Source organism: Macaca fascicularis, chromosome 10 (genome assembly GCF_037993035.2).
Source record: "Macaca fascicularis isolate 582-1 chromosome 10, T2T-MFA8v1.1".
Taxonomy (NCBI): Eukaryota; Metazoa; Chordata; class Mammalia; order Primates; family Cercopithecidae; genus Macaca; species Macaca fascicularis.
Window position 1 is genome coordinate 78,271,509 of NC_088384.1, and position 1,153,433 is coordinate 79,424,941.

Genomic DNA, 1,153,433 nt, shown 5'->3' on the forward strand with positions numbered 1-1,153,433 from the left:
GGCACCACAGTACTTTTTCAGTGAGCCAGGCCCAACTGATTATGGGCATTAAGGCTGGGCTGACTCAGCCTTTGGGCTAAATTTAGAAAAATAAAAATAAGTAGAAGCCGAAATGAGTTAAGTGGAATTAAGTGTAGATCCAGATGAGGAACTGACTAGTGCAATGGAGTTTTCCAGGTGCAGTTTTGGTGAATCTAGATAAGGATCGTCAAGGTGGCTTCTCTCACTCCAGTCTCTCCATAATTGTGTCAATATCAGGAAAAATATTGTCAGTCTACTATTGATTCCAATGTTAATCTCATCCAGAAATACCCTCACAGACATATCCAGAATAATGTTTGGCCAAATGTCTAGACACCCCATGGCCCAGTCAAATAGCCACATAAAACTTACAATCACAAGTCGTTAGTACAGTATCTGGCACCTACAAAAATTCAGTGAAAGCTAGCTCAGGAATCTTTCAGACTACTTCTAGAACTCATTAATCTCTTTCTTTCTCTGAACTTCTATAATGGTTTAGTGGTAGTACTATAAAGGAATGACTTTAGATAGCACTATGTATTATTGTAATGCATTTTTTGATTGTTTATGTATATTATGTTTTCCCAAAGAGATTAAGGAGATAAAAAGAGAAAATCACTGGCATCTTCAGCTGCTGAATAGTAAGGAGAACCATGGATTTTCCCTTTTTCTCCGTGAGAGAAAGGAGAGGGGTTCTTCTCCCACACTACACCAAAGAAAGAGAGATGCCCTGAATAAACCATTTCTAAAGATTTTTGTTTTGCCCCTTAGAAAGGAAGATGGGCATCTCATGGGGCATGTAGTTGGGCAACATCTGGTCTACAAAACCTATTAGCCCACTTTGTGCTATTATAGCTAACTGGAGCTTGAATGAGGGAGCAGGGGAAGGAAGTTCTTGGGAGAGCTTGAGATGTAGCTGCAGAGTTACTGACTGGACATGAAGTGTAATGCTTGCTTCTCACGTGGAGATCATTATCAATGACAGGAACTTGAGGTGGGTTGGGGAGAGGAGCCAGGCAGCAAGGGACTGTGGTGTGGCAATGCTGGTAAGAAGATGTGGGCAATCTTCACTCTATCTCAGTGCTCTGAGACCCTTAGAGGGAACACAAAAGGGCTTCAGCAATTTCCATGCATGAAGAAACGCAAAGGATAGAGAAGGAAGAAAACCCAGTAGCTGCTTCGGGCTATATGATGCCCAACTCAGAGATGGGGCTGAGGACAAAGGGAGACTTGGTTGCTGCTCTTCACAAGGTCCTCGGTGGGGCAGAGGCAAAACTATGCTGGACATCACCGCAATAAACAATGCATCACCATCCTAAGGGAAATCACCTTGAAATAGGCCATCAGCCGCATACCCAGCCAGAGGAAGACTGGGACATGTTACTCCACCAACAGTCATTTCTATTTCCATTTTTCCTATTTCCTCACCATCTCTATAAAACAAAGGATTACAACCTGGAAGGAGAGGAAAGAAATGTTCCCATAAAAGATAACAAACTTCCAGGCCGGGCGCGGTGGCTCACGCCTGTAATCCCAGCACTTTGGGAGGCCGAGGTGGGCAGATCACGAGGTCAGGAGATCGATACCATCCTGGCTAACACGGTGAAACCCCGTCTCTACTAAAAATACAAAAAATTAGCCGGGCGTGGTGGCGGGCGCCTGTAGTCCCAGCTACTCGGGAGGCTGAGGCAGGAGAATGGCTTGAACCCGGGAGGCGGAGCTTGCAGTGAGCCGAGATCGCGCCACTGCACTCCAGCCCGGGCAACACAGCAAGACTCCGTCTCAAAAAAAAAAAAAAAAAAAGACAACGAATTTCCTTTCTTGCATGGGAGAAGAATTGATAATGCTGCCCACACTGCTTCTCTCCCTGAAATTTCTAAGTTTCCAAGTCAGGAGGTAAGAAGATCTCTAAAAGGTCTAAATTAAAACTAATTTAAACTGGATATTTAAATTGGACCAATCTGAGTGCACTGGTGCATGTGATCAAGGCTTACTGCCTCTTCGACCTGCCGTGCTTAGGCATTCCTCCTGCCTCAGCCTCTGGAGTAATGGGGACTACAGATATGTGCTACCACACCTGGCTATTTTTTGTTTGTTTGTTAATAGAGATGGGGTCTTATTATATCGTCCAGACTGGTCTTAAACTCCTGGGCTCAAGGGATCCTCCTGCATCAGCCTCCCAAAGCACTGGGATTACAGTCATGCATCATAACACCCAGCCTGATTTTTTTTTTTTTAAATAACAAAGTATAGAAAGGTATCACTAGTTACCACCAATACTGAGTTCTTTACATAAAAAAAAAAAAAACCCTTACATTTCTCGTCCTTCTTGGAGTTAGGCAGAGCTGTGTTTTATTTGTGGCCAATGGACTGTGAGCAAAAGTGAGAAGTGATTTTTTTCATCTGAGAAAGTAAAAATCCTCCAGGGTTTTCTTTTCCTGCTGTGCCCCCTGAAAATATACATATTAGATTAAACTGAGTCATGAGATATAAGCAGGCTGGATCTCTGAGTCACCTCTTGGAAGGGAGGTGTCCTGGAGTTCTGCTGGGCCCATAGCAGATTTTCTATGAGTAATAAACCTTTGTGAAATCACTGGGATTCCTAGTTAATTTGTAATGACAGGATAGTTTAAGCTATCCTGACTCATGTAGGAATTGAAACTGGAAGTAGGGGGCTGTCATAACACAAACCTAAAATGTTTGGTAGAGACTTGTCAGTTAGGTGGTGAACAACTGGGTAATGTGTATCCAAATCTGGAAAAACAGTGACGCATGTATTACAGGAGCAAAATATTTCTTGAAATGGTGGTCAATGATACCTTGGGACATGTATTAGATTTTGATTATTGCTGTAATGAATTACTACAAATTTAGGCTGAAAGCAACACAAACTTATTATCTTAAAGATCTGTAGTGCAGGAGTCCTATGTGAGTCTCACCAGGCTGAAATCAAGGTGTCGGCAGGCTGCATTTCTTTCTTCAGGCTCCAAGGGAGAATCTGGTTTTTTGCACAGTTGGGTTGTTGGCAAAATCAGTTCCTTGCAGTTGTAGCATTCAGATTTATATTTCCTTGCTGACTATAAACTGAGGGCTGTTCCAACTTCTAGAGGCCTTCACATTCCTTGACTTGTTATCCCCTTCCTACTCCACCAAAGCCAGCAAGGGCAGATACAGGCATACCTTGTTTTATTTCACTTTATTGCGCTTTGCAGATATTGGTTTGGTTTTTTTTTAAATAAATTGAAAATTTGTGACAACCCTGCATCAAGCACATCTGTTGGCTCCATTTTTCCAATACTGTGTTCTCATTGTGTGCCTTTGTGTCACATTTTAGCAATTCTCACAATATTGTAAACTCTTTCATTATTATTAGGATGATCTGCGATCAGTGATCTGCGATGTTACTATTCTAATTGTTTTGAGGTGCTACAAACTGAGCCCATATAAAGTGATGAATGTAATTAATGAATGTTGTGTGTATTCTGACTGCTTTATCAACTACCCTATCTCTCTTCCTTCCCTCTGGCCTCCCTATTCCCTGAGACAACAATATTGAGATTGGGCCAATTACTAATCTAACAATGGCCTCTAAGTGTTCAAAGTGAAAGGAAGGGTCAGGTGTCTGTCACATTTAATAAAAAACTAAAAATGATTAAGCTGAGTGAGGAACGCATGTCAAAAGCAGAGACAAGCGGAAGGCGAGGCCTTTTGCACCAAATAGTTAGCTAAGTTGTTTGGTAAACAAAGGAAAGGAAAGGAAAAGGAAAAGTTCTTGAAATTTAAAATGGTATTCCAGTGAACACACAAATGTTAAGAAACCAAAACAGCCTTATTGCCGATAGGGAGAAAGTTTGTGTGGTCTGGACAGATCAAACCAGCCCAAATATTCCCCTTAAGCCAAAACCTAACCCGGAGCAGGGCCCTAATTCTCTTCATCATATGACAGAGAGGTGAAGAAGCTGCAGAAGTTGGAAGTTAAGGCAGCAGGTGACATTAAGTTGAAGCCAATGTTCATTTACCATTTCAAAAATCCTAGGGCTAGGCCAGGCGTGGTGGCTCAGTGCTGTAATCCCAGCACTTTGGGAAGCTAAAGTGGGTGGATCTGAAGGCGGAGGCTGCAGTGAGCTGAAGTCACACCACTGTACTCCAGCCTGGGTGACAGAGCGAGACTTCATCTCAAAAAAAAAAAAAAAAATTATGTTAAATCTCTCCCTGTGCTCTGTAAATGAAATAACAAAGCCTAGACAGCAGCACATCTGTTTGCAGCATAGTGTACTGAATATTTTAAGCCCACTGTTGAGACCTACTGTTTAGAAAATAAGATTCCTCTCAAAATATTACTACTCATTGACAATGCACCTGGTCACCCAAGAGCTCTCATGGGGATATGCAAAGAGATTAATGTCATTTTCATGCCTGCTAATACAACATCTAATCTGCAGCCCAGGGATCAAGGAGTCATTTCAACTTTCATGTCTTATTATTTAAGAAATACATTTTGTAAGACTACAGCTGCCATAATTAGTGATTCCACTGATGAATGTGGGTAAAGTAAATCGAAAACCTTTTGGAAAGGATTTGCCATTCTAGATGCCATTAAGAACATCTGTGATTCATGGGAAGAGGTAAAAATATCAACATTCACGGGAATTTGGAAGAAGTTCATTCCAACCTTTACAAATGACTTTGAGGGGTTTAAGACTTCAGTGCAATAAGTCCCTGCAGATCTGATGGAAACAGCAAGAAAGCTGGAATTAGAAGTGGTGGCCAAAGATGTGACTGAATTGCTGCAATCTCATGATGAAACTTGAACAGATAAGGAGTTGCTTCTTACGAATGAGCACAAAAAGTATTTTCTTGAGATGAAATCTACAGCAGATGAAGATGCTGTGAACATTGTTCGAATGATGACAAAAGATTTAGAATATTCCATAAAGTTAGTCGATAAAGCAGTGGCAGGGTTGAGAGGATTGACTGTAGCTTTTTTTTTAATTTAATTTTAAGTTCTGGGATACATGTGCAGAATATGCAGGTTTGCCACATACGTAAATGTGTGCCATAATAGTTTGCCGTACCTATCAACCCATCACCTGGGTATCAAGCCCTACATGCATTAACTATTTATCGTAATGCTCTCACTCCCACTGGCCCCTTGACAGTCCCCAGTGTGTGTTGTTTCTCTCCCTGTGTCTGTGTGTTTTCACTGTTCAGCTCCTACTTATAAGTGGAAACATGTGGTGTTTGGTTTTCTGCTTCTGTGTTAGTTTGCTGAGGATTTTTTCTTCTAGCCCCATCCATGCCCCTGCAAAGGACATGACCTCATTCATTTTTATGGCTGCATAGTATTCCATGGTGTGTATGTACCACGTTTTCTTTATCCAGTCTATCACTGATGAGCATTTGGGTTGATTCCATGTCTTTGCTATTGTGGAATGGTGCTGCAGTGAACATGTGTGTGTGTGTGTCTTTACAATAGAATGATTTATGTTCCTTTGGATATATACTCAGTAATGGGATTTCTGGGTCAAATGGTATTTCTGGTTCTAGATATTTGAGGAATTGCCACACTGTCTTCCACAATGGTTGAACTAATTTACATTCCCACCAACAGTGTGAAAGCATTCCTATTTCTCCACAGCCTCACCAGCCTCTGTTGTTCCTTGACTTTTTAGTAATTGCCATTCTTACTGACAATTATGAAAATCTCATTGTGGCTTTGATTTGCATTTCTCTAATGATCAGTGATGTTAAGCTTTTTTTCATATGTTTGTTGGCCACATAAATCACATAAATATCTTCTTTTGAGAAGTGTCTGTTCTTGTCCTTTGCCCACTTTTTAATGGGGTTGTTTTTTTCTTGTAAATTTGTTTAAGTTCCTTGTAGATTCTGCATATTAGACCTTTGGATTGACTCCATTTTTTTTTTTTTTTTTTTGAGATGGAGTCTCGCTCTGTCACCCAGGCTGGAGTGCAGTGGCATGATCTTGGCTCACTGCAAGCTCCACCTCCCAGGTTCACGCCATTCTCCTGTCTCAGCCTCCCAAGTAGCTGGGACTACAGCACCCGCCACCATGCCCGGCTAATTGTGTTTTGTATTTTTAGTAGAGACGGGGTTTCACCATGTTAGCCAGGATGGTCTCAATCTCCTGACCTCGTAATCCGCCTGCCTTGGCCTCCCAAAGTTCTGGGATTACAGGCATGAGCCACTGCGCCTGGCTGGACTGACTTCAATTTTTAAAGGAAGTTCTCCTGTGGGTAAAATGCTAACAAATAGCATTGCATCCTCAGAGAAAACATTTGTGAGAGGAAGAATCAATGAGGCAAAATCCATTGTTGTCTTATGTTTTAAAATTGCCACAGTCACCCCAACCTTCCTTCAGCAAGTACCAACCTGATCAATCAGCAGCCATGAACATTGAGGCAAGACTCTCCACCAGCAAAAAGATTATGGGTCTCTGAAGATTCTGAAAATCATTAGCATTTTTACCAATAAAGTATTTTAAATTAAAGTATGTACATTTTTTGGACATAAATATTTTGTGAACTTAATAGACTACAGTGTTGTGTACAAACTTTTATATGCACTGGGAAACTTTAAAATGTGCGTGACTCACTTTATTGTGATTTTTTTTTTTTTTTTTACTGTGGTGATCTAGAGCAGGGGTCCCGAACCTCAGGAGCCACCAACTGGTACCTTAAGAACTGTTAGAAACCAGGCTGCACAGCAGGAGGTGAGCTGCGGGCAAAGGAGCATCACTGCCTGAGCTCCACCTCTTGTCAGATCAGCCACAGCATTAGATTTTCATAGGAGTGCGAATCCTATTGTGAACTGCTCATGGGAGGAATCTAGGTTGTGTGATCCTTATGAGAATCTAATGCCTGATGATCTGTCACTGTCTCCCATTGCCCCCAGATGGGACTGTCTAGTTGTAGGAAAACAAGTTCAGGGCTCCCACTTATTCTACATGATGGTGAGTTGCATAATTATTTCATTATATATTACAATGTAATAATAACAGAAATAAAGTACACAATAAATGTTACGTGCTTGAATCATCCGCAAACCATCCCAGCTCTTCCACTGCCCGGGTCTGAGGAAAAACTGTCTTCCACAAAACCGGTCCCTGGTGCCAAAAAGATTGGGGACTGCTGGTCTAGAGTCAAACCTGCAATATCTTTGAGGTGTGTCTGTGTATTCTTTCTATGTTGTTTTCTCTGACTTACCCTTTCTGTGTGGAATTCCTCTGACTTTTATGCCTCTGCTCTTAAATAACTCATATCATTAGATTGGGACCACCTAGATAATTTCCCTATTTTAAGGTTAGCTGATTAGACACCTTAATCTGTCCACAGCCTTAATTCCCCCTGACCACCCTTTTTTTTTTCTTTTGAGATGGAGTCTTGCTCTGTTGCCCAGGTTGGAGTACAGTAGCACAATCTTGGCTCACTGCAACGTCTGCCTCGCAAGTTCAAGCGATTCTGCCTCAGCCTCCTGAGTAGCTGAAACTACAAGTGTGTACCACCATGCCCAGTTAATTTTCTTTTGTATTTTTAGTAGAGACGGGGGTCTTGCCACATTGGCCAGGATGATCTCGAACTCCTGACCTCAGATGATCCGCCTGCCTCTTCCTCCAAGAGTGCTGGGATTACAGGCATGAACTACCGCACCCAGTCTTAATTCCCTTTTTTCATGTAAAATAACATATTCACAGGTTTCAGGGATTAGGATGGGAATATCTTTCACATCCATTGTCTCTGTGTAACACAAGAGTCATATGAGCCTAATAAACTGGTAGCTCTGGGGGAAAAGGATGAAAACTTCAGGAGTTGATTGCAATTGGCTACATTTGGCACAGGTGCTACAAGAAAGCAATGAGCTCAGAAAACAATTGCCAACTTGCAAGTAAAAATGAGAGGAAACAGAGATTCTAGAAATTCAGGACCTCGTAATTTTGGTAAAGCCCTCTGCTTCTAGTTCCTAAAGGAAGAGATGGAATTAAAAAAAAGTTTGATGTAACAAAATAGCAGGATAAACTTTCAGTTGATTGAAAAACCTCAAGGCAAAGAAAAGACTAAGGTTATGTTTTTTTGCTTGTTTGTTTTGTTTCTTGTTTGTTTTTTCAAAAGAAGTTTCACTCTGTCACCCAGACTGGAGTGCATTGGTGCGATGATCTCAGCTCACTGCAACTTCCACCTCCAGGTTCAAGCAACTGTCATGTCTCAGCCTCCTGAGTAACTAAGATTACAGACGTGCTACCTCGCCCAGCTAATTTTTGTATTTTTAGTAGAGACGGTGTTTCACCATGTTGCACAGGCTGGTCTTGAATTCCTGACCTCAGGTGATCCACCCACCTCAGCCTCCCAAAGTGCTGGGATTACAGGCACAAGCCACCGCGCCTGGCCTAGGGGTATGGTTTTGAGTAAAATTTTTCAGTTGGATAAAATGATTCAAGGCAAAGATGAGAGTAAGTGGGTAGCCTTTTTACTGAAACCCTATACCCATAAAGTAAGCCCCATTAAGTTGAAAATGAGACATGGTATCTGAGTCAGTGAAGAAAATAGGGCTTCAGAATCATAATCAAGACTTTGATTTTGGTCATTGGTCGCATGGAACGGATTGCAGGCAATTAGGTCATAAGTCTGCTAGGTTTGGGGGAAGAATTGCTAAGAAAAGGTAAACTTGTGACTATTTCATGTATAAAACAACCTGAGGAGAGTCTTTTCCCAAATGTCAATTTCAAATGTGGCTGAAAAGGCTGGTGGAATAGGAAGAAGCTTCAGAGGTCAGGGTTCACAGATCCCATGGACAGGTTTCTGATCAAGGAATGTTTCCCACCCAGGGAATGGCCAGAACTAGGGCAAGTGAGGCATTTGCCTGAGACACAAAATTTATGGAGCTGCCAAAACACTCGGTAATCAAAATGACTGCTTTAATGCAATATAGTAGTCCCCGCTACAAGACTCCCAATGAATACCTGAAACCGCAGATAGTACTGAACCCTATATATGCTATAGTTTTATTCTAGACATACATATGAAAAAGTTTACTTTATAAATTAGGCACAGATTGTTGTTAAGAGATTAACAACAACAATAATAAAATAGAACAATTGTAAAAATATACTGCAATATAAGTTATGTGAATGTGCTCTCTTTCTGTCCCTCTGTCTCTTTCTCTCTCCAAAATAATGTAATATTTTCAAATTGTGGTTGACCAAGGGTAACTGAAACCAAGGAAAGTAAAATTGCTGATAAAAGGAGACTGCTGTAATTAAAAAATAAAAATTAGTGCAGAGAAACTCATGATAAATGAAATAAAATTTAAACAAAGATAGAATTTATTCTTTTTTTTTTTTTTTGATACAAGTCTCACTCTGTTACCTAGGCTGGAGTGCAGTGGTGAGATCTCAGCTCACTGCAACCTCTGCCCCCCAGGTTCAAGTGATTCTCCTACCTCAGCCTCCTGAGTAGCTTGAGTAGCTGGAATTACAGGTGCGCACCACCATACCTGGCTAATTTTGTATTATTAGTAGAAGCAGGGTTTCTCCGTGCTGGCCAGGCTGGTCTCAAAATCCTGACTCCAGGTGATCTGCCCACCTTGGTCTCCAAAAGTGCTGGAATTACAGGTGTGAGCCACTGCTCCTGGCCAGACAGCATTTATTCCTTAAAAAAAAAAAAGTTTGAGCAAGGTGATGACCAGTGGTGCCCACCTAATACTTCATGTTGATTATGATTGAGAAGCAAACAGAAAAAGACTAACTTTTCCAGTTTCTCATCGCTTTTCATTTTACAGATAATGATTACTTAGCATTCACTAGTTAGCTCTTAACCCCACACCCATCATCATCATCAAATTTCAATGCATAGGTCTAACTCAGTGATATATTTCTGACATTTTATAAAATTTGAATTTCTGTTTACTGTCAACTCATATTTATGCTTTAGAGCTGTTTTATCTTTTGCCTTACTCATCTTCAAGTGGCAGCATCTTTTAAGCTACTAAATTTCTCTGTCCCCAGGTTAATCTGCTAAGGAGTTAAGGATCTAAATACACATTTAATTGTGAGAGGAAAATAAAAACTTGGGACCTCAATTCACTATACCAAAAGGAAAAAATTAAACTGAAAGTTGAGTCATGCAAGAACCTGCCTTTCCTTTTGTTCTTAAGCAGTTAGCTACAGGTAAAATATCTCCACAGCTAGCTGCTCTGTTCACCTTATCTTACGTAAAGTGCCCATTCACTGAGCACAAGACAAATGCGTAATTGACAATACCCCTACCTGCTCCTTTTCTCTTGAAATATGTGAATGATTTGATACCTTTCCTCCTTCCCTTCCAGCATACTTTTCCCCTTTATATATTGAAGCCCTCAAAGTCATCTTTGGAGAAAGGCACGGACCATAGACAGTTTCTGGGTCTCCCTGTTTTGTTGTTGTTGTTTGTTTGTTTTTCTCTCAGGCATTGTCCTTAACCTTGGCAAAATAAACTTCTGAACTGACTGAGACCTATCTGAAATACTTCTTGGGTTACAAAATAGACTAAGATAGTTTATTTAATTTTTAAAAAATTTTTATTTCAATAGTTTTGGGGGGTAAAAGTGGTTTTTGGTTATGTGGATAAGTTCTTTAGTGGTAATTTCTGGGCTTTTAGTGCACCTGTTACCCAAGCAGTGTACACTGTACCCAATACGTAGTCTTTTATCCCTCCCCCTACTCCCAGCCTTTCCCCGACCCTGAGTCTCCAAAGTCCGTTAAATCATTCTTATGCCTTCGTATCCTCCTAGCTTAGCTCTCACTTATAAGTGAGAACATACCATATTTGGTTTTCCATTCCTGAGTTACTTTACTTAGTATAATGGCCTCCAGATCCATCCAAGTTGCTGCAAAAGACATTATTTTGTTCCTTTTTATGAGTAGTATTGAGTACTATTCCATGGTGTATATGTACCACATTTTCTTTATCCACTCATTGGTTGATGGGCATTTAGGTTGGTTCCATATCGTTGCAATTGCAAATCGTGCTGCTATAAACACGCATGTACATGTTTTTTCCATATAATGACTTCTTTTCCTTTAAGTAGATACCCAGTAGTGGGAATGCTGGATGGAATGGTAGTTCAGTTTTTAGATCTTTAAGGAATCTCCATACTGTTTTCCATAGTGGTTGTACCGCTATGGAAACCCTAATTTGCTTTCCCACCAGCAGTGTAAAAGTGTAGGGTAGCTCATTTTTAATCATGATGTCATGGAATCACTGATCATTAATTTATGATTATTATTTGGTTTTCATTTTGTGTACCCACAAGTTTCTTAATAACTTCCTTGCTCTTAGAAGCTTAGGAATAGTAAAATTGTTGATGGTTCCTACACATTTGGGCAGCTGGCCATGCAACTTTCCAAAGTGACTCCTTTTAAAAGGTTATTCCTCTGAATTCAAGAAGGAAACAGCCTAAGGAGAGGTCTGATTTATCCCAAATACACTTTTCTGACAGTTTGTAGCTTTTGAAGGTCTATAATCCATCTAGGAAGCCTCAGTGGGAAAAAATGTTATGGTCTCAAAAAAGGTCAGGAACAGCTAATTTAGAGAAGAAATAAGAGAAAAATGTCCAACCTCACTTATGGTAATAAATATAAAAATGTAAAACAAGATATCTTTCACTGACTGAATTAGCAAAGGCCTCCTTAAATGACCGCACTTACAGCAAATGAAACAAATGCTCTAGCCTGGCTAAGGAAAGTGTAAATATTCCTGAAAATAATTTGTAATACTTATATACTCTGTCACTGTAAATTTGCTTAGAGTAGTCTCTTCAAAACATATAATTTATTGCAGAGACAATGACTTATATACTAAAATATTCATTTCAGTGAAAGATGAGTTCTGAAAAATAAACTGAAATGAACCTAAATGTCCAGCTGTAGACACATGGTTACACGCATTATGAAGCAGCCCAGATTCTTTGAAAAAGTTGAGATTTCGGTGTCTCTGACCTAGATTCTTCTCCCAGCTGTAAAACCTTGGGCAAATCAATTATTCTCTCTGAATATCAGTGCTCTCATCTGAAAAGTGGGGATGATAATACTTAAGATTCATGGATGTTGTATGAAAAAGACTTCTTAATAAAAAAAAAAAATCTCTCTTCACTTTTGGATTTCTCTAAACAGGCATCTGGAGGTATCCTGTCCAATGCAGAAGTCACTAGCTATAGATAACTATTTAAATTAAATGTATTAGAAATAAATACAACTTGAGCTTTAGTTTTTTAGTCATACTAGCCATGTTTCAAGTGCCCAGGAGCCACATGGTGATAATGGCTATCTCCTTCAGTTCTTCCATGTAGCCAAAGACTACATAGTTTTGTTTTACTGACTCACTTATCTGGGTCTGAATCCAGCTCAGGTTCTTTCTAACCTGATGACTTGGGGTAAACACATAAATTCTTGGAGCCTCATTTACCCATCTGTAACAGGGAGATAACGAAAATACCTAGTTTGTGGATTGTTTTGAGAATGAGAAATAAAGTGGTTCCTGGCACTTAATAACTCAATTGTAGGTAAGGATAAGCCTTTCTCTACACTCATTTCCAACAGGCTGCCATCTTGCTACTGAGTTGGCTTCTCAATGATCCTGATACAAGGAGAAGGTGCACTGACAATGTATAAAATAATATTATGCAGGCTAGAAAAGTCTCTCATCATACTCTTGTGAGCTTGAGAGCTACGAGTCAATCCTTTGAGGCTGATGTATTTGCATGTGCCAGCAAAACTGAGTTTCTGAAAATGCACACTTAGGGCACTGTCATATCACAGCAGAGAGATCAGTCTCCTTAGAGAAATCTACTTTCTTGGGTTGCTTTAGCTACAGCCTACACAATAGTCAGACAGTTTTGTGATTCATTTATATCCATCATCCTGTTATTCTTCCCTATGCAGACTGATTTTCATTTTAAGGGCACATTTATATTTACCATTAATCCTTTTGCTTTGCATCACTCTGTATAGAAATAATGCAAAAAGAATTAAATTTCAAACAAGACAAAGCAAAACAAAACAAAACCCTTACCCATCAAGATCAAAAGAAGCATCTGGAACAATTTTCCACACTGAATGCCTTACAAAAAGCCATGAACCCAAATTTCCTCTTTTGTTTCCTTTCCCTGTCTCTGTAGCCATTTTTTAATCATTATCTGATGATCATGGCTTCTCTATTTTTCCCCTACCTCCATCAAGGATTGCTTTAAGAGGGGGAAAAAAATCCAGTAACCTCATTCACATTAAGATGTAAATTAGCAATTCCCTGCAAGGCTTAATAGGGTCTCTCCCACAGGGAATTTATATTTTAATGTGAACCAAAGGACCATATCTATAAAAGTATAATTTCAGGGATCAGAAAGTTAAGTAAAGAAGGTCACTCAAGGAGGCTATAAGCATTTCTTAAGCCTACATGTGTGCCAGACCCTGGGCAGTGGAGCACAGCAAGACCTGGGAGGAACAGTCAGAAACCAAGGAACAGGCTGACCATTGTGGATGCTCCTGGGTGAACCACAGCAAAGTGGGAGGTGGAACATGGGACGGGAAGGCTTGGTGGCGGGTAGAAGTCAGGGGCCTAGCTCCTCCAAAGGTGAGTGTAGGGGAGGCCCAGCAAGAGGAAGTCACTGGGAGTCCTGGCAAACAGGAGAGAAATCTGGTAACAGGCAACATGCAGACATCTAGACAAGCAGACAGCAGTACCAGGAACCATGGACTCCACTGTGATTTTGAGGCTTAAGGCAGGCTTAGTTCTTCAGAGAACCAGGTTGAGAAATTCCAAAACTGAGTCCCAGAGGCATGGGGGTAGCAGCCAGAAAAGCAGAGTGAAGAGTCTCATTGTCCTGTGACACCTGGGACACTAACGATCCATCCACCCAATTTCTTGACTCCAGCGCTTACTCAAAAGTAGGTTTTATCCAGCCCCAATGCCTTAGAACAAATGGGTCATGGCTTTGACTCTGACAAATGCTTGTTTTTGTTGTTGTTGTTGTTGTTTGGTTTTATTTGTTTGTTTTGTTTCTGCCGCACTCCCTGCCTTACCTATTTTCCAGTACCTCCACTCAGTACTCAGCTCTAGATTTTTTCCAATGTGCAATTATGGAACATCTGGCTGCTTGCTCTTCTGACTTTCTCACGATTTGTAGATTTGGTTCTTGTTGTCCTAGTCTCCCATTCCTGTTTCTCACCAGTTGACTTCCTTCTATCCTCTGCACTGGCTCTAGTTCCAGTTTCTTAGACTCACTTCCCTTCAAGTAATTTATGTTCTACACGGCTTAATCAAAAGATGCCTCTGACGGTGTCCAAACTATTCCCCTCCTCCCAAGCCAATCTTAGCCAACTGTGTCTCAATTACCATTAGTGGGAGCCCTGAAGAAACGTGAAGTAGGAAGAATCTGGCCCATACATGTCAGTTAAACGATGCAAAGAGGAGCTCTCTTTAGTAGCCTGAGCCTTTCACCTCTTAGAAGATCATCAGCAGGGCCCAAAATCCACTGGTCCGATCAGCTCTTCTACTGTTTTAGGAACTATCCCAGATGTCACAAGTCTGCCTGGACGAAGCAATAAATTTGGGGAAGACTCTGAAGTTCTATTTGTATTTTCTCTTTTTTTGGCTGTATTAGTCAAGTTTTTTTTGTTTGTTTTTTGTTTTTTTCATGGCAATAATAGCTGTACAACAAACAGTTCCCAAATCTCAGTCACTCAAAGAAATATTTGTTTCTATCGAGATTCCTTTCCCACAGCAGCTTCCTGGACCATCAACTGTACGTTGGCTGAGCCAGCTCTTCTTCAGGCTACAGGTTGGGTTTAGATCTTCTCCATATGTCTCTCATTCAAGGACCCAGGATAAAGAAATAGAGACTACTTGGGACATGTTCTCCTCAAAGAAAATGGCAGAAATACAAGAGAGCAAGCAGAACTATATGAGCACATTCAAAAACTTTGTACAGATATGGTATAGATTATATCTTCTCACATTCCATTGACCAAAGCAAGACACATGGCCAAGCCCAAAGTCAGTAGGTTGTAGAATAGTATATTCTGTTAAAAGTGAACCATGACATGACCTCAGAGCAAAGATAGGGTTGTGAAAAAATAATACAATCCACAACATTGTCCTAAATAGTGGCACTATAACAACAAAATAATAATAGGAGGAAAAGCTACACTTCATTAAATGCTTTCTTTGGGCTAGTCAATGGACTAAGCTTTCTATATGCATTATCTCATCCATCCCACTGACAATTTTCAAAAGCAAATATCTTTTTATTCCCCATGTGTTAGATGAGGAAACTTAGGAACAGATGGTAAAGTAAGCACTAACAACAGTAGCAGAAATAGTTATGAGCTCATAGCCACTAAACACTGCATCAATTTCAAGTCTTTTTTGCTACAAATAATAGAAAATTCAATTGAAGTTGCTTTAATGATGTCTTTAATTACTTATTGTGCAAGAAGTCTAGAGGAAGGGGATTACAGGTGCGGTTCTCAGTGGTTCATTAGTATCTCCCAAGAATCCAAGGGTGTCCTTGTTTCTGTTCTGTCATAATGGTGGTGTTGCACCTTCATAAAACCAAGATGGCAATCCTATGCAGATGACAACTTCCAAAATATTCCCATGATGCATCCCTTTGTTAAAGTCCTCACAGGACACTTCCCGTCATATCCCATTGGCCAGAATTACATCACACACTAATGTCTAAACCAATTACTTGACAAGAGATAAACAACTCTGATTGGCTTAGACAAATTATGATTTCTCCCTCTGTGTTTAGGAGAATCCTGGACTTTTTAACAGGCTGTTCCTCTGAGGCAGGTAAATAACATTGGCATTCTGTTAATGAGGAAGAGAGAAAAGAAAGGCTGTTGGATTGGCAACCAAAATGTCTTCACCCTCTCTTACTATGTGCCGCCATCCACTATGGTGAATGTCCTGTCTGTATCGACTCATCCAATACTCTCAATGGCCCTGTGATTTTAAAGGCTCACAATTTTCTATTTCATTCTGAAAAATGAGGTAAACTTTGCAAGATCACTCAACTAAAAATGGCAGAGCCAAAATCTGAACCTTGAATCAAAATTAGTTTCCAAAGCCAGAGTTCTTAATAAAAGTCTAGATATTTCTGCATTATATTGGTTGCAAGATGTATAGTCACATTTTAATAGCTATGAAATCAGAATGCACTAACAACCAATGACATCTTAAAATCTCACTGCCCACATTTCCTTTCCCTTAAGGATATAGTAGTTACTGCTTATCCACAGGGGATATGTTCCAGGACCCCTGAAGTCATGGATAATACTGAATTCTGTATATAGTATGTTGTTTTCTAAACATACATACCTATGATAAAGTTTAATTTATAAATCAGGCACAGTAAGAGATGAAAAACAATAGTAATAAAATATAACAATTATAATAATATGTCAGTGTCACTACTCTTGTGCTTTCAGGTTGTTATTAAGTAAAATAAGGGTGATTTGAACAAAAGCACTGTGATACCTCCACAGTTGATGTGATAATTGAGAGGGCTTCTAAGTGACTAATGGGCAGGTAGCATGTACAGTGTGGATACACTGGACAAAGGAATGATTCATGTCTTGGGCATGACGGAGTGGGATAGGCAGAAATTTCATCACACTACTCAAAATGGTGTGAAATTTAAAACTTATACATTTTTATTTCTGGAACTTTTCCTTTAATATTTTTAGACCATGGTTTAACATAGGTAACTGAAATTGAAACCATGAATAAGGGAGTTACTATACATAAAATAATGTAATGATGTAACTTACAATCAAAGGCATAGCTGTGAAGAAATATACTTCGAAGTCAAGAAAGGATTTTAAAAAGTGGGCTGGGCATGGTGACTCATACCTGTAATCCCAGCACTGTGGGAGGCCAAGGCAGGCAGATCACCTGAAGTTGGGAGTTCAAGACCAGCCTGACCAACACGGTGAAACCCCGTCTCTACTAAAAATACAAAATTAGCTGGGTGTGGTGGTACATGCCTATAATCTCAGCTACTTGGGAGGCTGTGGCAGGAGAATCGCTTGAACCCAGGAGGTGGAGGTTGCAGTGAGCTGAGATTGCACCATTCCAGCCTGGGTAACAAGAGTGAAACGCTGTCTCAAAAAAGTGATGCCAAATTGCCCAGTCCAAGCGTCCAAAATGCCAGTGCTCTGATTAATCACTACTAGAAATATGCGGAAGGGACCTCTTGCCCCTGGTTGTTGGGAAAAGGGGAAGTTCAGACACAGGTAAAAGTTTTACACGACACACTAATGGCACATTCTTCTTTTTACAAGTTACAACCCAGAATAACATCCTCTAATGGACAGTTGTCTCCCACCTTGTATTGACCTTGAAAACTCATGGAAAAATAAGATAGGGAGCCATGCCAGTGCCTCTTGTCTCCAGCTGGCCCCACCTGCCTTGAGATCATAGTGCCTTTTATCTCGAACCTTACCCTGACTGGGACCTTAGTGCATTCTGACTATATAATGAGTACACCAGTAGCTATACCTACCACCACCACATTCCCAGTCTCTGATTGGCCCAGGAAAAGACCTGCCTCCCCTCTTCCCATACAACTAAAGTCTTCTCTGTTCACGAACATATTGTTACACTCATACAAATCTGGGCTTCCCTCTAATTTACTCCTTTCCTTTGTCGCCTTTGTTTCCACGATCTCCATAGTCAATTGGGATGAATTAATCTCTCCTCATCCTTCTGTTCTGCTCTGGGCCCTTGTGCCAGCCCTGCTATGCACCAGGGAGATTTGCTTATTTATTTATTTATATTTATATTTTTATTTTTAGAGACAGTGTCTTACTCTGATGTCCAGGCTGGAGTGCAGCGGTGCGATCTGCAGCCTCAAACTCCTGGGCTCAAGTGGTCCTCCTGCTTCAGCCTCCCAAGTAGCTAGCTGGGACTATAGGTATATGTCACCATGCCTGACTGATTTTGAAATTTTTTGTAGAGACAGCATCTTGTTATGTTTCCCGGGCTCGTCTCCAACTCCTGGCCTGAAGTAATTCTCCCCAGAGGGCTAGGATTATAGGCATGAGTCACCAAGCCCAGCCAAGCAGGGGGCATTTAACGGGCTCTAAGGCTGTACTAAGGTATTCTCACCAGTGCATTTATTGGTGTGCATCCTGAAGGGAAAATTTTGTAAAATGCTTTAGGGACACATGGATGAAAGATACAGACTCTTCTCAAATAAGACAGGCTTGCAAAAGGCTAACTACTATAAAGCAGAACGTTGTGAGGGTCAAAGCAGAATGCTTAAAAAACTGGGGGTGTGTGGGAGATAGAAGTGAGTATTCAGGAGGGTTTTACAGAAACCTTTAAGCAGAGCCAAGTTTGTTTTTTGTTGTTGTTGGTTGTTTTTTTTTTTTGGAGACAGCCTATGTGGCACAGGCTGACATAATCATGGCTCACTGTAGCTTTGACCTCCTGAGCTCAACTGATCCTCCCACCTTAGCGTCCTGACTAGCTGGGACTACAGGTGCACACCACCATGCCTGGCTAATTTTTGCATTTTTTTGTAGAGATGGGGTTTTGACATGTTGGCCAGGTTGGTCTCAAACTCCTGGGCTCAAAGTGATCCACCCACCTCAGCCTCCCAAAGTGTTGGGATTACAGCCATAAGCCACCATGCTCAGCCACCAAGTTCATCAAAAGCATTTTTAGTAGGGATGTAAATGCTAAAACTGACTATTCTATACAGGAAAGGCTAGCGCTAACTCTAACTCTCACCGTGAGAGATAGAATGCTGAGAGTAGTTTCAGTAGGAATAAAAATGAAAAGATGAATATGGAGTATGAAGGCGCTAATGATGATGCCTTAGCTAGGATTCTGCAGAGGCAAAATCTGAAATGTTCTCAGGAACAACTGAGATAGCACCAGAAAGAAACTAGATAGGATCACTTTCAGCTAAAGGATAACCTCAGCCTGTTCCTGCAAGGAGCTCTGGAGCAAGAGCAGCACCACAGAACTGTTTTCCCTTAAAGCAAAGGGGCTGGGCTTTTAAAAAAATCACCATATTGGCCACTAACTGGGGGCTCTTTCTAGGAGAAGCCACCATTTCCTGGGGCATTCCAGGTGAGGCGGCTCCCACAGCCAAGGACAGCTCTCCAGAGAAGGGTACATCTATGAACTGTGAGCGGCCAACATTTACATCAACTGGGTGGCTGGGTGAGACACCAAAATTATCAATGGCAGAAAAATTTTTATAAAACGTAATGACACAGTAGATGGTGATTTCTTAAAACCGAGTTTCTTATGTTTCCATTTTCTATTTTGATTTATCTGTACTTCAAATGCATGTGTTTTTAAACCACAAAGCAATGTACAAAAAAGAGACAGTGAGAAAGACTTACTTGCTTCATACTGAAAGCAATCTGTCTTCCCTCTCTCTTTCCACTCTAGCAGAGATATAGAAGAATGTCTAGGAATTAATGCTAAGCTGCATCAGGAAATAAGTCAAGCAGTTGACAAAGGCTATCTGTGTCAGGACTCAACTCAAACTTGTTTGAGCAAAGAGGGACCTTATTGGCTTGGTTCACTACAAAGGGTGAATTTGGACCTAATCTGTGAGATGGTTGATGCAGGACTCAAAATGAGGTGAATCTGACTCACTCAGTACTTTGGCACTGCTTCTCTCTGTCTTGGGCTCCTTCTCCTAATCTGTGGATGGAGTGGAAGGGAATAGTGTTGGACAGACAACTTCAGGCTGATGCTAGCTAATAACTTTAGAACTATGACAGGACTTCGGCCGGGTACAGTGGCTCATGCCTGTAATCTCAGCACTTTGGGAGGCGGAGGTGGGCAGATCATGAAGTCAGGAGATTGAGACCATCCTGGCTAACACGGTGAAACCCCATCTTTACTAAAAATACCAAAAATTAAGCCAGGCGTGGTGGTGGGCGCCTGTAGTCCCAGCTACTCTGGAGGCTGAGGCAAGAGAATGGTGTGAACCTGGGAGGCGGAGCTTGCAGTGAGCCAAGATCGCACCACTGCACACCAGCCTGGGCAACAGAGTGAGACTCCGTCTCAAAAAAAAAAAAAACAAAAAAACAATGACAGGACTTCTTCATTTTAGCAAAGGTAAATCCCAGGGAAGAACTCTGATTGTCTGCCTTAGATCACACGTCCACTACTGGGACCAATCACTATGAGTGGCATATATTTCACAGACTGTTATGGGTTAATAAATATCTTTTTCTTTTGCCTCCTGGCACATATTCAGACCTCTTTCCCAGCCTCTCTTGCAGTCTGATGTAACCATGTGACTGTGTTCTGGACAATGGAATGTAGATAGAAGTGATGTGTGTCACTTCAAGGTCTTGCCCACAAACACTTCCCATTCACATGCTCCCTCCCTCTCTCTTTCCCTGGGTGCTGACAAATGTAGGGGATCAAGCTGAAAACTGAGGCTGAGGAGATATTGAAGGCATAAGATGGAAGGAGCCTAGGTCCCTGAATGACTGTGTGGAAGACTGCCTGCTGTCCAGAAACATCCACCTGGGCTCTTACATGGGGTTTTGTATGTTATAACTTTTTTTTTTTTTTTTTTTTTTTGAGATGGAGTTTCACTCTTGTTGCCCAGGTTGGAGTGCAATGGCACCATCTTGGCTCACCACAACCTCCACCTCCTGGGTTCAAGTGATTCTCCTGCCTCAGTCTCCCAAGTAGCTGGGATTACAGGCAGAAGCCACTACGCATGGCTAATTTTGTATTTTTAGTAGAGACGGGGTTTCTCCATGTTGGTCAGGCTGGTCTTGAACTCCCGACCTCAGGTGATCCACCCGCCTCGGCGTGAGCCACCGTGCCCAACCAATAACAGTCAATTTTTCTTTCCCTGGATAATGCAGGGTACTATGAAGAGCCAGGCTGGCCTTGTGCTCAGCCTGTGGACAGGTGAGTGGACAACTGTGGCCTTTGTTGCCAAGGTCATTCGTATTCATTGTCCCAATTGGATTCTAATTGACTGTATTTGAGTCACATGTCCTTGCCCATCATAACTGCTAATGTCTCAGACAGATTACCAGATTTAACTGGGTCTGAGTCATGCTCCTTCTCTTGAAACAAAGGCCTGGAACTCTGTGATTGACAGTACACCTGGGACCTCATAGAATTAAGAAGGAAATGATCTCCAAAGGCAGTCGGAGTCCTCTGTAGATAAGGACAACAATGGAACAACATCATCTAAGGTGACAACATTGATGACAACTGTATGCACAACAACCATAGAAAAAATAGGGTTATCAGGCAATACCATTCAGGACATGGGCATGGTCAAAGATTTCATGATAAGGATGCCAAAAGCAATTTCAATGGAAGCAAAAATTGACAAATGGGATCTAATTAAACTTAAGACCTTCTGCACAACAAAAGAAACTATCAACAGAGTAAACATTCAGCCTACAGAACGAGAGAAAATTTTTGCAAACTATTCATCCAATAAAGGTCTAATATCAAGCATCTACAAGGAACTTAAACAAATTTACAAGAAAAAAAACATTGAAAAGTGGGCAATGGACATAAATAGACACTTTTCAAAAGAAGACATACATGTGGCCAAAAATCATAGTAGAAAAGACTCAACATCATTGATCATTAGAAAAATGCAGTCCGGACACAGTGGCTCATGCCTATAATCCCTGCACTTTGGGAAGCTGAAGCAGGGGGATCGCCTTGACGTCAGGAGTTTGAGATCAGCCTGGCCAACATGGTGAAGCCTCACCTCTACTAAAAATACAAAAATTAGCCAGGCATGGTGGCGCATGCCTGTAATCCAGCTACTCGGGAGGCTGAGGCAAGAGAATTGCTTCAACTCGAGAGGCGAGGGTTGCATTGAGCCAAGATCATCACACCACTGTACACAGGCTGGGTGACAGAGCAAGATTCCATCTCAAAAGAGAGAGAGAGATGCAAATCAAAATCACAGTGAGATACCATCTCACACCAGTCAGAATGGCTACTAATACAAAGACAAAAAATAACAGATGCTGGTGAGGTTGTGGAGAGAAAGGAATGCTTATACATTATCAATGAGAGTGTAAATTAGTTCAATCATTGTGGAAGACAGGGTGGTGATTCCTCAAAATTCTAAAGACAGAGCTATCATTCTACACAGCAATCCCATTACTGTGTATATACCAAAAGGAATATAAATTGTTCCATTATAAAGACACACGCATGCATATATTCATTGAAGCACTGTTCACAATAGCAAAGACATGGAATCAACCTAAATGCCCATCAATGACAGACTAGATAAAGAAAATGTAGTACATATAAACCATAGAATATTGTGCAGCCATAAAAAAGAATGAGGTCATGTCCTTTGCAGGGACGTGGATGGTGCTAGAGGCCATTATCCTTAGCAAACTAACACAGGAGCAGAAAACCAAATACTGCCACTTACAAGTAGGAGGTAAATGATGAGAACACACAAACACATAGAAAGTAACAACACACCCTGGGGCCTATCAGAGAGTGCAAGGAAGGAAGAGGGAGAGGATCAGGAAAAATAACTAATTGGTGTTAGGCTTAATACCTGGGTGATGAAATAATCTGTACCACAAATCCCCATGACACAAGTTTACCTATGTAACAAACCTGCACATGTACCCCAGAACTTAAAAGTTAAAAAGAAAGAAAAATAGGGTTATCCTTAAAGGGCCTATAATCGTTTCCTTCAAGGGCCTATAATCGTTACCTAAAAGTTTGTTCAGGGGAAAAACCATACTGACTTTCTCAATGTCTGAAAATATCCTGATATTTAATCACTTTAACCTAATGGTTGGTTGCCCCGCTTTCTCTGTATGTTTTTGTTTTATTCTACCCACAAACATATACTCCCTGCTCTGGAGCAATGGTTCTTAGCACTAGTATGCATGAGACTCATCTGGAAGGCTTATAAATACACAAATTCCTGGGCACCACACCCTGAGTGTCTGACTCAATAGGTCTGGACTGTGGATTTCCATTTCTCTCTTTTTTTGTTTTCCTTTTCACTCCCATCACCCAGGCTGGAATGCAATGGTGTGATCTCGGCTCACTGCAACCTCCGCCTCTCTGGTTCCAGCGATTCTCCTGCCTCAGCCTCCCAGGTACCTGAGACTACAGGCGTGTGCCACTGTACCTGGCTAGTTTTTGTATTTGTTTTGTAGAGATGGGGGATCTCACTATGTTGTCCACGCTGGTCTCAAACTCTTGAGCTCAAGTGTTACACCCACCTTGGCCTCCCAAAGTGTTGGGAGGCCACCACACCCAGCTGGATTTTCATTTCTAACAGCTTTCCAGGTGATACAGACACTGTTGGTCTGGGGACCTAATTCTGAGAACCACTGCTCAGGGAAAAGTGGATGGAAAAGAGCATTTTGGCCTCTACAGATGGCGTTTAGCAAGATATTAGAAGATCACAATAGGCTTAGACAAGAAATGGCTGGTTTTCAAGTCAATATGAAAAGAAATCAAAAGGATCCCTATTATGGGGTTGGACTCTCACATAGTTGCAGACGAAACTGAAAGAATTTTGACTGACAATGTTCCAGGAAATTTCCATAATTGAACAAAGTTACTCAGCCAGATACAAAGATCAGATAAACTGCCTTGACTTTCTTACTACCTGAGTCTGTTCCATAAGTCCTCAAAGCAGTTGTCCTTAGCTAAAAAGAAAGATGTTGGGCCTAGAACACAAACTAACAAAAAACAGATTTGAGAACTATGTTTAGGATCAAAACTATGTAATGACGTGAGTGTACTACATTTTTGAAGCCCTTGCATTGCCAAAGAAACTGTGAGCCAGGACTGAAAACGTTTGGATCGTTCGAACTTTAAAACAACTTCCAGTCTGTTCCCTTATCTAGAATGTGAGATACATGAAAAAAGGGACTTTGTTTGTCTTCTTAAACCACTGTACCCAGTTCCTAGATGGAGCTTCACACAAAATATATGCCTAATAAATGTATTAAGAATGAATGAAACCAAAACACCACAATACAACCGTCAGAGATCTGAAATTTGCAGCTAGAATCTGGCTGTGAAAACTGTATCGTCCAAGGAAGGTATAGTCTCCCCAGATATGGCCTTAGTGGTTTATGGACAAGAAGGAGACTCCTTGAATGCAGATCTGGAGCATGAGGAAAATGAAGAAGGAAGTTGCTTCTTGCTAGAATCAGGGTCTAGCAAGGAAGTCCCCACAACCCCAAGGGTACTCATGGGGGAAGTTGTTCACAATGTGTGTGTAGCAGGATTTCAAATTTGCTAGTTGTGCATCTTGCAGTATTCCCTTTTATGAATGGGAGGTTTCTTTGGTCTCTGCTGGATCGCAGTGTATTGTGTATTGTGAGGGTTTGCAGATAATTTATCTTTTTAAATTATAGGTCTTTGGACTATCATGAGCCACATGAGGATGGAGTGGTCTCTCCCATCACCTGTGATCTTGTAATTGAGCTGAGCATAGTGACTGGGTAAAGCTTTGAGTTGTCTCCCTTGGGGAGGGAGCATGAGAAAAAGAACAAATGTTTGAAAACCAAAGGAGACGGCTAAATATTCAGCAATCCATTTCCTCTTTCTTGTGGGCTACAGATGGCCTATGTTTTCCCAGGCTCCTTTAAAGTTATGTGCAGTCACCTGAGTGAAATGTAGCCAATGGAATGTTCACAAAAGTCATGTGGCCCATTTTCAGGCCTTGTCCATACTGATTTCCCATGTATGATTCTCCACACTCTTTCTTTCTGCACCATCTATATGTCAACATCCTGGGCAACCTCCAAAGCCACCTATCGGAAATGGCAGAGCCTCCATCAGCATGAGCCCCTGAATGACTGTGTGGGGCTCCCATAGTCATAGACACTTACACTGGACTTTGCACAAGAGCTAATAAACTTTTACAGTGTTAAGTTACTGAAATGTTGGGTTTACTTGTTATAGCAGCTGGCATTACTATAATTTATATAAGTAGTGTTTCTCTATATATACACACGTATTACATATAATACGTGTGTGTATATTTTTTTTGTGTGTGTGTGTATATATATATATAATCCATCTATCTGTAGGTTTTTGCTCAGGGTTCCTGACTTATATTAATCTTTATCTCAAAAGCCAAGGTGGAGTTGGGGGTGGTTGAGCTCTTAAGGATTTTAAACTGAGTATTACACTATCAGATTGGAGCTTTGGAAAAATCACTGTGGTGTGATTTAGAAGATGGATTGCATTTAGGCTGGCATGGTTTTGAGAAGAGCAGTAAGTAGGTACCAGCAATGGTCCAGGAAAGACATGTTGGTGGTGAGGTGGTGAGAAGTGGGATTCAGTAACAATTTATCCTTCCCTTCCAGCATCTTCTCTCCAGATACCCTCTGCAATGTTCAATGTACTGATAAACATAGAATAAGTACTCAATACAATTTTGTTCAATGGAATTATTGTAACCGCTCAAAATCTTTCAAATTCTAGGACAAATTTAGCCCATTCAGCAGTAATCCTACATAGACACAATAATTCCGTGTATGAACTCACTCAAGATGCTATTCAAGATGGATTAGCAGAAGTACCTTGTTATACCAAGCTATAACAAAAAACTCTAAAATCTCAATATCTTAACCTAATAGAGATTTATTTCTTAAGAGAGAGAACCACCATTCCCTAGGGTCTTGCAGTCCTCCACTAGATCCTTTGCATTTGGTTGGCAGATAGAGAAGCAAGACGATACGAATGATATTCACAGTTCTTCTCTACCTTAGCCTGGAAATGACCTACATCACTGCTCACATCCCATTGGGAGAACTTTTCACATGGCTCCACCAAATTGCAAGAGGGCTGGGAAGGGTAGTTAAGGTGTGTGCCCAAGAAAAAGAGGAGAACAAGCAGTTTTAGGTGTAACATGTTTCCTTCCACAGCTCCTAAAATGACACTTGTTTAATAATATAAAATTTAATTAAAACACACTTTTCTTCTATATTGAATGTTTCTCGTTGAGGCAGTTGCAGGAAAGGGGGAAGAGATCTTTGTTTTCTAAATATTAATGATTCATCTGCCTACTGTTACAGAGGTCATTATGAGCATATATAAAATTAATTTGAAATCATCTGATGGATGACATTTAATAGTATAATGTAAATATATTACAAACAATTGCCAAAGAAGATTATACATTTTCTTTTTTTTTATTTTTGAGATGGAGTCTTGCTCTGTTGCCCAGGCTGGAGCGCAATGGTGTGATCTCCACTCACTGCAACTTCTGCCTCCTGGGTTCAAGCAATTCTCCTGTTTCAGCCTCCCAAGTAGCTGGGATTACAGGCACGCACCACCAGGCCTGGCTAATTTTTGTATTTTTAGTAGAGATGGGGTTTTTCCATGTTGGCCAGGCTGGTGTCGAATTCCTGACCTCAGGTGATCCACCCGCCTCAGCCTCCCAAAGTGCTGGGGTTACAGGCGTGAGCTACCATGCCTGGCCAGAAAATTATACATATTATAAAAGATGCTAGATTTTATGCTGTTAATAAACATGAAATTGGTGAATTTTTGAACTGTACTTCCCAACGCTCCCCCAAAATCTGATGAAAACAAAGTTGAAAGGATTAGCAAGTGAAGAAGAAAAGTGAGACCAGAATTTTGATCAAATATGTACTTTAGAGTTAAATAAATATCAAAAGTTAAGAGGAGCCACTGGGAAAGCTAGCAAAGCCTTCAAATTTATTTTTAAAAATTTGCCCTTTTTATGATCATGCTACAGAAATCATTTGTGACTTGAAAAACATTATATCACCTGTATATGTTAACAATTCCACGTATACAACTTATACACAAAAGCCAGCATTTGATTTACTCGCTGTTTGGTCTAGCAACTAGTGTAAAACTATTATTTTAACCCAATTTTTTAAAATGTATATAAAATAAAATAAACTTAAATTCATAATTTTTTTCTGTTTCATATATCAGGTTTATTTCAATATTAAACCATTTTTTCACTACTTCCTATGAAATTTTGGTCACTACTTTAAGTGGAATTAAATTTCATAGTACAAAATGTGTTCAAATAGCAAGGTTTTCCTGTCATGAAGAAGCAGTGGACTTGCACTGAGATGGCCTGGATGTGTGCTAGCCTATTTACTGAGGAGGAGAGGGTAGGGATAGCTAACCTTGGTTTAAACTATTCAACACCTAGGTAGACATACAAGTTCATGCACAAATGTTCTTGAATATTATTATGCATTGCAAGAAAAGTAACAGAACGGGCTCAGGCACAGAAAGGGGGAGGACCGATAGAGGGAGAGCATGGGGCAAGGCTGGAAGCCAGGGTAGAAGGGCAAGATCATGCTCCCAGAGGATTGACCAGCAGCCTGACAGGCCTCTTAGTCATTCCTTAAAAGTGTAGAGATGTTTAATGTACTGCTTTGGACTGGAGTGACATCCACGTATATTATCATCTCTACAGTGGTTGTTAAGATAAAATGTCAGAATATATGTAAACTGTAAAGTGCTATGATAATCTTAGGTATATTTTAATCATTGTTATTATCTTGAGATATGATGTTAGAAAATTCTTCCACTTGAATTCCTTTCGTTTATTTTTATCATTCTGTTAGAAATATTTTTAAATGCCCTCTGCGATATTAAAACCCATGAGCCATGGGTTATTTATAAGTGTGTTAATTTCCAAAGATTTGAAGTTTTCCACCATATGTTATTAATCTAACTCCATCATGGGCAGGGAACATACCCGGTAGGATTCCAGCCAGTTGAAATGAGAGGTTTTCTATGCCCCAGTACTTGGTCTATACCTGGGAACCTGCTGCTCCCACTGCTTGCACTTGAAAAGAATGTGTGTTTTGCAGTTATTGGGTAAGACGGTCTATAAATATCAATTGGGTCAAGGTGGTTAATACAGTTTTAGAAAAAACTTTAAAAATGTCTCTTTAGTTTTAGAAAAAAATTAAATACCTAATCATTTTGGGAATAGAAATTAAATTTGGTAAATTCATGTACTAGACTATTTTATTGCTAAGCACTCATGAACAATTTTACTTTGTTGACATTCTCAAAACTTGGAAAATTCTCTCACTAGCTCAACATGGCTCACTGCTTTTTCCTTTCAGACAAATTTCCTGAGTGGATGAGAATGACTAAACACAGTTACTGATGTCTAACTTTATACAGATCACAAAAAAAATATTTATCATCGGAACTTCAGAAGTATCACAGCACTTTAAGCCTCAGTTTTCCAAGCATTTTTTTTTTCAAGGGTTTTACAAGCTAGAGTGACCACAAATCTGAAAATGTTTACGTTTTGCTCTTCTTAATCACTGAATGCACGATCAATCGAATCAGCTAATTCTGCTAAATAACTGAGAAGCTCAAGGCTTCAAGCAATCTATCTTCTACTGGTGGTGTTCGGTTATGAATTATATTTTCCATGTAAGCCAGAATGATGGCCTGATGTTCAAGGTTCGATATAAACACAAACACCAGGAAACATTCATTTGAAATTGAAAGGTATCGGAATATGCCACCCCAAAATATGCCACTTTGGCATAAGGATTATTTTGAACCGAAGGCAATTGAGAAACAGCAGATAGAAGAAATGATCTGCCCTTCCCCTATTTGCAGGACACTAATTTTTAAAGGCATATCCCCTCCCATCTCTACCAGGAAGAGCTGAAGTTCTTCTGACACCTTAGATAGTGCCAGAGAAATACAGGTAATGAACGCTGCTAAAACTAACTCTTATCTACCATTAGTTTCCCCATAAATTTGCCCTTCTATGATTTACCACCCCTAGAAATTCCTTTGTCTTATCACTTCTCTATAAATTTATTGTTCTAATCACCTCGAGTTGCTGAGTGCTCCCATGTGTATGTGTGATGCACATGTTAATAACCTTCTGCTTGTTTTTCTTCTGTTAATCTGACTTTTGTCAGTCTAATTAATAGAGCCCCAGCCAGAAAACCTAGGAGGGGCGAAGGAAAAAGATGAGTTTTCTTCCCTCCAAAATCAAATGCATGTTAGCCCTTGCTTCCTCTCTCTCTGTACCCACCAGCTCCCCTTCACCTTCCATGAAGAGTGGAAACAGCCTGAGGCCCTCACCAGATGCAAATGACCGATCTTGAACATTCCAAATATCAGAATCATGAACCAAATAAACCTTTTTTTATATAAATTACATAAAAATCAAATGCATTTTAATTTGATTGGTACACTGTTATCAGTCAGGGACTTGAGCTGCAGGCAACCGAATTGAACACTGGCTGATTTGAGCTGAAAAAAACATTTAGGAATAGCAGATAGCTCACACAAATGATAGGCAGGATAGATAGCTGAGATTTGAAAATGGACAGGAAACAAGGCGAATCTGAGCCTGTGCCCTGTTCACCGTATGCAGTTGCAGTCACCTGAGAACCTAAGCGGCTGCTACATTCCTTTTTTTTTTTTTTTGTCTCCGTAGCTTCCCATGAAAAGTACTGTAACTGCCCAATGGGTTCACCTTGCCTGCTGCCTAGACAGAGAAGATTTATCAAGACAGGGGAATTGCAATAGAAAAAGAGTAATTCGTGGGGAGCCGAGGTGGGTGGATCACTTGAGGTCAGGAGTTCAAGACTAGCCTGACCAGCATGGCAAAAACTCTTCTCTACTTAAACATACAAAAATCAGCCTGGCATGGTTGTGCACATGCCTGTAATCCCAGCTACTGGGGAGGCTGAGGCAAAAGAATCGCTGGAACCTGGGAGGCAGAGGTTGAAGTGAGCTGAGATCACTGCACTCCAGCCTGGGTGACAGAGCGAGACTCTGTCTCAAAAATAAATAAAATAAAATAACCTCCAGCTGCATGACTCCTAAACCGTAATTTCTAATCTTGTGGCTAATTTGTTAGTCCTACAAAGACAGTCTAGTCTCTAGGCCAGAAGGAGGTTTGTTTTGGGAAAGGGCTGTTATTGTCTTTGTTTCAAATTACAAACTAAGTTCCTCCCAGCGTTAGTTCAGCCTACGCCCAGGAACAAACAAGGACAGCTTGGAGGTTAGAAGGAAGATGGAGTTGGTTTGGTCAGATCTGTTTCACTGTCTCAGTTATAATTTTGCAATGGTGGCTTCAGTTCCAAGTACAGCATCTGATTAACCAAGCCTATTCACCATGACTCAGCCACCACATAAGGAGGGAAAGTTATTCTTTTTTTTTTTTTTTTTTCCAGCATCTAAAAAGGAGTTAAGCTCTATATTTTACGAAGCCTCACACAGCAGGAAATATCTCCCAAATAAGAAGAGTTCAGACACTAGCAGGGAAAAAGAGAGAATACCCACTAAATACATTCTTCCTTTCTGTTTGTGTAGTTGAATATATTCACTCCAATAAGGCAAAAGGAGGGCTTTTTGTTTCTTTGTTTGTTTTATTTACTTGTTTCATATTTTGATTTGTCTTGAAGAAGTAGATAGCACTTCAGCATGTGTTTATCCACACATTGGTCTATGGAATCAGAAGAATTGGGTTTCATACTAGACTTGTTATTGACTAGTTGTGTGATCTTAGTCAAGTCACTATTTCCTTGAGCCTTGGTTTCCTCACCTGTAAATGAGGGAATTGGAGTAGATGAACCCTCCATGTCTGTCAGCACTATCCAACAGAACTGCCTGTGATGTTGGAAATGCTCTGCTCCTGGGCTGTCCATCATGGAAGCCAGTTGCCAATGAGACTATTGAAATGTGGTCTGTGTGACTGGAAAATGGTATCTGGGCAGGGCCCGGTGGCTCACGCCTATACTCCCAGCACTTTGGGAGGCCAAGGCAGGCGGATCACTTGAGGTCTACAGTTTGACCTCTAGACCTCATAGTGACCAACATGGTGAAACCCCACCTCTACTGAAAGTATAAAAATTAGCCAGGCATGGTGGTGCACGCCTGTAATCCCAGCTACTCAAGAGGCTGAGGCAGGAGAATCACTTGAACCCAGGAGGCAGAGGTTGCAGTGAGCCAAGATCACGTCACTGCATTCCAACCTGGGTGACAGAGCAAGACTCTGTCTCAAATAAAAAAGAAAAAAAGCAAAACAGTATTTCAATTCTACTTAATTTTAACTAATTTAAGTTTAAGTAGTCATATGTGACTAGTACTACTGATTTGGGCAGTATAACTGTAGATTTTAAGCCCTGTAAAAACAAGAAGCCCTGTCTGTTTTGCTAATTATCTAGTTGCAGGGTCAAAGTCTAGACAGTGACTGGTGGAGTGTTTCACACATTGCAAGATTCCATTACATATTCCTCTGGCCACTAATATGCCAGAAACTGTCCTAGGCACTGGGCGTCAACTTGCAAACACAACAGGTGCAAACTACTGTTCTCACGGTACTTACCTTCTACTGGGGAAAATACACAATTAAAACATATCAGTAAAATATTCAGTACTGTATACTGAATGGTGATAAGAATTAAAGGAGAAAAATATCTAACGCGGGGGTTATTATTTAGATAGATCAGGCAATGAGAAGGTGACATTCCAGTAAAGACTTGCCTGAGGCATGGGAGTTAGCCATGCTGGGAGGAAATATTGTTCCAGGCAAAGGTCCCAAAGTGAGATTATGCCTGGAGTGTTCCAGAAACAACAAGAGGCCAGTGTTGGAGGGAATAAGGGGAGTTATGTTAGGTGAAGAGTTTTAAAAGGGGGGCTCGTGTGGTGGCTCATGCCTGTAATCCCAGCACTTTGGAAGGTTGAGCTGAGCAGATCACGTGAGGTCATGGGTTTGAGACCAGCCTGGCCAACACGGTGAAACCTCATCTCTACTAAAAATACAAAAATTAGCCAGGTATGGTGGTGTGCCCCTGTAATCCCAGCTACTAGGGAGGCTGAGGCATGAGAATCCCTTGAACCCAGGAGGTGGAGGTTGCAATGAGCCGAGGTAGTGCCATTGCATTCCAGCCTGGGAAACAGAGTGAGACTCTGTCTCAAAAAAAAAAAAAAAAAAAAAAAAAGGGTAATGCAGTATACCGGTGTTGAGGAGGGAAGGGGGGCATGTAGGGCTTGGGAAGCTTTTGTTTTTTTAAAGCCTCTGGCTTTACTTTGAGTAAAATGGGATTCACTGGAGGGTTTTGGACAGAGGACTGTCATATATCTGATTTGTGTTTTCTTTTTAAATTTTTTTTTTTTTTTTTTGAGATGGTGTCACCCAGGCTAGAGTGCAGTGGCGCGATCTCGGCTTACTGCAAACTCCACCTCCCGGGTTCAAGCGATTCTCCTACCTCAGCCTCCCGAGTAGCTCAGATTACAGGCACCTGCCACCGCGCCCAGCTAATTTTTGTATTTTTAGTAGAGACAGGGTTTCCCCATCTTGGCCAGGCTGGTCTCGAACTCCTGACCTCGTGATCCACCTGCCTCAACTTCCCAAAGTGCTGGGATTACAGGTGTGAGCTACAGCGCCCAGCACTCCCCATCCTTTTTTTTTTTTTTTTTTTTTTAAAGAGACAGGGTCTCACACTGTCACCCTGGCTGGAGTGCAGTGGTGTGATGTTGACTGCACCCTTGAACTCCCAAGCTCAAGTGATCCTCCTGCCTCAGCCTCCCAAGTAAATGGGACCTCAGGTGTGCACCACCACACCCATAAAGTTTTTTATTTTTTTGTATTGATGGGGTCTCCCCGTGTTGCTACACAGAGAGTAAGTAACTCCTAGGCTCAAGCAATCCTCCTGACTCTGCCTCCTAAAGTGCTGGGATTATAGGTGTGAGCCACCACACTTGGCCTGATTTGTGTTTTCAAGGGATCACTCTTGCCGCCCTCTTCGAATGTTGTTGATCAAGGGTGCATATAGTAGCGCCATGTAGGGAGATATTCTAACAGTGCAGGCAAGACATGGTGCTGTCTGGGACCATGAGAGCAGTGAAGGTGGTGAGAATGATGAAGTTCTGGTTTTAAAGGGAATGTCAACAACATTAGCTAACAGATTGGCCATGGACTGTGAGGTAAAGAGATCAGGCAAAGATGACCACAGTTACTTTGGCCAGGGCAACTAGATGAATGGAGTTGCCATTCACTAGGGTGGACAGGACTGTGGATGGAGCAGGTTCAGGGAGCAGACCAAGAATTTCATTCAGCATTTATTATGTCCAAATCTGGAATGAAGAATGAACATGCTCTCTGGAGCTTCCAGCTCCACTGATATAGGAGTCTGCCATTGTAGCAGCCTGTACTGGCTGCCCACCCTAGAGGATCCTTAATGGGATCTTAATGGGACCCCGGAGAAGCATGATGCTCTGAACTTGCTCTACTGCTCTGTCAAGATCTGGAGAGTCTCCTTAGTTACCTCCTTTCCTTCCTGAACCCTCAGCTGTCTATGACTGCCCGTATCCCAAAGGGCAGAACATCTAGCTGCACTGGCTGCTATTCATTCTGCCTAAAGGAAGCTGTCTAGACAATGTCTTTCACTCCTTGCTAATACAGTTTTTCTTTTAAATTTAATTTTAAGGTGGTGAATAGATAGACAATATTGTGTTTGTTCCCAAAGGTACTTACCTTCCACAACTAGAAAGCATTATTCAATTTTATCACAAAGAAATGATTAGAATGTTTATCCTGGGGACAAAATATTGCCTATTAGGACATTTAAAACTAGATTTGTCTTTGTTTTACATAACTTTGTTTAAAACCAGAAAGATATGATATAGAAAATAAATGCAATTAACCTTGAAATGCACAGACATTGGGGTATAGAAATAACTGAAAGCTTTTATATGTGTATATATATATATACACACATATATATTCCCATCAGCCCTGGAAAGGATTTTATAGGTTTTGGAATCTTTCATTTATGAAAATCTAGAAGTCTGGCATTTGCTTATTCTTGGAGAGGTGCCAAGAAAGCGAGATGTTTGTCATCTGATAGGACAGAAGGCCTCTTTGATTTCTTGAGAGAGCACAAACTTGGAGAATGTGAAGCCTGCGGAAAGGTAACTGGAAAAGAAAGCCCCATAGAATGCATACAGGTCTGCCAAGCTTTCTCTTGGGGAAGGATTTGCAGAACAGAAACTGCATTGTTAGTCCACAGGTTACCCAAGATATCTCTCTATTCCTCCCTGTTGAGTTTCTGACTAGGACCCAATTTAACACCCAGAGATTTGTTTCTGGGTCCTAAATGTGCCCATGTTTCTTCCGTCATGAGCAAGGACTCAGGCTAGCTGTTTGCTTCTCTCACGTGGCCTCTCTGTATCCGTACTAGTCCCTAACTCCCATATCTCTCCTAAAGGCCTCGTTTGGAGAAAGCGTTTGTTTATCCGCCCATGAAGAGGAGCCCTCAGTTTAAGCAATCTGTGTCCACTGGTGTATCCATTTTCACTCCCAATGGTCACTGTTGGTTCTCCACTCATATCCTGTTTACTGTTCTGCACCCTCATCCCTCAGCTGCCACCAGAGCTGCAGCTAATGGCTCACAGTTGCACCCTTCCCTGGAGAGTTGCCCTTGACTGATGGGAGTCACCTGGTCTGGAGATGCCTGGCAGGTTAACTCTCCCATGACCAAGTGGCCATGACTAATAAGTAAGAGGGCACAAAAGCCTGGTCTTTTTGACCCAGTACCAGACAACTTTGCTTTGCAATTTGTGCCCCAGAGCACCCCCACACTGATCAGGTTGAGGTTACCATTCTTGAGGCCTCATCCTTGCTTGGTTCCTTCTGCTTCTCTGTTCTACTTCCTTCTCTCTCCCATAGGTCTTCTGAAAGTACCTCTTTTATAAATTATGTGCACACACATCCCTGGTTCAGGCTCTGCTTCTAGGAAACCCAAGACAATGGCCTCCTGATCCCAGAGTGAGGAGCACATAGTATACTGTTTTATCTTGAGAGAGAGAGAGAGAGAAAAAAAAAAAAAAGCCCTGCTATTTTTGGTGCTGTCAAACAGATTTCCTTGATGTGTACAAACGCAATACGTAGTGAGCCTGTAGAAGACCATTGACAACTGTCTGTTGTCCCTCAAAGAGATGCTTGCTGGTGTTTGGCATTCACCTGACAGATAGCTGCAAGGGTGAATTTGTGTATAAATACTACCTAATTACGACTACAACTTGAGTGAGTAATATACATGGCAATCACAAGGATTTCATAAACGATTATTTTAACCTGCAGAAGTGTCAGTTGTTTTGAGTGTCTACTGAGTTTCTTCATGATGCTCTATTTTTTAACTAAGTCAAAAATTAGTTTGGATGGAGTTCTCCAAAGACAACCTAATACCTTTTTTCCCTCAAAGTATGGTTCATGGACCAGAAGCATCAGCATCACCTGGGAGCTCATTAGAATTGCAGAATCTTGGCTGCTTGGCTCACACATGTAATCCCAACACTTTGGGATCCCAAGTCAGGCAGATCAGTTGAGATCAGAAGATTGAGACCAGCCTGGCCAACATGGTGAAACCCCGTCTCTACTAAAAATACAAAAATTAGCTGGGCGTGGTGGTGCATGCCTATAATCCCAGTTTCTCAGGAGGCTGAGACAGGGAGAATTGTTTGAACCTGGGAGGCTGAGGTTGTGGTGAACCAAGATCCAGCCACTGCACTCCAGCCTGGCGACAGAGCGAAAGACTGTCTCAACAAAAGAAAAAAAAAATTGTAGAATCTTGTGGACCCCAACCCAGACTGGCTGAATTAGAATTTGTAACAAGATCTCCTAGGAGATTCTTACGCATGTGAAAGTTTGAGAACACTAGCTCAAAGACGTCTGTTAGAGAGTTCTTCTTGGTTGTAATAACTGTGCAAAAATTAGAAAGTGATAGAATTCACAACAACTATAACTCATGGTAGAATAACAACTCAGTCATCTAGAGATCAATGATTCTGTAACTTCAACCACCCAGGACACAGGCTAGCACTGAGGGTGTTATGCAAAGATCTCTGAGAAACCAAAATAGATGTCACAAAGACCACAAACCAAAACTCACTTGTCTTAGAGGAAATCTCCTTAGACTCTCTCTTAGCTGACATTTATTTTTAGCTGTGTGTTCAAGTCTAATAAGATTAGTTATCTGGTTTGAAAGCCTTCTGGAAATTTGAAAGAGCAATTAAAAGGGGAAAAGTGATCTCCTGGAGTTCTCAAAATATAATCTTGGGACCAGGGGCATCAGCATGCCCTGAGGACTTGCTAGAAATGCAAAGATTGGGTCTACCCCCGACCTAGTGAAATAGAAATGTGGGGATGTGGTCTAGTGGCTTGTGGTTCAATAAGCCTCTTGGGTGATTCTGATGCCTGCTCAAATTTCGCTTCCATTGTCCTGGAGGAAGCGAAGAGTGAAAGTGATGACAAGGGAAGAGACAGGGAAAACAAATAAACAGAGGAACCAAACAGGCTGAGAAGTCTTAGGGTCATTTTGGTTTGGTTAAGGGAGTGAGTTGGGGTAGATTTTGGTAAGCAGAGGGTCATGAAACAATTGCATGGCTGGGGCATATATTTTTGAAGTAAGAGAAGATGCTAGAAATGCTGTGAGGAAGTCATTGCAGGCTATTCGAGGAGTTTGGCTTTTGTATTCCCAAGTACTGTGGAGTCTTAATCTTTAAGCGGTAGAGTAACCTGATAAAAAAAAAGAAAAAAAAATGTTTTGTAGCTTACAGGAAGAGGATTTCATTATCTAAAGGTTATCCAGTGATGCTGAATAAATGTAGCACTATTATCTTCAGTTAAACCAGGAACAATGTCACGTAGATAACCCTGAAGTCATTGACACAAGGCTTTACTGTAATAGGATCTAGTTGTACCCGTTGTGATGTACTTGAGACTTTGAGATACAAATCTTCACAGAAAATGAACAGTTATGTTAACATTTCAGGGCACCTTTCCGTGTTATATAATATAACTGTATCTCTCTTCAAAACACTTTCTTTCCATATTGTTCTAACAATATTTCCATATGTCAATTTTGGTTTCCCATTTTCCCTTCATATCTTTGTGCTTTTAGCCAGTTACATAAGCCACAGTCAGCTTCTAGTTCGCAACTGATTTTTGAGTACGTAGAAAAATTTTTAAAAATACGAAACCACGATTTTAATATTTGTACAAACCATAGTGAAATTCAGCCTATGTTATATACTGACTCATTACTAGTTACAATTTTCTTTCACTTTCTTAAATTTTTCTTGTTTATTTTTTGATGAATTATGCAGACTGACACAAAAGTGAGCACCATGTTGCTCTGCCAAGTCTGTAGGTGGGTGATAATGCTAAACAAAAGGTCTAAAATGTCCTTTAGAGTGAAGAAATACAGAGGGTACATTAAAATGCATTATTCTATGAGCATTATTCAGTAGCAGCACTGCTTGGTGCTTTGTTTAAATTATCAAAGAGTAAAAGAAAGCACAACTAGATGATGTCTTGGTGGCTTCAGGAAGTTCGTGTGTCTCCTTTAAACGCCAGCATCAGAAGAAATAACATTATGTTAAGACACATGTTAATTCAAGGTAGACTGCTTCCAGGATAAAGGAACACTTACACTGCCTGAATGGAAGAGCCTGTACTTTTACACTTATTAAATACAGCTCTTGGGGTGCCTAAGTACCTCGATACTGCTAACCTAATACAGAGAGATGCCAGCTCCAATGACTAGCACGGTTCCAATGTATTTTACTTCTCTCTGGTATAGATCTTCTTGCAATAGAAAAGAAAGACAAAGGTTGCTTCAAAAAGCATTCCTTAAATGTTCACAAAATGTTCTCTGCAGTTTTCCTATCAATGGTGGTCTTTTGTTTATTGCAAAATAAGACACCTACTTATGTAACTGAAACAAATGAAAAACACATTACTGGAATCTTTTTTTTTCCGTTTGTTTAGTGGTTATATAACCTTTCAGGGATAAGTAAACTGTACTTTTTATATGAGGATACATAGAGACATGATGGATGTTCCTTTCATAATGATGTAAAAAAGAATATTTATATGAGCGATATCAGGGTAGAATAGCTTTGTAGGGAAAATATATATACATTTTTATATAGTACCTGGGTTTTGGCCTTATGGGTTGATATGATGTTAAAATTCCCAAAGATTTTGAATACCTCTCTTGTGGGCATAACACACACATGTACACATTCCTAGATGAATTATACATCTTAAAGTGCTATGTTCTAAAAATAAGGAGGAGGCTGGGTGCAGTGGCTCACTTCTGTGATCCCAGCACTTTGAGAGGCCCAAGCAGGTGGATCACTTGAGGTCAGGAGTTTGAGACCAGCTTGGTCAACATGGTGAAACCCCATCTTTAGTACAAATACAAAAACTGGCCAGGCAAGTTTGTGGGTACCTGTAATCCCAGCCACTTGGGAGGCTGAGGCAGGAGAACTGCTTGAATCTGGGAGGAGGATGTTGCAGTGAGCCGAGATCGTGCCACTTCACTCCAGTTTGGGTGACAGAGTAAGAATCTGTCTCAAAAAAATATAAAAATAAAAATAAAGAGGAGAAAAAGGTATAGTCATTTTATAATCTTTACTATTCCTATACTCCTCCAAAATGAGAAAATAATAGCTGCTAATTTTATTAAATCCAATTTAAAGTATTATTATTAATTATAGACTATTTTAATAATAGGCACATATACTCAAGGTGGTTTTAAAATTTAAACTCTTTTTTGTTTTGTTTTGTTTTTAATTGGAAGAGAAGTGCCTCATTCATATGTTGCTTTCTTTATCTGGACTCTTTCACTTCTCCAAAACCTGCAACCCCTTAGTTTTGCTTCAACAAGTTAGTCTTACTTTACCAGGATCTCTGATTGGAAGTCACCACCTTCAAAAAGTTTTCCGTGATTTCCTTCCACCAAAAAGTCTGAATCAGTAGCTTCTTTTTTGTATGCCCATGATGCCTCCCCATCTTAACACTTATAACTGTATTTAAATTCCCAGCTTTCCTGTCTCCTTGGAAGACTGAATCCCTTTAAAAGTTGGAAGGAAGGCTTGTTCACTGCGACGTCCTTAGGGCTGAGAACAGTTGTTGAAGAAGGATTTAATTGTCAAATGAGTAGATGCCTATATTTTCAGAACTTTTTATCCTCTGGTTAGTATGTCCAGCCATCAAAAAAGATCTATAATCCAAAAAAGTCCATAATGCCATTGAATGTGGCAGTTCATAACATTTGACTCATCTTTTTCACAGATTTACAATTAAAAGTTTGGCCATACACATGTAGTGGTTAACAGACTCTGGAGCCAGAATGCTGGGGTTCAAACCACAGTTCTGTGAGACATTGGAAAATTTGCTTAAACTCTCCATGACTTGTTTTCTCATTAGTAGATAATTTAATTAATTCATATGTATTTATCAATTTGAACAGCGCCTGGCAGATAGTAAGGGCTGCCTAAGTTTGTTGTTATTTTTACTATTAGCATTTTATTAATGTTTATAAAATAACCCAGTGACTAATACGACATCTGGCTATATTTTGACCAACCAGTTCTCTAAATATATACATTTATTTTCTTGCCCATTTTTATCTATCAATTGGGATGAAAAATACAGACACTGAAGTCAAATAAAGATATGATAGTATTTCCATTTTCTCTCTTCCAAAAGTATTTTTTCTTAATTTTCCACAACCGTAAAATGTAAGCCCTCCCTTGCAATCCTCTTTGCACTGAAAAATATCTCATGCTTTGACATAATTTGAGATTCAAACTCGACAAGGGTTCCACTTTCATTTTCTTGAGCCAGAGTACTGTGGGCTCTGATGAAAGAAGGCATTCCATGTGCCAGATCCTCAAACCAAATATATGTGTCCTCTGAGTTCAGTATTGTGAGAATGAGGCCTGTTATTGTTAGACTGATAAAGTAACAAGAGTATTTTGCACACAGGTGGTATCTGCTCAATGCACGTGTCAATGCAGTGTCACTTCTGCCACATTCTATTCATGAGAACAGAGTCACTGAGGCCAGCCCATTCTCAGGGAGGACATTCCTTATGGGTAAGACACTCCTTACCAGTTTACTTATGGGTGAGACATTCCTGTGCACGCTCTTTGGCTTAATATTTATATGAGGAGGGCTGAGATGGTTCAATTGCCAAAAATATCCTTCTTTTCAGTGTGCCAAAATCTCAGAAATCACCACTAAAGAACTTATTCATAACCAAACACCACCTGTTCCCCGAAAACATATGGAAATAAAAAATATTTTTTTAAAAAAGGGCAGAATAAACCCCCATGATAAAAAAAAATCTCTAAAATTTCCGTATGTATACCTACCCTGAAAAACTTAGACACCTCAATAGCTTTGACTTTAAGCTTTTATTTTATTCATCATTTACATATTACCCATTGACAAGCAATCAAAAAACTGTCTCCTGAAACAGGTGAATATAAAACAGCTACTCTCCTGTACCCTTTCATAGACAAAATATTGTTCCTGCAGTAAGGAACAGGCATATATCTATGCATATTGTCCACAAAATAATTGCAGAAACATCCACCTTTCTAAAGCTTTCACCCCAGTGTATCAGTGTTTATCCACTCACTATGAAGAAACCATTGTTCTCATTTGATACATCAAGGAAAAAGAAAAAGGCAGCAAAACCAGGATGGAGGGTTATTTTTTTAAAGCCACAGAAAGACTTGGAGAGAACAGGAGGGAAGTTTCTGGGGCTTCCCTTTGTTAATAACCTCCTTTGTTCATCTATTTTGTCAGTTTTCAATAGTAGTATTATTTTTGTCTGTACAACCAGAACAGATCCTCAGCCAAAAAGAAAGAAGAGGCAAACCTTCAACATTGACTTTTTAAGAAATCACTTAGGGAGGGGGGAGGGATTGCATTGGGAGTTATACCTGATGTAAATGACGAGTTGATGGGTGCAGCACACCAACATGGCACAAGTATACATATGTAACAAACCTGCACGTTATGCACATGTACCCTACAACTTAAAGTATAATAATAATAAATAAATTTTAAAAAAAAGAAATCACTTAAAAATGGATTCCACTTAGAGATATGAAGCTCTAACCTTACCAATTTTAGTCCCGGGGCAAAACCTTGAATGAACATCCAGCAGTTGCAGCATTAATATGCCTATGCTCCTCTCTTCCACCATAAATGTATAAGAAAACTTATTAACAACATATAACAGAATGCTACTTAAAATTTTAACCTCACTTGAGTAGACAAGGCTTAATAATCTGTGCTTGCGGTACAGAATCCTAAAAAATTAATGTGCTACTGCCCTGATTTCACTAATTTAAGTGAAAGAATTTTACCATGGGCATACATTCTGTTCTAGGAAAATGAAAATTTTAATGTAATTCTCAAAGAGTTTATGAAGTGTAGGGAGAGAATTTACTACCAGAAGAATGTGGCACAATGAGATTTCCAACCTGGGCAACAACAATATTACCTAATAAAAAGCATAATGAATACACGCTACAGAATGTTAATTATTACCCTAGGATAATTTAGGCATCTTCAGATGGCATCTGCGGGCTATTCTGTCAAGCATGCATTTTATGTGTGGACTGTTGTCTCTGTGTCAGACTTTCTGAATTAATTCAATGGCTCCTTAATGCCCCTATCTCATGGTTTGGAAGTGCATAACTATTTGGCTCAGTAGCTTGCATTTGCTTGGGTGCAGATCCCCAATATAACAATCACTATCATTTATCAGGCACTGTTTTCTAACCACTGGTCTACATTCATATGAATTATTCCATTTATGCTTATTACAAAATATTTGTTTTATGAAAAAACTGAAGATTACAGAGGACAAGAAACTTGTTGGATATCTTACACTTAGGAAATAACCGACTAAGTTTTGAAACTAAGTGGTTTGTCTCCAAAACTGATGACTTTAGCCACTGGGCTATATTGTCTCACACATTATTTTTTAAATCAAATATGCAGCGTACTGAGTCAGTTCTAGTTTATTTACCATAATTAAGATTATTACAAATGACAGCTAGTCCTAACATCATTTACCTCATTTGTTTGTTTGATACGTGATACATCCTGTACTCTGAGCTGGTAGTTTGTGGTTTAAAGTTTATGCTTTAAAATTACCATTTACTGACCATCTACCATGTAACTCATTATTATGATTATTTGCAAATAGCTCTATATCAAACCAATTCGACCTTAGTATCACAAAACACAACCATTTATTATCATTACCTCTCATGGTTCTGGAAGTCGAATGGGCTCTATTGGGAGGCTCTTGGTTGCAGCTTCTCCGGCAGTTCCAGCTTGATCGTGGCTGTGTACTTAGGCACAGGACAGAGCTGGGTCATCTTGGAAACTTCTTCACTTTCATGCCTGGTGCCTGGGCTAGGAAGACACAAGCAGCTGTGGGCTGGAGCAGCGGAGGCTCTGTATCTATGTGATCTCTCTAGGATGGCAGCTTCAGGTAGCCAGGTTTCTTACATGGTAGCCCAGAACTCCAAAGGCATGTGCCCTGAGAGAGACTTGAAAGTCATGCATTGTCACCTCTGCCACATTCTGTTCATGAGGACAGAGTCACTGAGGCCAGCGCATCCTCAGGGAGGAGAATTATTCTCTATCTAGTGATAGCACGACAAAGAATTTGCAGGCATGTTTAACGCCACTATAGGCACAATCATAAGCACATTGCATACATTATCTCAGTTAATTATCAAATTAGCGTTGCAAAGCAGGCATCTTCATAGGACAGTGAAGTAAGTCGACTTTCAGGTAGGAAGTGACAGAACTTGGATTTAAACTCATATCTGCCTGATTTCATGATGAAATCCCATTCTCTTTGCTACTGAACTCTAAGTACCCGTGTTCAAAAAAATACGAAGTTTCCAGCGGAATTAAAATAGGAAATTTAAAGATAAAGAAGACCGTTTCAGAGGAGTACAGTAAGTCAATAATACTGATTAGTCGTTCACTCAACAAATATGTTTTAAGAGCCTACTATGTGCCAGGCAATATGGATACAGGGGTATACAAATAGGATGCAAGCAGAATAAGCTTCTGGGTGGATACCAGTATCACAGTATTTTTCACAGTCCCAATTCTTATGGACATTAGCGTCTAGAGAAGCTCACATTTAACAGATAACAAAGGTTTAATAGTATTTTTACAAATTATGATAAGTGCTCGGAAGGGGAGTAAAGGATGCTGATGAAATTTGTGATGGAGGATCCTCATTCTAGGTGGTTTCTTGGAATGGACAATCATGTTACCTTACCTATCCTCACCCAGAAAATAATATAGCCCAGGCCAGGCCAAAAATAGTGTCCTATTGCACTGGTCACAGGAATTCATTTAAGAAAGGCCCATTAGAATCCTTCCTGGAATTCATATATGCACAGAGGAAAAAGTTTTCTGCCAGGGTTTCCATGCTGGGAGAATATGCATAGGGGTCAGTTGGTAACCATAGTGAGGAGGCATGTCTCGCCAAAGATAAATGATGCTGACACATAGAGAAGGGAGAAAGCCATGTGGGGTGGGGGAGAGGAGAGCAGAAGACAGGAGAAGAGAGTAGAAGGGGAAAGGAGAGAAAGAGAGCTGGTGGCACCCACTGAGCTTAGGCTGGATTACACGGTATCATTGAATTGTCTAGAGCACTCTGTACTTACCAACATTGGCTTGTACTGCAACTGCCTGTTGCCTTTTCTGTAAAACCCACTCAAATGTGAAGTTGGGACAGGGCCACCCTTGCCCACTAGTTTATCCCTATCCTGTAATAAAACATCGGGACATATCTGGTGCCTAGTGAGTATTTAGCTAATGAAAGGATGGGTAGAAGAGTGAGTGAGTGACCTTGGAAGAATAAAGAAAAAGAACAGCAGAGGAAATTTGCTTTCCTTTTTTAAGCACAAGAGAACAATGTTCAACTAAGCTGAGGAGTCGGGGAACATTTTGGCATTTTCATATGTAAAAATACACTAATTTAAAAAACCATATAGTATTGATTCAAATACTACATTATCAATAAACAGTTGTCAATTAATAACATAGAGCATTCAATCATAAAAGAAGCTGTAATTTCTCATTCAAGTGAACATAAATGCAACTTAGCTAATATAATCAAATATCTCAAACTCTTAAATTACATACAGGTTTCAGAGTCAGCTTAGTTTAAGGAAACTCAATAGTGACAGGTAGAACTCAAAGTCATGAGAAAATTGAGAGGTAATTAAAACCTTCACCTTCGCTAGCTTTCCACTGTAACAGGCTTCAAGCCTATAAAAATAATGGTACTCCCAAATCAAACAACTACTGGAGTTAGTATGATTAGAGAAGAATCCGGAAGCCAGGGCCCTAGGACCAAAACATAACCAGACTGGATGCATCTTCATGAAGCCCCAGAGGTATAATTTAAAAATTACTGGGTTAATTTGCTTTTCTACAGCAAATGGTCCCTGAAAATGATAGTGTAATTTATCACCCAGGCATGTGGATGAAAAGTTCCTGGTGGGTAGCCAGGCCCTGCCTGATCTCATAAATTCTGGTGCTGTGAGATTTCCTCCATCCTTATAGTGCGTTTAATGACACAGTAGATTTCCATGTTACCACTTTTCATTTCCAGTTCTGGAGACCCAAGCCTTTCTATTAAAAAAAATTAAAAACAAACATAAAAGCCCATAAACATTCAGCAATGAAGAATCCAGACATAGGGGAAGTTAGATTCTGTTGTTGCTAGTCTTTCTTCTTCTCTAACTGTATTAGTCTGTTTTCATGCTGCTGCTAAAGACATACCTGAGATTGAGCAATTTAGAAAAGAAAGAGGTTTAGTGGACTTACAGTTCCACGTGGCTGGGGGAGGCCTCACAATCATGGCGCAAGGCAAGGAAGGGCAAGTCACATGTCACATGGATGGTAGCGTGCAAAGAGAGAGCCTGTGCAGGGAAACTCCCATTTTTAAAACCACCAGATCTCGTGAGACTCATTCACTATCACGAGAACAGTGCAGGAAAGACCTGTCACCATAATTCAATCCTCTCCCACCAGGTTCCTCCCATGACATGTGGGAATCGTGGGAATTACAATTCAACATGAGATTTGGGTGAGGACACAGCCGAACCATATCACCACCCAACTTAGAAGACCACAGCTCTCATGATGCTTCCCACCCCAACTCCACCCATCCTAACCTCATTCGTCCACACTAAAGAACACATGACAGTGATAACCAAAAGTATTTGTCTTCTAAAGTGCATTGCTAACTTAGGAGAGCAAAGCTTCAAGAGAGGGCAATGGGTTCTGATGGTGAAATCTCTGGCATTAGTGAAAAGATAAAGCACATGTTTTGGGGTCCAGTGGATTTTTCTAGATATCTCTCTGGCATTGTGGTAGAGTATGTTCTGCAAATGAGCCCAGATGAGAGGCTTACTAGATATTCATAAAATAGAGAATAATCTCTATTTATCAACTCATTCACCTTTTCTTATTTCTTTCATCTGTTAGTGAATATCTGGGATCTATTTTTAAGTCTGTCCCTTCCTAGTTGAATAAATTTGTTAATTATGTAACCACTTAATGCCTCAATTTCCTCCTCTGTAAAGAGCAGGTAATAGTACTTACCACATAGGGCTACAATGAAGATGAATTAAGTCAAACTTCTCCAACCCACGGTCCATGGGCTGCATGTGGCCCAGGACAGCTTTGAACGAGGCCCAACACAAATTTGTAAACTTCCTTAAAACATTATGAGATTTTTTGGTGACTTTTTTTTTTTTAGCTCATCGGCTATTATTAATGTTAGTGTATTTTAAGTGTGGCCCAAGACAATTATTCTTCTAATGTGGCCCAGGGAAGCCAAAAGACTGGACACCTCTGAATTACATGAGCACGCATAGAGCCCTGATACCTGCTCATAAGTGTTTCAGATTCTTATTAATTATTTAGTAACTGCTATTTACCAGTGACTCTGCTAAGCACTAGGTATGTAAAGAAAAACAAATGTATTATCCTCAAATGTCTTCTAGTCTAATGGGGAAACAGTCATGCCAAAAAAGACAAGAAGTCCTTTCATATGATAAAGGTGAGACTGGAGATGTCTATTGCAGGAGTCAAAAAGGGCACTGCCACGGGTCTGAACTAAAGCAGTGGATAAGAAAGTGAAGGCTTAGTGGGGGTAGAGAAGAGGAAAGATTCATGGTCCTTTTAGGAAGCAGAACAATGAGACATGGAAATCAAATGGATGTGGAAGGCAAAAGCATTGAAAGCCTATAAGATGGTTTTAAGTTGCTGTGTTGGGCAACTAAATTGATGGTGATTGTTCCCCTTAGATACAATTAAAGGAAGAAGAATGGAGAAAGTTCAGTTGTGGACACTTTGATTCTGAGGTAGAGATGTTCCTAAGGAATTGGATACATGGGTCTGGAAAGGTTTAGGCTGATGATTAAGATTTGGGAATTAGCTGATAGGCAGTAAAAGAAAAAGAAACCATTGTGTCAGATGAGTTTTGTTCCTCCTTTACTAGTCATGCTACCTGTGTTACTTTAATTAATACTTGTAACAATCCTTAAGTTAAAGATATTAGAATATGGTTTCAGCCATGTGTGACTGAGACCAAAAATAACACTGGCTTAAAAAGATTCACATTTTCTCTTTTTAGATGTATTCTTGCTAATATATTCTTACTAACAAATGAAGAAGAAATAAAAGAATCAGAATGTTTCCATTTTGCAACCCCTAAAAATGACTGAGAGATAGATTGATTGTTCTAGGTACTGATCTGCAATACCTGCTGACATCATAACAAAAGCAGAACATATGTGCTTCCAAATTAAAGTAGATACCACCATTGTGAAGTAATTTTCCTAAAAGATATCTTATTTGTATTAAGCTTATAGATCTAACTACCAACTTATGAGAAAACACAATGAACAAAGGAACACTTTAAATAACACCTAGGTGATGCTAATTATCAAATCAAGACTGTGGGAAACAAAACAGGACAAAATAAATGGTTTATTGGCCAGTCGCAGTGGCTCATGCCTGTAATCCCAGCACTTTGGGAGGCCAAGGTAGATGGATCACCTGAGGTCAGGAGTTTGAGACCAGCCTGGCAAATTGGTAAAACCATCTCTACTAAAAATACAAAAATTAGCCAGGCGTGGTAACATATACCTATAGTCCCAGCTACTCGGGAGGCTGAGTCAGGAAAATAGGTTGAACCCAAGAGGTAGAGGTTGCAGTGAGCTGAGATGGCACCACTGCACTCCAGCCTGGGCAACAGAGCGAGACTCCATCTTAAGAAAGAAAAAAGGAAAAGAAAAAGAAATGGTTTATTCTACAAAAATATTCAAGGTGTAGATTTTGTCAGCCAAATATAGTATACAAACCTTACTTAGATCTTGATTTAAACAAAGTTAGAAAACATTGTGAGAAAATCAAACATGGATAGAGTATTAGATGATATTATCAACTTTTAAGTGTGATAGATTGGAGAAAACTCCTTATCTTTTAGAAAAATATACTAATATATTGATGAATAAAATGATATAATGTCTGATGTCTCTGGGATTGGCTTCAAAATAATAATGGTGAGGTTGGGATGAGGGATACAGATGAAACCAGATTTGTCACAAATTGATAATGGTTAATATTGTGTGATAGGTACATAGGGGACATTATACTAACTTCTATTTTTTAGTATATGTGTAAAGTTTTTAATATTAAAAAAATTAATTGATTTCTATGGAAGATAGAAAGAATGAATATTGGTGGAAACTAGCAATTTTCTACCACAGTATGTGTAAACATTTATATCCATTTTATAGATGAAAAACTGTGACTTAGTAAAAGGAAATGGATGGAATCTTAGGGAACACCAGCCTGTAATGGGAAGACTTAGGAAAAGGAACAAAGAAGGAGGCAGAGAAGATAAGGGACTAGCAGGAAGATCAGGAGTCTGATCAGGCAGAGTCTCACTCTGCCGCCCAGGTTGGAGTGCAGTGGGGCGATCTTGGCTCACTGCAACCTCTGCCTCCTGGATTCTAGAGATTCTCCTGCCCTAGCCTCTTGGGTAGCTGGGACTACCAAGCCTGCTAATTTTTGCATTTTTAGTAGAGATGGGGTTTCTCCACATTGGGCAGGCTGGTCTTGAACTCCTGGCCTCAGTTGATCCACCTGCCTTGGCTTCCTGAAGTGCTGGGATTACAGGTATGAGCCACCGCGCCTGGCCTGAGATTTCAAATGGTGAAGCTCCATATAAACGTGACTTATTGTCCCTTCCCCCATACGTTTGCAATCTCAGAACCATTTCTTTTACTAATTGCTATAATTAATAAGTAGAAATTTTCTGTGTTACTTGAGCAAAAGGATTGGAGAAACTGTTCTTCAAGAAAAATGAAGATACTTAGCTTTAATGTTTGGCTATGTTGGCAAAAAGCCAAATGACTTTGGGAAACCCCTATGACCTTGGGAAACCCATATGACTTTGAGAAAGCCTGTAACGCTTGACCCTTAAATTCTTTGAAGGGAAAAATCACAGTCCCAGATTTTATTATTTCTGAGGTTACTTCTATCACTCAGATTCTAAATGAACTGAGCTTTTATTGCAACAAGTTAAAATCTACTATGTTTATGTTAGTAGAGTTAAAAGCAAAGGAGATAGAATTAACTGACCCAGGCATTCTGGTGGATTAGAAGGAATAAGAGAATATTCTTAATTACTGTGAACTTTTGTAAACGAGAGAAAAGAGAGAGCAACAAAAAAGGAAACAAGATTTGTGGGGGACAATAAGGAGAAAGAGTACTGAAGAGCAAGAATGACAGAAATAGGCTTAGATTACGGCATTAACACAGGTCTTAAACTAAAGTTCTATCAGCTGGAACCCAGAGGGTGTTGAAAAATCAAGTACAGGGCTTTTACAAAGTGGAATGCTTTTAGTTGGGGCAAACATATTCCATTTGGCCATAGCTCCCAACACTCAACCCAAATCATACCTTCATGTTACCTGCTTGCTTCCTTTTAGGAATCTGATTTTGCAATCCCTGGTTGTTATTGAGCAGTAATTAAACATGGCTCCCCATTCCAGCAGCTCCAGTTATATACTGGATGGAAAAATTACCCTATGTCTCTATTTTCTCTAAACTGTAAGCAGTAACATCTAATTTAGGGGGTTTTGTGGGAATAAAGGGGATAAGCAAATCTAAAGAGCCTAGCAAAGTGGCTGGCACATACAAGGTACCCACTCAATCTTCATTCCTTTTTTCCTTTCTTTCTTTCTTTCTTTTTTTTTTTTTTTTTTTTTTGAGATGGAATCTCCCTCTATTGCCCAGGCTGGAGTACAGCGGCCAGATCTCTGCCCACTGCAAACTCCGCCTCACAGGTTCAAGTGATTCTCTTGTCTCAGCCTCCCAAGTAGCTGGGATTACAGTCTTGTGCCACCAAGCCCAGTTAATTTTTGTGCTTTTAGTAGAGACAGGGTTTCACCATGTTGGCCAGGCTGGTCTCAAACTCCTGACCTCAAGTGATCCACCCACCTCAGCCTCCCAAAGTGTTGAGATTACAGGTGTGAGCCAGGGCACCCGGCCTTCATTCCTTCTTTCTATCTGTCTCTCTTGTTTCTCCCTCTTCCATTCATTTCTCTTCTGCGTATTTTCTTCCTTTTTCTGCCCTTTTTCTTTCTTCCAGTCTTTCTCCTCTCTTCTCTCCTGCCTCTGACTCAGGGGCTCACACCTCAGGGACCTCTGAGCTCAGCTCCTCCTCTCAGAAAGGGCAGTACTTCCTCCAAGATTAGAATCAGCTCCCGACCCATCCCTACCTTTAGCAGAATTTTACTGTAAGACTCATGCCACAGTGACAAGAGGAGAATGAGGGTGTCTCAGAATACCTTCGATTGGATGGCTTATAAACAACAGAAGTTTATTTTTTACAGCTCTGCAGGCTGGGAAGTCCAAGATCAAGGCGCTGGCCAGTTCTGTCTGGTGAGGGTCTGCTCTCTGGTTTAGAGATGGCACCTTCTCACTTTCCTCGCATAGTGGAATGGACAAGGAAGCTCTCTGGGCATCTTTCACAAGGGCGATAATCCCGTTCATGAGAATTCCACCTTCATGACCCAATCATCCGCTAAAGGCTGCACCTCTTAATAGCATCACCTTAGAGACTAGGGTTTTCAACATATCAATTGTGGAGCGACACGAACATTCAGACAATAGCAGAGGAGGCTTCCTTTTCTGAACTTGGAGCTTCTAGAATCAGGTTCACAACCATGGACAAAAGTTGCATCAGAAAATCAGAATTCCAAGTACCAAAAGTAGAGAACAAAAAGTGATTTGGAAAAAAAAAAAAAAAAGGCCAACAAGTGCACCCACTTACCTCCCATATCAAAGGAAGTTAGTTTAGTTACTTTACTCTTTTCTTCTTTTAGCTGAAATTGTTTGACATGGCCAATACTGAAATACAAATGGAAAAACACCAGGGTTTTTGTTTTTAAATGGCGATTTTCTTAATTCTGCACTCAATGCCAGTTGAATTGTTTCATTTATTTCTTCATTGTGCTGCTCTTTATGTAAAGTTAATGGTGTGAAATGCACTAAAGAAATATAACTTGGATTTCTGTTAATAGTTTCTGAAACAATCTAGAAGATGGTTGTAACCATTACTGAGATTCCTTTTAATTTTTTATTGTAATGGGTTATTTATTCTCTCTACATGGAATTTTGCTGGGTAATAGATTGTGTTAGTTTCATTCCATTTTGCAACTGTGAGGTGTTTTTTTTTTGTTTTGTTTTTTTGTTTTTTTTGGCAGAGTCTTGCTTTGTCTCCCAGGCTGGAGTGCAATGGCTCAATCTCGGCTCACTGCAACCTCTGCCTCCTGGGTTGAAGCAATTTTCCTGCCTCAGCCTCCCGAGTAGCTGGGATTACAAGTGCCTGCCACTGCGCCCAGCTGATTTTTGTATTTTTTAGTAGAGATGGAGTTTTGCCATGTTGGACAGGCTGGTCTCGAATTCCTGACCTCAGGTGATCCACCCGCCTTGGACTCCCAAAGTGCTGGGATTACAGGCGTGTGCCACCACACCCGGCCTGCAACTGTGAGATTTATGTGTGTTCACACTATTGGAGAACGATTTATGTCTCTGAAATTTCCCTTTTCTCATTTTAGATGCTTATATGTGTTCTTCTTAAAGAAAAGAAAGTTTACCCAAAGTGTTAGGTGCTAAGATGTCTTCCCTAAACTCCATCTGATTGGCCTTCAAACCACGAGCTAACTTTGATGTTTTAGGGGTTAGAGCCTCTGCTACCCAGGGCTGCAACCTTAGTATAAAACTCCTCAGAGTGTATAAGATGGTGAAAAGTGACTTTCCTGACAACTAGGCCATGGTGTTCCTTACTGAACATAAATAATGCTCACAGCTCAAACAAGATGGGGTAAGACCACTTGGCACCCAGGAGAAATGATTAACCATGGCCTTCTATTGGTTATCAAGCGACAGATGATTCTTTATGAAATGTACATCCAGCCCTGCTTTAACCTTCCTGCATCCTAGAGAAAATTATTCAGATACCCCAGCTTCTAGACAACGTCCAATCCAGCATGGCCCCTGTTTCATTAAGCCCTCCCTAGAGTAATCTGCTATGGGCTGAATGTTTGTGTCCCTTTGAAATTTATATGTTGAATCCTAGCCCCCAAGAAGGTAGCATTAGGAGGTGGGGCCTTTTGGAAAGTAATTGGGTCATGAGAGCAAATGCTCATGAATGAGATTAGTGCCTGATAAAAGAGGCCCACGGGAGCTCTGTTACCCTTCTACCACGTGAGGACACTGCCAGAAGGTGCTGGCTACAAGGAACGACCCTCACCAGACACCGAATCCATCAGTGCTTTAATCTTGGTCTTCCTGGCCTCTTTAGTACTGTGAGAAATACATTTCAGTGGTTTATAAGCTACCTAGGCTATATAGTATTTCGTTATAGCAGCCCAAACAGATTAAGACATCATCCAACATAAATCCAAATTCTGTAAGAAGGATTTTCAACCCCATTACCAAGAACCCCTACCAAGAACCCCCCAACTCCTCAGGGAGGGGTTCCTCCATTGCTGTAGCAAGTTAAATAAATCTCACTTTGGGCCAGACATGGTGGCTTACACCTGTACTCTCAGCACTTTAGGAGGCCAAAGCAGGAGGATTGCTTAAGCTCAGAAGTTCAAGACCAGCCTGAGCAACACAGCATTATAAGACCCCATCTCTACAGAGCATTTAACAAAAAATGGGGAAAGGATTCCCTAGTTAACAAATGGTTCTGGGAAAACTGGCTAGCCATAAGTAGAAAGCTGAAACTGGATCCCTTCCTTACACCTTATACAAATATTAATTCAAGATGGATTACAGACTTAAATGTTAGACCTAAAACCATAAAAACCCTAGAAGAAAACCTAGGTAATACCATTCAGGACATAGGCATGGGCAAGGACTTCATGTCTAAAACACCAAAAGCAATGGCAACAAAAGCCAAAATTGACAAATGAGATCTAATTAAACTAAAGAGCTTCTGCACAGCAAAAGAAACTACCATCAGAGTGAACAGGCAACCTACAGAATGGGAGAAAATTTTTGTAATCTACTCATCTGACAAAGGGCTAATATCCAGAACCTATAAAGAACTCAGTCAAATTTACGAGAAAAAAACAAACAACCCCATCAAAAAGTGGGCAAAGAATATGAACAGACACTTCTCAAAAGAAGACATTCATACAGCCAACAGAGACATGAAAACATGCTCATCATCACTCGCCATCAGAGAAATGCAAATCAAAACCAGAATGACATACCATCTCACACCAGTTAGAATGGCAATCATTAAAAAATCAGGAAACAACAGGTGCTGGAGAGGATGTGGAGAAACAGGAACACTTTTACACTGTTGGTGGGACTGTAAACTAGTTCAACCATTGTGGAAAACAGTGTGGCGATTCCTCAAGGATCTAGAACTAGAAATACCATTTGACCCAGCCATCCCATTACTGGGGATATACCCAAAGGATTATAAATCGTGCTGCTATAAAGACACATGCACACGTATGTTTAATGTGGCACTATTCACAATAGCAAAGACTTCGAATCAACCCAAATGTCCATCAGTGACAGACTGCATTAAGAAAATGTGGCATATATACACCATGGAATACTATGCAGCCATAAAAAAGAATGAGTTCGTGTCCTTTGTAGGGACATGGATGCAGCTGGAAACCATCATTCTCAGCAAACTATCGCAAGAACAGAAAACCAAATACCGCATGTTCTCACTCATAGGTGGGAATTGAACAATGACATCACTTGGACACAGGAAGGGGAGCATCACACACCGGGTCCTATTGTGGGGAGGTGGTGGGGGGAAGGATAGCATTAGGACATAACTAATGTAAATGACGAGTTAATGGGTGCAGCACACCAACATAGCACATGTATACATATGTAACAAACCTGCATGTTGTGCACATGTACCCTAGAACTTGCTCATCAGAACAAGCTTTGGAGATGGGAAGAAAAGATATAACATTTTACAGGTGGGGAAATGGAGACTGAAAAAGCATGAGTTATTTGTTTACAGTTACATCCTAGGAAAGTCAGAATAAGAAATCCAGCCTCTGGCCATTACTTTAATTCCCTTTCCATTATGCCACTCTGTTTCTCTTTTTCATAAGGAAATCAGTACTTACGGGCATCAGTGCTGTGTGTTTGTTTATTTTATTTGTGATTTACTAATTTATCTTACAATCATAAAAGCTACTTAATTTACCTAGTGTAGTGTCCACTCTCTCTTTGGACCCCATGCTACCAAGCCCAGGCTAGCTTTCTGGAAGAAGAGAGGCCACATGGAGGGGAGCCCAACTGTAACAGCTGAAGCTTTCCTAGACCAGCCTTTAGCCAGCTAACCTCCAAACATATGAGAGAGCCTAGCCAAGAAGTGCAGAGCTGCCTCTTCAAAATTGAATATGGAGGCATGAATGGCCCAGTCAAGACCACAAGTATATGCAGCTGACCTGGAGACATGTGAGCAATAATACGTTTTTATTACTTTAAGGTATTGAGTTTTGGGATGTGTTGTTATGCAGCAGTAGCTAACTGATACAATGCCTTATTTTAGGGGCCTGTGTCACAGATTTGACATAGACTAACCACCATAGTTTCTACCAATTGCTCAGTTGGTTTTAAAGGATTATAAATTTGGAATCTATGTATTAAAAACCCTCTAAATTGATTTTTAAAAGTTGCTAGACTGCTTGCCTGATTGACTGATGGACTGCGTAGCTTTGTATGGTGATAATATGGAGAAGTATTGGTTGCTAGGGCAGGGTGTGTGAATGGGCTATTATGAGACATAAAACTTTACCTGGCTGCTAAAATGTTAATTCATAGCAGTGAAATGTTTAAAAATACTTGGTCATTTTATTAAAACAATTTTTAATTTCTTCCTGGGTCATGAGTTTTAGTTCTCCTTATGAGGAATTGAAGGAATCCAAAAGGCCTGAAGAAATGGACCCAGAATATAGAGTATTTGTTACTGTCTTAAGCCATGCATTCTCAATCAATAAGGGCAATATTGCTTCCAAAAGAAGTAAAATTGGTTTTTGGTGTGTGTGTGCTGTTGTGGGTGGGGTGGGGGCGGGCAGGATTTTAGATGTCACAATGGTCTTTGGCCCACCAAAGGACCAGAGTAACATAAACAGATATATAAGATATCATCGTGTTAGGATTTTATCAATTGGGTGTAGAGTGGGAAGGAGATTAGTATAAAAACATCTAAAAAGTTTCTTTAAGGGGGGCACTAATAAAGAAAAGTTTGAGGAACACTGTTCTAAACAGAGGCTAACACCAAATTGTCATGGCTAATAACTTATTCATCATATCCCTCTCACATTATTTATTTTTATCTTAATTTATATCCTTTAAGGCTCCTGGTTTCTATTTTCCATTTTTCACTCAAAATAAAACCCATCTCTCTTCATTTCTGGAGTAACTTCCAGAGCAGAATTGTTACTAATATTGTCATCATCATCACCATCATTATTTACTCTTTGGAAGGTGCCACTAGCAAATACTCTCTCTGGATAAACATGTCCCATCTGCCACAGGTTCTCTATCCTTGTTGCCATGGCATCTCTTAAGTTACAAGTCCCTTAAACCTTGCTAGTTTAGCAGCAAGTGCTAAGAAAACAGTTTATCAGTGTACTTAGAGAAGAAGGTAAGAAGGCATTTTCATACTGTTGTCTGCTGGGCTTGGAGTCTCCCTTCCCTGATTTCATGTTGCCATATAAAGGGATTTCTACTAGAGTACCACTTCTGGTCTTTTTCCATTCCCTTACCCAGTCCTCTGAAGTACAAGAGAAAAGACTCAATCGATAGGTGAGTTCAGAAGAAGCTCAATTCGAAGCTGGTGTCAAGTTGCCCTGTGGTACCAGCTTTCTAGCAAAGATCATTCATTCTCATTCCTTTCATTACGTAAGTTTTTCAGGAACAGGCCCCCATGGGGCAACTGGTGTTTTCCCAAGGACCTGTAATTCATTCAGTTCCACTCAGGAAGTCATATTGGAGAGCAGATAGAAAGCACTTTCCTACATTTCGCATTTTTCAGACATAAAAGTTATACTTTGAATTCTGATTGATGTCTGCATCCATCTCCTTGTTGGTTCCAAATTTGGATGGGTTAAAAAATGGGTGCTAGACATTAACTTCCTTAAATTCCCACATGAATTTTCCTTAGAAAAAATTTTTCTAAAGTTGAAATAACCTTTTCCAGTTCAACCTCTATACATAGCCTCTCTATTAGACTATAGAATGGCTGGAATGCATAATTTATGCCACCTACATGGCTCACCCAATGTCCTGCAAAAAGTTAAATGCACAAATCCTTAGATTTTATTAAAGTTGCCACCAGTGAGTCAGGTGTGACAACCTTCTGCCTAATATCACTATCCTGTAGCGTTCATGACGTGAGAGTCAAGAACTCTTAAAGGACTCTTAAAATTCAGTATTATCTGCCCTTATCTGCAATGCAATTTCTTCATATGGTTATTCAACAAATATGCATGTGTTATTGGCAGCAAATCCATACAGGTCTGCAGCAACCTCAATTCTTGCCTCCTCAGAAGAAAGAATTTGACTGAGGAGGCATAAGGCAGAAGGAGAGACTGAGGCAAGTTTTAGACCAGGAGTGGTCTAAAGTTCAATTTAAAGTTTATTAAAAACCTTTAGAGCAGGAATGAAAGGAGGTAAGTACACTTGCAAGAGGGTCAAGAGAGTGACTTGAAAGATCAAGTCCATGGTTTGACCTTTTGATTTGAAGTTTTATATGTTGGCATGTTTCTGGGGTCCTGGGGTCCTTCTCCCCTGATTCTTCTGTGGGGCGGGCTGTGTACATGTGCAGTGGCCTGCTAGCGCTTGGGAGGGGGGCATGCGCAGTGTGTTTACTGGAGCTGTATGTATGCTCACTTGAGGTATTCTTTCCTTACCAGTCAAATATTCCTAGAAGGTTATATACCAGTTAAACTCTGCCACTTGGCCTCTTAATGCACATACGTAAGCCCATTTGCCCAGCTCCTGAGATCTTCCTGGGAAGCTGCTGATCGATCACCAGTTTCAGGTGTTTCTGTTTATTGAGAAACTGCCTTTCCCTGGTGCTGGCTATGACCAATTATTACTTTAGAGAGACAGTTAACAACTGCCTGACCATCACCCAATGGTCGCCTAACATTCCCTGTGTGTGTGTGTGTGTGTGTGTGTTTGTGTGTGTGTTCATGAGCACGGGGGGCCCTTTCCTGCTCTGCTCATGTCTGACTAGCTACTTACTGTAACACATGCAGCACACATAAATACTCTGCTTTTACTTGCTATTCTAGACTCTCCTGTGGCAATGGAAGTCCATAAGACACATTTGTAAATTATGAAACCTAAATAGGCCTCTGCTGTGCAACTTCCAGGAAAACTTTTGCTTTCATGGAAAAACGGGTAAACCTGGCTGGTGTTTCCATTTCCTGACTTGATTGTAAGCATGGTACCCGGAAGCACAGTAGCCATCTTGCGCCTATGAGGTTATTAATAGTAATAAAGATGAAATAAAATCAGTCATGACCTCAGGATGTAGAAGCAGAAAGGCAGAAAGGGCTAGAATTCCTATTTACAATTTAAACTGTATGAATCACAGCCACCAACTGCCTACCTCCAGATTCCTTTTTACTTTGAGCAGGCAGAGAAATAAACCTTTCTTTGTTAAGTCTGTGTTAGTCAGGTTTTTGTCACTTGTAGTCAAAAGTTTTTCTAATAGAAAACATGCAACAATGGGTAAGATATTGATTCTACTCTGAAGTTACCCAGCGTCTACAGTCACCTCAATATAGGTGACAGCATTATGATAAAAGTAAATACAGGAAGAATGAATATGGAAAACAGACCAATAACTTAGTCTAGACTGGGCCTTTTGCAAGAGTTAAATTCAAGATAAAATCTGGAAGTAAGAAGGAGTAAATTAGAGCTGGGTGCAGTGGCTCATGCCTGTAATTTTGGGAGGCCAAAGCAAGAGGATTACTCGAGGCCAGGAGTTTGAGACCAGCCTCGGCAACATAGCAAGATCCAGTCTCTACAAAAAAATTAAAAAGTTAGCTGGGTGTGGTGGCATGGCCCTGTAGTTTTAGCTACTAGGAACGCTGAGGCAGGAGGATCCCTTGAGGCCAGGAATTTGAGGTTGCAGTGAGCTATAATAATCATGCTACTGCCCTCCAGCCTGAGTGATAGATCAGGACCTTGTATTTTATTTATTTATTTATTTATTTAATACAGAATCTTGCTCTGTCACTCAGACTGGTGTGCAGTTCATTGCAACCTCCGCCTCCCAGGTTTAAGTGATTCTCCTGCCTCAGCTCCCGAGCAGCTGGGATTACAGGCACCCACCACCACGTCCGGCTAATTTTTGTATTTTTAGTAGAGATGGGGTTTCACCACGTTGGCCTGGCTGGTCTAGAACTCCTGAACTGAAATAATCTGTCTGCCTCAGCCTCCCAAAGTCCTGGGATTACAGGCGTGAGTGACCATGCCCAGCCGACCCTGTCTTTTAAAATAATAAAAATTTAAAACATTGTAAAAGAAGGAATAGGTTAGGTAAAGGGTTAAGGAAACTAGATAGAGGCCCAGCTAGAAAAGATAGCAATAAGAAAATAGAGTTAGAAGAGGGGAGGGGAGTAAAGCCAAATGAGGATGGAGAGATGAGACATAACCAAGGACCAGAGATGAGTCAAATCAAACCTACCCCCTAGTGAAAATATCATCCTGCTTATCATACCTTGAGTGGCAGAAGGATATTGGAACCACCATACATTATGAGTAAAGGATTATGTTTAATTATTATTTCTACTGGTTTCCTTTCTATTAAGAAATACATCTCCTTATACATACTGAAAAATTTTTGTGATGATTTAATATACAAATCTCATAAGCTTTCTGTAATCCCTGCTGGGGATAATCCAGAAACAAAGCTGTCTCAGATGCTTAACAATGAATACTCTATTCCGTCTTCTCCTGTAAAAGCATATTTTGGACTCAAATCTGTGTTATATCTTCTTTGAAGCTCTCCAGAGTCTTTAGGCTTTTATGATCCAGTTCTCCTTTTGCCTTTAGTGATGGCTGAGTGAATCAGAAGACTCATGGAATCTACTGGTTATTGGGTATTCTTGCCTGAAAGGAGGGAATGTGGAGGCTCAGAGTTGCCTCGTGGGCTGAACCAAGCAATCCTAAAGAGAGGGGTGTTTGGAATGACCTTGGCTTGATGATTCTCCTTTCAGCTCCTTTTACCATTTCATTGACAGCAAGCATTAACTTCCACCTGCCCATGATTGCTTAATGAACATCCCCCAAATTTAGTGGCTTAAAACAACTACTATTTATTTAGCTCATAATATGGTGGTTCAGTTCTTGGTTCATGTTTGGCTTATCTTGGTTGGGCTTGCTTATACATTTGTTGTCAGCAAGTAAGTTGGAGCTGTCTGCATTTGTGATGTTTGGGGTTGTGACAGATGGGCTAACTGGGGTTTTTTCTGTATGGTCTCTCAACCTCCAAGCTTTTCATATACTAGTTTCAGGCTCCAAAAGCAATAAATGAGCAAGCTCCAATGTGTAAGTACCTTCCAAGTGTTTTAGTCAATTTAGTGTTGCTATAAAGAAATATCCGAGGCTGGGTAATTTATTTTAAAAAGAGGTTTATTTGACTCAGAGTTCTGCATGCTATACAAGGAGCATGGCACCAGCATTTGCTTCTGGTGAGGGCCTCAGGAAGCTTCCGCTCATGGTGGAAGGCAAAGCAGAGCCAGCATGTGTGAAAATCACATGGCAAGAGAGGAAGCCAGAGAGAGAGGAGGTACCAAGCTCTTTTTCACAATCAACTTGGGAACTAATAGAGTGAGAACTCATCCTCTCCCCCAGGGAGGGCATTAATCTATTCATGAGGAATCTGCTCCCATGACCCAAATACTTCCCATTAGGCTCCACTCAAATTTCAGCATGAGATTTGGAGGGGGCAAACATCCAACTTACAGCACCATGTTTCTGCTTATATTATGTTTGCTACTGTCCCATTGGCTAAAGCAAGTCATTTGGCGAACATTACCTTCAAGAGAGTGGAGAAACAGGTTTCTCTTAATAGGAGAAATGCCAAAGGCACCTTGCTGAGAGTATGGATGCTAGAAGGGGCATAACATGTGGTCACTTTTGGCAATCAGCCAACCATAGTGGCCTGTTGAAATCAACTGTGGATAATGCTTGAGGCTTAGGCAGCACACCACACCAATTGCATCAGAATTCCTGAATGTTGGAGTTGGTGAATTTATTTTTTATTTATTTATTTTTGCTAATTGTCTAGAGTGCTTCCTCTAGCCTGGGGCACCAGTTTATTGAGTTAGGCCCTTTGAGAAACTTAGTTTACAGTTGGTAAATTTTTCCATAGTTCAGGACTTCTTGATATGCCAACATGATTTTGGTCTAGCTGACTTGTCAGGTCAGTTCTGATAAAACAGTCAAGACTTGTTGGTCTCTGTAGACCAGGTTTCTTCAACCTTTAGTGTGCATCAGAATTTCCTGGAGGTCTTTTAAAAACAGACTGCTGGACCCCATCTTCAGAGATTCTGATTGAGTAGCTCTGGGGTAAAGCCCAAGAATATGCATTTCTGACAAGCACTCAGGTGATGCAGCTTCTGCTGACTGGGGATGATATTTTGAGAAAGTACTCATGCATATACTGCCTCGATTAAGTATGATGCATAACCAGCTTAGTCTCATTGCCCTGTAGAAGTGCTGTGGCTAAAGTGACCTTTGCAGTAGTTTTCAAAACCTTTAATGCCAGGGCATTAAGTATTTCTAAGGAGTAAGTAATCACTACTACAGGGGAAGGAGCCTCCTCTGGGACCAGAGATGGTTCCAATTGCCTGAGACCATTACAAACCTCAATAGGACTCCCACTTGGCTAACCATTCCATGCTTTGCCTTCCCTTACAACTTCTATTAAATTATCAGAAAAGATGAGGATTTGAAGTAGCTGCAGCAAAGAAGCCTGAAGTCTTCAGTCTCCAACAATAAAAGTCAGAGCTATTACAGTGAACTTAGTCATCCAGTTAACAATACCATCCAGAACGCACGAAATAGTTCAGATGTATCCCTGGGGAGTCTATGAACCTGACCTTCCACAATTTGGGAGCTAGTAAGAATAGCGACAAACCACTTGCTCTTTTTGAGAAAAGAGCAAATGCTTTTTAAGTGCAATATTTGCAGCTCATGCCTTGATCATAATGAACAAAAAACTCTGGTTTATCCTGATAATTGCAATGGAGAATGAAGGGGCTCTTATCAGTACTGGCCAGAAAATTATTTTATATTCTTTAATGTAATCAGGAATCTATTTATAAAATATGTACTCCATCTAAGTATTCCCACTTATTAGGTAACAGGACTTCAATAGTCTGCTAGACCAGCAGCTCACTCTCTATGGGAACTTCCAAAGGAGATAAGGATGGCTTTATGTAACATGTGTGCCATTGGCTGATACTCTGATTTTCTGTTCAAAGTGACATTGCCAGCTTTGCCAGAGCTTGCTACCTTAACCCTAACCCCAATTAATTTAATCGGTGCTCAGCTTGAGCTACTGAGATGATGCTGATCTGCCCTTGACCTCTAATTATTTCTTCTCCTTGAGGGCTTCTGTCTTTCCTTATTTCATGTGCCCCTGAATCTTCAATGTTTGTGTCCCAGTTAAGAACAACTTTATCCCTCTAAACTTCATATCTTTTGAAAATAAGTTCCTGTAGCAGAGATGTTTGGGCCTCAATTAATATAGCTATTTCTGTTTTATCATATAACCCTTTCCTTCCATGTGCATATAGGAATGACCTGGGGACATTGGTTCAAGTACACATTAATGTGATAATAATAATTATGATATCACAATAATAAAAGTAACTATTATTAGGGAACACTGTAATGAATTCTTACTGGTTATCATGTTTTATAATGAATTAATTTGTTTAGTCTGATAGTAAGAAATTATGTTGCCCATTTTATGGATGAGGAAACAAGCACAGAGAAATGCCAAGTTTTCCAAATTTCCGTCTCACAGAATCTGCAGGCATAACCACTAAACTCAGACCCATTGCCATTTTCAATATGCAGGCTCTGTTGAGTGTAGGCTATGGTCTCAGATTCTTCCTCAATTCAGGAAACCTTTATCTCAAGATCCCTGGTTGGTATCATGATGGAATGGTGGTATAATTTATGGACAGCTGCCAAGAAGCTCAATTAAAAGATGAAACATTTCTTTAAAGCCAAAGGATATGGAAATCCATGAAGATAGTGACGCAAGGCAGGAGAGCCCTTCAGTGTGCTCCTAACCTGAAGTGCAGACTTCTAAAATCCCCAAGTAGCCACCGGGACAATCAGCTGCTACACTGATCCCCAAAAAGAGAGGGTTCTAGCAGCACTGAGAAGTCTACCTTTCCTCTTCCACAAAGCATTTTAATACACTCCTGCATTCCACACTTCGCCATCCCACCTGTCTTTTCGGGAGACTATTTATCAGGTATAGTACCTGGAACAAAATAACATCAGCTCATTTTGAGGTATTTAAGGTTATTAGCCTGAAATGATTAAAGATCAAGTTCCCAGGCATAGGATCCCTCAGCATGGCCAGGTTTAGCCCAATTTAGGTCAATTTCTGCAGTACTGTTGCCCTCCCCACCAATGGTCTCCCTTCTTCCCCTCTAAAAGACTCTCAAATATTTGCATATGTCTCATTTATGAAGTTTTAGTCTGGAATTATTTTCTTCCTGGTCATCCTGAGTCATATACATATTAGGGGATGTGGCTAGACGCAGGATAGTCATGGGGGTAGAGTGGAGGGTGAGGGGAAGTATACTGTTTACTTCTTATTGTCACACCTAAGCTTCTGCTCTGACATGGCCACAAACCTCGTGGTATTTTGCTTAAGAGAATATCAGTTCAAATTAGCCAGGCATGGTGGCTGGTGCCTATCATCCTCGCTGCTCAGGAGGCTGAAATGGGAGAATTGCTTGAGGTCAGGAGTTCAAGACTAGTCTGGGCAACATAGTGAGATCCTATCTCTACAAAAACAATTTTATTTAAATCAGCTGGGTGTGGAGGATTGCTTGAGCCCCAGGCTTCGAGGATGCAGTGAACTATGATCATGCCACTACACTCCAGCCTGGGTGACAGAGAACTTGTCTTAAAAAAAGAAGAAACAAATCATCAAAAAAAAAAAAAAACAGAAAGAAAGAAAATGTCAGTCCAATAAGCCAATGGAGTGTGGGTAACCCAGGAATCTCAGGAATTAGGCCAAACAATTAATAATGTTAACATTATTTACTACACACACTCACCGGGTAAATGACTATTTGTGTGGAATGAAGAGATGGATGACCACTTGTAAGGGGGCCTTGGGTCAATGGGAGCCCCAGTAACATGTTTATCTCAAGCCAGTCAACTTGGAGCTATTTTAATATTTGAGTTTCATAGAAACTACACTGCATAGAACAAAAACATTGAGATTGAAAAAATTGTTTCAAATGGGCTTTCTAGCTTCAAATTTACTCAATTTCTCAAAAGAAAAAAACAAATTAAATATAATTCGCAAGATCTGACTTTACCACTCTTTTCTTTCTAAAATTGCTGATTCCATATTTCTTTTGTTTGTGTAAAGGCAAACTCAGACGTGACCAATTTGAATATTTGATTGACAAAATTGGTAGTATTTTAAAATAAGTTTAGCCTGACAATCTTTGTTATCTAGAGACTTCATTTATATTTATTTATTTATTTGTTATCTAGAGACTTCATTTATATTTATTTTGATTACTGGTATATCTCAATCAACTTCTGCCATGTTAGTTCTCACTTTCTATTTGACCTATTTTAAAAGACCTTTTTTTTGTTTTCTTTTCTTACTTTGCTTTTAACGAATTTTCACCTCATTCTAACTTTTTCTCCCTACTATTAGTGTCTATTCTTTAGAAAATCCCATTTTTTCAGCAAATATCCTGGAAATATTAATATCACTACTTAATTGAAGAGTTCAAAATGAGTATCAATGTGTTTATCTGCTCCTGCACAATAATAAAGTATTTGAAACTACTTTAAGTTGAATCATTCCCCAAGTTATGTGTTTTGTTGCTCTATCTTGAATTTTGCACTTTTCTATTGTTTACACTGTGAATATTTGCTTGGCCCTTTGTATATTTTATCCATTTTTCTTGCTCAAAATCCCTTCTTGCATCTCATATCTATGTTTCTGGAATCACTTTTTTGCCCAGACCAATATCCTGAGTTTCTCCAATGTTGTCTTGTAATAGTGTCATAGTTTCAGGTCTTAGATTTAAGTCTTTAATCTATTTCGATTTTATTTTTGTATATGGTGAGAGATAGGGGTCTAGATTCATTCTTCTGCATATGAATATCCAGTTTTCTTAGCACCCTTTATTGAAGAGACTGTCTTTTCCCCAGCGTATATGTTCTTGGTACCTTTGTTGAAAATGAGTCTACTGTGGGTGTGTGGATTTTTTTCTAGGTTCTGTATTATGTTCCATTGTTCTATGTGTCTGTTTGTATGCCAGTATCATGCTGTTTTGGTTACTATAACTCTGTAGTACAATTTAAAGACAGGTAATGTGATTTTTCCAGTTTTATTTTTTTGTTCAGGATAGCTTTGGCTATCCTGGGTCTTTTGTGGTTCCATATACATTTTAGAATTATATTTTCTGTTTCTGTGAAGAATATCATTGGTATTTTGACAGATCATTGAATCTGTAGATTGCTTTGGGTGGTATGGACATATTAACTACACTGATTCTTCTAATCCGTGAACACAGAATATCTTTCCATTTTACAAATTTTAATTTAATTTAATTTGTGCTATTATAAATGAGATTACTTTCTTGATTTCTTTTTCAGATTGTTCACTGTTGGCATATAGAAATGCTACTGATTTTGGATGTTGATTTTTGATCCTGCAACTTTACTGAATTTGTTTTTCAATTCTCATCGCTTTTTGGTGGAGTCTTTAGGTTTTTCCAAATATAAGATCATATCATCTGCAAACAAAGATAATTGGGTTCTTCCTTTCCAATGTGAATGTCCTTTACTTCTTTCTCTTGTCTGATTGCTGTAGCTAGGACTTCCTGTAGTATGCTGAATAATAGTGGGGAAAGTGGGCCTTCTTGTTGCCTAAACACATTCCTTAGATGATCTTTTAGAATAAAATTGTTGCCAATAAACTGATTCACTATTTTTTCTCTCTCACAAAGTATGACATAAGCGTGCATAGAATATATATGTGTATAAAATTAATAAGGTTATTTCAGTTTTACTATATGGCTCTCTCCTATATTATTTAAACAAACACCACCCAGTTTATGCTTCCTCAGTTTTTATTTGTCTGAAAATATCTATATTTAACATTTGCTCTCAAAAGATATTTTTACTGAGTATAGAATTCAGGGTTGAAAAATATAGACATACCCTCATTTTATTTCACTTCATTTTATTGAGCTCTGCAGATATTGAGTTTTTTTTACAAATTATAGATTTGTGGCAACCCTAGTCAAGCAAACGCATCAGTGCTATTGTTCCAACAGCATGTGATCACTTCATATCTCTGTGTCATATTCGGTAATCCTCGCAATATTTCAAATTTTAAAATTATTACATTGTTATGGTTATCTGTGATCAACAATCTTTGATGTTACCATTGGAATCATTTGGGGGCACCAAGAACCATGCCTATAAAAGACAGTGAAGTTAATTGAGAAATGTGTATATTCTAACTGCTCCACAGACCGGCCATTCCCTCATCTCGCTCCCTGTCCCCAGGGTCTCTCTATTCCCCAAGGCACAACAATATTGAAAATAGACCAGTTAATGATCCTACAATGGCCTCTAAGTGTTCAACTGAAAAGAAGAGCTGCACATCTCTTACATTAAACCAAAAGCTAGAAATGATTAGACTTAGTGAGAAATGTATGTTGAAAGCAAAGATAGACCTAAAAGTAGGCCTCTTGCACCAAACAGCCAAATTGTAAGGGTAAAGGAAAAGTTATTGAAGGAAATTAAAACTGCTAATCCAGTGAACACACAAATGATAAGAAAGCAAAAGAGCATTATTGCTGATGTGGAGAAAGTTTGAGTGGTCTGGATAGAAGACCAAACCAGCTACAACATTCCCTTGAGCCAAAGCTTAGTCCAGAGCAAGGCTCTGATTTTTTTCAGTTCTAGGAAGATCAAAAGAGGTGATGAAGCTACGGAAGAAAAGTTTGAAACTGGCAGAGGTTGGTTCCTGAGGTTTAAGGAAAGAAACCATCTCCATAACACAAAAGTGCGAGGTGAAGCAGCAAATGCTGATGGTGAGGGAGGCTGCTGCAAGTTATCCATAAGAATTTTTGTTTTGTTTTCTTTTCTTTTCTCTTTTCTTTTTTCTTTTCTTCTTTTCCTTCCTTTCTCCTTCCTTCCTTCCTTCCTTCTCTCTCCCTTTCCTTTCCTTTCCTTTCCTTTCCTTTCCTTTCCTTTCCTTTCTTTTTAGAGATAGGGTCTTGCTCAGTCACCCAGGCTGGAGTGTACAATCATAGCTCACTGTAGCCTTGAACCCCTGGGGTCAAGGAATCCTCCCACCCCAGCCTCCCTGGTAGCTAGGACTACCGGTGCACCTTTGCACCCAGCTGATTTCAAACAAAAAAAATGTTTTGTAGAGATGAGGCCTTGCTACATTGCCCAAGCTGTTCTTAAGCAATCCTCCTGCTTCAGCCTCCCAAAGTGCTGATACTACAGGTATGAGCCACTATGTCGGGCCGACAGGTTTTCAATGTAGACAAAACATCCTTGTATTGGATGAAAGCCATCTAGGACTTTCATAGCTAGACAGAAGTCAAGGCCTGAGTTCAGAGATTCAAAGGACAGGCTGACTCTTTTGTTGGGAGTGAATGCAACTGGCAACTTTAAGTTGAAGCCAATGCTAATTGACCATTCTGAAAATCGTAGGGCCCCTAAGAGTTAGGCTTAATATACTCTGCCTGTGCTCTGTGAACTAAAAAATACAAAGCCTGGATGATGGCAAATCTGTTTTCAGTGTGGTTTACTAAATATTTTAAGTCCACTGTTGAGAATTACTGCTCAGAAAAAAGGATTTCTTTCACAATGCATCTAGTCACCCAAGAGCTCTGATGGACATGTATAAAGAGAGTAATGTTGTTTTCATGCCTGTTAACACAGTATGCATTTTGTAGCCCATGGATCAAGGAGTCATTTCGACACTCATGTCTTGTTATTTAAGAAATACATTTCATAAGGCTACAGCTGTTATAAATAATGATACTTCTGATGGATATGGGCAAAGTAAATTGAAAACCTTCTGGAAAGAATTTACTATTCTGGATGCCATTAAGAACAGTCACGATTCACAGAAGAAGGAGAAAATATCGACATTAACAAGAGTTTGGAAGGAGTTACTTTCAACCCTCATGTATGACTTTGAAGGATTCAAGATTTTAGAGGATGAAGTCACTGCAGATGTCGTAGAAATAGCAAGAGAACTAGAATTAGAAGTGGATCCTGAAGACGTGACCGAATTGCTGCAATCTCATGAGAAAAGGTGAACGGATGAGGAGTTGCCTCTTCTGGATGAGCAAAGAAAGTGGTTTCTGAAGATGGAGTCTGCTCCTGGAGAAGATGCTGTGAACGTTGTTGAAATCACACTAAAAGATTTAGAATATTTCATAAAGTTGGTTGATAAAGCATGGCAGGTTTGAGAAGATTGACTCCAATTTCCAAAGAAGTTCTGCTGCGGGTAAAATGCTATCAAACAGCATCAAATGCTACAGAGATATCTTTCATGAAAGAAAGAGTCCATCAATGTGGCAAACTTCATTGTTGTCTTATTTTTTTTCAATTGCCATAGCCACTCCAACCTTCAGCAACCACCACCCTGATCAGTTTGCAGCCATCAACACTTAAGTGAGAACTTCCACTAGCAAAAAGATTACAACTTGCTAAAGGCTTAGATGATCGCTAGCAATTTTTAGCAATCAAGCATTTTTTAAATTAAGGTATGTACATATTTTTAGACATAATGCTATTACATACTTAATAGACTATAAAATAGCATAGTCTATTAAGCATATAACTCAGAATAAGTTTTCTATACACTGAGAAACCAAAAAATTTGTTTGACTTGCTTTACTGAAGTGGTCTGGAAGTTGACATGCAATATATCTGAGGTGTGTATTTTCTCTTTGAAGACATCATTCTACTTGTTTCTCTCTTCCATTGTTTTTAGAAGAAATAAGCTATCACTCTAAATTTTACTACTTTGTATGTAATATATCTTTTCTCCCTGACTGCTTTTAAGACCTTCTGTTTTTTGGTTACTAAAATATGTTTAGGTGCAGTTTTCTCTTTATTTATGCTGCTAACATTTTATTGTACTTTATGAAATTTGCCCAATTCTGGAAAATGATAGCAATTATCTCCCATATATTGCCACTCCCCCATTCATTTGGTTTTCTCCTTCTGATACTGAATAGATATATGCTAGAACTTTTCACTCTACCATCCACGTCTGTTAACTTCTCTCTTGTAATTTCCATTGTTTGCTCTATAGGTTGCACTCTTTTGATACTTTCTTGGTATCTATCTTATCCTTCAGCAGTGTCTAATCTACTATTTAATCCACTTGATTTCTCACTTAGCTGTTATATTTTTCACCTTTAAAACATCTGTGTGATTGTTTTTCAAATCTGCTTGATAAATATTAATAGTCCCTTGTTTCTTTGTCATTATTTCAGTATCCTTTGAGCTTAAAGTCAAAACAACTAAACAAACTTATTTCCCGTTCCACATCTGTTAAGTTAAACACCTGCTCTTTGAATAGGTCTTATTCTGGTGACCTGTCTCTTCATTTGTCCTTTGCCCACCCATTAAAACCAAAGATCTCAGATTCTGCTCATTTCCACTAAATTAAAAACACCTTTGTCTATGGTAAAGCTCTACCTGGTTAACCTTACACTTTGGCAGAACAGAGAGAAAGTTTGGAAAGTCTCTTCAGGTAGACCTTGCCAAGTGTCTCTGCCAATTGCAGACAGAAAGCTGCAAAGTGAAAAAGCAGGTAAGAGGGCGAGCTGTGCCTGAGTTTATGTGGTTAAAGAGAGAATATATTGATGAGGTGTCTGCTTTTGAGATGCAGCAACTTAGCCCGCTAGTGAAACAGGGCCCAATAAAGATCACCATTTCCCCAGTTGGATCAATCAATCTTCCTCCTTTTTGTGGGGGAGAGGGAGCAAATGAGTAGAGGTGGGTGGGGAGCAGTGAAGTATTGGCAGAAGTCTCCTGAAAGCAGCCTATAGACACTTTTGGTTTCCCACATCACAATCTCTTGGCTCACCTGATTTCAGCTGCAGCTGCTGTGGATCGTTTGTGTGAGCTCAGCTCCATTGCTGGCAGCATTGCATCTGAAGAAAGTTCTATTTTTCAGCTCTCTGCCTTGGAGATTTATCTAGAGCCTTGGGAAGCCATTCAGCCTTCCAGCAAGATGGCGATGTTCAACCAATGTGGAGAGAAGCTGGTGGATATTATGGCTGCGTCTTTGGGTAACTTCCATTGACAGTACCTTTGGTTTTTTCTCCGGGGCTGCTAACATTCCCTAAAGACTATCTGCTTCTCTTATGCCATCTGGTAGCTGAAGTGGGAAGAAGGAAAATTTCTCCATATTTTATGTAATTTCCTGTTCTCAACTGGGGAATCAGTCACAGTGATTCCAAAAATCTTTCATGTCCTAAACAATGTTCCCTAAAACGACATGGCCTTAACAAGCAACTGTTGGATATTCTGTAGGTGGAAGTTACAGTGTTAATCTGTGTTTCTGTGCATAACACCAAGATGTGGGCCCTGACTTTGCATTATTGACTGTGTCTTTTGACGGGAAAAATGCATCACATTTATTATAAACATGAAAATGATAGTTTAAATTTAAACATAGATATATGTGAAAACATCTTGATAACATTGTTCTAACATCAGAATTGGCTATCAATTGTACTGACATTTAAAATACTTTTTTTTATTTTGAAAAATTCAATGTGCTAAGAATAGCACAATGAATGCTCTTACATCATTCACCTAGATTCACCAATTGTTCTTTTTGGCCCATTTTCTTCACCTCTCTGTCTCTCTCTGTATTTCCCCTTATCTGTGTCTGTCCTTCACATGTGTATATATATATATATGTGTGTGTATACATATACACACAGACATGTGCACATGTATTTGCTGAATCATTTGAGAGTAAGCCATGACGTCACCTTTTGCATTCATCTACACAGACAAATGTATATTTTTAAATATAACTACAGTACAATGATCAAAATCAGGAAATTTAACATGGATGCAATGGTCTTACCCAGAATACATACCCAAATTTTGCTAATTTCTTCAATAATGTCTTGCATAGCAATATTCTTCCCCATCCAGTATCCACTATAGGAGTAGGTGTTTTATTTAATTAAAAACAATTTTGCCAGGTGCAGCGGCTCACACCTGTAATCCCAGCACTTTGGGAGGCCCAGGTGGGTGAATCACTTGAGGTTAGGAGTTTGAGACCAGCCTGGCCAACATGGTGAAACCCTGTTTCTACTAAAAATACAAAAATTAGCCAGGTATGGTGGTGCATGTTTGTAATCCTAGCTACTTGAGAGGCTGAGGTGGGAAGATTGCTTGAACCCAGGAGGCGGAAATTGCAATGAACTGAGATTGTGCCACTGTGCTCCAGCCTGGGTGACAGAGCAAGACTGTGTCTCAAAAAAAAAAAAAAAAAATTTTTTTCTTGTCTCACTCCCACCTTCATCCCAGTTCCAAGGTCCCTTGTTTAATTTTTAATCCTTTTAGTCTGCTTTAATCTGGAAAATTTCATCAACCTGTCCTTTTTTGGTCTTTCATGACATTGATATTTTTGAAGAATACAGGCCAAGTGTTTATATAATCTGACACTTGTAAAAAGAAGTTTTAAAATAGCAAAACTGAGAATGAGTATACTGTTGGCCCTCTGTATTTATGGGTTCTGTATCCTCAGATTCAACCAACTGTGGATGGAAAATGTTTGGGAGAAAAAATTCAATTGAAATAAGACAAATTCAAAAAAATATAGTTTAATAACTATTTATATAGCATTTACATTGTATTAGATATTATAAGTAATCTAGAGATGATTTAAAGTATATGGGAGGATGTGCGTAGGCTATATGCAAATTCTATGCCATTTTATATAAGGGACTTGAGCATTTGAGAATTTTGGTACCAATCCCTTGTGGATGCCAAGAGATGACTGTACTTCATATCTATAGACATGATTGTAGTTTCTTTAGATTGTGTCAGTTTGTGGCTTGAATTTTACAAACATCCCTTTGTCTTCAAAGTACTCTGTGCTTCATGTATATGTGTGTGTGTGTGTGTGTGTGTGTGTGTGTGTGTGTGTATATATTTAAATTAAGAGGAAATAATTGAATTTAGGGCTTTGAGACACTCCCTGATATAATTAGGGTCAATCATGCAATTAGGAATCAATTGTCTATTTTGAAATGCAGACCACATAGATTTTAACACTTTGGCAGATTAATTAATTCAACAACCTATGTTAAGAAAACACACCTAAAAACAAAACATATGGCAACATATAAAATTAAAATTGTATCAAGAAAGTGATTTTTGAATACTAAAATTAAAAAAATTTGATTGCATATTTAGAGAATAAGATTGGTGATTCTATACAGTCTGCACGAACAAAAATATATGGTAACCTACTTTTTATGTGATTTCCCCTTAGAACTAAAATCCCAGTTATAATGAAGAAAAAGGATATTACTCATTAAAAAAAAAATGTTCCAATATCCAAAGCACAGAAGGTAAGCTACGTTTATATATAGCAGTGCAGTTCCCTGAGCTTTGCCATTGAGCATATTCCAGTTGAACCAAAGCTCAAATGTTGTAATGTCATTGAGGAACAATCTACAGAAGTTTCCCCTTAAGAATTTGGATTTTCAGAACAAAATGAAAGACAAACATGAGACCAAAATGGATAAGCAAGACAAAGAGCTGTCAGAGGTGCTTAATCTCTGGACTCCTACAAGTTAATAGACCCGGAACCAGGAATTACTGCTATTGAGGACAACAGATAAGTTATATTTATTCCATAAGACTTGAAGTGTGGAATTTCCTTATTTGTTCTGTAATTGTTGTGTGTAAGTCTAGTATGATGGGATTAGAGAGACTTAAGCATGCATTCATTCCTGCCTTTGAATGTTATTGAGCTCCAAATTGTTTCCCATGTACTTTTTCAGACACAGGTGATATATGAACATTCAAAAATATTTCTACCTTACTCCTCAGCCTGTTATACTATCTTAATTACATTATAATAAGTGCATTATAATTATGGCTAATTTCACAAAGTTTCTGCTTTGTTTTAAAACTGTATTGCTTTCTCAAGGCTCTACATTGAATGCCTCAGTATTTGTTGCAATTGTTGGTACTAACGTCAGGAACTGAATTATCAAAGTGTCTGCCTGATTCAGAGAAACAGAAACCCTCTCGATAATCAGTGCAGCGTTCCAGATCAAAGGAGGGATAGAAACTGCTGTTCACAGTTGTTGCTCAGGGAACACTATTATTCATTTTGAACTGAAACTACGGGAAGATACTGTGTAACATATGTTCGTAGAATGTGTAATTTAACATGAGATAGTATTATCAAAAGGGAAATGATAGAGTTCCAATTAGCTCCAGGTATTATTATTAATCTTTTTGACCCTTTCTTATACTGCTGAGTTGACTTTCTAACAGGAAGATAACATTGGTCATTTTTTTATTTAAATGAAAAGTAGTGAAACAATTCACAACAATTTAACATTTTTAATGTGTGACACTTAATTACGGAGCTAGTGCAAGTATGAAAGTGACTCTGTGATCACATACGTGAATAATTCACCCAATTACCTCATTCTTGTTCTTCCCTGTATTAGTCTAATAGAACTGTAGAAACTGAAATATGATTTTTTATTCAGTGTAAATTAGTATCTTCGAGTGAACTAAAAATACAAGTTGTCTATAATATATTTTTGGTTTGTCTGTTTGAATGGAAGGATAAAGACAAGGGAGGAACTGAAATCACCTTTTTCTTGAGAGGTCAGAGATGAAACTCAGACACATTGAAGGGCTTCAGATATATCACAAAGATAACATCAGTAACATAAAGTCCACAGCCTCTCTTCATTTCCCATTAAATGTTCTTCTTGTTTTACTTTTTAGTCTCTCTCTCTTTTTTTTTTTTTTTTCTGTGATAGCAGCAGCATATACCTCAGAATACACTTTTCCACGATATTTGAGAACTGAAGTTTTAGGAAAGTGTTCAGTGAAGTAAAACCCAAAAGAAGTCTTTACTGGAAAGAGTGTCTGATTTCTGAATTAGTAGTAGGAAAAGGAGTTGGAGGATGGAGGGAATATTTAAAAGATGTTTTTAAATGTTTTGAGTTTGCGATCACTTCAGCAAGTTAAAATACTTTCTTCCTTGCTAATTCTTTTAATTTACTTTTCTTATTAACTTTTCCTGTTTTCCCTTCCTGCCACATGCCACATGATATTATGTTGACTCTATCAGCAAGATTACACACACACTCTGGTGAAAGAGATGGGCATGGCTGGCATTGCATGAAGACTGTTGTGGCTACAGTCCAGCGTAGAATGACACGGGAAAACAAGATGAAGGATCCCACCTGAGGACCCTCTATCCCATAGGCCAGGGGTTGGCAAATTAGAGTCTACTGGCTAAATCCCACCCTCACCTTTCTGTGTGTGTGTATGAGCAAAGATTTATTGGAACACAGCCATACCCATCTATTTACATATTATCTGTGGCTGTTTTCAGAGCAATAGCAGAATTGAGCAGCTGTAACAGAGACCATATTGCCTGCAAAGCATGGAATTTTTATTTTAATTTTTTGAACTTAAGACATGTTTTTAATTGGAGTAAGAATACTTAACATGAGATCTACGGTGTTGTTATCTATAGGCACAATATTGTCCAGCAGATCTCTAGAACTTATTCATGGGCTAAGAATATTTAACAAGAATGTTTAACAAAAGCTACCCTCTTAATAAATTTCTAAGTGTACTGTTGACTCTAGATACAATGTTGCACAACAGATTTCTTCTAGAACTTATTCATCCTGCTTGACTGAAACTTTATGCCCATTGATTAGTTACTCCCCATTTCCCCTGACCCCGTCCCCAGCCCCTGGCAACAGCCATTCCACTCTTTGATTCTATGAATTTGCTATTTTAGATACTTCATGTAAGTGGAATCATGCAGTTTATTTAGCTCCCTATGATTGGCGTATTTCCAGATGTTGCTCATAGATTGTAGGTGTGTCAAAGATACTGGTCTATAGGCCATGGCTGGCCTCTTATAGGATCATAAGAGGTCACAGTCTGGCACAGGACATAATTTGAGTTATATTTTAAGAGATTATTTTGACAGATTAATGATGATTTTAATACAGAATGAATTTCCTGTCAATCTCAGAGACTACTTTGTAATCACAAAAATGACAATTTTGATCACACTTCATAGTTTACAATGTATTCAGGGTGGTCTCAAAAGGCATTTCCAGCTGGAAAATGTTACTTTAGGAGACACAGTACCTCTGAATAAAAGGCATATGTCTAAGTATATGTGTTTATATGTATTTAGTATGCTTTTCTTCAAGTAACTAAATATCTAGTTTCACTAAGGGGATTTAAAAATGTATTTTTAAAATATCCTTTAGGCAACCCTATTGTATCATGCTTAAACAAACATTATATATAAAAATCTAAACCAGATAAATTAGTACAGGGGCCCAAGATATTCAACAAGTAGTTGATTCGAGATATTGATCTTCCCTCTTGCACCTAAATAGGATCCCACTGACAATTCATCGCAAGTCGTGTTTTCAGAACATTTCTGCTGCTTTCAGCAAGGCATGCCTGCAGGCTAGCCGGTTCATAATTGGCAAGTGCATGCTTCAATGTAAACTAGAAGTAATAAACAGTGGCCCACTGCCCATCTCTCATAGGGATAGAGAGTGTTGACTCGTTAGTGGTATGTAGAACAGAGCCAAACAGAACACTGTTCTTGGGAATTGGGCCCATGGCTAGGTCTTTGGAATCCTTTCTGCAAATGTTTGCCCTGGAACTTAGACCCATAACAGGATCCCCAGAACTATTTTAGGAGAAGCCCAGAGCCATATCATTGGGGCCCAGGATGCACTGAAAATCCCCTGTGTTTTTTAGATATCTGGGGATTTCTGCAGACTTGAGTCTTACCTGATAACTCTGGATTGCTATTAATCCAATTTGATTGAGACAGTATTTGGGCTGACATGATGTCCTAACCCAGTTCTCACCCATAAAATACACACATATACACACATCAGTGTGGAAGCACTTGGGCATTTGGAACTTGAAGAGACTGTTGACCACCATGTTGGGGCTCCCAAAACCTGTGGGGAAGTAAGCTGGTGCTGTAGTCCCTCCATAGGATAAATTGATCAGGCCCACTTCAGACAATTGTGTGGTTGGGCCAATTTTACAAAAGGAGCTTGAGAACCACTCCATCCCTAATGTTCCCACTACTGTGAGGGACTTTGTGTACATGTATCCTCTCCCCAGCTGGCATGTAACTTCTTGGGCATAAGCGTACAATAGAGGTCTTCCCTAGGAAAGGCAGATGCAGGAAGAGGCCCACACAAGCCCTGCTCAGGATTTCTGGGCTTCTGGGTACCCACAATGTGGTCTACAAGAGGAGATGTGGGCTCTGGGTGGACCTGTCCTCTTGGCCTACAGACTACTTGCTCCATGGGGAGCCACATAATTAGAGGAGGTCTAGAGCTCTCTGAAGCTTGGGACCCAGGAGAGGGGTCAGGGGTGACTAAGTTCAAGAGTGGTTAAGGACAATATTTCTTAATTGACATTTGGGGTTAGATACTGCTTTGTTGTGAGAGCTGTCCTGTGCATTGTAGAATGTTTAGCAGCATTCCTGACCTCTACCCACTAGCTGCCAGTAGCATCCCCCTAGTTGTGATAGTCAAAAGTATCTGTAGACAATGTTTGGCAAACATGGCCAAATGTGCCCTGGAGGGCAAAACCACCCCTGGTTGAGAAACACTGTTCTATACTGGATATCACTTAGTCCCAGCATATGTCAGTCTCACCTGTTGACCCAGAACTGAATCATCCCTCACTGGGCTTTTAAAACAAGAATGAAATGCAAAGTGAGGCAGCTCCTTTATATTATACACCATATCATAATTGTGCATAATGGTGGTTCTAGCCTTGCAAGAGTTTGTCACAATCACAATGGGAGGTAAAATCAGAAATCTGTGTTCTCATATTGTATCAGACTAATATTAGGGAAGAATTCATTATGCAGGTGACCAGTATCTTAGAATCAAATAGCCAAGAAAAATTGTCATCTTATACACTGATTCTATAAAATGCATTCAATGAAACCATAGACTTTGATTCCATTAACTCATAAGAAAAGCTATTTGCTGTTATCAATCCAAAGTTGTGAACAGGATGCAAACGTTAAGAATATAAAGAAATGCAGCCATAAAAAACAATGAGTTCATGTCCTTTGGAGGGACATGGATGAACCTAGAAGCCATCATTCTCAGCAAACTGACACAGAAACAGAAAACCAAACACCACATGTTCTCACTCATAAATGGGAGTTGAACCATGAGAACACATGAACACAGGGAGGGGAACATCATACACTGGGGCCTGTTGGGAGTTGGAGGCAAGGGGAAGGAGAGCATTAGGATGAATAGCTAATGCATGCAGGGCATAAAACCTAGATGGTAGGTTGATGGGTGCAGCAAACTACCATGGCACATGTATACCTATGTAATAAACCTGCACATTCTGCACATGTATCCCAGAACTTAAAGTAAAAAAAAAAAAATAATAAGAATAGAAAGAAATGCTTCCCACCAAAATCAAGAATAATGAATGTTACATTTAATCCCAATTTCAGCATGTGGCTAACTCCTAGAAACTAGAGTCCACTTGAAATCATGTTTTTATGATCCCCTCAATAAAATAATATAAAAATAATTAACAAAGTACCCACTTGCCCCAAATGAATCAAATTTACATTATTGAGTTTTGCTTGTCTTTTTTCCTTTTATTCTTCTTGTGTGAAACTACATATTAAAGAAGAAATTTCATTTCAATTAGTCAGGAAAATATAGACAGTGGTTAACCAACTATGGTCCATGGGCCAAATCCGGCCAGCCCCGTGCTGTGTAAATAAAGTTTATTAGAACACAGTCATGTACATTCATTTACATATTTTCTATGACTTGAATAGTTGTGATCAACTGAGACTGAATGGCCTATAAAGCTAAAAATATTTACTATCTGCCCTTTACTTGAAATGTTTTTGACCCCTGATATAGGAGATTCAGGGATGTAGGGTGTCACTTCAGAGGGTTTTCAAATATTTAAATTCATAGTTACATCAAGCTGCAGACCCTCTTAGCAACTATATACTCAAGTTCTTATTTCATGTTCGTGAGGGCTGTAGTAGTTATTTTGGTAATTTTCTGAACATGCCATAGATCAAGTGATCTGATTTTTGTGTTAGCTACTTGGGCACCAACCCATTGGTTGAGGTGTAGGGTGTTGTGTTTCTCAACGGATGAATCCACGTTACTTATGTACTAGATGATTGTCACAGGGGGATCTTGGTTAAACATACCATTGCATTCTGATAAAATTATCTCGCATCCAATTATACCTTTTTAAATGACGTGTCAATAAAATGTATCAAGCATTGAAATGGATGATGGAATAAGCAATTCTCTCTTTTTCTTAAAAACTCTTGATATTTGAACACTGCTTGTATTTTCTTAATACCAAGAAATAATTTCAGATTGATTCTTTAGTGTATTCATATGGAAGGAGGGCAGGCAGCTGTTTTGAGGTCTACCATTTGTCACTAAGATGATTGTCCTGTTATTTCATAGCATTTTTAAATTCTGATTTTTCTTTTCTGATTCGGGGAAAATCAGTGATAGAATTCTATTATGATGCTTCTGTGCATTTATGTTGTCTCAAGTTATCTATAGTTGCTTTGAATATTGTGCTTGAGAGGATTAAGAACTGTAGAAAACATAATTTTAAAAAATTTTAGGGCCCCAGTCTTCTTTAACAAATGTGCTATATTGTACTTATATATCATAGCCATATGGCTCTAGTATACTTAATAGTTTATCACACCATTAGTATTATCATGTGTAATATAACATTAGGTATCCTTAATATAAATGTGCATGTATGTGAGGTATACATTGGTCCAGAAAAGTGGGACAACTTGAAGGAGGGAGACAACTTGAAGGGAGGGGAGTTCTGATTGGCAATTCATTAGTTGAAATAATTAAGTTATTATCTAAAGAGACCTGAAATCAATAGAAAGGAGTGTCTTGGTAAGGATAAGGGATTGTGGAGACTGAGGTTATTATTATGTGATGAAGTCTCATAGGTGGCTGCCCTTAGAGACAAAAGATGGGGCAAATATGTCCTATTTGGATCTTTAAGAGGTGCTAGAATCTCCGTTACTCTCTACTAAAAATACAAAATTAGCCAGGCATGGTGGTGCGTGCCTGTAATCTCAGCTACTTGGGAGGCTGTGGCAGGAGAATAGCTTGAACCTGGGAGGCAGAGGTTGCAATGAGCTGAGATCATGCCATTGCACTCCAGCCTGGGAAACCAGAGTGAAACTCTGTCGGGGAAAAAAAAAAAAAAAAGCTATACTAGAGGTCTGAGGGAGGTGTGGTTTTTTTTGTTGTTGTTGTTGTTTTTATTTGTTTTATTTGTTTGTTTGCTTTTTGAGACAGGGTCTTACTCTGTCACCTAGGCTGGAATGCATTGACTCGATCTCGGCTCACTACAACCTCTACCTCCCAGGTTTAAGCCATTCTTGTGCCTCAGCCTCCAGAGCAGTTGGGATTACAGATGTGTGTGCCACCACGCCCGGCTAATTTTTGTATTTTTAGTAGAGACAGGGTTTCGCCATGTTGGCCAGGCTGGTCTCGAACTCCTGACCTCAAGTGATCCACCCACCTCGGCCTCCCAAAGTGCTGGGATTACAAGCATGAGCCTCTGCGCCCAGCCTAGTATAGCTTCTTTATCTTGTATGTTCATTTGCTCCCCTACTTCCAGACTGTGAGCTGACTGAGTGGAAGAACTATGTCTCAATTATCTTTATGTGCCCCCAGGGGGATGTCTCTACACACAGTTGGGGACAAGTGAACATTTGTTTAATGAAAAAATAATTTAAAATAACTTTTAAGCCCCTTATATTGGAAAGAAAGTGTAAGCAGTGGATTTTCTTCCATGCCAATTTAACTGACCCAGTCCCTGATGCTAAAATTTAGCAGAGATCATGGCATTTCCTAGCTGGAGAGGAATTTTAGGCCATGTGCTCTAATCATTTCAGTTAACCATCAAGAAATGTGAGACTAAGAGAGGAAAAGAAAAATAAACGTTTATACAGTACCAACAGTATACTAGATCAGTGCTTTGCAAATGTCAAATCTTCATGGTAACCTCTCGCATACTCACCACTTGCTATGAAGAATAGAAGCATAAAGTGAGAAATCAGGGCATGGTTGACTTCAAGTGGCAGGTGGAGTCTAAGTTACAGAGCTGAGCAGAGTGGGTTCTGTGGAGCCTCAAAGCCATGCTCACTTACTTGCATCCTTCCCAGGCAGCCCCTGTCTTGTCTTAGTTCGGGCTGCTATAACAAAGTACCACCTACTGGGTGGCTTATGAACAACAGAAATTTATTTCTCATGGTTCTGGAAACTGGGTGCCTCATGAACAAAAGAAATTTATTTCTCATGGTTCTGGATATTGGAAGTCTGAGAGCAGAGTGCCCACGTGTTAGGGTTCTGGTGGGAGCCCTCTTCTGGGACTACTGACTTCTCTTTGTGTCCTAAAGTACCAGAGAGAGGATGAGGCGACTCTTTGGTGTCTCTTTTATATAGGCACTAGTCAATTAATGAGGGCTGGGTCCTCATGACCCAAACACCTCCCAAAGGCACTACCATCTAATACCACCACATTGGGGGTTAGGATTTCAACATACGAATTTGATGGGATTAGCAGGGATAAAAACTTTCAGTTCATAGTAGCCCATAAGTATAAGAACTTTGTGTTACCTGATATTAACTTAAAAATTACATAATATCTAACTAACCATTTATGAGAAATACAGAAATAGAGAAGTATGTTACAACATATGACAAGGAAATCATCAGCCATATCCAGAATTAGGGAAATCCTATAGGGCAAATGGCCTTATTTCTTCAACATATAAATGGCGTTTAAAAATGGATAGGGGCTGGGTGTGGTGGCTCATGCCTGTAATCCAGCATTTTTGGAGGCCAAGGTGGGTGGATCGCATGAGGCCAGGAGTTCAAGACCAGCCTGGCCAACATGGAGAAACCCCGTCTCTACTAAAAACGCAAAAATTAGCCGGGCTTGGTGGTGCATATCTGTAATCCCAGCTACTTGGAAGGCTGAGGCATGAAAATCGCTTGAGCCTGGGAGGCAGAGGTTGCAGTGAGTGTTACTGCACTCCAGCCTGGGCAATGAAGTAAGACTGTCTAAAAAAAAAAAAAAAAAATAGAGACCATTATATAATACATGACTTATAACTCGTGAACCAACTGTAAAAACAAAATAATTTGAGAAAACTGGGGAAGTTGAACATGAACTGGTACTGAATAGTAAGAATTGTTGTGAATTCTTTTTGGTATAAAACTATTATTTTGGTTATGTTTAAAAAATAATGTGTTATAGATATATATTTAGATATTGTAGGTGGAAATATATAGTGTCTGTGACTTACTTAAAAACACTCAGATGTGTTCTTCTCTTTGTGCAATTAAAAGCATTTGTTGTTGCTGCTGTTGGTATTTGGTGGTGGTGGTGGTTGTTGTTTTTGTTTGTTTGGTTTTTAGCCACCATACTCAGAGCCATTAATTTGGTCTGACTTTAAGTTCAGATATCAACTCTACCCTGGATTCTGAGGGAAGATGAAAATTCCTCATATGTGTTTAATATGACTGCATGTTACTACAAAATGGAATTTCTCTGAAATCAAAAGTGTTTGTGGACTGATATGTTCAGGTGTAATGGAAACACTCCACTCCTCTCCTGGGAGGCAGCTGTCATTTTGGGGTCACAATGGTCCATGCTCACTGCAAACCTTCCAAGGTTACCTGAGATGTCCCATTTGTAAGCATCTCTTTAACCCAAAGCAAGAATGTCTCCCTTCTCTAGTGTGGTCATAAGTGTCAATGAAAAAAGCCAAACTCTTAATCTGAGCCAAATATGATAACCAGGGCCCAAGGCATAGTCTCAGGAGGTCCTGAGAAAATGTGCCCAAGGTGTTTGGGTTACAGCTTGGTTTTATATGCTTTAGGGAGACATAAGCTATCAGTTGATACTTGTGAGGTATACATTGGTCCAGAAAGGTGGGACAACTTGAAGGAGGGAGACAACTTGAAGGGAGGGGAGTTCTGATTGGCAATTCATTAGTTGAAAGAATTAAGTTATTATCTAAAGAGGCCTGAAATCAATAGAAAGGAGTGTCTTGGTAAGGATAAGGGATTGTGGAGACTGAGGTTATTATTATGTGATGAAGTCTCATAGGTGGCTGCCCTTAGAGACAAGAGATGGGGCAAATGTTTCCTATTTGGATCTTTAAGAGGTGCTAGAATCTCCGTTACTCTCTTTAGGATTCGGAGGGATCTGGAAAGGGAAAAGTCTCCTTATTTTAATGGAGATTCTTTACAGATGCAAATTTTCCCCCACAAAAGGTGGTTTTGCAAGGCTATTTCAAAATATGGCAAAAAAACATGGTTTGATTTCCTTCTTTATCTGTCATATGATATTATACTAGAGTCAGGTTGGAATTTGGTCTCTTATTGCTAATAGAGTCTGTTTTGGCCAGGTGCAGTGGCTCACACACTTTGGGAGGCCAAGGAGGGAATATTGTTTAAGCCCAAGGAGTTAGCCCTGGCATTGTAGTGAGATCCTGTCTCTACAAAAAATTAAAAATTAGCCAGTTGTGGTGGCACATGCCCATGGTCCCAGCTACTTGGCAGGCTGAGGTGGGAGGATTGCTTGAGCCCAGGAGGTCAAGGCTGCAGTGAACTGTGGTTGTGCCAGTGCACTACAACCTGGGCAACAGAGCAAGACCCTGTCTCAAAAAAAAAAAAAAGTGGGGGAGAGTCTGTTTTGTCAGTCTTAACATCTGTTTTAATGTTAAAGCTGGTGAATTGTGCCTGAACTCCAAAAGGGAGAGGGCACAATGAAACATGTCTGAGTCTCCCTTCCCATCATGGCCTGCATTAGTTTTTCAGGTTTCTTTGGAATCCCCCTTGGCTGAGAAGGGGGTCCATTCAGTGAGTTGGGCGGCTTAGAATTTTATTTTTGGTTTACAGAAGCTTGGAAGTGAGTAAAACTTACAGGCAAAATGACAGCTATCTTCAAGGATGTTTGAAAGACCTTTCTTGTATATACAGCTGAGGAATGTGCAAATTCATGTCTCATTTACCCAAATGCTGCCTAAGAAACCCTAAGAAATCCTATCTCTTTCTCAATACTTTTTCTGAGGAGTTGTTACTGGAAAAGGGTCTGGATCCACACGCCAAGAAAGGGTTCTTGCCCATTTTATGGTTGTTTCTTGATTATGCTAAACAAAGAGTAGATTCTTCATGCCTCTTCTTTTTAGACCATATAGGATAACTTCCTGACATTGCCATGGCATTTGTAAGCTGTCATGATGCTGGTGGGAGTGTAGCAGTGAGGACAACCAGAGGTCACCCTCATGGCCATCTTGGCTTTGGTGGGTTTTAGCCGGCTTCTTTACTGCAACCTTTTATCAGCAAGGTCTTTATGACCTGTATCTTTTGCTGACCTCCTATGTCATCCTGTGACTTAGAATGCCTAACCATCTGGAAATGCAGCCCAATAGGTGTCAGCCTTATTTTACCCAGCTCCTATTCAAGATGGAGTTGCTCTTGTTCAAACGCCTCTGACAGAGTCAGTGGAGAAAGAAAGGAAAGAAGTGATTCACTTCCTGCTGCCCTTTTCCCATAGAAGTACAAAGGTCCAGCTCCTTGTTGGAATGTGGAGAGACAGAAATTGAGGGCAGGGAGACAAGATTTTCTATGGCTACCAGGGTTTGAAAGTAGACCAGAATCTTCTCTCCTGGGGTGAAGGAGGAGAATCCCCAATTTCTAAACTAAAACCCACATTTGAGTGCTCTAAAGACCAGTGTTTCTCAATCTATAATATGCACCCAAATATCCTGGAAAATCTTGTGAAAATGCATATTCTGATTCACCACTTCTGGCAAGGGGCCCAAGATGTACATTTCTAACAAACTTCCAGAGGATGAGCGGTTGCTTATCCACAGACCACACTTTAGGTAGAGGGTTTACATGGTCACTTGTAGAGGTTGGATATAATTTTATTTGTCTATTTCTAGAATCAGATCTTTATTATCTATCATTTGTGAAAACTTATCTGCTAGCCTTAGTGAGTGTTCTCTGCAAATGAGTCTGCTGATAACTTTGTGTTAAATAAATGGTGACTATTCAAAACCGAATACATTACAAGCCTGCAGAAAGGATTGGAGGATGAAGTGCTGAATAGGGGGCTGGAGATGAACATTTACTAAACACTAGACCTTTATTTTTCATACATTTTCTCATGTAAGCCTTATAAAAGCTCTCTTAGCTATGAGTGTTATTGTCCCCATTTCATATAATAAAACTCTGAACCACAAGCTTACAACCATCCAGAGCAAAATGTGGGAAATTCTACAGGAAAAATGACCTAGTTTCTTTAAAAAAAAAAAAAAAAAAAAAAAGAACAGCATGAAAAAAAGAGGAGGGGCAGAAACTTACAGATGAAGAGACTTAAGGGACATATCAAACTACAATATCAGGATTTTGTTTAAAATCTGACTTAACCAAAAAACCCATCAATAGACATTGTTGAGACATTTGGTAAAATGGAACATAAACTGAGTATTAGGTATTAAGGAACTGTTGCCCATTTTGTTAGGTGTGGTCCTGTTGCTAAACTATAAAACACAGTCCTTATCAGTCAGAGAACAAATGGTGAAATTGTATCCTGTCTGGATTTGCTTTAAAATACTTGAGAAAAGAAATAAAAAAGAGAGTGGGAGGAGCAGATGAAACAAGAATGGCAGAAAGTTGATAAATATTATTTTAAAAGCTTTATATTTTGAAACTTTGAAACACTTTTAGAAATACAGAAAAGTTGTACTTTTTTTAAGCACAGAGGGCCCAAGTACATACTGCCTAGTTTCCCCTAATGTGATGTCTTACATAACCATGGTAAAATGATCAAAACCAGGAAATTAACAAGGTAGCACTATTAACTGGCCTGGAGATGTTATCTAATTTCACCTTTTCTTCCTACGAATGTCATTTTTCTTTTCAGAATCCAACCCATGGTCCTCCCACATTGCGTTTACTTGTCTTGTCTCCTTGGGCTACTCTGATCTGTGACAGTCCCTTGGCCTTTCCTGACTTTTGTGTCCCTGACACTTTTGAAGAGCACTCATTAGTTGTTTGGTAGACTGTCCCTCAATTTGTGCTTGCTTGATGTTTTTTTTTCATGATTACATTGAGATTATGCTAATAATTATTATGGATGGGTGATGTATATCTAGGTTTTTATTATATTATTCTCTTTACTTTTGGGTATTTTTGAAATTTTCCATAGCAGAAGTAACATTTTTTTTTTAAATAAAGCTGGGTGAGGTTATGTAACTTTCTAAAATTGACTTAGTTACTAACTAAGCACAGCTGGAATTATAACCCAGATTAGTTTGACAAAAAAAAAAATGGTGACCTTTACATTGCAAACAATATGATGCAGAATAAATGATCTTTAATTAAGGGTTTATTCATGAGCAGCCCTTGCAGAAAGAATTTCTACTGCTCTGAACATAATTAATCAAGCCCCGATTTATGGGTATATACCAATAATGAATATATTAGGTCAAGCTTAAATGCTATCTTTTACAATGCCTTAGTTAGGAATAATTTAGTTTATATGGGAAACTAAGACCCATGTAAACAAGCTAAAATAAATATTGAATATATGGTGGAAGGGAGTAATATGGATTTCAATGTTATGGGAATAACTGGCTTCCTATTGGACAATACTTGAGAAAAATAAAACTCTGGGTATTCCCTTCTCTCTATCTCTCTCTCTTTCTGTCTGTATTTCTCTGGAGACACATGGAGCAGACAATTTTCTGCTTCTCTCTATGTGACAGCTTTATCATCCCAGTTATCTCTGTAATCATCCTTCATCCTTTGTGGCCATAAAAGAATAAATGGCTGCTTCATCTTGAGGCTACACGACCAATTTGTAGGCTTCTTCATTCAAAATCCTGAATTATATAATCAAATTTTCTCTATCTTGTGGGTTAAATGACCATGCTAGTCCGATGAGCTATGATCACTGACAGGTGAGCCTACCTGTTACCTGTTGGCTATGGGGTAGGGGGTCTGGGGAAAGGGTGAGGTTAGGCTAGGCTAAGAAGAAGCAAGTAAACTAGTAACCTCAGTTCCATAGAATCAGCCATTGATTAATTTTATCTATATTTTCTTGATTTTAAATCTTTAGAAGAGATTACAGTTGCTGATTCCCAGTTTTCACTGTTGCAAAAGGAAAAAGAAATCTACTACACTAGGTGATATGAGTTGCTTGAACACCCCAGGATTTTATACTAAGCAATAGGCATGATGCTAAGTTCTTTGAGCAGGTTGGCATTGTCCTTACTGTCAAGGAGATCAGAGCCTAGTAGAAGAGACAATCGTATACATGAAAAATGACTGTGCTGTGTGATTAGTGCTGCAACAGGAACATATGCAAGGTTCATAGATCCAACGTAAGAGGGAAAGTCTTCAGAAAGAAGGGGATGTCTGGGTTGGAATGTGAAGGCCAAGTATGGAGTGAAATACTCTTCTAAGATGATTCTCCTTACAAAGTTGACCCTCAGTCCACCATCTTGAATCTGTAAGGAAAGCTAAGAGATGACCCTCCCCTGCTGGAGCAGAAGGCTCGGTTATGCAGGCTCTCCTGTTTTCTGCCATCTTACCTCCAGATTTAAGTTGTGGGCATTTGTATGTGTCCTGCTTTTCTGATGGTGGACATATTTGAAGTTCATTCTTATTGATTAGGCTTTTTCCTTGACTACTTAAAAATATAAGTCTGTTCAGATATGAGGCTCTCTTGGATGACATCGCTGTGTTGTCCAGTTTGGGGCAGGCTGTCTGAGTAATCCCCACATTTGCAGTGACAACATGAGTTGAAGACTCACTGGTGATTTTACCTCTTTCTTGTTTATATTTTGAAATTGAAATGTGTAGGGTGAGAAGAGCTCTTTCACAATAAATAGTTTGATCAATTGTCCTGGTCTTAGAAAAGCACATATAAAAAGAGAGATGGATGTAGAAAAGTAAAATGTATCCCAGCTTATGAATTCTTAGAACAAGAGTGGTAGACATAAGTCTTTCATTGTGCCTCAAAGAATTCATTTTAACTACCAGGTTGTTGAATTGCAGGGTGGAGGATGGATTTGGTTACTTACCAGGAGTGCTGGGTGGATGGGGGATGTATGTATACATACACCATGCTCTTATTGTCAACTTGTGCATAACCAGAAGTCATAATGTTTAGAGTAGAAATATGGGTAAAACACAGCTGGATTTATTATAGAACAATGCAATAGCCACACCTTTCTTCCTATAATGTGCACAAGTGATGCCAGGAAAGTACTAAACAAATGAAGTCAGAGTTTAAAGTGAGCATGTTGATTTACTAGCCTAGGATCCATTGGCCATCTGGCACAGACAATAAAAGGAAACCCATTAGAAAGAAACTTCTGAAACATTCAAACATTGTAACTTGGCTTGAAAGAAGAGGACAGCAGAACCAGTTCCTACTTGGACTGCAGTTTGTTTATTTTGCTGATTTGAAATAAGAGCCAGTGCGCCAAATGGTTTTGATTGGCTGTAGCATTTCTTTGTTACTGTACACTTGGGCTGGGCCAGTTTCTGCAAATGAGCCTTTGCGGATATCACAGGACTCTCTTCTTTAGTTTTAAGGACTTTCAAAATTTCTGGGAAATCATTCCTGAAATCATGTCTTCTCCAAAAAGCTACATAGGGTCATGGAAAAGAAAACATATTATTTAATTTATAACCATTTACAGAATCTCTGCTGCTGTGAAGATAGGATGGTCGTTGTGCTGTGGAGGTGGAATGAGGTGTGAGGTGTAGGCGTGGGAAGAAATAAATATGACTCTTTATCCTCCAAAAAGCCTGTGCTCCACTGGGGAGATAGCTGTATACTCGAGTCACGCATAGGGTTGTCAAAGCACGGGAGAGAGAACAGCAAGGAAGGAAACTCAATAGTGTAGCAGTATTTTAAATAGAGTCACCACCAGGAACAGTGTACTTTTCCATCTCATCCCATGGACACGGTGGAGCAAAGAGCGTCTCTCTCATTCTGAGTACAGCTCACACTAGTGGAAGGCCTACTCATACATTTCATCCCTTCAGTGTGGTTAGCAACTGGAGAGCCCTAGGACTTAGGGCACTGGACAGACCCTTGCCTGTGATGATGAAAGGACAGTGAAAATACCCAAAGTGTCTCTGCTAAAACATGGTAGAGCTAGGATTAAAAATCCAGATTTGGTTGACTTCAAATCTCATAGCCCTGGTCCTGAGACAGATGTAATCAGCAAGGCATTTACCCTTTGACCCCAGATTCTTCACTGGCAAAATAAGTGACTTTTAAACAGTGGTTTTCAGACTTTTTTTTTTTTTTTTTTTTGATAAACAATTTAACACTTCTTTCAAATAAAATATTATTCAAGTCCAAGAGAGAAAACAGGTCAAAGTCACATTGCTTTGGTTGAAGAGTGGGTGGGAGCCAGAGCTTTGATCTCCCTCTCACCCCAGACAAGTCTTATGCTATCTTGCATTATTGTTCAGTAAATACTCGTGCTCCCCTCCTCCTTCCATTGGAGAGTGTGCTTTAGCACCCCACTGATGTTGGGCTTGCCTATATGACTTGCTTTGGTCAATGAAATAGAAGCAGACATGACATTGTTTACATTCAAAATGGGACTGCATAATCAAGATGACTTGGTGTTTTTCACTTCTGGCCTCTGAGTTTAACCTTGCTTTATATTTGGAATTATGTGTCTTTATATGGAAGAGGGTCTAGAATTGTGGTAGCAAAGAAAGTGAGTTACCTATCAATAATCACAATTTTAATTTAAGATAAAAGACTGTATTTCTAAGCTTATCTTAAGAACTACAGGTGGCCAAAAATATAAATGGAATTGTTAGGTGAGACTGTTGAGAAAATTCCTGAGAGGGATACAAACAGCTGGAGTAGACCCTACTTGCTTGCTCTATCCCCCAACTTCTGCTTTCTGCCTGGAACAGAGATGTAATGGTTGGTGCTCCCGCAGTCATTTTGAACCATGAAGCCAGCTTGAAATAAAAAACCATACATAAAGGATGTCAGAGCAGAAAAACAGAAAAAACTTAGGTTTCCTCTGTCACCATGGAGCCTTCATATTAGCCCTGAACATTTACCTTTGGACTTCTTTTATGTGTTAGAGAAATGAGCTTCTACCTTGTTTAAGTCACTATTATTTTGAAAGTTTTTAATCAAAGCTGAATTCAATCCTGAACTGAGAGAGCCTAGCCTGCTTTGGTTCTTCAAAGCAGCATTTCCCAAACTGCGTTAGAGAACTTGCTAAAACATAGATTGCTGGGCACACCCCTAGGGTTTTTGATTATGTATGTCTAGGCTGGAGTCAGAGGATTTTCTTTTCTTTTCTTTTCTTTTTTTTCTTTTTGAGACAGGGTCTGGCTATGCTGTGTGTCATTGCCCTGACTGAGAATTTGCACTTCTAACAAGTTCCCTGATGATGCTGATGCTGCTGGTCCAGGGACCACATTTCAAGAACCACTGACTTAGAACATCTCCAATTCATTTGAAAAGGAGGGAACAAACCTTTGCCTCTCGACAAAGCAGTGTCAGAAACCAGATTGTAGGGTGTTGGCAAAATACTCCTTATGAAACATGTTTAAATTCCAGACTCAAGATGAATGGCATCTTGGGAATTTTTCATTTAAATGCATGGAAATGGATAGTTCCTGAATTTTTTTCCCTGAGAACAAAGTGACCAGAAGCTGGAGCTGACAAGCCATTCAGCCTGGAAGTACAGAGGCAGAGAAATGACCATATGGAAGGTTGTGTGTATTGCCATTTTCAATAGTGACATGATTTTCTGTTCTCCCAAACAAATCTCCATCAGTGTTTTTAATAATGTCAAATGCTCTTTTATTGATATCAAAGGACAGATGGACATTTTTCTTTTCTAAAGCAAGCTGAAGAAAATAAACAATCAGGCCAATTTAACCCAGTGTTTTGGAAAGTCACCTCGGGATGTCCTCGGCCCTGCGGAAATGTCACTTTCCCAAGTCTCCTCAGGGCAGCCCTTTTGTCCCTTGTTTCCTGAAGGGAACAGTGTGTCTGAAGAGTTTCCTTCTCCCTCCACTCCAGTTCACCAGTGACAACTGGGAAACTCAGTGACCTGAGCACAGTATCTGCAGAAATCTGTCAGAATGATTAGGCAATGCATGGTTGTGGGGGCTCAGAACAGCCCATGTCCCTGTAAATTGTTTCCTGGGCTTCATGGTGTCATCAGTATTAGCCACAAATACCTTTCACAGAGATTGCAGCAGCTGAGTCCCCAGCTGTAAGATTACCTTGCTGTGTCTGATTCTCAAGAAGAAAAGTAAGTGCAAGGTGAATTCAGATCTCAGAGAATCCCCGTCCCTCCAGCCCTCATGACCCTTTCTCTCCCCTTTAAATCTTTCTGAGAGCTTGTCTCCTTCACCCTTGGGTCCAGGTCTGAGTGCTGTATGCTTACCTGCTTGTTTCCATATTTTTTCTCTCTGGCCACTTGGCACAGACTAGATGCTTGGCACAACCTCTCACAAAGTAGGTGCTTATTTTGTGGAACAAAATAAGGAACAAACAAGTGGAAAGTATAATGGGTGACAGCCTGGGATCTGCAAAACGTGCACCTTTATTTCCTTCTCCTTTCCTGCCTTCATTCCTGTTTCTCCCTCCCTCCCTCCCTCCCTCCCTTCCTTCCTTCCTTCCTTCTTTCCATGCCACAGGAGATTCAAGTCAATACTTTATAGTGGCAAAATTTACGGACAGTGAAATTGACAAATCTTAAGTGTATAGTTTGGTAGTGACATTTAGCTCAAGACCTGAAAGCTTCATGTGGATCAAGAGAATGACATTTCTATCACGCCTGAAGTTTCCTCACGCCCCTACCAGTCACTTGCCCCTCACCTCAACCCCCAGAAGAAACTATTGTTCTGATTTTTATCATCATAGGTTAGTTTTTCCTGTTTCTGAATTTCATTTAAGTGTCTGGCTTCTTTCGCTAAACACAGTGTTTCTGAGATGTAGAGGGCAGCTTTCTTAATTTTCTTAAAAATCAAATTACTTGACCTTGAGCCTCATGGCATTGGGCTCCTGGACATTCTTTTGAGTCAGAATTGGGGCTCTGAGCCCCAGCCTCAGCTACAAGGTCATGGCAACTCTGGCTATGGAGGAGGGGAGGTCTCAGGCACAGAAATATTTGGCAAGGCCTCTCCATTCCTTATTCCACACTGGTTGAATCACCAAACCCCAGCCACTGCTGAGATTACTGTGGATAATATCAATCAAATAAGATGGTGCACATTGGCTTCCCTAGTATGCCCATTGTCTGAGCCAGAGTCATGATGAATGGCATCTTGGGAAGTTTCCATGGTGCTTAGAAACTGAGACCATGGAGGCTTCCTGCAATTCTTAGACAAAGTAAACCTGTCAAGGCCAGGGCTGCAGTGCCTAGAGAAGGTATCGTAGGTGTCCTTGCAGGAGCCCCAGGAGTTCCTGTCCCTCCTGGAGGCTCCGTCTTGGCCCCTTCAGAAGGGGCAGGACTTCAGACCTCCCTTTGCTGCCAGTCTAGGGGAATCTTCTCCCTCTTCCCCTCCTTCCCATTCTCCCATCCCCAGGAATCTGCCTCTGTGTCCCCTCCTGTTCCTTTTACAGGAGCCAGGAATGGGATTGTTTTCTTCCAACAATGTCTCTTTTGCTTCTCTGTTATTGCTGTTTGTGCTCTGACCTAGGGCTGAGACAAAAGACATCAAATGCCATCTCTGGGGGGAATGCAAAGGCCATCTATGGTGGGTACATAAAGGCTATCTCTGGTGGGTACTCTAATCTCCTTATTTGGTTTACAAACCTTATGTAATCTGGCCTGTCTTCCTCTCTGATCTTATCCTGTCTTCCTCTATGGTCTTATCTTGTACTGCTCCTCTTTCCCTCACTCCCTATACCACAAGCCTAGAGGCTTTCTCTGTTTTATAATTCTCCAAGTTCATTCCCTTTTTAGGACCTTGGCACTAGCTAGTACTTTTGTCTAGATTGCTACTTTCACTGGTCTTTGCCTGGCTGACCCTTTTCATTCAGATCTTAAGCTAATTAAGATCATCCTTCAATATCAAAAGTAAAGCCACTGTGTAGGCCCTAATTCCACCACCCCTCCCCTGTTCTGATGTAATTCTGTGATATCACTTACCACTAGCTAGTTTTTCTAGTTCATTTGTTCCTTTGTTTATTTGTTCATTTATTATCTTGTTTCCCCATTAAAATGTAAGCCTGGGAGAACAGAGATCTTATCTGTCATGTTCACCACATATATCAGTATCAGTTATCTACTGCCACAATAAAGCTGTGTAACAAATAACCAAGAAAACCTCAATGTCATAAACAAGTAGCACTTACTATGCATTTGCATGTTAGCAATTTAGACTATGTTTGGTGGGATGGTTCTTCTGATCTTGGTTGGGTTCATGTGTCTGGCTGTTTGTTAGCTGGCTGTCAGCTGGAGCGACGTGAATAACTGGGATGCAACAGTGAGAACAAGCCCCAATAAGCAGGCAACTTTATAAGCCTTGGGTTATGTCATGGTTCCTAATATCCCATTGACCAAAGCAAGTCACATTGGCCAACCCCAAGAGAGAGCATAAGGACACTAGAAAGTTACACAGCCAAGGGGGAACATGAGAAGGTGTAGTATTAAGGCCAGTGATGTTATGAATCTCCCACAATATGTATTCCTAGGCTTTTCTACATAGAAGGCACTAAGTTCACTTTTTGTTTAATTAATGGGTGAGTTATTCTTTCAGAAAGAACATAAGAAAAATCAATTAATATTAGCAAACAAACAAAAAAGCCCTGGTGCAAAAGTTATAATACTGTTACCCAAACACAGGGAGTTTCTGGATGGATTTCAGAAGTTGGAGAACCCCTGAAATGAGATATAAAATAAGAAAAGATTATCCTTCTGGGCAGACGGCAGCCCATGTTAAAGCTGTGGCCACATCCACTTTCTTGGCTGAGTACAACTATGCAGTACACAAACCGCGCAACCGCATGCAGCATCCCTAGGTACTCACATGTTAGAACAACTTTGAGTCTTTCTCCTCTGTCTTTAGTGTAATTTATTGCCTTGACTAGGGCTGTGTCTAGTTGTTCAGATGCCATCATTTTTCCAGCTTCAATATTGATTCTCACAAGCCAATTATTTCTTGCCATGACTGTTAGAGAAAGAAAGTGAAGGTTCATTCTGTCTGAAAAAACACTCAGCCTCCCAATATCTCCTGGGGTGACTTCTTCCCAACTTCTACCTGGAAATTCAGGTGCCTTTTATTGAGATCCTTAGGGAAAATTATTCTTTATTTTATTTTATTTTATTTTTTTTTTTTCAGACAGAGTTTCGCTCTGTCGCCCAGGCTGGAGTGCAGTGACGTGATCTCGGCTCACTGCAAGCTCCGCCTCCTGGGTTCACACCATTCTCCTGCCTCAGCCTCCCCAGTAGCTGAGACTACAGGCACCCGCCACCACGCCTGGCTAATTTTTGTATTTTTTTTTCTTAGTAGAGACAGGGTTTCACCATGTTAGCCAGGATGGTCTCGATCTCCTGACCTTGTGATCCACCTGCCTCGGCTTTCCAAAGTACTGGGATTACAGGCGTGAGCCACCATGCCTGGCCAATTTTTCTTCAAGCCCTAGACATACATCAACTTGCTTCATTGTCAAGAGGCATCTCAGGACCAACACCAATCTCAAATGAATCACCAAATGCCAGACACTGCCGAGGTTACTGTGGATAACATCAATCAAATAAGATAGTGCACACTGGCTTCCCTAACCACCCATTTTTTACACATTCGAAAAGTCTCTAATATGACTGATTGATCCTTGTTTGCACCAAAGAGATGTCTCATTTCTAAGGAGTTGGTTTCTAATGTTAATATAGTTTGGATACGTGTGCCTTCCAAATCTCATGTTGAAATTTGGTCTTCCGTGTTGGAGGTGGGGCCTGGTAGGAGGTGTTTGGGTCACGGGAGCAGATCCGTCTTGAATGGTTTGGTGATTTCCCAGAGGTAATAAGTGAGTTTTCACTCCATTAGTTCACGTGGAAGCTGGTTGTTTAAAATAGCATGGCATCCTTGTCCCTCTCTCTTGCTCCCTCTCTTACCATGGGACACATTTGCTCCCGCTTCGCCTTCTGCCATGACTGTAAGCCTCTCACTGTACACAGATGCCAGTGCCATGATTCTTGTACAGCCTGCAAGAACCATGAGCCAAATAAACCTTTTTGCTTATGAATTACCCAACCTCAGGTATTCTCTTAGAGCGATGCAAACCAGACTAAGACCAACATGTTTCTGTTATCATAGATATCATAAATGATGTAGACATTATAAATGATGTAAAGGGATTGTCTCGTCACTTATAATAAATATGTTTTTGAAACATACGATTAATGTGGCTCTTCGGTTTCCAGGGAAAAAATCTGAACCGTGATAATCATGGAAAAGGTGAGATTTCTATGATATGATTGTATGCCTGTTTTTTCAAGTGGTTCTTTAAATTATGTCATAACATCTTTCGTTTAAAACATGTTTTTAATTTTGTGGACACTCTAAATTTTTAAAAATCATACATGATCCACATCACAAGAAAGTGTAAATAAGAAAAATGCAAGAAATTATAATATTACTGATATGCGTACCAGCTAGATTGACAGTGTGATTTTTATAGTGCTAAGTATGTAGAGCTCAACTTTCAGAGAGGAACATTTTTCTAAGTGGTTTTACTCTCCTGAGTCTTTCATGGCCCTGGAAGAATTATGACTATTGGTGATTCAGGAAGAATCTGGGAGCTAAATAAAATAACTGCTTAAAATGCAAAATGAGGCAGCAATAATGAACTGATTCTCCAGGGTCAAGAGGTGGATAATGTGTTTATGGACAACTTTCCACGAAGGAAGACTAAGGTGTCACTAAGATATGACTTCAAAGACACAGCAGTTCTGTTAAAGTTTCCAGGGCTGATTTTGGGATTATCAACCTAAACCGCTATAGAGTATTATAAGAGTCCAATGGTCTTAAATGCCTTGTCTGGAATTCTAATGTTGCAGACCATTGTAACTTAAGAGAACTGACAAGAGAGTGATGTGGAAATAGGGAAGAAATTGTCGGGTTTCTGCTTCAAGGTTCACTTTTGAAAAGAGTCGTCATCGGTGCAGAAAAATATTGATGGACTTTGTCTCAGTAGAAGCTTCATGTCGTTTTCATCTCTCCAGAATTAAAGATCATTACCAGCAACAACCCATGTGACTGAATCTTCAATAAGAACACTTTGTCTGGATAACTCGGCTATTTTATAAGACAATTTTTCCAAGTGGCATAAAGTAGTTAAAAGTGACCACAGAAAATCGATCTGCCCAGTTAATCTCCTCTTTTAAACTTAAAAAAAAAAATTCTTCATGACAGCTTGTTTCTAAGCCATTCTTTCAGCAATCAGAAGCAGATGCATATGGATTAGGAGTTGACAGACTATTTTTTTGTAAATAATATAGAAAATATTTATTGGCATTCTGGGCCACGTGGTCTCTGTTACAACTATTCAGCTCAGCCCTGCAATGTGTAAACAGCAAGAGTTAACATGTAAATTAATGGACAATGCCAATACAGTTTTATTTACAAAAACAGAGTAAGCCTGTAGGCCACTGGTCAGAGTTTGCAAACCTCTCTTTGAGGGTCCTCCAAGCAAATGAGCCAGTCTTAGGGAATTCTTTAGGGAGAGAGAAAGTTAGAAAATATCAGATTTGGAAAAGACAAAGGCACAATTTTGGGGGAAAAATGCCCCAAACAAAAAACAAAACATCCAGAAGTTACGTTAATTTTACTTGAAAAACAGTAGTTTTGCACATTTATTTTTTAAAGTCAAAGAAATATTTTTCTCAAGTGAATATTCATAGCAAATCTCAGTGTATAAAAAGAGATTATAAAGGAGATGCTATATTTGTAAGGGAGAATCTTAATGTTGATCTTCTCTTTTGCCCTCTCAACAATTTCCTAATGTATCTCTTGAAAATTCCAGACTCTCTTGAGCAATTTAAAACTCACTGCTCCAGTATAATTTTAAAAAGTACCTTACCTCTAACTTAGGGTTACAAGACTTAGAAAGTAAAAATACAGCATGTTCAGTTAAATTTGAATTTTAACAACTTATACTTTTTTTTAGCATAGACATATCATATATTTGGAATGTACACATACTAAAAACTTACTCATTATTGATCTGAAATCTAAATTTAGCTGGGCATCCTAATTTAACTGGTTACTCCATCTCTACTTCTCCTGTTTTTGTTTGTTTGTTTGTTTGTTTGTTTTGAGATGAGAGGCTTGCTCTGTCACCCAGGCTGGAGTGCAGTGGTTCAATCTTGGCTCACTGCAACCTCTGCCTCCTGGGTTCAAGTAATTCTCCTGCCTCAGCCTCCCGAGTAGCTGGAACCACAGGTGCGTGCTACCACGCCTAGCTAATTTTTGTATTTTTAATGGAGATGGAGTTTCACCCTATTGGTCAGGCTGGTCTTGAACTCCTGACCTCATGATCCACCCGCTTTGGCCTCCCAAAGTGCTGGGATTACAGGAGTGAGCCTCTGTGCCCAGCCTGCACTTAGCCTACTTCTTTAACTTCTCCAAGCCTCGGTTTTCTCATCTGTGAGGTGGGGGAAATGATAATACCAACATGATAGCATTGTTTTAAGTTTTAAAGCAGTGGATATTTGTAAAGCACGTAGAAGGGATCCTAGCACATAGTGAGTGCTATCTTATGGTTTGTTGTTAGCTAATTAACTATTTTTAGTATTGGTATCAGTTGTAAGAGGTTGTAATAATACTTACTGGTTGATAGAATTGTTATGGAACGAACTGTGTCCCTACCAAATTTACACGTTGGCACTAGCACCCCCAATATGAATGTAAAGAGGTAATAGGGTTAAATGAGGTCATAAGACTGAGGCCCTAATTTATATGACTCGTGTTCTTATAAGAAAAAAGAGACACCAGCGATGCAAGAGAACAGAGAAAAGGTCATATGAGGACACAAGGAGACGGCAACCATCTACAAGCCAATGAAAGAGGCCTCGTAAGAAACCAAACCTGCTGACCACCTGGTTTCGACTTTTAGCCTCCAGAACTGTGAGAAAATAAGCTTTTGTTGTTTAAGCCACACATTCTGTGGTATTTTGTTATGGCAGTACTAGCAACTTAATACAGAAATCATGCATATGACTTTAAAAATGGATTTCTGACCAGGCGCAGTGGCTCACACCTGTAATCCCAGCACTTTGGGAGGCCAAGGCAGCTGGATCACTTGAAATGAGGAGTTGGAGACTAGCCTGGCCAACATGGTGAAATCCTGTCTCTACTAAAATACCAAAATCAGCCAAGTGTGGTGGTGCACGTCTGTAATCCCAGCTACTCAGGAGACTGAGGTGGGAGAATCACTTGAACCTGGGAGGTGGAGGAGGTTGCAGTGAGCCGAGATCACGCCACTGCATTCCAGCCTGGGTGACAAGAGTGAGGCTCTGTCTCAAAAAAAAAAAAAAAAATGGATTTCTGTTGGCCATTTCATAAACTGAGATTGTTATTTTAAGTATGAGTCAAAAGTCACATGATAATATATTGATCTGATGATTCCTTTTATTAACCACACTCTGATAATTTTCTTACTTTTGTACTTTTTAAAGTTTTGTTCTTCTTTGCCATTTGTAACTCACTTGAGGTTTATTTTGTGGTTGTCCTTTAAGATGTTCCCAAAGATGAAAGTAAACTGTCTTGAGAAAGCAAGGCTTTGGCCAAAAACGATGCGATTCTAGCCCACAGCCTAGTCCAAAGGAACTTTGGCTTCTGTTATTGCAAATTCTTTCTTTTTCTTTTGTCACTAAGATTAATGAACTAGATAAAGAGTTCACTTTATCTAGTTCACTTTTAATTTTTGGTAGTATTCATTATTTCAGCTAGACCAGGCAGTTAAGTATAAAATTCATCAATATTCAGTGTAAAACACCCATGTACAGCATCTTGGAATTGACTACTTCCTTTTTTTTTTTTTTTTTTTTTTTCCTGAGATGGAGTCTTGCTTTGTTGCCCAAGCTGGAGCACAATGGCACGATCATGGCTCACTGCAACCTCCACCTCCTGGGTTCAAGTGATTCTCCTGCCTCAGCCTCCCAAGTAGCTGGGATTACAGACATGCACCACCAAACCTGGCTAATTTGTGTGTGTGTGTGTTTTTTTAGTAGACATGGGGCTTTGCTATGTTGGCCAGGCTAGTCTTGAACTCCTGACTTCAAGTTATCTGCCCACCTCAGCCTCCCAAAGTGTTGGGATTACAGATGTGAGCTACTGCGCCTGGCCCACTATTTCTTAATGTTGTTGAATATGTATTTGTGTTTTATTTTATATCAAGTTGACTTAGTAGTAAATCCTTTTTATTGTTTTGTAAACTCTTTGAGGTCTAAATAAACGTTCATCTTCAAAAATATAGATTCATTTTCTTCCCTTAAAAAACACTCATAATATCCAGAATTGCTTCAAAATTATATGGGAGTGAAAGAAGATTAATAATGAGGTGATCGTTATAATGGTGTGATAGGGTACATTGGAGTTTATTATGACATTCTGTTTAGGGTATGTTTAAGAATTTCCGCTTTGTGGTAGATTTCCAATTCTTTACTCCCCATTAAATAGAATTACATATGCACACTCTGCTGTTTGTGCAGTGCCTCCCACTTTGCTAGGCACTGATACACTTCTTCTCAGATGAGACTCACCCCAAGGACATTCTTTGGTCAATGAAATGTGACCAGACCTGACATGGGCAATGTCTAAGCAGAGACTTCTTTTTTATATGTAATTTTTGTTTATTTATTTTTAATTGACAAATAAGAAATCGTATGTATCTGTGGTGTACAACATGCTGTTTTGAAATAGGTATACATTGTGGAATGACTAAATCAAGCCTGTGAACATGGAGACTTTAAATGTGCTTGCTTGCTCGCCTTGGCCCTTTATTTATTTATTTATTTATTTATTTATTTATCTTTTTTCTTATTTTTGAGACAGAATCTTACTCCGTCACCCAGGCTGGAGCAGTGACTCCATCTTGGCTCACTGCAACCTCCGCTTCCTGGGTTCAAGCAATTCTCCTGCTTCAACCCAGGAGAATTATATATATATATATGTATAATGCAAACATATATATATATATACACACACACATATGTATGTATGTATAGTTGTCGCTGTTGTTGTTGTTGTAGAGATGGGGTTTCAACACGTTGACCAGGCTGGTCTTGAACTCCTGACGTCAACTGATCGACCTGCCTCGGGCTCCCAAAGTGCTAGGATTACAGGTGTGAGCCACGCACCTGGCCTGACTTGGCCTTTTATTCTCCACCCTCTGCTATGAAAAGAGGGTTGTCTGGGTAGATGTTATTCCTTCAGCCCACATCCTTTAACGAAAAATGTAGAGCAGACCTGAACTTGAAGTCAACTTGTGGTCTAGCCTAGCCAAACCCAGCTGAAAATGGCCAAACCACAGCTGTAATAGTAAAATAAATGTTAGATGTCTTAAGATACTGAGATTTCGGAATTGTGTGTTATGGAGCATTATCACCAGATAAACCTAACTAATACACCTAAATATGTTTTTAAATAAAGAAATACACATTTAAACACCTAATTTACATTGACAATTGTGTGCTACATAATTAGTTGGTGTCACTGACCTTGATCTAAGTTATCCTACTGGTTTTCTAACTGGATCATCAATATCTATTTAACAAATTTTAGTTAGATACTGATTACACCACTGGCCTGGAGGGTCCTGACTTACATGTAGTAATTGACTTAGGACTCTTTCTAATGTTGCTTTAAAGGCATTCAAGCTCTGTTTAAGAACAGGGAGAATGCAGTGGGGTTTCTTACCAGAATTCGAGGGCAGGAATCATGGCCTAGCAGGGCCTTAGAGGAACAAGAATTGTAACTGACCCGAGTAAAGTCAGAGTTACCATATATGGTTGTGAAAGTGGAGGACTTTGGGTTAGCCTTTTACATCTTAGAGACTGTACATTTTTATAGTTATTATGACAATTTCCTGGCATATGGCAATAATGTGCCTTGTCCTATATCAGAAAACGTTTCAATAGATGAAAAGTGTCTTGAGGAAGTAAAATATTTTTCAAATGTGCAAAAGGCATCATATAGGCTGTAGTGGTTGTGGCAACTTGGACTTCTCTTACCATCTCTGCTATCAACTGGCTTTCTTGGGCTGCTCAGAATTTTTGTTCTATCTTAATTTCAACTTGCACTCAGTGTATTGTCTTAGGACAAAGTCAGTGGACTTTGAGAAAAGGGTCATATTTTTCCACTTATCCACAAGTGTCTTAGTTAATTAACAGATCCTGAGAAAAGAACTTCGGTGCAAGTAGTTTATTTTTGAGGTGATTCCAGGAAAGCACTAATGAGGGAGTTGGGAAAAGAAGCAGGAAAAGAAGGAAATCCAATAAAAGGTGTGCCAGTGAGCAGGTTACTGCTTGAACCTGGGAGGCACAGGTTGCAGTGAGCCAACATTGTGCCTCTGCACTCCAGCCTAGGTGACAGAGGGAGATTCTGTCTCAAAACAAAATATTAAAATAAATAAATAAACAAACAAATAAATAAAGCTTGGCTGAGCACCTTTCAAAAAGGGTAGCAATTGAGGCTGGCATGAGGAAAACCCCATAGGATGAGGTGATTGGGGGTAAAACCCCCAATACAGTGAGGGGGTATTCTGCTTGGAAGTGGGATGACAGTTACTTTACAGAAATTATAAGTAATAGAGGTTGATATCTGGTAATTGCGAGACATCTTCTATTGTCTGATTGTTCCCTTTCATCTGACAAGAGACAGTATGTGGAGAAGAGTTAGATGTAGCACCATTCATAACCAAAAGCAAACTGGCGACCTCAGTCAGATATTCTTTGTCCAGCCAGGCAAACCCTATAGAAATGAAGCAAGCAGTTACAGAACTGTCAGTATAGGGAGAGTGAATGGAGGATGGATGAAGGATGCTATTTTGGAGACTGTATGTACAGAGTTCTTGTCCTCATGCAGAAGAGCCAGGCCCATTTGAATTAGCATGTTGGAGAAGCAGTCACTGGAATAGCTGAGGATGTTACAGAAGTTGATTATACTCCTCTCTGCCTCCTTCAGTCTAGATGATTGAGGAAAATATCATTCATCAGTGTTGGGAACATGATTGTACTGCGGAGGGCAAAAAAACAAAGCCAAATTTCAACAAGCCTCCCTAATCTGTCTTTGTTCCATCTGCCTCTCTATTCAGACTGATTGATAGCCCTCATATATTGAGTTTGGTTGAACATCTGGGCATCCCAGAGCTGACCCTGAAGGGCAGAGATCACAGATACAAGAATTGGACCAAAAAGTCTACAATGCTGAAAGGCTTAGTTAGTAAGGGCAAGTGCTGGCTGAAGCATATTTTGTGACTATAGTGAAAAAGTCCTTATACACCAAGGCTTCGTGATGGCTAGATCAGGGGTTTTGTTGAGTATTGTATGGCATAGACTAGAGCTCTCCATGCTCTGTAAGATCATTAATGAGAAACTCCACCTTTTGGAAAAACACAGTTATCTCTGACCCATATTTTTCTAATTCATGCAGATGGAATTGTGTTAAGTCCCCTGACTTCTTTGAACTTCTCTTGGAGTTTCAAAGGGCAAAGAATGAGGCTCATGGCATGGTCAGGAAATAAGTCTGTATTTAGGTCAGTAGGTTCTATTCTCTAGTTAATAAACTTCCTTTGAGTCACATAAACATGTCCTGAATTCTTCACCCATCTCTGTAACCACCTCCCATTGCAACAACTCCCATCAAGACATCTAATTCCCCAATTCTTGATTCTGGGCTGGCCTTTTGACTTTCTTTGGCCTATAGAATGCAGTGGAAGTTACATAATAGTTTTGAACATAGCTTCTAGAGCACTTATATGCTTCTATTCCTCTCAGAATTGTTTTAAGCTGCCATGTGTAAAAGTCCAGATTATCCTGTGGAAGAATGAGAAACACATGGTTCATTCATGCTCATCATCCCAGGTAACAGTGAGCCAACCATGAGATATTTGAGTGAGAGCATCTTAGACTAGCTAGCCCCCCTTAGACACGATTTTCCAGTTGATAAGCACAAGTCTGTAGATCTCTGAGCCAAGCCAGTAGAAACCAGAAGAGTCACCCAGCTGAGCCAAGCCTAATTGCCAGTTCATAAAATCATGAGCTAAAATGGGGTGCCACTTTAAGCCACTAAGTTTTGGGATGGTTGTTTTGTAGAATAAATAACTGATGCAGTCAAGAAACAAAAGCTTTCTGAGCAGTATTTTCCTTTACCTGTGTTGCTTTCTTTGAAAAGTATCATGTTCTCCATCAGGAAATTTCAGAGAGACATTGAGAACTCTTTTTGGATCCCCAGTGTTAGAAAGAGGGCAATGGGGAAGTAGGCCTAGGTGGAGGAAGCTGAAGATGTGATGTTAACAGAGGAAACCACTATTTCAGGTCAAGCAAAACTAGAAGCCAAGAAATGAGATGAAGTAAAGAATTCTTGAAGGAATGGATCGAAAGATGAATTTTTACTGAGCGGATGTTGCCCAAGGAATATCTTGGACAAGATCTGCTTCTTTAGCATACTTAAGAAATGCCTCTTCAGTATATTTAAGGGCTGTCTCCTGTAGTAATGCAACATTACTTCAAGAATGTAGGCTTGGCAATAATCCTTTCAATTCTTCCTTCTAAGCCCACTGGTTTCTGCCTATGTGTAGACAAATGTTTTGAAAGCAAGGCTGTATCCACATGTTCTGCATAGAAACTTTCTAGGAAAATTTCCAATCAGAACATTCAATCAAGCCTGTCGATGAAGTCTGTCTGCACAGTGGCATGATCAGCAGGAGACACAAGTGTTAGTCTCCCTAATGAGGCTACAAACATGGACATTTGCTGCCAAATGGTTGAAAAGAAAGCTGCATTCAAAGCATTTCTGCCCACGTGAAGTGTTCTTAAGATCCATCCATCATTTTGGGGTCCAGGTTCTGTTTTGAATTTAAGAATATTTTACTAAATTATTCATAATGAACCATATGCAGAGTGCAAAGTTGTTTTGGAGCTTTTAGATAGATTCTGCTTTCAGTTCCCAACCCAAGAGGTCTGAGGCTTCCCATAAATCTCTCTCTCTAGTGAGAGAAATTGTTCTGCAAAATAGATCAGCACCCTACACACTACCTGTCCTGGAATTCCTGAGTCAAATTTCTAAAAAGCATTTCCCTAGAAGTTAAGATGGTGATTTCCTCACCTGTACAGTGGTTACCAGTAAAGATTCCACCTAGATGAAAACAAACAATTTGAGAATTAAGCATATTAAAGAATATGAAAGCAAACAGAAAAGTCCTAAATGCTTAAAAATATGAGAACTTATGAAAATTACTCCCCAAATGAATTCTTTCGGGAAGATAGCATTTGCCCCCAGAAGTGATTCACTAACAGTAGAATTGCAAGAGCCTAGAAATAGAACAGTCCTGACAATTCTTCAGATTGTGCCACCTACCTGAATTTACCTGTCCCACATTTGCTTATGGCTAGGTACATTCTCCTCATGGCTTGAAAGCCCACCTGGATGTTGGTTATCTCAAGTTATGGCAAACCTGAAGGTGCACCAGCATGCCTTGGTCTGCTCCACAACAAAAACTTGCACACTGACTTCACTTGAGTCGGACAAACATTTACTAAGCCCATACTCCATGCCAGTTATTGTTTAGAGCTATTTGTGCTTGAAAATCACAGATGGCTTTCAATTATCTTTTTTTTTTCTGGCTCCCCTATAGGCTTCTACCAAGTCTACTGGAATAAAAATGAGTCGGATAATGTCTTATGAGACGGTAGGTGAGAGAAGAAGAGATGAAGCAGCACACAGCATGAACCAAGTGTAGGAGGTGTCCCTCTTTTCTGACACCAGCTGATACTCCCTGCTACCAACCCCTCAGCGGTACCCACACAGAGGCAGCAGTTCCCACCCAGGTCTCTGCAGGCTCTCTTCTTGGCACAGGTGTGATGGCAAATCTAGGTTAGTACCTCTGACAAACAGAGAATAAGAATTGATTTTCTGAGGTTTTCTTACAACCTTTCACAGGCATCGTGCAAACAGCCCACAAAAGTCCACTCTCTTTGTAGATGTCCTATTTATAGTGATGGTTATAGCTGAAATGAAAGAAACTTCTTGTTCATCCTTTTATTTTCAATAGTTCAGCCCACGCCAGCATAAATTAGGACTATCTTGCCCCCACAAATCTTATTAATGAGAATAGGTTCAATGTATTCTTTTTTGCGTGTAGCTGTCAGTTACCCTTGGCAAGGATGGTCAAGGGTTAGGGGTGACCCGGAGAGCCTGAGTAAGTTCAGTCTAATGCTGATTCTTGCCCCTCATTTGTGTTGTCAGTTTGAATTCTTTCCCCACAAGACTTCTCATAGAAAATGCAAATAAATAGTCATATTGAAAAGATCTTTCCTTTTCTTCATTCGCTTTCATTGCCTCTGCCTTTTTCCTTGTTGCATGGCAAAATGGGGCTGCAGGGGAGAAAAGCTGCAGCAGGGGACTTACATAATTCAGAGCCTTCCAGAAGAGTTAATGGAGTTACGTGACTGTATCCTAATTATTTCCCCCTTGGGCTCCATTACATGTTAGGAACATTCAGGCTCTCCACAAATTTATCATCTTCAAATTCCCATGGATTATAGAAACCAAAGGGCCTGATCCCAAAGCTTAACATTGTTTCCAGTGCCAGCAGAAGGCTTAAAGGATTAGATCACGAGGAACCCAGAGAGGATACTTTCTGTCTTAAGCGGGTAAATAACAGCTTCAAATTTGGCTGAGATTCTTTTGCTGGAAAATCTCCCCTTTCTCATCATTGTCAAAGGGCCAACAGTACTTTTATTTTTTATAATGGCATGGTGATTTTTGCACACAGGCAAGGACTGCTGGTGACCAGAATTATTATTGCTTCACCCAGGAATGGCCACTTTATGTTAGTGTTTTGCTGGGTCCTTATTTTCTTATCCTCTTTTGTTGGGCTTCTAGAGAGTTTGGGAAGAGTTAAGACTATCTCCTCTTAACATGTTTTCAATGTTAGGGGATGTCATAGACACTGTCTATAACATAACACAAATCTAAAACAGTGTCTTACTTGGATAATATTAGCTTCTGTTTATCAAGTGCTTATCAAGGGCCAAGCATTATTTTCAGGTGCCCTGGTCAGGGCGTCAGTGGAAAGCACATGGTACACTTAAAGAGAGTAGTTGAACGGTGTTTAGTGAAGGGACCATTATAAGAAACCAATGGGGTATGTTGCTGTTCTAGCAATAGCAGAGAGTTTTTTGCCTTTACCAGACACCAGTCTAGAGGGGGGTGGGTTTCAAAGTTAGTGAGAGTTCTAGGGGAGGGCCAGGAGACAGAAGAAATTGGTAACTGCCAAACCACAGCCTTCTAATCTCTTGAACATGCTTTCCATTGGTCAAATCCAACCAGAAGTCCGAGGGCAAGGGGGCCAGGAGGCAGAGCCATTAGAGTTCAGATTCCTATTCTGGACTGAGGCTGGGTCTCACATTCGCTTTATTAACATGATTGTTTCTCAGAAAAACAGAGAGGTTAAGTAACCAGGCTAGGGTCACCCAGAAAGGGAGTGATAGAACTGGAATTTGAATCCAGGAAGCCTCTTTCTGGAGCTTGGACTCCTAATCATGTTATTCTGACATTGGGTGCCTTTGGGCACAAAACACTTAAAGATTCCCATAGCCCCTTGAAATCAGTGATTTTCTGATTATCAGACTTAGCGATCATATGTTTATCTGCATAACTACCAATCCTCCCAACAGACTGTGTTCCAAGAGGCCAAGGACTTTATATTTATTTCCTTCAGGATCGAATTTCCTAGTACAGAGCACATAGTAGGCACCCACTCTCCATTTTTTTCTGATGAATGAATAAATTTATGGAGAACCTCCTATGTGCCAGGTTCTGTGCTAGGTGCTGCCTTGTTCCTTTCTTTAAGATGGCTTTTGGTCATCCAGTTCTGTTCACTTGCCTCCAGGTACCACCTTTTCTTCAAGTAGAATTTCTTCTCAATTCTCCAACCTGCATGGGCAGGAGTTATGAGTTTCATGCCATGGTCACAAGGTGGTGGAATTAAAGGACTGAGGAGGCATCAACGTTTCTCCTTCCATCATCAGCACACCCTCTCTGCCAACCTCAGGTAGCCTCTTTTTCTCAGGGGTGGACTGAGAAGCTCCGCCTCTGGCTGCCTCTAGAGCAGAGAGCATGCTGGGGCCTTTGTTTTATGCCCCTTTCTTCCCATAGTTCCCTTTCTTGGCTCAGTTCTGTGCTTCAAACTGGTATGTCTTACTTAGGCCAGGCCATATTTGGTCTTTATTTCTCCCATTTATACAAACTGAATAAACCTCAGCCTATGGAGCAATTGGACTTCATCAGCCCAGAACTAGCGGGCAGCTGATTGCATGTACTTAGGGAAAGAGGCCAGCCAGGGTGACACAGTGTCCAGGGTCTGATTTACCAGCCACAGAGAACAGAACCCTTGGCCTGATTTGTCCCATGAGAATAAAGAGCACCCAATTCGTTGTCATTAGCATCATGTATTGGAAAAAGAAGAAATCTGTAATGTGATTTCCCTCTCCTTCTGAGATTTAAAGACATATTGCAATCTTTGACACATCTGGATTATTGATGGTTTTCTAAATATTCTTGGGAAGAATGCTTTACCTTTTGTTTATGAAGAAATGCATTAATAGAGAATAGTAGAGGTGACAAGTATGTGTGTGTCTTGAAATGTCATTTGGTCCATTTCCCTGTCTCAGGGCCACTCTACGTTATCCAAGAGAGGTTTCTTTCTATTTTGAAAGGATACATAGTTCTAAAATACTCTTTGCAACCTGTATGATGAACTGACATTTTGGAGCTTTTATGTAAGCAACTTACTATATTTAATACCTAATTATTTTAACTCTAAAAATAATCTTAATCTAATTTTTCTTATGAAAATATTCTAATATACACAAAGCAGAATGAATAATGCAATGAATTCCCATATACCCATCACCCAGACTCAACAATTACCAAGAGTTTACCAAAATTGCTTTATCTATTTCTTTCTTTCTCATTTTCTTTTTCTGTTTTTAGAGTTTTATCATGGAAACACACACACACATACATATACAAACAAGAAAAAACAAAAAGAAAGTTTTATCATGGAATTGTTCTGAAGCAAATCCCAGACACCATGTCATTTTATTCCTGCACACTGCAGTCTGAATCTTCCACTGGCTATTGGCTTCCACTGGATATTCCATAGCAATATTCCATTATTCCATAATAATAATGCCAACTAATAATACTTTGAAAAATAATGACAATCATTACATTGTTGGATGACAAGTATGCACCAGGAAATTTATTATTTCAGTCCAGGCATGTTTGTGAGAATAGACTGAACTCCATTAGAGCTAGTCTTAAAACAGGATTTTGTGCATGACCACCTCCCTGAACCAAGGACAAAAAGTACCCCGGCTGCAACTAAGGGAATGAAACTAGAAAGTGGAAAGTCATTAGCATCAGGGACTTCCCCAAACTGCCTGTGTTTCCCTGAAAAATCTGTAGCACGGGAAATCTCTGGCCCCTTTGCTGCTATTCTTTTATAAATCTCTGCATATATCCAATTTCTATGCAGCTGCAGAAGGAACTCAGTCTTCTGAGAGCAGGCAATCATGGAGTTGCTATGGCAGTTTGGATCTGAAGCTCAATTTTTAATAACATATTGCTAGCACGTCATACCTGAGACTTGACAGATTTGATAGGTTCCAAAGTTTTGGTTTTATGGAATGGGATCACCCACCTCTGTGTGTAGTTGTTCTCTTTTCCAGTCTTTTCCCTTTGATGCTAAAGAATTCAGAACAAAAAGTCTGCATCAAATGTTTAGCACAAATAATGGAATGCAAGACACCTTTAATTGCTCCTGTTTCTGTAGCTTATCCATAGAGAGATGTGGATGCTTGAGGGGCTGAATTGTATAAGCAAATTGGAGACGGAGGTGGGCTAGGCTCCACTGGCAGGACTTAACTAACTTAGACCTCTACCTGTGAGTTGAAAATGCCTGCTGCCGGCCGGGCGCAGTGGCTCACGCCTGTAATCCCAGCACTTTGGGAGGCCGAGACGGGCGGATCACGAGGTCAGGAGATCGAGACCATCCTGGCTAACACGGTGAAACCCCGTCTCTACTAAAAAATACAAAAAACTAGCCGGGCGAGGTGGCGGGCGCCTATAGTCCCAGCTACTCAGGAGGCTGAGGCAGGAGAATGGCGTGAACCTGGGAGGCGGAGCTTGCAGTGAGCCGAGATCCGGCCACTGCACTCCAGCCTGGGTGACAGAGGGAGACTCCGTCTCAAAAAAAAAAAAAAAAAAAAAAAAAAAGAAAATGCCTGCTGCCATTCATAACAGGTTCAGAAGGGTTCCCATCCCACCAGAGTGGGGCTACTATCATTCTCTACACAAATATCTTGCTCATTTTGTGTTCACTTTGCTCTGTCTGCAAACCAGTTTCTTCTATCCTTGCTTGTTGCCCAAACAAGTGGCTCTAGTCCAGGTGCCTCAAGTGGACTAACTAGAATTTCTATGTTTCATTTTCAAATTTTTGAGGGAAAACATCTAGTTGGCCTAAGATAAACTTTGCTTCGGTTGTTCATGCTTTGTCCTATCCGTTGTGGTCAGAGGAGAGAAGGTAGAAAGGGCTGTACGGGTTGCCCCTGGAGTTGGAAGTGGGGGAACAGTTCTCAGAGAAGGACTTTGGATGGGCAAACTCGTCTAAAAGGTGTCTATCATACCTAATTTAACTACCACAGCATCCTGTGAGGAAGATAACTTTTTATTCCCATTTTATAAAAAGGTTAGTTGAGGCTTAGAGAATTATTTTTTGCTTAACATTACACATTTGGATGGCAGAATTAGGATTTGAAACCAATTCCATATGCCTCCAGAGCTCCTAGTCTTGCCAATCCCTAGTCTACATTATTCTCATCTTAATATTAATTTATTCATTCAATAATCGTTGCCACCATTCCGGAGACCTGAGCAGTTTCTTATTTTATAACCTTCAGTCTTTTAGAAAACAAGAGAGTGGCTATTTTGTTTCAATGCGGGGAGAGAGGGCACAAAAGTCACTTTATCCATTAGATATCAGCCAAAAGCTTAGGAATAAACGCCCATGAGTTGACAAAACCCAAAGGATGATGAGAACCAGATTGTCTACACCAGGGACTGGCAAATTTTTCTGTAAAGGGCTTGATAGTAAATATTTTAGATTTTGTGAGCCACGTGGTCTCTGTTGCAGCTACACAGTGCTGCTGTTTTAGCACAACAGCAGTCATAGAAAATAGGTACACATGTGGGATGTGTTCCAACAAACATTTCTTTATAGACCCTGAAACTTGAATTTCATATAATTTTCACTTCATAAAATATTCTTTTGCTTTTCTCAACCATTAAAAATATAAAACCATTCTTAGTTTATAGGCCATACAAAAACAGGTTATGGGCCAAATTTGATCAGTGGGCCATCATTTGCCAAGCGCTAGTATACATTATTTTCAGCCTAATATTAATTTACTTATTCAATAACTATTGAGAAGTAACCAGCTGCACATTAGGCGCATGGCAGGCACTGCATGGCAGGCATTGCATGCATGATGCAAACAGATCCAGGCCCTACTTTCATGGAACTGACTATCTAATGAAAAGATCATATTAATCACATAATTTTATCAAAATGTTGAAAATTACAACAGTAATAAAGTCCATGAAATGAAAGATAAAGGAACTTTGATTACGTATTTCAAGAAGAGTTGATCTACTTTGAGGCTAGGGTCAGATAAATTCCCCACTCATTGAACTAAAGTCTTCTTGTCTTTTCCATGAACTCCCACACCTGAAATTAATATTGCTGACTCCCATCTTGTCCATGAACTCCCACACCTGAAATTAATATTGCTGACTCCCATCCATCACATGGTACTCATTGGCTTTGGGGCAAGCATCTACTATGGTTATATCTAGCCAGTCTTACCCACCTTTGCAGCAATGTGGATTTTTGTTGGGATGAGCTACCTTGCATTTGTTCCTACTGATTTTTTTCCTCATTGCTAACAAGCTGTCTTTTTAATTTACCCAGGATCATATTGAATTCTAGTGTGGTCCCTTGATCCCTTAGCAACTCCATCTATCTTCATTTTGCTTGCCATTCTAATCCTTATTAATCCCCAGTTCTTTCAGCCAGGCAATTGATAAAGATATTCTGCACCCAGAATAAAATGTCCTTCCTCTTGGGTGCATGGTTCTGTTAAAGTTCTTAAAATTGTTTATTCCATTTCTTTGCTCAGAAGAGCAGCAGATACTTCAATCCATTGGTGCTAGCACAATTCCTGGCTTAAACAAATAGATCAGAATATCCCAGGATATAATGCTAGGATGTAAGATATACTCATCTCCAAAACATCCAGGTACTTGGTGCAAAATATGTTACTGAAATGAATGAAGCTCATTTAAACTTGAAACTATCAGAGATGTATTTGTATATCTTGCACTTAGAGTCAGAAAATATGTTTACATTTTGGCCCTGCAACTTAACAGATAGGAAACTGTGAGCTCTTCTAGGTTTCCATTTCTTCAAATGGAACAGGTGAATAACAAGTTTGTTCCCACAGAATTGGAGGAGCAAGGTCTACAAAAATCTGTGTTCATTAAATGGAAACATCTTGTGGCTTCTTTGATAATATATCTAATGCAGCAACTGAATTAATTAATTGATTTGCATTTCTACGACTACATGCAACATTCTGGGTGAAGACCCAAAGGACATCAGCATAAGAAAAACAATTAAATTTAATTTGGTTATTACCCTGGTCACACAGCGTGGTGGTTTTAAAAAATGGCTGAAAATTCTTTGATATTATTCCTATTTAGAGGTGGGGTATAATCTCCTGCCTTTGAATTTGCTTGGGTTTGTGACTCACTTATAATTAACCAAATGCAACAGAAGCAATGATGTATGATTTCTAAGGCAAAGTCAGTTCCCCTGGGTTCTCAGGGAACACTCACTGTGCGGAAGTTAGAGGTTAACCATATAAGAAAACTGACTGCCCTGACATCAACATGCTGGGGAATTACATGTAGATGCCCCAGTCACCAGCCCTAGCTAAGTCCACTGACAGTCTGCACCTCCTGCTAGGCACTTGAGTGAGCCATCTTGGATGTCCAGTCCTTCAGATGACTGCAGCCCAGCCAACATCTGACTGCAACTGCATGAGAGAGTCCAACAGGTAACTGCTCAGCTGGGCTGTTTCTGAATTCCTAACCCTCAAAACCAAGAACAAGATAAAATAATAAAAGCTTGTAAGTTTTGGTGTGATCTGTTATGTAGCAATAATAACCAGAAATACATTCACAATAGCATGTGAATATTACTCTAACCATATGAGGGTGTTGGTGGAGATGCTGGTGGTGGTGGTGAAACAACATAGCTTAGCAATGTTAGATGGAAACATATTGGTTGGGACTTACTTGTGTCATTAGGACAGAATCAAAAAGAGAAGCATAATGGAAGCAATGAGTTGAGAGAAGCATAATGGAAGCAATAAAGGACAAATCTTTGTTGCATTTCATTCCCATTGAGGTGATGGAGGTAACTTTTTAAGGGCTGTACTGACTCTTGAGCACATAATAGCCAGGACTGCTTAACACTGTCAAGCAAGGTCTGGTTTTATGTCCATAGATTATCTATGGAGTGTTACATAAAATTTGTAAGAGGCCATTGATTTGGAATGAGCTCCTGCATTAGGCCCCAACAGACCAAATCCAAATGGAGTCAGTCATGTTCAAGTTCTCCATTACCATTACTCTATTACTTAGATAATAAAACTAAGTTTTATTATCTGACTTTCCAAGAAATCAGGAGAGGGATAGCTAGTAGCCAAACTCCACAAAAGGCCAGTTTTAGCCAGCATGATAAGAAAGTCCCCTCGACTTTAACTCTTACAAGTAGAGTAATGTGAAGTAACCTGATGCTAACTCATCTGCTTTTTGTTCCCTGTTTCTGCTTTCTTCAGCCCCTTTTTGCCTATAAAGCCAACTTCTTCTGCTCAGGTCATCAGAGAGTCTTTTCTAACTCTTCAGACGAGATGCCCCCCAAGGCATGAAAAAGCCAATTAGATCTTTAAATTTGTTGAAATTTTGTATTTTACCAAAGGCATAGGCCACACCTGAATCTTAGCCACCACTTTAAAACATGTATGTTTCCTTATAATCAAAAAATGAAAGATGTGGGGGAAAGGGGGAAACAGAATCCAATCATAAATACATCTTTCCAAATCCCACATTTGTAAAACTCTTTTAACCTGACTTACCCTGTTATGGTTTGGATCTGTGTCTTTGACCAAATCTCATGTCAAACTGTAATCCGAACACTGGCGACAGGGCTTTGTGGGAGGTAATTGGATCATGGGGGTGATCTTCATGAACCCTCATGAATGGTTTAGCACCATCCTCTTGGTGCTGCTCTCATGACAGTGAGTGACTGCTCAAGAGATCTGGTTGTTTAGAGGTGTGTAGCACCTTCCTTCACATCTCTTCCTCCTGCTCCAGCCATGTGAAGTACTGGCTCCCCCTTCGTCTCCCACCATGATTGTAAGTTCTCCGAGGCCTCCCCAGAAACTGAGCAGATACTGCCATGCTTCCAGTACAGCCTGTGGGACCACGAGCCAGTTAAACCTCTTTTCTTTTAAATTATCCAGTCTCGGGTATTTCTTTATAGCAGTGTTAGAGCTGACCAATACAGACTCTAATTGGCAATATATGACAAAATGCAAAATGAAATTTTTTCAAAAGTATATGAGGTAGTGATTCATTACCTGGGATCATTAAACTTTGAGGTGTCTCTCCAGGGGTCCTTAAGATTTGTTATTGGCTTTTAAGTAAACATTTTATTTAAGTATAACATATTTAGAAAAGTGCACTAGGAGGTAGTGTACAGCTTTGTAAATTTTTTACAGGCTGAACACACTTGGGGAACTAGTGTGTCTGAAAGTCTGAAATCAGAACATGATGAGTTCTCCAGAAGTTCCCTTATACCTTCCTCTAGTAAGGACTCTACCTAATCATCATTATGGCTTCTAACATAATCTATTACTTTGGTCTGCTTTTGAGCTTTATACAATGAGACTCATACATTGTATATTCTCTTGTCTGCCTTCTTGTGCCCCATATTATGTTTGTGAAATTCATACATGTAGTCAGGTATAATTGAAAATTGTTCATTCTCATTGCAGTATGTGCCAGTATACTGCAATTTAGTTAGCCATTCTTCTATTGGTGTTCTCAATAGATTTATAATATTTCATACAGCTTAATGGAAAATTTGAAGCTCTAATTGGAATCAATTCTGTTCAAAACCTTGAGTATCGAATGTGGTAACTTTGGTTTGGAATAAGCAGTCACTGTGATCTTATTGTTGGACACTCACTATGGAGAACCTCTGATTGACAACCCCTGTCTTAGATGATTTTTTTTTAATGGCCTCAAAATGCAGAGTTGGCGCTACCTCTACCACATTAATGACTTGGGCGAGTCACTGAAGTCCTTTTGGACTCAGTGTCTGTGAGGATTCAGCTCTTAAAATGTCAGTGGTTCCCGTTGTGGGTAAGTTTATGGCAAGGAAAACACTGAGCTGAAGAAAACATTGTGCTTATGAGGTTTAGTGGAATGATCAAATTTCTGAATTACAGTTTGCAGTTTTTGTGGGCTTGTGAAGGATAAGCACATGCTAGCTTCAGAAGCCATGCCACGAGGCAGCTCTCTTTATGTGAAAATATCAGGTGACACTAGATTCTTATTAGGAAATAGAATCCATGCAATTCACACCCGCTTAAAAAAAAAAACAAGTTATTAACACTTTCCAACAGCACGATGACTGCAGTAAACAAAGGCAGTCTCCTGGGATCAATAACAAATTGTGGCAGGGGCAGGCTGTGACATTGGGCTACAACTGAGATCCCCATCTCAGTAGTTTGCTTCCCTTTTGTTGAAAAACTGGGATCTCTGTGTTAAACCTGAAGATTCTCTTCACGTGATTCTTTACCTAGAGTCCTTAATATACACCTTTATGCCAGGCTATTTCAGGAAGAATTCTATCCCAGTGACCTCTAATTAACCAGGCATCAACTCTGTACATTGTCCCAGGTCGAATCAATTCTTTCAGGAGTTAGTTTCTTAAAACATAGACATTATTTTTTGCTTGGGTCATTTTGTGATTCATGGAGGCAATTTTGTATTAATCAGTGTAACATAACTGTGTTACAGAAAAGCCTCCATGCCTCAGTCGTTACTACCCCTCCCTTCCCAGCGCCCATTCCCTGCCGGGACAGAAAGGCGGCGCCACTGCCTGGTAAGAATTGGGAGAAGAAAAGCCGAGAAGTGGGTCCTGGGGAGGAGCTCGCAATGTTCTTGAGGAAAGCGGCGACAAGATGGCTGCCTCAAGGGGGAGATGGAGGCCGACTCACTCCGCTCGCCCCTGGCGGCCGGATGCTGTTTTCTAATGCGATCGTCCTGCCGCGGCCGTGACTGTCATGGCGGCTGTCACCACTTCCGGCCTGCTGCCCACACAGACTGCGCTGTCTGAGGGAGAGGGATCCTGGCAGTCCCGGGGCCTGTCTTCTTGGAAACAGTCAGGGCTGGAGCACAGGCGCACCTTGTAGATGTGCCTGCGAGGGAGCAGATTCCACTGCAAAAACCCCTGTAGAGGAGCAGGACACAGTACATGCTGTGGCCCAGACAGTGGCAGTGGAGCAGATGGAGCCTGCACCTGCCCAATTTGGCCAAGAAAGTCCCCATACTCTCTGTGAAAAAGATTTCCAGAAGCTATGTCAACAACAAAGTCCAAAAAAGAAAAGAAAAGAAAAAACCTCAAAATCATGAACACTAAAGATCATTCTGGAGTCTGATTTGAAAACTGGGGTCAAATTCTGCAGAGGGATGCAAGGGACAACATAGCCAGATTTATGGGTCCTCCCCATCGCACCAGGGAAAATGTTCCATTTGCCGTTCCTCAGGTCTGGCTCCAGTTTGAGTTTTGTCTATATTGGAGGGGTTTTAAGGCTAGAAGTCACGAGGTTAAGAGATCAAGACTATCCTGGCCAAAACGGTGAAACCCAGCCTCTACTAAAAATACAAAAATTAGCTGGGCATAGTGGTGTGTGCCTGTAGTCCCAGCTACTCAGGAGGCTGAGGCAGGAGAATTGCTTGAACCTGGGAGGTGAAGGCTGCAGTGAGCTGAGATCATGCCACTGCACTCCAACCTGGGCAACAAGAGCGAAAATCCTTCTCGAAAAAAAAAAAAAAAAAAAAAAAAAGCTAGAGGGGCCTTTACCCACTTACAAATCTGAATATAGAAGTCAAGAGGGGAAAGTGTCATGTCATAAGTCAGAGTAGAGTCAACAAGAAAACAAGACAATGACTGAGCCCCTAGTGTATACTGGACATTGGTTAGCTACTGGGGATGCAGAGATGAAGAAAGCATAGTCCCTTCTTCAAGGAGCTCAATCTAGCAAGGTAGATAGACTCTTTGCAGGCAGGACCAGGCTTCCCTGCAGCAGAAGGAGATTTGAAATCAGGGTCATGAGCCTCAGCAGGGATGGGCCAGCATGCTGCCCTGAGAGGATCATGTGTGGACCCCAGGCTGTGGCATGGTCCTGCTTTGACCCTCTAGCTGTGCTGTAGGGCCAGGTGGGGCCTGGAGTGGCCTGAGGTAGGGGCTGCAGTGAGCTCTTTCCACTCCCCCAAGGCACTGCATAAGTAATGTCACTTTCTATTAACACAAAATCAGGGACACAGTTTTTTCAAACACAGGGTGCTTCCTCTCCCCACAGTCCAGTCCAACAGGTGGTCTACCCTGATTGGTGGGCCCTTGTTTCTGTTGGAGAGGAGACAGTCCTCAGGGTTCCAAGTGGTCAGTTGTGGCCCACATGCCACTGGCAAGTGGAGGCAGAGCTTCAGAGCCCTCAAGAGCCATGGAGAGCCTGCTGCCCACTAGGAGATGCATACTCAGCAGCTGCTGGCCCACCTGTGGATAGCAGAACTAGTGATGTACAGAATCCTGGGGCTAGTGCCAGCAACTGTTGGAGGGAGGTGACTGACCTGCTTGGCCCACACCCCACTGAAAATCCTGCATCTGCTCAGGGGCAGTAGAGACCATGTAGACCATCAGGACTTGGCAGTGAAGGGAAATAGGGAAGCAAGACATGGTGGTCACCCAGCGTCTTGGCCACAAGTCCCTCTGAAGAGTGTGGATGATGACAGTGACTTAGGTGCATTCTTTAAATGTCCTGAGGGGGAGATTGGAGAAGCAGATATGCAACTGTAGAAAGAAAACCAAAGCAGTAAAGTACTCATAGTATAAATCCAAAGTCGGCTCAGCCAGCAGGCCTCTCTGTAGGATGCAAGTGGACAGCTGAAGAGGGAGCTCTGGAAGCTACAGCTGGTGCCTCCCACTCTGCCTGAACTGCACCAAGAACACACGATGGGTCTCAACAAGATGTCTACTGCTTAGACCTCAGTAAGGTGTACTAAATTTGAACTGTGTCTGACAGACCTGCGATTGCTACAAGAAGATGGCTCAAGACCTGGCCTGGGAATGGAAGTAAGACACTTCCAGTTTTCAGAGAGAAACCCTCTTCTATGAGAAAATGGCCCAGGAAGGCTGGGTGGCCACCTTATCTACTGAGAGACCGCTCCAGGTACACTGGAAAGAAAAGAAACACAACAGGCAGAAGCCGGCTGACTGCGAGGCCAAGTTCCAGCATTTCCTAAGGGGCCCTTTGGCTCCTAGGGCTCCACCTATAGCTCACAGGGACCTGGAAGTACCAGGGGGACTGTGGGCCACTAGGGGCCCAAGGAGGGAGGCTGGTCATGATGTGTGAGCTTGGGTCCAGAGCACCTGCTGATTTGATTCTGTTTTCCCTGTAGCCAGGTCCTAAACACCCAGACTCACCAGAACATCAGCTGGTGCTGCTCACTTTAAAATACTTTTGATTGATCTCTTGTCATTTTAGCTACTGTTCATTAGTTGTTGCTGAAATTGCTTTCACTAAAGTTTGATAGATCGTGTTAGGATTGCAAGGTACTATTTTTCAAGTAAAGATTGTTTAATATAAAAAAAAGCCTCCAAATATCAGTGATTTGACACATGAGACATTTATATCTTGCTTATGTAGCAATGTGATGCTGGCATTCCTGATCAAAAGGTGGGCATTCCAGGAAACGTTCAGAAGCTCAATTTCCTTCCATTTTGTGTTTCTGCCTCCCCAGTGCCTAAGGGGCCTATGCAATTTAGATGATGAGGAGGAAAGAGATAATACAGAAGAGACCGCAATCTGGGAAAGACATATATCATGTCTACTCACAGTCTACTCGTAGAAACTAATCACATGGTCTTGCCTAGATGCAAAGGGTTCTGGGAAATGTAATCTCTTGCTGGGCAGCTGCTTTCTAGCTAAACACTGTATCATGGAACAGAAAGCACACATTTTGGTGGAGAACTAGCTGTCTCTTCTCAGAAAGTGTTGTACATTACATTTTACCTTATTTTACAAGAAACAACAGCAAAACATTTGTTTAATTTTAATTAAAATGTGTGAATCTAAGGTTACAAAATTGGGCTTCAAAAATATAATTTCATTTCCTATAAATCAAAATAATTTGCCTTTGAAGCATCATCCCTTCAGTACAGCAAGAAAATTTAATTGGGGTCTCTAAAGTGTTTCCTTTCTAGACTTTAAGTCAGAATTCTGGAATGAATTACTGAAATGTTGGGGATCGGGGCAGGAATCTTTTGATGGATTATTGTTGACATGGGTCCTCATGAGATGTCCACTGGAGAAGAAGTCATGCTCTTTAGTTCTAGTGATTTTGTTATGCTATTCTCAGGGCATGGGAATTTTTCTATGTCTTCTCACAAACCAGTCCCCTAGAATGGAGACACTGAGGTAGAAGGATGTTGTTTCTCTTTGCTCTGAGATCCCAGATGTTTTTCAAGCACTAATCTCCAATCCTAATCCCAAAGGGAGGAATGTAGCAATAAATCTTAGGAAGGGAAATCCTTCTTTCAAGTTTCTGACTGCTAAGTTTGGACATGGTTTGTTTGTCCCCACCAAATCTCATGTTGAAATTCGATCCCCAGTGTGACAGTGTTGGCAAGTGGGCTGTAATGGGAGGTGTTTGGAACATGGTGGTGGAATCCTTGTGAATTGATTAACACCCTTTCTAAGGGGTTAATAAGTTCTCACTATTAGTTCCCAAAAGAGAGCTGGTTGTTAAAAAGAGCCTGTCCCTTCCTCCCTCCTGCTCTCTATGGTTTCCTCTCTCACCTCGTGACCTCTGCGCATATCTGCTCTCCTTCAGCTTCTACCAGGAGTGGAAGCAGCCTGAGGCCCTCATCAGATGTACATGCCCAGTTTTGAATCTTCCAGCTATCAGAATTGTGAGCCAAACAAACCTTTTGTCTTTGTAAATTATCCACCCTCAGGTATTTCTTAGTAGCAATGAAAAATGACCAAGACACTGACCAAAATGTTTTGTCTATACCCCAAATGCTCTCTTTTTTCCTGAAGTTTTAGCTATACTTTAAACATGCAAGTCAAACATGAAAGATAGAATCCCACATCCAGATCTTTTCACTTTTGGTTAGCAATGGTTCCCCAGCACTTGGAACAGTACTTGGCACATAGTCATCACTCAATAATATTTATGGGATGAATTTCCTTCAAGGCAGATGACATAATCCTCATTTTACAGAAATGAATACCAGGACTCAGAAAGGCTAAGAAAATTGCAAAATGTTCCAAATCTAGTAAATGCGAAGGCCAGGAATTTGACCAAGGAAGTCAGTCTGCAATCATATTTGTTTTAAAAACCCTTTGCTTTCTTCCAATCCATCTGTATTGCATTAGAGAAAATCCTGGATGTGGATATAAAAACTCCCTGTCTCACTGTATTTGTGATTTTGGGCAAATCACTTAATCTCATTATATGGTTCAGTTTCCTCATCTGAACCATATAATGGCAAAACCAAAGTGCAAATAATGACACATTTCTCACAGATGATTGGGAGGTTTAGGTGGTGATAAATTGATCACTGGGAAGATAGGTAGTTATGTCAGTTATCTATGGTCCCCATACACAACAGTGAAGCAGACAACCATGCAACCACAGTGACATAAAACTATAAATTGATTGCTCACACATGTGGGGTGAGCTAGCATCCATCTAGACAGTTCTGCTGATCTTGGCTGGACTCATTCATGTATCTGGGGTTAGGCTGGCTGTCAGCTGCTTTAGGCTGGCCTTCAGTTGAATGACTGGGTGATTCATCTCTTCCATTTATTTCTCATCCTCCAGCAGGTTACCCCTAGAATGTTGTCATGGTAATAGCAGAGGCACAATAGAGCAGATGAAAAGACAAAAATTTTCTGAAGCCAAGGCTTAGAAGTAGTACACCATCACTTCCACTGCATCCTGTTGACTGAAGCAGGTCACATAATCTAGCCTATTTAAGGACTGGGGGAATTGGCTGTGTCTCTTCAGTAGGGTGACTTGCAAAGTCACAGGGCAAGGGGCATGGATATAGAGAGGGAAAGTAATTGGGCCATTAATGGGATCAATCTTCGACAGTAATTAATAAATTTTAGTTCAATCTAATGTGTATTGGGGCATATTAAAACTTGGAATCCACTTAACGATTCCTCTGGAAGCTATTTCATAAACTTGTTTTAGCTTCTTTCCTTTCTGTTTCATTGGATAAATCCCTGGCTACCCTCTGGAAAGGAGAAAGGTGGATGGAATCCCCTCAGGGGAAAACAAGCCTGTTTTCTAACTGGAGATTGTCCGTAACTGTCCATATGTCTGCAATTAGTAGATTACCAATGTGTATGTCACTCTCCCTTTCTTCTAAAAAGAGGAAAATCACTCTCTTGTTTCCAAGTAAGGTTTAAGCATTTCTCTATTCGGGGTGGTAGGTAAAAATCCATCAGCACAGAGACCTGGGACACCTGCCAAGCTCCTCCTTGTACTGCACAAGGGGCAAGGACTCCAGGTATACTGGGCACAACGTGGATGTTTTAATTGACCTTGCTTATCGCCTAACCTTTCTCCATTGTACTAGCTCTGAAGACAAAGGGAGTTAGGTGAGCCCCATAGTCTCCTGGTATGGGAGAGACAGGGAAAAACTCTGGGTTTGATATGTTCTCTTAAATAATACGAGCATACATCATTTTATTGTGCCTTGCTTTATTGTGCTTTGCAGATACGGCATTTTTTATATATTGAAGGTTTACGGCAACCCTATGTCAACCAAGTCTATCAGCATCATTTTTCCAACAACATGTGCTCACTTTGGGTAACATTTTGGTTATTCTCACAATGTTTATAATTTTTTTATTACTACACATATTATGGTGATCTCCGATCAGTGATCTTTGAGGTTACTCTTGTAATTCTTTTGGGGGTACCACAAACTGCACCCACATAAAATGGCAAACTTAATTGATAAATGTTGGTTGTGGTTGGACTACTCTGAAAACTAGCTGTTCCCCATCTCCCTACCTTTCCTTGAGCCGCCCTATTCCCTGACACACAATATTATTACAATTAGGCCGATTAACAGCCATACAATAGCCCCTAAGTGTTCAAGTGAAAAGAAGACTTGTACATCTCTTACTTGAAATCAAAAACTAGAAATGATTAAATTTAATGAAGAAGGCATGTTGAAAGCCAAGATAGGCCAAAAGCTAAGCCTCTTGTGCCAAACAATTAGCCAAGTTCTGAATGCAAAGGAAAAGTACTTGAGGGAAATTAAAGCGCTTTTCCAGCGAACACAGAAAGCTAAACAGCCTCTGGCGATGTGGAGAAAGTTTGAGTGGTCTGGATAGAAGATCCAACTAGCCAAAACATTCCCTCAGGCCAGAGTCTAATTCACAGTGAGGCTGTGACTCTCTTCAATTATAGGAAAGCTAAGAGATGTGAGTAAGCTGCAGAAAAAAACTTAGAAGTTAGCAGAGGTTGGTTCCTGAGGTTTAAGGAAAGAAGCCATCTCCATAACATAAAAGGGCAAGGTCGAGCAGCAAGTGCTGATAGAGAAGCTGCAACAAGTCATCCAGAAGATCTAGCTAAGATCATTAATGAACATGGCCATAATATCACCATTAACAGGAATTTGAAAGATGATTCCAACTCTTATGGGTGACTTTGATGTGTTCAGGATTTCACTGGAGGAAGTCACTGCAGATGTGGTGAAAATAGCAAAACAACAACAACAACAACAACGACAGCAACAATAAGAACCTAGAACTAGAAGTGGAGCTTAAAGATGTGACTGAATTTCTGCTATTTCATGATAAAACTTGAGTGGATGAGCAATTGTCTTTTTCTGGATGAGCAAAGAAAGAAAGTAGTTTATTGAGATGAAATTTACTCCTGGTGAAAAGGCTATGAACATTGTTAAAATGAAGACAAAAAGTAGAATATTAAATAAACTTAGTTGATAAAGGCAGGGCTGAGGGAATTTACTCCAATTTCAAAAGAAGTTCTATTGTGGGTAAAATACTATCAAAGAGCATTGCATGCTACAGAGAAATTTTTTGTGAGAACAAGTGTCAACTGATGTGTCAAACTTCATTGTCGTTTTATTTTAAGAAAGTGCCACAGTAACCCCAACTGTCAGCAGCCACCACTCTGATACCTGGCTCAACAAAGCTGTTTGGACCAAAGGAATAAGGCATGTCCCACCCACATGCAATTGTCCAGAAAATGTAATGACGATAAAGATTCATCAAACAAGCTCTATACTTGGGTTCCCTATGTTCCTGTTACTACTTTCAAAAATCTACAGTCAATGTGGTTGAGAGCTGATTGCTGCTTATCAAATAAAGTTATAAAACCACAAAGAAAAAGAAAGAAAATAAATACCTGACCCATTTTTGAGCCTGCCTTCTCAAGGACCACAGTAGAATTGTGCTTTCCTGATCTGTATCTGGCCGTTCCAAGATATGTGGATGATAGGTAATGTTGCTGTAAGACCTGTTAAACTCAAGTCCCCACAGGCACAAAGACCCATCTCTGCTCACTCTGAGGCTGTTACTGATCTTATTTCTCAATAACAAAAGGAGACCTATTTATTAGGAACTCATCTCCTGCCTGCAGGCTCAGGGAGTCAAACCCTCTTTTCATCCAGCCACCTGGCCCAGTATTTTGGAAGAGGCTAGATGAGGATACCCTCTCTAATTCTAACTGAACCATACAGCCAACCTTTGATTATCCTAAGAACACATTTCTTCCAGTTCAGCAAGTTCAGAAATACTTAGGTAATTAATTTTTCTTAGAATCTGCATCATAAAAAGCTCTGCTGAAATGAAAGCCGGCAGTAAAGATTTCAAGGTAAATGAAATCCCAACCTGAAAACTGGTTCTGTTCACTGAAATATTTATCCAGTTCTTCAGATATGCTAGATGGTAAGATATACACCTGCCTTCAAGGAGGTCACTGTCTGGAAGGTGAAGCAGATAACTAGACCAATACCAAGAGTAACTGGAGCAGGTGCAAGAGAATGTTACATATAACTTTTTTAGTTGTCTTTGAACAATGAAGAGGAGGAGATAAATGCCATGTGGAAACTAAAGAGCTGCCAGATATATCTCAGATGATTTGCATCTCCAACTATCTCCCCGTTACTCCCCTACTGCCAGCCTATATAAAAAGAATTAGCAGTGCCTAGCACGGTGTCTCATGCCTATAATCTCAGCACTTTGGGAAGCCGAGGTGGGCAGATCACTTGAGGTCAGGAGTTCAAGACCAGCCTGGCCAACATGGTGAAACCTTGTCACTACTAAATATACAAAAATTAGCTGGGCGTGATGGTGCACGCCTGTAATCCCAGCTACTCAGGAGGCTGAGGCAGGAGAATTGCTTGAACTTAGGAGGCAGAGATTGCAGTGAGCCGAGATTGCACCACTGCACTCCAGCCCGGCGGGTAAGAGTGAAACTGCGTCTCAAAAAAAAAAAAGAGAGAGAGAAAGAAAGAAAGAAAAAAAAAGAATTAGCAGAATTTGTTGGAGACTTTGGGATTGAGTTTCAGGTGGAAACTTACTCCCTTCTATAGGATATGGGAAGGGAAGGTGCTCCCTTCCTCCAGCCAAGTGAAAAGGGCACCATAAGTCTGGTTACTTGGAAGAAAGAGGGACTTGCTTTCTTTGCCTCACTGCTTGGTGCATTTGTTGCCTGATTTCTGGATTTTTTGAGCAGATTAAAGTGATTGGGGAGAGACAATGGGGGAAGGGAGCAGCCCCACCTCCACTTTCTGAGTAGGGGAAGTTCTTGAATTTCCGGATGAGTCAAATGGGCAATAGGGGCCTGATCTTGAGCCATCTTTCCAGTACCCCAGCCGGTAGAGAGTCAGAGGGGACAAGAGGAGCTGTGGAGTACACATTGGGTGTAGAAGATAAAGAGATGGAGAAGTGTCTGATGAGGTCCCTGTAGAGCAGAGAGCTTCTTCTTGCCAGGGAACTATGCCCTTGGAAACATCTGCACATCAGGGCAGTATCGCAGCAGCACCAGCAAGATGCCCTCTGCATATCTGGATTATTGACCATTTTCTCAGTCATTCTTAATTTTTTCTTTTTAAGGGATGGGGTCTTGTTATGTTGCCCAGACTAGTCTCTGACTCTTGGGTTCAAGTGAGCCTCCAGCCTTAGCCTCCAGGCACAACCTACTGTATCCACCTCCTTGTTTTCTCAGTCATTTTAAATGAACTGTAAATTTCTACATCTTGCCCAAAGTTGTGGTTGGAAACATTGTCTACCCTACAAATATCCAGACAATACTGGAGTTCAGTTCCTGGGAGGAGTTTGCCTGAAGAAGCAAACCTGGTATCAGATCCTAAAACTGACATTTTTTCTTTTTATCTTAACTGCCAGTAACCTCAGAACCATGCCCTTGCCCAATGTGGACCATTAGCCCATCTCTCTCAACCAGAAACATGATCCTTTGCTCCCTTAAGTGGCCCCTACCATTTTAATTGTGCTGTTTGACAGTTAGTTTAATTTTGCAGACTGCCTCATGCCTCCTTGTTAGTGTTGACTCCAATTTCAGTCTTGCGTGTGTGTTCTCCAATGTGAGACATGAGGAGTGACACATTGACATTGTGGGCCTTGAATCTGGATCAAAGGGTATCTGTTGTCCAAATACACAAATGACCACAGCTGAAAGCAGAAATGTAAACCTGACTCTAATCAGTGAATTTGCTAAGCTAGCATAGTTCCTATTTTTAAGAATTAGCTACAGTTTACTTTTACATATATTTTTGCTCTCTGAGCTCTCTGTAGTTAGAAAAAGCCCTAATTTCTAACTACAGAGATTGGCCCATATTCAAGAGGAGAGGACATAGGACCCATCTTTTGACAGGAGGAGTCCCTTCAAGTTTGAGGCCATGTTTTAAAATTACCATGATTATCATCTGGAAGAGAGACTTTTCAAGTGATGTCCAGTCTTGCAAAATTTATTTGTGGTGCTTATTTTTAGCTTTAACCAGAAAACATTACCTCCTGAAGCCAGTTAGGGAATCTTAGGAAGATTTTATTTTTGTGATTTTTATAATGAAAGATGATTGGCCAGGCATGGTTGTTCATACTTCTAATTCCAGCACTTTGGGAGGCTGAGGCAGGAGGATAACTTAAGCCCAGGAGTTTGAAACCGCCCTAGGCAACATAGGGAGAATCTATCTCTATAAAAAATTTTAAAGTCAGTGGGACTTGGTGGCACATGCCTGTGGTTCCAGTTACTCAGAAGGCTGAGGTGGGAGGATTGCCTGAGCGCAGGAGGTGGAGGCTGCAGTGAGCCATGACAACACCACTGTACTTGGGTGAGGTGTCCAAGGATGGTTTTTGTGGCTGACATAGGATACTGGCTGTCAGCCGGGAGCTCACCTAGGCTCTTGATGGAGGCACCTTCATATGGCATTTCCAATGTAGTGGCCTCAGGGTAGTTGGATTTCTAATATCACAACTGGTTTCTGCAGAACAAGCATCACAAGAGAACTAGCAGAAGCCACATAGGCTTTTCTTGGAAGTTACTCAGTGTCACTTCTGCTGTTTTCTGTTGACTAAAACAAGTTACCAGGGTTGGCCCAGATTCAAGTGAAGAGCCCATAGAACCCATATTCTGACAGGCAGAGCCCCCAGAATTTGAGGACATGGTTTAAAATTACCATGATTATTGTCTGGAAGAGAGATTTTTCAAGTGGTATCTGTCTTGCAAAATATATGGGACTATTTAGGGAAACTACTTGAGATAAGACTGAAGCCATCCTTACACTTGCCTGGGTTCTGAATCTATACCAGCAAAGCCTTCTATACTCCCTCTTCACCTACACTTTCTATTAAGCCAATGGAGGCAATGGTTGCTCTACTTATTCCATTTAATATTGGGTTTTTAAATAGCGATTTGGGACAAAAACCTAGGCTGTCACAACTAGGACCAGTGTTAATAGTTGCAGTGTACTGATAAAAAGGAAAATTGTGCTCTCCTAAAACAAGCTTTCTTGTTTGGATTTACCAATATAAAACCAAAAATTAACATATAGTCATGTGTTGCTTAATGATGGGGACAATATTCTGAGAAAAGCGCCATTAGGTGATTTTGTCATTGTGCAAATATCCTAGAGTGCACTTACCCAAGCCTAGATAGTGTAGCCTATTACACACCTAGGCTATATGGTATAGCCTGTTGCTCCTAGGCTACAAACCTGTGCAGCATGTGACTGTACTGAATACTATAGGCAGTTGGAATACAATGCAAAGTATTTGAGTATCTACATATATATAAGCATAGAAGAGGTACAGTAAACTGTGGTATTATAATCTTATGGGACCACTATCACATCAGCAGTCCATTGTTGACCTAAAAGTCATTATGAGGCACACGACTGTATTAACTATTTGTCCTAGTATAGAATTAATAGCAGAGAATTTAAGGTAATTTATAACATCAGATGTCACACATGTATCATATTACAGCAACCACCCCTGAAGTATAGTCACTGAGTATTCAATCCATTTCTACCTGCAACCTTTCTCAGCTTCTTAAGCGTACACTTTGCTGCCATCTGGCTCGCTCCACTCTGGAAGGACTTTCATTGAGAAACAACATATTTTACAATACAATTTTGAAGATCCTGGTTTCTCCCTACAAAAATCTTTAAGAAAACCTTTTGCAACTAACAGAACCTTTTGAACTAGTTAGGGATATAGATATTATTATATCACCTTTATTACAGCCCCACTGAGCAAGATGCCTCCTGAGGCTTCTCTCCTCCCCAAATTGTCCAGAATTTCAGTGCATATGGGTCACTAGCTCAGTTCAATGGGGTCAGACCTATTTCCCATCATCAGGCAGAGAGGGAACTGGTGGTGCTGATCAGTCTAATGCATTTGCTTTGCTGTCACATGGGATCACTGCTGAACACAAACCTTGCACAGTCCCAAGAACGCCTGCCCACTGCTGTAGCATGCTGGTCTGAATTTTTTTATGGGCTGGTGCTGTACACCAGGTTAATCTTTGAAAGTTACATTTGTTTGGTGTTTATAGCAAGTGATTTTAAACATTTTTTGACCAAGACCCTCAGAAGAAATGCACAGAAGAAATACATTTCACAACATGATCTAAGACACACATACAAAAAAAGAAAAGTCATGGAACAATGCTTAACCTTAATATTTAAAAACCTATTCTTCTTTTTTTCATGATGAATATGAGCTACTAAATTGATATTATGACTGATAGGGTTTGGCTGTGTCCCCACCCATATCTCATCTTGAATTCCCATGTGTTGTGGGAGGGACCTGGTGGGAGGTAACTGAATCATTGGGGCAAGTCTTTCCTGTGCTGTTCTCGTGACAATGAATAAGTCTCATGAGATCTGATGCTTTTATAAAGAGGAGTTCTTCTGCACAGACTCTCTCTCTCTTTGCCTGCTGCCATCCATGTAAGACGTGACTTGCCTCTCCTTGCCTTCAATCTTGATTCTGAGGCCTCCCCAGCCATGTGGAGTTATAAGTCCATTAAACCTCTTTCTTTTGTAAATTGCTCAGTCTAGGATATGTCTTTATCAGTGGCGTGAAAACAGACTAATACAATAACCCACTATTGAGTCATGGATTTTTGTTGTTGTTGTTGTTATTGTTGAGTTGTTTGAGTTTCTTGTAGATTCTGGATATTAGTCCTTTGTCAAAGGCATAAACTACAAATATTTTCTCCCATTCTGTTAGATTGTCTGTTTATTCTGCTGATTTTTTTTTTCTGTGCTGAAGCTTTTTACTCTAAGTCCCATTTGCCTATTTTTTGTTTTTTTTTGCATTTGCTTTTGGGGTCTTCATCATAAATTCTTCACCTAAGCCAATGTCCAGAAGAATTTTCCTTAGGTTTTCTTCAAGTATTTTTATAGTTTCAGGTCTTATGTTTAGGTCTTTAATCCATCGTGAGTTAATTTTTATATATAGTGAGAGATAACGGTCCACATTATTCTTCTGCATATGACTAGCCAGTTTTCCCAGCACCATTTATTGGATAGGGTGTCCTTTTCCCATTGTTTATTTTTGTCAACTTTATAAAATATCAGTTGGTTGTACGTATGTGGCTTCGTTTCTGGGTTCTCTACTCTGTTCCATTGATCACTATATGTCTATTTTTGCACTGGTACCATGCTGTTTCAGTTACGAGAGGCTTGGAGTATAATTTGAGGTCAGGTAATGTGATGCCTCTGGATTTGTTCTTTGCTTAGGAGTGATTTGTCTATTTGGGCTTTTTTTTTTGGTTCCACATGAAATTTAAGATTGTTCTTTCTAATTATGTAAAAAATGATGTTGGTAATTTGATAGGAATTATATTGAAACTGTAGATTACTTTGGGTAATATGGTCATTTTAATAATATTGATTCTTCCAATCCATGAGCATGGGATGTTTTTCCACTTGTTTGCATTGTCTGCAATTTTTTTTTCATCAGTGTTTTGGAGTTTTCCTTGTAGAGATCTTTCACCTCCTTGGTTAAATGTATTCCTAGATTATTTTTGTGGCTATCATAAATAGGATTGAGTTTTTAATTTGTTTTTCAATTTGAATGTTATGGGTATATAGAAATGCTACTGATTTTTGTATGTTGATTTTGTATTCTGTGACTTTAATGAAATTGCTTGTCAAGTCTAGGAGTCTTTTGGAGGAGAGGAAAGGAATAACATGACACATGTTTCAAAAAGCTTATTCTTTTTTTATTATTTATTTATTTTTTTTTTGAGATGGAGTCTCACTCTGTTGCCCAGACTGGAGTGCACTGGCATGACCTCAGCTCACTGCAACCTCTGCCTCCTGGTTCAAATGATTCTCTTGCCTCATCCTCCAGAGTAGCTGGGACCATAGGCACGTGCCACCATGACTGGTTAATTCCTTGTATTTTTAGTAGAGATGAATTTTCACCATGTTGGCCAGACTGGTCTTGAACTCCTGACCTCAGGTGATCTACCTGTCTTGGCCTCCCAAAATGCCGGGATCACAGGCATAAGCCACTGTGCCCAGCCTCAGAAAGCTTATTCTGCAAGCACTGTGGGATGGATTATTTGGGGTAGGGTGAGGCTGAGGTCTTTACCAATGGTCATGTGGTGTGGTGGTGGGGAGGAAGAAAATGCAGACTAACACAATGCTTGGGAGATGTTAATGGAGAACGAGAAATGAACTTGGAGATTAATTGTGTATAGGTAAGAGGAAGTCCATGGTGAGTCCCAGCTTCTGTTTAGAATAGTTTGGATGATAGGCAAGGATCTAATTCAATTGAATATGTTTGGCAAAGGATTGTGGGTTTAATGAAAAGCACATTTAAGGAGGCTGAGGAATTGGTGGATATCCAGGTAAAGAGATATTCGATAAACCTTTGCATATAGGTTTGAAACCCAGGGTAAAAAGCATGTCTAGAAACATAGACTTGGGAATTTTTAACGTATATGTGACAGTTCAGTTTGGATTAAGGTCCTAATGAAAATATATGGAATGAGAATAAGAACCAAATAGAGAATTCTGAGGTGTGCTGGAATTTAGGGATCAAGGGAAACATGAAGATTCTGGAAAAAAATAGTGATAAGGATAGCCAGAGAGATTTAGGGGAGACCAAGAGGTAATGGAAAAGGAGGTATCAACAAGGGAGTGGTCAATCATGTCAAACCTTGCAGCAAGGTCAAGAAAGCCAAGGGCAGAAAACATCATTGGTTTGGTGGCTAATCCATTTGTCATTTAACCAGTGCATTTTCTTTGGCCTGGTGGGAACAGAAGCCAGACATGAAAAGGCAGTGAGTAAGTGGGAGATGAGAAAGCAGAGAGAGCTAAGAAGCTTGACTAGGGAGAAAAGGAGAGAGCACGGACTCATGGAAGCAATTGTGACATTGAAGGAATTGGTTTTGTTGTAAATATTGGAAAGAATTTAATTACATTGACTCATCTTCTACTCAGGATCTGTAAAAGGAATGACGGACAGTGAGAACAACTCTGAGTTTGTCTCCACCGTAGGAGAGGCTGGGGTCTAAAGAAGGGGCACAAGAATTCACCTTGGCGTTGAAAACATTGTGCTAGGTGAAAGTGTAATTTCCTGATAGGCTCTTCTTGCCTGATGCACAGATGGAGCTATTCACTGAGACAGTGGTATTGCAATAGAGAAAGAGTTTAATAAACACAAAGCTAGCCAGATGGAAGAATGGGAGTTTATTACTCAAATCGGCCTATCCAAAAGTTCAGAGGCTAAAGTTTTTCAAGGATAGTTTGGTGGGCAGGGGGTTAAGGAATGGACAATGCTGATTGGTTGGGTTGGGGATGAAATCATAGTGGGTGGAAGCTGTCTTCTTAGGCTGAGCCAATTCCTAGGTGGGGGTCACAGGGCCAAGTTGAATCAGATCCTTGGTATGGGTAATCAATTGCCAGAATGGAAAATAATGAAGAATATCTTAAACACCAGTTTCAGGTTTTGCAACAGCAGTGTTATCTATAGGAGCAATTAGGGAAGTGACCATCCATATGAGACTCCTGAGCAAACACAGTGACTAGTTACCTTTTAACTATAAGTAGGTCTTAGCAAAATTCAGACCTCTCCCATAATTCTAATTTCGTGGCTTCTCATTAGTTTTATAAAGGTGGTTTTAGTTACCAAACAAGGAGGTGGTTTCAGTTCCCAAACTTCCTTTGGAAAGGAGCTATTATTATCCTTGCTTTATGGTTAAAACATGAACTAAATTCCTCCCATATTTAGTTTGGCCTATGCTCAGGAATGAGCAAAGACAGCTTATAAGGTTAGAAGCAAGATGGAGTCAGGTATGTCAGATTTCTCTCACTGACTTAATTCGGCAAAGGTGGTTTCCATGGAAGCCAGATGCAAGAGGCCACATATTGCATGATTCTATTTGTATAAAATACAATAGGCAAATCTATGGAGACTGAAAGTAGATTAGTGTTTTTCAGGGGCTGTTGGGAGGGGAGAATTATGAATGACTGCTAATGGTATAGGGTTTTTGTTTGTTTTTGAGAATTCGGTAGTGGGGATGGTTGCACAACTTTGTGAATATACTAAAAATCACTGCATTGTGCACTTTAAATGGATAAATGTGATGGTGTGTGAATTGTATCCCAATTTTAAAAAACTTAAAAGGAAAAAAAAAAAAAAGAATTCACTTTGGTTGGAGGAGAGCCTTCTTAATCCTGAGGCAGGAATGCCAAGAGGAGTATAAATGACATGTTTCTATTGGCAGGAGGCAGGGCCAGTTACATGATTTGTGGGATTCAGTGCAATACGAAAATTGAGGGCCCCTTCTTCACAATGATTAAGAATTTCAAGACAGTTACTGCAGAGCATTAAACCAAGCACAGGGCTCTTCTAAGTGTGGGGCTTAGAAGCCCCTTAAAAACCTTGTGTGGTTACTCAGGTTTTGCACATTTATGAACTAGCCCTGGAGGAGGGAGAGCTCACCAGATGGGCTTTCTTATGGAAATAAGAAGTGAGAGGAGGTACTAAAGCTGCTGAAATGAGAGAATGGGTGAAATTTGGAACTGTCCTTGAGGGGAATTAGAGAGAAAATCAAAGATGGACTTGAAAGGAATTACTAGGCAAGGAAGAAAGTCAGGCATTGGTTGGAGGGCATGAATTTGTAGGAGTATCACTGTGATTTTTCACCATTGGTTCTCAAAAGACCAAATATAGAACTTAAAACAGCAAAGAATGGTAAGAGTAAAGTTTATCTGGGCAAATGTGATTGAAGATTAAAGGAACAAAGGAATAAAAGTTAATGATTAAACTAAATGAAATTAATAGATTTCAATTAGCTATTGAAAGAGGATGGCCTAGGGAAATTATCACACTTAGAAGGTGCTTGTATAATGCCTGGAAGTAGAATGGCCTATGGAGTTAAAATTAAAATGAAGTCCAAATGTAGAAAAATTGGAAGAAAAAAATGAAAGTCGAAGGATTATGGACTGTTATGGGATTTTTGGAATTTAAGATTTTAGGTGTGGAGTTCTGAGTTTTGTTAGGTTCAAGATCCAATTCTGTTCAGTTAAGGCTGCCTGAAATGATAATGACTCACAAAGCATCAAGATTCAAAAAAAAATTAATCTTAAGATCTAATTGGGGTAAGTTATTCTCCTACGTGGAAGGAATGTCCTCAACTACATACAGCAAATTGAGTGTTGATAGATGCTGCGGCATATGGTATGACAGATGGGGAAAGTCGAGGAACATGTTTTTCCCTTGTCACAGAAGTGTTTTCTCTTGATGGCTTTGCTCTTTTATGGAGATAGCTGTGCTTCTTACAGTTCTCACCTCCTCTCCCCTCTACTACAGAGAAAGGAGGCGTCAGGCACAGCACTCAAAGGGAGAGGAAGACGTTGGCCAGCATACAACTGTCCAAAGATCCACAGAATCATTTCTTCTTCAATTTCTTTAAGTAAACTTCAGATGTTTAACATACATATAGAATAGTGCACAAATCATAAGTTTATGCACCCATGGAGCCAGTGTAGAAGGCCCTTGTTCTGCTTTCAGTAACAACTCCCCCACAAGGATAATGACTATTCTAATTTCTAGCAGTGAAAATCAGTTTCTCCTGTTTTGCACTCTATAAATAAAATCATACAGGATGTTCTCTTTTGTATTTGACTTCTTTTGCTCAATATTATGTGTATTAGTCTATTCTCATGCTGCTATAAAAGACATACCCAAGACTGGGTAATGTATTTTAAAAAGAGGCTGAATTGACTCACAGTTTTACAGGGCTGGGGAGACCTCAGGAAACTTACAATCAGGGCAGAAGGGGAAGGAAACACATCCTTCGTCACATGGCGGCAGCAAGGAGAAGTGAAAAGCAAAGTAGTGGGGAAGCTCCTTATAAAACCATCAGATCCCGTGACAATTCACTCACTATCATAAGAAGAGCATGGAGGTAACCACCCCCATGATTCAGTGACTTCCCCTGGGTCCCTCCCATGACACATCGAGATTATGGGAACAACAGTTCACAATGAGACTTGGGTGGGGACACAGCCAAATCGTATCATTATGTTTTTGAGATTCATCTATGTTTGTTACATTAACTGTGGTTCATTCATTCCGGTTGCTGTATAGTATTTTATTGTATGAATATGCTACAGTTTATTTATTCTACTGTTGATGGACTTTTGGGTTATTTCTAGTTTGGGGCTACTATGAGCAGTGTTTTCTTATACATGTCTCATTGAACATATCTTTGCAGTATTGCTGTATATGTGCTTAGAGTTAGAATCACTGGGTCCTAGGGTGCACAGATTTAGTCAGCTTTACTAAATACTACCAAAGAGGTTTTCTAAATGGTTGTGTTAATTTTTATTTTCACCAGCACTGTATAAAAGTCCCAATAAATCTATATTGTTACTGATATTGGTATTGTCTGTCTTTTAAAAATTTAGTCATTCTTTTGGGTTGTATCGTATCACATCATATTATTTTCTATTTGTATTTAACATGTATTTATTAAATAACCCATTGTGGACCTAGCACTGTGCTGGATTACGAAGGATACTCCTAACGTATTTGTCAGGATTCTCTGCTTTCAAGTGAGAGAAACTCAATTTGAACCAGCACAAGTGAAACCAAAAAATTTATTGTCCACATAAGTAATCTGTAGAAAAGAAGCTAGAGCAGGGACCTGAACATCATCAGGACTTTCTTGGCCTTTCAGCTCTGCTTTCTCTGAGTTTTAGCTTTTCTACTGAAGGCAGGCTTCTTTATGCAGCTGGGCACACGGGTGATGACAGGGCTGGGCTCTTAGTCCAAGAACAAAGGAGAAAAACATAGGTTTTTATCACTAGTTCTAATGATAAAAGCTGTATCTAATGATAAAAGAAGTATTCTCACTGGAAAAACTTAGATTGTGTGCACATCTCTAGACCAGTCTTGGAGGTCATTGTTATAGGAATCAGGAGGGAAAATGGTAGATAACTTATTGTGATCAACACATTTGGGACAGGAGGACAGCCTTCATCCAATTATTTTGTCCAGGGAAGCATTGATTATGGAAGAAGATACAATTTTTACACTAATGACGTAGTTCAAATTGAGGAAAGAGCAATTCCACACAATGAGAAGGAAAAACAGATGTGGTTCCTCCAAGAATTCATAGGAGCCAGGCCAGCATTTTTGGTAAATTATTTGTAAAAATGGCTGCAACTATTCTCCTCTCTGTATCAAAATCTCTTTGCAATGTGATATTAGCTTCTCCTTTTAAGACAAGAGTCTATATTCTCCTTCCTTAAATCTGGGCTGGTCCCATGACTTTCTTTAATCAACAGAATTCAAAGAAGTAACAATTTGCCAGTTCTCAGCCAAGGCTCAATAAGCCTTGAGAGTTTTCACTCATTCTCTTGCCACTCTTCCTAGCTATAACATAGTGAGCAAGCCTAGGCTGGAGGAAGAGAGAATATGTGGATCATAGACAAATTTGTCCATTTCATCCCGCTGAGGACTCAGATGTGTGAGAGAGTACAGCAAGATTAGTAAAGCCAACTCATATGAGGGGGCCTGGCTAAGGCAAGGAGAATCATTCAGCTAAGTCTACCCTAAATTGCTAGCTCACAGAACTGTGAACTAAATATATGGTTATAATTAAATCATTTAGTTTTGGGACTATTTGTTACTCAGCAATAGCTGCTTGATAATATACATCCCAATTTGTGATTACTACATGAGAAAATTGCATGGTTTTTTTATTCTAAAAACTTATAATTTTGGTGAGAAAACAAAGCATTCAGAAGCAAAAATATTAAAGAACAATATAAAGTAGTGTCAAACAAAGTATAAACAGCGTGCAAAAAAATCCCACAAGCTAAAATAATGAATGTGGTGAGATTAAATATGATGCATTTGAAGAATGCTTCAAGGAAATGCAGAGATTTGCGGAAGCCTTTGAGGAAATGAGAACATGAACTACAGAAGAGGTAATAAAAGCCCTTCCTAATGAGTGAGCAAAGAATTCACATTCAAATATGAAAATGAACAAGGCAGGTATCAAGGACAAATGACCTGCATGGAACTGTGCATGGAGCCAATGCATTAATGGCAAGGAGAAAGAGGAAGGGTAAGAGAAAAGTGTGGCTCTATGAGTGAGGGCATAAGAGGGAAGCACAGGTAGCCAAGTGGAGACATACAATTTTGATTCATATTATTTTTAGCATGAATGTCTTAAAGTTTAAAAAAATATTTTGGCAGACTGTAGGAAGGATTCTAATCCTTTCTCCTTTCAATATCCATTCCCTCTACAATGTAACTTTTTATCTTCTCCCCTCAATAGATGTAGTCAATTTTTCCACTAGGTGAATCAGAACTAGCCTTGCGATTTGCTTTGCACAGTAGAATGCAGAGGAAATGATGCTGTGCTAGTTTCAAGCTTAGGCTTCAAAAGGCCTTGCCTATTTCCAATTATTTTTGGAATCTTGACTCTGCTGTATGAATAAAGCCAGGCTAGTCTGCTGGAGCATGAGAGACTTATGGAGCAAAGACAAGCTCTCATGGCTGACCCTTTCCTAAAAGAACTGATCCCTTCCCCAATCCAAAGTAGTAAAAACCCACAGATCTAAAAGGAAGCCCTGCTAAGATCAGAAAAACTACCCAGTTGAGCCCAGCCCAAATTTCTAATCTGTAGAATCAGTCACTATGTAAAAGTTTGCTGCCTTAAGTTACGTTTTGGAGTGGTATATTACACAGTAAAAATGAACTGACTCAGATGCCAACATGTGATGGGTGATATCTCATAGAAATATGCCATCTTCCCTTGAAAAAAATCATATGATGTGAAATATGGGCCTGCATTTCTCTTTGAGAACAATTATGACCTGGGCGATTCTACTTCTCTTAGACGAGAAATGCATAATCTAGTTTGCTGCAATTCCCACCACTCACTATTGTCTTATACCTGCCCTAATTTACTCATTCCCATTACTTGATTAGCCCCTATCAGTATATTAGTCTGCAACACTAGTTTAAGTAGTGGAACTGTTTGCAGGAGAAGGGATTTGGGGGGCAATAGAATGACATGATAAACGTAATCTGTAAAAAGGCTATTCTGGTGGTAGGACTGGGGATGTGGAGGCAGGAGGTTAACAGGCTGAAAGTCGCTAGAGAAATTTTGGTATCTGAATTTAGAAGACATTGCAAATATAAAGTATCAAAAGACCTTGATAACTGAGTGGTTAGTATGCTGAAAATGGAGACATTTCTAGACAGAGTGGATCCTGAAGAGCCTGGAAAATTGGTGTCATTAATAGCAGTAGGAAAGTTGGAAACAGGTGCTAGTTTTGAAGGTAGAGTGATGTGTTTGGTTTATAAACTAAGTCCAGCAGCTCCCTTAGGAAATGAAGGCTATTACGGCCTAAAATTAATACCAGCTACTTCTAATGATGAGCTAATTATTCAGGGAAGAAAATTTAGTTGACCATTCAGGATCACTAGGTCTTCTGCCCTAGTTAACAAAGTGTTAACTTTTCTTTTGCTGTGTAATAAATCACTCCAAAATCAATAGCTTAAACCAACTCTAAGCATTTTCTTCTTATCTCTCGTGGTTTTGAGAGTTGACTGGGGTTCAACTTGGTGGGGTATGTCATGGATCTTGATGGAGTTTGTGACATGCTATTCCAAAATATGGCACCTTGGCATATTAAACATTTTAAGCTGAAATAATTTGAGAAACAGCAAGTTCAGGAAGGTCTCTCTGACCTTGCCCTACCCTTCTCCCTTGAAGCAGGTCATAAGACCCTCATGTGAGAGGTGCCCTCCCTGTACCCAGAGAACGGAACATCTTTACCTAGAAGATAAGGGATGCCAACAAGAATCTGAAAAAACACATCTTGCCGTTTTCTCCAGTTAGCTCAGACTCTTCTTTTTACCCTGTCATATTTCTCCATGACTTTCCATTCTTCACCAAACCTACTATACAAACACCCATGTTTAGCTGCTTTCACTAGTCTTCATTTCCTAATGAAGGCTCCCATGACGTGTAAAACTTATATTACATAAAAATGCATGTTTTTCTCTTGTTCATCTGTCTTTTGTTACAAGGCCTTCAGCCAATAACCTAAGATGGGTAGAAGGAAATGATATTTTTCTTCCTCTATAGGCTACAGTCAAACTGTGACTGACACTGGAGTCATGTAAAGGCTTCCTGAGAACATGTCTGGTGGTAGATGCTGGTTGTTGGCTGGAAGCTCCACTGAGGTTGTGAGCTGGGATACTTACATGTGGTCTCCCCACATGGTTTGGACTGCCTCAGAGCATGGCAAGTGCATTCACAAGAGCTAGTGGTCAAGGAGACCAAGGTAGAATTGAGTGCCAGTATTTTTTGACCTGTTCTTGAAAATCTCACAGTGTCACTCCCTCCATACCCTGTTGATCAAGGCAGTCACAAAAGGTCTGCCCAGGTTCAAGGGAAAAGGACATAAGTCCCCTACTAGATGGAAGTTGTGTCACCATCACACTGTAGGAGCAAGATCTGCTGGTTGTCTTTGGAAAATATAGTCTGCCACACACACACCTAAGAACAATTTTGAAATGAACATAATTCCTGTTCTTTCTTATTTCAGTGTGTTTCTAAGGATTGACAAGATTATGAATATAAGTGATGGCAAAAGGAATGGACAATGGAAAGATTGTAAATTTGGGTTCGTTGTCAATACAATTAATTTGCCAGTTTTTCAGTTCTCAACTGAAATGGATTTCTACCTCAGGAATTCAAAAGTAAACTCTGAAGTGTAGAATTATTGTAATAGATCAGGTCACTATTGAGTATCTAGCCCATTCCTTTAACTCCAGACTAAATTGAATTTAACACATTCCAAGGAGATTTTTTTCTTTTCATCACCCTGCCCAGAATGTACCCATACAAGGAGACTCTTCCATGACATTTCTTGGTTGTGTGTTCCAGGTTCTTTCAAAGAATTCAGGGCCTTTAAACTTTTTAAATGTTGTCAGTATTGGATTTCCCTCATCATAACATCTCATGGTATTACTAAAACCTAAGTCTGAATTTGAAATGTGCAAACAAAGCCTATCAGCCTCCGTGGATTGAAAAACATGCTTCAAGCCAAAATGTAATTTTTTATTCTCTTAAATGTTTCTCTTTCCTTCCCAGGAAAATATGAATATTAAATATTTCAAGATATTATATACTAATTATGGATTACAGTAGTAATCTAGGTTGCTTTAATAGGAGAATATTAGGTCCTAAGAAATTTAAGTTAAAAAAATGGCTTTGCTAGGCTTTAATATGTAAGAGCAGATGAAAGTAAAGATGCTTGGGTTTGTGTCCCTCATCCTCTGGATCTTAACCTCAATCCCTGTGGGTCAGCCATGCCACTCAGCCATCCTACCTCCTGCCTTCCTCTCCCCTTGCAGTGACCCAGCGCCTAGGCCTCTGCAGGTCTTGGTTTGAAAATCACTGGTTACTTAGAATTCTAAGCAGATTGTTGAGAATGATTAGGAGGAGGCATTTGAAGCACTCTCAGCATATCATTACCATCACTGTCATTATCATTATCGTCATCATCTTTAGAAAACACTAAAACTAAATGTTCATAAGCAGTCTGTGCAAGGTCGAGCCTAAGAGCAAGATAAATAGTGACTTCATTCTAAGAAAGAGAGCCCAGGCTGACAAGCCCAGAAAACAAACATAGGATGAAATCATTTCACAAATTCATGAAGCGTCAATATTTTATTATTCATTCCATTTAAAGCACATATTTGCCCCAGTCACCAGTTCTGAGAGAAGAGGATGGGTTTGGCCTCCTATCTATTGCAAATTCAAGGAGGAAGATGCAGGACCTGGGAGGGGTGGTAGGGACTTCCTTGTCTTAGGCATTGACTACCTCCCATGGTATAGTTGAGCAGTCCTTGAGGTCTCCAAACTTTGGTTTAACTATGTTCTTCTAACCCAGAATGTTATTAAAATGTGGATTCTAATTCAGTAGATCTAGGATAGGGGCAATATTCTACACTTCTATCAAGCTCACAGATGATGTCTATGGACCACACTTTGAGGAAAATGGGTCTAGAGAAGCATCCTTATTATGTTAAAATGCATACATTTACCAGGTTATGTCTACCTGAACAGGAAAGACAATACTTGGGACATCTGTCTCATCAATTGAAAGCAATGAGAAATTCTGTCTACTTCCCAATTCCTAACAATGGCTAGACAAGGCTATTTATTTGTTAGGGATCACGATGAAGTAACAGAAAATCTTCATATATATATATGTGTGTGTGTGTGTGTGTGTGTGTGTGTGTGTGATAAAGTGTATTATGTATGAAGAGTATAACATAAAGCATACATTCAAATATGTGTGTATACATATAACATTTTTCATCCAACAAGAATATACTCCTTATTATTATTGTATTATAATAATAGCATGTTATTATATAGGATAATAATATGTAACATATACTATTATACAGTATATGGAATATACTATAACTTATATTATGTGAGAATTCCGGCATTAAAGAAAACTTTCCTGCCAGACCAACATAGAACAAATTTCACATCAAGGTTTGAAAATAAAGACAAAGTAATCACATAACTTTAGCTTATTCATTCATTAAAACAGGAAGCATTTATTTAGTGTCCATCTTATATCAGGCACTGGAAAAGAATCAGGGTAATGTCCACACTCTGTGGTGGGAGATGGGGATTCAGACTCTAGTGCAAGAAGCAAACATAAATTTCTAAGGAATGTGGCAACTTTGATAACAGATCTCTTTGCTGAAGTTTTCTTTCTATATTAAAGAAGAGTTTGACTCATTATAAAGCCTGAGAAGACATTTCAGTTTACAAACATATATTGAAATGGTCATAATGCAGGTGTAGAATGAGAAATAATATTTTTTTTTTTAGATAGATTCTCACTCTGTTGCCCAGGCTGGAGTGCAGTGGCTCAATCTTAGCTCCTTGCAACCTTCCGCTCCCAAGTTCAAGTAATTCTTGTGCCTCAGTCTCCCAAATAACTAGGACTATAGGCACATGCCACCATGCCCAGCTAATTTTTGTATTTTTAGTAGGGATGGGATTTTGCCATGTTGGCCAGGCTGGTCTGAAACTCCCGCCTGCCTCAGCCTCCCAAAGTGCTAAGATTACAGGTGTGAACCACCACACCCCCACCAAAAATTCTTGTCCTAGTAAACATATGACTCCAGCAGATGGCTATTGTCTTAATAGAGGAGAATGTCTAATAGTGTGAAGAAGTCAAAACTCTTGTTTTGTTAAATAATTTAAGTGAATGGAATGAAACCATCAATTCTTGACAACTTGAATCCCTGTGAAGACTAACTTTTGTAGTGTTTAAGTGGCATGTATTTCTTTTTCTTTCCTTGAGGCCCTTTACTTAATATGTTAGCTTGGACTGTGGACATTAGCTGAGTTTTTTCTCTCTTGGATAGACAATAGCTTCCATGAAAAGCCTTGAAAGCAATTATAGATCTGTCCATATAGTAATATCTTCCCTCTAAGGAGTTCTGATAAGTTCCAATCTCAATTTTCTCGGATGAACAACCAGAAGGTGTACTAAAAGTCCTTAGGACTGCAGCCAGCCCTACAGGACCTTTGTGAGAATTACCAGATTAAAAGAAAGCATTTCCGCCAGGCAGCTGAGTTACAAAGAAGACATCCCTCTCACCAAGCTTCAACCCAGTATCATGACTCACAGCTTAATTTCAACCTCCTTTACCCTCTCAGTGGGTGCTCACAGATGAGCCCATGCAGCTGTCCTGAATCCCCTCAGTTTAGAAGACCTTCTTTTGAATTTGACAAGCAATTGGACAAATGAAAACCTAATCTGTACTCCACAGAGCTTGATAAAAGCTCTCAGGGGACCAGATGTTTCAAGCACTGTTTAGGTAGTCAATAAAGGCAGGCAGAGACAAACTAAAGCTCAATAAAGTTTATAAAAGCCACCAACAGGGCAAACGTATGAATGGGAATGAAGAGTGGATGAAGTGTCTCAGAGAACAGGTACCTGGTTCCTTGGGATTTACCATTCTTTCCTGAGAAAGGATCATCTAGAGTATCCCAAGTCATCCTCCATCATCTTTGTACCTAACTTGTCCTCATCATACATGGAAAAGAAACCAAGGCTGGATGTCCTACCTACAGAAATTCAAAGACATTTCAGTGGACTGGCAGTATGTGAGTTTGTCTTATTCAGCTCAGGGTTTTATAATAAAATACCATAGACTGGCTTAAATGACTAATGTTTATTTCTCATAGTTTTGGAGACTGGGATGGATTCCAGGATCCAGGTGCCAGCAGATTTGGTGTCTGGTGAGGGTACACTTCCTGGTTCGCCGATGGCACCTTCCTGTTGTATTCTCACCTTGGCTGAGAGAGATCATCTCTATCGTGCCTCTTATAGTGGCACAAGTCCTACCATGAGGGCTCCACTCTTATGACTGAATTTTCTCCCAAAGTCCTGACCTCCAAATACCATCACATTGGGGATTTAGGTTGCAATGTGTGAATTTGTGGCAGGCTGTGGAGCATTCAGTCCACAGCAGTAAGGAAGCCTTAATATAATTTTAGGGGATGAATACAAATAAAAGAGAAATTTGAAAAATGGCCTATCTAGGTGATCAAAGCACTTTCTAAACCTCACTGTTGTTCAGAATTCACACAGGCTTGTCAAATCCCCACTTGTGTCCAGGTTTCATTTCCATGATATCATTTAATCCTAATGATGATACCTTAAGGTAGGATTTTTAAAATTCCTGTTTTATAGTTGAAGAAACGTCCAAATGCAAACAGCCAGTAAAGTGATGGAACTGGGATTTGAACCAAAGCCTTTAGGCCTCCATTCTATTTTTTTAACTGGAGCGTGGCTTTGAATACAACATCCAGCCATGAGAACTCTGGACCCAATGTGAGAGCCAGTGCTTGTCTGAGGTAAGGAAATTGACCCTAGCACGTGTGACCAAGGCATACATTCTACTGATACACATTCACTGACTCTTTACCTTTCAGTGCATCCCTTGTGTATCTGTTTAGGTCCCAGTTTGCTCTGTTTTTCCTTTTTTCCCCTCTTCAAGTGGGTCTTGCTCTGTTGCTCAGGCTGAAGTGCAGTGGTGCAATCATAGCTCACTGTGGCCTCTACTTCCTGGTCTCAAGTGATCATCCTGCCTCAGCCTCCTGAGTACCTAGGAATCATGCACCAACACGCCCAGCTAAGTATTTCATTTTTGGTAGAGATAAGGTCTTGCCGTATTGCCCAGACTAGTCTCAAATTCCGGGTCTCAAGCAATCCTTCTGCCTTGGCCTCCCAAAGTGTTGAGTTTACAGGTGTTAGCCATTGTGGTTGGCCCTATGTATTTTTTTAAAAAAAAAAAAACAATTTTTGGAGAAACAAATGGGAATAATTGAAAGGAATAAATTTGATTAAATCGTTGCTGTGAGATGTAGGACTTCAAGAAGATAGGGAAGAGGAGTGTGTCGTGTTATGCAATAAAATTTGCCTCTATCTTTGACATCTCTTTGAGTCTTTGTGGAAGATTTTCATATTTCTTGGTTGGTTTGTTTGATGAGACACTTGTGTTTCTTTGGAGTGTAACCATGTACCAAGATTGACCATGAGGAAGCCTAATTATCTTGAGTTACACAGTAAATAAGAAACCTGAGAACCTGGGTCAGTCCATCCTACTATCTCAGTCCACTTTCGACCAATATATACTTCCTAGGTTTTTCGTGCACCCTGGTTCTTGCATCTCCTACAAAACATCAGGTAATATGTGGGGTTGTTTATTTATTCAGGCTTGAATTTGCAGCATGTTCACCTTGTCCCATGGTTCCTTTAAAAAGTAATATTTTAAAGGAGTTTGTGGTCAGAGAGCATTTTAGGTATTCTCTATGCCCTGGTCCCCTATGGCTCAGACTTAAAGAAATACTCACTGTCACAGTAGTTGGCTTCTTTCTCCTTAGAAGGCATCAAAAGAGCAGAGTAAATAAAGCAATATTCTTAGCAAATAAACCACCCAAAGGCACCATTGATTTGTAGATTTCTTACATTAGGTTGCTGTCTTACATTAGAACAGCCTGCATGGGAACCAGGACCTATGGCAATGAAGGGAAAGAGAGGGCTTAGAGGCAGGGCACAGATGGGATGGAAAAACCTTATGGTCACTCCTCCTGGGTAATTACTTAACCATCTTAAATGAGGCATTTTTTAATGTCTTCAGCAAGGTCATTAGCTGTGTATGGAGCAAGGCTTATTTTTAAAGTTTTGACGTAGTCCATGGAATGCTTTGTTCCTAATTTAGAGCACTTGTCCTGAGAGTTCCAAATCTTCAGCATTTGCTTCCACTCACCACGTGTTTCCCTCACAGCAGGCCAAAATCCACTTAGGGTGACGTCCCAGAGCCCAGCAGCTTCATGGGGAGCCAGTGAAGCCTGGGAGAGAGGTTGTTTGGGGATGATTTAGAAAGGAACCCAGCTTTTCAAAAAGACATGTAGGATACGAGAGTTTGGGTTAATTTCAGTAAGCATTCACTTCTTTCCCCTTTCTGTTGCTGGTGGAGTGTCCTTCTTGGCCATTTGAGGGTGTGCTTGACTTTGTGACTTGCTTTGGTCAGTGATATATTAGCAGATGTGAGGCAAACAGAAGCCTTAGTTGAACTTGTTCAGTTAGGCTTGGCTCTTGCCTTCTGATGATCTGCTGTGAGGAGAGTTGCTGCTGGATAGATGCTGCTATTTCTCCCTGAATCTCAGAAGAGACACAGAGGAAGGAGACCTGAATGTAAGCCATAGTTTAGCTGCCTCACAGCCTAAAGCAGAGCCATCCAACTGAGCCCAGCCTAGATTAGCCAGCCCCAAAATATATGCCTGTGATATTAATGCTTGTTGTAAGTTATTTGGATATTTGTTACATAACATTTTTATAATAATAGCTGACTAATACACAGAGTTCATGACTGGTATTTTTTTTTTTCTGCACCTGGGTGGATTTTTATATGACTGAACATAATAGTTTAAAACTTCTTCACACAAGATAAAACAAAAGGGGAGAAGGGGAGCTTTAATTATCTTCAATCTAGAATTCTGAGACAAAAGAGTGGCTTTTTATAGAAGTGGTTTACCCTCTAACAAAAATGACAGCGCTCCCCAAAGTGAGCCTGCTGGAGAGCCAGGATTAGCAGATACCTAAGAGTGACCATGGGGTATTTACATTAATTGATTTATTTTGACCTGTTAGCCTGGAGAGTCCACTGAAATCCTCCAACCCACAAAGACTACCTTAAAAATTATCTAGAAAGTTTTAAATTTAAATAGAAAAAAATATATTTTTAACTTCTTTTGAAAAAAAAAATCAGAGTATCAGGAAATATTGTGCCTACATTGCTTTCTGATAATATATATGGGAGCTGAATATCTGTTCCCTCTAGACTTCGTGTGTGTTTTTCAGTTTGCTGAAGTCCTTGACATGTTCTGTTACTCAAATTCAGCTGTCTCATGTGTTTTTGTTACTTGCCTTGTCCTTGCAGTGCTATGATCTGTGATATCTACTAGTTCAACAACCCTCACCCCATTTTAAGGAGTTCACAGAGGTAAAGGAAGGCACAAGTGCTTAGCTCAGAGTAGATGCTCAAAAGGGTGACCATACATCAGTTTTCCCAAGACAGTCCTGGGTGATACCTGATGTCCTGGGCTCATATATCAATTTGCATGAGAAGTTATAGAGTTGTATGTGGCAGTTGTTACTGGCTTTCAGCTGGCACCTCAGCTGAGTCTCTCACCTGGGGCACCTCACACGGCTGTTCTGTATGGTCTGGGCTTGCTCACAGCATAGAGGCCTCTTCAGGCTTTTTGTATGGTGGCTCAGGGTGTCCCAAGCTACAGGGCAGAAGCTGTATCTGTTGTCTTGTTTGACTTAGCCTTGGAAGTCACACAGCCCCACTGCCACCTTATTCTAATGGTCACAATCCTGTCCAGATTCAGGACAGGGGACATAGATACTTAGTGTGCAATGACTAGGTAAACAGTAGCAAAGCCAAGACTAGGGCTAAGACTGCTTACTCTATTCAGTGTTAATTCTTCTGTACCAAGAAGCCTTATGCAACATCATTCCTCATCACCTCTCCACTGACAACATAACAAATAAGCATCTATGTATTCTGAGAGCTAAGCCATGCATAATCTTCAGAAGATCTTGTAAAAATCTTGAAATTAAGTGCAAACTCTGTTTGTTTTTTTATATGCATATATTGGTCAGAGTTCTCTGTTGCACATATAGTTTAGCATTTATTGAAGGGCATCAGATGATTCCCAGAATCTCTGAAAGGGTCTAAGAATCAGGCTTGAAAGTTGTACAGCTAGGAACATCTGTAAAGTTACACTGCACAATACTTCAGGGAATACTCTGATGCCCCAACTCCTGAACAGCGTTGCTGCACCTCACTTAGATGCCATGCACCATGATATACCAGTATCTCTGCCCACTCCCTGCTGTGTCTGAAATCTCAATGTCTTCATCTCCATCCTAGCCAGAGTGGATCTGTGAATGCATGCTTCTGAATATAATTTGCTTTCAAATAGATGTCCTATGTGTGTCTACCTGAATAGTTGATCCTGGACCATGTGTCTGTGTCATAGCTGCAACCACGGGAAGTGAATTATTAGTTTCTACTCTGGAGGTATGCAGATTAAGAAGGGAAAAAAAATCTCAAACATAAGAAAAGTGTTTAGGCCAGGCATGGGGGCTCACGCCTGTAATCCCAGCACTTTGGGAGGCTGAGGCGGGCAGATCACCTGAGGTCAGGAGTTCAAGACCAGCCTGGCTAACATGGTAAAATCCCATCTCTACTAAAAATACAAAAATTATCTGGGCATGGTGGTGCATGCCTGTAATCCCAGCTACTCAGGAGGCTGAGGCAGGAGAATCACTTGAACATGGGAGGTGGGATCGTGCCACTGCACTCCAGCCTAGACGACAGAGTGAGACTCCGCCGCAAAAAACAAAACAAAACAAAACAAAGCAGTGTTTATAAAGTGCTGAGGAGGCAAAAATCATGAAAAAGTCTACTATGTGAATGTTTACATTTGTATGATTTTCTGAATCAAGGTTCTTAGTTTTCATCAGAATTTCTAAGAGATCCCTAATCTCCACTATTAAGAATCATTGTCACATGGGCTCCCCTTGTATAAGCACATATTTGTGTACTTGAGTCCATTATATATGAATCCATTATAGTTTTCAGAATTGAGGGCTATGAGGTACAATTATCTCTACTCCAATATTATAAACAATTAGTAAAAATCAGATGAATATTGGAGTGCTTGCTTTCTTTTTTTGAGTGATATTTTTGTTCCATTATTAAATCTCTGTTTTGTGTTCCTTTTTGGGAGGACGAAAAAGAACAAAGTTCACTGAAGCCTTGATTAACAAGGATATTTATTTTAATAGATTTTGTTTGTTTGACTTCTGCTTTGAGAATACCATAACAAAAACAAAAGAAAACACAAATCACAGAAAGCTCCCAATAAGAATTCATTCTAAAAATATGCTTTCAGAGAAGGCTTAGAGTAAGAATACATCAGCTCAATTTTCTAGAATTTCCAATACTTGATATGCAAGCAAATTCTTTGGAGACTCAATAAATGCTCAAGTATACAAAAAATAAATAAACTTTTCTCACTATATCATGACGGATGGCAGGAATGCTGAGTAAAACATTTTGGGAGATTTCACATGAAAAATAAGATTAGAACTCAAAGGAATCTCAAATCTAAGGCGCAGAGAAGGCATGTTTTGTGCAAGACCAGCAAACTCATGGCAGAGAATGAACTGGAATTGAAGACTTCTGATTCCCAACCTGGTGTCCTTTCTTCTAAAACACCCCAGGAGGGTTTGTAACAATGATTTTGTGCAAGTTAGTTACTGCTATAAATGAACCACTCCAAAATTTAGTGGCTAAAACAACAACAAAAAAATCATTCATTAATGCTTACAAGTTTGCAGATTGGCTAGAAAGTTCCACTGCTTTGGGCCAGCTCTGCTACCTTAGCTGGGCTCACTCAGCTGTGCTGTCAGCTGCTGCTTGGTTAGGTGGCTGAACTGATCCTGGTTGGGCTCTATCGTATGTTTGGTTCTTCAGCTGGGAAAATGAGGTCAACTCTGCTTTATGAGGTTTCTCTTCCTCCAACAGGCTAGCAAAGGCGTAAAGTCTCATGGTGTTAACAGGATTCCAAAAAAAAAAAAAAGAGGCCTAATCTGGGACCTGGAATAACAGAGTAACTCACTCTCTTAGGTGAGGCCTATCTTAAGACCAGCCCAGATTCAGGGATAGAGAAGAGACATGGCTTCTTCATGGCAAGATCTGCAAAGTCACATTATAAAAATACATGAAGGCTGTGAAGAATTAGTGCCATTTTTTTTTTGCAACTAATCTACCACGGGTTAATTAATTTATTCAACCTTTATTAATTGTCATTCATTGTGCCTGGCCCAGTGCTACTATAAGTCCTGGGGATAAAATAAAGAATAATTGATCTTATACTTATTTCTTAGCAAAAATATATTATAATCAAAACATCTGTTCCCTTAGGCAATTTGATGACCAAGGGTCAGATTTTATACCACTGTCCAGAAAGCCATTAGTGATTAAATTTGGTATTATACCTTCTATTAAAAATACACATAGAAATTCAGGAGTAATTTAGAGTGGATAAATTAAAATTGGCATTGTTGAGAATAATTGACTTCTCAGAGGTGCAGCCAACAGGGAACTGTCAAGCTAGATGAGTTTTTACACATCTTAGAGAGAAACTGGAGCTCTAGGTGCTAAATTTAGCTTACAAGGATATCATACATACATTTGACAACTAGAAGGTCTTTAGATTATAGAAGAAGGTTTTGCCATCCCTACCTGATATTTTTCTATCTAGTTGCTATGAGTGTAAGGCTATGGAGTGTCCCCAAACAACAAATGAGCCACTTCATTTTTAGACGTTGATTGGCTACTTTCTCCAGGAGATTAAGAGTAAAAATTTCATGTTAACCAGATGCAGGGCCAGGTCTGGGTATCACTGAATGTGTTTTTCAGAAAAATAGTTTAAAATGTTCAAATATATCCAGTAGGAACTCAGTAACTCTTCTGAGACAACAACTAAAGTACTGGATAAAATAGAAACACAAAACCTTTTAAAAATAATGAAGATACAAGATAGCGTGTAATTATCAGGCCAAACTCTAAGGGGAATCTCGAATTCACAGAGGTAAGTAGAGCACTGAAGCCATTGTTTACCAATCCTGGCAAATTTGAACTTCAATTTTGATGGCCCCATGGGACAGATAAAAATGAAAGTCTAAGTTAATTTAAATCAGAAAGTCTAATAGGAGGTCATTTGACCATTAAACAGGTGCCCCAAAGGGTTCAAAATTAGGATAAAGAAAAATTAGAAGTAATCTTAACATTGTCTTTATGATAGGGCCTACAAAGAAAATTTCTTTGATTCTCAAATAGGAAAAAAGTTTTCCCAAAAAGGCTGCTGCAAAACTGATCTCACAAGAAATTGTATTCTTAAAATGAGATATTGTATACATTAGTGGTTTAGAGACATTAAAAAACCAAACCAAATCAAAAATAAACAAACAAACACTAAAGAGATTTAGGTTAGCTACTCCCCTAGGCACCATGTAGAAACAAACATGAATTCTTTCTGTGTTCTTTCATCTTCTTTCAGAAGGCACTTCCATCCTAGGTCACAGAGAATGGCCATAAATAATTTTTCAAGGAAAATAAGTACTATTCAGCAAAAATTAAACATACAAGAAAATAAAGCACTTTAAGCAAGAACCAGTAGAAACTAACCTGTGAAACTGACATTTATAAAACATCTTACCCTACTTAAAGGAAAAAAAGACAAGTAGAAATAATTTTCAGGGAACAGAAAACTATGAAAAGTGACCTAGCACTTCCAAGAGAATACCAAAATAAATGTCTAGAAATAACAATGTGCAAGAGCGGAAATAAAAAGCAAACAACTCAATAAACAGATTTAACAGCAGATTAGACACAGCTGAAAAGAGAATCATTAAACTGGAAGATAGATTGGGAGAATTGGGAACTAGGAAGCTAACTGAAAATGGTAGTTTTCACAGAGGCCATTATAAAGTTGATGTGCTGAATGACATAAGAAGGAACTTGCAAAAAGCAGATAGGATTTGAGAGGTCATGGACAGCTGGAATAGCTAACATGAGTGGTTATCTAATCTCCCTTTGCATTATGCAGTGCTTAGACAGGCAGTAAATAAGATAAACAGCATAGACAATGGCTTTCTTTCCTCAGAATTAGAATCCAGCACATAATAAGTAGAGTAATCCAATATACTGGACCACAGACTACCGTAATGGGCCATTGGAATAGAAAGGACAGTGTATGGCATTAAGCATATTAAGGTAAATATTCAGGTATGCCCAAATCCCAGAAGAAGAAGAAGGGCAAATGTGGAAATTTAAGAAAACATTATCAGCAAGGTTTCAAGCACTGAGAAGAAAAATAAGTGGTCAACATGGGAATCTCTAAGGGAGCTCTTTCTTCATCATAGTTGGCCCATGGAACAACCTTTTATTTTCATGTTGTATATGTATGTATTCCTTCAGGTCTTAAAGGACATTTTGCATAAGCTCAGTCATTCTGGGTATAAATGACTATCTTCATGATTCAGAAGTTTTGGTAGGATGTTTTTATGTAACTCAATAGTTCATTTCTTTAGTGCTCATCTGCTAAGAGAAACTCACTTATTTTCAGTTGTAGCTAAATTTCAAGAGGCTTACATAGTGCTAAGATGTGCCAGAGGAGAACCCACTGATCCTCAATGTCATCTTTCTATGCAGGCCTCTACTGAGACATCCACCACTCTACCTTGTTGTTGTCCTCCTTGTCTGGTTAGATTCAATGGTTTTCACTGCTTTATCTGTTTTAATCTTGAGAATCCTGGAATTTTTCTGTAGTTTCCATGCCACACTAGAATATAGGAATTTATTGAAGCCACCTTAGTACAATTTGCTAAGGTTGACTGTGGTCCCTCTGAGATCTCGTTCTTTCTTTGGTGTTTTGCATAAAGAAACTAATTCCTTTCTCAAGAACCTCTGACGTCTATACTTTTAACATACTCCCCCCTCCTCCACTCCCCGCCTCCAAGTCTGTTTATTTTGTTTATTTTTCCCAGATCAGGCAGAGATTATTTTGTATCATGATTTCTTTCAACATTTTGTCCATAACTGGAATCCTTTTCATTCCTCCAATTATTCAGGCTTTTGAATGAGAAAGACCAGGAAGAGATTCAGACTTTCAGCTTTCCACCTTACTGCTTTTATTCTCTGAGATGTGAAACACAGAAAGGCTTGACTTTTGAGTAAATGAAAGATCCGATGGTGTATTAGTCTATTCTTGCACTGCTATAGAGAAATACCTGAGGCTGGGCAATTTATAAAGAAAAGAGGTTTAATTGGCTCACAGTTTGGCAGGCTGTACAGGAAGCATAGTGCTGACATCTGCTCAGCTTCTGGTGAGGGACTCAGGGAGCTCTTACTCATGGTAGAAGGCAAAGGAAAAGCCAGCATGTCAAATGTTCAGAGTGGGCGCAAGAGACAGAGAGAGAAATGAGGTCTTAGATGTTTCAACAGCTAGGTCTCATGTGAACTGAGCAAGAACTCACTTATCTCCAAGGGGATGGTTCTAAACTATTCATTAGAGATCTACTCCCATGATTCAATCACCTCCCACCAGACCCCACCTCCAACGTTAAGAATCACATTTCTACATGAGCAACATGAGATTTGGACAGGACAAACATCCAAGCCATATCTGATAGGGACAATACTATATTACTTAATATTTTTGAAATTATCTAGCTACTTATGTTTGGAAGCAGTACTGTCCTGGATCCAGGCAAGAGAAGTGCTTGCCTTGGGTCTCATGCTTTAGAGGTCTTAACTCTGGCCTTTGCCTGGTTGTGTCTCCCCCACAAGGAGAAATCTGTTTGGCCTAATGCCAAACTGGTGGCAACATACCCTTTTTAGACTATAACCAGCACCCTAGAATTCCTGGCTCAAATGTTTACAAACTCAATTCTAGGGCTGGCATAGACTTCTTCCCTGGGTCCTTCCATTTGAGGATGAGTCAAGCTATAATTATGGTCACATATAAGTCTCAGAGTTGGGCAAGGGGGTGCCTTGAGGTTTAACAATTAAAGATCTATAATTCCTAGTGCATAGGTAGCTTTATGGAAACCAGTTTACCTAACTCTTCTCTGTATGTTACTTACAGATGGAATGCAAACTTTCTTGAAATGTTGAGTGTTAGGATGTAGCCGTTAGCCTTCTTCAGAGATCACCTGAGAAAAATCTCTATTCACCTAAAGAGTTTTTTCGTTTCTGCCTGGCGATGCTTTCTCGTCACAGGAGCATACTTGGCTAACAGATTGCACAAGTTGGAAGCGTTAAGGAGCTAGTGCCTGAGCAGAAAGCTTCAACCAATGGGAAATTGTGGGTAAATGTCTCAGCTTCTTCATGTCTTGGTGAGTTAACTGTGAGGGGTGCACCTAAGGCCTTTTGAGTTTGATTGGGGGGCTTGAACACTTTTGTTCACAGTGATAACCCAGTCATCAGAATAACTTTCCTTACATCCCCATCTCACTTAAAGAAAATAGAAGAAATTAAGAAAATAGAATAAATCAACTGGGAATTGAGGGAAATTTTAGGGTCAGGTCTTTAATCTGTGACAGTAATAAACAGGGAAATGAAAAGATGGGAAAAGTAGAGACTTTGTAATGTGTTGAATCAATCCTAGTTTGGCATTTTTAATAAAGCTTTTAGTACAAACTCATCTCCCAAATAAACTACTTGAACTCATAAACTGTCTCTTGGGCTATATCCTAGGTTCCAAAACTTGGAGTGGCCTTTTGCTGCATGTAAGTTGCAAGTGAGGATAAAAAGATGGTAAATGCCATTCGATGCTGAAGACCCTCTACCACAATCTGGGGTTTGTGTGTGTGTGTGTGTGTGTGTGTGCGTGCAAATGGACCCTTCCTTCTGTCAAACTGTGTTGAGGTAGAGACACAGAGTTTGAGTAGAGGCATAGAGAGTGGACTTAAAGATATACTTACCTGGGAATGATTATCACCAAGAAACATGCACTTTAAGTCTGACTGAGCCTATGGCAGAATCAATGCCTGGAATATAGTAGGTGTTTATTAAGTATGTGTTGAGTGAATATATTACTGGGAAATATGTTGCTAAAGGTGTAGCTGTAGCCTCTTCCAGTGTAAAGATAATTCTATTTTTGCCTGCTTTATTTGTGAGCCTTTGGGTGGCTGAATGAAGCAATACTAGAGCATTCAGAAAGAACACAGTGATTCACATTGTAAAAATTAAAGGATTCATGCAAAGGTTAAAGATGGTTCAAGAAAATAGAGTAAATCCAGAGATGAGAGTGAGGGGAGAAAAGGCAAGAGCTGCACAAGCTGGGTTTTAAGGGCGGTTTTGGTGGCAGTTTCTTTATCAGTGACAATCACGAGAGAGACAAACAGGGGGTGAAAGTAATTTTAAGAGACTATGGTAGATTATGAATCAAGTCTTACTTGGGCACTTTTTGTAGTAAGTTTAGTACAAACTTATCTCTGCTTTCCAATGATTTTTCTGGTCTTGGGGCATTTTTACTTTGAATACAATGCTGCCTGGAGATTGTGCTTTCTGTTGGTTTTAAATAAATTAATGTACAACCATAGGTTCTTATAGAACAGGTAGTTTTGGAAGTAAAAAAAGAAAGAAAATTATGATATTTCACTGATTCTAAGACATACTTTTGCTTTTAACCTTCTCGAAATTGAATTGGATGCCTTTATGTTTGATGAGGAGTCATAATTTAATTGGTAATTTGTTTTCCTTTGTTATTGGTGTGTTTCTTATTGACACATTGTATTTCTTGACAGCATCAGTTGGATAATGTGTTACGTAATTTGCATCAACTTTTAAAGTCTGTGGGGCTAAGATTGCCAGTGCAATATTCAAACTTTCACTTGCCCTTAAGTGAAGCTGAGACATTTACCCACGATTTCCCATTGGTTGAAGCTTTCTGCTCAGGCACTAGCTCCTTAAATTTCTTCTATAAGAAATTTACTAGATCCGAGTTAATGCAACTCATATTTATCAGACTTTTTATGTACTCTAATTTTAGAAGAAAGAGAAGTCTGGGGAAATAAACAAATATTTGACATTTAGTAAAACAATAAGCAGACAAATGGCTTTCTGGATTCACGTAGAAAACAACCAGGACAATTTCCTGCACAACCTACAGCTATTCAGTAGCCTCGAATAAATAACAATTGAAAGAGCCTTCCTTAGATGAGGTTTTGTGATGGACAGTCGCAAAATTACCAGAGGCCAAAAATCAAGAAAGGAGACCTAGATTTAAAAATAAATATTCAACCAATTAAAACTGGGCAAAGGATTTGAACAGACATTCCACTGAAGGAGAGATACATATGGTCACGATACACAACATATTAGTTACTAGAGAAATGCAAATGAAAACCACAGTGAGACATTATTCCACACACACTAGGGTATTAATAATCAAAAAGACAGAAAACAAGTGTGAGCAAGAATGTGAGATTGGAAGCTTCATACATTGCTGCGTATTTAAAGCGGTACAGCCACTTTGGAAAACAGTTTGGCAGTTCCTCAAAGAGTTAAACATAGAGTTACCATATGACCCAGCAATTCTGCTCCTAAGTATATACCCAAGAGAAGCTGAAAACATGTTTCCACATAAAAACTTGTATGCAAATGTTCATAGCAGCATTATTCATAATAACCAAAAAATGGATGCAACCCAAATGTCCATTAGGTGTGAATGAATAAACAAAATATATTTCCAATAAAATATTATCCAACTATTAAAAAGAGTTAAATACTGATAGATGTATCTTGAAGACTTTATGCTAAGTGAAAGAAGCCAGATGGAAAAGGTCACATAATGTATAAATCCAATTGTATGAAATGTCCAGAATAGACAAATCCACAGAGACAGAAAAAGAATTAATGGTTTTCATGGTCTGAATAGAGAATGTTTGGGGGAGAGAATGAGAAATGTTTTTTCATGAATATGAGGTTTCTTTTTGGGGTGATGAAAATGTTCTGAAATTAGAGTGATGATTAATGAGAAACTGTGATTATACTAAAAACCACTGAAGTACGTACTTTGTAAAACAGTGTACTTTATGGAACATGAATTATAAAGTTGTTATTTTAAAAATTAGCTAGGTTGCGCACACCTATAGTCCCAGCTACTTAGGAGGCTGATGTGGGAGGATTGCTTGGGCCCAGGAGTTTGAAACTGCAGTGAGCTATGAATGCACCACTGCACTCCACACTGGGTGACCGAGTGAGACTATGCCTTTTTAGAGATTGTGCCTCTAAAAAATTAAATACAATATTAAAAAGAATAAAAGATCCAGAATCAGAGAGAAACATAAAACAAACAAACAGATAAAATATCCGGAGTGCTCAAAGAAGCAATTTAACAATACATAAATGTTCATGGGCAAGAATTTCTCCTGAATTTTCTCTTGTGGGCCAAAAGAGGCTGCTTGGTAACCCCAGGATCTAAGGTGAGCCCCACTTTCTTCACCAGTGTCTCAAAAATAATATTTGGTTTCATCAGTTACTAGCTCTTTCATGTTTTGGAGTTGGTACCGTAAGTCAAAGGCAAAGAGTGTGGCTCCTGTGTAGTCTAGCCTTACTATTATAGTGTTGCTGATTCAGAAAGTACCTAAATAGCATTGTAGCTTTGACTTAATGACATTTATTATTGAGATGATTGAGATATCAGTTGTTTCTTTTTCTGGTTTTGTTCTTGTTTGTTGTTTGTTTTTTTTTGTTGTTGTTTGTTTGTTTCTGAGACAGGGTCTTGCTCTAAGTCTCCCAGGTTAGAGTGCAGTGGTGCAATCATGGCTTACTGCAGTATTGAATTTCTGGGCTCAAGTGATCCTCTTCAGCCTCCCAAGTAGCTGGGACTACAGGTGCATGCCACCATGCACAGCTAATTTTTTCTGTTTTAGGAAAGGGAAAAACATTTCTATTTAAGGCTGGGCGCAGTGGCTCACGCCTGTAATTCCAGCACTTTGGGAGGCCAAGGCGGGTGGATCACAAGGTCAGGAGATTGAGACCATCCTGGCTAACATGGTGAAACCCCATCTCTACTAAAAATACAAAAAAATTAGCCAGGCATGGTGGCGGGTGCCTGTAGTCCCAGTTACTCAGGAGGCTGAGGCAGGAGAATGGCGTGACCCCAGGAGGCAGAGCTTGCAGTGAGCTGAGATCACGTCACAGCACTCCAATCTGGGCAGCAGAGCAAGACTCCGTCTCAAAAAAAAATTCTATTTAAAATAGGAAAAATGATACTGGGTCTCACCATGCTTCCCAGGCTGGTCTTGAACTCTTGAGCTCAAGCAATCCAACCACCTCTGCCTCCCAAAGTGTTAGGATTACAGGCATGAGCCTTTGCACCTAGCCAATTGTTTATTTTCCTGTAATGTAGTACTAATAGCTAGATAAGGAAATGGATTTATTCACTATAAACACAGTATTTATTAAGTTATGATATTAGGTTGAGTGTGCAGATTCATCGTAAATGAGACATGACATCTGGCATCAAAGGTGTCCGTGGAGGATGTATTTTAGTAGGAAGGCCATTACATGGAGTTGGTATGCACTCTCTATGTGGAAGAAATAACAAGGGGTTGTTGGATTGATTGCCTTAGTAACAACCCTGTGTCTACATCCTTTTCCTTGTGACATTGGAGGCTCCTTTTATACTTTATCTGGGCTGGCCTTTTGGCTTATTTTCACCAATAGAATCTGGTAGAAGTGATGGTGTATGGTTCTGAGTTTAGACTTCAAGAGACCTCGAGCACTTTTATGTGTTCTTTATATCCTGCCTCTGATGTGTGAAAAAGCCATACATTTCGTACAACTGGATTTATACAACATGTGACCTTTTTCATCTGCCTTCTGTCACTTAGCATAAAGTTTTAAAGATTCATCTGTGTTTTAGCATGTGTCAGTATTTAACTCTTTTTAATAGTTGGAGAATATTTTATTGGATACACATTTTATCTCCTGGAGGATGAGAAATCCTATGAATTAGAGTCATGTCAGCCCAGTTGTTCCAGCCAAGGCCCCAGACATATCAATGAGCCCAGCCATGATCAGCCACCAGATAGCTCTCGGCTTACTGTAACTGCATAGATGAGCCCAGTTGAGACAAGCCCAGCCCAGCTCAGATCAGCAGAGCCATCTACCCATCCATAGGCCCACAACCAGTAGTAAGTGGTAGTTATTTCAAACACCAACTTTTGCTGTTGCTTGCTATGTAGCTGTGGGTAACTGATACAGGATGCATTGGGAGAATAGATGAAGGGGTTTGAGAGAAGCTTTGGTGGTTCCTAGAGGAATTGACATTTATGTTATAAACTGAAACATAAATAGAAGTTAGCCAAGGAAAGGAGGGAACCAAAGGAATTCTCTCTCTCTCTCTGTCTCTCTCTCTCTCTCTCTCTGTGTGTGTGTGTGTGTGTGTGTGTGTGTGTGTGTGTGCGCGCGTGCGCGCGCGCGCTGGGGGAGTGATTTAAGAGAAAGAGAAAGGATGAATGTAAGTAGTTTAAAGAAATGGTAGTTAAAAAGCCCGTGAGGTGGAATGGCCCATAAGGTTGCATAGGCTGGAGTGTGATTTGTAATACTGGTTTTGTTCACTGATGTAGAAAACAAAGGAGGTGGAGCAGCTTTGAAGGTAACACAAATTCAGCTTCATGCATACTGTGTGCGGCAGATTATGTTTTTTAAGACGGTCATGCCTATATTCATTCCATCCCTCATGTACTTCTTCAGGGTGATCAACTGTGTTCCCAAGGTAAGATGGGGTCTATGTTTGTTACTGCACCTTGAATCTGGGAAGAGGTTTGTGATAGCACCAACGAATAGAGTCTGACATAAGTGATGTATGTAACTTTGAGGCTTGGTTATAAAAATGTTGACAGTTTCTGTCTGGCTCTCTCGGAGGCTCTGCCTTGGAATCCAGCTACCATATTGTGAAAAAGCCCAGGCCCAGGCTTCTCCATAGAAAGGGCATGAGCAGGTGTTCCACCCCAGAGCCCCAGCTATGCTCCCATTTGATACAACATCAACCACTAGATGTGTGAGTGGATTCTAGCCCAAGACTTCTAATCTTCTGACTGAGGCCCCAGATATCATAGAGACAAGCCATATCTGCTTTGCCCTCTCTGAATTCCTGACTCAAAAAAGCTATGAGATAACATTTGATAAAATTCAGCATCCCTTAGTGATAAAAGCCCTTAAAAAACTGGATATAGAAGGAAAAGCCATATATGACAAACCTATAGCTAGTATCACACTGAATTGAAAAAAATGGTAAGTCATTCCTCTAAGATCTGGAACAAGACAAGATGTCCACTTTCACCACTGTTGTTGAACATAGTACTTTAAGTCTTAGCTAGAACAATCAGACAAGAGAAGGAAATAAAGGGCATCCAAATTGGAAAGGAAAAATCAAATTACCATTGTTTGCAGATGACATAATCTTATATTTGTAAAAAGCTAAAGACTCCACCAAAAATTATTGGAACTGAGAAACAAATTCAGTAAAGTTGCAGGATATAAAGTTAACATACAAAAAAATTAGCATTTCTATATGCCAGCAGTGAACAATCTGAAAAAGATATCAAGAATATAGTCCCATTTATAATAGCTACAAGTAAAATACTTAGGAATAACTTTAAGCCAAAGAAGTGAAAGATCTCTACAATAAAAACTACAAAACATTGATGAAAGAAATTGAAGAGAACACAATAAAAAGGAACAATATTGCATGTTCATGGATTGGAAGAATCAATATGTCCATACTACCCAAAGCAATGTACAGATTCAGTGCAATCTCTATCAAAATACCAATGACATTCTTCACAGAAATAGAAAAAAAATCCTAAAATTTATATGTAACCACGAAAGACCCAGTATAGCTAAAGCTATCATGAGCAAAAAGAACTGGGGAGGCTACATTATCTCACTTCAAATTATACTATAGAGCTATAGTAACCCAAACAGCATGGTGCTGGCATAGAAACAGACACATTGACCAATGGAACAGAGTAGAGAACCCAGAAATAAATCGCTACATCTACAGTGAGGTCATTTTCAACAAAGGTGCCAAGAACATATGTTGGAGAAAGGACAGTCTCTTCAATAAATGGTGCTGGGAAAACTGTATATCCATATGCAGAACAATAAAACTTGACCTCTATCTCTCACTACATACAAACATCAAATCAAAATGGACTAAAGACTTAAATCTAAGACCTGAAACTATGAAACTACTAAGAGAAAATATTGGGGAAACTCTCCAGGATATTGAAATGGACAAAGATTTCTTAAGGAATACCCTGCAAGTGCAGGCAACTAAGGGAAAAATAGACAAGTGGGATCACACAGATTAAAAATCTTCTACACAGAAAAGGAAACAATCAACAAAGTGAAGAGACCATCCACAGAATGGAAGCAAACATTTTAAGACTTCCCAGCTCACAAGGGATTAATAACCAGAATATATAAGTAGCTCAAACAACTCTATAGAAAAAAATGTAATTATTCAATTTAAAAATGAGCAAAAGATCTGAATAGACATTTTTTCAAAAGATGACATACAAACGGCAAACAGGTATATGAAAATGTACTCTACATCATTGATAATCAGAGAAATGCAAATAGAACTACAATGAGATATTATCTTATCCCAGTTAAAATGGCTTTTATCCAAAAGACAAGCAAAAATAAATGCTGATGAGAATGAGGAGAAAAGGGAAGCTTTGTACACTATTGGTGGGAACGTAAATTGGTGCAAGCACTATGGAGAACAGTTTGGAGATTCGTCAGAAAGCTAAAAGTAGAGCTACTATATGATCCAGCAATCCCATTTCTAGGCATATACAAAATAAAATAAATTAGTACATTGAAGAGATATCTGCACTACTGTGTTTGTTGCAGTACTGTTTACCATAGCCAAGATTTGAAAGTAACCTAAGTGTCCATCAACAGATGAATGGATAAAGGAAACATGGTAACATATACACAATGGAGTTCTATTCAGCCATTAAAAAATGAGATCTTGTCATTCGCAACAATGTAGATGGAACTGGAGGTCATTACAGTAAGTGAAATAAGCCAGGCACAGAAAGATGAACTTCACATGTCCTCACTTATTCATGGGATATAAAAATTAAAATAACTGAACTCATGAAGATAGAGAGTAGAAGGATGGTTACCAGACGCTGGGAAGGGTAGTTGGGGAAAAGAGGGCGTAAGGATTATTAGTATGAGCAAAAATGTAGTTAGATAGAATGAATAAGATCTAGTGTTTGATAGCACAACAGGGTGACTACAGTCAATTAATTTATTGTGCAATTAAAAATAATTAGAAGAGTATAATTGGATTGTTTCTAAGACAAGGAAAGGATAAATGCTTGAGGTGATGGATACCCCATTTACCCTAATGTAATTATTATACATTTTATGCCTGTATCAACATATCTCTCTCATGTACCCTATAAATATATATACCTACTATGTACCCACACATTTTTTTTGAAAAGCTAAGAGATAACAGATAATTCTGATTGTTTTAAGCCCTTAGATTTTAGAGTCATTTGTAACACAGAAGTAACAAATACACTGTATTTGGGGTGTCTCTGGAACATTCACATAAAACTCACACATACATTTCTTATCCTATCAACATTGTAAATGCTTTTAAAATCTGTTCTATAAGAACATTTACATCAAGTGCTCTGTCAATTCTTGTCACTGCAACTATTTGCCAAAAAACCTTTGACCGTTTTGCTTTGCTTAACTTTGGTCAAGGAAGACAGAGAGAAAGGAAGGAAGAGAGGAAGGAAGAGAGGGTCTCCATTATGGAAACAATGGCAAGTGTAATGCCACTCCTGGATGGAGGGTGGCAGAATGACAGCAATGAACACTGTGTCCTCTGGCACACCCAATATCCTTTACGGGCATAGATGTGCCCTGTCAGAATGGGCACGATGGCCCTAAAGACTGGCATTATGTCTGCTCCCACCACTTTCCCTGTCAAAAGAAGGTTGGCTCTGACACCAAGAAATAACAGCTGGATTGTGTTAAGAAATTTTTATTGTTTCCTTTGGATTTGTGATGAAAGCACATAAAATTACAAGTGGAAGAAACATCATGCCACAAAATTGCATAGAATTATTACAAAAATGTGAATTATGCATTTTAAATAATTTGAGATAGAAGAACCAAAATATGTACATTTTAAGAGCTTCAAATACTTTGTCCTATCTTTTTTTCTTCTTAAAAGGCAAGAATCACAATGTCCAATCCATCACAAACAATATTAATACAGTGCACAAGCGCAACATTAAATTCAAAGTAATGCAAGCAATGGCCCTTTTTTTGGAATTATTTAAAGACAGCTTATCTACTACAGGAGTATTAATTAATGTGTGGTGATACTCAAATTTTAAAATGAAATGTAAAAAACCAAAAACACATGGCATGTCATTAGAACTTTGAAAATTGGTATACATGGCCAAAACCATGCTATTCTCAGTAGTGTACAGGTATCAGAGAGACACAGTCTAATTTAATACACAGCTCTACTCTCTATTATAGGAAAAACCACAGTACAGATTTTCACACATTCAACAAACAACAAGGCAAATACATAAAGGCACAAAACTGCACATCATACAGACCCCTTTTCTTTATCTTAGTCTATTTCAAGTAATATTAATATTATTAAATGATAGTATCATTGTAGTAGTTTCAATGATGCAAGATGGACAGTGTTACACACTACCCCACAACTGCAAAAAGTGTCATTGTACAGATATAAAAATGTGATTACAGTAAATGGCCAAATACAAACATATTGTAAAATGACTAAATTCACTAAGATAATGAAATCCAACTACCAAAACAGTTTTGTGTAAGTCAAGGTTATTCAACTTTATTCTATCTCTGGACTAAAATGTGATACGATGTTCTGCAATAATCACCATTGTGTTTGGTTATGAATGCTATTATTAGTTCATTCTTCTGTAATTTCAGACAGTCTGTAATTTTGTTTATAAAAATGCAGCATTCGATTTTGACCGTTCTCGCTTCTTTATGATTAATGCCTTTCTTTCAAAGTGCAAAAGTAGAATGATTTACAAAAGATTTCTTTTTCAGTGGAAGTTTTATTAAGTGTCTAATGAACACCCCAAACCCTTCAGATCAAAATATAATAATCTCCAAAGAGGATGTGATTTTCCCCTTGCGTCTTACTAGATGTGTTTTTTTAATCAAACACTGTTTCCTTATGTTTGAACTAAGCCTTCATTTTGATTAAAATTTAATTGTGATCTCTAGTTATTGCTTAAAGTTAAATAAAATAATTTTCATAAAAATATTAAATTCTTGAAACACAATTTTCAGGACACAACTGGTTTTTGCGTTTTAAGATATTTCGCTAAGCTACAATCAGACAGGTTTATTTTAAAGTAAAATAAAACTGTGATCATCTGGCTTCTGGGTTTTAACTTCAATACTCATGTGTTACCTTCTAAGTTACATTTTTCTATATATTATTGTTTTTCTTTTTTCAGAACTTTCAATCATGCTTTTGATCAGTTTTACCTTGATGTAATTTGTTTCTCTTATGCCACCTAAAATAGGAACTTGTAAAGACACAGTTAAGTGAATTAAATGTACTTAGTAAATATATAATGAAAGTTTTTTTATGTTAGAATAAAATAGAAATGTTTCAGACTTAAAAATTATGGAAGATTCTAATAAATGTCCCTATTTCTGTCCTAATTTTTTGACCATTAAAACAAGCTTAAAATCTGATGCTTAACATTTAATTTTTGATCTTGCAAAATATAAATCAAATACATATAATAAGTTCTAAATCTACTTCAGTTTGCATCAATGGCTCCATCAATTATTTCTTAGCATCTCCATATAATTTAACATCCATGTAATCTAGATGTTTGACCCTTTTCTTCTCTATCCATTTGTCCCTGATTTTGGTTTTAAGTCTTGTGGAAGAGATTTGGGTCATTGTCAATTAATAAACACATATCTACACTTATGTGTGTGTGTATGTGTATATGCACTTACATGACTAAGTGGGTACATATATACATGGAGATAATACCTATCATTTACATGTGAGTCTTTGTATTCTCTAGATAAATATTCAATCTCCCTCTCTATATTAAAAATAAATGAACCATAAAAAATGTCAAACAACAAAATAACCACTGGAACCTGTTCACTCTGATTGAATATCTGCTTAACATATGTCAGCTCAACTATTTTTATTCAACAGACCATTTGTAGTTATTTGATCATTTCAGGCAAAAAACCAATGAATACCCAGACTCTGAGTGCAAATAGTCAATGCAAACAGCACACTGCCTGGAAGTGTGTGGCTGACTTGTTGATGCAGCCAAATGTACAATCCATATTGCTAAGTCTTGGGATGGCTTCACTGGGCAAGGATACAGTCAAGTGATTTTTTTTTTTCCAAATAGAAAACAAACGTATTTGAATCACTACGGTATCTAATAAAACCATGTCAGCAACAAATACATTGATGACTCTATGATAAATAAATTAGCAAACTGCAAGTCACTGGTGCTTGCAAAGCGAAGGATGAAACAACGTAATATGCACGTTGACTTGAAGATAATGGTAGTTGAGGGGCAGTTAGAAAAAAAAATACTCAAAGTAGGCTGTTCAATAGTGTTAAATAATGCTATGCATTTCTCAAACTATTTCTATGACTTTGAAATACTTTACACCAGAGCTTCGAATAAAAACATGAGCTCGATTTTCTTCAAAGAAGACACTGTCCTTCATTAAAAGTTCCATGGAGCCTGCGAGTTGCTTGCTTTGAATTTACTATTGGAAAGAAAACAAAAATCTCACATACATGCATTCTTTACTAGTAGACCTGCAGAGGTTTCCACATGACACATGGAGCCTGGGCATGGGACTTCTTCATGGATTCCTCTGGAACTCTCCCTTTGGTGTGGATTTTAGGCTAAGGGATGCTTCTTGGGAAGATGGTCCTGGGCAGTGATCTTTGTAATAAGAGAGAGTCCGATGTCGCTGGAGTGGCCATGCAATTTCTGAAGGCCTGGCAGGAGCATTCACAGAGGAGTATCAAATTCTTTTCCTGGGATGTCTCCTCCCAGCTCCTCACTGGAGGGAGTCTTGTGGTTCACTTTTCCAGGGTCTGAGGACAGGGAGAGAGGGGCAGAACCGTGATTGCTGTCTTCACTGATCTTTCCTTTCATGGCTTCCTGCACGAATTCCAAAATCTCGAGGGGCAGTCTTTTGAATTTGTCTTGGTATTCTTGCTCCAGCTCCACCTGCAGCTGGGAGACATCAAGAGGGGAGATGACTTGAGGTTGTTTGTGTTTCTTTTTTTTTTTAAATTATTATTATTTTTTATTATTATACTTTAAGTTCTAGGGTACATATGCATAACGTGCAGGTTTGTTACATATGTATACTTGTGCCATGTTGGCGTGCTGCACCCATCAACTCGTCAGCACCCATCAACTCGTCATTTACATCAGGTATAACTCCCAATGCAATCCCTCCCCCCTCACTCATAGGTGGGAACTGAACAATGATATCACTTGGACTCGGGAAGGGGAGGTTGTTTATGTTTCTATACCCACTCCCATAGAAACTCTCTGAAAGAGATATACAAAGGGGGCCGATGAATATATCAACTGAAAATATCATTCAACTACAGAGCAGATGTAACAAAGTTTAGTTGGACACGTCATTTGTCTGTAGCTGAAAGTCAACTTCAAGTTATGTGTGGCACAATAAGGCTTAAGACTCAGAATCAGATGAATAATGGTATCTACAAATGCACACACACACACACACACACGTGGGTCTTTTGAAAAAGATGTCAGAGGCTGGGCGTGGTGGTTCACACCTGTAATCCCAGCACTTTGGGAGGCTGAGGCAGGTGGATTGCTTGAGGTCAGGAGTTTGAGACCACGCTGGCCAACATGGTGAAACACCATCTCTACTAAAATACAATACATTAGCTGGGTATGGTGGTGTGTGCCTGTAATCCCAGCTACTTGGGAGGCTGGGGCAGGAGAATCACTTGAACCCAGGAGGCAGAAGTTGCAGTGAGCTGAGATCACGCCACTGCACTCCAGTCTGGGCGACAGTGAGACTCCATCTCAAAAAAAAAAAAAAAAAAAAAAAAAAAGGACAGAAAAAGAGAAAAAGGTATCAGAAAACTATAAATAAAATAAAATTATTTAAAAAAATATAAAAAGTAAAACGATCCAAAGTTTACATTTAGGGGTTGAAAAATATTGATAGGTGAGCGTTCCAAGGTCAGCCATGAACCTGGCTAGGGGAAGCTAAGAAGCTGAGTAGAGTAGACAGAGTAGTGTGGAGTGGACTTTGGGATGTGCAGCTTTAGTCAGAGGCTGGGAAGCCAATGCTGGGGTCTAAGGAGCAGCTCGATGCATTTTCACAAAGTAAACAAACTCATGTATCCAACTTGAAATTTTATTTTGACCGCTTTTGCCACCTCTTTATTTTGATTCATTTTTCATTCTAATTTTTATTTGCCTTGTAAACCATTCTAGCTACCCTTTAAACTGTCTTTTAATGTGTCTATTTTACGCCCTGGAGAATTTGCAGATGTTTTAAAGTCCTGGAAGCCTTTCTTCAAATGGAGACTTACGTGGATGTCTCAGTCATAAAATAGCATTAAAAACTGGGATTCTCTGGTAGACAGGGAGAGAAGCAGGGCAGCAGGGAGTGATGTCTGCTAGGGAGCTGTGCTGTGCTGAGTCCAAAAGAAGACCTTGAATTTTAAAGAAAATTATCTCTGTTTATCAATTGGTGAGCAGAGAGAATAATCCTTGAAACACCGTGTAAGGTTAAATGTTTCCCCCATACCTCCTTATTAGCTTGGAGGCAATTTTTAAGATATGGCCTTAACACCTGGACTTTTCCTCCCTGCTTTTCAAACTTTAAGATGCACACAAATCATCTGGAATTTTGATCTTGATTCTGTCTGACTAGGAGGCCTGAGTGGGGCCTGAGCTCCTGCGTTTCTCAACAGTTCTTGAGGGATGCCAACGTGGTTGATCTGCTTTGGCCACTCTGATAGCTCCCTGTCTGGGTTCTACTCTCAGCCCCCATTTCTACTTTTTATCTTGATCTTGGCTGTGCATCCTCCATCTGCAGTTGTCAGGGCAGCCTCTGGGGCTTGTTCTGATCCCTGGAATGCCAGGGTGAAGCCAGTCCCCAGGGCATCTGTCTCTCTGAGTCTTAGCCTCCTTCTAGACAGTGACAGCAGCTTGGGAACATCTTCTTTAGTTCAACTCCTTTCACTCTCACTTCTGTGCCACATACATTTTGCCAATACTAAATTATTTAATTTATATTAAGCAATCCCTTATCTATCCCAAAGTTCTGAAATCCAGAAATTTTCTTTTTTTTCCTTGCAAATTTGTGGCAAACTCCTTGACATGAACTGATATTGGGATGATACTGATACATAAAATATGTATAATTTCATGTATCCCCTGTCATATGACTATTCATGAACTTAACTGCAGACATATTAATTTGTTTGATTTTGAGGATTACTCAGGTCTCCCTGAAGTGTTATGCTCATGGTATATGCATCACATTGCCTTTCTAAAATCAGAAAAGTTAAAATTCTGAAAAACAGGCCCCAAGAATCTCAGATAATGGATTATGGATCTAGTTCAAATGACTTTTTTTTTTTCACATCAAAAGGTGTGTGACATGCACTCATATGTTTATCATAGCATTATTCATAATAGCGAAGACATTAAATCAACCTACGTACCCATTAATGGTGGACGCATAAAGAAAATATGGTACATATATAACATGGAATAGTAGGCAGCCACAAAAAGAATGAAATCATATCCTTTGCAGCAACATGGATGCAGCTGGAGGCCATTATCCTAAGCAAATTAATGTAGGGACAGAAAACCAAATACCACACATTCTCACTTATAAGTGGGAGCTAAACATTGGGTATTCATGGACATAAATATGGGAATGATGGACACTGGGGACTAATAGAGTGGGGAGAGGAGTCGGGGACAAGGCTTGAAAAACTAATTGCTGGGTACTATGTTCATTATCTGTGTGACAGGATCATTCATATCTCAAACCTCAGCAACACACAATGTACTCATATTACAAACCTGTACATGTACCTTCTGAATCTAAAACAAAAGTTGAAATTTCAAAAAATTTATAAATATTATTTAAATATCAAAGAAAAATAAAAATAGAAAATAAAAGAAAAATAAAAGTGGTATCTGGTAAAAATGGCTTAGACTGAGTATTGAAAATCAACTATTCTCCCCAAATGTAAAATGTGGGGTGTTTACGAATCTATTTGCTAGCACATAAATTCTTATAAGCTGAGGAGGAAACACGCTGTGAGGGGGCGCTCAGGGCCCTGGACTCATGTGGCTATGACGGAGCACCTTGTACAGGGCCCTGCTCTTCGTGTCAGCACATATGAGTCACTGGAGCATCAAACAGGAAGAAGACAACTGCCAGTTCTTTCCCTGCTGTTCCAACAATTTAGAAGGAAGTGGGGGTTTTTACAATGTCACACTCTTTTGCACAAGTGAAATCTTAGCCTGGTGTTTGACAGCTTCCATTTACTACCATTCAGACCTCATCATCAACTCACCTCAGTTTTAATTCAGTAACACATGTGTTTCCAAGGAAGATAGGGAAGGGAGAAAAGCAAGTAACCCTGTTTTAAGAAAACAAATTGCTGTTCTCTTATAGGTTGGACTGGGGGACCCTCAGCTATGGATATATTGTACCTGACCTAGCAGAAAATTTCTCTTAGGTTAATGCTCATTGGTGGACAAGACCCCATAGTGCTTAATAAGTGCTATTTCTTTAATTATTAAAAAAAGAAGTAAAATACAAGAAAATGTCAAATACCTAAACCAATGATTTTTAACATTTTTAATAATTTAATTCTAAGAAAAACTTACATTTCAGTAATTTAATTTTGATAATGATTTTTAAGAATTTATAATAATTGACCCAGTTGTGGCTAAGTTATAACTTTAGTAGACTTTTATCATGGGCTAGTAGTAGATTTTATCATATTCTAAACTAAGTCACTGCCTCATGACATATTAAGTGCCATATATTTCACACTTTTTAAAAAGCCGTTCAATTGTTAATGAATTAATTTCAAAATTGTATTTATTACATTCCAAGTTAGAGCTTTTGCTTTTTCTTCTTAAAAACTAAATACTTGTTCATTGTAAGAAAATATGAAAAGAATACAGGGTAATTCTGGCTCCATTCCAACAAAGGCCCATCCTTCAGTGGTCTAGAGCTATTCCAGACCAAGGGTTGCAAACTCAGGTGTTTACAGGGGCCAGGCTTCTTATTTTCATTACACATTTTCATCAGGCTGTGTGCAAGAAAGTGGGGGTCGTGGGGGTTCTGAAGAGCTAGAGATGACAGGCACTGTCTAAAGGGGGTACGAACAACTCGGTTCTAGCTGATGCTTGTCAGATTGAAAATTGAAATCAGAAATCCACATCTTCATGTAAGAACCTGAGTTTGTTGTTGGCAATCAATTCAAATCACATTTGTCAGCGCCACTGGGCTCATGGAGAATTTACAACCTTCCCCCTAGCAGATTTAAATCTGGCTTTAACCAGGGGACTCCAGAAGTGAGGTCCAACTGTGGAATTCCAGTTTAGATCTTTCCTAATTTTCCTTCCCCACAATCCTAGGCTTAGATGGTCCTCCACAGATCACCAAGGCTTCCTCTTGATTGCCTCTGTTCTGGGGTTCAGCATCATCCTATCTAATTGCCACATTCTAGGTTTTGTACTCTAATATGTGTTGAATTTTTTATTCTGTGCAAGTGAAACAGTGTGTTAGGTGTGAATGGTAGATCAGTTGTGCAAATGGCAGTAATTCTTCACCCCTCCTTGTAATCATAACCTTAGTGGTGTGACTTTGCAGCTCATCCCATCCTAGCAAAGAATGGAGTGGATTTCTCTTCTTCTTGAATCTGGGGAGGCCTTGTTATTTGGTTCTGTCTAGGAGAATGTGTCAAAAGTATATGCTGTTCTGAGTCCAGACCTCACAAGGCCTTGTGTGCTTCTGCTCTCACAGTTAGAAGTTTACTCAGCCATCATGTGAACAAGCTCAGCCTAGCTTGCCAGAAGAGGAGACACATGGCTCAGTTATTATACCTTTTCCATCACTTCAATTAACTATCAGATACAAAAGTGAAGCTATTCTAAACCAGCTCGCCCCTAGCTGACCACCAGCTAAACACAGACATGAGCAAGCCTACTGAGATCAGGTGAGCCTGGTTCAGACCAGAACCACTCCATAGACTCATCAACTTAGCAAATGCTTATTGTTTTACTACTGACTTTTGTGGTTGGTTGTTAGGCAGCAGTATTATGGCCATAACTTCGAGTGAGGGGAACAGAAAGGAGTCTTATTATGTGGCCTGGCCCCATAAAATACTCATAAGCTAACTCAGCAGGCCCCATCCTTTCATTATTGTGGTCTCAAAGCTAACTCAGTAGGCCCCATCCTTTCATTATTGTGGTCTCAAAGCATATTCATGGGGAAAAAAATCACCACAGGACAGATAGACTTTCAAGATACATGTGATTTTGTAGGCTATGCCTTGGAGCCTTTCTCGCATAACATTGTCAAACATGAGTTTGTTTGATCTTAAGTTGATAAGACCTCTTTTTGAGGTCTTATGAACAAGAAAGAGGAAAGAACATGATTGACTTTAACCTTTAAATTTAAGATGAGTTGTTATTATTATACTCAGATATTAATAAAGAAGAGTGTTGCCAGAGTTTGTTTTATTATAGGCCCAGTTCTTCAATTTGACTAGTCAGGCTCAAATTCTAAATTTCTCAGTTAACTTGATTTTCAAAAGATATTGCCCACTAGTCATTTTTGTGAACTCTGGGTAGTTAAGCAGGAAAAGGCAATACAGTCAAGTTCAAATGTATTCAATTCTGCCTATGTTATCAAATATTTTTGTACTTGGGATGCTTTTCTGACTCTGACATTCTTTTCACCTGTCTTTTTAAAAAGGCAGAGATTTGATCTAGTTAAGGAAAGCTTTTAGATGCATAAACATAAGTGAAGACCAAGGAGCAAGCAAAGTTACTCTTGAAGGTTAGCTTACAATCAGAAAACAAACAAACAAAACCCAGTATAACATAAACGTGGCATAAATATAAGACAGGTTACTGAGTTATGAATCAGAGACAATCAAACCAATTTCCTAAGGAAACAAATTGAAACCAGAGAACAATAAGCTACAATGGAATAACAGAGGAACTGAGAAAACTTAAAAAAAAACGCAGCTGGAGAATGTGCAGACAGATATTTGCAAGGTTTTCAAAATTTGGAATTCCACAGTCCAACTCAGGTCATTTTGCCCTATGAAGTCTATGAAAGATCTTAATACAAAGTATAAAGCCAATGTATTTTATAATATAAATATTAATATATTAATATACAAATATGTTATATTTTATAATATAAATATAACATACTATATTATATAATAATATATTCTATTAATATAATATATTACACATATTACATATATTAATATTTATATTATGTATATTACATATACTATATATATTATGTGTAATATATACTATTTTATAATATAAAATATAAAGCCAATAACAATCTTAGGATGGTTATTTACTTCTGTCTAGGAGAATGTGCCAAAAGTGTAATTGTAATTGTGAATAACTGTATAATCATGGGGTACAGAGATCTTTTTAAGCAAGACAGAACAACATAAGAAAGAAAAACATAGATATTTTTATCTAGATGAAAATAATCCATTTCTCTGAAAAATGAGCATAAATAAAGCAATTCATAGGAAAAGAAATACAATACAAAGAATATATGTACAATACAAAAGAAGTACAATACAAATATATATATTTGAAATATAGATGAAAGCATCTCGTTAACAATCAGAAATGCAATACCACAATACCTTTTCAAGGGGCATTTATTACATTGATTAATTTAATTTAATTCATTAAATTTAAAATAAATTTCTCTTAAAGAAGCAATAACATTCTGAGAAATTGACACTGAAACATTGGGCAATAATTTGACAAAATGTATAAGAAGGCAAACATAGGCTTGTAACCCAGCAACTCCAATTTTGGGAATTCGGTCTATAGAAACAAAACCACCAACATATAAGAATGAACACACTAAGATATTCATTTTTGTACATGAAAAATAGCATTGTTTTAGCATTGTTTGTACAGGCAAGGCAACCAAAAAATAAAACAAAACAAAGCCAGCCTGTGAAAACTACCTTAATTTCAATGTTTTGCCACATATGCATTATGTATTGTCTATCTCTACATTTTTTGCTGAGTCATTTGAAAATATTTCAGGCATCATGACATTTCACCCATAAAGACTGAAGCATACATTTCCTAAAAAGGTTTCTTTCTGATAACATTAGCATATTTATTTATTTGCTTTATATTAATATATACAGAAATAGTTTCAATATTATGACCTGTCAATAAAATAAGCAAATGAAGCTTGAGACTTTTTTAAAGTTCTTTTTATTCATCGGATATATCCCACTAAGTGTGCACAATTATATTATTCTGCTATAATTCACTGAAAGTAATTCTATTCTTTGTATAGTTATGTTACCTTGAATATAGACATAGGATCACTTGTTTCAGTTTGTTTCCTCGGTAGACTTTTTTGATTATTTTATTCTTTTTCTTCTCTGGGAGCATCTGGTGTGTGTGTGTGTTTGTATGTGTATGTGTGTGTACATACACACATATATAAATAAAATTGACAATTTAAAATTGTATGTATTTATGTAGTACAGACTGATGCCATGATTTATAAATACAACATGGAGTAATTAAATAAATCCAATTAACATATTTATCACCTCAAATACTTATCATTTTTTGTAGTGAGAACATTTGAAATTTAATCTCTTAGCAATTTTGAAATGTAAAATACATGCTGCATATACTTAAAATTTAATTCCTTATAGTCTTTTAACACTTTAAAAATATATCTCCTAGCCTTTGAGAGGCAGGAATGATAATACGGTACTGTAATTATCTTGCTTAGAATATTCTGGAATTTACTGCTAAAGATTTGGGAAAATAGTAAAACTAACAAGCCAAGAAATAGCAAAAACATGAATAAAACTTAAGTGTTTCTGTAAAAAATCATAAGGCTCTCACTTAAAGAACTGTGATGTAGTCAAATAATATAAACCAATGGCTTTGAAAACAGGGAGAAATAATTACATTATTGTGATAAGTGAAAAAGTTTACCTATAGTTGTATATGTACTGTGATAATAACTATGACCATTTTTTAAAGAATACAAAACTACTTTGAAAAGAAACACTAAAATATAAACTGTGTTAGAATTATGAGTATCTTTATTTTTTCTATTTCTCATTTTTATGGTTACGTGATTATTTTATTTTTAGCATAAAAATAGCATTCTAAAATGAAAACAAAATCTAATATAGTTTTTATAAAATACAAAAAAGAAAAATGTAGAACTCTGAATGTGGGATACAGTGACTAGGACAATTTTACCAAGAATTACTGCAAGGACTATAGTATTTTAACCTCAACTTCATCAGTTAGCTAAGTGGATATTAAAAGCAATGGGAAACACATTAAAATAATACATTCATAGAATGAATGGTTTCAAAATTAATCCTGAGCAAATGTGCAAGGCCTCATTTTATTTTTAGAATAATCTCATGAAGTTTGCTTCAAGAATAAAAATAACAGAATCATATGAAATTTACAGAGTAAGGTTAGCTAGGTTACCCAAGCATTGTTGGAAAGTGACATGTGGGAAAATGGGACCACATGCTATATCCCAACCACTTCAGTTTTTGTTTGTTTATTTGTTTTCCACTAAGTTTCCTTCGAATAAATTGCCATAGGACTTTGAGTCAATATGGCTGACTGAAAATTTCCTTTTCTATTCCAAACATAGGAAAAGGCAAAATAAAACAGTACATACATACTCACTTATATTTACAGCTGAGTTTGAATATAAGGAAAAGAAATGCGTAAGTCACAGAAGTAACAAAGGAACTCACAGTTAACAGAGTTGATTCTCCATTTTGCGGGACTAGGAGAGATTGGAAGAGGAGGCCTCAGGATGCCGGGTGTTGGAATGCTGAACCTGAAGTCCCTGCATAGAGCCAGGGGTGCCCACCCTTGAAATGGGAACTAGGAAAACCCAATCCACAACCTTGCGGAGGCGGCAAGGAAGCAAATGATTCATGGAGCACATTGAGGAAAAACATCCACAAAGCGAATCAGAAACCCATGAGTGAGGGCAGTTTCCAAATCATATTACCCCTGTAAATTGAGTACCCAGTTCCAATAAATTAAAGCAAAAACTGTTCAGAAACTGACAAAACCCGCTGAGTCCCAGCAGAGGCATAGCAAATTCAGAATGTTTGGAGTCCTCGGCAACCAAGGGCAGGACTGACACCTATAGACAAACAACTCCTAGGAAACATGAACTCAAGTTCAAAATTACAAACGACTTAAGTAAAATGCAGCTTTTGTTCAACTTTGTAATTCAAGGTTGCCATTGGCAACTGAAATCTAAAGATAAGGAGTGAAATGGTGATCAGTGTATTTCTAAGTCAAAGTTGAAAATACTCCAGACATAAACAGTAGTAAATTGGATAGTTCATGCCAATGTAGAAGAACGCAGGCCATTCACAATGGAAATCAATTACTGCTGCTTTTTATTGGGTGCTGGAGTATGGTGCCTGCCTATATTTTGGGTAGATTTTCCTAAATATATTTTCTTCAAAATAATATTAAAATTAATTTTTAGCTTGTGAACAAATACCTATTAGCAATAGAACCTGTTACACAGGGCTAAGAAGGCAACATAAGTTAAACTGATGCCATAGATCTACACAAAGTAGACAATTCACTTAGGGATAGGCAAGATTCTTTCTCCACGTAGGGTTTAGAATGCTTGCATTTTATGAAATATGACCTTGTGCAGCTTATTTAATCTCCTGGAATTGTAACTGTTTCATACATAAAATACGAATAATAAAACCAATCTTCCTGGGCTGTTAAAAGGTTTAAACAAGATCATACATATTAAATGCTTAGCATACTCTGATTTGCTTATTAATAAATATTGTATAACCTCATTTTTAAAAAGAGAGAAAAATGACTTAATGCAAAAAAAAACATCTAAAGCCCTGCCTATGAACCAGTCCTTGTTCTTTCCAGTTAATTTGAGTCATTATTTGGTCAGTTATGGCACTTGATGGATTTCTCTTTTGGGACTATATTCTGGTTTGTTGTTGATTTTGATGCATTTGTCAATAAGTGGTATTTTGAACACTCTGACTCATGCAAGGCTCTGTTTGGTGTTGTGGTGACTGAAGAAATCAAAATCCTTCCAAGGTGAGAAGCAATGAAAGTGGGGAAAATAAAACATTGGACTGAATGAGTGCTACACACAAGACGGATTGTGTGGATGCTGAAAATGAAGACTGTACTGTAGCCTTAAGGTAATACAGGGAATACTTTATGAAGGACATTAGACTTAAAAATTGAGCCTTGTGGAATCTGCTAATATCTTTAGCATTATCCTTATCTCGGGCAGAAGCTCTCAACACTTCCTCCATTGGACATATAATAGATGACATTCACTGGGGAGACACAGCTCTCTAGCTGTAACTTCCTTTTCCCTACACAATCTATAGGTATATAGTGAAAGTATGTAGATGTGATAGAAAACATGAATCTCAACTTTGAATCTACTCTAATATATAAAAACTAAATTATCACACATTTACTTTCATGAATTAGCCATAGATTACAATGGAGGGATTACAATTCTCACATACTCTGTTTTCATAATCTATGGCTAATTTCACAGATGGATGCACATTAAAAGTGACAAGATAATGTACACACAAAGCACCTGGGGATTTTGTTAAGATGCAGGTTCTGATTCAGAAGATCTGGCATGGGGCATGCTACTCTGCATTTCCAACAAGCTCCAAGGTGATGCTGTTGTTGCTGGTCTAAGAACCACACTGTGAACAGCACCACTTTAGACAAAGGTCTTCCAACAATTTTCTCCTTTTGTGCATCCTCTTCCTTCCTCAACAACATTACTTCAGGGTCTAGATGAATATTAAACAATTCTTTTGTAGATCTTGTATCTTCAGACGCTAATGGTCAGATTTAGATTCAAAGTGTTCATTGGAGGCTATTGGGTGAAGGGCAGAATGAGGGTTGCTAAGTGTGCCAGAAAGGAAGGATGGAGGAGTCAAGGACAAGGTAGGCAAAATTCTAAGTAGATCCAAATACTGAATCAACAAAAGAGGAAAGACAGAAGCTAGAGACCATATGATTTACCAAGCACAGTGCCTAACATGAATTTCCTTTTTATACTTTATTTCAAGTCAAAAGCCAAATGCATTCTGACATAGTTCTTAGGTGTGAACTCCTCTATATATGCATATACTCCATGAAACTGCCATAGAGGAAAACTCCTAACATAGTCCACGCTTTTATACCTCCTCTGAGTCCTGAAATATATTTCAAAATTTCTAATCATCTCACAGGTGTCTAGAGATTACTGTAGGAACCTGGAAAAGGAACACTTAACAATTATATAGTCAAACCCTTCATGACTTAGATGTCTCCGAAAACGACTTTAGTAATTATACTCAAATCCTTTCTTTTATTTAGTGAAAATCTGTGGCCCAGAGAAGTTAGTGTCTTTCTCAAGGACATGGCTGGCTAGTAGCAAAACTAGGACCAGGACCCTGTCAGTTCTCTCCCCTGTGGCAGATTGACTGGATTAAATGGCTCCTCCTGTATCCAGAGCCTTTGCTTTATTATTCTCAGTTTCTCTTATGAGAGATGTGGAGTCTATTTCTCCATTCCTTGAAGATGATGTGGTCATGTGATGACATTGGTTAATAGGATGTTAGCAGGCATGGTCCATGCAGAGGCTTAAAAAAGCCTTTATTAGCTTTCACTCCTATTCCTATGGCATGCCATGAGAACATGCTTGGACTACTCTAGTAGAAGATTTAACACAAGGAAAAGAGTTGAGTCACCTCAATCATCCCGGTCACATACCCCAAATTATCCTAGATTCATCAACATCCAACTGATACCCAGAGATGTAAGATGGCCAAGATCAGCAGAGACACCTGCCTGACCCGCAAGGAACCACAGATGGATGAACACGTCCAGCTAAGCTCCGCCATACTCAGCCAAGATCAGCTGAATCCCACAATCTTATGAACTAAATAAATGTTTATTATTGTAAGCCAGTGAAGTTTTGTGTCTGCGATATGGTATTATTATTGCATTTCCCCCATGACTCTTATAATTTCTTTCAAAAGTATGCATTAAATTCTGTGGCCTTGACATGAAATGAGTTGTTTACCATTTTCCAGGAGCAAAATTCTTATTGCTTTATATACATACCCAAGCCACTTACCCTAAAAGCAACTTATACTACAATTTAGGACAATAATTATGCTACTCAGCAGGCCACGTCAGTCCAGCTAATACATGGGTTCTCAGTCTTGAACTTTTTGTGTGAGCACTGGAGTACTTTCTCCTTATAGGGGCCTGTGATTAAGACCTAGAAGTTTTCTATGTTTAGTTAGATGTTTTCTTTTGGAAGACTCAGCTGGGCATAAAAATGATTGTGAATTAGGAAACCAATTTTGATTTTACTAAAATGATAAATAATCAAGATAATAACCCAAAGGCATTTGTCAAACAGAAAGTTACTATTATATTTGAAATACCAAAAGATGTTCTAAGTCTTTGAAGATCCTGTGCTCTGGGGTAAGGAAGCTTAAGAGACGTGTTTTATAATCTCGAGAGAGTAAACATTCAGCACATTGTTCATCAAGTCCCATCAGTCAGGAAGTGAGGAGACTAAAGCCTACCATCCCAGTGGTTCAGTGCAGAATCAAGATCTGAATACTAAATTCTTGCCTCCTGGCCAGGTGCAGTGGCTCACGTCTGTAATCCCAGCACTTTGGGAGACCGAGGTGGGTGGATCACTTGAAGCCAGGAGTTTGAGACCAGCCTGGCCAACGTGGTGAAATCCCATCTCTACTAAAAATAAATTTTAAAAAAATTAGCTGCATGTGATGGCCGGCACCTGCAGTCCCAGCTACTGGGAGGCTGAGGCACGAGAATCGCTTGAATCTGGGAGGCGGAGGTTGCAGTGAACCAAGATGGTGCCACTGCACTACAGCCTGGGTGACAGAGTGAGATGCCGTCTCAAAATAAATAAATAAATAAAATTCTTGCCTCCCATCCAGGGTTCCATCCCCACCATTCCAGGCCAAATGTTCACTGTGTAAAAACAGGATGTGTGAAGATCTCAGGAACCTGATATTCTTGTGTGTTGAGGGGAAAATAACAAAACATTCCAATGTATTTTCCTTTCATGTTCAGGATTTCAAAGTTGCCTTCACAAAATAATCAGGAATTGTCTTTTATTGAAAAGTGATGCTGAAGATGGGTCCCGTGGCCAGGGTCTTACTGACCTGCTGTCCTCTAAACAATACAGTACGGTTTTGTGGAAGGCAACAAGAACCCTCAACCAGCTGCAATTAGCCCAGCACATTTCCAAATCATCACGGGCTTTTCTTTGTGTCTGTCATACTTGGAAAATCCTGGTGTTTCACTCCCTCTGTGTTATTCTTAGTTTAAGAAATGTTTATTTGATCAGCTAGTTGTTTTTCTGTTTTCCATTAAGTACAGTCTAATTTAATCAGAATAGTTCTGTAAAGAATCAGATACCATAAAAAAGGACAAGCAAATGGAAAACTGGAATAAGGAAAAATCATAGATTAAAAGAAAAAGAAAAAAAAATCTCTCAGATTATAACCAACCTAGTAAATTGCTAATAAGGAAATATAGAACCATAAAATAATTATTTACTATAGTAATAGTAACATTAAAATTAACGGAGTGCTTCTTGTGTGGCAGGCACTGTTCCCAGGACCTTACATGTATCGTTAATACATGTACATTAATTTCAGAGTCTCTGAACTCAAATATATACGGGGCTCAAGAAACACAGATCTGTGAATGAGATCTGGTATAAGGCAATTGAGAAGTAGTGGAATCTGTAGCCAAGTGGAATTGTATTTCTTGTATAAAACACTCAAATTCAGCAATTTTAACATATTCCAAGAGTCCAATAAAAGGCCCAACTGAGTCAAGTCACTACTTTGTGGCTTCGGATTTAGCCGCACATGAGGAGCAAGTGCATGCCAGCCTACTCCAGAGAGGCTAAGAAAGACACCACCAGAAGAATCCCATTCTCTTAACCACACAAACCCTGAAAAAAATCAATAAAAGGCCTCTGGGCAATTGAGATAAAAGGCCATTCAAAGGCTAATTATTTTTAGATGAAGGATGTATTTCTTTTCAATCAGGTGGAATGCCACCAACAGGAAAGAACTGAACATACATTATGAATTCAATTCTTACACTGAGTCACATTAGAAGCAAGGTCAGTAGTGCAGATGGTGCAAGCAACCATCTCAGAGAACCTGAAGTCCCATGAAGCAGCGTCCTCAGGAAGTCTCGGATCTCCAAAGACTTTTTCCTGTAGGGGTCCTGCCCTTGTGTGGGCCTCAGCTCAGATCAGTCTCCTCATCGGTGCATGCCTTTATGCTAACTCCTTTTCAGATTAACCAAGGATTAGTAATTACCCAACTTGAGCCCTAGCTACAACCACTTTCTCGACTCAAAGCCTGTGCATGGCATTTACAAAACAAGTGACAGGCTGTATCAAATGTCCTAGAATGAACTCAGCTATGTCCCTGGAGAACATCCTTCTCCCGATCACCTAAAATTAGTTTTGGTTTTTCTTTTTCTTTTTATAAATGTATATTTCAAGAGTGGTTAGCCGTCCTAGGGTTTTATCAGGATAATTGATTTTGATGCTTAAGGGAGTATGTCCTAATTACATAGTCCCTCCTTCTAAATATGATGTTTATGTCTCCTGCTTAAATTGCTGTGGTTTTAGGGTATTTACAATTTTTTCTGAAAGGAAACTAGGCATTTGTTTCTTGGCCTCACAGGCATTTTGAGAAGCTTGATTGTTGTGCTTGAATTCTCCACCCAAGGTGAAGCTGAAAATGATGATGGGATTTCTCAGCGACAGCAAACTGAGGCAGGGCCAGATCAAAAGACAAATGAGTGACAAGGCCTGGGTGGTTACAGACAGCAGACACCCATTCTTCTAACTAGATTACTACCACATGAAAGTGTACACCCAAGGTGCCACATCTGATTTTTCAAAAGAATCCAGAAATCTGGATTTTGTGTTAAACCTTCTAATTTGTCAGTGTTACCTTAAGTTGGAAATTTACAAAACACCACGCAGATCGATTTGCAACTTCTGTAGTATTTGGGTAATGTATTCCATCTGTCTGTCTTTGGACTTGATAGATAACCACCTGAAAGTCTGCTGGGGCCTCCCCATTCAGGGACTGGCCTCTATCCTTTTCTTTGTTGCACTAGAGGAGACTTAACCACATTGCGCTGGTGTCTCAAGTCTTTAACAAGGCGACTATCACATCCCCAGGTAAATTTTTGATCCTATTCTTGAATAAAAGGCATCTGCTAGAGAATATTGGACATCTCCCTCTTTTCCCTTGTCCTTATTCGTCATGTAAGTGTGGTGATGTAACTGTGCGAAACACACCGGGTTTGGAAAGAAAAGTCAGACAAGCTGAATAGCAAGTTGTTTTTATAGAAATCCTCTTTTGCAAGTCTTCTAGCCCAGATCCTTTTGTTAATGGATCCATTTCTCGAAGAGGTCTACAGAGGTGACTTGGAATACAAAGTCATCACTTTACTGATTTTATCTTTAGGGTCTTTGTGAGTAGCAGTCAATTTAGAATAATTCTACATTTAGCAGATTTGGATTCCAGTATTTTGGTCTACATTGCAGAAAATAACTCGATATCCTCAAAATTTGCATGCACCTGTCCACGGTGTCTGCTGTGCCTGGGTGCAGCTGCCAAATCCAGAGATGATGTTTACAAGTCCTCCCTACCACTTTTTCACCCAGGCATGGCCATTTGAAAAATTCTTGCCAAAGAGAAGTTAGGGCAGGGCATTTTGGAGACATATGGGGAATCTCTACTATTTCTTTCCCTTTTCCAGCAAGATCCTAGGGATGATGGAGCCCCATTATGAAAGGAACCTGGTTCCCTGAATTGCCATGATGAGATAAACTGTTCATCAACTGGAAACACATTGGATTGTTGTACAAAAAAGAAATAAAATTCTATTATATGAAGCCATTGATATTTTTATACTGTTTGTCACAGCAGCTAGTATTATGCTAACCAATACATTCTCACATACATATTTTGTGTTGCATGATTTATCTTGAGGTCAGGGGAATGATGAATATACATGCAGATATGAGTGTTTCTCTTATTTATGATTAATCTTTATTAGCCAATTTTTATGCCATAAGGATGGCCTCTTAAATTTCTGGGGGCCTTTTTGGTTATTCTGAAGTTTAAGTGGAATTAGAGAATCATCCTAACAATAAATCTTGAGTACTTTATAACTACCTTATAACTATGAGAAAGAAAGAGCTAGTGTTATAAAGCCCAGGGGCACTTTTAGTTTCCATCAATCTTTATCTCTTTCTCCTTTACAAGGAAAGTGCAAGGATGAAAAAAAAAAAATCTCCCTTTTCTTCCATTGTTATCACTGGATTAAGGTACATACAGTACCTATGGCCACAGTGAAGTTACTGTTATAAGGACAGGAATGGGTGACTTCAATTTAGTACAATTGCAAATTAGTTTTAAAACACTATTCATTTTTCTTCTGCTTAGATTTAAAACGCAGAGCTGGTCTGCTAAATCTTGCTTTCTCCTTCCTTCTTCCCATCAGATAACTATATCCTGGCACATATAATTCTGGTGCTGCTTCCCAAAACTTGGGGTTTTCTTCAGATCACTCAACCCAGGAGATTAAAAGCCATTGTGATGCATCATAAGCATCCTTACTTACACAGGGGTAAATGACATTAGAGAAAGCTACAACTAATCTTACTGTTGACAGGAAAAATCTTCTAGGTTCTAGTTCTAACAAGCCTGTTCTGGTTTTTGGTTGGCATATCAGCTGTAGAACCATCCTAATTCCAAATCATGAGGACCATACTGCAATACTCAGAATACTGGATTGAACGGCCAATACCACTGACTCATGGCTCATTCTCTATTTACATCTTCTCACTTTTTGTGGCCTTCTCTACCTCACACATTCATTGATTCATTCATTCATGTATCCAAAAATTTAGCGAGTGTACTTCTATAAACCTAGCACTGTCACAGGTGCTAGGCATAGAGACATGAGTGAGACACAACCCTGGCTTCAGGAAGTCCCAAGACTAGTAGGAGACTGTGAAACATAACATAATAAGGTGCTACGCTGAGATGTGTAAAATTCTATGCAATATACATGGTATATTGCAATATACATGGGAAAATTATATGCAACATACAAATGTAACACAAAGGAGGGAGTGACTACCTCTCCTTGGCATCACAGAATAGAAATTACCTAAGACCAGAAGAGCTGGATATTAGTAAATGCCTGTCTTTTTGCACATTTGTCCAGGCGACTGCCACTTAACTTCATCAAAGGCCCACCACATCATTTCCCCCTTTCTCTTTGCACACATCAAATCAAATTTTAAAATAACTAAAAGGGGAAAAATAATAAGAACTCTGAATTGTTTTTTGAAAACTGAAATATTTTGTCTAATTGTATGCCAAGGAGAATAAAACATTCTGAAAGTTGAAGATATCTCTGGATACATCAGTGATCAATAAGAAGATAATCATAGGCGTAATTTTTCATAGTGCTATGTAAAATGCCACTCAGAAACCCTACCAACTTAATCTCTTACCTATGAGTTATTGCTATGAATGACCATCTTTCAATATGTGTTAATAAAAAATGATTATAAATATAATAGGGTTTTCGACTTTGGATAGAAGATTCCAACTTTGTGTGGTTTGCCTTCTTCAGAGGTAGAAAAAACTTCCTTTGCTTAACTCTTCCAATTAGAAGCAGATTGAAAATCAAGGCCTCTTAACATTTTCTTTGTCCGAAGAATATAAGGTACTTCTTTTGGTTATAATGATAAAACACAAAACTGATTAGGGCAGGAGCAAATACAATGTATGAGGTTATACAGAGCAGAAGCTCTCAAACTGAGGTCTCTGGAACAGCGGCATCAGCTTCATCTGGGATCTTGTTAGAAACACATGTTCTCAGGCTCACCCCAAACTTAGTAAGTCAGAAGCTCTGGGGGTGGGAGCCCAGTCATCTGTGTTTTATTGTCTCCTACCTGATTCTGATGAATCCCAAAGAGTGAGAACCATTGATTTAGAACTTGAAGAAGCCTTGCCGGTGATTCTCATTTATGTGAATTGTAGAGAATCATTCATGTATTTAATGGTTAAGTCTTGCCAAAAAGGTAGTGTCAGATTTGGAAAATATTTTCTAAACCCAAACATACTTGATTATTGTCAGACACAGGTGTGGGTTTAATGCCACTGAAATTTGAATTATGGAGACTATAGCATTATAATCTTGGGGAACTTCTTATCCAGTTTGAAGCTAATGATTGCTAGTGCCCAGTTTAAAGCTCTTTGGCCTAACCATTGTCATGCAGACTGTCCTAATTCAACAGCTTGCTTTCTCTCGCAGGGTGCAAAACTGGTTGAAAGTACCTGTTCAGTTGGTGTATATAGACTCCAGCTCCCTCACCCTTTGCAAGAAATAACTCTAAGGTGCTTAGTCTATGCAGTTTCCCAGGATTTCATGGTGGTACTGATCACCAGTTGCCCCCATTTGTAACTTGTCTGAGAAAAGCCACACCTTTTAATTGTTACCTTCCCTTTCCTGCTTCACTTCCCTACTTCCCTGCTGGTTTCCTGGGATCACTGCTCAGAAACACTACTAGACTCAAATCCTTGTCTCAGGATTTGCTTTTGGGGGAACCCAAATGAAGACCTTAACTTAGTCCTTAGTTTGAATTTATTAGCTGGCATATATTGAGTGGACACATTACAGGGTTTTCTCTTAGTTTTGGATTGATGTGCCCTAGTCCCTGATGCATGTTGACCTTATTTGACTTGCTTATGAAAGGCTTGGGCTGGAGATTTACCATAAATTACCCAATCACTATGTTTAGATTGAAAAAATATCCATTTCTTTCTGAGTCTAAATAGTTCTACCTGGACTTGAAGTGATTACATTCAAGCAGCAATCCAAGTAGGTTTGAATATCTTTTGGTCCCTGACTCTAACCATAGCCAGTTAGATTCCTGGTACATTATATGTGATCACTCAGGTTAAGGTCTATAGACCTAACCTGCTAAGAAGCTATTTCCAAATGGAGAAGAGAAATTGATGTACAGGAGAAAAGATAGGCTGCGAACAAAATGTGCCCAGCACAGTGATGATACACATTCATTTTCCGCTTCATCCAGCAGCATATGGAATAGACGGATAAACTAAAATGCCAGTTGGTCCTGGTGTTTTTGTTACATAACATTTCAAGTGAAAGAACAGGTTGTCAAGAAAAATTATGCTGAAATTTAAATAAATAAATCATGCATGACATAGTGAGTATATTCAAAAGCAGTTTATCCCATCAAAACAAGACTAAATGTATTCTACAAGAGGAAATATATTACTGTGCTGTATTCAGTAGCAGAAATATAAATGGTATCCTTAAGAAAATAGCTTTTGCATTAAAATAATAATCAAATAATAACATAATACCAGTATATTTTTAAAGGAAATACAATTTTAAAGAAAAGTCTTCTGCATTAAAATAAATATATAATATCCAATTGTGCCAATGTATGTTTTCCATGTTTTCCAATAAGTCAAGTTAATCAAGTTCCAATAAATCAACGTACATTTTTGTTGTTTTTCCAATAAATCAATGTTTTCCAGTAAATCAAGTTAATTAAATTGTTTTCATCAGCCTGCCTTTTAAATTTTATTTAAGTTCTAGATTTTTATAGAGATGGGGTTTTGCTACATTGCCCAAGTTGATTTTTTTTTTTTTTTTTTTTTTTGAGACGGAGTCTTGCTCTGTCACCAGGCTGGAGTGCAGTGGCGCCATCTCACCTCACTGCAACCTCCACCTCCTGGGTTCAAGCGATTCTCCTGCCTCAGCTTCCCGAGTAGTTGGGACTACAGGCATGCACCACCACACCCAGCTAATTTGTATATTTTTAGTAGAGACGGGGTTTCACCATGTTGGCCAAGATGGTCTCCAACTCCTGACCTGAGATGATCCACCCACCTCAGCCTTCCAAAGCGCTGGGATTACAGTCATGAGCCGTGATACCTGGACTAGCCTGCCTTTTAACCAAATGTTTTGTCTCAAAGAAAATGATTGAACTCATCAACTAATGAATTATCCTTTGTTCTGTCCCAAACAAACATTATAAGTGCATGATTCTTTACTAACATTTCCTGTGCCTTGATCACATATTATTAATACAAACACACAAGTTAAACTTGTTTGCTTTATACAAGTATGTTTGCATTTCCTACTTGGGATACAAATACAACCAACATTTTTCAAGTAGAAATGCACTCATCAAGACATATAACCTGATTTAAAACATAGCCTTTTAGATTAAAATATCAGAAAGAAAACTGGTGATTTGGTTTTCCCTCACCTTTGCTCACCCATTAATTTTTATTCACCTTCTTTTTCCACTACCCTAAAATACGTATATTTATTTAATAAATCAGTAACTAACTTCTTTGGAAAATGTCCAACAGAATAAAATCACAATATTTGTCTGTCAAATCAAACACGGACATAAGCATGGTATTGATTCCTCCAAGAAAGTTATGTCTACCATGATGTCACAGCAGTGAGTTGAAAGTCAAAAAACTGATTGAAACTACTTAGTTTCAAATGAAAACTAGTTTGAAAACTAAATAATGATTGTTCTATCAGTATATGAACTCTTCCCTGTGAGTCCTCTTTAGGCATCAGGGAGATCATAATTCAAGAAACACATGAGAATGCACTGACATTATACTAATTTCTCAAAGAGGAATAGATCTGAAGATGTGTCTCCTGATTCAGCCATCCTGAATCCCTGTGGAGATGAATGGATTACTTTAATTAATCAGTGAAATAACTAGTGAATATTTATTAGGGACCTACTAATGTAAACAAATGGCTCTGTGGTATTTGGTTTGGGGAGTCTTGAATAGTATAAAACTGTTACCTCTTAAAGGTTAGAAACTTAAAACATAATTAGTGAGCCAAGGCAAAGTAAAATAATAACATGAGCTAGTCATATAAGGTGAATTGCCAAATCAGTGATATGTACAGTGTTATGAATTCAGGAACTGTGAATCACTGTGGTAGGACTTGTCTCTGAGTTAATCTATAAAACCAAAGCTTCAAGTTACACCACATGTAAATGAACTTATTGCCAGTGTCTTAAGCATAAAGCTTTTCTTCAGTACGCCCTTGGGAGCTATTCTGTAATAGTTATCAAATAACAATGACTACTACTATAAATATTATCAAACATTTAGTATATCCTGGCACTAGGTTAAATGATTAGCATGGATTATCTGCATGGATTACCTCTGTGAAATCTCCCATTATTCACTGGAATAAATATTATGAGCATTTTATGGTTAAGCAACACAGCTGGTAAATGATGATGTCAGAATTCAAACTCAGTTATTCTGACTCCACAGTCTCCAATTATGTATAATAATCTCTTCTCCTATCAGGCTTTAACAAGAAGCCCACATATTTGTATTCTCTCAATGACTCCCTAGAATGGGAAGTTAGTGGAAGTTTTTATATACAATAAAGAAAGAATAAAGGCAAAATTAATATGTATTATCATGGTAGGTAGAGTGGAGAAAAGTATATTATGTCTTTTTTTTTCCTTCCCTCTCCTACTCCCATTGTGTTTGCCAGGTTTCACCATATTCTAGTAAACATTTATTCAATTGAATAACCCATCACCTTTGACAACATTTAACTTGCTCTAATAGACCCCAAGCTAGAGTCTACCCTGTGGAAAAGACTTCAACAAGAAATACCTGAGCAACATTCCAGAATTAGAAGGAGATTCTTAAAATATTCAGAAAGATTGAAAAAATAGCCAGTTTTCTTGAAACAATAGAAGACTGAAGCAAAAAAACAAATCAAAAGGTTTTCAAAAGCTAACCATGATGCCATCTCTAGAAGGAAAAGTTACTCAATTCACTGTGTGGGAGAGCAGAACTTCAGAAAGCGTTGTTACTCAAAGTGTGGTCCTGGGACCAGTAGTATCACTTCAGGCCCACTCCAGATCTACTGAATCAGAATTTGCATATTAATGAGATCCACAGGTAATTCACATGCACATCACATTTTTGGAAACATGAGTTTAAAGGTAATTGTTATGATTTTCTTAGTGTGGATATGAAGCTGAAAAAGTTTAGGCTGAATTATTTGGAACAATGTTCTATTTGTGAGCAGATGTTATTTATAAATATTCCAGATTTGGTGCTTCTTTATTAATTAAAGTTCTTGAGCCAATCAAGAACAAGCTAACTCTTCCTAAGTGCTGGCCTTAGAAGTAGACGAACCAATTAAGAATCAGTCTCTATTTCCAAAGAAGAAACCTTGAGGAAGAGGGACCAGCAAAGAAGTAGCAGGCCACCATCCTCAGGGCTTCTGAGTTGGAAGTGTGTTGCCCTGTTTCCTTGCCCAGGCGGCAATCTGAGAGATTATCTTTCCCTCCAAACAAGAGGTACGTCAGGAGGCTAAAGAGGAACTATTTGTCCTACTTCCACTACTCTCATTATTTTGTTTCTTTTTTTTTTTTTTTTTTTTTTGCACACTCAAATTGGCAGAGTTTGAGAACACTACCCTGAGAACAAGAGTTGGGAAAAAGGGAATGGCCTTCTTTGTCTACTGGATCCCTTTTTAAAACAAGATCTTATTTTAAGAGTCTAGCATTAGGGTATGTTCAGTTCATCTGGTCACCTCTAAGTAAATGAGCTAGGAAGACACGTGAGCTGTTTACACTGTTGAAATATTCCTATGACCTTACCTCCCTTTAGGACTCAAAGCTATGAAAACAAGCCATGTGAAGGTCAATGCTGTAGTCCATTGAACCCATCAGTGGAAGTGACCCCAGTGGAATCATACAATCTCTGCACACTCACGATGAAGAGAGCCTACATCTTGGAAAAGGTCCAAGACTCCCTCAGGGATCTCACTTGGACTGCTGCAGCCTTATGCCATTTAGATTTGAATGATTTTTGTGTTGTTCTAGCCAGGGCCATCCCTGCCCTATCATTGGAATTTAAACATTTCCGTTACTATACAACATCAGGGTCTGGTGCCAAAAGTAAATGTTCTTTGAAATTATTCTTGCAACTTGTCAGAACGATTTAGATTTTTTGAGTTTGTGATATTTAGATGCTATTACTGAGGACAAGTCCATACCTAAATATTTCATAATGAACACAGGAGCAGCATTACCAAAACTGCTTGTAACGAGAGCAGGCCAAGGGGTGTGTGTGTGTGTGTGTGTGTGTGTAAATGAAATAGTATTGTAGTTTATGTTTTGACTGCTAAACCTTTAATCTATTTCAGATCCTGGGGTTAGTTAAGGATTGGCTAAATAGACCTCAAATAAAGCTAACAATACAAATTAAATAAAAATTTAATTCACATACTTAAAATTATGAAACTTACTCAAATAACATTCTCAATAAAGTGAGAAGCAAGTTATAAACTGGGCAAATATTTTCACAACAAACACATCTGACAAAAGAATAGTATTGAGAATACATTGAGAATTGTTATGAAGTAATAAGAGAAGACCAATCACTCAATTGAAAAAAATAACCAAAAGATACAAAGAGGTATTTTGCTTAAGAAGGAACACGTGGCTAAAAGCAAAAAAGAAAAAAAAAACTAAATAGAAGGGATGGTCAGTTTCTTCGTTGATCAGAAAAAGGCAGATCTAAACCACATTGAGATATCATTTCATACTCGCTTAGTAGGAAATATTAGGAAGTCTGACGTTAATATCAACTATTGGCAAGTGTCAGGGTAATAGAGTCTTTCACATATTGCTGAAGGAAGTGTAAAGTGGTACAGTTACTTCAGAAGACAATTTAACATCATCATGTAAAACTGAAGATTCATATCCCCTATGGCCCAGTAATTCCACACTTTGGTATACAACCAAGAAAAATTCTGGTACAGAGTTTGCATACTAGGAGATATGAGATGGCATGTTCCCAGCAGATCTGCTTAAAACAGCAATCAACTGGGAATCACTAAATGCCCATTGACAGGAGAATGGATAAGTGCAATACATTCATGGAATACAATGCTATATAGAAGTCAAAATAAACTACAGCAACATTTAACAATATAGATACCTTATACATAGATATACTTTATTTAAATTTTTTTCATTAGTACACAGAGATAAGTTCACATAAGAGAAGTGTGGTAGATTGAGTTTTCAAAAACCCTCCATTCTTCACCCCTCTTTTGCGACTTGGTTTTGTCAATAGGATACGACAAAAGTGATACTGTTCCCATGCTGAGTCATTCTCAAAGGGCCACATGTGCCTCTACTCTTGCTGTTGAAACCTTGCCACCAGCAAGTGAACAAACCTGGGCTTGCCTGTTCACAGATTAGAGACTAAGTGGAAAGATCCAGTCGTTCTAGCAGAGGCCATATTAGACGAGCCTACATCCAAGTGACCCTCAAACATGAAAGAGGGTCCAACCAATATCATCAGCAGAGCTGTCCACCTGACACTCAGCTGACTCTAGACACGTAAGTGAGAACAACTAAGACCAGAAGAACTTCCCAGCTCACCAGCTTGTGGATAATAATAAATGCTTATTGCTTTAGGTCACTGAGTTTTGTGGTCGTATTTGTTATACAGCAATAGCTAACTGATACAACAAATTCATGGACTTAGGATTTTCTTCCACAAAGTGAACACACCCATTTAACCAGCACTCAAATCAATACCAGCACTCCATAAGACCTCTACCTGCCATCCTGTCCCCTACCCGAGATAGCATATTTTCTAACTCTTCATATACACTGAATAATAATGTATATACTTTTTGTGTCTGGCTCTTTTTATTTATTCATTTTTTTGAGACAAAGTCTTGCTCTGTTGTCCAGGCTGGAGTGCAGTGGTGTGATCTTGGCTCACTGCAAACTCCACCTCCCTGGTTGAAGTGATTCTCATGCCTCAGCCTCCCCAGTAGCTAGGAACTACAGGCATGTGCCCCCACGCCCAGTTAATTTTTGTATTTTTAGTAGAGATAGGGTTTTATCACGTTGGCCAGGCTGGTCTCGAACTCCTGGCCTCAAGTGATTCACCAGCCTCAGCCTCCCAAAGTAAGCAACATATTTTGAAGTGAAAAATTGTAGGCTCCCCAAAATTATATATAGTATAGGTTCAGTATGGTCCTTTAACTTACATTATATTTCAGTATGATACTCCATATGATACCATTTTTATGAAGTTAAAACAACTAAGATTAAAAAATAAAGTGTTATAGGAATACATATGCATGATATATATGCACATGTATATCTAGAACCATGTAAATATAAAAGAACTGGAATATATATATGCACAAGTTTCAGATTCATCGTTATCTTAAAGGGTAGAGGGTAGAGAATGAAAGGCCAGGGTACCAGAGGGAGAGAAAGCAGTATTGTAGTTTTTGTGTTGTATAATTATTTCATGGTTGTGTATTATATTAGAAATACACTAATATGGTCTTGCATGGACCAGTGAGAAGGAGGTTGTTTATCCAATTTTCAAAATGTGTGTGTGGAGCTACCTAAATAAAGTAGGAGAACAGAAGGGAAGAAAGGGTTCTAAAAAATAACCAGTCTGTGGCAAATTTTACATTTGGAAAGACCAAAAAGACCGAAGACCACAACATTTAAGTGACTTGGCCAGAAGTCATTTAGATATTCTTATGACATGAATTTGATATGAAGAAAATACATTGTAAAGGTAGTTTTCCCCTCTTATGGTTTATGCTTGAAGCAGATTCTATTTTCTTATGAATGCTGTGTTCTGATATTTAAAACGTGGTCTAGCATCATTAGGTCTCAATCCAGTCTTAGAACAAAATGTTCCTGCTCTCTCCCATTTGATGAGTATTCTTTCTTCAGATGAGTTTTCTAAACTTTCCTATTAAACTTGCTGGAATGTGAATGGGGAAATTAGAAAGATCTTTGGTTTTTTGTGTCAGTGAGGTGATTAATCACAGCACATTTCTTAGAACTTGGAGGGAATCCTGGGTCTGGGAGTGCTGGTGACTTGGAATAGGTTCTGCTGCAGCTGGGTGAACTGGCTCTTTGTAGACTTCTCTCTCAAGTTTATCTCAAGAAGGGGATTTGGCCAAAGAGTTAGAATGGAAATAATGGCATTGTTCTCCCATTTTTTATTTCTTACCTAACAGCACAACTCAAAATACACTCAGGTGTTCTTTCATCTTGTGAGATAATCCCCTAGAATTGGGGGGCATGAGTGGGGGGAAGAACCTGCTCCCCCCTGCACCTCTTACCCCATTTCTGAAATGTCTGAATCTTCCTTCCAATCATATGCTCAAGAATATCAAAAAGAGAAAGATTGCCAAATCAATTCTACATTTTGATCACATCCCATTACTAATCAGATGTTTTTGCTACCATCTGCAACAGAGAGAAATTTTAAATTCATCGTGCACACATCATTTAAAATTTCCCCTCTCCCTGTTATGTTATTTAAACTTTTCCTACATATCAATTAGTTTGAAATAATAAGTCTTTAGGCTATCCATTAATTGCTGCACTGTAGACATGATCTGTATTTAAAATTATGCAAAGAAAATTAAGCTGAAGCACGAAGGAGTCTTGGCTAACGGTGAAGGCTTCTTAGCCCTTCAGAGCAAGAACTGAGATAATGAGGACAGGAAATACACAGGAGGCTCCTTGCCGAGTTTGTCGTTCGCCAGCGTGGAGACGTGAAAACAGACTGCTCCAGCTGTGGGCTCTTCCTCGCTTTTCAGTTTTCCTTTTGAATTGTTACTGTATTTGGTCATGCCGAGGCAGAAGAAAACGATTGTCAGCCAAAGGTCCTTTTCTAGTAGAAATTTATTATAAATAGTTTAACAGCAACTTGGCTTCGTAATTAATTTCCCTACTTCTCTCCCCTTGCAGAAAACAACACATCTCCATTCTGTAATCTTGGTTAAGTTTGTGGCAGGTAGAAGGGGCTGGACCCAGGGAGAAAGAGGAGAGAAATGAGAGGTGTTGGGGCTGGTAGCCTTACTCATTAGTGCCTTGATTTTAGTAAACACCATGGTTTTATGGGAAGAAATACTACTTTGAAGGAAGAAGTCACAGAACTCTCTGTTGCTTGTTCAGAGCCCCTGAGGCCTGGGAGCTTTGCAAGATTCTTGACTTCCTAATAACCAAGGATCTAGGCAGTGCTAAAAAATACCCTCTGAGACCTGTCTGCCTCACCTAGTCCCACCCTGTTGGGTGGTAGTTAGCAACTGAGGACTGTGCAATTGAGTTTTGCACACTGGAAAAGAAAGATGGAACGAGTGTTAGAAAGCGGCTCATGGGTGACATTTTTCAGATCTTCTCTACCCAGGAAAGTTTAAGTTTATGGATGTTTATTTTGCCTTTGTGAGCTCTTCCTTTTTTCCCTCTGGCTTCTTGTTTTTGCTTCATGATTAATCATTTTGACTGCAGATCTGGCAACGCCAAGCATTGTGGGGCTGCTCTTGCCCTCTAGTGATGAGATAGTAAAGTACAGCACTCGAAATACTTTATGCCCATTATGAGTAAATGCTTAGAGCTTGGGAGAATAGCACTTCTTTGTTGAATAACGCTTTGACGGTTTCCCACACAATCACATAAAATGCCTCAGCATAGGGGATTGTGGAAGGAGAAGAAAGCTTCTTATTCTGAGTGTCATCATTTAGGAGACTCACACAAAGTAAGAGAATCTTTCTAGGGAAATGTTCTCTTCTCCTTGCTTGAACTGATGTTGCGATTTAGAGGCAGTTACCCTTAACCCTGGCATTTTTTTTCCCCCTGGTACAAGTGTTCATAGAAGCATCACATGTAACAGGCAAAAGCTGGAAACAACCTAAATGTCCATCAACAGTGGAATGGTCAAATGAAGTGTGGTGTATTTACATATTTTATAGCAATTTTTTAAAACCCAACTACAGCTATCTACAACAACAACAAGAAGCCAGATGCAAAGAACTGTAGACTATATGATGGTTCATATAAAGTCGCAAAGCAGAAAAATTAATCTCTGTGTGGACTGATATCAGAATAGCTGTTACTTCCGGATGGAGGTAGTACTGATTGGGTTGGAGCACGTGGGAAGCTTCTGGGGTGTTGATAATGTTCTGTATCTTGACACAAGTGCTAATTTCATGAATCCTGTAAAAATGTGTCAAGCTGCATACTTTTGATCTGGGCATTTACTTTTTCCTGAGGCTATCTCATAAGGACTAATAACCTACTTTATTTTATTTATAGAACTAATTGTCATGAGCATACTATTGGATTTATTTCCTTATGTGCCCAAAGTTCCTTTGATAAATAGTTGTTTTTTTATTTTGTGATAAGCCATTTTTCAGAAAATTCAATATGCACATTTTCATGTCATCTGTAAATGCATGCATTCTGTGGAAGCTGTTTTTAGAGATGCTTCCGTTTTCCAGGTGGTGACACTCGCCTGACCTGCGTGACACTCATGTCCCCAATGGTCAGGGGCTGCACACTGTAAACTGACATAATGTAACTTCTGGCCACCACTCAGGGGCAGTGATGAAATCAAAGGTCACTTCATGGCGCCTAGAGCCAGCCAGGGGCTACTGGATGTGATAATTCTGGTATACTGTGCTTCTGTTACCTATAGGATCTAGCATTGGTGAGGTAAGATGGTTGGTGTATATTGTAAGAAAACAATAAACATTACAGACCAGGAAAGGGTTGAGAAAATCGGAGAGCAAACTATGCTTTTGGAGACTTGTGGGTGCCTCTGGCACTTTCCTATCTTAGGATGTAAAAGTGAGCCTTCTCACACTAAGCCAATTAATCCAAGAAGTAAGTGCCTCCTTATTCACTGTGTGTCCCTTGTCTGTGACTGACCCTCCACTGATGTGGCTTCTTGGACAAAGGAAAGGTTAGAAGAGCAGATTTCCCAGGACCACAGGCCCATCTTAAGGAGGCTGGGATATGGCTAGTGGGAGTTCTGCACTCCTCCACTTCTTGGGACAGGGGCGTTGATGTCAGTCCTGGAATACTGGGAATAAGGTAACTCAGAGTAGCTTCGGTCATTAGACTCAGACGGGGTTGGACAGAATTGGGTTTGCTCAGCTCTGTCCTGGAGGATTGTTTTGTGGTTGATGAAAAGGAACACTTTGTAACAGAGCAATTTTATCAGGTTCTTCAATTAGGAGAGACCCAATGAAAAGATACTCGCTAATGTCAGTAGCTACAATTTAGAAACGACACTTAGTAACCCCAGATGTGGCTGAAATGACAGAATAATTAGGAAGCAGAGAAGAAACACAAAATAGAAAAAAAAAAAAAAAAGAGAGAGAGAGAGAGAAATGGAGATGGAAGCACAGGGCTCATGACTTCTGATGGATAGCAGCAGCTGGGGTGACCATGGCAGACATCACTAATCAATCTTAGTGGTACTTCCAGGCCATCTAGATAGCCTTGGAATCTTTATCAACAAAAAGTCCCAAGCATCTGCTACCATATGATGGAGTTGGCATGCAAAAAGTAACCCACTGCCATACAGGATAAGGCACTTAAACTGAAAGTTGGGTAGACACTCAGGGTTATTTTGCAGCCCAGTATAAATCTTCAAGCAATGACTACCTCTAGGCTAGTGTGGCCTGTTGAAGCAAGTTTATATAAGCAAACACATATATCATAAATTGCTAGGGACCTTGAATAACAGGAAATTAGCAGTTATTAAATGCAAATGACTTTAGGAGGAAGAGAGGTAAAGAAAAAGAGTGAAAAGCACTGGTGGTAGTCAGTGGTGGTATGTGAGTATAAGATAACAAAGAGTGATGGTGATTGTGGCTAAAGGGAGCACATAAGGTCATCTAATTGGGGATTCCACTCTTCAGGTCCAGCTAGTTGCTGCCAAGTTCACTGGAACATGGCCCCAGTGAGCCAGGTCTTTGAATATTTCAAATAAAGCAAGGAAACATTTTTAAAGGCTATCTCCTTATTTTTAAAGTTGGCATGCTGTTCAACAAGAAAACAAAAGAACAGTAAGAAAAAAACATTATAACAATGTGTAAGCACAATAAACCATGTTTGTGGATTATTCAGCCAGGTTATCGGTTACAGTCTCTGGCTTAAGGATTTTGGTTGGAATAGGAGCATCAGAGACAGGCTTCTGAAACAGGCTGCTGTCTCGGTTCATTCCTGCTGCTATAACAAAATATCTTCAACCAGGTAATTTATAAATAATATAAATTTATTTCTCACAGTTCTGGAGGCTGGGAATTCCAAGATCATGGCACCACAAGATTTGGTGTCTGGTGAGGGCTCATCTCCTGCATCCAACATGATACCTTCTTGCTGTGTCCTCACATGACAGAAGGGCAAAAAGGGCAAAGCAGGCTCCCTCAAGCCCTTTTATAAGGGCACTATCTCCATACATGGAGGCAGGGCCCTCATGATCTAATTACATCCTACAGTCCTCACTTAATACTATTTTACTAGGGATTAAATTTCAGCATGAATTTTGAAGGGACACATATATTCAAACCATAGCAACTTTATTCCTGTTTTTTCAGATGTTAGAATGAAAATCACCAGTCAACTGCCTTGGGAAGTTTAGTCTTTTATCTTTTCCTAACCAAGTTAAGGGAGCTTGGTCTGCTTTCTCAGGAATGTTTGACTCTGGATGTCCCTCTTCATCCATAATTCATGAGCACTATTGGTGCTACTACATACATTTATACAGCCTTTTACATGCATGAACACACTGCCTGGCTCTGGAAGCACGATTAGAAAATGTTGTGCCTGTGGGTATTTTTGAGCATTTTCATTTGCCCAAAAGCTAAAGAGTGTCTGCTCTGGCTATGACAGACATTAACATTCACAGTGTCATCTCCTTTGTTCAAGAAAAAAGAAATCTGCTGGGAGTCACACAGCTCTAAATTGAAATCTGTGCACATTTACACTTACGTGTTTTAAAGAGCTGGTTTAGAATAGTGGTTTACAGCATATGAGTTCTAGAGCCAGGCTGCTTGGTTCTTTTTTTTGTTTTTAGATGGAGTCTCACTCTATCGCCAGGCTGGAGTGCAGTGGCATGATCTTGGCTCACTGCAACCTCTGCCTCCTGGGTTCAAGTGATTCTCCTGCCTCAGACTCCCAAGTAGCTGGGACTACAGGCCTGCACCACCATGCCCAGTTAATTTTTGTATTTTTATTACAGATGGTGTTTCACCATATTGGCCAGGATGGTCTCGGTCTCTTGACCTCGTGATCCGCCCTCCTTGGCCTCCCAAAGTGCTGGGATTACAGGCATGAGTCACCGCGCTCGACCCTGCTTGGTTCTCTTTTCTTCTCTTCTCTTCTCTTTCTTTTATTTTCTTTCCTGAGATAGAGTCTTGTTTTGTCGCCCAGGCTGGAGTGCAGTGGCGTGATCTCAGCTCACTGCAACCTCCACCTCCTGGATTCAAGTGATTCTCCAGCCTCAGCCTCCCGCGTAGCTGGGACTACAGGCACGCACCACCACGCCCTGCTAATTTTTGTATATTTAGTAGAGATGGTGTTTTGCCATGTTGGCCAGGCTAGTCTCAAACTCCTGACCTCAGGTGATCTGCCTGCCTCGGCTTCCCAAACTGCTGGGATTACAGGTTGAGCCACCACGCCCGGCCCTGCTTAGTTCTTAATTCTGTCAGTGAATAGTTGCATGAGCTTGGGCCAGTGGCCAGTCTGCATCTCAGTTTCCTTACATAAAATGAGAATGATGGAGCTGGCATCATAGATACGGTGGATGATTACAGAGGACAGCTCAGTGCTTGGGTAAGTAGTAAGAACTCAATCAATATAAAGATTTTGAATAATCTCTCATTATTCAAAATTCTGAAGCAAAGGCAGGATTTACTTTACAAGGTAAACCCAGATGGAAGCAGTGCCCACTTGAGTGTTTGGCTTCTCTTTTGTGTCTAAGACCACATATAACAATAGCATTCTAACAAAAAGAGCTTTGAGAAGCAGAGGGTGCAGCCAGCCTAAATTTCCCTCTCATGTTCTGAAAGCCTGCAGCCATTCTCTCCCAGGACAAACTATTTACAGATTCTAAGTGTTTGGCTTCCAAGTCCCCAAAATACAATCCATTTAGAAAAGCATGACAAATTCCTCGTTTGAAATTCCAAATGTGACTCCCAGGCTCTGACTAGTACTGAGAACTGTTAGGGAAAAGAAAGAAAAGAGGGGAAGCTATTCTTCTTTAGCTCTGATCCTTCTGCAGAATTTATCTTTCTAAGTATACCCTGTGGACAACTGACATCAGAATCACTGGGGGGAACCTGCTGCAAAGGGACTCTCAGGCCTCATCCTGGACTTCCAGGTGTGGGCAAGAGAGGCCCATCCCTTGGGCCCTCATGGCCCCCCAGCCCTCCTTCATCCACACCTTCATCCTCATGGGGTGAGTAGCTTAGTCCATAAGACCATGACTCCTGCACATGGAGACATGGCCTCCCTAATGCTGGGGTACCCACATGTGATATAAGAAATATATTTAGTCTTTGTCCCAGGTTTCTGGCATAGACCTCCTAAGACCCTTGGGTTTTCCACAGTGATAGGAGTGCCTTGTGTAAACCCTTTTCAATCATATCTGAATTTATGTTAATAAGTAGATTTAGAATAGGGCCCCTGGAGAGCCTCAGGATAGGGTGGATCACCAGACAGATAAAGTGACTAAAGGGTTGGAACTTTCAGGTCCCCTCACTAACCTGATGGGAGAGCTAAAGATGGAGTTATAAAAACCCTTAAATAATGATGTAAAGCTTCCAGGTTGGTGAATACCTTCATGAATTAGGAGGGTAGCACACCCCAGCTCCATAGGATCATAAGCTCATGTTCTTGGGACTCTTCCAGACCTTGTCCTGTGCCATGATTTGAATGTGTTCCCTCCAGAGTTCAGGTGTTGAAACTTAATGGCCAATGTGATGGTATTAAGAGGGGGGGCAAACAAGAGGTGATTAGTTCAAGGGTCCTTTTCTCATGAATGTGATTAAGGTCCTTAGAAAGGCTTTTGATAGCATTGGCCTCTCTTGCTCTTCAGTCTTCCATCATGTGAGGACACAGCATTCCTCCCCTCTGGAAGATGCGGCCCTTACCAGACAACTGAACCTGCTGGCGCCTTGATTTTGGATTGTCAAACCTCTAGAACTATGAGAAAATAGATTTCTGTTCTTTATAAATTGCCAGTCTCAGGTATTTTGTTATAGCAGCACAAAGCAGACTACTATATCCTATATACTCTTCATCTGGCTGTTGATCCGTATCCTTCCTAATGAACTGTAAATCTAAATGTAAGTAAAGTGGATTTTCTGAGTTCTGTGAGCTGTTCTAGAAAATTATTGAAGCTGAGGACGTGTTGTGGGAACCCCTGACTTATAGCTGGTTGGTCAGAAGTATGAGTGATCCAAGTCTTGCAACTGTCATCTGAAGTGGGGGCAGTCTTGTGGGACTTAAGCTGTGGGGTCTGCACTAACTCCAAGTAGCATCAAAATTGAATTGAATGGTTGGACATCCAGCCAATGTTGGAGAAGAGATTGGTGTCAGAAAATACTCCATCAAGATATCAAAATTCCCTTCCCAACTGCCCTAAGACCCCTTTCTAGGCCCTCTTACTCTTCCTTTTATGGCAGACCTTACACTCATTTTGCATAGGTCTAAGTTCAATAGCGACCAAGGGGTAGGTGTCTGAAAGGGAGTAAGGACAGATCTTGAATGTGTGTCTAATTCTATGTGCAGAAGATCCTTCATGGTGCAAGAAAGTATAGAAGTGGGTGGGAAGTAGAAAGACAAGGTGAAAGGCTATGGGTTGAGAGCTTTCTTTTGTCTCAGATCCTGCAAATATTAAGAAGTGGTGGTCCTGAGCTTCAGAATCAGAATGTCTGAGGATGGTGGGTGAGAATCTTGCTAGTATCACTGAATTGATTTAAACAGAAGTCTTCAACCTTGGCGTATATTAGAATCACCTGGGTAGCTTTTAAAATGTCCAGGCTCTTCCCCTGATGCCCACATCAAGATTTTTGGGGCTGAGACCAAGACATCAGTATTTCTCAAAGTTCCTCTGATTCCAATATTTAGCTTAGTTTGAGAGTCCTGGACTAAGAAGATTAGAAAGGCAAATAAAGAAGTGAGATGGGTGGTTGGCAAGATGTCAGTGTAGTGGAGGTGGGACTTATGGTGAAAGATAAATCATGGGCTTCCTAAAGCTAGCAGCTTCTACTCTGCTCCAGTGGACAGTTGCCATATATGGAAGCAGACTTGCCCTGGCCAGATCTTCCCAGTCTTCAAGAGAAGTTTCAGGTGCTCATATGAAACTTCATACTTCAGCAGCAGCTAATTCTTTACTGTTTTAATCAATATGATACAAGCCAGGGGAAACAGCTCCTGTCATGATTTGGTGTTTAAGCTGGCTAGTTTGGGCTTCTGAGTTAGAATCTTCCTACTCAAAGTGTTGTCCACAAACCAGTAACATCAGCATGACCTGGGAGCTCATTTTAAAGTCAGTAATGAAGTATACTTGTTACAAGGTGCACCTAGACCTACTCTATTAAAATATGCATTTTAATAGAACTTCACGTTGATTAGCATGCATATTAAAGTTTGAGGATCCCTGAGTAGTAGGTTGTAACAGTGTTGTGCTACCAAAACCCAAACCATAGGTGATATGGTTTGGATTTGTGTCCTCCCTCAAATCTCATATTGAATTGTAATCCCCATTGTTGGAGGAGGGGCCTGCTGGGAGGTGATTTGATCATGTGGGCAGATTTCTCCCTTGTTGTTCTCTATTACGTGAGTGAACATAACTATAACTCACTATTATGTGAGTGAGTTCTCATGAGATCTGGTTGTTTTAAAGCATGTGGCACCTCTCCCTTCACTCTATTCCTCCTGCTCCAGCCATGTAAGACGTGCCTGCTTCCCCTTAACCTTCCGCCATGACTGTAGGTTTCCTGAGGCTTCCCCAGCCATGCTACCTGTACAGCCTGCAGAACTGTGAGCCAAATAAACTTCTTTTCTTTATTAATTACCCACTCTCAGGTAGTTCTTTAGAGCAGCGTGAGAATGGACTAATACAATAGGTGTGATTCCTTTGTGTGATACCAGTTTTGCTGGGTTTTGTGATTATGGAATTATATAGCACCTGCTGTGTGTCTCTACAATCAACACCTCCTTACAGGACACTTGGCAGCCAGATGTATCTTCCGATGTGTCCCCATTAGTCAAACACAACCTTTCAGTCATGTTCTACCTTTCTGAAAGGTGAAAGAGAAGAGAAACTCTTTTTCATTTTTTCAAAAATAATTATTAAAATGTCCTTGTCTCCCCATACTGTTCATCGAGGCCCTTAGAAAGGTCACGTCCCCTGTTGTTCCACATATTCACAGATTTTTTTCCTCAGCACTTTAGTTTTAATCTTGATTACGCTCTTGTCATTATAATCCAACTAAACTGATGAAAAGCAGACTTGAAAAACCCTGGTATAATAGAAAGATAATTGACTTGGATGAAAGTTGAGCAAATTACAGTTTGGAGTAAACTTCTTTTATCTGGGCAACATATGTAAATAAGTTCATTAGAAAGAAATAAGTCCAAGCATGGTGGCTCACACCTGTAATCTCAGCACTTTGGGAGGCCAAGGCGGGTGGATCACCTGAGATCAGGAGTTCAAGACCAGCCAGGACAACATGGTGAAAACCCATCTCTACTAAAAATACAAAAAAATTAGCTGGGCAAGGTGGCCTGTAATCCAAGCTACTCGGCTGAGGCAGGAGAACTGCTTGAACTTGGGAGTTATTGTGACACTGCACTCCAGCCTGGGCAATAGAGTGAGACTCCATCTCAAAAAGAAAAAAAAAAGAAAAAAGAAAAAAAAAAAGAAAAATAAAAGAAAAAAGTCTTGCAGGAGGATTTATCAATTTTATTAATCTTTTCAGGTAAATAAACCAAACTTTTAGCCTTGTGGATTTTCTCTATTGCTGTCTGCTTTCTATTTTGCTGATTTCTGCCCTCATTTTTAGTATTTCATTCTTTTACTTTCTCTGGGTTTAATATGCAGTTTCTTTTCCAGCTTCTTGAGATAGAAACTTACAGCATTGACTTTCATCCTTTCTTCTTTTTTAACATATACTTTTAAATCTCTGCACTTTCTTTCAAACGTTGCATAAGCTTACACGTTGCATGTTGTTTTGGTATGTTGTATTCTCATTGTTGTTTAGTTCAAAATATGTTCTTGTTTTTATCTTGTTTTTTCTCTATTTTTTTAATCCATGAGTTATTTAGAAGGCTATTACTTATTTTCCAAATTTTGAATATACTTACTTATTTTCCTGTTACTGATTTCTAGCTTAATTCCACTATGGTCAAAACATATACCCCGCATGATTTCAAGATTTCGAAGTTTTGAGTCTTACTTTACGACCTAGTACATAGTCTTTGTTCATAAATCTTCATTATGTACTTAGTGCGTATTGTATTATATAGCTGTTGAATGTAATGCATTAAATATGTGATTTATATTATGTTTGTCAATTGTGTTAAACAAATTCTCTGTGTTCTTAGTGATTTTCTCTTTCTTTTTTTTTTCCTTCTTGCTTGTTTTGTTAGTAACAGAGACGGATATGTAAAAATCTCCATCTGTGATTGTGGATTTATTTAATTCCCCCTATAATTGTCAACCAAAAAAAACGCCTGATATAGTTGTTAACATTAGATGAAGTAGCTGGGTGCGGTGGCTCACGCCTGTAATCCCAGCACTTTGGGGGGCCAAGGTGGGCTGATCACGAGGTCAGGAGATCGAGACCATCCTGGCTAACATGGTGAAACCCAGTCTCTACTAAAAATATATGTATAAAAAAAAATAGCCAGGCATGGTGGCAGGTTCCCATAGTCCCAGCTGCTGGGGAGGCTGGGGCAGGAGAATGGCGTGAACCCAGGAGGCGGAGCTTGCAGTGAGCCAAGATCACGCCACTGCACTCCAGCCTGGGCGACAGAACGAGACTCTGACTCAAAAAAAAAAAAAAAAAAAATTAGATGAGGTAGCCTTAAGGCAGCCCAACCCAACAGAACCTTCTGTGATGATGAAAATGTTATCTGTGCTCTCCCATAGGGTAACCAATAGCCCTATTGAGCAATTAAAATGTGACTAGCACAAAGGAGGGGCTGAATTTTTTTAAATTTCTTTAATTAATTTAAATTTAAATAGGCACATGGCTAGTGGCTACTGTATCGAACAGCATTACTTCAAGGCAAGAAAATACAGAAAGGACATTTCATAATAAAGAGAACAATGTATTTGAGAAACTATACTAAAAAGGTATACACCCAATATTTATACCTTCAAACTACATGAAGCAAAAATTAACAGATCTAATATACATAGATATGTTCGAAGAGATAATGCTTATAACGTGGGGACTTCCTATATCTTTCCTGCCTGCAAAACACCAGAACACCCTAGTCACCAAAAGAAATCATGATCTGTTTAATTGGGAAGAAAAACGTAATCTAGTACTTTAAATCTGTAGTCTTAAAGATGCATGCACATGTTCAGGGGATAAAAGGAAAGATGATCTATTAGAATATGGGAAAAGTGTACTAGAATTTCACTTGTAGGGGAAATTAGCTTTACTCATACCTATTATCAGTGTTGACACTGGCCCCATATTAGTTTGTTAAAAGGTTATGAGTGACTTACAGGGCTTGAGGCCTTCTGAGGAAAGAAGAGGGCACCACACCTCCCCCGCCCCACTTTTTTTTGAGACCAGGTCTTGCTTTGTCACCCAGGCTCGAGTGCGGTGGTATGATCATAGCTCATTGCCTTGAACTCCTGGACTAAAGTGATCCTCCTGGCTCGGCCTCCCAAAGCACTAGGATTACAGGCATTAGCCATGGCACCTGGCCTGTCCCACACGTTCGAGGACTTGGACAGTGGTGCCCTTGCTTATATAATGACTTTTCAGCTCGTTTCAACACATCCAGTGTACACATGCTCAGATTAAATGGATTTACAGGCTACCTTATCTATTTTAGCCAAACAAACCCTCACCAAATGGACTAAACCCTGCAAAGACAGGGAGATGAACTACATGAGCAAGTGTGCCAACGGCAAACACAAGGAGAACGGCAGAGTTGACTTTTCTCCTTTCCTACATTCCGAGGTGAAAACAATCAGATATTGCAGGAGAATCCATTTTAAAAGTAATTTTATGAAGAAGACTATCTGAAATATGTATTTACTTTCTCACAGCTGTGAGCCTTGCCTTAAGTGTATGGCATGTTAATGAAAGTGACAAGCCATTGTAATTAGCAGACACTTAAAAATTAAGTGTCCAACAGAAAGTCAAACCTTTACAACTGGTAGATGGGAATGAATAAAAGGAGTGTAATAAAGCAGTAGCCTTGACAAAGGATGCACGTCTTCCATTTTAATCTTTAAATCTGTGTGAGGAATCTTCTTTCCCCCCAGCAGTGACAGCCATTAAAACTAAATATGAAAAAGACAATCCAAACTTAAGATCAGAGTTTTGGATTCCTGTATCAAAGTGTTAAGTGAGGAGTTTTGAAAATAATAAAGTCTATTCAAACATATGGACTCTCTATTTTGAGGACAAAGATTTGTGTTGAATAATTAACAAATAAAATAAAACATTTTCATCTTTATTCTTTTTCATTATTTATATTTTATTATAATTTAAAATATATATTACACATTCATTTATAGTGAACATATATATGTGTTAGTCTAGTAATACCTACAATGTAAAAATGGATATGCAAATAAGTGAATATGCCTATGATGGGGGCTGTGAGTGTCTAATTTTTAGAGGCATGAAATGGAAAAGTTTGGATACCACTGCCGCAAATTACTGGCCTAATATTTAATTTTGCTCTAGTGGAAAACTAAAAGGTATTGGGTTGCCAATGCCCAACTTTAATTTTCACAAAAATAAAATGTGCCAAAGCCAGGAGAACTTTGAAATAGTTACTACCTTACAGGGGTTCCATTATTTATAGTGTAGAAATTCCACAAAATTTCTGTCTAGGTGATGCTACCAGGTTATGATTTATTTACAATTTGGTAAAACAAAATGGGTGAAAGATTGCCATCCTTCAAGTTCAAATACTCATTTTTAACTCAGATTTTGTAGGGTTTCTAATATTTTTAAAACTTAATGTGTAAGTTAACATCAATTAAATAATATATATCCAAATATATATTAGGTTGGTATAAAACTAATTGTGGTTTTAGCCATTACTCTGAATTGCAAAGATCGCAATTACTTTTGCACCAACCTAATAAGTTTTTCTCCTTTATATTTTGGCCTGTTGTTATTGCAAAATCATTTAACTATTAAGGGAGGAAACCACCCCTTATATTGTCCTATGCGCAATTTCTGCCTCCAAAGAAAGAAGAAGTAAACACTAAAACGCAGAAATGGAATCCACAGGCAGATAGCCCAGCACCGCGCCCTGGGCCTGGTAGTTAAAAATCAACCCCTGACCTGACTGCTTGTGTTATCTATAGATTCCAGACATTGTATGGAAAAGCATCATGAGAATCCCTGTCCTGTTCTGTTCTATTCTGATTACCAGTGCATGCAGCCCCCAGTCACATACGCCCTGCTTGCTCAGTCGATCACGACCCTTTCACTTGTGCCCCCTTCGACTTGGAAGCCCTTAAAAGGGACAGGAATTGCTCACTCAGGGAGCTCGGTTTTTGGAGACGTGAGTCTGCCGATGCTCCCAGCTGAATAAAGCCCTTTCCTTCTACAACTCCATGTCTGAGGGGTTCTTGTCTGCTGCTCGTCCTGCTACACTATCAAGTCTATGAATAAAACCTATTATGTACAGAATCCACATAATCTCTTAAGTTCAAATCAAAATAATACAAAACGTTTCAGTAGAAGATTTTGCATTGCCACGAAGCACTTTATGTGGTTTAAAATCACACTTCTGAATAAATTGTAAGGCTAGACTTACAGTCAAAACCAGTAATCATTAACAAGAAGTTCTAATAATAAATAGCTGTTTATTTGATAAAAGGTTGACAATAGCCACCAAAATTAAATACTAAAAATTCGTATTAAAATATCATGCACTTTCTATGTAAGCATTTTTTACTGATTGTTTGCTTATCTCTGGGCTTGAATTAGATGGTTCTGATCATTCTCTCCAGGTTTTTAAACTATTACGAAGCACGGCATGTGTAGTGGTCAAATCTCATTCAATCTTACACTGATGTCATCATTTCCTTGTTTTATCTGAATAGTGGTTATGTAAGCCAAGGTGCTTTCAAACCTATCGGCAAAGATTATTAATACTATAATAGGGGTTGGGCAATGTTAATGTCTTATTTCCATTTACTCTCTATTATCCCCAAACAGAGAACATATCAAATAACTAGGTTTTGCAGCAAGCTAAATAATTAAGGCCTCTCCAAACAAGTTCATTTCAATAAAATGACCCCATGATGATACCACAGGTGTGAATCACATATCAAGGACACGCACTCAGAGTCCATTGAGAACTTAAATTTGAAACCGCAGAGTCTGACACCTCCCTGACACAAATACAACCAACAGAAACTGTGACCTGCGTGGTTCAGAGCTTATTTCCTTCATTGGCATCCTGAATTTCTAATTTTAATATCAATTAGCACAAGTGTAAGAGTGAAGATATATGTCCGGAGTTGCATGCACACATATACCCCTTGCCAGCAAAGGATTTGTCTTATGGAAAGACAGAGGGAGGAAGGCAGAAAAAACTCGATATTCAACAGAACAAAGAATTAAGAGAGCTGTTGATCTTAATCACAATCATTGTACTGATTTCCTTTTAGTAAAGATCTGTTTTAGAAGGAAAATGGTAAACAAATTAGCCTCATGATTCCCGCAAGGGGAAAAATAATTTGTATTTATAACAGTCACGATAAAGTGTTCTGTTCTTTAAAATATGGCCCCAACTAAAGGTAATTATGGTAACAGTGACAAAGAGTATTGTTTTAGAAATGACTCCATAAAATGATTTAATAGCCATTACTCACGCATTTTAAGGAAACTGTCTTGTAGGAGAACACCAGGCTGTTTCTCTATATAGGTTGCAATCATAGAAAATGGTGATGTCTTATTATTTTTTTAAGTTATTGTTGCAGGATGCTATGCATGCATATAAAATAAAAGCTGATGGCCAGGCACGGTGGCTCGCAGCTGTAATTCCAGCACTTTGGGAGGCCAAGGTGGGCGGATCACCTGAAGTCAGGAGTTCGAGACCAGCCTGGCCAATATGGTAAAACCCCATCTCTACTAAAAATACAAAAATTGGTTGGGCGTGGTGGCAGGCACCTGTAATCCCAGCTACTCTGGAGGCTGAGGCAGGAGAACCACCTGAACCCAGGAGGCAGAGGTTGCAGTGAGCTGAGATCGCACCACTGCACTCCAGCCTGGGTGACAAGAGCGAAACTCCATCTCAAAATAAATAAATGTAGAATAAAAGCTGATTTCAAATTTAAAAAGAGGGGGAAGTGATTTAGTACGATATGCAGCTCAGACTACATTTTTCTTGATGAGATTCGGTCTTAAAGGGGTCTCTGCCAAATTCAAAGAGAAAATGAAATCAATGGAGGGTTCTGTGTTGAATTTCCTCTTATGGCATTTATGAAGTTATTGCCTCCAAAAAGAAAGCATGCAGGCCAAAGCAAAGTTATGAAAGTCTGGAACTTTAAAAGAGGGAATCCACAGCTTGTTCTGAGACCATTTGCTCAAGCCAGTCCCTCTACAGATGTGCCACCTTTGCCAGGCATCCTGCAAGACCTAACTCATTGTTTTCCACCCAGCTCACTACGTTCTTGCTACTGTGTAGCTTCCTCATAGCGCTCACTCTATTTTTGGAGCTTCTGTCAACCTATGGCCCATGTCACACAGTCTAGTCCTTGTCTCATCTCTTCATTCCACTTGGCTATGTTGCCCTAGTGAGATTACTAAAAGCAGAGACTGTGCCCCTTCTTCTTTAGAAGCTCGCTCCATTTCTAGATTGGCTGACTGAGGCACAGGGCTATGCTTAAGGCTTTGGCTCATCTAGGAAGAGACCCATTAATACCGCTTCAGTTCAGTCTGTGAAGCAGTACCTAGGGGCCCTGTGAATGCCGGAGAATAATTCCCAGTGGTTCTATGCGATATGAACAGAACATTGAAGAAAATATGTGAAAAAAAACCTGATAACATATAAATCAGCCCTGATTATGTTAGAGTCCACCACATAAGCCTTTTTTTTTTTTTTTTTTTTTTTGACAGAGTCTCTCTCTCTCTGTCACCCAGGCTAGAGTGCAGTGGCGCGATCTCGGTTCACTGCAACCTCTACCTCCCGGGTTCAAGTGATTCTCCTGCCTCAGCCTCCCAAATAGCTAGGACTACAGGCACGTGCCACCATGCTCAGCTAATTTTTGTATTGTCAGTAGAGACTGAGTTTTGCCATGTTGGCCAGGCTGGTCTCAAACTCCTAACCGAGGTGATCCACCTGCCTCGGCCTCCCAAAGTGCTGGCATGAGCTACCGCACCTGGCCAAGCCTATTTATTTATTTATTTATTTATTAGAATTACTAAAAAATAATGCAACTGAGAAATCAAAAGCAGATAGGCTTTCTAGCATGCTGTGGTAATGTTTGGTTTCTGGCTTTATTACCTGTGATTTTTGTGACCAGTCACCTGCTTTGAGGTCTCCGTTTCTTCACTTGTAGGGATGTGTGTGGGTGGGTGATGGCAATGGTGTTAATATCTACTTCCAAGCTTTATTGGGACATGACACATAATATTAAATCTAGACACCACTAGATCTGCTGAATCATATGGCCCAAGTGACAGAGCTGCTTGTATAGCAGCCTGGACCTGTTATAAAACCTTCTCTTGTTCTGGGATCCACTCAAAACTAGCAGCTTCTTGGGTCACTAAATAAACGAGTGGGAGTAACACATCCAAATGAGGAATATACTGCCTCCAAAATTGAAAGAAGCTCACTAGGCATTGTCCCTCTTTTTTGATTTAGGAGGGTCCAGATGCAACATCTTATCCTTCATCACACAAGAATATCTCGACATATCCCACGCCACAGGACTCCTAGGAATTTCACCGAGGCAGAAGGTCCCTAAACTTTGTCAGATATATCTCCTACTCTCTGACATGTGAATGTCTTACCAATAAGACTAGAGCAGTTGCTACTTCTTGCTCACTAGGTCCAATCAGCATAATGTCATCTATGTAATGGACTAGTGATGAAAACCAATTAAGATCCCTGTGCACTAAATTATAACATAGGGCTGGAGAGTTGATATGCCCCTTAGGAACGACAGTGTAGGTGTATTGCTGGCCTTGACAGCTGAAAGCAAACTGCTTCTTGTGAGTCTTATTGACAAGGATGGAAATAAAGGTATTTGCCAGATCAATAACTGCATACCAGGTACCAGGGGATGTGCTAATTAGTTCAGGTAATGAAACCACATCTGGTACAACAACTGCAGTTGGAGTCACCACCTGGTTAAACTTTCCATGTTACTCTCCATCATCCTGTTTTGTGCACAGGTCAAGTAAGTTGAATGGAGAGTATGGTGAGACTCACCAGCCCTGCGACTTTGAAATTCCTGATGGTAGCACTAATCTCTGCCTTCCTTCAGGAATGTGGTACTGCTTTTGGTTTACAATTTTTCTAAGTTGAAACAGTTCTAGTGGCTCCCACTTGGCCTTTCCCTCTGTAATAGCCCTCACTCCACAGGTCACAGGAACCAGTGTAGCAATTCCGTCAGGGACTATATCTATTTCAAGTATACATTTCAGACTAGGGAAATAACCACAGGATAAGTTTAGAGACTCATGAAGTTCACTGTGAGATGGACCTGAATTAAAACTCTGTTGATCACCTGACCTCCATCAGCCCTACTCTGCCTGGTGGACCACAGTGAAATACTGGGTCTTCTGGAATAAATGTCAGTTCAGAGCCAGTGATCAGTAGTCCCCAAAAGGTCTGATTACTTCCTTTTCTCCAATGCATAGTTACCTGGTAAAACACCATAGGTCCATTTGGAGAAGGGTGGGAGAGAGATGAACAGTATAAATTTTCAGTAATGTACAGGGGCCTTTCCTCAAAGAGACTCAGCCTCCCCTTCATTGAAAGGGTTTTGGGTCTATAAACTCGCTCAGTGGTGGGAATTCCTTGAAGGAGAGTGACTCTCTGCTTTCATGATTCAGGTAATACTTTTTTTTCATTTAACATAGAAATTTTCCGCTTACAGACACTAAAAAAGAATTTAGTCGGATACCTATCTCTTTCACTTCCCAGGAACCTCATGATCAACTGGCCAGTGCCATGGTTCTCTGTGTTAGAGCATTTTGGTTGCTGCTTGACTCCACTGTTCATCATGGTAATCATGCCCACCTTGCCTTTGATGGTCGAGTGCTGCCACTTGGCCCCTGCCACACTGGGATCCAATCATTCTCGTTACATTTCGATTTCTCAATTCAGTGACTGCAGTTTCTATTGTAAGTTCTGGCCTACAGAGTAGGGTGTCACAGAGCTCTTCAAGGATGCCAGGACTCCTTCACAAACTTACTTCTCACAGTTATGGTGAAAAGTATGTCTCCAGGACCCTCCCAATGTGAGTAAGTCATTCTTGAATGACAAACCCACTCTAACATCCCAATGTCTCTAAGTTATTTAATCCCTCCCTCTACATTAAACCAAGGGAAGTTCAGCATTTCCAACTTGCTCACTGTGGGTGACTTTCTGGCCCATGTTCCAGCCAATGACTAAACAAACGATTACAGCACTTTCCAAATGCCTGAGCTGCAAAATTAAATGCATGCTGTCTCCTTCCTTTATCCATAACAATAAATTCATTTTGATCTAATTTGTGTTTCTCCTACCATGATCCTACGTTCTTAATATGCATTCCCTCACATGTTTTCCAAACTTTCATAAATTAGAAAATTTAAATACTTAATATTTATTTGGAGTATAGTATAAATCCTCATGAACTGCACTTTGTACTTCACCTTTAGGGGCATCTTGGGACTTGAATGAATGTAGTTATAGGTCTAGAAACAAAGAGGGGTCCTGAATAGAATCAGCATCATCTTGCATGGCAACTGCCTTGGGAGAGGCCCTTAGAGTTTCCTCTGGTGATGCAGGATTAATCCCCTTAGAAGAGGCTGGAGAGGGATCTTCTGCTGGCAAAGAAACCTTATCATAATTTAGGGGCTCAATGTCCTCAGTTTCATCAGGGCTGAAGCTGATCTCGATTCCCACTTTGAGCAACACATTCTTTCCTGGTTAATACACTGACTTTATCAGAAGACACCTTGTGAGGCTGAGGGTTCAAATTGTGTTAGTTTGGCTAGTCGTGGGATGAAATCCTGCATTTGATTTTCAGTGATCTCAGTCCTAAGGCTATAGCAGATAAAGGTCTTCTTGAGGGCACACAATTGCAGCTTTTAGATCAAGTATGCAGCATTTGACCTGGGAATTCAAACCCTCAGCTCATTCTTTGTTCAATGATAATAGAAGCCAATCTCTTTACATTTGTTACTTTGCCAATCATGTTCAAAAGCATTATATACACAGTCAACAAAATCTTTGCTTCTTATAAGTGGTTGATTAGGAGTATCCAATGGTAATATTTTGCATATCTCTATTGACAGAGTACACCATAGACTATCTATCAGTGCCTTCTTTATTAATGGAAACAGAGTTATTTGCATCGTTAAACCTAATTGGATGAGAGAACCAATTCCAGAAACCTCAGCACCGATTCAGGAAACCCATCCTTACAATTCTCTTCCTCTAGAACCACTCTTGGGGCAAAAATCTGTATTAGTCTTGGTTCTCCAGAGAGACAGAATCAATTATGTGTGTGTGTGTGTGTGTGTGTGTGTGTGTGTAATACTCCAATTGTGTGTGTGTGTGTGTGTGTGTGTGTGTAATACCCCATCAGCTGTCCTCATTCTCAGGCCATCAGACTCAGACCAAATGAATGGGTACCCTGTGGACCAGTCAAGTTAACACATACAGTTAATTAGCATATTATGTATAGATTGAAAAAATGGCCACAGTTATTTTTCAGCTCCTCCTATTAACACTTAGAGTCTACTTCTTTCCCACTTGAATCTGGGCAGGTATTGGGATTTTCTTTGGATAGTAAAATGTGGTCAAAGTGACAATATGCCAGTTTTGGGCCTAGGCCTTAAGAAGTCTATGCTCCTGCTTTTGAGCAAGCTTTGATTAGCCTGCTAGTAGAAGAGAGACACAGGGCCCAATCACTCCTGATGTCCCAATTGCCAGCCAGCCAGCTGCCAGTCAGGTAGGTAAGACCATCCTCAACTAGCCAGGCTTCAGTTGATCTGCTAGCTGAACACAGATACCTGCCTAAGACCAGCTGGGATCAATGGAGCCCAACGAAAATCAGCAGAAAGTTTCAGCTGACCCATAGACTTGTGAGCAGTAACATATGGTTATTGTCTCAACAGTGACTTGTTTTCAAGTCATTAAGTTTTGAAGTGGTTTGTTATGCAGCTAAAGATCACTGACCCAGATGCCTTGTCAGTCATTTTAAGTTAGACGCATCTGCTTTGGACCATTTCCTGTGCCCTCTGAGGTGGGAATCATGAAATATGTATGGAGAAACTATTAAATCTATTATGCAGTTTATAAAACATAAACTCTCATAAGCTGGTTCTACAGCAAGCCTGCATATACATGCATTGCCATTATAGACAGCCCTCCTCAAGAGTCCACAAATGAATTCAAACCATCAATACTCAGGACAGGCTAGTAACACAAGATATGTTTGGAATTTTTTGTTTCATGAATGAGCAGATTGCTATATGTAAGTCATAATAGAATTGGATGAATCACTTTTTATACAGTATAGATCTCTGAAGCCTGTGGTTAGGGACTTAAAATAAGGTTTCATGGGTATAACCAGAAACAAAACAAAACAAAACAAAACAAAAAAACCTCATGAAAAGGAAAGAATGTGACAATGGTGGAGACCCTGAAATAGGTCTAACAAAGTAACCAAAAGCAGACAAAAAGCCATGTCCATGGTCTATCAGTCCTGCTACCAGCCTCACCTCAAGGGCACTCTGAATTTATCTGCTACTCATCTCTTGTGGCTCTCAGTCCCTCTTGCACTTGCTGCCTCATTGATCAACAAGCCAGGCCCTTAGCTCTTGAAATTTACTCTTCCTAGAAAGCTCTTCCCACAGACACCTTATGGCTCACTGAACTCCTCTCCCATTATGGTTAATTTTATGTGTCAATTTAGCTGGGTCACAGAGTGTTAAAATATTTAGCCAATCATTATTCTGAATGTTTCTGTGAGGGTGTTTTTGGATGAGATTAACATTTAAATCAGTAGCCTGAGCAAAACAGATTACCCTCCCTAATGTGGGAGGGCCTCATCCAATCAGTTGAAGGCCTGAATAGAACAAAAGGTTAACATTCCCCTGAGTAAGAAAGAATTCTCCTGCCTGATATCCTCTGAACTAAGAATTAACTAAGACATTGGTTCTTTCTTTCTTCTTTTCTTTTCTTTTTTTTGACAGAATCTCACTCTGTCGCCCAGGCTAGAGTGCAGTGGCACAGTCTCAGCTCACTGCAACCTCTGCCTCCTAAGTTCAAGCAATTCTGTCTCAGCCTTTTGTATTTTTAATAGAGATGGGGTTTCACCATGCTAGCCAAGCTAGTCTTGAACTCCTGACTTCAAGTGATCTGGCTGCCTTGGCTTCTCAAAGTGCTGGGATTACAGGTGTGAGCCACTGCTCTGACCAGCAGCCTGTGGCTTTTGAACTCAAACTGGGACATGTGCTCTGCAGATTTTGGACTTGCCAGCCTCCATAATCACATGAACCAATTCCTTTGCAATAAATCTCATGCACATACACGTACATATGTAAGTGTGAATATCTCCTATTGGTTCAATTTCTCGGAGGAACTCTGACTAATATATCTCCTTTCTGGAGGTCACCTTCTCAGCAAAGTGTTCCATAATCATCCTATTAAAACAGAAAACTATTCCCTATGCCTCTTTCTTTCTTAATTCTCTGTAGCTTTTTTTTTTTTTTTACTACATCCAACATGCTACAACTTTACCTCTTTATTTTATGTATTGCTTGCCTATGAAAACTTAATGGGAGCAGGGATTTTTGTTCATCTTTCCCCTCACTTCCCCAGGCTTCTCCAGCATACAGGACAATGCCTGGCACATAGTATATGTGCAATAAATATTTGTTGAATGAATAAACTTGAAAAAAAAGAAATTCAGTAGTTCAAGTGTTGCTTTTGATCAGATATTTTTTTTCTGAGCTCTGCAGATTTCACACATACAACCCACAAGAAATGCGGTTGTAATGGTCTGCGTAACTGCCACAGAGAATATTCCAGAAGGATGGGGAAGAGCATGGAAGGGAAAAAGACCTTTCAGATAACTCACCTGGAAAAGTAGACATTAGGGAAGGCATGAAGTTAGGGTATTAGATTTTTATGGCTGCTATATTGACTTACCAAAAATTGAGTGGCTTAAAACAATAGAAATGTATTCTTTCACAGTTATGGAGGCCAGAAGTCTGAAATCAAATGTCAGCAGGGCCATACTCCTTTGAGGGAATTGGTTCCTTGCTTCTTTCACTTTCCAGTAGCTGTCACCATTCCTTGACCTGAGCCTGCACCACCCCAGTTTCTGCCTCTGTGGACACATTGCCTCCTCCTCCTCTTCTTTCTGTGTGAAATCTCTCCCTGCCTCACTCTTCTAAGGACATACAGTGATATGGTTTGGCTGTGTCTCCACCCATATCTCATCTTGAATTGTAGCTCCCATAATCCCCATGAGTAATGGGAGGGACCCAGTGGGTGGTAACTGAATCATGAGGGTGGGTTTTTCCCGTGCTGTTCTCATGATAGTGAATAAGTCTCATGAGATCTGATGGTTTTATAAAGGACAGTTCCCCTGCACATGCTCTTCTGCCTGTTGCCATGTAAGACATGCCTTTGCTCCTCCTTTGCCTTCCACCATGATTGTGAGACCTCCTCAGCCATGTGGAACTATGAGTCCATGAAACCTCTTTTTCTTTATAAATTACCCAGTCTCTGGTATGTCTTTATTAGCAGCATGAGAACAGACTAATACACACATCATTGGATTTAGGGCCCACATGGAAGACCCAAGATAATCTCCTCATTGCAAAATCCTTACCTTTATAACATCTTTAAATATCTCTTTTCCAAACAAGGGAACATTCACAGGTTCCAGGAAACAGGATAAGGACATGTCTTTTTGGGGACCACCACTCAACAGTGAGATAAAAAATTGGATTGTGCCATGATTCCACAATGACAATCCTTGAGGTTGTTGTCCAGCTGCCGACACAGGGGTACTTTCTGAGGGATGTGGGCCTTTGTAGTCAAGATAACTAAACTCGCTCAGGGTTCCCTAAGGACTTAAACTAATTCAAATTAATAAGTAAAGCTTTAAACATTTACTTATTAAGGTAAAGATCATTTTCAGGAAACCATGTGCTGGAAGCAAGACCAAGCATTTTCTTTAAACAAGAGAGTCAGCTGTGGGTCAGGCTTTTGATTCTGATTCTTTTCTTTCCCTTCTCCTAATCTTATGACAGGGATTCTTATAATCTGGCTCAAGAGCTATCATGTGCTCTAATCCACGGAAAGGCAATACATTGCACTTTGCACTCAAATTTTTAAAATGTTATCAAGGTCATCTCTTAAGCAATCTCTTAAGCAGCATGAGGACATGCAAAGAAATCCAAGTTCAGAATTTCTGGCTGTTTTTCCTGGTGCTAGTCTCTATATCCCATGACTGTATTTTCACCTTTCCCTGATGTTCAGGAGGCTTGAAACTTTTACGTGAAATTTATTTTGTTTAAAGTATTATAATGGGCAGTTTTCAGGACCAAGTGTTCCACAATTTATTTAAATATCCCATATAACCCTCCAGTTCCCTGAGTAAGTATAAACAACTATTCTATTTAAATTTTAAGACACTAAATTTTATTATAGCCAGAAATAGTTTCTTTTTGCTGTTAGAAGTGGAACCACTCAAGTCTCTGACCTTACCATTCCTAGGCCAATAAAATATCTATTAAAAGGTCATATGCCAGTGACATGTAATATCTACTGAGTGAATTCATAAGTCTGATTCTGGCATTAAAAACTCTTTGACAATTAAACTTTCACTACCCTGGGCACTCTGCCTATGGGATAGCCCTGTTATTCAAGGAGCAATATGAAAGAAAGAAAGAAACAGAGAAAGAAAGAAGCAGAGAAAGAGAGAAAGAAAGAAAGAAAGAAGAAAGAAAGAAAAAGAAAGAAAGAAAGAAGGTTAAATTTCAACTGAAAATGGACAAATACTTGTGAAATGTATTTCAAAAATTCATTTAGCAAAATATAAATAATGAGCTGGGCATGGTGGTATGTGCCTGTAGTCCCGGTACTTGGGAGGCTGAGGTGGGAGGATCGCTTGAGCCCAGGAGTTTCAGGCTACGGCGAGCTACAATTGTACTATTGCACTCCAGGCTGGGTGACAGAGTGAGAGTTTGTCCCTAAAACAAATAAATAAGTAACAACGTAAATTTTTATATTTTGGGGCTTAGTTTTTAGGAAAAAAGAGGCACATAACAATAAAATAAACTGGTGGCATTTATTCAACATTGCAATATCTAAGGTATGGCCTGAGTTCTTAGTGATGGACTCCACTATTTCCTTAAAAACTAATCAATTAATACAGTAAAATAAAATAAAGCAAATTTTTCTTAAACATGTAAGACAAACTTAGATCCAGATTGGGTGCTCTAGAGGGCAGTTTCCTGCATGGTATGTCTCCTCCGTCATTATCCGCAGGACTCTGAGAAGTTGTAGGAATATGCTGGTGCAGAGTTGAGGCCCAGCTTCATCTCCAATAGTTGAGGCCCAGCTTCATCTCCAATGTCATGGAAAGGGACTGTATATCCTGGGGACAGAGCCCTGTGCTCCCCTATGCCACTTGGACACAGCCTGGGGAGAGAGTGACCTCCTGGGTGTATCCACATTAGAGACCCCGCTCTTTTATCGTGACCTGACCTTCATACTGATGACCCCAAGACACTATACACCAAGGCCAAATAATCTAATTAGTAAAAAGAGCAGGGCGTTGGTAGAGTGATTTTAAAATAAGGATTGAGAGAAAGAAAGATCATCAGTTAACTTGCAGTCAACATTTTTTTTTTTTTTTTTTTTTTTGAGACGGAGTCTCGCTCTGTCGCCCGGGCTGGAGTGCAGTGGCCGGATCTCAGCTCACTGCAAGCTCCGCCTCCCGGGTTTCCGCCATTCTCCTGCCTCAGCCTCCCGAGTAGCTGGGACTACAGGCGCCCGCCATCTCACCCGGCTAGTTTTTTGTATTTTTTAGTAGAGACGGGGTTTCACCGTGTTCGCCAGGATGGTCTCGATCTCCTGACCTCGTGATCCACCCGTCTCGGCCTCCCAAAGTGCTGGGATTACAGGCTTGAGCCACCGCGCTCGGCGCAGTCAACATTCTAATGCAATCTGGTATGCCTGTCCATCATGTGGCAGAGAGATGTGGGGGCCAAGGAAACAGCTAGGCTACCCTCTCCTCTTGTCCAGGGTGCTGTGAATTTAAGCAGCAGTAATAGACTGATGGCAGTGGAAGCCTCCACCTGTGAAGATCAGTGTGCTTCTAAAGGCTATGTCTGAAACTCAAGGGATTCTGGATTCCCTGTGACATCTATGCAAAATCTTGGCTAGAATATACATCCTACCCAGACATACTGATGCCAGCCTTCAGACAGATTTTACTATAATGAGTACATGGAGACTCATATTCAGTAGGTTCTGATGAGATGTTTAAATATTAAAAAAAAAAAAAACTGTACAGCTTACCTTCATTTAGAAAGGGTATTTGATCTGACAAATAAAGGAAAATGAAGTAATGGGTGGGTGGTCTTGATTGTTTTCTTTATCTTCCTAATTCTTAGCTGGGGAATATTCTTTTTCTACCAAATGTGTCTTGGGTAGTGCTTACCTATGCTTTCTTCTCAGAGACATAAAAGCAGAATATTGCCATTTCATGGATTACAGAACTAGCCTCCTAACAGGTTTCCTGGTTCCCCTCTCCAGTTCATTTTCCACATTACACGCAAAGAGATTCTGCTAAAACAAAAGCTGGAGCATGTCCTCTCAATGGCTGCTCCTGTCTTCTGGATAAAGCGTCAAGCTCTTGATGCTTCTTGCAATGGTCTTGCATGCTCTGGTCCCATTATGGTTTCCCTTGGTCTCAGTTCTTTTCATTGGAATGGACTTCTTTCTGATCCTGCAATGTTCCCTTTGCCTTAGGCCAGCTACATCTGCTGTTCCCTCTGACTTGAATCCCCTCCTACGACTTCTAAGAGTTCTCATTCCTACTCACACATCTCTTATATGGACTTAAGATTCACATCCTCTGGAAATGATGTGCAGTGAAGCTAAGACCCTGTTTTATATTAGTAGTAGGCCATCTCTTGGACCAGCAGTTATAAATCAAAGACCACTGGTAGTGTAAGTACTTTGAAAAGAGATTTAGGATTATATATGTAGACATTCTGAAGCAATTATCAAAGATATGTTGGCTTTGTAATATTTTCTGACAGAATCATCTCTTTGGCACTGGATACTCTATGCAGCAAAAATATCCATCACATCCAAAGCTGCCACTGCGTGCTTCAGAGCTTTCAAGAATAATTTCAAAATCCTTTTAGTCAGGCAAATTTTCACTCTGAGTACTTTTTATTTGGTTTTAAAACCTAATGATCTATACGTTGCTGAACAGTTTGTTCTACCCTCTCTACTCTTTAATATTCAATTGAATTAAATAAACAAGACACATCAATGAGAAATCCAAATGTCAAAATGACTGATTTTTAGCTCCGTTTGGTTAGAAAATATAAGTCCATGGACTCTCTCCTGGCATGCATTGCCAGGGCACTCTGTACTGAAGCAATGAGAAGTCTTCAAATCCATCTACAAAATACTCCAGAAAGCATCTCTTAACTAAGGACGTACAGAAAGACAGTACAAACCAAAGCATGTGTGTAAGGATCGGGCTCAGAAATCCTTTTAAAATCTAGAAGTCTAAGTGCTCACATTCTACGCACGAAGGTGTTCATCTGAATCATCCCCTACTGGTCAATGGGCGGAACTGTTGCGGGGAGGTCAGCGAGCATACACTGAGGAGATGGGAACTGGGAACTTGCATTTGTGCCTGAACCTGAGAAATGCCCAAGAAAACTTGAACAGCACTCTTTTGGGGTCATGGATTTTTCCTGATGATTTACTCCTTTGAAGACAGTTCTGCTTGTGGCTAATGCTGAGGAATTAGAGGCTTACATGAAATGTATTCCAGGAGGATTTTTTTCCTAACATTTTGTTATGAAAATCTTTACACATATAGAAGAGTTGAAAGCATTTTACAGTAGACACCCATATACTTACCACATAGATTCCACCAGTAGCATTTTACCATATTTGCTTTAGCATATGTCTATATCATTTATCCTTTTGGGTGCATTTCAACTTCAAAGGAAGTTGCAGGCATCAATAAGAATACTTTATTATATGTGTTATTAACTAGGTTTCATGAGGATTAAGAAGGGGGCTCTGCAACACAAGCATGATTCTCTTTCTAGACCATTAATTCCACTGGGCCTAGGAATTCCCTGGGTGTCCCTTAAGGGAATCTATGCAGGATAAAGCCATGCATTTCATCTCTTCCTAAATAACTACTTATACATATATCAGGGAAGAATATAAAAGGTGTTTTTTCTCCCTACTCCCCATACAATCTTGTCCATCAACATTATCAAATGGATTGGCAGGGCTCCCTAGAGTGCTTTGTCATGGAACCAGTCAATTTGTAGGTAGAGAAGACACCATCCTAGTTCTGCAGAAATTCTCAATAGCTCCTATTCTGATAGGGAATGACTTAATGAAGTTCTTGCATGTATTTAAGCCTGTCCCAATAACAGACAATGTATTCTTATTAGTGAGCTCATCCTCAAGAGATGGGAAGAGAGCAGTTGTAATGAGAGTAACTTGTGTCTGGATTGGCTTGGGTCTCACTGCAAAATAATTTTCCATTGTCTTAGGCATTTGCCTAAGAGAATGTTATAGATATTAAGGAAAAGATAATTGGTATTGCTGTCAAGAGAGTAACTGAATTTCCTTGTTTCATACTGTCAAACTTTTGAGAGGACTTAATTTGCCTTTTACAATGGGGAAGATGGTGAATTAGAGAGAGACATGAGCTTTTGAGAGTATCCTAAAAAGCCTGCAAAGACCCTGAGAAAGCTGAGGGTTTGATGGAGCCTTTTGGATACATGTTAAAGGCTATTGCCAACATTTCCAGAGCTTTCACCCCTATCCACCATCACATCCCCAAATACAGGATATCCCACAGCCATCAAATCAGGGCATGAATTCTAAATACACTTTCCCTTCTCCTTATTGATTTCATTTTCCAAATCTATACACAACATTTTTTATGAAAGTAATGTGTGATACTACTCCTTTCCTTCCTTTAGCCCAAGAGTTAATAAACTTTTCTTAAAGAGGCAGAGAGTACATATTTTAGACTTTGCAGACTATAACGTCTCTGTCACAACTACTCAATGCAGCTGTTGTAGCGTGAACTCATAGACAATGCGTAATGGAATGGGCATGGCTGTGCTCAATAGAAATTTTAAGGACACTAAAATTTGAATCTCAAATGATTTTCACGTGCTCTGAAATATTCTTCTTCTTTTGACTATTTTTCAATCAGTTCAAAATGTCAAAATCATTCTTAGTGCACTGGCTGTGCAGAAAGAGGCATTGGCCTGGATTTGAACCCTGTTCTTGTTTGGCACTATTCAATAGAACCGTCTGTCATTGTGGAAAAGTTGCATATTGGCACTGTCAAATACCAAAGCCACTAGCTACATGGGAATACTGAGCACATGAAATGTGGCTAGTGTGACTGAGAAACTGAATTTCAAATTTTATTCAATTTTTCAATAACTTATATTTAAATAGCCCTGTATGACTAGTGTTCACTACCTTGGACAGTACAGCTCCATAATTTTCTTTCCTATTAACTTGAAAAAATGGTCTTATCTCTTGCCTACATTAAAATGGACCCCCAAGTCCTTTCCTTTGCTGCTTAAGTGATATAGCTATAACTCTGTAGAGACAACAGTTGATGTCTTGATTTTATATATTACATAGCAAACACGGGGAAACACACAGAGCACATGCAAATACCCATACTGCACATGTGCATGAGTGCATACGATCCTGATATAGCTCTTCATTGGAATTCCATCACTTCCAAATTCAGTGAACAAATAATCATGGGGAAAAATGCCTACCACTTAGTAAGGATAGTCCCCTCCTATTCAATGTCTATTATAAAAAATGCAGTATTGGATAATGAAAGCTAACATATAGTATAAACTTAAACTTTTGTGGTGGTTTCCTTAATTACTTGTCACAAAATCCTATACCTCCTTTAGACAGCTTGCAATAATGAACTTGCAAAACTGACCTAAGAGATGTCATCATGTGAAATCCGCAAAGTGATCATTTCCAAGTAAATGACAGTACATAAACTCTAGGTCATCTTAAATCAAATCTCAGCACTTCACGCTGAGCTCACAGGTCAAGGCCAGAGAAGCTGACCAGTGAAACACAAAAGCTTAAAATCACTATTATTTAAATGGTTTTGATAACAATCATTTAGCATACCTGTAAAGTCTTATTCATTATAAAATGATACAATTATATTTTTCATCTTGATTAAACCCATTTAGAGTGAAACTTCTATCATCATTGGCAAAGATGATTTAGGGTTAACTAAGGAAATTCCAGAGTGAGAGATGAGTGACAGTTGTCTGTCATGGGTAACACAAAACAATAGGGAAGAAGGTTAAGTTAATGGTGAGAAAGTAAACACTTGCCCTTACAATCCTAGTGCTGAGTTTTGAATAATCCCAGGCCTAGTTGCTCCTTGAAAACTCTCCATGGCTCCAGCTGAGGCCTTCTTTTCTTTGTCATGCTATATTCTCTCCACTTTCCTTCCATTTTTATATGTATGATTCACAAACCTTTTATCTCCAGCTAAGACTTCTCTTCTCAAATCCAAAGTGGTACATTTAGCCATCTACATGACTTCTCCAGATGCCTCAAAACATCTCAATCATACTATGTCCAACGTTGCTGTCATGGTTCCCTCCTCCTCATCCCCAGTTTGGCAGTCTGACACCTAGCCCAGGAATAGGTGTCAAAATCCACTCAGTTACACAAACCACACACCTAGGCAATTCCTTGACTCCTCCCTTTCCCTGTACCCTACAGTCAATCTGGCTCCAGGTCCTGCCTCTCACATCCTTCTGCCTCTCTCCATCACCACTGCCATAAACCAACTCCACACTGCCAGTGTCTCTTGCCTGCACTAACATAATATTCCTAGCTAATCTTTTGCATCCTGCTTGCCCCTTCTATCCTTTAATTTGCTCCCCACATCAATCAATAAAAATATTTTCAAAGGCTAAATCTGATAATATCACTTCCTTCAGCCAGCCTTAAGTCTTGCTTTTTTTTTTTTTTTTTTTTTTTTAGACAGAGTTTCACTATTGTTGCCCAGGCTGGAGTGCAATGGCGCGATCTTGGCTCACTGCAACTTCCACCTCCCGGGTTCAAGCGATTCTCCTGTCTCAGCCTCCCGAGTAGCTGGGATTACAGGGGCATATCACCACATCCAGCTAATTTTTGTATTTTTAGTAGATATGGGGTTTCATCATATTGGTCAGGCTGGTCTCAAACTCCCGACCTCAGGTGATCCGCCATCCTCGGCCTCCCAAAGTGCGGGGATTACAGGTGTGAGCCACCATGCCCAGTCAGCCTTAAGTCTTATTAGGATAAAAGCCAAAATTGTTAATGCAGCAGCCAAGGCTTTATGGGTTTCATTTCTATCTACCTTTCTGGCTCCACTGTATACTCTTTTCCTGATGCTCTTTGGTCTATCTACCATGACTCTTCAGTTCCTTGCACACACCATGGTCCCTCCTATCACAGGGACTTTGCGTGTATTATTATCTGCATCTGAAAGGGTTTATCTTCATCCACACACACACTCTTTCTCACTCTACCAGACCTTATTATCATTTACCTAGTTAATTCCTACTCAACCTTTGGCTCTTAGTTCAAACATCACTTGCTCCAAGATGTTCTGTCTGATCTTCAGTCCCCTAAACCTACCTCACTCAGAGCAGTCTGGGTTTTCCTGGCACCATGCTCCTTTCTTTCAGAGAACTTGTCTGGGTTTGTAGCTAGACAATTAGTTCATGTGACCATTTGTTTATTGCCTCCTTCTCTCCTCTTTTGGGGGGATAAATTCCACTGGAGCAGGGACAATGTCTACTTTTTACCAAGTATGTTTTCCCCAGAACTTGGTCACTGGCATATTGAATACATTCAAGAAACATGTGAATGGATAAAATGAGTGCAATGAGGACCTGGGGATAGTGTCGGTGAGTCTATGGTGGCATCTGGGGTTGGGAAGGGATATAATGCCAACCTTCCTTGCAAGCCCAAGTTACTCCAATGATGTTTCACCTCTGTGGACAGTGTTGACCCATGAACTCAATATCCAGACATCAACCAATATCCAGGATGTTATGGGGTGTGTGTTATGATTGGCTTACTAATTTATTCCTCCCTTCCTCCAAGTCACTTTTCTATTCTTATTCTCAATTTTCCCCTTATCTCATATTCCTCAATTATTTTTTATGGATTTTTATCTTTCAGTGCTGCATGCATTATTATTATCTGTGTTCCTTCTCTGAGACCAAAACTACCTTTTAATAAATAACATTTATAATAATAACTTATTTATCCCAACCCTCATTGTACTGCTAAGCCTCGAAAATCCAAGCTGAGATCCAATCCTGGTGGCTAAATGACAATACAGTAGCCAGCTGGATATGTAAGCCTCATTGTCTCAGTAGCATTATTCTTGTTTTGCCCTTAAGGCTACTTGTAGTTTCTATCACATACTTTTTCTCATCCACTTCCTGCCATTCCTGAGTTCCCCTGAATCTGGGCCTGCAATAAAATATGGATTCATAAAGCAAAAACAGGGCCTATTCAAATTCTAGCATCCAATGAAAATAAAAGACAGAGAAAGCATGCAGCCAGGATTTAAACCTGTGCTTTGATATCTTAGGATTTACCATGAAAATATTTTTCTGGGAACAGGTTCTGGGGTCTGTGCTTAGTGTATCTACTCTTTTTCCCAATGTACCCTTTCCAGAGATATATTTGTATCCATGTGACATTGATTCATGCAGCCAGATGGCAAAGGACAGAGCTGGACCACTCTAGGCAATGTGTGGCCTACTTACAGGCCCAACAATCTGTAGTCTAATACTAAATAAAGGTATTGGGCCTTTAAGTTTCAAAAAATGCAATTTTGTTTGTTGGTTATCTTACATGTAGCAGGGACAGTCTGAATGCTGGATGTATCCATTCCAACAAGCAAGGAGATAAGATGTTAAACTGATTCCCCAAGGCTGGATAGAGAGAAGTATCATGGGTGTCATTGCCAACCCTGTGAGATGCTGACGAAGCCACTGAGAACCAGGAGTAAATGTTTAGGAACCTAAGGAACAAATTCCTTATCACCGGCAGACAATTGTAATGACCTTGTGATACGGTGGGAAGTGTCCCAGGGTATTCAGAATGTGTAAGATCTTCAAGGGCCTTCTGAACTATCTAAAAGAGATGGTAGAGGCATTCCTGTGCAGAAGGTGTTAGTGCCGAGAGCTTGTTCCCTGACGGAAACAGGGTAAAAATCAAAGGGATATAAACTGAATCGGAGCATTCCATAGAAACAAAGATGCCACTAGGGAATGTGCTCTCACATCAAGACATATTAGTTCAGAATAGCCTTGTTCAAAAACGGCCACAGGTATGTCAAATCAAATATCAACAGTTCAATATGGTATAAAACTGGGTAAAGTGTACATGAATTGATTAGCAACCTAATATAACACAGTTGTCCCTAGGCATCCATGGGGGATTGGTTCCAAGATGCGCTTTGGATACCAAAATCCATGTATGCACAGGTTCCTTATATAAAGTGGTGCAGGCGGGGGTAGTGGCTCTGGCTGGGGATGGTGGCTCAGGCCTATAATCCTAGCACTTTGGGAGGCTGAGGTGGGCAGGTCACCTGAGGTCAGGAGTTCAAGACCAGCCTGGCCAACATGGTGAAACCCCGTCTCTACTAAAAATACAAAAATTAGCTAGGCATAGTGGCACATGCCTGCAATCCCAGCTACCCAGGAGGCTGAGGCAGGAGAATCACTGGAACCTGGGAGGCGAAGGCTGCAGTGAGCCTAGATCGCGTCACTGTCCTCCAGCCTGGGCGACAGAGCGAGACTCTGTCTCCAAAAAAAAAAAAAAAAAAACAAAAAAAAAGTGGTGTAGTATTTGCATATACCCTTTGCACATCTACACTTTGAATCATCTCTAGGCTAGTTATAATACCTAACTCAATGTAAATTCCATGTAAATTAGTTGTTATACGGTATGATTTAGGGAATAATGACAAGGACAAAAATCTATACACGTTCAGTACAGACACCATTTTTCCCCCAAATATTTCTTATCTGCAGTTGGTTGAATCCACAGAAGTGGAACCTATGGATACAAAGGGCTGACTGAACTGTAACAGGGAACTTTATAGAGACACCTCTGTTCTCTTCTACTCACATCTTAGTTTTATTGCAACAGATCAAAGGTAGAAATATCATTTCATCAGTCAGTCTTGGAACTCAGAGGGGTCTTCTCAACTGGAGTTTTCAATAACATATCTGAGGAAGTGTTTAGGAAGATGAGGGACTATTGTTTAACCAACTAATCCAGGGACTCGTGTTTTGCTGCTTTTTAGTTTTTCTTTCTCGTGGAAACTCTGGCATTGGTGCAATGACTGGCTTTGTGTCCTAAAGCTCCCCTTACCTCTGATAGTCTCATCCTTTAATCTCCACACTGGCTTCAGGTATCACTATAGAATTATTGAAGAAAAATGCCCAGAATCCTATCCACAGTATTTTGGTAACTTAGTTTCCAGATCATTTGGTTCCTGATTTTACTCTGATCTTCTTAGGCATCTGGAGGCCTGTCCATTCCCAGCACAGGGTTCCTGGCTACCTTCCTGTTCACTCTGTATCCTTAGTATGTAGCACAGTGCCTGACACATAGTATATGCTCAATAAATATCTTTTGGATGAATATTTAAAGTGAATGGGTCTGAACTTCACTGTTTCTTCAATTTAAAAAATAAGAATGTATATGCAACTTTCTATTGCCCAACTATTTAGTCTATAAAATATTAACTCATTCTATGAAGTCGTGAAATATCTCCTCTATGCCAGGTGCTTGGAGAAATAACAGAGATGCGGCCCCTGTGTGGGGACGAAACAAGTTATAAACAAGTAATCACATGAATAAGATATTTTCAGAAAGATGGTGCCACACATAAAAAAAAAAAAAAAAGGAATAAAGACAGAAACTACTCTGCCATTTGAGAAAGTCTCTCCGTAAAGAAACACTTGAACCAAGAACTGAAGAAAAAGGTACCAGTGTGGAGATGTCTAGAGGAATTGTGGCCTAGCAGCAGAAACAGCAGAAGCATGGTCATGGTTCCATCTGGGGACAGACAAAGAGCTGGAACAGTGGGAGTATAGTGTGCACTGGGAGGGGGCGGGTGGAGATGGATACAGGGCCACGTTGTGCAAACACCTGCTGAGGAGGTAGGACTTGACACCTTCTGATAAATCCACAAAGGGTTTAAGCGGGTTAGTGGCTTTATCTGAATGACTTAAATGTCCACTTTTTATATGTAATTAGTGTTAATCAGTTTGACATAATAAAAAATTGGAATGATGCTGACGTGCGAAAATATCCCATCTGTCAAAATTATTCTTACAGTAAACTGATATATGATAGCTACTCTCCTCCCTCCATTTTTCTAAAAGTGTCTTTTAAATATATATACACATATATATATACACATACATATACACACAGACACATATATATGTTTTTTTGAGACAGAGTCTTGATCTGTTGCCCAGGCTGGAGTGCAGTGGCGCGATCTCAGCTCACCACAACCTCCGCCTCCCAGGTTCAAGCAATTCTCCTGTCTCAGTTCCCTGAGTAGCTGGGATACAGACATGTGCCACCACGTCTGGCTAATTTTTGTATTTTTAGCAGAGATGGGGTTTCACCATGTTGGCCAAGCTGGTCTTGAACTCCTGACCTAGTGATCCACCCTCCTCAGCCTCCCAAAGTGCTGGGATTACAGGCGTGAGCCACCGCACCCAGCCTTAAATACATTTTTAAATTAAAACAATTTTTCTTTTACCTCTACTCAAGAAAGCTTTGATCTCTTAAATATTGAGTACATATAAAAGAGGGTAAAGTAGTCATAAGATATAAAGAACATTGAAGCAATAAACACCTACTGACTACTTTATAAAATCCTTTCTCCTTCCCTGACTCCTCAGAGGTAATGGTGGTTTTGAATTTTTTGGTTTTATCGTTCTCATACTTTTAAATATTTATTTGTATACTAAAACAATATGTTGATTCATTTTGCATGCTTTTAAATTTATTGGATTGAATCATACTGTATATATTTTCTTGCCACTTGTTTTTTTAACTATTTTGTTGATGAAATGTATCCAAGTTGTTATGTGTAGCTACAAGTCATATTTATTTAGCTGTTGTGTGATATTCTTTTGTAGCAATATATTAACATTGCTTTATTCTACTATTATAGGTGGGTTATTTTTCATTTCTTTTTCTAGTACAGAGAGTGTTGCTATGAACACTCTTGCACAACGCTTCTGATACACATAGGCTACAATTTCTCTAGGGAGTTTCTACCTTGATGAGGAATTTCTGGTTACAGGACTGCATACCTTCAACGTCACTAGATAATCTCAAATTGTTTTTCAGAGTGTTTGCACCAATTTTTACTCCCACTTGCAGCTTACAGTTGTCCCAGATGCACCATATCCTTGCAAATTGCTTGATATTGTTAGACTTTAAAAGTGTGCCTGTCTGAAGGTGTAAAATAATATAACACTGTGGTTTCAATGTGCATTTCTTTGATTACTAATGAGCTTGAGCCTACTTATATGTTGCTAATCATTTGTGTTTTTCCATATTAGAAGCACCTGTTTGAGTTTTTCCACATTTTTCTATTATTTGTCTTTCACTTAATCTGTAGGAATTTCATATATAATAATATAATACTGTTATAATATATTACTATAATTTAGAGTATATATAATACAATATAATACAGTTGACTCTGTATCCATGGGTTCTCTGTATCCACTGGTTGAATCCGTATCCACAGATTCAACTAGCTGTAACACAAAAAATTTTGAAAAAAAAAAAATAAATAAAACATAATACAAATTAAAACCAATACAGTGGAACAAGTATTTACATGGCATTTTAGGTATTATAAGTAATCTGGAGAGGATTTAATATATATGGGAGGATGAATAAGTTTATAATATATATAATATATATTTATAATACATATAAATAAACCACAGTGCTATATTATTTTATACCTCTACACAGGCATATCTGAGGAAGTGTTTAGGAAGATGAGGGACCGTTATTTAACCAACTAAACCAGGGATTCGTGTTTTGCTACTTTTTATTTTTAAGTCTAATGATATTAAGTGATTTTCAAGGATATGGCGCATCTGGGACAACTTGAAACTGTTGGTGGAAGTAAAAATTCGTGCAAAGCCTCTGGAAATCAATTTGAGACTATCGACACCATTTTGTATCAGGCACTTCAGCATCTGCATGTTTTGGTATCTCTGGGGGGTCCTAGAACCAATCCCTCACGGCTAGCAAAGGATGATGTATAATACTAATTTTTGATTAAGTTTTAACTATAGGAGTTATCTGTCTTTTTACTCTCTTCAAAGTGTCTTTTGATGAACAGAATATCTTACCTTTAATTTAGCCCAAATTATCAATCTTTCTGTTACATTTTGTTCTTTTTCTATATTGGTAAAGAAAACCTTCCTTTTCCCAAGTGCACGAAGGTATTCTACATAATATTCTAAAGATTTATAGTTTTATATTTCATATTTAATTCTTGAAACCACATAGATAGGATTTTTGTGTGTGAGGTGAGGTAGGAATCCAATTTAGTTTTTTTTCCATATTAATAATAATAGTTCTGGTACTATGTATTGAAAAGCCTGAATTTCTCCACATGAATCCAGTGCCATCTCTCTCATAAATCAAGTTCTCACATCAGTGTGCATTTGTTCATAGACCATTTATTTGTGCCAATGTTAAATCTGCCAATATCCCACTAATATCTTAATTACTATATATTCAGAATGATCTTTGATATGTGATGAATCTTTATGTTCTGTCCCACTTCAGAAACATCTTGGTAATTCCTGGGTCATTGCTTTACCATAAAAATTTTGAAATCAGCTTGTCAAATTCTACAAACGTTGACTTTTTTTGGTACTGCATTTAATCTATAGATCAATTTGGGAGGATTTTTTTTTTTTTTTTTTTTGAGACTGAGTCTTGCTCTGTCATCCAGGCTGGAGAGTGCAGTGGCACAATCTTGGCTCACTGCAGCCTCCACCTCCTGGGTTCAAGCAATTCTGCTGCCTCAGACTCCCAAGTAGCTGGGATTACAGGCACATGCCACCACACCCAGCTAATTTTTGTATTTTTAGTAGAAACGGGCTTTCATCATGTTGGCCAGTACTTATTTTTATGTTATTGGCTCTTCCAATTCATAAGCATGTCATAATAGACCTTATTGATGTTATACCCAATAATAACTTTACTTGTTATGATGTTATATATTTGTAAAGTTATACTAGCTGCCTGTTGCTTATCTACAGAAATGAAATGGATTTTTATAAATTAATTTTATAGGCAGCATATTTGCTAACTCATTAATTAACTTATCTGTAGATTACTCTGAATAGTTATTCACATCATTTGCAAATATTTTTTCACTTAATATCTAAATATTATATCTTTTATTTATTCTTCTTGTATTATTGCATTGGACAGAAAGGGATAATAATGGGCATCCTTTTCTAAAGAGAATGTTTTAATCATAAGGTTTTCCTTGGATTTTGCCTTTGGTTTTTGAGTTTCACACACATATACGTTAGTAAAGTTTCTAATTGTGTTGTCTTATTCAAATCTATACTGTGACAATATTTGTTTGCAGTTTCCTTGATGCATCAATTACCAAGAGAAGTGTGTTGAACATTTTTGACTACAGAGGTAGATTCAGTATTGTCAATATTTTTACTATACATATTGTGAGAGTACATTATTATGTGCACATAAGTTTAAAATTGTTATATGCTCTTGGAGAACTAAACATTTTGTCATTATGTAACAGCTTACTTTGTTTTTGCCTTAAAGTCTATTTCATTTGATATGAACATAGCTGAAGCAAGTTTCTTTTGGTATTTGCGTGGTATATTTTTTGTTTTCTTTATACTTACAAGTTTTCTAAACTCCTATACTCCATACATGTCTTTTTGAAGCAGCATATTGCTGAATTTAAAAAATAAATACAAGCTGACAATCTTCGATATTTGAAAATGGAACATTTTTGCATATGCTGTCATTACTGATACTAATGGATTCATATTTATGCTTTCTATCTTTTACTTTCCTTTCTGTGCTTAATTCCCCCCCTTTTTTGCTTTCTTTTGTATTGTACTTTCATCCAAATATGGATGAAAGCAAGAAAATATTTTCATCCAAATATGCTTCATCACTTTTTTAGTCAGTTGCTCTTAATATTCTGTTTCTCATAATTCCAAAATCTCAAGTTGTTAGGGTTTATTCTGCTTTCATTTTCGCTCATTCTCACTCATGGACTTTCTTTGTAATCTCATATTTTTCCCTCTGTAATTTATGGTTTGTTCTTTTATTCTTTTAGCAGCGTTGAATGTTTCAATATTTATCACATCCTAGAGTTAATCAATATTTGCCCTCTTCCTGAACATCACAAAGACTTAGAGTGCTTTAATACCAATTATCTCTTTTAAATTGATATTGTATTATGTTTTAGTTCTATTTTTATTTAACTCCAAAACACATTATTAGTCTTTTATATCATGAATGTTAATTTATATTTATCTACCCATTTACAATTTTCTTTGGTCTTTGTTCTGACTTTCCATCTGGGGTCATCTTTTCCTCTGACTAGCATATGGAGATACAGTTTCCTTTAGTGAAGAGTTGCTGGTGGGAAACCCTTAGTCCTCACTGTACCCTCGCTCCCTATGTCTTGTCTTCCTGGGCTGTGCTAAAAATGTCTTTATTACTTTCATTGCTAAATGATACTTGGGTTTCTGGAACTTAAATATGATATATTTAGATATGGCATTGTTTAAAATACACTATGCTTGAGATTTCTTAATCTATGAATTTGTGAATCTATGAATTAATCCAGAATTAATTGTATTAATTCTGAAATATAACCTCTTCAAATAATCTCCTGTACCTTTTTGCTCTCACTTCTTCTTCTCATTCAATCCTTCATGCCTCTTGATCTCTCTACCATATTTTCCATGTCTTTGATACTTTGCTATATTCTTGGTAATTATACAGATCTCTAAAAATTTACTAACTTCTGTTGCTATAACTATGCATTGCATTTTAAATATATTTTTCACTTACAGAGAATCAATCTGTTTGTTTGCAAACATGCTTCATCACTTTTTTAGTCAGTTGCTCTTTACTCATATTGTCAACCTTAAAAGTACTTGCTTAATGTTCTGTTTCTCATAATTCCAAAATCTCAAGTTTTTGTAGGGGTCATTCTGTGGTTTTTTTTTGCTCATTCTCACTCATGGACTTTCTTTGTATTCACTGTGATTGCTTTCATGTGGTGACATTTCCTGGCACTTTGTCTGTAGTCATAGTTTAAGTCTGGTTTAAAGATGGGTTCCTTTTTAGACAAGCTGATTAATTATGTCAGGAGCCCAGAAGATTTCCAGAATGAGACAGATTGAAATTAAATCTGTTTGTTTTTGGTATTCCGAAATTTTCCAGTTTGGAGCCTAAGCATGGGTCATTTCTTTCTTGTTGCTGGCCACTCGGTTTGGCCCTTCAGTCTGGCCCTGAGTTTGTCAGGTGGGGTGAATTCAGGCTTCAAACTCCTAGTGAGAATCAGCTTGCAATCACGAATTCTCAGGGAGAATTTTTTCCTCCTCTATTCTACACCAAGTTTCAATACCAAGTTCTACCATGCTGACCCTGATAGACACCTTCAAGATAAAGGACAGCTTGACTGCTCTGCTCACCTCTCTGGTACCTGCTTTCACTTGGACCTTGTCCTCTGAGCATTCCCTACTTTTTTCCCATTCATTGATGCATTTAAACATACTTTAAAAAGTTATACAGAGTTTTCATTGGAAACTCAGGTCTCTCTGTTTTGTTTTCTTGATATTTTGTTATCTTAGATTATATCAGCAACAGATGTGGCATTTTCTATGGCAGAGGGAAACAGGTGACTTCAGGATTGCTTCAGAATCACTGTAATTCTACTAAGAACCAATCAAGTTTGAAGGGCTCATTAACAGAAATGTGATGATATCAAGAGACTATAATGGCTCCTTTTAGCCTGAATTGGATTTCTTTTTAAAGATAGAAATAGAAAGGGCACTTGAAAGAAGTGGATCCAGATGAACAGTTAGAGGAAAGTTTAGAATTTCAAACAAGCTCTCATTTAAAACTAACTTTTATCAGTAATGGGTTATTTTGCATTAACATGAAGAATACTTTTAATCACCCAGATAATACATAAATACATTATTTCAGTAAACACATGCAAACAAACAATACGGATGGCTGCAAAGCACCCTTTGGCCACCTCCCTAATCCCAGTCCCCTCTCTTAAGTTAACCATGGTTTAAGTTTGGTGTGTAAATGTCCAGAAATTCTCTGTTTATTCATATTCATATATATGCTTAGAGAAAGAACAGAATTTGTTTTGCATTTTAGAAAAATATATAGATGGTACAGTATTTTGTATGTCTGAACATGTTTTTGTTCTATTCTCTGGCTTGATAGTATGGCTTTAGAATTCCCCATTAAATCATTTTAGAACTCTGAATGCTTTGCTTTACTCTTCAAACTTTCATTTTCTGTAGATATGCCTGATCTCATTCTGACTTTCCATTTGTGAGTGGTAGTTTTTGTCCTGGAAATGTTGAAAAAAATTATCTTTGTTTTTGGTATTCCAAAATTTTCCAGTTTGGAGCCTAAGCGTGGGTCATTTCTTTCTTGTTGCTGGGCACTCATTTTGGCTCTTCAATCTGGTAATTAACATTCTTCAGTTGTGAAAATGTTTCTTATAATATTTCTTTGATAATTTACTTCTCTTGGTTTTCTCTTCCCAGTGCCCCTCTCAGTTGGGATCCTGTGCTCTGGGTACTTAGCTGTATCTCCTGTTTTTTTTTCTAAAAGATCAGTTCCTTCCCATTTATTTGCTTTTAATTATTTATTGATCACTTATACACTGGTGTCTCACCTTTCATATTCTTTGCCACTGTTTTACTTTTCTCTTCACTACCATTTTATAAGATATCATTAAATATCACTTCCAGAAATCTTTGCCACAATCCTCCTTAGGAATATCTATAAACAGGTTATATAATACATGTTCTATTAATATATCTTATGGTTTCTGTTGTTTTGTGTCATATTACACATAATTAGATAGGTAGATATTATTGATGCTATAGAGGAAAACTATTGATTTTCAAATTTTAAACTGCATCTAGCCCCTAACTAAATTATTTTCTTTTATATGTTTTCAATTGCTTTATGATCAGAACATAATTTTTCAATAGATATTTCTAGATCTTGTGTTGCACTGTAACTCACTAAGATGCAATATGGTTGGGAGAAGAGAGTAGTTGAGTTTGAGGCACGGAGTACAAAGCAAGGAGGCTGGAGATTAGACTTTGGACCCGGCCCTACCACTGCCTATAAGTGGACCTCTCTGGGCCTCTTTCCACATTGGCTAAATGAAAGCGTCAGCTCAAATTGTGTCAAAACCACCTCTTACCATCCATGTAATTTTGTGAAATTTTATACCTTAGGTCTGCCAGGGTGAGCAATGGCTCTTTTATCCCACCATTGCATGATTAGAAGTTTAACTTGCCCATGGCCCATCAGTTAGTTCACTTTTGTGTGAGTAATAAAAATAGCAGAGCATGGCACTACAGTCTGAACACCAGATATCGCCAGAAGTCAGTCCAGTGGAAAAATCCTCTATTAAGGAAGAGAAGATAAATCTGAAGAACTGTCATTCCTGAACACTGGAGGTAATTAAAGCAAAGCCCTCAAGGTTATGTCATCAATTTTTCAATTAATATGCCTCCCTCCCCCTTTAATTGTGTATAAATTCATAACAGCTGAAAATGAATAAAGGAAGGAACACAGAGAAAAGAAGACTGGAACAAACAATGAAGCAGTGCAGCAATTACCCGTTTACCTGACATTTGCACAGTAGAGAAGGGAAGCACATGATCTGAAATCAAAGGGGACTGGGTTTTTTAAATAATGGACATTACACCTGTATAGTTAGTGTGGATTGCTGTGCAGCAAGACACAATCAAGTCTGCTCATTGGGGAATCTGTTTGCTAAGAAAAGGAAAAAGACTGGAGACTAGATTTCTGGCCTGGCCCTATTCCTGCCTGTAAGTGGACCTCTTTGGGCCTCTTTCCACATCTGCTAAATGAAGGTGTCAGTCCAACTTATGTAAAAACCATAGCAATAGATTAACAAATGTAAGAGATTAGTAGTACATATGATACAAAATGCAAAGAGAGTAAGAGGATATTTATGGGCACCCATCCTTCCTACCTGTTATTGTTTCATAATGTAATTTCATGGACAATAAAAATACCAACATAAGCTTCTTTAGTTTAGAGAACCATACCAAAAGCAATGAGTAAACCTGCTTTTTAAATATGTTTGCGCACACGCGCGCACACACACACACACAAGTACATACCATAGGTGGATAGGTGGATGGAAGAATGGATGGATGGATGGATGGATGAATGGATGGATGGATGGATAGACGGAACACTACTTATAAATCCCTGTCCTCCAATTTTAAGAGAGAAAAGATGTTAAAAGGAAAGACCTATTTTCTACTGTACTCTTTGATAAGTGAGTGACTATTGTAATTTCAAGATTGGAAATCTAGGTGTTAAAATCATTCTCGAAATGCAATCTTTAGATTTCTCAACTAAATTAGCTTCAACCCTTAGATAGAATGTTCCAAAAGGCCAGAATCCTGTCAGAACAAGGACAGAAGCATAATGCCATCGATGAACACCACACACATCTCTACTCTTCATCTTGGGCTCTTGTAAAATCTCACACAATATCTTTTTCACATTTAATCTTGCTAATAAGATTTAAATACTGAGGGACTGTAGAAATAAGACTGATCATGATAAAGCTCTGACTAATACATCTAAGAATATAATTAGGCATAGAATTTAAATAAAAAGAATAAATCATTTCTAAAACTCCCAGCTGAGCCCCACTTCTGGTAGTCACATCAGGGCAGAGGAAAAACCTACAAATCACATAGAAAGCTTTGTTCATACTGGACCCTTGCTGGGGCAGGCATTCACCTATTAATTCCTCTACAGGAGAAATCAATTGAAATACCACCAGAGATGTCAAAAACTAGTTTGTCTATTAGGAATATTTGATTTTATTCATTAATATTTATTTATTTAAAACATAATCTTGCTCTGTTGCCCTGGCTGTGCAGTGGTGTGATCATAATTCACTGCAGCCTGGAATTTCTGGGCTCAAGTGATCCTCCCGCCTCAGCCTCCTCAGTAGCTGGGACTACAGGCATGTGCTACCATGCCCAACTAATTTTTAAAATTTTTTTGTAGAGATAGGGTCTCACTATGTTGCCCAGGCTGTTTTCGATTTCCTTGGCTCAAGCGATCCTCCCACTTCGGGCTCCCAAAGTGCTGGGATTATATGCGTGAGCCACCGTGCATGGTCCTCATTCATTTTTATAACGAACCCATCACCCCCCAATGTTTCCTTCTGCCCCCTTTATTATGATGGTTGCGTTTTCTTTGTGTGTGGTGAAATAGTTTACTTTAGAGCTGGTCTTAGTAAGATATTCTGAGATTTTACGTATGAAACAGACATATTGTTTTAAAAAAAAACAGCTTTCTGAATGTAACAGCAGAATTGAGTCTCTCTTTCAGCCATGAAATAGCAAACATTTTTTTCCTCTAAAAAATGTGAGTTTAAAGGCTTTGCCTAAAAATCTTGCCAAAGCTTTCCATGAGTAGATTTGCTAGAGAAATGTATTAGAGAAAACAGGAAAATGCAGGCTCCACCTAAGCCAGTGTGCCTTTTGTTCCGTGTGACCTAATGTTCATGAGACTGCTTGTTATTCACCTCATTACAAACATCTATCTGTCACAGCAGGTGTTGGGTCAGGAGAGGACATGGTGTCCAGGAAACCTGAAATCAGGTTAGAAACCTCCCAGGCGACCAATTCCCTTTCAATTGACTCCGAGTAGCTGGCACTGCCTACCACAGTCCCTGGGCTGCCTGCTCGGGAAATGGCTATAATTTAAGTCACAGCGGAAACACTTCTCAAACCACTCTCCCAGAGGGCGTAGGAGCCACACTTCCCATGACAGGAAGGGAAGCTGCCCTAGCCTTTCCAACTGTTAAAGGAAATAGACAATTTCCTTATGGTTTCTTCAACATTTCACTCCCCACAGGATTGGTTTTACACGTTTTTTGCATGAGTCAGTCCCTTTGGGTAAAGTTGAAGCTTGTAAAGTTGTCCTTCCCATTTTCAGCTCCCCAAAACGGTGGGTAAATCTATTCAGGAACTCAGTGTGTCTTCTAAGAGGGAGAAAGGCACAGGCTTACAACTGCCAAGCTGCTCTCTGCATCCTCACAGGTCTGTGCTGTGAAATGGTTGGTCTAGATTGCTCCATGGATGAAAGACTGCTGGCCATTTGGGGCGAGATGCCCTGGTAGAGTCTGGCAAAGTCCACTCATTACTTGAGTCCAGCTGACTTCAGCTATGAAGTCATCACCAGAGGGAGCATCTTTGTTTTGTCCCCAGCTTTCACCAGCCCCCGCTCACACCAGCCCCTGCTTACATCACCATTTCCAATCACCGGAGCAAGCAAGCACTTTCCTGTCCATTCTAAGACACGCAAGATATGAGGAGTCATGAGCCTGCTCCAGAATCTTCCAGATTTTTGCCTGGAGGGTAGAAGTCAGAGAGGTACATACAAAGTCTCATTTCCTGCTCTACTCTCTCTCTCACCTTCTTCTTCTAACAATTCCAAGGCCTAGGGGAGAGGGGGGCAGGCTTTCCTCTTTGTCTATGTCTTATCCTGAGTTATGTCATCTTTGGGTACATAGCTAGCAAGGCTCTAGCCCCCCAGACCTGGCTTCTGTGTTAGAAGAAGCTAAAGGAATTTGGAAAAAAAAAATACCTTCCTCTCTTGTAATCCCTGTTTTACAAAATTTCCCACCTGCTAATGAGGATCTTCTCTTCTAGGGAGTCCCATTCTTTCCTTTCCTGGAGCTGTGACTCAATCTTGCTAGTAAAAATCCTACAGCAGAATGTGCTTAAGTACATTACCCCTTAAGGTGTAAGGAAATATATGAGTTTATTATGTGCAAAATATTTTCCCTGCTATAGGAGGCTGAGTAAATACTAATTACAGAAAGGCACATGTGAAGCCTCTTCGTCTGTAGACACTTCAGTGTAGCAGCCATGCAGGCCTGTGGCTTTCTGTATCGGTTCTGAAGATCATGGTGTAAGTTGTGTAAGTACTGCCGGTTCATGTGTTCAACAGCAAAAGAAAACAACCTAACATTTAAACAAGGTCTACAGAAATCCTTTATTGTTATTGTTCTGAATAACATATGCCGTACACTTATTAAGATATTGTTCCTCCATTGAATATTCGTTTATCAGAGGGAAATACAACTCTGCCAACCATTAATGTAGGTGAAATCTCTTTTTCCTGTTCTTCCTTGGCAATGGGGTTGATCTGTACAACCCAATATAAAATCTGCCGATGGAAGTACACAGGGCTATACAAGCAACTCTTTCGTTTGATTTAGTGTTTCATGACAACTAGACCGAACCATGAATTAGAAGGACTCATTAATCTCTTCTCAAATGGATTTTCCCTCCTATTTCCTCCATTACTAGTCCAGATCCCTGCTTCCCTTCGAGTGTATACTTCCAAATGGGTGTTAGATAGGCTGTCTCCTGTTCCAGGTCTCCTGTTTAATCCACTCTTACCTGGTTCCCTTCCCCACCTTTCAACTGATTCCTCACTAACACCTAGGCCAATAATGACCTCCTGGATACTAAAACCAAAGTAGACTCTTTTGTAGCATTCACCGGCTTTAGACACTGGGGATCATGCCCTTCATACTCATGCACTGCTTTTCCTCTGGGCTTCTTTGACCCTCTTGGTTTTCCTCCTACCTCATAGGTGGTCCCTTTTTTGTTTCTCATTTGCTTTTTCTATTCTTCCAGACTATTTATTTATTTGTTTTTGAGACAGGGTCTCACTCTGTTGTCCAGGCCAAAGTGCAGTAGTGCGATCTTGGCTCACTGCAGCCTTGACCTCCCAGGCTCATGCAATCCTCCCATATCTCAGTCTCCCAAGTAGCTGGGACTACAAGCATGCACCACCACACCTAGCTAATTTTTGTATTTTTTGTAGAGATGGGGTTTCGCCATGTTGCCCAGGCTGGTCTCAAACTCCTGGGCTCAAGCCATCTGCCTGACTTGCCCTCACAAAGTGCTGGGATTATAGGCATGAGCCACTATGCCCAGCCTCTACCAGACGTTTTCAAGTTAAAAGTTATCCAGAACTACCTCCTGGGATCCCTTTTCTATTCTTTAGATATGCCAAGGATTTTATCCATTCTTACACAATCTAAATTGACCGTTAATGGATTTTATCCATTCTTATTCAATCTAAATTCATGATTCTTAAATTTGGAGGCACATAAATTTCACTTGGAGAAAGGGTGAAAACTGTAAATCACTTAACCTTTTCTGCTTGAATTCCTTCTTCTATACTCACCCTCATACCAGCCTCCCAAAATGTTATGATGGTAAAGGAAATCATAACTGAAGAAAACTCTAATCAGAAAACACACGTACTACGGTGTACAACTGAAGTGAAAGGCCAGGCAGGAAACTGTGTGCTCTCAAGTATTTTCCATGTAACCTTGGACACATTGCTTTAACTTCCAGAGCCTTGAATTTTAGATCTCACCGGTGTGACATAATTGTAGGTTTAATAAAAGGTCAAATGTGAGTTCTGCCAGATGGTATTACATTTTCAAAGTCTGAGCAATTTTTTACTTGTTTGGGGATGGTGTGAAGGGGCAACACTGGAGAGAAATGTTTCCTACAGAAAATAACATTTAATCTGGAAACTGCTGTTTACCCCAGCATCTATTCTATTTCACTCACTGCTACATAAAACTTTTAGAGGAAAAAAAGTGGCCCCTGTAAAATGGAGTCAAGTGTTACGCTTAGTATTAGCTGTGAGCTAGTTCTAGCAGCGGGAGGTATGTTATGTTACAGCTGAGGCAATTTGAAAGTAGAAGACCTTGCTGAGGGGGCTAGAAAAATGTTGTCATTGCTAGGTTTAAGTTTTAGGGGACTTTTCTGTTGTCCTTAAAACATTTTATACTGAGGGCCTGAAAGTTCATGGATCAACAGAGCAGTATAGGCTCTGTCTAGTGTAGGAAACAGAAAAAACCTTTAAAAAAGGTAATTTATTTCAGTAAAAAGTTTCATTTTGTTTGTAAAGGATGGGTAATAATGTTTCAGCCATGGAAAGCTGCAACAGGAAGTCCAGATAAATACTGGGAAAACCCTGTACCATGAAAGAGGGTAAGGTTTGTGCCAGCGGTGTGCTGGTAAATGATTAATATGTGGCTCTACTAGAAAACGAAAGGGCCCAGTTTTAGAGATTGTTGATTTTCAATGGTGTAAATACTGCCCAGAGCCAGTCGCAAACTACCAAAATGGTGACCTTGAGTAACAAGTTGGGAGGAGGAAGTTTTAGAGATGGTTGATTTTCAATAGTGTAAATACTTGCCCAGAGCCAGTCGCAAACTACCAAAGTGGTGACCTTGAATAAGGAGTTGAGAGGAGGCGTACAGTAGCAGACTGTCAGAGCCACCAATACCGATGGTGCGTAGTAGACGTAAAGATGCAAAGTACCTCAAGAGCACAGGCGATAGTGAGAAGTATTAAATTATTTGTAAGTGAGCCGGGCACCGTGGCTCATGCCTGTAATCAGAGCACTTTGGGAGGCTGAGGCAGGACGATCGCTTTGAGCTCAGGAGTTTAAGATCAGCCTGGGCAACATGGCAAAACTCCACCTCTACAACACTAAAAATAAAAAAATCAGCCAAGTGTGGTGGCAAGCCTGTATTCTCAGCTACTTGGGAAGCTGATGAGGGAGGATCGATTGAACTGACCTTGGGAAATTGAGGCTGCAGTGAGCCATGATCGCATCACTGCACTCCAGCCTGGGCAACACAGTGAGACTCTGTCTTAAAAAAAATTTTAAAAAGTGGTTCGACAAAGCTCTAGGAAAAAATTGGTAAACGATGAGTTATGAGTATTTGTTACATTTGTTTTGAATAAATTTATTTCATTGAAAGTTTATATAATTTAATTTGTAGTAATGGTTGTGTTTAATAATCAGGTCACAAAATCCTTGAAAAATTTGAAAATGAACTGTTATGAACTTAGATAGTAAGCTCCAGCTCACCACTGGTTTGTCCTCAAAGAATAAAGGAAAATTAATATTTGCTTAAGCAATGTTTAATTACATTCGAGTTCTGTGAGGTGGATACTTTGGTTTAGGTATTTTTTATACTTGTTAATATTCTAGAACCCTATGTTATCTAACACTATGCAAATCAAAAGCAGTGATTAAAATCACCAGATGCTAGGTAAATAGATGATAGTTTTCTACAGAATTTGTGTGAGCTATGTGTGAGAGATATACTTCCTTTATGGACTGAATTGTGTCTCTCCCAAATTCATATATCAAAGCCCTAACCCTTAATGTGACTATATTTGGAGATAGAATCTTTAATGAAGTAATTAAGGTTAAATGAGCTCATATGAGTGGGTCCCTGATCTGATGGGGCTGGTGTCCTTACAAGAAAAGGAAGAAGTGCCAGCGCGCGCATGCGCTCGCTCTCTTTCTGTGCATGTGCTTAGAAAGGCCATCTGAGGACATGGCAAAAAGCCACTGTCTGCAAACCCAGAGGAGAAGCCTCCCCAGAAATGAATCTCACGGGCACCTTGATCTTAGACTTCCAGACTCCAGAATTGTGAAAAAATAAATTTCTGTTGCTGAAGCCACCCAGTCTGTGATATTTTGCTATGGAAGCTGAGCAGAGTAACATAACATGTAAATGATGAAATTACACGTAGTTCCACAAGAGTAACATGATACTCCCATCTCAGGCTTTTTCACGTTGTCATGAGGAAGTCCTTCCTATCTGCTCCTCTAGGTCTCAGCTCAATGACTGCCACCTCTGTGAAGCCTTCCTTGGTTTCCTCAATTATGTGTCAGCCTTTCCTCCCATGTAAACAGCTCTGTTATAATGATGAACATAGTCTTTTGTCCCAATGCAATCCTTTTTGACACAAAAGCGGATTACACATTATAAATTAAGATTAAGCATGTGGCTGTTTATATTCACATTTAAATATAAACAGTTAAAATACAATTAAAAATTCAACACCTTAGTTGCATCAGCCACATTTCAAACGGTTAATAACTACTTGTGACTAGTTGCTACTGCACTGGACACTAAGACATGGAAAATTTCCATCAGTGCAGAAAATTCTATTGGATAGCACTATACTATAATCTACTTGAAGCGTGGAAAGGGGTGCATCTGTGTTTTTTCCCAGCACCTAGCCCAGTGCCTTCTGTGTAGTAGGCATTCAATAACTATTGGTTGAATTAAAAGGAAAAAAGAAAAACACTATTCACTTAATTGTAGCTACTTAAAGCATTTACGGTTCCCAGGTGTCACAGAAATAAGCACACACATATAAATTTATTTTATTATTGATAAGTAAAATACTAAATGTGAGCAATTTTCATTTTTCCCATGACAAGAACATCAATATTCATCATCAAGATATAATTATAGAATCTCTGTCTCAGGTGTTAATATAGCAATCTATAGCTGTTAATTCGGAAGCGCAATATCGATTCTAATTTATTTTTTCTAGGCCATCTCTGCACCATTTTTCTATAAGTGACCCTATGGTCTCATTAAATCTTTCAGCATGATATTTATGCACCTACTTAATGAGTCCTCCAACACCTTGAATTCTCTGGATCTCATAACTATTATTTTAGTGACAAACTTCTGACTTTAATTAATCGCATCCTTCACGGATTCAAAGGAGATCATAAAAAGGTCACTCAGTCATATTCAACCCTCTGCTGGTAGACGCCTTCTTTGTCTCCACATTTAAAGATCTTCAAAGAAACACAACATCCCTCAGGAATCTATTTGGGTATTTAGATATTTTTACTTTCAGAAAAATCTCTTTATTTCCTGCTTAAATCTTTCATAATTTAGCCCAAAGCAGTCGCCCTGAATCTAACTGCAGAGGAAAAGAAGAGGGTCATCTGTCACAGGTCCCAAAGAAGCCCCTTTCTGTGCTATGACTGAAACTTAAAATACAATCTAGAAGGAGATATTTCTCTACCAAGATGTTCCTTTAGAATTCCTAGCATCCTCAGGGTAAGTAGTACAGCCTCATAAATATTTTAATGAATAAATGAAATCCAAATAAAAAACAATTGCTTAACAAATGAAAGCAGACGCGTAGAAAAGCCCAGTGTGTCTCTAACTCCTCTCTTGTGTAGTACAGAAGAAGGGTTCGTTAACAAAGATTCTGTTCTAAGGCTGGGGCAAGAGACAGACCTAACAGGAGGAATGGGGAGAGGAGAGAGAGAACGAAGATCTCAAGGGAAGCAAATCCACCTGAGTCTGTTGTTGAAAGAGCATTGACATGTATAAGCTGAATGGCTTGCAAGTAGAGGAGAAGAGAGGAAGGAGGAAAGCCAAGGTTGGAGGGAGGTGAGAGTGGGTGAGCCCTTCCTCAATCCCACCGCTTTAGAGAGGGGAACTGTGAGTTTTCAGCAGCCATAGACAGGGAAGGTTGATCCAAAATTCTCTTAACCAAACTGTACAGGCCACACTGTGCCTCAGGTGTCTCCCTTTCCCTCTGCTTGGCATTGCTTCCCCAGCAGATGCGACGAACACAGAAAACAGCTGCCCGCCTCTCAGTGATAGAAACTGTGACTAATTGTAGTTTCCTAGAGGTGAGTCCTGTTTTCACAGGGCTGGAAGTTTTCTAAAATCTAGTCCTCAGAGATGTTCTTCTCCCAGACGTTTGTTAAAAACAAGTGAGTCTGAGCAATGTGAACGTGCTGCCTGTGATGTTTAATGCCTTGTGCTGTTGTGATCAGTTTGGGGGTGAAATCTCTGGCAAATTGTAGCCATGACCTTGTGGAGGCTGGGCTATGCCACCAGCAAATGAAACAGCGTTTGGTATACATGTGTGGCGAGTATCCCTTCTAGCCACTCAAAGAGATATGCTTCCTTAACAAAGAGGCTCATCGTCTTTCCATTTTACAGGTAAGTATATTGAGGCATAGGTGGTGTACCCTTATTGCTTGTTTATCCATGTCAACGTGAGAAAGAGAAGTCACCTACTCTGACATCTAGATCATAAAATCTTAGCTTCGGACATTCACTTAAAAAGCTGAAAGACACATAGTGTGTCCAAGGTCTGGTACTTCTTGTCTGACCTTAGTAAAGTTCATTAACCTTTTTGAACTTTAGTTTCTCCAAATGTACAATGGCAAGTAGAAGGAGATAACACATGTTATATGCTTTAAAAGTGCTTGATGATGCAGTAAGTGCTCCATAAATGCTAATTTTTGTTTTTATTATTGTGTGTCAGAAAAATATCTTAATGCCTTTCTATGGCCTTAAACTGACCTTTATTATTTTAAAGCATGTAGGAACTGTATTTTCTGTTCTTTTGTGCTTTCTATTGAAATTGGCATATTCTGGAATAAAGCAGGCATTAATAATTACTTGGCATATATTTATAATTTTCCAATGTTTCACTGGTGTTTTTAGAAATTGGTCATTCTACAGCTCTTTATCTAAAGACCTAATATACATAAAATGAGCAAACATCTCTTTTGTTTATTCTATATCTTGCTCTATAGTGATTTGTGGCTATTTTAAAAATGGGTTACCACAGTTAAAAGTATAACTCACCTACTTAGCTTCACCGATTAACGTCAAGCTGATAACAAGGAATATATTTTTTCACCAATGAAGATTTGCACTCACAAATTTAAAAAATGTAAAATTCCAACTATTTATGTGATGACTACTCTTGGGGTCAATCTTCTATCATAATAGAAAACATTATTTTTTGGCAAATACGTGGTAGTGTTATAGCTTTATGTACTATTCCTTTTATTTATTTATTTATTTTTTTGAGACGGAGTTTTCCTCTTATTGCCCAGGCTGGAGTGCAATGGTGCGACCTTGGCTCAATGCAACATCTGCCTTCTGGGTTCAAGGGCTTCTCCTGCCCCACCTCAGCCTCAGCCTCAGCCTCCTGAGTAGCTGGGATTACAGGTACCTGGCACCACACCTGGCTAATTTTTTGTATTTTTAGTAGAGATGGGGTTTCACCATTTTGGTCAGGCTGGTCTCGAACTCCTGACCTCAGGTGATCCACCCACCTCGGCTTCCCAAAGTGCTGAGATTACAGGCATGAGCCACCATGCCCAGCCTTATGTACTATTACTTTTTATTCATCATTTTGTTTTCAGCTGTAGTGTATGAATGAAGATGTTTAAGGAAAGAACAAGAATGTAAAAAACATTCGGGGAAATATTAAAATTAGTACAAAAATCTACTTTCCATACACTATTAAAAAGAACATTTTGTTCTTTTTTCAAATATAAAATACTATAATGGGATTTTCTTTTTCTGCTTTAGCAATGAGACCTATTTTGACAAGAAAAGTGTGAAATATTTATTTTTATGTCATCTTTTATATGTGGAAAGCTAAAGGAACCAAACAAACTCACCATATGATTAAATTTTTGAAGTCTAGGTATTGTGGGGATATTTGTCTGTTTTTTAAAATAAATATTTTTCCCCAGTGGGCATCTCAGTTGACATTCTAAAGGGAATACAAGTTGTGAACAGACTATTGCAAGCCTGAGAAAGCACAGCAACACAAATGCAGCTTTTTTGTCTCTATTACATTTGTTTTGAAAAATAAAACCCAATTCATGTGTTCTTAGGTCCTCCACCCACTGTCATTTGCATCCCCTGAGAAAATATGATATTCTATCTGTGGTATTAGGTGGTTCACAACAGCTTTAAAAACTACCAGGGCAGGCCAGGCACTGTGGCTCACACATGTAATCCCAGCACTTTGGGAGCCTGAGGCAGGTGGATCACTTGAGGTCGGGAGTTAGAGGCCAGCCTGACCAATATGGAGAAACCCCATTTCTACTAAAAATACAAAATTAGCTGGGCGTAGTGGCAGGAGCCTGTCATCCCAGCTACTCAGGAGGCTGAGGCAGGAGAGTCACTCGAACCTGGGAGGCCGAGGTTGTGGTGAGCTGAGATCGTGCCATTCCACTCCAGCCTGGGTGACGAGAGCAAAACAATGCCTCAAAAAACAAAAAACAAACAAACAAACAAAAACCCCCCACAAAACTACCAGGGTGTAACAAGTGTAACAACAACAAAAAATCGAATGATGCTCATCATTGATGATTTAAAAGATAGTCTTAACATTTATATCCGAATGAAGAAGACATTGTCAAGGTCCCCCCGATGCCTTCTTGTAGAAGCCAGAAATTGGTATTACATGTCTGTCCTCTACCCACCTTCCAATATGGCCTCCATCACAAGGTCACACAGAAACAAAATGATCACTGTTGAGAGGACATGAACTGAATCCACAGCCGTGTTGTGACTTTGTTCTGACACGGCATTCCCTGTGTCTCTCTTTCTAGTGTTACAGGCAGTAGAAAATTAAAAAAAAAAAAAAAAAAAAAAAAAAGAAATCAAAGGCCCAGGCTTGTGATTGAGTCAAAAAGTTAAAATACATTCAAACGCCATGACGGTGGCTTCAAGCTTCTTCCAGGTGCTTAAGCCTGGAGGTAGGAATGTACTAGATCCTGGCCAGTTAAAATGTGCTCCCTGGAACTGTGGCAGCATCTATATCCCCTGGAAGCTACTTAGAAAGGCAGACTTTCCGGCCCCACTCAGACATCCTAGATCAGTGTCTGCAGTTTAATAGGATGTCCAAGTAATTGAGATACCCACAAAGGTCTGAAAAGCTCTCAGCCAGAGCAACAACTGATGTCAAGGAAGAGGAATAAGTCATACCTCTTTCTCAGTAAAGAGTTATTTTCAGTAACTCTTTCACATATTCTTAAACTGCATTATTTCACAGATCTACAAATACTTGAAGACAAAAACAGTATAAGTCTCATTGTAGAATTTTATTTTCATTACATCAGAATAAAGTTTGCTTTTTTTAAAATCACAAGAATGCTTCTTTTCTCTAAGAATTGCACACTCTTTGGAATGACTTTTGCCAGTTTTCTTATTAGTGAAGGGGATATAATAGTTTTTGTGACGCATTTCCTTGGGTAAGTTAAAGTCTGCTCTGATTTTCAAGCTGAAGTTTGCTCTAACAAAGAGCTCCTAGCCCAAGTATCCCTATTAGTGAGATATTTCCAAGAGCTCTTGCTTCTAGAGAATCAGGAAATCACAAGCTGTCCCCACTCACTCTAAATACCATCTAGGAATAAAATAAATTTTGCTGGACTTCCAAAAGGAGGGCATAAGTTGAGTGGAGTGGATTGAAAAAGCTTCCTTGAGAGTTAACTCGATCCCACTGGATTGTAAGACAATAGGACTGCGGGAAAACAGTGTAGTGTGAAGCAGAAATGGAAAAAAATTGTTTCAAAGTGGGAATAATAGTCTGAGTGCAAGAGAGAAAATCCAGATTAAAAAGAAAGCCAAATTTGCTAATAGAGAAACAAAAAGGAGAAAGAGGAAGAAGACAATATGGAAGAATGAGATTTATGTCAGGAAGAGAGAGCACAATAATGGAGAAATTAATACCAGAGGAAGGCAGAAAGGATGAGGAAAGGATAATGGGTGTGGCTGGGAACTTTAGCAGAAAAAAAAGATGGGAATGTAGAGAAAGGGAGGATGAAGGACAGAGGAGCAAGTCCGTGATGCCTGAAAACCGGATGGCTACACACCACCCTTCTCTCAAAAGCGACCCCTCCCATCCAGTCCTACCTGGCCGGAAGGACGGTGGTCACCACTTGAGAGCTTGAGGGTTGGGGGGAGTAAAGTTGGGGGAAACAGAGGGATCCTCATGGCAAGTTTCCGACAAGAATGAGGAGGAACCTTCCCCCTGTGTGGAAAAAAAGGGAGGCTGTCATTTTTGTGGCAATGAAATTGATTTCTAAGTCACCTGGTGTTTCCAATTATTTGTCTGGGACGTCTCTTGGAGTGCCTTCTAGAATACAGATTTAATTCCTCTGTTTGCCTTTATCTGCTCCAACACCCCCAGTGTGGGATGGCACCTGGCCTCCCACACATTCAATGGAAGTGGCATTGAGTTCTCCTTGGCCTTCCCCACTCTCTGTAAGAATTAGTTGTTAAAAATGATCACAACTGTTACTTTTGAGATATTATCCGCAAAATCCCACTACCATCAAGAAACTTGAGAAAAGATAGTGATGAATGATTGACAGCTGTTTGTTCAGTGAACAACACAGTCCAAGGGGTCTGGGCACTACTTTTCTCCCCACGAAGAGCCAGAACTATTTTTTAACATACAGAGTTAATGTTGTTAGCCCTCTACATACATCATGCATTCAAAAAATATTTATTAAACACCAGCTATATGGCAGGCGATGTTCTTGGGTGTCTGGACCTCAAGAGTGTCACGGAACGAAACAGACAAAGCCCCTGCTGTTGTAGAGCTTACATTCTGATAGGTGGGGCAGCACTCAAGGACACACTTAGGAAAGAAGGGTATGACTGAATGAGAGAAGGTGACAAATGCTATGAAAAACAGAAAGCACAGCAGAAGAAACAGGAGAGAGGATGGCAGGGATGGGGCAGTGGTGGAGGGGGTTGTAAATTTTAATAAAGTGGTCATGGAAAGCCTCTGACAGATTTGAACAAACATTTGAAAGACAGCAGAGAGTTGCCCAAACAGACACTTGGGAGATAAGGAAACAGTCCATACAATGGCTCAAGGTGGAATTCGCCTGTCTTGTTGGGGCCTAGCAAGGAGCCCAGTGTGGCCTGATCAGAGAGTACATCAAGGAGGAAAGGAAGAAAAAATGCAGCAAAAGTGGAGTTAGACCATATAGGACTTTTAAGCTTTTATTCTGAGCGTGTTGGGAGCCACTGAAGGGTTTTCAACCGAGGAGCGACCTGATTTAACTTTTGTTCTAAAAGGATGCGTCTGGGTGACATGTTGAGAATAGATTTTGAGTGCACACATGTGGCAGCAGGGAGAGCAGTTTGAAGGCTACTTAGAAATCCAGGGGAGCGACGGTGGAGGCTTGGACTAAGGTGATTACACTGCAGTTGGTACTCAACAATTATAAAGATGTCTTGTCTGGTTTACAATATTTTTTTCAAGTCCTAAGGTTTTTTGGCTCCACCTAAAACACAGACCCAGTAAGGAATTTAAGAATTGTAACAGCTCATTGTGTATTTTGCAAAACCTAAGAGTGACTTTTTTCTTTTCTGGATAATACCTAAGGTGCAAAGAAAAAGGAAACAAATCTTTCTCAGCCAAAGATAGAAGACAATGTATCTTCGATTCTCTCTTATGTACTAAACACACATACATGCTGCTGGCTATTCTCTTTGACACAAATTTTCATATACTAGCATAATCAGCTAGGGCAAAATCCATTTTGATGCCGAAATGGTTAATCTGCTAAGCTTCTCTCCAATCGTATAAAGTTGTTTGTGTGTGTGTATAAATGTGTGTTATTGTGTATATGTGTGTGTGTGACTCTTTAAAATCTGAAAATGTTATTCGAGGAAATTCAAACACCTCCTTGACAAATTCAAAGATTAACCTCAACTAATGATTATAATAAACACAGAACACTTGTGTCTGTTGATTTCTGTTGACAGAAAATATGTAAACAGGACTCCAAGTGGTGAATTTGCTGCATGAAAATGGCCTTAGATGTAATATAATACAAGGAAAACAGAGAATGTAATCCTGCCCTTGGCAACTGCTTTCCTATTTGGAAGGAAAACTTTCTTCAGTGTTTTCTTCAACCCAGTGTTCCTGCGTTTGCCCTCATGCAATAGCCTTTTCCCTCATCTCCAAGTACTTCTTCATCAAGTATTTCAAAGCACTTAGTAGATTTCCTCTTTGGATTTTCTGTAGGTAAATACAGTCATCCCCTTCATATCCATGGGTTCCACATCTGTGGATTCAACCACTTTTGGATCAACACTATTCAGAAGAACCATAAGTGGATGGTTGTGTCTGTATGAACATGTATAGACATTTTTTCTTGACATTATTCCCTAAACAATACAGTATAACACTATATACATAGAACTTACATTGTATTAGGCATTATAAATAACCTAGAAATGACAAAGTACATGGGAGAATATGCATAGACTATATGCAAATACTATACAATGTTATATAAAGGACCTGAGCATCTGTGGACTGGGGTATCTGAGGGGAGTCCTGGAACCAGCCATCCATGGATACCAAGGGATGACAGTATTTCTCTTGGTTTGAGGTTGGCCATCTTTTCCCTTTAAAATACTGAAGGTCATAGTTAAATCAGGTAATGGTTTCTGGAAATCAATTACACTTTTACATTAGTTGCTTTAAAGTGTTTGGGATGTGTGTGTTTGATAATTTTCACTATCCTAGTTATACCAAAACAGGGCTTTAAAAAAAACAGAGATACATTGAGGATAAAAAAATCTAATGAGCATTAGCAAAATTCACAGGAATCATGCCCAATGACAGGCACACAGAAGTAGAAGTAGAAATAAACCCAAAAGGTTTTCCACGCATGGTCGTGTGGACTTTTCATGTATGGCAGGTGGGCATATGAAAGCCAATGTGATAAAAGTCCACCTCATCCTATTCCTGGTGTTAAAATCATTGTTTGCTGCGAAGACTCTGAACTCCATCAACATGTAGCCCCCCATTCTAGCAGGTGGGGAAGATTCTCTTCTCAGCCTCTGCCGTCTATCCAGTACATTTATCTTCACATGTCCACATTTTCTTATCCCCAAGAAAGAAAAATATGGACAAAGGAGGGGGAAAGAATGTTGATACGGTAAAGAAAAGGAGGAGGAATAAATGGCATCCATGGGAATCTAAGTTTTAATTTTTGTTTAAATCTCAAACTCAGTTGCCTTATGGGGACAATAGACAATAGAAATCTATGAAACAGCCTAGGGAGTACCATGCAGCCCTAAGGGACAGCTTCTTCCTAGCTTTAGAAATTCTTTGCATGTTTCTATTATAATCTTAGGATCTCATTTTTCAAGAGACATGGAGTATTTTTGAAATAAAACATTTTCTGATTTTTACATAACAGTGTGATGCTTTTTATTGTGCCAACTGTCTCAGCCAAACTGTATTTCCCAGAGTTCCCTTTCTGTATGTTTCCAGTTATTGTGGGTCCCATGGAGATTCTTCTGAGAATTGGAGGACTGATGAGGGAGGCAGCAGTCATTGTGTAATACGCAGGCATTGTTGCTGATCTGTTGATTTATGTGTCTGGTTGATGGGAAGCAGTGGCTGAGCCTGCAATCACTTCCCCTGCCCATTGGGTCTTCCTTTAGTTTTCTGACTCCTGGGCCAGGGGTGTGTGTGTGTGTGTGTGTGTGTGTGTGTTCAACTCCGTGACAAAGAGGTTCAGCTTCTGCAAGTTACTCTAGTCACGAAGCCTACTTGCAATTTTCCCTTCCTGCCTGCCTGCCAGGGTCCATCATTAAAAAGGGAGACAACCTTGAGGAGGCAGATAGCCATCCACAAAAGTTGCATAAGCCAATTACTGTCACACACACACAATCTTTTACTGGCTCTGTTTTTCTAGTTGAATCCTGACTGATACAGATGTTAACCAATTCAAATATTTCAGAAACACAACGTAGAGACTTTCTATTTCTGATAATGGCTGATTAGGTTATTTGGACCATCCTTTCCACTGAAAAAAGAAGCTGGATTTGATATGATTTGTTTTTTTGTTTGTTTGTTTTTTGTTTTTTGATATTGAGTTTCCTCTGTCACCCAGTCTGGGGTGCAGTGGCACGATCTCGGCTCACTGCAACCTCCACCTCCCAGGTTCAAGCAATTCTTCTACCTCAGCCTCCAGAGTAGCTGGGATTACAGGTGCACACAACCATGCCTGACTAATTTTTGTGTTGTTTTTAATAGAGTCAGGGTTTTACCATGTTGGCCAGGCTGGTCTCAAACTCCTGATCTCAAGTGATCCTGCTGTCTTAGCCTACCAAAGTGCTGGGATTACAGATGTGAGCCACCATGGCTGGCCATTAAAACTATCTTTAAAGACCCAAAGAACTACAAGAACTTAATGATCAGGGTCAAACTGAAGGGGGCATTGAACCTAGACAGGTAATAAGCAAGGAAGCTGCTTTCACCCTGATAGGCTTTTGCTCATGATGGAAATTTTGAGTTCACCCTTTGATAGCCTTGAAGGCTGAGGAGCCTACACTCAAGAGCTGAGGCTTTCCCAGGGTGAGGAATCTCACAGGAAAGCTTTCCTGCAACAAGCTAAGACATACAGATTATAGATTTGAAAATAAACCAAACAGAACATTTGGAAATAAAATACAAAACCTGAAATTAAACACTCAGAGGATATATAGAATAGCAGTTTAAACAAAAAATTGATGCATTACAAAAAGGGTCAGAAACAAAGTTGCCCACAGAACAGTATGGAAAGATAAAGGATGGAAAACACTAAAAACAATTCATTGACAGAGGAGATGGAGTAAAAAGGTTTATTTTATTTTATATGCAAATATATATATATATATATATATATATATATGGAATCTTAGAAGCAAAGAAAAAAATGACAGAAGCCATATTTACTTTCATGATAGTTTAGAGTTTTTGCAGAACTGAGGACAGGGATCCATCTAGCCACCTCAAACACATATTTAGATACATTATAGAAAAACTGCCCAAAATGTAAGAAAAAAATCCTAAATGCTATTGGTGGGGGTGGGGAGGAATACAAATTATCATCAAAAGAACTGTATTAAGACTAACAATTAACTTCTCAACAACAGCAATAGATGCTAGAGGGCAGTGGAATTTTATCTTCAGTGTGCTAAAGGAAAATAACCACCAACACAAAATTTTATATCCAGTGAACATATCATTCCAGAATGGAGGAAATGTGGATTCTCATCTATTAATACATTAAACAAATAAAGACATTTTTGCACAAAAACAAAAATAAAAACTCCAAAGAGTTTCCCACCAGTAGACCGCATGAAAGGAACTTCTAGAGGAAGTACAAGATGATGATCCCAAATGGGCAGAGGATACAAGAAAAAACGTTTCACAAAGAATATGTGAATATGTAGACATATCTAAATGAACCATGATGATAACATAGAATAATAATGCCTTATGTGTTTAAAAGTCTATTGGATTAAATTTCAAAAAAGAAATTGACGAAGCCAGTGAGATTAAAATTGTTCCAATGCCCTGGCATTGCCCAGAAGGAGAGTAAACATGTCTAAGTTTTATACTCAAGAAAATAAGGCATAACTACGTTTGTTTCCTAAAAAGGCAATTCTTTATATTGACAAAAATGAAAAAGAATTTTCTTCTACAGAACAAACAAAAACAAACCACTGTGTGGTTAATTGAGAGTTGACAACGAGCAGAAACATTGTCTATATAGGCAGTGTTCCCCGCTATAGGCAGCCAGTTCCCACTCTGCGGTTTGGCTTCTGGGAGAAGATCCAATAGGTGCTGGCAAGGAAGAATCCATTTCCCCGTCAAGCCGCAAAAGATTAGAGGAGACACAAATACATTACTTTAAAAAATGTTTTATTTTAAATCCCTAAGTTTGCCTTTTCTCTCCCGAACGCAAGAGATATCAGCCACATTTAAGGTTCTGTCTCAGAGCCCAGCGGTAGGTCTAACAAGACTAACTTCAAGCAGAGTGATGAGTCACTCACCCTGTTACAAAGATGTCAGAGGAGAAATAAGGAAAATCAGTCTATATTCCCTTGTTGGAGGAAAAAAAAAAAAAAGAGCCAGTAGCTACATGATGAAATATTCTTTGGGAATAAATTTAAATGCCCTAAAGCTTCCCGGAATTCTCTCTTGATGATGAGCTAAATTAAAACAGAAAACCTGTGTTCTAAGAAGCATCAAAGACAAATTAAGCATCAGAGAAAAAGTAAATTACACATTTATTGACTGTTTTATGAGGTTATGGAGACAGTTCATTAAAAATTCCCCTCAAAAGATGATTCTTCTTATAAAGAGTCAGGAGCTGCAAATGATCAATAAACACTGGCATATTCACAACAGACTCAGGGCAACTTGTGATCAAGCGTGTTTTCTTTTCTCTTTCTTTTTTTTTTTTTTTTTTTTTTGAGACCGGGTGGTCCCACTCAGTTGCCCGGGCTGGAATGCAGTGGCACGATCTCGGCTTACTACAACCTCCACCTCGCGGGTTCAAGTGATTCTCCTGCCTCAGCCTCCCAAGTAGTCGGGACTACTGGCGCCCACCACCATGCCTGGCTAATTTTTGTATTTTGGTAGAGACTGAGTTTCCCATGTTGGCCAGGCTGGTCTTGAACTCTTGACCTCAAGTGATCCGCCCACCTCAGCCTCCCAAAGTGTTGAGATTTCAGGCATGAGGCACCACGCCCGGCCAACTGTGCTTTCATATGTTAAAATGAATATCTTTGAAGTGTTCAGGAAAAAGGTAGAAGGTCATTTTTATAATGGATCAATTCAGGGTTGAGCAGGACCACAAAAGGTATGGATTCTCTCTGCACTGGCAGTTGGGTTCTTGAGTTGTTCCTAACATTGCTTGTACACATAAACACTTTCCTATTGACTTTGGCAAACCCAGGTATGGAAATCCCAAGGAAACCAATTATTTCCCCGAGTCAGAAGACTGGCCAGTGTTTACTGTATCCATCTTGAAAATTCTACCACTATGGATTTCAAAAAAAGGCACACCTCAAACAAAACTGAAACCCACATACACTCAGGGACTGAATCAAATATCTCATTGCTAGAAAACATGCAGTTGAATGTTTCTCCAGAATTCAGAACTGTCCTGGAAAGGAGCTAAGTATTCCCTTCTAAGAGTGTCTATTGTTGTTTATAACATAATAAGTTTCCATGGGACTTATGTACAGCAATGTACATCACTTTATGTCAAATCGAGGCCAAAATATTTTATTGTACAAATTGCCTGAAGGGACCACCTATTTCCATTTTCCCCAATGCCCTCAAAATTACCTACAAAAGGAATAAACTAATTGAATCTCTTTTTTCATAGGGGAAAAATGAACTTTCCATATGAAAAGAGCTTGGTGCATGTCACACAGTGGAACAATCTAAAATAAACTTTTCACATGTGACTGGCCACATTTGGTCCCCCAACAAATAGCGACCAGAAAGCCTGAAGGTCCTGGGTCACATGCAGAACTGAAACAAATTTTTAGCCTGATTTTGATTGAGGCATATTCTCGTATGACTGCTGTTGCAGGATGGTAAAAATGTTGGGAACTCTAGATGACATGCACATTGTTCAGTAAACCGCTAGCAAAGTCACACTTTGAATGAGGTTTCACATGTAGTTTGCTCTAAATTGAGCCAGAATAACTACTTCTTTGCTACTGAAAAACTGTTAACTTTGAGCCATTGGCTTTTCAAATTTCTTTCGCTGAGAGATTTACAAAATATCTGTTTGTTACTTTCAAAAGAGTTGTTTGTTTACCAATGGCTTAGAAAATTACACCAATATGATTGGGGTTGATCAAGGTTCAGAATACCTCAAAATAGTAATATCCCAGAGTAAACAGCAATGTAAACAAGAGCTTCCTCCCTGTTAAGAACAAGATTGGGAACACGAAACACATTATTACATTAGTTAGAATAAGTGGATGAAGAGAAAGCAAATTATTATATACAACAACATGGTGAAAGAAATAGAAGAACAGGAAGAAATACGATGTCATGTAGCCTATACAGACTTTTGGTGCCAGCAAAAACTTAGCTATGATCAGTTTCTAGTTAAAAAGCTTCATCCCATCTGTAAATTTTCCTCTGTAACCTACGGCAAAGTTTGGCATGCTTTCTTCTTCATAAGAAAGTTACAATTGCCTTTAATATTATCTGCCGCAATGTCGGCTCACGTTCCTCATCCAAAACCCAGTAATGGAACCGTTCATAAAGTTCTAGAGGTCACGAAATCACTCTGTCTTCTTATCTGACTGAATGGAACTGACTCCGTGGACTTGTTTTAGAGATACTCTTGATCAGTTTCATTTCCTTGGGTTGTTCCTTGCTTTGTTTCTGCTTTTACTAATTTCCCTCATGTCTATGTGAAGATTCAAAGCCTGTTTCAGTACTAGACGTGGAGAGGGATTATTTCAAAGACAGTGTTACTGTAGTTTTGATCCATGCCCCACAGTTACAGAAGCATCAGTGACTGCTACCCTGGCCTGGCCTCTCCTCACCACCCATTTATTAATATCTACTTTGCTGTCCTGTGCTTTGGTCTTTCTTCACGTGCCTCACACTTGATTTTGTTGTTTTACTCTACGTCTATTACTGCTCCTCTTACCAGTGTCATCTCCCTTTTTAACCACCATGCCCCACAATGTTAACAGTCATGACTTATTATTTTATTAATAAAATCACAGCTCTAAGGCACAACGTTTTCAAGCCATGCAGAAAAACCCTCAAGAAATGCTTTAGTTTGACGTGGAACCAACAATCTTCAAGGGCAACCTTCAAATCCAGACACAAAAAGATGGTCATAGAGCAACCTCATGGAAGAAAAGCACAGAGGAATTCATCATGGTACCTATTTACAATAAAAAGTGCAGACAATAGAACTACTAAAAATTCACAGAAACACTTCAGATCTCTTTCCAAGGGGCCAAAAAGAAAGAAATTAAAAATTTTTAGAAACGTGGCTGTAACATACCCTCTATGTTACATATCTACCCAATTGCTGTTTCCCCTCTATTTCTTTGATGATATAATATCAATTTTGTTCAGGTACCTGATGACCATGGAATTGAGAAACTGAACTCTCTCTAGCCTTGTGAGTGAATCTTAATTACTCTAAGCCAATCATGAAAGTGATACCCTATTGCCCATGATTGGTTTAAGAATGGGAATATGAGGCCATTGTAGCCAATGAGGAAACACCAGCTAGGGAGGATGTAGGAAGGCTTTTCTCAGTCCTAGAAAGAGTTACAAAATGAAGACATTTTCCATTTGCCACACGGCCTTTGAGTGGTTTTATGTAAGGTTATGATGTGTGGAGCTAGGGCAGCCGTCTCATGACTGAGTTCACGGCCTGCAGCTAGAAGGTGACAACAGTAGAAATTCAAAAAATACCTGGAGATGAAATTGTTAAGCCACTAAATTAATCATTGTTACAACTGTGGTACCTCTGAATTTCCAGTACTGTGGCTTACTAAATCCTATAGCTGTTGAAGCCAGTTTTAATTGGGCTTATTATAAAATTGCAGCTGAATGAACCCTGACTGCTGATAAAATGGCCAAAAGTTATTAGTTCTTTTCATGACCAGTTATATCCAGGGAAGAAATTGAAGGGTGCTTCCACATTTATTGAGGTTGATTTTAATCATGATGACCTAGAGCAGTAACATGAAAATCTTTATATGGGTTATTGATACTGAGAGTTATATAATTTAAACACATTAATGATTTTACATTCACATTTTATCTGTAAGTAAAATAGTTAACATTGTTGAACTGAAACACACACATGAAAAAAAAAAAGCAAAATGAAACTCTGAAAAGAATCATATTCCCTAAGATAAATTTTTTTGAAATACAAAAACTAGCTGAGCCATCAAACACAAGCAAATTCTATTATGTCAATGTACAAAGTAATGACAAATTTAAATCCAGACAGCATAGATTAGAAATGTATGTATCTGAATATATCACCTGGGACTGATTATTGTAAAGGTGTTTCTGAAATTTCAGTCAAACTGGATCTTTTGCTCTAAATAATTTGAGCATTTTAAAAAGATCAATCCTGATTGGAAAGTATAGCAATTTCTGAAATTATGTTAAAATTTATTCCACTTTATTAGTGCATAATCAACCTGAGAGGGTGGCTGAGAAGATCTACATTATATGTTTATAGGAGAAACATAAGAATTAGCACCATATCTAAGTAATTATTAATTCTTGCTTGAGAATCTATATTGTCAACCCTAAAAACTTAGAAATTAAAAATATTAAATAAATGTCTTATATAATAAATATGAAAGCATAAGAGCACAAAGAACTATGAAAATGTATTCATAATGATCCACAAGAAATCTATAAGAAGTAAATTTGTGAATGAAACATACAATTAAATAAAACCCTAACGTTTTTTAACTTTGAGGACTCAAGAAATACTTGTGTGGAATGGCAATACTTTTTAGAGTAGATATTTTAAATTGAAAATAGAAGGGCAGGAAAATTGAAAAACACAATTTCCATAAACAGAAAACTATTCGGTGACGAATCAAAATGGAAGGAATGTTCTAAAACTGAGATTCCATTTGCTAACCTCAAAGTATTTGATCTACAGATATTCAATTCATTCAAAGTTAATATTCATAAGACAATTAATTGTAACCAAACAATGAACATAAGATAATTTTAAAGTAGAGCCCCAATCAACTGTTACTATGGGAAACAAAAGATTTGCTTTTCTCTGATTTACGAGACTATTTTGCTGTAGAAAAACCGAAGTGATTTTGGTGCAGGGCGTCCTCTGCTGGACAGAGGGTGCCATTACAACATTACATCAGCTATTTAGAACTCAAGTTTACTTAGTAGTAACCAAACTGAAGGTTTGGATAGTTTCTGATTCTCCAGGAGAAAGGGACTATAAAAATACCTTTATCTGAGCCATACCCCTGATTAGTTAAAGCCAAATCTCTGGGGCTGGGTTCTGTACATTTGCAGTTTTTAAAAGCTCACCAGCTGATGATAAATGCTTACCCGATATTGCTGTATTTTTACCTTCATTGAGAAAGATACATGAGTTTCATATGCAAGAACTGACCTGATACTGTGTACAAGGTACTTACGTAAACCAGGAAGGTTTTATTCTTACTAAATGGAAATCAAATAAAATAATTGTGCATTTTAATTCAGTTCCGTTTACCTTGGGCTTTTCATCCAGGATCTGCTGACGTATTTCCTTGTGTTTCTCTACGAGTTTTTCTTGCCGTTTACTTTGCGCCTCTTCTAGCTATAAGAAAAGTTACAAGAAACATTATTTTCATCTAAACGTTTAAAAGTGTCCATTTTCAGAAAATACTGAAAGCTTTTCAGATCTATGGCTTGCATTTGATTATTTGATCTCCTGATCAAGAACTACACTTACAAGTATAGTAGACTGTAGTAAGTGTTGAAGCTGGGTGATAGGAACATAGGGTGGGAGGTGGTGATCAATGGACTGTACTGTTCTTACCTTTTTATAAATATGTAAACATTTCTATGACATTAATTGGGAAAGAAAAAAAAAAAAAAGGACAGCCCTTCAAGGTTGCCATCATCTCTATCATTGATGACAATTACAGGTTCTTTTGGGAAAACTCTCATTTACAATATGTTTCTGGGCTCTTGACTTTGGAAATGACTCGACTGTCTATTTTTAGATGAATCCTTTTACATAGCTGTTTGCAATTCAACTTGCAGAAATGTTGATTAAGGAGTGCCCACCCTGTGAAACAGCTCTGCTAGGTGCTAGTGATAAAAAGATATGACAAGGCATGACATTTCCTTCCAGAAGCTCACAGTGAGCTCACCAAATGTTCACACATGGTTTGCAAAGGAGAGAGTGTGATGAGCCCACATACCCTCTTGATGTACTGCACCACTTCCTGGATATATGACCGGATCATCTCTGTCTTCTCCCTTAAAGCAAATGATGAATACACATCATTATACCAACTCACCGAAAATTGACAAACAGGAATCTCAGACTTCTAAATGACAGGTTACAGAACTCTCAACATTATTTTCTTTTTTCTGATTTATTTATTTGAGACAAGGTTTCGCTCTGTTGCCCAGGGTAGAGTGCCGTGGCACCGTCATGGCTCACTGAAGCCTTGACCTACAGGGCTGAAGCCATCCTCCGGCCTCAGCCTTCTGAGTAGCTGGGAATACAGGTGTGCACCACCACACACAGCTAATTTTAAATTTTTTTTTGTAGAGACAGTCTCTCCGTGTTGCCCAGGCCCCTCTTGAACTCCTGGCCTCAAGCAATCCTCCCACCTAGGCCTTTCAAAGTGCTGAGATGACAAATGTGAGCCACAGCAACATTCTTATTACTGCTACAAGAAAGGTATCATTTGCCAGCCTCCGGACAAGTCAGGTTCCTCCCAAGGCACAGGCTCTGTTTTCACTAAATGCCAGGAAGGTTATGGGTAGGAAGTGAGGATTTAGCCTTTCCCTGAGGGAAGCTCTTTGTTTACTCTTTATCTAAAAGGTCCTGGGTGTGCCTCACTCCTTTATGGAACTACTCTTTGTTTGAGCCTTCCCTGTTAAAAACCTTACCAAAAGAACCTTTTGTAAGGCTGACTAGAGGAGAAATTTCATGGAGGAGTCTTTGACTGGTTAAGAACCTGTGACTCCGATGTACAGAATAAAATAATTCCCAGGTGAACTGTTGGGGAGAGGGGACACTTTTGACTTACTCTTCCATCTGACTTTTGTCTTTAGATTTAGCTTCTGTTATCTTCTCCTGCCTTTTTTTATCCATTTTCTTCTTTAATTCTTTCTTTTCTCTGAAGTCACAATGGAAGTAAAAGGGAAAAAAGAGGTCAATCAGATGGGAATTTGTGTTGAATAAATGTAGATGCACATGTCAATTGTAATGGGAATGAAGGCTTACTTCTCACAGATTTCTTTGAGCTTCTTTAACTGATTGTTCTGACACTCTTCTGCGACATCCGTCAACTTTTGAATAAGCTGGAAAAAGAAAATGTCAGTTTGCTATTTCAAATGATCGCAAACAGAGCTTCCTTCCCACCTCCCTCAAACAACAGAATCTATAGTTAGAAAATCTGTGATGGATGTTTCACAATAGTTAAAGTTGCCAGACATCTAACATTGGCAATGAGGACAATTTAGAACCATCATATTATCTAGGCTTATGGGTTTTAATATAAAATTCTTCCTATTATCTATTTTTAAATAAACAGAATTCATTAGATTGTTGTGGCAGTTACAGAGCCCCGCTCAGTGCGAAGACAACCTACAGTGTGGGACCTGGGTCCAATCTCTACCCTACGACTTACTAAAAGTGAAATTTGGGGCAAGACCCTACATTTTCAGAACCTACATTTTCTCAGTTATAAATGGGATTATCCCTGCCTTTATGTTTTGGAGGTACTGTGAAGCTCAAAATAAAAATAAGTATGACACAAATGTAAGTTATAATCAACAGCGAGTTATAATTCTTGGCTCACAACTATCATTCATTGTTGAATTGCTTTGAGGATGACATGAGTTTTCCATCTTAGAAGCTGACATTTATGTTCTTGTGTGGGCAATTTCCAGTAGATATAAAGAACATCAGAAATTCTCTTTGTGCTATCATTGAACTGTCACTACCTCACCGTGAACACAAGTATTTATTGTAGTACATCTATTATCAAATCAAGCCCCAAGAGGGCATCAATTGTGTTTTTGTATCCTTGTTACTCTGTACAATTCACAATTCCTAATATTCACTTGATGCCCAATAGGTGTTTGTCAATTACATAAAGGTAATTCTGCCTGCCAATCTTTTCCTTTTTTCCATGTGAGGAATCTGGAGAATCTTCTGCAAGGTTTTCAGGTGGCTCTAGCAACTGGACTCAACTCTTCTTACTGGAGCACCAAATAGATGGTGTGGACATCCTCTGAAAGGCCCCACTGCTTTTCCCATAGATGGAGATTCTCTTTCCCAAAAACATATAGGGCAAGCCAAGTTGACTAGTCTTGTATAAGTGGTAGCTGTAATAGTGACAAGACAAATCATAATACCACACATTTTTGAGACAGCCAAGTATAAGGTCCCTGGAAAAACTCCAATGGGCCTGCTCGCTGGGAGGAATGCACTCTGGGGTGCAGCCACAGAAGTCCACTCCAATTGCAGCCTGGCCACTCCTCTTCCTGGGTGGAAGTTGGAATTCAATCTGCAAGGTGGGAAGCACACTAGCAGGGACTCCGGCCTTGCGGAGAGAACCTGTTTCCCTCTTTTCCTTTGAACACAATCAAACCCTGTCCTCCTTACTCTTCAAATTGTCTTTAAGCCTAACTTTTTGTGGCCATGTGACAAGGACCCCGTCTTTAGCTGACCTAAGGAGAGGGCCCTACAGCGCTTTCATTGATCATTTCTATATGTCAGGCACAGTTTTAAAAGATTCACATGTGGCTGAGCGCGGTGGCTTACACTTTAATCCCAGCACTTTGGGAGGCCGTGGCAGGCAGATCACTTGAGGTCAGGAGTTCAAGACTAGCCTGACCACCATGGTGAAACCCTGTCTTCACAAAAACTACAAAAAAATTAGCCGGGCATGGTGGCAGGCACCTGTAATCGCAGCTACTTGGGAGGCTGAGGCTGGAGAATCACTTGAACCCGGGAGGTAGAGTTTGCAGTGAGCCGAGATTGCACCATTGCACTCCAGCAACTCTGGGCACACTCTGGGCAACAAAAGCAAAACTCTGTCTCAAAAAAAAAAAAAAAAAAAAAAAGATTCACATGTATTTACTTAATCCTGAGAGTTGTCCTGTGTGGTTGGTGTTATTATTTTTGTTTTACATATGAACATGCTGACACACCTGGCTCAAGTTCTGGGCTCAGGACCCCAGAGCTGGTAAGTGGCTGAGCTGCTTAAAAACCCAGACAAATAAGGTTCCATGGCTTACAAGAGAATTATAATACGGAATTCACATTCATTTAAAATTATCATGAAATTTGATGCATTCATCTGTGAAGTGGATTAAATCTGAACAAATATTAACTAGGACTTGGGGCAGTAGAAAGCCTATTTGATCCTTCAAAAGGGATTGCCTAATTATGATTATCACAGTTAAAGAAATCATGAGGCATTACTTTGTAGTCATGCCATTTATCGAGCTGTAAAATTCCAGCATGCAAAGACTCTGGCCATTTCCTTGGGGTCTCCTGCAATGCCTCTATTTAGCTGAAGTGTCCTCTCACTAGCACCTTCCCTTCCCTAGAGGGCCTTTCTCCTCTTCCAATCACTTGAAGGAGTTACAGAGAGTTACCCAGGGATCACCTTCCTTGGCTGCAACATCAGAATCACTTGGGGGAACTTCTTAAAAATACAGATTCCAGGACCTATGGACTCCAAATGTCTAGGGACAGGGCCTGGGAATCAATATTCTCAAAATCTCCCGAGGTGATTTGGATGCTTTGTGCCAGACTTGAAGAGGGAGGTGTCTTGGTGGACCCTCCCTCATTCGACAAGCTGCTGCTAAGTCTCCCAGCAACTCTTTTGAATTATATTTCTGTTTCCAGGGTCTCATCGCTATCATTCACCTGACTGCAGAATATTTTCTTGATTATGCCAGCATCTGCTCACAGGTACTGTTTTCCTTCCACCTACTGCCCTCATCCTTACCAGCATCAGCATCCGGTCAACGATGAGACTAAACTTGAGAACTCACAGACCTTCTACCCACTCAGTTCTGACTTTATGTTGGTTTGGTGTCAGGCTCCACACCATTGTCAGTGCTACACTCCCTCCAGGCTCCCCAGAAGTTCCCTCTCTGTTGCGTCCTCTTGCCTCCCTCTTGGCTCCCATCACACCCCCTGCATTTGCCCTTTACCGCTTCCAGAACTGGTTCCCACCTCCTGTGGTCCCAGAACACACACTTATCTAAAATATTCAATTTAGCCACAATGCAATGAATATTTATTAAGTACCTACTAAATAGCAGGCACTGTTTTAGACACTCTGAGCTGATGACCTGGCTTTCTAGATCTTGCTACTCAAAGGGTGGTCCACTTACCAGTGGCAAGAGCATCACCAGGGAGCACATTAGAAATGTAAGTTCTCAGGCCCTACTCCAGATCAACTAAGTCAGAATCTACATGTTCGACAAAATTCCTAGGAGACTTGAGTGCACATTAGAGTTTGAGAAGCATTGTCTAGGTGGTTGTGGAAGATGGAGACTATCGGGAAGAAACTATTTCAATTTCTCTCTGCCCCTTCCCTTTCTAAGCCAGCCTTAGGTGATTCTCCCCTTTGATTGCCCAGATAACTCTGGGTGTTGGCCCCCTAATTGGCTTTTCCTATAGGGCGTCATTTACTGACATGCCTTTTATATGTAAATACCTTATTATTATTCCCACAAAGGGATGTCACCATTTCAACCTTCCATTCTTAATACATGTTTAGAATCCCAGGCTATATACAAAATAGGCACTGAAAAACACGGTTGTGAATGAAATCTTTGAAGTTTCAAAACTACACTGGACCCAACCTCAGCGATAGTTATGAAAGCTCACATTCAAGCCACAGGCTGCCTTATTGGAAATACTTTTTAAATTATATAGGTTTGGTGTTTAACAAGCTAAATTTCATTCCTTTAGGAAAAAGCATCTTAATGTGAAATCCAGGTGTATTTTTTAAAATGAGGCTTTTGCATGCAATTAAATGAAAATGGTGCTTCCTTAGAATCCCAAAGAGTATATGTTTTAAAAGGATATCTCTGTGTCTAATATGTAAAATATGGAAAGGTCCTACTGTGCTGAGTTTGCCTTCATCTCCCCCATAGTGCTTTACTACACAGCCCCACCTCTGCTCATCTCAGCCTTTTCTTTTTTTTTTTTTTTTTGAGACAGAGTATCGCTCTGTTGCCCAGGCTGCAGCACAGTGGTACAATCTTGGCTCACTGCAACCTCCACTTCCTGGGTTCAAGCGATTGTCGTGCCTTAGCCTTCTGAATAGCTCGGATTACAGGCGTGTGCCACCATACCCAGCTAATTTTTGTAATTTTAGTAGAGATGGGGTTTCACCATATTGCCCAGGCTGGTCTCGAACTCCTGACCTCACGTGATCTGCCCTTCTCAGTCTCCCAAAGTGCTGGGATTACAGGTGTGAGCCACCAAGCCCGACCTCAGCTATTTTTTAGAAGACCCTCACTCTTACTGAAATTCTGCCCATACAGCATTTACTATTTTTATTTAAATTTTTTCTACTGAAGCTCCAGGACATAGAATAATTAATATTATGATTTTGTTAATATTAAATAGCATGCCACTACTGTCCAGCTCACATTAAATTGGCAATGGGATTTTATATGTGCATCAATAATTTATCTCTCTTTTATGATGCAAAAAGAGGATTTGGGGTACATCTGTAGTTTTCTCTACCCAATACTAACTACTTCTCCAGGAAGAACGTCCTCTGCTTTCTGAGAATGGCCTCTCCCACATGCTTCCCTTGGGAGCTGCTGTATTTTTTAACCCCCATCTCTTGGCCAAGGTAATTGGTCCAGGGTAGACATCAATCCAAGTTGGGTCAGTTATACTCTGACTTCTGATTGCAGGCTTGGTCATCATAGGACCCAAACAAGGTTTTCCCCAAGATTTTTCCTACACATCAATGGAGAAATAAAACACTGAAGGGATCAGTGCCTGGATTTTCTATCAAGGGGAAGCCTATATGCCACTTTGGAAAAGAAAACACTAATATGCAGAGGAAAGCAGGGGCAGAGTTTGGACAGTCCCATTTCTTATGTGATATACCCTGTGTACTTTTCTAGTATATACCCTTCTGGCCTAAGTTAGTCCAGCAAGGAATTCTGTGGCTTGCAATCACAAGAATAAGGACAAAATAAAAACAAACAAAAACAGAAATAAAGCAACTCTGCTTAATCTCTAAACAAGATAAACTTCTGTGTTTTGGGCGCAGAGTTCTTACTGCATAAGATGTGAAAATAGTACCCAAAAGAGTGATTTTTCATATAATAATTGAAGTGCTTTTTGACTAACCTAAAAGCAAGGTATACCAACTTTTGGTGTATTTATCAGCAGGCTGGCTCTGCTCAAGGAGCCATTCAATCATTTATTAGTCACAAAACTCTGAAAGTAAACTGACTATTAAAGGTAGAGAAGAAGCGAAAATTCGCTTGGACTTTCTAGGAAATAAATTAAGAGGGTATGTGGTAAACTGAATGGTAGTAAACAACATTTAATTTTCACTTTTGGTATGATTTTTTTTTTTTTTTCTGTCCCAAAGGAACAGACACATCTCAATTACTTTGCTGGTTTGCTTGCCATTCATGATAACTCTCCCAGCTCAATGTTCCAAGCCTTTTAAGGAGTTAAAAGAAAGGCCCTGGGGAATAAAACTTCACGCTTGTTCTCAACTCTGCTAAATTTCACTTGCTTTAGTCATTGGAGGGCAAGAAAATGGTTTCCATGGAGGAGAATAATTCCTTGACTCTAACTGAAAAGGGATAAAAAATATGTGGACAGAAATTGGTATGTTTGGAGTCTCTTCTAGGAAGGATACTCTTGGAACATAGGCAAAAAGCCAAGTCTAGAATATTCATACTTCGGGCTCAACACATCTTCCTTTCCTTTCCACTAACGTCTAAAGAGGATGCCTCTTTCTTTTCTGTTAGTCAAAGCATTTACTCTGGATTTTCACTATATGTTGTTTTTCTTCTTCTATGTTTTTCTTAATTTACAAAACATCTGAACTAAGTAATGATCTACACAGCAAGCACATCACTGACAATTTGAAAACAAGGTAGAGGCAGGAAGATCACTCGAAGCCAGGAGTTTGGGACCAACCTGGGCAACATTGTGAGACCTGTCTCTTAAAAAATACAGAAAATTAACTGGGCATGGTGGTGCATGCCTGTAGTCCCAGCTACTTGTGAGGCTGAGGTAGGAGGACCACTAAAGCCCAGGAGATAGAGGCTGCAGTGCACTGTGTTTGTACCACTGCCCTCCAGCCTGGGCAGCAAAGCTAGACTTTGTGTCTAAAAAAACAAAACAAAAGCAAAAACAAGGAAGATGCTTATACGGGAGTGTGACCTGACCATTCATTAAAAGAGTATTTACCTACTATGTGCCAATACTATGCTAGTATTGATGGTCCAACCTTTCTCTGTGAGCAGACAGAGAGGGCCTTGTCCACCCAGAGCTATAATCTCTACTAGCTCCCTTCTCTTTTCAGAAGGAGAAAGTCTTGGACAAAAAGGGCAAGTACCTTGATCATTCTATGAGATATTCTTTCACATCTATAAAATTATTATTTGTAAAATTTCCACAGCTAAATAGAACTTATATTAAAATAGCTGCTTATTTGAGTTTCAATGTTATAATAATCTTTGAAACGTTTTTTCCTTGCTGAGCAAAGAAAAATGAATGTGAAAGTCTGACCAAGGCTTCTATTCAATGTGGAGTTGCCACCTGATATGATTTGGTTCTGTGTCCCCACCCAAATCTCATCTTGTAGCTCCCATAATTCCTATGTGTTGTGGAAGGGATCCGGTGGGAGATGATTGAATTATGGGGGTTGGTCTTTCCTGTGCTGTTCTTGTGATAGCGAATAGGTCTCACAAGATCTGATAGTATTATAATGGGGAGTTTCCCTGCACAAGCTCTCTTTGCCTGCCGCCATCCATGTAAGATGTGACTTGCTCCTCCTTGCTTTCCTCCATGATTGTGAGGCCTCCCCAGCCATGTGAAACTATGAGTTCAATTAAACCTCATAGTTTGGGTATAAATTGCCCAGTCTTGGGTATGTCTTTATAAGCAGTATGAAATGGACTAATATACCACCTTCAGTAGGGAACTAGATAAATAAATTAAGCTACATTCATACAATAAAGTAATACAAAGCCATGAAAAAGCTTTAAAAAGCGTGACATGAAAAATCATCATGACATAATGCTAAGTAAAAGAAGCAAATTGAAAACTATATGAATTTGGATCGTGTGTGTGTGTGTGTGTGTGTGTGTGAGAGAGAGAGAGAGAGAGAGAGAGAGAGAATCCCATTAGGGTACTAATCAGGAAAATTGACAAAAATGTTGACAGTTATTTTATTTCACATTTCACTACTAAAATCTTTTGCTTATTTGTCATTTCTTATTTAGTAGGAAACGCAACATTTCTTGGGAAAGCTAAATTATTAAAAAAAAAAAAAATGACCCTATGTAAAGTCTGAATATTGGAGGAAGACAGATAGCACTACCACAACTGTCCTAGGGATACTTCCTGACACTGCAAATACTGCTGGCACATATACTTCATTTAGGCAACCACAGAAAGGAGAACATTCAAGTGTGGCTCCCAGATAGCTGGGAGAGCACATGGTGCTGGTAGAAATCATTCAAAGAGAGACAATGAGTTCCCTCATGCTGTGGCAGGATATTAAAAACTATAATACACATTTATATTTGAAGTGTATATAGACTTCCTAGTCAATTCAAGTATTGTACAGAAAAAGGCTTTCATTAAAAACAATATTTTATGTACATTATCTTGTTGTTCCTCCTTACAGTTTCATGAGGTAAGAGATATTTTTATCTCCATTGAACAGGTGAGAAAATTGACATTCAGGTGGTCATGCAGTGACTTGGTGGAGGAGCAGTGGCCTGAAATGAGGACATATGACCCTAGACCCCTCACTCAACACCATTCGCATCCTGATGGGCCTGTCCATTCATAGCTGATCAATATCTGCCCAGAGCTTGCTGTCTGAAACACAACTTTTTAACTTTCTGGGGCTGAACTCAGTTTGATGGTACTAATGTTGGTTTGGGGTCCTGGAATGACTGCTGGTGGGACAGACATGAGGATGTGTAAGAAGAACATGAGCCATTAAGGTTGATGTAAAGAAAGAGGTGAATGGGTGTGATTAGAAAATATGGGAGATATGGGAAAGGGGAGAAAAGACAGGAGGCAAAGCAAAGCAAAGCAAGGCTCTGCAGAGGATAACGCATATGGTGACTGTGAAAGAAATGAGGAAATCTCTTTGTGAAGCCATTAAAAAGGAGAAAGAAGAAAGAAGACAAAATGGTGGGTCAAGCACATCTGTGGCTGAGAAGCAAAAACTCCTTAACTTTACCACAAAATCCCTGCTCACTGGGCTGTGGGTGTTTAGTAGAATGTGATGCTAGAGCTGAATACCCAGAGTGATTGGAGACCCTCCGGTGAATCCCTAAGAATTTCCACCCCTCACCAAAGTAACTTTTAAAATTAAAACCTAATCCTAACGGTATAGACAAAACACAAGTTTAACCAGTGACAGTTGATGAAAAACAGATAAATGAATTAGAACAGATTTCCCAACCCTGTAGTTCTTCTCTGGAGCAAGAGTCCTTACCTGGGGTTTACAGACCCCCAAGCTGTTCATTGAGAGATATCATGGAGCACAAGCACTTGAATGGGGTGGAGGAAATTCCATCTTTATTTTCACTCACTTCCAACTAAAGCAAAAACTACCTTCTACTGTGGATGTAGGGTGGGAACCACACGGGTGATTTCCACAGGAACTATGACTTTGTCACCAACAGATAATACAATCAACTTGATGACCAAGCTCTGAAGAGCTCACTGTATTTCCCATTTCAAATAAAAGAAATCGTAGGCTTATTCTAAAATGCATTTGGAGCAAAGATACACACTCCAAAACTGTGCTTCTTCAACTTGACCATATAACAAGTCCCTGGGAATCCTATTACAATGCAAATCATGACTTAGCAGGTCTGAAGTGGGGCCTGAGACTCTGCATGTCTAACACACTCACGGCCCACACTTCACACTTTGAGTAGCCAAACTATAGAGTTATTTCAATGGAGAGCTCTAGGGACACAGATCTTTTTTTTTTTTTTTTTTTTGACAGAAGTAGAGTCTACAGAGCTAGTGTGCATTTTACATCTCCTATGATGATACGAATAATTATATCAAAAATATCCTCTAGGTGCTTATCAATTGATAGAGTTAGGCAAATAGTTACCACATCTGTGCTTTCATATCCATTTTTTTCCTGCTTTTATTATTTCATTTCTTAGAAGTGTTTCTTGTACACATCCCCTGAGTGTGTGTGGCAACTGTGTTTTATTCCTTTTCATCTCCAGTGTCTATCAGAATGCTGTGCAAATACTAAGTTTTCAATAAACATTTGACAGGGAGTTTATGGATGCCATGCTTTCTTTCTTAATTCTTGAACTGTGGATGTGGCATTCGAAATGCATAATCCTTAACCAAAGCACGTTGGTATTTAATCCCCAAAGCAATTTTGGGAGATGAAATACTGTCAGCTTAATTTTCCTCATCACCCAAATACTCCTTTTAACCTGGGGCTTACTTCTTTTTTAATTACACTTCGGTTTGTCTAATTTAGCCTGGGAGGCCTGTTCATTATTTAGAACCACCAGCAAAGATAGAACTAACACTTCTGGGTGCCTTTCAGTCAAAAGATTTCCTGACAGAACAATCTCTGGTTATTACAAATGGAGCCAGTAGGAAGCTTTGGCACACACGTCGCAGCTAAAGGTAGGTAGTAAAAATTGTAAATGCTCCCAAATGGCCATAAAATAAACACTGTGTGGTACTAATTCCAAGATATTCAGGCTTTAATTTTCCTAACAAGGCAGGTATAGGTGTGTGTAGCAGGCACTGGGACTTTACCTGAAACCCAAATCCACAATCACAGTGGTGCAGGGGTGAGCACTTTGAGTGGGTGGCTTACATTTGGCCTGAAAGAGCCAGGTTGGCTTGGGCATGTATTTACGTCTCTCTGAACAGTCTTCAAAACTTTTACAACGTGTACTCACATTCCTTCTTAGGGAGAAGGGAGTGGAAGGGCATATGGTGGAGTTGCCACCTCTAGTAGGATTTCTACCACCTCTCTAGCTCCTCAAGTGCAATTTTCCCACCTACAAGCTCAGCTGGTTTTCCCCAATTCCCAACCAACCTTCTCTTCCAGTAGAAAAGCTCCTGAGCTGCTTTCCACACCCTCATCAGTGGGATTCCATATGATGCCTCATGCTCAGGCATTGTTCCTGGGATGTTTAGGTTTTGCATGACTTTCTCGTGACTTTAGCACCCTATTTCTGCAGCTCAAATCTCCCCAAGAGGGTTTCTTGGGATGCTTTGGCTTCTGTTTTCATCTGTACTCTGAACTCCTCTTTCAGGAATCTCCCGTGGGTATCAGGCTTCCCTCTCACTCTGCCACCTCTCTTCTGAATTGTCATGTGTCTTTCCTTGGGGAATGGTCTTGCCCAGGGGTTGGGGCCCTGAGGAAACTCCAGATGATTATAGTTGGTGATATGGTTTGGCTGTGTCCCCACCGAAATCTCATCTTGAATTCCCATGTGTTGTGGGCAGGACTTTGTGGGAGGTAATTGAATCATGGGGGCAAGTCTTTCCCATGCTGTTCTCATGATGGTGAGTCTCATGAGATCTGATGGTTTTAAAAAGAAATTTCCCTGCATAAGCTCTCTTTATTTGCCTGCTCCTATCCATGTAAGACGTGACTTGTCTTCTGCCATGATTGTGAGGCTTCCCCAGCCACGTTGAAGTCTAAGTCCAATTAAATCTCCTTCTTTTGTAAATTGCCCAGTCTCAGGTATGTATTTATCAGAAGCATGAAAATGGACTAATATTGGGGTGTCCAGACTTCTTTATTTATTTATTATTATTGTTTTGAGATGGAGTCTTGCTCTGTCACCCAGGCTGGAGTGTAATGGCATGATCTCGGCTCACTGCAACCTCTGCCTCCTGGGTTCAAGCAATTCTCGTACCTCAGCCTTTGGAGTAGCTGGGATTACAGGCACCCACTACTATGCCCGGCAAATTTTCATATTTTTAGTAGAGACAGAGTTTCACTATGTTTTCCAGGCTGGTCTTGAACTCTTGAACTCAGGTGATCCACCTGCCTTGGCATCCCAAAGTGCTGGGATTACAGCTGTGAGCCACCGCACCCAGCTAGGATGTCCAGACTTCCAAGCAACATTCACCCTGTTAGTAAACTTGAGTCATCTGCTGGAGACCCCAGGACTTCTTAACCCCTTGGACTGCTGTTGGCCTGAACTTTGGGATGGCTCTTTCCTAGGAGGCCACTTCCCATAATGTACTGGGAAGCACAGCCCCAGAGTGGTTCTTGTGGAAGTTTCTTCAGATCACATCAGTCCTCTGCTCAAAGGCTTCCAACAGCTCCCACCTCACTCCTAGTGAAAACACAGAGGCCTAAAGACCCAAAAAGATCTGTCTCACACCCCAAAAGTCCCATCTCTCTGACCTGATGCCCTATAATCCTCTTCAGGCAGAGCCACCCTGCTGTTCCCCCAACACTCAGGCCCATTTCCAGCCCAGAGTTTTTGCACGTCAATCCTTCTGCCTGGAGGAATCCTCCTCCCTGTGTTGGCTGTTGTCAGTTCTTCACCTCTTAAGTCAGATGTTGCCTTCTGTGTAAACCTTTCCATGCCTACCCTATTTAAAATTGCCAAGCATACTCATCATCCTTCCCCAAACCGCCCCTCCCTATTCCCCCATTTCTGATATTGTTTTTCTCCTAAGCCCTTATTACTAACTAACATACTACATATTTTACCAACTTATTTTGTTTATGGTCTGACTCTTCCTTCTACAATATAAGCTCCATAAAGCTTAAGATTGTTATTTTTATTTACTACTGTTTAAAAATACTTAACAAGCAGGTGTTTAATAAGCATTTGTTCAAGGAATGAATGAATAGATGAATGCCTAATTTATTAGGATTTCTTTTTAAGGTGATGAAAATGCTCTAAAATTGATTCTGGTGGTGGTTGTATGTATCTATGAATATACAAAAGCCATTGAACTTTAAAACGAGTGAATTGTGTGATATGGGAAATAAAGCTGATTAAAGAGAGACAGGCATGGCATTCCAGGTATCATAACGAAGAAGTTTGCTGTGTGTTCTCTGTGTGAGCAGGATACCAGAGAAACTCCTTCATTTTGATGATATTGGCTTGAAACCTGTAGCAGAGGCATCTACACAATGGTTATAAACCAGGGGCTCTAGAACTTGAAGACCAAGGTTCAAATCCCAATGGCACCATCTTCTAGTTGTGGAACCTTGGAAATGTCACTAAAGTTTGCTACATACATTTTTTATCTGCAAAATGGGACTGACAATAGTACCAAACTCTAATGTTTATTGTGAGAATTAAATAGGACGTTTCCTGTAAATGACTCAGCACAGAAGACAGCCCCATGGTGAGTGTTTAATACACAGCCAGCCACTATTTTAATTTTTATTATGTTCTGGAGTACTGGGGATAAGTTGCTGGAGAAAGTCAGATGGCAGTGGTTGTAGCCAGGTCTCAAAGCCATTATTGCCTGTTAAAATTTAATTTGACTTTCTCAGGTCTGTCAAGGCAATCCCTCCTTATGCCCGATCCAACCCCTGCCCAGACATTCTTTCACTGCTTTGATCCTACTTCAGTAGTTCACAAATAAGGCAACCCCTTGAAATCATGTGGGGCTTGTTAAAAAGCAAATCCTGAGTCTCACATGTAGGTATTAGGCAGTAGTTCTTGAAGTCTGGTCCTGGGACCAGAAATATGAAAACACCAGCCCTAAAAGAGATCGGTTGAAAATTTAAGGTAGGCCCTAAACATCTCTTTTAACAAGCTCTCCAGGTGATTCTGATGCATGCTCAAGTTGAGAATAACTGGCCTAGTTAGAATTTCATTTTCAATAAGCAATTCATGCAATTTTGATCTACTCATTGCATACAGTCACTGGGGAACCAGTACTAGAACAACAGAATTACATTGAATCACCTATCATACAGTGATGCCTAAATCATCTATAGGCTTCCAACCTTACAAGCTGAAGCAACTCAGAATTCTCTTAGATGCACAGACCCTCAGCAAAGAAATGGACAATTTATACACATATCTCTTAAAACCCATTTCTTCTGGATACACTACCTTAATTTCTATCAAGCTTACTAATTTCTTTGGTTTTGGCATACGCTTGTTTTTGAGGATATTTTATTTAATCTATCTGTCACCAAATATTTATTGTGTCCCTACAAGGACACAAGGAATCAACAAAAATGGAGAGAATGTCTCAATTCATGAGAAAACATTTTGGAAGATAAAACTGATTATTAATGGTGAGGATGGCATTTCCTTTCACAGGGAGCCTTAGGAATTGGGTAGCTAACATTCTGTGTTGGCCATTTAGGTACTGCCTTTTCTAAATATAGAAGAGTGGACTGTATAATTTTTTTAAAATGCTGGCAAAGCCCAGTGCTACCAAAAAAAAGTAGGAAAATTTGTTTGCAACACGTTCTTAATTTCTTAAACAAAGGTAAGTGTTTTCTATTTCCTGTAAGATTTCAAAGATTCCCAAAAGCAATTACAAACTCAACATAAGTTAGTGAAAATAAAAATGATAAAATATAGCCTTACTGGCAGAAGACAGAGAAGCTTGGTAAAGATGCTAAGACAGTGGGCCTTATAAAAATAGTCGTGTGATGGACACCGTGTCAATTAAACAATCTCAAGTTGGTGCCAATGCCAGTCACACCCGCCCTTGTTTCCTTTTAGTTATCCAAAAGTATCCAAAGTTTTCTATAAGAAAGAGAGTTCCAGTTGCACAAACATAAATCGTGTTTCCCAGGCTTACCAGTTTAATATGTTCTCGCTTCTGGTATTTTTCACTATAATACTGTTCTTGCCGAAGATTAAGCAGCTGCTGCTGTTGTTTGTCCTTCAAGTCTATCAATTTTTGGGTCATTTCAGCATCCAGGGCAGCGAGGTCTTGCTCAATCGTTGATGAACCATGATCAGGGCTGCTGGGTTCCGATCTGCAAAGACACAGAGCTTGACTCACAAAACAGGAAGCCCATAACAAGGTGGAGGGAAGGTTATTCACCAGAGTTCCTCCTAGAGAAAGTTCTCTGTTTGGAAATATGTATTTTCATAAGCCACTTGGGGTAGAGGGTGAGACCCCAAGGACAAGCTTAGCAACAGTGTCTCCAATCCCAGAGACTGAATGGAATTCACGGTGCTATAGAAAGAGGCAGGGGCAGAAAGAAAAGCAAAGAGGCTGGGGGCCCTGGGCATGGCAGTGGTGAGAATAATAATCTCCCTTTGGGAAAAACAGTATCTAATAAAAAATTTTCAGGTTTTAATCTTTTTTATTATTTTAAAATGTGACAAGTGTAACGGCATTCCCAGTTACCTTTCCCATATGAAAACTTCAGTGGACACTGCATTGAGTAGACTTTGTTAGAGAAGCTGAAGATGTGCCCTGTTTAGCATCAGGGGTGATGATTATAAATGGAGAGCACGTGTAGATGCCTTGTGTGGATAACCCCCCTGGCTGCCATCTGAGTTCTGTTTCTTAACAAATTTATTATTGTTGTTGTTGAGACCGAGTCTTGCTCTGCTGCCCAAGCTGGAGTGCAGTGGCATGATCTCAGCTCACTGCAACCTCCACCTCCCACGTTTGAGTGATTCTCCTGCCTCAGCCTCCTGAGTAGCTGGAACTATAGGTATGTGCCACCATGCCTGGCTAATTTTGTATTTTAGTAGAGATGAGGTTTCACCATGTTGGCTAGCATGATCTCAAACCCTTGACCTCAAGTGACCTGCCCATCTCAGCCTCCCAGAGTGCTGGGATTACAGACGTGAGCCACCGTGCCTGGCCTCTTAACAAGATTTTTTAATAGCAAAGACACACTATGAAAATAAGGCTCTTTGGAGGCTTCACCAACTTCACTGATATGTTTACCCAAATGGCAGTTTCCACACAAACTTACAAGGGGAAAGAGATGGGTTAGTTCATTCTAAAATATTTTGAATGCTTCCTCTGAGCAGCATGACTTTCTCTGCATTGTTCTTAGAGAATCATACAGATATTAAGAAGGTTAGGATGAATGTCAAAATAAAGTAATTATCATTAACTTATGGTGTGATTCCTTCCGCTTTTGTACTCGGTAGTATTACCTGTAGGAAACAATGGAAAGAAAGAGTATTCGGAACAGGGTCCAAAGAGTAGGTATGCTCTTTTCATTTATATGGAACCCCTTCCAGAAAGACTAAACCACCACCTAAGACATCCAACACATCAGACTCTGCCTCCATATTTTTCACTTGTGGTCCGATGAGCCAGGTAAAGTTTCTTAGAATCAGCTGTTACTAATTCTGGTTGCTTTTTCTTTGAATTGGGCAAGTATCAGTGGCATCACATGGAGAAGGGAGTTGGCTGAAGCTGGTGTTAGAATCAGATTTTGTCAAATAAGGAATGCAGAATTCTCTCAAGTTTCCTTTTGCATTTTCATGTGCAATGCCAAATGAGGACGGACATTCTATAAGGCTCCTCACTGCAGTGTTGAGGGGACCTTTCCTCTTGGCATGACACAGGTAACATTGAATTATCTTTTTTCTTTTCTTTCTTGCTTTCTTCTTTTTTTTGTTTTAGCCAGGCTAGAGTGCAATGGCATGATCTCAGTTCACTGCAACGTTCACCTTCCTGGTTCAAGTGATTCTTCTGCCTCAGACTCCCGAGTAGCTGGGATTACAGGCATGCGCCACCACCCCCGGCTAATTTTTGTATTTTTAGTAGAGACAGGGTTTCTCCATGTCGGTCAGGTTGGTCTCGAAATCCCGACCTCAGGTGATCCTCCTGCTTCAGCTTCCCAAAGTGCTGGGATTACAGGCGTGAGCCACCATGCCCAGCCTGAATTATCTTATATAGCAGGAAGTCATTGTAGCCAGGGCATAAAGGCATTTCTTTAATCAGTTCCAACCACCCCAGCAGAGGCAGCCCTCATTGCTGACCATCCCCCCATGTGCTAGGTACACTCATATCCAAGTAAGTCAGTATACCCATCTCCAGCTTACATTTGAGGAAACCGGGCTGTGTGAGATAATCGGTCAAGGACACAACATGGAGGCGCAGTAGTGCAACTTGCCCAAGGCCAAAGATTACAGGGGCAGACGGGCAACACCTGTGCTCTTAAGAGCACCACAGCATGACTGCGTGCCATGTCTGGACCCAAACTATTTTCGAGTAACCTGTTCTTCACATTATGTAGAAAGATCACTTGAGATGATGAATATTAAAGAAATTGGTGTGATTCATTCCCATTTTGTACTCTGTATTATAATCTGTAGCAAACAGGGAAAGAGAGATACAGTATTAGGAACAGGTCGGGTGTGGTGGTGGCTCGTGCCTGCAATCCCAGCACTTTTGGGGACCGAGGTGGGCAGATCACTTGAACCCAGCAGTTCAATGTCAGCCTGCGTAGTAAGACCCCATCTCTAAAAAAAAAAAAAAATTAGCCAGGCCTAGTGGCATGCGACTATAGTTCCAGCTACCCTGGAGACTGTGGCAGGATGATTGATTGAGCCTAGGAGGTCGAGACTGCAGTAAGCTGTGATCGTGCCACGGCACTCTAGCCTGAGCAAAAGAGCAAGGCCCAGTAGGAAGGAAGGACGGAAGGAAGGACGGAAGGAAGGAAGGAAGGAAGAAAGGAAGGAAGGAAGGAAGGAAGGAAGGAAGGAAGGAAGGAAGGAAATAACTTCAATGGATGTAATGTCCATCCATTCATTTATCTGAGGTGTTTTCAGGATTTTATTGCATATCAAGAGAGATGGAAGACAGATAGATATAATCAGACCCACTGGCTTTGCCACTTGAAGAAAAGCTCCTTATGACGTATCTTTAGATACTATGTACTAAGGGATTTTTTGGTTTTGTTTTGTTTTGAGGGACAATACAAAAAAAAAAAAAACAAGTGAACAACATCTCTGCATCTTCTATAAAAACAAAGTTGAAGGCATTATCCCCTCTGCTGCTTGTATAAGATCCATGAAATTAAGTCTGTGGCAATTTAATACTAGGAAAATTCTTGTCTCTCTTGGAAGAGTCAGCAAGTTTCCTTTAATCAGGTAAGGAGAATTATCAAACCCATATTCCTTTTCTCAGAAGCTAAGAACTGAATTCAGTGTTCAAGGACAGAGATAACATTAAATGGTTGGTGCCGTCTGGTAGAAACAGAATGAGTACTACATATGTGATTCCCTTCAGAGACGTAATTTCAAACTTTTAGTAGTCACTTCAAAAAGCAAAAAGGAATGAATGAAATTAATTTTAATAATATATTTTATTTAACTTAATATGCCCAAAATATCATTTCAGCGTGCAATTAAAATAAAATCAACAGATATATTTTAGATATTTTACATTCTTTTTTAAAAAAGTGAAGTCTTAGATATCTGGTGTGTATTTTATAGTTATAACATATCTCACAAGCAACATTTCAAGGACTCGAGAGCCACCTATAGCTAGTGGCTCCCATATTGGGCAGCAGGTCTAGATAATTTGTCCAAAGCTCAGTCTATGCCTGTGTGCGGTTTCTCTTTCTATTTTCATGGGATTTTTACATACAAATCTTCTATGATGTTACTTCAATATTCTACTGGAAGTTTGCAGGATATGACTTATAAGTATATACAAAAATGAATAAACAAATACGTACAGTGAAAGGAAAATAAATCTTGTGGCCCCAAATCACTAAGCTAAAGGGAAAAGTCAAGCTGGGAATGGCTTAGGGCCAAACTGCCTCCCATTCTACTCAAAGTCACTCCTCTGCTCACTGAGATAAATGCATATCTGATTGTCTCCTTCGAAGAGGCTAATCGGAAACTTCAAAAGAATGCAACCATTTGTCTCTTATCTACCTACGACCTGGAAATCCCCTCCTAGCTTCTGTCTTCCGTCTTCCTGCCTTTGCTTTGAGTTGTCCCGCCTTTCCAGACAGAACCAGTGTTCATCTTGCATAGGTTGAGTGATGTCTCATGTCTCCCTAGAATGTATAAAACCAAACTGCTCTGACCACCTTGGGTACATGTCGTCTGGACATCCTGAGGCTGTGTCACAGGCACACGTCCTGAACCGTGTAAAAATGAACTTACTAAATAAACTTGCTAAATTAACTGTCTCAGATTTTCGTGGTTCATAGTACATATGACTAAAGTAGAAACTCAGGAGAAGTTTTAGGCCAAGCTTTGCTTGAACTGGCTGTGTAACTACAGGTAAATGGTAATACCGTTAGCTTTCAGCTTCCTCCTTGAACAAGTGACAAATATCACCTAGGTGGCCCTTAAGAAATGATGATTTTATTACTTTTTAAAGCCCAAGTATTAGGTTTTGATAGTGCTTTCAATTTAAGCATGTGTTAAATCATATGTCACAATATAAATCTAAAAAATGCATCTTATCTCTATGACTTGGCATCAAGAGAAGATTATTCAGTAAAGGAAGGATGTAATAGTTTGTCTTATACTTCGCTTATTGACAGGTCACTTACATGCTTACATAGTTTCAGGGTAATTTATAAAGTTTTCAGTCAAAGAATGAAATTATATTTCTCAGTGGCAATTATTATCAGTCAAGCTTTTGAGATAATCTTTACTGAGAAAGCTGATGACAATGATTCCAAAAAAGTTTTGAGTAAATGTAGAACTAATTCTACATAAAATTTCCTAGAGTTGTGAAGATCATTGGATTATCTTTGGTAATACATTGTCCATTGGTTAGCCAACCTATGAAAAATGGGCTATCTGATAAGAGTAATTTATATACTATAGTATAGAAAATTAAGTGGAGTAATAATTTCAACTTAAAAGGCTTTTTTAAACTTCTCTTGATGCTACAATTTATTAAAATGCTATATATATATATATATATATATATATAAATGGAACTAAGGGATTCTTTTGCTTTTGAAAGTTATAAATCTTCTAAATGATACACCTTTATTAAAACCACAAATAACATTTTATTTTAAACATAAATATTATTTTAAAATTTTATTTTTAAAATGTTATGAGTTGATGTTTAAAAAGACTTAAGAACAATGTCTTACACAATGCTGTTAGTGCTTAATAACTGAAATTAAAACTATTCTTGACAGCTAAATAAGCCCTGAGGAAGACAAGAACTGTCTGTGCCCTAAAAAGATAACAAAATGTAAAGTCACTGCATTTACTTCCATTTCCCTAATTATTCAACTTTGAAGAAAACATTTTTATGTAAAAATTAACACTGTTGATTAAGGAACTTCATGCTGTGAAACATTATTTATTGTCAAGAAGTTCATACTATATACCTGCAAAAGATGTTCAAAGAAATTTCAGGAATCTAAATTTAGAAGAGAAATCTCATAACATTTGGGATGGTTAATGAGGGAATTTATTTGGACATAGTTATTTCATGCATCTGTTTGTTCTGTTGTGTAGAGATAGAAGATTATAAGTATAGGGACCAGAAGCAGTCACTGGTCTACAGAGACGCAGATTCCAGATCTGCTATGTCATCGGACACAAGCAGTATCTCAGGGGGCAACATGCCATGACCTCACTGTCACTACAGCCTTTGTGTTGCATGTGCCCCTGGCCAGGTTACTTGGCCTTGCTGAGTTTTAGGTCCTCTCTTATCCAATGTGGGTGATGCCTGTACCTACTTCATAGTGCTGCTGTGGGCAATATATGGAATAGTACATAGAAGTGGTTAGCACATGTACTGGGTTAAATAACATCCCTGTAAACTTCAGGTTCTGCCCAGAACCTCTCAGTCTGTGATCTAATTTGGAAAGAGGTTGTTGCAAATGTAGTAGAATGAGGTCATAGTGGATTAGGGTGGACCTGAATCTAATGCCTGGTGTCTGTCATTAGAAGAGGGAAATTTGCACCAAGACACACCTACGCAGGGAGAATTCATGTGATAATGGAGGTACAGACTGGAGTGATGTATCTGTCAGCTAAGGAATGCCAAAGATTGCCAGCAACCACCAGAAGTTAGAACAAACAAACAAACAAAAAAGATTCCTCCCCTAGACTTTTCAGAGATCGCATAGTCCACTGACACCTTGATTTTGTTTTTTTGCTTTGTTTTGTTTTGCTTTGTTTTCTTTTGTCTTGTCTTGAGACAGAGTCCTTCTCTGTTGTCCAGGCTGGAGTGCAGTGGCACCATCTCGGCTCACTGCAACCTCCATCTCCTGGTTCAAGCAATCCTCCTATCTCAGTCTGCTGAGTAGCTGGGATTACAGGTGTGCGCCACCATGCCTGGCTAAGTTTTGTATTTTTAGTAGAGACAGGGTTTCACCATGTTGCCCAGGCTGGTCTCAAACTCCTGGCCTCAAGTGATCTTCCCACCTTGGTCTCCCAAATTGCTGGGATTACAGTCATGAGCCACCATGCCCAGCCGACACCTTGATTTTTGAATTCCTAGCCTCCAAAACTGTGAGAAAATACATTTTTATTGTTTTAAGCCATCCAGTTTGCTGTACTTTTTACAGCAACCCTAGGAAACTGATATGACACATATGCCCAGCACTTCGTTGACACTCTATGAAATGCTATTCCAGGACTGAGAACAGTCCTTGACAGGGTATAAGAGAGGAAACCCCCTATGGTCCACCAGACCCTGTGTCCACAAAGTCCCGTGATAAGCTATGATGAGCAGTCCACATGTGGGGTTCTGAGAGCACGTGACACTCTGAAATCCACACGGCATCCTCACATTTGGAAGCAGGTCTCTGTTGGAGTGAACCTGCATTGTTCACACAAGAGTCTTGCAATTAAAGAAGGGCCCTGAGCCCAGAGAATCCCAACTGCTCTATGTCATCATGGTGGGAACTAAGCAGAAGGTACAGGTTTTTGTGTGAAGTGCTTGGAGATGGCAGCTGGGAAGGGAGGCAGGGATTAGACCAAAGAAGGCCTTTCAGCCACCCTTCAAATTCTAGGATGCTCCTGAACGATTATAGACCAGGGCCCATCAGTGGAAAGTCTGTGGACCAACAGCATCAGCAAACCTTAGGAGCTCGTTGGAGCTCAGAAGCTCAGTCCCTATGGAAGGAGGCCCCTGAGGCAGAAACTCTAGGGTCAGGCCCAAGGGTCTGTGTTTAGCAAATATGCACACTGAAATTTGAGATGCACTGATCTAGTCTAGATAATGGAGTATCATGAACATATTTGGTGTGGGTAACAGCATGAGTTTCATTCTCTAAAGGACACCTGGGAATTGCAGAGACATACAAGCAGGCTACTCTCTTCAGGCCTCTGACCCCATACCTTACACTTTTTTAAAAAACAAATCAAGAATTCATCCCCTTCTCTCCATGTCTACCACCTTCATCCTAGACCAAACCACCATCGTTACTCAGCTGGACTCATGAAAAAGTTTCCTAACTGGTCTCCCACTTTCACTCTGAGCCCTTGATCCTCACTATTCAGAGTGTTGTCTATGGAACTGCAGAATCAGCATCACCTGGTGCTGCTCAGGCCTCAGTTCAGACATGGAGTCAGAACCTGCACCCAACAAGATCCCGGTGACTCATATCCATTTGAGATGCACAGCTCAAGGGTCTTCCACACAGCAACTAGATTCATTTCTCCGAGACTCTCAAATTTCACCATATCAATTTCTTTCTTCAGTAGCATCTTATTGCACATTCAATACATTTTGAACTGTCGCTTGCTCCAGCTCTAAAGAACCTAGCAGTGGGATTCCTTCCTGTTTCTCTGATCTCATCCTGTTTCACTCCTGTCATGGTTTACTATGTTTCACCCACTTTGCCAGCTTTACTGTTCCTGGAACAAGCTCATTGTTTCTCCTGCCTGAGGGCCTTTGCACTTGCTGTTTCCTCAGCCTGGAATAAGTCTCCCTAGTTCTTTGCATAGCTGACCAGGCCTTATTCTTTCTGTGCCACCTTATTGCAGATCAACATGTCAGAAGGGATCACCCATCTCTAGTCATTCTCTATCCCATGGTCCTGTTTATTTATTTCCTTGATAGTACTCATCATAGCCCGAGATGATGCTGTGTGTTTGTTGTTTATTGTTTACGTTGCCCACATTACCACGTTAGCTATTTGAGATGATTGGGTAGGTCATGTTTATTGCTGTGTCCCCAGGGCACGGTAGGCACTCAATAAATATTAATTGAGTGAATGTGTGAGAGATGCTTCTCATCATCAAGGTTTGGGTACATGGGGCTGTGGGAACCCAGGCCCAAACATAAGAGTCACCTGTGTAAGGCATTATACATTTCAGACAGGGTAGCAAAGGATAGTCAGCTTCTCTTTTCTATAAGACCAGTTGTGGCCGGGTGCGGTGGCTCATGTCTGTAATCCCAGCACTTTGGGAGGCTGAGGTAGGCAGATCATTTGAGGCCAGGAGTTCAAGACCAGCTGGGCCACCTGGTGAAACCCCATCTCTACTAAAAATACAAAAATTAGCCAGGTGTGGTGGCGTAATCCCAGCTTCTTGGAAGGCTGAGGCACAAGAATCACTTAAACTCTGGAGGCAGAAGTTGCAGTGAGCCGAGATGATGTCACTGCACTCCAGTCTGGGTGGCAGGGCAAGACTCTGTCTCCAAAAGAAAAAAACAGCTGCCTCTCCAAATAGGTTCTAGGTACCCAAGGCAAAAATCTCTACTCATGGCAGCTGTAATACAGGTAATTAGTTAATTGGAATTGGGATCACCGGCTAGACTCACGGGAGGACTTCCTGCATTTTTATTCTCAGAATTTGGTCAAATAAAAAAATTCAATCCACAAGCAAATTTGGGCTAAGGTACCTCAAAAGCTGTGGAGAACGGAGGAGGTTAGGTGGCCTTCTTGCCGTGGTCCAGGTCCAAAAACATGATATAAAACATTAAAAATCCATGTTAACGACTCTTCATGCTATGAAACAAACTAAAATTATTCATTGAACTTACTTTTTCTTACTGTCCTTTTTGGCGGACTTTTCCAAAGCTGCTCTCCTTCTCAAGTAGTCATTCTGAATTTCATTATACTTCGTAGTGTGTTCTTTGATAAGGTCAGTGGTTTTCTTGTGGTGTCTCTTAACCAGGTCTTTCATTTCTTTGTAGTGCTTCTTTTGAAGTTTCACAAACGATTTCTGTTGCTTTAGCTCTTCGATGGTCTGTGCTTCCACTTCTGCAACAAATGAATATGAAAGCTAAGGGAATGGGAGGGCTCAACGTCCAGATGGAAAGAGGAGTGGCCACCTTCTTAGGAGGAAACGTTTGATCTTGCTCAGCTGGAGTTTAAGAGCGACGCTTGATGTCAGCTCTATCTGGGTTCCAGTCTGACTCTATCACTTGCTAACTTTGAGACTATGTTATTAAACTTCTCAGAAACCCGATTGCTTCATTTGAATATATATATTTTTAGTTTGGGTTCCCTAGAAGCAGAATGCGAGATGGGGATTCAGGTGCACACACTTTACTGAGGGACTCTCAGAGTAGGGGAGCCAGGGAAACAGATGGGGCTGGGGAAGGAGCTGAGCAAGGGTGTGGTCTCAGAAGGATGGAGTCTGGTCTCTGCCTGATCCCATGGGGGAGTGCTGGAGTGTGAGTTGTACCACTGAGCTGGTTTCATCTTGAGGCAAGAAGGTGAGGTTCTTGCATGTTTGGGACATTCAGTGCATGGAGGCATAACCATCTGGAGAGGGGGCTTCCTTTTGGTTGAGGGCAATTTTGCAGAGAAGGACAAGTTATGAGCTGTTAGCAGCCAACTCTCACCACCAGCCAGGAGACGGGTGCACCAGCTGTACAAGGAATCTGGGCAGGGCACCAACAGCATTGCTAGAAGGATTATAATACTTCTATAACTTTACAGGGTTGTTAAGATGATGAAATAAAAGAACTCACAGAAAGTATTTAACCCAGTTTCTGGCACTGTGCCTGTGGAGGCTTAGAAAATAACTGTGCAGGTTCTACAGCACCATTTCTAAAGGTACCATTTATAGTATAAACATCATAAGTTTGTACATTTATCATAAAAGCATATAGCAGTAAAGTGTCTGAGGGAAGATCTCTTATAATTTGCACAAAGTCACCAGAGGCTTACTAGCGGGCCACATTACTATATTATTTTTATTATTATTTTCTTTTTTGAGACAGTCTTGCTCTGCTGCGCAGGCTGGAGTGCAGTGGCACGACCTCAGCTCACTGCAACCTTCACCTCCTGGGTTCAAGTGATTCTCATGTCTCAGCCTCCCAGGTAACTGGGATTACAAGCATGCACCAACACGCCCGGCTAATTAGTTTCTATTTTTTGTAGAGATGGGGTTTTGCCATGTTGGCCAGCCTGGTCTCAAACTCCCAGCCTCAAGTGATCCGCCCTCCTTGGCTTCCCAAAGTGCTGGGATTTCCAGGCATGAGTCATCATGCCTGGCTGCTTTTTTTATCCCATGCTGAGAAAACTTTTAAAGTGATAGGGCCTGACCTTAAAACATTCTGGGCCGGGCACAGTGACTCATACCTGTACTCCCAGCACTTTGGGAGGCCCAGGCAGGTGGATCACCTGAGGACAGGAATTCGAGACTAGCCTGGCCAACATGGTGAAACCCTGTCTCTACTAAAAATACAAAAATTTGGCCAGGTGCGGTGGCTCACGCCTGTAATCCCAACAATTTGGGACGCCAAGGTGGGTGAATCATCTGAGGTCAGGAGTTCGAGACCAGCCTGACCAACATGGCAAAACTCCCATCTCTACCAAAAACACAAAAATTAGCTGGGCATGGGGGCACATGCCGATAATCCCAGCTACTCCGAAAGGCTGAGGCAGGAGAATCGCTTGAACCTGGGAAGCAGAGGTTGCAGTGAGCCAAGATCGCGCCACTGCACTCCAGCCTGGGCGGCAGAGTGAGACTCTGTCTCTAAATAAATAAATAAATAAATAAATACATGAAAAAATAAAAATGCACAAATTAGCCGGGCGTGGTGGCAGGCGCCTGTAATCCCAGCTACTCGGGACGATCACTTGAACCCAGGAGACGGAGGTTGCAATGAGCTGAGATCACACAGTTGCACTCCAGCCTGGGTGACAGAGTGAGACTCTGTCTCAAAACAAAACAAAACAAATCTGTATTTTACTGATATATTCAATCAATTCTAGAATGTGCATTTAAAAAATATGGTAACATCTCTGAAATCAAGATGCATCTTATGGTTGGTGGGGTATTACGGTGGGTCAGTGCTTTTCTTTTTTTAGCAACACATGAGCATAGAATGCTTTACAACTGATGGTATCTTAACTTCGGTGAATTGTCATTTATATGGACCTAGATCAAGTCATAGTTCACGTTTCCATGCTTTGAATTGAATGTCCTGCTTCTGGGAACAAAAAATGTCACCATAAATATTTAAAACTATCAACTGATTCAGAAATAATATATGCTGTGAGTAACAAGAGACCTGAATAGAAAATTAGATGTCTAGTGAATAAACGTTGGAACTAGAATAATAATTGATGCTATTAAATGTTAAGGTCTTTAAGCAATAGAAATATGTTTCCTTTTCTTATACTGTGTCTATTCTCCTGACATTCAATTTCTTTTGAGAATGAGGCCATGGAGAAAACCAGGTACATTTATTTAATGGTTTCCCTCAGGCCCAAATTGACTCATTACGGTTGCATAATAAGTTATTACATTAAGAATTTATAATCCCAAGGAATTGCTGCATTCTTGGTGGCAGATGCAATTCTATTTCTCTAAAAGTGGTTTACAGCATATCAGCTATAGGCAGTTTGGAAATAAGGCTCTAGATGTTCTTACCTATGATTAGAAATAAAGCCACATAAACTATTATTTTTAAAAAGTCTGTAGACGAGAGGCTGTTCCTTAGAATATGCTCTTAAGTATAAAGGTAATGCCCACTTATATAAAGACACAAATATCATTTATAAAGAAGCCACCAAGATATAATCACAGCTAATGTATTGGTACAGACCATTGCCTTTTGTCCGTTCATTTACATTCTTTTAAATAACATTAAAATCATGTTCTAGGAACATTTCTGTCTCTTGTTGTATGCATTAATATGGTATTGTTTCCCATGAAACTAAATCTTTTTTTTTTTTTTTTGAGACAGAATTTCATGCTTGTTGCCCAGGCTAGAGTGCAATGGCGCGATCTTGGCTCACCGCAACCTCCGCCTCCTGGGTTCAAGTGAATTTCCTGCCTCAGTCTCCTGAGTAGCTGGGATTATAGGTGCACACCACCACAGCAGCTAATTTTGTATTTTTTAGTAGAGATAGGGTTTCTCCATGTTGGTCAGGCTGGTCTCGAACTCCTGACCTCAGGTGATCCACCCCCTTGGCCTCCGCAAGTACTGGGATTACAGGCATAAGCCACCATGCCCAGCCTAGAACTAAATCTTTTAAAAACATGTTTTGTTGGGAGCGGTGTGGTGGCTCACGCCTGTAATCCCAAAACTTTGGGAGGCTGAGGCGGGTGGATCACCTGAGGTCAGGAGTTCGAGACCAGCCTGGCCAACATGGCAAATCACCATCTCTACTAAAAATACAAAATTCGCCAGGCGTGGTGGCGCATGCTTGTAATCCCAGCTATTTGGGAGGCTGAGGCAGGAGAATCGCTTGACCCCGAGAGGTGGAGGTTGCCGTTAGCCTAGATTGCGCCACTGCACTCCAGCCTGGGTGACTTCGTCTCAAAAACCAAACCAAACTATATTTTCTTTTAATACTTTCCTCAAGTAATTTTTCTATGCACATTTTATGCATTTCTTGATGAAATACAAATACATACATCAAAGTGCATAAATCATAAATGTATAGCCTTGTAAATTTTTCCACAGTCAATGTGCTTCAATATCCATCACTCAGGTCAAAATCAGAAGTTTGCCAGCATCCCAAAAGTCTTCCTTTTTGGTTCCTGTCTCCCACCAAGTATAATCCAAATCCAGGTTTCTATAGCATGAATTAGTTTTGTCCTTGAAGTTAGTGTATATGGAATCCTACAGAACATGCTCTTTTGTGTCTGGCTTTTCTCCTCAACATTATGCTTAAGTTTTATCCAGGTTGTGTGTGACTTGAGTTTATTTATTCCTGCAGCTGCCTCCTGTTCTATGCTAGGAATTTATTACAATTTATTTACCTACCTTACTGCTGATGGACATTGGGTCATTTCTAGATTTGGCCCTTACCAGTGGTGCTGCTTTTGATGAACATGTGTGTACATTTCTGTTGTATATTGAGCTGAGTATTATAAACATTTTTAACATTCCACTACCTACTGCTAATTGTCCTGCACAAAGCTTATACCAATTTTAGTTCCACTAGTTTATGTGAGTAACCAAATATAAAATAATTCCAAACTGTATCACAGTTCTGAAAGACTGTGCATTTTATGCTCACAAATGGATATTCTTCATATCTAAAATATAATTTATTGTTGGCAATTTGGGAAGACAGGCATTCTTGCTCACTAGGTTACATTTCCAGCATGAAACTATTCTTTGATGCTGAAATAGCTATCTTGTGAAACTACATTATTTTTATGCCAGTAGGGTTCTAGCTACAAAGTATGGTTACTTCTCTGTGATGATATCATATCACGTAGACTAAACTAAAAGTGTATGTCTGTAGATGTTTTAGAAGAAGAAATATTAATGACGTTATTTTTCAGATACGAATGGAAATTTCCTCTCCTCTAAATACTTTCACTGTGTAATACTCAGCTGCTGAATTTCATGGGGGGAAAGGGTGGCATTTACCTGTTAAGACACTCTGAATAAGATCTTCTGTTTTGGCAGGTGCCTTTACAGAACCTGTAATATAAAAGATAAAATAAATAGCCTCTTCAGCTTTTTAAATTGTATTCTTCCTATAAACAAACAAGCAAACAAACATATTCGGGCCTTGAATCTAAATCTCTTTTCAGAGAAATGACAAATTGTGTGAGAAAATTCTTTATAAAAATTATGCTTAAAAAGTCTTTATTTGCAGTTTTGAGACAAACCTAATTAAATGTAACATTAGGCCAGGTGCAGTGGCTCATTCCTGTAATCCCGGCACTTTTGGAGGCTGAGGCAGGTGGATCACTTGAAGTCAGGAGTTCAAGACCAGCCTGGACAATATGGTAAAACCCTGTCTCTACTAAATATACAAAAATCAGCAGAGCATGGTGGCAGGTAGTTGTAATCCCAGCGAGTTGGTTGGTTGAAGCAGGAGAATCACTTGAAGCCAGGAGGTGGAGGTTGCAGTGGACTGAGATCATGCCACTGCACTCCAGCCTATGTGACAGAGTGAGTGAAAGTCTGTCTCAAAAAAAAAAAAAAAAAAAAAAAAAAGGGTGATATTATATGTCCCATTTATAAGGAGAGAAAAGAGAAAAGACATCCACCTGGAAGCAAAACAAATTCAGTTTAGGCAATGCTATTGCCACCTTCTGGCAAAATCAGGAAAGACAAGTGGCCTTTTAAAAGTCAAATGTTGGGAGGCCAAGGCCGGTGGATCACCCGAGGTCAGGAGTTCGAGACCAGCCTGACCAACGTGGCGAAATCCCATCTCTACTAAAAATACAAAATTAACCGGGTGTGGTGGTGCATGCATGTAATCCCAGCTACTCGGGAGACTGAGGCAGGAGAATCGCTTGAACCCAGGAGGCAGAGGTTGCAGTGAGCCAAGATCATACCACTGCACTCCAGCCTGGGCAACAAGAGCCGAACTCCCAAAATAAAATAAAGTAAAATATAAAAGTCAAATATTGACCACTAGGCAGTAATAACTGTTACAGGAAAGATTCATTGGTGAATGTTAAAATCAGTAAGTAAAAGTTTAAGGAAGAACAGGATATTTGCATAGTCTCAAAGTAGCTCTCCCAATATATCTAACAGGGGAAAATAAATAACTTTCAGTGGAGAAACCACCTTAACCAAGTGATCCCACATCATCAGTGATGAGACCCAGCAACAACGTATATCCGTGATGTGATGCACTGAGAAGGACGAGTATCACTTGCGTGGTGCTCTTGTCAAAATGCATGCCCTCAACCTAATCATGGCAAAACATCGGACCAACCCAGACTGAGGGACGTTCTACAAAATAACTGACTAGAGTTCTTCCAAAGTACCAAGGCTATGAAAGACAGGAACGACTGCGGGACTGCCAGAGATGAAAGGAGACGAAAGAACCATGACAATAACATACAATGTGGGATCCTGCGTTGGAATCTCGAACAGTAAAAGGACATTAGCGGAAAGCAAGTTAGTCCAAATAAAGTGTGCGGTTCAGGTCAGAGTATCGTGCCAATGTTAGTTTCCTGGTTTTGATGATTGCCCCATGATCCCGTGAGATGTTAACGTTAGGGGAAGAGGAGGCTATTTTTGAATGTATTCTGTGCCATTTAAAAAATGTTTTCCGTAAGTTAAATTATTCCAAAATATCAAGTTAAAAAAGTTAAATGTGAAAATGCTAAATTCTCTTTTACTTTCAGGAACACATGACTATTTACTCACACATTTAAATGATGGATTTATATTTCAGAAGCACTCAAGATGTTTGTATTTGGTATATAAAACTCTTTATTTGAAAATTTACTTCTTGTTCATAATTAAGTCATCTTCTCACTATTATTGACTTTGGCAACTTTTTTTTTTTTTTTTTGAGATGGAGCCTCGTTCTGTCACTCAGGCTAGAGTGCAGTGGTGCAATCTCAGCTTACTGCAACCTCCACCTCCTAGGTTCAAGCGATTCTCCTGCTTCAGCCTCCTGAGTTGCTGGAACTACAGGCATGCACCACCATGCCAGGCTAACTTATGTATTTTTAGTAGAGATGGGGGTTTCACCATGTTGGCCAGGTTGGTCTTGAACTGCTGACCTCAAGTGATCTGCCTGTCTCAACCTTCCAAAGTACTGGAATTACAGGCATGAGCCACCATGCCTGGCCAGCAACCTTTTAAAAAGCAGTTCAAGCATGTCTGATACAAATTAAATATAATTCCTTTTTTTTTTTTTATTTCTCATTCTCCCCAATGAGAAATACCCTTCCACCCTAAATAAAAGATCTGGATCTATTGGCGCTCTGACCTAGTATGACAAAGAAAGGAGCTCCTTTCCACACCTTCATAGAAGGAAATTCTGTTCCCTTTTGTTTACTTTATTAAACCAATTCAACAAGAAATTATCAAGTACATGCTATTCTCCAGCACTGTGTGATGTACAGAGGAGGCACCAAACTGAAGTCTACCTAGGAGGCCTCCCATTTACTGGAGTAAACAGGACATACACACAAGGAATAGTTACAGAAAGCTGCATAAGATTAAATGTCAAAGTTAGCTGCATAGAAATCAAAGGATTTTTTTTTTTTTTTTTTTTTTTTTTTGAGAAATGAGACATGAGTGCGGCTTTGGTTGGAATATAGGAGCTAAAAGCAAGAATGTTAGTATCATCGGGAACTGTGTCAGGCCTAAGTTCACTCTTCCCTGGCTCTGTGGCCTTCAATAAGTACTTTATCACTTGAAAATGTCAGCTTATTCATCTGCGCAATGGGGACAATAGTAGAATCTACTCTCTGGGCCTGGTATGGCGGGGGGCGGGAGTGGGAATTGAAATGATCCCTATGAAAGGCTTTAGCAATGCGTCCAGCACATAGCAGACACTCAAGGATGTTGAAAAGAAAGTTGGAGAAAGAGGGAAAGGAGCCCTTGGCACAGAATTAATGAAGCAGGCCTAAGAATGCACTTCTAAGGCATGGTTGTTTATAAGCTGCTTGGAGAACTCTTCTCAAACCGTGCCAGCAGATGGGTTATAATTCATCACTAAAAAAGGACACAGGAAATCTGGGTGTTTTTTTTGTTGTGGTTTAATAAGTTATCTGTAGAGCCAGATGAGCACATATGAATCTCTTCTGGCCTTCATTCATCAATTGCACATTGTCGGAGCACCTCCTAAGTCCACACATCTTTCCCCACTTAATGCTTTAGCTACCCACATCACAGCGCCTCCTTCAGTCGCACTAATGAACTGAAGGATCTTGCTCACGTTGTCCAGCTCTTTCCAGATGGCTTACCTGGAGCTGGCTGGCTGTGGAGAGCCTGGGAGGGTGGCTTGGGTGTCAGGGATGTAGTGTGATTCACCCCGTTTTCTGCTGGAGTTGTTCTCACTTCACTTGGAGTCTCTGATGGTGTTTCTCCAGGATCAGCCTAAAATTATAAATATCCTTTCATTTTCCACATTTCTTTTTACTCTCTTCTTGCCTTCCTAAACCGACAAGGCTACATTTTGCAGCATCTTCACAATTCTTTTGGAGTTGGAAATATCAAATTTGATACTGCCTGGAAAGCAGGGTTTAAACAGCATAGTGTTGAGCCATGACTATGGGAGGTTAATTGTATTAAAGTCTCCAAGTTTTACACCAACCTATGTCTATGCCTGTTGGTGGGGCCCTTCCACACTGACTCTGTACTAGACTATGTGATAGGCTTTGGTCCATCACAGAGTAGCAAACTTGATACAAAAGGCCCTCGCAAATTTTTCCACTATTTCTCAGGGCCCTATTATAGCAATGGAGGATGAGAGGTCTGAGTCATCCTGGTCTCTCATCCAGCTCTTCCGGAGGAGAGCTGAGTCATCTTGGTCAAGGATGTCCTGGACCAGCCAGTCCCCAGCTGAGCACACACACTTGAGTGAGCCCGGCTGAGATGAGCTGAGTCTATGAGTCTGGTCTGGATCTGCAGACCTGCCCAGCTGACCAGATAATGCATGAAAAATAATAACCAGTTGATGTTATAAGCCGCCAAGTTTGGGGTTGTTTTATAGAATGAGCTAATTGATGTGATGGATAAGAACACACATTTTGGAGCACAGCTTGCTTGGGTTCAGATTCCGGCCCTGCAATTTACCAACAGTGGGATTTTGGATGGTTCACTTAACTCTCTGTGCTTCAATTTCTTTATCCTTATAGATGAAGACATGTGTGTACTGGGAATCATAATATTATCTTGTTAGATTGTTTAGATGATTAAATAAGTTAATACTTATAAAGTGCTTGGAATTGTTTCTGGCATAGAGTAAATATGTGGATGTTAAATAATGTGAAAGTTGTCAGAATCCAAATGGAGTCCCTTATATTAAAACAACAACAACAACCCAAAAAACCCTGACAAAAAGAGCCAGGGAATGTCATAAAGAGAAGGTTCTCACTCATAAATGCCTGATAAGAAAAACTCTCACAAAAGACTCTGCAAAAACCATCACCTTGTACAAAGGCCATAACAACTTTACACAAAAAATACTTCTGTGAGGACACCTGCCCAGCAACTCCCTGTCCAGCCTCGGACTGATGTCACTCTTGTTATTGATCCTTGTAGCCAAGCATAATCATCTCAAAACAATTATGTAATCCTCCTCATTTATCCTTTAAAAACCTTTGTCTTCCTTCCCTCCCTGACTATGCACATAATTTAGTACGTCCTATTCTTAAATAATATCATTTTCTTTTAGAGGGCATCTCTGTTTGTTATTTATGTTGACATAAAACAAATAAAATATTTAAGCTTGTGGAATACTACCAATGAATAATAATAATAAATGCATTGAAACATTTCCCTCCAGCAGCTAATTCAACATACCTTATACAGAGTAAACAGTTTAAAAATGTTTGTTGAATAAATGCTGATCCTTATAAAATAACTGCCTACATATACTCTTTTAATGTTGCTTTTCAATGTGCCAAATTCTCTGTAACTCTTTATCAGAATTGCCTTCCAAGTCCCTGGCAGGTTTTACTGACAATGAGGCTATCCCAATGTTCTACTTTGTAGCACATTTTAAAAATACATTAGGAAATACATTTTTCCAGAAGCCGTTTGGAGCCCAACATTGCGACATTTTGGCATGTCATTAGAGATGAAAAATTGTCCTATAATAACATTTTTATAAAAAGTAAGATAAGAGTAAAAATAGTGACACTGATTGTTACCAGTGGCTTTTAATCTGTTCCCCAAATCATCTTTAAAGCATCTTCCAAAACTGCATTAAGTGATGGCAGAACTTATTTTAATTCAACAGATCATCCCTGCTTGTTTACTACAGCCTGCTGAGTGCTGGAAGAGCCCTTAGTAGCAGTGGCTGGACATCAATGAGGGCAGACAGGAGCCTAAACAAGTAACCGGGGCAGCCTGTATAGGTCACTATGGCAGAATCTTTCTTTTGAAAAATGACTGCTTCTGACTATTTAGTTACATCCATCAGAAAAATTCTCCCTAGAATTATATGCAAAGGGAAAGGATTGTGTGTTTTGTTCAGCAAGGCATCGCAAACTGGAAACTCATGGTCCCAATGGGATACATGGATGCATTTTCTTTGGCTCATCCAATGTTGTCAAATCTTTTAATTAAGGTGATTTTATACTGAAACAATGGATTTCTTGCTTCCCTTGAAAAACTAGATTTGACTACCTGGGGCCTATACACCCAGAGTGGGTGGTTCTTTGTCTTAAATAGAGCAGCGGTAACGCTTTCCTGGCCTCCCAGCTGAAGAGGGTGCCCTTGGTTACCAAACTCAGCTGCTTTAGAAAGCAGATAGGAGGATGTCCCTGTTTCATGGGGATCTGACCTTCCCCGTTATATCCAAGTCGGTTTCTAAAACCATGTGGCGAATGAACCAGATTCTTCCCAATGTGACAGTTCACTAAAATTAGCCCTCTGAAAAAGGATAGAAAAAAAGAAAATTTTGATGGAGGAAAGAATGGAAGTTAGGGAAAACCAGCTTCTGTGAAAGTAATAATGGTGGCTTTTTTTTTTTTTTTTTTGGCAACTAAAATTAGTGTCTTGAGGTGTTAGGCTGGAGGTGCATTCAAACTGGATCCAACAAGTTTATTTTTAGCTTTGTATTGAGTTTTCAGATACTCCATGTAGCTGTACGCCCTTGGGAAACCAAGTTCAATTGTCAATTTGAGTCAAATAAAGGAAAAAATACATCTCTGCTTATCAAGGGCATGTGAGACAAAGCCTCCACCTTCCAAAAATGGACGTAAAATATAAAATCAAAGATATTTTTAAAAGCAGATAAATGTTAAGTAAACATTCAGGCAAATACTTTCTGGTTGCAGTTGGGGATGAAGGGGTCACCAAGGGTTGGTGCTGGACTTTGAAGTAGGCGTTGGAGAAATACTTAGTCCAGGCGTCACACCTGGAGATGTCTCACAATCCCTAAGGATACTATTCACACTGCAGAGTAATAGGCAGTTAATGGAAGTGATAGAAACCAGTGAAGTGGACTGGATTTAACGCAATAGGGCAAAGTGAGGTCATGTCCAGAGCAGGAGAGAGACAGCCTGTAAATGGGGCAGTTGCTGCTGTTCATTTTTAGCCTATTGCTGCCCAGGTTTTGAGAAAAATGGAAAAACTAAATTTTTAAGTGAACTCCCCCAGTTTCCAGTCACTGAGAGGCCAAACAGAGAACATCTTCAGACTGCATCTGGCCCAGAAGCTGCCAATCTGTACCCTCTGCCAGGAGGAGCAGAGTTTGCCTGGGATTCTGAGACGGTGCAAGAGTGAGCCATGCATCCTTAGCAATGCTGAAGGGACAGGGCTGTGCTGGGAACTCAGTGGGCCAGGAGCCAACTAGTCTGCAGCCCACAACTCCTTACCTTCTCACCCCAGTGCCCAAGCAAAGGCATAGAGAAGAGGGTCAGTAATGAGGACATTAAACACTGGGCTAAGGAATTTGGAGATCCCTGCATAGACTGACTCTTGCCAGGGACCTCGTATGATTTTCTAGAGACAAATGTTATATACAAGTTAAGTCAGTGGTCCCCAGCCTTTCTGGCACCAAGGACCAGTTTCATGGAAGATAATTTTTTCATGGACCAGGGGGAGAGGAGGTTACTGGGGGGATGGTTTCAGTATGATTCAAGTGCGTTGTATTTATTGTGTACTTTATTTCTATTATTATTGTTACATTGTAATATATAATGAAATAATTATAAAACTCACCATAATGTAGAATCAGTGGGAGCCCTGAACTTGTTTTCTTGCAACTAGATGGTCCCATTTGGGGGTAATGGGAAACAGTAACAGATCATCATGCATTAGATTTTCATAAGGAGTGTGCAACCTAGATCCCTCGCATGTGCAGTTCACAATACGGTTTACAGTCCTATGAGAATCGAATGCCGCTACTGATCTGACAGGAGGTGGAGCTCAGGGGGTAATTTGAGCGATGAGGAGCAGCTACAAGTACAGGTGAAGCTTTGCTTGCTTGCCCACCTGCCACTTCCTGCTGTGCAGCCCAGTTCCTAACAGGCTATGGACCAGTGCTGGTTGGGGACGCCTGAGTTAAGTAAGATTCTTTAATAACAAATGTATGTGACTGATGTTTAAACTTTTTTGCTAATGGCTGTAGATAAACTTTTTTTTTTTTTTTTTTTTTTTGAGATGGAATCTCACTCTGTCACCCAGACTGGAGTGCAGTAGTGCAATCTTGGTTCACTACAACCTCCACCTCCCGGGTTCAAGTGATTCTCCTGCCTCAGCCTCCTGGGTAGCTGGGATTACAGGCATGCACCACCATGCCCAGCTAATTTTTGTATTTTTAGTAGAGATGGGGTTTCACCATGTTGGCCAGGCTGGTCTTGAACTCTGGACCTCAAGGGATCCGCCTGCCTCGGCCTCCCAAAGTGCTGGATTACAGATGTGAGCCACTTCGCCTGGCCCATAGATACAAATTTTAATTGACTACATTTACCGAATGGACACTGCGATTAGAAGTGGCTGTAGGTCATCCTGGGTTAGACACTGTTATATACAATAGCTCTTTCACAGCCAATCAGTGTAGGCAACACTCACAGCACCATAACATAGCAAAAAAATCAGAAGTGTTATTAGAAGTCTTTACTAAAAACTTCATTAAAAGTCATGTAACTTGCCAGAGGTCACACAGGAAACTGTGAGCAAGTATTTGAATAGGTACTACATGGTAAAGATTAAATTTCTCTACTGCATCAGTCCACTCTATGATAACAGCAGCTTAAGGAACTGTAATAATAACTTGCTGCTGAGCTAGAGATGTATACATGTAAACATAATTCTCAAAGAACTACCCTGTTGCACTAAAAAGGCATCCGTATGTACAAAGTTAAATAAGTTAAGCAAAACAATGGCTGAAAAATGAAAAAAAGCACCTGTAGGAGTACCATACTAAAATTGAACTTTCTGATACTATGATTGAAAGATCGAATAATTCCCACTATACGAATCTGTAAGCCAGAGTGCAAAAACCAAATTCCTTATCCCACTCAAGAGAATCAGCAGAAGGCAATTCTTTATTTCTCCCCCATTATTTGTTTTCATGAGTGAATAAAAATCTGGTACTGGAAATTGTGATAGAAACAGAACCTAGGAATGTCAGTTTTCTTAATTTGACTCAAAGACTTAAATTCCAATTAAGCAAATATCAAGGAAAGAAGGTTCAGAAGGTAGTAGTACTTTAGTTGCATTAGCTAGATTTTGCTCAGGTGGGTAGCAAAAAAAAAAAAAAAAAAGTGCAGAATGAACCACAGAAGTAAGTTCCTGCCCTCTAGTGGTTAAATGAAATCATTGCAATATCTTTTTCTTCAAAATATGCCTAACTTGAATGTTAAAATTAAATATAAAAAGAATTTATAGGCTTCCTAATTCCAAAATGAACAGAAGTGCATTGAAAATAGAATACAGATGGAGCAGTAAAAGGGTAACTGAAAAGATCATCTTTATAAGTTTTATAGAAGGAGGAAAAGCTATTTGATGTACTGGTTGAAAAGATTTCCATCCTGGGCATTGAAAGTTTGGATCTGAGCCGGGCGCGGTGGCTCACGCCTGTAATCCTAGCACTTTGGGAGGCCGAGGCGGGCGGATCACAAGGTCAGGAGATCGAGACCACGGTGAAACCCCGTCTCTACTAAAAATACAAAAAATTAGCCGGGAGCGGTTGTGGGCGCCTGTTGTCCCAGCTACTCGGGAGGCTGAGCCAGGAGAATGGCGGGAACCCGGGAGGCGGAGCTTGCAGTGAGCCGAGATCGCGCCACTGCACTCCAGCCTGGGCGACAGAGCGAGACTCCGTCTCAAAAAAAAAAAAAAAGAAAAAAAAAAAAAAAAGTTTGGATCTGATGGCTAAGCAGCAGAGAATTAGGATTTGGAGGATTTAACTGAATGGTTAACATGGTAAGTGAAGGGTCTTTCAAATATCATATGTGTTACTGGGCTATTAGAGGTGTTGGATCTTGCTTTCCTCGTCTGAGTCATCTAAAGAGTGCAGTTCCTTCTGTGTAGCTGATTAGGATGACAGCATCTTCCTTTGGATGGGCACCACATGGGTAAGAGGCAAGGCCATCAATTTTTCCAGCATATTATGGGTGAGTCTCATAATTTCATCATGCAGAAATCCACTCCACTGAGGACAAATATTGTCATAAAGTAGCTTTGTTAGAGCCAGCCTTTCCCTTAAGCAGGAGCTTCTTCAAACATGAGTACAAATTGTACCTTAAATTTCTATTACTTGAATGAAATTAGATAATGTATCTGCCTCCTATTTCTAAGAAATTCAGAATCATTCTTACAAACTTCATCCTGCTGTATGCACTCCCAAATATTTAGGAGTGAAGTATACTGATGTTTGCAACCTACTTTAAAATGCATCATATTGAACTAAGATGGATTGATAAATGGATAGAGGGATTTATATGTGATCAAGTGAAAGCATCAAAATTTTAATTATGGAATCCAAGTGGCTGATATATAGGTGTTCCTTATACAGTTCTTTCAATGTTAGCTTAGAATTTTTCATAATGAAGTATGCCAAAACTCCTAATTTTGAAGAGTCTACCAGTGTGAGTTAGAAGCAAGAGACAGCTTTAACGAGCTGGATAAATTCATCTGTTGACTTCTTCATTGACACCAAGTAAAGCCCTTTTGGTGTTTTGCACAGTTAATGTCCAGCAAGTTCTTCCAGCGGTAACTGGAGCATGGATTCAAGTGAATCTTGACACAGCATGGCTGTGTCATCATATAAGCACTCGCATGAGTCATCAGCACTCATATGGTATCATTTTGTTGAACATTAGTAACAGCTGCAATTTTACATGTAGATGTATAAATTTTATAATGTCACTCTCTTCCTCCAAGTTGTAAGGACTATGAGAGCATCTGATTTTCCTCAGCATTACACATATAAGGGCCATGAGAGTGACTGACACATAGTTGTGTGGTTTTTTTTTTTAATTGAATGAATGAATGAATGAATTCACATTTATTTTCCTGCTAGTATACAATAAATAGCTATACTATTAATGGCTAAGTCCTGAAAGTAAAGAACCACCTAAATGTTAGGCTAAAATAAAAAAAAAAATTTGAATGAATGAATAAATCAATGAATGAAAAGAGTGAAGATGCTGCTTTCTGCTATCTGTCAAAAGTTTATATTTAATGCATAATAGCAGCAGGTTATTCAGAAGTCTATAAAAGGGTAAAGGAACATAGCTCTGCTGACTCATTTATATGTGTTATATATATAAACTTTAATATATATGTATATAAAAAAGTTCCTACCAACTTTAATTTATTAGAAGTGTTTTGATACAGTTTCCAAAGAAATCAGAAGGATTAAACCCTTGGCTGTTAGGTAGAAATCATGGATTTCTCTTTTTAAAAGAAAGTAGACCAACAACTCTTTACATTAATTTTGTGGAAATATATCTTTGAAATTAATTAAGTCAAATCATTTGGTAAGGACTACGGTCAATCGCTCACAGGACAAATTCTGGATAATTCCCAGAAAAAGTGTCTCCTGGAGCCCTTCCCAGGTTTCTGTGATTAAGCCGACATTTTAGAGTGGATGGAATTAATGGGTTTCATCTGGGGAGAGCCACGCTCTTGCAAAAGAAAGATGCAGGACTTCAAAGCAGCAGTTCTTAATGTGTGGTCCCTAGACCAGCATCAGCTTCACCGCAAATTGTTAGAGATGCAAATTCTTGGGTCCACCCCAGACCTACTGAATCAGAAACTTTGACTATGACGCCCATCAATCTGTGTTTTAGAAAGCCATCTGGGTGAGTCTGGTACATGCTAAAGTTTGAGAGCCCTGCTACTCCAAATATGGTCCATGGGCCATAAGCATCACCTAGAAGCTTGTTAAATATGCAGTGTTTTGTGATCCATTATGACAGAGCCACTGAATCTGAATCTGCATTGTAACAAGATTCTCAAGTGATCTGTATGCATCTTTAAAAAAATAAATTTTATTGTGTATATTCAAGACTTACAACATGTTATAAGATACCTACATAGAGTAAAATGGTTACTATAAGGGAACAAAAGACATATCCATCATCTCACACAGTTACCCATTTTGTCCCCCTGTGGCAGGAACAGCTATAATCTACTCATTTAGAAAAAATTCTGACTACGATACACGATTATTAATTATAGTCCTCATGCTGTACATTAGATTTTTTTACTTGTTCATCCTACATATTTCTTGCTTTGTATCCTTTGACCTACATGCCCCCCATTTCCTACACCTGTATGCAAATTAAGATTTGAGAAGCCCTGCTCTGAAGCCGAGTGAAAAACTTCATCATTAATTGAGAGCCATGATTTTATAATCGGACATGACATGGATATTTAAGTTACTGTACTCATACCTATTTTAGGCAGATGAATCCAAAGTCCCTCATTAGAATCCACTGAAATTTTAGAAATTTTTATGGAAGATATTTGCAAAAGCAGTTGAATTGAACCAATCATTGACCAGTTTCAAGTCACGTGAATGAATGGTCTTTTCTTGATACTTATTTAAAAAGACCCTAGTTCTTCAACTTACTGGCCATTGATATTAGGCACCAAATCACTCTACCATAATGAGCAATTGTTCCCTTCTCTAAAAATGGAGATTACTACGGTTTTCCTAGTTAAGACCCAGTTTTATCCAAGGCATCCAATGGAAGTGCATTGCCAAATCTGTACAGTATAGAAATGAAAGAGATGGTGTCATTATTTAAAGGAAAGCCTTTTCTTTTTACTGTATTGGATGCTTCAAAGTTCAGGGATTTTGATAAACTATTGTTTCTATAAATTAATATCTTGCAAATTTATTATTTGAGAAGGAAGATTTGAAGGAGGAAGAAGTTTATTTAAAGAGAATCCAAAATGAGCTGTAAACCTCATCTTTGATTTAATGTGAAGTTCTTAATTGTGAATGAAATATCAAACTTCTGTTTTGAATAATTAAATGGTATCCAAGGCCTTGGGCAAAACATTGTAACCTTATGAAAGCACTACCTTGGATTCTATTGATGTCACATTATTTTATTGGCGAAATTCATATCATTATTCAAATAATCAAATTGGGGCCATACACTGAATTAGGAAATATTTACCAATTATTTTATTTTATTTTATTTTATTTATTTTTAAGAGACATGATCTCTGTCACCCAGGCTAGGGTACAGTAGTGCATTTACAGCTCATTGCAGCCTCTGCCTTCTAGACTCAAGCGATTCTCCTGCCTCAGGCTCCCGAGAGCTGGGACTACAGGCATGTGTTAGAACACTCAGCTAATATTTGCAAACAATTTTAGATGAATTTCAGCTCACTCACAAGAACATGTGAGTCAGACAATATAAAAAGTAGGCCCTTTGGAATAAATAAACTTTTAGTATTACCAAACAACTTTTCCTTTTCAACATCAATATTACACAAAGACCACTCACACACTTTTACTTGCAGGATGCAAACACAGACGATGTTGGGAATTCTTGTGAACATTTTTGGCCTTGAGGGCTGGGTAAGATTTGTAGTGTCAGGGACTCTGTGTTAGAGGACAATTTTCCCAAGTATGGAAATGAATGCTTGGCAGATGAATACAGCTTTTGTAACTTCCAAGTTGAGGGATATGTATTTTGGACAGCCAATGCACAAACCAATCAAATAGAACCCACAAAGATAAACCTAACTTTCTGAAGAATAAGTTCTGACAACATCCAGTGATTAAAGGGGGAAAATTCTTGATATTCAACTAAAAATTCAATCAAAAGATGTTACTATTTAAGGTAAAGGTCTTATACCCTGTGCTCACTCATTCAGGTAACCTGCTACAGAGGACAGAAAGATGAACGAAGGGCCCATCCTTGAGACTTCGTCTCAAAAAATAAACAAATGAAAATTTACATAGGAAACGTGCTAGAAGGATATACATTAAAAATGTTAACAGTATTTGCAGAATTAGAGGGTTTTAAATTTTTATTTCTTTAGTTTACTATGTTTTAAAATTTTTCTACATGACTTTTTATTTAGAGGAATTAACTATGAATGTTATACCTCGTTAGGATTCAGTAAAACACTTATTCTACAACTTGACTAATCTACCACTCTGAATTTACAAAGACAAAATAAATCCAATAACAAATCTTTATTATTCCTTCACTTCCAACCATTATTCAGATAATATGTAACCTAATATATATTATACACATAACATATGTATAATATAATCTGAATAATATATTTTTGCCTTATCTGAAATGAATATGTATTGTTCAAATCATGGGGGAAAATTCCACTTTCTTCTCTATTTGGTTTATAAATTACTCTAGGAAGATAATTTATAAGACTATTAAAAACCTGGTAATATTTTGCAGTCCAATGAATTTTTTAACGTTCAAACAGAAATGACCTTTAGAAGCATCACATTAAAATGATGATACTAAAAAAGTCTTTGATGCTAAAATAGTGTCTCCAGTGCCTGCCATGTCCTAGATAGAATTTTCTTCAGAGAAAACCACAGTTACTTATTTTCAATGGCATCATTCAAACAAACTTACATTATTCCAAGACAAGAAAAAAGACACACTGGTGCTCAAAGTGTGAAATGACTTTTCTTTCCTAGCATTACATGTTAAGGGCAAATGATTTTTTTTTTTCTTGAGTTGTAAAAATGAGGCCAGTTAAGAGTTTAAACATGTCAAAGGAAAAAAAATCGTATTTTCTCTGTTAGACCAAGACAGAGTCTATGTGATTCAATGCCTCTAAAATTATTTCTAAAACTGAAAAATGTCCAAATACTGTCCAAGTTTAAACAATATTATACATTTCTAAAAATGCTTTCTGCTCATCTTTAAGAACAACAAAAATAAGGGTGACCTGAAACTACTTCCGTAGTTTTGTACATTTTATTCTCCTGAAATACCTTTTTGATGGTGCAAAGATAAGTTTTCAAAGGACATCAATTTGTAAAAAGAGTCCTACAATCTCAAAGGCCTTACGTCTCCCATTCTTTAGGGTGACATTTTCCCCTAGTCATTACAGAAATTGTCTCTCTGAAGCACCATTAGGAAAATGTTCCATTATGAGACCTTTAGCTCAATTACTATATCTCATTGCAGCCTCAGTCTCCTGGACTCAAGCAATTCCCCTGCCTCAGGCTCCTGAGTAGCTGGGATTACAGGCATGGGTCAGCACAGCCAGCTAATATTTGCAAACAATTTTAGATAAATTTCAGCTCACTCACAAGAACATGTATGTCAGACAACATAAAAAGTAGGCTGAAATATGGTAGTGTTGAAATGTTCTCTTGAAGCAAGTGCTTATTCCTTAGATACAATGGCTAACTAATAGGTTAAAGTTGATAATCTAAAAAGTATTTCCTCTAAATACCGAAAATACATGTAATTTCACTTGAAAATGCTTTCATTTAACCTCTATTTCTTACAGAATAAAATACATCCAGTTGAAAAAAGACATTACTGTTTTTTTGGGTTTTTTTTTTAACTTTTATTTTAGGTTCGGGGTACACACGAGGGTTTGTTATATTGGTGTGTCATAAGGGTTTGGTATTCAGATAACTTTGCCACTCAGGTAATATGCATTGTACCTAATAGGTCCTGTTTTCTATTTAGAGAAGAATGCTATTAATGGTGATTTATTTATATCTATGTAAATTATCCTTACCTTTAATTATACTTTATTAAATATGCTATTTTTTTTTTTTTTTTTTTTTTTTTGAGACGGAGTCTCGCTCTGTCACCCAGGCTGGAGTGCAGTGGCCAGATCTCAGCTCACTGCAAGCTCCGCCTCCCAGGTTCCCGCCATTCTCCTGCCTCAGCCTCCCGAGTAGCTGGGACCACAGGCGCTGCCACCTCGCCCGGCTAATTTTTTGTGTTTTTAGTAGAGACAGGGTTTCGCCGTGTTAGCCAGGATGGTCTCGATCTCCTGACCTAGTGATCCGCCTGTCTCGGCCTCCCAAAGTGCTGGGATTACAGGCTTGAGCCACCGCGCCCGGCCTAAATATGCTATTAAGTAAAGCAGAAAAAGAGAAAAGAATTTGAGAACCTTTGGTGGATTTCCAAAGAGAGAAATTAATTTCATACTGATGTCCATATGAGTAAACTGAGAGACTCATAGAATAGCCTTAATCTTTTAAAGGTCATGGAAAAGAGAAAAAGCACTATTATCGTTGAAGAAATATCAGAATGAAAGATGTAAGTATTGCCAAGTATTTAAATTCTTAATTAACTAATTAAGAATTAATTCAGAAAGGGAACTCATTCTTGTATTTATTTATAAAACAGCAAGCTACTTAGCATTGCTGGTTTCCCTAGAAGCAGAAGTGGACATGAGGATTCTTGAGCACATGAGTTACTGAGAGAATGGTCTCAGGAAAAAACTGCAGGGAGGTGAGGCAAACAGGTTAAGACAGGAAAGAAGATAAGTTGAAATGTGGCCTCAGGCAAACTCCAGTCTCAGGCTGATCCCACAGGGCGCTCGGGAGCATGAACTGCAACACAGAAGTTGCCCACCACAAGCAAGGGGCTGAGCTATTATTCTCCCAAGTGGGATTTATCCCAGAGATGCAAGGATGGTTCAACATATGCAAATCAATCAATGTGACACATCATATCAGCAGAATGAAGGGAAAAAACCCATATGATCATTTCAATTGATGTTGAAAAAGCATTTGATAAAATTCAACATCCCTTCCGGTAAAACCGCTCAAAAAAACCCTACCTGGGTATAGAAGGAACATATATCAACACAATGAAAGCCATATATAACAATTCAATGGCTAGTATCAAACTGAATGAAGAAAAACTGAAAGCCTTTCCTCTGAGATCTGGAATAAGACAAGGATGCTCACTTTCACCACTGTTATTCAACATAGTACTGGAAATCCAAGCTAGAGCAATTAGACAAGAAAATGAAAAAAGGGCATCCAAATTGGAAAAAGTCAAGTTATTCCTGTTTGCAGATGATATGATCTTATATTTGGAAAAACCGAATGACTCCACCAACAAGCTATTAGAACTGATGAACATTCAGTGAAGTTGTAGAATTAAAAATCAGTGTACAAAAATCAGTATGCCTATATCAGAATATCAAATGCACCCCATAACATATATGCCAACTATGTACCCATAAATAAAATAAAATAAAATAAAATAAAATAAAATAAAATAGTGCAGCATTGCAAATATCCAATAATTGGGGGCTTAGTAATTAAATTATGGTGGAGCTATATGATAGAAGGCTATGAGTTATTAAAAGTCATGTCATAGAAGAATATTTAATGACATGGACAATGAGATACTTAATACTTTTATTTTCACTTACAACACAAACTGTGAATATTATCCCATTTTATGAAAGAGTAACAGTTGTGCATAAAAAGGCTAGATATGTATACACCCCACATTCACTGTGGCTATCTCTGAGTGGATGGGATATTTGAATTACAGTTGATTTCTTTGTTGTTTTCTTTTGTCATTTTTATGTTTTAAATTTTCTATGATAAATCTAGAATGCTTTTGAAATAAGAAAAGCATTACTTAATGAACAATATCAACTTTAATAGACTATTTAAATGAACTATTTAATAGATAACTATTATAGTTATTAAAACAATTTTCAAGGTTTTTTCCCCCAATACTGACAGTTCTCCATTTTCTTTTTTCTCGAGTTTTTCCTCTGAATAAAATATGAAAATAGCAAAATTTTATCACTTTTTAATATTAGTGTCACCTTTAATAATCAAGTTATAATTCACTTTTTTAAAAGCAAAAAGACTGCCAGTCTACATAGAAGCTTTATATTTTTAAACTTCATTTCTACTATTTTTAGATCCTTCCTTAATTATGCTTTGCATTGTGACATCTAATTTGGAATAATATATCAACTATTTGGAGGACATACATTATAATATGTAAATAAACCATCTAATAATGATAGTAGACTCTTCATGGCTCATACTATTTTCCAGGTATTGTGTTAAATGTTTTACGTATTATAAAAAATCAGAAAAGCACTTTGAAAATCCTGCGTACTACATTAAAGACAAAGGGAAACCCTAAATGATTTGATGATTATCTTCTTTTTTAAGTGCCTTTATCACCTTTAATTGGCATGAAATCATGTAGAATGTTTCAATGGAAATAGCAAGATGTGTACAGTTTAATTTTATCACAAGATAAGATGCTCATGGTATCCACAGAACACCAAAAGAAAATGAAATATGAAAAATCTAAGTCAATCATCTAGATGTTCTGTGACATGATGCTGAACTCCATGAAAGTGTTCCAATGTTCTATTTCTTCTCCTGAGGTATGTGATATTACCTAGACAAAGCCAACAAGTAGGTGTGGAAATCATGCTTAATGCTGTATGTGAGATTAAAACACCCTCTCACCTCTTTCTTTACTTCTTCTTCATCTTCCAGTGTCAAAGCAGCCAATTGCTTAGCTCTCTGCTCCATCAGGTTCACATACCGGATTGGGTTTGATAAAGCTTCAATGACATCTAAATAGGGAAGAGACATTTTAGATCAAAGGTCCTGGAGGTATTGATTATCCATCATTCATCTACTTACTCATCTGTCTGACCATCAGTCCATGCATTCATTCATCACCCATCTACCCACCCATCCATCCATCCATCCACCCAGTCATTATCCATCTTCCATTCTTCCATCTACCCATACAACTATCTACTCCTCTAACCAACACTTTGAACATGGACAAGGGTTAGGACTCTGTTGAAACTTCAGGAAGAGACAAATTAAGAGTTTAGTTCTGAGAGTCAAACTGGACAGGCTTCAACTCAGGATCCTTCAATACTCTTGATTCTTTAGTTTCTTTTTGAGGGGCCTATCCATTCCAGCAATGGCCCACACAATTGTCCTATTTGGCTCAAATGATGTTTCATAAATGGAGACATTTTACATAAAAAGCCTGCTTTCCGGACTGTTGAGATAACCCAATGATTTGGCAATATAGTTATCATTTGAATGGCAGTGCCTAGCTGGAATGAGTTATGGCTGCCAGCTTTGGATGGACCATGTGCCACAAGCTTACCATGGTCTCCAGTACTCCCCAGTGTCTTACACCCAAGCTGCTTGGCACTATAAGCATTTATGTTTATGATTCTTGGTTAATTCCTTAAATTTAGGATATCACCCATGAAAAGAATCAGCATTCTAAAATTGGTGGAAGACAAATTCAGTGTACAGACCTAGACATCTGTTGTAATGGATAACATGAGTTGGTAAGTGCTGGGCCCATGAGAATAAGACTACCAGGGAATAAATATTCAAAAAACTGAGGTGTTGTGATTTTAATTAAAATACATTAAATTAAAATGTATTCACAATGGCTCAAGCAATTTACCTGTAAACACACATACGAAAGTAGGGGTGATTCTGAAGCCAGAATCTCCTGTTTTGTTTGGTTCAGTTTTCCTTCCACTAACCCAAAAATATATGGTGACCTAGACAGAAATGCCCCTTTGAGTAAAGGGGTATTTGAGTTAAGTTGTTTACCTGCATATGTGTCTGGCACATAGTCTTTCACTTCTATGTAGACAAAGACAGCAGGCAGCATCAGAGGCTGGTTCCTTTCATTCCTTAGACATATATAGTGATAGCCTGGAAGGTGAGAATAATGCTGTGTAGCACATATTTCCTTCCCAATGTTAGTTATAAGTATGCACATCTATGTGACGAAAGCATGTATTTCAGGTTACTTTAGATGAAAAACAGGTCACTTTTTTCATTTTAATAACAGTTATGAATGATAAGGTATTATTTTTCTCATCAGAAAAGAAAACATTCATTGTGATTTTTTCCTTTCCAACCATATGTTTTTTTTCCCTACAAAAGAGAATTCAAAATCATATGTCATAGACTGAATTATTGATCCAAACTTGTCCCAATAATAGAATTATACTTGACATCACTTCTTTTTTTTTTTAATTGTTATTACTATTTTTTGTAGAGACAGGGTCTCACTCTGTTGCCCAGGCTGGTTTCAAACTTCTGGCTTCAAGAGATCCTCCTGCCTCAGCCTCCCAAAGTGCTGAGACTATGGGGGTGAGCCGCCATGCTCAGCTTTGACGTGATTTCTTGACTTGTGCTTAAGCTCTGCTTTGGTCAACAGTATATTAGTATTTTGGTGTAAGCACAGGCTTAAAATGCTCATGCAGAATTAGACTGGCCCTCTGTATTCCAATGGTCTGCCAAGAGAAGTCCATATTGTGGAAGGAACTGCCACTTCAGCCTGGGCCCCAGAGTGAGCACGTGTGGGACAGACATAGACCCAACCCAGAACCTGAAGCACAGCTATGCTGCTGAGCCCAGGCTAGATCAGCCAAAACTGGCCAACCCACAGACCTATGAGCATGAAGATAAATACTTGCATATAAGTTTTCAGATTGTTTGTTACACATAATTATTGTTGAAAGAGTTGACTAATATGTTAATACTACAACATGCCACAAAAACATGTAACTAAATCTCATAGCTCTTGTTACGTAACAAAATTACAAAGCAGAAAATAGTTTCCTAAATCATTTTCTAGTAATATTTTAAGCAGTGATGATTTTCTTTGCAACTTTGATTAAAAGTTTCTCAGCACACTATCCATACCTGGCCGAATGGCTTGCACTGGCAAGATACGGTGGCCAATGAATTTACCTCCTTCTTCATAAACTGCTATTCTCAAACAGGCCAGAGTAGGAAGAACCACCTACAAAGGACATTAAGGACACATCTGGTTATACGAATGAACAATTCCAAGAAATAATTAGAAAGGTATTATTCAATCAGGACCAGCTTTTCTTTTCTTTTTTCTGTCTTTCTTTTTTTTTTGAGACAGAGTCTTGCTCTGTCACCCAGGCTGAAGTGCAGTGGCATGATCTTGGCTCACTGCAACCTCCGCCTCCCAGGTTCAAGCAATTCTCCTGTCTCAGCCTTCTGAATAGCTGGTACTATACAGGTGCATGCCTCCACGCCTGGCTAATTTTTGTATTTTTTTTTAGTAGAGACAGCATTTCACCACATTGATCAGGCTGGTCTCGAACTCCTGACCTCAGGTGATCCACCGCCTTGGCCTCCCAAAGTGCTGGGATTACAGGCGTGAGCCACTGCGCCTAGCCAGGACCACCTTTTCAGATCCAAGTAGAAGTTTCTACTTAGCTACTTTAGACAAAAAGTTGAGATGTTGCCTTATAAATTTCATTGTCAGAGGAGAAGACATGGGTTGTCAGAGATAGGGCTTCATCTGTGTTTTATCACCTTGCCTAAATGAGGCATTTGTTAAAAAAAAATAGGCTGTTTTATTTTTACATGAACATTCTCAATGTGGAAATGACAAAAGTTCTATCTTTAAACAAAAAGAGTTCAGTGGTCTTATCACCATGTGAATATTTCATTTATGTTTTCAAAGCAAATTACTTTTGCATCTTCAAAGTGACAGCAGAAAAAAGTGAAAACAACCACCACCGAAAAACAAGAATAACTTTCAGGATAACTTTCAAAGTACAATTGCTTTATAAATTTGTAAATTCCCATAGTAAGCAACGAGCAACTACTCACTTCTTTCCTCAGTGTGAAACATCTAAAATATGCAGTTATATCTCATGTCAAGAACATGAAGTCAACTATCTCTTTAAAAATGTATTGTTTACAAAACCAGGAAACTCACATTTATTGAATATTTTCATTGTGCTAGATATTTCTTAAGCGTGGTTAGTGTATTTACTTATGGAATATTCATAATAACCCTAAGAAGTAAACATTATAGTAAACATTATTATTAAACTCAGTTAACATATGGAAAAATCTCAGAGCACAGAGAGTTTCCATATAGCTATTCTCCTTGCAGAAGACTGGCTTTGTAGGTATTTTGGCCAGAAAAAAAGCAAAGAGTAGGGTAAAAATTCTACTTCCCACTGAACTTACTTTCTTCCTTTACATGATAAGCATGTGTGAAGAAGATTTGCTTTTTGGTGAAGAAAGAGAAGGGCCCAGTTGAGTGTGAAAGGTTTCAATTTTATTAGATGGAACCCAGACAAGATTGAATGACCAGCTCTCAGAGGCTAGAGATTTTGGGGAATTTAAATAATATTCCTTTTAAAGGAAGTATGAATTTTCTTTCTCTCAGCCACTATATTATTCCCTACTTCCACTCTACTTCATTTGAGTTATAATTAAAAAGTATCATTTATCACTTGTACTATCAGATGATAGGAGTTAAATGTATATGTTTTTATGGCTGTCCATTTGAGGCATACTAGAATGAATTGATTTACAATACAATTCTGAAAATCCAAACAAGTGATTAACAGAATTCTTGAAGAGTTTTCAGAATGGCTTTCAAAGGGTAATTGCTTTATAAATGTGTAAATTTCCAAATTAAACAATAAGTAATTCACCATTTCATTATTTTCTCAGTGTAAAACACCTAAAAATGCAGTTATAACTCATATCAAGAACTTGTGACCAACCTTTTTGAACACAATAGGTTCTTCTTCCCAGACAGGATTCACAGCATTTCCTTGGGATGTCTTGGTCTTAAATGCCTTCCTCCTTGTATCCACAGGCAAACCAAACATATCCACTTCCACGTAAGTCCCAACTTTCTTATCAGAAAGAAACTGACCTGATATAATCTAGAAAATCAATCAATCAATCCATAAGGAGTTTTGATACGTAAATAACACAGACATAAGAGAATACTTTAAAGAGCCACAAATGCTGCTGGCGAATGTTGACTTATAAGCAAAATGGAATAGAAGCAAAAGTAGAAATATGATTTCCCTTTCACTTAATGGGCTGTGATATGGTTTGGTTCTGTGTCCTCACCCAAATCTCATGTTAAATTGTAATCCCCACACGTTTAGGGAGGGAACTGGTGTGAGGTGATTGGATTATGGGAGTGGTTTCTCTCATGCTGTTCTCATGATAGTGAGTTCTCACAAGATCTGATGGTTTAAAAGTGTGTGGCAGTTCTCCCTTCGCTCTCTCTCTCCTTCCTTCGTGTGACATGTGCTTTGCTTCCCCTTCACTTTCCACCATAATTGTAAGTTTCATGAGGCCTCCTCAGGCATGCAGAACTGTGAGTCAATTAAACCTCTTTTCTTTATAAATTGCTCAGTCTCAGGTAGTTCTTTATAACACTGTGAAAATGAACTAATACAGATTGGTAGAGGGATATTGAAAATGGTAAGGTTAGAAGTAGTCAATTAATAAGACAAAGTATTGTAGGAGGAATAAATGAACAAGTATTCACTTTAAACCATCAAGATCAGTTTATTGGTACCCCTAATCTCACATGGTGTCACCATCTACAGTTAGGTATTCTTTGTCTAGCTACAGAACTAATTGATATTATAGACTTAAAAGAGATTTTTAATATTACATATTTATAAATGTCTTCCAGGTCTGCCTCTGTTTCTGTCCAAATTTTCAAAACCTGAGGTATCCAATAGCTGTCATAAAGGTTAATGGAGGCAAACAAGATGTGCTTCTGCTGTATACTAGGAAGGTGAACAGCAGGAAGCAAGTGCCGACAGAGCAAACCTGGTGAATCCGGGTTAGGTGGTTACAAGAAAGTTGCCTACTGGTCAAGAACTTTCTGAGCTCAAGATTGTGAAAAGGAAACAGCATTACGGCTGGGCTCACAATCTGAGCCCAAGATTGTGAAAGGGGACAGAATTATGGCCGGGCCAGAAATCAGATAAAATGGTGGCGTGAGAATAGCCATCAAAGGTTGAGTAAAGTCAAAGTCAGTTACATGCTGATGTGGTCAGAAATTCTGAGTAAGGTGAGAGAAAGTCATCAGGAAGGCTCTCTGAATTTATCCTGGGACAACTCATTTCCCCTGTATGTTCTCTTTGGCTTGAGTGCATGGGACCTGCTAGCAACAATCTCTTTGTTTAACTTGAGGTTCTTCGTGAGAACCATGTCTATAAAATGAGCAGACATTTCAAAACATGTTTAAAACTTCTAAGTTATAGAAGTCCTACTTGGAATTCAGATGCACAGATTTTGTGTGTTTAAGATGTTTGACCAAAGTAGAGTCCTATACTAAATTCATGACACTAAACCACAATGTTCTCATCAGTAAAATAGGATGGTACAACATTGTGTAAGCTCATAAGTCCATTCTGACATTATAAAATCTATGCCAGAAAATGAAAACAAAGGCATAATTGGAAAGTTATGATCTGCATCTTGGCTCTAGCTATAATGTGAAAGGTAGGGCTCTACTGCAGTGAGGACTGTCCATTCTGGGGAGACTGACAGCTCTGGAACAGCATCTCTGGACAGGAGCAGCAGATTACACTTGTCTGGGGCTCAGTTATTTCCCCTTCACAACTCAACATACTTTCCTGCCTCTGTGTCATTGTTTTATAATTGCTTACTGTTACAGTAGAATTTTCAAGACAAAAAAAAGCAAACAAATACATTCAAAACAAGACGAATCTACAAACAAGACAAAAATGTTATTAATTCAACCGAACTGTAACAATTGAAAACGATTCTAAAAGCAGCATTCTATCAGTACATGAAGCTTATGAGTTTATCTTAATCACACCTGACAGAAATTAAACAGCCTTTTCTGAAAACAGTTTCCTAAAATAAACTCTAATTCTGCCAACTTGAACTCTTTATATATGTGGCTTGAAGTAATTTCAAAAGATATAATTATGAGACACTTCATTGAAATTTTATTCTTTAAACCCTTGATATAAAGTGACAAAAGTTTTAAAGTAAAAATGTGCTCAACTGCTTAGGGTAGAAAGAAATTAGTGAAGCTGTTATAGAAAGTTTTTTACATAGTTTTTCAAATGCCTTTGTTTAAGGTTAATCAAAAAATTGCATTAATGTCCATTAAAAAAATTTCTTAGTTCTATAGTTATTCAGTTAAACAGAAAACAGATAATATTTTTGAAAAGCTTTAACAATGAAGAATCCATGTAAAAATGTATTCTAAAAAATTGATTTTCCTTTCACAGTATTAAAAATATTTTCTGATTGCTAAAAAATTATATCTGCTATAAAATCAATTTCAAAGAATAAAAAATCATTTGGAATTATTTAGGGTCAGATATACATATGTATGTGTATATATGATTTTATATATTTATGATATATGTATATGTATATATATCAATATATACATAAATATTTAATAAAGCAACTCTTTTATTTAAAGATCATTAACATGTGTTTTAAAATCTCTGAATGCTCTGGAAGATTTTAAAAAACCATTTAAAGTAACTTGAAAGCTTTTGTTTAATATTTGATAATTTATTGAGGGAATGTTCTTTCTCTAATTTTGCTAAGAACCAAAGCGGGGGAAAAAAAGACCAGAAAATCTCTCCAATATGGGCCACTAATTATCATGTAAATTTCACAGTAGGATAGTTACACCAAAAAAGAGAATTGGTTATGACGAGTCTCTCTAACTTATTTTATTGATTTAGAGTCCGATTTTTATCATTAAGAATGAGATTCAGTCCCTTTATCTTATCCATGTGGCCTACGAAAACTTTTAATGTGTATTTGATCTTTAGAGAAAAAAAATGTAGGAAGAAAGTAGAATCTTTGCTAGTTACTAAATTTGTAATGACTAAGCCACTTCTTTATGCAATGTAAATTCAACACTATTGTTAGGAACGCTTTTGTGATGGGGAATACATACCTTAACAGACAAAGTGTTTGCCACTATCCCATCTACGATGCCTTCAGTAAATGGATCAAAATGCTTGTCAGGCCTCCTCATGAACTCTGGCTTCAATCGATAGCCACTCTTTCCGTTGTATTCATACATCCCCATATTTATTTGCATAGCCAGGTCTGAGTATCAAAAACACAAGTCTTATTGTGAATTTATCTATATTTGGGATAAGAAAGTAAGATTGTAAAGTTAAGTTTATCACGGTCTACTTTTATGACTGTACTCCTTTAGAAGAGAGTTAGTTATTGTAGAAATGTAGAAAACACAGATAAGAAAAAAAATTTACCTGTAATCCCCAAATCCAGAAATAATCACTGCCAACAGGGGGGTATACAGTCTGCTTTTCCACTTCAAATATATTTTGACATACAGTATGTTGATTTCATTTGATATTTATCTGCCTTAATTATAACAGCTTTCTCAAATTCCTTTGATTAAATATATTAGAATAATATATTTAGATATATTATGTATTAAATATTATATTAATATATAATAGAATATATTATATTGTAATATATAATAGAATATATTATATTGTAATATTTAATATACATATATAATGTATCTAGTATCTATATATAATTATATATAGTATATATAAAATATCTAATATATAATTATATATAGTATATATAAAATATCTAATATATAATAGATCTAATATATTAGATATATTATTCTATTATATATTATATGTCTATATTATATATTATATATCTATATTACATATTATACCTATATACTATAGATAATATATATTAGAATAATATAATTTATTTATTCTAATATATTTATTAATAATTATTCTATAATATATATCATAATATAATAATTATATTCTAATACATTTAATATATAATATATTAAATATAGTATTCTAATACTTAAAGCACATATTAGAATATAATGTATTTAATCAGTCCCCTTTTGGGCACATTTATGTTTTTTCTAAGTTTTCACCCTTATGATGTTTTGATAAACATCACTGTGGTGAAATCTTTGAAGCCATCATCAGTGATTTTCTTATAAGTGGAATTTCTGGGACAAATGATGTCCACATTGGAAAAGCTTTCTTTGATGCCTTGCTAAAATGCCCTTCCAAAAGCTTAAACCAGCTTATACTGCTAAGCCATGTTTTTGAGAATGGACTTCTCCATACCTCATTAAAAGAGGATTCCGTCATTCCTTTTCTTGGTTTTTAATTTGTACATAAAATTACTTTTTAAAAATTTGCACTTCTGTGATTACTTACGATGAATATCTAATTATGCATAGACTCTTCCAGCAATCAAAGGTTACTGGTCAAAATTTTCCTCAGACTCAGTGCATCAAATGAACGTTCACACATATTGCAATTGATAGGGTGAAAAAATACATATTAAAGTTGTAAAGAATCTGGGAAGTTGTCAACTGTTCCAGGTTATCTGTGTCACAACTCATCTCTATGTGGATAATAAGGAGGTGATGATAGAATTATTCTAAAGTTTCATGTAACAAATCATTTTTAGAGCAGAAAAAAAAAGTGAAATTTTCTCTTACTAAACTATTATTTTATAAACATAACTATGATGCCAAAATTGGACAAAATTTCAAGAAAAATAATGGATTTATGACACTTGAAAAAATTAGCTTCAAAAGCCTGAAAATTACATTAGCAAGTCATATATTCTAAAAATAATACACAACAAATAAGTAGAGCCTACCTTGGGAACAAAAGGATAATTATATAATAGGAAATGAGATCTATTAAGATAACTTATCACATTCATGTCTGAAAGATGAACATTTGAGCATCCCAATGGATGTCCAAGAGACATTTAATAACATTCAATACAAACTTCTAAAACATTATTCGAATAGGACCCGTGTCCTTTAGTATGTTAAAGAATATCTGACTCAAAGACACAGCCAATATCTGACTTGATGATATCACAACACTGAAATTTATATTAGGATCAGGATGAAGAGAAAGATGCCCACTCTTCACTTAGATAGAAGATGTAAGACCTGGTGTTTGATAGACAAGGAGGTGACTATAGTTAACATTAATAGTTTGTACATTTGAAAATAGCTAGAAGAGAACAATTTGATTGTTTCTAATGTAAAGATAAATATTTCAGGTGATGGATATCCCAGTTACTCTGCTTTTATTATATAAATGTATCAAATTATCATACGTACTGTAAACATTTGTACAGCTATTATGTATCAATAAAAAAATTGATTTTAAAAAGCCATAAATATCTAGCAAATTGCTCTTAATTGTGACTTAGAGCTTGATAGATACTTAATAAAAGGCATAATGTTGAACTTCCTACTGAAAAAAAAGGAAGATGCCCACTCGGAACCCTCATTTAATACCTTAGAATGGTCAGGCCAAAGCAATAAATAAGGCAGGCGGAGAAATGAGATATGATTAAATTACTGTCTTTGTGTGTCTAAAAATTCCAATAGAATGTACTGCAAAAAAATAGGCTATTATAAGAATTTAGGAAGATGATCATTTGTAAAATATAATAATTTATAAAATAAACATACAAATATAAATATCCAGAAACAATCTGTTAAAAATATAATATAAATAAAAAGAAAGAGCCAATCTAAGAAAACTAGACCTCTGATGAAGACAAGTGATTTTGCTGAGGGACTAAACACAAAAAATTTTAAAGTAAAGAGAAAAGCATATTTCCTGTGACAGAAAGAGTAAAAATTAAAAAGGTGTCAGCTTTTGTCAGATAAATTTATAAATTTAATGTGATTTAAAAAATAGTTTTCTTTTTTTTAGTGGTCAAAGTAAACACAACACAGTTAGATTAAGTTTATTTGAAATAAGAATTCCACTGGCAATGGCAAAAAAGGAATTGAAAATTAATGGTAGTAAAGGAGAATCACCACTTCCAGGTATTAATCCATATTATAAAATACAGTAAAAAACAGTGAGTTATTGCATCCCGGAAGGCAGACAAATTTATTAATGGAAAAGATATAAAGTGAAAAAAATGGGTCTGAATTAATAACCACAACGAAAAAGGCTGCATCTATTAACTTGTAATTCCAGTTCAGTGGGATGACTGTTTAGGATGAAAAAAAGGATTGATCTCACTTAGACTATGGACCAAAATTAAATTCTGATGGATGAAAAGGCTAAATAAAAAAGAAACCATGGGAAAAATGGGAGCATAAGGCTCTCATCCTGGGGTGAGAAGGCTGTAATCACACACGTAAACCAAGAACTTTAATTAAACATTAATCAGCCCGACCTGATCTGATGAATTTGTCTGGTTCACAAAAGACATTATACCCTTTAAATAAAAAAGTGCTGTTATAAATCAACAAGAAAATTGACGATAGTCCTGAATATGTAATTCATAAAAGCAGAAATACAAAAATCAAGGAACATATTTTTAAAAGTTCAATTTCAATAATGATTCAAGAAATGAATTTAAAATAACAGTGGAATAACAGATTTTTGTCTGAAGTTTAATTACTATTATTATTATTTAATGATAATACTTAATCACCAAGATCGCAAATAAGAGGCCACGTCATATTAAACTTTGCCAACAGCGGAGTAATGTAGCGCAACATTTTTTACAGACAATTTGGCAATATTCATAAAGGTAATTAAAACCTTCACGTTTTTTAACACTAGTAATTCTGTTTTTAAAATCTTTTCCAAAAGAAATTTAGGGAATAGAAATAAGTTTTTAGTGAATTGTGAAATACGCTTAGTAAGAAGTTATTGAAATTCATGTCTGTGTATGGCCCTTAAGTGAGTGTATGTTTATATATGTATATACGAATTATATATATGTATTTATTTTAAATGAGGAGTTACATAAAAAAGCATTTATATGTAGACAAAAAAGACATAGATTACAAAGCTAAAAGTCAACACTGTGGAATCTCTGAGTTGGTAGCATTCCTGGCAGTTCATTTTTAAAATACTTACTGAATTTTCCATTATTTTCAAAATAAATATGTATTATTTTTAAAAGTATAAAAATTTGTTTGAAAAATAATGCAAAACCTGCAGAAATAAAGATCCATTTACAGAATAATTGAATAAAATGTCTTGATTTTCAAAATTCACTTTTTTTTATGCATGGATATTCCCTTCATTGAAATTTGCTTTTATTATTTTTTTCAATCAAGTCTGGCAATTTTCTCTCTCCCAATTATGTAAGAATGGTTTTTGGACACTTGGCAATGTGACTTTATAGCAGAATGGGAACAAGCATGTACTTACCCATTGTCTGGAAATTAAGTGCCACCATCTGACAACCCGCATTCCAGAAGAGCTGAGGCATATAGTTGGATGAATCCACACGTGTTCCTTTTGGATATATCCTGCTAAGCTGCATTTTGTTATATCTGGACCATCATGTTAAGTAGTGAATACAATTATAAAAATATTTAGTCAGCAATACTAACTAAGAAGCTATCTTCCATCTTTCTCCATTTGGAAAATGAAGTAAATATTGATGATCTCATTGGGCTACTTTGGGATATTTAGTGCTAATTTTATGAAAGAAATTAAATACCGTTTCATTTTAATTTAGTTCATGCATAATAGCAAAAATTTTTGTTGTCAGTAATATCAAATATGCAAAAAGCTTTCTAAACCAACATAATAAGTATGCTCTTATCACATAGGCATAGCATCACCTTTGCAGAGCCCCGTGGGTAAAAGTCAATGAGGTAGCAAAAAGTGGCTGAGGCAAAGTCAATGTGATTTTGTGGAGAGTATTAAGGATGGACTTAATGACTAAGGACACACAAGGAGGCTGGAATGTGTTAAATCATTTGAAAGAATGATATTGTGTTTGGCAGAAGTAGATAATATGCACTGTATAGCTATTTTTGAAATGCTGTCTGCTCATTTTATTAATTTTCTCTGGGAATGCTATTTGCCAAGACTGTGGTACTCTTTATAATTGATAATAAGGTCAATGTAGCATGGAAGTTTCTGATCTTGCTTCATATTTTGGTTCCTATCATCATCAGTTTTCCATCCTAAGAATCTTGTAGTTGTTGGACCATGCTATGTCTTTAAAACATGACTGACTAATTCCTATCACCAAGTTAGGTGAAGGTTGGTTAGGATTCTGAGCTAGGCAAAATGAAATTGAACCTCAACTCTCAACCTTGCTAGCTGAATAACCTTGGACAAGTTATTTTGTCTTTCTGTGCCTCAGTTTCCTCATCTATAAAATAGATTAAACAATTTCTACATCATAGGACTACTGTGAGAATTGAATGAGCTAAGACAAGGTCTATCACACAGTCAATAATAAATACTAACAATGATAATTTTCTAGCAGGACTTTATTTATGGAGTCAACATTTATTTCTTCTTCCATTGATGAATTTTAAAGGTAACTTTATTCTAGGACTTACTACATGAAATTGAGCACTTTGTGATATTTAGTGCTAATTTTATGAAAGAAATTTAATAGCGGCCGGGCGCGGTGGCTCAAGCCTGTAATCCCAGCACTTTGGGAGGCCGAGACGGGCGGATCACGAGGTCAGGAGATCAAGACCATCCTGGCTAACACGGTGAAACCCCGTCTCTATTAAGAAATACAAAAAACTAGCCGGGTGAGGTGGCGGGCGCCTGTAATCCCAGCTACTTGGGAGGCTGAGGTCGGAGAATGGCGTGAACCCGAGAGGCGGAGCTTGCAGTGAGCTGAGATCCGGCCACTGCACTCCAGCCTGGGCGACAGAGCGAGACTCCGTCTCAAAAAAAAAAAAAAAAAAAAGAAATTTAATAGCCTGCTTCACTTTATTTTAGTTCATGGACAATAGCAAAAATTTTTGTTGTCAGTAATATCAATAAATCCATTCTTAGTAATGTATATTTATATTTACAATGTCATCATCATCATCTTCACTATTTGGACATATGGTACATATAAGTATGTGAGATGCCAAGTCAGGCATATATTTCTTTACATATATCTTACATATGTGTAAAGTATGCATACTCATGTTACATATGTTGTACCTAATCCAAAGAGCAAACCATAAAGATAGTATCATTACTTCTGTTTTATAGACAAGGAAAGTCTCGATTAAGCAAATTGCCAAAAGACACAGAGCTTGGTGGTGTGAAGGCAACCTTGAAATCTAGGCTTCCTTTATTCCAAGACCAGTTTTTTATTCCATAGGCCAGACTACCCCGCCCAGCATTGTATATGATACCTGAAACTATTTATCCGCCCCAGGCTATATATTTAAGCCATTTTATGCATCTTTCTCCTTATTAAAAAAACAAATGAACAAATAGCACAAGACTTCAGCAGTGTTCATTCTGCAGCCATTCGTCAAATCAAGGATACTCTACAAATTCCACCGGAGACTTGGTGAGTTGTTCAAGTCCTTTGGTTTCCACGAAGGAAGACATTTCAAAACTTTTATTTCTTTCTGAGTTAAGCAACAACAAAACAAAAAAAGGGAAGATGAGAAATACAATTCATTGTTATAAATTATAACTTATAAAAGAAATGGGTAAATGTTCAGTGAAGTTGAGAGCAAACAAACCTCAATGTAACTTTAATATTTAATTTTTTTTTCTAGTGCACTATTTACCTGTAACAAAAGCTGAGTCTTGTTAGTTGTCTTTTCTAATATTTGCTACTTGGGTCAGAGCTACTTATGCTTTTGTAATTTAGGGACATAAATGAATTTTAGATAAGTATAGTGTGGCAATAAAAAAATTTGTCAAAAGAGCAGGGACCCTGTGGGAATCTTTTGTTCTAAATTCACCCAGATTTTGTATATACAAAAACGTATATACAAACTGATAAGGGCCAATGTGGGGTTTAACAAAAGAGACCATGGGAATGTTTGTGCTAGGTGCTATCTCTCTCATACCCACATTGTCACCTTATCAGTTTGTATATACTTTTTTGTTCAAATAACTAATATGACAGAATTATGGTCTTTGAAAACAGAAAGATCCTTGGAAATTTTCCAGTCTCATGGCTTCATTTTCATATTAGATACATGATATGGTTTGGCTGTGTCCCCACCCAAAATCTCATCTTGAATTGTAATACCCACAGTGTCAAGAGGGGGTTACCAGGTGGGGGTAATTGAATTATGGGCATGGTTCCCTCATGTTGTTCTCATGATAATGCATTAGTCTCATGAGAGCTGATGGTTTTATAAGCATTTGGCATTTCCCTTGTCTGTTCTCATTCTCTCTCCTGCTGCCCTGTGAAGAGTCGCCTTCCACCATGATTGTTAAGTTTCCTGAGGTCTCCCCAGCCATGCAGAACTGTGAGTCAATTAAACCTCTTTTCTTTACAAATTACCCAGTCTCAGATATTTCTTCATAGCAGCACGAGAACCGACTAACACAGTATGAAACAAAATGGAGACCAGAGAGGAGGATGTGCTAAACACAAGAGAAACATTTTGAAAGTGAAATTCAAGCCTCCAATTAAAGTGAGAGAAACAAAACAAAGTTATCCTAGTTTAGAAAGACCAAGAGTCACTTTCTACCCTCGTCCCCACTAAAAAACAACTATTATGAGCAGTATTTTAGATAAGTATCGCACAGGGTGGTTATACAGCTCCAAATTTTTTAAACTGACTTATCTTTGAGATATTTTCCCTCTTTGACCTCTCTTTCAAAATTAAAACCTCGTTTTTCTTAATGATTCCCAGGCTTCTTTATCCATCTTCTCATCTTCTCCAATCCACTCTGAGGCAAACCTTGGCTTGTCTTATTTTGGTCCATCATAAATCTATTTTTATATGACTTATTAAATTAAGCATAACTATTAATTAAAATTAAGTCAACATTAGTAGGTACTTGGTAAAATATGTTGAATATTCTTTTTTTAAGATTATAAAATCATATTAAACACATGGAGAAAAGTGCTTGTTTGTGAGTCTAGCTGGTGCTGTTGTTTCCAGGTTCTGACGAATCTAAATATATCGGCTCTTTCTCACACTTGGCTACTTATCTTGGAACTTTAACTAATGAGTTAGAGAAACTCATTTTGCAGTCAATGAAATTACAGTGGTATAAAAATAACTATGCAAGGATGTTTCAAATAAAACAACTTGTAGGAAATATCAGAAATTAGGACGTCGAATTAAATGTTGAGAAATCATTATATATAAACTCTTGGAAGTTGAATTCTTTGTTGTAGAGATCTAGATTCCATATACCACTAAGTGAAGACTTTTTGTAAAATTATACAAATATAAACAAGTGTGTTTTGTAGAGGCTTGGATTTTAATACAGCTGCAAAGCCATCCTTGATTAGAAGCTAGTACATTTAGGCAACATTTCTGTTTTTAGTGTACACCCTTATAAGCAGCTAGTAAGTTTCAAGGATTCCCTTAATCTGATAACATGTTACACTTCATGCAAATACAAGGGGCATTTTCATAAAAGAACCCTTTTTTCTGGGTAAAGATGATATTTTTATTTGCATAAGTATGGATGTATAGTTGAATAAAGGGAAAACACAAAGTGATGTGAATTAATGCGTTTTATTCTAAACATACAAAATGTGCTGGACAAATGGAATATAGATAAATTGGTTCTATTTCTAATTATCAGGGTTCATCAAGTCTCTGCCTGCTTCCCTTCTGGGAAATAGTTTATTTCAACATTATCACTTATGTAATAGATGGATGTCACTGTGCGTTGCGAACAAAAAGCAAAGTACAATTCCCAATTGTACTTTCTCATATGGTTATTTTTATATATTACAATACATGTATATTTATTATATATATGTGTAAAGGTAACAAGACAGTCAAAATGTACATATATTTAAAAATATATTCAAAAGTATAAATAGCTCTATTAAGGGTAACATTCTTTGGTCCCATTACTCTGCATTTAAAATATAATCATTATATGCTACAAGAGGGGTTTTTCTCCAGGGAAAACTTACTTTTTGAAATTTCAAATGACTCAAACTTGACCGGCTGAATGTAGTTCACCAGGTTAGACATTTCCTCTGTGGCCATAGCCTCACTTCCAGCGGTCCCCTGGAAGTAGGAATAAAACAGAAGACATTGCCAGAGTCAGCATTATATTATCAGTTATTTTCCTAGGAAAATGACAACATGACTCAAGCATGCAGATAATCATCCCTCCCTTTCTGAAAATTACAAAAAGAAAAATCATTACAGGAGAAAGGCAACAGCAACACCTCATTTGATAAAAGGGAGGGAGGAAGGGAGGTGGGAGGTTGAATGGCGGCTGGCAGCACGGCCCCAGCAGAATCACTCCGTACCCCCTGCCCCCTCCTAGAAATGCCTGATCTTAGTCCCTCTGCAGGCCTCAGGCTCAGATCCTGCATTTTACTGAGGTGACTGGAATGCCCATCAAAGTTTGAGAAGTACTGAGCTATAGCTCATCTTCTATTGCAGGGGGTCCATAGGTGTTGTCTAAGGTTAGTAATTTTTTTTTCTTAACTTTTCTTTTAAGTTCAGGGGTACATGTGCAGGGTTTATATATATATATATATATATATATATATATATGTAAACTCATGTCACAGGGGTTTGTTGTCCAGATTATTTTGTCACCCAGGTATTAAGCCTGGTGTCCATTAGCTATTTTTCCTGATGTTCTCCCTCCTCCCACCTCCACCTTCAGTTAGGCCCCATGTCTGTGGTTCCCCTCTATGTGTCCATGTGTTCTCATCAGATTAGTAAATTAAGAATTCACTGCACAATAAGAAAATTATTAGGCAGGTGACCACCAAATGAACTGAAAATTGTTAATAATAATAAAAAAGGTTTCTTTGTGGAAATGGGCAGGGGTGGGTAAACAACTCCTGCTTTTCTTCATCAACACTCCTCCCTCCCTGCCTTCTTGGTTCCTGGTGTGTCTTAGACAAGCAGGGTAGTATAGTGCAGGGATTAATGGCTCGGGTTCCAGAGCTAGCCTGCCTGATTTTGAATACCAAGTCCACTAGTTAGAAACCGGGCAACCTGGAGCAACTTACTTAACTGCCCTGTGCCTCAGTTGACTCATTTGTAAAATCAGGATAAAATCAATTCCTACAGCATATAGTGGTTTTTGATTAAAAAATAAGTTAATTTATGTGAAGGAGCTTAGACCAGTACCTGGCAAGTAGTACAATCTTACGCTGCTTTTGCTATTATTAGATACGGCATATTACTTTGCTAGAGTTTTTAATGAAAAAGAAAACCAATAATACAGTGTTGGCACAAGTTGGCCCTCTGTAGAGTGATCTAACATTTTCTCACACTTTTAGAAGAGAGGATGCATGGAGATGAGTGTCTTATAAAAATTCTGGGAGTAATATTTAGGTCAAATGTTAACTGGGAAACATTCATTTGCAAATGGACTATCCAATTAGCAAGAGAGTTTAAAAATTATTTAGAATCACTGATCAGAAATTATACACAATTAAAATCATGCTCAGGAACATATACTTTGCCAGACACGGTAAGTTGTTTTCTTCCTGGAAATTAAAAATTGAAATTTAGTGGCGGAACATAATTAAACAAAACTTTAGACATTAAAAAATAATTCTAAGAGGAAGGACATTAAATAAGAGCAGCTTATTGTTTGTTTCATTTTCACTAAATTGTAGAGCTACAAGTGCTGAGACAGAACATATCTAACAAATTTGAAAGCAGATTCAATATAAACTTAAAAATATGTATTTTTAAAGAGAGACAGTGTCTTGCTCTGTTATCTAAGCTGGAGCACAGTGGTGTGATCATAGCTCACTGCAGCCTCAAATTTTTGGACTCAAGCCATCCTCCTCCCTCAGCCTCCCTAGTAGCTGGAACTACAGGTGTACACCACTGCACCTGGATGTGTTTTATCTTTCATTTTAACTTGTTTTTAAAGGTATGAGGTCTCACTCTGTTTCCGAGATCGTTTCAGTATAAACTTTTGCTAAGACAAAATTCTAAAATTCCAAAATTCCGATTGACCTGCTTCTGATTCTCTTCTAGGTTCTGTACACTTAATATTTCTGAGCTAATCAAGTTACTCGGGATGCCTAAGTTTATATAAATAGGTAGCTCTAGTGTTCCAAAATTACAACAATGCAATGAATGTCACAGTTCTGAGCATTTTTCTAAACCGCATATCTTCTCTGGTCTTTGGAACATTTCATAAGCCATTTAACTGCATCAAAAATTGAAGCTGGTCATTGGAAGGCACAAATTTACTTTTTGCCACTAGATGGCAGAAAGTGACCATGAGACAGATCCAGGAGGGTACAGGTTGGTGGAATGCCTTTGGGACCAGAAACCCTAAGTACCCACCTCATCCATTGAAGATTTTTTACAGTCATCATCATCATCATCGTCGTCACTTTCCGTATCAGCTTCTCCTGTCAAATTTTAATAACAGATCATGATGTCAACATTTCAACATTTAGCTTTAAAGCACTTGTAACACATATTTTATCAAAAATTAATTACAGATTTCCTTGGAAGTTGGGCTTTCTGTTGGTTTTAAAATTATTTTTTTCAGGGATTTAAACTTCGTTCGTTATAGGAAATTACACTGACCTTTTAAATATAGATTTTTTTCCTAAACTGGATTTGTTCATAAATACCACTTAAATTTTTCAAACTTCTATTAAAAAATGCTTGTCTTAATATTTTTTCCCTATATGTTTTTAAACACATGGCATTGAACACAGTTTGCTGGCATTGAACACAGTTTGCCTTCTATTGTATGTGTATTCTATTTTGATATACAAACACTCTCTCAGGGTCTCTATGACCCCGAAAACAAATCAATTATCTCTCCTTCATCTTTCCCTTCTTTCCCAAGCCCCAACTCTTCCATGCAATGCTTGGTCAGCACATAGCTCAGCGATCTTGTGTTGACATTTTCCCCAAGGCCAGAGAGGACCTTGCAGTAGTGAAAGAAGTTAGGAGCTGGGGCAGGAACTCTGGGGCTTTGGCAGCAAACTCACTACACAATAATCGTGAAGGGCCAACTTTATCCTAATATTTGTCTGCAAGCTTATTTGATGGACGTCTTGTCATCACAACAAAGCACATATCGTAGAAAATGCTGATATTCTTTTTAAGAGGTCAGGATAACATGGGTGCATCCTTAAATATCAGCATGATTGGAAATCTAACTCCATCAGAAATAATTCAGCATCATATTTAGCCAATATACAGTAATTAAAGCTACATATTTAGCCAATATACAAGTAATTAAATAAATTGTTTTTCCCCTGAAGAATTAGTGGATATTTCTGCTAGGTTAAATATTCATATCAGTATGAAGCATTACATTCTTCCATAGCTATGGGCTTCAGTCAGACCCAGTAAAATCCATTATATAAAAAAGATTTTCAAGTAAAAAGTCAACGAGGTTCGAAAGTTCTAAATTGATTTAACTACTATCTTTCAGGGTTCACACGATGCAATAGCAGGATGAGTCCAATAGATGGCAATAATGGTTCAACAATGAAGTAACTTGCACCACCCCCCCCCACCCCCCCACCCGCTGCCAGCCTTCTGAAAGTTAGCTGCCCTACTCGATCTATATATAAATGGAGACAGTACCACTGCACTGTCCTCTGAGAAGCTTATAAATGTTTTCACTTGGTTGACACAGTTCAATTACTGAATGACAGCACTGAAAAAAGTATTGCTTAAAAATCTCCAGGGGAGAAAAGATTTCTGGGACCAACAAGGGTTATTATGTATTGGATTGTTTATTAAGGAAAACCACATACAACCACTTTATAACGCTGATATTGTATTAGTTAATAAGGTGAATTGATTATATTTTGGATATAAAACGTGTCTTACTAGTATATTAGAGACACATTCTTTTAGGGTATTGCCACTTAAGCATTTTTATAATGAAATTTATCCCAAGTTCTCATTACCTTTTAAAAAAAAAATCAGAGAAGGGATTCTTTTAATTAAGTAATTTTAAAAAAATTCTTTGGCAGAGCTTTCTACAAAATACTTCATAGGACCCAACAATTCACAGTCATTTCAAATAGCCAATCAGGTCATTCTTTAGTTTCTGTGGGAAAGAAAGAATTTGTCTTGCTTTACTGGAAAAAGCAGAAGCCTGATATTTCTCTTGTAAATCTTTGGAGGGATGTTCGGGGAATCTTGTTGAACTATAAAAGATACCTTACTTTACCCTAGTTCATTAGGACAAGTCTACTAGCAAAGGGCTGAATCCTGCAAGAGGCATCTGGCCTACGGGGGTCATGATAAGTCAACTAGCTTTGAAATACAATACCTTTCACTGAGGTTACTGAGTTACTGAGTTCCCAATACTGTGAATATCTACAAAACCAAATGGTAAATTAGCACTCTTTATTCAGGGGCCTACCTACGTATTAAAATGTCCAAAAGTTTCCATTGATTGCATAAGAGACGACAGGGCTAGCTTAGGAAATCTACTGAATAACTAACAGATTGTTGCCCTTTCTCTGTATTAAGCAATAACGTTCACAGCCTGTAAAAATCGTCATTTGTGTTATGCATCCTGTTAATAAGAGGAAGAGAACTGGTAGTGGGAAAGGCAGATGGTAAAAAACACAAGCATCCACATGCAAAGGATGACAAGGTTTGCTTGCTAGCATTCAAGGGATAGAGTTGTGTTAGGAAATAGGTGTGAATGATAGGCCTGTTAACGATATTCACTTCCAAACTTCAAAGAGAACATTTTTACTGAGAACAAAAATTATTTTTGAAAAAATTTTGAGAGACCTGCACAATAATGATGAAAGTCCACATTCACAAGCTACAGGACAAACCCTTTCAAAGAATTATATAATGTCTGTTGATAAAGATTTTAATCTAAACAAAGAAACAGGCAACTGAGACAGAAAAAGAGAAGAAAAGATAAATCAGAGTCTCAGGCTACGTTTTTTTTTTTAACCCTGATTGTCCTAGAGTTTATATTTTAATTATTTTAAAATCTTATAACTGATGCATAATAGGCGTACAGAAAAGTACACATATTGTAAGTCCACAGTGCAAAGAATTTTCCCAAATAAACATGTCTGAGTAAGTGATATCCAGATCAAGAAACAAAATATAACCAATCTCTAGAAGGCTCTTTGGCTCTCTTCTGGTTGCTTTTCCCCCAAGGGAACCCATTATCCTGACTTCTAATAGCATAAATTAGTTTTGCCTGTTTTTTGTACGTTACATAGGTTAAATCATACAGCATGTAGTTTTTTTGTACCTGACTTCCTTTGCTCAGCTTATGTTTATTTATAGTGATTCATCCATAGTTTTCATTTAGCTATAGATCATTCTCATTGCTGCATATTCTTCCTTTGTGTGAATACACCATAATTCATTTATCTGTTGATGGGTATTTGGTTTCCAGTATTTGGCTATTCTGAATACCGCTGCTTTAAGCAATTCTTGTACGTGTCTCTTAGTAAACCTAAATACACATCTTTGTCAAGTATATACCTAGGAATGGAACACCTGAGGTACAGGGACTGCATATATTCAGCTTTTACAGACACTGCTAAGTGGTTTTCCAAATTGATTGCTCCTATGTTTAACTTACAACTGAAAAACTTCCTAGAGTCAAGCTTAAAGTTTCTTCCACTTAATCACCCTGCAATCAGGAGATGTCTGGAATGCAGTCTTCAGATTGCCAAGCTTCTGACTGAACTTGGAAGATAAATTAGACTAAATGACAAATAATCCAAAGGAAATGAGTGACCACTGAATTCTTTTCTCATCAACCACAGAAATCTATTTCGACCTTAATTTAAAAGGGAAAGAAATGATATTAGGCATCCTCTAGGAGCTTCGAAAGATAATTTAAGCAATTTTGCCATGTCACAGATTTTAAAAAGCTCTTCAAAACATGAAAAGATTGAAATGCCCAGAACTCTTCAGCATATCGTCATTGACAATGCATCCAGCGCTCAGTTCTATAGTTAATATGTCCCATTATGAAGCTTAAAGTCACATGGTCACTCTGAAGACTATTTGGCTTACATGGTAGCCAGAATAATGACCTTCTAGAGATGTCTCTGCTCCATGAATATGTTAGCTTGCATGACAAAAGGGACATTGCAGGTGAGATGGAGTTAAAGACCTTGACATGGGCGCAATTATTCTGGATTATCTGGATGGACTTGAGTTCTTGCCAGCAGAGGACATTTCCTGCCTGTGGTCAGAGGGAGATGTGACCACAAAAGAAAGGTTAGTGAAATGCAGCCTTGCTGGCTTTGAAGCTGGAGGAAGGAGCCCCAAGCCAACGAATGTGGGTGGCCTCTTGAAGCTGGAAAAAGCAAGGAAACAGCTTCTCCCTTAGAGCCTCCAGGAAGGAACACAGCCCCTCCGACACCTGGAGTGTAGCCCAGTGAAACCCAGGGGTCTTCCTGACTTACAGGACTAGAGGATAATGCATTTGTGTTGGTTTAAGCCACTAAGTTGGTAGCAGCAAGAGAAAACCAGTAGTTTAAAACTGTGCAGAAATAGGAATGTTCAAAGTCCTTCAAAGCTAATTTCAGAGCAGCAGAATCTTTTTAATTCTTTTTTTTTTTTTTTTTTTTTTTTTTGAGATGGAGTCTTGCTCTATCACCAGACTGGAGTGCAGTGGCTAGATCTTATCTTACTGCAACATCTGCCTCCCAAGTTCAAGTGATTCTCCTGCCTCAGCCTCCTGAGTAGCTGGGACTATAGGCACATGCCACTACGCCCAGCTACTTTTTGTATTTTTGCAAAGAGACAGGGTTTCACCATGTTGGCCATCAAAGAAATGGGATTTCACCATGTTGGCCACCAAAGAGATGGGGTTTCACTATGTTGGCCAGGAGGGTCTCGAACTCCTGACCTTGTGATCTACCTGCCTTGGCCTCCCAAAGTACTGGAATTACAGGCATGAGCCACCACGCACAGCCCAGAGCAGCAATTCTTAAACCAACACAGAACATGAGGGGGAGAGCCCACCAGCCCCTCACCGGCTCCTGGGGATGAGGGCTCGAACATGCTGGAGGAGTCGCTGCAGGTGTTGGAGGCTTGTTCTGAGAGCTTCTTTTTGCCGCTTCCTTCTGATGACTTGTGTGATTTCTTCTTATTTTTCACCAAAATTTTATACATTAACTCCATAGGGCTTGGAAGAGGAACTCCAGATTCCAGCTAGTAGAAATGAAAGGCATACTCTTTAAAACTACTGCTCCCTCTTTCAGATCCCCTCCCCAGACCCCCTGTTCAGCTTTGGATACCGAATGTCTAGACTGTTCTTCCCCACCTTCAACACTGCTCATTAAACTCTTAGTGTATCCTGCACAGGCGCTAATTTTTTTTTTTTTTTTACATCAAAGATATATTTTCATTACTATACTTTTTTTTTTTTTCAACACATTCTACATGAATAAGACCATAGAAATATACTGGTAGATTTGATGTACTAAATCTGAACATTTATGAATTTTCAAGTTTGTACATCTAATGGGAAAATCAATTTCCCATGAGAGGGTCATTAGATATTATATCAGAAAGCATGTGGGCAAGCCACAAGATAGGCTACTTTGAGAAAATGTATAGAATGCCTAAGTTGGTCCTCTATTCTTGGCTTGCAATGAGTGTAGGGACTGGTATAAACTCACTTAAAAATGCATGGAGATCGGGCAAAAGGGTGCAGGAAGGAAAATGTTACTTTAGGATATTTCTGCTGCTTTCCTTCCTAAAACAGAGATATCATCATGGCAATAGGCGACCTGAGTTGTGCCACACCAAAAGGTGCATGCAAGGAAATAGAGAGCAGCCAGCAGGGACAGGCCAAGAAGACATTGTGCCACCTGCAGTGTCCTGTTTTGCCAACCCACTCATCTCAAAGGGGTGTGATGAGGTTCCTTGGGAGTGAGCAGAGGCCTGTCCTCTTGGACTGTCTCTATGGGCTGATTGTAATTGTTGGGAAATCTGCACTCTTGATTGAGTTTCATCAGGCAGCCAGTGAGAGAGAAGAGCGTGGGAAGAGGAAGAGAGCAGAGGCACTTCCTGCACCCTTTGTGGGGCCCATTGCTGGTATCCTCCTTGTCAAAGATTTCATCATCAACTGCATTAATCTTACCAAGAAACATAAACATGAAAAGGAAGTAAGTTTTCCCTCAACCTTGTTCATCAATAATGCACACATTCCTTCAAGGACAAACATCAAAACTGCTTACTGGATATTTTTCCAGGGGCTCCATGAGAAGGGCATCCCCAAAGATCAGTCGGCAGTACTCCGCCATCTTGGCTTGCTGCTTTGGGCTAAGGGAGAACAAGAACAGAAGAAGGAAAGCAGGGAGGCTTATCCAAAGAGCCTGAACAGGATTGCTTTTTGTTATTAACTACAGAAAGAAGTGATTCTCTAATCCCACCCGTCAGGATTGGTTTTTATCATCCTACATATTTATCCTAACTTACGTGAATTTGAATAACATACACAAGTGGACAGTGAAAGCATTGACGTGTGAGGTGGTTCCCAGGGCAGACCTGCATAGACACAGGTGGAAGGGACAGCAGGTCATTTGCTGTCACTGGAGCCTTGAAATTCCCAGAGTTAGAGGCTCAGTCCCTTTTGTTTAACTCGCTGATTCCAAGTCAATTGCAAGACACTTGGAGAAAGAACCCTTTCATATTTCCATGTAAATTCTCAAGTGAAATTTGTAAACCACTGCTGCAAAGGAGTGTTTATGAGGAGATGAAAGAGGATAGATAAGGAAGGATGGCAGGGAGGGAGCTGAGTAGGGAAAGAGAGACAATGGAGAAAGAAAAAGAGAGGGAGAGAATCTCAAAATGTAGAAAAGGGCAGACAGGCAAACAAACAGTGTGTCACTTGGGGAGGGGGTCCTGGAGGAAAGATAAAAGTAGCAGGCACCTCGGGGAAAGTTGTGTGCAACTCTTATGTACATAATAGAAAAGCAAAGGTGGTATCATTCTGAATATGTTGCCAGTAGGGACCTGGTATAATGGAAAAAGGCTGGCACTGCAGGGTTTGCTGAGCTGAGCTCCAGAGTCTGAACCACTCTGGGTCTATATAATGAGGAGAATAATAACTGTTCTTGGAAAGGGACAGAGGATGCTGAGAAGATGAAATGAAGTAATGGATGCAAACGCCTTTGAAACATTAAAAGAGCAGGGCAAATGTAAGATGATTCCACTGTTACAAGGCGGCGTCCGCCAGCTAGACTAGACAAATCCTATCTCCAGTAACTTGTAAACACAGCTGATATAGGGGAACATTCATATTCTTTCAATGCTACTGCTTCCCTTGACCTTTCAAAAAGCAATAATTTTTTCCTCACTTCGTGGAATGTTAAATATCATTATAAAGGTATCCAATTCCTTTAGGTTTTATGGATTTTGAATTTGATCTACAGTCTGTCAAACTTGATTTCCAATAGTTATCTCTACATGCTGCAATGATAATACATTTTAGCAGAACTGTGACTGTACTAAGAATAAGTAACAGCGATGAAAAGCCTTCTTGATGAAAATTCAAATCGATCATAAAATGTAATTCTTATTTTCATTCCCTTTTCCATGAATGTTTAAGCCTGGATCATCAGCTGTTCTTTTTTTTTTTTTCCTGGGGTTAGGGGGGTAGTATTGAGGGTTCAAATCATACTACAGTGGTCCACAGGAAAAGTCACTATTTTGTATTCCTTTTTTTCCTTTTAAAAACAAAGCATGTGCTCTGGGGGGAAAGTGAGTTCTCTGGCATTTGAATATGAACCCCCAAGTCATGTGCTCTGGGGGGAAAGTGAGTTCTCTGGCATTTGAATATGAACCCCCAAGTCACTGCTTTCTTGGAACCGCAGGGAGAGGCTAAGGAGAGATTCAAAGGACTTGCAAAGTCCTCCACAGCAACCTTGCCCCTTCTCACCAGGCCTCTCTTGGTCTGTATGGGAGCTTATTAAATGGCTTATGCAGCCCTCAGAATACAGTACCACATTCCTCGGTAGTATTAGGGAGAGAAGAAAAACTACTAGTCAGAGAATTGATCCTGAAAAGCATCAGAGGTTATTGCAGAAGGACAAGTCATTAGAAACTGTCTATGAGAGCTTTGGGAGCAGGCAGAGAAGTGGCTGAATAGGTAGGGCCAGCCCCGGGCATCCTTGGGTTCAGGTCTTCTTCCTCCAGTGATAACTTGCACAGGGGTTCAACCAGGTCAGCCTGCACTGTGGCTGCTGCTGATAAGAAATGCATTTGTGCTGGGACGACATGTTCCAGAGTGCACTAAAGAAATGGCCAAACCCTCCATTTCCCTTTTACAGAAAGATGCTGCTCAATATCATGGAGCATTACTTCTTCAAGTGTGGTCCCTGAACCATCAGCAGCATCATCACCAGGAGCTTGTTAGAAGTGCAGATTCTGAATCAGAGACTCTGGGAAACTGGAGTCTGCGTCTTAACAAGCCCTCTTGATTCTGGTGTGTGTTCAAGTTTGAAAACCACTGTGATTGATTAAAATAAGTCAACACGTGCTGAAGTTGATGACATTTTTCCTGAATATTGGAATTGGGAGACCCGAATTATCTTTAATCAAACACCTGGAGTGAAAGCAGAGCGTTTTACCTGAAAGCCCTGCTCTCAGGATTTTCCAGGTAACCATATTCTCTCCAGTAGAGGAATTTCAGGGAGATGTCCCAAATATCCCCAAATAGGTGCCCTCTGTCAGGAAGTCCCCAAATCAGGCCCAGATAAAGATTTTACTGGAGCCATGATTATCACTCAGTTCCACTAAGGAATCACCTGAGCTGTTAATGCGCAGGTGACAGGATCAAGTCCACAGTCCCCTGATTCACGTAGCTCGGACAAAAGCCCCGGAACGTGCATTTTAAGCCAGCCTGCAGATAATTCTGATGCAGGTGGTTAGTAAACCATGGTGGTTACAGCTTAGCTCTTCTATCTCATTCACATCACCTGGGGTCTTATTAAAATGAAGAGTCCAACACAGAGTCCAGGGTGGGGCCCAGGACTCGGCTGCAGCTCTAACTTGCTCACCAGTGATGCAGATGCTGCTGGTCTGAGGACCACACTTTTAAGAACAAGAATCTATGTCTAATGTAGACGTTTAGAACCTGCCTGAGGGCTGGGCGTGGTGGCTTACATCTGTAATCCCAGCCCTTTCGGAGGCCGAGGTCAGGAGTCCCAAGATCAGCCTGGCCAACATGGTGAAACCCTGTCTTTACTAAAAATGCAAAAGTTTGCCAGTTGTGGTGGTGCATGCCTGTAATCTCAGCTACTCAGGAGGCAGGAGAATCGCTTGAACCTAGGAGGCGGAGGTTGCAGTGAGCCGAGATTGTACCACTGCACTCCTGCCTGGGTGACAGAGCGAGACCCTCAAACCAAACAGACAAACAAGAACAAAGACAAAAACAAAACCTGCCTCAGAATCAACTGAGATGGACAGAACAAGAGATAGGTGTCCAAGCAAAAAGTAAAATGAGCTATTTGGTAATCAGGCTATCCATGTTCTCAATAAACATGCACACCCACCTGATGGAACTAAATCAGAGCAGAGAGCAAATACTGAATTGAAAAAGTCAGAGGAAAACAAACCGACTTTAATTGCAGGTCAGAACTGCAGAAATAAAAGGCATTAAAATTGCAATTAGCAAAAAAACAAAATCCTGACGTGTTTAGAGCATCAATATCAGCTATTATGGAGATGAAGTGAGAGGAAAAAAAAATCACAAATGCATTTTGAACTTCAGGTCATAGCAGACATTTCTGAGCATAATAAAATACTCCCAGTATTTTATTATATGCTGGGACAGAGGTCAGGGCAGAGGTCTGGGGCAGAGGTCTGGGGCAGAGGTCAGTTTTCCCGACTGAGGAACTCACTTGATTTCTTGGGGGTAAATCCTCCAATCTGAATGAAACCAACTTCTTTCCCTATAAAGGAGGAATCTGCAATCCATGGAAATTAAGAACCTTGTTCAAAATTTCACAGTTTTCTGTGGCTGAACATGGGTAAAGCTTACTTTACTTGAATTTGGTGTAGAATTCTTTTTATAAAAGTGCTGGTTCACAAGTAGGATGTCAGAGTCAAGTAGGGCTTTCAAAAATATATTTTCAAGTCTTATTTCTAGAAATTCTAAGTCAGGGTAAGAGTATAACTCAGGAATCTGCATTTTGAAGACACTTCATGGGATTCCGATGTAGCAACAGGATACATTGAAAGCAGCTAATAGCAGATTTCCTTTTATTGTCCATGGATAGGTGACTTCAGATATTGGGAGAGAAAACCAGAAATTTCAGTGGCTTTTCTTGTTTTTTCTTTCTTTTTTAATAAATTAATTTTTTTTGTTGTTTTTTGAGACAAAGTCTCACTCTGTCACCCAGGCTGGAGTGCAGTGGCGTGATCTCGGCTCACTGCAGCCTCTGCCTCCCGGGTTCAAGAGATTCTTCTGCCTCAGCCTCCTGAGTAACTGGGACTATAGGCACTCGCCACCACACCCACTTTGTATTTGTAGTAGAGACAGGGTTTCACCGTTTTGGCCAGGATGGTCTCGATCTCCTGACCTCGTGATCCGCCCGTCTCGGCCTCCCAAAGTGCTGGGATTACAGGAGTGAGCCACTGTGCCCAGTCCTTTTCTCCTTTTTTTCTAGTGTAAATTTGTTTTGGACGTGTGGCCCAAGTGAGCTGGGACCAGAGTTCTAAACCTGAAATTCCATATATGCAGCACACAGGGGAATAAAATAGTTCATCAGAGATGGCAGATAGGTGTCAGATGTCTTGCTGGTCTATTCCGAGGTCACTGTGCTGAGAAGGATTCTGAGGTTACTTCTAGGTTTAGTGGGAAACAGTGCTGCTACTGCCTGCTATGGGTTCAGGAACTAGATGAGGTGACTCACAAGTCAAGCATGGGGTTTTAACAGCGAAGGGAAAGCTTATCGGTTTTCTTTGGGTGTGTGCTAGCCTCCCAGGAAAGAATGGTGGCTGAGCAGTTTTGATATCTGAAGGACAAGGGAAATATGAAGCAAGCAACTCCCACCCACTTCCTCCACAATAGAATTTTATCTTTTAGTATTTCACTGCCATTACATTATCTCAGTGGTTTGGGACACAATCATGGCATCCTGGAAAGGCTGTTTTCCTGTTTTCTTTTGTCATATATAAATTATTAATGAACTTGTAATAGCTAAATTTATCATTTTTAAGCCAGTAAGGGCAGTACAATGGCACTAGTCTCTTAGCCTTTGTGCATGATGCAGAAATTAGTTTTCATGTCCAGTTCTGGATCTCTACATGACTGGTGTGAAGAACTGCAAAAACCATCTTGTGTTTAAGCATTACAAGCCACAGAGGTGAACACTTGCTGGCCATTGTCTGGTGGATGCTCTCATTGTCTGAATTTGATGTTTTGAAGGCTTGCGATGCTTCTGTTTAGGCGTAGGAGATGTGTTGGTTAAAAGGTTAAAAGTGTGCATTTTGAAGTCACACTAACTGGATTGGAATCCCATCTCTGTCATGTTTTAGTTACATGGCCTTGAGCAAGTTGTTCATCCTCTTTAGGACTCAGTTTCATCATCTGTAAAATGGCGACAATCATAATATTTACTCTTAGAAGCACCTGGGTTTGTGGTGAGGCTTACATGAGCTGAGGCTTGTAAAATATTTCAAAAACTGCTTGCCACAAAAAATGTTTAATAAAGGTTAGCTGTTATGTTGGTGGAGGTGGCGGTTGATATTTTTCTGGCTATGTCAAGGGGAAGCTCAGTGTAGCAGGTGTGACAATACAGAATGGAACCATAGCCTTTCATTTTGTCTAATTTAAATAGAAACATCTCTTTAAGAAAATAAGTATGCCAATCCCAGCACTTTGGGAGGCCAAGGTGGGCGGATCACCTGAGGTCGGGAGTTCGAGACCAGCCTAACCAACATGGAGAATCCCCGTCTCTACTAAAAATATAAAATTAGCCGAGCATGGTGGCGCAGGCCTGTAATCCCAGCTACTCGGAAGGCTGAGGCAGGAGAATCACTTGAACCCGGGAGGCGGAGGTTGCAGTGAATCAGGATCGTGCCATGGCACTCTAGCCTGGGCAACAAGAGTGAAACTCTGTCTCAAAAAACAAAAAACAAAACAAAACAAAACAAAACAAGAAAAGAAAGAAAGAAAGAAAGAAAGAAAGAAAGAAAGAAAGAAAGAAAGAAAGAAAGAAAGAAAGAAAGAAAGAAAGGAAAAAAGAAAAGTATGCCAGATGCCCTTCTTCTATTTAAAAAAAAAAAAAAAAAAGCGTCCTCAAGTTGAAACTACAATGCCTGAAAGAAAAGTGCTAAAGTATTGTGATAAGGTTTGAATCTGCATCTCTGACCAAATCTCATGTCAAATTGTAACCCCCGATGTTGGAAGCGGGGCCTGGTGGGAGATGATTGGATCATGGGGGTGATTTCTTTTGGTTTAACACCATTCCCCTCGGTACTGTTGTTGTGATAGTGAGTTCTCACGAGATCTTGTTGTTCAAAAGTGTGTGACACCTCCTCACTCTCTCTTAGTCCTCCTCCTGCCATGTAAGACACCTGCTTCCACTCTGTTTTCCCATGAGTAAAAGCTCCCTGAGGCCTCCCCAGAAGCAGATGCCACCAGGCTTCCTGTACAGCCTGTGGAACTGTGAGCCAATTAAACCTCTTTTCTTCATAAATTACCCACTCTCTGGCATTTCTTTATAGCAGTACAAGAATGGACTAATACATATTGTTACAGGCCAATTACAAATGAATGGAGAGAGATGAGAAATTGTTTAACAGAGTCAATTGCAAAGCAGAACCATCACAGCAAACTAGGTATTAAATACAGCCTCTAAAGAGGTGCCCCTTTGAGTAAGAACAGAAATAGCATGGAACAGAATAAATTCCTTTCTCTTCCTTTGACCCTCAGAAGCGTTGGAGAAGCTATGTGCCAAAGGATTACATCATTCATTGAATGACTGTTGCATAATGAAACAGAACCACAAGCCAGTAAACGTAATATGGATTTCTGGAAGGCAAACTGAAAAAATACAGATAATTATAAAATTGTCACATTTAACTACTTAGAAATTCTTCAAGTTGAAATTTGCTCATGACCAATCTGCATCTTTAATATTTAGTGAACTCTTTAAGAATTAGAGAATTGAAGCACGTGTTGCAAGTTACTTGGACAAAGAGGCTCAGTGACCTGGGAAAGGCTCTCATTAGGAAGGAGGGTCAAAAGAAACTTGTAATCCAAATTAGGACAGGTGCTGCTGGCTTTTAGTTGAAAATTCTGGCTTAGGTTCCCGAAATGAAAGCAGGGGCTTTCATTCAATATGGATAACAATCTTTCATTCTGTAGCTCTTTAAAGTGAGTAACTACATGATAAACTAATATACATCTATCAGATATAAATGTGTCTCTCTTTGGTAATGTGTGCTAAAATGAATATAAAACAGTGAAGTCAAAATAACCTTTTCTTTGTGTAGCTCAGCAATACATGCAGGCTATTTTGAAATTGGCAAATACAAATATTGACAAACGGGAAAGCCAGTGAAAAGGGGGAATATGGAGGTTTGGTGAACTGAGTTCTGTGTAAGTGCAAATTGGTAAAATGGAATTCACAGCTCTCCCTCCACCTGCCACAAGGTGATGTTGGACTCAAATTGTGTGCAATAGAAGGAACTCATGAAGGAGAGTTATAAAAGTGGCCCACAGCACCCCAAATCTATGACAGAGACACGTATTGTGTAGGAAAACATGTTCCATTGCATTGCAAAAAGAAGAGATTTTAATTTAAAAACCATACTATGGTATGAAAATAGATCCTACAAGTCCAATGGACAATTTTAATGTTGATTATTTTAAGTGAATTCCATCACCTACAAATGAAAACATGCCAGTTAATATATAACATGACTGAAGAACACCATTAATAATGTCAAATAATTTTAAATCTGATAAACAATTACTCAGTATGCCCCATTTGGGAAAAAGACTCTTTCCTGAATATGTTGAATACTTACGAATCCACATGGTTCTCAAATGAAAGGAGAATTGGAAAAGGTGAAGTCTTAAATGCACACTCCGCAATTGCTTCTATCACTTCCTGAAAATGAGAACACATGTATATTCAGTATGCCAGAAATTTTCATCTGTATATTCTTGAGGTGTATTAAATCTATTAATATAGTTGTCTTTTCCATTCAGAGAATTGTATCAAATGGCCTGAAATGGCTAGAAGGGATTTCGAGGGCTGCTGGACGGTGCTATTTCCGACTCTTGATTCTGCAAAGTTATAAGAAGATTGGATTTTGGTGGAGGGGAGAGAGAAATGCAAAGGAGAGGATTCTCCTGTCTGCTAATTGTATCTATTTTTTAATAATGAAAGAAATCTAATCATATTATAAATATTTGGGACAGTAAGAGAAGGCAAAAATTTTCACCCACAAATCCACTTTCTGAACCAAACCATTGTTAGCATTTCATTATATTCACTTCTAGTCTGTCTCTCATGGATTTATGTAGTTTAGTTTTAGTTACAGTATATACTCAACTTGTATTTTTAAAAAGCATTGTTATTGAGATGTAACTTTTTTGAGATATAATCTGCCCATTAAAAGTGTACAGTTCAATGGTTTTTAGTATATTCAGAGTCACACGAGCGCCATCTCAATATAAGTTAGAACATTTTTATCGCCTCAAAAAGAAACCATGTACCCACTAGCAGCCACTCCCCATTCCTGCATCCCACCCCACACACCTAGTCCCAGGCAATCATTCATCTACTTTATGTCTTCATAGATTTGCCTATTTTAATTATTTCATATAAATGTAACCATACAATATATGGTTGTTTGTACTGACCATCTTTCACTTAGCATGGTTTCAAAGTTCATCCATGTTGTAACATGTATCAGTACTTCAATTTTCAATCTGCATTTTTAAAAATGTATGTGCCACAAGTTTCAATATGTGTACAAAATTCTAGAAAGTAAAGGTATCAAAATTGATTTAACCATTCCCCAACTGTTGGACAGCTACATTTGCAGAGTTGTCATTCAAATAATTCTACAAAGAACATCTTCATTTTTTCCCTAATATCTTGAATGATTTTCTGGGAATGAATTCTCGGAAGGGGAATTCTTGATTTAAGAATATGAATACTCTTACAGTCCCTCATGTATCTTCAAATTGCTTTTCATTTTAGATTGCTCAGAATAAGGCATGCAGGACCAGATTTCAATGCATATTCACCAGTTTGGGGCATTATTCTTAAAAATGTTTTTCTTATTTAAATGGTAGTAAAGTGCAGTCTCATTTATTATTTAATTATATCACTTTCAGTAGTAGTGAGGTTTCATATTCCCATACACTTGTTTTTAGTTATATTTATTTTTTTCATATTCTCCTTTTAAGTAAGTATTTCCACTCCTATTCCTTACGCCTGAGCCTTTTCTGCTATCGTCTCTACCTTCCCCATTCAACGTATAGCATTCTTTATATCCACTCCTGAAAGCTATTTCCCTGGCCCTAGAGTATAAATAAGGCTTTCTAATTCTGTACTATATTTGCATATATCCTCTAAGAAGGATTTGCCTGCATGGAGCGAGAAGAATCACTTTTACTGTTTCTTAGAAATGAACTCACAGATTATCTTTCATACATAATCAGTTTAACTTTTATGATAGTTGAGTCTGTCAAAAAAAAAGCAAGCACTATAAAAGGTAAGCAACATCCAGATTTTAAATGCTATATTTGATTTATTTGAGCACAGGCTTTGGATTCAAACAGACTTTTGAATCCTTGCCTCTGAGATTTACAAGCTGTGTGACCTTGGGAAAATCACTTAATGCCTCTGTGTATTGGTTTGCTGACCTATAAAGTGGGGGCAATAAACCTCACTTCACAGATCTGTTGTGAAGACGCAGCAAGAGAAGGCAAAGGACTCAGCTCATCATGGTTATATATTCTCAGTTCAACTAAGGTGCAGAGATATTAACTGACTTACCTTAAGTCATAGAGAAGAGAATCCCAGGAAGGGATTGAATCCCAGGAAGGGATTAAACCCCAGGAAGATTTGTCTGACTCTAGAGCTTATTAATACCCAACCATTGCAGTAACTTCCATGTAGCTAATAATCTCAGCCAACTAAGAGCAAAGCCCTCAAAAGAACTGAGAATAGAGGTCATCAAGCATGTGGATACTAAGTGTGGGAAAAAAAGGGCTGGATTTTGTTTATTTCATAAATTTGGCACTAGTGTATCAGGTAAAGGATAAATACAGTAGAGCCATTCTCGCCTCCTCTCCTTCTCTCACGTCTTTTAATTCCTCAGCAATCTTGTCCAAAATAGATCCCGAGTACAGTCAAGTGTCAGCACCTCCACTGCTATCATCCTAATACAAAAACCACTGCAGTCACTGCTGTGTTAGATTTTATCATCATTGCCACTTATTTGCTTCCCCCTTCCTTTGGGAGGATTCTATCTACACACTCTGTTGACCATAGGCTTGGCCGTGTGTTTTATTTTGGCCAAGGGCCTGGGTGTGAAAATGACATGTGCTGCTGCTGAGTAGAGTCTTGAAGATCCATCATGTTGTTGTCCAGACATTTCTCTTTCTCTTCTCCCATGAGTCCAGTGATATCATAGATGGGGGTTGTTCATTCAATATGAATTCCAAACAATAGCAATCAGAGCCACAGCTGACATCTAACCTGAGTGAGAAGTAAACCTTTGTGGCTGTAAATCACTGTGATCCTGGGGTTTCTTTTTATTGCAGAAAAACCTAGGAGAAGCTGACTGACAGAGTCTTTTTACTGCTTTCCTGGCTTCTAGTGTTTGCCGCTGTATTCCACACCATAGCCAGAGTCATTGCTCCTAAACATGAGTAGACAGTTTCACTCCTTTTAATAAACTTTCCAATGACTTCCCATTTCACATGGAATGAAATCCAAATTCATTATCATCATCTACAGAGCCTAACTTGATCTGGCACCTGCCATTTCTTTAAATTCATCTCCTTTTCCTCTCCCTCTCTGTCACCTGGATACAGTCCATTGATCTTGTTGCTTTTCCTTGAATATATCAGGCATGCTTTCATCTCACCATCTTTGCACTGTGTTCCTTCAGTCAAAAATACTCACATGAAAGCATGATTTATTGCATTGATTTGGGAGTAAGTACAGCATCTGTGCCTAAACATCACCTTACCAAAGGCCTGCCTCCACCATCCAGACAGCATAACTCAGCTCTCTCTTTTCCTTGCCCACTGATTTAGATTGTTTTAAAGGGCATGTTTCTATGCACTGTATCTTTGTGTTTATTTTGATCTATCTTTCCTCACTAGACAGTGTAAACTTCTTGAGGTAAGAACTTGTTCTCTTCACTGTTCTGCTAAGGCATATTCTAGATGCTCACAAAATACTTTCAGATGAATGAATGAACTCCTGATATGTAACAGAAGAGAAACAGAATTTATCTAGTTGTGTTCCCATTTATTCTTCTATTGACTAGCTCAGAGATCAGCACACATTTTTCATAAAGGACCAGGTAGTGTTTTAGGCTTTGCTGGACATAGAACTTCTATTTCTATGGCAACTATTCAACTCTGCCTTTGAAGCTTGTGATGATTAATTTTATGTGTCAACTTGACTGGGTCATGGGGTGCCCAGATATTTGGTTAAACATTCTTCTGGGTGTCTCTGTGAGGGGTTTCTGGAAGAGATTAACATTTACATTGGTAGACCGAGTTAAGCAGCCTGCCCTCCCTAATGTGGATGGGCCTCATTCAATCCACTGGAAGCCTGAATCGGAGAAAAAAAAAAAAAAAAGAAAGAAAAGACAGAGTAAAAGAGAATTTGCTGTTTCTGCTCGAGTGTTTTTGAGCTGGGACATCGGTCTTCTCCTACCTTGAGACTTGGACTTGTACTGCAGCTTACACCATTGGCTCTCCTTATTCTTACGCCTTTGGATCAGGACTGCTATTGTACCATTAGGTCAGCTGGGTCTCCAGCTTGTCAACTGAAGATCTTGGAATTTCTCAACCTCCATAACCACATAAGCCAGTTCCTTTTAATAACTCTGTCTCTCTAGAAAGAGAGCCAGTCCAGACTAATGCATAGCCCCAAAGCAGCCACAGATAATATGCAAACAATTGGATGTGGCTATGTTCCAACAAAGCTTAATTCACAAAAGCAGATGGCAGGATAAATGTGGCCTGCAGAAGATAGTTTGTTGACCTTTGGACTGGTCTGATCATTGGCTTAAGCAAAGCTTAAAACTTGATTGTAACCAAAGTAAATGTAATTTTGTATTATAGAGGGTTGAATGTTGATTCATACTCAATAGCCAGATTAATTTTTTTTTTTTTTTTTGAGACGGAGTCTCGCTCTGTCGCCTGGGCTGGAGTGCAGTGGCCAGATCTCAGCTCACTGCAAGCTCCGCCTCCCAGGTTCCCGCCATTCTCCTGCCTCAGCCTCCCGAGTAGCTGGGACTACAGGCGCCGCCACCACGCCCGGCTAATTTTTTGTATTTTTAGTAGAGATGGGGTTTCACCGTGTTAGCCAGGATGGTCTCTATCTCCTGACCTCATGATCCACCCGTCTCGGCCTCCCAAAGTGCTGGGATTACAGGCTTGAGCCACCGCGCCCGGCGGTGTTAATTTTTTAACAACTTCATGGCTGAAATTTCCAATAAACATTGAGCTTTAATTTTTTTTAAAGTCCTTCAGATATACATGTAAATAAAAGTGTAGTTAGTCTTTGCTACCTGTTGTTTTTCTTGAAATGAAGTCTTGCTCTGTTGCCCAGGCTGGAGTGCCATAGCATGATCTCGGTTCATTGTAACCTCTGCCTCCTTGGTTCAGGCAATTCTTGTGCCTTAGCTCCCAAGCAGCTGGGACTACAGGCACGTACCACCACACTCAGCTAATGTTTTGTGTTTTTAGTAGAGATGGGGTTTTGCCATGTTGGCCAGGCTGGTTTTGAACTTCTGACCTCAACTGATCTGCCTGCCTCAGCCTCCCAAAGTGCTGGGATTACAGGCATGAGGACTGTGCTGGCCAGCTTTGCTAACTTTTCTGATGATGGCTCTCTTCGTTGTCTATTTGAGAACTTCTCCAGCCACCTTTAATAATGAAAGTGGATTGTGGGCTTGCCTCATTGGTATTTAGGCCAAGGAGAGTTAAATCTGAAGGTGGGTAAGCCCCTCTTCCCCTCCTCTAATTTAGGAAGTGAGTATTTAGCTTCAGGTCAAATCTCTCTCATATCTTTATCTTAGGCTGATAAAATGTGAGTGCTTCTCTGGGCCTGCTCTTAGAATTGTAGGGAGTCCATGCACCCCCATCTTCGTAGCTCCCTGGGTTTCATTCTCTCTTCCCACAGTGGGGATGCTAGTGTGGTCTGAACTACAGCTGGGCCACTGGGGTTCCTAGATTTTCCTGTCTTGCTTCCCCTGCTTTTCCCTTTGTCCTGCCTCTGACATTGTGTACTTCTGATCTTGTGTGCTTGACTTAGGACTCATGTTTGCAGTGGAGCATCCAAGCTCATCTGTTGTTCCCTTCTCTGCTCCTACTGGACCCCTAACCAAGGCCTGGGCTGTGTTTAGTTTACTACAATTTGGGCTTCTGGTACCTTCCTGGAAGTGAAGTGGATGCCATGGGTTGAGCGTAGAGGATGCCCACAGCTTCTACCATGGCAGCCTTACAGATAACTTAATTCAGCCCCCCACCTTCACTCTGGCTTAATAAGTCCATGCCCAGGTAATACACAACCATTATATTTACAGAAAGAAAGATAAGATTTGACTTTTATGCATTTCAATGATAACATCAGAAGCTCACATTTATAGAGTAGTCACTGCATGCCATGCATAGTTTAAGCAATATTTGTGTATTAAGTACAGTTACTGAATGCTTACTTATAATCACCCCAGGAGGTAAACACTATTATCATCTCCATTTTGCTGGTAACAAAGGAAACTTGCACTGGGAAGGAAGCTTCTCCAAGGTCTTGCAGCAACTGAATGGAAGAGCTGGTACTGGACCCCTGTCAGTCAGCTCCAGAGAGCATCCTTGCCTTCTGCGTTCACCTTTCTCTCTTTCTCACCCATCCTTCTCCCTCCTCTCTCTGTCCACCTCTCCCCATCTCTACCATAACTTTAGCTAGCAGCTTAGGAAACCTTTTGCAATTATTAAACCAAAAAAAAAAGGATTACTAAATTTCATCTAATAATTTTTAGTTAAGAGCAACTGAAAACTTTAGAAGTTCCACTGGAGAACTTTCATGCTTTTGTGCCTTTGAAATATTTTGTATGGTGTGCATGATCAGTCAGAATGAGAAAACCAGTTATCGCTTTTAAGTTTCACTCTTTCATACTTGCCATAATTGGTAGACATTGGATGTGAAAGTACAGTAATGCTCCATTGTTCCTTATCAAGCCAAAACTGTTTTTCAGAGACTTGTAGCACTAGATTCAATAATCTATAAACCGTATGGTTCAATTACTAAACTCCAGTGAGACAAACTGCCCTTGAAATCCTTTATCCTTGACAGACAACAGTAGGTGTATTTGGATATCCATTTTATATGTGCATTTAGGTAGCAGTGAAATTGCATCCTAAATTATTGTTTCTCTCAGGGAATGAATGACACTTTATTTTCAGAAATGCTCAACTTAACCTACTCAAATTTAATACATTTTCCTCATATATTTTATTACATTATCCAGTTTTCCATCTTGTATAATTGCTGGTTAAAAGGAAACTGCCTAAAGGGAGAAAAATCACTCAGGGAAAGAGGTGGGTGGGTGGTGTCAAGCGTAAGGAGAAAGGATATTGGATGGGAGAAGACAGAATGAAAACCAAGTGGTGAATTGCTATGTCTAGGCCACCAGGAAGACTAATGTGATGAGGCATAGAAACAGATACATGGGACAAATAATAAAGCCAGACTACAAAACAAAAAGCCCTTCATAAAGAGGCTGAATGTCTCCTTTCCCAGAGTATAACTTTTTATTTTGACCCATACAGTCAATAGGGAGCAAATGCCAATAGGATCTCTTGCTTTTGGGATCTATCACACAGAAGCTTTCCAGGTCACACACACTGAAAGCAGATACACTGGGGGACATAAAAATGAACTCCGCAATCAGTGTATTTTGCTGCAGTGCTATGCAGTGGAGCTATAGAATACAGTCTCATTATACTGTGAATATCTGGCCCAAATGTTCAGGGCAGCTAAAACTGGCAAATGTTGGGGGAATGTTTTCCCTGCCTCTACCAACATATTATGTGAAGGATGGAGAAAGACAAATTCACTTATCTGATGAGCAGAGGCAAGAAAGACTAAAAATGGAGGTTATGCTATATTTGATCTACTTGCTTTGGGAAGGGAAAATTCATCCAAAAACATTTATTGAGCACCTACTATATGTCGGGTTCTGCTCAAAGAAGAGAACTTGGGACAGATCAGGGAACAGAACAAAGAGCCCTGTCTTTGTGGAGCTTATGCGTTAGTAGAAGAGACAATAGACAAGGAACATAGGAATTAAGCAAATTAGGCAGATTGTTAGAAGGTGATATGATAAGAGCCTTAGGAAAATACAATACTAAAAAGTTGGCATGTCAGGGTTATAAAGCGTGGGGATTGGGAGTGGTGGCTGGTGACAGTAGTAAATAGATCGTTCCCAGGAGGCCTCACTGAGAAGGCGACATTTGAGGAAGGCTTCAAGGAGGCAAGGGAATAACCAGGCAGATACCTATGGGAAGACCATTCCAGGCAGAGAGAAGAGCCTATGCAAAGGCTGTGAGGTGGCACCAGCCTGGCACAGCCAAGGAACAGCAAGGTCAGTATAGTTGGAGCCCAGTGGGTGAGGGGGAAAGCAGTAAGAAACAAGGTAATGGGGGGATTGCAGATTATGTAGGCCCTTGTGCCCTGTTTCTCTTCTTACTCTTTCTTACAAAGTCACCTTACACACTGGGTTCAGGGAAAGCAGACTGTAGGCTGATAATCATGCAAGTAGGGTTGGGACTAGGATGAGGCAAGAGAATCGACTAAGTGCAAAATTTAAAGAGACACTCACTCTCTAGTGCCAGCTCCGTGCTTACACGGCCCTGAGAGCAAAGACACCCTTAAATTTTACTTGCTAGGTAACTTACTTGCCTTCCTCTAGTCTCAGTCCTGATGCAAAGCATCCTTGCTACTGTATATCTGTCTGCAAAATAGGTTGGCATTTCTACTCCCCACATCCATCCTCACCCACTGTCACCTACCCACATCTCAGCCAGAACTGTCTATCCTGCTATGGGCATTAGCAGGAGGAACAGCTGGAAAAACCAGCTGGGATGATGAATTCACTCCTCTCTTTAGCCATCCTGGTTACCTCCCCACTCCCAACTCTAGCAGGCAGAGAGAGGAAGCAGCATTCTGGGCTAGATTTCGTCTTTAAGCCTCTCACCTGCTGGCAAGTGTGTGGACATGGTTGAGAAGCCTTGCTTCCAGAGCCCAGGAAGATGTATTCAATCAGCCTGTGACTCTGGGATTACAGATGTAATTGAAGAACCACTTCTATGATCAAGTGCACAAGGAGAGTCACTCCAAGTTGACTCAATGGCAGGCAGAGGCCAAGAAGCAAATGTTCCACATAAAATAAATATGCCTTAGAATATGCTTGCTGTTTGTTCTCCCCCAAGGAACTCAGAGAACTTGGAGGATTTCAAATTATTAAGAAAATAACAATTGCTTCTCACAATGTCTCTGGAGGGTAGACAGGGCAGTGGCCTGGGAAGTGGGGTAGGTCTTCCTGGCGGACAGACAGTGTGTGGTGCCACCAGCTCTCAGCTCCATCAGGGCATGCTGTCTGCCATTCCAGGAACATCATCATCCATCAACAGACAGATGAGCCCAAGATGCACTGGCTCCACACAAGGGTCACCTGTCTCCACTTTTTCTTAAAGAGCCCAACTATGTTAAACTGCATCTTAGGTAGTTGACAAAGGACCACAGCAAGGTCTGAGAGGGAGGAAGCGGGACTATGGAATGAATTTTAAAAAACATTGATTTTCCACTTAAGAAAATGCAAGGGTCATAATCGTGCTCAATTTCAGGAACAGACACAACTTTTAAAGATTTCAATCAGAATTAACGTCAACCCCATATTCAACTTTGTTGTAAAATTTACATGAAGGGTGCTAATTTCTCTAATTATTGCATTGTAGGCTAAGTTGAAGAAATCATGAAAAGTCATATTCCTTAGGCACAACATAATACGCATATTTTTAGGTGTGAATGATATTACTGCTGAAAAAATTTTTATTATTGTCTAATACAGCAACTTCGATCAGAAAAATCCTTTTGTTTAAACAGAAACTTGGCTGTCCCTTGAAAATCTTGCTTCTTGTTAGCTGCTGTCTTCAGTGATCACTGTGTATTTTCTCACATCTCAAGTGTTTCACAGTAAGAAGCTGGGTTTGGGATCTTTTTGCTCTCAATGCTACTTCTAAAACACTACCTTTCAATCTTCTGAAAAAAAAAAAAAATCCTAGTTCCCATGAAGCAGCCAAAAGAGTTTTTACCTCTTCTTCACTTCTGCCATCTACCGAGCCACCCTCATTCAGCAAAGAGTTGGCAAGTGGCTCACAGTTTCTTCATTCAAAGCTTTTTCACTAACCTTGGCAATATCAACATTATATTCATCCCATATTCTAGCTTCTCAGTACTCTAATCTCCCATTTTCAACGGCCTTGTCTCCACTCACCTTAGTTACTTACATACTTGGAGTCTGTTTCCTTGGTTGCTTCAGATAAGAGTTGGTGACACTTCCCTGAGACCCAGGTATCCCAGGCAATAGGGCTTATGCCTTGGGACCTAGTGCAAGAGGTTGTCCTCTAGCCCTTCTCTTCTGATTCCCATTTAAAGGGGTAAAAAAGCCTGAGTCAGCCAAGAGAACATTTTCCCTGCAGCCCACACCTTCTTTCTCCAGTCACTCTCCAAGTACCTAGGACCCCAGATTTCCCCTACTCCAACTGCCCCAACCCCCTGGGGAAGGCTCTTTGCAGGAGATGTGGACAGACTTTAGACATTTGGGCTTGGGTGTCCATACACATGAATGTGAGGCCCTTTGTGGTGCAAAATAGAGCTAAAGTTGGAAAAAGAAGAGACACCAAATGCACCTCATTTCTCATTAACAAGAATGACTGATGCATCTTTATCAATAACAGCTTTAGTCCTGCTTCCTAGATAGGATTTACTAAGATACCCTCTCATAGGATTGTTCCTGCTTGCTGACAGCACCCAATCCATTGCAAAACCCTTCTCCCTTGAACCATCCCCCAAATCGCCTACTATAAGCCCAAGTTCTGTAACTCCTCTCTAATACACTTTTACTGAGATACCCCAGCTCCCCACAACATGTGTTCTCCTTTGTTGTATGAGCAAACAAATCTAACTTGACCATAGGTATGTTCCCGGGGGTCTTTGACTGGTTGGCATCACCATTCCAACAGCTAGCATCACAGAATGGAATCTTATCTAATAATTAACAGTAGTAATTAATATTATCATCCTGAAAAGAAAGTCAAAAAATCTAGAATTACCTGAAACAATATTAATGAACTTTCTAAACAATGTGGAGTGAAAAAAGCAAGTCATAAAATAATGTATACTATAGTGTGAATCAATGTACAAGTGAAAAAAATTGGTGAAGTTACATCATTTAGGGCTGCACATAAATTTGTTCTTTGCGCTCTAAAGAAGTGCAAAGTAGGGATCACTGTAATAGTCAGGACAGTGGTCACCTCTGAGGGTAAACAGGTCATTCTGATGGGAATGGATACATGGAAGTGTTTCAGGTACACCCAAGTTTCTATTTCTCAATTTAGATGGTAGTTACATGGATGCATACTTTATAGCCATTAGTTAAAGCATATAAATAAGTTGTCTGTATTCTTTAAGTATGTACATTTCACAAAAATAAAATGCAAGAAATTAGGAGTAAGAGTGCTAAAGAGGACAAGACAAATACATTGATATTCCTTTCACAAGACAGTTTCCTTAGAATTTGGTTAGCATGGATTAATTCACCTGATGCCAATTATTCATGAATAAACAGCCAAATTTTAGCCTCCGAAATTGCAAAGATGATTAACAGCCTTTGGACTTAATTGTGATGACTGGGACTTTCTACCTTAGAAGGCTTTAACCAAAAGGAATCAGGTGTCCCCAGCTGCCTCTCTTAGTAACATTCATAAACCTTACCTTGAAAGATATTTCAGTTGTCATGGTGAAGCCATGGGTGATGACAGGTTCCTCTTCTGCAGTTCGTCCCTTCCAGCAGTCCAGCTCCACACAGCGACAACCAGACAGAAGCACTTGGCGATACATCTCAACAGAGGAGTTTCCAGCCAGTTGGCCAGCTATAAAATACCAACAAAACAAACCCCAGATTCCCAATAAGCAAGGAAGACAGTGGTGCTTTCTTAGAAAGGCTCCTCAATAGTAGGAAAACAGAGTCTAAGAGCTGGAGCAGTTATTCTTTGCCTTTCTTCTGCCTCAACACACTAGAAGGTAATGGCTCAATCTCAAATAGAATCTGTAGTAGTGCTTTGGGGAAAGATAGGGCATTGTAACAATAACAACGATGCACGGTTATTAACTATTTACCATGTGCCAATTACAGGTTTTTGGACTGTATATATATTAAACATTTAATCTTCACAAAAAAATCTCTGTGGTATAACTATTTAATAAAAAGAAAATACCCATTTCACATAGTAAAATGGCACAGAGTTAAGTTGCCCAAGTTTCCATTGCTAGGAAGTAGAAGATCCAGGATTATAGCATCAAAACTCACTCTTTTAATTCTGACTGCCTCCTGATGAGAATTTATTGCTGGAAGACTGTTCTTTTATATAAGCCAGCTGCCTCTGACATGTTTGCTGAAGGCACAAATGCTGAGAAAGCTAAACATTCTGTTTTTAAAAGGCTCTTCTAAAAAAATAAATTTAAATTAAACAGAGGAGTGCAAAACTTATTCTCTAATAATTACAAAATGTTGTTGAAAGAAACTAAAGAAGATCCAAATAAATGGAAATACATCTCACGTTCATGGAACAGAAGACTTGGTATTGCTAAGATGACACTACTCCCCACCATTGGCCTAAAGATACAATTCTTATCAAAATCTCACCAGGCTTTTTTGGAAAAAAGGGACAAGCTGATCCAAAGTTCATACAGAAATGTAAGTAACCTTAAATAGCCAAAGCAATCTTGAAAAATAAGAACAAAGTTGGAGGAATCACACTTCTCAAAACTTACAACAAAGCTACAGTAATCAAGACCATGTGGTAGTGGCATAAAGAAAGACATATAGATTAATGGAAATAGAACTGAGATTTCCAAACTAAACCCTCAATTTATGGTCAACTGATTTTCAACAATTGCCAAGACAATTCAGTGTGAAAGAACAGTCTTTTCAACAGTGTTGGGACAACTGGATAGCCACACACACACAAAAGAAGAAGAATCCTTACCTCATAACATACAGAACTAAACTCAAATTGGATCAAGTGTATAAATGTAAGAGCTAAAACTATAAAACCTTTAGGAGAAAACATAGCAGTAAATTTTTTGTGACCTTGATTAGGCAATGGGTTTGTAGATACAACACCAAAAACACAAGCAACAGAAGAAAAAGATAAACTTTACAAGAATTAGACTTTTGTGAGTAGAACTAACATACCCTAGTAAAGTGATGAGAATTATTATAATCAAAACATCTGGAAGGTCTGAGGTCCTTGATTATGATACACAGGGCATGGAAGCCAAAAGCTCCTATTTTACTTAAGTCAATGGAAGTCCTAATTTCAGGATAAATTATTTTTGAAAGAGTAATAATAAACAGCTCTTTCAACAGGCCCATTCGCAACACATAAATTTAAGTCTTTGGTTTTCCCTATTAAAGATTTTCTTTCATTTATACTCTATAAGCCCCAATCATTTTTTTAAAGTTTTTCTTCTTCTTTCTTTGAGATGGGATCTCACTCTGTCACCTAGGCTAGAAAGCAGTGGTGTGATCATAGCTCACTGAAGCCTCAACCTCCTGAGCTCAAGTCATCCTCCTTCCTAAGCCTCCTAAGTAGCTGGGGCCACTGATGTGCACGAGCATGCTCAAATAATTTTTGTATTTTCTTTAGAGACAGGGTCTCCTTATGTTGCCCAGGTTGGTCTCAAACTCCTGGGCTCAACTGATCCTCCTGCTTCTGCCTCAGGAAGTGCTGAGATTACAGGCATAAACCACCACATTTGGTCTACCATCATTTTTTTAAATAGCCAGTTAAAAGATGGCATATTGATGCAAACTGTTTAAATGACTTTGAAATGGACAAGATGTGCCCCGTGGAGACACACAGGACAAATAAAATGGGATTAAGCCCACTAGCTTAATTTTATTTTTATATGCATGTCATAATACTCAACCATCAGCATAACAAAAGCATGACATTTTTGAGTTCTATGGAGCCCTAGTAAATGCACTGAAAGGCTGATTAAGTGGGTCTGCATAATAACTTTTCCTTACTGGAAAAATGGGATGTTTTTAACACAATGATGCATTTGGAAAAGCAGAAATGCTGACAAAATGACCTAGAAAGTTCCTGATGCTGGATAATCAAATTGCCATTAATAATTGCCTCAAAGTTCATTGTCATGGCAAAGATTTACAAAGGTCTTTTTTGCATTAGGGACAAGGGGACAGTGGGAGTAAAGGGGAAAAGACCAACATTTATATGTTATTCCTAAACTTAAAGGGGAGCTATAGCTAAAGGAAGTGAATAATTCAAATATTATTCAGTTATTTAATTTAAAATACTTGCTCCTGCAGAAAATTACACCTGTATTAAAGAATAGAGCAGATTTTTGTGTGTACTGTTTAGAGAATTGTTTAAGCACATTATTGACTATATCAACACAATTACATTTTGCACAACTTCTGAATCAATTTCATTAATACTAGTTGAATGTTACTAACTTTAGTAAGGATAGCGTGATGAATTCAATCAGATTTAACAGTGTATCAAAGTAGATAAATACCTAACAGACACTAGAGCATTCTGTAATAAGAGGTTCAACGTTTTGAGAAACATTTCCTTAGATTTTCTTGTGAGTATTTTGAATCAAAGAACAATTAGAAGGAATTTGATGTATTTTTTGAATGTTGATCAATTAATGTTTTGAAAACCATGGTAAGGCATGAGGTTGGGTTTGTGAGATGCAAAGGAATGTGGGGAAAAAACTGAAAAATAAAAAAGAGAAAGAGTTTATTGTCCAACAGCTAAGACCAAAAGAATCCCTCCAAGGTAAACTCATTGTTCATTCTTAAAATGAATACTTTTTATTAGAAATGGAAGCCTCCCAAAGAAAGCATACTTTGAGAAAACCCACATTTATCCATAATTATCCTATTCCTTGGAATGCATGTTAGGTTCCCTGTATGTTTTACTTCATTTATGGAAATATTTTTCAAACACATGTATTCATATTCTCTGTTACTCTCTTCTTTTCTGCCTTAAGCCTCAAAGCTGATTTATTTTTGTTCACTAAAATTCTTAACTCCTCATTATTACATCTCATCTACCCATTATATTTCCATTTGAATATATTGACTAAATATAGCTTCTGGGGCTAGGGGATCGCTGAAGGTTGAGATTAGTGATAGGTCATGAGTCATTCAACCTTTGGTATTTCTGAAACTAGTATTTGACATCATCTCTCCCTGGCTCTGAACACCCTCTGGAATACATTCCAAGCCCATGATTGAACTTGGGAGCTGAAGCTCCTTCTCAGAGTAATTCATAATACTGCTCCAAGTCACAGCTCTGCAACTTCTCACTTGACTGCATTCATTTTGGGTGGCTGGTTACATTCCCTTGAGCTTTGTCTCACATTACCCAAGGCATCCAGGGATAGAAAAAACCAGAAGATCGAAAATAGCAATCCTTCCATTAACACAAACTTCTGAAGAATTTCTCATCTTGCAGTGGCTGATGATTAATTGCCTGTTTTCATATTTATCATTAATGTCTTCCCTCCAACCTCCAGGGTAAGAAGGTTCTAGAATGTGATATATTTGTGAATTCAGTGGCCTTCTTCAATAGTCATTGTCCCCTTCAACAGATGGGAATGAGGACTATATTTCCTTGCTTTCAATGCTATGACAGCCATTCAGGGCATGTAATCTCATGGCTACACCTGAGGAAACTGTCTAAAATGCAGAGAATGTATTATTTGTCTTGACCATCTCTAGATGCATCTGTTGGATCTGATTTCTCACTTACATGGTACCTGCCTGCTGCCCCAGTGAAACCATGGTGCTCTCTTGAACACAGAGCAATTGACATGAGATGGCTTAGGAGACAATGTGTCTATGTAGGAGCCTAAAGTCATTTCCACTCTTGAGAAAACGACTTCAAGTATATGCCTTCCTGATTAGAGGAGCTTCACCATTATGTGTTTGTACATATTCCCCAAAACATTTTCTGTGGGAGGCAAAATACTGGTTACTGGGGATATGAAAATGACATGAGACATATTCCTTTACCCCTACCATCTAGGTAGGGAGGCAAACATAAATTTATTCCCATTCTTACACTTCCAGTTGCCCTTTTGTCTCTTCTTTCTCTTTTTCCTTGTCAATAAAATATTTTATCTAGGTTCTGATATGCTTCAGGGTCTTCTCTGCAGCCTTGGGGTAAATCTTGACTCTTCTCAGTCAGTCATGATAGTTTTATGGCCCATGTTAGCAATTACTGTGGGCATTGCTGTGCGGTGTGACTCTGAGCTAAATATAACGCAGCATAAAGAACGCCTACCAGATTGAGGGGACGGAGGTGGGGGCTGTCAGGGAACCTCTAGGAACATTTTCTTCATTCTTAGAAGGGTCACAAGAACTTTCGCCATCTCCTTTGTGGATCTTGGTAGCGCTTAGAGTGCACAGTCATCTTGAAACCATAAGGGGACCAAAAAGACAGAAAGCACCTGGGTCTTCCATAATATTAATGAATTTCTGATTTAACCAATCCTCAACCACTCTGCTCCTAGGTGCCTTGCTGTGTGAGGTAATACACTGCTTAATTCTTTAAGCCATTAAATAATAGCATGCTATCACTTTCAGCCACAAGAACCCTGGCTGTTTTAATTTATCTCCATTTTACAAACAAAGAAACCAAGGCTCAAATGAGTTAAGTATGTCATTTACTTAAAGGCCATTTTAAACTGGGCCCTGTTTATTTCCTAAGCTCATCTTTTCATTCTACCACCTGACTTTCTTAGGGGTGTGTGTGTGCTCTAAACCAAAAGCAAATGATTAAACATTGCATATGCTAAGGGCTAAATGAGTGGGAGAGATGGGAAAGAGAGGAGGGATGCTCAGAGTCTGGGTTTGTAGCAGATAACTGGCAAGGGCACAGCTAGGTCTGGAATCATTTTTAGAACTTTTCTGCAGCCAAGAACTTACACATGAGGAGAGGAGTTGAATAATTATCAGAAACATTCAGTCAGATAATTTAATTCATCAGATTATTGGGGATAGCAAAACCCTCAAATCAAATGGTTTCCTTCTTATTTGAATGAAGATATTAACTGTCTGGAGATACACTACTTTGCCTTTCCAGTGTTTCTGAAGCCATTATCTCCCAAATAGTTGGGAGTATGGGAAGGTTTATGAAGAGGTGCACAAGTCTAGTTTGTATTTACTGCATACTGTTTCTTCCTGGGAGGATTTCTTTTTCTTGAGTCAGAAGGGTGGATTCCTCAAGGAAAAGCAATAATTTAAAACATAATCAGTACTGGGGGTACTGTCAAAATCACCCCAAACCCAAAAAGTGACCACGATAATTAAAAACCACTCATTGAGTGCATCTATTTCTCTCAATGATGCAATTTCTTTTTCCTTCTGGGCATCTTGATATTCAACAAAGGGGCAATAATGAGCAGACAAATAGACATAATAATAATGCATTGCTACACTTATTGGTTTTCATTCTGTATATTTAATTTTTATAGTTCCATTAGATGCTCAAAGAAAATATCCTGAATATTGAAATTCCTCCTATTTGGATTTAGATAGCACTTTTCAGGAATATTAGTCCTTAAAATGCTCCAGGAAGATAAGTTGGGTGGTGACAAGGAGGATGAAGAGTTAATGACTGTGAGACTCTGATCCTTTTATTTTATATTCAAAACACGTTATGGTAGGTGCTAACCTTTGTTTGCACCTAGCATTTCTTAAACTCATTTGAATAGGAAAACTTTCTTTTTTCCACCAGTCACTCTTTATATGAAATAATGTTTCTATAAATACAGTTTCTACTTGTTCTGAAAATGGCTGTAAAGTATAAAAATGAAATTATTTTCTAGATATTAATTTAAAAATTTAATAGGATTCAATTGGATTAGTCATTGGTTACATTTTTATTTTATAACATTCTTATTTGGTTTGGGGTAACTTGAATGTTTATATCATAGAAATCTGAGTTTATCCAAAGGCTTCTGAGAAACAGGACTTCTACATTACTTTCATCTGTAATTAAAACAATGATTCTACCAATAATATGTGAAGTAAAACCAAATTTTGATGAATGAGTCAAAACAGCATTTCAGGCAAAACTTCAAGAGCCTGTATTTATATTTTTATATTTTTCTAATTATATGGAATTCTCCTTAATTTCCTTGCAGGAAAATAAATGACTGGTACTGGGGCAAGGTAATATTGTGAGAACGTAGATTTGACTGCCTTTGCAAAAATTGTGACAGTGAGAGAAATCTGACATAGCTGACTCCATGTTGCTTCTAACCTCACAAATTAACTGTCCTTGCTCATTCCTGAGCACAGACCAAGATAACTATGGGAGGAAATTAGTATATAGTTTGATTTGAAAACAAAGATGATAACAATCCCTTTCCAAAACTAATCCCCTCGTTTCTTGGGGACCAAAACAACTTTTGTAGAACTAACAAATTGACCACAAGGTCGGAATTATGGTTTAGGACTGAAGTCACAAGATTTGTAGCCTCCCTAATTGCTCCTATATATAACATCACTATTATAAAACCTAAGACTGGTGTTTAAAGTATTTTTCAGCCCTTGAATTCTCATGGACCAACTAGTGCCACCCATCCTGTGACCCATGCCAAGAAATGGACTTAACTTCTCCCAGGGACTGTCTCAGTACAAGAAGACAGCTTTGACCCCCATGTCATTTCATTCCTGACCTACCAATAGCATTCCTCATTCCCTAACCACTTCCCAACCCCCTCCTGCCTAACTATCCGTGAAAAATCCTAGCTTCTGAATTATCAGAGAGACTGTTTTGAGAAATATGTCCCATCCGTCTGCTCAGCTGCCTAAAGAAAACTTTCTCTGCTGTAACACCTGCCGTTCTCAGTGTATTGGCTTTTTCTAGGCAGCAGGCAAGAAGAACCCCGTTGGGTGGTTACAGATTTATCTAATGCAAACCTTGGTATAATAATACAGAGCTCAGAAAAGGGAGCAAGATAAAAAACAACAGCAACAACGAAACCCCTTAGATGAGAATACAATTTGACATAGTTAATATAGTTTTAAAACACTGAATATTTGAAAATATGTGGATTCTAACATTACTAGAAGTTAAATAATTGAAGAGATAATTGACCAGAAACCAGGTATATGAATCAGATGGTGGTGATACAAAACCATTGTACAGAAATTTGGAGACAGCTATTAGAATTCTTTCTTCATAAAAAAGGTAAAGCCTTCTCTTTCCTAATAGCTGAAAGTATCACATCATCTTGTTAGTCTGATCAGCTGTTAATATGCCAACACCCTCAAATTTAAACGAATCTGACACAATGGAGCCAAATTTTTTACCACATCTGTGTTTACCAAGTTATACACAGGAAGGGCATATGAATGACTTAGAATAAATTAATTTGATTGTAAATTTTTAGTTAAATGTACTTTTAAAACTGCATATACAAATTTGAACTACATTCTGTAGTTTTATTATTTGTATTAATATTGAAAATTTTCTTAATACTCTTATAAGGTTGTCAGTAAATTGAATGAGATAGTATGTATAATCTGTTAGGTATCAAGATTACTAAAGAGAGCACAGCTCAGCAAAATCGGCATACAAGGGACATACCTTAATGAATTAAAAGCCATCTGTGACAAACCCACAGCCAACACAATAGTGAATGGGGAAAAACTGAAAGCATTCCTCCTGAGAATGGGAACAAGGATGTCCACTCTCACCACTCTTCTTCACCATAGTACTGGAAGTCTTGGCCAGAGCAATCAGACAAGAGAAAGAAATAAAGGGCATCCAAATCAGCAAAGAGGAAGTCATACTGTCCCTGTTTGCTGATGATATGATTGTTTACCTTGAAAACCCTAAGGACTCCGCTAGAAAGCTCCTAGAACAGATAAAAGCATTCAGCAAAGTTTCCAGATACAAGATTAATATATGCAAATCAGTAGCTCTTTTATACATCAACAGTGACCAAGCAGAGAATCAAATTAAGAACTCAACCATTTTACAATAGCTGCAAAAAAAAAAAAAAAAAAAAAAAAAAAACAAACAAACTTAGGAATATACCTAACAAAGGACTCAAAAGGCCTCTAAAAGGAAAACTACAAAACACTGCTGAAATAAATCATAGATGACACAAACAACTGGAAACACATCCCATGCTCATGGATGGGTAGAATCAATATTGTGAGAATGGCCATACTGCCAAAAGCAGTCTACAAATTCAATGCAATCTCCATCAAAATACCACCATCATTCTTCACAGTTAGAAAAAAAAAATTCTAAAATTCATATGGAACCAAAAAAGAGCCCACATAGCCAAAGCAAGACTAAGCAAAAAGAACAAATCTGGAGGCATCACACTACCTGATTTCAAACTATACTCTAAGGCCATAGTCACCAAAACAGTGTGGTACTCGTATAAAAATAAGCACATAGAACAATGGGACAGAATAGAGAACCCAGAAATAAACCCAAATACTTACAGCCAACTTATCTTCAACAAAGCAACCAAAAACATAAAATGGGGAAGAAACACCCTTTTCAACAAATTGTGCTGGAGTAATTGGCTAGCCACATGTAGGAAAATGAAACTGGATCCTCATCTCTCACCTTATACAAAAATCAACTCAAAATGGATTAAGGACCTAAATCTAAGACCTGAAACTATAAAAATTCTAGAAGATAACATTGGAAAAAACCTTTTGGACATTGGCTTAGGCAAGGATTTCATGACCAAAAATTGCTTTTGGGTAAAAGCAATTGCATAAAACCAAAGATAAATAGCTGGGACCTAATTAAACTAAAGAGCTTTTGCATGGCAAAAGGAACAGTCAGCAGAGTCAACAGACAACCCACAGAGTGAGAGAAAATCTTCACAATCTATACATCTGACAAAGGACTAATATCCAGAATCTACAATGATCTCAAACAAATCAGTAAGGAGAAAACAATCAATTCCATCAAAAAGTGGGTTAAGGACATGAACAGACAATTCTCAAAAGAAGATATACAAACGACCAACAAACATATGAAAAAATGCTCAACATCACTAATGATCAGGGAATGCAAATCAAAACCAGAATGCGATACCACCTTACTCCTGCAAGAATGGCCATAATCCAAGAATCAAAAAACAGTAGATGTTGGCATGGATGCAGTGATCAGGGAACACTTCTACACTGCTGGTGGGAATGTAAACTAGTGCAGCCACTGTGGAAAACAGTGTGGAGATTCCTTAAAGAACTAAAAGTAGAACTACCATTTGATCCAACAATCCCACTATTGGGTATCCACCCAGAGGAAAAGAAGTCATTATTTGAAAAAGATACTTGCACATGCATGTTTACAGCAGCACAATTCACAATAGCAAAATTGTGGAACCAACTGAAATGCCCATCAGTCAATGAGTGGATATAGAAACTGTGGTATGTATATTCGATAGAATACTACTCAGTCACAAAAAGGAATGAATTAACAGTATTTCCAATGACTTGGATGAAATTAGAGACAATTTTTCTAAGTGAAGTAACTCAGGAATGAAAAACCAAACATCGTATGTTCTCACTGATATGTGGGAGCTAAAATATGAGGATGCAAAGGCATAAGAATGATATAATAAACTGTGGTGACTTGGGGCAGGGGGTGAGGGATAAAAGACAACCAGTATGGTTCAGTGTATACTGCTTGGGTGATGGGTGCATCAGGATCTCATCTCACAAATCTCCACTAAAGAACTTACTCTTTATACCACCTATATTATACTCTAATACCACCTATACCCCTATAACTGATGGAAAAATAAAATTTTTTAAAAAGAATTTAAATTGGGGACAGGCACAGTGGCTCATGTCATTAATCCCAGCACTTTGGGAGGTTGAGACAGAAGGATTGCTTGAGCTCAGGAGTCTGAGACCAGCCTGGGCAACATAGTGAGACCTTGTCTCTACAAGAAATAAAAAATTAGCCAGGTGTGGTGGCACGTGCCTGTAGTTTCAGCTACTCACGAGGCTGAGGTGGGAGGACTGCTTGAGCCCAGGAGATCGGGACTACAGTGAGTTATCATCATGCCACTGTGCTCCAGCCTGGGCAACAGAGTGAGGCCCTGTCTCAATAATAATAATAATAATAATAATTTAAATTGGTAGGTAGAAGTAGAAATATTTATGTGAACTCGTGCCTTAAAAAGACAAAAAAAAAATATGTTTTCTTCCTTTGATCACTGAAAAAGTCCAGGCAATGTTCAGAGTCCAAATTGCTGTTACTCATACTTTTTCTTTCCCATCAAAAAGAACCAGGGCTCATTGGGGAATAGTCTGTTTCCATCTCTGGAGCAGAAAAGAATAAGGTGAGTGCAGAAGATCTTTATGTGCCAGAACACTTCCAAAGATTAATAGGTCATGTCAAGAGGACACAAATGATAGCCTAAAAATGTCTCCCACTAACCAAAGTTGAGACAATTTGGTCTCTCAAAAGGAAAATGGTAGCTGTGATTCAATGAACATACATAAAATCTGAAAACCCTAGTGATATGCAGAAAGGGAAAAATTAATATATTCTGAAAGAAGGTGAAAAAATAGAATGTATATCCAGTCAGTCTTGTCATTCATTTTGGTACTACTGACTCATTTATTATATGACAAATAAAATAGAATGTAATGAACATAAATATATCGGTTGGAAGGTATTTTGGACTCAAAAGATTATTAGTAAAAAATCTACTCTATATTGTGACTTCCAGTTAAATAAAATCACACACAATACCCAAAATTCAACCGGACACATACTTAAGTATTTTTGAGTTTTGTGCTCCTAAATATAGGATAAGTGTAAGATTCTATAATGTGCTCAGATTTTAAAAATTATACTTCTTTGAATTTTATCATGTCAAAGATCTAGACTCTTAAAGTGATATTCCATGAACCTCCTTGAACTTGGATGAGAAAAAATGGTTACAGTTTTAATTTTAACTTCCACACAAAATTTAACGTTCTCTTTAGTTAAGTATGTAGCTTACAAGTCACTAGCAAGATCTGTGTATTATATTCCAATTGTTGCAAATATCACAACATTTTGCTTATACTTAGTCAAATTGTGTTAATACTGAGATATACAAGGATATATATCACAACGTTTTATAAAAATATTTCAATGAAATTTATTTCCTCTTTAATTCTAGGTACTTAATTTATGCATTTAGCATTCTGAGAAGGGTGCATACACTTCACCAGACTGCCAAATAGGTCAATGCTTAATTTAAGCTCAGATTAGGAAACACATTGTTGTTTTTTCCTACTTTATTATAACATTTACAATTGTCATTCACAGGTCAATTTGTTTTTGTCTAAAGCCCTGTCCTACCTTGAACAAAAAGCAATTACTTAATTTTTTTTTTTTTTTTTTTTTTTTTTTTGAGACAGAGTTTCATTCTTGTCACCCAGGCTGGGGTGCAGTGGCGCCATCTCAGCTCACTGCAACCTCCGCCTCTTGGGTTCAAGTGATTCTCCTGCCTCAGCCTCCCAAGTAGCTAGGTTTACAGGCATGCGCCACCACACCTGGCTGATTTTTTTTGTATTTTCAGTAGAGACAGGAGTTTCTCCATGTTGACCAGGCTGGTCTCAAACTCCTGACCTCAGGTGATCCACCCGCCTCGGCATCCCAAAGTGCTGAGATTATAGGCATGAGCCGCCACTTAAGACCTTCTGAGCTGTCATGTAGATGAACACAGCCCAGAGAACTGGGTAGGACTGGACATGGCTTCAAGTACACTGAAGAATGAGTTCAGTTACACAAAAATCCCATTGGTCTGAAAATGTCAGCCATGGTTGCATTTTAGAAGACTTGAAAACTTAGGCTATGGAGAAATGATGCTATTGCTTCCTACACATGTGGACATGACTGCTCATGGGAGGTGGGAGGCTTTGGTGGTGGAACCCCAGAGTTCTCAGAGGCACTTCACAGGAAATGGAAGAAAACACACTTCAGCTTCTGAACAATAGCAAGTAGAGGTTGGTGAAATTTGATGAGACTGGTTAAAGTAACAAAGAACCAGAAAATTCATACCTGTGAGGTAGGTGTTGTGCGAGGAATTAATGAAATAGTGAGAAAGGGGCTGAGACATGTCTTCATTCAAATCCAGTTTCTCAGGTGAAACGACTCCGTTTTCTTCTCCACTCAGATAGCGCATGAACCCATCCACTGATATTTGTCCTGGAGGAAATGAAGTTAGAAAGGATGTGAATACATTCTTTTTACGGGTGTCAAGTTGCCTCTTTTTTTTTTCCAGAAATATCTGGTAGTGTCCAAGGTAGAAGACAGCAGCCACAATTACATTTTAGTGTGGATAAATAAGAGTGTAGGATTATGCTGTTTCACTACAATTATTTCCAAATGTCACAGATAATAGAGAAAAAATGTACTTACATGATCCCTACCGACTTTTCAGAGGATTTAAATAACTAAACACCAACCTCCTGTTTCCCAATATAAGACTGGGTGTTACCTTTATGAATCAGCACTAAAATGTTATCAGTGCTTATCTCTGTGTGATAGAATTTGGGGTAATTTTTCAATTTTTTTCTTATTAATACATGTTACTCTACAATCAAAATTATATACAAGCAGCCTGTAAGCCCAGCACTTTGGGAGACTGAGGTGGGTGGATCACTTGAGGTCAGGAGTTTGAGACTAGCCTGGTCAACATGTTGAAATCCTGTCTCTATTAAAAATACAAAAATTAGCTGGGCATGGTGGGCGCCTATAATCTCAGCTACTTGTGAGGCTGAGGCAGGAGAACTGCTTGCACTCAGCAGGCGGAGGTTGCATGAGCCAAGATTGTGCCACTGCACTCTAGCCTGGGCGACAGAGTGAGACTCTTTCTCAAAATAAAAAATAAAAAATAAATTATTTACGAGTGGTTTTATCATTTAACATAATGTGAAAGTGTTTTCAAATAATGATATTTTTTTCTCTGAAACAGAAAATAAAGATACCCACAAACAAGTCTTTCCTAAAAATAAAAATTTGAATGCTCATGAAAAAAGATCCTTAAATCTCATATTAAGAATGATTTTACTTCAGATGGCAGAAATATGACACAGCTAATTTGGTTTACTCAGATTCTATTTAGAAATTTTTCTATGTTGTAACCTTTCTGAGTTGACTAATATTAAATATTGACAAAATTCTTTTGTCAACTTTATTGAGGTATAATTTAAAAAACTATATATGAAAGGTATACAACTGGTAGTTTTGATACACATATTGAGACAATTCTTTATCATAATAATCTTCATAGATACATAGGATCATCTTAACTATTTTGCTTTATCACTACAATTTGTTTCTTCAATCTTGACAATCAAAGCTTCAAAACAACAGCGCATCTGTGGGTAGTAAATATGTTGCCAACAAATGTCGGAAGGTAGCATTTTTTTTTTCTTGTTGAAACAGTTTTTTATTACTATAAAACTGGAATACGTTCATTAAAGAAAAACTGGGAAATGAGATAAACAGAGAGAAAAAATAAAACTTGTTTTGAACATCCCTAACTTTTCTTTCAGAGATAACTACTGTTAAAATATTGCTGTGTATCCTTCCAGAAAAACACCCGTGTGTGTATAATTCTTTTATGAAGCTGTAATCATGCATATACACACATACATATAATTATAAATATAATTTAGTAACATTTGTACTAACTGAGCAATATATTATGAACATTTTTAATGTAAAAAGAAATTCTATGCAGGTAAATAACTATAGCATAAAATATGCAACTATCTACATTTTTGTATCATAAAATATAGCAGTATAATACAAAATAATATTCTATTATCATTGGTCATTAAAGTTGTTTCTAATTTTTTCACTAGTATAAATGACATTGACTTGACTACTCTGATGGTTACATCTTTGTATAAATACTTAATTATTTCTTCAGGATGAATTCCCAGAAATATAATTTCTGATTCAAAGACTTTGCATATTTTTGAGGATTTTAATACACATAACCAATTTCCTAGCAATTGACTGTTAAAGTCCTAGCAATTGACTTTCACCAATGGTATATAAAAGTATCTGTTTTCCTTCTCTTCACCCTTACTGCCAAACCTATCAGTAAAACGACGACATTTAACAATTCTAATTTTTACTGATTTAAACATTATTTATTCTTGATTGCTAAGAGGTGTGTCATCTGTAAATGGCAAAACTAGCACTGATTATTTACCACAGTAAAAATCTTTTCACATTCAATACGTTTCTCAAGGTGACTGATGACTGCTTTTCCCAAGTTCTGGAAACTCAATAGCTAAATTGCTTTTACTCTTGTCCAAGACTAAAAAATAAGAAGGAAAGTTTGTTTTGGCTCTTTTGATGAGAGGAGCTGCTTCATAAAGGAAAAACCTTCCTCCTGGGCTCGGGCAATCCTCCTGCCTCAGCCTCTTGAGTAGCTGAGACCACAGGCATGCGCCACCATGCCCAGGTAATTTTGTTTTTCTTTGTATTGACAGGGGTCTTCCTATGTTCCCCAGGCTGGTCTTGAACTCCTGTACTCAAACGATCCTCCCACCAGAGCCTCCCAAAGTCCTGAGATTACAGGCGTGAGCCACTGTGCTGGGCCTGGGCAGGTGCTTTTCACACTAGAATCTCTATTCCTCCCTTTCTCTCTATTTCCTTTCCTTCTCCCCTATCTCTTTGCCTTTCACTAATTTCACAAAGGTTTATTGAACATCTACCATACGATAAATGCACAGAAAAAATAAAGCACAGTAAATCACAGCCTCTGCCCTCAAAGAGCTCACTGTCTAATAGAAAATAAGGCCATTCACCCCTTGAAACCCAGGCATGAACACCTTTAAAAGCTGAATGTGCATGTATCTTTGTCGTCCCTGGTGTCTACTAGATGCTTTACGCACAGTGGGTGCTAAATCACCACTTCTTTTGGATGATTATTGGGATTCAAAATAGAAAATAAATTGTTTTGAAACTGGAAGATCACCAAAGACAGCACCATTTTGTTTGATTCTTGTGTTCTGATTAGGACAGATGATATGAAATTTGTAATATTTGCTGTTTTTAACCTATGCAAAAGACAATTTCATACAACTCAGTCTCTAACTAGCAATTCCTTAAAAGACAGGCAATAAATGCAAGTATCTTCAGGGGCCAGGAAAGGAAAGTAACGTAACTGCTGGATGAGTGTGCATACCGGGGTAGTCACAGGGTATAGAAAACTGGCAAGTGTATGCTTGTAAACACATGCATATCACAGCAATAAAATAACTGTGCAATCTAATACAATGGTTTATTGAACATGAAAGAAGAACAAGAATGAAATGCAAGAATAAACATGCTTTGGTTTGATCAGCAACTTTTAAAAGCAAGACAAAAACAACATAGGCCAATAGGGCAGAAATGACAAATGGATTTTAACTTTAGTTCCAATTTCCATTTATTGTTAATGTCTTCTGGGTGCTTGTGTTGAGAAAGATTCCGAACCATGCCTGTGATGAATTTTGATGTCTGCCTTGGGTACAGGATAGAAAAGCGAGGGTATACGCATCATATATTTGTCATCCTCAAATGAAGATATTATAATTAAGGTCAAGGTATAATTTGGAACATGCAAAGAATGTGTATCCAAGTTTTATTTAATCCATTGTTGAGGAATCCAGAAGATGTCAAAGCCAGGTCAAAGGAAGCTATGAAACACACATACACACACATATAAATATATATGTAGACATATATACACACATGTATGTATGTGTTTGTATGTGTATGTTTATGTGTTTGTATGTCTGTGTTTGTATATTTTTGTCAACAAACACCAAGCAAATAAACCAAAAACCAAAAACACAACCTAGACAGGTATTACTAAATTGAATACAGACTAGTTAATATCCTACAGGTCAAATAAACCGTAACCTCTTTGGTTGTTTTCTCTACCTTTATTATCTCATTGGAATAAAAACTTTTAACATAATTTTTAGCATAGATTAAAATCAGTAAACAACAATAGTTTGGTGAGTGAGTGTGAGGATTATTTGTAATTATATTAAAGAATTTAAAAATTCCTAGTGAAAGAATTTACCTAACCTTAAATAAGAACAAAGATTGAGTTTGAAGGGCAGTCCGGGTAGAATACGACTGCAGACTACAAGTGAGCTTCTTGTAAACACATTCATATCATAGCAATAAAATAACTGTGCAATCAGAGAACTCTTAACTGTGAAACCAGGTATCAACTTTTCAATCCCAAAGCTTTGCCTTGCTAACAAAAGGAGCAAATGCTGAAGATTTTTGATACATTAAATGATTAGGCAGAGATATGTCAAAGTCAAGGAAAGCCAGTAAAATGTAAAGATAAAGAGCAGTCAGTTTGTAATCTTGTAGGTGTCAGTCAAGGGGTCAAGAGTATTTGCAAAAATACAGATGTTTGGTCATAACGAATTAGCCTAAAAAATAGTTCTGACTAGTTTTTGCCAAGTTTGACTTGGGGCAGAGAACAAACTCTGAGGATTTTCCTTCCACATAACCTTCAGCTGGAATATTGTTGTCACCATTGACTTAAATGCATTAGCCCTTTTCTATCAAACTTGCACTGTTTGTGAAAAATTTACAATTTTTTTCTGGTCCACTGAGGCACATAGAAGAATGAAAAACCTTGAGAATTAAGATAAGAAAACACATTGCTTTTCTAAACAAATCAGTAACATTGCAAGAAATCCAGTTTTCTTCCATTCTTGTCACTGGTCAGGGACAAATTCCTCAATTATAGGATGAGTAATCTATATGGATGCCTCAGTCTCCTGTAGCTCTGAAAGTCTATGAATTCAATCAGGCTAATATAATAGGAATTATTTCCAGCTAAATTAAAACAAAATGTCCCATATTTGAGTGAGATTATGAAACATCAAACCACAATAAAAGCAATGCTACTATTTTCTGAAATAAAATCACCAGAAAGAAAAGTTGAGTTCAGAAGGATAAGCTTAGTTGACAAAGGCTAAAAATAAATTCCCTTACATATTTTGTTAATAATAAATCAGTATGCTTCCAATTGGACATGTCAGTCATATAATGGCATTTAAAGGTTTTCATAAACATACATGGTGTTTGTACCATTTCCAGCTGAAGTACGAAAAATGTAAATCCCTCAAAGAATAGGAAAAACAATCCTCCTAAAGATGTCAGAAAGACATCAATTCAAAATTCTGCTATGACGTAATGATACCTTCCAGAGATGCTTTAAAATCATGCTTTATAACTCTGCAGTGTATTCAGTGACACTCAGTGGGATGCCATCATGCTTGCAAATACATACAAAGGTCCTTGAGTATTTACTGGGCTATGGGCTACTCCGATGCCTCCTCTACACTCAGGGCCATCCCACTGGCCTTGCAACAATTAAGAATGAGGAAGATCTGTGTCCAGAAAAGGGAGCCCTGGAGAACAGAAAGGAAGAATGGTCTAGAAGAGCATTGTGGAGTGGTTCTCTCATCTTCTCAGGTTCGGATCCCTTTATCTACGGGCTTCTAAAAACCTACTTTTAAGGAGACATTCTGGATTGACCCTCCTGTTTCAGGTACTTGGGAAAAGATGTTTTCAGCTCGTATTTCTCCAGGAACAGCAAAATGTTTTGAATGCACCCTGGAGCTGGGGCACTCCTTACTGCTGGTGATTATCAATGAACACATTTTTACTGAGGGTGTATCTCTATGTGTCAAGGGTTGGAAATACCAAGGATGTGTCCATCAGAGCATTGCTTTTCAAGAACTTAAAAACATGGAACATAAAATTCCTCTTTGATTCCTGTTGCTGATCAGTTCAGGTTTCTATTCATTTAGTGTAGTTCTTAGTGCATATAACACTAAAGAGTTTGAAATTGCAGCCCACACACTCAGTTAGTGGACAAACACACTAATTTCATGTTGGCCAGATAGGAACCTTCTTGGGGATGTAAATTTCAGGACTCTTCTGAAAGAAGCAATTCATTCTGATCCAGCTCTGCTCCAGTTTCCCTTCTACCATTCTGCTGCCCAAGTCTGGTAGAAGGTGAAGAAAAATCAGTCAGCTTTGATTGCTGATGGGCTAAGTTTACAAGGAGGGAGTAGGGAGGGGCTGAATGCGGCCAGCGTGTGGAGTCACCAAGGGGAGCTAAGAAGCCACCTGTGTGATTTGCTCTTGATACGCAGATACCACTTCAGGAGACAAGTATAGGAAAAACAACATGGTCAAAAAGTCAAGGGTTATCTGCTAAATTTAGAATTATTCTATGGCTGCGATCCAGCACTACTGTTACTAGGACAGTTAAGAGAAACACACTTCTTCACGTCTCCCTACTTAGAAGCAAACACTTTCAAATCTTTTAGCAGAAGCTTTTGGTATTTACTTCTGTATCTCAAAAGAATATGCATGTATTGCTATTTTTGACTTACCACCATGAAAGATGAGAATATTGCTGTTTCTTATCTCTACTCCTGTAGCACATGTATACATTACTCCCATTCTTTCAGAGATAGTTATACTATGATTTAGTTACAGTGTTCAGTGTTTATGTTATCATAAACACTGTGTGTGTTCAGGGTTGAGTCATTCAGTAACCTAACAATTATTTTTATCTTCATGAATAATTTTTTTATTTTCCCTATAGTTAATAATTATCTTGTTTTATCATTTGCTTATTTTTTTGCATATATCTCCAGTCCAACTCCAAAGTATCCACCGGTTAGCTAAAGGGTTTTGCAATATGCACAGATATAACAAGTGTTCTCTTTGTTAGATTCTCTTGAAGCCTTTTCTGGAGCCTTTTACCTGCTCCAATCTAGACTGATTAATTTCTGTTTTCTTCACTTCTATTTTGTGCTAAATCTCTTTTATTTATTCCATGTCTTCCCCTTTCATTGTTGATTTTTTAATTTTAGTTGGAGCACATTGGTCAGTAGCTTCCAGAGAAAGAGTTCATGAATATTAAGTTTCTCGAGCCTTGCGTGTCTAAAAATGACTTCTTTACACTTGCACACTTGATTGCTAGTTTTGCTGGGCACAGTATTTTGGATTGGATTTTTTTTTTAAACATTTTTGTGGAAAAATTTTCTCCACTGTCTTTTAGCCCTGTTAAGAGGTTTGAAGACTTTGTGATTCACCATCCTAAAAACAGGTGTGTGGCCTGTTTTGTTTTGGTTTTTGTCCCTCTGGCAATTTCTAGCACTTTTGGTCCCTGTTTCTTAAAATTTCACAATGATATGCTTTGGCATAGGTTTATCTATCCCCTATGCTGGGCACTCTTTGAAACCTTCCAGTCTGAAAGCTGTGGTCTTGTTTGGAAAAAAAATTTTATGAATTATTATGATAATTTCCTCTGTTTTTTCATTCTGGAATATTATTTGTCTGGATTTTAAACTTTTTTTTTGAGATGGAGTTTTGCTCTTGTTGCCCAGGCTGGAGTGCAATGGCGCGATCTCGGCCCACCGCAACCGCCGCCTCCCTGGTTCAAGCGATTCTCCTGCCTCAGCCCCCCAAGTAGCTGGGGTTACAAGCGTGCACCACCACACCCAGCTAATTTTGTACTTTTAGTAGAGATGGGGTTTCTCCATGTTGGTCAGGCTGATCTCGAACTCCCGACCTCAGGTAATCTGCCCATGTCAGCCTCCCAAAGTGCAGGGATTACAGGCGTGAGCCAACACACCTGACCAGATTTTAAACTTTTATACATTTTCTCTCCAATCTCTCATCTAATTTTTTTGCTTTACTCTCTAAAAGATTTCCTCAACTGTATTTCCACCTTTTTTCAGAGTGTTTTGTTTTTGTGTTTAACAGCCAGTTTATGTTCTCTGACATTTATTGAAAAAAATAGCATTCTGTTCTTTTTCATGGACATAATATATTTGGTTATTTTTCTATGGACATTAATGATACGTGTATACTTCACACATTCTCACTACATAGTCATTATTTCCTACAAAGTTACTTTTTTTCCCTGCTTTTTCCTATTTTTAAGGAAGTTTTCCTCATATGTCTAGTAACATTTAATTATCTGTTCATATTTCAAATTGGCAGACTAAAAAGCTGATTGGATTTCTGGATGTGTTTGCTGCCCTTGAAAAGTATGAGAGTTGGTAAGGCATCATTGCAGAGGGATCTGTCTTTTTCTCTTTTGGAGTAATAACCTAATATTGATATCTTTAGGTCTTTACACTTAGGCAGATTAGAGTCTTGGGAGAAGTTCTTTCTAATCTCTTGCCACGATAGAGTGAAGGCCTGGATGCCAGCATTCTAGAGCAAGATTGGAGAAGAATGAGGGAGGTCTCAGCATTTTTTGGTATGCTTACGATCACTTTATCTTCCTTCCTTCCTTCCTTCCTTCCTTCCTTCCTTCCTTCCTTCCTTCCTTCCTTCCTTCCTCCCTTCCTTCCTTTTCTTTCTTTCTCTTCAGACAGAGTCTCGCTCTGTCACACAGGCTAGAGTGCAGTGGTGTTATCTTGCCTCACTGCAACCTCTGCCTCCTGGGTTCAGGTGATTCTCCTGTCTCAGCCTCCCGAGTAGCTGGGACTATAGGCACATGCCACCACGCCTGGCTAATTTTTGCATTTTTAGTAGAGACAGGGTTTCACCAGGCTGGTCTGGAACACCTGACCTCAGGTGATCTGCCCATTTCAGCCTCCCAAAGTGTTGGGATTACAGGCGTGAGCCATTGCGCCCGGTCTATAGCCTGCTTTCACCTGGGCTTTGTGTCATCCTCAAAACCCTCTGTTTTCCTGACTCCAGCAAATAAATAAATAAATAAATAAATAAATAAATAAATAAATAGTCTCTGTAAGGTGGGAGTTCTGACTGTTCCTTAAGTAGCTGTCAACTATCCTCTTTGTTTTATGCCTTATCTTGAATCCCACTTCCAGAGGAAACAAACATCATCAATTTCTGAGACTTTTAAGGTTTTTTTATACCTTGGATTGGTTCCAGGTTTTCACACAGATGACCAATGATCAGGTTCTCAGATCTGTTAACTGCTGTAAACATATAGCCAGATGCCTAAATTATGTAATGGTCGTCTCTTATCTATTATCCCTCACCCTTGCCAGATTATGCCCTTAAAAGTCTCTCTTAATGGAGTTTTGGTGCGGTTTCAAGAAAGATCAGTTAGTTGAATATGTTCAACCTACCATATTTCTCCTGAAGTTCCATGATTCTACTATATCCTACTGCAGATATTTTTGTTGATTAAGTTTAAAAGTCAGATCTTACATTTCTTATCTCTGATCTTAGTATTTGCAGGTAATGTTGAATCCGATGGGAAGAACAGGTCTTCTGCTTTGCCTGGCAGGGACTTACCGTGGGATTCTCTGACTTTCTTTATATTTTTTCTAATGAAAAGTATGCAGTGACTAATCTCTTACCACAGATGGCACTGTCTGGATGATCTGTCAGGTTTTCCTTGCTATATCTTTTCCTAGGTAGAGTGCCATCACAGCCACAGAGGAAGCTTGAGCTCCTAGGTACTTATTAGGTGGGAAATAGCTTGGATATCTTGGCTTCTCTTGCCAATCTCACAAGGCTGCTTGTGTGGAACAGGTGCGGTGGTGTGTGCAAGAAGCAGTCAACTCCCCACGTTTCTAAAGGAGTGATCAGTCAAGCTGACCTTTGATTTTCTGAGTGCTGGTGACTTGTCCAACTCCCATCATGGTGGTCATCGGATATGTTGATACTTGATTCAGTCGCCAGGAAATTATGTCCAGATTTGTAATTCTATACCCTAAGTCTGTCATGTAAAGTTGCAATTTTAATTCAAAACGCTAGATAAATTATACTATTAAATCTAAAAAAAAATTAAGGAGACTTCTAGAACTAAATTCTAAGATGATAAAATAAATCATGTGTTCAATCCTGTCATATTTGAGAGTTGACATATTTCCTCCTTTATCCTTCACCAGTCCCTCTTACACTTTTCCAAAACAAGCAGCAACAAAGCATTTGACCTTTTGCTTCAGGGAAGAAAGGGATGGCAGAGAAAGAAGAATGAAAAGGCACATTTTTCTGCTTGGTCCTGAGGACATTCTCATACCAAGGCTTCCTTGTCCTCAAGTCTAGGAGAAACCGCAGACAAGCCTGATGTCCTGAAGAGAGAAGCTCTGTGGCTCCTTTCCCAGAAGGTGCTCCAGAAAGTTGCTGCTGGTATTCCCAAGCAGCCAGAACCCACAGAAGCAGAAGTGTCTAAGTAGACGGGCCTGAGCCTAGGGAGTTCCTCCTCGGTCCACCCAAGGGTGGCAAAGATGGAGCCGAGCCTGTGGTTATGAAAAGGATGGTCAATGACCAAGACCAGAAAAGAATGAGATGACGCAGGGCTACCAGCTTGGACCAGATTCCCTCTCTGATGCCCAGGCACTAGGGAAGGCTCTTAGTGCTAGCTACCACTCTAGGTTATTTCAAAATGGAAATATATATATATTTCTCTCTCTCTCTCTCTATATATATATATATATAGAGAGAGAGAGAGAGAGAGAGACTTACTTGTTTTGAGTGCACTGAGAGTCTTCTCAAATGCAAATGTTACCACAACATGAAGCCTTTCCTGAGTAGCCCATACAAATAGCAATCTCTCCTGCTGGCACTCCTGTCTCATATGCTGTTTAATATTTCTCTGTAGCATTTATCACCATCTGTCATTCTACTAATAGATATATTTTCTGGTATGCTAGCTATGGTCTCTTCCTCCAGGGATTATGAGTTTCATGAGGATGGAGTGTCTTAGTTTGTGTTTCCCTCGAAGGAAATGAGACAGAACATGTACTTGAAGGTGATCCCATTTAAGGGGAGAGGGAGCTGGAGTATTTACACCAAGTCCCATCAGTCATTGTTTGAGAACTGCTTCCAGGGTGATAATTCCTCAGTACTCTTTGGCCAACTGCACCCTTGGGAAGAGGGGGCTCTGGAAGCTAAACAGAGCCTTCAGCAAAGAGATGCAGGCGCTCAGTGGGAAGTCCAGCAGACAGGCAGTGTTCCTCCAGTTCACTGCTGATCTTTAGAACTCACAACAGTGCCTGGCTTGTAAATGCTCAGTAAATATTAATTGAAAAAATGATTATTTGGTGCCTGAATATTAACATTTATGTATTAATTTATATTGTGAGTGGTTTTGTGCTTCATCTTGGCAACCAGATATCTCAAACGATATTGTATCATAGACAACTAAAAATGGCAATTCCGAATTCAGCCATAAATGACACTGTAAAGGAAGGACTAAGAAGAAAACATCAAAGAAATGCAATGAACAGCTCACAGACCAGAACCAAGAGGCCCCGCAGGCGTTGACTAATGGTACCTTGAAGGCCAACAAATATGCAGAAGAAAGACAGGGAGGATTTGGGGGTCAGAGTCCTGACAAAGTCTTAGAAAGATTGAAAGTTTTATCCTTACGTCCTACCTCTGCCTAGCAGAAGTGCTAACCAGACAGCATTAAATGCTCAAAGCTATCAAAATAGACCGGGAAAGGGGATTGGAATAATTCAGAATAGGCCAAATCAATCCTTAAGTGACAGCAGAGTTGGCTGTACTTCATGACATTGCACATTGTGAACCACCTGCTCCATCAGTGCCCTCTCTTCTTAGCTTCTTCCTTTGCTCAGCCCTGGTAGAGTTTCCTATTAGATTCACAAGTAAAGGATCTGAAATAATGTAATAGGCTCTCACTTTCTACCAAGTTCATGAATGTGACTTTATTTATTTATTTATTTATTTTTGAGATGGAGTCTGGCTCTGTTGCCCAGTCTGGAGTGCGGTGGCATGATCTCAGCTTACTGCAACCTCTGCCTCCCAGGTTCAAGTCATTCTCCTGCCTCAGCCTCGTGAGTAGCTGGGATTACAGGCACACACCACCATGCTCGGCTAATTTCTATATTTTTAGTAGAGAGGGGGCTTCACCATGTTGGCCAGGCTGATCTTGAACTCCTGACCTCAAGTCATCCGCCTGCCTCGGCCTCCCAAAGTGCTGGGAATACAGATGTGAGCCACCGTGCCTGGCCAAATGTAACTTTAAATAAGGTCAGTTAACACAAGCAGATGCTGCTCATTTAACTGAAATTTCTGAGCGCAGTAGCAAGTCCTCAGCACCTTATTCTCTCATTACACTCTGCATGAGCTCTGTGACCCAGGGGAAGAAAAAAGTACATAGGGCATAGTCAAAAACTAATCCTTAAATACAACTGATGGCACATTGCTAAGGTCTCTGGAAGGGGCCCCACTGAGGCTCTTCCCTGCTCGATATGCTAATTGGATGGTTAGCTAGGATATGCCCCCATCATGCCATTAAAGAACTAGCATGGAACTGCTCCTGAGCTAGTCCTAAAAGCAGTTTAAGGCAGCAGCAGCAAAGTACTAAAGGAAAAAGGATCAAGGAAAGAAAATGTGGTAGGCCATGCTTATACATGCAGTACTAAAAAACAAAACAAAACAAAACAAAAAAGGTATGACAGGAAAGTGCAAGGAAAAAGAGAGCCTTAGAAGAGTTTCATGATTTAAAATATTTCCAGCATATTGTTGAACAATCTTTTATGATACGCTACTTGCTATATGCAAGCATTAACTCATTTCATCCTCACAGTAACTCTGTAAGTGGCTACTTCTATGACTATTTTACAGATGGGAAACCTGAGGCAAGTAGCTTGCTCAAGGTTTGTGCCCAAAGATAAGGTGGCTCAAGTAGCTTGCTGAAGGTTGCTCAAGGTTACAACTCATAAGTGAATAAGTTGGGCTTTGAGCCCAGGCGGTCAGGCTTTGTGTTTCATGCCATTAAACATGATGCTATGCTGCTTGCTGTAGAAGACATCACACATCATCTAGTGATAGAAGAAGGTAAATAACCATAATTATCATAATAATGGGAGCTACTATTACTGAGCATTGACCACACGCCAGGCATAGAAATCCTATGAGAGACATACTTTTAAATTCCCATTTTCAGTTGAGTAAACGGAGGCTTAGAGATGTTAGCAACTTGTCTGAGGGCACAAGTTTATTTAGTGTGAAATGGATCTGGATACCATGCCTGGGCAATGGAAAGACAGATAGTGGTGGGTAGGGTTGATAGTGCTTATCCACATAACTTTCCTAACACGGCCTGGACTGGGGGCATGGACGATGGGGAGGAAAGGTGTCCTGCCTTCTTGGCAGTTGGCTTCAATCTGGGCACTCTGCATTGGTCCTAAAAATAATCCTAAATGTGACCAAGGCAGAGTTTTCCCAGGATTTACTTATCTCTCTAAAACGTGTTACTTTAATCTTTCTGTGTAAAGAAGATGAGCTCCGGCGGACAAATGACCCATTTGGCAGAGGCGTGAGGATTAGCTCTTTGATTTGAATTTGTCTATCAAGGTCCAAATTCTTTTCCCGACTTAATTTACATTCTAATCTCTGCAAGTAATTTAAAAGCATCCTCTAGCATTTTTATCCTCCAACCCATGAATCTGATTTTTAGGAAGAAAAATGAAATATAATAGAAAACTTGTCATGCCAACATGAGGACAAGAGAAATGGTGAACACAAGAAGTGACATTGTTTTGTGGGCTTTGCAAAAAATATGCAGGTTAGCTTTAAAAAATAAAAACAGCTAAACCCATGCAAATAACATCTTCAGAGCTCTGCAGCACAGAGAAATCTACAAATTTTGCCTTGGAAGACAGATGGCCCATAAATCCACGTAGAATCATCACAGTCAAGATGGGAAAACTGGACAATGTGTCTGCCAGCTTGCATGGACACCAGCCTCCTTCTACTGTGCCAAATGCCAATTAGGCAGGATCTGGCACTCAGATGTTTGGATGTCACCGGGATTAGGTGGTTGAGAATCCATTCATCATTGCTCAATCTTCACTCTTAATGCAATAATACCAGAGCATACTGGAACGCTACCAGCCCAGTGGTTTAGCACCTCCTTAAATCACTTCTAAGCACAGCACTGAAAAGCAATTTCTCGGCTCACGTTTTTTCCTGGTGCTTTGGGCCTTGCAAATTCTGCTAGATCAGCTCACAGAAAGTCAGTGCAGATGGCATTAATATCCCATGGCTCACCAAAGTTTATTTGCCTATTTTAAGAAATAATCTAAATGTTCCCTTCTCAACTATCTTTGCCTGGGCACAAACTTTCCTATCACATTGGTCAGCTAACTGTGCTTTTGTACATTATATGAACTTCACTGGCGTCTTTGGTTATTTTGCCATTTTCCCCCCTAAATCTGGAGTCGGTATGTTCTGCACCTGTTTCCATGTGTTATTATTTTATCTTAAGTTGAAAAGTGTCACATACTGTTATTCCATCTTGATTGCAAAAACTGTGCTATTACCATAACTATGTGCAAATACAGCTCCAAGATATGGTGTGATAATGGCCCCTAAATGGCTATGTACTCTTCTCAAAAGCTCCTGCAGATTGGCTCTTCACGCAGTGCTCACAGCTTTCTGTGTCCCTGCAGTTTCCCCTGTATTAAGTTGTACTATTTGATGTGGTTTTGTGTGAAAATTCTTAATAATAACACCTTACTTTGATTTAACACTTCCCCTTTTTCAAAGTATTGTCACATCTGTGAGCTTATTTACTCCTCATCATTCCACTTGGTAGGCAGAAGACAGTTTTATTATTTAACATGACAGAGAAGCAAACTTGTCCCAAGAGAGATTAAACAGCCCCTTTAAAATGACATAGAAAGATAAGAACAGAATCCAGATTAGAACCTGTCACTCTTAAATACAGCTTTAGAGCTGTGTTTGGAACATAGATTTATTTGTAGAAGGACTGATTTATCATTTAAAATTAGAGGTTCTCAGAGGGTAGGAAACCAATTCCATTGCCTTTTATGAATACACTGTCACAGTGCTTTATGAGAGGAGACCCTCCACAGTGGTTCCTGACCATAATACAAAGGAGGAAAAATGTTCTAGTTCCTTCACCAGAATGTCATGTTTCTTGATCAAATTGGACATTGGCTTTGTATGAGCAAGGACCATGACCTTCACTTTGTTTATATCTCTTCCATAGTCTAGCATAAAGGCAGGCCCAGAATATTACGTTCTCATTAATGCTTTCTGATGAGCTACTTAAAACATGTTATCTTTTAGTGCCCTACATGCCACTTGTCTCTCATTTGGCCCTCTGCTCTGCAGCATAAAGCACAGCATGGAATGCCAGTTTCCTCTTCAGATGCCTTCAGCACATCCTTCCCCACTGTACTGACTACAGAGGAGGTTCTACTACATTGAGAACCCTGATAGATGAAGAATGGTGCCCTTTCATTGTCTGACTCAAGGGTTGACGCAGGTAGCAAGGCCAAAAAAACTGTGTGTTGAGTAAATAAACCAACAAGTAAGTCAAGAATAGCATGAAGGGTTCCAGTCAGGTCACAAATGTTACATCTTTAGACTTACCTCTCAATAACTCATTCTTAAACAGTATAACAAGTCAAATTACTGGACCATCCAAAAAGTCGGTTTCCTCATTGTAAAATGGGAATAATAATATGGACTTGAAGACTTATCTGAGGTTTTGTACAAGAAATAGAAAAGCTGAAAAATGTGCCATGGTAATTTGCAGGTAAAGAGCTTAGAGCAATTCCAGAAACTCCCCATAATGTCAATAAACAAAACTTCAAGCTTCCCTTGCACATGGTTATTCAATAGATATTTGCTAGATGAACGAATGGATATTAGCTAGATGAATAAATGGAATTGAATCACATTATATCTTGTTTTATAATTATTTGTAATAATAGAATTTTCTCCTTGGCTCCTTGAGAGCAAATACTTTATCTGGACTTTGTTCCTCTTTCTAGCAGTTCATAAGTTAGATGGGTAACACATGATTGTTAAAGTGTCCACACAACTGCATTAGGTATACGTTAGAATAAAGAAATGCATTCAATAAGCATCAGGTACTTTGAAGGATCTCTTTTTTGACATGCTGGAGATTCTTGTTATAGCTGCAGAGTGAGGTGGGAACATCCTTTTTAGTATCGTGAACAGTGTTTTGCTGGTAATAATATCATAGCAGACTGTATTGGTGCTCCAGGAGATACAGCTGAGCTGGACTTGTATCTGCATCTCTGCCTGATGACTGACTTCATGTGGTGTAGGCTGGAAAGGCCTAAGAATTAACACTTTCTAAGAGCATCCTCCAACAATGGCTGTGCTTGGGAATGACTGTCTTGACAACACGTTTTTTGTAAGCTGCTGTCTCTTCCTCATTCACACTCCCTACTGCCCTACTAGTACTTCCTGGAATCACCTTTCAAACTCTGTGGACTTGAATCTCCTTTAAAAGTTGGCTTCTGGGAAAACCCCCAACAAAGACATACAGCCACATTGTTCAGAAGCATTTTTTGGGGCTTATTTTCTACATATAAGGTAGAATGCTTAGGTAAGCATTACCTAAGCATGCTTAGGTAAGAAGTTTGATTTTGTTCATCATTCTCAATGAACTCTCCTGTTAAAATAATGCTATCCCTAGCTTAGAGATCATCTTTGCTGTCACAGCTGGCATCCTAGAGACTGCAGTGATTCAGAGTTAGGACAGATCTTCCAGAATCTCCATAAGAGATTAGTGAAATCCTTGCTCACTTTCCACTTCCTGGCAGGATTCCCTACCATGGTACATTTTTCAGCTTTTTCTATTAAGAGTTAGGGTGGAAGGTCCCTCCCTCACTTAATCTGGTTTCCCTGTGATTTGCTTTTTTTTTTCTGCATTCGACCTGTTTCCCTCCCACTTATCTGTTGTATCACATTGATTATTGACAAGACCCTGGATAATGCCAATGTTAGGAGCCAAACGCCTGTGGCTCTGTGGCCTCTCTCCCTCCCAACACAGTACAACCTGTCAGCCTGTTTTGACTGAGCCAGAGTCCCCTGCCCCCCCCACCCCTACATTGCAACCTACTCCTAGACCCTGCTGACAAGGGGAAAGGTATACTAGCCAACCATTATCAATGCCGTGTTCTGCTGGGAGGTCACATCTAGGAGGAAAGAAGCCATTCTCTGCTGTGTCCCAATAGCTCTCACATGAAATGGCAAGGCACCTCTGAAAGGTGTGATGAAGGAAAGTTTTAACAAGACTCAGCAGACAATGAGGTTGATGAGGCTACCAAGCTCACTTCTCTATTGGACTGGCATTTGATTTTACCTTTTACTATTTATATTTTTCCTGTCTGGTTATTTTCTGAACAAAGAACATTTCAGCTGTGGGTAGATGGATCTGTGACTTTCTGGCCAGAGCTGTGGGCCTGAGTAGACACTGAGGTCACTGAAAGAAAGAAGAAAACAAACAGGATTCCTGGGCCAGGCCTTTGCCTTTCCTCAGGCCCCGGCCCTGCCTTCTGGGAATAAAGGAAATGTAATAAGGGAAAGGAAAGCAAAAGGAGTTGCCAGGTCAACCAATGAACAATAGATCCACAATGACTATCTTGAAACTTTTTTTCATTCTTAGGCAATGTGAAATATTTCAGAGAAGTCTATGAACATACCAAACATGAAGTTAAGAAGAACTTGGAACGCACTCAGGGACGACAATGCCATTTTTCTGTAACCCTCCGCAGAGGCTGGAGAGTCAATAGATGGAATTTAAATGAGATCTCGATCAATAAAATCCTAGAGTAGCTTTTCAGCAGCTTTTTCAGTGCAGTAACTTAATTAAGGCATGAAAAACATTGGCTACATCATATAGTTTTCCTCTGTTTTTGTCTTTTGGGAAGAAAATTGATCTCATTTGTGTTGACTTTGTTGATTCACTTCGGTTCTATTTCCTCAACTACTTTGTAGGTAATCTATATAAAATGACTTAAATGGATGCTACCTTAATTGTATGGCAGATCTTTAAACTAGTCAGTATTTCCTTCAGAGGAGTGGTTTTTAAACTAAACATCCTGAATATCCCAGGGTTTGGGCAGACGTCCCTGTAGAGAATGGGGTGGGTCATAAGGGGAGACAGTGGTAGGGCAACAGCCACCATCACCTGTATTCCAGGCTCCCCTCTATTCCACCAAGACAGCACCTTTAAAGCTTTTCCCTACATATTGGCCTTTCTCATGAGACTTTGTTAGAAGAAACAAACAAAGGGTGCTATGTCTAGGACCAGTTTGGAAACCACTGCTATAGATATCGATCAATAACTTCTAAATGGACTGTATTGCAACTTTTTTCTAAGCAAGTCCTGATGGAGTGCCTAGGTGGATGTCTGGAGTAGCGGGAAGAATTCTGCAATGGGACAAAGAAAATAGGGTCTTGGTCCCAACATTGCCATTTCTGCAAACTGCCTCTTCTAATAACCTGACAGTTTGGCTAAGCTAAATGGCTAAGTCCTTTGTAGACTGGAAATCTATGATTTGAGGCCACTAGCCAGGGCTTCATGATTGGAAACAATGAAGACAATAACGTGACAGATTGGCAGGAATGATGAGGCATAGCCTCTTTCCATTTTTTTTTTCTCTGAATGCTCAGCAACTCTGACCTTACCTATCTTTCACTTTTAATTCCCTAAGGCCATTTATAGAAAGGTGCTTGTCTTAGTTTAGGTTCTTCCAAAAGCAAGATCTGAGACAAGGATTTGAGCGCAAGTAGCTTTTTTGGGAGTTGACCCTATGAAACAACAGTTGAGAAGAGAAGTGAGACAAGAAGGAAAGGCAGCTAAGAAGGAGAAGGTTATGAAGCAGGTTATAGCTGTGGTCAATTAGGGCTCAGTCTCATCAAGGAACTCTGGGAGAAAGCAGAGAACACACATCAGAACTTTGCAACCCAAGGGGCATAGAAGATGAGGTATTTATTCTTCAACTACTCCTGAGGCATACAATCCCTGGGAATTGTAGCCTGGCTGTGAATGGACTGACAGAAGGCCCTGGAGAGTTACCAAGTGTGTAGGTGGCTGGGTTGGAACCATGAGTGCCAAGGGACATGGGACTAGCACAGGTGTCTGCTACATTGCTGGTCTCATCCCATTTTACAGATGAAGAACCTGAAGCACACAAGTAAAGTCTCTTGCCTGAGGTTTACTGGCTTCATCATGACACTATGCCAGCCTATTTCTTTAATCTGGGCATGTTTGATATTTCAAGGATTGAGAATAGAGATTATAATCATCACTATTATTAGTTTTTATAACTTCTACCTAGTAAAGTGAAATGGTGCTGGAAAAATATGATTCAAAAAATCTACATTGAAGTGATACTGAAGTAAACAGCAAGAGTCGAGTGTACATCCCTACTCTTATGACTATAATTATAATTCCATTTTAATAAAAAGGTATAGAAAAGAATGAGTCAGAAAGGACCATTTGTGCACAGATATGACATGCCATATTTTTTTCAAGTTTCATTAATAAATGATTATTCTTATCCTTAATTATAGTACATTAAATAAGCCTGTTAGATGAGAAACAGCAATATTCAGGAATACCTCAGCCCAAGGCTCTGAGTCTCACTTCTAGACTCATAAATGTTTTAAAATAATTTGGCATAAATGCCAATGATCACTTTTCATTAGTTCAGGTCAACAACGATTTAGCCGACAACAATGAATATATGTAACCTTCTTACCAAAAGCATCTTATTTAATTCTTCTGGTAATTCTCTCAGGAAATAATTTCAAAGTTGAGAAAACTAGGGAGCAGGGCTAGTCAAAGAAGTTAAATGGCTTGGTAAGGCCAAATAAAGAGTCATAATGAATGACTGATTTCTGACCTAGTTTTAGTGTGATCTACTCTTTTTATCTGCCAAGCGACCACTATTCCTTCCCTTAGGAAGCATATCCTGGTTGAATTTTAGGGAACCATCTCTCTCCAATTGTGGGTCTATGTGGTTTGTGCTTTAGGTAGTTGACCCCTTATGGGCTCTTGGGGGAGTCATATGACTTAAGCCTGTCCGTTTATTTTTATCCCATCCTTCAGGACACTGTGATTCTAATTTAGAAGTGGCCTTGAGTGACTGAAGCCATGCCCTGGATTCTGGGACTTTCATTGGAACCATGAGTAAAAAGGATTTCTGTGTACTAGGACTGGTGAGCTATAGGCTTGGAGCTGTTGGTGGCTGTCTTGGCATTCAGGAAAATCTGCCCAAGAACTAGAGCCAGTATGAGAAAATGATGAGAGATGAACAAAGACAATTATTGATGACATGACTTGACCTCCTGGATATGGTCATGTCTGAAACCATTAACACCTTGACTTTTTGCTTATATGCACAAGTACATTTATTCAGTGCTTTAGTTTGAGTTAAATTCTGCCATTTTTTTCAACTGGAGGAGTCTCACCTAAAATTACAGGTTTCAAGTTTCCCAAGTCCAGTCTCTTCCTATCACTCTCAGCCTATTTCTTGGTGTTGACAATGAGAGAACATAGCTCAATTGTATAATACTTTAAATAAAACTATATTGAAAATGCAATAGGGCTTTTTTCCTACTGATACTATTTAAAGGAAAAAAAGCTAAAACACTTGCTATATCTGAACTGCTACTACTTTGCTTAAAATCAAATTGCTTCGCCATTATAATTTTGAGTTCATTTCAACTATTAAACTATTAACTCAGTGAGTAGTGTCACTAAAAGGGATTATATAGCTTCGTTTTTATGATTTAATTACAACAAAGTGGGGATACTTCTGTATAGTATGCCTTATAAAAATTTAGGAGGAAGAACTGATGATAAAAGGAAGGTAGTTTGAAACATCTGCTATTATAATCTGCTACACTAATTCAATTATTTAACAAACACTCATAAACACCTGATCTTCACAGAATAAAAGCATGAAAAAAATTACTGTTTTCTTTTGGTTTGGCAGTTTAAGTAAAATTTGACCTTCGTTCACAGATATGTAAGTTGAAGTCTGCATTCTGTTACCAAAGTTACAGACTATAGACTATTTTATTTTTCATGCTAATTTTACTCACTGTGTTTCATCTGAAGAGTTTAAGTGATTAAAAATATAACTGTTTTGGAGACACTGATCTTGAAAGTATGACATTCATGAACATGTTGTTTTCAAGAGGCAGTGGTCATTGCATATTCCTGTGCCAGGAATATCTAAGTCTACAGTGCAAACAACATGCAAAGGAGGAAGCTTTTGCTGACCAGGGGCCATGGTATTTTTCAATGTGTGATTTTTAAATGGTAAAAATCAAACTTCCAGGAGAATAGTATCCTCTGTGACAAGACTCAAATTCTCTCTTTGTGGAACCCACACACATGACCTAGCCTTAGACTGCACAGAAATCCTCTGATTATTTATAACCAACACACACATCTCCCAAAACAGAAATTTCAGCATGGAGATGTGGCTGACATGCTAATTACAGCAGGTCCTCAGAGGATCAAAGTCTATTGTCTCTTCTGGAGTTTCATTTCATACTTCCATGTGTCACCCTTTTAGTCAGCTAAACTATGGTCAGCTTTGGCATTTGGGCTTTTGATGACACTAAAATTTTTTCATTTAATTTCAAGTCTATGTTTTATGTAAAATTATATAAAATGCAAATAAAAGCTAAACAGCACATGTCAGGTTTGCATATTATTTATTTGTTTAATACCTACTTTAAGATATGTTTCTGGATATCAGAGAGTGTGTGTGTCTCTGTGTATGTGTATATATGTTGTGTATATATATGCTATATATGTTTATATTCTATTATGTATATTATGTGTGTATCTTATGCTTAGCATTTTATAACAAGTATAGGCTATATGGAAGTGCCTTTCTCAGGTAAATAAGACTTAATTTCCTGATCAGCACTGAGATCAACACCAATTTAACTAACACTTGGGCACATCTGAAAACAGTTAAAATGAAAGCAGCAGAAGAATAAATTATAATGTAATATTAACTTCCCTACTTATTTTCTTATGTGTTTATTGATCCAAATGTATTAACTACTTGACTAAAAGTTTAAAGTTTTAAAGTCTGTAGCTCATCTGTGTTAAAATCAATTCAGCCCAAATGTTATCTCTTCCATGAACTGTCCCCTACAGGAAGAAATCCCTTTATCTTCATGCTTGCTGCACTTTTCTCTGTACTTCTTAGAGTTTTGCTACTGAGTGTGGGCCTTTGCTCAGCATCTTCTGCCTCACCCAGTAACTTGTTAGAAATGCAGAATCTCGAATCTACATTTTAACAAGGGCTCAGGTGATTCAGGTGCACATTGGGTTTCAAGAAGTAATATTTAGATATTATATTAATTATGGATATTAGATTATTAATATATTTACATATTATATTAAAATAGAATTATACATATATAATATATATACGTTTAAGAGGAGTGCAAATCTCTAGGGACATAGGGTTTATCTCTGGGTCTGTCACTGTCTGTAGCCTCTTGCCTTTCACTGAAGAGTTATTAAATACTGAAGTTATGAATGACTTAATGTAGGTTGGCTTGTAAGTTTGAGTTTGTAAGACTAGAACACCAGAGACTGTGTGCTTCCTCTAGTACCATTTGGCCTGCTTTAAACAATTAATAATAACAATTTAGGCCATTTACTGAATGACTATTGTGTGCTGGGCTAAACATTAACAGACACAATCTCACTTTATCCTAAAACAAGGCAGCTATCATGAGTCCCTTTTTGTGTACATGACTTAGAGCTGAAATGACCCTACTAAGGTCTTTGTAATTTGACTTTTAACTCCTCAAGAGTTGAACTTCTTTCATATGGATTCTAGAGAAGAAGGAGCTACAGATACAGCCAACCAGAACTTCTGAACTGGTGCTGGAGTCCCCTGGGGTGACTGAGGGTGCATGTTATATGGTAGCAGGTGGCTGGCCCATTAGCTACATTCCAGCTGTTGGACTCCAAAGCCTCTATCCTTCCCATGTGCTAGATAAGGCTTTAGGTAGAGATGGCATTAGCCAAAATTTTTCTGTACAGAGAACACTAGGTAACATTCTTAAGTGATCAGTTGGGGCACAAATACTTTGGGTCACTGATTAGATCCCACCTGCAAGTCTACATTAAGGATTTCATCATGAGCAGGTGCATCTTCTAGGTGCTGGGGAAAATAAAAGAAAGTTTAAGGCCCAGAAATCATGTGATCTCCTAGAAAAAATAGACAACAACTCCTGAGGAATGAAAACCAACACACTACACTTCAAAACATTGAGAAGAGTTAACACTTATTCATCGCGTTACACAGGCCCAGATTCTTCTTTCCAAATGCTTTGCAGGTTTTATTTAATTCAAATCTACAACAAGCAAATCAAGAATTCTTCTGTCCTTAATTTTGAAGATGAAATAATGAAGGCATAGAGAAGTTAAGCACCAAGGCTATAAAACTAGTGAGGTGGATCTCAGCTTTGAAACTCAAAAGTGGAACCACTATTCTATGTTGCTTCTTTATACTGCTATTAAGGTTGACACAGAGGTTTTGTGATCAATGTCATATTAAGGTATGGAAAAACAGATAACGTTGCTTTTAAAACATTTAAATTTTAAAATATTTTGTGTGCCTCTTTCGATGTGAAATTCATAAAATGGCACTAAATAATTTTGCAAATGCTAGGAGACATCATCTTAATTTCCATTAGAATCAAAATGGGTTTTTCTAGGGTTATAGGGTTTTATAGTAATCTATCACAATGTTTTCTCTTTGTACCCTCTACATTGTACGAGTCATCAGAAGATGATGTACGGAGGCATCAGATACCAGCTGAAGCCTGGGCCATCAGCAGTGTGGTGTGAAGGAAGGAGGAAAGGAAAAGGCTTACACTTTGGAGTGTTTCACTGGTTTCACAAAAGCTTTTTGTTTTCCTAGTGTCATGGGCTAACTGGTTTTTAGAAGTGTTGTTAGATTTGTTGTAACAATGTGTATGTTATTTTTGGAGAAGTTTGGATTTTAGAAAAGAACTGCTAAGCTACTTGGGCAAAACCTCCAAGATGTGCCCTGCTTCATGATAAGGGGAAATCTCATCTCTTGTGTACTACAGAAGAAAGGGTAACCTATTTAAGTAGGTTTGGAGGGGCAGGCCTGGCCATGCCAAGACATACTGTTGGGTTAGTTGTTTCCTTTAACTAATCTCACCTTCACAGCATCAGTAAGAATGATGACAACAACTAAGGCAAAGTGCTTCACCAAGAAAACAAATGAAAACTAAAAAATTGCATCTAAAAATTTCCAAGTAGTAGCATGTAGGATATAATTAATAGATTTTATATTTATACTTCTTCTGTCTTTCTTTTCTTTTCTTTTCTTTTTTTTTTTTTTGAGACAGAGTCTCCCTCTGTCACCGAGGTTGGAGGGCAGTGGTGCAATCTCGGCTCACTGCAACCTCCATCTCCTGGGTTCAAGCAATTATCCTGCCTCTTTTGAGTAGCTGGGACTACAGGAGTGTGCCATCATGCCCGACTAATTTTTGTATTTTTAGTAGAGACAGGATTTCACCATGTTGGCCAGGCTGATCTCAAACTCCTGACCTCAAGAGATCCACCTGCCTCGGCCTCCCAAAGTGTTGGGATTACAGACGTGAGCCACAGCACCTGGGCCCATTTATACTTCATGCTTTCATTTTCCACTTAGAGGACCAGTTCCAGATTAAATATAATGGGTTAAAAGACTTTTAAATTTACTTTTATGATAATCATTCTTATTTATGACTATAAGCTTGCTAGAGCTATTTATGTTACTTTAGAAAATGCCTGCATATTAATATATAATTGATTTCTTTTCAATAATTGGTTAATTGTACTTTATTTTCCTCCCTATGGAATATCTAGGCAATCTGCAATAACATCAGTGATAACACACTAATTTTCTTGGTGAAGATATTTCAATCCAGATGAGAGTTAGTTTTCGCAGTGGAAGATCTTGTTCAGGGACAGTGCTGCCACATGTAGTTGAAAACTTGCAGTAATTACATCTTCATGATCTTATTTTGGCAATTCATTTTCCCAGAATCGAAAATAAAAATTTCTTAAAAACTTCCAGGTGGCCGGGCGCGGTGGCTCAAGCCTGTAATCCCAGCACTTTGGGAGGCCGAGACGGGCGGATCACGAGGTCAGGAGATCAAGACCATCCTGGCTAACACGGTGAAACCCCGTCTCTACTAAAAAATACAAAAAACTAGCCAGGCGACGTGGTGGGTGCCTGTAGTCCCAGCTACTCGGGAGGCTGAGGCAGGAGAATGGCGCAAACCCATGAGGCGAGCTTGCAGTGAGCTGAGATCCAGCCACTGCACTCCAGCCTGGGCGGCAGAGCGAGACTCCGTCTCAAAAAAAAACAAAAACAAAAACAAAAAAAAAAAAAAAAACTTCCAGGTAACTTAGAGCTGCCTTTGGGTTATCAATTTTTGGATTGTTTTGTATTTACAACACTAAGTATTTCTACACAGAGAGCCAAATTTTAGACTATTTCTCCAGAGAGAAAAATTTATCAGATACTGTATACTGGAAAAAGATAAGGGTCTCACAGACTAAATATTCTCTTCAGTTTTAGAACCTTAGAAAAATCTGTGGGCCACTTCACAGAACTTTCTAGAAAAAGATCCAAAAGGGTAACCTAAAGATAGTGAATTTCCTGTATGAAAAATACACATTAAGTCACTGGGTGAATTTGAAACAAAACAGGATTAGACATTTAAAAAATATGTTACATGCATTCATAAATATAATAACAAGGACAAAAAAATCACACACCGAAGTTTAAAGAAACACGTACTGCATTGAACCTCCAAGTGATTTCAGACAGAAAGGGATGCCTTTGTAAACAGAGGAAACTAATCTAATAATCATTGGTGTTCCTAATTCGCAGGGTGTGACTACCCCCAATTAGAAACAAGAGCTTCCCTTTGGTGTGAAAGGAAGTACTGACCTTTTTTGGCGAAGCTGCTGTTGGGTTCATACTTCTCAATCAATACTTGGACTTGCTCTTGTTTTAGAGGTGGATAAAGTATTTCATTAAGCCGAGGATCTCGCTGCTTAAGGTTGATAAAATCCATCATCTGGTCAACGGTAAGATATGGTTTGCTTTTGGCACCACTAAAAACAGTTAAAAACCAATAAATAAGAATTTTTTAAACTAAGTTTCATTCATATATTTGCATTTAACTCTAGGGAAATAAAATCCTGCTATGCTTGATAAGAAAATACTATTTTGAAACTCTTATCTTGCCCTAAAAACATGATTTTTATACCTCTGTGGGCTGCAAATATCTTGTGCAATTGCTACCACTAAAACCCAATGCTCTTGAAAAATACCAAATGGGTAAGAAAACTCACAGTAGAAAAACACTGCACGATGTGCAGAAGGGTGCACCATTCTAAACAGAACACAGAGGTTTTTTGATTATGACAGTAAATTTTTGGTTTAATCATCCAACTCCATATCCCTAGTCATTTAAAGATGTATTTATTATCATTACTTAAAGTAAACAACCTGTTTGAGCATTTTTAAAAGTTACAGTTAGGCTTCAACAAGAGACTATAACTCCTCAACATATCGTTCAAACTTCCCATTTCAATTGTATTGATCATCTAAAGACAAATTCAGTGGTACAAATGTTGCAGATGTTCAATAAATATATGATGGCAATGAACAGCACAAAACAAGAATATGCAATGTCATTTTCAGCAGTACTGTTTGCCTGTCTTCCATTTGAAGAAACCCTTATTTTGTTTACCACATTTTGTATTGTTTTTCTGTCATGTAGATTTCAGTATTTCAGGAAAGGTAAACTGCTACTTTCCCCATATTTGCCTTAGTGCCTTGGTTTCTTTCTTTCTTTTTTTTTCCTTTTGTTCTTCTAATCTTTCAAAAAAAAGTAACGCCTTAATATAAGTTTATAATTTCTAACATAAAAGCAAATAATTCTTCAGCTAAGGGGGTTCTCAGTAATCCAAACTTCTCATTTTGCTAATGTGGCCGAGAGAGATAAAATAACTGGTTCCCAATCCAGAGTTCTTCCTGCGACATGAGTCTATCTCCACTAAGCCAAGATGACTCCCTGTTCTACCCATAATCCTTCAACCATACAAAGTTATCTGAGCATGCAAAAACAACTACCTCCGACAATATATCACAGCAAACTTGTACTCATTGAAAGCAGTGGTTGCACCTCATGGGCAAGATTGTATGATCCTATCCAAAACATCACACAGGAATATTGCTTTTAAACATAGTGTATGATATTCTTCCATCTCCAATTACCACTCAAAGTCCTGCTCTAGTCACCTGAGAATCAATGAAAGCTGAAAAAGATGTGGGTTAAAATGTGTACTCTTACAATTCTGAAAAGATGTTATCAATTTCAGGTCGAGGGCAAAGGTTGTTGAGGAAAACTCTGTACACTTCTGGAGTGAAATCTTCTTGAGGTATTGAATCATTCTGGGAAATAAGACAACAGAGTCAGCAAATGGTCTTTTTCTTTCCCCAGCTTCCTCCCTCCCTGTTTTTTCTCTGTCTCTTCCCTTCCTTCTTCCTCCCCTCCCTCGCCTTCTCCCCCTCTCTTTCTTTCTTTTTCCTTTTCTTCTAGGAGGTCAGGGTAAACACACCTATGAGGTCAACCGTAGCGTTCATTTGGACACCGACTTTAGGGTGTCAAACCCTTTTTTCTGTGGCTTTTTCAGTTTAATTTAAGCTTAAGAAGTTTCTCCTGCTAAAGGGATGTTAACGCCATTTCCTACATACATTTTCTAAAGTAAGTTAGACCTACGAAAGATAGTCTGTTTGGCAGAATTATTTTTAGGTTTTTTTTTTTTTTTTTTTTTTTTTTTTAACTTGAATCTTTTTTTTTAAAGTAATTACCGTAGAGACAGACAGAGTCAAAATGAAAACATAAATTCCAATTTTGTGTCATTTTTTTTCAAACAATGTTCCCTCTGGTTTAAATAATCTGATAAGTTGTAAAACAGTTTTCGTAAGTAGGACAGCACTAGTCATTATTTTTCCACTGATTGCTCCTGGTCCTATTGTTTAGGAAGCAAGTCATTGATATAAAAGGCCACTTCTATGACTTATTTTTCTGTTTAGTTGGGCTGCCATGGAAACCGGAAGCATGTATTCAAGCCTTTGTTAACAGGAAGGACATTTTTCATGCAGTCTTCCTATTTCAGGTACGTGTTAATGTGATTATTTTTATTTTTCAAACCCTTAAACAAAAGAACACACCCTTCCTTTTACTGTTTTCATAGGTTTTACAAATGTCTAAAAATTATTGTCTGAAGTTGTTCACCACTTGCAAACAGATAAGAGAACTTAGCTCATCACTCGGCCAATAGCAGAAGACCCATATTTGTGGAATGAATGAATGAAGTAATATTTCCTTTACTAAATCCATGTATAGAGATAGAAAAAAATCTATTTTGCAAAACAGAATTTTGAGACAACCAAACAATACATGAATCATTAGACATAGATGTGTTGTGTCATTATAACTTAGGTTACTTGAGCACAAACTTTGAAATAAACACAAGTGGTCAAATCCAGGAGCAGTGGGGACTTCTCGTGAATTGTTTTATTAGTATTTTGGCATTCATAAAAAGGGAACAAGTATACCTGCAAGCACATTTCCAAAATTCCACTTGATTTATAGAAAGAGAGAAATCTCTTTAGCTGGAGACTGCACACTTTTCAGTTCCACCCTCTCTCTAAGTTGGACACCTGGAGCTCTGTAAATAGTTTTAATAGATGAAAATGACCCTATCTACCTTCATTATTGGCTGTTAGGCACAAGGAAGAGAAATACTTAAAATCAGTTGCGAGAACGTGCTCAATGGCACTGCTGGCCGACTCAAGTGCCTCCAGCTTTACTGGATTCTATGAACCCCAAGTGTGTTCTCCTATTTTCCCTACTAAATAGAGTTCACCTCACTTCCCCTTCTACCAACTTCATCCAACATACACATAAATTAATTTGATCTAAGGAGAGCAATAATTGTCATCCTTCACTTACTGACCTCTCTTTTCCTTCCCGTCTCAGTTTATAACTTCTTTTTCTGGAAAGCCTTGCCTTCTCCTTGTACTGGGTTTTGTCTTCCAGTTGTGCACACATCACACCTTGCATGTCTCACATTTCAACACTCAATGTATTGTGCTCCCAGCTATACAGTTCTCTCTATTCTTTGCTAATCTGCAGATGCACACGAGCTAGGATGTGTGTCTTGTCTGTTAATGGCTCTATTTCCAGTGTGCCACATAGAGTAGGTACAAATAAATATTTACTAAATGAATGGATGTAATTTATTGAGAAATGTGGAGAAATTGACAGCGAACACTCATGTGCTGTTATTTCCTTTGAAATATCAGATTTAACTAACGTCATTTACATAAGAGTCCTGACACAGAATTTGATGGAACAATATGCTTTACTAAAATCTTACCATTGTTCATGCACCAGCTGTGAATTAGGAGGGGTCAAATTAATGAGATAATCTGAATAAACACAACATTATTTTCATTGCGAGTTAGATGTTAGCATATTGAAAGAAGAAAACATTTCAACATAGCTGATTTTCTTTGTCTCATTTTTCTTTTGCCCAACTTGACTGATGAGGATACCCCAAAGTCTTTGGGGTTAGTAGGTGAAAATGGAAAAAAAAGTGTCTGGTAAAGAGGAGTTAAAATAAGTAAGCATCATTGAAAGCTAAAATGAAAGGGTATAGTGGAGACGTTTAGGTAAAAGCTATGGATAATCCCTAATTCCTTGCAGTTTAAACAAGACTGAAATTCACAAAGCTAATTCACATACTTTCTCTTTCTGGATCTCACAACTTGGTGAAGTGAATGGCACGGATTCATTTTTCCTGTTTGTCTAGGAGGAAATCCAAGGTCTAATACTCTAAAGATCCTACCCAACGCTGAAATATTCCTCTGTGAACCCTTCCTGACCACATCAGCTAGACATGACACTACTTTTTCTTTGTGTTCACAGTCTCCCTTTATCTATCTTCGTCATTGCATCCTTCCACAGCTTTTCCTTTATTTTTTATATGTCTTATTTTCTACTGAACTATGAGCTTTTGAGTGACATGACAATCTCTTATTTAATTCCTTTGTGTTCCCAGCATGGTGCCCGGCATATAGTAGATACCTAACCAGTGTTTGCTGGATGAACCCAGGAGATGATATCAGACCTTGGGTCTTCCCTTTTAATCCAGGACTTGGTCCATCACATCAGGCACCCAATACAAAATGCACTGTCAGTGATTACTTCTTGTTGTTTAACCTTTTTGAAGGATGACTTAAGAAGGCTAGTATAATCTAAATTGGTAATCTGAACCAGGCCCATTTATTTTAGAAACTGCAAAGTATTGGCAAACTTGAAAAAATTGAATTGTTTCAATACCATGCTTGTATACAAGGCCTCTCAAGGGAAAAATTTTAACAATCTTGGTGGTAGCACTGGTGGCATTTGCATTTCTAGATTTCATAGACCTGGTAATGTCATATCCAAACGCCAAATTAAAAAATAAAAACCAGATCCCCCCAATATATGCATATGAAAAATACTCAAAATGAGAATAATAATTAGCATTTACAGTATATCAAACATAGTTCTATGAGCTTTACTTGAATAGTTTCATGTAAGCCCATCAACTCTTTGCAGTTGGCATTATTACTGTACTACTTTTATAGATAGGAACACTCAGGTGCTAGGAGGTTACAAAACTTGTCTAAGGTCCTGGGTGAGCAAATGGGTGTGATGAGGTGACAATGACTATATTTTGAATCTGAGTTGCTTAATTCTATACTTTATACTGTAAGCAAGTACACTAAATATTCCTATTAGTTTTGGGATGGTGGTTTGCATTTTCTTCGTTATACATTTCTAGATTTAAAAAATAATTATACGAGAAAAGAGTACTTAAATTTCGGAAAAAAATTCAGAAAAAAATGTTATTTTAAAATATATTAATTCATTGAAGCAGACTCTAATGAATAAAGTCCACATATAGACTTGTTTGTCTTGACAAGTTGATGGACAATTTCCCAGTAAATTCAGAAATTCAACATATTGTTAATATTTTTATTCTGAAACCATAAATAAACCATTGAATTAGCCAATTAGCCATGGAATACACGAAATAATTACAAGTAAATCACTCATAATGAACTGATTACTTAATGTGGTTTTAAAGTAGAATTTTGATATTAGTGATATTAAGAATCACAAATACAAAAATGATTGTTTCTGATTTATATTCAGGATGTAAGGCACAGAAGAAAGGCAATATATTACAGTTACACACAGAAGTCATTTTACACATTTTATTCATAGTATTTAGTAAAATTTATACTATTCTTCAAATTTAAAATAATTAATTTATCTTTGTATTACATGTGTGCCCATCAACTACAATAAACTTTGTTATTTGAAACGAATACATGGGTTTATTCCTGATCTTCTTCGTTAAAATGCAACTCCATATGCCAGTGCTATGGCAAGACTACTATACAATTCCAAATGTCACTGAGCTCTTTTCAAGTTAATAAGCCTTAAATCAAGGGAATTTGGTGCAAATAAACTATTTTCAGTTCTCAGAAAGTTTGTGGGTAAAGTGGTAATTTTTTGAATACGGAACAGTTTTCAAGGGTCTCACTGGAAAATATGTTTGGGTTGTTAATAGAAGGACGGCAATTGCTTTGTCTCTCTCTTTGGATTCAGTACTACCTTTTAACAATTAGGGTAACTTCAGGCTAGCAACTGTAATTTCGAAAGAGTAGTACCTTCTAAAGGAACGTGTTATTCTAGTGGATCATGTCGGCCAGGATATAAGTTCAAGTGCCTTATTTATCCCTAACAATGTGCACAAAGATCCTGTATAAAAAAAAAAGTCTCAACAGGATATCCACTGTGTTTCTGGTAATATATCTATTTACAGAGCACAATTAAATCTAGTTTAAGTGACTTGGCTACAAAATACGCTCCCATTTATGCAGAACCATCTATGATTCATATAACCCTTTTCTTCCGTGGCTTGTTTAAAATGCCTCTTGTCAATATGACCAACATTTTTTGCTAATTAATGGATATTTTCTAGAGTCATTGTTATGTAGAAATGAAATTTTTATAGATATTTAAAACGGAGTTTTGATTCGTCATAGTCAGTTCACAGAAACATTTATTTCCTAGCTCTGAAACTGTCTTTGGTTTTTAGATTTTTAAAAAGCATTCTAATTTTATAAGTCATTCAAGTAAATTATATTTTACTATGAATTATAATTTTTCAAAGTTTTAGCATAGAGGTTGTTTTTTAAAGTTATCTCCAACTTTAGATAATTGTCATTACATTTAATTTGTTAGAGATAATTTTTTCCAATTTAAACATAACTGCTGTTATTTGAATCTCATTTTCCTTTTAAATTTGTCTGCAATTGACATTGGTCTCGTAGTTTGAACATATAATAAACATAGCAGATTACGCAATGTATATTTATTGACTGAATGGTCAAAATCCAGTTGTTTAGAAAATTACAATTTATGGGGAATTGGTTGATGCATTTAATTTTCTATTCCTTCTTTCCCTTAGCTAGATTCATAAGTTAAATATTTTGATTATTATATTTTACGAGATGTTATCCAGAAAAGGTAAAATCAGAAGTGATTGCAAAGGAAAAAGAATTCTTTGCACGTCTTTGCAAATCCATCTCTCAGGTTTTCTCTTTATGCTTGAATGCAGCAGTCTTTTTCAGTTGCTCAAACCCAGTAGGGCAATTATTTCCAGCCTCAGGGATTTGCATGCATTGTTTTCTTTTTCTGGAATGAGCTTCCCTTCTTGCAATAGTAGCTCTCCAGTCTTTCTTTTTATAGCACTTCCCCCAGTTTACAAATGCATTTGTTGGCATGCTTATTGGCTAGTTTCCCCAGAAGACTCTATTGTCCTTGAAACCTTGAGTTTCATTTTCTTCACCACCATATTCTCAATGCCTATGGGCACATAGTAAGTGCTCAAGAAATATTTGTTGAAGTCGGGGACAGGACCTTAACTGTTATATTGTTCCTATGTTCCTACTCCAAAGCATCTAACAAAAAAGCAATAGCAAGCAGATTCAAACATTTTATTTTGCTTTATAAAATGAAGGTGAAAATGTTTTGGGGGAGCCTTTCCACAGCTCTGCTCACTTTTTGCAGCCTTATTAGCTTTTTCCACCTATAGAAGAAAGGTGATAGTGGAGAGGTGCTCTTATTTCATTCTTGTGACGTACCAAAGTTGTTAATGAACTTTGCTGTTTGGAAAAGTCTTCACAACAATCATTGGCTGATAAATTTAACCATAGCACTCAATACTTTTATAATTCAATCATAAGTCTAAGAATGGCTTTGCAACCTTATTTAGTGCAACTTGAATATTGCTGGCATATTTTGAGGGGCTCAAAAGTTCTTCCTATGTGTTATCCTTAGGTAAATGCTGCCTTGTTGCTTAGATACTAAGATAAAAATAATTTGTAATAGAAAAGAGAGCTCCGCATGAGAAAAAAGTTTTATGCAATGGACTTCCAGAAACAATAGTAATAAATCATTTTAGAGCCAGTAACGTAGAAATTAATCAAAATGAAAGCAAATTGTTTCATTTGAGGTGGTTAATGTACATGATGTACCTTGTATGTGTCAGGCATAAAAACAAAAAGCATGTTACATGCTTGTCCTCTCACTTACTTTACCACCATATGAGCAAAGTAGGTGTTATCCAAACTAGTTAGATCCTGCACCCCTCTCAGTAAAAACTTTCTGAGCACAACTCTGTAGAGTAGGTAGATAAATTTATTTATAAGCACACAGCACCATACTAGTTGTGTACATAGCTTATAAATCTTTAAACATTCTAAAATGCTAAGGTGAGATGAAATCAATATTTCAGATATCTTCCTAAACATAATGGCTTCACACTGACCCAGGGCTGGAAAGCCCCAAAGTAGGGCTTAGCCTGCAAGGGTTCTTGGCTTCACTCAGGAAATAATTCAAGGACAAGCGAGTGGTAGGGTAGAAGAAAATAACCTCACTGAGGCAGCAGTGTTACAGCTCCATGCCTGTTCCCGCAGAGCAGGGCTACTCCATAGGCAGTGTGCTGAGAGTAGCAGCTCAGCCAGTTTTGCAGTTATATTTGTACTGATTTTTAATCACATGTAGATTAAGGGGTGGTTAATACAGAAATTTCTATGATGGGGTGGTAATTTTTGGGTCATGGGGTCATTACCGTGGAAAGGGGTAGTAATTCCTCAGTGTTGCTCTGGCAATGGTAAACTGACATGGGCATATTTTATGGAAAGTTGCTTCTGCTCCCCCGTTTCAGCTGGTCCTTAATTTGGTCCGGTGTCCATACCCCACCACCAGAGTTGAGTCTCGCCTCTTAACTCAACACTATCATTAGCTAATATCTTAAAAAAAACATCAAGAAGCGTTTATTGTGAATAAGTTTGAAACCACATTTCAAATTGTCATCTTGATAATGCTAGCCTTTTTTTGGCTATTTTAGAAATATTACCTTATTAGGTAACTTTTTTATCTACAAAAAGCAATGGTCATTCTAGATTGAAATATTGATTGGAGTTATAGGAGTAAAAAGAGGCCTCGTCAGAGTCTTGACTGTTCCTAGCCTGCTCTATAAACTTTTCTCAGCCTTTGTTCATTACCCAGTTCCAAAGCTGCTTCTACATTTTCAGATATTTGTTATGAGCAGAAACCCCACCTATTGGTACCAATTTTCAGTCTTACTCTGTTTTCTGATGCATATAGCAGAATACTTGAAACTGTATAATATATAGGAATCAAAATGTATTTCCTACAGTTTCAAAGGCTGGGAAGTCCAAGGTCGAGAGGGCACATCTGGCAAAAGTCTTCTTGCTAGTGGGGACTCTCTACTTTGGCAGAGGTGGCACAGGGAATCAGATGGTGAGAGGGAAAAACATGCTAGCTCAGGTCTGTTTTTCTCTTCTTATAAAGCCACCAGTTCCTCGCCCATGATAATCCATTAATTCATTATCCCATCAATCATGGAGGCTCTTATTTTCCTCTTAAAGGCCCTATTTCTCAAAACTGTCATATTGGAGATTAAGTTTCAACATGAGTTTTGGAAGGGCTGAACATTCAGACTATAGCATAACACAACATGCTCACCCTTGAAGATGGAAGACTACAAGCCTCTAAAGCAGTTTCAACTCGCTTCCGGTCTGCTGAAAACAAGCGATATATGCTGTGAAGTGAACACAACAAAGGAGAGAGGTTTAAGTGGCACATGGATCACAGCACTAATAGATGATCCAACTCAAAATATTCCATTCAGTCAAATCTATTTGTTATTCATATTTAAAGAATGAAAAGATACATTCCTCCATGCATTTGCATCAACCTGTGTGCTTTTTAAAATTAAGGTATCCAGTAAAAAATAAATATTTTAGGACTATGGTGCTGACCCAGTTAAAAAATATTGTATTAAATAATCTCCAATATTAAGCGCTAAAATAAACATCCTTATTTATTCTGTCCCCTTGCTACTACTACCCACTGCCCCAAGGTGTACCTTGCATTATTAATAAATTTAATTTTTAATTTCTGTTTATTTTTAAATTAATTTCTTTTCTTTTCTTTCTTTTCTTTTCTTTTTTTTTTTTTAGAGACAGGGTCTCACATTGTTGCCCGGGCTGGAGTGCAGTGACATGATCCCAGTTTACTGCAGTCTTCACTTCCCATGCTCAAGTGATCCTCCCACCTCAACCTCCCTAGTAGTTAGAACTAAAGGCATGTGCCACCACACCTGGCTAATTTTTTTAAATTTTTGCAAAGATGGAGTCTCACTATGTTGCCTAGGCTGCTCTCAAAATCCTGGCCTTAAGCAATTCTTCTGCCTTGGCCTTCCAAAATGCTGGGATCACAGGCATGAGCCACTGTGCTTGGCTTAATTTGTGTATTCGCAGAAGCTTTCTAGTAGCTTGTAAGTCAAAAGTTAAAGACTTTTGGCTGAATATGACCTAGAGATGGACTTGTTTTCGTTACTAATTTGATTTAAAAATAAAACTTAAGTACTGCACAATTTAATATACTAATTTAGGTTTATGGGTTCCATAAAGACATTAGACAATCTAATACCAGGTGCTCACCAGTCCCACAGGATATATGGTAGAGATGAGCTGTTGTCTCCTTTAGACAAGGTTTGCTCTTTAGTTTTTCCTCTTCCTCCTGACCTGTTTCGTCATTTATATTCCCTGCCTGGCTCCAGTTAGCATCTGAGGTTGCAACCACTGCTTGAGGGCTACAGCCATCTTGGTAGAAAGAGGCACTGAGGTCAGCCAATTTCCACTCCCAGAATAGATCTGAATCTCAGATGGCCTTTTGGTTTTAGCAGCAAGGGTCCCTCCACTTCCTCCACCCACTTCCTGCTTTGGTATTTCTTGAAAATAATGCCAGAGGAAAGGGAAGCCCCGGGGAGATGTCTATGAGGAAAGCAGCTGCACTGACATGAGACATGTGTGAGGGAGGACGGGGCTACCACGCATTTCCACACTCCCACTTAGGCTGCTGGAGAAACAAAACAGAGCCATGGCACGGATTCAGATCTTTGAGGAAAATAAAATGAATAATGAGAAATGCTCACAAAGCTTACTTTTTGAGAGGAATACGCCCTTCTGGAGTGACTTGCAGCTTAAGTTTAGTATAGCTGTTGGAGAAGCAGAAAAACAAGGGTTTGATTTTTTTAAAAAGGCTTTTTTTCTTGAAGAATAACATACACTCAAAAAAGCCCATGCCTTTGTACACTTTGTGACATTTCCACAAACTGCCCAAGTCTCCACAGTTGGCACCCAGATTAAGAAACAGAATGTTGTCACTTTAGCGGCATTCCAGAAGCCCTTCCCAAGGGAACTGTTATCCTGACTACAAATAGCATAGATTACTTTTGCCTGTTTTTGCACCTTACATAAAGGAATCATACTCTTTTGTTTGGCTTCTTTCACTCAATAGTATGTTTCTGAGATCTAACCATATTTTGCTTATTGTTTGCTTATATATTCATTCTCAGAATGAGCACTCTAGGTCACTGTTGATGGATGCATACATTAGGAATTCTACTTCAGGAAGCTGTACACATTAAGGCCCAGCAATCCCAGAGTTAGATGTGCGCAACAAAAATATTCACAATATGTTCACCAAAAGACATGTGCATAGTAGCTATTCATAGGGAGACATCTTTCTGGAATAGACATTTGTAGTAGAGATTGATTAGCCAACTAGCAATAACGTGCTATGTTTCAGATAAAACATGTTATGTACCTCTGTGTCCCCTTTCACTAACATTGCATGGAAAAACAAATGTTCTAGAAACATTGCCTGGAAAACATATTCTAGAAGAAGGATGATAAAATCAAAGACAAGGTAAAAAGAAACAGGAAGAAAGGAAGGGAAGAGGTGGAGGCATGAAGGAAGAGTCCTTAAGGTAACAAACTCAGGAGAGGAGGCAATCCCATAAAAACCCTTAAATGAAGACCTGAGATATTGACTAAAAGCAAAAGGAATTCATAGAAGAGTAAAAAAAAAAAAAAAAAAAAGAATGTGGCTGAGGTATTATGTCTGGAATGATGGGTATGTCTTACATAAGAAGAGGGAAGACAACTCTGTTAAACAAAATAGAGGACCACCTATTAATGTTTCCACTTGTGGTTTTGATTTAAAGACTTCCTAACCTCCTGACCAGCCACAGCTTCCAAAATGAACACAACCAGCTTTCCTTGCTGCTCATCTTGCCTAAGTCATTATTTTCCTTGGTCAAAGAAGCTTTAGAAAGGCTGTGGCAATTCCAGAGTGATCTGGCAATTTGTTTTGCTTTTCTTTCCTTATTTTCCTTCTTCTCTTTCCTTTAGATCCTTTCTATTTTCTTACTAACACTTGCTGGGATCATCTACATGAGATGGAATCAGGACATCAGCCTATTGATTTAAGTAGTCAGGAAAGGTATTGTAGCATCTATCAGAGATCTATAACTCTAGAGAAATGAGGAACATCTGCTGTTCCTCAGATTAATAATTGAGAGGACACACGCAGATGTAGAAGCAGAGGATTATCCGATATTAATAATTTTAGTTCTGAGCACAGCTGCCAGGATTTGGAAGTGTCTCTTTGTTGTGTGTCAAAAGCACTGACATTCATGCGAGTTCAGCCCAGGTGTAACACGGATGTGCAGCTTGGAGGAAAGAGCAATCTTTCTTGGAAGTCTTCCAGTTCTGAACCAGGGAGGTATCAGTTCTCTAACAAATCCCAAAGGAAAATTTATGTTCATCAGTGTGAGAAGTCAGTGTGGCATAAACAGAAGACTCACAAAGGAGAAAGGAAACTGACTCAGAAGAAGCAACGCCCTTAGCAATAAAATTAGAGTGACTTACGCTTTTTCCAGAAATGCATCCCTGGACATGTTTTGGGCCAGCAGGTTTGTTGCCAAACTGAAAACCTCATTTGTCCATTCCTGAAAAATGTAAATCACACTTGCATTAGCTTAAATACTGCACAGTCATTAGACACATGCTTTTAGCTTGGCTTCCAGGAAGACACATTAGTTCAATGTGTATGCCAAAGGTTTTTTGTTTTGTTTTGTTTTATTATCCCTTTTTTGGGTAAAAATGACATAAGTAAATTCAAGTCCCTGAGGGACTACTCTTTTCCTAAGGAGATGTTCTTTGTACACAAAGATTTTTTCTGCTTTTTAAAATTTGTATAAATAGAAAATTGCTATGTTTCCCTTCAATAACTAAACACTTTTTACTATTTCCTTGAATTACAAACAGATAAAGAGTCATTAAAAAGTTTAACATTCTGGATATTAGCCCTTTGTCAGATGAGTAGATTGCAAAAATTTTCTCCCATTCTGTAGGTTGCCTGTTCACTCTGATGGTAGTTTCTTTTGCTGTGCAGAAGCTCTTTAGTTTAATTAGATCCCATTTGTCAATTTTGGCTTTTGCTGCAGTTGCTTTTGGTGTTTTAGACATGAAGTCTTTGCCCATGCCTATGTCCTGAATGGTACTACCTAGGTTTTCCTCTAGGATTTTTATGGTATTAGGTCTAACATTTAAGTCTCTAATCCATCTTGAATTAATTTTCATATAAGGAGTAAGGAAAGGATCCAGTTTCAGCTTTCTACTTATGGCTAGCCAATTTTCCCAGCACCATTTATTAAATAGGGAATCCTTTCCCCATTTCTTGTTTCTCTCAGGTTTGTCAAAGATCAGATGGCTGTAGATGTGTGGTATTATTTCTGAGGACTCTGTTCTGTTCCATTGGTCTATATCTCTGTTTTGGTACCAGTACCATGCTGTTTTGGTTACTGTAGCCTTGTAGTATAGTTTGAAGTCAGGTAGCGTGATGCCTCCAGCTTTGTTCTTTTGACTTAGGATTGTCTTGGAGATGTGGGCTCTTTTTTGGTTCCATATGAACTTTAAAGCAGTTTTTTCCAATTCTGTGAAGAAATTCATTGGTAGCTTGATGGGGATGGCATTGAATCTATAAATTACCTTGGGCAGTATGGCCATTTTCACTATATTGATTCTTCCTATCCATGAGCATGGTATGTTCTTCCATTTGTTTGTGTCCTCTTTTATTTCACTGAGCAGTGGTTTGTAGTTCTCCTTGAAGAGGTCCTTTACATCCCTTGTAAGTTGGATTCCTAGATATTTTATTCTCTTTGAAGCAATTGTGAATGGGAGTTCATTCCTGATTTGGCTCTCTGTTTGTCTGTTACTGGTGTATAAGAATGCTTGTGATTTTTGCACATTAATTTTATATCCTGAGACTTTGCTGAAGTTGCTTATCAGCTTAAGGAGATTTTGGGCTGAGACAATGGGGTTTTCTAAATATACAATCATGTCATCTGCAAACAGGGACAATTTGACTTCTTCTTTTCCTAACCGAATACCCTTGATTTCTTTCTCTTGCCTAATTGCCCTAGCCAGAACTTCCAACATTATGTTGAATAGGAGTGGTGAGAGAGGGCATCCCTGTCTTGTGCCAGTTTTCAAAGGGAATTTTTCCAGTTTTTGCCCATTCAGTATGATATTGGCTGTGGGTCTGTCATAAATAGCTCTTATTATTTTGAGGTACGTTCCATCAATACCGAATTTATTGAGCGTTTTTAGCATGAAGGGCTGTTGAATTTTCCAGAACCTACAAAGAACTCAAACAAATTTACAAGAAAAAAACAAACAACCCCATCAAAAAGTGGGCAAAGGATATGAACAGACATTTCTCAAAAGAAGAAATTCATACAGCCAACAGACACATGAAAAAATGCTCATCATCACTGGCCATCAGAGAAATGCAAATCAAAACCACAATGAGATACCATCTCACACCAGTTAGAATGGCGATCATTAAAAAGTCAGGAAACAACAGGTGCTGGAGAGGATGTGGAGAAATAGGAACACTTTTACACTGTTGGTGGGATTGTAAACTAGTTCAACCATTATGGAAAACAGTATGGCGATTCCTCAAGGATCTAGAACTAGATGTACCATATGACCCAGCCATCCCATTACTGGGTATATACCCAAAGGATTATAAATTATGCTGCTATAAAGACACATGCACACGTATGTTTATTGCAGCATTATTCACAATAGCAAAGACTTGGAATCAACCCAAATGTCCATCAGTGACAGATTGGATTAAGAAAATGTGGCACATATACACCATGGAATACTATGCAGCCATCAAAAAGGATGAGTTTGTGTCCTTTGTAGGGACATGGATGCAGCTGGAAACCATCATTCTTAGCAAACTATCACAAGAACAGAAAACCAAACACCGCATGTTCTCACTCATAGGTGGGAACTGAACAATGAGACGACTTGGACTCAGGAAGGGGAACATCACACACCGGGGCCTATCATGGGGAGGGGGGCGGGGGGAGGGATTGCATTGGGAGTTATACCTGATGTAAATGACGAGTTGATGGGTGCAGCACAGCAACATGGCACAAGTATACATATGTAGCAAACCTGCATGTTATGCACATGTACCCTACAACTTAAAGTATAATAATAATAAATAAATTTAAAAAAAAAGAAAAAAGTTTAACATATGACCAAATATGTTTCCAACAGAACATGCAAACGTAATCTTCCTGCTCTACTATTCATGCCAAAGCAGCTATACCTGATATCTTTAACTGTTAACTACAGTTCTAGAAATTCTCTATAACAGTCAATCACAATGCCACACAATATGCAGTATTCTCCCTTCTCCCAACACTGTCAATGTCTCACTACTCTCCTAATCTTAATCCCTACCTCATACCACAAAGCAATGATCTCACTAGGCTTCCAAGATAATGGAAAAGAGCAAGTCTACAAACAAATATAGAAGTTCCATTCTGGGTGATTATTTGGAACACGCAACACATTCTGGGCCCAAACCCCTAGAAAATTCTCCAAGAGAAGATGACACAAGAGCTAGGTCATCATCTGATATTGTTGTAGTTAACTCGGCTCCCTCTTCAATGAAATAATGTCTTTTAGTTTGATTGCTTTGACACCTGTTTTTTTGTTATTTCTACTTTTGTTTGATTTGTCTTTTGTTTTTTGCTTCCTGACTTAAGGCACTGATAATATGCTGTCACATAATACAGTAACATTCGAGATGGAACTGGAGGAGCAGGGAACATAGAGTGATCGGGAAGAAAAGAGGGAATCCTGAGCAGAGAAAACTGGGAAAAGAACCAGAGGTGAGCTAACATGGCAGGAGTTAGAGCAAACAAAAAGTAGTCTAATAGGAATTAGAGAAGAGAGAGGGGGTAGCAACAACAAAGTAGAGTTGTGGTCAGAGGATAAAGAGCATTTAAGTGTTTGGAGATAAATTGGTAAAAAAATGTGATACCGGGGCTAGGCTGCATATCAGACAGATTATCTGGCAGCCAGGTCAAGGATGGATTTGAGGCTGAGAATCCAAAGAAAAGTAACTCAGGTAGGAAGCTGTAACAGTCCAGTAGCCCAGGTGAGAAATACTGAGACTTTGAACTCTGTGTGTTGGTAGAGGACTTAAAAAGACAGTACAGAATAGCTGCAAGACAGAAGCAAAATTATTGCTCACCAAGCTTTATGCAGACACAGAAGAGCATTTCACAATAACTATCTAACAAATTAAAAATCAATTTTCCTCAAAATAGATAATTTTAAACTAAGAATAATAACTACTGGTTTCAAAAATGTGTTTCTGGTGTAATATTTTGTAGGCTCATGGCCAAGCTTTAGACACTTCTAGCTCCCTGCCAACTTTCTGCATGGGTAAAAGTATCTATAATTGAGGGCAAGATATAGTTTTGTATGTTTACCAGGGGCTAGTTTCACACCAGAAATAGGTACAGCATTAGAAAGAGTTGGGGAGATTTAACTACATAGAGTAGTTTCATTGCCCTAAAAATTATCTGTGTTTCACTGTTTATCTTGTCCTCTATTGAATTAATATTTAAAAGTTCCTGGGATATATAATAATTTAAAACAAGATATTTTAATATTGGTGAGACATGTAAAGGTCCTAACTATGTTTTAGTGTTTTATGTTTATTTTTTATTTATTGGCAAACTCCTATTGCTGTCATTGATAATGGTGTCATTCTGATTACCTCTACTCATAAGGGGGTGGTGGTGTGTGACGTGCGTAAGGAGGAACATTGTGTGACTCAGCCAGCGTTGCCTCACCTGGCTGAATACATTTCTCTCACTACTGGCATGCATTAGAATTCATCCTGCTGAGCATTTGTCTTTGTGACGCAGTGAAGAATCTTTTCATGGTGAAAGATGGTACATGAGCTGGAAAGCCTTTTGTTAAAATCAGAAAGGACTATCTGATAACTCACTGCACTTATCATACTATACTGAACATCTAGAATTTTGGAAAAAATTCTGGTACAGTTTTTCTGTGTTAGGTAGCAGTGAAGATCTTACATCATGGTCAAAGTGTTCTTGTTTTTATCTTATACTCAAAAAGAAATGATTGCCAATCATACATAATTATGAAAATACCCCAAATAAACCAAAAGCTAGGAAACATATTAGGACTCAATATTGTCATGATTAGGACAACTAGCATAATAACATTGCTCAAATCAAGGAAAGGTGCATAATTATTTTCAGATAATGTTATTCAAATATCTTTAGGCTACAGTTGACAAAAGCACTACTCTAACTTAAGAAATAGGAGAAAGTATTAAGGGCACTGTGTCGTTTCCTGTAATTGAAGGAAAAACTAGATAAACTGCAGTCAAAGAATGCATTTATAATACACGATCATCAGGAATTTGGAGATTGAATGCACACGGGCTTTCTTCATTGCCATTACGCTGCTCTCTTCCTGAGGGCATTTTTCTTTTCCCTACTGACGGGTTCTTCCCCTGGGCCACCAACTTCACCAAGAGTTGTCACATATGGTGTCTTTCACCACCAGAGAAGGTCTGGCTAATTCCTTCATTTTCAATAACAAGAATGCTGGGAAAGGTCTGTTTGGTCTACCTCTTGAACAATCAATCAGGTAAGAACCTAGCATTGTCCATGACAACAGAGTAATTGGATCTGGGAAAGAAGCAGTGACCAGAAGAGGGGAGAGTATAGCAAACATGGCATACGCCCATTACGTAGGAGCCCTGTGGGAAAGCAGACAGAAGGAAAGGGTGTGTGTTGTTTCATAACTTACATGGGATCTCATAGTTCTGCCTCGCATTCTTTTTATAAAATTGGTAATAGATTCATAATCACTGAGTTGACTGCATAAATGAATGTGTAAATGAAAGCAACTGACTTCCATGCTTTATAATTTATGTCTTTTAAAATTAGTTTTTATATCTCCTCTATTGTTATAAGTTTCAATAACCATTTTTGGCTAGAGGGCTTGTGATACTGGCTTTATGCATTTCTGTTGTAACATGAACTATATTGGAATAGTTGGCAAACATTAGGAGTCCTAGATATAACATGGGACTAGCAAGTTCTCTGATTAATAAAGTACAGAAGCTTTTGTGTAAGGGTTTGGGCATCTATGTTGGCTAGGTAGACATACTTATGCTTTGGTTGATGTTTTGGGCTGTATTCTGAAGAACTGTTGCTCAAGCATCTTTTTTTCAGATAAGTGAAGCACTGTTGTGCTAAATGGTATCCTGATCGTCTAAGGAAGAGTCCAGGCTGTCAGTTCTAGCATGTCCTAGTCCTCTTGACATTCCTCTGCCAAATGGGAAAAGTTTAACGTGGCGAAATAAAATGAAAATGAACTTAAAGCGAATTCTTCAACAGGAAAAATTAAAACTCCCCCAAAGAGCAACGTCCATGGCACAGAGTAGAAGAACGGAGAGATATTTGTTTCTGTTGAAGTTTTTCACAATGAGACGATTACAGTTGTATCACTGGGAGTCTCAGGTGTATTCTTAGCATCCACTGGGGAGACCTCCTCCCTTCCCTCCTGCTAGTTTCCTGAGTCATTGTTCATTTGTACAACTGAGAAAATGCTAATTGTGTGCTCATATACGGAACCCCCAAAGTTTCATTTCTGTGGATTTCATGTCAATCCACCACATTCCTGAAAAGATTCTTCCAACAGTCTCATGTCACTCTTATGAAAACACTTGCTATTATGCCTTTGAATCCTAGCAGCCTCAGTGTTAATTATTACCTTGGTTGTATCTGCCTCAGTGCTGTGTACCATAGACAATAAATGTAAGTAGGGTCTTTAATAATAATTGATACTGTTGTTCACTACAGAAATAATTCCATTTGAAAAGATCACATAAAAAAGGATTTTTTTTTAAAAAAAAACACTGCTAATTTCCTTAGTAAGATGTATGTGAAACAGAAAAAGGGGAGCAATCACAATTTCTTGGCCATTAAGCATGCTGCTTATCTGCTTATTATGAAATCAGTTTGACAAAATTAAAACTGCATTACTTGAACACTGATTAGTGAACTAGGCACAGGTAGTTCCTCATTAACTTATAATTTAATGACAGAATTCTGCTGAAATATAATTTTCTCATTTGGAAATAAATTTGTTTTAAATTACCTTAATATACCTTACAACTTTATTTTAAACCTTGTTGCAAGCTAGATTCTTCTCTTCAAATGAAGAGGGTATTTGACCTTTGGTAACTCAATCCTGTTAGTTCTTCCTCTGCTATGAGAATGATTCTTTGCCTTTGGCCTTGATTGTTCCATCTTTGATCATTCTCGCTGCCTGTGAAGGCCATGGAATAGTGACTCTTAAACACAGTTTTTTTTTTCTTGTCTTCTAATTTAAAAGTAAAATATTGATATCAGTTTATTTAATGGCTCTTCCTGACTTTCATATTGCAGATCCTTTTTCTAGCTTATTATGAATATAATTTATTGGATTTCAGAACACCATTCTACTATTTTCTAGCTGGGACCTTCTGCTAAATGCTATCTAATATATATCTTATCCGTCTTGCCTAACAGAGACCCAACAGTACTCACGCCAACAATATGTCCAACTGAAAAAATATATCCATTTTCCAATGTCCTTAGCAGCTGGATGACCACCATGTGCCACATGGCAAATCACACGTAAGCAGGTGCCTGCTGGAGGGTTCTGGGAAAATGTGTTTCCTGATATAGGTGCTCTTTTTCTTTTACTGTAGGGAACGTAAATGGAATAGAGCCACAGAGTCATCTCGATCTATGAGAAAAAGGCCACGAGAATCACAGGGCCCTCACTCAGCCTTGTTATCCCTGAGCTCCTGAATCAGTGCCAGAGACCACCTGTGGAGTCCTAAGATAAGTAAGCAACATTGAGGAAAGCGCCCTAGGTTGGGGAGAACAATCTGAGATGGCTAATCACAGACAAGCCGCTGGCACAACATTCTGTTCCCAAATATCTCCTTCAGCACGTACTCCCAGTAACTCCAGCAGCATGACCTCATTCTGCACATAGCCCCTCCATCATGACCCTATGAAACTTCCCTTCAATCCCTCCCTCTTTGCAGACAGCTCCTTCTCTGCTGTGCTGTCCATTGCACCTTTGCAACATATCTTCATACTTTCTCTAATAAATCTGCCTTTCTTTACCTATTACTGTCTTGGTAAATTCTCTTACCACCCACAATGCCCACCCCAGCCAGTGGCACCCATGACAGGCTTCCGGCTACATGAGAAAAAAAAGAAAAGAAAAGCAAAACCGAACAAAACACAAATTAAAAATCCTTAATTTGTCTCAGCTATTGTTTGATTTGGTTTTCTGTTAGTCCAGGCCAAATGCAAGTCCTGAGTGACAGAATCATGTTGGACAAGTCTTTTAAAATTTGTCCTCCAATATTCATATGTCTTATAAAATGGAGGTAATAATAGAACTTATTTCATAGGACTTTTGGGAGAATTGGGGTAATTCATGTTAGACCAGTGACAGGTGTAACATATGCTTGTTAAATGATAGTAACCTAAAAAACTATTATTTATCAATGAAACAGAGACAGAGTTTCTTAAAAGTTGTTCAGAGGGGTTGGAAAGGCAATGATCACTTCTATGTCCTAGTTCTGTTTCTTAACAACTATTTTCAGCATTTCTGTTCTTAAATTTCTGGGGTTTACTTACATATTTCTATTTATATATATGTGTGTGTGATGCTTTTTTCGTGTGTGTGTGTGTGTGTGCACGCGTGTAATGCTTTTTCTTGACTGATTTTAGAATTCGACTATAATATCCTGCTCTGATTGAGGAGGCTTTAAATCTTTGACTCCATCTCTCACCTGCCCTTTCTCCTTGCTTGTGTTAGAGTTCTATCACTCATGCCCGTTCCTCCCTGTCACCTCTAAACACTCAAGCAACATACTCAAACTCTCTTGATCCATTCATTAAAAATAGTATCCCTTGGCTCCTCTGTGACAGGAGGACACTTACCTGCCATTCCTTTTACTTCCAACTCTTGTTAGCTTAAACTCACTTTTAAATTGTCAGTTTTTATCTTTGTTCAGCATTCATAATTACGACTTTATTTGCATATAAATTGATTCTGAAAGTTTAAAACAAGTCCAATAAAAATTTACATGAGTATGAAATTGCAACTATAGTTTTCTGCTGGGCCATATATTAGAATATATCAGATTATTTGTTTTAGTTCTAACACCGTAACCCACATGGCTCTCCAAAGGGACATTCCTAATAACAAGTATATATGGATCTTTTTAAGTTCTTTCTTCAGTTGTTGAAACTCTTACATGTTTTAGCATGGTTGATATTTGGATAATACATTTCTGGTACATTTATCCCCACCCCTCTACCTTAACTTTCTTTTGGAGAGAAAAAAATTAAGTCTTTTTCATTTATCTGTCATCTTCTAGTTTCCTACTGATTACCTGAACCTACTCCATTCCTATACTTGCTATTTAGACTTTAAGACCAGTACTTTTGTTTAGCTCTCAGATGTTTTCTTGTAATATCTTCCTTAATTTCCCTCTTCTGGTTTCTCCTTTTCATTGGCTGATTATGCCTGTAAATACTTGTTGAATGAATGAAAATTATAATACAGTCGTTAGGAAAATTATTAGCATGGTATTTTCAAAAAGTGTTTTTAATTCGTAGTGCCAGCTTATTCATTGGGCATTATTTGGCTTAACTACTAAAGATGGCAACCAATATCAAGGTGAAAGGTGAAACAGATCAACCTGCCTCTCTCAAAGTATGTCAATATTCCCCTGCCATCCCCAATATTTTATATGTGGAGGTAGAAATTTAATCAAGGAAGCCAGATTTTCTTAGAACTCTTCTTCCTTCCAAAAAGTTATGGTGATTTTTTTTTTGTGGTACCCGTGTTCCTGCTTCCACGCTAGGCGCACAGGTAATGCAATCAGGGCTTACTTAGCTGCCAGGCATCAGAAGCCAGGCAGACAGAGGTACGCGGAAGAGTAGCTTGTCTCTGTGCAATGGAGTGGATGGAAGGAAAGAAGAGATACTATTGCTGATGCAGATTTCTGTTTTCTTTTTCTGGGGAGAGGTGGGTTTGTACTAACAGTAGCACACAGTCTGAAATCACAATCATTTCTATGACTCAGGGTTGACATTTTCCCTTCAGTTTGACGTTAATTGCTTTTATGTGGGCACCACTGAACACTGTCTGGATCCAAAAAAGCTCTTGCTTAGCAAATGCAGAAAAGACACCCAGGAGACAGAAGGCAGGGGTGCTTTCTTCCACAATCACCAGAATAGCAATTGCTGCTGCTTCTGTGAGTGTAAGGGAGAGACTGAAATCCAGTTGCCTTTTTTTTTTTAAATAAAAATCTTTTCAATATGAATGTCTTTCTTTTGACTTATGAGCTTTTAAACAAACGTTCCAGATAGACAATGTTTTCACAATACAAAAGTTTAAGTTGTTCATCCTTCATTTGCCTGACACATATCCAAAAAGTGTAGAATGTAGAGTAAATCTCATTCTCCAGCAAAGGACACCTACCACTATAAAATTCCAAGACTAATAGTGCAATGAACTGACATAGTAAGAACTTTGTCCTTTTTAAGATTGGGTGGAGGAATAGCCTAAGATGACACAGGCATTTTTTTTTAAATATAATAAGGTCAGGAATAGCAGGTAATGATGATCTCACAAAACACAATAACTTGTGGATCTAACTTTTCATGTTTGTAAACAGTGATCTTTTTGGCACATGTATTCTACCTGCAAGGAAGTCATGCACAGTTTTCCATTATGTCCCAAAACAAATTGCTGAACACAATTTATGGCATCATCTTTTCTTTTCTTAACGATTTTTCATCATGTAAAGTCAAACTTACAGCTACTGCTGCTTACTCATCATAAATTGGTTTGAAATTCAAAATAGAAACGAGATAAAGTATACATTTTGTACAGAATATACGCAAGTGTTTGAAAACTCTTACCTCAATGCATATGCTCCCAGAATAAAAAAAAAAATATAAGAATCTCACATCTCTTGAGGTCACTTTTAAATAGCTAATACTATTATTTTAGAGCAATTCTAAGAAAATTCCTGAAGTTTTTGATGAATGGCCTGGAGGTGGCCTTAGCAGACCCCTTCACTTGCCCCTCTTTCTTTTCTATTTCCCAACTTCATTTCATAGACTATAATGTCTTTTGCTTAAAAGAAATTCCCCTCTCTGTGACATCTTCTCTCATTTCCTTGGCCTGAAAGGTGTCAACTATTTGGTAAATAGAAGTTATTTTCATTTGCTTAAGAAAGTGTGGAGCAACTTCTGGGTAAGGAAGTGACAGTCACAGTAACTCTGAGTGGGAATAAGGTTAGCTTTGGGAAAAAAAAAGATTAGGAAAATGGAAGCCATCATAATGAATGGCACCTGGGTCCTCCTACTGAGAATCCTGACAAGCTGGAGAGAGAATTATTCTGGGAAAAGCCTGGAGCAACCAATTTGCTAGGGGGCCTTAATTTCTCCCAACTCTAAATGAAAAGATTGGAGCACATGATGTTAAAAGCCATTATGACTCTTAGATTTTACGTGACCTATCACTTATTTTCAAGAATTCAAAAGCCTCTCCTTTTCCTTTTCCTTTCCCTTCTCCTTCCCCTTTCCTTCCTTTCCTTTCCCATCCTTTCCTTTCTCACACCTCCCACATTTATTGAGCCAAGCACTAAGCTAGATCCTGGGAATACAAAACAGACTAAACTATTGTTTTTGACTTTCATCAGCTCACAAATACAGGATAGGTTATCAGACACACTGATTGATAATTACAGTATAACAACTAATTGAAAATATGTTCAAGGTTCACAGAACAACAGACGAAAGAACAGTGGGCTATTCATGGAAGTCATAAGATGGAGCGAGAGATGGATGAACTGAGTTGATACTGAGTGCCTCGGGAGGCCTAGGACTTTTCTTGGTGGACAAAAGAGAGAAAGGCAGTGTAGGAAATGACCATATTATAAAGGCATTACTATTAAAATTGTAAAGGCAGAAGAATCACAAATAGTTAGGAACTGCTGGAGCAGAACAGTGCAACAGTCAAAGCGGTGAACCATCAGTACCTGAGGGTAGGGGCTATGTTTAGTCACTGATAAACCCTCGGTGCCCAGTGAGATGCTTGGCACATACTAGGCCCTCAATAAATATTTGTTCACTAAATGCACAGAAACTTCATTTTGCAGGCAACAGAGAATGAAAATGATTTAAAATATGATCAGGAATGAGTTTATTTTTTTAAAAGGCCATTCTTATGCAGCTGAGCAGGTAGATTTGTAGAGCAAAGTGTGAGAGAATTTCAGGAAATAGGTAGGTAATGATTGTACATTAGACCTGACAAGGGCTTAACAAGACGGCAGGAAGAAGGGGGAGCAGGAAAGAGATGTGAGAGCTAGTTAGGAAATTCAGAGAGCAGGTGTGTTATTTAGATTGTGCACAAGAAACTGATACAGATGAAGTTAATGAAAACTTCCAGAAAATCATACTCATACCCTTGAGATAAGTGAATTAAACTCTCCAAGAAACTCACAACTACAGAGGGGGAAGAATCTAAAATTACAAACACTAAAGACTAATGTTCAGATTATAGAACATATTTTCAGAGAGTGCATTTCTTCTGTGACAGCTACTTCAAAATGTAATAATTTAATGTACAGAGATCCTCTAAATTTTTCTTCTATGTGTGAAATAATATTTAAAAATCAAAATGGCTCAACAAGTTTGAGAAAATGACAGTATCTATCAAAGCAGCACACATAAAGATCTATGACCAGTCATTACACTCCAATATCCAGCTCTCAGAAAGGCAGATGTTTGTAGCATCGTTATTTATAGCAGTCCTAAACTCACAACTACCTGAATGTCTACCAACTGTAAGTAAATTACTGACTACTACTTAGCAAAGAGAATGGACAAACTACAATCACACAGAAAATATAGAAGAATCTCTTAAATCTCATAATATAATGTTGAATAATAGAAGTCAGACCAAAAAGATTTTATTGTATTATTTCATTTACAGATATTTTAAAAACAAGTAAGACTAATCTATAATGTTAACTGCCAATATAGAGGTAAGTAGGTAGGGTGGATATCTAGGGTGCTGGTTATGCTCTGTTTCTTGATCTGGATGTTGATTAGGTGGATATATTCCTTTTCCAAAACTCCATCAGGGTATAGAGTAAGAAACTGTGCACTTTTCTGTGTATGCTACATTTCAATAAAACATTAAATAATCTGGCTCAGTTCCCATGAGCGTGGTGTTAACTGGCTGCCTCCTCTCAGCTTCTGTTTTTCTGATTCTTTCCTTTTATGTTAGAGTGTCAATGATTCAGCCCTTGGATGTCTCCTCTATCTACAGTCACTTCCTGGCTGATCTCATCCAGCTTCATTAAAAAGTATGATGACTTTTTAATACAATCAAACACCCAATGACCCCCAAATTTACGTGAACTGAACATGACCAAAACTGAACTTCTGCTATATATTCCTAAACAAAAAATTATACTCTATTTTATATTTTCCCTATGTCAGTAAATGATATTTCTATCTTTGCCTCTTGGGCCAAAACTTTAACATCATCTTTGATTCCATGCATCTTTCTTTCACATGCAACATAAAATTCATAAACATATGCTGTCACTTCCTCCTTTATAATATACGTGTGTGTGCGTGCATGTGTATGTGTATACATACATGCAAATTTGGATTCCTTTTTATTTCCTCCACATTCCACATTGGTCTAAGTCACTAGCAACTCACCTAAATATTTCAATTGTTTGGTAATGAATCTGCTTGCTTCCGTTATTTCCCCTCTGCCACGCAGTTCATTATTGATTAAATGTTAAGTCAAATCACATCTATACTCAGCTAAAACCCTCTCATGGCTTCCATCTCACTCACAGTAAAAGCCAAAGTCCTTCCAAAGCCTATGCCACCCTACAGCAAAATCAATTGCAATTGCCTCCTCAGTTCCCTCTGCTATTCCTTCCCTCAATCTTGCTTACCTAGCTGCTGTCACACTTGGCCTTTGCTGTTCCTAAAGTACACCAGACTATCTTTTGCCTCAGGGCTGTAGTGCAAGTGCAGTGTTGTCTCTCCAGACATCCTCCTGACTTGCTCCCTCACCTCCTTCCAGTCTTTGCTTAAGTTTCACCTCCCAGAGATGGCTGCACTGACCACCCTATTTAATGCCCTCTTCCACTGCACTCTCCATCTCTACCTCATTTTTGTCAATATCACTATCTCTTCCTAATACACTGCGTGACTGACTTCTTTATTTTACTCATTGTGTCTCCCACCTAGAATGTATGCTCCACTTCGGCAAGGGTCTCTATCTGTTTTCTTCACTGCTTTATCCCCAGCATCTAGAATAGAACTTGGTACATTGCAGAAGGCTTAACAAAATGTTGTTGAATAAATGAGTGAATGAATCCAAGTTCTTCATTTTATAGATGAAGAATGTACCCAAACTGTCAAAGGACTTGAAGGCTCATATCCATTTGGCAGAAGATTAATGCTAACATTTCTGATTTATAGACATCTTCTCTAGGGCTCTCTCCCCTTTACTGTGTTCCTTCCTAGGGCCAGAATTTCAGAACTCGTGGATATGAGTTCTGTCCCATTTAGTTCCTTCTCAAGAAGAGCCAAAATTATGGCCTTTAAGGGCAACATATTTTATTTGCAACAAAGTCTTACTTTTTTCAGCAAGAAAAAAAAAACCCATATTTGTCTCCTCCAGCAGTAAATTCTCGTTTGCTTGGTTTGCATTTGTTGAATTAATGGGTTGAGTGTTGTAAGGTAAACTTGTAGAACATTGTGTAACGATTGTATTCTTCTTGACTTTTAAATTTGGCCCAAAGGCATGATTTGTCTCCCTTATTCTTTAATTTTCAAGTTACGTGTTTAAAAATGGAATCTGGAGACATCCAAAAGATTTTCTTTTATATTATTCTGTACCTCTTTCCTTTATAAGGGATGAGAGATGCTGTGGTTAAGAATAGGATACAATCTAAGTCACAAAAAAAGTAACCTATTATAAAACTTCTGAAAAATGTCCACAATGACCATTAAGGGGGCAGAGGGTTCTCTGTCTATTGAAAAATGTTGTCTTAAAAGGTCACATTTCTTAAGCACCCAGAGGGCTCTAGGAATGGTTTGGAAGTTAGAGAATGAACAAATGTGGTGGAGAGTGCTGATTCTGCTCTGCAAGATAATGTTACGTGCTTTCCCCATTGTATTCAGTGGTCAGGACCTGAGGTTTTATTTAGCACAATGTTTTTCTTAATGTGAATCTAGAACAAAAGCTGCCTATGGAAGCCCCCAAGTCTTACTCAGACCATACTTGTGTTTTTTTGGTTCACATAGTGTTTTTAAACAACTGTTGCCAATATTTAACATCTTTCATGGATTCTGCAGCTCCTTTTAGAAGAAAATTCAAGATCTGGCAATACTGTGCCCAAGCTTCTTTAAGGAAGAGATTGTCAAAGTGTGGTGCCTGGACCAGCAGCATTAGCATCACCTGGGGACCAGTTAGAAATGCAGATGCTCAGGCTCTATCCCAGACCTGCTGGGGCTGGGGCCCAACAATGTGTGTTTTAACAGGCTCCCTAGGTGACTGTGATACCTGATGCTCCAAGGTAACAGTAGTACTTGCAAATCTTAAGTTTCTGGCTGAGCAGTTTCAGTGGGGCAGGGGGAAATACTCTACAGAACATCAAAGCCAGGGAAGGCAAAATATTCTCCATAGCTTCATTAATTATACCGGGAACATCAAGTAGCCCCTGGGAAAATCTCTGCAGATGCACTCCTGATGGGGAATATTACAAGGATTGGAGATAAAAATCCCTAAGGAAAATTAGTGGGTAGGAACCCACAGAGAGGAGGAAATTAACTATATTTTAGATAGGACTGCACAAAGGCTTAATGCAACTTAAGATATGCAGATTGATGTGTAATATAAATATATTCACTCTTAGCAAAAGCTTCCCTGAAAACCACTGCCATTTATTGCATGCTTTTAATTGAGATTTAGTGCATCCCATAAATTGGTCACTTTTTAAAAAAGGAATATAGTTCATTTGGGGAAAGATATTTTAAAAACATTTTGCAAACATTTAGAATCTATTTTTTTCTGTACTCATTTATCCATCTATTCATATGCAGGGAAATAAAGTATATGTCACATAGACAATGTTCATTGAACTGAAATCTCTCCAAGTATAAATGATACTATAGAAATAAATGAGTAACTTGGCTCTTAAAGAGAGAAAGTTGATTCTGTTTATAAAATACTTGGAAAGCATAGTTTCTAAAAACCTTAGAATATTAAAACTAGTTGGCATTTTGTGCATCCCATTATAAGAATTAAAGTCAATATTACATAAGTGTTAGAAATAAACCCCTGCCAATAATCACTAATGACATAGAAACCAGGCCAATTGAAACCATCCTGGTTCAATATGGTGAAACTCCATCTCTACTAAAACTACAGAAATTAGCTGGGCATGGTGGCATGTGCGTGTAGGCTTGAACCTGAGAGGTGGAGGTTGAAGTGAGCCAAGATCACGCCACTACCTGCACTTCAACCTGGCAACAGAGTGAGACTCTGTCAAAAAAAAAGAAAGAAAGAAAGAGAGAGAGGGAAAGAGAGAGAAAGAGAAAGGAAGGAAGGAAGGAAGGAAGGAAGGAAGGAAGGAAGGAAAGGAAAGAAAGGAAAGAAAGGAAAGAAAGGAAAGAAAGGAAAGAAAGGAAAGGAAAGAAAACAAGAAAGCAAGAAAGCAGGCCAGCATATTCGGTGTAGCTCAGAAAATCATCAGAGCACTGAGGGTTAAAAAACTGTAGATCGCAATATTCAGACAATGCCCACAGACATGAAGTGACCCTGTAGCTGTGAGGCATGACATGACAAGCTCTGTAAGGCATATATATTATACACAGACTCAAAGTATTCTTAGATTCATATTCTCAACTCTTAAAGGAAGTTATATGAAGGAGAAGGACTATCACTAGTATTTTATAAACTATAAAAATGGAAAAAGAAAGTTCTTCTTTAAATATGCTCATTTCAGTATTCTTTCAATGACAATTGGACATTTCTAGAGAAAGCATTGCACTTGAATCCAGGGGTCCCAGATGTTCACAGCTTCTTGTTTGCTGTATTATACCTGCTTTCTAGCTATTTTTGTAAGTATCTGAAAGGCTCGCTCCTAGTGGAATAGCAGCACCTCAATGGGTAGGCTATATCTAATTTATCTTTCTAGTCCACAATCGAATAAATATTATTTGTTCTTATTTAAGTATTATTTTCATTATTATTTAAAGTTTTTGTTTTAAAGTGTTATTTTTTCATTCTTCTACATGTTAACTGAGTAACTACTACATGGATTATGGTGGACTAGGTGCTGCCCAGGGATTAAGAAGTTTAAAAAGGGCTGAAGATGTCTGTTCCCTAGGAGAGAGCTGGAAATGAGATGGACTTAGAAGCAGCATAGGGATGAGGCTAAGAGAGAATGACTTGGGAGAAAGTGTTTAGATGAAATAGAATGTGGTTTTATTTGTATTTTGTTATGCAAAGAAACTGCATCAAATACCTTAATCTTTTTTTTTTTTTTTTTTTTTTTGTGGAGATGGAGCCACACTCTGTCACCCAGACTGGAGTGCAGTGGTGCAATCTTGACTCACTGTAGCCTCCACCTCCTGGGTTCAAACAATTCTCCTGCCTTAGCCTCCCAAGTAGCTGGGATTACAGGTGCCTGCCACCACGCCTGGCTAATTTTGTATTTTTAGTAGAGACAGGGGTTTCACCATGTTGGCCAGGCTCATCTCGAACTCCTGACCTCAAGCGATCTGTCCACCTTGGCCTCCCAATGGGCTGGGATTATTGGCGTGAGCCACCATGCCCGGCCGGCTTATTCTTAATGAAAAAAATCTCCATAATTCTTAAGTCGATGCCATTATTTGGAAGTGTTTTAATTGCACTTATACTTGGCAGCTGAATTATTTTTAGGTGAAGTTTTAACACATGCTAAATATAACAAAAATTCAGTCTTTTGCAGGCATTAGTATGATAGCTCAAGCATTCAGATCATGATGATAAGCTTTAGCGGTTTCCATCCACCATACCTTGGCCACTTCTTCTTGGAAAGCCACGAGATTCAAATGGGAGATGTTCACGAGGTCAGGCCCATACACCACCGTGATCATGCGCTGCTCCAGGCGCCCGATGTTCCCCACATCCAAAAGTTCACGTAATTTGGGGTCCTGGACAATAAATGTTGAAAATAATTAGTCTATAACTAGAGATTCCAACGTGACAGCATAACTTCAACTTCTGTTGAATTAGAATGATTTCAAAACAAAGTTGCTTTTATTCTTACTAGAGAATTGTAGGAGTTTAAGGCTCCCATCCCACAAACGACCTAGAAAGATGAAGCAACTTGCCCAGAGTAGTGGAGAGACAATTTCTGGCTCAAGACTATAGCCTTTAGTTAAGTGCTCTTTCTGCGATCTTATCACACATTTTTATGTGCCATGGTTCTCTATTTCCTCCAATCATCCCAGAAATTGTGTATTGAAATGAAAAATCTCTATTCTTTTCCTCAATTCCTGAATGCACTAAGACAAAGAAGGTGGTTATTCTGAAATTAAAATATGACAATGCCTACGTAGGGCTAGGGAAGAAACACAGCCCTGGCTCTCTGTGTGGACTTGCTCCAACACTGAATACTGATGCAAAAAGACCCAGAATTAGTGTGAGCAAAACCGTGGTGCCTGCCATGCATATGTTGATTTCACTTCTGTCCTTGGAATGTACTGGGATTTGGACATATGGAACTTCTGCAGTCTTTTCAGAGCAAGTTGCATTCTTTGGGTCACGATAAATGGAAATCCTTTGGAGATATATTCCTGCTGGGAAAGGGAGTTTTCCAAAAATTCAAAGCTCAAAGTTTTCCAAAATTTCAAATGTAAAATAGGGCTTAGTCAGCTTGACTGAACTGATTTCCTCCCATAGGACAGGCCCTGAAGGAAATGAGAAGTCCATGCAGAAAATAAGCATCAAATCAATCACTTAGCAAATTTGCTGGCCAGCTTCTGAGACAGAAATACACTTACATTCTTATTTATTTACCTAAATACTGGGCCAAGCGGTACTGATTACTTAGACTGGCTATTCTGACCTCTTTTTGGAGGTTTTGATATACATCATCCTTATGAAGAAATAGTAAATGTTTAAAAAACAAAAAAACAAAAACCACACACAACCAAGAAAGAAAACAAACAAAACCTTTTCAGCTGAGTTACTTTACTTGGTGCCATTAATTCTCTCTTTAGTTAATAAAACGTTCTCTGTTTGGTCGCATGAAGAGTCACATTTTCAGAAAAGTTATGAAGAAAGAAAACCCCATTTCAAAGCTCTGCCTAACATAACTGAAATCTCACTTTCACGAACAAGTTGAAAGCTTATCAAGTACATCAAGCCTCCTAGAAAGATCAAATGCTACCACAAAAACATCAATTTGCATGACCCAGAAAAGGAGAGGTTTTATCAAAAGTTTTATTAAATAAACAATAATAGAAAAAAGGGAAACATTTAGCACTCTACCATTAATGAGAGATTAAAGGAGAATGTTCGGGAAGAATGACTGTTTTGTGAAGGCAATTAAACTTGATAACAAGGTATTTTATGAACTGATTAATTGCATCAAAGTTTTTGAACACCATTGAGACAAAGTTCAAAGAGAAAACATATCAGTAATTGTCATTTTGTGGGGTTCTTTTTGGTATACTCAGAAGAGAAAAAGCATTCTTAGAAATCACCTGAAACTTGTAATTATAAATCACAAGTTTTAAATCAGTGATTATGGAGTCCATCAATATATTTACCTCCACAATCTTTAGTGGGAAAATATTTGGAAATGAATTGGATCTATACATTGGACCCTTTCTTTCCTTCCAGTGATAGCCACACAACTCATTCTTTCACTTTTTTCTCCCCCAAGCATTTTTTGTTCAGTCTACACTATTTTACTACCTAATTCTCATGTCCATTTTTGTTGTTGTTGTTGTTGTTGTTGCTCATTTTGACATTTTTGCTCAAAATTTGATAAACAGATGATTGGTTAAAATCGCCACCTCTCAGAATTGCAGACACTAGGTGTGGGGGTCAGGGATCCTCTTGAATCATCCTTAAGATAAAGGAACTCAAGGCAAGGAAGGATCACCCAGAGTAGGTGCTCAGAGTAGAAAACAATTTTGGAAAAGAGCTTCTGGGATTCCCACTAAGAATTTATAAGAAACATGACCAACTGTTTCTGAAATATTTGTTTGAAAAGTTTTCCCAGTAATTGTTGCTTATATATCTTTTCTTTTTTTCTTTTTTCTTTTTTTCTTTTTTCTTTTTTTTTTTTTGAGATGAGGTCTTGCTCTGTTGCTCAGGCTGCTGTGCAGTGGTGTGATCTCACTGCAACCTCCGCCTCCCAAGTTCAAGCGATTCTCCTGCCTCAGCCTCCCAAGTAGCTGGGACTATAGGGGTGTGCCACTATGCCTGGCTAATTTTTGTATTTTTAGTAGAGACGGGGTTTCTCCATGTTGGCCAGGCTGGTCTCAAACTCCTGACCTCAGCTAATGCACCGACCTCAGCCTCCCAAAGTGCTGGGATTACAGGTGTTTTATATCTTTTAAAAGACTATTAGTCTTTATATAAAAAGAAATTTATAATGAAGTATTTAGAAGTGATGTCTGGAATTAGGTGGATGAAGCAGGCTGGTAAAATGATGCTGCTGATTGAATCTGAGGGGTAAGTATTTGAGGACTCACTGCATGGTTCTGCATCTGGATGGTTAACATTTGGGAAAAAAATTTTAAAAGGTTACTGTGTATGAACCAAAGGAACATTTGAAGATTTGAGAAACATTTACTCAGAAGAAACCACAATATTTTTAAACCATATAGTTCTGAATGTAAACAGAGAACTGAAAATATATAACAAGCCAAGTTTCTTACTAACGTCCTTTTTCAGTGATGGAACACATTGATTTAAACTATGCTTTACTTTCTTTTCCCCCAGTGGTCATTTTATTTTTAAAACTGTATCTTTTCTTCATTTATTTCATTTTTATCAACACTAACCTTGATTATGTTAGAATTCTCCTTTAAGAAACAAGTTCACTTTTATTTGACCTGTACTCAATAACTTATCTATTTTTGAATGCAACTCTTTGTTGAGCATATTGATACGCAAGGGGTAGACTGAGAAAGACACTTGTACCTTCAAGTTGTCCTCATTTGTTTTCAGACTTTCAGAGAATACACAAAGAGGGGATTGTCTGGAAGGACAAACTTCAAATGCACAAAGTTTTTAGAGGGCTTTATAGGTAGAAGGAATTTGATGAAAACAGATGTGTAAAAAGTGGTTGTTTCTAGAGTATGACATACTCAGTTCTTGGGAAATAGGTGGCTATGTTTCAAAAACAAACAAATAAAATCAAAATAGCCACAATAACAAAAACTGATAGACAGCTTACATGTAAACCATCTTATCTCCCAAACCTATTTTACCAAGGAGTTTTATGTCTGAGTATTTCTCATAGACTCAACTTCCTAAGAAGTTTCCAGAGAAGGATTTACCTATTTGAGTTACTACCAGACTCCAACATATTTTTCCATCCTTGCAACTGATATAACTTCATTAAACATTTTACAAAGAAAACATACCCATAACTCTGTAAAACTGTTCAATTTCTTTGTTGGAGGAAACTAAAGAACACAGTTCAGAGAAAAGTAAGAGGTGAGGTGAACATGGAATTTCATATTTTTGCTAAGCTGTCACTCAAGGCCTCCTTTCTTCAGAGAATATCCTAGATGTATCTTCACGGCTGGAATTAACCAGATCAACTCAGAATCCTGGCAGCTATAATTGAATTCCACTTTTAAAGTTAAATCTAGATCATTTCTGTTCCCATAAGTGCTACCAAATAGAGACTGTCTGACTAAGTAAATTCATTTTCTCTCAATCATCAGGATTTGTGATTAAATTACTTCATGTCTGTTGCAAAGAAAGTTGAGTTTTGCTCTTGTTAAATAAAGCTCATGTTAATGATTCTCATTTTCAGGTAACTGGCCACTGAAGAAAGTAAAGACTGTTCTACACCTAAGAAGCAAGGACTCAATTACAGCACGTGTTACTGTATTATACCATTTAAAATATTCAAAATTAATGGAAGGAATAAACACAGGCTAAAGGATAATTTTTTAAAAAAGAATTAAATGCTGGTTTGAATTCTTACTTTTTAATATCACTTTTTAAAAAGGTTATTTTATTTATATGCCAAGTATCTACAAAATAAAACATCTCTTCAAGACCTTTAGATTTTATTTTTGATACCAGAAACATTTTTGGTGTAGAAGATATACCGTACTCATTTTTTTCATACTCATGAAATGTATCTTTATTGGATTTTAGGCTTATCCATTGATTTGTATAAGTTAATTTGATTCCCAGCACTTAATGCAATATTCTCAATCTGAATTACAGTTATATGGGTGGAACTCGAATCCATTCCTATCAATCATCAAGCACATAAGAGTCTTTCCAATAGCAATCAGTACCTAACAGTTGGAAATGAAAGAGATGGATTCCTTACACATAACTGAGATTCATATGATTCAGCTTCACAGTGATAAAGCTACCTTTTCTTTGAAGGCAGAGCCAAATTGCTATGCTTTATTCAAATTTCATTGTAGAGGAAATATATAAATTTATGTCCAGGCTGGTTTCCCATCAAACCCTTGAATTCAACATTTGCATCTCAGAAAATAAAACACAGATTAACAAATTCCCTTTGAATCAATGCTTATCCTCACACCTCTCATTTTCAAGGTTTCTTTCTTTTCTATGTGAATGTGATGAAGGATGTCACTCTGTTCACCAGGGTGTACCAGTGGCTTAGGTGGCTCACACAGCCAGCAAGCCTTTATAGAGGAAACACTTATCAATTCTCATTGATGATGACTCTGAAATATGGTGCTGTGAATATTCTTCTAAATACAGCAAAAGACTTGGAGGATGTTACTTGTTTAAGTATTTTTTTCCTGCAAGTAACAGATGGAAAATCTTTAAATATTTTTTAGTTATTTCTTTAACTAGAGGGAGTAGAAGGAGAACAGACTGACTATGTCAAAGAAAAGCAACTATGGATACATACTAGAAAAAAAAGTTGGTGGAGTACTGCCCTTTCCTATCCTGCAATGGTATTACCATAAGAAAAGCATTTATATTTGCTTTGGGATGGAATAATGGTGAATTTGTAAAGTCACTGTATAAGTATAGAAATCTGTTGATGAAGAAGAGAAAATATAGTTAGCTTAGCCATGCATCTTCATCCAAAATAAAGTGGTTTGAAGCTGTCAGGCTTGAATTGATTGAGCTAAAGTGAACACACTATTTAAGTCTAAAACAAAAAAAAATTAGAATAAACAGCAAGGTGATCATCCAGAATAATATTCTCCTGGTTCACAAACAGAGAAGCTAAAAGTTCCCTGGAGTTCCCATAGAGCTAAAAGTTTGGTTGTGCTTGGAAGTGGTCACAGAGAAGAGATGAATAAAGTTAAAGGAGCATCCCTAAATAGGATCCTAGGTTTTTCCTCAGCCCCAGGAACAAGTTCAGGGTCTGGTTTAATGCAGTTTTGAGAGTTAGGAAGGAAGGAAAGATAAGCAGCTGCTGGAGGGCATTCAGGCAGGCTGACCATAGAAGCAGCAGAAAAAAGGATTGAAATAAAGTATCCACAGTCCTTGGACCAAGAAAATTAGGCTCAGAATGTGGAGAGACAACTTCAGAGCTGGGAAAATGCTGCTATTACCTATTTTCAAAATTTGCATTGCCTGAGCTATTAGGTTGGTGCAAAAAGTAATGGCAAAACCCCAGTTACTTTTGCACCAACCTAATAGTTTCCCAGGTTGCAATACACATGCTTGGCAGACAGGAACTTTGTCTGGATGCCCCAGAAGCCAACCCAAGTCAAAGATCTGGGGACAAGTGATTTATTTTGGAGATGACTGCAGACAGCACAGTGAGGAGTGGGGAAGTAAGACAAGAAGGGAAGAAGATCTTTAAAGACTGTGTTAATTAGCGGTTTACTATTTTGGGCAAATGAGGCTCAAAACACTAGGGCCATTTGGAGACAGTATGAAGAACACATCTTAGGATGTTCCTAAGTAGCCTGTAAACTGTAGTATTTATCTGTTCAGTCTCATCCATCATTGGTGGACAGTCATTCCTGGGGTGATAACTCCCTTGCTTTTCCATAGCCGGAAAACATTCTCAGGACTATATGGGAACTTTCGTTAGGCAACCTCTGTGCATGAACCAATAGAATATCAATGGATTCTCTGGGAACAGGGCATAGCTAAACAAAAAGCAGCAGAAACCTTGGCAGAGGTAAATGCCCCTGTCTGACAGCTTTGAAGAGAGCAGTGGATCTCCCAGCACGGAGGTTGAGATCTGAGAATGGACAGACTGCCTGGTCAAGTGGGTCCCTGGCCCCTGAGTAGTCTAACTGGGAGACATCACCCACTAGGCACAGACTGACACCTCACACCTCACACGGCTGGGTACACCCCTGAGACAAAGCTTCCAGAGCAAGAATCAGACAGCAACACTTGCTGTTCAACAATATTCTATCTTCTGCAGCATCCGCTGCTGATACCCAGGCAAACAGGGTCTGGAGTGGACCTCAAGCAAACTCCAACAGACCTACAGCTGAGGGTCCTGACTGTTAGAAGGAAAACTAACAAACAGAAAGGACACCCACACCAAAACCCCATCAGTATGTCACCATCATCAAAGACCAAAGGCAGATAAAACCACAAAGATGGGGAAAAAGCAGGGCAGAAAAGCTGGAAATTCAAAAAATCAAAGCACATCTCCCCCTCCAAAGGAACGCAGCTCATCACCAGCAACGGAACAAAGCTGGATGGAGAATGACTTTGACGAGTTGAGAGAACAAGGTTTCAGTTGATCAAACTTCTCAGAGCTAAAGGAGGAGCTATGTAACCAGTGCAAAGAAATTAAAAACTTTGAAAAAAGAATGGATGAATGGATAACTAGAATAATCAATGCAGAGAAGACATTAAAAGAACTGATAGAGATGAAAACCATAACACAAGAACTACGTGACAAATGCACAAGCTTCAGTAACCAACTCGATCAACTGGAAGAAAGAGTATCAGTGATTGAGGATCAAATGAATGAAATGAAGCGAGAAGTGAAGTGTAGAGGAAAAAGAGTAAAAAGAAATGAACAAAGCCTCCAAGAAATATGGGATTATGTGAAAAGACCAAATCTATGTCTGATTGGTGTGCCTGAAAGTGACAGGGAAAATGGAACCAAGTTGGAAAACACTCTTCAGGATGTCATCCAGGAGAACTTCCCCAACCTAGCAAGAGAGGCCAACATTCAAATTCAGGAAATACAGAGAATACCACAAAGATACTCCTCGAGAAGAGCAACTCCAAGACATATAATTGTCAGATTCACCAAAGTTGAAATGAAGGAAAAAATGTTAAGGGCAGCCAGAGAGAAAGATCGGGTTACACACAAAGGGAACCCCATCAGACTAACAGCAGATCTCTCAGCAGAAACTCTCCAAGCCAGAAGAGAGTGGGGGCCAATATTCAACATTCTTAAAGAAAAGAATTTTCAACCCAGAATTTCATATCCAGCCAAACTAAGTTTCATAAGTGAAGGAGAAATAAAATCCTTTACAGACAAGCAAATGCTGAGAGATTTTGTCATCAGCAGGCCTGCCCTACAAGAGATCCTGAAGGAAGCACTAAACATGGAAAGGAACAACAGGTACCAGCCGTTGCAAAAACATGTCAAAATGTAAAGTCCATCGATGCTAGGAAGAAACTGCATCAACTAGCAAGCAAAATAACCAGCTAACATCATAATGACAGGATCAAGTTCACACATAACAATATTAACCTTAAATGTATATGGACTAATTGGTCCAATTAAAAGACACAGACTGGCAAATTGGATAAAGAGTCAAGACCCATCAGTTTGCTGTATTCAGGAAACCCATCTCACATGCAGAGACACACATAGGCTCAAAATAAAGGGATGGAGGAATATCTATCAAGCAAATGGAAAACAAAAAAAAGCAGGGGTTGCAATCCTAGTCTCTGATAAAACAGACTCTAAACCATCAAAGATCAAAAGAGACAAATAAGGCCATTACATAATGGTAAAGGGATCAATTCAGCAGGAAGAGCTAACTATCCTCAATATATATGAACCCAATACAGGAGCACCCAGATTCATAAAGCAAGTCCTTAGAGACTTACAAAGAGACTTAAACTCCCATACAATAATAATGGGAGACTTTACCACCCCACTGTCAACATCAGACAGATCAACGAGACAGAAAGTTAACAAGAATATCCAGGAATTGAACTCAACTCGGCACCAAGAGGACCTAATAGACATCTACAGAACTCTCCACCCCACATCAACAGAATATACATTCTTCTCAGCACCACATCACACTTATTCCAAAATTGACCACATAGTTGGAAGTAAAGCACTCCTCAGCAAATGTAAAAGAACAGAAATTATAACAAACTGTCTCTCAGACCACAGTGCTATCAAACTAGAATTCAGGACTAAGAAACTCAATCAAAACCGCTCAACTACATGGAAACTGAACAACCTGCTCCTGAATGACTACTGGGTACATAACGAAATGAACGTAGAAATAAGGATGTTCTTTGAAACCAATGAGAACAAAGATACAACATACCAGAATCTCTGGGACACATTTAAAGCAGTGTGAAGAGGGAAATTTAGAGCACTAAATGCTCACATAAGAAAGCAGGAAAGATCTAAAATTGACACCTTAATATCACAATTAAAAGAACTAGAGAAGCAAGAGCAAACACATTCAAAAGCTAGCAGAAGGCAAGAAATAACTAAGATCAGAGCAGAACTGAAGGAGATAGAGACACAAAAAACCCTCCAAAAAATCAATGAATCCAGGAGTTGGTTTTTTGAACAGATCAACAAAATTGACAGACCGCTAGCAAGACTAATAAAGAAGAAAAGAGAGAAGAATCAAATAGACACAATAAAAAATGATAAAGGGGATATCACCACTGACCCCACAGAAATACAAACTACCATCAGAGTTATAATACTATAATACTATAAATAATATATACAGAGTTATAATACTATAAACACCTCTACTATATTTATAATACTATAAACACCTCTACGCAAATAAACTAGAAAACCTAGAAGAACTGGATAATTTCCTGGACACTTGCACTCTCCCAAGACTAAACCAGGAAGAAGTTGAATCCCTGAATAGACCAATAGCAGGCTCTGAAATTGAGGCAATAATTAATAGCCTACCAACCAAAAAAAGTCCAGGACCAGACGGATTCACAGCCTAATTCTACCAGAGGTACAAGGAGGAGTTGGTACCATTCCTTTTGAAATCATTCCAATCAATAGAAAAAGAAGGAATCCTCCCTAGCTCATTTTACGAGGCCAACATCATCCTGATAACAAAGCCTGACAGAGATACAACAAAAAAGAGAATTTTAGACCAATATCCCTGATGAACATCGATGCAAAAATCCTCAATAAAATATTGGCAAACAGAATCCAGCAGCACATCAAAAAGCTTATCCACCGTAATCAAGTGGGCTTCATCCCTGGGATGCAAGGCTGGCTCAACATACGCAAAGCAATAAACATAATCCAGCATATAAACAGAACCAAAGACAAAAACCACATGATTATCTCAATAGATGCAGAAAAGGCCTTTGACAAAATTCAACAGCCCTTCATGCTAAAAACTCTCAATAAATTCGGTATTGATGGAACCTATCACAAAATAATAAGAGCTATTTATGACAATCCCACAGCCAATATCATACTGAATGTGCAAAAACTGGAAGCATTCCCTTTGAAAACTGGCACAAGACAGGGATGCCCTCTCTCACCACTCCTATTCAACATAATGTTGGAAGTTCTGGCTAGGGCAATCAGGCAGGAGAAAGAAATCAAGGGTATTCAGTTAGGAAAAGAAGAAGTCAAATTGTCCCTGTTTGCAGATGACATGATTGTATATTTAGAAAACCCCATCATCTCAGCCCAAAGTCTCCTTAAGCTGATAAGCAACTTCAGCAAAGTCTCAGGATACAAAATCAATGTGCAAAAATCACAAGCATTCTTATACACCAGTAACAGACAAACAGAGAGCCAAATCAGGAATGAACTTCCATTCACAATAGCTTCAAAGAGAATAAAATACCTAGGAATCCAACTTACAAGGGATGTAAAGGACCTCTTCAAGGAGAACTACAAACCACTGCTCAGTGAAATAAAAGAGGACACAAACAAATGGAAGAGCATACCATGCTCATGGATAGGAAGAATCAATGAGTCAATCTACTCATCTGACAAAGGGTTAATATCCAGAACCTATAAAGAACTCAATCAAATTTACAAGAAAAATCAACCCCATCAAAAAGTGGGCAAAGGATATGAACAGACATTTCTCAAAAGAAGACATTCATACAGCCAACAGACACATAAAAAATGCTCATCATCACTGGCCATCAGAGAAATGCAAATCAAAACCACAATGAGATACCATCTCACACCAGTTAGAATGGCAATCATTAAAAAATCAGGAAACAACAGGTGCTGGAGAGGATGTGGAGAAATAGGAACACTTTTACACTGTTGGTGGGATCGTAAATTAGTTCAACCATTGTGGAAAACAGTGTGGCGATTCCTCAAGGATCTAGAACTAGAAATACCATTTGACCCAGCCATCCCATTACTGGGGATATATTGAAAGGATTATAAGTCATGCTGCTATAAAGACACATGCACACGTATGTTTATTGAGGCACTATTCACAATAGCAAAGACTTGGAATCAACCCAAATGTCCATCAGTGACAGACTGGATTAAGAAAATGTGGCACATATACACCATGGAATACTCTGCAGCCATAAAAAAAGATGAGTTCATGTCCTTTGTAGGGACATGGATGCATCTGGAAACTATCATTCTCAGCAAACCATTGCAAGAACAGAAAACCAAATACTGCATGTTCTCACTCATAGGTGGGAATTGAACAATGAGATCACTTGGACACAGGAAGCGGGGAACATCACACACCGGGTCCTATTGTGGGGAGCGGGGGGATGGGGGGAGGGATAGCATTAGGAAATATACCTAATGAAAATGACGAGTTAATGGGTGCAGCACACCAACAGGGCACGTGTATACATATGTAACAAACCTGCACGTTGTGCACATGTACCCTAGAACTTAAAAGTATAATCATAAAAAAAGAATATCAATGGATTGAATACACCCGTTACAACATTAAAGAAGTGATTATAAGAAATAAGGAAATGTTATCCTGATATTGATTAATCTTCATGTATTCAATGGGATCTACAATTGAAAGAATTTCATCTGATAGGCTACTAAGATTCTTTCTTTTTTTTTTTTTTTTTTGAGACAGAGCAGAGTTTTGCTCTGTCACCAGGCTGGAATGCAGTGGCATGATCTCGGCTCACTAGAACCTCTTCCTCCCGGGTTCAAGCGATTCTCCTGCCTCATCCTCCTGAGCAGCTGGGACTCCAGGCGTGTATCACCAACCACGCCCAGCTAATTTTTGTTTTTTTAGTAGAGACGTGGTTTCACCATGTTGGCCAGCGTGGTCTCCATCTCTTGACCACGTGATCCGCCTGCCTCGGCCTCCCAAAGTGCTGACTCTGTTCAGTTCTCTATAAAAATGATAGATATGGCCCGGTGCAGTGGCTCACGCCTGTAATTCCAGCACTCTGGGAGGCCGAGGCGGGCGGATCACGAGGTCAGGAGATCAAGAACATCCTGGCTAACACGGTGAAACCCCGTCTCTACTAAAAATACAAAAAATTAGCCGGGTGAGGTGGCAGGCACCTGTAGTCCCAGCTAATCGGAGGCTGAGGCAGGAGAATGGCGTGAACCCGGGAGGCGGAGCTTGCAGTGAGCTGAGATCGCGCCACTGCACTCCAGCCTGGGCGACAGAGCGAGACTCCGTCTCAAAAAAAAAAAAAAAAAAAAAAAAGAGATACATACAACAACAAGTTCTTCTAATTAGTGACTGTGTCAACAACCACACTAGCTGTTCTGTATCTTCTTCCCCCTATTTAATCTACAAACCAACACAGAGAGATAGCTATTGTTATTCCAATTTCACATGATGTGCTGAAAGGTGAAGTAATTTGCTCAGTTTTATAAAATGGTGTAAAGAGAGATTTGAATCCAAGTACACCTGATGGTAAACTCTAAGCCCTCTCCATATCACACTGTGTTACAAAGTATATCCAATTTGATGCAGTTTATATAAAATAGTGGAAATAGTTCAATTGGCAGAATAAAACTTAAATAGCAATCATTCAAGTTACCTTGTTCAGTGATATTTTCAGCAGTTTGTTAAAAATATAAAATAATGTATATGAGAAATCAAAATAGGAAAGAAAGGTGGTCTCATGGAAGTACTTGCCTTCCTAGGAAAAAGTCGAAGCTAAATGGTCAATTTTAATCATTATTTGTACAATCATCCCTGCTGAAAATAAAACTGCATGAAATATAGCAATTTGAAAACTAGTCAATGGAAAAAGTAGCTAGCTTTTTCCTCCTCATGGAGTCAGTATTTGTTAAACTTAAAAATTCTCAAGTATAGACAGGTTGTCAGCCATGTTTTAAACTATGCCCCCAGTCTTTTTGACATATGCTACCACCTGTTTGCCAGCAAATTTGTATGCACAGCCCTTACCACTGCAACGCATAAAAATCCACATGCCCTGAGGGGTGACGGTGTGTGCAAAGCAGACAGTTAGGATCCTATGTGCCTTCCTGTTTAAACCCCCCACAGAGCATGGAAAGCATTATATTCCCCTTCAACTTCCATCCGAGGTCAATGCTTCTAGCTACCACAGTGAGGCCTGTTTGTTAATCGAATGCACAGACACCTTTACAGTGAGTCCGCAGCATCTCCCTAGTTGATGAGTTCTTTATTGGTGAGATTTAAGTTTTCCTATTTTGTAATGATATCTGCTTCCTTCCATGGTACTTTGCTATACTTAGATGTGCCAAAGGGGCTTCTAGAATCTCAGAGCATAATTTAAAATCAAACATATCAAAAAAGGAGGATGACAATTCATTAATAATGACAAACACAACGTTCCCTTTGTTAAGAAAATCCATCATCTATGTTGTGGGTTTTTGACACGTGGAGGAAAGAGGAAAACAGCAGACAGCCTGTATTCTATTTCTTTTCTTTCTTTCTTTCTTTTTTTTTTTTTTTTTTTGGTGGGGATGGGGGACAGAGTTGCTCTGTCACCCAGGCTGGAGTGCAGTGGTGCAATCTGAGTTCACCGCAGCCTCTACCTCCTGGGCTTATGTGATTCTTATGCCTCAGCCCCCAAATAGCTGGGACCACAGGTGCCCACCACCACACCTGGCTAATTTTTGTATTTTTAGTAGAGATGAGTTTTTGCTATGTTGGCCAGGCTGGTCTCAAACTCCTGGCCTCAAGTGATCTGTCCGTCTCTGCCTCCCAAAATGCTAGGATTGCAAGTGTGAGCCACCCTGCCTGACCAGACAGCCTGCATTCCGTTTGGCTTTGAGTTCTGGCTCTGTCGTTTGAAGCAATGTGACCTTAAAAAGTTTTGTTAATCATTCTGTGCCTCTGTTTTCCAAACTGTGGGATGAGGATAATAGTAGTGTCCCCTTAAAAAGGTTATTATAGGAAATAAATGAATCATTACATGTTAAGAGCTCAGAGCCACACATAACAAGCTGTGAGTACTTGAAAAAAAGTTAATAGCTGGTGGCATACTTAAAATAAGTAATCAATCACGTCAGTCACCACAAAAATATATTCTTTATGTACATGTGACCCATTAGAGTTTGCAGATTTGATTTTGATCACCACACTAATGTAAGGTGACCAGGCATTGCTATTATTATCCACCTTGAGGGAAAACTAAGTTGAAACTCAGGGGATACAAGTTGCCTAATTTTCAAAGCTAGTTAAATGGAAGAAGCAGACTCTGAAAAGTTCTACAAATGAAAATGAAACACAGTACGGGGGGAACATACTGAATAATTTAATCTCTTACAGAGACCAAAACATTTTAGTATACCTATGTATAGCCATTTACTTACTTTGAGATTTGTCGATCAGTATGTATATTTGTGTGCACATTTAGATATACATTCATGGTTTGTGTATATTTGACTGCCTATATTCTAAACGTTTGCATTTTAATTTTGTTTTTCCCTTAATTCATTTTTCCATGGGAAGCTTAATTTAAAGAGTGCTAAAGGGTACGTCATTTCTAGATCTTTTCCGTTTCTGGTTCTTCCATTTAACTAGCTTTGTAAATTAGGCAACTCATATTCTCAAAGCTTTAACTAGTTTCCACCCAAGGTGGATGACAATAGCAATGTCTGTTCACCTTATATCATTAGAGTGGTGATCAAAATTAAATCCTCAAACTCTAATGTATCACACGTACATAAAGAATTAATATATTTTTGTGGAGACTGACAAGATTACTTATTTTAAGAATGCCATGAAAAAATGCAGTGAAATAAATGTTAACTGTTACTTATCTTTTTCTTTTTAAAATTATAAATGATTGTAGGAGTTAAACGGAGCGAGAAAATTTCCCACTAATTCACTACAGGTAACTGAAGGAGTTTGAAGTAAATGGGTAATTGATCTATAAAGCTAAATATAGATGTGAATATATATTTGCTGAAAGTTATAAAAATATCCTAAGAGTAAATATTATTTGATTTTAAGATTTATTTCCTTTGATTTATTTATATATCTTTTCTGTTACTCTAGATACACATGGGTTAATCATATTCTATAATACATAAAAATCAATAATATATTATACCTTCAGAAACACAGGGATATAAAGATCTTAACTACTAGGTACTCAAAAAATAGCAGTATATGATGTGGGATTAAAAAATATATATATATGTATATGTATATATGTACTCTCTTTTTTTCTCGAACTAGTCCCACCCAATACCTTTTTGTGAAATGTAGCTTAGAAGAAATGTGGTTTAGATGATTGGAAGATTGATTCACAATTCCACTTCAGCCTAAGATTTCCTAGTATTGCTAGGTAATTTCGACAATGAAGTACAAAAAGACAGATTACACCGGGCCATGAATTGGTTGCCTCTTGTGGTATGCTGGTAAATGTTTAACAACAGGCTTTTAACAAATCAAAACAAACAAAAAATAACAAAACCAAAAACCCCGAAACAACAACAACAGCAAGAAAAGCCTCCAAATTCCCAAATGTTAGCATTTACTGTTTTCCACGGTATAAATACTCACAACATAGCCAGTTTCAAGCTACCCTGATGATCTCACTGAATTCAGAATTGGAAAAAGATCAGCAGTAGCATACTATTTCACCATACAGCTACAAGACTATAAACAGCCTCAAAATCATACTTAATCATAACATTTAATAAAATAATTAGCAAGTGATGAGTTTTGAGTATTCATTACCTGCATTTTTAATATAATTTACTTAGCTTTAGGTTTAAATTATTTAATTAATCATAATGGCTGTGTGTATCAATCTGTAGCAAATTTAGCAAACATTTAACAATTGGCTCTCATGAACTGGTACAAGCTGACTTCAGCACACTGCCAGTCACATTTAGAGGTGGTCTATAAGTCTTAAAACTTAGTAGAAGGATGACTCTATGCTCCTGGGAAACAGGAAAAGGCCTCAGTTTGAACAGCATTGCTCCTAATCTCTTATTGGCATCAATTTTTAGCTCCCATCTGGCTTTCTTCTTCCCAGTAGGAGATTGTATCATGAATGCTTTCAAGATCTCGCTCCTTAGGCCTTCTCTGAGATACATAAATAGAAACCACTCTAAGTATTCCACAAGAAAGGTCCTGTTTGGGCATAGCCTCCTGGGCTCCATATCTTAGATACAGGCCATTCTTGGGGAACACTGTGTGCAGTACATACAGTACAGTCCAACTGAAAGGGAAATGTAATTAGGATATTTCACTATAAAGTTTGATGACTTATGCAGCTTTCTCCTCATGGAGAAAGCTCACAACATAGGGGGAGTCTGTTTCTTTAGAGAGGCTCTGCTGTTGACCAATGCTCCAAGACTCTTTTGTAGAAGATTCAGCATTTTCCTTGTGCTTGGGGGCATCTGCCTCACGGTCCTTATTCATCCGGTAAACAGATATTTACTGAGCACCTACTATTTATCTGGCATTATACTAGTTAATGGAGCTACACCAGTGAACAAAAACAGACGCTTACACTCTGGTGGTGCTCACATTCTAGCGAGAAAACAGGCATTAAATTAATCAAACAGCCTCATGAATGTGTGCAAAAGAGTTTAGTTGGTGAGTCTAACATAATTAATGAAATCAGAGAGGGCTTCCCTAAACAAGCATATGATGAGCTGAAATTTGAAAGATGGAGAAGAGTCTTAGATGAAGGAGGAGATAGTAGGAAGTACTTCAGGCAGTGGAATAGCATGTTATGCAAATTTCTTGTGGTAGGAGGAAGAGAAGCAAGGATGAGAAAATGAAAAGCTAGTAGAGAAGGTTGGGTGAAATGAAGATGGATAGGTAGGGAGCCAGATTCTGCAAGGAGGTAAGGTTTGTTCTTGTCAAGGCATTTTAAGCCCTCAGGCAAGAGGAAGCCACCAAATGGCTTTAAACAGGGGAAGGATGGAACGTGACTTGCTAGAATGTGGGGGACAGATTTGGAGAGATATGTAAGAGGCAAAATCAGCTTGACTTGATGTTGGATTCAGTGGGGTTGAAGAAATGGAGGTGCCAGTAATAACCCCCAGTTTCTGAACTGCATAACTGAGAGAAAGGAGTTGTAGTTAAGAGTGGCAAGGAGACCTGGAGAAGGACGCTGTTGAGGAGGAGTAGAGGGTATGATTATGATTATGAGTTTGGTTTTTGATATGCAAAGTCCAAGGTGCCTTTGGGGCCATCCCTTCTTGCAGAACATAAATCTAATTGGAAAGGTTTTATGTACCAGGGTATGGTATAGAACACAAAGCCCCTGATTTCAGTTTTATTCCGGATAGAAGTTCAAATTCAGCAAAAGCAACTTGCAGAGCAAGATGTTAAGTAGATTTGTTACACATTCTCCTCTTCCATGCATTTCAGGTCATTGTTCTTTAATCCTGAATTTTTTTTTTTTTTTACCTTTGATTCTTGTGGTAAAGTCATTTTATATTTATCAAAATGTTGTCCAGAAGAGCCAAATAAAGTATGTTCATCAAAGAATGGTTTCTAAAGAGACTCAAAGAGAGGTGACACATTTTGGATAAATCTCCTCAGAAGATGGATAGTAACAAAGATTTCTGTGCATTGTTGCATTCAGTAGGGAAAGTGGATACTTGAAAATAAAGGTACTTTGTCAAAACATTGATTTCTAAAGCTATTATGTATTGCGAAGGTGGTTTTGAATAGTGATTTGGAACAAAAAAAGCATCTCCAAAGCGTGATGTATTAGATGGTCCTCTACATAAAACAAAAGAACTATAAATCACTGTCTTCCCTATAAATTTGATTTTCCCAAACCCAACTAATTTGCAAAATTCTTAAATATTTTAGTATATTCGAGGGAACATATATAACAAAAATCATTTAAGGACATTAGACAGAATAGTATGCAGCTTTTAAAAGTAATGTTTATGAAGAGTTTTAAAGAATAAGATACAATGCTTATGGTGTATTAGATATAAATACAACATTAAAAACTTTACATATTTTAATTCTGTGCAACTATGAGCATTTAGAACAAAGACTGCAAGGAAATACAATGTAATATTACAATGCTACATAGTGGAATCATAGGTGATTTTTTTCAGATGAAAGAAGCTTCTGAATATGAATTTATTGCATGCTCATAAAAAGTTCAAGCAATTTAGAAAATTAAATGAAATTAACTCCAGATCCCACTAGCCAGAAGCAACCATTAAAAACATGGAGAACATGTTTCCAGACCAGTGCTGTCAACAGAAATTTTTGGTGATGCTGGGACTATTCCAAATCTGAGCTGTCCAATATGGTAGCCACTAGCTACACATGGCTATTGAATACTTGAAATGTGGCTAATGCAATTTTTAATTTGGTTGAATTTAAATTAATTCAGATTTAAGTAGCAATATGAGGCCAGTGTCTACCAAGTTGAATGGTGCAGTTCTAGACATTTCTCTACATAGACACACACACACACATGCACAATTTTACATAAATAGAATCAGAGTAAACATACTTATTTGTAACTTGACTGCTTACTGATATACTCATAAAATATTTATAAATATAGAAATATATTTCCCTCTTAATTTGGTTCTGTAGTATTCTACTATATAGATGCACCATAATATATTTAACACATTTCTCATCACTGGACAGGTTTTATTATTGTAAACAATGCTTCAGTGAGCATCTGTGTGTGTGTGTATATATATAGTGCATGCATACATATATAATTGAATACTTGAATGATAATTTACTTAGGATAAATTCCTGGCATGTAATTGCAGGGCCAAAGGTATTGATATTTCAATTTACGATACTTATAGCATATGAGATCACCTATATAGGTTATTGACAATTTTTTTCATCTTTGATAGTCTGCTGAAAAAATAGAATATCTTGTTACTATTTTTATTTGTGTTTTAAAATGACTAGTTATGGGAAATATCTATTCTTATTTATTGGCCATTCACATGTCTTTTAGAGTAGAAAGAGTTTGTTAAGGCTATAATCCCCTTATTCAAGTAGGATGTTCTTTTTTTTCTTATTGATTTATAAGCAGCCTTTTTTGGGGCTCTTTAAGTGTTTATTGACCTTTTGCCTGATATATATGTTGTAATATTTCTTTCAGATGTATCATTTGGCTTAATGCCAAATGATGTGGTATTTTCTCCTATAGAAATTTAATTTTTTGATATTTAGTTCTATCAATATTTTCACTATAATTTTTCTGATTTATTGCCATGTATAAAAAAGCTTTCCTTACCTTGATATTATAAAAATATTCCATTTACAGGAATTTATTTTCTCTTCATCATGTTATGTACTTTATAAATGTTTACAAGATCCATGAACTCATTTCCTTACTATAATATTGAGAAAAATATAAACATAAAATCATTTTTCAAAACAACTGAGAATCAAGTTTTCAGGGAACTTGTGGTGATAGTTTCTTTTCAATCTATACATCAAGACTTACAAATGCTAAATCTTTTATAAGAATCTTATGATATGGATTGAAAGTTAGATATTAGCACAGAAGGGAGCCACCTATTAGACCATATTCTGAATTTCCCCTTGTGAGATTTTCATAATACACACAGGCATGCTAAACAGACATGGCTAACATCCCTGGAGTTCAGTACCCAAATGTTGTCCATTGTTAAACTCATCACCCCCAGAAAACTCTAAAACAGCTCTGCAATTGTTATGCTCTAATACCTGAGCACTTGAATGAAAATATCATAATTGATAGTTGTGGTCATTGATGCCATTTTATATGATTGCTGTTTAGGCTAACTGTGTGGCACACAATTCCTTATACATAGAAGAATTACAAATTTAGCATGGTATTGGACGGTATTGGGCACTTCTTGTGGGGCCTTTCAACATATTATTTTTTCTTTTAGATAAATAAAGAGACAAGCATTTAGACATTTCATGTATGCAATAGAGCCAGTATCCACAGTTCCAAGCTCTATTGCTTTATCGTTAAATATAAAGCAAACAGAATGGACTTGTACCCACTCACACATCTCACATCCAGATCTGTCTCTGCTCACTTGTGTGTTAAGCTGGGCCATGTCTGAGGGTAACACTTAAATCTGATTATCTAGTTAGAAGCCCAAAGTCTTCCTGAAAAGTCATTAAGAGATGGTGACTTTCTTCAGATTGTCTCAGAAAATGTCCTTCTTGTGGGTATAGCTCAGGGGTAGAGTATTTGACTTCAGAAAATGTCCTTTTTATAGAAAGAAGTATGGCTGTGTCATTAATTAGGCTGGTAGTTCCATTTTTGTGTAATGAAGCTCTGCTAGGGAAGGGGCTTTAAACTCTCAAGAGCACAGGGGAGGCTATGGAGACCTAGACAACCTGATTTATGTGGCTCAATCAGTAACTGGGGCAGAAGGGTCTAAGGTAACCTACAGATCTATGGGGTTTAGTGGATGCACAACAATCCAATGCACCTATGGAGCACAGGACATTTAATCCCTCTGGAATATGTAAACCAGAGTGTAGCTGGACTTCCTGGTGAAACCTCTAGAATTTTACTACAGGGAGTTGGGTTGAGCAGTGAAACAACCATTGTTGCTATGCCACCCTTCCTCCATCCAATGGATGGCAAAGATGAGGGCTTGAGAGCTGCCTTCTCCAAAGCTGACTTGTGGATCTTTATGTCATAGAATCCCAGGAAAACTCTGAACGTTTACTGAAGCAACCTTTCCTACAATAATTGATTCACCTATATGCAAATGAATGTTCCAGGAGCTCTACCGATACCATAAACATACTTTTTCATTTGTGTTTTTTATTCATTCAACAATCTTTATGCCTTTATTGCCATTTTCTATATTCCAGGGTTATGTTTATGAATGTGGCACAGTCTTTGCCCTCAAGCTTCTAATGATCTGGTAGCAGAGAATATGTTTATTTAAAATAAAACTTCTCATCACTATCATAATGAGCTGGGACCCTTACCTCACACTATATGCAAAAATCAACTTGAAATTTATCAGAGACCTAAATGTAAGAGCTAAAACTCTAAAGATCTTAGAAAAAAACTAGGTATAAGTCATTGAGATCTTGGTTTAGGCAATGGTTTCTTACATAACCAAGAGGACAAGTAACAAAAGAAAATATAGATAAATTGAACTTTATAAAAAACAAAAAGTTCATGCTACAAAGGACACTATCAAGAAAGTAAAAAGACAACCAAGAGAATGGAAGAAAATATTTACGAATTCTATCTGAAAGGAATTTATCAAATAAACTGCTGGTGGGAAGGTAAAATGTCACAGCCACTTTGGAAAACAGTTTGCAATTCCTTAAGATGTTAAACACAGCCATCATATGACCCAGCAATTATGCTCTTAGGTATATACCTACGAGAAATGAAAACACATCCACACAAAAACTCATACTTGAAAGTTGATGGCAGCATTTTTCATAATAGCCAAAAAGTAAAAACAAGCCAAATGTCTATCAACTGACAAATAGAAAATCAAATATGATATATACATGCAATTGAGTACTATTTGACAATTAACAGCAATGAAGTACTGTTATATGCTACAACATAGATTAACCTTGAAAACATTATGCTAAGTGAAAGAAGCCAGTCACTGTATACTAGGTATTAGGTTGGTATAAAAGTAATTGCAGTTTTGGCCATGACTTTCATGAGCAAAAACCAATTACTTTTGCACCAACATAATATTATATGATTCCATTTATATGAAATTTCTAGAATAGTTAAACACATAGAGACACAAAGATAAATGATTACCAGGGTCTGGGAAGAGGAAGGAAGGAAGAGTGCTTATTAATGGGTAGGGGGTTTCTTTTTGGAGTGATGAAAATATTATAAAATTATATACTGATGCTCATTTCACATCTATGAATATACTAAATATACTAAAAACCACTGAATTGTTCACATTAGAAGGGTTAATTTATTGGTGTGCAAATACAGATATTCACCCTAAAGTACCTGTGCACCCTTTGTGATGTGTATACCATGCTTTGAAAACAGTTGCTTCAGAACACATGTATGAGGCTGGCCATAGTGGTCAGACACCTGTAGCTGGCTGACCACCTACTTGGTGGGCTGAGGAAGGAGGATTGCTTGAGCCCAGGAGATTGAGATTTCAGTGAACTATGATCACACCACTGCACTTAAGCCTGGGTGACACAGCACGACTCCCATCTCTTAAAAAAAAGAACCATGTGTAAATCATGGAATTCAGTGTGTTTGAAGAAAACTTCAAAATATTTTTACTCTTGACAGATGCTGAAGTTTTCTTGGCCTAATAATAGGTGGCAAATTGAAGAGAAAAAAGATGATTAAAATAGCAGAGACTGACTAGATAGATACGTTGGAGTCAGCAGTTATAACATGCACAGCTTTCGAAGGACACATTTAGCTTGGCATAATGACTTTTAATTCTTAACTCTCTTGAACTGTACCTCACTATTCTTGCCTCATCCAACTGCTGGAGCATTTTCAAACTTTTAATCTCCTCATTCTGATGCTCTAAGTCACAAATATTAATGTTTGAACCATGTCTTGTATTTTTGGGAAATGTATAGTTATGACATAAGTCAATCTATTAGGTTGGTGCAAAAGTAATTGCAACTTCTGCCATTGAAAGTAATGGCAAAAACCGCAATTGCTTTTGCACCAACCTAATAAAATCTGTAGCCTCATCTCCAATAGCTAAGACTATTTTTGCTTGTTGACATGCCTACTGCATATATGAAAAGTTGGAGGAAATGAACACTTTCAAATCAATAAAGTTTTTCTTATTTTGGCAGGGAATAAGAGAAGGGCATTTAACTTCCCCTTAGCTCTGAAAGCCCTAGGGATGCTAGGACCAGTTTGCTAGGGTATATTTAAAAGATTAAGATGCTTATGTTTATACATCTCAATACATTCAGGAGCTAATAGTGCCAAATTACAGAGGCCATTGCTGTTGTGCAATTGATGATTGCTTCAGTCTTCTGATTATGGTAAAATAGTGAATTCATTCAAATTTAAGAAACTGTAATTAAAATAAAGCTCTGTCTGGAACCCAAAAAATTACCTCTAATATTTTTATTTCTTATCCTCATTACTTCATTTATTTCTTCAGAAAACGTTTGAGTTGCTACACTGTGCATGTTGCTATGCTAACTGACTCATATTTGTGCTTTCATAAAACACATTTATGAAACATTTTATAAAAGGCATTAGTGTCTTATGCAGGAAAATACCCTATAAATCTAAGTATCCTTACCTAAATATCAGGAACTATTTTCTTATTTGAATTATTTAACAGATGTCACATGATAATGTAAAGCTATCTAATTTGGGTGAAGAATGGGACGTTACATGATAAAGTATGTTTTGAGGCAAAACAAGTTTGCCCTGTGGGTATACCCTTTTCCTTGAAGCCAGAGTTGATTTCCAGCTCATTTTAAAGTCCATTTAGGACGTTGAGTAAAGAGAGTAATTATGTTTATCAACCACATGGTAGAGCCCAAAATCTTTACAGAATCCCAAAGCTCATTTTCAAAGAAATTTTAAATTTGCATGTGATATTAGGTCCTAGACTATGTAAAAATGGAAGCTTTTAAATTACACATATGATTTAAATTTGGTGCTCTCTCTAGCTATTTTAAACATGTTTTTATGGGTTTCTTTTTAAAGAAATAACATGCATGCATTAAAGAGCACAGAATGCATTAATTTTAAGTATACAACTTGATGATCTTTACATTTTACACATCCTGTAACAACACCCAAGTACACAGAGATAGAGCACACTCCCAGCTCCCTGTATGTTCTAGTCATTTAAAAAATTATTGGATGAGTAAAAATTGTATATATATACATGGTGTACAACATGATACTTTGATATATGTATTCACTGTGGAATGGCTAAATCAAGCTCTTTAACATGAGCATTACCTCATATGCTCATCAGTTTGGGGGATCATTTTTATATCCAACTTTTATGAATTCTAATTCTTAAATTTCTCAATCTATTCATTTTAAAAATCACCCTGACTATATCCATTCATTCACTCACTCATGCATTCAATACATATTTAATGAAGGCAAAACATGTGTCAGGCACATGTAAATAACACATATAATGCTTACAGGTAGAAGAACAATAAACAACTGTAATGAACAAGAGCATTTCAGAGAAGAAGTCAATGAAGAAAATAAAATGGGGTAGGGTAAAATAATGAGTGGATTGGGGTAGGAACATTAGATAAAAGAAAAAGGGGTTACACCAAAGTCTGGAGAAGAGAAGAAAGTTCCAGGAGGTGCTGATACCCTGGGGTGGGAATGGATCGACTTGCTCCGGGAACACAGAGTCCAGAGAGGCTGTAACATAGCAAGAGAGCAGCACAGTGATCTGTGATGAGGTGGTTGGGGCAAAGGGCAAATTCTAGGCCAACTCACAAGAGCTCTTAGAGGAATGGAGTTTAGATTTCTATTTGAAACACAAAAGAAGTCCGTTAGGTTTAATGTAGGGGAGTGAAATGATTTAATTTATATTTTTGGAAGATCACTTTGTCTGCCATGTGCAAAACTGGAGGCAGGAAGCCAATTAAGAGGCTATTTCAATTGGGTCTATTTCATGGGAGGTTGGACTAATGTGAGGTCTATGGAGATGAAGAGAAGTGGATGCCTTGGATGCAATTTGGATATGGAGGCAATGGGCCTGGCTGAGGAAAGGGATGTGGGACTGTGGTAGATGGTGCTGGGGGAAAGAAATAAATTCAGGATACTTCCCAGGTTTTGGCATTATAAATGGGAGATACTGTGTTGTTATTTATCAAGCCTGATATTAGGGAAAGCTATGGATTTAGAATTGGGAACCATCTCCTGCTTAAACCGTTAGAACAACTCCCTTATGGGTGTCTACTTTTAGGCATGCTTTCCAACAATTCATTCTAGAATAATAGCAATTAGCAAAACTGATCCAAAAGCAAGAGACATTTTTAACAACAGATCAAAAATTAAGAAAGACCTTGAAATACTTTTCAAAGTGTTGTCTTAAAGAAATGTTCAGGGCTTATAAAGGTTTGAGAGGAATTCTGTCAATCTATCACAACAAGGATAAATTCTACATTAGTAATAAAATAAATAGATGTAGAACTTTTTAAGTTTATGAAACCATCAAGTCCCTCATTCAAAGCCTGACAGAGTTGATGTAAGAACAGACAACATGGGCCATCTCACTTACGAATATAATTGTAAATATCTTTAAAAAGACACTACCATATTGAGTTGGGTAGATAGGGCACTAATAATAATTGTGATCATACTAGTGGTAGTCATATAATATTGATCAAGTTTATTCTGTGTCAGGCACCTTGTGGATTTTTTTTTTTTTTTTTTTTTTTTTTTTTTTTTTTTGCCTTTCGAGGGAGATGCTGTTACTGTCTTTCTTCTTTTAGAGGAGGAAATGAAGGCACAGAGAGGTTAAATAACTTGCTCTGTTTATGCCACTAGTTGGATAAACTTATTTTGCAAGTCCATGGAGAAAGTACTGTGCTATTTAATAAGTGATAAAAAAAATTTAATTATTTGGAAAAATTAACTTAGATCTTTTTACTATCTCACAGATCACATTGATGTTCAAATAAAGAGTTAAATGTAAACAACAAAACCACAATGATGAAACTATAGGAAAATTTGTATATAATATTGGAATAGGAAGGCAACACTATGAAACAGAACACTGAACATAAAATGTTTAAGTAGCCAAGTCATGGAATCAAGCCAAGTGCCCATCAATGGATGACTGAATAAAGAAAATGTGCTATATGGGCACTATAGAATACTACACAGCCATGAAAATCATGAAATCATGCCTTGTGCAGCAAAATGGATGAAGCTGGAGGCCATTATCCTAAAAGAAATAACTCAGAAACAGAAAATCATATACCACATGTTCTCACTTACAAGTGAGAGCTAAGCCATGGGTACACATGGACAGAAAGATGACCACAACAGACACTGGAGACTCCTAATGTGGGGAGGATGAGAGGAGAATGAATGTTGGGATATGATATTCACTTTTTGTGGTGGGTACACTAGAAGCCTAAACCTCAGCATTATGAAACTTATCCATGTAACAAACCTACACATGTACCCCTGAGTCTGTTTTTTAAAAAAGAAAGAGAGCTTAAAAAAAAAAAAAGAAAACATGAAACATAAAATAAATGTTAAAATCAAAATTAACAAAAATACAATAAACTGGAAGAACTATTTGACAAAGAGAAAGGTTGATGTTTCTAGTATAAACAGAGATACTGCAAATCAATATATTTGAAAAATATTCAGCAAAAGCACAAAATATTGGTGTAAGGATGTTATATTTTAAAGAAAAATGACGTAATAAGTATGTTCAATTATGAGGAATTCAAAATTAATCAAGTGAACTAAGTCTATAGATGGAAATGCTATACGGCCTTAAAATGATATTTACATTGTAGAAGAATATCTCTTGTTAAGAAAAAAAATCTGATATGGTAAGGGAAAATAGGTTTTAAAATGGAATATGCTGTTATGTTATTAACTGTACTCTATATATGTGTGATATGTGCTCACACATACATATATACCCTCTCAAGATACAACAGATTTTACTTCTCAGTTCTGAGAGTGTGGGAAATTGTATTTTTCATGTATTTTATGATACTTCCAGTATTCTATATAGTAATGTATTATGTATTTTAGTAATATATAGTAATGTATTATGTCTATAATAGATGTGTGGGGGGGGAGTTACATGGTTATATAGTAAAATAAAATGTTACTTCAAGCCTTAATTGGTTTATGTTTTTTTACATTTAGTGAAACTTCATAGGATCAGGGTTTTTTAAAAAATAAATTTACTTTAAAAAATCCCCAGTGATATTTATGACAAATATGCTCAGTAGCTAACAAATCCTCTACCCAGAAAGGACAACAGCCAAGACCTTAGTGTTGCACAATTCCAGGAGGCATCCTCAGATCATATTATAAAATAAAATATTCTATATTACATTTCATAAGAAATAAAATTCTATTCGTACAATACAATGTGAATTGACCTCTTGAATTGCCCAACATGAGGGTGGAGGTACTATAAGATATTGCCTGAAATTTAATTTTAAAAGCCTGGTTTTTACTCTTCCTGCCTCTTTTATACTCCTCACCCTAACAATGATAGACAACCAAATAATGCTTTCCCTTGTTTTGCTTGTAGTTGAAAACTATTGTTGGCTGATCAAGAAATTCTAACGAGAAACTTTCCATGAAAAGTACTCAAATCACAGCTTTATAGATACTCTGTTTTATATATTTACTTGGGAAACCTTAGTAATTGTGTAATTAGAATGCATCATATCATATGTGTAAAAAAAGAGTTAGGACATACTCAAAAAAGAATGATTAAGAATTGGAAATTGTTTAATCTGCAGATTTCTTTAGACTGGCACGTCTAAAACACTTGAGTCGTTTATATTACATATTTTTTAAAACAAGGTGAAATTTACATAACACAAAAGATCAAAGTAACCTTTTATTTTCTGAGACAGGGCCTCACTCCGTCTCTCAGGCTGGAGTGCAGTGGTGTGATCTTGGCTCATTGCAACCTCCGCTTCCCGGGTTCAGGGGATTCTCGTGCCTCGGCCACCCAAGTAGCTAGGATTACAGGCACGCGCTACCATACCTAGCTAATTTTTGTATTTTTAATAGAGACAGAGTTTCACCACGTTGGCCAGGTTGACCTCAAACTCCTGGCCTCATATGATACACCTGCCTCAGCCTCCCAAAGTGCTGGGATTACAGGCGTGAACCACAGCGCCCAGCCAAAAGTAATCATTGTTAAAAACGAAGAATCCAGTGGCATTTCGCACATTCACAAGGCTGTGCAACCACTGCCTCTATCTAGTTCCAAAATACTATGAACACCCCAAAATAAAATTCTGTACCCATTAAGCAGTTGAAATCGCCCACTTTGACCTGTCCAACACGAAGGATCATCAGATTGAAAGCTGTTAATGTTAAGTGGTAGCATTATTGGTTAGTGTCAAGTTGAAACACAAATTTACAAAAGTGGTTCTCAAACTTAGTTGTGCATCAGAATTACCTGGAGGATTTGTTAAAACACACATTGCTGGGTCCAACCCCACAGGTGCTGATTCAGTGAGGCGAGGCCTGAGATTCTGTATTTCTAACAAGTCCCCAAGGGACGCTGATGTTGCTGGTCTAGGGACTGAGAGGAACACTAATCTGTGTATTTAGACACAGCTGAATTGACAAGCATGGCCTCTGTGTTGAAGGCTCCCTCCTATTTGTAGAGAGAGCAGTGGCCCATTTGGAGCCAGCTGGTGATGCTAAAACCCACACCCTGGGATTACCAGAAAGGTCGCTTGAATTGCATCTAGGAGTCCCACTTTAGGCAAAGTGCAAATGTTAACCTGATTTTGGACAGGAGCCACTTTGACAACCTTAAATATTGAACTTAGCCATAGATTTAGAGGGATGTATATAAAAGAGGGGTACTTGATACCTGAGATGTATTTTTAGTTATAGATGCCATTCAGAGAGAGTGAAAGTCAATAAGAGAAAAGAAAATCTTGTATTTCTTTCCTGGTGCATTTCTTTAAATAACAAGCATGCTAACTTTGAGAGAAAATCGAATTTATTTTTGCTAGAGCATTTGTCCTGTTTTTCATACACAGTAGACGTTTCATTTTCTGTGTTTTGGTGTCCTTAATACAATGCAAATCATCCTGCTGTACAAACCATGTAATACTTTAACAATGAGTTTTATATATCTGGGGCTTTACAAAAGTAAGCCATGCTGAGGACAAAAAAAGAAACAACAACAGACAAACAAAATGCTGGGCTTCTACCAGAGAAGCTTCAACTGCACCACACCTCTGAACGCCAGCTCTCCTTCAAACATGCATTTAGGAAAATTTTATTTCTTGGTAAGAACAGGAACTTTCTCAACTAACATATCTACTTTTAACTATGCTTTCAGTTTCTCTTTCATAAGCCACAGAAATTAAACTCCCTTTAAATAGAAAGGCCTACACATTTGACATCACTGTAATTAAAGCAGTTTAACTTGCAGCACACAGGTTTTCTAAATCATCAGGAACAATAGCTCAAGAAGAGAACAATTAAGCAAAATTTTGAACACTTTTTTGAGTACTCGCTCTGCTTGCCCTTTAAATGACAGAGGCTTTTCTGTTAATATTCTTTGACCTGAATGCATTCCTCAATTAGGATTCTGAAGAATTTGATTGGGTTTCAGCTAGAATCCGTAACCTCTGGTTAATCATCGTGTATTACACGGCTTGTGGATAAAATATATTTGGACAGGGATAGATAAGTCTATTCATGTTAATTCACCATTGACATTCAGGGCTTAATTCAATTTTCAGAAGTGATGATATCCCTGGCATTTCAGCAAGCCTATTTTAATTAATATCTCTACACCTCTTTAAATACCATTTTGTATTTTATACACCTGCTTTAAATTAAGGCAGTTTAAGGTCTGTTATAAAAGCCTCCATTCTAGGAATATCAAGAGTCAACCTTGCTTTTGTTTAAAAAAAAAAACTTGGTGGTGGTGTCATATACTCTTCTTTATTTAGAATATCCATCATTATGGATGGATACTTTGGACAGAATTATACTTTGTCTCATAGGTTCAGCTTTTCAAACTAGATTTTTGAGAGAACTTTAATTCTTATCTGAGGCTAGAGAAGATGGTACCCAGTGGAAAATACAATAAGTGACATTGGAGGACCATCAGGTATCCTAAAACGTGGAAGCCATCAAGACCTAAGAGATAAAAGGTGATGATGGTGAATGTGTTGGTGCTGCAAGGGAGAGAAAGAGGAAGGGATTGATAGACAGAGCTGTAGAAGAAAACAGCTGCAACACTTCCAGAACAAGCCTTGTCTCAAAACAAGGGGATATCATACCAGTTAACACTAGCAGGCTAAGACAAATTTTCCATTTCAAACTTGGCTCTCTATCAATGTCTGGTAGCTTTCTAGCAAACATTAATCCATCTGCTTTACTCTAGTGCAAAGAAAACTTGCTCAGAGGTATTCTAGTTTGGGAATGAATACCCTGGGTGAGTCCTGGCTTTGCACATCACAGTCATGCTAGTGGGGGCAGTCACTCAACTTTTCCATTTCCTCCTCTACACAAGGGCTCAGACAGCACCCTTCGGAGGCTTACTGCTTAGAAGTCGGCGATCAGTACAAATTAGCACATAGGAAGTGCTCAAGAAATGTTAGCTTTTAACATTTCTGTGATTACCCTTATTTTTTTAAACCTATAATATACATTTTCACAATGGGCATCACAAGTCTGGGAAATAAATTAAAAACCAACTCACATGCTCTCACTTATAAGTGGGAGCTAAATAATGAGAACACATAGACACATAGAGGGAAACAACACACACTGGGACCTATCAGAAGGTGGAGGGTGGGAGGAGAAAGAGGATCAAGAAAAATAACTAATGGGTACTAGCCTTAATACCTGGGAGATGAAATCATCTGTACAACAAACCCCCATGACACAAGTTTACCTATGTAACAAACCTGCGCATATACCCCTGAACTTAAAATAAATGTTAAAAACACTCTCAATTTTCTCTCTACTTCTTTGGTATGTTTAGGTTATTTTTAGCCTCTTAAAAGTATTCTGTTGCTTCTTATATTTTGTATAGACATATTAATTGCCTTTAAAAAAATCTATGTCTTTGTATTACACCTAAGATGCATACGTTATGTAGTCTATATACACTTTTGAATGAAAATTCACATATGCATCTTTAAAAAGACACCTAAGTGTTAGAATATGGGATACAAAATTAAGACCTAATTTTAAAACAATTCAAAGGTTTGTAAAATGATTTATTCCTTTAAGAAATGCCTTTTTAAACACCTAATTTGGGCAAGGAACTCTGTTATCTAAGAATGAATTAGAGATGTGCTTAGTGTCTAATGGAGACAAGATACACTTGGTTAAATATTTTCTTTCTAAAAGCTAATTTATCTGCTGTGCTATTTATAAAATGCACTTAAAGCACTGAGTTCATATTGATGTCATTGTCTTAAAAGTGACTTTTTGTTTGTTTGTTTGTTTCCTCAAAGATATACTAAGGAGGTTTTTTTGCCAATGTACAAAAAGACACTGTAATGAGTGGAGAATCAACAGTGCTCTCAGAACTTTGCTCTCGAAAACTTAAGTTAGTTACCAGGCACTAAGTTGCTACTCACAATGTGGTTTGTGGACCAGCAGCATCACATCTCCTGGGAACTAGGTAGGGATGCAGAATCTCAGGACCGCCCCTAACCTACTTAATCAGGTTCTGCATTTTAACAAGATCCCCACGTGATTTGCATGCACATGAACGTTTGAGAAGCCCTGATTGAAGACAATATATTGCAGCATGGTGGAGTAGCCCAGGAACACCAAGGACCAAACTTAAAAATCCAGATTCCTAAGTCCCATTCCAGACAGAATCTTCGGGAGGGCAACAAGTTTCTCAAGAGAGTTTTATTTTCAGTCAAGTTTAGAATACATCAAACAGAAGCTATAAACTGATGTTCTAAAATAACATGGATCTGGGCTAGGCATGAGGGCTCATGCCTGTAGTCCTAGCACTTTGGGAGGTTAAGGTGGAGGACTGCTTGAGGCCAGAAGTATTGCTTGAGGCAGGGAGTTCAAGACCAGTGTGGGCAATATAGCAAGACCCTGTCTACAAAAAAAATGAAGCTGTACTCCCAACTACTGAGGAGGCTGAGGGTGGAGGATCACTTGAGCCCAGGAGGTTGAGGCTGCAGTGAGCTATGATTGCACCACTGCATTCTAGCCTGGGTAACAGAGTAAGACCCTGCCTCCTAAATAAGATAAAATTACACAGATTTGGGCTTAAATGTCAGGCCTGTGTCTTTGGAGAAAGTAAGCCTCAGTTTCCTCCTAATAATAGAATCTTCCCCGAAAAAATGTCACAAAATATGCAAAGTCCATAAAATTCCTGGTATATAAAATGATACATTCTTAGTTATCAAAATTAGTATTGCAAAATTACTGTCACTGTTACTTATAAAGACACCTCTCTCCCCCCATTAAAAAAAACAACAACAAAAAATCAAATAAAAACAAAAGTAAAATACCAGTAACAGTAATGTTTATTTTCAGTAGAAACAATGTCAGATTATCATTGGTATTATACTAAGGACTTCAAAAATTTATAATATTCATTTTGTGAGCAAAAATGTAACTGGGAATAAAAGCCTACATGGGGCTGGATGTGGTGACTCACACTTGTAATCCCAGCACTTTGAGAGACTAAGTCAGGAGAATTGATTGAAGCCAGGAGTTGAAAGCCAGCCTGGGGAACATAGCAAGACCCTGTCATCACACACACACCCACACACACACACACACACACACACACACACACATACACACACTCTAATTAGCTGGGCATGATGGCTTGTGCAGGTAGTCCTGGCTATTTGGGAGACTGAGGCAGAAGGATCGCTTGAACCTGGGAGGTTGAGGCTGCAGTGAGCCACGATCTTGCCACTGCTCTCCAGTCTGGGTGATGGAGCAAGACTCTGTCTCTTAAAAAAAGTATACATTTAAGATGGGGGGCGGGGCTTGTGAGTGAGAGAGTTGGGGCAAAAGATGGGGGAAAGGCCTGGGCAGTAGTACTTACTCAGCAGGCAAGAATGTCTGGGCTTGGAATCAGACGAATCTGGACTCAACCCTGGCTATGTGATAGAAGATCCTGGAAACTTTAAAAAATGAGGGGTCTGGATCCCACCCTCAGAGATTCTGATTAACTTGCCTGGGTGCAGTCTGGGTTTCTGGAGTCTCACGAGCTGCTCAGGGGGCTCTGACGTGCAGCCAATGTTGAGAATGGCCACTGCAGGGCCTTCCCTGCAGAATCATTGTGATGTTTAAATCCGATAATATATGGTGAGTATTTAACATAGAGTCTTAGCCCTCAGTGTTACTGCTAGATTAAAAACAAAAATACAAATTGAGCATTCTGAATCCAAAACTCCAAAATCTGAATGCTCCAAAATCTGAAAGTTTTTGAGTGTTGATATGATGCCACAGTGGAAAATTCCACTCCTGATCACATGTGACGAGTCACCGTCAAAATGCAGGTGCACAACACACAGTTTATTTGGCTTCTCCAAGGGAAAAAAAAGACCCTCTCAGGCCCTGCTGCAATACATATTTTGCCCTTATCCAGACACCCTCATGTAAGCATTGCCCAGAACAATTAATAAAATGGCACATATGCCGGCCAGACATGCCAACAATAGGTTCCCCATGATGTTCCCTATGAAGCCAAGATCTGCATGCATTACTTTTTGCTTATTCTCTGCTCTGTATAGATATTGTTGAAAATGTCAAAAAGGCCTACAGATACCTCTATGGGTAATAGTGATAAAATACAAGTAATCTGGTGATGCTACTGTGCTGCTTAGTTATCCTGAACACATTTTTTTTATTGTATTAATGGTTTGTCATATTTTTTACTAGGTACTTAGGTGTGAATAAGTGTAAGGAAACAATTGCTCATCAGTAACATAGAAATCCAGAGACAGGGATGCTAGTGGCCAAAGACTGGCCACATGGGCTTGAGATACTGTAGTGACACATTTGCTTTCTGATTGTTTAATGCAGAAAACCTTTATTTCATGCACAAAACTATTTAAAATAGTGTATCAAATTACCTTCAGGCTATATGTATAAGGTATATATGGAACATAAGTGAATTTCTTGTTTAGACTTGGGTTCCATCCCCTGAAATACTCTGATGGATATGCAAGTATTCCAAAGCCTGAAAACATTTGAAATTCAAAACACTTCTGGTCCTGAGCATTTCAGATACGAGATACCCAACCTGTAGTGGTTATTGTTACTGTAATATTTGGGATGACCAGCAAGTTGTATGTAATGTAATATGTTTCTCAGTCAACCCCCAAAATATGCAAAGAGCTATGTAAAATACTGATACCTGTCCCTGAAAGGTGTACAATCTGAAGCAAAGACAGGGAAAAAAAGTGCTTAACAACAAATGTTTCTCAGGTGGAAATTCCCATGTGGGCTCTACAGTGCAAAGCATATCTACTGCAAGTCTCAAAAAATAACATCTCTTAGGTGCCCTGCATGTGAATACAGTTTACTGACACCTTCGCTCCGTACCTACAGCTGGACGTTCTACTTGGGCAAGCACTGAATTTAAATTGTACCATAGGAAGTCAGTTTCCCTTTCCCTTACCTTCTAAATTGGAATCTTACCAAACTGAGTTAGATGAAAAATAAAGCTCTTTGATTCTTTATGTTCTTTGGTGTTGCAGGACACACGGAAGTTTTTTGGGGGGTGTTTCTTTTATGCTTATTATCTACTTTGTCTCCCTGGTGATTAACTAAAACCATGTAGTAAGCAAATAATGGCTCCCCAAAGTTGTCTATGTCTTAATTCTGGAAACCTGTGGATGTGTTAGGTTACATGGCAAGGGAGTATTCAGGTTGAAGATGAAATTAAGCATGCTAGTCAGCTGATCTTATACACCATGGAATACTATGCAGCCATAAAAAGGAACAAGATCATGTCCTTTGCAGGGACATGGATGGAGCTGGATGCCATTATCCTCAGCAAACTAAGGCAGGAACAGAAAACCAAGCATCTCATGTTCTCACTTATAAGTGGGAGCTGAACAATGAGAACACATGGACACAGGGAGGGGAACAACACACACTGGAGCCTGTTGGAGGGTAGGGTAGGGGGAGGGAGAACATTAGGAAACATATCTAATGCACACTGGGCTTAATATCTAGGTGATCGGTTGATAGGTGCAGCAAATTACCATGGCACACTTTACCTATGTAACAAACCTGCACATCCTGCACATGTACCCCAGAACTTAAAAATTAAAAAAAAAAATTTAAAGTAGGATTACTCTGGATTATCCAGGTGGGCCCAATGGAATCATGAGGGTCCTTTAGAGTGGAAGAGGGAATTTGAAGAAAGAACCAGAGAGATGTCAGTATGAGAAGAACTCAGCCTAACCTTGCTGCCTTTGAAGTTGGAGGAAGGGGTCTATGAAGCTGGAAAAGGCAAGGAAACAGATTTCCCCCCAGGGCCTCCAGGAAGAAATGCACCTGCTGGCACCTTGATCTTAGCCAAGTAACCTCTACGTCAGACTTCTGACTTATAGAATTGTCAAATAATAAACGTGTGTTGTTTTAAGTCACTGAGTTTGTGGCAATTTGTCACAGCAGCAATAGAAATAGCAACAAGAAAAAATACTGAAGAGCAAAGAAAAAGGTGACATAGATTTTATATTTTAATGAACTAAATTTATTGTATAAGTAATTAAATTTCCATAAAAGGAGCCAAAATTAACTCAACTGGTGTTTCTTCTATATTTTACGTTCATATAATGAGTTGAAAATAAAGCAGGATTAATTCCCAACACACAATTTCAGAATTTGTGATAGGTACATTGTGCTGGGAATTTCCTTGATACTCTGGACAAAAAAAAAAAAAAAAAACCCAGGAATTCTTCAAGGATGTCTCAGTTGAGTCATTCCCAGGCTCCTACCAGGCCCTTTCAAAGTTCCGTGTTCAGGCTTCCTTTAGTCTACATTTATTATATTATTGAAACCATCAGTTTAAGTGGGACTACAATGAACTGAATGCTTATGTCCCCACCCAAAGTTCATATTTTGAAATTGTAACCACCAAAGTGATGCTATTAGGAGGAGGGGCTTTGGGGAGCTGATTAGGTCATAAGGGCAGAGCCTTGATGAATGGGATTAGTACCCTTGTAAAAGAGACCACAAGGGCCAGGTGTGGTGGCTCATGCCTGTAATCCCTGCATTTTGGGAGGCCGAGGCAGGAGGATCACTTCAGGCCAACAGTTTGAGACCAACCTAGGCAACATAATGAGACTTCTCATCTTTACAAAAAAATTAAAATATTAGCCTGGCATGGTGGCACACATCTGTAGCCCCAGTCACTTGGGAGGCTGATGTGGGAGGATCGCTTGAGCCCAGAAGGTCGAGGCTGCATGAGCTGTGATTGCATCATTGTACTCCACTCTGGGTGACAGAGCAAGATCCTGTCTCAAAAAAAAAAAAAAAAGAGAGACCCCAGGGAGAGCCCTCACCCCCTTCCACCATGTGAGGACACAATAAGAAGATGATCTTCTATCTACGAACCAGGAAGTGGGCTCTTATCAGACCCCAAATCTGCTGGCAGCTTGATCTTGGACTTCCCAGCCTCTAGTACTGTGAGAAATAAATTGGTGCTGTTTGTAAGCCACCCAATCTATGGTAATTTGTTATAGCAGCCCGAACAGATTAAGACAGGGACCATCTCCCCATAAGATGCTGAACTTTTCAAAGGCAAGGCTGTCTAATTCTCCACACGCTACTAGAGTGTAAATTCCAAAGGTAGAATATGAGTCTGTTTTGGTCACCGATGTAACTCAGCCACCTAGAACTGTGCCCAGTGTCCAAGTATTGGTTGAATGAATGAAGGAGTGAGTTTCAAAACATGCTCATGTCTTAATTCATTCTGTCTACCCTGATAAAATGAGAGAAGTGCACAACTAAGCCCAAAGACAAAACAGAGACGGGAGTTAACCTGGTCTAGCTTAAATGCCACCTGCTCCTGGAGCCTGTCCTGGGCACTCTAGAAGTGCAGTCTCTCCCGCTTGCTGATTTATCATGATGTCTGACATCCCTCACAAGACACTGGCCCAATGTGGGTTGTCTTGTCAAATCCATGTTTCAAGATTTTTGTGCTGGGGATGGGAGGTGGGAACAAGGGTCCTTTCCCAAGATTGTGTTCTAGTTTTGTGACTGGAGAGGGAGTGGGGAAAATTATAAACATCAGAAAAGCAACAGTGCAGAAAACATGAATGTTCATGCAATCAGCTACATGAGTTTGCTTGGGCTGCCACAACATAACAGCATACTTGGTAGCTGAAACAATAGAATTGTATTTTCTCTCAGTTCTGGAGGCTGGAAGTCAAAAATCAAGGTGTGGACAGGTTTGGTTTCTCCTGTAGCCTCTCTCCTTGGTCTGCGGATAGCTGCTTTCTTGCTGTGTCCTCACACAGCCTTATTTCTGTGCACATGCTTCTCTGATGTTTTTCCCCTTAGATGAGGGACTGGTACCCTTCCTCTTAGATGAGGGACTGGTACCCTTCCTCTTAGATGAGGGATTGGTATCCTTCCTCTTATAAGGACACCAGTCTCATTGGATTAGGGTCCTGCCCTTATGACCTCATTTAACATTAATTACCTCTTTAAAGGCCCTATCTCCAAATAAAGTCACATTAGGGGTCAGGGCTTCAACATATCAATATGGTGTGAGCACAATTTAGTTCCTAACATTGGCTATATAAGTAATAAAATATGAATCCCGGTTGCATACACAATTTTTTTTTTTTTTTTTTTTTGAGACGGAGTCTCACGCTGTTGCCCAGGCTGGAGTGCAGTGGCGCGATCTCGGCTCACTGCAAGCTCCGCCTCCTGGGTTCACGCCATTCTCCTGCCTCAGCCTCCTGAGTAGCTAGGACTACAGGCGCCCGCCACCGCGCCCGGCTAATTTTTTGTATTTTTAGTAGAGACGGGGTTTCACTGTGGTCTCGATCTCCTGACCTTGTGATCCGCCCGCCTCGGCCTCCCAAAGTGCTGGGATTACAGGCTTGAGCCACCGCGCCCGGCACACAATTTTTTAAGAAGTTAGAAACTTCTTAGAAAAACCCAAGGCAATTTATAAGTATCATTTGTTGAAGAGACAGACCACTACTATGGTGAGCTATTCTACCCTTCTCCAAAATAATTTTGAAAATTATTTCTTTCATCTTCCCACCTCCCCGGAGGCCTCTTCAGACCAGGTACTCTGTAAGAAGCTGTGTTTTAAATATACTTGAACTTCTCTGTAATTCCCAGTGCAGAGCCTTACACGAAGTATATATTCAATAAGCATGTATTCAATCATATCCTCCATAACTCTCATTTTTACAGTAACTGAGAGTTATGGCTATTTATTCCAACACCAGAGTGACAGTTTCAATACACGTCAGTCTGGTACAGACTTGGTTTCACAAGTCTTTTATTTTGGTGGGGGTTGGGAGAGACTGAACGAAATCTTACAATTTCAAAATTGGAAGTGGCCTGGTAAGTCACCTCATTTGTCATTGTACTTTACAGTTATGTACTGTAGAACATTCAGAAATGTTTACTAACTACAATCTATGGCTCCTCTACTAGAAGAAGCTCGAACCCAGGACTCCTTACCTCATATGCTATTTGTCTCTTTGGATTTACTTATTATGCTATATACACAAATTTCAGGATGAAAATATTCTGCATTAACACTGCATTAACCTGAAAATTTACAATCTCAGGCAAGACGGTTGTAAACCAGAACCCAATGGCAACAAAGGTACAACTGTGATATTCCTCCCCATGCAACCCTGCATGGATGAATATAAATATTCTTTTTTTTTTTTTTTTTTTTTTTTGAGACGGAGTCTTGCTCTGTCGCCCAGGCTGGAGTGCAGTGGCCGGATCTCAGCTCACTGCAAGCTCTGCCTCCCGGGTTCACGCCATTCTCCTGCCTCAGCCTCCCGAGTAGCTGGGACTACAGGCGCCCGCCACCTTGCCCAGCTAGTTTTTTTTTTTTTTTGTATTTTTAGTAGAGACGGGGTTTCACCATGTTAGCCAGGATGGTCTCGATCTCCTGACCTCATGATCCGCCCGTCTCGGCCTCCCAAAGTGCTGGGATTACAGGCTTGAGCCACCGCGCCCGGCGGATGAATATAAATATTCTTGACAATAGAAAATAGAAAAAGAAAAACAAAGGGCTCGTGATGTCTTCAGTAAGAAATGGCTTTGCTCTCACATCTGCTTTCCTGTTTTTCTTTCACATTTGGAATGTCATGAAGTCCCCTTTTCTATAAGCTGGTATATATCATTGTTGGAATCCCCTTAGCTTGGGCCATTATGATATTATTACATAAAGAAAGCAAGAGTCAAATGGCCACACACTCTCCTAACAGGGTCCCTAGGCAGGCTGCATTAAGAACAGTGCTGTACATGATCTGATAATTGTTTTAATTCCTACTAATTAATAATAACCCAACTCATTTAGTATGAGTCCTAGGAGAATTCTTTGTTGGTACTGCTCAAAGCTAAGTAGATTCTACATTGTCTCCCTTTTTGAGATCACATATATATATATATTTTTTTACTTGATAGTGCTGGCATTAGTTTTAGACGATAGCAAACAAAGCAGATCATTTTTGCCCTTATAATTCTGGCACAATTACAGCAACTTAATAACATTTATGGTGCTTAAAAGTACTTTCCCCTACTATAGGATATTTTTAGGCCTGCAAATTTAATAAAAATATCATTGTTATATAGCTTATGCCACCAGCTCATCCCCCATACTTTCAAACTAAAATGTTCTAAACTAAAATGCGAGGCTAGGAATTTATATCTCACAGATTCCATGGGGTACTTATTTGAGGGCCCCAGCTTTAGTAGCTCAGACTTTAGAATTAATACCATGGTTCTGGTTTTGAAATTGAAATGCGTGAGCCTAAACACAAAGGTGTGGAAGGGTAAGGGTAAAGCGTCACTTACAGAAATACGATGTATATCTGCGGGAATCTTAAATTTTCTGTAATCCAATTTGCATCAAAATGGATTTTGCAGAAAACGTGAAAAGGGATTCTTTAATCTGCGAATTTAATATTCCAAGATTTGTTTCCTATTTGTGAGTGACCACTAAGGTCTATAGCAGGTTGTTACTTGTCACTGTGAATATCCAACCTTTATCAGGCTGGCTGATATAAGGGAGGAGGTAATTAGCAAGCTGGCTCTGCCACAGGTCCAGGATTTCCTTTTAAATGCAAATAAGTTTTTCCCTGCTTACAATGTTGATAACTCTGCTACTATCACTAAACAGTTTTGTTTCTTTGTGAAAAATGTCCCTGGATAGAAAGCCAAAGCCTAGAGTTGGTGATGTGATCCACAAAGATGATGCTTTTTAGGCCAATAATAATAATAATAAATAAATAAATAAAAAGAAAGAAAAAGAAGGAGTTTCAGAAGAATTAGAGAGAAAATCTCAATATTAGTAGTTACTTAGGTCTGTGACAGGAATAAGTCAACCATATACTCTAAACAGGGAAAATAAAATGTTAACGGGATATTTGAGGATGAAAACCAAGGGCATGTCAACTCTATAGGTCACATTGCTTTTCCAAAAGTCAGATAATGGAACCAATATAACAAAACATCTTTGACTCAGTTTAATTGATGTGATTAATCAAGGAGGCTTGCTTATCCACTCAGCTCTGCATGCATTCATTCAGCGAGCATTTATTGAATCTGGGGTAATGAGCTGGGCACTGGAGTAGACTGGAATTCAATGTCAAACAAAACTCTTCTGAAGGAGGTTTTACAACCTAAAGGGAAAAATAAAAATATGAAAACCCACTGAGAGGTATTTATGAACTGTCAAATACACATAGAGAAGAAGCAAAGTGCTTTATTGGAGAAGAGGTGAAAAGATTTCATGGAGATAGTGTCTACATTTGAGTTTATAAAAAAAATAGTATTTGGTTACTTGAAGCTGGCAAGGAGCAGAAACCACCTCACATTTAGGAGACAGCGGAAGCAATGCCAAAGAAGCTCATTAGCATAAGGACCTAGAGAAGAGGGACTTAGCTGAACTTGTGGTTCTAGAATATGACACCTCAGCTGAGACTTGATGGAAAAAGAAAAAGCATCAGGTCAAGGGGATAAAAACGTGATATTTCTAAAAAGAGTTAATAATGTGATCAAAGACAGGGAGACATGAACCGACATGGTAGACCAGGAACTGGAAGCTGTTTAGTATTATTGGAGTGAAATATGTGTGGAGTATATCATGGAAGGAGAAGAGTTTCTAGTTCTTTCCAACATCTTCTCATTTCAAACAATTCTTCAAGAAGCTATTCAAGAAGGCTGAGCCAAACTGTGACCTCTTCTGAGCTGTGCACAATTAAGGGACAGTGAACTGGAGTCTTGGCAATGGAGTCTGCCTCTGCCATCAGACCCCAGCTTATGGGACAGCATGGTGGCCCTGGTTCCCGGACAGGCAGAGAGAAAGTCTTACCTCTGGCAGGTGAGGAATGTCTGAAAAGACCTAGTTCAGCACTTAGGACAGGCATCTAGAAATGCACCTAGAGCCATAATACTGAGAGTCTAGGAAGCATTTTGCCCCCCAAAAGTAAGCTGAAGCTCCAAGGATCACAATGAGAACCTGGCCATGGCATGGGCAAGAGCACCCAGTGAGGGCAGTGCTAGGGTGATCCCTTCTGAGGGTAGGCAGTAAAAGACTAATGACTTCTTGGGACCATGTTGGACTGAAGAGAATCTTGAGGGCCAGGTGTGGTGGCTCACCCCTGGGATCCCAGCACTTTCGGAGTCCGCGATGGGTAGATCAGGAGGTCAGGAGTTCGAGATCAGCCTGACCAACATGGTGAAACCCCGTCTCTATTAAAAGTACAAAAATTAGCCTGGTGTGGTGGCATGCACTTGTAATCCCACCTACTCAAGAAGCTGAGGCAGGAGAATCGCTTGAACCTGGGGGACAGAGGTTGCAGTGAGCCAAGATCATACCATTGCATTCCAGCCTGGGTAACAGAGTGAGACTCCATCTCAAAAAAAAAAAAAAAAATATATTGAAATAGGAATCAAGGGATACTATGACTAGATTACTCCTGCTCCAATTTGGAAAAACAATTCTTCCAATGGAAGCATGAAAATTTAGGAAGATCTATAGTAGAAAGTCTGAATAGTAGTGGTCTCTTGGTGGCAAGGTAATTAATGAGGGTTGCTGGGGCACTAGAAATTCTCTATTTCAATATGGATGGGGACTCCACGTGTGTGTGTGTGTGTGTGTCTACGTGTGTGTGTTTGTGTAAATTAATCAGAACATACACTTAAAATTTACTCACTGTACTCTATGTAAGTTATACCTTACTAAGAAGTAAAATTTGAGAAAGAAGAAACGAAAGATGAAGTATTCACAAGTCCTGGTTTTGAAACCTATGTTTGAGTTGACGTCATTTACAAATTCACCTCATATGTACAGAATTCCTACTTGGTGTGCGGCACCATGCCTTGGCATCAGTGGCTGTTTCTTTACATTTTGGGTATCACCAAATTTTGCCATCTAATGATAAACCTTCCATGATTGTCCTCATTTAAAATAAAATGTGCAGCAAAAACATTGTTCAAAGCGATTTCTATTAATAATTAAACTAATTCTAGAAGTGTTCTTTCTGCAGTTAATTTACAAATGCAGACAGAAACCAATATCGTTTTTCTCTGCTAGAGTGCTCCGTTTCATTTCTCTGAGGTCCTTCATTTTTGCCCCGGAAACACTCATTTAAATGCAGGTGTGAGGCTGCATAAGCTTCTTAGCAGTGACTCAGAGTGCTGACGGGCCCCTTTTTATGATTTTTCCAGACAGAGAGGAATGGTTCAGCATGTTAAGTAGCTACAAATGGTAGAATTCAGCCGTAAACCACTGCTCCACATGATTGCCTGCTGCCTAAATTTCTCCACCTTAAATGTCATGCTAATACACTGGAATTTCGTTTCTCCTTCTCTCACTTAGTTAAATGAAGGCAGATCCAAAGTTCAAAATGCAAAATTGAAAACTCTCCTTGAAAGCATTTTTGAGATTACTTGTAGGAATGCAGCAGGAAATGGGGGAGAATTACATAATGATATTCCAGTAAGCTCAGGAATCAAAGGGATGTTCTTTGTTCAACGAAAGCACGCAGATCATAAAGTTCTCTCATGTGTTTGTTAGCACATGGTATATGCACTGGAGATTATATGTTCATTCCATAGAAATTCTCCTGGGCCGATTGTGTTAGGTTAGAGTCCCTAGAAGCAGAGCCTAAGATGAGGGTTTTAAATTTATTTTTTATTTTATGTTTTTTTAAAAATCTATTTAATGTCTTTTACTTTTTATTTTTAATTGTGATAAAATAGAAATGACATAAGAATTTATCACTTTTACCATTTTTAAGTTCAGCAGTGTTAAGGACATCCATGTTGTTGTACAATCATTGACAGTATCCATCTCCAGAACTCTTTTCATTCTGCATAATGGACACTCTGTACCCATTAAACAAAAACTCCTCATTCCTTCCTCTCCCTAGCCCCTGGCAACCACCATCCTACCTTCTGTCTCTATGAATTTAACTGCCCTGTATGCATCATGTGAATGGAATCACACAGTATTTGTCTTTTTATGACAGGCTTTCTTTACTTAGCATGATATCCTCAAGGTTCATCAATGTAAGGTTCATCAATGTTGGAGGATGTGTTAGAATCATTTTCGTTTTCTTTTTTTTTGAGACAGAGTCTCACTCTGTCACCCAGGCTAGAGTGCAGTGGTGTGATCTTGGCTCACTGCAACTTCCACCTCCTGGGTTCAAGCAATCCTCCTGCCTCTGCCTCCCAAGCAGCTGGGATTACAAGCATGTGCCACCACCATGTCCGGCTAATTTTTTGTATTTTTCGTAGAGACAGTTTCACCATGTGGGCCAGGCTGGCCTGGAACTCCTAGCCTCAAGTGATCTGCCTGCCATGGCCTCCCAAAGTTCTGGGATTATAGGCATGAGCCACCTTGCCCCGCAGATTTTCCTTTTTAAGGCCAAATAATATTATATTGTATGGATATACTCCATTTTGTTTATCCATTCATTCATCAATGGATATTTGGGTTGCTTCCACTTTTGGCTATCATTAATATGAACATAAGGCAGGGATTCATTGAGGGAATGAATGAATTTCAGGGGAAATAGATGAGGGAATAAGGGAAGCAAGATAGGGAAGCAGAGGCAGCTAAGCAAGGATGTAGTTCCAGTTAGAGATTGGTCTCAGCCTGATCCCGGAGAGTTCTTGAGTATGAATTGTACCACAGTGCTGTCCCAACTTGGGGTAAAGAACCTGACCTTTGACACCACTCTATGAGTCAGTCATGGCCTATGGGCCACTACTGGGTGTAGGGCATTACCTCCCAGGCATTCCAGCCACGGCAACCCCTGTTGGCTGAGGACAATTCCTAGAGAAAGGGGTGCCTGTGAGTTGTTAGCTGCCAACACTCGCAGCATCTGGGGGATAAGTGCACTCCCTAGGTAAAGGGATGTGGGGTGAGGTACCAATAGCATCTACATTGGGCTATCCCCACAATATGATGTCTTCCAAACCTTTTCAACTCAGCTTATGGCAGAGGTGTGCTGGTAAATGTTTAACAATAAGTTCTGGGGTTGGGGATAGGGGAGAGAAGCCCAGATTTGTAGAACTTGCTGATTTTCATAGTGTCAGTTCTCCCACTGTGGCAGCAACCTATTCGCATGACTCAGCAAATGTAGAGTTTTGAAGAAATGAGTAAAATCAGCTCTTGTGAGCTGGTGTAAATTGGTTCTCGCACAACACTGGTTTACAGAATTTATACTTTCTTGCCTACTCTGGCCAGTTTGGATTCATTTCCATACAACTGAATGGTAGTTGAGATACAGAGGTTTGGAGGAATACAAATTTCTGAATTCAGGGTAGAAATATTCAATAGCTATTCTTTGCAGGTGGTAAGGTATAGCAGACTTAGGGTGACCAATCATCTTGATTTGCCTGGAACTTTCTTGGTATTGGCATGACAGTCCTTCATGCATCCCAAGAGACTCTTCAGTCCTGGGCAAACCTGGATAGTGAGTCACTCTAACAGAACCCACAAAGTGCTACATGTTTAATACTTTACCTTCCTGATTGCCCATAGTAACTGTTGCCTATGTCAAACCTTGTAGCATTTAGTGCTATTCTAATTCAAAACTTCATCTCACAGTCATCTTGAACTCCGGATATCCAAAACTGTTCCATACTTGCTCCTTATAACCAGTTCTGAACCACCCCAAGCAAGATTTCAAATGTCATCCTAGGTTCACTTTTCATCTTCACCTTCTATATCCAAATGATCACCAAGTCCCTTCTGGTTATAACCATTGAACAGAACTAATCACAGGGCTCCAATCTAACTGTAAGGAGAACTAGGAAGTATGGGGGAGCATTGGAACATTTAATTAGCACAGTGTTCTCAGCCACAAGAATACATCCTAGGTGCTAGGCCCTAGGTGCTGAGGTACAGATTGTGAAAAAATTGGATAGAATCCCTACCCTAGAGAACATAAAGTCCTTCATAGTAGAGCCTGAATAACCTTTTAAGCAGGCAGGTTGTTTATATTATTTCTCTGCTTAAAACTCATGAATTGTTCCTTGTTATTAGTGGGGTAAAGCCTCAGCTCCTTAGTATAGACTTTGAGCTCCTCCTTGATCACAACCTACTTCTGGATTAGCCTCATGTCTTACCACTTTCCCACATGCACCCCAGTTCCTGGTTGTAAAGGAAGTGTTTGTAGCTTCTTATGACACTTTAATTCCTGCCTCTGTGCCTTTGCTCATACAGTTCCCTGTGTCTGAAGTTTCACCTACAAACATCCTTGAAGTTTGTCAAACTCATCCTTGAAGGCCCACCTTGATGACCTCCTCTCTGAGGCTTTCTGTGCCTAATTCCAACAGAGGTGACTGCTCACCATAGCTCAATCATTTGTTTTCGTATAATTTGTGCTCATTAAACTATGAGTCCCTTGAGAGCATAAATGGCATTTGACTGAAATCCCCCAGCACCCATCACAGTGCTAGCACCTAGTAGGTGTGCAGTAAATCATTATTAAAGCACATTAAGTTCACATTGCCTTCTATTTCTCTCTTATTGCTTCCCCTACAAAAATTCCACAAATTTAGGAAACATGCTATATATTTTTCCCACATATTTAGCAGAATGCTAAGAAGGTCCTACATCAATCAATGTTGATCACTGGAAAGAAAACCCTCGAAAGAGGACAGTATAGCAAGAAGTTAACACTGCAAACTTTATATAAGACTGAGAATTCCTTTAAAAATATTTTGAGATTGTTGTGGTCATTGTATCATTATCACAGCATATCTACATGACTTTAAGTACAATGCAACTCCCCTAACTTTTCTCTCTAAGAAAAGTAATATATTATTGCCTTAGGAATGTATTTCTGAAGGGAAAGTTGTATTAGTCATGCCTTTTTATTTTCTGTATTTCTGATGCTTTGACATGTGGGGCCACCCCATGTCAAAAAATCCAAAATTTTTGGTTTTTGCTGACACTGGATTTTGCTGACACTGGAAGAACTGCCCCACTGAGGATTAGCTAATTCCTGGAGACAGTGAACAAGGACAACACCTGTCATATACAAACTAACCAATCCAGAGCCCACATACCCACCACCTCCTCATTAGGCTCTCATACTCAAGGCTAATATTCTCCTGCCCCATCACCCAGGGCCAGGTACCAGACAATAGAGAGAGCTCCTACACCCCAGAGCCTGCTGAAATTATTCAAACAAGTCAATCCTAAGCCTGCCTTACACTACCTTGCCTATTTGTTCCTGTGGAAACAACAATAAAAGACCTTGTCCACATTTTCCCCTTGCTTCCTCTGTCTCCTGATGATCCTGGTGCTTCCCTATGTGGGCCCCTGTGGCACAGCATGCTCCCTCCATACATAATCCTAGAGAACCCAATATGAGGCCAGCTAGACTCTTCTATAGTCACTTGGTTCTTCGTGTAGGAAAAAAAAATGAAGATAGAATGGTTCAAACTTTCTCAGCATTTTGTGGTAAAAATACATTGTATTTTTAATTTAATTTGATATCACATCATATGAATGGGACCTACTCAAAGTCTTTCTAGTCATTGTCCATATGCTTCTATACTTATGATTAATAAGAAGAATTATATTTGAATATTGAGAAATCAAGGTGTATCCGTTAGGTATTTTCATACTAATGCCATGTAACAAACTAATCCAACATGTAGAGGCTTGAAACAATAAGCAGTTGTTTAGCTTACGCTTGTATGTGTTGAATGCATGGTCGTGCTTGCCTTGACTAAGCCTGCTCACATGTGTGAAGGTAGACTTGCTGTTGGCTTATCTAGGGTGGCCTTGGTTGAGACAACTGTGGATACTCAGTTCTACCTCCATGTGATTCCTCCTCTGTCTGGATAGCCTGGGCCTATCCTTCTCATGGCAGTGTCAGAGGACAAACCTAAGAGCAAGTCCAATTGCACAAGTGCTTTTTATTTCTCTGTGTATGTGACATTTGCCAACATCTCATTTGCAATGTGTCACGTTGCTGAGTAGAAGGCAATTATAAAGTTACATGTCTAAGGGCATGGATCCAGGGAGGTAGTAATGATGAAGAATTGGGGCCAATAATGCAATCAATCTTCTGGCAAAGTAAATGGCAGCAAGTATAACTTAAAGAAAAAGAAGTGCTCTGAAAACAAACAAGATTAATATTCTATCATCTGTTATAATGCTTGAGAATCCAGATGTACATTTATTAAGTAATTCATAATGAACCAGTATTTATTCCTATCAAGATGTGACTGCCATCAGAAATTTACTCAGGTCTTTATATGAATATCCATTTTGTTATTAACATACTCACTTGTGACTATATATGATAACTTAAAGTAGAGTTTGAATTATTGTTTCAAATTCTACTGGAAGGTAATAAGAAAAGCTGTAATTTATTTATCAGGAATCCAGGTCAAGGCTAAGTTCTTTTGTAATGACCCTGAATGGTAATGGACAAACACTAAATATGCAGTGTTTACAAAGCCTAGAGAAATAACTGGAGGAACAAGCACAGGCCGTTTCCCCAAGAATTTCATCTAATGTCTGTACCCTGGATAGTCCTTCTCCTTTAAACGTTATTGGTTAGAACTATTCTTTGCACAGAACTTTTTATCTTTAATATGTTTACTCTTCTTGCAAATAACTTACATGTGTTCTCCATCACAATTTCTAGTTATGGCCCTTGTGGCCACTCAACACTTACCCTTTATATTCCATTTCTTACTTAGGAGAGGTTACTTTTTATTAATTCATTTTTATGAGTCAACAGCTTTGTTTTCTTCACTCACTGTGCTTTAAAAGATCAAGGACAGTTGAGATTTGATCATTTACAACTTTCACACACTGAAAAACTGCTTTAATTGCCCTGGAGAGAATGTATTATACAGAAGTGGTTATCTCATGCCCATCCAAAGGAAGTTGGCTCACTCAACAAAAATATTAATTAATGGTAGGTATACTATGTGCCAAATACTGGGTCGGTGTCTGAAAAACACACACAAAAGTTTGCATAGTCCTTATTCTTACTAAGCTATTAAGCAATGAAGACAAATAAATGAGTATACCAAAAATAAATTACAAAAGCTTACAAAGGTTAGGATTATGAGTTAATTGTTAGAAAGTTTCGTTAGAACAGAGATGAAAGAGATCCCTATGGGCTGAAGACATCAGGCTTATTAGTTACAGAAGCAATTTTTTTAGGCTTGTTTACAAAGGTGGAGGCTCCACAGCTCATACACACAGACCCAGTTATAATGAGATTCTGGTATATAGAAAAGCACAAATACTTTTCACAAGAAAACCTAATATGGGAAGCATTATAAGTGCCTTAGCATTTTAACATTGAAAACAAAATCAAACAAGGAAGACAGAAAGGGAAGACAAATAAAGGCATTGATAATCTAATAATTAGTGCAGAAAAGAGAACTGGCATGGTTTATTGCCCATGGATTTACCTCTAGCTTTTAAAATTTATTTTAAAACATATTTTAAATGTAAGTTCTCATTACAGCCCTTAAGCACCAAGACTTATAAACTAAACTAGGACACATATCGTGGAGGAATTATTAATATTTTGATTTTTTATTTTTGCCAGTTAAGATTGCTTAAGTTAGAAGGTCATCAAGGAAAATGTGAAATGCTTTTATGAATCAACATTGTTATTTTCAAGACTCTTTTTTTTTTTTTTTTTGAGACAGAGTCTCGTTCTGTTGCCCAGGCTGGAGTGCAGTGACACTATCTTGGCTCACTGCAAGCTCCGCCTCCTGGGTTCACGCCATTCTCCTGCCTCAGTCTCCCGAGTAGCTAGGACTACAGGCGACTGCCACCATGCCTGGCTAATTTTTTTTTGTATTTTTAGTAGAGATGGGGTTTCACCATATTAGCCAAAATGGTCTGGATCTCCCGACCTCGTGATCTGCCCGCCTCGGCCTCCCAAAGTGCTGGGATTACAGGTGTGAGCCACTGCACCCGGCCTCAAGACTCTTAAAAAGTATTTACTTCTTATATGTCTACAAATAATACATGACTTGATTGTTGGTTTTTTATTAATGCAACTTGTCATCAAACTCACATTCTTTCTCTCTTTGCTCTTCTTTTGAGGTTCTCTACTCCCTTTTCATGACCTGGCTCTACAGGATGAAGGTCAACTCTCTAATGTTACTTCTGTACCTCCTTCCTTGCACTCGGTTTGCTCCTTATCTCAAATGCAGGTCTCACCATCACACGTAGACTTGAAAAACTCATAGAAATTTAGGTAATGTATGAATTATTGTATAGTTAGTCATTAAATGGATGGTTACAACTTAAAAATATTATGTTTTAATATCTTACAATATAAAACAATGGCATGAAACACAATCCCACATTTAATTTCAGCTAGATAAAGACAAATGAATGCTTAAAAATACCACTAGGAGAGACTCCAGGAAGTTAACTTGGGTTGCCTTTAGAAAGAGAGATGAGTAACAAATTATATTCTGTTTTTTTATAAGATTCATATTCCCAAAGTATTTCTAGAATGAGCTTATTTAGAGTAATTACATATAAAGAGAGAGTATGTGTATATGTATACTTACACTAAAAACTGGAAATAATAAATTTAAATGATCGTATGGAAATACGTCAGGGTGAAATGTTATCTCCAAACCTTTTGCTAAAATGAACAGGAGAGAGATTCTTAAACTATGTTTAGAATTAGGAATGTCTGGTCAGAGTTTCTTTCTTCTACTTGGTCTTTTATTTATTGCTTTACAGTTTGTTTATCCCAGACTGGAGGAATTTCATCAATAACAAAAATGGGCTCCAAGGAATGCCTTTAACAGCATAGCACAGTCCCCAAACTCCTAAATAGTATTCTTTTATTAAGATATAAAATCAGGTTAAGTGCTTCAGGAGGACAGATTAAACTACCACTTTTAATGAAAATGAGGCAGAAATGCCCACCAATTATTAGAAGGTTTTTTTCAATTATTAATTTGATGACCTGGAAAATAATTTACAAATTTAAAACAGAAATTGTATTTTCTAAGCAATTTTAGAGAAGCTTATTGCAATTTATTTGAACATTTGAGTATGTATGATTTTAATTGAGATATTTTAACTGTGTTTTATAAACTGGTCTAGAGTACTTATGACTTAGTTAATTTGCAAATGTTTGAAGGCTAGGTGAGTTCCATGAAGCAAGAGGTTTTATTTCTTACTGAGTTTGATCAATCAGTTTAAAATGGTGACTGATTTACATCTCCAAGCTCATTACATGAAATAAAACAAAGGGAAAAAAGAAGTCGCATAGACCACGATCTCTAACGGTAGAGTGGATATCAACTCTTACGTGATGTTAATCCAAATGGAAATCCAATCAAGATTATTTCAGATTGCAAGATGATTTCACGCTGAAGTTGAATCCAGCCTTACAGTGCAAACAAATCAGATCAATGGAAATCCCTCTGTTAGAACTCTTGGGTGAGGTGAGAAACAGCCAGGAATTTTCCCACTTACAGTGAAATAAACCTGTCCACCACCAAAACCCTAGAGCGGGGGAATTCATCTCCAAATAAAGTGCTAAGGTAGGGTCATTGCCTGATTCTTGTCTAGTTCAAAGGACAAAAGGAATGCTCTGTCCACTTCCCATGATGCGCCTTTGCCAAATTTATGTCTAAGTCAGGAAAGAAAATACAAGAGTCATATGGGTTCTGTCTATGCACAGACATTTTCTGTGGGCACAATAATAACCTTCCACGGTGAAGGGAAAACTCCTGTTGGAATGTTGATGCTGTCTAGTCTAGTGCCCATATCTGTTTCTGAGTCTGGTTGGGGCTAAGTATAAGCTAAGAAGTTTCCATTTGAAAGGCTTCACTTGAATGTCTGAGACAGCTATTTTCTTTCTCTCTGTCTAAATATTTGAAGACACATTTTACTCATGTTCATCAAACTCATATATTAATGCATCAAGATGTCCAATTTCTCTACTGCATCTGTGCACGCTTGAGCAAGTCACAAAGTATCATTGAGCCTCCATGTCCTTACAAGCCAATCTATGGGTTGGACTAAATGGATGATTTCCTAAGGGGGAATGGAAGGTCCTCATTTGGATTAGTGTCAGAAACAAGTACAGAGGGAGCTTTGTTGTAACTACTATTGTCCCTTCCTTCCCAATTACAAGCCTCTGTTGGTTCCCCAGCTGTGCCTCTCTTTACCATCTTATTGAATTTGGACTCAACTTCTAACTACCAGCCTTTGTATCTTTTTTGTTAAAGTGATTTTTCCATGGCCAGAGCCTGCTTAAGGCCTAACAGGCTGGAAGTGCAAGACAGTTGATGTCTCCCTGGAAACACCGTCATCCAATGACTGAAGGAAGCTGGTAGATAAATATCCCTGCTCCCTTGCACATCCAGTGGGGAAACTCTGAGACTTGTATTTGATCGTGCCTCCCAGTTTCCAGTGGGATTGACTCTGGTTGCCCACAGTAGTAATGGCTTGATAACATACACTTTATTGACTACATCACTTCCCTTCCTCCCTTCTGCACACTTCTAATGCTGTTTCCTGGGAACTTCTTCAGAATAAACTATTTTCATTCAAGTCCTTGACTCAGGACCTGCATGTGACGACAATGATTAAGAATCATAAACACTTAGTATTTCTGTTTTGGTTTGTTTGTTTGTTTGTTTGTTTTTTCTGTGACTAAAATTATATGATCCTCAGATACCCTTTTCTTAAACACAGTATTTTTTTTTTTTTTTTGAGAAGGAGTCTCGCTCTGTCACCCAGGCTGGAGTGCAGTGGCGTGATCTCGGCTCAGTGCAAAACCACCGCCTCCTGACTTCAAGCAATTCCCCTGCCTCAGCCTCCAGAGTAGCTGGGATTACAGGTGCCCGCCACCATGCCTGGCTAATTTTTGTATTTTTAATAGAGATGGGGTTTCACCATATTGGCTGGTCTTGAACTCCTGACTTCAGGTGATCTGCCTGCCTCAGCCTCCCAAAGTGCTGGGATCACAGGCATTAGCCACCGTGCCAGGCCAACCACAGCATTTTAAATAAGATTGTTCTTTAGCCTTGATTCCTTCTCTTTTGCTGTGTAAACTAATTGCTGGAAACTTTTGAGCTCTAATTATATGCTTCAAACACAAAGTTGTCTTTAAAAACAAAGTCTTAAAGGAAATCTTAAAAAAATCTATATTTACCTTTTTTTTCCCTCTTGCACAATGTCCGTCAGCCACTAGCTGCAAAAATGTAAATGTGTAGTTAAATAACAAACTTAACAGAAGCATGGAATTCTTGGCTTTTTGTTCTGTTTTCATTTGTTCATGGCCTGAAAGCCATGAAGGAAACTATCACTGTAATCACCCACTGATACTCCAGAGTTCTGCTTTGAGAGAAGCAAGAAACCAGGAGAAAGCTCTTGACATCTTTGGGAGCTCAGAGTAAATCTTGATTAACAGAGATCAAAGTGAAACCCAAAGTCATTTAGAACTTGGCCTTTTTACAGAGAGGTCAGAAGGATCATTTGGCCAGAGTCTCACACTTTGAATTAGAATGTGAATAATTGGGACCTCTTGTCCCTGTTGATGGTTGTAGCATGACAAACTGCTTTGCAAAACAGAGGTATGTGTATATACTAAACACTCATGAATATATAATTTACAATAGGTTCAGAGAATGGAATAGTATACAGCATTGAAAATAATCACTGCCAAACATATCGACATCATTCCCTTGATACCCTATCCTTCTGCAAACACAGCACCATTTCTCTGTTCCATTTCCTAGTTAAAGTTATTGAAAAAGTTGTCAACATTGCTGTCTCTTTTCTCATCATTCATTATCTCCTGAATGTTCACTTGAATGTTTGTCCTCCTTTTTCTAGAGAGGCTGTATTCATCAAGGTCACCAATGACCCCCATGTTGAAAAATCCAATAATGACTTTTCCTTTCTCATCTTGCTTTCCAGCAGCTTTCCAGATAAGTCATCATGCCCCTCTACTTTAACTATTGTCTTCTAATGGGTTTTAGAATTTTTGACTTTCCCGTTATCCTCCTACTTTTCTAGGCATTTCTTCTCAATATACTTTGCAGGTCCGTGGCCTTTTGTGTTACTGGAGTGTCTAGGATTCTTTTCTGAGAAATTTTCTTCATCTGCACATTCCCTGTAGGTGGTCTCACTCTGTCTATGCCCTGAAATATTTAATATATAAATACTAATAATTCCCAAGCTTACATCTCCAAAAATGACCTTTCTCCAGCAGTCCCGACTTCAATATCTATTTTTTACACATTTCCACATGAATGCAGGGTCAGCTTCATGAGTATGAGGCCTCTGCAGTCACACAGAGCCCAGTACTCAGAGGACCCATGCTTAGTTTAATGTTCTACAGTCATTGTCCTGAAATTCTCCATCATTTTATCTTTGAACCTGTGTTTTGTAACTGAAGTCTGATGGAACAATGGAGAATGCACATAAGCAGAGGACATATGTGCAAGATACACGTCCATTGTTCTTTGCTGCCCTGCTCACATACTGAATTTGTAATGCTGAGATGCACAGAATGTCCATGGATCCACAATGAGAGTTCAATGAGGCTCAAACCAACTATATGATAAAAGTGTTACATCTCCAGGTTCTCACATCTATGAAAAGTCATGCTTTCCATTAGAATCAGAACTTGCTTCAAATGCACAGATAGCATTCTAAAATATGAAACACCAGTAATCCTAATCATTATGTGTTATTTCTATTAGCCAACGATTACATTGAATATAATGACATAGAAAAAGTGAGAAAGATGGCACAACCAAGAATTCCTCTTCTTTCCAGTCCTTCCTTTCTCATCAGTAAGCTGAAGGTAGAGAAGGCTGGTAGAGAGTTCATGTATCAAGAAGTAAAATAAAAACAATGATTCTAGTTTTTTACAGTAGTTCCACTATCTTGATAATAACAAAAAACATAGGCATGTACAATCTATGAAATGGGAATTGTATAATTTTTGTGATTCTGTATATAAATTAAATGCTTAAAATGGCATTTTATTTGCTGAAAATGGCATTGCACAACATAAGGATGAATGTTAAAACTCGTAATATATAATTTTAATTTTTTTACTTAGAATGACATTAAATAGTAATTTTTTAAAAAATACCATGACCAGTCAAGAGAGAGATTGCAGAAGAAAGAAAAGCGTTCTATTTTAGTATCTTTATTGGCACTTCCCCCATTGCTTTTTGAAAAAGGCAACCCTCAGTTTCACTTTTGGAGTGTGCCAGCAAATATGTAATCAGCCCTTATGACTAATAGACACCTCAAACTTTAAATGTCTATAAAGTGTTCTTAGTTCTTTCCTTTCTTTCCAAATCGTCCCTTGTTTTCCTCATCTTGGTCACAGCCCATCAACCCACCAGTTGCTCACATAAAGTAATTGAGAGTTAGCCTTTATTCCATGACTTTCTCCATCAGTCAGACATAGGGCATTATATCCACACAGTATATGTCAGGCTGTCCATTCCTCTCAATCCTCTATTACTCTTCAGTTCAAGTCATCACCACCTCTCGCCTAGACAAGTACAGCCCTGAATTTCCTATTGTCTCTCCACAAGCCATTTTATAAACCGTCCTTAAACAGATCCTTTTTTTTTTTTTTTTTTGAGATGGAGTCTCACTCTGTCACCCAGATTGGAACACAGTGGCATGATCTCAGCTCACTGCAAACTCTGTCTCCCGGGTTCAAGTGATTCTCCTGCCTCAGCCTCCCCAGTAGCTGGGATCACAGGCAGGTGACACCACCCCCGCCTAATTTTTGTATTTTTAGTAGAGATGGAGTTTCACCATGTTGGCTAGGCTGGTCTTGAACTCCTGACCTCAAGTCATCCACCTGCCCCAGCCTCCCAAAGTGCTGGGATAGGGATTATAGGCATAAGCCACCATGTCTGGCCTCCCAAACAGATTTCTGAAAAACATAAATAGATATTTCCCTTTTTCTACTAAAAACATTCAAATGAGTTTCCTTGCTCTTTGCATGACACCCAAATTCCAACCATTGTCTCTAAAGTTTTACATGACCTGATGCCTACATACCATTCCACACTCTTCTTATCCCATTCCACTTTTGATACACCGTGGCTCTGCTTCACAGGACTCCTGATTCCTCCAAAATCCCAGGATTACTTTGACCTTTAAAGCCCTTTTGTACTAACAAGCTTTCTTCTCTGTATGCTCCAGACCCGTGATCTTTGCCTAGATGGCTCTTCTTTTCATACAGATCTCAGCTTAAATGTCTCCTCCTCAAAGAGTCCTCCTCTAACCACTCAAAAGAAATCAAAATACACCTGGTTACTCCAACTGGCATCTTGCTTTAGTTACTTCACATCATTTTTCCTGATCATGAACTCATTTGTTTATTGCCTGTCTTCCTCCACTGGGATGTCAGCTCCATGAGATCAGGGACCTTAACTGTCTTATTTATTATTGTTTCTGGAGTCTCTGGAATAGCATCTGGAACAAGGTAGGTGTCAACTGAATGAGTAAATAAAAAAAATTAATCAGCGTGGTAAGTGCAGTTGTGTTTCCTCTGTTCATGGGTGTGTTTGTGTATGTGTATCTTTACATATACGCACCCACATGGAAAAACGACATATATACCTATATATATTTATATATTACTGTAGATATTGGCATTGTTTCCTCTGCACCCATTCTGTACCTCCCTCACTGGGTGGAAGCCACACACTTAGAGACAAATTGGCTCCACCACTGTTGCAGAGGGGTGCCCTGATCTGCTTATAACCAATTTTATCCCCAGCCACAGTTTTGGGTTTACCAATGGGCATATAACTGTGATAATAAGATGACCTCCGAAATTTTGCTCAATAGTTGAGGGATAAAAGCCCTCATTCTGACCCTCAGTGTGACCATGGAAGCATCTAGTTTCTAGTTCTAGTTTCTGCTGGCATTAAAATGACAACCAAGAGGAGAGCCTGCTTTGGAACGAAGCAAACATTAAGGAAGAGTGAAGAGAAATAACTAGACCTTTAATGACCTCGTTGAGCTGCTGGCTGGTTCAAACCTGAAGCCCAACCCTTGGGCTTTCTAGTTACACAGTTACTTGAAGAAATACCTTTCATTGTTTAAGCCAGTGAAAGCTGGATTTTCTGTTCCTTGCAAATAAAACATTGTAATTGACACTGGTAGTAAATTTTAATCACTATTAGCCTTTTGGGTGTATTTCCTTCCAGTAGTTTTTAATGCTGTTGAAAAATAAGATAGCTGCAACTGGAATGCATGTATACTTTTGCGTATCATTTTTCTACTTATTGTTACAGTATAAGCATTTATTTTCATGCTAGTACTTACCTTAACAACACTAATCTTATTGGTTTTGAAAATATCCGTGATTGAGGCCGGGCGCGGTGGCTCAAGCCTGTAATCCCAGCACTTTGGGAGGCCGAGACGGGTGGATCATGAGGTCAGGAGATCGAGACCATCCTGGCTGACACGGTGAAACCCCGTCTCTACTAAAAAATACAAAAAACTAGCCGCGCGAGGTGGCGGGCGCCTGTAGTCCCAGATACTCGGGAGGCTGAGGCAGGAGAATGGCGTGAACCCGGGATGTGGAGCTTGCAGTGAGCCGAGATCTGGCCACTGCACTCCAGCCTGGGCGGCAGAGCGAGACTCCGTCTCAAAAAAAAAAAAAAAAAAAAAAAAAAAAAGAAAATATCCGTGATTGCATACACTATAATTTACTTAATCATTTCCCTATTTTTGTGGACACATAGGATATTGTCACTCTTTTCAAGTTTTATTTCCTTTTTTTCATACTTATATCCTAGAAATTTAATCATTAGGTCAGTATATGTGAACATTGATTTACCTATTGAAACACAATGCCAAGTGGCTTTTAAAAATAATATTCTTAGTACCAACAGTACCTGCCATATTAGGCTTTATCACAGGTTTTACAAAAATTTGATAATTAAATACCCCTCAAATTAGATTAATCCTGTTTTAATCTGAATTTTTCTGATTACTAGACAGTTTGGATAATTTCTGATATGTATTTTACCATTAATATTTATCTTTTGGGGAAATACCTGTTTACTTTGTACTTGGATTTTATAGACAGCTTTTCATTGTGGCAGATGTAGTCAGTGTCCTGGCAATATTTTCTGAGTTCCCATCATTTCTACGATGACTTTCGAGGCAAACAACTGAAGCTTTCTGCCTAAAGGCACTCTTGCTGGTGTCCAGTAGGCCCACATATGGGATGAGCAGCAGTGGTTGAATGAAATGCTCTCCCTTACAAACCAGATGCATCCGTCAATCAAAACCTATTGGTAGATAACTACCTCTGCTCCCTTGCGCCTCATGTGGGACAACAGTAAGGTCTGTGTTATAACCTCTCATCCCCAGTACTCCAGTGGGGTTAGGTTCCAGCTGTCCACAATAGTAACCTGCCTGTTAACTCACACCATATTTGCTGCCTTCCTGTCTTTCCTTCTATTTCTCCCCACACCTCTACCGGTGCTTGTTGACATCACCTTCCAAATAAACTCTTTGTACTCACAAGTGTCTCTCAGTCTTTGGTTCTTGAGAATCCACCTTAAGAGAGCCATCAAATGAGATTTGCTTTAGTGCAATGACTTAGGCACTTAAGAATACTTGATGAACATTTGAATTCTTCCCTACTCTGTGTAAAAAAAAAAAAAAAAAATTCTAAATAAAGCACTTCACTTTTCTTTGGAAATAAGCAGGAATATTAGATACAATGTGTACACTGGTCTTTTAAAACTCTTAAAACACTTTCAATAAAAAGGAGCAAAAATAACTAATGATTTTTTATGACTTTTAAGCTAAAAGGAATATTTATTCACTCTATATGTGGATTCAGAACTTTGTTTTTTCTTCTGTGGGGTACTTCATGGAGCTTTTGAAAAGTACAAATTTTTTTCTCCCCAGGCTTTAATCATTATGCTTTAAGGAAATCTTTTGAAATGAAGGCAGCATATGTTGCAATAACTAGGTCCTTTCATTAAATTCATCCCTTAAGAAAAGCCCACGCAGTAAATGATTTTTTGACCTCAGTTCAAATAGAACTTTGGCTAGAAAATTCTCAGAGGTAAAATACCAACAGCAACAGGAATGTTTCATATTTTAAAGTTTTCCAGTAACCACAATACACTTTATCCAGCATATATTTGGTTTGGGCTGTTTGAAGTTCACTTGAAGTTTAGATGGTGTTTTAAAGATTGCATGAATATGCCCTGTTTTCCAAGAATACATGACCCATTTTAAGGATTGATAATATAAGAAGAAATTATTCTCTTAAAGAAAAGTGTGTTGCTAAGACAATATCACAACTATATATCAATAACCTTTCAAAACATTGCATTTTAGAACTTTTGACTTCTTCAGATTTCCAATTTGGTTATGAGATCTGAAAAACTTAACTGATAATAGATTCCCTTTAAAGTATAAATTGACTTCAAAGCCACAGCTTTAGTTGCTAAGTCGCAATTTCTAAGTCATGTCTTTAAAAATGTTTAACAACTTCAAATGGACATTTCAACATTGGTTGCTTTTAAGTAGAGAAGGAACATACTACCTACTAATGATTTTTTTTAAGTACTTCTTTATTTATGTGTTTTAGAGTTGGAGTCTTGCTATGTTGCCCAGGCTAGAGTGCAGTGGCTATTCACAAGCACCATCCCACTACTGATCAGCAACGAAGTTTTGACTACTAATGATTATTGTTAACCTATGTTAAATTAAAGTTTCTGATGTATGCCAGTGACATTGGCTTTATGTGCATGATGATGTTCACTCAAAATAATTGGAATTTTGGAGGGAAGATTTTTCCCATTACCATTTTAGAGAGATTTTCCATCAAGATCTTGACGTATTGGAGAATACTAAACTTATGAACATCATGTTCCCAGGCATTGGGTTGTCCACAGGGGAGAATGAAGTGAAGATTTGGGTGTCTGGATAATTTAGGCTAAAAACTGTTAGTGGTCAAGTAAAAGGGGTTCAAGACAGAGGGGGAAATGGAATTAAATTGCCACAGACCTATATTAGAGTCAACATTTTAGCGTGCCTCTGCTTTTAACTTTAAGTGCAATACTGTTCCCAAACTCTACTACTTGCTCCCAAACTTGGCCCATCGTCCCTGGAGCTCAAATTCAGAAACACACAAATCAAGAGGCTGCTGCAGAAGTCCCTGGCACATTAACTGGCTGAAAGTGCTAATACTGTTCCCAAACTCTACTACTTGCTCCCAAACTTGGCCCATCGTCCCTGGAGCTCAAATCCAGAAACACACAAATCAAGAGGCTGCTGCAGAAGTCCCTGGCACATTAACTGGCTGAAAGTGCTACTGCTTTCTGTGTTTGTGAGGCCAATGCCCAGCCAATATCACACAATGACCTGAGATGCCAATAGTGCTCTCATTGAGAAAAATTAGATGCGATCTGATCAAGTTATCCGGCTAACTGACTCAGGATCAGAATTACAAGTTCTGTTATATTTCCTTTCTACCTTGCAATTCTGGATTAATTTTCTATTGCATACCAATACAAGGAATCCCCAAGAACAAATGACACCTAGCAAAATTATAGTATCAATATATTCTTTCACCAGTAGGGTCATAGAATAAATCATCTTCTATTGATGTTATATTTCATGAATGTGTAGTTTGAAAAAAAAAAAAAAAGAAGTGATTTATAATGTCAAGATAGCTCAAGCTAGGTGATCAAAGTCCAGAAAACCGAAAACAGACTTCACCACCTGTAAGTACTATAGATATGTAGCCATATATCATAGCCAGTTAAGCACTAAATTTATGTTACAACACCAGGAACATTCCAAGGAAATTCAATAATATCTATTTATTAAATTCAGTGCTGTGATTACCAACCAAGCAAAACAAAGCTGAAACATATTCCATGGAAAATCGGACTGCTCAAAAGGTGCCCAACAGAAATGTTATGTTTATTTGGTGATATTTAAATGATGATCATCCTCCCATTCACATTCACATGCTTCCTAAAAAATGTTGTTTTTTACATTCCAAAGGATAAGTCACACTTCATTTCTCAGCTCTGTTTGACTCTGAAGGTGCTAGAGTATCTGTTATCCTGCTTATTAGAAACAATCAACTTTTTGACAAGGTATACACTAGGTTCACATGCTGAAAACCCAATAGAAACTGAGATGCTTTGTCCGTCCATTCACTTGATACATTAAGCAAATACTTTTAATATTTAATGATTGTTTCCACCTGTTGATAAGGCACAATTTTCATCTCAAGTAAGCACAATACATAAATAGATAGTAGCCTGTTGTAAGGCAGTCAGATATACTTTGTAAAATTACACATAGTTTGGGGTCTTAGAACTAATTTTTAAAATTTAAAAGTGATGACTTAAAAATTCCTACATCATACTTTAATTATGTAATTGATAGCAAATACATAGTGAAACGAAACTTTTGAACTGTTGATTGTTTTAATACATAAGGATTAATTTTCCTTCATGGGGAATAAATTCAGAAGAGGAATCCAGGGCTGCTGTCATGGCTTTGGTCACTAGGGCACACCCTTCTTGTAAATTTCTGCTCTCCCATCCTTAGCAATGACATCCAACTGCACATTTGCTTAAATTCAGTCCAAAATGACAGCTGGAACCTCAATCTTCACCTCCGTTTTACAGGTATCCTGAAGGAGGAAATGACTGAGGACAAAACACAGGTTCCAGAGTCTATATCCTCTTGAGAAAAAAATCTTCCTTAAAGTCCTACCTTACCACTCTTGCTTACATCACATTAGTCAAAATTAGTCACATGGCTATTCCAGGCTTCTAGCTGATTACATTTCCAGAGAAAGGAGAGAAAAGCTATTGGTTAAACAGATATACTATACATTTCTGTTTGCCCATTCAGACCTACTTTTTTTTTATTATTATACTTTAAGTTCTGGGGTACATGTGGAGAACATGCAGGTTTGTTACATACGTATACACGTGCCATGGTGGTTTGCTGCACCCATCAACACATCATCTACATTAGGTATTTCTCCAAATACTATTCCTCTCCTAGCCCCCCATCCCCCAACAGGCCCTGGTGTGTGATGTTCCCCTTCCTTTGTCCATGTGTTCTCGTTGTTCAACTCCCATTTATGAATGAGAACACGTAGTGTTTGGTTTTCTGTTCTTGTGTTAGTTTGCTGAGAATGATGGTTTCCAGCTTTATCCATGTCCTTGCGAAGGACACGAACTCATCCTTTTTTATGGTTGCATAGTATTCCATGGTGTATATGTGCCACATTTTCTTTATCCAATCTATCACTGATGGGCATTTGGGTTGGTTCCAAGTCTTTGCTATTGTGAACAGTGCCGTAATAAACATACATGTGCATGTGTCTTTATAGTAGAATGATTTATAATCCTTTGGGTATATACCCAGTAATGGGATTGCTGGGTCAAATGGTATTTCTTGTTCTAGATCCTTGAGGAATTGCCACACTGTCTTCCACAATGGTTGAACTAATTTACATCCCCACCAACAGTGTAAAAGCGTTCCTATTTGTCCACATCTTCTCCAGCATCTGTTGTTTCCCGATTTGTTAATGATTGCCATTCTAACTGGAGTGAGATGGTATATCATTGTGGTTTTTATTTGCATTTCACTAATGACCAGTGATGAGCTTTTTTTCATGTTTGTTGGTTGCATAAATGTCTTCTTTTGAGAAGTGTCTGTCATATCCTTCACCCACTTTTTGATGGGGTTGTTTGTTTTTCTTGTAAATTTGTTTAAGTTCTTTGTAGATTCTGGATATTAGCCCTTTGCCAGGTGGATAGGTTGCAAAAATTTTCTTCCATTCTGTAGGTTGCCTGTTCACTCAAATGATAGTTTCTTTCGCTCTGCAGAAGCTCTTTAGTTTAATTAGATCCCATTTGTCAAATTTGGCTTTTACTGCCATTGCTTTTGGTGTTTTAGTCTTGAAGTATTTGCCCACGCCTATGTCCTGAATCGTATTGCCTAGGTTTTCTTCTAGGGTTTTGATGGTTTTAGGTCTTACATTTAAGTCTTTAATTCATCTTGAGTTAATTTTTGTATAAGGTGTAAGGAAGGGGTCCAGTTTCAGTTTTCTGCATATGGCTAGCCAGTCTTCCCAACACCATTTATTTACTAGGGAATCCTTTCCCTATTGATTGTTTTTGTCAGGTTTGTCAAAGATCAGATAGTTGTAGATGTGTGGTGTTATTTCTGAGGCCTCTGTTCTCTTCCATTGGTCTATATATCTGTTTTGGTATCAGTACCATGATGTTTTGGTTACTGTAGCCTTGTAGTATAGTTTGAAGTTGGGTAGCGTGCTGTCTCCAGCTTTGTTCTTTTTGCTTAAGATTGTCTTGGCTATACGGGCTCTTTTTTAGTTCCATATGAAATTTAAAGTAAATTTTTCTAATTCTGTGAAGAAAGTAAATGGTAGCTTGATGGGGATAGCATTGAATCTATAAATTACTTTGGGCAGTATGGCCATTTTCACAATATTGATTCTTCTTATCCATGAGCATGGAATGTTTTACCATTTGTTTGTGTTGTCCCTTATTTCCTTGAGCAGTGGTTTGTAGTTCTCCTTGAAGGGGTCCTTCACATCCCTTGTAAGTTGTATTCCTAAGTATTTCATTCTCTTTTTAGCAATTGTGAATGAGAGTTCTCTATGATTTGGCTCTCTGTTTGTCTATTATTGGTGTATAGGAATGCTTGTGATTTTTGCACACTGATTTTGTATCCTGAGACTTTGCTGAAGTTGCTTATCAGCTTAACGAGATCTGGGGCTGAGACAATGGAGTTTTCTAAATAAACAATCATGTCATCTGCAAAAAGTCAAATTGTCTCTGTTTTCAGACTTACTGTCTAGCTTCTCCATATTGCACTGTGACCAGGAGATAAAATTATCTGAACTCATCAGCCAGGCTTCACCTCCTGTCTTCCCTTTGAGTTTGGACAATGAAACACACCAGGAGGAGGTTGAGAAGCGGGAGGAGAGAGATGATGGGCACTTGAATCTTCCTGCTGTATCTAAGGGCAGTGCCCTTGTTGATGGATGGGAACTAAATTTTTTTTCAGTTGAGACTTTTTAATTCAATTGATTTTTTTTCCTACTTGGTAGGGCTATTCTACTTCCACCCGAACCACATCATTTTAAAAAAATCAATTACTTGCTTCTAATTCTTAAGCAAACTTTTTTGTTCACTGTATAAATGCAAGTCTTATCTGCCAACACACAAATACTGCTCCAACTAAAAATTTTCCAAATTGGCTACCTTACTACCCAGTGATTTAACATAATATGTATACTGTTTTAGCTGTCAGTATCATACATCTACATACTGTAAGTCTCATAGGTTTACACACTATAAGCTACAAAAGGATTCAATTTTATTCAAGTGGTAGACGTAATGACATTAATGTCCTACACCATGGTCAGCAAACATGTATTTCATAAAAAAAGAGAGTGTGTACTTCAAAAAGCCAGACCTCAGTTATGTACTTTTCCTGGTTTAGAATCTATTCTAGTTTGTAAAAATAGTCTATCACCCAAAATGTCACCAAAGGTAGTAATTTGAGATTAGAAATATTTTAGAAATTACTTCATTTCAGGTATTATTAATGTTAAGATGACCCCCACATGAAGTCATAATGCCAAATTACTTAGAATTTCAGTTGGTTATATTTAAACTGGGGTTTTGCTTATTAAAAATGTCATCTACTTTTTTAGAATGCAATTTTAAGTCCACAGAGGAGCCAGTGTACTGTTTGGCTGAAAGACTGCACACCATTCTCTTAGGCAGGCTGGCTTCACACAAATATCAATTGTTAATTATCACACAGCCAGAGCAAATGGGATTGCCTTGGCACTGTTACTACTTGAATAGGCAGCAAGGAACACTTAACCTGCTTTTTACTGGAGCATAGCTTTTACTGAGAAAACTCCTTTCTTTTTCCCAAAGTCCCCAGGCACATTTCTGCCTTACCTGGCCACAGGTAAATTACTGCTTACTGTAAAGCAGCATCTGTTAACCATGACCAGATATTAGTACCATTGGGCAGCTTTTCACACTCACATAGTGTGAATTGCATCTCAGCCCAAGTATATTAGAATCCTACAGTGGGGTCTTGTCATTAAAATTTTTATGGTGCTCCAGGTGATTCCAATGTACAGTAAAGGTTGCAAACCACTGCTTTAAAGAAACGAGGCTAAAGATGCAAGTAAGATGTATGGAGGAGCAGGTCTTAATTTCTGCTTCCCTCTGAGGCAGCCCCTCTGTACTCAGCTCTGAAAGACTTTGGCTAAGCTATGAGTGCACTTAGCGAAGACCCTTTGCTCTCTATCTTTCTTTACTCAAGGGAGGGTCTGCTAAAAGGAAAAAAATAGTAGGTTTAACTAAACTTTGTTCAATCTCATGCCAGGGGGAGTTTTTTGCTGCAAGAATATAAAACTGACCTAGCTCTATAATTTTAGGTGATGGGTGGAGGGAATAGGCTTATTAGTTCTTATATGTAGATTGTAGTGAACATTCTTAATTTTATAGAAAAAAAACCACTATTAACTGTCAGCTTGACTATCTTGAAAGGATTTCTAGTCAATTACATTGGTAATCTTTATGTCAATTAGGTTAGGGTATAAAGCAGATTTATTCTATAAATTCCACTTTCTAATTGCATCTGTTAATGAAATTTAATCCTCATGCAAATTGAGCAGTTGAAGCAAATTTACTGGACACAAATGAGGAAAGTTAATGTGGAGAGGGAAAAATAAATTAAAAACCCCACAAACCCTGTTACTTTCACCGATATAATTAAACCGTAGCAGTTCTTTCAATGCAATGTATCAAGACAGAATCGAAAGAGACACTTGAACTTCTGCTTGAAATTTCAAACTCACTGTATTTTGTTTCAATTCTCCAATGCGTGGGTCTTGGCACCCACTTGGGTTAACTAAGAGGAGTGTCTTCAACTGCTCATATCCTGACTATCTTAGAACAGATAAAGAATGAGTGCTCTAGGGTTATCTATAATCCTCCCGCATGAGTTGCAAAACTTAGTTATATGGTTCATAATTATATTATGTTGTAAGTTAAAGATACTAAATTTTACAATAGAAAATATTAATCTAGTTATATTCCTTTAGACTAGAAAATATATCCACATACCACAACAAAATGTTGAACCATGCACAGGAGACTCTAAGTGAAATATAGAGGAAGATTCAAATTCTCTCCACTAATGGTCTTCAGCATTCTATCTGGAACAGTCCCTGCCAAGTCCCAGGTCATCTCTCCGTGGCCATTTTTCCATCATCTGGCTTCTAGATAGGTTCTAGATAGGACTTTGCTTCCTTGTTCCATATCCTAGTTTATCACCACTTTCTCTCCTTGAGCAGTTTAACTCTGCTGACTAGGAAGTTCCTTCCAGTGACAAGCCTAAATTATCCTGCTGAGATGTAAGTTTACTCTTGTTATCTTTCCTTGGTGAACATGGAGAAAATCAGACAATGCCACCCATTTTAGTTATTATTTTTAAAAGGTTATTCTGTGGCTTAAAGAAATTTTTTGGCAGAATCTCGAATTGCACATATATGATCCATATAAAAATACACACATATGGTCAAATACTGGATAGGAAAAATGTATGATTCTAATAGACATACTCTAGTGGCAGGTATGGGAGACTTGATTTTCCATTTATGTTCCTGTCTGTTTCTTGACAATTTAAAAGGACAAACGAAAAAAAATTGACATTTAAAATTACCTCTCTCCTTTGTATGTTACCTTTGTACGTTACTCTTTGTATGTTACCTTTGCTTAGATAGAGTTCAGCTCTGGTTAAACATTCAAATCATTTGGACAACACTAGATGTTTTTGAACAATACTAGTGCTTGGGCTCAATTCTCAGAGATTCTGATTGAATTAATCCATAATGCTTTCTAGATACCAGTATTTTTTTTTAAAACCTTCCCAAGTGGTTGTAATGGGCAGCCAGAAATGAGAAGTGGTTCTCAGTTTTTGTTCTGTATTAGAAACATGTGAGAAGCTTTAAAAAAAATCCAGATGACCAGGCAACACCCAAGCAACTTAAGTTAAGTCTGAAGATGAGACCTAGGCCTTGGTATTCTTAAAGCTCACAGGTGATGTCAATGCACAGCCAAAATGGAGAATCTATGACTTAGACCAGTAGTTCTCAAATTTTGGTCCACAAACCAGCAGCATGAGCAACTCCTGGAATTTTGTTAGAAATGCAGGTCTTAGGGCCTCACTCCAGGCCTACTGAATCAGACACATTGGGTAAGGCCCAGTAGTTTGGATTTTTTATCAGTCTCCCAGGGGATTCTCATATAAACTAAAATTTGAAAGCTACTGACTTGGACTATAAAGTCTACACTTACAGGGGCTATAATTACTCAGATGAGTATCTCCAGAACTTAGCACAGGGCTTGTCATGAGTAGGTACTCAAAACTTGCCTCCTAAAAGAAGGAAGGAAGAAATAAAGGTAGGAAGGAATTTCTATTTTATAAAAAAAGAGGATTTGCAGAGTTATATGCAATGACACTCAGAGAGGTAAATTAAACTGAATTAGTACAAGACCAAGCTAGGCTCATTCCCTTTTCTATATCAAACCTTAAGCTCTTAGGTGCATATATGTTTTCAGTTGTTTTATATTCTTGATGAATTGCCCCATTTATCAATACATAATGTCCTCTGTCTCTTGTAGCATGTGTGACCTAAGGTCTATTTTGACTGATATTAGCATAGCTATTCTAGTTCTCTTTTAAAATTTGAATGAAATCTCTTTTTACATTCTGTCACTTTCAACCTATTTGCATCTTTGGAGCTAAAGTGAATATGCTGTAAACAGCATAGAGTTGAATCTTGTTGTTATTGTTGTTTTTTAAACTGACAATCTCCGCTTTTTAATTGGAGAGTTCAGCTCATTTACATTTAAAAATAATTATGGATAAAAGGATTTACTTTTGACATTTTTACTATTTGTGTTCTATATGTCTTATCCTTTCTGTTTCTCAATTCCCCCATTACTGCCTTCTTTTGTGATTGACTTTTGAAATTTACTTTTCATTTCCTTTTCACTTCTTTTTCTGTATATTTTATAGTTAATTTTTTAGTAGTTATCCTGGGGATTATAACTAACATCTTAAGCTTATAATCTGGCTTGATTTAACACCAATTTGACTTCAAGAGTACACAATTACTTTGCTCTTATATTCTCCATATCTCTTTCTTTATATTGTTTTTGTCACAGACTATATCTTTATACATTGTGTGTAAACTAACATAGATTTTTTATTCATCGTTTGATGTACGTGTCTTTTAAATCATATGAGAAAAAAGAGGGGTTAGAAGCCAATAATAGAATAAAATAGGTCTTTATATAGGACTATTTAGTTACTTTTAGTAGTGTGTTTTATTTTTTTGTATGCCTTCAAGTTACTATCGAGTTTGCTGGCATTACATCCTGAAGGTGTCTCCTTACCATTTCTTGTAGGACAGGTCTACTTGTGATAAACTGTATCACCTTTTATCTGGAAATATTTCACTTTTTTCTTAAATTTTAAAGACTAATTTTGCCAGGTATGCAATTCTTGGTTGACAGGTTTTTTTTCCTCCTGTTTTGGCATTTTAAATATATCATCCAATTGTTGTCTTGCCTCCCTTGTTTCTGATAAGAAATCAGTTATTAATCTCACTGAATATCATTTGTATGTGACTAATTGCTACTCTCTTGCTGATTTCAAGATTCTTTCTTTGTCTGGGGCTTTGATTACAATTTCTCTTAGTGTGTCTACCTTTGTATTTATCCTACCTGGAGTTTATCAAGTTTCCTGAATGTGTAGATTTATACCTTTTATCAACTTTGAGGGTTTTACAACCATTATGTGTTCAAATATTCTTTCTGCCTTTTTTTCTCTCTGCTCACTTCCCGAGACTCCAATTACCTTGTTATGCTTGATGGCGTCTCACAGGTCTCTTGGGTTCTGTTCATTTCTCTTTATTCTTTTTTTATCCTTTAGTTCTTTGTCCATGGTTTCATTTATCTTTTTGAGTATATATAACGGTTGATTCATTTTTATTTATTTATTTATTTTGTGGATACATAGTAGGTGTATATATTTATGTATTCTATGAGATATTTAGATACAAGCATGCAATGTGTAATAATCACATCAGGGTAAATGGGGTATTTATCATCTCAATAATTTATCCTTTGGCTTCAAACAATCCAATTATATGATTTTAGTTATTTTTAAATGTGTAATTAAATTATTCTTTGACTATAATCATCCTCTTGTGCCAGCAGATACTAGATCTTATTCATTTTTCCTAACTATGTTTTTGTACTCATTAAGCCTCACCACTTCCCCCTCCACCTTGCTACCCATTATCCTTCCCAGGCTCTGGTAATCATCCTTCTTGTAAGAGTTGATTTAAAGTCTTAGTTAGTAGATCCAATTATCTGTGCTTTTTCAAGGAGAGTTTGTTCATTTTTTTTCCTGTGAGTGGGATACTCTTTTGTTTCTTCTCATGACTCATAATTTTTTGTTGAGGACAAGACATTTTGAATATTATTATATGGTAACTCCAGAAATCAGATTCTTCCCACTCTTTGGGGTTTATTTTTGCTGCTTGCTGTGGATTGGAGTTGTTTCTTTCTTTAGTGACTTTTCTAAACTATTTTTTATTGTAATAATATATAGATAACACAAATTTTACTATTTTAGTCATTTTGTGTACAGCTGAGTGACATTAAGTAAATTCAAAAATGTGTTGTGCAATCATCATCAACCACCATCCGTCTTCAGAACTTTTTAGTATCTTCCCAAGCTGAAACTCTGTACTCACTAAACAATAACTACTTATACTTCTCTCTGTCCCCTGGCAATTGCCACTCTGACTCTATAAATTTGACTCCTCTAGTTATCTCATACGAGTGGAATCATATAAATATCTGTCCTTTAGTTTCTGGCATATTTCACTTAGCATGTCTTCAAGGTTTATCCATGTTCTAACATGTGTCAGAATTTCTTTATTTTTAAAGGCTGAATCATATTCCATCGTAAGTGTAGGCCATATTTTGTTTATCTGTTTCTCCATTGATGGACATTTGGCTTGTTTCCACCTTTTGTCTATTGTGAATAACGCTGCTATGAACGTGAGTGTACAAATACCTGTTTCAGTCCCTGATTTTAATTGTTTGGGATATATACCCAGAAGTGAACTTGCTGAATTATATAGTAACTCTATGTTTATTTTTGAAAAAATACAATATCATTTTCCACAGTGGTTGTACCATTTCCCATCATCACTAGGAACATACATGGGTTACAATTTCCCACATCTTCACCAACACTAGTTTTTTTTTTTTTTTTCATTTTTATTATTTTTTAAATAATAGCTATCTAAGTGGTGTCAAGTGGTATCTCATTGTGGTTTTGATTCACATTTCCTGAGGGATTACTGATGTTATGCATCTTTTCATGTGTTTATTTCCATTTAAAGATCTTCTTTGGACAAATGTCTATTCAAACACTTTGCTCATTTTTCTAGACTACTTTTAAAGGCTATAAATTTTGTTGTATGGACTCTGAAGTCTCTGTTTTGTTAGCTTGTGGTTAGCTAGTAGTTTGACAGATTTCCCTAAATGCCTAGAGCAAACACACACACACACACACACACACACACACACACACACCCCCAACCATCTCCTAGCCTGGCTGTTTACAACTCTGCCTTAGCCTTCATTTCCTGCTGTCGTGAAGCCTTAAAATCTCAAGCTGAAGGTGAAAGCTTAGTGTCTTCTCAGATCTTTTCTGAGCATGGGTCCTATCCTGAGCGTATGCATCATTTTTTAGGTTCTCTATTATATGGGATCTTTTTCAAAGCAATTATTCCCCAAAGTAACTCATTCTCCAGCTTTTCCTTCCAGGATTTAGGGCTGTTTATTGTTTATAACAAATAGCATCTTCTGCCCTAAGTGGCAGAGGCTTGTTCATTTGCCTTTCTATGTTTTGGAGGAATGTCTTCTGCGTGGGTTACTTTTCTGCCCTAAGAGTTCCAAGTTAGGTAAAACAAAGGCAAGTACTTTTAGGGACTCTTCAGGTCAGAACAGACAAACACAATTCCTTGGTAATAAGGTCTGCTCTTCTCCTTCCAGAATCAGGTACTCATAGAGAGAATATGGCTGCCATCTTTCCTACTGCTGCCATGCTGAGGAGGATGTGTGGCAAAGCTAAGTTAAAATGTCACAAATCTCTCCTATCATGTTAGTCACTTTTTTCTTGACTTGGCATTTGCTTGGTTGCCTTAAGCCTTTGTCTATTTTCCCGAGTTCTTACAGAGTTAAGTTTGATAGTTTTTGCTGGTTTTATCAGTGTTTTTGTGGAGAAATGGGCCCTTTGGGCTCTCTACTCTGCCATTTTTGCTAACTTCACCACCAACCCTCATGTTCTGAACTCTATATCCTTAATAGGGTTGAATGGGTTTCAAAAGGCAAGGCAGACAACGGATCATGACACTAAGCCAATGATAGGAGCTTTGAAGTGAAAGAGGCGGTTCTAACAAAAAGTAGATGCACACTCTCCACCCACACTCCTCTCCCTCCATCATATCCTACAATCCAGAAGCAAGAGGAAAAGACAAACTCATAGACTGAGGCCATCCACCACTACCTGAAATGCTGCACCTCACTCAATATGGGATGGGGCTTCGACTGTTACGATTTAAGCACTTCTGAAAACACACTTTCTACTTCATGTACTTCATGTTTGGTCTTAAGTCTTCTCTGGAAAGGCCATCTATCTCCATGTATTTCCTATAAATATCTAGCTGTCTTATTAAGTGTTACATTCAAATGTGACAAATTAAAATCAAGTGGAAATATTCCGTGTTAATGATAAGGTAAAGCCAAATGTGTATGTCAGAGTAGAATATGGCATGTGCTCTTATCATAAATATTACAGGAGCTATTTGTTTGTCAGGGCTTCATGAAAACATCTGAAAATTGCTTGACTTGGAGGAGAATAGACTATAATTTCCATGTCTGCCCCAAATAATCAGTCACTGACAACTTAGAAAATTCTTATCAATAAAGATGGAACTGATCTTCTCTATTCCATAAAATATAAGCATATCATTTTGAGAAAAATTTTAAAATCATTTTAGACTTGACAAATTACATGAAAGAGACATTGAGTCACAGAAATGATTTTTTTTAAATGAAGTGAAATTTAATAAGTGACAGTGAATGTCTATGGAAATGTTGGGAAGCCCATCTTTGCTTGATCAAAGATTTATCTATCCAGTAATAATCAAAACATCCAGGTTAGTCTTAGAATTTAAATATATTTCCAGAATGAATGGGTCTAATCATTTGAGTGCCCCTCATGGTGCCTCAACCTGATCCTGCTTTCATATCTATCACATCCATCTCTTCTATCTGTGGTTTGAATATTTTGCTTTTTTCAAACCCCCCAAAGAGTTCCACCTGTTAGTTGATATTAAACAACAGGGCTAAAGAAAGACACAAATAAAAGGAATTGTATGACATTCCACATAGTGAAATTGTTTCTAAAGTGTGAAATATCCTATTGTTTAGAAAATGTTTTCTGGCTATCTTGAAATAATATTAAATATGTGGGAAATTTTTTATCACTGCCACATAAGAAGACCACAAATATGAGACCCTACCAAAATTAAGATTTCCTCCCCCGCAAAAAATCTTTATTTTATTTTATTTTATTTTTAAGTTTGTTACATGAAGGGAGAATCTTCAGTTTTCTGGAGCATTTTCTTAAATGGAAAAGTACATTGTCCCAGTAATTTCACACAAATAAGATTTTGTCATACACTGAATTTGAATTTAGCTCCTGAGTTAACTTAGAAAAACAACAGAAGATAATAATATTATTAAGCAAGAACTCAGAAGCTGGGCATTTTTTTATGTTAATATCATTTTATGTTAATGTTAATATTGAGGTATAATTTATATGCAAATAATGCAAATCATAAACATGTGGATCAATGCAATTTGGCAATTGTATATGACCATGCACTCATCACCCAGGCTAAGGTATAATACACTTCATCTCTCTAGAAAGTTCTCCTTTACAATCAGTCCTCTTGTACTCCACAGTCCGCTACTATTCTGGTTTCTATCACTGCAGAATATTTTCTTGTCTTTAAACTTAATATTAATGGAATTGTAGAGTATGGTCCATTTTGTGTCTCTTCAGCTCTCTTCAAAAACACTATAATTTTGAGATTCATCGCTAGACTGAATGCATTAGCAATTCATTTTTATTTATAGCTGAGTAGTATTCCATTATGTGATTTTACTGCAATGTGTTTATTCATTTACCAGTTGGTAGAAATTTGAGTTGTTTCCAGTTTGGGGTTTTTATGAATAAAGGGGCTATGAGCATTCTTTTACAAGTTGTTATATGGATATATGTTTCATCTCTTATGGGTAAATACCTAGAAGTGGGATTGTTGGGCCATAGGAGAGGTAAGTACATATTTAACTTTATTAGAAACTGCCAGAGAGTTTTCCAAAGTAGTTGTACCATTTTATATCACCCCTGTATGAGAGTTTCAGCTGTTCTACAATCTTGCCAACACCTGGCCTCGCTACTATTTTTTTTCTTAATTTTAGCAATTTTAGTGAATGTATAGTGGTGTAAAGGCTTTTGTGGAGTTAAACAGCAGTTTTGCTGTTGTTGCTGTTTTTGAGACAGTGTCTTGCTCTGTTGCCCAGTTTGGAGAGCAGTGGTACGATCTCGGCTCACTGCAACCTCCGCTTGCTAGGTTCAAATGATTATTCTGCCTCAGCTTCCCAAGTAGCTGGGACTACAGGCATGTCCCACCATGCCCGGCTAATTTTTTTGATTTTTAGTAGAAACAGGGTTTCTCCACATTGGCTAGGCTGGTCTTGAAGCCCTGATTTCAAGTGATCCACCTGCCTCGGCCTCCCGAAGTGCTAGGATTACAGGCATGTACCACTGTGCTGAGATAAACAGCAGTTTTATTAAGGCTCCTAATGATAATGTTTTTCTGTATTCATTTGCTTGAATCTTCCTTTACTTGATTTTTCAATCTTAAAAGTTTCCACACCCCAAATGCTGTCAGCAGTTACAGATAAGAATAAAAGATTTAAAAATAACTTTCACTGTGTATGTGTACAAATATCAGCAACCGGAACATATAAGAAAAGTTGTATGCTTACATAATAAGAATCTATTTTTAAAAAATAAAGAGTCCTTCCAAAACCGAGAAGTTGGTGAATCTTAAAACAAGATTTCTGGGCACCAAATGCTTGCTTTATTTCAAGAAACAATTGCACCTTGAACTTGGAGCTGTGTTGATATCATTTACTGACACTTGCTAACTGAAATCTTTGGCACTCCACTAAAACTTCAATAGCAAATCTAAATAGTGAGAGACTGTATCTATATCCTGCCTTGCAATAGCAGAAACCAAATGCAACCCTTAAATTGCCTTTTCACACTTGCAAGAGTGGGCCTTTTGAATTTTAGGATTATTGTGTCATGACAAACTATAAAATGCATGCAGGTTATAAAATCACCCTTATTCTGATAACTGATTTATCTGTGGCCCATGCTTTGGCATTTGCAAAAAAAATCAACTTATCAAACTTCAGCCCTGTTCTTTATAATGCAGCTATGGATGTAAATTGGACTGTTTTCAAGCATCAGCAAATATATCAAAGATACAGCTCAGGAATAGCTATATTTGGACACATGCTGCTTGTTCACCCAACCAAGTTTATCCCGAATTCTCTATAACTCCCTGAGGTGATTAACACATATTCACCATGAAATCAGTCTGGAAAAGCTTTTCAAGATATAAAACTTACAACCTGGATGGGCAGCTGGGAGCACAGGGCCAGGCGTTAAATATCTGATGTTTAGGGGTCTAAACATGGGTCTGGCATCCAGCATGGGGCCTAGAATTTAATCCACCAAACATATCTGGGCCAAGCATCAAGTATCTACTATAAAATGAATCTGTGTGTGTATGTATATATGACTTTTGGTTCCATATTTCATTTCTTATGAATATTTTGAATCCAGAAAAAAAGCAGAGCCAAGAATATAACATCAGAGATATGCAATCTATTGCACACTAGCAGACATTTTATTTTTTACAAGTACGATATGGCTACTGTATAAGAAACACTCTGTTTCAAATAGAAATGCTCGCAGTTTCCCAGAGGTTAATCATCAAGTATTGATTGTTCTGTCCACTCTTCCTTCTCCTATCTCTTTCATCCATCCACTTCCCTGCAAATCTACCACGGTGCAACTGGACATAGAGCTGAAGGATTTCATGCAGAGAAATAATAAAGACTGAGTTAAAAGAACATAACTTCAAGGTCTTCTCTACACAGTCAAAGGAAAAGCTATACTTCACATCAGGGTCTGGTGGGCACCAAAGTAAACATAAATAATATTTAAAATATTTAACAATTTACATAACAAGCACACCAATCATTCAAACAGTTGGTGCCCACAGCACTCAATGCGGGTCTTAGAAGCCCCCTGTTGTGGCAAGTAATAAACCTTAGTTGTTGAATCAGGGGAAGGAATGGGTGACCATGAAGTGGTCATGACCACTGCAGAGTTGGGAGAAGTAGCTATTTGCAAACAAGCATAAAAACACTGAATATTTTAACAACTAGTAACATCTAACAGTCTTACAAGCCTGGATTTAAGTCTCAAATCTCATTGTAACCACAGCCTTTTCTGAATACCATGGCCTTCTCTCTCAGGTTGCATTCCTCCTTGAAGCAGACCCTTTAACAGAAATCCAAAGGCATTACCATTTGCAGAAAAAATTTAAGCCTGAGACAAGGGTTCTAGAGAAATAGTTTATTTGGAGGTGATCAGAGAAAATACGGGTAGAAGAATGGGAAAGCAAGAAAGGGGATGGAAAAGAGCCAATAAGAGCTGCACTGTTGAGCAAGCTACCACTATGGGAAGCAGGACTTCGCCATGTGAGATGCTCCAGGGATGGTGCAGTTCGTCACCTAAAGGATGACACAGCTGAGGATCTGTCAGATCCCACATATCATGGTTTAAGGGCTGCCTCTGGGACAGCTCACTCTCCAGCATGCGAAAGGACAGTCTACCAGAGAAAGCCCTCAGGCAAAGGGATGCAGGTATGGGGTGGGGAGATAGCTGATGTGCACAGCATGGTAAAGTTCACACCCTTCAAAGAACATATCTGTGCTAGGCCTTTAGAATCAATGATTGCCATGAAAAAGGAAAGCTGAGCGTATATTAGCATTTTGGCTGAAGCCAAGAAAGAAAATAAGTATCGATGAACACAAAGTACATAAAAACCATTTCTTATACATTACAATAATAGTCTGAGGCAATCTGCTCTCTTTGAGCCAGTCTGTATTGCCCTGATCTTTCCATGGAAGGAGATCTCACACTAAATCTCTTCCAGTGATCTTCTGGCAGAGATCATTTTTTTCCCTCATATTTTTGGTTATAGCTAACCTGAAGGTAAAATTCCTATCCTTCAGTTATCCTAAATTGAAAACCCACAATTTAGCAATAGAATTTATGAGTGATTTATGATGAAATGCAGTCACTCACATCTTAGGAAATTAGAATTAATTCAATTATTTGTGTTAATCAGTGGAAAGGATGTGAGAACAACAACAAAAAGTTAACCCCAGACCTTATTGGATACAATGTCTTAATGCCTGTCACTCCTGTTATAGAATCTAAATTGGCAAACTGATAGATGTATCTTTTAATCCACTGCTGATAGAAATTTTATTATTCAGAGACTCAGGGAGAAGGAAAGAGAAAGACAGAGAGAGAGAGTACAAGAGCAAGAGAGATGAGTCACCAGAAGAAGTCTCCAAACTCTTTAGGAGTTGTTGCTAGGAGTTATACTTTTTAATTCATTATACATGGTGAATTTGATGTAAGGTGCGCAAGACACCATAGAAAAAAACTTACAAGCAAATAACTGGTTTAAAGTTTGGTTTTAAGAACATATTCAAGATACTGTGATGACCCAGCAACGAAGAGGTCTTGGGGAAGTATATAAGTCCGTTCTTACGCTGCTATGAAGAAATACCTGAGACTGGGTGATTTACAAAGAAAAGAGGTTTGATTGACTCACAGTTCTGCATGGCTGGGGAGGTCTCAGGAAACTTACAATCATGGTGGAAGGCTCTTCACAGGATGACAGAAGACAGAATGAGAGCTGAGTTAAGGGGGAAGCCCTTTATATAACCATCAGATCTCATGAGAACTCATGACCGACCATGAGAACAACATGGGGGAAGCCACTCCTATGATTCAATTACATTCACCTGGTCCTGCCCTTGACACATGGGGATTATTACAATTCATGGTGAGATTTGGGGTGGGGGGAACACAGAGCCTAACCATATTATTCTATCCCTGACCCCTCTAAAATCTCGTGTCCTCATATTTCAGAACATAATCATGCCCTTCCAACAGTCCCCCAAAGTCTTAACTCATTCCAGCATTAACCCAAAAGTCCAAGTACAAACTCTCATCTGAAATAAGGCAGCTCCCTTCTGCCTATGAGCCTGTAAAGTCAAAAGCAAGTTACTTACTTCCTAGATACAATGGGGGCACAGGCATGGGGTAAATATACCTGTTCCAAGTGGGAGAAATTGGCCAAAAGGAAGGGGCTACAGGCCCCATGCAAGTCCAAAATCCAGCCAAAGGCCTCAGGAAACTTACAATCATGGCAGAAGGCACCTCTTCACAGGGCAGCAGGAGAAAGAATGAGTGCCAAAGGAAGGGGGATGCACCTTATAAAACCATCAGATCTCCGTGGGTGGGCTGGCTCATGCCTGTAATCTCAGCGCTTTGGGAGGTCCACGCAGGCAGATTGCTTTGAGCTCAGGAGTTTGAGACCAGCCTGGGCAACATGACAAAACCTTGTCTCTACAAAAATACAAAAGTTAGCCAGGCATTGGTGACTCACACCTGTAGTCCCAGCTACACTTGAGCCCAGGAAGCAGAAGTTGCAGTGAGCCGAGACTGCACCACTGCACTCCAGCCTGGATGACAGGAGACACTCTGTCTCAAAAAACAAAAACAGAAACATAGACCTCATGAGAATGCATTAACTATCACGAGAACAACATGAGGGAAACTGCCCCCATTATTCATTTATCTCCACCTGGTCCTGCCCTCGACACATGGAGATTATTACAATTCAAGGTGAGATTTGGGTGGGGACACAGAACCAAACTTATCAGGAAGTGCATGGGCTAGGGCTTGTTTTTGTAATCAAAAGCAAACACTGTACAGCCCCTTAGTCATCTGGACATTCCAATGAGTCCTGAAATACTCCTCTGTTAATTAGTAATTGGCTTAAAAATGAAAATAGTAGGCCGGGCGCGGTGGCTCAAGCCTGTAATCCCAGCACTTTTGGAGGCCGAGACGGGCGGATCACGAGGTCAGGAGATCGAGACCATCCTGGCTAATATGGTGAAACCCCGTCTCTACTAAAAATACAAAAAACTAGCCGGGCGAGGTGGTGGGCGCCTGTAGTCCCAGCTACTCGGGAGGCTGAGGCAGGAGAATGGCGTAAACCCGGGAGGCGGAGCTTGCAGTGAGCTGAGATCCGGCCACTGGACTCCAGCCTGGGCGACAAAGCGAGACTCCGTCTCAAAAAAAAAAAAAAAAAAAAGAAAATAGTTAAAAGCAAGCACTAGGTGTCTTGGGCCTAGACATTCTTCTTAGATTTCACTTCATCTGTTTCAACTGTAACAGTACCTGACAAAACAGGTTTTAAATATACACATACACACACACATACATATATATATATTCTGGTTATTCTTTTAAAAAATTTTACTTTAAGTTCTAGGATAATGTGCAGAACATGCAGATTTGTTACACGGTACACATGTGCCATGGTGGTTTGCTGCACCTATCAACCCATCATCTAGGTTTTCAGCCCTGCATGCATTAGGTATTTGTTTTATGTGCTTTTCATTTGCCTTCCCATTTTCTTTTTAAATTTTTTTTAGTCTTCAGGAATTGTGTCTTTCCCATCCTCACTGCTTCACTGAAAATCATTTGCTGTGAAATGTTAAATAGCTTATTTTTTTGGCATCTAATATTTTGCAGTGGTTACTCCTCGATCAACATTCAGAGCTCAGTAAAGCACTTTAACTTATTCTACTAATATTTATTGAAAGCTCACCTGTGTCAGACACAAAGTTAGGTTTGAGAATATAAAATTAAGTAATACCAAATACAACCACTGTTCTCACGGAGCTTATAGCCTAGAGTTAGAGACTGTAGATATGAATAAATCTAAGATTACATGTAGAAATAAGTGATCTGAAATATAGAGATTTGGTTCTATTGAATATATACATACAGAGATATACAGATAGATGAGTAGATGGATAGATAATAGACAAAAACATAGATAGTAGACAATAGAAAAAAAAAGAAAGAAAGAAAAGAAAGAAAGAGAGAGAGGGAGGGAGGAAGAAAGGAAGGAAGGATAGAAAGATAGATGATGGAAAGAAAGAAGGAATGAAAACAGGTTGAAGAAGAAAAGAAGGAAGGAAAGAAAGAAGGGGAGGGAGGGGAAGGGAAAGGAAAGGCAGGGAAGGAAGGGAGGGAGGGAGGGAGGGAGGGAGGAAGGAAGGAAGGAAGGAAGGAAGGAAGGAAGGAAGGAAGGAAGGAAGGAAGGAAGGAAGGAAGGAAGGAAGGAAAGAAGGAAGGAAGGAAGGAAGGAAGGAAGGAAGGGTGAAAAGGAGGAGGAGGGGAGGGAGGGAGGGAAGGAAGAAAGGAAGGAAAATGGGAAGAAAGAAAGCTAATGGTGAGAAAGGAAAAAAGGAGAAAGAGAGAAAGAAAGAAGGAGAGAATGGAAAAAAGGAAAAGCAAGGAAGAAGGGAAGGGAGGAAGGAAGGAAGGGAGGTCCCTGGAGAAGGGAACCCTGGAGAAGGGAAGGGAGGTGTGTGGGTGATTAGGAAGGCTTCTCTGAGGAACTAGCACTTGAGATATGAAGTTGGAGGAAAAGTATTAACTAAGGGAAGAGATGGGAGAAGAGAAGCATTCTCAGTGGAGGGGATCTCTTCCTCCCAGAGAAGAGAAGAATTAGAACAAATGGTCTGTAGAAGTGAGTGGGGCTAGAATATGTAGAGCATTCTAGGTCGTGCATAAGGATTTTGATATTTATACTAGAAGCAATGAAAGTGATTGCAGGGTTTTAAACCTAGGACTCACTTGATATACTGGTTAATCTGGAAACATTGCTCTCACTGTAGGTGGAGAAAACACTGGAGAGGAGCATGAATGAAGGATGGTGAGAACAGTGAGGAGGCCACTGTGGAATGTCAAGGTGGACTGACAAGTGGGGTAGTTGAGGAAGAGAAAAGTGGATGGATCCAAAAGCACAACAGGACAGAATGAATCCAGAAGTACTATTTCAGAACATAGAATGGGTTAGATATGGGCAATGAGGAAGAGGGAGGTAAAAAGGATGCTGTCTAAGTTCCTTGCTTGCATAACTGGGTGGGTGGAAGTGACGTTATTTAGACTAAGGAGGTGATGTTTTTGTAATGCATTTGACATATGTTCCCACGCAGGACTAGTTTCCTGAGTCTCAGCTTGAAGTATTATGAGGAATAACTGCCTGGTCCAAATCTGTGGTGGACAATTAGATCATTCCTTTGATAATATCCATATCTGAAGATGCCATAATTGTTTATTTAAAAAAAAAAAAACAATGGTCCCAGAGTCTGCCGTAGGGCTTCAGTGAACACAAGAGCGAGCTGTGAGATGACAGACTGAACAGAGAAAACAAATTGCTTGATGCTTAGTAGCCTGCAGAAACAATGAACTGGCTTTATTACAAGTTTGGGGAAATGAGAAAGTTTTGTGAAGTGACAGTCTGCCGCTCTGGGTTCTTCAGAGAAGAATTCCAGTTATTATTCTAGAAATGTAAGCATTTGCTTTTATCAGTGGGCCATTTCACCAGTAACTGTTAACTAATGCCAAGCCTTGATTTCCAATTAAGAGGTGCAATTATAAATCTTCAGATACATATAGCAAAATTATGCTCTCCAGAAACAGCAGAGTAGAGATAAGGCGAAGTCATTGCCGGAAGATAATATTCGGAAAAGCACAGATGAATTCAAAAGAACTCATTTATTATGATATTTAAAAAACTCTTTTTGGAAAATAGAAATGTGATTTTTTTTTTTTTTTTTTGGTCAAGAGGGTTTATGAGATACTAGTCATTTCCTACAAACACACAGCTTGAATAAAAACATCCAGAATACAACGTTGGTAATGGTGTTTACTATGATATAATCAACTGATACTTTTGGCCACAGATCTGAGGTTTATCAGCTCTCTGCTGAATATACTTATTTCTGCAGCAAGGTCTGTTTCTAGTGTGGTTGTGCTTTAGAAACACAGGCTGCGTCACATTACCAACCCCCTAGATCTGAAGTGGATGGTCTCAGTTTCCATATAGAATCAGAGTGGCATTCTTGGTAGTATAAGAAAAATCTAGGCCGGGCGCGGTGGCTCAAGCCTGTAATCCCAGCACTTTGGGAGGCTGAGACGGGCGGATCACAAGGTCAGGAGATCGAGACCATCCTGGCTAACACGGTGAAACCCCGTCTCTACTAAAAAATACAAAAACCTAGCCGGGCGAGGTGGCGGGCACCTGTAGTCCCAGCTACTCGGGAGGCTGAGGCAGGAGAATGGCGTGAACCCGGGAGGCGGAGCTTGCAGTGAGCTGAGATCCAGCCACTGCACTCCAGTCTGAGCAACAAAGCGAGACTCTGTCTCAACAAAAAAAAAAAAAAAAAAGAAAAAAAAAAAAAAGAAAAATCTAAATCATGATGTTCTCCTAAAATACAGCTTAGGAACCAACTTATGAATGTATCATATATTAGAAAAATACCAGTGAAATATTCATCAGAGGGATTCATTGGATCATTTAGAAGTGATCACCGGACCAGGAAATCAAGAATTGCAGTTTCTTCCTTTTTTTTTTTTTTGGAGATGGAGTCTCGCTCTGTCGCCCAGGCTGGAGTCAGTGGCATGATCTCAGCCCACTATAACCTCCATCTCCCAGGTTCAAGCAATTCTTCTGCCTCAGCCTCCCAAATAGCTGGGACCACAGGCACGTGCCACCGCGCCCAGCTGATTTTTGTATTTTTAGTAGAGACGGGGGTTTCACCATATTGGCCAGGCTGGTCTCAAACTCCGGATCTGGTGATCCGCTCGCCTCAGACTCCCAAAGTGCTGGGATTACAAGCATGAGCCACTGCGGCCAGCCAAGAATTTCAATTTCTTATGTCCAACAATCTGTTAGAATTTTTGCAGTGATGGCATACAAAGAACACAATATTTATGTTTCTTCTCCAATGGTGATTCTGCCACCTTAGACAAGTTATTTCTCCTCTTTAGCCTTAATCCCTCTATGTAAAACAATCAAGGTACAGAATATTTATATTACCCCTAAAAGTTTCCAGTATGATCTTACTCTTCTCACAAACCTGTTTTAATTATTAAATGGATTAATATATGTCAATGTGTGCAGTACCGAAAAAATAATAGTGTTAGCTGTTCCACTAGCACCACTAAGTCAGCATGTCCTAAAAATAAATCCACTATCTTTCACCATGCACTCTTTCAGGGCTTTTCACTTTGGCTGGGAATTTGAGAGTCATCTTTGGTACTTTCTTCTTTCTCACCTCCCACATCCAGATGGTTTTAAGGTCCAGCCAATTTTTTGATACAATGTTATTTATATTCATTCATATCTGTCCAAACCTATAATCTACTACGCTAGTTGAAATCCTCATTTTCTCTCCCTTAAATCATTGCATTTGTTTTTTAATTGGCTTTCCTACCACTGGTCTGTCCCAACATTAGTGCATACTTAATAGAGCTGCCAAAGTCCTCTTCCCCTGACACACTTTGAGTCATACCACACTTCTGCTCAGAAACCTCCAGTGGTTTTCCATTTTCAGCCTAGAAAGGCTAGCATGGAGAACCTTCCATGGTCCTGTCTTCAATTAACCTTCTTTAGCCTTCTCTCCCATATCACACTAGTGCTCCAAACATAAGCTGTCTCCCAGTCAAACAGGTCAGCCCATCACTCCAGAAATGCCTTGTATTTTCCTGATTCTATGACATGACTTAATCTATTCTTAATGCTCACTTAAAATACCACTTTTCTCAGGAAGGTTTCCAAGAGACAAGTGTTTATTTTTCCCCGTCTAACTCCATTGCATTATTTTTTGTCTTATATTTTCCACATATGGCTTGTAGATACATCTTATCCATTCTTCTAGACTGTCATCTCCTTGACAATAAAGACTATTTGATTCATCTTTGTGTATCCTTCCATGCTTCACTCAGTAGCAGATGCTCAAAAAAATGTTACTGGATACAAGAATGTAAAAGTAGGTATCAAATCTATTTTGTGACTTTCAATTTTGTTACAGATACCCTCTCTTTACAAATCAGACATTTCTGTATTTCACTATTTTGTGGTTTATTGAGAAGAATGGCTTGACCTAAGGAATAGATCAGACATGTGGGTGCTGGTCCCATTTGGGGGAAAAGTTCAGCGTATGTAATAAACACAGTTTCGCATGCACATCAGGAAAACTGGCACATGCCCTGAAGTTATGGCAGTGTCAGAACCATCTAATAATTGGCGTCCTTTTCAACTTCTTGGCCTCACTGATGTGAATGCATCTTGGAAAAGGCCACTTTAGCAGTCCTTACACGTACACAGTGCCTTCTCATTTTCAAAGCACTTTTCTAGCATTCACATTGCACTTGACCCCCACATAGCAATGTGGAAACAGGTGCACTGATTGCCACTTGAAAGAGAAGAAAATTGTATTCCCAAGAATAATACATGACTCGTCCAAGGTCACAAAGTTAGGCAGTAGTAGAAGTGAGGCAAAAAATAGAATCTATCTCATAAATCCTGACCTAGTGTGCTTTGGCATTGTGGTATCACTTTGAATTCTCCACTCTTATTCTGCAAATTCTCAGGTGTTCTGGAGTCCTGAAATGATCTTTTGCGGTGCAAAATCTTGCACATGCTCACATACCCACTATTCTTCTAGCTTAGAGAGAAGTTTGGTTTCAACTGATACTCTTTGCAACAGCTGTTCTCTCATCTGCCTTTTTTTCTTTTTCTTTTTCAACTTTTATTTTAGAACCTGAGGTACATCTGCAGGTTTGTTACAGAGGTATATTGTGTGATGCTGAAGTTTGGGGTGTGTTTGTACCTGTCACCCAGGTTGTGAGCATAGTACCCAAATAAGAAGGTGATTCTACTTATTTCTTTTATACACTTTAACTTATATCCTGGTTATGATGTTGTATTAGGCCATTCTCACACTGTATGAAGAAATACCCAAGACTGAGTAATTTATAAAGGAAAGAGGTTTAACTGACTCACAGTTCTGTATGGCTGGGGAGGCCTCAGGAAACTTATAATCATGGTGGAAGGTCCCTCTTCACAGTGCAAAAGGAGCAAGAATGAGAGTGAGCCCCCTTATAAAACCATCAGATCTTGTGAGAACTCACTCACTATCACAAGAACAGCATGGCGGAACTGTCCCTACCCCCATAATCTAATCACCACCCCCAAGGTCCCTCCCATGACACATAGGGATTATGGGAGCTACAATTCAAGATAAGAGTTGGGTGAGGGCACAGCCAAACCATATCAGATGTGTCCAACAGGTTTTTTTTGTGTGTGTGTGTATGTGTGTGTGTAACTCTTTGGAAATAGTTTGCAAATAATGAAATGCATCCATTCTAAGTGCATCAATAGATGAGTTTTGACAAATATCTACACGGGTGTAATTCCATTACAATCAAGGCACATAGTATTTCTATTACCCCTAAAAGTTTCTTGTGCCCTTTTGTGGCCTATCCCCTGTTGCCGGACCACCACTGATCTGTTTTCTATCTGTCTAACATTTAAGACTGTGCTACATAGAATTTATACATAAGTCACATTACACCATGACTTGTCTCAAAACCCTCTCCAATCTTGCCACCCCACTCAGAGCAAAAACCCACATCCTTCAAATAACCCACAGAGCCCTGGTCATTTGACCTCCACATATTTCTCTTACGTCATCTCCCATTAAGCTTCCCAAACTCTTCCTATTTTCTTTCTTTTATTTATTTTTCTTCTCTATTTCTTCTCAACTTGCAAATGCATATGAAACTCCAGGGGGATGTTGTTTAAATGATATTCTGATCCAGTAGGTCTAGGGTGGGGCCTGAGATTCTGCATTTCTGACAAACTGCTAATACGGATTTATTTTGATTACCAAGGTGCTAGAGCATTTATCACCAACATAAGGGCAGAGGCTTGATCTGTTCTGTTGACCACTGTATTCTCCATGCCTTGATATGGCCTGCCACATAATATTAATAGCTGCTCAATACATTGTTGGTGGCCAAATGAATACATGAGTGAATGACTTTTAAATATAAGGAAACAAAGCTGGCTTCCTAGAGAATTTTTGTTTTCACTGGCTGCCTTTGCAGCCACAACTGAGGCAAGTCAATTAACGTCTCTGGGCTTCAGTTTCCTTTCCTGATCTGAACAAAGGACACTGAGCACCATCTCTGAGGTCCTTTCTGGCTTGAAATATAAACTCGTATGAAGTGTGTGAGAAACAGTAATTCTCTAGAATCTGAAAAATAATTTTCCCAACCAAATCAGAAGGAAAAGCAATTTTGCAAATGTCACTGAAACTTTTCCATTCTTTTCTTGAGTGCTGTCCTTTTTTTCCCCCTGCTCTCAATATTTCTAGTGAAGAGCTTTTCCAACATGTGATTTCAGAACAGTTATGCGCTAAGTATTATTAAAAGGAAAGAAAGCTCCCAGACCGTATTCACAGCCAAGAGGCACCTTAAAAATTCAACATAATATCCAGTGTGACACTTGACAAGACTGGACAGCTAATGTGGAGGATGTAGGGGCAACAAACTTATTATTTAAAACAGTCAAAAGTGACTGTCAGTTTCATCAGCCCATTGCCAATCTTCCAGCTGACCTCTGCTTTTATGTTTCCTTTATTAGTGTTCAGGAAGTTCTACCCTTTCTACTTAGACAAAGGCCGCAGGAATGCCCAAGGCACTAGGAGATTGTAGCAGAGCAGGGTTCACACATATGAAAGAACCAGTAGTGGAAACGTCAGGCACCTTCACTTCTGGGATGTTTACCTGGCCATTTAGACAAAGCATAGCCTTGTGGTGAGAAAGAAAGGTATCATCTGTGGCTATTATACGAATTAAATGAATGAACATCTGAATTGATGTAGCATCTTAGAACTCTGCACAAACATGCTTTCAGTCTATTCAAAATTCTACCTCCGATTGGGAGGAAAATTACTAACAGCTGGGTAACGAAGTCATCTCTGTGTTCTACAGCTAGCTAAAACCACCTTGTTCCTCTTTATCTGATCCAAATGGTACTACCGCTTCACAATGCAAAAGGGAGGCAAGTTTGAAAGAAAACTTGCATCTCAGAACTCTTGGTAGGTTCCAGATTTGAGACATTGCTTGCAGGTCATTATTGATTCAAAACTTCTTGATAATTAAACCATTAAGTGAGGCATGGAACAAGTTAAGCATTTTATCCAATGAATGCTCAATAAATAAATACAAATTATTCAAAAGAAAAGTAAATTATACATCTGATGAACTCTCATACATTAGTCAACCATGCCCATATTTCACTATCTTTCTTTCTTTCATTATCTGGGTTTCTTGGTCAATTATTCAATCATCACAGTCATTCAGTGCACTGTTTGTAAGATTTGGAGAACCAATGCAGTGCCAGACACAGAGCAATTCTATGTGCCCAGAAGGAGAATGGAGTTGAGCAAATCCTGGAGATTGACATCTCCTCTTTGCAAGTTATCTTGAAGCATTTTTTCTACCATGTTACTCATCTGCTCCAAGGCCTTCAAAGGCTCTCTTCTGCCTGTGGAAGAAAGCCTAATGCTATTGGAATAGCATTCAAAGCCTTCCTTAATATCTGTAGAGCATTAGTGGCATGCCAGCAGTTACAGAGCTACTATATGTTGAAACCCAAATACCAACCCAGGTGGGGTTGGATCTGAAGTCTAAATTCCTAATTTCTACTCATACAGCTCTTAAGCAGTCTATGCTTCACCTAGAAATGCTTAACATAGGTAAGTTCCCCACTGCTTAAAATGGAAGGGACAGTGGAAAACAATTATGGTATCTGTCCCTTCTCAACGTTAATGGAGGATTCTGTATGCCTTTACTTTCCATGTGTTTGTACACATGCCACTGAGAGCCAGGTGGTTATAATAATAATAATGATAGGCCTCATTGCATAAGCAGTGGAAAAATAGTAAAAAAAATAAATAAATACAGGGCATCAGGGCTCTAAATCATTGGCTTAGAATAGCCATGGTAGAAGGTTGCATTTTCAAGAGTCAAAAAATAAGTCCTAACTTCAATAGATCAATTGTAGGTCTAACAATGTTGCCTTTATTTGCTGTCTGTCAACAACTACGGAGAAGGTGGAAATAACTCTAATCATCAGTTATATCTGACACAACCTCAATCCTGTCTCTCATCAATGGGGGTCTGTGATGAGAGGTATGCTCCAGTGGTTTGGAAACATTTTAAAGGAAAACAGACATGTGGAATAATTTGAAAGACAGGAGGGAGGGAGTTGTCTGGCTGCTCTAAGTGAATTGGCAGGAAGGTTTGTGTGAAAGGCCCCATTCAGGTTGACAGGCACAAGGGCAGACTTTCTGAGATATAATGTGCTTCTGATTGCTGGCTGACAAGGTATTTTATTTTCTGTCTTCTAAAATATGCAAGATGTACCCATGTTGTGATTTACAACTGGGTTGGGTTTCATCCACCTGTGAACCTCTGCAAGCTGCGTAGTGAGCTGCCAATGAGAGGAAAGATGTTTTGATAGACGCTTCACCACGTCAAAAAAGTAAAAAAAAGGAGAAGTCCCACCCTGCTTTTTAGATGAGATGGTTATTGAGAAAGCAAGAGAATATCAAGTAATAGCTCATTCATCAGGCACCAAAGCTAAATAAGAACTTCAATATAAATAAATGTTTCAGATAAATGAAAAAAAAGAGATGCAAACTTTCTTGGTTTTTTTAGTAGAGTATAATGTGTAGCATTTAACATCTTGAAAAATTGATATCATTCTTATCAGCCTCACTGACTTTGTTGTCCTACGTGGAAAAGATACTGAATCATTTATTTTGATATCAATTATTAATTGATTACTTCTTTTGTCCAGTCACTTGGCTAATGCTGGAGGTCGAATGGGGAATAAGACTGACATAACCTCCAACCACATGAGGGTTGCTGAGACATAGAAAACTGTATGGTTACATTCCAGTCACTTAAGCTGTTTATGTTCTTACTTCTGTTTATTTCCACCAGTTTGAATGTTTTATCAATGTAATTTATTTGAATAACCAAAAAACAAAGAACAACAAATGGAAGAGAAAAAGGAAGAAAGGAAGGAAGGAAGGAAGGAAGGAAGGAAGGAAGGAAGGAAGGAAGGAAAGAAGGACAGAAAAAAGAGAAAGAGGAAAGAAAGAAAGAAGAAAAGAAAGAAAAAGAAAGAAAGAGAAAGAAAGAGAAAGAAAAGAAAGAAAGAAAAGAAAGAAAGAAAGAAAGAAAGAAAGAAAGAAAGAAAGAAAGAAAGAAAGAAAGAAAGAAAGAAAGAAAGAAAGAAAGAAAGAAAGAAAGAAAGAAAGAAAGAAAGGAGGGAGGGAGGGAGGGAGGGAGGGAGGGAGGGAAGGAAGGAAGGAAGGGGAAGGAAAGAAAGAAAAAAAAAGAAGGAAAGAAAGAAAGAAAAGAGGCAAGTATCTACCCTGTACCAAGCACAATATTAGGCACTGGGGGATAGAACAGTACAACAGCAAAATCAGGTGAATATTTCCCGACCTCAAAGGGAGAGGTTTTAACTTATTAATCATCTTTAATTCTATGTTCCCAGAATCATCATTGCACATAGAATCGTTGCTAAATATATGTCCATTGGGTGACTGATCTGTCCTTGAATGAATGAGTATGTTCGGGTTGGGAACATGTATTGTAGACGTTTGTTTGAAGTGTGTCAAAATCAGAGACAAATGGTTTTAAACTATTTTCCCCAGAGCATTTTTTTTACTTAAGAGTCTTCAAGATATTAGGTCTTAGCATTCATATAACTGTTCCATTTGTCATATAGAGTTAAGTAACTGAAGAAATTGTTCTGTATTAATCCTAAGTTCCATTTCTTCTACAGCTATGACAAACTAAAAATGAGAATTAAGGGCACGGTGAAAATATTTGATTACTTTTTTAAGGAGAGGGTGGTTAAGAAGTTAGCTGTAGGCCAGGCACGGTGGCTCATGCCTGTAATCCCAGCACTTTGAGAGTCCGACGCAGGCAGATTGCAAGGTCAGGAGTTCAAGACCAGCCTGACCAACATGGCGAAACCCCCATCTCTACTGAAAATACAAAAATTAGCTGGGCATAGTGGTGAGCGCCTGTAATCCCAGCTATTCAGAAGGCTGAGGCAGGAGAACAGCTTGAACCCGGGAGGCAGAGGTTGCAGTGAGCAGAGATGGCCCTATTGCACTCCAGCCTGGGTGACAGAGTGGGACTGCAACTCAAAAAAAAAAAAAAAAAGTTAGCTATAAAAATAAAATAAAATGGAGAATAGAAAGTTTGAGATAGTTTTAATTTATTATCTCATTTTCTGGTCACAGAATTGGTGCATTGTACTTTGATATCAATAAATAGGGTTGTTTAATATATCTGGCATAAAAAAGTACCTTATCAGCTGGGCACAGTGGCTCATACCTGTAATCCCAACACTTTAGGAGGCCAAGGCAGGAGGATCACTTGAGCCCAGGAGGTCAAGACAAGGGGTGGGCAACATAGAGAGACCCCATTTCTACAAAACATTTTTTAAAAATTAGCCAGGTGTGGCATGAACCTGTGGTCCTAGCTACCAGAAAGGCTGTTGAGGTGGGAGAATCATTTGAGCCCAGGAGCTCGAGGCTGCAGTGAGCCATGATTGCACTGCTGCACTCCAGCCTGGGCAACACAGCAAGACCCTGTTTCCCAGAAAAGAGTACCATATAAGGGGAGTGTGCTACAAAGAAAGGAAAAGAATGCTTAGGGCTAGTTAATTTGTGGCCTACTGACACGCTTCTAATAAGTGAATTTTTTATATAATGTCCTCTGTTGATATTTGCAAATATCTCTTTATTTCATAACATATGTGCATATTTTAATTGTCTTGACTATTTGCTCATTAATCACAAGCAAGATTAACTGAATCTACAGAAGATTAATCCCCTAGTGCAAATAACAGCCCTGGTCATTTATTCTTGTATTTGGAAACAGAATAAGAATTTTGTTATTTATCAAAGAGGGATTCTAGTCAACATTTCTGATTGACTAATTTGTTGATGATTCAGGTGGCCTCTAGTGAATTCCGTTTCATTTACTTCCTTAGTTGTTCTATTAAGCAGTCCATCTATGATGATGCAAAGGTACTCTTTTTAGCTTGGGACATTTTTCTTCAATTGAAAGTAGCTTGCGGCCGGGCGCGGTGGCTCAAGCCTGTAATCCCAGCACTTTGGGAGGCCGAGACGGGTGGATCACGAGGTCAGGAGATCGAGACCATCCTGGCTAACACGGTGAAACCCCGTCTCTACTAAAAAATACAAAAAACTAGCCGGGCGAGGTGGCGGGCGCCTGTAGTCCCAGCTACTCAGGAGGCTGAGGCAGGAGAATGGCATAAACCCGGGAGGTGGAGCTTGCAGTGAGCTGAGATCCGGCCACTGCACCCCAGCCTGGGCGACAGAGCAAGACTCCGTCTCAAAAAAAAAAAAAAAAAAAAAGAAAGTAGCTTGCATCTTTTCTTAAAAAATTCCAATGAAAATATTAGTTATTATTTATTTAAAAATGCATAAAACACTATACTACTAAACATTTCCAAATTTCCTCTGGATGTCACTGCTCTATTCTGATCGATTTCCATAGAAAATTATTATACTGGAGAATTTTAGAAGGCTACATTTTAGAGCATTCTAATTGGCAAAGTGCTACTTAAAAGCTTTTACACTGTATAGCTGATTGTCAGAAATATTCATTTTGTGTTCAGATGTTCCATATTTCATAGATTTGGATATATTTTAAACTGTTTTTAAGACTAATTTGATCCCACATATAATTATTTATGCTGTATGCCCAGGTGAATCTGCAACACTCATTGGTCAAAATTTCTCATACTGCTGATTGCTAAACACTTGGGGGAAAGGGGCATTGTAGATTGCTGTATGGGACTCTCCCATCTTCCTTTCTAAAAACCCAACAACTATTAAAGATTTTCTCATATGAAAGTATCACACAGGCTCAAGAACAGAATTGATATGACTGACATGAATAGAGGAGTAAACCATGATTTTTGCCATATTCAGTGGTTCAACACGGTTCCAAGCTAGCAAAGAATGAAGGGGATGGAGGAATTGTCTCTGTCTTTCCATGCGGGAGTGTCAAGCAATGCAGCAAAGGAAGTGCTTGATGGTGACCTTTGAACACAATCCACCACAGCAAGAAACATAGTGATAAGGGGTTTCCTTTCAGAAAGGTGAAATGGTGTGCTTAGGATTGCTGTATTACATGACACTGTCCCATCGAGAGGAGTCTATTCCTTCATTCTCTTTAATCTGTGATGTCTTGGGACTGTGTTGAACCACTGAAGATGATAAAAGGTCATGATTGACCCCTCTGTTCAAGATTGCTAAGACAAATGATATTTCAGAATGCAGACCATTTAAACTTATTGAGAAATAGAACTGAAGCTTGATACCTGTTGAGGCTATTCCCAATCCTGAGTGCTTTTAAGAAACTTCCATTGGACTTAGGAAGGTAAAAATTTGAACTTCATAGACACACTCTTCATATGGTGGTTTCTGTACATAACCATGGTGTTACAGTAGGTAGCTAGTTAGGCATAGCGGGGCAGGAGAGGGCTCCCCTCACACTCCACCAAGAAAGGTAGGTGACCATCAGGTGATGGGCAGATGGCCAGAGTTGGGCGAGTGAGCTCACACATGTACATTAAGAGGCAAAATGGCAAAGTTTAACTAGTATATGACTTTCGGGGGCATTCCACCAGGAAAGGGACACAAGATACAGGAAGTAGGACCGCATGTAAAAACCGGAAGTCTGGGGTCAAACAGGGCACTTGACCTCCAAGATGTCCGCATGACCCTCTTCCAAATGTACTTTATTTTCTTTTCATTTCTGCTCTAAAGCTTTTAATAAACTTTTACTCCTACTCTAAAACTTGCCTCAGTCCCTTCTGCCTTATGCCCCTCAGATTCTTTCTTCTGAGGAAGCAAGAATTGAGGTTGCTACAGACCCATACGAACTTGCCACCAATAGCTTGAATAACTTCCGCTAACAATATCTCTGTAGGTAGACATTTGGATCACATGCATATTTCTAGGGAAGGTGCTTGCTCTATACTGCATATCCCTCCCTTACTTATGGGAATCTTGGAAATCAAATGTTCTTTGCTGTGGTAGCTTGTGTTCAAAGGCCACCATCAAGCCCTTCCTTTACTGCACTGTATGATATTCTCCCATGCAGCAAAGGAGTCTACTCTTGCATCCCTTCCATCTGTGCTGGCTTGGGATTGTGTTGAACCACTGAATATGGTAAAAAGGATTTCTCTCAGTTCTCGATCTAGTTGCTAAGAGGACTGGCACTTTCTTCTTGCCTTTTATAGTATCAAGTTGCCATGTAGGAAGACCTGGCTACTCTGCTCTCAAGAGATGCCACGGGTAAGAGCACTGAGATATGGGACATGGGAGTGATGATCACCTGGGATGTCTAGCCCAGTGGAGCCTTCAGATGACTTCAGTTCCAATCACCATCTTGCTGCAACTGTGTGAGAGGCCTCCAATGAGAACCACCCAGCAGAGCCCAAGTAGGTTTTTTGGGTGGTTTGCTCTGCAGCAATAGGGCACTAGAACACATGCTCACTTAGTAAAATACTGTGGTTGGACACAAGTATGAATGATGGAGAGCTATGAGAGGAGAGAGAACTACAAAGCCAGAAAGATCAGCATGAGAAGATCAAAACTGAAACCACAGTGAACTCATCTGGTGCCTAACGTGGTGTTTTTTTCCCACATTTTTTTTTCTTCTTGTATATCCATGAACTTTCTTCGTCTTAAGAATCAATTTCTTTCATTATAAACTAATATAACAGCTCTGGAAAACATCTGGAAACTAGAGAAGAGAAAAATGTTTCTCCATTATCCCCTCATCCTTACATGACTTCAGTTAGCTATTTGGTAATTTATCATCACGTTCTTTTTCCTCCATCATGTGCATTAAGTTTCACTTCCTTAAAATGACAGTCAAAGGAAAATCTAGTTTAGTGATGCCTGAAACTTGTATAACTTCAGGGGGAGAAAAGAAAAATATTATATTAAAATAAAATTAAAATAATCTTAGTTTAAAAACATATACAAAAACCTATAACCATATGAAACTACCGTTACAGCCTCTGTAAGAGCCTTTGAAGGGCTCCTGTAAGTAAGAGATCCTGCGACTCAGGTTTCACCAGCATCATGGTAAAACTACCTTTGACCACAATAATGTATATATGAAATAGCACCCTGCTATTTTCTCTTTTATTATATCAAAATAATTTTTCATGTTGAAGCTTAGCCTTTATAATATGAGCTTTAAAGACGGCACATTTTTCTGTTGAGTCAGTACACTCCAATTACGCTAATGGACAGTTTATGAACCTTGGAGTTATTCACATTTTGGGCTGGATAATTCTGTTGTGGGGGCACTGTCCTTTGTCAAATGTCCTCCGGGGGGCAAAATTGCCCTTCTACTTGAGAGCAACTGCCCTAATCAATCCTCTATCCCGGTGACTTATATTATTTCCTTTTTCATGATTAGAATTGAAACATTTTCATGCATGTGAGTTTATTCAATTTTTTAACTTCTTTCCCTTAGAAATGGAATTACTGTGTTAAAGGGAATGGCATTGAAATGGCTTTTAATGTATACTCCTAAATTTTCTTTCCCAAAAGCCTTACAGTTTTCCGAAATATAGGACAACACATTTTATTACAGATGTAGATGTGTTTAATATATAATAATTGCATATTCTGACTAATTACAACAAAACAGTATGTGTTAACTACATATTGCACTGAAGATATCATACTTAAAACAGTTTTTTTTTTTTTCCCATAAACTCTATTTTCTGAAAACCTGTCCTCTGATAGAATGGTCAGCTAAGAAATTCCAGACTGACTCTATCCTTTTTTTTTTTTTTAACTTTAAAACTCTAAAAATTATATTTTGGAAAAGAATTGCTCTATTTCCACCAACCAGGAGAAGGAACTTGAAGTTATCTTTCTAGATTGTTGTTTTTCTTACCATCTGCGTGCTTGAGCCCTTCTCAGGGAAAGTCTATATTTAAATTCAGAAAGCAAGTGGTAAAATTGTTTCAACATGATGCATTTGCTGATACAAGGAAACTGTAGGCTTCCTGCTCCCCATGGCAGTTCAGGAGCAGGGATGAAGACACACTCAGCTTCCCAGCCTGTGCCTACACCTGTCAAGATGGATAGTTAACTGCTTCCCCACTTTCCCCCTGTCTATCACCGCAAAAGCTCCATTATTCTCCCTTCCTCACTTCCAAAGAGAAACGCAGACCTCAGTTGTTTTGTGTCAGGAATAGAATCAAGAAAAATGGCTTTTTCCTCTGTCTGATGCCTGCTGACAACATCCCAGCTCTCTGAGGGGAAGCTCTGGATCCGCTCTCCCAGGTGGCTGGAAGCAACGCCCCCTTTGTTTCACTCCAGTTCCATAAGGTAGGGTAGACACCTCTCAGCATGGACTCCTACAGCCTTTACCCTTAAGGGGTCCATAAGCCCCTCCTATAGAACTGCCTTCCTCACTCCACTCCAATTTTAGGGAGTGACTGCCAAGGCTCTAAACCATGAGGGCAGGCTTTGTAGAGGCTGGAGGAACTGACAGTAACAGGCTGTCAATGAGGTAAATATAATGGTTTCATTAAAAGTCTGTCACAAGGGCTGGGGGCGCGGTGGCTCCTGTCTGTAAGTCCAGCACTTTGGGAGGCTGAGGCGGGAGGATTGCCTGAAGCCAGAAGAGACCGGCATGGTGGCGCGTGTACCTGTAATCCCAGCTGCTGGGGAGGCTGGGAGTGTCCCTTGAGCCCAGGAGTTCAAGGTTGCACGAGCTATGATTGTACCACTGCACTGCAGCATGGATGACAGAGTGAGATCCCGTCTCAAAAATAAAGTCTGTCACGGAAGGAATTTCCACGATCATTCATATTCATCTCAAAGATGATTTTAAAAGTGCATTTCCTCCTTCCATTCATCCTTCTCTACCTCTCCTTCCATCTGCCTTCCTGCCTTTTTTCCTTTCCAGGTCTCTTTCTTTTTCCCTGCCTGTCACTGGCCCATTTCTTCTCCTTCCTCCAAAGTGTTTTTATCGAATTTCATGAAAATGGAAGTGTAACTGGGATTATCTTTTAATCTTAATATATTCCCCTCCATACTCTCAAATTCCACAGATGGCTTTATGGTTTTGCTCTATTTCTGTTTAATGTGAATCCTGAGAATCAGTTAATAGAAATCTGCCATATTTAGCTCCCGGAAATGTCCTTAATGAAAACTGACAAATAAATGGAGTGCTTATGACAGGGAAATGAAAAGTGAAGACAGGAACATGAGATCCTCTCTCGCAACTCCCTGGGAAGTTTGGGGAGGTTGGTGTGAAATGCAGGTCAGGTGGTAAAAGCCATAGGTGTAGAAGAGACTGCTTCCCCAGCAGCTGCCTAGCAACCAAAATGTGTACCCGACATGGCTTTTAATGGGCAAGGTGATGCAGTGTCTATGTACTTAGTAGATGATAAAACATCTTTCTTGCTGAAGGATCTGATACTGCCCAATAGCTCAGAAGACTCTAAAAGGTTCCCAGTTTAAATGCTCATTTTTTTTTATTTAAATAGAAATACTCCAAAAGGTAGGCAATGTAGAATGATTGTAAAATATATTAGACTGGCAAATAAGACACTAATTTTAGACTAAGGTAGGAAACAAAATACCAATGCCCTGAAGAAGGTAATAGGCCCCTCTAAACCCCAACTTAACCATTACCTGAGTTTTGGGTATTAGGTTAAACAGAGCCCAGTAGATCAGATTTTAGCATTAAACTCACTATCATTTTTACATTGCTCTATACATAAATTTCCATTTCTAGTTTTTTATGTAATCAAAAGAAATAAAACCAAATTTATGAAACAAAATTATTTATGCTTGAAAAAAATTCATAAGTCCTAAACTTTTGGATGAGTGGAAACAATTTTGTTTCTGATATATAACATCATCACAACTTTTTCAAGATATGTGTGTGTGTATACATATATATATGTACATATATATATATTTTAATCTGAATGAATTTATAAAATCTCAGGGAGCTATTTATTTTACCACCCTTTCCTTTCTACCTCCTGGGATGGTCAGGATTAATTTTTCAAATACATAGAGGGGAGGTACAGAGCTAGGAGAAGCACTGCTGAAATTTTATAGGCAAGCATTAATTTTTATCAACTCTACATGTCTTGGAGGATAGATTATGAGTACAAACATAGAAGGCTGGCTTAATTTCCTAGCAGGAAGTGTTTTAGGCACAAGGAATACATACATACATACATATATAAATACATACACACAAAGATATACATATTATATATTACTATCACATTCCAATTGTAATCATTATGTCTCACCATTTTTGTTCAAAAACTAAATGTATTTAATCTAGTTGGCTTGGACTAGAGTCAAAACATCATTCATAACACATGTACTAATTACATTCACTCTTTTCTCTGGAGACCTGTGTAAGTCCTGCAAGTATCATTTAGTGTGACATTTATCTCTTTAATATAATTCTTTTTACAGAATTATGGTCTTTTGTTACATGGGTCTAAATAATTGTTAACAATGTGTACTTCCCTCTGCTGAGGTTTTTCATTTCCACTTATTATCCACACACTCTCCTTTAGACAAAAAGACCACGACCCTATGCATTTTTCTAAATTCTCTCTTCTAAATCTGCTTTAATTTTCTACCTTGGGTCCATCAGTATATCACTGCATCAAAACCCAGTTTAAATTTTCACTACTGTCACTTAATAAAAATGTCCCATTCTTGCATAGATTAATGAAATAAAATAAAAATCCATAAGTAAATAAAAATAAGACAATTTGGTATGTAGTAAACTTGACAAAACAAATTGGTAGTGAAAAAATATAATGATTCAATGAAAACTATTGTTACAACTGGAATCTGGGGGAAAAAAACAGCCTGAACTTAGTTTCACGCTTTATATAAAAATAAACTCGGATCAAACCAAACATTTGAATATAAAAACTGAAAGTGTTCATTAATAATGGACAAATGAGACTCTTGTGATTATAGGCCAACAGTAAAGACATAGAATAGTTGAAAAGTACACCGTACTATTTTGATTTAGTGGAGAATATACATGTGAAGCACATGTGGGCATTCGTAAAGCCTAACCACATTTTAGTGATAAAGCTAACCTTATCAAATTTTGAAGTATTGGTATCATACTGAACATATTCTCTGATTTTAATGCAATCTAGTTTAAATAAATAATCAAAAAATTACAAGAAATACTCCATTTTTTATAGGTAAAAACATACTTCTAAACAATTCATGGATCAAAGGAGAAATAATGGAAATCAGACTGTATTAACAAGTGGATTATAGCAAATACATTATATATCAATGCTTGTACGATGTAGTTAAGACTTAAGAAGAAAGGGTCTTAAATATTTACTTTAGAAAATAAGACAGGCTTGAAGTTAGGGAGTGCTGCATCTAATTTAGGCATTTAAAAATATAACTGACAAATACCTACATCCAAAATATATGAGAGATGCTTTATGAGTCAATAAGAAAAAATCCAAGAAACTCAACAGAGAAAAACAAACGTGTAGAACACTTGAAAAGATAATTCGTAGAAGTGAAAACCTGGATAAACATTCGAAAAGATTCTCAACTTTGTTAGTCCAGAACATTCATATTTTAATCACAGTGAAATATGATTTCATACATGCCAGATTGAAAAGCTTGACACTGACAGTTATGAGCAAGGATGTGGAGCCACACAGCTCTCCTCCACTCCTGATGGGAAGATAAATGAGAACTACCCGGAAAACAGTAACTAATTTTACATGACTAGGTTGAAAATACTCATAGCATTCAATGCAAAAATTCTAGTTCCTGTTATACTTCAAGAGTTACAGAACTCTTGAAATCATGTGCACTGGGGGGCAATGACAAGAATATTCTTAGCAATATTGTTGGAAATAGCAAAAAAGTAATCAGCACAGAAATGTATGTTAAACTATTCGAAAATGTTACATCTGGGAAAGGGCACAGGATGGCTGGAGAAGAAGGGTGTGAGGGAGACTAACTTTTTCCTCCTTCTGAATTTTGTGACTGCAGTACAATGCTTGCATTAACTATTGATAAAATAAATAAAATAACGTTACAATGACCAGCAACACAACTACCCTGTTCTCATTCTTTCAAACCCTTTTAAGAGACTGAACGGTAAAAATCTGTCAGTAACTAGTTGAATGTCAATAAAAGGCACTTCCTCAAAAGATGAAACTTTTCCTTATTTTTAAAAACATATCCAAAGAGAGGACGGACTATATAAAATCCCTGCAAATGTTCCTTGAGCATATGCTAGAGGTTGTGGGGGAAGTGTTGCTGTTCATATCCACTTTGAGGAGGAGGAGTAAAATACATCTAAAATAACATGGGAGAAAATTTAAATTGCCTTTTTCTCCTAGGTATATGCAACTATTAATACTGCCAAAAAGAACACAGAGGGATATTTTTGTGCATGGTTTAATCTTTTGGAAAATGATAAATGGATACATAATTAAATACAATTATGAAGCTACCACAGATTTACATGAATGTCTTAATAAGAACATAATTCAAAATGATTCATCAATATTTCTTGAAATAGAATGAACACAAGTTAAAAGTTTCAGTACAAAGGAAAAACATCAAGTGTGTGATTTTGAGATATGATAAACATCTGATACTGAAGGGACTGGAAGTAAAAACCACCTACACATCCACAATGAGGAATCATTAGAAGGTTATTGTGCAGAACTGTTTTTTTCACTGTTGAAGCATTATATAGTTAGCAGCTTCTCCTCACACCCTCTTACTTCATATCTGATGCTCTTTTAGCATTATATAGGAAATACCCATTTCAATTTTTCTGGGAATTGTCGGAGCACTTTTAGCTCCTTTTTTTTCATAAAAGAGTCTAATGATTGAATACGTATTATCTAGTATTGGTCATGAGTGCCTTTTGCATCCTCTTTTACAGAATGTTACCAGCTATAATGGATTGAACAAATAAGGTTTTATTTTCTTTTACATAAGAACTATGGAAATCCCAGGATTGGTTCGCCAACTCAACAACTTTAGGACTGAAACTTTTACACTTTTACTGGGCAGACCCTCAATGTCATATGATGGCTGCTGTAGATCCTGTGAAACAAGATAGAGTATCTTCATCACCAGCCAGTTTCCCACCTTCCCACTAGAGGTAAACCACTGTTCTAATATCTATCACCATAGACTAATTTGCCCCTTCTAGAACCTCGTATGAATGGAATAACTTAGGATGCAACCTGTTATGAGTGGAACAGCTTTTGTGTCTGGCTTCTTTCATCCAACTTTTTTTTAGATCTATTCATATTATTATATTGCTGAGTTTTATTGCAATGTATGAATACATCATCATTTCTTTATCCATTGTCCTATTGATAGACATTTAGATTGCTGTCAGTTTTTGGCTGTTATGAATAAAACTGTTATGAACATTGATGTACAAGTCATTGTGTGGACTCATATGTCTTCATTTATATTGGTAGAAATGCAGAAGTGGAATTGCTGAGTCATAGGGCTGAGGTATGTTTAGTTTTATAATACACTGCCAAAGAGTCCTCTAAAGTGGCTGTACCATTTTACATAATGTAGTTATTCTTGATGACTGCATAATTTTGGAATTGATGCATCATCAATTATGTAATTGTTTCCACATTATTAGACATTTATTTTATACTGTTTTCAGTGTTGCTTTTCTAAAATAGGAAATGCTGCATTGAACACCTTCATATAAATAATATTTGACCTATTACTGGAATAGTTCTGCTATTGGAATATTTAATAGAGAAACTAGGGGTGGGATTACTGAGCACTGTCATGACTTTTTAATTTCTCAAAGGTCTGTACTAGTTTATTTTTTCAATTAATTAAAAAAATTGTTGCTAAGCCCTTTTGTTTTTATTGAGTTGTAACATAAATACAATAATGTGCATAGATCTTAAGTTTACAGCTTGATGAATTTTTACATATATAAAATACAACAGCTATGGCCCAGATGAAGAAATGGAACATTTTCAGCATCTTGGGAACCCTTCTGCTTCTTCCAGACTGTACTATGCCTCACAAAGGGAACTACTATTTTGACATTAATCCCATAAAATGATTGTACTTGTGTTTATACTTCATATAATTGGAATCATGTACTTTACAAGCCCTGGCTTTGACTTTCCTTTCCATTGACCTTTCCTGGGCAACCGACATTCTTCCTGTCTTCCAATATGGTAAAACATTCAGTGTAATAAGAGTAATCTTGACTCGCAGTATAGTTATTGAATCTGTGCTGTTTATTTATTTTCATATGTAAGATTTAAAATATAAAATAGAACTTTTATTCCAAGTCCAATCTTAATTTTTGATATTGATGGGGAAAACCTGAAGCGGATTTAACAAAAACAATGGTCACCATTTGTTGAGAAATGGAGACTAGGTGCTATTTAAGGACTTTACATCCAAAATTTCATTTAATCTTTTTAATAATCCAAGAAAAAGATACAATTATACCCATTTTTCTGTATAAGAAATCTGAAGCTAAGAGATATAAAATTACCTTACTAAATCTTACAGGGTTAGTGTGACTGAAGAATGCATACTCAAGTGTGTCTGGCATCACCTGGATGTGTCTAACACCAATGCCCATAACTATACTAGAGACCAGACCTTTAAAATTACAAATGCTCAGTCAGCAGAGAAAAGTCTAAACAAGCATCAGAGGATGCTTGAACTGGCCCTGTTTTGCTCTGCTCTTTAATAAAAGCTGAAGGCAAGCTGCTAAAGATGAAGGGTGAAAAGCTGACTTGATGACAAATGTAATTGCCAGGCGTAGTTTTTTGCATCAGTTGCCCTCTTCAGTGATTATCAGCTTTACCAGCAAATTGAAACAGTAGGTACATATTAACATTGCAGACCACATTGCAGGCCATATTACTGCTAATCAGGGCCATTTTTTCATTAAAATTCAATTAAAACCCCAAGAATCAGTATACAAAATTGTATAGAATGTAATGAACAGAGCAGCCAATGTCTGAAAAACAGCATGGATTCATCAACTATACTGTGAGCCAAGACTACTCTTACAGTAAATATTTTACCATACTGGAGGACAGTAAGAATGTTTGTTACCCAGGAAAGGCCGATGGAAAGGTATTAATAAGTCAAAGCCAGGGCTTATCTCTGAAGACAGCTGGACACCATTTAACCCAAGTGATTTTCTAGTTCCAAATGAGAAGAAGGCATTAAATAGTATAATATACTAGAAATTGCAAATAGATTTTTACACTACAGAAACCAGATCCCAGTTAAAAGCTAGGTAAAAATGCATCAAAGAAACATCAAATTAGATATATTTGATAAAAATGCATACATCAAAGAAACATCATCATCAAAAGAAAATGATTGAGCCAGTGCTCAAATAAAATTGCAGGTCTGTGTGACAGCTTCATTTGTAGAAATGGACATAGGAGTCCAACCTTTTTTTAACTATAAGTTCCCCTTTTTACAACTTAAAAAATTAGAGTATAAAGGAAGAAAAATTGTATGTGTATAAATTATTAGTGTGTAAATCAATGAAGTTTCACAAAATTAACATACTCACGTATCTCCACCCGATCATATATAAGATATTTAGCGTGTTTCATAAGCCACTCATATGCCCTATCCCACTCCAAAAGTAACAACTATTCTTTCATTTTTAAGGGCAACCATTCATAGTAACACAGGCTTCAAGTATACTGATGCTTTAGAAAAAAAATACTAAAATTGATTTTCAATCCCCAATTTTTGTTTTTTAGGAGCTGAACAAATGTCATAACGACTTAACAGAACAGAGCTACAGAAAGAGCTAACAGAACAGAGCTACTCAGCATCCAAGCAAAAAAAAAAATTTTTTTTCAATTGTTCGATAGAATTTTATGAATTTTATTTCATTTCATTCAGGTATTTTTAAGAGACTGATTTTTCTTTAAAGTTCTACTTTATCCATTTGACAGCAACACAACCAATTGCTGGTAAAAACAAGAAAATTAAGTCAGTTTTTCCAGTGTTTGTGTACAGTGATTTCCCTGATTTCTCCTTTTTAAGATCTCTCTGTGCCCAAAGGCACAACATGGTCAATTAGGGTTTAAGTAAATTGCTTCCCCTCAGTACAGTTTTTTAGTGTGAAACTAATCAGCCTAATTGAGATTGATTATTTGAACTTGGCCTTATCAACACCAAAATCAGATTAACTAGAATATTACCAGGCTGACAAATATTTATGACATTTTAACCCCAAATAAATGCAATCCTTGCTTCTAAATCCTTTATACTGATTATAAATAAATAGCATGCCTTTGTGCCAAGGTCAGGCATTTTCCATAATTGGTCTGCAATTAGCTCCTTTTTTTTTTTTTTTTTTTTTTTTTTTTGCTATATATATATATGGGTTAAGAGGATATTTTATAATGAATTTATGTTCCCCTCTCTATCCGCTGCCCTTCAATTTGAGATTGAAAAATTACTTTTCTTTTTCCCCCTCTACATAAATGTCACGCCAGCAGTTTCCTTCTGGACATTGGAAGGCTTTGTAAAAGTAACTGAAGGGATATAGACTATAAATCATGATTTTAAAAATTATTTTACATATATAAAATTTATATCTTTCTAAAAGCAGGTGGTTGAACAATTAACCTCTGCTTACACTTCTCCAAAGGTCTTAGCAAGCCCCAAAGGTGCCTGCAAGGCACTAGGAAGTGGGTACCGTAATGTTCTCAGCTATGGCAGTACACAGACACTCCCTCCCTCTCCTACATCTCACCCCTACCGTAAAACTATTTCTGGGGAAAATGGAGAGGGTTTGAGTTACTCAGATATTATTTTTAGATGACTTCTAAACAGGGATCAGTAAATCTGAGAAAGCGCTGCCACTTTTCATACAAACAAAACAACTCTGGCTTACAAAGAGTGTCGATGAAAAGTGTGAGGATCCCAAGGTTTTGAATCATTTAAGGAGACCTTGCAGTTTGACACTTGGTTTTACTTCTTAATTGCCTCTTCTGCTCCGTTTAACTTTACTCAACTAGACTTATAAATATTTAATCAGAACATGGCTGCCTGCTTAAAAAAGGAAAAAGAAACTCTGATACTGTTGGCCAAACATGACCTTGAGAAGACCAAGACACGTTTACAAGGTTGTTCTCATCCTAACTTGCATTTAATGAGAGAAACAAGTGCCATGACTGATTAGCAAAATGAAGTTATTAAAAACAATTGACCTAGGCTTAGGCATCCTGTAGAAAGAAATTGAAAAAAGAAAACAAAGAGAAAACTCGTAGTGTTCCCCTCCCCTCCCTCAAAGGAAAAAAAAAACAAAAACAAAAAACCCAGGAGGTTCATTTTTTTCATGATTTATTGAATTTTCTGAATTGCTAAAGCCATATGGTTGTATTTTAATGTTTATTTTTCTTTAAGCATCTTCTCTAATGTTAGTTTATAGAATATTATAGTTGTGACTGGAGTATGTAAATGTAAATATATTTAGTAACAGTTTGGGTATGAAGGCTTTTAACATATAGCATTGAAATAAATTAAGATTTTGTTGTCTTTTATACTTTGTTTTGCTGCTGTATTTTTCAACGTATATACCAAATTTCAAAATGCTCGTTGGAAGCTTTTTGGTATTTTAAAATTAATTAGTTGACTAACCAATTAATTAATTACTTAGTTAATGTGAAATTTGACGTACTAACTCCTCCCAGTTGGTTTCATACAACACACGCTCCCCATGCAGGCCTCTGGGCAGCATGGTTTCTGCACCCCTGGACTTGCTTCCTCTGTGTCTCACTGGGTATTTCTCAGGCACACAAAGTCTCCAGTTCTCAACTCTGAAAATGCACAAGCATCTTCTTCCCTCCCAATGCACAATGATCTGAGCCATCTTAATACACTAAGCTCTGAGTAAATTCCATTTGTCCCCTTTTAGTGGATTTAAAAGCGTTGTTCAGTAACCCAGCTGATGTCCGCTACTAACACCATCTCTGTGGCCAACTATTCACTATATCTCAAGTCTTCCCTGAGACTTTCAATCAAATTCTCATACTGCTAGATTCGTTCACGATCATGTGCTTTCCTTTTTTTCTCTTTTCTTTGGAGGTGTTGTCTCTCTCCATATATATATATATATATATATGTATATATATATATATGTGGAGAGACTCTCTCTCTATATATGTATATATGGAGAGACAAATATATATATTTGTTGTCTCTCTCCATATATACATATATATACACACACACACATATATTTGCTATGATCAGGATCATTTGCAAAACTTCCTCGACTCTGATTTTTGCTCCACAGACTTGCTAATCTTTCTTTTGAATGCTCACTAAATCCCAACTTCCTGAGCATTATACATTCTCTTTCCACCATATCCCTAGTGTCTAGACTAGTTCCTGGCACAGAGTTGGCATTTAGTAAACACTGAGGGGAGGGTTGTTTAGATGGGTGGATGAATAAAGGCAGCAGGGGTAACAGGCGTATTACCTGCTTTGTCCAAGGATTATATGACCCTTTCAAAGATATAAGCTCTCAGTTCATCACTTCTGTAGAGGATGATGAGCATCTACAGCAATCTTATCCTCAACCACCAATTCTATTGAGGACCATGAATCTATGGCCAGCATTTTATTTGATAGCTTGACCAGCACATTACACCAAGACAAAAATGTCCGTGCAATTGACTGGCATTGATTTAATTTAAGATTTCCTTATTTGAGAAGCAGGGGCCTCACCCCACCTCACCAACTTTCTTGCCTCAGTAAATTAGTCTCAAATAAAGATAAGCCTTCATTTCATATTCTTATCTTAATTAACTTTCTATGTTTGAAATAATGTACAAGCAAGGACATATTTACTTTTCTGCAGCTTAGAACACTTATTTTAAAAATTTTTTATATTTATTGTAATTAAGACTAATGCAAGCTTTGTATACTTACTGTAATTAAGACGATTGAATGCCTTGTTTTCCAGTTATTCATACTTAAAATGGTAGCGTCTGCTTCCTTTCCACAGGAGACTGTTTCATTATTCCAAACTCATTTTCCTTAATTTGACTTTTCTGGGTTCCAAGAAAAGGGGGTTGCATTCTGCTTGACCACGTGTGTCAGGTGAGGAGAAAGTGTAAAGCATGGGGTGCTCAAAGAAGAATAGGCCTTGAATTTTATTGGTCCATTCTGAATGGCTTTTGTCCTTCTCAGTGGACTCCAGGAGAAGATAATTGTTAGCATAACCACAGGCCAGAATGAGGATGATGTCATAGATAAAATGGGTGTGTTAGGTTGGTTTCCCCTAGAAGCAGAGCCTGAGATGGAGAGGTAACAGAGATTCTTAGAAAATGATTTATTGAGGAAGGGCTCAGGAAAATCTTGTAAGGGAAGAAGGGAAGCAAGACGTGTGTTCAATCCGAGGGGAGCTCTGGATCCTACGTTGTATCTCTGTATCTGTCTAGCCTTGAGGCGAGGCGACTGAGTTTTCATACCACAGGATTAGAGTCCTTGCATAACAGCTTTAGGGTGCATGGGGATAGTAGGGAACTGCCTACCACAGGAGAAGGTGACTCTTATCTCTCAAGGACAATCTTCTGGAGGCATTTTCAGGTTCCAGCTTTACTGCCAGCACCCACTGTTCTAGTGATTTAGTCAAGGCCCTGCCTAATCACTTTTGCTACAATGGAAAAGTCTTACGTTAAGAAAGAAGGAGAACATAGTTTGCACTCCTGAACTTTGGTTTCTGTGTGGTTGAAATGCAATTCACAATTTTACCCTTTTATTGAGATTTTTGAGTCTCTACTTTCTTTTGGTTGTTGGTGGTAGTCCAGGGAGGCTGAGCCTTGGAACATTTTTTAATTTTCCCAAGTCTGCTGCAAATGGCTTTGAATGAATATTCCAGTTGTCTGAGCCCTTGCTTCTCTTCCCCTCCCTAATTATTGATTCTTAACCACATTCTTGATAGCCAGGATTTTCAGTCCTACACAAATACTGTATTTCATGAATTCTAAGATATATCTTTTCATACCTTAACACCTCGGAAACTGGACTGTAGTATACCATAAAAATTGGCAATCTTTTTCTCCTTTTATTATTGGTTACATAAACAGGAGTGCCTCTTATGATCAACAGCTGTTTACATTTGATGATACAGTAAATTATACACACAACAGGCTTATATTGACTATTCTATACAAGTGGTGTTTAGTTATATATCTGTGTTTCTATGGTAAAATAGCTGAGGTAGAGATGAACTTTTAGAATGCAGTCCATGCTTAAGTACCAATGTATTTGAACTAGCACTCCATTGGATCAGTGGATGTATTGGATTCTGTGAATCATAATTTACTGAAAGGATTTTTTTGTTTAGACAGAGTCTCACTCCATTGCCCAGGCCCGAGTGCAGTGGCATGATCACAACTCACTGCACCCTTGACTTCCTGAGCTTAAGTGATTCTCCCACCTCAGCCTCCCAAGTAACTGGGACAGAGTCACACACCACCACACACAGCTAATTTTTGCTACTTTTTATAGAGACTGGTTTTCTCCATGTTGCCTAGGCTGTTCTCGAACTCCTGGGCTCAAGCAATCCACCCACCTGAGCATCCCAAAGTGCTGGGATGACAGACAGGAGCCACCCTACAGGGCCTATTGAAATGATTTGATTTGTTAATATAGGTGAAAGTACCTTGGCCATCAGCACGTAGTAGGCCCTCAATACCTTTACTTGTTCTCTTTTTTTCCCATTTTATAAGTCTTAAGATGAATCTCCGGAACTCCACATGTAGGTTGACACCTTACTAATTTGTACAAATGAGAAGGAGGGCCTCACTGAATTAATAAAAATTATGGAAAAAATGAATTTTTGAAATTCAAGAACAAGTAACTGATACAAGGTTAATGAAGCATTACCTAGAAGTAGCCCTTAAGGGAGCAGCCTCAATAAATGGATAAGAATAATTTATAATTAGCCTTTTCTTTTTGCACCTCAAGAGTACTTAGGATGAGCTTATCTATAAGAAGCTTAGACATATCTGCTATTGCCTGTGATTTTATTTCTATATTTAATTTGTCTCAGGATAGTTTTCTTAGATATTGTGTAGCTAACAACATAGTCCCTGCCTAGGGACAATTTCATGATAATCAGAAACTTCCAGGTTAACAAATATTAGCTTACTTCTGACAGTGTTTATATAAATTGAGTTGTATGTCCATCTGACATTTGCAGAAGCCCTAGGCTATCTTTAACATTTCAGAAATCCTCAAAATGCAGATTTTGAGTAAAAGAAGCCAGACCCCAAAGACTACATACTGTATGGTCCTACTGATATGAAGTTGAAAAGAAATACAAGTTACTTATATCCATAGAAATTGGATAGCAGTTGCCTTTGGTCATGGAGTGGTTAGCTAAAATAGGGCAACACGGAATTTGGGGGGTGATGTTCCATATCTTGATTTGGATGATTGTTAAATGAGTTTGTATATTTGTTAAAGTTCTATGTGATACACATTTAACATTTGTGCATTTTACTGAAGGTAAATTGTACTTTAATAAAGTACTGTTTGTTAGAAAAAGGTACATGGGTTGTTACTCGAATCTTGGATCTAACTTTATGGAGGAGGTTAACACAGAAAAAAAAATCAGTTGGCCATGGTTAACTGGCAAAATAGATAGAAGTTTAGTATATAGATTTCTATGATATATCCAAACTCCAGTCTTTGTCCCACCACCTGTTACAAATATAATATGCCTATTATTATGATGGAAATTGCAATAATAAAGACTCTAACTTAAAATTAACCAATGGGATATTCTGAAATTCCTAACATGAGACTCCAAAATAAACTGCTTTACTTCTGTTGGTTTTACTAAGAGCTTTCCAACAGTGCTGCTTCTGTAAGTTAAAAAGTTATGAAGAACCACTAACAGTTTTTCTTCAGGCAAAGTGCTAATGGCCCCTAAAGGGACTTTTCTTCTGTCACCTAACTGTGATTTTCTAAGTAGCTTTTTTTCTGGGCCTGCCAGGTTTGAGAAAATGCAATTCCTTCTTGACTAAAACATGAACTTTAAAGCATTCATGCTTTAAAAAAGAAACTACATTAAGTAGCCCGAGTCAGAATTTCTTATAATACAGAGATGCTTAAAGTGATGGTTCTGGCCCGAATATCAACTCCCTTTGCACATTATTGATCAGGAAATACCCAACAAGAAATCTGAAAACTAAGAATTCTCCAGGATTTAATACATGATGTCCTCATATTGCCCTAAAATGATGAAGCAAAATGACAGTATATGTAGGTCATAAAAAAATTTATTTTCACATGGGAATTTTGGGGAGAGAAGCAAGACATAAATACTACATAGTAATATTTGTATATCATTTTGGTGTGTTTCTCAAATAAGAGTATAGAGTTCTGTATTTGGTGCCTAATGCGTCTCCTGCCTTTATTTACCTTGGGAAACTAGGCAATTATACAAAATGGAAGCAGTTATACAAAAATATTCTGATCCCTAAGAAGACCCCCTTCCTCAAATTGTCAATCACTATGGGGGAGAGAGAGCAGGCAGGATGAAGAGGGCTTTGTTGTGGGCGATATTCTGTGTTTTGTTTCGTTTTGTATTTTGTATCTCCTACTTCCTCATCCCCATCCTTGTTTATCATGTTCGCTACTACTCTTCTTTCTGATATCAGCTTAAAGTCCCTTCATCAGAGAAGTTTTTCCTTATCTTTTCCTCCCATAAATGTCTCCCAGCTCCATACTAAATGCACTCACACACGTTGTCTACTACTCCTCTATAGTATTCACCACTATAGTAATGCCGTTCTTACTCTCCAGTCTATAAGCTACCGAGAAAGCAAGGATTGTGTCTATTTTTGTTTTGTTTCCAACCTCAGCAGGCATTTTGTCTGGCATGCTGTAGAACAGGAGTCCCCAACCTCTGGGCCATGGACCGCTACCAGTCTGTGGCCTGTTAGGAACCAGGCTGCACAGCAGGAGGTGAGCAGCAGGCAAGCAAGTGAAGCTTCATCTATATTTATAGCAGATCCCCCTTGCTCACATTACCACCTGAGCTCTGCCTCCCGTCACATCGGCTCCAGCATTAGATTCTCATAGGAGCAAGAACCCTACTGGAAATTTTGTATGCAAGGGATCTACATTGCATGTTCCTTATGAGAATCTAATGCCTGATGATCTATCACTGTCTCCCATTACCCCCAGACGGGACCATCTAGTTGCAGGAAAACAAGCTCAGGGGTCCCACTGATTCTACATTATGGTGAGTTGTATAATTATTTAATTATAGAATACCATGTAATAATAATATAAAGTGCACAATAAATGCAATGCACTCAAATCATCCTGACACCATCAACCCTCCCAACCTGCTGCCCTGGTCCATGGAAAAATTGTCTTTCATGAAACCAGTCTCTGGTGCCAAAAGTGCTGGGGACTGCTGTTGTAGTAGATGCCCAGGTACAGGACGGATAAATTTATAGATAAACTAATGAACTAATGAAATCTTTCTCTGAAACTGACAATGTTCTGAACATAAACTGTGAGTTCATTAACTACTCTTTAGCGAAGAGTAGAAATGAATACTCGGTCTCCACTTGATATTTTCTCCCCAGTAGGGTTTTCTTTCTTCAGTCCTATCCTACATCCCACCTCTTTGAGAGGCTCCTTTGTGAGCTGTGAAAAAATTCTATAGTCCTAAACATATAGTATTGCTGAAGCTGAGAGAGAAAAGGTGACAATCAAACTCAGCATGTCGGGATTCACTACTCAATGTAGACAAGTAAGGCTGAGAAACAACTCCCAAATCTAAGAAGCATGAGAAAAGTTAATTTCTTTTTAAAAAAATTATCCTATTGGTCAGTTGCAGTGACTCACCCCTGTAATCCCAGCACTTTGGGAGGTTGAGGCAGGCAAATCACAGGTCAAGAGATCAAGACCATCCTGGCCAACATGGTGAAACCCAGTGTCTACTAAAAATACAAAAATTAGCTGGGTGTGGTGACGTGCACATGTAGTCTCAGCTACTCGGGAGGCTGAGGCAGGAGAATCACTTGAACCCAGGAGGTGGAGGTTGCAGTGAGCCAAGATAGCGCCACTGTACTCCATCCTGAAGACAGAGTGAGACCCTGTCTAAAAAATAAAAATAATTTAAAAAAATTATCTGATTTTATTTGTTTTTAAGATAGGGTCTTGCTCTGTCACCCAAACTGGAATTCAGTAGCAAGATCATAGCTCACTGTAATTGCAAACTCCTGGGCTCAAGTGATCCTCCAGCCTCCTAAGTCCTCCTAGGACTACAGACATACACCACAACACCATAAATAAAAATATATATTTTTAAATATATAATTTTAAATATATATTTTTAAATATATAATTTTAAAAATATATTTTTAAATATACAATTTTTAAAATATATTTTTAAATATATAATTTTTAAATATACATTTTTAAATATATATTTAAAATATATATATTTAAATATATATTTAAAAAAATATATTTTGTAGATGGGGGGGTCTCACTATGTTGCTCAGCATGATCTCAAACTCCTGGCCTCAAGCAATCCTCCCACCTCAGCCTTCCAAAGCCCTGGGTTAATAGGCTTACTCACTGCACCTGGCCATGTAAGTTAATTTCTAAGACTATATTATAGTCTAAATGAGTTGAGAAGAAGGTGGTTCTTTTCTCACAGTCATTCAAGTGCCTCGACTCCTTCCATCTGGCCTGTCTGCTCTCTTCTAGGTCTTGCAATCTTCTGCATCCACTGGCAGTTGGGCTGGGACTAGGGGTGGGGTCCACCACTTCCACTCACATTCCATTGACTAGGGATTAGGTGTATGTCCTGTAACTACAAGGGCAGCTAGGTAATGCAGCTCATTGTGTGCACAGGGCTCGTTGGGCCCTCTTTCTCCATTTCCCTTTACCCTGAATCAGACTAATCCCACTCATAGGAAGATAAACAATTTTTTTTTTTTGAGACAGAGTTTTCGTCTGTCACCAGGCTGGTGTGCAGTGGTGTGATCTTGGTTCACTGCAACCTCCGCCTCCTGGGTTCAAGCGATTCTCCTGCCTCAGCCTCCCAAGCAGCTGGGACTACAGGTGTGTGCCACCACACCCAGCTAAATTTTGTATTTTTAGTAGAGAGGGGGTTTCACCATGTTGGCCAAGATGGTCTTGATATCTTGACCTGATGATCCACCAGCCTCAGCCTCCCAAACTGCTAGGATTACAGGCGTGAGCCACCACGCCCAGCCAGGAAGATAAACTTTTAATGGCTGTCAAGCTTATGTGGCTCTGACTGATGACATCATTGTCTTATCAACCTGGTGTAGGATAAACATACCTGACAGCAATAACTTAAGCATACCCTTACAATGACCTTGTATGGCACCTGAATGTGTGTTCTGAACTAGGGAATCCAGGAGTAGCCAAGGCAGAGATTCGTTCTTTGTCCATGAGGAACATCTGAGCCCCTGTCCCATCCTATCCAGTCCTGTGGAACCCAGGCCGTACAGGGGATTGAGGCCCAGAGTTTTAGGTTACAATATGAAGGTTGCCAGGTGGAGGTTACTGGGGGAGGGTGGTAAGTGGAAATGCTATATAAAGTGCATGCTGTTTGCTAGCAGTTGCTGTTTTCTCGCCCAGCCCACTGCCACTGGGCTATGAGGTTATTATATCTAGCCTGCCACCACTGGACTCTCTCCCCTGTATGTGAGCCCCTAATAAAACCCCATGTCTTGTTTGCTGCCTCTGGGTCTCTTCTTTGGCTTCTTGAATCTTGTGCCTTCCTTATTGGGGTTAATAGGGGTTCAGCACAACACCCAGCAATTTCAAATGTAGACAACGCCTCTCAGAGCAACTACTTTTGTTTCGTATCGTTCTATGTTCCAATAAATTCTGTTTTGTTCCTGCATCTTGACTTTGCTCTAGGCTCATCATGCAGGCCTCCTCAGTGTCTAGCACTCTAGCTTGTGGGATGTCAGGAAGGGGATATCAGACACAAACACTTCTATACTGTTACTTGTGGCTCCCCGAATGCAGCCCAATGTCATCTCTATATGTGGAATGCCCAACCCCTCTATTGTGGTGAATTTTTTCTGATCCTTCAAGAGTCAGCTCTAGCACCCACTCTGCTGTCCGGTGGTTAAACTTCTTATGAAATCTGGCATACACACAGTACACAGGACCTACCCCTCATATTGAGCATCTTACTTATTTGTCTGTAAACACTCTAAAAACTGTAAAGCTTGGAACTGTGTTGTACTTAGCTGCACAGCCATAAAAAGGGCACATAGGAAATCTTTGATGAATAGTTTTCTTGTTGAGTCAATACCCTTGTCACCTTGACCATGACTCAACTATATCTATCTTGCCAAAAACTTTAGTCAAAAACTCTTACAGGTGACTGACTAGTAGTACATAGTGTCAAAATGGAATATATGTATATATATTATATATATATGATGTTTGGACCATAATTTCTCACTTTCTGTAAAAACCTAAGATTCTAAAAGAAACCAAGCCATCCCAATGTTTGTAATTTGGCTAAATATGGCTGTGGCTATTTAGCATGTTAGGAAAATAAACTCAGAGACTTTAAACATTATTGTACTTACATGTATAAAAGGGAAACTATCTCTGATAGAGTAGGTTGTTATCCTGAAATGATCACTCATTTCTTTTCACTTCCATAGGAGATGACACTTCTCTGCTCCATTTATGTTGATCTTGGCCACGTGACTTGCTTTGACCTCATTGTGGGCAAAATAAATACAGGTTGAGCTTAACTATGTGACTGGCTTTGACCGATGTCATATTATCAGAAGCAATGAAGCAGAGGCTTGAAATGTACTGTCATGGTTGAATGTGTTCTCATGTGCTTGGGCCACTGCCAGGAGGGCCTGGGCTTAGAGGGGGCATGTGAGATGATGATATGGTTTGGCTGGGTCCCAGACCAAATCTCTTCTTGAATTGCAGCTCCCATAATTCCCACGTGTTGTCAGACATGTTGTCGGAGGGGCTTGATGGGAAGTAATTGAATCATGGGGGCGGGTCTTTCCTGTGCCGTTTTCACGTTAGTGAACAAGTCTCACAAGAGCTGAAGGTTTTATAATGGGAAGTTCCCCTCCACACGTCCCCTTGCCTGCTGCCATGTAAGATGTGACTTTGCTCCTCCTTTGCCTTCTGCCATGATTGTGTGGCCTCCCTAGCCATGTAGAATTGTGAGTCCATTAAACCTTTTTCCTTTATAAATTACCCAGTCTTGGGTATGTCTTTATTAGCAGCATGAGAACAGACTAATAAAGATGATGTGGAACAGAGCCACCTTAACTAACCTGCCCAGCTGAGCCAAATCTAGATAAGCACTCCCAGCTGCCCCAGCTGCAATGATAGATAGTTTTTAGTTTAAGCCACTGCACTTTGGGGTGTTTGTTATGCATTGATATTAAATGTGCACATTTCTTCTATGAACTTTTCTTTATATTATGCCTCCCTCAAAGCCATGCACAACCAGAGAATAAATTATTTCTGATCAAGGCACTAAACATGGAAATGACCCAGATTGTGGGAAGTACGAGATTGGGAAGGAGATTCTAATTAGCTACTCTCTGAGCTAGGAACGCAAGTTTCTAGACACAACAGGCATCAGTTTGAGTAACTGTATGGGATATAGGAAAGCCTGCACACACTAACACATTCACAGTGTCTATGTGATAGGAGGGAAAGCTCCAGGAAAGGTAAATGATTAGGGTGGAAATTTTTAATAATTGTATGCAACCTGAGTATATTTAGAGCCATAATTACAAATGTAATTTACTGTAATGGCATCTTCATGCTAACAACTATTAGTTTAATAAAACTGCTGTTATAATGAAGCAGATGCTACTACTGAAACAGCTCTATAATTGAAGGGCTATTATAGTCACTTTAGAACAGAAATGGCAAATAAGTGGTAGTGGGAAGCTGTTCCTCCAGGGCTGAATATATTGAAAATTCAAACACTTTCCATACAGCAATACTTTGTGCTTTGATTTTAACATTTTACCTTCCATGTTTTTGTTTGTTTTTGTTTCTTGTCTTTCTGTCATAAGCTAACCAATGTTAGTGGGCCCAAGTACATTTTAGTCTATGAAGGGGTGTCCTGCCCCTCCACACCTGTGGGCGTTTCTTGTTAGGTGGAAGACGAGACTTGAGAAAAGAAATGAGACACAGAGACAAAATATAGAGAAAGAAAAAGTGGGCCCAGGGGACCGGCGCTCAGCATACAGAGGACCTGCGCTGGCACGGGTCTCTGAGTTCCCTCAGTATTTATTGATCATTATCTTTACCATCTTAGAAAAGGGAAGTGGCAGGATAATAGGATCTTAGTAGGGAGAAGGTCAGCAGTAAGACATATGAATAAAGATCTCTGTGACATGAATAAGTTTAAGGAAAAGTGCTGTGCCTTGATATGCATATGTAAACGTCTCCATAAACCTTTTCAGTGCATAAAGAGCAGCATTGCCTCTAGTACGTCCCACCTTCAGCCCTAAGGCGGTTTTCTCCTTTCTCAGTAAACAGAACATACAATCAGGTTTTACACCAAGATGTTCCATTGCCCAGGGACGGGAAGAGACAGATGCTTTTCTCTATCTCAACTGCCAAGAGGCCTTCTTTCCTCTTATACTAGTCCTCCTCAGCACAGACCCTTCATGGGTGTCAGGCTGGGGGGCGATCAGGTCTTTCCCTTCCCACAAGGCCATATTTCAGACTATAACATGGGGAGAAACCTTGGACAATACCTAGCTTTCCTAGGCAGAGGTCCTGCGACCTTCCGCAGTGTATGTGTCCCTGGGTACTTGAGATTAAGACAATGGTGATGACTTTTAACCAGCAAGCTGCCTTCAGGCACTTGTTTAACAAAGCACACCCTGCACAGCCCCAAATCCCTTAAACCTTGAGTCACCACAGCACATGTCTTTTGCAAGGACAGGGTTGGGGGTAGGGTCACAGATTAACAGCATCTCAAATACAGAACAAAATGGAGTCTCTTATGTCTACTTCTTTCTATATAGACACAGTAACAGTCTGATCTCTCTTTCTTTTCCCCACAAATCTAAGACCTTATTACTAAAGATTAGTGTGTAGGCCAGTAGCATTACTATCACTTGGGTACTTATTGGAAACTCAGCACCTTAGCCTAACCCCTGAACTCCTGGAGATGAATATTAGTTTTAACAGAATCCTCAGGTGATTTGTGTGACTATTAAAGTTTCAGAACCATTGGTCTTAGATATTAATTTTGAAAAATTACTTTACATGAACCAAAAATGGTAATATAAGAATATTCACCCATACATACATATAAGATATATCACGGAACTAGCAAAAATATACTGTTTTTGTTTTAACTTTTAGCCACGATTTTCTTTGTTAGGGTAGAAAAGGTACTAAAAGAGAAATGAAACGGCTTTACTCTATGCGACACAGTATTGTTTAGGGATTGGGTTTCTTGTTTTATTATGGTAGATAATGTTTTTTCTTCTCAGCCTCTGAGTAGCTGGGACTACAGGTACACACCACCACGCCTTGCTAATTTTTTTTTTTTTTTTTTTTTTTTTGTAGAGATGGAGTTTTGCCATGTTGCCCAGGCTGGTTTCCTTTCTTCCTTTTTTTTTTTTTTTTTTTTTTTCTGGAGACGGAGTCTCACTGTGTTGCCCAACCCAGGCTGGAGTGTAGTGGCCTAAACTCAGCTCACTACAACCTCTGCCTCCCAGGTACAAGTGGTTCTCTTGCCTCAGCCTCCCGAGTAGCTGGGACTACAGGCTCACGCCGCCACGCCCGGCTAATTTTTCTATTTTTAGTAGAGACAGGGTTTCGCCGTGTGACCCAGGCTGGTCTCGAACTCCTGAGCTCAGGCAATCTGCCTGCCTTGGCCTACCAAAAGTGTTAGAATTACAGTCGTGAGCCACTGCGCCCGGCCCACCCAGGCTGGTTTCAAACTCCTGGACTCAAGCTATTTGCCCACTCTGGCTTCCCAAAGTGCTGGAATTACATCTTTTTTCTTCTTAATGATAGGTTTAAAATGCTTTTTCTTCTTCTTCTTTTGTTTTTTTTTTTTTTTTTTTTTTGAGACAGGGGCTGTGTTGCCCAGACTGGAATGGGGTGGCTTGATCTTGGCTCACTGCAGCCTCAACCTGCTGGGCGCAAGCCATCTTCCCACCTTAGCCTCCTGGTAGCTGGGACTACAGGCACACATCACCATGCCCAGCTAATTATTTGTTGTTGTTTTTAAATATTTTTTGTAGAGACGGAGGTCTTGCTATTTTGCCCAGGCTGGTCTTGAACTCCTGAGTTCAAGCAATCTTTCTGCCTTGGCCTCCCAAAGTGCTGGGATTACAACTATGAGCCACTGCACCTGACCACTTGTTTCTTCTAGTTCTGGTAGTGTTTTATCATTTAACTGAAAGCATTTTTGTCCTATCCTCATGCAGTAGATTTTAGAAAACACTACCACATTTCAGTGATATCTCATGATAGCAACTGGCAGCGGGGACAGAATTGTTACAATACTTTAATAGGGATGTTTCTCTCTTGGTTTCAGCACCTGCAGTATAGGTATTCATTCTGAATTATCCAATATATTCTAGCACACTTCGTGCATTTGATTGAAGATAATTGTTTATACTGTAAAAATAATGTAATTTGTCTTATTGCAATTTTACCATGAAAATAGTGTTCACTGTGTGTCCTGTTGTCACTTCATAGATTACTTTTCCTGTATGTGAATGAATGAGTGTGTGCGTGCCCTTCATTACTGCATAACACACGTACATCCGGGCGCTCTAATATTGACTGCATAGCTTAGTGAATTTCTTCATATCTATATCCCTGTGTGACCTCCACAAAGATTAAAGAATATGTCCAACACTACTGAAAGTTTCTTGTCTCTTTTCTTTGATCAACTTTGCTTGTTCTTGAACTTTATAAAAAATGGAATCACACAGTACTTGTTTGTGTCTAGATTTATGTATTGAAACCTTTGGCTTAAACGTTTTTTAAATATGAAGCCATTATACTAAGTAAAATAAGCCAGGCACAGAAGGACAAATATTACATGATCTCATTTATATGTGGAATCTAAAAATTCAGACTCATAGACGTAGAAAGTAGAATGGTAGCTACCAGAGGTTGGGAGAGGGTGGGAGGTAAAAGGGGAGATGATGGTCAAACGGTACAAAGTTTCCGTTAGACAAGAGGAATAATTCCTGGTGATCCATTGCACATTAGGTGACTAGAGTTAATAATAATGTATAGTTCAAAATTGCTAAGAGAATGAATTTGAAATGTTGGTACCACAAAGAAATGATAAGTACGTGAGGTAATGGATATATTAATCTGATTTACTCATTCCACAATGTACACATGTATCAAATTGCTCCCCATATTGTACATTGGGGTACAATTTGTATTATGGGGGTACAGATTGTACCCCAATGTACAATGTGGGATAAAATTTGATACAGGTATACATTGTATCCCATAAATGCACCCCATAAATGTATACAATTATTGTTTATCAATTAAAAAAACAAAGTCACAATGTTTTTTATCATTTAAAAAAAGGAAAGAAATTTTGACATTACATCATTTCTCCAAGAATCTAAAACAGTTTATTTTAGAAATATTCTGAATAACTTTTGGGAGGTTTATATTACAGAATTTTAATTCCTCCCTCATACACAGAAAGTAAAGAGAATTAGGCTATTTCGTAACATGAGTTATAAAAATATGTGAAATACATGAAAATTACTTAAGAATTGTAAATATAGCACCTATACCTAAATCCTGACTTTTGGTATTGGAATATTGCCTTATTTAAAGCTTGTTTACATAGATTTTCCCATAAATTTTTACAGGATTTCAATGAATCAGAATGTACTAAAAGTGATGACTGTGCACTTAACTTTATAGATTTATGAATAAAAGTACATCATTGTTTTAATGCCAAAGGAATGAATAGTTTAATCCCCAATCCAATAAATGTTTCAATGCCGGTTTGGCAGTTTTTCAATTATACGGACTGAAATTTTGGAACCCAAAAACTTTTCCTGCTCATGTTTAAAATAATGATTATACAGGTGGTAACCTGCGACTGTCCATTTCTGTGCTGAAGAGACAACCCAGAGTGAGAGAAAATATTTGCAAATCACACATCTGATAAGGAGTGAATATCCAAAATATATAAGGAACTCAAACAATCTTATAGCAGAAAACAAAGAATCGAATTTTTATAAAAAATGGATAAAGAATTTAAATAGACATTTCTTGAAAGGAGACATACAAATGGTCAACCAGTTTATGAAAAAATGCTCAATATCATTAATTGTCAGAGAAATTAAAATTAAAACAACAGTGAGATATCAGCTCATACCTGTTAGAATGGCTATCATCAAAAAGACAAAAGATAACGAATGTTGGCGAGAATGTGGAGTAAAGGGAACCCCCGTACACTGTTGGCAGGGATATAAACTAGTAAAACCAATTACAGAAAACAGTACAGAGGTGCCTCAAAGAACTGAAAATAGAATTACCCTAGAATTCACCAATCTCATTTCTGTGTTCATATCCAAGGGATTTGAAATCAACTGTTAAAGAAATACCTACTCTCCTATGTTCTTGAAGTATTATCACAACAGGCAAGATATGGAACCAACCTAAGTGTCCATCAGTTAATGAATGGATAAAGAAATGTTTTATATATATTTATCTCTATTTGCCAGTTAAAGAATGGATAAAGAAATGTTTTACATACATGTGTGTGTATGTGTGTATATATATGTGTTCAGCCTTAAAACAAAAAAGAAGCAAATTCTGTCATTCGCAACAATGTGAATGAACTTGGAGGAAGTTATGCTAAGTGAAATGAGTCAAGTAGAGAAAGACAAACACTGTTATGATTTCACTTATATGTGGAATCTAAAAAAATCAAACTTATAGAAGTAGAGTAGAATGGTGGTTACCAGAGGCCAAGGCAGAGATGTCAATCAAAAGATACAAAGTTTCAATTAGACAGGAGGAATAATTTTTGAGATCTATTGCACAGCATGGTGACCACAATGAATAATAATATATATTTCAAAATTGCTAACAGTGCAGATTTTAAGTGTTCTTACTACAAAATAATGATTAGTGTGTGAGGTGATGGATATGATAACTAGTTTGATATAATCATTCAACAATATATACACATAGCATCACACTGTACCCCAAATAAACATATGTAATTATTATTTGTCAATTATAAATAAAAATTTCAAAAAATGAAATAATTATTGTCCTGTCAAAAAACGTCCTGGTAAAAACCCTGTCTTTCAGAAGTAGTAATTAAAGTTTAATTACTTCTTCAGAATGACAACTGAAAATCAGTTCCGTTCCGTGTGATCAGTAAATTTTAAATTGCAGTTTGAAAAAGATCAGGGTTATCTTAAAAGCAATAACTCGGACAATTCATTTTGCTGTAAATATAGAGGATTAGATTTAGCTTGTGGAAAATTTCAAAAGTGAAAGCAAGCTCCAATTTTGAAATCACATGATTGATAGAATAAACAAGCTCCTTATATTTGACACTTTATTCACTAAAATTATCAGCACAGTGATCTTTGGGCCTCAAACATAGTAGAAAATATAATTACTTTTACATTTCCAGAAAATGTTCTCAGGCTTTTTGTCCCTTATTACCTATAAAATCTACATTAATCTGTCAATCAATCAAGACATTATTCAGTGCTGCACTGTTGGTCATAAATTATAATCATTGCCAGAAATAATGGTGAATAATAAGTGTTTCACAATATAGCCTCTAAAAAGAAGGTAACATTATAATTAAGGGCAAAAGAAACAAAGCAGATGGCAATGTTTTTTGTACTTACACCAATCTTTACATTACCTAATGGAACAATGTTGTATTGAGCAGTCACTTGGAAAATGAACAATTATTCCCGAAACTTCAGAAGGAAGCATAAGTTGTAGTCACCTCAACCACCTTCATGCTATCTATCTATCTATCTATCTATCTATCTATCTATCTATCTACTATCATCTATCTATCTATCTATCTACTATCATCTATCTATCTATCTATCTATCATCTATCTATCATCTGCCTATCTCTCTCTGTCATCTGTCTACCTACCTGTTATCTATTTACATATTTATCTAACCTATTTTTTAACTGACCTCTCATTTTTAACATTTTTAATGGCTTTTCTAGAAGTTGCCATAGTCTAAATGCTAAAAAACTTTGGGTTTAGCCACTGATATATCCACTCTCTCTTTACTTCCTCTTCATTGTACTTTATAAGCCTAAAGAAGAATGCAGTTTGATGAAAAACCTTAACTAGCTTTCTTTTAGAGTACAAACAAAATGGCAAGCACTGATTGCTTTACTTTGCATATATTTTCAAAGCACATGGAAGATATATTTAATAATCTTCACTGCTTCAGCTCAAAATAATGACATCATTTCCCAGTTGTCTTACAAGAATTGATGCTCAGATGCTCTCTCCTGTGGAATATGTTTGGGGAACATGTTGAAGCAAGGAACTATTTCTATTGTCTAGCCACACATGGCCAAGGAATTTGGGGGGTCACTCTGTAGCATACAACACAAAGCCTCAAAATATTATTCAAAACTAGTCAAGGTTTAATGCTGAATTGCTACTACTTCAAACAGGTCAGGTTTTGATGGCTAATGAATTATAGATTTTAATTGATAGTAAGGAAAAAAATACATATAATTAAAAGCAATAAGACAGTTTAGGAAGTAATGTGTGCCAAGGGTAGAATGGAAGGAGTGGTCTGCCCTCTGTTCAAGTAATAAAGGAATGCATTATCTGAAAGAATTTTTCTTAAATTACAACTAAAAGTTGGTTGTGTGTGCCGTCATTGTTCCATGGCAATTCTTTAGGTCAGTAGTAAAATAATATTCTTCCTCCTCAAAAAATCTTTTGTTGGTTTCACTTTTATACAATGGCTGAGGTGACTGTTCAGTTTTCATTGTATATATATAGTAAAATATAATTTATATATACATATATATAATTCAAAGCAGATACATGTTTTAAATTTGCACATTTTTATTACTTATTTTTAAATAATCATTGCATTCTACGTGGAAGTGCTTTTAGAGAATTCCGACTTATAGTGAACCCCCAACATAGAGCTGACATATGCACATTCAACACCATGTTTGTTTCCAGATCACATTAGTAATGGATTCTTTGAATTCACTCACTTTGGTCAAAGGTTGTATCTCTAGCCTTTGCAGTATTACATATACCAGAGTTTAAACAATATATGGGAAATAAGCAAGGACAGTACAGTCATCTTTTCCATCTAGAGATGAACAACTAGAACTTGAGTCACTTCGAGTCTGTCATTCTGCAACCCAGGGTCCTCACGTGTTTAGGTACACACTGTGAAAAAGTACCCACTTGTAACTGTCACACCTTGAGTTCTTGTTTCAAAAAGTTATAGGAAGAAGCTCAGCCCCAGCAAAACAAAACTGGGTTAGATGCTGATGCTTGAGTTGGATTGAAGTTGGATAACTCCCCTTGTTACCATACTAAAAACCCTGCCCAGGGAGGAGTTCATTTTCCCTTTTCTATACATGCAATGTAGGTAGAAGCATGATAGGTGACTGCTCCTGACTGCCTTTACTCCCCCTTTATATACAGTGACTCAGCTGATCAGATCAATAAAAGCCCAATTTTCACCTTTGTTCAGAGAGGTACTACTTTGGGGAACTATCCCAACCCCATGTCCTCCTGACTTGTTGCAAGTAATAAAATCCCTGTGTTAAATCCTCCTTTGTTGTAGTCATCGGAGGCTCACCCACCAAGTGAGCTAGGGTGAAGGATGTTAGATGCTGCAAAAGCCTAATTTGGATAGGCAGACCTAAAAATTACTAACAGTAATGCACTGCAAAATCATGGCATTAGAAAAGGAGACACATAAACTTCCAAAACTCAATACCGAATATTCTATAATAATGTATTTTTCTTATTCCATTTTTTGTATTATATTTATCTTGTTAAAATATTTATTTTCAAATACTACGTTGTTATACTCATTATAATTGTTGCATTAACTTATCTATCCAACTTTCTGGCACCACTCTCTGCAATCCCCCTGGGCCTTCCACCATGAAGCAGCTCTCTCTGGCTTACCACTTCCCTGTTGTAAATTTTTATTGCCTTGTATTCCAGATCTGCAGTTTCTCTGATGTCCATTAAATCCTGCTTTTCTACCATGATTTTGATCTTTGTTTACCGTTGGTTGTGACACATGGAGAAAACATACACCTTAAAATGTTCACTGTCCTAAAAGGTTTGTAGCTTATTGTAACTGTTACTTCTCAGTTGCTTTCTCAGATGCCGACAATCACACAGTAACTTCTAATTTGTTGAAATCAGCAAATTTCTACCTAGGGTGACCAACGTGACCATACAATTTATTGTTCAAATCATGACAATTGTGAGACTAAAGGGTTTATTACTAAGAAATTACAGTTGATCCTTGAAAATCATGAGTTTGAGATACAAGATTAACTTATATTCTGATTTTCTTCTGCCTTTGCCACCCCTGAGACAGTAAGACCAAGTCCTCCCCCGTCCCTTCCTCCTTTGCCTACTCAATGTGATGACAAGCAGGATGAAGACCTTTATGATGATCCACTTTCACTTAACTAATAGTAAATATATTTTCTCTGCCTTATAATTTTCTTAGTAGCATTTTATTTTCTCTGTCTTTCTTTGTTGTAAGAATATAGTATATAATACACAGCATACAAAATATGTGTTAATTGACTATGTTATTGGTAAGGTTTCTGGTCAACAGCAGGCTCTTAGTCATTAAGTTTTTGGGGAGTCAAGAGTTACAAGTGGATTTTTGACTATGTAAAGAGTCAGCTCTCCTAACCTCTATGTTGTTCAAGGTTCTACTATAGTTTTATTATATAACTAGACCTATGTAACATTTTTATTAAAACTATTTTAAAAAGTAAAATTCTAATTAATATCCTATTAAAATTAAAAATCTGAGGCAAATGATGAATTAATCAAAATTAATTAATATGAGATTATATCTGATAAATTGGGATAAAGGGTCAATCTTTTTATAACTAACCTGGGCTTACAGAAAGTAATTTTACATTAGTTAAGGTCAGTTAGATGGATTGATTATTTAACTCTATCTTCTCTGGCCATTCACCCTATAAATAATCAACCAAAAAATGGAAATTCATTTACAATGAACTTGGTGTCTTATTTAACAAATCTACAAATGTAGCTTCATTAAAGTTCTGATTTTTCCTGAGATGTACTTTGGCTCATTAAAATGTATAGTTTTCAAGTTCGATATTTATGGAATAGTTCTTTGCTAGCTGTTTAGCACATTAAATGGTGGAATTTCCATGTTCAGTATAGGGTACAGCACCAAAAAGATTGATATATATGATTTCACACTGAGAAAAAAACTGAGTTGCTTATAAAACCTTCTACTATCCCATCGGTAATATTGGGGTGGGGGAATAGACTTATTATTAGATAAGGAAGTTCAGTTGAGTTAGGTTCAAGTTCACAGAGCTAAGAATTCTAGGTTGGAATTACTGACCAGATGCCAATAGGCAAACAATTTGTTTTAAAGGCAAATAATTCCTTCTAAAATTCTTGCAAACTAAAGAAAGCAACCACAAACCAGATCAGTGTTATGTTAAACCAAGTTATAAAAGAACAGCATCTGAGTAAGAAAGGAAGAAAACAGAAACTAGGGAAGTGCACAGACCCTATGCAATGATCTCACTCCATACAGCAGGGCTGAAACTTACATTCAGAAAAGGAAGTTAAATTCTTCTGTTATGCCAAGAACAATTTCCTCAAGAAACATGGAAAACAGTGCTTTCCCAGTGGTCCATTTTGAAAGATCCCTCCAATAATAATGGCAAGTAATTTGCATGCAATCTAACCCATCTTTAATTAAATTGTTACCCCATTCACTCTCTTAAAGACCAACTAGTTTCTCCAAACAGATGTGACATAATTACCAGCTCTAAGAGATTGCTTCTCAACTGAGCCAACTGTATTTTCCCTCTTCTCTCTTTTAAATGCTAAAATTTCTAATGGCCCGTTGGAGAAGAGTTAATACCATTGAGTAATTTAACAGTTTCAGGAAATTGTCCACACACATCTAGCAAAACAGAATATATTTCATGGAGCATTTCACTTGATGGTACAGTAATAAGAAATTTGTCTCTGCAAAGATTTTAGGGTTTATTTTGGAACAAACAGCAAACTGACTCGTAGGCTATATTTCTCTATTGTTTCTATTCCTTTCCTCTCCTGGTGGGAGAGAACCATACACATTGCTTTATTCATCAATCGCATTAACTCAGAATGTCTCTGGTGGGGTAACAAAAACCAGGATCCATTATCCATTCCTTACATCCCAGCCTATGTTTTCCTATTATTCACAATGAGTTGAGATGGAGAAAACTGCGGGGTCTCAAGAGCATTCGCTGCTCAATGAGAAAGGAGGCAACAGACTGAAGAAATGGAAATGGTCCTGGAAGATCCATTGTTGACAGTGTGGGGTAAAAAGAATTGTCATTGGTCCTCCTGAGAAAAGGCTTATTGTCCCCTTGTCACAGTAAGAACTATCTGGCTGGGTACAGGGGCTCACACATGTAATCCCAGCACTTTGGGAGGTCAAGGCAGGAGGATTGCTGAGGCCAGGAGTTTGAGACTATCCTGGGCAACAGAGCAAGAGCCCATCTCTACCAAAACTTTAAAAATAAGTAGCCAGGCTTGGTGATGTGTGCCTGTAGTCCTAGCTACTCTAGAGGTTGAGGTAGAAGGATTACTTGAGCCCAGGAAGTCAAGCTGCAAAAAGCCAATGTTATTCCACTGAACTTCAGCCTGTGTGACAAAAAACTATCCAACATCTCCCTTCCAGGGAGAAAAGTTACAAAAGAGCACAACTGTCCATTTATTAATGCCACATTGGTAATATTAGGCATTTCAGTGGTGCTGTACATTTCAATAGTTTTTTAGGAGCCAAATATTCCAGAGGACACCCAATTTTTATTGTTGTTGTTGTTTGGTTGGTTTAGTTTGGTATTCTGGTACCTGTTAGGTTAAACTGTGTTTTTAGGGTGAGGTCAGAGGAAAATATAAGCGAAAGAGGAGGGGAAGAAAACAAGAACAAAGAAAGACAAGGAAGTTGAGGCAGGAGGTTAAAGCATACTCACCTATAGTTTTCTAATTATGTGAATTTCATGTGTAACACAACCATCTCGCAGCTCAAACTATAACTAAGTGAAAGATTAAAAGGAATTCCACTCTTGATTTATATTTTTCAGAAAATATTTATCAGTGTTATTTGCCACTATTTTTAGTATTTCTAGATACATGGGCCACTGCATTTCTCTGCTCACTTTGAAGTTAGGTGTGGCCATGTTGTTTGTTTTGACCAGGAACTTATAACTCAAGGAGCCTGTGTCACTTCTGGGCAGACATTTGAAGAGCCAGTGTGTGATTTGTCACGTGCTTTTTCCTTCTGTCACAGCAACCAGCAACATTAGAAACGGTGAAGGCTCCATCACTGGGCCTTAGAGTGGAGGTGACACAGAGCACAGCCTCCTTTTGATCTGCAATGGGACCATAGCCAGACTGAGAAATACATTGTTTTTTCTGTCAAGCTCAGCTGCCAAAAACTGATTAAGCCAATGTCTTTCAAGTAAAATTTTTATGTTCCTTAACTCTCCTCTCCATCTCTGCTTCAACCCTAAGGATGTCAGAGTGTTCCACTGAGTAATGGAGGAGAAATAGGACAAGGGGAGGAGAGGAAATGTTGATAATGGGAGCCATATTCTTTTCTCCTCCATATGCTTGTAGGTCAGATAATTCAGATATTAGGTGAGTGAATGAAATTTTTACATTTAATTTTTCTAGACTTAAAATTTTATATTGAATTTTTATTTATGTTACTTAATATTGACATGAGAAATATATTCCCATGATTAAAAATTCAAAAGATAAAATCAATGTATACAATGAAAAGTCTCCCTCATACCCCCAAACCTCTCAGCCCAGATCCTAACATCCACTTCTTAAAAAAAAAATCACAGTCATGTCTACTTTCAGAGATTTGTAGATGAATGTACAAGAAACACAAATAAATCACTTTCTTTTCTCACCATACTCATTCAATACATTGTACATATGACTGTATAGGGTTTAATGGGAAGGGAACAAAAAAGGATTAAAGCTGGTATTTTTTAAGGCTTGCTCTGTGAAGTATGGTTTACATACACTCACAGAGCAGGTGTCTCCTAACGCTGCAGGTAAGAAAGAAGTGAAAAGAGGTGGAAGGAAAGGGTCACGTCAAAGAGAAGATGGTATTGAATTGTGTGTAGAAGGAAGACAGAGGTGTCTTACCAGGAATTTGAGGAAAGGAAAACTATGGGCAGTATCTCTTAGGAATCAAAAGGCAGTACAAGAAGCCATCAGCTATCCTTAGAGATCTGAATGCCATTCTAAGGAGTTTGGATACTTTGTATTGTTGGAGGCAGGCTGGAGGAAGCACTTATCAGATTGGCATTTAGAAAGATCATTTCCTAGTATTCTACTCCTACTGGTGGCCTTTGTGGTTCATTTTCCAAAGTGTCTTCCCTTCTATTATCTAATTTGATCTTCACATTAACCTCTAAAAGGGGTTCTCATTCTATCATTGTTCAGATAATGGTCAACTCAGGTGCCAAATGTCCCTGCACATAGCTGGTCAGTGGAAGGATCATATATTTCCTACTTCCCTTTAGTCATCCCCAGGATTGATGAAGAGAGGTGAATGGCCAGAGTAGAGTGAAAGAGGGGACTGAATCTGTACTGGGCTTATGTATTTTCTATAACTTGGGGAAAGGAAATGAGAAAGCACAAGACATAGGAGTAAAACAAAATTAAACTAATTTTGCAAATTTATTCCTCTCTAGGGGTCATCAGGAAAACGGCAAAATTATTATCTGTAATTGGGGTTTTCTACAACTATTCTGCCAGCAAATTTTCTAAGAACTCTGCAAAGGTGCATGCAGAACAAAATATTTTCTTCAGGAGTTTGAACCTAGCATTAGAAAACTACCAAGAACCAAAAATGAAGTAGTAATTACCAATTTACCAATCAGCAAAACTGAAAATTTTCTTATCTATAAGAAGGCAGGTGTTCAAAGAATAACTAGAACATGAAAATGTTCAACAGATAGATGAACTTAAGTAGGTAAAAACTAATTAAATGCAAGTCAATGTGCCAGAAAACAATTATGCATTTTATTTCCTTTATAAATGAGATCCATATATTAATATCTTACAAATAATGCAATAAAGGATTTCAAGCTGTAAACATGTCCAGCTGCCTTGTGGGTTGAAAAATATTTTTTAAAAATTCAGAAAAATGGCCGGGCGCGGTGGCTCAAGCCTGTAATCCCAGCACTTTGGGAGGACGAGACGGGTGGATCACGAGGTCAGGAGATCGAGACAATCCTGGCTAACACGGTGAAACCCCGTCTCTACTAAAAAATACAAAAAACTAGCCAGGCGCGGTGGCGGACGCCTGTAGTCCCAGCTACTCGGGAGGCTGAGGCAGGAGAATGGCGGGAACCCGGGAGGCGGAGCTTGCAGTGAGCTGAGATGGTGCCACTGCACTCCAGCCTGGGCGACAGAGCGAGACTCCGTCTCAAAAAAAAAAAAAAAAAAAAAAAATTCAGAAAATTATATGGCTAGTAATACCACCTTTATCATTTGCTGTGGCAGTGCTGACAGGAATAAGAGAAGATTTAAATGTCAGAATAGTTCATGTCAAGTATTTTTTTCTTCCTAGCACACTTTAAGAATATACATTTTTAATAGGTATACTATATTTAGAGCTGTCCCATGGAACACTGTTAATTTTGGTTTTAAGTTTGTGCAATAGCATTTTAAAAATAAACTCTAATGCAATAGTCATTATATACATTAAAATGGTAAATAATCTTAGTAATAAAAAGATACATGTTAATTACATTTAACAAATGAACTGAAGCTATTAACCATAAATTTTATTTCTTTATTGGTTTCAATATTTGTTTTTTTAGAATTGCATTCCTTGGAAGAAAACAATATCAACTTTGGAGAATGAAATAAAACATATGAATAATACAAGCAAGAAAAAATCATATACATAATGCGATATATCTTTTTAAAAAAATAGTGGCATACGGCATACTATATACACTGCTCCTGCACTTTTAAAAAGAAGACTGTTTATAAATGTTAAGGCCTTGAGACTGCACACTAACAGTCAAAAGCCAAGAATTTAGAGGAAACTCAAATCCACAGAAGAGTTGTGCCTCAGGCCAAGATATGGCATGGGTATATTTCCTACCACCTATTGTTTGGGATTAATCATAGACTGACATTTTGCTTCCCCAGCTAGAAAATTCAGAAGGACCAGGGATGCTGTTCAGTAGTCCAGGCTAGACTGTGCGGCAACCTGGAGGAAGCTTCTCTAGAGAGATGGCCTCAGGAAGCGGGAGAGAGTTGAGCAAACCCCAACGGGAAGGCACAATGGAGGTGACCTGGATTGGACCCACTGCGTTGGGGCACTGCTTTCAATGCAAAGGGCAGACCGTGTCTTTGTTTCTTCAACAAACACACACTGAGAGCCTGTGGTGCATCAGGCACTGTACTAGCACCTGGGGAAGAGCAGTCTACTGCTCGTCCAACAGAGTCTCTCCTGGCCTGATCTGACAGCCGAGGGTGGAGGGAGTTATAAAGCAAATAAGTAAAGACATTAATTTAGAGTTAGAAATTGTGCCAAGTGATTTGTTTTGGCAGAGGTTGCTCCTTATCATGGAAAAGGGATCACCTGTTCCAGGTCTTGAATGGAACATAGCCTCTGTCTGGTTGGTCTATGAATCCACAGTGGGTGCCTGTTGTGTAGCTGGCAGCGTGAGAAGGAAAAAGGAGGACCTGATCAGTCTCAGGTGTATCCATCGGAGGTGTCTGGATATGAACTGTTGGGGTATCTGAGAAATGTGTATTATGAATGCAAGTATGAATACAAGTACGAACAGTGAGGATATCCAGCGTACTCATGTGGGTCCAGGAATTGTTAACTGTTGAAAGCTATGATTTCATTTAAGCCTCCTGACCACCCTACCACAAGTTAGGCCCTTCCTCATGAATCTCACATTGTGGAAGAAGAAACTATGTCTTACGGAGGTGAAATCACTTGCTTAATACCATAAAAAATAATTAAGCATGACCCTAGGACTTGATTTGAGGCAAGCTGACATTTGAGCATGGGCTAGTAGTCACTAATAAAGGATGTATAATAAAAATAAAGAAGAAAGAGTTTGGTGAAAGCTTACCTTTCTTATTACAGAAATAAAACCTTTAGAGATGGTGTGAGCTGTTTATACACAGACTGAACTCTCGGGTATGGCACTAATTCTGTATATCTTTCTGACTTCCTAATGACAGAAAAAATTATGTAGTTGTTTGATACAGGTACAGCTCAGGTACAGTTTCTCCTGTGATCCCTATGCAGTTGTCAAACCTACCATCATTGCTCATATCACAATGGATTATACTAGGCTCTATGTTGTCATCCACGATGCTAGCATTTGAGGGAAGATTTGGTTCTTATTATCTGAAATATCTGTATATAACTAGAGACTAGAAGAGCATATAGAACCCAAATGTAAATGTGTGTTGTATTGGCCATAAAATATTTGAATTCTGAAACAAAGAGACCAATTTGTATGGTATAAAATAGAATTTAAAGGTATCTCTTATTAAAATGTTCTGTGTCCTTTGTTAGACTCTGCTTTCTTTTACCTCATGGACTGATTTGATAGATGTTTCCAATCAAAATGACCTTTACCTAAATTAATAATCTGCTAAAAAAATCACTGAAATACTGGATACAGCTTAGTCATAATCTTTTCTATAATCTTACAGTAAATTTCTTATATTATGTAACCAGAAAAAAATGTAATCTTTTCTAAATTCCTTTAGCAAATTCCTTACATCATGACTTTTGTTAACAAATATTATCTGCTGGTTGTTTCTAAAAAGAAGAAAGACTGAACTGTCCATCTAACGTTTAATAGACTGGAAGCTCAAAAGCAGTAGTAACATTACCTGTTTATTTATCAGTGTTCCTTGCACTTAAAACAATGCCTAAGAAATAATACACATTTAGTATACATTGGTTTGAATGAATTAATGAAAAATAAAATGAGAGAGAAAAGTTTTGTGAATCACACCCAAATCTCCACTAATATTTCACTTGATGTGTGCTTCTATTTTTATCAAATTGCAGCAAGTTAGCCTATTCACTTACTACATATGTCAGAGTTGAGTATATCCTTCGAGTTACTTGAATGGTATGGATTTTAAAGGGTAGATATTGGCACATATACCAAGAATAAAACAAGCTTACATAAATTTAAACAACAACCAAAATGTTCTAAATTTTATAGACAAGAGTATACAAATATGATTCTCTGCTATATGACCTCTTTATCTTCTCTTCATTGAAAAACTGATAGTCATTGGCACTAACTCTGTATATGTTTCTGACTTCCTAATGCCAGAAAAAAAATATAGTTATTTGATTTTCTCCAGTGTAACTCGTACACCAGGTTTTGCTTTATTCAATGCTGTATTGGTGTTCAATATGCCAGGTGAATACATGAGAAGGCATTGCTCCGTGAAATGTACAAAAGAAGAAAATTAGGGAATGTGAAGAAAAAAGCAATACTTGCATGTTTCGCAGAATTATTATTTTCACCTTTACCTAAAATACCCCATAAGCACATAAGTTACTGTAGTTATTCCTTGCTTGAGAAGTCATCATCAAATACTTTCTGAATGAAAACCACATACCGGTTCAAAATTTAACAAACATACCTCTTGGCATGAGAATAGACTCTGAAAAGCTCAGTAATGTCACTCCAGTGTTAGAAAGAATCTTATTTTGTCTTGGGTTTTCAACCTTGACAAGTGGTACAGGAAGATTTGTGGATAATTTGTTCAATTTTTCCACAGCATACACTCAAAAGAATGAAATGAAGGCCTGAATGTCTGCTTTACTAATGAGCCGTGCTGCACTTGGATCCCTACCACCACCATGTGACACAGAAATAAGTCATCTCAGTTGAGGATACCCTTAGCCAGTCTTTGACTCATCTGGAAGTTTACAGCTCTCCTGAAAGTTGCTCTAGCTGAACTTAGCCTGACCTACATCAGCAGAAACAGCCAGCTAGGTCCACCCCAAATTTCAAATAGCCGAAACATGAGCCTAAACAAAGGGTTGTCTGAAGTCACTAAATTTTGGGGGTAATTTATGCAACAAAAGCTAACTCACTGTCCTTGGGTTAGTCGCTATTATGGCATCACCTGTCTCTGGTAATGCATCACCAACTATAACTACCTTATTTCTGGATGTTCCCCGCCACCCCCCCCCCGAGACTGTAATCCCCAAGGGGACAGGACCCTTTGACAACTTTATCTTGCCGCTGTACCTCAAATTCTCAGAAGGGATCATAGTTGTTAGCTGCCCAATAAGCATTGGTAGAGTAAAGAAACAATACCAATTTTATATAATTATTTGAATGTTAAATAAAATAACATAAAGGTGGCCAGGCATAGGTGGCCAGGAGTGGTGGCTCACGCCTGTAATCCCAGCACTTTGGGAGGCCAAGGTAGGTAGATCACGAGGTCAGGAGATTGAGACCATCTTGGTCAAAATGGTGAAACCCTGTCTCTACTAAAATATGAAAAACTGCCCGGGCGTGGTGGCACGTGCCTGTAATCCCAGCTACTTGGAAGGCTGAGGCAGGTGAATCGCTTGATCCTGGGAGGTGGAGGTTGCAGTGAGCCAAGGTTGCGCCACTGTACTCCAGTCTGCCAACAGAGCAAGACTCCGTCTCAAAAAAATATATACATATATACAAAAAAAACACCATAAAGGCATATTTTGATTCTTGGCTATTTGGTATAGGAATATACTTCTGTTATTGGTTTTATTGTTTTATTAAAAGATAAATAATGACCAAGAAACAAAAAGATATTTGGAGAGTCATTACTATACAAAAGGAAAAATGAGGTTCTGAAGTACTTGTGAAAAATATTATGCATTAGACTAGAAAATGAACATAGTGGTTAAAAATGAACACTCCCTAATAAAAAGGCTAAATTTCTATAGTTAATGAGCTTCTTGCATGTTTACTATTTATTAACTGATTTTAAAAATGCATGAGGAATTTAGATATTTTTTCTGTACTTTCTTTGTTCAAAACATATTCTGTACCTTTACCCAAAATAAATATTTTATTAATCTTATTGCTTTTTAAATCACCCACACATAATCATTTAAATCATCAGTAAGTCAAAGCAATGCTTGGCTCATAAAATCATCTAAAATTATAACCCCGCAGCCACAACCAATCTATTTTATGGTCAAATGCATGGCTAAATCTTTTATAATTAATTAATTAGCTTGTAGCTGTTACGAGCAGCCTTCACAAACTAAAAAATATTTGTCTGGTTTCTAGAAAGGGCCAAGGATGAGATGGGTAATTTGAATAGCAATTTTCTTCTCGAAACGTATTTAATAATTGCTGGCAAAACTATATACAAAATATCATCTTATGAATTACTTTCCAAAATTAATTTTAGACAGACAGTATTTACCTAAATCCTCATATATCATTTTAAAGTTCAATAACAAATATCAGATGTGTATTTCAAATATTCAACAATGCAGTTAATTTTAAAAACTTAAACATCTCACCATATTAATATATATAAGCAGCATATATACCCAAGATAAGAGGTAAATTTGTTTTTCACTTCCAAATTTCAATATTTGTTTCTACATGAAAAGCATGAGCCTAAGTAAAAATTGTGTGCATTTTCCCTTTCACTTCCAAGCAATTGAATTCATTAGAGCATCTAATGTATATTTATCAAATTCCTTAGACACATATATTATTGACATTCACTCTAATCATAACAGACTTAAAATTTTATGTCAAGTAAGCTTTTAATATCATCAAAGTAGTTCAGACCCAGGATTTAGAGACAACATATAGGCTAGCTTTTCTTTATACAAGTCCTGTACTTCTTTGACTCAGTTCCTCCACCTATAAGATGAAGATATTATCTCTTGCCTGATCTTCAGCATTATTATAAAAATGAGCATGAAGGTTAATTTTAAAGTATCATTAGGAATATGAGAATCTGATAGTAGATACACCACTAAACAAAAGATTGTACTTGGTGGGATACTGGCCAATTTGATTCAGTATTGACTTATGATCTGCTCTGCCAGTCTTTCTCTGAACTAATTTCTACTTTACACCAATGTATGATGGCCATTTAAGCACGTTCTTAGCCAACTCCATGCCAAAAAACGCCCTGGGAAGAAAATCTATCTCCATCAATGGCTTTAAGGTATGGCCTTGAATCTTGTCCATCAGCATTTACTTAAGAGGCCCATGAGAAAAAGTTAGAGGACTGAGAAAATCACTAATTATTAAACATTTCAAAGTAAGGGTACAAACCAATTATTCCACATCTCCCTCTCTCTCTGGAGTGCAGTGGCGCGATCACTGCTTAATGCAGCCTCCATCTCCCAGGCTCAAATGATCCTTCCACCTCAGTCTCCCAACTAGCTGGGACTACAGGGGCATCTCACCATGCCTGGCTAATTTTTGTATTTTTGGAGAGATGGGGTCTTGCCATGTTTGCTGGTGTGGAACTTCTGAGCTCACGTCATCCACCCACCTCAGCCTCCCGAAGTGCCTCCTGGATTACAGGCTTAAGCCACCACGTCCAGCTACTCCACATTTCTAGAGAGTAAGTTCTCCTTAAGTTATAAGTCTGGGACACACCTTCACTGCTGTATGAAATTAAGCCTCTCATTCAGTTTTCCCATCCAATTCACATTAAACATATTAAATGCTGGGAACAATACGAGGCACTAGAGATTAAGCTACGAAGAAAAAAAGCAATAGCTGTGCTCTGTTATGGCTCATATCCTTCAGGGGCTGCCAGAAAACATGGAGGAAAACCTAATGTAGGAGATCATGTCCTATTGTGATAAATAAAGCAAGCCACGGGAACGTAAGAGTTGCTTTGGGGAAGTACCCTGCATTACTTCGAATAGAGTGAACAAGGCAATGTGGAGAGATGGTAATTTTGCTGAGCTGGAAAGATCTGGAGAAATTGCAGAAAGGATGGAAGAGAGAATACAAAGCCCCCACGGTAGGAAAAGGGCCCCAAGGTAGGAAAAACACTGGGTATTGAGGCCAATGCAAGCTAGTGGCATGATTGGATAAGAAAGGAAAGTAAATTGGCCAGGCGTGGTGGCTCACGCTTGTAATCCCAGCCCTTTGGGAGGCTGAGGTGGGTGGGTCACGAGGTCAGGAGATCGAGACCATCCTGGCTAACACGGTGAAACCCTGTCTCTACTAAAAATACAAAAAATTAGCCAGGCGTGGTGGCAGGCGCCTGTAGTCCCAGCTACTCGGGAGGCTGAGGCAGGAGAATGGCGTGAACCCGGGAGCTTGCAGTGAGCCGAGATCGCGCCACTGCGCTCCAGCCTGGGCGACAGAGCGAGACTCCGTCTCAAAAAAAAAAAAAAAAAAAAAAAAAAAAGGTAAGGCAAAGTCCACATTTTGTGGCTATCAGTCCTGTTCCAAACACCAGCTGAACTCAAGTGCAGAGTCTGAAGCCAAAATGTTAAGGTCTGCATTTTGACCCCATTACTTACTGGCTATGTGATCTTGCCTTAATCTCTAAGACTTTGCTTCCTTAAGTGTAAAACAGACATAATGATAGCACTTTCATAGAATTGTAATGAGACTAAATGAATTTATGAAAGTGACAGGCTTTAAATGGTGACTAGCCATAGTAAATGCTGATGCCAAAAGTTCAGTTATTATTCTCCTCCTGCTCATGAATCCACCTCTCTTTCCTTTCTCTATTAGATTTTTTTTTCATAAAAGATTTAAAACTACATCTCAGAGGTGGAAGAAAGGAGTCTCAGAGTGGGACAGCAAAGAAGAAAGAAAAGGGGAAAAGAACATATATTCAGTATTAAGGGCATGATGTTTAGCCTTCTCACATAATGTGGCTCAGTCATCACCATAACAACCCTGTGAAATACAGGAAGTATCATCTGTGTTTTACATAATATGAAACTGAAATTTGGAGGTTAAGTTACTACCCAAAAGCCAAAAGGGTCCCTTACTATGTAAATTGGAATTGGTAGAGAAGGAAGGAAGCAAGGAAGTAAACAGCAAGAGAGGGAGGAAAGATAAATGACTTAACTATGTGAGAGGGGGCATTATGAAACATTTTGAGCAAGAAGAAAGAAGTAGAAATTGACACAGAAAATGGACAAAGCAAATATTCTGACACATTTAAAGAACACTCAGAATTACAGAATGAGAAAAGCCTGTTTTTCTCTCCTCTCTTCCTGAAGTATTTCATTCACTCTGGCAGCTAGCCTTTGTTTTCTGACCTACGAGCAGGCTAGCTTCTGAAATGAAAGAGAGTGTTCAAGTATTTAAAATACATTGTTAATTTTAAAATATTCTGCTGGCTCATGGCATTTTTGTCTACCACAACAATACAATGTATCTTATCTAGAATACATGATTATGTAATTTGAGTTAATTTCTGGGTAATTATTGTCTTATAATTCCTTAAACACATAACAATTCAACCTAAAATACCTCTGAACATCTATAGAAAGATCTAGAGAAAAAGAAGTGACAAACTTCAAAAGCGGGAGGAAAGTCATGTTCCAGAATGTTTTCTTGTAATCTTAAGTGTATCAAATATTCAAGACACTACTTTTTAATTCCTTTTCAGAATCTTCGAAGGTGGAAATGCATACTCTCATAAACCAAGGCAAGGACTACTACCTGAGGTTCAGCTTCCAATGATGCTAAAGCACACAGCACTCCGAAAATTCACTTTATAAGAAACAAAGCATCTCCTAAAGTTGGAATGGAAAAAAGCTTACCATTTGCTACGTTCTGAAAACTACGGAGATTTAATAAATTTTCCAGAGACACGAAGCAAACCACAGTCTTTTATCTCCTCTAAATAAAACCTACCATAAAATTAAACTATTAGCTAAAATCAAATGATGTAAAATCACAACCTTAGAATTTGATGAAAATTAAATTTGTTGTACTACCTACACAAGAAATTTTAACCAATGATATACTTGCTTTTGCTCTAAACTCAAATTATTTTTGGAGTATGATTTTTTTAAGTCAGTGTTCATTTTTGCCACTTTCTCAGACAAATGATAGAATAAAAAGGGGTGCCCTTGATGACCAGAAATGAGAGAAATCAGTGAAAGACAGATGGCATACAGGATTGATTAAAACAGAAAATCATGGTGCAGGGATAGGTGTTTGAAAAGGGGAGAGCAACCTATGAGTATTCAAACCTCAAAAGTGGTAGGCATGTTATAGACGGGGATCTTGGGGTCCCCATTGGGAGGTGCCCACACTAAGCTCATTTCAATGATTACTTTCTGGGAAAGAAATTAGTTAGAGATAAGAAGGTGATACAAGGGAATTTTATTTTATCTGAACAGTGTGACCTGTTTACAGTGAGAATGCTATCACTTAGGAACTTATATAATGAACATAATTTTAAAAAATCAACAGAAAAAAATGAGCATACATTAAAAATGCACACACAGATATATATAAAATAAAGTTTGTTTTGTAGAAATTGAGTCATGAAAACAAATTTCCCAGTTCATAACTAAATCAGTATAAGAAAAATCTACCTCTGGGAATATTTGTGCTTAGGTTTGATCCTATTATATATTCCCAGACAGATATTCTTAATTCCTGACTTATGTTTACATTATCACTTAGACACAGAAGAAAGGCATCATTTCCACCAGCCCCAACACCACCATTTTTTATTACACTGAAACTATAACCTACAAAATTACTCCCCAACATATGTACAGGATGCAATCTGACTTAATAAAAACAAATCTTTGATGCTTGGATTATTTAGCATTATGCCATGCTATTTAAAACACACACACACACACACAAACACACACAGAGAAAAAGTCCTTAATTATGCCAAACAAACCCATAAAACTTTCTTTGATGCAAATATACAAAAGACCTGTTTGAACAGTTTATCAGCATCACCAGAATTCAATTTGGAAGATGCAGTTAACAATGCAAGCTACATAAAAGTGAGTGACTCACACACACAGTCAAATAAGTGCTTTACAAGTCAGAAGGGCTATTTTCTTTTTTTTTTTTTTTTTTTTTTTTTTTTTGAGACGGAGTCTTGCTCTGTCACCCAGGCTGGAGTGCAGTGGCCGGATCTCAGCTCACTGCAAGCTCCGCCTCCCGGGTTTACGCCGTTCTCCTGCCTCAGCCTCCCGAGTAGCTGGGACTACAGGCGCCCGCCACCGCGCCCGGCTAGTTTTTTGTATTTTTAGTAGAGACGGGGTTTCACCGTGTTAGCCAGGATGGTCTCGATCTCCTGACCTCGTGATCCGCCCGCCTCGGTCTCCCAAAGTGCTGGGATTACAGGCTTGAGCCACCGCGCCCGGCAAGAAGGGCTATTTTCAAAAGCCTAAATAGTAGAACTCTATGTAAGTAAACAGAAAGTGGGTAGCTTAATTTTCCTTTTATAACAGAGAGGGGTTGGTTGAAAAAAAAACGGTTGGCAAAGCAACCATTTATTAAAACTGAGTAGGTTTGCTAGTTAATGATGTGGCCAAGACAAATAACACAATTTGGAGAAAATTACTTTAGCCCATTACTCCTTGAACCAAGAATAAATATAATGATTTCTAAGTCAATTTTGTTATTTCTACTTACTGTCAAAATGGATTAACAGGGATGAGAATTATCCTCAACAACCAGAAACGACAACAACCAAAAAAAAAAAAAAGAACAAAAACACAAACAAAACAAAACAAACAAACAAAAAACAGCCAAAACATACAAAACAACTGTTTTTAAGACACAGAATGTCAGATAACAAAGGACAGTGATCCTTGGGGTGCAGGTAAACAAATGAGATGAGTCCTATCATAACCCAACTTATTGCCTTGTGAGAGTTGGCAATCATTGGTACAGGAAAGAAGAACCCAGGGATTCCGAGATGAGCAGATATTGCTGAGAATCCAGGAAGATTAAGGCAGTTTGAGTTCACAGAAAGCGTATTGGAAAAGAGCTTCAGAGAGCAATAACTCTGGAGATCGGTACAGGATCCCAGTGAGTATTCACCTGAGTGCTGACTTTCCAAGGTTGAGGAAAGACTATACAAGAATTCAAGGTAACAATGGTCAGCACTACACACAGTACTTGTTCCCACTGGAACAAGTGGAACTTTCACATGAGACCACTTTTCCAGTCTGGAACTCGTGGTCTAATGTAAAAGTCATTAGACTCCCTGAAAGAGGGGGAGAGGCAGAAAAATATTTGAGAACATAATGTCTGAAAAATGTTCAAATTTGGTGAGAATAAATTCAAACTCATAGATCAAGGAGCTGAATGCATTCCTAAGTGCAAGAAACATGAAAGATTTAGACACTGAAAACTAAAAAGCAACACTGAAAGAAATTTTAAACCTAAGTAAATGAAGTAAATCCATGCTCACGGATTGAATGACTCAATATTTTTTATAAGACCTAAGCATAAAACCTAAACTGAAAAATAAATTATTAAAAAAGAGGATAAAATCTTTGAGTTAGGCAAATATATATATATGTGTGTATATGTGTGTGTGTATATATATGACACTAACACCAAAACCCATAAAAGAACAAATTGATAACTAGATTTTATAAAAGTTAAACATTTATGCTGTTTGAAAGACAGTGTTATAAGAATGAAAAGACATGCCACGGACTGGAGAAAATATTCAAAAAAATCGTATATCTAAAGAAAGGATTCATATTGAGAAACACACACACACATATATGCTAATATATATATGTATACATATATATATGCCTATATATGTAAGCCAACAACTCTCAAAATCTGAAAATAAGAAAAGAAACTATTTTTTGAAAATAGGCATATTTAAACAGACACTTTACCAAATAAGAAACTGGGATGGCAAATAAGCACTAGAAAAGGTGTTTCGCACCATTAGTCATTAGGAAAATACAAATTAAAACCACACTGCAATAGCACTACCCATGTATTACAAAAAGATGCTGTCATACTAAGTAAGAAAGTAGAGCAACTGGAAATTATCATACAATGCTAGTGGGACAGTAAAATCACAGAATCACTTTGTAAAACAGTTTATCATTTGCTTACAAAATTTACCTATGAGAAATAGAAAGCCTGTGTCCATACACAAAGACTTATTATACACGAATGTTCACAGCAGATTTTAAAATAATATCCTACTAACCAGAAGCTGAGTGGTTTCTACCATTGGGTCAATGTTGCAGTAACAACCCCAAAACACTGGTAGCTTATGAACAACAAGAACTTATTTCCTGCTTACACAATGTCCATTATGGGTTACTCTGGCTCTTCACCCCAGATTCTGGAGATGACCCAGAAGATTGCCTGGCAGAATCATTCAATGACTCTTAATTTTTTGGGCTCAGAAATGGATTACATTGCTTCCCTTGCATTTCATTGTTCAAAGCAAGGCACGTGCTCAAGCCTCACAGTGATGGGATATGAAGGATAATCTTTTGAAGAGAGGGGCTCAGTGAGGAAGAACAGCTAAGACGGTAGCAAATATTTCGACAAATAAGACCTAGCAGAGGACTAGAGTCTTCTCTTGCCTGGTTTGAGACATTTGTATGTTGTATTCTACCTGGATTCCTTCTATTTTACCCCAAAAATGACTGGATCACTGTGAATATGCTGTCAGACATCAACAAGGAAGACGGGTTCTTCATTAAAATAAATCAAAGGTCTAACTCAGTGGAACCTCTGGTGCCCTGGAACTTTATTTAGAGAATCCCAAATTTGCAGGAAGAATACATTTCCCTTTTAGATTCAGATGTAGAAGACTCCAGGGTGAACATGATCAAGTTAAAATGCTCTTTTACAAGTCAGTACTTCCAAGAAGTAAGAACTTTCTAGAATAATGCTGGCACTATGGTTGCTGCATTGCCTCTGCACTCTGGCCGACCTTAGGCCACCACAGCCTGCCAAGTCCCGTACTGCGTGGGCCCTCCTGATTTCTGGAGGCAGTTATGATTTCTACCACCTGCTTGACCCAAACCAGAACTTGCTACGAATATAAACATTTTGAAAAATCTACTAAACGAAAGATACCTTTTGGACTCCAAGAATTTATCAGAAGAAGGCAGAAAAAAAGGTGTGCAGCCAAGTTATGCTTTTCACAAAATGAGCAGTTACATAAAGACATGAAGACATTTTTATTTATTACAACTATTTATTTATCTAGCTGAAATATTTTATCTAGCTGAAATATTTTAGTTATGCAATACTCACCTTTGATGAAAATAATAATATTCAGTTGCCAGTGGTGCATTATTCCAGGTTCTCTTTGCACTTTGTTCTTTTCACTGCTAAAGCTATACCCAATATCCTGCCATGCAAATATGCCATCCTCTAGGCAAATCTGGTGTATAGATGTTTACTCACAGATTATTTACAAGTCTGTGCTTGCTCCTAACCCCCCTTTCATCTCCCCATAATAGATGTATCCTCTTGGGAACAAGACCTGTATTATACTCTGGGTTCCCAGCTCCTAGCACAGTTGCACATACTTTTAAGGTATTCAATAAGTATACCAGGAATAATTTATTTCATGTTGTAAATACTGCTTATCAGTACCACATAAAACGAGGTATTTTATTTAGAAAAAATGTTTCTTAATCTCCATTTGTCTTCTTAACATGCTACTGCTGAGATTAAACAGGACTGTAAACTTTTGCCATGTTATATTTTTCATAAAATAAGCTATCAATTAAATGTTTATCTCTATGCCAGCACTGTCTGGGATAAAGTCATTAAATCTAGAAAATTTACATGGTTCAACGAATTCCTCTATTTGAAGTCTTACTATGTTTAATAGCAAAACAAAATAGTTACCTAATGCAGTTAAATACATTTTGATATGATGTTATGATGAAGAAACATGAAAATTCTAAAAATGCCCATTTGTTGATTACAGAGCAATTAAGTTTTAAATGATTCGAGTGGGTCTAGGAATGTAAATCTTAACCATTGCAGAAGTGAATTAAAGCATGTTTAGAGAAATTTCAATTAGTCAAAAAAGGTGAGGTAGATTATTCTAAGCACTTCAGGTCATTTCAAGCATGAGTCTTTAAGTAAGAGGCAGCCCTGGTTATATTCAGGGGTTTGATGTTTCCATATTCGATATTCTTAGCTAGGTTTCCCAGAAGCAGAAGCTGAGATGAAAACAATTGTCCCATGATTTATTAAGGGAATGCATTTAGGGGAAACCTGCAAGGGAGTGAGAGATGTAGGATGGGGCAGGGGAAGGAGCTGGCAAAGATTTGGCATCTAGATCAGCTTGATCCCTATGGAGCTCTGGAGCCCACATCCCACCTAGAGGCAAGGGAGCTGCATGTTTACACCCTCATACAAGTCAATCATTGCCTGTGTGCCACCCCTGGGAGGAACGCAACATAATGTACTTGGCATCTCAAGGGCTGGGTGCACCAGCCTCAGTAAAAAGGATATGGATAGGACACTCAAAACATCTACTATTAAAAATACTCCACCTTTTTCAGGCAGGCCTCTGAAGTAGGCTGTTATGAATAATTTCATTGCACCACTGCCCCTTTATGGAAACAGAGCTGGAGTAGCTGTAGACGTTTTCTGAGGAGCTGAAGAACAGATCAGACTGAGAAGCTTCACATATCCCCACCTTCTCTGACTGAAGCCAATGAAGAAAGACTCAGTGCCTCTTTTGGTGTTGAAGAATCCCAGCCACTCCAGGAGAAGTAGAGGACAGCTAATCTGAAGTGACAAAACTCCATGATGGAGTTCTTGAAAACCCTTCTACACTTGAGTGATTGCCACAGATGACTGTTGCAAAGCAAATGCTGGTCACCTGGATGAATCCCACTATAAGACAATATGGTATCATTCTATGTCCCCCAGAAGCACTGGGAAAGCTCCACTTCATGCTTCCAGAAAGCCATCCAAGTATGGCCAAAATAGTATCCAAAGGAAAACATATTGTGATTCACTATTTCGCAAATTCTAGGATTTAGTCACAAAGCTATTCCAATATGTCTTGCAGAAGTATTTTACTCAAGTGTAAAAAAATGTGAACAAGGAAAAAAATAACCTGAGAATAGCAAGGACTCTATCTCTGATTCTATCTTATTACAGGATAAACCTTGAATTTACACACATAGACATACACATATGCACACAAACTCACACAGCTTATATTTTGTAATATAAAAAGAAAATAGAAAAAAATTGTGAACATAAAGCAGTGGAAACATTCACTTTTCTGTCAAAATGTTGATTGCTGCATTCCCAATCACGTTCACTTCTATGGGGGAGTTCTGAAGCCTTATGCCACCGGCAACCTGCCTGGATTATTATTCAATGTTGTATTTCTTTTATTCACATCAGAAATACAAAAGTGTTTAGAAGCCTCTTTAATAGATAATGTCAACAAACAAATACAGCTTATCATTTACATCCTTGCAAGATTGTCAGCCACCCTTAAGAAAATGTTTTGGAATAAAAGCAGTTGAGAGAAAAAACGTTAATGCATTTAATACATGGCTGATATTTTATCTTTATGAATCTGAAAAAAGCTTTTTCTAACTTGAAAGTCTAAAGAGGGAAAAGTAACTATGGCATCTGACAAATTAATACATCTGAACGGGTTAGAATGAAAGATATATGAGAAATTCAATTGACTAGAGTTTGCCTTTTTATCTCCTTTATCCCCTTGTATCTCAGTGTATCCCTTTGATATGGTTTGGCTGTGTCCCCACCCAAATCTCATCTAGATTGTAGTTCCCATAATCCCCATGTGTCATGGGAGGGACCCCATGGAAGTAATTGGATCATGGGGGTGGTTACCACCATGCTGCTGTTCTCATGATAGTAAGTTCTTTTGAGGTCTGACGGTTTTATAAGGGGCTTTTCCCTCTGCTCATTATTCTCCTGCCTCTTATCACGTGAAGAAGGATGTGTTTGCTTCCCCTTCCTCCATGATTGTAAGTTTCCCGAGGCCTCCCCAGCCCTGTGGAACCATAAATCAATTAAAACTCTTTCCTTTATAAATTACCTAGTCTCAGGCAGTTGTTTATAGCAGTGTGAGAACAGACTAAAACACCCTCCTAGATTGAGGGAGGGTTTCAACACCTCTGTAGACCCCAAATCTCTGATTTAGGAGTAAAGTCCAAGAATGTAGATTTTTAATGCTTTCCCTATGTGATGGAAACATATATCACACATTTCCCTATATGAGCGCATGCCAACATTGGAATTGCTCCTATTAGCAGAATAAGCCCTAGGCTCTGCCACTAATTCGCTGTGCTCATTCATGCCCAAGTTCACCAGATGAGGTCCTCTAGTTTGAGATTCTGTGCCCAATCATTAATGTTGTTTCTCAGAACTTCCCTTGAAAGAGCCTGGCACATAATGAACTTTTATGTGACTAATGAACCTACGTAATAGCATTAACATCATTAAACCCTGATCCTTAATGAACATCTGCCATGTATAGGGACCTTCTTCTGTCCTAAGAATAAGAAGACATATTTAAATACATATTTATCTTTTCTGCCTTTAGGCAGCTTACAATTGACTTGAAGAGTTAAACTTAATCATCAGCACAAGAACAAGGGAAACTTTGGGAAAAAATAGATAATTTATCAAAAACTCTTTTGTGTGTTTGTTTTCCAGAGCTTATAAAAAACCCAATGTGAAGGATTGACTGTAGAGTATACATCTACTCCCTTAATCTAAGTTCTATGTTTGGATGAACTTCATCTAATAGAATTCTCCAGATTTGGACCACAATAGGAGTATCTCCTCTACGAAGTCTGTCTGACAGTTTTCTCACTGTATTATTCAGTGCCCACTGAATGGGGATCCTGGCAATACAAGTCTATTATAATTAAGTGCTGGTTTTCAAATTATTATTCCCTGGGGAGCAGTGGTAAGCATCTGCCTTTCTAATTTATCTCTCTTCATTTTGACTTCTAGAAAGCTTCAGGCCACATAGCAAGTTCCAAAGAACATGTACTCACTTTAAACTACTTAGAAAGTGTCACCTGGTACCCACATGTAAAACTGTGGGATACAGCAGTGAGCAAACTCTCCTGGAGTTTCTATTTGAATGGGGGTAGACAGACAACAATACTTACACATGGAAGTGAATAAGAAACAAGTTAGTTTTGATAAATGATCAGAAGAAAAGAAAGCAAAGGGAGATGACACAAAGGGACTCTAAGGATAGTTCAGACAAGTTGGTCAAGGAGAGCATCTCTGGAAAAGTGATATCTCAAAAGAGACACATGACAAGAAAGAAGAAGCTAGCAGGCTGGTGGCTCATGCCTTCAATCCCAGCACTTCAGGAGGATCACTTGAGGTCAGGAGTTCGAGAACAGCCTGGTCAACACAGTGAAACCCTATCTCTACTAAAAATGAGAAAATTATCTGGGCATGGTGAAGGGCGCCTGTAGTCCCAGCTACTCAGGAGGCTGAGACAGGCGAATGCTTGAACCCGGGAGGTGGAGGTTGCCGTAAGCCAAGATCACACCATTGCATTCCAGTCTGGATGACAGAGGGAGACTCCATTTAAGAAAATAAGAGGAAGAAGAAGAAGAAGAGGAAGAAGAAGAAGAGGAAGAAAAGGAAGAAGAGGAAGAGGAAGAAGAAGAAGAAGAAGAGGAGGAGGAGAAGGAGGAGGAGGAGGAGGAGAAGGAGGAAGAGGAGGAGGAGGAGGAGGAGGAGGAAGAAGAAGAAGAAGAGGAAGAAGAGGAAAGAAGGAAGGAGGAAGAAGGAAGAAGGCAGCAGAGGCAGCAGCAGTTAGCGAAAGATCTGAGAAGGTGGCCGGGTGCAGTGGCTCATGCCTATAATCCCAGCACTTTGGGAGACCGAGGCGGGAGGATCACCTGAGGTTGGGAGTTCGAGACCAGCCTGACGAACATGGAGAAACCCTGTCTCTACTAAAAATACAAAATTAGCTGGGCATCGTGGCACATGCCTGTAATCCCAGCTACTTGGGAGGCTGAGGCAGGAGGATCGCTTGAACCTGAGCGGGTGAGGTTGTGGTGAGCCAAGATCATGCCATTGTACTCTAGCCTGGGCAACAAGAGCAAAATTCTGTCTCAAAAACCGAAACAAAATAAAAGATCTAAGGAAGCAACGAGTCCAAGAATAGGGAACAACAGGTCCAAAGGCCCTAAGGTATGAGCCAGCTTAGTTGCTATGTGTGTGCATTTGTGTTTTGTTTTCCTTGTTCTTAACTTTCTAATTTATTTCTATTTTGGAGTACCAACACTTATTTTATCATTATTTTACTGCCTATACACTTTGTGTCCATTGTTTTCGATCCATTATGAAATTAAGGAAGCCAGTTTAAAGATCAAATGGTTTTAACAGGATACTAGTCTTCATTTGCAGCTCTGTAGCATTCTGCAACTTTTTTTTTTTATCTAGAAGAATTTAAATTAATTATATATATGGCCATAATTACGCAGCATTGTTCTAACCCTAACTCAAATCAAATGTCTCAAAGTTATTTATAAGTTTAGATATTAGCTCAATATTTTCTTTTTTTTTTTTTTTTTTTTTTTTTTTTTTTTTTTTTTTTTGAGACGGAGTCTCGCTCTGTCGCCCAGGCTGGAGTGCAGTGGCCAGATCTCAGCTCACTGCAAGCTCCGCCTCCCGGGTTAACGCCACTCTCCTGCCTCAGCCTCCCGAGCAGCTGGGACTACAGGCGCCCGCCACCTCGCCCGGCTAGTTTTTTGTATTTCTTAATAGAGACGGGGTTTCACCGTGTTAGCCAGGATGGTCTCGATCTCCTGACCTCGTGATCCGCCCGTCTCGGCCTCCCAAAGTGCTGGGATTACAGGCTTGAGCCACCGCGCCCGGCCAATATTTTCAACTAGGAAGATCTCCCCAAAAAACTCTCTGTTCAGGTACTTATGGCTTCAGGCAGAGAAAGGCTCTTCAGGCAAATTACTTGGCCAACATTTAGGAGGACATTGTTAAACAATAAAATGTCAACTATAAAAGTGTGTTCCATACAGTGATTTCTGAGGACCGATTTCATATAACTAATGCTAACTATAAATATTTGATTTAAATAATCGAAGCTGATATGTCAGCATGTGATTAATGGAATGATGAAACTAGATGTGCATTTATGAAGTATGTGGGAGTGCCACCTTCAGAAAAAGGTAGAACAGCTAAGCGCAGCCAAACACACTTAGGAAGGGTCTTCTCTAGAGGGCACATTGCACCACTGTTAGCACAAAACAGAAGACTCAGGTTTTGTCTTAAGGTGCTTACAATAGAATTAGAGAGAGAATATGTTTTTATTTATTTGAGGTTAATGTTTATTAGATAGAAAAAAAATTGGTTGTTTTGGAGAATTGTGCTCTTAAATAGTGAGCTGGTTAATTAACCAGGACTATGGCCTTCTCCTTTTTTATTGTTTCCATCGATCGAGAGAGCAATGTTAAGATTTCAGGCACGTGGAGAGAAAAATGTCTCCCACATTTTTTCCCACCATCATTTCCTTACCCCTAAATAACTATCCCAGTTCAGCAGAGGGCATTTAGAAAAAGAGGTTAAAAAAAAAAATGAAGGACTGCCTGCCCTGCTTACATTTGCCAAATATCTCTTTGCCATCCATAATATCCTCACACTCTGTGACTTTTTGATTGTGTTTTGAGCATAAGTTTTCAAAATCTGCTTTATTACACACAGTCTCACTCCACTTGGCAAGCATTCTGGATTTCTATATTTTTCCAATCTATAAAATTGCATCCTTTGTAATTAAATTGCCTTTTATTTTTCTGAGTGAAAATGAGAAATGCATGTAGCATTTTCCAAAATGGAACATATTTTCCCATAATTGGTACTGTTTGACATTCACTGGAAAATTAAATAATTTCAGAAATACTGCTATTAGTACTTTCAATAAAGAGGGGACTACAGAATGTTATACAAATAGATCTTTAAATAAATATCCTTTTATGCATTGCTGTAGGTAAATGGACATACTAATTTGTGAAACTGTATAAAAGATACACATTTTATCCTGGAAATACAGAACCACAGTTTAAAAAATAATTTCTGGCTGGGCACGGTGCCTCACACATGTAATCCCAGCACTTTGGGAGGCCGAGGTGGGTGGATCACAAGATCAAGAGATCGAGACCATCCTGCCCAATGTGGTGAAACCTTGTCTCTACTAAAAATACAGAAATTAGTTGGGCGTGATGGCATGCGCCTGTAATCCCAGCTACTTGGGAGGCTGAGGCAGGAGAATCGCTTGAACCCGACAGGCAGAGGTTGCAGTGAGCCGAGATCACGCCACTGCACTCCAGCCTGGCGACAGAGTGAGACTCCCTCTCAAAAAAAAAAAGAAAAAATTTCCTTAAAGCACAAAATAAATTGACCTATAGAGAAACACACGTTTTATTAAACTATAAATATGTGGCATACTAAAATAATTCTTTAAGTTGTGAATGTTCATGAAAATTCATATCACTATTAAGTGATTACTTTATTCTAAGCCTGAAAGTTATCATGATACTTAATTTTGCCTTTGTCATACGAGATATTCAAGTAGATTTCAACTCCAGCTTGGAAAAAAAAAAAATCATGACTCACAGAAAACATCGACTTTCAATTGCTTTCATCAGCTGTGAACTTCAGATCAAAAAACCAATCCAAATGATTTATAAGTTCAGTGCTTACTCCATGATGGTCACCATTATATTATTCAGGTGAGGGACAGAGAAGGATAGAGAAGGCACATAAACTCTAGTTGGAGGAGAACAACTACTATACAAAAGAATTCCCCCAAAAATGGTAATTAAGGACTATTATAGGTAAGCTAGCCTACAATTAATTTTGAGAAAAATTACAAAAAATGAACTAAAATATACAGCCAAGGCAGAACAAGCTTAAAATGTTTATTAAGCATTCTGTTTGGCAAAACTAAATGCAACCACCAACCAATAACAACTGAAATTCCTAATACTCTGCAGAGCAAGTAGCAAACTTAATAATCATTTATAAATAGAAGATGTAACAGGTATTAAATATCAATATTCCTAGAAAAAGTCCCTTCAGGGCCGGGCGCGGTGGCTCACGCCTGTAATCCCAGCACTTTGGGAGGCCGAGGCGGGCGGATCACAAGGTCAGGAGATCGAGACCACGGTGAAACCCTGTCTCTACTAAAAATACAAAAAATTAGCCGGGCGCGGTTGTGGGCGCCTGTAGTCCCAGCTACTCGGGAGGCTGAGGCAGGAGAATGGCGTGAACCCGGGAGGCGGAGCTTGCAGTGAGCCGAGATCGCGCCACTGCACTCCAGCCTGGGCGACAGAGGGAGACTCCGTCTCAAAAAAAAAAAAAAAAAAAAAAAAAAAAAGAAAAAGTCCCTTCAAATTAAAATCTATGTATCAGAAGTCATCCAAACAATTCACAATAATTAGTATTATCAAATTAGTGCTATTTAACTAGTACTGGTCTTTCTCGTTAGCAGTTCTATCAGAAGGCACTCAAGGCACTTTGAAAGTAAATATCCAAAGTTTTTTTTTTGTCTGCCTGGTAATGACATATTATAAAAATTTATTACTAAAGGTGAATATACAACTTAACTTTATAAATAAAAATGTATTTTACATGTTTCTTTTTCTTTTTTTTTGCGGGGGTGGGGGTAGGGGGACTAAGTCTTGCTCTGTCGCCCAAGCTGGAGTGCAGTGGTGCGCCCTTGGCTCACAGCAACCTTCGCCTCCCAGATTCAACTTATTTTCTGACTCCAGCCTCCCGAGTAGGTGGGGCTACAGGCACGCACCACCACGCCCAGCTAATTTTTGCATTTTTAGTAGAGACCAGGTTTTGCCATATTGGCCAGGCTTGTCTCCAACTCCTGAGCTCAGGTGATCAGCCCGCCTCAGCCGCCAAAGTGCTGGGCGTGAGCCACAGCACCTGGCCAAAATTTTCTATATTCAACAGTAAATTTTCAGTTTCAGTTCCCCAGACTGAGAGGTCGTTTTATAAGTCTGCTTATGACACCATGTATCTGAGATTCAAGCTCAGTCCACATTGCAGTTCTCAAGCTGTGAGGTACTCTATTCTTTAGAAGGCTCCCTTAATCCAGCCTCTCTCAGATCCTGGGGTAGCATCTGGGTGGAACCTGGAGGACTTGACAGGAAACCCATCCTTCTATGGCAGTCATCAACAGTTACAGAGCCCTCCTCATTGGTGACACAGAACACACCCAAAGGCTGTAATCTGGCTACACTAGGCAAACTAGCTAAAATGGCAGGCAGATTGGAGAGAACTTATTCAGGTATAAATATGCCTTTCTCAGTGACGCTCTTCAGAACATCTGTCTCGCACTTCTCCTCCCCCCAGTTTCAGAACCTGACATATTTTTTCAATGCTTCAAGTTTGTTTCCTATCCCTTTTCTCATTCCTTGAACACTGGGTGTTAACCAAACCTGTGTTAGTGTTTTTCTCTCCATTTTGTGGTGGTGGATATGAGCTTAATCATACCCTGGATTTTATTCTCTGTTCAGCTTGGGGATTGGACAGGGACTTGTAGCTTGCCACCCACTCAGGCACCAAGTCATGCTCGCAGAATCTTCTGGTAACTGCCTGGAAAACCATGTTCTAATGCTGCACCTTTGAATCTCTGAAGTCATGTGAACCTGGAGACCCCAGAGATGGAGAAGTCTCCTGGCCTAGCCAATTTCTCCTTTATTTCTCAGCTGCTGTCCCACTCCTGAGAAAACCTCTAGAAACCAATACCTAGATATTTCACCATCACTATTATATGTAGTGCTCAGCTCAAGGAACTCCCATATCTAGAAATCCCAGAACTAAGACATGACCTCATGGAAGGTGCTTTGTGCTTATAGACTTGTGTTATGCTACAGGTTGGGTTCTGACCTTCATATCTTTCACATTTTGAAATTGTCAACTACCTGGAACATATTTTTCTCATAGTAAATGGCAGAAATGCAAGAAGAGTCATACCATACAAGCACATGTAAAGTCATTATATCCACTAACATTTGACTAGCAAAAGCAAGTCATAGGGCCAAGTCAATGCAGTAGATTGTCAACTCCACTTACACTCATGGCAAAGATGGAAAGCAAAAGGATTGTGAATAAATAACACCATCTACTACCAATGCTAGGGACATAAAAGTGAGTAATATAGATGGCAAAGTTGTAAAGGAGCCTGCAGTCTATTAAGAATTGTGACTCTGTAATGTTTCCTGTTAGTGGAAGCAAAGATATAGCATACAACCATTTTCCTCACAAAACTTTCCACTGCCAGTTAATAGACATAGATTTTGCAATATTAAAGCTCATATAGAATGAAACTTATTTCATGTAAGCTAATGTTTTATAATTTCCTGTCAGGTTTAGAAATATTGTATCTTCTGAATATATATATTTCAGCATTATCTTATTGCTGAGAATGTACTGCATTTATCTTTAGGTTACTCATTCTATAATAAAAATAAAATATTTACATAAAAATGTACACTTTGATGACTTGCACCTATTCTAGAATGACATAATTTGTTACCAATTAGCATTCTGCAGCAGGTGACATAAAATCAATAAACAAGCAAAGCTGATAAAAAAAGAAAGATATTAAACAAATATGTAAATTATATTGCATATAATTCTACACTATTTTGAATATGTGCATTTCTTATTAATATTATTACTCCATAACAGAGAATACTCATGTTAACTGAAGTTGTAAATTCAGTTTTCCACAATGAAGAATTAATGAGAATAGAAATTTCAAATAGTAATTATCTAAAGAATTAGGCTTAACAGCCAGACTGTAAAATTGGCTTATAAACCATGTAAACCAAGCTTTTTACAAGTATAATGAATGAAGTTTATGAAACACCAGTACATAACATCAAAGTGATTTTGAGTGTTTTTAATCTATGAAAAGAGCCTGCTTAAAATAGCAGTTTTTAGATCATTAGTAGCAGAAATTTTTTTTTTCAGAATTGATATTTCATAAAACCTTAAACTTTACATTTTGAAGTTAGCAAAAATTACAAAAAAGCACCACAATCTATAACTTTGAGGAAAAAATAATGAAAATTATAATGATTTAAAATATGCTTATTTTCAAAACTACCTTCCTTAATTAGAATAAAAACTTCTACAATTTCCCCAACATACATGAAGTTCTATGCCCAAAATTAAAAATGCAAAATATAAAATAGTGCCGCATGTTTAAGGGTAAGCTCTCATATTATTTGTTTTCTGTTATCTGTGTGCTATTTATATACATATATTTATATATTTTGCTTTTGTTGAAGCTGTTTTCTCTAAATGGAATGTCCACATCTTAAATCTACTCAACTCAACTTGCATTGGCTCTGTGAAGCCTCAACTCAAAATGACATCTCCCTTCACTAATTTTTTTTTCTGCTCAGCCTATCTGTGTTCCATTGTTAAACCCCTATGTTATGATTTTCCAGTATTTCATAACTTAATAACACACGAGTTGTGTATATTATTTGCAAGTTAAATACATGGATCTCCAACAACTGCCATGAAACTAACGTTTTGCTTTTGTCACCAGTCCTTAACCTGATGCTAGGCACAAAATAGTTTCTCATTAAATAGTTGATCTTTCACTCCTTTACTTGAGTTTCAGCCAGTGATAAGGAATGCTAACACTGCAAATTAACAAAACTGTGAGCACAGCTCTCTGTATGAGTTACCTATTCCTGTCTTGAATTATTGATTAAATTTCCTTCAGATAAACTTTTACTCAATACATTTAAAGCCAGAAACAAGCAGTGAGGACTTTCTGGGAGAAAGTCAAACAAACCCACGACAAAGAGAAGAGATAGATGGAACAGTCTGTGTAAAGCACTAAGATGTGGTTTGGCTGCGTGTCCCAACCAAATGTTTTGCAGAAATGTGATTCCCAGTATTGGAGATGGGACCTAGTGGGAGCTGCTTGGATTGCGGGGGCAAATCTTTCATGACTGTCTTGGCCCCATCCCCCTGTTGATGAGTGAGTTCTTGCACAATTAGTTCATGTGAGAGCTGGTTCTTTAAATGAGCCTGGCACATCCTCCCCACTCCTTTGCTTCCTCTCTTGCTATGTGACACACCTGCTCCCCGTTCACCTTCTGCCATGAATAAAAGCTTCCTGAGGCTTCACCAGATGCTGGTGCCATGCTTGTACAGCCTGCAGAACCATGAACCAAATAAACCTCTTTTCTTTCTAAATTACTAAATTTCTAAATTTCAGATATTCCTTTACAACAAAGCAAAAATGGGCTAATACACACTAGTTACATGGAACTGGATACATTTTTGGTGTTCTCTCCTGATTTTATACTATTCCATATGCCTCGGGAAGGATATAATCAATGTAACCGTCATTGGATGGGTCCTTATGTCTGCCTGTCTTATTTTGGTCCTAATACTAGGCAAACATCCAAACTATTAGATAGGAAAGGAGACTTTTAATATCTTACAATTAAGTTGCTGTGGCAACTCGATAGCTTTGCCTCCCACTTAGCAGCATCTCTCAAAATTGAACACGCATTGGAATTGCTTGGGGATCTTTTCAAGTTGTACTTCTGATTCAGTAGATCTGGAGGGGCCTGCGATTCTGTATGGCTCATAAGCTTGCAGGTGCTGCTGGCCTAGAGACTACTCATTAGACTCATGCCCAGAGATTCTGATTTAGTTGGTCTGGGGTGGATCTTAAATGTCTGTACTCTTGGGAACCCTCTGAGTAATCCTCAAGTACAGCCTGATTTCAGAAAAACTACAATGGACTATCAGTTTGCTGGGAAAAAAATCCTTTGTCTACAGCTGGTGTTTGAATAATCCATCATGGTTAGGAAATAGTGTGACTGCAGAATCTTTGATCAGTGGCCTGTATAATGGGGCAGGAGCCTCCTTTCCATCATTTTAAGCTTCTGGTGATATGTAAACATACAGCTTCCTCATCATTTTGAATATCACACACACACACAAAAACCATCCTAATACAAGTGAAGATAAGACATTTCAAGGCCCGTCTATTAAGAGTGCTCCAAGGACTTTGCTGTATCCACCTTCTCTACGATCTTTTAAGAAATGGAAAATTTCAATCCCCACCCCAGACTCACTGAGTCAAAATTTATATTTTTAATAAGATTTCAAGGTGATTTGTGTGCTCATTAAAATTGGAGAAGGCTCTAATGAAGAAATTCTCTTGCATGTTTTCAAAAGCTTTATATTAAAATATTTGGTAAAAGGATAGTTTTAATATAGTATCTGAAGCACTTAAGGAAATTAGCTTTAGCATCCAGCCAGAATGAATAATATGAGTAGAATATTAGATTCTTTTTGTTTTGTTTTAGCGAGGTAAAATTTAGGTTACACCAAGGAGCAAAATACATATTCTTCAAGGTGATCAACAGCTTTGCTGTGAGATCATGCTTCATCAAGTCAGCTGTGCCAAATCAGGCTGACACACTTGAACAAGGAAGAAGTGATTGATCTGTGGTTTCTTCAGGAATGAGGTACAGAATCCATTGCAACACTTTTACTTCTCCTCTTTATTCCCTTCTACCATCACTCCATGTCTTTGTGAACTTCCGTAAGCTGCTCTATTAGGTCTCCCAGGAAACATTTTTGCAAAAGTGACCAACAGTAGGGGTGAGGCCCAAGGCAAAGTGTTTTGGTTGGTGCCAGAAATGACTGTAATAGCCTTAAACTCCACATTTAAGAGCACAGAGCAATGACATCTGCATCCCTGGAGTCTGTTAGAAATGTAGAATCTCAGGTCCCACACCAGACCAGTCAGAATTGGCATTTTAACAAGATAGGAAGCAGTGGTGTATGACAGTGTGTTAGATACTGTCTTTGTAGAGTTGTAGAGAAGCGGCCATGTGCATGATTGGAAGTTACAGAAATATTAATACAAGGGCCACGGGTGGGATGAAAACTTGTTCTTAAAGAAAACAGCATATAGTCTTTACCAATTATCCTAGTATTAATCACAGAAGTGTGCTATCACTTTCTAACTTGCATTGATTATCCTATTGTTTTTCTGTACTTCATACAAACATTGTTCTTGTACAAGATATTGGTTATATGTAAGATGTTACATATCCACCAAATAGTCCATGTGGAGTGAAATACTTTAAATATACCGATTATCTGAAAAAAAAAAGTATGCAAGTGTCTGAATGGCATTGTTGGTTTTAAAAACACAAGGTGTAGAAAAAAATAACATTTGTGTTTCAACTTCACGTTACCAGCTGTGTAACTCTGAGCATAGGCTGAACTTCTCCATGCCTCAGTTACCTTGTTTGTAAAATTATAATAGGTATACCTCACTTTCTGGTTTGTTGCAAGAACATCTCTCTCTTTCTTCCCACTTATTTTTTTGAGACAAGGTCTTGCTGTGTTGCACAGGTTGGTCTCCCACCCACAGGCTCAAGCAATCCTGCCACCTCAACCTCCTGAGTAGCTGGGATTACAGGCATGCACCACTGCTCTTGGTTGCCAGGGTATCTCCTGATCTTTATTATGTCTTCAGTAGCACAGAGTAAGCATGCCCCCCCGACAAAGGCTTTTGAATAAATGAATAAAATGTATTTATAAAAGCTTTACCTGCATATCTTGGGTACCACATAACAGAAATGTCTCCCTTATCTTAATTATTGAACATTTTTCATGTAAGATCTTTGATTGAAAATATACAATCCCATTATAAATTCATGTACTCAATGATTTCTCCTTACTAAATATACTAAAGAGTGTATGTGTGTGTGTGTGTGTGTGTGTGCATGTATGTGTGTGTGATCTTCTTTTTTGACAAGTGTATGTTGCTACTAGATATCTGGAAGCTTTGGTCTGAACTACTCAATGTTTCATCATACCTGGCAAACTTCAGGTGAAAGCAGCAGAGTATTATGGAATGAGGAGGGTAAATAATTTTATCACTGAAGTGATTATAATAAAATCATCAATTGTGGTCACACTTAGATCTCTTAAAAGTCTTACTGGGCAATGCACCTCACCATTCTCGGAACCCAGAATCAACCTCCCATCCTTTTGACAATCATCCAAGGTCTAGAAATGTCACATCTTCGTCCCCAGCCTAAAAGCAGAGCCCATAGACCACCCAGCATTACATTTCTGGTGCTCAAGCATAAATGCCAAGTCTGAAATCAAGTGGCTTTATGGCTCTATAGTCAATCCCTTATGAGGGCCTATAGCAGCGTCCAGCATGTTGCATGTTCTGCTCCCCCTGCCTTTCCTCCACCATAATCCCCGACACTCCACCCCTCATGCATGTTTGCTCATCTTTAAACTTGCCAAGCACACTCTGATCCAAGGTCTTTACCCCTGCTGTTCCCTACACCTATAATCATTCCCGCAACAAATATCCACATGATTTTCTCCCTCAGAGCGTTTTGGCCTCTGCTCAAATGTCATACGCTGACAGCCCATATTCCAGGCCATGCCACTCCCACATTCCCCTCTAGCACGTCATTTTGCTTTATCTTTCTTCCTAGTATGAAGCTCTACCTGCCATTGGGTTGTATTTTTATTTGCTTATTATGTATAAAAAGAGGAATCTCATTTTATTCATGGCTATATACCCAGCACTAAGATCATTACAAGGCACATAGCAGGTGGTCAGTATTTGTTAAATAAATAAAATCATCTTCATGTCCTGCCCCTCTTTGCCACTGGGGCATGGGAACGAATTGGATGCCCTAATGATATTCCTGCCAAATTTACAACCCATGCTCAAAAGAGAGACTGGCAAGAGTCAAGACTATTGCAGACAATTCATTAACTGTCTTAATTCAATAAGATTTCTTAGAGGCATCAGTGGTGTTCTGGAGCATGTGATCACTTCTTGTTTTTAAAGATAATGCACCATATTCCCATTTGAGAAAAAAGTCACCATATTATATAAATGGGGTTAAGGTTCTGCATCAGGTTTTTGTACTGCTGCTAGTTTTAAGACTCAGGCTGCTGAGTGCCCAGCCTTTGCAAGAATCCACTTCAGGAATAATGACATCATGCCTTAACTCTTCTGAAACACATTTTCACCCACTGAGCAGTTCGGACAAAACCAATTACATGATGTCATTTTCTATTTTGGAGAAGAGGCCAGGGTGCTTGGATGGATATTTACTTCACATTATTGCACTACAGCTGTGGCAGACACCTCGGTCTTGATACTAATGGTACCTGTTGAAATGATAACTAACAAGGCTGGACTGTCAAAATTGATTTTCTTGCTATGTGTGATGCTTTGCTACTCAGTTTAATGTTCAAAGGAGATTCAGGAGATACAAAAAGTCAGTTATTTGTTTTGTAAATTGAGAACAGATCAATAAAATGTGCCTTCCAGGAATGCCAAAGACATCTTTGAACTAATTTGAAGAGAACTTATTAAAGATATTACTTAACATGTGGATATATTAATTATTAGCCTAAGACTAATGTATAATTAATGTGTGCATGCATGTGTAATTTTTTTTCCCTTTGGAGATAACTAACTCCATTACATTAGTCAGATTAATTTCAACACTGTAAATACAAAAAAGCAAATATCCAGTGGTGGGTGTCAAGATCACCGCATGTTCACCAAAATCCATTGCATCTTCTTGAGTGTATGTGGTTGGATTACATGTCCCAGTGTCCCTTGGAATGAGTTGTGGTGATATGACTGACTTCTAGCCCATGGAGTTAGAGCTAGAGTCATGTTCGCAGAAACCTTCCACTGGTGACCCTCCATGCTCTTTCTCTTTCTGGTTTGATGTACCCTAGCAGGGTAAGTTGGTTGTCTCTATTTGTAGACGATGGACTTACAAGATGGAAGAATGCTGGCCATGTGAATCACGGTTGGAAGGGAAACAGTCCACCAGAAAGAGCATTTTGTAAACAACAATACAAACTTCAATAGTGTTAAGCTACTGAGATGTGGCAGTTTATCTTTCATAGCAACTAGCCCCAGGAACAACTGTGGTGACCTTCCTGGTCCTTATCTTGCATCATGTTTTCATAATCGAGCGCTTTAATTGGCTACTCTTCAATTCTTCATCATATTTGGGTGATCAATGCAACATCTCAATGACGAAAATAACTTTTTTTTTTTTTGAGACAAGGTTTTGCAATGTTGCCCAGGTTGGCCTTGAATTCCTAGGCTCAAGTAATCCTCCCACCTCAGTCTCTGCAGTAGCTGAACTACAGGCATGCACCATCATGCCTGGCTTAAAGAGAACATGGCTATTCCAGAGAGAGTCATTCTGTAAAGTGATGGTATATATGTATATCTGGGGTCAGATATACATATATATCTGTTTATACATATACATATACATATATAAACTGATAGAGTAGAGCTAAGCTCTACTAGCTCTACCACCTTAGCTAGTTAAGGTGGCTTTATTATATTGGGGCTTGACTTACCCATCACCTGGCTTCTCCTTCACAGTGAAATTAAGTGGTCACCAAAACCCCAGTGATAGGGCTGATATTGGTAAAAACATAAAATTAATAAGAAAAAATAGAAAAGCAAATAAATAAAATGAAAAGAACATAACAATAAAAGAAAAGGGCCATTCTTTTGAGATAATGCTTTAATTTGGCCCCCAAAAAACTCCACAAAGGTTTGCAAACAATAATATCTTTATAATCAAGCATCTATGCTTAATTTGCCTTGAAAAAAAAATTCTGCTACTTCACCAACAATAAGAGCTAAATCTCCTAATGGACACATTGCTAGTACCTTAGGGGAGAAATCAAAAATAATTATTTTTTCACTTATTATGAATATGGAATAGTTTAAAAATGTTGTATACTTTCAATCTGAAGCAATGTGAACTGCCAAAGACTATTTTTTTTTTTTTTTTTTGTAATTCTGGAAAGGACAATAAAAGAGCCAGTAACAACTCAACTATTAATTCCTGTTTCTAGAAATAGCTCCATTCTCCCTAAATGTATGAGGAAATATGAGATTCACCAAAACATTACCTAAATGAGAAGATCTTTATAATTAAACTGTCTGCTTTGAAAAAGTTACTGTTCTTGAACAGAGAGAAACTTACCCAGCTAAAACACAGAAAAGGAGGGTAATTCAAAGCTTGAACCCTGAGGGGCAGCATGTGTTAAATTTAGAGCTCTTTGAAATACATAACAAAGCAAGGCTGTAAAATCCAATTCACCTAGCAGGGGGTCAATTATGCACTGTAATAAAAAATAAACATACCAGCTAGCTGAGAGGAATCACAAACTGTCTTAAGTCTTCCCAGGTATTTTTCTCTTTCTGTTCAATTAATATTAATTTTAATTTCATAAAATGTCAAGATCCTTCCCATATTAATTCTCACTCTGTAACATGTAACTTAACAATTGCGGCTGCTTCCTCCTGTCTTTGTACCTGTCCAGTTGTCACAATCTGAGCTCTCCAGGGCAATACACTTTCTTCAAGAAAAATTAACATCTTTAAAGCAATGCTTCCCTGAATGTGTTCCACAGAACACAAGTCCCAAAAGAAATCATTAGGGAAAGAAAAGGGTTTCATTTCTTTCTTTGAAGACTTACAATGTCTATTTAAATATTAAAGGTTCAAGGAAGCCCTTGAGTTAAAACATTCCATCCGTTTATTGAGTCTATGGTTCTCCAGACTTGTTAAGCCACAGACCCCTTTTTGATATAAAACCTATTAACATTCCATGGAACAATTTGGAAAATGGTGGTATTAAATATGACACAAAGATAGAGACTAAATACTCTGTTAGAACCAATGTGTAAATTGTACATTATAATTTTCCAAACAGTAAACCAAATGTTAAGCTGTTCATAATTGGTAAAACTTAGTTATCATATTTGCAAGTGTTCCACACTATTTAATTCTTTTTTCTCATTGCAATTTGTTTAGTAATTACCCACTTTCTACCAATAGCTACTCACTAGTCACCGCAAGGCTAAGAAACAAAACAAGACCAAATCAAACAAAACAAGACCAAAACAAGGAAGAGCACAAAAAAGTGAATCAAATTTTATAAATAAATTTTAAAAAGAAACAAAAAACAATTAAAATTGGGCAAATAGTCTGAATACACATTTCTCCAAAAGAGATAAATGAAGGACCAGTCTGGGCCATATGGTGAGATCCCCATTTCTAAAACATTAAAAAGTGTGCGTTTTGTAGTCCCAGCTACTCGGGAGGCTGAGGTGGGAGGATCACTTGAGCTTGGGAAGTCAAGGTTGCAGTGAGCTGTGATTGCACCACTGCAGTTCAGCCTGGACTAAGAGTGAGACCTTGTCTCAAAGGGTGGAAAAAGAAAAAAAGATAAGCAAATGCACATGCAAGAACTTCAGCATCACTAGGATTAGGGAAATGCACATCAAAACCACAAAAAGATACCATTTCACACCCACTACTATAAACAAAAAGACAAATATTAGCAAGAGTTGGTGAGAATGTGGAGAACCTGGAACCATCATACACTGCTAGTTGGATTCTAAAAAGATGCAACTCTTTAGGAAAACTGTCAGTTCCTTATGGTTTAAACATAGTTTCCATATGACCCAGGAATTCTACTCTGGGTATATACCAAAGACACATGGAAACAAATGTCCACACAAAAGCTTGTACATGAATGTGTCCTTACTCATATAGCCAAAGTGTGGAAGTGACTGAAATGTCCATCAACTGATGAATGGGTAGATAAAATGTGGCATATTCATTCAATTGAATATTATTTGACCATAAAATGGAATAAAAAACTGATCCATTTTACATGGATGGACCTCAAAAACGTCGGGCTATATGAAAGAAGCTGGTCACAAAAGACCACATATTTTGTGATTCCATTTCTATGAAATGTCCAGAACAGACAAATCCATGGAGACAGAAAGTAGATTAGCGGTTGCAAAGGGCAGAGTGAATTGAGAAATGAGGAGTGACCATTAATGGGTACAGGGTTTCTTTTGGGAGTAACAAAATGTTCTAAAATTACATTGTAGTGATGGTTGCATAACTCTATGAATACACTGAAACCCACAGAATTGTACACTTTATACGAGTGAATTGTATGGTATGTGAATTATACCTTAATAATGCTGTTATTTAAAAAATAGATAACTGGCTACTTGTTAAAACTCTGGTAACTGGCTGGTATGAAACAAAGGAAAGCTGGAAAAAATTGAAAGCTTTTTATTTTTATAAGAATTTCGGTCACTGTTTTCTCTCTTTCTTTTCTTCAAGTAGTTTCCATTAGTAACAATGGTTGTGGGTGCATATATGTACTTTTTTAAAAAAAGAAGCTGGAACTAAGTAGGGTTACACTGACAAAAGCCTGGGGTTAAGCACTGAGACTAATTTTCACATCAATCAAAGAAATAATGATGGTTAAAACATCCTAAAATATTACTCGACATAATGAAATGACAAGTTGTGAGAATAATACAACTAGGATACTTGAATTACAATATTAATTTGGGGGCCTCCCACCATTTTAACATTTTGGCATATAAGTCATTGAGCACCATTAAAATTAGCGTATCTAAGCATACTTCGTTCTCCTATACATAATTTGAGTATTCTTAAGTTCTCTTCTGCTATGAAACTTTCTTTCCAGTGGAGGGTGTTCTCAGGATATAAACCACTTTAGGGAGGCTTCTATTATTTCATACTTCAGTCCTGTTTCCTGAAAAAAGAAATGTAAGCTCTTTGAAGGCAGAACTCAGGTCTGATGCTTACGCTTTATTCATCTGCAAAGCTTTGCTACTCAAAGTGGGGTCCATAGGACAGTAGTGTCAGCATTGCCTGGGAAATGCAGCAATCTCAGGACCCACCTCAAACCTGCTGAATCAGACACTAAGCGGGGTGGAACTTGCAACTAGCTCTGTAGGTGACTGGAATGTACCCTTCTGTTTGAAGAGGGAAAGATAAATGTCTGAGTTATGACTCTCTCTAATATTTTTTGACTATGTCATTTGGGTAAGTTACTTCAGGTCTCTGCATCTCAGGCTCTAGCTTGGCAAGATGAGGATAAAATTAGTATCATTTTTATAGCACTGCGGTGAATAATTAAATTAGATAATGTATATAAAAGTTGTTTTTAAATATAAAGAGTTACATAAATGTCAGTTGTCATTATAATTGCTAAGCAAGTCACAAATAGATAACTAATAAAAACATACCATTTGATGTACTGAATAATGTCAGTTATCTGTCTAAACAGCAGGATGTTTTAAAAAGCAGAAAATGTTTTGAATCAGGACGATATTATACTAAAACTTACATGTATTGTGGCAGGCATGATGGTAAGTGACTTATACACATAGCTCCATTATGCCTTATATAAAAAGTAAAAATGTACAGTTATTACAGAAAATCATCCATTTTACAGATGAGGAAACTTAGTTTCCAAAATCATTCAGATGTTGATTGTAATCAACTGATTATATTTCCAAGACTCCAGAGTCCATACTCACATAAGTACTGCACTAAAACTGATTCTTACTTGTAAGCTAAATGAGTTTTTCTTCTTTGTTAAGGTATAACATACATATAGTAAAATGCACAAGTATTAAATGTACAACTTTATGAATATTTATGTATGTAAACAGAGTTATAACTACTACCTAGATCAAAATATAGAACATCACTCTATAAGGCTCCTTCATGCTTCTTCTGGTCAATATTTCCCACGCGCAGGGGAAAACTCTATTCTGACTTCTAGAACCATTTATTAGTTTTGCTTGTTCTTGAATTTCCTATAAATAGAACAACAGAGTAAGTAGTCTTTCGCACATGACTTCATTTGTTTTATTTGTTCCACACAATCTCTGCCGAGATTTATCTACATTTTGTCTGTAGTAGTGGTTTATTATTTCATATTGCTAAGTAGAAGCTTATGTATTTGAAAGGTAAATAGGAAAATGCTAGTTAAATTCTTTTTATAATCATCCTAATGGTGCAGACAGCAGAGCCTGGCTGGTTTCTATTAGGCAATGTGGTTGAGTTGAAGAAAAACTAAATAAGAAGCCTTGGATGTGTCAATCACTGAAAGTCTTTCTTGTGTGCAAGTTCAAGGACATATGTTCTGATAAAAATCCAAAACCAAGATGATGAAAGCACCCTGGAAAATGCTCAAAAGATAAAAGGAGAAAAGGATGGATGCTAGGTCACTATAGGAATAAAGTACACATTACCTGGACATCTGGGGAAAAGGGAAGGAACTCAAACATAACACTGTACACCTACAGTCCATGGAGTTCATGGCAGTTCACAGAGGTCTTTATTACAGGTTTTAGGAAAAGAGGCTGCACAAATATTGGTGAAAATAGACACAATTCCATAATAGCTTAACTCGACTGTTATCAAGGTATCAAGGATGTAATTCTGAGTCAGAATCTTCAAATGACCCCAGTGAGGAATAAATGGAGATGATAAATGATGACCTGGTGTGACTATCCATGGAGCCCTTTGATTAACACAGAGTTGGATTTATAAGTCAAATTCATGTTAACTGATTTAGTTCTTTTGTGGTTAGAAAAATCATAAATACAATGTGTGTTGACTTCATGAAGGCTTTTGGCAAAATATGTTCTTGAAGATGAAGAAATATGGACAGGTGTGGTGGCTCATGCCTGTAATCACAGCACTTTGGGAGACCAAGACAGGCAGATCACTTGAGGCCAGGAGTTTGAGACCAGCCTGGCCAACATAGTGAAACTCCATCTCTACTAAAAATACAAAAAATTAGTTGGGCATGGTGGCACACGCCTGTAATCCCAGCTACTTGGGAGGCTGAGTCATTAGAATCACTTGAATCAAGGAGGCAGAAGTTACAGTGAGCTGAGATTGCACCACTGCATTCCAGCCTTGATGACAGAGGGAGATCTCAAAAATAAAACAGAAGAAAAGAAAAAGAAAGTATTCCTAACAGCAGACATAGTCAATGCCACATCATATACGAGTCTCTACCTAGAGGGGATATTGAGGCTTTAATCTGATCTGAGTCAACATTTTTACAATGGTGTAGTAAAAACATTCAAGTTGTGATGACCAAATAAATGTACGCATGACATGAAATTAGGGAAAACTGTGACTGTTATGTGATAGAATTAAGATCCAAAAAGTTTTACTGAGCTAAGTCAAACCTACAGACAATAAACTTAATAGTACTAAATTTAAGGTCTTTAATCTGGATCCAAAACACAACTGCACAAGTAAAAGATGGGGAAGAACATTATGTTGGCTTTGGATTTAGCTGATTATAGACTCAATTGTTAGTATTTTGTTGTGGATGGCAAAAACAGCTGCCATGTGTGTTTTGTTTCTCACACTATGCCAGCCTAGATTCCCTGTATAGCTCTTCTGCTGGAAAAGGATGAAAACAAACTAAAAACTCTGAAGAGATATTAACATTTTGTCTGTAGCAGTGGTTTATTATTTCATATTGCTAAGTAGAAGCAGACTCCAGGTTTCACCCTGAAGATATCTGCTGAGTCTTGGCAACCATGAGCTTCCATTTGTATGATTTCAAATATGTGAGTTGGACCAATCAGAGACAAAGTCTAAGGACTTTCCAATGTGGGGAGTCTCACTAGACATCCCTTATACACTTGGAACAGCAGCATAAGCTGGAACTGGCAATAAATTCTTTCAGAAAACAAGGGAAATTGCCTGATGAATTGAGCACTCAGTGAAGGAAAAAAATCTCCAGTGAGATTTCATACCCACAACCTAGTCGGTATTTGAGTTTATGGCTTGCATCATACTACTCTTGTAGGGAGTTGTATGAATCTATTGGTCACTGGTTGGTTTCCCACCTCTACCTCTGTGGACAGCTACTTGAAGCAAACAAAACTCATCCTTGATGTGAATCCAGGTCTCAGACAATACTGAAAAGAAAGTTCCATGAAAATACATAACATATAAAATAACAAGTCAACATGAATAAGAAGAGCACAAATAACAAACAACTTCAACCCATAATTCCAATCGATATAGGAATTATCTAAGACTGTCTAACACATTTCAGGAAACAAGTAAGAAGATGATAATATGATTAAGGAACAAGTAACTATTAAAAATGATTAAATCAATTTTAAAATAAAGCAAAAAGAATATCTAGGAATTAAAAATATGATAATTAAAAACCAATGGATGTTGTCATGCTTGGGGTCAAGTTCCAACCCCAGCTGATTGTGGCTGAGGGGAGTGCGTGGATGTGGGGCAGGGAGCTGGAAGAACACTTGAGAGACAGCAGGTAGATGAGACATGGCTTTATTCAGCAGCTGCCTCACAGGGTCAGTGTTACTTTTATACATTACACAAATAGTAGTGGCTGAGAGCTAGGTGGTGAGCTTCTCTATGTTACGGCTATGGCGGTGAGCTTTTCTATGTTATGTCTACATGGTTATGATTATATAAGACGTGGGACTATGCACTTGTACCACAAACCTACTGAGTCATCCAGGTTGTTTACCTTGGCCTATGCCTGCTTGGATGCAGCTCAGTCATATTCCTTACAGATGTTTTATCAGCAGATTAGACACAGCTGAAGGAAAAATTATTGACCTAGAAGATAGTTATGAAAAAGTGATTTGGAAGGCAGCACAGTGAGACAGCTAGGTTGGAATCACGAGAAAGTCGTTCGGGGGCATGACAGAGTGGAAAAGTCTATTGAGAAAAGGAAAACAGAATGAATGGGAGGGAGGCAAAGTAGCAATGGGCTATAAGTGCTAGAGAACTGATTACTTCAAACCTCAGATTTAGGAAGCACAACAAATCCTGAGGAGGAAACTAAGAAAGAAATCTACACCTGGAGACTTAGTGAAATTTCATAACACCCAATACAACATGAAAATATTAAAAGCAACCACAGGAAGAGATTACTTCAGAGGAATAACAATTGCTATGGCTTGTCAACAGCAACGGTGAATATTAGACTATAGGAGAAACTGCTGCCAATGTGCCAAGAAGAAACAACTGCCAACCTGGAACTGAAAACTCAGTGAATCCAACTTTTAATACGAAAGATTTAAAAAGGCCACTTTTCATTCAAACAAATGGAAAATATTTAACAATCCTCCCTAGAGGAATTCCTATAGAACCAACTACAGTCAGAAGGAAAATAATCCCAAATGCAAAGTCAGAGATGCATGAAGGAGAGGTAAATTTTAAAAATACTGATAAATATGTGAGTGAATTGTTATAAGCATTGATTGTAGTAAAAAATGTCTAATGTATGTGGTTTAGGAAGATATAATTAAATACTAGACAATAATAGCTGAAGCTAAAATGCTGAACATATGTTATCATTCAAGAGAATCATAAAGATTTTGATTAAAGTAAAATATACAAGGCAAAATTTCTGGAGTAACCAAGAGATTAGAAAAAAGAGTGAAGTATATAATTTCAAGCTAGTTCAAAGGAAAAATTAAACCTGGCAAAAGTGAGGCAAATATAGAGCAGTGAAAAATGGCTGTAGTGACTAAGTCACATCAACATAAATACATTTCAAGTAGCATTATTGACTGAAAAATGAAGTTTCATAAGAATACATGCAATATGATTCCATTTTTGTTCAGTATGATTCTTTTTTTAAAGAAGTTCAAAACATGTAAAATAAAATGATATATATTTAGAGGTGCCTGGTATGTAGTATGACTGTAAGAGAAGAATGAGAAAAGTAAATGCAAAATTCATATCAGTGGTTATGTTGGTAGGTAAGAAAATGAAGGGATAATGGAAGGGTATACAGAGGGTCTCTAAGGTAGGGAAAGCTGCTTATTTTATTATTATTCTTTGTATCTTTGAGAGGCATTACAAATACTTTAGCATATCTTCAATATATAATTAAAAGCATGCATGAGCACACACACACAGACACATACACACACGCACACACACACAGCTCTGTACTAGGTCAGATTGATCCTGGAGCATCTGTAGAAACTCTAAGAAGATAAATGGGCATGAATCTGAAAAAAGAAATCAACATAGTGAGTTGCCTCTTAATCAGAGTGTATAAGAAATAAATGAACAAACTGGAATAAAATAAATAAATTCTCATTTATTCGAGGTTGGAATAACATAGAAAGGTGCTCCCTTCGCAATGTTTTGCCTCTCTATTAATGAAAGGAGGTTCTCCCTACTTGTTGTTGGTCTATTGGCCATCCATAGATCACCTGGTCTCTCATGCCTGAGTGATGATTAGGAAAACTAAGTGTTTTGCATCTAAGCCCTATTGTGGAGAGAAGCAAGGGGCAAGGCATGGAGCTCAGGTGGTGAGAGAGTCAGTTTGAACTTTGAACTCTTTTCCTTCCATAGAAACTCAGAAATATCCAGCACCAATTCAGTCTCAGAAGATTGTTAACATGTGATTGCTTTTACATTTATCCAAATTGGTTGGTTTACTTTAAGATGCAATCCAGAGGCCTGGCGCGGTGGCTCAAGCCTGTAATCCCAGCACTTTGGGAGGCCGAGACGGGCGGATCACGAGGTCAGGAGATCGAGACCATCCTGGCTAACACAATGAAACCCCGTCTCCACTAAAAATACAAAAAAATTAGCCGGGCGTGGTGGCAGCACCTGTAGTCCCAGCTACTCGGGAGGCTGAGGCAGGAGAATGGCGGGAACCCGGGAGGCGGAGCTTGCAGTGAGCCGAGATCGCGCCACTGCACTCCAGCCTGGGCGACAGAGCGAGACTCCGCCTCAAAAAAAAAAAAAAAAAGATGCAATCCAGAATGAAGGTGAAAACACTGATCAATGCAAATGGGAAGTTGGGTTTGCTGCAAAATAGTTTTAAACAAAATGCTTAAATTATTTAATAAGGTCTATGATGCCTGTTTAAGAATATACAAAAGCAGAGAGCTGCCTTACAAGCTATAAATACTTTAATAAACCAAATCAATCTGTTCTCTTTCAGAAATGCCTTGATTTGTCTTAATCGTTCTTAAATGGTGACGCCCCTAGTTCCATCTATACATAAATCATGACTCTACAAATGTCATTGGATGGCACTTCATGTCATTACCAGTGATAAGAGGACTATCAATATTTTCAGAACTCAACACCATAGTAGACAGTAAAAGAGCTTAAAGGTTTACTCAGCCTCAATGATAACTCAATGTGTTTATATATGTAAGGTGTTTAGAATAGTGCTTTGCACACTTGCCAAATGTTAGCTATTGTGATTTTTCTTAGTTTCATGAAGTAGGTAATGCTTTTGATTAATGTATATGTGTGTATATATTTGTGTGTGTAAATACATATATATGTTTTTATATATATGTAGTTATTTACATATCTACATATATATAAACAGAGGGTATGAAAAACCAAAAAAAAAAAAGCTATTTCAAAGCAAATATACTCAAGAAAAACAAAGAGAAAATATGTCTGTTATATCACCTTAAACAAGGGGAAATTACGTATTTGGCAAATTGGAATGGGGTATTTTTAAGATGAGATAGAGTTACGAAATTTCAATCACAATTAGCAAAGCATTTATGAGACATTTTTATGAGGGAATTAAATCAAACAACACAAAATTCCAGGCCAAAAATATTGTTTATTTCCACATAAAATAATATGAAATGCAAAGAATCAAAGTAATATGCTGAAGCCCTCCTCCTTGACCATGGAAACGACTTTCTCCATGTGAGAAATTATACCAAACTGCATATAGTTTTGTGTTATTACTTAGCCTCTCAATTAGATTGCAACTATGTCCATACAGGGCATAGTTTCTCTATTGTTTTACCAAAATATAAATAATTAGGGTAAAAAAGAAATTCATGCTGAAATAACCACAAAAACTAGCATTTGCAGAGCAAATATCACTTGAAAAAAATAATTTGCCAGGAATTTTATGTGCATAACACAGCAACTCTGTGAGATAGGTATTACATTACCATAATCATGATTGCTATTTTGAGATGAGGAAATTGATGCTTAGAGGGATTAAGTGACTTGTCAGAAATTATCCTGTAAGTGGTAGAGGCTGAGCCACCTACCCACCATATCTTATAGCTTCAAAGTCAAATCTTTTTATTATTTGACAGTTCTATGAGTCTGCCCCCAAAACAGCAGACTAGATCTCTTAATAGGAATGTCATTTACTAGGCAAACATAATATTCTTGGCCCTATGCAACATTCTGGAAAATTGGAGATAAGAAAGAGCCTTTGACTTTCAGATTCTTTCTCTCAAGACTGGGGAAAGCCAAGGAGCTATAAAGACTTTAATTAAGTCTCCTAGCATAGTCAAATAAGGTAGGTATCTATTTAAATTTAGATTAATTAAACTAAATAAAATTAAATTTTAGTTCCTCAGTTGCACTGGCCACATTTCAAATATTCATTAACCACATCTGGCAAGTGGCCACTGGTTTAGATGGCACAGATATGAAGCATTTCCACCATCACAGAAAGTTCTATTAGATAGCACTGCTCTAGAGACTTGCCACTCAAAGTGTGCTCTCAGCATCGTTCCTATCACCTAGGAGCTAGTTAGCAATGAAGACTCTCAGGCCCCAGCCTACAGAATCAGAATAGTAGTAAGAGTCCCCAGTGATTCCTATGTATTTGAAAATCTTAAATGGGGTGCTTTAGAAAAAAGCTTTAAGGGCTTTCGTCAAACAGTCACAACCAAGTAAAATATGTGAATATGTGGGCTGGTGGGTGAGTGAGGAAAACAGTGAGGAACTTTTAGGAAAAATATAAAGAACTTTACATTAAAAATAAACACTAAGAAATCAGTAATAAAGATCATGGCCATCCTATATGGTTGGCCATATGCCAGGCATCACACAGAAACTTTGCCTTTATTAAAATGAAACTTTTGGACAGAATTTTTGAACAGTAGTTAATGTGGATAATGCATTTATCTTGTGTTTTGATAAATGCTTGAGAAGAGGGAGTATTCCCACTGAACCTTGAATAGGCATCATAATTTACAAGAAGAATTCACAAAGCTCTGAGTGGGATGCACTTAACTATGCTCTTGAATGTCGGCAGGCTTGTGGTCACGTCTCTAAAAATGATATTCTAAGCCAGGTATAAGCGGATGACTTCCCAGCTCTTAGATGAATGCCAGGAAGGGTAGTTTTAGAGTCCCTTTAGAGTGATACTGGATGATGCCAATATGAAACTGCAGCTATGAAGTCTAGAAAAATGCTATGAATTACTAAGAAGGATTCAGGAAAGTTCCAGAAAACAGAACTCACTCAGCTGATATCTCTATCACCACTTGATTCTCATCTAGAGTTTAGTAGGATCATTTCTGAATTAACAAAGAAAAACAAGTTCTTAAATCCGCCCATAAATCTTTTCCATCCACAGACGCCAAACTGGTTCAGGTAGACAAAACATTAGTTCATAATTTCTGAGCTAAAAATTGCCACTTAAGTTGGCATCATAGGAGCACATATTCAGTGTTCACATATTGATATTTATCATTTGGGGGAAAGATATCACACAGTAACTTAATTACACCTCTCCCATTAATTCTAGGAAATCATATTGTTGAAAATACTCTGGTTTATCACGCCAGGCAATTTCTAGAAACCCCGATGGTTGTGCCATGCAAAGTGGTGATTTGCAAAATAACCTTGGATACAATAGGCAAGGGAAGAATGTCATGGCCTCTGTGGCTGGTCACCACATGCAATGGTTTCAAGGACCTGAGGTCACTTGAGGTTTGTAACAATCCCTTTAGATGATTTACATGATCAAGTTTTTCATGACCATCACAACAGTCACAATAAAAGTGTTAGTTTAAATGACATCACATGCTTCTTATATATCAGGCACATTTAATTATCACTCTTTAATAATATTTGAAACACTATATGTGGACATTCTTTAGTAGACTACTCCCAAACTAAGACCATATGAAAACCTGAGGTTACTATTAACCGGTAACACCAAAAAAGGCAGCAGCAATACGCTGCAGGCTAGGGGTTCAAGCATCAGGTTATACAAGATCTAAACATAATTAAGCATTCAGCATCAATAACTTATGATTTAAGGACTTGCCAGGATCTACATTAATCCATGTCCAAAGAACAGGATTGAAAAAACATGCTTTCCATGCAGATGCACATTCAGACTCAATACAATTACTATGCAAATGTCTAACGACAAAATTAACTTGCTTAGCCAAAACTTTTCCTCGGAGATGAGTAGACAGATTCCTGTAAATTTAGCTGCATAAGTGTTTTTTGGTTCATGTGATAACCCATTGTTTTTCTACAAAAATGGATATGAATAAATACTACCCTCACATCCTCCCCCACAAACCAATCAGATTCCTCAGAAACTTTGCTAAAACCTAGCTTTTAAATTGTCTAATGGCATCAGTATCACCCCGCGCCTTTATGTAAAAGTCTGACAAGCAATTCCACATTTTATTCTTCATGGTTTTTAATTCTATTGAAACAGGATTTGAACATTTCAAAGTGTAGACACCATGTTATTAGAATATTTTATTGAGTGTCAAGCTCTGTACAAACATTATTTCATTCATCTGCATGATTTCCTTTCTGAAGTGGGTGGTGTGTTATTATTACTCTTGCTAAGTGGGATAAATTAGCTTGGAAGGTCAGCTTCTTTACTTTAAAGGAAGACTTACATAAGAGTTCAGAATGACAACCTCAAATGTCTTTCATCCCCGGCAAGTAATGTAAATAAGGTAAGCAGGCCAAATTGAATATGCAATAAAAATGGATTGTGAAAAATGAGAAATATATGCCCCCAAATCTCTGTTTCATCTAAGGATGGTGGTGTAGCATAGTGGTTAAGAGTGAAGGCTTAGGCAACTTCTTGTGGCAAAGTATGCTTTCTCTTGAAATCAGCACATTTAGGCCTATGGGGAAGCTTCCTTTTCTATCCATGAAGAAAGGGAAACATAATTTGTTGAAAGATAAAGAACCTAGGACATTAGAATTTTATCATTAAGATGGATGAAGAGGGAATGATCACTCACTGAGATGAAATATTGATGTACTCATTCAAAAAATATTGATTGATCATGAGAGATGGAATATACAAATGGACAACAGCCAGACAATATATGACAACAGAATTCTAAGCACAACCTCTGCAGCAACCAGCTGGAAGCCAAACCACAACCTCTATAGCAATTGGCCCCAACAATCATGATATAGTCATTGACTGCCAGCTTCCCTATTCTTGGCTCCCTCCTTTCAACTCAGGATCATCCAGAGGAAGCCAGATCTGCTTCCCAAACCAACCACATCAGATGTTCACATCTAGCTAGCTCAACTCCAGCTTCCTCATGCCACAGCATACCTGGAACCTGCTCTTTGTTTCACTCTAAAGGTTTCCTATCTTTCTGTGTTCCTTTGACTGTGCCAAATGCAATTGATAGTGGTTGACTCCCTTGCAAACTCTAAATAAATCACCTCTGTTCTCGTTTGTGTGGTCTTCATTTATTTTCACAAGCATATATTTAAAAACAACTTTATAAAGTGATCTGGGAAGAGGACAGAGAGGGAAATTCTACAGAGGGTAAAGGCAATGAGAGTTGTGCAGAAGACTGCATGCCAGGAGTAGTAAAGGTGCCTGAGGGTTCCTGGAAGGCAGGGTGGTGTGTATGTGCGTGTGTGCGTGCGTGCGTGCGCGCGTGCATTAGGGGTATAAGTAGGAGATGACTTTGAATAAAGAGACCAGGAGTATCATGCAGTTCATTACTTGACACACTTGGAAGTCTCTATCCTAGTAATGGGCAATAATAAAAAGTAATTAAATAGGTGACTTATTAAAATAAGATTTTAATAGGATTGAACTTGGATTTTCTGAAGTGTTACTCTAGCCATATGATGGAAGCTGGATGGAAGGTGGGTAATTTAGGAAATCATTGCTGCAGGTCTAAACATTGGCAGTGGGGAGAGAAGTGAGGACAAAATAAGGAGATGAGAAAGATGTTAAGGACACACAACTGGCATTACGTTGGGTGAAGACAAGCAATGAAGTGAGAGTCACTCTAGGTTTCTGGGTGGCATTGTTCATGGAGAACAGGTTAGGAAGCAAATAACAATAATGAATGATGACTGGTAAGTGGTGGAGGTGGGACAGGAGGCCAGGATGACCCCCGCAAAGCTCATGTTACTCTCATTTGCATGCACCATGTCCCAGGTAGACAGGGGACAGTGCTTCATACTTGAACTTGCTTCCACTTGGGTCTCTTACACTTACAAAAAACAGGTGGCCTCATTAGGAAGCCCTTTTGCAGGTGGCATATAAAAATATGTTATCGTATAAAAGTGCAGTTGGTTAAAAAATATAACTATCTCTAGAGAAGTCCATATAAGATGATTTGGGATAAAATGTGACTGACATGAAGAAACTTGCAATAGACTGTTTATGTCCCAATCCAAAATTCATATGTTGAAATTCTAACCCCCAAGGTGATGATGTTCAGACGTGGAGACTTGGGGAAGTCACGAGCTCCTGAGGGTGGTGCCCTCCCTCCAGAATGGCATTAGTGCCCTCATAAAAGAGGCCCCAGGGAGCTCCCTGGCCACTTCTCCCATGTGAGTTACAGTGAGAAGAAGGCTATCTGTAAGGCAGTGGGCTCTCACCAGACACCAAATCTGCCAGCACCTTGATCTTGGACTTCTCAGCCTCTAGAACTATGAGAAATTAATTTCTGATGTTAAGAATCTACCCAGTTTATAGTGTTTTGTTAAATCAGCCCAGGCTAAAGTGAAGGTAAAAGGATTTTTTTCCCTCTTTTATACCTGCTAAATATATATTCTGTATATCTTAGTTTTATATTAAAATTTATTTATTTATTTATTTTCTCATAAAACTTCTGTGTTTATTAACAGCAGAAAATACACCCTTTAAAAGATCAACCTATTTCTTTACTGCTACTCTGCAATGTGTAAAGACAAAAAAAAAAAATCCCCAAAAACCAGTGCTGCTAAACAAACTAACAATTATTTCACTTCTCAATGAAAAATAAAATATTCATCCCAAACCTTTCGCTCACAATTCACAGCAAAGATAGGAATCTACTTAACACTGCTGGGTACACACACATTCACCATTTTTTGCTCACGTCTATATCATCTCTCTTGTAACAAGCTTTTGGTTATTCTTCAAGACACTATGTAAGGACAAATACTCAAGAATTTTTCTTGGTCATTTTGTGCTAAAATAGTAGTATGGTGAGACATACAGCAAAATCTTATTATTAAAAAAATAATCACTGTGATAGCATGCTAAGTTATATGAGATCATTCATAATATGCTGCCCTTGGTTAATTCGAAACCAAATCTTCGATTTTCTCTGTATCAAGCATCCAAGCAAGATCAGTCATTGATTAAACCAGAACACGTATTCCTACAATTTACTGCATGGTTTTGATTATGATGCAAAAGCTTTGATTTTGCTGTACACATCATTTTGATTACTGTCCCTGCCTGATTACTGTCCTTGAACACAGATGAGAATTAATACTCAGCCCAAAGATAGGAGTCTATGGAGGAAATAGGAAATCTGCGTAAGCATCCATTTGTGTGACGGTGGGGAGTGAGTGGCTACAAAAGGACAAAGTTGGTCACGGCGACATCCTCCTCACATTCTCCCAACCACCGGCTCACACAGTCACAGAACTAAAAAAGACTAGTCTCAGATAATCCCAACCAAAGTCTACTAAGAGGTGGGTGCAGCACACTTAGAAGAGGAAGAATACTTGTAATAATAATTGTTACGTATGTCTTATTTAATGGTATAGCCAATTACCTTCCAGATATTTCCAATTGACTAGTATTTTTTTTTTTTTTTTTTGAGATGGAGTTTCTCTCCTGTTGCCCAGGCTGGAGTGCAATGGCGCAATCTCGGCTCACTGCAACCTCCGCCTCCCAGGTTCAAGCGATTCTCATGCCTCAGTCTCCCAAGTAGCTAGGATTACAGGCGTGGGCCACCATGCCTGACTAATTTTGTATTTTTAGTAGAGACGGGGTTTCTCCGTGATGGTCAGGCTTGTCTTGAACTCCCGACCTTGATCTGCCCACCTCGGGCTACCAAAGTGCTAGCATTACAGGCGTGAGCCACCACACCCAGCTAACTAGTCCTCATTTTAACAAAGTTCTTGATTCCTCTTTCCCAGGTTTCACCCATTCATTCATTCATTCATTCATCCTTATATTCAAGAAATATGGATCACCTGTTGTATACCAGACCATGTTCAAGACATGTGAACTAAAAAGCAGTGAACAAAACAGATAAAAATGCATGAAATATACATTTTAGAAGTAAATAAACAAAATTGGTAAGTAAAATATATAATATGTTAGATGGGGATAAATGCTATAGAGAAAAGAAAAGCATGACAGGGAAACAGAGAGACAATGCAATTTTTAAAAGGCTTTCCAGGGAAGGTCTGAATCAAAAGGTGACATTTAGTAAAGACATGCAGGACAGGAGAAAGTGAGCCACACTGGTGTCTGCAGAATAGCATTACAGATATAAGAATGGCAGTCTCCACGAAAACACCATCACTCACTCGGATGCTCAGCCCAATAAGCGGTGAGTCATCCTGACTCGTTTCTTCCCATTCCGCATCCAATCCATCACCAAATTCAGTCAGCTCCATCTCCAAAATTTATCCCAATCACTTCTCACCAACTCCCCTAGGGGCTCCTGTCTTCTACCTAACTGCTCTCAAGACCATGGTCTCTGGCCCAGAGTCAATTCCCCACATAGCAGCCAGTTTGAAGCCAGAACATGCTTCAAAGACATCCATCTCCCTTGGCATCAAATCCTGACTCCTTATCACGGCAAAGGTGCCCTGGATCCCGGCTACTTCTCCAAGGCATTTCCCAGCACTGCCTCCCAACACTGACTCTACTGCAGTCACACGCCTGGGTCATTTCAGCCTCAGAGCCTGTATTAGTGAGCTCGGGCTGCCATAACAAAACACCACAGACTGGGTAGCTTAAACAACAGGAATTTATTTCCTCACAATTCTGGAGGTGAGAAGACCGAGACCAAGGTGCCTTCAGGGGTGGTTACTGGTGAGGCCTCCCTTCCTGACATGCAGACGGCCGCCTTCCCCTGTCTCCTCACCTGGCCTTTCCTCTGTGTGTGCGCAGAGTGAGTGAGCTCTGATGTTTTCCTCTTCTTAAAAGGATATCAGTCCATGGGATCAGGGTCCACCCTTATGACCTCATTTAATCTTAATTACTTTAGAGGCCTTATTTTCAAATACAGTTACACTGTGGGTGAGGGCTTCAGCACATGCCTTTTAGAGGGATACAATTTAGTCCATAACAGAGCCTTTGTATGTGATTTCCCCTCTGCCTGAAATACTCTTCTTCCAAATTTCTACATGGTTTATTCCTTCATTTCATGCAGGTAAGATGCTTTCCTTGACCACACTCTGCAATATCACTACTCTCACTGTGTTCATCTCTCTCTCTCCCCTTACCCTTTGCTATTCTTCCAGCCACCAAACCCTTTCTGATATTATATTATGTAGTTAATTGTTTATTTACAGTCTGAATTCAAGGAGGCGAGGACTTGGTTCTCTTTTACATCCCCAGGCCCTAGAATAGTAGCCTATATATAGCAAGTGTTCAGTCCACATTTGTTGAATGAAAATTCTCACAGCATTTCTACCAAGTAGGTACTATTAGCCCCATGATAGGAAACCGAGATATCGAGGACCACAGAAGCTAAATAACTGACTTGGCTTACTCAGTCAGACTCAGGATTTAACTCCAAGTCTATTTACCTCCAAAGTGAATACATCGTCCATCTATTATCATCTCTATTCTTCACAGCACCTCTGTGAGGTGGCTGCAGGAGCTACTGTTATTGCTCACTTTCCATTGGAACCCATGGGGGACTGTGGTAATATGATGAGGAGAACTCTGAGACTCATGGCCAGGGGGCTTCTTGCCTAAGTAGTGCAGTGAAAGAGCAGTTTTTGGAATGAGCGTATTAGGAAGGATGCAATGCCAGAAACAAAGCTACAATTCCAAAGTTGAGTTATCACATTCACAAGAAGTAGGTAAGGAGAAGAAACCATGATGCAAAGTCAGGCAGGGTTCAAAGAGAGCTGATTCGTACCCAGGCTTAAAATAAGTAGAGGAGATATTCTCATAGCTGGAATTTTGGCATCCATGTCAGCTGGTGTACTCAGGGACATTCAACCAGGCAAGCAAACACAGCGTTGTTGACGATGAATCACTATCATGCCAATGTACTTTCCATCTTGGACACTGTACTCACAAGCCCTCCCAAAGTCCTCCAGCTATTTACTCACAGTGTTCCTACCAGAATATCTTTCCTCCAATGTATTCATCTGGTAAAATCCTATTCATCCTTCAAAATCCCAAATCAAATATCATTGCTTCTCTTTGGCTTTTTCTGTACTCATCTCTTTGGACAGAATCAAATGCTTCTTTTGCAGGGATCACTGAGCACTATTAATAGAACCTTTCTGTACAGCCTGGCTCTATTCTAGCACACAAATCATTATTTGTTTTAGCTCACTCTCTCTTCAATGATGTTCTTTAAAAACAGCACCTACATGTTTCATTGATGTTCTCTCTTCAATGATGTTCTTTACAAACAGCACCTACATTATTCATCTTTCATCTCTAGTGCACAAGCATATGCCTAGCACTTTGGAAAGACACAATAAATGTTTCAAAATTGAACTACAATTTTCAGAGGAAGACCTTGATGCCAACTAACTAATGGCAGAACTGAGATAAGTTTTATCCTCAAAATCTCAGTGCTTTTCCAGTAGACCATGTTGCATCTACTTGAATCATTTTGCCATATATTCTCACATGGCTAAAAAATTCCTGGGAGGGCCCTGATCACCTTTCTTTTGAACTTTTAGTTTTAGCAAAAAGGCTAAGAAGCTGACTAAAAATTAAAATAGAAAAAAACAGTTAAAAGGAATAATCTCTTCCTATGAGAAAATGCTTATTTCTTAGCAGAGGCATTGGAACAGAGAATTTAAAATGAAAATAGAATGATGCTTTGCAAATTGAGGCTCCTCTGAGATACAGCTGTTTTATAAATATTAGAAATTTTAAAAAACATTCAGAATCAACATTGTTTCAAATTTTCCTAGCAAATCTCTTATCTGTTTTTCATTTTAAAAATAGGAAAGAATTCCAGAACTGGGTTACAGACAACTGTGCAATGAATATCAAAACTAAAATAATTTCCTCAAAGATCTATAGTACAAGTTTTTTTTAGATAAGTGAAAGAAAGAAGGAAAGTAAGACATAAGGAGGAAAAAAGAAGGAAGGGAAGAAAGAAAAAGAGGGAGACAGGGAAGAAAGAAGGAAGAGAGGAAGGAATGAGCAAAGGAAGGAAGGAAGAAAGGAAGGAAAGAACGAACGAAAAGAGGCAAATGAAAAGAAGAGAAGGAGAGTCCCAGGAGGGGAGGAAAAAGGAGGAAACGAAGGGATGAAGGAAGCAAATAGCTCATAAGAGGTTTAAAATACTTTTTTAAAGAAGGCAATCTGTTCCAGGTGCAGTGGCTCACACCCTTAATTCCAGCACTTTGGGAGGCCGAGGTGGGTGGATCACTTGAGGTCAAGAGTTTGAGACCAGGCTGTCCAACATAGTTAAACCCCATACCTACTAAAAATACAAACAAAATTAGCTGGGGTGTGGTGATGCGCACCTGTGGTCCCAGCTACTCGGGAGGCTGAGGCACGAGAATCGCTTGAAACCAGGAGGCAGAGGTTGCAGTGAGCCAAGATTGTGCCACTGCACTCCAGCCTGGGTGACAGAGTGAGACTCTGTCTCAAAAAATAAAAAATAAAGAAGGCAATCTGAAAAGCATTCACAGGATGAGTCAAAAACAAATCTATTCACCATTTTTATCCAAATGTAAATTGTCATTTTTTTCCTTTGAACTAACTCTTTTGTGTTTCTTATTGCAAGGACAGAGTAAATTTTTAATGGGAAAATAACTTTGTGACATGGACATATATAGGCAGAGCTGAATATGGAATTGATCAATCAATACCGTGTGGCTGAAAAATGAAAAATGTCTTATAATCCATGAAAAACAAGTATACAATTTCTATATTATTGTAAAGATTTAGCATTCACCCCACTACTGTCAGAGTTCTTGAACAGGGACAGCAGTTAAAATCTTGCCTTATTTTGCCAATTTGTGCATATTTTTCACTGGTACTGCATACAAATTTGCCAAATGTTTTCATCAGGTACAAGCCTACATTTTACAACTTAACAGTAAATTGATGAAATCCAGTGTACAGAATTGTACTATTTGGTGTGTGTCCTAACTCTACAGTACTTTCACAAAAATCTTGTTAACTGTCCAGGGTAACATTAGCTTCTAGGAACCAGTTCTTCCTAGCCTAATCTTACTGAGTTAAGTCATATGTAATAAATGGAGGATGGTAGAACCACCCAAACAAAATCTACAAAGTATAGAATCACTGATAGATGCCCCACTAAGTACAGAGTCCTTAAGAAGAAATCATGCTTTCATTATAAGGTTATAGAAAAATATATTACTCACTCCAGTACTCTGCTTGAAGTGCTGATCAAAGCTACCTGGATGTTTGAGGAGCAGAGATTGAAAAAGTCAGAAAGAAGAAAACAGCAGTACAATGGTAAAAATCTCATGTGAGAATTGTGGGTAAGTCCACATTCCAGCACTGTCCTGTTCTTATAAACAAAATGTTACCTAAGAATGATCCAATTGATGGATGTCTCTACCTATTCACTAATTTCAGAGATTAACACCAAAAAAATGAAAGAAAAATTTATGTGATGGCTTTGTTCATTCAATAAAACTTTCCCTATATCAATGTAGTTGTTATACTCCATTCAAATTAAACATCAGGTATTGAAACAGATGAAAAGAGACTTGGTGTGAAATTTTTCAAGAGAAATGAGAATTTAATCATTTCACCTACAATCTGAGACTCATCTAAGACCACAAAGGAAATTAATAGCAGAGCACTTCCAGGAGTAGGCTGGGAGGAAGCCCAGGAAAAATGATCTTGAAATAGTCATGCTAAATCATCAGGCTTTCTGAAGACTTCAGCGGGGTCATGCTAATGTGTGGTAGAGATCTCTTTTTTTTTTTTTTTTTTTTTTTTGAGTCGGAGTCTCGCTCTGCCGCCCAGGCTGGAGTGCAGTGGCCAGATCTCAGCTCACTGCAAGCTCCGCCTCCTGGGTTCACGCCATTCTCCTGCCTCAGCCTCCCAAGTAGCTGGGACTACAGGCACCCGCCACCGCGCCCGGCTAGTTTTTTGTATTTTTTAGTAGAGACGGGGTTTCACCGTGTTAGCCAGGATGGTCTCGATCTCCTGACCTCGTGATCCGCCCATCTCGGCCTCCCAAAGTGCTGGGATTACAGGCTTGAGCCAATGCGCCCGGCCGAGATCTCTTTTATTTTACTGAACGATTGAATTCCAAAGAACAAATTTCAATATATTATCATTAGCTTCTATTACATAGTTAGAGATTTAATGCCACAGAAATATTCCCAAATACACCTAGGTTTTATGACCATCAACCCCATGGGATGACGGACATTATAGTCCATTAGTAAGATTATGCCTGTAACTACACAGCAGTAACGTGTGTGTTCTTTAAAAATATCTTACTTTGATTCCTCCCCAAAACAGCACTTTGGTCAAGGACTTCAGGGCAGGAAGTTTATTTGGGAGCTGATCCTAGGATGCAGAAATGAGGAGCATAGACAATGAGATAGGGAAGGAAGATGTATTAGAAGAATGCAGGAATGAGTTTCTTACCACTGTGTATTGAGTGGGGGGCTCATTCCTGTTGGGGACACTCTAAGAAACTATTGTAGTATGTGCCCCAGAACTGTTCTCCTTGGGGACAATGAGGCTGGGAGTTTACCCAGAAACCATCCCCTTCATTGCACTGGTTGAGGGCTGTCCTTAGGTAGAGTATATTATTCTCTCTTCATTCTGAGTTGCACCTGCCTGCTGAATGGTCTTTCAGTTTCTCTTCCCTCTCCTACTTTCCCACATGCACTTGAAGGAAGTGGGGTACTAGCAATAGGCAATTAACTGTCTACAGCACTTGTGCTGAAATCCAGAGTGCCAAAGAAATGTAGTGTGATGAATCGACAGTGTCTGCTATAGAGAAGCAGGATGCTATGGTAGCCAAAAGAGTGTTTAGTGTCAGCTTCATGACACTGCTTCAGAATGTCTGCAATCCTCAGTTACCTCCTCCATAGGATGTTGACAATAATAGAATCCATGATGCATATAAAATGTTTGATACAGGACCTGGTATGTAATAAGCATTCAATAAGTATAAATTGTTTTTATTTTCTTATCTCTAAACATATATTTCACTACTAGCAATGCTCATCAACACCAAGAAATATACTCAATTTCTGTTACTTCGAATTTACATTTAAGAATAAATGATTTCCCTTCTCACTTTAGTTGGCATTTGAAATAGCCAATGGATGAGATATGAAGTGTCACATTCACTAGGAGTTTCTGTGATCGTGGAATAATAAAATCTCAGGACTAGAAGAGACCTCCAAGTTCATCCTATCCAATAACCTGTGCATTGCCTTTCAGGAGATATAATTTCCTTTCTTACCTCAAAGCCATCTGTGTGACCTTAAACTATTGAGGCTGGTTTGTGTGGGATGCACTCCTTTATTTTTTGTCATCACCACTCATACAAACAGCTAACATCCAGACAGGGAAGATAAATGCAGTCTGAAAAGCTAAAAATGTCCCTTTAAAAAAAGTATTCAGTAGAAAGGACTCTCCTTTTTCAAAAATGAATTATCCCTGAGATATCACATTGACATTCTCTCCAAGTTTTCTCAGAAAGAATAGATATTGTTATTTCTGTCCCAATAGGAACCCTGGTGTTGGAAAAAGTTTTTATAAGGAAGGATTTTCACAATCTTGGACACACTATTTGTCTTCAGTGGAGCCCTAACACAGCAATTATTCTGCCAGCTCAGGCTTCTTCCATTGCCTTCTAAACATAACACATCTACAGATTTAGTTAAAAGTATATCAGCAACTTTGCCATGCAAAGGCTCTGCTCCCACCAAAAACATGGAATGTGCTGAGTGGCTTTGAAAAGCTATAATTATCAACTGCTAGTGGTAGAAACAGAAAAAGGCACAAGCCTGATGTGCGTTTCAGGTTTCCAGAGCCTGCTCAATTAGAGTGAGGATACCTAACAGGAAGGGTCAAAAGAAAAACACAAATACTGTGAAGTTTCTTTTCCTGCTCAACACATTTTTCATTCTGTTCAAGAAAAGGAAGGTATACTTTGCAAAGGGATTTGTTCCACTTAGTAAGCGCCTACTCAACAAACAGTTTCTTGAAGAAATCTGCAAGGCTGGTGACACAGAAGACTATTGTATGACACCCATTGAGCCTCTGGCAGGCCAAAGCATCTGAACAGGAAAATATATGTAGGATTGTCAACAGCAAGTTCGGACAACGTGTCTCAGGACTTTTGCCAAGGGCCTGATTTGAAAGAGGACAGCATGAATGCAAACAAAGATGGCAGCCATTTTCCTGATATTCTGTCCAACACACACATAGAGTCTGAAATTGTAGAATGCAAAGGGAAATTAAAGGTCATGTTGTCACCTTTTCCCCTGTCCTTCCCCTCCCCCACTTCAGCCCTTATTGCAGGAGTTCCTGCTAAAATCATATTCCGCATAGTGATCATCCAGCCTTTGTTGACAAATGGCTCAAAAGCACATTGCTTATCAGCCTGTTTCCTTGTTGGACAACTCTAGAAGTTAGAAAAGTATTTCTGTTATTGGGCCAAATTATATTCCTCTGTACCTTTCTCTGAGAGTCTCCTTCTGCCTTCCGAGAACAATTTGCTCTCCTCTTGGACAATCTTTCGCATTTTGAAAGCAGCCTTCTCTATCCCTCAGTACCTCTGTCCACAAGCTGAATTGTTCCCAGTTCCCTAGAGTGTTACTCATGACGCGTGGTTTCCAGACCCATTACACACTGGTAATTACTAGTAGTATTCTAGGTATTGTCTGGAGAGTTTTTGAAATGTGTCAGGCATCACTTCATGTGCATTCACTTAATGAGTATTCCCATGATCTTAGGACTCCCATTTCAGAGATGAGGGGCAAAAGATACACTCCAAATTTCACAGCTAGCACCGGAAGAAGATGTGAGTAAAACCCAGGACAACATGAATGCAAACAAAAGTGGCAGCCATTTTCCTGATATTCTGTCCAACACACACATAGAGTCTGAAATTGTAGAGTGCAAAGGGAAATTAAAGGTCATGTTGTCACCTTTTCCCCTGTCCTTCCCCTAAATCTAGCTCTTAAAACCCTGAGCTTGAAACTAGTTGCCACACAGCGCTCTTGGTTGTTTACCTTTTTATCATAGTGCCCCAAAGTGGCAGCATGTCGCTATATGTGGTCTGAGTGTTGCAGGGTATAGTTGGCCTTTGACTTCTTTTAGTGATGTTCAAATATCACTAATATTTCTAAACAGCCAAATCACCATGTTGCAAAGCAAATCACTCAGTATAGGTATATTTATACACATATACTTAGAATTTATGTGCAATTCCAGAATTTACATTCTACATATCTAGCATTCCAGATCACTGAGACCTCTTTGAACCTTGATGGTATTATCCAAGAAATTAATTATATTTCCAAGTTGTGCATCAAGTAAAATTAGAAAATAACATCTTCCATGATGGCTTCATAGAACTCCTTAATAAGAACAATTTATCACAAAGAAAGAAAGAAAAAAAGTAAGCCATCAGAAGCACCTATTTATTGAGGATGACTGTACAAAGAGCTACTAATCTGAGTAGTAGACTAAACAGTCTCCTACTAATTTCTAATACTCACTTTGCTTTTTCCTATGCGTTCCTAACCTTGGGCTTAAAAATCAGGTATTGGTCAAGATCTCAGCAAAGAAACAAATTCAAATCAGATAAATTAAGTGAAGAGACTTTAATGAGGAAAAATGTCTGAGGTATAAGCAGGTTGGGAAAACCAACAAAAGAAATTGGTACACCCAGGAGATAGCCACTGTGGGGTGCTATTGTGACCCCTGGACTGGAAGAGTTGGGGTAGGGGTGGAAGAAGGGGTTGTGACTGAAATGGAATTATTATAAATGGTAAGAGCTGGAACCCTGGAAGAGAGGTTGCCTGTTGGGAGCTGTAGTTAGAGAGACATTCAGCCATTGCCAGAAATGTGATGCAGAAGCAGAAGGGAATAGGGAATAACCAAATAACCATTTCATGCCTCTCTTCTCCTGCCCTCCAATAGGGTGACAGTACCTCCCACTGGTGAAACTCAAGCTGAAGTCAGTTGGTCAGGGAGCCTGAATAATGTAGCTTTCTGGGGCAAGGAGTAGGAAAGAAAACCATGGAGACCTGAAAGATAGGGGATGGAGTAAAGCTGGGGCACCAAACAGAAAACTAAGCCTAATGGTCAATAGGTTTCCCTGCTCATTTCTTTTCCACACTGGTAAAAGTTATTTTTAACTTGATATTGAATAGCATACTCTTCCATTAACTTATAAAAAACAGGGCTTCATCCTACAAGATGAATGGTCTTCCACATCAGCCAATAATTTTACATTTGAGAAAAACAGAGCCCAAGGTTAGGACCCACAGTCAACTGCCAGTTGCATTAAAATTCACAACATGGCCAGGCGCTGTGGCTCATGCCTGTAATCCCAGCACTTCAGGAGGCCGAGGCGGGCAGATCACGAGGTCAGGAGTTCAAGACCAGCCTGACCAATATGATGAAACCCTGTCTCTACTAAAAATATAAAAAAAATTAGCTGGGTGTGGTGATGTGCACCTGTGGTACCAGCTACCTGGGAGGCTGAGGAGGGAGAATCGCTTGAACCCAGGATGCAGAGGTTGCAGTGAGCCAAGATTGTGCCACTGCACTCCAGCCTGGGTGACAGGACGAGACTCCATCTCAAAAAAAAAAAAACAAAAAACACAAAACTTTACAAGATAATTTTATAATCAAAGCATTAAATGCAATTTTTCTACTTTCCTGAAATCTGGGCTTTTCTAAGTCTTTCCAAGTTGAGCTACTATCAAAGGGAATAACAAAGACTTGGTAGCCATTCCATCATTATAAGGATTTTTCCCAGCGTGCTTGGTTTTCATATTTGGCTGTTTTACTAGTTTCGATGTCATGGCAAGGTACTTTAATCTCCTGAGTTTTATTAATAAAATAGAAAGATTTGAATAGATAATATTATACATCTTGATAACTCAAGAAATTCCATCTGAATTACCTTCAAAAGATGATAATTTTGGTCTGGGGTTTCACTAACCCTTTATTATAGATATTCATTGGACTGAGCTTTAAATTAAAAAAAAAAACTGGGACCTTCTCAAAAACATAATGTTTGTTATTGCCTCAGTATGTCCCCTCTAAAATTCAGATGCTGAAACTTAATGGCCAATGTGATAGAATTAAGAGGTAGAACCTTTAAGAGGTGATTCGGTTATGAGGGCTCCTCTCTCAAAGATGAGATTAAGGCCTTTATACAAGAGACTTCATACAGGGTTTGAGCCCACATCCCACCATGCGAGGACAAAGTGTTCCCTTCTCTAGAGGAATCATCTTGGAAGCAGAGAGCCACCCTCACCAGACAACCAAACCTGCCAGTCCCCTGAACATCTCAGTATTCAAAACTGTGAGAAAATAAATTCCTGTTCTTTAGAAATTATCATCCCATGTATTCTGCTATAGCAGTACAAATGGACTAAGATAACCAAGCAGTAAAAATTAAGTATTTAAAACATATTTTTTCTAGAAAATTCTCAAAATAACAATAAGGAAAAAACTACAGAATCATTGAGCCAAGTCTTGAAAACACATGCACACATTAACAAATGGAATAGATTCAATTATTTTATTTCTATAAATATTCTAGATTCAATCATATTCAGTGTGTCTTCTGCATATATGTGTGTTTTAAATTTGAAGTCAGAACTAGAACAAAGTATGTTTCTTTAAAATTCATTGCTTGTTTTCTATATTTATTTATCTTGATACAATGTTTCTTTAAATTAACTATGTAACAGTTATGTGATAAGGTGTTTTATTGTTGCTGCTTAGCTAATCCTCCCAGATTGGTATTTAAAAGGATTTAAAATTTTTTTCAGATATAAAGAGTTTCATGATCATCCTTCCCTAAGACAATCTCAAGATAATGCTGCCCTCCCCCCTCCTCTATCTGCCCATAGGAATTTTTCTGTTAAAAGAGTGATCAATATCTAACAGATCATCTGTTGTGGTCGGTCACTGCTTATGTTTCTTACCTGCCTGGTTAATTGGTAGGCAAACAGTGTTTCATTCAGTCCCTAGTGTTCACACGAAACCACCTGTATTTAGATAAACTTTAAGTCACTTAGCAAACCTCCATAATAAAGATTATTTATTATTTCTTATTTATATACATTGGAATTACAATGGTTAAATTTCTTACTTTGTGATCAGATTATCTTTGCAACTAGTAAATTGCAAGGCGTCAAAGTTCTTGACTGCAAAATGCACTCAAAGCAATTTTCTCTTGTAGCAAATCACTCTACCTTTCGAAAATTCATATCTAATTCAGAAAATATTTGGCTGAAGTCTGGTATCAAGCTCTTCTGTAAGTATCCTATTACGGTCTGTAAGTGTAAAAATTGATATTTTCACATAGATTTCAACTATAAATTCTGTAGAGCTAACCACAGATGCTTAATGCCAATGAATAAACAATGTTACTACTTTACTTGGAATATTACTGGTTAGAAACAATGATTTAACTCTAATTGTAGACACCAATAATAATTGGAACATTGTCAAGAAATGTGGCCATTTATTTGCAGGTATATACTGGATTTCTTGTAATGCTTCCTTTTTCAAAAGATCACTCCACTGAATGACAAGGGTAAAGTTTCTTGAATTTTTTTCACCTCAAGTCCCTCTACTGTAAAATGGTGAGGCTGGGTTAATTTCTCTTTTTAATTTAATTTCTTAAATTGACACATAATAATTGTATATATTCATGGAGTACACAATGATGTTTTGATCCATATAATATATAGTGATCAGATCAGGGCAATTACCATATGTATATCATCAAAAACATTTATCATTTCTTTGTGTAGAGAACATTAAATATCTTCTTTCTAGATATCTGATACTATATACCATATGATTGTTAACTTTAGTCATCCTGCAATGCTATACAATACTAGAATTTATTCCTCCTATCTAGCTATAATTTTGTATCCTTTAACAAATCTCTCCCTATACCTCCCTACCCCCAACCCTTCCAAAGTGGTTTAATTGCTTTTCTAGCCATAACATGCAAACTTTCTGGATATATGGAAACATGGGTAAGCCCTGGGGAGACTGAATTGTCTGGATACATAGACAAGAACTCGACTGGTTAAAAGGTCTGTGATGGAATAATATGTAACAATCAATTCCTGCAGAAAGTCCAGGTACCATAGGGAATCACTGGGGACCCATTTGACCTGTTTCCCTTCTTTCTTCAATGTTCTAGCTATAACAGTTAAGTAGTTTTTATAGGCAATAAAAAACATGACTAAAGTCCAAATAAAATAAATACATCCTTATTTCCCATCACCCGTATCAATATTAGTTATGGGATTCACAAATGTCTGAACCTTTTTTGTTATCAGAATATTTAATACTACTGAAATGATTTTCCAGCCTTAGAGATACATTTTTCAGTCACTGATTACTGGCTTTCAAGGTAAAAGTTGTTTCTGTCCAAACATCACTAGTTTAAATCTTCCCATTTCATGGCAACCTTGAGGTGATCAGCATACATTTCAAATGCCCTTATGAAAGAAGTTCTGAATATGTATAACTACATTATTTAAGAATCTTCTCATTCCTTTTGTTTAACATTCTTTGAAGCCAACATAATCTTTTGTATAACTCCCTTACGTACCCTTAACAAGATAATATACATACATCCACATATAAACCTACAAATCCTAAGATATCATTAATTAAAATAAAATAGAAAATAGAGATCAGAAGAGTTTCAAAAGAAGACAAGGGATGATTTAGTCAAAGAAAGTTTTTAAAATTTTAAGAACTTTGGTGCATGGTACAAGGCATTTTCTATGCCTATAAAAAGGTCAATGATCTAGAAGAAAAAAGGAATGAGAAAAAAAATCTAACCAGTCAAAAGAAGGGACCAAAGCTTAAATCAAGCATAAGGCAGAATGTAGAAAATACAGTAGTGAAGATTCAAATTTTATTTATAGACCTGCTATCCATATACCATCCAAATATTCCAGTATAATCTATCTAAATATCTAATTATTTATGAATCTAAATTTCTAAATATGACAAAACTTCAAAAAGCGATAAATGCCTGTTTAGAGCATGGTCTAAATAGTACGAGCCATGTAATTCCTCAAGAAAATTTGACACAAATTCCAGCTCTCTTGGGTAAGTGTTTGAGTATTTCTGTACCTAAGTTTTTCTTATGAAATAGTAACAGTTTATGTTACCTGTTTTATGAGTCTTAGGAAAAAATACAACCTGTCATCTTTCGAAGACTTAAAAAAAAAAGAGGTTTCTTTTTTAGGTATTGTTTGAAATGAGCCAATAAAAGAGCATATTCCTCAGTCTGATAAATGCTTCAGTGTGCTAATGCCCTGCTAGATGCCTGGAGGCTTGGCATCTTTACTGCAAGTACTTTAGCCACTGACTGGGAACATTGTGGATGGAAACGCTACAGTAAGATGTTGGCAATTTGCACTCCATCGACTGTTAAATCATTTGCTCACTCTTGCCAAAATATTTACTGAATGTCCACTCTGTGTAAAGCACTAGGGATACAAAGGTAGAATAAAGAACTTTACAATGTAGAAAGCTCTAAAGAGTTGCTTAAAATAATTGGAGAGAGCAGTATTCTAAGAAGATGACCTTATGAGAGCATGTCGCTGACTCTCCTTCCCTCCGAATTCCCTGCTGGTAAAGTCAACAACCAAAGAGCAAACAGGCAATGCCTAAAGGTCATGTGCAAGACCAGTCATGCTCCATCTCATCACAAAAAAGCAGAGTGGGTGCCTTCCATCGTCTTGGGGCCAGGTGAGATAGCCAATGGCCATTTTCTGAGGAGATGCTCTTCTTGTGAACTGGGGTTGAGGACAAAGGATTTTGTGGCCCCTTGGGTCAGGAAATGGGGCGAAGACATGGACCCAATGATCCATAAGCCATAAAGAGGCATGTCATTCAGCAAAGCTAGGGGGTACTTGGCCAGGAACTGTAGTCATCTGAATCCTGACGCATCCTAGACATTGTGGCTAAGAGACAATTGTGGCTTGCATTCACAGATACCCGAGAACTTTACTTTCTAATTGGGTTGTAAGAGCCATGTAAGAGTATGTTAGAGATGATATATATTTCCCTTTTTCTGATATATCTTGTAACTGTTTTCTCCCAACCTGCAACTTGTCTTTACCTTTGTCTACTGTGTCTTTTGCCCATCAGAAGTTTAACAGTTTTAAGCAGATAAGCTACCAGTGTTTTACTTTGCTTCTGGGTTTTGTGCTATGTCTAAATATGTTTTCTCCCACTCTACAGTTATAAAAAGTATATTTTGCATATTCTAGCAATTTTGGTTTTCCCTCAATATTTAGGTATGTATAAAATATGGAAATTATTTGCTTACATGGTGTGAAGTAGGTTGCCAAAATTATATTTATATATTCATTATTCCAATAATAAAGGATATTCATTATTCCAATACCTTTCCAGAAAAGACTATTTCACTACTAATCAGAAATGTCATTTATATCAGATGCTTAACTAGCAAAAATAAACATTTATGAAATTATGTATGAATATATAAGATAAAACATTCAAAATAAAAATAAAATTCATATATGAAGATATAATTTTTAAAATTCTATAAGTACATAAAATAAAATATATTTATAAGTATATAAAATTCATAAAATATACTTTTTTATGTTTCAGGGAGTGATTACTTCATAATGGCATAGTCCATTTGGACATATATTCTCAGTATGATTTATTGGCACATTATTTCCCTCTACTTGTCAATCTTTAGAGGCTGCAGTGATATGTACGTGGCCTACTAAGTTTTCAAGACTTTCCCCTCATATCTAATTAGCCACATAATTGGTAATTTTACCTAATACTTCCTTGCTCACTGTCTTGAAGGTTCCCAGAGCCCCAGTAAAAGTGGTATTTTTATATTGAATAGGGAATTTTTCTTTGCCACTCTGGTGCACATTTTTGATAGCCATCTTAGCCCAAAAATGTTCATATAAGTACAAATAACGGTAGAAATAAACACCATACCAGAGAGAACAAACAGATGGTAAAAACAGTGAGATGTCAGTCTACTATACTGGATGACTAGTTATTTGAGAAATAGTAACTCCACTATTCAGTACTGTAATGGATTTGTGTTCATATACTTGTGTATAGTTTAATAAAACCATTTGTAAAACAATAGTGCTACAATGAAATAGCATTTCATGCATCCATTCTAAATGAGTTATGCTTGTTTGAACACTTTCTAATCTCTTCTACTCCAACGATACAGTTGTCTATTCCTGTACTATTAGGTAATATTTTAGTAAACAGTAGCTTTAGAATATTCTCCTTCTAGCACAAATTCCCTCTAATCTTGAGATGATTCTAAGTTGGTTTCCTGATTTCCACTCTGAGGAAAATGTCTGAGGTTGTCTCAGTAATGGAACATTTGTATCCTGTTTGAAAACATAACTCCAGTCTGCGTAGTTCATGATAGGCTTATTTTACTCCTGGCTACAGGGGAAGACATGCATTCCAGGCCCGGCTGAACAGATTATTAAAATCCACGGTTACAGACCAGGCATGGTGGCTCATGCCTGTAATCCCAGCACTTTGGGAGGCCAGGGTGGGTGGATCACTTGAGGTTAGGAGTTAGAGACCAGCCTGGCCAACATGGTGAAACCCCATCTCTACTAAAAGTACAAAAATTAGCTGGGCGTGGTGGCACACGCCTGTGATCTCAGCTACTTGGGAGGCTGAGGCAGGAGAATCACTTGAACCCAGGAGGTGGAGGTTGCAGTGAGCCGAGATCGTACCCCTGCACTCCAACCTGGGCAATAGAGTGAGACTCCGTTTCAGAAAAATAAATACATACATACATACATAAAATTCCATGGCTACAGTGGCTAGGTCAAGTGTTGGCACATGTTCTATGTTGATCTAATAAAAGGTACATCAGGGTTTTCACTGGAACAGGCAGAATCAGAATTTGGAGTTAAAAGTATGTAAGCCTAGAGCAAAGGGTGGCAATACATGGAGAAAAAACAACAGATACCAAAACCTGTAAAATCAGGAGAGACAGAGAAGAGAGAAAAAAAAAAGGGAAAGAGAAAAAAGAGAGTTGTTTGGTGTTGACAGATTTTTAAAATTAACAACCTCTTTCCACATAGTCACAACGTCAAAGGATAAACCTGAAGTGTTTGTTTCCTTGTTTGCTTTTTTCTGAACACAACTTGAGAATTCTAGATTTTCTGAAGCAGAAATAGTCATTGCTCAAAATAATTAATTTATGTACACACATATTCAATATTCTCTTTTTTTTTTGACAGTGTCTCACTCTGTCACTCAGACTGGAGTTCAGTGGCACAATCTCAGTGCAACCTCTGCCTTCCAGGTTAAAATGATTCTTGATTCTTGTGCCTCAGCCTCTCAAGTAGCAGGGCCTGGCTATTTTTTTTTAATTAACCACGCCTGGCTTTTTTTTTTTTTTTTTTTTTTTTTTTTTTGTATTTTTAGTAGAGACGGGTTTCGTCATGGTCAGGCTGGTCTCGAACTCCTGGTCTCAACTGATCCACCTGCCTCACCCTCCCAAAGTGCTGGGATTACAGGCGTGAGCCACTGTGCCTGGTCATATTCAATATCCTTAATGATGGAACTTCCAAGAGAGGTAGAGAACACACTGTTATTTTCCTTGTGTGGAGAGGAATTTTAGTATATCTCATCTAGGAATCACCTGGCATCATTATAATCTATCCTTAAAGATGCCTGAAATCTTATGAGAGTTCATCTTTTTGTCTGGGGTTAGTCAAAACCACAATAATGATATTTCAAATGGTGCTTAGTCACAACTTCCTGGAAAAAACGATCTCTGTCTTTGCAGTATATCTGGTAACGGAAATGGGATACTAACGTCTAAATCGACTCTCCTGTCAACGTCTCATAACAGTAACTGAAGGATCAGCCAGATTGTGTTAATGTCTGGAGGTTTGATTGGGGAATAATCCACTTCCAAACTCATTCAGGTTGACGGTAGAATTCAATTTCTTGAGCTGTGTGACTGAGGGCCCTGGCTTTTCGCTGGGGCCTTGGATATCAGAAGCTGTTTGCAGTTCCAGAGGTTGTCATATCTCCTTGATATATAGGCTTCTCCAAAAGAGCCACTAACTTCAGCAAGTCTTCAAGAACAGTCTAGTGCCTCCAGAAAGGCCCAGTTCCTTTTTTAAGGGCTTTCACCTAATTAAGCCAGGCTCACTCAGGATAATCTCCCTTTTGATGTACTCAAAATCAACTGACATGAGACTTTAATTATAGCTGCAATATCCCTTCGCCTTTGTCATATTCTACTGGGTAGAAGCAAATCTTAGGTTTTGCCCATACTTAGTGTGCAGGGCATGAACACCAATGGATGGGATTCTGAAGCCCATCTTAGAATTATGTCTACCACAGGTACTCTCCATGAGTTTGTACAGTAAAGATAAATTGTCTTAATGCTCATAGTGTATCTAAACAAGAACTAGACAGTGTTGTGAAGAGTGACATATTCATGCCACTGGGGAGCTTGTAAGTATCACACCAAATTCCTTCTCCAACGGATTAACCTTGTAGCTCTATTCATTTCAATAGATATTCTACTGCAGGCGTGTTATACACCATGGACCCATGGACTATAGCTATACAGCATGGTCCCAGCACAATTTCTACAAACTTCTGTTAGAACATTTATATGTGTGTGATTGTCTATGTGCATGAGAGGCTGTGTGGTATAGTGAAAAGTGTGTACACTTTGGAGTCCTGAGAGTGTCAGCTTGCACGTGCCCTCCATTAACCAGGTCCTGACTTAGAAAATTTTAGCTTTATTATCCATGATGTGGGGAAACCTATTCCCCTACTCCTTCAGTATTAGGGTAAGATAGCGTCATGGATGGAGGTACTGGTTAAGCACATGAGCTCTAGAGGAGACCTCTATCTAGCTCTTATTAGCTGTGTAACCATAAGCAAATTGCATAACCTCTCTAGACCTCAGTGTTCACTCCTATTTCATAACCTTACTAATTGTTTCTAGTTCGTGGTGTTGAAATACCAGTAGAATGTTTGGTATACAGATATGAATTGCTCAATAAACATTAGTTCTCATATTTCTAATATGTGTAAAGTGTCTGGGATAGTAATTGATAGAATAAATATTAATTGAACATCTAATCTGTTTTAGGCACTGCCTTAGGAGTAGCGATAAAGCAGTGAATAAGACAGAATAAATTTCCACCCTCTTGACCTTTCATGCTTACACATCTTTCGTACATTATTGTTATTTTATGATTTTGTCCTCTGCTATATGATAACACCATTAAGGACAGAGACCAATTTGACTAATGTGAAACCTTAGGATCTGGTATGTTGGACATTAATGGACATAGGCATTCAATAAAATTTTATAGGAAGGAAAAATAAAAAATAGAACAGAGACCATGTCTTCAAAAAGTTTTAATTCCAGAAGGAATTGCAGACACAAAACTAACTAGAATGAATATGTGAATTAACCAATTGTCAACTATCTTCCTGCCTCATTCAAAAAAATGGTACACACGATCATACCTATTGTGCTTTTTAGCTTAAGAATGGGAAATCAAACTCATAAGAATGAGAAAGAAATAAACATGTTAGTCACAGAAACTAATCCTCACTGTGATTGAAAATCATCTTGTAATTTTCTGGTAATAAGGGCAAAAACAAAAACATAATGGGTTGACTAACTCATGTTTTTTTAATAGAAAGAAATGTACTATTCCTCCAGAGAAAGAGCTTATCCCTTGGTGCTACCCATGACTCTTCTAGATGTCATACTGATAGAATTCAACAATTTTGAGTATCTATGTACATCATTTATAGCACTCCTGGGGGCAATTCACAGTGTTTCATTATTCATTATTCACAGTATTCATTATCAGATGGATGAAACCAATTGTCCATGAGGAGGAGGAGGAGAAGAGGAAAAGGATACACTCATCATTTACTGAATATTAACTCTGTGCCAACTCCCTTTTATGTCCTTTATAAATTTTCTTATTTAATACTTGCAACAATCCTGTGAGGCAGTTACTTTTATTACTTGCATTTACAGCCCAGAAAACAGGCATGGGAGATGAGGGAACTTCCTAAGGGTCACACAGAGTGTGACATAAGCAAATTCTCTCCACAGCGGGAGCTTTACTTTGCAATTCACAGTTCCCCTCTTTATAGAAGACCTTCAGAAAGTGTGGGGCAAAAGCAGCTTCCACATTGCAAATCAAAACAATCCTACTCTCCCCAAACTTAAACCCTCAGTCCCCTCAATAATTTTTCCTGAGATTTTTCTAGAATCCTTTCTTGTTCTACAGTTATTAGAAAGTTAAATTTTACTTTACAGTGATTAGAAAGTTTACGGTTAAAACTTTAGAGTTATTGGAAAGTTAAATTTCCAGACGTTTTCAATGTTGCTCTTGATTTTGAAGTCTGAGGCTTTCCTCTTAATCAACTAACATGGCTAAGAGAGGACCGGATGCTGCAAGGAATTTGCTTCCTGTTGTAACTGTCCTCCCTAAAGCTAACTGTATTAATAAACCTTCCTGGTCTAATTAGAACTTTGGTGAACCGCTGCTGATTGTGCTGATCATCCTGAATCTGTTTGCTCTGGGAAACTGGCTCCAGTCAGGACTGATAAATGGATACCACGTGTGATCAGGAAACCTGCAGATAGCAAAGTCAGAGGGGGTCACACAATCCCACGGGTGCCACCGGGAGAAATCATCCAGGCATGGAGTTGAGTTAAATTTAACTCAGGACAGGAAATGTTTTCTACTCCAGCTGGATTTCTGCACCTTTGAGCTGTGAATTTAGACGGATGAGCAACAATCTCCTCCTTGTTTGGCTGGTGACTAGGCCAGCTTGATCAAAGGTTTAATGTTGGCAACTTCAAATGCCACTTCTAAGTTTCTGTCACTTTGATCATGAAGAAAATAATTTCTTAGAAAAGAAATAAACATGGGAATGAAAAACACTGGGTTAAAAAAAAAAAAAAAAAAAACTGCTTCAGACCACAGCACACAATCATTTGGTAAAGCAGTTTCAAGTTCTTGAGTTTTAGCATCTGCTAAGGATAGAATTGTGTCCCCCACTCCCAGATTCATACGTTAAAGCAGTAGTATTTGGAGATAGGGTCTAGAAAGAAGTAATTAAAGTTAAATAAGGTTATAAGGGTGGGGCTCGGATAGGATAGGATTGGATTGGATAGGATTGGATTTATGTCCTTCCAAAATGAGATGAGACAGTTGGGAAGGGTTCCCCGGAAAAACTCCAATCAGCCTGCATATTGGGAGGATTGCGCCCTGGCATGGAGCCACAGGAGTTCGTACTATTTGCAGCGGGGGAAGCCTGGCCCCTCCTATTCCTGGGTGGAACCTGGGATTCAATCTGCAGGCAGGAAGCATTGTAGCAGGGATCCTAGCCTTGCGGAGAGTCCCTGTTTCCCTCTTTCACCCATTAAACCCTGCCCTCCTAACGCTTCAAATTGTCTGCAAGCCTAATTTTTCGTGGCCATGTGATAAGGACCCCCGTCTTCAGCTGAACTAAGGAAAAATCCCACAACAGAGATGTTAGAGAGCCCTCCCAGCTCCCATCCCCTCCACCACATACAAAGAAGAGGTCATCTGAGCACACCGTGACATGGTGGTTGCCTACAAGCCAAGAGAAGGGCTGTTCTGAAACCTACCTTGCCAGCACCCAGACCATGGACTTCCCAGCCTTCCAAACTGAAATGTTTGTTGTTTAAGCAACCTAATCTACAGCATTTTATTGTGGCAGCCCAAGCAGACTAACACAGCATTCAAGCCCTTTCAACTTAAATTTTAAATTTTAGCTAATAGTTTGATCTTTATAAGATTCTCACATAAAAACTCAGACCCCAATGTAACTTTTGATGACACTCTAAATTTTCTAGAAAACTTTACACTATCGTGTAGAATGTGTACACATACAGAAACCCAGAGATGTTCTCAATCAGACTTAATATTCAAGTCCCCCAGAATTGTACATACCAAATACAGGTCTACAATCTCTTACTGTGATTCTGAAATCCTGAAACCTCTGAAAACCAAACATTTGGTCATGAATTTACAGCAAACTCATTTGGTGGCAAATCTTATTGGGAATAGATGTGAAATAATTTTTGGTATTTAAAAATTGCATCTGGAGTGAAGAGTCAAACATTTGATACATTTTGTAGGAAAGAGTTCTCCTTTTCCCTCTCTCTCTCCTTCTACTTCTATTTCCGCTTCTTTTTCAAAAAAGCAGAAAAGGTTGATGTTTCCATTCAGGGAAACAGCCTTACAGTGTAACTTGGCTATTCAGATCACTGTCATAATTAAGGCTTGTGTCCAACAGGCAACAGCGAAAATAGCCTCTTGTTTTAGAGGTTTTATTTATTTACATGGAAAACTTCAACATTTGGGATAGTGCCTGAAGCTGACTAACTTTTTGATGCTTCAGTTTTCTTTTACACTTCATTTGAGGCTTAGAATTAATTAAAAAAGATGACAATATAAGTTTGTTAATGTATAATATATTAATACATATTTAATTAATATCTGATTATATATTAATGCATATATAATAATAATAAAATATAAACCCCATTAATATGTCAAACTAATAAAGATAAACCATAAGGAAAAACTTTTTAATTTCTACTTTTTCTTCATTTTTTTTGAGACGCGGTCTTGCTCTGTCACCCAGGCTAGAGTGCAAGTGGTATGATCATAGCTCACTGCTGCCTCCAATTCCTGGGCTCAAGAGATCCTCCTGCCTCAGTCTCCTGAGTAGCTAGGACTATAGACACATGCCACCGTGCCAGGCTAATTTTTTAATTTTTAGTAGAGATGAGGTCTTGTTGTTTCCTAGGCTGGTCTCAAACTCCTGGCCTCAAGGGATCCTCCCACCTTGGCCTCCCAAAGTGCTGGGATCACAGGCAAGCATCACTGTACCAGCTCTTCTTTCTTTTGATGAAGAATCAAAATAGGAAATTTCCATTATAATCAGCACTGCTGCCATTAGGGTGGCCTATTCTTTGAAAGGAAACTTTCATATCAGAACCAGTCTTCCTCCTAACGTCTTCCAACTAGGTTCATTAAACATACACCCACGAGACTTGCATTCTCAGCCACACTTGGGGCCCATCCCATTCCCAGGCAAGGTAGTGCTGAGATATGCAGTCTCTTGATGCACCCGTTCAGCCTGATATTTCCAACCATGCCTTGTTCCCAGTTTTCCTGAAACATTTCAGCCTTAAAACTGACCGGGGAAGAGCACCTGTTCTCCTGACCTCAATCATTATGGGCAGATTTTGCATTACCTGAGGCCTCTCCCTGTCCTCTAGGTCTTCGTGATCACTTCTGTCCTCTCTAATTATGTAGACGTTCTTCCATCTTGGACTCAGCTTCAGATTTTTTTTGTTAATGTAACTCAAAATCAGGGCACATTTTCCCATTTCCTTCATGGGCTTATCTTCTAGTTTCAGATCTATCTTTAGATTCACACCCAGTCACAATGTAAATAACCCCTGGCTTTACTCCAGCATTCAGAACCCTCAGGCTTCATCAGGCACCATTGTCTCTACCTGGAATATGCTTCCAGCTCTCTCCAATCTGGCCTGCCCTTCTGTTAACAACCCTGAATTCTGACTAACACATGTGCTTACTGCGGCTAAAATGAATCCATGTTCAAATTCTGGCTCTGAAATAGACAACGAGGCAGGTTCAGGTTAATTTATCTTTTAAAGCCCCTGAGAGTTAATTCACCTTTATAGATCTTTGAGGGTTTATTAATAAACAGGGTAATATAGAGCATCTATCTCAATTAGAAGCTAAAAAGATTAAAGTGGCTGTGCAGGGTAGATTCGCAAATATTTTAGTGATCTTTCTTCCTTTTACCATAAAAACTTCATTTAAATATCTTCCTAATAGAAATATATTGATGTTGATCAATGGTTTGACATTGTTCTGATCATGCTCCTCAGTAAAAAGTGCATTTTATATTATCACTCAGAACACTCATACATGCACGTATACATACGTAACTGAAGTTTTACAAACCATCATTCACCCTTATTAGTTGGGATACCTCTGACATTTTGTATTGCATGGTGCTTGACTCTATTATGTTCTATTTCCGTCATCTTTTTTTTTTTAATTGCAGGTCCCAATCCACAAAATTGAATTCATAACCCACAAATAGGTCACAACCTAAAAAACATAATAGACAACAATGCCATTGTATCACATTGGCTACCAAGGGCACTGAAATCTATGAACTCTTGTTCAAAAGGTCTACCAGGAAATTCTTTTGTCTTCCCAACATGAGTTATTCCATTCAGTGATTAAAGAGTTGGAGAAGTAAAAAAAAAAACCTAAGCCCATTGTTCCTACTCTGCAAATTGAAATCAAATGAGTAAGAACATATGTCAGCCACTGTGGTGGTTAACACCTAAAATGCTCGAGACTGGCAGAAAGGTGTGCTTGGGTCACTTCTCTCACGAGCCTGTTCCTAGGGCAGAAGAGGGTAAGACATAGCAAGTAAAGGGATTCATAGATATTGCTTGAGTATATACAATAAACCTCCTCTTACTCTTTGTGAGGATAATATTGGCCTCTCAGAGGCTTTTAAAAGGCCCTTCTCTTCCAGAAACCTCCAATGGCACCCGAATCACACAACTAATCCACAACCCACAACAGATTCCATATTAACTGCCATGGGATAGCATTCAAACATATTCCCCCTTTATTTCTCATATTTCTGAGAAGTTTTTGTTGGAGATGCCAAACAGAATGCTAGATGGAGGCCACAGAATCCCCTCACCTCTGACACTATGTTCTCCATCATTTCTCAAAGACAACCTGGACTACCTGGGTCCACAGTCACCAGCTTCCCTGAGAGATCTGAACTCATTTGAACCAGGTAGAACTTCCTATTCAATCTGCCACAATTCCTCTACATGGCTCTTAATATGCCTTTGCAGTGAAATGGTGATTCTCTTGGGATGGAGAATACCAACCAGGAGTGAATAATCCTGTCCCATTTATTGACACTGCACACTTTTTTCCTGTGCTATTTTCTTTTATGTAAACACATCTATAAAAACCCTTTCAGTTGGCTGGGCATGGTGGCTTATGCCTATAATCCCAGCACTTTGGGAGGCCAAGGTGGGTGGATCACTTGAGGCCAGGAGTTCGAGACCAGTCTGGCCAACATGGTAAAACCATGTCTCTACTAAAAATTCAAAAATTAGCTGGGTGTGGTGGCACACACCTGTAGTCCCAGCTACTCGAGAGGCTGAGGCAGGAGAATCGCTTAAACCTGGGAGACAGAGGTTGCAGTGAGCCAAGATTGTACCACCGGATTCCAGCCTGGGCAACAGAGTGAGACTCTGCCACATAAAATAATAATAATAATAAAGAAACCCTGACTACCTTTACAGTTGTCCTCAGATTTTTTCTTTTTTTTTTTCTTTTTTTTTTTTTTTTAGAGAGACTGAAGTCATGGGGGCTGTTGCTGAGAATGTCCTGAATCATTTGGACCCATCCTGGTTGTATCCTTTTTCCTTTGTTTTGAAACCATCCCTATAAACTTTATCAAATTAATCAGGGAAGAAGGTTGTAGGGGAAGAAAATAAACCAAACTTGCCGCACATTCAGCACTAATTATTAGGTCAGTTTTCTCTGACCTGCTTCCTCGTAGATGTTTGAGTATTGTTCTAGAATCACATAGACCCTGTTACACAAGATTACAGTTCCTCTCAACTGCTGTACAGATAACAACTTGAACATTACGAAACATTCAGTTTTTCCTTGAGGATATTCTTTCAGGTCCTGCATACCAGTAAAGCTACTAATGCCAGCTGGTCTGTAGGGCTCCAAGAGAAGCTGACGCGCCAAATAATTCATTTTCCAAAACCTGATGATTTCATCCTCCTTACTCCAACCAGTCAAGAACCCCAAATTTCCAGCCACTCACTCTCCATAATCCCTTTAAAAATCCCAGCCCAGAACTCCTTCAGGGAGATGGATTTGAGAGTTTCCTCTTATCTCTCTGATCTGCACTTGCAATGATTAAACTCTTTCTCTGCTGCAAATGGTTTGTTACTGTGCAAATGGGCATATGAACCTGTTGTTCTCACAACAGTTTTACTCAAACAGTCTTTTTAAAATAGTTCCCTCCCCAGGCAACTCCCAGCAAAGCCCCTACTCTCCATTCAAGTTCCAGCTGATGCCTGTATTTTTAACTCACTGAAGGCCACTTGGAATTAGAGAATCAGAATTCAAGGTTTAAATCTCCAAATCCTTAGAAGCCAGGTTTCCTTTTAGATTTTCTGCTTGGGAGAGCAAACAGGACTGTCCATCAGTCTATGCTACAAATCTGAGTATGTCCAGATTCCTAGTCTTCATTATTATAAAACCATCTTGATATAATAATCTTCTTCTGACTGGGCACAGTGGCTCATGCATGTAATCCCCGCACTTTGGGATGCTGAAACGGGCAGATCACCTGAGGTCAGAAGTCAAGACCAGCCCGGCCGACATGGTGAAACCCCATCTCTACTAAAAATACAAAATTACCCGGATATGGTGGCAGGTGCCTATAATCCCAGTTACTTGGGAGGCTGAAGTCGGAGAATCCCTTGAGCTCAGGAGGCTGCAGTGAGCTGAGATCACCACACTGCACTCCGGCCTCGGCGACACGACGAGACTCCATCTCAAAATAATAATAATAATAATAATAATCTTCTTCCATTTTATGTCCGTTTCTCATTCTCATCCATTTGATATTTCTTTTCTATGTTCTGAAAAACTCAGCCTATATGTATTTTTAAATAAATTTTATTGTATATATTTGAGGTTTACAACATGATGTTATGAGATACATAGACAGTAAAATCATTGCTACTTTAAAGCAGATTTCTATCATCTCACATGGTTACTTTTGTGAGTCTGTGACAAGAGCAGCTAAAACCTACTTATTTAACAAAAATCCCCAATATCATACAGTTTTATTAACTACAGCCCTCCTGTTGTAAATGAGATCTCTAGACTTGTTTATCCTACATATCTGCTGCTCTGTGCCCTTTAACCTGCATCTCCCCACTTTCTGAAGTTTTGAAGCACAAACTGGCAAAGAAAGGCTTAAATTTACATTTATTTTAGCTGAAACCTCAATGGAAACCTCGGGTTTCCATTCTGAGCTTCAACTTTGTGGTCTGCGCATGTGCATGCACGCGTATATCCAAACAAACCAATAAGCAAAACTAGTGCGGGTGGTCAGTTTTCCACAAACAGAGTGCAAATCAAGTTGTAACGGAGTTCCTATTCTCTCAAATACCACTGGAAAAGAAAGAGAACTTTTTCTTCCTTTAAGATTATGATTGATTTTAGGCCTTGTCCAGAAACTACTAAGAGTTAAACTAGCACATTTCTCAAGGAGTTGGCCCTTAGTGAAGAGCGATGGCTGTGCTATGTTTCATTTTTCGCCAACCATCCTTCCACGTTTCAGGAAACGAAATCACATTTCATCATGTCCCTGGCTTTTCCAGGCAGAAATGAAGCAGTGCTTCCCATGTTCCTTTCAACTCGGCTAAAAAGCAGGCTCTGCTGACATACGTGCCAGAAAAATGTCACCATAAAGCTCAAAGTGAAAGAGGGGTGAGCTTAAGAAGGTTTCCCCACTGCCTGCTGGAAGATACCAGAAAAATGAGACGGACCTTTTAAAAACAGCACAGAAGTGCTCTCACATGGAGAACTTTTCTCAAAACTTCTTTTTTTTTTTTTTTTTCTGAAATTGGATGTACTGACGATCTAACATGGGAGCCCACTGCAAAGGAAAATCCAGAAATACAGCCTTAATGAGCATGGACATTGCTGCTGATGGTATGTAAAAATTGTTTTGCAGTTAGACCAGCATAGCTGGGAATCTCCTCATTGCCTAGGGAGTTTACAGTCACCTAATTTAGAGGCAAAGAATATGAAACTATATTTTAAGGAAGAAAACATGATTTTTTTTTAATAGAATCCATTTGTGGAAGGGTGATAAATATATTTCCTTTTAGAACTTTCCTACTCAGAGTGTGGTCTATACAACACCCAGGGCCCAGTTTGAGTTACAGAATCTCAGGTACCCCCCAGACCTGGTGAATCCACACTGGTGTTTTAGAAGGCTCCCCAGGGATGTTGATGCACTTTATAGTTTTAGAAGCACTGCCATAGATAACATGATTGAGGCAGGAGAATAGGGCCTGGAGGCAGGGAACCTAAGGCTGTTTCATGCCAGCTTCCTAGAACTAAATTGAAAGGAAAACCCTAACTTTCCACGCCTAAGTTGACCTTTTCTATGAGGCACATGGGAAACTGGCTGTCTGCAATAAATCAGACTGAATGCAGGTCCAGTCTTCCTTGGCAACTTTGTAACTTCACCCTAGCCTCTGATTGGTTGCAAAAAGCAGCCAAGGACAGAACGCAGCCCAGAGGACTCATGTATCTTAAGTTAAAAAAATTTTAACTCAGAAGGCAGGTCATCGGTTGCAAAAAGCAACCAATCAGATGTTTGCACGTGAGTGTGACCTTTGTAACTTCACCTCAGCCTCTGGTTGGCTGCTTTCTGCAACCGATCAGACTGATTGCAGGCTACCTCTTCAGTTACATGAGGTGAAAACCAAGTGGCCAATGGGAAACTTCTAGAGGGTATTTGAACCCAAGAAGATTCTGTATTTGGGCCATTGAGCTGCTGCTCGCGGCTCGAGTATGCTCCCACACTGTGGAGTTTACTTTTGTTTTCAATAAATCCCTGCTTTCCTTCTTTGTTCCTTCATTCTTTCTTTGCTTTGCTGAACATTTTGTCCAATTCTTTGTGCAAAACGCCAAGAACCTGGACAACTTGCAGTCACCACCCTCTACCGTTAACATCATCTAAGTATTTTGGTGGAAGGCTTGCTAAACACATAGTATTTGCTTGCTAAATACTAATGCTAGGCCATCTTTGGTCGATTCATTCTGTAGAAATTATGTTGGGGATGACAGAACGCAGCACAGAGGACTCATGTATCTTGAGTTAAAAACAACTCAGAATGCAGGTCATGGGAGTTAGTGAAAAGAAAGAGATATTCATTTGGTCTTCTATCAAAATTCGTTTCTACTAAAAAGGTTAGGAAATTGCCAGATGAGCCCCTCCATACTAAAAGAGTGCTGCGTCACAGAAATCAAAAAAAGTAATTTAGTCTCAATAAAATAATACATACTTATTGTGTAACTGAGCAAATACCCTGCTGCCTTTCAAATGTAAAGATATGTTATCTGAGACCCCTAAAAAATAAACATCTGGATTCCTGTCCTATGACTCAAACATGAATCTTCACCACAACATACTTTTCAGTATTGTACGCTCTTGCTCTGCTCTGTGTGGCTTATCTCATAACTCACGGTCCTTGAAGTAAATCCATCACTACAGTGTATGTGTGTGTGTGTGTGTGGGTGTGTTTGTGTGTGTGTGTCAGGTATGTGAGAATAAACGTTAGGCCTAGCAAGGCCAATAAGGAATTGCAAAATGGAATGAGTGAGCCTAACTTCCAGATTGTGTGGGTGACCCCTCTGTTCTTCCAGCAGGCAGAGTCTTGGTAAAACACAAAGTCTTACTTTAAATCCTTGGTCTCAAGCTCTTGTGCATGTATTTACACTTTCAAATTCAATTCATTTAGCTTCATCATCTATTTATTGTGTGTACTAAGTACAAGACACTCTAGGAAGCTCTGAGCAATGCATAGATGAGTATGATTAGGACTCTGCCTCATGAAATCTGAAGGCGGGTGCAGGGATTAATGGAAATAGAGCATCTGCCAAATTTGAGGGGCAGAACTAGTCTGTTGTTAATTTGAGTTTCCTCCCAGTCATAGTATAAATTGCTTAATCTTACTTGATCTACTATCCTGAAGGAAAAAGGGTAAATCTAGCACAATTAGATGGTATAATTAATGTCTTAGTTTAGCTTCTGAGTATTCTTAAAAGTAGAAGTTTTTATTTCTCTGAGGACAAATACGAATTTATTCAAAATATTGATATATAAAAATTCTTCAGATACTGGGACATGCTACTGGCATTAGGTTCTCAGGGGTTTTCCAATTATTGGCTCCTTCTCACTCAAGAAACTTCCTTGGACATATCAATCCAGATACCTCAGCCCCAGTAAGCAGTTTACGTACCACTCAGCACACAGGATAGAATCAGTATTTAAGGAAATGGTTTTGGTGGAACATTTATATCATAGGACTCACTTCTTTAAGAACCTGTTTTGCTTTAAACATCATTCCTTTATTCATTCATTCAGTGTGTTATGATCTATTGTGTGTCAGGCACTGTTCTAGTGCCTCAGAAGTACAGTGAAGAACAAAACAGACCAGTCCCTTGTATCTTGGGGCTCATGAAGTAGGTGGGTGGGCAACTGACAATGACATGCAAATAAATTATTCAAACTAAGATCATCTTAAAGAAGGATAAGTGCTGTAAAAGAAAAAAACAGGTTAAGTTGTAGATGACAGTTATGGTGGTTGCAGCTAGCTTACTGGAGTCACTTTGTTTATCCGATAAATATGTATATCATGTTTGCTGTGTGCCAGAACTATTCTAAGTTCTTCACAAATATTAAATCATTTGGTCTTCCAAATGTTCCTGTAAAGGAAATATTTTTATCATTGCCATTTATAGATAGAGAAAATAAGGCATAGAAAGGTCAAATCACATGTCCTGGGTCACTGGGAACTAGGGTCAGATTTGAACCCAGAGTCTATAATTCAGAGTCCATGCTACAACTCCCTCTGCCATCTGGAGAGCTGGCATCGCTGACTGGCATGATCATGAAGTCACTGGAACCCAGCCTACTCAATGGCTATTCCCTCCTATAAAAATCTCTCCATATACCAGGTGAAGGGCATTTATTTCCAAATGCACATTTCCATTAAAGTATTCTTGACAGCCCACATTGCTGTATCTAATATCAGCTGCACTCAAATTTCATAAGATAAATGTTACACGTTTTTATTGAGGTATAATTCATAGACAGTGAAATCATATACAGACCTTAAATAATTTGCTGAGTTTGACAAATGCTTAGACCCATGTAACCCCTATCAATATATAGACCATTTCTAATACCTGAGAAGGGGCCCTTGTTCTCCATCTGGGTCAACTGTATACATTTTAGTTACTTCTGATAGAGATATTTCTGCAAGCATTTTGCATAATGAGTAGCATTTTGATTCATTATAAATGTTTCACCTGTCAGAAAAAAACCAATAATCATATTTGAAAGCCAAGCTGCAATTCTGGACTTCTCTGCCCTTTTTTGTGCATATGCAAATCTTCTTCTTGAAGTGTTAGTCATGCTCTGATTTCTACTAAATACATCCGGCTCTATAGACTTCACCAGCTGACGCTATGCCTGGGAAAAGGCACAAACTTCTTTGTTTGCTATTTGTAATCTAGAATTTCATCGCTCATAATTCACAAAACAAATCGAGCAGGTTGTAAAGACTCACTCAGGCCTCTGAAAGACATCTCCCAGCATCACAGAAACTAGAGAGGCAGCATGTGCAAATACTATTTGCAGGTACAACTTGCCTGCAGTTCTAATATTGCTTAAATAATGTGCATAAGACATTTTCTCAGCAGGTCGTTAATTTCAAATAAGTGAAGATGGTGAGTCAGAAGGAATACTGGGCCTGTGCTTCTCAAACTTCAGCGTGCATACTCATTTTACTGAGAATCTTGTTAAAATGCAGATTCTGATTTGATAGATCTGAGGCGGGACCTGAGAATTGGCATTTCTAATAAGCCCTTGGTGATGCTGATGCCGTTCATCTAAGGACCATATGTTGAGCAGGAAGTTACTAAAGACAAATTCAGGCTTGGATGAAATAAACATTTACAAGTATGCAAAGGTTTTAGGGATAAAAGGGATCTTTGGCCAAAAAAGTTTGGAAACCACTGGGTTAAACTTAAAGTGATTTCTTTAATGTAAGACTTAAGCCTTTAACATAATAATATGAATTGTCACTCTTCAAGAGAGCATTTTGACATATGAGGTTTCACAAATGTATTGATATTGCATCATAAACACTTTCTCTGCTGACCATCCGATGGTCTTGGGTGCTCCTTCAATAGGGCAAGTTGATCATAGACACTATTTCCTATCCTAAACTTCTGTTACTCCAAGGGTGCGCCCTCAGGGGTTGGTCTTAAAAAAAGAAATTAAACCAGGCAAAACAAAACAAAAAAATAGTCCCAATGTTTTGTACTAATTTTTGCTTCTTTCTGAAATGACGGTTTCCACAAATTTTCTCAGCAAGAAGGCCAAGTCTGTACACTCTTGGCAATTTATTGCCTAAGGACAAGGAGAAGTGGGTACATACAAAACTTTGTCACATATAAACTGTGTAAGCAAATTCATTACACCAATGAGCTCACAAATAATGATCTATAATTCATTTTCTCCACATAATGATGCTGTTCATTCTTCTCATTGGCCTAACTGGGAAAGCTGAGGCCTATGTCTTATTTCTCTCAGTTACATCCTTCCCTCAGTGTGTCTCTTCCTAGAGACGTGATTTTGTCTGACAGCTGGGCTTTTTGTTTTTGGTTTTTTTTTTTGAGACGGAGTCTCGCTTTGTCACCCAGGCTGGAGTGCAGTGGCACCATCTCGGCTCACTGCAAGCTCCGCCTCCTGGGTTCACGCCATTCTGCTGCCTCAGCCTCCGAGTAGCTGGGACTACAGGCACGCACCACCACGCCCGGCTAATTTTTTGTATTTTTAGTAGAGACAGGGTTTCAACGTGTTAGCCAGGATGGTCTCGATCTCCTGACCTCGTGATCCGCCCGCCTCGGCCTCCCAAAGTGCTGGGATTACAGGCGTGAGCCACCGCGCCTGGCGACAGCCGGGCTTTTTTAGTTCTTTTTCAGACTGCCAAATTGGTCTATTCCATCCAGGTATTTAAAACAAAAACAGACTTTAAAACTATGTACTTCCAGTAAGATTAAGAAATTCTGAATGAGGATAGCAAATTTTCTCTTCTGATTTGGACCTTTCTGTTATTCTCACAGATATACTTGGAATATCTGAAGTTCAGTCTTGCACCATATTAAGTGAAAAGTAGAATCATTGTATGGGTACTTGAAATACAGTTTTTATTGAATGTGTATCACTTTCCAGCCACTATAAAATTTTTAAAAACTGTAACACAAACCATTGTAAGTTGTGGAACCATCTATAATCATTAACATTTTCGGATGCTTTTTAATTGGTCAGGCACTGTCCTCGGCTAGTGGCTAAAGACACATTTCTGAAAATATAAGCAGAGTAAGTAAAAAGACCATTCCCATAACAAATGTAAATCCCCCATAAAAGTATTATAAAAGCTGTTAAGCACTCTACAAAGTTCGGAGTCACATGTCTAATTTTATACACCAAAGACAAGTAAACTTCCGTTTTTAACAGGTTAAGTAACAGAGCTTTTAAAATCCAGACATCTTATAAACAATCATTACTTACTAACATCAGTGTGAATATTTTAATTTAACATCTTTAGTTTTCCACATGATCAGGGATGCTTACATGATCGTTAGATGCAATAATGATGTGAAAATTACATTAATGAGCTCTGGTGAAACCATCCAGGAAATATTTTATATAGACTGAGTTTTAAAAATGGTTCTCTTGGGACTGTAAGAAATCTCAGCTCTTGTCCGCTCCCCTCTGTGTAGGCAGATAATGAAATGGGGTATCAGAAGCATTGGAGAAGAGGGATCATTTCACCCAGCAGAACCAATCTTACTCTAGGATACTTGAGTTAGAGTCAACAAAGTCATCTGCGTGTTTCAGCTAACCCATGCCTCTAGAGTACTTAGTGCTTTATGAAAATTAGACTACCATTAAATAAGAAATTCATGGACAAAGTAATTATCCTCATATAAATGTAAATATTTTGAGGTTTTAATTACAATAAAATTTTTCAAAACCCAAATGATCATCTCTGAAAAAATACATAAAAATATATAAGTAATTTACATTAAGTAAATAATTTGATAAAGAATAAGAACAAAGAAAGCTTTTAGAAGGTACTCCATCAGTAGATAAGGGAGTGCCATTTTACTCACAACAAATTTCAATAAAATAAAAATTTATGTACAATTGTGTATTCATTTCCTAAGCCTGTTTAGGACAAATCTACATGTTCTGAAGATATTCAAGCAGTGAGTGACGGTGGAGGTGGCCTGAAGATTGGGCAGGTGCTAGGATTGAATGCAGCTGACACATGATTGGGGAGGCAGAGCTGCTTAGAGTGACACAGAATCGGGATTTTCAGAGCAATTCCATCTTACAAAACTGAGGGGACTGTTGAAGTCCATTGAAGATTGTTGCTGTTGCATCTACTTTTGGGACTTAACTGAACTGTAAATCAAGGTTGGCAGTTGGGAAAGAAAGCTGGACAGAAAATGAGAGAGAGGGAGGACAAACTAGACCCTAAATCTGACTTTTACTACCTCCCACCTCAACAATTCAGTTGGCCCACAGAAGATGCTGGTGATCTCCACCAGGGGACTGTATCCAAGCCATGGACTTTTAGAATTTGAAGGAGGAAATCCAGCCAGAGGTAAAGGACTGCAGACAGCTACCCTGCGCCAGCCAGTGACCAAAGATTAGCAACATCCTGTGCGTAATGGTTGGGAGTCCTCTTGTTTCCCTACAGATGGGACTGTAGGCTCATTTCAGTTTGCAAGAGGACATCCTGCTAGACTGAATTATTATTCACAAGTAAAAGATGGATATTTTGTATCCAAGACGGTATTTGACGCACTAGATTTTCTCTCTCAAGATTCTCTGCTCAGACATTCTGTCTCCTTACAAAGTACATGGGAGTCCATTGAGAACAGGAATTAAATAGCAAGTGAACTGGAGAATCTGATTAGAATTAGATTGTATATAATTTCATGGGTACTTTTATTATGGCATGGCTTTGAAGTGTAATCATTTTTTTTTTTTTGCCTGTATGTTGAGCTCCTGTAAAAGAGAGAACATGTTCTATTCAACATTGTAGTTCTAGTACAAGGCACTCGACCAATGCAAATATACGAATTTGCATGAATTCATTGATAATAAATCAATGACATTGTTTTTACATAGAACTAAAAAAAAAAAAAACCGAACTATTGGTACAATAGAGTTTCTAGTGCTAAGATCCTTTTGATTTGTCATATACATATATATATATGTGTGTTATAAATGTGTGTGCATATATTATACGTGTGTGTATACATAATATATACACACACCGGTGACAAAAATATATACGTGTATCACGGTGAAACCCTGTCTCTACTAAAAATACAAAAAATTAGCTGGGTGTGATAGCAGACACCTGTAATCCCAACTGAGGCAGAAGAATGGTGTGAACCCAGGAGGCAGAGCTTGCGGTGAGCCAAGATTGCGCCACTGCACTCCAGCCTGGGTGACAGAGCGAGACTGCATCTCAAAAAAAAAAAAAAAAAATATATATATATATATATGTATATATGTGTGTGTGTGTGTGTTTGTATACACATGTATGTATTTAAAACTACATATATATGTGTTTACAGCTGAAATGAGTCTCTCTCTGTGTGTGTGTGTGTGTGTGTGTGTGTGTGTGTGTGTGTGTGTGTGTGTGTATTCTGTCTCTTCAGCTGTAAAACACACAAAGTCAAGGACTATTCCCCAAAAGCGCTATGCCTAGCATTCACATTCTTCCCTGGCATTTGCAATTATATCTTCTCTAATTTGCCAAGTACTCTTCAGTCAGGATATCAGGATCATGCTCAGCTCTGTTTGCTTCATTTTCCCGAAAGAGTCTCTAAACAAAACCCTCACATTTCAAAACTTGACTCAAATCCTTCCATCTCCAAGCAGGTCATTACTAGCCATGTTAAATCCCATGCTCTGTCTCGCACATACTTCCTCATAAATATCTATAGAATCTTTTGCAAGCCCTACTCCTGTGACTGTACATAAACCATGCTCCCTTGTAAACTTATTTTTCCTGTTTAGGGGAATATATATTGCCTTCCAAAGGGACAGTAAATTGCTTAACATTAGTGAGCATTCCTTTGCACCCTCCAAAGCTAGTGTGACCACATCTCTTTGATTTTCAAGCAGAGCCTTCAGAATTTCATTTTAGAAATGACAACTTGATCATATGTAACAAAATCTAATTTAATGCAATATTTTTACATTAAAGACTTTTTCTATAAATAATTAGTCTTCTCTCCATCCAGAACTCACTGTGCTATGTATATACATGTTATTTTACATCACGCTTCAGATAATCATAAATAAATGCATGCAAAATCAGAAAAATCTCCCTTGTCAGACCAAGTTTTTCATTATTTTGTTTCTAAAAAATATCATTCAAGTACTCACAATACCTTGAATTTAGAAGTAACTCAACACACATGAGTCAAACAGAATTTCAAAACAGTCATATTTATGTTTTGGAGATTCCTTAACCTACAAGATATTTTTAGTGTTTCCTAGGGGAGAGACAGAGTGAAAGAGCAAGTTTCAGAAAAAAAGAAATAATCAGATAAACATTGATGAGGAAAGATGCAGAAGAATACTGGCATGAGAGCAGGGAATAACCTCTGGGATCACAAAGTCCAAAGCCTCCATTACACCCTGTGGCTAAGAGCAACAACCTGCCTAAGGCAAACTAACCACTAGCAGACTTTTACCAGAGTCGTAGTGTTACTCTGGATCTTGGTTTTCATTCCCCAGCAGCCGTTGATATTTTTCTGCCCCACATTAAGGGTAGGATCCCATTACATGAGCAATTTCTATTATGGTGTGCAAGACCCTGTTGGTGTTCTACACCATGTCCACCACCTAAGAGGACTCCTACAGCGTAGGTACACAGTTCCCACACATGCTGATGTCTTCCTCCCTTACCTGCCCAGTTTCTCAGATGGCCCCAAGAGGGGTTGAGCCCCAGTTGTTCATATCAGTGGCCCACTCATCCAAGTACCCTTTAATGACCTTTCTCCTTTCTCTGCTTCACTCCCCCTACTCCACTCACTATGGTACCTGGGATCACTTTCAAATAATCCACCTGTATACAAGTCCTTTTCTCAGAGTCAGCTTTTGCAAGATTCCAAATTAAGACCTATGGAAAGGGGCCAAATGCAATAAATTGTCAACATCATTCTCTAGTTCTGACACTTACAATGTTTCCTTCCTTTACAATTTTTTAATGATAATTTTTTAATTCAGGTGTCAAGCCTTCTTTCTTTCACTACAGATAAATAAGGTACATACCTAAATCCAACTAGGGATGCTGGGTAAACCTTAATGCTCTTCCACCTACCATGTAGGACTCTGTTTGTTTCATGAATGGGAAAATCAACAGATCAATCGTCAGGGTAAGTTTTGTTCACATTTGGGAAAAGATTTAAAGTAAGCAGTTTAAGCACTATTATGACTCACCCTATTGCATCAAGTACTCCTCTGTGGATAAAATGAACACACTGCTAATGTTCACTCGCCCATGATAAAAATAAAGAATTCTCAGTGTTTCTGAATGGGTAGTTAATTAGCAAGTGAACATTGCTCTAGGGCAGGGCCTATGGAACTTTCAGGAGCAAACCACTTGCCTGGAGATCTTGTTAAAATGCATATTCTAAGTCAATAGGTCTGGGTGGGAGCCAAGATGCTATATTTCTAATAAACTCCCAAACACACTTTGAGAAGTAGAGCTGTGAACATGTATGTTCTTTCCCATAAGGCACCCACTAGCCACATGTGGCTGTTTACACTTAAAATGAAATAAAACTAGAAATTCAGTTCCTCAGCCACAAAAGTCACATTTCCAGTGCTCCATAGCTACATGTGGCTAATGGCTACTATATGGACAACACAGATGCAGAACATTTCTAGTAGCGCAGAAAGCTTTGGATAGAATATTAGATTAAACACTGGAGAAATGTTTTCAAATAATATTTTACTTTTCTTTGATTTTTGATTCTTTTAATCTCTCTTTTCTATTTCTCACATTCCCCAATTCTTTCCAACATCCCATGCTATGTTTGTGGAGTTTCTTCTTCTCTTGCACATTCATACAGGATTCGGTAAGGGAAGATGTGTCTAAGGCATCTTATAGGTAAACTTCTTCTAAAAGAGCTGGTTGAAATTCCATGGGTCATCAAGACAATGTGCAGTTCACAAATCTTATTTCCAAGTTTTTTTTGTTTGTTTTTTGTTTTTGTTTTTCATAGAAGATAGTGTGGGGCAATTACATTACATTTGATATGGCTTATATGTCCTTTCCTTAGTATGCTGGCTATAGCAATCATCTTGTTCAATTTTATTATCCCAAATAAAAATATGTGCAGACACCACTCGTTTTTTTTTTTTTTTTTTTTTTTTTTAGTATGACAATTGAGAAAACAGATCTCTTTATTTTCATTAAGAACAGTTTCTTTTTTTTTTTTTGTCCTGATAGGCTCTTTCAATCTACCTTTCCAAGAAAATGATACTTTTTTATTGACTCATATAGTTATTTATCTTTTCCACTAGCTGAAAATGCCTTAGAAATATAATACTTGTTTTCTTCTCAGTTAATCTGTTACAGTTGCAGGAAGTCAGGAGTGGCTATATGATAAACAGGCTTTCTGGAAAGTAAAGATATGCCTGAAGTTCAAATACAGCATGAATTTGCTTGATTGTAATTAAATGCAGTTCGGTTTAGAAAACCACATTTGATGACAGAATATACTGTAGGCAACACATCCGTGGAATATACTGTAGGCAACACATCCGTGGTGGATCTAGCACCATAGATGGTGCTAGATCAATTATTCTAGCTCTTGAGTTTTAAAGTCTAATCTGAGACAGTGAAAGTTGCAAAAAATAAAAGATTCAGAATATGTTAAAAACTTTCCCATACCACAAATAAAGATCTAGAATTTAGTTGTCTATTGGATGTTCTTTACCTTTGTGGTCAAACAGTGGTAATAGGAGCCTTCTGATGATATTCATACCTAGCTAGCATACCTTGAAAGGGTCTCTGAAAAGTAGCAATTAGTGCTTGAGTCGACTTCAAGATCTGTAACAAATTCAACAGAATACTTGGCCTATCTCAAATGTTTGATACATTTTGTGTACTTTAATTGTCAAAACTGCTCGTGGAAGCAGATTCAGATTTTAAAATGCCTTTACTTGCACTGACAACTTGAAAAAGAAAAATCCAGACTGCTCATTGTTGGTGTTATTAACTACAAATGTTCACAATTTAAATAAACCTGGAAGAGCCTCCATACAACAAGGGTTTCTTAAGGCAGCACACCCCATCTTTGTCAACGAGAGGAAAATATTACTACTTGACAATTTTAAATAATAAGGTGAGGCAAAAAAAGACTGACTTCATTGTTTATAGTTTAAACAGATGTAATATTAAAATAAAAATAATGCAAATTATTAGAAATCAAATTCATCAATGTATATTAAAAATAAAACATTTTCTAGAAAATTCCAAGGTGGTAGCTATGAAAACAAAATAATCTTTAATATTTGCATAATTATCTACACAATTTGGTCAAAGTCTTTAGCAAATAAAACAAATTTTGGAGCTGGAATTCCCAGTTAAACCAATTCACTGGGTAAATTATCTTTTAAAATGTACATTGATTTTTTTTTTTTTTTTTGGTCACAGATGATCATGAAAGAAAGTTTAGGAAATACTGAAACATATAAAAAGAAAAAAAATTCTTCATTATGCCAAAACCCAAATAGAGGCATCATTAACATGCTGTGTTTCCTCCATGTTGTTTTATTTCCAAAGCACATATCAATATAGCTGCAGCTAGTTTTTAAAAATCAAGGCCAAATCAAATAACTAGATGGACAACTAGATAGACAGATATAGAAAACAGCTATATCTTTATAATCTTATAATCTTGATGAGTTGCCCTTCATATGAATCTTCAGGACAAACATGTAAAGCAAGCAGTAGTGCTATCTGCTTTATGGATGAGGAAGCACAAAGAGGTCAAATAATGGACCTGTGTCCTCTATTAGACCGTAAAATCCTGTAAGACAGGGCCTAGTTAGTTACTCGACTCTGACTTCCTGCTTCTCTTATTGCATCATTTGACCACATCTTAGATAATCAATGAATGTGAACCTGCTATTAAAATGACAGTCAGATAGAAGAAGAAAATGACGTTTTCTTGTGTAGTGGATGCAATAATTTTTCTCAATTCCTTAGTCCCACCCTCTGGAACCCCAGACTGGGGTCGAGTAGGTGGTTGTGTACATCTCTGCCCATTGATTTGGGGTTGGACCATGTGACTGGTTTTGGCTAACTGGATCCTGGCTATCTGGATCCAAACTCAGCCAGCACACAACATAACTCAGCAGCATATATGTACCTGCACAAGAAGACAAATGCATGTTGTTGTAAACTATTGTGTTTGATGGGTTTTGTTATGCAGCTTTACTGTAGCAATAACTAATAACACCTTACAATGTATTCCTCCACATGCAATAACTAGGGTAAGCTGATCCATAATTTTATTATTTATAAGCGTCAATTTCTTTACTGAGGAAATTGTCTTCTTTTTTTTCTTTTTTTTGAGACGGAGTCTTTGCTCTTGTTGCCCAGGTTGAAGTGCAATGGTGCAATCTCGGCTCACTGCAACCTCTGCCTCCTGGGTTCAAGCGATTCTCCTGCCTCAGTCTCTCAAGCAGCTGGAATTACAGGCATGTGCCACAATGCCTGGCTAATTTTTTGTATTTAGTAGAGATGGGGTTTCACCATGTTGGTCAGGCTGGTCTCAAACTCCTGACTGCAGGTGATTCACTGGCCTTGGCCTCCCAAAGCGCTGGGACTACAGGAGTGAGCTACTATGCCCGGACAGGAAATTGTCTTCTATTTGAAAGGGTTATGCAGGAAAATGCCTCTGTTTGTCAGGTAGCAGATCCACATGCTCTTCTACTTAAAAAAAAAGAAAAAAAAAAATCTTCTGTATAGACCCCAGTAGTTTAACTACAGAAATGGAATGCAGGATCTCTATATTTGTACCCCACTCTGTGCAACAGAACTTGAAAACAGAAGCCCAATAAAAGTCTACTCTTTCATTGGATGAATAAAGACTAAAAGAATGAATTCATGATGTACTGACAACAGTTAGGCTGTAATTCTTATAGACACACCACTAAATGTTGCCACTCTTGTTTAGGTAGCACTATCTAATAAAATATGTGAGTCGTATGTGTACTTTAACATGTTCTAGTAGTCACAATTTTTGAAAAGGTAAAGAGGCACAGGTGAAATTAACTTTAACACTAAGATGTATTTAACTCAGTATTTCCAATATATTATTATTTCAACATATTAATAACATGAAAAGGTGTTAATGATATACTTTGCATCCCTTTTTTTCATGCTAAGACTTCAAAATTCACTGTTTATTTTGCACTTACAGTACATCCAGTTTGGACCAGCTACATTTCAAATTTGGCTGCTGGTTAGCACACTGGTGCAGTTTTACATGATGTGACAAATTGTCTCTTTCAATGTATTAGATTCCTGAGGCTGCCACACACTTGGTGGTTTAAAAGAACAGAAATTGATTCTCAAAGTTTTGGAGAGCAGAAGTCCAAAATTAAAGTGTCATCAGTGTCACGCTGCTATGGGAGATTCAGGTCCTTTCCTCTTTCAGCCTCTGGTGGTTCCAGGCATCCCTTGGCTTGTGGCTGCATTGCTCTGACCTCTGCCTCCATCTTCACATTGCCTCCTCCTCTTCTGTCTGTGTCAAATCTTCCTAGTATGTCTCTTACAAGGACACTTGTCACTGGATTTAGGACACACCTGGGTAATTCAGGATGATCTTTTCCTCTCAAAATACTTAATTATATCTGCAAAGAGCCTTTTTCCAAATAAGGCATCATTCATAGGTTCTGGGAATTAGGAAATGGACATATCTTTTTGGGGACTACTATTCAACCCATTACAATTAAAAATAACAAATTAACTTAAAAATTTTTTTAAAAGCATGTTGCATGGGCCTATGAGTAGAGGCTCATGTGTCAAGTGTGGTTCATGCATCAAGACTTATAACTGGGCAAAATAGGCACATAAAATTCAGTAAAAATAAATTATATACATTTAATTAAATAATAATAAAAGGATCTTTTATTAGGTGTTATGATGGCACACTCACTAGAAAGACATTAATGAATAAAAGGATCACTGTCAACTTTTGGTGAAGATGTGGAGAACCAGATCTCTCTTGTACTCTTAATAGGAACGTGGATTAGGGCAACTACTTTGTGGAAATGTTTTGCCCCATTGAACAAGTTCTTTTCTTGTTCCAGGATCCCATTTAGGATACCACATTGCATTTACTCATCATGCCTTCTTAGGTTCCCCTATACCACACCCTATGACTCAGCAATTCCACCTATAGTTCGGTGGACTCATGTGTTAGACTCATGTGTTAAGATGTTGAAAGCAGCACTCTTTGTCATAGCACCAAACCAATAACTATACAAAATACGTCAATTGTATAATGGATAAATAAATTTGGTATATTCATACAATGAAACATTCTACACAGCAAAGAAAATGGACAATCTACAGTAACACCCAACAATATACGCATATAATGTTGAGTGAACCAAGCCAGAGAGAAAAAAGCATAAATAGTGTGAATTTATTTACATAAAATTACAGTTTTTATTCGTTCTAATTTTTTTTTTAGCTATCAGGAGAATGGATTTATGATCATTTTCTTCAGACCCAACTCATTATCTGCACCACCCAAATAAAAGTGTATTAAATCAAATTCAATGGGTGGCGCTCATCCCCCATCATCTTCTTTCCTGTGACTCTGCTTTAGTTTTTCTCATAGTTCATATCACTTTCTTAAATAATATGATTTGTTTGCTTGTTTATTATTTCCTATTATCGATCCCCACTCTCAATAGAATATACATTTCAGCCAGGCACGGTGGCTCACGCCTGTGATCCCAACACTTTGGGAGGCTGAGGTGGGTGGATCACCTGAGGTCAGGAGTTTGGGACCAGCCTGGCCAACACGGTGAAACCCCATCTCTACTAAAAATACAAAAAATAGCCAGGCGTGGTGGTGGCCACCTGTAATCCCAGCTAGTTGGGAGGCTGAGGAAGGAGAATCACTTGAACCTGGGAGGCAGAGGTTGCAGTGAGCTGAGACCATGCCATTGCACTTCAGCCTGAGCCACAAGTGTGAAACTCCATCTCAAAAAACAAAAACAAAAAAACAAATAAACAACAACAAAAAAAACAATAAAAATAAAAAGAACATACATTCCATATAAACAGTATTCTGGTTGGTCCTCAGAGATGTCAAATTTCATTCAAGAAAATATCTGCAGACCCCTGATTGCTAATGTTGCTTATGTGGAATGGGAATATAAGTCCCCCACAGAAAAGGCTTGTAGCATAGCAAGTTCGAGTTACGGTCTTTAATTCCATCAAGACCTACTAGTAGAAAGAATGTCATGGGTAGCTGCATGCCATCACAGAAAAGCTCTTTTATTACCAGGGTAAAACCTAGCTAATATGCACTTTCTCTCCCTTAGCCCTGACTTTATGTCCACTGGATTTTTGCATCTTCAGCTAATTTAGTTGGGAACACATGGTAAGTGAATGTGGGTGTGGTCTCTCCAAATCAATCTCTAACCCACAAAAATGCTACTTGTTTCTAAAAGAAATGTTTAAATTGTAATGTTGAACACCATGTAAAATACTGAAAATTCAATTTATTTGATAGTAAATCAACTATATTTTGGATTGTAGAGCACTTATTGAAATAGACCTTGAATAGTTAATATTAGTAATGAAATTACATAGCTATTAGCAATAAAAAAATAATAATTACTATTACATGACTTCTCAAGTGTCCAACACACAGCAATATATTTGTGGCATGGGCAGAAAGGCTGCCAAATGTGAGATGAAGTAATTTGTTTCAGATGCCACAGCTGGGTAGTGGCACAGCTAGAAATAGACCCTAACAAGTTGACATTTTTTTACAGTGTGATTTCAGCTACTCAGACAGAAATGCTAATATGCTCAAAGGTGTAAAGCTCTCCAGAGTTAAGAATCATTGTATTAAATATGTGTTGCACTCAGACACCTACAAATTTACACTCTGTCCCATGCATCTGATTTAAAATATCAGAGAATTTGCTAAGGGTTGTCTAATTATTTATGTCACCATAATCTGATTTTTTAAAAAAAACTTCCAATTCAGAACAGTTTTACAGTACCTATTTCATTTTTTCTTTTTCTTTCCTTTTTTTTTTAAGAAGGAGTCTAGCCCAGGCTGCTGGAGTGGTACAGTGGCTATTCACAGGTGCAATCCTCTTGTACTGCAGCCTTGAATTCCTGGCCTCCAGGAATCTTCCCGCCTCAGCTTCATGATTAGCTGGGACTATAGGCTCACACCACCATGCCCTACTATAGCAACTATTTTAGATGTCTATAAATAGATTTACAAAAAAGTTGTAAAGAGAATAGACAGAGTTCTCCCATATTCTCTACAACAGGGAGAAACATTTCTGCTGTTGTTAATGTCTTACATTATTTGTCACAGTCAATTAACCAACATTGATATTTTTAAAAAACTAATGTCCATACTCTATTCATATTTCCTTAGCTTTGACCTCGTGTCCTTTTCTTGTTCCAGGATCCCATTTAGGATATCACATTGTATTTACTCATCATGCCTTCTTAGGTTCCCCTATACCATGAGTTTTCTCAGACTTTCCTTGTTTTTGAAAACTTTGACTTTTTTTACGCATCCTGCTCAGGTATTTTGCAACATATCCCTTAATCTGGATTTGTCTGATGTTTTTCTCATGATTAGACTGCAATTATTGGTTGTGGGGAAGAAGACCAGGAGATAATAATGTCATTATTATATCACATCAAGGTTACAAATCAGCAACATGACTTAATACTGAAAATGTTGATCTGATCACCTGGCTGAGGGAGTGTGATTTGGTTTGTCTGTGTCCCCACCCAAATCTCAACTTGAACTGTGTCTCCTAGAATTCCCACATGTTGTGGGAGGGACCCAAGGGGAGGTAATTGAATCATGGAGGCCAGCCTTTCCCATGCTATTCTCATGACAGTAAATAAGTGTTATGAGGTCTGATGGGTTTATCAGGGGATTCCACTTTTTTCCTCATTTTTCTCTTGCCGCCACCATGTAAGAAGTTCCTTTTGCCTCCTGCATAATTCTGAGGCCTCCCCAGCCATGTGGAACTGTAAGTCCAATTAAACCTCTTTTTGTTCCCAGTTTTGGGTGTGTCTTTATCAGCAGTGTGAAAATCGACTAACACAGAGTGGTTGTCAGGTTTCTCCACTAAGAAAGTTACTCTTTTTCCCTTTTTCCATATTGTACTCTTTGGAAGATAGTCATCATCTGTGATTTAAAGGTTGGGGAGTTTTGTTCCAGCCTATCAAGGGGGCATTAGCCACATAAGTTATTTGGGACTATTCTGTATAAAAGATTTGTCTATTTGCTCACATTTAAAAAAATTATTTTCAAATTTATCCATTTGTTCCTATATTAAGCTATGCATGTCTCTCATTTTAGTATCACATGATTCATTCTAGCTTTCCTCCCTCGGTTATCTGTAACAGTTAAAATATCAGGAGGCAATGGGCTCTTGTAGCCTCAGAAGTTACACTGAAAGTTAAAACAATTTTCTTAGGATTGTCAGGGGCTTATAAATAGAATCCTGATTCTTTACTTACTTAGCAGTCTCATTTTTCCTACTCTGAAACACCACACTTCAAATATTTATCATAAGTTCCCACTGTCCAATACCACATTCTAACAATTCATCAAAACACCCTCAATAAATGGATTTTAAAAAGCCAGAAAGAGCCCAGATAAGTTGATCTCTCATATAAAATCACTATTAATTCTTGCTTTTTCTGGGAATTTACTGTAATAATGGTAAAACTGAAGAATAGAATTGGAACAGCCTTACTCTTTGCATTATATTCATTTTCTAGTGCTTCTTCAATGAATTTTCTTTATGAAAAGGGCTCTCTGCTCGACAGGCTCTTATGTGGATGGAATGACCTTCTGCTGCTTTGGAATACTGGAAGGCAAACTTCAACTCATCTGACTCACAAAAGTAAATAAGCTCTGGTCTCCATTAGCAAGGAGATAGAAGATAGTGAACCTCACTTTCCTTTTGTTGCTTTTCAATACATAATAATTTCATCCTGAAATTATTGTGTTGAAAACACTTAACACAAGACAATTTTTGCCTGAGTGCATATGCCATATTTTAATGACTGAAGCTATAATTCAAAACACTACCTGCATGTTCTTTCATTTTTCCTTAAGGTTATTCTTGTACATTGACACTAGTAAGTTGAATAAATTTGTTTTCATTACATCCAGTAAAGTTTACTAAAGAAAGAGAGAAACAGCTTTTATCACCATGGTCATTACTGATTTTAAAATGTAGGTTTAAGCAATTTCGTTTCCTCATTTATTCTATCCACATATTTTCCTTCTTCCATCAAAGCAATAGAACACATAAAAGTCAATAAAGTAAATCTGTAACTCATGCTATAAAATGCAGGAATGACTTGACTTGGACCTTCAAATCCTCCATCACACATATAGGCAATGATGGGCTGGTAAATGTTAACAAGCAGCTATCAAAAAAAGGAAGAAAAAAGCCCAAATTAGTAGTGTTTGTCAATTTCTCCTGTGTAAATATTCTCATGGCCAATTTCAATCTATCATCATGGTGTCACTGAACAGATTTGGGCAGAGATGTCAGTAGCATCATCATAAATCATTCCTACCATTTGGATATAATGATTATAAATAGCCTTGGATAATAATAAAAACTAGGAGGTGACAGTATTAGCATGATTATCCTTTTTCAATATAATGTGTTTAGATTGAAGTTTATTTAGTTTAATAGTTGTGTGTAACAACTGGCTCTGAAAATTGGTACAAGCCAAATTCAATATGCTGAAGTCTAACAGGGAAGGTTTTTGGCTACTTGATTGTCCAGGTTTCAGCTGGCTTTGACTTCAGTGGAAACAACCAGCTTCTCAGAAGGAAAGAGGGGTAGATTGATTGCAAAAGTAGCCACAATTCGTCACCTTCCCAGTATCCACATCCTTTTCCAACATGACTGCAGCTTCTTCTATTAAGGGGTAGCCTATTTCCCTACTCCTAAATAGGGAGAAAACTGGGTTGACCTTGAGACTTGCTTTGGGCTAAAGCATGTGGCATAATTGACGGAGTGCCTGTTCCAAGTCAAGGCCTCAAGAGGCCTTGTGTGTTTACACTCTGTCTCTTACTGTTCTCCTTTCACTGTGAAGATACCCCAGGGTGGGAAAAATCAGATGAGTGCTGATTTTAAGGGAGAGGTAAACAAAACAAGCAGAGATGAGTAGGGACAACCCTAGACTAGTCTAGAGCCAGATGACCTCAAAACACGTGACAGACCCCAGCCCAAATCAGCAGAGCCACTTCAACCCACGGCTGACCACAGACACATAAGTGAACCCAGAACCACTCAGCTGACCTGCAAACTCATTAGCAATAACAAACGTTTATTGTTTTATGTCACTGGGTTTTGGGAAGGTTTGTTAGAGCTTGAGAATAAGACTGATTTCTGTCTTCTATATGGAGAACTAAAAGAGTCATGATTTGAAAGCAAAGAGGACCCCTGAAAATATAAGAGGAAATAGGACTAACATGTAGGAATTAAGGGTTAAGAGAAAAAGAGTGCTCATTTTGCTAATCTGGGCACATTCAACTTCAATAATTGTGGTGTGTTAATGTTACTTGAATCCAAAACTCTGGTCATAATCAGCAATAATTATGCCATTGTATTAAAGCCATACTTCCAAAATATTCTGTTTTATGGATTCAATACTGATTATACCTTGCAAAGAAGACTTGCTTTTAAAAAATACTATTAGTAAATACTAATATTTCTGGGGAAGAATTATTAAAAAGAATCTGTACGTTTTCAAAACTTTGAATATTTAAATTATAGAATGCTACCCTCACCACCATATCATTTTGAGACAATGAAATCATTCAATTCCATACTTCAGTTGTAAACTGATATTTCCTTTGAAATATTAGTTTTCCAAGGAGCTTGACATCCTGCTTCTCAGGGGAGAAAAAAGGAAGCAAGGGAAGGCAAAATAAGCTTAGGAATTGTACCTTTTATCCTTGATACTAGATGTTTTCTAATCTCATTTTCACTTCAGTGCCAGAAGATGTGCTTTACATAGAGAAACGCAAATCATTGGACATGCAAGGCAAAGTTGGAATTGATGTAAAAAGTTTCAGAATGGAAGGAATCTAGGAATTTTGTGATCCCAAATTTTTTTTCTACACAATAGGAAACTGAGGAAAAATGGCTTTGTGCCACAGATGTGCAGCTATTTAGCCAAAACCCTGAAACAAAAACGTAGGTCAGTTAACTCTTAGAACAGAGTATTTATTCCATGAAATCACAAAACCCACTGTTTTCAATGAAAGTTGATTGTCAATATTCCTTAAATTAGTCTGCAAAGAAAAATTCATCTTGTTACAAAATCAATGTCACAATTTTACTTAATAAAAATAGATAAAAAACACAATTTCTGTCTATACATGAATACTTACGAGCCAAAAAGCAAGCCTGATTTAACTCAAAGTGTCAGATAAATTCTGTGTCATAAAGGAAATTATAGACAAATCATGACTCTCAAATAATGAGAAAGAAATGGTCCTAGTTTCCAATATAATGGATACTCAATTTTTAAATTAGGATATGTACAAATGAGTTACTAATGGACCATTCCCATAAATGGTTAGTCTCCTAAAGATATTGAATGTTCATGGGTGTACCTCTTCTAGCTGCTAAAAAAAATTAAGCTTTAAAAATAAGTATACATTTTCCCCTGAGGAATGCAATGGCCATTTCTGCAGTCCACGATCTGTCTTGCAGTGGCACTATCAGAGCTCACTGAAGCCTCAACCTCCTGGGCTCAAGCAATCCTCCTGCTTCAGGCTTCCAAGTAGCTGGGACTACAGGTACATGTCACTACACCCTGCTCACTTGCTCTCTTGTTTCAGAACATCAACATATCATTTAAATATTTCCTTCTCTGTGAAGCCTTGCGCATCTTCCTGCATTCCCTCCTCCATTCCAACCCACAGCAGCACTGGGCAAAATTAAAATCCTAGTATTTCCATATACTTCTTATGATTCCCAATTACATCATTTACTACAACTGACCTTGTATTACAGCCTTTGGATACTCCCTGTTGTTTTTTGTTTGTTTGGTTTTTGAGACACAGTCTCGCTTCATTGACCCAGACAGGAGTGCAGTGGTGCGATCACAGCTCATAGATGCCTTGAACTCCTGGGCTCAAGTAATCCTCCCACCTCAGCCCCTCAAAGCCTTAGGATTACAGTCATGAGCCACTGTGCCTGGCTCTGGGGGGCTGAGGAGGGATGATCTCAAATGTAAGAATCATAAGCATAAGAACTATGTTTTATTTCTTTTTTTATATCCTTTGGGACCTCACACAGTGATTTTCCTACGGGAGATGTTAAACATTTTTATTGAATTAAATAGTTCTAATTCATAAAGAGTTTAGAATCTAATAAAATGATATCATATACAACATCGATTAATTTTTGCCCAACTGCAAAGGGATGAGAATTTTACCAAATCATCAAAATACATAAACTTAAATTCAAAGATAAAGAAAAAATAGATATAAAATTTAGAAATAAGGAAGTGAAACTATAATTGCTACAGAGAGTATGGGTTAAAATGAAAAAAATCAAATGAAAACTATTATTATTATTTTTTGAGATGGAGTCTCGCTCTGTTGCCCAGGCTAGAGTGCAGTGGCACGATCTCGGCTCACTGCAAGCTCCGCCTCCTGGGTTCACGCCACTCTCCTGCCTCAGCCTCCCGTGTAGCTGGGACTACAGGTGCCCATCACCATGCCTGGCTAATTTTTTTTTTTTTTTTTTTTTTTTTTGGATTTTTAGTAGAGACGGGGTTTCACTGTGTTAGCCAGGATGGTCTCGATCTTCTGACCTTGTGATCCGCCTGCCTCGGCCTCCCAAAGTGCTGAGATTACAGGCGTGAGCCACTGTGCCTGGCCTGAAAACTAGTTTTTAAAAGATTTGGTGAAGTACATGGATACCTAATATTATGTCAAAAATTAGTTTCCCTTTGTTTAATAAAAGGTGGTTAGAAATATAAATGAAAGCTCCATTTAAAACATTAAAGTGATGGAACACTCAGAGGAAGTTTAACTTTAACTGTGTAAGATCTATATGATAAAGACCTTAAAACATTACTAAGGAATATAAAAGACAACCTGAATATAAATGAGGACATATTTTCTGCTTGCATAAAAGTAGTACACTAAAGTGTTATAACATTAATCTCATCACTTAAAGAAATACCAATAAAAAATACACATGGTTTTTAGGAGAGCAATATATATTGATTCTGAAATTCAAATGAAAATTAAAATAAACGTAAATAAAAGCTAATAAAGTAGGACTATATCAAGTAATATATATTGTAAAGTCACAATAATTAAAACATTTTACTACTGGTCTAAAAATATATAGAAACGTCAATGATCTCAGGGGAAAAAAATGGAAAGATACAGAGGCTTTCAGTGTATAACCAAGATAGCATTCCAAATCAATGAGAAAAAAAATGGGTTATGCAATAAGTAATGTTAGATGACCTGGCAGTCATCTAGAGTAAAATAAAATTGATATTACGGTCAACATTATGAGTTCACTAATCACTGGTTCTCCTTTCACTCATGGGCATACTGGAATCTATCTGTATGTCCCAGCCTCCTTGAATTAGGCTGGGCCATGTGACTGATACATGGTCAATAAGCAGAAGGCATGTGTGTCACTTCTAGGCTGAGGCATTGAGGAGTCCTCTTTGATTCTCCAGCTGTTTTCTCCTGCCACAGCAAATGCAAGGCCTCTTGCTGAGATGGTTGAGCTCAAGACTGAAACACCCCTAGATCACTGAGGGTAGCTATCTTGGAATGCTTTTGCAGACCTTCAGCAGATGGTTTGAGCAAGAGATGTATTTTTGATGGGTTATTCCACTGACATTTGGGGGCTGTTTGTTATCACGGACTACTTTAATCCTGACTAATAAAGATTCCTTTGTCACTGTCATAAATTAAGGTCCAGATAGCTCAAAGATAACAACCATAAAAATTAAAATCATAAAAACACCAGAAGAAATCACAAAGTGATCTTTATTATTTTAGAATAGATAGTTCTGTTTGGAAGTACATTTTTTTAAAAGGGACTAATAAATTTGACTACAAAATGTAATTCTGGAAGGCAATAATTCTACAAGGTCAAATTAAAATTACAAGCTGGATATAATGTTTCCAATATATGATAGCTCTTAATATACCAAAATATCTTATGAAGCAGTGAGAACAACTCTCTATCGGAAAATGGGCAAAGGATATGGTTAGAAATACAAATAACACATAAGAAAAGTCTCCTCTCCACTCATAGAAGAAATGCAAACTTAAGTAATAAAGGGCTCCCAATTTTTCATCTATAACATTTCAAAGACCAAAAAAATTCAGTCAAAAATGGCATTGGCAAGAGAATGAGGAAACAGGTCATCTTGATTGGTGTTGGTGGAAGTGTAATTGATTAATTGATATAATCTCTTAGTTGAGCCATTTGGCAATGTATTTCATAATTAAAAATGCACATACATTTGGACTCAGCAATTTCACCAATAGGAAATTCAAATATACCTGCATTGTGCCCAAAGATGATTTTTTTAATGTGTGTGTGTGTGTATATGTGTGTGTATATATATATATCTATATATATATATCTATATATATATATCTCAAAGCATTGTTTGAGGCAGCAAAAAACTGGAAACAACAAAATACCTAGTAGAAAATGACTCATTACATAAATTATGGCATATCTATAATATGAAATAATACTCTACAACCTCTAGAAAAATAATGAGTACTTGTATTTGTACCGACATGGCATAATTTCTGCAACAAATATGAAATAATACTCTACAACCTCTAGAAAAATAATGAGTACTTGTATTTGTACCGACATGGCATAATTTCTGCAACATATTGCTAAGTTTAAATAGCATTTGAGAGCACATCATCATTTACAAGTTTTCTGGGAAATGAAAACATACTATGAATCCTTGCCGCAGGGGAAGGGAACAGGGGAGAAGGGGAAATACTTTTTAATAAGATAACCTTTAATAGTTGTAATTACTTTTTAGTAGATGTAAACATTACTTATTTCAAAAAATAAAGAAAATTTAAAAACATTAAATCAGACCAATTCCACTGCTACCCATATGGGCTAATATCATTTTAATTTTAATTTCCCAAAGGTCATAAATGGCCAGAGTGGTTATGTGCCTGGTAATCAGTGGTAAGAAAAATTCTGGCACAAAGAATAGAATATACAGACTCGGATAGTTGCTACCTGTGACAATTCACTTAAAGGAAAACTTACTCAACTTCGAATATCTTTCTAACAGGAAGTGAAACTGACAGCTCTCACCCTCCTCGGATAAAAATACAATCAGGAAATATGACATTGTCACCCACGTAGTGCAGCTAAGGTACTTCCCTATGCCACCACAAGCAGTTGACAATGTCAGAAAAGTTCTGGCATTATGTAAGATTTCCATTCCATAAAAATGATAGACTTAAAAAGCACAGGGCAGATGCAGCATTAATCTGTTCCCACAGGCTTTATGGTTATTTAAAGGGCCTGTCAACATGAATAATGCACAGGAGTTATTTTTACAGAAAATGAGCTCAGAAATTATAGAACAAACAACTTATATGATGGCATGGATTTCTAAAAATGAAAGTTTATAAGGCAGAGTAACCACAAGTGTTTTTTTCTTATTTTTATTTTCTGGACTTTGTGGGTAAATCTACAAGATATTGCTAATTGTTTAATGAGTAATGATTTTGTCATTTTCTAGGAATTTGAAAAAATAAAGTAAAAATAAATAAAGCTTTGAAAACCAGAAAATTGCACTCTCTAGTTACATAAAATATATGAAACAAACACAAATTGTCTTAGTGAAAAATAGTTTTTTCATGGGAAGTGGTTGTTGGAAAGGAGAGAACAGTACTGAGAGTAAAATTTGATATAACGGGTTGGTAAAAACTGATAATTTCTGATTGTTTTATTATTCTAGAATAAGAATCCACTTTTCCCTGACAGAATTTGAACTTAAAGTATTTCAGTAAGCATTAATAGATACACTGAACAACAAAATAGTAAAAAATAGTCCAAAAGGAGATCCAGATACCCATAGAAACATTATACATCAAAAAGGTAGTATTTCAACTCACCTAGACAAAAGTTGGACTTTTTGATAAGTAGTACAAAAGACAGACTTTTAAATAAGTGATGTTGGCACAACTGGATAGCAAACAAAAAGAGATATACAACTGGACTTTTAAATAAATTTTATTGGAACACCTAGATACCAGGATAGGGCAAAAAATGTTCTGAAAAAAGACAGTGTTAGGACGAAAGAATAGTAAGTTAGAAAAATAAAATTGGGTTCATCCCTCATGACAAACAAACAAAAAAATACCTCCAAGATGCTCCAAGATCAAAACGGAAAAGCATGAAGTCATACTAGAAAAAGAAATCTATGGGTGAATTTGCTTTATAAACGAGGCATGAATAAAGACTTACTAACTAACTGTGACTCAAACTCCAAAAGTGATACGATAAAATATTGATAAAGTGACTAGATAAAAATAAAAACAAAAACTTACAAGGCAGAAACAACAACAACAACAGCAACAACAAAACACCAAAAGCAAAATCAAAAGGGAAAAAATAAACTGGGAGGACATTTTTGCACCTCTAGGGTATGATAGAGAGCTAATTCTCCTAATATATAAAGAGCTTAAAAAAAATCAAAGGGGAAAAAAAATGACCAAATACCAAATGAAAAAAAAAAAAGTGCAAAGTACGCAAATGAGCATTGTGCTATTAACTGAATGTCTGTCTCCCTTCAAAATTCATAGATGGAAGCTTAAACCCCAATGTGATAGGGTATTGGAGGTAGGGACTTTGGGAAGTCCATGAGGGTGGAGCCCTCAAAATGGGATTAGTATCTTTGGAAAAAGAGACTAGAGAGTCAACACTCCCTCTCTCTGCTTTCCCCTAAGTGAGGACCCAATGAGAATGCAGCCATCTGCAAACCAAGAAGTGGGCCCTCAGCAGACACTAGATTTGCTGGCACCTTGCCTTGGACTACCCAGCCTCCGGAACTGTGGGTAATGTTTTCATTTCAGCCACCAGTCTATGGTAATTTGTTATAGAAGCCCAAAGTGACCAAGACATATTTATAATTTGTTATAGGAGTCCAAAGTGACGAAGACATATTTATGTATATTAAGACATATACTATGATATATTAAAATATATGACATATATTTTATTAAGGCATATGTGTGTATAAATACCGATTTATATATGTTTTAGAAATATATGTATGTATATACATACGTGGTCCTTAAACATGTGAAAGGATCCTTAGTTTCATGCATAGGTAAGAAAAAGGTAAGTTAAAAATGTGTTAATCACGTTTCTTACCAAAATGGCAAAAATAACAAACTTATCAATGTCCTTTGCAGTGAGACTGCATGTGAATAAAGATTCTGTAATACATTGCAAGGGGAGTAGAAAATGGTAAAAACTAAACAAAGAAAAAGTCTATGAAGATGTTAGCAAAACAAACAAATCTAGGAATTTATCCTGAAACTGAACTTTTGCATATGTAAAGGAAGGCATTTTTTTTTTAATTGTAGCCTTACACATAATAAAAAAAAAAAAATGGAAATAACCTAAATGCTCATCCACAGAAGACTGAAAAACTACAGAACCTCCATATAGTGGAACAATATGCAGCTGTACAAAAGAATGAAAAAGATTCCCATGACCAACATGAAGAGGTATTGACGTTACATTAAGTGAAACACACAACCTATAAAAGCATATAGATAGAATGCTACATTTTGTGTAAGAAAGACTAAGGCATTTTATATATATTTTGAAAAAACTGGTGTCTCAATTCACTGGGCAAAGATGGACTTTTTATTAAATGAGATGAGAGGACTGGGTAGCTGGGTATGTGTTTGTGTGTGTGTTTCCTTATTTTTGCAAACAGAAACATGGTAAGGAAAACCAGAGGGTGGGTGGGAATAGGGTGAAAGGATATGGATGGGAGTGACTTCCCTGAGCATTCTTCTTTACATAATTTTGAATTTTGAACCATAGGAATATTTTATGCTTTCCAAATGTAAAATTGATAAAAGCAATAGAGCATTTTAATCTCCAAAATTGAATGTAACTATAAATAAATAAATCTAAATGTATAGCAAATAAATAATAGAACTCTATAGAAAATAATTTTAATAATCTTGGAGTATATCTTCTTAGTGAAGCATACAATAAGGAATAAAGATAACTGCAAAGAAATGTTGGATTTTCTCTAGTGGACTTGTTATTAGTAGCACCAATGTTTTTATTCTAGAATTATTTTGTGTAGACTATGAAAAAGAAGTGAATATATTAATGAAGTATGGAATCAAAATTGCCACTATACAAAAACAGAAATACATGAAAGGAGAGGAAATGAGGAAGAAACCTGTAATAATGGATTGAATTAGATCTATTCGGATCTGTAATTTCACTGCTAGGATTACAATTTGAGGCAATACCAAAGAATAAAAATGCCAAATGAAGAAGAGATATCTGCTTCAGATTTACCTATAATAGCAAAAATAAAACAGAAATTGTCTATTCAAAAGTAAATAGTAAGTAGTTAATATGATTTCCAATCAATGCATTATTTTTCACCTATAAAACTGATAAATATTAAAAATATTTAGAATCATGGCCATGCTTACAATGTCGTGTTAGATGAGAAAACTTTAATATGTTATGTATGCAAATATATAGATGAACACAGTTTGATCTTTGGGAAAATAAACACACGATTGTATATATCTAGAATTACTAAACCATGAAGGCAACTTATTTAGTTGAATGTTTTTTCAATGCAAATTTCTGTATTAATAGTAGCTTCAGATATTGACAAAATTAAAGACTCACTTGCTGTTACTTTTCCCACCTTTTTAAACTGAACTGTGCAACTTCCCATTTTTTGAAATTGAACCTTTATTAAGGCAATAATTCAGACTGGCCTCTAAAATAATTGTTTTTTCTCTTCTCAATCATACAACCAAATAATTTATTTAAGGCCAAGGACACATAATTCTAGTGTTGCAATGTAGTGCTAGGATTAATAGTGTATGAAATTTTTTGCCACATGCAACTAATACCAACTAATGCCATTAAAGCAATATGCTTTGTTAGGATTAAAAGAAATATTTTTAATCCCCTTGGATCCACCACAGCTTGAATTTCTGTCCTTGAGTCAACATTGTCACACCTTATTAATTGAGGCAAAGACGCCATCAACACAGTCAGATGATAATTCTGAACTTTCAGCTCCCCACTTCTGTAGTTACATGGTTTTAGATATATGATTTATTATCTAATATCTTGTTGCCAGAGAAACAAGCTCAACTTACAAAAGTAAGGCATGATTCAGCTCAATATATTACTTTTCTGTTACAACTTTGTAGTTTCTCTGTTTACAATCTAAATAGGGCATGAATATTAGTAAATTACAAGCCAAACATTTGAGGGACATGATTAAAAGAAGCTTGATGAGTTTCCAGACACTTGGAACAGTTGTAAGCATTTACCGGAAAGAATTTAGAATAACATGGTACAGTTAAGTATCAGGGAAAAAATATTTACAGAGGAGTGTATCCATCTATTATGACTTTCTATATTTTATAGTCTAGAATAACAATTTACTTTGTTTTTTTTTTAATGGGAAAAACAGATTTCAAGTCACACTTTCACAGTATTTCAAATGCTCTACAATATCCTTCAAATAAATTATTTGACTTAAGAATTCTCAACTCAAACCATGAAATTTTGAGCAGCTGAGCATAAAATTAAATATTGAGTCTAGTTCACTATTACTTACACAAGTTATTCTTTAACATACTTCCTGAAAGTTTTATCAACCACCAACTCATGTGAAATATCCCACTGAATCATCTATTTTTATTTTAGATATTCTAAGAGCTATTCCTTTTCAATATTATATACAGATAATTTATTTGAAAGCATTATTGACTTTAAAATTGTGTAAACTTAAAATTTAATTTTCCTTATTCAGCTACTCCACATTCTTTGGTATATGTGTAGGACAGAACTAATATAAGAGATCTTAAATTAATTTTATTTAGATTTTCATCTGGTATCTATAAGTAATAATATGTAGACAATGCCTTCTGAAGAATCTTTAATCTTCAAACAAAATTGCAAGCAAATTGATTAACACAGAAACATGTTTCAGAGATCCATTAAATAAAATAAATGTCTCATTAACTACTGCTTTTGACAGTAGAGATTTATTTATGGCAAAAGTAATAAAGTCAATAGGTGTTGAATTTCCCATATCATTTGTATGTGTCTCGACCAATGAAAGTTCTTTTTAAACTCTTACTAAATTTTTTTACACTAAGGTACTATAAGAATCAAGGAAAATGTAATTCATGCACAGATACAAAATGACATTTCAACTAAAGACAGTAAAATTTAATTTTTAATCAACATTCATAAAAAGAAAAATTGTGTTTGCTAAACAATTTTAACCAGATATTACAAATCTTGAAATAGTCTAGGAAGAAACAATTTATGTAAAAATTTAACATGACCTTACTAATTTTGAAATATGAGTAATACTCAAAGTTTTTGAAAAATACTGTTAAAGATACCATTAAAAGTGAAAACTTTGCCAGATAGAAGCCTATATACTGTAGATGGCAAATGAAAATACCTAAAGAAAAACATTGAGAATATAGATGATGCAGCCAAGAGTTTAACTTGTCAAATAATGGCACAACTTCAAGCCTATTAAACATATGCACTAATGACCTGTAGTTTTAAGGATAACAGTAACTACAACTTACAGATTTCCTATTATGAAACATTTGTTATGGCCTTTAGTTCTCACAATAACCCTGAGAAATAGTACTATTAACTTCATTTTATGGATGAAGAAAGCAAGACATGAAGTTGAGCAACTTGATTATGACCACATGGGTAATCCTGGTGGAGCCTCTTAACCACTGCTGTTCCCCAGTGTGAGGATACAGAAGCAAAGCCTCCCTTTCAGGGCATAAAAGTCAACTCCCATGAACCAGAGAATCATCAGACTTCTTTCTTTCTGCATACACACACCAGGAACCAAAAAGAAACTATGACTATTAAAAGTTATTGTTCCCTAAGTAAGTCCTACCCACTTTTAATCTAACCTCAATTCAAGGTTTACCTTGACTTAAAATCCTTCCACAAAGGTCAAGTAGTACTGATTTTATATAAGTCATAAGATGTAGAACCATAGAAAAATAGGCTCTAGAAATAGTTGTGAGTAGACAGGGAATCTCACTGCAGTGCTGCACTAGGCTTTAGGCTTGTCTAAATGCCAGCGTAGATTCCAGGTCCTATGGGAATAAATGAAATTCTTGTGTTTTGAGTAATATGTGGGCAATGCTGATGGTTTTCTGTCATAAACTAAGGTCTTGAATTGAAAAAAATAAATTAGGTGGGAATAATGCAAATAGTAAAGTTTAAAATTCAAAACATCATAATACAATACAAGACAAAATTCAACATTATATTAATATTATCAAGAGATATGAGAAAGACGTTTCTGGTTTCGATCACCTAAGAACCTGTTCTCTAAACATCTTTAATTAGGATCTGCACTATTGTGAAGATAAGCATCACTCATAAACTTGTGTCCTGGTTTATTAAGCGTGGTTAGCCTCATAACAAATGGTTTTTAGAACATTTATATTAATCCTATGAGATGCTTGTGACCAAGAGACCCATAGTTAAAGGAAAAAGAAAGAGGTGACACTAACCCATGTCCAACACATCAAAACCTGTGAGAAATCCTGCAATAAAGGAATACTTAGCATTTCCCAAACTTATTTGACCAGTCATCCAGGCCGGAGTGCAGTGGTGCAATCACAGTTCACTGTATCCTTAAACTCCTGGACTCAAGCAATCCTTCCACCTCAGCCTCCTGAGTAGCTGGGAGTATAGGCAGGCATGCACCACTACATCCAGCTATTTTTTTTAAGAGATACAGCCTTGGGTCTCAAACTCCTGGCCTCAAGCAATCCTGCCTTGGCCTCTCAAAGTGCTGGTATTACAGGTGTGAGCCACCACACCTAGATGACATTGTTATAACATCTATTAGTATTCCAAGGAACTCACTTGGAGAAATAGTGAGTTTTGGTTTTGATAAAAGTATTCTATATACCTGAGGAAAAAAATACAATAACTGTTCACAAAACTAGGCCCATTCATGGCTGGCAGTGATGAGCAAATTCTTCTCCCAAGCCCTCTGGTCTTACCTGAAATCAGTAATGCTTGGGTATAAATTTAAAAATCAAGCAGCATTTGAGTACAGAAGTACCAGGTGGTATAGAGAAAATGTATTAGGTGTGTGAAGAGAATTTTCTGATCTTTTAATCTCAGTGGTCTTGTCTCACCTTTAAACATCAACAAACAAACTGTCTAATTAGTTAGGTTATTCTATCTTCTTGAAATCTCTATCAAAATTAATTTCAGGAGTTCTGGAAAACTCTACTTCATCATTAACAAATATTTGTTAAGTGGCAAATATTTTACTGTCTTAATTGCCACTTTTTACATAAGTTAAATGCTATACATAAGAATTCTTTCATCTATGAAAGTACCTACTATGTGCCATGCAACACATCCAAGGGCAGTGATACAGGATTTCACTTTTTTATGGTACATTGAAGGAATTTAAGAATTTTCAGCCATTTCCCATTCAAAGATGACAAAACAAATTTCTCAGAATAAACTGGTATACATTCCTAACTTCCTTCCACTCTACCCAACTTGCTCTCAAATATTAGTATATCACACATTATGGCTGCCAAATCCATTTGAGAGATGTGTATCATTTAATTCTCACAATAGCCCTATGACGGATACAAATGTTACCTTTAGTCCCCAGGGATCATCTTGCTTGTCTCCTTCATTTTTTGATGAGGAAGGTGAGATTACTAAAAGATGGTATGACTCTACCCAGGTTATTCCATCAGCTGCAGTACCCAAACTAAAAACTAGTATTTTAGTCTATGTGTGCTACTATAACAAACAGACTGGCCAATTTATAAGTAAAGATCTGTCAGGTGGGAAATATTTATAGAAATTTATTTCCCACAGACGTGAAGGCTGGGAGGCTCAAAATCAAGGCATAGACAAGTTCCGTGTCTGGTGAGGATGCTCTCTGTTTCAAGATGGTGCCTCGAATGCTGTGTCCTCAGATGGGCCAAGGAGGAAGGGAAAAAGGACTGAACCTTGTGTGAAATCTCTTTTATAAGGACCTTAATCACATTCATGAGGGAGGAGTTCTCATCGCCTAATCACCTCCAAAAGGCCACAACTGTAAATACTATTGCATTGGCGATTAAGTTTCAACATGAATATTGGAGGGGACACAAACATTCAAACTATAGCACCTCCGTGACCTGAAAACCAGGACAGTGCCCAGTCTACTATAAGTCATAAGGCCGAAAAGGAATTGTAATGATATACTCCATATTTTCTGAGAATATTCCCATTTCACAATGTTTCTTTTGTTAAATTACATCCCAGTATTTTCCCCTGTTGGAACATGTATCAAAATACATGCCACATTAGTTTATAACCTAATCTCCAAAACTGAGGAAGTTCAAGCAATATACATGTAGTATATATAGAGGATGTTCAAGTTATATATATACACACACACATACACACTTCATTATTTACCAGTCTTACGGAACATTAAGAAGAAAAGTGAACTTAAGGTCCATAGGGAAGTAAGTAGTATCAAACATTATGATTTATGTCTTATTACCAGTTAAAATCCAACTGGCAAGACAAATCAATACAGCAAGCATGATCATTCACAGAGAAACCAATAAACCTTCCTGGGTTCTCTCAGCTAATAAGTGCACTGGAGTTTGAATCTGGGTCTCTCTGACCCCCAACCTTGTTATTCCATTTCAAAACAGTGCTTTGGATTTTGCTTCAATGACTTCATAGTGCAGAAAAAGATACCGGCATGTTCTTAACTGAAAGTAAATTGCTCTAAAATTATTTTGATGGTTGGAAAATCTATTTAACTGTTGGTAAATCTAGACAGTTTTCTAAATAAGAACTGTAAGTCTTATAATGACAATATTGCTGTGATAGTTCTCTGGGGGTAGTTGTTTGGCTGCAAAGATAAACATGCCTCAAGTTCATTTTTCTATAGCTAATACATAGAAGTTAGATTTTAATCAGTAGGTTTAAACACCACAGCTACAAAAGTATAAGTCTCTTAGTGATGATCCATATTAGTACATGGAATTCTACTGTAAATAGTTAAATTATGCCTATTTAACTTGCTTTTCCCCACTACATCACATACATGTAAGTTATATATTTTATTTACTTAATAATGATGGCTAAAATGTATTTAGACAAACAATGCATGTGACAGTTGTGTTAGGTGCCTTACGTGCATTTTGTCATTGAGTCCTTACTGCAAATAGATGACATAAACATGGAGATTATTCCTGTAATTCAGGTGAAGAAACTAAGTCTCAGAAATGTAATATAACTTGCAGGATCATACAGCCTGTTATTGGCATTGTGGCTTGGTTCTCTGACCTGAGAGCTTGTGCCCTTAATAACTATACTCTTATAGGCACTTACAATACACAAAGATACAAACTGGGTGCCCTGGGGCATGCAGAAATTAGTGCTGATAATACCAAATCAACATATTCTGCACTAAAGCCACTCTGCAAAAACAAGCATGTGTACTTCTGAAATGATTCTGACTACGCAGTTTTATCCACACTGACCACTGTATTGATTATAAAGAAAAAAATCTACTTTTCTATATTAAACCAACAACAAAATAATCACACACTGCTGCTTCTTACAAAGAAGCAAATCCTAAACTAGGCTTTGTCATGTAATGAGGGAATACTGTTAAGGGCTGACTTATGTCTCCTCAACATATGTATGTTGAAGTATTAACCCCCAGTACTTTAGAAGGTAACAGTATTTAGCAATAGTGCTTTAAAGAGGTAACTAAGTTAAATACATTTATGAAGGTGGGCCTTGATGCAATACAACTTGTTCCCTATTAGAAGAGGAAATTAGGAATAGAAACAGAGGAAGGACCACGTGAAGACGCGGGGAAGGCAGCCATCTGTAAGCCGAAGAGAAAGGCCTCCAAAGAAAATAACCCTGCTGGCACCTTTGTCTCAGACTTCCCGCTCCCAGAATTGTGAGAAAATAAACTTCTGTTGTTTAAGCTTTAAGCCACTTAGCCTGTGGTACTTTGCTGTGGTTACCAGAGAAGACTGATACAAGTTCCGTGGCATACTTCTCTACATTAAGTATAGTGGTCAAGTTTAAGGAAAACTAGACTGAAAAGTGGTCCTTTCGACAAGCATATTTTGTAGGAAAATTCTCGATACTTTTCTGTGTAAAATCTCTATTTTCAAAAGAGAAATCATCCATTTAAGCTGGTACTCTTTTTACTTAGAGAAATGGTTTTGAAACTTGGCTGAACACTGGAATCTCTCGGGAACTTTAAAGACAATATCAGTGTTGGAGCCCCACGGCAAACATTTCAATTTAATTGATTGGGGTGTGGCCTGCACATCAGGATTTTAAAAGCTCCCAAGTGCTTCTCATATCTCTATGTTAGTACCCATGATTGAAAACCCTGGCTTAAAGAGCAGTTCACTATGTAGAATTAATTCAAGAATTTAATATCGGATATGTCCACAAGATGGCGCATAATTGCATTTAAAAGAACTGAAATTGAGAAATGTTTCCAAAATGCAACTATGTACCATTGCATGTAGAACAAATTGGATTTATGTTGAAATTACACCAGAGAGGGACAGTGATAAAAATGAGTCACAATCTTCTGAAAAGACCTGGGTTTGATTAACTCATGGTACTAATTCTGTCTTCAACAACAGGTCCACTCTGGGCCTCCATGAGAATGATCTTGGCTGCCAGGCCTTTCACCTACTACTGCCCTTGAACAGAACCGTGACCTTTCCCTTACCTTCTCTACAAACTCTCCAGGTCCTTTAGAACCCTTTGACAATAAGGTAATAGGACAGATGCTGGCCATTATAAATGATATAGAATCTTGATTTAACCACACACATACTCAGTTCACTGTATTTTACAAATGGACACCATATATACTGAAAAATGTAGGCATTGCCTAAACATGCAAATTTAACTGTTGATAGGAGATACAGCAACCTCTTCTCAAATTTGGGAAATTATACCATCCCATAAAAGACTTAGCATTATCTGCGATTTTTTTTTAAGTAAAAAGCTTTTAGCCATTAAAGAAAATTTCTACATTTTAATAGTAGCTTTAAAAATCTTCTCTTGTTCACTATTGAATGGCCATGATGGTAAGGGGCAGGGAGACAAGCCAGAAGAGTTTTAAATGCAAATATCTACCAAGGGAACCATTCTTTAACCACCCCTGAACCCCTGCCAGCATCCTGGTATTTCTGCTACCAAATCTCTGACTAGTTATATAAAGGTTTTTGTTTCCAAGGAAACCACTGACATCTATGGAATTTAATGAACATAAAAAAGGAACTATGCCATATAATTTACATCTAAAGATAAATGTGAATAGCTGTCAAAACCATCACACACACACGCGCACACACACACACAGATCATTCAGTAAGTTTTTAGCCCTATTTTGCTCCATTTAGTAAAGCTATAAATAAGCACACATTTATAGTAACAGAATGACAAAACAAACCAAAAAGCAAATAAAAAAAAACTATTGAAGCATGTTAGGTAAATTAAGAAATAGTTGGAACCAAGAATAAGAGTCAAAGGTTGATCTCCTTAGCAAGCAGGAGAAAAAAAGAGAAACCTTTATTTTGTGGTGTAAAGAGTTTTCTTCTTCTTTCCTAAACCTCAAATATCTATACCAAATTTTATGACTGTGACTTCACATAATGGTGAAATCTGTACAAAATCAGGGAAACAGCTTATAATCAGCAATGGGAGACAATAAATAAAGCATTCATTTCAACTCCAGGCCTCATAGATGATTCATTGAAACCACTGTTGTATAACATCCAAATAACAGCTCATTATGAGATTTATATATTGGCATCCAGATTCTATGATGAGCTATTTGAGATTTGACAACCCTTAAATAAATGGCCTAATTTGAATATTAGCAGGAAATGGTCATGATATAAGGAAAATATTTACAGCATATATAAAAGGGTATCGTTAGTAAAGTTACTAGTGTGCCAAAGTGAAGTCTCAATAAAAAAAGAAAAGCTAGAAGGAAATTCATCATTTGACCTGAATTCACCATTTGATTCCCTCCATGAAATATTTTTTAGGCATCCAGGATATGCATTCTTCTGGTTCTTCTCCCTCCTCACTGGTTGCTCCTTCTCAGTTTCTTCCTCTTTTTTAAAAAACGTGGTAAAACATACGCAATATATAATTTACCATTTTTAAGTGTACAGTTCAGTGGCATTAAGTAGATACACACTGTTGTACAACCATCACCACCATCCATCTCTAGAACTTTCTCATCTTCTCAAACGAAAACTCTGTACCCACTAAACAGTAACTCCCTATTTTCTCCTCCCCCAGCCCCAGCAACCACCATGCAACTTTCTATCTCTATGGATTTGACTTTCAATAGCTACCAGCACACCTCATTTTATTGCACTTTGCTTTATTGTGCTTTGCAGATATTGTGGGGTTTTTTGTTGTTGTTTGTTTTTACGAATTGAAGGTTTGTGGTATTCCTGAGTCCAGCAAGTCTATTGGTGCCATTTTTACAAAGCATGTGTATGCTTCATGTATCTGTGTCACATTTTGGTAATTCTCAGAATATTTTAATAATTCGTGTATCTGTTATGGTGATCTGTGATCAGTGATCTTTGATATTACCACTGTAATTGTTTTGGAGCATTAGGAACTGCATCTATATAAGATGTTGAATTTAATGAATAAATGTTGTGTGTGTACTGACTGCTCCATTGGCCAACTGTTCCCTTATCTCTCTCCCTCTCCTGGGGCCACCCTTTTCTCTGAGACACAATATTGAAATTAGGCCAGTTAATAACCTTACAATGGCCTCTAAGTGTTCAAATGAAAAGATTCATGCATCTCTCACTTTAAGTCAAAAGCTAGAAATGATTAAGCTGAGTGAGGAAGGCATGTCAAAAGTCAAGATAGGACAAAAGCTAGGCCACTTGTGCCAAACAGTCAGCCACCCAGTTGTGAATGTAAAGGAAAAGTCCTTGAAGGAAATTAAAATTGCTACTCCAGTGAACACACAAATGATAAGAAAGCAAAGCAAATGTACTGCTGATAGGGAGAAAGTTTGAGCCATCTGGATAGAAGATCAAACCAGCCCCAATGTTCCCTTAAGCCAAAATCTAACCCACAGCAAGGCCCTAACTCTCTTCAGCCCTACGACAACTGAGAGAGGCTAGGAAGCTGCAAAAGAAAAGTATGAAGCTAGCAGTGGTTGGTTCGTGAGGTTTAAAGAAAGAAGCCTTCTCCATAACATACAATTGCAGGGTGAAGCAGGAAGTGCTGATGGAGAAGCTACAGCAAGTTACCCAGATCTAGCTGAGATCAATGATGAAGGTGGCTACACCAAACAACATGTTTTCAATGTAGACAAAACAGTCTTCTGTTGGAAGATGATGCCATCGAGTACCTTCATATCTTCAGAGAAGTCAATGCCTGCCTGATTTCAAAGCTTCAAAGGACAGGCTGACTCTCTTGTTAGGCATTAAGGCAGTTAGTAACTTTAAGTGGGAGCCAATGCTCATTGACCGTTCTGGAAATCCTAGGGCCCTTAAGAATTATGCTAAATCTATTCCACGTGTGCTCTATAAATAGAACAACAAAGTCTGATAACAGCATATCTGTTTACAGCATGGTATACTAAATACCTTAAGCTTAACTGTTGAGACCTAATGCTGAGAAAAGATTCCTTTCAAAATATTAATGCTCAGTGACAATGCACCTGGTCACTCAAGAGCCCTGATGGTAATATACAAGGAGATTAATGTTGTTTTATACCGGCTAACACATCCATTCTGCAGCCCATGGATCAATAAATTTGACTTTCAAATCATATTATTCAAGAGATACTTTAGGTAAGGCTACACTGCTATAGATAGGGATGTTTCAGATGTATGTGTGCTAAGTAAATTGAAAACCTTAATTCACCCTTCTAGATGCCATTAAGAACATTCATGATTCATAGGAGGAGGTCAAAATATCAACATTAAGAGGAGTTTGGAAGAAGCTGTTTCCAATCCTCATGGATGCCTTTACTTCAATGGAGAAAGTCACTGTAGTTGTTGTAGTAATTGCTAGAATACAAGAATTATTATTAGAATCTAAAGATGTGACTGCTTTCCTGCAATCTTATAATAAAACTTGAACGGGGAGGCAGGGCCAAGATGGCCAACTAGGAGCAGCAGCCATCAGAGGCTCCATCGAAAAGAACCATAATAGTGTGCGAATCCTCCACCAGCAATCAGGATATCCAGGTTCTCTCATCAGAACGGACTAGGCAGCTGGCATGACCCATGGAGAGGAAGGAAGAGCAGTGTGGTGTGGCAGTCCACCTGAGAGCCACATGGGACAGGGGAGCCCTCACCCCCCAGCCGAGGAAGGCAGTGAGTGAGTGTGCTACCCAGCTGGGGAAACCACACTTTTTCCACGGAACTGTGCAACCCATGGATTGGAAGATCGCACTCGTGAACCCACACCACTGGGGCCTAGGGTCCCAACCCCAGAGCTGTGCAGATTCTCAACAGCCTCTTAGCTCGAATCTGCTTAAGCCTGCCAAGTTCCCAGGGGGAGGGGCCACCAGCACCACAGCTGTGGCTGCCTGCTGTCTAAGCCATTCGAACTCCTTAGAGGAGGGGCAGCAGCCAGCACTGGGACTCATAACTGCCTGTCATGCGAAGCTCCCTGAGTGGGGGAAGGGTGGCATCCATCTCTACAGCTCCAGGCCACGCTTTTCCCCTCCTGGGACCAGGGAGGCTGGGCAGCTTGGTCCCAAGAGATTCCCCCACAGCCCAACACACCAGTTGTGGTTGACTGCAGTCAGAGTGCCTCTTCAGGCCTGACCCTGACTTATCCTGTCTCACTCGGTGGGACCTCCTTGCAGGAACTCCAACTCAGCCAGAGGCTCAGGGAAAGAACCGTGATCTTCCTGCGCCTGAGCCCCAGGGGGAGGGGTGACCGCAGTTTCTGTGGACCAGCAGACTTAGGTTTTCATCCTGGTAGTTCTGAGGAATCCAGGCAACCCAGACGAGTGGATTTCCCCCCAGCGAAGCACATCCCCTACACCAAGGGACAGTCAAAGTGCTTCGTTAAATGGATCCTGTTCCCCATGCCACCCAGCTGGGTGAGACCCTCTAACAGGGTTGTCAGATACCCTATACAGGAGCAATCTTACTCGCATCAGGTTGGTGCCCCTTGAGGTCAGAGATACCAGAAGAAGGAGTAGGCGCCCATCTTTGCTATCCTCCAGCCTCCTTGAGTAACATCTCCTGGTGCAAGAGCAAACCAGATGAATAGGGCCTGAAGTGAACCCCCAGCAAACTGCAGCAGCCCTATAGAAGACGGACCTGACCATTGAAAGAAAAACAAACAAACAGAAAGCAACGATAACAACATCAACAACAAAAATTCCCCACAAAAACCCCATCCAAGGGTCAGCAGCCTCAAAGATCAAAACTAAACAAACTCATAAAGACAAGAAAGAATCAATAGAAAAACACTGAAAACCCAAAATGCCAGAGTGCCTCTTCTTCTCCAAAGGATCTCAATGCCTCTCCAGCAAGGATGCAGAACGGGACAGAGGATGAGATGGATGAATTGACAGAAGCAGGCTTCAGAAGATGGATAATAAAAAACTCCACTGAGCTACAGGAGCATGTTCTAACCCAATGCAAAGAAGCTAAGAACCTTGATAAAAGGTTAGAGCAGCTGCTAACTAGAAAACCAGTTTAGAGAGGAACATCGATGACCTGATGGAGCTGAAAGATACAGCACGAGAACTTTGTGAGGCATGCACAAGTATCAATAGCTGAATCAACCAAGTGGAAGAAAGGATATCAGAGTTTGAAGACCACCTTGCTGAAATAAGGCATGCAGACAAGATTAGAGAAAAAAAATGAAAAGGAACAAACAAAGCCTCCACGAAATACAGGACTATGTAAAAAAGACTGAACCTGCAATTGAATAGAGTACCTGACAGGGACAAGGAGAATGAAAACAAGCTGGAAAACACACTTCAGGATATTATCCAGGGGAACTTCCCCAACCTAGCAAGACAGGCCAATATGTAAATTCAGGAAATACAGAGAACACCGCTAAGATACTCCACAAGAACATCAACCCCAAGACACACAATTTTCAGATTCTCCAAAGTCAAAATGAAGGAAAAAATGTTAAGGGCAGTCAGAGAGAAAGGCCAGGTCACCTACAAAGTGAAGCCCATCAGACCAAGAGCAGACCTCTCAGCAGAAACCCTACAAGCCAGAAGACGGGGTTTTACTGTGTTGGCCAGGATGGTCTCGATCTCCTGACCTCGTGATCCACCCGCCTCGGCCTCCCAAAGTGCTGGGATTACAAGTGTGAGCCACCATGCCCAGCAGATTTCTTTTTTTAAGACCGACTTTAAAACTACCACCACTTCCTCACTCTTAAATAAAATGCTATATGATGGCATAGCTGTTTGTCTTTTTGTTCATTGCTGTTTTCCAGCGCCTGTAACAGTACCTGGCAGAAACAGTCACTCAATGACTTCTGTCTAATCAATAAAAGAATGAAGTAAAAAAGCTGTCACGTTTATGTAGAGATTAGGAAAGAAAGCCTAATCAATTTTTAAAATTTGATTTTACCCTAATCTACCTTATGTGATTCTGATGATACTATGTACCACCTAGAATTTAATTGTGGCCTAGATATTTACAAAGAATCTACATTAAAATTAACATTACATATCTGACATAACTGCCCTTTACTAATAGAATAAACTAGTTGTCAGATCAGCATAACAAGCAGTTTATTTTGTATAACTATAAAAATATTTTTCAATGACATTGCTGCATGCATTCTTGAGAGCTGGAAGTTGGCAGCACACAGTTTTCATGTACTAAAGTTGGGAGAGCCTCTGTGACCGTGAGGTCACTCCCTGTGGTGTCCAAAAGCAATCCTAGAACGCTTTTGAGAAGCCACACATAAAGAAGCTTGACACAAGTGTTTAATCCTTTTTGTTGGCATAGCACCTTACCTTGGCTAGAGTGTGACCTTTTTTTTTTTTTTTTTGGTTCACTTGGTTTGTATGACGAAGGTAAGAAGTTTCAGGTTATGTAAACTTACTCAACATTAGTTTTCGAATCTGTAAGGTGGAAAGCCATGGGTGTTTAACTTCTCAATTTAAAAGCTGGAATCAAGGGCTAATGGAACTTACATACCTAAAACCACGTATCCCATGCCCCATTTCATAGATGAGGAAGTAGAGGTGCCGGCAGACAGCACAAATTCCTTACGCCTGTTAATGGCAAAGCTGGCACTTGAACCCACATCTCCACTTTCCCCACTTTTCCATACCACTAAGCACTCAATACATGCTGAGAATCATGAGGATGAAGAAATGATCTTGTTCAGCATCACTTTTAAAACTTCTCCGATATGTATTGCCCACAGTAAAAATTACACTTTATGCTGTGACTCAGAACATACAGTCACATACATGAAAAAAGTTTCACAAAACCACTTGCTCTGTACAAGACAAGTTTATTTTCCACTCTCATCAAGTTTATTTTACTTTATGGAAGCTGCACATGAGCCACTGAATGGATCTGATGGGTCAGGCACTGCTAATAGATCAGAGGCCGCAGTGATAAACACTCTTTTTAAAAGCAAAGATCTTTTTGAAGTGACGATCCAGAAAGTACATGTATAAGCACAGACAAGATATATATACCACAGCATCTTGCCCTTACGTGTGCTTCACAAAACCAGGGAGGGCGGGAAGGAGGGAGAGAGAGAGCAAGAAAAGAAAGTAAGCACCTTTTAGATTTCAAAGGATACTGTGTTTCTTTTCTTTTGGTTATTACATTTGGATAAAGATCTCCTAAGTTCTCTCTAATGTGAAATTCTAAAACTGGCAACTTGAACAAAGGTTATATACAGAAAAGAAGATCTGGAATTGCATGTATTGTGTTGGGTGTTGACATTTAAATTCATAAACAGGGTAACACATGGAAGCTTTTCCATTTCCTATAAATGTTATTTCAAATTACAGCAGGCACAAAACACAGTTCATTTTCAACCAGATCTTGAATTTTTATGTAATGAGATTCTGTAAAAAACAAAAATAATACGAATATAGACATAAATATTTGTGGGGTGCCTGGGTATTTTGATAAATATCTGCTTCACAAATGTTCTTCCTTCCTTTATGGTCTATAAGCCTCCGCAGAAAGTCTTGCACTCAATCTGTCCTTTTGTTACATTGCCTTTCTGTCCTAAGTTTCCAAGCTTTCTTCACTTTATCCTGATATCTTTATACTTTTAATATTTTAAGTCCTGCTGCTGCTTTTGTTCTAACCAACTCAATGGTCTAGTTTTCCTCTTGCAGGCCATACACCTTCGGCTACATGGTAGTTATACTGTAATCATAATGCAATTCTCTGATGGGCAGCTAGTCTCTCTTTGGGGCCACCCCATATGACACTGTTAGGTGGGGAGGCCAGGAGCTGCCAAGGGTGGTGTGCAGATGGTAGTATCCAAGGGGAAACCGAAGATGAAAAAGGACCCGGTATTAGTCCATTCTTACACTGCTATAAAGAACTTCCCAAGATGGTAGTTTATGAAACAAAGAAGTTTAACTGACTCACAGTTTTGTATGGCTGAGGAGGCCTCAGGAAACTTACAGTCATGGTGGAGGATGACGGGCAGGCAGGCACCTTCTTCACAAGGAAGCAGGAGAGAGAGTGAACTCAGGAGGAACTACCAAACACTTATAAAACCATCAGATCTCATGAGAACTCACTCACTATCACGAGAACAGCATAGGAACTGCCCCCCATGATTCAATTACCTTCACCTGGACTCTTCCTCGACACATGGGGATGATGGGAATTTACAATTCAAGATGAGATTTTGGGTGGGGACATAGCCAAGCCATATCAGAACCCCTTCCAGAACCTTGGATGGCATACTGATGAAGAAAAAGAGGCACCTAGTCCTTAGTGACATTAACTGAGCAGTGGAATGAAACTTCACCTGAACCTGGCAATTCCACTAAAATTTTCAATACATTCCAGTCATTTTCAATAAATTATATTTTTATTTATCCAATTTAAGCTGACGTTTTCTCTGGAAATTTGAAGATTTTAAACTGATAGTAATAGCAACTTCTTTCTTGCCTGTCAATCCACAGCTCCCTTTGAGATAAGCCCCTCCTCTGATTCCTCTTGCTGACATAAACTTTTCCAAATTAAGTGACTGAAATGAAAAGTGGCATTCTACAATTCTGACTTGAATTTTTTAGTGATAACAAAAACAACAATGTTACTACCAACAATATTCGCTAATAGTAAGTACTTATTATACACCAATAGTAAGTTAAGGCAGTGGTGCTCAAATTTTGCTGCAAATTTGTTTTTCAAATCCGTCATGCCCACACCATACCTGTATCAATTTGATTCTTATGGTACCAGCATTTCTGGAGGCGGAAAACACACATCAGCATTTTTGAAAGTTTCCCAGGTAATTCCATGAGCAGTTAAATTTGAGAACTCCTGTGCTAAAGGTTTCCTAATGAATTATTTCATTTAATCCTTATAGCAACCATTTCAAGCATTTGTTATTATCATTATCATCACCATTTAGCCAACGAGGAAGAAGCTGGAGTCTCAGGAAAGCCACACAGGTAATATTTAATAGAACCAGGCTTTGAAAATGTTAAAGGAGAGTGAGGTTCTTGAACATCAGCAAGGAATAGGAGGGGAAAAAGGAAGCCAGGACATTGGTAATCCGAAGAGAAAGCAATCAGTCCCTCCAAGAAAGAGTTGATGGAGAAAAGCTGTCAAAGTCAGAGTATTCTGAGTGTTAAAAATCCATCCTCACGAGAAGCATTTTAGGATCTAACAGTGGTTTATCAGCTGAGCACAGTACAGGCGCTACTTCTGTTCATTTGTCACTGTTCAGTAGACATTTATCAAACTACATCCATAAACGAAACACTTAACTGATAAGCAAGCTGTGTACTGCAATAAAAGAGACAGATCCAAGCCTGAAAGAAACCCTCCATGTGGCAGCAGAATTCACTTTGACTCCCAATGCCTGGAGACAAAGGGGGCTCTGAAACAGTGTCGGCAACTGTCTTTAACTAATATCGATATTGAAATTGCAAGTTAGGCCAATAAACTTAGGTTCAAAGACAAATTTCATAGCTACATTATCAATATAGTTCTTGGAGCTAACAGGCTTATATGAAATTTGGCTGAAATGTTGTTGGTGGAAGAAGAAAAAATATTCTTTCCTATACTAAAAACTGTGAGCAATTTTGAATCATCAACAAAGCATTAATTATGGTAAGTCTGATACAAAACTGAGAGGCTAAACTATTGAAATTCCATGTTACTAAGGAGATAAATGTAAATAACAGACTAGTTTCATATGAAACACTTATAGAAGCCTTCCTGAATAGTTCTAATTTTTCTTTCTAAAAATCTTTGTGTTTTACATTTTAACATAGATCATTTTAACCCTTTCAGCAAAAAATAAAATAAAATAAATAAATAAAAAAGCATAGCAGCTGTGTGTTTGCTATGTCATAGAATTTGCTGGCACCTACTGCCTTTTTACGCCTCTGAAGAATAATTATTCCAGGTGATTTTTTTGTCTTGCATCTCCAAAGCAACAGATCATTTTAATGTCAGAGAAAGAATTTTGACTTTTAAAAGATAAAACAAAAGTTGTGGGAAGACACTCAAATAGAAAATAGCTGGTTTTATATCAATTATGGAAAGAGGCATTGAGCTCCTAAATGGCAACTGTACTTCTGTGTCTGCCAATACCCTCTCTGCCAGAAATGAAGTATGTAAAGTACTAAATTTTAAATAAAATGAAGAATAGTTTTAACTTTGATGGCAAGTCAACATATCCTGCTACTATATCCTACCAGATCATCTACGCTTAAAAAAATTATGTTCTTCATCCAATATTTAAAAAGAATCTTCAAAAAATAGACTGAAAACACTTCTTTGAATATTTCTTCAGTTAAGATTTTCAAACCAAAACAAATGACACTGCACACAATTCATCCCAAACTATGCTGATCTTTACTAGTAACATTTGCAGAATTAAGACCATACACCTTTTGGCATGGTGGATGGAATCATTTCAATGGCAGAGCATTTCAACATGGGAGTTCTATTCATCACGTCTAATGGTTAGTTCCCATATGTTTACGAGGTTCAAAGATTTTTTCCAATAATTTCAAGTACTTTTTAATCATTTAGAATTACCCAGTAACCTGGGCATTGTTGTTGTTGTTGTTCTTTCAAACAAAGGCAAAATTAGAGGACACAAAGCAAACCCCTTTTGTTCAAGAGCCCACATATTTGTTCATTGTTCCCATCGTTTAATAAAAGTGAAAGTGTTTAGGGCATACTGGCTATTGTGTTTTACAACATCTACAACATAGAAACTTTTAATTGGGGCAATTAATTGATATGGTGACACAGCTAAACAATCAAGGCAGCATCTGGTACATGCACAACACTCAGCCTCCTACCTTGGGAGCTTTGGCGTGTCTCCCACATCTGGCATCTTTGACAAGGCTGAGATCCAGTAGCTCCGTCTCCTGGAAGGCAAAAACATGAAATCATTAAGCAACCACACAGATCTTTCCTCTTTGTTTTATGTTATTGACATCACTTAAAAAATTATCTTGAGACTTGACTGAAGACTTCTCTGCAGTTGGGATATTTCTTTCCTCTTACATCACTTCTCAATTGAATTAGAATGGAAACAAAAAGACAGCTAACTGCTAACTGCTCAGTTATACATTTTGAAAGCAAAAAGTGTGTGGTTATGTCCCCAGTCTATCCTAAAAGCCATTCCTAAATCATGATGAATCAGGTCTTCTTGTTCTTCCTGTTGAATATAATCCTGGGAGTCACTGAGCATAGGTGAGGGTTGAGGGTATGTCGGTAGAGAGAAGGATTAGGGAGGAAGACGGAGTGAGATGCTCCCATCGGCTCACACACATACCCAGCTTATCTGGCCAAGGCAGAGATACGAATCTGCCTCCCACAGCCACCAGCCTTTTGCACACATACCTCATGCCCTGATCTTTTCACTTAATCATTACCCATCATTGAACACCTGTAATACACAAGTTACTCTAGGGAATAAGGCGTACAAGATATGATTGCTTTCCTGGATGGACCTGTCATCAAATAGGAGTATAAAGAAATGTGTATGTGTAAGACGGGGGGAATGTGTTAATGACAATTTTAAAGTCAACTACCATGACGGGGGGGCAGCAAAGACAACACGTTTTTTTTTCCTAGGAGCTCAGAGAAAAGTTTATGAGAAATCATTAAGCTTGGAAAAAAGAAGCAGGGAGGGGGTTCCTCCCAGTTGGAGGGGAACATATGAGCAAATGCCTAGATGAGAAAGGCCCAGAGGTTTTGGCTGAACCTTGAGGTATTTGTGGCCTTTAGACACTTAGAGACAGAGAACATTACAGGGAAAGGAGGTAGGGAGAAGGATAGAGAAGCATCCAGGAGTGAAGAACTGCAAAGGTGCAGGCACGGTGGTGTTGTAGAAGGATGGAAGCGGATTCACATGGGAGGACATCCAGTATTCCATTTGGCTAGAGCATAGAACATGTGACAAGAAGTCATGGGAGATGACACCAGAAAGGAATATGGGCCAAAGAATGGAAACCCTGAATGTCTGGTTAAGGCGACTGAGCCATGAGGTTTGTGACACACACAGGTTGCTGCATTAGACAGTGGACTCTACCACCAGCCAAGTAGGACTGTGGTACAGTGAGCAGTTGTCTTAAAGTGACTCCAGATGTCCTAACTATGATTCCTGGGCAATGAGCAAGTGGGATGGAGCATCGAGTCCCCTCCTCCCAACAGGAGGCACTGTGTCCTAATTCAGTTGCCAATAGAACCTCTGGATAGGAGTGGCTCTAAAGTCTTAAAGGCCAAGCTCCCTAAGAACCAGCACCTTTTGTTCTTAGGTAGCTTCTTCAAACAGCTGCTGCCAGTTCCAAATGTCTGGTGCAAACTGATCTGATTATTTTTCTGCACCTAAAATTGCCTTGTAATAAGGGCCAAATAAAAGGTGAAGTCTCACCCCTTGAATGCAAACCCACACAGCAGGTCCAACAGAGCACCTGATACACCTCTCTGTGGGATGAAGGGTGGAAGGAAACAGTGAGTCTCTGCTCTTGCTCACTCTGACCCTGTAAGTTTCCTTTTCCCCATTTTAGAGGGTTCCTTAGCCCATTTCATGCTATGTCTGACCCTGTGGAAATCCTCTCAAACCCCTGGGGTGTGACAGGTGGCAACCCAGCAAGGAACTTGCAGGTCAGAGTGACTGATGCCACAGTTCCCTGAAGGCCATACCATCCACAGTATTGGAGGTTACCTTATGAGTGTTAGAAAACAATGGTCTCAACCATGTTCAATGCTTCACTTAGGACACAAATGCACATTATAGAACGCTCTCTGAAGAAACGGTAGAAAAACCAGACGTGAGTAAGTTAAGCACATGCCCAAGTTTCTTTATCTCTACAGCAATGACCACCAAAATATTTGCTGGAAGAGGAGAAACAGTAAGGGAACCAAGCTTGAAGAAGTTTAATCTAGAAGATGGGAAATAAGTGGAGATCTGAGAGATGAAAGACAAGAGACAAAATGAAGGTAAGTAATTGGAAGAAAGAGGAGAGAGATGGCAGTGGAGGAACTGACTGAAGGAAAGAGGGAAGTCATAAAACACGCTGCGGTTTCCACCTTTCCTACACTGAGACTTAGAAGTTTGGGCAAATTGATAGTGCATTCTGGAGAGGTTGGTTTGAGGGCTTTATCCAAGTGGAAATGCCAGTAATTAATTCACTGGAGCATTATTTATTGAATGCCTACAATGTATCAGGTATATGCCAGTACTGAGAAACTAGAACATACGAAGATAAGATCCCAGTTTCGATGAGCTCATACAAACAAGCCAAATACTATATGCTAAAGGAAATATTTCAAAGTGCCCTACAGACATGGGCTATAGAGAGCTATGGCATGATTTCAGCCAGTACACAAGGATGAGACAGAGTTTGCCAGCCTTATAACTATGTGATTGGGGTGGGAGGGTGGGTGTGGTTTCAGAGAGAGGAAGTTGCGGGTAGAAAATCACAGAAGCAGGAATTGTGTGCAGAAAACTACAACTTACTTAGGATATGTCACAGAGGTATATGGAGCATTAGCAACAATCACTTTGGGATTTAGTAGTCATTACATGGGTGTTCTCTTAATAATTATTTATAAAACACTAACATTTATGTTTGATGTAATTTTCCATATATATTGCATGATGTTTTACATCTATGTAGGATAAAAATCTCTCTTACACATACAGTATGTTTACCTAATTAACAGTAATCTTTTCTTTTTTTTTTTTTTTTTTTTTTTTTGAGAGACAAGGTGTCACTCCATCACCCAGGCTAAAGTGCAGTGGTGCAATCTCAACTCACTGCAACTTCCACCTCCTAGGTTCAAGTGATTCTCGTGCCTCAGCCCTCGAGGAGCTGAAATTACAGGCACGCACCACAATACTCAGCTAATTTTTGTGTTTTTAGTAGATACTGCATTTTGCTATGTTGGCCAGCCTGGTCTCGAACTCCAGACCTCAAGTGATCCACCCAGCTTGGGCTCCCAAAGTGCTGGGATTGCAAGCATGAGCCGCCGTGCCCAGCCTGTAATATTTTCTATTTAAGGAAATTCCTCCCAATTGAAGAAACAATAGACTTAAACATAACTTGTTTGATTATATACACAAAGCCCAAATTGAATTAACAAACAACTAGATCTTAGCAGGCATCATTACATAGACTTTTGCATTACAGATAATGAACTCTGTATTCCACTTCCAGGATTCATTCCCCAAGCCATGGAAGGGTAGTTAACGCCAACTGTGTGCATGAAAACCACCGCAGGGCACTATCATCGAGGGTAATGTGGCGTGGGGAAGACCCAGGTGGAAAAGCTGTCCATGAACTCATTTGGCTAGAAAGCAATGATTAAAATAGTGCCTCCCACTTCTATTAACATGCCACAGGCACCCCTCTGGAGTTTAACTGCATCCCTTTCTCTCTGCCACTAAAAAGAAAATGAGGAACCCAATGCATGACCACAAAAGTGTTTCTTGTATCATTAAAACTTTTTCTAGGTTAATTTTCTTGTGACAATAGTTTTAACAACGCACTCTCATTACAATAAAGCAGTGAAATGGTCCCTTTCTGCCCTTCCTCAGTTCAAGAGTTTCTGTTTTCCAGCTTTGTGGAATTCATTCTTTCTTTACTCTTCTCTTTGAGAGAGAGAGAGATTACAGGTATATATGCAGAAAACTTGGGTTTGAGTGAGGACCTTAAAATTAATTATTCATGTATTTAGTCAGTAACTTTACCACACTGCGCATCAATTTTGTCATCTATTAAATGGGTATGAGCATACCTTCCATATCAGTGGCTCTCCAACGGTAGCCTACATTATAGTTGCCTGAAAGGCTTATTAAAATACAGATTTGTTCCATGTCACTTGTCAGAGTTTCTGGTTCCATGAGTCTGGGGCAGGCCTGAGAATCTGCATCTCAAATAAACCTACAGGTGATGCTGATGTTGCTGGTCCAATGACCACACTTTGAGAAGCACTAATGATATACTCACGTTGTTATAAGGCCTTTCATGTGAACATCATTGATAAAGCAATAAAATACTTACATTAATATGAAGAATCTATAACTATCATTTCTTTACGTCAGAAACTGTCAAACAAAAATATTACATTTACTGAATGTAAAAGTGTGCCTAGTGGGGAGATTTAGCTGAAGAAAAAACTATTGAATGACAAATGCCATCAACTGCTACTTTAATAATTTCTCTTTAGGATTAAATCATATTCTATCCAAGCAAATGTCCTAGGTGTTCAGAAACTCAAGCAACCATTGAAATTGTTTTATCACAGATGTTTTACTATAGAACATTTGCATTATACTTTATAACATTAGATATATCTTTAGAAAAGTGGAAGAAAGAAATTTAAATTTGCTCTCTCTAACCTTTAAGTCCATCCAACAATGAGAAAGGAATTAAGTGCCTAAAGTCACATAACCTACCTGAATCATTAAAGGAGGAATGCACTAAAAGAACCGTTTATTTCCAAGGCCATTAATGACACCCTGCAAACTTGGAGATCACACTCTCAGGACCTCAGATGCATTCACTGATGCATTGATGGATATGCCCTCTCTTTTTGTCAGTATGGATAAAAATGAATTAACAGCATGGATAGAAGTGAATTAACAGTAATATTACAATAATATTGTAACTGTCTATTGACATGGGGTTTCACCACTTGGTGTGAATCCCTCGACAAAAGACCTTGGACTTTTATCTCCATTTGTATAGTGTTTAACATGAAGTTCAGCACAGAGGCTGTGTACTTCATCCTGGTTTGTGAATGAATGACACCCTGCTGAAGATGTTAATTATCAAACTCAGAAATACCGAATTTAAAACTCAACTCTTTCCAGAATCCCAGTTTCTGTGCATTGTCACTCGGTGTGGTAAAGTTACTAACTGAATACCTGAATAATTAATTTTAGGGTCTTCACTCAACCCCAAGTTTTCTGCATATATGCCCTGTGATCTCTCTCTCAAAGAAAGGAGTAAAGAAATAATGAATTCCACAAAGGCTGGAAAATAGACACTCTTAAACAAACTCTTAAACAAACTGAGGTATTGGGTATTTAATCAAATACTAAAAACCCATTATTACTAATTAATGGGTTTTGGGTATTTAACAAAAATATTTTGAATGAGTGATGAGAAAACAGGCAAGCTAAGGGAAGACTAAATTGTCTTTGTTGTTTATTATTTAGCAGAGAGATTTCAATTCATCAGCCACAAACACACTGTGGTAGATGAGACATGAAATCTACCTCAAACTAAGGAGGAAATACAATTTAAAACTCAACTCTTTCCAGAATCCCAATGTCTGTGCATTGTTACTGAGTTCCGTTAGTCACCCAATATAATAATGTGCTTCAGGTTCATACTGTAGATAATCAGAGCAGCAATTATAGTCATCAACATTTCACAGAGAAGATATTAATGGCTGGGTGTGCGCATTGTGATTATGTACACCTCCACATACGTGTGTGGTATAGTCATTAAGTTGGTCTATTTTGATTTACCAAAAGTCGCATATATTAATATATTTTATTGACTGCCAAACCTCCTTAAAATGCACTTAAAAAATGATTTTAGAGTATTTTAATGACGGGTTTTAATTTAACAGGAAGCAGATGGACTTAGACTCAATTATTTGTTCCTTAACTTTATTCTACTTCTGAGGGGGTGAAAAATCTGTGCAGTGTACCTCTCAAAGAAATCCCTGCACCATCTGCCACCTGGTCTCTCTTTTCTTTTGTTCCCTAGGCATGATTTTCATCTTTATTTCCACAACTTTCAATGGAGACCCACAGTACAAAACACCAATAGAAATGAGATGTACAGGTCATCAATAAGAACTAAGGCAGAGAAAAGAGAAAGATGACACATCTGACTTTCTTTATTTAAACACACTTAGATTTAATATAGTGCAGATTTCATAGAAGTAGGAGGCAGAAAATGTAAGTTCTTCCCCCAAATTATCACTTGTTATCAATGTAGTATTAAACAAGTTGCTATAGATGCTCATGCATGTCTTGTATCCTCATCTGTCAAACACAGGTGCAGATGCCAGCAATATCTCCCTCGTTCGGCTGCTGCTAAACCAACTGAAATATTAAACTAAGATCTCCACTTAGCAAGGAGGGAGTACCAAATATATAGAAATTCTTATGCTTGCAAGATTTCCCATTCTAAGTGAAAGGGAAAAGATCCTAGCAGAAAAGTTAAAAGTTGTTAGGTAAAGCATCTAGAAGAAACACAAGGAATGCAAATAAATACAGAAAAAAAAAAAAAAAAAAGATCTGGAAACCTGGGACGCTATAGCTATTTCAAAAAAACGTAAAACCTAAGTAATAGAGAAAACTTCTAGAGAAACTGATTTTCATTTTTATGTGTTATAGGTAAATGAAAAATAGGATCAACATTTGAAATGGGAAAAGCAATGAGGATGTTCATGTGTTAGAGGTTGTATTGTAACTGTCAATTGACATGGGGTTTCACCACTTGGTGTGAATCCCTCGACAAAAAGACCTTGGACTTTTATCCCCATTTGTATAGTGTTTGACATAAAGTTCAGCACAGAGGCTGTATTTCATCCTGGTTTGTGAATGAATGACACCCTGCTAAAGATGTTAGGTATTTCAGACTTTGGCCCTAACAGGAACACAATACGTAAAATACAAGTCAGACTCATCTTTACCCAGAAAACCAACAAGATGCTTTATTTTTGCAAGCAACCGAGGGACATTGAAAGTTCGTTAATACAGCAGTTGGAATTACCTTCCTTGCCCTCATGTTCTCATAAATATCATAGCATAAATGCGGGAAAAAGTAGGTGATCCAATGCCTGCGGATGTTATCGGTTCTATTCTTCAGTCTGTATGTTATCCCTGGCCCTACTTCCAAAGTCTTTGGCCCAATGTTATTGGCAAGTATATGAATGCAGCAGATAATGTGGAAGATAACTTTTCATTTTTAATTTATTTCCTTGCTTCCTTCATTGTTCCATTGCCTGTCCTAGGGAGATAAGGAATCCACCAACGTCTGGAGTTCATGCATTCTTCCAGGAGCCAAGGTCAGTATACAGGAAGATACTGAACCAAAAAAACCCAGACAATCTCTCTTAATGCACTTTTTAATCTAAAGAGTCTGCTCAGTACAAATAATATAAAACCTGAGAAATTACTGTGGATGAGATTAAAGGTTCCTACACTAAAGGTGGCAAAGTCAAATAACATCCTTAATAATAACAGCAATAATAATTACATCTATTTATAATAGAGAACCAACATGTCAAGAATTGTAAAACAAAATTTGTGTGCATTATCTCATTGGTCCTTGTAATAATACTGTCACATAAGTATCATATTTCTCTGTTTTGCAGATGAGAGAACTAATAGAGATAGCTATGACTACTATTGACTACTGTTGGTCAACTGCACAATTTTCTCACAAAACTCTACATTTTTGCCTATCTTTGGTGGGCAGAACTCTGAAGATGGGCACCCTCATTCGGGTCTCCTGGTTTCCATGCCTTTGTGTAATCCCCTCCCTCTGAGTGTGAGAGGGACCTGCAATTTTCTTCTAACCAATACAATATGGCAAAGGTGCTGGGCTATCACTCCCACCATTATGTTATGGAATACAACAAGAGCGAATGGATTTTGCAGGTGTCATTAAGGTTCCTAATCAGACGACATAAAGTTAGCCAAAAGAGAGATATCTTGGGTGGGCCTTTCAAAAGAGGGCTTAGAAGCGAGAGTACTTGAAGCAGCAGAGACAGTAATCTGCTGGCTGTGCTGTGTACTGACTATGGAAAAGAAGACCTCCAGGAGATAAGAGCATCAGTTCTACCACCACAAGGAACTGAATTCTGGCAACAACCTAAATGAGCTTGCAAGAGGAACTCGAGCTCCAGGTGAGAACACAGCCCAGGAGACAACTCGATTTCAGCCTTGGGAGATCCTAAGCTGGTGAGACCCTCACCCACTGAAACTGTGAGATAATAAATATTTGTTGTTTTAAGCCATTAAGTTGTGGTAGTTTGTTATGAAGCAATAGATAACTAATACACTAACCCCATTGTTTCCAAGTTCTAATGCACTTAATTAAAAAGGAATGTAAATGAATTTACATATCTTGGCACTCTACCCACCCTGCATAAAAATGACTGCAATGCTGTCACCATTACTGAATATGCCCAAACAGAAACAATTACTATAATAGAATCGCAGACTTTGGGAATGGAAAGAGAACACAGATGAGGAAACTAAGTCCCAGAGAAAATATGTTAATTGCCCAGGATCATTGACCCTATGTACATAATAGAAAAAATAATCCACATATCCCCAAACTTACTTTTTTCTAAAAATGTTTGATATTGATAAGGTAGCAGGAGTATTGTGTAACATAAATGAAAGAAAACCACTTAAGTCTTTTTTCATGTATAAGAAAAAATATCATGATAAATAAATATAACATTAGTTTTCAGAGGCTGTGTCTGCACAAGGCAATGTGAAATATATCAGTAGATATGCAGTTAATTTATTCTTTGCAGATTGCCAGGTGAGATAGTTTGGCTGCTGGTTGTGCAAAAGCCAAATATTCTCATTCTTACTTCCTTCTTCAGCAACCTTAGAAATTCTTATACACTCATCTAAGAGTGTATAAGAAATATAAATGTATACTTATACATCTAAGAGTGTATAAGAAATATGAAACATTTCTAAAGTTGAAAGTTAAATTCAGCTAAACATAAAATTTTATGTATAGCACCAAGACTTTATTAAGACATAAAATGAATAAAACTTAATTGTAACAGTATTTATGGTATAGTTGCATGCATCTACGACTCTGACGGAAAAAACTGCCACACTTTCTTCCAGATTCTAGGAAACATTATATTAGGAGATATATTTTAGTAATTTCTTTCAAATGATGAATGAAAAACAGGTGAGATTTAAGATGATCGTGCCTTCATTTTAACAAGATGTCAGCTTATTAGGTTGACATTAAAAAACTGAGAAAAAGTTTCATAATCACAGAAAAGTTTCCATAATCATGGATAATCTATATATGTTCAAAGATGAATGATTTCAGAAATATATTGGCTCTTTATAGCAATGTGTTTTATTTTTCTAGTTCTTATATATTACCAGGCATCTCACCGAGGAATTCTCCACATCTTCATGGATGAAGAATGATGTTGCATTAGTTCAGAACTCAGAGTTTTAAAAAAATCGCAACTATGATGATAAAGATGGCGTCGTTACAATTTTCTATTACTGCCTGTGATAAGCTAAATTACTCATTTCGGACTAATCAGATTAACCAGAAACAGCATCCATCATTTTGCAAATAGTGTCATAAGTGCTAAAAACTGTCTTCCTGAATATTTTGGGTGAGCATAGAATCTGATTTTCATAAAAGGTCTTTTGATAAGAAATATGGAAATGATATAGATTCATCAGGCAAACAAGCTGTTTCCACTTTAAAACTCCAGATGACATAAATGTAGCCAGATTTTCCCTTTGAATCATCTAAAATGTTATCTTTGGTTTACACCTATTTCACTGTGGCTGAACAGTCAGCCAAGCTTTTTTATCTGGCAGTGCAAACTACTCCCTCAATCTTACCTTAACATAATATTTGAACTCATCACTTATCTGCTTATAGGAATTAAATGCCTTCATTTCTCCATACCAGTGGTTCTCCAAGTGTGGTCCTTTGACCTATGGCATCATCACTTGGGAACAAGTGAAAAATGCAAATTCTCTGGTCCAACCCTAGGCCTACTGAACTAGAACCTCTGGGATGGCCAAACAATCTGTGCTGGGTGATTCACCTCCCAGTGATTCAGATGCAATCCGAAGTTTGAGAATCTCTATCCCAGATATTAAATGAAGACAATGGCGGCCCACAGAGATGGCTAATTAGGTCTAGAATGGGTAGGGCATTCTGACACTCGGACAGGTTTCCTACATCCAGTTATAAAGTAGCTGCATCAGAATCCTAAGAGCAATGAGAAAACTGCTAATAAAACTGAGAAGTCTTCTTCAGACTACTATGCTTATCAATAGCTCTAATATCACTGTAGAATAAAGCAGCCATTTCCACATTGGGCCCTAGAGGCCAGACTGTCAAGGAGAGGTTCTAAAAATGCTTGGTTGAATTCCACATGTTTTGATGCAGTCTTGTGCATGATATATTTGGGAGCGCAAACCAACATATTTTGTTTTCTCTCTCATCACACAGTATGGCATATCTGGTGATTTCCATATTTTCTGAAGTATAGATAGATGGCATTTATCCTTGCTTTACCTTAGTAGCTGATTGGTTATATCCAACTGGATAGTCTCATTTTTGCCAGTTATTTATTCCAAAATATATCGCAATTTTTTCTGCCAAAGGTTTGCATTTTGATGACCTTTTTGTCTCATAAAACATTCTGAATATGTAATGAGTTAATCTGTTTTCCAAAATGAGATATTTTAGGTTGACACGTGTGTAATAATATGTCTTTTTTCCCCTGCCTTTCAAAGAAGATTTGCTTCTTAAGATTGCTTTTGGCTTTCTGGTAAGACAGATGGAATCCAACTGAATCTTTTCTGATGCTGATTTGTGGGGGTAGGGGCTGGATATGTCTAAAAGGGAACATCATGCTTAATGAATTCTCCTGAGAAGAACATTCACTGAGTCAATCAATAAATCAGCCCCAAGGTTTTGCCTAAGTGCCGTAAATTTTACCAAAAGCAAACTCTCCTTTTTATTCAACTGTTGATCCATCTCAACACTAATGTAAGTACACAAAATGAAGCTAGCTGTTCATATTAAGAACTATGAATGATTGAAAAAAATCAATCTAGAGCCATTTTCCAATTACTCAGGAAGTTTGCCTAAAGCTCCCATGGGAACCTGTATTGATACTAACCTGGTTCCCTGCCAGGCTCCTTGACTGGCTAGACACCCATCCTCCAGTGTCTATCAGCTTTATTCCTAACAAGTGACACTTGAAGCCTTTGACTACTTTTGGCTTCTTGGAGTCACTTCACTCAGATGTGCAGAGAGCAGGAAGTGCCTGGGATGCTAGGTCTCCCCAGAGAGCTCATAGTTCATCCCTGACAGATGCAGGAGAAGCAACTCCAGGTGTCATTTGTGCTCTGGAGCTTTCAGTAGCTCAGGTTGACGCTGGCACTTCACCTGAAAGCTCACCCTTACTTAACTCTTCTCCATCCATGTCTTGCTTCCTCCACTCTCTTACTGATGTCTCCTGGAAGCAGCCTCCTTAATAAATCACCTGTATACAACCCCTTGCATCTTGGTCTGTTCAGAGAACAGGATCCAAATAGCTATCATTTGCAAATAATCAACTTATAAAATAATGTTAAACTTGAAATTTATTCTGAATCACATATTACTATTTTTAAACTCATATTTTTATATTAATCACTTTTTTGGCTTTAGATATATTTCTGTATGTGTTTGGAATGTTTAAAAAATTTCCTTGAAAATAGTTTTCATCATTATACCCACTAAATATGAGCATTCATCAAGACTAGGGGTTCTCAGTCACAATACACCACATTTATCTTATGTCATCTTAATCAGGTTTTAAAATATATTGGGTACTTCTGGGAAAACATATGCATAAATACCCTGTAATCTAACATGTAAATGGTTTTCCCAAAAGCTTTTTCTCATCATCATGTGAGAGACAGTGCCTGATTTTAAAAAAGAAATATTCCTTACTAAAAATAAATAAGTAAATCTATAAAAAACATCAGTTTACCTAATCTCCAAACCAGAGTTTATTTTTGTCATACCCATAGCTAAAAAGAAATATGTTTATATTCACTTTATTTTACTTTCTTCTTGGTAAAGGTTTATTATATTTTCTACCCCCTAGTCTGACTTTCCTTGCATTAAAATAAAATAAAAATCTATCCATAACAAAATATATAAAGCTCTACTCCAAAGTTGAATAAACATAATTCATTTTATCATTTCATCAAAACTTTACTTAAAAATGAATAAGGATAATTTTTAAAAAGATCTTATGTGAATAACATGTTTTGTAGGAATTTTCACAAACACTATTAATTTAGTATTACTACCTCTTTATGAACAGGGAGGGAGTAAGTAAAAAGCAATCACTGTCAGACCAAAAGTGGGATGGGGACAGATTTTAAAGACAATGATAGGAAGACTGGGAAATGAAATAATTACTGTTCTTGAGAGGAGATCCTATAGGAAGAGGGAAAAGAAAAATAACTTAATCATTAAGGGATCAAACTAGATATTTACTGCAAGGCTAAAGTTCAAGGATAAAGCAGGCATCTACATAAAGGTTACCCAGCAGAAATCTTGGGATAACTCAGGGATGGCACAGATTTAGAAGAAAGAATATAGCTAATATGGAAATGAGGGAATTTTTATGACCTTTCTGTAAGTTAAACACTGAAATGTTTTAAAGAGGGAGTGTAGGAATTTAAGTTATTAGAGTAAAATGTGGACAGATTTGGAAAGTGGGCAGTGGATTAGTTGCTGTCAAGAGGAAGTTTAAATATATACTCTTGTTGGAATTCTGTAGCTTCTGAACAGAGAGCTAGAGAGTAATATGCCTATATGCTTCCCATCTGCACTCCGTAACAATGAGGAAGGAAACAATATTGTGTAAAAACTCTTCAACAAGGCCTTATGTTTACTACTATTGCTGCTTCAGAACAGTAGGTTGAAACAAAATAAAGAAAGACAACTAACAGACGACATCTGTCTTCTTCCAACACATCCTTGACTTGACCTTCACGAGAAACAAGTTAATTCTTAAATTTACTCCCTTCATTAAAAAGGCCGAAGGTGGAAGCACAGTGCAGTTTATTGCAATAAATTTGTGAGAATCATAGAATCTTTAAAAATGTTAAAGGATGAGAAATAGGAAATGAGTAGATAAGAAGGGACAGCATTAAAGCAAGAGAATGTTAGTGCAAGTGGCAGAGAATCCAAACATATTGCATACAATTGCACCCTGAAGACAAAGTATATGCATGAAACAGGTTATTGGGATAATGCAAAAAATAAAAGCGAAAACATTTAAGAGGGACTTTTTCCTATTATGCTCTATATTTTTCTGTTATATATCAAAAAATATTTCTAAAGAGAAAGGAAGGAAGGAACAAAGGGAGAGAAGGAGGAAGGAAACAAGATGGGGCAGGGCAGGACAGGCCAGGTGTGGTGGTTCACTCACGCCTATAATCCCAGCACTCGGGGAGGCCAAGGCGGGCGGATCACCTGAGGTCAGGAGTTCAAGACTAGCCTGGCCAACATGGTGAAACCCCATCTGTACAAAAATACAAAAATAATTAGCCGGGCATTTTGGAGGGTGCCTATAATCCCAGCTACTTGGGAGGCTGAGGCGGAAGAATCGCTTGAACCCGGGAGGCAGAGGTTGCAATGAGCCGAGATGGTGCCATTGCACTCCAGAGTGAGACTCCATCCAAAAACAAAAAAGATGGGGCAGGACAAACCACAGGCCGTGCCACCAGGGTAGCTCTGCAAGCTTAGGGCCCCAGAGTACAAGGAAAGCAGGTATGCTAGGGTCAACCCAAAGGCTTGCTGTTCTTGGGCAAAAGTCAGGGCAAGAAGGAGAAATATCCATCAAGATGGAGAAATAACAGTGTAAACTGGGAAAGGGACAAGAGGCAGCAGGCTGGCAGGGCCATCTCCCTGGCAGGCCTATCATGAAGGCTTGCTGTTTGATGATGAGGACAGTTGTGAACATTGTCCCCTAAAAACTCACTCTGAAGGTGCTCAAAGGTGCACTTGACCTTGAGTTTCTGCACATGCTTAGGCATGAACTTCACCTTGTCAAGGCAGAAGAACCCTCCAAGAACAGAGAAGCCATAGAATGCTGCCAGAAAGAAAACCACAAAAGAAAACAGTCCTTGGATGACTTTTCTGAAATATTACATTGGGCGATGAACTAAGAAACATTTGACAGTGCAAGTGTTCTCAAATAAAATTGCCATCAGCAGAATGCAGGGCAGAATTTCTTTGAATCCTTTTCTTCCTTCAAATCCAGACATTCTCTTTTTTTCTTTCTTTCTTTTTTTTCCTTTTTTATTTTATAAAGACAAGGTCTCACTATGTTGCTCAGGCTGATCTTGAACTCCTGGGCTCAAGGGATCCTCCTACCTCGGCCCCCCAAAGTGTTGGGATGACAGGTGTAAGCCACCACACCCAGCCAACATTCTTATTTTTATGCCTCCTTTGTAAATATAGTGGAGAAAAAAATAATCACTGTATTAGGATTTTTCACCAAGGGCAAGATATGAAATAGTCATTAGCTTCTTTAGTTGCTTGAATATTACCTCCCTTGTCTGTGAGGTATCTTTTTGCTTAAGATCATTTCCTCAAAGAAACACATTATTGATTAATATCTTTGTTCACCTTTTGAAGTTGGGTCCTATATGCTGATTCCAGGTAGCCCCAGATTTCCAAAAAAGAACCCACTGTGACCTTTATTCATTCATTCCATAATTTGTAATGTTATGATAAAACACTTTATCCTCTGGAGTTGAGAAAAACTCAATTTCATTATCTTTTTTGAAGCTTAAATATTGACCAGGGTCACTATTCCTGGGTGTATATTTTTTCTAAATAAATAACTCATAAATCCTTAACATAGGATTTGAGCACCCAAGAAGATAGATCACTTTTTCATTATTGCACAATATATTTCTTCTTGCTCAGATGAAAGTAAAACCTAAAAATAAATCTTCCTCCAAATTACTTCCTCTGTATTAAGAAAGTAAATATCCAGAAAATTTTTTTGAAAATCCACTTAGCTCAGGCCCTGAACTCATATTTAATGCTTTTCCTTAAAGTCTTCCATAATTTTCATATTTTCCTTAATATCTTTGCAATGTATTCTCTGTATACCCTTAGCCTAACCAATGCCATCCCCCTAATGACTCATATGTCTCCTTATAGGTCCTATCACAAAAACCTACTGTGTTTCACAACCTAGCTTATTTGGGTTTTCAATTTCAAGTCAGATAAATCACATTTGCTCTATGTGGGTCAGTCAAAATTAAGTACAGAAGACTCTACGTACCAAAATTGGTGCTATTCTGCCGTATGATTATGGAATTAAATTAACCTGAGTCTTAAGCACTGTATGTCTTTCGGCATTATTTTTTTTTAAACATAAAAGCTGGGACACATCAAGTAGTCCAACCTTAGAGAAACTGCGTAGATGTGATATCTTCCTCCTTACCTTCTTTGGCATTGTTTTATATAAAAATCAGTGGTTTTCAAAGTATGGTCCCTGGACCAGCAGCATCACATCATCTGGTTACTTGTTAGAAACACAAATCCCTGGCCCACATCCCAGACTTTCTGAACTGAAAACTCCAGGGGTTGGGACCAAGGAATCTGTGTTATAACAAATACTACAGGTGATTCTGATACACTTTTAAGTTTGAGAACCACTGGGATGCACACTTAGAGATTGGTAACATTTATCTTGTGGATATACCAGGGTTTCTTCTTATAAGTCCCTTACTTATAAACACTCAGGTTTACTTTAAAGCATGCAGAAGAAGCATGTTATCCTATTTAAATAATTGATGTTTATGATGATCAGATGTTATTTTTGAACAAAGTATATAACTAAAAGTTGTTACACTGGAAAAAAGAGAGAGAATATCAGCACAAATACAAAGAAAAAAATTCTAGACACTGTGGAGTCTCACTTTAAACCATATCTATTCTGCAAGTCTATTTTTAAAGTAAAGAAGAAAAATACAGTACGATGAGATTTTGTTACATTAAAAATCAAGACTCTAGTGATTTCTTTAATAATACTTTAATCCTTATAAGCATTCCTGAATGCTTTATAAATACTTTTTGTTGGAATTATTATTAAACCATTTAAGGTGCATAGAAAACTGAGGGTTAAATGCCCCCATTATACTTGGTGATTACTGCAGGAGTCCTTACTATAATGGTGCTACTCTTCTCCCCATACAGGTGAGTGGGTTTGCACAGTTCAGCATTACTGGGCTTGCACAGAGCTTAAGGCAGAGGTTGTTCATTCACCACCAAACTTTGCACTTTGCCTTATACAGTTCAAAGAATTACAGGGAAATTGCTGCCTGAATACAGTCACATTTCACATCACCCTTTGCTTGCATTTAAGGAGGGTCATATGACTAGTTCTCACAAATGGAATGCGAATGGAAGAGATGAGGGTCATTTCAGGTATTTTTCTTTCCCCTGTGTCCTTTTTACAGAGGACAGAGAGACCCTACGGGATATTGGAGCTGTTAGATTGGACACAGACTAAGTCCTCAAATCATCAGGTAGAAGAAAATCACCTTTATATCAAAAACACCCACACTAAGCTTCTAAGTAAATGAGGAATACTTTTTAGTGTGTTAAGCCATTGAAACGCTGGCATTTATTTTTTATTGTACCTATGATACTCCAATTAATATAGGGCTTATATGACCTCTTCTTTCTTTCTTTCTTTCTTTAAGACAAATATCACTCTCTCTGATCATAAAAAGTCACAAGCACATGGGATATTAGAAAAGGAAAAAGAATGTTATAAGCAAAGAACATGTTTTATCCCCATTTTATAGATGGTAAAACTGAGATCTCTACATGTTAAGTAATTTGACAGCACATAGCTAATGAGTTGTACAACTAGGGTTCCATTTCACGACTGTAGTCTCTAATACCCGAGATACATTAACACATTTAAACCACTTCTCCGACTTGGTAGACAGAATCCCATGAATTTATAGCAAGCATTCTCCAATATAAGCAGGATCAGCTAAGTTCACTTAAACGTTACAGCCTTACTGAAAAAAATTCTGCTACATTCCTATGTCTATGGAATTTTCACTGTTACTAAATTCAAGTCATTGACAGAAAACTATGATCTCAAATGTTCTATAGTGAGAAATAACAGTACTAGCAAATAATGCTGTTGTGAGGGTTTAAATAATATATAAAATAAACAGAGTTCAATGCCAGTCCATCAATATAACATCTGGTTACCCCAACTCTCCTCCTCTCAGAGGGCCAGTATTTGGGGCCAAAGTGTATCAGAGCCTCCATTTTTGTTCTGTTTTTCCACATTCAATACAGAATTTAATTTACTAATAAACAAAAAGTTTTGTTCTGTATTTCTTGCCTTGTGTTGTAGGGTTTTTGGAAGAGGGTGTGTACAATTTAAAAATTACGAAGTAAAGAGAAAACCGTGAGTACTAATTTGTTCTCTGTGATTTCTAAAGAGGTGTTTTCTTTCCTGGTGTTCTAGTAATGGGAGTGTTTTGCCCTGTGCGTCTTACGCAGCTCTCCTTCCTATCCCACTGCTTTCCTGTTGGTCTACTTTCAAGTTTTGTTTTTAGTCCTTCTGATGTTTCTCTTCTCTAATTTTCTGTGTCTTTGAGTTTTTTTCTTGAAATACTTGTTTTACTTTGATAAAATATACATGATACAAATTACCATTTTAATCATTTTTAAGTGTACAACTCAGTGACATTAGGTACATTCACTTTGTTGTGTAACCATCACCACCATAAATCTCAGGAACCTTTTACATCTTCTCAAATAGAAATTCTGTACACATTAAGCAATAACTCTCCATTCTCCAACCTTCACTTCCAGCCCCTGGCCACCATGATTATGTATTTAGTTTTGGTCTTTTTTTTTTAATAGCCTTTTATTCTAGAATAATTTTAGATTTACAGAAACTTTGTACAGAGAATTTCCATGTATGTCACAGGTAGTTCCCCCTATGGTTAATATCTTACATTAGTATGATACATTTGATATAACTAATATACCAATATTGATACTTTAATATTAACTAAGGCCCATACTTCATTTATATTCCTTAGTTTTGACCTACTGTCCTTTTCCTGTGCCAAGAGCCCATCCACGACACCATACTGCATTGAGTCCTCCTGTCATCTTAGGGTCTCTCTTTGGCTTTTCTTGCTTTTGATGACCTCAACAGTTTTGAGGAGTACCAGTCAGGCATTTCCTAGAATATCCCTTAATATGGGTACAGGATGCTTTTCTCAAGATTAGGCTGGATTTGTGGGTTTCGGGAGAAAGACCACAGAGGTAAAATGTCATTTTTATCACATCATGTCAAAGGTACCTACTATCAACATGACTTAATACTGATGAGATTATCCTTGGTCCGCTGACTGAGGCAGTGTTTGTCAGTTTCTGCACCACAGAGTTACTCTTTATCCCCTCTTCCCATATTGTGCTTTTTTTGAAGGAAGTTGCTATGTGAATCCCACACTTAAGAGAAGGCAGTAATGCTCCGCCTCCTTGAGGGGATATTATCTACAAAGTTATTTGGTATCCTATATGGGAGAATTGTATATTCTTCTCAATTATTTATTCATTCAATGACTGATTTCTAATTATGTGGCCTATGGATACTTATTTTATACTTTGAGTTTACAATCTAATATCACATCTTTATTTTGTTGCTTAAATTGTTCCAGCTTTGACCATTGAGAGGTCTTTTAGTTGACTCCATATGTTCCATTGACAAACTTTCTTGCTTCCAGGCATTGTTAGATGCTGCAGCCTCATCTTGTAAATTCCGTTCTCCAGCTCTAGAATCAGCTATTTCTCCAAGAGCCCTAGTTTCTTTTATTGAAGAATGGCATTAGAAACCAAGTTCAGGGGGCTGGTTATGCTCATTGATACAGAAGTGTTATTGTTTCTAGGTCCTTTTCAAGAATCCAGTTTGGAAATATAGGTGTGCATACAAACCCACGTATATACACACATATGTATAACTTTCTATATTCATCCATCTGTACATATATTAAGCTAAAAATGAGTTCACACTGATGTTACAATTCTAGCCTATGTCTACATGGATCATTCTAGCCCCCTTTCTTTGCTCTGTAACTACCTGCTCCAACAGTAAGAAACCTTTCTGTTGTTAACAACCGTTTTTTTTGCTTTTAGTTTCACAGATTCCATTCATTTCCAGTTAGTTCAGTCAGCAACTTTCTCCCTTATTACTTTCAGTAAGGTTGTTTTATATATTTATAAAATAGATATTATTTGTCACAATCTGCTTTCCATCCTGGGATTCTCTTGATGTTCTAAATAATTTTCTAATATTTGAATATATTAAAGTTCATTTTTGTGCTTCAAAATTCTATAGATTTTTATAAATGCATAGTACATTTATACATTTAAAAGTACACAGTATATTAATAAATACATAGTACATGCATAGTTCTTATAGAACTAAACATACTCTTACAACATGATCTAGCAATTGTGCTCCTAGGTATTTACCTAAGATTTGAATAGTTATGTCCCACAAAAACCTGCATGCATTATTTATAGAAGTTTTATTCCTAATAACCCAAAACTGGAAGCCACCAAGATACCCTTAAATAGGTGGACAAACTGTGATATATACAATGGAATATTATTGAGTGATAAAAAGGAATTAGCTTTCAAACCATGCAAAGACATGAATGAACCTTAAATGCATAATGCTAAGTGATATAAGTCATTCCGAAAATGCTGCATCTTGTATGATTCCATTTATGTAATATTCTGAAAAAGACAATGCCATAGAGATGGTCATCAGATTAGTGATTGCTAGCAGTTGTAGAGGAGGTTGAAAAGGTGAAGCACAGTGAATCTTTTTAGGATAGGGAAATTCTTTTGTATGGTATTGTAATGGTAGGTACTATGCATGTACTATGTATTTATTAATATACTGTGTACTTTTAAATGTATAAATGTACTATGCATTTATAAAAATCTATAGAATTTTGAAGCACAAAAATGAACTTTAATATATTCAAATATTAGAAAATTATTTAGAACATCAAGAGAATCCCAGGATGGAAAGCAGATTGTGACAAATAATATCTATTTTATAAATATATAAAATAACCTTACTGAAGGCAACAAGGGAGAAAGTTGCTAACTGAACTAACTGGAAATGAATGAAATCTGTGAAACTAAAAGCAAAAAGAATGGCTGTTAACAACAGAAAGGTTTCTTACTGTTGGAGCAGGTAGTTACAGAGCAAAGAAAGGGGGCTAAAATGATCCATGTAGACATAGGCTAGAATTGTGACATCAGTGTGAACTCATTTTTAGCTTAATATACGTACAGATGGATGAATATAGAAAGTTATACATATGTGTGTATATACGTGGGTTTGTATGCTCACCTATATTTCCAAACTGGGTTCTTGAAAAGGACCTAGAAACAATAACACTTCTGTATCAATGAGCATAACCAGCCCCCTGAACTTGGTTTCTAATGCCATTCTTCAATAAAAGAAACTAGGGCTCTTGGAGAAATGGCTGATTCTAGAGCTGGAGAATGGAATTTACAAGATGAGGCTGGAGCATCTAACAATGCCTGGAAGCAAGAAAGTTTGTCAATGGGAACATATGGAGTCAACTAAAAGACCTCTCATTGGTCAAAGCTGGAACAATTTAAGCAACAAAATAAAGATGTGATATTAGATTGTAAACTCAAAGTATAAAATAAGTATCCATAGGCCACATAATTAGAAATCAGTCATTGAATGAATAAATAATTGAGAAGAATATACAATTCTCCCATATAGGATACCAAATATTTTTTGTAGATAATATCCCCTCAAGGAGGCAGAGCATTACTGCCTTCTCTTAAGTGTGGGATTCACATAGCAACTTCCTTCAAAAAAAAAAGCACAATATGGAAAGAGGGATAAAGAGTAACTCTGTGGTGCAGAAACTGACAAACACTGCCTCAGTCAGCGGACCAAGGATAATCTCATCAGTATTAAGTCATGTTGATAGTAGGTACCTTTGACATGATGTGATAAAAATGACATTTTACCTCTGTGGTCTTTCTCCCGAAACCCACAAATCCAGCCTAATCTTGAGAAAAGCATCCTGTACCCACATTAAGGGCTATTCTAGGAAATGCCTGACTGGTACTCCTCAAAACTGTTGAGGTCATCAAAAGCAAGAAAAGCCAAAGAGAGACCCTAAGATGACAGGAGGACTCAATGCAGTATGGTGTCGTGGATGGGCTCTTGGCACAGGAAAAGGACAGTAGGTCAAAACTAAGGAATATAAATGAAGTATGGGCCTTAGTTAATATTAAAGTATCAATATTGGCATATTAGTTATATCAAATGTATCATACTAATGTAAGATATTAACCATAGGGGGAACTACCTGTGACATACATGGAAATTCTCTGTACAAAGTTTCTGTAAATCTAAAATTATTCTAGAATAAAAGGCTATTAAAAAAAAAAAAAAAACCAAAACTAAACACATAATCATGGTGGCCAGGGGCTGGAAGTGAAGGTTGGAGAATGGAGAGTTATTGCTTAATGTGTACAGAATTTCTATTTGAGAAGATGTAAAAGGTTCCTGAGATTTATGGTGGTGATGGTTACACAACAAAGTGAATGTACCTAATGTCACTGAGTTGTACACTTAAAAATGATTAAAATGGTAATTTGTATCATGTATATTTTATCAAATAAGACATACTGTTGCTGTGCATCCTTGCCAACACTTGGTATCGTCAATTTTTAAAATTTTAGCTATCTTGATAGTGTGTAGTGTATTTCATTGGGGTTTTAAATTGCATTTCTTTTATGACAAATGATGTTGAGCATCTTTTCATATGTATATTTGCTATGTTTGTATGTCTTCTTTGATGAGATATCTGTTCATAGGTTTTGCCAAATTTTAATTTACATTATTTATTTTCTTCTTGTCAGGTTTTAAGGGTTCTCTGTATATTTAGAATACTATTCTTTTATCACAATGTGATTCCCAAATACTTTCTCCCACTCTATGTCTTTTCCTTTCGTTCTTTTAATACTGTCTTCTGCATAGCAAAAGTTTTAAATTTAAGCAAAGTGTATTTTATCAAAATTTTCTTTCATGGATTATGCTTTTGCTGTTGTATCTAAAAACTCATTCACAAATCCAAGATTGTACAAAATTTATCCTATTTTTCTACTAGAAGTTTAATTGGTTTGCATTTTACATATATGTCTACGACTCATTTTGAATTAATTATTTCTTTGTAAAGTATGACCTCTAAGTTCATATTTTTGCATATGGACACCCAATTGCTCCAGCACTATTTGTTGAAAAGACTATCCTTTCTTTACTGAATTATTCTTGCACCTTTGTAAAAAAGTCAGTTTACTATACTTACCTGGGTCTATTTGGGGGCTTGCTGTTATTTTCCATTGATCTATGTATCTAACTTGCCAACACCATGCTTTCTTGATTATTGTCGCTTTATAATAAGTATTAAATCATGTGAGTTCTCTAACTTTGTTCTTCCATTTTAGTATTGTATTGGCTAATCTCAGTTCTTTGCATTACCATATAAATTTTACAACAATTATATCAACATATAAAAAAAGTTTGCTGGGATTGTGATTGGGATTACATTGAATCTGTAGTTCAACTGGAAAAAAATTAACACATTTACAATATTAAATCTTTCCATCCATGAACATGAAATATCACCCAATCTCATTTGACTTTCTTTGACTTATTTTATCAGAGTTTTGTAGTATTTCACATACAGTTCCTTGATATATTTTGTCAAATTTACCCCTTAATAGTAATTTCTAAAATTTCAAGTTCTATATTTTTATACTGTTGGTGGTAGTGTAAATTATTTCAACCATTGTGGAAGACAGTGTGGTGATTCCTCAAAGATCTAAAGGCAGAAATACCATTTGACTCAGCAATCCCATTACTGGGCACACACCCAAAGGAATATAAATCATTCTGTTACAAAGATACATGCACACATATATTCACTGCAGCACTATTTACAATGGCAAAGAAATTGAATCAACCCAAATGCCCATCAATGATAGGCTGGATGAAGAAAATGTGGCACATATACACAATGTAATACTATGCAGCCATAAAAAGGAACAAGATCATGTCCTTTACAGGGACATGGATGGGGATGGAGCCATTATCCTCAGTAAACTAACCCGGGAACAGAAAACTGAACACCACATGTTCTCTCTTATAAGTGGGAGCTGAATGATGAGAACACATGGACACATTGTGGGGCAAACACCACACACTGGGGCCTATCCATGGTGGGGTCAAGGGGAGGGACAGCATCAGAAAGAATAGCTAATGGATGCTTGGCTTAATACCTAGGTGATGGATTGATCTGTGCAGCAAACCACCATAGCACACAATTACCTATGTCACAAACCTGCACATCCAGTGCATGCACCCCAGCTAAAATAAAAGTTGAAGGGAAAAAAATTTCAAGTTTCAATTGTTCATTTCTGGAACACAGAAAAACAATAGACTTTTGTACATTGATCTTGCATCTTGATTTACTCACTTACTTGTTCTAGAAAGTTTTTTTAAACAGACTCTTTGGTGTCCCTGCATAGAAAATTATGCTATCTGCAAATAAAGACAGCTTTCTTTCTTTCTTTCTTTCTTCATTTGGGTCTTTTTTAATGTACTGGTTCTCTTTCTCTTCAACTGGACCATGTTCAATACTTTTTCCACAGACCATTCCGACCCCTCCATGTCTCCTTCTCAGAGTATTGATCTTCTACCTAGTCTTATAAGACCTGCTAGTCACATTACTCTATCTTACTCAGCTCCTCTGTAACAACCACCATTCTTACTCCACTATTTTAAATGCCCTAATTTTTCAGTCTTGACTAGCAATGATGCCAGCAAAAATAAACAAACAAAAAATCAAAACAAAACAAAGTGTTTTTGCTTAAGCAAAGTGCTTTGCTTATGTCCTCTGCAGACACAATTACTACACTGCAATTATTCAGACAGCTCCTTTGATCACGAAACTGCCAGTGGAAGACAAACTGTAAGGATTCTTCATAGAAGAAATTCAGACACTAATTGCACAGTTTTCCTGAAAACACTACCTGCGGAACAGTGAGGTCTATCATGGTCACTTATACATTTCATTAAGACCATAGAAAATACATGAATGCTAGCAAAAGACCTTTATACTGAATTGTGACTGTAAATATGTCATATTAAGATATCAACTTAAAACTCTTTCATTTTACTGACAATATATTCATCGTGTCCTATTTCCTCTTCTTGTCACGTGTCTAATCTTTCCTTTGAATCTTCACAACCAGGTTCTCTGCCCAAACTCCCATCTCTTTCAGTTGTTTCCTCTGAATTCCCAAGGATTTTATTTTCTGTCCACCACTGGTTCTATTGAACTATTACACAATGGGGTTTTTTATATTTTTTTGTTATATGTATATGTGTGTAGGACACAGGTGTATGTATGTAGATATGTATATGTTTATGTGTGTGTGTATATATATGTATGCATATACCTTTTTACATGTGTTATTTCTTCATTTCGAAGAAAGCCACTTGAGAGCCAAAATTCCATTTTATACTTCTTTGCAATCCGTATTCAATCAATTATGTTTGATTGATTTTGATTCTGCTTTTAAGCAAAGACATGGCTCTAGTTTCAGTATGAACTGGGGAAATAAAACCAACTGCTAAATATGAGTTAAGTATCTTTACTTATAATCATAGTGAATGTGTATGAGTTAAGTTTAAGCTCAGCTATAAGTTTCTAAAAAGGCCAAAATAGCAGCGACTTACACAGGATAGAGACTTACTTCTTTCACATGAAAGAAGCCTGAAGCTAGGAAACCAGGCCACTAGGGCTGCATTACAGAGTTGTTTGAATCTCAGCTTTTTCTCTCTGACAACCTCTCAATCTCGGGTATGCAGCATCTCCCTCATGGTAGAGATGGCTACTCCAACACAATTCATATTGGCTACATTTTCAGCCTGCAGCAAAGAGGGAAGGAAGAAGCAGTCCATGTCCCTACCTTTAAGAAAAGATCCCCAAATTCTCACAGGTTTTTGTTGATACCTCTTGGCCAGAATTTAGCTCAGAGGCACATCTAGCTGCAAGGGATGCTGGGAAGTATAAGGGGAGAAGAGACAATAAGGTCAATTACTCACAAAGTCCCTCTATCTAGAGGAAGTACCTTCCTTCATGCATGTTTGTATCAGCAAAATTTGCATGTTCTGTAGTAATCAGGCAAGCGTTTGCTGAAAGACAGTGGAGTCACTGATTAAATAATTCTCCTTCTTTCTGGAATTGTCCTATGACTTGCTTCCTAGACTTTTCCAGAAGGTCATCTTTGCAGTCATGGCTACAAACACCTCTTCCCCAACAGAAACTTGCAGTGTTCACAACCACATCTTTCCCCACAATACTCCCAGTCTTTTTCTCCAGTTACATGATTTACCATCTTACTACTTGGCTTCTTAAGAAGTCAGTCTCTTTTTGTCTTCTAACCACTTGAAGCTAGAGCAATCCTGACATTTCATAGATATTTCCTCATAGAATTCAATAAAAAAATTAACTTAAAAAATTCATCATCTTTATCTTTCCTCTTATCTTTAAGGCCTAAGTCCATTCATTGGTTGTTATACTAACATTATAAATAGCCCTAAAAGAAACAATGAGTATAGCAATATTTTCATGGACAACACCACCTATATTTTTTGACACTTCCAATTCCCCTAATAAGGCTATATTCTCAACTTACCAGCAAATAAATTAAGTATATCTATCTTACTTACTAGATCACCCCACTAATGGAAATTTCCATTACAATGGATCCAAGGAAATACAAAAGAAAGGCACACATGAAATTTATTTTTTAGACACATCACTTAGTTCTAATTGGAGTCTTCGTTCTTTCCTCCTTCTGCCTTCTGGTTTGGTTTCAGATCTGCTTATCAGAGTTCATGTTCTTGATTACTTTATTAGTTAGCTAGCACTGTCAGAATAAGGCACCTACCTTTGTAAAGCTCCTTTACAACAAAATATGAAATAGACATTTCAAGACAATGGACTGCATATTTTTGCACTATAAACTCTAGAACTTTAATTATACAAAGTGCTTGCTATGACATTATTGTATTTTATTCCATAAATAGCACAATACAGAGGTAATTCCCAAGGTAAGCCACATTTGTTTCTCTCAATCAGCATATTCTTAATTCTTTTCTGTTTATAGCTTTACACAGGAACCCTCTGGATCTGCTTTGCTGCTTAACATCAAAGCTAAGGCTATCCTGGGAGCATGGGCTATTTATTTCCATAGTTTCTATATTTAGCACTTGGCTTTGTTTGCAGTCATTTCTTCTCCACTCCATTAATGCTTTAAAATCCCAATTTCTCTAGAAAGCCTGTATCCTCATTCTATCTGTCTAGCCAGCTAGCTTTCCACCGAGTTATGCATTTACTTCTTGAGTTATCTTTTAGATGATTCCCGTTTTTTTCCTCTTTGATTTCCTGCTGGAGAGGAAGGAAATTGCCTTTTGGAACTCAAGAAGCCTTCCAGAGACATAACTCCTACTATTTGCTGCTCTCTTTGGGATTCCAAAAGCAACTGTTGAATGCAATCTGAGCTCTTGGGACAGGGAGAGGCTTTTCACTCAAAAAGTCAGTGGATTTATTTAATGGCTCATTTAAAAAGTGAACATTACTTTTCTTGCAAGGCAGGTTAAGAGTCCTCGAACAGAATTTTGCTTGTCACTGCCTTGATTAATGTAACAACAAAATACAAGATTAAGGCAGTCTGTATTTAACAGTTTAAATTATAACTCATGATTACTTTGAGAAAAGGTACAATGTGAGCTGTGTAGACTGAAAAAAAAATAGAATGTTAGGAAACGGTATAAATTATCTTTATTAAGCTAGGGGCCTTGCTTTGGTGCAAAGCTCCTGCATTTAATTCTCATGACCGATCAAGAACAAGGTCAACATAACATTCTTAAAATGTCAAAAATCATAGTTTTTAAATTACTCAAGTCTTGAAAACCAGGTTTGCTTAATTTTCTTTATTGCATGTAGGCCTTTCATCATGGGTAAATACAAAGGATTGAGTTGTACAGGGAGGCAAAAACAGAGGGAGAGAAAACACAGAAGGGTGAACTTTGCTAGCAGGAAAAGGTTGAAATCAGTTTAGTCAGTTTTGCAGTTTGGGGTGACAATCTAAATACTTTTACTATCTTCACCTTTATAATGTCTGGCAATTATATTCAGTAAGTTATTTTCTTTTTAAAAACACAACAGAAGTCTGGGACGCTATAAAATGTCTCTTATAATTTCGTATCTTGTCAAGACCTAACATAAAACACAAATATCCTTGACCTCTTTATTTTATGTGAGGACCATACCAAACCTCACTGGACCCTTCAAAACAGAAACCATGGCATCTTCTCTCTTCTGCCAGTTTAAATGCTTGAAGAGGATGTCATTTTCTAAAAACTGGCCAAAATTGGGTGGAGAGGAAAGAGTGATATCATTAAAAGAATGTAGTTTTCATTTTGCAGATGCCTCTACTCTTCTTTGTGCCTGCATCAGCTTAGGAAGAGAACTGGTTTTTACCTAGCACATCTTCAGGATCTCTAGAGATCAATCGTTCTCAACCAGGGGCAGTTTTGCCTCCCAGTGCCTCCACCTTGCCCTTTCTCCAGCCCCAGGCATTTGGCAAAGTCTAGGAATATTTTGGATGTCACCCTGGTGGGATGCTGCTGGCATCTAAGGGGCCAAGTGCAGGGGTGCTGCTGAACATCCTACAATGCCCAGGGGAGCACCTGTGACTGCTGGAGGACAGTGCCTGGACCAGAAAGAGGGTCTGGCCAGGCAACTATGATTATTTGCTACTCAAGGCTTTCCATTCCACAGCCCTGAGGAGGACGACTATGGCTCATTAACATGAACATCATCAAAAATAAACTATTTTTAAACACAAGGCCTGATGAGTTTTCGCTCTCTTTTAAGCTTAGGGTCATTCGCTGAGAACACCAATGTTCTAAGCCCCCGGCTTGTCCCCTGACTTAAACACTATCAATCAAGGGTACCAATGGGTGAAAACACAAAAGGAAATAAAGAGCAAAAGGAACCTAAGTTGCAAACTGCAGCACATTTCAAATCCTTCAAATGCATCCATGCCAGCACATAAAAGGACCCAGAGCAAACAGCCCAGCTCTTTCCTTTTTCCTACCTTCATGAAGAGTGAGAGAAGAGCCAACTTTGCCAGTTTTGAAGCTTCTTTACTTTTAAAAAATTCTGCAAATATGGAGAGTGAGTATGCATTGTACCAAGTATACTAAAACATAATTGCCAGTTGGTTAGAGTAGTTTCCTGCCTTTAATTGCCTCAGGTTATGCTGCATAAAGGAAACAGAGATCATTAAGGGGCAAAAATTCCTTTCAGCATGCCAAATCTGCATCAGTTGTGCTCACTTTCACCAACCCTTATATCCTTTCTTCTTTTAACTGTCCTGAATGTTCAAACATTTGCCTGCGGCAAACACTTCCCTGCTCCCTCATGCACTTTCCTTTGAAAACCAGAAAAAAGTTAAACCCAGAGGAGTTAAAGTCAATCGCCTTTGTGAGCCACACCACCTGATTTTCATTGGGCTTAACAAGATTGAGTTTAGGATCTGGGTAGGCCTACATGTGTGGGCTTAATCCTGTTGGGGTGAGCACCGGGAGCGGATATACTACAGAGGACATGACTTTTCAGAGGATTGCTGGAGTAGATGGGCTGTAGTACTGGGAAGTGAAGCCAGAAAGGAAGTCTGAAGCCACAAAGGGTGGAACACCATGAGAAGCCTAGAAGAACTTGGGCATGAAATGGGAAAATAATAAAGGATGTGGATGTACACGGATAAAGCCAGCGCACCATGCAATAGAGAAATCAAATTTTAGCTCAGACCCCATAAATAAAGTGACTGTTCCCACCAAAAGAAGAATAAAATGTTCCCTTTTGTACTTGTGTGCAAAGAAGAGGGTGGACTAAGGACACGGTGCCCAGTTGGCACAAACTGCGAGACCAAACAAACCCACAAAATCAATCTCTCGGGTTGGTTAGTAAAGCTGGAAGCTAGCATCTGGCAGTGCATTCTGGAGGCAAGTCAAGCTTCTTTATGGACTGCACTTGGAGTATTTACAGATTCAAAGAAAAAGAATTAGAACCAAGATCCCAATAACAAAACAAACATCAGCAACAACAAATAATCCTTGCATCTAGCGGCCTGGAAAAGAAATGGCATGGGATCCCACAGAAGACAATTAACAAAAATAGGGCAGAGCAATGTGAAGGTTAGGTCGCAGCAAGACAGAACAGCCTCTCTCTGGCTTGACACTAGCCACTTTCTCAAGACATCGGACATGGAGGTTAACAGTGGAATCCTGATGTCAATGAGTACATCCGCCAATCCTGATGTCCTACAAAGCATGATGGCTTTGTACTTGGTGTTGTCTTATAGGTTACTAAAAAGTTTGTACACATCAGTCTATAGTATATGTTTATTCATTTTCAACAAATGCTTTTGTGGTCTGCACAAGTTCCTGAAATAAAGAATTCTCTAAATCACTGATAAATACAGGCATGTGAACTGGGTGGGCTGTATCTCATAGTAGCTATTGAAATAACCAGAGGGGCAGGCCTCTGAAAAACTTCTTAGGGCTGCTTATTTCTCACTGTGTGTTACAGCATGCCAAGAAGCCAGAAGCCTGGAAGTATACTAAATCATCCATTGAGAATGGTGAGCAGTTTTTTAAACATGTACAAAGTAATTATTTTTAGAATTTTAAAGGATAATTCTGGTGACAGTGAAATAATGAAATAGAGGTGACAGAGAGAAGTCACAGGCTACTACAATAATCTAGGATGGTGGATCTCAAAGTGGGGTTCCCAGACCAGCAGCAGCATCACCTGAGAACTTGTTAAAGATACAAATTCTGGGGCGCCATCCTAGACCTACTCAATCAGAATATATTGCCACAGGGCCGAGAAATCCATGTTTTCACATGCCTACAGGGGATTTTGAGGCCTCCTCTGTCTTGGAAAGTGCTGGGCTAGGATCTTGCTATACGATGTGCGATTTGGTGGACCAATGGCACTGGCATCTCCTGGAAGCTGGCTAGAAATGCAGAATCTTGGGCCCCATCCCACACCGGCTAAGCCAGGATCTGTATGTTATCTAGAGCTCCACATGCTTGGTACACCCATTAAGTTTGAAAAGCGAACTAGGAGATGAATAATAAGATCCTAAAAGAGAGAGTCGCTGTGGGAATGAGAAGGAGGTGCAGAATGGAGGAATGTTTTGGGCAATTAGTGAACAGCTTCTCCCTCAAATACTTGACTTATAATCCAGTTGTATAAAACTATTCCTTGGATACCCATGTGGATGGAACTTATTGGCCTGTTGGGATTTGGGGGGCCCCAGCATCTACTGTGGGTGAATAATACTTTTCCTTCTGTGGGGCTACATATTGGCCTTTCTACTCATCCTCTTCCAGAAAAATGCAAACATTTCTGAGAGAGATTTTATATGCAAAGTTATTAGTATAACACTTCCAAGGACTTTTTTTGTCTCTTTCTTTGGGAAGTAACAGGCAGGAGACAAAGGTGCCGTGAGGACCCACCAGAGAGGCAGAGATGGGATTTGCTGAGAACAGGTTAGACTTAGTTCAGGGTTTCTAGGCAGACTGGCTCCTGCGCCAGGCTATTCAGGCTTGCCAGCAACAGATCAACAGTTCACAGGAGCACTAACAAGCTGGGAGAGTATGCTCTGGATTCACGTAATGAAGGCAAAGTTCATCCCGGAGACGGAACTGAACAGGTGGGAAACACCTGCTCTCTCTATCTGCTAAATGTGTTACAATCTGCTTTCCCTTGCCAATAATCCACGAAGGCCATGGCTTTAATGATTAAGTGGAAAGTCAAAGGAAAGGAAATACAGACCAGTGCATCCTCCTTATTTTGCTTTAATTAGGATCTAGTTTCAGTTCATCTCAGATTATGAATTCATTAACGAGTAAACTGAGATACATTTTGTTTACAAACTTCAAGTTTTAGAAATTTATAGTCTTACTCGAAGACTTACATAAGACCCATAATGCAGTTCTTCATCATTTATGACTGCTTTGCACACTCAATGCAAAATGAGATGAATTCCTCACTGTGTGTGATCTATTTACTGCTTGAGCCATCACAAAGCCAAACCTTTAAATTCTCAACACTCCAGAGCAAACAAAATATTAGTTCTCTCCAGGTGGTGCCTTTAAAGATGTTCTGTCTCACCAAATCTCTCTTTGTGCCCCCAGAAAGCATGGGGACCGCTTAATTCACTGTCTTTTTCCCGTCAATGATTTATATCACAGATCTTGGCATCAAAATACATGGGTCTGTATTCTTATGATGTTACTTACAGCTTTGGGATCAGGCAAGTTATCTAGCCTCTCTGAACCTCAGTTTACACATACAAAAAATGAAGATAATAGTTTCTACTTCATAACATTATTTTGAATATTAGATGAGCCAATTTAGGACAGGAATTAGCACATAGCAGGTCATTAATGAATGTCAGGGATCATTATTGACAAATGTGCAATTTAATTGTTACAAACTTCCCCATGAAATGTTAACATCTACATAAATAAATGAGAAGGTCAGATTAATTAGTGCTATTAAAGACATAAAGTAGGTAGAAAGTCAGGTCAAAGGTTGAAGGAAGCTGCTTTGATTAGCATGGCCTGGGACTAGGAAGACCTCTGCAGAGAGGTTATATCCATGATGAGAAGGAACATCCGCATGAAGATCTGAGAGAAAAGAATTCAGGCAGAAAAAACCAGCAAATCCGGTGTCCCAGAAGTTAAGAGAAGAGCACCTTTCAAAAAAGAGGTAGGCCCATCAAGCGTATAAAGTTAGCCTAAGGGGCCAAGTTAGATGAAAAGGAATGACAAGATGTTGGACGCTGGCAACTTTTAAGCAGAGTGGAGGGAACAGCTATAATGGAGTGTGTTGAGGTGAGACTGGGAGGAGGGGAAGCACAGTGAAGACTCTAAGAATTCCTCCTTTAGAGGAGTGAGTGAAGACTCTCTAAGGAGTTTGGCTGTACAGGAGAGCAGCAAAGTCATGGAATGAGTAGCACATGCTGAGTTCACGTTGGTCATGAGGAAGTGCTAACCAGAGAGGGATAATGTGAGTGGAGGCATGGAGAAGAGAAGCTTTGTGATATGTATGTGGGAGGGGGGCATGGTGGGACAGGGGAAAGGAGGTTGGTCCACATGTAGGCTTGTGATACCCAAGCATGATTCTGAAGCAAGAGGCAGAGGGATGAGTGTGAAGAGCTGTACTGGTTCATGGGCATCGTGCCTGAAAACTGCAGGGCCAAGGAAGAGCTTGGAACAAAGTGGGCAGCAGGTGGCTGACATTGTTTAGGATAAAACCAATGACCTTTCTGTACCCAGGGCTCATGAAAGGTACCCTAGACTGCATGAGATCACAGGAACATCAGGCGCACAGAATAATAGTGTTTAGGTATTCGGCAGGTGGTAACAATTCATTTTTAAAGGGAAGGTACTCTAGGTGTTAAAACTAGAGTTTAACAATATATTAAAATCCTTGAAAAAGCATAATAGAGGTCTATTTTTAGCATGTAATCCTTAAAATCTAATCCTCATCCTGGGAAAAATGAAACAGGAAATCCAAAGAGCCCCAGCTCAAGCTAGCAGGAGCTTTAAAGTTTGCCGTATCAATGGCACTTGTTTCGTTATAATTGTCTCAGAGTAACGGTTTGAGGCTGAGCCTTGGAAAGGCAGGGACCTGGGCAGGAATTCCTAGGTCTGTTCCCAGGAGGGTCTTTCACTAGAATTATCAATTAAGGGGAATTAGAGAGTTGGAAAACCAATCATATGTAGGAAGTACAACAGGAGGGGTGGTGCTGGGAGTTACAGTAGTGTTTACTGAGTACATGCTGTGTGCTGAGCCCTTTACAGGCATGAACGATTGAATTAACTTTGTAAAAGTTATTTATTTATTTATTTTTGTTAAGACACAGGGTCTTACTCTGTCGCCTAGGTTGAAGTACAGTGGTGTGATCACTGCAGCCTTGAACTCCTGACCTCAAGCAGTCCTCCTGTCTTGGACCCCCAAAGCACTGAGATTACAGGCATGAGCCACAGTGCCTGGCCCCATTAACTTTTTAATATAGCATTCTGATCCCCATTTTATAGACAAGAAAACAGAAACTTGGGGTTATTAAGTAACTGGCCCAAAGTTACATATCTTTTAAGAGACAGCTCATGACTGAAGTTTCAGTGATGAGGAACAACAAAAAAAAATCACCAACAACAGAAGAGAGTTTTTGTGAAGCTGTATGAATACACGTGAACTGGGTGTGAGAGAAAACAGGCAGAGGTGAGGTCAAGGTGCAAGTGGGCTGAAAGCCAGTCCTGGAATTCATTCTGTAACACAGCCAGTCTGCACGGTATAACCCTTAATGGAAGGTTGGCAGGCATCGCTGGGCTGAGGAGCAGTTGTGGGAGTAAATGAGCTGGTCTTGCTGGCAGGGGCAGGATCAATTACCTCTCCAATATACTAACTCTGTAATTCCATTGCCTCCTGTCTCCAGCCTATCATTCTCTCCTACTTGTTCCAGCTCAGTGATAGATAAGATTGTGGAAGTGCCCACATGAGGAGCAAGTGACAGCATACCACTGTGATCAAGACCATCTTTGTTCTCTCCCACACTCCTGGTGAGAATATAAAGTGACACAGAACTTCCCAGAAAACTGGAATTTCTAATAAAGCAAAATGGACACCTGCTCCATGACTCAGTAAGTCCCTTCCTAGTTAATTGCCCAAAAGAAATGAAAATATATGTCCATGAGAGGACCTGTACAAAATTGCTTATGACACCTTTACTCACAATAGCTTACAACTGGAAAGAATGTAAATGTCCATCAACTGGACAATGGATAAATTGTGGTAAAGTAATACAAAGAAATACTTCACAGCAATAAAAAAGAGGAATGCAACATGGAACAACACAGATGAATCTCAAAAAATATTACATTGCATGAAAGAAGCCAAACACAAAAACACACCATGTGATTCCACCTAGATGAAGGGTAATTATCAGCAAACTAAGCTGGATGATAAGATAATAGTCATCACTGGGTATTTCATATGCGTGCAGGGGTAGAAGGGAGAGGTATTGACTAGAAGAGGGCACAACAGAATTTTCTGGGACCGTGAAATATTCTATCTTAATCTATGCTGTGTTTATAGAGGTGTATACATTTGTCAAAATTCACTGAGTGATATATTTGAGATTTGTGCATTTTACTCTACATAAATTATATCTTAAAGAAGAACCGTTAATATACAAGATTAAAAACTGTATAAAAAACTTTTCTTGTTCTGACAGCTGGATAAAAAAATACCTCTTCACTGATGACTTTTAAGTTCATCTTTGTTCTATCTCTGCTCCTTATACTTGACCATCACCACCATCACAAGATGCAAAAAGAATCAATGAAACAGAGAATATCCACCAGAGGTGCTCTTCCTATTTAACAATTATCTTGGTACCAGATCACTTTAATGCTTTCTTCAGGAAAAGGGTATTGATGAAAAGACATTCCTCCCATTAATGTTAACAAAATAATTATAATGCTGGCCTCCACTGGTGGAATATATTCCCACAGAGAAATCGGACATATCTAAGCTTTCCTTATGAATGTGTAGAACTCCTTGAATAATTAACATGCCTCTCATTGTTAAAATCCTGCCCTTTATATTTTTGGAAGTGTGAGAATGTATTACATATTACTAAAATTTAATAAATTAAGGTATTTGGGAAATAGAAACAGACAGCCCCTGCTAATTCCTAGAACTATGAATCACTCTGGAAGTACTGCCACTGCCTTCACATCTCTGACTCCTGGACATCTCTGGCTTCCTGAGAACCACAGTCTTGGTTACAGGCACCTTTCTGGGCATCATTGATCCCTCACTGTTCATCCTCCTCTCCAGCAATGGTCATAATGTGCTGAAATGAGCACATGTCCTTGCCGTGGACAACTCTACCAACTTTAGATGCCAGGACCTCGCTCTTACTAATTTGATCAATTCTTTTCATTTTCCTTATAGGAAAACATTTTAAGGAGTGAATACTAAATCTTAAACACACTTAACTTACCAAGAAGATAAGCCTCTTTGGAAAAGAAATCACTTATCTTCACTTATCTCTTAAGAGAGAATGCTTAAAACCCTGGTGTAACTTTGCAAAAGGGTTTTTAAATTTCTCCAACCAACAATGAAACCCGGGCATCCTCTACTTTAGCAAGGGTCACCAAATTATCATTATAAATTTACAAAAGTTTCAGATGTATCTTACAAGTACTATTTTAAGGCTTATTTCATGAAATTTAAATAGGACAGTCCAACATTTTCCGTATGTCTAAGGCAATTCAACAAACAAGTTAGAAATTACAAAATGCAGCATGGATGCTCTCAAAGGCTAAACGTCTATTTAAAAGACTAAATTATCAACAAAAATGGTATCCTAATGGTAACAAAATGAAAACCCACATTTTGATTTAAGGTAACATCTTATTTTGCATCATCCTAATGAATTGTTCCAATATGGTTATAACAGTGAGATCCTCAACTCGGAAGCAAGACTGCCTGGGTTCAAGTTCCAATTCTACCATACAAACTGGGTGAGTTTAACTAATTATTTAGTTTTCCTATAGCTCACATTCTTTATCAATAAAATGGGATAAAAGTAATGCCTATTCCATAAGTCTACACTTTGGATTAAATAATTTAATGTATATAAACCCCTTAAAGCAATGCCTATCACATAAGCTGTGTTTAATAGGTCTTAGTCATTATTATTTAATATTTTTTTTTCATTCTGGTTCCTTCTGTTAGCATCACTGGGGCATAATTTAAATATAATCTTCAAATCACTATGGGAACTGAATTAGACATACAGAAATGATCCTAAAATATGTAGATACATGTTTTCTAAATAAAGACATAAGCAACCAGTAGAAGAGCTATAATATTTGTTTTGAATGTTAAAAAAGGAAAGATTATAATCATAGTTATCATCACAGTGTTGTAGGCTATACTGGAGAAAAAAGAGAAATAGAAAAGAAAAACATGATGAATAATGGTGAGACAGTAAATGAAACACCTACATAATCAACATTCTTTTCCATAGAGAAGAATAAAGTTAAAATCAAGATGAAATAAAAACTTCAAGTTATATGGAAATTTGGGGTTATTTTATCCTGTCCCAAGACAGGAATCTATTTCTAGCAACCCTAGGGATGTTAAGCTAGACCCCTGTTCCTCAAAGTGTAGTCGTAGGACTACAATCACCTAGTATCTCGTTTGAAATGCAGAATCTCATCCCCAGCCCAGACCTCCTGAATCCGAATCCGCATTTTAACAAGACCCCCAGGAAATGTGCATGACTACTAAATGTGGAGACCTGCTGGCCTATGCTATTGTACTCACAGCAAGCCTGCTACTCATGAGGCAGTCTGTTCCACGGGTATTACTATTCCACTGGGAATCCTAGATACTCCCAATTCATAGAATGTCTTTATTATATGAAATCCAAATTTGATTCCCAGTTTAAGGAAAATACATGGGCCATAATCCCATTTTTGTAAAACTATTCTTAAATATATATGCATAATTAAAAATATGTATGTATATAAGTGTAGGTTTAGGTTTACATAGAAAATCTTCTGGGAGGATAACACCTAACTGTTGACACTAGTAACCAATTTTTAAATATGTTGTTTGCATTTCTTTCTGTAACTACCTTTTTACTCTTTAGTTTTCATTCTGTTGACTGCAGAACTCAAGATCAGTTTTAGGAATTCTTCCTCAGAGAGCTAAAAATAGCTTCCTGCATCCCCTTGGACTACTTTTCTCCAGGCTAAAGGCTCCGAATGTTCCCACTGGATCCTGCTTCTCTACCACCCTTGCCTCACCCTTCTGAATCCTTCCCTGCTGCGATCAACAGGCCTCTAGAAGCAGCACCAGAACCCGATTCTCCCTGACCAGCATTATTATAGGCAGTCAGCTGTTCTCCAGAAGTCCTTTTTTCTTGGCTAAATAACTTCTTCATTTAAAAATGCCATTTTAACAGTCATAGAAAAAAGAAGTTCCTAAGTCACATAAATTACTACAATGCTTTGCTTCTGCAGTGTTACAGATGTACCGGAGATGCCAACAGGAGCTCTGTATTTGCCTTGTAATGGTATTAATTGCATAGAACTTGATATGCATTCCTGAAGCAGAACAGAGTAATTATAATGTGCATCACGCTTGAAGGAAGACATTGCAGGAGCACCAAGCAATCTCCAAGGCAGGAGGAGAGCAACTATGGGTGGGGACCAGATCTACTCATGTGTACACAGAGACACTCAAGTGTAGCCAACAGGGACAATCATGAAACATGAATTAAGTTCCTAAAGATAAAGTGACAATCCATATAACAATGCAAAACATAAAAATGAAGGACGAGGCCGGGCGCGGTGGCTCACGCCTGTAATCCCAGCACTTTGGGAGGCCGAGGCGGGCGGATCACAAGGTCAGGAGATCGAGACCATGGTGAAACCCCGTCTCTACTAAAAATACAAAAAATTAGCCGGGCGCGGTGGCGGGCGCCTGTTGTCCCAGCTACTCAGGAGGCTGAGGCAGGAGAATGGCGGGAACCCGGGAGGCGGAGCTTGCAGTGAGCCGAGATCGCGCCACTGCACTCCAGCCTGGGCGACAGAGCGAGACTCCGTCTCAAAAAAAAAAAAAAAAAAAAAATGAAGGACGAGACTAATGTGAACTATTTAGGAGGTTGAGGGTTAGAGGGAGGTGTCTAGGACCTTGTGTTAAAGTTGTCTTTTTTATGGTTCATCACTAAGGCAGTTCAGAATAGAACTCCTCAAGTCAGCATGTCATGAACGGTTGTGACAGGTCTGCCTAGATATTGACCCTGTGCCCTGGCTGGGTGAGACCTCAGGGGTACAAAGTCCCAGCTTGTCACCTCCAGCACCAAATGGTCTGCATATATATATTTTTACTATGTATGCTGTGTCACCAAAAAATTACAAGCATTGGTATAAAAATATTATTTTTTCCATAAACTTCCAGGGCCATTTTGAAAACATTTATTATAGCATTGGAGCAAAGCAAACACTTCCCAGGCAATAGGAAAAGGCATTTGTAGTTCAAGTATTGATGAGTAGACCTTCATTCATTAAGATTTAGCACTGCATTAATCTGTTTCAACAGCATTTGGTACAGAAATAGGTATGGTTACAGGAAATTTTATGAAGAGTCTGAAACTCAATGTCTGAACTTTGACTCATTGCCAAGAGCAACTGAGAATGTTCTGCAATGGCATGTTGACCTTGCTTCAAGGAAATAAGCAGCTATGCATGGAAAAGCATGGGGCAGAGGTAGGTCTGGGTCATAGATTAGCCTAGGATATAAAAGAACAAAAGACCACCTAGAACCAGAATGATCACAGAAGAAAGAATTTGGATCTGTTTCAGGATAGCAACACTTCTCTACGTCACTGCTGGCAAAAGGTTCACCAATTCCTTGTCAAGAAGCGACTGGAATTAAAACTGGAATGGCATGAATTAGAGCTGAATATTAACTTGAGTGTATTTTTTTTTTTTGGAAACCAGTTATTTATTCGACCAATAAAGTAAGAATATATAAAAATATGGGTCAATACATTATGGCACTCAGTAAATTGTTTCTAATTTATTCCACTGTATAGTTTCAAATCTTGTTAACAAGTTATTTTTGTCACATTTATGAAGTCTAGGGAAGGAAAAGAATATTTATATTGAGTGCCTGTTATTTGCCAGTGATTATAGTAAATGTTTTATGTATATCATTCAATTTAATGCTTATAAATCTGAGGCAGATGATATTATTCCCAGTTACAGGTGAAGGAAGTGAAGCTTACAGGGGCTTATTAACTTGCCTCAAATCATATAGCTGTTAAAAGAAAGATCTAGCTTTAAAGCTAATGTTTTCTTTTCCTTCCTTCCTTCCTTCCTTCCTTCCTTCCTTCCTTCCTTCCTTCCTTCCTTTTTCTTTTCTTTTCTTTCTTTTCTTTTCGAGTCGGAATTTCACTCCTGTTGCCTAGGCTGGAGTGCTGGAGTACAATGGCGTGATCTTGGCTCATCGCAACCTCCACATCCCGGGTTCAACCAATTCTCCTGCCTCAGCCTCCCAAGTAGCTGGGATTATAGGCATGCACCATCATGCCCAGCCAATTTTGTATTTTTAGTAGAGATGGGGTTTCTCCATGTTGGTCAGGCTGGTCTCGAACTCCCAACCTCAGGTGATTTGTCTGCCTCCGCCTCCCAAAGTGCTGGGATTACAGGCATGAGCCACCACACCAGGCCCAAAGCTAATGTTTTCTATTCTACTCAATGTTTATTCCACCACACAATGCTATCTGAGAACCAAAACAGTCTTGTTGTAAAGAGTATGTGCCCTGAATGATATATCCAGTAAGACCCAATGCAGAGCAGGGGCCACACAGGGTCTCTACCAGTTGAATTGAACCACATGTCACAAGAACACAGTGAAGATGCTCACATTTGTGGCTGCAAACATGCTCCTAAGACAGGGTTTTTCAACTTCAGCACTATCAACATTTTGGGGCAGATGCCTTTTAGGTTATGAGAGTATATCCTGTGCATTCTAGAAAGCTGAGTAGTATCCCTGGCCTCTACCCACTAGATGTTAGTAGCAAGCTCTCATAAATTGTGACCACGAAAAATGTCTCCAAACATTGTCAAATGTTCCTTGGAGATAAGGACAATATTGCCCCTAGTTGGAAAACATTGCTCTGAGGCCATGAAATAAAAATTTTCTTTATCAAAACATAACAGAAGACACTGCTAAGTTCAACGACTTACTCAGCATTGTAAAGGCTAGACATTCATGGAATCCCCACCTAGATGAAAGCAACAACACTTTTTACTGTGCTTTTGGCACTAGTTAGCTGCTATAACACTGAACTCAGTGCTTTAATTCACTGTGAGATTATCCTTACTCGTGTGAAAATCCAAAGTGGGTATTCCTGGTCAGATGGCTTTCCTGCAGGCAATCATTCAGGAACTCAGGCTCCAATGCCTTTGGCTCCATAATCTTCAACAAATGACTGGAATTCCCTCCATTCAATCAGGGAGTGGGGAAAAGATGGTGAGGAAGGCACATCTCTGTAACCATGTCAGCCTGGAAGTGACACACATCACTTCCCCTCACATTTTGTTGGTGAGAAATGGTCACGTAGTCCCTCATTGAGAAGACTTTTGTCAGCAATTGCCCTACACTATGAAAAGGCATGTGTATTTTTAGTGATCATCTAGCCATCTGTGTCACAGCTATGCACCTTCCAAAGCAGCTACATAAATATTTTAGTCAAATAAGAACCCTAAAAGTTAAGCAAGTATGATTCTAATCATGTATGTGCTATTTTCACATCTTATACATGGTAAAGCTTGCACGTAGTTATTCTGACTTGGGTTGACACCCTAGGGCTAGAACCCCTAACTTTGGCTATGAGTTGAGAGTTCCTATCTCAAAAGCCAGGTAGGGAGCACCACTAGCCAAAGAGAGGGACAGTGTAGCAGTTATAAGCACTGTGACTACAGTCTGACTGCTCGAACCTTGGCTTTGCCACTGAGTGGCTGCGTGTAACCTCAGGCAAGTCATTTAGTCTTTCAGCATCTCCATTTTCTCATCTAGGGATAATCGTAGTTACCATACTATAGAATGGTCATGAAGTTTAAATGAGATGCTACATGGAAAGCACTTAAAATAGTGTCCAGTACATTTTGCTTATTGATAATATGCCACAAGTGATAACTAATACATAATCTATACATTTACAGAATTTTCTGGTTAATATACATCACACTGAAATTCTATGTATTTGGGGATCTATTTAGGCTTTTCTACCTTAGCCTGTATGCAAGGAACAAATAAACTCTGTCACTGACTTTGGCAAATTTGCTCAATTTGACAGTAGAACGCAGGAGCAGAGGCATCTGGGAAAGCAAGTGTCGATGAATCCACATAAATCCTTCCCCACCTCTGGAAAGGAGCCCAAAGTGCAAGTCCCATTGAGAGCAAGTCAGTAGAATCGTGTTCATTTAAATACCAAGGGCAGCACAAGGCATCATGAAAGATGGGAGCGAGGTCAAATGCTTTGTGTGTTCCTCTGCCAGTTCAGCGGCCAGAAATTCTAGAGCCTCTTAAGAACAGACACCCAGCACCCAATCACATCTTCCAGTTCATGGTCTTGAATCACTTGTTTTACAGATGAGGAGACAAAAGTCCAGAAAAGTCCATGGTTAAATGGGACACGTGAGCCCAAATCCTACATTTGCTAATTCTCGGTCCAATTGTCTTACCTGTGCTGCTTTGATGTGTATTACTTTATATTCCATAATTCTGCAGAGTGAAGTGATATTAAGCCATATGAGGCAAACACAAAAAAATCATGGAATACCTGTTAGTAAGGTATCAAGTTTTTTCATATGCTTCTTCTTGTTTAAGGGATATTTTCCCCAAACTGAAAGTGAGTTTGCACCTTCTATGAGCATTTGCCCTCATTTCTTTAATAAAACAAAATAACACCACTTTCCTCTAACAACAAGTTTTGTTCAGGATCAAAATATTCCAAAGCCCCTCTTTTAGTGAGGTACCTAGTAACTGAAGATGTAATGGTTTGGTGGACTCAGACACCATGCTTCAGTAACTTCTGTCAGAAAAATGGTGCTGATAAACTGCTCACATCACTGCAGCACAGGCATGCCCCTAACCACAAAACCTTGCAAAAGGCATCAGCCTGCCAAGAGAAAAGGCTTCGCCTTCAGCAGACTGGCATAAAACAAAAAACAAAACAACCTCAATATGTCAGCTTTGGATATTGTCCTTCTCCCGATTTGAACTTAGAAAAAAAAGAAACTTCACACGTATTGAATCTCATTCTTTCAATGTGTAAATTTTGCCTTGAGAATATGGTAGCAGGCATAGTATTCCAAAAGCAAGTCTTGGTCTGTAAAACATTCTTTTCTGATAGAATTTTAAGAATGGGTCCTCAGAGCCACTTTCAGTCATACAAGATTTTAATGTTCTTTGGAGGTTAAGCCCTATTCCACTGGGTAATTTTGAGCTTTGTCTATTTGTTTTATTAACTAAAGTGACAACATAAATACCTTTACACAGTGCAGTGTGTACACATGAGTCTGTGCATATCTGTGCATGTGTGTGGATGAATTTTCTGCTAGTCCACTGTTTTTGACCTGCCAAAATGGTATTCTATTTAGTTTAACCTCATATGTACCAGAAGTGCTTTGTGCATATTAAATGAGCAATGTACACTGAAAATCTACTTTATACCCTGAGAGAATATGATGTCATACTTCCTACCTCCCTCCTTCAGAGTTCATTCTATTTTACATCTATCCTTTATGACACAGCAAAGGATGTAGATGCTAATGTTGTAGGCGCCAACAGCATTCCTTCAACTCAACTAGTAACAAATGGCATGAAAATGTCCAGACACCATCTTTAGAATATGTTACATGTCAATGAATTTGTCCTCAAAGCAGACTTGTAGAACACTCTGCTGACTTTGCAGGGTCCCTTGAATGCTATCAAGAAAATAGGAATCCTGAGCCAACAACTTCTTCAGAAACAAGAAAGCTCCATAGCTTGGCATGCATTCATCAGAATTATAGAACTGAGAGTGGTTGCTGGGTGTGAAAAATGAACACTCGTCTGATGCAACTGAACCAATGAAAGGAGGACTGATTACCCAAGCCAGTGAGCTGGTATAACATTTGAGAGCCTGCTGAGGAGCACATTTTATCATGCAGCATGGCTCTTCTATGGCTATAAAATACAGCTTCTTGAGTGTTTATATGCAATGCTTAGAACTGTGTCCCTGTAACAATGGCTAAAGCATACAGCCTTTGGATTCTGACTGCCTGGGTGAAACTCTGACCTTTACCAGTTACAGCTGTGAGGCTTGGTGCAAGTTGCTTAACCTCTCTATGATTCAGCTTCCCATCTAAAAAGGAAAATGAGATAATATCTGCTCTCTACATTGTCTATAATGATACGATGAGTGAATACACTGTAAAGTGCTAAGAACAAGGCCCAGCACATGATAAGCAATTATAAATGATAGCTATTATTATTGATTCAATGTTATTGTTCTCATTCATTTTAAGGCCCCATGGTTTTGTCCTATATTTTCTAGCAGAAGAATCAGGGGGGTGGAATCTTGATCTTAGTGGTTTTTGCCCAAGGAAAGAATTATTCCTGAACACCTGCTTGCCACCTACCTGTTCTTTCCTATTTTCAATTGCAAAATATGTCAGCATTTAATTACAAGAGGGAAAACTGAAACAAGGCTCCTTTACAAACATTTAAGTAATGCCTATAGAAATACACATTTATACTGTGTAGGAGAGTTCATGCAATCATAAGACAGGGTCCTCATGAGGTTGCTAGATTAACAGACCCAACTCTGATTTCGGAACAGGCTGTGGCATTTCTCTGAGAATTGCATAGGTGGACTCTGAAGCAAACTCTAAAAGAAACCACAGCCCACATCAAATGAGGATTTTAGAAAGAGAGCAATGCTGAAAAACTTCATTGTAAATCAGGCTTTACATGTCCACATAATGATGAAGACATTATGCCATCAGTGACATTATCATTGCACAAGGAACAATGATATGGTAGCTTCAGCAAAGAACCTGAATCATTGGAAATTTTGGAAATCGAAAGAAGAAAACATTTTAATTGTCTGAATGCAGGGATGAGAACAAACAAACAAACAGAAAAAAAACCAAACAGCTGTAGTTGTGGTGGATAAAAACAAGTCTTTGGCTAGGTGTGGTGGCTCATGCCTGTCATTCCAGCACTTTGGGAGGTCGAGGCAGGTGGATCACTGGAGGCTAGGAGTTCCAGACCAGCCTGCCAACATGATGAAACCCCGTCTCTACTCAAAATAAAATACAATAATTAGCCAGGTGTGGTGGTGCACGCCTGTAATCCCAGCGACTTGGGAGGCCAAGGCATGAGACTCACTTGACACTTGAACCCAGAAGGTGAAGATCACAGTGAGCTGAGATCATGCTACTGCACTCCAGACTGGGTGACACAGCAAGACTCCATTTCAAAAAAAAAAAAAAAAAAAGTATTTCTTTTAGGCTAAGAAAAAATGTCACCTATACTCAAAGACCTGGCAGTTCTAGTTGAGAGACTTCCACTCACTTCCAAGCACATCTGGTAGAAAAGTAAATAAGACTTTAAAAAATCTTTTCAAGTGGCTGGAATTTGTTTCAATTCACAGAAACACATATAGAACCATTTCACCAAATTTCTCTTTCATAAGATACTGGCTATATATACAGAAATACAGAATTAAATTTTGTCATTTAAGACCTCCCCAAAATAACCAATTGAGTCATAGTAATTAGTTAGGAACATCATGTGAATCTTGCATTCTCATTTGACACTGGAAGATATTGTTAGCATCAGTAATTTATTCTGAAGATACTGGGGCTATTCAGGATTGATAGCTTTTCCCTGACTCTGTACCCATGACAGGGTCTCACACACACATTGTTAGTCAATTGACTAGATGTCTAATTAACTGGCCATAACATCATATGATGCTTATGTTCCATGTTTCCTTTCTGAACAATCCTCTAGAAGCCTAGAGCAGCAAGTACTCCGTTAGGTATCTTATTTTGAGGCATCTGTCTCAGAGCATATGAATACTCAAAACAGAATCAACTTTAATATACCCAAAGTTGCATATTAGAGTTACAGTAAGCTATTATTTTTGATATATACTTGCTCATTTAATTTGTAAAGTCTGTATAACTCATATATAATAATATATGAATGTATATATTTATTAGTCACCCAGAAATAAAGAAATAACAAATAAAACACACCTATAGAAATGATGCAGGATCACTAAAATTAAAATGGAACAGTTAGGGCCAAAATCAGGCAATGCACCAAAAAACAAAATCAACTAGTCATATGTCATATGCTTAAAAATTAAGAAAAGCCAACACAGCGACAAGAGAAGCTGGCTGCAGATACCAGCAACTCCAGCATCTGCCTCCTCTTTCCATTTTAAGCACCCTTCAGAAGCAGAAAATTCAAATTTAAGCAATGATAAAGGCATTCAGCAAGATAAATGAGAGAACAAAAGATTTGGTAAACAAAATATTTTTTTAAATGCCCCTAGTCATGTTATCATGTACAGGTTGAGCAAAAATCCAAAATCCAAAATGCTCCAAAATCCTAAACTTTCTGAGTGCCAACATGATGCTCAAAAGAAATGCTCATTGGAGCATTTCAGATTTTTGGATTAGAGATGCTCAACCAGTATAATGTAAATATTCCAAACTCTCAAATAACCCAAAATCTTAAAACACTTCTGGCCCCAAGCATTTCAGATAAAGAATACTCAACCTGCATCTGTGTGATGTGTGTGTGTTTATATATGTGTATACATGTATGTAAGCATGTGTATTACTATATAGGCATATAACACTAATATGTGTGTATACATATATATAAAAAACTATACATATGTATGCATATACAATAAATATTTGCAGTTAGTGAAATGAATTACAAGATAATCAGTTTTCTATGGTGGCAACTATAAGATAACATAATTTTCAACAATGTGAGAAATAAATTGACAGCCAGAAAACCTTCAGAAAACTACCTGAAGGCCTAAGTGAACCGCAAGTTAACTTAAACATTAGAAATCAGAATTATCATGACATAAACTTAGGGAGACCCTGATGTTCTGAACTGAGCTATGATGAACAGGCCTTCTATGGAAGACGCCTTCTATGGCAGAGGACGCTTCTATGGCAGAAGCTATTTTCCAATATCCAGGTTTTCCTTTCTTCCTTTTGGCAAGATCAGCTTCTGAGTCTGTTAATTGAACTCTTGCTTTACGCTACATTTTCCAACTTCCCTTGCAGCTAAGCATGGGCATCTGTCTCAGTTCTGGCCAAAATAGAATGTGAGCATCTGTGATTTATGAAAGTTCTGTATTATGTCCTTCAAGGGAGAAATTTCCTCCCACTTTCTTCTCCCTCCCCACACCTGGAATGAGGACATGGTGCTGTAACCCATGTTCAGACATACAAATACTTTAGCATATGGTGGAACAACATTAAACAAGCCTGGACACCTCAACAACCAACTGGAGCAGGGTCACATTAAACTGCCCTCTGGTTCAGACCTTAATATGAAAAACAAACAGGCGAGGCACAGTGGCTCACACCCATAATCCCATCACTTTGGGAGGCCAAGGTGGGTGGATAACTTGAGCTCAAAAGTTCAAGAGCAGTCTGGGCAACATGGCAAAACTCAGTCTCTATGAAAAAATACAAAACTTAGCCAAGCTTGGTGGCACACGCCTGTATGTCCCAGCTACTCAGGAGGCTGAGGTGGGAGAATTGTTTGAGCCCAGGAAGTTGGGGCTACAGTGAGCCATGATTGTGCCACAGCACTCCAGCCTGAGCGACAGAGTAAGACCCTGTCTCAAACAAAGAAACAAAAACCTCTATCTTGTTTAAGCCACTTTTATTTGGGCGCTGTAAAAGCAGGCCTGCCAACATTCTAGCAAATATCAGCATCTGTTTCAGTGTGGTGTTTCAGACCCAATAAGCAGGTATACTTTTGAGAAACTTCTGGAAGGTCATAGAAGTAAAATAAAAGTGAAGATGCAATCTGGCATTGATTTATAACATATATTTCTTTTAAAAAAGTGAAAGACATTGAGGGTTTTCTAGACAAAATATATGAGTAATAATAGGCATTTGTTGCTTCAGAGACTTCACAGGTTAATAGTTAAACTAAGTCACCAACAAACCTTGCTGAAGAAGCAGGTAACTTACACTAGGAACAATTTTGTCAGTCATAAAAAAGGAAAGTATACATTTTATGAAACTAGGTAAATCAAAGGCCAAGGGAAATCACAACCTATCATTCCTAGAAAGCTTAAAAACAATTGAAAATTGCCTGTTTGGCCTTCGGCCTTACCGTGCTGTGCTGTAGGAGCTGGGCTGGAATGCAAACCTTCCAACCCCACAATATAATACTCAGGACATGAGTGAACACTCACAAGCTAGGGAAATGAGTAACAACAGAACATTAAACCACATACATTAATTTATATGAAGAATCTATTCTGTAGAGGTCAATATATCGCTATATAATTTCCCAGAGAATTGATATTTAGTATGAAGAGCTTGAAGAAAATAGGTTAGGACTCTTTCTGAAGTTAGAGAGACTCACATAAACACATTAGCAGATATTTACACTTCCAAGTAGGAACACTTAACAGAGAGCAAAATATTTACTTAGACAAACTCGAAGGGTGAATCTCTTTTAAACAAATCAACTTTTAATTACTGTTACCTAGATTGTAAAATTGAATACAAGTACTTGTAGCTTCATACAGATTTTCAAAATAATCTAAAATATTTTGTTCCCTGGAAACAACAAGTTTTCCAATGGGCTATGCCCTTTCCAATTCAAATGAAGGTGCTGTCTTCTGGAGCTTTTAAATCTCCAAGGTGAAGTCAAGCCTTTCATCTTCCGTACTTTCTGGCACTTCCTGAATATTCCAGTATCCACCTAACCCTGTCATCATTGGCTTGCCCACCCCCATTCCTGCTTAGCTAGAAACTCCTCAGGAACAGCTGGAGATAGAGTCTCACAAAAGCATGGACTCTAAAGACAGACAAGGTTTGAATCCAAGTTCCAGCAAATCATATGTGTGTGGCCTTACACGTGTCACTTTGCCTTCCTGACCCTTGTCTTTAAAATAGACAAAATGATTAAATGGCTGGCTGTGAGGATGAAATGAATTAATACATGATACATTTCTCAGCTCAGTATCTGGAACATAGTAAATACCACCTAAGTGTCTCATCAGTCTCTGACTCCATAGATGCCTGAGAAAACTGCCTTTGAACAGAATGGAGGATTCACATCATAATAGGCCAAGTTCAGGGATGGTATATCTCTCCCAAACAAATGTTGCTTATTAAAATATTTTAAATTTTCCAGTGAAACATAACTAAAACGCTGGGATGGTCACACCTCAACAAAATCATCTCACGGGCTTATCAGAGAAGAGTCCAGAATCATGGTCTAGAGTGCATAAATCTTAGCTCAGATGGCAGCTCCTTCTGGAAGACCTGGAACGTGAAATCTAAAACACTGCTTTTCAGAATGTGCATTAATTCACCCAACCAAGAAAAACCAATGCTATAGTTTTCAGTCACTTGTTTATTACAGAGCATCTCCGAAATGTCCCTTCTTTCCTGCCTCACCTGTTAACTCCCATTATTCCTACTCCTGTGAATAGTAGGGGCATCCTACTGTTGGTGACATGATTATTACACAAAGAAAACTTCAGTTTAAATGCAAAGTTTCACAAGAAAAGCACCTGAAAAACCTGTTTGTGTCTGTACTGTCAGTATCTTTAATTATCAAAAACTTTAGTATTTTCATTCTTGGAAAATTACTTAGAAGTTATTCCTACATGGAAAAATCCATAAGAACCTCTTTCAAATTCCCAGAATTGCAATCACACTGCCTTAGTTTATGTTTCCCTAGAAGAAGTGGCTGTGACAAGGATTTGAGCACAAGTAAATTTTTTTTCTTTGGAAGTAGGGAGAGACGCTGATGTTTATGAATTCATGAGACCAAAATAACACTGAAAGCCAATGAGAAAATGCCCCTTGGCAGAGCTTACACTTGTATTAAAAAAATTAGAGAACATTAATGGTCTTATTCTCTTTCAACTACAAATCAAATACTTCTACTTGAAAATAATTCAGGAAGTCCCCAGTCCCCAGGTTCCAAGGACCCTTGGCATCCCCATATCAGAGAAGAGCTGCCAATTACAGGTTTTGCCCAGTGATACTTTGTAAGGTCTCATTCATTTAACAAACATTTGTATGCTACTTATAAATTATGACACATAAATCATAATTTACACTAAGAAAAAAATCAACTATGTGATTATTGCCTAATATGATCCACCTACTCTCTCTATACAAAGCCTATTGTTTATAATTTCCTTTGGATTGATTATAGATTTAGAAGATTGTTGGGAACTCTTGCCTGACACTTATGGAAAATATCAAAACTGAATACGTGTCTTTCATTAGATTTAATTAGTGTGACTTCTATAATGGTGTGTAAATAATCCTCGTCAATTAGTTTCTCTCTGACACACACCCACCCCCTACCATTTTAGAGGCAGTGAATTAGGACTAAGTTCTGTTCATAATTTTAAAACCGTCTTTACTTATCTGTATTAATCATAGTAGTGCAGCACAGTGTTATGATTATAACAGTTACTCTGTAAAAATCAGTTTAATTCAATGAAAAAACAATAGTACATATGTTTCTCTTGATTTAGAAATCAACATCATACTTCTAAATCTTTAGTTTCTCACTTAACTCTTCCCTCTAGATAAGTATATTTTAAAGGATAGTTGAATAGAGCATAAAAATTAGCAAAAGTATCACTGTATTATAATCGTTGGTACATTAAATTAGCCAGATTTTTTTTTTTTTTTTTTTTTTTTTGCTCTTTGGCAATGACTAAGCATCGTATTAGGTTAAGTGAAGTAGGCTTACAAACACCAATAAGGCCCTATGATGATGAAAGGTAATCATTAAATGTAATTGTTAAAAAAAGGCTGCAAATTCCTTGACAATCCTTCCATCAAGAGGTAAAATTGAGGCCCATTCCTTGAATATGGGCTGCTTTAGTGACTTGCTTCTAACCTAGAGAAACCTAGATTGTGAAGGGCAACACAGCCATTGCCTGCTGCTCCCTCATAGGACATGAATCTTTGCAGTCTTGAACCTCCGAGTGAGAAGTCCAACTATCCTGAATCCATCCTGCTGGAGAGGCCATAAGAGAGTATACAGGAATAGACACCAACACCCAGCTGTTTGGGTCTCCCCAGACAAGACAACAGATATGTGAGTAGGGAAGGAAGCTTCTGAGATGCTCTAGCCCCAGGCACCCTCTGAGTGCAGATTCCTGAGGGACCTGGAAAGATTACTACCTAGCCGGGCCTAGTTGACCCCCAGAACCACAATAGATGATAATAACAAATGACTGTTATTGTTTTATACCACTAAGTTTGGAATGGTATGTTATATAGCAATTGATAATGGGAATGTTGTGTATTTTATAAATAAATTTTCCTATAAAGACCTTATACACAACTTAAAATATCACTGACTATATTTTAGAAAGAACACAAAACATATCCGAAAGAAAGAGAATGACCAAATCACGCAAGTTGTGCATATAACCAAGTTTATGCTGGCTTCAAATCCCGCTTGGGACTGCATCTCCAAAGCAATCAGTTAACTGAGTTTGATAGGAAACGCTTTTCACTCTGTGAGCTGGGAGATCAGGCGGCACCAGCAAGCTTCTTTGAAGAGTCTCACCTTCTAATGAACAAGAGCTGTTCGTTTCAATTCTAACACGATGTGAGGTATGTTTTTTATGTCAGTTCTGTCAAAGCTTGACATGCGGTACAGCCTCAAACAATTCAACACATGTCTGGTCAGTAACAGCGACTTCCTTTCCTCTGACAGATCAAGTAAGCTTCCCACTCTACCAAGCGAGGGAGAGTTCTGAGAAAGTTTTCCAAATTGATGCCTTCTTCTGTCACGTTTAATTCAAAACTTTGGAAGTAAATTTCCGCATTCTTTCACTTTCTGAGAAATACTTTCTGTAGATTTGGATAAGTGTTTTTCTACTTGATGTCTCATGATCTAAGGCTCTTAAAAAACTAATTTAAGAAATGCTTGTGGAATATCTTCTATCTTTTCATTCAGTTTTTATAACCATCTTCTCTCTTGGAATTTAATGAGTTTTTTTTTTTTTTAACCATAAGGGTACTGTGAGCAAGAACTATTAAGATTCCAGTGTAATATTCTACCTACTGATTTTTTTTAAAAAATTGTATACTTTACTCCTTAGCTGGTGTATAAAATACTTGACCTTGTAGGATGGGGCTAAATAACCTTGGACTACAGGGAAAAAAAGATAAATGGGGATGGGTTGATAGAAGTAGGAAAAGGACAGAAGGAAAATATAAGAACATAGTTTGAATAGCTTCAGTGATTTAATTTTTGGAATATTATGATAGATGTCTTCTATAAAGTCCCCCCAGAGACACACTCTGAATTAGAGCCGAGGTGGAGGGGGTTTATCTGGGGAAAGTAACCCCAGGAAGCAATGACAGGTGAGTGGGAATACCAGACAATGAAGGGAAAGAAGCCAAAATAGAGAATATTAATAAATGGGCAACCATTGTTGGCAATGGGGGCTCAATTCTGCTGGGAAATTCTAGAAGACTCAGGAGAACATGCCTCAGATCTGCCCCAACTAAAACCTGATGGACTGGGGGTATTTTTCTACCAAATCCCTTAGTAATTAGTGGACGGCTGCTTCCAGAAGCTTTAATTCCTTGATACTTTCAGCCTGCCCAGCATGTGGCTAAAAACATTGTGGAATCCAGAGAAATCTCTTAGACAGAAAGTCACAGATACTTATAACAAGGTGCTAGCAGTATATACTGCATGCCAAGGGAATGTCTATAGAGGGGATACTGACATGTTGGCTATGATGACCAAAGTCCTCCAGAACCCAATGCGGGGGAGAGAGGAGACACAGGATGGTGGCCTTTAACGTGGGATTTTTACTTATTTGGGAATATTTTGGTGACTTGGTAACAAAGTTGTAGACCATGCACTATTATAAAGCCAGTCTAAGTTTGTTGTTGATCTGTACCCATGATATTTTGTATATGTGATTTTGAGGACTACAGGGTACTGGTAAAATACTTAAAGGAATTTGTGATGTCTTTGGCTTGTTATCAGAAGCCTACTGTTCCCATCCCAGGATCCATATCACTCCCCCAATTTCTTCAAAGTTTCTCCTAATTGCCAGGGCAGCAAAAATGCTTATTTTAAAAGTTGATTTTCATCAACAGAGACCAAATTCTTAGGCAGCAGAACATGGAAGTTTATATGAGGAAGTTGAGAACTGAAAAACAAATGTACGAAGTGCTTAGAACAGAACAACAGAGGTATGATGAATACCAATTAGGAACCAGCAAAAGGGCTGCCTGGTATAAAATCTGTTTCAAATCAGTTTTTCTCACATGTGTTTACATTTTGCTATAAAAAGGGAACATGTATAAACCTATGCAAACAAAAAAAAAGGAGAACAGTTTTGCAAATTATGAGTATTGCACACTGTCTTTTTTGAATGCTGCAGAACTAGCTTACTACCTAAATGGTTTATTTCAATTATGTTTGCTAACACAGAAGTACAGGGTATGAGCCGAACATTGAAGATGACAGAAAAATATTGCAATCCATTAAACTTTTTCTCCTCTCCTCTCTTTCTTTCTCTATTTTCCTCCCTGTTTTACTTCCCTGTTCTTCTTTCCTTCCTTTTTTCTTTTCCCTTTCTTTCTTTTCCTTCCTTCCTTCCTTTTCCTCCTCTTCTTTCTTCTTCTTCTCCTCTTTTCTCTTTCTTTCTTTCTCTTTCTTTCTCTCTCTCTCTCCTCCTTTCTTTCTTTCTCTCTTTCTTCCTTCCTCCCTCCCTCCTTTCTTTCTCTTTCTATTCTCTTTCTTCCTTCCTCCCTCCCTCCTTTCTTTCTCTTTCTCTTCTTTCTTTCTTTCTCTCTCTCTCTCTCTCTCTCTCTTTCTTTCCTAATATTACAAGTATTTTCCATTACAACTGCTTTGCATTCCTTGATGACATGTGAATGGATGGCAAAGGAAAGTCTTATTAGATATGGACCAAATGACTTTGTCAAGACAGAGTCAGAGCTGGATGAAAAACACCCATGGAACAACATGCAAGTCATGGCTTGGTTTTCCTGAGAGTTGGTTCAAAGGAAGAAAGCCAGAATTACAACAGTGACCACATATGGAAACCCTAACTGAAGCCACAGCTGTAGAGTAGGGGTTTAGGGTTCTGAGCCTGGAACTTTCCTGCCTGAGGGCAAATCTTGCCATGGTCATTTATTAGCTGTGTGACTTTGGGCCACATGATTAATGTCTAGGAACCTAATTTCCTCATCTCCAAAACAGGGAAGTTTATATTACCTAATACCTACCTCCTAAAAGTTAACTGTATTACCAGAAGGGAGCTCCTAGAACCGAGTCTGGCATGTAACAAATACTCACTATTAACTGCTATTACATGGATGTTTTGTAGTTGATACCCACAGTCCTCAAGTTCATATGTATGTGAGTCTATGTTACTCTGAAGGATTACAGTGCAGAAAAACACACTTTATTAAAAACAACACAATAACAACATATAGAGAAGCATATTTACTCATCCATCATATACTCAGTGAGAAAGTTCTATGCATTCCCCTAAATCCTGGGATATCCAGGCAGCCAAAATACCATGCCCCCGGACCTCACATATCTCATCTTCTTCACCCGAAACCTCATGCTAAACACTTCCAATGAGGCTTCTCCGTTCGTCCCAGCATTGGATAGTGACATTATGCATGCTGGTTCGCTCCCATGTCTTGGTGGTAAATAAGGAGAATCTTTATTTCACTAGAGTAATGCACCCTCTATGGGGTCACAATAAGGAAAAGAAAAGCATGAACTCTCCTTGTTTATCTAGCCGAGGTTGGAGTAAACTGTTCCAAGTCAGCCTGTGAATAGCTCTGGTGGACTGCATAGACAGTCCTAAGTCACCCCCTCCTTCTTGTACTCAAACTATTTGCCTTCAAAAAGTGGGGTCTTCATTCTAGCTAGCTTTGTGATTTTTTTTTTTGCCAAGAATGCACCAGAAGTGACAGTGTGTCATGCTGAGCCTAGGTCTCAAAGGGCCTGATGCTCTCCACTGTCTCGGAGCCCTGCCCAGCGACCATGTGAACAATCTTGGGCTGGTCTTCTGGATGATGAGAGACACATGACCCAGTCACCCCTGTCACAGAAGTCAGCTACTCGCCAGACATATGAGTGAGCCAGACCAGAAGACCAGAATTGCCCAGGTGATCCCCACTCAAATCTCCAACCTACGGATACATGAGCTAAATAAATGCTTATTGTCTTAAGCCACTGAGGTTGGGAGTAATTAGTTATGCAACATTATTTGGCAATAAATAACTGATGCAACAATAGAAGTAAGATTTCAACACTAGGGTTTGTGACTCCAAGACCCGTGTCCTCGAAGTTATAAGAAAGCAGTCATTGCATAATTAAATATATGTGTATGGGTGCCTATATATAATATACACTAAATTACTAAAAGATATGTTGAGTAGGTGTAGATGTAATACAACTAAACACAGACTATTTTAAGTGGAAGTGGAAGGAATTAGCTGTTGGAAGGACTGGTAAAAAAAAAAAAATCACTTTTACCAAACAAAAATGAGTGATAATTTTATAAAAGTAAGAAGGGATGACTACTCTCACTTTTGACACTTAATAGATCATAAATCATTATTTTTAAGGATTTTGTTCTCTGACTATTGTATTATTTGAACATCAGACCAAAAAAATATGCACAAAAGTAAGCATCTTATTGGCCCACTGAAAACATTTATTTTTTCAATTTTTTCTTATTTGATTTTCAAAGAACATAATACTGTCACACAAACCCCAAAAATAAACACAGGAGTGGGTATAGACAGAATGAAATACAGTGCCCTTGGATAAAAATGATAATAAAACTTCGTTATTGGTAATCATTCGACAAACATTTTCCATGCATCTTTTATGTGGAAGGTATTGTGCTAACCTCTGAGAACTCAGGGATGAATAAAACAATCTCAGCCCTGTCCTAATTTCTGTTTTATTTGTACAACTGAGAAACAACCTGGATGACTACCAAAAAAAAAAGTGGGCAATTTCTATGAAACGAAAGTTTCAAAAGGCCTAAAAATATCTGCATATCTGCATTTGACTAGTCAAAATGGTCTTACTTCAGATACATTATATTATTTGAAAGTTTCATTCCTCCCCCTTCTTCCACTGCAAAATCAAGTTAGGAATTAATAATGAATGTGGTAGACTGTAAGGTCAAAAAGGAAAATACGTATCTCTGACTTTTCAAAGTCAAAAGACTTTTAAGTCCTAGAAGTCATATAAGATCATTATACTGTCTAAAAATTTACAAAATAACTTTTTTTGATTAAGACCTAGTATGAATACACAGAGATAAGACTTAAGAGAAAAAAAAGTCTGGTTATAACTGCCATTTTACTTATGAATTCCAAGCTCAGTGTTGGTCTCTGTATTCCAATAAAGAAGTTGAGATGTTAGATAAATTTCAAAAATAAAAAAATAAAAATAAAAGAAATAATTCTTAATGAATTCTCAATGGAAGAAAGATAAATGTTGCCAGTAGTGCCCAGGACAAAACAATTTAAAAAAAGAGAGTTTTAAACAAACTAAAAGAAGAAAGATGAATGGGTTATTTAATAAGTGTCTTTAAAACTACGAAGCTTTATTGTTACAAGGTCAACACTAACTCTTTTCTTGATTTCTACAATGAGTAAAATAACCAAAAACCTTATTAAGTGGAAATAAAAATAATGATTAGTGACAGCATACAGCAGCAGAGACTGATGATCCTCCCACTCTGAACAGCACTAAGAATAATCTGGACTGGGGATGTTGAGCTCATCTTCACATAAGAATGCCTTAGAATTTGCATTTTTCTTTTGATAATACTAAGGATTTGCAAGTGCCCTGATTGCATAGATTTGCATGACGTTGTGTGTGTGTGTGTGTGTGTGGAGGGGGGTAAATTACTCACTCAACAAATCTTGCTGAGTACTAGCTTGTGCCAAACACTCCACTAGTGATGGGAGACAGCCTGTGTGATCAGAGTGGCACAGCCCCTCCTACCATGGGGCTCACAATCTATGATGGTGGATGTTGCTAAAATAAATAATGACCCAAATAGGGCTTTGATCCAGAATCATCCATTCTGGGGATAGGGCCCAGTAATCTGTGTTTTAACAGGCCCTCCAAGGGAATCTGAAGTACCCTCAAGTGTGAGAGCTTTATGTGTTTCTAAAGCACTTTTATGCATTCTATTATCCACAAAAACCTTAGACTCTATCCACTTCTCATCCCCATTCTTTGATGTCAGTCAGTCTCTATCCCTGCTCACCTACATTACTGTCATAGCCTCCTAGCTCTTCTCCCTGACTCTATTTGCCCATTCACTCATTCATTCATTCACTTAGCATTTATTGACAGCTATTATGTGTTTGAAATCCATTGGTGAACAAACCAAAGATCTTTATCTTGGTGGGGTTTACTTTCTTGTTTGAGGGTATCTGGGCAGGGGGTGGGTATAGACAGAAAGTAGGCAAACAACATAAAACATAATAAATGAATAAATTTTATATGAGAGAAGGTGATAAATGCTGTGAGGGGATAAAACGAGAGTCCTATGATCCCCAAAGGGGACTGGGGATCTGTACTAACTGGGCTGCCTTGAATTCTCCCAACCAGATCATGTTACAAATGAGGAAAGAAATTCAACGTCCCACCCCTGGTCTTTCTGCCTCCCAAATTTTGATCTTTTTCATTGTCATGGCAGTTATATCACTGATTCCTTGGAAAAGTAAACATGAAGATAGGGATTTGTATATAGGCATTTATTAGAGAATAGTTATGGGAATAATAACTATGGAAGGGAGTAGATGGGATAAAAGAAGAAGTTTGGCTGTGTTACAGTTGCCAAAGAGGTCTCGGCCAACCTCATGGGAACTCCAGGTTGAGATTGACTAACAGAGTTGTCCTGAATTGCGGTGAGGGGCTGGGTCTTCAGTACTGGGATAAGCACTAATTGATTGTATGCTATAAAGAAGGAGGCATTATAGGCAAGATCACTCTCTCCAGTCTAGGTGAATTCCCAGAGAGGAAATTGTCAATAAAAAACGGTGAGAAACTGTGCCAAGTGTCTTTCAGGACTGGTTCATTCACTGATTTTGAGGGGAAGGGATGAAAAAAAATGTGTCTAAGAGCATATAAACACAATTTCTTTGAGCTTTCTTGGAACCTTCTGTCCCACCATATTCAGAAATAACACCTTCCCCCAGAACATCCAGCAAATGCTGATCTGCAGCTTGAGTGCTTTGTAGAGCTAGCAGTGTCAGAAACATAAGTGGGTCTTTGCATGGAAGGAGTCAGCTCTGCCAGATATCAATAAAGCATACGAGTGCTTATTCAAGGTGAGTAAAACTGCCAAGATTATAATTGCTTGTAACTGGAAGTAGGCAAAGAAATTAATGTTGCTGAATAGTGTTCAACCCCCTGAGAGCTGGCAGATTTAGTTAAGATTGCATATCATTAGAAAAACAGGAGTGAAAACTCCAATCAATATGGTTAGCTTTCTCTGAAATCCATGAGTGGTCACGGTTAACACAGTAAATATTTAATTCCATCACTTACTGTTGCCCTTTGCCCTCAGCATCTGACTTCAGCAGCCCTGAGTGTTTCAGCAAACACTCAGGCTTCTTTCCCTTGCCTACTGCTCATTTTGGCTTGGCTGGCTGTCTTGGGGCAGAGTAGCAGGAAATATGTAAAAAAGACCAGCAGACACAAGAAACTTAATGAAGGTAGGCAGTAAGGCGACAAAATTACAGACTAAGAGCTGGAAGGGACCTTAAGGATGAAAAAGTCCACCTTCTTCCCTCATTTTATACATAAGAAAACTAAGAACACAAGAACACAAGTGAGAAACGGTAAGTGATTTTGGCCAAGGTTACACTTCCAGATCTTTCGACTTAAGGTCAGTTCTCTCCCTTTCTGTTGTATCACATGGTCACTAGAGGAATATGGTGACTCTTCAATGTGTCAGCTTAACTAGGGCTAACAAGATTTCCCACTATTTATGATTAGCATGAGCCACACGAGACATTTTGCAGGAAATCTGGAAAAAGGAAGTAAAGTGGCCCCACTGCTCTTCCCACTCAGGTCAGGGCAGATGCCTTTTGTCACTTTTTTGGTGGCTCACTTACTTTGCATGCAATTGCTTCACCTTTTTCTGTCCCTTCACATATGTTACCTCCTCGGTCAGACATGTGTTCAGCTCCATGACAAAGGGAGCCAGTTTCTCCTGCAGGATCCCTGCTTAGTCCAAGGATGGAGGAAGTAAGAATTGACCTGAGTTCTAGTCTGTTCTTACAAGGTCTGGCTCTAGCTCGTGACCCCAGTTCGCCTTGCTCTCCCCGACTTTACATCCATCCTTCCTTCCCTGTGGACTTTGAGCTCCATCCTCAGATGTGAAGACTACAGACTCATAGGGACTCTTTAATAGCTTCCACAATTGCATAAGGTCAAATCCCGGTAACCAATCCTGATTAGTGGCTCTGTGTCTCTAATTGAGTATGACTGAAATAAAGTGCCAGTAGCTGGCAAAATCATTGCTCAAAGTTGTTCCTGGTATCATGGGAATAGCTTAGCCCTCTGTTAGACCCAGGGTCACTCACCTCCCCTTCCTCTCATCAACTGCCCTCATCTAAGATTTCCAAATGGAGGAGTTACATTGTATCTTAACTTTAAAGGTAGGTTTTACCTATTTGTAATTTTTACCACTGCTTAATAAAAAACAGTAGCTAGTATTTTATTTAGTGCTTACTATGGGCCAAGAAAAACGCTAAGCATTTTGGGTATATTAACTCATTAAATACTCAAAACAACCCTCATTTGGTTCCATTTATTAGCACATAGGGAAACTGAGGCAGACAAAGGTTATATAGCTTGCCTAAAGTCACAGTGATAGTAATCAGTAGAACCAGAATTTGAAGTCAGGTCTGTTGACTGAAAGCACCTCTGGGCACAATACTGCCTATTATTAAGTGATTTTTCCTGAATATATGGTTTCTTACATATCTTCTAATATTTTGCCATCACTATCATTTCCTTTCAATGAATATCATTACTATTTCTCCACTGAGCTTAGAAGAAATGATACAACTCCGAAAAAAATTAAGAACTATTTTGGTAGTAAATATGAGTGGCCCATCCCCTTCCTCTATTTATGGCAGACATTACTAATCTATGGTAGCACTCATTCCAACTTTTCCTAGTTATGGCTAGAGTTGTTCTTTATATAATTATCCAAGACAGCTGTTACTAATGGACTGAAGATGACTCTCGAGATGCCATCTCGGATGTAGAGGAAGATAATGTTGGTAGAGACAAAGGAAAAGGGGATTAGCGTAGAACCTTGAAAATGGAACTACCTGTCAATCAACTTACTATTAAACTCTTACTATACAATAAGCCTACTTCGGGAGAGTCAAGTAAGTATAAGACATGGTTCCTTACCTGAAGGAGCTTAGACTACATTGAAGCAACGAGACACCGTTATACACATAAAAATAATCATAACTATAAAGTAATATAAAAACAAACTTGAACAATGACACAGATATTAGGCTTCCAGGAAAGTATAAACTTGAGCTGGGCTTTGGGGAATATTTTGGATTTGGATAGAAAAGAAAAACAGATATTCCAAGAAAGAGAAATGAAGTGTTCAAAACAAGAAAGGTCAAGGCCAGTGAGTAGGAGCAAGATTCTGGAAAGAAAATAGAGAGAAAATGTGAAGTTACATTGTAGCTTTGGGGTTCTAGCTAGTGAGTTGCATGTTTCACTTGATAAAATTTCATATGTATGTATACTCTTGTACAAGGCAGATTGTCTCAATGTGTCCAATTCTTTGCTTCTCCCAGCATTCACAACTTTGATCATTAATCTTGTATTGCCCTCCTACAGGGACCTTATGCTTTACTAGGTGACACTTTTTAGTCAATAAGATCTTAGGAAGTAAGACACAGGTGGAGGCTTGAAAGGGTGTGAGTAAGTACCTTGCTTGCTCTCATCTTTGCTCTTCTGTCACCACCATGAGAACATGCTCAGAGTGGCCTGCTGGAGAATGAGAACCATGTAGCTTCATTGTCTCCATCGTTTCAAACATCAGCCAGCTGCCAGGCATATGCAAGCCCAGCTAGAAGCAGAAGAACTGCCAGCTGAGCCCAGTCTATGTTGACAAACTAAAAATACCTGAGCTAATTTAATTATTTTAATTTGAGATGGTTTGCTACACAGCACTATTTTACAAATAGATGACTGATATAGTTATCTTCTGTTGCATCTCATTGTAGTAAAAACAATGCTAGTGCTTTTTGCTTTAAGTAAAATTCATGCTGCAGGCAGGCTGAGAAACCCTCCAGGGCACCAAAATTTTATTCTGAAAAGAAATTCTTTTCCTTTCCTTTCACATTTTATTAAATACAAATATACAGGACATCATTTTCAACATAAGTAAATGCACAGAATAAAGAGTTACACTTTTTCTGTGACTCTGTAATGCCAAATATTTTGAAGAGGACAGTCACTCTTCAAACAGCAACAATTTCAAGCATAGGAGAGCTGACCAATGACTTAAGCATTTTTTTTTTTTTCTATAGAGAAAAGATGGAGGCTCGTGGCTCTCAGGAACTACAAAGACTCTGGCATATTCTAATAACTCAAGGTCAGGGTTTACATTACTTCAGTATGTGTCCCTTGTATTGAAAGTTCTACAGATGGAATGATGTAAACGATGCCCTTCTAAGAAGAGTAAAATGTTAAAAATAAACATGCTTTGCCTTGTTTTTTCCCCCTCATTACTACGTGGGAGGGTCATTCCTCTTTGTTCTGCCTCATGTAAGAAGAGTGGCATTCCCCAAGCACCACATGCAGTAGCTTCAGAGCAGGCAAAACATTAACATAGCCAACACCTAATTACAGGTACCCAAATATCCAGGTGTAATTTCTTCTTAGAGGCAATCATTGATCCCGTCTTAAATGCAAGCCTTGGTCTCTTTGAAGGTCTGTTGAAATTCTTTACCATCTTCATGAAGAAGATAAATAAAGTGCAGTCTTTGGCCTGATCCCACATACAGCTATGGAGCACAAAAAGTACCATGGAGTCATTTCTAACTGTGGGAATGGGATAGTTCTGTAGGCTTTGGGGGATAGAAGAATTGTGTGTGTGCTTGAGAAGTGGACGTGAGGAGGCAGGGAGAGGGGATGTCATTGGTGGGTGGGTAGATCTATAACCGTCCCTGGCTAGATAACTTCTAGCAATCAAGGATAATTCTCTGAGAATGAAGGTAGCTGTGAGTCTTCCCAACTAATCCTCTCAGCAGCTGGCTCTGAAAGCACAGGCCAGGTGACATGGATCTGGATAGGCCACCTATAATGTCTTCTGCAACTCACTGTTATCTGTATATGAAAGCAGCATGGACTTAGAGGTTGAGCAGTGAGAGGGAAGAGGGGACATCACACAAGGTAGTTGGAGTTTAAAGGCTTGCTCTCCTCCTGTGTAGACATTACACATCACTCCAATTCTGGACCCACAACTGTATATGTGTTTTTGTCAATTGTGGAAACCTTAACTTTAGGGCATCAATTGACAGCCACATTCCACAAGATTTGACTGCCACAGCCACCACCTCTTTGGCCTCTTACCCAAGTTCAAGTGGCAACTTAAAAAAGCCAAAGTACTGGTAAGGGCAAAAGATCACTCTGGAGTTACGGTAGCATTTCTGTGCTACACCAAGGGCTTTCTGAATCACTAGACATGCCAGTGTCTGACAAATGATACGTTTAATAGAGATGAACCCTAAGCTCACCCTGAAAAACAGGTTTTGAACGCCACCCAATCAAAGGCACAATCACACATGCCTTTTATCTCATTTCTAAAAAGGAAGGTGGATCAAAGTGAAGTCCAAATGATCCACTTTCCAACTCAATCAAATCCTCCCTGACCACATAAAACTGTAAATGAATGCAGAGCTTCTGGAAGCAGATATCTTCCCACATGGCTCTAGAGATTCACATAAATATTTGAAATAACAGAATAAACATATCCATACATGATTTCTAAATTCTGCTCATTGAACTGCCACAAAAATCATACCACCTTTTCTCAGTTTCTAGTTTTTTAAGTATTTGATAACAATCACTCTAGATTTTACAATGAAGAACATTATTTTTACAGTTTACTTTTTACATTCAGGTAAAATTTATATACAGTGAAATGAATATATCCTAAGTGGGCATTCACAAGTTTTGATGAATGCACACACATAACCTAAACTTCTAACAAAATATAGACCATTTTTTATTATTAAAAAGCCAAAAAATAACAGATGTTGGTGAAGCTGTAGAAAAAAGGCAAAGCTTACCCACTGCTGGCGAGAGTGGTATAAAATTGTAGCACTAATCACAACAGAAAAAACATGGCATCAACCTAGGTGCCCATCAGTGGGGGTGCATATACACCATAGAATACTATGCAGCAGCCACAAAAAATAACAAATCATGTCCTCTGCAGCAACATGGATGCAGCTAGAGGCCTTAATCCTAAGCAAATTAACACAAAGCCAGAAAACCAAAATCACATGTTCTCACTTATAAGTGGGAGCTAAATCTTGGGTAAACACAGACATCAAGATGGAAACAATAGAGAGAGGGGGCTCCAAAAGGAGGGAGAGTGGGAGGCGGCCAAGGACTGAAAAACTATCTGGGTGATGGGATCAGTAGAAAACTATCTGGGTGACAGGATCAGCATCATGCAGTATGTCCTTATAACCAACCTGCACATGTAACCCCTGAATCTAAAATAAAAATGGAAATTAAACAAAACAAACAAAAGATAAATGACGATTAATGGACCATTTTCATCATCCTAGACAGGCCCCAAATACCCCTTTCCAGGCCATCCCTGCCCCAGCACCCAGAGGTAACTGCTGTTTGTTTTTTCACCATAGATTAACTTGGTTTGTCCTAGAAATTCATCTGAATGCAATAAAACAGTAAATACTCCTGGTAAAAGGCTTCTTTCACTCAGCATCATGTTTTGAGATTGATCCATAAGCTTGGGACTAACAGCTGAACTTCATTCAACTTTGTGTTGCTAAGTAGTAGTCATTGGTGAAATGTACAACTAAACATTTTCCAGGTTTGGTTCAGATGATTCAAGTTGATTAAAATGCTGATTTCTATATTTTCTTTTAAAAACATGACTTCTTTTAAAGAAAGTATTTCCAAAGGGATGGGGAAATTTTTTTCCACTAGAGAGACCCACTGTAACCAAACAAAAGCGCCGAAGGTAAACTCCTTGAAATCCATCTCTGCTCCACAACAAAACCTCAACAAATCTCTCTTTTAATCACTGAATTATTTGAAACTGATTAAAAGATAGTTAAAAAAAAAAAAAAAAGAAAACACTAAAGATTACACAGTAGACATTTTACCTTTAAGACTCATTGCTGGCCTAAGGAAACCAATCAACCATGTCAGTCCTTACAGTCCTTAGGCATAGCAGTAGCAATATATAACCTGAAGAAAAAGTCCCTGGGTGCTTTATTTCTGGCAAACTCCCTTAATTGGCTAGCGTGCTAATCCCTTTCTTAGAAGAACACTTAGCACTGGAAATGTGTGAGGCAAACACAAAAATACAAGTCCTGGTTTGGTATGCAAATCAGCACCATGGAAACCAGCATGGCATTGCTGAGCTCAGGGCAATCAGCAGGGAGCAGATGAGCTATGAATCAAAGCCCGAAGAAAACTGCTGTCAACGGAATTATGGACACAGATTGCTTCTCACCCTATGGCCGCTCCCTTTAATTCTGAACTAGGAGACTTAAACTTGACATTTCAATGGACTAGGTCATCATGGGACCTCTATTTCTCATTTGTAGCCCCAATTAACAAAACTATTAGCCAGTTTGGATATAGTCGTTCAAGTATGACATTGTTTTACTTACTACTTCCAGTTATAAGAAATACATTGGTAGAAATCTGGAGGATGTTATGTTTTCCTATTCAACAACAAGAAAAATGCTTTTCCTATGTAGGCCATTACAGGGGTATAGGAATTATCTTGTCCTTAGTTCTATCTGCATAACCTTTGTAGACCAGTAAGGTCTTGTGCATTATTCTAGGGTAGAGAGGATTTCCCTCTGCGCCTCATAGAGGGATATTTCCAAGCATTAATCAAACCATTTTTAGAAAAGCATAACCCCTTGTTCATAGAAGTCCTCCTCTTATGCAAGTGTCTCCCCCAGTCTACTCAGAAAGCAAGCCATGGGCAACCTATGGTTGTATAAAATCAGAGATTCTCCCACCTCAGATTCTTCATTCCCAAAATAAAATGCTAAGAAAAATATTATTCCTCCCAGCACTAACAGTTGATGATTCCATGAACCACACTACTTACTTATTCACAATGTTTTTTTCCCCAATAATACTCAATTCTAGGTCCAGATTTTAAAAAAATAAATCTATATGGATTTTAAGTCACCAAATTTGAGATTTTTTAAATATTAAAAAGAAAGAATCTATGAGTCTCTATCTGGGATTCAAAATGAACTACACTACAAAGGCAGAAGAAGTACAATGCTATGATTGGCAGGCATTTTTTATTATTATTATTATTATTATTACACTTAATTAAGAGGTATGACCAAAAAGTACTGAGAGAGCACTCATTAGGCTATGGACACTACCTGAGTCCAAATCCCACCTCTTCCACTTACTAGTGATCCACCTCCCAGGCTCAAGTGATTCTCCTGCCTCAGCCTCCCAAGTAGCTGGGATTACAGGCACCCACCACCGTGCCCAGCTAATTTTTGTGTTTTTATTAGCTACAGGGTTTCACCATGTTGGCCAGGCTGGTCTCGAACTCCTGACCTCAGGTGATCCGCCCACCTTGGCCTCCCGAAGTGCTGGGATTACAGGCATGAGCCACCGCACCCGGCTGAACATTCATAGTTCTTTACTCAGAAAGTCCCTATGAAGATTAAATTAGCTAATATTTACAAAGAATATAAATCATTTGGCAGATGGTAAGTGCTATATATGTGTTTATTAAATAATAAATTAAAAGCAAGTATTTTGCTCAGAAAGAATCAGAATAAGGTCTTCCTAGCTCGTGTGGTTTTAATTGCTGGCTATGAAAATATGAAAAACTGTCTCCTTATCAGGAGAAGGTCTTCTGCATAAAGCATAAAGCAGCAATGCATTTTGTTTACTTGACTCAAGTAAAAAGTTCAGGAATAACTACTTTGATATTTAAAGTTCTCTATTAATACAGACAATAAATAGCTCTAGGAAGGAACAAACCGCCATGAGTCAAGTACAGGTGTTTTTTGTTGTTTGTTTGTTTGTTTGTTTTTTTGAGATGGAGTCTTGCTCTGTTGCCCAGGCCGGAGTGCAGTGGCATGATCTCTGCTCACTGCAACATCTGCCTCCCGGGTTCAAGCAATTCTCCTGCTTCAGCCTCCCAAGTAGCTGGGATTACAGGTACGTGCCTACACCCAACTAATTTTTGTATTTTTAGTAGAGACGGGGGTTTACCATGTTGGACCAGGCTCGTCTCGAACACCTGACCTCAGGTGATCCACCCGCCTCGGCCTCCCAAAGTGCTGAGATTACAGGTGTGAGCCACCGCGCCCAGCCCAGTCTTCTTAACTAACAACATAATTAATTATTAATTGGGATTAGGTGGGGAAGTGCTGGACCAAAAAAAAAAAAAAAAAACCACATACACCAAAACTCCTCAAAAACAAACAAAAAACCCCCACCAAACTAAAAGCACAAAAAGTTCAAAACCTCATTCACATTAAAATACTGTCTAAATGCTAAAGGTGGGCAGGCAGGTCTTTGACAGATTATTCCAATTGATAATCTGTAGTTAATCAATATATTGTTCAATTATTTAATCAGCATTACCTGTGTAGGTTCAGTATCCATAATTCATTTGAAGGTGACACCAGAGAGAGAAGGAAAGCCATTTGGCTTCATTATTTTGGAACCAGTTAAAGCTGAATCCAGAGACAAAGAGGCTTTCAACTGACCCCTCAGAATGCCCTGCCTGCACCCACATGTGCCCATGCCCACCCCACCCACTCTCACCCTTAGGTCTCCGGGCATGCTGCCTTTACAATAAACACTATCTTTAGTCATTGAAATGTGGAAGCTTTTGTTAATGCTATTTAGAGACTATGCAGGATGCCAGCTAAATGTCCCGTTTTACATCATCCCTCACCAGACCTGACAGTTGGAAACACTTAGTTCTGCTCTGCTTCCATTGTGTTTCTGAAGTCATTTGAATGATTTAAATTGGAGATAAGTATTTGCAAATGAGCTGAAGAAATAAAGATGTATCTGAAAACTCCAAACTGCCTTGTTAAGAATGTACTCAGTTCTAGCTTAATTCTTGGGGATTTGGTTAATGCTTGTAAATGGCAGCAGCAGCTCTTTTCTGATGGTAACATTTCATGGTTCAGCTTTTAAAGAGTCACCGCCTCCAAATCAAGTGTTTTTAAAAATCCCATTAAAAGATTCCTTAAACTGTTCACGTACAAAATTGAACAAAAAAATTGGATAAGAGGAGAGCTCTACATTCACTTTGCAATATTTTCATAACCTAATATTAAAACAACAATAATTTTAATGTAATCCCATTAGATGGGGCATCTATTGTATGCCTGCCCTAGGCTATTCGCAGTACAGACATTACTTTGCTTGATTCCAAAGACAGTCTCACAAAGTAAACATTACAAGCCCCATTTTACAGATGAAAAGACTGAGGATTGCATAGACTTTAAGGGGCTTGCCCAAAGTGAGAAGCCGATTTAGGAGTCAATCCAAAACTTAAGTAAATCTGACCAAAATGAAACAAGTTTCCTTCTTATATTTGACTTGTTCAGAAAATTCTAGTTTGACATGACCAGTGACCTGCAGGTGGCATTTCTGGGGCACTTCTAAATGTCTCCAGGAGTCCAACTGGAACCTCTCAGTCATAATGAATTCATTTTGGATAGAGAGGAAAAGTTGAAGACTTATCTGAGACACTGAGTCTTTGCTCTTTCCACCCTTTTTTGCTCCTTCTTTTCCAACAAATCACTTACTCCCTGCAGCCAATCTTTGCAAAGTGCAACCCAATGAAGCAATTCATTCTATAATAGAATAGTCCATCGGCTAAACATCCTCTGAGAGTGTTTATACTTCAAAGGAGAAATGCATTAATCCCAACAAATCTTTAAACACCCCAACAGAGGCAGATGTAAAAGAACGAGTCCTTATTTTTATGCTTCTGAAGCTCATTTCTGGAGGCATCCTAGCCCAGCATCTGCTGCTGCCTCCAATCATGAGGATACCACACACATGGGTTCAATTTACCTCAGCAGCCCACAAGTCAAACTCTCCAGTCTCAGACTGTTTTCTTGTGTGCATCTCTATAAAAATCAAAGCTAAACACTGCAGCGGCACAGAAATGAGCGTTTCAGTACATAATTCTGTCGCTAAAGGCTGAATGTGTATTGCAGCAGATATAGGGTGATGGCCTCAGAGTTGAGGAAGAGATATAAATAGCAGGGTTTATGGGGGCTCAGGGAACCAACCTTGTGGATGTTTAGCCTCTGAATGCCTCAAGTGAAATCTTAAACCAGAACTCACCTTACCCTTTCTCTCAGACCGCTAGAGGGCACTAGTCGCGACTAGCAGGGCTGTTGCCTTACAGGAAGTGGACTCCTCACGCCTTTACCACAGGTGGTCGGCGAGCGGCATCTGGTTACAGACCCCAAGGTGAGTTTCCAAAATGGTAACTCCATGGTTTTGGCCGAGAAGCACACGAGTTCAAATCCTAATTCTGCTGCTTCCCATTATCTTTAACCACTTTGAGCACATTTCTCACTAGGAAGAGTATTTTGCTCAGAAAGAATTTGAAGGTTTTCCTATCTCATGTGGTTTTAATTGCTGGCTATGAAAATATGAAAAACTGTCTTCTTACCAAAAGAAGGTCTTCTTCATAAAGCAGCAATGCATTTTGCTTGCTTGGCCCAAGCAAAAAATTCTGGATTAACCATTTTCATATTTAAAGTTCTCTAAAATATAGATAATAAATAGCTCTAGAAAAGGAATAAATGGCCATGAGTTAAGTACAGGTGTTATTATTAACAACATAATTAATAATTAATGGGGATGGGATGGGGAAATGCTGGACCAAGCAACAATAACAACAACAAATCCTCGAAAACAATGATTGCAGACTGTTGAAAGGATTAATCAGACCAACAAATCTATAGTTCTTAGCATATAGCCAGTGTGGAGTAGGTGATAGCAATGTCAGTTTCCCATAGAAAACTAGCAATGGTTCTTGTCTCCAGGACAGGTACGGTTGAAATAGACAAATGAGGACATGAGAAACATTAGAGTGCTGGGGTTAAGAGTGTGGAATAGTGGATTCAGATCCTGGTGAGCAAGTTTCTTAACCTCTCTGTGCCTCATTTTTTCTCTGTAAAATGGGATAATCCTAGTAGCCAGTTCATACAGTTGCTGTGAGGATTATGGGAGCACTTAGAACACTGCCTGGCCCACTGGAGGCACTCTGTATGTATTAGCTATTTATTATTATAATAGTAATTAGAATTTACATAAGAGCAAGTGGACACACACACACAAAGCACTCTCAAAGAAGATATGAAAAGCTCAGAGATGTTTGCCCACAGAAGAGGCCCCTCAGGGGGAGTGTGAGACCTGCCTTCCCCTTTTATTAAAGAGCTATCAAGCAGAAGAAGGTTTTTGATTCATTGTGTTTGGCCCTCAGGGATAAACCAGGCTCAATGGATCTAAGCAGCAGGGGATTCGTTTTTGCTCAATTTTAAGAAAAAATGAAAACTAGCTGAGCTGCTCAGAGATGAAACAGGCTGCTCTTGGAGGGGGGTAGTTTCTGGCCACAAGAGGAGTTCAAGCAGCAACTGGACACCCCTTTGGCAGAAGTAGCCCCAGTGCACTGTAAGCACTCACTGAATGATGGAAACAGCTGACCTTTAAGGACCTTCTCAAGACTGAATCTTAATAACAACATGATAAATAATGAAGTCAGAAAATAGACAGATTCTCCATAAAAATTGCAGGCTATGTGATAGAGATACTGACAAAATGCCCTTGAGTACATCACATTTGGTCCCCATTTTTTACTGGGCCAGGACTTACTGTTTGGTGTTTGTCCATACCAATTCCTCCCTTACAGACAGACAGCTGTCATGGGAGCTTGCTCACCTCTTAGTCTGAGATGATCTTTCAAGAAAACAGCAAGAAATGGTATTCATTTGAGATGAGGTCCTGGTTTTTGGTGCACCATTCCATTTTAATTCATGGCTTATTGGCAATCACTCATTTCCTGCTGGAAATTAATTAAGGCTTGTGTTCTGCAGTAGCTGGTATTTGCTTTGAATCCTAGACCCTACTGCCGAAACTTTAAAACGACAAAAACACATCTCCAATTTGGGACTTGATGAGGCACATTTGAAGAGCCCCCTGTCGTTCTCAGCTATTCTATTCTGAACAATGTGCTATAAATGTTCTCAGCAACAATGCACAGGGTGGATTTCAGCCACCTGGAAGTTCCTGCTGATTTTACTAAGGAAGAAAAGTGTCACTCGGACTGGACATAAAAAGCCATTTTGAAGGGTAAAAAGTAGTATTTTCACTGTTTGGAGATTTTTTAATTACTCTCTTTATATTGTGCTCCTGTAATCCTTTTATTAAAGAAGTAATGCACTATGTACAAAAAAGGATAGTAAAATGTCACTTAACTAGAATGCAGTATTCCAGTTAATGAGTTTTCTGTTTAACAGAGGGCCATGGTTTATCACTTCTCTAATTTCTTACCTAAACTTCTTCTAAAATCTATATTCATCTTTGTGGCACTCCTGAGCTTCCATCTGCTCAGGAGGGTAAGTATAACTCTTCTGGTAGTTTTGAGAACTAGCAACAACACTTGCCATAAAGGCAAATTGGGCCCAGCAACAAACGACTGAGGAGATAAAATCATGACCTTTACTTTGAAACCCTGGATCTACACAAAGAATAAGGTAACAAGGAGGAAACAGGAAACCTTCTTTCAGCCCAGATGCTCTTCTTATGTTCTCAGAAGCTGCTAATGGGAGCAGACCTTCTATTTCAGGGTCATACAGAGGATATCTAAGATGGAATCAATTCTACTTTTACAAGGAAAAGGCTACTCCATACCTCTGTTTGTGTAGATATTTCCAATCTCTAGAAGTACACAAAGCTTTGTCATTGATCCCTACCTCACAGCATAGCAGTGGATGCAGCCAGTATAATTGGTTGCAATTCTATTAGCCTATTTTCATCTTCAATCTTATTATATCAAGACTGTCTTCCACCATCTTCAAAGATCCATCCCAATGTCCAGATGCTATATTATAGTATAATATAACATTTAATAAAGATCATCTCTTAATATTCCATTGGCTGAAATAAATCACATTTCTTAAGTTGTGATCAAGGAACAGAGAATTAGACTTTGCTTCCCGAATGGAGATCTGCTAATTCCATAGTAAGGACAAGGATATAGGGAGGATGATGAATTAGGATGATTAAAGCCATAAATCTACCACACTAGGTCAGAAAGGCCTTTCCCTCCAAATTAGAGTCTCACCTTCCATTTATACTCACTCACAGCACCCTTTCTACGACTTCATAGTCATTTGTTTGGAAGTGGTTATTTTTAAAGAACCATGTACTACCCAAACTTGTAAGCCTCACAAGAGTCCAGGGAAAGGAGCTCCCTTTTGTTTATTCACTCACAGAGCCTAGTACAACGCCTGGTACATTGTTAAGTGTTCAGTAAATGTGGAATGGAAATAAAAGGGACCCTAGTTTTTATTTGAAAAAACACAGAAACAATTTTGTCTTCTGACACAATTTGTATATGGATAAATGAAGGGGCATGTTAAAAAATAAAATTAAAAAAATTAAAAACTGAAGAGGCATTAGAGTATGCTACTTACAATGTATACAAGCAGCAATGATTGGAATCCTCTTTAACCAAAGGAGGAAAAAGCTAGATATTTACATTCTGAAAACATGATGAAGAGATGCACTCAATGCATTGCTATCAAATTTCTAATTGAAAGCCAAAGTTTTAAATAGCTAAAGCACAACACTGATTCCTGACATTAGATAAAGTATAATTAAAAGTATAATTTTGGCCCAGTCGAGTCTGTTTAAATTGGACTCATAGCAGAATGAAATTGGCTCCATATTTGGGCCACACTATCAAGTTGCCAGGGTCTTGAAAAACTGTCATGACATCTGCAGATGCTATCATGAAAGAAAAGTACGTCCCTGAATTAGCAAATTGGCTTGTGCTCCTCCATAAAAAAATTTAGTTTAGTTTAAGAACCTTCATTACTTTTCTTGACATATTAACAACTGTTCACTGAACATCAAATATATCTAAAACACTAGGTTAAAGATTGCGAACAATACAAAGAGGAGGTTCTAACCCTTCCACTAATAGCAACTACAGCAAGAAAATGAAGAAAAATTCTCAACGAATGAGAGTCCATTTGAAAGCTTAAGTGCTTACATGTACTGAGTTCTTATTGAGCACCATGCACTGTTCAAAGTATTTCACATTTACTGACACTTTTAATCTTCCCAGTAAACTTAGGAGTTAGCTGCCAATATTAATTCTATCTTAGGTATGAAGCAGTTGAGGCAAAAAGATTAAATGATTTATCTGAAGTCACAGAACCAGCAAATGGTGAAGCCAAGACTTGAATCAAGGCAGTCTGATGCCAAAGCCACATTCTTGACCACCAAATCCTAACTCCTGAAGATGACGTAAATACTGCAAATGTCCTGGCACATTGCCGTGCAAACTCAAGGCACAACTCCAATTATTCCCTGAGGATAAATCCTTCAAAGCAAATGTACTCGGTCAAAACATTCGCACATTTTAAATTTATACCTGGGGCCTAGATGTTGAGTAAAGCCTGGACTGTCAGGAAAGGTGGGGGAGGGTATTCCAGATGGTGGAAACAGCATGACCAGAAGGACAATGGGGATCATGACCCAGTGGCAGCAGGAGTTGCATGTGTCTAGTGTGTGGAGGATAGCATGGGACGTGGAATGGCGGATCATGGTGCAGCAGTGGGTGGTGGCTCTCTTACCATCATTCTGGCAGCCTGTTCTCTCATTGGATTTATAATCCCCTTGATTCCTTGCAATTGTACTCAATTGTACTAATGCTGTTGGCATTTATAATTTGCTAGAAAAAGAAAGTATTGTGGATCTTTCAGTCCTTCCTAGTTCTTAAATTCCCCTGAAAACCTTTGAAAATAGACAGCAAATGATTTGACTATTAAATTTTGAGGTACCAAACTCAGCTGTTTAAAAGCACCTTCTTTTCTTTGCACTATAAGATAGTTTTACTAACAAAAATGCCACCCTTGGCATGGAAGATATTGTGGAACATGGCATTACCAGAGTATACATTGTCTTAGGTTACATTCCTCGAAGGACAGCTGAATTTTCAGGGATACGGTAGAGTTTCTCCAGCTGCTTTGACTGGGTCCTGTAATTCCAGGTGGAAGTTTAACCAGCAGAAATAGACAGGCAAGGCTCTCCTGAATGCAACATTGTAGAACTGACGCCTGCCCCCACTCTGGTCCAGAGTGAGAAGTACATCACAATCACAGCCTCGGGAACTGGTGCATTTCCTAAAAGGCTCACTGAAATGAGAGGCCTTGTAGTGGATGGGTCAATTTATTGGCTGAAGTCCTTATCTTTGTAGCCTGGGGCTAGAGTGAGGATATGTCATCTGCACCTTGAGAATTCCACTGCCAATTCTTTCCTGTCTTCCATTCCACATTTACTGAGCACTTAACAAGGTACCGGGCATTGTGCGAGGCTCTGTGAGTGAATAAACAAAAGGGAGCTCCTTTCCCTGGACTCTTGTGAGGCTTACAAGTTTGGGTAGTACATAGTTCTTTTAAAAATAACCACTTCCAAACAAATGGCTATGAAGTCATAGAAAGGGTGCTGTGAGTGAGTATAAATGGAAGAAAGGTGAGACTCTAATTTGGAGGGAAAGGCCTTTCTGACCTAGTGTGGTAGATTTATGGCTTTAATCATCCTAATTCATCATCCTCCCTATATCCCTGTTCTTACTATGGAATTAGCAGATCTCCATTCAGGAAGCAAAGTCTAATTCTCTGTCCCTTGATCACAAGTTAAGAAATGTGATTTGTTTCAGCCAATGGAATATTAGAAGATGTAACACACCAGAGCACTGAAAAAATACTTGTACTTGATATCTCTACTTGTGCTGTTGTGCCTCTGTCATTCCCATGAGAACATTCCCTAGCTAGACTTTGGGAGGATAAGACACATGGAGCAGAACTGGGTCATCCCAGTCTTCTTAGCTGAAGCCCTCCTAAGTCAGCCAGCAGCTTGAGGATCCCCAGACATGTGAGTGAGCCCAGCCAAGGTCAGCAGAGTCATCAAGGTTTGCCCCACCCACTCAAATGTGACAAATACCTACTGTTGTGTTTTATGCCAGTGAGGTTTTTTGGTTGTTACACAACATTACTGTGACAAGAGATAGCTGATACATAAGGTAGCATTATAGCTGCACCCTGAGGAGCAGTGAGCCAAGTTAAGCAAGAGGAAGTCCTTGAGCCTTGAGAAAAAGTGAAAATGGAGAGAAGTGGGTGGATTTTAGATGTATTTTGGATATTAAATCAACAGGACGTGGTGATAGACTGCATAGAAGAAGAGAACCTAAAGGGTACCCAAAGAGACTCCTTGATATCCAGTTTGGGCAACTAAGTTGATAGCTAAGGAATTTACTAAAAAGGAAAGATTGAGGAACAGCAGTTTTGCAGGTATATGAAAATTAAGAATTCGGTTGCAGTTGAGAAATCAGGGTGCATGAGAAACATATGAGTGGAAATGTCAGACAGATAGCCTTAAACTCAAAAGGGGCATATGGAAGGAACAGTGATGTGAATTTGGGAGTGGAGAGAAAGTATGTTTCCATCCATGAGACTGAATGATACGCCCTTGAGCAAGAATGTTGATTAAGAATGGGAGAGTGCCTGGGCCTGAAAGTTGTGTGTGTGTCTACGTGTGTGTGTGTGTGTGTGTGTGAGATGGTTACTTGTATGCCAAGGCACATGACAAAAATGTAGATTTTATTTTGCATTCATCAAAAACACAAAGAAAGAACTCAAAACCACTGTTTTACAGCATAATTATTGGGTAGCTTGGCTTATATGCCTTTATATGTTGATCAGGATAATGGGTAGAGAGAACAGTCTAAGAGAGTCTAAACTGAATTCCAGAAGAAAGACATGGGGCCACTCCAGCAAGAAAAGAGATTTGGTGTGCGGTGCAGCATGGGAAGTAAAGGTGCTATAATGTGTTGGCTTTGCCTCAAGAGGATTTTAGGAAGTTTTGCAGTCTCTCTTTTGCTACTTCTTCAGTAAAAATGAATGAAAAAATGAATGAATGAATCTAGTCTGTCTGTCTATCTACCTACCTATAAATTTGTTCAAAAGTAATTGCAATTACTTTCGCACCAACCTAATACTTACCTGTCTACGTCTATAATCTTAATGAAGCGTGTTTATGGTTAAAGTGACACTGAGCATAGCCTTTCCCATTAGTATAACACATGCCCCATGCATCTGTTTGGTTATGTTTTAGATGCTCTGCTGCATTTGAATTCCTATGTGCTATGTAATGCCATCGGAGATTTGAATACAAGAAGTACTGAATAAATACTTCTGAAATTAAAGAATAAATGGTTTTTACATGGAATTATTTATTTTTCTGAGCCAAAAAAACCCACATGCAAACAGAACCAAAAACAAAATAAGATTTAAATATTCAGATGAATAATCAATATTCCACACTGACTCATTCCATGTTGAGGAAAAAAAAGCCCCAATTTCACACTTCTAAATGGAATACTTAGTTCAGTCAGTGAATAAGGTCTTTTTCAGTAATTTCCTTTAAAGTATGTCAATTTAAAAAAATAATTTTAGAAATATTACCAAGATAATAATGAGTAGTTTGAGGAATAAGAAAAATATGTTGGTTTTTCTCTCACATCTGCTAGTCACAAGGACTCTTTAAAGGATAATGCAAACTCTATCAATGATTCTTGTCTCTTGTGGTACAGACGCAGCGCTTTACGTTCTTGATTCAAGTTCTTGCATCTTTTTTTTTTTTTTTTTTTGAGATAGGGTCTTGCTCTGTCACACAGTGTGGAGTGTATTGGTGCGATCATGGCTCACTGTAGCCTTGACCCCCAAGACTCAAGTGATCCTCCTACCTCAGCCACCCAGGTAGCTGGGACCACCCACGTGCACCACTATATCTGTATTTTCTTGAATTATTTTTGGTAGAAACAGGGTCTCACTATGTTGATCAGGCTGGTCTTGAACTCCCGAGTTTAAGCAATCCTCCTGGCTAGGCCTCCCAAAGTGCTAAGATTACAGATGTGAGCCAAGCACCCAGCCTCTTGCTTCATCTTATTAAAGAGAATGGGCATTTGATGGGACTTTGATTTAAAATGGCAAACAAGAAGCATGTGAGCCTGCAAACTCATGCAGTGAAGATTTTGGCAAAAACAAAAACCAAAAGAGAAATCTACTAATGAATGTTGAGGTTTAGAATTGAAGGTGGCCCCTATAGAAGGTTGAACATATTATGCAGGCAGAATTCACTGAAATTAATAGCTCTTGACTGAACAAATGGCCAGAAGCTTCCCGAAAATATGCCCTGCTGTTATTTCTAACAGTGATGTCTATGCCTCACCTTTTAAAATCATTCTCAGTGGTTGTGCATTAATGATACTGACATCCTCAAAATCCCAAGAAAGCTTTCTTTTGCCAATCAATACTATCCACTCTCAGCCACGCCTCAGTGGTTATAATGATTATTACTTGGCATTCAATTGCTTTTCTGCATTTTCTCCACTTCCCTTTTGGAATTTTTATCAATAAACAATTAAAGAGGCCATGTTATTTAGTGGCTTTTTCATATACTACTTCTGTATTGACTAATTTGTATGTCAATGTACTCAGCTAATCTCCAGATACTGAACATTATTACTATTAACATGGCTAATCAACATTTTTGAGTGTAAATTCATTTTTTTCTACAGAAATGGAGAAAGATTGATAATTTTCAATATGGGAAGAAACACAAGTGGTATAGTGGCATACTACGTCCATCTTATTCTCAATTTTATACTTACGAACACATACAGATATACACACATATATACGTGCATATGTATATATACATGCACACATGGATGTATACATGCATATGCGCATACATGAGTATGCACGTATATATGTATGCATATATATTATGTGTACATATACATACATCTATACAGATGTATATATAGGTGTGTGTATGCATGTGTTTGTGTGTGTATATATATACGCACATAGATGTATATACATATATATGCACATAGATGTATATACATATATACGCACACATATATACACACACATATACATGTATATATATACACACACCTATATATATTCAAGTTCTTTCAGAGCAAGGTAAATGATGATATACTGATATAGAAAAGGCTGTGACTGGGTAGAAAATACGTTGTATCAAAAAAATGAACTTTTAAACTCTCTCATCATCCATATAAATGGTTACTCAAACATATGGTCACCTCATGATATATAAATAATGTCTGCATGAAGCGACAACAATGGAAAAGCATTGTGTGTTTTCATAACCTTTCTCTGGGTCTGCTCCACACTTTATGAAGCATCCCTGATGACTCCAGACATTTGCATTTACATCGCACAGTGCTGGTGGGACGGGGGATCAATAAAGGCTGGGCTCAATCACAGCCAATGAAACAAAACACCCAGAGGAAGGAATGCCAAACAAGGAGACATAATTCAGAAAGAAAGGGCTGTGTACACATTCCATCCCTCTGCTCCTTTTTCCTTAAATCACCTTCCCTCCTAACCTCAAGACAACTGTTCACAACCACAAAGTTAATGGGAAAAGGGACCTAAAAGACATGCCTAGGCCAATAAACTTGATTATTACCTCAGCTAGGCAAAATTTAGAAAGCTCTCGGTTCTTGGAGGGCATATACTTGTCCTTGTTCCCACTGTCAGGACTATATTAAAGTTGAAAAGGTTCAGGGCACAACATGGAAGTGAGGACTCTATTAATCTGTGTGATTCCTGAAAGAACACTGATGGGTGATGGGAGGTGACTCCAAGTAATTCCAGAGGACAGATGGGTCACACACAGTGTTTAAGACACAACATTGTACAAAACAGACTTGCAAGGTTCTCATGTGAAGCTACAGCAAGACATAACGATGTGATTAACTTGACATATTCAATGGCTATTTACAGACAGAACACCACATATTTGTTTTTAAAATGTTCTGATATCTGGTCTTAACATGAAAATAATTGCAGTGACTATCTTAATATAGATTTCAATCCTCTGCAGTATTTGGTTGAGGTGAACTCACCCCATAAACTTAGTCAAAATTGGTTCAGTAATCTTTCTCCTATTAAAAATAAGCAAATTAGAGGTGGCAGAATTGTTTGAACCCAGGAATTTGAGACCAGCCTAGGCAACAAAGTCAGACCCCATTTCTACAAAAAATAGAGAAAATTAGCCAGGCGTGGTGGTGTGCATCTGTAGTCCCAGCTACTCGGGAGGCTAAGGTGAGAGGATCACTTGAGCTTGGGAGGTCGAGACTACAGTTAGGTATGATTGTATCACTGCACTTCAGCCCAGATGACAGAGACCCTGTCTCAAAAATAAAATAAAATAAAATAAAATAATAAAAAGAGGCATATATATGAATTATTTTGGCTATAGATCAATCCAGAAAGCAGCTTCTATTTATGTATTTATTCTGATTAATTCTTTTTGGTCAGCAAATATAGATTTGGTGCATAATATAGCCTAGAAATTCTTTTAAGGCAAGATGTAAACATGACTGAAAGAAGATTTTTGCCCTGGAAATTCTCATAATTTATTAGGAGACATGCAGAAAAAATCATATTTACAATACATGTGTAAAACATGAAAGTTACAAAATTTTAAAGCAAAGGCTTACCAAAGAAACCTTTCCTCCTATCATATTTTAATATTATTTTGTTATAAATATAAAAATACTCAGCCATATGTGTATCACACATTTGTGTATATTCTGTCATTTTAATAAAAACCAATTTATCTACCTCCCAATTTAAAACATAGAAGGTTACATATATCATTGCCTTGACCTGTATATTCTTCCTGTATAACATATTTTTGTCTACACACCCACTGGGAGAAAACACCTTCTTTAAATTCTGTGTTAAATGTAGTCCTGTTTCATTGTATAGTTTTATCAAATAGGTATTATCCACTATAATATGTTTAAAGTTATGTTTGCCTTGAACGTAATGTATCATACTGCATGTAGTCTTTTGGATTTTTCTTTTTTCTTTAAGGCTTATATTTCTAAGATTTCAAGATGTTGCTGCATGTAGCAGTAGTTCATTCATTTTTTACTGCAGTGTAGTGTTCCACTGTGGGACTATACCACTAGTTATTTTCCTACTGATGGTCATTTAAGTTGCCATTATTAACATATTACTATCATCATTCTTGTGCAGTTCCCTTGGTAAACCTGTGCTAGGCTTTTGGCAGGGTATATCCCTAAAACTGGATTTTCTGGATTATAGAGAATGTAATGTCAAATTGTACAGGATAGTGTGAAATTGTTTTTCAAATGGTGGTGTCAACTTAATCTTCCAACTAGCAGAGAACAAGCACTTCTGATAAGGCCATCTTATCAGGATACATATACATATGGACATGTATATATACACACATATATATGCATGTACATGTATAAATATGTATAAATATATACATGCATACATATGTGTAAGTATGTGTGTATATATATGCATATATATTGTGTCTACATATACTGAGTCGTAGGGGATGTTTCATATCCCTAATGACCCACTTTACCCTCAATCCTTGGTATTGTCAGATTTTTAAATTTTCACCAGTTTATTGGGTATAGAACATCTCACTATGATATTAATTTGCATGTTCCTGATTAATGATGAAGTTTAGAATGACTCTGTCTACTGTCTGACCTGGGATAAAGGGTGGAAGAAAAACTATATGTCATTGTGGGAAGTCAGGAAGGAGAATATCATTTTTTTGTAAACTGGGATAGTTTGTCAATATCTTCCATTGTGTTAGGTCCATACAATTTTTTTTCTAAATATACAATTTAGGTCATCCTCTAAAGAAGCTTACAATTTCACTAAGAAAATGACTTCCTCATTAAAAAGGTTGGGAATGAAAAACATTCCTCTCATTTCCAGCGCACACTAGATGTTCTATTAATCTTTCTTGAATGAACAACTGCACAAGATGTCCCAAGATGTGCAACTCAAATGGGAGATCTTCTAGATGCCTCATGACCAACATGAACTTATCTTTTCTGCCACAAATCCGCCCTTCCTCTAGTCCCTCACTTCACTGCAATGGCATCTGTGCCCACTCACTTTCTTAGAATGGGAAATGATGTCATCCTTGACTCTGCTATCCCTTCCACTGGCCAGTTTTATCTACTGAATGTTTCCATAGCTAAGTGATTCTCAAAGCATAGTACACAGATCTCTGGGGTTCCCCAGGACCCTTTGAGGGTGCCTGAAGTCAAAATAATTTCATAATGATATTAAGAGGTTATTGCCTTTTTCACTGAGATGAAATCTGCACTTTATACAAAAGCAATGCTGAAAAAAACCCTGCTGATATCTTCATACAAATCAAGACAATGGCACCAGACTTCCAGTGTACCAGAAACCATTGGATTATTCATTCTACACATTCACTGTGAAAAACACACTTCAAGAATGTCATCCTTGAAGTGCTAAAAGTTATTAATTTTGTTAAATTTTTGACTCTTTATGGCTTTTAAAATATTCTGTATGACAAAATGAGAACTAGGCACAAAATAATTCTCCAGTATACTGAAACACTTAGGAGATTGAATTTCAAGCTGAACCAGTCATTCTTCCCAAGTAACACCATTTTTACCTGAAAGAATAACTGACAGGAAAGCTAGGGTTATTCAGATGTGGATACGTGACAGATATTTTCTTGAAAATGAATAAAGTGGGTCTATCAAGATAAATAACTGACAGTTTGTGTTGTCAATAATAAAATGCAAGCTACCAAGCAAAACTTAGAATTTTGGGAAGCTTGTATCCACCACTGTGAGCTTGATGGCTTCTCAGTATTTACAGATTTATTTTACGAGATCAGTAGCGACATTAATGAATGTGAGCATATATTACATCCAATCACACTGTGACCAAATACCATGTTTTTGGAACTACAGTGTCAATCAAAACATAACAGTTTAAAGTGATAAGTTCTTCCTACTATGGCTACTGATAGTCTATTCACCCACTTAACAAAAGCTCCTACTATGTGCTAGGTTCTGGGGTACAGCAGTGGTAACAGATTTAAAAACCCAGACATTGTCCAAAGAGTTTTACATATGTTAATTAATTAATTTAATGCTCACAATAATGTTATAAGGATTGTAATATTTAAAACCTCTTTTTGTAGTTGTGGACATTGAGCCATAGGAGTTGAGTAACTTGATTAACGTCACAAGCTTGTAAGTAATGGAACCAGGCCCCTATTAATTCAATTCATAATGATAGCATTATGCAGGACAATATGGTACAGCTGAATCTCATAACCTATTCTTTAAATTTCCCCCCGACTTTAGAATAACAGGAATAGTTGACATTTGGAGCACCCTTAGTAAGTGCCAGGCACCCTTCAAAGAGCTTCATGGAAATTAGACCTCACACTGAACCTATAAGGTTAGGCACAGATTATGCACCCATTTGAAACATGAACAAACTGAAGGTCAAATACTTTATGTAATTTGTCAATGCTAAGTATCTATGAAGAGTCTGGGAATCAAACTCAGGCCTTCTACTTCTTGAGACCCCTTTCCTAAGCAATTGGTTACACTTCATCAAAAAGCACAACTGTGCTTGAGCAAACATGTTTAAGGTAACAGATAAGCCTATTACCAGATATTGAGATTAAAGAAACTCGATGTGTAACTAGAAAGGAATCAACTTTGCAGGCAAGCAGAAGTTTTTTGATTGATTCATCCAATCCCCATTCGACCCTAGGGTTATCTTAAAAGCTGAGTGATTTGAAAGTTTCTTTCTTCAGTCAGGCTCAGTTTTTCTAGAAGTTCAGCTCCCTTAGAATTACCACAGAGGGTCATAAGCATACAACCACACTGCAGTACTTTGAGGTATTTGAAAGCATTTTCAGAGTTAATTTGGACTCTGTGGCATTTTCTCCACTACGTGCTGACTTTATAACCTACCCTTCACTATAACAGAGCCTGGGCAACATTCTTCTGAGTAGAATCCAGAGATAGCACAGATAAACCCTTTAATGTGTATTGGAAAACATTCCAAAAGCCATCTGGGATAGGATCAGGGCAGAAGGATTAACCTATGAGTCAAAATTAGTTAATATATACATTTCATCAATCTTAATGTTATTTTCATGATAATACCACCATGACAATTTCTCAGTGCTTCAACTTCCCCATCTGTAAAATGGGAATAAAAACAGTACCTACACCATGGTGAAGTTATGAAGACTAGATGAGTTTAATTTGCCAAGTGCTGGTATGGTCTGGCACACGGTGAGCACACCCTTTGTTAATTAAAATAAAACAAAAATGAAAATGTGTCATTGAGTTGTGTAACAAAACACAAGAAGTTGAATGTACGTTTCCAAATATCAACAAATAAATCATGGTTTGGTTTTGAAATCATCCTCGTCGTCTGTAGTATTTATACACTCATATGATTCCTAAACAAATAGTTGAGAGGAACAGGTTAATAAGCAGTTGCTCCTGGGCTTCCACGAGTAGCTTCATGGTGGCAATAACAGAACCCAAAGGGAAAGCTGTTCTTGGGCCTTGAGCCCAGTCTCAGTGGCCACACTGTTTTTGCTGTTTTCCTTGTTTGGGGGCAGGAATAAGGCTCACAGGTGGGCAAACAGCAGCTGGGCCTGGGAGGTGGCAAGAAAGCCTGTGTAGCACCAGTCAGAAGACTCAGAGAACAACATCCTGCCAGCAGCAGAGCCTGATCAGGAGGTGGATTTATTTTTCATTAACCTGGAAGGCACTATTTTATTCCTCTTTTGCCTTTGACAATGCTAAATACAAATGTTGCATTTTCAAGATGAAATCTTAAGCCCACAAAAAAATTACTGCAACACAGAAGCTTCTACTCAATTTTCAGTTTGATGGGGCATCTCTTTTCTCATTTCTTTTTTTTTTTTTTCACAAAAAGATTGTTACTGGGGGATCCACTCAAAGCCAAGTCACCATGAGGGGTATTCTGAACACTGATGAATAAAATCCAAAAGGACTTTACAGTCTGCACAATCTTGTCAATAGCTGTAACTTTTAATTTATGTAATTTATAATTTATGTTCTTCCAAATGGTGATAGTGTTGTATTATAAAATGTAAGATGGACAACAGCCTTAGTTAAAGATCTTCAAGTCAGTGGCACAGGAGTCTTGATTATGAACTCCACCCAAGGTCAGGAGCAAGCGGCTGGGAACTAGGGGGACTTCACTATGCACAAAAGGTCAAAGCAGCACAGTTTATATTTGGACATTGTAACAGACAATGTGTTCTCTGTCTACATCCCCTTGCCATTTATTATTCCCAGGTAGACCCAACTCTACAGCTCCAAGTGCAAGCACTTTCATTTCTTTGAAGGAGAGTTTTCTCTGGCTGTCAAAACCAGCCAGGCCTACGTCCAGAATGCTTGGAGTTAATGTGAAAAAGCAGCCCTCAACCCAGGACTGATGTGATTGGTGATTTGTTCCTGGTTGGAATAAAACCTGGACAACTCCATAGATTGAACACCAGCTGCCCACAATATAACTTATTTGACAATGCACCCCCTATTTGGCTTCCTCCTCTCCCTGTCTCACTTTCCCATTCCTGGCGTGTTTCCTGGCACTACCTTCCAGAAAACTACTTGCATTCAGAGTCCTTGTCTCAGAATCTCCTCCTGGGAGAACCCAAACCAAGACAGAGTAATCCAGGATCTTCTCTTGAGTTCTGGAGTCAATTTTCCTCCTTTATTTCTGGACCTCAACAGCAAAATCAATTTCTATTTACCTATCAAATAAAAGCCAAGTGTTAGCTTTTTATAAACTATGATACAGCTGCCTTCTAACAGCTTTTAGGAAGCCTATTGCACCATTTTAGGGTACACAGTAAAAATTAATTCGACCCAAGGAAGCCAAGAAATCAATTAGAATGAATCAGGTTATAAATCTCCAGTTTGCCTGCTGTTTTACATTAAGTGTTGAAATATTACAAAAGGGCCGGGCGCGGTGGCTCAAGCCTGTAATCCCAGCACTTTGGGAGGCCGAGGCGGGCGGATCACAAGGTCAGGAGATCGAGACCACAGTGAAACCCCGTCTCTACTAAAAATACAAAAAATTAGCCGGGCGCGGTGGCGGGCGCCTGTAGTCCCAGCTACTCAGGAGGCTGAGGCAGGAGAATGGCGGGAACCCGGGAGGCGGAGCTTGCAGTGAGCCGAGATCGCGCCACTGCACTCCAGCCTGGGCAACAGCGTGAGACTCCATCTCAAAAAAAAAAAAAAAAAAAAAAAAAAAGAAATATTACAAAAGATGAATCAAATGATCTTTCAGAAATTGTAACTGCCATCATCCACCTCTATTGGGCACTGGCATTCACTCATTAGTTACTTACAAGCCATTGAGAGCCACTGTCAAAACTGCAGCCTAATGGTTTGGAGTCATGGGAGGCTGGAAGAGAAACTGACAGTGGAACAGTCTCCCATTGAGTCACGCTCGCTCAAGATTCCGAGTGTCCTGGGGCAGTGTATAGACTTTGTTCACTGTGAGATCCACCAGAGGGATGCATTGTCTTTACTTGTTAGCCTGGTCAACCTCACCTATAACTTCATCTTTCAATAGAGGCCTTTATTCTGAGTATTTCAGGTGACACATTTGGGATTCAGGCTGCCTGGATTCAAATTCTGCTTCCATCTCTTACCAGCTGTGTCATTTGGAGCACATGGCTTAACCTCTCTCTGCCTCACTTTCCTCATCTGTAAAATGGAAATAATAAAAGAACCTATCTCACCAAGCTGTTATGAAGATTAATGAGCAAATCCCTTGCCACTCATAGTGTGGTCTACAGACCAGCAGCCTCAGCTTTCCTGGGAATCTCAGTGGAAATGCAGTCCCTCAGGTCCCTCATCAGACCCACTGAAAGAGTCTGCATTTTACCAAGATCCACAGAGGACTTGCGTACACATTAAAGCCTGAGAAGCACTGCTTTAGTACATGTCAAGTGCTTGTTTAAAGCAGAGTTAGACAGGCTGAAGGCACTCAACCAATTCTAGCTATTATTATCTCAACTAATAAAGCACAGACTAATAAGCAGATGACACTTGTTAGGAGTGAAGCATGCAGAAGCTGGAGAATGGGAACCAGGGATGAAAAAGCCAGGATCTGAGGTGATCTGGATGGGACACTGATAGCATCCACTACAGCTGGGCATGACCCAGATTTCCAAAGTTCCTACCTCATCCCGCCCCTACCTCTTCAACAAATTGTGTCCTGGGTACCTACTATGTGCCAGGCACTTGTTTAGAGACTGATAATGCAACGCTGATGTGCTCTGGAGTTTATGGTATCTAGTGGAAAGGAGACAGATAATAAGCAGTAAATATACAAATATGCCACTATTTCCAGACAGTGATAAGCGCTATGACTATACATAACAGAGTAATAGAGAGAGTGACTGTTGGAGGCAAGAGAAAGGAAGGTGGGTCAGGAATTGTAGTTAATACGTCCGTGCCCCACTCTGGTTCCCTTCACGGGGCCATTGCACCCATCCTGCAGATGCTGCAGGTGTCAGCTGCTAACAGCTGGCACCTCTACCATTCTCTGAAGGACTGTTCTTGGCTGAGGAGTACCACCTGGCTGAAGATGCCTGGAAGTTCATGCACCCACCCCTGGGAGGGGTAGGCTGCTGGTATTCCATGACAATCTGCAGGACAGCTCTGTGGTGCAACTCCTACTCCAGAGCTCCCTGTGGGACCAGGCTGAGGCCAGTCCCACCTTTACTTTATTTCTAATCCTACCCTATTTTTCTTTGCTCACTCTCTTTCTCCAGCGAGCATTCCCTCCAAAAATCACTTGCATCAGAATCTCCATCTCAAGCTCTGCTTCTAGATCATCTGACAGAAGATAGTAACTTCTCCTCTTCTCTCCAGAATTTTCTTTCTTTGACAGCATCCCAGGGCAAGAGTTCCAGATATCAAGATGAATGGCCACTTCTCATTTTTTGTAGCCTCCAGGCCCCTCAAGGACAAGAAGCTGAGTAACAAGAAGCTCCATTTTAGTTCACACTGGCACGTGGATAGAAATGCAAGATAGAGAAGGGCAGACCTAAAACACAGCTTTCAAGTTTAGCCAAGAATTCCCAGTGTACTGGTTGGTGGGTCCTCTGCTGCCCAGTCTCTGCAACTAGCCTAAGTCAGTGAGAGAAATATAATAGGCAGTTACACCTCAAATAGAGAAGTTCTCTGGTTTAGTACATGTCAAGTGTTTGTTTAAAGCAGAGTTAGACAGGCTAACTCTAGGGCATTCAATAAGCTGCTGCCAAATATCTTCAAAATGGCCACATCCAACACACACCTTTGTCTTCTTCTTGATGAAGACATCTAAAATCTTTCTCTAAGTGTAGTGTCAGTAAAATCTACCCAAATCCTCAATCCTCAATGCTTAAGCTTCATTGGTAATAAACAGGTTTTTAACTGGCCCCATGGACCTTAGCTTTAGGAGGCGTTAATGTAGCAAAGATCATCGTCACATGTAAATGCCATAAATTCCGTGAGTAATTACCAGTCTGCATAGGTGACACTGAGGTAATGAACAAGCCAAGAGGGTCCATGCTGATTCTTTGTACATCCATCAGGAAACGCTATGATTCTGCTGGCTTAATTATTACACCTTGTAGACATGAATGCAGGGAACATGCCTGCCTTGTCTGCAGTCTCCCAGGGGACTGGTACTGAGTAATTGCTTTCCAGCCCTGTAGGAATCATCTGCATGGAGCCACAGGCACCATCTGGCTCTCCATTCCTCCTCCACATGCCTCAGCAAGCCTCCTGGGGACAAGATGAGGTATTGGGGGTGGCAGTTATCATCAATAAGCTGGTGACATCTTGTCTTCTTCTTTATTCTAATCACAAATTTTATATTATTAAATATTCCTGATCCCAGAAACACTGTGTTAAATATATATAAAAATATATCAATTTACATGTATATATTATATCATAGGCTATTACAACATCATATACAACACACTAATTAAATATTATACATATATATACATAAACATAAATATGGACTAAATTTACTTATACTGAGGTGAGATTGTTTTGGGATATAGGGTAAACAGCCACACATGAATAGGTAGGAAATATTTAATAGACACCACTGTAGAATTTGTCTTGTTTTCTGAGGAAAATACATTCCTTTGAATCTCACTTATCACAAAAAATTCAACATAAAATCCTGTCGGATTAAAAAGTTAAATATTAAAATAATTAGATGAAAAATTTGGATACGAGAATTTATATCCTTGGCTGGTCTTACTAAATACAAAGCAAATGGAAGAAGTATAGACAAAAATTCACTGATAATTTCTACAGTATAAGAATTTTCACCCTGTCCAGGCCAAAACCATGATGCTTACTTACAACGAGAAAAGGAAACTGGGAAAGTATTGTATCAAAAATAAAGCAAACAAGAGAATATTATGTAGCAACTACTATAAGGAGATCCTCTCTTTAATATAAGGAACTGGCAAATAAATCCCTGTGTCTCATTGAAGGACATCTCTTAGAAAGATTCAAGAGCTCTAACGTATAGTAGACAATAACTGTTGAATTGTTGAAAATTAATTAACAAAAGTAGGAATGAGCAAAGAGCACACTCAGACAATTCACATGGAAGGAACTGTAAAGGATTAATGCACTGGATGCTGTGGGTCCCATGCCCGATGCGCTCTACTGACCAACAGTCCAGTACCCTCTGGCTCAAATACTTCTGGGAGTATGTATATATTGCTTCTATGATGAAATAGTAATATAAAATAATCTTTGTCAGTATGTGGAATAATATGGAAATATAATCATTACATAATATGAGAAATCAGGAATCAGGGCAGTAGACAGGCTAAGTTAATGGCATTCATGTAAACTTGGCACTGAGAAAATGTATCTTTTCCTTTTCTTTTGAGACAGAGTCGCACTCTGTCACCCAGACTGGAGTGCAGTGGCACCATCTTGGTTCACTGCAACCTCTGCCTTCAGGGTTCAAGCGATTCTCCTGTCTTAGCCTCCTGAGTAGCTGAGACTACAGGCATAAGCCACCATGCCCGGTTAATTTTTGTATTTTTGTAGAGACAGTGTTTAGCCATGTTGGCCAGGCTGGTCTCGAACTACTGACCTCAGGTAATCTGCCTGCCTTGGCCTCCCAAAGTGCTGGGATCACAGGCGTGAGCCACTGTGCCAGGATGAAAATTTATCTATTTCTCTTATGCTATGCTTCTTGGATTCCTTATAAAATGACCAATAGACTACTATATGAAAGGACTAATGTATCAACCCTGAAAAAATACCAACAATATTTGAGAAACATAAAAATCTAGCTAAATATTAGTGAGAAGAGAAATTGTTTGAAGGGAAACACCAAGAACTATCTTGAAAGCCTCCCACTTGAGAAATAAACACTGCATGATTACATGACAATGCTCGCGGCAGCCTACAAACCCCGCACTGGTGGGTACAGGTGTGAAGGCCATAGGAATAGGTTGCTCTGTCTTATGAAGCAGCTACCCAAGTAAACTTTGGCTCATCTTCCTGACCTGGAGCTTCATTTCAATGATGCCATGGGTAGCTGTTCAAGGAATGTCATGTATCCATGGTCACTCTATGTACCTGATACAGAGGCCAGTCCAAACAGAAAGTTAAATACAGAAAACAGCCATGTCCTTCAAGTGTCTGGATCAATGAACCAGCCACATGAACCTAGCACTGTAATATCCAGTCTTTCAGGTTAAGAAATGAGAGAGGGTTCTTAAAAAATAAACATTAAAAATTGGATGTGAAAAGATACTAGAATTTAGCCACCCATCATTTCTCTCTCTCTATATATATAAATATATCTCTCATATATATAAAAATATATCATATATATATAAAGCAAAACGAAGAAGAGGAGCATACATTTGGGAAAATATTTACTAGAGCAAACACAAGTGAAGCATCTGGTTTATAGGATCAATAAAATTCCGTGAAATAGTAACTCTATAAACAATGAGACAAAAATGCTGGAGAATGAGATAAAACAGGAGCTAAGACACATGCAGAAACAAAACAAGAACAGGGTAAGCTAAGCTAACACTAAGAAATAAAAATATCATAACAATATTAAAATCTCTATTAGAAAACGACCACATAAATGTCAGATCAGAAAAATCAAACCACTGGTACAGGAACAAACCCTTTAAATTCTCCCAGAATGAAGAGGCAAAAAAGATAAAGAGATTCTTAGACTAAGAAAGAAGACAACAGATATGAAAAGCAAACTCAAATAGTGTAAACTGATGCTCCAGAGGAAGACGCCAAGCAGACCCAAGAGAAATAAGAATTAAGGGCAAAGTGGAAGGAAACATTTCCAAATCTATTTAATATAATTCCTAATATTCCCAAGGGAAGTTATGAAATGTTATCAATGCCCACTCATATTATATTGAGCTAATTTTGGGGGCAATTTCAAGAGGAGAGAAAAAGTACCTTAGAGCTGCCAGGAAGATAAAACCAAAAGAGCAGTGATTTCTTTTCTTTTCTTTTTGTAGAGACAGGGTCTTGCTATGTTGCCTAGGCTGGTCTGCAATTTCTGCACTCAAGAGATCCTCCTACCTCAGCCTCCCAAGGCTCTGGGATTACAAGCATGAGCCACTGTGCCTGGCCAATAATTTCTTACAAAGAAATAAAACTCAGGCCACTCTTACACCTTGTGTCACATACCAGGAGGTAGGAAAAGGTATACAGAGTTTTGAAGGAAAGCAGGTATAATGAATTCTATACAATCACCCAAGTCCTTGGGTAAAGTCAATAGAATGATATTTTGATATGTATGTGTATATGAAGCATAAATGTATCTCAAAAGTATTGCTAAAATATATGTTCTAGTCATTCAAGATGAAAACCAAAATGAAAAGCATCCAAAAGGGGGAGATCTAGTTAAAAGAAGAAAAGACTAACAGTAAGCATTAAGAGCAATACAATGTGGTAATAAATCTAATTTTTCACTGTTTCAATCCCTCACTAAATGAACATTTATTGATTGCTTACTAGATACAAATAAATATTTATTCTAAATATTGTAACAGAACAAATTTCCAAGAATATAAATATTGAAAGAGAAGGCTAACTCAAACCTGGGAAAATATTTCACCGTGGTTAAAGATAAGTTGTATCCATATTATTGAAAGACTTTTCATAAATTTCTAAGTAGAAAAACAGATCAAGATCATATAGAGAAAATTTAAACCAGATGCACAAATTACCAAGAATTGTTTTTTTCAAAGGTTCTATGTTGTTCACAAACAAAGAAATAGATATCAAAACAATAAGAGACCATTTGTTAACTATTAAATGAGTAATCATCTTAAAATCTGTACTATTTAGTAATGAGAAATATTTGATGCAGTGAGTACTCAAATATAACTGTGGGAGTACTATTTTACACCACCTTTTTGAGAGGTAATCTTAAAAATAAAATAAAAACTTTAAAGTGAGTATTTTAACCTGTAAGTTATATATCTTAGAAAAATAATTATAAACACAGATGTTTAGAACATAATTAGAAAAAAATCTAAATACTTAGAAGTACTAATTCAGTTAAATATATTACGATACATGCATAGTATATAATACTATGCAGCCATTAAAATAATGTCTTAAAGGCTGTTAGAGGGTTTATTATTAAAAAAAGAAAAACAGCATATTATAATATATAGTATAATTCTTTTTAAAAATATGTAACGCATTAAAGTAATGAAATGAAATATGCCAAAAATTAAAGGTAACATTATCTTAAGGTTTTGAATTTATGGGTAATAGTTATTTTCTTCTTTATACTTTTTTTGTATTCTGGGAAAGATTGCTAGCTCTCTCCCAATATCTAGTCTTCCTTTCTTCCTGTAGAACCACCAATTTCACATGGGCATAGGATTAACTAGAATTAAGATGAAACTTCCCAGTTTTCCACTGTGGCTGAGCACAGAATAATGAAATTGAAATGGAGATAACATGTGTCACTTCTGGGAATGTCCAGAGTATCCTTTTCTCTGTTCTCCTTCTTACCAGAAGGTGACTGTGAAGTCTGGAGCTGAAGCAGCCATCTTAGATCAGGAGGTGGAAGCAATGTCGGAGGACGGCAGCATAGCAACAATATGGAAGAAGTCCAGGTTAGGAGTCCTGGACACCATGGAGAACCACATCAGCTCTTGCCTAATTATCTCAGAGTAATGTGTGACAGAAATAAACTCTAATTATAAGACACTTGGGTGTCTGTTAGGGTAGCTAGATCCATATCCTAATTAGGACTCATACTTTCCAAAAGTCCTACCTTGATCCCTTATTAATTTTATGGGAAAAAAAGAAAACAGTATTAAAAGAAAAAGGAGTTTAATTAAAAGCGGTTGGGACAAGATCCAACTTGGAGGCTTACAGTCCAAAAAGCCACCCAAAAAGCCACAACCAATAAAAACATCTACCAACCCCTTTGATTGATTATTTTCCCTTGCTTTGCATGCTTATTTTTTACCCAAGTGGATTTCAAGCAATAAAATCTATTTACACCCTGGCTCCATATTGCTGTGATTATTTTTCTTTGCTGGATATAACATAAAATGAAGATTATTTCATTATTGACCAAAAATCAAAACAACAAATTGACTTCAAACAAATTCCTTTTCAAGATCTAAAGAAACGGAGAAAGTTGGTCATATTCCTTCATTGCCTCCAAACGCAAATTTAAAATGTCAGATGACTAAAAATCTGAGAACCAAGGGCTTTTCTTTTACTCAACAGGTGACCTAGCCCAGGATTAACAGTGTGATGTATAGCCTTATACTCCAATGAGGTAATAAAAGTCAAGAATAGGATCATAAAGGAAAGAAACATGATTTATACATTTTGGATTGCTTCTGTTTCATCTTTATGATTTTCTTGTTTTTGTTAAAAACTAAAACTGGCAGGCAGTAGAACACCAATGCTTGACATACATCTCATCTCCCAAGAAGGTATGACTTACGCTGTTGGAGAAACTGCACTACATACAAATATACAGTATGTTGTAATACTAAACGTATATAATAGTTACGAGGTATGAAATATAAAATGGATAACATGAGCATTTTAACATATATGTGTGTGTATTTGTATACATATGTAAATAAATAAGGCCTATTTAAAAATTTTTTAAATATTTCAGTTTAGATTTTCCTCTGATAGTTTATCTAAATCTTTTTTAATGAATATGATAGGGAGCTGCCAAGTATATTAGAAATGCACACAAATAAAATGGAAAATCAAACCTCCCTACAATTGAGTTAGTAGGTAGACAGCATTTAGAACAATCCCTGTTGTCGTAGTAGATATGTTTTGTCTTTTTACAGTACAAAAATAAAATAAAATGAAAGCAGACTTCTAAATAGAATCACTTATGTGTTAAATGATAAGCATGTCAGTAATTATGTGTTACTTTAAAATTAAGAAAAAGTAAAAGGCAATGCAACCATACCAAGAAAATAACACTAGAAAACATCTTCATACAAGTTCTAGGCCAAAGTCACAAAGTCTCTTCGGAAACAGATGAAGGAGAAGAGAGAGGGGCTATGTAATTGACCTATTTGTATAGATCATTGTTCTTTAGTGTGTAAAGGTTTATTGGTAAAAATGAGTCTGAAAGTTTAAGGGGATCTAGTAAACAAACAGCTTCATTTTCTATGAACTTTAAAACTAACTGATCTTTGCTGCTGAATTATGAATAGCGTCCATGACATCTATGTTAAGAAGGTTTTTTAAAAAAAATAAAACAATAGCACAAGAGAAAACAGAAAAAAATGTATTAAAAAGAGTTCTGGGTTTACTTACATGATGTTTCTTTACACTAATAAAATATCTTAGTGATTTTTAAGAGAAGAAGGGCTACCCTCATACAAACCATAACATCTCCAAAAAACACGTATTTGTCAACTGCAAATGCTTGATAAACTGTTTTACAGATGCCCAACATGACATTGCTTTGAGTGCTAACCATGTAGTTTTGAAAAAAATATGCTAATGTTGTTTATTCCAATACGTATTCAATTTGCAATGTCATCTTACGCCAAACAGGATTTTCACTTTTAAAAAGGTTATTCATTTTTTAATGTAGCCATAAAAAGGTAAACAGGCCAGAAAAGAACTAGCTGTCCACCAGGCCAAAGGTAACCAGTGATGTTCTCAACATGGAAGCTTAATCTTCTTGCGCATTAATGCTTAATGCTTCCTGATCCTTTCTGGGGAAATGACTTTATTCCAAAATTTAATGTGTGATCCAAACAAGGAAGTTAATTTGGCTTGCTGCAAGTCCTTGCCACGGGTAGGCCAGCTACCCTGGCTAGGCCTTGGCCAAGCAATTTCAGTCTGAAAAAGAAACAAATAAATCCATCTTCCTTTGTATTTTCCTTTAAATTTGCAATAATTAAATGCTTAATATTTAATGAGCTATGTCAAAAAACAGGGTTTCAAAGTGGAACTTAGTACTGAATGTTGGATTCTGAAAATAAATCAAATTCAATACTTATATTTAAGACATTTGTTTTTATATTTATATAAAACAAGTATTTACATTTCCTGGAAGGCTGTATTGTTTAAATATGTAGAATAAAAATTTCTTGCAGTCATTTGATCCAGGTCATTTTGTAGTTTACCAGTTTAGTAATTTGAATTGAAAAAAAATAAATGACATAAGTCTTATAGTTAAAAACCCAACTAGAAAAGGGTATAGTTAACAGAATCATTCCCACACCATCCAGTTCTTGTATTACCATTCTCAACACATAACCACTTTTTTCACTTCTTTTTAAAAAACTTTTTTGTTTTGTTTTGTTTTGTTTTTTTGAGATGGAGTTTCACTCTTGTTGCCCAGGCTGGAGTGCAATGGTGCGATCTCTGCTCAACGCAACCTCTGCCTCCAGGTTCAAGCGATTCTCCTGCCTCAGCCTCCTGAGTAGCTGGGATTACAGGCTCCTGCCACTACGCCCAGTTAATTTTTGTATTTTTAGTAGAGACGGAGTTTCACCATGTTGGCCAGGCTGGTCTCGAACTCCTGATCTCAGGTCATCTGCCCGCCTCGGCCTCCGAAAATGCTGGGATTACAGGCGTGAGCCACCATGCCCTGCCTGAATAACATTTTATTGTGATACGTAACACATACATAAAATACATTAAGAAATGTACAGCTAAACAAATCATTATGGAGTGAATACCCAGATCAAGAGATGGAACACTGCCAGCGCCCCAAAGACGCCTCATCTGCTCCTCACCAAAGATAACCACTAATCTGCCTTCTAGGGCAATTCCTTTCTTGCTTTTCTTTTTACTTCATCCCAATAGTTGCATCCCGATACATCATAGTTTAGTTGTGCCTATGTGTCCTTTATGTAAGTGAACTTACATACAATTAATTTTATGTATTATTTTCTATATGACTTTCTTCACTCAACATTATATTTGAGAGATTCAACCTGTGGAGTGTATTTACAGTGTATTCATTTCCATCACTGTATAATACTATTTTGTATGAACATATTATAATTTGTTTTTTTATTATGGTGAAGTACACGTAACAAAATTTACTGTTTTAACCATTTTAAGCATACAGTTCAGTGGCATTAAGTAGATTCACAATGTTGTGTAACCACCGCCACTATTTCCAAAACACTTTCATCATTCCATACAGAAACACTGTACTCATTAAATAATAATTCCCTATTCTTCCTTCTCCCCAGTCCCTTGGAATCTCACTTTCTGTCTTTATGAATATGCCTATTTTAATCCTACAATATTGTCCATTGTGACTGCCTTACTTCACTTAGTGTAATGTTTCCAAGCTTCATCTGTGTTGTAGGAAATATCAGAATTTCATGGCTTTTTTAAGGCTAAATAGTTTTGCTTATCCATTTATCTGAGATGGACATTTGAGTTTCCACTTTTTGTCGATTGCGAATAGTTTTGCTAGGAACACTGGCATATAAGTATTTGTTAGAGTCCCTGCTTTCAGTTCTTTTGCAAATATATCTAGGTGTGGAACTGCTGGATCATATGGTGATTCATTGCTTAACTTTTTGAGGAATGGGTGAACTTTTTTTCCACAGCAGCTGGACCATTTTACATTCCCACCAGTAATGCACAAAAGTTCTAATTTTTCTACATCCTTGCCAACACCTGCTATTTTCTCTGTGTGTGTGTGTGTGTGTGTGTGTGTGTGTGTGTGTGTGTGTGTGTTTAACACTATATGTCATGTTTATTTTGCTGCTGGTGGATATTTAATTCAGGTTATTTCTGGTCTGAGGCTATTGAGAACAATGTTAAGAAAAGCATTCTTGTGCTTGTTTCCTAGTGTGCAGGAGAATGTATTTCCAGTGGTGCATACCTGGAATTGGGGTTGCTTGGCCATAGGACATGTGCATGTTCACCTTTAATAGAAAATATATTCGTAACATGGTTTTGTCCAAGTATTTATACCAATCTTCACCCTACCAGCATGCATCCAAGTCCCTGGTGCCCTTGCTATTGTAAGAAATTTTAATTTGGGCCAGCTGATGGATGTATAGTGATGGCTTCTCCTGGTATGAATTTGCATTATTATTCATGATGTTGAACATTTTTATACATTTATTGGCTGTTTGATATCCTCTTTTATGAATAGACTGGTCAAAAATCTTTGTCTGCTTTTTTCCCAGTGCATTATCTGTCATTTTCCTATATAGTTTTAGAAGTTACATTTATGTCTTGGCAAACTCTTCATCAGTTTCACATATTGCAGATACTTAATTTGTTTCTTATGTGTGTCTGCAAAGTTGTTTTTAAAATGTCCATACAGGCTAATTCAAATATATGTATATATATACACACACACACACAAAATATATATATATATTTATATATTTTATATATATTTATAAGTATCATAAACATTTATAAGTATCATAAACATAAGTATCATAAACATTTATAAGTATTATAAACATTGCTTTTGTTTTCCATTACCAATGTATTTGAAGAGTTTCCCCAATCAGTACAAGGGGATATGCTCTAATTCTTTTGCATCGCTGTATAATGTTCTATTGCAGCATTTATTGCACTAGTTCCTCATTGACCCTTATGCAACTCCCATTTACAAATAATTCTGCAATGAACATTTCTGTACATATTTCATTTTGCAAGCATACCTGTAGGATAAATTTTCAGAGGTAGGACTGGTGGGTTAAAGCATACACTTTTGAGAGATATGTCAAAAACCTCTAGGGATTATTCCCCCTACATTCCCCAACTTCCAGCAATGCTAGTGCTCTTTCTGGACAACCCACAGTATATTGTCACCCCTTTGCATTTTTACCAGTCTACAAAGAGAACATTGGTATTGGGTTGTAGTTTTAGATTGTAATTTTTAAAATTATGAATGGAGAGCTTCAGTCTCATATGTTTAAAGGCCTTTTAAATCCATATTTCCCTTGAGTGTTATGGCTTCCCCTATTAATGGTATCAACTACATTAGTACTATAATATTAAACATTAACATGCTTAGGAATTTCTGGGGAATCTCAGTAAAATGCAAATTATGATTCGGTATGTCTGGGTTGGGGTTGGAGTCTGAGATTCTGCACTTACAACAAATTTAGTGTCAAAACGGTGAGTCTAAGAAATATATTAGAGTAGCGTTTACGTTGTAAAACATTTGCAGTAAAGAGGAAATTTGAAATAAATCATCAAGTACAATAATCACTCATTTAAAATAATCCAGATTTAGGATGCTATGCTCAAAATACCTTCTCTTTTATACGTGGCTTGTTATGATGGGATCCTCATACACAAATGATTTCACATATACTTTTCATGTGTGCAAAGGGAATTGAACTATTGCAGAAATGTAATGTAAACCCCGTCTCTACTAAAAATACAATAATTAGCTGGGCATGGTGGCACACGCCTGTAGTCCCAGCTACTCAGGAAGCTGAGGCAGGAGAATCCCTTGAACCCGGGAAGTGGAGGTTGCAGTGAACCAAGATCGCACCACTGCACTACAGCCTGGCGACAGAGCGAGGCTCCATCTCAAATAATAATAATAATAATAATAATAGTAATAATAATAATAATAAGCTACCCAAGAGTGGGGTTAAGATTGAAATCAAGGATATAGCAGTCAAACTCCTCAATTCCGGCAGCATTTCATGGAAGGGCTATGGATGTGCTGTTGTATATATGAATCCCTTACAGTCCTGGGTTTGGTGACTCAGGCTGAGAGACAATTGCTGAAGATAGGTACAAAGGAGGCACTTGAGGCCTATATCCATCATAGCCCACTGGCTTCCCTTACATCCCATTTTAACAAACAAAACAACATGTTTTGGACAAAAACTCAAATAGCGCTTTAGAAAACCAATAGAATTTGTACTTTAAATATTATGCAAAAATCTCATTTAAGGAGTTAACACTCAAAACAGGACACTCAAAAGAAGAAATCCATGTGGAAATTTCCATTGGATGACATAATAATGAAAGGAGCAGCAGCCACAGATAATATGTATTAAGTGCTTATCAAGTGCTTTCTATATATTTGCACATTTAATCCTCACAACCATACTGTGAGTCAGGTTTCCCAAGCAGCACTCTATATGTAGCGAAGGATACAGCAGAAAAATCTAATATTATGTCTCATTATTCTCACATGTGAACAGCATGTATGCACAGAAAAAGTTTAAATTTTATCCCCTTGATAGCATTTGGAAATAAAACATAGAAAACTAGCTTTTTTACTGGGAATTTTGATCTGATACAATTTTACCTTTCAAATCAGTGAGAATTCCTGCAGAAATACGTTTTGGAAAGGAAAACACCTTCAAATTTTAAGAACATTTTTAATTACTCTTTTTGTTTTAAGTTTTGCTTTCAAAATAGTAAAGATGCTGGGGTTTAGAATAATCTTGATAGTGCATCTTATCTGAAAGTTCCTCACTTTAGTTTTATAAACCTTCTCAGAGCAAGAAAAAATAAATCAAGAGGAAAAATAAAAATTTCCCAATAAAAAGAAAGTCAGTGAGGTGTGAATGTTCTGTCTTATCCGGCGTGTAAGTGGTGATGGAAAAAAAAAAAAAAGGAAAAAATATAATACCCTTGACACTGACAAGAGATAAAGTAAAAAAATAAAAGCCAGCGGGTGTTCAGTGAAATGTCCTTCTGATAGGCCTAGCTCACACAGTTGGTTATACCCTCCAGACAGCTTCCCCACAGGGACAGTGCACCATCTGCAAAGGAAATAGCAGTAACTTTCCGGGCTTAGGTTAAAACCCTGTACTGATTTTCAGGTTAAGACAGAAAATAAAAACTACTTCACAGAATACATTTAAACATGGGCAAAACAGTTATAAACAAAATAAAACAAGAACATACAAGAAACAAAGCTAGACCTAATGCCGTAACTCTGACAGCTAAGAATATGACAGAAATTTTTAGGACAAAGCAAGTCACTGACTCCCAACACTGATCCCTCCTCCAAGTCAATGGTTGAGTCCAAACATACTGAGAATTCTTGTTCATAACCACAAATCAAGAAAGAAACAAGTTGAATGGGTGTCCTGGTAGTTTCCCTAGTCTGAGTAATAGCAAAGATGCTTCTCACTGAGGAAAATAGGAGAAAATAATTTCTTTGAATTAAGGGAAGAATTCATCCACTGTTTCAGAATGATTTGAGAAAGCTAATAAAGCCTGACCATGTGCCCCTCCACACCTACACGCGTGCGCGCGCACACACACACACACACACATGCAAACCTGGTACAGAACATTTAACAAAGTATCGGGAGAGAAAATAGACCTGAAATTCTAGAAAGAACATATATGACATCAGTATTCCCTTCAGCCTCCCTTCTCAAGAGAATCAGAAAGAACGTGAACTCTTCAGCTCTCAAACCAAAACCTATGAAAAGAAACATTCTGATCGCAGATAAAGAAAGTCAAGAAGTCACCAATACTTTAAAAGACAAGAGAGAATGTTTGAAAAGGGGCATCGAAGCAAGATTTTTTTAAAAAGGGCAAAACAACTATGCAAAATATCCTTGTCCAGAAGAAAATAAAGAAAAGACTTTTTCAAGCATCCAGGTACAAAAAGCAAATAATTCATCGCAGGGAAAGCACAGGTTCTCCTCAGACTTCTGCACAGCAATATTTAGTGCTAGAAGCCCATGGAGCAGTGGCTACAAATGTGACTCCAAAAATATTATATTGTGCTAAAGTATTAATTTTTAAGGCAAATGACTGACATTGGCCAACATGGGAGATCTCGTAAAATACATACACTTCTGAACCCTTCCTAAAAATATTTAAAAAATAGACTTTCATGATGAAATAGAGCCAATTTAGAGAAGAAGCAAGATGAATAATTTAAGAATGCAAAGCTCTGGCAAATGGAGGCAGGAGAACATTGATCTTATTTAAATACAATGCTAGTACTAATGAAATATGGAAATCATGGTTCAAGTCACCATGAATGTTTTAGAGACACGCAATGCAAAAAAAAAAGACACAAGTAACAAAAATCCAAACAGAGGCAGAGAGGGAGGGACACACGAGGGGATGAATGTTCTCATGCTTCATAGAGATGCAATCAATATTAAAACAAAAATTTTAAGGCTTCATGTTAAAATACCATCTGTATAATTTTTTATAAAACTATTTTATATGCTTTCATCTATATTGATAATTGCATATATATTTAAAATGATGGTGAACCAATGAAATAATGGCTATTTCTGGGTGGTAGACTTGGGGGCTCTGATTTTGTGATTTTTTTTCACTATTTGACACACATACAAACACACGTGTGTGTGTGGTGCAAAAACAATGACACGCTTTAAAAAGTACTGAAAGCAAATATGGAAAGTTGCTAACAGTGGTTATTCATGATTTAAAATGAGTTTTTCCATTGAAAATATACAGCCAGTTTCTTCTGCCTCCATTCATCACTTCTACTAATTTCAATATGATGATTTTTTTCTCCTATATCTTCCTTTCTATTATTTTCAACAGTATTTATATATGGAGATACATTTGCATCTTCTAAGTCATTAGTTTTATGAACTGTTGTTGTCTGAATGTTACAGATCAGGGAAGAGATTTTCCCAAGTACACCTTATATGGAAGAGGGAAGATAAGAATCCATATCCATTCCATACTAGTGCCCATGGCATTTACACCCTACATTTTAGAAACAATTCATATTCTCACTCTGATTTTTAAATTTTTAATCCATGCAGAACTGTAATATCTTTGAAGCCTACAGGAAATCAACTTCTTGAAATAAAGGAAAATTCTGATTGCCCCAAAAATACAATATTCCAAAGGAGCTTTGAAAAATTCAAATCTAAGGGAACACTTAAGAGGCAATTCTTTATATCAGTTCAGCCAGTGGTGTTAGGTTTCCTGCTTATGAAATTTCTCAGACTGGAAGCTTTGAAGCAGCAAAGCAGCATTATTAGTGCCCACCTATATTATCATCAAATTGGCAACTGATTTTGCACCATAAAAGTTTAGAAGTGAATTACTGTTGCCAAATGATGTGTATATAAAATATAGCCTCTACTTTAAAAGAAGTAAAATTAACAATCAGAAATTAGTATAAAAAGCAATTCATTTTTTCCAATTTCAACTTTGAGAGTTTTAGACTTAAGTCCATCAGAGCCAAAAGGAAGTTATTGTTGGTTCATATTAATGAAATGAAAAGCCAAGTCATAAAATGAGAGATACATGCATGCAAGATTTGGTAGGCTGAAAGTCTTTAAATATAGATTCGGTTATTTGCCAACTTCCTTGTTAAAATTTAGTTCATCCAGCTTTAATGATGGTTATTTGCAAAGGGTAGAATATGAGACAAATTTTCTCATGTAGTCAACAATCTTTGTTGTCCATTATTGCTGTCTCTTAAACTTATTATTGCAACAGTCTGTATTTGGGGAACTCGTACATTTTAACTGTCATTGCTTTACTTTTATTTGCTCTCCTTTGTGTCAGGAATGAGTACATCCACTGCAAACGGGAAAGTCATACATGCGCTGCATGCTCCTCACCAGATGTTTTGAACTCAGAGGGAGCACCAACACTAACGATGGCAGAGTAGTCATGTACTGATTGCATGATTGCATTGTTGGCCATTTCAGCAATTACATTTAACTTAGCAGGGACTTCAATATTTTTTATTTCTGTAATCAACAGTTATCACCCCAAGTTTGAGACAAGCAAAAGGTACTACACTTCTGATGTCTGATAAATTTGGTGTGAAGACATTTCCTTAGCATTTCCAACAAACTCCAACACTGGAAAAAACAGGAGAAAACAATCTGGGAAATTGGTTTGGAGTGTAGTTTTCTAATGTAGGTATACTTGAGGTCAACTGGCTAAATACACTTCTTCAGCAGAAATTACTGTTGTTTTGCTTTAATAGCGCAGCACTGAGAAACATCTTACGAGGACTGATGCTGAACAAGTGAAACAGAGACAACCATAAAGGTAGTAGGTGGAATGATTCTGCCCTAGGTGGTGGTTGGAATGATTCTGCTCTATCCATTGCCCCTCCTGTACGCTGGTCACCATAATAAAGCTCCTTATTACCATCTTGGTTTTTCTTTCTCTTTTTTACGTTCCTATGATACCTTTGTTGGATTAACAAAACATACTGCACTATCTGCATTATCAACAGTGTCTAATCTCTGGTTCACCCATCTCAAGGTACAAAACGTGCTCTCTGTTGACCTAATAACTGTACTTACCAACATGAAAATGATCTTTCCAAATAAACATATTCTTAGTTAGCTGTTCTTGACCTTTTTCCTTAGACACAATTCTTAAAGGGTCCAGCATTGCTTTCCCCCCACCCATATCTAAGCTCTTCTTTTTGCCCCAAAGACTGGCTTGATCAAGGTCTTTGAAGGACAAAACTGTAAGCCATTAGGCACCTAAGTGATGCCATGCATAATACTAAAAGAAAAAAAAAAGCTTGAAAGGATGACACAAATGTACATATCAAACTGTTCTTAGTCATTATTCCTTAGAAATCTTTCCCTCCCCACTTCCTCTTTCTTTCTTCAGAGCCTGTGTAGGTGGAATGTGCTACTTGATAAGTGCAGTATAATTATATAACCTCACTTCTTCTTTTACAAGACGTTACACCAGGGTTACCTTAGTTTGTCCCTGTTATGTAATTGGATTGTAGGATGCTTCAGCCCATACACCTACACAAATATTAATTTTATTTCTGTCTTGGATGATTCCAAGAGATTCAAGCTTTAGTTTTACATACTTTTAAGGACAACTTTGTTTTTGGAGACAAGACTCCCTACCTTGCCTCTTTTCTCTATTAATCAAACATTTTTATAAATCAAGCTTTCTTATGCCCCAGCTATTATATATGTGCTACTTCTTAGAGGAGCCTCTGCAGAAATTTCTCCACTTAAGATCAAAGATTCAGAAATGAATAACAATGAGAGGAACAAATAAGAACCATGAACTTAAAGTAATATAAATGGCTTTCTGCAAAATAAATCTAACCTGGTTTTAAGGTTTTCATTCATTCTAAAACATGGATTCTTAATTCTATCAGGAATTACAATGGGATTTTGAGGTTCTACTGGAGGGAGGTATGTGTACACACTTCATGGAAGTAGAGATGGCCAACAACTTCAATCACATAACCTACTATTGAATGCCTTAAATTCTTGTATTACAAACTCAACAAAAGAAGATGAGGTTAGATTAAACTGCCAGAAGAAAAATTGAAGGAAGCCAAAGTGTAATCATCCTCATCTCTTTTATTCCCACTTTTCTTCTAGGCAAACGAAAAGCATCTAAGGGAATGATGTCTACCATTGTCAATGAAACACTGTAGACAAAATTTTAAAATAGCAAACAAAACACAATGGCACAGCAATCAACACACAGCCATGGTTGAAGAATGTTCAGTATTTTCATCCTGAGCATATGCACAACAATGCATTCTACTAAGCAGCACGGGGGTTGGTAACTGCAGTGGATAATTTCTTCCATATTTGCGTAGGTTTGTTTTGCTCTATCAGCAAAAGGGGTACAAGATGGGATTGAGGCCAATTATGTAACAGTGACTCTATAAATTTTTAAATGCTACTATATGACTGAGGCATTTAATCAAAAGTCAGATTAATTATTTCAAACCCAATTGACAGAAATAAGCAAGCGTCTTCTACCAGTGTTCACTTTCAAAAGTAGAAGAGGAAACATTGGATTTAAATCACAGACATCAGGATAAACACACGCAGTAAAGAATAAATATCAAAGAATGAAAACTTAAGATCTTCATCTTAAGAATTCTCATCACTGGGTTTTCTTTGAAGAATGTGATTCCTATTTTTTTCAGACTAATCAGTATATTGACTGATTAATCAATCTACTTTTCTATCAATCTAAGCACATATAGTTTATCCTCATTAACTGAAGATGCTGTAACAAATGTGAAAATCTCTGTCCAAAATTCCCCAAACCTTGTCCAGTATCAACGGTCTTGGAGATTTGCATTCCCATTTATTACATGCCCATGTTGCATAACAATCAGCTTCAACCTTCATTTGAATCTAAGTCAGCTAACTCTTTTCCCTTCCCTGGAATCTTTCAAATTCCTGAAGAAAATATTTTTGAACCAAAAAGAAAGTCTTTTCGGGAGAAAATACACCGTGTACTTAACAAGTTGAAGGACAGGGTGTGGGGGAGAAAGAAATGAAGAAAGTCAATGTAATGTGATTAAGAAAGTGATGACAAGCGAAGTCTTTGCACACACAGGCCCTCTTAGCACAAATGTGTGAATCTGGGTCACAGGGCTATGCAATATCTCCAGAACATTATTGTTATTAAGAAGAAATGTCTGTTTTGGTAGAGATTGTTTGGTAAACATTCTTGCCACAAATACTGAAGAGTATTACTTTCAGTTTAACCCTGGACTAACCCAAAATACAGGTGAATTTTGCCACTGAGGTGGTACCAAGAAACGTGTCCTTTTCAGCTCGAATCTGCAATCTGCTGATCATAATATCCCCAAATTGTAAAGCTCAGTAGAATTAAATAAGATTAGCCAATTTTTTTAAAGGAAAAGATCTATATTTCACAAGTAAAGAATGTTTAAATTATTATTTATTTCTCAGAGCTTCCTAATTTTGAAAGTTTATTTTGCCATATGCCTGAAGTAGCATTCAGAAGAGGAAGTCAAAATATAACATTAAAATGAAGCGAACATTTCTGTATCTTACTGTGCTATTGTGATGAAAGCCAAAAATCTGTCTTTGTATCCCCTGGATAGAGATACAAAACTTATGTTTCAATTTTGACCAAAGGATAAAAACAGTAAGCAACAATATCAGTTTTCAAAAAAAAAATGGGAAACAAGACAGTTTTATTTATTATTTTACGACTCCACTTTACTGGCATTAGGTAGTTGCATTGGGTTTTTAAAGCTGTGAGTTATAAGAAAATACAGTCTACAAGTAAAAATAGCATATCCATAGCCCCTTATACTCCTTTGACATACATTATCTCATTTAACTTAATTCTCAACAAAATCCCTTGCAATAGTAATTATTATTCCCATTTTGCATATGAGAATATAGAGAATCAAGTTAAGCAAACTAATACAAGAACAGAAAACCAAACACTGCATGTTCTCACTCGTAAGTGGGAGTTGAACAATGAGAACACATGGACACAGGGAGGGGAACATCACAGACCGGGGCCTGTTGGGGGCTGGGGGGATAGGGGAGGGATAGCATTAGGAGAAATACCTAATGTAGACGACGGGCTGATGGGTGCAGCAAACCACCATGGCACATGTATACCTATGTAACAAACCTGCACATTCTGCACATGTACCCCAGAACTTAAAGCATAATAAAAAATTATTTAAAAAAAAAGAAATCTTCATAAATTCTCAGGATCAATAATAAGTGGCAGAGCCAGGCAGACTGAAGAGATAAATTCATTTTCTCTGAAGCAAAGTTGATGTCCCTTCCTCCAAGACTGCCTCAATACATACATGTGCACTGAAACTTTTGAAATAGGGCCTTTAAAAATATACCTCATAAATGTCTGAATTTAATCTCATTTTGTATCTGTGAGGTTTTCTCTATTTTTTCAGGGCACTGAGAATTTTTTTAAAAACATACATAGAGAAAATCACAGAAAATAACACTGTAACATGTATTTCAGGTTGGGTTTTCCAAAACCAGAGTCTGAGACAAGAATTAGGATGCTCGTGATTTCTTGAGAGCGAGTCTCAGGAACAGGAGAGGGAGGGAAGCAGAAAGTGAATGGGGCAGAGCTGAGCAAGGCTGTGGCCTCAGCTGGAGTCCACCCTGAGCATGGACCCAAGGGAGCTCTGGAGCATGGATTATACCACAGAGATGTCCCATCTTGAGGAAAAGTAGTTGGGATATTTGCACTGTGTCAGACAGGCTACCCCTCAGAAGGCAGTGGGTGGGCAGTGGGACCCATGGTCTAGGAGCAGTTCTCCATAGGACTCAGTTGGGAGCTAATAAAAGCCAACACTAGCAGCAGCTGGAGAATCATCAGCCTAAGGGGATCTGGGCACAAAGCCAACATCAACCCTTAAGGCATGATTATTTCTTGCTGAGTACTGACAAGTTAAGTTCCTCCACCATTAGAAGGTATCACCGAAGCATTTCTTTTTGGCAGTGTCTGCCCAGCTAACTTTTGTATTTTTAATAGAGATGGGGTTTCACCATGTTGGCCAGACTGGACTCAAACTTCTGACCTCAGGTGATCCGCCCGCCTCGGCCTCCCAAAATGCTGGGATTACCGGTGTGAGCCACTGCACCCGGCCCAGATGTACCCATTCTTAATAGGCAGATGAGATGATAGGTAGGGCATCTGGAGAGAAAGGCTATTTTTAAAAGTCCAGTTGGGGAAGTCTTCCTGAAAGGCGGTGGCTTCCACATGCAGTGGGTCCATCCCATCTGTGGTAGATTGGTTTCATTAACACCCCAATTAATAGCCTCCATGTAGCCACATCGTTTGCCCTATAACTTTGTAGCTCCCTCCTACTCTTGCTCTTGGCTTGGCCGTAGACTTTCTTTAAGCAACAGGATATTAGCTGACTTGATTCAAGAAGAAATCATGCCTGAGCATTTATGCTTTCTTTTTGCTGCTATGTGACTGCCATGAGATTATGTCTGGACTAGCCTGAGAAAAAGCCAGAGCTAGCCTCTTGAAGGATGAGGTACCATGTGGAGCAGAGCCCATTCTTCTCAGCTGAGAGCCCAGCCACATTATTGCCCCTCCAAGTCAAATGAAACCAACAATACAGAGCTGAGTGTAAGGCATGTGAATGAGCCCTGATGGGATGTGCTCAGATCAGCAGAACCAATGCAGCCATATTACTAGAAACTACAAGTGAGTGTTGTAAGCCTAAATTTCTGGGGTGGCTTGTTACATAGCAATATTGTAGCAATGGTTAATCAATACACAACTAAAAATTGCCAACACCCAAAGCCTCAACACTGACATTGACTGGAAAAGAAGAACCCAAGGCCTTAACAGCAAGTTAAGTTAGCATTTGACTAAATAAAGTAAGGGATTCAAGAAGACAGGCATTCTTACTTAGACTCTAAATAAGTATCCAGGTAAATACGGTTATTTTTACAATAAAAGTTAGTCCTCCACCTTACTCTAATGATTGATTTCCACAATGACATTTGTATGATTTCCTAAGGTGATGGTAAAAAAAATTAAAAATAATAAAACAATGACTCACAAAACACTAAATACTGTTCCTGCTATGTTGGCACCTGCTTTTATTGTTAAGTAACTGTTGCTAGGTTAAAGAAAAAGACTGTGATTTTGTTAATAATATTATTATGACTTAGCAAAGTTGATGGGAACTGGAGACATGTATTTATGTTCCACCATTCTGGAAATTAGAAATTACTGAAGTTCATATGCTGCAGAATAAAAATTAAAGGACAAGAACACATTAAGATATAAACTTGGGATGTATTTAGCTACCCATAATAGTAGGTGCCCCAAAATATTTTTTTCAAAGCATAAACGAAAGAACAAAAATGCCTGTTAAAGCTCTGCTTTTGTATTTTATCCAAGTTCCCTTTTAGCCAAAAATGTGCTCAGTTAGAAATGATCAGTGATATCATTATTTGGATATTAAATGGCTCCCCTACCCATTGGCAAGTCTTATTGGTACGTCACCATTCATTTGCGGAATGAAAAGGCCCAAAATTAGGCAATTCCAATGATAACAACTATCCCAGTGCTTTCATGTGCCAGATTCAGGACCAAGCATTTTTTATATGTATTCAATCATTAATCCTCACACCTGCCCTAAGGAATAGACATTGTTATTCCCATTTTATGGATGAGAAGATTGAGATTGTTCAAAATTATGCAGCTAATGACCGCTGTAATTGGTAGAGGTAGTATTAAGTCCAAGAATACCTGCCACTAAAACTGATGATCTTAAAAATTAGAATTACATACAGGGTCAGACAAATGACAATTATTTTCAGTGTAGCCATTTCCTGGACTTACGAGTAATTTCCTTTTGAGATAAGAGCTAGAAATCTGGATACGACTCTCAAGGTTTCCTCATTAATTATCTCCCTGACCCCCTAAAATGCATCTCCAACCATGCATGTTGGCAGATTACATGGGATTGCTACATTTCCCCAGGGCAGTAGGAGGAAAGCACCAAAATTCTTTAGAATGAAACTTTATATCTGTCCTTTGCTAAGGTGAAAACATCTTTTGTTGCCAATAAATATTGACTTACACCACATTAATAAAGAATCAAAATCAAGCATAAAAGATAAATATATGTATGTGTATCTACAAACACACACAGTATAACACAGTCACGTGCCCCATAATGACATTTCAGTCCATGAGAGACTGCCTAATATGATGGTGGTCCCATAAGATTATAACGGAGCTGAAAAAATTCCTATAACCTAGTGATGTCATGGTTGTCATAACACCGTAGAGCAACCCAGCACTCATGCGTTTATGATGTTGTTGGTACAAGCAAAACCACATTGCTGCTAGTTGTATAAAACTCTAGTACATAAAATTATGTATAGCACGTAATATTTGGTAATGATAATAAACAACTGTTACTGGTTTATGTGTACACTATACTATACATTTTATTTTTTTAGAGTGTATTCTTTCTAATAAATAAAGAAAAAAATTAACTGTAAAACAGTCTCAGGTGGTAATTCCAGAAGAAGGCATTGCTATCATACGAGATGACCGTTCCATGCATCTTATCGCCCCTGCAGACCTTCCAGTGGGACAAGATGCGGTGGAAGACAGTGATATTGATGATGCTGACTCCGTGTTTGAGTAGGTTAATGTATGTGTTTGTGTCTTAGTTTTTAACAAACAAGTTTAAAAAGTAAAAATTAAATATTTAAAATTGAAGAAACTTATAAAATAAGCCTATAAAGAAATATTTGTACTGTTGTACGATGTGTTTGTGTTTCAAGTGAAGTGTTCTTAGAAGAATCAAAAGTTTAAATAATTTAAAAGTTTATAAAGTAAAAAAGTTAAAATAGCTAAGGTGGGTAATTTATTACTGAGGGAAAAGGGTTTTTTTAAATAAATTTATTTTAGCCTAACTATACAGTGCTTATACATTCTCTAGTAGTGTACATTAATGTCCTAGGCCTTCACATTCACTCGCCAGTCACTCAACAACTCACCCACAGCAACTTCCAGGCCTAGGAGCTCTATTCATGGTAAGTGTTTTATACAGGTGCATCTTTTTTTTATCTTTTATATTGAATTTTCAATGTACCTTTTCTACATTTATATGTGTTTAGATACATGAACACTTATCATTATGTTACAATTGCTTACAGTATTCAGCACAGTAAAGTGCTGTATAAGTTTGTACCTAGGAGCCATAAGCTATGCCATGTATTTTAGGTGTGTAGTAGGCTCTACCACCTAGGTCTGCATAAGTTCAGTCCCTGATGTTCACACAATATCAGAATGAATCCCCACCGTTAAGTGACACATGATTATAATATATAATAAGAAAAGAATTAGCAATTTTTATGTCACATAGTGAAGCGCTCAAATTTCTCCTACTTGGATTGAGTCAATTGGTGTCATATTTGAGGAAATAACCTCAGCACTTGAAAGTGATGTTTGTTTAATGTCACAATTTGAAATAATATTGAACCAATTAAAACTTTTGATGATATGATGTTCAGCATCTCCTTTTTAATACAGTCATTTTGATTTTTCTTTTTTCTTTTTTTTTTTTTGAGACGGAGTCTTGCTCTGTCACCCAGGCTGGAGTGCAGTGGCCGGATCTCAGCTCACTGCAAGCTCCGCCTCCCGGGTTTACGCCGTTCTCCTGCCTCAGCCTCCCGAGTAGCTGGGACTACAGGCACCCGCCACCTCGCCCGGCTATGATTTTTCTTCTAGTAATGAGAAATTGCCTCATTTCTTAACTACTCCAGAGTTTAGTCCAAGCTAATAATAAACAGTTACCAGTTACTGAACATTTACTCTGTGCCAGACATATTTGTTTTGGTACAATAGATACTAACTCATTCATTCCCATCTAACAGATGACAAAACTGAGGCTTAAAGAGGTTAAGTAAGTTGTCCAGGATTATTTGGGCAGTCAGTGGCAGAGCTGAAATGTTGCCTGTCCTGCATTAGGAATGCTTGTGTGTTCCCCCAAATTCATTTGTTGAAGCCCTTCATCCCCAATGTGATTATATTTACATTTGGGGCCTTTGTGAGGTAATTAGGCTTAGATTAGGTCATCAGAGTGGGACCCTCATGACGGAGTTAGAGCCCTTCTAAAAAGAGGAAAACAAATCTCTCTCTCTCATTCCATTTCTCCCTCATACATAAACAAAAGGAAGGTCAGTTGAACACACAGCAGGAAGGCAGCTGCAAGTCAGAAAGCAGGTCGTCACCAGGAACTTCATCTGCTGGCACTTTGATCTTAGACTTACCAGCCTCCAGAATGGTTAGGAATAACTGTCTGTTGTTTAAGCCACCCCGTCTATATTTTGTTATAGCAGCCTGTACTAAAAGAGAGCTCAAATTTTGGGGAGCATAAAAAATTCACATAATGAGGCTGGGTATTTATATATTTGAAATATCCAGGTACACATAGACTCTTCCAGTGACTGAAGGCAATTCTAAATTCTGCTGAGCGGCATGCTCTAAACTATGTCTCCCTGTTTCTCTTTCTTCATTGGGGTTCTCATAAAACAAAGACGTCATGGATTATACATTCCCCACTGCTCCATCCCTCTAATATTTGGGTATTTCCCTGTGTTAAGAAGTGAAGAAAGGCCAGGTGCAATGGCTCACACCTGAAATCCTAGCACTTTGGGAGGCCAAGGCAAGTGGATCACCTGAGGTCAGGAGTTCGAGACCAGCCTAACCAACATGGTGAAACCCCATCTCTACTAAAAACACAATAATAATAATAATAATAAATAGCCTCATTTGGTGGTGCATGCCTGTTGTCTCAGCTATTTGTGATGCTGAGGCAGGAGAAACAGGCAAATCTCTTGAACTCCAGAGGCGGAGGTTGCAGTGAGCTGAGATCATGCCATGCACTCCAGCCTGGGTGACAGATCAAGACTGTCTCAAAAACAAACAAACAAACAAAAACACACATAAAAACAAACAAATGAACAAAAAATGAAGGGAAAGAAAAATCCCCAGCTTCCATCAAGAAGAAAGCAGCTAAGAGTGCCCTGTCTGAGATGTCTGTGAGGCTACCCGGATGTCTAACTCATAGAGACTTGTGTGATGGATTAGATCTCAATGTCTGAATGGCCAATACATGGAGACTTGTGTGTCTGATGGACTTTATTTCAATGAGAATTAATCTCAATACTAAATACCATGCTTATCCTCTTGGTTTAAGAAGAAAAGTAAGTTTTCTGTCTTCATTTGTCAGGATTCAGCATTTATTATGTTTTTGTCCTTTCAGTTGTTTTAGGATAACAGGTAACCAAATAAGCAAGACTCGAGATATCATGCACCTTACCCCACTGTCACCTTCAATAAATTAGGTGGGTTAGTTATTCTTGGGCTCCTAGATAAAAGACTTAATGAATTTTCTAGTTATAGTCTCCCAGATCCCCTGGTCAACAATTAGTGTCTCATGGAAAGATCACATTCATTTCATGTTAAGGCTTCTCTTCATAAGGCTCAAGATCAACCGCAAAGCTGGAACCTTATAGGAAGGAAAGGGTTTAATAGCCTTAAGCTATGCTTCCCCAAATAGCTTAGTTAGGCATCTCCTTTTTTTACCTTGCTAACAAACATGAATTTTGGCACTTAGAAGAGCTTAGTGAAGAGATAAGGGGAAGCAGAGTGGTTCTTACCTGATTGTTACAGGAGTAACATGTCAATATGCTCTCTAAGCACAGGGAGTGTATGAAGTTCTCTTTCTCTCTGTCTCCCTCCTCTTAATGTTTTTTTTTTTGGTGGGGGGGTTCCTCAGAGTCTCCTATATTAGGTTAGGTTCCCTAAACGTAGAGCCTGAGACAGGGATTCTTGTGCAAATGGTTTTTGAGGGAGAGCTCTCAGAAGAAGCCTCTAAAAGATCAAGAGAAGCAGGAGGGGGCAGTAGAAGGAGCTTGGCAAACATGTTGTTTCAGATGAAATTTAGTCTCCACCTGATCCCTTGGAGAGCTCTGAAGCATGGATTGCAAGACAAGGGCTGTCAGGTCTTGAGGCAAGGCGGCCGTGCTTTCACTTATACCTCTGCATTTTTCAGTCGCTGACCATGGGCAGTCTCCAGATTGGTGGAAGGCATAAACTACAAGGCATCTCTGGGAAACAGGGCTCCTGTCAGCCCAGGGCAGTTGGCCAGAGAATGGAGGCAGCTATGAGTTTCTAGTAACTGGTACCCACAGCAGCTTGAGAATGGATGCACATCCCTTGGGTATAGGAGTTAGAGATGACATGAGCAACATCTGCTAACCACACTCCCACAACAAGAGCTCTTTCTTTAGGCTCTTTGAATGGGCATGCTGTGCTTCCCTCTAGCTCACTGTTTATTCCCTTGTTAGCACTAGGCATAGATGATTCCAGCTTGTTTAAGCTAGGATTTGCTTGTCCCTCTTATAACAGCACCTTGGACAGAGTCTAAGAATACTCCCACACTGGTCACAGGCCATCCTGCAAGTGGTCCTGTTAGGCCCCATCTCACTGCGCTAGAGGTGTAAGAGGGGACTCAGACAACATTCCTGACTCTCCCTAAAGTCCTCCACAAGACCCATTCTCAGCTTTCTCAGCCTCTCCAAGCCTCCCAGTCTTACTTTGTGATTTTCGTTAAGAAATGTAGTGATAGGCCATGTGCAGTGGTTCATGCCTGTAATACCAGCATTTTGGGAGGCTGAAGAGGGGAGAATTTCTTGAGCCCAGGAGTTTGAGACCAGTCTGGGCATCATGGAAAGACCTTGTCTCTAACAGAAAAAAGAAATACTGGGTGCTATGGTGTGTGCCTGTAGTCCCAGCTGATAGGGAGGCTGAGGCATAAGATTGCTTGAGTCTAGGAGTTTGAGGGTGCAGTGGGCTATGATCTCAAAACTACACTCCAGTCTGGGCAACATTATCTTAAAAAAAAAAAAAGAAACGAAAAGAAAAAGAATGTAGTAGCCATGATCTTTATTCCTTGGCCACTATGAACACGAGAAGAGTCCTATTTTCACATCCAGATAGACTAATTTAGAATATGTTCCTTTGACACTCCTTTTTCAGGGAGAGCCTGAAAGTTACATGCTTATGTGAGATACCCCAAAATTACTAGATTCAACTTCAGGAAAATCAGTGTAATGATTGTGTGCCAAATCAGGTAACATGGGATTCTCTGTGAGATACCCAAGCATTTCAAATGATTTATTAGAGGAAAACTTAAGATTGATGAAATGCAATGTACTAATTGTGAAAATTATTTTAAAAATTGGCATATTTTGGATTTAAGCAACAGAACAATGGTAATCAAATAGAAACACAGTCTGAGATCTACTGGTGTGCCTGATTATACCAGTAGACAACAAATAATTGCTTTTAGTAGAGACTTTATTTATTTATTTATTGAGACAGGGTCTCATCCTGTTACCCAGACTGGAGTGCAGTGGTGTGATCTTGGATCACACTATCCTCTGCCTTTGGGGCTCAAGCAATCCTCCCACCTCAGCCTCCCCAGTAGCTGGGACTACAGGAGTGTGTCATCATGCCTGGCTACTTCTTATATTTTTGTAGAGATAGGGTTTGCCATGTTGCCCAGGCTGGTCTCTAAGTCTCGACATCAAGTGATCCACCTATCTCAGCCTCCCAAAGTGCTTTAATGAGAGGCATTACCCACCATGCCCAGCCAGCAGAGACTTTCAGCAACACCTTTGGATTCAGACTTCCCTACCACACTCTACTCCTATACAAACAAAGTAATTATTTTACCATTTTATTGGATCTTTTCCAAAACAAGTAAGAACATAATTAAATGGCTTTTGTTGTAATTACCAAAAACTAGAAACAAATGTCCTTCAAGTGGCGAATGGGAACTGTGAGTATCCATCCAATAAAATAATACTTCTCAGTGAAAAAGAATGAATTACTGATATATGGATAAATCTAAAAGGCATTATGCTACATGAAAAAAGCCAGACTCAAAAGGCTACATATTGTATGATTCCATTTATATTTTGGGAAAGGAAACAAATCTATGGTTGCCAGAGACTGGAGAAAGGGGTTGATGACAAAAAAATGCATGGAAATGTTGCCAGTGACAGAATTGTTGTATATCTTGACTTTGGTGATGGATACATGAACGTATAGAATTGTTAAAATTTGCACAACTGTAGACATATACAGGTAAATTTTACTCTGTGCAAAGTATACTTAAATTTTAGAAATAGGAAAAAACCCACATGGCTTAACAATGTGCATATTAAGCCAAAAATAACATTAATTGAAGTTTTAAAAAACAGAATTAATGCATTTATTGGTAACAGTGAAATTATTGCCAATTTTAAATAAGTATTAGAATCCCAAATTCAACATACTTTCTCTTCAGAAGTAATTATTCTTCATCTATAATAAATTCCTCTTCTTAATCAATGAATTCCAGTCTATGCAAATCAGATTTTTAAGGTCTAGCACTTTGCAGGGAAATACTGAACTCCAGACTCATTTCTTCAAGTGTATGAAATTCATGTACCAAACGTTTTTCTATCACCTAAGCTCACCACTTCCAGAGCAAATGTAAACCCATGAATGAGACCAAATCAAGAGTAGCTAAGTTAGTAGCAAAGATTCTATAGCACTGATACAGCCTGTTCTCCAGGCAGGCTCTACAATCAATCAATGCTTTATATGGGCTCCAAGGATCCATGAAGAGAACTATAATCACTTTCTTTTCTTTGTGGCATAATTCAGTCAATATTATGCTTGGTACATTTTTAGGGAACAATTAGAAACCACCAAATAAAGAATAAGATGCTGGCATATTACAAGAGTGAAGAATGTGCCACTTTTCTTAGGCTTCACATACTCTTTATATATAATGTTTCTTTTTAAAAAAAATCAGGCCATACATAATGAGAAATTTCTGTATTTAGAAAAACATGCAGAATGAGTGTAAACTTGAGCAAATTCAGGTAATTCATTGCATTTTAGCTAACAGCCTAAAAAGCATGCATATTGCTTACAAAATTATATATTAGAAATCACCTTAAAAATAAACAAGTCTCGGCCGGGCACGGTGGCTCAAGCCTGTAATCCCAGCACTTTGGGAGGCCGAGGCGGGAGGATCACGAGGTCAGGAGATTGAGACCATCCTGGCTAACACAGTGAAACCCCGTCTCTACTAAAAAAATACAAAAACCTAGCCGGGCGAGGTGGCAGGCGCCTGTAGTCCCAGCTACTGGGAGAATGGCGTAAACCCGGGAGGCAGAACTTGCAGTGAGCCGAGATCCGGCCACTGCACTCCAGCCTGGGGGACAGAGCAAGACTCCATCTCAAAAATAAAAATAAAAATAAAAATAAACGAGTCTCACAGACATTCTGAATTACCTTTAAGTCATATATCCCTTTTACAAGTGGCATCACTATCCGTGCATCTGTGTGTGGTGGGGTGTATTCATCCAATACCTCCAGCTACTTGGGAACAGTGTCTTTGTCCTTTATCTCTGTCTCCCAGGTCCCTGGCAGAGGCACACAGCATGTAAGTTTAAACAAGTGTGAAAAAAATCAGTGAAAATTCATGAAGGTTGGAACAGAAACCAACTGTAGTGCTGACAGTGAGAGTTAACATTTATTGCCTACCAGGCACGATTGATCACTGTCCTGTGTATTCCACACACGCTGACTTACTGAATTCTCACAATCACCTTATGACGTAGGAAGCATTATTATCCCTGTTGTACTGGGAGGTGTAAAAAGATTAAATAATGTAGAACACACAGGTAACACATAACAAAGCTTAAATCCAAACGCAAGCAGTCTGTCTTCGAAGTCAGCCATCCTAACTATTTTGTGTATTATATGAGACTACAAAATTCACAGGGCAGGCAGGTAGAAACAGATGCTATATTTTTATTTTTTTCTTATAAAATTATTACCATATGCGTAGATATGTAAGACTATCCTTCGTAATTTTCTTTTTCATTTTCTCTAATTTTGTAATCTGTTCAACAAGAAACAATTGTGTAAAAATCACACTAGTACCTGGTTTTTCTACACTAAGTTGATGAAACTACTCTAAGGAGATGATATTCATCTTACCTGTAAACTAAATGGCATATTAGCCTTTCTGGCCCAAGTATTGAGCTAAATATAGGAATTATGTTCTCCAGGTGACAGGTGCTTTGGGGAATTGTTCATCTAAAATCTAGAACTTTTAGAGATATCTATGGAGAGAGAATGCATGTAAAACGATCCCTTTAAATTGCGGGTGCAAAATAAAAAATTTGTTTGATTTACAGTTCCATTTACCCATACCCTTTTAGGAAACCATTTGTTCAATAACGCAAGATTCACAATGCTCCCAGAGAAAACACAGTCCTTCCATTAGCAATAGTAAACTCTTAAATGCAAAATATTTATTATAATCAAATTGAGAGAAAATTGCCCAGTTTAAGTAAGTCTTCTACTTATTAATCCATGGATTAGATTAATTTCCACATTAATCTTCTTTTTAGTAGGAGTTCAGCCAGAAGCAGGAAACAGGGTCTTTATGGAAACTTGACTGAAGGATTTCTTTATATTGCTCCAATGAAAAGGGTAGTGAGGAGAAGAGCATCTGATAAGTTAACTGTGTTTATGGTCTCCATTAATGGCCTCCTTATTTTTTTCTTTACCTTTTGCCTTGTTACTCTGCCATTTCTCCCATCAAAAAACTGGAGATTATTTCCCCCTCCCGTTAAATCTGGGCTAGCCTGTGACTTCCTATAGCCAGCAGGATGCGGTCAAAGTGACACTGTACCTGATGCAGTTTAGGCCTCAACATGCCTTCAATTCTTCCATTGTCTTGGAGCCCTGTCTTTGCCCTTAGAACAGGCCTGGGCTAGTTAGTCTGTTGAGGATTAGAGACAACCAGGGTAAAGGAGAACTGAAGTGCCCCAGGCAAACAGCCAAAAGACTCTCAGAACCAGAGTGGCTTAGCAGAATGGCTGACCATACACACAAGGAAGCCAGGAAAAACCACTCCGGATAGGCCAGCTTAAACTGCTAACTCATAGAATTGGCACTAAGTAAATGGCTGTTGTTGAAGTTACTATGTTTGGCACGGTTTGTTACATAGCAGTAGTTGACAGATACAGTCTCTTTCACAGGAAATATAGTCATGTGTCACTTAATGAGGGGGTAACTTCTGAGAAATGTGTCCTTAGTTGACTTCATTGTGCAAACATCACAGAGTGTATTTACACAAACCTAGATGGTATAGCCTACTACACGCCCAGGCTATATGGTATACCCCAGTGCTCCTAGGCTACAAACTATACAGTATGTTACTGTATTGAACACTGTAGGCAAATGCAACACAGTGGAAAGTATTTGTATATGTAAACCTAGAAAAGGTACAGTAAAAATACGGTATTACAATCTTATGAGACCACCATCATATATGTGGTTCGTTGTTGAGTGAAACTTCATTATGGAGATCATGACGTTATATGTAAAAATAACTCCCAGAATATTTTAAAATATGTATTGGCCTCTTGAGTATCAGCAATTTGTTAAATATTTATACCCCACAGAAGAAATTAAACTGTCATTTAACATAAAGTATAATTGTATAAGCTTAATTTATTTTCCTTGATATATTTTTAGACATTCCTAACTCTTAATAAATGCATTGACTTGAACTGGCGAGCTAGTTGTCTTTAATAATGCAATGCTTTATTAGAAGGATATTAATGGTAAAATCCTTAGACCCTCTATGGACTCAGGAATTATAAGCATATGATTTATAAAAGTCTTAACATTTTGTATCAGACCTTAAGTAATACAATAACTGCTAAGTTGAAGGACAACTATAACATTCTTTAAAAATCTTAAATAAGGATTAGGGCAATGACATTGTTATTGAATTTGTCTTGTTTTGTTTCTGAGCAATGATTCACAATTAGAACATTTTCTATTTCCATCCAGTGTTTGTATCTGTGTGTTTATGTATATGCATGTATATGGAGATCTTCTCAAAACGATACTTATCCTTACTATCTCTGATATTACTGATTTCCAGTATATTCTGTTATGTTTATTGCACTGTTCATTTTTGTAAAATGCTGATGTCCAACCAACAAACTGATGTCATAACCCACACGTAGGTCGAGATCACTAGTTTGAAAACCATTGGAGTTAGTTTACATCTGCTGTGAATCATGGCCATTGGAAAATGGTTTCATGATAAAGTACTTGCCTAAGGGTTGAGCTGTTCTTTGCTCAGTGTTAAGACTTTTTTCTCCATTGCAAGTGGCCACAGGTAGTTTTTCCAATATAGTAATGACAACGATTAACAAGTGCCTGGTGCTTTTCAGATTACAAAGCATTTTTCATATATATTACCTCAAACCTCCATTGGGTTAATTGGCAAAGGAAATACAATATTGTGCAATTAAGTTCAATTCTAGGTAGGTCTGTAATTTTATTATTCAAGATAAAGTGAACCTTCAGCAACTAAGACATATGACACCATTTTCCCATGTCCTGGTAATTTAGTTAGTTTTGAATGTGTGATATGCAGGGATCTTCTGGAAGAGGCATACATTATTTTAAACAAAAAGTGCCTCTTAGCGGTATAAAATAATTCAACCTAATAAGTCAATCATATTAGGTTGGACCGTCATCAAACGAAATTACAAAGCCAAAGATTGATAGCCTGTATATTACATAAGCCTGTATAAAAAGAAAAATCTTTTTTTTCTTGATTAAGCACTCCTCAGGAAAGAGGAACCTGACTTATAGTCAAGTCCCAACAAAGTCAACTCGTGTTACCAGTGTCTTCGTAATTACCTTATTTTGAACAACAGAACAATGTTTGGGGAAGATACATTAGCCCAAAATTGCCTCTATTAATCCTAGTTTGGATACTTCTAGAGGTTTACTTAAATGAAACAAATACATCAGGATGTTAAACAAAAATGAGTGCAGACTTAGTAATTATTCCCAGGTGGGTATAACCTAACAATTGCAAATGTTGTACACAATTTACAGAGGTTTGCAGCAGCTCAAACAATATAAATATAAGTGAAAAATATGTGTTCTGGAAAAGTCTACTAGATGACTTCAAAAGGTGCTCCACTGGTCACAAAGGCAATGTGTCCAAGAGTCATGTGAAGATTTAGCGGGGGAAAAGGTCCTGTGAAATGTGTATAATATAGCACTATTCATAAACATATTGTTTAGTATAAATGTTTTAAATATATGTGTGAATAGCAAAGTCCTGTAATCAATTTAGGGGCCCATCAAGGGTGGATTTGATAAAGAAAATGTGGTATATGTACACCATGGGATACTACACAGCCATAACAAGAAATGAAATCATGGCCTTTGCAGAAACATAGATGCAGCTGCAGACCATTATCTTGAGCAAATTAATGCAGGAACAGAAAACCAAATACTGCATGTTCTCACTTATAAGTGGGAACTAAATATTGGGTACTGGTGGACATAAAGATAGCAACAATAGAAACTGGGGAATAGTAGAGTGGGGAGGGAGGAAGAGGAGCAGGAGTTGAAAAACTCAGGTACCATGCTTAGCTCTTGAGTGATGGGAACATTCATATCCCAAACTTCATTATCAGGCAATATTCCCAGGTAACAGACCTGCACATGTACTCCCTGTATCTAAAATAAAAGTTGAAAATAAATAAATATATGTGAAGAGAGACACTGCTAGATGTCAAGTCAATATTTGTCCTGTCCTCTGTGAATAAAACCACAAATTCATGTAGACCAGAAATGCATTTAGCCCCAGGCAATAAATCATGGTTTGTCGAAACTGGTGATTTTCAGTCCTAATGGCAAATTAAAGTCACCTGAGGATAAATATGTCAGTCTCGCATTGGTATATGGGTAGGTCAATGGATCAGAAGAGAGTCCAGAGATAGACCGACATATATAAAATCACTTAATTTTTGACAAGGGTGCCAATGAAATGGACTAGGAAAAGGAAATTTTCTAAGTGAATAGTGCTAGAGTAACTGTACATCCACAAGGAAAAAAAAACAAAAACAACAACAAATAAAATTTGACCACCAATTCCTATCAGTTATTGGCTAAAGGATGCTCTTCGGGAAGTCAATACCTCTGAATTCCAGCTGGGCCAAGAGCTTCTGTCATTTCAATAGAGCACTCTGCACATGATATCAACAGGCTGACGCCAGTAAGAATATTCTGGAATGCTTAGGTCTGAGGGCTATAAGAACACTCACGGTATTTGCTGTAGGAGACCATATTATTTCTAATCCAAACTGGAATACTTCAGAGAGTGATAATGGGCATTATTAAGAATTATACTGAGAAAACAGGCATAGAAAGGGACTGTCCCAGAAAAACCTGAACATGTGGTCACCTAAATATAAGTAAGGCAAAACAAAGCTATAATGGCACCATAGAAATCGTTTTAACTGAAGCCTATTGAACTGATGCTAATTATAGCCATGAGAGGAAGCCATGGCATAGCTAAAGGTTGTTCCCTCCATACACATCTCTGTAAGTGGACTGGCTAGTGAAATTTTACACGCAGTGCTCCATACAGCAGAGGTGAGTAAGGGACAGTGGATGGGTTAAGCAAGTGAGAATTCAATTTGCCTTGGTGAGCTAATGAGATTTTATTGAAAACAATCTTAGAAACAGTGTGGTCCAGCTGCACTGCTTATGCACGAAGCAGCTATTTAATAAAATGGAAATTTTCATCAAAATGTATTCTAATTTATTCTAATGTTATATGAGATCACTGGATTAGAATTAGCCACTACCAATTTATATGACCTACTTTTCATCTTTTTTTTTCCTTCCATCCCAGCATTCTGCAGGGATAGGAAAAAAGCGAAGTACGAAGTTTTCTTGGTGTTAAGTGACCTAAGCAGATCCAAAACAGGATTCACCAACCTTTAGGCATAGTTTTCACAAGGGAAGTCAGCAGGTTCACATCCAAGAGATTTCGGTGGCTGTTCATTACTGTCTAGAAGAGCAATGCTGCCTTTGCACATGGAGACTAGCAGGTGCCTGATGCTAAAAAATGCCCCTTGGGAGTCAAGCTTCACCAAGGACTTCCACACTTGTTTGGATGACTGGATCTGGACATTGCCAAGTTGTGTATCCTCCCCACCCCTGCTTTTCTTTCTTTTCTATCCAGGTTATCATAGATGTACCACTCTAATCTCACTCCCTCATCACTCATGTCTTACTACCTATCTTTCATGTATTGAATTTTTGAAGATCTGCTTGAGCCATCAAGTAATAACACCACCCAGGCCCTTCAGGGCTTCCTACCATTTCAAAGAGTTTGCAGAGGGCAGCTGTCAATCTTGACCCACCAATGAGAAAATACTCACACCCAGATTCCTAAGTCCATGGCAAAAAATATCTTTCGCCCATGGGCATTCCTAATTCCAGTGGTCTTTAGAGCAGCAAACCAGTGATGTTACCACAAACTTCACCATTAAAAAATCTGTTCCAATTCTGAATGCTTTCTGGGGAGAGACACCTAGGAATGTGTCTCACTCACAACAATATGCCAGGGACTTTGCTAACTGCCATGGATTCAGAGATGAAAAGACTGAGTTGTTGGAAAATTCCCTTTTCTATTATCTTAACCATGGAAGATGCCTCCTAGAAGGGGCACATGTCCTTCTAATAACCAGCAGGAAGAAAATATAGGAACCACTTTGAACAGCGTATACAGTTTCCTTTTTTTTTTTTTTTTTTTCTTTTTTTTTTTGAGACAGAGTCTTGCTCTGTCCTCCAGGCTGTAGTGCAGTGGCACGATCTCGGCTTACTGCAAGCTCCACCTCCCGGGTTCAGGCCATTCTCCTGCCTCAGCCTCCCGAGTAGCTGGGACTACAGGCGCCCGCCACTGCACCCGGTTATCTTTTGTATTTTTAGTAGAGACGGGGTGTCACCGTGGTCTCGATCTCCTAACCTTGTGATCCGCCCGCCTCGGCCTCCCAAAGTGCTGGGACTACAGGCGTGAGCCACCACGCCCGGCCGTATACAGTTTCTTTATAATCTGACCCTCATCCAACCATGCCTCAGCTGCAGTCACTCCTTGCCTTATACTTCATTCTCCAATAACTCAAAGTCTCTGATAGATTCTGGAAGCTCTAGCAAGTCTTCATGCTTTTGACCATGTTGTTTCCCCTGCTTTGAACGACCTCTCCTGCTCTTATCCACCTGGAAAACTCCTCTCTGTGCACCAAGCCTCAGCTCCAAGGCCACTTTCCTTACTCTCCCTAGCAGATATGAAGCTTTTCTCCTTGAGGACTGCACTGATCTTGGCCTAACCATCATCACTGCTGTTTGAATGTTTGTGTTCCCCCCAAATTCCTATGTTGAAACTTAATCCCCAACGTGATAGTATTAAGAGGTAGGGCCTTTGGGAGGTGATTAAGTCATGAGGACATCCCCCCGATGAATGAGGTTAGTGTCCTTACAAAACAGGCTTGAGGGACCCTGTTCATCCCTTTGCACTTCTGACAAGTGCAGACACAGTTCAAAAGCACCCATCTATGAAGAACGGACCCTTGCCAGACACTGAGTCTGCTAGTGCCCTTGATCTTGGACTTCCCAGCTTCCAGAACTGTGAGCAATAAATTCCTAACATTTATAAATTACCCAGTCTAAGGTATTGTTGTAATAGCAGTCTGAACAGACTAAGACAATCAGAGTACATATTTTATGTCTCCTATGTTGTTTTGTTTGTATCACTTCTGTAAATTCTGTGAATAAAAGGAACTATGCCTTTTCATCTCTGAATCCACGGCAGCTAGCAAAGTCCCTGGCATATTGTTGGGAGCTCAATAAATATTTGTAGACCTACAGCCTCAAAGTAAGATGAAACGCATCATGGCTCTTGCCCCCTGACCTGGCAGCCAGCAATGTCTCTGTTATATTGTTGGGGCTTAATAAATATTTGCTAACTGACAGACAGAAAGGAAGATTAAATGCACTGTGAGTAAACTTAAGTTCACTAAAAGTTTCAAATGGAACTTTTGTAGGTATGCTTTATTGGTTGTTTTTCCTACTTTATTAGACTGTGGATTAAGGGATTATTTTTAAAAAGGAAAGGTTAAAAAAGCCACTCAAAGATAGCAAAAGCTATGATGAAGGGTATCTAACTACCAACCACCTTACAGATGCAAAATCTTTTGGAGCGCAAGGTCACAAAACCCAACAGATTACAAATAATAAAGTAAAATAGATGCGATAATTGTAACATAGACAATACAGATATTTATAGTAGCAATCTATATTATATGATTATTAAGTGATTTTCTCCTTAACTAACTAAAAATTGAAAAGTATTAAATGGGAAACACTAAAGGAGTAAGACTGCTTTTGCTCTGCACCTTGAAAGCATTCTTTTAAGCCTGCATTTCACTTCCCCAATGTCAGATTTTCACAGATATGGGATGGCGCCCATCAGATAGGAAAATGATAGGTTTAAGCTTAAACCCCAGTTTTCAACAACTCCTCATGTGTTTGATTTTGCAGCTGTGTCAGGGAAAATGTACTCATCCTCAGCTGATTCTCCACTAAATGTACTAAGTCAGGAATTGAAGTGACTTGGCCTGCCTGTTAATGCTTTGCACCTAAAACAATGACAGTAAATCTTGGGCAGCAGGCTTGAGCCTCAGTTCCTCAGGCTTCTAATCCACCATCCTCATGGTCATAAATTTGAATGGGTAACACTGGAAGCATGAATAATTAGGGGAGGGCAAAGCTAATATGCTCAAACAGTCACATCAGAGAAATCGCACAGACAGTGATCTGCCAGTAATCAAAAGAAACAAATTGAGACTCAGGGCCTTATGGTTATGGCACTCACTGGGGTCACACACAGTGACAGACTGTCTCATCTTTGCTGCTTCAGACAGACAGACATGAAGATATAGCTTTGACGACAGTTCAGATTTCAGAGTGGACGTGACCTAAAATCACCAGGAAGCACAGAGCAAAGGGAAAGTGAGTTGTCCATCTATGACACTTTCTGTCGATCAAAATAAGAGTTAAAGGATGCTACATCATTTCAATAGCCTTCATAATTAATTTTGAAATCTTACCACCATTCATGATTTAATGGTTCCAGTTCTCATGTAGCTTCCTGCAAAGTTTTCTTTCCAATTACTTCCAGTGATGGACAGGTCTTTACCCACACAAGGATAATGTGAGAATGACAACAAGTCATGAATTACGGATGAAGTGTTTCATTAACTTACCTCGAAAATATTTAAAATTGCTTATTAGCAATTTCTAATCTCTCAAGAGACCCCAAAATGAGGCACATTAGAAATAATTACACCTTAAAATAGATCATCCTTCCACAAATACAAATGCCTTTTTAAAGACGTCAAAGACCACTAACAACGTTTTGGAAATCTTCTATTTAAATAACTCTATTTCTCATGTAAATCAAACACTTGGATTTTTTTTATTACATTTCCTTAGTTAAAAACTACAGTTGAAGATTTATGCCACCAAAATATTTCATTTCAATTTTCAGAAATATCCATGCAAGTCTTAGTACTTCATTTCCGCAGAAGAGAATCTGAGAATTCCTTCTAAATTCTGAAATCTCCTGAAACTTCCTTTGCTTTCTTTTTAAGTTGTGCTTTCCTAAAAATCTCAAGTTAAAATGAAAAGACCATACCTTTTTAGAGTAAATCTCTCAGCTTATCCATTCATTTAAGAGGAATAGTCCTATATAGCCCAAAAACTAATCACCAATTATTCCCTTCTACAGGGATAGTATTAAAGCTGATTCTTGCATACCAACTTCCTTCACCTACTAATACTCTAATCAAATACTCACAGCCACATTCAGATTGTGAATCTTCTGGCAGAAGATTAACTGGGGAAGGTGGAAGCAGATCTTTTGGGTATTTGGCCTTCAAAGATGGACTCGTTTCTCTGAACTGATACTGCTTTAGTAGCTGCTTACAAAAATAACACATGATTTTGACTTCAGTGGTAGACTTGCCCTTCCCATCAGAAGGCCACCATTTTAACAAAAGATGTGTTTTCCTGGTGCCTATAAAACCCAAGAGGACGTAGCAGATACTGTTGCTGCCACCCAGATTCGCCACCTCTGTCCCTTTTACAGGGTCCGTGCTCCCATTCCCAACTTTTACATGCTTTATTTCCAACTGCAGCCTTCTTCAGAAGGCTGAGAATGGAAATGGGAATCTGCGTGGCAACAGCAGATACTGCTGCAGCAGTATCCGTAGCAGCCTTCTTCAGAAATTCCTCTTTTGCTACTGCAACTGCCCTAACACTATGGGGAGCTGGAAGTGCTTGGGAGATGATAGCCCACCCAGGAGGACCCATAGCCAGTGACAGATGGATGAAGGACTGTAAAAGCCAAGCTACCTCGCCTCCAGGCAGGACATACTCTGAGGTGCTGTTTATGTTCCAGAGTACTCTGTGAGGTCATGCAGAGGCTGGGACTTCACCTGAAATGGAAGCCAGATGTGACTTCTTTCCCTTCTTTGGCCTGCTCCTTTGCCAGTCTCTCCTGAGATGCTTCCCTAAAACATCACCTAATCCTCATTTCAAGGTCCGTTTCTGGGGAACCCAATCCAGGACAGAGGACTAGTTTATGAGCCGGTCAGCCCCAAGAAAGAGAGGAAGTGAAAGAAGAAGAAAGATAATTTTATACAGCACTTACTCCTTCTAGACCCTGCGCTAGGAATTCTGTATGGATTATCTCATTGGCTCTTATCCAAGGGTAATACAGGGGCAATCAGGACACTTGAAAGAAAACCCTAAAGCTAAGATGAAGACATACAAGGACATCTGCACAAGTGGTCCTTTGTCATTTAGTCACCACTCCTGATCTGACTTGCGAAGGTCATTTCCTATGCTGCCCCTTGTTTTTGAGGTTAATAATACTAATTTAAAAATTGGGCATTTACTACTATGTTCCAGATATTAGGCAAAAGTGTGTGTGTGTGTGTGTGTGTGTGTGTTGTATTAAATTGTCTAAGTTCACTCACGTTATTTATAAATGGTGGCACTGGAATTTGAATCTTAGCCTGGCCAATTCTTAAATCCATCTTTTCATTTACTGTATATGAATAAAAAAACAATCACTAAGCTCCCAATGTAAGATGGTTTTCGAAAGTTCCTTCATTTAACCATTTAAAATTTCTGATGATTTCTAAAGATATCCTCATTTCTATGTCACTAGGCCTTTAAGAAGAAATGTTATGTTGAATGAATGAGTTAGAGAGTATGTCATTTTAAGCTGTATAAAGAAAAAAAGAAAAACCTGGAATAATCAGAAAATCAAATTGGATAATTCATATGGCTGAGGGCCAAGAAATAAGAAACCCATGCATCTCAGGTGATGAACTCTTTATGAAATTGATAGCTGTTTCCTGTGGCTCAGTTTACTCATCTGATAAATGTCTTTTCTTGGCACAATAGGGCAAGGGTTTTGGGAACTGATAGTATTGAGAGAGGATGCTGAAGGTATAGGAAGTGTGGTAATATTGAAAAGTATGACAGTGCTCCTTGGAAAATGCAATTCACAAGTATTGTAGGCCATCTGCATTAAAGAATTAGTTTTGATACCTTGATTATCTAGCCAAACAGACCTGCTGCTGTGGAAAACCACAACATAATATCCTGTCCTCTGGCTACCTGAGAAATAGAGATTAAAATCATTGCAGACATAAGGACTTCAGTAGCATGAGGGGAGCTCTAAAGAGTGGAGAAATTCAGTTCAGCTTAGTCATTCACAGGAAGCAAATCCTCATCTCAGAAAAAAATTCTCCAAGAAAAGAAAATCAGCCATTTGCAAACTAAAAGATAAAAACTATATAGAAGGTATTCTCAGCAGAAACACATATGCACACATATACTTACACAGTAATAATAAAAAAATCAGTGTCAGAGTTCTACGGGATGAATTAAATAAAGTAGTAAGAAAATTTATTTTGCTTTGCTTCCTACAATGAATTAAATAGCTGCAATTATTCCTCACCCTCTGTCTTTGCCTTTCCTATGTGTCTTGGTAGCAATTCCCAACAAGTGGTTGAATCTGAGATCACTTTGTGACTCGCTTTAACAGAAAATGTGGTGGAAACCACGCTGTGTCAGCTCTAACCATAGGCCTCAAGAATTCTTGTATGTTTCTACATTCTCTCTTGAAACCATAACCCTACATGTGCATAAGCCTGAAAAGGCCTGCTGGAGGATAAGCACTTCATGGCTCAATTGCCCCTATTTTCCTAGCTGAAGTCAATCTTCAGAGCAAAGCAGCCTAGTTGACTCAGCAGCTTATCACAGATGCTTGCATGAGCCCAGATGAAACAGAAGAACCCTGCTGCTAAGCCCTGACCAGATGATCACAGAATCAGAGCCTAAATATGCAGTTGTAATTTCAAGTCACTATATTTTGGTATGGCTTTTGCACAAAAATAGCTATCTGATGCATGTATTTTGTGTTTTAAATTTTAGTATTGTTTATGATTGACAATGTAATTAGATCATTCTCCTATAAACCATCCTATTTCATGTTACCAATGAATGCTCATGTACAAAATAAAAGGTATAGTGAACATCATATTTGAGAAGTAATATTGCATGGTAGATAAAATCACAGACACTCAAATGGAAAATCCAGGATTTGAATCTGAGGTCTCCTGCTGATTTTGTGAAAATTATTTCAATTTTTTCTTAATTCTCTCATTTGGAAAACGTTAAGAATAATACTACATAGTACCACATTTCGTTATTGTAAATATTAAATAAATACATGAAAAGAACTTAGAACAGTGCCTCACCTACAGCAAGTACTAAACACAAGTGAATTTGATAGTTAACCATGACAATGTTCTTTCCATCATGCCAAACACATAGACTCTTATATATAGTCTTTTTGATTCTTATAATTGCTCTATATTGTGAGTGGCCAAGTATAAATTTATCTCCCTTTGATGGATGAGGAGACATGGGCTCAGACCATTTAAGTGACAAACACTGATTGCTACTTCTGAGGCCAAAGCTTTCTCACTGCAGTACACAAAAGACCTTGTCCAACCAAAACCTATAAACAAAGAACTGTTTAAGTAAATTATGCTACATCTACAGCATGGACTACTGGACTGCCATAACATACAAGTTGACTTGCAGGAATTTCCATGAAGTTTTACTGGGTGAATAAAAGCAAAATGCAGGGAAGTTTGTATACTACAATATCATTTTTATAGCAAAAAGATAAATAAAGCTGTATTTATCTATGAATGTTAATATGTGTAGGTGTACACATATACACCCATACACACATATTTATGTGATAAGTATGCCTTATTATATGAGCTTAAATATTAAGTAGGACACACAAAGGTTGTGACAATAGAGAGGTAAAGTAAAAAAGGTAGAAGAAACAGGGAAAACATTTTTTAAAAAGGCTGCACCAAAATGCTCCACAAGCATGCATAAGGCTCTATTTACAACAGTGGGCATATATTTATAAAGATATAAAAATTTTAAAAGTAAAAACTCTGCTTAAAATTAAAGTAAATTTTTTATTCTTCAATGTATCTGATTAGATATGATATAAAATATAAAAATACATACATACCCCCCCAAAAATAGAACCTCTCCTAAGCCATACTATTTTACCACTTTACTATTCTCACAATAGAACAAATTTCCTTTTTTGCAATAAACACCGACAAGTTAAAATCCCTTTGTATTTGCCTGGATACTTCCATTGCATCATCTCCTCCCCAGTTTGGCCCAGGACCAACCTTTTGTACTAGACTTGGCCTCTCCCTTCTCTGTGGAATTGGAAAGGAGAAAATAATGCATTGTGAAACATTTTGAGGTATAAAATACATATTTCATACTTTTACTGGGGAATAGCACATACATGGAGAAGTATCGAACCTTCGTGCACAGTGGGATGAATGTTTGCATATGTACGCACTCATGAAAGCACCAGTTAGACAACTCCAAAATTATCAGGCACCCCTTTCCTGGTAAAACCCTCCCCAGGAAGAGAGTGGGTTACTCTTCTGATGTCTATCAGCTTCAATTAGTTTTGCCTTTCTTGAATTTCACATACAAGGAATCATATTTCTCTTTCGTGTCCTATTTCTTCCATTTAACATGACATTTCTGAAATTTTATCCATATTGTAGCATGGGTTAATAGTTCATTCTTTTTATTGCTGAATAGTGTTCTATTTTGCGAATATACTACAATTGGTTTATCTATCCTATTGTTGATAAATAATTGCATTGTTCGCAGTTTGGGGCTATTACAAATACAAATGTATGATTATTCTTGTAACCGTCTTCTAGTGGACACGTATGATCATTTACCTTAGACTGATACAGTAGATATATGTAGGGCACTAATAAACACTAATAAATAGTTTTCCAAAGTGGTAGTAACCAATTTACACTGCTAACCAGCAATGCACTAGAGTTCTCATTATCTACATCTTTGCCAAATTTGGTATTGCCAGTCATTCAGTTTTTGTCATTCCAGTGGGCATGTAGCATATCTTTACACTGATCTAAAGTAAATGTCAGTATGACTTTGTTATATTAATTTTCACCATGATATTCTCTGATACAAAAGAGTATAAATCTGATCTTAGTTAGTAAAAACCAATTCTTTTAATTATTCAAAAATTAAAGAACCGCATTTAATTTTGAGGTCATGCATAAAAATTATGAGGAAACCGAAATTATGCCATACAGATTCATTACTAACAGCACACCACTTTGGTGGTATTAGAAAACATTTGTTTTCAATTCTAAGAGAACAGCTAAAAACAATTACTATAGGCCTTTAGCATTTGACCTTATCACAAGTTTTGGGGAGGAAAATATTCTTGATCTCTGATTCCACAGCCAAGTTACAAAGCATTTCTATGTGCATTGCATGTTCTTAATGAACAAAATAGAGTGGTTTTTAGGAATTAAAGTGCTTGTAAATCAGATCTGGAGTTAAATAAAGTAAGCACCACAAAGCATATGGCGTGTCTCTTTAAAGGCTCTATTTATATCAATTGGATGACAACCATTAGGAGGTACATAGTTCCCTTAGCCGGAGTTATAGAGGCCTAAAAATATATTTCCTGGCTTCCACCAGGAACTGGCAGGGTCTCAAAAAGAAGTTCGTGGTTTGGCCAAAACACAACCATTCTTTCAGACCTATGTTGCCTGCATTACAGAATGGCTAGGTCCTATTAGTACACGAAGGAAATATTTAGGTTTGTGTTAGAAAATTAACCTTTTCCTGTTTGCATTCGAAGTCTAAGGCAAGCATTGGGAATCACCGGCCATTTGCCTGGCACAAGCTTTAAAGCAGGTTCCAGAATCAGTCTTATCCACAGAAGTGTTGGGCTTGCTTCTACAGTTTTCCCTACTGAACAGAACTCATGTGTTATTACTGTGCTTCAGCAAAAAAAAAAGCACCAAAACTTTATCTTAGGTCATGATATTTTTCAACTGTTTCACCACCTGATAATATGACCCACCCACCTAGAAGCTGTGTGAAATCCTATCACAAACCCACGGATAGCATGTCCGCAATGATGCAAATTTAGATTTAAGGCTACTGGCCACTGACTTTCTGTTTTCCTCCAAAATTCCCCACTTCTCATCTCATTAACTTCCAATTAACATAGCTTCACATCTTATCCAATTCACTCTGCACACCCCATTTGTAGCCTTATGGCCGTTATTCCCATAGCACAATTGATCCAGAGACAATATTCCCAAACCAGAAGCATTATGTCTCTCCTGACATTCAGGTTCCTCCTCCTTCTCCTTTCTTTATGTCCCAAAGCCACACAACCTTGTCCCTATCCCTGGAGCTAAAAGCTGCCTTTATAACCAGTCAATAAATCCTGCTTATCCTTCTTTGAAGGTAGCTTCTTGCATCCTCAGCAATTGCCATTCCTCTCTTTTCTCTCTCAGTCTAGTAATTTATCCCTAGGCCTCTATTTTTACCATTACCTTTCAGCTCACCCCTGGGGCTCAGTCTCTCCCCCCTTTCAACTTGCCATGTACCAAACCCCTTTCCCTTGCAAACTTTCCCTCTCAATTAGAGGATCAAGTATCTGGTTTTGAAGCTGCCTTTAAGATACTCCATAGTAAGTCTGACCATATTGACCCCCCTCACTTCTCCTGTTCCTTGTGCTTCAAATATTAATCGTTGCCTTCTTAGAGGAGCTGCTTGTGCCATGATATAAAAGAACCTGCTCCCAGGCTGAGGTAAATGAGAACCTGAAAGCATTATCCTCATCATAGCTGATTGGACCAGGGATAGACATCTGGCCTGTGGAATCTGGCATTGAGGCCCAGTGATGCTAGTAACTGGAATCTCTGCTGCAGCTGATGTGACCACACGCTAGGTAGAGCAAATAAACCATTCTGCAGAGAAAAAAAAATAAAAACAACAACAACAACAAAAACATGTAGCAGGAAGGTCAAGGGACAAAGAAGAGACACTAAGTTCTCTAGAGAGACACAGGGAGTCCTTCTAGCTCCTGACTCCTAATATATGGCTGTTTATCACAAGACCCCAATGAGTTTCTTGCCAATGCCCTTTATCCTCCAAAATTATACTTCCCAAAGCCAGCTGAACAGGGCTCTGTTCTTGTACATTAACCCAGTGAAAGCATGTGTGTACCATGCCTGTCTTCATCTGTGCCTTTACACAGACTCCTCTCCCTCTTTAAATGTGGGTCCCTCCTCCTTCAATCATCTAAATCTCAGCCACCTTTTGGGACTTAGCTCCAACTCTACCTCTTCCAAGAGGCTCTCTTTGCTCCAGTGTTCACTGATTTCTACTGAGGTGGGAGGCAGGGTGGTAGAAAGAAGTAGGGAAAGCTAGGGAACCTTTGTATGTACTAGTTGATGTGTTATTCTCTTTCTCAGCCTCCATTTCCTGATATGGAAATCGAACAAAACAAGACTTACAACATGGGTTGTAAGTCTTGTGAGCATAGATTAGATAACATACATAAAAATGCCTAGCCCAGTTCCTTGCCTCTGCTCGGTGCCTGATTAATATTTCATTGCACTTCTTGTATTTTTTTACTCCTACATAACTTTGCTTCAACATCAAACTGACATTAAGTGGCTACAAAGACATAATAGTTTTCCCAAAATACACTCGATGCCAGCCCAGCTGTCCTCAAACACGAGAGTTCAAGTGCTGTGCTCTTCCATGTGAAGAGAGAAAGAGGACCCAAAATGAGGTTAACCAAATCCTTAGCCAGGATCACCAGACAATTGTGATCCAACATAACATTAGGATAGAGAAGGACTCATAGAGAATGAACCCAAATTCCATTAAAATTATCTTTCCTGGAAAGTAGAGGCTTAATTTTTCAAGTAGGTTACTTGCATTCTTTTCATCAACTCACTATGCATGTTTTTCTTACATTTGGGAATACATCAAGGGAAGAAATAAAGATGATGCTGTTGATAAAACTTCTAAACCAGAAGAAATTCAATTACATTAGGAAATACCCCAACCACGAAAATGTTGGCAGGTGTGTGATCACAGGATCACACAACCCAGAAAAACAACCTAAAACAGACAAGTAAAGAATCTTGTGTTCATAATAGTATCCCATAATCCATAATTTGGCAATTATACTTCTGTTTTTATTCAACTCATTGATTTAAATGACCAATCAGAATTGGTTTTGCATTGTTGGTAAAGGATAGAAGTATGAAGCAAAATTTCATGGGGCTAGTTTAATATGCATTATTTTCTTCTTTTATAAATTTGGGGGAAAAAATTGATGTAGCACTAGAAATCTATAAGGGAAATAGGATATTTGATTTCTAGTTCTTAAATTGTTATGCTATTTGGCAAGCTATAAAATCTCTGTGCCTTACCTTCTTAACCTTCTTAATTTCTAAAATTAAAAGGCTGCTATACTATCATCTTGAAGGATAAGTTGGCAACGCCACTTAAAATGCAAAATGCATTTACGCTTCCCTATATCCCTATATTCCAAAGAAAGCCAATACCAATGCACAAGGAGGTGTGTGCATTCCAGCATCACTGGTAACAGAAAAACAAAATTAAAACAAGCCAAATATCAATTTAAGGAGAAAGTGAAAAAAATGATGGTGCATCCATGTGATGAAATACTGTGCATCAAATAAAAATTGTGAAGTAGCTCTAGGCATACTGATATGCAAAAATCTCTAAGATATATCACTAAGTATAAAAAGCAAAATGCAAAAAAATGATGCTCTGTATTGAATACACATTAAATACTGCATACTAAGAAAAGTGTGTGTGTGTGTGTGTGTGTGTGTTTGTGTCAATATCATGAAAATTTTGAAAGGTTTCACAGCAAACTGATAACAGTTAACCTGTGTGGTTGTTTGGGAGACTGAGAGGTGTCGAAGGAGATACTGACCTCATTCACACAGCTTTTGTTTTTTTCATGAAAAGAAAATCATAAATTATGGTTGTAATTACAATTCATTTTAAAAACCAGAGGCATAGTCTAGGTAATTATTAAGTCTTTTCCCAGTTCTATGTTTATTAGAAAACTATGGATAATTTGTTTTCAGAAATCTTAACTTAATGTCTCTTGGTCTGCTTTGTAAACCATAACTGATTTATAAGCAAATCACTGGGAATTACCTATCGTCTTAAAAGGAAGTAGCACAAATGTGAAATCGTTTTATAGATTTGTACCCAAAACCTTAGAGCTGTGGGCAGGATATTTAACACAGCCTCCAAATCAACGTCAACAAAGAATCCATTTTACAGTGCATTAGTGGCTACAGTGCTATCGCTCTTTGTGAACTGAATTGTTGCCAATTCTATCACAAAATTCTAAGGCATAGAATAAAATGTTATTCTTTGTGTTTAATAAAAAGGATTTCCTATCAAGCATCGTATCTTTCTTAAGTGTTAACCAATAAACTCAGTACTCTATTCAATACTCTTTTTCTCAAGATTTATCTCAGAGCTACATGAACGGACTTTACTTTTTTTTTTTTTTTTTTTTTCAAGTACCAGAAACAGGAAACAGAGAGAGAACACTGAAGCACTATTTGGTAAAACTACATGCAATTTACTAAAGACAAAACTTAACACTTTTGCAAACTGCATTTGGTACTCTCTCTAATTTATCCATACCCACCACTGGCCTATTTGCAAACATCACTAAGCTGGTGCCCATTCCTTACACTGGATGGTGACTTTACAAAAGCATATTGTTAGCACTGCCTTGCCTAAGATGGCATAAATCATCACTTCTGTCCTTACCATATAGGAAGGTTAATGACTGAAAGTTCATGAGAAGGCTTGTTGATGACTTCGGGTCTCTCCTTATCCATCATATTCCAACTAGATTTTAAGTTGCATTCAATGACTCATTGGACCACATATTTCTGTTCTGGAAGGCGTTAGTTCCTTGTCCACCTCAGTCTCATCCTAGCTCTGAGAAATAGGTGCTCCTTCTCTTTTCAAGGGCTCACCCTAGTCCCAGAATACTGCTCCAATCTCCTCCTGCTTTCATTTAGGGTTCTTTCTGTTTACTCAACCATCCCCTCTTTTTCCTGTATTTCAATGTTCTCCTCTCTCCTGCTTCCTTTTGCTCTACCTAAAGACATGCTCTAGTCTCCCTAAATATAAATAAAAGTCCTTCAATCAATGACACCACACTCTTAGTCCATAGTCTTCCATTCCTCCCCAGGCCTTAGCTTCTGCTTCTCAGGGTCTGATGTCTTTCCCCACCCCCCGACCCCCATTTACTCAATGGACTCCACCATCTCCAAGATTACCCATTTCTATCTACTTTTAGGCCCAGTGGCTTGTCTCAGTTCTCACTGCCTCAGGTCTGTCTATAACATTTGAAACCACAGGCCAAACACTTCCCGCAATTTTGCCCCCTTTTCATTTTCCTTGAGCCTGTCCTATGTCAACCTTTCTAAAAAACCAATTAACTGACCTCTTTTTCCCCTTTCATCCTGCATATATTGATATCAGTCATTGTACATATCGTCTTGTTCCTCACTTTGTACATATAAAGGTGAGTCCGTGTACTTCTGTCTAGCTCTTCTGAGAGACCTCATCTAGTATGTGCCACCTGGCAGATAGAGAGATGGAAACAGCATTGTTCATAATGTGGTTTATGTGAGTGATAAGCCCTGGAGCATAACTCCAAATAAGAGAATAAGAAGAGCATCCCCTGGGTTTGGAACTGTGCAAAAAGTTCGGAACTCTGCACTAACCGGGAATTCATTGTCTTCATAAGGTTTAGCTGTCACTTTTAGGTAACCGACTCCTATATGAGTATCATCTCCACTGACATGTCTGATTCAGGAGCCAATTACATATTCCCAATGCCTGCTGGATACTTCCACCCAGGTAACTTGCCAGCTCCTCAAATTATCTTGCCTGAAATCACAGTCATACCTTGGCTATTCCCACCAACACCCTCCAAGCCACCTCTCCTTCCAGTAAATTTAAGAGTACAAATCATTACTCATTCAATTGATTCACCTCTCTAACTCCTACAGGGTTACCATGAGTGCATAACTCACATGGAAAAGATTTCGTTGAGTTTCAGACCATTCACTTCCTTCTTTGAGAATAATTTTAAATTCTTAGAAAAGAATCAAATCTTAAATTCAAATCTGTCTGTCTTTCAAAGGCCATCTTTAACTTTTATATCCCAAATCTTTCCCCAAGACATTACACAGTCGTTTTATAAGAAGTTGGCAGGATTAATTTTTAAAAGTTGGTACTTATTGCTTTTGCAAAGAAAAAGACAATTTTTGCAGAGGTATGGCTGTTAAAACTGGGATCCCATTTACGTAATTAGTTAGCTAATTAATCCCATGGTTGGTGCCTGATTATATTGCAGATTCTATTTGTGTCTACATCACGGTAAATGAAAAACTAGATTAGCCAATTAAGTAGTAATGGGGAAACCAGTAAATGGAGATTTCTCCTTTAAACTCTGAATCAAGATATAGTTCTAATTATTTCATTTCTGTTTTCTGATTTTAGAAAACAAAACATCTCTTGTAAAATACAATGAAATATGATTTTTATCATGATAAGCTATAAAAGTAATATATGCTTGCTATAGAAAGACATTTGCAAATGTGAGGCAAGTACAAGCAAGTAAATTAAAATCATTTATAATCACACCAGATAGAGAAAACCACTGTTATTTTGGTGCATATCCTTATGACTTCTGGGCATTTTTTCTTTTTTAAAAATAAGATCTTATTGTTCATTTTCCTTTGGAATCTGCATATTTCCCTTGACACTACCGCATGAACATATTTATGTATTATTTAATTTGGTAACAGCTTTCTTAATGTCTGCCTACAATTCCACTATTGACATATATCATGATTATTTAATTTATTCCTTTGGCTGAATACTTACAGTTTATGTTTCAATTTATTATACTATTGATCAGTACTACAATGAATTTCCTTGTAATATCTGCCTGCTTTCATTATAATTTCCTTAGAATAATGCATTAAAAATAAAATTGTTGAATTAAAGGGCTTGAGGACTTTCATGCTTGTGATAAATATGCCAAAGGCTACCAGAAAAGCTAAACCAATGTAAATTATCTGCAAAATACCTTACGGTGGTATTTTACCTCCCCATTGTCAACCACTGGAACTTTTAGTTTTGAAAACAAGGGAAATTTTATGGGTGAAAATAATTACTGTTATAGTATGTATTTCTTTGATTATTGCTGAAATTAATAACTTTCTCATATCTATTTATGTTTGCATTTTCTTTCTTTTTGGGAGGTTTACTTGCCCATTCATATCCTTTACCCATATTTCTATTACTCTTTAATTTATAAAGGCTAGCACAGAATAAGGATTTAAAGTTTCTAAAATGCCATCTATTTTGCAAAAATATTCCAGTTTGTTTTGTTTAGACTTGGCATTTGTGAATTGTTTTGTGTAGAAGTATTTTTAAATAATGGTGCTATCAAGTTTGTCTTTACTCTCCTTTTGTTAGTTTCTGCCTCTCATTGAATAATCCTGTGTTACCCAATTGATTCAGTATCTTCATTTTATATTAATTAACTAATTAATATTTTGAGATAGGGTCTTGTTCTGTTACCCAAGCCAGAGTGCACTTGTGAAATTATAGTTTACTGCAACCTCAAAACTCCTGGGCTCCAGCGATCCTCCCACCTTAGCCTCTCAAGCAGCTAAAACTGCAGGCGGGCACCACTACCCAGAGCTAATTTTTTGAATTTTTTTGTAAAGACAGGGGTCTCACTATGTTATCCGGGCTGATTTCAAACTCCTGGCCTCAAGCCATCCTCTTACCTCAGCCTCCTAAATTACTGGGATTACAGGTGTGAGTCACTGTGCCTGTGTTATTTTTCTACAGTAATTAGTGTATTTATGAACTTTCTATTCTCTTATGCTGATGAATTTCCTTATCAATAAAGTGCTATATTAGTTGTCTTACACTATATTTGAAATTTTGGTTGGCATAGTTCCCTCAGCATTTTTTCGTAGTTGCTTCAAAAAACTTTCAAATTAACTTGAGTCATTTTCCAAGTTTGAAAAATACCTTCCTAACTTTAACTGAATTTGCAGTAATTTAATTTGGAAACAACATGTATCTTTAAAACATTATTCCTTCCAGAAATATAGTGCTTCTATTTATTTAAAACTACTTTGGATTGTCTTGAGAGTTTCAATTTAATACAAGAATCCTATACACTCCTTAAGCTCTTTTTAAAATGTGGGTCTTTTATATTTGAGGTTGAGGTTTTGAATGTCAGCTTCACTAACTTTTGATTACTGGACATAAAAAGCCTTCTCATTTTATAAAAGTATTTTAGAAATAATATCTTTGTTGAATTCTTCATTGGGATTAACATTTTAGTTGATCGTGTTTTTTCAGGGTAGACAATCATGTCATATGCAAATTATAAAATGACTTTTCTAATATTTATAGTGCTTAATTCATTTTATTAAGCAGTGTTCAATAATAGGGATGTCAGTGAATCACTTTGGCTCTTTCCCAATTTAGAGACATGCCCAAGAATGTTACTATCATGTATGATGCTGTTGGTTTGTGATAGCATCTTACTATTTCTAATTTGTAGGAGATTTTAAAAATTATTAGAAGTAGAATTTTATCACACCTCTTTGTCGCTTTATCAGTATGATCATGTGGCTTTCCTCTTTTTATCTGTAGAAGTAATAATTATATGGATATATTTTCCAATAATAAAACATTCTTACATTTTAGAATCAATCTCTATTATGTGGTATTTTTATTATACTGTAGCTATTATCTAAGGACAACTTCAATCTTAATTACCCAGTAGAATAATTCTGCAACATGTTTTAGAAATGGAATATTTTATGTGATTTACTAGTAAATAATGCACTTTATATTTTTATTCTCTCTAAGCTCCACATATATCTCTAAATGGTTGGAAAAGGCTCTGAATAATATCTCAGACACATACTTTGAAAGATAACCACATATGGTGCATATATTCAGAAATGTCCAATAAACACTTTAACCCAGAAGGAAGTTACATGAATTTAGGCAACATGATGCTCTGTTGTTATCTTTGAGGAGAAATAACATGTAAAAATCATTATTGAAAAATCACTACTCATCAGGCATATTCACTATGCGATTCTGAACCCCTCAAATTGGATTCTTACAAAGAGACATATACATTCTAAACATAATATAAAAAACAAAAGGGGTTAAGCCAGTAAGCATTATATTCCGGGTGATACTTAGCATCATGGCAAAAATAAACATTCACTCACACTGTCTCTTGAGACACTGATAATCAGCCAAGAGGTCTATTTTTAGTTAAATATTGTTTTTAATCTAGTGATCTTCTATTCTAAAACAATTTATCAACCATTGCCAGATCTACAAAGTCAAAGCAAAGACAATAGAGGCAAAAAAAAAAAAATCTGGATATTCAAACACAGAATTTCATGTTCACTGAAGTATGTGTATGTCTTGGAACAGAAGTAGCATTCTGAAATATTATATGCAGCTCTAGGAATAGTATTTAATAGGATGTGGAAATTTCACAGTTGACCTTTAATGTGGTACTGCATTGAGAAGGAAGAAGTTCAAAAAGGGTAAAGTGTTACATTCCATTAGTGGCTGGAAATTTCAGGGGAGAATAAGCAAAATGAACACATGACAGGATTGCAAATTCATGCACCCAGCTAACCAGTAACAACCAAATTTGACAATCATACACTGCATATTTCTGTAATGCTATTTCTGTAACTCCACCCTGCTCCCTTTTATTAGTGATGTTGTTATTATTATATTATTATTACTTTAACCTTCTGGTTAACTCCTGCATGCTCTTCGAAACTCACCACTTTTAAACCATTTTGGAAAACCATTGGGCAGTATCTATTAAAGCTGGATATAGGCACTCCCTTTTACCAGCAGTGTCACCAGCTCGTGAGCTGATTGTGTACGTCTCTTTCCCATTCCACCTTCAATCCCCAAAATGCCTATAACTCATCAGTTTCACTCTAAGACACATACCACGCAGGAATTTTTACATGTGTGCAAGAAAATATGAACACTAGACTACCCATAGCAACGCTATGAACTATGATCCAAAAATGAAACTATCCAACTACCCGTAACAGTAGGGTGGATAAATGGAGCATCCACACAATGGAATATTATACAGCAATGAGAATTACAATCGCATGCCACAATGTGGGATGAATTTTACACAAATACCACGTTGAGTGAAAAACGTGGACATACACACAGAAAGAGCAGATGAGTATGTTTCATTGATGTAAAGAATAAAGCAGGCACAGTTTATCTATGCTGTTAAAGCCAGGAGATTAGCCTTGGGTAGAGAGGCAGCAGAATTCAGGAAGGGAGCAGGGTGGTGGGAAGAGGGTGCAGTCAGGGGGATGTGAGGATCTCCAGGATGCAAGAAATGTCCTGTTTCTTAATGTGGTTATCAGACTGCTGCTTACAGGGATGTGCTCATCTTGTAAAAACTCACTGAGCTATTTAGAACTATTTAGAACACTGTACCTTTTTAACTGCATTTTATATTTCAAGAAAAGGTAAAGGAAAGAAAAAAATAATCAACTCAACCAAGTATCAATTTCTAAAGAGGGTTTCCACTATTTTTGAATGCCGGCCTGTCCACCTCACCAAGTGGTTATGAGACATTAAACAGAAGTGCAAACTATATAGAAATTACAAGCACCTTGGCTGGCATACAGTACACTGTTACTAAAAAGGATTCATTCTTATATGCTTTCTCTGATTTCCCCATTATGTGTGTTCCATATCCCTTTGTACATCCATTTCTCACTGTACAATAATCATGTTTTTGCTTCATTATTATTCCCATTAGATGACCAGCAGCTTGATGAATATGACATCTTACTGTATCCACTGGAGCTATCCCAGAGCGGGTATTTGATAAATATTTGATGAGATTGAATAAATGGCCGTAACAAAGCTTCATGGTTTTGTGATTAGTAGGATCCCAGGTGATTTGGTGGTCATCCTCTCAATCCATCTAACTGGTCATGTGGTTGTGTTACAGAGGAAGCTGAAAGCTGTCTAGGACCGAGAGTGTGACAGGGCTGAGGCAAGCATCTCCTAGAGTGAGAGAGGGAGCTGACACTTTCCAGTGAAAAAATGTATACATATTTCCACTTAGAGCCCAGCCCATAGCATAGTGGCAGATGCACATTGCAATGCCAGCACCAGCTGCTAGAAGGGTATTGGACCATGCCTGCAGAGAATAAAGGTAGGTCAAATCTAGAAAAACATTGTAAGAAGTGCTAAATCAAGAAAGGAGAGAGGACTTAACCATCTTTCTTCCAGTCCAAAACAAGAGAATGCCAATATTAGGACAATTAGAGCTAGGTATATAAAGATGTATCAGGCACCACTAGGCAGAAATGGTACCCAGCAAGGAGGACAAATAGTATAAGGCTCAGACTTTCAGAATGCACGAAGTGGGGGATCAGGCTTCTGAAAGGATTCTAGATAGAAGAAGAGCAAAACAAATGACAGACTCCAAAGCTGTTGCAGGCCTGGTCGGCAGAGAACTTCCAGTTCTTCTCTACTTGGCTCGAGAAATTTGGTGGAGCTAAAATAGGTCACCATCCTATAACACTGCTCTAGTGCCAGGGAACTTACTAGTGAAGAGCAGAGCAGCAGACATCAGAGCTTAGAGCTTTCATATCAAGAACATCACTGTCTTATAACTTTGCATTTGATTGGTTATAAATGATGGAACCTCAAAATTCTATGTTTATCTGAAGATGTTAATGATGGCTGGAGTAGGACCTAAGGAAAGTGTCCAGATGTAGATAAAATGAGGAGTCTGAAAGCATGATCTTTTCTCTCTCTCGCTCGCTTGCTCTCTTTTTTTAAAGAGATGTGCTCTTGCTATGTTGGACAGGCTGGAGTGCTGTAGTTTTCACAGGCACCATGATGGTGCACTACAGCCTTGAACTCCTGGGTTCAAGCAATTTTCCTGCCCTAGCCTCCTGAATAGGGGGGACTACAGATGCACACCACCAAGCCCTGCTGGAATGCATAATCTTTTAGGTTTCTTCCAAATTCTGAAACCCTGTGTTGACAGCTAGCTGAAAAGCTGATAGACTGGCAACTCTGACCCATAGCTAAAAGCTATATAAAATAGTTACATAAGATACAGCTATTTTACATACATATATACAGTATATATAAAATAGCTAATAAAACTGACCATCACAGGGAGGATGTTACATCCGATTCATTCCCAGTCCCAGTCTTCAGTTTAAGAGGCTGATAATTCTCTCTATCCTTCTGCTGTGGATCAGCCAACCAAATCAACTGGCCACAGGAGACACATATGATCAACGACTGCCCTGCAGGGCTCTCCTGTTGCACCAGTGGGTTCACTCAAGAAGCAGAATTAGACTTGGGAATGTGTTGCTTACTGTGCAAAGAAGCAGAATGAAAGAAAGAAGAAACAAAGGATGCAAGGAAAAAGAAGGGAAACACCTGCTGACGACAGATTTCCTAATTAATCATTCATTCAGCACGTATACCAACATAGTGCCAATTGTGTGCAGGACTGATGTACCATGCTATGGTTTGAGGTGTCTCACAGACCTCAAAAGGCTCTCCTTAGAGAACAGATAGGTCTAAGGTAGTGGTTCTTATGCATTGGTGATTTTGCCCCCCAGGGAACATTTGGCAATATGCGGATATATTTCTGATGGTCACAACTGGGGAGCTTACTAACATTCAGTGAGTAGAGGTCAGCAATGAGACTAAACATTTTACCACACACAAGACAGCTGTCTACTTTCCCAAGAAAGAGTTATCTTATCTGGCCCCAAATGTCGATAGTGCTGAGGCTGAGAAATGCTGATCTAAATGGAGAGAATAAATCAACAGCAAAAGCATGCAATACATGCATACAAAGGCCTCTATCTAAGAAATGAAAGGGGACAATTCAAATCGTGGCAGGGTTGGAGTATGGGATGGTTTCTAGAAAAGCTTTCTGGAGCAGCTAACCATGAGGTAAATTTTGACACAGAGATTAGTTGAAGATTACGGGGAGGTGAATGGAAAGAAGGGAATGGAAAAATAGTGGTCAAGGTGAAGGAACAATGAGGGTGATGGTGCATAGGAACTAAATTACATAACTTATTTGTGTTAGAGACAAGGGCCAACCTGGGACACCATGGTTTGGAGGCTTGAGAGGTAGGCAGGGGGTAGTTCTGCTAGATGATGAGATCTCTGGATGTTAAACTGGAGTCTAAATCAAAAATGTCCAATCAAACTTTTTGCAGTGAAGAAAATGTTCTATATCTACACTGTCCAACTCAGTAGCCGCCAGTCACATGTGACAAATGAGTACTTGAAATGTGACTGGGGGTCTGGGAAAACAATTTTTGAACTTTAAATGATTTTTAAACTTCAATTGACATTAATCTTAATGTAAATTAAGTTTAATTAGCTTAAATTGAAATAGACATACGTGGCTAATGCCTACCATTTTAGATAGAGCTGGTCTTGAAAGCGATGGAAAGATTAGTGGTGGGTACAAACATACAGTTAGATAAAAGGAATAAATTCTAATGTTGGACAGCACAGTAGGTATAGTAGGACTATACTTAACAATGATACATTGTATATATTGTTTGTTTCAAAATAGCTAAGGTAGATTTGAAATGTTTCCAAAACACATAAAAAAGATAAATGTTGAAGGTTATGGTTATCCTAAATATCCTGATTTGATTATTACACATTCTAAGCATGTACCAAAAGATCAGGTGTCTCCCATAACCACATGTATCCCAAATATGTACACATATTAGGTGTCAATTTAAAAGGATTAGTAGGATAGTCTGATCAGATTTAGACTTTAGAATGCCCTAGAAACATCCCAGAGGAGGGCTTCTACTTTTAAAGTACATAGGGATCATTTAAGAAACTTATTAAAATGCACATTCTGTTTCAATAGGTTTAGGCCTACTTCGTTTTTTGTTTTTTAGGGTTTTTTTTTGTTTGTTTTGTTTTGTTTTTTTTTGCTACAAAGTCTCAACTCTGTTGCCCAGGCTGAAGTGTGGTGATGTGATCATGACTCACTGCCAGCTTAAACTCCTGGGCTCAAGAGATGCTCCCACCTCAGCCTCCCAAGTAGCTGGGACTACAAGTGTGTGTCCCCATATGTGGCTAAATATTTTATTTTATTTTATTTTATTTTATTTTATTTTATTTTGAGATGGGCTCTCACCATGTTGCCCAGGCTGGTCTCAAACTCCTGGCCTCAAGCGACCCCCCTGCCTTGGCCTCCCAAAGTACTGGGGATTACAAGTACGAACCACTGCATCCAGCTTAGATTCTTCATTTCTAGAAAGCTTTCATGTGAAGTAAGAACTGCTGGCTCATGGACCACACTGTAAGTAACAAGGGTCTACAGCAGTACTGTCTAATAAAACTTTCTGCAATGATGGAAATGTTCCATATCTGTGATGTCCAATATAGTTATCAGTAGCCACATGTGGCTACTGAATACCTGAAATGTGGCTAATGCAATGGAGGAATTGAATTTTTAATGAATTTAAGTTAAACTAATTGAAATTTAACTTTAAACATCTGCATGTGAGTAGTGGCTATAGTATTGGACTGTGCAGATCTAGATCAGTGCTACCTGAATGATGAACCAAGCTGTTTTAACATTTCACAGGCAGATAAGTACAGAAACTGAAAAGTAAATATGGGAACTTACAGAGCAAGTTGAGACAGCAATTTTAGTCTATTTAAATTAATAATTATTTAAATTTTTTCAAAAATGTTTTAAATATTTTTTAATATTTTGCATGCCTGTGTTTTTCTCATTTAATTTTTCTAATAATTCATTTGTATTATGTTTTATAGTAATATTGGACAGCAATGTATTCAGGAAAAAGCCTGCTCTTCTCCTGGAATAGAAAGATAAATACTGCTTGTTCTCATTCACATATGGAAGCCGTGAACGTTGATCTCTTAGAAGTAGAGTAGATGAGCATTTTTTCATGTGTCTGTTGGCTGTATGAATGTCTTCTTTTGAGAATGTCTGTTCATATCCTTTGCCCACTTTTTGATGGGGTTGTTTGTTTTTTTCTTGTAAATTTGTTTGAGTTCTTTGTAGGTTCTGGATATTAACCCTTTGTCAGATGAGTAGATTGCAAAAATTTTCTCCCATTCTGTAGGTTGCCTGTTCACTCTGATGGTAGTTTCTTTTGCTGTGCAGAAGCTCTTTAGTTTAATTAGATCCCATTTGTCAATTTTGGCTTTTGCTGCCGTTGCTTTTGGTGTTTTAGACATGAAGTCTTTGCCCATGCCTATGTCCTGAATGGTACTACCTAGGTTTTCCTCTAGGGTTTTTATGATATTAGGTCTAACATTTAAGTCTCTAATCCATCTTGAATTAATTTTCATATAAGGAGTAAGGAAAGGATCCAGTTTCAGCTTTCTACTTATGGCTAGCCAATTTTCCCAGCACCATTTATTAAATAGGGAATCCTTTCCCCATTTCTTGTTTCTCTCAGGTTTGTTGAAGATCAGAGGGCTGTAGATGTGTGGTATTATTTCTGAGGACTCTGTTCTGTTCCATTGGTCTATATCTCTGTTTTGGTACCAGTACCAAGCTGTTTTGGTTACTGTAGCCTTGTAGTATAGTTTGAAGTCAGGTAGCGTGATGCCTCCAGCTTTGTTCTTTTGACTTAGGATTGTCTTGGAGATGCGGGCTCTTTTTTGGTTCCATATGAACTTTAAAGCAGTTTTTTCCAATTCTGTGAAGAAAGTCATTGGTAGCTTGATGGGGATGGCATTGAATCTATAAATAACCTTGGGCAGTATGGCCATTTTCACGATATTGATTCTTCCTATCCATGAGCATGCTATGTTCTTCCATTTGTTTGTGTCCTCTTTTATTTCACTGAGCAGTGGTTTGTAGTTCTCCTTGAAGAGGTCCTTTACATCCCTTGTAAGTTGGATTCCTAGGTATTTTATTCTCTTTGAAGCAATTGTGAATGAAAGTTCATTCATGATTTGGCTCTCTGTTTGTCTTTACACTGTTGGTGGGATTGTAAACTAGTTCAACCATTATGGAAAACAGTATGGCGATTCCTCAAGGATCTAGAACTAGAAGTACCATATGACCCAGCCATCCCATTACTGGGTATATACCCAAAGGATTATAAATCATGCTGCTATAAAGACACATGCACACGTATGTTTATTGTGGCACTATTCACAATAGCAAAGACTTGGAATCAACCTAAATGCCCATCAGTGACAGACTGGATTAAGAAAATGTGGCACATATACACCATGGAATACTATGCAGCCATAAAAAACGATGAGTTTGTGTCCTTTGTAGGGACATAGATGCAGCTGGAAACCATCATTCTTAGCAAACTGTCACAAGAACAGAAAACCAAACACCGCATGTTCTCACTCATAGGTGGGAACTGAACAATGAGATCACCTGGACTCAGACTCGGGAAGGGGGACATCACACACCGGGGCCTATCATGGGGAGGGGGGAGCGGGGAGGGATTGCATTGGGAGTTATACCTGATGTAAATGACGAGTTGATGGGTGCTGACGAGTTGATGGGTGCAGCACAGCAACATGGCACAAGTATACATATGTAACAAACCTGCACGTTATGCACATGTACCCTAGAACTTAAAGTATAATAATAATAAAAAAAAATTTAAAAAAAAAGAGAGAAGAACAATAACAAAATATTGGTCTTAGTTTGGGGAATTCTTGAAAAGTACAATATCATCATCTCTTTGTGAAATAAAATAGAAATCACATTGCAAAAAAAAAAAAAAAAAGAAGTAGAGTAGAACGGTGGCTACTAGAGGCTGAGAAGGGTAGCAGGGAGGGCGCATGGGGGGATTTGTTAAAGGACACAAAATTACAGCTAGCTGAAAGGAACGAGTTCTAGTGTTCCATAGCAATGTAGGATGACTGTAGTCAAAAATTATACATACTTTCAAATATGTATAAGACAGGATTTTGAATGTTCCCAACAAAACAAATGATGAGCTTCTGAGGTGATATGCTAATTACCCTGGTTTGATCGCTAGACATGTATCAAAATTCACTATGTACCTCATAAATATGTATAATTATTATATGCCAATTAAAAAAATTGAAAAACAAGTGGAGAGTTCAGCCTGAGCAAGATGAACCCTGTCTCTACAAGTAATAAATAAATAAATAAATAATTAGCGGCACGTGGTGGTGCACACCTGCAATTCCAGTATTCTGTGGGAGGCCAAGGTGAGAGAATCACTTGAGCCAGGGAGGTCAAGGCTGCAGTGAGCCGTAATTATGGTCATGCCACTGCACTCCAACCTAGGTGAAGGACCCGGTCTCAAAAACAAAACAAAACAAAAAGCAGAGAGTTTGAAACACTGGCCTGGAGGACAAATGTGGGGTTGGGGACGTACAGAGAAGGCAAGGAGACTTGCCAGGAGGGCATTCCAGCAATCCAGATGGATAGATGGATGGCAGGGACAGAGAGGAAAGCGCAGCTTTGAGGGGAATTAAAAAGATGTGCTCTATAAAGTTTGGTGACTGAGTGGGTGTATGAGGTAGTGGGGAGGTGAGTGCTTGTATCAATACTCAATGCTGGTCATTAAGCCAAACATCCTCTTGCTAGGGTAAAAATTGTATGGGCCAATTGTTATTCATCTTTATTTTATTTTATTTTATTTTATTTATTTTATTTTATTTTATTTTATCTTATTTATTTATTTATTTTGAGATGGAGTCTCGCTTCTGTCGCCAGGGTTGGAGTGCAGTGGCACAATCACGGCTCACTGCAACCTCCCCCACGCAGGTTCAAGCCATTCTCCTGCCTCAGCCTCCGGAGTATGACTTTTACTCTTCATGCTTTTTTAAGTCTCCAAAGTTTGTCATTAGACTTTATGAGGGATAGAGCCAACTTATTTAGATATGTTCAAATCATTAAAATATTTTTAACCAGAATGATCATTTTCATATATCATTAGATGTATTTTTGGATAAAATCTGGCAGTCGCTCTTGCTTCATCCATACATCAGTAAGTCCTCTCCTTGAGTGGGTTTTCCCAGAAAGTTTGCTAATCCCATATATTTTATGTGGACTCTCGAGAGCATTAAAATCAGATTGACCATTCCTGAGCTTCAGGCCTAAATTTTTAGATTTGCTTCATTTGAGTCCTATGGGAATTTTTCTTTCTTGATTGCCAACCCGTACATAATGAAATGATATTTTGAAAGCTTGGCTGTTTCAACATTAAACTAAAAAGCGATTTACAAAAGTGTGGGTTGGTAGGGGTGAAAACAGAATTGGAGCTTTGCTGTCAGACAAATAAAATGGACTCACTGAGAGTGGAAGTGGCAAGGCATCGGGCAGCTGCCTGTAATCAGTTTTTAATTCAGGGATTGGTTGGTTAGAGTACTTGCTGTGAGGTCAGCACTGTGCTATGTGGTTGGGTGGATTAAGAGGAAACCAGAGGCTTAATTTCTATGACCAAAAATCTGGCTGGTTGAGTGGAAGACAAATTTTACTTATCAAGTGGCAGTGGGCAACAGGCACCTGGAGTTAATGAAATGCTAAGGTAGACAGGCAAAGCCGCACCATTCTAAGAGTTTATTTATTGTTTTGGTTTTTCTCTTATAATTATCTAGAAGGTTCCTCAGGCATGACCTAGACTCATTCTGTCCATTATGGTAGCCTCTAGTCTTGCAATGTGGCTGGTCCAAACTGAGGTGTACTGTAAGGGAAAAATACACATGCTGGGATCCAAAGACTCTGTACCCATTCCTTCCCAAAAAAAGAAAAGACAAGGAGAATGTAAAATATCTCAATAAATTTTTATATTGATTACATGTTGAAATGATAATACTTCAAATGTTTTAGGCTAAATAAAAATATTTTAAAAATTAGTTTTACTTGGCCAGGCACGGTGGCTCAGGCATGTAGTCCCTGCACTTTGGGAGGCCAAGGAGGGTGGACCACGAGGTCAGGAGTTCAAGACCACCTGGCCAAGATGGTGAAACCCCGTTTCTACTAAAAGTACAAAAAAGTAGCTGGGCTCAGTGGCAGGTGCCTGTAATCTCAGCTACTCAGAAAGGCTAAGGCAGGAGAATTGCTGGAACTCAGAGGGTGGAGGTTGCAGTGAGCCCAGATGGAGCTACTGCACTCCAGCCTGGGAGACAGAGTGAGACTCGGTCTAAAAAAAATAAAAAATGAAAAGATTGGTTTTCCTTGCTCCTTTTTATTTCTCTTTAATTTGGCAACTAGACTATTTCACATTACCTGTCAATTTAAAGGAAGTCACTGCATCAATCCTAGAAGACTGAAACAAGCCATGGAGAAGGAAGTAGGAGGTTATAATATAAAGGAGATAAAGAGGCCCTGGAAACTTCTTCAGGGAAAATGTAGAAGATATGAGGAAAGTATCTCACTATGGATCAAGAATTCTAAAATCATTGCTATAGGCCCCTAGCTTCTCTGCATACATGTCCCCCAAGCTCAACCTTCCTCCTGGCAGTGTGCTCAATATGACCTGGGCACAGTCGAGTGGCAAAGCTGAGAGAGGTGACCAGGCAATAGTGACCTCACTGGGTCCAGCACACTACAGCTAGTGGAGAGAAAGCAGCAGAGAGTACACAAGTACCAAGGGAGGCTGTAGGATTGGTGGACAGAAGTAGGTCTGGGGTTGGGGCAGGAGTTCACAGTGAAAGGTGATCATCAACAGGGGCATGAGAATGACCTGCAAAAGACACGTAATTTTCAATAACCACAGAAGACCTGGCTTGACATTAAACAGTATAAGAGCCCTCGACCAACCAGTGACCACTGCAAGAACAAGATGGCCTTCCCCATGTGCCTAGACACCATCCCGTGGTGGAAGAGACAGAGAGGAAAACCCTTGTACATGTTACAGGTAAGGAGGCAGGAACTTAAGGCTGAAAAAGTTTAAACGTGAAAAGACTGCAAGATATTTAACTGGTAACATCAAACATTTGCTGTGGTCAGCTTAAAAAAAATAAAACTGAAAAGAAAAATCATTTAAACAAACACCTAATCGTGTCAGCTGTATTGTTATATCCTTAAAGTCACTGTCACATCCAAATTGCAGAAGTGAGAACTGAAAGTGAGAACACCTTGGCTTTCTCTGTTCCTTTCAAGGAATTGTTGTAGGTCTCAGTGATGAATTTCTTTATATAAGCTGAGCTAAGATTTCCCATTGTGCCTGCCACTTGGCAGGTAAATCAAGAGAGTAAAAACAGCAAAAGGTACACTCTATAATACCAAAGGTGAAAAAGTCGGTGAAGCTAAAAGTTCACTTTCAAAACACAGAGAGGATTCCATGTATGCCAGGACACAAGATATCAAGCAACTATAAGATTATCTCAAATTCTAATATTCTAAAACACTATAAGCCTCAACATGATGCAGAATGTTTCTTTCTTCACATAAGACATAAAGAACTCAAAGACTCAGTTTATATAAATGGAATAGTCCCCCAATTTATAATTAGGCATTTAAAATAAGGTATTTTCACACTTCATTCAGACCCCGTTGTAAAAAATCCAACTGCAGAAAAAACAAAACCAAAAAACCCTTATGACACAATGGAGAAATGCTGATCCAAGACAGGATATTGAAAACATGTAATTACTGTTAAGTTCGTAGATGTGACAAAAAGAATCCTTTTCTTGCTGAGACACCTACTGAAATATTCATGGATGAAATGATATGATGTTTGGGGAAAATAATCCATTGCCTTGGGGACAGCAGAGAATTAAGTCAGTGTTTAGATCAAAGTATTTATGAGTTAAGGATGGTTTTAAAGAAGTGATGGACACATTAGGGTTCACTATACTTTCTCATCCTTTTTGTACATTTTAAATTTTCCATAATGACTGTTAAAAAATGAATACCACTAGCATAATGAGCTGAAGAAGCCATAATATAAATGAGTACACACTGTGATTCCGTGTATATAAAGTTCAAAACCAGGCGAAACTCATCTAATGAAAGGAAGTCAGAATATTCTACCTTGGTGAGGACGGATAGTGAATAGAAAGAACACACAGAGATTCTAGGGGTGGCATGGTGGGCAGGGGGATGGTGCCAGAAATGTCTTATTCCTTGATCAGGCAATGGTTATGAGGTTGTTCAGTTTGTGAAAATTATTTTGAATTATAAACTTTATGATTTGTTCACTTTTCTATATCTTTGTTATAACACCATCAAAAAGTTATTTAAAAGTTTTTTTTAAGTTGATATGCTGAGTGATGATTTACATAGGTGTCTATTACTATTAAATTCATTAACATTTATGGTTTATGCATTTTATGTGTGCTGTATACATCACAAAAAAATATTTCAAAATAGAGTCTCAATTGCCTCAACCCAGCAAGATCACTATGAAAAACCTGAAGTTATTAGACTAATAACCTATAAGTTATTAGTCAAAAGTAAAATACTTTAATTTTTTGGTCTTGTCTATTCTCAAAATTCAAAGGACTTATTAAAAAGTGCTGAACTGCTAACCCTCTAACCCACCCTTAAAGATAGATACAATCATTTCTAATTTATAGAAAAAGATATGGTGGCCAAGAAGAGCTCAGAAACTTACCCAATGCCACAGAATTAGTAAGTCAGGGCTCAAATCCACATCTACGTGGCTCAGAAGCCTCTGTGATTATTTTCATTTTACCACAATGATTTCCAAAACAAGCACCCAACAAATGTGCAAATTAAGTTACCTGTTTATTTTACATTAAGCAGACTGCTTGTTTAAAATGTGGTTTCTGTTTTTAACCAAAATAACTCAAAATGAAAACAATTTGAAACTGCATGCAAATTTATAAGCAACTTTGAAGAATTCCCTTAACCTCACACATGCCAAATCTCACTAAAATTTACCTACTAATTCTATCCTTTTTGTGCTTTCTAGAGCATAATTGCTGTTCGCCAAGCAAGCACTGTAGGGGTGAGGCTAATTATCCTACTTGAACTTCAGATATATTTTATTCTGGAAGAATGGAAGTTCTTTGAATCAGGTTGGGGAAATTAATTTTTAAAACTATTAACTATATGCTTCCTTAAAGAAGACGTTTAATCTGCATGCATGTGTTTGAATTGAGTCACTCTTAAGAATGTATGCTCTTTTTGAATTTTACAAGTATTTGGATAGATGTTTACATACCCAAAACACAATCCTTTCCCATGGAATTTAACCAAGATTTTTTGCCCTGGGAAATGAAGAGACCTGGACTTAATTCAACAAAAGCAAATGTGCACAGTAAAACAAGTTTAATGCTGAATTTCAAAAGTTGAGACACATTACAATCAATAGTAAGCAGTCATTTGTCTATTTTCTAAGAAATAAAGAGATTGAGAGAGAAAAAAAAAACTAAAAGGTCAAAGTTGAGACTCTATCAAGCCTTCAGGCTTGATTGTTCAATTTTGATTCCTCCAAATGACTGGCTTGCAGGGTATTCGCCAATGTGATGGCAAAAATGAGTCTTCAAGTCTTACTCAGGACAGAGTGATCTTACAGCCTGTTCTAAATAGAGCTGTGAGACAATATAAATGTTCAAAGAAGGCCTGGGTTTTGGCAGTTTATTTGAAGCACAAATTCCCTGAAAGGGCAAGACTCCTTAGCAGGGCAACTATGGCTTCTATAATAGAAATGCAACCAAGTCCTTATATGGGACATACACAGGAAAGCTTATTGATGCTGTGGCAGAAACAGAATTCCACTTAACAGAGGAACTGCTGCAAGCTACAGTAAAGTTGGAACATTTACCTATCAGTGGAAGTTTGCTTGCTGTAAGTGGACAAAACTGTTTAATTGAAGACAGGCAGTAGACATATGGACATAGGTAATTACTCATGAGCAAAATGATAATTTAGCTAATCAAATACTATTGCCATGACACATTTACAGAAAGGATGACATACACATTTGTTGAATAAAAATACTGTATAGTAAAGGATTGAATTTATTTCACAGAGAAGGCTGACGTAATCAAGGTTGAGAAGCCAGTTTATTTGCATCTGATTACAATATTGAAGACAGATATTGAACAAATTATTAAAAATAATGTAAAATAGGGCAACATAAAAAAGTCTAACAGTATGTAGTTGGAGTCCCAAAGGAAGAGAAGAAAGAGAGTGGGACAAGATATTTGAAGAAATGAACAAAATTTTGCCAAATTTGGTGAAAGACATGAATTTACAGACTGAAGAAACTCAGCAAAAAACAAGTAGAATAAATACAAAGAAATTCATGTTTACATTCATCATAGTATAAGTGCTAAAAATCAAAAATAAAGAGAAAATTTTGAAATCCACTAGAGTAATACAAAATATTACCTAGACTTGAACTATGAATTTGAGTGATTAATGACAACAGGCACAACATGCTGACAAATATCATAAACGTGTTGAAAAGAAACAACTACGTTACCCCAGAATTCTATATCTAGAAAAAAATATCATTTAGAAATGAAGGAAAAAATAGAGACATTTTTAAACAGAATAAAATAAAGAGAACTTTTCTCCAGCAGATCTGTACTATGGCAAATGCTAAAGTAAGCTAGGCTGAAGAGAAGTGAAACTCGGAACTTCTGAAATTAATAACGAGCACTGATAGTGGTAAATATGTGAATAAGGTATTTTTAAAGATGACTTTCCATCTTAATTTCTTTAAAATACATACTAGCATTTGAAGCAAAATTATAAACACTGTGTTGTTAGGTTCAGAAAGTATGTAGGTGTAATTAACACACAACCACTATGGAACCAAGAAGCAGGTAAATGAGCCTCTATGGTTGCATGATTTCTACCTGATGAGATACAGTATTAAAGCTGTTTTGAAAACATTTATTAAAAGTTCCTGGAAAAATAATGGAAAGTGAAACCTAAATTTCCAAACATTTTGATCTTTTTGCTTCAATTCGGCATAAGTAATTATGCAAAGAAATGTTTGAAGAGTATAGTTAAATGTACAGGGCTATGGAATATGGAGTTTTCAAACCTATTTAAATATTGAAACTCTGTGTAAATTTTAGTTTTGACCTTGAACTTCTCTTCTCTGAATGTTTCTTATAATACCTATTTCGTTAATGCACTTAGGTTGCTATTTGAGATTTTAAACCTAATGAAGAATTATTTATTGATTGGGGACAGAAGAGCCCAGCCTGAGCTCAGAGAGGGCAGTGATAGTGATGGTGTGTGCGAGATGAATCTGGCATGTTCATCTCAATTAAACACACTGGCAAAGAGCCAGCCTGGAACTTTCTCTTGATAACCGAGATTTAAAACCTTGACTTTACTGTGAAACATACAGAGTCTGTAAAGAAATTGTAAGGTTCAAGGACTTTTTCAAGCTCCTAACTTTCAATTTCTTGGTTTTATTAAATAGTGTCCAAAAGTTGCAGTTACTTAACAGATGTATATTTTTTTAAAAAATTGCAATTAGAATGCAAATCAGCCAAGTGAAGTTAACTGACCAGTTTTGGTTATCATCATCATGATGACAATGGCTAATTCAGATGCTCTGACAAAGAGGTGATCGAGTCCTGAATCAAAATGAAAAATGTCACCTTTCTTTTTTTAAGTTCTTGGCTCACAGTCTTGTAAACTAGAGCTATCTGAAATTGAACTATGGTTGCCTCAAGTTACCTAGTCTATAGTAATAATCATTAACACTGAGAAGGTATTATTCCAAGATATATGTACTCATATATTCAAGCTACATATATGATTTCATTTAACCTTCAAGTCAGCTGATGGACTGGATACAGCTATCATCACTTGGAGTTTACAGGTGGGAAGTGGAAGATTCCCAACCTCCCAGAGTGTTGTCAGTGATGAAACCATAATCTCATCTGTGTCTCAAAGCCAGTACTTTTAAATCTTAGGCTAACTGCTTCTATTTCTGTAAATGTTTGACCAATGGTACTGATGCCAGGACACAAGACAAATTTCCAGAAGTATTATTTCACCTCTGTTCCTGTCCCTTTCTTCAGAAGAGGAAAAAATGATGATCACTTGTATTAGTTTCCTACGGCTCCCATAACAAAGTATCACCAACTGGGTGACTTTGAATGACAGAAATTTATTCTCTCACAGTTCTAGAAGCTGGAAGTCCAAACTCAAGTTGTCAGCAGGGCCATGTTCCTTCTCTAGGCTCCAGGGAAGAATCCTTCCTTGCCTCTTCCTAGCTTCTGTGGCTCCTGGCAGTCCTTGGCGTTCCCTGGCTTGCAGCTGTATCACCCCAATCTCCGCCTCCGCCATCACATGGCCTTCTTCTCTGTGATCCCCCAGGTGTCATCTCCTCTTCTTATCAGAATGCCAGTCATAGGATTTGGGGTCCACTCTGGTCCACTATAACCTCATCTTCCCTAATTTTATCTTCAAAAAATATATTTCTAAATAAGGTTACATTCTGAGGTTCTAGGTGGATGTGAATTTGCAGGGAACACTATTCAACCAACTAAACCCCTAATGGATGCATCATTTCTCTCTGAATAAACCGTAATCTGATTCTGTTGTTTTTGTGGAATTTAGTAAACCTTGCATTTGATTAGCACTTTGTGGATTTCAAACGGTTTTATCTGACTTCTCTCTTTTGACCTTAAAAATGTTATACATAACCTGGGCATGTGATACCGATCTCAGTTTTTGGATGATGATACCAAGATTTTAAGTAATTTCTCAAACTTCAAAACTCAGTTAAGTGACAGATCAGGAGGTAGAATCTAGAATGTATAACTTAAACTCCATTTACATTCCAAAATCCACCACCCCACAAATAAGGGCTCATTCATTTGTCAAAGATGTATTGCATTCTTATTTTATGCTAGGCATTGTTTTAGTTAACAAGGTCACAAAGATATTCAAACTTGACCCCCCACCTGTCAATAGTTTGCAATCCAAAAGAAAAAATCACTATGAAACCCTCACATTGCTTAAATGGGCCACATGTACTATTTATAAATAATAATATATCAAAGGCATCAATGTGAACAAATGAGTTTTTAACATATGACAATTCAAATTCTTATCTATCCCTCTAATAATGTAACTTTTATTTGGGGGAGAAACGGGTCAAATAACACACATTTGTGTGAGCAAGTGAACTTAACTCTAGAATTGTGTGAGTATGTAAATAGATTTGGACATAAATCTGAGCTGTTGGTTTAGGTGCAGTGACTACTCTCTATCAGAAAGACATGAGCTTCCACCTTGTTTACAAAGGTTTAAAGAGAACTGTCAGCATCTTACATCAACAAACCAGAGCTTGGAAAGCTAAGTCTACGCTAAATCCCTCAGGTTACAGTTCCTGCCCATTTAATAAATGTTTTCCTTATGGAGATCAGTACTTCCCTTATAGAGAGCATCCCACCCTCTAACAACTATCCAAGCTCCATAACTCTAACTGACACCTGCCCCAGGGCCTTTGCTTGCAGCAGAGGTTCCCAACAATATCAGTCCCAAACTGCCACTAACAAATATGTATAAGAAAACAAAATGTATTCATCATGCAATCTAGCTAAACACTGATATGATTTCTTAAAAGCCAATATAATACTCTCATTGAAATATGAAGACGTAAAAGGAAAGCAAGTTATTTTAACAGCATATGCATCTCAATATATTAGTGATTGGTTACAGCTTCGCTAGAAAACACAGTGAAGTCTTGAGATGCTTGTACAAATAAGGAGAACCACAATGAGTGTCACACATTGATGGAGGTGCATTACATTGGGATTCAAATGCTAGGACTGGTGTATCAGAGACATTCTGAAATAGTAACTCTTGGTAATGTTCTTAACAAAACAAAGGAAATCATCCCTGAATTTACAAAGCAGTCACAATTCTGGAAATCCAGTATAGAATAAAACTCTGAAACTTATAATTCACAGCTCAATAAAACACTGACACATCTACATATAAGATGAAATTATATGTAGTTCAAATCATTTTAAAATGCCTTTTCTTCATCAGCATAAATATCTGCTAGAATATTTGAAACTTGTGCAGGAATGTGCTGGTCCTTTCCCACCATATTCCCCAATCCATGGAACAACCAAAATGCCCACAAAATTCTGAAATATTTTCTAGGGAGTAGCATTGCCCCTTCCTTGCGACCCAGTAATTCATGCTCTCTCTTGCCTTTTACATACTAGATTTTGTCTAGGTGCCTATTTTTATTTGTCAGTACCTATAGAGTGTTTACTATGTGCCAAGACATTTTATATAAACACTAACTTATTTAATCTTCAAAATAGCTCTGTGAAGTAGGTATTATTATTACTCCCAGTGTACATCAGAGGTAACTGAGGAATTAAATCACTGGCCCAAAGCCACAGAACTGGTAAGTGGTGGAAGCTGAAATTTGAACTAGGCAGTCTGGCTCCAGACTCAACACTTTTCCATGTACCAATGCTTCTTACTAGTTGGGGATAAAGAGGCAAGTTTGTTCAATGAAAACTGTTAGCTGTACCACTGCTCACTCTATGACCTATCTGAACTCTGAGCATGTGTATTATGCAGGGAAGACCCAAAGCACCTTTAGATACTCCCATCTCTAATACTCTCTCAGGGGATAAAATGCTGCCCCTTTAGAAACCATACTTGCAAGAGCATTCCCCACCAATGAAAACAGGGAACACGTCTGCCTTGTTCACTGTACATGCCCCTAACATATATAAGGGATATATAATGAAGAGCATGAATATTACTGGATAGATGGATGAATAAATGTGAATCAAAAATTTAGTTCAATAGTTAGCCCACCTGTCTTAGTCCATTCTGTGGTTGCTATAATAGAATACCACAGACTAGGTCATTTATAATAAACACAGCTTTGTTTCTCACAGTTCTGGAGGCTGGGAAGTCCAAGATCAAGTGCCTGCATCTGGCAAGGGGTTGTTTGATGGAAAGTGGAAGGGCAAGAGAGTGCAAGTGGGTGCAAAAACAAGAGAATAAAGAAGCCAGACTCATCCTTTTAATCAGGAACCCACTTCCGCAATAATTATCCAACTCCTGCAATAATGGCATTGATTCACTCATAAGGGAAGAGCATGCATGACCTAGTCACCTCTGAAAAGCCAACATTGTTGCACTGGTAATTAAACTTCCAACGTACATAAACTTTGGAGGACACATTCAAACTACAGCATCATTCCTTTACAACTCTCCTCAAGACCTTCAACTCTATGCATCATCCTACCGGAAAAATCACACTGCATTTCTTCCTTTGGTAAGAAGTTCAAGGTCACTAATATCACAGTCACAAATTCCTTCCTATTACTTTCATCAGATTATTGAACAGCTACACCTTTCTCTCCACCTGGAAGCCTCTGTGCTTCTCTTCCTCTGTCCTCCCTCCTTCCATCCTCAGGGATAGATGGGGTACTCCATCTCATCTCTTTTCTTTCTTCTTCATTCAGGCCCTTGGTTTCTTCTTGAGCTTTCTTCTCTGTGAAGTAATCAATCAGCAGATCTTGGCCTTCAACTCTACCATTTCCTGAGGCTCTGACCCCACCTTTTCACTGCACTTGTTGCAGAGATCCTCTAGGGTTAGAGATCCATTAGCCCTAGACTCTTCATATTTAATGGGGTCTTTACTCAAAACTGTAACACACTTTGGCTTCTGTGTCAAGGTTTCAGATGCTTTACAAAGGAGATGTGAATAAGGAACAACTGGGGAAATGTCACCTTCAGTAAAGTGCGTTTAAAACAAGGTTTAGGAGAGGTGGACAAAGGCTTCGCAGTACCCACTCACCATCAGAGAGATTGAAATCACATAGAGAAGGAGAGTGACAAAGCACCTCATTGGTGAGTCATGCACAAGAGGACACATTTGGGAGAATGTCTCCAGTCAGGGGGAGAACAGGAAGTATCTGCCACTAGTTGTGGCATGTCGAAGAAGTGGGTTGTCATCACCATTTTGGTTTTGGTCTGTTCAGGGTTCTAAATGCTCTATAATGAATAGACTTAGAGCTCCATGTACTTGAGTTTCTATATAGCCATTGCAGATGTCAAATATTTTTATGTTCATCTATAGCGAGAGAAATACTCTGAATTTCTCCCTCTTGTGCTATATAACTTTTGTGTACTCCTGTAAGATATCTTTAAATATGAGGATTTGTGGGGCCTTTTCTCTGACCTCTTTGAGGGGAAGGATTTTCTACTTCCCAGGAAACTACCTTTGGTTGAGTGAACACCATGAGTCATGATCAGGTTTCTATTTCTACTCAACCATACCCACTTTCTATCTTTACTTAGAACCATATTTTTAAACTCAAATTCATCTGTGAACTCTGCCTCTGTTTTAGAAGTCCTTTATAAACTCTGGAGACCAAAACGGAACACAAGACATTCTACTTTAGTTTTGTGGAAGAGAATTACAGAATTCCAGCATGGTTTCAGATTCAGGTTTGTTTCTAGCTTCAGTAGTGGATCCTGCAGCCTCATACTCAGTCTGAGATCCACCAGGACCACAGCATTTGAATGCTCTGTGTTTTCTCTAACCTAAAATTGTATATTGCTCGATAGCTTTGCTAAATTCATTCTGTGAATAGAAGTCCATGTACAAAGTATGATGGGTGCTTTCAATTCTGTTATAAAGACTCCCTAAGTAAAAAACATACAGTTTACATAAAACTTAGCCAAGGACTCCCAAATATGGCAGGCAGTTCTTCAACTGTGAGAGCCTTCCAATTTTTCTGAACTTATGTCCCCATGTCCTATAATCATATAAAATGTCAAAAGGATCCTAAAATATCAGCTAATTTTAACAAACTCCTCAACATCATATAAATAGCCTTTTTAAGTGAAAAGCATAAAAAGAAATAAAGAAAGCCCAAAACTGAATTACTGAATGATGTGAGTATCATCAAATGAGGGTATCATCCAATTAACTCTGCATAAAGTAGATTTCTCTCTTATGATGTGTGTACTGCTCCCTGCTGTGAATTAAATATATATGTAAATATATCTACGTACATATAAAACTTAAATTATGGCAGATTGTCTAATATTTTGCCCTACTTCAGCACTTTTCAAAGATCTCTAAGGCTGCTTTCTGAGGCTGATTTACTTGTGCAAGTTTTGGATCTGAGCCCAGAACACTTGGTCTGTATAACCAAAACAATACTGATGGTCACAGAGCACCCAATGAACACAGGTTTGTCAAGACTCACAAAAACTCTAAATGTTCACAACCTAGCCTTAGCCTCAAACTAGGACTGTTGTGAGAGGATTCCAAACAAATTGCATAATCTCTGGCTGTCACGCTCCAAGAGGGACGGGGGCTGTGAAATGTCAGCTATTTGAAGGGAAAAAACTGGCCTCCACCACCTTCCAAAAACATACTATGGCTTCTGATTGGCTGCAATTCAAAGCTGTCCTCTGACTTGCAAGGTGACATGATGTTGCCATCTCTAATCCCTCAACAGACTACAAAGATGCTCCCCAAGCATCCTGTCTTCAAAGTCTTCCAAGAATCTGTTTGAACTTTTTTTTTTTCCTCTGTTAGCCACTTAAGTTTTCAGGTTTTTACAGCCTTTTGAGATTAACAAATTGATTCTGAAATTTAAAAAGCGGATGCATCTGAGTGGTTGCCTATGGGTTGGGCTTTTATTTATAGTGTGGTGGAAGGTGGGAGGAGAAGGGTCTGATGGGAGCTTTCAGAAGGTCAAGAGATCAGAAAAACAAAATAATTTTCTCAGTGGCCTCAAATTCACATGGTAAACACACAGCTTCTGCATTCAGCCTATCTATGTAAATCAGACTCTGTCCTGAAAAAGGAGCTGTGGAGCTGAGAAGGAAAAGGACTTTTTCAGCCAGTAGCACACAAAGGAATTACATGGTGGGAAATGTATTTCGGCAATAACTGCACCATTTTCCATTTAGTTTGGCCTTTTCTCTATCTTGCCCACCACAGCCACAACACCTCAAACAAGAAAGTGCAAACAGTCCCCCCAAATATCTTTGGGAGTAGCACTTAGATCCTTTTTATATTTGAAAGTAAAAAAAAAAACAAAAGCAAAATAGCACACACCCCCGAAACTATCATCCCAAACTCCACGATTGCTTATGGGCAACTCACAGGCCACATCAGAGGATATTATCACTTGAGAAAAGAATGAGGTGACATTAGGTCTTGAAATAAAAGACATTAGTTCTAAATGGAGGAAAAGCAAGTTTGCAAAATGCAGTAGTAGGCATAGTTCAGTAGCCTTTTAATGAATGAAGACACAGGGTATTGGGCTGTTGTTGCATTGCTATGAAGAAATACCTGAGAAGGGATAATTTATAAAGAAAATGTTTAATTGGCTCTGCAGGCTGTACAGAAAGCATAACACAGATGTCTGCTTCTGGGGATGCCTCAGGAAAGTTACAATCACGGCAGAAGGCAAAGGGGGAAGAGAGGTCTCGCATGGTGGGAGCAGGAGCAAGAGAGAAAGAGCGAGGCGCCACACTTTTTTTTTTTTTTTTTTTTTTTTTTTTTGAGACGGAGTCTCGCTCTGTCTCCCAGGCTGGAGTGCAGTGGCCGGATCTCAGCTCACTGCAAGCTCCGCCTCCCGCAGATCTCCTGAGAAGTCAATCACTATTGTGAGAACAGCACTAAGGGGATGGTGCTAAACCATTCATGAGAAATCCGCTTCCACGATCCCATCATCTTCTACCAGGCCCCACATCCAATACTGGGGATTACAGTTCAACATGAGATTTGTACAGGGACACAGATCCAAACTATGTCACATAGCTACTTTCATCAGCATATATATAGTGCCCATTTCTACTCAGTTGTGGTTTGTAAATCGGTCCCAAAGCTGGAACCTTACATGTAAGACTGCCCTTTATCTCAACCTCCTTTGTTTCACTTTTGCTTTTTAGTCACCTTAATCAGGAGGATTTGTGAAACACATTTTCTATTGTCCCTGCTTTGGTCTAATATTTAAGGATTAAAGTATAACAGAACTGTTAGTTGTAGATGCTAAATTAGACTAGGACTTTCTGCCCTGTAGGAAAATGACATTATTTGTATTTCCTTGCTAAATGCTGGAAAATAACCACATTATTGGGGAGAACTTCCTCCAAAAGAATCATGAACAATCTGCTTGCATGAACAACTCATACAGGACAAGAAAGATCCAATTTTTAAATTCTAAACATTCTTTTTATATTTCATGACAATTTGTGATAATGCAAACTTAATCATGTTACTCTCATGCAGGGACACACACACGCACCACCACCACCACCATTTCCCCTATTTCCACCTTGCTTAAATTCTTCATTGGCTTCTTACTGCATTTCAGATGTAACAAAAAATGTGCACCAGGACAAGCTTTACTCTGACTCCTGTTCTGGCTTTACCTTTGCCCAAACTTCACCTTGTGTTCTGGGCTCAGCCACTGGGCCTTATAACTTCAACAACTCTAACTTGCTCTGCTACCTCCTGCTGCAGGGCCTTTGTATGTCTCTGATTTCAGAGCTCTTCTTCCCAGCCCACTTCCTACCCCCATTACTTTGGATAATTAGCTCTTACTCACCTTTGGAGCTAAGATCACTTCCCAGTGAATTTTTCCCTGAAGCCCCTGGTCACTGCCAGCCACAATCAGACTGAATCATGTCCTTCTGCATTCACCTGTCTCATTTTGGAAAAGCACAGACATTCCTGCCATTATCTAATTAACATTTTTTTTCCTGATCCACTAGACCTTAAGCTTCACAAAAGCAAGTATGAAACATAATGCTCTTGTTTACCACTGTAGCCTTCAGTGTAACATCAGGCCCCCAAAATTCTTGGATGAATTAGTGAACACACTTTTTGTCACCATCAAGCTTTGAGACAACAGAGTTGTAAGGACTCAGAAGGAAACATGGTGTGCAGTCTAAAAGGCACCTGGAGAGACTAGAATGAAGTGGCCATTCACAAAGACAGGAGTGGAGGAAGATAACTCAGGAAGGAAGAAACCGTGTTTTACTTCACACAGATTTGCAAAGAAAAAAAAGAAATCTACAATGTCAATTTTTTATATAGCTTTCATGGTAGCAAAGGTGAAAATGTAAATGTTCACACACTTTGATTCTACATTTTCACATATAAATTCTAAAATACGTACTAGAATGTTCTTTGGGAGTCTCTGCATGTGGAGTACAACTGGAACTTCAAAGTGCTCCAAATGTCCTTCAAGAGGCAAATAAATAATAGTATACTCATGCAAGGGTGTATTATTCGGCCATCAGCAGTGAACAATGCTTTTGGCCAAGGTCTGAAATTGTAGAGATGTTTCCTCTTTTGTGTTTTGTATACCTACGTGGTTTGTGTTTTCTCTAATTTTATATTGCTTTTAAAATTCTAAGTCTCAGTAACAATTAAGAAGAATCACCATGACTAAACCATCTCATTTTATAAATGGTAACAAAGTGACTCAGAGACATGTTTACTTGAAAAAGGTCAAAGGTCACAGAGCAGAAAGAGGAAGTCTGCTGTCAGACTCTTAGTCCAGTGCTCTTTTCACCCACCATATTTTCTTGATGTCAACTGTATTTAGAATAAAATGCATACAAAATGCTTAGACAGTAATTTTGAAAGAAATTGAACAATTACTATGATGAACTAAAAATGCAGATGCTGTTCTAGACTTAGGAAATTGAGTTCTCATGTATTTATGCTGAAGAGGTTTTGATTTGCTTGAAAATAAAGCAAAACAAAAATCAGGCTTTTCTAATGTACCACTAATGAAGCATCCTTGTGACAATTCTTGAATTTTGCTGCAATAAAAATCACAGAAACCAGGAACATCTATCACAAGAAGTAAAATACAAATATACAAATATAAATACAGTTCAGTAAATATAAATATGGAGAAGTTCCTTGTCCCTGGGTGGGCTGGAATGAAGTTCACTGACATCAAAGATAATTACTAAAAAGAATTCAAACATCAATTAATATTCAAAACAATGACATTCATGTTTCAGCTACTTTCAGTTGCTAATAAAGGAAATTAAAAGGCTTATAATATGAAAAGGATATTAATAGCTTAATGAAGATTGACCTAGAAAGCAGATTTTTATTTTAACCCAGGAAAGAATTATAGATAATGAACTGCTTTTAATGATTTATTTTAGGAAAACTGATACACTGGGAGATTTTGCAATATGTTCCAATCATAATTCACAAAAGAACTGCAATAGATGCTAACAGAAATTGAAATGAATACATCTTTTGCTCTAAATACAAAACTAAGTAAAATTTAAGGAATCTCGGCAACTCAAAACAACACAGTCTATATTTTCCTATCTTACTTCATCATCAATATCCATCGTTCTGCATCCTCTCCTTTTTCTGAAGATTTTTAGAGACCAATCTATACCCCTACAACTTCATTCGAATGTAATTATATGTAGAGAACCTAAAAGCCCCAATTCAGTAAAATTTGTAAATGCTCATCACTGGCATTTTTCTCATAGTAGCCAACAAACTCTTCCATGTAAATGATCTAAAATGGTGTTATGCAAATAGAGATAGAAGCATACATAAAGATTTTTCAAGAGAAACATGGGCTTGGAGAGTTTTAAGTGAATGAAATTCCAGTAGGTTTTCAACTTTCCCAAGTCTGATAAGCCTGAGATGTCTGTGGGACTGCTGGCTACTCCTGCTCCTTTCTTATCCACCCTAAACTGGTGTCCTTCTGGTCCCTTAAAAAATAAAGCCAAGTCTCTCATCCAGCCACAATCTTGCTAAGGGGCATAATCTCAGGAAGTAGAATCCTCCGGGGCACCAAATGAAGGGATGTAATAAGTTTCTTCCTTCCAAGGCACCATAAGCGTATAAAGGTGCTTTGGTCTTCCCTGCATCATATACATGCTCAGAGTTCAGACAGAGCTAAAAGTTTTCATTGAACAATCTTGCCTCTTTATCCCCTGCTATTGAGAATGCATGCATCCATCCTGAGGGATAGTCCCATGAGAACAAATGGGAATGAGCTGGAAGACACCTTGACAGCAGCAGAACATCACGCCACCAAGCCTTGTGCCTCTTCTATCTCAATTCAGAATTCAGAAATGAAATGAAGATCACTGCAGTACATATTAACATGTTCATTTGAACTGAGAAATGAAATCAGACTTTTTCTGACATTGAGGGCTGAGTTCTCCAATTAGATTATATGTAAATAACATTTCCTATGAATTGAATGAATTAAAACTACAGCTCTAAGGATTGAATACACATAAATTTAAGATAAAAGCTTTCCTCAAAAGAATAAAGTGAGCAAAAGTATACTGAAATCACCAATATTCTGAATCTTTCTCAGTTTTACATGATTCCGCTATGTGAAAAACTGATATAGAGAATGATCCTTTGATCCCCTGCCCCAAATTGAGAAAGTAAAAGACCTCAATACTGGTAAATAAATCCTTCTACAGGTCACGTTGTTTCCAATTTCTTAGATTTAATGAATTTGAAGGTAAGCTTACTTCAGTTGTCCATCAATAGATTAATAAAATGGCTTTTGGTGACAGAGCACTGATAATGTTTTTTGGCATATAACTTAGGAGTTCAAAGATTTGAGAGGCATGATTATAAAACATACTTCCATTACCATCCATTTATTTATGTGAGCATTCTTTTCAGCATGGACATTTATAAAAAAGAAAAAGAAATACTATTGATATTAACACTTATTTCATTTTAGTAATAATAATTTTCACCCCAGGTACACGAATTAATTTTTTTAAAAGATAGTCTCATCTATCTTATTAAGAGATGTATTTCCAATAAAGTTATACTTTTCACATTAAAAATATTTATAAAGTTGGGTTTGGTGGCTCAGGCCAGGAGTGAGAGACCATCCTAGACAACATAATAATACCTCATCTCTAGAAAATACTTAAAAATTAGCCAGGTATAGTGCCACAAGCCTGTGGCCTTAGCTACTTGGAAAACGAAGGTGGAAGGATCACTTGTGCCCAGGAGTTCAACGTTATAGAGAGCTATGATCGCTCCACTGCACTCTAGCATGGGTGACAGAAAGTAAAATTGAAGTGGCTAAAGTGTATAAAAGCACTTAAATAGGAACAGGGCTGGGATGAACACTTGTGCATGTTATACATGATGATTTTCTATGTCAGTAGGTTTGCCTCTACTTAGAATAAAACGTTCTATATAGTGACATACCAAACTGATCACAAGGATGACCACTGGGTGGATCAGGGAATGAAGAGAGAAACTCCTTTTTGTTTCACATACTTCTGTAGTATTTAATTCTTCTTTCCCAACAGAAATTATGATGCCGGAATTGAAAATCATCAAATACTTTCAACAAGCAAGTACTACTTTTATAATTAAAAAAAATAAAAAAGCAATAAGTTTAAGGAAATAAAATTTTTTAAAACAATATAACACATCACAATGAAATTACCATAAGATTACACACTTCTTTTCCTTTCCTAAATTACATTTTACATATACCAATTGTTTGAAGACAATAACAAACTCCTCTGAGAACAAAGTCTACATTTGCTAAGAAAAGCTCTTTCCCACTTTCACTTATAATGGGAAAGTCATTTGGTTACTGAACTGAAAAACTGCAAACTGGCTTGTTCTTGTAAACTGTTCATTTTTTTTCTACAACTGTTGACAAACCCCAAGGTTAAACACATTGTGTAATCTCAATACTTACTTACTTAGAAAAAAAAAACACACAGTTTTTTTTTTCTTCTGCCCTCAAGTTTAATTAAAATAGCAGCCAGAGTTCCTGTGGTCAGGACAGCCACCCCTTGAACACCATCTGTACAATCTGTAGAACCAGTTTTTCTTTAATGTTATCTCTACCACTATTAATCATCCTCTTCAAAGTTAACTGCCTACAAAGCATTTTTAGAAACAAACACATTAATACCATCTTGACTATCTGATTATAATCTTTACTTTTAAGAGAGCCAAGACAAAAACTCAGAAAAACTTTAATATCATTCAGAACAAAAATTTCTTCCATTTTCTATTTTACTTAACTAATTGATCAGTGGCTTTGGTTGGAAAAATTTAGATTCATAAATAAAATATTTTGCACACTCTTTTATCTGAAAGTATTCTCATTTTTATTAAATTATATTCAATAATCTCATGAAATGTGAAAAACATCACTTTCATCCTCATCTGTAATTTGACTTGCCAATTTTCTTATGTTTGTGTATGTGCATCAAAAAGTGTATACAAACTCCTTAGGGGATGGACCACACTTTTATATTCCAAGAGCACTCCACATGACATCTAGGAAATAGATGCATGATACTAAACATAGCTCTACATTTTATTAAGACATCTGTGTGTTTAGTGAGATAATAAACACTTTAATTAATTTGAAAAAAAACTACTCCATAAACAAGAGACAGGGTAATATTTGCTTCCCAGCAGCAATAAACTAGTGGTGGAATGAACCAAGCATGTCTATGGTTTATTGATATATGGAAAAATGACCACCTCCTCCCTTCCCCTTCCATCACCAGCCCTTCTCAAAGGTTGTGTCCATTATCTCCTTTTAAAAGCAGCCAGCTTTTCAGAGTTTCTAATTTTAGCTTAACTGTAGAGTAAAAAGAAATAAGCTAAAGAATCACTCTATCCAGTTACATGGTTTTGCCTTCTCGTCCCACAGCCCAAGAATTTCTTAAAGTCTATGGAACAATTCACTGGGGCCCCAGAATAGGACCTACGATGTCTCTGAAAAAAAAGAGAAAAAGAAAAAATCAAAACAGTTCTCCACAGTGTGGTTCAAATATCTGTCTAGTCTTTGGGATCCTGACAAAAGGAAGCAAATCTCCAGATGTCCTAAAAATGCCTTTCAGTGCACTAAACCCCCAGCAAAATGCCAATTCCCTCCTCAACCTCTTCCTTCCCCCAGCATGCAGATACCCCTATGAACAAGGAAGACTAAGACTCTAGGTTAGCACCTGAAAATATTTATGTACAATGTAAAAGCTGCAGGAGGAGAAAGGAGGCAGTTATTGAAACAAGAACTTAGCCAGGCAGGTGGCTCATGCCTGTAACCGCAGTGCTTTGGGTGACCCAGATGGGATGATCACTTGAGCCCAGAAATTTGAGATCAGCCTGAACAACGGAGTGAGATCTTGTCTCTACTAAATATCAAAAAATTAGTTGGGCGTTGTGGTGCATCAATCTAGTTTCAGCTACTCAGGAGTCTGAGGTGGGAGAATTCCTTGAACCCAAGAGTTTGAGGCTGCAGCGACCTATGATCTTGTCACTTCACACCAGCCTAGGTGACAGACCAAGATCTGGTGTCTTAAAAAAAAATTAAAAAGCAAAATAATATTATAGAGGAACAAAATGGGACAATGGAAAAGAAAATACCACCTCTGGGAGGCACTATATGCGTGACTAAGGCACTCACCAGCATCCCTTCAGACTTTCCACAAGTGTTTGGTAAGTACCCACCCAGGTCCAGCACTGTACTGGACATTAGGTGAAGCTTATCTTCATAGTGATGCAATGCTTCTTGAAGGGCGTAAGATTTATAACAGCACTTTTCCCTTCTGTTTAAGAAGGACAGAGCCAGGAGATGCTCTGCATTGTTCCATATAATACAAACTAGACTTTAAAATACATGGCAGTTCATTGCAAATCATTCACTGTATTTATTAGAGCTAACTTAAAAGTAATCTTGTACTTTCTTCCCTCTAGGATGGTATTTTCAATATAATTAGAGTTTTTCATGGCAGAATTTTTTTTGTTTGTTTTCTGCACTTTTAACATTTTGTAAATATCATTATAACAGCAGAAAAGAATTTTAAAGGAAAAATAACTCATCCTTAATATCAACACTATAATGCAACATCTGGCTTCATTTTTGAACATCCTCTTCCAGTCTTTTGTCTATAAACTAACATATTTTACGTATTTATATGAGAGTGAAGGCACAATTTTTATTCTCCTTGTATTTTTACCTATTTTTACATCTAAATATTTCCATATTGTTGCATTCTAAAAATTTCTCATGGTACTTCAATAATTCCTGTTGCTGAAATACCGTCATTTATGTACTTACTTTTTGAAACTTTTTATCATTTGATTCATGTCTAACTGTTTTAGTCCTGAAAATATTATAACTGACTTTGTTGTCCTTTGTAATGACTACCTTTGTGCATATTTTCTTTTTTTGAAATATTTTCTTGGGATACATTTACATGATTCAGCATAGCAGTTCAGGTAATTCTTAATATTTACCATTCTTAGGAATAAAAATAATGAAAAACTCAGTGTGTTAGTTAAAATATAGTAATTATTTATTTTATACTTCATATTAGTTGTGGCAGAAGCAAATCTAGATGCAGGTCCAAAAATGAATTTTATTAAATTTACCAAATTATTACATGAAAGACTAATAATTTCCAAGTCAGAGTGATGACATATTTCCTTCAAAAGGGTAGCAATGATGACAATGCCTTCATACTCCTTTATGAGGTTACCCATCCTTCCTATCTCATTTTATTGAATCCTGCAGCTCTGAAACTAAGCAAATTTAACTGAGGGGCACTATATAAGACTTCTACATCTTATGTTCACAATATACAAATGATTAAAATATCAAGAAGGTGGGAAAAGGATGAGAAATGCTGGAAAATGGGAGGAGGATGAGAAATGCTGAAAGAATGTTTACCTTAAAAACAAATCCACTGTGCTAACATCTACACAAGTCATAGGTCAAGAAAAGAGCACACAAATGTGTTATTTTCTCATTCTCTTCTTTGAGCAAAGGTCAAAACTGGATTTGCACTGAAGCTTACTGTAGGAATGTATGTTCGTTGATTCTTGAACTTGTTTAACCTTATTTCTATCAAACAGTTGAATTTATGAAACCATGCTATTACATAACAAAGTTTTTATTGGAAAAAATAAACTATAATTTATTCATACACTGAGGATGATCTATCTTATATATTATTTTTTTTCCATTTTTATCATGGATAATTTTGAATATACACAAAAGTAAACTTAAATAGTATAATGCACACTCAAAGCCATAAACCAGTCTCAAAAACCATTCATTCATGGCCATCCTATCCAACCCCATCCCCTTCTCCTATTCCCCTATTCTATTTTAATCCAGTCCCAGATATCACATAATTATACCTGTAAATAATTCAGCATGTATCTCTAACGGTGTAGTTTCCTTCTTTTGCAAATAACTAAAATACCTAAAGCAAATTAACAGTAATTCCTAAATATCATCAAATACTCAATATTCAAATTATCTCACAAGTGCCATAATTTTAAAAATCCCAATCTAAATGAAAGCTATACATTGGAATTGTTTAAGATGAGCTGTACGTATTCTAAACTATCGTTTTCTCTTCTGCCTTATTTTTTTCTTGGAATTTATTTGCTGACTAAACCAGATTGATTGTCCTGAGGATTTTCCTACTTCCTATAGTACAGTATGTACCAATTTCATCCTTCATCATTTAATCATACATTTATCTTCTCAGTGTTTTCAATAAATCAGTAACTGGATCTAGAAGCTTGAAGAATTTCAGGTTTGATATTTGTTTTGGTATAAGATTTCACAGAATGTGTATCAAGAAGACTTTTAATTAATAAAATATATGCATGCTAATAAAGTTAGAAGGCAGAGAAAAACCAGATAAGAAAAGTAGATAAGAAAAAACTTATTTTGTTCTGTTTCAACATGTGTAAGAATATTAATCACCTTTTCAAGAGTCCTGTTATATTTTATAACATTAAATCAACTATTTTAAATAATGTTTTTTCACTCTGTCTTTTCTGATTATTATGCTAAATGGATTTTAGCATAAAGATTTAAGGCAACTTCAAGATGGATATTCAGTTTAAATTCAAAACATATTTCTAGGATAATAACTTATCACAGATGGCAAAAGCAGAATAAGATTAACTGAATTCAATGTCAGAAAGTAGAAGCAACCAGTATTGTCAAATAAGTGGCAAGGAAAAAAAAATGATGAAAGGGAACCCTATTATTTAAGACAGAAAATCGTAGGTCTGACACATAGGATATGATTTATAAATATTTGTTGAATGACTAATGACAACAGACTCAGAATGAATGGACTATCCCAGTGTATTAGGCTGTTCTTGCATTGCTATAAAGAAATACCTGAGACTGGGTATTTTGTAAAGAAAAGAGGCTTAACTGGCTCACAGTTCTGCAGGCCGTACCCGAAGTATGTGCCAGCATCTGCTTGGCTTCTGGGGAAGCCTCAGGGAGCTTTCAATCGTGGTGGAAAGCAAAAGGGGAAGCCAGCATCTCACATGGTGGAAGCAAGGTTGGATGGAAGGAGGTGCCACAAAGACAATATCCAGCCATGAGGGATCCACCCTCATGATCCAAACACCTTCCACCAGGCCCCACCTCCAGCATTAGGGATTACAAGTCAACCAGAGATTTGAGCCCAGGACAAACATCCAAACTCTATCACCTAGGGTGCTTATGAAGATGCCTGAGCTCAATAAACAATTCTGTCTCTTTCTATGCGAAATGTCAGGATGAATGATAAAGAATGATCACACCACTAACATTATGTGCCTTCACTCCAATCTTTTCCTGTGTTTCTCCAGAGATGAAAAGCGCCTAATTCTCCAACTCCAATTATTTAGTTGTTAATAATTTAACAAATTATTTCCATCCCTCTGCTCCCTTGACACATTGTTTATGACACGGGACTACGTATTCAATTATTTCCCCACCCTATCTTTCTGAGTTCTCTCTTTCCGCAGTTCATCTTCCTTCTAACCCATTCCAGTCCATTCTTAGGAAGAAATAAACCAAAATTCTACTTTGTCTTAGGTATTTTGTCTCCCAGAAGTAGATCCTGATGCAAGGATTTGGTTGCAAGTAAGTTATCCTGAGGTGACCCCAGAAGGCACCAAGAGGGAAGTTGAGAAGTGAGACAGAGATGGGATGGAAGGCAATGAAAGGTGTTATAAAGTTACAAGTCACTCCCTATGGGCCACTGGGGCTGAATTCTGCAGGGGAATTCTGGAAGACTGTGCACTGTTTTTCAGGAACCTGGTTTGTCTGTGCATCTCTCCCTGAACAAGCACATCTCCTCCCTTGGCTTCAATCATCCCCCACCCCTACAATCCCCGACCTGGTGACTTGTACTTCTCTCTTTTCAGAGCCCAAACTCATTTTCCTCATGTAAAGTGACATTTCCACCTCAATAGTTATGCAGCCTCCTCAAACTCAGTATGTTCAAAATCAAACTCAGGATCCTTTTCTCCTCATCACTATACTGGAAATCATTTTACAAACAAAACAATTTCTCCATCCTAATACTCTTCCATTAATGAGTCACTTTCCATCTGGTCACACAAACTAGACCCTTCCACATCATCTTTGCTTCTTCCTCTTCTTTATTTCCCACATTAAGTTCGTCATCAATTTCATCCCTTTCTTATGTCTGTCCCATGTTCCTATTGTTCAGACTACTACCATTACTCAGATTCTCATCTGTATCCTCAGCTCTACTGATTTTTACTTTTTCCAACTTCCAAATGATTCTCCATGCCACTGCCTGTGTGTGTGTGTGTGTGTCTGTGTGTGTGTGTGCACGCGCGTCTGTGTGTGTGTGTGTGTGCGTGTGTATACAACCCATAACGGCCAAGCCCTTCCAGCTTAAACTTTCCTCCTCCACAATCACCACTCACTATTTGCCACGTGCACTATAGTATTTCCCATTCACTAAAGAAGCAAAGTAACCTGGTGATTCAGTGTTTTGACTCGCTCTCCTTCATATGAAATATAACTCCCTTTAAGGCCTAGACCAAATTCTACTTTCTCTGTGTGTTCTTCCTCATCTCTGCTCCCACATTCACCCTCAAGTCCCTGCAAAACAGATTATTTCCATCCCTGTGCTCCCTTGACACATTGTTTATGACTGTTTATGACACCGGACTATCAGTCAGCATATTGTCGGATGTGATTATCGCAGGCAAACCATCTACGTCCCACCATTATGAGGTCTTTATACCTGTGTGGGATCCCAGAACACAATGCATTGCCTGGCACACACTGTACTCTCAACATATGCGACTGAATTAAATAAACGAGCAAGCAAACCTGTTCAGTGTGCTACTGATATTATCTAGTCCAACAAATACCTTGATATATTCTGCATTTGAATGTCTGCCTATCTGTCATAAATATCCACAGACAGATATCACTGTAGAAACAGACTATGTAGAAAGTGCCCACATACGTGTGTACACATAAAATAGCTGAATTTCCAAATGGTATAATATCAACATTAACAGGAATAAAAAGTAAGCCAAGAAATAAATGTTGTAAAACAAACAAACAAAAAACATTATAGGCTATGAGCAGTGGCTGTAATCCCAGCACTTTGGGAGGCCGAGGTAGGCAGATCACTTGAAGCCAGGAGTTGCAGACCAGCCTGGCCAACACGGGGAAACCCTGTCACCACTAAAATTACAAAAATTAGCTGGGCATGGTGGTGCATGCCTGTAATTCCAGCTACTGCTCAAGGCTGAGGCATGAGAATTGCTTGAACCCAGGAGGCAGAGTTTGCAATGAGCAAAGATGGCGTCACTGCCCTCCAGCCTGGGCAACAGAGTGAGACGCTGTCTCAAAACAACAACAACAACAAAATAAACAACAAAACAACAACAACAAAACAAAAGAACAACATTATAAAATCCTGCCTTCCTGAATATACTGGCTGAGGAATAAGATTAATATTAACCATGTTGGACATTTTCATTCTGTCCTATCTATTAAATATAAGCAGGAATCAAGAAGGAGCTACAAAACCCAATGCAGGCAATAACTCTATGCTTCTTCATTCATGCTGTACGTAAACTATGTACTTCATGTCTGCTCATTTAAAAAATTAACATTTTCCTTTAAATTTGCTCAACAAGAATTTAACAACCATGTCATTGATAGCATCACTGATTGTAAAGCTGAAAGAGGAAATTTTGCTCCAGAGATGAACGCTTTAAAACATCACATTGCTTTTCAGGCTATCTATAACGCTTCAGTATGCTTGGGAATTCCAACTGCCTGCTAAAGTAAATCCTTACTCTGGCTGAGTAATAACCTATATGAGATGGAAAGCTTCTGGAATTAAATTTTTCTTCTCTGGTTATGTGTTGAGTTGAAGGCTTACTTTTGCAAATCATAATGTTGAATTAGGTAGAGATTCAGGTTTATTTTAAACCTGAAACCAATAGCAATTCTCTTGGGCACCCCAGCTGGCATCATGAAGAATACATTTGAGATTTTTGCTAAAAAAAAATTTGGGGATTTTTTTCCTCTGGTTTTAAAATAAGAATTATATAACTCCATTTTGAATATATACATGGAGGGGCCAATTCTAAGTTATCTATTTAAGATTTAAAGGTTAAAAAACCCACAATATTTAAAAATATAAGAAAAACAGAAGTGATTATTTTTATACTATTGCTGGAGGGGGACCTTTTATTTAATAAATAAAACACACAAGACAGAAACTAATAGTAAACAGCTGAGAAGAACTGGAACATAACAAAGCTTAAATAACTAACAAAAAAAACAAATAAGACAATTATTCTAACTTAGTCTATGAAGTGGTATTATCTTGATATTGAACAAGGAAAGTCTAAGAAATGATAAGCCTAGGTGGACCTGTCTTATGAATATAGATGCAAAATAAAACATTAGCAAGCAGTTTGCAGCAGAGGAGAAAAGCTTATTTTATTATATACAAATAAGTCATTTGTCAAAACTTAGCCTATTTATAATTTTTCTAAATCCTTCAGCAAATCAGGCATAAAAGGGAACTGATCTTAATCTGTTAAGAAATATCTTCTACAAATCTAAAGCTGGTATCATGTTTAATATTAAAACACAAGAAGCCTTCCCTCTACGATCAGGGAAAATATGTGGGTCCAGATAAATGCTGCTTTTATTCAGTATTTTATCAGAGGCTCAAGATAATTCAAGGAGATAAGAAAAACATAAAATGGTAAAAAGGTTGGAAAAATGTGTGGTGATGTATAGATTATGAATTTTCTACATAGAAAATCCAAGAGGATCTTCAGAAAAAGACTATTAAAATTCAAAAGATTGTTAAGCAAGGTTGCTGGGTTACTAGATCAATATTCTAAGCTCCAATAGCATTCCTATACACTAGAATAACCAATTTTGAAAGGCAATAAAACAATTTCATTCTCTGTAATAATAAAATTTTGAAAGCACATAGAAATAAATAAAATGGGAAGTTCAAGGCCTTAATAAAGTTAGTTATATTGATAAATATTGCTGATGGTACACACTTTCTGTAACAAAATAGATATAATTAAGTTCCTATCATACCAAACATAGAAATCAATTGCAGGTAGATTAAAGCTCTGAATGTTAGAAATAAAAAGTCAAGATTTTTGGAAAAAAATATTAGGGCCTATTTCATGGCATAAGAGTAACAGTGGATTTTCTAGTATGCTACAAAAACAATACCCAGGAAGAAAACTATTGATAAGGCAGACCACATTATTATAATCATATAATGGCTATGACATACTTGTATATATCAAAATATAGCATAAACAAAATTAAAAGAGAGACTTCCAAGAGGGAGAAGATATTAGTAGTGCAAATGAGTGACAATGAATTAATATCCAAAACAAATAAAGATTTTTTTTAACCAATTATAAAATGCAGTAGCAAGAACAAGAACTCTAAAGGTAGTTGCCTGGCTGTGAACTCAGTTTCTCCACTCAGTCCTATGTAAACTTAGACAGTACATTCAACCTCTCTGTGCCTAAGTATGCTCATTGTAGAATAGAGATAGTATCAGGATATACCTTAAATAATTTTATGAGGATAAAATAAGTTAATAATATTTGTAAATGCTTAAGATATTACCTATTACAGTATTCACAAATACTTGTTGCATTATCATATATTAAATATTAGTAGTACATACAAAGATCTTCACTGTTACTTATTTTTATTTCATAAGTAATATTTTAAGCAAATAAAGTTAAAAGATAAGATACAACTAGAAAAATTATTTGCAATAACTGAAAAATCATTAAGATCCTTAATATATAAAATCACTAAGAATTTCACATACAACCTAATTAACATATAAGCAACAAATCACCAAATAAGGTTGAAATAATAGGAAAAATAACTCAGGCAATGAGGCTCAACTTCAAAATAAAGAAATAAAATACAGGCGACAACGATATATTTTGATATCATCAAAAATTTATTTCGGCAAACATTCATGGCAATAGGCACATTCATACATTCGTGGTGGAGGTTGAAATTGGAGCAGTTTTATTCTGAAAGTCAATTTAACTATATGCAATCAGACTCAATTTTTTATACATTTGACTTAATAATTCCAATTCTAGACTTTTACCCAAGGGGAAACATCTGGGTAGAATGCAAAATCAACATGCAAGGATGTCCACTACAGCACTGTTGAAAATGGCAAAATGTCCATCAATGTGAAGACCTTTTAAATCAGGTACAGATCATCCACAGAAGGGGCCACTGTTCAGCCTTTAAAAATGATAACATTGCTCCATGTTCATTATCAAGGAAAATATGTCTATTATTAAAAGCAAGTATACACTATACACACACAAACTTTTGGTAAATAAAATTGCAGATTTACAAATAATTATGTATAGCCACACAGAAAAAAAATTTTAATGTTCTCAAAAATTAAGATATTTCTGTCCAGATAATGGGTAATGGGTCCCAGTGTTTGTGTGTGTGTGCGTGTCTGTGTGTGTGTGTGTGTCTTTCTCTCTCTCCCTCTTTCTCTCCTTCACACCTTCCATTATTTTTGGAGCTTTATTGAAATGCTTGCCACATAATCATAAAACTAAAAACTTGTTCTTACTTCATGTAATTTGTAATTGTAGTTGGAAATACAAAGACTATCAATCAGTTCTTCAAAAGTGAAGGACAGGTGGATTAGCTGAGAAACAAGCCATTAGCACCACCGTCAAATATCTAGCTTGAAGCAGCAGCAGTTCCATGCATTCTCTTTCTGAGGCAATAGAAAAAAAGAAAAGAAATACAGTCTGTGGGAATCAGCACATTTCCCTTGATGGCTGGAGTTTACATGGTATGAGATTATTTAATAAAAAGGTCCCAAAAGGTGAGATAGTTCATCCTATACGTCTGTTCTCTCTTCCTAGCAGAAGATACTAGGTAAGGTTCTTCCTAGGCACAGGTAAGAGAACCCCATTTCTATCTCTTTTCCTTGGTTGTCACAGCCTTCTGCAACCTGGAATGGAGAAGAGGTTCTACAGAAAAGGAGCTTCTTTGAGGCTGTTAGATGGAAGGAGTACTTGACCATCAAGGAGTACTTGACCATCACCTGCCTCTATAAATGCACTGCAGCGCAAGTATCTTTATCCCTCTTCGTAACCCAGATAGTAAGAACATCTGCAATAATCAGATGTTGGGATTTGATTTTCCATTTCTACATAGGTAGAAAAAAACACCAGAGTAGTTGGTAAAAGTAATCCCATCTTTCTTTCCATATGTGATACACTTGTGAGCAAAAATGGAGAATATGCAGCTAAAATTTCAAGCTACGAAATGCTTGCTCAATAATGATGCAGAGTTTGAATTAGAGGCAAATTGGTCAAAGAGCCAACTGCCAAACGGTACCTCAAACTATCATTTTCTCTCTGATAGAATGCGCTGGGAAAGGCACAGCATCACTTCTGTGGTGTTTTTGCCAAGAATACTGATATGGTTTGGCTCTGTGTCCCCACCCAGATCTCACCTTGAATCGTAATAATCCCCAGGAGTCAAGGGAGGGACCAGGTGGAGATAATTGAATAATGGGGTGGTTTCTGCCATGCTATTCTTGTGATAGTGAGTTCTCATGAGATTTTGTAGTTTTAAAAGGGACTTTTCCCCACATCACTCTGCTCTCATTCTCGCTCCTGCCACCCTGTGAAGAGGTACCTTGCACCATGATTGTAAGTTTCCTAAGGCCTCCCTCATCATGCAGAAATGTGAGCCAATTAAACCTCTTTTCTTTATAAATTACCCAGTCTCAGGTACTTCTTCACTCCAGTGTGAGAATCGACTAACACAAATGCAGGACCTCAATACAATCATGAGAAAACATCACACAAATCAAGACCAAGAGACATTGCATGAAGTAACTGACCAATACATTTTTAAAGTGCCAAAGATGTAAACGACAGGGAAAGACTGAGGAACTGTCACAGATTTCATGAGACTAAGAAAACATCATGACAATTAAATGCAATGTGAGAAAACTGAGTTGATTCTAGAACAAAAAATCCATCAGTTGCAAAACTGGTAATGTTTAAATTAGGTCTCTCGTTTAGTTAACAGTATTGTACCAATGTTAATTTTCTGCTTTTAAAAATTGGACTATGGTCATGTAAGATGTTAGGGGAAGTTGGATGAAGAGGATGCAGACACATTACATGAGGGCCATTTTCTGGTTCATAGAAAGCCATCTTTTTGCTGTGTCTTCACCTGGCTGATGGGCAAGGGAATTCTCTTGGGCCTTTTTTCCAAGGCACTAATCCCATTTATAAGGGCTCTGCCCCCATGCCCTAATCACCCCCCAGTGGCCCCAAATCCAAATACCCTCTCATTGGGGATTAGGTTTAATATATCTATAGGAGAATCTTAACTTGAAAAACATAAGGACACACTGCTATATCTTCTGAGTCTTTTTTGAAAAATTATGTTCCTCTGCATGGTTTCTTCCTTACTTTCCTAAAAGATTTTCTACTAATAGCATGTGCAGGAAAGCCCATCTCCATAATGCAAAAAAAAAAAAATGGTGTAAAAATTAGTTTTAAAATATTATTTCTACTTAAAGCAGGGAAAGAGGCTGCTAAATCAGGCATGCGAATTAAAATCTGTAGAAGGGAATCCAAAGAAATGATCTCAGGTCTAAAAATTTAGATATTATGAAACACCAGTTGAATCTGTTTGCTTCCTCGGTCTATTAAGAAGTCTCTTCAGTGGTGTTATTACATTGCTTTTCAGTGAGCAAAGTTGGTTTAGATAGATGTCTAATGTAAGACAGATGGACTTGTGCTACCACTAATGGAATTCCCTTCCCCGTCCAATATGAAAAAGTATGAGGGTTCCAGCAATGAGACAATGACATATCCTTTTACTACCAAATCTTTTTGAGAGAAAACTTTAATGTTTACTTAGCAAATACAGTTTATTTATTATAGTCACATTAACAGATGTCAGACTGAAAATACGTCACCCCTCCCTAGCACCATGTTAGCAAACATCCTGCAAATCTATAAAACAAATTTCATCCATATATTTTTCTCTATTATTCATCATAATTTTTACCAGAATTATATGTGTGGTAATAAAAGAGACATGTACTTTTCCTAAAATCAATGTGTTTCTACATCTTTAAATCCATGATTGAGATTCTGAATGTTTATTTTGACACAAGAAGCATGGTTAATTTAACTGCATATGAAATATTAAACATTCAGCTGTACATCTAAATTAAAAAGAAAAATGACAGAGTGCACTTACGGGAGTTTTTCCACCATTGGCACTTTGGACTGCAACACACTTTACCAGATAATAGTCACATCTCATGATTCTCCAGACATACTTTTCACATGCCACAATTATATCAACCCAAAGTAGAACTGGATTTGAAGTAAAGTCACAAGCTTAGAGGGCCCAAGCAAAGTTCACAAAGAAAAGATCTTAAAGAAAAACAGTATTCTACATTTGGGGCAAATACTGGATTAGACTCTAGTGCCTAATCAACACCATAAAGATCAAAATAAGTGTGATGCACACAGAGTAGCAGCTTTTTTTCTTTGATATAAGAGAAACCAAGAAGCAGCCAGTATGTTGACTCCAGAGTATCACCAGGGACTCATGGGTCTTTCTCTGTCCTCTTAGCACATGGTTTCCAATATCAAGGCCCCCTCATTGCCAAGATGTTTTCTGACCTTCTGGACATCACATCTATGTTGGAAAGAAGAAAGCAAGGCAGAAAGACCCTCATAGCTGAATAGATCAGTTTAAAAAGTACCAAGATGTACAACACAGCACTTATTATACCTCATTGACCTCAACCACACCTAGCTGCAAGAGAAGGCGGAAACACTATTTTAAGTCTACAGGGCAATGTTCTGGTTTAAAATAAAAAACAATTGGGAGAATAAATGTTGGGGTAGAAAATTAGCAGTCCTTGCCATTCTTACAAGAACACAATAGTTCTCTTTCCATTTTTTCCATTAACTAGTACAGAAACAGCTCAGAAATTTTGAAGTATAAAAAGTTTTACACAGTGAAGACTTTCACACCCACCCTTGTCTCCATCTACCAGTTTCCACCCACTACAAAACACTTTTATTCTGTTTTTTATATCTCCTTCTAGTTCCTTTATGCAAATATATGCAAATGCGATTATTCTTGCCTTCTCTCTGGGGGATATTTCCAAATCAACCCATAGAGCACATCTTTCTCCTCCTCCTCCTCTTCTTCTTCTCCTTTTTTTTTTTATTTTTCTTTTACAGCTGCATAGTATTCTATGGCTGGCAGGGTTTATTTGACCAGTTTCCATTTTCAAATATTTGGTTTGGGATTTAATATTCTGCTTTTTATGCATTGTGTACAAGTAATTCTGTAAGATACATTACAGAAGCTGGACTTTCAGGGCAAAGGGCATATTTGTAATTTTGATAGTTATCATCAAGTTGCCGTCCTATAGGTAGTGTAATGATTTACACTCCTACCAGCAATATGTGAATGTGCCTATTTTCCCACAGCATCTCCTATAAAATATGTGTCAAGTTAATAGTTCTCTTTATCCTGAATGTTCTTTGTCAGTCTCTGGTTATATCCTATTTCATATGCAAAGGCAGAAATTCCTGGGCTGGACTTCACTACGGCAAGATATGCATGAACAAACGTTTTAGCAAAATTTTGAAAGTAATTGAATATTTGAAAGGTATCCACCCATTATGTACATCCTGTTCCACTAACTGGATGTTAGAGACCACTCCCTTAGCACCCATCCTATTTCATGTCTGTTCCACTAACTGGATGTTAGAGACCACTCCCTTAGCACCCATCCTATTTCATGAGAATTGGAAACTGGAAATCCCTGATACACACATTAGTCCCCCTCCATGTTTGGCCACTCCTCAACAGTTATCTGCTTCTCTGCAGTTATATATTTTTATTTACATCATTTCTTATTCTCTTCCCTCCTTTATGCTTATCCAATTCCTTAAGTCTGCTCTATTTGTCTCTAAGATACCTCTCCATCACCCAAATCCTGAGTACTTACACTGGTGCCACTTATGTATATTTACTCCTTCTAAATGATGGGAGTACAGTGATATGAGTACAGTCTTGCCTCCATAACTGGCTTAGGGATGATGCACATCCTCCCTCCAGAACTGACTTCAGGTTGTAGATGATGTTGCATCCTTAAAAAAAAATCTACCAATGCCTTCAGAGAAACACTGATGTTAAGATACTCAGGAAGGCTCTCCTCCCACATCTCTAACCAAATCCTCACAGGTGAGTGATATCTGTCCTTTATGTTGTTCTTTAGCATTCATCTTAGTCCCACCATTTAGCAGTCTGCAGTCCTAGTGAATATGTTTTTTTGAATTAGCTTCTCGGGCAAGAAAATCCATCAGACTTAATACTATTTCTTGAAACATAGGCTGTAAAAACAAACATGAGATAGGTAGAAACAGATTATTCTAATGGCAAGCATCTCCCTAAAGTCTTCAGGAAGAGGGTTTTAACCTTGTTAATTATCGCTACAATAGTGCACCATTAGAAAGTCTAAATAAAAGCATGACATTTTTTAAAATGCAAAATTCAAATAGTATGCCTTGTCTGTATTATGTTACTATACTGACTCTCTCCTTATTTTAGACATATTTGGTCAGCCTTTTATTGTATCATAATTATATTTATACTGAATTATATACTGAAAACCAGAAATCCAACACACCAAGAGGTCCAGTTATGGCTACATATTGAAGTCAAACTTCCTTGCATCTTTTATTCAAACCTGCTTTACAAGTGGTATGTGAAAGTCAGGCTTGAGTAAGTGCCAATAATCATCACTTTTGGAAGTCATTAGGAAAAACAAGACATCTGAGCATTGACTAAAATATGCAAATGAGTTATTGAATAAGTGACCGACCCTCATCTAACATGTATTTGGATCATTCAGTAATTTCATAATTGAAATTTCGCCTAATACATGACTTAAATAATTAAGTCAGCTTCATTTCCCCTTTACACAGCCTAATAATCTGTCCCAGTGCAACTCATACGGTGGCATTTTGGAATAATAGTCATTCACTTTCATTCTTCTGTTTCTCTCTATATATTAAAAACATACACCACAACTGGCTAGTAGTATGCATCTTATGATTTTGATAATTATGCACTGTGGTCCTGTGAAAAAAGTTCTTGTTCTTGGAATATACGCACTGAATTATTTAAATTATTTAAGGTGAAGGGCTATTCTGTCTGCAACTTACCCTGAAATGGTTCAGGAAAAAAAAATATTAAGTAGACTGATATCTTGCTAGATGTAATGAGGTAGCAGATGGGAAAAAATGAGAAACAATCAGTGAATTTGTGTGAAGGATGTATAGTTGCTCATTGTCTTGATCTTACAAATTGTAAGTTTGAAATTATATCACTACAAAGGATAAATGCTTGAGAGGATGAATACCCAGTTCTCCATGATGTGATCATTACGCATTGCAGGTCCATATCAAAATATGTCATGTACCTCATAAATACATAAACCTACTATGTACCCACAAAAATTAAAAAATATAAAATAAAAATAAGAAATTATATCAAAATTAAATTACAAAAAAACCATAAAAGTATTCAGCTCAAAATCCTTATGCATGTATATACTCTTCTCTAATGAGATTGTTTTATCATAACTCAGATTTATTTCAGCCTCTCTAAACTCCTACTACATCTGTTAATCAGCTTTTTCTTGCCAGAATATAATTATCATGAACTTGATTAGCTTACTACGTACTGGCTGACTACAAATAACAAATCAACCAGTTTCTCCACTGGACCCGGTCATTCACTTGAGAAAGGACATTAAATATTTGAAGCTGCAGAATGACCTTGAGTGAACTGCACCAGTAACAAAACCAGGGCATTTAGAGGAATACATGAACATCTCCAGGCCTCTAGTTACTTATTAAATGGTTCCCTGGTGACCCATGAGAGGTAATGCTTGCCCTTAAATAGGCAACTTACACCAGCAAGTGGCTTTGGCCCTGAGAATAGAAGGCAATTTAGACCATTATGTATTTAACAAGTTGCCTGTGGACTTCCCAATGTCCGGCTCACTTTGTCTGTAAACACAGCAGCCAGCTGACCTGGAGGCCTGACCATCCAGATAATTGTCTGCAATCTTCACTTCGCTCTACCGTCATAAACATGGAGCTACATGGGAGTAACAAGCCGCTAACTACAAAACATAACTTGTCCCTGATGGAGAACGTTAAGGCATTTCAAACTTCAAAACCACACTAGGGTATTTAGGAAAAATTAGTTTATAAAGAAAGTATAAAATTGAACATTTGCAAATAAGCAAAAATAACTCTAAATACTTTCAATAGCAAGTACAAAAAGAAATATTAAGAAACTACTTATCTGAGAATTTCAGGTGGTTCGTATACTCTGACCTGCTTAATTATTAATCAGGTTTCACAAAAGGGGCATTAGGAATGTATACTATGAACAAAACATGGGAATGCAGAGCATATTTCTACAGCACACTGGTATTTCTGTCATCTGCCATTGAATTTAGTTTTTCAAAGAAATTGAATAAGAACTCTGTCTTTAGGTGTTGGTATGGAATCTATATTTCTCATATATTTACATGAGAAAAAGCATGACATTTTTTAAAATGCAAAATTCAAATAGTATGCCTTGTCTGTATTATGTTACTATACTGACTCTCTCCTTATTTTAGACATATTTGGGGGAAAGAAAATCAGTGAAGTCATCAGTTTGCCATTAATTCAAGACTTGCTAGGAACATGCTACCTAGTTTTCATATCATAACCTTAAATCTTGGACATTCTATTAAAACTACACTTGTCTTTCTCCTGCTTTTTCACACTTGTGCAATTTTTTTCCTAGCAAAACATTTCCTTAAAACATGGTAAATGGTTAAGTGTTGAGGTTTCTAAGGGATTCTGAGAATGACAAATATCATACACGAAAAGTTGTCAGTTCCTAAAATATTCCAAGTAGAAACAGATATATATTTGTTGGATGAATCTCACTGTGAATAATACAACTATTGAAAATTTGGGTGACTGTAAATTAAAGACATTGTCATATGCATGTTTCTTAAGACAATTTGGATGATAAATGTGTTACAGTTTTGACAAATTTTGTAATTTGATAGAAAATTTGAGTACATTCAACCACAAGTTCATTGTGTTTTCTATGACTAGATAAAAGTGTCGCCGCCTACATTTCAGGTGTGGAAGTGAAAGAGACCCATTTTCCTTGTGTAATATCTTTGTTTTTACATAAATTTCATAAGGAAATGTATTATATCTACATGCACAATTAAAATCCTTCCTAATACTAATAAAGGAAACCCTACATCATGTTCATTTAGGCAATATTTTAAAATACATTTTATTGTGCACATTTAAGGTACATATAGTAAAATAGTTACTATAGTCAAACAAATTATCATATCCACTATCTCACATAGTTACCCATCCCCCAACTCTCCAATGGCGAGAGCAGCTATAACTATTCACTCAGCAAAAATCCCAAATACAATACTTGGAAGCCATTATACTAAGTGAAATAAGCCAGACACAGAAAAAAAATATTGCAAGCTCTCACTTATATGTGGAATCCTAGAAGGAAACAATCAAATGTACAGAGATAGAGAATGAAATAGTGGTTATCAGGAGCAGGATAATCAACATTACTTTTAAATAAATATTACAACTATTCAACTCTTGGGACATTTCTCATTTCCATTTCTAAAGCATTTGCCTTTATAGCAATATTTTCCTCTGAAACACTTACAAAATATTTGAATTACCTATCAAATCACAATGTCATCAATCATACTAATTTTAGCAGTCTGCTACACAATACTTTAAGAATTCTAAATTTAACTTCTGGGATTCTATATCCTGATATATTCAAAGTTTATATGTTAACGTTTGACTCTTTAGCTCATTTTATAAGACCCTAACAAAATTGGTTAAGAATAGTTTTGAAAGTGAAAACGTCACAGTACACTTCACTGTTTACATGGCTCAGAGACTGCAAATATGGATGAAAATAGACAATTCCCAGCAAGCTTCCAAAATAACTGTGGAAGTTCTTTATAAATTGATGGCTACTCTTATCAAAGAATTAGCACATAATAATGTCACAAATATACTTCTGTCTGGCAATCCACATTGCTCTTCTCTTAGTTTCTAATTTTAACAGGAAAATGCATCTCCTCTGCTAATTAGACCTAAACATAAAACAGGAAAGGCATCTGCACGTAACAAACCCCAAGTTTTTTCTATTTATTTTCTTTTTATGGAAAGCAATCATCGTAATTATGTTCAACTGCATTATTGTTCCCAGTACTTCATTGCTCCCTGTGTCCACTTCCTTTGTAGCCCTTCCCACTAGACCATTTGATGTTGGGCTTGGCCATGTAACTTGCTTTGTCCAAAGGAAGGTTAGTGGACAGTACATAAGGAAAGACTTCAAATGTGCTTGTGCCATTGGTCTTGCTTTCTTGTATTTTGCCATCTATGAAAAGAAGCTTCTTCACATGGCTGCTGGCTCTTAAACCTGAGCTCCACAACAAACACATGTTGGGAAGACCAGAGCCTCAGACACATCCTGAGCCTGGAGCAGAAAATGCCTAAGACAAAGCTTGATGTGAAGCTTATGTGAGCCCAGCCTAAATCAGCCAAACCTCAGCCAAGCCATGCATGAGAAAGCTAGAAATAACAACCACTGTTTCATGCCACAGAGATTCTGAGGTTGTTGGTTACACAAATAACTGATTTGTACAGCAATAAACTTATAAGGTTTTATCATAAAGTAGTTTTAACATACATATATGTGCACAGCCACATATAACACCACCACCACCATCACAAAATATGTAGTGGTCCTATACATTTATTGATTCAGTTATCTGATTTTGATGCTTTCTGTATTACTACATGGGGAGTAGGAATTGCTGGCTCTGGTGTCAGGAACTCATCCACCATAAAAATTTGTCATTCATTATATGTGTGTGACAAGCAGATGGAAAAAATGCCAGCATTCCAACAGCATCCACCATTGCAGATCTGGACGTTTTCAACAAGTCTATGTGCAGAAGAATGACTAAGGATGAGATCAGCAATGAAAACTTTAGGAAGTGGAGAGATACCTGCCAGTCACTACTGCTTAAAAAAATAGATGATGGACCTATAGTGGCAAACTCCATCTTAAAGTACGTGATTATAAAGAAGAATCTATGAACCAAATTAGGACTGTCATAACAGAAATGGGAGGAGGGACCCGAGTTTAGAACTTTAGATACATGCAAAGGACATGGTGGCTGGTTGGATATTTGACGTAAAGGAGAGGAAGAGGTACAGATGACTCCTAGTTTTCAATATGGGAAGGGGAAGAAAGGAGACACGGTAAACTAAGACAGGAATAAAGGGTGGGACTGGGGGAGGTGAAGGATTGTTAAATTCATCGTGGGGTGTTGAGTTTGGAGGGTCTGCAGGGCAGCAAAGTACACAGAAGGCAATTGGAAAATAGGCTTGGCATGCCAGAGAAGATAGTGATCAGGACTACAGACTGAGACTAGGTGATAGTCTACTTCAGAGTAGTGGATGAGGTCATCCAAGAACAAATGTAAAATAAGAAGAGGCCCACTATAAGCTTTAGAAAGATTCACTGGTAAGAATCCCTATAGGAATCTCAGCTGACCAAGGGGCTCAGCCTGCTTGGCTCTGAAAGCCACCACCCCATTTATGCTGGGCCATCTAGTACTCCCAGCAGTGACTTCTCCCAATAGAGAGATTAAGGCATGCCCCTTTCTAGGAGACATGGGACTCCTCTAACAGTGAACTTTGATGCTCCTTCAGGATTCCTGAAACTGCATGCCAGCCCAGGACACTCCCAACCAACCTTGTCTCCCTCTCTCCTTCACTCAGGGTCAAATGTGCATCTTAGTCTGAAGGCTCTCTCAGCTGCCCTCAGCTGCCTCCCTTGTTTCACTCGCACAGCTGTTCTCCCTAATAAAGTTTTTGCACATTTAATACTATCATGATGTCTGCTTCTCAGAGAATCTGGACTATCACAGGTACATACAGAAACTAGATGGTGTTGCTCCTTTTGTTGTTTCAGTCATACTGTTTTAGCGTCATGGGGGCAAACTCACAGAGATCTGCAAGACATTTTGTACGTTCCGCACATAGAAAAACTTTATCTACAAGGCTTATGTCACAGTCAATATAGAATAAAGACATTAAACATTCTACTTCTCTATTAGAGAGCACTCACACAACTCATAGCCTAAACAATAAAGAGTAAAGACAACATCAATTAGCACGAATTTCAAGTTATATGCAATAAAAACAAACACAAAACTTCAGATTATTCTTAAATTTATTTCACATATTCAGGAAAAATGCATAAATAATTGCATAGAGAAAATTTTGAGTTACATCTCTGAAGACATAAAACACCTCCCTGAGTATATTCCATAACAGAAAGTTAGAAATCTAAAATCCACAAAATAATGCAATATTAAAAGATAACCCAAAAAGAAACCCAAACTTTGGGGTAAAATTAGAAAGTATAAACCATTTTACTGAGCTCCTCTTCCACCTTAAAACAAATTACTAAAACAAAAACAAAAACGAAAAGTATAGGGTGAAAAACTCTACTTTTTGAAAGTGACATAATCCCATTCCAGAGGACACTGGAATAGTACTAACAAGGTTTTGAGGTAGAAAACAAGGGAGACCAAAATATTTTAAAGGTTTTCAAGGGAGAATTGTCACACACAATTTTGATAGATATCCTCATTCATGCAGCAATTTAGGAAACAGAACATTCATTCATTTCCTTTAAAATTAACTAGATGGAAAAATCTAGCTAACCAAAAAGTCAATCAAATTAAAGAAGTCATGAATGAGGAGTCTGAGACAAAGCAGTCCTGTTCAGAATGAATCCACTTAATTAATGCTTTAATGTTCTTTTTGTAATAAGTAATTATTAGTGATAAATAAATAAAAACAAATTAAAGAGACAGAGTTACCAGTCGCCCAGTGCCCTTCCTCTCCTGTCCTTTCTCATACAAGGTAAACATTTTCCTTAAAGTGTTTATATATAAAGTGTTTATATATATATAATATGTAATAAATAAATATATGAATATATACACACACAAATACAAACAAATATAATCTTATCTCTTTACACACGCTTTCTGGACATGAACATTTTACTGATCAATATACTTTATAAATCTTCCTAAATCAATACAGAGATCTCTTCTTTTTCCCTTCTCCACCTTTTCCTTCTGTTCCCCCTTAGCTGCAAAATATTTCATTGCATGAATGTTCCATAATTTATTTAACCAGTCCCTTACTGATGGACACTTAGGTTCTTTGTAAGTTAGAATGTTATAAGCAGCTCAGCTGACTAACCTTGTACACCCATTATTTTTGTGCATGTGCAGATACATATGAAAACATAAATGCCCAGAAAAGAAATTATTGGATCAAAAGCTACGTACATGTAGTTCTGGTAGATATCACTAAATTACCCTCCATAAGAGTGGTGTGAATTACACTTCTCCCAGCAATGCATGATAAAGCCTGTTTCCCCACAGCCTTAACATTAAAAGGATGAGTTAATGTCCTTTGCAGGGACATGGATGAAGCTGGAAACCATCATTCTCAGCAAACTAACACAGGAACAGAAAACCAGACACCACATGTTCTCACTCACAAGTGGCGGTTGAACAATGAGAACACATGAACACAGGGAGGGGAACATCACACACTGGGGCCTGTCGGGGAGTTGGGGACTAAGTGAGGGATAGCATTAGGAGAAATACCTAATGTAGATGATGGGTTGATGGATGCAGCAAACCACCATGGGACATATATACCTATGTAACAAACCTGCACGTTCTGCACATGTATCCCAGAACTTAAAGTATAATAATAATAATAATAATAAAGGTATTGCCAAACTTTCAGAATGTTGACAATCTGATAGGTAAGAAATGGAAACTCAGTGTGGTTACAATTTACATTTCTACTATTATGAATGGGTTTGAGTTTCCTTTCTTATGCATCTGAAGACTTTTTGCATTTCCAATTTTAACTGAATTGCTAAGTTTCTGATAAAATTAATTTTGAAGAACTTCAGAAATTATTGCCACAAAGCGTCCTAGCATGGCAGAAGCCTCAAAAATATAAAAATAGTATAACTAACAAATTCAGAGGCTGAGATGGTAGAGTAAAAAAGAAGCCTATCTAATCTAATTTCTTTGTCTTCTATAACAAGAATTAGAGATGGTTAAAGGAAAATTTTTAGTTACAGAAGTAATGATATAAACTTCAATTTCTTCATAATCATTTCTTACGAACTTTAGAGGGATCTTTTAGAAACAACTTATTCTGCAGTGAAATTGTTACTAGAGTTCAGCCACTTAGATTATATTCAGCTTCTTTTTTTATGCTTAATTTCAAATAAAGTTAAATTTAAGATGTTAATTAAATTAGTATGCATTATATACTCTAGTTGTTCTAAAAGCACTCCTATTTATGCATTATCTTTCTATGCGTATATAGGCACAGGCTGATACCTGAATTTATAGTCTCTAAAAGTTAATTAACAGTGTAAGTAACTGGGTGAAGGTATCTGGAGTACATTTTATTTAATTTTATTCATTCATTATTTATTACTTCAAATTTTATAATATTACATATCAATATTATCTCAAAAACATATTTAAAAATCTATAAACATTCAAAATTTTCAAGATGGAAGACTGCAGTTTACAGTCAAACCAAGAAAACTATTTTTGGTTCTTTTTTACCCAATATTTGTGGTTATTCAAATAGCAAACTAGTTAAGGATATACAGTCAACTTTTATACCAGCGGCTGCACATAAGGTAACTTTGAAAGCCGATAAGCTTAAATTAGTGAAGTTTTTTTCTATGTTTCAAAATCATATGGAAACCTGTGGCTTGTGAAACATGTGCATCTGATTCACACCCTGATATCCCTGGAGACTGACACTCATACTTGACATTCCGAACTAAAACATGTCCATGAGTAAATCAAAACTTGTTTGGGTTTATTTTATTTAAAGTCTCCTTCTGTAAGCCACACTTATAAAACTAAACAAAATTTCTTCTCTAGTTAATTTCAAATTCATCATAAACATATCAAGGAGTATCAAAATATGCCTACGTAATTTTAACACTGTGACTGGCTTGGCATTAGAATAGTCCTTATGTTTGTTTCTTTTATGTAGTAGCTGAAAGATCAAATGCATTGGGCAAAAGAGTTTTAAATTAATCAAATTTTGCATTGTGATTTATAGATAATAAATACACACATATTTCACTTTAGCAATTTTGTGAGTTAGACAAAATTTTTTTTTCCATTTTACATATGCCACTTAATGATGTTAAAATATTTGCTGAAGCCACATAGCTAGTTAAAGGAAGAACCACGACTGGAACCCTGAAGGAAAGATAACCAATCTCCTTCACTACAAGGATCAAACCAGATGGATCATGTATCTGTTACTGCAACAATGCTGCATAACAAACAACTACAAAAGCTCTATGACATACAGCAAAGCCTCATCTTTGCTCATGTGTGTGTGGGACAGATCAGTGGTTCTGCTGATCTGGGCCCAGCTCAGCTGAATGCAGCTTCACTGCCTCAAATACCAAAAAAAAATGGTTCTTTTTTAACCAAAAGAGTAATAATTGTGGTTATTCTAACAGTAAGTTATGTTAAAGATAAAGAGTCAACTTTTATCTCAGTGGCTGCAAATAAGATAATCAATTGTACAGCCGGTCGTGGTGGCTCCCACCTGTAATCCCAGCACTTTGGGAGGCTGAGGCGGGCAGATCTCTAGAGGTCAGGAGTTCGAGACCAGCCTGGCCAACATGGTGAAACCCTGTCTCTACCAAATATACAAAAATTAGCCGGGCATGGTTGCGGGCGCCTGCAACTCCAGATACTCAGGAGGCTGAGGTACAAGAATCGCTTGAACTTGGGGAGCAGAGGTTGCAGTGAGCCAAGATCACACCACCGTACTCCAGCCTGGGCAACAGAGTGAGACTCAGTCTCAAAAAAGAAAAAAAAAGATAATCAACTGTGATCGACTGGCAAGTCAAATAGGAGCTTGATGGTATAGGATGACTTGTCTCTCTTCCACATGATCTTTCATCTTCTGGCAGGATGGTAGGATAATCTGAGCTTGTTCTCTTGACAGACATAGTCATCCGTAGGATGAAACAGAAACACAAAAGGCCACTGGAAGACCAAGCTCAGATACGACACACCATCACTTCTACCACATTTTACCAGACAAAGAAACTCACAACCCCAGCCCAGTTTTCAGGGGCGAGGAAATAGTCTCCAACTCTCAATGGGAGGATCTACAAAGTCAAACTGCAAAGAGGTATGCCATAGGAAAAGGAAATATTAGAGCTACCCATCCTCCACACGCAACACTGGAAAGCTGCTGCACACCTGGTTCACATGGTTTTATATCTGCTGGAATTGCTAGTAACGAATAACTTTCGATTTGTGTCTCAGAATGATATGAGACTAATTTCTGTGAATGCTGCTGCCCCTGTGTCTTACAGGGATGTCACTCACTAAAAGATATGATTTTTCATCTTTATGGGTATATATTCCAGAAACCTCTTAAACATCAGTATTAGAAGTAGCTTTTTTGTTTCTTTTTAGAGACAGGATCTTACTCTGTAGCTCAGGCTGAAGTGCAGTGGCACAATCACAGCTCACTGTAACCTGGAACTCTTGGGCTCAAGTGATCCTTGCCCTCACCAACCCAAGTAGCTGGGACTATAGGTGTGATTCACCATGCCCAGATATTTTTTATTTTCATTTTTGTAGACATAGGGTCTTCCTTTGTTGCTAAGGTTGGTCTTGCACTCCTGGCCTCAGGTGATCCTCCCGCCTTAGCCTCCCAAAGCACTGGGATTACACGTGTGAGCCACCATGACCAGCCAGTGGTAGCTATTAATAGCTATGGTAGGCATTAGATTCCTGAACAGCTAGTCTGTTCACTCCATTCACCACTGATAATCCTTGCATATACTTCTAGGAAACAGCCAAAATATAGATCACTTGGACTAAAAAGGCCAAGTGCAGGGCCTTTTGGCCTATTGGCTTATAAACTCCACCTCCGGTCTCAGCTATTTTGTCATATGCTAGTTTTCCCTTTGCTTAAATTTCTTCCTTTTTAAAAATAATTATGTATTGTTATTGTTATTTTTTTAGTTTCAACAGTAAGGTAAAGAAATCATAAGGAAATCTGAAGATGTACAATGGCACTGGAAAGAAAATAAATCCCCCACACATTCCTACCATTCCCCAAAGTAAAGCTCTGTTAAAATTCTGACATATATTTTTCTGGTCTTTTTTTCTTATTCTTTTTTTTTTTTTTTTAATCCCAGCCTCCTGAGTAGCTGGGATTACAGGCATACCACCACGCCTGGCTAATTTTTGTATTTTTAGCAGAGACGGGGTTTCGCCATGTTGGCCAGGCTGGTCTCAAACTCCTGACCTCAGGTAATCCACCTGCCTCAGCCTCCCAATCTTATTCTTCTTTACACACACATTCACACACACACACACTTTTACATTATGAATGTATGAAAAAATACCAAATGCAATTCCTTTTTTAAATTTAATGCTTCATAAATATTCCTGTGGCAATAATTATTAATGCATAGCATGAGTTTTAAGGGTTGCAATGTTCAGAGGTACCATGATTCAGGCAATCTCATATTACCAGATAGTTAAAGACTGTTAGCCTCACTTATTCTTATCCTAGATAGCATATATTCTTCTGAGTTAACCCAAATTCTCATTTGGAATTTAAAAGGAAATTGACAAATACATTTTTTGTCAACGAACTGAACTTTGGATTGCTGAAAGTATATTACATGCCTCTGTATTCCTCACTTTTGACCTATTCCTTAATCTCTCTGTTTCCAAATTCAATCAAATTCAACTCTGTTTCTTATATAGCCCTGGGAATATGGTACCATTCCTACTAAAACTATTCTAAAAATCTGAGGAAGAGGGACTTCTGCCTAATTCATTCTGTGAGGCCAGCATCATTCTGCTACTAAAATCTGGCAAAGACACAACAAAAAAAAGGAAAACTTCAGGCCAATATCCTTGACAAACTCAGATACAAAAATACTTAACAAAATACTAGCAAACTGAATTCAGTAGTACATCAAAAATCTAATCCACTGTGATCAAATAGGCTTTATCCCTGGGATGCAAAGTTGGTTAACATACGCAAATCAGTAAACGTGATTTATCACATAAACAAAACTAAAACCAAAAACCATATGATTACCTCCATATATACAGAAAAGCTTTTTTAAAATATCAGCATCACTTCATGTTAAAACCCCTCAACACACTAGGCATTGAAATAACATATCTCAAAATAATAAGAGCCATCTATGAAAAACCCACAGTCAATATCATACTGAACAAGAAAAGCTGGACGCATTCCCCTTGAGAACTGGGACAAGAACAAGACAAAGATGCCCATTCTCACCACTCCTATTCAACACAGTACTGGAAGTCCTAGCCAGAGCAATAAGGCAAGAGAAAGAAATAAAAGACATGCAAATAGAAAGATAAGATGTCAAACCATCTTGGTTTGCAGACGATATGATTTTATACCTAGTACCTAGAAAATCCTACTGCCTCTGCTCAAAAGCTCCTTGATTTAATAAACAACTTCAGCAAATTTTCAGGATACAAAATCAATGTACAAAATTCAGTAGCATTTCTATACACCAACAATATCAATACTGAGAGTCAAATAAATAAAGCCATCCCATTCACAATAGCCACAAAAAAAAGAATAATATACTTAGGAATACAGCTAACCAGGGAGTTGAAAGATCTCTACAATGAGAATTACAAAACACTGCTCAAAGAAATCAGAGATGATACAAACAAATAGAAATATATTCCACGCTTATGGATAGGAAGAGTCAATATTGATAAACTGGCTATACTGCCCAAAGCTATTACAAACTCAATGCTATTATTATCAAACTGCCAATGACATTCTTCAGAGAATCAGAAAAAAAAAATTCTAAAATTCATATGGAATCAAAAAAGAGCCAGAATAGCCAAAGCAATCCTAAGCAAAAGAACAAAGCTGGAGGCATCACATTACCTGACTTCAAACTATACTACAAGGCTATACAGTAATGAAAACAGCATGGTACTGTTACAAAATAGACACATAGACCAATGGAACCACATAGAGAGCCCAGAAATAAAGCCACAAACCTACTACCATATGACCTTTGACACAGTCGACAAAACAAGCAATGGGGAATGGACTGCCTATTCAATACATGGTGCTAGGATAACTGGCTAGCCATATGCAGAAGATTGACACTAGACTCTTTCTTTAACCCATATACAAAAATTAACTCAAAATGGATTAAAAACTTAAATGTAAAACAAGAAACTATAAATATCCTTCAAAAAAACCTAGGAAATACCACTCTAGACATAGGCCCTGGCAACAATTTTGTGTGGAAGATGCCAAAAGCAATTGCAACAAAAACAAAAATTGACAAACAGGATCTAATTAAACTAAAGAGCTCTTTCACAGCACAAGAAACTATCAACAGAGTAAACAGACAACCTGCAGAATGTGAGAAAACATTTGCAAACTGAAAAAGGCCTAATATCCAGAATCTATAATGAATTTAAATTAACAAGAAAAAGCAAGCAACCCCATTAAAAGTAGGCAAAGGACATGAACAGACACTTTTCAACGAAGACAAATACATGACCGACAAGCATATGAAAAAATGCTAAATGTCACTAATCATGAGAGAAATGCGAATCACAACCACAACGAGACACCATCTCACACCAGTCAGAAAAATCGAAAAACACTTACATACTGCTGGTGGGAATGTAAATTAGTTCAGCCACAGTGGAAAGCAGTTTGGCTATTTCTCAAAGAATTTAGAACTACCATTCAACCCAGCAACCCCATTATTGGATATATACTCAAAGGAATATAAATAATTTTATCTAAAAGACATATGCACATGTATGTTCATTGCAGCACTATTCACAAAAACGAAGACATGAAATTGACCTAAATGCCCATCAACAGTAGCCTCGATAAAGAAAATATGGTAAACATACACCATAAGATACTATGCAGCCATAAAAAAGAGTGAGACCTGTTGTCCTTTGCAGCAACATGGATGGAGCTGGAGGTCATTATCCCAAGCAAACTAACACAGGAACAGAAAACCAAACATCACATGTTCTCATGTATAAGTGGGAGCTAAACACTGAGTACACATGGACAGAAAGAACGGAATAATAGACACCGGGACCTACTTGACAGTAGAGAGTGGAAGGAGGGTGAGGACTGAAAAACTATCTATTGGGTACTACGCTTATTACCTGGGTGATTAAATAATATGTACAGCAAATCCCTGGGACCTGTAATTTTTCTATAGAACCAACTAGTACATGTACCCCTGAAAATAAATAAAAGATTTTTAAAAAGCTGAATCACATACCAGAACAAATAAAATTTTAAAAAATAGTAATAATAATACTTGGGACCTGCATAGCGCCCTTCAAAAAAAGAGGGTGAAGTTGCTGATTTCTGCCCTTGTGTCTTATAGGAGGGAGTAGCAGCCTAGAATAGAAACAGCAGCAATAAAGCCATATTGTCCAAAATCATTTCTCCTAGAGCAGTCATATTTATTTGAATTAACATAATCATCTTAGTCCATTTAGACTATTATAACAAAATACCTTAGACTGGGTAATTTATCAACAGAAATGTATTCCTCACTGTTCTGGAGGCTGAGAAGTCCAAGATCAAGATGCTGGCAGATTTAGCGTCCGGTGATTGCCCATTTCTCACATAAGGTGGCTTCTATGAATACTCATGTGGTGGAAGGGTAAAAAGACTCTCAAAAGCCTCTTCTATTAAGGCAAAAATCCCATTCATGGGGGCAGAGCTCTCATGACCTAATCACCTCCCGAAAGACTCATCTCTTAATACCATCACTGTGAAGGTTAGGTTTCAACATATGATTTTTTGGGGGGACACAAACATTCTGACTATAGCAATCATTCTTTTTCTGAAATGTAAACTTCCCCCTAAGAGTTAATCTGTCAGGCATTTGCACTCTCGTGTGAAATTATTTTAATTTGATTTTAATACGAACAAACATTGATATACCATGAGATATTTTTCTACAAACATAATATTATACTACTGATTACTGAGAAGGGAGTGGTGATAATATCACATTATGACAAACTCTTCATAAAGTAATATTCATTCTATCACTTTTGTCTAGAGATATTCTGAGGTCAAGTATAACTGGGAGTCCTCAGGTGCTGCTCTGGAGGTTCCTTTTTATTTCATTGAAACTTGACTGAGATAATTACAGATTCACATGCAGTTGTAAGTAATAATATAAAGGGAGTGTTTTACCTTTTACCCAATTTTTCCTAATGGTAATATCTTGCAAAACTATAGTACATCACAACCAGGACGTTGATATTGATACAATCTATTAATCTAATTCAGATTTCCCCAGTTTTACTTGTGTGTGTGGGTGTGCCTGTGTGTGTATTTAATTCTATACAAGTTTATCATGTGTAGGTTCATGTATTCCTCACCACAGTCAAGATATAGAACAGCATCGTCACCACAAGCATTCCTCATGTTGCTCTTTTAAAACTACAGCAGCCTCCATCCCTGCCTACGCCTGTGCCTAACACCTTACAGACACAAATTTGTCCCTCATTAAAATTTTGCCATTGCAAAACTCTTATGTAAATGGAATGATACAGTATGCAACCTTTTGAGATTGGCTTTTTCCATTCAGCATACTGGAGACTTATCCAGGCTATGTGCACCAATAGTTCATTGCTTTTTATCGCTGAGTAGCATGTGTCACAGTATGGACATGCCACCTTTCTTTAACCATTTGCTCACTGAAGGCATCTGGTCTATTTTCAGTTTGGGCTATCATTAATAAAGCTGCTTTGAATATTTGTGTACAGATTTTTTTGGTGAACATACTTTTAAAACATGTTTCTGGGATCAATGCTCCAGAGTACAATAGTTATATCATACAGTAACTACATGTTTAGTTTTATAAGAAACTGCCAGACTGTTTAACCTACCATTGATCTGTTCCTCCACATCCTTGCCAGCATTTGGTAATGTCATTTTAATTCCAGTCATTCCGATAGGTGTGCAGTGAGATCTCACTGGGGTTTTAATTTGCATTTCCCTAATGGCTAATGAAGGCGACATCTTTTCATATGCTTATGTGCCATCTGTGTATCCTCTTTAGTAGATTGTCTACTTAGACCTTTTGCCCATTTTCTAAATGGATTGTTTGATTTAGGTTTTTTGTTTTTTTTTCCTGTGAATCTGAAGGTCCTTTATGTACTCTAGATACAAGTCCTTTGGCAGATATGTGGTTTACAAACACTTTCTCTCAGTCTGTAGCTTGTCTTCTCATCCTCTTTTTAGGATTTTAAACAGAGAAATTATTTTAATTTTAATGAGATCCAATTTTTATTCTTATGAATCATGGTTTTGATGTCAAAGAACTCTGCCTAGATCCATATTCCAAAGATTTTCCCATGTGTTTTCCTAAAAGTTTTACAGTTTTATGTTTTACATTTATATCTAGGATCTATTTGAATTCATTTTTGTATGAAGTGTGAAGCTTATGTTGAACTCCATTTTATCTACTTTTTTTATTTTTACTTATTTCTTTGCCTATGAATATCCAATTTCTCCATCATCACTTGAAAATACTGTCCTTTGCCTTGTTGAACTAATTTTGTGTGTTTGTAAAAGATCAGCAGAGCATATGTATATGGGTCTATATCTAGGTTCTCTTTGCTTTTACCCTTTAAGGTATTCATTCATATTTTAGAGCTTACATCTGCCTTTTTATTATTTGTTTCCCATTTGTTTACTCTGATTTTTGTTCTGCTCTTTTCTTTTTCTTGCCTTCTTGGAGGTTAGTCAAATATTTTTTAGGATTTTATCTTGATTTCTTTATAAATGTTTTAAGTGTAAGGTTTTTGTTTGTTATTAGGTTGGTGCAAAAGTAATTGCAGTTTTTACTATTACTTTTAATATTTTTTTAGAGATGAAGTCTTGCTCTGTCACCCATTCTGGAGTGTAGTGGTACAGTGACAGCTCACTGCAGGCTCAACTTCCTGTGCTAAAGAAACCTTCCTGCCTCAGCCTCCCAAGTAGGTGGAACTACAGGCGCATGTCACCACACCCATCTTACTTATTTATTTTGTTATTTTTATTTTTAACTATTTGTAGAGATGGAATTTGCTTTCTTGCCCAGGCTGGTCTCAAACTCCTGGCCTCATGCACTCCTCCTGCACTGACCTCCTAAAGTGTTGGGATTAGAGGCATCAGCCCTCGCACCTGGCCTAATACAATATGCATATGTGATTTATTACATTTTATGGGTATCAATATTTTACACTTCAGCTGAAGAGTGGAAATCTTACTTTCATTTAGGTCCCTTTACCCACTCTTACTTTTAAATAGCATTGCCTCGAGTATCAGATGCTGATATAATGCTTCAACCATCAAATATGATTTACAAACTGTCGAGGCATAGGATGGTCTATTGCCTGCACACATGTTTCAGCTCTTTCCATTATTTTCTGTTTCTGATACTCCAATTTTCCTTCTTCTATAATTTCCTTTCTATTTTATAAAATCCCATTAGTCAGTCTTAATGGGTGGGTCCATTAGTGACAAATTCCGGTTTTCATCATCTGAGAGAAATCCTAGAAGGAGATTCTCACTGGACACAGAAGTCACTGTTGACAGATACTTTCTTTCAGCCGTCGACAGATGCACTGCCTTCTGACCTCCATGTTTCCTGATGAGAAATCATTATGATTTGAATTGGTACTTCTCTGTAGTTAATGCACCATTTCTCTTGGTCTCCTTTGAAGATATTTTTCCTCTGTCTTTGTTTTCAGAAGTTTACACATGGTGTATCTTGCTGTAGATTCCCTAAGGTGTATCCTGTTTGAGGTGTGCTCAGATTCTTAGGTTGTGTTTTTTTGCCAAATTTGGGACATGTTCAGTCATTACTTATTCAAATATTCCTCAGCCCAATTCCCCTGGGACTCTTCTGCAACTCCATTGATAGAAATCTTAGAAATTTTGTTATTGTTCCACAGGTCCCTGGGGCTCAGTTCATTTTTTAAAATCTATTTTATTTATTCTGTTGTTCAGATGAGTACATTCTGCCAATTTGTCCTGAATTCACTGACACTGTCTTCTGTCATTTCCACTCTTCTATTGAGCCCACCTATTGTGTTCTTTTATGTTGGCCATCATATTTTTCAGTTTTATCTTTTACATGTGGTTCTTTTAAAAAACTTCTATTTTTTTGCTGAAGTTTTCTATTTTTGCATTTGTTTTAAAATAATTTGGTTTTGATTGCTGAAATATTTGTTGTGGTGGCTGCTTTAAAATTCTTGTAAGATGATTCCAAAATCTGATTCATCTTGATGTTGACTAAATTTTCTGACTCAAGCAGTGATCTTCTCAGTTCTTGGTATGATAAGCAACTTTCAATTGTATCCCGGACATTTTATTTGTGTATTTTAGAAGACTCTAAATTCTATTCAAATCTCTCCTTTTAGCAGGTGGTCGCCCTGGTTTAAGTTTATCACATGAGTTCTGGTCTACTTTTGTGGGTTGTTATTCCACTGATGGTTTAATTTTCAGAACTTTTGCTGTGTTGTTTTGGTCTGCTTGGTTTATATGATATGAGAGGGGCTTCCAAAGGTCCCTGTACCTGAGGGGGTTGACAGATTCCTTCAGCCTGACCCTCTAGTGTCTCTTGGTGAGGGAACAGCATCTTGGGTCTACGGAGACAAACAGGCTTCACAGGCTAAGTGCTTGTTGTAGTGAAATACCTCTTCCTGGTGTCACCCAGCAGTCCCAGTGTCTCCGGGCAGGAGAGAGGAGTTTCAGGCCCATGGAGAAAGAGGTATCCCAGACCAGGCTGCTTGTTGTCATAGGCATGGGCTCCCTTTTGCTGGCACAAGCTGGTGACCCTGTGTTGTATCTCTTGGTAGAGGGAGAAGTTCCAGGCCTGGTCAGGAAGAAGAGCATTTACCCTGCCCATGTATGGCTAGCCATAAGTGAATTCCCGACTGATCCCTTTGCCAGTGGTGCTGGGCTTCCGTGGTGACAGTGGATGGATTCCATGAAAGGAAGGAGCTTCCCTGAGCCACCTTCTATTGCTAGGTCAGAGGTTGTAAAATGCTGGTCCTGAGCACCTTCTTTTATTGGCTAGGGGAAACAAGATACCCTGCCCTGTGCTGTTTCTCTGATGCCCGAAACCAGTTTGCTTTCCTCTTAGCACCTTTCAGAGTTCTCTGCTGGTTGCCTCTCACATTATGTTCGGGATGTATAGTCGTACTTAGGGAAGAAGAACAAAGAAAAATGTTCAGATCCAATATCTAATCTGGCCATCTTGTACAGATCAGAAGTCTCAGTGATCCTTTTTTAAAAAACACAAGTCCAATCACATCACATCTTTATTCAAAACTTTATAACATCTTTGAATTTCATGCAGAGAAAACCCAAAGCCCTTACAATGGTTGTAAAAACCTAATATAATTCACCCTTGTCTTCAGCGATCTCTGTGACCTCACCTCCTACTACTGATTCCAATCCCCATTTACTATACTCCAGCCAACTGGCCTCTTGAACTGTTTGTCAAACTATCCCAGAAGTCACACACCTTCACATTTACCAATTCTTTTGCTTAGAACCAACCACACGGCTTATCCCTCACAGCCTTTAAATATCTGCTCAAAGATCAGCTTATCAGAGATTCCTTTCCTGAGTACCTATGTAAAACAATTACTACTACTACCTCCTTGAACTCTTCTCATTACTCTTACTACTCTCAATAGTACAATGTCTTGCTTACTATGCATTTAGGTAGTCATATATTATCTGTAATATATCTGATACAGAGAGTGCCTAACAGTAGATGCTCAACAAAATTGTGCTGAATAAGTGAATGAATTTCAGGGTGCACATTCCTATACATAGACCCCAACCATCGCTTACTGGGGTCACAATGGTTACACCAAACTGCTTTGTGGAAAAGGACATACCTGAAAAAAAATAATGCACTAGAACATATGATAAGCAACAACAGATGGGACAGCTCCCAGACAAGTGAACACTCAGAGGCAGTTTACTCCTACCAACCAATCCTCAGAAATTGTAAACTAATTAAGGAAGTGCTACCCTATAGGTTTATCTGGCTTGCATGGACTTTACGATGAGAAAGTAACCTGCTCTCAGATGAATTTCTGGTACAATAGAAGTAGTACAGCTTCTCTCTTTAAAAGATAAAATGTCATCCTCCAAACAACCTATGCACACAAGTTTCATAAAGGAGACTAGAATGAGAAGTAATAATAATAAACACTAACCTTGTGCTTCTAACTTGGTAAGCTCTGATCCAAACACATTATATTAATTCATGTAATCCCTAACACAACCTGAAGGGAGTACTAATATTATCCTCTCTTCATGTATGTTAAAACTGAGGTGCACAGAGGTTAAGTCACTTACTCAAAATCACACAGCCCACAAGGGATGCAGCTGGGATTCAAACCCAGGCAGATGGGGTTCAGAGTATGTACTTTTGACCACCACCCTCTAATACAAAAGAAGTAACCTAAACCAGTACTTCGCCCATACAACAACAACAACAAAAATAACATACAAACAAATAAAATGATGAATAGATGAGAAACAAATTTGAAGCTTATTTCCCTCAAATTCCAATTTGAAGCTGACCTCTTGGGCAACACTTATATTTGTCCTCAGTTAAATGTACATAATTTGTATGCATTTTATGTATATGTTACATATATTTTACATGCTTATATATTATATATATTAAACGTGATAGTCTTGAAAGTAGCATACTCTTTCTTGTTATTTATAAAATGTTGCACCATACACTAAAGTAACTTCACTTGATATTTACAGAGCACATGTCATAAATTCTATTTAAAAACAGAGGTAAGAAGGGGGAAGTACTCAAAAATATCACTGGAGTAATCAGTTTCATTCAAAATGTAAGTGGGAGAATCAGAATAGAAAATAATGTGATTGCAGATTTATTTTAAATCAGATCTAAATTAGAATAAAATCATATCCATTAACAATAGAGAAGTTAACTCATGTTTGCCACATCAATATGAGGTTCTAAACTGTCATAATTGGATGGTCAACTAAGCAAAAGTAATGCTGTTGCTCTCTTAGAACAACAGTAATATTGGCCTATGAGAAACCGCCTGCGTTTGGCCATTTTTGGCCTACTGTTATGACTATTTCATATGGCTCAGCCTCATAGATTCAGGGCTCCTTTTTAATTTCTTCTTAGGCTCAGTCTTTTCTATTCATGGTTTTTATGTTTATATAAAGTCAGAGATTAAAGGTCGCCTTGCTTCTATGTACCAAGTATATACCCTTTCAGTATGATACGCTTCTTCTCTGTCAAAAACTGGAAACCAAATAAGGCTCACCACACAGCCTATTTCCTACAGATTTATTGATTTGTTTTCCTAAGAAGTCCTAAGCAACGACACTCTTTTTTTCCACTCAGACCTTGCAAATCTAAAAATTTAGATGTGATTTAAAATAAATCTGCAAATCACATTATTTTCTATTCTGATTCTCCCACTTACATTTTGAATGAAACTGATTACTCCAGTTATATTTTTGAGTGCTTCCCCCTTCTTATCTCTGTTTTTAAATAGAGTTTATGACATGTGCTCTGTAAATGTCAAGTGAAGCTACTTTAGGATTTGAAATAGTCTATTTCAAAAAAAAGAAAGAAAAGAAGAAATACATGCTATTTTCTCCTAGAGTCAGTAAGATTTTCCTATTTGTCCTTACAATGGATAGAATAGTTTATTACTTTGGTAGGTTTTCCCAACTAGAGATCTCAGATACTAAAACAAAGAGCATATCATGGGCACTCAAAAATATCCAAGGTGGGTACACAGGGATGCAGGAGAACAGGAGCAGAACCTTGACACTGACCAGCACGAGGAATAAATTAGTGTCCCTTTAACTGAATGCCTCAGGCCATCTTGACTGAGACCCTAATGCCATTCTTTTAATAGAAGATGCCTCGCTGACACAAAAAGAAATCAAACATGGCACCTGTTTTCAAAGGGTTGAGAATTCAGTCTCATTCTCCAGGGCCAGCCCAGCAATTGAGCCCTCCAAACTTGTCCAGAACCTTAGTTTTGATGACAAACTATCTTCTCCCCTTCAGCCTTCCATTTCTAAGATGCAATAGGCCAGAAGCAATTGCAGACCTTGGCCACATGCACTATGCACCATGTCCTCTCTGAATTCAGGCATCAAAATCTGCACTCCAAGTTCCTGGGAGTATGAGTGGATCTACTAACTCTTAGACAGTTGTCCAACTAAGGACTTCATCTGCAACTTGGCACTATTATCTGCAACCTGAGACACTGGCATTCTTTGGGGGCCCTGATGTTTCAATCAAATTGGGTGCAAAAAGACTCAGAATATGAATCAGAAGTATCTGAATACCTCTCCTAGTTCAGATTCACACAATATATATTCAAATTTACTAAAATGTATCCTAAAAATCAGTAGCAGGTGTGAAGCACCTATCAGCATGTGTGTTGTGCCAAGTGTTTCACATGTGTTATCTCATTTAATCCTCTTGAGATTCCTTATTTCTAGCTTGTAGAAGAGAACATTGAAGCTCAGAGTGAGTTAAATGTCTTCCTCAGAGATACATGGTGTTCGAGGCAGGTTTTGAACCCTGGGAACTGTATTTCAGAGTCTATAATCTCATACAGGGTATCTGACAAAAGAACAACTAGGGAAGTCATGAACAACTTCCATACAGCACAAAGTGAAGAGATGGCAGTAGGCTGAATTTTTTAACCTCAGTGGCTCCCCACCCAATATACATTTACTAGATAATGGCCTTCCTTCCCCTTCACTACATGCCCTGTCAGCTCAGTCAGATATAAATTCACAGATGCCTACATTTTCCAAGAGCACACTCAGCTCAAAAAAAAAAAGATGAGCTCAGATAAGGACCGATCCCTTTTCATTCTTCATTGACAAAACCTACCAAGCTTTTCCTTGGTCAAACTCATGTACTTTTCTTCCCAGAAAAATGCATGTTGTAGGCCCCAGCTAGGAGAAGCGGTCTGAAATGATTTCCACCTCTCTACTGCAAAACATTTCCCATCATCATTTTTCAGCCGTAAAGAATCCCAAAGTTTGATTTCCATTTCCCAGTGTTTTTACAGATTTTGAATTATTTCCATTTCCCAACACAGGGTACAAAAAAAAAAAAAAAAAAGGAAAAAAAAAAAACAGATTATACCAGGCACAGAAAAATCACTTCCAAATCATTTAGGAAGAAACAGAATAGCACAACAAACTAGTATCCTCAAAGATGACTTAAGGTTTCCCTCTCTTGTTGCAACTGCTCCCAACCCACTTCACTCCTCAATATGTCCAAAAACACCATCTGCTTTAAGAGATGTTGCTAGGAGGCTACTGTCTGTGCACCAGGCTGGGATGCAGCTTTACTTCCCTATAACCTCACAAGGATCTTCTTCTTTCAGAACACCAATCAGGGACCTCCAAGTCTAGGGTATGGTGAGAGACACCCACCTCACTGCAGTGTAAGTGCTCTAATATTGGGCATACACAATTAACACAATTGTCCAGGTGGGGCACTTCATATTGCCTTAATATTTCAGAGATATGAGGAAGCTGTCAGTCAGTTCTCTCCCATCACAGAGACAATCTTCTACTAATTTGAAGAAGAAATAACTTTTTCGTATTTAATGCAAAAACAGCCACAAGTTATTCATTTCACCGTAACTGTGCCTCTTTGCAGTGTGACTTTTCAGATCTTGTCATCAATAGGAGGCATCTATTTCCCCAACCTATGAATGATTTGCTTTGGCATAGAAAATGTGGCAGAAGTGCCAGTATGGCAATTCTGCTTCTAGGGCTTTGCAGCTTCTACTGTGTCTCAGAACTCTGCCAATGAACTGCCAGAAGAAGCTGGACTAGCCTGCTGGAAGATGAGAGACCACATGGGCCAGATACAAGTCCACCTAGCCATCCTAGCTGAAGCCTCAGATCGGAGAGGCCAGCCATATCAGCAAAGCCACACATCCAACCCACGGGTAGCTGCAGAAGCCAGAAGGAGCCCAGCTGAGACCAGAATGATCCCCCAGAGCCTGCACCAGATTGTCAACCCAAAGAAAGGTGACCTCAAAAAAATGGTGGTTGTTTTAAGGTATAAGTTTTGGGGTGGTTTGCTACACCAAAAACGCTGACTAATGTCTTTGTTCTATAAATAAGTACATCAGAATATTAAAGAGGAAAAAGACAAAAGGGAAATCCCTCTTAAGAGACAACTCATAATTTAAAAAGAAATGATAAAATATTGCTTTTTCTTTTGTAAAGCAGATTTATTTATATGTTCAACTATATCACTACCTAATAATGTAATCTGAACTAAATCACTAGTAGAAAGAAATTACTTTCCTTTTAGAAATGACAATGCACTACAGTAGAAAGAGCATTGGTTGGTAATTAAAAGATGAGTATTTTAACCAGGGCTCATTTATCAGATAGCTATGTGATGGTGGCAGATCTCACTTCCTGACCCTCAATTCTAATGAAGAAAAACAAAGGGATTGCATATGATAAACTTTCAGGCTGGGACCAATTCTAAAATTTAAAAAAATATTTCATTTTTCTCTGAAGCATTAGCATTTTTATTATATTTCCAGTGGGAATAAAAACACCACATTCACTCCTCCAACTAATAGTCTTTGAGTTCCTGCCATGTGCCAAGCACTGCCCCAGCTCATGAAAATACAGCAGTCAATAAGACAGACAAGCATCTGTCCTAGTGGTGTGCTGGGGCAAGCTTGTAAGCTTATGAGAGCCAACTGTACCCTTCACTTTCCAAATCTGTGTTCAGTGATGATGTATCCATATCTCAAAATCAGACACTACAGTATTTACACCATGGAAATTGGCAAATGCTACAAGTTACTTTTCCCACCAGGAGAGCCAGGTCTTAAACACGGACAAGGACAATACTGGACTCTGCTCTCATTGAGTTAACATCCTAATACGGGAGCTGGATATTACATAACTGTGTAAAAAACATTTGATTACAACTGTGAGAAGTGTGGTGAAGCAGGGGAGGGGCTAATGCGTGGGGAGAAAACGTATGTTCCAAGCAGAGGAAAAGTATTGTGAAAATTTTCAGCAGAAAGAAATATGCCGTGTCTAGGGAAATAGAAGAAGGCTAGTGTGGCTATTGTGGATGGAGCACAAAAGGAAACGGGCCAAGAACTTGGAGGGAAGGTGGAAAAGAAGGTGTTAAGGAAGACTTTCAGGGAAGGAAGCATGACCAGGTCAAGGTTTAAGGGAGGAAGGGCATGACACCAATCTTGGAAATGCTGCTTTCTGGTATCTCAGGAACAGGGCATTGGAAAGTGACGTGAAATTGGGAGCCAATGTATCCAGATGGTAAAAGAAGTTGTAAGTGCAGGTGAGATTCCCTAAAATGTGAGTAGAGAAGGACTGCAACTTACAGTCAGCAAAGTAGACTGGGAACGTGTGGCTGGAGAGGTAGGAAGAGGTAAGAGAAAAAGAAAGTCAAGGAAAGAAAATGTTTCAAGGAAAATGGGGTTATCAACAATGTAAAATTATGATAAAAATAATCAAGCACCACAGAGCTCAAGATGGCCAGCATGTTTTAAAATGTGAAGGTCATTGATGGGTTAAGAAAGAGTAACTTGGAGGAGTAGTGGGTACAGAATCCAGGTTGATATGGACTGATGAGTTGGTGAAAGGTGAGAATAATGGAGAGAGCACAGGCAGGTCTTTGAAGAAGCTTGCTATGAGTGCAAGCAAGAAAGAAAGGAAGTAGTCAGTGAGGGTCAAGAGGGGATATAGGGTTTTCTTTTAAGATGGGTAAGCATGTCATGTTTAATACTGATGTACAGATTTGGTTACAGGGGAAATATTGACAACACAAGAAAGGGAAGGGATCAATTTTAGTGTGAAATCATTCAGAAGCTAGGGTCCAGGGTCAAAGTGGAAAGGATGGGCTGGGAAAGGAAGAGGGAGACAGAAGAAAGCAGCTGTAAATGAAAGTGTACTTTTAGGTCTGGTGGCAGGGAATACTGTGTTTTCTCTCTTCTCCAGGTGGCAGAGGTCACATAAACTGCTAAGAGTAAGACAGCTGGAGATTTAAACAAGAAGGAGAGGGTTTTAATGAATGAACTATTGAAAGGTCATTGGTTTTGGACCTGACGGATCTGGCTTTCCACCACTTAGTAACCTGTAACCTTAGACAAGATGCACAGCCTTTGTAAGTTTCATTCATTTGACACACATCGATTGAGCAATGACTGTATGTTAGCAGTGTACTCAAAATGCCAAACAAATGGGGTAAAGTCCCTGAATTCAAGGCCTTCATCATTCACTGGGAAAGGAAAACGAGTCAGACAGAATCAACATAGCATTTAAAAGTGCTAAGGTAAAGGAAGGCACAAGGTATTCGAGAAGAACAGAAGAGAGGGCTCCATTCTAAATTGGCAGGGTTAGAGAGTCTTCCAGAGTAAAAATCACCCTATCCATAGCCTCAGTTTCCTCAAAGCAAAATGGAAAAAAATCAATCAATTGATGAATTCATGTGATAGTTTGTCTGCAGAAGGTATCCTGGCACAATGTCTGCAGCACAACAGTTCATTAATAAGTTCGACTTTCCTTCCCCAGAAATTATCATGGTACCCTTATGGCTATTAGGTTAACATACAAAGTTGCCAACAACTTATATTCTCTGTACAGTTTTCAATTTTCCCCATGTTTCTCAAGACATATTCCTTCCTCACGATGGCTAGAAGCCACTAAAATTATCCTTGAAATGTTAAAGCCCAGATTAGAAAATATACAAAACTAACAATAATATCTTGTACAGGAAATGATAGCCACTGACAGAGTTAACAAATTCTATTCCCACTTTTATTTGTCCTTCAAGTTTATGGGCCAGATGTAGCTGGATCTTTAACATCAGAGACCCTGCCTTCCTTCAAACAAATGCTTGTCTAATGTGTCAGTCAGTAATTCTAACTGCAAAGGGACAAACACTCTATCTTAAACTGGCATAGCCTATGAAGGGGATTGATTCAATCATGGAATTGAAATGGACTGATCTGGCATCTCTATTGGCATCATTAAGGACTTGGTTCTTCATTGGCTTGTCTTCTGCAGGGCTAGCTTCCCGTTTTGTCTCCCAAAGTAGCATCTGAGCTACTCCAATATCTTCTTTCATGGGAACAAGATAACAAAAGTGAGTCCAGATATTACATCCTTGCAGCACATAATCCAGAAAAAGAAGGAGTTTCTTTCCCCACAAATTCAAGGAAGCTTCTTATTGCAAGAAACTTTGCATTGACTCTAAAAAGCCATTCTTGATCCAAGCTCTGTGCAGTGATGTCCAATAACATATTCTGCAATGACATGAATGGCACCTGGGCACAGGTGGCTAGTGAGCACCTGAAAGGTAGGTAGTGGGATTGAGAAACTGAACTTTTAATTTAATTTTAATTAATTAAAACTTAACCGTAAACAGTGACATGAGTCTAGAGGCTACTGTATGAGACAGCACAGCTCCACGGTGAGAAAAGGGTGGACTACACTGGTTGGCTAAACCAGTCAATGCTCACTGCCTTGATCTGGGGGTGAAGTTAATCCCATTCATTCGACCAAGGGAACCAAGGAAAGTCATTCTGCCTGGTGTCCTGGAGTCCACCATTCTTATTTTCCCTAGATTAACGGCCCAATTCAACATGAAAATCCTTTGCCAAGGACTCATATTTATAAATCTTACCTAGCAAAATGACACCTGAAAGTTACTTTGGAATAATAGCCTTTTAAGTCAGAGAGGGACCTAAGGGCTCCTACACTTCAGATCCATATTTCACAGAGAAGAATTGGGATTGAAGCATAATTGCTTTGCTTATGGCCATTACGAGCAAGACCTGGATACACTGACCTTCAGCCATTTTTCCACTGTAAAAATCTAGTCTTTATGCCACAGCACTCCAATAGGCCCACTGTGACAGAATTAACCTCATTCCATATGAAGCTTTGCAATCATTAGCTTACTGAAGCTTCCAGTATAGGATGTTATCATAGAGGCCCGATATTTATACTCAAATGCCTAAATGAGCCTAAAAGGTCATGTAAATTAGATAGGCTAGCCTGCTGGGAACTGTGGCAGATTGCATACCACACGCCCTCTCTAAAGCAGGCAGCTGCCGCACTGTCCCAGCCAAATGCGGCCATGGGGTGATGTCGGCTGGCATTGCCATGCCTCCGATTTTTTGAGAAATCCAGATCTGTATATGAACCTGCAGATTTTTAAATGCTGGCAACTCATGTTTATGTATTTAATTATTTGCACAGGCCAAGCAAGAACTGTTCGTGAATGGGTGCAGGCTCCAGTTTGCACACTGTGATACAGATTTTAAGTCTGACTTACCCGAAATTAAAGCCACCAGAGTGGCTGCTGCTGTTGGTGCCCATGTGTTTTCATGTATGCCGACTGACAGCTTCCAACTGCATCTATGTCTGAGGGATTTCTCAAAGCCTGGGGCCCACTGGCCTGGAAGCCCCTCAGTCTCTAGGAGAGGCTGGCAGAAGAGCTGAGAAGATAATCCCTGAGAGAGCTGGCCCAATCACTGATTATTAGGAACTGGTGAGTATACCACTGCTCCCTCTCCCCTCTGCATTGTCTCCCAGAGCTCTCCAATGGGATGCAGCTTCACTTGTCCACCGTGGTAATTTATTTGATAGCTCACCCTTTAATGGCTGTCATCCCTTGCCTGCCTCACTTCCCCACTGCCCTACCCACACTTTCTGGGGTCACTTCCCAAATAAAACCATTTGAGCTTGAATCCTTTCCTTGCAGACAAATGTTGGAAAAACTCAACCTACAAACACCAGAAACCTGAAATTTTGGAATTCTGTTTTTGCTCTTTACTTTTTTCTTCTAATTATGAACTATGCCAGGCTAAAATACATGAAAAAGTCACTTTAGTATCTAAGAAGGCATATACTCTGATATATTAATATCTCAATATTCACAATATAATGCTGAAACTTCTGTCCTCTTGCATAATGAAGCCATGCTATAGGACCAAATGTTCATCTAAAAATAGAATCCATTATGTATACCAGCACAGTCATTAGTTTCTTAGCATAGTAACTAGCTCTGTCCCATAAAACTTTTCACTGAAGCATTCATTTCACACAGGTGCATTGTTTGCCATGATGCAATATAATTTCCAGACCACAGTTCCTAAGTGGGGAGTTTTGCACAATGCCAGGGAGAAATCTCATGAAAAATCATTACCACGATCCCCATTCCCTATAGAAGCAGAATAAAAAAACCAAACATTCTAACAGGAGAAATGTGAATTTTACTATTCTGAAATGTATCATGTAGAGGTGATGACAGGCAAACTTCCTGTCACACCTGAAATTATCTAGTTCTCTCTGGTTTGCCCAGTTGAGTATATGTCTCAGTTAAGGAAGCAGTCCCACAAATTGATAAGAAATGACATAATACTGCAATTTAATAAGATAATATCTGCCTTTGTATCCAGAAATGAAAAATTAGATATAAAATAAAATAGTTATATAAGGTCATTGTTAAAACCACATTCACTTATTCAAGGGTGCAGCTAATTTAATTAAGTATGGAATTTACATAGTACCGTGATCTAAACAAGGGTCTCAAAAAACACAAATATAAGGTTAATAAACAGGGCTTGAATTCTGAGGACATGTTTGGTAAGGATAAAAGAAGCAGCTAATACCTGTAACATTCAGGGAATGGAAAGTTAAAAAAATTTTAATCGACAGAATATAAGAAAAAATCTATTTTGATTCAACCTTAGATATTGAGACTCATTCTAAAAACTGCTAGTAATTTATTGCCTCATTAAGCACGGTGTAAGGAATGTTATCCAATCATAGTCGAATAATTCAGAATTTGGTAGGGCCTGGAGTTGCTCACGTGGAGTATTACTTCTGAGTAGAAAGTAGGCCACGCCACAGGCAGGAAAGGCAAAGGGAGCACATCCTTTCAGGAAGTTTACTGAATTAATTTGTAAGGTCAGCTTGCTTTCTATCCGTGTTCACCTTGGCTGTACACTAGAATCAAATGAGGAGCTTTCAAAAAAAAAAAAAAAAGTCTAATGTTCTGACCACACCCCAGACCAATTAAGTCAGATTCTCTGGAGGCAGGAAGTCCAGGCAGTAGCATCCTTTGAGGCTCCCCCTGTCATTTCAATGTGCAGCCCAACTTGAGAATACCTTCTTCACACAGTTTGTCTTTTCCTGGCAAATGTACTAGGCCTACTGAGGTTTCTTTTTCAAACAGATCCAAGGAAAAGAATCCTGCAGGTAAACTTAACTTTACATATTAAACAGCTTCTTCAAACAGCAAAAAGTTAAGAGCCAGAACATAGAGCCAGACTGCGCTGCCACTCTTCTTTCTATTCCTGACTCTGCCATTAACCAACTGTATGATCAGAGGTCATGACTTAACTTCTGTGCACACTTCAGTTTACCTACTTTTAAAGGTAGATAATAGTAGCACTGTCCTTTATAGGATTATGGAAATGACAAAATTGCATATGTCTGCCAACACACACCATATATATGTGTAAGTATATACACACTATGTATGTATATATGTAGCACAGCATATAGACACACTATGTATGTATATATGTAGCATATATGCACAATATACATACTATTATAGACTATAAGTATACATATGCTACATATACTATATAAATATATGTAAAAAATATGTATATGCTATAAATATACAAACTACATATTATTAGAATTGTGCCTGGCATGGATAAAACAGCATATATATGTTTGCTGTTGGTGGTGCTAAGGATAACAAGGATAATAATAACAATGATGAAAAGGTATGTGCAAAGTAAATTAGTGAATATTACATGCTTCCCTAGATTTCAGAAACTTATTTATAATAGGTACCAACTTCCTAACAAGTCAGTTGTTCAAAGTTTGCATTTTTGCCTTTTAAATTACTTAAAGTAAATTTAAAATATTAAATATTTTAAAGTGGAAGTAATTATATTATTTGTTTTAATATTTTGTGTGTGTGATAAATGTTTAAATAATCCAACAATCAATCTAAATTTGTTTTACCAAAAGACAAAAAGAGACTTGTCTTGCTGATTAAATATAAGAAAGAGCTTGACAAGTGATAGGTCTGGCTGTGTCCCCACCCAAATCTCATCTTGAATTCCCCTGTGTTGTAGGAGGGACCTGATGGGAGGTAATGGAATCATAGGGGCAGGTCTTTCCTGTGCTATTCTCATGATAGTGAATAAGTCTCACGAGATCTAATGGTTTTAAAAACAGGAGTTTCCCTGTAGAAGCCCTTTTCTCTTGCCTGACATCATGTGAGACGTGCCTCTCACCTTCCACCATGATTGTGAGGCCACCCCAGCCATGTGGAACTGTAATCCCATTAAACCTCTTTCTTTTATAAATTGTCCAGTCTTGAGTATGTCTTTATCAGTGGCATGAAAATGGACTAATACAGTACATTGGTACCAGTAGTGTGGTGTTGCTGAAAAGATACCCAAAATTGGGGAAGCGACTTTGCAACTGGGTAGCAAGCAGAGGTCGGAACAGTTTGGAGAGCTCAGAAGAAGACAGGAAAATGTGGAAAAGTTTGGAACTTCCTAAAGACTTGTTGAATGGCTTTGACAAAAATGCTGATAGTGATATGAACAACAAGGTCCAGGCTGAGGTGGTCTCAGATGGAGATGAGGAACTCATTGGGAACTGGAGTAAAGGTGACTCTTGTTATGTTTTAGCAAACAGACTGGCAGCATTTTGCCCCTGCCCTGGAGATTTAGGGAACTTTGAACTAGAGAGAGATGATTTAGGGTATCTGGTGGAAGAAATTTCCTTTTTTTTTTTTTTTTTTTTGAGATGGAGTTTTGCTCTTGTTGCCCAGGCTGGAGTACAATGGTGTGATCCTGGCTCACTGCAACCTCCAATTCCCAAGTTCAAGCGATTTGCCTCAGCCTTCCCGAGTAGCTGGGATTACAGGTATGTGTCACCATGCCTGGCTAATTTTGTGTTTTTAGTAGAGATGGGGTTTCTCCATGTTGGTCAGGCTGGCCCCAAACTCCTGATCTCAGGTGATCCGCCCGCCTTGGCCTCCAAAGTGCTGGGATTACAGGCATGAACCACCACACCCAGCCTGGAGGAAGAAATTTCTAAGCAGCAAAGCATTCAAGAGGTGACTTGGGTACTGTTAAACACATTCAGTTTTATATGGGAAACAGAGCATAAAAGTTCAGAAAATTTGCAGCCTGACAATGCAATAGAAAAGAAAATCCCATTTTCTGAGGAGAAATTCACGCTGGCTGCAGAAACTTGTATAAGTAACAAGGAGCCAAATATTAATCCCCAAGACAATGGGGAAAATGGCTCCAGGGCATGTCAGATGTCTTCATGGCAGCCCCTCCCATCACAGGCCTGGAGGCCTGGAAGGAATAAATGGTCTTATGGGATTGGCCCAGGGTCCCTGTGCTGTGTGTAGCCTAGGGACTTGATGCCCTACATCCCAGCCACTCTGTGTCTGAAAGGGGCCAATGTAGAACATGGGCCATGGCTTCAGAAAGTGAAAGCACCAAGCCTTAGCAGCTTCCACATGGTGTTGAGCCTATGGGTGCACAGAAGTCAAGAATTGAGGTTTGGGAACCCCTGCCTAGATTTCAGAGGATGTATGGAAACACCTGGATATCCAGGCAGAAGCTTGCTGCTGGGGTGGAGCTCTCATGGAGAACCTCTGCTAGGGTGATGCAGAAGGGAAATGTGGGGTTGGAGTCCTCACACAGAGTCCCAACTGGGGCATTGCCTAGTGGATCTGTGAGAAGGCCACCATCCTCCAGACTCCAGAATGGTAGATTCACCTACAACTTGCACTGTGGCCCTGGAAAAGCCACAGACATCAATGCCAGCCCATGAAAGCAGCCAGGAGGTGGGCTGTACCCTGCAAAGCCACAGAAGCAGAGTAGCCCAAGGACATAGGAGTCCATCTCTTGCATCACAGTGACCTACATGTGAGACATGGAGTCAAAGGAGATCATTCTGGAGCTTTAAGATTTGACTATCCCGCTGGATTCTGGACTTGCATGAGGCCTTGTAGCCCCTTTGTTTTGGCCAGTTTCTCCCATTTGGAATGGCTCTATTTACCCAATGCCTATACCTCCATTGTATCTAGAAAGTAACTAGCTTTTGATTTTACAGGCTTATAGGCAGAAGGGAATTGCTTTGTCAAGGATTAGACTTTGGACTGTGGACCTCTGATTAATGCTGAAATGGGTTAAGACCTTGGGGGACTGTTGGAAAGACATGATTGGTTTTGAAATATTAGGACATGAGATTTGGGAGGGGCCACAGGCAGAATGATATGGTTTTGCTGTGTCCCTACCCAAATCTCATCTTGAATTCCCATGGGTTGTGGGTGAGACCTCTTTCTTTTGTAAACTGCCCAGTTTCAGGTATGTCTTATCAGCAGCACGAAAATGGACTAATACAACAATGTCTCAATCAGTACCATCAAACAATCTTGAATTGGCAAGAAAATGAATTGCAAAACAACCAAAAATGCCTACTCTACCTACAACACTTTTAATTCAAACAAAAGAGCATGGCATTATATCAATACCAAGTACCCAGGGATTCTATTTGTAACAAAGTCAAAGGAATTTTCTCCATAACAGGAAGTTAAATAATGAACAATGTGTAGAATGTATTTCCTTCACATATTCTGCCAATCCAATGTCTCGAACCATTTTTTGGCATCAAAAAGTAAAAATATTCCATTATAATAGCTTACTAGCATGGAAAGTACCCAATTTAATTTCTCCTAAAATAGTAGGAAGAGCTAAATATATGCAACTTATAAAACCAAGGAATAATTTTGTAATTAAATTATATTAGGAGTAATGAATTTTTGTGATATTACATGTTTCTAAACTGTGGTTACAATATATTAAAACAAGCATTGCTGTTGTTATGTGCATAATGAAGTGTGGTGATGGTGACACAAAATCGTAGTAATGCATTTCTACCCTAAAAATGATTCCAAAGAAGCTGCAATGAAACCATCTCAAAATGACTAGCCTAATTTTAAAATATACTTTAAGAGGCTACACTTCAATTAGAAATTCTACCAAAAAATCATGAATCACATCCTCTAAGAAGAACTTGTAAATGATTCCATTCTAATAACATTGTGTCTACATAAGCTAAGGCATCACAGCATGTCTATTCGACGCTAGCCAGAGTTTACTGGCGCAAAATCTTTGGGGAGTCACAGAAGTGAAAAGAAGGTAATGTTAATAAAGTGGAAAAACTTAACCTGGAAGTTGATATGGTGAGGACAGATTTGTTCCTCAACAATCTGAACCTTGGCTTCGTGGCTAAACTATCCTCAAAAACACTAAGATCTTGGTGAGTAGGAAGGAAGAGGAGTGGCCTGATGCCCATGTAGTTGTCACAATCCTAAAGTGATTATCTTAGGAAAAAGGCACAGGCAACCATGATTGTGTCCAATTCTTCTTGTGAATAATACAATTTTCACCTATCAAAGTCCTCTAAATCATCTTAAAAGTTGTTCCATACGATGCTTCAAATTCCCAAGGGTCCAAGAAACTTTCACCTATGATGAAGTATTTATTAGCAAATTAGCCTCGGAGGGAAAGTCTTTTAAACAATAAATCCTTCTTTTGCCTTCCATGGCTCTGTTCCCAAAACATTATGAAATACATAAATAAACATCTTATTTGACCAAACAGACCTAAGCTTCAATGTTTCAGATGAAAAGACCACAGCAGAGTCTAAACAGAAAACAAGTCAGTGTTGCCTTGAAGAAGAAAAAAGGAATAAAAAGATATACATAAATAAATGCTCACTTGGTTTTCAAAACAGCACATTTTTGTAGTCCCTAATACTTATGGACAATTGTTTGGTTAGAGAATAATTGTTTATTATGCAGCAATAATAAAAGTCACCACAAAGGATGGAGGAGTTACAAAGTAGCAGGTGTTACCCTAAGTCATTCATTTTACACATTGAATGTTCACAACAACACTGAGAGAGTAATACCCATCTTATAGATAATGATACCAAGGCTTTGATTTTTAAAGAGATTCACTGAGGGTGACTCATTAAATAAACAGCAGAGCCAGACTGTGACAATCCACATCTGTCACAGCTTCAAAACTGGTTTCCTCAACGAGCTTTGGGCTTCTCAAATTAGGACTGTTTTAGGAAAACCAGACTTGGCTTCAAACAAAAGTGTTCACCTAATATATTCCAATCTCTCTTAACCAAGGAATCCTTCTAAAACCCTTCATTTGGGGGCATCTATATTAAGTTGTTAAGCACTATGCATCTGCATTAAGCAATTCCTAGATAAGGATTCTAGTAAAAGTAGTTTATTTTAGAGGTGATTTTAAAACACAATCACGCCTGTAATCCCAGCACTTTGGGAGGCCGAGGCGGGTGGATCACAAGGTCAGGAGATCGAGACCATGGTGAAACCCCGTCTCTACTAAAAATAGAAAAAATTAGCCGGGCGCGGTGGCGGGCACCTGTAGTCCCAGCTACTCGGGAGGCTGAGGCAGGAGAATGGCGTGAACCCGGGAGGCGGAGCTTGCAGTGAGCCGAGATTGCGCCACTACACTCCAGCCTGGGCGACAGACCGAGACTCCGTCTCAAAAAAAAAAAAACACAATCAGGAGTGGAGAAGTGAGACAGGAAGGAAAGGAAACCCATAAGGGGAACATTTTTAAGCCACTTACCACTGTAGGTAACTGGGCTTAATCCACTAGAGAATTCTAGGATATAATATAAAGCATGCACCTTTAAGTTATCCCACCCAAGAGGTGAGGGAGCTGTGGTATTTATCCACTGAATCTCATTGGTTAGGGTGAGCATGCATTGCCAGGAACTTCTGGGCAGCTGCATGGGTAGCAATGTGAGTTCTAGTAGCCAGACAATGAAAAAGAATGCAGGCACTGGCCAGCCACTGGAGCCCAGCTTGTGTTCTCAGGAGTGGTGAGGAAGAGGGTGCAGATATGGCACTGTGTCTATCCTAGCTATTAATATCATCAATGCTGGTGAAGGAAATTCAAGGAAGGTGAAGGAAAAGACTTAGTGCCCAGATGCTGCTGCTGAGTCAACAATGACTGATACACTGCTCCAGGCCAAGGAACAATCCCAGCCCTCACAAAGCAATCCTCACGTGAATTCTGGTGGTTTTTTTTTTGTTTTTTGGGTTTTTTTTTTTTTTCTAGATAATGTAAGTTATTGTTTCAACCTTTAGGGAAAGTTACCAAATAAAATGAATAGCATTTGTCTTCTAAATTTATAACTACATCATTGCATTTAATCACTCAGTGGACTCCTGTATGACCTATCCCTTATCATACACAAGAAGGGTCAAAGTTGATAATTTTGGGATACCCTAGAGAAGTATATCCCAAAGAGAAAGCCTCACTGCTAAAAATCATTAATGAAATGTGTGGTGCCCAGTAGTTCTTTATGGAAGTCAGACTATTTTTAATAGGAAATCACTAGATTTTCTTGTTGACATTTATGATGCATCATTCAAAATATTTTTGAACTCTGGACTCATGCTGAAAAATGTTACTGTGACTTATGTAAATATTTAACTTTTAAACTTTGCTTTTGAACTCTGTAGAAATTTAAGGTTATCATAAGAGAAGACTATCTATGGTTGCCATTAATGGAAACTGAATCATCACTGTGTACAAACATCCAGAATGGTGTCTCATGCAAATTCACAGGCCAGAACAAGATGGCAGATGGCAGAGATTGTAGAACCAATCTTTCTTGTGCTAAGTCTCTAGAAATGATTAAATATGCAGGTATAAATTTAAATCTCTAATCTAGGATCACGGGTAAACAAAAAGAATTACACTCTTTGAGCCACAAAGTATGAAAGGCAGAAAATAAATGAGATAAAAATGAAGTAAGAAATCAGAACCCAGCAGTCCACAGGTATTAAAACATAACAGATCTTTGGGCTATCCAAACCAGGTGGTGAAATGTCAGCACTACGAGTGATATGAAGAAATTGAAGTTAGAGCTCCACCTCACACCAGTCCTCATAATACATTACATATGGATTAAAAACCTAGATTCATAATGGTGATGAGAAGGAATCAGAAATATCTTAAAGGAAGCAAAAAGTGGGGAGGTAGTTGGAACGTAACTACATCAAAATTTAAAGCTTCAAGTCATCTTTTGTTACCCATAAATTAGATGTTAAGAAAGTCAAAGACAAACAACAGACAGGAAGAGTGTAATTGCAACATTTATAACAGCTAAAGGAGTACATCTAGAATACACAGAGAACTGTCAACACAAGGGCAAGAGATATAAATAGGCAATCCATGTAAGGAAAAACTGAAATGGCCAATGAACATATGATAATATACACAGTTTACTAGCAAATCAGGCAATGGCAGATTAAAACAAGGTGATATAGCAGTTGCATCAGTTGGGCAAAAATTAAAATATTCCTGTTACTGTTGGTTGGGCTTAAGAAAACAGTTCCACTCATATGAGATGGGTCAGGTTATAAAATGGTACAGCCATTAACTATAATTTAGGATAGGTGTAACCTTGAATCAGCAATCGCATTTCTCAGCATTTACCTTAGGGAATCCCTGACCCATATTCCCAGAGAGGGCTACACACAGCTGACTATTACTCCATATTACAGGATTCTTTGTAATCCCAAATTAGAAACAAACACCAGGAATCCATCAATGAGAACTTTTGTATTCTTAAATAAAATTTGCTAATCAATTATTTAACATACGATAGAGCAATACGAAAGAATGTGATAGATACACATGTACTAACCCGAAAAACTCCCTAAGATAGACCAATTTAACAGAATGATATAGACACACATGTACTAACTTGAAAAATTCTCTAAGACACACTGTATGGTAAAAAGGAAATTGTGGAATAGTTAAAGTAATATGATGTGACTTAGTATAAAAATAGACATAAGCAAAACAAAATGAAGTATTTCCATAGTTACGCATGCACAAATTTATTTAAAAGAGACCTACAAAGAAACCATGAAGCTATTAGTTGACTCTGGATAGAGAACTAGGGTTAGAATCAATAGGAGAGTGCAGTTTAAAGGTAGTTACATTGCTTTACTCTTTTACAGATAAAAAGATACTTGTATATGATCCACAACATTAAAAATAAATAAGATTTGTAACAAAAAAAGAAAGTAATAGGAGTTCTTCATGTAAAACGTGTTTTTCCTCCCATTCCTTTTTAAATTTAATGATGTGTTCCTTTTCCCTTCCCCCAAGCTCCAGTTGTATGAAGACAAGGAAGAGTTTACTGAACTACATTGAACTTCTTGGATCTGAACTACTGGTGACTAGTTTTATTTTTACACCAACCTTGGCACAGAAGCACGGCATCAAGTTGCAAGGCAAAGGTCTAATTTTTTTTCATATTCTAGCAGGATAGGTTTTGGTTAACTCAACATTGACACTTTTTTTCCTCTTTAGCCTTTCTTTCAAAACCGGTGGAGAAGATTCTTACAGTTCACATGGTTTTCACAGCTAATACTTCCTGTGTCGGTTTTTTAGTGCTCACATGGCACGGATCCAGAGAAAAGTTATAGCCTAATGCATGCCACCTCTCAAGGACTCAGGCTGTGCAGGACTCCCTTCTCACCCGTGACTTACAAATAAATTCATCCTCTTCACATCACCTACACTTACACAAGAAAAACCACTCTCCTTAAAATAGTCATATTCAGAAACTCATTTTTGCTCATTTTATTCAATAAGATTTACAGAGCCAACAATACAGTGAAAAGAATTATTAAAATAAGTCCAGAGCTGGCACAAAGCATAAACATTTATCCCTAAAAACGATATTCATATTTATCTGCTTCCACCAACTCCAAACATTCTGTCAGTGTTTCACTAAAACACATTTCTGCTACCTAAAAATGACTCGCTAGCTTTAGTTTTTGATTCCTAAATTCATCATCTGTGCTGTCTTCTTTGTCACCTATCATTTCTATGGTGACAAATCAGAGAAGGGGTTTTGGAAGGCAACATGTCATTGTCTACAGAGGGGAAAGCCAGTGGCTTGAAATAAGTGGCTCTGATACAAGATCTGATGTAGCCATGACAAGAGGACATGCACAGAACACCATACAATGTGACCATTTACCTCCAATGCTATAAAAAAGAAAAACAAAAAACTCTTGTAAAATCCTCCCTGCTAGGGATTTCTGCTCACCTCTGAACAGACTGGACCTCAGATGATTGCTAATCCAAGTACTTTGGTATAAGCTTCATGAACCAAAGAGGGAATATATTAGAAGAAGCCCAAAGGGAGAAGAGAGGCATATTACAATAAACACCAGTGCAAGCTTCCCTACCAATGGAAAACACAGTGCATAAAATCAAGGGATAAACTTAAAGGTATCACATTTTCTTGTTCTCTGAGAGATTATCTCTATGATACACGTGGCAGATTCCTAAAACTAATTGCCAGATAAAAATATTTTTTAAAAAGTGGCCCTCTAAGTAGCATCATGATTGTACCATTCATCCATGTACCTTCAAATGATCTTATGCAAAAACACCCACTAAAAGCTTGGCGTGCCATCTTTTATTTGCATGCACCATTTCTTCTAGCACACATTTACTCTAATTCATCACTTAGAGTCGTCCATCTCCTAAAAGTGGATGAATCACTCTTGCTGGTTCCAGGACTGGGCTTAAAGCCAGAAAGAAAATGACAAACTTGAAAGCATGGTAAGTCTAATTTTTTTTTTCTTAAATCCTCTCATCTTTTGGATTCTAAGATATATGATCACTAAGAAATAAGCCTCCAAATTCTGATAAATGACTGAGAGATGACTTCGGTATTTAGAAAGTGAAAAATCAAATTTACTATTTCTATCTGTTAGCTAGAACTGTAAGAGTAATATCCATGAAAAGAAAAGTAATAACGTGATAAAAGGAATTGCTACCACATTATCTGTTTCAGTGGGTCATAAACAGCATTACAACCAAGATTAAAAAGTTTGTGAAAAAATTAAAACAAATTTTCCTGCATTTGAAAATAAACATGGGTCGAAATACTGGGTTCACAATAGAGATGCAACAAAGAGGCTTTGGTCCTAAACCCTTTTTCTTTATTAAGCAAATAAATATTGATGATTGGTCTAGAGGGGAGTTTAACCTGAGTTGCCATGAATTATTTAAAAATCCCAGAATATCTTCTGTTGCTTTTATAGAAGCTTGATCTACAAGTTGAAAAATCAAACTGACAGTTTGGTCTCTTGTACAAATACCCAAACTCTAGAAATGTTCTAGGCATTATAAATACATCTTTCATGAATATAGTTTCAACAGTTCTAAAAATATCCTTTAGGAGAAGAAAAAAACACCCAAAAACAAAACTTCTTGCAAGCCATTGTTTCACACATAACAGCAGGAAACCAAACAGAATGTCTAAGCCAAAGCCATTAACACACCCAGTAATAAATGTGAGTGTTAAGTAGGAAATCCTACTCAAATACAATTTTTGACATTAGCATAGGGTCTGTGGTTTACCTCCACTTCTACAGCCACACATGGTTCCACAGCACACTGATTTCGAATCTAACTCCAGGACAACAACTGAAATTTGCCTTTTGAATGATGTGTAAACAGGCTCATTCAGGAGTGGCCCTGGGACCAGACACTGGTATAATTGAGCTTGCCTCAGAGACAGAAGGCAAAGCTGACAGGCAACTAACTCCAGGAACTTTGGACATAAGAAACTAATTTAGAGTTTTGACAGAGCTAACAATTTGTTCCTCCTTCATCAGTAACTGTGGAGGTTGCAGCTGTTTTAATGGTATACTATTATTATTCTACTGTTTTCAACATGTATTTAGCATTCTCAATAAACCCTATCTCATTTCTCCATATATCAAAACTTAGAGAACAAAAACATTCTATATTCTGTGGCCTCTGAGGTTCAAGTGTAGGACTGTGGCAATGATGCTTGAAATAATAACCACTTTCCACGAGTGTTCTCGTCTAACTGCCCATTAAACTCCAAATAAATCTTATGATCAGCAGATATTCTACTTTTTAATAATTCAGTACAGAATCATCAATTGGTTTCATAATAAATGAGATAATAAATTCATGCTATTGTGGGCAGAAAGCTAATTTAGTAAGAAATTCCTGACAACTGAAGGAATAGGCTAAAGGAATTTTATTCTTGATTTTCTGACATAAACAAATTATCAAGGCCAAATTCCTGCTGATTCTGAGAGAGTCCTTAATGAACAGCATAGGGGAAAAGAGAGAGAAAGAAAAGCCAACGGGTATGGCTACTGGGTCAAAAGTTATTTTCTCATCATTTTTCTTCATCCTTTATGGGTGGGGACTTAAATCAGGAAAGCTGGCTAATTATGTTCTACACCAAGTGTAATTCAAATTCCCCTGTTCTTATCCTAACACATAATATAAGCAGTACCAAAAATACCAGTTGCTCCAGAATTTAGCAAATCTACTATTTCAAACTAGTGACTTTGAAAAGTCCTAAATTCTAAGAATACCTTAGATATTCTTTAAAAGTGGAACATTTAAATAAACTGCAAAAGATCTGTAGAATGGATGTTCTTCTATAGACAAGATACGTAAATACTTTTCAAAGTAGTAAACGATGGAAAAATGTAAGAAAGACACATCTCATTTCTTACCTTGTTTTGATCTGTCCAGTAAAAGAAAAATCCCTGAGGGTCAGTCCTCAAAATAATTGGAGTAACAATAGTTGAGTCCTAGAAATGTAAGAAGAAACATGAATATCAACATATATAATTGTAGAAAAATCTATCCAGGAGTTATTTAAGAAGTAATAATTGTAAGGAGAGTCTCCAAAGTAGTCAATTATTAAGAAAAATTTCAAAAGAAATTAGACATGGCATTTTTAACTTCATGGAATTATCCATTATGTAACTGAAGTACTTTCCTAATAATCAGAATACTTATACATAACTTGTAACGGAAAAAGCCATTATGCATTTATTGATTAAGGTATGTTTTCTATTAAAAATCTGTATTTAGTTTTTCAAATAATTTTAGGACTAAACATCATTACATATTTTTATGATTAATATTAACTAAAATCCATGCTTAAGAATAGTATTTTAAATTACATTTGCTCCATAAAATGATTTTTAATTGTAATAGAGTAAAACATAGCATTTGAGCATCCCTGTTTCCAAGGTAACTGTAAATAAGGCCATCTTCTACATATTCAGAAAGATATATACAAACTTGCTGCAAATTTCAATTTTACATGCTAAAATAAAACATCATAGGTAAATAGTCTTCAAAGTTGAAGGCATGCATAGTACAAAGCAAAACTTGCCCACATTGTAATTACAATATTAAACATTTCTAAAACACGTGTTCTTTTCTCTTAGCAATTTTCAGAAAGACATACTATCTGCACAAGAAAATACATATCACTGGATATGGATTTTTATCCTGAAACACTCAGGCCTTTGCAGGAATTGCATTTTTTAGAGAGACATAAATTGCCAGTTTTTTCAACTGTTTCATACGCACAACCATAGTGTGTCATATCATCTAGCTTATTAAAAGAATTTGTAATGAAAATTAGAACTTGAGAGATAATTTTGGCATAGGGACTTTTTTCTTCCTAATGGGCAGAGTAGTATGAACGATTTTTATCTACATATTGTTTTATTGTAAGAGCTCGGTTCTGGAAGATGTTCTTCTCTTGGGTTCAAATTCCTGCCTGTCCTGTCTCAGTGCATAGCTTTACACAACTGAAAAAAGAAGGGGATAATCATAATACGTAACTCAGAAGGTTGTCGTGAGAATTAGCCAGGATAATTTGGGGTAAAGCATCTGGGCACGTATGCCACATAAAAATGTTCATTATTATTATAGTGGATTATATTTAAAAACAGATGTATCAAAATACTAAATGTAAGTTTATCAGAATATTCTGTGTTACTGTAGTAAAATACACAGAACATAACATTTACTCTTTTCTAATATACTTTTCAGTGTTATTACATGCATTCACCTTGCTGTGCTGCCATCAGCACCATCCATCTTCAGTACTTTTCATCTTCCCAAATTGAAATGCCACATGCCTTAAACACTAATTCCTCATTCCCTCCTCCCCCCATAACCTGGCAACCACCATTCTTACTTTCTGTATCTATGAATTTGACTACTCCAGGTAATTAAATAATTTGACTATTTTAAGTAGTTATATAAGTAAAATTGTGTAATATTTGTCCTTTTGTGTTTGCCTCATTTTATTTAGCATGAAGTCCTAAAACTTCATTCATAGAGCATGTGTCATATCTCCTTCCTGTTTAAAGCTGAATAATATTCCATTTATGTGTATGCCATGTTTTGTTTATCCATTCATCCACTGATGAATATCTAGGTTGTTTCCACCTTTTGGCTATTGTGAATAATGCTGTTATGAACATAGATGAACAAACATCTATCTGAGTCCTTGGTTTCAGTATATACCCAGAAGTGGAAATACTGGATCACATGATAGTACTATGTTTATTTTTTTTGAGGAACTGCCATTCTGTTTTATGCTGATATTCCATATATACATCCTTAACATGCAGTTGGAAAAAACATATTTTACAAGGACTGTGCTGTTGCAAGGAACTTCAGCTAGAATTTTAAAATTTCCTAATTACTTCTAAATGTCAAAAAAAGACATTTGAAAATAAACTTGATATTATAATGAAAGAATAATTTTTAATATATTTTAGGCTTCTTTCATGAGATTGCATGCATAATAGCTCACAGCAATATTTCCAATAAATCATAGCAATATTTTCAGTCCTGTTTTCTTACTTCTAGAAGTGGGCAAAATAAAAGTTTTGACAGGCTGCACACAACACATATTCCCACTTCTAGAGGAATTTAGAATAAACTGTAGGTGTGTCTTATCTTTTTCAAGTCAGTTCCTTTTCTTATCAGAGCATCTGACAAAATTCTAATCAAAATCTTGGTGGCAATTCCCTGCAAGGATCCCAGACAATCAAACATTTAAGTGAGCAGAATAAAACTTTTCAAAATTTATATTTAGGAACACTATTCTATGCTGCCTAGTTTGTTTCAGATATTTCCATTTCTAGCTTATTCCTTCCCCTCCTTCAAAATTAAACCTTCTTTGTTCAATGTTTTCTTGACCCCACTCTTCCGGCCACAGTTCCTCTGTTAAGTGATCATTTATCTCGGCTCCCTGCCTGCTTCCTTCATAATCACCTCTAACATTCCAAGATCCCCTGGAACTTGGCATTCTTGCCATGCAAAGTAGGATTTGACCCAGAAATATATGAATGTCTATTTTCATTTCCACCTGCTTGTTTTCCCACCTCCCACATAGCTGCTAGTGTCTATATTCTCCCCATACCAAAGTAGCCACTCAACCCAGATCCCAAATATTCTTAATTGTCAGAACATATGCCCAGGTTTGAAACTTGAAATATATGATCATCCTTCATTGACAAAGGAGCTGCAGATAGGTTGCAACTCTTGGGACCTTTGTAGAATGATGAAGACAGCTCTCAGATGGTCTATATTTTAATCCTTTACCTCTCCATCAACATCTATAACATGTGTATTTCATAAGATTGTTGTTTTGAAACTTTCATATGCATCAAATTCACTGAGGGATGTTGTAAAAACACAGATTGCTGGGCTCTTTCTCCAGAGTCCCTCATTTAGTAGCTCTGGGACAGAGTCTGAAAATCTGCACTTCTAAGAAGCTCATGGTGATGCTGATGCTGTTGGTCCAGGGACCACACTCAAAAAACCACAGATGTAGGCGTATAATGGGTGAGGCTTTAGGTCAGGAATACGATGATGTTTACCTCCAAGAACACCTGTGACCTTAGAATGCAGGCAAACCATATCTTCTAAGTATATTGCTTCTAAGAATTCAACTCTAATTTACTTAAAGTTATAAGATATTTTCTCTAATAAGTATTTGTCTATAAAAAAGAAAACAGTAATAAACACACTTGTCTTAAGTTAGTAATAGCAGATAATGTTCAGTAAATTTCTACTTGCTGCTTTTTATTTGATAGAATACGTTTTACTGTCATATCATCAATAGTGAAGACTAATATAGTAATTAAGAAGATGTTATTTAATAAATTACATGAATGTCTGAAGAGTCTTTAAGCCAAATCAAAAATGATCAAGGGGCAAAGCAAAAGACCTTAACAAAACCTCGAAATCCTGAAGAATAAGAAACAATTCAGCAAGAAAAAAAAAAGAGTCAGTGGAATCAACATTAACATTACAATGATTTGCTCATCAATGCACTGATATAAGTCAATAATAAATACTAAAGAAACTGACATGAAATGACAAAGGCATTACTAATCCAAACTCACTTCTAATACCAGTATAACTTTTTATAAAAATCCCTGACTGAATAGTAACTGATGCATCCTCAACATTTGCTCTGAGCCAATCACTGTGGCGAACTTCACAGCTTTTCTCCTTTAATACTTATAATAAAGCTTTTCTCCTTTAATACTTATAATACTTATAATAACTTCTAATAACTTAAGACACTATTATTATTCCCATTTTACAGATACCTAGACCAAGGCTTGGGCTAAATAACTTGCTCAAGGAAAGCCAGTTAAGCTGGTACGGGAAGCACTGGAAATTAAACCTTCAAGTACGCACTCTATAACAGTGCTTCTCAACTTTTTCCATTATTGCCCTGCAAAGGAGCCTTTTTAGGTCTTTATTTTTCTAATAATCCCCCACGACATTTCAATATTACAGATAGGCTGAATATCTGTATATATGCTGTATGTATAACTGTGCTTTATACCAAAAAAAAAAAAAAAGAGAGAGAGTAAGAAGATTTTTTTGCTGTTGTTGTTCTCCAAAACCACTTTTCATTTCCTTGGAAGCGACATGGCCCCTGTTGAGAATGGATGCCCTATACTGGTGCTGTCCAATACGGGAGCTGCTGTGGCTCCCTGTGACGACTGAGCACTTGAAATGCGACTGCTGAGACTAAGATGTGCTGCAAGATTTCAAAGACTAAGAATGGAAACAAGAATAGAAAATAGCTCACTAATGATTTCTGACATTGATTACAAGTCAAAATGGCTACACTGGATTAAATTAAAGATAGCATTCATATTAATTCCATCTGTTTCTTTTTTACTTGTTTTAATGAGGCTACTAGAACATTTACAAGTATCCTATGTGCCTCACATTATATTTCCGTTAGGCAGGGCAACTCCAAACCTTCACAGGGATACTCCTTAACAGGGAAATTTCTCACAAAACAGTCTCAGTGCTCTTGTCACACAATTCCAGCAAGGTTGTTTATGGTTTTACCCACATATGCAGCTACCATTTAATTTTTAACATTTAAATAGTATAAAATAAATCTAACTTCTTCTCTAAGTGTCAGTTCTTCAATATCTAACTAGAGCTATCATGTTGCTACCCTCTGAGCTACACTTTACCAGGCTGAGGTATGTCATTGGGTTCATCGTGCCCCCCTCCCCAACAACTCACATGGTGAAGTCCTAACCCCCAGTACCTGAAAGTGTGACCTTATTCAGAGATAGGGTCTTTACAGATATGATTAAGTTAAAAGGAGGCCTTAAAAGTGGGCCCTAATCCAGTATGACTGGTGTCCTTATAAGAAGAGGTCATCTGGACACAGGCATGTACAGAAGGAAAATGATGTGAAGATGCAAGAAGTCGGCCATCTACCAGCCAAGACGAGAGGCCTGGAACACATCCTTCCCTCATGGCCCTCAGCAGGAAGCAATCCTGCTGACACCTTTATCTCCCACTTCCTTCAGAACTGTGAGAAAACAAATTTCTGTTGTGTAATCCACCCAGGCTGCGGTCCTTTGTTATGGAAGTCTTAGTAAACTACTAGGAAGTATAACCCTAAACCTCAAGGCTCGTGTCAAGGGCCAGTCCACAGACCCATGGCACATTCCTCAGCACCACTGTCAGCAAGTCTCCTGGCCAAGGTTGACCACAATTCTCACTCCACAGTGATTCTCATGTTTTTATGCTATTACGAGAGAACACACATGAATAGAGGCATGCACTTCTAAACTAATCAATACCACAGAGTCAACAGGAAAAGTAACAAGCAATGTTCCACAGGGATTGCCCAAGACTTGCATTAGGAAGCAGCAGGGCCAAATACAGCAAATAGAGACACTGGGGAAAAAACAGCTATGCAACGGACAAAGAGTTCTAAAGGTCACAGAAAATCAGATGTGATGCCTGTCAAACTAAACATGAGCAATACAGCCCTGACTATGAAATGAAAACATTATAAAGGTAGTCTTGGATGCCAGATGGGGAATTAAGATCATTTAAGTAAAACATCCCTGTGTATCAGCATTGATGAGACTTTTCCTCCAGGAGTGTGTCTACTCTGAAATTTCCCAAAATAAACAAAAGCAGAAGAGACGGAGAAGGTCCAGAGTAGGAATGCAAAACAGTGGAGAGAAGCAACGTGAAGATACTGGCTTCCTACAGAACAAGCGGGAAGATCCCTTTTTTTTTTTTTTAATTTATTATTATTATTATACTTTAAGTTCTAGGGTACATGTGCATAACATGCAGGTTTGTTACATATGTATACTTGTGCCATGTTGGTGTGCTGTACCCATCAACTCGTCAGCACCCATCAACTCGTCATTTACATCAGGTATAACTCCCAGTTGCAATCCCTCCCCCCTCCCCCCTCCCCATGATAGGCCCCGGTCTGTGAGGTTCCCCTTCCCGAGTCCAAGTGATCTCATTGTTCAGTTCCCACCTATGAGTGAGGACATGCGGTGTTTGGTTTTCTGTTCTTGTGATAGTTTGCTAAGAATGATGGTTTCCAGCTGCATCCATGTCCCTACAAAGGACACAAACTCATCCTTTTTTATGGCTGCATAGTATTCCATGGTGTATATGTGCCACATTTTCTTAATCCAGTCTGTCACTAATGGACATTTGGGTTGATTCCAAGTCTTTGCTATTGTGAATAGTGCCGCAATAAACATACGTGTGCATGTGTCTTTATAGCAGCATGATTTATAATCTTTTGGGTATATACCCAGTAATTGACAAATGGGATCTAATTAAACTAAAGAGCTTCTACACAGCAAAAGAAACTACCATCAGAGTGAACAGGCAACCTACAGAATGGGAGAAGATTTTTGCAATCTACTCATCTGACAAAGGGCTAATATCCAGAACCTACAAAGAACTCAAACAAATTTACAAGAAAAAAAACAAACAACCCCATCAAAAAGTGGGCAAAGGATATGAACAGACATTTCTCAAAAGAAGACATTCATACAGCCAACAGACACATGAAAAAATGCTCATCATCAGAAAGATCCCTTTTTAACACAATGTAGGGAAATGTTGGAAGCATTGTTCTTCAAGTACCATGCAAGATACTTCAGATAATCCACTAGAGAACCAAATTAAAGCCCAGATACCAAATCAACCGAGGTGCTCCTGGCTTAGTGGGGGCATCAGATGAGAAAAACCAATAATTTCAATAACATATAGCTCTGGTGGGTATGCAGTGGCATCTCAATGTGTTTTTTAATTTGCATTTCTCCAATGACTAATGATGTTAAATATCTTTTCATGTACTTATTGGCCTTTGGGGTTGCAGGGAGGGTGGTGAACTGGCTGGATACTTTTAAGAGCATAGTATATCATTTATCATTTTCATCAGTGGTTTTCAACTGGGAGCAATTTTCCACACCAGGGGACTTTTGGCAATGTCTGGAGACAATTTTGGTTGTCACTACTGGGGGGTTTTGCAACTGACACCTAGTATCTAGAGCGAGGGATGCTGCTAAATATCATATAATACACAGGCCAGACTCCACAACAGAAAAAACTAATGGGGCTAAATGTCAATGGTGCCAGGGTTGAAAACATGGTTTTAATGGTTTCTGGTTGACTTTATAAGTCTAAAATCCTCCAAGGACCTAACCAGTACATATGCAGGCCCTTGCCATCCAACCACATTATCTGAGCCACACTCCCCTGTGCTAATTCTGCTTCTGTCTTTCAAAACCCTGAGTTTCTTGGCTCTTTGGAATACCCACACCTGCTGTTCCCTCCACCTGACACATTCTTCTACTCATGTGGGCCTAAATCCCACTTTTCATAAATAGAATTTTCCAGGGAAAGCTTCCATGCTTCCTATACTCACTTGTACTTTTTTTCCTTCATAGCAGTTATAATGAAAATAATTGTACCTCTATTTGTTTAGCATCTGTCTCCCCAATAAAGGCAGGCAAGAAATCATTCATCATCATGAATCCACAATACTAGCACAATGCTTAAAAGAGACATCAGTACATTTTTAAAGTATGACTGGTGAATGAATGGATGAAGGGGTGGAAGGTACTGCAGGAAATAAAAACAAGGAAGATTCTGAAAAATATCAGTTGGGGTTGCTGGGAGCCATGTTGCCCATAGCCATGACAAAGAAATGTCAAAGTAGTGGTGAGGGCAGAAAAAGGCTTCGGAAGGCTCAGAAGAAGTGGGTAGGAGGTGAAGACAGGGAGACAGTGACTATAAGTCACACTTGCATAGTAGAGGGAAGGAGATGAGGGAGGAGACGGTAACTAAAGGAGGAAAAAGGAGTGGGGAACATTGTGTTGGTTTTGAGGTTGGGATTTTTACTAGTAAAGGCATATTGTTATGTTCTTAGGAAAGCTTCAACTGAGGGGAAACTCACATAGACACTGTCAAAAGAAAGGTGAGTGGTGGCAGATAATAATGAAGTCAGGATTCAGAGATGCCAGGAAGGACGAGCTCCAAAATATAAATGCAGAAGGTGAGGTATTTCTCAGGGGCAAGAGGGCAGCTGGAACAATGGAGGTGGCCCAAGTACATTAAATGAGGAGTGGAGAAGGGAGGAAATTAAAAGCATTGTTCCAGGGACTTCCATTGCTTCTGTACACAAAGAATAGGATAGGTGGAAGTTTATTACAAATCAAATTTAGAACTATGTCTTGTTACTTTTCTCCCTTTAGTAATAAAGCACAAGTATTCTTTTTTCTCTTGGTGAATAATTATCACGATAGAATGTTTTTACAACCATGTGTCTTTTGTTCTGTCACTCCCAACACTTCTGAATTTCTTTAAGGGCAATTTTCATTGCAATATTTGGGTGTATGGATGAGCATCTTTTTCAGAAAATAGGAACTAATGGTAACATTTAAAATATGAGATATAAATACATTAAGCATCATCATCTTCAACCAATATTGAATTGCAGTGTAGTACACGCTCAAACTTAAGACACATTTAGACCTTAAATGAAATCAGCACTGTAACAGCAGTGAGCTCTGCATTGCCAATAAATGGTTTCCTTCTCAAACGCACATGGAGAAATCCCATTTAAGAAGACCATAGGGTCCCTTAGGACCCTGGGAGATTTCAGATGGAATGGAAGGACAAGGAGCAAGGTGTTCCAACCAATGCAACACAACACCTCAAAGGTCACGAAGGTCTCATAGGAGCGTGACTGCCCTCCAGGTCTGCCTCAAGGCTGCACACTCCCCTGTGTGAGCCCACTGCGAGCCAGACAAACACCAGACAGTTCCTTCATTCCACAAACATCCCCTGAGCACCAGCACCTCCCAGTGCCAGGTCTATGCTCTCCCCTAGGGAAAAAATAATAATAATTATAAAGCTATAACCCTCCAGAAGTCATGCTCCAGTTGTAATATAAACAAGGCATATCCACCTCCCTGCACAAGTAATATAGATCTGGACTCTCAATTGACACTACCGTGCATTCTGCATCATACTTGAGAGCAAGCAACTCACCCTCTACACTTCCTTCATGCCTACCATATTCTTAGTCTTCCATGATCCATGATTTCTATGAGAGGCCATGGGACCGGCCTTAATAGGAATCAGCAAAAGACAACATTTGCACATATGTCAAGAAGAAGAAAAGGTGGAGTAACAGATATAATGCAGAAATGTCACTTACTCGGCAGAAATGTCACTTACTCAGCAATGAAAAAAAAGACCTTAAACACCATACCTGAATACCTGTCTTTCCACGTGCATGTTTCCACACTGACTGATTGATGTAGAATATATTTAAAGACTATAGAGCATATGTTGTGCCCCCCTCCCTTTTTCTTTTTTTTTTTGTTTTGTTTTGTTTTGTTTTGTTTCCGGAGTCTCACTCTGTCACCCAGGCTGGAATGCAGTGGTGCGAGCTTGGCTCACTGCAACCTCTGCCTGCCTCCTGGGTTTAAGTGATTCTTCTGCCTCAGCCTCCTGAGTAGTCGGGATTACAGGTTTGCACCAGCACACCCAGCTAATTTTTGTATATGGGGTTTCATCATGATGGCCAGGCTGGTCTTGAACTCCCGACCTCAACTGATCTGCCTGCCTTGGCCTCCCAATATGCTGGGATCACAGGTGCAAGCCACTGCGGCTGGCCTGCCCTTTTTGTCTCAAAGCAGCGATGAGGTTTTCCAGTGCTCACACATCTTGCACAGTGTAGAGAAAAACGGACTGTATATACACCATGAAAAATAGCTATTTTGAAGACAATGGCTCAAAAACTAAGTTTGCAGGGATCTAAGCTTCACATATATGAATCCTAAAAATAACAGAGATTCTTTGGAAAAGTCTACCAATCTCTTTAAACTTACATTCATTTAGACTCTATTAAAAGTTTTTTGTTGGCCACGTTCGGTGGCTCATGTCTGTAATCCCAGCACTTTGGGAGGCCGAGGCAGGTGGATCACGAGGTCAGGAGTTTGAGACCAGCCTGACCAACATGGAGAAACCCTATCTCTACTAAAAATACAAAATTAGCTGGGCATGGTGGCACATGCCTGTAATCCCAGCTACTCGGGAAGCTGAGGCAGGAGAATCGCTTGAACCGGGGAGGCAGATGTTGCGGTGCGTCAAGATCGCACCATTGCATTCCAGTCTGGGCAAAAAGAGCAAAACTCCATCTCAAAAAAAAAAAAACCTCTTTTTGTTTTTGTTTTTGTTGTTGTTGTTGTTGTTACCAAAAGGACCCTGTTTGGGGACATCATGGTAGACTGGAAAGGATGCTGAATTTGGCCAGAAGATCTAGTTTTAAATTCCTCTTCTGAATCTACCTAGTTACGTGTCCTTCGACAAATCACAATCAGTAGCCTCAATTTATTTCTATGTGAAACGCAAAAGAAGAACCCTTGCTCTTTTTCCTACCACCCAAGGTGGTCTTGATGACTGAACAGGGGTAAGCAGGGCTGCTACATAAGCATGAATGCCTACTATTAGGACTCAGTCTGGATATTGAATTCCAGAGGAAATACTACAGCAAAACTTCATTTTATCCAACTGTAGTACCGAAGGAGAAAACTATGTAGGATACTTAGAAGATTATTATATTTAGGACTGAAAGTTGTGAAATCCTAGAATCACAAAAGGCCATATCAGCCAGGATTTGGTATGAGAACCAGAAATTTCTCTTGAAGTTTTAAGATAAAGGGACTTCATATAAATTAAGCACTTGACAGAAAAACTGGGAGGGTCGGAGGAGCGGGCTTTAGGTTGGGTCTCCATGAATGATCCCAGAACACAGCAGCACAGACCCTTGAGGAGAGCTGTTATGTCTACCACATTCAGAAAGGTGAGAAATCAAGAAGGAACTCCCAGGGTCCAAACAAAACACCAGCTTTGTTGAAGCCAAAGAAGTGTAAGCTGCCAACAGGGAGTGGCCACTGTGACCAATGGCCACTTCAGAGACAATGAAGAACTATCACAGAAAGTGCCACCTCTTCTAGCATCTCACGTATCTGTAGAAATACAGAAACATGAAAGGATGCAGGAAATTGGCCCTTTTCATGTTTCTGCCCTCCATATCTCATATGCATGAATTTATTTGGTGGAAATAATAATTTTCAAGAAGAATGTTGGTCAAAAAGGAGTCTGGTAAATGTAGCTTTAGAAGCCCAGACTTTGTATTATAGGAAGTCCTACTAAGAGGATGTAGGAATTGATGCTATGTGAGATTCAACCATATCCAACACAGCACACCTGAGGAGGATCAGGATTGGCATCTTTAACATTTTTTGACCAGCTCAATTGCTGATTTGCTCTATGATTTTCCAGCTTTATGAGCTCATATGGCTTCTTCTATACAATGGATTAAAGTTAAATTAAATTTCCCTTACTCTTAACTATTTCATAGATGACCTCCAAAAAATTTTTGATCTTTTTAAATGGCAAAATAATATCTTAATCTTCTAGATATCAATGCTATGTATTGATATCCACATGACTACTTCAGGTAAATGTTTTCTTTACTAACTAATCCACTTTCTGTGATCTTGCACATTAAACATCAATTCAGTAAAAAGAAACAGAACATTAACCAAATATTGTAAACAAAAAAAGCCCTTGAAGGCCAGACGCGGTGGCTCACGCTTATAATCCCAGCACTTTGGGAGGCCGAGGTGGGCGGATTACCCAAGGTCAGGAGTTCGAGACCAGCCTGGCCAACATGGCAAAACCCCTGTCTCTACTAAAAATAAAAATAAATTAGCCAGGTGTGGTGGTGTGTGCCTGTAATCCCAGATGCTCTGGAGGCTGAGGCATGAGAATCGCTTGAACCCAGCGGCAGAGGCTGGCAGTGAGCCGAGATGGTGCCACTGCACTCCAGCCTAGGTGACAGAGCAAGATTCTGTCTCAAAAAAAAAAAAAAATTTTGAGAATTAACACGTGGTAATGATAATAAAATCAAACATTAGATCTTAAAGAGATCAGAGGAAAACCAGAGAGACTCTTAAAGAACATAAGCATCCTTTATATTCTATTCCAGTTAGTTAGTTCCTTTATATCCTATTCCAGTTAGTTACAAAAATCAATGGCTTCTTCATGGTCATATATGTAAATGACCTCAGAAATACGTCCATATTTCCTTTGCCTACTTACACATAGGGGCACAAGGCTCTGATTAGGTGATCAGACACAGAACAGAGAGGGAAAAGATTAGATGGAATAGACTGTGAAATGTGCCTGAGCATTTGGAATTTATGATATGCTCTGAAAGGTTGCATGAACCTAATTATTAGCTCCAGTAACAAGAAGACTAATGATTTCAGTTACCAGGGGTTTGTTATTTAAGTGGAGACCCATAGCGTTAGTCAACAATTCACCATCAATTCCCTTCCATTTTCTGCTGGCACTTCTTGTTCATGATAACATGAAACAATTCTGATAAGGAAATATTTAACTACAGGTTACCAAGTCCCACATAAAAAAGCAAAATGTTCCTGTTTCCTTTATATGTCATTGCAGGTAAATATAACTTGAAGCTATTTATTGATAGGCTAAACTTTCAAACAAAGCTAATAGCCAGTGCAAATTATCCTCATTCACCATAGGTAGGGAAATACTAGTGTTAAGCAAGATAAGAGAGAAAACCTATGCGAGAAAATTATATTCCAGCAACAGTACTGTACTAGTCTGCTTTGCCCTGCCAATAACAGCCTGTAGGCATTATATTTCCTCAGTAAATTACTAGGGTTTTATTGAACTGCTTCCTCCTTCAGGGCATTTACTATACCTGCTGCACTTCCCAGACTTGGGACAGACAAGAACTGAATCAAGGGTCATCTAATCTGACTATAAGTCACTTTTGTTGTTATTGTTCAAGAGGATCAGTTCAGCAATAATAAAATGCTTTAGGCTGAAGAGGTTCTTTTTTTTTAAGTTTTCATTCAAAGTAAAAATAGCTTATTAGATTAAAAACAAGCAAAACCAAACTATGAAGTTAGAAGTCAAGATAAGGGTTACCCTTAGGCGGGGATGCAGGGACTGGAAGAAAGCACTTAGGAATTCTGGGACAAGTGATGCTGTTTCTTGATATGGTACTGATGACATGGGAGTTTTCACTTTGTGAAAATGGATCCAGCTGGACCCAGAATTTGTGTGTTTTGTTGTATGCATGTTACACTGATTTTTTAAAAAGTTTCAAGTAGCTTTATTGATTTGTTTGCAAAAAAGTTATATTTTACACTTATACAGTAATTATTAACAATAAGAAATTCACAAAGCTCTTTTGACAAGAAAAATGGAATAACTTGGCATATTTAAGGGGCTCTTTAGAGGGCACCTGCTAGCCTTCCATTCTAAAATCCACCTTACACTTTGTAGTTGGTCCATACACATCAGCCAGCTACCAACTCAGAGAAGTTTCCTCCGTTTCCCATAACCTTTCCAAAGTGAACGTTACTAAATTCCCCCCTCGCAAACCCTTTTCCCCTCGGCTCTCTCATTAATCTTGTCAGTGTCATCTCGTCATCATTTTCTTGTCATCATTTTGGAAACTGGAACAGCAGATTCCACAAAATGCAAAAGTTCTAAGCTTTTGTGTAGGATGCTGGGAAATGTGCAACATACTAGTATTTCTTAAATTACCTGTTTTAGCTGTGGGGGTTGAAGGTGTGGTAAAGGAGGGAGTTACTTGATTCAAATCCAGATGGCATTAATGCAAATCCAAACTTCTGAGTTTCATCAGACTTCTCAGACAACTTAGTCTAGCCATTATTTTTCCGTGTTAGAATATGCTTGTAAGACAAAATGTGCAATGTGAAATTATATACACATATATCCATACATATATATGAAATTTAAGTGAAAATAAACTTTTGGATTATTTGTAAACTGACTTGCTGTAGAGAGTGGGTTCTGCTCTAAATTATGTAGACTTATTTTCCATGAAACACCTGGATTTTTAAAAGAAGGTAAGAAACCTGATTTTTCTCCAAATTATAAAATATAAAATCAAAACACACATTAAAGGGAATGGAAGTAAGGTCTGAATTTTTCCACAAGAAGAATAGAAGAGCCATAGAACACCTACTAACCACCTTGATAAAATTCACATCCATCTTATTTCTGAGGGACAATAACTTAAAAACATGTTTTATGGAAGGTTGCCTGTATATCAGGCTTTTTACAAAGCAATGTATATGCATTCATTCATCTAACCTCAACAGCTGTTCTATGAGTTAGGAAATATTACAATTTGCATGTTACCGTTAAGGAAATTGAAGTTGGGATGCATTACGCAACCTGCCCACAGTAAGATCTGAATTTGAAAGGTAAGAATGAAGAAACAGAAGGAATAAACAAATGAAAGCCCTTCCATCCCTCAGAGGTTATGGGACAGTGAGACAGAGTGCTTAGGCATGGAAAACAGGGCCAAATCAGTGGTTGGAGGTCCTATTGTACAGTTTACAGTCGTTCCTCTTTCTCTCCATGTCCTGTCCAATATAGACCAAGGCCAAGGTCCAGAAGAGAAAGGAGTTTCTCTCACAATCTCCCAAGCTCCGTAGCTTAGATCAAGAAAGTAACTCTCCTTCCACTGTCTACCTCACCAGAATTCTTCCACAATACCCACAGTCCTTAACACCCACCTCCTACCACCAGAGCCTGCTAATAGACAAATGCAAAACAAAAGCAAAGATATGAGGTTGAATTTTTAAAATATCATTAGGTCAGTGGTTTATCTTCATGCCAAGTTCAGGAGGACAAGTATAGCCTTGATGTTCAGACCGTATACACCATGAGTTTTAAAATACTGAAATAGTCAAAAAAAAACCCCACCTACCTATCCACCCATCCACAGACCCTGGGGACTCCCAGACCTCCTCATGATCAAGCAGCAAAAACATTAATGCCTGGCCCTGGTACAACAGGGTATTTCCAGGATCTATTACGCACCTGCTGTCTGTTGTAATTGTTTAGTGCCTATGTTAAAGCTTTTGACTACCACCCTTAGAGCATCCACAGCCTCACCGTGACTTAGTAGGTGGCCAACAAATGATGCATGGCACTGCACCCTCTGGGTGACATCTTCCATTCCATATGGTGGTCAGGACAACAAGACCAGTGATTATACTGCTTTAATCACTTCAGGAACAAGAGATAATTTCTTCACATCCTAAACAGCCCCAAATTCATCATTTTTGAATGTCCTGTAACATTACCACACTTTTACACAAGCAGCAGCAAACATACAGAAAAGTTAAGTGATTGGCCTAAAGTCATGTAGCTTACCGGTGAAACAACTAAGAGGTAAACTGAGGCCTTTGATTCAAGATCTAGTTCTTTTTTGTCTTCAACACACTGTCTCACTAAAGTACAATATAAATAGCCAGATAACTTGAACTGGCTTGATTCTGTAAGGGCAAATATGAGCTGAGAAGAGTAGATGAGGGATGCCTGGGGAGGAAAAAGGCAACCCTAAGAAAGGCTGGGTCCCTTGTAGTCCACTGATCAGCATGAAGACCCAGAGAACCAAAGAGCCTGCAGTATAGCTCATTATATTCCAGATAACTTGACTCCTGAGTGCAGTCTAGGTTTTTTTTGTTTTGTTTTGTTGTTTTAAAAAAAAAAAAAAAAAAACACCTGAGATTCTACTGGCCTTCTCCTTAGTGCCTACGTCTTTCCTTCCAGGAGGGCTTCCTTGGAAACTCATTGCTGCAATGCTCAGAGGGAGCTCTTTTCAACTTCTTCTTTGGTTGGTATTTCACGAACATCCTCTCTATTACCCTCAATGCATCACCCAATCTCTCTCTCATTGGTGTTTTGATGATTTTTGTCTCCTCCACCTAGCATGTAAGGTCCACAACAGCAGGGATTTTGTCTACTTTTTCACCACCCCAAGATCCAGTCTAGGATTGGCAATAATAGGTGAGCAAGAAATACGTGTTACAGAAAGGTACATAATGAAAGTCATCTACCTGGATATATCAAAATGTGTTTTCATAGAATACTTTCATTCTCAACGTGATGTTGGCTATTTTCTCCAAAACAAGAAATTATAGAGAATTATTTAAAATACAGTTTAGAATCATCACTGTATATAAATCCAGAGCTTATGCTGAAACTCCCTTTTTAAATTCTGCAAAGTCTCTTTCTCTTCCTTCTGCCCTTCACTCTCTTTCTCAGTAAATCCGTCATCACATCACCTCTCTATTCAAGGATCTCAAAATGGGCAAGACTGTCTTATTTATTGCTGAACTGCATTTTCTTTGTCTTTTTTTTTTTTCCCCTGACACAAAGAATTTAATCTGCGTCTGAATTTATTGTTTAGATTCTATTCCATTTACAAAAACATTCAGTCCAATTAGACTGGAACAGAAAGAAGAAAAGTGTGAAGCCCATGGTAAAAAAGATGTATGTTTACATCCTTGCCTACAGCATTTAATAATTGGCATGAGCTTTCAAGGAAGCTGTGGTTCATACTCCAAGTTCCATTTGCGCTTCCAGCTGGACAAAATATAGACACAGACGCACTCAGCTAAGTAATTGGATTCACTACCTGGAATATTTAAATTGTTTTCAGACACTGGAAAATGGCTTAAGAAGATTAAAGAAAAATACCCTAGAGAATAACAGGCTATAATTTACTAGGTGGAAAATCTTTTCGGCAAGAAGAACGCCTCATTCTCCTATAATTCCTTCTGATTAAGAGATGTATTAGTCATTTGGACTTAAATTTCCTTAGAACCTGGCAACTCGGATTTATTTCGGTAGGTTTTTCTTATCGAACCTTTTGAATGACACCCAGGACATAAAATTGATGCCATAATGCTCTCCATCAGAAGATTCGCATGTTTTCAGCTGGATGACTAATTTATGTGTTTTGAAGACAACTGGGGTAAAGGGGAAGGGGAAGTCATTTGAAGTCCTGGGGTCTGGGCTGCACGTAAAGCATTAGAGACCCTGGCGCTGGGCTAGGCTCTGCCCTACCTGGCAAATGGTGCAGGTAAGTCCTGGGGCAACCCCTCAACGTGTCTATTTCAGGCAGAAGACTCCAATCAGCTCAGTTCTCAAAAGTCAGCCCTCTCCACTTGCCTGCAGGCCCGTGAGTCCTCCAGGACCCCTCAAGGGCCCCCATTCTGTTCACGCCCTCCCCAGATGTGTCCCCGCAGCCCTTTTCAGGGACCCTCACTCCGGAGCCAGGCGCTGAAGTTTGGCATCAACGACCACCTGTTGGCTGGACCGTTGTGTCCTCCGCCGCGTGGGCTCCCACAAAAGCGCTAAGAGGGTTCGCAATCACTAAGTGTTGTGGACTTCAGGCCCTTCCTTCTTGAAATCGGGCAAAAGAGGTAATAGGGGGTGCGTCCGCAGGCAGAGAGGGACGCGACTTGTTCACACCAGGCGCTTTCCAGTTGGTCTCAACTTCACACTCCCTACTTCGCGAACTTTCAGGACCTGTCACCAGGCAAAGCTTGCCCCTCCCTCTCCACTGGCCCAAAAGATTTAAGACCCTCAGGGGGCGCTTGCCAGACCCAGAAAGGATGGCAACTACTAAAGCCCGATAAAACAGGAGCGCGCGCAAAGCTTCTGCCCTTGGACATCCGCTTTGGCAGATGCCAACCTGTGCGCCCGAGGCGGCCCCTGCCCGCTCCCAGTGCGCCCATTGCATAACGCGCCCCTCGCCCCACCCCCACGACGCCCGCCCTGCCCGGTGCCCGAGCCAGCGCCCCGACTCGGGCCGCCCCAATACTTACATCATCCCACTTGACGAATTTGATGCCCTTCTTGAGGCTGTCGGACACGCACACGGGCTTGAGTTGCAAGGCGTGCACTCCGGGTTGAGCCCCGGCCATCTGGGCTCATCTGGGCTCCGGGCGGCCCGGGCGAGCGCGGCAGGGACTGGGAACCGCGCGCGGGGCGCGGGGCGCGGGCTCCTTTCTCTGCTCCTGAGGCGCTCGACTCTTCTCCCCCGCCGGCCTCCCCGGCCTCCCGGCCTCCGCACCTCCCTCCGGCGCCGCTCAGCAGGCAGAGCGCGCGGGGGCGCAGCGCCGGGCCATGCCCCAGGCGGGACGCGAGGTCGGGAACCCGCGGTGGATGAGGAGCCTCGGAAGGCGAAGAGAAGCCGAGCCGGGCAGCCGAGGCTGCCAGTCGCGGCGGATTCTGCTCCTCCGCCGCCGCCGCCTCAAAGCGCACCATTCAGCACATCCTCTATACACAGAGGGAGAGAGAGAGTGACACACGCCCGGCGCCCCCGCTCCGCGCTCTTTTCCCTCCTCCTTCCTCCTCCCCCCACCCCCTTCCCCGCCACCCTCGCTCGCTGGGTCCTTCCTTCCCCCCGCGGCTCCCAGCCCAACTTTGCACGCTGGGTCAGGCGCCAGGAAGCGGGGATGCAGCGGCACCTCCTGGCTCCTGAGCCCCATTGCAGCCAACGCCTGCCTCCCGCATTCGCTCTGAGCATGCCTGGTGCCCTGGTTGCAGGGGTGTTAGGGGTCCCCAGGAGCCTTACGCTCTTTGGGGTTTTCTTGGGAACTTGGGCTCGAGTTCCGGAGCGTCTTTGGATCCCAACCGGGTGGGAAAAGGGACCCATTCGGAGGAACCGGAGGCAACCCGCAGCTTTCAACTGTAGCTGGAGCACTCCAGCGCCGGCCACAAACCAGCTTTTTTGAGAAAAGAATTATCATTTATCAGCAGAGACGAGCGCAGCTGAGAGGCTCTTTGAGGAAACCTCGCCACGGCTGAGAGTTTGCAGCGCGCTGATCTTGAAACCTGGGCAAACGGTTACTTTGCGCTTTTGAGATAGAAAGACCACCCTAAAGAAAGCAAAGGTTTTATTTTCCAAGGAAGAAAGAGGATCCCCTCTCCCGCGCCTCTCCTTGAGTATGTAGGATGTGAAGCGGGTCGGGGAGAGTCTTACTAATAGAAACTTGCTCATTTAGGAACGTAGGTCCAGGAATGTTTGTCTTCACTCCTTCCACAAACATTTCTCAATTCAAGCACGGGAGGGAGGGAAGAAGGGAAAGAGGGGAACCAGAATGGATAAAATTTTAAAGACTGATAATACCAAATGCTTGAAAGGATGTGGAGCAACTGGAACTCTCGTTCATTGCTGGAGGGAATATAAAATAGTAAAGCCACTTTGGAGAACAGTTTCTAATAAAGTAAGATATTTACTTATCATACAACCTAGAAATTCCACTCCTAGGTATTTGTGCAAGAGAAATTAAAATGCAAGTCCACAGGGATTTGTAAAGTGATGTGAATAACTTTCTTCTTAGTAGCCCACATATGTCAATCAACGGGTGAATGGATAAACAAACTGTGGTATGCCCAAACATTGGAATACTATTCCACAATAAAAATGAGTGGGCATGCAAGGGCAGGGATGAATCGCGACTTTAAGCTTAGTAAAAGAAGCCGGACACGAGCATGATTCCATGTGTAGCAACTACAGAACAGGCAACATATTCTATGTTGACAGAAAGCTTGCCTGTGGCCAGGGATAGGTAGAGATGGACAGGGAAGGGCTACCAGCACCTGTTGAACATGTCGGAAATGTTCTATATCACGTGTGTATATTTATCAAAACCTGTACGTTCTGTAAGTATGCCTAAATTGAGTGCAGTTTGTTTTAAGTAAATTATATCTCAAACAGGTTGATTTTTTAAAAGAAGAAAGACCATGAAGAGAGAAAAATGGAGAGAAACACTACTTTCTCTTAATTCTTCATTCTCCCTGTTCTCTGCCCTCAGGACTCCAAGGCCCAATGTTTAAGAACTCAGTCAAAAGATTACCAAAATCCAATACAGAAAATTGCTATTAAATATTTCAATGCATTTAAAATATACTTATTGGTAGCCAGCTGTATACTAGCCACTATTGTAATCACCATGGATAACCTGGTGAACAAGACCCATGATTCCTGCTCATTTGGGGGTCTTGCCTTGTGCTTGGAAGCCACTTGCTACAAAGAATTTCATGAAAAACTGACTTGTTTCATTTTGATCACATGTCCCTAAACTAAAACCTGAATAGTCCACAGTCCCTCTAGCCAGCAGCCTTGGTTTGCTAATTACCTCACAGAAGGTACCAGTCACCTTCTCACATCCATTTTCTCTACTTCAGAGTACTGCAATGAAACTCTTCTTCCGGGGCTCCAGGACTTCTCAATTGTCCTTACAACTGATCATATCAAATTTTTTTCCTTTCCCTTCCTTTCCTTTCCTTTTTTCCTTCCATCTCTTTGTTATTTACTGGGCAAATAGTTTTTACCTATCACAGTGGCTTAGGAAGGCAAGACAAGGCTGCGCTCACTAGAAGAGGAGATAGGAGAGTTAAAATGAGCTCTAAGCAAAATAAGAAAGTAGACTGAGCCTCCTGTGGTAGCTTATTGCATCATAGTTCCCTGCTCCCTGCTCCTTCCTGTGTCCACAAATTTTTCTTTGTGACCTTACAGTTTTTACTAGACACCCTGTTTATTTATCAATCCCATTGATGTTGGGCAATGTGACTTGCTTTGGCCAATGGGATGTCTGAAGATGTGATATGAGCAAAGGCTCAAAATATGCTTTGAGGTTGGGCTTTCCCTCTTGGGTTTCTTATCATTTCCATGAGATAAACATGCCTCAGGGAGCCTCTGATCTAAGGAGACAATCAGGACAGACCTAAGCCCCATTTACAGCTTGGAAACAAGTCCAATAGAAACCATCCTAGATCTCCCAGACTCAGCCAACCTGCAGACTCATGAACATGATAATAAATGTTCATTGTTGAATGGCACTGAGTTGGGAGTCATGTGGTAACCACCATTATTAGCAATGGATAGTTGAGTATTTCATCAAGCATCCCTGATTCCTCCCAGCTGTTGCTGTGAACGTGGATGTAAAAAGGAGAGAACGCTGTAGAAATCTGAACAGGATTTGTCTTCAAGACAAACATGGGCTGCAAGAGTTTCTTCAGCCAGCAAAATGACGCAGCTTGTTAAAGGAGAACTACAGGATAAATCCCTTCAACACGTAGCATGAGTCTTGAAGCAGCATGGTTTAACTCCCTCATTTTCCACACCTTTTGTTCAGTATACAAGATAGAAATGTTTTTTAAGTGTGGAGATTTTTGCTATGCAAAGGGATCTGTAAGAAATCCAAAATTGTGTGAGCCAGGCCTGTGATCCATCAAGTTCGGTGCTGCGTACTGTTTTTTGAAACAATAGGAAGGGTCTGTTTTTTGTGAGAGCCAGAATTGCCCTCTGGGAATGTCAGCCTCAGGGAGCTGGCAAAGCTAATCTTTATTGAGCACTCACTGTGGGTCAGAGTACCAAGCTAAGCACTTCCCAGACACTCAAAAACATAACCCTTCCTATTCAACACCACTCTCCACCCTCTTTTTCTTGTAAGCAAACCCCTACTTAATTTGGGTGGCAGTCATGTTTAAGAAAGGGTGCCCTCTCTCTTTCCAAGGAAAAAACTTTGGCCTAAACTAATGACAATCATTCCATTCCCCTTTGTCTGTAACTGGTTTAGGCTCAGTTCTGACTAATGTCTTCAGGGAAATTCTCTTTCTCTGTCTCATATTGTTATGTAAAGAGGACACTAACAAGAAAGATGCAAAGAGACCTCATCCTTCACGAGCTTTTTAAACCCTTTAAATTTTCTCTAGACTTTTTAATGAGTGAGATAATAAATCTCTTTATTATTTAAGCTTTATTGTTAGTCTCAGCTGATCTGGTAGATAATATTATTGTATCCTATTTTACTGATTTATATACTAAGGCTTGGAGAATGAATTAACCTCCTCCAGTTACAAAATTCGGAATTGAGATCGAGACCTAGGAAGTCTGACTTTAGAACCTTGACTCTTAACTACCATGGTAGATACTTCTAGAACTTACAAGGCAGATATGAGTAGATTCTCTCTCCTTTTAACTACAGTGTAATATAAATAGTCCTAATTTCCCTAGAAACTAGATTGTGGTATGTACTCCAGTCTCTTGTCAGCTCATAACTCACTTGAGGCCTGCCACAGTGGGAAGGACAGTGTTTTGATTTGAATAGACATATCTTTTAACAACCAGTTCTACCAATTACTAGGTATGTGACTCTGGGAAAGTCTCTTATCTCTTCTGAAACACAATATCCTAATATGTAAATGGAGAAATAATAATAATGTCAAAGCTTTTTATGTCACATACCCTTCTAAGGGTTTTACATTTTTAATGCATTCACTGTCATATTAACCGCTATGAGCTGGGTTACTATTATCTCCACTTTATACCTGAGAAATCTGAGTCAGAGACGTGTAAAGTAGTTGTTCAACATTTTCCAGCTAGTAAGTGAATGAACCAGAATTTAAACCAGGCAGTTTGACCCCAGAGCCTGCATATTTAACCACCACACTAAGCTGTCTTAAAGAGGTATTGCAAAGATTAAATGAAATCATACATCTAAGTCCCTGTCACAGTGGTAATCAATAGTAGTTAACACGCACATGGTTATTCTAAAATTCTACTATATTCCCTTTCTATGCCCTAGAATAACTCGTTTAGTCTTAAAAGACAGCATTCTAATTCTGTGGTCTGTGACTGAGTAAACTTCTTTTGGCTGCATTGATTCTATAAACTTTAATCATACTCATTTTCATCTCTCACCTTCTAGAATTGAAAAGCTCTTTTCCATCATGAAAAAAATGAGTTCTAATTGCATCTAAGAATCAGGGCTCCTTTAACTCACCTTTTTTTTTTTTTTTTTTTTTTTTTTTTTGAGACGGAGTCTTGCTGTGTCACCTAGGCTGGAGTGCAATGGCCAGATCTCGGCTCACTGCAAGCTCCGCCTCCCGGGTTCACGCCATTCTCCTGCCTCAGCCTCCCGAGTAGCTGGGACTACAGGCACCCGCCACCTCGCCCGGCTAGTTTTTTTTTTTTTTTGTATTTTTTATTAGAGACGGGGTTTCACCGTGTTAGCCAGGATGGTCTCTATCTCCTGACCTCGTGATCCGCCCGTCTCGGCCTCCCAAAGTGCTGGGATTACAGGCTTGAGCCACCGCGCCCGGCCGAACTCACCTTTTTTGAAATAAGAGAGATATGGAGAAAAACTACCCAGAACCAGCTTTATAATAACCACATCTGGGTTACAGTCAGTAGTCTTTGTCAGGTCAAACCCTCCCATGTGTGCTGATCCATGCTCTTCCCTGCCTGACTGGCCAGAATGAAGGTGATCCCCGTGGTGACCTTGGAAGCCACGCACTGAAGAAGGCAGAGCTTCTGTTAGTTTGAGTCCCTGATTAACTCCATGGAGAAAGGTCACTCTGATGACTTGTTCACCTGCCCAGTACAATTATGTGAACAAGAGGCACACTTATAAAGGATTAGAGCCAAGAATTAAATGCCATTGGCATCATTATTTTCATTACATTTCATGTTAATATAAGAGATAAGGCTTACACCTCCTGAATGGTAAATAAGAAAATGCATCATGATGAAATTGCCAGCTTCTGACTCAGTGAGTTCTGTTATCAAATAAAACACTGACATAGGCAGAGACTCAAAGGAAGACAACTTAAAATTATCACCCACACATGGAGAAGAACATCTTTCTTAGAAGCTCTTATTAGAACCCTTTCTTGATAGCACAATACGTTTCTCTAAATTCTATCACACAAAAGAAAAAAGCCTTCAGATTGCTTTAGTTATATTACAAAACTGGTGAGTTTTTTTTTTTTTTTAATACTTGAAAAACAAGACAAATGACCTTCTGTTCATTTAAGCTCTATTTTATGCTTCATATAAAGCAAAGGCTTTCATTGAAATCTGGCTGATCGCCTCAAACGCAATTTCAAAAAAAGAATTTGGAAGCTCAAATCCAAAAATGTTTAAGGAGAGACACTCTCAGCACAATCCAGATATCACAGAAAATGCAGGTGTTTGCGGAGAAGACTGCAGAAACAATGCCTCAGGATGGGAAGAAGCACCCACCTCACCCTATTTCCTTCTCCGTCATGTCTGGGCCCTCAGACATAGTGACTGAGACATGCCAGTGTAAATATATAATCTTCATGAGTCAGTTTATCTTCCAGATATGTATCTTCCCTGTTCTGTAAAAATAAACATCAGCATACCCCCAATTCTCTCTCACTTCAAATAAAACCACTGAGCTTTAGGTCTCTAATGGTATCTATTGTTGTAAGCAACAGGTTTTAAAGGAAATTTCATTTTATTTTCACTTCGGGGCATTATAAACAGGTTTGCATTTTTAAAAACATCTTTTTTGCCTTTCAATTGGTTCGGGGTAAAAATCCTCTTCCAAATTTTGCTGGAGTTAAATTCTTCACTTCAGTACCTCCCTTTTGTATTCAAAGACTTCAACCACCATTACTGATACAGTGACAACTATAAAATAATCACCTTTTCACATTTTTCTAGAAATTTTAACAAAGAACAACATGATTTTGCTTCATCAGGACTTCTCTTTCTGGCATTCCCTCATTTCACTGTAGTTGCACCACCTTAGGAAACTAAAAGTAAACTCTTTGACTTTTTTATTGGTTATAACTATTCCTATTATTCTTTAGCATACAAAGGAGGGGGTAAAGTCACTTTTCAAAGGAGCTGTGTTAGAGATTTCTAGTTGCCATCCAATATCTATTTTCCTAGTGTCCATTAGTAGCAGGACTCCCAATTTATTTGAAGTCACAATGTGTTTTGTTCACCTTCCCCCTTCCTCCTTCCTGTGGCCTGGAATGGCCACTCAAGGGCTGAAGCTCCAGCTAGGAGGTGACCTTGAGCATGAAAGCCAGGAGCTAGACTAGTAGAGAAGAAAGAAATCCTTGGGTCTCCCAACCACCACACCATCCTGGATCATCTAGATTTTAAATGACAGAAAAAAAGTTCCTAGCTTGTTTAAACCCCTGTAATTTAGCGGTTTTCGTCCTACGCAGCCACAACCCTCACTAATACAGCAGCAAATACCTAACACTGGCAGCTTCTAGTGCTATTGCTTTGTTCCACATCAGTTCTTCACTTGCCTTTCTAAGCTCTGCGCCAGCAGGTTGGGAAAAATGTCTTTTTTTTTTCAAGTATTTCCCCAAGGTTCTGTTCCTGAATGAATTGCTGGTTCTCATTCATTCCTCCAAAATTTGAAATAATTTTGCCCTGCCTGGATCAGTATAGAAATATTGGTTTTTACGGAGAATAATTGTACACAAAGTATTTGCAAAGGTACGTAACAAAGGAACTTGCATAGTGATGCATTTTATTTAAAAATTAGTCCCAATGCTATTGTAGCAGCTACATGATTAAAGTAGGTGTCACCATGAATGTCAATCTGTGGTGATTTACAGATACTCTATTATGAAGTTTAGCTTTTTCTCACTTGAATACCCATCTTTTATGCTAATGTTGATATTATAATATGCTAGGGAATTGATGAACAAGGCTTTGGACAATTTCATTCTTCATTTAACTAAATAGCCTGACTCAAAAGAAATTTATTCCAGGTTCTCTCAGACTGTGAAAACCGAAATAAATAAATAATCCTACATCATTGTTGACCTAGTTTTGTAATGCCAAACTGAATCATACAGATAAGGAATAATGTTGAGCTGGGATATTTTTTGCATTCACAAAAAGAGGTTCTAGGTTAGCAGTTTAAGGCACTAAAGTTTTGAATCAACTGAATTGAATTCAAATTGCACCTATGTATGTTGGGTAAATCCAGATAACTTTTAAATGTATATACATTTCCTTACTCTACCTTATGGCCATTGGTACCTATTAAATATCAAATGCACATACGCAAACATCTACAAAGAGCAGGAAAGTACAGCTAAGCCAAGCAACAGATGGCAATGGTTATATTACACATAGGGAAAAGAAAAAAAACTTGGAAAATGATTAAATTAAAATTATAGTAAAAAATTTAAATCATCAAGATGAAGATGCATAAAACACCCCTTTTTCTTGTCTATAGACAAAAATAATTGAAAACACTTAAAAAGCAAATAGTCCCCTTTTTTTAGAGTGGTAAAGGAAAATTAAGTTGCAAATAAAGACAATGAAGAGAACCTCCCCCTTCCCTAACAGATTCTATTCTGTGATTTGAGCTATATTGCCACTGCATCTTCCAAAGAGTAAGACAGAGTAGGATTTGTAATTATCCTACAGTCTAATTCTAACCTTACCAAGTGAAGTTTATAATGCTATCTCCTGTTACCTTTTCAAATTAAAGCATTAGAATATAATCTTAAGTTGTATGGCAGGATGGACAAACATTTTCAGCAAAAGTCAGAGAGGAAATATTTTAGGCTTTGTGGGCCATGTGATCTCCATCATTACTACCCAACTCTCCCAACTGTACCATTGTAGACTAAAAACAGCCATAGACAATCTGTAAATGAAAGAGTGTGTCTGTGTTCCAATAAAACTTTATTTACAAAAACAGGTAGCAGGCTGGATTTGGCCCATGGGCAATAGTTTGCCAATCCTTACAAGAAGTAATTTCAAGGTTTCTTGAAACTTTCACAGTCTACCCTAAAATAATTGAGCATTTACTGCTTTATAAATGTCTCATTTCTTTATTTCTTTGTTGTATATAATATGTAGCTTTAGTTAATTCCACTATTATACTATAAACAAGTAAACCCATAAACTACAGCAGATCTGAAGCAGAATATGTTTTATATATTGAAGATAGGCAACAGACCAAACTAGGTAAAGATAAGTGAATATAAGATTTTTGGCCCATAACAACCATGTAGCAACAAAAATAGCCTGCAACAGCAAATTCTCACACACACACTCTAAGGGAATCATCTTGCAAAATACATGTTACCCATAAAATAATATTTGGGGCATCCAATTTATGACTACACAAATCAATCTCTGAAAATATTTGAGAAATTCAGTTAATAGCACTTCTCACTAGCTTTATTTGTAAATGTAAAACTGCACCAAGCATATATAGATAATAGCCTAGCTCTCATTAAATAGAGCTAAGACCTGTTCCCTAGGATTTCCCTACACATTTCCAAGGGTAGTATAGTTACCCAAAATATGCGGAGTTCCTGCTATGTGATAGAAAATCTAATGGAATCCATTATTAGATTTCTGCCTTCTGTGCCAACATATGAAATTTGGCGATGTAATAAATGAGCAGCTTATGGTATCATTTAGTGCCTTGTTACTCAATGTGTGGTCCATAGACCAGCAGCATCAACATTGCTTGGCACTTCTTAGAAATACAGAATCTTGGACCCCACTCCAATCCTACTGTATTAGAGGGTACCTTTGGTACCAGAAGCCCAGGGGATTGTGTACAGATTGGAGTTATGAAGCACCTGTGGGATCTATTAGTGCCACAGTCAGGTAAGTGATTCTCTAGTGTCCTGGCATCCTAGTTCCAACTTCCTTAGGAACTAATTTCTTATCAAAGAATTGCAGAAAATTTGACTATTTTATCATACATAAAATAATCAGTGTCTTCTAGGCATGTATATCAAGCCTCACTTCCCAAGATGTTCATGCTTTACAGAATAGCTGACACTAACTCTGTTTACTGGAGTAACATGCTGAGCTTTGATGGGCTATTGAGGTCAGGCAAAAATATCTATGTTGATACCACATTGCATGGGAAACATACCAATGACTTAGTTACTCATGTTAGAATAGCGTTTTATGTGCTGTGGTGGAAATTCAGATTGAACCACATGAGAAAGCTAACACACTGCCTAATTTCTATACTCAGAGAGTTAATTTATCTGAATGCCTTCCCTCGTTTTTATGCCTGAACGTTGAGAGAATTGATTTTTTGGCCTCATAGTACAATGACCAGTGCTACTTAGAAAAATGGCACTACAGGATTGTAAGTTGATAATACTTGATATTTGAATTTTAAACAGGAGATTAACTGTTTATGTAATTATTTGTCTCCTTTATACATATTTAATTTTTTATCTTTCATTTAGTTGAAGGCTTTTGTATATTTTAATGAGATCAGTTATTATTTTGGCCTAGTTTTGGAAGCATACATATGCATGCTTTCAAATATATATATATACACACACACTTATATGTGTATATATATATTTAGTAATAAAATATATACTACATTTTCACTCTGTTTTTTATTCCAGGGGAAGGATGCAGAGGATAATGTTGGCCACTGCTTTCCTGCTGTCAAGACTTAGCTGTAAAGTTGTTTAACAGGTTTGGATTCTCATGTACAATAGAATCTACAGATAAAGGTTAGACAAGCACTGCCATACTCACAGAAAAAAAAATGTTTTACATCTAGAAAATAGTTGCTTTGTATGATGATGATGTCAATTTGTGTGCAAACACACGTGTGTGTGCCTATATGTCAATATGTTCATGTTTTAAAATGCCATCAAATTGTTTATTTGGAAAAATATTTGTCTTTATTTTTCAAAACACTGAACTAATAAGAGTAATGTCATAGATGCATTTTTTCCAACGTTTAGGCTTTATTTCCATCAAATTATACCAACAACTTTTAAAAATCAAATAAATCTACAAAGATACTTGGGAATAGAAGCAGCTGCTTTTCCTACATCTACACAACTTCCCTCTCTTCAGATGTAAGTACTTTTAATTATTCTAGCTGATTCTTTGGCATTTAGCCACATATTGCAAAATGATTCAATGCTGGTTACTGATTTGCTCTGTTCATTATCTGTTGCCTTCTCAGTATAGAATATGAGAAATTTCTTTTTTCACCATCCTCTCCCCTCTTTCTCCTGACCTTATAGTAGACTTGGAACCAACCCAAATGTCCATCAATGATAGATTGAATAACTTGGTTATTAACAAGGCCAGGCAACAAAATATTATTGTAATTGATCTAAATTCCTCTTTAGAATTCCATGTTTAAATGAAGAAATTGTCTACAGCTGCAGAAGCAGAGAATTGTAAGTACTCCTCCCCACCACATACTATTTTGGTGTTTACAGATACGAGTAAATGTGCTATACAACTACCCTTTGTATTAGGGGCCATGTTTCCAAATATGAGTAGGTAAATGTAACTTTCCTTCCTTTAAAAATATAAGCAAGTAAGACAAAAATTGAAAATGACATAACTGTATTCTGTAAATTAAATTGAATATGTAAAATAAATAGCAACTTAATTCTCCTGTGATAAGGATGGCTGAGAAGGGGATCATACCACCAGTTATTGCATCTGATTTGTTTGCTAAAGTGGCACAAATGGGATGTTTCAGATATTAGAAAATGTATGTCAGCCAAACTTGTACATTCATAAAAATAGTTGGCAAGTCTTATAGATCCCTCTAAGTACAAATTTGGCTTGCTCTACACAGCCTGCCGGTTGTGGGGGCATGCTGCTGCAGCAATGTCCAAATTTCTGAAGCTTTCCAGATGTTTATAAGCCTTCAACTTCTGCTCGTAAGGAAATTCAAGTAGAGCAGTATGGTGGACTGAATGCAAAACTGGCCCTAATTCTCCTCCTTTCCCTGTATCTACACCTTTTGCAATGTAATTTTGCACCTACTCCCATTCAGCAGTCGAGTCTTTTTGCCTTCTTCTTTAATCTGGGCTGGTCTTGTAACTGATTTGTTCAGAAGGATGGTGCCAAAGTGAAATCGGTCAATTCTGAGCCTAAGCCTCAACCACGCCCAGGGACCATAAGGATATAAGCCCTAGCGAGCCTGCTGGAGAGATGTAAGAAACCAGTGGAGAGGCCGGGCGCGGTGGCTAAAGCCTGTAATCCCAGCACTTTGGGAGGCCGAGGCGGGCGGATCACAAGGTCAGGAGATCGAGACCACAGTGAAACCCCGTCTCTACTAAAAATACAAAAAAAAATTAGCCGGGCGCGGTGGCGGGCGCCTGTAGTCCCAGCTACTCAGGAGGCTGAGGCAGGAGAATGGCGGGAACCCGGGAGGCGGAGCTTGCAGTGAGCGGAGATCGCGCCACTGCACTCCAGCCTGGGCAACAGCGTGAGACTCCGTCTCAAAAAAAAAAAAAAAGAAAGAAAAAAGAAACCAGTGGAGAAAAGCTTAGTCATTTCAGCTGAGCCAATCTAGACCAGCTTTAAGGCCAGCCCACTCCCAAATATGTGAGAGAGCCCAGCCAAGTTCAAGGGAGCTGCCTTTCCACCCCGCATCTGACTGCAGATGTGTGAGTGTGTTCAGCCAATACCAAAAGACTGGTCCAGCTGACCCATGTACTCATTAGCAGTAATAAATGTCTGTTGTCTTAAACCACTGAGTTTTGGGGTGGTTATACGCAGCAGTGTAATAGCAACAGATAAATGATATACATATGGATATCACTAACTATTAAACCAAAATCTCACTGAACCTATAAAAGACTTTTTTGTTTGTCTTCAGTTAGTTCTTTGTGTTCTTTCTCTTTGCAAATCCAGAGTTTGCTCCTACTTTACCAAAGTTATTCAGGTCATGACTTTCATATGTTCTTTGTTGAAATCCTGAAACCTTCCATTTTTATAGACTGAGATCCTGACTCTAATATTACTCAAGGGTAACAAACACTATTTATGTAACGTGAAAACACATTGACGTATCACCTACAGTAACTTCATGAGCAAATTTCATTTTTATGACTTGATTTTTTTTTAAGTATTTATTCTTTTCTTTCAGTTTCTGAGAAAATTCTGGAGGTAAATATTCTCATCATACCTATTTCTTACATAGGAAATCTGAATCTTAACAGTAAGTGACTTTTCCATTTTCATGCAACTTTTCATAAAATAAAAGACCTTTCCTTTAGTCTAGTTAAGACATACCTTATGAGTCCCATGCACTATTCAGCAGAAAACAAAAGACAAATGTACATGTTTTCAGATACTTAGTATTAATATTTATATTTGATAACAGTATGCTATGTGGTTATACTATCTCATAATTTGGTGGCACTTGTGAGATTTCAAAACCCTGAGGATGTAGGAAGGGAAGTTAAATGTCTCTTTCCATAGAAGGAAATACCAAAGTTTAGAGGGGCTAATGAAGTCACCAGGATCATACAATGATGGAACCAGATATGGTTGTATGTTCCATACAATGATGGAACCAGTTTTTAGACACAAATACCAGAAGCCTGAGTCTGCCCCTTTACTTGAAAGAGATTTATTCAGGTCATTTCCTTAATATTCTATGTATACAAGTTGCACACTAATGTAGCTGAGATCATCATAGCCGAAGAGGAAAAGTCATGCCAAATAAGTTAAAGGGAAGTCTACTGCTGGCTTAACTTGAGTGAGCAGTGTTAAGACTTTGCAAGTTAGGACTCACTGTGATACACTACACAGAAGAATCTATTCATAAAGAAATAGACCAAACTGATTCATTGGCTTCTATTGTGTGTGTTGTTGGAGTTCATAGTCAGAACAATCTTTGAATCAGTATTTTGTTCTCTCAAAAAGGAGGGGTAAGTGCACTGTCACATTCAATTAATGAAGAATATGCTTTGATACTAGCAGTGTGACTAGATCGAGCCTGTACTTATTGTACATAGAGTATGCTAGTTGCTCTCTGGAAGGTCTTGGACACAAAATTACAGCCTGAAACCCTCTGCAACACAGGATTGTAGCCACAACAGACAGCTGCACACCATGAAAGTGGGAAGTTAAACCATGGACCCCATCTGGTTACACTTCTTAGCAAGAACAAGTTACTCTTCCAAAGGTTGGCAGCAGCCTAGTTAGCACACCAGGTCCTTCCAAGTACATCAGCTTCCTCAGTCTCCAATCAAGCGTAGGCCAAGCAGTCAAGTTAATTTTTACTTCTATCACTAAGGGTTGGGGTAGCAAATTCTCCATGTTGAAGGTCTTCTGTTGACCCTGTCCTTCTCTACCCTGCTATCTGCCCTGGCATTTGGGATACTAAGCTGAATGAATATCTCAAGGTGCCAGGGGTACCTTGCTCTCTGTCTTCTGGTGGCTTCAGCCAAAGGGTACATCAGGATGAGATGGGAGGAAGGAAGGAGCGTGAAGTCAGAGTATTCTCCTGGCTCCCTGCCAGCGGGATCTCAGTAAATTTGCTGATCCCATCTATTGTCAAGCTCCAGTCAAATTGCCCTCACAGCTCTCTCCACAGGTTCTAGGAGCCACTTCATTTTACTTCTTCAGGTTTAGGAGTGGTAGTAGCTCCCTGATGTTATTACGTGGCTCAGCCAGGGTCCTGCATCCCTTGTTTATTGCTCTAACCCTTGTAATAGTCCTTTTATCGACCTTCATCAATCAACCAGCTTGAATGGTTCATCTGCTTCCTGCCAAGACCCATGAGTCACACTCCATTGGATGGCATCTCACTAGACCCACTCCAGGCTTCTCTGTTCACTTATTTAAAAGCAGGTGTGATGTGTTGATTGCATTTCAAAGAGCAATCTACACACTGTATTGAAAAGCACAAGAACTTGGTTTTCATTCCTGCCATACGTGACTTAGCTTTGCGACCACAGACAACTAAATTCTATTTTGAAAACTTTTTTTGGGAAAAATCAACTGATCTATGCTAGGCACTGGCTAGGACCTGGAAATAAAAAAAAAAAATGTAATACAAGATATTCACCTTCATCTAGCTCCTAATCTTAACAGGTGAGATAGAGATAAAAGCAAAGATATCTTGTACAATATGATAAAAGCTATGTGGTGGTGTGTATAAATGTTATATTTACTCACAGCGACCTTCAGTTTTCCTGCCAATTTTCATGAAATGAGATACTCAGTGATTAGATGATACAGGTGAAAATATTTTGAAATATTTAAGAGTATTTAACAGTAAAGTTATTACTAGTAGAAGTATTACTATCATGTTATGTTATTATGTTATTTGCTTTACTCCTTACTGATTTAAAATGAATTAATTATAGTGTTTGTTTCTGAAAGTATCAGCAACTTAGACATTATTGTCCTCCAGGAAAAATTTCGTTTATCATGGGTTTATGGAAATAAAAATGAATACCTTGAACATCTAATTATATAAATTTAATCTCATATTCAGCAAGCAGTATTTGTGATAGACTACATAGTCATGAAGTTAGTGGAATCTTGATGATTCTATTGAACAATAAATAACTTCCCAGATAGGAGTTTGAAGATCCTGTATACTGCTTTTATCAGTTGAAATAGTAATTAATAAAACAGTTAATTGGTTGTATTCAAGTAGCTATCCCTGAAGATAACCTCTTCTGTATCCTTATCTAGATTACAGCTAAAGATATCTGATCAAAAAATAAGAATTGTTTTCAACTCTTAAAATGTACAAAGATTAAGTCTGATGCACAGTTTTTGCCTACCCTTTCTTAAAGTAATAAAAATACTCTTCGTTTTGGAAAACTTAATCTATGTAGTTTAGCAGGGATTGTTCATCACTTACCTCTTTCTACCTTGTGAATGTGAGACCCAGGTCTGAAAAAGCAGAGAATCTCAAACACTTGGCCACAAGGTTTGGCTTAAGATTAGTCATGTGACTTAAGCTGGGCCAATCAGGATCTGCATTGAAACTATTCTGTTGCAACTAACAAAAAAAACTCCCATATAACCCTGAAGTTAGCACACTGACAGATGAAAATCTTATGCTATTGGTAGCCAACCTGCCAACCACGAGGAGAGCTTATCCAAAAGACAGACAGTGAAATACACGATTCAGACATACACGAAGACATATATACCCATGGACTTTTCTAGTACATCAGTGGGGAATGAAATAATTCTTTCTTTGCTTAAGCAAATTTTATTTAAGTATCTAGCACTGACAAGTCTTGATTATTGCATATTGACATCTAATTTAAAATGAAAAAGACTAAATAAATTAGAAATTTAAATTTATTTATTTATTTATTTTTTTTTTTTTTTTTTTTTTTTTTTTTTTTGAGACGGAGTCTCGCTCTGTCGCCCAGGCTGGAGTGCAGTGGCCGGATCTCAGCTCACTGCAAGCTCCGCCTCCCGGGTTCGGGCCATTCTCCTGTCTCAGCCTCCTGAGTAGCTGGGACTACAGGCGTCCGCCACCTCGCCCGGCTAGTTTTTTTTTTTGTATTTTTTAGTAGAGACGGGGTTTCACCGTGTTAGCCAGGATGGTCTCGATCTCCTGACCTAGTGATCCGCCCGTCTCGGCCTCCCAAAGTGCTGGGATTACAGGCTTGAGCCGCCGCGCCCGGCCAGAAATTTAAATTTAAATTCACCTTTTCTCTTAAGAAAATGTAAGGAAAAATGAACTTTGAACCATTCTAATCATAATTTTCAGAGTAGTATTAAATAATTTTGCAACTGTAACAAAATAGGAAGCTATGATTAAGAAACAATTCAAGAAAAATAAAGAGTTTATGTACCTAGAATTACTGAATAAGTTTAATTGAAGAGTTAGAAGTAAAACAAATAATTTCATTTCCTAGGACAAAAAGTTATTCATTCATTCAACAAATATTAATGAAATACCTACTACGTGCCTTGTTCTGGTACCATGTACTAGGGGCTTGGGTTATACAAATGAACAACACAGACGCAGAATCACATCCTTGCAGAACTGACCTACTAGCTGCACGAGACAGGCAATAAACACAAACATAATGAACAAATGAAAATCAGAATATGGCAGGCAACAAATAAACATGCAGGGAAATGGATATGGGAGATACTGGGGAAGGAGGCAGATTTTGGAATTAAATGGCACTATCATGTCAGCATCATTGTGACATTAAGATACAATCAAAGACTTGAGAGAAACAAGGGAGTGGGATCAAAAGGGTATACAGGGGAAATAGAGTTCCAGGGAGAGGGAACACCCTGTGCAGAATTTATCTATAAGGCAGTGGTGTGCTGGGGCACTGGAGAAAGAGCAAAGACGCTGTATAGCTAGAGTGGAATTAGTGAGGGTGGGAGTAGTGGAAAGTGGAGCCAGAGAGGTTCCAGAGGCAATCATGAAGGGTTTTATAGGTGAATGCAAAGACTTTGGTTTTGGTTCTCAGAAAAATAGGGAGGAACAGGAATTGCACGAAGAATGTTCTAATCTGACTTATGTTAAACCTGGCTCGCTCTGTTGCTATTGTGTCAGGAAGACACCATGAGATGCCCAAACTAATAGCACAAATATAAAGGAAGATAAAAGAGAAAAATGATTTTCTCTTTTTAGAAAAATGATTTCTCTTTTCTCAAGGGTCGGTTGAGGAGGGACAACATTTACATAATAAAAGACTCAGAAAGACAACACAGAAATTGGGGGTGGGAAACTTAGAACTGGTAGAAATAACCACAGAAATTATACCAACAATTTTCCATTGCCAAATTAAAATATATGTTGTCTTCCCAAAAGGCTCACTGCTCACTGAAATCTGGATAAACTGCAAGAGATTCATATCTGAAATCAATAAAAAAAATGAGTGTGTTGTGTTTTTCTCCCAAGATGGTGGACTTGAGACTTGTACCGTGCCTCAGCCGCTTGCAAAAGGCAAGGTCGTGCATATAGATCAACTCTGTGAGCTTTAATTCAAGAAGGAAAATGAAATCCACTGGCATTGTGAGGGACACCCCAGATCAAGGGAGGAGAATGCTAGCAAACAGCTCCCATGATGGCATCTGGCTAGTAAAAGTGAGTAAAGCTTCAGTGTGTGAGAAAGGCAGAGAACTTTCCACTGAAACTCACCTTTCCACTGGGGACCATGCAACCCAGGCTAAGGGAGAACACTTTATTTCTCCCAAGCCCTGGAGCTGACTTGGGGAGAGGCTCGGAGATGCTGTGAGGGAAAGACAGTGGTAAAAGCTGCAGATATTTTCCTAGACCCAAGACCAAGAGCAGAATGCACCAGTACTGAGGGAGAATCCAGTGAGCAACCACCAAGTGCACAGAGAAGTGTCCAGGCATAGAGCTGGAAAACATTCTTGGCTCCAAATTCTCTGCATACGGATGGGGAGTGGCATAAACTCCTAATCCCAAAGAGTGGGTGCTCCAGATGCCTGGAGATGTTCCTGGGCATGGAGCAGAGAGGGTCCTACTGCACCACAATCTATGTCCATGAAGCCTGAGACAACTTAGGCTGTTGATCCAGGTAAGCAGGTGCTCTGAATGACTGGAGATCTCCCTGGGTATGTAGCAAAGAGGGGTCCTCTGCATCAGAATCTCTACACAGAAGGGGTGACTCAGGCTGCTGAACCAGGCAAGCAGGTACTCTGAATGTCTAAAGAGCTTCCTGGGCATGGATCAGCAATGACCCTGCTGCACCACGATCTATGTCCAGGAAGGCTGGGGCAACTCAGGCTGCTGGTCCAGCCAAGTGGGTGTCCAAATGCCTGGATTTCTGCCTGTAGGTGGAGTGAAGAGGGTCCTGCTGTACCAAAGTCTCAGGGCAATAGCCTAGAGCATCAGAAATGGCACACACAGACTAGCTCCAGGTCACCAAGGTGGCCCTGGATGCAAGTCTCACCACCCAGGAGAAAGTACAGCTGTAGCAGTTCTTCTCCCCCTCCAGGCTTCTGACGGGGGAGAACACAATTCCAGTGCCTACCGGGACATGTTCCACAGTTCCAGCTGTGCAGACCCCTACCCTGTTCTAGAGCAAGTGCTCCAATCTCTGGCCCAAGACTAAAATCCTTGCATAGCCGCACTGCCAGATCACCAAGAAATGGCTGACTTTGTATGCACCTGGATTAAACCGCTCCTGTAGTCAAACTGCACAGCTCAAAATAAAACCTGCCAAAAGAAGCATATAGGGCTACAGATGCAGTGCCAAAAGACCCCACCCAGCATTCCCTACAGCTGCATCCCCTATGGGAGGTACAGGAGGGAATGGAAAAGAAAAAAAAAAACAACAACAATATTACCGGTAAAGAAATACAAACGAAAAAAATCCTACCCACATGAAAATAATTACAACAATTAGCAGTGCCAGCATATCCAGATGAGAAGGAACCAGCACAAGAATTTTGGCACCATGAAAAATATGAATGTAGTGACACCACAAAAGGATCACCCTAAATCTCCAGCAAAAGTCTCTAACCAAAATGAAAACTCAGAAGTGACCGATAAATAATTCAAAGTATGTATTTCAAAGAAGCTCAATAAGATAGAAGACAGGGTTGAAAATCAACACAAAGGAATTTCTAACATAATCCAGGAAATGAAGAAAGATATTTATTTTAAACATCTTAAAAATAAATCAATTTGAGCTTCTAGAATTGAATTGAATTTTTTAGTTAAGGAATTTCACAATACAATAGAAAGTGTTGGCAATAGAGTGGATCAAGCAGAAAAAAGAATTTCAGAACTTGAAGACTGGCCTTTCAAACTAACCCAATCAGACAAAAGTAAAGAAAAAAGACGTTTTTAAAATAAACAAAATATTCAAGAAATATGGGATTGTGTAAAGCAACCAAACTTACAAAATACTGGCACTCCTGAAGGAGAAAGAGAAAATGTAAACAACCTGGGAAACATATTTAAGGTAATAATTCAATAAAGTTTTCCCTTATCTTGCTACAGACGTAGATATCCATATACAAGAAATCCAGAGAACACTTGCAAGCTACAATACAAAATAAACATCACTAAGGCATATAGTCACCAGACTATCCAAGGTCAACACTAAAGAAAAAAATCTTAAAGGCAGCTAGAGAAAATGTCAGATCATGTTCAAAGGGAACTCCATCAGACTAACCGCAGGCTTCTCAGAAGAAATCTTACAAGCCAGGAGACATTGGGGGCCTATTTTCAGCATTCTTAAAAAAGAAAGAAATTTCAGCCAAGAATTTCATATCTCATCAAACTAAGTTTAATAAGCAAAAGAGAAATAAAACCTTTTACAGACAAGCAAGCACTAAGGGAATTAATTACCACTAGACCAGCTTTCCAAAAAAATCATGAAAAGAGTTCTGAACATGGAAATAAAAGAACAATACTTGCTACCACAAAAACACACTTAAATGTCTAGCATACAGAACTTACAAAGCCACCACACAATAGGAACTACAAAGCAACCAGCTAACAATCTCACAATAGGATCAAAACTTCACATCAATGTTGACATTGAATATAAATCATCCAAACCATTGCAGTTAAAAGGCACAGAATGGCAAATGGGATTTAAAAAAACTATATCCATCCTTCTGCTGTCTTCAAGAGACCCAGCTCACATGTAATGATATCCATAGGCTCAAAGTAAAGGGTTGGAGAAAGATCTAACATACAATGGAAACAAGAGCAGGGGTCACTATTTTTATACTACATAAAACAGATATTAAACCAACAACAGTAAAAAAAGGATAAAGAAGGGAATTACGTAATGGTAAGCAGTTGAATTCGACAAGAAGACTTCATTATTTTAAGTATATACACAACCAACATTGGAGTACCCAGATTCATAAAATAAGTACTTCTAGACCTATGAAAAGGCTTTTATGGCCACACATTAATAGTGGGGAACTTCAACACCCCACTGTCAGTGTTACATAGATCATCGAGGCAGAAAACTAACAAAGAAATTCTGGACTTAAACTCAACATTTGACCAACTGGCTCTAATGTACATCTACAGAACACTCCATCCATAAACCATAGAATATACATTTTTTTAAATCCACACATGGAATATATTCCAAGATTTACCATGCTTGGTAAAGACATGCTTGGCCATAAAGCAAGTCTCAATAAATTTAAAAAATTAAAATTATACCAAGCAAACTCTCACACCACAGTGAAATAAAAATATAAATCAGTACCAAGAAGATCTTTGAAATCCACACAATTACATGGAAGTTAAACAAATTTTCTCCTGAATGGCTTATGAGTAACCAATGAAATTCAGGCAGAAAAAAAAAAAACACTTTGAAATAAAATGAAAATAGAGACACAACATAGCAAAATCTCTGTGATGCTGCAGAGCAGTGTAAAGAGGAAAGTTTATAGCAATAAATGCCTGCCTCGAAAAGTTAGAAAGATCTCACATCAATGATCTGACATCACATCTGGAGGAACCAGCAAAACAAGAAAGAACTAATTCAAAGTTAGCAGAAGAAAATAAGTAACTAAAATCAGGGCAGAACCAAATGAAATTGAGACCCAAAAATTCATACAAAGAATCAACAAAACCAAAAGTTGACTTTTTCAAAGGGTAAACAAGATCAATAGGCCACTAGCTAGATTAACAAGAAAAACAGAAGTCCAAATAAGCACAATCAGAAACAGCAAAGGTGACATTACAATTGATCCTACCAAAATACAAAAGATCCTCAGATACTATAATGAATATCTCTATACACACAAATGGGAAAATCTAGAGGAAATAAATAAATTCCTGGAAACACCCAATCTTCCAAGATTGAATCAGGAAGAAATTGAAACCCTGGGCAGACCAATATCAAGTTCTGAAATTAAATCAGTAATTAAAAAAACCCTACCAACCAAAAAAAGCCCTGGACCAGATGGATTCACAGACAAATTGTACCAGACATACAAAGAAGAGCTTGTACCAATTCTTCTGAAACTATTCCAAAAAGATCAAGGAAGAGGGACTCCTCCCTGACTCATTCTACAAAACCAGCATCACCCTGATACCAAAACCTTGCAAACACACAACTAAAGAAAGAGAACTACAGGGTGATATCCCTGATAAACATAGATGCAATCATCCTCAGCAAAATACTAGGAAACTGAATCCAACAGCACACCGAAAAGTTAATAGGCAAAGTACATTAACATACATTTCTTGTTTTGTTTTTGTTTTTTGAGACAGAGTTTTGCTTTTGTTGCCCAGACTGGAATACAATGGTGTGATCTCAGCTCACTGCAACCTCTGCCTCCTGGGTTCAAGCGATTCTTCTGCCTCAGCCTCTCCAGTAGCTGGGATTACAGGCATGCGCCACCACACCCACTAATTTTGTATTTTTAGTAGAGACAGGGTTTCTCCATGTTGGTCAGGCTGGTCTCGAACTTGCGACCTCAGGTGATCCGCCCGCCTCGGTCTCCCAAAGTGCTGGGATTACAAGTATGAGCCTCCGGACCCAGCCAAACATACAGTTCTTAAAGGAAGACATACAAGTAGCCAACAAACATATGAAAAAATGCTCCAAATCACTAATCGTCAGAAAAATGCAAATCAAAACCAAAATGTGATACCATCTCACACCAGTCAAAATGGCTATTATTAAAAAGCCAAAAAAACAACAGATGCTGGCAAGGCTGCAGAGGAAAGGGAATCCTTTTACCTGTTGATGTGAATGTAAATTAATCAGCTACTATGGAAAGCAGTTTGGATATTTCTCAAAGAACTTAAAACAGAACTACCATTCAACCCAGCAATTCCATTACAGGGTATATATCCAAAAGAAAACAAATTGTTCTACCAAAAACCTGTATGCCCTTCCATGTTTATGGCAACTCTATTCACAATAGAAAAGACAGGGAATCAATCTAGATGCCCATCAATGGTGTTCTAGAAAAAGAAAATGTGGTACATATACACCATAGAATACTATAAGGCATAAAAAAGAATGAAATTATGTCCTTTGCAGCAACATGTATGCCGCTGGAGGCCATTATCCTAAGCAAATTAACATAGAAACAGAAAACCAAACACCACGTGTTCTCACTTCTAAGTGGAAGCCAAACTTTGAGCACTGATGGACATGAAGATGGCAACAATAGAGACTGGGCACTACTGGGGAGGGAGGCAAGGAGTGGGGAAAAGGTTTAATAACTAATTATTGTACACTATGCTCAGTACCTGGGTGATGGCATCATTCATAACCCAAGCCTCAGCATGATTGCAATATACCCAGGTAAACTTGCACATTTACTCCCTGAATCTAAAATAAAAGTTGAAAAAAGTAGTTGAATTAATTTTCTTTTTAAAAACTTTTATCTTAAGTTCAGGAGTACAAGTCCGGGTTTGTCACATAGGTAAACTTGTGTCATGGGGGTTTGTTGAATAGATTATAAAAACTTTTATAAAAATGATGGTAGATGTGGGAATCATAAAAACGTAGGATGATTCTGCACTCAATTTCACAGGTACCTGCAAGTTTTTTCTATACATTAAAGACACTAAGATACTGAAACTAGAATTTTTAAAATACACATTGTATGTATGATTTATTCCAGAAAGATGAGGCAGAATTCCAAACAGTAGACATATACTCACAGGAAAGGTACTCAGTTTGTATCTGAGGACTGGCTAATACACACGTGTATGCTTTAACTTAAACAAATGTTTAAAGTATTCCTGTCTTTAAATAACTTTTGATTTGCCAACCATCTATAGAACCCAAACACATGAGGAGGCTTTTACTACACATAGTTACACTTACGGAAATTGCGTAATAATATATACATTATATATATACACACACACACACACGTATATGCCTAGAAGCTTTCAAAATAAAAACTCTAATAAGGTTATTTTTCCAAGAAATTAGAATGAGAATAATATCAGACTTTTCATCAGTAACAATACATGCCAAAAGATGATATAATATAATGCTTTTCATGTTTGGAGGTAAAATTATTTTGAACTAAGAATTTCATGTAAATCGAAAGTACAATGAGAAATCATCTTACCCCAGTTAAAATGGCTTTCTCTTTTTTTTTTTTTTTTTTTTTTTGAGACGGAGTCTCGCTCTGCCGCCCAGGCTGGAGTGTGCAGTGACGCGATCTCGGCTCACTGCAAGCTCCGCCTCCCGGGTTCCCGCCATTTTCCTGCCTCAGCCTCCCGAGTAGCTGGGACTACAGGCGCCGGCCACCACGGCCGGCTAATTTTTTGTATATTTAGTAGAGACGTGGTTTCATCATGTTAGCCAGGATGGTCTCTATCTCCTGACCTCATGATCTGCCCGCCTCGGCCTCCCAAAGCTCTGTGATTACAGGCGTGAGCCACAGTCCTGGCCTATTTTTTATTTTTATTTTTATTTTTTGAGACGTAGCCTCACTCTGTCGCCCAGGCTGGAGTGCAGTGGCGCAATTTCTACTCACTGCAACCTCCGCCTCCCGGGTTCACGCCATTCTCCTGCCTCAGCCTCCCAAGTAGCTGGAACTATAGGCGCCCGCCACCACGGCCGGCTAACTTTTTGAGTTTTTAGTAGAAACGGGGCTTCACCGTGTTAGCTAGGACGGTCTCGATCTCCTGACCTCGTGATCCGCCCGCCTCGGCCTCCCAAAGTGCTGGGATTACAGGCGTGAGCCTTTTATCGGAAAGACAGGGAATAACGAATGCTGGCGAGGATGTGGAGAAAGAGGGACCCTCATATAATGTTGGCGGGAATGTAAATAAGTATAGCCGCTATGGAGAACAGTATGGAGGTTCCTCAAAAAACTAAAAATAGAACTACCATATGATCCAGTGGCCCCACTACTAGGTATATACCCAAAAGAAAGGAAATTAATATATTGAAGTGATATTTGCCCTCTCATGTTTTTCTGTAGCACTGTTAACAATAGCCAAGATATGGAATCAAACTAGTGTCCATCAACAGACAAATGAGTGAAGAAAATGTGGAGCTTATAGACAATGGAGTACTATTCAGCCACGAAAATAAATGAGATACTGTCATTTACAACAAAATGGATGGAACTGGAGGACATTATGATAAATGAAATAAGCCAGGCACCGAAAAACACACTTCAAATGTTCTTACTCACCTGTGGGAGCTAAAAGTAAAACAATTGAACTCATAGAGATAGAGGACAGAATAATAGTCACCAGAGGCTGGGAAGGATAGCGGGGGCTGGGGTGGGGGGTCGAGAATGGGGATGATTCATGGGTGCAAAAATATAGTTAGATAGGATGAATAAGATCTAGTATCTGATAGCACAACCGGGTGGCTACAGGCAGCAATAATTTGTTGTACATTGTGGAATAAGTGAGGGAGTACAATTTGAAAGTTTGTAACACAAAGAAGTGAGGAATGCTTGAGGTGATGGATACCCCATTTACCCTGATGTGAGCATTACATACTGTATAACTGTATCAAAATATATCCTGTACCCCATAAGTACATACATCTACAATGTACCCATAAACTTTAAAGGAGTTTTTAAAGAATTTCATATTCAGCCCAACTATCAATCAGATACATGTCAGGGAAAATAAAGAGGTTTTCTGACATGAAAAGACTCAACTAGATTTTCTGAAAATTCTGCTGGAGAATATAACTCAGCTGAATACAGAGGAAATTCAAGAATGTTGACAGCATTGGAAGCAAGAAAATAATGAGAACCAGAAATAAGAATATTATTTGAAACATATTCAATACAAAAACTAAAAATAAAAACAAAATTGACAAAAGTTAAATTATTTCTATTGTAGATGTCAGTTCCACCTTTACCAAATTTTTTAAATTTAACTTTTTATTTTTGAGATAATTGTACATTCACATCAAGTTTTTAAAAATTATATAGAGTCTGAGTACCTTTTACCCAGTTTACCTATAGATAAGATCTTGGAAAATGCAGTATCACAACCTGGATATTGACATTGATACAGTGAAAATACAGAACAGGTTAATCACTTTGCCAGAATCCCTCATGTTGTCCTTTCGTAGCTTCACTCACTTAGCTTTGGACTCCACGCCCTCCCTAACTCTGGCAACTACCAATCTGTTCTCCATTTCTTTAACTTTGTCATTTCAACAATGTTATCTAAATGCAATCATATAGTATATGAACTTTTCAAATTGGCCTTTTTTTTCACTCAGCATAATACTGTGGAGATCCCTCTAGGTGTTAGCATGTATCAATAGCTTGTTTTTATTGCTGATTGTTAGTCCGTGGTTTGAAAATATAACCGAATGTTTAACCTTTAACCTGTTAGAGAACACCTGGATTGTTTCCAGATTTGTGCTATTATACATAAAGCTGTTATAAACATTTGTATACAGGTATTTTTGTACACATAAATCTTTATTTCTCTGGCATAAATGCCCAGGAGTACAATTGCAGGGTTATATATGGGAGTTGCATGCTTAGTTTTTAAAGAAATTGTCAAACTGCTTTTTAGAGTAACTGTACCATTTTGCATTCTATTCAGCAACGTACGAGTGATCTCATTTCTCTACAATATTGCCAGCATTTGGTATTATCAATATTTTTTATTTTAGCTCTTATGACAGGCGTGCTATGATGTCTCATTGGGGTTTTAGTTTGTATTTCTCAAATGGTTAATGATGTTGAACAACATTTTATGTATTTATTTGCCATCTGTGTATCTTCTTTGGTGAAATGTCTCTTCATGTCTTTTGACTATGTTCTAATTTGGTTGCTTGTTCTGTTGAGTTTTGACAGTTCTTTTTGTATATTCGAGAAACTAGTCCTTCGTTGCATATGTGGTTTGCAAATATTTTCTCTCACTCTGTATCTTCTCTTTTCATCCTTTCAACAGGGTTTTTGCAGAGTAAAAGTTTTTAAATTTGAAGTTTCATTTATAATTTTTTCCTTTTTTGGATCATGTTTTTGGTGTCAAGTCTAAGAATGCTTTGCCTAGTCTTATATGCCAAAGATTTTCTCTTAGGTTTCTAAAAATTTTATAGATTTGTATACTGTATTTAAATCTGTGATCAATTTTGAGTAATTCCTGGATAAAGTGTGAGGTTTGGGTTGAGGTTCTTTTTTGTTTTCTTCCCTTTGTCTTTCTTCCTTTTCTCTCTCTCTCTCTCTCTTTCTCTCTCGCTCTCTCTCTCTTCCTCTCTTTCTTTCTGGATTTCCAATAGCTTCAACACCACTTGCCACTTATTGGAAAGGCTATTTTTCCTCCATTGAATTGCTTTTGTAAATTTGTCAAAATAACAATTGGGCATACTTGTATGAATCTATTTCTGGATTCTCTGTTCTGTTCCACTGATTGGTGTGTCTATTCCTCTTGTCAGTGCTACACGCGTTTGATTACTATAGCTCTGTAAAAATTCCTAGAATCAAGAGGACTGATCCCTCTTAGTTTCTCTCCCTCTCCATACAAATTTTAGAATAGTTTCATCCATATCTACTAAAGAAATTGCTGGGATTTTGACAGGATTACATTAAAACTGTATGTCATTTGGGGGATAACTGACATCTTTTCTGTGTTGATTCATTCAATCTATGAATGTAGTATGCATCTTTATTCAGATTTTCTTTGATTTCCTTACTCAGCATTGTGAACTTTCATCTTATAAGTACTGTACATGTTTTTTAGAGGTACTCCTAAGAATTATATTTTTGAGCAATTTTAAGTGATATTACATTTTTAATTTCAGTGTTCACATGTTTATTGCTAGTATATCAATACAATTGATTCTAATATGTTTATCTTGAATCCTGTAACCATGTTGACTTCAATTATTAGTTTTAGGAGTTGCCCACCTTGGTAGCTGACTTAAGAATGTATCTTGTATTGGTTGCTTTCTGTTCCCAGCCTCAGCTCCCTAGTCCCCAGCTGCTGTTCTCCAAACCTCCCCCAAAATTACTTGTACTTCAATACTTGCCTTAGTGTCTAGAGGTATCAAAATTAAGACTACAGATTACCAAGGTCATATGACACAAATCACATTGTCATGCATTAGGTCCTCTCCAAATAGTTTTTCTTAGAAACCAGTGGTATAATCAGTGATGGACCACTAAATGTTTAACAACTAACACTCTGGAGGAAAGTAGCACCCTGATTGGTAGCATTCGCCAATTTCTGTTTTGTTAATACTCTATCCACTGGTGATTGCAAGTTGCCAACCTGACGTAAGTGAATTCTTAGTCATGAAGAGATGCATCCCAGTTGGCTTTGCAAGACAGTGTGAGCTGGCCCAAGCATACCATTAACTTAAGCACCTCTTGAGAGAAGGTTGTAGGACACCGTTTAAAAAATTCTAATAGATACTAGTACAAGCCAGTTGAAAGTAAGCTATTGTGAATGTGAATTTCCATCTTTTTCTTTACATGTTGATTGATGGAGTTTGAAGACGAAATCCCAAACAAACAAAGGAGTAACAAAATGTTCTGATTCCACTATGTCATCAGATCACTGGCAAACATCCAGTCACTCTTCCAAAGTACTATTGAGTGCCAGTTGACTTTATAGAATATGAAAAAAAAGCAACTCTCATAGTCAAATGTAATTTCCTAGCAACCATAAGCATGACAGAAAACTATTATTTTAGTCATTGAAAAACTCTTGATCAATGAGGCCTAAAGAGATTGATCCAATCCAGTGCTAGATCCCCACTACAGGAAAATGTGAGCATGAGATTTTTCCAATAAGGGTCCACTGGAAAAAAAATAGTAAAAGTTCATGAAGCACTAGTAGCAGAGAGCTAACACCATCGAGTTTTTCTCAACATACAGAGACATGTGATTCTGTCTGCCCTCCATGAATGCATTCAGACATGGCCTCAACAGAAATTTGTGAAAATGTGTTTCCACCTAGGCATCACTGAAAAGCTAGTACTCTTCATTGACTGTTTCAGCACATCAAGGATATATTACATTATTTGACCTTAGCGATTACTACATGTTTCAGGATGTTTTACTGCTGATAGATGACATAAAGAACACCCTGCAGTTCACTAGGCAGTACTGGAAAATGCATGGGTATCTACTATTCTGTGTGTTTACTGGGAAAAACAATATAAGAGGTAGACAGTTCAACTTCATATTAGATAGGCTAACATCCTTTTAAAAATGTTTGGAGGATTCAGGCTCATGTTCATAATATATAGATGCTAATATCTTGAGTGATAATGAAACAACATGACTTCCTACAAATCAGCAACATAGAAAGATTAAAAGTTGTGGGAAATTGGAACTTCCCCAAAATTCAAAAGTCAAAGATAAACCATTTCCTCCAGTGTTCCTGGCTTAATAGGGTGGCTTTATATAACAGCTGCTCAACAGAAAAACAAACTCACGCGTTAAATCTGAACAACTGCAGTTTTCTGGCTTTACCATCTTGCTGGGTGTACTTCTCAAAAGACAAGGCCTAAACTTCATCTCAAAACACGGTAGTCTTTCTGATCACGTTGAAATATTCTATCAAAGAACAAAAAGCTTTTGAAGACTGCAGTAAGTTTTAAAAGCAAAAGCGTGAACAACCTGGTACTATCCATTATTGTTTTAATGTAGGGCAAACAGGTAACTCTTGCTGCTGTTGGGCATGAAGAAAAGATTATTTTTAATCCTTTGTTTCAAAGAGTTTATAAGAATGCCATTTATTACAATAGCCATGATAAAAGGAAAGTGGTCCTTCAGTAAGAACCGGTCATCTCTTTGACTGAATCATTTTCAATATTCCTGAATTATTCAGTGTCATGCTGAAAATACAAATCATGTGGGTTATCTATGCTGTGGAGTAATAGCAAGAAATCCATAATAGAGACAGGACAGCCATAAACCTAAATCAGCTGTCTCTAAGTGATATTAAGCATCTTCTGTGGGATATTCCCCAGGTTTAACTGAATGGGAGATGGTGGGTGAACAAGAACCAAATAGGTGAGTCTTTGACTATAACCCCCACTGGGCTCTATGACCAAGTGTGGCAGATCCCAGTGTGAACACACAATGATAATGTTGTAGCTGGGGATCATTTGCCACAGCAAACTAACCCTATCATATTAGACAATGTCCAAAATAAATTGTTCTCCCCTTATTGAAATACGTTGAAAAAGACTGCCCAGTCTAAGGATGGATAGAACATTGTGTAATTCCTAATGGCTGTATCCTTCGTACCGGAAAGAAACCCTGAGCTAGAATTTCAAGAAAAAGTGAGTCTACACAAACTGACAAAATCTTTTATTCTTTTCCCACACCATTAATGATGAGCAACTTTGAGTTCTTTTACCATTATAAAGGAGGATGCCTGTCCATTCCCACATTTGTCTTATCAATTGCTCAGTCAGCGAATAGACACAGCTCTCCCGTGCACCAGGCGTTAGGGAAGAAAGGTGAGCAAAACAGACATGGTTCTTTCATCCATTCATTTTATCACCTGCTGTACAAAACATACATTTCAAAAGCGAAATTAAACTTAATCATGTCCAATGAGCACATGAAAAGGCTCCCAATATTATTAGCCAATCAGAGAAATGCAAATCAAAACCACAATGAGATACCACAACTTCTAGAGTGACTACAATTAAAAAAAAATAGATAATAACAAGTGACAAATGGTGAGGATGTATAGAAATTGAAAGCTATACACATTGATAGTGGGAATGTAAAATTTTCAACCTCTGAAAAACAGAATGTTTCTCAAAAAGTTAAAGTTACCATGCAATCTAGTGATTCCACTGCTAGGTGTGTGGCCAAAATAATTGAAAACAAATATTCATGCAAAAATTTGTACATAAATGTTCATAAAAGTATGATTTGTAATATCCAAAAAGTGGAAATAACCCAAATTTCCATCAACTGATGAGCAGATACACAAAATGTAGTACAATAGAATATTATTCAACTACAAAAATTAGTGAAGTACTGGTACCTGCTGTAGCGTGGATAAACATTGAAAACCGTATGCTAAGAGAAGGAAGCCAGACACAAAAGGCCACATGTTGTATGATTCTATTTATAATGAAATGTCCAGAATAGGCAAATTGTAAGAGACAGAAAGTAGATTTGAGCTTGGTAGGGGCTGGGAGGAGAAGGGCCTGTGGTCACTGCTGATGGATAGAGTTTCTTTTAGGGATGATGAAAATATTCTGGAATTAGATAGTGGTGATGTTTGCATAACTTTGTGAATATACTAAAAAACACTGTTTTTGTTGTAGTCACAAAGTCATGCAAATATCATAACTTTTTACTTATTAAAATATACTTTTTTAATAGGTAAAATTTTATGGTATGTATTTTATGGTATTTTTCAATGCAACATTAACATAAAATCCAAACAACATAATATATCAATATATTATTACATTTAAATAATTTACAGATAGATCTACATTGTTACAGTGTATACGAAATAAATTTTGCTGATGGAGTGAGTGCAGGATCAATGAATTATATCTCATTACTTTCAAGGAAATGTGCAGAGCCCTAAGACAAAGTAACAGGTAACTCCTGGTCGAGAAAATCCTAACTTGCCAGCATTCTCAGTACTGCCTCTACAGTCTTCATTTCAATTTGGTGCTTTTATTCACTTGGTTCCACTGCTTCACAAGCCTGAAGTTTGTTTCTACTCTAATAGAAAGTGCATGTGAGCTCTTGGCAGCACTGAATTTTTGCCTTTGTCTCTACGTCACCTGAAAGTCTCTGAGATCTCTTACCTAATTGTCTACCTATGCAATTGGATTTGTTTTACCTAATCTCTGTCATGTCTTTGATTCTTGCATTTGCCAATTTGAGTTATGCCTACTGAATTAGCCAATATACTATTTCCTATCTGATGTTCAGCTCTATACTCGGAACACATTAGCCCATCTGTTTACACATTCTTCCTGTCTACCTTTAGTTTCTATATGCCCTGGCTCACTCTCTGCTATCGAGCTCAGTGGTCTTCAAGCCTCTTGATCCTGCTTTCATTCCATCAGTAAAATTTGTTTTGTGTACACTGTAACAACATAAATCTATCTGTAAATTGTTTAAATGTACTAATATATTGATAAATTGTTTAGATTTTAGATTATCTAATGTTGCATTAAAAAACACCACAAAACTTAATATCATAAAACAACAAACTTTTTTTTTATGTTCATGTACTCTGAGTCAGAAATGTGGACAGGGGATAGTTTGTATTGGTTCCATAACGCCTGGAGTTTCAACAGGAAATCTCAAATAGCTGAAAGTGGCTCAAAATGCTGACTTATGGGATCATCTGAAGGCTTCTCTGCTTACGTGTCTGGTGCTTAGGCTGGGTTCACCTGGGATTTGTGATGGACCAGAGTGCCTACATGAGAACTTTCCTTGTAAGTTGGGCTCCCTCATAGCATGGGATCTCAGGATGTTTGGACTCATTACATAGTGGCTCAGGGTTGCAAGAGCAAGTGTTCCAGTAAACAAGATGAAGCCTGAATCACCTTTTATGACCTAGCCTTGAAAGTCACATAGCCTCTCTTTGGCCACCCTCTATTGATACAAAAATTTAAATTCAAGGGGAGGGAACATAGACCCAACTCTTGATGAGAAAAATGTCAAATAACCTGTGGCTGCATTTTAAAACTTTTGCATGTGTACATTACATGCAAACAAAAGATACTTTTTAAAGTATGAGATAAAAATAAGTATTAGTATACGTTGTAATATTTAATGTTTGACCCACTGAATCAACTTACTTGCTCATTAATTATGGATAGCATACTAGAGATTCATTGGTCGAAATGAGTGAGAGTTAACATTTCCTTGCTGAAGCTTTAAGCATAGTTAATGTTCACATACGGGGCAACCCTCAGAGATATACCAGTTTTATGCACCATTCCCAGCACACTTGTTGCAATGCTACCACTTTCTCTCCTACACTGTAATTTGTGTAACAATTCAAGGAAGTGAAAATGGCATTTTTATGAGCCCTGATTCCATTCTGATTTACTAATAATGTATATTAGTCATAGTCTGTTAAGAATAAGTTACTTGTATCACACTTCACACCTGATTGTGGCATATTGGTGTAGTGACGCAAGGATCAACAATTGTTATTTAAAGTGCTGTTGCACAACTCTAATGTTGGCCTCCATTGTCCTGCAATTCACCTCATTGAAAACGTTTGCTCAAGACTGGGGGAAATATTTAAGAATAAAGATAAGAGGATAAGTAATATTTCTTTGTAAATATCTGCTCCTCTGCAGTGTGATATAGCTCTTCCAGCTATTATAGTCATTTTCTATGCTGGTGCCCCATATTTCTCTCCTGTGTATGTTTAAGGTGAGAGGCAAGAACCCCTGCAGGGTAGCAAGAAGTAAACAAGATAGAGAATTTCACAGTGAGAAAGTGAAGGGAGAGATAACCATGGGGATATAAACTTTCTGTGGAACTTGTGGAAATCTTAGGGAGGGCAAGAAAATTTGCACAGGATTCAGTCTGGGGATCTAAGCCAATTTTGTAAATCTCAAAGGACACGATGTAATGTTTGGTAACAAAAACATGAAGCTAGTAAAAGTGTTGACTGGCATTCAGCCAAGAACCCAGTTCCCTCCAGTTCCTGTTGGCAAAGTAAAGAAGCCTGATTTGGCTGCCTGTAAAATGAGAGTAAAAGAATCTGCTACAGCAAAAATATGGCCAACGTATAGCCTTATTAAAAAAGTTTTAACAACTTTAGACAAAGCAATGGTAGTTTCTAGCATCGACTGCTCTGTCTCATTAATTCCCCACCGTCACATAAGTTTCTCTTGAGATATAATGCTAGATTATATCTCAAAAGAAATGCACACCATATTATTGTAATATGTAAGGAAAATATGAACACTTCTATTTATGTTTATTTTGCAATCCATGTTTTAAAATGTGTGGATTGTATTAGTACAGAAGTGCATACATATCATTTATAAATAAATATATTTTATAGATGGCATATATAAGTTATTTTTTACTTATGAACACTTGGAGTTTAAAATATTCAATATCATAGATTCAGAGGATAAGGTGTGATTTGGGGAAACCCAGAAACTAAAAGTACAGTTGAATGAGAACATGCCACAGGGCAGACTAGAAGAGTCAAAGAATCTGCTAAACTTTGGATAAATTATCAAGTATCTCTCTAGCTTTTGTCTATATCACATGACATTTGCCTACATAACTATAATGAGTTGAGAAATACTAAGAAAAATTATGAAAGTTCCTTAGAGAAAATCTACACACAGAGGACAAGACTCCTTGTAATAATAATTTGACACATGCCACTGCAACCTATAAATTGTGGCAGGGAAATATGGACATCACCCTGATTCCTCTAACTTTGGCAGTTAATAAGATTTGAACTCACAATATTGTGTGTATATTAAAATAAGAGGAATTGACATTGTCGGGCATTTTACGTATGTTAACCTATTTGATCCTCATGACAGCTCTGTAAAAAATGGTTAATATTTCTCCCATTTCACAGAAAATTAACCAGAGACTATGCACTTTGCAGAATGCCTCTTGGCTAGGAAGGGAAGAATCAAGACCCAAATCCAATTCTTTTGACCCCAAATGTCATGGACTTGGACTGTTGTGGTTATTCCTATCTAGACAAAAATAAAGAAGTTCTTTGAAGTTCTCAGATTTCTAAATGATATTGCTTTCTCTGCATTTTTGGAGAAAAGGAGGGGTAGTGCCCACTGGTCTAATGTTTTGAAATGGGAAGAGGATATTAATATAATATTGAAATTCATATTAAAATGAGAAAGTAAGATCATTAAAAACTCTGCTCATAACATTTAGTTGTTGACCCCTGAATGATTTGTGGCGCTCTCTTTGACATTCAGCAACTGAATGTTGAGTTAGAGACATGTTAATTGGAAAAAGTTAAATTGTCATCTCCATCTTATTAAACCAATTCTGTGGGACAATTCAAGAGAGTACATGGCTATGTAATTTCCACGCATCGTTTGTTTGCTAAGTCACTCAGCCCTGGATACCATTTATTTTTCAATTCAGAGCTAAATACATACATGATTAAAAGCTCGGTCTACAAAAAGGGTTGATGTGGGTTTGATGGAAAGGGTCAGTCAGGGCCTTTTCTTAGCAGCAATCCCATTGGACAGAGAGCATATCTTCCCAGAGGGTGTGTGCACTTCAAAGCATGCTATTAAATGATAAGAAGGAGGAGGAAAAATGCAATTTCTCTAGAATAATTTTTGCAACTACAGAAATATCATGCACAGGTGGATATGCAATTCTTTCCCGTTCTTTCCTAAATGTACAATGCTGTGGCCTGTGATGAAATATTTGGGATATCTAAGGAACTGTGCCTCCTGGGAGTTGCAGATAACAACCCATTGCCTGCAACGATCATACTTCTGTTGTCTGAAAAGGTTAGGAAAAACCATGAGGACTCTACAGATGTGAGTAACTCAGATCAGTGGATTTGGAAACAAAGCTACTAATCAGGTGCAAAAGAAAAGAGCAAATCTCAGTCCAAAAATTTCATGGTGGTGGGGATATGAGATAGGCTATGATATATTTGAGAATAGTTTCTTTTAAAGGAAAAAGTAACAGGAAGTTTATATTTATTGTGTAAAATTGACTGATAAAATACGTGACTATTCCATTAAATATTTGTTGTATTTTGTGTACTTGATTCCTGTTTCAATCAGGTCAAATCAGCAAAACATTTTTTTTTAAATTTGAAGCATTAGTAAGCAAGTTAGAATAAAGCCACTCAGGTCAGTATGGAATTACCAAAGATGAGAAAAGATTATAGTGAGAGAGACGTTTGTCCTCCAAGCCTGATTTATCATTTATCCTTAAGTATCTTCTGTAACAACACTTGCCCTCTCCTCCCTTCCACTAATCTTATTGAAACCTTTAGTTTTGCACTTCACTCCTTGATTCAGGAGCTTCCAAATCCTCTTAAAAATAGAGACTGTCCCAAGGGTCCATTGAGATGGTGGTTAACTACGCTTACTGAGCACCTTGTAACTTTTAGGCCATTGGGATAGGTTGTTAACTTGACCTTAATCAAACAAAAAAAATGATTGCTTATGTTCATCATTGTCTTATCTATACATTCTACCCATTTTCCGATTTCTGATTCAGCAAAAAATTGTTCTGAGTGCCATGCTACCCTGTCCTCCCCGTTCTTTCTTTTTCTTTACAATTGACTTAATTCCCTCCATCAGTAGTTTTTTTATTTCCCCAAAATTTTCATTCATAGAAATGTATGGTGCCAGTTATTAGACTCCTACTCTGTACCAGGCACTATGCCAGATGTTTTACATGAATTAATTTTAATCTCTAGCTGTATGGAGGCAGATTGGGAAGAAAAGGAACTCTTACAGTATTTCTTCTCACTTTCAAGTTTGCAATAAACATCACCTTCTTGGTTGCCAAATGAGGAGTGTTACCTGCCACCTTCTGCAATCTATGAGAAATGGTTAGATTTAATTAGACAGAATCAAAGGACTAGAGGAGAGATTGAAAGCTGTCACTTCAAGTTTCTCAGCCTTTTGTGGATATGTATGTGTGCGTGTGAGTGTGCACGTGTGTGTGTGTGTATGTTATGTATGTACATATATAATATGTACATATATATGTATATATATAGAGAGTGTAGTCCAGTACATACTTTTATACATTCATCAGAAACAAAATGATAAAGGTGCCTCATTAAAAAAAATAAAACACATGTGATGATAAACTGGTGACTGACCTACCTTCTTTTTTCCCCTTAACTCTGGTAATGCTTTTATATTATCATCTGGGCCTCTCATTCACATGATTTCCAGAAAGTGAGCTAGTTACATTTTCCAGGAATCAGCCTTGAGAAGGTTCAAGTCAGTGGCTTTCAGGAAAGTCCTCATTGGAGAACACCTTCAGGGATATATGTATGTGTATGTGATTCACAGTGCAGTCTTTTCAACTTTTCACTAGAATCTCTGTAAGAAACAGATAAAGGTGAAAATAATGCAAGAGAAAAACTGGGATGATGACCTTTCCCTAAGGCAGAAGCTGGGGAAAAGGGAATCCCAAGAGGAGCAAAAGGACCCGGACGCCGTGCAATGGCCTTAGTGTGAAATGCAGAGGACCTCAGTTTGTTTCTAAACATTCTAAAATGTTTTGTTGGTTTTCTGCAACCCAAGTAAAGGTTTCTAAAATGTTCCACAAATAGAATTTCTTCCCGAAGCCTTATCTGAATTTATTGTGTTAAGATTTAGATCCGTATTTTCTTGCTCAATTTTATTTGAAAAAAATTCTTTAATGTCTGTACCTGAATTACTGTTGTCCTTTTATGTAATTACTTTATGTGATTTTCCTACACAAGTAAATAGAGATGCCAAAAGGCAGGGTTTTTAAAGAAACAAAACTGATATTTTTTCCCAATTTGATGAATACTGAAAAACCAAAGATCCAAGAAGTTCAATGAACACCAAAAAAAAAAAAAAGAAGAAGGAGAAGAAAGTATACCTGGGTACAGCATGATCAAATTGCTCAAACTCAGTAATAATGAGAAAGATATAAAACTAGCAAGAAAAAAAGATATCTATATAGATGAACAAAGATATTATTCTCAGAAAACAATGCAAGAGAGAAGACAAGGGAGCAACAGCTTGAAAATTCTGAAACCTTGCCCATTCTCCCCCCGAAGCCTGTTAACTCAGAGTTCCAAATGCCCAGAAAAAATATATATATATATTTTAAAAACAAATATGAAATAATGAATTTTTTTCAGATACACGATAGTCAAAAGAGTTCATCTCCAACAGATCTATGTTACAAGAAATCTTAATGGAAGTTCTTTAAACAAAAGAAAAACGACAACAGGTAGAAACACAGACCCACAAAGAAATGAAGAACACTGGAAATGGTAACTTTGTGGGTAAACATAAGCGAATTATTTTTCTTGTTATTTAAATTTTATTAAAAGATAATTTACTGTTTAAACAAAAATAATAACAATGTAGCATGGGATTTATAACATAAGTAAAAATATAACAATCAAGACTTGGGAGAGGAGAAATTAAATGATATATACTACTGTTAAGATTGTTAAATTCTATACTGAGTATGTTATCAGTTGATGGTAGAACGTGTTAAGTTAAAGATGCGTGTTACAAACCCAAAAGAGACCACTAAGCAAATGCAACAAGAAATTTTACCTAATAAGCCAACAAAGGAGATAAAATCACAAAATACTTAATCCAAACAATGGAAAAAGGAAAAGAGGAGATGAGACAAATGCAAAATAAATAGCAAGGTGACAGACTTAAATCTAAGCATAATGGTAATTACATTGAATGCAAATGATTCAAGCACTCCTACTAAAACGCAAATGTACTATATTGGAAAATAATAAGGCCCTAACTATATATTGTGTAAAACAAAATATAATTTAATGAAATAATAAGTTAAAACTAAAACAGTGAAAAAATATAAATACACTGTGCTCATCTAAGCAAAAGAAAGCTGAAGAGATTATGTGAATATCAGAAAAAGGTAGTTTTATGGTAAAAAAATATTACAGATATAAAGAAGATCATTTCATAATGATAAAGCAGTCAACACATCAAGAGGACGTAACGATCCTAATTGTTTATGTATCTAATAACAGAATTTGAAAATACATAAGTGAAAACTGATAGAACAGTAGGAAAAAAGGAATAAATCCACAATTATAGTTAAATATGTCAATATGTCTCTCTCAACAAATGGTAGAACAAAACAGACAGTAAGTTAGTAAGAAGATAGAAGTTTGAACAACATAATCACCCAACTTGATTTAATTTACAGTTCTAGAAACCCGACCCAAAAATAGGAGAATACTTATTACTATCAAGTTCACAGAAAACATTTGCTAAGATAGATAATATTCTGGGCATTAAAATAAATCTCAATAAATGAAGATCGATTCATATCATGCAAAATACATTCTCTGTCAACTTGGGAGAAAAATAAAAATCATTAACATTAAAAACTCTAAAAAAATCCACAATTATTTGGTAATAACTTCTAATAATCCATGGGTTAAAAAAGAAATCAAAATATAAATTAGGAAATATTTTAGACTGAATTAAAATGAAAACAAAGCATTTCAAAATTTGTGAGATGCTCTAAAATCAGCACTTACTGGTAATTTTACAGTACTCAAATTCTATTTTATAAAATAAGAAGGATCCTAAGTCAATTACCTTAACCTCCCTGTAAGAAACTAGAAAACAAAGAACAGATTAACATAAGCAGAAGAAAGGAAATAACAAAAATCATACTGGAAATCAATGGAATAAAAGACAGAAAAATAACAGAGAAAAATGAATACCAAAGGCTGATTTTTTTAGAAGATTAATAGAGTTGATAAACCTCTTGGCAGACAGACCAGGAAAAAAAAAGTGAGAAGGTACAAATTATAAGAATTACGAATTAGAGAGGTGACATTACTGCAAATTTTACAGATCTTCAAAAGGATAACAAGGAAATATTATGAAAAACTGTGCGCTAATAAATTCAACAAAAAATTAAATGCACAAATAATTTAAAAGAAACAAATGACTAAAGCTCATGTAAGAAAAATATATAAGTGGAATAGTCCTATATCTTTTAAAGAAATTGAATTTATAGTTAAAATCTTTCCCACAAAGAAAACTCCAGGCTTAACTGTCTTTACTGCTGAAGTCTAGCAAACATTTAAGGAAGAAATGATACCAATTTTCATACAAATACATCCAGAAAATTGGTGAGCAGGGAATATCTCACACTACTAATACACAAGACAGACAAGATACATTATACTATAAACCAGAATCCCTCAGAAATGCATGTGCAAACATTCTAAACAAAATTTTAGCAAATGAAATCAGTTGATTAAAAAAAAAGGTAATATATCATGGACAATCAGGTTTTATCCATTGATTTCAGGGTTTATGTAACATTAAAAAAAAAATCAATGTAATGCACAATATTAGTAGACCCAAAAGGAACCCCATGACCTTATTGATAAATGTAGAAAGAGGATTTGGTAAAATCTAGCATCCATTCTTAAGATTAATTCTCAGCAAACTAGCAATGTAAGGGAAGTTATTACTTAACATGTTGTTACTTAACATGATAAACAAAATATACAATAAACCCACAATTAACATCATAGTTAATGGTGAAAGACTAAATGCTTTCTTCCTAAGATCAAGAGCAAGACAAGGATGTTCACTCTCACCACTTCTATTTAACTTTGTACTGGAGATTTCACCTACTGAATACAGCAAGAAAAAAATTAAAATTGTTCCAACTGGACAGGAAGAAGTAAAACTGTCTTCATTCAAAGACAACTAGATTATATCTTGAAAATCCAAACAAATCTACAAAATAACCTCCTAGAACTAATAATTGAGTTGAACAGGATTTCGAAGTACAAGATCAATAAACAAAAATCAATTATTGTTCTATATACTAGCAGTGAATATTCAGAAATTAAAATAACACCACTTACAATAGTATCAAAAATGCAAAGTACTTAAGGATAAGCCTGAATAAAGATGTGGCAATGCTAGTCATTGAAAACTACAGTTTTAACTGCAACATATTACTGAGAGACATTAAAGAAGATCTAAATAAATAGATATCTTATGCTCATGAATCTAAAGATTCATATTGTTAATATGGCAATTTTCTCCAATTTGATGAATAGATTCAAAGCAATCTCAATCAAAACCAGAGTAGACATTTTATTGTGAAATTGACAAGATTCTAAAATTCAAAGGAAAGTGCAAAGGATCTGAAATAGCCAAAATAACTAAAAAGAAAACCAAATTTGGAGGAGTAAACTCTACTGGATTTCAATACTTATAACGCTATAATGATGAAGGCAGTGTCACGTTTGTGTTAAGGTAGACAAAGATAATCATAGATCAGAATAGAAATTCCATAAATAGACCCACACATACATTGACCATTGATTTTAGGAACGGGTGCAAAGGAAAATCAGTGGAGAAAGAATAGTCTTTTAAACAAGTAGTGCTGGATATATTGAACAAACAAAAAATAAACTTTGATCCATATCTCTTAGTATATATACATAGATTAACTCAAAATGAATCACAGATTTCAATATTAAACTTAAAACTTTAACACATCTTGAAGAAAACAAAGGAAAAAGCCTGTATGACCTTTGGTTAGGCAGAGTTCTTAGATAAGATGCCTAAAGCATAGTTCATACAAGAAAACATTGACAAATTGGACTTCATCAAAATTAAAAGTTATTTTCAGAAAATGGTATTTAGAGAATGAAAAGAAATGAACCTCAGACTGTGAGAAATATTTGACAGACATATATTGGATAAAGGATTTGTATGCAGAATAAGTAAATAACTCTCAAATCCAAATAATAATAAAAAAGCTCCAAATCAGTAAAAATTGGCAAATTACTTGAACACCAAAGAAGATATGCAGAGGACAAATAAACACATGAAAAGATGCTCAACATCAATCAATAGTAAATGCAGATTAAAATTACAACGAGATACCACTACACACCTGTAAGAACTGCTAAAAGGCCTAATAATATCAAGTATTGGTGAGGATGTGGAAAACTGGAATTGTCATACATTGTTGGTGGGAATATAAAATGATACAGTGACAATTTCTTAAAATGTTATACATATATAACATATATAAATGTTTATATCTCCATACAAAATCTTATACAAAAATGCTTACATTTATAACAATCAAAAGCTGGAAAGAATAAGTCAACAGGTAGATGGATTTTTTAAAATGTAGTTTTTCAACTGGTGAACGGATAAGCAAATTGTAGTATGTCCATACAACAGAATAAACTCAACAATAAAGAAGAGTGAATTATAGATATATGTAATATGGATGCATCTCAAAATAATTATGAATGAAAGAAGTCAGATAGCAAGAGTACATTCTGTATTATTTCATTTACATAAGATTCTAGAAAATGTAAATTAATCTATACTGGCTATTGCCTGAGGAAGGCGGGGGAGAAGAGGTAAGGAATAGAGAGGAATTACAAAGGATCATGAGAAAGCTTCTGGGGGCTTGTGGTATATTCACTATCCTAATGGTGACAATTATTTCATGGGTATATATATATATGTCTAGAGTTGTCAAATTGTACTTTGTGTAAAGATTTTATGTCATTTATGTCAACACTAAATCTGTTACAAAATGACAAAATAGAACAAGAACAGTACCTAAAACTTAAGGTTATTTTGAATACAGAATGGGTAAATATGTATAATAACACATTTCCTGTTCCATAATAAGAATTTATTAAGGTATAGTTATTGCTAATATTGTGAACCTTTCTGTGGATACAAATATCCACAGTCTCTTTGGGTTGTGGAATACTGTATTTAACCCTCTGTTTCATGAAGGTTTGAAGACTATGTTGGAAATCTCTGTTGTAATAAAAGCTAATGGACTTCTGGAACCACTTCCAAATTGAAAATAGGTAAAGGAAAATGTAACAAAAATTCAAAAGGTAGTGTCCCAAGTCTGATTTTGGCTCCTTACTCAAGAAAACTTGCTGCATTTTGTGTCCTCTGTTGTTAAGCATTTCAGTGGGTATAAAACTTCCCAAATTCTTTGAGTATAATACCTGATTTAAACACGCAACTGCCAAATAAGTTGTCTTAAGTTGGGTTTCCCTAGCAACGGAAGTGGAGACATGGATTTGAGTCCAAATAGTTTGAGCGATATTAGTAACACTGCTAGTTATTAGAAGTGATCTCAGGAAACACTGGGAGTGGTGTAGGAAAATAAGGAAGGAAAGTCAGGCAATAAAGGCTACATTATAAAGCAGTTCCTACTGTGAACAGCTGCTACTTAAATGTGAGTAGGTGGGTGGGGAGACTCTGGGAGACAACGTAGAATATACATTGAAGTTACACCAACAGAAAACGAAGGGAGATTGTGTATCTGTCTTCCAACGTCTACTCCAACACTGGTTGAAGCTCGGATAAAGAACGTTATCCTTCCTCCGGCATTTCTGGTTTGTCCTGAACATAGGTCAGAATTAAAGCTCACAGGCAGAGAGCAACAGGTGTTTGAAATAAGCAGGCTTCATAGTGCAGGGATGAGTCTCAAGGGATAAGGGCAGGCTATCAATAGCCTCGGATTCACAAATCATCCATGAGTGCAGTATTTTTTCAATTGCTTTTGCCAGTTAAATTATCTTCAGAGTCTATTTCAGCTGACCGGTGTTTCACAGCTGCTAGTGAATGGATTGCTTCACCACATTTGGGTGTATGACTTCAATTTGTTAGCAATGCAGTTGGGAAATGCTGTGGGATTTCAAGATGCAGTGCAGCTGTCTCATGCTTGTTATTAATTGAGAGCTTGTTATTAATGTTATGAGCTTATGAATTATCATTGTGCAGATTTTCTTCCTAAAAAAGCCAAATCACTGACATGACTATACAATTTGTTAGACGTATTTTATCTTTTTTAAAAAAGAAATATTTGTCAGTATTTATTACAACTACAGAGATAATTCATTTTTCACTTTTTATCATGGCTTCAGAGCACAATTAAGTTGACATTTTCCATTTCAGTTTTCTGAGATTACATGTTGTTACACGGGAAACTCAGCTACAGAAAGATGGGTTAGACCAAGAATGATGATCTTCTAAGTGACATACTTTTCCTTTCCCATCAATTTTAATTGATAATATAATTCTTCTTACCAAAAATGAGAAGCCAACATGAATGATAGTTCATCACAGAGACATGAAAGTTCATCATTATTAAAAGACTATTACAGGGGAAATTTCCAGAGTCAACGGGAAATTTCCAGAGTCAACCGAAAATTGTGTTAAGATGTTTACAGCATGGGAGATGTGCACGTCTGACTTGACCATCATAAGCAGGAAATTACAGGGTTCTCAAACATCTAACAGGGCATAAATCCAATTGATTTCAATCTCTTCCTATGCCAACATTCTGTGAGTCCTACAATAGCTACAAAATGTTCTGCTGGGAGGTGGCCTGTATTAGTTACATTTGCTGAACAACAAATTACCCAAAACTTAGCAGCTTGTCAAAACAATAAATTATGTATGATCTCACAGATTCTTTGGGTCAGGAATTTGGGTGTGGCTTTGCTGGGTCTTCGGTCTGGAAGTTTCTTACAAGGCTGCAGTTGAACTAATGTTGCAGCCAGCTCAAGTCTCCACTAGGGGCAAATTCACTCTCATGTTTGTTGACAGTATTCATGTCCTCATTAGCTGGTAGACTGAGGCCTCCTTGAGTTCCATTTCATGGGGGCCTTCTATCACTCAGTTTACAACATAGCAGTTGGCTTGCATTCATTATGACCTAAAGAGAGAGTCAGAGAGAACAGGCAAGATGGAAACCAGTCTTCTATAACCTAATCTTGGAAGCGACATGTCATCACTTTCACCGTATCCTGTTTGCCAGAAGCAAAACATTAAGTCCAGGCTACGTTTCAGAAAAGGGGATGACATGAACAGAGGAAAGCTCAGAGGTGGGGAGCATTGGGAGTCATTTTAGAGGCTACCACAGGACCTAAAGCTTACCCAGACACAAAAGCATCTCTCCTCCCAGGCTACCCCAGAAACAGAAATTCTCATACACTTTTGAGCAAAGAGATTTTTGTCTCTTGACTTTCTTCAGCAACTTATGTTACATGCAAATGTATTTTACAGGAGAGGTATGTTCGAGAGCAGCCATGATAATCTGTGCTTGTGGGTTATCTTTAGATTCATTATATATGTGGCAGATGCTATTTAATTTTTCCATGGGAGTTGAGAAATAGAGAAGAATATTTTGTATTTCTGGAGTGCCCGAAATACCAAAAGGCATTACTATAGAGAAAAGGTCAGCCCAAGGACACTGAGCCTCTTTGGGAGAAGAGAAAAATCTAAAGAAAAGTTGAGGTAAAGAAGACAGATTTTTGTCTAGGGAAGTCTTATCTTCAAGGTTTCCAGGACCACTGGTTCATTGAAGTCACACATTGACCATGCTCTGCTAAAAAGTTTTCTTTTGATTTCCCTTGATGTAGATAAGATACAAACTACTTAGCTATTTAAGGACCTCTAAAAGCTCTCTCTATACTACTTTTTTTCAGTCTATTCTCTAACAACACATCCTTTTTTTTTTTTTTCAGTAAAACTAATGAAATTCCCCTGATCAAGAATGCCATGCTCTTTGTATCCAATCATTTGTATACTTACAACTGGAGTAGAGTTTAGACCAATTTGTACACATCAAAAAGACCTGGTCCCTCAAGTTGCCATGTTTTTGTGGTTTATTTTATTAATATTAAAATTAAAGCTATACTATCTTGAAGTCTTTCATTTATTAGGCCCTTTGACTATTTATATAATATCCTTTTGATTGTTGCTGTCTCGTTTCCTCGGATTGATTTCAAATTTTTTGAGGAAAAAGGACTTGCCATGTACTTTTTCTATAGTTTCAGAGTTTTGCATAGTGATAACCCTGATGTGAAGTTTAGAAATAAGTAAGTTAGGCTGGGCGCGGTGGCTCACGCCTATAATCCCAGCACTTTGGGAGGCCGAGGCGGGCAGATCACGAGGTCAGGAGTTTGAGACAAGCCTGACCACCGTGGTAAAATCCCGTCTCTACTAATAATACAAATATTAGCCAGGTGTGGTGGCGCATGCCTGTAATCCCACCTATTCAGGAGGCTGAGGCAGGAGAATTGCTTGCACCTGGGAGGCGGAGGGTGTAGTGAGCTGAGATCACACCACTGCCCTCCAGCCTGGGTGACAGACCGAGACTCCGTCTCAAAAAACAAGAAAGAAAGAAAGAAGTTAAAAAACAAACAAACAAACAAAAAATCAGATACCTTATCTTGGTGAAGATAAAATGGATGAGATCTTTAACACTATATAAGAGAATGTCAACTTTTTTTTAAGTTTGACACCCTGCAGTTCAGCTACATCATAGTTATTGGTTGTGTGGTGCTCTCTGGCCCGTAGAGACATAACAGCAATGAGTGCAGGGACTTAGTCTGTTTTGCCAATTGCTCTCTCTCTCAAGACTTAGAATAGTGGGATTGGCACATAATAGACATGCAATAAACATTATTAAATGAATGAAGAACATAATTAATTATTGCCAATAATAGTTAAATTTCTAATATTTGTAAGTGGTATAACCTTATACATTTAAATGGGAGAAATTAGTCAAAAGTACATGTGCATCTATGAGAATTTCATATGTAAGTGAGGTGGCATCTCCTATTAGCAAGAGAATAAAGTAGTTACTAAATGATATTGGGCAACAGATTTTCCATCTGGAAAAAAGAAAAGTTCAAACCCTACCTTCCACACACCACTTACAAAAAATATTTCCAGATCGATTAAAATCAACGTATGTAAACAAAACTTTAACAAAAATGAGAGTATGTTTGTGACTTTGAAAAGGTCTGACAATGCTATAAAGTCTGACAAATTTAAATCATATCATAATTTTAAGGTTTTATATTATAAAATATGGGATTATTGAAATTAGAAGACAAACCATAAACCAGGGAAATCATTTATAATACAAATTAAATAGATATTCAAGATATATAAGTAATTTCTTCAATTTGACGAGAAAATACTTTCACCAAATATAGCTAAAAGATAGACAAAAATAATAGTCTAACACCCATTGATATAATAATTTCCTTTTATTTGAATTCCATAAATTGGAAATTCAAGGTAAGAAATGCAACTGGCCCATAACTATATGGAAAATATGCTCAACTGCACTTGTTACCCAGGGAACTGAAAATCTGAACAAAATTTGATGCAATAATTTGCATCAGCTTGGCAAAAAATTAAAACTGTCAGTCTCAAGTGCTGGCAAGGATGAGAGATACATTAACTTTCATGCATGACTGCTGGGAATAATTTAGTGCAGCTATTTTGAAGGAGAATTTCACAGAATTCCTTTAAAATTAGAATTAAAATATGTATTTCCTTCGAACAATTCTAATTCTTATTATGCTAGAAAAACCTGAAACGTGTGCAAAGCGGCACAAAAAGGGAATATTTGAATGAAATACGTTAAATATACTCTATGGAATACCTATTCAGCAATTGAAAAGAAATTGGTAGTTCTCTATGCTCTGACAAGGAAAGATGTCTAAAATTTTTCTAAGTGACCTAAACGGTGACACAACCTATGAAATAATTCCTATATCAAAAATCCCTGTATATTTATATTTTGATAAGCTCTTCATTTGAATGTTATAGATAGGATTCATGGAGAGGAAATGCAAATAGCCAAACTATATGGAAAAAAGGTTTAACCATGTGTTTTACATATAGTTTATAAGTATATGAATGCATACACACACATCCATACACAGTCACATATGATGTATGCGCACAGCAAAAGGAATAAAAAGATACAATATGAAGGGTATGGTATGAAGTACTATACTGTATGAATACCTGTATTACCATACTGTATGAAGATACAGTATGGAAGGGTATAAGCTCAAAAGCTCTTTAGTTTTATTTGCTATTTTAGGAACAAAATTTGGCAATAGAATCTACATATGAATTCATGTAATAAAAATAAATAATATAAAACTCATCTAAAAGCCACAGGGGGAATATAAATGAATAATTAACTGGAAGCACTAGTTCTACCTAACAAATTGAAAAATCCCTATTGCTCATTTTCCTCCTACACGTTTCCATGGCTGATCCAACAGGCGTTTCCAGAAAGCAGCAAAGATATGGATGCTCATGATGTCAGATTTTTCTCCCAGCATTTAAAGTTCTTGATAAGTGAGTTCAGGATTCTGACTTTAGTTGGTGATTTCCTGGGGAGAGGCAGACACAGGAAGGCAGCCACTTGACTTTTCTGATAGTCAAAGGGAGTTCATGACCAGTGTCCTCCAGCAGAACACATCTTGTCCAGTAATTAACTAGAAAATTGACCATTTTCAGAAATAGACAGGAATGCTGTCCTTTCAGTTGAATATCTATTTTTTAAAACTTTTTATAATAAACAAGTATCCTTCCAATCAATGACAAAAATTCATTCCATGTAATGACTCAATGCCCAATATTCCTGTTATCTACTAAAATAAATATATAAAACAAATGTTTACAGAGCAAATGATTAGCTTTCTTTACATCCTGGGGAATACCCATATTAAGTTTAGAGACACCCACATGAAATACTAAACCTTGTGTCCACCTCCCTTCTAAAAATGTAGACCAGACCTCCTGTTTAGCATCCTAAAGGTTATTGCTTTTCCTGACCATATTAGGCTGCCCATGTTTGGCTGACTTCAGGTATTATATAATCACTTCTTGCCAATTACATTACTAATTATTGGGGACTGATTTATACCCATTCCTGACTCCTTAAGTGAGTAAAATCAATTCCTTAAATACTGAAAAACAGTTATGTTTTATGGCTTGCATTCTTTTGTAATGGCTCATGCTTTCTAAAAGTGTTAGGCATATGCTTTTAAATATACGGTTCTGCTTTAGGCCTTTAAAATAATGATAATAGATTCTTTCCATATTTCAAGGGTCACTCTAGTGAGTTGGAAGAAAAGTTATTTCCTTCTAATATTGTTAAAGAATTAAGCCCTTTTCTATCTCTGTCATCTAGATAGGAAATTCATTCTCTCTCTGTCCCCCATTCTTTTACTCTGTTTCTGTTTTTTTACTTGAGGTCTGAGTATAAATCTTAGAAACTGGTATCGCCCTATGTTTCAAATTATTGAAAATGAAATGATATGCTAACACTCAATTGTTTCTGTAATTATCAAGCCTGGCTCAAAGTGAAATCATTAATGCAAAAATGTGGGAGAGATTATTTAATAGTCTTTCTAGTGCTGAATGTAGACATCAGTTGAAAGAATCCTTTACCAATTCATAATTGTCCATATGGAGAATTTCCAAAAATGTAATTTAAACAAGGTACTAATGAGGATGTTGAGTAGTGAGACAGGTATCACTGTTCAACATGCATCTATGCCTTTTCTCTAAAATGCCTCTTCTAGTTGATGTGCTTAAAATTTACCAAAGTAGAAGATATAAAACTTACAGTTCAGCATAAAGAAAATATGTTTCAGCAAAGGGCCTGCTGGCCATTTATAACTTTGGCAAAATCACAGTCATCTGAGTTATATCAAAAGAAAAAGCCAGGAGCTGACTCACCTTAGTTATCTTTTCCAAGTACGCAACAGGACTGCTTCTGATAAATTCTGTCCTGGAACTTTTATTTAAAGCATCTCTGAAGGCTTAAAAACTGCTTTAGCCTTGTGAATTGCAAACAACTTATCCATGTTCTCTGAGTTCTGATGATGAACAACATGTGTTTATATTTATGCAAAATTACAAAAAATGTGCTGACGCCAAAATGCTCATGTTTTCCTATAGCTGTTCCTGCCTTAAAACCACACAGGTGCTTAAGAACTGAAACCGTATCATGTTTGTCTTCATTTTCTTTTGATATAACTCAGCACTTGGCACTGTACCTGGCACGACGTGGGTACTGAGCAAAGGACTGTTTATGAATGGATTAAGGTTGAATTTGTATTATTCACATGTATTCATATATATGTGTGTGTGTGTTATTAATTATCATGTGTGTATTTGTAGTGAATGAAGTATGGACTGAGATTTACGTGTGGAAATGTAGGACCACATCTACAATGGAACTAATTTGTATTCATCCTGAATGAAGCCTTTCAATCCTCTGAAAATTATACACTTAACCTCAAAGAGCCTGTCACCTGGTTTTCTCTGCCTATCCAATGACTGGGATAATAAAAATGGTTTTTTAACGTGTGTTTTAAATACTTATCATTTAGGCAAATTTGTAATGTTCAAAGGAAGGTACTGCGAGAAGGTAATTGCTTGATTGTCAGAGCTAGTCTCGGATAGAGGAGGCAGGTTAATTTACTCAGGGTACTCTGGATCTCCTGGGAAGAAGGAATCCAAACGCTTCCTGCTAAATGAGAGATTCATAAGGCTAACACCACAGTGACAGCCACAAAGATCCAGTCGCAGCAGAGAGCTACAGATAACTTGAAATAAAGTTATAAGTCTGGAGATATGTTGATCCAAAAATCAGCTCCAATATTTGAGTTTAGCAGAGCAATCCACAGAGGAGCCTAGTGTTTCTGAAGTAAGAATTATTTAAATAGTAAAACCAGGTCTGCCTCAAGCAAAAGAATTTTACTCTGTGTGAACTGAAAGACTTGGGCACCGAGAATTCTAATAGCCAGGATTTGTATCTCTTCTCACTGATCCTAACAACCCAAGGATGTTTTCAGCTATGGTTTTGATGGTAGCAAGTGTCTCTCCTTTCCAGGTGTCTAACCAGCAACGATCCTTTCACTAGTGTGGATAGCATCTCACCTGCCTGCAGGACACCCTTCTGTAGAAGAGTATCAGCGAATGGTATGGTGGCCCCTAGAAGTTCTGTTCCACTGTAGTCTTAATCTCCACCAAAGGGCCACCAACAGCAAATTGTGTCTCTCTACCATTTTGGGACCCAAGAGAACATGGAAAATATCCAAGTAAGGGGCTAAAAGAACACAGACCTTCCCCTCAGAGGGTCAATTTGACCTTGAGGAGAATCTAGCATAAGGAAAGGTGCTACCCCACCATCCAGAGTTGCTTCAAAATTAGGACATGGCAACTTCAACTGGCAGCTGATAACCCTCCAATGCTGTAAGGCCAAAGTGGACAGGACTGCTCTCTCTTGTATTTGTGATTCCTGTTCTCTATTGGAGTGGACTAGAACTGTGGAGGGGAGTGAACTCACCTGCAGGACTTCCATTATTCACATCAGGAAATAAAATATGTTAATTTGGGGACTGACTGGAGTGCTATTTGCCCACGAATAATATAAAGTAGCCAATTTAATAACAATGTAGTGGTTTCCAAAGTTGGCCAACTTAGTAAATCTTACTACAAGAGCTACAAGGAAAACCGACTGTTTTCAAGTATTACGGTAGATAGGCTGTGTTAATGTTCCCATTTTTTCACACCTCCTGGCAATTATGTACTGTGATAGTGCTATCCTGCACTGATTCTTTCCTTGAACCGGTGGCTTGACACAAGCAAGCTTTGAAAAAGCACGTGGGTATTTCCACTTTCTTTCTTGGACCCCTGGCATTACCATAAGAATGTGTTTGGGTTGACTTGCAGTAGGATGAGAAATATATGGACTGGATCCAGATGGTCCTATTGAAGCTGTGCTAAATCATCCAGTCCCAGCCAAACCCAAAATTGACATCAGATACATGAATGAGCCTGGCCAAGATCTGCAGAACCACTAAGCTGAATCATACACCCATGAAAAATAATAAGTTGTTATTTTAAACCACTGAAATTTGACGTAGTTTGTTACACAATGGCAAATGAAAAGTCACACAATCAGATTATAGGAATGATAAATGAAGTTGTGAGTTAAATAGAGCTGATAGTGAGGAATATTTATCTCCAAATCCCTTAGTGTGAAAAAAAGGCTACATTAATGTTGAAATAGCAAATATTCATACACCACCTACCAGTCTGACATTATGGTGATATGTGATAAGACCTTCAAGTTAGGAAATTTCTTCATTGACATATTCACTCACAGCAGTCACAAACCTTGTCATGTATGTATTTCAGCCATTTTCTGGAAATCTCTTTTCAATGGCACTCTTGGGTATCACTCACACAATGAAGAAATAATTGCCACACAATAATTTTATCTTTAATGTTTTAATTTTTAATTTATTTTATTTTGAAAATTAGTATCTCCCCCCAAAAGGCAAGGATAACAAACATCTCTGTACTACCACCCAAAATTTGAACACGCTTATATTTAAATATAGTTAATATAGATAAAATATAATTCCTGTGAAATAATAAAATAAAAATAATAAAAACAGATATAAAAATAAAATAAGAAAATTTGGATTTCCCTCAGGATCACTCTTTTCTTTTCTTTCCCAAGGTGATGACCCTGATGAATTTGGTTGGTTTTTGAATAATAATAATAATAATAATAAAGTTCTTATATATCATCATGTATTATTTAATTCATATTATTTTTTTAAATTTTAATTACATAAATAATGTCATGTCTTGTATTGTTATTTAATTTGTTTTTTCAATGTCCTTTTTTGATATATATATAAATATTACAGATCCAATGTATTCATTGCAATTGCTGTATGGAACATCTAAGCATGTCTAGATCATTCTACTATTGATGTGCATTTGAGCTGTTTCCCATTTTTCACTATTGCAAAAAAATGTCCAAATAAATATCCTTGCTCATATCTTCTTCAGCATATACCTAGAAATGAAAATGCTTGGTCACAAGTATGCGTCCTTTAATTTTTACAAAATAGTGCTAACTTGCTTCACAGAATAGTTGGGACAATTTACACTTTACCAACAGTGTCTGTGAATTCTCATTTCTGCATATTCAGAACACACTTGACTTTATCAAACTGTTTAAAATTTTTTGAGTTAGACAGATATGAAATATTATTTGTTCTTTAAGTTTCATTTCCCTGAATGTTAGTGAAGATAACCATTGTTTCATGTTTATTATCAATGCAAGATTCTATTTTATGAATTGCCTGATCATTTCATTTGCCCGTTTTTCTATTGAGTTGTTTTATGTTATAATAACTTGTAGAAGTTTCTTGTGTAATCCTAAGTCAAAGGTTTAACTTTGACTGTAATATGTATTGTCATGCCTTGTTCCACTCTGACTCACACCCACCTGCTCGTGGCCTGTGTATGAGTTATCTATTGCTGTGAAGCAAATTATTACAAACTTAGCAGCTTAAAACTACACACATTTATTATCTGACATTTCCTGTGGGTCAGGAATCTGACTTGGCCCAGCTGAGGCCTCCTCTGCTTCAGGGTGTTTCACAAGGCTGCAATCAGGTTATTACTCGGGGCTGGGGCTTAACCAAAGGATCAACTGAGGAAGGATCAGCTTCCAAGTTCATTTATGTGGTTTTGGTAGTGTTGAGTGCTGAATTGAGGGCCTTACTTCCTGCCTGGCTGTTAGCAAGGCAACAAGGCAGCTTGCTTCAGTAAAATAAGCAAGGAAGAAAGTGTGCTGCTAGCAAGATGGTGATCAGAATCTTTTGTAATCTAATCATGGAAATGACATGACCTCGATGTGGAGGTATTCTGTTTGTTAGAAGCAAGTTACTCCAGAGGGGATTATCTAAATTCATGAATACCGAGAGAAAGAGATAATGGGTGCACATCATAGAACTTGCCTATTGCAGTTTCTTATATGTACAGAAGCTTTTAATTATGATGCAATTCAATATATCAGTTTTTTGTTACGATAATCTCTGTTTATTTGTTTCAATTGTTTCTTTATCTCTTTGTTCAAAAATCATTCTGTATTCTGAGGTAGTTAAGATAATAGGCTAGACTTTTATAGTTTTACTTTGTTTTAAAGCTAATCTTTATCAGGTTTTGTTTTATTTCATGATATGAATTACAAGGTATTCTGTTTCATACAGAAAACCAAATATCCCAGTACCATTCTGCCCCCACAAATTTGATGTCTCTTTATTTTCATGTATCAGTGCCCCATGCATGATTTTATTTCCTTTTTTTCTTTTGGCGTCTTTCTCTATTTGAGCACCACTGTTACCTTATCTTTTAAAAATACGTTCTCTTAATTATTATAGGTATATCATGAATCTTAGTAACTGGTAGGCAAATCACCCCTCCTTCTTCTACTTTTAAAAAAAAGTTTTGGGGCCCAGTGCAATGGCTCATGCCTGTAATCCCAGCAGGAAGGCTGAGGTGGGTGGATCACTTGAGGCCAGGAGTTCGAGACCAGCCTGGCCAACATGATGAAACCTCATCTCTACCAAAAACTACAAAAATTAGCTAGGTGTGGTGGCGTGCGCCTGTGGTCTCAGCTACTTGGGAGGCTGATGTGGGAGAATCACTTGAACGTTTGAACACGGAAGGCAGACGTTGCAGTGAGCTGAGATTGTGCCACTGCACTCCAGCCTTGGACAGAGTGAGACACTGTCTCAAAAAACAAAACAAAACAAAACAAAACAAAAGAGGGAAGGGTATCTTGGTTACTCTTGTAGTTTTTCTCTTCCCTAATTCTAGAATGAGTTTGTCAAGTTCTGTGATAAATTTTGTTGTCTACTGGAATTGAATATATTCCCTATGATGGATAGAGTGGAGAGAGATGCCATCTTTTATATTGAACTCTTTAACCCAGGTTACGATATACCTCACCATTTTTTCAGGCCTTTCTTTTGTTCCTTTACCAACTTGGTTTATTTTTTTATTTTTTTATTTTTATTGAGACGGAGTCTCGCTCTGTCACCCTGGCTGGAGTGCAGTGGAGCTATCTCGGCTCACTGCAATCTCCACCTCCCGGGTTCACGCCATTCTCCTGCCTCAACCTCTCGAGTAGCTGGAACTACAAGCGCCTGCCACCACGCCCAGCTAATTTTTTTTTTTTTTTTTGGTATATTTAGTAGAGATGGGGTTTCATGGTGTTAGCCAGGATGCTCTTGATCTTCTGACCTCGTGATTCGCCCACCTCAGCCTCCCAAAGTGCTGGGATTACAGGCGCGCCTGGCCCTACCAACTTGTTTAAATAATTTTTCCCCCAAAAGAACTTACACAGCTTTTTCACATTTATTCTTAGGTACTCAGTAGATTTTGTTACTACTCTAAATTATGTCTTTATATATAAAGCTGGTTCCAATGCTCTGTTTGAGCAAGTCTGAATTCTTACAAATTGGATTATGAAAATGGAAAAGAGACATTGCCTATGTATCAGCTCTCTTCAGTTTAGCCCAATTTTCTGATATGGCAAGACTTGATTCAACATAACTTCTCCTATATTAACATAATAGAAACAGATATAAATTTTTCCATGAAAATGTGAGTACAAGAAGTATCATTTTAATTTCTTGCTAAAATTAAAATAGAATTTGTTTTAAGTCTTCTCCTGTGGAAATCCAATGTGAAATTCCTGTGACTTCAAGCTGTCTCCACATCACAGCATTCTGAAGCTGAAAGAATTTGGTAATCCATAAAGTGGATTTCAGACTTACACTCCTGGGTGGGTAGGAATTGTGGTGTCTTAAGCTCTAATTTGGCTCTTGCTGCTGTTTTTCCTTGATGCAAAGTGCACCCATTTTTGAGATCTCCTCCATTCTTTCTGCTGAGACATGCTGCGACTGGGATCATTTTGGTCCAGCAAGGATCTATTACTCTCTTTATATTCATATTGAGTGTTGAATACATGATCTCTTAATTTGGGCCCCCAAGGATTCCACCCATGGAAGCCAGCCCTGCTCCTCAAAGGCCCTGTCACCACAGAAGTGATGAACTACATGTACTCACCTTTTACAAATTTTAAAACATCTTTTCTTATCTATTCTAGTAAGACATGGAGAATTGACTGCTTTCTTTTTTGATCCTCCGAGAGTTCATTAGAATCCCATCAAACTTCAAAGCATGATTTAATGGCCCAACTGAACAAGCCTGCCTCTAGATACTCTAAGACATTTGTACCTCTCCAGAAGGTGGCACTGTCCTGATGATTCACATTTTTAGCTTGTGGCCCCTTACCCCTGGAGCCAAGTGTAAACTGGGACCTTCCTGCTACAGCACGTGCACACACACACACGAGTTCACAAACTGAGGATCGCTGTGTCTTCTCTTTTATTTTTCCCTATTTCCACCCATGATAAGAAATATAAAACATTTCAGAAAGAGAACTTACAAACAGTCAAAATTAGCATGAGATGTGAGAGAGGTAGAACAGAGTCTAAAGATAGCTCATGCTTGTGGAAGATTCCTTCTACTTCTACCCAGAGATGCCTACGCACACTCTTCTCTTCTATTTGAAAAGTTTTTGTGAAATATTGGGAATCACTGGCAACAATGATTTTATGTTTTTGTTTTAAAACCTCAAAACTGACCCAAGTAAGGTATTTGGTTTATTTTTTTAACAGATGAAGAAATTGAGGCCTTAAAATTATTAACAAACTTTGCAGAGCCAGTTAGCTTTAAAGAGCAAATTCAGGATGTCAACCCATGTCGCCCTAACCCCAATGTCCATGCTAAAAGCCATTATGTTATGATGTTTCTTTTCTTATATATACTGAATTGTGAAGCATAAATATATTAAAAACAATGGTACCTTTTTGAATTAAGACATTAGTTTTACATAAATGGATTAATTACAACCCTGGGTTTGTGATACTCTCATATATAACATACTTTTGTGGATTATTTTGTTATTTAATGTATTATCTTAAATAATATACACTCATCAGCCAACTGTCCAACAAAAAAGCTAAAATTGTGATAACTACCTAAGTAAATATGGTTCCTTCCTGTCCCATTCTTACCACTCATCATCGTAGATAACCATCATCCTGAACCCTATATTCATATTTTTTCTTGATTTTCTTTTACTGATTCTAGATATGTATCTATATTTTCTAAACTTTAAAAACTTTTAAGACTTTAATCTGACAGGAGTTTATTTTTTTCATATGATGTGGAATATAAAATCCAACTTCATTGTTTTCCAAATTACTAACCACTTTCCGTAGCTCTGTGAGTATTATTGAACAGTCTATCAATTTCTCTTCTGCTGTGAACCAAAGTTCATTATTTACTGGGAACTGTGCTTCTGTCAATTCCTTTGTTTAATATTTATCCTACCATATCACTACCTTCCTGTTCTAAATTCCATTTTTTTCATAATATGTCTGGATTCCTGGTACAGCTCATCTTCTCTTTTTGCTTACTTCTTCAAAAGGATTCTGACTATTCCTGGCCTATTATATTTTCCTGTTAAAATTGTAGCATTATCTTGTCAATTTCTAAGTAGAATTCTGTTGGTATCTTGATTGGAATTGCATGGACTCTGTAGGTCATTGTGGAAAAAATAGAATACTTGTAATATTACTCCTCTTAATCTTGAAAATCTTCATTTATTTATGTCTTCTTTAATATCTATTAATATAACTTTATAATTTCTGCATTGAGGTCATGCATATCTTCTGTTAGATTTATTCTCTTATAAGATATGGTATATTTTTCTATATGTTGTCTAATAGTTTGCACTGTTATTAATATATAAGTATATAAATGACTTTTTATTATTAATCTCATAAGTAACCAACTTAATAAATTCTATTAAATCTAATAGTCTGTCTGTGAGTTCATAATGCTTTCCATGTCAACAACCATCCCGTGCAACTAATGAGAGACGTACTGTAATTCCTGCTTCAAATTCTCATGTTTCTCATTTCTTTCTCTTCTCTTATTGTACTTGTCAAGACTTCTAATACAATAAGTAAAAGTAATGATAGAGGAAGCCCTCAGAATTAATTTTGAAAATAATATTTTAAATGTTTCTCCATTTAGAATTGTGTTTGATCTAGGGTTTTTAAAAAATTTGTCAGACCTTAAAATTTCTTTCTACACTTACTTTAATATATTTTTAAAAATCATGAATGGGTATAGATTTTGCAAGTGCTTATCCTACCACTATCAAAATGATTACATATATTTTCTCTTTTAATGTCTTCATGTGATGAAATATGCTTATATATTGTTATAGCTTAAACTCATCTTGGTATAGCATATTATCAGTTTTATACACTGGGTCGATATGCATATATATTGTTTAGGGTATTTGCATCTGTAAAATAAATCAAATGAGTCTGTAATTTTTCTACATTAATGGTTCATAGCAAGAATCCACCATAGTAAGCCCATTGACTATTAGTCTTAAAAGATGCCCCACACAATAAGGGTTACACAGTCATTTCATTAAAACAATTTTGTATTTAGTATCACCTTTCTTGGGGATTTGCAATGTATGTTAATACTAGTAACAAGTCCTGCAGTAGAAACATGTGTATTTAATTCTGTTTCCCTTTTTAGTTTAGAGGTTTTCTTTCTCCTGCAAAGTGTCTTGTTGAAAGTGCAGGGAAATGCTGAGTTAATGGGAACAGAAAACTTTAAAAAGAGAAAAAAGAATTACTTTGACTTGTATGGATTGAATTTCTGTTTTTGGTGCTATGGGCAACACTTCATCAATGGGGTCACACGGTAGATTTGCCTTGTTTAGCTTAGGCAACAAATCCTGGAATTCAGTGTTAACAGTGGTACCCATTGTGTAGCAAGTTTATTTTTTACCATTAATCTTGATCAGAGATCATCAACTATGGATGGCTCACAGCATGGGCCAAAATCAGCCCTTTTTACAATAAGAGGGCCACACCGGCTTTTCTGTTTTACCAAGACAGCTGGTTAATGTAGCACAACTAACCTCAAATATTAATTGGCATTATGACTAGTGCTATCATGTCCCCTTGTATATGTGGTAGGTGCTGTTGCTGTCCCCAACTCCAGAAGCCCTTGGGTCACCATTACAGGTTTTACGTCCCTATCTCTCTGTCTTTATGTGCTTCACTCCTAACAACTCACACCTATAACCTTCTTCAAAGGACCACCATGAGGCTATTTCATCAGGTTCTTGAGGTGTCAGAAACACTTAGATTTTCACATCTCCCTAGAGGCAATCTGTAGCCAATAACTGACTGCCACTGGAGTAAAAACAAAAAACAACCCCACTTCTTCTGTCTTGAAGTAGGACCAACTCCAACATACAACTTAAGCTTTAGGGGTACCCTTGGGATCAGGGTACCTTCAAGTCAAGGTTGAGGCTTTGCTTGAAATTATATCTTTGCTTAACTTCCTCCCCTTCCCTACTTTCTTTCTACCTCTTCCTAACCAGTTTCTTCTGGGAACACTCATTTGATAAATCATTTGCACATGTACCCTGGTCTCACGGTTTGCTTCTGGAGAACACAATCTAAGACCCATGTTATATGTTCAGTGCCACTAATAGGTTCAGTCCCAGTGTCTGGTTTGTTGGACTTCAATTATTTGTGGATTTTACTGCTTAATCTTAGGTGAATTCCTTATCTTTGTGACTGACTGGTCTCCCTGTCACCTAGGGTACCAGTGGAGAAGTTCTATGAAATTGTTCCTATTTTAATGACTTTAACATTTTTCATTCTTTAATGAGTGTGTATTTACTACCAGACAAAGTTACCAGGGTTTATTAAGATTTTGATATTATTTAATCGGCAGATTTGGCACAACTTGACTAAGGTATATTGCTCCTTACAGAAAGTAAATAACATCACTAAAAGATATTTACAGTGTGTTGATGGCTTACATTTTTATCTCAGCCATTTATCTTCCCTGAAATCTATGAGATATAGCCAAACAAACAATGGAAAAAGAAAAATAATGGGACTGGGTAAAAGTAAGAATTAGTGTCCCTTTTGATGATTAGTTAAATATTATCACAGTCTTTTCATTAATGTGAAAACTCTCATATGATCAGATGATGTTTTGCTTTCAAGACTGACCTTATGTAATGAAAGGTTGAAAAGTAACTGACTAGAAAGTTTCTGGAATGAGATTTCTTCCCTTACTTGTTTGTTTCTCCCTAAATATATATAATTGCCCACAGGACAAAGACACAACAAATTACATGAAAAAAAAAAAAACTTCATGTATTTTCAAAGGCAGTGTCTGCTTTGAATTTTTATTCTTTTCATAAATTTAAGAGTATACCATAAATTATGAATAACTGAAGCTAATCTAATGAAATTAAGACTGGCTTATTCTCTGTTCAAAAGAGTTACTGTAGCCCAGTGGGGCAGTACCTCATGTTCCCAATCTCTTCATCTCCTTTTCAAATTAACAGATGGTATCTTACATTCTTCCTGGACCCTGTTTCTTTTCAGCTATCACATGATGGTTAATGACATGGTTTCTAGATCCAGAAATACAAGCTTTGGGAGAGTTTCTTAAGTTCTCAATTTCATTATCTATGAAATGGAACTAGTAATAGCAACTTTAAAAATTGGACATCTGACAGACACTGCTCACTTCTAAAAGTAATTTGTTTAATTAGGTTATGCTGCATAAGAATTACTAATATTTTAAAAATTTTTTTTCATATCTTGATTTAATGTAGGCATTATATTTTATAGCTAAGGAGGATAGCAGTTCAATTTTTGACAGAAGTACTCTTGATGTTCCAGGGATAGGAAGGAAGTCGTTGTACTTTTTAATGTGTCATCTCTTCAGTCCTTCCTTTGAGGACAGGGTCATACTTTTTTATTTACCCTGGTTGTTTTAATGGGAGGTCCATTTTCCCACATTTTCTAGGTCTGTACATTACTCAATACTCTTGTATGTGCTTGTGATAAGGAAGCTGCAAGGGGCTAGAAACAAACTGACTTGGAAAGTGTGAGAGCTTTACTTGGTAGATAAATATAATTTGGGAATATAATTTTATGGGGTTAAAATAGGGAACATTTTAAATTCATTGTATTTTGTCTTAATAAGGGCATTCATTTTGAGAAAAACCACGGCAGCTCTGATTCTTGGACTAAAAGGCTATTTTCTTCCAGTTATGTAATTAGGAATCAAGAAGATAATTAACTATGACCAATGAATAAGCTTCTCATATATGACCCTGTAGTAGCTCCTGCCTTTACTTCTCCTGATTTTAACATGAGATGAGGGAATTATTATCACTTCACAAAAAGAAATACAAAAAATAGATGTTACTAAGTGGTCCTTGAGATTATTCTTATAAAATCAAATTTGTGATTCTTTCTGGAAATTTCATGGCTGAAAGAGAGGGACTACAAAATGAGTCCTAAGTGAAAGACCAAGTGAAAATGATCTTTCACTTATGCTAATGGCTGTCTCTTATCACCAATTATGGAAGGCATCTCCGGTTATCATGTCCCACCTTAAGTTTGGTACTGCCTAGACAACAAAAGCAATGCAATGGAATTGTATTTTTTCAGAATAAATCTCTCTACATTTAAAAAATCACTTTCAGGCCGGGCGCGGTGGCTCAAGCCTGTAATCCCAGCACTTTGGGAGGCCGAGACGGGCGGATCACGAGGTCAGAAGATCGAGACCATCCTGGCTAACACGGTGAAACTCCGTCTCTACTAAAATATACAAAAAACTAGCCGGGCGAGGTGGCGGGCGCCTGTAGTCCCAGCTACTCGGGAGGCTGAGGCAGGAGAATGGTGTAAACCCAGGAGGCGGAGCTTGCAGTGAGCTGAGATCCCGCCACTGCACTCCAGCCTGGGCGACAGAGGGAGACTCCGTTTCAAAAAAAAAAAAAAATCACTTTCAATTGGCTCTAATTGTATTAGAATGAGCTAGAATGGAATATCATTGACCATAAAAGATAATGTTATGCAAATTTGTTGGTGACGATAAAGTGGAGCCTCAAGCATCTTAAGAGAGAAAATTGGTACAAGTGTAGCTCAGGAGAGCTTTTATGTTTCGGTAGTTCTCTAGTCATTCCCATCACTTCTGTATACACACATGCACCATTTTCAGTGTCAGTCAAACATGACTTGACTGGCTAATACAAAATCATTACATGTATTTCATATGTCTTCATTTGGGTGCCTGCATTAGTAGGTTCCAAGATAAGCATTTGGCTGCAAGAAGCTTATCTGGGAGGTGATCCAGGAGGTACCCATACGGAAGTGGGGAAGTGAGACATGGAGGAGAAGGGAGTCGATAAATGGTGTGCTATCCTGTAAGTAACCATTGTGTTTACTGAAAATCAATCTTGCTGAGGAACTCTAGGAGACAGTGTAAAACACACACCCAAGAGTTACCCCAATTGAGAGCAAGGCATTTATTACATGCCAATTCCTTCAATCATTGATTGAGGATTCTCTCTACGGGAATTATTTCCTTGTCATTTTCAGACCACCATGTACATGGGCAGTGAAGCAGAAAGGACATCAGCAGCTTTGGAGAACATTCTCAAGCAAAGTGATGCAGATACCTGCAGTTGAAAGTAGGCCAGTGGACACAGAAGTGGTAAGATCTGAAGGTTGTAGACAGGGTACTGATGGCATCTACTCTATAATCCAAACAGTTCTGTCCTAGGCTGTCCTAGAATAAGTACAAATGAAATTATGATGTAGTTCACTAAAAATTTAATCCCATAGGCCGAGGGTGGTGACCCACACCTGTAATCCCAGCACTTCGGGAGGCCCAGGCGGGCGGATCACAAGGTCAGGAGATCATAGCCATCCTGGCTAACACAGTGAAACCCCGTCTCTACTAAAAATACAAAAAGAAATTAGCGGGGCAAGGTGGCAGCCGCCTGTACTCCCAGCTACTCAGGAGGCTGAAGCAGGAGAAGTGTGAACCCGGGAGGCGGAGCTTGCAGTGAACTGAGACCGCACCACTGCACTCCAGCCTGGGCAACAGACCCAGACTCCGTCTCAAAAAAAAAAAAAAAAATTTAATCCCATAAGACGTCTCTTTTTAGTGATCCCAAAACCTTGCAAGTACCTCTATCACATAAAATTGTTGTAACATATTTTAACTATGTGCTTTCTCTTCCCATTAGATAGTATATCACATAAGAGAGTGTATCTTACTCTAAAATTCCTTTGTATTTTGTTCCAGTTCCTACTTTTTAATTAGTAACCACAATTCCTATTTATCTGGAGTAGTCTTAATCGTTTCTATTTGCCCTAAAAACATTTCAAGACTTTGCAAAAGCAGTGTATGAAGCGAGAATGAGTCACAACTTACTTCAGAAGTCATTTTCAAAATTGCATGCATCAGTGTCCATTAACATCTTAACTCTTTCCACCTCAGTTTATATCATTATTAAAGAAATTCCATGCATTGGGGGTGCTCTGGTTAGGGCTAGTAAATACTTTGAACATAAGTAGTAGCAGATTTACATAGCTGAACACAAGTTCCCCTTTGGATATCAGCTATCCTGAGAAAAAGCATACCTCTGTTTGCAAATTTTTAAGACTCCTGTTGCCTACAAATAAAATCCAGACTCCTTAGCTAAGCATTACAAAAAATTTAGACTCTCACTTGAGTCTGTGTTGGAAATCTTGTTCTCAAGATTTTTCATTACCCTAACCTAAGGCTGGAGTCAAATTGGTGTCTCTTTTGTCACCTGGCTTGACTGATTGCTTTCTGACCCCCGTGTCTTTACTCCACTAAATCTACTGAAATTTTCTCACATCGAACCCTTTCTTCAAAATCCTTCTCAAATAATATTTACTTTGAAAAATTTTTCACAAACCCACCACAGATTGAATTTATCCTGATTCTACTCTTAAATCCCAAGTGAATGTATCCCTTCCTTAAGCATTCAAATCTTATAGTTTGCATTTCAGTCACTTTGGTAGAGAGATTTCATCAAAGGCCCCAGTGCTTTGCCGCCTTCAGTATCCATGCTCTTTGCCTTGTTAATCTTGCTGTATCTTCCTATTCTGACTCTGGACATGACCATGTCACTTGTTTTGACCAATGGGATGTTAGTCAAGGTGACATAAGTAGAAAATTTCCTGCTGAAGGATGAAATATGCCCAAGCTATGTCAACCGAGGGCATCCGGCAACTGCCAGCTCCCTTCTGCTCTCTGCCCCAATCCATACAAGCAGGCCCTACCAAGATCCACAGAGCAACCTTAGCAACCCATAGCTGACCTCAGACACAGGAACAAGCACAGGTGGGAGCAAGTGAGTCCAGCCAAGATCATCTAAAACCATGAAGTTGTGAACTAAATAAATGTTTATTGTTGTATGCCACCAAAGTTTTATGATTATCATAATGCAGCATTGTCTGGCAATAAACAACTGATGCACGTACCAAATTCTAAGTATCTTCATGCCACAGCCATACCTGTTTACTATTGCTCCCACAGAAGTTTGAGAATTTCCTTGTGTACATGAGGTACTTTTAAGAAGTTTGTGGAATGAATAAATGTTTTTCCACTTTAGAATATTACTTCATTCTTTACTTTCCCCTAAAACTCTCCCTGCATGCCTAACCTCAAGAAATTTATCTCCTTTAAATTTTCATTGTATTTATTGTCTCTGATAGCTATTTGCAATAACCACATCCTACCTCTTATTATGTACATACTTTCTCATCCATTTCCTCACTCTAATGAAAAAAATTTGATATAAATTTCTACAACCCAGTACCTGGCATTTAGTAGACATGCAAAAAACATTAACTTATCTTACCATAAATAAAGGAACTTTTTTCATATTTAAAGTTTAACATGTAGGTTTAACATATAAGAATGACAAATTTACTTGTCCTTCATTTTTATTAAAAGAGTTCACATTCTTAGAAAATAAGAAGAAAGCAGTATAAAATAAACATCAAGTAGCAGTATAAACTTTTCTATGAGAAATAAAAGAACTTTGAAAAGAATTCACAAATATATTTTTGAGCTATATTATTTAAAACCTCTAAAAGTTTTAATCTGTAATCTATTCACTGAATTTCCCTGTAATCTATTCACTGAATTTCCCTGTGTATATAGCCAGTTAAAAATAGAAAATATTTTTCTACTTAAATCTTATTATTTCTTATAAAATCTTATATCCCAGTGGAAGGAAATCATTTTCTTTAAATTCGTTCTCTTTAGTTACAGAATCATTTGATGACTTTCTTTCCTTGGTTTCCATACGGGGAAACAGTGACTCTGAAGGTCTCTGTCTCACGTAATGCAGTTGAACAGGCAACATTACAGTTCTCAGAAGAAAAAAAGGGACATAAGTCTCTCTACACCCTCCTCCAATGACGGGTGCTGTGGGAACAAGTAAATGGATGATTGCTGACCTTGGAGCCTGGAAATACTGTGGCCTGGCAGGAGTCGTAAACTGTGGAATACCATCCTGATAGCTTCAGTCAACCACGTGGTGGTTACACAATTAGGATGGTTTGGGCTCACTCTTAATATCCAAAGCCAAGGTTAAAATATGCATGCCTCTATATTTTTCAGATATTTTAAACACCACATTCAGTCAGCTTGTTTTTAAAGTCCGTGCAGCTCTAGTCACATGATTGACTTTCTCAAAGAAATATCACAGCGGACGCTCATCTCCACTACACTCTTGGTGGTTTATTTTTAAAGAGATTTGTTTATATCTTGCAGTGTTCAGTAAAGTGAGAAATAAATTTAGAACATCAGCAAAGTGAGAAGTTTAAACTTTGAACTACAGTAAAGTGAGAAATAAACTTTGACCTTCAATAGAGTGAGAAGTAAACCCTGCATTTCATTTCTTTAAGCATGACCATGCATTTTGTTTTTTATGTAACCATCTCACATAGACATGGTGTGCCTGGAATATATTCAGCGTGGTGTTAAAAATAAAAATGCATACAAAACATCTTATTCATATGTTTAAAAAATTAAGCCAATACTGCAAATAAAATCTTGGAGTTCTAGTGTATAAAAAGATTCAAGATCTAATGGGAAGGTAGTGGAATACATAATGGAATGGAACGAATTATGTAGTGAAGGTATGACTAACATTGAAATACGGATATAAATTCCTTTCATCTGGAACACACTGTAGAGGAAGCTTTTTATGCATAATAATTTTAGCAAGCTACCTTATTTGTCATTTTATTTTATGATTTCCCCTACTGGAACCTTTTCAAGGAAACTAGTCAGTGTTGAGAAAAACAAAAATCTGTTCATTTTATTTTATTTTTTTTTTCTCCCCACATAGACAGTTTTGCTTAAAACATACTTTCTTGGGAATTTCTATAGATATTTAGCTTTCTTCATGTTCTCTCAGAGGAAAAGAACATATGTGAAGACATCTGTAAAACCTATAAATACAATGGAACAGAACCCTATTGCACAGAAATTTTGCTCATCCAAGTTAAGAATATTTCTTAAATTCTGGATTTGTTCCAGAGGGCTATTCTGAAGCATTTTTCTTTATTTCAGTGAAATTATAGTGTTTTGGGTAACTTGCGAATCTTGATATTCTGGCAGGAATTTGTCTTATTTAAGTGAGGAATTGCATTTATCAAAGCAGCAGAAAATAAGTAACAATAACAATGGATTTTCAAAGCAAGATTTATAATACACAGAGGTCATAGTTCAAATAAGATCAAAACATATCCAATATGATTTTCAAATACAAATTTACAAACATATTAGTAGTAAACATTTTGGATTTTAATGATCAGTTGAAGAAAAGCATCTACTGTATTTGCTTCTAATCCTGGGAACTTTTCTGGGACTGAGATAAAATATCAGTCAGTTTTAACAGTGTGAGCCAGCTAACATTATATAAGGGAATTTCTCACAATGATGAAGCATATTCAATGCCCATCTATTTTATGATTTAACTATGTTAGATTCCAGAATGAAATTCTAAGAGGAAATAATAGTTAGAAGTAACAGTGGGATTTATTTTAAAAATGCCTTTTATCTTTTCACAATGTAGCCCACTGAGAAAAAGATCTATTCTTCAAAGATGGAAGAAGCAGAAATGAGCCAAAACCTATTAATACAATGAGTACATCCAAATTTTAGCAGTGACAGCAGAGCTAGTTCACTCAGAGGTTAGTTAAATAATTATTTTAAGGACTCACTGTCCTTTCTGGGAAAATGAACTGTGCAATGTCAAAAGCTCTCATGATGTGAAAAATTAAAGCAGTTATGAACCCGAATTAAATTCTATTCATAAAATATAGGCTTCACTTACTGAATTACAGAGACACATTAAATGTTTATTTAGCATTTTACAGTTAGCAGAGTTATGCTGAAATAATAATTCCCACTTATCTCTATGAGACAGGTGTCTCTTGGCCTATGGCAATTGCCAAGCCTAATGCAGGTTGTATATTACAATAATGGGTATGTTTAGCTGTAGTTGTCCTTGACAAGGGGAAGGAGAAAGTAAATACATAATGAAGTTGCTGTGAATTTTGGAGGGGAAGTTATTTTCTGGATAATCATTAAATTTCTTGAGATTTTTCAGTTTGTTGTGTATACTGCTACATTCCAGTGCTAGAATTGTGCCTGAAACATAGAGATTTTAAAATATATATATTTTTGAATGAGTAAATTATAGTAATACAAAGAGTTGACAAAAGAATCGTGTAAAGAGACCCATTAGGCCGGGCGCGGTGGCTCAAGCCTGTAATCTCAGCACTTTGGGAGGCCGAGACGGGCGGATCACGAGGTCAGGAGATCGAGACCATCCTGGCTAACGCGGTGAAACCCCGTCTCTACTAAAAAAAATACAAAAAAAACTAGCCGGGCGAGGTGGCGGGCACCTGTAGTCCCAGCTACTCAGGAGGCTGAGGTAGGAGAATGGTGTGAACGTGGGAGGCGGAGCTTGCAGTGAGCCGAGATCCCGCCACTGCACTCCAGTCTGGGTGACAGAGCAAGACTCTGTCTCAAAAAAAAAAAAAAAAAAAAAAGAGACCCCATTAAATGTATGTATTATTTGGAAGATTACTTTTTTCCATTTTAAGGGCACTAAAAATATGGATGTATGTTAATTATTATGCTTTCACTTAATTACTCTCTTAATATGGTGCTGATGATTCCTCATTTACATTAGGTTGGAGTGGAGATGCCAAGAAAGAGAATCTATGTATACATAGAAAAATCTATGCATTAAATCTATATGTTTCAGTCTTCTATCGTGTCTGTAATCTTTACAGAATGTTAATTTACCATTTCATTGTCCAAACATGTTTGTTTCATAAATTAAGCCCACTGCTGTTACTGTTTATCTTTCTTTTCTCTCCCCTAATTTACCTTTGCCCTACAAATGCTTCAGGTATAGTCAAAATTTCTTCCAATTTTGGTTTTCCATTAGTTTTAATTACTACCCTGCCATGTTAACAAATGCGAAAGCATTTCATTATCAACATCAAAAAATTTCAAACTAAAGTGATCGTTTTCTTCCTAAATTTGGTCCTCATTCAGCCCTTTAATACTTTCTAGAATTAGAAAGTACTAGTATTCACTTCAATTGTCTATTCAATAAGTCACCAAGTTTATTTCAAAAATATATTTCAAATTAACCATCTCTTTTGCCTTTTCTCTATTATTACCCACAGTCAGGCTCTCATCATATACTCACCCTTCTCTTGCAGTCTTTAAAACCTGGTCACTGCTAACCCAAGGGCCGCTTCATCTATTATGTGCAAGATTCCCAAAGTAACCTTCCCAGAATACGTACATGTCATTTCTCATTTCTCAATTCAGATTCATTTCACAAGTCCCTAAAGGCTACAGAACAAATTCAGCATGAAGCCAAGATCCCTCATAATCTTGCTCCCTTACACCTTTGCAGTCTTCATCCCTCCACTCACCTATTACACAGCTTTATTTCTAGACTGCATTATTCCTTGCATCTGACATGTGCAATATTGTATCTGTTCTTTTATTACTATTATTTTAGTGGCTTGATATGTCTGTTTTGCCTTTGTCTCCATTAAATTCTCCTTGTCCTTCAATGTTGTGATCAGATACAAAGTTTTGGTATTAACATTCCACCATGCTGATTCCTGTTTCTTCTACTTATGCATTAAGTTGGCCTAATTCAGGCCAGACTCCACTTAATGACTCAATTGATACTTAATGATGATAAATGGTAAAAGTAAGCCACAGGTGAATTGTACCGAATATAACAAAATGCACTTCATCTATATTCAAAGAGTATGAATTCACAGGCCAAAGGTGAAAATATCTAGTTCAATAAGATATGTCAATAATTAAAACTAAAGTGCATAGAAGCTGTTAAAAATGAAGCTTTATTTAATGTCATTATTTTGACTCTTACTTTGATATTCAACACTGAATTCATAATTTGAAATAAAAAGAGTGCAGCCCCTGAACTTATTTTGATTCATTTATTTCCGTTCCAGTGCCATTTTTGTTCCTATTTGTTCTATCAAAGTGATTCATCTTTTCTTTGTTTTCACCCATCAGTGCTTCTGAATTTCTTCAAATGGAATATTTAGTACCAAAGATTCCATCATATTTTGCACCTATTCTTTGTTTATCTCATAAAATAAGGATAATAATACATAATTTTAATTTAGCTTTTATTCTCTGCTTGGCATCATATTAAGTATTTTCACATGGACACTTCCATGCAGCCCTGTCCCACCTTGTGTCGTGGGTGCTGTTATTATTCCCATTTATAATTCCCACAACCACTTTTGAAGTTATTGATAAATTATTTTTCAGAAATAAACACTTAGTTACCAGCAAAAATATGAGGTGACAAACTTTATGAATCATCAAAGAAGACCGGGCACTGTGGCTCACACCTGTAATCCCAGCACTTTGGGAGGCTGAGGCGGGTGGATCACTTGAGGTCAGGAGTTCGAAACCAGGCTGGCCAACAGGATGAAACCCCATATCTACTAAAAATTAGCTGGGTATGATGACACGCTCCTGTAGTCGCAGGTACTCGGGAGACTGAGGCTGGAGAATTGCTTGAATCTGGGAGGCGGAAGTTGCAGTGACCTGAGATCACACCACTGCACTCCAGCCTGGGCAACAGAGCAAGACTGTGTCAAAAAAAAAAAAAAAAAAGAAACAAAAGAAAAAGAAAACAATAAAATTACAATCATACACCTCTACATAGAATGGCTAAAATGAAAAGACACACAACGTCAGTTGTCTCAGATGGACTAATAGAAATTCTCCCACACTACTAATATGAGAAAAAATTGGAAATAACTTTAGAAAACTGTTCAGCATAATCTACTAAAGTTGAACATATGTGTATCCTTTAAGTCACAAATTTGACTCCTAATTAAATGCCCACAAAAATGTACAAATATGTTCATATAAAATATGGACAAGGATGTTCATTGCAGCACTATTTGTCATAGCTCAAACTAAAAATTACTAATGCCCACCAATATCAGAATGAATAAATAATTATGGTGTATTTACAACATAATTCACACACGGCAAAGAGAAAGAGCAAAATTTAACTATGTGCCATAACATAGATGAACCTTATAAATATAATGAGCAAAAGAAGTCAGATACTAAAGAATACATATTTTATTCCATTTATATAGAGTTCTGAAAGAGGCAAATATAATACAAATTGTAGAAGTGAGAACAGTGGTTACCCTCGAGAGGTAGAATAATGTTATATTTCTTGATCTGGATGTTGGCTATATGGATGTGTTCAGTTTGTGAACATTCACCAAGCTTCACACATAGAAGTTTTGCACTTTTCAATATGTACATTGTTCTTCAATTGAAATTTTATAGGTAAGAGTAAAGATTTGATGTCTTACATTGTGATCTGAGGCTGAAACTCAGCAGTCAAACTGTGAACATGAAGCAACTTCATCACAAAATAGCTCTTTAGTTAATGCACAATGGTCAGATTGACTTGAGGTCAAATGGTGAGTTGGAAATAATGGAGAGTTTAAATGCCACAACACAGGGTCCCTGCTATGCTCTGGTCTCATCCTCCACCACGCTTGCTCTTCCTGACCAAGCTCAGCCTCAGAGTCTCCTTGCAGCCGCTCAAATACATGAAGCTTGTTCCAACCTCAGAGCCTCTGACCCAAACTCTTTCATCTGCAGCAAATGCACTCTCTCCAAAGATAGCTACAAAGCTCGCTTCCTCATTTCCTTTAAGCCTCTGTTTAAATGTCATCTCATCAGACAGACCCACCCTCATGTCCCTATTTAAAACAGCAACTTCTGTCCACCTCTGTACCTTACTTTATTTTCACCAGAGATATTATTACCTATGTCATTTTAAAGTTTTGCTCATTTAACTACCTCTGTCCACTGAAATGTAAGCTCCCTGAGGGCAGGGATTTTGTTTTGTTTGGCTTATGATAACCTCAACGCATAAAATAGTCCCTGGAAATATATAACAGGTATATGATAAATATTTTTGATTGAATGATATTAACACATTATTGAAGCCACTGACAATCTCTAGCATATCCCAAAGTCCCTCTTTTTCTGCTAAGTTGAAAAAGAGAAAGGTAGTCAGAGAAATGTTGCTAGAAGTATTAGGTCCCTCAACCCACCTACCTCATTCTCTGTGACTCTTCTCAAGACCTCTCTCACAAAGTGGATGTTCAAATAGCCTCTTCTCTCTCAAAAAATCCTCCTCTCAAGCCATCATCTTCAGCAAACTAACACAGGAACAGAAAACCAAACACCACGTGTCCTCACTCATAAGTGGGAGTTCAACATTGAGAACACAGGGACACAGTGAGGGGAACATCACACACCGGGCCCTGTCGGTGGGGTTGGGGGAAAGGGAAGGATAGCATTAGGAGAAATACCTGATGCATGTGGGGCTTAAAACCTAGATGACCGGTTGATAGGTGCAGCAAACCACCATGGCACATGTATACGTACGTAACAAACCTGCACGTTCAGCACATGTATCCCAGAACTTACAGTAAAATTAAAAAAAAAAAAAAAAAAGGCAGAAAAAAAATCCTCCTTTCAAGAATTGAGTCCTCAATTGTCAGATACAGTTTGAAACATCAGTTTGGAACCCCGAAAGTCCCCAGTTGTCTTTTTCATTTCCTCGTTGTGCTTTTGTGTTTTCTCTTTTGGACTCTAACTTGTGTGTTTAATAAAAATAATGGAATCTATTTTCATTCCCATTCATTGCACAGAAAATGATCAGCATAGACAAATAAGTGTGCATTTTGTGATCCTGGTTGAGGTAACTATGAATAACTCTGTAAATATCTAGTTATGTACCTCACCAAGACACTGCTCATGAGAGGTACCAAGAAAGTAACGTTATTAGGGAGCTAGGTGGGAAAGGAAACAAATGGTGGGCATGTGAATCCACATTGATACTCATTTCATTTTTCAATGGAAACTCCTTTAAGGAAAAGATTATTGTAAAAAGAAAAGAACTGAAAATAAATAAAAGACAAAAGACTTGAGACTTCAAGCATAATGAAGACATTTAAAAAATTTTTCTTACTATTGTTTTCTTCTTTTTAGCAGTATTGACTGTCACAAAACCAGAGAAATTTAGCACAGAGTGACTCACACCAGGGCTCATCTCTAATTTTTCAGATTTGCTTTTTAAAGATTCAAAGTTAGCGGGAAAGACAAAAATGTATTATTTGACTTAAATTCAATATGCACTGGCATTACTTACGGTGATTTTGAGAGCTTTTTAACAAAGGAGAAAAGATTGCTGCATTGACAGTGAAATTAGAGAATTGTGCAGGTACATTATGTTGAGCTGACAATGAAACATCTATGGCACACCTGTTTTATGCCAAATGATACAATAGTATGAGAAAATCAGCGAGGCAGCATTGTTCTGAGTTGTTTTAAAGGCAAGGGGTCATGGAGACAATGCTGACATGGGCTCATTTTTAATGGATTTAAAATTAGTTTCTAACCTATTGAAATCATGCACACTATGTGAAATGACTCGCTCTGATTATTGCAGAAAGGGAGCTGGATAATGGAAAAAACAGAAATATTCATCATGTTCTTTCTCTCTAGTGCCTCCCACTGCCTGTTCCCTCTCGATCCTGCAGCAAGTCCACAATTACCCAAGCAACAGCATCATTTGAGGACCTAAAGCTTAAAAGTCAGCCAAAGAGGGTGTTTGTTTCATCCTCTGACCCAGCTCCTGGCCCTAGTTTTTAAAGTTAGACGCTTAGATAATCCTTTGTTCATCCAATTGTTATGAAGCCAGCTGTCACCAATCAGAACATAATCCTCTTTTAACACTTTCCATAATCGTGCTTGTTGAGAAACAGGAGAAATTGCATCAAACTGAAAAGAATTCAATGGGAAAAAGATTGATTAGAAAAAGACCAGTGTTGCCTCAAAACTTTCATCATTCTTTTCAGACTGATGATTTCTAAATTTTATTTATAAGAAACTCAGGATGACCTAAAAATGTGAAGAGTTAGGAAAGTAAAGACTCTGTAACAAGATTCATTTTTACCCAAGTCTGTTATTTTATATATAAAAAAAAAGTTCTGTGTTAGAATCAACCCAAATTTCCCTTGCTGGGAGAATGGATGAAAAAATTATGTACCTTCATACAGTGGAATACAACTAAGCAATAAAAGAAAATGAGCTACGAATAAATGCAACAACATGAATGAATCTCAGACGTATTGTGATAAGTGAAAGATGCCAAACCCAAACAGCTGATACAGTTTGATTCCATAGATATGGCCTTCTGGAAAATTTTAGACTACAGTGTTAAAAATGAGATCAGTAGTTGCCAGAGGCTGAGAGTGGGTAAAGGGAATTGACTACAAAGGCACGGTAGGGAATCATTTGAAGTAAATGGAATTGTTCTATATCTTAATTATGGTGGTGTTTCCATAACTGACTACACACTACATTTTGTCAAAACTCACAGAATTTCATACCAAAAATAGGTAAATTTTACCATATATAAATTCTGCATTCATGTAATATATCAATAAACCTTATTTTAAAAACTGTTCTTGGTTGAGAATTTCATATCCTTCGAAGTTTTGTTAAAAGAATGGCACACCACACACATATGTTTATTGCAGCACTATTTACAATAGCAAAGATGTGGAACCAACTCAAATGCCCATCAATGATAGACTGGATAATGAAAATGTGGCACATAGACACCATGGAATACTATGCACCCATAAAAAAGAATGAGTTCATGCCCTTTGCAGGGACATGAATGAAACTGGAAACCATCATCCTCAGGAAACTCACTGCACGGAACAGAAAACCAAACACTGCATGTTCTCATTCATAAGTGGGAGTCAAACAATGAGAACACATGGACACAGGAGGAACATCACACACTAGGGACATTTAGGAGGTGGGGGAAAAAGGGGAGGGAGAGCATTAGGACCAATAACTAATGCATGTGTGGCTTAAAACCTAGATGACGTGTTGATAGGTGCAGCAAACCACCATGGTACATATAAACCTATGTAACAAACCTGCATGTTCAGCATGTATATTCCAGAACTTAAAGTAAAATAGTAATAATTTAAAAAGGCACAACAGTCTTTTTCTTTCTGCAATACTCTGTGATGCATGCCAGAAGATGCTATGATTCAATATTCCTTCTGAGTTATTGGCATTACATGTTGTTTTTTGACTTGGTGAAATGAGCAAGAGAAAGTGAAGGTCATAGCCTTTTTCTTCAACAATAAACAGCAGTTTCGTTGAAGACCTGCCTGCTTGTTGCTAGCACAATATACTTAGAGTTCGGCACAATTAAAACATTTGAAATACTCTTCATTATTGTTTAGAGCTCTTTAAGTTTTAACAGAAATCCACTTCAAACTAGAGTTAGAAAATAAAAATTGGAAAGTTAATAGGATAACTTGTAGAAGGCAACAATATGACATGAAAGTTCAAAATCTGTTTAACTGGCCTGGATGCTTCAAAAATATCAAGGTTATTGTGGTAGTTTTAAACCAAGGATGTAAATTCCTTGACACTATTCCCAATAATATATGGGGCGGTTGCCTGTGTTCCCTCCTCTGTGACTGCTTTGATCAACACAGTAGAGCTGAAGTGACAGCATGTGACTCTGAGGCTAGGTTATTAAAGGCCTTGCAGCTTTTAAATGTAGTGTTGGAATATGTGGTCATGAAGCCATGAGCTGTCATGTAAGACGTCTAACTACCCTGCGGTCACCATGTTGTAAGGAAGCCTAAGCCACATGGAAAAGCCATGTCTGAGTGTTCCAAGTGATAATCACAGCTGAATCCAGTCCTAGAACCATCCAAGCCCAAGCCCTAGACATGTCAATGAAGAATACTCCAGGGCATTCCAGCCTCCAGCTACTCGGGTGCTGAAGCACCAGCATCGTGGAGCAAAGACAAGCTATCTCCACTGTGCCCTGTCCATTTTTTTTTATACTTACAGTATCTATGACCAAAATCAAATGGTTGTTTTTTTAATGGCATTAAGTTGCTAAACTTTTGGGGTAGTTTGTCATGCAACAGTAGATAACTGTGAACAGGCATGGGACAGAAAGCCAACAAACAAACAAAACAAAACACGGGGGTCTATTTTAGATTGAAGGAGACTAAAAGACTCTGACAACTCAAAGCAAAACATGATGCGGATTTTATCCGGGATGGGTGGAGTGACGCTAAAGAAAACATTAGGGACAAAGAGGGAATTTTCAAAATAGAAACTTGCTATAGGGGGGAGCAAAATTAAAAGAAAAGCTAATTAAGAGAGATAAGGAAAGAGCACATCTAGGCTCTGGAGTCATTCAGCCTGGGTTCAGATTGTTGCTATTTGCATTATTAGTTCTGAGGCCACAGGTAGATAAACTCTGCCTCCATTTATTTTAGACTTTAAACTCCATTTAGGGTTGTAAGGGTCCTTAGTCATCTGGCTGCTGTAGAGATTGAAAGAGACAGTATATCATATGTAAAGTGGTTAGAATAGTTCCTGGCAAACAGTACATACTCAATAAATGTCATTACTGACAGTGATTATTTCCAATACAAAGAAAACAACTATGAACCGTTATGTAATAAACCATTATAGAATTAGGGGGGTAGGCAGCTATACCTTGTCTCCCTCTCTACTTCTCTCTATGTGTCTGCTTTTATTTTTCCCTCTCTGCAGAATGATTTGACCTCCTTCTGATTACACATGTCTAACTCTCTTGAGTTTCCGTTTCCTGTTCAAGCAACGAGTCCAGACTCTTTAGTGTCTCAATCTTACTCCCAGATACTGAAGAGAAACATTTTGATTAATATATCTCAGGTCCCCTGAACATCAAGATCCAATTAGCTGTAGAAATAGGTTGGACAGAGCCCCGTTTTAATAGAGACATGACTGTTGAGGCCCAAGTTCTCTTAGAAGGGCAACTCTACGGAATAGGAAATGGGCCATGGAGACACCTTCTTAAGCAGAAGATTATTTTAATATGGATTGGCTGTAGAAATAAAATGATTTTAATTTCAGGGCTATAGAAACAATTTTAATGTGAAAATTGGAATTTAATCTGATTTTTTCATCTCAAATGCATATAGGTGATGACCTAGTGAAATGGGTAAACCAGGGCTTAAAGAAATGTCATGCTTGTCTAATTCTGTAATTTTGCAATTCTTCCCAAGCTGCAATAAAATGATTGTTAAGAAGGTGTTGCTTACCTCCTCTAAAGCTAGTAGCCTGGGAAAGAGCAGTGTGATGATGAAATCATTTTATGTTTTGTAAAACAAATGTTGTATTTGTGGAACTACGTTACTGCAAAACAATAATAAAATGAAGCGACTTCTTAAATTTAAGTGCGAAAGTGTTGCGGGAATATATTATCATAGAAACTTGGGTAAGACACATGCTTCTAACACTTCAATAATCACAAATCAGATGTGCACAAAAATAAATCTCTGTTTTACAACTGTGCATATTTTCCTGATCTCTGATGATCCATTTTCACTCATCATTGGAAAACTTAATATAGTCTCTTCTAATGGATTGCAGGGTATGATGACCTGAATTTGTAATTATATGGGCAAATAACATTTTCCAAAAATTTGCATAGTCCTTGTCAAATTGCCAATTCGTACTCCCACTACAGTGCATGAGAGTATCTACTTCCCTACATTTTTGCCAAACTAGATGCTTTAAATCTCTTTAATTTTGAAAATCCAAGTGCCAACTGAGCTCCGTTCTACTCTAGTGATTATCAGTGACTTTGAAAATCTTTTCTTTGTTGAATTCTTCCTCTGTATTCGCCTGTATACACCATTCCCACATTCCTCTACTGTGCTATTTGTCTTTTTCTTGTTGATTTGTAGAAGCTCCTTATAAGTTCTGGTTAGTAATCACTTTTCAGTTATATATTGTGATAGGATGTTCTCAAATAGAATGCGTTTGAACCTAAAACAAACAAATGAAAATCTTTATGCACAGCAGGTTGAGAAGATGGACAGGGATTTGTAAGGGGTTTCTTCACAGAGGCTCTGCCTGGTGTGAATCCTGCTGCCCGAGCCCTGGCCCCACAGAACCAGCAAAGCTCCTCCCTTCTCTTCACACCTAGGAGCAACATTCTCCATGCAGTTGCAGGTGGGAAAAAGCAGACTACTGTCTGCCTCTTGTTCAAGATGTCTAGACAGTGCCAAACCAGTGAGAGAGACTGTAAAGGGCTACATTTGGGAAGTAAGTATTTCTCCACTCACAGTGGTTCCAAGAATGTGAGTGTCTTTCTCACCTGTGCTTAAATGACCTGGAAGGATGTGGGAGCTCTAACAGGAAGAGTCTGAGGTACAGTCCACCAGTGAACCGGAGGCGTGAACCAGGAAGGTGTGATTGCTATGGCTGAGGTTGAGAGAGGCCATTGGGGTATTCAAAAACCCCACCAAATATCTTATGTAAGAGAGTTCCCTTTAAACATCAGTCAGCCCCAGAACACAAGAAGTCAGCGGTGACAAAATCCATCCCCACCAAAGTGGAAGGTTTCCAGCTCCATATCTTTACCTCTCCTTCCTCCTGCCCACCCTTTTCTGCCAGGCAGGGTCTGAAGCCACAGCCAGCTAGAGGGTATGAGGGAAGAAGAAATAAAAGAACAAAGAGAAGCCAACCACCTTCCCTTCTCTAATAGCCAGAACCCCACCAAATGCAGCGCAGAGCTGGTGAGGAGGAGGAGAAATCTTACCTCAGAAGGAAGTTCGAAGTGTTGATTAATATCCTGAACTAAAATGAGAGTGTGTTTTTGACTTCACGTGAACACACGACAGAAAAGTTGTGGGGCCCTCTGAAGCTTCTACTCAATAATTTTGAGAGGCTTGGTGCGATGGCTCTTGCCTGTAATCCCAACACTTTGGGAGACCAAGGTAGGCAGATCAAATGAGGTCACGAATTCGAGACCAGCCTGGGCAACGTGGTGAAACCCCTTATTTACTAAAAATACAAAAATCAGCTGGGTGTGGTGGTGGGCGCCTGTAATCCCTAGTACTTGGGAGGCTGAGGCACGAGAACCACTTGAACCTAGGAGGCGGAGGTTGCAGTGAGCTGAGATCACACCACTGCACTCCAGCCTGGGCAGTAAGTAAGACTCTGTCTCAAAAAAAATAATAAAAAAAATTTGAGGTTGTCTTTTGGAAACCAAAAGGAAAGTTACTTTTTATTGCATTCTGTGTATCACACATTGATTAAAACACATTGCAAATATTTTTTCACAGTGTGCCATTTGGCTTTCTTTAAGTTAAAATATGTTTATAGGCTTTCTCAATTTTTTAGTTGTCAAATTATTTATCATTTGAAATGCCTTCTTGCCCTAGATTATAATATATTCTACTTTTTAAAAAACTCACACCCCATATCTTAGTTTCCTACCATTGCTTTTTAGATACATCTGGAATTCATTTTGTGAATGTTGTAGTGTCAACCCTCTCAGCAGGGGAGAGCTGCCTCGCCCAAGTTCATGCTCCCTTCTTGGGGCCAGCCCACATCCAATGACTGATCCGTGCGGGACTATAAATGCTGGCCCTCTGACCCCAGTGCTGGACAGCTCTAAAAGAACACCCCAGCTTCACAGCTCCCTTTAGGGTTGGCCCAGGCCTCAACTGAGCCTAAATTGCAGCTCGACATTTCCTGGGGCCCACTGCTGCTTCCTTTACATCCCCCAGGTGTTGATCTAAAGAGCAACTCCCCAAAAAACTTCCTGCCAACACATCCCTGTCTCATAAACTGCTTCCCGAAGAACCTGATCTGCAACAAATTTGAAGTAGTTAATCAAACTTATTTTTCTTCCAAATGTAGAATTCACAATCTCAATATACTTTACTGAAGAAGTCATCCTTTTGTTTCTGATTTAAAATGCCACCTTTATCACATATTGAATTTCCCATTGAAGATAGGTCCGCTTTTGGCCTATTCAGTTTATCTGACTCTTCTATATTTTCTAAAATTATTGCCACTCTGTTTCATTGACTGCAGATTTAGAGTAAGTTCTGATATCAGACCAGGAAAATAATGCCTTATTATTTTTGTTTTGTATAAAAAGTACATTAGCTAGTTTTATCTTTATTTTTTCTCTTCCAGGTGAAATTTAAATATATTTTCTCAAGATTTTATAACAATTTCCAATGTGAATTTTATTTGTAATTGCATCAAATTTATAGCATAATGTGTGAAGAATTGAAATATTTATAATATGGAATTTTCTTATCTAAGATTTTTGCATGGTTCTCTATATAATCATTACCTTTTCTTCCCTTTTGTAGAGTTTCATAATTTTCTTCTTATTATGTCTCATACTTATCTCTTGATAGATTTATTTCTAGGTATTTTGTAACATTTATTACTGCTATGGAATGCTACCTGAGATTTGTAGGCTAATCTTAGATCTGACCCTCTTGATAAATTCTCTTACTAGTTCTAACAATATTTTGGTTGATATGGTTAGGTGACCATCTGGGCAAATGACATCATCAGTAAATAATGTCGGTGTTTTCATTCCACTTCTAATCAATGTGCCTACTTTCTTTCTTGTTACATTATTTTGGTTATGATCACCAACCCAATAGCAACTATCCTTGCCTTGTTTAAGACTTCAATGGGAATTCCTCTGATCTATCACCAATAAGTATGATTTTTCTTTCCTGAATGTTCCTGGTAGATATCAAATATTTACTTAAGGCTAGACTTAAGGGTGAGTCATCCACAGGAGGCAGAAAAATAATAATAAAGTGAGGTGAACCCAGAAGTCGGAGGAAGGAAGATATGGGTCCGATCACCCTCCACAGGTAGCTTCCAGCAAAAATAACCACTCCAGGAAACAGATGACAATGTTAACTAGCAATCTAAAGTTGGTAAGTCAATAAATAAAGAGATGTACAAGGATTTAATTACAAAATAAAGTTCTTTTGAAAACAAAACAAATCATTTTCAAATTCTGTAATTCAGGAGAAATATTGAAAGGAAGAGCAGGCTGGGCACAGCGGCTCATGCCTGTAATCCCAGCACTTTGGGAGGCCAAGGTGGGAGGATCACGAGGTCAAGAGATGGAGACCATCCGGGCCAACAAGGTGAAACCCTGTCTCTACTAAAATACAAAAATCAGCTGGGTGTGGCGACGCGTGCCTGTAGTCCCAGCTACTCGGGAGGCTGAGGCAGAGGAATCGCTTGAACCAGGGAAGCAGAGGTTGCAGTGAGCCAAGATTGCCCCACTGCACTCCAGCCTGGGCGACACAGCCAGGCTCCAGCAGACCAGATATAACAGGCAAGAAGACCCTGTGTGTTAGATTTCTCTAAACACAAACACATTACAAGAATTTGGCCGTCAAGAGGTAAACCAAAAGCAATTTGGAGTGTAACTCCAGAAACTCTAATATGCTGTAAATAGGAACAAATGAGGGGGAGGCAGTAATTAAATAACAGAAAAAAAACTACCCTAAGTGATGGCAAGATAGCTTCTTCATGGCTAAAGGACGAAATGAGCTGCTGACAGAGCTGAAGAAATGAAACCTGGAATTCCCTGGTAAACTTCCTGAACTTGAAGAATAAATTTGCACAAATTTAAGAAAGGAGGAAAATATTTTTTTTAAAAAAGGGAAATTTTAATACTGACACTGCAGTTCCAAGACAAAAATAAAAAGAACACAAGGTTTACAATACTAATAGCACACGAGAGAGAGTTTAAGATTGAAAGCCCTAACCAGATAAAGAAATATCACATAAGATGAAAGGCACAATTGTCTGGTGATGACTACACCACCAATTACTTACCTCCGGTCCTGTTGATGGACAGGTGTGTTGCTCCTTCAGCAGACCAAACAGTGATGGAAGCAGATCTCAGTCAAGTAGCAGTTTATTTTGCCAAGGTTGACGACATGCCTGGGAAAAAGAAATTCAAGTCACAGTAGAACCTGTGACTTGTGTTTTTCCCCCAAAAAAGCTTGAGGAGTTTGTACTTTTTCCAGGAAAAAAAAAGCTTGAGGGCTTGGGGATTTCAATATTTAAAGGGGGAAAAGCAAGCAGGAGAGACAGAGAAAAAAAGAAAAAAGAAAAGAAAAGAAAAAGGAGGGTGGATAGGCAAGGAAGCAAGTAGTTACATTCTTGTGAAATTCTGAGGAGCACTCAGTGAATCTACATTTTTCAAGTGAAAAGAAGGGAATAGAAGAAAAAGTCAGTTATGCACTCATGTTGTGCTCAGTAAATCTACATTTTACATAAAGTAAGCATGTGAAATGATAGCCATCACTTTGTGAATGAAAGGAAGGAGATTTTGGCATGACTCCGTTCCCAAGCTTAACTTTCTCTTCAGCATAGTGAGTTTGGAGTCCTGAGGTTCTATTTTCCTTTAACTCTCTTTGGGGTTATTACGAACATCCCTGTATATGTCATGTATATGTATATGGGCAAGGGTGTCTCTAGGGTGTATACCTAGGGCTGGGATTGCTGGGTTGCAGGCTCTCCTTATGGTCAGCATTAAAAGATAATGCCTCCGGGCGCGGTGGCTCAAGCCTGTAATCCCAGCACTTTGGGAGGCCGAGGCGGGCGGATCACAAGGTCAGGAGATCGAGACCACAGTGAAACCCTGTCTCTACTAAAAATACAAAAAATTAGCCGGGCGCGGTGGCGGGCGCCTGTAGTCCTAGCTACTCAGGAGGCTGAGGCAGGAGAATGGCGTGAACCCAGGAGGCGGAGCTTGCAGTGAGCCGAGATCGCGCCACTGCACTCCAGCCTGGGCAACAGCGTGAGACTCCGTCTCAAAAAAAAAAAAAAAAAAAAAAAAAAAAGATAATGCCAAAAAGTTTTACAAGTAATATGAAAAACTTCCATTATATTCCATCTTTATATAAAATTATGTAAATTAATGTGCATACATAATAGAGTAGTGAGATTTCAGGGAACTTCTACTTCCTTTTGTAAAATTTGATGTATCTTCTAAACTGTTTTAAAAAGCAAGCATTATGTAATCTGAAAAAAGTTCAGTAAAGGTAGGTTCATTAAAAGAAAAAATGTGACTTCAAAAATCAATAGTTAAAGTAATTTATATGCTAAATAAGAAAAGCAAGCTCAACATCTCATTAAACAAAATAAAACTGAGCTGTCTACTGTAGTCCATTATCTGAAATATGTTACAGATAAACAGAAGCTACCAAAATAGATAAGAAATCATAATCCTTGAATCTTCATCCCAGCTAATTTAATTTTCGTGACAAAACCTCTTTCCAATTCAACTGTGGCTAATTTTTGAAAAAGTCATGCTGGTGAATGAAAAAGAAATGTCCATTTGGTTTAGTCTGACCCCGAGAAGCAAGAAGTTTTATGAAACATAATCTGTTCTTGCTAACTATGAACAATGTAATAGTCAGGATTCATTAAACGTATCCAATTTCCTTTCACGATTATATAGCATACCAATGTTTTCAGTTTCAGGATCTAAGTGTCTTCTCTTTTTAGGAGTTCTTGAACTGTATTTTTCCAGTCAGTTTAAGTAATAATGTTTGTAAAAATATGTATTTGTTGTAGAATCAAGGTACATATGTAGCCATAATTGATAACATGTTTGTTAAGTCTCCCTTTTTTTCTGTCCTGTCTTTAAGAAGCTCTTTTATTTTCAGAATAAAGATAAATGTTTACTACGTATTGGTTTAATTCTTATTGTCTTGGATGAGAAATTAACCACGATTTCAATAGAGAGGATTAGAAGAGCACTTCAGACCAAGAGAGGGGTTTATCAGTCAGTGTGTACTCAGGAGACAGAAACTGCACCTGTTCTGTTGACAGTGAGGAATTCAATGTAAAGAAGTGCTAACGCAGCAGTGAAGAAATGAAGTGCCAAGGAAGGTATCACTGAATTAGGAGCTGCAGGAAACAAGGGCCATCCCACGGGCTGGGAGAACATAGGCAAGGTGTCGGACTGATTAAAATGAGAACTGTAGAGAAGGGAGCCTGTGGAGATGAAACTCAGACCTCTATAGAGGAATGTCAGTTCATCTTGGAGAAGGATCCCCATGGGGCTGGGAACCCCACCTCTGAGAAGGACAATTAGTAGCGGATGTTGGTGTCTCTGAGCTCAGAGGAGGATCCTCACGGAGTGAGAAGTTGGCTACATATTAAAGTTAATTCTAAAAGGTAATACCGGGTCAGAAATAGACTGCTTGCTGGAAATGAGAGGACAATAATAGGAAATATATAGCTATTCACTAAATATATTCTACACATCCTCACATAATTAATGGACCTCTTTTGTTATATGGTGATTAAGTGATGTTGAGTGGCTTCTCCATGTTACACAGGAAGTCACATGCTCCAAGCAGATGTGGAATTTACTCTGTCTTATTTAGTAACCATATGATCCATTTCAGCATCATCTGATTTTAGACACTTGAAGAATTATAGTTTCTTCACTTCCCTTTGTGTTTGATCACTATGACAAAGAAACTTTTTTTTTTTTTTGAGACGGAGTCTCGCTCTGTCACCCAGGCTGGAGTGCTGTGGCCGGATCTCAGCTCACTGCAAGCTCCGCCTCCCGGGTTCACGCCATTCTCCTGCCTCAGCCTCCTGAGTAGCTGGGACTACAGGCGCCCGCCACCTCACCCGGCTAGTTTTTTTGTATTTTTTAGTAGAGACAGGGTTTCACCGTGTTAGCCAGGATGGTCTCGATCTCCTGACCTCGTGATCCGCCCGTCTCGGCCTCCCAAAGTGCTGGGATTACAGGCTTGAGCCACCGCGCCCAGCCGACAAAGAAACTTTTAAAGCAAGTGTGGGAAAATATTCTTTAAGGAGATGAAACAAAGACACAATTTAGTGACTCAATAATTGAATTTGATACCCTGTTACAAGTGGCAAATTCAGTATCACTTAACTGCCATTTAAAAGAAATAGCATATTACTAGAATGATAAGTAGCTTAAGAAGAATGGAGAGACGACAGTCAACTGAATACATTCATTCATTTGACAAATATTTATTGAGTTCTTATTGTTTTTCAGACTCTGTCCTAGGTGGGTAAAGAAAAAATTGAGGCCGGGCGCGGTGGCTCACGCCTGTAATCCCAGCACTTTGGGAGGCCGAGGCGGGCGGATCACAAGGTCAGGAGATCGAGACCACGGTGAAACCCCGTTTCTACTAAAAATACAAAAAATTAGCCGGGCGCGGTGGCGGGCGCCTGTAGTCCCAGCTACTCAGGAGGCTGAGGCAGGAGAATGGCGTGAACCCGGGAGGCGGAGCTTGCAGTGAGCCGAGATTGCGCCACTGCACTCCAGCCTGGGCGACAGAGCGAGACTCTGTCTCAAAAAAAAAAAAAAAGAAAAAAAGAAAAAATTGATCCTGCAAGCTGGAAAGTCAGCCAAGTTCTGGACTTAGCCTTTATTTACAAGACAATAAGAAAAGGTATATATGTTGCTGTTTAACACTTGCCCTCTGTATTAAATTTATATATAATGCATAAACATATATAATTTATACATATAAACCTATATTATTTTATTATTATTACAGATTAATATTTTGGGGGACAGGATCTCACACTGTCAGCTAGGCTGGAGTGCGGTGGTGTGATCATGGCTCACTGCAGCCATGACCTCTTGGGCTCAGGCGATCCTCCTGTCTCAGCCCCCCGGAGTAACTGGGACCACAGGTGTGCACCACCAGGCCCCAGCTAATTTTTAAATTTTTCTGTAGAGACGGTCTTGCTCTGTTGTTCAGGCTGGTCTCGAACTTCTGAGCTCAAGCCATCCTCCTGCCTTGCCTTCCTAAAGTGCTGGTATTACAAACGTGAGCCACCACGCCCAGCAATATCATTTTAAATATAGATTTTATGCGTATGCGAAGTATTAAAAATTGCAAAAAAAAAAAAAAGAAAAAAGAAATAGAAAAGATTTCTGTCCTTTAGGAATTCATAGTAACTTGCAGTTATTTGAGTCATAATTATATTGTATAATAAAGAGTAGTTTAGAATAAATAAATCGATGCATGGAAAGATCCCACTGCACGCAAGATTTGACTGCCTAGTTATAACCTCTATCGCCATCTAGTGGCAACAATCTTAAAATCAGCTAGAACCAATCAGCAGGAAGCGATTCAGAACTGACCTGTCTGGGAGGATTCAACCTTATCTCAGGAACCACATGCCACAGAATGTGATTTTCTCTCTTTGTTCTTGGTCAGTATGCAGTAGAATGAGTGATGTGGGCAGTTTGTATATTAATTATAAGCTTTCTTATGTACACGTTAAAAGAAGGGTGTGAAAGCGAATATAAAACATGTTTATGCATCATTTCACTTAGAAACCTACGTTATCTTCACTTTAGAAACAATTTTCATTTTCCTCGGAGCACATCAAAGGTATTTGTCGCTTCAGAAACAATATTTATAATATCTTCTTTTAGATAAAAATATGAAAATTATTAATTTTATTTAAACAATTTGAAGATATAGGACATCTTTTCTGAGCTCTGTTTTCCTGGTTTGAGTAGCAATTAGAAAAGTGATCATCAGATTTAATAAGAATACCCTGAAAAAATAAAATGAGAATAAAATTTTGCTTCTAAGGTTATTTTGGCATGATATCAAAAAGGCACACAGTTAAACTTTGAAAGATATATGAGCTTAACTCGTTCTTGCAGGAAAAGCCATATGATTGAGTGAATACGTTTCTATAACATTGTTTTCTAACTTATCTTAAATTTATAAGCATGTGTGTTGATCATTATAATTGAATTATTGTTTTTTGGTCTGACTAAATGACTCAAAATTATTTTTAAATAAATATGCTGAGTATAAAACAGGAAGTATATGGGATATAAAATGATTTTTGCCTTGACCTTAATGTTCATTCATCACAGAGGTAACACACAGATTAAATAAAACAAGTTGCATATCTGCACAGAGGAAAAAATGCAGAAATGTTAGGTTTGGGTTTACAGGGTTCAGAGTTAAAATAATCACATATCTCAATTCTTGGGACACGATCTTTGTTTTATACAAAGCCCCTCTATTTTGTTACACTCTCCCCTCCCCCACTGTTTCACTCTCAATTTCATTCAGTTTCTTATTTGTTTTCACCCAAACTCTTCTTAGGTTCTTCCCCTTACTGTTTCTACTTCCAGTTATTTGTGACTAGTGTGTACATAGTATTCCCACTTTTTTTTTTTTTTTTTTTTGAGACGGAGTCTCGCTCTGTCGCCCAGGCTGGAGTGCAGTGGCGCGATCTCGGCTCACTGCAAGCTCCGCCTCCCGGGTTCACGCCATTCTCCTGCCTCAGCCTCCCGAGTAGCTGGGACTACAGGCGCCCACAACCGCGCCCGGCTAATTTTTTGTATTTTTAGTAGAGACGGGGTTTCACCGTGGTCTCGATCTCCTGACCTTGTGATCCGCCCGCCTCGGCCTCCCAAAGTGCTGGGATTATAGGCGTGAGCCACCGCGCCCGGCCCCACTTTTTTGTTCCCATTTTTTCTAGTGATAGAAAACCAGGTTGCCTCCTCCTCTTGGTACCACAAGTAATGTTTACATAAGCACCTTTGTATATGACCCTTATGCAGGAATTTTCCTGGTTTATATTCTCAGGGATTTTCATATCTGTAAATTGTAGGGATTTTACAGATATGATTTCACAAAGTAATGATTTGTCTTCAGTATACTACACTGTCCAGACTCCTACCCTGAGTGCAGAAGGGCTTCCCATTTCCCCACAGCCTTACTAATATTTGATATATATGCCTGTGGGGGATTCTTTCTGCCAAAGTCCTTATTGTTACATCTCATTTTTCTGATTTCCAGTGTGGTAAAGTCTATCTTCAAATAATTATTAGCCATTTTTGTTCCTACTGCGAATTCCTTATTCATATATTTTGCCCATTTTTCTATTGGGTACCTACTCTTTTCTTTATATCTTTGGATATTATTGATATTAACATCTTAACATTTTTGAAAGAACATTTAACTTCTCCCAAAAATTGTCCATGATGTCCTACATTGAACAGGAACTTTTTGTTGTAGGCAAATTTTATTTGTGTCTTTTTATTTTTTAGTACTTCCTAAAAAATCATTACCTACTCACACTCAGTTGATCATATAGGGTGAGGAAGAAATCCGACTTTGTTTATCCAGTTTTAGTAACATTACATCTTCTAGTACAAAAGCCATCATTTCCCCACTGACTGGAAGTGCAGCCAAGTCTGTTCCAGGACTTTCGTTTTTATTATTATGCCCTGTAGCGTGTCTTTGTTTCTGATGGGACGGGATTTCATCTGGAGCCCACAATTCCTACCCTAAGGAGAACTTGTCTAGCCCAGAGCTTCTGTGGAAACAGCAGGGACATGGTTAGAGGGGCAGAGCCGCCTCAGGAGTCAGCATTCCCTGGCGACTAGGGGGATCGACACCAGCTCAAGCCCAGAGTTAGAATTTAAGATTACTACCTTCAGGGACGGGACCAAAACCAGAAAGGGTAATGGCTAACCAAGGCTTGGCATTGTAATGGATAAGGAGGAAAGGGCTTATAAAGTCTTCTGATAATTTTTCTTCCCTTATCTCACTTAAAAAAAAAAAAAATCTAGTCAAACTAGGTTTTATCTCAGAGAAGGGAGCCATCCACAAATTTAACAAATTCTAAAATCAAAAGACCCTGAGCAATCCAAGGATCGGAATCTTGGATATTTCCTCACATTTTCATAAATGTTATCATAGTGCAAATGAATATTAATTATAATATTGTAAAAGGCCCAAATGTTATATTAACTCAGATTTAAATTACTCCTTGCTGTAAAACATCAGTGCACTTCCCTTTTCTGGTTAATTTTCTTTTTTCCTTTACTGTGCTTTAGTGATATTTAAAATTTTGTAAAAATTATTTTTCTCTGCTCTCTTGTTCCTCTTCCCAGATTCACCTGTTTCTTGCCCATGCCATTTGCACTCTCCTTCTGTAGGTTCTCTTCATATTTTCCTCCCCAGATCTACCACTTCTCTTTCAAAATTATTATTATTATTACTATTATTTTGAGACGGGGTCTCACTCTGTCTCCCAGGCTGGAATGCAGTGGCACGATCTCGGCTCACTGCATCCTCTGCCTCCTGGGTTCAAGCGATCCCACCTCAGTCTCCTGAGTAACTGGGACTACAGGCGTGCACCACCACACCAGCTAACTTTTGTATTTTTTGGTAGAGCTGGTGTTTCACCATGTTGGCCAGGCCAGTCTTGAACTCCTGACCTCAAGTGATTTGCCCACCTCGGCCTCCCAATGTGCTGGGATTACAGGAATGAGCCACCACACCCAGCCTCAAAATTACAATTTTTGTTTTTTTTAGGATAATTACTTGGCTTTTGTAAATTCTAGTTCTTTTTATTTACTGCATGAAAACCCTTTCAACATGCATTTTTAAATTAAAAAAATAAGAAGAAGATTTAATTTTAAAAATACAAGATGAACCTGGAACCTCTGAAAGTGCCAGAAGTCAAGAGATGCTCAGAAAAGGATGTGGGCATGTCACATAGACACAGGCACAACTGGAAAAGGCACCCAACAGCCAAACTAGGACAATCTGTACAACTAAACAAATAATGATAGAATTGAATTATCACCCAGAGAATTAGGAAATATCCATGCATTCATGCTGAGAGAGTAATTATTGGAAGATATAAATAAATGGAGGGTGGGTGTGTAGAAAGCTCTACTTAGAGAAGAATTCTAATTAATGAATGTAGAAGGAATGAAGGAAATGGACAATCTTTCTAGGCAAGTACCAGAAAAATAATGGTTATAGGCAAGATCCGCTAATAAAATACTAAACTTTGTAGGCAAAAGTTTGAGAAGCTAGATATATGCATAGTCTCAAAGTGTCTTCCCCAAGATATTAATAAAATATAAATGGAAAAATAATACCATTACAGTGTAGAAGCTGGCAGGAACCACCTTCACTAAGGGAACAAGGATAACATTCACTGATAATATGACACATTTTATTCATGAACCACCTCACAGGCTGCACTGAGAAACGTACAGCATCACATCTGTGGTATTCTTGCCAAAAATGCAGAACCTCAACCTAATCCTGAGAAAAAAATCACTTCAACCCCAATGGAGGAACCGTCTAACTGCCAAGATCATAAAAACAAGGATAGACTGAGGAAATGTTGAATATTGGAGGAGACCAAGTGGACATGACAACTAAATGCAATGTAGGACCTCGAATTAGATTTGGGAAAAGAAAAACAAACACTACTGGAAAAACTGGCGAACTTCAAATAAGGTAACTTTGTTAATAATATTGTATCAATGTTACTATCCTTGTGTTGATGATTACAAGATGTTAACATCAGAGGAAACTGATGAGGAGCCACATGGGAACTATACATATATTATTTTTACATTTCTGTAAGTATAAAATTATTTAAAAATAAAACTTATGTATATATCTATGCATGTATATTTGTTAAACATGTTTTCTCTTGTTTAGTTACTTATTATTTTACTTACCAATAAAGAAAAGGCTGCTCAGTTTTCATGCACCTTAAGCTGAACTCCACATTTGTACTTTAAAAACAGCAGCAGGCCGGGCGCGGTGGCTCAAGCCTGTAATCCCAGCACTTTGGGAGGCCGAGACGGGCGGATCACGAGGTCAGGAGATCAAGACCATCCTGGCTAACACGGTGAAACCCCGTCTCTACTAAAAAATACAAAAAAACTAGCCGGGCGAGGTGGCGGGCGCCTGTAGTCCCAGCTACTCGGGAGGCTGAGGCAGGAGAATGGCGTAAACTCGGGAGGCGGAGCTTGCAGTGAGCTGAGATCCGGCTACTGCACTCCAGCCTGGGCGACAGAGCGAGACTCTGTCTCAAAAAAAAAAATAAATAAATAAATAAAAACAGCAGCAGCAGCAACAAAATAAAAGACTTCCTAAATACCTTATATATCACCTCATAAATGTGTAGCATGTTTGTTTGCCAGCATTAGAGAACTGAATGTTTAGAGTTTTTTGGTCACCTTAACGTTCTATCAGTTTTTCAGAAACTGTTTTTTAAAATGGTAAATAAATGTGACTCATCTCTCCCTAAGTTGGGGGTGGAGGGAGCTCCACCCTTTTACCCCCGGGAGTGACCAATTCTATGACACTGGTATTGTGGCTCTGGCCTGTTGGGAGAGTGCTAAGGCTGAGAATGAGACTGTAGATGCAGAGAGGACAGACGCCTCCAGTGGTGAGAAAATCTTTACTTAATCACCCCACATAATAGCTCCATTGGATTGCTCCAATTGCACCCTGTGCTGATAGGTGTTCTGGTATCAACTGCTGCACTTTGAACAACTTCCTTGCTCTTCAGTAGTTAAGCATCTCTCATTCAGCGTCTCTGGAGGTCAATAGTCCAATTATATAACAATTGGAGCATTGCTCTTGAATACTATTTATCTCTGTTATAAATGAGACAAGATGTAAGCGTCTACAGGGGTATTTCAGCAGGAGGCAATTTGGGCCCCTAGGAAATATTTGTCAATATTTGTAGATGGTTTTGATTGTCAGGACTGGAGAGGTGGAACTGGCATCTAGAGGGTAGAGGCCAAGGATGCTAGTAAACATCTTACAATGCACAGAACAACCCACCACACAAAGAACTATCTGATCCAAAATGTTGTTATTGCTGAGGCTGAAGATCCCTCAATACACTAATGGCGCAGATTGTTTAGGTACTAGTTAAGGAACTATGTCAGAGACATTTAGTCCTTCAGGAAACCTGCTAATATCACACATGTAAAGTCTTCACACTACTAAGTTTCCTTTTAAGATGGTTTTGCTAAAGATACAAGCTGTTCCACCGACCCAGCCTAATTTTATTATAACAATAATAATAACAATAAATAACATTTATATACAGCTTAAAACTATACCAATGTTTTCTCCTGTGTTACCTCATTTGAACCTTGGCTTGGGATGCTATCACAGTGAGGTCATTCCAGGATAAAGCCCATTAATCTTTTCTGGTGATATGTATCTAGGGGTCTTAGCAATAATCCCCACTTACATAGAAGGCACAAGGGCATATAAGTTGATTCTCTAAACCAGCCTTCAAAAGCCCATTGTCCCTTGGAGTTAATAGACAAATAATGACCCTGGATTATGTATCTAATTAAGTTTTTGGCAACAAACAAAAGAAAACCAAATTAGATTGTTGCTATGAAGTGGCACAACAATATTGACTCTAATTTTTCCATTTTGAGAAAAGTCAAGAAAAGAATTATGACTACTGTTAAGAAGGGAGCTGTTTTCCATCTGATTTTTTTAAATATATATAATGTTATAATGTAATCAAATTTATTAGACTGGGAGAAGAGGTTAACTTTTCCTATAATCATCTCAGTTTTTAATTATCATTCTAGTTTTTTCAACTAACACTGAATGCTAATGATTTTCAAACAGATTTCTCCATTGCATGGAATCACATTACCAATAGCCTGCAACAATCTCAAATTCAATGTCATCAAAATCCAGTGAACATCTCCCACTTCTTCCTATAATCCTTTTCCTCTTTTCCCTATGAGTACAATCTTGATAGTGCAGTCCAACAGTGCATGAAACCTTAGAATGCTCAACAATTTTTTTTTCATTTTCGAGACAGAGTATTCCTCTGTCACCCAGGCTGGAGTGCCGTGGCATGATCTTGGCTCACTGCAGCCTCCACCTCCCAGGTTCAAGTGATTCTCTTGCCTAGCCTCCTGAGTAGCTAGGATTAAAGACGCCCGCCACTACGATCAGCTAATTTTTGTACTTTTAGTAGAGATGGGGTTTCACCATGTTGGTCAGGTTGGTCTCAAACTCCTGACTTCAAGTGATCTGCCCCGCTTGGCCTCCCAAAGTGCTGGGATTACAGGTATGAGCCACCAGGCCTGGGCAACAATTATTTCCTTTTACTGTCTTCCTAAAATTGATCAAAATTGATCTGAAAAATATATTTTTGTTTTTAGATTTTTATAATTATTTTTAAATTGTGGTTATATATAAAACACAAAATTTGCCATTTGAATAGCTTTTAAGTATACAATTCGGCACCAGTAGTTATATTCAAAATGTGGTGCAACTATGACCAATATCTAGTTGCAAAACTTTTGTATCACCCCAAATAGAAACTGTATACCCATCAAATAATAACCTCTAATTTCTTTTCCCCAGCCTCACTAACCTCTAATCTACTTTCTGTCTTTATGAATTTGCCTGCTGTAGCTATTTCATAAAGGTAAAATCCTACAGTATTTGTCCTTTTGTGTCTTCTGGCTTAGTTCACTTAGCATAATGCTTTTTCATCCATGTTGTCCCATATATCCATCCTTTCATTCTTATGCCAGAATAATAGTCCTTTATACATATTCCTGTTACAATAACTAAAATACTAAAACAAAATAAAACCCCGACAATTCCAATTGCCGATGAGGATGTGGAACAACTCAAATTTTCATCCATTGCTCATGAGAATACAAAATGGTGCTTCCTACCGGCAGTTTTCTATAAAGTTAAACATGCCTTTACTATTTGACACAGAAATCCCATTCAAATCAAATGAAAACCTAAATTCACACCAAACCCTCTATGCAAATGTATGCAGTAGCTTTATTCACAATTGCCAAAAACTAGAAATAAACTAAGTGTTCGTTAACTACAGAATAGATACACAAGCACTGGAGTATACTCGGCACACTACTGATACGCACAGTAGCATGGATGAATCTGAAATACATTGTGTTACATGAATGTATTTTAAGTTAGCCGCCAAACTTAAAAGGCTACATATTATGATTCCATTTATATGACATTCTGTTAAACAAAACTGTACCAACCAATAACAGGTCATAGTTGCCAGGAGTTAAAGATGAAAGTGAATTTGAGGACATGATATTAATTAAAAATGAGAAACTTCTACAGGACAAATTGGCACATTTCTTCAAAACATAAATGATATAGAATGGTGGGGTATGGAAAGAGGATCTGTTATTGCTAAAATTTATAGGCACATCAACCAAACACAATGTGTCAACCTTATAACCTGATCACATCAACAGTTAGAAGACGTGTTTAAGAAACTGGGGTGATAGCATGAAGCAATTCAGACTGAACCATCAGAACCAATGACCAGATGGTATCTCAAAAAAGGTCTCAGGTGGACTAAGCACTGTAGGCTTCTAAATATTCTTAACAAATCCTGGTTGAAAATATAAAAGGCAGGCTTAGAAAATTTTTTTGATAAATCTAAGCTAGGAAGAATATCTATACAAGGACAAAGCCAAGCTTTAACATGATATTGAGGGGCTAAAGTGCTGGATTCAAGCAAAAAATCTACATGAGAGAAAAAAATATAATCTTATGTATCTAATTGGGAGAGCTGAATAATGCTGAATAATGTGTTTAACTTTCCCAAACCTGAGTGTCTTCTCATATGTAGTAGATGGACCTGACTAGGCTTAAGTCTCTTGTAGGTAATGAGATTACTTGATCTTCTGAAGCTAAGTGACTGTGTAGTCGAATTGGCAGCCAAAATGTGAAAGTTACACCAGTAGTAAAGTGAAGTGAAAAGGGGCAGAGGTGGCGATCATGGGAGCTGAATGGACAGGAGCCACATAAGCAGCATTTAGTGGAGGCAAAAGAGTCAATTGTGGTTGAAGAGGCAGTCGTGGCTCAGCAGGCTGAGATGGAACCACAGGTAGAGGAGGTAGGAAAAGGAGGGAAAGAGAAGGCAATAGAGATGCCTTTTGTACTGGTGTCTGCCCTCCTGGTACATTTCTCCTCCCTTGTGATCATCTATTTCTGCACTGATAGGAAGACACATTATCTGTGAAGAATAAAACAAAACAAAACAAAACAAAACAAAAAATCCCCCAAATCTTGAATAAATTTTGTTCATTTTACTAGATACGATAATACCAAGGTGATTTTACTTTTTTAAAAAAAAGTCCTTATTTGTTAGTAATAAGTTCTGAATTTTTTGTTGTTAAAAAACTATTATACCAAGAATTTGTTTTAAAATTTGTAACAAAAACAATATGAAGGGAGATATTAACAAAGCAAGAATAACAGTATGGCTAATTATTATTCCTTTTTTAAAATTGAATAATAATTGTGTCAATATAGTGTATAGTATATTTTGATACCTATACACAATATGTAATAATCAAATCAAGGTAATTAACATATCCATTGCCTCAAATGTTTATCATTTCTTTATGTTGAGAACATTCAAAATCCTTTTCTAGTTATTTGAAAACATACACTCTATCGTTAACTGTATCACCCTACAGTGCTTTCGAACACTAGAACTCATTCCTACTATCTAGCTGTAATTTTGTATCCATTCTCTCTCCCCTTCCTCTACCCTTTACCTTTCCCAGCTTCTAATAACCACAATTCTATTCTCTGCTTCTATGAGCCTAGCTTTTTTAAGCTCCCACATATGAGTAAGGACATATGGTATTTATTTTTCTTAGCATATGTCTGACTTATTTCACTTAGCATATGTCCTCCAGGCTTATCCATATTGCTTTGAATGACAGGATTTCATTTTTCTTTATGGCTGAACAGTATTCCATTGTGTATACATACACCACATTTTCTTAATCTGTTGATGGACACTTAGATTAATTCCATATCTTGGCTATTGTGAATAGTGCTGCAATAAAGATGGAGGTGTAGAAAACATTGCTAATTATTAAAAGTAGGTGATTACTGGAGGAGTTTTCTGGAACGTTCAAAGAAAACTTACCTAATATATTCTTAGTTTTAATTATATCCCTAGTAAATAATTACAATAGCTGTTATATCCATTTGTGGAGACAAAGGTAATTGCATCTTGGAGGCTAATCCACTATGTTGACTTCTGATTGACCCCAGTCCTGTGAATACCTCCTGATTCCTACTTTATTTACTGTCCCTAGTTAAGAACATGTCATCCTTGATGTTACGGCACAAATTATAGGCTATGATGCACATAGTGTTCTTGCCTGTTCTGGAAGATTGTCTTTAATTGCCTTGTACAGAGCATTTATACATTTCTGTATGGTATATGAGTCCTGGGTCTGGGAGTAAAGATGCAGAGATATACCTGTCCTGTGGCTGCCCAAGACCACTGCTTCAGTCTGTAAGTTCCCCCAATAAAATATCTTTTACCAATAAACTAGATTTGTTTGCCTGATTCTTTGGTTTCTTTGCTCCTTTGGCATTTGGTGACTGCTTTGTATACATGGCCTCTCATCAAACACCATTTGAGGGAACTAGCATTGTTGAGCACCTCTACAGATGAGGTATGAAATAGTTTATTTTATTTAGCCATTATGCACACACACAAAGCCAGCTGGGTATACCGGATGCAAATATTATTATACATGTCCACAATTCTCTGGGCACCAACCACCTTCCAGAACCTCAGCTACTCTCTGTCTCAGCCACTTCCACACAATGCCAACTCTGCTCTGGCTCGTGCACACCTCCTGGGACTGATGGTTACTTGTCCCATGAATGCTGAACTTCCCTTTTGGCCACCACAAAGCAGCCAGGCAGACCCATTGGGAGTTCTGGCTCCTCCAGCCACTCAAGGACTTCAGTGAAATGTCACAGCACAGGACTTGGCATATGGCATTCCAAGATGCAACTGAGGGGCCAAAGGGTGTCACTAGACGGTGCAGGGAGGTAGAGTCCATGGAGGCGAACTCTGGCCAGCGGGAAAGAGATGTGTGAAGCTCAGCCAATTGTATTCCCTTTTCTTCTTTTGATGCATGGATTATCTTTTTAGCCACCCAGGAAATCCTGGGCCTAGTGGATACGGCTGCTGATTACCATGCCTCTCTATATCCTTTTGCCTCATGTTTCTTCTTTCCTTTACTTGCTGCTCCAGATTTTTGCCCTCCTACCCCCAAATTAAATATTGATGCTTTCATCCTGGCCATAGGCTTTATTTTCTAGGGAGTATAGACTAAAACAGTTGGCACTGATATTCCCATTTTACAGATGGGGATCAGGTTAGTGAAACTCAGAGAAGTTGAGTCACATAAATAGCAAGAGCAGGCCAAGTCCAGCCTAAATCCTAGGTCTGTCTGGCTTTCCTCACCATCCCATACTATATCTGTACCCGAGACAAAAAAGTTATGTCTTTCTTAAGGTCATAAAGTAACAAAGACAAGATTAATTTGGTAATGTACTGAAGCCTTTCCATTATTTTAGAAAGCACAGTTACATATACAATGGACAAACTTTAAAATGGTAATGTCGTTAATACATTCAAAAAGCACATAAAATCCACTAATATATTTCAGGAGGAAAAAAAAGGCTTTGATTAGGCAGAGATCCAAAACCAAACGCAAGAATCTATAATGTTCCCGAGGATTTTAATCTTGTCACATTCTCCTCCTCGGTCCCAATCTTCTATATGCCAAGTACTCCATTACCAAAATTAGATTAGCCATGCATAGAAGCATTTTCCATGAATATAGATACAAGTGGAATCCAGAAATATCATGTGGTATTGGTTATAAATTGCAGGCATCTACTTTATTACTTTTGTTAATTATAGTTATGTAATCATTTTAAAATAAGTAATTCACTTACATGGCCCAAAAAAATATTCAGTTTAAAATCTCCATCTTATCCTGATCTCAGCTCTCCTGCATCCCTAAAATGCTGCTGTGCATCCTTCTAGAAGGAAGCATTAAGTTGGCTACTTGAAATCTACTCACTTTTTTTTTTTTCCTTCAGGGAACATGTCCCCAGGAGAAAGGCAGGGAATCTGGTCTAACTTCCCAGTCATCTGGACCTCAACATAAACAGATTTAACGAATATTTATGGGAGGAAGAGGCATTATCTCTGAAGGGGCATTAGAAGGCATTCCTGGCTTAGGATAGCCCATAGTAAATAGAACCCAGAATCTCTGAGGAGGGGGAGCTCCTAGGAGTTCAAGTAGCCTGGGCCTGGGCAGTATCCAGGTCTATAAAGGAAATGCTTCACAGTTCTGTAATTTCACCAAAAGAAAAGCTTTCTAGGTGACAGCACCTGTGGAGCCACCATGACTCCCCAGGCCTCTCTGCTGCATCTGAGCGTTTTGATTGTGTAGGCCGTTGCCATTCTGAAATAAAGCATGCTGTAGGGAAGTATGTCTCTGATTCGTGACAGTCTGTGTGTTACCTGGACTCCGAAAGGATGTCTACGCATATACATACATACATACATACTTCTATTCTTTTCCTAACCCTTTTTACACCAGTGGTGGTATAGTATAAATACTGTTCTATAATTTGATTTTTTCCTATTAATTTGAAAATCTTAAAAAAGCTAAAAAGAAAAGACAAAAGGAGAGTGAATCACTTATAATACTGCCAAAATATTATTTCTTGTGCTTTTTACATATTCTGCTTTAAGTTTCAGAGACAAATGAGGTGACTACAAACTTCATTAGCAAAGATGCATGGAAACAGGTACTTTCATACATTGCTTACAGGGGCATAAACTGAGATAAACTCCATGGAGCACCATTGCTATGGAGCACCTGGCTGTCAAAATTAAGATGCATATTTCCTTGAAGTCAGCAATTCTACTTCTAGAAAACTATTCTACAGATGTACTTACAAATATGCAATACAGTATATGTACAAGATTTTCCTTCCAACATTGTTTACAGGAGTAAAAGCTTAGAAACTACCTCAATGCTAGCAATGGAAAATTGATTCAATTAGTCATAAATACATAGAGGCCATTAAAAAATGAAGAAGCTCTTTGTGTCCTGATGTAGAAATGTCTACAAACTGAGCTGGGTGTGACGGCTTACTCCTGTAATCCCAGTATTTTGGGAGACTGAAGTGGGTGGATCATCTGAGGTCAGGAGTTTGAGACCAGCCTGGCCAACATGGTGAAACCATCTCTGCTAAAAATACAAAAAACTATCCTGGCATGGTGGCACATGCCCGTAGTCCCAGCTACTCAGGAAGCTGAGGCAGGAGAATCGTTTGACCTCAGGAGAGAGAGGTTGCAGTGAGCCGAGATCGTGCCACAGCACTCCAGCCTGGACTACAGAGATCCTATCTCAAAAAAAAAGGAAAAAAAAAAAAAAACGAAATTACTACAAACTGTATTAGCTACAGCACACACTACAATGCTTTTTGTTAACCACAAGGAAACCTTTTACTTTCATTAACCACTAGCAAACTGTTGGTGTATACCCTTCAACTATTTTTTCTTTCTGATTAAACATATATTTTTCCAACATGATATCACACTAAATGTGCTATTTTATAACCTATTTATTTTAATTTCCTAAATGATCAACATTATATGTTAATAAACTTCAACAACACGAATTTCAAATACTTTAATTAAAGTAAAATACAAATATTGGAACATATACAAACCACAAGCATGTAGCTCGATAAATTATCAAAGAGTGAACAATCCACTTCAGAACATCCATGAAAACCCTACATTCTCTCTCTTAACTTGTTCATGAATTCACAGTGTTTGAAATAGAATCCCATATTAACAAGTGGAAATGTTTGATATATATTCTAAATCTTGTATTTTGGAGACTACAAAATAGTTTTCATTAGCAATAGAGGGTGAGCTATGACTTTAATTTCTGTCAATAAATTAACTGCAACTTATTTTACTATGCTCTTCTTACTAAAACTTCAGCTGATCATTTGCAAATATGAACTTATGAGATACCTATGACATATGTGAAGCTGAAGTTATTCATATAAACTCACATGACTAAAAGTCATAAAGGCCCGAGATGAATTAAAGCTACAAACAATACTCAAATATTTTTTATATGGTTGACACTGGGCTATATGCTGCACCTACAAACTTTATTTTTTAGTACATCTTCAACAAGGACATTTCTAAGTCACCTAAAAGATAGTGATTTGAAGGAAGTAATTTAAAAAGATGTCCAAATACTAAATGATGCTTTAAAAAACAGTACATATTGTGGAAAGCATGTTTCTTGGAAACCTACTAGTCCATAGAAAATTGATAGGTATATTATCAAAGACAAAATTAATCAAGAGGAAAAAATAATCCAGAAAATCTTCAGAAATACAAGCAAAATTTGCCAAACTGGTACTCACAATTGCTCTTGTTAGCGTGTCATAATTCACCTTTGTAAATGGCGTGGTCTATCCATACATAATAGGAAGCCCACAAGGCTCATGTTTATCAGTGTTTCCAGCCTTCAACTTGGCTGCCAAAGTGAAGTCTGTTTTGTCTTCTTCAGTCTCTTCTCTCCCATCCTTGAGTGAGTGTGTAACTTCAGGGGCTCTTGTTGAAGGAACAGAGGAACAAGAGGCCAAGGTCTAAGAAAAGTGTTATGTTTTTTAGGGGGGTGTGTGTGTATGTGTGCATGTATTAGAGAAAGACTTAAGAAGAGCTTTGTTGTAGAAGATATTGGGTAGGAAAAGAAACCGAATTTTATTTTTATTTTTATTTATTTATTTATTTTAAGAAGCACTATGTGGCTTAAGTGTCCCTTTCAAAGGACTTGAGAAATGCAATTATTTTGAGATTACTTTTGAGTGTGGCATTGTATTTTTCTTGCATCAGGATACTATATAAACATAGTTTATAATTCTTTATGCATCATGAATGCAAAATCTGAGCTTTAATACATAAGCAGCACTCATTAACAAACTGATGTATGCTGATTAAATATTTAAATTCAGCATGCATTTGTCATATTCAGGATTTCATGTTTATAAAATGCTAGACTAAACAAATTCTTTGTCTTGGATCTTTGAATGAAAGAAGAAAGTTTTAAATCAACAAAATACACTTTATTTTACAAACTAAAATTGAAGAAGCGTTTGATAGTGAAATATGTTCAGGAAACACTAATTTATAGTCTCATCCCATTTCGGCAGATATGTTTCTACAAAAGTGGTTAATTGATTAAACAACTTTAGCTTGCTATATTTGAGTGTTTCTGAGTGTTTCTAAGTGTTAGCATACTTAGCATATTTTTCTTTACAACTTGAAGAAACCATATTCAATTCTTCAGTAGTCCTCCATTTTCAGATATTTTACCACTCATTTCTATAACACATGTAAGGAAAAAAAATGCAATCTTACCCAAATCTTCCATAGAATTTATTGCATGAGGCTTGCATATTCTTGATATCAAAACACAAAGAAGCCAGAAAAATAAAGGAAAATTAAGACTCATTTCTAGTCGTTAACATAATGCAAAAATCTTAGACCAAATATTGGCAAACTGAATCCAAGAACTTATAAATGGGATACAGCATTATAACTAAACTGCTATTCTCATCTCCTTTTCTCTGGAATGAAAGGTTACTTTAACATTAGAATGTCTGCTAATATAATTCAATACAGTAACCATTTGAAGGAAAAAATATGGTATTTTTAAAAGGTGCAGAAACAGTGTTTCATAAAAGTCAACATTTATTCCTGACAATAATTCTAGGGATAGACAAGAATTGCTTAATCTGATTAAAGAGTATCTATGAAAAACCTACAGTAAATGTCATACTTAACATCAAAACATTGAAAATCTTCCCTTTGATATACAGAACTAAACAATGTCACTACCACCTTTTCTAGTCAACTTTGTACTAGAGGTCTTAAAGCAATAAAGGAAGAATCATAAGTAAATGGTATAAAGATAGGAAAGGAAGACTCTATTCATTTCTAATATATTTGTGTATGTAAAGAATCTAAAAGAGGTTTGTGTAACAAGTTACCACAAACCTAATGGCTTAAAAACCACACATTTATAATCTCATTGCTTATGGGCCCCAAGCCAAGGAGAATATAACAGGGTTCTCTGCTCATGACCTGAGTTGACCTGGGTGTTTTCAACTGGAGCTCAGGCACCTTTTCCAACCTCATTCATGTTGCTGGCAGAAATAATTTTCTTGTGGTTGTAGGACTGAGGTCCTCAGTTCTCTCCATAGCAGTTCCCAGGGTGGCTGCTTGCTTTTTCAAGGTTAGCAGAAGCTCTTTTTTCAGGAAGAGCCCATTCACTCCTTAAGAGCTCTCAACTGATTAGACCAGGCCTGTCCAGAATAAGCCCGTGTTGATTAGCTCAGAGGCAGCTGATTGGAGACCTTAATCACTTCTGCGAAATCCTTTTATCTTTGCCACACAGCTAAACCTATTCATGCAGTGATATCCCATATACTCACAGGCCCTGTCCACATGAAAAGGGAGTATCCACCAGAGGGCGGAAATCTTAGGGATCATCTTAGAACTCTTCTGGTCACAAAGTTTCAGACAATTTTTTAAAAGTCAGTGAGAGTTTAGCAAGTTTGGTGTTTACAAAATGTATATACATACACAAAAACATTTGTATTTCTATGTACCAGAAATAGAGTTTGAAAAAAATGATAAAAAAATACCCTTTAAAATATAATTAAAAATTGAATAGTAGTTAATGTGACAAATAATTGTATAAGTTATATAGAGAAAATATAAAACTTTAATGAAAGACATTAAATAAGGTGTATTAAAAGGAATACTCTACCTTAATTTATATAACCGATGTAACCCCAATAAAATTAATAAGCAATTTTTGTTTGTTTGATTTTAGGATTAGCTAAAATGAAATAATTCTAGGATATATATGAAAAAATAGAAAAACAAGAACACTCAAGGAACTAATAAAAAAAAGATAGACAAAGGGGCACAATTTTATCTATCAGATATCAAGATGTGCCATGAAATATACGAATTAAAACACTATGGTGTTAGTACAGGAAAGACAAATAGTTCAGTGAAACAGAACAGACAACTCAGAAATTGAATTACATGTGTACCAATAGACTATGACAGAGTGGTAGATCACCAGAGAAAGTTAATACAGTTCTTTAAGTATTTCTGGGATAACTGGGGACCCATTTGAGAAAAGATGAAATTACACTCCTACTTCACAGTATTAAAAAATTAAAGAGTGTAAAGGCCTAAAAAAATAAAGGCACAAGTGGAAAACTTTTAAGGATAATATAGGAAAAGCAGCTTTGTAGCCTTACATTAAGAAAAAAAATTCTTAAATAGAACACAAAAGGTACTAACAAAAAGAAAAGAGTAGATAAACACATTAAAAACTTTAAGAAATTTATCAATCAAAATGACACCATAAAATTATTGAAAGGAAATCTACATGTAACTGGCAAAGAATTTCCAAGATATACAAAGAAATGCCATGAAACAATTAAAAAAGGGCAACCCAGTAGAAAAAAATGAGAATAACAATTACCTAGCCCTTTATTAAAGACAAGAAATTGGCCAAAAAACATTTATAAAGATTATCAATCTTGTTAGTGATCAGACAACTAGATTAAAATCCCAATAAGATATAGACCCACTGGATTGGTAGATATAGTATCTGACAATAGCAAATATTGGCGATGTCATTTAACAGGGATTCTCATAGAATGCTCATAAGAGTATAAATCGGTACAATTTTGGAAAATAATTCAACACTATCTCGTAAAGCTGAAAATACACACACCTCAGAATTTAGTATTTCTATCCTATGTAAATAATGCAGAATAGCTGGTCCACGTCTGTCCCAAGGTTCATGTACAGCAATGGTCATAGTGGCATTGTCTTTGGTAGACTCAACCTAGAAACAACCTAAACATCTATCTGCATTAAATTGGACACATGTCATGTTTTGTTCATACAATGCAACAGTACACAGCAATTTAAAAGAAGAGACCACAGCTACATTCAATCAAATGCATAAGCCTCACAGACATAATGTTGAATGAGAGAAGCAGTATGTTAAAGAAGATCTGATGAAAGTATACCATTCATCTAAAAATTATATTCATATAAAATGAGAGACTGACAATACTCATCTCTGATATTTAGTGATACATGCAGAGACAGAAAAACTATAAACGTGGGTAGGAAAACAATTGCCACATAAGTTGGGACAGAGATCGCCTCCAGAGGGAATGGAGGGTGTTGTGACTGGGGAGGGCCATGTGAGGGGCTTCAGTGTGCTAGTGGTGCTCCGTTTCTTCACCTGTGTGATTTTACATGTGTGCAAATATTTGGGTACAGTACAAGGTTTCTATTGAAATTTTAGCTTTTTATTGTGGGATGCTGTCCTGTGCATTACAGGGTATTTCGCAGCATCTTTGGTCTCTACCCACTAGATGCCAGTAACATTTCATCCACCTCAAGTTCTGACAACCAAAATATCTGTAGACATTGTCAAATGTCCCCTGGGGAACAAGGTCACCTCCCACCCTTCCTTGAGAACCACTGGTTTTTTCTGATGAAAATCTCCACTAATATAATCCAAGAATGGCTGTTACTCATTCACAATAGCCAACATGATTTTTACTTAAACCAACCACATTTTAGCATAAGTGAGAAATGGTAGGACATTTCTGTACTTTGTCACAGGAGCTTTGGCTGCTGCTTATGCAAATCCTAGCTTTGAGACTGCTATCATTCCCCAGTTTCTTTATTCAGAGATAGTTTTACAGGCCACTAGTTAATGGGAGAAGAATTTTTAATCACCTTCAAAGATTTGATGAAAATTTTAGTTTAGTTTGGTCTACTGGGGCCTAGGGCATGAGCTCAGTCCAAAACAATGACCTCCCATAATTTTGTTTTAAAACAATTCCCTCTTTTTGGCCAGGTTGTCACTTAGGTGAGAGTGTGACCAAAACGTAGGGCCTTAGCGCCACTCTCAGTTACATCATTTTGGGTTTCCGGTCTCAGCATATCATTCATAGGTTACATACGGTGTCCTCTTTCAGCTTTTGTCATTCCAGTTGAAGAGAGACCATTTGATGTTCTAGAGATGGCTGCATGCAAACATTTAAAACCTTTGAAAGAATACAGCATACTAGGAAGGCTATTATTAGGACTATCAGGAGGATAATACCAACAGTTTGGAGTATGCTCCTTATCCAGGGTCCCTATAAACGAAACCACCTAAAATTAAATAGATTAAATAACGAGCTAGATGAAGAGTCTACTCACATGATTACGTGGTCTTTTCATTAATCCCTAGAACTGAAGTCTTATAATCTACATTTGATGTGTTTCTCCATAGGCCACAAGTCCCAGCAGCTGTACAGGTACTTTTCTGTTTAGCTAATTCTATTACTTAACGTAACTTCCACAAGAGAATGTAAACTCTATTGTGTAACCATAGCCTTTACAGTAGAATCTGCTGTAGAGCATATCATGAAGGATACATTTCGAATGATTGCCTCTTTTATTCCAAACCATGGAAAAAGGACCTAATAAATGATGGCCTGCTAGAAAAGTGAAGGCCTCCTGATGACAATGTTCTCTTTAACCCATGATGTGGGTTAACTGGAGTTTTGACTGATTATGAGGCAATATATGTACCAGTAAAGTTTCTCATCTACATTGAGTCTTCATTTATTAGCTACCAAAGTATAAGGTTATTGATGTATGAGGCTGGCTGCAAAATCCTTCACAAATAAAAGTTTACCCTATAATTGCACATAATGGACACCCTTTTCACTTTTATTGTTCATAGAGGCATAAGCAAAAAAAAAAAAAAAAAAATTCAAAGTTAAGGGTTTCATGATAGTAGAGAAGTATTGATCCATGATTTCGGAAAAAGCTGTTCACATTAAGGATGCCATCTTCTTCTGGAGATAAAAATGTCCTGGTTAGCTTTATCTTAAGGGTTCCAATGGGTATACAGTTCCAAGAATGTGGAGGAACTCTTTCCAGTTGTGACATTCTAAACCCAAAGTTCAAGGTCCCGAAGTTTTGCTGTAGTGTGGCAAGGACAGTTTTTCTCTGATGTTTTCAGAAGATCGAGTCTTTGGGCTCTAGATTGCAAAGGGGTTGTCCTCAGTGAACCACAAAAAGCTTTCTTTACCTGGTAAAAATACATTATAGCATAATAATCTACCATTATAACATCAGCCCTCTTGCATGGGAAAGCTTTTGTACAACCAGAAAACATGCATTAAAAATGACAATTGAATGAAATCCCTTTATAAATGTTTAAATGGACCATCTGGTAGCCAAATGGTGAAACCCTGTCTCTACTAAAATACAAAAAAAAAAAAAAAATTAGCTGGGCTTGGTGGCACATGCCTGTAGTCCCAGCTACTCGGGAGGCTGAGGTATGAGAATCACTTGAGCTTGGCAGGTGGAGGTTGCAGTGGGCTGAGATTGTACCACTGCATTCCAGCTTGGGTTACAGAGTGAGACTCCATCTCAAATAATAATAATAATATATAATGAAATTTTTTAACCTTTTAAATATACTACCAAAAAAAAAAAAAAAAGGGAAAGACAAAAGACAGATTGTTTGGAAAGCTGTCTTCTCTCTATCAGTGAGTAAAGGTTTTCGCCTTTAAAAAATTTTTTGAGTCATGATTTTGGCTAAATGAATGATTTTTGGTGACCTGGAATTTTAGTTCATAATACCAAGTCTTTTAAACTTTTAGCATATTTAATAGGCTTCCCAAAATCAAATTTCAACTTCAAAATAGTCTTTTCTGACTTCTATCTTTGGAATGCTACAGAGAGCTCCTGAAGCATCCAAAAGAGAGGTGAACAGAATTATTTAACATGTTAAGTGACATACGAAGCATTGTAAAAATAAAAATAATAGTTAATCTTTAGGTTATATTTTAGTAAATAATATTAATACGTTCCAAAATTGTATAAGATTTCTAAAATTTTAATATGTCTCAGTATATGATATCAATCATAATTAAAGTTAAGTTATTGTAGACCACAGAGATAACTAAATTTCCTTGCCAATTGTGTTTTTAACTATCACTATTTAAAGTCATTTCCAGTTAACTGCTTAATGATGATGCAGTTTCTGAAAACTTCACTAGCACACAAAATCCTAGAATATGGTGTCTTTTTTTGTTGTTTTTGTTTTTGTTTTTTTGAGCAGAGTCTCACTCTGACCCAAAGACTGGAGTGCAGTGGTGCAATCTCAGCTCACTGCAACCTCTGCCTCCCGGGTTCAAGATGATTCTCCTGCATCAGCCTCCCGAGTAGCTGGGATTACAGGCACCTGCCACCATACCTGGCTGATACAACTGGCTGATTTTTTGTATTTTTAGTAGAAATGGGGTTTTACCATGTCGGCCAGGCTAGTCTCGAACTCCCGACCTCAAGTGATCTGGCCACCTTGGCCTCCCAAAGTGCTGGGATTACAGGTGTGAGCCACTATGCCCAGCCAATATGGTGTCTTTTAAGAGGCTCATGAAAGGATGGAAACTAAAAAGCACTCTTGAATACAGGTTTCTAATAACTTTAAAATCATATCTTGTGTAAGAATAAATACAGGTTTCTAAAAACTTTAAAATCATATCATGTGTAAGAATTTTCCATGAATTCCCCAAGAATTGGACTCAGTAAGAATTCCTGAAACTTTAATAAAGAGACAGATTGGTTTATAAAACTGCTAACCTAAGAACAAAAATTAATTAAACATCAAGAAAATACTTTGCGAGATTATCATGCTAAATCAGCTAATACAACATTTTTTTAGCGATACAATTTGAATGAACTCCTGGTCTAAGTCAAATTACCTAAGAAAACCCATTAATTATCAGTGCTATGCACCTAAATTGGAAAAACCAAACAACACCTCTTTAAATTTAGTCCACAACTTGTTTAAAACTTTAACCTTATTTAAAACAATCCTGTAACCCTCTAAACTAGGCAAAAATTTGCATTCCCATACCTTCTTATAATATCTTTACCAAAAACACATTTTATTCTCCTTACATACCTTGCATGTAAATCTATTTTTCCAGTAGTCTCAATTGTATGTTATAATGGTAATTTTTAGCAACTTTCACTCTTGTTGCATAAATTGTCTTTTACAAAGCCCTTCCCAACTTACACAGACCATCTAAGAGATGCTTGGATTTTCTTACTTGTCCTAAATAGCCCTCTTTTAAACAACCAATCGTTTTACTTTAGGAGAAGAACTTATCATACAAGATCCTTTCTTATATAAAATCTCTTTTCTTTACAAACTTGTTTGCATAGCTAGGGGCATGGCTAATTCCACATATCCCCAGACCTTATTTAGCATGTAATGTCTCTAAAATAAATTGAACAATTTTAAAATGTCAAAGCAGTTTATGACCTTAAAGCATTTAGCAAACCTCATATCTGACCTACATAATTTAGACCAAATGTTTTGATTTTGTCAATAATCTTTAAAGTTGTTTCTATTTCCCAAAAATTACTAAAGTTACGTGTACTCAAAGTCATTACAGCTTTTATTTTTCTTTCAAAATATTTGATTTAAGCACTTATTTTTGTTTAAGGTAATTAATTAGTGCTCTTTTATATAAACATTCACAAACAACACATATGCAACCTCACAGACAGACAAACAGAAGAAGATTACTACATTAGTTGTAAGATTTTTCATTTGCCAGTTTTTAAGTTTCTTAATTGGTTATTGGCTTTATTGGAAGAACAGGGCCAGGAAAGGGTCTCTGGTGCCTCCTGTTTTTCCCAAGCAGTTCAGACTGATAGAGTTTGAATAACCGCTTTTAATTAAGCTCACTTTTAGCCACAGCACTCTTGAATAAAGTCCTTTTTACAATTTCTTATTACCTGACTTTAGGCAGGCCAAACAGCCAATATTTCTGGCTTTTGAACTTTACCAAGGGTAACCTCCGAGGTGCTAAGAGAAAGGAAAATTTAAGAGAGTCCGTGGAGAAGAAGAGAATCAATAAGGTCATGCAGATACCAAACCCAAAAGGACTAATTTTCTAACCAGGGAATCAAACCCAGACCACCATGGTGAAAGGGAAATACCTTAACTACTGAACTACTTAGCTACTGCATGGGGCAGTCTCCATTCCCTTTGCTAGAAGGAGTCTAGAGTAGTTAATTTTGAGTTTGTAAAGGCTTTTAACTACTCAAGATAATTTTTAGAGCTATGACATGAACCCTAAAATTCCTATTCCCTGGAAGGTGGAGACCAACAGAAAGTACCACCACTTGGTTACAAAGTCAAGCTCCTAAGGACATAAAACAAGATGGAGACCCCATCCAGATTTTGTTTGCTTCAGGAACCTGCAGCAAAGTTTGTTACTGACCAGCTTGCTGGGCCATCTTGAGCAGTGAGCTTATAGGGTCCCATACCCATGTTTTATCCAAAGGTATCCCTCAACACAGAAAAATTAATTCAAAGCACAAACTACACCAGATTCACTACAGCTTAAGACTAGCCTCAGAATTATTTTTCACATTAATCAAAACTTTGCAGGAGAAATAGTGAAATTTACCGTTCGTTCAACTGGTTTGCAGAGAGAGAGAGAAGTCAGAAATCTGACTGGTAAAAAATTTGTACCCTTTGGCTGGCATGCCAGGCTTCTGGGTTCCTTTTCCCTGAGCTGCCCTGGAGACACAGCTCACTGTCCGATAGCCCTGGGGTTTCCAAGCCACAACACAAAAGAAATCTTTTTTTTTAAAAATGCACTCCAGTGTGGTGTTGTTCATTTGAAATGTTCCACTGTAAGTTATCTTTAGTAAGATTTTGCCATTTTTTTTTTCTTTTTTTTTTTTCTTTTTTGAGACAGAGTTTTGCTCTGTCACCCAGGCTGGAGTGTAGTGGCCCGATCTCCACTCACTGCAAGCTCCGCCTCCCGGGTTCACGCCATTCTCCTGCCTCAGCCTCCTGAGTCACTGGGACTACAGGTGCCCGCCACCACACCAGGCTAATTTTTTTTTTTTTCTATTTTTAGTAGAGACAGGGTTTCACTGTGTTAGCCAGGATGGTCTTGATCTCCTGACCTTGTGATCTGTCCACCTCGGCCTCCCAAAGTGCTGGGGTTACAGGTGTGAGCCACTGCGCCCAGCCAGATTTTGCCATTTCTGTAAGACTTTGCTGCCTCCTGGGCCTAATGTATAATCCGGAAGGAGCTCAGTTTTTCAGAAATTAAGGATACCATTTTTACTTAAAATGTTGGCTTTACTCTCAGGTTCTCTTGATTAACTTAGCCAATGATTTTTTTTTCCTACCTAAGTGGGCAAGAAAAATGAAACAAAGGGGAAGAACACAAAAATCCCCGTGAATTTTCAAAAGCCAAATTTTATAACCCCTGCATATTACTGCTTACTACCAGTTCAATTCTGACCAAGTCAGACGTAAGAGGCCTCTAACTAGATCCAAGCCAGTTAATTCCCATATCAAATACCATCCTGGACCCAGTCCAGTTTCTTTTTCGTTTTCCAAAGAAACTTGGAGAGCTCAAAACACAAATCTGTGGAGCTCTGAAATCCAAGAGAGAGCTTACCCACAATCCCCAGCTGCTCCAAGGGTTAAATGGACACCGGTGGGTCCTGCAGGTGCCTTGCATGTTCACTCAGTGCTCCTGGAGGTTGCTAGTAGCTCTACTTTGGATCCCACTTCTGACACTATCTGATAGAAGAAAAAACTTCAGCTGAATTAAATTTAAAGGAGTTTAATTGAGCAATGAACAATTCGCAAATCAGGAAGTCCCCAGAATCACAGCAGATACACAGACTCCAGCATAGCCATGTGGTGGAAGAAGACTTATAGCTAAAAAAAAAAAAGGGAAATTACATACAAAAATCAGCAGTGAGGTACAGAAACAGCTTGACTGGTTACAGGTTGGCGTTTGCCTTATTTCAACACAGTTTGAATACTTACCATCTATATGGCCGCTGAGATTGGCCAAGACTCAGTTATTGTTATAGGCACATACTCCTAAGTTATTTTCAGGCCATATTTACTTTGGTTTAACACTACTTACATATCAGAGTAGTTCTAGAGTTTAATATCTTCGATAGAATATTTGCTTTTCTCTTCTGACCTACTGTAAATCACTAGACACTTAGTATATGAAGAAATTCCTTTAGTAATTTCTCATATATCCTGCATAGCATCTCCTGTGTTACAATTTTCCCTACATTCTTTAACTTGCTTATTTAATGTTTTATTAGTTAATGCTTTGCCTCATTAAGATCCTAGATTCATGCCTTTCCTCATCTCACAGTAAAGCACAAGACCTGTGCACATGATGTGCTTGATGAAATTTGCTGAATGAAATGAAGACACCAGCTGATATGCTACAATATCCAGGGACTGGTGATTATTAGACAGCAGCAAATATTATTGTAGCAAATTTTTCTACACTGAAGTTGTTTTTCTTGTTTCCTTAATGTACAATTTGAGGCACATAATTGGTATAGAATATTATACCAATATTTTGTTTCCATTTAGTCTTACTTTAAAATTGACACACACATGCCAGGCTCCCAATATCATGTAATCAGAGAGTATAATAAAAAAAAAATGAAGAGGGGAAATAGTTACAAAAGGTAAGCTGTTGTGATTTGAGTCCACTGAAGATTTTACATCAGAGTGGCTAGTCCTAATCACAATTGGTTTTACCCCAAAAGGAATCATCCAACAAACTGTATTGGTATAAAATGTATATTTCTGATCAGCAATATGTATGAGCTGCTTTTCATATTTGTATGTTATTTGTTTTTATTCTTCTATAATATTCTTCATTTTCCAGCTGGCTTGAATATCCTTTTCTTAATTATTTGTAGAACTCTTTGAATTCAATAATACTAAACCTTTGTGTGCAGTCTATAGTTCAGATCATTTCACCTGGTTTGACTTTGCTTGATGTTTTCTTAATTGTGTGACAAATTTCCTAAAGCCCTTTTATAGCTTCTGTGTTTCATATGTTACGTAGGAAGGCTTTGCCCACTAGAAGATTATATAATTATTTTCCAAACAGTTTTCCAAGAGCATTTTAAAGTTTGTGCTCTTTCATTAGTGGATGTAGAACTTATTTTGGATATAGATTGAGGTAGAGATATACTTTTTTTCTTAATGAAGAGGAAATTGTTCTAATACTATTGTATATTAGACTAATTTCTCCCACTGGTTTGAAATATCATGTGTGAACATTATTATGTTCATCAATATTTAGTTCCCATGGTAGACCATCTTTTCTTTCTTTTAGGCAAGGTCTTATGATTAGTTCTGGCCAATGGCTTGCAAGCTGGATTGGTAGGTGTTACTTGTGGACTAAGAAAGCAAAAAGCTTCTTGCAGCCTGTCATATTTCTGTGATCATGGAAAAGGTTTCATGTTGAGACAGCAGAGATACAAGATTTAAGCAATGCGTATTGTGTAGACCGTCCCCAAGTTATAGCTTCCCTAGAGAGCCTCCTAGTCCCAAGGTCAATTTTGCACAAGAGAACTTGGCTTTTTGAGTTAAGCCTCTGAAATTTTAGGGGTTGTTTTTTAACTGCTGCCTAAGTCTGTCTTATCCTGACTAATATATGACCCTTAACATATATAAATACCCATAAGCATATGGTTTTGTTTTTTGAGTCTTCATTCTGAACCATTTATTTATTTGCTTCTTCTCATGCCAACACCTCCCTCTTTAATTGTAACTTTATAGCAGATTTTAATACCTAAGAGGGCCAAGACCTACATCATTATTCATTTTCAAAATCCTGTTGGTTAGTTTTAAGCATTATTTTTAAGGTAGATTTTAAAAATTCTATAGAAGGGAACTTGGTGAGATTTGCAATGGTATTGCATTAGATTTGTAGATTAATTTATGATAATTGTCATATAAGGTCCTGTAGTTTTTTTTATGTCTTTTATATTTCCATTAGTTTTTTGAAACATAAGGGTTTTTTTGCTATTGAATGAGATCTTTGTCTACATTACATTTTAAAACTAATTCTAAGCAGTGTACAGGAAAATAATTGATTTGTATGTTTCTCTTGCATGCAACTGCTCTTTTCCTCAGCTCATTCATTTGTTCTGATAATAATTAGATGATTTTCTTGCACCACGACATTGTCCTGGGGTTGTTTCTTAGAGGCTTATCAAGTCTTCTGGATTTGTCTCTAGGCACAAGCCTGGGTGCAATTCAGTGTATTTTCATCGTTCATGGTTTCTTCTACCATCTGTTCTAGTGAAGGGGTGGCCTACCCCTCCACACCTGTGGGCGTTTCTCGTTAGGTGGAACGAGGGACTTGAGAAAAGAAATGAGACGCAGAGACAAAGTATAGAGAAAGAAAAAGTGGGCCCAGGGGACCGGCGCTCAGCATACAGAGGACCTGCGCCGGCACGGTCTCTGAGTTCCCTCAGTATTTATTGATCATTATCTTTACCATCTTAGAAAAGGGAAGTAGCAGGATAATAGGATCATAGTAGGGAGAAGGTCAGCAATAAGACATATGAATAAAGATCTCTGTGACATGAATAAGTTTAAGGAAAAGTGCTGTGCATTGATATGCATATGTAAGCGTCTCCATAAACCTTTTCAGTGCATAAAGAGCAGCATTGCAGCTAGCACGTCCCACCTTCAGCCCTAAGGCAGTTTTCTCCTTTCTCAGTAAACAGAACACACAATCGGGTTTTACACCGAGATGTTCCATTGCCCAGGGACGGGCAGGAGACAGATGCTTTTCTCTACCTCAACTGCCAAGAGGCCTTCTTTCCTCTTATACTAGTCCTCCTCAGCACAGACCCTTCACGGGTGTCAGGCTGGGGGGCGATCAGGTCTTTCCCTTCCCACTGTCAGGCTGGGGGGCGATCAGGTCTTTCCCTTCCCACAAGGCCATATTTCAGTCTATCACATGGGGAGAAACCTTGGACAATACCTAGCTTTCCTAGGCAGAGCTCCCTGCGACCTTCCACAGTATATGTGTCCCTGGTTACTTGAGATTAAGAGAATGGTGATGACTTTTCACAAGCATACTGCCTTCAGGCACTTGTTTAACAAAGCACACCCTGCACGGCCACAAATCCATTAAACCTTGAGTCACCACAGCACATGTCTCTTGCAAGGACAGGGTTGGGGGTAGGGTCACAGATTAACAGCATCTCAAATACAGAACAAAATGGAGTCTCATATGTCTACTTCTTTCTATATAGACACAGCCTGATCTCTCTTTCTTCTTCCCACATTCTAGGAAATATTACTGTGTCCTATTTAAATTCTCCATTCTACCTCTTGTTCCTATAAGGCATTCAGCAAATCTGTTTGTGTAATTAAATTTTTGTACTATTATTACTTTGTGGACTAATTTTACATCACGGCTTAACTTATTTAATATTTCCATACTGGTTTTACCATCTTCATTAGGAAAACCATCGGGTAACTGTCATGTGCATCCGAGTGAAGAGACCACCAAACAGGCTTTGTGTGAGCAATAAAGCTTTTTTAATCACTGGGTGCAGGTGGGCTGAGTCCGAAAAGAGAGTCAGCGAAGGGAGATAAGGGTGGGGCCATTTTATAGGATTTGGGTAAGTAAAGGAAAATTACAGTCAAAGGGGGTTTGTTCTCTGGCGGGCAGGAGTGGGGGTCACAAGGTGCTCAGTGGGGGAGATTTTTGATCCAGAATGAGCCAGGAAAAGGAATTTCACAAGATAATATCATCGCTTAAGGCAAGGACCAGCCATTTTCACTTCTTTTGTGGTGGAATGTCATCGGTTAAGGCGAGGCAGGGCATTTGCACTTCTTTTGTGATTCTTCAGTTACTTCAGGCCATCTGGGTGTATACGTGCAAGTCACACGGGATGCGATGGCTTGGCTTGGGCTCAGAGGCCTGACAGTAACTATATCCTATAGAGTTTGTAATCTGAATACCATCTCCTTATCTTTCATTGATTATCCTCTTAATATCAAGTCCTGACCTACTTTTATCAAAGGCATTGTCTATAGCTATGTATTAAAAATTTCTACCATTAGAATATAAGTTTTATCCTTCTTTGTAAATCGTTTTTCTACTTCATTATTCAAGGATAAAATAGGTGTGTTTACACAAATCTCAGCATATGCTTTTGAATGTTTTTGGAATAATCTTAACAAAAATTCTATAACATTTAACGAACACTTAAATACCAAGGCATCAATCCATCTACCTGCCCACAGGCTTGAAAATCATTTTCTCCAATACCTTTTGCATAAGATGCATCTTACAGGACCTACTCACAGAAGGTAAAAAGGGGGAGGAAGTTCTTACTCTGCTCTCTGAAAATATCACCTCCCCTCCAAAATAAAGAACTCTCAGTTGCTCATAAATAAGTATTCAGAGGAAGACAGCGAGTTAGTCAAAATAGGCTAGACTATTATTCAGTGACAATTCCAAATTTTCAGAGTGGCGTTTTGACAGATTAAGTATGGCTGCAATTTGTTTTGCTGCTTCTTATTAAAGGATAGTCTAATTCCTCTCCCCTTTAGTCTAGGGTGTCTTCAGTGCCTTGACTAATAGAGTGAGGCTGAAATGACACTCTTAGACTCCTGAAGCAATGCAGTTTCCACCTTTTGGGAACTCTTGCTCTAGAGAAATTAAGTATGACAGCCCTCACACTGCCATGCTGAAGGAAGCCGAAGCTAGCCACATGGAGAGACTGCATGGATAACAGCAATGCCTGTGCAGTCCCCAGCTGGTCTAGCCAGCCTACACTAAGTGCCAGATGTGGGTGCAAGGGACTTCAACTAATTCTGACCTCGGTCTCCAGGGGTCTGCCACCATATAAAAGAGTATAAGCAAATATAGCCCAGCTGAACTCTTTAACCCCCCAAACCATGAGAGGTGAGTTTTGGGATGGTTGATCAGGCAGCAATAGTTAACCTGAATAGTCTCTCATATTGAAAATGTATTTCTTGCCGGGCGCGGTGGCTCAAGCCTGTAATCCCAGCACTTTGGGAGGCCGAGACGGGCGGATCACGAGGTCAGGATATCGAGAGACGATCCTGGCTAACACGGTGAAACCCCGTCTCTACTAAAAAATACAAAAAAAATAGCCGGGCGAGGTGGCGGGCGCCTGTAGTCCCAGCTACTCGGGAGGCTGAGGCAGGAGAATGGCGTAAACCCGGGAGGCGGAGCTTGCAGTGAGCTGAGATCCGGCCACTGCACTCCAGCCTGGGTGACAGAGCAAGACTCCATCTCAAAGAAAAAAAAAAAAAAAAGAAAATAAAATGTATTTCTTGCCTATGTGAGTCCTTTTAAGAAACCAGGGAACCACCTAGTGCTGCTATTCTCCATTTGGCAGCTCAGCAATTCAGGCTACTCTTGTCTTGTAGACTCTTAGATCATCATCTTTTCTCTAAAATTTCCACAGCAGGAGAACAGAACACTGGGACATTTTGTGCCGGTGATTAAACACTTCGGCCTGGAAATGATACACGCCCACCCCTTCCATTTGTAGCCCATTGGCCAATTCATATCAATATGCCTAACTTCTGAGGGGTGCAGGAGCATCCTCCTCTGTGGGGTAGGGAAAGAGAGGGGGACTAGGTAGGATCTACCTCACTCTTCCCCTCTCTCCTGCTAATGATGTTACCTCATCAGAGTCCTGGGAATTCCTTTGCCTATTAGGAACCAAATATTTTTGTGTAACCATAGCTGCCCTGCAGTGCCACCATTACTCTGGGGAAAAAGCCCTTTCTCCTAGTACCAGGAACCAATCTTCTTAAAACTGTAAATCCATGTTTTAAGCATAAACATGGATCACATACTGACCGAGGATACCATTACAGCGTAACAAATTACCCCAAATCTTAGTAGCTTGATATTATATAACAACATTGATTACCTCACAGTTTCTGTGGGTGGAGGTCCCAGCTAAGCTAAGCTTTGCTGCCTGGTTCTGGGTCATTTATAAGGCTTACCCATCTCAAGAGCACTGCTGACAGATTTGCTTCTAGGTCACTCATGTGGTTGTTTGAAGATCCAGCTCTTTGAGGGCTGTTGGGCTGAGGTCTCAGTTGCTTAGGCTGGAGACCTCCCTTGGTTCCTTGTCACATGGAGCTCTCTACACAGAGTCGCAGAGTGAGTGTGCGAGAGGAAAAGAAGATTCCAGCAAAATGGAAGTCTCAGGTTTTTGTAACCTTATCACAGAAGTGATAACCCATCAGTTTTCCCATCTCCTGTTAGAAGTGAGTCACCAGGCCCAACCCCCACTCAGGAGGAAAGGATCACACAAGGGGCCTGAATACCAGGAGGGAGAGATCTCGGAGCAGTGTCAGAAGCTGCCTATCCCAAGTACACCTATGGGATGGGTATTCTGCAATATAGGGGACACAAAGATATATAAGGTAAAGCCCTTGACCTTGAACAGTTTTTAGTAGTGGTTGGAGGAGAGAGGATAGAGGGTGATAACTACATACAATTGCATTATACTATAAAAGGTATGTGATGAAGTTATTGTATTAGTCCATTTTCACGCTGCTGATAAAGACACACCCGAGACCGTGTAATTTATACAGGAAAAAGCGTTTATTGGACTCACAGTTCCACATGGCTGGGGAAGCCTCACAATCAGGGTGGAAGGCAAGGAGGAGCAAGTCATGTCTTACATGGATGGCAGCAGGCCAAGAGAGAGCGAGCCTGTGCAGGGAAATTCCCATTTTTAAAACCATCAGATCTCATGAGACTTATTCACTATCACGAGAACAGCATGGGAAAGACCCGCCCCCATGATTCAATTGTCTCCCATGGGGTCCCTCCCACAACACGTGGGAATTAGGGGAGCTACAAGATGAGATTTGGATGGGGACACAGAGCCAAACCATATCAGTTATACAGAAGAGCAATTGGATCTGAGAAGAGACAGCAGCTCATTCTGCATGAGCTATCAGAGGTACAATGTGGGCTACATGACAGAGACTGAATGATTCACTGGACAACTGGAGAAAAGTGTTCTAAGCAGAATGAAGGAGCAAGGAGACACTGAAGTACACAATGTGCTTTGGGAATGGGGAGTAGCTTTGTGTTATTAGGACACAGGGAATTGTGGGAATAGTGGAATGTAAAGTGGGCAAAGCTGAAGCTGGACTGTGAAAGGCATTGTGTATCACGCTAAGTGAAGTTGACTTTAGCATAGGAAAAATAGACATTACAGCATATCGTTGCCTCCAAATATTAATGTTAGTGTTGGCAATATTGCTGTGGCAAAAACCCCAATTATGTTTGCACCAACCTAATTTATAAGCTTTTTGAGTCAGACTATGTGCTAGGCATTATTCTTATCTCATATAATCTTCACAGCCACCTTTTGGAGCAGGTTCTATTACTACTTGCATTTTAACAGAACTTTGGTGTTAACTAGTTTTAGCCCCAAATCACATGGCTAGGAAGTGTCAGGGCTGAGATGCCAATCATGGTCTGACAGCAACGGCTCCCTTAACCTCGGTCCGTGACTCCTCACCGCAAGGTCAGTCCCACACTTTCTTGCTACTTTCTTCCTACCATCCTTCGTCTGAAGGCCAAAAAATGAAATCTTTGAACCCACAGTTTTTGTTAAAGATAGGAAGTGCTTCGGTAATGACTGTCTTTTATGCTGCAGATGATCTCTCTTTCCTTTTAGCTTTTCATTTTGTAAATTTTCCAACAAATGCACGAGTAGGTAAAATAGCAAAATGAACTTAGTTAGCTTCAACACTGACTGATGTTGCACCACTTTGCTTTCACCTATCTTCTTTCCATTCCCTACATTTTATTTCTGGGGTATTGTAAAACAAATTCTAGACATCATGTTACTTCATCCATAAATATCTCATTATCTATAACCAATAAAGCCTTTTAAAAATATAGTTATCACATCTTTATCACCTTCAGCAAAATTAATAGTAATTCCTTAATATCAGATGCTATTTTTAAGAATGTTTTGAAACCAATTACATATTCTATACAAAAAAGTTGCACTGAAAATGATAGAATGATAGAATTCCTGTTTATGAGTCACTTCTTTTTGCAAGCACAGTAAAATGTTTTCCACCGAGTTTATGGGATTGATGTGTATGTACTTCATAACAGTGAGTCTTAGTAGCATTCACTGCAAAGACATTTTCTTAAATTCCAGTAGTTTGTAAACCCTTGAGTGTTTTATTTTAATGATAAGGGTTGGGTCCACATAGTTTTTAGCTAATACTAATTAATGCATAATCCAGGCCAGATCTTCTCTTCAGGCAAAATTAATTTCCCTCTCCTATAAGTACTGATTGAAATTTGCTCTCATGTGCCCTGAAGTGCTTTTAGTCTTATTTTTAAAATTTATTTTAGTCTTTGTTTTAAGCCGAGGGCAGAAACCACATCCTTTTCATGATCTATTAACCACATTACCCAGGTTCGTAGTTTGCACAACTAGTAAACACATACAAAGCACCCTTTGAGAAAGAGTCCTCATCCTTTAATTGTAATCCAGTCTTACATACTAACGGCGTGGTGGTCCCAAGGTACAGATTCATCTAATGTGATCTGCAAAGAAATTTGGAAATCATTTAGGCTACCCTCATTTTAGATCTGACAAAACTGTAGTCAAGAGAAATGTCAGGTCCATTTTACTGCAGGTGGCAATAGTCTTAACTGACTCATTTTATCGGTTAGTACCCATGTTTTTTTTTTTTTTTTTTTTTTTTTTTTTTTTTTGAGACGGAGTCTCGCTCTGTCGCCGGGGCTGGAGCGCAGTGGCCGGATCTCAGCTCACTGCAAGCTCCGCCTCCCGGGTTTACGCCATTCTCCTGCCTCAGCCTCCTGAGTAGCTGGGACTACAGGCGCCCGCCACCTCGCCCGGCTAGTTTTTTGTATTTTTTTAGTAGAGACGGGGTTTCACCGTGTTCGCCAGGATGGTCTCGATCTCCTGACCTCGTGATCCGCCCGTCTCGGCCTCCCAAAGTGCTGGGATTACAGGCTTGAGCCACCGCGCCCGGCCAGTACCCATGTTTTTAAGAGTTTCTATGAAATTAACATTTTTTTTGTAAAAACAAAATGCAATTGCAAAGCCTAGTTTCATCAATATCCTCAATTAGTGATGCTTCAATATACACATGCAGAGAGTACTTAAATTTTCCTCTCTCTTCAGCAAGAGATACCACGTCCCTCCATTTTTCATTAAACGTAAGTGTACTTTGCATCCCGTTGCTTTCATGTTTGCTATTATTGAAGAGGGGATGGATTTTAAAATTATTGGCCATGTTTCCCTTTAGAGAAGGACACACGCGCCAACCTTGCCCTTTCTGGAGCCTGGGCAGCAGCGGTGCGTGTTCTAACTTAGGCAACATTGGGTCATCTGTTTATTGTCAGCTTGGCGGTCAGGAAGAAAGGGCGGCGGTTGCTGAGGTAACCGACACCCCAGGCAACTGCAAGTGGAGGCGGGAGGGGGCGTGGCCTCGACGGGCAAGCGACGATAAGAGGTGGCGTCCGCCGCGGCGTTGCGAGCACCGCCTGTCTGCGCTGCCGGGCGTAGGCGGGGTGGCCCCTGCGTCTCCCGCCTCCTTGAAAAACCCGGGCGGGCGGGCGAGCGAGGCTGTGGGCCCGGCCGCTGCCTTTCACCACACTCCCGGCCGAAGAGCCTCGCTCGGCGCCCAACATGGCGGGTGGGCGCTGTGGCCCGCAGCTAACGGCGCTGCTGGCTGCCTGGGTCGCGGCTGTGGCGGCGACGGCAGGCCCCGAGCAGGCCGCGCTGCCGGCGGAGCAGAGCTGGGTCCAGCCCATGACCGCCTCCAACTGGACGCTGGTGATGGAGGGCGAGTGGATGCTGAAATTGTGAGTGAGCCCGCCCGCCCCGCACGCCGCAGTGTCCTCGCGGACGTCACCCTCCCAAGCCCGCGCGGCCCGCTCGCGATCCCGCATTGCCGCCTGGGCTCAACCTAAAACCCCGGACCCGCCCTGCCAACAACCTGCAGCGCCGGTGCCGGGCCGCTCGCGATCCTGCACTGCCGCTGGGCTCGACCTGGGGTCCCCGGACCCGCCTTGCCTACGACCTGCGGCGCTGGGGCCGGGCCGCTCGCGCCGCGCATGCGCGTCCAGTCCTCGCGGTGACAGCCGAGGGTGCAGCGCATCCCCTCGCTTTGGGGGACAGTGTTTTCGGGGTGGACTGGGCGGCTTCCCAAAGGGAGGAGAAGGGAAGGGAGAAAATCTGCAAGCAAACCGTGTGCTTTTAGATATAGGTATGTATTGGAAGAGAAAGGACATTCAGTAACATCCATGAGCAATATGAATATTTAGCACAGGCTAAGCAAGTTACCTGTTGAAAGAATCGCAGCACGGTGAGGGCAGGCCATTTGTATCGTAGTCTTCCTTTTGAAGACCTTGAGATGTCATTGTGAAAATAAAACATAAATACAGATACCTTTTAAGTTTTACAATAAGATTTCAAATAAATGTTGATATTTATTATAACTTTTAAACGTCGGGCTTTCTGGGTAATATTAATAATTGTGCTTGTGTCATAAAAGAACATACACATTGCCCCTTTTAACAGTAGAAGGTAAATGGTGGATAGTGCCTTTTCTTTAAGGAGATGGGAAACTACAGTTTTGAGTTAGGAGAAAGAAAGGGATTTGTTGATTATAGTTTAAACTTAAAATAGGAAGTGGCCATTTGAAAGAGGCTTGCAGTGGACGGTGGGCAGATGTCTGAATGGGCTTGAGAGACCGTCATGGTGGGCTTGCAGGGAAAATGAAGAACGTCCAGGGAAATGATTGCTGAGACTCTCTCTCTATCTCTCATCTCTCTCCCCTCTCTCCCCTCCCCGCCCAACATAAAATCTTTCAGGAAATTGCCACATCTCTTTAGCCTGTAGTTTCTGGCAATCTGTATACTACTATTTAATATTTGTTTTACGTTGAGGACACAGACAGAAAATTGGATCTTTCCTTTATCCAAGACCAAGTTTTGATTCTTTCAATTTAGATTGCAAGCAGGTGCCTATGGAGTGAAAACCTCAGTGTGAGATCAGAGCCAAAAGTTATGTCACACAGCAGATTATATTACTCAAAGAACATAAGGTATATCACCCCTTTAAATGTGCATTTACCTCTTAGTCACAAAGAAGGGGATGTTTTAGACCTCAAAATGAAATACCCTTGGTATCATAATAAATCAATGAAATTATTATTATTATTATTATTTTTTTTTTGAGACGGAGTCTCGCTCTGTCGCCCAGGCTGGAGTGCAGTGGCGCGATCTCGGCTCACTGCAAGCTCCGCCTCCCGGGTTCACGCCATTCTCCTGCCTCAGCCTCCCGAGTAGCTGGGACTAGAGGCGCCCACAACCGCGCCCGGCTAATTTTTTGTATTTTTAGTAGAGACGGGGTTTCACCGTGGTCTCGATCTCCTGACCTTGTGATCCGCCCGCCTCGGCCTCCCAAAGTGCTGGGATTACAGGCGTGAGCCACCGCGCCCGGCAAATCAATGAAATTATTAAAGGGAGCTGTAGACATGAATTATTAAAATATTCCACTTAACTATTTTTGGAAGGAGGGGAGGGGGTCATACTCTATTTGAGAAGCTTTAAAAATAAGTGGAGCTGTATTAAGACTTCCATGTTTGTAATAATTTTAAGACTTTGAGATAAACTGCATTTTGTCAGCCAATACTACAGAAAGTTCTCTTTTCAGTAGGTGCTTACAAAATGTACTTTTTCCCAGATGTCATGTTTCAAGGTAATACTGAGTTTGCATATGTATGTAAGGAAAGTTAAAACAGAAAGGGCTCAATTTTAATGACATCAACTCCTTTATGGTTCCTTTTGGAATTGCTTTTTTTTTTTTGGTAATAGAATTAAGAACAATAAAGCCGCGATAAGTTTTTAAATGAGTGAGAGCCAACAACGTCTGTGCTTGGCCATGTTGATGGTTCAAATTTTACTTTTTTATGAATGTGTAAACCTAAACATAGTAATCAATTGCTCTGAGTTTGTCATGTGTCCAGTTGTGTGGAATATGCTTGGGCCGTGATGCAAGATGAGTCATGTAATCTGGAAGTAAGCTGTGTAGACACAAGGTCATTTTAGTAGACGTTCTCTTTTTATTGAGTGCACTTCAGAATAGGTGGCTAGGAAGCAAGGCTGTAAAGGAAAGTTGATCCAAACGATTCTATCCAACTTCTTTATACATGCTAAAACCCAAGTGCTCATCCTAAAGAAATATTTTGGTTCTTATCTATTTGTGATCTATTTTTTCTGTATTATTAGGTGATACTCTTCCTCCTTGCTGTGAAAAAAAATCCAATACTTAAAAAAATATGAAATTCATGATATCCTCAGTACCACTATAGGCCTGCTGTGAATTTCTAAGAATTCATTTAAATAGCCTATACGTTACCAGATTTTTTTTTCGATGTATATAACAGAGAAAAACAAAATGCGTTAAAATTAACTTCATCTTAATACTTAGTTCAGATGAACTGGTCATACATAAATGGAAATTGTTAGTAGTTCAAAGATGTTGTAGTTAACTTCTTTAAAGAAACAGATTGAGAAGCTTTTGTTGTAGTTAACTTCTTTAAAGAAACAGATTGAGAAACTTTCCGCTAGTATCAAAATGTATTCATTACTTTGAATGACAGTTCTTATTTGTTCATTTGCTTATATGCTCTCTTTCATCTGCGAATTTTTTCTTTTATACCCTGTGTCATACAGATCCCCTCTAATGCAGTTTCTGGTTATGTTGGTATAGATAATTTATTCTTAAGAATCTAGCAGTATTTGGCAGCCCTGAGACGTGAAAAGCTTCTATTATGAAATTTAATTTGGTTATTTTTTCTTAGTCTTTCGAACAATTTTTTGGATTCTTGCAATTGAATTTCCAGTGTTTTAAAAATGTATCTGTTAAAAGTGTATTTGCAGTAATTCACCATTTCTATTCTGACATTTTTAGAAATCTGAAAAGTTCTCCCATTGCTATATACATTTTCTTTAATGCTATGGGCTTATTGTTATTATTATCATTTTTTAGATGGAGTCTCACTTTGTCGCCCAGGCTGGAGTGCAGTGGTGCGATCTCAGCTTAGTGCACCCTCTGCCTCCCGGGCTCAAGTGATTCTCCTGCCTCAGCCTCCCAAGTAGCTGGGATTACAGGCACCCAGCTATGGGCTTACTGTATACTCGTTTGCCCTTTTTCTGAATTAGGAAAAATGATCTAATCTTTAAAAGACTTTCTGATGCATGCTTTTCTCTATTTCCATTGTTTTATACTACTCTTCATTCAGTTCCTTTGCAACCTTTTGCTACTTTCAACACTTGCTTGGCTCTCATTATGTCAGTCCTGGAGAAAATGACTTTGGTTCTTTTGAAACACAGAAGTATGTAACATGATACATTCTGGTGGCCTTTTCCCCCAGAAGAAATAGATAGCCAAGTGGCTTAATTTTCATATTCAAGCTGATACTCAGAGGAAAAGTATGTCTTTGGGTTAATTTACCTCTGTAAAGCATAGAAATCTTTACAAATTATTGCTTTTTCTTATTTTTGTTCTTGGGGTGATCACGTTTCAAAATTTAAATTAAACACCTGGTGATGGAGCAAAGCTTTGTTTATTTCCATAGGACATCTAGGTTTTAGCATTAGCTTTGCAGCCTTCCTTCATACCTGGAGAGAACGTGTTGAACATCACTACCTTAACTTGCCCATGTCAAAGAGTTAGAATTTCTTGCAGTTTAATAGATTGTCTGGATGTCTTGATGGAATGTTTGAGAGATAGTCATTAAATGCTTGTGTGTCAGGTTCAGTGTTGGGGAGCTGGGAAGGTGAAGAAGAATGAGCCTTCCAAGAGATTGGCCTACTGTGCTCTGAAGGAAATATGTAGTATGAGTTATGGTCATTGATTTAGTAAATGTTTACTGAATGCTTCCTCTGTGTTGGACATTCATCAGTGCTTCCCAACAGGGCACTATTGGCATTTTGGGTGGACAGTTCTTTGGTGTGCGGGAATGGCCCACATGTTGCAGAACCTTTGGCATCCTTGCCCATTATATTCTAGTAGTAGTCTCAGTCATGCGACATCAAAAAATTATAACTCCCATCCCCTGTGCACACTTCCAAATGCTTCTAATTGAAAACCACTGCTCTAAGTACTGTTATGGGTATTTAAAAACATGCAAATGTTTGATTTTAGATAGTTTCCACAAAGGGTTTAAAGTCAGGAGAAAAGAGAGTGTAGAGAAGCACTGGTGAAATTAGAGTCAAAACAGAAGAAGAGTTGTTTATTATTGGTAAATAAAAATTTATTGTTATTAAAATTTCCTTTCTAGGAAATATATTTAAGTAAGTCCGTCTCTGAAATATTTAGCACACCTAATGAAATCTTACACCAAATTCAGTAAGTTCATGGAATAAAAGATTCAAGGTCCTTCAACCACGTTACATCAAGCAGAACCTCAGGTCACTTTGTACATGAATACTAACATGGACAACGAAAGCATGCTGTTGAATTTTGTTTCCCAGAAATGGTTAAAAACATTACACTGACATATAAGTTGGTGTAATTTACCAGAGCTTTTTGGCTATCTGGAATATATTTCAAATATCTTTATGAAGTTTACTAATTTTACATACCACTGTGACCCGCAAACAAATCAACAAAAGTTCAGTAGAAAAGATAACAATGGACAGTTTATATGACTATAATGGAGCTAATTGCTCTTGGAGCCTCTTAAGGATTATGTGTAAGAGGCAAAGTTATGGCAGGTCGTATCTTTTATAGTTCTTAGGAGAAGATTGCCAATGCAAATTAGTATGAAATAAATATTAATGAAGATCATGTTCATTTCTTTCTGATATGTTTAATTTATGCATATATACTTAAATTATGTGTGTGTGTATATATATATGTATCTATGTGTGCACAGAGCAAGAGACGAGCATGAAGGTCACATGACTGATCCTTGCATTCATTTTGTCCCTGGAAATATTTTACTTAGTTTCTAAATTCTTGTACAAATTACTGTTCTTTAGATACAAAAGAATATTAAAAACTTTAAAAACTGCAGCAACAATGGACTAGTTCCCATGCTAAGGACTCAGAGGTGGCTTATCTCTACCACTGAAAGAACATCTGGGTGCATTCCAACACAAATCAGCTGTGATTAAATCCTTGAAATAGTGGCATTAACAATGCCACAGACCAGTGGATAGCAGCTATATAGAAATGGCATATTTAAAATTACCTTAATGGCATATATGAGGACGTATTATAATTGTGTATCTGAAGGTCAGTTTCACCAAAAAATAACTTAGTAATAGCCTATCTAGAGATTAAGGCCTGTATTTTTTAAATTATGAAACATGCATGATTTAATAATTACTGATGTAGCAAATGTGCCTGTGACTTATATACAAAGAGAGTCCTTGGGAAATAAAGAGGATCTGAAGTTCATTATATTATATTTTACTTCAAGATAACTTCCTTATTCATGTTACTTTCTTATAACTTCTGTCTTTCTCTCTCAGCGTGTTGGTGTTGAGTTTTATATTCCTTGATGATTTTTATCAAAGAAATACTTCCATCTGGGTTCTTGCTCTGAGTGGTCTTAAGCACATCTCTATACCTGCTTTGTCTGTTTGGCAGTGAGGCTGTAAGGTCAGATGAGCTAATGCATCATAAAAGTGTCTTGAACCCCAAACAATATTACAGATGACATTGTATTACAGATGACATTTGCTCCTATTAAAGAAATATGTGCCTGCTATATTTCATCTAATCTCTCAGTAACCTTCTAAGGTAGCTACTGTTATCCCATTTTACAGTTGAGGAAACTGAGGCAGGGAGATATTATTAACCTGCCCAGAATATCATGGTTAATTCCTGGTTGATCTTTCTGATTGTTCTGGCAGAGCTCTTATCCAATATCACGGAATGCCTGTTGAAATGTACTTAATAATTCAGACTTCCTTTTTTTTCCTACAGTTTGCCAACTGCCTGAGTCTCATCTGTTACTTGGATATTTAGAAACTACATAGAAAATAACTATTTTCTCAGATGAAGAATATGATTTACATTAAAGTTGATACACTTGTTTATTCAGCAAACATTTATTGAACACCTACTGTATATTAAGAATGTACTTTGCCCTGGAAATACAGAGACACGAATGTTTTAAAAAGTCTACATTCAAAGATGTCAGCAGATTATTTTGTTGTTCCTGTCTTCTGGATCTCAGGATTTGGACAGTGAGCTATAATGGGAAGATTAATGACGTTTTAGCATGATCTTGGAATTAGCTATATAGTAGTCTTTTCTAGAGATGGTAAACAACTGTGCTTGCTGAGTCTTGTTGCTTCTGGGGCTTGTCTGGAGAAAGTAGTGAATGCTTTGCCTTTGGGTAGCCCGTTCTTTTCTGGGTTCTGCCAAATTATCAGTACTTTTTGTGAAATAAACGCTTTCCTTCCCCTAGTCTTGGCTTTTTAACCCCTGACTCATCTTTTATAATGTGAAAGATCAAAATCCTGCACAATTTCAGTTTTTTGTTTTTGTTTTGTTATTCAGGAAAGTTGGTTTATATGTGTCATTGCATTGAGTTTTTTTGCATGGTACTTACCAGCATGCTTTTGCACAGTTGAAAAATTTTTTTTATTTATTATTTATTTATTTATTTATTTATTATTATTATTATACTTTAAGTTCTAGGGTACATGTGCACAACGTGCAGGTTTGTTACATAGGTATACTTGTGCCATGTTGGTGTGCTGCACCCATCAGCTCGTCAGCACCCATCAACTCGTCATTTACATCCGGTATAACTGCCAATGCAATTCCTCCCCCCTCCTCCCTCCCCATGATAGGCCCCGGTGTGTGATGTTCCCCTTCCCGAGTCCAAGTGATCTCGTTGTTCAGTTCCCGCTGTGAGTGAGAACATGCGGTGTTTGGTTTTCTGTTCTTGCGATAGTTTGCTGAGAATGATGGTTTCCAGCTGCATCCATGTCCCTACAAAGGACACAAACTCATCCTTTTTTATGGCTGCATAGTATTCCATGGTGTATATGTGCCACATTTTCTTAATCCAGTCTGTCACTGATGGACATTTAGGTTGATTCCAAGTCTTTGCTATTGTGAATAGTGCCACAATAAACATACGTGTGCATGTGTCTTTATAGCAGCATGATTTATAATCCTTTGGGTATATACCCAGTAATGGGATGGCTGGATCAAGGATCTAGTTCTAGATCCTTGAGGAATTGCCATACTGTTTTCCATAATGGTTGAACTAGTTTACAGTCCCACCAACAGTGTAAAAGTGTTCCTATTTCTCCACATCCTCTCCAGCACCTGTTGTTTTCTGACTTTTTAATGATTGCCATTCTAACAGTTCAGAATTTTGAAGGGATTTATAAATGATGACCTGACAGGCACCTATGAGCCTAAATATTGTTACAGGATTTGATCAGTTTTGTACTTTTCCCCTTACTTTGTTTCCCTTCCTAAGGCATTATGAGTGTGTGAGTGTTATATTCTATTGGCAGGTATTCTTTTCTACTTCTCTTTCTTTCCCCTGGCCCCTTTCCTCCCTTAATACAGAAATAATAGGTGCCACATTTTGTAAAAACAATTCAGGAATGGAACAAATGATAATAAATTGGAGTGAACTAACATTTTAAAAATGCTCAGCCTGCTTACCCACAAGTTGGTGTATTTCTCTATTTATTCAAGACTTTATTATGAAAAATTTTAAGCAGACACAAAAATAAGAGTAGTATAGTTTTTGCCCCCATGCTTATCTCTGTTCATCTCTGGATTGTACCATCCACAAGGAGAGGAGGCACCAAATCTCCTTCACAATTGTACTCTCAGTTTCTACCATAGTGCTTTCTTAGTACTTATTGAATGAAAAATAACTGTAAAAAGTAGGGTTCTGGCCGGGCGCGGTGGCTCAAGCCTGTAATCCCAGCACTTTGGGAGGCTGAGGCGGGCGGATCACAAGGTCAGGAGATCGAGACCACGGTGAAACCCCGTCTCTACTAAAAATACAAAAAATTAGCCGGGCGCGGTTGTGGGCGCCTGTAGTCCCAGCTACTCAGGAGGCTGAGGCAGGAGAATGGCGGGAACCCGGGAGGCGGAGCTTGCAGTGAGCCGAGATCGCGCCACTGTACTCCAGCCTGGGCAACAGCGTGAGACTCCGTCTCAAAAAAAAAAAAAAAAAAAAAAAAAAAGTAGGGTTCTGACTTGAAAGCCAAGGTATTTTTAACTCCTGCTAAATTTAAGAAAGTGTTGGATAGAGTTGGTTTGGCCGATAGCTTCTACTTTCCTTTTCAGAATGTTTCAAAATTACCATAGATAGGCTGGTCTCTGCCTATCAGATCTGTAGCTCTGATGGATTTGAAACTGGTTTGGCTAGTTTAGAGGCACCCTGTGAAAATTGTTCTCCTTTAGTGGGACACTAAAAAGAGTGCTTACCCTCAAAGATCAAAAGCTGTCTGGAGAGAAAAAAAATTGTACGAATAGCATTGAAATAAAATGTTTATGGATAATAATTATTGGAAATATTCTCAAACTTTGGCCAAATTTTTTCCTATAGAATTGACATTCATACATTAAATCCTAGTGGGGACAGTGTACTTCTGTTTTTCTATGTCAAATGACTTTGGAAAAGCCTCCTTTTATAATTCCCCTTTTTAGAATTTATTTTTTAATTTAAATACTTGATTTCTCTATTTTGTTTTGCAGATTTCTTCTGTATGTTTATCGATATAATTCTTGTTCTTCTCTTATAGTTATGCCCCATGGTGTCCATCCTGCCAGCAGACTGATTCAGAATGGGAGACTTTTGCAAAGAATGGTGAAATGCTTCAGATCAGTGTGGGGAAGGTAGATGTCATTCAAGAACCAGGTACTGTAAATGTTGAACATAAAATGCAAAAGTTTAACGACTTTTTATTTTGAATTTTTTTCAAGCGTATAGAAAAGTTGAGAGTCTGGGATATTGATTATCCATGAACTGGACACCTTTAATTAGCAGGTGGCCTACTTGGATCTGTCTCTGCATGTGTGTGTTTGCACATACATATTTGCATATATAATTCTATTTTTATTTTGCTGAATCATTTGAAAGTAAGTTATCGACATCATGATAATTTACCCTTCAATTTTTTAGCACGTTGAAGCCTTCTTAATTATTTCCCATGTGTCTTTTTTTTTGTATAGTTTTTTGACTGAGGACCCAATCATGGTTCATAAATTACATTTCGTTGTTATATCTTTTTAGCCTCTCGCAATCGACAATTATCCCCCATCTTTTAAAATGACATTGATATTTTGAAAAGAAAAGGCTAGGATTTTCCTTTTTCCTTATGGTGACATGTAACTTATAAGAATATTAACTTATACGAGTATGTTCTGCAAACTGAGAGTTTAGGTGCATGATTTAGGTTAGACATTTATGGCAAGAGTACTTCTAAGATGATGCTGTGACTTCATATTACATCTCGTTAGAAGGGATATGCTATCACCATTAGTAATGTTAAGTTTGAGCACTTGGATATGGTGGTGACACTAAGTAGCTCAGTTATGAAGAAAGGATCTCACATTGTGATTAGCAGGTAACCTCTGGGATGATTCTTTGGGGTTTTAAGATCCACGATTGCCTGAATCAGATATTATATTTCACTGTGGTTCCAGAGAGTGAATTTCTCATTCTCTCATTCTGTCTGCACCGATTAGCTATGAATGATATAATTTTTCACAAGAATGAATCCTTTTTACCCGAAAGAGTGGAGCGATATAGAGACTTTTAAATTCTGAAAAGATATATACAATAAATTTGTGTTTGCAGTTTTAAAATAACTGTATATTATGTGTAAAATGAGAAGAAAAGTTGGCCTTTTATAATCTAAATCTCTAAAATATGGCTATTTTCAAATTTTAACAGTCATCTTTTTCAATAACATTCAATTTATACCTACTGTATCCTTTCATCCTTTTACAAGGGCAACAAGAAGATGGGCACAGAAGTGTAGACGTTCATTTTCTATAATAAACTATGAGTTCAAAAAACACTAAGTAATGAAGTACCAGTTACTTTGACAACAGAATAGATGGTACATGTTAAAATTGATGTGTCAACAAACCCATGGAGCGCGATTTCTGTTAAAAGCCATGAATCCTCATGCCTCTATCTTTGTAAGCATTTGAAACAAATCCACCTGCCTGTCCTCTATCTAGAGATGGACAAGATTTTGGCTGTTATAATAAGTTAATTCTGTTTGGAGGCTAAATCATTGCAGATTACATTTTTGCCAGAAACTTGTTTTCATCCTTAGAGTTTAAGTAAAATAAAATCAGGTATAAGACTTGTTAATTACTGGACACCATCCACATTTTATGATGGGTTTCTTAAAAATGCAGCTGGTCAATTTGCATTTCAATAATTTGGCACACCTGCTCGGAATTTATAGCATAATTTGAATTAAAAGAATTAAACAGGCTTGTGATGGGTTCGCAAATCTTATGTTTAATTATAGTCTTTCCTTCTAAAAATGTAGACTTGCAGCTATTTTTAACATTATGAATTGATTAGGTTTTCTTGATGATGAAATAAGAGATAGATTGATTTTAAGAAATATTTTTAATGCATTCAGTGTTGACTCAGTTTTATATATATCTGAGATATATATACTTGAAATACTCATTAAAGAAGAAGGAAAAAACTCTGGAATTCTGTAGGAATACTGAAAAAACGAAGTCTAATCAAAGATTATTATTTTGTATGTTTGAACAATTTTTTTATAGGCAGAGGCTCTAGAATTCTTTTAAATGATAAAAATTTAAAAAGTGCAACTGATAAATAAAAAATAGGAGATAAACTTCTACGTCATGATTATTTGAAAGACCTAGAATATATTTCATTTTATATTATATGGTTTTAAATTTATAATTTTACTTTGAATTACAAATTTAATGCTTTCAGTTAATCTTTTAATAGTTATTAGAAGTAATGTGTTTATTCAACAAGTATTTGAATTGCTCCCATAAACAGGCCCTGTAATAGATACCAGTGATACAAAGGTGAATAAGGACAGAGGCCTTGCTCCTCATGGAGCTACATTCTAGTGGAGGAGATAAATAGTAATGAAAGAAAACTGGCAAATAATGTAGATGGTGGTAAGGGATATGAAGAAAAAGTAGGATAAAAATGTACAAAATGATTGGAGCTACCTCTTAAATTAGGATGGCCGGGGAAGGAGCAGAGATAAATAGGTTTCGATTTATCAAGACCTATTTAGCCAGAGGTCTTGATAAATTGAGGAAGTAAATTTCAAAAAGCTTTGTGAGAGGAGCATTCCAGGCAGAGCAAACACCATGTGCAGGTAGGAGTGTATCTGGCTTATCTGGAGAACAATGGGACCACCAGTGGAGTACTTGAGATAAATGGGGATGGAGAAGTAACTAGGGACCACACCCTGTGAGGTCTTGTTGCTGTAGCAAGGAGTTTAGATTTTCTACAAAGTATGATAGGGAGCTACTGGAAGATTGGAGCAGGAGAGATATATGATATGATGTATGTTTTAAAATAATTCCTTTGGCAGCTGTGTGAAAAAATTGACTACAGGGGATCAGAAGGAAGCAGGGAGAATGGTTAGGAGGTCAATCCTAACCTACTACCAAAGTAGTCCAGAGTTGAGAAGATGGTGGCTTGGACTAGTAACAGCAGTGTTAAGTGGTGGGATTCTTGGAGATACTAGGATTTTCTGATGGACTGGTTCCCAGCTGGGGTAGAAAAGGAGAAAATGGAGAAGACTAAGGAGAAGTAGGTTTGGGACAGGGGCTAAGTTTGGGATGTTAAATAGACATCCAAATAGAGATGAAATAGAGATTAAGTTTGAGGACCATCAATATACTTGGCATTGGAGCTAGAAGAACAATTCAGATTATCTAGGATATGTGTGTGCCAGAGTAGTGAGAACTGACCACTGCAACATTTAGAAAAAAAGAAGTTGCAGCCAGCTGCAGTGGCTCACGCCTGTGATCCCAGCACTTTGGGAGGCCGAGGCGAGCGGATCAACTGAGGTCAGGAGTTCAAGACCAGCCTGGCCAATATGGTGAAACCCTGTCTCTACTAAAAATACAAAAAATTAGCTGGGCATGGTGGCGGGCGCCTGTAATTCCAGCTACTTGGGAGGCTGAGGCAGGAGAATCGCTTGAACCCAGGAGGCAGAGGTTGCAGTGAGCCGAGATAGTGCCATTGCACTCCAGACTGGGCAACAAGAACATAACTCTGTCTCCAAAAAAAAAAAAGAGGTTCCATCAGAGGAGAAGGAAAACCAGTGAGATAAGAGAGAGAGGGAGAAGTAGGAGGGTCTGGAAGCCAAGTGAAGAAAGATTGTCTTAATGTGATACTAACTCACTGGCAAGGCTCTGGGGCAGCTTGCCTCCATCTTGGAAGCAATGTATTTATTTCCTTTTTATAAACACTGACGTCTTGAATGAACAGTAGAAACTCGTTGAAATGATACTATTTTTCCCCACAGTTGAGCACTTCACTGTGTATTTCTGTATACAAATTTCTATTTGGTTGCAGATCTTCATTAGTGTATTCTTGCCTTGCCACAGAAGTGCTAGTAAGGAGTAATTTCAATTATTTCCCAGTAAGTAAAATTTAAAGAGGGGAAATAATAATATTTATTTTTTATTTTTATTTTTTTTTGAGGCGGAGTCTCGCTCTGTGGCCCAGGCTGGAGTGCAGTGGCCGGATCTCAGCTCACTGCAAGCTCCGCCTCCCGGGTTCACGCCATTCTCCTGCCTCAGCCTCCGGAGTAGCTGGGACTACAGGCGCCCGCCACGTCGCCTGGCTAGTTTTTTGTATTTTTTAGTAGAGACGGGGTTTCACCGGATTAGCCAGGATGGTCTCGATCTCCTGACCTCGTGATCTGCCCGTCTCGGCCTCCCAAAGTGCTGGGATTACAGGCTTGAGCCACCGCGCCCGGCCCCGGAAATAATAATTTTTGAAGTGTCATGCACACTCTTTAGTTATTCTTGTAACTCTTCCATCAATTTATCTATTAAGATATTCTTTTAAGTATTTTAAAGTAACATTTAAGATTTATCAATGAAACGGGAAGAGTTCCCTTCTCCCCTCACAGAATGTGCGATGGGGATGTAACTTGGCTTCTTTTATGCCTGCTGCTCAAACCTCCAGGGGGAACATGCAGATGGGCAGGCTGTGGGGCTCCAATCCCACCGCAGCATATAGGGGTGAATGTTTACAGCTGAAGCCCCAGTGGGTGTGTGTTACTGTGTGCTCTTTCAGTTTAGCCATCCATAGGTGGCTTCTGTGAGTCAGCTCAATTAGACCCCCCTGCCTTATCACAAGGACAGAGGGCTTCGTGCCTTGGTGTACCAGAAGAATCGGATCACAAGTGGGCTTGGATAATGAGTGCAAGGTTTTATTGAGTGGAAGTAGCTCTCAGCAAGAGGGGAATGGAGTGGGAAGGTGGTGGTTTTCCCCTGGAGTTGGGCCGCCCAGCGGCTGGTCTGTCCTCCAACCACCCTGGCCAAACTCTGCGTCTTTCTGCGGGTCGACTTGCCAGCGTCTGCTGATGTGTTCTGCTGGCGTGCTCCTCTCAGCGTCCTCTTGATGTCTAGCCGCTGTGTGTTCTTCTGCCGATGTCTTCCTCTTGAAGCCCAGCTGCTTGTCTGTGTGTCTGCTAGAGACTCGGGATTTATATATGCACAGGATGGGGGTGTGGCGGGCCAGAGTGGTCTTGGGAAATGCCAAATTTGGGCACAAAAACAGAAATGCCTGTCCTTGCCTAGGTCCATGGGCACAGCCCCGAGGGTGGAGCCCTCTCCAGGGGCCCCTCTTTCCCCTCCCAGCACTTCCCTGCCCCTCTCCCATATCATCAAGACTAGAGACTATAATCATGTTGCATTTTTATGGCTGAGATGCAGAAGCCGAGCAGAGGGCAGCCCTTAGATTAGGTTACATTACATTGCCTGTTAAATACTGCATAGATCAGGTGATGTTTCAGTTAAGTTGACTTTGATAAATTAAATTTAATGAGTATATACTTGAACCTTCTGTTCTATGCAGATGAGCTTAGTTGTCAAGGACAGGAAAACAGCAGCTGCTCATAGATCCCCCGTGGGTGATGGCTATTTCACTAGATTAGAGGTAAGCCAGACTCCTTCCACAGCCAAGAGTAAGCATTGTCTTTAAAACTACTGATTAATGCAGAAGCCAATTTAGTTTGCTGTACTTTTAGTGTTATATTTTTAATTTTATAATTGTAAATTTTATCTTGTATTCTATTATGCTGACAACCTTATTTCAATCTCAAAGGTAAGGTTAATTCTCTTTTTTTTTCATTGTGTTTTCCTTCTGCTGCCCTCTTTGGTGATAATAACAACATTTAGTGAGCATTTACTTCAGCCTGTAATTGTTCTGTACACTTACATGCATTTTAGCTTCATAACAACCCTATGAAGAACAAACTGTTTATCTCTGTTTTACTCAGAAAACTGAGGCTAGGATAGGTTTAGTAACATGACAAAGGTAACACGCTAATAAATAGTACAACAATGGCTAATAGATAGCTATCAGCTATCTCTGTTTTCTTAATACTGAACTTAAATAATTTCTGTTGCGTTTTGGCTTATCAAAATGTAATTCTCTTTCATAATTTTTTTCTTTCTCTAAGCTTTTAATTTTTCTTTCTTTTGCTGCATGTGTTTAAGTTTTCTGATGCAGTGTTAAAATCTATCCTGCATTCTCCATTTGTGCCCACTTTATGTTGCATCATAGTCTTCATTTTAAAGTGTAAGCAACCCTTAAAGTAAAAAAGGCGTGTAGAAATTTTGGAAGACTTTGTGGCCTTTTTTACTGAAAAGCTTGGGAGTATACTTGTTTCTTCCAAGCTTACTGAAGTTACTGCAGTGAACTGTTACCCTGAAACAAGCTGCTATTATGATGTTCAAATTCTTTGTCAAGATCCACATTTAACTTACTGTTGTTAAACCCTGAAGGTACAACCTCAGATGGTGTTTCTGTGTTCCAACTGGTCACGTTTTAATTTTCAGGTAATGAAAATTTCTCTTGACACTTCATAGAATCAGTGTTAAAGATTAGAAGACATTTTTGGATCACTGAGATGAGACCCGAGTTTTCAGGTGTCCTTTAGCCTCCCAGAAGTGACTTTTTTTTTTTTTTTTTTTTTTTGAGATGAATTTCTTATGGTGTTGGATCTACAAGGATTTAGTAGTGTGTCATCATCCAAGGAGGACTTTGGCTGTTCTGGATCTTGTTGTTGTTGATATTACTGAATATATCTTTACATGACAGAATATTATTCCAGGCAGCAAACTGAACTCGTGTCTGAGGTGGATGCTGCAACCTTATTATTAATATTCCACTTAGGTTGTCATTTGAAGAAATACTGACAAACATAAATGAAAGTAATCTTGAGGTGATATAATTTATTGGTCTTTATTTTGATAAACCTTGATGGCCTTGTAAATTGTTACAGTAGTCACTGAAACAACATAGCAATTCATATCAAGAGACATAGAGTTATTATACCCTTTAATGTAGCAATTTTGGGAACAACTCTCCTGTTACTCCTTTTAGCCAGAACCAGAAAGATGCAGAAAAACCTCAGAGACCATCTGTCACTTTGACACTTTTTCTTGGTACTCACTGATTTTCACGTGTACATTTATTTGTAAAGATAATTTATGTTTTCTGAAATAAGGTGCAATTTCTAAAAGACTTAAGACTAAAGGCTCCTGAATCTGGAAATGTTTTATATATTGTATAATTAAATGTGTTTTATGAAATATTTTTCTACTTATTTATTTACTTCCTTATTTATTGTCATAGCCAGTGATGACTAAGAACGTACAGAAGATTTTAAAGAGCAAGTTAAAAAAATCACTTTAAATGATACCTAACATTTAATAGAAATCTTGTCTCTTTATTCAGATAAAAATAAAATCTGAGTAAAAAATTTTAAGATGTGATGAGAAACTATTTAATTTCTTCATTCTATTTTAAAAAACCATACAAATAAAATATACATCCCTAATACCATAACTGTTCTTAGATTTTTGGCTGGTCATAAGAATCTATAGCTAGGTAAGAAGTAATGTATGAAACTGTTCGTAATAATTATCTTAAACCAAAGGCATATACTAGTTTTTTTAAATATTTAGTATTATTTTAAGTATTTATTTTAGTATTTATTTTATTATTTATTTTAAGTATTTTTTCCCCTGGCAATTTAAAATTGGAAGGATGCTGTAGGATACCCTTGTTCTTCTCCAGGGTGAAATCCCAAGCAATGTGAGAGATGAAAATGCGCTTAGAAGTGCTTGTTACAATCCTTAGTTGACCTATTTTTGGGATACTTGTGTTTATGTTACTGGCGACACACCTTTTTTTCCAATGTACAATGACAAATTTTTGTAGTAAATGTTTCTTTTTGTGATATTGACTTTTACTACTCCAGAGTACTGTGTTTCCTTTTAAATACGATTGAATGTTTTGGAATCCACTTGATCTGAAATGAAATAAAATACAGAATTCTTTGAGAAGACTCATCTTTTGTTACTAAATTATGTTGAATTTGTATTTAATTTATAAAATGGGTGAAAGTAAATTTCCCATGTTATTAAAAGTAAAGCTGCAGTGTTTTGAATTGCGAGTGACCACAGAGATGTATGATTTGAGCAACTTAATTTGAATAGATATTTGATTTTGTTCACATTGTTCTACAGTGGGAAAGGCAGCTGTAATGGAAAATGTTAAAATGATGCCTCTGTCATTTTTCCATGTTGGCCAGGAGGATCCTTAAGCTTTCGTTCTCTTTACTCATTCTTGGTGCCCATGCAAATACTATTTATATGTAACATTTAAAGGGCAAAGATCTGTTCTTTACTCCCTAGTCTCATTCAGCATTTTTTTGCACACTTTTTTTTTTTTGATATTATTTTTCTCCGTTTGTGGTTGTGATTGTGATTATTTGAATAAGTTATTTCCTTCTGCTACTAGACTATAAGCTCTGTGAGAATAAAGGTTGTACATGTTTTTATTCATCCATGTGTCTTCAGCGGTAACAACAGTCTGTGGAACAAATAAGGTGCTTGGTAGATACTTGTTGAGGTACTAAGGGTTTTATTTATCTTTGTCTTTACATGCACATAGCATAGCATTTGATATGTACTTAGTGTTCAGTAAAGGTTTGCTAAAACAAATTGGAAAAAATATTTTTCACGTACATAATATTCCCTTTACAGTACTTACAGATTTTATAAATGTACAAACATTATACATGATCTTAAGCATTTCATATTACTTACTCTTTTTAAACTGATGACTGATGTAATCATACCTATAGTTTGTTGAGTCCTTCACTATGTACCCAGCACCACGCTAAGCCTAATAATACTTGCCCTAATCTAACTTTAGAACAATTAAGTTAGGCTTTTATATACCCATTTTACAGAAAAAAGGTGACTGAGACTAAGAGAGGTTAAATAATCTAAAGTTATAAAGTTAGTAAATGGGGAAGTCGGTATTTAACTTTGCAAAACCCCAGTTTGCAAGGCTCTAAATTCTATCCTTTCAGCCTCCTTACAATCCAAGTGATACAAGTTGTATGTCAGTTACTGGAAAGTGTTAGGTAAATAAAAATGGGTAGAAATGAATTTCTTTAAGTCAAAAAAAGTAGTAAATGTGAATCAATAATTGCAATGATTTTAATAATGTGATTATGAAAGTAAGCTCAAGAATGCTTTTTTTGGAGGACTTAAGTGTAACTTTTGTTCTGTTTATGCTTCTTGTAGGTTTGAGTGGCCGCTTCTTTGTCACCACTCTCCCAGCATTTTTTCAGTAAGTTTAAATAATCTTCTAATCTTGCAAAGATTAGAAATCAATAGACGTGCACCAGGAATTCTAAGTTGTCTTCCATGACTGCCACTTATTCAGCTTAACATGTGAGGGAAACAAGGCTGGTGTGCTCTGAGTGAAAGCTGTGACAAGAGAAGCTTTCCTGGAGTGCTGTAGAGATGGAGATCCTAATGTCAGGGGTAGGTGGGCAGGTGAAGTCAGAGATTTCTCTGATGATATCAGAGGTGGAGTAATTCTTAATATCTAACTAGGAGTGCATTAAACCAACAATGTAGAGAAAGTCTTTTTTTTTTTTTTTTTTTTTTTTTTTTTTGAGACGGAGTCTCGCTCTGCCGCCCAGGCTGGAGTGCAATGGCCGGATCTCAGCTCGCTGCAAGCTCCGCCTCCCGGGTTCACGCCATTCTCCTGCCTCAGCCTCCCAAGTAGCTGGGACTACAGGCACCCGCCACCATACCCAGCTAGTTTTTTGTATTTTTTTAAGTAGAGACGGGGTTTCACCGTGTTAGCCAGGATGGTCTCGATCTCCTGACCTCGTGATCCGCCCGTCTCGGCCTCCCAAAGTGCTGGGATTACAGGCTTGAGCCACCGCGCCCGGCCGAGAAAGTCTTTCCAGTTAAAGGAGATAGCATAAAAAAGCCCAAGAGAGAATGAAGTACCTTTTGAGAACTTTGAACTAGTTCTTTATGGCTGGACCACAAGTATAGCTGGATCATGTTGAGTGATGAGGCCAGAGAGACTCAGGTACAGGCAGGGGAAAGACAAAGAAAGTAGTGGATTCCAGAGATACATAGGCAATAGGAGCAGTGGGTCTTGGTGAGTGATTAGCCATGGGAAGGAAGAGTCTATGATGACTGCTAACAGGCCATGTGTAACTAACTAGTAAAAGTTACTGCCTGCCTTCAAGATTAGGAGCCATTAAAATTAGAAGAGGTTTGGAAGATAGAGACAAAAATCCAAAAGATAGTGTGACTTGCCCTTCCTAGTTCCAAATGGAGAAGTCTAGGTACAGTTTGATGTCAGGATCCAGAATTCAGAAGAAAGACCTAGACTGGAGATACATATTGAGAATTCCTCAGCATTGAGGTAAATAACAGTTGAAGTATATCTAGAGAGAACATGTATGGTGGGAAGGGAAGCAGGTCAAGGATGGAACCTGGGATTGGCCAACATTAGGACTTCTGCAAAGGAAGACAGTGAGTAAAGGAAATGAAGAAGGGATGCTCAGAGCAGTAGGAAGAACTCCAGGGAGCTCCTGTCGTAAAAGCCAAGCAAAAGGAAGAAGGAAGTGGTATTCAGCAGTGAATGCACAATGCCAGTGACAGGTGAAGGAAACAAATAGATACAGCACTTAGGGGTCATTGGAGACCCGCAATATGAGTGGTTTCAAGGGAGTCCTGGAAGCAGATCCCCTAGTTGCACCAAGCAGTGAATGAGACATAAAGAGGAGAAAACAGCAAGCCTAGACTCTTCTCTGGGAGCCCTGATTGCGGCAAGTAGGTGAGAGGGCAGGTTGAAGGGCATATGAGGTTTTTTGGTGATGTTTGAGGAGAGGACCTTGAATGACATAAATTTGAAAATGTGGATACAATGTTTTAAACTTGATAACTGGCTGTTTTTCTATTGTAAGAGAAAAATTAAAGTAATTGGTAGCAAAAATAATAAAAAGTAACTTGGCATATTAAGCACTGACAAGAACTCTGTGTTTAGTCACACATTGTACAGTGATAACATAGAATGTTAATGCTTTTAGATTGGAATTTCTCACTTGTAATAAAGCTTATTAATGCTTTCTGATTTATGTTTAACTATATATTTTTCAATTGAGTCAATTTAAAATTCAAGTGGCGTTCAGATGTATTGCCAATAGCTATTTTAACTTTTATTATCGGTAACATCTGTTATTTTAATGCATTTGCTTTCTACTTGTTTTCATAATTTATAGTGCAAAGGATGGGATATTCCGCCGTTATCGTGGCCCAGGAATCTTCGAAGACCTGCAGAATTATATCTTAGAGAAGAAATGGCAATCAGTTGAGCCTCTGACCGGCTGGAAATCCCCAGCTTCTCTAACGTAACTTAATTTTTTAATGACAAGATGTTACTAATAAAACAGGAGGTTTTAAGTTAATAGCCTGTGGATCTCAAAAAAGCCTCTGTTTTTCTTCACATTTACTTCCAATTACCCAGATTACTCATGGCCATGCTTAGCCCATGCAGTATTTCTGGTTTTGTGACCCACATATGTTTCAGCTGGTTTTTAGTACACTGGGAATTAAGTAGCCAGATTTGAGTGGGTTGCAGAATGCCTGTTTTCCAGCTTTTGCACTAAGCCACGATGACTCTTTTTCTCCTTACAAAATATGGTATTCAACATCATCTGATGAGACAGAGAATAACTCTTTATTGAATTGTAGTTTATGAAGGAATTGCTATTATATATTATGTGGAAAACAAAACCTGTGGAGTCGTTGGCTGCCTAGCAGAATACCACAGGGGATAGCTTTGGCCTTGACGGCAAAGTGTATAATACTTGGTGAGCTAGATTAGGCCAAACCATAACAACTTTTTCCATAGTTGGTTTTAATTTTGAATGGATTGTCATATATATAGATAATTTTATATTAGTAAATACAAGTGTAAGAAATTTCCCTACTGAAAAAGGAGCAAATCAAGCAATATTTCAGGAGTAAATCATCTAGTGGCATCTATATTAATATTAAGGAAACACATAGCTTACTCTAAAAACAACTCCTCTCTCGCATTTCATTCTATAACCATTTGAGTACTGATTTAGCCAGATACTTTTCTAGGTGCTGGGTATTCAACACTGAACAAACAGACATTCACCACAGGTACAGAGAATCATAGTCTGGATAAGGGTGGATAAAAAACACAGCAATATACTTTACAAAGACAGGGGAAAGCTATGGGGTTATGGACTTGCTCTTCTAGATGGAGGGAGCAGGAGGCATTTCTCTGAAGGGAGGCCTCTAGGTGAGATCTGAAGGAGAGAAAGAACTAGCTTAGGCAAAGAGCAGAGGGAAGATTATTCCCAGGAATGAGTATGGCATATGCCTAAGCCCCAGTTTGGAAAGGAGCTTGGTGTACCTAAGGAACAGAATGGTGACCAGTGTCAAGCATAGTGAAAGGGAGTGTAGGATGAGCTGAATAAGAGGGGCAGGCTGAAGCCAGATCATGCAGGGCCTGTGGCCACAGGAAAGAAGTTGGAAGTTATCAGCACACACAAGGAGAAGGTGACCCTTAGGAGAGGAGATTGGAAAGGGCAAGAATGGATGAAGCAAGTCAAGCCTTAGAGTGGTAGCTTGTGTCAGGTGGCGGCAGTCGGAATGTGGGGATGGAGAGGCTGAGTGGATTTAAAATATGTTTTGAAGGTAGGCTTGGCCAAGGTGAAGGAGAAGAAGGATTCATAATAAAAACTTACAAGTTTCTGGTTTGAGTACATGATGGATCTTGGTACTTGTTATTGCCTTGGGCAAGAGAAAATTAAGGATTCTATATAAAACTTGTTGGGTTTGAGATGCAGACTTTGTAGAACTGTCACATTGGATGCTGTATTAGTCCATTCTTGCATTGCTATAAAGGAATACTTGAGACTGGGTAATTTATAAAGAAAAGATGTTTAATTGACTCATGGTTCTACAGGCTGTACCGGAAGGATGATGCTGGCATCTGCTTGGCTTCTGGGGAGGCTTCAGGAAAGTTACAATCATGGTGGAAGGTGAAGGGGAAGCACATAACATCGCATGGCCAGAGTAGGAGCAAGAGAGGAGGATGGGGAGGCACCACACACTGGTAAACAACCAGATCTCCTGAGAGCTCCCTCACTATCAAGAGAGCAGCACCAAGAGGATGGTGCTAAACGATTGATGAGAATCTGCCCCCATGATCCAATCTCTTTCCACAAGACCCCACCTCCAGCATTAGGGATTACAGTTTGTTAGGAATAACACTTACAATTTTAAGGAAATTGAACACTTGAACAAAGGATATTTAGCAAAGCAATTTTATTTTTGCACAAAGGGGTGCCTTTTTGGCCAGTTGCCATGAGAGCACACTTGAACAAAGGGGCATGAGAGCCTTTATTTTTGATGCAAGTCTTGCCCCTGTACCCTTTTTTTATTCTGGGTCAGGTGTGTAATATAATTTTCGTTGGCTAAACATTTGACTTTTTTTAGATAAGGTGGGCACATAAAAGAGCGGAAAGGGGAAGGGGTGTCTGTAGTTAGTTAGAAAGTTTTTGTTTGTTTGTTTTTGTTTTTTAAATAAGGAAAGGAATGTGAGCTGGTACTGATAATGCCTGGTACTGTGGCAAGCCTGGTCATTTAACAAAGGCAGAAAGGGAAAAGGAAAAAAAGAGGTGAGGTGGGGGGTGGATAACTATGAATTAAAAGATTAATTAGGCTATTTGAAGAGAAACTCTATCATATCTCACAAATTGAACCTAAGATTTGGGTGGGGATACAGATTCGAAGCATATCAGATGCATGGTAATGGGCCCCCATGAAGAATTCAGGAGCACAAAAACCTACAGACAGTGTTGAGGTGAGGGGAACACCTAGAAAGAAGGGAAGAGAGAAGAGTACTTGGGGATGAGTCATGGGCCACCCCCAAATTAAGAACCTGTGTTGAGAAATCAGCCAAAGGAAACTGAAAATGAGTACCCAAGAGGCAACATGAAAACTAGGGCTGCCATTTTCCAGAAGCCAAATGAGAGCGTTCAAGAAGAGTGTAGTCTCTTGTGTCCCATGTTACTGAGAGGCAAAGGGAGATCAAGTCTGAGACACGGACATTGAATGAAGCATGGTGAGGTCATCATGGCCTTGACAATCAGTGTTCCTGTAGTGGCGAGGGTGGAAGCCAGATTTGAATGGATTAAAGATACAGTAAAGAAGAAACAGTATGTGTAGAGTGCTCTGGAAAAGTTTTTGAAGCTGGAGGGCCATGTGAGGTCCAGGGATACTCTTTTTAAAAGGTAGAAGAGAGTAGAGCATGTTTATATGCCAGTGAGACTGTTGTAGGAGAGAGAGAGAGAAGTTGCTCGTGCAGGAAGTGAGGATGAGAGAAAGAACCAAGTCCTAATAAGACCAAATGGATAGGATCCAAGGCACAAGTAGAGGAATTGGACTGTGATAGGACAGTTAGACTTTACCTGTCATAACAAGAGAAGGTGGATGCAGGTGGGCCCCAGGCTCAGATTTGGTAGTGGGAAGATGAGATCACGTGGTGGCTTCTGATTTCAGTGACATATGAGGAGTGCTTGTTAGCTGAGAGTACATGGGGATGGGAAGATGTGTCAAGTTTTGAAGAGAAGGAAAAGGAAATGAGCTAGTATCTTAGTTAGAGCTTTTAAAGTACTGGACATTATTAACTGTCCACTTAGGCTTGGGACTATGAAGCAGAAAGAACTGTCATCTGGTTATGTGATATTTTTTCCCTGGAGACATTCAGCTGCTCAGGGTTGAGATTTTTGCCAGGTAGGTACAATGAAGGGAGAAAGGGCCAAGGAATTGGAATAGATTTGCAGCAGAGTGATTCAAATGATAGCCACTGAATCTAAGTTCTGCAAGAACAGATATGAATCTGGGAGAGGGGACAATATTTAGCAAGAAGTGGAGGGAAAAGGACCAGTTCTCCTGACCTGATTTTCATTTTTTTTTAATATATATATATATAATATATGATCACTGTTTCCTCTATTTTTTTTAAGGATGTCTGGAATGGCTGGTCTTTTTAGCATCTCTGGCAAGATATGGGTAAGTAATCTTAAATAAAACATTTATATTTGCCGAGAGGTTGTTAAGAATAAAAATAAAGCTTTTAAGCAATAGGAAAAGAAACATTTCTAAGTACGTTTATAATTTCACCACACAACTACTCTCATGTGGGGTTTCCACTGGTAATGTCTTCATGTAGAAAGGCATAATCTGAACAGGAACCTGTAACTACTGTGTCAAAGTCTTATTTTCTTAGATCAGTGATGGAGTCTTTCATCCAAGCAAAGAGCTTGTGTGATTTTACTTTATCTTATGTTCACATCGGCATCCCTACATAGGAAAGATTGTCTGAGCCTGAAAGTAGTTCTGTATGTCAGGGGTTAGCAAACTCTAGCTTGTGGATGGGCTACCTGTTTTTGTCAATAAAGTTTTATTGGAACACAGCTACATTTATTCATTACCTATTGTCTATGACTGCTTCCATGCTACAATGGTAGAGTTGAATAGTTGTGGCAGAGAGACAGAGAATTGTGGCTCACAAGCTTGTAATATTTACAATCTGGCCTTTAAGTAATAGATCCTTGCTGTATGTGATTGTATAATTTCTCTGAGTCATTTCAGTGGGTTAGAACTGTTATTCAGGTTTAATATTTGAACCATTATATAATGTTGAATATGTCCCATAACCTTTTGTTCCCCTTCTCTGCAGGGGAGGACTAAATCCCACCAGATTGAGCAAAATTGCTCTGGAATTAAATATAGCTCAAAATGTTTCAAAAAGTCTTAGAAGTGAGTCTCCCTATGTATGTCTTTTCTATGCTAGGATTGTAGCTTCTGGTGTCATGTTTGGAACATAATATTCAACGAGTTTGGGAAGATTCTTTTTCTGTTGCTCATACACATTCACATATGTTGAAAGACATTTAAGAAAAACCTTTTGTATTCTACTTTCTCAGTTACATTTATATTCTGCCTTGTGAGATAGAACACCTACTACAAGGTTTTTTGGTTATTTTTCACAACAGAGGCTAATTGAAGACTTGGTTTCAGTCTTTCAGGTTAAAATTTAACTTTTTTTGGCATTTGTCTATCACAATAAATAATAACTAATATTTCGCCCTCTCCAGATAGTTTGAGTTTCATGTGGTTTCCTTCTGCTGCTTTCTTAACATTGGTGAGAACTTTAATCAAGGGCTGAGAATTTTGAATTGCAAACTGGGAATTGAAAAGAGATTCTGCCTTTTGCAGTATGTCAATATTAAAGATTGACAAAATCATGTAGCCTGCTAGCTGTTTGAGCCATAGAGCATTATACTGTCTAATTCAACAGAAAAATTTTAATAGATGGTTGTCAGGCAGCATTGACTGTGAAATTTTAGCACCAAATCTGTAAGTGCAGTAGAATTTGTTCTGCAGGTTAAGAAGAGCTTAGATGAAAGCTGATTATGGCCTTCATTGACTGTAAAAGAGAAGTTTTACTTTCAAAGAGGGTAGCAGGGAAAATACATAATGGCTCTGACCTCATATAGCTTGTCATTTGGAGCTTAGATAAATAAGTTTAAATAAGGAGTTACAGTTTTTCATTATGTCATGCAGATGATTACAATGTGTAACATTTAGAGTGTGTCAAGGCCAGGAGTGGGTGTTTTATCTTTGTACACACAGTGCCCAGCTATGGGCAACACAGATGTATTCTGTGTGGATGCATTAAACTGGAGAGAAAGAGCCATTTGGAGAATAGAATGTGATCCATGTCTGAATAACTAATGAATATGTTCTTCTTAATGATTGAGAAGTAGAATATATGTGTTATATAAATGTATATTTATAATTTCTTTCCAGATATTTCCGAAAGGAACCAAAAATGATCATTTTATAAGATAAACTAAAATTTGGCATGCAAATAATTACATTTTATAATTGTAAAATATAGAATGTAAAATGTACAATTATACAAATGTGTAATTGTAAAATAGTTTTATCTAGTATTAATACCATATTATTTTATAAGTGTTTGCATGGAGTAATTTTTCTATTTTCAACCTTTTTATTATGTTTTAAGTAAATTATAAAAAGTATATAGCAAGAAATAATTAACTGATGAATTTAATCCATTTATATTTATTGGGATCACTAAAACATTCGTCCTGATTGTAGGGTGTGTGTATGTAGGGGAGTGGAAGAGAGTTGCACATAAAATAATGCAAATGATACAGTGTTAGATTATTTTGATTTCCGTCTGTGTATGTATATTACACATACATTTAATAATTTGTGAAATCTGATACTACCCTCTGTATCAGCATGTAGCCTCCCCAAGCCTCTTGCCCACTTTTGTGATTTATTCTTAGAAATAAGTCCCCATCCTTTCATCAAATCTCTAGGAAGGTCTCTTGCTACTTGTATTTCTAGAATTTGGCTCTTGTCCTCTTATTTACAAGGTATATAATCTCTGACCTAAAGAGACGCAGTCCTTGGCTATCCATCAGGTCTCTGGTTCCCACTTCCACCTTTAGTTATGGTCTTGCCTTCCTGTCTTTATAGAGTCACTTAATCAGCCAATCCTTCCAGCTGACTGCCCTGCCTGCTCAGTTAGCTCATTCAGTTGACTCTTCCTTTAGTTAGAGTTCCTCACATCATTGTTGAATGTATAATTGTGGCAAGCTTAATTGTTTTTTAAATCATGTCTAGATCATATGAAACTGCAATGCAAATATATTAATAATGAACAGAAGAAACAACTGTACATGGTGAGACAGAGATAGACTAGGGATGGGAGGTGGAACGAAAAAAGTGTAAAGTCTCAGAGAAAGAAGATTAAAAAGATGGAAGAAGGAAAGATGTAGAATGGCTAATGCCAGTGAGACAAGATTGTTTATGCCTATGCATAGTCTCTTTATCCTACTGAAATATCCGGATACACGTACAGATAGAAATGAGTCTTTCCTCAGCATCCATCTTCCCTGGATGGGTAGCTGGTTAGATGTAAGTATTTCTACAGGGAATATAACAAAACAGTATAATGGATGTTTATATGGAGTTTTTGTGTGTATATAGGAAAATACTTAGAAAGAGATCAACAGTAGTTTTCTCTGATATTGGAGTTATGGATGATTTTTAAAAACCTTTTTTTCTATAACTTCTATTTTTTTCTGTAATGAAAAAATGAAAATAATGTATTTAGAAGATCAGAGCCTGTTGAACTAGTGATTATCTAGAAGATATCTAGAAGATCAGAGCCTACTGAACTAGTGATTCCTTAAGGGGCTTGAGTTTCTTTCTGCTTTAGAAGTGAAGCTAACTTGCTAGGTCGCACATTCTGGAGATAAAAGCTGGTCCTCAAGGTTCTAGGATCCCCTGGTGATGAGACACTCACGTGGCTGAAATCCTATCAACTCAGGAGTTGGTTTAGTTTGCCTTTGGCCTTCTTAACTTTATACCAACTTCCCCTATGTTCTTGCTTGAGTAAATCCTTGAGGTGAGAAAGTCCCTTATGAGGCAGTTCCTGTGAGCTTCCTGCTGTTACCCTGAATCCCAGGGATCCTTGATATGTCATTCATAACACAGTGTGGACGAGAATAGATGATCTCCAGTGTTCTTTCCATCACTAAATTTAAATTGTCTTTCCAATTCAGTCATGATGGCATTCACCTGTATATTTTAATTTTTATATAAACTCACAGAAGTAATTACCCCATTAGCTGTTAATATCTGTCCTCACAGATAGTCTCAACATTTTACCCATCTCACAGTTGGAGTCACTGAGGCCTAGGAGATGGGATAGTTAGAGGAGTTTCTCAGAGAGTTGACGTCTTCAAAGGACAAAATCCATTTTGATTTTATATTATAGTAGCAACATAAAATTTCTTTAAAATTGTATACAACTTAAAGTGACTAAATGAAAAATGTTAATACTCTAATGGATGGTACAAGGTGAGGTAAATATCATGAAAGCAGCGTGCAGAAGATTGAACGTCAGGAAGCATCACTACCAAATCTGGTGGCAGAGTTAGGATTAGAAGTCCTTGGGTTTTGTGTGTGGCACAGTGTGGAGAGAGACCGTCCAGTCTTCTGTCTTTCCTTTTTTCACAGTTGGCTACAGTGCTACAGAGTGGCACTATCCTTCTCTTTCAGAAACACGTTGTTTCACACCTGGTGTCTAGGCCCCTGAATCCTTTTTTTTAAATTTTTTTCCTGGCATAGACTTGTTCCTAGAACCCTTTGAGCACTTAGTGCAGAATCTGGTACCTAGTTATGTGCTTGATAATTGCTTTTTGTTAGTTATATTTATTAATCATTGTTGTCTTTATTATTTTACTTTTCCCTTCTTTTTATAGGCAACATGGAATACTTTTACTTTTGTTAATTTTTTAGCCAGTGCTGATAGCAGGCTTAAAATAGGGTGCCGTGGCAGTTGCTCAGCATATAGGTTGAGCATCCCCAAATCCAAAAATCCAAAATCCAAAATGCTCCATCATCTGAAACTGTTTGAGAACCAACATGACACTTAAAGGAAATGCTCACTGGAGAATTTTGGATTTCCGATTTTTGGATTTGTGATGCTCACCTGGTAAGTGTAATGCAGAAATCTGAAAAAATCAGAAATCTGAAGCATGTCTGGTCCCAAGCATTTGGGATAAGGGATACTCAACCTGTATATGCTTTTGCTAACTAGGTTTAGCATTTAAATGTATTTAAAGCATTTTTTATTGGATTTGGTGAATCTCTGCTGTTCACTGATAATATAGGATGTAACTTCCCTCTCCTAAATGTTACTGTTGTTTTGAGAGGATGTAGGCATATGGCACATTTTAGCTAAAATAAGATGTGCTACATCCTTGGGAGGACAATCTGTATGAGGGGTGCTACCTTCCTTTTTATTAGAATGATGTGACAGAAGACTTAAGGCTTTATTTAAAATATCTGATGATAAGAATTAAAAGCTATGAACATTTAGACTACAGAAAAACAAAGTGTATTTTAACTTGAAAACATTCCTCTGTGATTTACATAGCATGTCTCTTCTCAATGTTTTTTTCATATAAAAATGTTTAGGATGTTTTGTAGAATGTTATAGTGACAGTGGTGCACATCTATCTGTAAGGTACCTCTCATAGATCCTACAAGAGGCTGCGAGGTTATGTTTTGTTACAAGTGCTGAGAGCTAAAGCATGAAAGAAGTGAAACGTTGGCCATCATTGAAGAGTCTTTGCTAGCTGTTTCCTTGCAAGGAAGATACTTTGGGGATTCTGATCTGTGTCTGAAAGAGATAAAGGGCTTGTTCCAGAACTCCTCAGAGAGTATATCCTATGACACGGGTGAACTCTAAATCCAAAGGCTCTCTGTCCTTCAGGGCCAGCCTAGGTTTGAATGAGACTCTGCAACACTGGGCTGGACGAGTGAGTGGGTGTGACTAAGCAGTATTTAATCCAACCTGCAGCAGTTTAGACTTCCAGCGGGACTGCTTGCCTTTCTGGGGAGGGAAGGCTCTACCTCAGATACATGGAGGCCTTGGCTTGGCTGTCTTCCTTAAGTCTATCTGACCACTGATTAGAATGCTCTTCTCATTTATTCTGTTGTAAAGATGTTTTAATTTCATCTTCTCACTCAAATATGCATGTGGCCAAAATTAGCTCTAACTTAATCGTGTACTATGATAGTAAAAGATATCATGCCCATCAGATGACATTTTAGTGCATTTTCAGTGAACAGAGTAAGATACTTTTTTTTTTTTTTTTTTGAGACAGTCTTGCTCTGTCACCCAGGCTGGAGTGCAGTAGGGCAATCTCAACTCACTGCAACCTCCACCTCCTGGGTTCAAGCAATTCTCCTGCCCCAGTCTCCCAAATAGGTGGGACTACAGGCACACACCACCATGCCCGGCTAATTTTTTGTATTTTTGTTAGAGATGGAGTTTCACCATATTGGCCAGGCTGGTCTTGAACTCCTGACCTCGTGATTCACCCGCCTCGGCCTCCCAAAGTGCTCAGATTACAGGTGTGAGCCACCGCGCCCGGCCCGAGTAAGATACTTTCTTATTCATCTAGTACAATAGTATAAGGTATCATGCCCATCAGGTTACATTTTTGTGCATTTTCCGTGAACAGCATGGGATATTTCCTTGTGGTAAACATGTATAATATTGAACAAGGATCAGTATTTTCCACAAGTGAAAACTGTCCCTTTGCCTAGTAATTAAAGAAACAGAAACATAGTGATCTATAACTGAATTGGATTTTATTTAATAAGCTATTCCTTTGGAAACATATATAAAGCAAAACTTCAAGGACATGTTACCATTAATCCTAACACTTATAAGGGGCTTTAAAGCCGTTGTAGACTCAAAGTAAACAGGTAAATATTTATATCTGTACTTGTGAAAGTACAACCTGATTAATGAATCATTACTAATAATGACCTAAAAGACCAGAAGATGGCAGAGTTTCTCCAAGAAACTCAAATCCCTTTAAAAAGGAAGTTGATACAAGAAAACTGAAGTGCAGCTTATTAAAATAAGAGGATGTTTTGAAAGTACTAAGTGTTTGAGTCAGAATGCAATGCTTCAAAAGCAAATGATTTAATGAAATTAAAAAGTAATGTAGAAAGTTTCTTGAGAGTTGTATTAATCATTTATTTTGCAGAAAGGGCATGAGATACTGTATAGAAGGACTTAAAACTGCACATTATTTTTCCTAACCATATGAGTAAGATAAATCAGCAGATACTTATAAAGCAAGTTCTAGAATACATTCATGGGTTGGCACAGAGGCAGATTGACTTTGACCATCTTCTAATTCTTTGGCACATTTTAGGGTTCAATCTTGATAATACTGAGTCCCCCGAGAAAAGCATAAGTTTAATATGTAGTATTTTCTTTTTTTTTTTTTTTTTTTTTTTTTTTTTTTTTTTTTTTTGAGACGGAGTCTCGCTGTGTCTCCCAGGCTGCAGTGCAGTGGCGTGATCTCGGCTCACTGCAAACTCCGCCTCCCGGGTTTACGCCATTCTCCCGCCTCAGCCTCCCAAGTAGCTGAGACTACAGGCGCCCGCCACCACGCCCGGCTAGTTTTTTGTATTTTTAGTAGAGACGGGGTTTCACCATGTTAGCCAGGATAGTCTCGATCTCCTGACCTCGTGATCCACCCGCCTCGGCCTCCCAAAGTGCTGGGATTACAGGCTTGAGCCACCGCGCCCGGCCTATATGTAGTATTTTCTAAAGTAGGAAGTTATACAGTAAATTTTAAAACTTCCATTGAAAAGAGTTTGAATGAAACGATGTTTTGATATCTGAAATATGCCTTTTTCTTGCTGAGTTGTAAAATGCTAAGTTACCTTTTTTTTTTTCGAGACGAAATCTTGCTCTGTCGCCCAGGCTGGAGTGCAGTGGCATAGTCTCAGCCCACTGCAACCTCCACCTCCTGGGTTCAAGCGATTCTCCTGCCTCAGTCCCCTGAATAGCTAGGATTACAGGCACATGCCACTATGCCCAGCTAATTTTTGTATTTTTAGTAGAGACAGGGTTTCACCATATTGGTCAGGCTGGTCTCGAACTCCTGACCTCGTGATCCACCCACCTCAGCCTCCCAAAGTGCTGGGATTACAGGCGTGAGTCACCCACCGCGTCCAGCCAAGTTACTCTTAATAAGCAGTTGTCCTGGTTAAACACACACTGATGACCAGTGCCATCGACAGAGGACAGATGCCAGCGTTACAGTTTGAGAGTGTGTTTGCCTTTCCTATGAATAAACAGCTCAGGCATTTGATGCATCTTTTCCTTATTCAACAAATACTGATTGAACACTTTGATTCCATGTGTCAGTGTTTAAAATACTTGCTGAGTCTTTAGCTCTATCTCTTCTGCTGAATAAGAAATTGTAGAGAGATATTTCAGATTATGCTAAATCAGTTTACAAGCTTTTTTTCTTTATTTATCATTCCAAATTAAGCCAGAATAAAATATGTTAATTAATTACATTGATGTAAGCTAAGAAACCAATGGGAATGATTTAGATTTTGAGAAATAGGAAATTAAAATAGAAACTTGGACTCATTTTCATCAGTCTTACTGGTTCTAGGCAAGTCATTGTCATTACCTTGCTTGCTGATGGTATTTGGAGCCATATCATCCTGTGCTTGAATTTTAGTTAATGGCCATTTTTGAAGCTGTCAGAGTCTTAAACCAATGACTGAGTCATTGTGAGGAAGCATGGCTCCTGCAACTCTACATCTAAGTAGACTTTGATGTTTTGACTTTGAAATAGCAAGTTCATATCTGTTAATTTCTGTATGATTTAGCATGTAAATAATTTCTAGCTATGATTATGTCCCTTATTTTTAGAGTGTTTGTCATCAAATAGAGTCTTAGGGAACAGTAAGCATGAAGGGATGTACACTCTATTCAAAGACTGCTGGAATCTCATTTACTCGTAATAAATTAACCGGAAAAACTGATTCTTCTGTCTACTGTTACATTTTATGTTTTCTGGTAATTTACTAAACTTTGAAAGGATGAATAGGTGTAGAGCAATGAGAGTCTGATTAGAAAAAAGAGGTATGGAGACATTTTAAATGGTTGACGTTCTGTAAGTCATAATTTAGTTTTACTAAAAAGTCAGAGGCCCAAACAGTTTAATTTTTTAATGAATGCCCTATTATAAGTAAACATTGAGATGTATATAATTATTAGGGGAGGAGGGCCAAAAGCATCCATCATGGTGGAAGAAAGGACTATCAAAATGATTCTACCAGAATTCTATCCAGATTATGACCTCTAAGCAAGTATAACTGTTTTTTTTTTTCAGTAATGACTTTGATTACTACTCTGTTTCCCAATATTATAAAATTGACTTGTTCTTTAAGAATCATTTAGATATATAAACCTATGTATGTAAAAAGAACAGCTAGAGAGGGAGATTGAAATATTTTTGGTTCTCTTAAAAATTAATATTTTTTTTTCTTCTGATTCCAGCATCTTCACAACTATTTCACAGTGACCCTTGGAATTCCTGCTTGGTGTTCTTATGTCTTTTTCGTCATAGCCACCTTGGTTTTTGGCCTTTTTATGGGTCTGGTAAGAGATAATACCAAACCTTTTTCTATCTTTAAGGCAAAATGGATTTCATGTACAACTAAAAGGCAACCAAGAAAGAAAAAGCACATAAAAATAGTATTTTGTGTAATCTAAGTAGTTAAATAGCATTTGCTTGTTTGAGACTGCTTTCAACGGTAATGTGAGATATAATAGAAAATTTATTAAACTCTTCTAATCTTATCCTTTAAGTATTTTGAAGATGTGTACTGCCTAGACTATAGACAGTGATTAAAAAAAAAAGAGAGAGACCGTACTTGAATTGATAGTTTGACAGTGATTAAAAAAAAAAGAGAGAGACCGTACTTGAATTGATAGTTTCTATGACAACTGAGTCAGCTGTGATTTCACACGTTGCCTACTTAATTAGAACACTGTAGTGATAAGGCCAGTGTTTTGAATTTGTTCCTTGGGTAGATGCAAGATTTTTGTTGTTGTTGTTCTTATCCTCCAGTTAAACTAATCCTGACTAGCTGCTTATGCATACACTCTGGTTTTCCTGAGATAGATAATGTAGTTAAAACAACACAGTTATTCTTTGGGCATGAAAATCAGTATGCAGTATATATCTGTGTATTTTCTCCCCAGGTATTTCAGGCAAGAGTTGAATAATAAATTTATTTATCTAACTATATAGGCAACTATAAATGTTTAGCATGTTGTACTTTTTATTATTTTTTTCTTTCTCTTAACCTAATCTTGATTAGTTTGACTGCATTTTAAACCCTAACTAAACCAAAAAATTTTAAAAATCCTTTATACTGTATACTAATCACATAGTTCCTAAACACTATAATGGGAATAATTGACCATTACTAAAAATTTATGTCAAAGAACAGACTTTAAGGTAAGATTATCTTAAAGTCTATCCTTATATTTTATAATGAATTTTGACTCTTCAGCAAGTTCTTTTTAAAAATAAGCTTAAAATGTTAACAATTGACTTATAGTAAGTCATAACTCCAAGAGGCCAAAGAGGCTCGATTTGACTTTTCCAAGAACATGCTTAATACATATCATGGCTTATCTTTGAAACTTGGCTCCTGATGTTTAACTTCAGGGATAGGAATGGGACTTACTTAGATATCTGTATATGTCCTTCATTAGGTCCTGGGTATGTTCTGTTCTGTTGCATTAATCTTTTTGCTAATTAACATGTCCCCATTGCTCTCGTCTAAAGGGATTCGACACTGGATATAAATAGAATGTGATTGTCTGTGCTTCTCCCATCTGTTGTCTGATGCTAGATTTTTCTAGCAGTGTGTTTTGGGGCTACCGTAGTGTGAGGTTCTTGTAGGGGGAACGGTATGAGGTCCCAGGCGAATCAATGATGGAGTTATAGGGAATGTAGGTTGTTTGTGAACTTGTTGGAAGACTACTTAGAGTTTTAGAATATTATTTTCGATGTTGACTTCGAGTCCATGAAATTGAGTCAGGCCTGCCTGCCTACACCTTGGATTCCTTTGGAAACCTAGATTCAGATAATCAGTGCAGAAAGGTTATTGGAGGCTTGGCCTGAAGTAAGGAGAGAGTGATTCTAGCCTGTTCGAGTGATTAAGTGATTAATAGACTACCCTTCCTTAATAAGAAAATAACTTTAACAAAATATTATTAACTTTTTTAACAAAATAATAATTTCAAAGCATACGAATCATAAATTTAAAAAGATTCATATATTAATTGTTAATAAGTTTCCAAAAAATAACAAACACATATCTGTGTTCAAAGTGCCTGTTTCAGGCTGGGCACAGTGGCTGAGGCCTGTAATCCTGACACTCTGGGAGGCCGAGGCAGGTGGATCATTTGAGCCCAGGAGTTTGAGACCAGCCTGGGCAACATGGTAAAACCCTGTCTCTACAAAAAATACAAAAATTAGCCTTGCATGGTGGCACACACCTGTAGGCCCAGCTACTTGGGAGGCTGAGTTGGGAGGATCACTTGAGCCCAGGAGTTCGAGGCTTGCCACTATACTCCAGCCTGGGTGACAGAACTAGACCCTGTCTCCAAAAAAAAAAAAAAAAACCCTCTCTCTCTTTATATATACACACACACATACAATGCCTTTTCTATAACTGTTAAGTATATTAAAGTAAACACACAACTGCTAGAATTTTTGCCTTTAGTAACGTTTAATTTCTTATGTACTTTCAACTTCTGTTTTGTGAGAGTTATACAATTTGAAACAGCTGCATTCTTATCCCATTTTAAATCATCTATTCCAGAATGACATTTTTGTTAACTTGTAGGATGATACAGAAGTGTTTCTCAATTGTTTTCATATCTTAGCCACATAGGGAATATTTATGTAGCATGCCAGGGTAAAGGTATACTGAGGGTCAAAGCTGCCTGAGGCTGGCTCTGAATGGCCCAGACTCCTTGAAGGATGACATGCCTGTTGGGAAGCTAGGATCTAAATTTTTTTTTTTTTTTGTAACCTCACCAACTGAGTCCAAATTAAATGACTAAGTTAGATAGACTAAACCTGAGATAAAATTGTTGAATGTACAATTTTCCAGAATAGAAGAGTAGGATAAATTAAGGTGCTGGATATGGTAATTAACCTGATTTGATCATTATACTGTATATACATGCATTGAAACATCACATTGTACCCCATCCGTATATATAGTTACTGTGTGTCAATTATAAATAAAAAAGAAAAGTCAGAAAAAAAATGTATCCTGGAATAGCCAGTAAACATATAACTATCACATTAAAAGGTAAGGTTTTCAAACCGGAATCATTTCAGAATGAATGTTTTTTTCTCGTTGTTGTTCAAATTGATTTAATGGCTTAGAGCTTATTGTTCCCCAACCCACCAAGCCTTCCTGCAACTCATTGCCCCACCTCCTGGGTCTCCTCAGTTTGGCATTCAGGGCTTTCTCTGGATCCAAGATCCCCCCATGGAAATCCAACTTGGTTTAGCTTAGAGCAGCCAGGCAGTGCTGCTGTTCTCTCCTGACTGCCCAGGGCATTAAACGCCCCCTCCTTCAAAGTCGTCCTCAGTCCTTCCCCACCCACAGCTGGCTGTAATATTTGTGAAATGTTCTTCCACTCAGTCACGGGTTACCCATTGGTGAGGGGCAGCCTATATAAAGAGTGGTTTGGTTGTCCAGAATAGCGTATTTAAAAAGACTTGATTCATAGTGTCTGTCTTCTTACACCTGCTTGGTTCATCTATTTATAGTGGGTCCTCTGTAGACTTTTGGCTTTGTGACCACTTTCTAAATTAATATTTTCCTGTATTATGTCACATTTGAAAAGTAGGAAATTCTTAATTATATCCTTGTCTCTTGTGCAGACTTTTGACTAGCTGCTAATTATTAGTCTAAGAATATCTGATTATAGAAGCAAGGCCTAATTTTGAGGCCCTTTGGTAATAAATGTCCTATCTATTCACTGTAAAATCACTTTTTTCCCTCCAGGTCTTGGTGGTAATATCAGAATGTTTCTATGTGCCACTTCCAAGGCATTTATCTGAGCGTTCTGGTAAGTACCATAAGCTCCTGTGATCTAGAGTGTTTTTGGAATTCTGTGATGTGCCTTTTTGTGCTCATATAGACAGTGGGTTTTCTCTGTGATTTACTAGGTGACCACATCATCACTACCAGATTTCTTAAAATATGTTTTCTAGGTAGATTTGAACAAAAATTATTTTTCTCCCTTTCTTAAATTAGGAAATATTTCATTTTGGCAATTGCTTTTTCTTTTTAAGTGTGTGCACTTCATTAATCAGTATCATATTTTCCTTTATTCTAACTAGAACTAGAAGGGAAGAAGGGAAACTCAATATATATTGAGTCTGCTGTGTGCTAGTAACTCTCCTAAGTCCTTTAAAAGCAGTTTTCCCAAATCATTGCACTGCTGCACACTTCTTCTGGGGCCAGGTGCCCCTGGATTTGCATGTCTTTATTCCAGACTATTTCTGAGACTGCATAAAGATGTTCATGAGACTTTGTAATTGTTGAATTTTATGTGGGAGTTTAAATAAGCTCATGTTTCTTTTTAGTTCTTGAAGTTTTTGAGGCTTTGAGACTTCCATAGATAATTTGAAAATATATTCTTAGAATTCTTAAAAGTAATAGAAACCCAATATCAAACATTTTAGGAAAACAAATGAAAATTTATTAGCTCACATAACTGAAAAGCCCAGGGACATTCTAGCTTTAAGCATGGCCCGAGTGATGTTAGGTTTCTCTTTCTGTGTGGCTTATTCATAAGAGCTGTTGACAGTCCTTGCACACTTTCTCTGTTTAAAAATCCCTGAAGAAAAAGAGGCTTTTTCTCCTGACTCTGACCCAGAACTCCTGGGGAGTACTTTGAGTGGCTTAGCTTGTCACGTCTCTGAACCAATCACCATGACCGATAGAGTCACTGAGCTTTCTACAAGACACAATATACAGAGCGTAAAGGAAATTTTGCCCTTGCTGCCCACATGCCCTGCTGAAGTCATTATGGTCCATGAAATCTCCAGAGACAGATGGAGAAGCCCTAAATGGGGCCAGGATGCCAACCAGAGAATCTGTCCTCTGTGACCATAGCTTCAAGATAGAAAAAACTGTCACTTACCCTCTATTTTTATTTCACAGCTAAACACACTCAATTGATTACTGAATTACCATTGTTTATTCAGAGGATATTCCTCTTTCTTCCCTCCACAGAGCAGAATGGGAGGTCAGAGGAGGCTCATAGGGCTGAACAGTTGCAGGATGCAGAGGAGGAAAAAGATGATTCAAATGAAGAAGAAAACAAAGACAGCCTTGTAGATGATGAAGAAGAGAAAGAAGATCTTGGCGACGAGGATGAAGCAGAGGAAGAAGAGGAGGAGGACAACCTGGCTGCTGGTGTGGATGAGGAGAGAAGTGAGGCCAATGACCAGGGGCCCCCAGGAGAGGACAGTGTGACCCGGGAGGAAGTAGAGCCTGAGGAGGCTGAAGAAGGCGTCTCTGAGAAGCCCTGCCCAGCTGACACAGAGGTGGTGGAAGACTCCTTGAGGCAGCGTAAAAGTCAGCATGCCGACAAGGGACTGTAGATTTAATGACACGTTTTCAAGAATACACACCAAAACAAGATGTCAGCTTTCCTCTGGCCTGCAGTTTGTACCAAATCCTTAATTTTTCCTGAATGAGCAAGCTTCTCTCTTAAAAGATGCTCTCTAGTCATTTGGTCTCATGGCAGTAAGCCTCGTGTATACTAAGGAGAGTCTTTCAGGTGTGACAATCAGGATATAGAAAAACAAACGTAATGTTGGGATCTGTTTGGGGACTGGGATGGTAACAAGTTCATTTACTTGGGGGTCAGAGAGTCTTGACCAGAGGAGGCCACTTCCAGCCCTAATTAGCACCTTCTAGAGACAAGGCTACAGGCCCTGTGAAATGAAAGCCAAGCAGGAGCCTTGGCTCCTGAGCATCCTCAAAAGTGTAGCGTAGAAGCCTTGCTTCCTTTTCTTGTGTAAAGTATTTATTTTTCTCAAATTGCAAGAAACATCTGGCACCACAGTGCATGAAAAATCTTTTACAGCTAGAAATTGAAAGGGTCTTAGGTATAGAGAGCAGCTCAGAAGTCATCCCAGCTGTCTGAATCTCTTGTGTTTTATTTCTTACCTATAATTTTTCCGTCTTTTCCACCATGGGCATTCAGGCTCTCCACACTCTTCACAATTATCTCTTGGTCAGAGGACTCCAGTAGCAGCCAGGTTTACATGAACTGTGTTTGTTTATTCTGACCTAAGGGTTTAGATAATCAGTATCCATAACCCATGAAGCTGTGACTGCCAAACATCTCAAATGAAATGTAGCCATCAGAGACTCAAAAGGAAGTAAGGATTTTACAAGACAGATTAAAAAAAAATTGTTTTGTCCAAAATATAGTAGTAGTTGTTGTTGTTGTTTTTAAGTTTTCTTAGCAATATTTTTCAAGCCAGAAGTCCTCTAAGTCTTGCCAGTACAAAGTAGTCTTGTGAAGAAAAGTTGAATATTGTTTTGTTTTGTTTTCATCTCAAGGTGTTCCCTGGGTCTTGAACTACTGTAATAATAACTAAAAAACCACTTCTGATTTTCCTTCGGTGATGTGCTTTTGGTGAAAGAATTAATGAATTCCAGTATCTGAAAGTGAAAGATTTGATTTTGTTTCCATCTTCTGTAATCTTCCAAAGATTATATCTTTGTAAATCTCTCAATACTCAGTCTACTTTAAGTACCCAGGGAGGCTAATTTCTTTTGAAAAAAATCTATCCATCTACTTCTCTCTTACCTGATTTATGTGTTAGAATAAATTCATGAAATTAGATTCCAAGCATATGAAAGATGCCTAAAGTTGATTCTATGCCCCTTGGATCCAGGCAGAATAATGAGTACAGGTTTAAGAAATTCTAAAAGTTTCTGTCATCTTTAGAAAGGAACATGCAGTATATTTCTATCTGGCTGTTTAGATAACCCTTTCCTTGTATTAACTGTGAGCAAGGAGCTCACTGTGGGGGAGATTCTGAAACTCTGCCCTCCAGTGGTTGAATGAGGATGTTGCAAGACTTGCACAAAGGAGGTTGTTCTTCTGACAGCATCAATTTTTAGAGATGGCTCTTTTTCATCTTTCCAATTCAGTTACTTGACAGTCTTCTTCCCCAGTATGGTGAAGTTTGTTAAGAGTCACCAGTAACTGTGCTTTTCAGACAGTAGTGCAGCTTCAAGTTCAAGGCCATCACTGGGCTGATGGGCTGGGAGAACCTTACCATGTGCCTGCCTATTTCCTGCCGCCTTAGTCACTGCCCATTTCCTGCCCCCTTGGTCGCTGACACACCTTCACCCAAAGTGCCATGGTTCTGATGGTGGCAGTTCCATCTCCCTGACATCAGGAAGCTTTTCTGGATCAGAGCAGAGCAGGGCCTGGCTGCCCTCGTGTCACTGGATTTCTTTCTCTTATAATTAGCTGAAACAGAGTGTTCAAAGAACAGTAAACTCAGGTTCAGAGGTATTATGGAATAAGAATGATTTTATAGTTTGGCTTTTCTATATAATGCCTCCCCCTCAAACTGAAATATTCATTTTTTAAGTGGAGTATTTGACTAGAGGGGAGGAAGGGCAGAAATACAGTCTACACTGGCTTTTAAAAATGTAAAGCCAGTTTCCAACTGAACCCCAAATAGTACAGGTTGAACATTCCTGATCCAACAATCCAAAACCCCAAATGCTCCAAAATCTTAAACTTTTTGAGTTTCAACATTTTGTCAGAAGTAGAAAACTTTACACCTGACCTCATTTGACAGGTGGCAGTTACGGTGCAATCAAAACTTTGTTCCATGCACAAGATTCTTAAAAATATTGGTTAAAATTACCTTCAAGCTGTGTTATATAAAGTGTATATAAAAAATGAATGAATTTTGTGTTTAGACTTGGGTGTACTCCCAAGATACCTCCTTATATATATACAAAAATCCCCAAATCCAAAAATATTTGAAACACTTCTGGTCCCACACATTTTAGATAAGGGATATTTCACCAATATCTAATTATATAATAAGAAAAATATATTTTCTTTTTTTTTTTTTTTTTTGAGATGGAGTTTCACTCTTGTTGCCTAGGCTGCAATGGCACAATCTTGGCTTACTGCAACCTCCGCCTCCCTAGTTCAAGGGATTCTCCTGCCCCAGCCTCCCAGGTAGCTGGGATTACAGGCATGTGCCACTGTGCCTGGCTAATCTTGTATTTTTAATAGAGATGGGGTTTCGCCATGTTGGTCAGACTGGTCTTGAACTCCTGACCTCAGGTGATCCACCCGCCTCAGCCTCCCAAAATGCTGGGATTACAGGCGTGAGCCACCATGCCTGGCAGAAAATGTATTTTCTTGCTCAGCAGTACTTTAAAAAAAAAAAATTGAAGGGTGAGGAAAAAACATCTTGGAGAAGAGGACCCATTAAAACTTTAAATATCTATGGGAACCATTTTTCCTGATTTTCCCTTTTTTAACATCATGGCAAAGATGGGTTTTTTCCCAAGTGACGTGATAAGTATAACTAATTTAATGTCTTTCCACTTGAATATTTTAGGTTTGTTTTCAATACTTAATGAATGTAAAACTAAAGGAGAAGAGCAACCTAAAATAATTTAAGCTTAAAATTATATGAACATTTCTATAAGAGTTTGTGAGTTTTTTCTGTAGATAATATATTTGATTCAGAACTCAAGTGCATGGAAACATGATTTTGATTTTTAAAATCTAAAAAAAAAAATTAAAATCATGCTTCCCTCTATTGCAATACCAGTTATTTAGTCACAGAATGGTATTTTATGTAAATTAAAATTAGGTGAATGCAATGCAGGTAACTGGTTTTGGAATGGGAATATGCAGTGCTTTATATTTGGGGAGTTGGAGCAGGGTGCCTCTTCCTCAATTAAAAGGAAAGTTTGAAACTTCTGATTACCTTTATGTTGGTTTCTCTTATTATTTATCTCTTGCTAGATCTGCTAAACCAACCCAGCTTGCTCAGAGATCTCATACTGAAGCACCATACAGGCAATCCACATCTTTCTTTCCCTTTGAAGTATAGTCATTGGATGGGATGAGGTGCGGGCCTGTTGGGTTCAACAGTGCACAGGGCACTGTTGCACTGCATGGGCACATACTTACAAGCTCATCTTGTGCATAGAATCCCTGTCTGTAAGCCACAGGCCTCTTTAACTGTATACATTCAAAATAACTACTAAAGTAGAAAATAGATAAGCTTCAGCTGAGTTGGCTTTTGATCGTGGAAAAAGCCAAAATTTGACTTTTTATGGCCAAAATTCCTTGTTGACAGCTGTGATATCCTGATATGATTTGGGAATATGTCAGTCTACAGAACCTGCATCCTGTAAAAACACCTATGGGGTAGATGATAAAAGTCATTTTTAAGGCAAGTACTTACCATGTGACTTTTTATTACCAAATGTATCAGTAGTGGAGCTGGTATGTTCTTTTATAGGATGGAAACATTAAAAGTCCAGAGAAAAATAAATTTTAAGAAAAGGTGGAAAAGCTAGGGTAAACCTGAGATTGCAGCATAAAATCTTTAGTATGAAGTGAGAGAAAGAAGAGGGAGATTGGTTGTCTTGCTCGTGTCAATAGGCTATCTGTCTTTCATCTTGGTGTTGCAGTGTTACTTCTGTCAGTTAAATTATGAATATGTGGTTGACCCATCCTGTCAGATGTACCAGCATTTTTGGAAGAATTCATTCAAATCTCTTATGCCAACAGAAAAGTTCCTTCTTGTGTAATATCTCTTTACCTCAGTCCTACACTTTGATTCTCTGGAGGAGATTTTAGCTTGTCTTAAAAAGCCAAATTTGGAGTCATCAAGCCTGCTGAACCTGATGGGGCAGCTTTTTGAACAGCTTTCCGGAAGCAAGAGCTTCAGTTGAAAAGCCCTTTGATCGCTTCAGCCCAGGACATGGCCTTCACATGGCTTATTCTCAGTAAAGCTTTATGTAGACTGTGACGCTATATATGTGTGACTCATACAACTTTGACGTGTTTCTGAAGTAGTTTAATCATATTTGTTATTAGCCTCTTTGTGGAAATGCAATTTTTATACTAAAAACATTGCTTATTTGCAATGCAGTATGTTATAAATGTGTTGTTTATATTATTTGTATTAGTCTTAGCCTAATGAACCTAATTATTTTTCTTTCTGTATTTTTTGCTTCCTTAAATAGCATCTGCAGCAATTGGAATGAGAAATCCAGATACGTGTTTCAAGTAGTACATTGCCTGAATCACAAATCACTTGATCACAGTATTGTATATAATCCCCGATCCTATTTGTTTCATTTTATTGTAAATTCCCATTTGCATCAAAACCTAATGATAGTGATTAATAAGTAAAAACAAATGGTGTATTGCTTTTCATACAAGTGTTTTCACAAAAACCTTTGCCTAGGCAGCAAAAAATATTAATTTGTTAAAAAAAATTTTCCTTCGTGTCCATCCTCCATCTAGTCTGTTCATTCATTCTCTCTCTTTCTCCCTTCCTGACTCGGTGAAACTCAGACCACGTGCCTTTTAGTTGCTCTGGAAAGTGCACAAAACCAAGACTGGGTCCAAAGATCCAAGGCCCTTCCAGCCACTGTGTTGCCTTCAGAAACCTCTGGGGTCTCCCTCTATCCTGAGGTCTTGGGGTAGCCAGATGGCAAAGGATGCTGCTAATCCCCCAAGACACTGTGGATTGGCCTTGTCCTTGGGGCTTTCAGAAAACTCCCTTCTACACCTAACGCTCACCACCACTATAGTGGAAAAACATCAAGGAGGTAAGGTGAGTCCTTGAAACACCCTCAGAGACCGAAACAATGGAGATTTGATTTTTGTCTTCTGGAAGGTGGTGGGGATGTGTATAGTGAGAAGACAGTTATTAAACCTGCATACCACCAAGGCCCTCCCTCAGAGATACTGGCTCAGAATGCTTATTTGCCTGTACAGAGAAAAATGTCTGTCATGCTGTCTGCCTAGATGACTTTGGTTATTCATGGTTGCCTATAGCAAAACTTGCAGCTTTCAAGCCAGCAACACTGAATTACAAATTTAACCTCCTGCTTTGCTCTAGTCTTGAATGCTCTTTGGAACATATTTCACAATAATAGAAATTCTTTCTTAGAACATGTGAGCTTCTTGATATTGATAACTGTGTTACAGTAGCCCAGGCTGTACTAACAGATCCCCCAAATCTCGGGGGCTTTAAGAACAAGAATCGTATTACTGATTCACAGAGGCCAGGCCAGGCATCCCAGGCAGGCTCTGTCCTATGGAGGTTTTTCTGGGCCTCAAGGTCAAGGGAGGCTTTGCCGTTTAACGTGTGGCTGCTGGGCTGGGCATGGTGGCTCACACCTGTAATCCCAACACTTTGGGAGGCCGAGGCAGGTGGATCACCTGAGGTCAGGAGTTCGAGACCAGCCTCAGTAATGTGGTGAAACCCTATCTCTACTAAAAATACAAAAATTAGCCAGCCGTAGTGGCAGGTACCTATAATCCCAGCTACTCAGGAGGCTGAGGCAGGAGAATTGCTTGAACTCGGGAGGCGGAGATTGCAGTGAGCCAAGATCATGCCATTGCACTCCAGCCTCTGCGACAGTGCGAGACTCCGTGTTAAAACAAACAACAACAAAAAAACGTGACTGCTAAGGTGGCTGTGATCATTTCCATCCCAGTCAGTCAGAAGGAGTAAGAGATGGAGGAACATTGCTGAGAGATGTTAAAGCGAGGCTGCCGCGCATGTGTCATTTATGTTCACATTTCCTGTGAGAGAACTTATTCACAGGGTCATGCCTAACTGAAAGGAAGACTAAGATGTGTAATCTTGCTGTGTGCTTAAGAACAAAGGGAACTTGAGAGCTAGCAATCTCGTGCCACAATGACTTTTTCTTGCCCCACTTTGTAAGCCTAGGACCTTCTATAGAGTAAGCTCCTGGGACATAGTATAAATGCACATATGGCAGGAGAGGACAGAGTACCTATGGCCTCAGGGCTGGCGATCTTCCTGCTGGACTTGACCACTGTGGCTCTTCAAGGTACCAGAGTTTTCAAACTGAAAATTGTCATTTCATGGAGTTTGTATTTTACTTGGGAAGGTGAATATTAGCAGGAAACAAGTTACAAGTGGGAAAGTTTTTTTTTTTTTTTTTTGAGACGGAGTCTCGCTCTGTCGCCCAGGCTGGAGTGCAGTGGCGCGATCTCGGCTCACTGCAAGCACCGCCTCCCAGGTTCACGCCATTCTCCTGCCTCAGCCTCCCAAGTAGCTGGGACTACAGGCGCCCACAACCGCGCCCGGCTAATTTTTTGTATTTTTAGTAGAGACGGGGTTTCACCGTGGTCTCGATCTCCTGACCTTGTGATCCGCCCGCCTCGGCCTCCCAAAGTGCTGGGATTACAGGCGTGAGCCACCGCGCCCGGCCTACAAGTGGAAAAGTTAACAAATGCTGTATGAGTTTATAAAAAGGAATCTGACCTGGGCTGAGGGTGTAGATGGTATGTGTGACCAGGAGGGCTACATTTGGGGCTGCGGAGGCTGAGGTGGGTGTGGGACCCCTTGGGCACACACAAGCAACCTTTAAGCAACGTGTGTGGAAACAGAGGTTAGCACTGATCTCAAGGAGAATGTCTTTACTAAGCCATCATGGTAGATTCTTGCCCTCATTTTCTTATGCGGGAGTGATGGAGGCACAGTTTCTTACTAATCTTTCCATGAGCTTTTTCTCATTTCAATATCTTTGATATCCCAATCAGTAGGCTGGGCACAGTGGCTCACGCCTGTGATCCCAGCACTTTGGAAGGCCAAGGTGGGTGGATCGTTTGAGCTCAGGAGTGCGAGACCAGCCTGGGCAACATGACGAAACTCCGTCTCTACAAGGGATACAAAAATTAGCCGGGCATGGTGGTGCCTGCCTGAAGTCCCAGCTACTTGAGAAGCTGAGGAGGGAGGATTGCCTGAGCCTGGGGAGGTTGAGGCTGCAGTGAGCAGTGATTATGCCTCTCCACACCAGTCTGGATGACAGAGCAAGACCCTATGTTTAAAAAAAAAAAAAAAGATAGTGACTTCAAAAAGCAGCCCGTGATTATTCTTAGCGGCGGAGGGGGACAACTGCCTCATTCATAATATGTAAATGAAGTGGTGATTTATGGCCAAACCCAAGTCAGGGAGGCCTTTGTGTATAATATACCAAAAAGGGTTTTATGATTGAGTAATATTTAAATTGGTGACCTTTAATAGGCTGATCATGTGAATCTCCAAGGATAAGTTTAGTTTCTAGCATTTTCAAACTTACTTGAAAAGTGATATTGTGAAATAGATTATTTGAAAACCATCGCACTACAAAAACTAGAAATGCTGACTAAAATACAACCAGTATCGTTTTAAAGATAGAACTCAGCTCAAAAGAGAGTGAGAAAAATTCACAAAGCCAAAAATCAAGATGTCAATAAATATGACCTGATATCGGAACTGCCACCAGTGGTGGTGGAGAGAGCAGCAGCTCCCTTAGGTAACCAGAGAGAGTACATTTTATTGTCCATGTAGGTATAGGATGCAAAGCCTTGACTATAGCCAAGTTAGAAAGCTGGAACTGATACTACATAAAATTCCCAGCTACATCCTTGGTGAAATAAAAAATCTCACTAGAACATAGACACTTTGAGAAACCTTTTCTGTCTTAGCCTGGTCTATGTGTTGAAAAATAATAGACTTCCCTAAGAAATCACAATCAATGGTCTGACCTCACACAACTTGGAGTTTGAATTTACAGTAGCTTCATAGTCTCAAAAGGACCTAAACCAAAACAATTCTCATAAAAGGGCTAATGGGGTTGGCGGGATGTGCACATGGTGGGGCGGGGGAGGGGGCAATGGATATGCAGAGCTGCTCTTAAAAACACCCTCAGTCTGGCTTAAAGATTCCGATAGATAAAGTCTCACTTAAAATAAACTCATAATTCAAAATTACATATCACACAAGGAAACTATCAGATAGCAAGGTGAGACTTGCTTAAACCCTTGGGATAAAATTATTAAATAGAAACTTTAGATTAAAAGAAAAATAAGCACATAACACAAAAGAATTAGGCACTTTTTTTCCCTCAAAATAATGTATTTTAGGTTCATCCATCTTGCATGTATCCGTAGTTCAATTCTTTTTATTGGTGTGTAGTATTTCATTGCATAAATATTCAATGTGTTGCTTATTCCTTCCACTATTCACAGACTTATAGTTTCTAGTTCTTAGCTGGTCCTTTGAATATTTTGATTGTGAGACATCCCCTGGACTATTTTACTAATAATCTTTGGGAGAAATGCCAAAATGTTAGAAATATATTCCTCAGGATTTTCCAAGATTTGTTCTTGTAGAAAGCAACATATATTACCCTAGCAAGGAGCAGATGTTTGAGAACACAAACACTGGAACATGTCTTCCTGGGGTTGGATCCCAGGAAGACTCTGGGATCTGCCACTTGCCAGCGGTGGTGTGAATTTGAGTAAGTTACCCAACTTCTCTGTGCGTCATATTTACAATGGGGATAATAAAAGACTTCCACATCCACTAATGAAGGTCTAGACAATTTTAACCACCCCTCCCAATGAAGATAACCAGGAAAGCTGATTTTAAAATATATGTATAGCTACACACTTGAAGGCATCAAAGTTTACAAGATGATGAAGAATATCAGGCCAAGATCTAGGAGAAATTGTAAGGTCAGGAATGTGATCCTGTTGTTTGGGGCTGTGTTTCTCCTGAGGGCATTTACTGTTCATGGAGTAGGGGTAAGGGGTGTGTTGAGAGGCTGAGTAATGGTTATGAGAACTTTGTCTTCTGAGGAGACAGGGAATGGCTAAGGATGGGAGGGCCTGTGAAGGACTCACATTAGGAATAAGGATGAACCATAAGTCAGCAGACCCCACAGACACTGAAACTCAGCCTTGGCCTATCCAACTTCTGAAATCAGGATGATGCAATCCTGGAAGTCAGTGTAAATGCTGGGGGAAGTTAACTGGTGGAGGTTGAGTTCCTAGGTTGGATGGCGAGTTTTCTACCTTTTTTGGCTATAAGATAGCAAGCCATAGTTTCAATAAATCCCGAGGTTCATAAAGCTTTATCATTGTGGACTATTGCATTCAAAGGTCTATAATCTAGCTATCAAAAGTGAAAATCGACTCCTTATTTTTCTTTCTTTCTTTGCCTCTTTTAGTCCCCAAAGCTATCCCTGTGCTCCACTTCCCCTCTTTTTGTCTTTATGCCTGAAAATTCTCTAGGGTGTTTCCAAAGTGCAAACACTAATTGTTCTCTTTTCCTAACCACTCTCCTCTTACCTACTACTTCTCCGTCTTTACTCCTGAGAGAAAGCTCCTTTCTCCACAGTTCCCTTCTAACACTCTTATCCCATCTCTGCTTATAAGATTCTTCTCACTGCATAATAAAGCCATGGAGCTCCAGGAAAGCAGTAAATACCAAAATGGCATTGCCAGAATTTTCCTTGATTGGGGAGGAGGTGGGTGGGAGGCCATGAATATCCATGTGTCAAAAGGAGCTGTGCCTATGTGTCTATTACACTTTACATCAGCTGCCCCCCAACTTCTCTAGTGTATACTGGGTAGATCAAAATTCCTTTCAGGCACTTCACAAAGAAGTTCAAGCTTAGCTTTCTCCACCAAAATTCATCATTGTCCTCTCTGCAAACACTGGAGGCAGAGAATGGGAGAAATCCCTGATGGCCAACATATTACATTTAGGATTTAATGACACTCTCCCTCCCTCCTTCCCCATTTGGAGACTCTCTAGTCCTCTCCTCCAGTCCCCATTCCTCAGGTAAGGAAAGATGATTCAGTATTAAATACCCTCAGGGTGGAAACTACCACTAGATCTCCTCTTCTCCATGGTAGAAATAAACACCGATCATGTCCAGTCCTCCAAGTTTGGCTAGGCAGACTGGGGTGATCTTCATGTAGACTCATCCATGTTGAGTTCTTAAAATCTCTCATTGCAGGAAACCTGCTTGCCCTGGAGGCAAATTGGTGCCCAGTTTCCAAGAAGAGCTCTCTGTGGGCCCATGCTTGGCATTTGGATCCAGCTTATGTTCACTCTTATTAAAAGACTAACAAAGATGGAGTGTTTTTGACTATGACTTCTAGCTCCCTAAATCTGTTCAAGGCCTCCAGTGTGAGCCCCATTATATGGTCTTGGAGGCTGTTACATTTCATTCATTTTCCTCCTCAGGTTAGGTCATCTTCACCAATAATGAGAGGTCATATGACTCTTGCTTTAGGATTAAAACCCAGAAAATCATGGCTTGCTCAACCATCTGCTCCAACCAGGACATTTGCCAAGCCTCATTCCATCACTCCTGGCCGGACATTCCACCTTAGGAATTGTTTAAGCCACTTGCTGCTTATGGGTACATCCTCTCAAAAACATCTATAACATGAATAGCAGCTTTTCTAGCTATCACTTTATAAATCGGCCCTGGTGTAGGATAGTAGGTGCTGTATTTCTTATTTTTGTGTCCACACATCTTATAACATTTTAGTGTAATGCTCAAATCACAACTCAAGGTTTTTCAATTTGGCCCTTCCTTGGCCTGTTATTTTCCACAAATTTCTCAAGTTTCTGGGAGCTATTAGCCTGTTGCAACAGTTCCAAAGCCTGGTGGAAGTTGACTTACATGGCAGCAGCCAGATGCCTTTGGAATGAATGCGCTCAGCACAGTACAGCAGGCAGCAGATTTGACTGCTCCAAGCAGGACTGACACAGTCTGTCTGCCTCTGTTAAGAATGCAATGTATGTTCTTGAGAAATGAGAGGGCCACTGAAGCTGTCTTTAAACTTAATATCCAGTTTGCAGTTTCACAAGGGATATTTTTCTTTTAAAGATAATCTCAATTTTACTGCATTATATTTGTTTCATAAGTCTGATTTTCAAATTGGAAGCATGCATCTCTCCTCCTCCCTACCAAATTACAGTTTTTATTGTATCAAAGCCTCAACCACATTGCTTGGGTCTTCTGGAGTTATAAGAACTCACTCTTAATTTCCTATTTATTCCATTGTTCCAAGAGTCTGGTTTTCATGGCAAGTATACACTATTGACTCAGGTAATAATTTAAATCACGATGCAATTGGGTATCACATTATACACCCAAAGACCTGGAGATTCACGTCTAGAATATAACCCATCTAAATTCCGTGACTCTACATGGCCCAGTATTTCTAGCCCACGAAACTCAGCCCAGGAGCCAGAAACACAAATTATTTTATCTCTGGAAAAATAATGAGAATCTGATTTATTATCTAGACTAACATTTCTTAAAAGCTCCGTGCATTTCTTTTATTATTCTACTCTCTCATACACGGGTCCCTGGGGCTGCTCTTCGACTTCTACCTTCTTTCGCATTCTCCATTTTCATCCCTCACAAACTTTCCCTTCCATGCTTTTTGCATAAACTCTTGCTTTTTTCCTTCTCCTTCTCCTTCCCTTTCAAACCTCAATTTTTCTCCTTTCGCAAGTCTCAACCTTTTCCACTACAAATATTTCTATTTTTCTTTTTCCTCTTTCCTCTTTACCTGACTGCTCTGAGTTTGTATAATAGGGTCTAAGGGTAGGTGGAGCAGACGAAGGAAGAAACAGGAGAAAGCTATGTTATTCCTTGCTGAGGCCAGGAGGAAATCGTCAAACACTTATAAATTAAAGCTGATATAATTTGTTACCTCTGTGGACTATATTTTTGCTGACTACCTCTCCACTAGCACCATCTTTGGGTCTTCGATCTAAAACCAGAAATAAGACAATTGTTCTTCCTTCCCCAGCATTTACTTATAGCAAGTTTCACATTTGAGTGAAAGATGTTATATTCAGTTTCCAAGTTAGTGACATTAATTCCATTCAGTTTTTCTTGCATGCCCAGAAGTGAGTTAGCCTTGAGGGTGTAGAAAAAGAAAATCTCACACTTGCTGCTCCAGCATAGGAAAAGAATTGTCCTTCCGCCGCTCTTTTTCTCTCCATGTCACTGTCATAATGTTGCCAAACGAGTATAGAATGGCTAAGGTATTTAATTCTGAAAGCAATTCAATTTTATATGTAAAAATTTATCCAGAGGAATTCGTTCCTCTCATTTCATTCTGGTCTACTCAAAGAAATAGACTTCCAGTCACAGAGATCATTATTAATCAGTTTTCTTTTATGTAAAAGAAAAAAAATCTAAAGCCAATGGGAAATTCGAGAAAACTTATTGTGAAAGTTTGCACAAGTATGGGTTGATTCTTTAGAACTACAACTTCTCTAGTTTAGCTAAAATTCAACAGAGACTTCTACGCTTGACATAACTCAGTGAACACAAAGAGATTGAGAGTTCTTGTAAAAATTTCTAAAACATGCATTGCTGCATCATTTGTCAAAAAAAAAAGCACTTAGGCTGAAAGACTAGAATATGTTTCAATTTACAGTAACCACCATAAAATAATAATTTGTGAAGCCTTCTGAATTCTGATTTCCTGAACTAGCTCAGTGTTTTCTGCTACAAACTTAACCAGGAGATTTACAGATTTGTTGTTACCTGAGTGTGGCATGATTTCAAAATCCTCAAAAACTCTCATAATTTACCTTTGGACTGGAAAATAGCTCTTTAATGATAAAAAATGAATACCTTGAACTTTTCTGTTATAATAATCCAGTTGAAAGTTGCTACTTAACAGTTTTTTTGGAAGTGTAATGCCAATTGAGGATACTGTCTTTTGAAATGTGTTTTGTGAAAATTATGATAACGTGAGAGGTTTGATTTAGATTCCCATGTTCCATAGAAGCAGACTGGTGTGAGCACTACCTTTGAGTCAGAACACTTAAGGTCTCCCTCAACAGATCCACTATTTGAACAATACTATGTAAATCATTTAACCCTTCTGTTCAGAATCCAAGCTATCTATGGCTTAGTATCCAAATTAATCTGACTTGATTATTCCACAGTCTTCATCAACATAATTTTATTATTCCAGAAAACACTTTCCCAGAAAGATGAAAGTTACAAATAACTATACTGTGTTTTTCCAGAAACTTTCTAAAAGACTCATCAGACTCTTCAATAGAAGGCATCAAATGATAGTGTTCAAGTTTTTTTGCCTTACGGTGTTCACTGATCCTACTCTGATCCTTACCCAGGCCTAACCAATCCTCCTGCCAGTCTCAAAGAAATACTTAAAGGAAACTTCCAAATATCAATAAGTCTCCCAATTTTGCTATTCCTCCCTCTGAGATACAATTAAGACTGTTGAGGTAGTGCTGTGATACCACAGTAAGCAATAAGCTAAACTTTGTCCTATCAATAGGTTGTTTTAGGGAGATTCTGGGAAGCCAGCATTGGACATGAGACTCAGTATTTTTTATTTATTAAATGATATTGTTGGACTACAGTGGTGGTTCTCAACTGGGGTTTTATACTAGAATAACTTGGCTTTTAAACATTACAGATAATTTATTTCAGAATTATTTCAGAATCCCTTGAGCAAGGTGGGCTCTAAGGATGTGACTGCAGTCCTGTAGGACTTCATGCCCAGAAGGGCCCAGAGCTGTGCTTAAATGCTATGTTGTTGATGTTATTATATTTTGTTAGTATTATTGAGACAAGATCTCATTTTGTCACCCAGGCTGAATTGCAGCGGTATAATTGTGGCTCACTGCAGCCTCGACCTCCTGGGTTCAAGCAATAACCCTCCTGCCTCAGCCTCCCGAGTAATTGGGACTACAGGCATGTAGCCACCATGCTCGGCTACTTTTTGTATTTTTTTGGTGGAGATAGGGGCTCACTATGTTGCCCAGGCTGGTCCTGAATATGCAGATTTCAGCGATTCTCCCACCTTGACCTCCCAAAATATTGGGATTACAGGCATGAGCCACCATGCCCTGCATTTTCACTTTGCATGGAGTTTGCAAATTATGTAACTGGCCCTGCTTTTCGGAGATAAAACATGAACATTTTTTACCTCTTCAAGTGATTTTAATGTGCGGCCAGGGTTAAGAAACAGGACGAGGACTTTTCATTGAGCTATAAAACATAACAATAATACAGCTGGCATTTATTGAGTGTTTTACATGCACTATCTCATTAAGAGATGAGATTTGAACCCCAAAAGTCTTAGTTCTCAATCTCTGTGCCAAATCATTATTGCAGTCACACATGGCTTAATGATGAAGACACATCCTGAGAAATGTGTCATTAGGCAATTTTATTGTTAGGAACATCAGAGAGTGTACAAATTTATATGGTAGACCCTACTACACACTTAGGCTATATGTAGCCTATTACTCCTAGTCTAACCTGCACACCATGTTAGTGTGCTCAATACTATAGGCAATTGTAACACAATGGTATTTGTTTATTTAAATGTATCCAAACATAGAAAAGATTCTGTAAAAATGTGGTATTATAATATTATGGGACCACTGTCATATATGAGGTCTGTCTGTATATGTGCTGACCAAAACATTGTTTTGCAGCACCTGACTATACAGTGCCTCTGTTGGGGAATGGATTCCTTAAGCCAATATCTAGTGAATGCATCTATATTGATTTGCTATTGCTGCAGTAACAAATTTTCACAAGTTTCGTGGCTTAAAACAACCCAAATTTATTATCTTGCAATTCTGGAAGTCAGAAGTTATGAGTCTTAGGCAGCTAAAATCAGAGTGTCAGTAAATTGCATTCCTTCTGGAGGCTTCAGGGAAGAGATTGTCTCTCCCAGCTTCTAGAGACTGCCAGCATTCTGTGGCTTGCGTTCTGTCATTCCAATCTCTGCTTTCACCATTACATCACATCCGGGGCTCCTGCCTCACCCTGCTGGGTAGCTGTGACTAAAGGCACATGCCAGCTAATTAAAAAAAATTTTTGGTCTTATTTTCTTGCCCCGGCTGGTGTCGAACTTTAAGGCTTTAAGGGATCCTCCTGCCTTGACCTCTCATACTGTCAAGATTACAGGCAGGAGCCACCATGCCTGGCTGACTTCAGTTTTTAAGTTTCATCATCTGGCCATTAGTTCAAATGAGAGAGGATGAGGCTTGGATGAGGATGGTTGAAATTCACATGGTATTTAATGGTGGGAATTGGGACATAATTTCATGTTAAAATGAATAGGACGTGTTACTGGATTAGATGTAGATGATGAAAAGGAAAATAATTAGTAATGTTTCCTAGGTTTTGGTCTGGGCATCATGGGTGAATGATCATAAAAGATGAAATTATTGGATTAAGCTACTGTTAGAAGTGAATATCTTATTTTGTATTTCCATCAGACATCTACGACTGATAGAGTTGTAACATAGCTCAAAGATAAAGACAGATTAGTATCAGATAATCTGGAATGTTGTGATCTAAATAATCGTAATTTTCCATTGAATCACATATATTTTTTTCCCTACATATAGATACTCTCTGTGAAGGAATATTTATTAGAAATCCATGGAACCTAGTTTGGGAAACTACTTTGGAAGTTGTTGCTTTTCTGTAAGTGTGCCAAACAAAGGAGGTGGACAAAAGGCAGATAGACGGATAGATTATGTGCCTCACTAGTCGAATTTGAATTCCAAATACTGCTTATTTTATATGTATCCAAACATTTTGAGGCCTTACATATCCTCTATGTGCAGGCACCATTTATTAATAATATTATTAGATTTTTTCAGCAGTAGATAATAACTCCAGACTAGAAGAATCATAAAAACGCATTTTCTTTCTACTTAGAAATGTTGACTAAAATAAAAATCTGACTATATGACCGCATTTTTAAAGTCCATCATTTTATACTCCTGTGCTTTTCAAACTGTTCATTGAGAAATTGTTTCCTGTAAATTGAAAATGATGCTATCTCTTTTCCGGAAAATACTGATGCCTATCAATACTGAAACCTTACTAACAGAAACTTTCCTGTTACTGAAAGCTGAAGAGGCAGAATAATTTGTATCATATCTATCCACATGATTTCTGGAAAATCCTATTAAGATAAAAGGGGTAAGAACTGTGAGCTGGCCTGCTTCCCAATGTTGTCTAACGACTGTCTAACTAAAGAGATAAATGTAGATACTCAAGTGGAGAAAAAAGGTAGAAGCATGTGTGCTGAGGACTTGTGTGAAAACGAGGCTAATGTTATTGTTTCCAGAAGTGACATAAGAGGTCAGAGGGAACAATTGACTTAGACAATATTTTGACAGTCACTTGATATTGAAAATGTTCAGATGGATTTTTTTTTCTAATTTTCTACTCCAAATTCACCATATTCTTTTCAACATTTCAACCTATTTTTTGTGTGACTTTTCTCTCTTAAGGAAGGATAAGATAGGATTCTTAAAACTCTGTTCGTTTAACTTTCAGGAGTCATTCCACAGTGGGGAAAGCAAGGCTGAGAAAACAAAAGAGCTGCAAGGTTTCTTTTTTCCTTCCTTCCTTCCTTCCTTCCTTCCTTCCTTCCTTCCTTCCTTCCTTCCTTCCTTCCTTCCTTCCTTCCTTCCTTCCCTCCTCCCTCCCTCCCTCCCTCCCTCCTTCCTTCCTTCCTCTCTCTCTCTGTCTCTCTCTTTTTTTTTTTTTTTTTTGAGAGGGAGTCTCACTCCGTTGCCCAGGCCGGAGTGCAATGGTGCAATCTCAGCTCACTGCAAGTTCTGCCACCCGGGTTCATGCCATTCTCCTGCCTCAGCTTCCCAAGTAGCTGGGACTACAGGTGCCCACCACCATGCCCAGCTAATTTTTTGTATTTTTAGTAGAGACGGGATTTCACTGTTAGCTGATATGGTCTTAATCTCCTGACCTCGTGATCCACCCGCCTCAGCCTCCCAAAGTGCTGGGATTACAGGCATGTGCCACAGCGCCCAGCCTCTCTTTTGTTTTTAATTGAATAGATAGGGTCTTGCTATGTTGCCCAGGCTGGTATTGAACTCTTAGCCTCAAGGGATCCTGCAGCCTCAGTCTCCCAAATTGGGATTACAGGTGTGAGCTACCACATCTGGCCCACGAACAAGGTTTTATTATAACATTGTCTCATTGTAACTTAGAAAGAAAGTCAACCACGGAAAAACCTATGATGTGCTCCTGAGTTACCCATTGCTGGGGCTTTACAGATACATAAAAAATGGAACACCTGAAAAATGGTCTGTTTGTATTTTCTATAATGAAAATAGGTATACTTCCCTAGGTGCTGCATAGAAGTTGACAAGCAGTCTTTGTTTTCCTTATTATAATGAGGCTATTCACATAAGGTAAATTCATAAGAGCTTACAGAACCTTAGGAACATTCTTTTGTTTTTTATTATCCAGGAGAGATCTGGGATAGTGATGATCTCATCTAACACATTGAGTCTTTCTTTGAACTTGACAGCTGTTAAATGGGCTCATTAAGAAAAAAGGCCCATTACTCAGGACATAATCCCATTGGCAGTATCCTGACACAACTATTAGGGTTAATATCCACCTAGATGCTAGGGTTCAAGGTTAGAATATTTGTCTTGTATCTATCTTTTTGTATAGAGCAGATAACTTCTTCAGTTAGGATTTCAAAATGCAAAGTGACCTGTCTTAGCAGTTGGTTAGATATTTTATCTCTTTCTAATGTTACAAACTATGAGGTCCTCCATTTTTTTGGCACATGGTTTTATAACAGGATTTTACAAGGAAACTGGAGGGGAATCCATCATTCTACTCCTGTGGCATCAGAAGCTACATTCTGGGGCACTTCGAATATTCTCAGAGTTTCTGTTCTGCCCTGGCTGACAGTGTTTGATTAATTGAGAAAATTTCACTTGAGGCTGGGCTCGGTGGCTCATGCCTGTAATCCTAGCACTTTGGGAGGCTGAGGCAAGAAGATTGCTTGAGGCCAGGAGTTTGAGAAAATATTTCAATTGATAAGAGCCAGAACAGAATTGTTAAATCAAGATTTTTCTTATAATATTGAGTATAAAAATCACAGAATATGCACACATACACGCATACCCATGCTACAGAAAACAAAACAAGAATTGCTTTTAATGAGTATTTCTGGGATTTTACTCCATGACACTAATTTCAATGACTTATAGTATCACTGGTCTTACATATACTATATTATACTATTGCTACAATTGACTTTCAGTTAACCATAAATTGCAGCTTAGCTTATAGGTAAGGTAAGCTGCAATTTCATTTATTTGTATATATAAAACATTATGTGTATAGTATATTTGCATGTATCTATGTGTATATATAAAATACATATCTTGCTGTTAACCTTATTACATCCCGTCTTTGGCATCGCAGTGAATTGCGATCTGGGTCCCTGAGGAGCTGTGTTTGGATGCTAGTAAAAGACATTCCAGGCCTGGTGTGATGGCTCATGTTTGTAATCCCAGCACTTTGGGAGGCCGAGGAGGGTGAGATCAGAAGATCGAGACCATCCTGGCTAACACGGTGAAACCCCGTCTGTACTAAAAATACAAAAAATTAGCCAGGCGCAGTGGCGGGCGCCTGTAAGTCCCAGCTATTCAGGAGGCTGAGGCAGGAGAATGGCGTGAACCCAGGAGGAGGAGCTTGCAGTGAGCTGAGATCGCACCACTGCACTCCAGCCTGGGCGACAGAGTGAGACTCTCAAAAATAAAAAGACACTCCAAACATAAGAACTTAAATCACATGGGAGGTCATGTTCTGCTGTGTGAAAGAAGTCAGGAGGCAAGCTGTTGAGGGTTTGTATGGCATCTTTGTGGGCCTCAGGACCCAGGATCCTGTCTCTTTCTGCCCTGTCACCTTTGTCTCTGGCCCCCACTCTCGTGGCATCTCACCATCCCAAGATGCTGCTGGATCTTTCTGCATTCTGAACAGAAAGAGGGAAGAAGATGGCAAGGGCAAAGAGTGGGCCTCCCAGCCAAGCCAGCCCCCTTAAGTTATTTAGGGGAGTGGCAAGGTGACCAGTGGAAGGTGGAGAGCATTTTTAAAATTGTATTTATTAACAAATAAAACGCATGCCAGTTGGGCAGCCTAGTGTACTAATATGAGATTTAACCATTGTTTCTGTTTCTTAGGACCTGACAATATAAAATTTGGAAGATACTTGATGTACCTATATTTAATATGAGTTCACAAAAAAATAACACTTGGTAGTATACTAATACTGGAGTTAACTGGCAGAGAATGATGCTGAAACATTCTCTGCATAGATCAGGGTGGTAGTTCCAGTGTTTGCCACTGAGGAATGAAGCCTTCATTTATTATTTCCATCACCCTTCATACCACTGGACCCAATGTTTCTAAAGAAGGGACAACCACAGAAATTGCTTTCATAAGAAGAATTAATGTTTTCCAATTTTGTCTTAGCCTAAGATCTGTATATCTTTCGTTGAGTGAGTTTACATATTAATTTTATATATTGTAATGATGTATTATGCATAATCATATAATATATACCAATATAATATTATATTCAATGAATATATTTACAGTGAAAAGCAAAGAGACTATATTATTGTAACTTATGAAACCTAATGCTGGGTAAACTCATGATTTCCACTGAGAGTTTTCAAAAATTATTAGTATCAGTCCTCACATCATTAACTTATGTTGGTCACGCTGAACATTTGCTACTAATGGCCCCAAAGCAGATAAAAGAAACGGTTCTGCCAAACAATCCCTCCGTAATAATAAAGTAGAAGATAAACATTGTTTTCCTTTTTTTTTTTTTTTTTTTGAGACAGAGTCTCACTCTGTTGCCCAGGCTGGAGTGCAATGGCATGATCTCAGCTCACTGCAACCTCTGCCTCCCGGTTCAAGCGATTCTCCAGCCTCAGCCTCCCGAGTAGCTGGGATTATAGGCACCCACCACCATGTCCAGCTAATTTTTTTTATTTTTAGTAGAGATGGGGTTTCACCATGTTGGCAAGGCTGGTTTCAAACTCCTGACCTCAGGTGATTCACCCGCCTCGGCCTCCCAAAGTGCTGGGATTACAGGCATGAGCCACCACACCTGGCCAAATATTATTTTCTTATTATGCTATTCTTTGTGAATAGGCAACTATCTTTGCTTACCACAAAGGATATTTCCAGCAATTGAGCTGAAGTATCAGAATGTTTTTGAAAATATTTTACGTATCTTAAAAGACTGAGTTTTTTTATTTTTTACATTTATCGACAAAATGAGGAGAGGAGGGGTAAAAATTCATTCAGTGTGCTCCTTTTCCCATGTCCATTTGCTTATAATACATTTGTATGGCTCCCACACCTATTTCACATAACAATATACTCTTTTTTTTTTTTTTAATTTTACTCTAAGTTCTAGGGTACATGTGCACAACGTGCAGGTTTGTTACATATGTATACATGTGCCATGTTGGTGTGCTGCACCCGTTAACTTGTCATTTACGTTAGGTATATCTCCTAATGCTATCCCTCCCCTCTCCCCCCACCGCCCAGCAGGCCTGGGTGTGTGATGTTCCCCACCCTGTGTCCATGTGTTCTCATTGTTCAATTCCCACCTATGAGTGAGAACATGCGGTGTTTGGTTTGCTGTCCTTGTGATAGTTTGCTCAGAATGATGGTTTCCAGCTTCATCCATGTTCCTATAAAGGACATGAACTCATCCTTTTTTATGGCTGCATAGTATTTCATGGTGTATATGTGCCACATTTTCTTAATCCAGTCTATCATTGATGGACATTTGGGTTGGTTCCAAGTCTTCTATTGTGAATAGTGCTGTAATAAACATACGTGTGCATATGTCTTTATAGCAGCATGATTTATAATCCTTTGGGAATATGCCCAGTAGTGGGATGGCTGGGTCAAATGGTATTTCTAGTTCTAGATCCTTGAGGAATCACCACACTGTCTTCCACAATGTCTGAACTAGTTTACAGTCCAACCAACAGTATAAAAGTGTTCCTATTTCTCTACATCCTCTCCAGCACCTGTTGTTTCCTGACTTTTTAATGATCGCCATTCTAACTGGTGTGAGATGGTATCTCATTGTAGTTTTGATTTTCATTTATCTGAGGGCCAGTGATGATGAGCATTTTTTTCATGTGTCTATTGGCTGCATAAATGTCTTCTTTTGAGAAGTGTCTGTCCATATCCTTTGCCCACTTTTTGATGGGGTTGTTTGATTTTTTTTCTTTTAAATTTGTTTAAGTTCTTTGTAGGTTCTGGATATTAGCCCTTTGTCAGATGGGTAGATTGTAAAAATTTTCTCCCATTCTGTAGGTTGTCTGTTCACTCTGATAGTAGTTTCTTTTGCTGTGCAGAAGCTCTTTAGTTTAATTAGATCCCATTTGTCAATTTTGGCTTTTGTTGCCATTGCCTTTGGTGTTTTAGTCATGAAGTTCTATACTCTTTTTTAGTAATTTCCAAAAGAAATTGGTCCTAATGATTTTCTAATTTTCTAATATGCTTCAGTATGACTGTCAGCATTTAGTTATCAGAAATAATTTACAAATATTTTAAAATGTTATATTTATAAATATGCTATTAATAGTCATCCATAAAGGCTGAGGTGAGAGGACTGCTTGAGGCTAGGAGTTCCAGACCAGCCCGGGCAACATAGTGAGACCCAATCTCAGTCTCTACAATTTTTTTTTTTAATTAGCTGGGCAGTGGGCATGTGGCAGGGCAGGGGTGTGATGTGGTCCTAGCTACTCCGGAGGCTGAGGCTGGAGGATCACTTGAGCCCAGGAGTTCAAGGCTGTTAGCTATGATCATACCACTGTACTCCAGCTTAGCTGACAGAGTGAGACTCCGTCTCAAAAAAAAAAACAACAACAAAAAGAGTCATCAATAAAATTCGTAAAAGGGTTAAATAATTCAATACTTGTAGGAAGACCACACACATCTGTGTCTCATCCTCTAAGACAAGCAGCCTGCAGGATGAGAACCTATTCCAGGATGAGCCTCCAACTGCAGTGACTTCCTTTCAGCATCGCCTTTCAGGTAAAACTACCCTTCCTCTCTAAATTCAAATTATCTACCTGAAGAAATTATCCCATTTTAAATATTGGGAACTTTTCCTCCTAGCAGAAGACTACAGTTTAAACAAAACTGTACTGTTTAAGGTCATTTCAATTTGGATTCCTCATCTCTAAAATTAAAGCATGACATCCCATTAGCAGCCTACTCTCGCTCACTGGTTCCAATTACAACTGTGTTTTAGAAATAGCCTCCTTTGGAGATTTCTGCATGCTGCTTACAGAAAGCATAATTTCTAGCATCCATTATCCATCTTATTTCATCATTAATCTTGAAAATGTGTTTATGTCTACATGGGAAATGTTTTTTTGATTAACCAAAAACTAATGTTTTTGGTTATATTCATGGTATGAAATATTCTGTCTTAACAAGTAACATTAAATGAATGGAGAAAGATGGGCTGTTCACTCAGTGAGGGTGAGATAATTGGTTACTTATTTGGAAAAATAAATTCATTCTTATCTTGGGCCTTATGTATATTGGTAAGACTAGGATACACTATATGACTTTGGATGCCAAAGATATAATTTTTGGCATTCAAAGTCACATACTATTTGCCAGTCGTGTATTGCCTGGGGCTCTTCTCATTTTCACCCAGGTTGACAAAGCAGCTACCATTAGAATAGAGCTCGCTGATCTGCCAAGGAAAAGAGAGCTAAGACAGGTCTTGCACTGGCAATTAAATGCTTCAACCCCAATTTGATGATCATCAGACATTAACAATTCATTGGCCAGAACTGGTCATATGGCCCAGAACCAACATGGCCCTATCCACAAGGAAACCAGAACATGCAATTTCACTATGTGCCTTGAAGGAAAGAGCTGGATATATTTGTTAAATCAAATATTTGGCCCACTTTGCTAACAGAAATAAAATAGTGATTACACAGTGCACAAAGATCAGCTCCAGATGGAAGAAAACATGAGAAAATGTTTTTAAGACTGCAGAAGGATTTTCCAAACAAGACTAAAAAGCCCAGATTCTCAGCAGCACTATTGATATCTTTGACTAAAATAAACACTTACATTTCTGTACAACAGGTTCATAATTAAAACCATAATTATAATGTTTAGAAATATGTGGACTAGTTTTCCTGAAGTAAAGTCTTTTATAAAACACCTACAGATGTGAGATAAAATGTTATAAGCATATTTTACAATGTGTGGCTGAAATGGCAAGAAAGTAATGGATATTCTCAAGAACCCAAATATAAAAAAAAACAAAAAGAACTACCAAAAGCAAGTAAAACCTCATCAGGCAGGTAAATGGCACTGAAGCATAAGATTTCCTCAAGGTCATCTAATAAGCCCTTATAGAGCACCTGTGTGTAGCTACATGTGGATGCGGAGACTAAGGCATAGAGACTACCATATAAAGATGGAAACCTGGAAGACGACATCCTCAGTGGAAGGATAGTAGGGGAAAATGCTTCAATGCAGGTGGCTATCCAAGAGAAAATTTCCATACTGGGTATGGGATAATGGACTAAAACAAAACTAAACTAATAATTTATGACCAGTAGTTAGTAGTCAAATGATTTGTTTCCCATATTCATACTGATTGATCTAAAATATACCAGTTCAATCATCCTGCTAAAAACACTAGTTATTTTAGATATAACATATTACATTTCTGAAGATATCAAAATGCTCATAAAATAATAATGAATAAACAGACCAAAATCTGTGAGAATAAGAACCTGGAGAAGAAAGCAGAGTCCTAAAGCTGCTTTTCCCCCAAGGGCATGTGCTGAACCCAATCCTGCATTAGAGCTCTATTTTTAATGGCCTCATGGTTGTTGGGGGAAGTGCAGGCAAACCACATTACTTTAAAGGTGAGTACTGAAAAGGTTGTTAACTAGAGCTAATGGAGCAATACCTGCAACCACTTCTTTCTCTTACTTCTATCTTCACCCCCAGGCAACAGCTTGCCAGGTTGTATTGTTGTTATAGAGTATGAAAGAGGGAGGTCTTTCCCAGAAGCTTATCACCACTGGCATACCTATTCAGCCTAGCTTAAAGCCAGGACCTCAAAGGGACCACATTTAGAGGGTGAACCAGAAAAACAAAACAAAACAAAACAAAAACAAAGCCCTAAAAAATCTAGCTAAAGGCAACTTGCCTATCTAGGACTAGGTTATAATTGCAACATGGAAAGACAGAGTGATAGAGAAAGAAGAAAAAGAAGAAGAAAATAGGCCGGGCGCGGTGGCTCAAGCCTGTAATCCCAGCACTTTGGGAGGCCGAGACGGGCGGATCACGAGGTCAGGAGATCAAGACCATCCTGGCTAACACGGTGAAACCCCGTCTCTACTAAAAAATACAAAAAACTAGCCGGGCGAGGTGGCAGACGCCTGTAGTCCCAGCTACTCGGGAGGCTGAGGCAGGAGAATGGCGTAACCCGGGAGGCGGAGCTTGCAGTGAGCTGAGATCCGGCCACTGCACTCCAGCCCGGGCGACAAAGCAAGACTCGTCTCAAAAAAAAAAGAAAGTAAAGATGAGGAGGCAGAGAAAAGGGAAGAAGAGAGAAAAGAAGACAACATTAAGTTACAGATGAAGAGTAGGGGGCACAGTGGTACATGCTTGTAATCCCAGTACTTTGGGAGGCAGAGGTGGGAAGATCTCTTGAGGCCAAGAGTTTGAGACCAGGTTGGCTAGGCAGCATAGCAAGGCCCTGTGTCTACAAAAAAAACCAAAAAAACAAAATTAAAGCCAAGTGTGGTGGCCTGTGCCTTTAGTCCTAGCTACTCAGGAGGCTGAGGTGGGAGAGTGGCTTGAACAAAGGAGTTTGAGGCTGTAGTGAGCTCTGATTGTGCCACTGCACTCCCGCCTGGGTGACAGTGTGAGACCCTGTCTTTAAAATTAAATTAGTGAATAAGTAAACATGAAACAAGGAGAGAAAAACTAAGGAAAGAAAAAAATAGAAAGGAAGGAAGGGAGGGAGGGAGGAAAAAAGAGAAAAAAACCAGAGTATCCCACCACATGCTCTCAATTATGCAGGTTTGTGGCTGACATTGGCATTATTTATGTGTGAAAACAAGTAAACTTAGGAAAAATGTAACTCATACACATATAATCTCAAGGATCTATGTTCAAAAAAGCATAAAGAAAGCCAACCAATCAATAACAACAAAAAGTCAATAAACACATAAAAATATATAAAGTAAAACCACAACGAAATAGTTTTTATACTTGTAAGGGGCACTCTTTCCAGCTGTCCAGGATACCCGTTTCTCTCAAGCCATTAGTGCTTGAGACAACTTAACCTCTTCTAACGTCCAGAAGGATGGAAATATCTAAGACTCAACCAAACTCTATTCCTCATTTAAAATAAAATGCCTCTTAAAAGGATAAAAACAGGAAATATGACATTTCTCCAAACAATGTAATAGTAATAGATGTAATAGTCTAAATTACATCTATGACAAATAATGAAAAAATTCCATTTGAGAAGTACTTATTGCTTCCTTCTAGGTTGTGATTAGTTACCCTTGAGAGAAAGGAACAGGAGAGAGTTCCTCAAGATGACCCTGTGGTTTGGAAAACATCCAAAGGTTGTGGAGATGTCAGGACATTATTCTGCAGATTTTTTTTTTTTTTTTTTTTGAGACGGGGTTTCACTCCTGTTGCACAGACTGGAGTGCAATCGTGCTGTCTTGGCTCACCACAACTTCCGCCTCCCAGGTTCAAGCAATTCTCCTGCCTCAGTCTCCTGAGTAGCTGGGATTACAGGTATATGATGCCACACCCAAATAATTTTTTTTTTTTTTTAAATTTTAGTGGAGACAAGATTTCGCCATGTTGGTCAGGCTGGTCTCGAACTCCTGACCTCAGATGATCCGCCTGCCTCAGCCTCCCAATGTGCTGGGATTACAGGCATGAGCCACCGAGCCTGGACTATTCTGCAGATTTTATTGGGATATTAAGGGGGATTGGAGGTTAAGATTTTTATTAAGTCCAGTGGCAAGAAAACACAAAAAAACACCAAAGCCTATTCTTCTGGCCACAGTGAAGGAGGGGGCCTGAACCCAGCAGATGCCATTTGCATTGGTGTTTACCATTCTGATTCCCAAACTTGCGGGGAGGGTGGGGGTGATGAGTGTGCAAATATAACATTTAGCATCTTGAACAAGACCTGAACTTGTTTTGCTGTGCTGTGCCTCTTTTAGCATCTGACTTCACAGGAGACCTGGAGAGAAGTTTTAAAGAATGTATTGTCTCTGAAAGAATGTAAGATATTTTAACAATGCACTCATTGCAAATTAACAAAAGCTGTTCTAATCTCCAACCACTGCTTTTCATTCTATTCACCAAGAGATTAAGCAATGTGGGGACTGCATTTCAGAATTTACCTACTAAGATGGTACTCCAAATCAACTGTTGGGCTGCAGTAGTACAAAAAAAAAAGTTGATTTTTAAAAAAAATTTAATCTTCTTATGTGTGTACGTGTCTTATCTAATTCAACTCAAGACAAAAAACCTGTTGTTCCTCCATTCATCGAAGCTATATTATTTACAATAATTCAACAACAAGACCCTGTACAGAGCATTAGCCCTCTGAAAACTTCCAGAAATGAAGCCAATGGACTATACTCAATGCATAACACAGTCAAAGGAACATCAACTCTCCAAGATACAAAAGAATCAGTGTAAGAAGTCTGGCAGTTTAAAAAGCCAGTGTTTAAATGAGCCCACTAGCTTTCCAGCAATGGTTCTTAACCAGTGTGAAAGTCTGAAAAGACAGACATAGAATTCAGAATCTGGATGGCAAGGGAACTCATTGAGATCCAGGAATAAGTTAAAACTCAATCCAAGGAAACCAAGCAATCCAGTAAAATGATTCAGGAGTTGAAAGACAAAGTAGCCATTTTGAGAAAGACCTAAACTAAATTCCTTGAACTGCAAAATTCACTACAAGAATTCATAAAACAGTTGTCAAGTATTAACAGCAGAAAAGAACAAGATGAGGAAAGAATCTCAGAGCTCAAAGACCAGTTCTTGAAATCAACTCAGTCAGACAAAAAAATAAAGAAAAAGGAAATAAGAAAGATGAACAAAACCTCCAAGAAATATGGGATTATGTAAAGAGACCAAATCTACAGCTCGTTAGCATTCCTGAGAGAGAAAGAGAGGAAATGAATAACCTGGAAAATACATTTAATGAAGAGAGAATTTGTGAAAATGTTCCTAATCTCTCTAAAGAAGCTGACATGCAAATCCAAGAAATACAGAGAACCCCAGCTAGATACTATTCAAGATGACCATCCCCAAGGCACACAGTCATCAGATTCACCAATGCCAATGCAAAAGAAAAAAATCTTAAAGGCAACTGGGAGAAGGGGCAGGTCACTTATGAAAGGGACCCCATCAGGCTAGAAGCAGGCCTCTCAGAAGAAACCTTACCACCCAGAAGAGGTTAGGGATCTATTTTCAGTGCCCTAAAAGAAAAGACATTTCAAACAAGAATTTCATATCCAACCAAGCTAAGCTTCATAAATGAAGGAAAAATAAAATACTTCTTAGATAAGCAAATGCTGAAGGAGTACATTTCATTAGAGCAGTCTTACAAGAGGCCCTTACGGAGTGCAAAACATGGAATCAAAAGAATGACACCTGCTGCCACAAAAACATGTGTAAGCACATAGCCCACAGACACTATAAAACGACTGTACAATTAAGTCTATGTAACAACCCGCTAACAACATGATGACAGGATTAAAACCACACGTATCAATACTAACCTTAAATGCAAACGTGCCAAATGCCCCACTTAAAATACATAGAGTGCCAGGCTGGATAAAAAGATAAGACCTAATCATCTGTTGTCCTTTAAGAGACCCATTGCACATGTAATGACACCAATGACTCAAAATAAAAGGAAGAAGAAATGTTTACCATGCAAATGGAAAACAAAAAAGAGTGGGATTCACTATTCTTATATCAGATAAAACAGACATTATTCCAATAAATATTAAGGACAGTGAAGAACATTACACAATCCAATAAGAAGCCTTAACTACATACATATATAAGCACCCAGTCTGGAGTCCCCGGTTTAATTAAGCAAGTTCTTCTTGGCCTAAGAAAAGATTTACCAACCCCACACTAATAGGGAGAATTCAATACCCCACTGAGAGTGTTAGATTATCAAGGGAGAAAACCAACAAAGAAACTCTGGAAGAAGTCAACTCTTCACCAGTTGGACCTAATAGACATCTACAGAACACTCCACCCAACAACCACAGAATATATATTTTTCTCATCTGCACACAGAACATGATCTAAGGTTGACCACATGCTCAGTCATAAAGCCATTCTCAATAAATTGAAAGAATTGAAATCATACCATGCACACTCTCAGACCACAGTGCAATAAAAACGGAAATCAAAATCAAAATAATCTCTCAAAACCACCCAAATACGTGGAGGTTAAACAACTTGCTCCTGAAAAACTCCTGAGTAAACACTGAAATTAAGGCAGAAATAAAAAATTATTTGAAATTAATGAAAATAGGGACACCACTTAGCAAAATCTCTGGGGTGCAGCCAACGCATTGTTAAAAGGAAAGTTTATAGCTCTAAGTGCCTTCATCAAGAAGTTAGAAAGATTTCAAATTAACAGACTAGCTCTACACCTAAAGGAACTAGAAAAAAAGAGAATGAACTAGCCTCAAATCTAGCAGAAGAAAAGAAGAGCTAAATTAGAGAAGAGCTTAATGAAATCGAGATGCAAAAATACAAACAAACATCAATGAAACCAAGAGTTGGTTATTCAAAAAAAATAAAATAAAATAAAACGAATTAAAAAAAAGATTGATAAACTACTGGCTAGACCAACAAAGAAAAAGAGAAGATCCAAATAAGCATAACCAGAAATAACAGGCAATATTACAACTACAGAAATACAAAATACGAAAATACAGAGATACAAAAGATCCTCAGAGACTACTAGGAACAACTCTGGGATACAAATTAGAAAATCTAAAGGAAATGGATAAATTCGTGAAAGTGCACAATTTCCTGAGATTGAATTAGGAAGATACGGAAACCCTGAGCAGACCAATATCAACTTCTGAAACTGAATGAGTAATAAACAACATACCAAGAAAAAAAAAGACCTGAACCAGATGGTTTCACAGCCAAATTCTGCCAGATGTGCAAAGAAGAACTGATACCAATCCTACTGAAACTATTCAAAAAAAAATTGAGGAGGGGCTCCTCACTCGTTGTATGAAGCCACAATCAGCCTGATACCAAAATCTGGGGAGTCACAACAGAGGAAAAAAAAAAGCTTCAGGCCAATATTACTGATGAACATAGATGTGAAAATTCTCAACGAAATTTTAGCAAACTATACCCAACAGCACATTGAAAAGTTCATACACCACAATCAAGTAGGAAATACATGCAAAATCAATAAATGTGATTCACCACATTTATTATTTTAATAAATTAAATTAAATTAAATTAAATTATTCACCACATTCTAATTTTAATAAATACAATTAAAAGCAAAATCTATTTGATTATCTCAATAGATGTAGAAAAGCATGAGATAAAATGTAACATCTCTTTATGACAAAAACCCTTAACAGATTGGGTATTGAAGGAACATACCTCAAAATAGTAACAGCCATCTATGACAAACACACAGCCAACCTTATACTGAATGGGCAAAAGTTCAAACCATTCCCCATGAAACCTGGAACAAGACAAAGATTCTGCACTCTCATCTTGTCTATTTAACATAGCATTGGAAGTCCTAGCCAGAGGAATCAAACAAGAGAAAAAAACTAAAAGGCATCCAAATAGGAAAAGAAGTAGTCAAACTATCTCTGTTCACTGATGATATAATTTTATGCCTAGAAAATCCTATAAGCTGTGCCAAAAGTCTCCTAGAACTCATAAGTGACTTCAGCAAGGTTTCAGGATACAAAATCAATGTATAAAAATAAGTCACATTTCTATACATCAACAATGTCTAGGATGACAGTGAAAGCAAGAACACAATTCAACTTACAACAGCCACAAAAGAAATGAAATACTTAGTAACACAGCTAATCAGGGAGGTGAAATTGCTCTACAAGGAAACTATAAACCCTGCTGAAGGAAATCAAAGATGACCCAAATAAATGGAAAAACATTCCATGCTCATAGATTAGAAGAATTAACATCATAAAAACAGCCATACTGCCAAAAGCAATCTACAAATTCAACACTATTCCTATCAAACTACCAATGTCATGCTTCACAGAATTAGAAAAAACAACAGCAACCACCACAACAAAAAGAACTAAAATTCACATGGAACCAAAAGGAGCTCAAATAGCCAAAGCAATCCTAAGCAAAAAGAACAAAGCTGGACGCATCACACCACCCAACTTCAAACTATACTATAAAGCTACAGTAATCAAAATAATACGGTACTAGTACAAAAACAGATACATAGACCAATGGAACAGAAAAGAAAACTCAGAAATATGCCACATACCTACAACCATTCGACCCTTGGCAAGGCTGACAAAAACAAGCAATGGGGAAAGGACTCTCTATTTAATAGATTGTCCTGGGATAGCTGGCCAGTCATATGCCAAAGACTGAAGCTGGACCCCTTTCACCATATACAAAAATTAACTAAACATGGATCGCAGATTTAAATGTAAGACCTCAAACTATAAAATGACTAGAAGACAACCTAGGAAACACTCTTCTTGACATTGGCCCTGGCAAGGAATTTTTGGCTAAGTTCCCAAATCAATTTCAATAAAAACAAAAATAGTAAAGTGGGACCTAATTAAACCAAAAAGCTTCTGCACAGCAAAAGAAACTATTAACAGGGTAAACAGACAATCTACAGAATGGGAGAAGATATTTGCAAATTATGCATCCAATAAAGGCCTAATATCCAGAATTTATAGGGGATATAAACAAATCAACAAGCAAGAAACAAATAACCTCATTAAAAAATGGGCAAAGGATATAAGCAGACACTTCTCAAAAGAAGACAGACAAGCAGCCAAGAAACATAAAAAAATTATCAGCATCACTAATCATCAGAAAAATGCAAATCAAAATCACAATGAGATACCATTTTATACCAGTCAGAATGGCTATTATTAAAAGGTCAAAAAAGCAACAGATGTTTGAGAGTCTGTGAAGAAAAGAGAATGTTTATACATTGTTGGTGGGAATGTAAATTAGTACAGCCACTGTGGAAAGCAGTCTGGAGATTTCTCAAAGGACTTAGATAGAGCTGCCATTCCACCCAGAAATATCATTACTGGTATATACCCAAGGGAAAATAAATCATTCTACCGAAAGGACACATACACTCATATGTTCACTGCTGCAGTATTCACAATAGCAAATACATGGAATCATCCCAGGTGCTCTTCAATGGTAGATTGGATAAAGAAAATGTGGTACATATATATACCATGGAATGCTGTACAGCCATAAAAAAGAATGGAACAATGTCCTTCACAGCAACAATCCAACATGGATTATTGGAGGCCATAATCCTAAGTGAATTAATCCAGGAGTAGAACACCAAATACTGCATGTTCTCACTTAGAAGTGGAAGCTAAACATTGAGTACACATGGACATAATATGAGAACAACAGACACTGCAGGCTACTACAGTGGGGAGGGAGGGAAGGGAGCATGGATTGAAAAACTACTTATCGAGTACTGTGATCACTACCTAGGTGACAGGATTTGTACCCCAAACCTCAGCATCATGCAATATCCCCAGGTAACAAAGTTGTATATGTACCCCGGTATCTAAGATAAAAGTTGAAATTATAAAAATGAATAAGCCTCTTAAGAAAAAAATCCCCCTTTACATTCCGTCTCGCATAAACCATGGTCCTCAAACAATATTTGGCATCATATCACCTGGAAGGCTTGTTACAGCACAAATAGCTGTAGAGTCTCTGATTCAGTAGGACTAGGATGACACCTGGAATTTGCATTTCTAATAACTTCCTAGGTGATACTGATACTGCTGGTTCAAAGCCACACTTGGAGAACCACTGGCCCTTATGTGTCTTCTTTAGTTTCACCAGGACTTGACCTGATAAAGAATATTAGATTGCCTCTTCATTCTAATTACATTAGTTGCAGGATGCTAATTGTTTTAATAAATGCTAAATTTGCACATAAATATGCAAATAAAAGGTCATGCCTTAATCTTTAAATTTTGAATCAGTTATAAGCCATAATTAAGATCCCTTTGACCACATTTTCATAATAATTTTGTTAACTATGAGACTGAGTTATTTAGAACTTGCTTATGCTATTAGCAGATTTTCCACATCCTAATAGCAATTTTAATATGTCATTTTATCTGTCACTACACTGATGCAAAAAGTAAGCATTTGTGAACTTTGAGAATAAACCTATGTACTATAAAATTCAATGTCAATTTTAACAGCATATGACCATTTGATTAATTTAAACCCTTTATTTTTTATATACTATATCTATCATTACAGCTGGGAAAGACCTAATGGCTTATATTTTTGGTTCTAGTTTCATTCCCAGTTTGCCCAATAGGCTGCTATGGAGTCTGCATCTTTCGTTTCTTGTTGCTTTGTCAGTAGGAAAAATAGATTTAATCCATATCCTCTCTCCCGCTCCTTTTGGTGACCCACAGCATGGGAATTTCATATAACAGGTGACTGTGCTCTGTGTTCACTCTGTGGCCACAGGTCAAAACTAAGTCACAGATTACATACTGAACCCCTTAGTATTGTTCTTCATCTTAGATGATTTTCCTTCTCCAAAATAAACTCAAAGGGTACTTACCCACTGTAAGATATGATTTTACACCCTATCCTTTCTACCATATAAAGCCTCCTGAAGCATGGGATAAGGCAATTTTCAAAAAGGTCTGATTATATAAATATACATTATTTATGAAAGGCACTTCTCTTGAGGGTGTAGAAAATAAATTGGACTAATTGCAAATCTAGCAAAGAAATACTCGAAGGGAGGCCGGGCGCGGTGGCTCATGCCTGTAATCCCAGCACTTTGGGAGGCCGAGGCAGGCAGATCTGGAGGTCAGGAGATCGAGACCATCCTGGCTAACACAGTGAAACCCTGTCTCTACTAAAAATACAAAAAACATTAGCCAGGCATGGTGGTGGGTGCCTGTAGTCCCAGCTACTCGGGAGGCTGAGGTAGGAGAATGGCGTGAACCCGGTAGGCAGAGTTTGCAGTGAGCCGAGATAGCACCACTGCACTCCAGCCTGGGCGACAGAGGGAGATTCTGTCTCAAAAAAAAAAAAAAAAAAGAAAGAAAAAGAAAAAAGAAATACTCCAAGGGATTAACTTACTTAAGAAAAATGGCAATGGCCTTCCAGAAGCCCAAGAATCCCTTTGTCCAATTTCTTATACATTAGGGAATTGTCCTTATATAATTGACATTAAACAAATGTCTTTTGGAAAAATGTGTTGGTAAAGTATATTGAGAAGATGAGGGTGAGTACTATTAATGAAATACAGTTTGCCATTGAACAATATGGGGGTTAGAGGTACCGACCCACTGTGTATAACTTTCAGCTCCCCCAAAATTTAACAACTAGTAGCCTACTCCTGACTGGAAGCCTTACCAATAACAAAATCAACTTACACATACTTTGTATGTTACATGTGTTATGTACTGTATTCTCACACTAAAGCAAGCTAGAGAAAAGAAAATGTTATTAAGAAAATCATAAGGAAGGGAAAATATATTTACTATTCATAAAGTGTAAGTGGAACATCAAAACTCTTCATCCTTGTCATCTTCACATTGTGTAGAATGAGGAGCCAGAGGAAGAAAAGAAGTTGTTTTTGCCATCTCAGGGGTGGAAGAATCTAAGGAAAATCTACATATAAGTGGACTCTTTTTTTTGTTCAAAGGTCAGCTGTGCCTACTGTATGCCAAGTGTTTCATCAACGATATATCCTTTGTCCTCACAGTCACTCCTCAGGGTAGGGATGACTATTTCTCTTTGTCTTGGTTTAAGTTTCACCAAAAGGAGACTGAGAGGCAAGCATTCAAACACAAGGAGTTTATCTGGGAGGTGAAGGAAGCACCAATGAGGAGTAAGAAAGTCTGATTGGAAGGGAAGGCAGCCAGGCAGGGCGCAGTGGCTCATGCCTGTAATCCCAGCACTTTGGGAGGTTGAGGCAGGTATATCACGAGGTCAAGAGATGGAGACCATCCTGGCCAACATGGTGAAACCCCATCCCTACTAAAAACACAAAAATCAGCTTGGTGTGGTGGCATGTACCTGTAATCCCAGCTACTCTGGAGGCTGAGGCAGGACAATCGCTTGAACCTGGGAGGCAGAGGTTGCAGTGAGCCGAGATCGCACCACTGCACTCCAGTCTAGCGACAGAGCGAGACTCCATCTCAAAAAAAAAAAAAAAAAAAAAAGGAAGGTAGCCAATACAGCATAGATTATGTAGATTATCAACCAGCTCACACTGTGGGCAAATGAAACCCGCAATGTAAAGGATAAGCCTAGAAGTAATCCCACCAGAAGAATGAGAAATTTGGGGTGTTTAATGCACCAGCTTTCTTGGGCTTGTGGTTGAGGGCTGTTCCACAGGGCATGGAGATATACTACTTGGCAGGCTACGTTTATGAAAAACAGGCTCCAAGTTCAAGAATGAGTTCTCCTACAGTTGTAGGTGGTTGGAATTTAGATAGTGAACAGCTGGCAACGGCTTTAAGTGGAGGCTCCTAGATTGAAACACAGGTCTAGCTGTAGTTAAAATCATTGCTTTCTTGAGCATGTCTTACTAATGTGAATCTTCCCCAGGTGTTCCATGATTGAGTGACATTATAGATTGAGACCATAGGTCTTTTGGAATAGCACTTCCCTATACCCTCTCCAGAGCAAGATAAGACTCTAAGAATTAGTGGTAGGCCAGGTGCAGTGGCTCACATCTGCAATCCCAGCACTCTGGGAGGCCAAGGCAGTTGGATCATCTGAAGTCAGGGGTTTGAGACCAGCCTGGCCAACATAGTGAAACCCTGTCTTTACTAAATAAAAATACAAAAATTAGCCGGGCATGGTGGCACATGCCTGTAGTCCCAGTTACTTGGGAGGCTGAGGCAGAATAATGTCTTGAACCTGGGAGGTAGAGGCTGCAGTGAGCCAAGATCACACCACTGCACTCCAGCCTGGGAGACAGAGAAAGACTCCGTCTCAAAAAAAAAAAAAAGGAATTAATGGGAAACCTAAGTGCTCATTAAGAGACAAATGGGTAAGGAAAATGTATAGATACATACACAGTGAAATATTATTCAGCCTAATAGGAGAAGGGGATCCTGTCATTTGCAGGAGAACCCAGAGAACATTACACTAAGTGAAATAAGCCAGGCACAAAAGGGAAACTATTGCATTATTTCACTTATAGGTGGCATTTTGTTTTTAAAAAGACTTCAAATGCACAGAGCTAGAGAATGAGAGAGTGAATACCACTAGTGGGAAGCAGGGAAGAGGAAATGGGGTGATACAGGTCAAAGGATACAAAATAGCAGACATGTAGGATGCATGAGTCTACAACAGGGTCCCTAACCTTTTTGGCACCAGGGACCAGTTTTGTGGAATACAGCTTTTCCACAGGTGGTGGGGGTAGGTGGATGGTTTTGGAATGAAAGTGTTCCACCTCAGATCATCAGGCATTAGATTCTTATAAGGAGTGACGTAACCTAGATCCCTCGCATGTGCAGTTCACTATAGGAGGCAGAGCTCAGGCTGTAATGCTTGCTCACTGGCTGCTCACCTCCTGCTTTGCGGCTCGGTTCCTAACAGGCCACAGACAGGTACCAGTCTGTGCTGGGGGGTTTGGAACCCCTGGTCTAGAGAGCTAATGTGCAACATGAGGACTAAAGTTAATAAAATTGTATCATATTAGGAATTTTTGTTAAATAAGTTGATTTTAGCTGTTCTTGTCATACACACAAAAAAGTAAATATGTGAGATGATATATTTGCCTCCCTATTGTAACCATTTTTCTATGTATATGTATCTCATAACATCATGTTGTAAACCTGAAATATATAGAATGAGTAAAAAAATTAGCTGTAAATTTGGCCTTAATGTTCCACGTTAAAGCCAAATGTTTATGTTTGTAATCAGCTAAATATTATATTGTACAGAAGTCCTGAATTTCATGGATGCCCGGTATTTCACGGATGCCTCATTCTGATCATAAGCTCCTGTTTATATGATTTGTGCTTGATCCAAATGTGGAAAGAAAATGGGTGGGCAGTCCATTCTGGGTATCAAGCAAACAGCACAGGCACAGACCATGTGTAAGAAGCAGCCTTAGGCAAAACTGAACCAAGAGTGGTTTCATACAGGTATTCCTCTAAGTCTTTAATTTTTTACTTATTCCTTTGCCCTTTTTAAGGTGATAGACACATCATCACCTTCTGCTGCCTCCCCAACCTCGACTTCAGGGTTCTTTGGCAGAGTGTGACTTCGGTGTTCTTTGGAAGATAGCCTACAAATGAAATTTCAAAGGCTCAGGGTATAATGTTTGCTCACTAAATGTAAGCAACAGAGAACTAAATCTGAACTTTGGCAAAAGTCTATTAATAATTGACAAATAACAGAACAGTGAGGATGTAGAAAGCAATACATTAAAAAAAAAACCCAAAAAACTCCATCTGGGATAACAATAACCTGTGAAAATGCTCCCCCGGCTAATTTGTATCAATGATTATGAACAACATGCTAAATCAGTACTTCCAAAGTCTATATATGACTATTATAGGTCTGGAGCAAATGATGAAGAAACTTTGGCCGATAATGTTGCAGCATTTTCCAGGTAAGAAAATTTCTTTTTTTAAATTGTGTTTTAAAATTACACGAAGACTGTACCAAAATAAGATCTCCTAGTTTTACGTTGGTGGTGTGTAATTACTTGTTCAGATTTAGGCTTGGTAGAGAGGGGAAAGTTCTTGGGGCTGTAAGAAATCTTGGGCCTTTAAATTGTTAAAAAATATTCCAAGCCTGTGAATCTTGAACAACTGACTGCAAGAGCCAACCCTATGTTAACTTCACTTGGAAGTATGATAACAATTAATTTAACTACATATAAAAATAGCGATAAATTCGGATGACTTTTCTTTTTCTTAGTATGACAGTAAGTGCTTATGTTCATGGTGTAGGAAACAGCATTAAATGCCAGATAACCATCTTATCCGGATGAACCAGATTGGATTGTTGGCTCAAATGTTCTTTTCCTGCTGGCTTTTCGTGTTATCATTCATTTTGATTACTGTTGTCTAAACTTTCACTTTAGATTTCAATTTGTCTATGTAGCATTAATCTTTCAACCTTGCTGTTTCATCTCTCCTTCAAAGCACTTCATCTCTCTTCCCAAATTAGTTTTCCCTTGACTTTCATATTTCAAAGCACAAGGTGGTGGGTGACATGGTTTATGTTTTCTGTTTGTAATAAAAACAAGAAATAAAATCATTTCAAAGGTTTTTTTTTTTTTTTTTTTTGAGTTATAAAAAATGGTTTATTTGCTGGAGCAAGACAGGAGAGCCTTCACTCCACTCCACTCAGTCTCATCCATCTAACATTATGGCTCTTAGTAAAGGCACTCAGTATTGTGGGTACTCACTGATGGTGATAAATTAAAGACAAAAAGGCAGAAAATATGCAGTGGGGAGACAATCAGCTTTCCTCCGTGATTTCTTCTTTAGTCTACAACAAAATCACTCAAAATCAGTTTTCTATATTTAAATTAGGAGAAATAAAATCATCCCGGCCAAGGTAGCCTCTGGTAGGCAGCACTGATTCACCCACAAATTCATGTAGAGACTAAAAATGGTGATGGGGTGAAGGACAGGGCCTCTCCCCAATCCTTTCAAGCCTTGACTTTGTCTCAAGTTTTGCCTGGGACCCAAATGAGCTCAACAAACGCCAGGGAAGTCAGGGGAAGGGAAGTTGACTGAGAGTAGAGGGGCTTAAAATTCTGCACCATTATTTACTATTTTGGACTCATTTAAAAGTTTCTGCTCTTGGCAGATGCCCCTTCTTGGGCCAACATTAACTTTGTCCACCAAAATTTGCCTATGAGTGGTCTCTTGAAAACACCTTAACCCAAATAGGTTATTACAACCAAGGAAATTTCAGACCCTTGACAGATTTATATGGTTAGTGTCTCAGCATTGCTAGGCCTCCAATGCTCAAGTGATTATTTCATGTATACACAGCCTTCCTCACTTCTTAATTCCCTTTGTCCCATGCTAGCTAATTAACTAGGGCTAATTAGGAGTCTCCGTGAGCTACACTGTGTACTACATACTGAGGAAAAAGCAGTGAGCCAGACAAAGTTCCTGTCCATAGGAGCTTACGTTCCACCGGATGCCTATCAACCTCCAGTATACTGTTGGATTGAAATGATGCAAAATGGGCCCCAAATAGTTGGCCAAGTGGAGGTCTCAGAGAGGATGCAAAGGGACGCCCCAAGGCAGATGGATCACCTATGCAACCCTATAAATTGTAGGAACTTTGGGAGCATAGAAAGTTTGGTGACTTCTAAGTTGTGAACTGGAAAAGTGCTTCATGCCTTATGTGAATTACATGGTATTCCAGTGAGTATTCCCATCCTATGTGTGTACCGAGTAACTTAGGGATAGGACACAGACAATGAAAATGAATTTGCAGTGCCACCTTTTCCATGAACCTTGATCATTCTCTTTTGTTCAGCTTTAAATTAAAAAAAAAAGTATTGATCAACTTTCTTTGGAGGACAGCTGATGCCATTTTATTATCAACTACTTGAGTTTTTATTGCAACACATTTTAGGGGTTGTTACCTAGCTAATATCTCAATTCCTCTTTTGCTTTGTGACTTGCTAGGTGACCCTTGATTCCTCACACTGCATCATGTAGCTGGTCATGTGAAACCAAGAGTAGAATTTCTGCCAGGGTTGTGGAGACTTTGGGTTGGTGGCATGAAGGAAAACAACCTGAAATTTCACATTCTGATTCTAATGAAAAGTGCAAAACAATCAAACCTCAGATAACCCGTTTTGATATAGGTCAGAGTATTTCAAACACATTTACAAAATTTATACACCTCCCCGTCTCACAAGTACAACAAAAGGTCATTCACAGTGACAGCTTTTATTTCTCTGTACTCATCTCTGATAACCACATTTTCGAGTTCTGGGGACATGGGCCACTCGTGTCACCCAACAGTTGCTTGGAGATATTTTTCGGTAAGACTTGAGACTTTAATATTACTGTGGCAATAGAAAAAAAAATGTTAAAAAGGACAAATAAATGGAACCACCCAGAAGAACAAAATTTCTTATTGCAGTTATAACAAAACAGGGCAAATGTCAACTTGCTACATTTTGCATGGCTGGAATTGATTGGGATTAATTCAAGGAAGAACAGTAATTTGTTTCTCTTACACATTTATTCAAAGTAGCCTTCTCAACAATGGTCTTCACATGTGTCATAGCTTTTTTTTTCTGAAATTATCATTGATGGAAGATAATTCAACCATTTGGACACTTAGAAGCCTGCATAATTTCAGAAAAGGAAACTCTTTTCTGCTGCGTCACCTATTGATACTGAAGATTGCGTCATTTTCTTTTAAATAACAGATAGGTAAAAGTGATGTCATTCTCTCACTTTAATATTTGAGAAGTGATGTAAACTTACCAGTGACATTGTGTTCTCATTGGCATAAATGTCACAAAATCATTTATCTAGTATCCACAACAGATGAATAAGGTGTTTTTGCTTTATATATTTTAACTGTTTAGAGTAAAAAATTAATGTGGAGAAAATTGGAATGCAATATTATAGTATTACACACCTTATAAAACATGAACCCACAATGTTCAGTTGGTGTGATTCAGAAACAGCATACAGTTATAAAGCTGGGTGAGGCATGGGTGTCTTCCTTCAACAGGGCAGCTACTTTGTGAGGAGTGTGTATATCATTTGATTTTTTATAAGTTAAATTTGAGGCCCTGGCAAAAAGTTGAACCAATTCTTTTTCCAAAGTGGAGGCCCAGGAGAGCACAGTCTGAGAATATGGTGAGGTGCTATTTTATATATGATTGTGGGAAAGTTACTTAAATTTGGGGTGGGGTTGGGCAAGGCTTGGAAAGCTAGTGAGCTATCTGACATAGTTGCTGTTATTACTATTTGAAAAATATCAAAACATGGAGGACTCTTTAGATAACGTGCATGTTCCCATTCCATTGATTTTATCTAATTTTACGTAGGAATTATGTTTTGTGCATTGGTTGACAAACCTCTGTAACATCCTCAGAACAGAAAATACTGTTTAAGGGAAAGTAAGAGCCCACAGTTATTAAAGTGACTGCGCCACCAAGTGGACAAGCATAAAGCCACTGTCTGGAGATGGAAGGATTTAGCCTTGCTTTATAAATGGGAATTTGACCTTTAAAAATGTCCCTTTTGGCACACACACACACACACACACACACACACACACACACACACAGAGCTGCTGCCCTGCAGCGTTGTGTGTTCTTTTCATAAAGCTTTCATTGTTTCTCTAGCTCTAAGTAAATATTAATGCCTTCCAAGGCTGGCTTGCCAATGGCTGCTATTAAGATCGTTTTCTCTCATTCTAATAACACACTTAGAGATGATTGGTAATAAAAACTCTCTTCAAGGCTTCTGCTTCTCCCCCTTCAAAATGGAGATCAAAGAATCATGCTGTGAGGGTCCGTCAAGAAGAAAAGACTTTCAGCAACAGAGCATGTGGTGTGACATAAAATAATGACAATTATGATGTTCAAAGGAATAGCATAGAAATCACAGTAAAACTTCTTTATTATGCTTTTCAGGGACTGGATGTTTTTACTTTATTATGTGAGGAGGGGTTAGATTACAGACCCTTAGCTATTCCACAAAGCACCATAAGGCAGAATTTCTTCTTCCGCTACAGGAAGTACACTTCAATTAAGGGCTTTTTCTTTTTCTTCTTCTTTTTTTTTTGTTTTCAAGTTACTGCGTTACTATATCGTACTTCACTATATTTACTAAAAAGTCATGCTGTTTGTGGAAGCAGAGTTAAATCTAGGTAATACTAGGTGAATGCTGGTTAGATATATATGTGTGCCTGAACAACATGTTTATTATACTGATGCATATTAGAAATAGGGCTGTATTTTCTTCAATTTTAATCAGCAGTAATGAGGAGAATAATAAATCAAAACAAACAGGAGATATATATTTTAATAGGAGGAAAGAGAACTAGTTCTCCTGTAAATCTTACTGGTGAATTTTTGGTTGCTGGTTTATTGGTAATTTTCATTCCAACACAGAAGCAGCATAGAAACAGTCATTTAAAATAATTTTCAGGAGTCAAAACCTTTTTAACCCCCAAATTTCAGTTTTTGTCAAATAACATTTTTGAGAAAAGTGTTAAGTTAAACTAATAAAAAAGCCTTCCCTCTTCATTAGACTTTAATGAATACAGCATATAGCTCAATAATTTTGAAGAAATCAAATTATAATTTTAAAAGTAATTGCCTGAAGCTGCTGTTGATCACATAAAAAGGAGACAAACTAGACATAGCGTATCTTCTTAAACTCTAATCTAAACTCCACACATTTGTATACCATCTTGATTTTCAAGATTGGGGAAGTGTAATGAAAACTACCTTCACACAAGAACCTATACATGAATGTTTGTAGTGGCTTTATTTAGAATTTTGCCCCAAACTGGAGGTATTCCAAATGTCTTTTAGCTTGGGAATGATTGAACAAATGATGGTGCCCCTGTACAATGGAATACTATTCATCAACCAAAAGGAACAAACTATTGATACATACAACAACATGAGAAAATCTCTAATGCATTATGTTAAGTGAAAGAAGCCAAACTCAAAAGGCGACACACTGTATGATTTTGTTTACATGATATTCTCGCAAAGCAAAATTATTGAGACAAAAACAAAATACATCTGTGGTTGTTAGGGGATTGAATTGGGGAGAGTTTCACTACAAAAGAAAATGGAGACATTTTTGGGAATGATTGAACTTTTCTAGATCTTGATTGTGATGGTAGTTACACCATGCATTTGTATGCATTTGTCAAAATTCACAAAAGTACAGACTAAAATGAGTGAATACTATTATATATTAATTATACTTAAATAATTGCTTGGGAAATTAATTACCCTCTGTTAACTTTCTATCCTAACAGTAAAATTGCCTCTTTTCCATTAGCTTTGTAAAGTCATTTGCTTGTTGGGAAAAAATCCAATCATATTTTTTCTTTTAAACTAAAATGTAATGTCAAAGTTTTGGTTATATTTTTGAAACTCTAAAGCCTTTTATGTTATTTATTTATTTTTAAATTCTAGATGGAAGCTGTATCCAAGGATGCTCCGGAATGTTGCTGAAACAGATCTGTCGACTTCTGTTTTAGGACAGAGGGTCAGCATGCCAATATGCGTGGGGGCCACGGCCATGCAGCGCATGGCTCATGTGGATGGCGAGCTTGCCACTGTGCGAGGTAGGAGGAAGACTGTCACCACAGGGACAGAAGGGGGCTAACGTTTATCAACTTCCTTCTCTGAATGCACCAAGCAAACGTGTTCCTTGATGTTTTTACACTCAGAAACATTAAGCTCATAGACTCTATCATCAAAATGCTTGTTCTTGTATGTCCTGCTCCTCTTCTTTCCAGCTGTGTGACTGGGCAAGATACCCTCTCTCTGCATTGGTTTCCTTGGCTGTAAAATGAGGACAAAAACTGTACCTGCCTCATTGGGTTATGGTGAGGATTGAATGAGTTCAGGTATACAAAGTTCTGGCTCAGTAACTGTTGGTTATATTATGGGTATTAATAGTACTGTCTCAGGAAATGGATCTCTGACAAGTAGACTCGCCCAAGGTCACAGCTAGGTAGTTACGGAATTGGAATTCAGCCCTGTGGCTACCCTATCTCAAAACCCTCCTGCTTCCCCCAAATCAAAGTTGTTCTCACAGCCAAAGAGTACATGGAGCAATGCAGTTGGTTGTGTTTTCTTCCATGGTTTTGGATCATGATTCTTTGTTATGGATGAGTTATATTCCCAGTAGAGCAGTTCCAGCTGCTTTAGGAGGGAGTGATGAGAAAATCAAATAAGATGTAAAGAAATCTCTTATTAGGGCTAATGTATTAATTTCCAGTTCTCTAGCAACTGTGAACATTTGAAAGGCTGTGGAGAGTAAAAAATCTCCCCAAATTCTGCTTCAGAAACTCATACAAAAGTTGGAAATGAATTCTTTTGATGCTAAGCAGGGCAGAAAAATAACACGACTACATAATATTTTCAAACATTTTAGTTTTAAGAATTAAGGATCTTATGAATTCACCTCCCTTCTTGAAATGTCTGACATAAAATTCTGTCAGGGATATCAGAATGGCACAATGAGGTTTTGCTGGACAGACTTAGCAGTTTTCTTAATTCTAGGACCACACACAAATAAGTGGCTTTGGGGCCCCAGCCTTTTGTCTATGGTAATCCTGAAACATAAGTAGAGAGAAGAAAAAAAAAGGAAAATACTAAATGGGTTAATATCTATACAAAATCAAGATCATAAAGGCCCTTTCAGGCTTGAAACTATAGGCAACAACCTTAGAACAAAAGAAAACAAATGAACACCAAAAAACTAAGACTTTAGTGTTCTTAAATCTCAACGAAAATAAAAAGTAAATGGTAAACTGAAATAAATGGAAAACAAAATATGAGACTGTAAAGGGTTAAAGTCCTTTCCACTTAAAAAGCCCTTATATTTGAAGAAGAAAATAATATATTGCTCGAAGGGACAAAGAGAAATACATGAACAAAAGATATAAATAGGAAATTTACAAATGGAGACATAAAAGTAACCAATAAACATATGAAAAATATTCAATTTCATTAATAAGCAAAGACATGTAAATTATGACCATCTGTTTTATTTTCTGGATATCGAATTTTTATTTTAAGATCAGGCAGTATGATTAGGTTAGGGAGAAAACGTGCGTTTTCAAACAGTGTTGAGAGAAGTGTAAAGTGAAATAATCTTCCTAGAAAATAATCTGGCACTGTATATTGAAGCTCTAAAAATGTAAATTCCATGTGATGCTAAAAATTCTCTTCTAGGAATTCCAAGGAAATAATTATGATTTTTGAGGAAAAAAATCATTTCTGCAAGGATTTTCATGCTTCTTATTTTTAGCAGGAGAATAACTAGAAAAAAATACCCAAACATCTCATAATTAGAGATAGTTTGCAAAAAATATGATGCATAAAAATGGCATCAAATTAAAAAATTATACTATAGGAAGAGTGCAATAACATAGAATGATATTTTAATTTAAAATTGTAAGAAATCAGTTGCAAACAAGAGTCAGGTCCTAAAATACATTTAGTTTCAAATATTGCAATTTACAAATGTTTATTTATAAGTGATGAGATTACTCCTGACTTTATACTCTTCTGATTTTTGGCTCAATCTTATAAACTCTTCTTTGAATTATTTTGTAAGGAGGAAATGATAAAAATTAGATTTGAAAGAGTAGAGATAAAGGAACAAGGGACCATGAAGAGAATGGAAATGAAGAAAGGAAGCAGAGAAGGCAAAAAGCAGAGCTCACTTAGTAAGGCACCCTGGAACCAGCAGATTATTTTTACCACATGTATTAGTTCCGTCTCATACTGATTTAAAGATACTCTTTGAGACTGGGTAATTTATTAAGGAAAGAGGTTTAACTGACTCACAGTTCTACATGGCTGGGGAGGCCTCAGGAAACTTACCACAATGGCAGAAGGCAAAGGGGAAGGAACGACCTTCTTCCCATGGCGGCAGGAGAGAGAAGTGCAAGCAGGGAAATGCCAGATACTTATAAAACCATCTGATCTCATGAGAACTCACCCACTACCATGAGAACAGCATGGGTGAAACCACCCCCACGATCCAATCACCTCCCACTAGGTCTCTCCCTCAACACCTGGGATTACAATTCAAGATGAGATTTGGGTGGAGAAACAAAGCCTAACCATACCAACACATGTTACTTTATTTGATATTTGCCAGGTGTTTCTGTCCCCATTTTGTGGGCAAGTAGCTAGAGTTACAGAGAAAACAGTTTTTCATAGCTCGTCAATGACAGATTTATTCTCCAAGTCACTTCTGATGGTTCCAAGACCAGTCTTTATTCTTGGTGGAGTTGAGCTGAGAAGAAAGAGGAGAAGAAAGCAGAAAAGAAAGCTTCTTTAGAAACTATGATTTGACAGTGTAAGTAGGACTATTTCCTTCAGAAGTAACCATAAGAGGATATTAAATGCTTATTACAGTCTTATTCCCTTAGATTTATTTCACACTTATAAAGCAACTATCGTGTTCCAGACACTATTTTAAGTATATTATAGCATTGAAGCCTCAGAGCAGCCCAAATAAATAGGTCATATTATTAAACCTATTTTACACAGGAGAAACTGAGGCACACACCAGATGAATAACCTTGTCTAGGGATGCACAATTCATAAGTGATAGAGATGGGATTCAGATAGAGGTATTCTGTCTCCAGAATCTGGGCTCCTTACCACTTTGCAAGAGCTTTAATTTCAGAAAGTCCTATGAAGTGTCATGAGGAGAAGCCCATTATGATCCCCTAGAAGTAATTATAGTTTTAGAATCATGCAAAACAGGCCCCTCGGCAGAATAAGTTACACAATAGACATTTGGATAAGGTGGATCCAGCAGAACAAAGAGAATGTGGTGACATCGAGATCACAGAGGAACTGGAGAAGGCCATGGAAGTGCGCACATGCTGCCCTTAAAAATCTAGGATCCTCCATTGGGTTCCTATCAGGGAAGCAACATCAGAGTCTCTATTCTGTATTTGTACTAGAAACCTTTCTCCAGGGTTTCTAAGTTTTATCCTATGTTTCAAAGACCATTAGGTTATTAGTCTATTTAATATTTAGGTGTATCCAGAAAGCTGACGGTCATCAGCTAATAGCAGAGTGCTCTTTGGCAGGTGTGTTTTGGTTGTGGGACAGAGGGTTACTTGCAAGGAAAGAATGAATGCCTGGAGTAGATGGTGCTTGCACTCTGGATGTATTCCCGTCTTACTTCCCATTTCCATCAGACCTACCACTTTTTGCCTGACATTATCTCTTGCAACATGAGCCCATGGATAGGTGTGTTTGAAGTAGGGGAATGGGAGAGAGGGTTCCCTAGCTAATGATGTACAGCAGTAGGTGGATAAACACCCCAGCTCTCTTTGATCAGGGTAATGGAAGCATTTTCTAATATGGTCACCCACTGATCCTTGGAAGGATTGAATCACATTGTCCACAGTAGTTGCCTACCCATGAACATACCCTCTTTTACTGGCTTCCTTCCCATTCTTCTCTCACTTCCCCATTCCTTCAATTCACTGAGATCATTTCCAAATAAGATGACTTGCTCTCACATCTCTGTGTAATTTTTGGCTTCTGGAAGTATGCAAACCAGGATAATAGCTAACTGAAGGCTATAGATAGCCATAGGCAAATTTAAGTAACAGTGTAAGAATATTCATACTTGGCAGAGATTTATTTATGAAAACTGAGAAAATTTACGTGGAATTATGAAGTTATTATTGGATTTATTCCATCATTCCCAGAAGGAATATGGAAATCCTCTCAAGCAAGTCAATCCTTGGGAATATGGTGAAATCCATGGAACTTGTTGTGGAGTATTTTTTTTGTTACCCTCCTAAATATCTGGCCCCTAAGCATTCCTGTCTCCAAGGACTTAGACCCTAGCAAGGAAGAGAAGTTGGGGCCAGGTTCAGAAAGCAGGGGTTAGTTATCAATCTCTCTGAAGTGTCCCCCTCAGCATGGTTAGTGAGAGTAAGTGAAACCCATTGGTGTCCACAGGCAATGGTCTGGCTTGAGTAATTAGAATGGGCCTCCAGAAAGTTCTGGGAATTGCTATGGTGCCATAGTCTCATTTTCCCAGTTGACTCTCCAGATTTATTCAGAGTTCAACTTCGAGGGCCTTTCTGTCCTTCCTCTCACAACTGTGGGGCACATCCACCTTATTAACTGGGACTGAGGACTGAACTTGACTCTTTTTTTTTTTTTTTGAGATGGAGTATTGCTCTATCACCAGGCTGGAGTGCAGTGGTGCTATCTCGGCTCACTGCAACCTCTGGGTCCCAGGTTCAAGCGATTCCCCTGCCTCAGTCTCCTGGGTAGCTGGGACTACAGGCGCACACCATCACAGCTGGCTAATTTTTTGTATTTTAGTAGAGACAGGGTTTCACCATGTTGGCCAGGATGGTCTTGATCTCCTGACCTCGTGATCTGCCTCCCAAAGTGCTGGGATTACACGCGTGAGCCACTGCGCCCGGCCTAAACTCTACTCTTTTACACTGCTGCATGGTTGTAGAGTGACCAATGAAGCTATACTTTTTTCATTTTCAAAATGATGATGAATACAAGGTTACCAAATAAAACACAGAGGGCCCATTATGTTTGAATTTCAGATAAACAACAAATCATAGATGTCCTGTATGTTTGCTCAATCAGAGCTCTCACCTGTAGGAGTTCTTGTGAGGATTCATGAAATAAATGCTAGAAATGCTTATATACGATCTTTACTTGCCCCTCAGAGCCCAAAGTCCCCAAAATCTTTATCTTTCACACACAAAAACTCAGTTTCAGTAAAGAATATTCCATTTACATCTTAGTGGAAATAAAAATTGTTCTTTTTCTTTGCTAAAAATATTTTTATTTTAAGCTTTATGCAGAAACCTTGGGGGAAAAAGGTACCTTTAGGAGCCAGGCTTGTAATGTAAATGTCCAAAAAAAGATGAAAGTGAAACAAACAAACAAACACACAAACAAACGAAACAACAGTGCAAGCTCCTGGGTGGAGACTGCAGCGAATCTGAGATTTCATGTTCCATCAGAAGGGGGCAGCCACATCTTAGCTCTTGATGACCCAAGGGAGCAGGGATGTGGGGCTGCCAAATCTTCCAAAATTTTAAGGGAAGCCAGAAATCTTGATTTCTACGTACAATCTCCTGGTTTTTAAATGTGGGCAAATAAATCAAAATTCCCTAAAACACTGTTTGGGGCAACAATATGTGGGCCAAAGTAAATACTTTTGTGGGCTACAAGTGTCTCCTGGGCTGTCCATCTGGGACATCTGATTTATGTGGAAATTTACCACGAACTAGTTTTATTTCTGTGGCAGGTCATTTTCACTCTCTAGGATTACGTTTCTTCATTGATAAAGTGAGCTGCTTGAGCAAGACCAGTGGTTTGAATGCCACGTCCCAAGGAGGCTGGGGTTGTTCCCAGGGATCTTACAGAACTTAGGTGTGACACTGAGCATGCAGCTACTTGTGTTGCATTTTGGCATTCAAAAGAAAAGTTCTTTAAATAGTTCTGCTGGTTAGACAAAAAAAAAAAAAAAAAAGAAAGAAAGAAAGAAACACACACAAGAAAAAACGTTCACAACAAAAATCTCCAAAAACAAAAACCCCGAAAATTGACATAGAAGTGGATGATCTTTGCAATATTTTCAGTATACAAATAAATGATTTTGATCCCATTTAAAATTTTATCAAATGCAAAAAGAGAGACAATTGAAAGTATAGAGCTACCTTTTCTAACACTTCTGAAATTTACACTTTATGTCAATCCTTGAGGTTTTAGATGCACTTTATGTCAGGCCAGTTCTTTCCACAGAGCTGTGTCAGCCCTGGAGGGTTTAGATGAGGCAGTGAGCATTTGAGTGCATTTGATGTCCTTTTCTCAAAGTACATTCTTGGTCTATAGGAGAGGAACAAGATATGTAACTATCTCTGAATATTGCTAATAACATAAACATGTGTTTAATAAATGTTGCATAAACTCTGAAAGTGATACTTCAAAGTCTTGTGAAAAATGATGATCACCAGCATTTATAGAGCAATTAGTATGTCCCACGTAATTTGACTTTATTGTTTATTCATCTATCCTTACCACCATCTTAAAATGTGTGAGTGCAAAACCCTAAGAAACTTTCTTCAACTCCTGTGGATGTGGAAATCAATGCTTAGAAAGGTTAAATGCCTTGCTCCGGTTATTAATCACTTAGGCAGTGCTACCTATAACATCCTGCTCCGTTACTGGTATTTTCAATGTCATTAACTATAGCAAGAATCCTAAGGCAAGCACCATGTTATCATCTTAAAATATTTACTGCAAACATCCTATATTTTAATTGTTTTATCTTTTTAACTTTGAGAAGATAAAGCAAGCCACAGAAAGTGAAATTAATTAGGAAATACTCGCTTTTTGCAAAATTTGGGAGCATAAACAATGGGTCATGAAGTACAATCGAACAAAAAATAAAATTCTAAGTCTTTTAAAGTGGAAGGAAAATATCTGAAAAATACTGAATGGAGGGCAGTTTTTCATGTACTGTGTTACGAATAAAAAATTTGATTCACTAGATTAATCAACCTTTTAATAGTTGTAAATGTTATAATATTTAAGATGTTTTATAAGTGCCTCTACTTATAATGGCACATCCATTTGAAACTCTAGCAGATAATTTTTATTTATGTTTTTGAATTTTTTTCTTTATATTCTTTAAAGAAGAATTATTTCTATGAATATTTAACATATTGAAGGAAATAGCAATAATAAACATAAATGCTAACACATATAAAATAGGTAGTATCATTAGGCTAAATTTTTGTCTTCCAGGATACGTAGATCATCTCTGAAATCTCTGACTTCTCAAATAGCCAATTAATAAAATGCTTACTATACCACTTGGTGCTTTAAGAACATTATCATGGAAACCTCTCAGGTTTTATGAACAGTAGCTATAATAATATTTTCCTTCATGTTTCATGGAGCTACTTGAGATGGTTTTTTCTCCTTTTAAACATGAGAAATCAAAAAGAAAGAGAAAAAATGATTAAATATTCATTTATCCTTTTGCTTCTGACTTGTCATGTGGGCAAGTGCCACATGAGGGAGTGCTGGGACCTCATATCAAGAAAAATTAAAACCTACCTAATGCGTTCCAGGAATGCTCAGCATATTAGCAAATTCTTATTAAACTGTCAAAAAAAAAAAAAAAAAAAAAAAAGGGTTTTAAAAGAAATTCCAGCCCCTGGATGCAATTAGAGGCTACCACACAGGATTTGATGGGCCATAAAACCATTAAATCTAAACACTTTTTTTTTGAGCCTAAAAGGCCAGAACATTCCAAAGTGAAGTTTTGGGACTCAGCTATGACTTGACCACCTATTAAGATGCAGGTGGAACAGATTGCAGAGTAATACAAAGAGCCACACAGACCCCAAATGACTGCATTAGGGTGTAGGTGAGAGTTTTAGCTGTTGAATTTTCTGGATTTTCCAAGATTAAGTGATCAACCTTAACATTGAGTGAAAGACCATTCAACAGGAAAAATTGTCATTTCCTTTGCTCCAAACCCAAACGATGTATTTTTTGAAAGCTTTATTGATTTATATATTTATGTGTTGTGCTAGGTGACCGACTAGATATATGTTTCAGCATACCTACTAGGAAAATATCCCCATTATTCTCAATTTTACCTAATCCAGGCAGAGCACTGGACTTGCTTTAAGGAAAATTTTTACTCTTTCTGAAGTGGAGTGCCTGTCATGTATCAGGTGCAATGCTTGGACTTTATGTTCTTGTGATTAATCCTTACCATAGGCCTGTGAAGTAATTCTCATTCTGTTTGACAGTAGAGAAGAAGGAAGCCCTTGACCAAGGCCTAGTGCCAGTAATGTTGGTGATGGGGTTTGAATCTAAGTCTGTTTCACTCTAAAGTGTAACCAAATTTTGTGATTTAGACTTGCTTTTCTAACAATAAAAAGTCAGTGACATGCTCTTTCTATGTGTAAGCACACACACACACACACAAACACACATCCATATTACATATGCTTATATATGTATTAAAAGATTATGGACATTTGATATATATACATATACTAAAATGTGTAATTCATTGTATTTTCATTGTCTAATTCATTGTAAAATGTATACTTCATTGTATAAAGTATTTTCCTGTAAACAGTGACTTCAGTGTTAAAATCACTTTGCAAGGAAACAAGATTGTTAATTGAAACACCTATTAAAAATTAGAATCTAGCCATATTAAAGACAGTCATCAAATGGCATGATTTCTAGGATTTTGCACCAAAATTTAAGTTATTGGGTGGTTTTGTTGAGAGCATGAGATTGCTTCTTCTTGGAATTATTAATGTACCTGATGACATTAAAATGTGACAGCAAAAAAAGTCAGAGGCTCACATGTGTATCCCAACACTGAAATTGTTAAACACTGCGAGGTTGGTTGAATTTGTTGTGCACAAACTCAGTACTCCTTAAAACCATTATTAAAGGGCCTATCACTGTGTTGTGGTCTCCATATGATCTGCCATTTATGCCAAGACTTGACAATTCAGTAAAATGACAGAATAATAACACAGGAATCACTACAGTAGAGTTAATGTTTTAATCTATTGCAGAGTTCTGCTCTAGAAATACAGTGAAAACAAGGAAGGGAGAGCTAAGATGTCACTGGGACTAATTGTTCCTTGCAAATATTTTCATACAGTAAAAAAGAGATCTAGAGGTATAGTGGCAGTGTGATCACTCAAGATTATATAGCTCCAGATTCGTTCAATGGACCATGATGAAAGCACTGGAAAGATTAAGTCTGGTTTCCTGGTCTTTCTTGGCATGTTTAAATTGGTTCAGCTCCATAAATTGTAAATTAAGATTTGTTTGACAACTTTTAAGTATTTCAAGCATAATTGTAGTTGAAGGTTTGTTCTTCTTTTAGATCACTGACTTCGGAACTTTATTTTTCTGGTTAATCTCAATTGTAATTTTAGACATTCATAAAACAGTGTTGATTGCGTCTATACCATGGTAGATCCTCTGTGAAGACCTATATGATGGTAGCTCCCCTGTGAAGACAGGATGACACACTCAATGGACATTATGGTGCACAGTTATACAAACACTTCACTACGACAGGCCCTGAGTTTAGAACCACACAACTGCTTGGTACTTGGTCATTGCATATTTTCCCCATTACGTAATGACTTCCTGTGCAGATGACAAAATGCGTTTTCTCAACAAAATTATTTTCAGTGCAGCTGTTTTGATGACTAAATTTTGTAGGAGCTTTTTAATCAAATGCACCTAAGAAAACCCCAACACTTTAGGCCCTTTGAACATATTACCCTTTTTTGCTTCCTCTTTCTTCTTTTTTCTTAAAACCATAATTTTGGAAACTCTCCTCTGCCTTCCCATGAAAGAGAGTTATTTTCAAAGAAATTATTTGGATCTAAAGTAACATGTTGCTTAATTGTTCTGTTTGAATCTAGGTATATGATTAGTCCCACATGAATTAATTTTCCAAATAATTAACTCTCATCGATAACTAATATTTTCTATTTCCCTCCATTGTTGTTTTGTGGTGGTGGTGGTGGCTGTGGATGAGCATCATTCTCAAATATATTATAATTCCCTTCCTCATCAAGCCCAGCATGATAAGCTTTAGTTTTGCTTGATGGTTCATCATCTTATTTCTGTGTGTAAGATTGTTGAACCTGACATTAAACATTTGGAAACTATTTTATAATTGGTAAATTGTGTTTTCTCAGCTTTGAGTAAGCGCTCTCGTCTTCTTCATCTTATACCCTTTTATTTTTATTTGCCATTCACTTCCACTTCTGATCTGAGATCTAGGAAGCTGGACAAATCCCAGATAAGCAAGCTAAAACAAACAAACAAACAAACAAACCCAAATCATGGGATAATGGTTAAGTGTACTGAGGGGCCATCATGCGAACACAGTTTAATTCCTTGGCTTTAAAACTAGTAAGAGAAGAATGCACTAAAAAATGTGGCACATGTACCTGTGCCCCTCACCAGAGGGTGCCAGCAGAGAAGAAAGGCGATTTATCAGCAAGGCATGGCTGGCTATTGGCAAACCATGTGACAACCACTGCCAGCTTCACTGCCATTGCTCCATCTTTCCCTCCCATTTTCAATGAGCCCCAACTTTGCTCAGGACATCACACATATTCTACTAATTTGGATGAGTCCTTTTGAAAGAAAATATCTACCTCAAGGTTCTCAAAGCATAGTCCTTGGAACAATAGCGTCAGCAGGACTCTGGAGCTTGTTAGAAATGCATATCTTAGGTCCCACTACAGACCTACGGAGTCAGAATCTGAATTTTGTTAACATACCTGTGTGATTCCTATACACCTCAAAGCTTGAGAAGCCCTGGTCAGAGCCTGGGATGAAAGTTCCTGTTGGTTCCAAGTCAAAGGCATAGTTCAGCTCTTCAAACATGAACAGTATTAGATGTAGATGGATATTGTTCCCTTCTGAAGACCCTCAAGGTCTTTTGAGAGCCTGTCAAGTTGAGAATGACTGCCTGAAATGAGTGAGAAGTCACAAGGAGACTCTAGATAACTGAGAGATGTGTTCACAGTAGTCTTTGATAAAAACCTGGGATGGGCAGGCTTAGTATCCAGGCCCCTAAAATTTATGTATACAATGGATTTCCTATTTTTGCTTCTTCACATCCAGATTACCTGGATCAGAAATAAATGTTTTCGTTAAGGCTTGATGTGACAAACAAACAAAACAAAACTCTGCCAAGCTCTAGAAGAACAATTGCATTTCTCAGCCACAGGGAGAACACTGCCAGTTTATGCTGTTTTCCAAAGCTATTTACCTGTCCTAGCTCATTTAAATCACTGTACATTGGAGTTTAGGATTTGTGTCAACTCCAGAGGTAGCTGCATTCATACCTGATGAGTTCTTTTTAATCTTAGCAGTTGATTATAGGTTCCATAGTATAGGAAATTTTCCAACCCTCTATTGAATGGCAGTTTAGAAAGGTCGATCTACACTTACCTTACATCAGGTTATTGCAGACCCTTGTGGCATTTTTCCACCCTAGGACATGTGATTTAACTCTAATAGGAATCTTCATTATGGGTGGGTCTGAGATTAACTTTTATTCTGTTAAACAGAAATCATTCCACTGGCCGTAGCTCATTTTTTGAGATGGAGTAGGGGGAATAGGTGATAGTAAACAATGATATTAATCTCACTTATTTTTATATTATTATATTTATAGTTACATTGCAAATGGAAGAGTAGAGAAACTAAAAACATATACTGAGAACTTTACAATTTTTCTTCCAAGTATTATTGATTGATGTTTGGATTATGCAAGTGCTGCCAGCCCCTTAGACTCACTCTGCAGTTCCCCCCACGGAAATTTGTAAACAGGTTAGGGTGAGGATAGGGAAAAGTTTGTTCTTTTTGCACTTCTTGGATTATTTGTTCCAGGCTCTCCAAAGTAATGTGTACCGTGGGAATGCAGAAATTATCTGCTTAGATATTCTCTCCCTATATAGGTCCCCACAGGGAGTTCTTGGGCCTGGAGAAGATTCTACTCTCCTTTAGGAGCTTTCTCCATAAAGGTATTGAGCACTGGACACTATATTTGCAAGGGAAAAGAGGATTGTGTCTCTTGAGCATCAAAATCATTGTAGAAGAATCTCCATACTGTTTTTCAAAATGGCTGTACTAATTTACTTTCCTGTCATCTGCAGGTTCCCTTTTCTCCACAAGGGTTCCCTTTTCTTTGCATCCTCACCAACACTTGTTATCATTGGTGTTTTTGATAGTAACCATTCTAACAGTTGGAGGTGATACTTCATTATGATTTTAATTTAAATTTCCCTGATGATTAGTGATACTAAGCTTCTTTCATTATGTCTATTGGCCATTTATATCTCTTCTTTTGAGAAATGTCTGTTCAGATCCTTTGCCCATTTTTTTTTCTTTTTTCAACTTTTATTTTAGAATTAGGGAGTACATGTGTGGGTTTGTTACAAAGGTATATTGCATGATGCTGAGGTTTAGAGTGCAAATGAATCCATCACCTAGGTAGTGAGCATAGTTCCCAACAGGTAGTTTTTTTCAGCCCTTTTCCCCCTCCCAACCCCACTGTTGTATTCCCCAGCATCTATTGTTCCCATTTTTATGACCATGTGTATCCAATGTTCAGCTTCCATTTATAAGTGACAACATGTGGTATTTGGTTACTACATTAATTCACTTAGGATAATGATTTCCAGCTGCATCCATGTTGGTGCAAAGGAGATGATTTTGTTCTTTTCTATGGCTACATAGTATTCCATAGTGTATATGTACCACATTTAAAAAGTTCAGTCCACCATTGATGGGCACCTGGATTGATTCCATGTCTTTGCTATTGTGAATAGTACTGTGAGGAACATGCAGGTGCATGTGTCTCTTTGGTAGAATGATTTATTGTCCTTTGGGAATACACCCAGTTAGTGGGACTGCTGGGTCGAATGGTAGAATAACTCTCAGTTCTTTGTGAAATTTCCAAACTGCTCTCCACAGTGGCTTATTTAATTTACATTCCCTATGGCATTATATCAGCCTTCTCTTTTCTTCACAGTCTCACCAATATAGTATGTTTTGATTTTTTAACAAAAGCAATTCTGGCTGGTATGAGATGGCATATCTTGTGGTTTTGATTTGCATTTCTTTGATCCTTAGAGATGATGAACATTTTTTCATATATTTATCAGCCTCTTGTATGTCTTTGAGAAGTGTCTGCTTATGTCCTTTGCCCACTTTTTAATGGGGTTATCTGTTTTTTTCTTGTTGATTTGTAAGTTTCTTATAGATTATGGATATTAGACCTTTGTTGGATGCATAGTGTGCAAATATTTTCTCCAATTTTGTAGGTTGCCTGTTTATTCCTTTGATTGTTTCTCTTCCTGTGCTTTGTACATTTTTTATTTGGGTTATTTTTTTCTTGCTATTGAGTTGTTTGAGTTCCATATATTTTTTTGGATATTAGCACTCGTTAGATATATGCTTTACAAATATTTTCTCCCAATCTCTGGGTTGTCTCTTGATTCTGTTAATTGTTTGTTTTCTTTGCTGTGCAGAAATTTTTAGTTTCATACAATTCCTCAAAAAACTAAAAATCGAATTGCCATATGATCCAGCAATTCTACTTCTGGATATTTATTGAAAGGTGTTGAAATCAGTATGTTGAAGAGGTATCTGCACTTCTATGTTCATTATAGCATTATTCACAATAGTCAAGATATGGCGTCAACCTAAGTATCCATTGACAGATGAATGGATAAAGAATGAGGTGTATGTACACAAAGGAATACTATTCAGTCTTTAAAAAGTGGAAAATTCTGTTATTTGTAACAACATGGATTAATCTGGAAGATACTATGCTGAGTGAAATAAGCCAGGAACAGATAGACAAATACTATATGATCTCACTTATATGTGGAATCTAAAAAGGTAGGTCTCACAGAAACAGATTGTAAAAAGGTGGCTACTAGACGCTGGGAGAGGAAGGAAAAGAATGAGGAAAGTGATATATTGATCAAGGTTGTACAAAGTTTCAATGCAACTGGAATAATAGGTTTTAGTGATCTATCGTACAGAATGGTGATCACAGTTAATAGTAATGTATTTTATATTTTAAAATTACTGAAAGAATAGATATTTAATGTTCTCCCTACAAAAAAAACGGTAAGTTGGTGTATTAGTCCACTTTCACACTGCTATAAGGAACTGCCCAAGTAATTTATAAAGAAAAGAGGTTTAATGGCTCACCGTTCTGCATGGATGGGGAGGCCACAGGAAGCTTACAATCATGGTGAAAGGAAAAGCAGGTATGTCTTACATGGTGGCAGGTAAGAGAGCCTGTGTGTGAAGTGAAGGGAGAAAAGCCCCTTATAAAACCATCAGATCTTGTGTGAGCTCACTCGCTAGCATGAAAACAGCATGGAGGAAATCACCCCTATGATCCAAACACCTTTTGCCCTCAACACATGGGGATTACAGTTCCCTCCCTTGACATGTGGGATTACAATTTGAGTAAGATTTGGGTGGGGACACAGAGCCAAACCTTACCAGTTGGTGAGGTGATGAATATGGTCATTAGCTTGTCTAAATTTGTCCACAATGTATACATAGATCAAAACATCACATTTTACCCCATAAACATGTCCAATTACTATTTTTCAATTAAAAATACATATAAATAGATTAAAAATAATTGCAAAGGAAAGCTGGCTTTGGTGGGAGGCCAAGGTAGGCAGATTACTTGAAGTCAGGAGTTCAAGACAAGCCTGATCAGCATGGTAAAACCCTGTATCTACTAAAAATACAAATATTAGCTGGGTGTGGTGGCACATGCCTGTAATCCCAGTTACTCAGGAGACTGAAGCACTAGGATTGCTTAAAACCAGGAGGCAGAGGTTGCAGTGAGCCAAGATCACATCACTGCACTCCAGCCTTCACTCCAGACAGAGTGAGACTCCCTGTCTCAAAAAAGAAAAAAAAAAATGTCCTGAAGAGGATGTTACCTAAGGTCACACAGAGATGAGCAACAAAGTAGGAGAACTCAGCATGGAACTCACCACTCTCCCAGGGCAATGATCTTTCTAGACTCCCTGCATGCCTAAATGACTCCCTGGTACCAAGCATAGATAAATAGACTCCCTCAATATTTCAGGGCAATGACATCCAAGAGGGTAGGTTTGCCATGTGCATGAGAGACACTGCCATGCATTGGGAAGGCATGGAATCTTAGAGTCCGGTGGGAAGGTCCTGCGTATACTGGAGGTGCAGAGTGTGAATGCACAAAGGAGTCTGGCAAAGAGAAGATTAATAAATAATGACATTAAGAAATCCAGGTCCTTGGCGAAATTAGAAAAATATACAAAGCTATCCAGGACTTATTTTTCCAAATTCATTAGGCATCCTCTCACCTAGCCCTTTACAATTGCATGGCTTCGGGGATTACACAGAAAACGTTCACAAACATTGCCCCAGTTGATGATCTTGCAATGCAATGAAGTGGGCAGAACAGCTGTGGCTATAGCCATTGCGCAGAGAGAATGTGCTTCATGGATGGCAAGACTGGGACTGTAGGACAGGCTCTCAATCCATTCTACCCTGTTATTGTTCTGAAATGGAAGTTTTATCTCCCAGCTTATATACGTAGCCTTATCTTTGATGCTTCAATATCTGAGACCTGACCAGTGTCCCTTTTAGTGATTGTATGTGTGTGTGTGTGTCATATGCAATTTCCTTATAGCAATGGCATAATGTATAACTGTTTAATTAAAGAAGAGAAATAAATGCCAAACATACAAATAAAGTCTGAGTATATCTGTAACATTAAAAGTGTAGGTGTCTATCTTTGAAGATGTATCTTAAAGACAATGAAAAGAGTCAGTGAGTAAAAGTAAGATAAGAGAGTCCTGGGATTTCATACAAGATCTGTGTTTACTTGATGGTGTATGAACTATAGTTTAACCAATTCCCTAGTGCTGGACATTCAGGTTCTTAATATTTTTTGCCTGTATTTACAGGCACCTTTGACTATTGGACTCATTTTGTTCTTCAGGAACAATATACAAAGTGTGGAAAGAAATGTGTATTTCTAATCATTGGAAAATAAACACTGAGCAGCAATAACTCCAGTAGCCATTTGTTCCAGAGGAGGTAGAATCAGGAAATAGATGGTATGGACTGAACTTGCTTCTCTCTTTAAAAGATTTGACTTCATATTGCCAAATTGCCCTTCTAGATGTCTTTACTCCATCCAACTGCAATTCAAAGGCTTGGATGAGCAATGCCAGGCCTGGCTTGATTATCCCCTTTCTTTCTCAGCCTGTCAGTCCCTGGGAACGGGCATGATGTTGAGTTCCTGGGCCACCTCCTCAATTGAAGAAGTGGCAGAAGCTGGTCCTGAGGCACTTCGTTGGTTGCAACTGTATATCTATAAGGACCGAGAAGTCACCAAGAAGCTGGTGCAGCAGGCAGAGAAGACGGGCTACAAGGCCATATTTGTGACAGTGGACACACCTTACCTGGGCAACCGTCTTGATGATGTACGTAACAGATTCAAGCTGCCACCACAACTCAGGTAAACATGAATATGTGGGCCCTGAACTGAGCTGAAAGGGATCTTGTCTGGGAATGATAGGGTCTGGATTCTACTGATACCATCATTGCTAAATATCTGGTTAATCTTCAGCTAATCAAATCCCTTTTGTAGATGTCACTTTTTTGAGCTACACAATAGAAACAGAAATGGCCTCTATACTTACAAAAGTCAAAATAAGTTTTCAGACTAGAGTGCATTAAGGCCTTTCGCTTTAGGAAGTATGAATTGCTCTACAGATGGAAGACACTTAATTTTGCCCAAGCAACAGTTTATTAAGATCATCCTGGTGCCCTATTTCTCTGTTAAAGTCAAAGAGCCACCTTTACATTTTATTTTTAATTGTACATGGAACAGCTAAGGATAAGAAGATTAAAGAAAGAAAAAATAATGGAGATTAAAAAAAGCCACATCTTTGATCCCTCATTGTCTACTTCTTCTTTCAGCAATATTCCTTTCACTGTGGTTTGTCCATAGGTCAAGATTCATTCATTCATTCACTCAAATCATTCATCTTAGCAAAAACAATGTATCACATAATCTGATGTTGAACTATAATGGTTTCATCAGGTCATTCATTCACCCTGTTCACAATCAGTGAATTATTATCTCTTTCCTGGTAGTATTTTGGGATTACAATCATCTTGAGTCAAAGCTGGAAACTGAGCGGAAGTCTCTGGGAAAGACCCAAACCTCCTTAAGCTATACACCTCTTTTCCTCATCATGTTTTCCTTCCTTTAGTTTCCACCAAAATGTGCTCTTGGATTTTTCACATGGATGTATTATGTCCCTCAGCCCTATAAGTATTTGAAAATGGATCAAAATCTTAGTTTTAATGGAGGACATTTTTATGATGGACTCCTACAGCATCCATCAGAATATGTAAGATCATGAGGAATATCTTTCTGGGTTCCCAGATCTCATGCCACAGAGGCCCTTACTTATTCTGTCTATGTTTGAATTGTATTTGAAAAAAAAGAAAAAGAAAAAACAACCTAGGGCTAGCAAGATTGAAAAAAGATAAAAGACGAAAGAAGCCACAGGTTTACTGTGTTTGCTCTTCCAAAATATTCAAAAATGAAAAGATCCAAAATCAAATTCATATTCGCCTGGAATTTCATATCTATTACAGTGACTGCAGAGTGTATCTCACCATGGAAGTTGGAGCATGGCCTTGTGTAAGTTTCACATAGTTTTACTGTGTATGTGCCTATGTGAGAATAAACAACTGTGCATAAAATCTTGCTGTTGAGCCATGTGTGAATTAGCTGTGTGATGTTACCTCCCTGTTACTACCAGGCCAGTTTAGGATATTATTTCTGTATGTGGCGCCAGGATTAGGCCAATGACAGAAAAAGAAAGTGCTCTCCCTGCCAAACTTGCCAATAAAACTGTTCCACATATCCCAGACTCAGGGTTACCTAAACACCCCGTGTTTAAAGAGAACAAAAACAAAAGCCTCTGACATAGTCTTATTCCTTGCCAAATTCATCAGAAAGCTGAGGGATTCAAATTCCCCCAATATGAAACCCATATTTACATTATTTCTCTATTTTGATTACTTTTTTTTTTTTTTAAAGACTTTCTAAATAGTTTCCCGCTATCGAGGTTTCTGACAGGAAACATTCCTCATTATTTCCCCTTGGCCATTTGAAAAGGAATTTGTTCTTCCTTTTCCTCCATCTCTTAATACTACTACTACTAACAATAGTAACAACAATAATAAGTACACTAGGGTTTTTTGTTTTGTTTTTAACTTAAGACATGCTTTCTTGCTCTGGATAGCAAAATGTGTTTCACAGAGGCATCTACTTAGATGGGGTGGGGATGACACAGTTGTTAATTCTGGCTGGTACCTCTTGCTTCTTCACGGCTGGGGCTACCCCGTGAGTGGCGGGAAGGTTGATTTGCTTTCCCCCCTTTTCTTTTGCTCCTGGGTTCCTTCCCAGATGACGTGAAGGGCCATGAAACAAAGACCCTTTTCAGCTGTCGGTGTGCATGGAACTGGCTGCGGCTTCCTAGCTTGTCACATCTCCGGTCTGAAGATGATCAAATAATGAGCAACACATCCAGGTTATAGGGAACACGGGAAACACCCCACAGCTGGGTGTACCCCAGCCCCTCAGAGTGCACATTGGCGTTGTTTGTCCTAGTGGACTTCGGAGTAGGCCAGTGCCTTCTGGTCAGTTCCTCAGTGGTCCACATTCAGCTCTCAAAGGCAGAGCACGCTAATGGGAGGTCCAGGCTTCCGCCTGAGGCCACATACACCCGAAAAGCTCATCTGTTATAGCCTGATATGAAATCGGTTTCTTTCCGCAACTGACCTGACTCACAGAAGGTGAAGCCTGGCTTTTCATAAGTGAGGTTTGGCAGGCAAGGGAGGCAGGAAATCCAGAGGAGAATGAGCCTGTAAAGCATGGCTCCTTCCAGCCCTTGTTACTTCCTCTGCCCGGGTGTGGGGGAGGGTCCCGACTCTTGGCATCTGGACCCAGCAAGGGTTCAGAGGTTTGGTAGTCTCTGCTTGGTCCATATGCAAAACACATGCATGTGTATACATTATTAATGGCACGGGGGTTCCTGAAACTGAGAGGGAGTAAGGAGACTTCTCATCTGCTCTTGGAAGAAGCAAGAAATGAAACCAGTTCAGTAGACTGATTCCTGAGGCTTTGGGGCAGAAACTTTTTCTTTCTCCATATCCCCACGGAGATGGTTCATTTACCCTGAATTAAGATTTGGCCCTTCAGTGCAGTGCCAAGGCAGTTTATAGAGAAGAAACGTAATTTCTGATCATTGACTAAGATCAAGGTAAATCATGACACTTACCCTTTCTACGATTTGCCCAGTGACATGTTTTCTTAAGCCCAGAAGTGATTTATTTATTTATTTATTTATTTATTTAAGACGGAGTCTCGCTCTGTCACCCAGGCTGGAGTGCAGTGGCCGGATCTCAGCTCACTGCAAGCTCCGCCTCCCGGGTTCACGCCATTCTCCTGCCTCAGCCTCCCGAGTAGCTGGGACTACAGGCGCCCGCCACCACGCCCGGTTAATTTTTTTGTATTTTTAGTAGAGACGGGGTTTCACCGTGTTAGCCAGGATGGCCTCGATCTCCTGACCTCGTGATCCGCCTGCCTCGGCCTCCCAAAGTGCTGGGATTACAGGCGTGAGCCACCGCACCCAGTGTCCAGAAGTGATTTATTGATCACAGTAGCCAGAATATATCATACTGAAATAGATTGGCCTGCCACTGTCTTCTCAGGTCTCTCATGATGAAAGTGGCCTGCCTTAAAGTAGACTCAATGTGAATAGGTCTCCATGACCTCTGCCTCACTGCCTAGCACTCACATCCTCACCTACTCTTCCACTCTGGCTTCCCTGATGTTCCTTCAATATGCCAGGCATGCTGGAACCCCGGGGCCTTTGCCCTGGCTGTTCCCTCTGCCTGTAACAGTAATTCCCAGAATCCACGCATGACTGATAGCCTCGCTTCCATTGAGTCTTGACGTTAGGAATGGGTATACATGTCTCTATATTGGGAAGCCACAATAAAAACTGATGGTAGAGATGCAAATATGAGCAGAATAACAGGGTGGGGGGAGGGGCAGGGAGAGAGGTCAGTGGAAGACTTGGCACAATAGCCTCTTAAATGGCATAATAGCCTCTTAAATTTTTGGTTAGGAAATCATTCACATCCATAAGTATAGCAGGAAAATGAATCCCTGGAACCTGTTCCTTTACGTGGCAAAATGGACTTTGCAGATGTGATTAACTTAAGGGGCTTGAGGTGGGAGGATTTTTCCTGTTTTATCTCAGTAGGCTTGATGTCATTAAAAGGGTCCTTATAAGAGGGAAGGAAGCAAGAGTGTCAGAGTCAGAGAAAGAGACGAAATGACAGATGTAGAGGTTGGAATGATGTGGTCAGGAGCCAGGGAAAGCAGGGGGTATCTAGAAGCTGGAAAAGACATGGGAATAGGGCTTCCCCTAGATTCTCCGGAAGAAATGCAGCCCTATTGATATCTTGAGTTTGGTCCAGTGAGACTCATTTTAGACTTCTGACATTTGGAACTGTAATATAATGCCTTCATGTTATTCTTATTGCTGTTGTAACAAATAACCACAAACACAGTTCTACTAATTTCCTCCTCAAGGTAGCTTCTCAATTTTGCCAATACTGGTTACCAAACATACTTAAAGTTTGATTTTGAGTCTCTGGCAACTCACATCCCTCTTAATCTGCTTTACTTTTTTCTTGACTTTGTATAGTGCTTATGTTCTGATACACTTTGTAATTTACTTATTGATGATGTTTATCATGGGCAGGGATTCTCAACTGTTTTGATATTTATTGATATATCTTAAACATTGAAAACACTGGCACATAGTTGATGCTCAATAAGTAATTGTTGACTCAATCAACAAAATGTACTAGAGCATACAAGATTTTCCCAATGTAACATAACTAGCAAGAGGCTGAACCAGGATTTGAACTCAAAATTCATTCCCTGAACCTTCTTCTAGCGGCCACATTGAGGAAGCAATTACCAGGGCTGTGTTCTCAACACAAGTATTCTCCTAACCACAGAATTAAAGGCTGGTGGCCCATGTATCAGTGTCTGTATTTATGAGCCCCTCTTTCAATCTCTTTCTTTTCATATTGTGTTGATACTGTAGCCTCTATTGGTCATTTTATTTTTTCGTTTCCCAAGACAGAATTATGTGGCTTTATCTTTAATGCTGCATTATCAATACTTATAATGCATAATATTATGTATTACTCAATATTCGTGATTATTAGTGTTACTATTGGTTATTTAATAATGTTTAACTTACATTAGCAGTTGTTACTATTTTTATGATGCTAAATTACTAACAGCTAAAACAACTTCTATATTAAAAAGTATATTTGAGTGTCACTCAAGAGATAATGAGTACCTTACAAAGAAGAAATCTTGTTTCTTACCTTTGCATCATTAAACAGATCAGGATTTGGAGAATTAAGCCCTAAGTAATCATGTTATTATTTTGATTTCGCCCCTTTTTTCCTTACAAAATGGAATACTTTGGTTATCAGAAGCCACTTTAAGCATTTATATATATATGTCATAATCCGAATAAAAATAGCATTCATGGAGGTTTCTTTCGGAGCTCTTGGTAAAACACTCCATCGTGGGTCTCTGTCAAGATATCTGAAAACTTTTTCTTGGCTTCTGACTTTGAACAAAGTTTCAGAGTAACAACAAGGCTTCATTGTGCACTGAAATTTCTGTAAGGCAACATTCATTCAAGTGTTGATCCGCATTTCACCATCCAAGAATAACAACAGTTATTTATATAATTTTATCCATGTTTCTGTTTTTTCCTATCCATTTCACCCTTTCACCCCACCCCTGCTGAAACACTGGAGCTTGTTTGGGATGGGGGTGGGGTGCCATGCAGACTATATACACATACAGATGTTTTTCTTTTTCTTTTCCTGGTCTTGCTATGGGATAGACAGATCAGACTTTTTCTTATTAACAATATTATTTAAAGGTTTGGAATTTATTATCATTGAATCATTTGTAAGTAATGAAGTAGGTCTCCATGATATGTTTATTGACCAGCGGTTAGCTTTATTCAAATTAGGGTGACCACAGAAGACCAAGGACTATGATATAATGTACAACCCTAAGTGGTTTGATTTAAATAAAAAGGAAGTCCAGGCATTTCAGCTAAAATCCCCACCAAAGGCCAACAACTAGATGGGCATCCATATGACTCACTGAAATTTTCTATGATCTTCAATGGCCATCTGAGTCCGTGAAACTATAGGACTAACTATTCAATCCTTATTGAGAAAACTTTGTTAATAGCTTGAATTGAGTTATATGGGATATGAATGTTCATATCTTTGTGATAATATATGCCACCCAAGCTACATAACCAGTTATGTTAGCTAAAATACACTAAGGTGTAAAAAATCATAGTTTTCTATTAAAGGAAGTCATGATTGTGCCTAGATTCTTCTAGTATGATATACAATTTTTTTTTTTTTTTTGGTGACGGAGTCTCACTTTGTCGCCTAATCTGGAGTGCAGTGGCATGATGTCAGCTCACTGCAACCTCCCCCTCCTGAGTTCAAGCGATTCTCACGCCTCAGTCTCCCAAGTAGCTGGGATTACAGGCGCCCACCACTACACCTGGCTAATTTTTCTGAAATTTTAGTAGAGACTGGGTTTCACCATGTTGTCCAGGCTGGTCTTGAACTCCTGACCTCAGATGATCTGCCCACCTTGGCCTCCCAAAGTGCTGGGACTACAGGCATGAGCCACTGTGCCTGGCCGATATATAAATTTTTATATGGCTCCATGATCTTCTCTACATTTAATGACAGAACTGGTGGAGGGGAAGAAAGAGATAGGACTAAGCCAGAGATCGATATACATACCACTATACTTTGACCCCCCAAAAAAGGAGATTGACTGGTAGGGGAATTAATAGTATGCAGAAGAGCAAGGTGAGTCCGGTCACTGTCATTATTCAAAAACAATCTTTCAGGAGAAGAATTTTACAACTGGATTTGGGGCGGTGGGCAGATAAGTCACAGGAATGATTCTATTGTGTATCCTGAAGTCATCCATCCAGCTAGCAGTCACAGCTGCAGGCTGAAAAGACATTGCCCCTAGAGTGGGGAACTGCCAAAGTCTAGCCAGGATATTAGGTCAAGAGAAAAGACCTCAGGCACAGGGGAAGCCAGCTGCAGAATCTTAGAGGTGAGTTAGAGAAATACTGGGCTAAGCTGGGTCAACAAAAATAGACATACGGGAAGGAAGCAACTCAGTGGTACTTTGTCTCAGTTTGGGTTCTCCTAGAAGCAGGCTGTGAGCCTGTGATTTCAGTGCAAGTAGTTTATAGGGAAGGTGAAGGGAATACTGCTAGAGGAGTAGGAAAGTGAGGCAAAGGAGGGAAGGCCTTGAACAAAGGGCATAATACCAAGACAGCTACAGTTGTGGGCAACTGAAGCTTAACCCTGCTGGAAAATTCTGGGAGCTTAGGCAGAATTTATCTCAGAGTTAGTCTACCTAGGGGTGAGGGAGCTGGGGTATTTACACTTCAACATCCCTAATGCTTCCAGTCTGCTGTGTGGGTGGTGACTCAGGCCCAGGACCAAGAAAAAACCACTGTCAGAGAAATGAAGGTATTGATAATTGAAAAGTTCATGTCCTTGTCAAACTTGTTTTGAGTCAGCAGACCGAGAGGTTCAGAGAGAACAACTAAAAGGGGGAGGGAAAGGCAAGAGGTGACAACTTATCTGCTGGGAAACACTTCCCACTTCTCCCATGCCCACCACCACCATCAATACTGCAATAGCAGGGCAAGAAGGAGTCTACAGGGGCAACAGTCATGTTAACACTTGTTACTGCAGTTGCAACCTCTTCTAGAATTTTCTACAAGGGCATTGGAAGGTTTCATGAGGTCAGGTGCAATAGCCAGGAGGAAACTGAGATCTGAGCAAAGAGAATATAATTAGGAATAAAGTCAAGGGACCCAGATTGGAACTCAAATACTGCTATTAGCTAGTTCTAATTTGAGGCAATTCATTTTGTACCTCTGTTTTTATTTTCTATGGGAATCATAGAGTATCAGTGTTACTTTCTAAGAGTCTTTTAAGGAAAAATCGTGATAATTTTGGCATACAAAACCCTTTGTAAATTATAGTGCACCATAAAAATGTTTTTAAAATTGTGATTAATTTGCATTGCCGGCTAAAAATAGTGTCAACTCTATTGCCTATACCTATAAACTGGCTTAAAAAGGGATATTTGAATATGAACACATTTTTTTTCCTTGAAACACATTTGTTTGTATAAACATAGCCTAAGATGTAAAATAAAATTTAGGTCACTGATTAAGACCACTAGTGTATAACATTTAGTCTAGAGTCCTACATTAAAATATGGAAAATATGCATGCAATTGACTTAATTGACTTATAGATGAATGAGGAGTGAACAGCCAATTGATTTGAAAAGGGTAACATTTTTCATTGAATGAATCATTGGAAAGATATTTCTAACTTTGGCAAATTTCTTGTTTTATGCATTTCTTATTTTAGGATGAAAAATTTTGAAACCAGTACTTTATCATTTTCTCCTGAGGAAAATTTTGGAGATGACAGTGGACTTGCTGCATATGTGGCTAAAGCGATAGACCCATCTATCAGCTGGGAAGATATCAAATGGCTGAGAAGACTGACGTCATTGCCAATTGTTGCAAAGGGCATTTTGAGAGGTTTGTTTATTTCTCTACTTGAATTCATACAGATTTTATGATCCTTTGTGGATATGGTCTTCATATTCTTAAAGGAAAATAACAAGGAAATATTAACATGGAAATTGAGAGAGATATTCCAACTCTCAATTCTCTCTTTTCATGTCAGTGAGTAAATATTTCTTCATTCTTAGGTAATATTCTGAAGTAGAGCTAAACTCTCATGAAGTAGAAAGTTAGCCTTTTCAAAGAATTGGGATGCCATTGCCTTATTTCAGAGCCGTTACTGAATCATGAAGCCTGGCAAGATCTTGGTAGAACATCACGAGTTCATTGCTTTACCTGAAAGCTACAACAGCTGCTCTCGGACCAAAGAGAAACCCCAAGGAGATATTATGACAGACAGACTTGTTTTAAGAGCTTTCCCTCTTTTCCTTGTGTTCCCTCCAGTACAAATGGCTAGGACTAATTTTTGAGTGTGGTCAAACCCACATCACCTCTCTGAAGAGAATGGCTGACTAGTATGGTCAAATGCTCAATTATCAAGCCATGGGTAACAAGAAACTTAACTATTTCCTCCAGCATCCCCATATATTCAGATCCCACAGGGAGGTACCAATGACTATAATAATTTTGGAGTGTAAATGTGTTTACCCACAAAAATGTTTTCTTGCCTTTGAAAACATTTTTTTTTTTTTTTTTTTTTTTTAGTGTGGTTATATAGATAACTGCCAAAAACTTTTTTCTTTCTTTTTTTTTTTAACTGAAATGTTTGAGTAAGTGACTTTGGGATGAGAGTCTGTCCGTTAGTGTATGTCTATTAAATGACTTTGAATCAAAACTTTTTCATAGATTTTACTTGAACGTGTCTGAGTCATGTGGTCCCTATTTATAAAGTTCTACCTACTTTGACTATTTAATTTTATGTCTGAAGAAATGAGCTTATAAAAGTAAAAGAAATAAGCCCAGTGCAACATTTAAGTAGTGGAGATATGTTTAAATCCAGATGTTCTTATTCTGTGCTTAAACAAATTAAAGTAGTTTTTAAAATCGATATATAATAGTTGTACATATGCATAGAGCATATAGTGATGTTTCAATACCTGTAATGTATAGTAATCAGGTAATTAGCATATCTATCATCTCAAACATTATTCTGTACTTCTAAAAAAAATTGTTCACTGTTTCCTACTGATCATTGTACTAGTTCAAAATTTCTGTGGATTATACTTCAATGAATATGTATTGGTTTGGTTTACAGACACCTTTAAACAATGGTTTCACTTCCTTTACTTGCATCCGTGTTGTCATCCATGATTACTAGTGCTACTTACTGTGGCCGCATTCAACTGTGGGGACTAAATAATATTAACCTGAAGGTTCTGTACCATTCATTTATGTATTCATTCATCCATTCTCTTATTCACTCACTCATTCATTCCATAAATATCATAATTACTGTGTGCTAAAATATTTTTATAAAATAAAACAATCTTAGATCCTTGGATGAAAAGACAGTCTATTCTTGTAGGAGACAGATATATAAGCAAGCATTTTGGGTGCAATAAAATGTTATATAGAAATCTGTGCAATGTAAGGGCATGGCTTAAAAAAGAATATGGACAATAATATAAGAGTGAGTTAGAAAACACTTTTCAGAATGAAAGATGATGTTGAGTTTTGCCATGCAAGCCAATAGACTCTATTTCAGACTGAAGTACTGGCAGAATAAAGCAATTATGCATAACAATTTATAAAACATGTAAGCCATTTAGAGAATATAGGCCTTAAAGTGGCTGAGAACCACTGAAGTGTCTTGATCAGAGAAGCAACCTCATCAAATAAGCATTTTACAGAAATAATGCTTTGCACAATGGACCTAATGGATGGAGGTGGCAAAATTGTGGTCAGGGAAGACATTTAGGAACTGTTGTTGCCCAGAAAAGAGATAATTGTAGAGATGACCTAGAGTAATAGCAGGGAGGGGACTGAGAAGGTATAATTAAATTAGAAAATTAAGACAGTTCATCACAGAGATGGCCCAGGGGATCTGGCTTTAAAACACTAGGGAAGAATAAAATTTTAGTCTTGTTCCATAATTGTTTCGAATAAGGAACAAAGGTCATTTTATTTTTTAACTACCTTTTCAATTTAGGATTTCCAGTGTATATCATTTTCTACAACTTTGTCCCCTAAGATATGATGCAAATCAATTGAATTAGATTTACTATCACATGTTATGTTGAAAAATATTTTGGTTTCTAGAACTTCATTCTGTTATCACTTTAGCTAGGACCACTGCCACTACCATCACCACCACCACCACTACCACAACCTCCATTACCAGGACAACCACCACCACTGCCACCACCACCACTGCTATCACCATTACCACTCCCATCACCACCATCACCACTCCCATTACCACCATGACCACCACCACCACCACCACCACCATAACCACAACCTCCGTCAACACCACCATTACCGGGAACAACCACCACCACTGCCACCATCACCACCACTACCATAACCACAACTACCATCAACACCACCATTACCAGGACAACCACCACCACTACCACCACCACCAATCCCATTATCACCATGACCACAGTCACCATCAACACCACCATTACCAGGAACCACCATTCCACCACCAACACTATCACCACCACCACCACCACTACTCCCATCACCACCATGACCACCACCACGACCAGCACCATAACCACAACCACCATCAACACCACCATTACCAAGACAACCACCACCACCTGCACCACCACCACCACTATCACCACTACCACCACTACCACTCCCATCACCACCATGACCACCACTACCACTACCACCATCACCACCACTACCACCATCATCACCACCTCTCTTTTCTTCTCATCCATATGGATTTCTTGCTTGTTTCTAAATGTTTTTGTGACATTTTACACATAGTAGATAGTCCAAATATTTATTTACTGAACTTCTTGATGAAAACTATGAGTCTATCTAATTAGAGAAAGCTAAAAAAAAAAGGATAAGGAGAGATGGGACATTTGACATTTAAAGGGAAATAACTTATTTATACATGTACAGTTTACATTGTCTAGTTTTCTGTAACCATTTGGTTCTTTTATTTAACAAACAAGAATCATCTCTATGACAACAATTGCACCAAGTAACACATATGCTCAATTTGGATCGGAAGGGAGCCGTGGCAGGACCAGTTCTGGGAAATCCAATTTTCTCCATTTCACAGGTCCTCATCCAGAAATCACATGGGTTGACTAAGAGTCACCCATCCTCTTTCATTTTCCTTTTTCAGAAAAGTGCAGATTATATTTGCAGGAACATGAAGCCATGAGCAACTGTGAAGATCTAGACCAAACATCTGACTGTCCCACCATTTTAAGAATTATATTTTAATGAATGCAAATTGGAATGGAAGATGTAATCTCTTACTGTGTGTGGTTTAACTGACCTTAGAGAATGTCAACGCAAGCTCCTAACATGTACTTGAGACAGGATTTGGTCTTTGTCAGAACTCACACTAGCAAACAAATGGCTTTTTTGAGCAAAAGCATAGTGCTTTTTAGAGTTTTTTTCTTTTTCTTTTAATTTTTTTTGAATTAGGCTGTCTCACTTCCATTGTGGTTTTGTGTTTCTGAGAAACTTTTCTCTAGTCAGCTCTTCTTATACAGGCATACCTCAGAGACATTGTGGATTCAGTTCCAGACCACCACGGTAAAACAAGTCACATAAATTTTTTGTCTTCCCAGTGCCTATGAAAGTTATGTTTTTGCTATACTGTAATCTATTTTGTGCAATAGCGTTATGCCTAAAAAACAATATACCTTACTTAAAAAATAAGTTACTCCTAAAAAATGCTAATCATCATCTGAGCCTTCAGCAAGTTGTAGTCTTTTTGCTGGTGGAGGGTCTTTTCTGGGTGTCGATGGCTGCTGACTGAACAGGGTGGGGGTTGCTGAAGGTTTAGGGTGGCTGTGGTGACTTCTTAAAATAAGTCAAGGAAGTTTGATGCATTGATTAACTTTTACTTTTAGGAAAGATTTCTCCGTATCATGAGAAGCTATTTGATAGCATTTTACCCACAGTACAACTTTTTCAACATTGGAGTCAGTCCTCTCAAACTGCCGCTGCTTTATATGTGAAGTTTATGTAATATTCTAAATCCTTTGTTGTTATTTCAGCAATGTTCACAGCATCTTCACCAGGAATTGATTCCATCCCAAGAAACCACTTTCTTTGCTCATCGATAAGAAGAAACTCTTCATTCATTTAAGTTTTATCACATTGCAGCAATTTAGTCACAGCTTCAGGCTCCACATCTAATTCAGTTCTGTTACTGTTTCTGCCACATCAGCAGTGACTTTCTTCACCGTAGTCTTGAGCTCCTCAAAGTCATCCATGAGGGCTGGAATCAACATCGTCCAAATTCCTGTTAATGTTGATATTTTGACCTCCTCCCACAAATCACAAATGTTCTTAATGGCATCTAGGATGATGAATCCTTTCCAAAAAGTTTTCAATTAATGTTGCTCAGATTCATCAGAGGAATCATTAACTATAGTATCTATAATCTTATGAAATATATTTCTTAACTAATAAGACTTGAAAGTCAAAATTACTCCTTGATCCATGGGCTATGGAGTGCAGGTTGTGTTAACAGGCATAAAAACATTAATCTTTTTGTGTTTTTCCACCAGAGCTCATGAGTCACTAGGTGCATTGTCAGTGAGCAGTGATATTTTGAAAGAAATCTTTTTTTTTTTTCTGAGCAGCAGGTCTCGACAGTGGGTTTAACATATTTAGTTAACCATGCTGTAAACAGATGTGCAGTCATCCAGACTTTGTTGTTTTATTTATAGAGCACAGGCAGAGTAGATTTGGTAAAATTTTTGGATTATACTTTGAAGCCATGCATTGACTTCTCCTCTCTAGCTATGAAAGTCCTAGATGGCATCTTCTTCCAGTATGAGGAAGGCTTGTTTGGAAGAAGATGCCATACAGCCTGTTTCATCCACATTGAAAATATATTGTTCAACGTAGCCATCTCCATCAATTTTCCTAGCTAGATCTCCTGGATAACTTGCTGCAGCTTTTCCATTAGCACTCAGCTGCTTCATCTTGCACTTTTATGTTATGGAGATGGCTCCTTTCTTTAAACCTCAGAAATCAACCTCTGCTGGCTTCAAACATTTTTTCTGCAGGTTCCTCACCTCTCGCAGTCTTTATAGAATTGAAGAGAGTTAGGGTGTTGCTCTGGATTAGGCTTTGGTTTAAGGGAGTGTGGTGGCTGGTTTGATCATCTATCCGGACCACTCAAACTTTCTCCCTATTAGCAATAAGGCTGCTTTGCTTTCTTATCATTCCTGTGTTCATTAGCATAGTAGCTTTAATTTCCTTTAAGAACTTTTGCTTTGCATTCACAACTTAGCTGTTTGGCACAAGGAGCCTAGCTTTTGTCCTGTCTTGGCCTTTCACATTCCTTTCTCACTAAGCTTAATAATTTCTGGTTTTTAATTTAAAGTGAGAGGTATGTGACTCTTCCTTGAGCACTTAGAAGCCATTGTAGAGTTATTAATTGGCCTGATTTCAATATTGTTGCTTCTCAGGGAATAGCGAGGCCTGGGGACAGGGAGAGAGATGGGTGAATGGCCAGTGAGTGGAGCAGTCAGAACACACCTATTTATTGAGTTCCACATTTTAAAGGCGATGGTTCATGGTACTCCCAAACAATTACAATAGTAACATCAAAGATCACTAATCACAGATCACTGCAACAGATGTAACAATAATGAAAAAGTGTGAAATAGGGTGAGAATGACCAAACTGTGACACAGGGATACAAAGCAAGCACATGCTGTTAGAAAAATAGTGCTGGTACACTTGCTTGTTGCAGGGTTGCCACAATGCCACTAGAGCATTGTATATACCTTAATTAAAAATACCTTACTCCTAAAAAGTGCTAATTATTATCTGAGCCTTCAGTGAGTTGTCGTCTTTTTGCTGGTGGAGGGTCTTTCCTAGATGTTGATGGCTGCTAACTGATCAGGGTGGTGATTTTCAATTTCTAGAAAACTTAGTAGCTGCAAATTGCTATAAAGCAAAGTGCAATAAAACAAGGTATGCCTGTATACATTGTTCAAGATACTCTAAAAAAAATTCATTTAATGTTCCTGGATTGTGTTTAAAATTGCTGTCATGTGTCTGGGATTTAGTTACTACTCTCCTCTAAGTCAGAACAGATTCCTAGACCAAAAGCTCCAAGAGTTTGAAGGCTGAGCTCAGATCTTGAGTACTTACATTTCACTTTTATATGTTAAATTAAATATGGAAATAAAATATTAGTAAGATAGCAAACAGTGCCACTGCCCATTGATGACTGTGTTTCTCAATCAATGTACTTAATGGCAAATTCACAAATATGGAATGCCACACTCTTAAGTTCTAAGAATTAATAAAAATATCCAAGATTCACGAACATTTTGCTAAGTGGGAATATTTTGGCCCTTTCATTAAGGCAAAATTGCTTTTCTCTCTGTGTTAAAATAAAACGTAAAACTGTGGACAAGGCTGCATAAGCAGCTAATAAAAGGGACTTATGTCTGGTTATAAATTATCCTTATTGTCTTTGCTTCTCTAAAAATTCACAGTCTTATCCTCTGAGCAAATCATTCTGTCATTTCTCCCTATATTCCCAATACTACCTGCAGAATATAAAAAACCACTTGAAATGATGGCAGATAACAGACTTACTTAAGAAACATTTAGTTCAAATGGGAGGCACTTTATCATTGTAATCCCAACTAGGATGAAACTGTTATAAACACAACTCAAATAGAGTTGCCAAATGCATCCTGCAAATAAATCTTTCTCCACCTACTCATTGTCTTAGTTTAAACTCCCTGCACCATCAGAGGAAAAGAGTAATAATAGTTAATATTTATCTGAGTGTTCGACATGTGTCGGGCACTTTCTAAACACACATTCAACTCATTAAATCCACAAGCTCATCATATATGGATTGCTATCCTCATTTTGTGGCTTAGGACCTTAATGCACAGAGAAGTTAAGTAACTTGCCACTTACACAGCAAGCAAGCAGCAGATGTGGGCTTTAAGTCCAGGTGGTCCGATGACTTAGTCTAAACAGTGAATCACTTCTTCCTCCTGTACAGGATCTGTTTACTGGTAATATTTGACTTCTCATAATGCAGGTTGTAGCTACATGGTGGCAGACATAGGCATATAAACTGGAGAACTATACACATGCTCAATTATGAGGTTTGAAAAAATACCATTGTCTATGTTTTTCAAGTGTTTTTTTTTTTTTACATTTGACTTGAAGTTTAGTATCATGTACATAACTAGATAACCAGAGCAAACTATAGCAATTCAGAATATAATTTTACACTGTTTACTAAGGTTATTTATGACTACACCTAGGTTTTTAGAATAAATACCATGCTATATCTATTAGGATAGGTAAGCTTATGGGAACATTGAAGGTGAGCTGTGCAATACGGCAGCCACTAGCCGCATGTGGCTATATAAGTTAATTAAAATGAAATAAAGGCAAAATTCCAGTTTCTTAGTCACACTGCCGCATTTCAGTTGGTCAGTGTCTACATGACTAGTGGTACTGTATGATGGAAGTGCACAGATCTAGAACATTTTTACTATCACAGAAAGTTCTATGGTAGTTCATTGAGGCCCTATCTTTAGGGAATCATTTATGAAATATGTCTGAGATGAAAATGTATTGGGCTTCTGGTTTCAAATGATGGCCTGAGTACATATGAATCCTCTCATTAAAGCCAAGACCCCACTGAAATTAAAGTACAGAAATGCAAATATGTATACACTAATGACAGCAAAGCAAAGGAGGATGAGGGACAGAAACAGCAGAGAAATTTTAGGAAACTTTTGAAAGCATGTTGATAGCAGGAAAACATACAGAAAACTGTACCTTGAGATAGGCTTTCAGGAAATCCTAGAGGACGTAGGGGTTGATTATGTAATAGAATGCTTGAGAGGCTGTAGGTATATAGTCTGCAAGGATGGCAGAGAGGGTAGTGAAGACTAAATGCAAGGGGACTGACTGAAGATCAATATAGGAAGCGATCATGCCTGCCAGCAATCCTGCTCCCAGTCTACTTCTTATGCAACAATGGACACTTGGCACTGACTTCTCAATAATAAAGTAGCTGATCCTTTCTAAAGAAATGAATGAATGACTGGGATGAAATATGGGCGGGTGACATTTCCAATATGACATGATGCTGTCCTCATTCTGACACTTGAGGAACTCACAGTCTAATTGCCTCTTAGTTGACATTCCCTGCGTTTTCTTACATAGAGTTCCAAGAAAGAATTTCCACTCCAGCCAAGGACTTGGCAAGAATGAAACTAATTTACAAAACAGGGCAGTTCCTCAATCTTTCTTCCTTAAATACAAATGGAAAATTTAGCATCACTAGGCATATCAGAAACACCAAAACATAAAAAATCAAGATGAATCTATAGAAAAGCTTATCCCAGGAAAAAGAGATGAAACAAGAAAAGGAACTTTAAAACATCCAAATGAGACACTCAAAAAAGTTGAAAATATATATATAAATAGGAAGAGTCTGCCATGAAAAGAAAATTAGAGCATAAAGAAGAGTTCCCAATGATTAGAAAAATGACTTCTGATTTTTTTTTAAAAAAGGGAAAATTGAATATAAAAAAGAGCTCTCAAAGATTAAAAACATGATTGCTGAAATGACTGAAAGGCTGAGCAATAAAGTCAATGACATTTCCCAAAGGGTAAAACAACAATGAGAACAATAAGATAAATAGAAAGAAAAACGTATTACATGAATGTACATGAAGACCACTTTAAAATGTACAATATCCAACTGATAGGAGTTTCAGGTAGAAAAGTAAAAGAAAGAGGCCTAGAGGAATTTATTAAAGACCAACAATTTCTGAATGCTGTTGTTGTAAGTCATTAGAGTGAGAAAACAAATCACAACTTCTCATGTTCCTTATGAAATTTCAGAAAAATAATGTGTATAGATAAACTAAACATAAAACTGTTTACTTATAAAATAATTCAAATCAAACTGGCATCAGTCCTTGCATCAGCAATGGGTACTAGAAGACAATGGACTGATGTCTTTAAGGTTCTGAGTAAAATGGTTTTTCCACCTAGATTATTATACCCAATCTAATTGTCATTCACACACAAGAGAAGCTATTTAGGTGGTCTGTAAGTTTACCTCCCTTGGGTCCTTTTTAAGAAAGTTACAAAGGAATCTACAACAAACAAATGAGAATATAAACCAAATGAGGGCATACTCAGACAGCAAGATATTCAACTCAGAGCGAATAAGAGCAAATTCAAAGCGGAAGGCAGACATTATGTCTTGTGAGTAACCACAACAGAATGGATCAGGAAGGCAGAGGGCTCCAGGGGTTACCTCCAGGGGGAGAATAAAGTGACCTAATAGGTCAGATCAAATAATTGAAATTTTGAAGAACTTGATAATATTCTGAAGTCTGACGTAAATGGAAAAAAGAAAAGAAAGGCAATTAGAAATCTAATCTAATCCTAATCACCTCCCAAAGACCCCATCTCCAAGTGCCGTCACATTGGTGATAAGGGCTTCAACATGTAAATTTTGAGAGGATTTAAATATTTAGTCTATAACATATAGGCTTAACAGTTTCCTATACCTATAATTTTAGAAGAAAAATATCACTATCATCATTTGAAAAAAGTAAGAATAGTTGAAAAATAGCCTTGTATAAAACAAAGTTTGGAAAATGATAGCATATAATTAAAAAAATAATTATCTTATCTTTTAAAATAGTTCTTAGTCAAGTCTGCTCATTATCTCCATTGCTGAATTTGTACAGATTACCAATGACCTATATCCATTTGCTTAAATTTCCAAGGCCTGATTTTTACTACACTCTTGAACCGATTGGTTTTGCTTAGTATTGCATTTTGAATGTTAAACCTGAGAACCAGTGTTGTTTTCATGATTCTTTTAGCAAATGGTTTGTTACTAGGACATGCTAAAAATAATAGTTTAGAATATAAAATATGTTTTTAAATGTTGCAAATAGATTTAAGAGAACAGTAATCTATTTTAAACTGAACTTTCAGAAATTAATATATTTTAAAATATGATTAGAGATTTAATATTACATTTTTTATATCTTTCTTTCTTTTTTGTTTTTGAGATGGAGTCTTTATCTGTCTTCCAGGCTGGAGTGCAGTGGTGTGATCTTGGCTCACTGCAACTTCCGCCTCCCAGGTTCAAACGATTCTCCTGCCTCAGACTCCTGAGTAGCTGGGACTACAGGCACCTGCTACCAAGCCTGGTTAATTTTTTTTTTTTTTTGTATTTTTAGTAGAGATAGGGTTTCACCATGTTGGTCAGGCTGGTCTTGAACTCCTGACCTCATGATCCACCCGCCTTGGCCTCCCAAAGTGCTGTGATTACAGGCATGAGCCACTCCGCCTGGCCAATTTTTTATACATTTCAATGAGCAAACATATATTTAATTATAGAACAATATTACTTAAAATAGTTACTAAAGCTATTACGACTTTGTATTAAAGATTGTTTTTTGAAATAGGTTTGTCCACTGTCTGTTACATTAACAGTGCTTGCCATTTTTATGTGCTTTTTTTGCTATCCAAATTGTTGAGGAATAATTTTGCTAAATGATAAAGTGATATAATCTTATTTATTGAAAATACTTAGCAAGAGTACACCCTTATAAAAATAAATACGTTTTATGTCAATGTATTATCTATTGATACTTTTATGTATTTTACAATTAAATTGCCATCAGTGGTAACATTTTGTTGTTGTTGTTGGCCTAGAAAACTACCACTACTATTCTAGTGCTAACCCTAGGGTACACTTTTATGCTAAGATTATTGACCCAGGTATGTAGGTGGGAGTCAGCCTCCATTTGACTGGAATGTGGAGGCCTCTAAACCCAAGCCGCATGTTAAGTTACAGTTTCCTTAAGATGCTTGTTTTACTCTCTCCAGGTGATGATGCCAGGGAGGCTGTTAAACATGGCTTGAATGGGATCTTGGTGTCGAATCATGGGGCTCGACAACTCGATGGGGTGCCAGCCACTGTGAGTTTTGGCAAACGCTGCAATTTCCTTTTGGAGTTCCCATTTCCATCACTGTGTTACTATCTCTATGTCTGCCTCCTCTTTGTGTGTAGTTTGTGTGATCAGTCAAGGTGAAATACGTGCAAATATGTGAGATCTTGGATTTTAAGTTTAGTGGCACATAACTACCCAAATTAACAAATATATTTATGTTTAATTAGCCCAGTGCATTTATTTGTAACCTATGAAAGTCTCTGTTAAATAATAAAGACATTTGTGGGCAAGGATTATTCTGGAATTCACAGATACACCAATAAGTATGTAAATGAGTGTGAAAGAAAGGATTATGCCATGAATGTCCAAAGACATGAACTAGCAGAGAATTGTGGGAATTCAAAGGCTGTGGTAGAATCTGAGATCATTGGTACAACTGAGACAAGAAATCAGGAGGAGGGACATATTGGAATTTCCTGTGGGGTGGCGGTTGAAAAGCTGCAGAGAAACGGTGACGAGTTGGGAAAAGGAGAAAAAAAGCTTAGGCCCAGGCAAGGGGAAGTGAGCTGTAAGTAGGCTACTCTGGCTGGGTTGTGAACCACCTTGGCTGCATATTGGAATCATCTGGGAACTTTAAAGACTCCTGATCTCCTCCCCAGGTCTATTTATCAGAATCTCTGGTTGGGGCTTGGGAGTGTATAGGCGCTAGTATTTTTTTAAAGCTATCAGGAGATTCCAACGTGCATCTTTGGTTTTTATGCACTGGAGTAGGCAAATCAGAGTCCAAAATCTAAGTATAAAAATGAGCCAAACTGGCCTGAAAGGTATGGGACTGAATGGAACTGTATCAAAGAACAATTAGAACCTGAAGATCCTAAAACCATGAAAACCAACAGACACTTAGAGCAGATTTTAAGATCAGGGACTGGGAGTCCAGAAATGGATGCAAAGCCATGGAGATGGACACATTTCCTGGGGTGGATTTTATGGATCCGTGATCCAGAATGGGGGCCAGGAGCCATTGGTGGGGTGCTATCAAGCGGTTCCCTTAGGTGCTGTCCACTTGTGGGGATTTGGCCAAGCCTCTTGTAGATGGGGCAATGATATTGCAGATCCTTTTTGCTTCTGCTCTGGCCCCATGTGGCCCCCTCTTTGCAGTGTGATAAGCGTAAGTGTAAACTGGCAAAGAGTGAGATGTGCTCAGGGAATACTAAATAATCCATCTTGTTTGCAGTGTCTGATGCTGTAACCGCCCAACCGGCTCTCCTTGTCCACCGTATAGACAGAGCTGATTTATCAAGACAGGGGAATTGCAATAGAGGAAGAGTTTAATTCACGCAGAGCCAGCTGTACTGGGAGCCTGGAGTTTTATTATTACTAAAATCAGTCCCTCTGAAAACCTGGGGTTCAGGGTTTTTAAGGATAATTTGGTGGGGAAGGAGTCAGAAAGTGGGGAGTGCTGATTGGTCAGGTCGGAGATAAAATCACAGAGAGTCGAATTGTCCTCTTGCTCTGAGTCAGTTCTTCGTTGGAGGCCACAACACCAGATGAGCCCGTTTATCAGTCTGGGTGGTGCCAACTGATCCAGGTACAGGGTCTGCAAAATATCTCAGGCATTGATTTTCGGTTTTACAAAGGTGATGCTATCCCCAGGAGCAATTTGGGGAGGTTCAGAATCTTGCAGCCTACAGCTGCATGACTCCTAAACCATAATTTCTATTCTTGTGACTAATTTGTTAGTCCTGCAAAGGCAGCCTAGTCACCAGGCAGGCAGGGAGTTTGCTTTGGGAAAGGGCTGTTATCATCTCTGTTTCAAAATTAAAGTATGAACTAAGTTTCTCCCAAAGTTAGTTTGGCCTACACTCAGGAATGAACAAGGAAAGCTTGGCAGTTAGAATCAAGATAGAGTCAGTTAGGTGAGATCTCTTTCACTGACATAATTTTCTCAGTTATAAGTTTTGCAAAGGCGGTTCCAGGGGGAGTGGGAGAGTTCTGGGAAAGGCATCTGCCTGGATAGATAAGGAAGGAGATCCTTGACTATTATGAGTCATTGGGTGTGCACTAGAAGAGCCTTGGCTTAGCAGCAATGAGTCTTCTAAAGTGGATTTTGTCATGACAAGAAGCAGAAAGGCCAATGAGGTGGCCTTTACAATTACTATAGCCAAGGAAAGAGAGAAGGAGGGCCTGAACTGCAGAGGGACAGAGGGAATTGCCTTCTGCTCCCTACCTTGGTTTCCTCATCTTTTAAAATTTAAACCTTTAAACTGTAATGTTTTATAATGTGATTTACATAGGCAAAGTAACTAGCATCATATAACAAAACTTTATATATCTAAATATATTTACTAAATATATATATATATTTCCTATCTATCTATCTGTCTGTCTATCTATCTATCTATCTATCTATCTATCTATCTATCTATCTATCTGTATTTACTAGGTAATGTGGGTCAACTTTCCAGACTACCACCTCTCTCAGAACTGGATTCTTATATAAATATTTTCCCTTTTATCGGAACCCTTCAGTGGTAGTTATTATATAGATTGTTGGAATTGAGATGACCATTTGAATTTATCCACACAACCAGAAGAAGAGTAGAACAAATACTTTGGTCAACTAGTAGTGGTCTGTTGTTTCATTGAACTAGCAGGTTGATTTAGTGACATTCATAGACCAATTGTGTGGCTGTGATGGCGGAGTAAATGATGGCAGGGAATATTGGGTGTGCATATTGCACTGAGTTTTTCCTAAAGCACTAATGGTAGGAACCAAGCAAGTCTTTGTACATTGTAGGATTATACAGTCAAGTGGTGGCTCACGCCTGTAATCCCAGCACTTTGGGAGCCCAAGGCAAGGGGATCACTCGAAGCTAGGATTTCAAGAGCAGCCTGGCCAATGTGTGAAACCCCGTCTCTACTAAAAATGCAAAAATTAGCAGGGCATGGTGGTGTACACCTGTAATCCCAGCTACTTGAGAGGCTGAGGCAGGAGAATTGCTTGAACCAGGGAGGTGGAGGTTTCAGTGAGCTGAGATCCATGCCACTGCACTCAAACCTGGGCGACAGAGTGAGGCTCTGTCTCAAAAAACAAAACAAACACACAAAAGATGAAAAGTAATGAAACTGGAAGTTGTCAGCTCTTTGCAACTCAGTTTTGCTCCCAGAGACACACCATTTTAGGTGATATCAAATGTTGGCTGCAGGTAAACAGAGGTGGAAAGTGAAGACCTCCTCCTTGTAGGGTGGAGAGGTCGGTCACAGCACAAGGCTTTTTCTCAGATTTATGACTCACTTGTGTATGGATATGCAGACTTAGTAGGTGGGCCAAATTGTTTTCTAAAAATAAAATATAAATCTACTGAAATCAAATCTAACTAGATTTTAAGGGAAAAATAGCCAAATGGTGTTGCTTGTTTCCCTCTCGCTGAGAGAATATAGACACATCTAGAAGGGTTTTTGAGTTGTGTTCCTTGAGACTGTTTTTTAAAAAACAATAACTGTACCTAGGACCTGGAACTATAAAAATTCTGGAAGATAACATTGGAGAAACCCTTCTAGACATTGGCTTAGGGAAGGATTTCATGACCAAGAACCCAAAAGCAAATGCAATAAAAACAAAGAGAAGTAGCTGGGAGTTAATTAAACTAAAGAGCTTTTGCACAGCAAAATGAATAGTCAGCAGAGTAAACAGACAATCCACAGAATGGGAGAAAATCTTCACAATCTATACATCTGATAAAAAACTAATATACAGAATCTACAAAGAACTCAAATAAATAAGAAAAAAACAAACAATTTGATCAAAAAGTGGGCTAAGAACATGAATAGACAATTCTCAAAAGAAGATATACAAATGGCCAACAAACATAGGAAAAAATGCTCAGCATCACTAATGATCAGGGAAATGCAAATCAAAACCACAATGTGATACCACCTTACTCCTGCAAGAATGACCATAATAAAAAAATCAAAAAACAGTAGATGTTGGTGTGGATGCAGTGATTAGAGAATACTTCTACACTGCTGATGGGAATGTAAACTAGTACAGACACTATGGAAAACCACGCAGAGATTCCTTAAAGAACTAAAAGTAGAGCTACCATTTGATCCAGCAATCCCACTACTGGATATCTACCCAGAGGAAAATAAGTCATTATTCGAAAAAGATACTTGCGCAGGCCTATTTATAGAAGCACAATTCACAATTGCAAAATCGTGGAACCAACCCACATGCCCATCAATCAATGACTGGACAAAGAAACTGTGGTACATATATATGATGGAATACTACTCAGTCATAAAAGGAATGAATTAACAGCATTTGCAGTGACCTGGATGACATTGGAGACTATTATTCTAAGTGAAGTAACTCAGGAATGGAAAACATCGTATGTTCTCACTGATATGTGGGAGCTAAGCTATGAGGTCGCAAAGGCATAAGAATGATATAATGGACATTGGGGACTTGGGGGAAAGAGTGGGGGAGTGGGCAAGGGATAAAAGACAACAAATATGGTGCAGTGTATACTGCTCAGGTGATGGGTGCACCAAAATCTCAAAAATCACTATTAAAGAACTTACTCATGTAACCAAATACCACCTGTACCCCAATAACTTATGGAAAATAAAATAAAAAATTAAAATTAAAAACAAAACAAACAAAAACCAATAACCAGCTGGGTGCGGTGGCTCATGCCTGTAATCCCGGCACTTTGGGTGGCCGAGGTGGGCAGATCATCTGAGGTCAGGAGTTTGAGACAAGTCTGGCCAACATGGTGAAACTCTGCTTCTACTAAAAATACAAAAATTAGCCAGGTGTGGTAGCGGGCACCTGTAATCCCAGCTACTTGGGAGGCTGAGGCAGGAGAATTACTTGAACCTGGGAGACGGAGGTTGCAGTGAGCCAAGATTGCACCATTGTACTTACTCCAGCCTGGGCAGCAAGAGCAAGACTCCATCTCAAAAACAAAACAAAACAAACCATAACCCTCCTCTTTGCATGTCATATACATAAGAGGGATGCTTGCTTGAGTTTTGCCTCACACTTTAGAGCAAATTTGAGGCTCATAATGATGAGAGAAATGTGAGGAAGGATTCGGTGTATGGCACAGTACAAAGTTCTCTCAGTGTGTGGGTTTTGCGGTGAGTGACAAAAGGCTTGGGGGAGGCTGTGGTGTCCAGGTCTCAGTACTTGCACAGAAGAACTTGCTGTACTGCAGATTTTGTTATGTCATAAGTCAGAGCCACGGAGGCAGCATGATGTCATGGGAAGAGTACTGAAATGGAGTCTTGTCTCACCTCTTAGGGGATAAGAGCTAGGTGAGTAAGTCACTGAGACTTTTAGCCCAAACATCTTCACAGTATTGTGTTACTTACAAAAAGAAAGTGGACAACAATATGAATTCTACATTTCTGTTAGGTTGGTGCAAAAGTCATTTCACCATTACTTTTAATGGCAAAAACTGCAATTACTTTTGCACCAGGCTAATATAAATCACAGAATTTGCTTATATGGAGAAATACTTATTATCACTAGGAGTCCTAGAACAGTAATTTAACTTCAGTTCATCTTAATATGTTGCTTCTGAGAAGAGTTGTCAGGCCTCTGCTACACCCCAGAAAAACTAAAAAATAAGATCGTATTAAAAATACTCTTGTTACCTCATGGTTATAATGTGATCCAGATTGGCTTTGAAGTAGTTAGAGAATAACAGGATGGAATCAAATTGAGTTCTAAAATACATAGCATTAGATCTTCTCAAATTAAGATTCTCTGGAATATTTGAATCCTAAGAGCATTTTTTTTCAATTTTGCATTTTCATTTTGATGCTATCTGGACACAAACTACTTCAAGCTTAGAAATATGACTTTCTTTCACAGTGAAAATTATCAACAGCAAAACATTTTTATAGAATAAGCATTTGGGTTGTTAAGTTCTTGGGGATGTTCTGTGAAGTACTACAAGGGATTTAAATTTTCTTCTATATAAACAGTCCATGCAATTCTATCTTAGAGAAACATTTAATGTATCAGCTGGCTTTTGCTGCATAACCAGTCACTCTGAAACTTACTGGATAAATCAGAATCATCATTATTACAATCTACAATTTTGTGGGTTGGCAATTTGTGTTGAGATCTGCTGAGTGTTTCTCTGGTCTTGGCTGGACTCAGTCACATGTGTCCGTGGCCAGCTACTAGGCCTACTAGGAGGCTGTCATAGGATGAGCTCTGCAGGGATGGCTCTGCATTGTCTCACATCTTCCAGCATTCTCATGAAGTGGCAGGTCTCCTAGAGAGTGTGTGTAAGCATGCAAGGCCTCCTGAGATCTAGGCTTGGAATGGGCATCCTGTCACTTCTCATATTCCACTGGTGAAAGTAAATCACAAGTTCAATTCAGATCTAAGGTGTGGGGGAACAGAACCCTCCTTCCTTTCCCTCTCTCCCATAATATTGCAAGGAAATGAAGAAGAGGAAATCATTGTAGCCATTTTTGCAGTTGCAAACAATCAGCAAAATGTATACAGACCAGTGATTTTGTAAGTGTGCTTAGGTTATGGGCAGTGACTTGGACTCTGTCTCCTTTGCGTTTAACTAAGCACCTCTGGTTCCATCTGCTTTTATTTATTTTAAACTATTTTGATTTGAACAAAGGTTTCCATACCTAAAATGTCAGAAATGGAGAGTATAACAGTGGATGCAATAGAGGATGGAAAGGTGAGAGCTCCTTGCCAGTAGAAGTTGTGTTTGGGGGAGGGGTTAGGGGAGCAAGTTGTGCAGGGAGCATTCTGGAAGAGTGTGACTCGAACACAAATGAGAAAGAGGACTCTCTTTGCGAGTCAGATCCCTGTGGGTTTCTTTCTACATCCCCTACTCTGCCTGACATTAGTGCCTTAAATATACCAGGTCCTTTATAAAGTGTTTGATAAAACAGCGAATAGAGGGATGAATGAGTAACAGTATACAGGGATCTTACCATATTTTCCTGGAGATTAACTCCAGTGGAGTTAAGCCCACAATTAGTTGCCCGAAGAAGCACTAAGGAAAAAGCTAAAATGAATGATCTCACAGATGTATAGAAAGCTGAAAAGAGGGAAACATAAACAGGGCCATAACATAGTGAGTCTGTCTACTGTATTTATTTATCTAATCTGTTTGATCAGAATTATTTTGTGTAATATACACCTAGTAAAACTGCAGCTATTGAAAGAAAAAGGGGAGGATTGAAATGCCTAGCAATAGATGGAACATTGTTGTTCACAGACACATGAAACACCAATCTGGGCTCTGTTTTTTAACCCAGGATTCGCATTTTTAAGTATCTTTATTAGTTTACTTTTAGGCCAGGGTAGGCATTGGAAATTACCTAAACACACTTGATTTGACTGACTTTGAAAATGTGTATTGAACCCAAGCTAGCTAATATTTTTCTTTGGTTCTGGTTTCAAATGGGGAAATATGCTTAATTATAGCTTGCATCATCGCTTGGAAATTGTAGCATTTATATGTTGATGTAACTTGCCTGAATGCAAAAAGAGGACTATGTATAGGAAAAGGGACATATGTAAATAGATCCAAAGCATGTTTGGCAAGGCAGAAAAGCCAAAAGGAAAAGAGGAAAATCACATTACATGCCAAACATTTAGGGGCCACATGCCAAGAGTTACCTTCACTTCCTTCCAATCTGTAGCCCTATTTGGTCTTCAGCCTCATATATAAAACTCTCTTTAGCCTCTAAAATTTTAGGGTAGAAATGGGATAACCTTTGAGTGATTTCAGCACAATTATTTCTGGAAAAGGTGGACTTGAGTGTATGGCAGCTTCTTCAGCATACATTTTAAATAGGAACTATACTTAATTTAGATTTTTACATTTTGGGATGAATGTGGGTGATTTCTACAGATTTCGATCTCTAGCTCACCTTGTAAATTGTTTTCATTCTCAAATGCAGATTCACATTAAAGTAGCCGATTGTATTAGTTAGCTACTGCCATGTGACACTATAAAATGAACAATCCCAAACTCAGTGATTTAAATCAGCAATCACTTATTTCCATGAAAGTTTGTGTTGACTAGTGTCTACCGATCTAGGCTTGGTACTAGCTAGGTGGCTGGTATCCAATTGTCAGCTCCAGCTGGGCTTGGCTGTGCTGGCTCTGCTTCCTGAATATTTATCCTGGGGCCAAAGATGAGGGGGAAATAATACCTGGTGGATGGTCTTCTCATGGTAAATGACAAGGTGCAAAAAAGTAAGTGGGAATACATGAGGTTGCTTAAGGCCTATGCTCAGAAATGACATTCTGCCAGCTCTGCTCACATGTTATCGGCCAAAGTGGCCAAGGCTAAGGTGCAGGCAAGTGCACTTTGATGCCAACCTATGTCCATCATCACCAATTGCCAATCAAGACCAAGATCTTCATGGTGCAAGTGGTCACATTTCTTAAAAGCAAGAAAAATGTTTTCACAGATTGTTCTTTAATATACAGCTGGATGCAAAATATGTTGGATGAGAAAATAAGAGACTAAGTTGTTTTATTATTAGTTGCATTTGCATTTTACACACTGTTTGCACTATTATCTGAGCATGAATTTTAACAATTGACTTGCAATGAATAATTTATGTCAATAAAATACTTCATTTACTTTTATACATTTTATAATCCCAGCACTTTGGGAGGCTGAGGCAGGCAGATCACTTGAGGTCAGGAGTTTGAGATCAGTCTGGCCAACATGATGAAACCCCATCTCTACTAAAAATACAAAAATTAGCCAGGCACAGTGGTGGGCACCTGTATTTCTAGCTACTTGGGAGACTGAGGCAGGAGAATCACTTGAACTCTCAATATGGAGGCTGCAGTGAGCCGGGATCATGAAACTGCACTCCAGCCTGGGTGACAGAGCAAGACCCTGTCTCAAAAATGAACAAAAAGAGTTATGGAAGATCAAGTGTTTTATGTTTATAATTTTTTGATGACAATCTTTGAATATAAGAAACAGAAAAAAAGAAAACCTTGCACTTTAAAATAAAAATAAGCTACTCATTTCCAAATTTAGTTGGTGTTTTAGTTACTAGCATTTGTACCTCTCTTCTTTCAGGAGGAAATAATTTTACCGTTGACCCCAAACCTACTTGGCTTCTTTCACTCTAAGCCCTAGCTGGATGTGTCCATGGTTTTTGGAGGTGGAGTTGAATAACAATTCAGTGTTAATAGAGTGACATTATTGAACTTTTCTTTCCCCAGATTGATGTTCTGCCAGAAATTGTGGAGGCCGTGGAAGGGAAGGTGGAAGTCTTCCTGGACGGGGGTGTGCGGAAAGGCACTGATGTTCTGAAAGCTCTGGCTCTTGGCGCCAAGGCTGTGTTTGTGGGGAGACCAATCATTTGGGGGTTAGCTTTCCAGGTAATTGGACAAAGAAATAAATATATAAAATAGACAATTTGACAGTAAAACAAATGAATAAAACAAGTCAGACTGATTTACACAATAGTTCTGTATTTTTTCACTCGGTTAGGGGGAGAAAGGTGTTCAAGATGTCCTTGAGATACTAAAGGAAGAATTCCGGTTGGCCATGGCTTTGAGTGGTAAGACTCATTCTTGTTTACAACTTTCTTTTCTTTTATGATCTGTAAGTCAGGGTCCTTGGTGGAGAGAAGTGAATTTGAAAGAGAAGAGTGTGGGATCATTGAGTATATTAAATTTGACGTTGACTCCATATCTACAGTTTTGAGGAGCTCTGCATGTGCATAGTCTCTAGTAATTACTTAACCTCTATATTTCACAGCTTTATTAGGAATATTTTGGTGAGTACGACTACTTAAAGGTGGTTGCAACATCATACTCTTCCTCATCTCATAACACATGAACACATACATCTACCTGGATAGTCAACAGCTCCCTTTGGATATCTAAGTGGCATCCCAAACTCTTACCTGTCCAAAACTAAGCTGCTAACATTCCACATTAAACCTGCTCCACCTGCAGTTTCTCCATCAGTTCATGTTAATCCCATAGTTTCAGTTGCTGAGTCCAAAAATCTTCAGTCATTCTTGCCTCTTCTTTTCTCTCACACCTTCTTACTCACAGGGGCTCGATCTTCAAAATATAATCGGATTCTGACCTCCCTGTCATCTCTACTGCCACCGCCCTGGCTGGAGCCATCATTGTGTCTCATCCCGTGGACATTGCGAGTGGGCAGGTCTATCCTCCTGTACCTCCCCTCTCCCAGTCTATTCTGATCATGGCAGCCAGAACAGTTCTTTTAAACATTAATTGAGATCATCTTACTTTTCTGATCAGAAAACCCCCAATGGCTCCTGGTTTACTCAGAGTAAATACCAAAGTCCTTGTAGTGGTTTACAAGGCCTCTTATGGTTTGACTCCCGTCATCTTTCTGATCCCAACTTCTAATAATGTCACCCTTACTTATTCTACCCATGTGACATTTGCCTCCATGATGTCCCTTGACTGTGTGAGATATGTTTTAGCCTTGGGGTATTTGCAACGATTGTTCCCTCTACCTGGATGCTCTTCCTCCAGATAGTTACATGAAAAACTTCCTCTCATCTTTCGTGTGTTCATATAAATTACACTTTCTTAAAGGTGCCTATCCTGATTACTGTGTTTAACATAGCAATTTACCCTCCACCGATCTATTCAACTTTCAGTTTTCTTTTCCAGTTTTATTTCATGCTTTTTCCATAGCACCTATTGTCGCCTATATATCATCTATCATAGAATTTCCTTTTAAAATTATATGTGTTATATATTGTCTGCTTCCCCTTTAGAACAGAAGATGCATGAGGCAGTGTGCTTTGTTGTCTTGACTGCAGTATTTTCAGTGCATAGAGCAGTGCCTGGCACACAAACAATACATATTTGCTGAAAGAATGAATGAATAAATAAATAAATAAATAAGCATTAAAATATTACTAGTGACTATTTCAAATTTGGCTCAGAAAGAACCTGTAGCTAGAAAGAATGGCCGGGAGTTAATTATCAGCTACCCCATGTTTGAAGGCAAAGAGGATTTCCTTTTCTGTAATCCATATGATCTGGATTGTCCCCATAGATAGAACTCCCCAGATAAATGGTCTACTCACTACTGTACTCAGTCTGCAGACAGAGCCTCAACAAGAAGAATGCCATTCTGTGAATCCTCACTACGCATTTTAATTTGCCACAGACATATCCTAAAAGAGAGCTTTCAGTCACTGACTCTCTATTAAATGTGGCAGAAAGAATATACTCTTTGTGTTAATAAAAATATGTGCCAGTCATTTTGTGTTAAGGACTGTTTAGGTAATAAAAAATGGTCTCATGCCACATAAGATTTGGCAAGCCTACCTTGAATCATAAACCTTACATTTGTCAAATTTTACATTCCTTGGGAAAACGATTACCTGCCTGATTATTATTGCATTCAGTTCATATTAAATGTATGCATTATTTTTTTCAGGGTGCCAGAATGTGAAAGTCATCGACAAGACATTGGTGAGGAAAAATCCTTTGGCCGTTTCCAAGATCTGACAGTGCACAATATTTTCCCATCTGTATTATTTTTTTTTCAGCATGTATTACTTGACAAAGAGACACTGTGCAGAGGGTGACCACAGTCTGTAATTCCCCACTTCAATACAAAGGATGTCGTTCTTTTCCAACAAAATAGCAATCCCTTTTAGTTCATTGCTTTTGACTTTTCAATGGGTGTCCTAGGAACCTTTTAGAAAGAAATGGACTTTCATCCTGGAAATATATTAACTGTTAAAAAGAAAACATTGAAAATGTGTTTAGACAACGTCATCCTCTGGCAGGCTAAAGTACTGTATCCTTTAGTAAAATTGGAGGTAGCAAACACTAAGGTGAAAAGATAATGATCTCATTGTTTATTAACCTGTATTCTGTTTAGATGTCTTTAAAACAGTGGTTCTTAAATTGTAAGCTCAGGTTCAAAGCATTGGAAATGCCTGATTGACAACATTGAGAAGGTAGCCCTGGATAGAATTGGAATGGATGGCAGTAACTGGTGATACTTCTTTGAATGCAGCTTTCCAATCACATCTTTAGTGTCTGAATATATCCAAATGTTTTAGGATATATGTTACTTCTTAATCAGAGAGAAATAAAGCATTTTTTGGGAAGGATATATCTAGTCCATTTGTAACAATATGAAATTTTAATTTTATTTTCTGAGCCCTAATTATCTCGTTTCCTTTCTGCATACCTTATTGGTTCTCCTGTACCTCCTACTTCCCTTTCTTTACTCTTTTGATTCTTTACCATTGATAGCCATGTGCAAGGGTTGCTACATAATGTGTGAGGACTATGCCACATTAAAATGGGGCCCCTTGTTCAAAAAGCAAGACAAAAACCTTTTCCTTCCTTCCACAGTTTTTCTCTTAAGCTGTCATGGAGACGTTTGCTGTTTCATGTCATGCTTCCTTGGGATTGGGGATACCCACATGGCAAGTAGTAGAGCCTTCCAGGTGCCTGGGGTATTGCCTTGTAACTTGCCTTGATCTTACCTGTGCCCATGCCCAGAACCCTGCTGGGACTGAAGGGCAAAAATACTAAGCAGAATGCCTGAGCCAGCAACCAAGAACTCACTTAGCAGACATGGGGAGGTGGCAGGAGATGGAACAATGTATGATGCTAGGTTCTCAGTGTCCCCAGCACAAGTTCCATTGTTGCATCATGCTTCACTTATAAAACACAAATTGAATGATTACATTATTAAGTATTTCAAGCCAATAACCACAGAGCATCAAGCCCTAAGCCCGAGTCCCTTTTCTAAGCATGGAGCCCTGTCCACCGCACTAGGAGCACACCCATGAAACCCTGATCACGTGACTTTTAGATTCATTCCCAAACCAAGTATTTGACAAATTGGAGGTGAACTAGGTAGCCAAAGTAATTTTGAAGTTGGTTTTTTATCATCTCTCTGGTTGTTCAATCACTGTGAGGTACTGAATGAAACAATTCAGAGAATCACCACCTGAAAATATAATTATTATATTATGTTTTATTATTATTATTATGCTTTATTATTCCCAGAACTCTTTCTCTCTCCCTTTCTCCTTCTAAATGCTAGGACATTCCTAAATATTAGCATGAACACACAAAAAACTGTTTTCTGAAATTATATACCATTCTGGTAAAAAATAATCACTTAACTTTATGAAAAAGAAAAGTTATCCCTTAACTTTTTCGCAAAATACACAGAATAAGTATTTCTATCATATCATGTCATTGTTTTGTGCTTTTCCAATTAATATTAATCAATGAAAAAGTGTATAATAAGCACCTCTGATTCCCTCGACAGATTCAAAATGCCTTCTCTGTTGGCACAGAATTTCCAGTTTGACTGCATCACACTGTGTGGTTGTGTGGGCGCTTGCTTAAAAGTTGATAACTTCCCAGAAAATAGAGATCTCCAAGTAGTGTTTTATGTAAGATTTATGCAAGTAACGGTGAGAATGGGGATTACTTGTCTTAATTCGTGAGTTTCTCGTAATTTTTAAGATTCCCTGAGCCACAATAACTCCTTGAATGTAGATTTTCATTTATTTTTTCAAATTTGGAATATATCTGAATGCTTTTTGTTTGATAATCTTTTCATAATCAAAGATATACAGCTGTTTGCTTTTACTTTTTTTTAATGAGTGATATGGACCCAATTGTAACAGTGCTGAAATAAAAAGTGTCTAATGGTTAAAAGAGGAATGGTGTGTGTTGGTTGTACAATCCCTTCCAAGAGTTTTGAAACTTAGGCTTGATAGATAGAGTTCTTTGAGGAAGCCAACAAAGTCCTCTCTTCTAGGTTTCTTGAAATATGTTGGGGGGAGGGGTAACAGGGCTTCATAAGGGCCGCCTCTGCCTTTCATGTATGTTATTTTATGTATATAGTGTTCTAGAGCAGTTTCTCAAGCTTTAATAGTGCCTCAGAATCAACTTTGGGGCTCGTTGAAACAGATTGCTGGGCCCCACACCATAGATTCTGTTGCAGCCATCTAAGTGAGCCAGCTATTGGGTGTGGGCTCCACGCAGAGAGGGCAAGCCTCACCTTAAAAGGCCAGCTGTTCCTTAGCCAATTGACACTTTTTCATTAAATTTTATTTCTTATTGACATATGAAATTCATACAGCGAGGTGTGTAAGGTGCTGAAACCTGAGTGTATCGGTGGCTACACTACATTTACACCTATATGCCTACGTCCCCGATCAAAATATAGAACGTTTCCATCATCTCCAAACGTACTCCTTCCGCCAGAGATAAACCTATGCTGATTTCCGTTGCCATTGATTGATTTTCACTGGCCTTAAACTTTACATAAGTGGAACCATGCAGTGTGCACTTTTGTGTTTAGTTTCTTTTGCTTGGCATACGTGAAGTCCATTCATGTTGCTGAGTGTATCAGCACTTAGTTCTGATTATTGCTCTGTAGTAATTCATTGTAGGAATGTACCACAGTTTATCTATCTCTTCTCCTTTTCTGCTGGAAGTTGATTCTAACTGATTTTTGCAAAAATGCAAATTAACTGTTATTTTATAATTTTTCAAGAAACGCAAGACATTTAGATTTTTATGTAAAAAATTTTAAATGTTGGACAATATTTAACATTTTGAACACTGAGCAGGTCGTGTTAAACATGGACATGGCCCACAAGCCACAAGTCTCAACCCTGAAACATTTTTTTCCTCACAGATGTTTTCCTCATGGCTGAAATCACTCTTATGCCCTGACACAAAATCATGCCTGAGACCTGTAGCAGTGATGGGTGCCTGCCAACAGAAATTGCCAGAATCTCCTTTGTTTAAGCTTATTTATATTCAGCTACCTGGAAGAATGTGG

The 1,153,433-nt window shown here is 38.2% G+C and overlaps 3 protein-coding genes, 2 long non-coding RNA genes and 1 other non-coding gene across 10 annotated transcripts; 3 read left to right on the forward strand and 3 right to left on the reverse strand.

The window, feature by feature from the left end:
- Positions 1-159,133: 159,133 nt before the first annotated feature.
- PLCB1 (phospholipase C beta 1) lies at positions 159,134-903,142 on the reverse strand. 3 transcript variants are annotated; one of them, XM_005568373.4, is made up of 33 exons: positions 902,657-903,142; positions 884,771-884,848; positions 662,333-662,401; positions 414,540-414,677; positions 396,868-396,947; positions 395,097-395,150; positions 393,614-393,689; positions 385,784-385,884; positions 384,373-384,539; positions 358,610-358,756; positions 346,236-346,393; positions 335,008-335,090; positions 327,204-327,288; positions 325,995-326,172; positions 321,334-321,401; positions 318,972-319,068; positions 316,392-316,476; positions 314,300-314,424; positions 310,012-310,166; positions 306,809-306,973; positions 304,950-305,049; positions 303,846-303,950; positions 302,718-302,827; positions 288,073-288,205; positions 284,777-284,830; positions 279,974-280,193; positions 270,869-271,049; positions 257,102-257,178; positions 256,905-256,994; positions 256,065-256,122; positions 255,368-255,454; positions 244,209-244,326; positions 159,134-162,414 (listed from the first exon to the last, which is right to left on the reverse strand). In XM_005568373.4, exons 1-32 carry the CDS (start codon positions 902,753-902,755, stop codon positions 244,228-244,230), a joined length of 3,522 nt encoding a protein of 1,173 aa, XP_005568430.1. In that variant the 5' UTR covers positions 902,756-903,142; the 3' UTR covers positions 159,134-162,414; positions 244,209-244,227. The 3 variants fall into 3 exon arrangements, with proteins under 3 accessions (XP_005568430.1, XP_005568429.1, XP_065377837.1); XM_065521765.2 differs by lacking the exon at positions 159,134-162,414 and adding an exon at positions 187,391-189,346; XM_005568372.4 differs by lacking the exon at positions 244,209-244,326.
- LOC123567334 (small nucleolar RNA SNORA73 family) lies at positions 213,424-213,657 on the reverse strand. The gene has a single exon (XR_006690250.1). It is a non-coding gene; the product is annotated as a small nucleolar RNA SNORA73 family (small nucleolar RNA).
- Positions 903,143-1,002,000: 98,858 nt separating the features above from the next.
- On the reverse strand, positions 1,002,001-1,011,633 carry LOC123567115 (uncharacterized). Its single transcript, XR_006689809.3, has 2 exons — positions 1,011,506-1,011,633; positions 1,002,001-1,007,091 (listed from the first exon to the last, which is right to left on the reverse strand). It is a non-coding gene; the product is annotated as an uncharacterized lncRNA (long non-coding RNA).
- Positions 1,011,634-1,012,748: 1,115 nt separating this feature from the next.
- LOC141407900 (uncharacterized) lies at positions 1,012,749-1,014,975 on the forward strand. The gene is made up of 2 exons (XR_012419164.1): positions 1,012,749-1,014,773; positions 1,014,812-1,014,975. It is a non-coding gene; the product is annotated as an uncharacterized lncRNA (long non-coding RNA).
- A 6,460-nt stretch (positions 1,014,976-1,021,435) lies between these two features.
- On the forward strand, positions 1,021,436-1,064,518 carry TMX4 (thioredoxin related transmembrane protein 4). 3 transcript variants are annotated; one of them, XM_045362525.2, is made up of 8 exons: positions 1,021,436-1,021,765; positions 1,030,709-1,030,824; positions 1,039,773-1,039,818; positions 1,041,779-1,041,907; positions 1,045,565-1,045,610; positions 1,054,537-1,054,638; positions 1,058,082-1,058,145; positions 1,059,318-1,064,518. In XM_045362525.2, exons 1-8 carry the CDS (start codon positions 1,021,590-1,021,592, stop codon positions 1,059,686-1,059,688), a joined length of 1,050 nt encoding a protein of 349 aa, XP_045218460.2. In that variant the 5' UTR covers positions 1,021,436-1,021,589; the 3' UTR covers positions 1,059,689-1,064,518. The 3 variants fall into 3 exon arrangements, with proteins under 3 accessions (XP_045218460.2, XP_065378859.1, XP_073860909.1); XM_074004808.1 differs by lacking the exon at positions 1,021,436-1,021,765 and adding an exon at positions 1,036,024-1,036,104; XM_065522787.1 differs by lacking the exon at positions 1,054,537-1,054,638.
- Positions 1,064,519-1,096,771: 32,253 nt separating this feature from the next.
- On the forward strand, positions 1,096,772-1,152,298 carry HAO1 (hydroxyacid oxidase 1). Its single transcript, XM_005568381.5, has 8 exons — positions 1,096,772-1,096,944; positions 1,102,492-1,102,643; positions 1,118,917-1,119,172; positions 1,127,283-1,127,458; positions 1,138,517-1,138,608; positions 1,147,826-1,147,984; positions 1,148,097-1,148,166; positions 1,150,041-1,152,298. Exons 1-8 carry the CDS (start codon positions 1,096,808-1,096,810, stop codon positions 1,150,109-1,150,111), a joined length of 1,113 nt encoding a protein of 370 aa, XP_005568438.2. The 5' UTR covers positions 1,096,772-1,096,807; the 3' UTR covers positions 1,150,112-1,152,298.
- The last annotated feature ends 1,135 nt before the right edge of the window (positions 1,152,299-1,153,433 follow it).

Coding starts and splice junctions, on each gene's coding strand:
- HAO1 (XM_005568381.5), top strand. CDS start 1,096,808: ATGCTCCCCCGGCTAATTTGTATCAATGATTATGAACAACATGCTAAA. Junction 1,096,945..1,102,491: donor AATGTTGCAGCATTTTCCAG/GTAAGAAAATTT, acceptor TTTAAATTCTAG/ATGGAAGCTGTATCCAAGGA. Junction 1,148,167..1,150,040: donor GTTGGCCATGGCTTTGAGTG/GTAAGACTCATT, acceptor TATTTTTTTCAG/GGTGCCAGAATGTGAAAGTC.
- TMX4 (XM_045362525.2), top strand. CDS start 1,021,590: ATGGCGGGTGGGCGCTGTGGCCCGCAGCTAACGGCGCTGCTGGCTGCC. Junction 1,030,825..1,039,772: donor AGATGTCATTCAAGAACCAG/GTACTGTAAATG, acceptor TGCTTCTTGTAG/GTTTGAGTGGCCGCTTCTTT. Junction 1,054,639..1,058,081: donor TTGGCCTTTTTATGGGTCTG/GTAAGAGATAAT, acceptor TTTTCCCTCCAG/GTCTTGGTGGTAATATCAGA.
- PLCB1 (XM_005568372.4), bottom strand. CDS start 902,755: ATGGCCGGGGCTCAACCCGGAGTGCACGCCTTGCAACTCAAGCCCGTG. Junction 319,069..321,333: donor AAAAATCTTCAATGGATGAG/GTGGGTACTTAG, acceptor TCCTACTTCCAG/GGGACCGCTGGAAGTGAGGC. Junction 162,415..255,367: donor TCCTGGATGAAAAGCCCAAG/GTAAACGGAACT, acceptor GATGTCTCCCAG/CTGCAGGTGGAGCTGGAGCA.